This window comes from Stomoxys calcitrans, chromosome 2 (genome assembly GCF_963082655.1).
Source record: "Stomoxys calcitrans chromosome 2, idStoCalc2.1, whole genome shotgun sequence".
Classification (NCBI taxonomy): Eukaryota; Metazoa; Arthropoda; class Insecta; order Diptera; family Muscidae; genus Stomoxys; species Stomoxys calcitrans.
This window is the reverse complement of record NC_081553.1, coordinates 152,638,038-153,549,904: the sequence shown is the minus strand read 5'-3', so window position 1 is coordinate 153,549,904 and position 911,867 is coordinate 152,638,038. Positions and strand designations below refer to the sequence as shown.

General features: G+C 39.0%; 7 protein-coding genes and 6 long non-coding RNA genes across 31 annotated transcripts; 7 read left to right on the top strand and 6 right to left on the bottom strand.

Annotated features, from left to right (window-relative positions):
• The first annotated feature begins 25,318 nt into the window (after positions 1 to 25,318).
• LOC131994777 (uncharacterized) lies at positions 25,319 to 27,935 on the top strand. Its single transcript, XM_059361654.1, has 3 exons — positions 25,319 to 25,979; positions 26,082 to 27,385; positions 27,681 to 27,935. Exons 1-3 carry the CDS (start codon positions 25,319 to 25,321, stop codon positions 27,933 to 27,935), a joined length of 2,220 nt encoding a protein of 739 aa, XP_059217637.1.
• A 1,926-nt stretch (positions 27,936 to 29,861) lies between these two features.
• On the top strand, positions 29,862 to 39,402 carry LOC131994921 (uncharacterized). 2 transcript variants are annotated; one of them, XM_059362073.1, is made up of 4 exons: positions 29,862 to 30,015; positions 30,342 to 30,420; positions 30,689 to 31,084; positions 37,571 to 39,402. In XM_059362073.1, exon 4 carries the CDS (start codon positions 37,574 to 37,576, stop codon positions 38,510 to 38,512), a length of 939 nt encoding a protein of 312 aa, XP_059218056.1. In that variant the 5' UTR covers positions 29,862 to 30,015; positions 30,342 to 30,420; positions 30,689 to 31,084; positions 37,571 to 37,573; the 3' UTR covers positions 38,513 to 39,402. The 2 variants fall into 2 exon arrangements, with proteins under 2 accessions (XP_059218056.1, XP_059218055.1); XM_059362072.1 differs by lacking the exon at positions 29,862 to 30,015 and having other exon boundaries at positions 30,136 to 30,420.
• Positions 39,403 to 41,813: 2,411 nt separating this feature from the next.
• LOC131994922 (uncharacterized) lies at positions 41,814 to 104,076 on the top strand. The gene is made up of 3 exons (XR_009396963.1): positions 41,814 to 41,909; positions 103,607 to 103,735; positions 103,814 to 104,076. It is a non-coding gene; the product is annotated as an uncharacterized LOC131994922 (long non-coding RNA).
• LOC106086261 (protein midgut expression 1) lies at positions 44,109 to 92,593 on the bottom strand. Of its 7 annotated transcripts, none has more exons than XR_009396958.1 (3): positions 68,544 to 71,667; positions 44,309 to 44,499; positions 44,109 to 44,250 (listed from the first exon to the last, which is right to left on the bottom strand). XR_009396958.1 is itself a non-coding variant. In XM_059362070.1 (3 exons), exons 1-3 carry the CDS (start codon positions 92,364 to 92,366, stop codon positions 44,243 to 44,245), a joined length of 234 nt encoding a protein of 77 aa, XP_059218053.1. In that variant the 5' UTR covers positions 92,367 to 92,593; the 3' UTR covers positions 44,109 to 44,242. The 7 variants fall into 7 exon arrangements, 2 of the variants coding, with proteins under 2 accessions (XP_059218053.1, XP_059218054.1); XM_059362070.1 differs by lacking the exon at positions 68,544 to 71,667 and adding an exon at positions 92,332 to 92,593; XM_059362071.1 differs by having other exon boundaries at positions 68,544 to 68,698.
• Positions 104,077 to 113,386: 9,310 nt separating the features above from the next.
• LOC106093107 (eukaryotic translation initiation factor 4B) lies at positions 113,387 to 204,231 on the top strand. The gene is made up of 5 exons (XM_013260096.2): positions 113,387 to 113,495; positions 125,883 to 126,923; positions 154,184 to 154,223; positions 169,937 to 170,042; positions 204,079 to 204,231. The coding sequence occupies exons 1-5, from the start codon at positions 113,483 to 113,485 to the stop codon at positions 204,127 to 204,129; spliced, it is 1,251 nt and encodes a 416-aa protein (XP_013115550.1). The 5' UTR covers positions 113,387 to 113,482; the 3' UTR covers positions 204,130 to 204,231.
• A 56,518-nt stretch (positions 204,232 to 260,749) lies between these two features.
• LOC106090105 (uncharacterized) lies at positions 260,750 to 262,048 on the top strand. The gene is made up of 2 exons (XR_009397106.1): positions 260,750 to 260,904; positions 260,960 to 262,048. It is a non-coding gene; the product is annotated as an uncharacterized LOC106090105 (long non-coding RNA).
• A 1,311-nt stretch (positions 262,049 to 263,359) lies between these two features.
• On the bottom strand, positions 263,360 to 263,732 carry LOC106090108 (uncharacterized). Its single transcript, XR_001221756.2, has 2 exons — positions 263,617 to 263,732; positions 263,360 to 263,562 (listed from the first exon to the last, which is right to left on the bottom strand). It is a non-coding gene; the product is annotated as an uncharacterized LOC106090108 (long non-coding RNA).
• A 6,050-nt stretch (positions 263,733 to 269,782) lies between these two features.
• LOC106090107 (uncharacterized) lies at positions 269,783 to 273,934 on the top strand. Of its 3 annotated transcripts, none has more exons than XR_009397370.1 (3): positions 269,783 to 269,822; positions 271,065 to 272,070; positions 272,133 to 273,934. It is a non-coding gene; the product is annotated as an uncharacterized LOC106090107 (long non-coding RNA). The 3 variants fall into 3 exon arrangements; XR_009397368.1 differs by having other exon boundaries at positions 269,791 to 269,874; XR_009397369.1 differs by having other exon boundaries at positions 269,791 to 270,861.
• A 38,155-nt stretch (positions 273,935 to 312,089) lies between these two features.
• Positions 312,090 to 694,096, bottom strand: LOC106090106 (thyroid transcription factor 1). Of its 6 annotated transcripts, XM_059362493.1 has the most exons (8): positions 693,982 to 694,095; positions 693,719 to 693,859; positions 636,288 to 636,708; positions 578,333 to 578,541; positions 490,553 to 490,704; positions 413,010 to 413,105; positions 343,759 to 343,845; positions 312,090 to 312,633 (listed from the first exon to the last, which is right to left on the bottom strand). In XM_059362493.1, exons 3-8 carry the CDS (start codon positions 636,608 to 636,610, stop codon positions 312,232 to 312,234), a joined length of 1,269 nt encoding a protein of 422 aa, XP_059218476.1. In that variant the 5' UTR covers positions 636,611 to 636,708; positions 693,719 to 693,859; positions 693,982 to 694,095; the 3' UTR covers positions 312,090 to 312,231. The 6 variants fall into 6 exon arrangements, with proteins under 6 accessions (XP_059218476.1, XP_059218474.1, XP_059218475.1 ...); XM_059362491.1 differs by having other exon boundaries at positions 693,719 to 694,096; XM_059362492.1 differs by having other exon boundaries at positions 693,723 to 694,096.
• Positions 465,957 to 480,249, bottom strand: LOC106094077 (uncharacterized). Of its 4 annotated transcripts, none has more exons than XR_009397059.1 (3): positions 475,450 to 475,664; positions 474,808 to 475,382; positions 465,957 to 466,197 (listed from the first exon to the last, which is right to left on the bottom strand). It is a non-coding gene; the product is annotated as an uncharacterized LOC106094077 (long non-coding RNA). The 4 variants fall into 4 exon arrangements; XR_009397057.1 differs by having other exon boundaries at positions 465,957 to 466,205; positions 475,450 to 475,663; XR_009397058.1 differs by lacking the exon at positions 465,957 to 466,197 and adding an exon at positions 474,213 to 474,292 and having other exon boundaries at positions 475,450 to 475,663.
• Positions 694,097 to 694,615: 519 nt separating the features above from the next.
• LOC106094268 (uncharacterized) lies at positions 694,616 to 825,714 on the top strand. Of its 2 annotated transcripts, XR_009397406.1 has the most exons (5): positions 694,616 to 694,784; positions 694,858 to 695,268; positions 822,786 to 823,013; positions 823,077 to 823,359; positions 823,418 to 825,714. XR_009397406.1 is itself a non-coding variant. In XM_059363996.1 (4 exons), the coding sequence occupies exons 2-4, from the start codon at positions 695,191 to 695,193 to the stop codon at positions 823,368 to 823,370; spliced, it is 600 nt and encodes a 199-aa protein (XP_059219979.1). In that variant the 5' UTR covers positions 694,616 to 694,784; positions 694,858 to 695,190; the 3' UTR covers positions 823,371 to 823,410. The 2 variants fall into 2 exon arrangements, 1 of the variants encoding a protein (XP_059219979.1); XM_059363996.1 differs by lacking the exon at positions 823,418 to 825,714 and having other exon boundaries at positions 823,077 to 823,410.
• Positions 825,715 to 825,749: 35 nt separating this feature from the next.
• LOC106092967 (uncharacterized) lies at positions 825,750 to 826,878 on the bottom strand. Its single transcript, XR_001222271.2, has 2 exons — positions 826,297 to 826,878; positions 825,750 to 826,137 (listed from the first exon to the last, which is right to left on the bottom strand). It is a non-coding gene; the product is annotated as an uncharacterized LOC106092967 (long non-coding RNA).
• A 78,622-nt stretch (positions 826,879 to 905,500) lies between these two features.
• LOC131994776 (uncharacterized protein K02A2.6-like) lies at positions 905,501 to 907,742 on the bottom strand. Its single transcript, XM_059361653.1, has 2 exons — positions 907,117 to 907,742; positions 905,501 to 905,660 (listed from the first exon to the last, which is right to left on the bottom strand). The coding sequence occupies exons 1-2, from the start codon at positions 907,740 to 907,742 to the stop codon at positions 905,501 to 905,503; spliced, it is 786 nt and encodes a 261-aa protein (XP_059217636.1).
• Positions 907,743 to 911,867: the final 4,125 nt, after the last annotated feature.

Sequence of the window (911,867 nt, the reverse complement as noted above, 5' to 3'; positions counted from 1 at the left end):
ATAGATATGTTTATTATGAGATGAAATGAATCCAAAAGAGCCAACATGCATGTTTCGACTTGCTACTCTATGGCGTAAAATGGACATTGGAGGGAAATAAAAGGGAAAAATGGCAAAGGCGTCATAAATCTTCAAAATCTTTTTTATACAGGGATTTTTTTGGATGAATGCAATTAAATATTCACAAAACAAGTAAAAGCGGATCGCATTTGTCGAGTTCTTTTCCCGACATCTCTTCTTAGGCAAAAAGATTATAAGAAAAGATTTGCTCTGCTATTAGAGTGATATCAAGATATGGTCCGGTTTGGACCACAATTAAATTATATGTTGGAGACCTATGTAAATGTCAGCCAATTCGAATAAGAATTGCGCCCTTCGGGGGCTCAAGAAGTAAAATAGAGAGATCGATTTATATGGGAGCTGTATCGGGCTATAGACTGATTCAGACCATAATAAACACGTATGTTTATGGTCGTGAGAGGATCCGTCGTACAAAATTTCAGGCAAATCTAGAGGCTCAAGAAGTCAAGATCCCAGATCGGTGTATATGGCAGCTATATCAGGTTATGAACCGATTTGAACCTTATTTGACACAATTATTGAAAGTAAGAATAAAATACTGCATGCATTTCAGCCAAATCGGATAGGAATTGCGTCCTCTAGAAGCTCAAGAAGTCAAGTCCCCAGATCTGTTTCTATGACAGCTATATCAGGTTATGGACCGATTTGACCGGCACAGTTGTTGGATATCATAACAAAACACGTCATGCAAAATTTCATTCCAGTCGGATAAGAATTGCGCACTCTAGAGGCTGAAGAAGTCAAGACCCAAGATCGGTTTATATGACAGCTATATCAAAACATGGACCGATATGGCCCATTTACAATCCCAATCGACCTACAGTAATAGGAAGTAATTGTGCAAAATTTCAAGCGGACAGACAGACGACGATCAAGAATATATATACTTTATGGGGTCTCAGACGAATATTTCGAGTAGTTACAAACAGTTGGAGGCCACCGTAGCGTAACGCAGAGGTTAGCATGTCCGCCTATGACGCTGAACGCCTGGGTTCGTATCCTGGCGAGACCATCAGAAAAAATTTTCAGCGGTGGTTTTCCCCTCCTAATGCTGGAAACATTTGGGAGGTAATATGCCATGTAGAATTTCTTTCCACAGAGGTGTCGCACTGCCCCTTATCTTTGAGCTAAAACTTGAATCGGAATGCACTCATTGATATATGAGAAGTTTGCCCCTGTTCCTTAGTGGAATGTTCATGGGCAAAATTTGCAGACTAGGAAGGAAACTTCATACTAATCTAGGGTCGACGCAATCTTAAATCTCCTAACACGAGACACAAAGAAACCCAAAATTGCCTTCTTCAAGTGTAATATTCGGAGTTCCTTCTATAGTACAATAAAACGAAGGATCTGACTTCACCGTTCACATGCTGACAATTGTCTTATTGAGCTATTCGGGGTGTTCGTGACAAGAACCGATGTCCTTAGTATTCCTAATTCCAATGTCTTTCATAAGATTCCATTTACTTCTACAGTGTAAGGCTGAACTAAATTGATTGGAATAATATTTGGTTTCGCAACTTTTCCGAAATTCTTAACATTTTTCCTAGAAATTCATCATGTAGCTTCGGAGTTTTGAACTTCCTCCATCTCGAATACGCCTTAACCAAGGCACACAGTATTGGTGCGTTTCCGATTAACGGGACCCAAAACGTTCCTCATGTAGTCCAGATGAACTTGTTCTGTCTGTAGGAAGAAGAAGAAATAAATGTAAACAGAGGGTAATCTGATATGGTATCTCGCATAGAAGGAGCTGTTTCCAGTGGCTGTTAAACTATGGGTAAATTAGTTAGAGAACGATTAGTACGTTACATATCCGGGGACAGGGTTTTATTCCAAGAGGATTCGGTTGATTTGGATGATATCCCAAATTGATAGAGGAAAAATACCATATGACTAAAGCACAAGTTGGAGGAACAGTTCACACAATATTTCTACTGCAATTGCTGCCGCTCGTTTTTCTTCGCGGGCTGACCTAAATGAAAGGCGATGATACGTTATTAAGCAGCACTGAGACTTAATGAATGTCATTAAGAGAATATAAGGACAAACTGATAAGAAAATGCCTAATAAGAATGACTATAATGGAAAGCCGGAAAATCGCTGGAAAATTTAGCCGTCCGATGGTATAAAAGAAGCTTTAGGAGTAGAAGCGGCCATTGTTTTATATCCAGCTGTAGCCAGCTCAGTGGTAACCTTTTTTTGCTGTCGACAACATATAATACGGTTACAATAAATCGAGGTTTTCAAAAGACGTATGTATATCCAAGACTTATAAAGAGCGTGTGTCGAATGATAGCAATCTCCTATGGTGAGATGTAAAAATGACGTAGGAGGTTGTTTTTACAACGGTGAGAAAAAAATTTCATTTTGCTGTGCCAATCGACCATTTTTTCTAACACTGACAAATTTTGACGTTTATCAAAAACCAAACGTAAACAAGATGTGCGCGTCACAAAATAATACAGGAAAAAGCGAGAAATTAATAATAATTACTTGCGTAATGAATATTTTTCAAAAATATTTTCCATTACTGCTAGCAGATTATTGCAAATGCGATCGTTGCAATATGGAAATATTTTAGGTTTTGCTTTGGAAAAGAGGAAAACACGACGAGTAAGACAAGTAATGTTATTTTTAATACATCTGTCTTAATTATTTCCCAATTTTAAGAAATTTTTTACATGGAACCTTCTTCACGAATTATTACTTCAGGAAAAATTAATGCAAATGCAAATTTGCTTCTATTTTTTTCTATTGTTTACAGGAGAATAATGAACGAAACTCTTGCCAGGCATACAAACTATTGACGCCGTTATAGAAAAATCACTAAACGGCTGCGTCATCATTTCAAATAACTGCAGAAACAAAACTGTACTTTTGTCCATTATTGTTAAATAACTACCTTTTAAAATTCCGGTAGAAACCAGTGATAGTAAACAATAATTTTACTTATTTTATGCCATATAAATCGTTTAGATTTGGTGACATCTGCTCGCAATGTAGGCGGCTAAGTTATGCCGCACGAAAGTTGGTTACCAAAACGCAAATGAATTAACAATTACTGACATGGGACTTTGCTCAATGAAACGTCAAAATTTGCTGTGCTGTCAAAAACCTTACTACCTCCTGGGCTACTCAAAAATTATTCACTTAACGTCATATTTTTATTATCCCTACATACCATTCGACACACAGCCAAAGTGAGTGTGTTTAATACATATATATTAAAGAAGTTATTTGGGTACAAGTCGAAATTGTTTTCTGTGTTTCATTGTTGTCAATTGTAGCGTCCTCAGCAAGAAACCGCCTCAGTAAGGTTCAGCGCAGTCATGTCGAGAGTCAAGTGAAAGTCCAGGTAAAATTATTGCTATTCAACTTACCTTGGTGAAAATTTGTGTTCGGGTAATTACTTCTTACATGGGCGAAAAGGCGACGGAATGAAATAGAGGCAAATACGATTTTTAGGTAAGCCAAAAAAGTATCATAAACCAGGAAGAAAAGCATCACAAGAATACCAGAAAAATAATTTCTTAAATCTGTTGGATAAATTATCGTAAATTAAAAATTGAAAAATAAGCCTCTAGGTTAAGTGCTTAATACCAGAAATTTTAAATTGTTAGTGAGCGCAGGGTTAGCCGAGAAACCATATAGACCAAATTAAGTTTTTTTATTGGATATAAAAAGCCTCCTCTATATGCTCTTTTTTTAATGCGAATTCGTGCCAAGTGGCTCACAAAAGATAAGGTAAAGATCTACTGGTGATAGAAAATTATAGATATATATTTCTTTTTTGTGTATTTCTTTACTAAAAAAGGGTTTATTGTAATGTCTTAATGTTAGGTTATTTAAGGACTTTTATTAATAAAACTAAATGTAAAATATTTTTCTATGTGGGTATAGGGTGTATGTTGTCATAAGGTAAGTGTGTGTGGAAACAGGGGCCCTTTTCAAATTTATATTCATTTGGACTAAAGGGCCAAGGTTGGGCGGGTAAAATGTGGGAACAATTCCATCAAGTTCCGTCGTTATCAGTATACGAAGTGTTTGTGTTTGTTTGTAGTATTTAGATAACCTACCATTTTTATTTATTTGTTCATTCTCCTGGGCTAATGGTGGAAGGCTTGGAACCTGCTTGAGAGGCGATAGATGGCTAGCTGAACTCCATCTCAGCGCCACAATAGGCAGCATGTAACAATATGGCGCCCAAATTAAATGACAATGTCGAATCGCCAAAACCATGGTAATATGATACCAAGCCAACTTTCGAGCGCAAAGAAGTTTGCGCCAATAGACAATAGGGTAAAATATATTTAAAGTGTGGTAACGCGTTGCCTTGGAATCTTGCAGATATTGCAACCATATTTTTGAATAAAATATGACTATTGTGCAATATTTAGCATAGGTCATGAGGAAATACTCGTTTTTAGATTGATAGAGTCTAGTGCAATAGCACTTGTTTGTCATATGTAACAACGAATATATTGTCTTATGACCTGTTTTTTGTTCTTTCTGTGATTTTTTAATAAAGTAACGTCAATAGCTTGAGGGTTAAATTTCTTTTCGTAAATGTAATGGCTGTGTAATAGTACGTATTAGGACACTTTAATAATAGATTTTTTTTGTTCACACAAAGAAAATTTTCCACACACTTTACACTGGCAATTGAATACACATCCTATAACCTCTCGCAAGTAAATATTGATTATCTAAAACCTTTGCAACCAGTTTTAACTATAAATACATATCAATTATTTTGAACTAAATTTATGTCTAATAATTAATGTACGTCGTTTGTGTTTTACCTCTTCTAACAAACAAATCAGTTTTAATCATTTTTAATTATTTATTAATTATACATCCAATTGGTGTTTTGTCATACGAGCGTTTTTAAATTTGTTGTTAATGTGTTTTTTTTTTTATTTAACCAAAACCAAAACGTTTTTTTTATATTTATGAAAAATTCAATTTCATAATTAAACTAGCTGAACTGGTCCGCTCCAACTTCTTTTACTTTATACGGAACAAAATTATCCTTTGAATATTTATTTTCGACAATTCAAGAGCTTTTCTTGAAAAACCATTCTACTAAAATAGTGTGGTGGTTCCACAATTATTATTCCTACATCAAATAATTTTAATTTTTAACAAATTAAGTTTAAATTTTATTGCCTTTGTTAATTTCAAATAACTCTATTTTAAACTATTTTTCTCTAACTAGTAGCCTTTGGAATAACTTGTTTGTTTTTGTATTCAAATAATTTTGGAATCTTGAAATATTGCTAGATGTAGTAGGCTTTGATTGTCATATTCATTGTACAATTTTTTTTTTTTATTCTCAAGACAAAATAAAATATTCGTTAATTTTTTAATTGTTGGCGTTTTACTTTTTGTTACTGATACCACGTCAATTGGTGACCCCGACAAACATTGAAAAGCAAAATGTTTCATACTCCACAAAGAAATGCAGTTCATGGCGACGGAGAGAATCAAGACAAAATCCTTCTACCAGGAGTAAGTCCACCAACACCGGAACAAGGCAATAGGATTATGAATTCAATTATGGACGAGCCCTTAGCCTCAGGACAACAAGAAGTTTCCAGAGTTGCGGTCAAGATTCCACCATAATAACCCGGCGTTATGGTTCAAGCAAATTGAAAGCCACTTCATAACATCAGGCATTACATCGGATACCACAAAATTTCATACCATCGTTGGATCTATTGATGCTAGCACTCTTTCCGAAGTAAGTGACATATTACTGAATCCTCCAGAATCGAATATGTACGAGACGCGGAAGAAGAACATACAGGAACGATTTATGGATTCAGAAGAGAAACGTTTAAAACGGCTATTGCGAGAAATAGAAATTGGCGATAAGAAACCGTCTGCACTTCTTCGGGAGATGATATGTTTAGCTGCAAACAAAGTTTCTGATGAAGTATTAAGATCCTTATGGATGTAACGCCTTCCCAAACAGATGCAAGCTATTTTATCGGTAAGCAGTGAGTCCTTACATAAATTAGCTCATATGGCAGACAAAAACGCTGATACTGCGGAGCCTTGGGATATCAGTGCAATTTCAACAAAATCTTCAGAATCTAATGCAATGTCACAAATACGAAATTTGCAATTGAAAATCGACGAGCTGACAAAAACGGTTGAAGCGATGGCTAATGGTATCAGAAGTCGTTCCAAATCTAGAGGTCGGTCAAGTGGAAGAAAGCAAGGTAAGCATTTGTGTTGGTATCATAACAAGTTTGCAGAACGTGCAACAAAAAGTGTGCAGCCTTGCTCATTTTCGGCAAACCATCCATCGGAAAACTAGATAGCACCTCGTCTATGGTGACGGACCTGGATAGCCGAGAAATATGTCGCCTATTTCTGCGTGATAATAAACTAAATTATGAGTTTTTTATTGATACTGGCGCGGACGTCTCGGTGTTTCCTGCAAGTTTGGCAGAAAAACAGCAACATCCTTTAGCTCTTGAGTTGTTTGCTGCTAATCAATCATCCATTAAAACATATGGCACTGTAAAATTGTCTTTATCTTTGGGATTGAAAAGAAATTTTACGTGAACTTTTATTCTCGCTGATGTAAACAGACCCATAATTGGAGCTGACTTCCTAAGTCATTTTGGATTATTAGTCGATGTTAAAAATAATCGTCTTATGGATAATGCAACTAAATCAGGAAGTAAAGGTACGCTATGTTCCAGCGATCTTAACTCGATAAAATCTCTTTCCGAAAATTCGAGATTCTATGCATTACTGCAGCAATTTCCAGATTTGACACAAGCTGAAGGTAAGATTTTAAATGTCAAGCACTCTGTAAAACAGCACATCGAAACAACGGGTCCACCTTTACATTCAAAAGCAAGGAGACTAGCACCAGAAAAACTGAAAATTGTGAAACAAGAATTTGATTTGATTGTAAAGAAGGGAATCTGTCGTCCTTCAAAAAATCCTTGGGCCAGCCCATTACATTTAGTCCGAAAAGCAAACGGAGAATGGCGTCCATGTGGCGATTATCGAGGATTAAATGCTGTGACAACACCCGACCGCTACCCAGTGCCTCATATTCAAGATTTTGGTCACATGTTGAGCGGTAAGAAAATATTCAGCAAAGTAGATCTCGTAAAGGCTTACATCCAGATTCCTGTCGAAGAAACCGCTATTGAAAAGACGGCAATTATAACACCAATAGGCTTATTGGAGTTTCCCAGGATGACCTTTGGATTATTTAATGCCGCACAATCCTTTCAGCGCTTTATCAACGAGGTTGTTCAAGGATTAGATTTTTGCTATGCATACATCGACGATATTCTTCAATCGCTTCAAATAATGGGGGAGGAACACTATGAGGACTTAAAAGAGCTATTTCAACGATTTTCAAAATTTGGCGTTACCATTAATAAGAACAAGTCTGTCTTTGGTGTTTCCGAAATAGAATTTTTGGGATATCTGGTCACAACCAATGGTGTAAAGCCACTTCCTGCACAAGTGGAAGTTATTAAAAGTCACAAATTGCCCGAAAGTGAAAAGGATTTGCGTCGATTTCTAGGGATGCTGAATTTCTATCGTCGGTTTATGCCCAATGCACCTCAGTGTCAATCCAATCTGCACGCACTTTGCTCTGACAACAAAAAGAGTAAAGACGCAAAAATTGCTTGGACTGATGAATTAATCAACGATTTTGAGCAGTGCAAACAGCAATTGGCCTCAACTTCCCTTTGGATAGATGCATCGGATACCGGCATGGGTGGAATGCTACAACAATTGGAAAATGGTGAGTGGAGGCCTATAGCATTTTATTCATAGCATTTTATACTCAAACCAAGTACAGTGCCTATGATAGAGAGCTTCTTGCAGCATATTCGGCTCTTAAACATTTCCAGTACTTTTTGGAGGGTAGAGAGTTCTGTATATACACTGATCACAAGCCATTAATTTATGCTTTTAAGCAGAAGCCAGAAAAATCGTCCCCACTGCAGATAAGACATCTTGATTATATATTGAACATACAGTCGACATTCGGCATGTTTCTGGTAAAGAAAATGTCGTTGCTGACGCATTATCAAGAATGGATGCAATATCTATGCCAACACCACTTGACGACAAAGCACTATCCGTATCGCAAGAAACTGACGATGAGCTGAAAGAATTATTACAAGGAAACACTTCACTTATTTTCAAGAAAATGGTAGTTCCGGATTCAAAACCAAAACAGTACGTCCATATGTAACGCAAGAATTTCGTAAGCCACTTTACGATTATATACACGGAATTGCACATCTTGGTATTCAGTCCACAGTTAATGCCATTAAGTCTCGTTTCATTTGGCCATCAATTTGCAAGGACATTCGACAGTGGACAAAATGCTGTATAACATGTAAAAAATCAAAAGTTAATCGTCATGTTAAAAGCCCGCTTGGAAATTTTGAATTACCTTCTCAACGATTCAAACATGTTAGCATGGATATAGTCGGACCCCTACCTTTATGCCAAAACTACAGGTATGTTCTAAAGTGCATTGATCGTTTTACTACAATAGATGGACAGAGGCTATACCATTAGTGGACATAACCGCTTTCTCAGTCGCATTTGCCTTTTTATCTATTTGTATTTCTCGTTATGGAGGTCCCTCGTATTTAACCACCGATCAGGGGAGGCAGTTTGGGTCTGTTCTCTTTCGTGAGTTTTCGAGATTGCTTGGAGTAAAAGTAGTTCATACAACGCCATATCATGCCCAGAGTAATGGCCAAATAGAACGATGGCACAGAACACTGAAAGCTGCAATTAAATTTTACAAATCTGATAACTGGGTAGAAGCACTACCAATCGTCATGATGGGATTACACTCAGCTGTTATTCAAGATATTGGCTATTCATCAGCTGAAATGGTATATGGAGCTAATGTACGACTTCCGGGTGAATTCTTCGAAAGTGCTAAAGCGAAATACTCCGATAATTGGATAGATTTTTTTCGATCTGCGATGGAACAACTTAAGCCAACTCCAGCTTTACGACAAGGTACCCGCAACGTTTTTGTCCCTAATAATTTAAAGGACTGTTCTCATGTTTTCGTACGAATTGATGCAGTTAGAAAACCTCTTCAGCCGGCATATGAAGGTTCATATAGTGATTTCCAGAACCGATAAAATATTTAAAATCATGCAAAATGGAAGTGAAAAAGTAATATCAATTGACCGCCTGAAACCAGCATACATTTTCAATGAGAACGACTGTATTCATGAAAAGAAACCCACTTCAATACCTGAAGATACTAAAACTCAATCAATAACACTAAGATCTGGTAAAAGAGTAACCTTTGCCCCTGGTGTCTAATTTCGTTGTCACTAGGAAGGGGGTATTGTGGTGGTTCCACAATTATTATTCCTACATCAAATAATTTTAATTTTTAACAAATTAAGTTTAAATTTCATTTCCTTTGTTAATTTCAAATAACTCTATTTAAAATTTTTCTCTAACTAGTAGCCTTTAAAATAACTTGTTTGTTTTTGTATTCAAATAATTTTGGAATCTTAAAATATTGCTAGATGTAGTAGGCTTTGATTTTTATTGTCATATTCATTGTACAATTTTTTTTTATTCTCAAAACTTAACTAGACGTGTCAGGAAGACAAAATAAAATAATCGTTAATTTTTTAATTGTTGGCGTTTTACTTTTTGTTACTGATACCACGTCAATAGTATATGCATATCGCTTGACTAACAGTATAACAATATAAGTGAATTAAACTGATTCCCATATGATCTTTATTGGACTACGAATTCGCTCGGAGGGTTTAATGTCATTTAAGTTTGGAAGTTAGATGTACTCCACTCTTAAAAGGCTTTATTTTAGCCCGATATTCTCATGATGTCCGATTAGGTGTGTTTTAGGGGGTGAGGTGGTCCCCCAGATACTTGGCCTGAAAAAATATCAGGATTGGTTTAAGTAGAGTTTGTAGACTAAGGCGTCCCCCGATCACTTGGCCCCAAAATTGGTTATCAAATTCGTTTTCTAATCTCAAATACTTATCATTTGAGCCACATATTGGCACGGCATGGTCGGTAAATTTTTAACCTTTTGTGGGTGTTTTGAGGAACGGGAGGTGCCCCAAATAGATTTGGATTTCAGATTCGCATTCTACTCCCAAATAGCTTTATTTGAACCCCATATTGCGATAGTCAGTAAATAATTTCTGTGTGTGGTGTATTCTGCAAAAGGGGTAGACCCCCTTAAAATTGGTCCCGAAAGTGGGTATCAATTTCGTGCCCTACTCCCCAATACCTTTCATTTGAGCCCCACATTGACATGTTCGGTAAATATGCCCGATTTAGGGGTGTTTTGGGGAATGGGGTTGTCCCTCAAACACTAAGCCCTGAAAATATATCAGCATCGCGCTCTATTCTCATGTATCTATTTATCATTTATTAGAACCCCACATTTCCATTAGCCTCGAAATTGGGTATCAAATTCGTTTTCTAATCTCAAATACCTTTCATTTAAACCCCTTATTGCAAAAGACAGCAAATATGTCCGGTTAGGGGTATGGACCCAAAAAAACTATCAATATCGTGCTTCACTGTCTTGAAGGCCCAAATTGTCTTGGTGAGCAAATACGTTCTATTTGGGGTTGGTATAGTGGTGGGACGTCCCCTAGACAGTTTGGTCCCTACTCCCAAATACCTTTCATATTAGCCCCATATTTCCATAGTCGGCAAACATGACCGGTTCGAGGGGTGTTTTGGGGGATGGGGGGGGGCGTGTTCTACTCTTAAGTATCTCTTATTTGAGCTCCATATTGTAATGGTCAGCAAATACTTCCTATATGGATGGAGTTATGATGATGGGGTGGCCCCATAGACACCTTTTCCGAATATTGATATCAGATTCTTGCTTTACTTTCAAATACCTTTCATTTGAGCTCCATATTGCTATGGTCGCAAATTTGTCCTCTTTGGGGAATGTTTTTAGGGAGGGGCGGCCCCACAAAAACTTGGTCTCACATTTGGGTATCAGATTCGTATTCTACACTCAAATAGCTTTTATTTAAGTCTCATATTGCCATGGTTAGTAAATAAGTCCTGTTTGGGGTTTGTTCTGTGTAAGGGGTGGAACCCCAGAAACGTGGTCCTATATTTGGATTTCAGATTAGTATTCCCACAAATACCTTTCATTTGAGTCCCATATTGAAATGGTCGGTAAATATGTCCGATATAGGGGTGTTTTGCGGGTTTGTGTGGTCCCCCAAACACTTGGTCTGACAATTCGATATCAGATACTTTTTCTAATCTTAAATACCACTAATTTGAGTCCCATATTGTCGTGATTGGTTAATATAAATATTTGGCAAGTTTGGGGCGGCCCCCCTAAGTACCCCATCCGAAATTTGGATACCGAATTTTAGTTTTTAGGTTACTATAAGAAAGCACACAAAATTTCGCTGAAATCGCACCACCCATCTCTGAGATCTGGCGTTTCTGGCTTAGCCGTATTTGAGTCTATAAGGAACACATAAACAAACAAACCGATAAACCAACAAACAAACACAAATTGATTTTTATATAAGAAAAAGAAGATAACAATCAATTTTTCTGACTTAGTACATTATTAAGAAAGCTAATGAGTGAAAACGCTGCGGATAAAAGACGCACCAAGAGAAATAGATCACTAAGATTTGACATTAGTAGAATTACGGGGCAAACACCTAAACCGAAATTTAAGAAAAAGGGCTACGGAGTAAGAATGGAGCCAGACTCGAATAGAGATGGGTTTATTAGGGATTTATCCGAACCTATCACCAATTCTAATGCCAGTACTAACGCGACATCTAGAGCATCACAGGAGAGTACCCAGGCCTACGTAGAAAGAGACAATCTAAGGGAAGAGGATCAGAGAATTAAGAGTATTGAATATGAGAGCGTGAGCATAGCAAGAGAGATGGAGAAAGTGTAATCAGTGGTCAACAAATTAAATGAGGCTGTTTCTAGATTGTCCACTGAGGGAGGTACACCGTCAATTATTAATGGACATCAAGATATAAAAGTTGAACGTTTTGGGTTAAATTTTCCTGGGAAGCCAAATACCTTATCTGTGGAAGATTTCATTTATAGATTAGAGTATTTCCAGCAACACTATAGGTTAGCATGGGACGATATTCTGAATGAAATTCACATTTACATTTTAGTATCCGGGCCGGCCTATGAATGGTTTTGGCTCCTACAGAGAACCAATAATGTTTCCAACTGGTATTCATTAAAACACGCGTTGATAGAGAGATTCCAGACTAGACGCACCTGTTGTGCGGAGATAAGGGATTTGTTGGAATGTAAGCAGATGCCTGGGGAAACAATTGATGCATTCTTTCATGATGTGAATCTTATGAGGTCTAAATTAGAGAGGCCAGTATCAGAATATGAAATGATTTCACTAGTTAAGAAGAATCTTTGCAAATCCCTGTCGAGAATAGTTTATTTCATGCCTGTGTAGTCACTCGAACAGCTAAGGATAGAATGCCTAGAAATTAAAAGGAGTTTCTTAAGAAAAGACCCATTACCATAGCCAGCCCCCATTGGTAATAGACCAATACACGTTAACGCAATTCAGGAAGAACCTATTGATTGTGAGACTTTTGAGGAACAAGACGACATGGTGGAAGCTACTAGTACCCAAATGAAATGTTGGAAATGCCAGATTGCTGGTCCCGGTTTCAGGGATTGTACCTTCTCACAGAGGAATCTATTTTATTTTAAGTGCGGAAAGCAGAAAACCCCAACCCCGAGGGGAGCGAATTGCGCCACGGGAAACTCGTGGAAGAACATGGTTGCAGCGGGGAAACATCGTTTCTCCGAGAAACCCGCATAAGCAAACCCATCGAACAATTAGGTGACGAGAACAGAGGAAGTAAACTACCCTGCAATCCGGCACTATTTGCCCTCAGAGGACAGACAACGCAACTATGAAATAATTCGATCTAGAATTTTTAATGGCGATAGGCCCGGTCGATCCCATTCTTCGAGGATAAGAATGGTTGTTTATTCATTAACCGCTGCGGTAATTCTCAATTTGTTTTTAATGATTTGACCCGGATTGATATGCCTAAACATTCAGAATGATTGCTAAACGACATATTTAGCTTGGCCGGGGACACCACTTTTGTTAACCGAATGTTTGCATACCATTTATTTAGAACCGCATACCGTGCACCGTGTTTTGAGACGAGAAGAGTAACAACTAAATGGAATACATTATGCTTGGAGGCAAAAGCAACACTTAAACACTACCAAACTATGTTCGTTCCTACGAGAAACCCGCAAACCCATTGAACAATTAGGTGACAAGAACAGAGAGGAGCTAAACTACCCTGCAATCCGGCACTATTTGCCCTTAGAGGATAGGCAACGCAACTATGTATTTCTTCCATCTAGAATTTTTAATGGCGATAGGCCCGTAGTAAATGAAGAAATTAATGAGGATGATAATAACTACATGATGCACATTCACAATAAGAAAATACAAAGAATAAAGATGCTAAGACAACGTCAAAAAGAGAACAAAATAATAAAAAAAACACGATTTGCGAGGCCATAAAACGAAGTCAGTTTAAGAAAGATCCAAGACCGTATGCAATAGTCAATGTTGAATACGAGGCCTTTTAGATTCCAGCGCACCCGTCAGTATTGGGAAGGAATTGCCGTGAATAAGTGGAACAATTGGGCATGGAAATCAAAACCCATATCGAGTGCAGTACTAGTTAAAGATAAACATTATCCACTGTCTCCATCTGTTCAAGAAATAGTAATCAAGGCACTTGACGTGATAGAAGAATGTAATGGTCCTCGGAGTAACAGAACAACAGTAGTAATAATTCCCGGTAACAGGTTCTGCCTCGGTGCTAGGAAATTAAATGCCTTAACCATAAAATACGCCTACTCACTACAGAACATCTATGTATGGTCAAAAGTTTTCATTAACTCCACAGGCCATAGAGGCCTTTGATAGACTGAAGTATTGTCTGACAACAGCGCCTGTGTTACGCCACCCTGATTTTAACAGGGAAATTTTCATTCAGTGTGACGCCTCTGATTATGGAGTGGGGGCTGTACTTTTTCAAAAGGCCGAAAATGGGGAGGAGAATCCCAGAAGCTGAAAGCATGCCAAAGGAACTACACAGTTATAGAGCACGAGTGTTTGTCTGCCGTATTGGCGATTAAGAGATTCCGCCCGTGTGAGGAATTAATGAAATTTACTGTGAATACAGACGCCAGTCTAAAGTGGTTAATGTCTTTGAAGGACTTAAGTTGTCGACTCGCGAGATGGTCTTTACAACTCCAGGCATATGATTTTTCAATAATACACCACAAAGGCTCCGAAAATATTGTGGCAAATACTCTTTCTAGAATCGAAGTGGAAGAAATTACAGAAGACGATAACTTTGATTTTTAGACAAATCAGTTTGAAAGCGCCGAGTACACTGAGTTAAGAAATACTAATATGGAGAATCAAGACAAACTGCCTGACCTCAAAGTAGGCGGGGAGAAGATTTTTATCCGTTCTAGATAAATGGATGATTGCCTAATTGAATCTAAATGGAAACAATGGATTCCGGAGGACATAACACACATTTTAATAGAAAAGGCACACAATGAAAGTGTGGCCAGCCACGGAGGCATTGCGAAAACGCTTAGTCGTTTAAGGACACTTTATTACTGGCCGAAGATGGCTAGTCAAATACGGAAATACGTGAAGTTGTGAAATTTGCAAGGAATCAAACCAGAATTAACGGCCTACAATCGGGGAAAAAGTGGTGGTGACGGAGAGGCCGTTTCAGAAATTATACCAAGACTTTCTAGTAAAATACACCAGATCGAAAAGGGGAACGCATATATATTCGTTGTCCTCGATCATTTCACAAAATTCATATTTCTTCGCGCCATGAGAGAGGCCACTGCTCAAAATGTAATAGAGTTCCTAAAACATAGATCTTCCGCAAATTCGGAGTGCTCGAAACCATTCACAGCGATAATGGAAAGCAATTCGTTTCCAAAGCGTTTTGTGAGATGGGAGACAATTATGGGATTAACCAAATGAAAAATGCCTTCTTCTCTCCGCAGTCGAATGCTGCAGAGAGACTTAAACAATCAATCGGGAATGATCATCGTGACTGGGACTTATACCTGTTCGGCTGAAACATGTACACTAGCAGGGCTGACTACAGACTAGCTCGTAGATCACGATCTCTAACCCATCATCAGATTTTACACTTGAATAAGAGCGACAAAATGTCAGTGATGAAAGAGAAAATAGGGAAAATAGAGAAACATGCATAGGGCACATGAATCTAGTTTGCGTAACTACAATGCTTGATCACGAATGATTAAGTTTCAACCCGGACAAGAGGTATATCGTCCGGACTTCATATTATCGGATTTTAAGAATAACTTAAATGCTATGTTAGGTTAGGTTTAAGTGGCAGTCTGCCATTAGACTCACTTAGACGTTTTCGTCCATTGTGATACCTCAGGAACAAAAGAAGGAAGATGCCTTCTAATTCCTACCGTTGAACCATATAGATCTCTTTAAAAAGCCCAATAACTTGCGAATGTTCACATTCGCTAAATCAGACAGATTCTCAAAGAAATGAGAACCATAAGTGAAACCTATTCTGACTGCCAGTGCAGGACACACACATAGAAAGTGTTCTATAGTCTCTTCTTCTTCGATGTCCTCACAGCCTCTGCAAAAGTCATTGCTGGCAACCTTCAATCTGTCAGCATGTTTTCCGATTAGATAGTGACCTTTCATGACGAACACAATGACTGAGACGTCTGTTCTACCCAATTACAGCAAAGCAATAGACGTCTTCTAGTCTAGACATAGTTTTGGAATGCTCACAGCCCCCTCTTTGTGCCCATCTATCATTCGTTGTCCTACCGGACTGGTCCTGAAAACTTAGCTTACATGTCGCTAGAGGCATACCCACAGATTCCAGTATCCATGGAATGTGTTAGATAGTTCCTGGACTCGCATGCTCGTCCGCTTGACAATTCCCTGAGATATCTCTATGGCCCGGCACCCAGAACGAGTGAATTTTTAACTGTTCAGCAATCTAGTTGAGAGATCTGCAACAGTCAAGGGCGGTTTTTGTGTTCAGAAATACGTTCTCAGGGATTTAATGGCTACCGGGCTGTCTGAGAATATATATGCCAATCGTTGTTATGACATTATATCTTAGCCATTCCATCACGTAATTAATTGCAAGGATCTCCGCTTGATACACACTGCAGCGGTCGTGTAACCTTTTCGATATGACCAGTTCTAGATCTTTGGAGTGCACCCCAAAGCTCATCTGATCGTCTAGTTTGCAACCATCCGTATAGAAGTCTATGTAACTTCTGTTACCAGGGATATCGTAGTTCCAATCGCTTCTATCAGGAATAGTGGCACAGTAATTTTTATCAAAAAGCGGCTCGGGTAGGCTGTAATCCACACTGCCTGGGACATCGGATATTGTATCAAGTATAACAGAGTGTCCGTGGCCACCACATGACCAATGAGAAAGCTCCCTTAAACTCATGGCAGTGGTCACTGCAATTTGGGTAGCCACAATGTCCAGAGGCATAAGATGTAGCATTAAATTCAGTGCGGCTGTGATGCACAAACAAGCCATCCTTTGGATCCGGTTAAGTATTAAGCAGTAGGTAGACTTTCGAAGCGCCGTCCGCCAGACCACAACACCATATAGCATTATAGGTCTGACAACTGCAGTACATGCAATGCATGACACGCGGTCTAAACCCCAAATTTTGCCAATGGCTCTCCTGCAGGCGTATAGGGCAAGAGTGGCCTTTCTTGCCCTTTTCCAAAATGTTGGATTTGAAGTTCAATTTCCTGTCCGGCAAAACACCCAGGTATTTTGCGCTTTCTGTAAATGGAACATTCTCTCCACCCAAGGAGACAGGTTCCACAGTAGGCAACTTGTATCTCCTGACGAAAAGAAATACTTCTGTCTTGCACGGATTTATACCTAGACCACTTTCGGTAGCCCACTTTGCTGTTGTTCGTAGAGCTTCCTGAAGTATATCTCTTAGAGTGCTGGGAAACTTTCCCCTAAACGCAATTGCCACGTCATCAGCATACACTTTTACATCTTTTTCTTCCAGAGACAATAATATATTGTTAATGGCTATATTCCAAAGTAGAGGAGACAGTACACCTCCTTGAGGTGTTCCTCTGCTTACCAATCTTTTTAAATCCACAGATCCCAAGCCCGCCATAATCCATCTTTTAGTAAGTAAGTTATTAATAAACTTTCTTACGGTAGAGTTGATGCCCAGAAACCCCAACTCCTTCATGATTGACGTCGGTTTTACATTATTGAAAGCACCTTCCTTGTCCAGAAATGCTTCCATTGTACATTCCTTGACAGCGAGAGAACCCTCTATGTTGCCCAGTAGGTCATAAAGGGCTGTTTTAGTGGATTTGCCTTTACTATATGCATGCTGCTGCCGCGACAGGCGGTCTCCAGGGATCTTTACCCTATGATATGTTTCTATCAAGAGTCTTCAGCATAAAGAATGACAGACTAATATGACGAAAATCTTTCGCTACAGGGCAAGCCTTTAGGCCATTATCATGCAAAGTATATACAATTCTGAAACAAGTGCAATATTACTGTGATACGGGTAAATAAAGTGCAATATGGAATAAGTTCATATCCCGTGAAACATTATGTGATTGTGCTTCGTTACTAGAGTCAACCAAAATGTCGTACCATTTACTCTTTATTCAGTTTATGTTTGCTATTTTTACAAATATTGTTCTTAGGTTGGAGGAATATACAATAATAGTTCGATCTACTAATTCATTATTGTGTTTTTTTTTTTTTGTAAAGGTCAGAATGTATTTTGGACCATCCGCTTACGATAGTGTATGCCAATCTTAGGACTTTTATTTATAATGAAATACAGGAAAACTGTAATATTTAATTGTAAATAAATGTAATATGTAATATATGTATGTAATTACATATTACATTTATTTATAATAAAATAATACAGGTTTCCTGTACAAAATAAACGAGCACATTATTTCTATACCCTCCACCATAAGATGGGGGGTATACTAATTTCGTCATTCTGATTGTAACTACTCGAAATATTCGTCTGAGACCCCATAAAGTATATATATTCTTGATCGTCGTGAAATTTTATGTCGATCTAGCCATGTCCGTCCGTCCGACCGTCTGTCTGTCGAAAGCACGCTAACTTCCGAAGGAGTAAAGCTAGCCGCTTGAAATTTTGCACAAATACTTTTTATTAGTGTAGGTCGGTTGGTATTGTAAATGGGCCTTATCGGTCCATGTTTTGATATAGCTGCCATATAAACCGATCTTGGGTCTTGACTTCTTGAGCCTCTAGAGTGCGCAATTCTTATCCGATTGGGATGAAATTTTGCACGACGTGTTTTGTAATGACATCCAACAACTGTGCCTAGTATGGTTTAAATCGGTCCATAACCTGATATAGCTGCCATATACACCGATCTGGGGTTTTGACTTCTTGAGCCTCTAGAGTGCGCAATTCTTATCCGATTGGAATAAAATTTTGCACGACGTGTTTCGTTATGATATCCAACAACTGTGCCGAGTATGGTTCAAATCGGTCTATAACCTTATATAGCTGTCATATAAACCGATCTTGGGTCTTGACTTCTTGAGCCTCTAGAGGGCGCAATTCTTATCCAATTTGAATGAATTTTGGCACGTAGTATTTTGTTATGATATACAACAACTGTGCCAAGTATGGTTCAAATCGGTTCATAACCTGATATAGCTGCCATATAAACCGATCTGGGATCTTGACTTCTTGAGCCTTTAGAGGTCGCAATTATTATCCGATTTGCCTGAAATTTTGTACGACGGATTCCCTCATGACCATTAACATTCGTGTTTATTATGGTCTGAATCGGTATATAGCCCGATACAGCTCCCATATAAATCGATCTCTCTATTTTATTTCTTGAGCCCACAAAGAACGCAATTCTTATTCGAATTGGCTGACATTTTACACAGGTCTCCAACATATAATTTAATTGTGTTCCAAACCGGACCATATCTTGATATCGCTCTAATAGCAGAGCAAATCTTTTCTTATATCCTTTTTTTGCCTAAGAAGAGATGCCGGGAAAAGAACTCGACAAATGCGATCCATGGTGGAGGGTATATAAGATTCGGCCCGGCCGAACTTTGCACGCTTTTACTTGTTTTTTTTTTGCATTGTGTAGCAAGTGTCCACTAAATTTAGAAAAATACGACTTGCATTGGATAACCTTGTTGTTTGTTTGTTGTGATGCGGCTGCGATGACTGTTTCATTGACACTGTCGCTGCCTGAATCCAAGTCAGAAAAACCCCGTTTACTTAAAGGCCGGAGACGAACTGTGCATCTCTCTGGTTTATCCGTCACTTCCGCATTAATAAGTCTGACGACAAGTTGTGCGCTTGAAACATTACTCTCGACTACAGGTGCCAAGGCACCCACACCTATAGGAGGGGAGGACAACATGCTACGGTCTAACGCCACCACCGCAGCTGTTGAGCCTTTGAAGTCCATTTCTAGCCTACTCCAAAAGTCATTAAAATTTTTTCGTAATAGGTAGTACCTATTCCGAGATACGAATATATATTCCTTTTGGATATAATTTTATCGTACGAACTAAATTGTTATTTGATAGTATAAATTGTGTATTGACCAAGATTATATTGTGTTCCCAACCACATATATTATGCCAAAAGAAGTGCGAATGAGTCAAATATGTGTCTAGCTTCTATCACATAAAGACACAAAAGGGGTGGCTATAAACAAAAAAAAACAAAAAATTAGAAGTTTGGTTTTTGTCTCTACATAAAATGTTTTTTTTTCTAACTTTAAAGTTATATAAATTTATTATGAAAAATTTTGCGCTGAAATAGTGTAATGCAGAAAAATGCCGTTTGTGAACAAATAGAATGGAAAAATGTCAAACGCAACAAATTGGAGGACATTGTAGAATGTAAGCGTGGTATTTATTAATACATATTGTTAATATTATTGGGTTGCCTAAAAAGTAATTGCGGATTTTTATACCCTCCACCATAAGATGGGGGGTATACTAATTTCGTCATTCTGTTTGTAACTACTCGAAATATTCGTCTGAGACCCCATAAAGTATATATATTCTTGATCGTCGTGAAATTTTATGTCGATCTAGCCATGTCCGTCCGTCCGTCCGTCTGTCTGTCTGTCGAAAGCACGCTAACTTCCGAAGGAGTAAAGCTAGCCGCTTGGAATTTTGCACAAATACTTCTTATTAGTGTAGGTCGGTTGGTATTGTAAATGGGCCATATCGGTCCATGTTTTGATATAGCTGCCATATAAACCGATCTTGGGTCTTGACTTCTTGAGCCTCTAGAGTGCGCAATTCTTATCCGATTGGGATGAAATTTTGCACGACGTGTTTTGTTATGACATCCAACAACTGTGCCGAGTATGGTTCAAATCGGTCCATAACCTGAAATAGCTGCCATATAAACCGATCTTGGGTCTTGACTTCTTGAGCCTCTAGAGTGCGCAATTCTTATCCGATTGGAATGAAATTTTGCCCGACTTGTTTTGTTATGATATCCACCAACTGTGCCAAGTATGGTTCAAATCGGTTCATAACCTGATATTGCTGCCATATACACCGATCTGGGGTCTTGACTTCTTGAGCCTCTAGAGTGCGCAATTCATATCCGATTGGAATGAAATTTTGCACGACGTGTTTTGTTACGATATCCAATAACTGTGCCAAGTATGGTTCAAATCGGTCCATAACCTTATATAGCTGTCATATAAACCGATCTTGGGTCTTGACTTCTTGAGCCTCTAGAGGGCGCAATTTTTATCCAATTTGAATGAATTTTGGCACGTAGTATTTTGTTATGATATCCAACTGTGCCAAATATGGTTCAAATCGGTTCATAACCTGATATAGCTGTCATATAAACAGATCTGGGGACTTGACTTCTTTAGCTTCTAGAGTGCTCAATTTCTATCCGATTTGGCTGAAATTTCGCAAGACGTTTTTTATTGTTACTTTCAACAACTATGTCAAATAAAGTACAAGTCGGTTCATAACCTGATATAGCTGGCATATAAACCGATCTGGGATCTTGACTTCTTGAGCCTCTAGAGGTCGCAATTATTATCCGATTTGCCTGAAATTTTGTACGACGGATTCTCTCATGACCATTAACATACTTGTTTATTATGGTCTGAATCGGTATATAGCCCGATACAGCTCCCATATAAATCGATCCCTCTATTTTACTTATTGAGCCCCCAAAGGGCGCAATTCTTATTCGAATTGGCTGACATTTTACACAGGTCTCCAACATAAAATTTAATTGTGGTCTAAACCGGAACATATCTCGATATCGCTCTAATAGCAGAGCAATTCTTTTCGTATATCATTTTTTGCCTAAGAAGATATGCCGGGAAAAGAACTCGACAAATGCGATCCATGGTGGAGGGTATATAAGATTCGGCCCGGCCGAACTTAGCACGCTTTTACTTGTTTAAAAGAAAGTAAATGCATTTTTAATAAAACTTAGAATGAATTTTAATCAAATATAAATTGTTCGATAACCTTTTGCCATCTTCCTGGCAAATTTAGTATTCCACGCTCATAGAACTTCTGGCCTTTATCTGCAAAAAACTGAACCAAGTACGATTTTATAGCCTCATCATTGCCGAAAGTTTTACCATTTAAGGAGTTCTGCAAAGATCGAAATAAATGGTAGTCTGATGGTGCAAGGTCAGAGCTATATGGTGGATGCATCAAAAGTTTCCAGCCAAGCTCACTCAGTTTTTGGCGAGTGACCAAAAATGTGTGCGGTCTAGCGTTGTCCTGGTGGAATATGACACCTTTACGATTGACCAATTCTGGTCGCTTCTCCTTGATGGCTGTATTCAATTTGTCCAATTGTTGACAGTAAACATGCTTGGACCATGATCGTTTTCGACTAACGTTGTTGTAAACAATCCATTTTTCATCTCCAGTTATGATTCGTTTTAAAAACGGATCGAATTCATTGCGTTTAAGGTGCATATCACAAGTGTTGATTCGATTTGTTAAATTAATTTCTTTCAATACATGTGGTACCCATATTAAAATTGACGCCAAACAAACAAATGTAAACAAAATTTCGCGCACTTTTTTTCTAAAACAAGCTAAAAGTAACAGCTGATAACTAACAGAAGAAAGAATGCAATTACAGAGTCACAAGCCGTTGAAAAAATTTGTCAGCGCCGACTATATTACTACTATATTACCGACAATTACTTTTTGGGCAACCCAATATTATCTTATTGTAATATTTTATTATCAATAAATAGATTATATTGATTTGGGCGCTGAGCATGGAAGATAACACATGTGAATCTAGATTTTTTTGGTATTCCACTCAAAATGCTTAGATTAGTATTTAGTACGATTCTTTTGAATATGTATGTACTATATAAATTAAATTGTTTATAATACTCTTTACAGACGGTGTCGCCGACAGCGAAGAAAGGCTCAAAATGGAATCGAAAATGTTTTCCTTCTTTTAGAAGCCAGGGACCATTAAGTAAAAATATATTGTTTTTTTTTTTATTTTTCATGTTTTATACGCTATTTAATCCAATTAAATAAAAAGTTTTCTATGTGGAAAATATCCATTATTTATTTTTATTACAACAGTAAAAACGGTATTTAAAAGAAATGGCAAATTTAAAATGAATGGTTTATTGAATTAATAGCCACTTTAATTGGATTTCTGATCGTATCATTAATCCAAATTGCAAAATTGTTAATCCGATTTCAGCTAATTTCCAATTGAATGTACTTATTTCCTGATTGAACATAGTTTTCCATTTTTCTGCGTAAGCCCACAAAAACGTATGTTACCAATTTTGGGAGAAATCGGTTTAGATTTAGATATACATAGCTCCCATATATTAAATTCAATTTCACTTATAAGAGCGTAGTTGCATTCGGTATGCATGAAATTCGGTATGGAATGTTGTTATACCTATCTAAAAGCCTCTGCCAATTTGTATAAAAATCGGTTCGGACTTGTATTTGTTGTGGGTCTTTCCATGGAGTGGGCAATGGTTTTCCATTGCGCTGCTATTCTATCGGGACAGGGAGTGCTTCCTTCAAGCAATTGGGACAGCCGAGTGGAGTATGCCGTTGCCACCTCTTGTGTTTCAAGCTTTCCGATTAGAGGTGAGCACGTGACTCGTGAGTAATCGTGTCACACGTGAGTCACGTGTTTCGTTAGTGGGATCTTCGTGCGTGAGCTTGATTCACGACTCACGAAAAAACACGAACCACGAGATATCACGACTCATATGAAAACTTAGGGTTGGTATTCTATTCTGCTTTCGAAAAAGTCGCTAAAATGTTTGTTTCGCGAGCGAAATTTGACAGCCATCAAAATTTTTGTTTTCATACCAATACCAACGGACGTACTTTTGCACACGCGCATTAAAATTTCTAAATCAATAGAACGAAATACGGTTTTTTTTTCTCACAACGAATTTTTCGGTCATTTACCACATCTCTAACAAAAAAAAAAAAAAAAAAAAAAAGTTAAAGTATCAAGCATACTGTGAACATGTCATTTTTACAAGTGCAAGCTAATAATAATTGTAGTCAATGTTCTACCAAAATAAAATCAATAAATTTTGTGCGCTGCTTCAATTGTGATAGACAATTCCATTTTAGCCCATGTTGCTCTCTTACAGAGATTTCCTATAAGAGCATGGGGCAAACGAAAAGAAAGGAATGGAAATGTCATAGCTGTGACCCAAGAGCAAAGTCGCCTACGAGCACATACATTCGTATAAACAACGATGAAATCGAAACTCAACAAACAGAAGAAAATAATATCCAACAACAAGCTTCTAAACAACAAAGAGAATGCTATGGTGATGAGGAAACTGCAAGCAAACGATTTAAAAACATAACACCAACCACATCACTAAGCAAAGAAATAACAACGCAAAAAAAAGACATATCTGACTTAAAGTCAGGCATGATCGAAATGCAAAACTGTATAAAACAACTAACAACAAACATAACAATGTTCAGTGCAGAGATAAAAGAACACATTGCTGATATAAGCAGAAATGTAGCAACAATAACAACACAAATTCACGAACTACAAGTGAGAGACCAAGAGAAGAGCGAAAAAATAAAAGAGCTTAATGAAAGAGTAGAGAAGTTAGAGCAGAAAGCATTAGAAAAAAATATCGAAGTCGGCAATGTTTGCAATAAGAACTTAGAAGTGAGTGAGGTGTTAAAACAAATCAGTGAAAACATAGGTGTTGCTATAAACAACACTGACATAAACAGAGCATATAAAATAAAGAGAAAAAATAAAATAGTTGTGGAATTTACAACTCTTAGTAAAAAAATTTAAATTATGAGCAAAATTAAGAGACATAGGGTGGAAATAAAAACACGAGATGAGGAAAACAACACCATTTACTATGTAAATGATGAACTAACTGAGCATAATAAACGACTCTTGTGGCTGGCGAAAATGAAAGCCAAAGAATCTAAATGGAATTATGTGTGGATAAAAAATGGGAATATCTATGCTCGTAAAAATGAAAATTCCTCCTTCACTATAATAAAAAATACATCCGATATTGAAAATATAACTACGGCAAATTAAAGTAAAAACATATGTGTATATATCGTAAAGTTTATAAAAGAAAAAGCTTCCAAATTTAAACAAAAAAATAAAAGACTATCTACAGAGACTAGTAACAACCCTAGCCACAACAAAGCACTAATAAATAAAATCTTGAAATAAATATATCTGAAATTATAAAGAAATTGAAATGAATTATACTGAGGAAATATTAAATAGTTTTAACGACATGGACACGAAATATCTGAATTATAGTATGTCGTTGATACATCTAAATATTAGGTCATTAAGGAAAAATTTTCTGGCTTTCATAACCAATATATGGAAAATAATCAATAAAGTTCAAATAATAATATTAACTGAAACAAATATTTGTGATGATGAAAATCAATATTATTTAATCGATGGTTTCAATGCAATATTCCGAAACAGGGAAGGAAAAGGTGGTGGAACTGCAATATATATACGAAGTGATATACTATATAAAGAAATACAAATCAAAATGGAATCGGCAGAAGTAACACAAATTAATATTACAACAACAAAGAATAATAAAACCACAATCATACCAATATATCGGCCACCTAATAAGAAGGTTAAAACATTTTTACAAGAATTAGAAAAACTCTTATATGGAATTAATAGACAGAATAAATTAATAATTACGGGTGATGTAAATATTGATATAAAGAAAAACAATAATACTACAAGCAACTACTTAAATATCCTATCATCCTATGGCTTACAGTGTATGATAAACGAAGTTACCAGAGAAGACAATAGCAATCAATCAATGACATGTATTGACCATTTATTCGCAAGGTGGGATAAACAATTTGTTCAAGCTTATGCAGCAATAATTAGAATAGATATATCGGATCATTTTGCAATATTTGGAAGCGTTGACGAAACAAAATCGTCATTGAATCACACACAAGACAGACAGACAAACGAAACTTCTACGATTAACATCTCCAAAGTCAACCAACAAATAAATGACACAGACTGGGAACGAATAATCATTTCATCCAATAATACAAATGAACTGTTCAACAATATCTACAAAACATTCAATGATATCTATACAAATTCAACAAGCCAACAAACAAAACATAAAAAAAGAAATCCACACCCTTGGCTCAATGAGCATATATTAAAATGTTGTAGTATAAAAAACCATTTATATAAAAAATGGACAAAAAACAAAACAAACGAAAAAATATACAAAAATTTCAATAATAAACTAAATAAAACAATAACCAAAGCTAAAAATGATTATTATTATCGCCAATTTTTAATAAATCGAAACAATATACGAGGTACTTGGCAAATCATCAATAAAATCACCGGTAAGAAGACGGAAAACTTAAATGATACAATAAAAAGGAACTTTAAAGATGAATCACTAAAAGATATAACCGAAAACTTTGCCCTAAAATTCAATGAAAATGTTCTAAAAATAGTACACTCATGCTCAATAACCACATTAAATGCAAACGCGGAATGTATAATCAACAACTCACTTTATATAGAATACGCGACTGAAGAAGAAATTAATAACATACTGAAGACCTTGAATATAAGAAAAAGTGCAGGAATAGATAATATACAAGCAGTGGACTTAAAAAACCATGCCAATTTGTTAACACCAATAATAACAAAACTTATTAATGGAAGTATTAGTGAATCGTCCATACTAAACATAATGAAACAATCCATTATAAGACTAATTTTTAAGAGCGGCGAAAAAACAGATTACAATAACTATCGACCGATAGCTATTCTACCAGTCGTTGAAAAAGTATTAGAGGAAATCATTGTAAGAAGACTAAACAGTTTTTTAAAGAAATACAACATCATAAACAAACAGCAGTATGGGTTCCAAAAAGGAAAAAATATAAAACAACTCCTGGGTTACTTCGCTAATCACATCAATGAATCACTGGACCAAAACAACAATTGCTTAGCGTTATTCATCGACTTTAGCAAGGCCTTTGACACATTGCCTCATGATAAATTGATAGAAATGCTCGAAAGGAGCGGTATCAGAGGACTCACATTAAGGTGGTTTGCAGACAACCTCTCATCCAGATCGTTTTCTGTTAAAATAAGTAACACAAGCAGTAGTATGTTGAATGCTCCATACGGTGTACCACAATGTTCGAAACTTGGTCCAATCCTGTACATCATCTACTCAAATGAGATGGTACGTCAACTTAAAAACAGCACCGCGTTCACATACGCAGACGATACAGCCATTGTAGTATGCAACAAGTCATTGAATACTGCAATAAAAACGCTGCAAAACGAGCTGGATATAATCACTAGATGGTGTTACGATAGCGGCTTAATCATAAACTCATCTAAAACCAAAGTAATGCACATCAGACCAAAAAGTATACCAAAATCAAATATTCATATCATATATCACGACACAGAATGTCTACATAAAAATTGCAATGCAGTTAGCTTACATGACAAGTGCAATGGCAAATGCAGTACAGAACTCGAGCTAGTGGAAACCTATAAATACCTTGGAGTTCATTTGGACGACGGTTTTAAATGGAAAGTACATACATATACAGCAACTGCAAAAGAAACTACGACAATCAGCCTACGCACTATATCATCTCGGTAACTGTGCTCCATATCATGTGATAAAACAGGCCTATTTTTCATTAGTCGAGTCACATCTTCGTCATGGGGTCACAGCATGGGAGAATGCGAGATGTTGCAGGCTCATTCAAACCGCGCAAACCCGGATAGTGAAACTCATAAACAAAAAAATGCAAAACAAAACACAACAAATCAATACAAACTCAATAAACCCAATCTTTCAAAATCTGGGAATACTTAATATAAAGGAAATCTATTGCATCACTGTAGTTAGAGAATTCATGGATGATGGCAGTTTAGCGAAGAAAATAAATCACAACCAAAATACACGAAGAAAAATCGAAGGCAAATATATGGTGCCGAAATTCAAGAACGATTATGGCAAATACTCACTATCTGTGACACTACCTACTATCATCAACGAAATTCCAACAAATATAACCAAGGAAAGAAATTACAATATTAGAACCAAATTAATCAAAGAATATTACTTAAATAATTAACCAAAAACAATGAAGTATACAGGCAATTTGGCCAACCTATGTAATAACATCACAGATCTTAACTTATTCTCACAAACAAGCTATTTAATGCTTCGTGGGACGTAATTTATAATGAAATGTCAAATTTGTTTATCTAATATCAATTTGTTTATCTTATATGAAATAAATAAAAAAATAGATAAAAAAAACACTTTTCTATCTACACTTATTGTTTTCTATATTTATATATTTTTTTTTTTTCTAATATAATATTTTACGCCATTTCCCTAACTATAAGCAGAGTACTACTTTTTCGTCTATTTTTATCTTAGTTTTCGCCGACGTTTCCAAAAAAAAAAATTTTTAACTTTTGGAAAAATATTTTTTCAACCGTGATTCGCAAATTTTCCGTAAGTCGTGATTTTTTTCCGTGAATCGTGCGTGAGTAAAATTTTTCTCTTAGTTTTCGCTGACGTTTCCAAAAAAAATATTTTTTAACTTGTGGAAAAGAAATTTTTTCAATCGTGATTCGCAAATTTTCCGTGAGTCGTGCGTGAGGAAAATTTTTGTCTTGTGAGCGTGAGTGAAAAATCACTCAAGCGCACATCTCTATTTCTGATGTACTGCTTTCCTGCAGTCGATTACTTGGGGATGTTGGAAACAAAGCAACGGTTCTGATTAGTTTTGACATAGCAAAATCACAAACCTCCCACCGGTGTCACCTGCACCCAGAGAAAAGTTGATACCAAACGTGCTTATTTCAGTACCATACAGTATTGATAGTAAAGCAACACCGTATGTTACAAAAACTATACCGGATGGTATGGATGAAACATAAAATGATTAGTACCGTTTGGTACTAGCCTTATTGCCGAACAGATATTGGTTTTAATACCAATCTGTTATTGGTTTTAGAACCAGACCGTTATTGGTTTTGATACCAAACCGTTATTGATTATTCCACCCCCTAATGAAGCAAAAAAACATTGAAAATAACTTTAATCTAATTTTATTACGATTATTATGTTTGTTCAAAGTACGTTTGAACATGAAGTCATGTGCACCCATGTGCAGACATGCGTTCACGTATGCACATGACCCACTGTGCATAACGGTACATTGAAGTAAGTTCTTAATCGCTGATTCCGCCTTGACTTCATATTTGTTTACCTGGAATTGTTGCTTGTAGCTTGGAAAGTTGACCGTTTTCGCGGGGTCCAAGTGACAAGCAACAACCAAAAAAAGATCAGTCTCGCTTTTAAATCTCAAACCCGCGCATCGTATTCGCTCCCCCTCAAAGTGAACCCAAGTGAAGTGAAAAGCAAAAAAGTGATCTTACATATATACATATAAACAATCGTTAAAGAAAAGAACATTACAAACAGTGAAACAAAAATTAACAAACTCAATTTTCAGACGTGAAGAAGACACTAAGATACAACATAAACCCACAAGAAGACCCAAAATCAACACAACACATGGTTAAACCATCAAAGTGCGGGACACCAAAAATAAACACAAGTGCGGGCCACTCTACACACCATCAACCAATTCCTATATCCTTAGACCCAAAATCAAAATGTGAAATAACCTACTTACCCTCTAAAATTAAATTTTCCTACTTAAAGCTAAAGTTAAAATTTCCTATCCAAAACTATAGTTAAAATTCGCTACTTAAACTAAGAATAAATTGTGCTACTTCATCCTAAAAGAAATTAACTACTTAATGCTACATGTACAATTGTCTATCTAAATTTACCTACAACAAAAGACTGAATTCGATTTACTACTTATAAATAATGAAATGAGCAACAAACACAATAAACCATTACAACAGCATTGAATTTTAAACCTAATTCTCCCTCTGATTTTTTATTTCGAAAGGCAAAACCCTTAGTTTGACCCCCAACATTTGGTCCTTCGAACCGGATAAGTGGTTTTTTTAAATAATTAAAAAACCAAAAATCAAAAAAATTTTTCTGTTTTGTGCCCAAAAATAATTCATTTTCATTTCAAAAAACCCAGTGACCGAAACACAAAAAAATTCGCAACAACAAAAGTGCAGTGACCCAACAATTAAAAGCAAATGAAATAGAGAAAAGTGCGAAAAAAGGGTTGGTTACACACAACCGTACATACATACACGTATGGACGGACGGCCAACACAAAAATATCAAAACACATAAAAGATCAGTTTTGGCAATTTATTGAAAACAAAATAATACACAAATCACAAATTAAAAAATATATAGCGGCTCTCAGTGTTCTTCGTTTGGTTGTGGCATTTATTTTATTGAAAATTTGATAAAATATTCCAACCAAATGAAGATCAAAACGAAATAACAAAAGAAAATAATAACCAAATTGCAAAGTGACAATTAAAGTACATAAAGACTCAAATAAAACAAAAACTAATTAAATTAACAGGGTGACCCGTGTAAAAATAAAAATAATTAATTAAATTTTAATGTGCAAAAAATTGACCCCAAAATCATTAGAAGTTGTGGTAAATCAAAAAAGAAGTGTGCAAAAGACCCAAAAAACGTAAAGTGACCCGCACAGTGGAACAGAAGTGGAAAAAAGTGGAATTTCAAAAAAAAATTATAAAAATCAAAAATTTTTAAATTGTTTAAAGAAGTTTCTTTGTGTTAAATTGAAAAAAAGAGCTAAAAAATTGAAAAATTTAACAATTTATCGTCCAACCCAAAATTTATGTTAATTTTTTCTACATATTTTGAAAAATTTTTTTTCTCTAAAAATCATAAATTTTTCAGTATTTTAACTTAAAAAACAAATTAGAGTGTTAAAACAGAATTATGGGTTGCTCGATAAATTTGTAAATTTTATCCCAAACTAATTCTTTCTTTTTCTATCACACATAAAATATTGTGCATTTTCAAAAAACCCCAACAAAATCAAATTCGTGCGTTCCGTGTAAAAACACAAAAACAAAAAATCTACGCTCTGGGATAAAAACGGAAAAACCCGCTACAACGGTTAAATTCCCAAAACTTCATCAAATCAAAAACACTAAAACAACAAAATCCAAGACTCTAACGACACAAAGCTACAAAAATTGCAAAAGGCGCCAACACACAATTCTGGACCCAAGCCAAGCGCCCACCTACACACACACACACATACACACACATCAAAAAAGAAGCTTCAAAGTGAGTACCATTTTGTTTTTCTATTAAAGAGCGCTTGGGTATTACGTCATACATAACCTTTTTTTCAAAAAAGGAAAAGTTCATACATTTACCCAGCGTACTTTAATATTGTTTTTGATCGTTTTCTGATTATGAATCGCTAATTCGGTTGTCTGATAAATTTTGACCCAATTAATTTTGACCCAAATTAATTTGATCCAAGTGAATTTGACCCAATATAGCAGACCCTACTTTCAAGGCAGTGTGTAGGATTTTCGGGACAGACATCCACGAGATTTTTTGTTGAAATTTTTTATAAAGAAAAGGAAAAGTGTCTAAGAAAAATCGAAGTGCTTTTAGAAAAGAAGAAGTTTTTTTTTATCAAGAATTGTTTTTGTGTGATAAATAACGAAAATAATATTGCGTGCTGGCCTCATTTGTCTTCGAAATTTTAAAACTTCATTCTATTGCACAAATTTAAGTGGAAACGGTCGGAAAGGACTGTGGTTGTTTGTGCAATCCTTTGTTGTTTTTTATACAGAAAGCAAATTGACCCAACGAGTCAAAGCAGTATTATTGTAAAGAATCATCTAGTTCTGTATGCCAAATTTTGAAAAGTGAAAGTTTAATTTTTTTTGGAGAAAAATAAATTTTTTTTGCAACTTTAATTCGAGCGGAATTAAATTGCTGGTGTATTGCGATTTGAAAGGAAAATTTTTCTTACAATTTTTTGCGGCTATTGTATAATCGATATCATCAGAAATATTAACCTGTTTTTTTTTTTCTAGTGACCCAGATAAAACATTTATTACGAATTTTGTAAAAAGTTTCAGGTTTGACCCTTAGATATTTGACCCATCATCAAGACACACATTTTTTTTTCTCGCATTAGGTTTTTTTGAAATAGATTTGATTTCTACAAATAACCAGTTTTTTTTTTGGACATTTTGTTGTAAAATTTTCCTTGGTTTTATAGTTTTTTGACCCTATTTAAAACATATACAAGCCAATTACAAAATGGATAAGAATTTACGCGAAAGATTTGTAAACTGTGTGGATGATTTAGTGGATTTTGAGACCGTTTACTCCGCGGCTAAGTCGGATGATAATATACATTCGTTAGAAATCACGCGGGTAGAACTCAATTCTTTATGGGATCAAATCAAGAAGGCATACTTAGATTGTAGGGATCGCATTCCGGAAAAGGATGAGACACCTATAGATAAAACTAAGCTTCGAAATAGCTACAAACAGGCACTAGAAACTTATAAACGGTGTTTAAGCTCTCTTAACGGAGAAATTTTGGCCCTTAACGAGCAACAAGATCAAGAAAAACAGGAGAGAATATCGATGACCCAACAGCGAGACACTAATGATTTTTCACCAGCTCTAAGATTGCCGCCCTGTGACACAGATGTTTTTAAAGGGGGATATCGCGAATGGCCTACCTTTAGGGATTTATTTTCAGCAATTTACATTAACAATTCAAAATTAAGTAAAGTCGAGAAGTTGTTTCACTTAACCCAGAAAACAGCAGGAGAAGCCCGCGAAATAATTTCCAATGTTCCACTGACCCATGAGGGTTTCGACATAGCGTGGAGAAATCTCGTTCATAGGTACGAAAATAAACGCATGCAGGTAAATGAGCAATTGCGAGCTCTTTTTAATTTACCTTCGGTTTCCGTTGATAGCGCGTCAACAATCCAGAAATTACAGCGCACTATAGGTAGTTGTACCCAAACTTTACAGACCCTTGAAGTAGAAACGGGGGGATGGGACCCAATCTTAGTTTATCTTGTGTCAACCAAACTACCAAGAATATTTTTAGAAGAATTCGAAAGCAGCCTAGCAGATTGTTCGTCTCTTCCATCGTGGAATCAACTAGATGTATTTTTGACCCATAAATTCAAGACCCTAGAATCAGTCGGCAATATCAAGCCACAATATTCGAGATATAATCAACCCAGATCGGAGTACGATAAGCGGGAAAAGCGAGTTAATAGTTTTCAAACAAATGTAAATCCCAATTTCAAGAACACGGGCTCAAGACCCAGCAACAACACACAATCACACTATAATGCTCAGAATAACAAACCGGTTTGTCAACTTTGTAAATCCAATCATTCTTTGCGAGAATGTCCTCAATTTCTAGAAAGGTCGATCAACGATCGAATAAACATTGTTAAGACCAGTCATCTTTGCTATAACTGCCTTTCTTCGGATCATGGAGTCAGGGAGTGTAAAAGTCGTTTTAGTTGTAGGGAATGTAGTCAACGACACCACAGTTTGATACATAAAGGCAACCAGACCCAGTACCCTACAACAGGCACACTCCAACGAGACGGAGCACGACCCAGCACAAGTGCTGCCGCTCTCAACACTTTAGTTCAACCCGGTAGACAGGAAGCACGACCTAGCACCAGTGCTACTGATCCTACCACCCTAGCTCAACCGGTTAGCGAATACGCACGCCCTAGTACCAGTGCTGCCGCTTTAACCACCCTAGTACAACCATCGGTATCGCCAAATATACAGTCCACACCTTGTTTAGAAGCACCTTGTTCAACGACTTTGACACTTCAGGAAATCAGACCCACTCCGCAACCCAAAGAGACACTTTTGTTCACAGCAATAGTTCAAATCAAATCTAGAGGACATAGATATGATGCCAGGGCAATCATCGATCCTGGGTCACAATCAACTTTCATTTCAGAGAAAATTAGAAACAAACTACAACTTCCAACAGTTAAGAATTTAATTCACGTCACAGGTTTAAGCGACGCAGTTTCTGAAACATCGACAAAAGCTTGCGTCTTCAATCTTTGCTCACGAGTAAATCCTAGTTTTGAGCTGGAGGTTTGGGCACCAGTCTTAAAGACCCTACCTTCTCATTTACCAACACACGATTTAAGGCAAAATCAATTTGGAGATTTTGCACACCTTAGTCTCGCGGACCCTCGATTCTTTGAAAGTCGACCCGTGGACATGTTAATCGGATTAGATATTGGACCCCTTATATACACAAAAGGCGGTACTATGAAGTCCTGTGGATCACTTTTAGCGCAGGACACCGTTTTTGGGTGGATCATAGGAGGACCCATTACGGAAGACCCTAAATCCGACAGACAAATCACACTTTATAGTGCATCATCATTAGAAAAGATAATCACTCGCTTTTGGGAGGTGGAAGAGACCCCAAAAAAGGTTTTGAGGTCAGCAGAAGATATTTATTGCGAAAATAATTACAAAAATACAACACGACGTAATGAGGCGGGGAGGTATATCGTAACTTTACCTTTTAAAAGCTGTTCAGAGATCGGTTCATCTAGGAACATCGCATTGGCACAGTTTCATAGAATGGAGAAAAAGTTGTCTAAGACCCCAGATATTAAAGCACATTATGATGCAGCCATATTAGAGTATTTGGAATTAGGACACATGAGGAAGGTAGACCCAAACAGCGTATACAAGACCCCTCACTACTACTTACCTCACCATGCAGTTATCAAACCAGATAGGGTTACCACAAAACTTAGAGTGGTTTTTAACGCATCTAGCCCAACATCAAACAAGAAAAGTCTTAATGATATCTTACATACAGGACCCATACTTCAGCAAGACCTTGTCGTACAAGTGTTGAACTGGAGATTTTTTAAGTACGTCTTCAATGCAGACGTGACAAAGATGTATCGTCAGATCTTAGTAGACCCCAATCAAACAGCATTTCAAAGGATCCTCTTTCGCAAATCAGAAAACCACCCAATTGAGGATTACGAACTCTTAACTGTTACCTTCGGCATAAATTGCGCCCCATTTTTAGCGATTAGGACCCTTCTCCAGTTAGCAGAAGACGTGAAAGATTCTCATCCGTTAGGATCAAGAATTATTAAAGAAAATTTATATGTCGATGATGTATTAGCGGGCGGACACTCCATAGAAGAAGCTACAGCAGCTAGGAAAGAATTAGCCTCCGCATTAGAATCAGCTGGTTTCAGGCTAAGAAAATGGGCGTCAAATGACACACGTTTGTTAAAGGATTTAAATGAAGACATGCTTCTTCCAATAGATTGGTTAAATATTTCCGAAGCTTCTTCGACAAAGACCCTAGGAATTCGTTGGAATATATCAGGTGATAATTTCACTTTTACGGCCCCTACAGTTGAAGAAAAGCAAATGAGCACCAAGCGAGAAGTATTATCAACGATAGCAAGGTTTTTCGACCCATGTGGATGGTTAGCGCCAGTAATTGTTGTAGCCAAGTTAATCATGCAGCAGGTTTGGCTAGATAAGGTAGAATGGGATGACTCGTTGAAGCCAGTGACTCAAATGAACTGGAATAACTTTGTGAGAGGCAGCCATTCTATAGACACTGTATCGATACCAAGATGGGTTCGGTTTACACCTGCTAGTATTGTGGAGATACATGGATTCTGCGACGCGTCAGAAAGCGCATATGCAGCCACAATTTATATACGCGTTGAACACATCGATAAAACTGTAGACACTTTTCTTCTAGCAGCCAAGACCCGAGTAGCCCCAGTTAAGAAAATCTCTCTGCCAAGGTTAGAATTATGCGGTGCAGTTATGTTGTCAAGGTTAGCAAATGCCATTGTGCCTAAGCTTCGATTATCAAAGTTTACGACCCATTTCTGGACCGACTCTACAATCGTTCTAGCCTGGCTACAAAAGCCACCATGCTCATGGAGCGCTTTCGTTGGTAACAGGGTTTCAGAGATATTAGAGAACGTCGGTGGTGAGCATTGGAAACATGTTGACTCAGAATATAATCCTGCAGATGTAGCAAGTCGTGGCTGTTCTCCTGACGACTTAATATCTCATAATTTATGGTGGACGGGACCCCAGTGGCTCAAATTGCCGCATGATCAGTGGCCGCAAGACCGAGTTAATACAGACACTAATCTTGAAGCAAAACAAGTTAAAGTATTCGCAACAGGCACTTTTGATGACCCTTTGACTCGATTTTCGTCTTTAGCTAGAGCATATCGTGTTTTGTCTTACGCAGTTAGGTTCTGGCGTAACACAGGTTCAACTAGATCCTCACTTAAAATTTCATCGCAAGAAATAACCAGCCCAGAGCTCATAGACACAAAGATGCGTCTTATAGTGGCAACTCAGAAACATTACTTCGTTGAGGAATACAGTTCTTTGACCCAAAAGAAAAGGCTTTCACCTAGAAGTAGTCTTTTACCATTCAACCCCTTCATAGATAGAAAAGGAGTAATTAGATCCAATGGTCGTTTAGTTCAATCGCCAGCTTTGACGTACAGCGAACGTCATCCAATCTTAATCCCATATGATTCGCGATTTGCACTCCTTCTAGTGGAATTTGTTCATAAAGTCTCAATGCACGGAGGCAATCAACTTATGACCCGGCTCATCCGTACGGAGTTTTGGATATTCAGATTGAAACAGTTGATCAAGAAAGTTATACACAATTGCAGAGTTTGTACCCTATATCGATTAAAGACTCAGACCCAAATTATGTCATCTCTTCCACCCGAGCGTACTACTTTATCCAGACCCTTTACGAATACAGGGGTAGATTTTGCAGGACCCTTCGGAATCAAAAGCTTAACAGCACGAGCGTGTTTAATAACCAAGGGTTATATCTGCATATTTGTTTGTTTTGCGACAAAAGCCATCCACTTAGAAGCAACAAGTGATTTATCGACTCAATCATTTCTGGCGGCATTAGCTCGTTTCATAGGAAGGAGAGGGTGCCCAGAAAAGATATATTCCGACAATGGAAAGAATTTTATAGGCGCAGCAGAAATGCTCAAGAAAGATCAGAAAGAGTTTATGAAAAGTTTACAGAGCAGCGCCATTCAGCAACATGCTCATCAGAATTTAGAGTGGAAATTTATTCCTCCAGGAGCTCCCCATATGGGGGGATTGTGGGAGGCAGGAGTTAAATCATTCAAGATACACCTTAAGAAGTCTATGCCCAAAATGAACTTCACGTTCGAAGAACTGTCAACCATATTGGCACGTATCGAGGCCTGCCTCAATTCACGACCCCTTAGTCCAGCTTCTGAAGACCCTAACGATTTAGCACCCTTGACCCCAGCTCACTTCCTTATAGGCTCTTCCCTTTTGACCCCGGCAGAACCCGACATCTCAGAGGAGGACATAACGCTTGCAAATCGGTGGAAGAGATTAAAGATTATATCCCAAAACTTTTGTCAGAGGTGGAAGTCAGAGTACTTAAATGAGCTTCACCGTAGATACAAATGGAAGTATCAGCAAGATAACATACAGGTCAATGATTTAGTTGTCATCAGGGATGAGAGATATCCCACCGAGTGGAAGTTAGGACGAGTTTTTAAAACATACCCCGGTGTTGATCAGAACACTCGAGTTGTAGATATTCGAACTTCCAATGGCATAGTCAGTCGACCCATAACTAAGATTGTCAAATTATTCTCAGACACCCCTAGCAATTCATAATCACATCAAAACACGGTACTCACGGGATTTTGGTTACAGATAATGGCCGGATATTTACCTCGCCCAGAGTCCCCACGACCCGCCAGACCCACACGCCCTCGCTTCGACCCACGGGAACCCAGGTATCGCCCCGCATCTTGGCAGTATGCCTGTGGCCTCTGCCAGGAGGACCACGCCATACGGTCATGCCCGCGGTTCCGGCAAATGACACCGTATCAGAGATACGAGACAGTTGAGAGACGGAGTTACTGTCGGAACTGTCTGGCGCGCAGCCATCTGGCCCCAGACTGCCCCGTGGTCACTGCCTGCCGAACATGCGACTACCGCCATCACACAATGCTGCATGGAGCCCCACAGCTTAGGGAGACATACGGCAGCTACAGCCCGCCCCCAATGGAGATTGCCAACCCACGGCAACTTGCAATCGAACCAGCCAACCAGATGCCCATCGTCCAAGGCCCTCCCCCGGTCGAGATACCTTACAGCCGGGCCACTGTTTTTGTACCCACGGCGATGGTGGAATTGGCACCCGAGGAGCAGGACGATTGGGCTGGGGTACGGGTACTTTTGTGCCAGGCATCGACCATCACCCGAATCGCGGCAGCCACAGTAACTCGCCTGGGGATACCAACGAGAGAGCGCAGAGGGCACCGTCTGGCAACAATAAGACTTCGGTCAAGGCATGCGTCGAGGAGGACCATGTATACCATCCGGGCAGTGGTGACCCGGGATTTGCCGCGACGACCCTATTCAGATCCCATCATTCCCGACCCCACAAGCAGCCTAAGATCCCTTTCTTTGGCAGATGCTGACCCTAGGGGCAACGAACCAATCGATGTAGAGGTAGGGGCCGATGCCTACGCCCACCTCCGGAGGAGTGGTGTTGTACAACCCGGATTGGGAGCCGTCTTCGCCCAGGAGACAGATTGGGGATACGTGTTCGTCGGCCCAGTCACCTCACAGGCAAGAAACCAAAATTAAAAAGGTAAGATGTCACTTCGTCACTTGGAGGGGGAGAATGTTCAAAGTACGTTTGAACATGAAGTCATGTGCACCCATGTGCAGACATGCGTTCACGTATGCACATGACCCACTGTGCATAACGGTACATTGAAGTAAGTTCTTAATCGCTGATTCCGCCTTGACTTCATATTTGTTTACCTGGAATTGTTGCTTGTAGCTTGGAAAGTTGACCGTTTTCGCGGGGTCCAAGTGACAAGCAACAACCAAAAAAAGATCAGTCTCGCTTTTAAATCTCAAACCCGCGCATCGTATTCGCTCCCCCTCAAAGTGAACCCAAGTGAAGTGAAAAGCAAAAAAGTGATCTTACATATATACATATAAACAATCGTTAAAGAAAAGAACATTACAAACAGTGAAACAAAAATTAACAAACTCAATTTTCAGACGTGAAGAAGACACTAAGATACAACATAAACCCACAAGAAGACCCAAAATCAACACAACACATGGTTAAACCATCAAAGTGCGGGACACCAAAAATAAACACAAGTGCGGGCCACTCTACACACCATCAACCAATTCCTATATCCTTAGACCCAAAATCAAAATGTGAAATAACCTACTTACCCTCTAAAATTAAATTTTCCTACTTAAAGCTAAAGTTAAAATTTCCTATCCAAAACTAAAGTTAAAATTCGCTACTTAAACTAAGAATAAATTGTGCTACTTCATCCTAAAAGAAATTAACTACTTAATGCTACATGTACAATTGTCTATCTAAATTTACCTACAACAAAAGACTGAATTCGATTTACTACTTATAAATAATGAAATGAGCAACAAACACAATAAACCATTACAACAGCATTGAATTTTAAACCTAATTCTCCCTCTGATTTTTTATTTCGAAAGGCAAAACCCTTAGTTTGACCCCCAACAATGTTAATAATTACAAAAGGTAATGTTACACGGTGACCAACTTCAATTCTTTGTATTCAGCAATTGATTCCATATCCATCGATTCCCAGAAGTGGTTTTCATATGAATACATCAACACAGCATCGTTTTCCACACAAGAGACTATCATGTTTTTAAAATATTGTAGAATGTCTTTAGAATTTGTACTATTTCCATTTTCACCGCTTTCGAGTATTTTAACGGGGTTTTACGCGCTCAAATTGTATTAAAACATTTTATTTATTTATTTAACAAAATATTTGATAATGGCGTCAATATTTTAAGTACAAAGCTTAACAACACTTTTGGCGCGATGACAATAACACAAATGTGCCGCCGTCAATTCTTAATAGCCTCCTTTTTCTGGTATTAAGTTCATACCAAATGTATTAAACATTTTTGCCAGTGACGCGAACAAAATAATACCAGGCGGTATTGGCAAAGTACCGTAATTTGTCTATCAGTGTGGGTAGCTATCTTAAACATCTGTTATAGGTAGTGAGCTAAAATGTGCAACGATTTTACCGATAGAACGTTAAAAGTGAGGTTGGGGCGTCGGGTTAGTAGCCCATCAAAGGGAAAACTTAAAGAAATTAATTTAAATAAATGACGAAGACTTTAAACGGATTCCCCCTATTTTGACGATCCCCGCAAACGTTTTAAGGATCATGATTTGATGATTGATATGTGAGAAGTTTACCCCTGTTCCTTAGTGGAATGTTCATAAGCAAAATTAGCATTTTTGATTTGCGTTTATGCACCTGGAAGTCCCACTCTTTATAGAAAGGGGGTAGTCAGGATTCACTAATAGAAGGTTAGGTCACATGCAAAACACAAAGTGGATAGGCCCCATAAACATCATTAAGGATGTCAAATCTGACGATTGAAAATGTCATCATATAGGAGAAAACGTAAACAAAGAATGAATGTAAAAAGAGAACAAGTTGACATCCTCAATGCCAAGTACTGCCAAATATTAAAAAAAAAGTATGTATATCGGCTGATCGCTTGGCTTAACCTTATTCAGTGAATACTGGGGGGTAGTATAAGCACTGGAGGATGTATTAGAGATATACAGAGCAGACATTACTGCCATACAGGAAGTGCGTTTGCTCGGGAATGGCTCCACAACCACACCGAGAGGTAACAGCCTATAAAACTAAATTCTAAATAAATTCTTCAACATCAGTCAAACAGACCAATGATACGAGCGCTTAGAAAGAGAATATGATATTAAAATCGTTCTGGAGATTTTACTGCGAAAACAGGAAAGGAAAATTAAGCCTACACAAAGAAATTTCCGATAATGGATTGAGGCTAATAGACTTCGCCGCGGCAAAGAACATGGTAGTTACCAGCACTAGATTTCACCATTGAAGGATTCACACGACCACATGGCTGCGGTATTCTTGCCTTCAGTAGCTTTTTGGCACTCCTGGTCGTACCATGGGTTCCTTTAGGGAGGCATTGGCACCCAAGTACGGATGTTGCGGCTCTTTCCATGGAGTGGGCAATAGAGCTGGCAAAATATCGATACTATCGATATTTAATTTTTTGGTTAAATATCGATTATTTTTTTCTATCGATATTTTGACAAAGTTTCGCCATTCGATTTGTGGTTAGTCGGAGACTGAAACACCTTGTCTCCAGACTTACTCCGATGAGTGAGAGGCTAGCCACAATCCGCATAAAGGCCAAATTCTTCAACATCAGCCAAACAGACCAAGGATATTTTCTACGAGCGCTTAGAAAGAGAATATGATCTTAAAATCGTTCTGGAGATTTTACTGCGAAAACAGGAAAGGAAAATTAAGCCTACACGAAAAAATTTCCGATAATGGATTGAGGCTAATAGACTTCGCCGCGGCAAGGAACATGGTAGTTACTAGCACTAGATTTCACCATTGAAGGATTCACAAGACCACATGGCTGCGGTATTCTTGCCTTCAGTAGCTTTTTGGCACTCCTGGTCGTACCATGGGTTCCTTTGGGCAGGCTTTGGCACCCAAGTACGGACAATGCGGTTCTTTCCATGGAGTGGGCAATAGAGCTGGCAAAATATCGATACTATCGATATTTAATTTTTTGATTAAATATCGTTTGTTATTTTTTTTATCGATATTTTGACAAAGTTTCGCCATTTGCAAATAAAAAAAATCAAAGCTGACAAAAGAACGCTAACAGCAAAAGAACGAACAACAGCAAAAAAATGGAGCTTTTCAATATTAATTTCAATTAAAAAACTTCTTAAAAGAGGGGGGAAGTTCCACCTTCTTGCCGTTTTTCTAAATAATCGACTTACGATAACTTGTAATCTTTTCATTTTGGGGTTATAGTCTATTGAGCAACATTACACTTTTAACATTAATATTGTGGGAGATTTTGGCTAAACTCGAAAACACGCTTAAATAACAGCCTACTGCTTAAAATTTTGCAAAAATTAATTATTTTAATTTATGTAAGTCTTTAATGAGACGAATCAGCCTTTGTTTAGGTCTTACAACTATATATTTTTAAAACTTTGTATCTTGTGTTGTTATGACATGCAACTGTATGCTAAGCATGATTCGTATCGGTGAATTATCACATAAAACTTATACATACATAAACCAGTGTCTGAAGATGAGATTTTGAGCACCTAAATATATAGGGTTATTGGCCGATTTGGATCATGCTAAGCTTGGCAGTTAAGTCATAACAGAGTCCATTGTGATACCACAGTAGCGACAGACCAAGACATCTGGTGGAAATCAAATACACGATTTTCGCATAGGCAATACAAGCTGGCTATCAACTCGGGTACCGGAAAGCCAATAGGGACTTAGTTTTTTCATAAAAGTTAAAAAATACTCTAAAAAGTGTGTTACTACCACCATGCTCTCTTCGATATTTTACTTATATATGTAGCACCTACAGACTTCGTTTCTTGGGGAACCTCTAGTGAAATTCAATTTGGAACATTTCTTTCATTGAGATCATCCTCTTTAATCATTTCTCAAAAATGATGTTTCATATTACTTTCATGCAAAAACTAGGAAATATTAAGACAGAAATTTAAGCAAAAAAAGTTGCAAAGGGGGAATTTTTCCCCTCTAGTTTGGTTATTTTTCGACGTAATGTTCCTGCATAGGAGCTTTCAAGCTTGAGGGTGTAGAAAAACATGGCAAACATTTCTCACATTTGAACTTCTTGGAACCGTCCGGATGGTGGCTCATCATGTGCTCGTTCAACTGCAATTGGCATTAACATATCATTGCCGACTCGTGTACTCGCGTGGACTTGCATGTAACACTCTTTGCAAGCAAACTCATTGATCCTCTTTTGGGCCGATGTTATGTGATTCTTTAGGTTAACTTCATTGTGATAGTATTTGCCGCAGAATCAAATCATTTGCCAGCAGTATATATGAACTTGTGTCTGGTAAAGTCTAATTTGTCCCTGAGTTCCTTTAGGCAGCCGGCCCACTTATAACTTTTCCAAGGAAGCTTGCTTAACGGTTCGTCGGTCAACTTGTCTCCATTCCTTTTATTTTCTTGTTTTATTTTGCAAAAACTAGGAACCTGAGACTGAAAATGTGTTTTATTCCTTTTTTTCTTTAAAGTTATTGAAATTAACGGTAGTATCGATATTTTTTTGAAAAATATTAAATGTTGCGAATATCGATAGTTTGCCAGCTCTAGTGGGCAGCATTTGCAGCTTTTCAAAGTCCAGCTTCCGTGCAGTGTCAGTTCGTACGTTTCTCGCAACACTAAGACGTGTGCGAACTTTTGCTGCAACAAGGTAATGGCCCGAATCGATGTTCACCCATCGGATCGATCGTACATCTAACACGCTTGTTGAATGCCTTCCATCTATCACAACATGATCTATTTGGTTTCACGTGTTTGATGTTGGAATCAAGTGCGGCTAACTACCATGTTCTTTGCTGCGGCGAAGTCTATTAGCCTCAATCCATTACCGGAGATTCTTCGTGTAGGCTACATTTTCCGGCTGTTGGGACAAATGTATTTTCCTTTCCTATTTTCGCATTAAAATCTCCCAGAACGATTTTAATATAATGGGCGGGACAGCGGTCTTTCTAAGCTTTCGTAGAAAATACCCTTGGTCTGGTCGTCCTTGTCTTCCGTAGGGGCATGGGCGCAAATAAGGATGATGTTGAAGAATTTGGCCTTTATACGGTTTGTGGCTAGCCTCTCGTTCACCGGAGTAAACCTGGAGACAAGATGTTTCAGTCTCCGACTAGCCACAAATCCACAGATAAATGCATGACTCGTTTCATGGCAGCTATTCTATAGGGTGTTATCTCTCGGTGTGGTTGTGGAGCCCTTCCCGAGCAATCGCACTTCTTGTATGGCAGTAATGTCTGCCCTGTATTTCTCCAATAGATCCGTCAGTGCTTATACCACACCCTCTTTTTAAAAAGTAATTTTTCATAGTAATTTCATGTACCATGTTTTTCGGATGATGGGCAGCTAACCAGACTGCTAACCCCAACCCATCTTTTTATCGTTCTACACTCGTGGCACATATTAGCTCACTACCTGTTGAAGGTGGTACCGCGTGTTCACAATTGAGATGAATGAAGACCAAGGTATGCCAGGATTTTGACAAGCCAAACTAATCAGAACCGTTGCTTGGTTTCGAAATAAAAAATATGTTGAGGAACAATGAGTAAATTTATTTGTATGCTTATTATAACAAAATTATAAAAAAAAATAAAATCATTACGACTTCACAATACAGACAAAAGAGGGATGTTCAAATTTAGCACTTCCATTGCTTAAAGCCGCCTTAATTTTCTGTAAAGACAACAATAGTGAAACATGAAATGCTATGCAATAAAAAAAATAGCCATACTTAGTATTTTAGAAGCTTCGTCATATTTATCAGATACAACGTCCTTTATCTTCTCGAAATTGTTTTGAATGTCACCGCTATGGTCCCCATCGTGGTAGTATACAAAATACACGACAATGCCCGCGACAACAATTATAACAAGAAACGTACTGATGATAGACAGAAGGACTCCTATCGCACAATTAAGGCAGCTGCAATACAGAACAGAATATATATTATGGAATTGATAGAGATTGGTTGATTGTATCCTGAATCAGAAAAAATTTTCAGCGGTGGTTATCCCCTCCTAATGCTGTTGATATTTATAAGGTACTATGCCATGTAAAAACTTCCTCCCAAAGAGCAGTCGCACTGCGACACGGACCCGGCTATAATTATAAAAAGGTCCCTTATAATTGTGCTTAGATTTGACAGCACTCATTGATAATGGGCAAATTCGCATAGGCATTAGACGATTTAACGCAAATCATTAAATAAAAACCACTAAAATGTCGTATTAATGATTGCTGGTTTTAGTATATTTTTTTTTAAATGCAAATGAACATTCCATTAAGCTTTCTGGCTGGGATACTTCTCTCATATCAATGAATGCTGCCCAATGCAAGTTTAAGTTCAAACCACTTAAGGAACCTCTTTTAAATAGTGCGAACGGCGTGGCGCATAGCGACACAACTTAGTAGAAAAGTTTACACGACAGATTATGAAATGGAAGGTACCACAAAAATGTCGCGAGCACTAGGAGGATAACCACCCAAAAAATTGAGAGAATTTGAACACAGGCGTTCGGCGCCAAAAGCGGATATGTATATATGAATATTAGGGTGATGACTTGTTGACTTTTTATACCCTCCACCATAAGATGGGGGGTATACTAATTTCGTCATTCTGATTGTAAATACTCGAAATATTCGTCTGAGACCCCATAAAGTATATATATTCTTGATCGTCGTGAAATTTTATGTCGATCTAGCCATGTCCGTCCGTCCGTCCGTCTGTCTGTCGAAAGCACGCTAACTTCCGAAGGAGTAAAGCTAGCCGCTTGAAATTTTGCACAAATACTTCTTATTAGTGTAGGTCGGTTGGTATTGTAAATGGGCCATATCGGTCCATGTTTTGATATAGCTGCCATATAAACCGATCTTGGGTCTTGACTTCTTGAGCCTCTAGAGTGCGCAATTCATATCCGATTGGAATTTTGCACGACGTGTTTTGTTACGATATCCAACAACTGTGCCAAGTATGGTTCAAATCGGTCCATAACCTGATATAGCTGCCATATAAACCGATCTGGGGTCTTGACTTCTTGAGCCTCTAGAGTGCGCAATTCTTATCCGATTGGAATGAATTTTGGCACGTAGTATTTTGTTATGATATCCAACTGTGCCAAATATGGTTCAAATCGGTTCATAACCTGATATAGCTATAATATAAACAGATCTGGGGACTTGACTTCTTTAGCTTCTAGAGGGCTCAATTTCTATCCGATTTGGCTGAAATTTCGCAAGACGTTTTTTATTGTTACTTTCAACAACTATGTCAAATAAAGTACAAGTCGGTTCATAACCTGATATAGCTGGCATATAAACCGATCTGGGATCTTGACTTCTTGAGCCTCTAGAGGTCGCAATTATTATCCGATTTGCCTGGAATTTTGTACAACGGATTCTCTCATGACCATTAACATACGTGTTTATTATGGTCTGAATGGGTCTATAGGCTGATACAGCTCCCATATAAATCGATCTCTCTATTTTACTTCTTGAGCCCACAAAGAGCGCAATTCTTATTCGAATTGGCTGACATTTTACACAGGTCTCCAACATATAATTTAATTGTGGTCCAAACCGGACCATATCTTGATATCGCTCTATAGCAGAGCAAATCTTTTCTTATATCCTTTTTTTTGCCTAAGAAGAGATGCCGGAAAAAGAACTCGACAAATGTGATCCATGGTGGAGGGTATATAAGACTCGGCCCGGCCGAACTTAGCACGCTTTTACTTGTTTATTTTAGAAATTATTCCCCGTTGCACAAATGAATTCCCTATTAATTACAAAAATAACGTTTTTTCTATTTAAATATTGAAAATGGTCACTCACAAACCACTTTGAAACTAAATTTTTGTGAACAAATTTTAATCGGTTTACATTCTTCTTTTTTTATTAACAACTAGCTGAACCGGAACCGCTCTGCTGCGCATTCTTTTACAATATACGGAATTATTTTCGACAACTAAAGAGCTTTTGCCATGCTACGAAAGTGGAATACGTATGTCGCCTGACTTTCAGTATAACAATATAAATGCCTTTTTTGAATCCCATACGATCTTTAATGGTATATGAATTCGCTCGGAGTTTGATGTACTCCATTCTTAAAAGGCTTTATTGAAGTCCGATATTCTCATGACGACTTTGGGAGTGAGAAGGGCCCCATGGTGATGGTTGGTGGGTTAAGGGGGTGGTGTGGACCCCCAAGAACTTGGTCTCGCTCTTCTCCCAAATTCCTTTTATTTGTCCGTATGTATGTCCGCCTTAGGAGTGTTTTGAGGAGAGGGGTAGTCCCCTAAACACTTGGATATAAAATTAGTTTTCTTATCTCAAAAACCTTTCATTTGTGCCCCATATTGCCCCTGAAAATATGTATCAGATACATGTTCTGCTCTAAAATACATTCTATTTAATCCCCATATTGCAATGGTCAGCAAATACGACCTATTTTGAGAAATGTTATTGGGGTGGGGTGGCCCCATAGACACTTTGTCCCGAATGTTGATATCAGGTTTATTTTCTACTCCCAAAGACCTTTCATTTAAGCCCCATATTGCTATGGTCGGTAAATTTGTCCTCTTTGGGAGGCGTTTTGGCAGAAGGTCGGTCGCCCAAACACTTGGTCCTACAATTGGATATCAGATGCGTTTCCTGCTCTTTAATACCTTCCATTTCAGTACCATATTTTTGTAATTGGTCTATTTATATATTTGGTCTCCGAAATCTGGCGCTTTTGAAAATAGAGTAAGACGAGGGTTCGCCCAATAAAGTTACGATGTTAAATCTATTTCATTCTTTTGGTTTTGGTGGTGGATTGGAGTAGTCAAACCCTTTGCCCCGAATGTAGATATCGGATTCATACCCTACTTCCAAAAACAACATTTGAGCAACATATTGCTATAGATGTGTGGTTCAGGGAAAGGTTTATGAGATGAGTCGTCCCTGAAACTCTTGGCCATAAAACAGATATCAGATGTGACTCATTTTTTGCCATAATCCACAAATATGTCGAGTTTGAGGGGTATGTTGGGTGAAACCCCATCCACGCACTTAGCCCTGAAAAAATATCAGCATCGAGTTCTACTGTTAAATTCCTTTTATTTCGGCCGCAACAGCAGTTGGTTTAGGGGGAGTTTATGGAGAGACACTTCCCACTTGGGCTCAAAATTGAATATCAAATTCGTTTTCTACTGTCAAATTCCTATCATTTGAGCGCCTTATTGCCATTTTGTTTGAGCCCCATAATGTCAAGCATTTTGAAGGTGGCGATCAATTCAGTCCGATCTTTACAAAATTTTGTATGAAATGTTTTATTTCACGTTCTAATATGTGTGCAAAATTTCATAAAAGTCGATTCAGATTTGAAAATAGCTCCTATATATATCTTCCATCCGATATGGCTTCTTAAGGCTAAAGAAGCCACAATTTGCCCTCTGACACGTCGTTTCATTTGAATATAATATATTCTATATTCTCAGTGGTCCTACATGCCAGTTTGGTGCTGTTTTTATTGGGAGGAGAGCGTCGGTCCCCCCGACGCTAAGAACCAAAAGACAATTTATTTGAGTCCTTTAATGCGAGATCTACATGTACGGCTTAACAACAGGACGTAACTTAGGTACTTGAATCCCTATATCAATATAAGATTCGAACTCTAATGTCATAGACCTTCGAACTACGCGCGCTATTGAAGGGTATTTAGTGGACGCGTCCCAGACTCGATCCCAAATGTGTATATCAGAATCGTAGTCAACTCTCAAAGAACTTTCATTTTATGCCCATTCTGTGACGTTGCACAGTGGGCCAAATGGCAAAAAAATTGGAAATAAGTCTACAACTTTTTATCTGTTGATTTTAGCCATACAAAATGTTCTAGACATTTGTAGAGGAGGACATAGGCTTTCAGAAAAGTGCTGTTGTTGGTCCATATCTTTAATACAGGGTGAGCTACAGGGTGTCAAAGTTGACCACTTTTGACTTCTCCAAGCTTCTGGGGGCCATAACTTTTGATCTACTCAACCGATTTACATGATTTAGGACTCTAGAGAAAGAGCTTGACAAGATCTAAAAAACTTATGCATAAAGTACCATGCCATCGTGTACTGTTAAGGAGTTATGAATTGTTTAATTTTAAAATATGAAAATTTGGCCTTGGTTTTTTTCAGTGTTTTTTAAATAACTCCGTCAATTTTAAAGCTATAAACTTCATACTTCACACAAATTATGCCAGCATATGTGTGCATAAAATACAAAAGGAATCACGTGAATATCTTTGGCGGTTTAAAAATGGCATCGTTTTCAATATGAAAAATATTTTTTTTGTCAAAAAATTGCAAAATTTTTCAAAAAAGATACTCCCATTTCCTTTAAGTTTTCGCAAACTTTGGCCGTCAAAGCATTATCATTTCTTTCCATTTTCACAAAGTCGAGGTATTAAGAAAAGTTTTAAGTGCTAATTTGGCTAATTTCGATATCAAACAACACCGTTATCTTAAGACCAAAATGGCCAATTTTTTTACTAAACTTCAAAAGTTTCTCACTGGAAAAAAAGTTCCACGGGGATTTTTTCGCTTTTTTTGAACTTAAATGAAAGCTTAAAATGTTCCCAACATTTTAAGGTATGTCTCGCCATATCCTAGCCATAAATGAGATCGTAGCGATCAAAATACTGAAAAAAGTCAATTTTCAAGTAGTGCTATATTCATTGCTAAAAAACAAGTATTACGTCACATTTTATTGCAAAGATGTTAAATAAACTTTTATTTGGTAACACTTCTTCTACAAAACACAAAAAGAATCATGGAAATATCTCTATTCTATTCCATTTTATGGAACCGGCAATAAAAAAGTCAATTTTTCAAAAAAGTCGAATTTCCCAAATTTTGTTTTTGTTGTCCTAATTGCACATGACACACTATAGCCATATTTACGCAACATACCTTATCGTAAAGGAAATTTTCATACCTTTCCAACGATGTATAAAACATTTCTCAACTCGGATTCTATCTACTCTAAAATTCATTTACACTTCATTAAACTCTATATAAAAATGTCTATTTGTGAAATGGAACCTTATATGGGGCCTACACTAAAACATTGATAGATTTGCCCAGGGTTTACAATACAAATGTGTTAGAATAAAAAAAGGTCTCCTGCCAAAGTTTAAAAAAATTGGAATAAAAATATGTGTTTTAGAGCGAAAACACTTCGCATCGGCGTGCGTTTATATGTATATTAGCTACTCCCAAAATAAAAAAGCATTTTAGTTTTGTATTATTTGATTTTATTCTCTACCAAATAATCTAAGGTATCAAAATTTAAAAGCTCTTTAATTTGAATGGCATCGGGATCGTCGTTATCTATATCGTCACATATTTTTGGTAGCCATTTAGTTCTGATGCTGTATAGTACGATAACAATAAATATTGAAGTAAATCATAATTTTGGTTAAATTTGGTGCTCTTTCGGGTATTGAAAAGCCGGAACTGTTTAACATCTCTATTACGGGATTCCTGAGCTTCTTCTGTAAGTTCTCCTAACGGAAGTATGTTGTATTCCACAATTTCCTTGCCATGATGTAAGACTTTATGTACTGTCGGTGTTAAAGCTTTCCACGAATATAAATCAGATAAAATGTTTTTTGTGTCATTACTATAAGCTTCAAATTTGGTTGAATTTATCATCTTTTTGCTATTGATTACAGCCAAAATCACTTTGAATCGTCTTAGCAAGTGTTCATCAAGACCGGTTATTTTAGATGTCGATACGGGGTCCTCAAAAAACCGCCTTGCCGAGTTGCCATCATTTGTGCTTCCGTATCCGTAAAGAGGTTTATCTATTATAAGTCCCTTTTGTTTAAACTCCAACTGGATTCGATTCTTCTCTTCCTGCCTCATTTTGTGAAGATCTTGGTTGTTTCTAGCAGAGACATCGCGGTTTCCAGGGCTAGTCCGATATTTAAGGTCATACGATAAATGCAAACAATACTCCATGAATCGAATTCTACAGTGCAGGGGCGAAATACCGAAATTGAGCGCATTTTCGTTTACTAAATTTTCATCAGACTTGTCCTCGAATTGCCCATTCTTCTTGCCACAAATATTGCATCTCCAATTGGACATAACGCCAGTTAATGCGTTTGCCACCTTTCCATCGATCATAGTGAGTTGTAGTTGAAACGAAACTTTTATATTTCTTCCCAATTGGTTTATAACAATCATGGGTAATGCAGCAATTTCTTCCTTTATTTCGTTCACCAAAGATCGTGTTGTGTTCCGGTCTTCCTTTGTATACTCAAACCGAATTGGGCGACATAAATATTTTGACCCAGGTGTTCTATTTATCCATATATCTTGAAATGCATTTTCTTTCGATGATGAAGATTGGTCCTTGTACAATCTCATTCTCAATGGTACTAATGATGCCATGAAAATTGATGCGAAGTTGGTATCTATTTCTGTTTGTTGCTTATATTCGGAAAATCCAGATGATCCATCACAACCCCATTTGCTGATCAAAACCACTTCGGAATTATTACATGTGTTCAACTGTTCTTCAGTAAAATTAGAAATAATTCTAACAGCTGTATTTTCAACAAGATCAGCAAGTTTCACTCTTGCTTTTAATTCGTCCACGTATATATTTGATGGCACCATTTTCGTCCTGGTGTTGTACAATTTATGTTTTGAGGGTAAACAACCCCATCCTTTTTCACGAAGAGCCTTCCTCATTGTTGAGTATTTGTTTCTTGAGAGGCCTAGGTTCAAAATCAGGGCCAGTGCATCTTCCTCCGTGAATTCTGTAGTCGATTTTGGAGTTGGAATACTTTCTACCATTCTCTTTACCCTTTTCGGAGATGCTAATGGTAAAACATCGACAATTCGTCCAACATTTTTTGGTTGTGTTTTTAACAATGCTGTTTTGAACGTATCTTTTATTAAATTTGGCGGATGTGCCGCCAATAGTTCCTCTTGTTTTTTCTTTTTGGTTTTCTCCGTAACTTCGTCGTATGCTTTGCTAGGCCGGCCGGGAATCAGCGGTTTAATTTCAATAAGTAGATCCGATTTCAGCCACTTCTCATACATTTTGAAAAACTTGATTTTTGCGAATGAACATTCTGGCAACCTTCTCTCAAATGATTTGTAGAATTTTTCAAGTTTGTCTAAAGCGTCTTTATTTAGCCTTATTCCATATATGTGGTCCAAAGTGTAAACAAGTTCCTTAAATGACTCCGTGTATGATTTGGAATCATTTTTGATGTCCCATACAATTTTCGAAAGAGTGGAATACTTCAGTATGACTTCCATAACTTATAAATGTCCTTTACGCCTCTACAAAATATAATGAAGAAAATTTGGATTTTGTTCAAATATTTATGCAATATATTCACAATTAATGACCCATTTCAGGTATCAGACGCAATCGTAAAAAGGGGTCCAAAGTGCCTCTTTTTACTTACTCTTCTATAATTATTTACCTGGACTCGAATTTGGTTAAAAAAAATGACAATGAATTTTTTATGGGTAGGTTTTTTCACATTCATTGATACGGTGGATTTCCTGGGAATTCGACATAGCGAAACAGGTAACATTTGTCTGCATCAAATCTTAACACAAATATATATATATATGCAGGTATATTTCTAGGTTACTTTTTATTCAAAAATCATCAGCTTACATTAAAAATAGATGTAGGTACTATACAAACGCACGCCGATGCGAAGTGTTTTCGCTCTAAAACACATATTTTTATTCCAATTTTTTTAAACTTTGGCAGGAGACCTTTTTTTATTCTAACACATTTGTATTGTAAACCCTGGGCAAATCTATCAATGTTTTAGTGTAGGCCCCATATAAGGTTCCATTTCACAAATAGACATTTTTATATAGAGTTTAATGAAGTGTAAATGAATTTTAGAGTAGATAGAATCCGAGTTGAGAAATGTTTTATACATCGTTGGAAAGGTATGAAAATTTCCTTTACGATAAGGTATGTTGCGTAAATATGGCTATAGTGTGTCATGTGCAATTAGGACAACAAAAACAAAATTTGGGAAATTCGACTTTTTTGAAAAATTGACTTTTTTATTGCCGGTTCCATAAAATGGAATAGAATAGAGATATTTCCATGATTCTTTTTGTGTTTTGTAGAAGAAGTGTTACCAAATAAAAGTTTATTTAACATCTTTGCAATAAAATGTGACGTAATACTTGTTTTTTAGCAATGAATTTAGCACTACTTGAAAATTGACTTTTTTCAGTATTTTGATCGCTACGATCTCATTTATGGCTAGGATATGGCGAGACATACCTTAAAATGTTGGGAACATTTTAAGCTTTCATTTAAGTTCAAAAAAAGCGAAAAAATCCCCGTGGAACTTTTTTTCCAGTGAGAAACTTTTGAAGTTTAGTAAAAAAATTGGCCATTTTGGTCTTAAGATAACGGTGTTGTTTGATATCGAAATTAGCCAAATTAGCACTTAAAACTTTTCTTAATACCTCGACTTTGTGAAAATGGAAAGAAATGATAATGCTTTGACGGCCAAAGTTTGCGAAAACTTAAAGGAAATGGGAGTATCTTTTTTGAAAAATTTTGCAATTTTTTGACAAAAAAAATATTTTTCATATTGAAAACGATGCCATTTTTAAACCGCCAAAGATATTCACGTGATTCCTTTTGTATTTTATGCACACATATGCTGGCATAATTTGTGTGAAGTATGAAGTTTATAGCTTTAAAATTGACGGAGTTATTTAAAAAACACTGAAAAAAACCAAGGCCAAATTTTCATATTTTAAAATTAAACAATTCATAACTCCTTAACAGTACACGATGGCATGGTACTTTATGCATAAGTTTTTTAGATCTTGTCAAGCTCTTTCTCTAGAGTCCTAAATCATGTAAATCGGTTGAGTAGATCAAAAGTTATGGCCCCCAGAAGCTTGGAGAAGTCAAAAGTGGTCAACTTTGACACCCTGTAGCTCACCCTGTATTAAAGATATGGACCAACAACAGCACTTTTCTGAAAGCCTATGTCCTCCTCTACAAATGTCTAGAACATTTTGTATGGCTAAAATCAACAGATAAAAAGTTGTAGACTTATTTCCAATTTTTTTGCCATTTGGCCCACTGTGCGTTGGCATTCATGCTCGTTTTGAGGGTTTTTGGGTTTGGAGAGGCCCAAATTCTTGTAACAGATGTGTTCTCAGCTTCCAAACACCTTTCATTTGATACCCATATTGTCCCAACTGGTAAACATGCCCTATTAAGGGCGCCTCTAAAACCAAGGGAGACATTCTTTTTTCTTTTCTTTTCTTTCTTCTTCGTACTCTACTCATAAATACCTTTCTTTTGATACTCATATTCTCCCAATCAGTAAATATGTCCTGCTGGGGGTGTTTTTAGGGGTGGGGCGTGGTGGACGCCTCAGATACCAAAAAATATAAATTAAATACCTTTCGTTTGATACCCATATTACCCAAAGCGATGAGAGTCCTGTTAGGGGGTTTTTGTGGACAGGGAGACCCCCGGAAGATTCAAGGTGAAATTTGTATACTCTTCAATACCATTCGTATGATACCCATATTGTCCCTATCGGTAAACATGTCCGTTTGGGTGGCTTTTAGGATGGGGCGTCCCCAGGTTATTTGTTTGTTTGTTTGTTTGTTTGTTTATTGAGTGTAACACCAGCACAACAAGATTATATCTTATATGTTAATGTGCTGATTCGCAATAGAGTATATAAAATAATGATTATTCTTTTTAAAAGGATATTAACTAATCTTAACATTTTAAATTATAGTAGTAAATATTAAGGACATTTAAAGAAAAATAATTATTCGTAGTTCATTTAAAAAATTTAAATAGCTCATTTTTGAATGAAGTTGCATTGCTTATGCTCTGTATGTTGGGAGGTAGGTTGTTCCAGAGACGCGTACTATGTACAATGTACTGTCGTTCAGAGGTTTGTGTGGCAAATCGTGGTTGAATGAGTTTTAGGCCACGGTTGGATCTGGCGAATTTCAGATGTTTGTGTAGGTATTCAGGTTCTTTTGTGTAGATTACCTTGTGCAGAAGAAGTAGACATCTGACATTCAGTAAGTTTGAAAAAGTTAAGTTAAATATTTGGTATGTAAATTGTGATATACGAGCTTGTCGACTTTTGTTAAACACATATCTTGCAATATCATTGTAAGCAACATTAAGCTTTCTACTGGTGTCTGCATCACAATTCGCAAATATCTCGCATCCATATAACAGTGTGGGAATTAAATAACTTTTTGCAAGTAACATTCGGATGTGAAAAGGAGTTGACAAGCGAACAGTCCATAAATTTCGCAGCATCCCACGTACTTTGCCAACTGTTGCATTAATGTGATTTGTCCACGTTAGGGTTGAATTAAAAGTCAATCCTAAATTTGTGGCTACTTGTACAAGATTCACTACAGAGTTACCAATTTTCACAACGAGATCATCAGTTATTGTCACATTTCTTTTACTTATCAGAATCAGTTTGGTTTTGGATGGATTTAAACATAATGCATTATTAACAGCCCAACAATGTATTAAGTCTAAATCAATATTTATGTTAGACACACAGGTTTGGATATCTTTCAGTTTGCAGTATGTGTAAAGTTGGACATCGTCAGCATACATTTGGATTTTAGATGTTGCAGGCACATCAGGCAGATCATTTATATACATGGAAAATAAAAGAGGGCCAAGGATAGAACCTTGAGGTACTCCTTTAAGGACATTCAGAGAGTTAGACCAACTATTGTTATAAAAAACAGACTGCGATCTTTGCGTCAAATATGATGATATCAGCTTGCAAGACGTCTCGGAGAAATTAAATAATTTCATAAGTTTTAGGACAAGAATATTATGGTTTACAGTGTCAAAGGCCTTACTGTGATCCAAAAGAAGGAGAAAGGATATCATTCCGTTATCCATACTTTGACGAAGGTTTTCAATTACATCAATCAGAACAGTGGTACAACTTCTTTTCTTTCTAAATCCAGATTGCCAGTTAGATAACAAATTTTCAGATTTCAGAAAATGCTCAATTTGGTTAGCCATTATGCGTTCCAGTGCTTTAGACAGGTATGGTAAAATGGCGATGGGACGATACTCATTTTTTGATTTGCGAATAGGTACAATTTTTGCATGTTTCCAATCAAGCGGAAAAGTGGATTTAGTTAGAACAGTGTTAAATATATATGTTAAATATGGCAGAATCTTTGGCACAATTATTTTAATAAATCGTGGATTTATTTCATCAGTTCCGATCGCATTAGATTTAATGGACAGAATGCTGTGTAGAACCTCAGTTTCATTTACACAGCGAAAGGAAAAAGGATTTTCAACAGCTACCATGCACATATTTTCATATATATTTTCAGTAGGATAGACAGTGTTTATTGAAACAAAATTCTCATTTAGTTCATTTATGTTCATGTTGGGTTCCAGCTGAGTATTGCGTTTTTCTCCAACGCCAATTTTTCGTATCTCATTCCATTTAGAGCGACTATTAACAGCATTCTGAAATTTATTATGAAAATACAATGTCTTTGCCTCAGTTATACACTTTCCAACAGCTCTTCTAGCATTTTTAAAATGTTCATGTAGTTGTGAGGTTCTAAAACGTTTCCAACGTCTATATGAAAAGTTTCTTTCATCAATCAAAGTTTTTATTCGCTGGTTAAACCAAGGTGGTTGTGAATATTTAATTGTTATTGTTTTCTCTGGAACACATCGATTGTATATTGAACATTTGACCCCAAAAAAGTATACCAATTTCGTGTTTTTAGGATACTATAAAGCGGTATGCAAAATGTCGCTTAAATCGGTACACCCATCTCCGAGATCTAGGGTTTTTAAAAATTGTGGTAAGGGGGAGAGTCCTCCCCTCCTTAGGATATCAAAAAATGTAGAACCCTATTTTCACCGGGGGCTCAAACTCTATCATCATAAAAATCGGTTCACACGTTTTTGAGTCCATATGGAACAGACAAACAAACTAACAAAGAAATAACCAAGCAAACAAAGCGCAACAATTTCATTTTTATATAATAGACTAAGTGAGCCCGTCCCGCTCTGCGGCGTCCGATAATGCAATGTTGGAGAGGAGTACTCTAATTTGGAAATTTCTGCCTACTTTCATGTATTCGAATTTTCCTGTGGATTTTTCTACACTAAAATACCTCTTATTTAAACCCCACATTGCAATGGTCACTAAAAGTCCTTCTTGGGGTGTGGTGGAACCCCAGAGACTTGGTCCCAAAAGTGAAAGTCGATTTCGTGCTCTACTCACAAATACCTTTCATTTAAAATCCATATTGCCATGGTCGGTAAATATTTGAGGGGTTTTTTGTGGGTGGGGTGACCTACGAACTCTTAGTCCCACAATTGGATATCAGATTCGTTTTCTTCTCCCAAATACCATTAATTTTATTCCCATATTGTAGTGATTGGTCCATAAATCCGTTTGGCGAGTTTTGGGGGTGGGCGGCCCTCCTAGGCATGCCACCCAGATTTTGATAAAAAATTTTTGTTTTAGGTTACTGTATATGTGCAAACAAAATTTCGCTTGAATCGCCCCATCCATCTCGGAGATGTTTTTTTAGGAGCCGGTATATAGATAGCTGAGCTCGCCCTGCATTGCTGCACCGTTATTTTCACCACGCGAATAGGCTGTCATAACAAATTAATTTTGACCACTATGCCCTCTCTATGTTCATGGTGGCTTTTTCAAATTAGCGCCATCAACTGTTTTCAGTTGGATCAACTAAATTCAATTGGACCAACTTAATATAATTGGATCAATTAAATCCAATTTAAAACAGCCAGTAGATAGCGCTAATCTAAATACACGCTTGGAGTGGATCATCCTGTGGTGGTTGTTTATAAATGACTTTATAAATATCTATTAAATAATCATCATTTTATCTTTTTTTTTGAAACAAATAAAATTGCCATATTAAATGATTTTCTGTGGTAAAGAGCTAATTTGCCAGTCTTTATATTTGGTGCGGTGGTTCTTACTATTAAACCAGCTTTTGAACAAAAAAGTGTAGCCCAGCAGCACGTCGATTGGTCTTGTCTATCGATGAGCTAAAATTGATTGCAACCTTAATGTTAAGGTTTGCAACTCCGGCTTTCAACTTTGACGGCCTACATTTATTTGTGTCCCCACACATTAATTAAATCACGCAGTGTCCTGTTAGGTTATTATGATTGATCGACTATTTTGGGGAGAGGTGGTCCGCTAGATATATGAGCAGAATTAAGTTATTAGATTCGCAGTTCACCTTATACCTTTAATTTAACCCCATATTGTCATGATTGGTGCATACAGCCGTTTGGTGGAGGGCGTCTATATGAGGGTTGTGCGCCACATCCCATCTGCCACTTGAGCAAAAATTTGAATGGCGCACTCTATTCAAAAAAATCTATCATTTGATTCACCATTATTTTAATGGGTCAAATAACCTATTGAACTTAAAGCACTACTTAGATTTTGGGACACAAATCAGTTCATTCGGACAAGAATTGCGCCATGTAGGGGCTCAAGAAGCAAAATCGGATGAGACTTGCGACCTCTAGAGGCTCAAGAAGTCAAGACCCAAGATCGGTTTGTATGGCAGCTATATCAAAACATGGACCGATTTGAACCATACTTAGGGCAGTTGTTGGAAGTGACACCACGTACAAAATTAAAGTCAAATCGGACGAGAATTGCGTTCTCTAGATGTTCAAGAAGTCAAGACCCAAGATTTGTTTATATGGCAGCTATATCAAAACATGGACCGATATGGCCCATTTATACCAATACCAACCGACCTACACTAATAAAAAGTATTTGTGCAAAATTTCAAACGGCTAACTTTACTCCTTCGAAAGTTAGCGTACCTTTGACAGATAGACGGACGGACATGACTAGATCGACTTAAAATGACATGACGATCAAGAATATATATGCTTTATGGGGTCTCAGACGCATATTTCGAGGTGTTACAAACAGAATGACGAAATTAGTATTAGGTGGAGGGTATAATAATGTGACACCGCGACCAACCTCGATTCTTTGTATTCAGCAAATGATTGCATATCCATTGATTTCCAGAATTGGTTTTTAAATGAATACACCAACACATCATCGTTTATCACACAAGAGACTTTATTTTGTCTTTGATAGAGATAACGCCCGTGAAGTTTGTATTATTTCCGTTTTCACCACTGTCGAGTATTTGAAAACATTTTTACGCCACAAATCTTATCGTATTAAATTAAATTAATTATTGTATTAAATTAATTAATTACATTGTATTAAAATAAAACAAATATATTATAATTATGTCAATATTTTAAGTACAAAGGTGACAAGAATATAAATGTGATGCTGTCAATTCTTAATAGCGTACTTCGTCTAGTATTAAATAAATACCAAATGGTATTAAAAATATTTGCCAAAATAATACCAGCCGATATTGGTATAATACCGTCCTTTTTCTTTCAGTGTACTAATGTAACGCTAATTTTTGGTATTTTTGCTCTGAAACCTACGTTTTTGTTCAAATTGTCTAGATGGAATTTTCATTATTTTTGAAAATGGTCTTTGGTTATTTCGGATACATAAAATCGAATAGAATAGATATTTTCGTTTTTCTTCGTGGTTTTTACAAAGGAAGCGATGGAGAATAAAAGACCATTACTCTTAAATGCACAAAAATATGAAGTGCTACTTGGGTTTTAACAGTCAGAATACCGCAAGTTGAAAGTCGGCTAGAATATCAGACCATTTCAAGCTATAATTCGAATACAAAAACGGGGACAATAAACTGGAATGTGGAAACTTATGAAATTTAGTAAAAATAATTAGCCATATTGGCATAAAGATAGCGGGATGGCGTGTTACATAAATTAGATAGAATAGAGATATTTTCGTGTTTTTTTTATAGATTTTACAGAGGAAGTGATAGAGAATAAAATATCATTACTCATATGTGCAATAAAATGTGAGTCAGTGTAACACAAGTTGAAAGCCATCTAGGATATATAGACCATTTCAAGTTTTAATTCAAATACAAAAAAGGGGGAAAATAATCGGGAATGTGGAAACTTGTGCAATTTAGTAAAAAGAATTAGCCATATACAAAGAAAATACAAAGAAACGATTTGGAGATAGGAATATCTTATTTAGAAATTTTTGACAAAAGGTCGAAAAATTGATATTTTGATAAAGTCGACAAGTCTTTTAGAAGAAAGTCAGAATTTTGATAAAAGTCGGAAAGTCGATTTTTCGTCCCAACTTAGGACCTCTAATTTTTCCGTCGGGATTAAGAACCTTTTAGATACAAAAGTTTCCTGGGAGTATTGGTCGATAAATAGAGTCTCTAAATGCAATATATCAACTAAAGGGGTTGGCAACACCGTTGCTTCCCCGGAATGGGCGAAATTGGACTGAACATTGAATTGGTCATTATATGTATGTGGCTTCAGATGTGGTAGGCTGATCATTTTGTACTTCAATATGAGAGAAGACGGTTTTTGTTGTCGGCTTCGCATATTGTTCTCAGTCCCGGAGTTTGTGGATCTTGAATTAGTTTGCCGCTTTTGAGTGTCAAGGGCGGTATGCACCACAAACTTCATTTTCGTTGCCGTAAAAAATGTTTTGACAAATCCTATACAAAATTTTCGGTTTGCTTTGTTTGTTTTTTGTTTAAATGCAAGAAATGGATTTGTTTCTAAAAAATAACAATTAATTTGGTAAATGCGTACTTTATCAGCAAATATGTGTGGGAATTGGCCAAACGAATGCATAGTTTTTTGTCACCATGTGTTTGCTACCAAAAATTTCGCTTGAGATGGATTCTGAGCCTAAACATTAAAGTATAGCCATAGTCATAAGGCAAATTGTTATTAATATTTGGTCTGTTATATATTCTTCGTCTCTTCCCGTTAAATGCTTAGTTTTTAAACGTTGACAAACATTAACGCTTGTGACTAAGGCAACAGCAAGAAAAACACTCATCCGAAATATTAAAATATCAACAACAAAAAGTAATTTTAATCATAAACAAATGTTTCTAGGAGTTCGTAATTGTGATTTTATTAAATTTGTTAATATGTTCCACAATGTTGCATGCGCATTCGTCGCCCACTCCCTTAACTCGGACTCCGTCGACCCGAAAGGCTTCGGGTTAACCAAGTTTATTGAGGCCAGAGGACTGCCGGTAGGACGGCGAAAATCCTATGAGGGGATCCAAATCTGAAAGGAAGCAAGAAGGAGGTCAGTATAGCTATTGGTATTATAACGTGACACATAGGACTACGAGCTCGCTTATGTTAAATCGGTTCAGCAAGTCATAGCATGTGTAGAGCATGCGAAGATGATGAGACGTTGGAGCATTTCCTTTGTCATTGCCCGGCTTTCGAGTTCAACAGATACCGGTACTTAGGTGGAGACACAATATCCGACATGAATGGTATTGAAAACAATTAAGGATTTTGTAAGTAGCACGAAACTCCTAACTTAAAAGTAAGATCTGGCCAGGTGCAGCACTAGATTTAGTCAAGAAGAATGATATTCCTTCTCGACCGATGGCGCATGATTGGATACCAGCTAGCGAAGTATCTAGGAGAAATCGTCCACTCCGCAAGTGTCCAGTGTCCTGAGGACGAGTGCTTCCAATGTTTTTTTCAACTGCCCCTAGATGCGAACGGAAGCTAATCATGACAAGATCTAACGAATCTTGTGAGGATGAACTCATGGCGGAATCAGAAGACGAGGCTAACGCAACAGTGGTGGAAGTTCTGAATCCTGATTATGGTCCGGTTTCTGCTGATAAAACTCCACCAATGTAAGGCCGCTTCGGTTGTATTAAAGGCCCTCCTGATGGTAGGAGGATTTGACGTAGTTCTTATCCAGGAGCCATGGGTGTGTGGAAGAATGGTTCGTGGGCTAAAAATTTCGGGATCTAAACTACTTAAGGGAACAGGGAATGGGAGATACAGAACCAGTATTCTTATAAAGAGTAGTCTAAATGGTTTTCTTCTTCCTATGAGCGGAAAATCCTTTGGGCGATAAGAAGTTTCGACTCCTGATGATGTATCACCAATTGAATTACAAGCTATGTCTAATAAACTCTTTCCTTGGCTTAGGAAGATATACTCGTACTCTGCTTGTACCAGTATGTCATTTATACCTATGGGATGGAGGGACACGAAGGTAATTTTTAATCCGAAAGCAGGAAAACATTACCACACGAAGGCGAAAGATTTTCGTCCTTTTAGTCTGTCATCCTTTATGCTGAAGACTCTTGAGAGACTGATAGATATCTTGGGGCAAAGACGTGACAATTGGGGATAGGGAAAAGTTTCCCTTTTCAAGAAACTTTACGTGCAAAAGCGAAGTGGGCTACCGAAAGTGGTCTAGGAGTAAATCTGGCAATACTTGGGTGTTTTGTTGGTCAGCAAATTTAAATTCTAATCCAACCTTTCGGAAGTAGCAAGAAAAGCATATACACACCTATACACCTGCAAGAGGTGCTTTATAAAACTGCGCGTCATACACAGTGTATATACTGCAGTTGTCAGACCTATAATGCTATATGGTGTTGTTGGCTGGTTGACGGCACTTCAAAATTCCACCTACTATCCAATACTTTACCGGATCCAAAGGATTGCGGTAATGTATTGTGCATCACAGCCGCACCGAGGACGACACCATCGAATGCACTGAACTTAATGCCACATCTAATGCCTCTGGACATTGTGCTGCGACCTCTGCCGTGAGGCTAAGTGAGCTTTCTCATTGGTCATGTGGCGACAACGGACTTTGTGTTATCCTTGATACAATATCCAATGTTCCAGGCAGTGTGGATTACACCCTATCTGAAGCGCTTTTTGATATAAAGCACTGTACTACTATTCCTGATAGAACCGATTGGAACTACGATATCCCTGGCAATAGAAGCTATATAGGCTTCTATACGGATGGTTCCAAACTAAACGACCAGGTGGGCTTTGGGTGTACTCTAAAGATATAGAACTGGTCATATCGAAAAGGTTACCCGACCACTGCAGTGTGCATCGAGCAGAGATCTTTGCAATTAATTAAGTGGTGGAATGGCTAAAATATTATGTCATTACGACGATTGGCATAAATATCTTCTTAGATAGCCCGGCAGCCATAAAATCCATGAGAACGTATTTCTGAACACAAAAACCGCCCTCGACTGTCGCAGATCTCTCAACGAGATAGCTGAACAGTTAAAAATTCACCCGTTCTGGATGCCGGGCCATAGAGATATCTCAGGGAATTGTCAAGCGGACGAGCATGCGAGTCCAGGAACTATCTAACACATTCCATGGATACTGGAATCTGTGGGTATGACTCTAGCGACATGTAAGCTAAGATTTCAGGACCAATCCTGAAGGACAACGAATGATAGATGGGCACAAAGAGGGGGCTGTGAGCATTCCAAAACTATGTGGCCTAAACTAGACTCGAAGAGGTAGACCGCTGGCTAGAACAGACCCCAGGCATTGTGTCTGTCATGACAGGTCACTTTCTAATCGGAAACACCCTGACAGACTGAAGTTTGCCAGTAACGACTTTTGCAGAAGCTGGAGGCCACCGTAGCGCAGAGGTTAGCATGTCCGCATATGACGCTGAACTTTTCTCCAAAGAGGTGTCGTACTGCGGCACGCCGTTCGAACTCCGGTATAAAAAGGAGGCCCCTTATCATTGAGCTTAAACTTGAATCGGACTGCACTCATTGATATGTGAGAAGTTTGCCCTTGTTCCTTAGCGGAACGTTCATGGGCAAAATTTGCAAAAAAAAATGCAATTTGGGAGGACATCGAAGAAGAAGAGACTTTAGAACACCTTGTGTGTGTGTGTCCCGCACTAGCAGTCAAAAGGAGTTCCTTGAGAACTAGTCTGATTTAGCGGATGTGAACATTCGCAAGTTACTGGGTTTTTTAGAGCAATCTGGATGGTTCAACGGTAGGAACTAGGAGGTATCTTCCTTGTTCCGTTCCGGTGGTATCACAATGGACGAAAACGTCTAAGTGAGTCTGATGGCGGACTACCACTTAAACCTAAACTAACCTAATCCGGTACATACAACCGGCTGCCATGGGACTGACTCATTTGTTTGTGCTAATGTCAAGCCATATTACAACGAGAGAATCACGTTATGTGCAAGACACAGAGTAAAGTAATTGAAATCATTATTACGGTGGACGCCCCCACAAATAGTGGTATAATAAGATAGCACTAGGTGAGAGTAAGAGTGAAAAAAGTTGGATGTGTGAAAGATAGAGATCTCTGCTTCAGAGGGGTGGCGTGGGGTGTTGTGGTGGTGGATAATGTGCTTGATTTGCAATACACGCAGGTCAGCAAACTGCATATGTTTTTCTTTAGACTACTACGCATTTTGTAATTGTTGTTGGATTCGTATTTATTGTTTGTAGTGGTGGGATTTTATTTTATGATTTTGACAACGGCTAAAATCAACTATGGCAGCTCATTTATTGTGTGTAAAGATTATAGTGAAAATTCAACAAGTAAAAGCGTGCAAGTTCGGCCGGGCCGAATCTTGGGAAGCCACCACAATGACTTCCCAAGTTTAGTCGAAGGGCATAATTTTATTCTACAAACCAAACTTGTGTCAAACCAGCAAAAAGTAAAGCTTCTAGGAATTGAACAAGGATGATCGATATACCGGTTTACATGGGAGCTATATCAGGGTATGGACCGATTTAAACCGTACTTGGCACAGTTGTTGGAAGTCATAACAGATCACTACATGCAAAATTTCAGCCAAATCGGACAAAAAACTGCGGCTTGTAAGGACTCGAGAAGTCAAATCGAGAGATTGGCTTATATAGGAGCTATATCAGGTTATAGACCGATTCGATTTTGACCGTGTTTGGCACAGTTGTTGGAAGTCATAACAGAACATCACATGCAAAATTTCAGCAAAATGGAAGTCATAACAGAACACCACATGCAAAATTTCAGCAAAATCGGACAAAAATTGCAGCTTCCAGGGGCTCAAGAAGTCAAATCGAGAGATCGGTTTATATGGAAGCAATATCTAAATCTCAGCCGATACGGCCCATTTTCAATCCCAACGACATACATCAACATTAAATATCTGTGCAAAATTTCAAGCCGCTAGCTTTACGCGTTCGACCGCTATCGCGATTTCAACAGACGGACGGACGATCGGACGGACATGGCTAGATCGACTCAGAACGTTGAGACGATCAAGCTCGAACTGAATGGGCTAGAATTATGTGATTGGGCTCAAATTAAAGAGCGTCTCGAGAAAATATGATTTGGTAAAAAAAATTGGAAAATCATACCGGAGGAGGGAGAAATAAAGAAATACGTTTAGTACCACAATCGGTACTATATGGTACTTTTTTAAATTGAACTAGAGCTCTGAATTTCCGTACTTAAGTACCCTATGGCAACCTTAGTTGAGTGACTATAAGAGCTTTGGAAATTTTCACATTTAGCTACTGAAAAAAGTACCAAAAAGGTACGAAACGGGTGAACTTTGCACAGGGTAGATGGATAGAGGTAGAATTTTGAAATTTGACTTAAAGGCATCTGGTGCAAAATGGAAAAATAGTACTGGTAACGAGAGAAAGTACGTTTAGTACCGCTATTTCAGACGGAGTTTGAGGTCTGAAATTTGGTATGTAAATACAAATAAAAAATATATGATTTGTGACCAAATGATCTATTAAAAATTCATACATTTTAGTACCATTTGGTACTTTCTGTTTAGACGGAGCTAGAGGTCTGAAATTTGACATGCAGGAAAAATATGATGGATGACTAAATAATCTATTCACAACTCATACGTTTTGGTACATTTAGTACAGAATCCATGGTGGTGGGTTCCCAAGATTCGTCCCGGCCGAATTTACTACGTTTTTACTTGTTTTATTCTATAAATACCTGTTTGTTTTTGTTTTTATGGACTCGAAAAACTTTATTTGCTGCATTGTTTGATAGTTTGTGTGTTGGCAAGTTACATAAAGAATTAAAAAATGGCTAAATCAATTCTCATGAAATTTTCACAGAATGTAGGGACCAAAATCCTAGGTATAAATATTGAACATCATTTTCTCGATATTCAAAGGGGCGGACCCTTTCCCTTACCATAATTTTCGAAATATCTTTATCTCGGAAATTGATGCCCAGATTTAAGCGATACTTTGCTTGCCCCTGGTTTAAAACGTTCTCAAAGTTATATGTAATTCGATTAGGATAAATGGCTTTCAAATGGGAGGTATTTAGAAATAGTGTAATTGCTCAAAAGTGTCTGTGCAGCACCATTCTCCAACAACCCCCAATATGACTGCAAAAAACATCAAACTGGACATGTTGACCTGTCGTGACAATATGTAAATCAAACGAAAAGTCTTTGATAGTGGATTACGAAACAGAGTATCCACCAAGTATCTGGGTGGCCGCCCACACCCAAAACACTTCAACGGGACCCGTAGACACAGTGTAGATTAAAAGTTATATATTTGTATTTGTTTGTTTGTTTTTTATAGACTCAAACCTTGCGTAGAATGGTCTGGACGGTGTGATAGGCTATATAATTTGTTATGGGAAGGGGGTGTATCCCCATCCTTACCCAGAAAGCACTCCCAATATTAAAAGCAGGCCGATGGGAACAATATAGGACTCAAATGAAAGGTTTTGTGGAGTAGAATACCAAACATGCATCCTAATATGGAGTCTGGTCTCAGTTGGGCCGTCTCACCCCAAAAACCACTTCAAAACCCCTCAAACGGGTATGGAGACTGATGGGGACAATATGGTACTCAAATGAAAGGTAAAAATGGAAAAATAGTACTGGTAACGAGAGAAAGTACGTTTAGTACCGCTATTTCAGACGGAGTTTGAGGTCTGAAATTTGGTATGTAAATACAAATAAAAAATATATGATTTGTGACCAAATGATCTATTAAAAATTCATACATTTTAGTACCATTTGGTACTTTCTGTTAAGACGGAGCTAGAGGTATGAAATTTGACATGCAGGAAAAATATGATGGATGACTAAATAATCTATTCACAACTCATACGTTTTGGTACATTTAGTACAGAATCCATGGTGGTGGGTTCCCAAGATTCGTCCCGGCCGAATTTACCACGTTTTTACTTGTTTTATTCTATAAATACCTGTTTGTTTTTGTTTTTATGGACTCGAAAAACTTTATTTGCTGCATTGTTTGATAGTTTGTGTGTTGGCAAGTTACATAAAGAATTAAAAAATGGCTAAATCAATTCTCATGAAATTTTCACAGAATGTAGGGACCAAAATCCTAGGTATAAATATTGAACATCATTTTTTCGATATTCAAAGGGGCGGACCCTTCCCCTTACCATGATTTTCGAAATATCTTTATCTCGGAAATTGATGCCCAGATTTAAGCGATACTTTGCTTGCCCCTGGTTTAAAACGTTCTCAAAGTTATATGTAATTCGATTAGGATAAATGGCTTTCAAATGGGAGGTATTTAGAAAAAGTGTAATTGCTCAAAAGTGTCTGTGCAGCACCATTCTCCAACAACCCCCAATATGACTGCAAAAAACATCAAACTGGACATGTTGACCTGTCGTGACAATATGTAAATCAAACGAAAAGTCTTTGATAGTGGATTACGAAACAGAGTATCCACCAAGTATCTGGGTGGCCGCCCACACCCAAAACACTTCAACGGGACCCGTAGACACAGTGTAGAGTAAAAGTTATATATTTGTATTTGTTTGTTTGTTTTTTATAGACTCAAACCTTGCGTAGAATGGTCTGGACGGTGTGATAGGCTATATAATTTGTTATGGGAAGGGGGTGTATCCCCATCCTTACCCAGAAAGCACTCCCAATATTAAAAGCAGGCCGATGGGAACAATATAGGACTCAAATGAAAGGTTTTGTGGAGTAGAATACCAAACATGCATCCTAATATGGAGTCTGGTCTCAGTTGGGCCGTCTCACCCCAAAAACCACTTCAAAACCCCTCAAACGGTTATGGAGACTGATGGGGACAATATGGAACTCAAATGAATGGTAAATAATTGGGAGTAAAACACGAACCTGGTATAAAAATTTGCCGAAACGTCTCAGGAGGGTCATCCAAAAGCCAATCAAACAGAAAGTAGACCGGTCGGCAAGATATGAGACTCGATTGGAAGGTGTTTGAGTAAGAATATGAATTTGATATCAAAATTTGGCCCCTTCCCTAATAGTCACCTAAAAAGAAATGTAGTCTGCTCAGGATAGTATGGTACTCAATTGAAAGGTGTTTGGTTGCAGAGTAAAAATTTAGATTTCAAATTCGGCGTCAAGCATGGGAGGCCGCCAAATCATCCCCAAACCAAAAAACATGTCGGCGGCTCAAAGAAAACTTCATTGGAAGTGGAGTACGAATCTGATATCAATCAAGTATCTGGGGCCCGCCACAAAACCCTTATAAAGACCATGCAGGCCGATCAGGACAATATAGAGTTCAAATTAAAGGACTTTAAAAATATTTATCATTATTAGTTCATTCTTTAAATTTTTATGTTTCTATTCAAATTTCTTTGTGATTCACATAAAAAAGCGATCGCTGTTTTGTTGTCGTCATTCCAATTTCTTAATAGGTATGGTTGTACATCCCCAACATATCTTAGCTTTTCTGTCAAATATTCAGGTACATATCTATTTTTAATTTTTTTGTATAAACTTTAAGGTGTTCAAGCCTTTGTTCTATATTCATCTATTGTAAAAAAAAACCTTGATTTTTTTACATGTGTATTCCATATTGTACTTGTGTATTCCATATGGTACTTGAAGTTAAGTTTTTTTGTCTAAAACAAACCTGAGGTATTTTATTTGGTCAACTTTCGCAAGTTTTTCATCATTTATTTGAAATTCCAAACTCACCAAGTTTTAGTTTGTTCATGTTTAACCATGACGTGGTTAAGGGGCAAAACGAAATAAAACGCAAACAATTAACAAATTTATGAATATTTTAAATTTTGCTTCCTGACACGTCACTTATATTTTTTCGAATGAATCAATTTTTTCTGTACAATGAAAAGAAAAAAAATGACAATCCAATGCCTACTCAATCTAACATATTTTTAAAAACTCAAAAGTGTTATATAAACTACCAAAGAAAATGAAAACTTAACCTACTTTGTTAAAAATAAATAATTTAAACGATTTAGAATAATAAATGTGGATACACCACAGTACCCCCTCCCTAGTGAAAACGAAATTTATACACCAGGAGCAAATGATACTTTCTTTCCGGATCGTAATTTCATTGTTGACTTTCCTTGTGTATTGCTTGAAGTATCCGGAACTTGAATTGGCTCTGATTAATTTAAAAGATAGGCGGGTTTGAGCCGGTCGATGGATATAACCTTTTCATCGTGGCCTCGTCTAAATTTGAATATCTTACTATTCCGCGAAATTACTTGAAATGGGCCTTCGTAGGGAGGTTGTAGAGGTTTTCGAACTGCATCATTTCTTACAAAAACATGTGAGCATTTCAGTAGATCCATGGGTACAAAAATTGTATGCTTCCCATGTCTTATTCCAGGAGTTGGTCTTATATTTTGCATATTATTATGAAATTCATCGATCCAATTGTCTGAATATTTGGAGTTGACGTTATCAAATATCTCACCTGGAAGTCTGATGTTGGTACCAAAAACCATTTCAGCAGAAGAATAACCAACATCTTGAATAATTGCCGAGTGCAAACCCATCAAAACTACAGGAAGAATTTTCTCGAAAAAGAGCAGATTCAAATTGTCTTCCCTGATCGGTTGTAATAGATGACGGAACTCCACATCGGGAAACCCAGCCTGACAGAAATGCTGAAGCAACGGCTGTTGCTGTTATGTCTGTCAACGGTATAGCCTCGGTCCATCTGGTAAATCTGTCAATACAAGTGAGAACATACCTGAAATTTTGACATAGAGGTAGCGGTCCAACCAACTCGATGCTGATGTTTTTAAAACGTTCCGTTGGTAACTCAAAATTTCCAAGAGGACTCTTGACGTGGCGATTAACCTTTGCCTTTTGACAGGATATACAACATTTGGTCCAAACATGCAGATCCTTAGATATTGATGGCCAAACAAAACGAGTTTTAATCATGCTTGTTGTTGCTCGGATGCCTGGATGAGATATTCCATGTAGTGATTCAAAAAGAGGCTTGCGAAAATGTTTGGTTATATATGGTCGTATTGCTTTTGTTGACACATCACAATAAACTTCAACATTCGAGCCAGGGACAACCATTTTTTTCAAGACAAGAGATGTGTTAACTTTTAGTAATTGTTGTAATTCTGTGTCGGACTCTTGCGAACGAGCCAATTCGTTGTAATCCAAGGGTGATGGTAATGATACTGCATCCAATCGAGATAATGCGTCTGCAACTGTGTTATCTTTTCCGGAAATATGTCTTATGTCGACAGTATGCTGCCCTACGTAATCAAGGTGTCGCAGTTGCCGTGGGGATGCCTTTTCCGGTTTCTGTTTAAATGCATATATTAGGGGTTTGTGGTCTGTGCAAATAAAGAACTCTCTTCCTTCCAAAAAATATTGGAAGTGTTTCAGTCCTGAGTATGCTGCGAGAAGTTCTCTGTCATATGCACTATATTTCATTTGAGACGAGCTCAATTTCTTTGAGAAAAATGCTATGAGTTTCCACTCACCGCTAATAAATTGTTGTAAAACTCCACCCATTCCTGTATCCGATGCATCAATCCACAAAGATGTCGGAGCATTGAGTTTTGGATGAACAAGTAGAGCTGCATCAGCTAATGAGTTCTTGCATTCCTTGAAAGCTTCAAGTAAGTCCTCTGTCCATTGGATCTTTGCGTTCGTTCCCTTTTTATTTCCAGAGCAGATTGCATGAAGTTTTTACTGTTGATGTGCTGCATTAGGAATAAATCCTCTATAAAAATTTAACATTCCTAAAAACCTTCGCAGCTCTTTTTCAGTTTCTGGCAACTTGTAGCCTTTGATTGCTTCTACGCGGGATGGCAGAGGTTTGATACCATCTGCATTGACTACATATCCTAAAAATTCGACTTCTGCAACTCCGAGCATCGACTTGGAATAATTAATAGTAACACCAAACTCTCGAAATCTTCAAAATAATTTCCTGAGATGTTCCAAGTGCTCCTCTTTGTTGTTTGACGCAATGAGGATATCATCTATATAGGCGTAACAGAAATCCAAACCTTGTATGATCTCGTGTATAAAACGCTGAAAAGACTGAGCTGCATTACAAAGTCCAAAGCTCATTCGAGGAAACTCATATAACCCAAATGGAGTTATAATTGCAGTCTTAGGAATGTCAGATTCTTCAACTGGTATTTGACGATATGCTTTAACAAGGTCCACTTTACTAAATATTTGCTTACCGCTCAACATGTGTCCAAAATCGTGTATGTGAAGAACAGGATAGCGGTCGGGAGTAGTAACAGCATTTAAACGACGGTAGTCGCCACATGGACGCCACTCTCCATTTGACTTCGGGATTAAATGCAACGGACTTGCCCAGGAACTTTTCGAAAGACGACATATACCTTGTTGCAGCATCAAATCAAACTCACGCTTTACAATTTTGAGCTTCTCAGGGAAAATCTTCGTGCTTTTGCATGAACCGGTGGACCTTCTGTGTGGATAATATGCTTCACAGAATGCTTTACTGGTGAAATACGATTGTCACTTTGCGTCAGTTCAGGAAATTGTAGAAAAAGCTTACAAAATTCTGAGTTTTTTGAAATTGATTTTACAGAATTTAAAGATCCAGAAAATAACGTTGCTTTACTTTCTGATCTGGACGTATTATCTATCAGACGATTGTTCTTTACATCAACCACTAACGCAAAATGGCTAAGAAAATCAGCGCCAATTATTGGTCTGTTAACACTGGCAACTATAAAATTCCAGGTAAATTTTCGGTTGAGGCCAAGAGTTAAGGTAAGAGTTTTTATACCAAATGTTTTAATAGGGGACTCATTAGCTGCTATTAATTCAAGACTTGATGGGTTTTGACGTTTTTCAATTGAGGTAGCCGGGAACACAGACACATCAGCACCAGTATCGATGAGAAACTCATATTTTAGGTTTGTATCACGAACAAAAAGGCGACATATCTGATGGCAGTCCTCATCCGTCACCGATGATGAGGAGCCTTTTAGTTTTCCGGAGAATAATTTGGCACAAATGAGCAGGGCTGGGCACATTTGGTAGCACGATCGCCAAACTTATAATGATACCAACAAAAAGGTTTATCACGTGACTTACTCTGTGACCTGCCTCTTGATTTTGAACGGCTTCTTGATTGATTTGCGAGTGCCTCGATTTTCTCGATTATTTCTTCAATTTTGGCTTTTAAATCCTGAATTTGTGTCGACTCTGTCGGTTTTCTTGAGGATATAGCACTAACATCCCATGATTCCACGGTATCAGAAATCTTATCGGCCATAGCCGCCAAATTACTTAAAGATTCACTGCTTACCGATAAAATTGCTTGAGTTTGCTTCGGAAGTCGTTGCATCCAGAGAGACTTTAAAAGTTCATCCGAAACCTCACCAGAGGCTAAACAGATCATTTCACGGAGTAATGTTGATGGCTTTTTATCGGCAAGTTCCATTTCACGCAACAAACGCTTTAAACGCTTCACTTCCGAATCCATGAAATCTCTTGGAGACTCTTCTTAAGCGTTTCATACATATTTGTTTCTGGTGGATTGAGAATAAGGTCGCTTACCTCCGAAAGGACGCTTGCGTCTATGGATCCAACAATTGTATGGAATTTGGTTGAATCGGATTTTATTCCAGATGTTATAAATTGGCTTTCGACCTGTTTGAACCATAATGCTGGATTGTTGCGCCAGAATGGTGGAATTTTCACTGAAACTCTTGAAACCTCCACTGGGCCTGTTGGTAGCGGGTCATCCATTATAGAGTTTGACGAAATATTACCATGAGCCAACGGTGAATTCATTCCAGGAATGATTTCTCCAAAATGGTTATCTAGGGCTCTGCTGGCGTTTCCGGTTGGCGAATGAAACATTGTCTTATGTGGTTTAACGTGTAGTCGGGGTCACCAATTGACGTGGTTAAGGGGCAAAACGAAATAAAACGCAAACAATTAACAAATTTATGAATATTTTAAATTTTGCTTCCTGACACGTCACTTATATTTTTTCGAATGAATCAATTTTTTCTGTACAATGAAAAGAAAAAAAATGACAATCCAATGCCTACTCAATCTAACAAATTTTTAAAAACTCAAAAGTGTTATATAAACTAGCAAAGAAAATGAAAACTTAACCTACTTTGTTAAAAATAAATAATTTAAACGATTTAGAATAATAAATGTGGATACACCACAACCATATTTTTATATTTCCCATATCTTCATTTAAATTTGAATAGCATTGGTAATCTGATTCTGTTTCCGTAAATATTAACGAATCATCTGCGAATAGGACTATTTCACATCTGTTTATTACATTCGAGAGATCATTGATACACCAAAGTCTTCATACGCGGTGCCTGATATTCGTTGTTTGCCCCTGTCATTTGTCTTCTGTTTTTGAAATACGACTCGTCCCACAGTAATTCTTTACCTTGCACTTCATTTTTGAGTAGCATTTATATTTAGTACCGCAATCAATTTTTTCAAAGGCTCGTTTGAAGTCTAAAAATAACGCAATTATCCTTTTGTTTTTCTCTACTGCATCTAGCAGTTACATAATGTTGTCACTGTTGTCCCGCAAGAGTATTTTTCGGAATTCAGATTCGTGTTTAAAGAATACATTATTATTATCCAGATATTTTTCTAATTGATCTTTGATCACTTTCTCAATAATCTTTTCCCATATTTTCATCGAGTTTATTGGTCTGAATTCTTTGCATCTTTTGTTTTTGGTATTTTTTCTACTGGCGTTATCATAGATTCATTGCAACTATCTGGAAATATATTTGTTTCCTTTGATTTATTAATTATGTAGAGCCAATTTTTTCCTATGGTTTCCCAATTGTGCATTATTATTTTGGTAGACATATTCGAATAATCAGGCGCTTTCTTAATTTGTTGCCAAATTGTTTTTTAGTTATCCATGGTTATAAGCCGAAATCTAAATTTTGAATTTATGGCTGGAATGTTGTTGCTATATTGCACTTGTGTACAGATTCTTGAATTGACTTGAGGCTATTTATAAAATACGTATGAAATTGTTAATTGTTGAATATTACAATTTTTATCTCACTTTGGGATTTTTTAAGACCCCGTTTTTACTTTCCTTCCACATATGTTTTTGATTTTGTGCATTATATATTCTATTTGTTATAAATCTATTGATGTTGATTGACTGTCGATTAAGTGAAGCGGGCGGTTGATGATCTGCGTCTGTTTCCAATGGAGCGGCAGATCTAGAGCCCGCGAGTAGGCTTAGAATGGACCTCAAAGACCGAACAGTTGTGGTGGTGGTATCAGGCCGTAGCATGTTGTCAGCTACTGAGTCCTCGACTGGTGGAGCGGCTGCTCCAGGCTCCACTAGCCGACAGATGACTGGTCAGCAGGTTCTTTTGGCGAAGACACCTGGTTCGAGTCTTAGGGACAAGGTCGAACCTATTCTTTCTTCGCATCCCTATAATTAGCCTAGGTCATCGGCCTTCCCCGGCAAACCAACACGCTCTTTAAGAGGTTGGAATAATAGAAGGCGCATCGTTCTCAGGTTTATTGAGAGGCCTGGTGCAGATTATACTAAGACTCTCACTGTTAGGGAGAGAGACTACCTAAAATGGACTCGGGGATTCGCTGCACAGGCTACCCCAAAGACTACACGTCTGGATTCGGAAAGTGCACCGCAGTGAGCTAAAAGGCTGCGATCACCTGGGTCTAAAGACCTTTGCTAATGTCGCTAGGGACAGTTTGGTGATAGCGTTTATCGACAAGGGAGAAGAACAGGACTGCATACCAAGAAATAATTGGAGTGGATAGTCAATGGACTGTCATCAGTATACTCCGACATTCTTGCGAAATTTCCTGGGACTCCTCCAGTTTGTCACGATTCAGGCTGGTATCGGGGACAATACAGTCTTATTGCCTTCGGGGATCAACGCAGCACAGATTTAGTCAAGAAGAAAGATATTCCTTCTCGACCAATTCCCTCAGATCCTGAATCCAGACATGGAAGACTAAAGGAATGTAATCCCTATCTTTCAACCATCGATTGGAAGATTGGATGAGGCTGATGGTTACCGGAGACATGTAGTATTCGTACTTAACTCGCAGACCTCAACAAGTCTGAAGGAGATAGAATTCAGGGATTTAAACTTCTTTAGGGAACGGGGAATGGGAGACACAGAGCCAGTATTTGCTTCTTCCGTCGCTAAGCACTGAGGATTCAGTAAAAGCCAGCCTTGAAATAAATAAGTCTGATTACTGGCTGGCTTCCCTATATATGGCACACGATTCAGAGATGCCGCCTTAAAGCCTTAAGTTGCTAGTTGAAGCCGCTTCTGCGCTTCTGGGAGAAAGAGCCCCATTGTAGGAAGTGATGCTAATGTACATCACCAAATATGGGGACAATCCCATGGCAGCCGGTTGTACGTACCGGATTGACCCGATGGAGTTCTTCATCGGCAAGGGCTGCCGCCGCAGCGTATAACACACTGCTACAACAACAACCAGATGCGTATTGAATACAACCCTCGCTCCCTCGGCTAGAAAGAAGAAAGGCGGACGAAAATGAATCGCTTGGGCCAACATGTCCTAGTGCCAAGCCAAGGGGCAAACAGCCATCGCCATGGTGGATCCCAGAGCTGGTTGGTCTAAGAAAGGAATCCAGAAAACTCTTCAACAGTGCGAAAGCCACAAGAGCACCACACGATTAGGACATCTATAAGGCTGAGCTAAGAAACTTTAAGGGCGAGCTGAGAAAGGCTCAGAACGAATCCTGGGTGGAATTCTGCAGCTCCATGGAGGATTCATTTGAGGCCTCTGGACTAAAGGAGATTTTGTCCTCGAGACCTTTTACGGTGGGGTATATTCAAAAGTTAGAGAATGTACTCGTTGATACACATTTCACGGGAAATTCTCCGACGGACAACGGTCCGCCAGAAGAGGTTGTCACTGGTATGCAATCGTCGAAGGTTATTGGGCGAAAAGAAGTTTCGACTTCTTTAAGTCGCCAGGCCCTGATGATGTATCACCGGTTGAATTACAAGCTGTGTCTGATAGACTGGTTCCTTGGCTTAGGGAGATATACTCTGCTTGTATCAGCATGTCATATATACCTGTGTGATGGAGGGACACAAAGGTAATGTTCATCCGAAAGCAGGAAAACTTTACCATAAAATTTTCGTCCTATTTGTCTGTCATCCTTTATGCTGAAGACTCTTGAGAGGTTGATAGAAACATATTTTAGGGCAAAGATCCCTGGAGATCGCCTGTCTCGGCAGCAGCATGCGTATAATAAGGTCAAGTCCGCAGACTTTTTAATAGAGCACGTCATAAGTTTATTGGGATGCATGTTACATACGGCTAAAGGAATACAATAAGACTACCAGAGCGGCAAAACGTGCCTCCTGGAATCTATTCTGTGACCAGGTCGATAGCGTTAATAACGCCGCCAAGATGAAAAACTTACTCTCAAGAATCCATGTCCAAACTGAATCGTTAGTAGACTACACGGGAGTGAGAGCAGAAACAACGGAGGACATGTGAGGCTTTTGATGAAAACGCATTTTTCACAGGACTCATGGAGACACCGGAATCTTGGAATAATGAGGTTGATCGAAGGTTTATCGTAACCGAATTCATGGTCAAGGACGCCTTGAGGAGCTTCACCATTTAAGTCACCCGGACCTGATGGAATATTTCCGGCGTTACTACAAAAGGATGCCGACTATCTGCCGTCTCATCTGGTAACTAAATATTTACACAGCGTGCCAAGGACTTGCATACACTCCGAAAGACTGGCAGGAGGCAAGGGTGGTGTTTATACCAAGCCCGGCAAGGAAAGTTATGCGACACCAAAGGCCTACAGGCCTATAAGCCCTACGTCTTTTCTACTCAAAACCATGGAAAACATTGTGGATACCATGACAAAGAGTAGGACATCCATCGAACTGCTTAAATACAAACAGCATGCCTATGTCAAGGTTGTGCATAAAATAGAAGAATCCTTCGATGCCAAGACGTACACATTGGCGGTTTGCATTGACATCGAGGGGGCGTTTAATAATGTGCGGACCGACACATTGATCCAATTCTTAGACAAGTATAGGGTGGACCGGGTGCTGAGGAACAGGTGGATAAATTTTGGGTTCCATGACATAAATAAAGGGAAGAAAGTGACACAGGGGACGACACAGGGGTGCATTTTATCGCCACTCCTTTGGTTGACCACCATAAATAAATAACCTATTACGGATGCTGACTGAGGAGGGATTTGAACCCGTCTGCTACGCAGACGGTGTTACAATACTTCTTAAGAGTATGAATCCGAACAAGCTATGCAGAAGGGCCGAAAGGGTCTTGCATATGGCATATGATCGGACTAGAAGCAGGGTTCTCAGTGTTAAACCGGAGAAGACAGAAATATGCCTGTTCACGAGGAAACGAAGGTGGCCAGTTTGACGCACCACGTTTCCTCGATAAAACGTTTTCGATATCCGACAAGGTTAATTACTTAAGAGTGATCTTGGATAGGAAACTTAATAGGAAGTATGCCTGGGGGTCTATATTGAAAACCCAGTAGCTGAGATCTGTTTTAGACTGGTTGACTATAAAACGGCACTGCAGACGGGGATCCGGGCGATCACGGAATGCTTGAGGTGGTGTGGTGTTCACGCGAGGACGTCGAGTGTGAATATCTTTACGGACAGTGAACTAGCGATAAGGGCACAACAACCAGGAGGGTAAGGTCACGAAGAGTCTTGCAGTGTAAGGAAATTAACGCTTCCTCTGAGGATGGCACGATCCGCATCGTTCGAGTGCGGGACATAACGGAGTAAGGGGGAATGAAATGGCAAACGATTTAGTGAAGGCCAGAGAACTGCCGTCGACAAATTTGGTTAACGCGAAGCCTTTCAGGTCGACGCAGTCCAATTTAAGGGCGTGGGCGACAAAAGCGCATGTAGCACTGTGGAACATTGAAACAGTCGGTAGACGACGAAAATCCTATGGGGTAATCCGGATCGTGAGAGAACGAGGCTATTACTGAAAGGAAGAAGGAGGTCAGTATAGCTTTTGGTGTCATATGCACTTATGCAAATTCGGTGCGGCAAGTGATAGCATGGGTAGGGCATGTGGGGAAGATGATGAGAAGTTGGAGCATTTCCTATGTCATTGCCCGGCTTTCGCGGCTAACCTACACCGGTACTTAGTTGGAAAACAATTAAGGAATTTGTAAATAGCACAAAATTTCTAACTTAAAATTTTCTTTTTCAATGTTTTTTTAGTTTTTAGAGCGTACAACAAGCCAATTACTGGCTTAGGTGTATGTCCATAATAGCTTGGGTGGCGGATTAATATCTACACCCTCATTTGTACCTTACCTAAGGGCAAGTAAACTGAAACAGCCCTTCAAGACCTAGTCGGCTACATAGAGGGTTCTCTCGCTGTAATGGAATATACAATGGTAGCATTTCTTGGCATTGAAGGTGCACACCAAGACTATGTGGCTTAGTCTAGACTTGAAGAGATCTACCGCTGGCTAGAACAGACGTCTCAGTCATTGTGTTCGTCATTACAGGTCACTGTCTAATCAGAAAAGATTCTAACAGACTGAAAGTTTCCAGTAACGACTTTTGCAGAAGCTCTTAGGTCTTTTTAAAACGATCTATTGGGTTGCCCAAAAAGTAATTGCGGATTTTTTGAAAGAAAGTAAATGCATTTTTATTTAAACTTAGAATGAATTTTAATCAAATATACTTTTTTTACACTTTTTTTCTAAAGCAAGCTAAAAGTAACAGCTGATAACTGACAGAAGAAAGAATTCAATTACAGAGTCACAAGCTGTGAAAAAATTTGTCAACGCCGACTATAAGAAAAAATCCGCTATTACTTTTTGGGCAACCCAATAGATGGTTCAACGGTAGGAACTAGAAGGCATCTTCTTCTGTTCCTGTGGTAGCACAATGGACGAAAACGTCTAAGTTTGTCTGCCACTTAAACCTTACCTACAAATCTATTCTTTTCATTCTGAATTTAAGCTTTATATTCATTTCTTATCGATACATAGCTATCCCAAGCTTAAGTTGTGTTCTCTAATATTGCCTTTTTGTATTTAATGATTGCTCCATGCCTTTTAACTCATTGTTTAACCATTTATTAATTTTTGGACCATCCGATTTTATTATTTTTGAGGCTGTATATTTTTTAATTATATTTTCAAAGCATTCTTTTGGTAATTGTCCCTCGGTATTCACATGCGTTTTCAAGTTCTCGTGTGCATTCTCGATGGTTATGTCTATTGATTCATGATCCGAAATTTTATCATCCTTATTAATTTTTGACGATATAAATTGTTTTTAAAAAAAGAGCGCTACAAAAGTTTTTTTTTAAATAAAACTAAAACGGGTTTGGATATCAATGAAAATCTTTATTCCATTGAAAGTATGGTCGATGCCATTATCGATTTCTTTTGCATGGCCACCACGGGCACACTTGCAGATGTCCAGACGCTGAATGCAATTTTCGAGGTTTTTCAAGCACCAATCGGCCGTTACTGCTGCAATTTCACGTTCGATATTCGTACGCAGTTCAGCAATCGTCGCTGGCTTGTTGGCACAGACCAGAGATGGCCTGTCGCATACTCTGACGTATATGACATACATTTCCAATAATACATACGTGGGAAACGTCGTAAACTTAGCCGAAAAACTGTTTTTGACGGAGTTAAAAAATAATAAGCAATTCATAAAACTATTTGAAACCTTCGTGAATTATTAATTTTGCCCACCCTGGTGCATAGGTTAGAAGGTGTGTCTATAACAGAAGACGTCTGAGTTCGAATCCTAGCGAAAACATCAAAAACATTTGCCGATGTTGTTCTTTCTCTTCCAAGGCGCTGACTATGAAAAATAAACAAAATATGTAATTATAGCAACAACAACAAATGAAAACAATCGTATAATGGCAAAACTAAACAAATAGCAAAGCTTCTTCGAGGTTTATGCCGTTTACTACTATTTATACGTTTTATACAAGTATACGACGTTTTTAACGTTTACAACTTTTTGACAGTCGAAAACCTAAAATATAGTCATACAGACCAGCTCTTGCATAGACCCAAGATATATTAATTTACAGGTAGTGGCAGTTGCCCAGCAACAAAATATTGAGTGCACAATCTGTCAAAATCAGTGATTGGGCAACTGCTACTATCTGTAAATGAATACATTTTGCATAGACCACAGACTTGACGTAGCCCCGCAGGAAATAGTCTAACGCCGCCAAATCGCATGACCGGGCGGTCAATCGACTGAACCATTTCGTGGGATAAAACGGTCTCCAAACTTGGTTTTCAATAAATTTACTGTGACATTCGCTGTGTGGCTTGTGGGGCCATCCTGTTTGAACCACATGTCCAACAAGGGCATATCATCCAATTGGGAACAAAAATATTCTGTTATCATTGAACGGTAGCGATTGTAAGGCCGCTTCGGCGGCACTAAAGTTCCTATTGATGGCAGGGGGATTTGACGTGGTTCTTATCCAGGAACCATGGGTGTGTGGAGGAATGGTTCGTGGACTAAGAATTCCGGGATTTAAACTTCTCTAGGGTACGGGGAATGGGAGGCACAGAGCCTGTTTTCTTGCAAAGAGTAGTCTAAATATTTTTCTTCTTTCATCGCTAAGCGCTGAAGTAGCCAGCCTTAAAATAACCAAGTCTCATTACCGGCTGGCTTCCCTATAAATGGCACACGATTTAGAGATGCCGCCTTCAAACGTTAAGTCGCTGGTTGAAGCCGCTTCTGTAGGGAAGGAGAGCCCCATTGTAGGAAGTGATGCTAATGCAGCCGGTTGTGCGTACTGGATTGACCCGATGGATCCCTTCATCGGTAAAGGATGCCGCCTCAGTGTACAAAATACTGCTACAACAACAACAACCACATATGGGGAAGCTTGGAAGTCAACGAAAGGGGAGAACTGCTTATTGAATGTAAGTTGCAATCTGTCATTTGTAATAAAGGGGATAAACTGACATTTATCACCAGGAACAAGTAGTAGGTACTAGATATTGCCTTTGTATCGGAAGATATAAGTGGAAGAATATGCGACTGGGAAGTGTTGGATGACCACAGCTTCTCTGATCATCGTTATATTAGTTTCAGCCTTGGAGAAAATACTGCAGAAGTGGTCCCTCAGCTAAACAGAAGAAAGGCGGATTGAAATAAGTTTCGGCAAAAATTCTGCACGTCTATTCTTTCTAGACCAGAAAAGGAAGTGGAAACTACGGAGCATATAGACATAGTGACCAAGCGGATCACGAAGGCCATGAATGACTCGCTTGTGTCAGCATGCCCCAGTGCCAAGCCAAGGGTCAAACAGCGATCGCCATGTTGGACCCTAGAGCTGGTTGGTTTAAGGAAGGACTGCAGAAAACTCTTCAACAGAGCAAAAGCCACATGAGCACCACACGATTGGGCAGAGCTAAGAAAATATAAGGTCGAGCTGAGAAAAGCTTTCGAAAAGATTTTCGGATCAGACACAATTTCCCTAATGGTCTCCGACGAATGCATATCAGTGGCAACCTCTTCTGGCGCCACGTTGTCCGTTGGAGAATTTCCCGGGTAGTTCTAGTGTTTCATTACTAGACATTGTCCATACATTCCTTGACTTTTGAATATACCCCACCGTAATAGGTCTCGAAGACAAAATCTTCTTTAGTCTAGAGGCTTCAGATGTATCCTCCACGGAGCCGCAGAAATCTACCCAGGATGCGCCACGTTGTCCGTTGGAGAATTTCCCGGGTAGTTCTAGTGTTTCATCACTAGACATTGTCCATACATTCCCTGACTTTTGAATATACCCCACCGTAATAGGTCTCGAAGACAAAATCTTCTTTAGTCTAGAGGCTTCAGATGTATCCTCCACTGAGCTGCAGAAATCTACCCAGGATTTGTTTTGAGCCTTTCTCAGCTCGCCCTTATAATTTCTTAGCTCAGCCTTATAGATGTCCCAATCGTGTGGTGCTCTTGTGGCTTTCGCACTGTTGAAGAGTTTTCTGGATTCCTTTCTTAGACCAACCAGCTCTGGGATCCAACATGGCGATGGCTGTTTGCCCCTTGGCTTGGCACTAGAACATGCTGACACAAGCGAGTCATTCAGGGCCTTCATGATCCGCTTGGCCATTATGTCTATAACCTCCGTAGTTTCCACTTCCTTTTCTAGTCTAAAAGGCATAGTGGTGCAGAATTTGTACCGAAATTTATCCCAATCCGCTTTTTTCTGTTTAGCTGAGGGACCACTACTTCAGTATTTTCTCCAAAGCTGAAACTAATATAACGATGATCAGAGAAGCTGTGGTCATCCAACACTTCCCAGACGCATTCCACTAATATCTTCCGATACAATGGTAATATATCTAGTACCTCCTGCCTGTTTCTTGTAATAAAGGCCGGTTTATCCCCTTTATTACAAATTCAATAAGCAGCTCACACCTTTCGTTTACATCCGAACTTCCCCATATCTGGTGATGTGCATTAGCATCACTTCCTACAATGAGGCTTTTCTTCCAAACAGAAGTGGCTTCAAACAGCGACTTAAAGTTTGAAGGCGGCATCTCTAAACCACTCCTCCACACACCCATGGTTCCTGGAAAAGAACCACGACCAATCTCCCTGCCATCAGGAGGATTTTTAGTGCCGCCAAAGCGGCTTAACAATGGTGGAGATTTATCTGTAGAAACCGGACCATAGTCAGGATTCAGAAGTTCCACCACTGTTGTGTTAGCCTCACCTTCTGGCTCCACCAGGAGTTCATCCTCACAAGATTCGTTAGAACTTGCCATGATGAGCTTCCGTACGCATCCAGGAGCAGGTGAGAAAGCAGTGGAACCACTCTTCCTCAGGACACTGAGCGGACGATTTATCCTTTGATACTTCACTAAATGCTGCTGTCGAAGTACTTTCTGAGTTCCCCGCTGGCGCACACTTTGAGCCCAGTCCAACTTTATGACCCACCCACACAGGGCTTGTCTGGTCCCGTTTCAACGCCATCCCCTCCTGTCGCGATTGTGGCGGGGAGATTTTCAGTCTCCTGTAATCCGCCAGACTTTAGCGATGTGGTCTATAGCTCCTCAGGCAAGTGTTCTGCAACAACTGCTCAGTCGTCTCCAGTTTCCCCAACCCCAACGCTTCTATAGACCTTCAGTTGTAACTTGTTGAATCCGTAGGATACAAACCCTTCACACTTGTTGAGGTCTGCGAGACAGCCGGAGTTTAGTACGAATACTGCATGTCTCCAGTCACCATCAGCCTCATCCAATCTTCCAGTCAGTGGTTGAAAGATTGGGACTACATTACCTTAGTCTTCCAAGTATCGATTCAGGATCTGAGGGAATCCTTGGTATCCAAGCATGCGTCATTGGTCGAGAAGCAATATCTTCCTTCTTGATTAAATCTAGTGCTGCCCCTGGCCAGATCTCACCAACCATTTTTAGCGCACAACGATACATTTCAATTGACCGTTGATCTCCGAAGGCAATTAGTCTGTATCGGGCTCGATACCAGCCTGCATCGTCACAAACTGGAGGAGACCCAGGAAAATCCGCAAGGACATCGGAGTGTACTGATGACAGTCCATTGACTATCCCACTCCAATTATTCCTAGGTATGCAGCCCTGTTCTTCTCCCTTGTCGACAACTGCCATCACCAAACTGTCCCGAGCAACATTAGCAAAGGTTCGACTCTAGCAAAGATTCTTCCATCTTACTGTTGTTCGTCCTAGTTCTTTAAGGCATGGGATGCCTTCTGACGCTGACTGCGGTGCCGTTTCCGAATCTAGACGTGTAGTCTTTGGGGTAGACTGTGCAGCGAATTCTCGAGCTCAATTTAGGGAGTGTCTCTCCCTATTAGTGAGAGTCTTAGGATCATGCGCACCAAACCTCTCAATAAACCTGAGAACGATGCGCCTTCTATTATTCCATCCTCTTAAAGAGCGTTTGGGTTTGCCGGGGAAGGCCTATGGCCTAGGCAAATTATAGGCATGTGAAGAAAGAATAGGTTCGGCCTTGTCCTTGAGACTCGAACAAGTACGGCGGCGTACTTCAATCATCACGGAAGAAGTACGCCGCCGACCCATAAACTGCACCAAACCGTATTATTTTCGGGAAGCAATGATGACTCATCATGGAGAACGTATAAATTGCTGCATGAAATTTTAATAATTTTGGCTCGTTGTCGGCTCGTATAGCTTTCCATCATGAAATGACAAACCTCATTGAAGTGAAATGTAAAAAAAAAACGCGGCGAAAATACGGCGTCGTTTGCTGTCGCTATTAATCTACTTTTGTTACGTCCCTTTTGAAAAACTTTTTATATGGTATGTTTGTAATAATATAATCAACTATCGTTGTTGTTGTTATTGTAGCAGTTTATTGTGTACTATCTTTCGTCAGCTTGATTCTGTTGAGTGTCAAGACCCAGGAACTCCGCGACTAAGATGGGGTGCGTCCACAGGGATCTGGGTCTGAGTCGAGTGGGTCTGGCCGGGCAGTTAAACAGGTGACGTGTATCGTGCGGTCCCCGGTTACAATCGGGACATACATCTTGCACGTCGGCATCAATCCTAGCTCTGTGGGAATTGAGGCGGCTGCATCTGCCGGAACGTAATTGAGCCAGAACCACTCTGGTTTGCCGGGGGAGGTCGATTTCTTCGGGTGCAATGGGTGGCGGTCGTTCTCCAAGGACTACATTCACCCGGTAGCCAATTAACGCGTCTGCTACCGTGTCTGCATGAATGTTGTTCAGACCCGCTTGATATGCCGCTTGATCTAGAGGTTCTCTCTTGTAGCGCTGGACCTCACGCTCTAGATCGTGTAGATCTACCTTAAGGCTTCTGGGCGGTGGGTATCTATCCACAAGATGATGATTTGGATGATTTCTGCGATAACAGCCCAAAAGGTATTCCTTAGACAGCATGTAGTTATGTCTTCGCACTGGTAGGATCTTTGTCTCCTGATGGAGGTGGTCCACATGAGAACTGAGGAGACAGCCCGTCGCAGTTCGGAGGGCGGCATTCTGACAGATCTGAATATTATTCCACTGCGTGTCACAAAGTTGACGTGACCACACTGGCGCTGCATAACTTACCACAGACCGGCCAATTGCTTTGTACGTGGTCAACAAGGTTTCTTTGTCTGCACCCCAAGTGCTGCCAGCGAGTGACTTGAGAACCTTGTTTTTACTTTTGACTTTATTGCAGATTGCTGTGGCATGTGGGGAGAAAGTGTAGGAGCTGTCAAATGTGACGCCAAGTATTTTGGGACACTTGATGGTCGGAATCATTTCTCCATCGACCATCACAGTTAGCTCAGTATTCACCTCGCGCGTATTTGTAGTGAACAGTGTGGCTGAAGATTTGGTAGCGAAATATGAGGCAAGCTCGTTGAGGTAGACGTTTAACCTATCGCAGATGTCATCAATGGGTGGGGGGCCTGATGCCATGATCGTACAATCGTCCGCATATGATACGATCTCTATGTCGTCTGGAGGAGGTGGGATGGAGGATAGGTAGAGGTTAAACAGAGCCGGAGATATCACCCCACCTTGGGAAACTTCCTGTTTCACTCTACGGTGTTTTGACTTCTTATCCCTAAATTCCACAAATGACTGGCGGCCACACAGATAATTCGCGACCCAATGTTTCAGGCCTGGCTGGAGGGACGTGTTGGCGATGTCCTCAAATAATTTGGCATGGCCGAATGCCTTCGATAGGTCCAATGCCACGAGGACCGTCCTATCACATGGCCTGGGTTGATTGAAGCCACGGCAAATGTGTGTGGTGATGGCATGCAAAGCTGTTGTTGTGCTGTGCAGTCTCCGAAATCCGTGTTGATGCTCGGCGAATGGAAATTCTCCTACGAGGCTCGGGAGGAGTAATGCCTCAAGCGTCTTAGCCACTGGTGAGAGAAGGGAGATCGGTCTGTACGACTCCCCAAACTCGGGTCTTTACCAGGCTTCAGTAGCGGGATCACTCTGCCCATTTTCCAGACATCGGGAACTATAAGAGTGTTCAATGACAGGTTAAGGACAGTGGTAAGGTACTCAACTCCAGGTAAATCCAGATTCTTCAGCATCAATGTAAAGATTCCGTCGGGGCCCAACGCCTTGGAAGATTTGGCGCCACGGATGACATTCGTAACTTCGCCCACGGTAAATTGTGATGGCTGTTCATCGGCTCGGAGACCACGAATACGGCGAATGGCTCTCCTCCTTGCCCTGTCTCTCTCGGGAAGCACAATAAATTGACGGTTGGACAACCTGGCGCATCTCTTCGGATCAGTCACGGTTATCTCGCCAAAAGTGACTGAGGTCCTGTCGTCCCGTCTACCGGGGTTCGAGAGAGACTTAACAGTGGCCACAGTTTGCCTGCACCGATGCCTAAGTTACATTGCTCCAAGTGTTCCAGCCACAAATTCCGCTTATGTTCGTTGACTACCCTGTTTATTTCCAGATTCAGCTCGCTGATTCTGGGGTTAGCGGGGTCCATAGCACGAATCCCATCACGCTCGTCTGCGAGTACCACTGCTTGCGCCGGGAAATTGGGTCGCACTTGCGGTATTCGACCGGCTGGTATAAAGCGAGCGGCTTCAGCGTTGATGATGTCTCGGAATTTCCTCTCGGCCACAAGCACATCAGAGGGGGGTGGCAGTTCATTGAAGCGGCGATTGGTATACTCTCTGAAGCCAGTCCAATTGGCCTTCTTGTAATTGATGAACGTCCGGCGCTCAGAGGTTATGAAGTCGGGTGGTCGGTCGATGGTGAGGATTATGGGGAGGTGGTCTGACCCCAAAGAGATGACGGCTTGCCAGGATACGTCACTCAGGAGATCAGGGGATGCAATTGAGATGTCTGGCGAGCTGCTGCACCTCCTCGTAATCCTAGTGGGGGCATCCTCATTCACCGTGCAAAACGTGGAGCTATCTATCTGCTCTGCCAAAGCTATGCCACGCTGGTCGTTACCTAGGGGACATGGCATTCTCCCCTGAGTGATGTGCATTAAAATCCCCCAGAACCAGACGACCATGGCCAGATAGCAACCCACTTATGTCGGGGTTGTAGGCCTGGCCATTAATCGGGACACAGCTACCAACCGGCGGTATATACACGTTGTATATCTCTATCTCGGCAGTACCAGACCTGACTGCTACCCCCATACATTCCATGTATGGGCCACTAGCGTCAAGCGCAGGCGAGATAGGTCTATACTGCACGGAATGGTGTATAACGAAGGCCAATCCCCCACCTCCATTCCTTGAGCGATCCTTACGTAGCACATTGTAACCGTGACAACTGTGCAAACTGCAGGTGTTGGTCAGCTTTGTCTCCTGGATCGCTGCGACCGATATGCTCTTCCGACTCATAAAGTCTACGATCTCATCGATCTTGCCAAGCAGTCCGTTGCAGTTTAACTGCAAGAACGATACACTTCCCGGCACTGGCCTGGCAATAGTAGGGCTAGGGTGCTGTCGTTGCATAAATTGCCGTACGGGAGAGGTCGGGGGGGTCACATAGTCCGACGACGAGGACACCGAAGGCGACGACGGCGACGCTTGTGACCCACTGCTGGCTATGTTCGCACAGCACCTTGCGACATAGCCAGTATGACTATACTCCCGTAGCGAAGTTAGGCCAAAGCAAGAACGGAAATGTACCCACTCCAAGCACCGGTTACACCTCACTGACACTGACCGATGATGAAGGTGGTTCTGGCAAACGGAACAGAACCAGGGTCCGGGGTTCTTTTCAATCCCGGCACGGACCAGAAGCGTACGGAGAAGGCACTCCAGGATGTGCCTCTCCCATGACGAAAAAAGACGAACACGTACACTGAGGCGGCAGCCCTTGCCGATGAAGATTCCATCGGGTCAATCCGGTGCGTACAACCGGCTGCCATGGGATTGCCCTGTCGTCTTTGAGTTTGGTTTGGCTTGCATTAAAGCGTTATCGTTTATAGTCTGCTGAATCTTTGGTTTGTGATATGATTCCTTTTTTCAATCTATGTTAAAATCGCCTGCTATAACTATGTCTTTCTTAAGCCCCTATAAATTCCTCAATATATTTTAAAAAGCTTCAATGAATTTTGCTCGGAGCACCTTGGTGACCTGGGGCCTAATTGCGCATACGTGATCGAGTGCGCTTTCGTATCGAATAATATTTCATATCGTGTATGTTTTATTACTTTTATACACATTTTAATGTGATTTTTTTATAAATTAAGATCAATTTAATCATTCGCGTTCTTATATTTCAAAAATTTTCGTTCAATAAAAATATACATAATTCACAATAGAGATTTCGAACGCTTTTACACGGTAATCGACACCAGTGTACTGCAACAATTTAAACTGATTTGTTTAAACTAATTTTGTTCATTTTCAAATAATTTTTCTATACTCCATATCTTCTTTACGTATAACACATGTATTGGAACAACACATACGACAAACATTTTTTATATAGTCGGCGTTGACAAATTTTTTCACAGCTTGTGGCTCTATAATTGCATTCTTTCTTCTGTCAGTTATTATCTGTTTCTTTTAGCTTGCTTTAGAAAAAAAGTGTAAAAAAGGTATCTAAGTTTTATTAAAAATGCATTTACTTTCTTTTAAAAAATCCGCAATTACTTTTTGGGCAACCCAATAGATCCGAGAAATTCTCATGGCTCTGGACAGAATAGCAAAAAAACATTTAAAAGTGTGTTTTTGCTAGAAGCATTTGACTGGATTCCGGTATCGCGATTTCATTTTCAACCAATAAAAATCATCAGCGGGAGATGTTTGTTTGTTGCTATTAGCATCGTTGGACGTTGAGTTTGATTTGAATAAGGGAAGTAAGATTTGATTTGTTTTCCATTGCGCTTATGAATCAAGTCGACTTAAAGAGCCCTCATCAAATTCGGATGTGTGCTTTACAACTTATTCCAGTTGGAATGGTTGTAAAGCACCATGACATTTCCCGCTGATGATTCTTCTTGGATGAAAATGAAACCGCGATACGGGAAACCAGTCAAATGTTTCTAGCAACGACACGCTTTTGCTGACTTTTAAATGTTTTTGCTATACTTTTCTTTGAATAGAAAGCATTAAACAATGGTCCAAAGCCGGACAATATCCTGCAATACAATCTCAATAAGATTATAAGACCGAAAAAAGAAAGCGCAGACATTTCAAGCTTTAGATAAAATTTCATTGAAATTGTGTCTCAAACATATTGCATTAAAATTTTATTTTTGCAAAAATTTTATTAAAATAATATATGTATCTTTGTAGAATTTCGATCAAAATCCGAACATATTTTAAGAGTCATAGAGGAAATAGATGGGCAAAGTTTTGATTGATAAATACGCTTGCAAAAGTGAAGTGAAGAATTGAGAAACGGGCGACACACATACCTGGTAGCTATATCTAAATCTGAACCGATTTCTAAACGTAGTACAAACTAATTTTGAAGTATTTTTAAATTGTTTAATTTAACTAAATGACTCTATTTGCCCTACATTAATAAGAAGTATCTATGTAAAATTTCATGCGGATAGCCTCATTCGTTCGGGCACTATCGTGATTTCGGCTATCTGTTGAACGGATGGACGAACATCGGAAGGCTGGTTTTACCCATTATCGGCGAGTGGGTAAAAAAATACACAAGAATAGTTGAGAAAGAGGTAAACTAAAGAAATTTATTGCCGTAAGGACGACGGTTGAAAAGATTTAAAAAAATTTTCCCCGTCATACAAAATCATGTTTTGGGAAAAAATTGGCTTTCAAAAAATCAAACAAAATTTTTTCTCAAAATTCTTAGGAGTGATATTTCTGGAAACCAATTTAGAGTCTTGTTGTATTTGATGGTTTCTATATTAAAAATAAATAAATTAATGGCGATAAGCCTACTACTTTTGAAACCAGGAGCAGTATTAAGCCGAAATCATTAAAATCCATTTTTCTTCGCTAAATGGTCACAAAACATTAAGCAAATAATTTCTTTTTGTTAAAAAGCATATTTTTTGTTTTGCTTTTTGTTAAATTCTTTTTTTTAATTTTGTTGAAAAAATATTAAGTGCTCCGTAGTCGAAGACGAGTAATCTTCTCGGAGTCGGAGTCTAGTAAAAATTGCTCAACTCCGCAGCCTGTTAAAGATACATTCAATTTTAAAAATCCACTTTAGGATGTAGAAAAACACACCGGGCCAGCTAATTTTATATAAAATCTTATTTGATTTACATATGCTTGTTATTTCTCCGGTAAATATTTCATAAAAATGGGTTATAATCGTTGACATGCGCTTTAGGAAATATTTGTTTCGTAATTCAAAACTTTAATTATCAGAAATGGTTTGCAGAGCTCACACAACCGAAGAAGTTAAAAAGTGACTAAATAATGAGGAAAAATTCATCAAGAAATTGCAATGGGTATTGATTGACCTGTTGGACCAATCCTTACTTCATCGCCAAGGGATGCCGCCTCAGTGTACAACACACTGCTACAACATTAACCTGTTAGAGAAACAAATATTTTTTTACAATCCAATAACTTTTATGATTGGAAAACTTCTCATCTATTTATCAATGTTTGGTGAATACATATTGAAAAACTCATTTATGACCTTTGAGAGCAGTTTACGGGAAAAATGGCAAAAATCAAAAAATTGCGCCAAGTGTTGGGGAAGTGGACTTTTTTTTTAAATCTGAAGCCATTTTTTGCGAAGAATTTATACAAAAAACAAAAATAAGCCTGAAAAGCCTTTTTACATTATTGCTAAAAAAAAAAGAAAACAAATTTCAAAAAAATCATATTCATATTGGTGTTCCTGGGGTCAATTTAGGGGCTGTGCAAAAAATTGATTTTTTGTTTTTACTTTTTATCCGTAAAATTAATTTTTGCCCAGCAATGTTTAAATTACAAGTTGAACACTGCTGAACAGCTTAGACGGCTGGATTAATAGGTGAAAGTCTAAGAAAAGTTCCGTGACAGAGCAAAAAATATAAAATAATAAGACTTTATTTTTTGCCAAAAAGCACCAAACTGTTCAAACTATTTATTTTATTAGCACTAATACCTATAGGTTTTTACTTTTTTGTAAGATCTCATAACTCTGCTTTGTAAATATGAACATAATAATGAACCAATAAAGATGAAATTGAAAATTGAAAAATTGAAACTTTTTTATTGTTGTTGAATGAAGAGCAAAAACATTTTAATACTTTTTAAGAAAAGAATAATAAACCAAATATATGTTCCTATTATTTTTTCACCACTCTATTTGATTTTAAAAGCATTTATTTTTAAACTGGTAGCATTTCTGCCATAGATTTAAAGCAAATGTTACATATTTCATTAATATGTCTTGCTGCCGTGGTATACGAAATATATCTATAACGACATATGTGACTAATGATATAAAATATGTGGGATTATAATTACTTGTTTGTTTTTCTTTTATCTGCGATTGAAGTTCAAAGCTCTTTCTCTCTTTAAGAGCATGCATTCTCCATTTTTCTGGCATGTAAAAGATTTTTCTCTACAACACATGCTTCAGTGAACAACCATCATAACTATTTCGATATTGCTAATCTACCTACACAAATTTCTTTGGTAAGACAAAGGTTAAGCAAAACTATATGCTAGGCTATATTTGTATTTTGAGTCCAACAAATTTCGGTTAAAGCCTAAGTTCAACTCTTGGCATTCATTTTACGATGAAAATTGCAAAAAATTTAGTTTTTTGTTTATCCCGGTACAATGATCCCAGAAAAAGGAATATTTGTGGGTATTTTGGGCTTAGACCTAGGGGGTGCCTTTCTCCGCCCAAATGCGTTGACGCTGAATAGAGGCAACTAGGTACTTAAATTATAGGTAAACACTAATGTGACACCACTCCTTCGCTGGTTAGGAGGAGGGGTGTCTTTGGACCTTACAAAACTGCAAAAAAGACCGGAAAATTATTTGAACCTCTTTCAGCATTCCTAAGATTAAAAATATCGTTGATTGCTGCGCTATTTACCATATACCAAAGAAATGGGTCCTTCAAAAACAGCACGCTATTTTTAAAAAATATGTGCGTAGCTACTTAGGGAACATTTTCGCCAGAGTCCTCTAATAAATTTTAAATTAATTTTAGTACCATATTGTCTATATTCCGCAACATTTCATTTATGTGGGTAAAGGAAGCTTTCAAGAGACTGCTTGGCCCGAGTTCAAACAAATATTTAACATTCGTGTTACTGGGGTCATTTTAGGGGATATGCCAACTAAAACTGCATTTTACCCATATTTTAATCTGACATCACTATTTTCATCTTCCGTTTGGAAAGAAATTTTCCTTAGGCTTGGGCTTCAAAGGCTTGAGCGAGCTTCAAATATACAACTCAAATCACAATAGCAGCATGTTGCTTTCGTAAATAATAAATTATGATTTGGGAATCAAATTTTTTCAACTTGGTAAGAACAAATTAACTTACCAGCACGCCACATTTTCACCTAAGCATTTACACATATTTTGGTGATGTTTTTTCCTGTTCACCGAAATATTCTAACAAGAGAGTTATGACGTCGTTGCACTCAACAAAACTACTTCCGACTTCGCACCAACTACGATACAAACGAGTCTTGAGTTGGAATTGAGAAGATTTTCAGGATTGAGCCAAAGAGAAGTGAAAGCACTTTAACCTTTTATCACCATTTGGTCACCAAAGTACCAAAAGATTTTTTTTAACGGAAGAAATTTACATTTTGTACTAAAATGAATATCTAAACCAGAGATTTATGAAGTTATTTCCAACACTATTGGAACTTACCCAATAAACACGAAACTCAAGGTACATTAATTGAAAGGAAAGTAAGAGGGTGTGCCATATGGTAACAATTTAAGCTGGTGTAACGCAATTGTCCCCTTACGGCAAAGTATGATACAAATAAGAGGTGATGTCATTAACACAACAACAAACATATACCCCCATCGAAAGTACCTTGAGTAGCAAATGCCGTAAATTAAAACGTCAAAGTTTTCTTAGAAATATATTTGTTTAACAACTTGTCTTCAAAAAGAAAATTTTTTACAATTTTAGAAAAATATCACAGCTATGAATTCGAGCCTTCGACATTTAGTTTTATTGTAAAATAAAAAAAAAATTAAAAAAAATTACCTCAACTCATTTAAGATTGACGTGTGTCGTGTGGTCTCTGGTTACAATCGGGACATACATCTTGCACGTCGGCATCAATCCTTGCTCTGTAGGAGTTGAGGCAGCTGCATCTGCCGGAACGTAATTGAGCCAGAACTACTCTGGTTTGCCGGGGGCGGTCAATTTCTTCAGATGCAATTGGAGGCGGTCGCTCTCCAAGGACTATATTCACCCGGTTGCTATTTACCGCATCTGCTACCGTGACTGCATGAATGTTGTCTAGACCTGCTTGATATGACACTTGATCTAGAGGTTCTCTCTTGTAGCGCTGAAACTCATGCTGAAACTCTACCTTAGGGCTTCTGGGCGGTGGATATCTATCCACAAGATGATGATTTGGATGGTCTCTGCGATAACAGCCCAAAAGGTATTACTTAGATAGCTTGTAGTAATGTCTTCGCACAGGTAGGATGTTTGTCTACTGATAGAGGTGTTTCACATGAGAACTGAGAAGACAGCTCGTCACCGTTCGGAGGGCGGCATTCTGACAGATTTGAATATTATTCCACTGCTTGTAACAAAGCTGACGAGACCACACTAGCGCTGTATAGCTTACCACAGACCGGCCAATTGCTTTGTAATTTATTTATTTGCACCCGCTCAACAAGAATATAAAAATCTTATAATTAAAGTACGGGTAATTTCTCCAACAATTGTATTGGGTTGCCCAAAAAGTAATTGCGGATTTTTCATATAGTCGGCGTTGACAAATTTTTTCACAGCTTGTGACTCTGTAATTGCATTCTTTCTTCTGTCAGTTATCAGCTGTTACCTTTATCTTGTTACTGAGCGTGTAAAAAAAGTATATTTGATTAAAGTTCATTCTAAGTTTTATTAAAAATGCATTTGCTTTCTTTTAAAAAATCCGCAATTACTTTTTGGGCAACCCAATACATAGTAAAGATTTAAGACTTAGAATCCATAGCTATACAATACAGATTTTGAATGAATAATGTATTAGATTGAAACAAATTGATACAAATTGGTAGATTTATTAAAAATACAATTAAAAAGAAAAAAAAAGAAATTATGTACACATACACATATACATATATAAGGAATAAAACACATAAAAGAGCGAACATTTGTGGATTTGGAACTTTGAATTTAAAAGAAAATCAAAAATTAATTGAAGAGGAATTAATAGACTTAGTTTATCAAAAAAAAAAAATAAACCAAGAACAAAATAAATAAATGAGCCTTAACGTTCATCAAATTTATGTAATAAAATGTTTCCGAAGTCTGGTTTTAGATGTTGCTGAGTTAAGTTGAGTATTCTGTTCAACTTTTCAGGCGGAATGTTGTCAAACTTCATATAAAAAAAACGTCTGCGAAATGCTGGAGGAAAATAAGTGAAAAAGTTGTACTCTGTTTATAGTGAGGAAAATAGCAAAAAGAAATTTTAGTGGCAACGCTTGACATGATTGTCGGCATCATTTTTGTTTTATTGATTTCAATGGATCGTTTTTTCTTTTTGTTATTTTATTTATTTGCGAAAAAAATAATAAAACCATAAGTGCAGATAAAAAAAACGTCTTTTGGTATGAAAATAAAAACAATACATAATTGTCAAATTCCGCTCGCGGAACAATTAAAGATTTCTGTGACTATTCCGAAAGCAGAATATAATACCAATCCTTACTGAGTAATTGCAGATCGTTAGGAAGTGAGTTCCATTAACGGACAGCGAATATGAATATAAGCCATTCAGAAACAAGCCTCCGATGATAGATCTGGCGAAATCAATAAATCCAAACAGATATTGTGGTGCCTGCGTGTAGATCAGTTTGTGCAGGAAAGTAAGTGACCTCAAATACAACAAGTGCTGTTAGGAGACGCCATACAGGGATAAAGAGAAACCGACTGTGTGGCCCAGAGAGCACGCCATTTTGAATGTCCATATCCCGGCACGGGATAGCTGTGAGCACCAAACAGGCTGGAACATTGAGGTCCGATCTGTGTGGTGTTCATTGCTGTTACGAGAAGCTAAGTTGCGAGCTACCGGGCGCGTCCACAGGTGCAGATTGTAGAATACTCCATACGGAGTAGCTGCAACAGCAGTCGCGGATACTAAGCGGTATTGAGCGGAGAGTCTCAGTGAGAGGCCTGGTGGCACCTGCTCTTGCACAAATACTGAGTGCCAAGGCGGGTTATTGGCGCCTTTAAATAACATTGGCCAAACTGTTCCCACGGGGGGACCGGAACGAGTTTGCTTATGTTCAGGAGCTTGACGAGGATTGCCACCTCCACATGCAAATGTGGTTGCAACAACAACAATATCCATGACCAACGACAAAGTCGATATGATTACTCCAAGTCAGAGTGCTATTAATATCCACGCCCAGGTTCTTCACATTAGGGACGATTTCCAATCTAGCGTGGTTAATGAATGTACCGACATCACATGAAAAACGAGACAAGCTGTTTCTGATAACAACACACTTGGACTTTACAGGCCATCGGCTTTGGCCCACGTGCTGACTCTTGACAGATTATGATTAGGCAGACGTTTGTTTTCAGAAATCTCATCCCTCAGAATGCCGTACATTCTCAGCATATATATGTGCCTCACAATAAGACAATTGATCCAGATTTGATCCCTGAGGAACACCTTTTTAAACAAGCAGAGGCGACGATACAGAAGACTTATAACTGACGGATTGAGTGCGGTATGACAGGTGCGACAAAATAAGACGAACGGACGTAGAACAACAATTGTAAAGATGTCTCATCTTATCACATAACAGGGAACGATCCACAGTGTCAAATGCCTTAGAATGGTCAAAAAGAACAAGTAAACTTATCTTGTCCTTCTCTAAATTGACCCTGATCATCTCAGTGACCTCTGGCAAGACAGTTATACAGCTGTGTTTAGGCCGAAACCCGGACTGTCTCACATATAACAAAGAGTTCTCGTTGACAAAAGACGACATAGCAACTTCTCAAAGACCTTTCACAAGTAAGAAAGAATCGCAAATGGTCTATATTCCTTGGAATTCTTAGGCAGTGGGATGACCTTGGTATGCTTCCATGCTAATGGAAAATAAATAGTGGTCAAAATACTATTGAAAACATGAGGATAATAAGTGGGAGAAATAGTCTTACAAATCTAGGATCAATGCCATCAGATCCGACAGCGTAAGACTTTACAGTCGCGATATACTCAAGGACATCGTCGGGACAAACACAGCTGAAGCCAAAACCAGAGTCGTCATAGAAAGAGGGGGAGATATTGAATACATAGAAACTGGGACCTGTGGGACATTAACAAAGTCATCATTATGCCCATTGATGTCCAATTTTGTTGAACATCTATTAGTATCTATCCCAATTCCTATGCCGCGAATAACCTTCCAATTTCTCTTGGAGCCTATTGCAGAAGAAAAGCGTCTGCAATAGTAGTCTTCAGTTTTCTTGCAGCGAAATATGAGGCAAGCTCGTAGAGGTAGACGTTCAACCTATCGCAGATGTCAATAATGGGTGGCGGCCTGATGCCATGATCGTACAATCGTCCGCATATGATACGATCTCCGGATGGGGTGGAATCATAACATGACTACCAGGTTGTGTACCGTAAACTGCTGAGTACAATGTTTTCTTGCGAAGTGCACTATCTGTCAACGAGTTTTGGTTGTTCCCCACCTTGGGGAACTCCCTGTTTCACCTTACGGTGCTCCGACTTCTTATCCCTAAATTCCACAAATGACTGGCGATCACACAGAAATTAGGCTGGAGGGACGTGTTGGCGACGTCCTCAAATAGTTTGGCATGGCTGACCGTGTCGAATGCCGTCGATAGGTCCAGTGCCACAAGGGCCGTCCTATCACATGATCTGGGCTGATTGAAGCCACGGCAAATGTGTGCGGTGATGGCATGCAAAGCAGTTACTGTGCTATGCAGTCTTCGAAATACATGTTGATGGTCGGCGAATGGAAATTCTCGTACGAGACTCGGAAGGAGTAATGCCTCAAGCGTCTTTGCTACTGGTGAGAGAAGGGAGAGGCTTCAGTAGCGGGACCACTTTGCCCATTTTCCTGATATCGGGAACTACAAGAGTATTCAAAGACAGGCTGAGGACAGTAGTAAGGTACTCAACACCAGATAAATCCAGATTCTTCAACATCAATGTAGAGATTCCGTCGGGGCCCAACCCTTAGATGATTTGGAGCCACGGATGACATTCGTAACTTCACCAACGCTAAATTGTGATGGCTGTTCATCGGCTCGGAGACCATGAATACGACGAATGGCTCTCCTTCTTGCCCGGTCTCTCTCGGGATGCACAATAAATTGACGGTTGAACAACCTGGCGAATATCTTCGGGTCAGTCACGGTTATTTCGCCAAAAGTGACTGAGGTCCTGTCATCCCGTCTACCGGGTTCGAGAGTGACTTAACAGTAGACCACAGTTTGCCTACACCGGTGCCTAAGTTACATTGCTCCAAGTGTTCCAGCCATAAATTCCGCTCATGTTCGTTGACTACCCTGTTTATTTCCAGATTCAGCTCGCTGATTCGACCGGCTGGTATAAAGCGAGCGGCTTCTGCGTTAATGATGTCTCGGAATTTCCACTCGGCAACTAGCACATCCGAAGGGAGTGGAAGTTCACTGAAGCGGTGATTGGTATACTCTCTACAGCCAGCCCTATCGACCTTCATCTGATTGATAAACATCCGACGCTCAGAGGTTATTCAGTCGGGAGGTCTGTCGAAGGTGAGAGTTATGGGGAGGTGGTCTGACCCCAAAGAGATAATGGCTTGACAGGATAAGTCACTCAGGAGATCAGTGGATGCAATGGAAATGTCTGGCGAGCTGCTACACCTCCTCGTCATCCTAGTGGGGGCTTCCTCATTCTCCGTGCAAAACGTGGAGCCTTCAATCTGCTCTGCTAAAACTATACCACGCTGGTCGTTACCTAGGGGAGAATGTCATAAAACGTGATACGTATTAAAGTCCCCTAGAACCAGACGATTATGGCCAGATGGTAACCCACTTATGTCGGGGTTGTAAGCTTGGCCATGTAATGACCTTGCATCTAAAAGCCCTATTCCCGTTCGAAGTGGCTACCTCGTGGCCCCAGCCGTGCTCAGTCTTGGGGGGAATTCTTTTCGAATGAGAATAGGCACGGGTACATTAGCATAAAGAAAATTTTAAGGTAGCTCTTTAAAATTACAGAAAGAGAGAAGATGAAAAGGATAGGAAGGAAAATATAAGATAGATAGAAAGTGTAAGAAGCGTTGGTTTAAGGTTCGGCATAAGATCTTAACCTGCCGAAATATCTGATTCCCTACCTCGCCGTTTTGACCGAAAGCAACCGATCAACCCGTTAGTATCCCTCATCGTCCCCTCTTCACCTTTCGAGAATATAACGCGAAAGAATTAGAAGTGTAAATACATATTTATTTTATAAAAGAAAGCATCCGCGTAATATTACAAAAGTATTCTATATCTAGGAGTATTAATAAAAGGAAAAAAAAGTTCACGATTAACGTTTCAAGTCTAAAGAAAATTGAATTTAAAAGTTAAGTGTGTTATATGATTAAAAAAAAACGTTTTTAAAAAAAATTAAATCGGTATAAGAAAATTATTAATTATGGAACAAAATTATTATTAATTAGACGAAATGTTGGTCAATGAAGTTAAATTTATCGTAATGTGGACGAGCGAAAGCAATTAAAATCGTATAAGAAAATGGTGGACTTACCAAACATAACTCCTTGCGATCTTCAGGCCTGTTGATCCAAAAGTTGCGTTCCACATTAATGCTAATTTAGTAAATTAAATTTTAATGGTGATGCTCGATGTAAATTATAGTGGTCGAATTATGCAAATGAGTGATTTATAAGTAAGTGTAGGTTGGTATATGTGAAATATATTCCATATCTTGATCAATTCGAAATTAATTAATAAGTTGGCCCAAAAATATTTGCAGATTACAACTTTGGTCTGCTCTTGCGTGCGTGTACGCCCATTAGTTGGACATTGATTAATGTTCTTCCTTCAAAATGAAATAACGAAAGATGATTTCAAAATCTTTAGATTTTTATGAAAATTGTTCACAATGGACAAAACGTCAATCTAAGATACTCGCGACAAATACGAAATTGTGGCGATAGTATGCTTTTGTACGGAATCCAACGGATCCAACGGATCCGCGGTCTAAAAAAAGAAGGTTCCATTAAAATCCATACAAACAGCGGAATAGAAAACTTACCCCAAGATAAAATTCTCGCAAAATTTGAATAGCAGTAACAGTGACACGGTGGAACGGTGGCGGAAACTCTAACCACAATAAAACAAATCGCACTAAATTGGCAAATATCAAAAATTATTTAAATCGAATTCCAAATTCCAATCCGCAATAAATTTTTTTTTTTATGACTGCTTGTCTATTGGTTGTCAATGTTGAAATGGAAATTTTTCTTGCCGACAAATAAAAACGAATTTTCGAAAAGCAAAGCATACTACTTGACACCATACATTTTCCTAATTTGTAAAGTTGGAAAGCAAAGCCTACTTAAAAGTCCATATATTCCCCAAGTTTGTAAAGTTAAAAGCTTTACAAATAATACCACCAAAAAAAAAAAAAAAAAACAAAACAAAAAAAAAAAATCTCTTACTCCCATATATCCTTCAAATGATAAATCGCGGCTTTACCTGTAGACACATCTCTTAATTCATAGTATGCTTTTCCAACTCTCCTGATCACTATTGCCTTTACTCCCGTAGGAGCCAGTTTTGCACTAAAGTTTTTGATGCGTGAGCTCTGAGGGAAATTTCTACGTACAACTTCTTGACCAATATCAAGCTTTCTATTACGTGATCTAAGATTATATGTCCTCTCATTCTTTCTGTAGGCTTCTCTCATCTTCTTCTGAATTTTGTCACGCAATAGGCTAAACTTATCCATTCTCGGCATTTGCGAATCACCATCCTCAAGTATTTTCAATTTCCGCAGTAAATTGTAATCTTTCCCATGTGTGATCATCGATTGACCAAACACTACCTCGTAAGGTGTCATACCCATAGTTTGATGCACACTATTTCGCAAAGCACAATTTATACTACTCAAGTATTGACCCCATTTTCCTTGATCATCCTTTATATATGAACGTAGCGCAGCGTTAATAGACCGGTTCACACGTTCACTCGCGTTCGCTTGTGGACTATGGATTGCGGTAAATTGTTGTTTAACGCCGTATTTATTTAGAAATGCCTGAAATGCCTTGCATTTAAATTGAGTTCCATTGTCTGAGACTACTACCTCTGGAACCCCGTAACTATCGAACTTCCTTCTGTAAGTAATCCACTATAGGTTTTGTCACCAACTTTTTCAGTGGAACTAAAAATGTGAACTTCGTGAAATGGTCTAGAATCACTAAAATTCCTATGTAACCTCGTTTTGTCCGAGGGAATGGTCCAATCAAATCTACATATAACCTCTGGAAAGGTCTTTCAGTGATTACCATCTGTCCCATTGGGGGTCTCAAAACAAAACTAGGATTTTTCGAAGTCTTGCATATATCACAGTTCCTTATGTAAGTCTCCACATCAGAAACTAATTTCGGCCAAAAGAAAAATTTCCTTATTCTTTGTACTGTTTTTGCTATGCCTCCATGAGCCATGTTAGGTGGGTTATGTGCCGAATATATAACCTTGTTGCGTAGCTCTGTCGGAACTACTAACTTCCAACCTTCATCTTTGTCGCACACTCTCGTAAATTTAGTCTTTCTATATATATGATTTCCATTTATTTTATAGTCAGGAATTCCAGATCTTAGGAAATCTTCTCTCCATTTTGAATACTCCACACTATCGAACGCCTCGGAATCCATATCAATCGCTGGTTCCACCTCTAAATCAATTTCAGCAACTTTGTTTTCTGCCTCGAAAGCTCGAGATAACGTGTCCGGAACCACATTGTCCTTACCGCTCCTGTGTTCGATAGAAAAGTCGAAAGCCTGTAATTTCAGCGCCCATCTCGCAAGTCTTCCAGACAAGTCAGTCTGCCTCATAAGCCATTTAAGACTTGCGTGGTCAGTAACCACTTTGAATACCTGACCCTCTATATACGCTCGGAACTTTTTCATGGCTAACACTACCGCTAGACACTCCAGTTCGGTAGTTGTATAATTTCTTTGAGCTTTATTTAATTTCTGCGACATGAAAGCTATAGGCCGCTCATTACCCGCATTATCCACCTGTGCCAAAACAGCTCCTACACCAACTGTACTTGCGTCGCACTGTAGTACAAATGGCTTTGAGAAATCTGCATTAACAAGGACGGGTGCACTACATAATTTCGTCTTCAGCAAATCAAACGAATCCTGCGCTTGCTTAGACCAAACAAATGACCGTTTCTTCGACAACAGTTCGGTTAGTGGATAGGAGCAAGTGGAAAAATCCTCAATAAATCTCCTATACCATACTATCATTCCTAAGAATTGTCTTAAACGTCGCACTGAAGTAGGTGCAGGAAAATTCGATATTGCTTCCACCTTCTCAGGATCTACTGACAAAGAGCCTTCTCCTACGATGTAGCCTAAATATTTAACTTCTTTAATAGCAAAACAACTTTTCTTCACATTAATAGTGAGACCAGCTTGTCGCAGGCGAGCCGCTAATTCCTGTAGATGCCTTAAGTGATCCTCGAAGTTCGTAGACACTATTAACAAGTCGTCTAAATATACAAAGATATTGGATTTCATAGAATAGGGTATTACCATATCCATTAGTCTGCACATCGTCTGCGGTGCATTGCAAAGTCCGAATGGCATTCTGACAAATTGAAACAACGGTCGGTTCGGCACTGTAAATGCCGTCTTCGGCCTCGATCCCTCTGTTAACTCAATTTGCCAGAATGCGTCTTTGAGGTCAACTTTCGATATATAATGCAATTCAGGTAGCCTAGACAGAATGCCTTCAATATTTGGCATAGGATACGAATCTCTTACAGTCACTGCATTGAGTTTGCGACTGTCTACACAAAATCTTACTTTATCGGGTTTCACTAAAAGCACACCTGGAGACGACCAAGAGGAATTAGGACACTCCTCAATCACTCCTAAAGATATCATCCGATCTATTTCCCCACACAATATCTTCTCCCTAGCAGGAGATATCGGGTAACATCGCTGTCTTATCGGCTTCGCATCTCCAGTATCAATTTCATGTCTGACCAAAGTAGTTCGACCCAAAGCATCCCTATCTGAATTTGGAAAAAGTTCTATAACGGCTTCTAACTTCCTTCTCTGAATGTCCGATAATTCAATTCTATTTTCTGTTTCTGCCTTGTCATTTTCTGGACCAATCTCACTAATAGATATCGATATGTTATACCTTTTCCAAAAGTCAATGCCACAAATGATATCTTGGTTGATAGTTGGTATAACCAAAAATTCAAACACACATATCTCCCCTTGATGGTAAAACTCTAAATTCACTATACCCACAATCTCCTGACCTTGACCATCTGCTGTCCTTACGACACCTCGACATTTCTTAAATCCTTGAAGCGTGCGAACCTTTTCAACTAAGGAGCCACCAATAACAATCTTGTTCGCCCCACTGTCGAGTAACGCAAAGTATAATTGTCCACAAACTGTAAGCGGCAAATAAGATCTTGTGTCAGCTTGTAATGTTACAATTGACGAAATCACATATTGTCTCAATTTCTTTAAACTCTTCCAAAAAGTCCTCATTCGAATGGCATTACGTTTAGTCCTAAAATTTCCAAGTTGTTCTTGATTAATGTTCGTACATTCCGAGGGTAATTGTATTGTCTGGTTAGTTGTCTTGTCTGGTAAATGTAAAATTGGTTGCAAAATCTCTATTTGTGCTGTCGAGTTAATGGATGTCCTTTCTTCTGTCGAAGGACATCCATTGGGAAGTTTTCCTGAACACCACACTTTGGGCATGTAGGCTTGTAAACGTCCTTCAATCCGCATCCGTAACAGAAAATGCGTCTTTCCTTGGTGCAATCCTTGTATCCGTGTCCAATAGAATCACAGTTCCAACATTTCAATTGAGCTTTAATGCCACAAACCTCAGCACCATCTTCAGTTTCACTATCCCGATCTAAATCCTCTTCCACTTCTGCAATTTGCAACTTATCTCGACCCCGATATAACTTTTTGCGAACCTGCATGTCACGGACGAACTTTTCGTGCTTTCTTACCGCTTTCCTTAGATCAGATACATGTCTGAAGTTCAAATGCAACTACTCGTGTCGTGTCGTCTGATCTTAAATTACGCATCACCACCTCACACATTTCTTCTTCTTCGACAAAGGAGTGCTTAGTTTATCTGACAACGTCAACATGGCATCATAAAAGTCATCAAAAGTCTCGTTAGCTCTTTGCCTGCGTCGACGTATATCGTCCTTGACATCATAATCATTGTAGTAATCCCTATACTGAGTTCTCAATGCTACCGATAGGCTAGACCATTCAACTATTCTATTGAGATGATGGTACCGCCAGAACCACTGTAAAGCTTTTCCTTCAAAAAGCATATGAGCGTTCAAAGACAACAATTCGTTCTGTCCTCCCAGTGTAGTCTGTGTCATCCTATCTACTCGATAAATAAACTCTTCTACGGGAATATCCTTGTCACTGCCGGAATAGATCAGACGCCAATTCCTTATAATATTTACCGTCTTCTCGGAATTTTCCGTCTGCACGTGAGTATGAGCCAATAGTGCCCCCGTCTGATTCTGACGTCTATTATCTGAATTCGTTTCTAAATTCATATTTCTCAGTGTATTGCCTAATTCATCTGAAATAATCGTTGTGATCTCCGACCGGAATTCATTCAAGGACGATGTCACAATATTTCTTACTTGCTGTTCTCCTACATTGAGCGATTCCCGTCTATTATTGCTTCTACTTAGACTTCGGCTCTGTCTCTCATTCCGCCTGGTTTGTGACCTGGTACTAACGCCAGCCCTCTCTGTAACCTGATCACCAATCAATTCTACACCATCAGGAAATACAAAGTTACCTACCCCTGCCAAATCCTCGTTACTTCTGGTAACAGGCATTGTAATCGGATTTCAAAAGAACAATTCAAAATTTAAATTATTGTAATTATTAAAGTTTTTTAATCTGTTGAATTATATCTTTGGAACAACTTATATGAGAAAAATATATTTGTTTATAACAATAAAAATGGATGTAACTTCATTCTTTACTCAGTGAAGCGATAACAATAAAGGGATACTAAAAAAAACTTAATCCAACGCTTACATATGCGAAAATACCGACTTCACACGTAAAGTATATTTCCGACCTTTCATTATTCAGAAATAAAAATCTCTGCCGCTTAAAGCCTTTACTTTCGCAGTGTGTTTACTATAAAAAAAAACTTCGACCAAGTATGTAACCGAACAAAAAAATAATTCAATTACAAAATTCTAAAGTCGAAATCCTTCATAGTGAAGAAATAGGAAGTTAAGTACAATAGGAAGTTAAAGCCAGGAATGTTACCTTTGGTTCGTCACCGAAAAAATCCAGATCGAAAATCCATAGGAAACCAATTCCCAGAGAAGAAAGAATATGCTGTTGATCAATTGTATCTGGTACAAAAATCGCATAATCACAATATATGAAAATCCAAGATACTAATTCATCAACCATGCATAAAGAGAAAATAATTGTGAAACCTTAGCAGAATTTCTTTAAGAAGTTGTTAAATATTGGTATATAGTTTGCTGCCAAGGCCCCACGTTGGGCGCCATTTAATTATGTAATGACCTTGCATCTAAAAGCCCTATTCCCGTTCGAAGTGGCTACCTCGTGGCCCCAGCCGTGCTCAGTCTTGGGGGGAATTCTTTTCGAATGAGAATAGGCACGGGTACATTAGCATAAAGAAAATTTTAAGGTAGCTCTTTAAAATTACAGAAAGAGAGAAGATGAAAAGGATAGGAAGGAAAATATAGGATAGATAGAAAGTGTAAGAAGCGTTGGTTTAAGGTTCGGCATAAGATCTTAACCTGCCGAAATATCTGATTCCCTACCTCGCCGTTTTGACCGAAAGCAACCGATCAACCCGTTAGTATCCCTCATCGTCCCCTCTTCACCTTTCGAGAATATAACGCGAAAGAATTAGAAGTGTAAATACATATTTATTTTATAAAAGAAAGCATCCGCGTAATATTACAAAAGTATTCTATATCTAGGAGTATTAATAAAAGGAAAAAAAAAGTTCACGATTAACGTTTCAAGTCTAAAGAAAATTGAATTTAAAAGTTAAGTGTGTTATATGATTAAAAAAAAACGTTTTTAAAAAAAATTAAATCGGTATAAGAAAATTATTAATTATGGAACAAAATTATTATTAATTAGACGAAATGTTAGTCAATGAAGTTAAATTTATCGTAATGTGGACGAGCGAAAGCAATTAAAATCGTATAAGAAAATGGTGGACTTACCAAACATAACTCCTTGCGATCTTCAGGCCTGTTGATCCAAAAGTTGCGTTCCACATTAATGCTAATTTAGTAAATTAAATTTTAATTGTGATGCTCGATGTAAATTATAGTGGTCGAATTATGCAAATGAGTGATTTATAAGTAAGTGTAGGTTGGTATATGTGAAATATATTCCATATCTTGATCAATTCGAAATTAATTAATAAGTTGGCCCAAAAATATTTGCAGATTACAACTTTGGTCTGCTCTTGCGTGCGTGTACGCCCATTAGTTGGACATTGATTAATGTTCTTCCTTCAAAATGAAATAACGAAAGATGATTTCAAAATCTTTAGATTTTTATGAAAATTGTTCACAATGGACAAAACGTCAATCTAAGATACTCGCGACAAATACGAAATTGTGGCGATAGTATGCTTTTGTACGGAATCCAACGGATCCGCGGTCTAAAAAAAGAAGGTTCCATTAAAATCCATACAAACAGCGGAATAGAAAACTTACCCCAAGATAAAATTCTCGCAAAATTTGAATAGCAGTAACAGTGACACGGTGGAACGGTGGCGGAAACTCTAACCACAATAAAACAAATCGCACTAAATTGGCAAATATCAAAAATTATTTAAATCGAATTCCAAATTCCAATCCGCAATAAATTTTTTTTTTATGACTGCTTGTCTATTGGTTGTCAATGTTGAAATGGAAATTTTTCTTGCCGACAAATAAAAACGAATTTTCGAAAAGCAAAGCATACTACTTGACACCATACATTTTCCTAATTTGTAAAGTTGGAAAGCAAAGCCTACTTAAAAGTCCATATATTCCCCAAGTTTGTAAAGTTAAAAGCTTTACAGCCATTAGTCAGGACACAGCTACCAACCGGCGGTATGTACACGTTATATAGCTCTATCTCGGCAGTACAGGTCCTGACTGCTATCCCCATGCACTCCATGTAGGGGTCACTATTGCCAGGCGCAAGCAAGATAGGTGTATATTGCACGGAATGGTGTATAACGAACGCCAATCCCCCACCTCCATTCCTTGAGCGATCCTTACATAGTACATTGTATCCGTGACAACTGTGCAAGCTGCAGGTGTTGGTCAGTTTTGTCTCCTGGATCGCTGCGACCAATATGCTCTTCCGACTCATGAAATCCACAATCTCATGAGTCGGAGCCGACGTCTGGTTGACTGCGGAGGTAGAACGATGGAGCAGAGTGTGATGCCTTTCACTGCAAACATTGCAATTATGAGCGCTAGGATAATTTTCTAATCATATGGCCCCGTGAAAGACAGTTACGACAGAACTTCTGTTTCTTGGCTGCAGAAAGCCTGTTTTCAAATGACAAGGTCTTAAACTTTAGACAATATCGAAGAGAGTGCGACTGTTTGGGACAAAAACTACACGTAGATCTAGATGGATACGACTCACCAGCGGACGTGCTAGTCAAATGCGTCTTTAACCCACGAGTACCCGGTCTAGTAGCGGCTTCAGGCCCTTTTATATCACTAATACACGCCAAAGTCTGAATTCTCTCTGTAAAAAAGGCGTCTAGCTCACTCCAAGTGGATAACGAGGATTTATCCTTTATACACTGTTCCCAAAGGGAGACAGTCGAAGCAGGCAACCATTGGGTGCAGATGTACACCAATATAGAATCCCAGTGAACCGTTACGACATCGTGCACGCATTAATAACTCGTTGTAAGGTATTCAAACCCGAACAAGTCTCGCGATCCAAACCGGAAGTTCAAACAACGCTTTCATATGCCCGTTGACCAAAATGAGGGTGTTATCGTAGGCGCTTTTCGAAGCGGCCCATGACAAAGCGAAACTGCAATGTGTGAGAAGAAATTTAGCAACAATCTCCCTACCCTCTCATTTGTTTTCCGAGTCGGGTGGCAGAGGCGTTCAATATTTATATTATTTATATAGACCGTGGTGAAAAGGTCCCTGGAGAAGAAATCGGCTAGGAGAAGAAATCGCGAAATGAAAAACGTCGGTATCACACGGCGGCAGGGTGAGATTGTGCGTAAAGGCCTCATCAAGGTGTTGCCTTGCTAGGATTCTTTCATTAGTCTAAACAATTTATTTATGGACGACAGGGATTGGACATAAGCACGATACGAAGCCTCATACTTCGCGTCCGCGGCATATATCATCGTTTTTCAAGCCTTCAAGTTTCGTAAGGTAATCGAAACACTTGTCGTAAGTGTATTTTACCTTGCTCCATAGTTTCTTAATCTCCGCGGTTTGTATCTCAAGGATATATACACTATGATCCTCCAATTTGATCAAAGAAAATGATGCACTAAATTTAACGAGAGAGTCCGATAAACAACGCTAGAGGAGTGATCGACATTTCGCAAAGAGAACTTTACTGCAAAAGGCATATTCAGAAGAATCGAATAAAGGTGTGTGTTCTTGATGATTGATATTGATGAGATGATGGCAAGTACGATGGCAAAGATGATTGCTGATGGATAAAGGGGGGTGAGACGTAATGCATTGATTTTAAAGGAAGCAACAAAAAAAAAGAATTATTCACTGGAAACAAATCCGGCACGAAGTGACCAAATTTTAGGGTGCGGGTGAGAGCGTGCTGTGGTGAGCAGGTGGGTGTATGTAAAAGAGATTTTAAAACAAATAAAACAGTGTTGTAACAACGTCTGCATAGCAGACGGGTTCAAATCTCTTCTCGGTCAGCATGCGTAATAGGTTATTTATTATGGTCACACATAGGAGTGGCGATAAAATGCCTCCATGTAGCGTGCCTTGTGCCACTTTCTCCTGTATTTTTATGTCGTGGGACACATAATTTATAGACCTGTTCCTTAGTATAAGGTTTGTGCAGTCTCTAAGGACCGGTTCCAGCCGATACTGATTTCAGAATTGGATTAGTGTGTTGGTCCGCACATTGTTAAAGACCCCTCGATGACAATGCATTCTGCTTCGGCATCGAAGGATTTTTTTTTTTTTTGAACAACCTCGGGCAGGGCAGTCTCCACCGAACTTCCCTTGACATAGACATGCTGTTTGTATTTGAGCAGTTCGCTGGATGTCATACTCTTTGTACTACCCCACGAAGTGTGGTGAGAATTAGCATCGCACCCTATTAGTAGCTCGTTTCCTGTCTGTTTTGCTTTCCTCGCCAGCCGTAGCAGCTCTGACGTGGGTGGCGGTGTCGGATAGTCGAAAGGCAGATAAAGTAATGCCAAGTATGCTCCACCGTCTCCCTGTCTCACCACTGTTGCATCCCACGTCGACAACTCAGGGGAAAATATATAATTCAAATTTTTATGACAAATAAGGCTGGTCCTCGGCCGAGTACCAGTGTAAGCATAGAATAATTGGTAGTTAATATGGTTCAGTCCAGAAGCTTTGTTCTGGGTCGTCCATTGCTCCTAATTTAAGGTAAAATGAATCTTGGCCTTGCTGATATTCTCCATCAGATCGTGCCTAACAGTCTCGCTCCGGTGGAGGTTTATATGGATTATCTCAATCATTGGTCCTCCAATAAATGGGCATCTTTAAGACGGTGATGGGTCTGTCGTGGGGTTCCTGTTTGTTAGGATGTGTTGAGTCTCTCGCCACTGCACTGCCTGATACTTTAGTATTTGGATCTTTGCTTCTCCTAGCATATCCAATATTAAAAGAAGCCGTGATTAACTAGTCGTCAGCCCCCTGCTTGTTAGGCGGTATTAAGTCACCTGCCACTGCACGGTCTGATGTCTTCGTATAAGGATTTTGCCTATCCTAGTCTTCCTAATATTGAAAAAGACAGCCTTGCTCCCGTAGTGCACCATACCTTTAGTCTTAGGCAAACTTTTCACGGAGACTTGATCAATGCCAACCCCAAGGAGAGTTCATTCCTCTTTCTCTTCCCTGTGGAAGACCTTACACTTCTATGCGACCAAACCTCGGTTTTGTTTGCCCAAGAATCCCAACATCGTTTCGTCACAAATTTACTGCCCCATCCCTTGATGAAGACCATCGCCTTAGTGGGCCGGCGTGGATGCCTCCAACGAGCTGTTTGACAGTATCAATATATTCCGCTGACGCAAAACGCAGTGTTTAGCCCCACATGTTCGAAAATCCGCTCGTTTACCAGATCCTCCACTTGCGACCGATGATCTGGTGGAATCCTACCGGATGTACTGCCGATATTGATGACTACATAAGTCAGTTCATCTCTGTTGTGCTTCCTTGCCACTCTGGCGTAAGAGGGCGGCTCCTTCCCAATCTCAGCGACCTTCTTCTCCTTCCGTGATGGCCAGCCTCACGGCCATGGCCTCCTTTAGGAAGTCACAGGCCTCCCTGAAGAGTCAGGGGCCGTGACGCTTCCTTCGTTCCTGTTACGTATTTGCCTCCCACCGCAGGACACTGTCTGGTGTCACCATTGCGGGAGGGATGGTTTGGTTTTCCCACAGCAGCTTCCGTAGAAGTGCTTGGAATGTCAGTTCCAGTCCGTTCTTCCGTCTCCTTCGTCGTGCCCCGGATATATTTTTCGGTCTGCTTGTAAGTTTAACAAGGCCATCGTTCAATTATTTTCTCTTTTTCCTCACATTATTTTGACAAATTGGCAAATGGCGTTACAACCTCATGGCAAACAAACAGATTTCCACTGGAAACTTTTTTGCGTTTTCCTTTTGCCCTTCGCGGGTTGTCTATCCAATACTTAAATAAAACGCAGCAATTGTAAAAGTTGCACACATAGTGGGATACGAATGAAATTAACATAAGACGGTCACATTTCAAAATAGCACATGGTATTTTTCGATTAGAGTGGTGTTCTATTTCTTCCGACAAATACATAAGAAATCAGATGTTTTTGCAGTCAGCTGGATGAATACAATATTAAATGAAATTGGTTTCACAACTGTTTAATTGTTCAGCTTTCTCACAAATGTTACAAATTTGACGCAATAAAATAAGAGCTGTTGTTACATTTTTATGTAATGTCATACAAAAATAACATACTAGTGTGATAGCAAAATTATGAATCTTATGTAAATTGACATATTTAAATACCAATGATACAAAAATTAGCATTTCATAAGACAAGAATATATAGTGTGATTGCTTAAATATGTACAGTTTATAGGAACTGAAGTGCAATTTACAGGGAAAATCTCGAAAAAATCTCATTTTTTCCAACTATTTATTTTCATCATTATAACACTGTTTTGTTCAATCCCACGCAAAAAAGTGCGTACACAGGTATAAGGGAAGGGTTTTTTTTAATTTGAAGTTTTGCGAAGAATTTATATAAAAAATTAAGAAAACGCGGAAAAAAAGCCTTTTTACATTTTTACACAAAGAAAGAAAAAAAACTGTGCGATTTTTTTGAAAAATCTCTGCAGCCTCGAGATTGTTTTTTTTTCAGCACATTCGTATTCTACGCCCTTAATTTGAGTATCATATTTCCTATATTCTGTACACCTTCATATGACGAAGAAGAAGGCCCGTTTTGGAACCCCACAAACGGGGTTCATATTCGTGACATTATGCCCGTAAACTGCATTTTTGTCGCGCCTTCATCAACCGGTCTTCTCAAAATTGTACACAATGTCTTTTTCTGTCTTCTACTATGTGTACGGATGTTTTTCGAAATCGGCTCAGAATAAAATATAGCTCCTATATATATATTCGTCCCATTTTGAGTAAATTTGTAATAATTTGGTTTTATTCCAACCAATTATCTCAAAAAATGTACACATGACTGTTGGCATTTATATTGATCAGATTATTTTTTCGCGACGCCCAAAAAGATCACAACCACTGTCGCTGCGCAACAAGTCGTTTTCTTACGTACAATAAACACGATCGCTAAACTTATAATTGTAACTAAGTGTTTGTTAGTGTTAGTGATCTTGCTCACATGTATTTACTCGGGGTGGAAAAAAATATTATTTGTGGATGCATAAATAAGAAACTATTTGTATAAAAATATAAATAAATATACTTCTAAATTAAATAAAAGAAAAAAATTTCTTTCATTACAGGCTGTTGTAATAAATCTGTACGAAGTATTAACGATTGTGACAGAAAGAAATCAGCTGTTTTTTTGTCAGTCAAATTAAAGCAACCCCTTTGTATTGTTTTCACAAATTTATTATTTAACCAGCTTTGTCACAACTTTAACAATTTTTACGCACAAAAAATTCAGTGTTTGCTCAAGTTATTAGGTTAAGTCATACGAAAATAACATACAGGTGTGATAGCAATAATGATGAACCGTATGTAAATGTACAGTTTTGACATACATTTTCAATTTAATTAATTGCCAATGTAATTAAATGCTGACGGAATGGGCTGATTGATGTGGTTCTGTTTGTTCTGAATTTGAATTCCCTTGAATTTCATTACTGTTCCTTGTTGCTATTCTCTTAAGCTGAGTATTCTGTTCAGCTTTTCGGGCGAAATGCTGTCAAACTCCATATAAAAAAACGTTGGCTAAAAATAGGCGGAAAGGAGTACTCGGCTTATAGCGAGGAAAATAGCAGAAAAAAAAACTACTTAGTGGCAACACTTAAAAGTTTTGACGGCATCATTTTTGTTTGTTTTATTGGTTTCAGTGGTTCGTCTTTCTATATTTATGTGAGAAAAAGTATATCAAATAGAGAAAACAATAAGTGCAGATAAAGAAACGTGTTTTATTATGGAAGCAAAAACATTGGATTGCTGTCAAATCTCGCTCGCGAAACAATTGCAAATTTTAACGGTTATTCCGAAAGCAGAATAGAATACCAACCCTTACTCGTAATAATGTTTGTGTGATTCTTTCGTTTGGCTGCATCCCTAACTTATATGTTCAATGTGTTGTGTTGTTGTGTTTGCCTGTCAAGTATCACGTTATGTATATGTGTTTGGCTTAGTCAATGCTAGTCAACTCAAGTAGAGATCATGGTACAATTAAGAGGTAGGGTCATTAGCACAACAACAAAAATCTACCCCCAATGAAACTACATCGAGTGGCAAATGCCGAAAATTCAAGTGTCAAAGTGGTTTAGAAATATATTTTGTTTTACAATTTATCTTCTTCAAATGTGCTTTATATTTGTATCTTCTTCATTATAAAACTGTTTTTTTACTTATGTGTGGTATATTGGAATAAATAGAACATCTTATTGAGATTAAAAAAAAATTACAGCTGTGTTATCAAGTCGTTGGCATTTAGATTTACTGCAAAATCAAACAAAAATAAAGAAATTTTACTCAGATGTTCGCACGACCTCACCTTATAAGTGCCTCATGAGCAGAGATCAGAGGGACCTATCGCGAAGAGACCAGATTGTGTATTCTCGAAACATCGATGTGGTCAGCAAGATGTATATAACGCAGTGGCGCAACGCAACACAAATCAGTCTTTTCTTTGCCAGAACACAAACATTAGTTAAAAACAACACATATCAAAGACAACAGTATGGAAGTAGACTTGATTCATCCCATTTTGTGAACATTTAATTACATTTGCAATTAAAATTGTGCGAAATTTATCCTGATGCAACGACATGTCACTACTATTTTGCTTGTAGAATTCAGTACCACTTGTACGGAATGTTTTCGCATTATCTTCGTCACCGTTTTTTTATAGTGCGTTTTGGCAGTTGTTTGTGTGAAAAGTCGAAGTCAGTACTAGACTTAATTTGAGAACGCGTATTGTAATCGTATCAGCAAACAGAAGTTGTAAAGCATATAAGTAGATTAAAAAATCATCGTTAAGTAAATAATTGTAAACGGACTATGTTTTAATTTGAAAGTTAAGCTTTTACATGTTTTTTGCTATACAATTCTTTGTTGATTAAATCTTGTCGCTGCTACGTGGCGCGCGTGACCGTAGCTTTATATAAATCTCTTATAATTTTTTGATTACTTATTGTTATCGAAAATTGTCTTTGACTGGTCATAAAAAATCGATTTCATTTTGGTATTTGCTGCCACATTTGGAAGTTATCCAGGAAACATCAATAAAAAGTAGAGGACGAAGTAGATAAAACGATGGCTTCATCAGGTAAGGTGTTGATTATCTGCTATAATAATTTACCCATAATGCTAAATCCGTGTTCGGTACATTATATTTCATGTCATCTTATGCGAAACATGTTTTAATGATTGACCAGTCACATTTCACTAAATTTGCCTAATATGCCTTCATTGTGAATGCTGTTACTACAAGTAATTCACAACCAATTCCAGGGGTGTTTATTCATATGTTTCTTTTTTGTTTGACTTGCGAATCTTGGTCTCGCTTTGGTTAAATACCAGAGCCAGAATTGAGACTTTTGCTCGTCAGATGATAGGTATTGTCGCCATATCTGTGGATGTTCCAATGTAAATAGAAATTATCGACTTTGGAAGTGTTCACTTTATTTAAGGAAATTGAATTATCCATGGGATTGCACAATGACATGCTATATTGTTCAATTTTAAAGTGCAACCAATTTTCTATATTCGATTTTCATTTAAGTTTTTTTGTGCATCACTATGGCAAAATAACTGATTGAGCGCCTCATAACGTGGCGCTTATGGTTTTTTGTATTTTTGTAAAAGTTGCAAGCATGTTTTGAAAGTTGTTTTTATACATACCGAATGATGGGGAGTATATAAGTCTAGTTTGTAACATACTCTTGATTGTCTTGATATTCGAAGTCGATTAACTATGTCCTTCCATCTGTCTGCCGAAAACTGCCGAAAACTGCCGAAACTGTATTTTACGGTATTTTTTGCATACCTGTATTTTTGCATACCTCCTAATTTTGACCCCAGAAACCCGAATATGAAGTCCGTTTTGGGGTCTCGGGTCCGTGGACCCGCTTAGGGGCCAAAAGACTGGAGACTGCAAATGGACTTTCGGTTTGGATATAGCCCCCATATAAACCGATCTCCCGATTGTATTAATTGAGCCCCTAGTAAGCGCAATTCTTATCCGATTAGGCTGAAATTTTGCACAACTTCTCGTATGACCTGCAATGTACCAAGTATGGTGCGAATCGGTTCATAACCTGATATAGCCCCCATATAAACTGGTCTCCTGATTGGTTTATGAAGCCCCTAGAGGGCGCAATTATATTCGGGTATGGCCTTGGTTTCGTTTCGCAAGCTAATGTGATTGAGGTGACCCGTATGGTAGATTTCACCAAAAAATATGTGAAACCATCTCACTAAAAATTTTATGGTGAAAGCAATTTGAATTCCTTTTTATACTGAAAATACAATACGGTTGAATAATCACTTTTGGTTTTTTTTTTTATTTTTGTCATTAGTTTTTGTAATAAATAAATCACTTCATTTGAGATTGAGATCTTCAAAGTGAGATTAAAAAAAACATTTACAATTTTGTCTCAAAAAGATTAAAAAAACATCTACAATTTAGTCTCAACAAGATTAAAAAAACATCTAAAATTTGGTCTCAACAGCCAACAAGAAAGCCACAGGCCGCCGCAATTATAACAAATTACAAGTCCAAGGTTTTCTTCTTTTTTCTATCTTTTGTTTACCTTTGTTTCTACAAATTGTATGAATTTACAGATAAATCATTTGTTTTAATTTTTGGAACTGTGACTCGAAAAAATTATTCGGGCAGTTAAACAGGTGACGTGTATCGTGCGGTCCCTGGTAACAATCGGGATATACATCTTGCACGTCGGCATCATTCCTAGCTCTGTAGGAATTGAGGCGGCTGCATCTGCCGGAACGTAATTGAGCCAGAACTTCTCTGGTTTGCCGGGGGTGGTCGATTTCTTCAAGTGCAATGGGTGGCGGTCGTTCTCCAAGGACTACATTCCAAATCATCATCTTGTGGATAGATACCCACCGCCCAGAAGCCTTAAGGTAGATCTACACGATCTAGAGCGTGAGGTTCAGCGCTACAAGAGAGAACCTCTAGGTCAAGCGGGTCTGAACAACATTCATGCAGACACGGTAGCAGACGCGGTAATTGGCTACCGGGTGAATGTAGTCCTTGGAGAACGACCGCCACCCATTGCACCCGAAGAAATCGACCTCCCCCGGCAAACCAGAGTGGTTCTGGCTCAATTACGTTCCGGCAGATGGAGCCGCCTCAATTCGCACAGAGCTAGAATTGATGCCGACGTGCAAGATGTATGTCCCGATTGTAACCACGGACCGCACGATACACGTCACCTGTTTAACTGCCCGGCCAGACCCACTCGACTCAGACCCAGATCCCTGTGGACGCACCCCACCTTAGTCGCAGAGTTCCTGGGTCTTGACACTCAACAGAATTAAGCAGACGAAAGATAGAACACAATAAACTGCTACAACAACAACAACAGTACCAATGGTACCATTTCTGACAAAAAACATTTCTGTTTAGTTTGCTAAAGGCCTTATCGATGGCTGATTGAAAAATGGAGGAACATCCCCCCAAAAACATCCGCCCAAGGGGACAAATTTACATAGGAATATGGGGCTCAAATGAAAGGTCTTTGGGAGTAAAGCGCTAATCTGATATCAATATACTGGAAAAGCGTCTATGGGGCCACCCCATCTCCACAACACCACCCAAATAGGGAGTAATGGTAATGGAGTAACTACTGTAATATGAGGCTCAAATAAGAGGGTTTTTTGAGTAGAACACTAATCCCATCCCCCAAAACACACCCCAAGCCGGTCACGTTTGCCGACTATGGAAATATGGGGCTAGAATTAAAGGTATTTGGGAGTAGACCACGTATCTGAAATCAACATTAGGGGCCAACTGTCCAGGGGACGTCCCACCACTATAATAACCCCCCATTGGATGTATTTGCTCACGAAGACAATTTGGGTCTTAAAGAGAGAGGAACTAAATATTTATAGTTTTCAATCCCCAAAACACTCCTAAATCGGGCATATTTACCGACAATGTCAATGTGTAGATTAAATGAAAGGTATTGGGGGTAGAGCAAGAATTGATACCCACTTTCGAGACCAATTTTCTGGGGGTATACCCCTTTCCCAAAACACCCCACAAACAGCATTTTTTTACCGACCATTGCAATATGGGGCTCAAATAAAGGTATTTGGGAGTAGAATACGAATTTGATAACCTATTTTGAGGTCATGTGTTTGGGAGACGCCTCATCGTGTAAACTCCCCTAAACCAATGGCAATATGGGTTTAAATAAATGGTATTTGAAAGAAGAGCACGATGCTGATATTTTTTCAAGGCCAGGTGTCTGGGGGACCACCTCACCCCCGATAACACCCCCAACTCAAATATCAAGAGAATATCGGGCTGAAATAAAGTATTTTAAGAATGGAGTACACTTTACATCCAAACTTCAATTTCTAGACCAATAAAGATCATATGGGATTCAGATAACGGCACTTATATTGTTCAATTGTTAGTCAAGCTATACACTATTTTCGTAGCATGATATTTCAATAAAAGCTCTTTAATTGTCGAAAATAAATATTCCAGGGAAATTTTGTCCCATATAAAGTGAAAGAAGGCGTAGAGGAGCGGGCCCGGGTCAGCCAGTTGTCTATAAAAAATGTTTTTTTTTTGAAATTATGTTATTGAAATTTATCGAAATCTATCTTTTGGAAAAAATAATTTGGAGGATGCCTGGGTCTGAACAACATTTTGCCATTAGACAATATTTTCTTTTGTAATATTTGCCTTTAGAAAAAAATGTCTTTCAAATTTTATCTTTACATAGAAAAAATTTCATTTTGTATTTTATTGTATTTATATTTGGGACAGAAAACCATATTAAAAAAACTTTAAAAATATTTAAGCAAAATGTATTATCGCAAAATGCAATGAGCAGGTACTAAAAATGTTATTGAAATTTTGGCTTTATAAAATAATTTTGAGGTAGGCTGGCGAGGGCTACCTCCACTAAGGCATTAACTGACAATAGCTTTGCTAACAGCCTGTCCCTTGATTCTATGAATTTATCTTCTAACGACGACAGCCCAGATTCGGTGAAACTAATTGTTATTGGCATCATTTTATACGCATAAATAAATATATTTAATAAAGTTGGATTTAGGTATGAGTTCCCTTTTAAGTTTAAGTAATTGGTCGTTCTAACAATAATATTTTTTGAAAACGATACCTAGGATTTTCAGCTTGTCGACATGAGGAAACAAAACATTGTTCACAGTAATATCCGATGGATAACATCTGTGTTTTCTACAGACATGCAACACTGACGATTTTGATGTTGAATTTTTTTTTCATCGGAAATTCAGTGATTTTGAATTCAGTTGTCTGTCGACTTTTTCTCTGAAGGAGGACCAGTTGGCTTTATCAAAATTGTATTTTGCTGCTGGTTTTATAATTGGCAGGTCGTTGGCAATTGGAAAATGGTCGCTGTTATGAAGATCATTGAGAGTTTGACTGGAAGCTATTGGTAGATGTGAAGGCGAACAGCATGTAATGTCGATGTTTGTGAAGGAATTAAATGTGGAGTGGTGTGTGGGTTTACCATCGCTCAAAATACCAAGGTTGTGGAAATTTAGGGCATTTTTCGAAATTCTTCCACCACTATTATTCCTACAAGAGTCTCATGGAGTATTCCGGCAATTGACTTCCCCAATTAGAACAACTGACGAGCGAATATAACTAATTAAGTCCGATATATGGTTTGCAGCAAATGGTTCACTAGGATGAATATATAATTGTGAATTTTTTGAATGAGGTCACTTCAATGACTGTTCATAAGTTTTGAACCAATTTATGAGGAATATAATTTTTAATAATAACGGCTAATCCTCCTTAAGTAGTCAAATAAGCGACTGCCGTTGCAACTACTCCGGTTGGAGCATTCCACTATCCGCAACCAGTGGACGCCCGGTAGCTCGCAGCTAAGCTTCTTGTAATAGCAATGAACACCACACTGATCGGACCTCTATGTTCCAGCCTGTGTGGTGCTCACAGCTATCCCGTGCCGGGAATATTCTATTGTAAAATACCGAAGTTAGACATGGATAAAAATAAACTTAATGTATCCGATTTGTTGGACATAAATTGGTAATTATTTGAAAATCTGGAGCTTATTCTTGCCGGTGTGCAGTTCTCTTCAGATACTGTATCTCTTGTGCATGTATCTCTTGATTAGTCGATAGATGAATTCCTTTTTCCAAGGGAGTTACTTTTGAACGAAGCTTAGGGTGATTTCGATTGTGCAAAAATGTGTAAATGTTTTCGACATGTTGCACTGAAATCGAAATTTTGTGCTCGTTTGTCCAAAATAATGTAACCTCACCACCGGGTGTAGTGTTAGTTTCTAATGGTGTTGCCTACAGAGAGTGGAAAAAATGTCGCACTTAAAATCAGCAAATTTTGTTTGAACAGAAGAAGACAAAATTTGTTGAATTTTTGGAGAAAAGCGTTGAAATATTAAAAAAATAAATATATAAAAATGGAAAAAATTAACGCTTTTTATTCACCTTATCTAAATTAGTATATTAGACGCATTGCATCTTCATTCGAAGACGAGGATGCGATTTTACTGTATTGTGTGGTCGACATGACTTCATATGGACATATAAACATGTTCGATAGAAAATGTAAAAAGTGCAATATTATGAGAGGGGTTGGGGCAACATTTGCAATATGTTGTTCAGAATCTAAATCACCATTAGAGAGAAGAGTACCATTATCGATGGACTTTTGTGTGGTGCTTTGTGTTGGAGTGTTATTACTGTGAAGTGAAGTTCTCTCTGTTGAGAGAATTGTGTTTTTTGTTGAACTTGTGTGTGATGATTTATTTGTATTATTGTTTGATGTTTGCGTGGGTGTATGTGTACTGGTAGTTATTTCTTTTTCTTTTGGGGTTATTTTGTTTGTTGTTTCATTTTTTTGTACAATTATTATTATTCTTTTTATACCCACCACCGAAGTATGGGGGTATATTCTTTTTGTCATTCCATTTGCAACACATCGAAATATCCATTTCCGACCCTATAAAGTATATATATTCTTGATCAGCCGAAAAATCTGAGACGATCTAGCCATGTCTGTCCGTCTGTCGAAATCACGCTACAGTCTTTAAAAATAGAGATATTGAGCTGGATTGCACAGTGCACAGATTCGTTTTTTTTGTCCATAAGCAGGTTAAATTCGAAGATGGGCTATGTCAGACAATATCTTCATATAGCCCCCATATAGACCGATCCGCCGTTTTAGGGTCTTAGGCCCATAAAAGCCAAATTTATTATCCGATTTTGCTGAAATTTTGGACAGTGAGTTGAGTTAGCCCCATCAACATCCTTCTTCAATTTGGCCCAGATCGGTCCAGATTTGGATATAGCTGCCATATAGACCGATCCGCCGATTTAGGGTCTTAGGCCCATAAAAGCCACATTTATTATCCGATTTTGCTGAAATTTGGGACAGTGAGTTGTGTCAGGCCTTTGGACTTCCTTCTTCAATTTGACCCAGATCGGTTAAGATTTGGATATAGCTGCCATATAGACCGATCCGCCGATTTAGGGTCTTAGGCCCATAAAAGCCACATATATTATCCGATTTTGCTGAAATTGGGGACAGTGAGCTGTGTCGGGCCCTTTGACATCCTTCTTCAATTTGGCCCAGATCGGTCCAGATTTGGATACAGCTGCCATATAGACCGATCTCTCGATTTAAGGTTTTTGGGCCATTATAGGCCCATTTATTGTACGATTTCGCCGAAATTTGGGACAGTGAGTTGTGTTAGGCTCTTTTGAAATTTGGCCCAATTCGCCCTAGATTAGGATATAGCTGCCTCATAAAAGGCGCATTTATAATCCGATTTCACTGAAATTTGACACAGTGACCATGTTAGTCTTTTCGACATTCATGTCGTATATGGTTCAGATCGGTTTATTTTTAGAGATAAGTACTAAAAAGGACCAATATTTTTTATTTATTTTATTTTATTTATTTGCTCAAATGTTAGCCAAGCCCTAAGACCTTATTTGACTAATGGACTACATTTAATTTAAAATATTATAAAAATTTTTTCTTAAGTATAAATATATAATAATGAATGACTACTCAGTTGAAACAACTTCAATGAAAAAAAAAAACAATAATTTTAAGTATAAATTACATGGAGCAATATACGGATTAACACAAAAAAATGATTGGTGAATGATTGACTACTCTAATAACTTCAGCAACTTAAAGTAGCTGAACACAGTAATTAAAATTCTAAAATTTGATATCAATAAATATATAAATTATGTCTTTTGTGTATTTTTTAAGCAACCCTAAAATCAAAATGAACCAAGAAACATTTAGTTTCGCATTTTATAAAATATTTCCATAAGTATAAATATTTAATAATGGATAAAAAACTGCTCAATTGAGAAAGCTCAAATGAAAAATCAATAATAATACTAATAATATATTACATGAAAAACAAAAGATTTAAAAGAAAACAATAAATCACTTGATGAATGAATGACTACTGGTATTTTATATTTTGTTATACACAATTGAACAATGACTTGTTCTTATTAGCATTTAGTCCAAATCGGAACATATTTCAATATAGCGCTATGGGGCATAAGGTATGCATTTTGTACCGGATTTTGACGAAAGGTGGTTTACATATATACCCGAGGTGGTGGGTGTCCAACTTAACGCCTTTTTACTTGTTCATTGCATTCAGCTATGGCATTTTCAAGTGTGTCGGTGCGTATGTCAAATGTTGCTGGTTTAGGAATGTTTTAATAGCCTCTTTAAATGAACAGTATTTTTTTATTTTGTGCTTCAAAATCTCTGTCCTTTCCTTTGTACAATTTCGGGACTTTGTTTTTTATTTGCTCGATGGCTATGATTGCAGTTCGCGCATTGAACTATATTGCATGGAGTTGGATCATGGAAAGCTGAGGAACATATTTCACAAATTGCAGTGTTCCTTAGTGTGACCCAACTCTTTTTGGAATTTCATACAAATGAATGCTTAGTATGTGAGTCGGCGTATTGGAGACTACCCAATCCTTGTAAGAAGTAGAAGTAATCTTCCGGCAGTCCACAACCTCTTGTAGTTTTAAACCATTAATAATTTCTTCTACGGTACGATCAGTGTGGGAATCGCAGTAAACAATTTCTTCTACGGTACGATCAGTATGCGAATCACAGTAAACAAGATCTTTGACCCTATTTAAAGTAGGATGTAACGTTCATGTTATGGGACAGATACCAGCTAGGATTCTCGCTTCAAGGAACCGAATTGTCAGGATTTAATTTTTTAAAAAGAGGAGATTACTATCCCTTGTAAAGATAGTTTTAAGGTGGGTTCTCTGGACATTTCTTGTATAATCTTTGAAACCACAAAGATGTTGAAGCATTTGATCGGTTTATCTGGAATTCTACTCTTCATTATCAACTTTAGTATCAACTTCGGGTAGTCCTAAGGGTTACCTAAACAAGAATCCTAAAAAATTTTCCCCTGAGGAGGAAGCCATAACGACAATCATCCCATGATAGCTGCTTGCACGTTCCGGATTGACCTCATGAATTCCTTCATCGGTAAGGGCTGCCGCCGCACAAAAACATTTTTATTACATTTTTAATGAAAATCTTATATTTAAAAATCAATTTGTGTTTGTTTGTTTGGCTGAACCGATTTTCTTGAAATTTTCACAGATGGTGCATAATGACCCCGTGGTGAAAAAAGGGTACTAAATTTTTTGATATCTGAGGTGGGGGGGGGGGGGGGGTTACCCTCCCCTTACCCTAATTTTCAGAAACACCAGATCTCGGAGATGGGTGGTGCGATTTAAACGAAATTTTGTGTGCTCTCATATAGTACCCTAAAAATAAAAATTTGGAATACAAATTTCGGATGGAGTACCTAGGGGGGCTGCCCCAACCTAAAACCTACCAAACATATATTTAGACCAATCACGACAATATGGGACTCAAATGAAAGGTATTTAGGATAAGAAAAGGTATCTGATATCCAATTGTCGGACCAAGTGTTAGGGGGACCACCCCAACCCCCAAAACACCCCTAAATCAGACATATTTACCGACCATAGCAATATGGGACTCAAATGAAACGTATTTGCCAGTAGAATACGTATCTGATATCCAAATGTGGTGACCACGTTTCTGGGGGCCCACCCCTTTCCCAAAACACCCCCCAAACATGACTTATTTACTGACCATGGGAATATGGGGCTTAAATGAAAGGTATTTGAATGTGGAATTCGAATCTGATTTCCAAATATGGGACCAAGTGTTTGGGGGGCCGCCTCTCACCAAAAACATCCCCCAAAGGGGACAAATTTACGACCATTGCAGTATGGGGCTCAAATGAAAGGTCTTTGGGAGTAAAGCACGAATTTGATATCAATATTCGGGAAATAGTAAGTATTTTCTGACTATTGCAATATGAGGCTCAAATAAGATGGTTTTTAAAGTGGAACACGAATCCGCTATATATTTTCAAGGCCAACTCACTGAGTGGCCGCCCATCCGCCAAAACTCCCCTTAAGACCGCCATGTTTGCCGACTATGGAAATATGGGGCTCAAATTAAAGGTATGTGAGAGTGGACCACGTATCTGATATCAACATTAGGGGCCAACTGTCTAGCGGACATCCCACCACCATAACAATCCCCAAATTGGACGTATTTGCTCACCAAGACAATTTGGGTCTTAAAGAGAGTGGAACTAAATATTCATAGTTTTTAGGGACCTCAAACCGGACATATTTGCTGACTGTTGCAATACGGAGTTTAAATGAGATTAGAAACCGAATTTGATATCCAATTTTGAGGGCAATGGCAATATACGGTTCAAATAAATGATATATAGATATATGAGAATAGAGCACGTTGCTGATATATTTTCCGGGCTTAGTGTTTGGGGGACCACCCCAATCCTCAAAACACCCCTAAATCGGACATATTTACCGACCATGACAATGTGGAGCTTAAATGAAAGGCATTCGGGGCTAGAGCAAGAATTTGGGCATCACCCCTTTCCCAAAACACCCCTAAAGGGAAAAAATTTTCGACCATGCCAATATGTGGCTCAAATAAACGGTATTTGAGATTGGAAAACGAATTTGATAACCTATTTTGGGGTCATGTGTTTGGGGGACGCCTCATCCTGTAAACTCCTCTTAAGCCAATGGCAATATGGGGTTTAAATAAATGATATTTGAGAGAAGAGCACGATGCTGACATTTTTTCAGGGCCAAGTATCTGGGGGACCACCTCTCCCACGAAAACACCACTAAATAAGACATCAAGAGAATATCGGGGTGAAATGAAGTATTTTAAGAATGGAGTACACCTTACATCCAAACTTGCATTCATAGTCCAATAAAGATCATATGGGATTCAGTTAAAGGCACTTATATTGTTCAACTGGTAGTCATGCGATATACTATTTTCGTAGCATGGTATTTCACTAAAAAATCTTTAATTGTCGAAAATAAATATTCCAAGAAAACTTTTGTCCCATATAAAGTGAAAGAAGGCGCAGCGGAGCGGGCCCGGGTCAGCTAGTACAAGAATGAAAAATAAAAAGAAAAACAAACGGAGAACGAAAGAGTTTATCAAAAAAACTAAGTGCGGTAGACTATTGTAAACTGGTAGAAAAAACGACTGCTCACTATGAGTGTTGAACATTAAATGTGTCATTTAATTTAAAAATCTTATTTGTTATATAATTAAAATGAAAAGCGCTTAAATCTATTTTTTTAACAAAATGTTTTTTTTTCTTTGGTAATTCTGTAATGAAACAAAAAATGTAGTTAGCGTTTTTTGTTTATTCTGGAAGGCAAATGTCCGATGCATCTTGCCTGAAAATTTCAGGCGGATACAATAGTAAATAACAGTTGTAACGATTTGAAAAAAAGCCCGTCAAGTTTTTTACTTCTCCTGTAAAGAGAAAAAAAAATCGAGTTGGCCTTTTTTATATGAAACCATTGATATGCATTTCTATACTAAAACCAGTTTTTTTTTTATTTTGGGATGTAAGATGGAATTAACGCAATAATTTTGTATGAAATAACACGAGTGCGCTTTCGTAACGAATGAAATTTCATATCGTATTTTTATAAGGAATACTCGATTTAAACATTCGCGTTCTTAAATTTCAAAAATTCCGTTCAACGAAGCGATACATAATTCCCAATAGAGAGATTTCGAACAATTTGCATGCAGTAATTCGGCCTCAATTATTTGTAGAGCAAGATATACATATATATAATCCAAGATATATTGGGTTGCCAAAAAAGTAATTGCGGATTTTTCATATAGTCGGCGTTGACAAATTTTTTCACAGCTTGTGACTCTGTAATTGCATTCTTTTTTTTGTCAGTTATCAGCTGTTACTTTTAGCTTGCTTTAGAAAAAAAGTATAAAAAAAGTATATTTGATTAAAGTTGATTCTAAGTTTCATTAAAATTGCATTTACTTTCTTTTAAAAAATCCGCAATTACTTTTTGGGCAACCCAATAATTATATCTAAGGCCAGATATAGTATATATAGCATATGTTTTTGGATATAATTATATATAGCCGATATAGATATATCTGGTCCTAAGTTTAACTATATCTACTACCAGATATAATTATTAAAGCCTCAGATATTAGAGAAGAAATCACTACATTGTACAGCAGCGACAGCGCCGAGACTGTACGGCCTGCCGAAAATACATGAACCTAACATGCCCCTCAGACCCATAGTATCATCCACAAATGTACCATGCTATAAATTATCGAAATAAATCGGAAAAATTCTACAAAATATAATATCAATAGATTACAACATCAAAAACTCCATAGATTTGAAACAAAGACTCAAGGACACAATAATCGAACAAGATGAAATTCTTGTTTTCGTTGACGTTATTTCCCTCTTTACAAATATACCGGTAAACTTGGCCATCAAAATAATAATAAATAAATGGGATATTAGCAAAACACATACAAATATATTCAAAAACATAATTCTTGCAAATACTCAATTACTCCCTTAACGATAACAACTATTTAAACTACGACAATGAAACATACCACAAGATATTTGGAATGCCAATGGGAAACCCTCTTTCCCCTATACTAGCAGATATATTGTAGTTTTAGACGATCTTCTTGACAATGCTATACATGATTTAAATAACAACAACACCACAATAAAATTCATATGCAAATATGTTGATGACACGCTATTGATAATTAAGTAAGATGACTGAGATAAGATACATGACATTTTTAACAAATACAACCAGAATATACAATTTACTTTTGAAATAGAAAAGGACAACCATATAGCATATCTAGATACAAAAATATGGAGAAATAACACTTCGATACAAAAAAATACTTCGTCAACATAAATGGTCTTAATAAATAAGCGGCAATGGGTTATTAATAGGAATTGTCGTTTTAAATAGATCTAATACAATGCTACCCTATCATATTTATTTTCAGGAAAGAAAGGAAAAAAAGCAAAAGGAACGGTTTTATCTCTACAAACATTTTTGTCAAATGGGGAGACGCCTCCATTAGGAACAACTCAGGTGGCCAAAAACGTAAGAAATATTGATGGTGATGACAGCGATGATGATGATAAGGTGCTGACATTAGTTTGCAACCTTCCCACTGCGCCTAGAGCAAACAGAGCATTTGATGAAAACCATGTTCCCTATAAGGCTCCATTTATTGCTTATGTTACCAATTTGCCTTTCGACATTACTGAAGAAGATGTGTACACATTTTTTAATAACAATAACATTGTGTCGGTACGTCTACCGAGAGAAGATGGAGAAACCGGAAGGGTTCGTGGATTTGGCTATATTGAATTCGAGACCCGAGATGGCCTCATACACGCTCTAGGTTTACCTGATCCTTCTATTAAAGGCCGCCGTATACGAATCGAGTTGTCGAACGAATCAGACCAAAGCTCTAGACAAAGGGGAAATCGAAGAAATTATGAAATGCCATCTAATTCAGAAAATAGAGAATCTACAAATTGGAGACGCGACAATATAAAGAAAGAAGTAAATAACATTGAATACGATCGGGGGGATCAAACTTATTCACACGGAGAAACTTCATGGCGATCTCGTCAACGCCCTAAAGAAATGCATGGAAAAATGATGATGGAAAATAAAGACGATTTATTGCTTGAACGCCCAAGGTTAAACTTAAAGCCACGAACATTGCCTCTTCCTGAAAATGACAAGCCAATGAATAGAAACGAACCACTTTCTAGTGAAAAGTTAAATACTCCATCTAAACTCTCTGGAGCATGTTCAGAAAAAATATTTGGTTCTGCTAAACCAGTTGACACTACGGCAAGGGATTTAGAAATTGAACAACGTATTGATATTCGAAGACAAGAAACACTACAAAAAGTTATCGATGTGTCTATTGGAAATATACATAATGAAAATACGGAATCTGTGGAATCAAACTGGAGAAAAAGTAATGTTAAATTAGAGAACCAACAGCAGGACCTACAGAAAAAAGGTAACTAAAGTAATTTTTATACAAATAATGTTTCCACATTTATTTATTTATGAGGTAAAAAACTCGTGCTAAATCTACATACGAGGTTTGTTAAAATTAACCGTGATTTTAATTTTTTTTTTCAAAAGTATTTATTTATTCATCAATAACTATCTTGTCTCCTTCAAAACAATCCCCAGATATCTTTTCCGTTTTTTCCAATTCTCGAAACACTTCTGAAACTTGCTTTTTGGTTAAACAAGACTTAATACAGTTTCTTTGATCCATTTTTCAAATAGTAAAAAATCGAAGAGCACGTCTAAACGTGACAAACTTTTTTTTGTGTTGTGGATGAATAATGGCGAAACTAGTCATGCACCATAAGCCAGATTAAAACAACCACACAGCATCCGGTTATTACAACGATTGGGTCAAAACCAAATGTTGATGTTGAGTAAAAATAAAATCGATTGTTTATATTGAAGGAGCTGCATAGATTGAGTATGCGTAGTGATAATTATCTTAAGATATCAAAATCACTGTTGGTTTTCTCAAGTTTCAAGTCGCATATATCCAATGCTATAAAATAAAAACGATAGCATACAAATGAAAAATACATATAAATATGGAAAGGGTGCAAATATCACAGGTAATGTTTTCTTAATATATTCAAAAGTAGATCCGAGCTTTCAATATGAAAGTGACTATTTTTTTGTATTAAACATTAAACATCTGAAATCCTATTCTGCTTTCATTATATTCTGGCAATCAAATACTGCATGTTGGGTCGAGTCCTCAACCATGCAAGTCCCGCGTGGTGATGTGGCCGCACGAATCTTAAATAAGTAAGGCATATCATATGCAACACCCTTTCGGCCCTTCTGCATAGCTCGTTCGGAACCTTACCCTTAGAAGTATTATAACTTCGTCTGTTCCAGTCTCTAAGGACCAGGTCCACCCGGCCGGGTCCCCGGTAGTGTGTTGGTCCGCACATTGTTAAAAGCCCCCTCGATGTCAATGCATAACGCCAGTGTGTACGTTTTGGCATCGAAGGATTCTTCTATTTTATGCACAACTTCGTGCAGGGCAGTCTCCACCGACCTTCCCTTCACTGGGCATTCTGTTTGTATTTGAGCAGTTCGCTGGATGTCCTTCTCTTTATCATGGTGTCCACAATACGTCCCATGGTTTTGAGTAGAAAGGACGTAAGGCTTAAAGGTAGAGATGGGTTTCTACCGGGTAAATAACTAACGCTTGGGTACTTATTGGGTAAATACCCAATAAATACCTTTTTGGGTATTTATAATTTTGCCAATATCTTGGGTATAAAAAAATTTTCCAAACAATATTTGATGATTTCGTATTTTTTGTATATTAACCTGATCTTCTGATCTCAAAAAGTCGAATTTTAGTTATAAAGGGTGATTTTTTTGAGGTTAGGATTTTCATGCATTAGTATTTGACAGATCACGTGGGATTTCAGACATGGTGTCAAAGAGAAAGATGCTCAGTATGCTTTGACATTTCATCATGAATAGACTTACTAACGAGCAACGCTTGCAAATCATTGAATTTTATTACCAAAATCAGTGTTCGGTTCGAAATGTGTTCAAATTTTGACAAATTTTGTTCAGCGATGAGGCTCATTTCTGGTTGAATGGCTACGTAAATAAGCAAAATTGCCGCATTTGGAGTGAAGAGCAACCAGAAGCCGTTCAAGAACTGCCCATGCATCCCGAAAAATGCACTGTTTGGTGTGGTTTGTACGCTGGTGGAATCATTGGACCGTATTTTTTCAAAGATGCTGTTGGACGCAACGTTACGGTGAATGAACACATTTCGAACCGAACACTGATTTTGGTAATAAAATTCGATGATTTGCAAGCGTTGCTCGTTAGTAAGTCTATTCATGATGAAATGTCAAAGCATACTGAGCATCTTTCTCTTTGACACCATGTCTGAAATCCCACGTGATCTGTCAAATACTAATGCATGAAAATCCTAACCTCAAAAAAATCACCCTTTATATAGCCGCTATATAGACCGATCTTCAGACTTAAAGTCTCGAGGCAATAAATTGGTAATTTTTCATCCGATTTCGATGAAATTTGGCACAGTGAGTTCTGGTAGACCCCTATTTAATTCTCCGAAGTACAGTTCAGATCGGACTATATTTGGATATAGCTGCCCTTAGACCGACCACCCGATACGATATTAAAAAAAAAAGGTTTAGAGAGGAGCCAAAACTCACTGTTTCAAATTTCACCAAATCGAATGAAAAATGCTCGTTTTATGGGCTCAATACTCTATTTCGGGAGACCTGTCTATAAGGCAGCTATATCTTAATATGACGATATTCAACAAAAAGGTTTAGAGAGGTACCGGAACTCGCTGTGCCAAATTTCATTGAAATGGGATGAAAATCCCACACACACAGCACAGCGAGTGAGCCTATAAAAGAAACCTATGTTTCTTTTATAGGCTCATTACACAATACAGCTATATCCAAATATGGTCCAATCTGTACCAAATTTGATAGGAATGGGTAGGGGTCTAACAGAACACACTGTGCCAAATTTCATCGAATTCGGTTAATAAATGGATCTTTATGGCCTCAATACCCTATATCGGGAGATCAGGTGGTCGGTCTAAGGGCAGCTATATCCAAATGTAGTCCGACCTGAACTGCATTTCACAGAATTGAATAGGGGTCTACCAGAACTCACTTCATCGAAATCGAATAAAAAATGGTCAATTTATTGGCTCAAGACTTTAAGTCTAGAGATCGGTCTATATCGCAGCTATATATAACTAAAATCCGATTTAATGAGATCACAAGGCCAGGTTTACACGCAAAGAATATGAAATCATCAAAAAGTTTTTTGAAAAATGTTTTTATACCCAAGATATCTGCAAAATTACAAATACCCAGCTTTTGGGTATTAATTTAATTTACCGGGAAAATACTTTTTGGGCATTTACCCATCGCCCATCTCTACTTATGGGTCTGTAGGCCTTTGGTTTCCCATAACTTGCCTTGCCGGGCAAGTTTTAATTAATATTTAAGCGATTGCATAAATATTGTAAACGAGGCTTCGGTAAGGGTTTGGTCGTTAGATCTGCTAGTTGATTCTCAAAAGATACTTGGCACGTTGGCATTGAACCTTCTGTGACCTTTTCACGTATGAAGAAATGCTTCCAATCAATGTTTTGTTCGTTTATGAAATTCTTGGTTCTTTGATATACGAATTGCAGCCGTATTGTCAATTTTTATTATTGGAATGTCCTTATAATTTATTATGTCCTTGAAAAGTCGGTTTAGCCATATTACTTCTTTTGGGGCTTCACTTGAAGCTATAATTTCTGCTTCAGTTGTTGAAGTTGACACTGTTGGCTGTCGTTGACTCATCCAAGATAAAGCTCCACCTGCATAGGTTGCAACAACACCTGTTGTAGATCGTCCTGTACTGACACATCGACCATAGTCAGCATCACTATAACATTCTAATATTTTGGGTCCTTCTTTATTTTAAGCTATTCCAACATCTATGGAACCAGATATATATCTTAATACTCCCTTGAGCCTCTGAATACTTCACCAGTGTAGTTGTCAAGGTGTCTTGATAGATAATTGACAAAATCTTGTCTTGTTCCTAGCATCAAATACATCAGAGCATCTACTGCTTGTCTATAAGGAAACTCGATTCATGCTTTCCCTGGTTTTGAAATACATCTATCTTTCGTCTGCTTGATTCTGTTGAGTGTCAAGACCCAGGAACTCCGCGACTAAGATGGGGTGCGTCCAAGGCTCTGGGTCTGAGTCATGTGGGTCTGGCTGGGCAGTTAAACAGGTGACGTGTGGTCTCTAGTTACAATCAGGACATACATCTTGCACATCGGCGTCAATCCTTGCTCTGTAGGATTTGAGGCGGCTGCATCTGCCGGAACGTAATTGAGCCAGAACTACTCAATTTCTTCAGGTGCAATTGGAGGCAGTCGTTCTCCAAGGACTACATTCACCCGGTAGCTATTTACCGCATCTGCTATCGTGTCTGCATAAATGTTGTCTAGACGATGATGTTTTGGATGGTCTCTGCTATAACAGCCCAAAAGGTATTGCTTAGACAGCATATAGTTATGTCTTCGCACTGGTAGGATCTTTGTCTCCTGATGGAGGTGGTCCGCATGAGTATTGGAAATGCTTCTATATATGTGGAATTGAGTTAATAAGAACACACACTAATTGAATAATAAAGGGTGATTTTTTTGAGGTTAGGATTTTCATGCATTAGTATTTGACAGATCACGTGGGATTTCAGACATGGTGTCAAAGAGAAAGATGCTCAGTATGCTTTGACATTTCATCATGAATAGACTTACTAACGAGCAACGCTTGCAAATCATTTTCAGTGAATGGGCCCTAGAAAAGTTGGCAGAAAATCCGCTTTTTATCGACAAATTTTGTTCAGCGATGAGGCTCATTTCTGGTTGAATGGCTACGTAAATAAGCAAAATTGCCGCATTTGGAGTGAAGAGCAACCAGAAGCCGTTCAAGAACTGCCCATGCATCCCGAAAAATGCACTGTTTGGTGTGGTTTGTACGCTGGTGGAATCATTGGACCGTATTTTTTCAAAGATGCTGTTGGACGCAACGTTACGGTGAATGAACACATTTCGAACCGAACACTGATTTTGGTTATAAAATTCAATGATTTGCAAGCGTTGCTCGTTAGTAAGTCTATTCATGATGAAATGACAAAGCATATTGAGCATCTTTCTCTTTGACACCATGTCTGAAATCCCACGTGATCTGTCAAATACTAATGCATGAAAATCCTAACCTCAAAAAAATCACCCTTTACAAAGGTTTATTTGAGAATGAGAAAATATTCTTTAGAATTGACAGCATGTATAATACATTGAAAATTAATGCTATCTATGTGAATATAACAAAAGAAATAATAAAGTTAATTATTCAAAGTCGATTGATACTCCAACAATGAGAACTGAATATACAGTCCGTCGCAGTTCGGAGGTCGGCATTCTGACAGATCTGAATATTATTCGACTGCGTGTCACAAAGCTGACTGGCGCTACATAACTTACCACAGGCCGGCCAATTGCTTTGTATGTAATAAACAAGGTTTCTTTGTCTGCACCCCAAGTGCTGCCGGCAGGTGACTTGAGGACATTGTTTTTACTTTTGACTTTATCGCAAATTGCTGTGGCATGTGGGGAAAATGTATAAGAGCTGTCAAATGTGACGCCAAGTATTTTGGGACACTTGATGGTCGGAATCATTTCTCCATCGACCATCACAGCCAGCTCGGCATTCACCTCACGCGTATTTGTAGTGAACAATGTGGCTGAAGATTTGGTGGCAGATATCTTCATATTTCTTGCAGCGAAATATGAGGCAAGTTCGTTGAGGTAGACGTCAACAATGCGTTGGGGGCCTGATGTAATGATCGTACAATCGTCCGCATATAATACGATATCTATGCCGTCTGGAGGGGGTGGAAATGAGGATGGGTAGAGGTTAAACAGTGGCGGAGATATCACCCCAACTTGGGGAACTCCCTGTTTCATTCTACGGTGCTCTATTCTTATCCCTAAATTCCACAAATGACTGGCGACCACACAGAAATTCGCGACCCAGAGTTTAAGGACTGGCTGGAGGGACGTGTTGTTTGTTTGGCAGTTTGGCATGGCTGACCGTGTCGAATTCCTTCGATATCCAGTACACGAGGACCGTGCTATCACATGGCCTGGGCTGATTGAAGCCACGGCAATGTGTGCGGTGATGGCATGCAAAGCAGTTGTTGTGTTATGCAGTCTTCGAAATCCATGTTTATGCTCGGCGAATGGAAATTCTCCTACGTGGCTCGGGAAGAGTAATGCCTCAAGCGCCTTTGCTACTCATGAGAGAAGGGAGATCGGTTTGTACGACTCCCCCAAATTTGGGTCCTTTCCAGCGGGATCACTGCCCATTTTTCCGACATCGGGAACTATAAGAGTATTCAAAGATTCTAGAGATTCCGTCGGGGCCCAACGCCTTGGATGATTTGGTGCCACGGATGACATTCGTAACATTGCCCACGGTAAATTGTGATGGCTGTCTGTCGGCTCGGAGACCACGGATGCGGCGAACGGCTCTCCTTCTTGCCCTGTCACTCTCGGAATGCACAATAAATTGACGGTTGAACAACCTGGCGCATCTCTTCGGATCAGTTACGGTTACTTCGGCATAAGTGACTGAGGTCTTGTCATCCCGTCTACCGGGGTTCGAAAGTGACTTAACATTAGACCACAGCTTGCCTAAAGCGGTGCCTAAGTTTCATTGCTCCAAGTGTTCCAGCCACAAATTCCGCTTATTATCGTTGACTACCCTGTTTATTTCCAGATTCAGCTCGCTGATTCTGGGGCTAGCGGGGTCCATAGCATGAATCCCATCACGCTCATCTGCGAGAACCACTGCTTGCGCCGAGAAATTGGGCCGCACTTGGGGTATTCGACCGGTTGGTATAAATCAAACGGCTCTATCGTTAATGATGTCTCAGAATTTCCTCTCGGCAACTAGGACATCCGAAGGGGGTGGCAGTTAACTGAAGCGGCGATTAGTGTACTCTCTGCAGCCAGCCCAATCGACCTTCCTCTGATTGATAAACGTTCGGCGCTCAGAGGTTATGAAGTCGGGAGGTCGGTCGATGGTGAGAATTATGTGGAGGTGGTCTGACCCCAAAGAGATAATGGCTTGCCAGGATACGTCCTCAGGAGATCAGGGGATGCAATAGAAATGTCTGGCGAGCTGCTACACCTTCTCGTTATCCTAGTGAGGGCAGCATCATTCACTGTGCGAAACGTGGACCTTTCAGTCTGCTCTGTCAAAGCTATGCCACGCTCGTTACCAAGGGGAGAATTTCATGAAACGTGATGCGCATTAAAGTCCTCTAGAACCAGACTATTATGGCCAGATAGCAACCCACTAATGTCGGAGTTGTAAGCTTGGCTATTAAGTGAGGCACTGCTACCAACCGGCGGTATGCATTCTGCAAGTGTTGGTCAGCTTTGTCTCCTGGATCGCTGCTACTCCCGTGTTGAAGTGAGGCCAGAGCAACATCGGAAATGTACCCTCTCCATGCACCGGTTACACCTCACCGACACCGACCGATGATGGAGGCGGTCCTGGCAAACCAAACAGAACCAGGGTCCGGGGTTCTTTTCAATCCCGGTACGGATCAGAAGCGTGCGGAGAAGGCACTCCGGGATGTGCCTCTCTCATGGCGAAAAAAGATGAACACGTACACTGAGGCGGCAGCCCTTGACGATGAGGGGTTCCATCGGGTCGATCCGGTACGTACAACCGGCTGTCATGTATTCTCCATTGGTGCTGAAACAGGACGACACTCTGAGAAATTAAATCTTTCCAAAATGTTCTTCGTATAAGGCTTTTGAGAGATTCTAGTTTGATCATCGCTGTTTTCAATTTTCATACCAAAAAGTATGATGCCTGATGATTCTTGTTTGAAACGTTGAGTAAAGCGGGCGTTTTGTACAATAGTTAGATGAGTCCAAAAACCTTTGCTAATGTCGCTAGAGACAGTTTGGTTATGACAGTTGTTGACAAGGGAGAAGAACAGGGTTACATACCTAAGAATAATTGCAGTGTGATAGTCAATGGACTGTCATCAGTATACTCCGATGTCCTTGCGGAATTTCTTGGGTCTCCTCCAGTTAGTGACGATGCAGGCTGGTATCGGGGCCGATACAGACAATTTGCCTTCGGTTATCAACGCTCAATTGAAATGTATCGTTATGCGCTAAAAAAGATTGATTGGCCAGGTGCAGTGCTAGATTTGGGAAGATATTTCTTCTCGACCAATGAAAGTTGACCAAAGGAAGATACTCCTTCTCGACCAATGGCGCATGCTTGAATACCAAGGATTCCCTCAAATCCTGAATCGATACTTTGTATACTAAGGGAATGTAATCCCAATCTTTCAACCACCGACAGGGAGATTGGATGAGGCAGTTAGTGACCGGATCTCTCGCAGATCCAGAAGTTCTGAAGGGGTTGTATCCCACGGATTCAACAAGTTGAAACTGAATGTCTGTGAACTATCGACCACATCGCTAAAGTCTGGCGGATTGCAGGAAATCCCCCTGCGACAATCTAAACAGGAGGGGATGGCATCGAAACGGGAACGACAAGCTCTGTGTGGGTGACTCATCCGGTTGATTGGGCTCAAGTACTGACTATGGTTTGATTTCTACAGATAAATTTACACTATTGTAAGGTCGCTTCGGCGGCACTAAAGGTCCTCCTGATGGCAGGGGGATTTGACGTGGTTCTTATCCAGAAACCATGGGTGTGTGGAGGGATGGTTCGTGGACTACGGGGAATGGGAGACACAGAGCCTGTATTCTTGCAAAGAGTAGTCTAAATGCTTTTCTTCTTCCATCGTTAAGCACTGAAGATTTAGTAGTAGCCAGCCTTGAAATAAACGTGTTTTATTACTGACTGGCTTCCCCTTATTCAGATCCCTGAATCGTGTGTCATATATGGGGAAGCCGCCTTAAAATTTTAAGTCGCTAGTTGAAGCCGCTTCTGGTCGCCGGTTGGAGCCGCTTCTGGTCGCTGGTTGAAGCCGCTTCGGATGTCAACGACAGGGGTGAGCTGCTTATCGAATACCTTTGTATCGGAAAATATGCAAATGTGCAAGAATACACGACTGGGAAGTATTGAATGGTTATAGCTTCTCTGATCATCGTTATGCTAGTTCCATCCTTGGAGAAAATACTGCAGAATTGTTCCTTCCGTTAAACGGAAGAAAGGCTGATTAGAATAAATTTCAGCACAAATTCTGCACGTCTATCACTTCTAGTTCAGACAAGGAAGTGGAAACTACGGAGGATAAGACATAGTGGTCAAGCGTATCACGAAGGCCCTGAATGACTCGCTTGTGTCACCATGTCCTAGTGCCAAGCCAAGGGGCAAACAGCGACCACCATGGCAAACCCCAGAGCTGGTTGGTTTAAGAAAGGAGAGCAAAAGCTACATGGAGCACCAAACATCTATAAGGCTGAGTTAAGAAAATATAAGGGCGAGATGAGAAAGGCTCAGAAAAAATACTGGGTAGAATTGTGCAGCTCCGAGGAGGATACATTTGAGGCCTCTAGGCTAAAGAAGATTCTGTCCTCGAGACCTATTACGGTGGGGTGTATTCAAAAGTCAGAGAATGTATGGACAGCGTCTAGTGAGGAAACACTAGAATTACTCGTTGATACACATCTCCAATGGTCAACGTGGCTCCAGAAGAGGTCACTGGTATGCATTCGTCCGAGGCTATTAGAGAAATTGTGTCTGAGCCAAAAATCCTTTGGGAGATAAGAAGTTTCGACTGCTTTAAGTCGCCAGGCCCTGATGATGTGTCACGCGTTGAATTATAAGCTGTGTCTGATAGACTGGTTTCCTGGCTTAGGGATATCAGAGTGTCATATGTACCTTCGGAATGGAGGGACACGATGGTCGTATTCATTACGAAAGCAGGAAAACCCTACCACACGAAGGCGAAAGATTTTCGTCCTATTAGTCTATCATCCTTCATGCTGAAGACTCTTGAGAGGTTCATAAAAAAATATGTTAGGGCAAAGATCCCTGGAGATCGCCTGTCGCGGCACCATGCATATAGTAAAGGCAAATTCACGACCTAGCCGGCAACATAGAGGGTTCTCTCGCTTTCACGGAATATACAATGGTAGCATTTCTTGACATGAATGTGTAAAACCGACGTGAACCATGAAGGAGTTGGCGTTTCTAGGCATCAAAGCTACCGTAAGAAAGTGTATTATACTTACTAAAAGATGCATTACAGCAGGTTTGGGATCTGTGGATCTAAAAAGATAGGTCAGCAAAGGAACACCTCAAGGAAGTGAACTGTCTCCTCTACTTTGGAATATAGCCATTAACAATATATTATTGTCTCTGAAGAAAAAGGTGTAAAAGTGGTCGGTCGCGCAATTGTCACGTCATGAGCATATGACGTGACAATTGCGGTTAGGGGAAGTTGCCCAGCACTCTAAGAGATATACTTTAGGAAGCTCTACGTGCAAAAGCAAAGTGGGCTACCGAAAGTGGTCTAGGTATAAATCCGTGCAAGACAGAAGTAGTTTCTTTCAGCAGGAGATACAAGTTTCCTATAGTGGAATCTGTCTTCTTGGGAGGAGAGAACACATACCTGGGTGTTTTGCTGGACAGGAAATTATACTTCAAATCCAACATTTTGGAAAGGGCAAGAAAGGCAACTCTTCCCTATACACCTGCAAGAGAACCATTGGCAAACGTTGGGGTTTAAACAGCGTATTATGCATTGGGTATATACTGCAGTTGTCAGACCTATAATGCTATATGGTGTTGTGGTCTGGTTTACGGCGATTCAAAAGTCCACCTGCTGCTCAATACTTTACCGGATCCAAAGGATAGCTTGTTTGTGCATCACAGCCGCACTGAGGACGACACCATCTGATGAACGTATTTCTGAACACAAAAACCGGCCTCAACTGTCGCAGATCTCTGAACGAGATGGCTGAACAATTCCTGGGGTACTGGAATCTCTTGCGACATGTTGGCTGTTGCCTCTTGTGACATGTTGGCTGTTTTCAGGACCAGGCCCAAAGGACAACGAATGATAGATGGTTACAAAGAGGGGGCTGTGAGCATTCCAAAACTATGTGGCCTAATCTAGATCTGAGGAGGTCTACTGCTTTGCTGTCATTGGCTAGAAAGATGTCTCAGTCATTTTGTCCGTCATGACAGATCACTGTCTAATCGGAAAACATGCTGACAGGCTGAAAGCTGCCAGGAATGACTTTTGCAGAAGCTGTGAGAACATCGAAGAAGAAGAGACTATAAAACACCATCTGTGTGCATGTCCTGCACTAGCAGTCAGAATGGGTTCCACTTTAGGTTCTCATTTCTTTGAGAACCTGTCAGATTTAGCGGATGTGAACATTCTCAAGTAATTGAGCTTTTTAAAGCGAACTGGATAGAAACTAAAAGGCATCTTCCATCTTCTGTTCCTGCGGTATCACAATGGACGTCTAAGTGAGTTTGATGGCAGACTGCCACTTAAACCTAACCTATCAAGAGCCCAGGTGTTTATGGCTTCCAAGTCCTTATAATTTAGGAAAATGCGTCAGTTATTTTCGGCTTGGGACTGCATAAATAGATTTGTACATCATCGGCATATATGTGTATTGTAGTATGTTTCACGCGAGACGGGAGATCGTTAACATAAATACAACGAAAAAAGCAGCGGCAGCCAAAACCGAACCTTGTTGGACACCGCTGTTAAAGGCTGGAACATTACATTTCCAATTGCAATAGATTGCGTACACAGAAAAAATAAAAATTGGTTTTAATCAAGAAGTTAATTGATCCAATTAATTTTTTAATTCAAACTGCTTCAATCATGAAACTGATAATATCAATTAAAGTTTTTTGAAAGAGGAGATTGCATAAAATTTCGATTGCAAATTGTATATCCAATTAAAAAAATGATTAAAAATGTTTAAATTTTCAATTAATTTTTTAAATTGATCCATCCGAAATATACAATTAACTTTTTAATTGGATCAAAAAATTTAATTGAAAATATGCAAATGTTATATTAAAATTTTCTGCAGAAAGCGCGCTGTATAAGGCGCACTCTCGATTTCGATGCAATATGGTTCACATATGTAAAACTCCTGGAGCACGAATTTGAAACAAACACCTCCGGGTTTTTTTTCCAAAAATTCAACGGAAAATACTGTTTTCCTTATATAAAAGAAAGAGTAGCAAGGCGGGTTCAGGCTAACAGTTATTAATATATATTTTTTCATTAACTATGAATTACATGCATTGGGCAAGTAAACCCAACAGAAAAATATTTATCTAGAATATGTTATAATTAGTTCGATGCTAAAGAAGCTGTTATGCCATTAATATGCATCTTTTGATCATAAATAAAAACAGAATAGCTTTTAGAAATTTAAAAAGTTAGTGGTAAGATGTTTTAGTGTAGTTTTATCGCCTATATATAGAAAGTCTTTATCAAAAATTTAAGCGACCAAACTTTTTCAAATACGGACAGTGCATAATAGTGCGGTTGGGTCTAAAAAGTTTCCGATTCAAAATAAAAAATAGAAAAGATAGAAATTACTGCCTAGAAAACAGCTGTTTTCCCTTTGTAAATTCAATGAATTGGTGAAAGAATCGAGTGACAGAAGAATACAAGTTATTGGTTAATTTTGTTAATTAATTTATGGTTAATTGAATTGTAAAAATTTTCGTGATTTTTTTCTTTGTACGTTCTCGCAGGTAATTGGAAAGTATAGAAACAGCAGTAGGGGAAAAGTTAAAGAAACGATTTAATTTATAGCATAGGGTTTCATGATTAACAGAATCAAACACTTTGGAGTTATCCAGAAGTATTAAACATATAACCATTTCATCATCTATATTGGATCTAATGTCTTCTGTGACGTCATTCAGGGCAGTAACGCAGCTGTGTTTCGGCCGTAATCAAGACTGCTTATTCGAGAAAAGCCTGTGTTCATTAAGGTAGTCACTAATTTGATGATGAACTATTTTCTCAAAAGTCTAAAATTTAGGATGTATATTGTCTTACCCAACAGCATTCGATTTGATCATTGTGCAGCTTTTGTATACATCATCAGGGCAGACCCACCAAAATCAAATTTGGTATATTCGGGAAAGTTTGGTGGATTATAAGCGGACATCATGTTGTATATTCGTGGGTGGTTAGGTTCAGCGGTTGATGGGATATTTAAAAATATGGAATTCATCTCAAAAGGGTTTGCATCAATGGTAAACTGGGGTGTTACGCCGATTCCTGTTTCACGGATGAGTTTCCATTTACTTTTCGAGTCTGTTTCCCTACGAAATTTATCAGCAAAATAACTAGCTTTCGCTCGTTGTATGGCCTTGTTCACTTCTGTTTTTAGGGCCCGAAATAGGTTTAAGGTAATTCAGTTTTGAACCGCTTCCATTGAATATACGCTCTCTTTGAGTTATTATTCTTTGATTGATCTACTAAACCAGTAATTTCTTGATTTATGTTCATGTGTGGTACATAGGGGCACAGACCTATTTAAAAGATACAATAGATGTTCATTCATAAAGTTTAGTTGATCATCAGTTAATTGGATAAAATAGATTTGATTCCAATAAATATTTTGTAACTTGCATTCAAGAGTCCAAAAGTTAAGTTTATTCAAGTTGTGATACTGTGATTGCCGCAATTCCTGTGGAGTTTCGGCATCCAGTTGATCATATATCAAAACTTTGTTTGGTTTTGCTACTAGAAAAAGGTCAAGTAGACTATTTGTAGTTGCCGTAATTAAAATTACCGGAATTACGAGTAATTACGTCATCATAGTGAACAGTTATGTTTGCAATGAAAACTGTGATGCAAATAATATGTACAGCGGTCAAAAAAAGTATTCATCATTAGCAAAATTGATAATAAATTCACTTATTTTGGGTAATTGAAGAAAATTTAAAGTAAACAAATAATGCAGTTTTATGCAATAGTTTATTTTTCGTAATATGTTTTAAAATAAATTCAAAAAATAAATTTAATTAGCGCAAAAAATGCAATTTTATATAATAACACCAAAAACAGAACAAAAAAAGTATTCATCATTGATGTGCTATCATCAAAGTCAAATTCAAATATTATTTGGGAATCCCCCTTTTCTGTTTTATTTAGTAAAGGAGGCTTTGCCCTTGACAGCAAATATTTAATTTCATTGAAAATATAGTTTTTGTCAAAATGGGTCGTAAGCAAAACGAGGTTTCTGATGAGGTAAAAGTTTTGATAATAAAACACCACAGGAATGGTTTAACTCAAAAACTATCAGTGAAATATTAAATAGACCACGATCTACATATCCATCATCAGAAAGTGGACAGAAACGAAAACTGTTGACAATAAACCAAGATCTGGTCGACCAAAAGCACTTTCAGTTGGAGATGTGCGTTGGCTAGTGCGGCAAGTTCAGAAAACTCCGAAGACAAATGCGACCATTCTTCGTAAAAACACTATGGAATATTTAGGGAAGGAAGTTACTACACAAACAATTCGAAATACACTCAAAAGGCATAGTTACAGAGGAAGAACTGCACGTAAGAAGCCCTTTATAAATAAAATAAACCGAGTGAAAAGGCTAAACTTCGCAAAAATGTATGTAAAACAGCCCGAATCATTTTGGAAAACAGTCATTTTTGCAGACGAGAGCAAGTTTAATCTTTTTGGGTGCGATGGAAAGGTCTTTGTTTTGAGCCTGTAATCTTTTTTACAGGCTATTGTTGCAAAAAAATAAAAAAGCGACTATTTAAAGTTTTAATGTGCAAAAGCTCCGATATGAACTTCACTTTATTCGACTGCTTCTTTTCTACGAATGATTTAAAAATTCAATGTATGCAAAAATGATCTCGAAAGTAACAGAATGCATTTACCAAAAAAAAAAAGGTTTATGTACAAAAAGATTTATTTTAAACATACATACAATAGAATTGACCAGTCTATGTAACTACAAATAGACTGGCAAGTGCTTAGATGTACGAGGGAGTATGTATGTTTATTAGTTGTGTGTATAATTGCACTGCTTGCAGGTACCAAAATATGCACTCGCTTTAAACAACAAAAAACCTGAGTGCAGCGCAAGTGCAAGTGCATTTACGCAATACAGGGCCGGACTTGCGGTTAACATCCTCCCCCCGTTGAAGTACTTGGGGCTTCAACAGAAAAATCAATAGGAAGCAAGGCTAGGTTTGTTACTGCTCGCTTAAAGATGCCACAGCTAGTTCGTATGTTCACCACTCGAGCGACTTCATCTTGACCTTTAATAATTTCAATAACTCGTCCCAATTGCCATTTAAGTGGAGGTAAATTGTCGTCTTTAATGAGCACCAAACTTCCTAAAGAAATGTCTACGCCTTTTGCTTGCCATTTTGTTCGCTCTTGCAAGAGAGAAAGGTAGGAGCTGCTCCATTTTCGCCAGAAAATTTGTTGCAATTCAGAGACCCTTTGCCAGCTATTGAGACGACCGAAGTTGACCCATGTCATATTTGGTTCTGGGATAGAGATTAATGGACCGCCTACTAAAAAATGTCCGGGTGTTAATACATCCAAGTCATCCGGATCTTCTGAAAGAGGACACAATGGGCGAGAATTTAAGACTGCTGATATTTGGCACACTAAAGTCCTCAGTTCATCAAATGTTAATGTGTTGAGTCCAACAACTCTGTAAAAATGAAATTTTGCTGACTTTACAGCTGCTTCCCAGAGCCCTCCGAAGTGAGGCGATCTGGGTGGAATAAATTTCCATTCAATACCATCATCGAGGCACTGTTCATGGACTGCGTTTAAATGTGACTGTCTCAAAAACATTTCTTTCAGTTCATTGAGTTCATTTTTGGCACCGACAAAATTTGTTGCATTATCCGACCATATTGTTCTTGGCTTGCCTCTGATGGAAACAAATCGTCGAAGAGCACATAAAAATGAAGGCGTTGATAGGTCTTGTGCGACCTCAAGATGTGTTGCCTTCGTCGAAAAACAGGTGAAGATGCAAACGTAGCATTTTACCGGCGGGCGACTCTTGACTTCGGATTTGTAGTAGAATGGTCCACAAAAATCCACACCAGTTGTGTGAAAAGCTCTATTCGGTCTAACTCTATCCGAGGGTAAATTGCCCATAACGTGTTGCATTAGCTTTGGCCTCATTCTAAAGCATCTAACACATTTGGATATTATAGAGCTCACCAGTTTCTGTCCACCGATGGGCCAAAATTGCTGCCGAATGGCTGCCAATAAACATTGCGCGCCAGCATGCAGCAATTTGAAATGAAAATGCATCACTATAGATCTTGTAATTGGATGGTTTTTAGGTAATATAATGGGGTGACGTGCATCAAACTCCAAATTTGAGTTTTGAAGGCGCCCTCCAACTCGAATCAACCCATTATCGTCAACCATAGGCATCAAAGATGATAATTTGCTGTATGAAGGAATGGCTTTGTTTGCTTTCAATGTTCTATACTCCTCCGAGAAGCAAACTTGTTGAATATTTTTGATTAAAAGGGTTGTCCCAGTTTTGATGTCATCTGGGGTTAACGCTTCAGAAGAACCTCTCAATTTTAAAAATAGAAATTTAGCAATGTACGCAAATATTCGTTGCATTTTTGGAAATGAGTTGTGACACTGTATCGACAAATCGGTTAATGTAGTTGTAAGTAATACATTCCTTCTCCGCTCTGGCAAGTCCTTCAAGTATTCTGTACTACCAGGCCAGGCTGCAGATTCGCTCAAAAGGAAATCCGGTCCACTATTCCACAACGGTGATTTGAGCAGCTCTTCAGGGGTTGCGCCTCTTGATAAAATGTCAGCTGGATTGAGCTTCGTTGGAACATAGCGCCAAGACATTGTTGTTTCGAGTGACTGAATTCGAGAAACTCTATTCGAGACAAAAATATTGAAGTTTGATGGTAGTTCTCGAAGCCAGGATAATACTACCATTGAATCAGACCAACAAAATACATTGCAGCGAAAAGAAAAAGTTTTAACAACATTATCCACGAGTTCGGATAAAAGACATGCCGCTGAGAGTTCAAGTTTTGGAATTGTCAACGTTTTTATAGGTGAAACTCTAGATTTGGAGCATAATAAACAAGATCTTACAATGCCATCTATTTCCGACCGTACATACACGCATGCGCCGTAAGCAGCTAAACTGGCATCACAAAAGCCATGAATCTGGGTAGAGGCGGAGATTACCGAAACGTAGCGTGGAAATGTAAATCGATGAACTGAATCGAATTTGCTAATATAATCGATCCACGATGAGTGTAACATTTGAGGCAAACTTTCATCCCAATCCAAATTTTGCTTCCAAAGATGCTGCATGAAGATTTTTGCCTTGGTGATAACTGGTCCAATCAAGCCTAAAGGATCATAAAGCCGGGCAATAGATGACAATATGGTGCGCTTGGTTACCACCTTCCAATCATTGATGGGGTTGAACGAAAAAATAAAATTATCACTTTTGGGATCCCAAATCAGCCCAAGAGTTTTTGTGATGTCTGTACCATCATGAAATTTCAGAAACTGTTCACAATCTGAAACTGGAACACCTTCAAGAACAGCTGGCTCATTTGAACACCATTTACGAATCAAAAAATTGCCTCGTTTGAGTAACGCCGACACTTGTTGTCTTATGGCCAAAGCTTCTTCAACAGAATTGCCCCCAGAAATCATATCGTCAACATAAAAATCTCGCCGAACAATCTTAGCGCCAATAGGAAAACAATTCTCTTCATCGATGGAGAGTTGGTGCATTGCGCGTATGGCTAAGAACGCTGCTGGTTTTGTACCATACGTAACAGTGTTTAATTTGTAGACCTTTACTTCCTTCATTTCACTTTCTCGCCAGAGGATACACTGAAGATAGTCATCAGGATGGGATACACGTACGCACCTGTACATCTTACAAATATCCCCACTCAGCGCCACCTTGAAAAATCTGTATCTGACTAGTGTATTAAACAATTTCGGTTGTATGCTAGGCCCAGCGTATAGAATATCGTTTAATGACATTCCTGATGTGGTTTTGGCCGAACCATCGAAGACAACTCTTAGCTTCGTCGAAGTACTGTCCAACTTATGGACACAATGATGAGGCAAGAAATATTTGGCTTCAGGTACCTGGGGCGATATTAACGACATATGATTTAAATCAGCATACTCACGAATAAAGGCAGTGTATTGGGCTTTTATTTCCGGATGGCGCCTGAATTTCCTTTCTAAACCATACAGACGCTGTAGTGCTTGTTGGTAAGAGCCTCCTAGGGATGAAACATCTTTGCCTTCGACTTTAGGCAATCGAACCGAATATTCACCTGTAGGTAGCCGGACGAAATTGTTGACGAAATGGGTTTCACAATACGTGTCCTCTTCAATAATGGGCTTAAAGTTGGTTTCAATTTCCCAAAATCCTTTAATAATTGTTGAAAGTTGTGCTTCTTCTTCCTTCAAATCGGTATAAATAACGGCAAGCGAACAAGATTGCCGTGAGCGAAAACTTCCTCCAGCAACTACCCATCCTAGTAAGGTTTTTTGCAAGACTGGTAAGTTGGCGGCAATCTTAATTTGCCCAACTGACATCAAATCGAAGAATAGTTCAGCACCAATCAAGATATCTATGCGATCAGGCTTATCAAATGATGGATCTGCAAGCTGAATATTTTTGGGAATATTCCAATTCGAAGTTTCCAAATTTATGCCGGGTTGATAGTCTGTGATTGTGGGTACAACCATGGCAGCGAATGTTGTAGAAAACTCGCCAATTCTAGATTTTACTACCAGATCAACAGATTTGTTTACATCAACACTTCCATCCCCAATGCCAGAAATGGTGGCTGAAACCCGATTGCAGTCTAAGCTAAGACGCTTGACAAGGCGATTGGCAATCAAGTTAAGTTGCGACGCAGAGTCCAAAATCGCTCGGCATGGAATGAATTCACCAAACCTATTTTTGGCAAGGATGATGGCAGTCGCAAGCAAAACGCTACCACTTGAAGATGAGGACGGCCCAGATGAGATGCCGGTGGATGACGTCAGCACCGCTTGAGTGCTCGATGGTTCCACAGGTTGCGATGATGTTGAAGGATGTGGCGTAGATGGTTGCTCCATATGCAACATAGTATGGTGTTTTGATGAACATTGCCGACAGCAGCCTGAGAAACATGTTTTCAAGGAATGCCCCTTACGGAGACAATTCAGACATAATTTGAGCCTTTTTGCTTCTTTGAACCGAAGAGAGGGAGAGAGGTTAGAAAACTGTGGACAATTTACAATAAAATGGTCCACTGAGTCACAAAAAACACAGGATGGCGATTTGGCTCCTGCAGCCACATGCACATGACGATTCTTGGGGTTTTGTTTCTTGGTGTTCTGGTGTGTTGAATCCATGTTTGTGACAGAGTGCTCCAAATTTTCGAGCATACGACACCTTTGGTCTAAAAATGATGACATGGAACTCCAACTGGGCAATTCATTTGCCACCAAGCTCTCTTCCCACTTAATCTGTGCGGCCATGTCCATTTTTGATGTTGCCAAATATATTAAAAGACCATCCGCTATTTGGCCTTTGGAGGTAATGGTCATCATAGCACGTAAATGCGAATTCATTTTGTCACTAAGATGTCTAAGGCCTACAGCAGAACCATTTTCGACAGGTTTCAGGGAAAATAATTCTTTAATGTGACTCTGAAAATGTAATAATTTATTATCGAATCTATTTTTCAATAATTTTACCGCTTCCGCATAGTTTTTCTCGGTCAGCTCCAATGAAGAAACAGTGTCTAGAGCGATACCAGTAAGGCTAGAACGAAGATGATGAAACTTCTCTAAAACACTGAGATCCGTGCTGCTGTCGACAACCGTGGTAAACAAGGAGAAAAAGTTCGGCCAATCTGCATAACCTCCACTGAATTTGGGCAACTGAATTTCTGGAAGCCTAGTTTTTCGCATGGCCGATGAATTTTCACCAAGCGAACCACCATCAATAGAAAATTGACGCATCGTTGAAGACCTAAGGTTTGATTCTGACCTTTGAATAACATTCAATCGCCTGGTCAATTTAGCCTTCGCATCCAAGTATAGAGTTGTGAACCTCAGGCGCCCATTATATTCTTGTTCGACGGTTAATATTTCCTCCAATGCTGATTGAGCGTCTTCAAATGATGCGTTTATTTGGTCCACAAAGTCGAGACGGACGGACAAATCGGCCAAATCATATTGGGCCAGCTGCTCGCTTGTTAGGCTTTTGATTAATGTCTCCAACTGCTTCTCCATCGCTGATATTTTAGTTCGGAACGGCAAAACATTTTCAGCAACTTCCCCATTAATGGTATCGGTACCTTGATCAGTTACAGGCATTTTTCACTGTTCCACTTTCCAAACGATATATTTTTAAACGATAAAGTACTATCCGAATTGATATTTTTTTTTATATTAAATTTTTGTGATTACAACACTTAATCACGTCGGGGTCACCAATGTTTTGAGCCTGTAATCTTTTTTACAGGCTATTGTTGCAAAAAAATAAAAAAGCGACTATTTAAAGTTTTAATGTGCAAAAGCTCCGATATGAACTTCACTTTATTCGACTGCTTCTTTTCTACGAATGATTTAAAAATTCAATGTATGCAAAAATGATCTCGAAAGTAACAGAATGCATTTACCAAAAAAAAAAAGGTTTATGTACAAAAAGATTTATTTTAAACATACATACAATAGAATTGACCAGTCTATGTAACTACAAATAGACTGGCAAGTGCTTAGATGTACGAGGGAGTATGTATGTTTGTGTACAGAAAACCAAATACAGAGCTTGAAGAACGAAACACAGTTGCTACTGTAAAACATGGTGGAGGTGGTTTAATGGTTTGGGGGTGTATGGCGGCTTCAGGAGCGGGAAATCTTGAAATTATTAATGGAGTAATGGATCATAAGTATTACATTGACATTTTAAAGAGGAATTTAAAAGATAGTGCTGTAAAACTTGGGCTTGGTAATAACTTTCAATATTATCAAGATAATGACCCCAAACATTCTGCTTTAAATACCAAGATGTGGATGCTGTATAACTGCCCCAAAGTCATTAAAACTCCTCCTCAAAGTCCCGACTTGAACCCAATTGAACATCTTTGGGAACATCTCGAACGCAAATTGAGAACGCGCAATTTTTCGAGCAAGAGTCAAATGCAACAGGTGATAATGGAGGAATGGACTAATATAGACCAAAATATAACCGCTAAATTAGTCCAATCGATGTCAAACCGTTTAAAAGAAGTTATAAGACGCGGTGGTCGAATAACAAAGTATTAATTTTTTTAAATTATGTTATTTATTTTTTTGTTTTTTTGCAATGATGAATACTTTTTTTGTTTAATTTTTTGTGTTCAGCTGTAAAATGGCCCTTTTTGTTCCAATAAATACTATTTTTTTCTTTAAAAACAATGAAATTGTGTACATATATATCACACAAGCACTACTGCATCATTAGTTTAATATGTTTTTATTCCAATTGTCTTTTGTAGACTTAATAAAAAAAAAACATTGAATGATGAATACTTTTTTTGACCGCTGTATGTTCATCACTCCTGGCTTCCCATTTGGATTTGGACTTCTTGTTTAAAACGAAAGCCTTACATCCTATTTGGCGTAAATGTTTCACGCAAGGTTTCTTACCAGTCCATATTTCTTCAGGACTTTTTTCATTGTTTAGATTTGTCGGACATCTGTTTCTTATATACACTGACGTGTTAATCAGTTCCGCCCACAAGGAAGTTGGTAAATCAGCATCTAACATACAGGAACGACCCATTTGCACCAAAGTACGATTCATACGTTCGGAAACGCCGTTCTGTTGAGGGGTGTACTCCACTGTTAGCTGACGTTTAATTCCATTTTTCTTCAAAAAATTCGAAAAATCTGCCCCAACCAACTCTTTTGCGTTGTCACTTCGAAGTATTTTTATCCTTTTTCCAGTTTCATTTTCAACAGCCTGTTTAAATTCTTTGAATTTCTCTAAATATTCGTTCTTTTGTCTCAGAAAATAGACATACACTTTACGAGAGAAATCGTCAATGAAAGTTGCAAAATAAATACTTCGTCCCATAGACTCACACTTCATAGGACCACATAAGTCTGTGTGAATAAGTTGCAATATTTCCGTGGAAGATTTTTCATTTTTATGTGGGAAGGATAATCTAGTCTGCTTTCCACGAATACAAGCTTCGCAATCAATTTGCATCGCATTCAAATTTGGCAATCCATTTACCATAGAAAAAGACGAAAGTCGGCTTAAGTCCTTACAATTTAAGTGCCCATATCGCCGATGCCACAAATTAAAATTCTTTTCGTTGCTTTGATGCATTGTATTTGCAGCCTTTTTATCTTCAAACAAATTGACGAAATATACATTGTTTCTCTTGTGGCCTTCAATCAAAATTTCATTTTTTCTCAAAATTAAAGTCTTTTTGCCCTCCATGATTACTTTACAACCGGAGTCTGTAGCTTTACTGGTCGACACAAGATTACATTTCAAATGTGGTACATATAGTGCGTTATCAAAGTGTATGGTCTTCTTTTTTCCTTGTACATTTACAAAAATCGAAACTTTACCAATACCTTTGATACATACCTCTTTGTCGTCTGCCAGTTTTACTTTACCATTATAGCCTTTGTTGAGTTGGCTAAATAGAGATTCCTCATTACACATATGGGAAGTCGCTCCACTATCTATTATCCATTCGCGATTAGATTTCACGATCATAGCATTTTCTGTTGCACCCATGCAATTTGCTTTTTCCTCAACACCGCGAGAGTTTTCCTCAAATGACAATTTTGCTCTACATTCGCTGGCTTTATGTCCTTTCTTTTTACAACGAAAACATTTAAAAGTCTTTTTGAACATACCTTCAGCTTGAGTTTTGTTGTAATTTGAACCATATTGATGTTGCTTTCTTGCGTAATGTTTAGCTTTCATTGCAGAATCTTGATCTAACGCATTTTTATCACCAATTTCCAACAAACGCGCCTTCAACACCTCAACTTTCGGAAATTCGTTTGCAGTATCCACGGCAGCCTTAATAGCTGAAAATTTCTCTGGCAATGCATCTACAATTATAACCGCAAGAAGGTCTTCATCCAATTCAACACCCATTTCACGAATCGAAGCAGCACAAACGTCGAATTCAATTAAAAATTCCGACACGCTCTGGTTTTCAGACATTTTGAAGTTTAGCAGCTTCCTGTAGCATTCTATCTTCTTTCTGATAGTCTTTCGATCAAAAGTATCTTCCAGATGTTTCCACATTTCACTTGATGACTTGATATGTCTCACCATACTCACTATGTTTGCTTCCAAGGATATCAAAATTTCGGCTCTTGCATCCATATCCTTTTCCTTGAATTTTTTCAGGGTCTCCATCTTGGTTTCAAATTGAGTTCACTGCTCACTCGTTGCATTTTGAGGTAAAATTGGAACTTCCGGACATTTTTCTTCACCCATCACAATATTCAGCAATCTATTTTTATGCAAAATAGCCTCCATTTGCGTTTTCCATGTCAAAAAATTGTTGCCGTTGAACAACGGAATGCGTCCATTAAACGTAGACATTTTTCAACAGATCAGGATACACAGCTTACCAATTCCAAAAAATTTTTCTGACCTACAGAAAATTTCAGCCTTTGAATCGCTTTTCCAGGTATACACAGCTTCCCAATTTAACAATTTTTCTGTCCAACACAAAATTTCACCTTTTGAATTTCTGTTCCCGGTACACAAAGCTCACCAATTCAATATTTTTCTGACCAACAGAAACAACGGCCTTTGAATTGCTAGTCCAGATTATGTAGTTTGAATTATTCTTATTTGCTCAAAATTCGCGTTATGAGTTCTGGGCCCATAACCTATTGAGACAAAATATGTACGCAATGGAATTTAAATGTGTGTGCTTTATTTAAATTCACTATACAGAGTGATATGGAAAATGAAAATTATTTTTTCAATACACAACAATTAATACTAAGGTAACTCAATCAAATTAATTGTGTTGAACTAAAGTAGAATAACATAAAGTATTTTCAACACTAAAAGAATATTTCGATGTGATACAAACTAAATGACTAAATGAATATATCATCATGCCATAGTTATTTTGTATCAAGTAATAGCGCGCTAAGTTCGGCCGAGACGAGTCTTATTTGCCCTCCACCAGGGATCGCATTAGTCAAGTTCTTTGCCTTATAGGCAAACAAAGGGTAATGGGCTAGACCTAGGAGTCTCAATGTTAACCCGGAGAAGAATGAAATCTGCTTGTTCACGAGGAAGACCACGCGGTATAATCAAGTCGACGATAAAAAAACTAGAAAGAATGGAAGAGGTTTCCGATCAGATACCTGACGTGGCACTTGAGATCGAGTGCGAAGCACTGTACCCAGCAGCACAGTCTCGGATTGACGGAACTTTGGTATTGCCATCTGGAAGATTATGCTACACAACTGGATTGGATCAAAGCTAGAACACAGAGTGGGACTGGGGGTGTACATTGAGAACCCTGGGACTGAGATCTGTTTTAGACTGGCCGACCATAATACGGTTCTGCAGGCGGAGATGTCGAGTGTGAACATCTTTACGGGCAGTAAACTGGCTATCAGCCCAATAACAATCATGACGGTGAATTTACGAATAGTCTTGGAATGTAAGGAGATTAGCGCTTTCTCTGAGGATGGCACGATCCGCATCGTTTGTTTGCCGGGCAGAGCAGAGAGGTATGAAAAAGCAGACGATAAGGCAGTGAAGGCCAAAGGACTGCCGTCAACAAACTTGTTTAACTAGAAGATTTTCGGGTCGAATCAGTCCGAGTTAAGGGCGTGGGCTACGAACGCGCATGTAAGATTGTGGAACAGCGAAACGATCGGTAGGACGACGAAAATCCTATGGGGTGATCCGGATCGTGAGAAGAAAGGAAGTAGAAAGGAGGCCAGTTTAGCTTTCAGTATCATAACGGGGCACATAGAACTACGAGCTTACTTATGCTAAAATGGTGCTACAAGTGATATCATTTGTAGGGCATGTGGGGATGATGATGAGACTTTGTAGTATTTCCTGTCATTGCCGGGCTTCGCGGCTTACACACGCAGGTACTTAGGTGGGGACACAGTACCAAAAATGAACCGACTTAGGGGCGTGGTATGGAAAAATATTCCGGATTTTGAATAATATTGGTTATGAATGTAATGACTTCTCGTTCAAGTTCTTCTTCTGTCTCTATAGGTATAAAAGAGTTTATGCCATTTTAGACTACGGTTCTAAAAAGTTCCCAACAGTTGCTCTGCTCGTTAGTTTAGGATTTTCTTTTTGTACATTTAGTATTGAACAATATGAAAGGTATATAGGAGAATGACCAGAGTTCAAATCAATTATCAAGTATGTTGCAGCTATTTTGTGTCTTATGAAAAAATCTATTAAATATGGAATTTTGGCCAAGTCAGTGGGCCAGTTTGTCGGAGAACTTGTAGAAAGTACCTTGCATCCAAGTTGCTTCACAGCTTTTATCAGTTCTCTGCCTTTTGTTGTGGTTTATCTTGAATCGTTAAAATCGTCTTCAATTATAACTTTGTTCATTATTACTAGGATGAATGGTGTGGTATACAGAGTAATTTTCGAGAGTTATATGAGATTCATAAGTGAAATGCGTTTCACTTATTAGACAGATGTCAATGTTTTTTGACCTGAGAACATCCTGATGGTCAATTTTGTGTTGGAGGAGGCCATTGGCGTTCCATTGCATGATTCTTATTGCGAGCTTCATTCAAACACTGAAATTAAATTTTCCTCCAATGAGAGTAAGTGGTTCCCTAATATCTTGTTTTGAGATACAAGTTTATCTAATTAAATTAATATTTCCGTTAACATACTTGATTTAATTGGATACTGCTTTGAGTATGTTGTTGTGTTATTTGGGTGTAATATCTTAAGTGTGGGAGCTTGTTCATAGTTGGTTCGAAAATTGAATTTCCTAAACTTTTGCTAGGCTGTGTGGATGTTTTAGGGACCAAAGAAGATTTTGATATCTCTTCATTTTTTAAGAGTGTTAGTTTGGCTCTCAGGCTTATTATTTGTTTCTTGCGTATTTTCTGCAGCTCCTTCGCCACAATGCACCACGATAACTGGCTGGGTGTTCTTCTCGATAGTTAAGACATTTTGGATTAGAATCCAAGGGATTGTCACAATTATTGGACTCATGTTTCCCTGCGCAACGAACACACGTGGGTCCCTTTGAGCAGTATTTTTTAGTATGGTTACAGCTCTGGCATTTAACACACTGGGGAATAACTTTTGAAATTTTTAAAGCCTCTTTACTAATTTTAGTATTAAGAAAAACTCGATATTGTATATTTTGTTATATCTTCCGAGTGATCAAACGATAAGACAAACATATCAAGTGGATCTTTTGTTCTACGCTACAAGTGTGTGATAACCCCTTTGCCATAACCCTGATGGGCCTTTGTTGTTTATCCTCGTCTGTATGCCAAGTGATATTAGACTTACTTAGCGTTTTAGTAATATTTTGATAGTCACTTTATAAGTTTTATTGCGCATTCACTTTATAGAGAAAGTGTTCTTAGTCGTGTTTTTTTGATAAGTTTGTGTAATTTATTGTAAGATACTATGGTAGGTTGGTGCGGTTTAGCTCACCTTTTTCACTTCCTGACTACGAATTATTTCAGCTTGTTCTGATGTGGATGGTTTAGTTGAAACCGTTGGGGCTTGAGTTTTCTTTACTTTTCTATGCCTTTGGACAATCCAATCTGCTTTGCGCGTGAGTTCTTCCTCATCTGTTAAGTATTCAACCTGATTTGTTTGATGTGTTGCTGTATCAACATCACGATTTAGTACTTTTTCAATTTGTGTTTGAGTTGCAAAATCTTGCTTAAGGGGATTGTTTCCATTTGTAGTATATTGTTTTCTTGTAGTAAGTTATGTATGTACTCTTAAAGTTGATGTATTCTTTGCACAAAATTTGTGTTTAATGATTCTAGCTCTTTCACTCTGAACTAAGATACGCTTTGAGTATCTTGGTGACTCATTTTTATTGGTTATTCCCTAGTGGGTTGTAAAACTGTTCCTACTGGGATAATTTTGATCAACAGGTTGACAAAATCAACCAAAATCAGACGATCTGGTAACTGCTTATTTCTTTTTAATCTGTACGAGGGTAGTAGATGTATTTGTTTACTTTTGTCTCTATCAGCTGCGTTATTTATTGTTTGTGTATAAAATGTGCCAATTTTAGACCAAAAAAATCATTATTTTGAATGCGAAATAAACCGAGCCGCTCATTGCCACATACTAAGAAATAATAACATCCACCTAAGTTCCAAACCAACCAAAGCATAAGGTTGGATATTCTTCAAATCGACCTCCGGTTCATTAGTCATATTCCAATTGTGTGCTCCATCACCTCTCTTGGACTCCATATCAACTACAACTGTCGACTGTCACGAACCCCACCCCCTTTGTAGATATATATATATATATATATATATATATATATATATATATATATATATATATATATTTATATATATATGTTTGTAAACGATGTAAATTCCTTCTATTAATTTATACATTCTTTGCAGATTACGGACGAGACAATTCTATGGACAAGCGATCTGCGAGGTAAGTTTATCTTTATGCCTTTCAAATGTATTAATAAATACGTCAATGATATATTAAACGAAGTACCATTGTGTAAGTTTTAGTATCAAAACGTATGAATTTCCAAAAAGTATTCTGGCTGCCCAATATATATGAGGGTTGCCAATATTTTGGGATTCAAGAACATAAAAAATATTAATCATCGAAAATCGCTTTCTTGTTTTTCAAAATATTCCCCATTAAGTTCTATACAATTTTGCATGCGTTTGAACCAATTGGCGAACCACTTTTTCCACTTTGATTGAAGTATCTCCAAAACATGCATTCTGAACACATCAACCGCTTTTTCAGGTGTCACAAAACGTTGACCTCTCATTTTATTTTTTACGTACGGGAATAAAAAGAAGTCATTCGGTGCCAAGTCAGGACTATACGGCGAATGACTCATCAAATCGATGTTTTATGTTTTTAAAAATGCAGTTGTTTCGTATTTTTGGAGCATTTCTTTTGACCAATCGACACGGGTCTTTTTTAAGCGATTGACAAATTGTGTGGGATCTAGCGCGAACAAATTTTGTTGACGGCCAAATGTTCATGCAACATTGAATGGATTCTGGTCCCATTAATGCCTAAGGTTGTCTCAATCTCACGATAGGTCACATGACGATCTTGCAATATCAGTTGGCGCACAGCATCAATGATTTTTGGAACAACAACTGATTTTGGACGACCTCCACGAAATTTGTCTTGGAGTGAACTACGACCTTGGTTGAATTCACCATACCATCGGTGAACACTGGTTCTGGGTGGAGCTTTATCGCCAAAAATTGAATTAAGTTCATCGATGCACTGTTGTTGACTTAATCGACGTCGAAACTTGTAAAAAGTAATCGAACGAAAATGTTCAGATTGCAAAACAAGGGTTGCAATCTGCCAACTGACATTTACCCTGGTAAATAACGGGAAGTTCGTGAAGATTAAAACTCTTTAAAACTCTTAGCCGAGCTCTTTCACCAATAACTAACACCTTGCGCTTGTACATATAATAATGCAGTTGGCCTCTCTTTGGCACCTTATGCCCATGCCGATGATATTTGCGAGGTACTATGCCAAGTAAAAACTTCTCCCTAAAGAGGTGTCGCCCCGCGGCACTGCGTTCGGAAATGGCTATTAAATGGAGGTCTCTTATCATTGAGAACAGACGTCTCAGTCATTGTGTCCGTCATGACTACTATTGTAGAAGGCATTTTCCTTCTTCCGTTCCTGTGGTATCACAATGGACGAAAACGTCTAAGTGAGTCTGATGGCAGATGGCAGTCTGCCATCAGACTCAAATCTAACCTAACCATCATTGACATAGCAATTTTTTTAAATTTTGAATTTTAGAAATTTTTGAAAAAGAAAAAATCTTTTCATTACTTAAGCCCCTACAAAAAAAATCATATTCTTAATATTTTATGACCATTCAGCGAAGAAAGATGGTTTTAATGATTTTGGCATAAGATCGCACCTGCTGTCAAAAGAAGTAGGATTATTGCCATAGTCAAAACCATAAAATGCAATAAGACATTCAAAAGGATTCCCGAAATCTTACTGCTAAGGATTTTGAGAAATTTTTTTATTAGATTTTTTTGTTAAAAAAAATTGCCGACTCAATTTAAATTTTCATAGTCAATTTTTATCCCAAAACATAATGGAAACGACTGTTGTAACTGATTTCAGTCATCCACTTTACGTTAATCCAAATGTCATTACGATATCCTTTCCTAGCTCGAGCTGAAATTTTTCTATGGGGGTATTTTTCGTCGTTAATGCAATTTTTTTAAAGACCTAATCGCAATGTAATTTTTCAAAAGATAAAATTTTTGCGATTATTTTAAACGAAAAGGTATTACAATTTTCTTTAAGCCAAAACCTTCATGGAAGTTTCTTGCCATTTTTTTTTTAATTGTTCCGAAAGACGTACATTTAACAAAAAATTTTCTAATACATAATTCCGTGTGAATTTGCTTTTAATTCTCATTTTAATATTTTAATTAAAATTTTTTCTGTAGAAAAATTAATATTTAAAAAATGTCTTTAAATGTGATATATTGCTTGTTAGACTGAAAAAATTTCCAAAGAGCAATTAGTAATATTCAATTATAAATTATTTGAATTACATCAGCAATGAAATGAAACATTTTAGGGACTCAGAAACCTAATTTTAAAACCTCGAAATAATACCCAGATTAATTTACAATTTTAAATAATTATTTCAAATAAAACCATTTAATTTTTTTTTTCTTGGAATTTCATAATTCACAATACAGCATTTTAAGCAATTGATACGGAGCTCAAAGTGATTAAGCGACGAAAATTCTATTAGAAATTTGTTAGTTAAGTTGGCTTTGACCGTAGATTTGAGCACAATATTAGACAGCAGACTTTTATATATGAGAGTTTTATATAACACTCACGTTTGCCGCTAGGTCATTTGACATTAATTAGTAGGCAGAAAGAAAAAAATGTACAACTGCAATAACGTAGAAATCTCTTCGTGTATCTGATTTTTTTTTCTTATTTTATCGCCAATAAATTAGGAAAACTTAAAAACTTATAAAGACGTGATGGAAATTATAAGAATGTACGACAATAGTTGGGTGCAATTTTTACCGGACATCTTTTCCATCAAAAACGGATTTTCGATCGATTTTAATTAAGTTCGAAGAAGACATTAGCGACACCATTTAAGCAGAATGTAGATGGTCCTTCGTAAAAATGAGTCAATAATTTTAACAATTATTGTTGCTTAATGTTTGCATAAAATTTTATGGCAATAAAAGTAATTTACAACCAATAGATCCACACTAATAATAACTTATTAAAATCATAAGCTGTGAGCACCACACAGGCTGGAACCTTGAGGTTCGATCTGTGTAGTGTTCATTGCTGTTACGAGATAGTGGAGTGCTTCATACGGAGAAGCTGCAACACTGCTGACACTGCCGGGGTGGCCTATGATGCTCGATACAAGGCAAGATATTGGCGCCTTTAAATAACCAATGGCCATCATGTTCAGCTCTGACTTTATCGCCAAACGTCAGCGCCAATGGGCCAGTTTCTGCAACCAATAGCGACCACAATTTTCATCAAAAAATTGAGGTATCTTTATTAATCTCAGAGTAACAGAAGAATTTTAGTAATTTTCGATTTAAAAAAAAATAGGATTTTATTGGAGGGGAAGCCACCTCTCTAATAAAATCCTGGCTACGTCCCTGAAAGCCGCTATATCCAAATTTGGTCTGACTGCGCCAGATTTCATCGACATCGGACAAAAAATGAGCAATTTATTGCCTCAAGACTTTTAACCGGTATATCGGTCTATATAGCGGGTATATAGTCCGTTTTGGTGAGATCGGAGGTAAGGTTTATATATAGTTACCAAAATATCTGAAAATCAAAAAGGAGTATATATTGGGTAAAATCTCAAAAACTAGCAACGCAATGCAAATTTACTCGGTAGAATCCCAAAAAATGTAAATAAAAAATGTCTTTAAATGTGATATATTGCTTGTTAGACTGAAAAAATTTCCAAAGAGCAATTAGTAATATTCAATTATAAATTATTTGAATTACATCAGCAATGAAATGAAACATTTTAGGGACTCAGAAACCTAATTTTAAAACCTCGAAATAATACCCAGATTAATTTACAATTTTAAATAATTATTTCAAATAAAACCATTTAATTTTTTTTTCTTGGAATTTCATAATTCACAATACAGCATTTTAAGCAATTGATACGGAGCTCAAAGTGATTAAGCGACGAAAATTCTAGTAGAAATTTGTTAGTTAAGTTGGCTTTGACCGTAGATTTGAGCACAATATTAGACAGCAGACTTTTATATATGAGAGTTTTATATAACACTCACGTTTGCCGCTAGGTCATTTGACATTAATTAGTAGGCAGAAAGAAAAAAATGTACAACTGCAATAACGTAGAAATCTCTTCGTGTATCTGATTTTTTTTTCTTATTTTATCGCCAATAAATTAGGAAAACTTAAAAACTTATAAAGACGTGATGGAAATTATAAGAATGTACGACAATAGTTGGGTGCAATTTTTACCGGACATCTTTTCCATCAAAAACGGATTTTCGATCGATTTTAATTAAGTTCGAAGAAGACATTAGCGACACCATTTAAGCAGAATGTAGATGGTCCTTCGTAAAAATGAGTCAAAATTTAATTTTTGAAAATTTTAACAATTATTGTTGCTTAATGTTTGCATAAAATTTTATGGCAATAAAAGTAATTTACAACCAATAGATCCACACTAATAATAACTTATTAAAATCATAAGCTGTGAGCACCACACAGGCTGGAACCTTGAGGTTCGATCTGTGTAGTGTTCATTGCTGTTACGAGATAGTGGAGTGCTTCATACGGAGAAGCTGCAACACTGCTGACACTGCCGGGGTGGCCTATGATGCTCGATACAAGGCAAGATATTGGCGCCTTTAAATAACCAATGGCCATCATGTTCAGCTCTGACTTTATCGCCAAACGTCAGCGCCAATGGGCCAGTTTCTGCAACCAATAGCGACCACAATTTTCATCAAAAAATTGAGGTATCTTTATTAATCTCAGAGTAACAGAAGAATTTTAGTAATTTTCGATTTAAAAAAAAATAGGATTTTATTGGAGGGGAAGCCACCTCTCTAATAAAATCCTGGCTACGTCCCTGAAAGCCGCTATATCCAAATTTGGTCTGACTGCGCCAGATTTCATCGACATCGGACAAAAAATGAGCAATTTATTGCCTCAAGACTTTTAACCGGTATATCGGTCTATATAGCGGGTATATAGTCCGTTTTGGTGAGATCGGAGGTAAGGTTTATATATAGTTACCAAAATATCTGAAAATCAAAAAGGAGTATATATTGGGTAAAATCTCAAAAACTAGCAACGCAATGCAAATTTACTCGGTAGAATCCCATCTCTAGCCATATCTAATTATATATTATTATATCTGATGCTATATATAACTATATCTGGTATTAGATATGATTGGATATGTCACCATATATAATTATATCTACTATATATAATTTCATCCAATGAGATATGCTACCCGAGTAAAAAAAAGTTGATATGGTCAGCTCCAATTAAATTTGGCATCAGCGATAATTTGATCCGAAAAATGGTTATGTGTAATTGAATCTAATTGTATCAAAATTAAATCTAATTGGGTACAGTCTGATACAATTTGATACAATTGTATCTCGAATTTGTCCCAGATATAAACAGACCTAATTGTATATTATATATTTTAACCAAATTGATCACGTTGTGATAGATGAAAGCCATGGTATATGTACGATCGGTCCGTGGAGCGAATATAGATTCGGATCATTACTTTGTTATAGCAAAGGTTCACACACGTTTGAACATGGCGAGGAAAGTACGATCTGACACTGCCCGCAAGCAGGACATTGAAAAGCTGCAAACACAACAGATGGCAGCGGCATACTCCACTCGACTGACCCAACTGCTTGATGAATGCACTCCTTGTTCCGATGATATAATGGCGCAGTGGCAAAAAACCATTGCCCACTCCATGGAAAATGGCGCGATATCCGTACTTGGGTACCGGAAGCCTCCCCCCCAGAAACCCATGGTACGACCAACAGTGTCGAGATGCTACTGAAGCTAAGAATGCGGAATATAGAGCGACCCTGCAATCAGTAGCGGATGAAGGAGAGGTATCGGAAGAAAAGGAGGGAGGAGAAACGTCTATTCCGCAGAAAGAAAAAGGAAATGGAAAGACGTGAGTGTGAGCGAATTGAGATGTACAGGAGTCAGAATGAATTCCGGAAATTCTACCAAATAATTAAATATCAAACCGATGTCTTTAGTGCAGGCACATTCTCCTGCAGAGACAAAGGAGGAAATCTGGTAACTAACACAGATAGCAAGCTGAGGATATGCAAAGAACATTTTACTCAACTGCTAGTGTCCGACGTTGGCGGCGAAGAATCAATCCCCGATGATGGTATAAAATGTTTACCTCCTAGTCAGAATGAGGTCCAAGTAGCAGTGAACCTACTTTAGAAAAACAAGGCAGCAGGAGCCGACGGGTTATCTGCTGAACTATTTAAGACCGAAGGCGACATGCTGATAAAGTATCAGCTTGTCTGCGCAAACTGGCAAGAAGAACACATACCCGATGATTGGAACCTCAGCATACTTTGTCCCGTACACAAGAAGGGAGACAAGACGGAATGCGCCACTACTGAGGAATAGTCTTCTCCCCATCGCATAAATGATACTCTCGAGCGTACTATGTGAAAGATTAAAACCTAAGGTCAATGAGATAATTGGGCCAAATCAATGCGGATTTAGACCTGGTAAATGGACCCTAGACCCGAGAAGGACAAATCAACACCTACCATTTCTTTGATGATTACAAAGCCAATTTCGATACCCCTATACTTTCAAAGGTATTTCAAGTCATGTCTGAGTTTGGTATCCATGCACAATTAATAAGACTGCAGGATAACAGAAGAGATGCAGATGTGAAGTTCAGGTTTATATACAAACAATACAAAATTATCAACAATTGTTTGGAATATGTTTTTATACACAAGATATCCGCAAAATTATAAATACATAGCATTTGGGTGTATATGGGTAAATACCCCGGTGTAGGATTAAATAAGATCAGGATTAAGGGTCCAACCCAAGTACTTATTGGGGGAAGGGTTAAGGGTCCAAGCCAAGTGATTTTGTATTTTATAAAAAAAATTTGATTTAAAGCATAATATAAAATATAATTTAATCAAACGAAACATTTGTTTTTATGATATGGGCCAAGTCAAACTTAAAAGTCTTAACTTGTCCTCCTATTAGTTTCTTCTGCTTTAAATAAGAAGACAGTTGTCTGCATTGAATGCTATCAGAAGATTTTTATTTTAAACAAAGTTTATGACTAAGCTTTAGATGTGTTTGACAAGACTTAATCTGTTATACACTCAAATTTATGTTATAAAAACGAGAGTGAGAGTATTCGCTATAGACTATATAGTTAAACAGTCGATGATTGATGCGCTCTGGGAATATTGCTCTCTTTGGAGCCTAAGTCTAAATTTAACGAAATTAAAAATTGTCATCTACAGAAAGGTTAGTAGAATTGGCGGAAATTTGGCATCGTATTATGGTACTGGTGCCCTAGAAGTTGTCATTGAGTATAAATATCTGGGTGCGAATCTCCCTTATAACCTGTCTTTCAAGAAACATCTCTCGGGCAAGCTACAGTCTGCGAAAATTGCAATAAACTCCACGTGGCTCCACTACATTCACAACAGAAGAATCCAGATTTCTAATAAGTGAAAATATTTAACGCAGCCGCTAAGGCAATCCTATTTTACGGTGCTCAATTATGAGGGTATGAACAGGTAGAGAAGCTTTTCAGGTTTTTTTTTATCAAGAAACTACTTACCTATCCAGCAATACACCCAACTATATGTTAAATATTGAAACTGGGCTTCCTAGTATGTATTGGAAGTCGCTAAGACTGCACTTCGGCTATATTAACAGGATCCTTTCCTTACCGAATAACAGATTGACTGGCGTGCTGGCAGAGGAGACTATTGGAACAGGTGTTTTTTGGACTAGAAATTGGATTGATTAGGCGCCGAACTTAGCATTAGTATCAATTTTTACCTTAGGGGTAGGGAATTAAGTAGGATGCACGATACTATAGTATGTGATCTTGTAAGACGAGAGGGAATCCTAGTCGAGAATAGAGCACTAGGAGTCTCAATTCCATGACCCCTACGCACACCTTCAGTATAATATTCCTCTATATTTCTTGATGTGGAGTCCCAGTATAATATTCCTCTATATTTCTTTGATATGGAGTCCCAATAACTAATAAGCCTGGTTTTTCGCGTCAGAGGCGGTCTCCTCTACCTAAATACAAGAGATAACAGAGACGGAAACGGCTCCATTTGTAATTTACAACTACCTGAGATAACTTATCACTTTATAGGCGTATGCCCTATATATGCATATAAAAGAAAATAATGTTTTGGAAAAAACTCATTGACTATAGATGAGTTTGTTTATGAATTTTAATGGAAACAACGGAAGATGGAAAAAGAATCAGATCTCCCGATGAAGAAAAAGAGCTCCCCGCTTTCAAGTACTATGGGAAAACCAAGCCAGTAATCCCGCAATGGAGACTCCAGACAGTGTCCTGCGGAGGTAGACAAAGTTGGAATAGGTACGAAGGAAGCGCCCACGGCCCCTCATTCTTCATGGAGAATTGTGACTTCCAATAGGAGGCTACAGCCATCACGGAAGGGGAAGATGGTCACTGAGAATGGTAAAGAGCCGCCCTCTTACGCCAGAGTGGCAAGGAAGAACTACAGAGATGAACTGACTTATGCAGTCATCCATATCTGCTGTGCATCCGCTAGGATACTACCAGATCATCGATCCCAAGTGCAGGATCTGGTTAACGATCGGATTTTGAACATGTGTGGAACTCTGCAGAGGGTCCGGAATGCATGGTGGGTTTCTTGGGCAAGCAAAACGAAGGTTTGGTCGCAGAGAAGTGGAAGGTCTTCCACAGGGAGGAGAAGGAGGAAGGAACTATCTTTGTGGTTCGCATTGATCAAGTCTCCGTGACAAGTTTGGCTAAGACTAAAGGCAAGTCGTACTACGGGAGCAAAGTTGTCTTTATCAAGATTGGGAAGACTAAGATAGGCAGAAATTTTCATTCTGCGACACCAGGCCATGCAGTGGCAGGTGACTCAACACTGCCCAACAAACAGGGGGAAGACAACGAGACAATCACGGCATCTCTTAATATTGGAAAGACTAGGAGAAGCAAAGATCCTAATACTAAACAATCATGCAGTGCAGTGGTGAGAGATCCAACACAGCCTAACAAACAGGAACCCGACGACGGACCCATCACCGACTTAAAGATTCGGAATACTGGGATAGGTAACGATCCTAGTATTGAAAGAAAAGTGCCTTTCAACTCTCGGACACCGCCACCCACGTCGGAGCTGCAACGGCTGGTGAGGAAAGCAAATCAGACAGGAGACGAGGTTGTTGAATACTAACGACCTCATAACACTTAATATTCGTAACACCGCCACCTTTGTTAATGCGATTAGGGAGGAGGTATTAGATGTGACGATATGTTCGGAAAATCTGATCGATGAGGTTCAGGATTGGAGGGTCTCCATGGAACACTCTTTCTCTGACCATCACTACATTAGGTTTAGAATAGGACGGTCAGCGCCGGATCCGATAAGCTTCCGGAATAAGTTGAAAACCAACTGGATAAAATTCGGAAGGCTACTCAGAAGAAGACTTGAGCAAGATAATTTAGATTGTCCAAGCATAGAAGACATTGACGAAAATATCAACATGATTACGACTGCACTGGTGGGGTCCTTCGAAGATAGTTGTCCTCTTCGTGAACGGAAATCAGCCGAAGAAAAACCCTGGATGATCGGGGAGATTCGCAATATTGGGAAAGAGGTCCGCAGACTTTTTAACAGAGCACGTCGTAAAAAAGCGGAAGTGTTTTGGGATGTGTATTACACACGACTCAAGGAATACAATAAGATTACCAAAGCGGCATAATGTACCTCCTGGAAGCTTTTCTGCGAACAGGTCGATACCGTTAATGACGCCGCCAAAATACAAAATTTTCTCTCAATTCATGTCCAAACTGAAACTTTAGTAGACGACATGGGAGTGAGAGCAGAAACAATGGAGTACATGTTGAGGCTATTGATGAAAACCTATTTTCGACAGAATTCGAATAATGATGTTGATCGAAGGTTTATAATTACGGAATTTATGGTGAAGGAATCCTTAAGAGGCTTCAAACCATTTAAGTCACCTGGACCTGATGGAATATTTCCGGCTGGCTCTACAGGAGCGTGATTAGACCAATACTTTCTTACGCCTCTGTAGTTTGGTGGACTGCGATGGAGAAAAGTGCAACATGAGGACCATTCAACAGGTTCTGACGACATGTTGTCTTGACATAGGCGGAATAGATTGAAGATGAGTGCGATAGGAAACCTGGAAGGAAGGTTCCCGATCGGATGCCTGAGATGAACCTTTAGGTCGAGTGCGAGGCAATGCAGCCAACGGCACAGACTTGGATTGACGGAACCCTAGTATTGCCGTCTGGAAGATCATGTTCCACGGATGGATCAAAGCTATGTAGACCCCCAGAGCCTGGGGGTCTACATTGAGAACCCAGGGGCTGAGATCTGTTTTAGGCTGCCTGACCATAATACGGTCCTGCAGGCGGAGATCAGGGCGATCGCGGATTTACGGACAGTAAAATGGCCGTAAGGGCAATAACAAGCAGGAGGGTAAGGTCATGAACAGTCTTGCAGTGTAGAAGAAGATTAACGTCTTCTCTGAGGATGGCCAAATCCGCATCGTTTGGGTGCATGTTTATAACAGAGTAAGGGGGAATGGAAAGGCAGATGATTTGGTGGTGAAGGCCAGGGGACTGCCGTCAATATATTTGTTTAACCCGAATCCTTTCGGGTCGACGCAGTCCGAGTTAAGGGAGTGGGCGACCAATGCGCATGCAACACTGTGGAACAGTGTGTGTGGGGTGATCCAGGTGGTGCGAAGACTAGGCTATTACTAAAGGAAGCAAGAAGGAGGTCAGTATAGCTATTGGTATCATGACGGGACACATAGGACTACGAGCACACTTATATAAAATCGGTGCGGCAAGTTATAGCATGTATAGGGCATGCGGGGATGATGATGAGACGTTGGAGTATTTCCTATGTCATTGCTCGGCTTTCTCGTCTAACAGATACCGGCACTTAGGTGGAGACGCAATACCAGACATGAAGCAACTTAGGGGAGTGGCATGGAAAACAATTTAGGATTTTGTAACCTTTTTTCCGTATTTAGAGCGCCAACAAGCCGGTTGCTGGCTTAGGTGTATATCCATAGTGGCAAGGGGCGGATTAATATCTGCACCCTCTTTTCAACCTTACCTAACCTTATAAACTAAAATTGTAGCAAAAAAATCTTCTACGTTAGTCGAATTCCGGTTTCTATGAAAACGAGCTGTGCAGTTACTAAATATCGATTTGACTTTTTATCTGACGCTTAAACCGCTATAAAGTGTCCTGAACTGGCCATCACTTAACACCATTTTGTGAAGCTTCGCTTATGCTTTCAGAAGTACCTTTTATACTAGAGCTTGGTTTTGCACTTGTGCTAGAACTAGTGTTTGAACTTGCCTTGGCAACATTCTGAGGGCGGTCTAAATACATTACTAATACCCTGTTTGGCCTATCAGTTTGGGCTTCGCCTTACAACCATATGGGGTAAAATATATTTTTAAAATTAGGGAAACCCTCTGTTTAGGAGAATTTTCAGCAATGCCGACCTTGTTATGAACAACAAAACATCTGAATTGATGACGGAGATGATGAATTACAACAACAACAGAAGCAAAAGAAATGATCGTAGTACTGATGATATGCAATATGCAACTACAAAACCAACAGAAAAAACGATTGTCAAATCCCACAACACTTGTGGGATTTGACGACTAAAGCAATTGAATTTCAGCAAGAACACAATGATGCAATGAAGCCAAATCAACGCTGGACAACAACAACCATACTCCAATAATATTCACAGCAGTATGGTCGGACAAATGTTTGATGACGTCAGCACCATGTTGAAACCACAAAAATGGTAAAAACTTCATAAATTTTTGGGAAACTTTAGTTTTTTATTGGGCGCCAATTGTAGGGAATGGATTAAGGGTCCAACCCTAGGATTAGGTGGGCGCAGGTATTTATTGAGGACAGGATTAGGGGTCCAACCCAGGTGATTTTGTATTTAAAAATATATACATATAATTTAAAGCAAACAAATCTTAATTAGCGAAACGTCCTAGCTGGATTATGCTCAGTTTAATTTTTTTTTATAATATGGGTCAAGTTAGACTCAAAAGTCCTAACTTGTCTTCCTATTAGATTCTTCCCCTTTAAATAAGGAGACAACTGTCTTGATGAATGCTATTAGAAGAATGATTTTTATTTTAAACAAAGTTTATGACTAAGCCTAGGATGTGTTTGACAAAACTTAAACTCTTATACACTCGAATTGATGTTATACAAACGAGAGTGAGAGTACTCACTATCTTACATATAAAATCTGAAGTGGGGACGGACCCTCCTCCTTACCCTAATTTTCAGAAACGCCAGATCTCGGAGATGGGTGGTGCGAAATTTTTTGTGATCTTATATAGTACCCTAAAAATAAAAATTTGGTATCCAAATTTCGGATGGGGTACCTAGGGGGGCCGCCCACCATAAAACCTACCAAACATATATTTAGACCAATCAGGACAATATGGGACTCAAATGAAAGGTATTTAGGATAAGAAAACGTATCTGATATCCAATTGTCGGACCAAGTGCTAGCGGGACCACCCCAAGCCCCAAAACACCCCTAAATCGGACATATTTACTGACCATAGCAATATGGGACTCAAATGAGAGGTATTTGCGAGTAGAATACGAATCTGATATCCAAATGTGGGACCACGTTTCTGGGGGTCCACCTCTTCCCTAAAACACCCCCCAAACAGGACTTATTTACTGACAATGGGAATATGGTGCTTAAATAAAAGGTATTTGAGTGTAGAATTACAATCTGATATCCATATATGGGACCAAGTGTTTGGGGGCCGCCTCTTCCCAAAAACATCCCTCAAAGGTGACAAATTTACGACCATAGCCATATGGGGCTCAAATGAAAGGTCTTTGGGAGTAAAGCACGAATCTGATATCAATATTTGGGAAAGTGTCTATGGGGCCACTCCACCCCCACAACACCACCCAAATAGTAAGTATTTGCTGACTTTTGCAGTATGAGGCTCAAATAAGAGGGTTTTTAGAGTGGAACATGAATCCGATATATATTTTCAAGGCCAACTCACTGAGTGGCCGCCCATCCCCCAAAACACCCCCCAAGCCGGTCATGTTTGCCGACTATGGAAATATGGGGCTCAAATTAAAGGTATTTTGGAGTAGACCACGTATCTGATATCGAATTAGGGACCAACTGTCTAGGGGACGTCCCACCACCATAACAACCCCCAAATAGGACGTATTTGCTCACCAAGACAATTTGGGTCGTAAAGAGAGTGGAACTAAATATTTATAGTTTTTAGGGCCAATACCCCAAACCGGACATATTTGCTGACTGTTGCAATAAGGAGTTTAAATGAGATTTGAAAACGAATTTGATATCCAATTTTGAGGCCAATGGCAATATGGGGTTCAAATAAATGATACATAGATATATGAGAATAGAGCACGTTGCTGATATATTTTCCGGGCTTAGTGTTTGGGGGACCACCCCAATTCCTAAAACAACCCTTAATCGGGCATATTTACCGACCATTTCAATGTGGAGATTAAATGAAAAGTATTGGGGCGTAGAGCAAGAATTGATACCCACTTTCGGGACCAATTTTCTGGGGACCAACCCCTTTCCCAAAATACCCCACAAGCAGCACTTTTTTTAGTGACCATCGCAAAAAGGGGCTCAAATAAAGGTATTTGGGAGTAGAATACGAATTTGATGTCTAAATTTAGGACCATGTATTTAGGGCATCACCCCTTTCCCAAAACACCCCGCAAAGGGTAAAAATTTTTCGACCATGCCAATATGTGGTATTTAAGATTAGAAAACGAATTTGATAACCTATTTTGGGCCATGTGTTTGGGGGACGCCTCATCGTGTAAACTCCCCTAAACCAATGGCAATATGGGGATTAAATAAATGGTTTTTGAAAGAAGAGCACGATGTTGATATTTTTTCAGGGCCAAGAGCCTGGGGGACCACAAACACTCCTAAATTAGATATCATGAGAGTAGCGGGCTGAAATAAAGTATTTTAAGAATGGAGTACACCTTACATCCAAACATAAATTCGTAGACCAATAAAGATCATATGGGATTCGGACAAAGGCACTAATATTGTTAAACAATTAGTCAAGCGATATACTATATTCGTAGCATGGTATTTCACTAAAAGCACTTTAATTGTCGAAAATAAATATTGCAAGGAAACTTTTGTTCCATATAAAGTAAAATAAGACCCTGCGGAGCAGGCCCGGGTCAGCTAGTAGACTATATAGTTAAACTTGTAAGATAGAAAGAGACAAATTATATTAGGTGAGTGATAACGATTCGAGTGTAAAGTTGCAAATGAGAGAATAATTCCATGGTATAGAAATCACTCAAAGAGTGTTTTTATATTTAAATCGAAAGAGAAGTTGGGTACACTCAAGTAATAATCTATGTTCCAATAAAATAAAGTCCATTGAATATAATATTAATAACATAATTATCTTCAACAGAAAAGCTTATAAAATGACCGTTGTTGTAATTAATATAAAAGCTGCTTCTACACCGGGTATTTACCCAATTTACTGCGTAAATACCTTTTGGGTATTTACCCATCGCCTATCTCTACGAACATGGTTGGAATGACTTAACCCATTGTAGCGCAGAGGTTAGCATGTCCGTCTATGACATTGAACGCCTGGGTTCGAATCCTGGCGAGACCATCAGAAAAAATTTTTCTGCGGTGGTTTTCCCCTCGTAATGCAACATTTGTGAGTACATTGGGCTTAAACTTGTTTCGAACTGCACTCATTGATATGTGAGAAGTTTGCCCTTGTTCCTTAGTGGATTTTCATGGGCAAAATTTGCCTTTGACTTAACCCATCAACTAGGAATAGACCCATCAACCCAAGAATAGAACTGTCTTAGAAAAATTTTATCACGAGTTAGGAAAGGGATAAATAAATAAAATTTAGATGCGCGTAAAATGGATGAATGAAACAAATTTTAAAAAAATGTTCCCATCTTATGAGGTCATGTTTTGGGGAACAATTGGCTTGTCGAGAGTCGGCAATTTTTAATAGCTCAAAAAATCAAACAAAAAATGTTCCGACAATTCAGTCTTAGAAAAACTTTATCACGAGTTAGGAAAGGGATAATTAAGTAAAATTTAGATTCACATAAAAGGGATGAATGAAACTAGTTTTAAAAAAATGTTCCCATCTTATAAGGTCATGTTTTGGGGAACAATTGCCTTGTCGAGAGTCGGCAATTTTTTATAGCTTAAAAAATCAAACAAAAAATGTTCCCAAAATTCTTAGGAGTGAGATTTCTGGAAACCCTTTTAGAGTCTGGCTGCATTTGATGGTTTCTATAAAAAAAAATAAATTTATGGCGACAAGTCTACCACTTTTGAAAGCAGGTGCTGTTTTATGTCAAAGTTTAAAAATCCACTTTTGTTCCCTAAATGATCACAAAATATGAAGAAAAATATTTCTTTTTGTTATAAAAGCACGTTGGCTTAGAAAATAAAAAGATTTATTTTTTTTTAATTTTTGAATATTTTTTTTCCGCAGTCCGGAGTCCAGTAAAAATTGCTCAACTCTGCAGCCCTGCTTGAAATGCAATTCCCCCACCTCCGCTTTGCTATTACAACAGAAGAAGCACATTGATGATTTCATAAATTAGGATTATTGGAATTGTATTAATATTACAGCAAAACCAATAATTGTTTTATCTTTAAGTACAAGTTTATTTAATTATGTGATATTTTTAAATCTCCACTACATTATTTTATAACACATTTTATTTTAGGTACAACAATTCGAAAGATTCATATGGGGAGTTGAAACAAAAAGATGTGAGTAAAGGTAAATCCGTACGCCCCGTACCGAGACAGTCGCCAAAGCAGCAAGACACTGTAAGTAGAAAAGTAGCATTTGCTATATATGTAAGTTTGAAAAAGTTGCATTGTTGCCACTTTAAGTGTTTTTCTTCTGCCCTATTTTTGAATATGCAGACCAGTTGTGTCAAATTTCATAATTCTAGTTCTCTTTGTTTGCTGTGCTAAAAGATACGGCATTTTGTACTATTTGATACGTAAATGTATGAGTTTCAAAGAAATCTCTTTGTCGTTTAAAATATATTGTCAAGTTGTACCTGTATCCGAATTTTGAGAGCTTTAACTCAATCCGAGAAGAAAGAATCGTAAGAAAGAAGTATTTTGTACGCTTAGTGCCTACATTTATGCAAAGTTCAGCAAAATGCTTAACAACACAACATCACACGCTTGCTGCTTTAGCTGGACAAATATCCTCCATTGAAGTCCAAAAGACTTTAAGACTAAAGGAAAGATTGCGCAAGACATAAAATAAATATATATTTCAAAACTCATCGAACTTCTGCGCTACTTCTTCGATTTTTAACACCTTGTCTCGATATGTCTTGGTTTCTTCTTCTTTTGCGCGTACCATAAGACTTCTTCGTTGGAACTGGTTCATTCATTCGGTCAACATGACCCTACCAACGCAGTCGTTGCATTTTGTTACGTTAGGCGAGTGCCATGAATAGTTAGCCATGCCTTTTCACATTATTTTATGCAAAAGAAACAAATTCTTCATATGAAGGATTTTCAAATGCATTCTTCATATGTCGAACAGCTTTGAAATCGACTTAAACCATGAAGATATCTTACAATCAGTGTTGCCGTTTTTGGTAGGTTCCAACCAAAATTGGTAGGTTTTTAACCTCTTGGTAGGTTGGTAGGCTATTCTCAATTATTGGTAGGTTTTTCCAACGTACATATATATGTTAATACTAAGTTAGGTTAGGTTAGGTTGAAAAGTGGGTGCGGATATTAAACCGCCCCAAGCCACTATGGATATACATCTAAGCCAGTAATCGGCTTGTTGTGCGCTCTAAATACTAAAAATGTAACCTCGAAAAAGTAAATCTAAGTAAGGAATTCCGTACTGCTTACAAAATCCTCAATTCTTTTCCATGCCACTCCCCAGGATGCACTTATTAATTAATTGTATTAATTAATAATTAAGTAATTAATTGTACTATGGCCACTCTCCTAAATTGGTTCATGTCTGGTACTGTGTCCCCACTTAAGGACTGGTATCTGTTAGACGCGAAAGCCGGGCAATGACAGGAAATGCTCCAACGTCTCCTCATCTTCCCCACTTGCCGCACCGATAAGTGAGCTTGTTCCCCTATGTGGCCTGTTATGATACCGAAAACTATACTGACCTCCTTCTTACTACCTTTCAACAATGGCCTCATCTTTTCACAATCTCACCATAGGATTTTCGTCGTCCTACTGACCGTTTCGCGGTTCCACAGGGTTGCATGCTAATTCGTCACCCACTCCCTTAACTCGGACTGCGTCGACCCGAAAGGCTTCGACAGTTCTCTGGCCTTCACTGCCAAAGGTAGTTTTTAACTAACAACATAACAGTGTCAAAAGCTTTTCAAAAGCTTTTGTAAAGCTTTTGCGCTGGCTCAATTACGTTCCGGCAGATGCAGCCGCCTCAATTCCCACAGAGCTAGGATTGAAGCCGACGTGCAAGATGCATGTCCCGATTGTAGCCAGAGACCGCACGATACACGTCACCTGTTGAACTGCCCGGCCAGACCCACTCGACTCAGACCCAGATCCCTGTGGACGCACCCCACCTTAGTCGCAGAGTTCCTGGGTCTTGACACTCAACAGAATCAACCAGACGAAAGATAGAACACAATAAACTGCTACAACAACAACAAAAGCTTTTGAAATAAGTGCAGAATTGATATAGGGCGATAGTCATTTGCATTTTATGATTTCGCCACAGGCATTATTTTTGAATTTTTCTATGTGTTTGGATATATGCATTTTGGGCGTAGATATCAAAACCAACAGCATTTGATTTTATAGACATGCAACCCTCAGTTGGCCGAACGAATAAAAATTAAAAAGTGTTGAAATCAGGAAATATTGATGCATTTGATATGACCGTTGATGAGCTTACTTGCCCGGTATCAGTTTCAAGGCTTGTTGTGCTGTAAGAAGTACGCGTTCATTTCATCAGGATTTGCTCTAATATCGACTAGTGGACTGTAACAGATGCCAATTTTTCTTATCGTCTTCCAAATTTTTGTTTTTTTGAATTTTAGCCTCGCGGAATTTTCCAACAAAATTGCTTTAGTACAATAGATTTTCTTATTCTCATCAGCTCTTCATGGAGTATGGGGGTTTTAAATCGTTTCCATCGTGAATAAACTATATCTCTTTTTTTTATCAATTTAATGTTTATTTGACTCACGAGAATGTGATGTGCAAACAGGTACGGTGCAGTACAATAAATGCCAATTGATCATCAGTTGAATAAATAATGTGTTTTTTAATAGGAGCGCTATAAAAGTTTTTTTTTTTTTTTTTTTTTTTTTTTAAATACAACAAAAAACGGTTGTGGATATCAATGAAATTTTTGCTAAAGGACGTTCGATGCCATTATGTATGGAACTCGATTTTTTTTGCATAGCCACAACGGGTGCGCTTGCAGACGTCCTGAACCCAATTTTCGACGGTTATCAAGCATAAATCAGTCTATACTGCTGCAATTTCACGTTCGATATTCGTACGAAGTTCATCAATCGTCGCTGGCTTGTTGGCATGGACCATAGACTTGACGTAGCCCAGGAAATAGTCGAACGCATAACTGAGGCGCCAATCGACTGGACTATTTCGTGAGATAACACGTTCTCTAAACTAAGTTTCCAATAAATTGATTGTGATATTCGCTATGTGGCTTGTAGCGCTGTCAAGTTGAAACCACATGTATTCCAATTCCATCTCTTCGGATCAGTCACGGTTATTTCGCCAAAAAGTGACTGAGGTCCTGTCATCCCGTTTACCGGGGTTCGAGAGTGACTTAACAGTAGACCACAGTTTGCCCAAGTGTTCCAGCCACAAATTCCGCTTATTATCGTTGACTACCCTGTTTATTTCCAGATTCAGCTCGCTGATCCTGGGGTTAGCGGGGTCCATAGCACGAATCTCTTCACGCTCATCTGCGAGTACCACTGCTTGCGCCGGAAAATTGGGCCGCACTTGGGGTATTCGACCGGCTGGTATAAAGCTAGCGACTGCTGCGTTAATGATGGAATTTCCTATCGGCCACAAGCACATCAGAGGGGGGTGGCAGTTCACTGAAGCGGCGATTAGTATACTCACTGAAGCCAGTCCAATCGGCCTTCTTATGAATTATGGGGAGGTGGTCTGTCCCCAAAGAGATGGCGGCTTGCCAGGATACGTCACTCAGGAGATCAGGGGATGCAATGGAGATGTCTGGCGAGCTGCTGCACCTCCTTGTAATCCTAGTTGGGGCATCCTCATTCACCGTGCGAAACGTGGAGCTTTCAATCTGCTCTGTCAAAGCTATGCCACGCTGGTCGTTACCTAGGGGAGAATGCCATGACGTGTGATGCGCATTAAAGTCCGCTAGAACCAGACGATTATGGCCAGATAGCAACCCACTTATGTCGGGACGGTATGTACACGTTGTACATACCAACCGGCGGTATATACACGTTGTATAGCTCTATCTCGGCAATACCAGGCCTGGCTGCTATCCCCATGCATTCCATGTAGGGGTCACTAGCGCCATGCGCAGGCGAGATAGGCCTATATTGCACGGAATTGTGTATTACGAAGGCCAATCCCCCACCTCCATTCCTTGAGCAATCCTTACATAGCACATTGTAACCGTGACAACTGTGCAAGCTGCAGGTGTTGGTCAGCTTTGTCTCCTGGATCGCTGCGACCAATACTCCGACTCATAAAATCCACAATCTCGTCGATCTTGCCACGGAGACCGTTGCGGTTCAGTTGCAAAAATGATACACTTCCCGGGACTGGCCTGACAATATTGGGGCTGGGATTCTGCTGTTGCGTATATTGGAGAGGTCGGGGGGTCACATAGTCCGACGACGAGGACGCATAACACCTTGCAACATATTCAGTATGACTATACTCCCGTAGTGATGTAAGGTCAGAGCAAGATCGGAATGTACCCACTCCATGCACCGGTTACACCTCACCCACACCGACCGATGATGAAGGCGGTTCTGGCAAACCGAACAGAATCAGGGTCCGGGATTCTTTTGAATCCTGGCACGGATACCAGAAGCGCGCGAAGAAGGCACTCCGGGAAAAAAGACTAACACGTACACTGATGCGGCAGCCCTTCCGATGAAGGATTCCATCGGGTCAATCCGGTGCGTACAACTAGCTGCCATGGGATTGTATTAGGTATATATCATCTCGCTCTCACTCTCTCTCTCTCTTTGATGAACCCTTTATCTTTCCTACAACCTCTTCCTGTAGTTGATAAATGGAGTCAGGGCTGCCAGATTAATTTGGTGAAAAAATAAAAAACATTTCGAAGAAAAAAAAATCGGCTTTTTCGGCATTCCATTTTAAAAAATCGGAACTTTTGTTTAGACAATAAATCTATTCAGTCTTTAGTATAAAAAGAAAAACAATAACAAAAAGGAACTTACAGTTTCAGTTTAGGTGACGTAAGTCTAATTTTCATAAATTTTAAATTAGTCTTTATTTTTTTTTTTTTTTGAATGAGTTGCAAACTCATTTATAGTGCAAAAAAATCAATATTTCCGAAGATCAATATAAACATATGTTGAAAATATATTAGCATTTAACACATTTTCGAATTGCACATTTGTACTCAGTGCTTATTTGTATATCAAAACAATTGTAATTATTATATTTTAAAAAATACTAGCTGACCCAGGCCCGCTCCGCTGCGCCTTCTTTTACTTTAAATGGAACAAAAGTTTCCTTGGAGAGGGGTGGTCCCCCAGATACTTGACCCTGAAAAAATATTAGCATCGTGCTCTTATTCTTTTAAATACCATTTATTTAAACCCCATATTGCCATTGGCAATATGGCGTCCCCCAAATACATGGCCCCAAAATAGGTTATCAAATTCGTTTTCTAATCTCAAATAACTTTCATTTGAGCCACATATTGACATGGTCGAAATATTTTTTCCCTTTGGGGGTGTTTTGGGAAAGGGGTGATGCCCTAAATACATGGTCCTACATTTGGATATAAAATTCGAATTCTACTTCCAAATACCTTTATTTGAGCCCCATATTGCGATGGTTAGTAAAAAATTGCTGTTTGTGGGGTATTTTGGGAAAGGGGTAGACCCCCAGAAAATTGGTCCCGAAAGTGGGTATCAATTCTTGCTCGACCCCCCAATACCTTTTATTTAAGCCCCACATTGTCATGGTCAGTAAATATGCCCGATTTAGGGGTGTTTTGGGGAGTGGGGTGGTCCCCTAAATTCTAAGCCCTGAAAATATATCAGCAACGTGCTCTATTCTCATATATCTTTATATCATTTATTTGAACCCCATATTGCCATTGGCCTCAAAATTGGATATCAAATTCGTTTTCTAATCTCATTTAAACTCCTTATTGCAAAAGTCAGCTAATATGTCCGGTTTGGGGTATTGGCCCTAAAAACTATGAATATTTAGTTCCACTCTCTTTAAGACCCAAATTGTCTTGGTGAGCAAATACGTCCTATTTGCGGTTTGATATGGTGGTGGGACGTCCGCTAGACAGTTGGCCCCTAATGTTGATATCAGATATGTGGTCACTCCCACATGCTTTTAATTTGAGTCCCATATTTCCATAGTCGGCAAACATGACCGGCTTGGGGGGTGTTTTGAGGAATGGGCGGCCACTCAGTGAGTAGGCCTTGAAAAAATATATAGGATTCGTGTTCTACTCTAGAAACCCTCATATTTGAGCCTCATATTGAAATATTCAGCAAATACTTCCTAGTTGGGTGGTGCTAGGGGGGTGGGGTGGCCCCATAAACACTTTTCCTGAATATTGATATCAGATTCGTGGTTTACTTCCAAAGACCTTTCATTTGAGCCCCATATTGCTATGGTCGTAAATTTGTCCCGATTGGGGGATGTTTTTAGGAAGAGGCTGCCCCCCAAACACTTGGTCCCATATTTGGATATCGAATTCGAATTGTACACTCAAATACCTTTTATTTAAGCCCTATATTCCCATGGTCAGTAAATAAGTCCTGTTTTGGGGGTGTTTAGGGGAAGGGGTGGACCCCCAGAAACGTGGTCCCACATTTGGATGTCAGATTCGTATTATACCCGTAAATATCTTTCATTTGAGTCTCATATTGCTATGGTCGGTAAATACGTCCGATTTGGGGGTGTTTTGGGGCTTGGGGTGGTCCCCCTAGCACTTGGTCCGACAATTGTATATCAGATACGTTTTCTTATCCTAAATACCTTTCATTTGTACCCCATCCGAAATTTGGATACCAAATTTTTTATTTTAGGGTACTATATGAGAGCACACAAAATTTCGCTTAAATCGCATCACCCATCTCCGAGATCTGGCGTTTCTGAAAATTAGGGTAAGGTAGGTATAAAAATGGAAGCAAGAGCTTACAATACTATTTAATTCGGATTTTTCAAGCGTTGTTGCCGCAATAATAACAATAAGCCTAGATAAATTTCATTGAATAGCAAAAAATTTTTTTGTTTCCATAAAATATTAATATTGTCCGTAATAAGCCCTCCATTTGGGCATGTAGTTTGTGTATTCCGGTTGATTCACTTTTAAATAATTTGTTTGTGTTGTTGTTAAAACTAGTCTAACCGGGCCCGCTCCGCTGTGCCTTCTGTAACTCTCTAATATCTTTTAAGAGTGGGGACACTTCGCCCTAAATGTGGATATCGAATTCATGCCACTGTAGCCTATGTCCGTCTATGACGCTGAACGCCTGCGTTCAAATTCTGACGAAAACGTCGGAAAAAAATTAAAGCAATGTCTATCCCCTCTTAATGCTGGCGAAATTTGCGTGGTACCATGCCATGCATGGTCAAGTAAAAATTCTTTCCAAAGAGGTGTCGCACTGCAGCACGCCGTTCGGACTCGGCTATGAAAAAGGTCCTTATCATTGAGCTAAAACTTGAATCGGAAAGCACTCATTGGTGTGTGAGAAGTTTACATCTGTTTGCCTTCTGGGTAAATTGTTGCTCTACTCCCAAATGCCTTTCTTTTGAGTCCTATATTAACGTATCGGCAAATATTTCCGGTTTAGGGGGTATTTCAGGGGTAGGGTTGCCACCCAGACATTTGGCTCTTAAAGTAAAGCTTCGTGCTCTACTCTAAAATATATTTTACATGCGCCCCGTATTGGCATAATCATTATCAATTTCCTACTCTTCTCCCAAATAGCTTATATAAAGGGTGATATTTTAATAGCTATAGGAAAGTTAAAAGTTCCGAAAAATTCATGAAATCTTTATTTGAATCGATAGTACGGTTCAAAGAATTCAATGTTTGAAGATTATTTCATGAAACTATTGACCGTGACTGCGCCTGAAATGGTCCATCCGCTTAGTCCAATTTTGGCATACTCTTTCCAACATTTCGGCCGGTATCTCACGAATAAATGCTTCAATGTCGTTTTCCAATTCCTCAATTGAAGGGGGCTTGTTCGTGTAGACATGAGCTTTCACATAGCCCACAAAAAATAGTATAAAGGCGTTAAATCGCACGATCTGGGCGGCCAATTGACCGGTTCCGAACGTGAAATAAAATATTCACCGAACTCGCCTCTCAATAAGCCCATTGGTACGCGTCCTGTGTGGCATTTGGCACCGCCTTGTTGAAACAACATGTCATGCAAGTCAAGCTCTTGCATTTTGGGCAAAAAAAAGTTGAATATTATCTCACGATAGCGCCCACCATAAACCGCACCAAACTGTGACTTTTTTTGGATGCATTGGTAGCTCTTGCAATACTTCTGGCTGATCTTCACTCCAAAATCGAGAATTCTGCTTATTTGCGTACCCATTGAAAAATGAGCTTTGACCATAAAATGGAAGAAGCGCGCGATGAACTTTCTTAACAAAGCACGCATTTTGATAATAAAATTCAATAATTTGCAAGCGTTGTTCGTTTGTAAGTTGATTCATGGATAAATTATAGATTATAGACCAAACTGAAGATGTTTGACAGTGAGCTGTTTAAACCAGTGTTGCCAAAAAGAGATCTGTTTTTTTTAAAGGGGGTAATGAGAAGTGCTTTTTAGGGGAGGGATGGCACCTCAGACATTTCGACTCAAATATGGTTATCAAATTCGTGCTCCAGTGCCAAATCCATTTAATATGAGCCCCATCGCCATGGTCGGTAAATATCAAGTGGGCGCTCACCACTTTGCCCCTGAAAATAAATATCAAATTCGTCCTTAACTCTTATATACCGTTAATTTGAGCTCCATACTGCCATAGTCGGAAATGAATTTCAGTTTAGGGGTGCTTTGGGGCGTACCCCCAAATACTTGGTTACAAAGTTGAATATATTCGTTTTCTACTCTCAATTTTTTTTGCTATATCTGTAATCTACTTCCGAATACCTTTCATTTGAGTCCCATATTAACATGAACTTCCAATATTTCTGTTTGGGAGAGTTTTGGGGTTGTGGCGGCCCTCTGGGTATTTAGACTCAAATTTTATTTTTACTCTCCAATACTTTTAATATAATACCCATATTGTTCCGATTGGTCCACTTTTGATATTGGGTGGTGTTTTTGGAGGCTGACCCCTTATACTTCAATCTGATTTTGCATGCCAGATTCGTCATCTAATCCCGAATTCCTTTCATTTGAGCCCCATATTGATATGAACGTTAAATTTTTCTGCTTGGAGGAGATTTAGGGCGACTTCCTGGGTCCTTGGACCCTATTTTTAATATCATACTTGCATTCTACTCTTCAATACCTTTAATTTGATACCCATATTGGCATATTCGGTGCACTTTTGATTTCGGGTGGTGTTTTTGGGGATCCGCCCCCTTCCGATATCAACAAAATATAAAGCCTGTTCCTTTCTCCTGCCTATATCCGCAATCTACTCCCGAATATCATTCATTTAGGTCCCATATTGTCATGATCGTCCATTAAACCTATTTACAGGTTTTTTGGGTTGGGGCGGCCCCCCAAATACTTGGACCCAATTTTTAATATGAAATTCGTACTCTACTCCTGAATACCTTCCATTTGAGTTCCATATTGTCCCGATCGCTGCACTTTTATTTTTGGGTAGTACTTTTGCGGCAAGAGGGAGGGTCGGCCCCCCTATCGATATCAAAAAATTATATAGCCTATGTTTCCTTCCAGACCAACCTAAACAATCTGTGAAAATTTCAGGGTAATCGGTTCAACCGTTTTTGAGTCTATACGGAACAAACAAACAAACATACAAACAAACACAAATTGATTTTTGTATATAAGATACTAGCTGACCCAGGCCCGCTCCGCTGCGCTTTCTTTTACTCTATATGGAACAAAAGTTTCCGTGGAATATTTATTTTCGACAATTAAAGATCTTTTAGTGAAATACCATGCTAACTTGACTAACAGTTTAACAATATAATTGCCTTTATCTGAATCCCATATGATCTTTATTGGTCTACTAATTTAATTTTGAATGTAAGGTGTACTCCATTCTTAAAATACTTCATTTCAGCCCGATATTTTCATAATGTCTGATGTAGTGGTGTTTTCGGGGGAGAGGCGATCCCCCAGATAATTGGCCCTGGCGTGACCCCGTAGACACCCGAATATTGATATCAAATTCGTGCTTTACTCCCAAAGACCTTTCATTTGAGCCCCATATTGCTATGGTCGTACATTTGTCCCCTTTGGGGGATATTTTTGGTGAGAGGCGTCCCCCAAACACTTGGTCCCATATTTGGATATCAGATTCGTATTCTACATTCAAGTACCTTTTATTTAAGCACCATATTCCCATGGTCAGTAAATAAGTCCTGTTTGGAGGGTGTTTTGGGAAAGAGGTGGACCCCCATAAACGTGGTCCCACATTTGGATATCAGATTCGTATTCTACTCGCAAATACCTCTCATTTGAGTCCCATATTGCCATGGTCAGTAAATATGTCCGATTTAGGGGTGTTTTGGGGCTTGGGGTGGTTCCCCTAGCACTTGGTCCGACAATTGGATATCAGATAGGTTTTCTTATCCTAAATACCTTTCATTTGAGTCCCATATTGTCGTGATTGGTCTAAATATATGTTTGGTAGGTTTTATGGTGGGGCAGCCCCCTAGGTACCCCATCCGAAATTTGGATACCAAATTTTTATTTTTTAGGGTACTATGTAAGAGCACACAAAATTTCTCCTAATCCGCACCACCCATCTCCGAGATCTGACGTTTCTGAAAATTAGGGTAAGGGGGAGGGTCCGTCCCCACTTCAGATATCGAAAAATTTAGTTCCCTATTTTCACCACGGGGTCATTATGCACCATCTGTGAAAAATTTCAAGAAAATCGGTTCAGCCGTTTCTGAGTCTATAAGGAACACACAAACATACAAACAAACCTACAAACAAACACAAATTGATTTTTATATATAAGATTTTTAAATAGACAAGTACATTTTATTTGTTTCATTTAAAATTTTCAAAATGATTTGTGCTGTATCTATCTTATTAGTAGCAATTGCAAACGAAAAAAATATTTTTAGAATTCTTACAACATCTAATTCAAGTGGAAGCCATCGTGTTGGGCTAGGATGTTCTATTTTTAGGGGTTTAGTTTTAATAAGTTTTGTATTTCTTGAAATTCTATTCAAAGAATAGCACAGCAAAGAACTTTAAAAAGTAGGGAAAAAATGTGTGATGTTGCTCAAAAGCATTTGACCGCGAAAATGTTTTTAGATAACATTTTTTATGATAAAATTTTAATAAAAACGTTATGTTATCACTGAAGTTTTTCTAATGTTTCAATAAGTAACCGCGAAAAAATGTATGACAAGGTTAAATACTTAGGTGTGATCTTGGACAAGAAACTGAATTAGAAGTGTCATATTTAGGAGCGTACTGAGAAGGCTCACATATTTTGGGCACTATGTAGACGGGCCGTAGACTCGAAATGGGGTCTGAATCCGAGGATAGTCCAATGGCTCTACAGGAGCGTGATTAGACCAATACTTTCTTACACCTCAGTAGTTTGGTGGACTGCAACATTGGGACCATAAAACAGGTTCAGTGAACATGTCTTGGCATAGGCGGAGCGATGAGGACCACGCCCATTAGGGCACTGGAGGCTATTCTAGATATCCGACCCATTGACATACAGATTAAGTGTGAGGCAGCCACTGCGGCTATGAGACTTAAGGCGATGGGAGAATGGATTGAGGATGGGAGCAGCTCATACCATCGCGGTATAATCGAGGCGACGATAGGAAGAGGTTTCCGATCGGATACCAGAGATGAACCTTGAGGTCGAGTGCGAGGAACTGCTGCTATCGGCACAGTCTTGGATTGACGGAACACTAGTATTGCCATCTGGAAGATCATGTTACACGGATGGATCAAAGCTACAGGACAGAGTGGGCTTGGGGGTTTACATTGATAACCCAGGGACTGAGATCTGTTTTAGACTGCCTGACCATAATACGATCCTGCAGGCGGAGATCCGGGCGATCACGGAATGCGTGAAGTGGTGTGGTGCTAACGCGAGGACGTCGAGTGTGAACATCTTTACCGACAGTAAAATTGCCATAAGGGCAATAACAACCAGGACGGTAAGGTCACGAACAGTCTTGCAGTGTAAGAAGGAGATTAACGCCTTCTCTGAGGATGGAACAGCGAAACGGTCGTTAGGACGGCGAAAATCCTATGGGGGATCCAGATCGTGAGAATCTGAGGCTATTACTGAAAGGAAGCAAGAAGGAGGTCAGTATAGCTATTGGTAACATAACGGGAACATAGGACTACGAGCTTACTTATGTAGAATCGGTGCGGCAAGTGATAGCATGTGTAGGGCATGTGGGGAAGATGATGAGACGTTCGAGCATTTTCTTTGTCATTGTCCGGTTTTCGCATCTAACAGATGTCGGTACTTAGGTGGAGACGCAATACCAGACATGAACCAACTTAGGGGAGTGGTATTGAAAACAATTAAAGATTTTGTAAGTAGCACGGAATTCCTAACTTTAAATTTTCTTTTTAGAGGTTACTTTATAGTTTTTAGAGCGCACAACAAGCCGATTACTGGCTTAGGTGCATGTCCATAGTAGCATGGGGCGGATTAATATCTGCACCCTCTTTTCAACCTAACCTAATCGGGAAAAAAATATTGATTTATAAAGCGAAAAAAAATATCAATAAATTTTTTCGGATTTATTTTCTATATCCAAACTGTGAAACACGTAATTAAACATATGTAGAACGCATTTGGATTTTAAAAAAATCAAAAACACCAATTTGGTCAGTTGGGCTTTAAGAAGACCACATCCGGACAATTTCGTGAACATAAGAGATCCATTTAGAATTTATTTTATTTGGGCCAATTAAGGTCTTGTGAAAAGACCTTATATGCATTTTTAGAAAGTGAATGGACGAGAGAAAAAAACAAAAATACTCATTTTTCCGCTATGCCGTAGGGGTCCCACAAGATGCCGATTTCCGGCATATAAGAGCTCTGTTGAAAATTAATTTTTTATTGGTGGAAAAAGGTCTTGTGAAAAGACCTGTAGGGCCGTAGGGGCCCTACAATATACCGATTATGGTATATAAGAGCTCTATGCCATATTTATTTTTTATTGGCGAAAAAAGGTCTTGTGAAAATACCTAATAGTCATTTTTAGGAAGAAAATGAACACAACAAAAAAACCAAAAATACCAATTTTTTCCCCTCGGCCGTAGGGGCCCGACAAGAGGCCGATTTCTGGCATATAAGAGCTCTATGCAGAATATATTTTTTATTGGTAAATGAAGATCTTGTGAAAAGACCTAATATAAATTTTTAGGAAGTAGTAATCGGACTGTACTCATTGATATGTGAAAAGTTTGATCCTGTTCCTTAGTGGAATGTTCATGGGCTAAATTTACATATGGACACAAGAAAAACCAAAAATACAAATTTTTTCGCTAGGCCGAAGGGGTAGGACAACAGGCTAAATTCCGGTATATACGAGCTCATTGTAAGAGCTCAATGCCTAATTTATTTTTTATTGGGTCTTGTGAAAAGACCTTATATTCATTTTTAGAAAGTATATGGACACAAGAAAAAACCAAAAATATCAATTTTTTCACTAGGCCCGCACCAAGGCGATGTCTTCGGTATAAATGTTGTGTATAGAGCTAATACCGAATTAATTTTTTATTGCCGAAATAAGGTCTTTTGAAAAGACCTAATATGCATTTTTAGCTAGTTTTTGGACACAAGAAAAAACTAAAAATACTCATCTTTTTTCTAGACCTTAGGTACCCCACAACAGGCCGATATCCGGCACATAAGAGCTCAGTGTAAGTGCTCTATGCCGAATTTATTTTTAATTGGTAAATTAAGGTCTTGTGAAAAGACCTAATATACATTTTAAGGAAGTATTTGGTCTTAAGAAAACACCAAAAATACAAATTTTTTCTACTAAGCCGTAGGGGCCCCAAAAGTGATTTGCGTAATATAAATGAAATCGCGATACAGTAAACCAGTCAAATGCTTCTAGCAACAACACACTCTTTGCTGACTTTTAAATGTTTTTTTCTATACTATTCTCTGAATAGAAAGCATTAAACAATGGTCTAAAGTCGGACAATATCCTGCAATGGAAGCTCAATAATCTTTCTTACTGTGGAGCTAATGCCTAAAACTCCAACTTCATGATTGACGTCGGTTTTACATTATTGAAAGCACCTTCAATGTCAAGAAATGCTACCATTGTATATTCCTTGACAGCGAGAGAACCCCCAATGTAGCCGACTACGTCGTGAAGGGCCGTTTCAGCGGAATTGTTTTTACTATATACGACGCAACAGGCGATCTCCAGGAATCTTTTCCCTAAGGTATGTTTCTATCAACCTCTCAAAAGTCTTCATCATAAAGGATGACAGACAAATAGGACAAAAATCTTTCGCCTCCGTGTGGTAGAATTTCCTGCTTTCTGAATGAAAATGACCTTCGTGTCTCTCCATCCCACAGGTATATACGACAAGCTGATACGAGCAGAATATATCTCCCTAAGCCAAGGAGCCTGTCTGTTTGACACAGCTTGTGATACATCTCGGCCTGTCGACTTAAAGGAGTTGTAACTTCTTATCACCCAATTTTTTCGGCTCAGACACAATTTCCCTAATAGCTTCCGACGAATGTATATTAGTGACAAACTCTTCTGGCACCACGTTGTCCGTTGGAGAACTTCCCGGGAAATGTCCATACATTCTCTGACTTGTGAATATTCCCCAGCGTAATAGGTCTTTCTCAGCTCACCCTTATATTTTCTTAACTCAGTATTATAGATGTCCCAATCAATATGGTGCTCTTGAGGCTTTCGCTCTGTTGAAGAGTTTTCTGCAGTCGTTCCTTAGACCAACCAGCTTTGGGGTCCACCCTGATGATCGCTATTTGTCCCTTGGCTTGGCACTAGGACATGCTGACGCAAGCGAATCATTCAGGGCCTTCGGGATCCGCTTGACCATAATATCTATATTCTCCGTAGTTTCCACATCCTTTTCTGGTCTAAAAGGGATAGACGTGCAGAATATTTGCCGAAATTAAACCCAATCCGCCTTTCTTCTGTTTAGTCGAGGGAAAATACTTCAGTATTTGCACCAAGTCTGAAAGTAATATAACAATGATCAGAGAAGCTGTGGTCATTCTACACTTCCCAGTCGCATATTCTTCCACTTATATCTTACGATACAAAGGCAATATCTAGTACCTCCTGCCTGTTCCTGGCAATAAATATCGGTTTATCCCCTTTATTACAAATCGCCAGATTACAACTTATAATATATTCAATAAGCAGCTCACTCCTTTCTTTGACATCCGAACTTCCCCACATCTGGAGATGTGTATTAGCATTACTTCCTACAATGAGGCTTTTCTTCTCTACAGAAGCGGCTTCAAACAGCGACTTAAGGTTTGAAGGCGGCATCTCTGAATCATGTGCCATATATAGGAAAGCCAGCCAGTAATGAGACTTGTTTTTTTTAAAGGCTGGCTACTACTAAGTGCTTAGCGATGGATCCCGAAATTCTTAGTCCACGAACCATTCCTCCACACACCCATGGTTCCTGGATAAGAACCATGTCAAATCCCGCTGATATCAGGAGAACCTTTAGTGCCACCGAAGCGGACTTACAATGGTGGAGATTTATCTATAGAAACCGGACCATAGTTGGGATTCAGAACTTTCACTACTGTCCTGCCTAGTCTTCTGATTCCGCCAGTAGTTGATCCTCACAAAATTCGTTAGATCTTGTCATGATGAGCTTCCGTACGCATTCAGGGGCCTTCCCCCTCCTGTCTCTTGCATTTAGCAAATTATCTACATTTTGCAAATATTTGCGCACTAACCTGTTTGTATGTCACTTTCGTTTGAAATTAGAGCACAGACTTAAATAAATTTGTCAAACAGCAGCCAAAGCAAAAAAAACATAAACTTCTAGTAACGGTTTAATTTGTTGTTGTATTTTGGTATGTTTTGTTCGAAGCAAAAAAACTTATTCAAGACAACGTCGCACAGTGGGAAAAAATCGAAAAAATTATTAAAAAATATGCTGTGTGTGAGAACGGGTAGAGATATGTATCTCTTTGAAATTTTGAATGGTTAGAGCTGAGGTTTTAGCGAGTTCGTTTGCAACTTTTTATACCCTCCACCATAGGATGGGGGGTATACTAATCTCGTCATTCTGTTTGTAACTACTCGAAATATTCGTCTGAGACCCCATAAAGTATATATATTCTTGATCGTCGTGACATTTTATGTCGATCTAGCCATGTCCGTCCGTCCGTCTGTCTGTCGAAAGCACGCTAACTTCCGAAGGAGTAAAGCTAGCCGCTTGAAATTTTGCACAAATACTTATTAGTGTAGGTCGGTTGGTATTGTAAATGGGCCATATGGGTCCATGTTTTGATATAGCTGCCATATAAACCGATCTTGGGTCTTGACTTCTTGAGCCTCTAGAGTGCGCAATTCTTATCCGATTGGAATAAAATTTTGCACGACGTGTTTCGTTATGATATCCAAAAACTGCGCCAAGTATGGTTCAAATCGGTTCATAACCTGATATAGCTGCCATATAAACCGATCTTGGGTCTTGACTTCTTGAGCCTCTAGAGTGCGCAATTCTTATCCGATTGGAATGAAATTTCGCACGACGTGTTTTGTTATGATATCCAACAACTGCGCTAAGTATGGTTCAAATCTGTTCATAACCTGATATAGCTGTCATATATACCGATCTGGGATCTTGACTTCTTGAGACTCTACAGGTCGCAATTATTATCCGATTTGCCTGAAATTTTGTACGACGGATTCTCTCATGACCATCAACATACGTGTTTATTATGGTCTGAATCGGTCAATAGCCCGTTACAGCTCCCATATAAATCGATCTCTCTATTTTACTTCTTGAGCCGCCAAAGGTTGCAATTCTTATTCGAATTAGCTGACATTTTACACAGGTCTCCAACATATAATTTAATTGTGGTCCAAACGGGACCATTTCTTGATATCGCTCTAATAGCAGAGCAAATCTTTTCTTATATCATTTTTTGCCTAAAAAGAGATGCCGGGAAAAGAACTCGACAAATGCGATCCATGGTGGAGGGTATATAAGATTCGGCCCGGCCAAACTTAGCACGCTTTTACTTGTTATATTTTTTTGTTCCAATTTTGCCCAAGATCTGCTTTGTATTTTGCAATTTGATTTGGATTTGTGACAAAATTTGCAACAACTTTGTCGCAACAACGGTTCACATCTGATTATGGCAGATGTGGCAGCCGGTTGTACGCACCGGATTGACCCGATAGAACTCCTCATCGTCATGTTCTGCCGTCATGGAGTGGGTACATTTCCGATCTTGCTCTGGCCTAACTTCACTACGGGAGTATAGTCATACTGGATATGTTGCAAGGTGCTGTGCGAACATAGTCAGCAGTGGGTAACAAATGTCATCGTTGTCGCCTTCTGCGTCTTCGTCGCCTTCGTCGTCGGACTATGTGAACCACCGACCTCTCCCGTGTGGCAAAATAAGCAACGGCAGCATCTCAGCCCCAATATTGCCAGGCCAGCGCCAGTATAATTTTTGCAACTAAACTGCAACGGTCTCCGTGGCAAGATTAATGAGAATGTGGAATTTATGAGTCGGAAGAATATATTGGTCGCAGCGATCCAGGAGACAAAGCTGGCCAACACCTGCAGCTTGCACAGTTGATAATGATACAATGTGCTACGTAAAGATCGCTCAAGAAATGGAGATGGGGGATTGACCTTCGTGATCCATCTCGCCTGCGCCTGGCACTAGTGACTCCTACATGGAGTGCATGGGTATAGCAGTCAGGTCTGGTACTGCCGGGATAGAGCTTTACAACGTGTACATACCGCCGGTAGGTAGCTGTGTCCCAATTAACGACCAAGCTTACAACCCCGACATAAGTGTGTTACTATCTAGCCATAACCGTTGAACGGTGAATGAGAATGCCCCCACTAGGATTACGAGGAGGTGCAGCAGCTCGCCAGACATTTCCATTGCATCCCCTGATCTCCTGAGTGACGTACCCTGGCAAGCCGTCATCTCTTTGAGGTGAGACCACCGCAGCATAATTCTCACCATCGTCCGACTTCATAACCTCTGAGCGCCAGACGTTTATCAATCATAAAAAGGTTGATTGGGTTGGCATCAGAGAGTATACCAATCGCCGCTTCAGTGAACTGCCACCTCCCTCGCCGAGAGGAAATTCCGAGACAACAACGCAGCAGCCGCTCGCTTTATATCGGCCGGTCGAATACCCCAAGTATGGTCTAATTTCCCGGCACAGGCAGTGGTACTTGCAGACGAGCATGATGGGATTCGTTGTATGGAACCCACTAACCCCAGAATCAGCGAGCTGAATCTGGAAATAAACAGGGTAGTCAATGGCGGAATTTGTGGCTGGAACACTTGGCAATGTAACTTAGGCACCGGTTAAGGCCATTCGCCGTATCCGTGGTTTCCGAGCCGATGGCAGCCATCACAATTTACCGTGGGCGAAGTTACGATGTCATCCGTGGCGCCAAATCATCTAAGGCGTTGGGCCCCCAGGGAATCTCTACATTGATGTTGAAGAATCTGGATTTACCTGGAGTTGAGTATCTGACGTCTGTCCTCAATCTGTCCTTGAACACTCTTATAGTTCCCGATGTCTGGAAAATGGGCAGAGTGATCCCGCTACTGAAGCCTGGAAAGGACCCGAGTTTGGGGGAGTTGTACAGACCGATCGTCCTTCTCTCATCAGTAGCAAAGACGCTTGAGGCATTACTCCTCCCGAGCCTCGTAGAATTTCCGTTCGCCAAAAATCAATCAATCATAGCACAACAACAGATTTGCATGCCATCACCGCATACATTTGCCGTGGCTTCAATCAGCCCAGACCATGTGATAGGCGCTCCTTGTGGCACTGGACCTATCGAAGGCATTCGACACGGTCAGCCATGCCAAATTATTTGAGTACATCACCAACACGTCCCTTCAGCCAGACTTGTAACGCTGGGTCGCGAATTATCTGTGTGGTCGCCAGTCATTTGTGGAATTTAGGGATAAGAAGTCGAAGCACCGTAGAGTGAAACAGGGAGTTCCCCAAGGTGGGGTGATATCTCCGGCACTGTTTAACCTCTACCTATCCTCTGAAGTTATCTGCCACGAAGATTTCGTCAGATTTTAGCGAAATCTTCTTCATACCGAGCTGACGGTGATGGTCGAAGGAGAAATGATTCCGACCATCAGTGTCCCAATATACTTGGCGTCACATTTGACAGTCTTACACATTTTCCCTACATGCCACAGCAATTTGCGATAAAGTCAAAAGTAGAAACAAAGTCCTCAAGTCACTTGCCGGCAGCACTTTGGGTGCAGACAAAGAAACACCTTGTTGACCACATGCAAAGCAATTGGCCGGTCGGTGGTAAGTTATGCAGCGCCAGTCAGCTTTGTGACATGCAGTGGAATAATATTCAAATCTGTCAGAATGCCGCCCTCGAAACTGCGGCGGGCTGTCTCCTCAGTTCTCATCTGGACCACCTTCAGGAGACAAAGATCGTACCAGTGCGAAGACATAACTACATGCTGTCTAAGCAAAACCTTTTGGGCTGTTATCGCAAAGACCATCCAAATCATCATCTTGTGGATAGATATCCACCGCCTATAAACCTTAAGGTAGATCTACATGATCTAGATCGTGAGGTTCAGCGCTACAAGAAAGAATCTCTAGATCTATCGGCATATCAAGCAGGTCTATATAACATTCATGTAGACAAGATAGCAAATGCGGTTAATTGCAACCGGGTGAATGTAGTCCTTGGAGAACGACCGCCTGCAATTGCACCTGAAGAAATTGACCTCCCACGGCAAACCAGAGTAGATCTGGCTCAATTACGTTCCGGCAGATGCAGCCGCCTCAATTCCTACAGAGCAAGGATTGATGCCGACGTCCAATACGTATGTCCCGTTGTAACTAGGGACCACACGACACACGTCACCTGTTTAACTGTCCAGCCAGACCCACTCGACTCAGACCCAGACCTGGATCTTGACACTCAACAGAATCAATCAGACGAAAGAAGGAGCACATCAAACTGCTACAACAACAACAACATCTGATTATTTAGTTTAAAGTTATACAGTTTGCAAGTCAAAGAATGTGAAAAAATTTTATTTTTTGCTTGTTTTGGCAAAAAAGTACTTTCCATGATTAGTCTTTATTGACAAAACTTGCTTAAATACCTTATTTTTTTCTTTTTTGTTTGTGAAGAGGATATATAGTAGATGCTTTTTAAAACATGAATCTTTGAACAATATATATCATCCTTAACGTGTGCTATATGTACTTCAAAATAGGCAATTTTTTATTAAAAAAATTTAAAAATCCCTCGGGTACAACAATTGGGCACATCTTTTTTTTACTCCATTTTTCGTCTGAACCCATGCAAAAAATATTTTGCACCTTCCAATATTTGTAACCTCCACACCAAATTGACTAAAATTGCCCGAAAGGGGTATTTTGGAGATTTTTGTAAAAAAAAATTGTGCAGAATTTAGTTTTTTTATGGACATTTTTATGTGCAAAATTCAAAAGAATGACTAAGATATCTTTATTCGTTTTTTTCTTAGAATTTTTTAAATTTGTATTTTTGTTTTCACAAAAATTTTGTTTTTACCTTTTTTTGCTTTTACAAAAATTTCTAATCCAAAATCATAATTTTTTATGTTATCATACTTTTTCTGTCTTCTACAAATCTAGACCTTTTTAACGATGCATATTTTTGTGCACAACTCTATGATTTTAGCACCTATCCGGTAGAATGTAATTATGTAGAACATTTGAATAAAAGTCGAAAGGTGGGTTTTTCTCTAAAGGCCGGTAATATATTCGGTTTTTGCGTTGAAACTCCATGTAAAAAAAAACGGAAAAATCTGTCGAAATGTTATCGTTTTGTCATAACTTGTCTTTACATCTAGGAAAAATTTACATTTCGGGACGCCCATGGAAAGCACAACTACAGTCGCTGTGCAACAAGTCATTTTCTTACGCAAAATAAACGCGATCGTTAAACTTCTAATTTTAACTGGGTGTTTGTAAGTGTTAGTGATGTTGCTCACATGTACTCTGGTTGGAAAAAAATAAAGTGTTTGTGAATGCATAAATAAGAAAGAGTTTTTTTAATATAAGTAGTATACTCGAAAGAAAATAAATGTTTCTTTCACAACAGGCAACTCAATCAATCTCTACGAAATTATAAGGTTTGTGAAAGAATGTGTTGCGCTTTTGGTCTTGCAGTTACAACAACAATATTTGGATAAAAGTGGAAGATGCTGGCAAAGGCTTTTGGAAGGTTGTGCTTAGTGCTACAAAATCTAATTATTTTTACAAATAAATTCTGCATTTGTCTCTTTTTAAATTGTTTTGTGTTTTATTCATTATATATTAATTACGAAGGGGTTGGTTTTGGTTCAAATTACAAAAACATACATAAATTTCAGTACGACCCATACACTCACATTTGTGTGTCGCATGCTCGTAAGCAGCTGATAAATTGTTTGATGCCATATTATATTTTAATATGTAAATGGCAACATTTTGGTCAAAGGAACCCAAAAAAATCAATCTTGTCAAACCACCGAAAGAACGATTTTCGGAAATGTTTCTGTAAAAAAGAACGTAATACCAGCCTTTATTTGTGAATTACAATATCAAAATACTGACTGATGTCAAATTTTGGCCCAAGTTATCTTTCAAAGTAGTACGCCTGCTTACCTGAATACCTTAAATTTACCGAGGTACCTTTTCTAAAAAACAGATAATAAGACTTTTAGTTTTTTTTTACTTTTCTCAAAGTACCCTAACCCTTCACCAAAGTTGCAGCCGGAATTGTGGGAAATCATTTTATATGGTAAAATTTGATACCTAAGTTTATTGGCATATATGAGATTTTACCTACGTAAAAATATGTTTTTTCGTGTATATGTGGATGTTGTAACAATTTTGCATCATTCATATTCATTTGGAAGAGTCATTCCATGATACGGTCGCGTTTTTTGTCTGCTGCAGAAATACAAACCAATCCTCCTAATCTAGGCGCTTTTTGGATGCTGGTAGGGTGTTGGGTAGGAGATATCTTCATCCGGAACATCTTGCCATAGGAAGAAAAACGTCTCGGACTCTGAGTGAGTTTTAAAATCGATTAAATTAAATTGAATTTTTCAACAAACTCCATCGAAACAATAATTTTTGACTGGAATAAACGACAGAGACAGCTTGTTTGTGTGTTGTTAAATCACTTTTTACAAATTTAACAACACCAGCTGGTCGTTTCTGCCAAATAGTGATTGTGGGTTGCCTACTACCTTTACATAGCTTGGTCGCATAAAAAAGTAGTCTGACGATATCAGCTGTTGGTAATGTCGCGCGTATATGGCGTGTTTACACAAAGCGCATATACTGCATTATCGACACTAAATACCCACTGATAGCCGTTAACTATGAATATGAGCGAGGACATAACCCCAAGAAACAGTATTGGTTCGCTGAGAGTAAGCAAGCTCCAGCAATTAGAAAAGGCAAACGCCGAGCTGTCAGCGAGAAGCCAAAAATATGAAAGATTGTGCTTTCAACTTCAAAAAGATGTCGAAACCCTGAAAGGGCAAATTAATCAAAACCAATGTTCTGAGTCGTTTCAAACAGACGAAGAAGAACTTGCAAATGAAGTTGGCCGTTTTGAGAACCACCAACAAAATATTGCCGAAAGCATTGTAACAACCCCAAATCCAACAGGTGAATGGCAAACAGTCCAAAAGAATAAACGACATAGAGAAAGTCCAAACCAATCTAATGCCAACAAAAAGCAAGCTACAGTAAACGAATACTGGCTTGGAAAAAGTAATCCAGCTTCTGAAAATCAATTTGCAATTCTGGATAGCCAGGCAATGAGTTCAAATTTACAAACTGATGCTAATTCAAATTTACTTGAACATTCCAAACCACCACCAATCTTTGTGGATAAGGTTGGAAATATTCAGCCATTGATGTCGCTTCTTTCCCAATGCGTACCAAATCAATACGAAATCAAGTCTCTTCGTAATGATCAGATAAAAATAATGTCAAAGACCCATGAAACATATAAAATAATTGTTGAAGAACTTCAAAAAAAGGATACAGAATTCCATACCTACAAACCGAAAAATGAAAGAGGGTTCAAAGTGATTCTCAAAAATATTCATCCAACTGTAGATGTGGAAGAACTGAAGGATGAGCTTCTGAAAGAAGGTCACGAAGCCACCAATGTATGGAATATTAAGAATAGATATTCTAAAAAACCACTACCATTATTCGAAATAACGTTATCCACGAAACCAAACAATAAAAATATTTTTTCTGTCACAAGACTTATGAATACTATTGTTAAATTTGAAGCACCTCGTCCAAAGAAAACCATACCACAATGCGCAAACTGTCAACAATATGGCCATACTAAAACTTATTGCAGAAAAAAATCTGTTTGTATCAAATGTGCTGGTAGTCATGACTCAAAGTCTTGTGTACGTAAAAATTGGGCTAGCGAAGTGAAATGTGCCCTATGTGAAGGAAACCACCCAGCAAACTATAAAGGTTGCAACATTTATAAACAACTTTTTCAAAAACACTTTCCAACTCAAAGAACAAATAGAGAAAGACAAGCCATAACTTCCCAAGCAATCACAGAACAATCAAATCTAACAGCTCCAGCTTCATACTCCAATGCTGTCACCAACTCCACAAACGTCCAAAATATTATAAACCAGAACCCTACTCTTCAATCTCACTCCCAACACCCACAAAGCCAGCCAACACTACAACAACAACCTATATGTAACCCTAATGTCTCCAACATTAAGGAAATGCTTACCAGCCTCAATGCTCTAATGCAGCAAATGACCAGCCTTATTTTGAATGTTACTGCTCAACTTTCACAGATTACCATATGAGTCAACTCAACATAGTTTTCTGGAATGCAAATGGCTTGTCAAACCATATATTAGAAGTAAAGGAATTCCTAAGAACAAGACAGATAGATGTAATGCTAATTTGTGAGACACACTTTACACAAAAATCTCATCTTTTAATTCCACAATATGATTTTTATCATGTAAATCACCCTGACAGCAAAGCAAGAGGAGGATCGGGGATCCTAATAAGAAAAACCATAAAACATCACCAAGGAACACATTATTGCGCGCAAGAGATACAAGCAACTAACATTATAGTAGAAGACTGGCTTGGACCATTAACCATCTCCTCAATTTACTGCCCACCGAAACATAACATTAAAAAAGATTTATACATTAGTTTCTTCAGATCACTTGGAAACAAATTCTTAGCTTGTGGTGACTACAATGCTAAACATCCTCTATGGGGCTCCCGACTTACATCTCCAAAGGGAAAACAACTGTTTTACGCCATCAAAGAACTGAACTTGAACGTTAAATCCTCTGGTACCCCAACGTATTGGCCCACTGATGTAAATAAAACCCCAGATCTAATTGATTTTTGTGTCTCAAAGGGTATCCCCGAAGGATCACAAAATTGCACATCGATCTGTGAACTCTCTTCCGACCATTCACCGGTTCTCCTTACCGTGCATTGCAAATATATAATACAGGACCAAAAATGTACATTACACAATAAGAAAACCAATTGGCACTATTTTCGGTATCTTTTAAGTACGAATCTAAGTGAGAACATTCCTCTTAAAACAGACGAAGATTTAGTAGATGCAGTGGAACATCTAGTCCGCAATATTCAACTAGCGTCATGGAATGCAACACCTCAGAAAAGTTTCTCCATAAATCACACTACTCCAACAAACGTCTTGAAAAAACTTTTCATTAAACGGAAAGCGAAGAAAACGTGGCAAAGAACGCGATCTCCTGATGATAAGAGGAAACTAAACAAAGCAACAGCCGAACTCAAACTTCTTCTACAGAATATACAAAATGAAAATTTTGAAAAAAATATTCAGGGTCTTGGTCCAAACAAGTCTACAGATTATTCCCTGTGGAAAGTGACCAAATCTATCAAGAGATACCCAAAAATAAATCACCCAATAAGAAAACCCGATAGTTCTTGGACAAAGAGTAACTTAGAAAAAGCAACTACATTTGCAAACCACTTATCTGATGTATTTACCCCAAATACAAATGAAGTTGTACCAGAAAATATTAAAAAAATCCTAGATGAAACCCACCAACTTGATCTGCCCATTAAAAAATTTTCGAAGGCTGAAGTTATTAAAGTTATCAACACCCTTAAAGCAAATAAAGCACCTGGTTATGATTTGATTACACCAACTATCTTAAAAGAACTTCCTGCAAATGCTTTAAATTTATTGACCTACATATACAACGCATGCTTGACTCGATGCTTTGTACCCCCGCAATGGAAGGTTGCGCAAATAACAATGATTCAAAAACCTGGCAAACCCACAGACCAAGTAAAGTCTTATCGTCCAATTAGTCTGCTGTCTGTACTTTCCAAAGTTCTTGAAATTCTATTTTTAAAGCGATTAACGCCAATTGTAAATCAAAAAGAACTTATCCCTGACCATCAATTTGGGTTCAGGAAAAATCACGGCACAATAGAACAAATCCATCGTCTGGTTGAAACAATACACAACGCGTTTGAATCCAAAGAATCTTGTACAGCTGCATTCCTGGATATATCGCAAGCATTTGATAAGGTATGGCACGAGGGCTTACTTTACAAAATAAAAAAGCTGTTACCAATCAATTTTTATCTGTTTATTAAATCGTATATTAACGATCGGCATTTTTATGTTCAAGAAGCCGGTGAAGCAAGTACCATCAAGAATATTCGTGCCGGTGTACCACAAGGTAGTGTACTTGGTCCACTGCTATATCTCTTATTTACAGCTGACCTTCCACGATCACAGAATGCTGTGATCGGGACTTTCGCTGATGATACAGCGGTATTAGCTGTCAGTAAAGATGCACAAAAAGCGAGTAATGCCCTCCAAAAGTACTTAAACACGTTATCGGTATGGCTACGTGAATGGCGTATAAAAGCCAATGAGTCAAAATCTACCCAAGTTACATATACATTGAAACATGCCACATGTCCCCCTGTTCAATTGAACCAAATTGAGATCCCACAGAAAGATGAAGCCCTATATCTTGGAATTTATCTAGATAGAAAACTTAAATGGAAGAAACACATCCAAACTAAAAGAAAGGCTCTCGATATTCAACTGAGAAAAATGAAATACCTAATTGGATACCGCTCGAAACTCTCTTTGGAAAACAAAATCCTCATATACAAATGCATATTAAAACCAATCTGGACATATGGCATCCAATTATGGGGGACCGCCTCAAATACCAATATAAAATTACTGCAACAGTTTCAATCTAAAGTACTAAGAATAATTACAAATGCCCCAACATACGTTACCAACGAACGCCTACATAAGGATATAAACATAAAAACAGTAAAGGAAGAGATTTCATCGCAATTAATGTCATATAAATTAAGAATTGACGACCATCCAAACCCCCTAGCGGCCAACTTAATGTCAAATCGGGAAACTTTTACAAGGCTAAAACGAAAAGCACCACAAGATCTAATCGCATAAATAAAATCTTTGTATAAATATTGTTCCTCAAACTGAAATTTATGTATGTATATGTTAAATGGATTGACCACTGGGTTAATACCATCTAAAAGAAATTTAAAACACCAGAATAATGTTAAATATCAATGTTAGATAGATCGCATTAATAAAAATTACAAAAAAAAATATTTGAAATACCAAACAACTGATATTATAAAATGGCAATTACACTAAAAAAGTCCATCTTGTCCAACTTGCTCTGGACAAGATGGACTTACTTATGAAGCTCTTCCCTTACTTATGAAGCTGCAGTAACTTTGTTACCCGAATAAATTAGAAATAAAATTCAAAGTGAAAATTAAAAATGCATAAAAAATAATAATTTTGTTAAAGTTTTGTACGCTAAGAAACAAACAGTGAAGCGTTCTAAAGAAAAGTTCACACAGAAATATTAGCAATGGCTCAATGAGACCTTGGACATTCAATGCTATGGTAATCGAGGACGTAAAGGACGAGGACATAAAGAATATGATGACTTAATGGCGCTATCGAAAAAACGTCTTTCATCAAAACTTTTCATCGATGTCTTCTGTAGAAGTTAAGGACACATTCAAGGAAATGTTGAAGAGGAATGGACAACCAAAAAATGCATCAAAAATTGCCGAAATACTACTTTCTGCATCACCCAAACGCCTTAGAAGAATTAAGTTAAGAGCATTCTGACCCCAACCATTGAATTTGCGCTTACAAACGAAGCCATTTCTCTCATGTTGCAACTTGGACTTAGCCGAGATTCTTATATGACACTTAGGAAATCATTTGCCAACCAAAGGTGTTAACGTTTGACCATTATATAGTGCTTTGCAACAAGGAAAGCATTTGAAAACCAAAGGTGTTAACGTTTACCATCATATAGTGCTTTGCAACAAACGAAGGAAAGGATTCCGCCAGCACCCATATAGGTTTTAAGTTGCAAAGCAAGTTTTGGTCTCTCTACTCTGCTTGAAAACACTGAAACATGGATAATTTCAACACTTTCAACACAACAACTGAAAAAAATAAGCCTATGCAGTGTTGAACTAATATACGGACTATAGAAGCCTTCTACGAGTTGTGAGGACATTTGAATAATTTCAACACCTGGATCAAACATTTTTTCTAGACCGAATTGCTTTGAATATATGAAAGAGTCTTCAGCAAATACACAAGAGTTAGTTCAACGCAACGATGGAGTTTAAAAACTTGGAACCAATCAACATCGAAATAATGGAATATTCATTTCAAATGGAATTCGATGTGGCACTAACGATGATAGACGGAAAAGTAAACAACGCTATAACTGGAACGTCATCAACATGGAGATGTGGAATTTAGGGAAAAAAGAGTTCCGAGTTTACGGATTCGTCAAAGAACTTTGAAATTAAGGAAAATTCTGAGGGAAATTCGAGCTTCGGAAAAGTAGAGAATACAGGATGAATTTAATTCACGGCCAGGGCTTAAAATCGATAAGCCACTATTTGGCTATGGAAGCACAAACGATGGTGATACTGCAAGACGTTTTTTCAAAGATTCTGAAACCACATCAAAAATTACAGGAATCGACCAAAAATGTTCCAGAGAATTCCAAAATGACGATATATTTAAAAAACTTCTGCTATCTTTAGATCCAGTTTTAACAGCTTGTAGAAATCGGTCGTTCTGCTACAGAACTTTAACATTCAATAATTCCAAAGAATTTGAGGATTTGATTTACCTTTTAGATTTAGATAGCAATACAGACGGTTACTTTGAAGAAATAAAATAATTTAAAAATATAATAATTTATAGTCTCCTAAAGAATGAATAAGATTATGTTATATATGTATTTTATAAATAAAGATGATGTAACAAAATGTTTACCTTAATTCATGTGTAAATGCCAATTTTTAAGTATAGGGCATTTCATGTGAATTTAAGATATTTGATATTGCAATTCACAAATTAGAGGAAAAAGCCACCTTCCGACTTTTATCCAAATGTTCTACACAATTACACTACCGGATAGGTGATAAAATCATAGAGGTGTGCACATTTGGTAGAGATTTTGGCGCAGGGTATAAAATATTTTTTATACAAATTATACATCGTTGAAAAGGTCTAGACTTGTAGGAGACAAAAAAGAGTATGATAACATAAAAAATTAAGATTTTTGATGCGAAATATTTGTAAATGCAAAAATATGGTAAAATTTAAATTTTGATGAAAACGAAAATTCAATTGAAAAATTTCTAAGAAAAAAATACGATTAAGATATCGCAGTAAATCTCTTTGAATTTTGCAGATTAAATTGTCCTTAAAAAACTAAAAATAATTTCTTCCTGATTTTTTTTTACAAAATCCACAAAACACTTTCGGGCAAAGATGGCTTCAAAATCGAGATTTTTTTAGTAAATTTGGTGTGGAGGCTACAAATATTGGAAGGTGCAAAATATGTTTTGCATGGGCTTAGAGGACATATGAAGTAAAAAAAAAACATATGCCCAATTGTTGGATCTGGGCTTTGGAAACTTTGTACTCGAGCGTTTTTTCTAATTTTTTAATAAAAAAAATGCATAATTTGAAATTCATATAGCACCCGTTTAAGTTGACATATCTTGTTCAATTTGTCATATATCCTTTCCTTTTCACAAAGAAAAATGAAAAAACCAGTAAGGAAAGGCAAAAGTCGGGCGGTGCCGACTTTATAATACCCTACACCTACCCTATAAATAAAAGGTTGTAGCTAATTCAGAAGCAATTTTGGTGGACCTCGGCGGATGCTTTCAGATGGATTATTAAATAACCTGTATGAAATTTCGGGCAAAGGAAATGTGTTCAAAATGTCATAACTACGGTTGACAAATGACAACACTATTGCGAATTAGCCAAAATCATCAACTGTTTCTTACATGTATCTTTTGTGCCCGAGCTCGCTGAAAATCGTGAAGCCTCTAAATGAGGCTACCTGTGCTGATTTCTTCCAATTGCTATGTCGCATCCTGTCCTAAGGCTGTTTGTTGAACTGGCCATTGAATGTGGTAGGTTTTTTGGTCGAAGAAATCAAATGGCTACAGAAAATACGAGAAAATGTCACTATCACTGATAATATACAAGTGCATGGGGGTTTGCTCGAGGACCATTTGTGTTTAGCCAAGGAATTGATGTTTTTCTTGTTGGCCGAAACCGTTTCATCGCTTTTAGATGTAGACCCATTGCGCGAAAAGGACTACTTGCCATCTGTGGGTGCGAGACCAACCAAAGGCTCTTCTAGTTTGAAGAATTCTGGTGCCACCTGCTACATGAATTCGGTATTACAACAGCTTTGTAGTACCCTCAATACGTGTGGGTATTTCTACAAATGAGAACGAATATTTTAGGGGCGAACTGAATCAAATGCCCTTGGCGGCAGTTTGTTACTTTTCAATTCATGTCGAAAAAAATGCTACACTTTTTCACACAATCGAAGTCACCATAAGGTTTTTGCCTTTTTCAAACAAAAATTTTCAATTCAATTGAAATTTGGTTTTTGAAATTCGAAATTTTGTTATGTTTTAGATGTACCAAAAATTTAAATTTTTTTATTAGTTTTGTGAAATTTTAAATTTTTGAAAAAATGTTTTTTCACCATTTGTTGGCACCATTTTCCAATGTTCGGCATGAAATGTGCCTAACGTTGGCATATAGTATTTTGGCAAAGAAAATATTAATTATTAAAGAAAATTATTGATGCATTTATTTTAAAGCATACTAAACGCAAAAAAAAAACAACGAAAAGCAAAAAATAAATCCATAAGGTCGAGCCAAAAATTAAATGCCCACAACCATAGATAGATTTCTCATCTGAATATTAGTATATAAAAGTTACATTCAGCCAAGATTCGCTGTGAGCCGTATTAGGAAAGGATGTAGAAAGGTCAATACTACCCAATTATTCCAATTTCAGGAAAATCGGTTAAAAAATAAGGCATTTATGAGGCCAAGAAGTTTAATCGAGAAGTAGATCTATATAGAAGGTATATCCAAATATGGTCCGATATGGATAAAATTCGATGCAAATATATAGAGAGTTTCATACACCTCTCTCTCTTTAAAAATCAGCTTAACAATAAGCTTTTTATATGCTCAAAACCTGAAATTGCGAGATCGATCTATATGGCAGCCTTTTGGAAATTTCCAACAAATTGTGTAAAAAATATTTATTTTCTGAGGAATCCCATCACGGTAAACAGTGTGATGGGTTATAAGATGTAATGCGAAAATGGGCCTCTATAATCGAAATAAACCTCACACTGGGTAAAAAATAATATGTACCAAGTTCAGCTCTTAATATTAAGAGGCTGCAGTGTGATTGTATCTGTTAAGGCACATATTTACGGATTTTCTAGCCCGAGCCCGGAGATTGAAATTCGTAGGCGGACAAGTAACTTCTGTCACGGACGCCCCAACGAAGTACAGATTACTATTTCGTCCATGGCAGGCTAATTTCGAAGATAGACTACATCGGACAATATATTGATATATCTTCCTCATTAACCGATCTGCCATCTGTCCCTAAAGGCGGCATGGAATTAAAAAATACACAAAAATAATTTTTAAATAATTTTATGACGAAAAAGTTCTTTTGATTGTTCTTTACCATTAAAAATTATTTGTGTGTCTTAACTTATAAAGTCGATACTTTCACAATTTTTTTTCTTAAGATGTTTTGAGTTCTCAAAAATGCATTTGTTTGAGCCGATGTGTGAGAGCTAGCATTATCGTGGTGAAGAGTGATCCGTCTTCGGTGGTTGGTTTTCCTGATTTCTTGGAAGACAACAGGCAAGCGAATGGTTGTGTACCACGCAGAATTGACTGTTCTGCGTTGTTCTAGAGGTACGATTTCAAAATGTCCAGTTTTTCCGAAAAACATGCGATCATTTGCTTGGAAATGCTTCGTGCGCTAGCAACTTTTGTTGGATTTGTCTCATATTTAAGCACCCATACAGTCGACTGCTGTTTACTTTCGATCTCATATGCGGCAATCCACGATTCATATCCTGTCACGATGTGATAGACGTGTTTCGAAGCACCGCGATTGTATTTTTGGAACATTTCTTTCGACTAATCGACAGGAGCCTTATTTGAGCGATTGACAAATTGTGTGGGATCTAACGCGAACAAATTTTTTGACGGTCAAATGTTCACGTAATATTTAATGTATGCTGGTTCCACTAATGCCTAAGGTTGTCTCAATCTCACGATAGATTGGAGTGAACCACGACCTCGGTTGAATTCTCCATACCATTGATAAATACTGGTCCTTGATGGAATGATTGCATTTTTTTTTAAATTTAATTTTTGTTTGTTTCTCTTTCGAGACGAGCTCAATGATCGGAGATGCAAATGGAAAAGGAAAGCTAAAGATAGCAACACACACACACCACTATGGGACGCGTTTCGTCTTTGGTTAGAAGACTTTTTAACCATATTAGGTGTGATGGCTTCAAGGGTCGTGCGTCGGTATGTTGTATTTGAGTCGTATTAATTGCCACATTTACCAAGCTCGACAACCCTGCTTATTAGCTGTACTTTTTCCAATGCATTTATTTTTGTGTAATGGCAGACATTCTGTCTGTGGTAAATTACACTTCTTCTGTACCACACATGATTTTGTGCATCTGTTGGAAGTTGTATTGGTGGCTTCGAACGCTAAGACAACGGCAATAGCTGGCGCTGTTGCTCCGTGTGCCTAGGTTCGAATCCTGGCCGGGCTCTGCCGAATTTTTCATTTTCAATTTTTTTGCCTATTAGGGCGAGATCATTAAATTTAACAATTTTTGTTTGTTTCTCTTTCGAGACGAGCTCAATGATCGGATTTTCAATTAATGCTCTTAATTGATCCAACTAAGAAAATGATTGAAATTTTCAAATTATTATAAATTATTATTAACAATTTAACTGAAAATATTCAAATGTCTTATTAAAATTTTGCCGAAAACCACGCTGTATAGGGCGCACTCTCGATGTCGATGCAACATGGTTCGCATACGCCTGGAACACGAATTTGAACTTTATGTTTGGGTTCATGATCACTCCTTAGAAACATAACACCTCCGGGGGTTTCTCCAAAAATGAAACGGAAAATATTGTTTTACGAACTATAAAAGAAAGAGTAGGGAGGCAGCTACTTTATGAATTACTTGAATTGGAAAAGTAAACCCAACAGAATAACATTTATCAAGAATGTTTTAATTAGATCGATGCTTGAGAAACGGTTATGTCATTAATATGCCTATTTTGATCATTAATAAGATTAGAATTGCGTCTAGAAATTCAAAAAGGTAGTCGAAAGTTTAATGAGGCTTGTATCTTCTACATACAAAGAATAATAAATGTGGCTTTTATGGGCCTAAGACCTTAAATCGGAGGATCGGTCTATATGGCAGCCCTATCCAGATCTGGATCGACGTCAATTTATAAATTGACGAAGGATGTCGAAGGACCTAACACAACTCTCTGTCCCAAATTTCAGCAAAATCGAATAACAAATGTTGCCTAAAATCCTAAATCGGCGGATCGGTCTATATGGGGGCTATATCAAGATATAGTCCGATATAGCCCATCTTCGAGTCCATCTGCTTATGGACAAAAAAAGAATCTGTGCAAAGTTTCAACTCAATATCTATGTTTTTAAAGACTAGCGTGATTTCAACAGATAGATGGACAGACGGACGGACATATCTAGATCGTCTTAGATTTTTACGCTGATCAAGAATATATATACTTTATAGGGTCGGAGATGGATGTTTCGATGTGTTGCAAATGGAATGACAAAATGAATATGCCCTTCGGTGGTGGGTATAAAAAGAAACAAAAGTTATTGGTCTTGGTCGTTATTGTTTAATTGAAAAGATTAAATTTTCGATCACATTTAATATATAAATTTTTTTTAAATTCAATTAAAAAAATGGTTGAATCAATTAATATTTTAATTGAAAATGTCAAAAATTTCAATCACGATCGTAATTGAAAGTAGTGTGTATTCAATTAAAAAAATAATTGAGTCAATTAATTTTTTAATTGAAAATTGCCAAAATTTTAATTACAATCGTAATTGAAAAAGTTCAGATTAATTTACAAAATTATTGAATCAATTAATTTTTTATTTGAAAATTGTCTAAATATCAATCACGACGAATTGAAAAAAAAATCGGATTCAATAAAGAAATGATTGATTCAATTAATTTTTAAATTAAAAACATTTTTATTTTCAATGAAGTTTTTAATTAAAAAAGTTTTCGTGATATTTTTTCTGTGTAACTAAACGATTTTATAAAAAATAAATATCTGTGTGGGAAAACAAGTGCAAAGCAATATAGGAGATAAACATAATTTTATTCACCAAATTGAAGCTATGGATCCCTAGAGGCAATATGTTTTTATTTTGTTTTGCTTATTGGGTGGAAAATTCATAATCTTACTTACTACAATAAACAATAGTTTGAATAATTAAATTTTTTTATAAATTGACTAGAGTACACTCAATAAATATTCAAATTTCTATGTGCTGCACACTTATTAGAAAATAAAGTTGTAAATTTTATAGAATAATATATGAATTTGATGGAAAAATTGAATAACATAATTTTTTATTAGAAGCCAATATGTTCGAATTACGATTTACTCATTTATAAAAGATTTTAAAACGCTTTCATAATTTTTTTTATTTCCAGGTTGTTGTATCATCAAATAAATACTCGGGACTAGACGAAGATTCGGATTAATATATAAATAAAGCCAAGTACTATGGAGTTGTCGAAATTTAATTCATTGTGTTAAATATCGTAGTAATTATTCCAATAAATATTCATCAGTCTGTTTGATAAGATTACAAAGTGGTTATTTGTTAGATGCACACAAAAATTATTATCCAGAAAACTATGTAATAAAAACTTAAATTTTGAACATTAAAATAACATAAATGAAAAAAATAGTTTTTTATATCAGTTGGTACAGCTAAACATTTAAATATAGCCGTTAAGTGAAGCGGACGAATTTTTATTTCGCTCCTCAAAGAAAAAGAAAAAAAAAATATATATATATATCCGTATCACGGAATAGGTACTACCTATTACCTCCTATAGGTGTGGGTGCCTTGGCACCTGTAGTGGAGAGTAATGCTTCAAGCGCACAACTAGTCGTTTGCCTAACTAATGAGGAAGAGACGGATAAACCAGAGGGATGCCAGTTCGTCCCCAGCCTTTAGAGAGATGAGATCATCGGGAGGACGGCCGAAGTGAGCGATGGCTCTGCTATGGTCACAAGCACACCGAGAAGGCGATCCGGTGCACGACGAAGGAGACAGAGGAGTATGTACCAGCAGCGTAATGGGGCGAAAGTCATTCCAAGCACTTCTACGGAAGCTGGAAAAAGAATCAGATCTCCCGAAGAGAATAACACTGCTAAAATACTGAAGAAGAAAAAGAGCTCCCCGCTCGAAAACCAAGCCAGCCATCCCGCAATGGAGACTCCGTACAGTGTCCTGCTGAGGTAGACAAAGTCGCGCACGGCCCCTGAATCTTCATGGAGGATTGTGACTTCCAAAAGGAGGCCACAGCCATCACGGAAGGGGAAGATGGTTACTGAGAATGGTAAGGAGCCGCCCTCCTGCGCCAGAGTGGCAAGGAAGCACAACAGAGATGAGCTGTAGTCATCAATATCGCCTGTACATCCGGTAGGATACCACCAGATCATCGGTCCCAAGTGGAGGATCTGGTCTGCATCCATACAAATGATGAGTTGCGAGTTTAGAGGGGACATCTTTACGCTGCGTTTTGCGTCGGCGGATTGTATTGATACCGTCAAACAGCTCGTCAGAGGTATTCACGCTCCCTGGGAGGGCGCAAAGCTCGACCTGGAGAGAAAGATGGATATCCCCCAGCTCACAAGGGCTACGGTCTTCATGAAGGGATGGGGCCGTAAATTTGCGACGGAACGCATGTTGGGATTATTGGGCAAGCAAAACGAAGGTTTGATTGCAGAGAATTGGATGGCTTTCCACAGGGCGGAGAAGGAGGAAGAAACTCCCTTTTGTGGTTGACATTGATCAAGTCTCCGTGACAAGTTTGGCTAAGACTAAAGGCATGGTGCACTACGGCAGCAAAGCTGTCTTTTTCAAGATTGGGAAGACTAGGATAGGCAGAAATTTTCATTCTGCGACATCAGGCCGTGCAGTGGCAGGTGACTCAACACCGCCCAACAAACAGGGGGCCGACAACGAGACAATCACGGCATCTCTCAATATTGGAAAGACTAGGAGAAGCAAAGATCCTATACTAAAATATTGGGCAGTGCAGTTGCAAGAGACCCAACACAGCTTAACAAACAGGATCCCGTCGGTGGATCCATCACCGATTTAATGATTCTTAATACTGGGATAGGTAAAGATCCTAATATTGGAACATTAGGCAGCGCAGCAACAGGAGTCTCAATGCAACCCAACGAACAGGGAGCCGATAATCACCTACTCCCAAGAAGCCCATTTACTTAAGATTTGAAAGGGTAAGATCCTAGTATTGAAACATCAGGCAGTACAGGGAATGGAAACCCAATACAGCTTAACGAACAGGGACCTGAAGATGGAACCATTACCGACTTTATAAAGAGTCGGAAGACTAGACTAGACAAACGATGTCATCAGGCAGTGCAGGAACAGGAAAGTCAATGCAGTCTAAAGAACAGGGAGCAGACGATGATTTTCTCTGCTGGAGAAAATCAGCAGGGGCAAGATTCATATTGCCTTAATTCAGGAGCCATGGACGACCCAAACAAAGTTTCTGGACTGAACCATATCAACTACCAATTAGTCTTTGCTAACATTGGTACTCGGCCGAGGATCTGCGTTATTTGTCATAAAAATTTTAATTATATATTTTCCCCAGAGTTGTTAACGTCGGATGCAACAGTGCGGAGACAGGGAGACGGTGGAGCATACCTGGCAGCACTTTATCTGCCTTTCGACTCTCCGACACCGCCAACCACGTCGAAGCTGCAACGGCTTGTGAGGAAAGCAAAACAGACAGGAAACGAGGTACTAATAGGGTCCGATGCAAACTGTCACCTGATTTCGTGGGGTAGTACCAACACTAATAAGCGGGGCCAAGCCCTGGCAAAGTTCTTGAATACTAACAACCTAATAACACTTAATATTGGTAACACCGCTACCTATGTTAATAGGATTAGAGAGGAGGTATTAGATGTGACAATATGTTCGGAAACCCTAATCGATGAGGTTCAGGATTGGAGGGTCACCATGGAACACTCTTTCTCTGACCATCGCTACATTAGGTTTAGAATAGCACGGCCAGCGCCGAATCCGAAGGCTTCCGGAATAAGTTGAAAACCTACTGGACGAAATTCGGAAGGCTACTCAGAAGAAAACTTTGGCAAGATAATTTAGATTGTCCAAGCATAGAAGACATTGACGGAAATGTCAAAAGGATTACGACTGCAATGGTGGGGTCCTTCGAAGATAGCTGTCCTTTTCGAGAAAGAAAATCAGCCCAAGAAACACCCTGGATGACCGGGGAGATTCGCAATATTGGGGAAGAGGTCCGCAGACTTTCTAACAGAGCACGTCGTAAAAAAGCGGAATTTTAGTAGGATGTGTATTACACACGGCGCAATATTGGGAAAGAGGTCCGCAGAGGTTTTAACAGAGCACGTCGTAAAAAAGCATATGTTTATTGGGATGTGTATTAGATACGGCTCAAGGACTACAATAAGATTACCAGAGATGCAAAACTTTTCTGCGAACAGGTCGATAGCGCTAACGACGCCGCCAAGATGAAAGGTTTCTCTCAAAAATCCATGTCTAAACTGAAACTTTAGTAGACGACATGAGAGTGAGAGTAGAGACAACGGAGGACATGTTGAAACTTTTGATGATTCTATTCAAAACCATGGAACGTGTTGTGGACACCATGATAAAGAGTAGGACATCCAGCGAACAGCTCAAATACAAACAGCATGCCTATGTCAAGGGAAGGTAAGGGAGAAAGTGTCACAGGGCACGCCACAGGGGGACATTTTATCGCCACTCCTATGGGTGACCACCATAAATGACCTATTATGGATGCTTACTGAGGAGAATTTGAACACCCATCTGCTATCCAGACGATGTTATATACGAGCTATGCAGAAGGGCCGAAAGGGTCTTGCATATGACATATGACTGGGCTAGACCCAGAGGTCTCAATGTTAACCCAGAGAAGACTGAAATATGCCTGTTCACGAGGAAGACGAAGGTGGGCCAATTTAACGTACCACGTTTAATGAATAAGACGATTTCGATGTCTGACAAGGTCAAATCTTTAGGTGTGATCTTGGACAGGAAACTGAATTGGAAGTGTCACATTCAGGAACGTACTGAGAAGGCTCACAGATGTTGGGCACTATGTAGACGGGCCGTAGGCTCGAAATGGGGCCTGAATCCGAGGATAATCTACTGGCTCTACAGGAGCGTGATTAGACCAAGGTGTAAGTAAGTACACCTCAGTAGTTTGGTGGACTGCTATGGAGAAAAAGTGAAACATAAGGACCTTACAACTGGTTCAGAGAACATGTTGTCTTTGCATAGGCGGAGCTATGAGGACCACGCCCACTAGGGAACTGGAGACTATTCTAGATATCCGACCCATTGACATACAGATTAAGTGTAAGGCAGCCATTGCGGCTATGAGACTTGAGGCGATGGGAGAATGGATTGAGGATGGGAGCAGAAAACAATTAAGGATTTTGTAAGTAGTACAGAATTCCTAACTTGCAATTTTTATAAGTATGACATAACGTGTCATGAAGTCGTGATAATATCTATATTATCTCTTATAAGTTTGTCCCCAGATTAGGGGCGGCTTCACAACAACACCAAACGGTGAAGAACTATACTATAGCTGCCATAACACGAGGCATGAATTTGAGTGTAGATTTGTCTTTAGTCATCTTGTCTCAAGCTTTAATCCGGTGGATGAGAGGCCAGCCACAATCCGTCGGAAAGTTTAGCCTCCACGAGATAACGTCCAGTAATGTGTTGAGGCTGATAGATTTCGCCGCGGCAAAAAACATTATAGTAGCACCAGATTTCAACATAAAAATATTCACAAAGCTGTTACCCGATCAAAAAACGAGAAACCAAATTGATCACTTTGTGATAGATGGGAGGCATTCATCCAGCTTGTTAGATGTACGATCGATCCGTGGAGTGAATATAGATTCGGATCATTACCTTGTTGCAGCAAAGGTTCATAAAGCACTCCTTCTTCCGATGATATAATGGCGCAGTGGCAAACTCCATGGAAAATGCCGCGAAATCCGTACTTGGGTACCGGAAGCCTCCCGCAAGAAACCCATGGTACGACCAAGAGTGTCAAGATTCTACTGAAGCCAAGAATGCGGCATACAGAGCTACCCTGCAATCAGTAGCAACGCCAGATGAAGGAGAGGCATCGGGAGAAAAGGAGAGAGGCGAAACGTCTATTTCGCAGAAAGAAAAAGGGAATGGAGAGACGTGAGTGTGAGCGAATTGAGATGTACAGGAGTCAGAATTAAACATCAAACCGATGGCTTTGATGCAGGCATATCCTCCTGCAGTGACAAAGAAGGAAATCTGGTAACTGAAACAGATAGTATGCTGAGGATATGGAAAGAACATTTTACCCTACTGCTAGTGTGCAACGTTGGCGGCAAAGAGAATACCGCAGAACCAATCCCTAATGATGGTATAGAATGTTTATCACCTAGTCAGAATGAGGTCCAAGTAGCAGTGACCCAACTAAAGAAAAACAAGGCAACAGGAGCCGACGGGTTACCCGCTGAACTGAGAAGACCGAAGGCGACACGCTGATAAGGCGTATGCATCAGCTTATCTGCGCAATTTAACTAGAAGAACACACACCTGATGATTGGAACCTCAGCATACTATGTCCCGTACACAAGAAGGGAGACAAGACGGAATGTGCCAACTACAGAGGAATAGTCTTCTCCCCATCGCATACAGCGAGCGTACTATGTGAAAGATTAAAACCTAAGGTCAATGAGATAATTGGGCGCTATCAATGCGGCTTTAGGCCTGGTAAATCCTCTTAAGACCAGGTATTCACACTGCGCCACATTCTGAAAAAGACCCGTGAAGGACAAATCAACACCTACCATCTCTTTGCCTACAAAGCCGAGGTTTCACACAAGGAGACAGCCTATCGTGTGATCCCTTTAATATCCTACTGGAGAAGATTATACGGGATGCAGATGTGAATAGATATGGCGCACTAATGGCACACAAGAGAACACATGTTACTCGCCTATGCCGACGACATCGACATCATAGGTCGGTCACCGAAAGTAGTAACTGCAGCCACTGAAACAATCGAAAGAGAGTCAGTGAAAATGGGTCTGGCAGTAAATGGAGATAAGACGAAATGGATGCTTTCAACTCCCAAAACGCCTTGTACAACCGAGCAGATAAAGAAAATGGAGAAACTTGGGAACCACAACTTTGAGATAGTCAGCAACTTTATCTACCTCGGCACCGCCGTTACCGAAACGAATGACACCAGTTTTGAGAAAACAACTTAATGTTTTATCAAGCAAAAGTATACACGTCTTAATTTTGATTTTACTTTCGTGTTTTTAGAGCGCACAACAAGCCGATTACTGGCTTAGGTGTATGTCAATAGTGGCATGGGGCGGATTTATATCTGTACCCTCTTTTCAACCTAACCTTACCTACTTTAGAGTTTATACAGATTAGTTTAATTACATGAGTAATCCAAATGTGTTGCATTAGTTTTTACGTACAATTTAAAGTTATTCAGTGTTTCTTTTACAAAATCGGTTGTTTCGTCCGTGCAAAAACTGCCCCTTCAAATATATTTACGAAAGTGGTTCAGATAGAACATCATACTGTGGTCAACATAGAATACTAATACTGAATCTCCTATGAACATTCCATTAAGGGACAGGGGATACTTCTCTCCTATCAATGAGTGCAGTCCGATTAAAGTTTAAGCTCAATGATTTTTTATACCGAGCCCCAACGGCATGTCGCATAGCGACACAACTTGGTAGAGCAGTTCTAACATGACAGGATACCTCACAAATGCTGCCAGCATTATTAAGGGGTTAACCGCCAGTGAAAATTTTTCTGATGTGAACCCAGGCGTTCGGGTTCACATTCTATGGTCAACAAGGAATAATTGCAGATTTTTATAAAAAAAAGCCATACAAAATGCTTATTCTTCGAGCTTGAACCATCTCTTCAACCTTTCAGCTAATTGCAATTGCAGATTGGCCTACAAAGAAAAAGAAAGCCCATTATCGATGAGCTGTTTTTATCATAGTTGCTTTCCTTTTTTCGTGAACCGATGAATAAACGTCCCACACTTGGTGGCCTTCCAAAATAACAAGACGAAGGATGACTTTATTTTCAAATGATGAAACTGCTGGATTTATTTATTGCATTATTTATTTCAGTTGATATGTGTGTTTTGTGTTGTAATTAAAAAATAAATTTGTACATTTGGTGTGTGCGTTGATGCGTGATTTAAGATTTTAGTATGATGTGAGATTTACGTTAAATCAAATTACTATTAAAAGAAAGTTTTAAATTAAAAATGTACAGTTAACACTTTAACAAATTCAATAAAATTACAACAATTCTGCCGGGCCGAATCTTGGAAACCCACCATGGATTCTGCTTAAAATTTATACAAAATAAATTTAATTGAAGGGTATAATTTTATTCTACATTCTTAACTTCTGTCAAACCAGCAAAAATCAAAGCTTCTAGAAAACGAACAAGGATGATCGAGAGACCAGTTTGCATGGGAGCTATATTAGATTATGGACTGATTTGGCACAGTTGTTGAAAGGCTTAACAGAACAATTTCAGCCAAATCCCATACAAATTGCGGCTTGTAGGCGCTCAAGAAGTCAATTCTGGAGACTGGGGTATACGGGACCTATATAGACCGATTCGGACCGTATCTGGCACAGTTGTTGGAAGTCTTAAAAGAACACTACATGCAAATTTTCAGCCAAATCGGACAAAAAATGCGGGCTGAAGAAGTCAATTCGGGAGATCCCGATTGGTACCGTACCAAGGGCTTATGAATTCAAATCGGGATTGTTGAGAAACAGCGTACAAGTAAAAGCGTGCAAAGTTCGTCCGGGTCGAATCTTGGCAACCCACCACCATGGATTCTGCTAAAAATGTATACAAAATACATATAGTTGGTGGGCCTAATTTTATTCTACATACCAAACTTTTGTCAAACCAACAAAAATTAAAGCTTCCAGGAACCGAACAAGGATGATCGCGAAACCGGTTTACACGGTTTACTTTACGCGTTCGGCCGCTATCGTTGATTTCGACAAGCGGACAGACGGACGGTCATGGCTAGATCGACTTAGTACGTCGAGACAATCAAGAATATATGTTCTTTATGGGGTCTTTGACGAATATTCGAGGTGTTACAAACGACTAGACTAGATTAGTATACCCCCATCCTATGGTGGTGGGTATAAAAACTCGAATCCTCAACGCAAGACAAAGCAGACCATAATTCGGTAAAATTATATTACGGCTTTCAATGTTCCTGTTTTTAATTCAGTTTTTGTTTTGTATAAAACTTTGAGAAAAGAAAATCTAAGGTGATGGCACGTACGCATATAAATGAAGGCTTCGCCCATCATCACAGGCTTTAAATACTTATTTATATTCTAAACATTTTTTCACAACACATTGTCGTTAATAATTTTCTTCGTTAAAGGGACTTGTGCCAGAAAAGTATCGGTTTACGGTAGAAACAGAGCAAGTACATTGTGTGGTGGTGGTACGTAAGTCCGGACACCGGGCATATATCCTGGGCCTTGATAACCCTATATTACGATCTATCTATTCGCCGATATGGTTGGGTTCTTTCCTTTCTTTGTCCAACAGTTATCCACTACAATTTCAATTAGGTGCACTTGTGATATAAATACCAAAAAAACAACAAAATGCAAATTGATCTGGAATCCCAAACAAAAAAGACCTATCAAATCCGATACACAAATAACTTTGCCGACACCGACAAACGGACAGACGACTAGACGGACTTATTATTATTACTATTCTTGCCATCCCCATGACTATCATACGTACTCCAGGTGGTAATGAGTACTTCCATCCCAAACCCTCCCTGCCTTGCCAGCTCCCTTCTCACATCTTGGGGTCGCCCAAAACAAACTAACAACAATGTTAGTTTAAAAATCCATAACAAAGACCAGCTCCTTACTCAGACAGATTATCAATTCAAAGAGAATTCCAAGAGAATACGTTGTGGGTGTTTATTCCATTTATAATATATTGAGAGAACCAACAACTACAAAAAAAAAAAAAAAAATACTTAAATGTCTTACAACTAATCTGACCCTACATTATGCTGGTCTAATAAAAGAGTGTGCAGTAAGAGTAATACAGAATTAAGAATGTAAGAAAGAATGTATCTACGAATTCAAAGTAAATCATTCCGGTAGTAAGATATGGGTCTTTCCATAACAAATTTCTTAATTAATTTTAAAATAAAAATTAGCCCAAAAATATAACAAAATGGTATATATGTATATGGCTCACAAAAAAGTTAAAAAAAAAAAAAATATTTTGACTCACACTTTCCATCAGTTTGGCTTACTCGACCGTTGGGCCCATCGATGTCGTTGTTTGATGATGAATTTATGCTGTGGGTGATAAAGTGTTTATATAAATATATACCATTCAGGTTAGCTTGACAAAAATGTCCCTCGTTTAAGCTCCTAAGAAAAAATCTTAATATTAGTCTTAAATTAACCAAACAAAAAATATAAATAAATATAAAAAAATATAAAAAAAATATAATTTGTTTTTTTTTTTTTTTAATTTCACTAAAAATTCCACTGCTTGCAGGTTCTCATGAATGAGTATTAGAGTATTATGCAGCTCCTTGGTCAGTAGGCTATATAGCTGAGGTAATCATAGGCCGGAGCGCACGTGTTGGCCGCTTAAAAAAATCGCAAAATGTAGACACTTGAAGCTATTCTCGTCAATCAGGTTTATATTTCTACCGAAATGGTATGGTTTCCAAATAAGCTCTGGAAACGAGGATGATCTGGAGAGACATATCAAACAAAATTATGTAACACTGGCACGTGCGTTGGGTAAGGCATGTACAAATTTGCAGCCAAGGTTATGTACCACTGGTTCATGCGCCCAGCAATTACCCCACAAAATTCCTCAAATTCGATTATTCTGTAAAAAAAGAAGAACTTCATCTCTGTCGCAGTTGTCTTACCCTCAGATTATATTCTGTTAACACCTAAATAATTTCCAAATGAATAAAATTGGGATTATAATTCAGTCTCTAAGAAGAAGCTTGCGTAAAAAAACACCAACTCCACTGAAATTATTTAACACAATCTGTACATTTTTTTTTCTCTTTTTTTTTACGAAAATTGCATACTACAATAGAAACAAGTAAAATCGTTCGCCCGGGCCGAAACTTGAGAACCATGGATTATGCTGAAAATGTATAGAAAAAAAAATGTAGTTGGTGGGCCGTATTTTATTCTACATACCCAAACTTCTGTCAAACCAGCAAAAATTAAAGCTTCTAGGAACCGAACAAGGATGATCGAGAAACCGGTTTACAAGGGAGCTATATCAGGTTATAAACTTATTTGGGCAGTAATGGCACAATTGTTGGAAGTCGTAACAAAACAAAACATGAAAATTTTAGCCAAATCGGACAAAAGTTGTGTCTTCCAGGGGATCAAGAAGTCAAATCGGAAGATAGGTTTATATGGGAGCTATACCAGGTTAAAGACCGATTTGGACCGAACTTGGCACAGTTGTTTGAAGTCGTAACAGAACACCACAACTAAAATTTCAACCAAATCGGACAAAAATTGCGGCTTGTAAGGGCTCAAGAAGTCAAATCGGGAGATGGGTTTATATGGGAGCTATATCAGGTTAAAGACCGATTTGGACCGTACTTGGCACAGTTGTTGAAATCCATAACGAAACATTACAAGCCCCATTCAGCCAAATCGAATAGAAATTGCGGTTTGCAAGGACTCAAGAAGTCAAATCGGTAGATCGGTTTATATGGGAGCAATATCAGGTTATAGACCGATTTGGACCGTACTAGGCACAGTTGTTAAATCTCAACCAAATCGGACAAAAATTGCGGCTTGTGTGGGCCCAAGAAGTCAAATCTTGAGATCTGGGTATATGGGAACTATATCAGGTTATAGACCGATTCGGATCGCACTTCACACAGCTGCTGGAAGTCATATCAGAACACTACATACAAAATTTTAGCCACATCGGACAAAAATGTCGGCTTGTAAGGGCTCAAGAAATCAAATCGGGAGATTGGTTTACATGGGAGCTATATCAGGTTATAGACTGATTCAGTCCGTACTTGGCACATTTGTTGGAAGTCATAACTGAACACTACATGCCAAATCGGAAACAATTGCAGCTTGTAAGGGGTCAAGTTATCAAATCGGGAGATCGGTTTATATGGGATCTATATCTAAATCTGAACCGCTTTGGCCCATTTACAATCCCCAACGACCTACATCAATTCTAAGTATCTGTGGAAAATTTGAAGCAGCTGGATTTACGCGTTCAACCGCTGTAGTGATTTCGACAGACGGACGGTCGCAGTTTATGGGTTCTGAGACGAATATTTCGAGGTGTTACAAACGGAACGGAATGACTAGATTGGTATACCCCATCCTATGGTGGTGGGTATAAAAATCAAAGCACCAGTTACATGTTTTCATGTAGGCCAGGGAAAAAGGGAAAAGTCGGCGGTGCAGACTTTATAAGATTATAATTAATGGTGTAGGGTGTAAAAATTGACTTAAAAATTAACAATAACAATAAACAAAATGAAATGTTTTCATAATCGGTTTGAGTTATTTAAGCCATTTTCGATTTAGGTGATAGTTGCACCAGCATTTGGCAAAACCAGGGTTATCGCCTCTTCAGTGTTGCCGGTTGCCATTAACAACATTCCCACAGCCTGTGAACTGACCACTTCCACCAACAGAGGCTTCAACTTAGTCTGGCCAAATTGAGAAATTGCCGGCGGTAGGCACCTGAATTTATGCAATGGCTGAATTTATGCAACATATTCTGAACGCACAATAGCACCAGCGCCAAAGACCGCTTTCGTTTACTGAAAATGAAAAGACCATCATTATTTAAAATACACCAACAACCAACCAACCAACAAACCTTTCGAACTAGCATGAAGCCTATTTATTTCTCCTGTTTCCAGGTTGCACCTCATTAAGCCTGTATGAATCTGCCTTCCCTTGCACTCGTACACTCATTAAGGCGGCTTGCCGTTCTAGTTGTGGATTGGTGTGGGTTTGTGTTGGGGCACAGCTTGTTTTGTCCATTACAAAAATCACTTTAACACCATTCATACTTTCCACTCTCTTATATGCCACCACTGCCATAGCTGTTTTATTTGTATCGGCAAATACATGGAAATCCACTTTACAGCTTCTGAAACCAACTGTGATGCATCTTTGGGTTCTCATATTCTACAAAACTTGACCGCGTCTTTAACCAGTACTTCCATTGTAACTTTTTACCGGATACTAGTTTGAACCGTTGAGTGGAGCGGATGTTTTTTATTTCGCTCTGGAATAATTTTCCTGTAACTCGTAATAGGTCATTATTTTTGTAAGAAAAATTTAAGTCACTCAAGGATAGCTGCGATAGAGATATCCTTTTGGCGGTTGATGATCTGCGTCTTTTTCCAGTGGAGCGGCAGATCTAGTGTTCGGGAGTAGGCTTAGAATAGACTCAGTCTGTCAGCATGTTGACAATGACATGTCATGACGGACACAATGACTGAGACATCTGTTCTAGCCAATGACAGCAAAGCGGTAGACCATTCCGAGTCTAGATTATTCCACATAGTTTTGGAATGCTCACAGCCCTCTCCTTGTGACTATCTAGCATTCGATGTCCTTCTGGCCTGGTCCTAAAAACTTAGCTTACATGACGCTAGAGCCATACCCACAGACTCCGGCATCCCTGGAATGTTACCCTACACATTCCAGGGATACCGGTCTCGCGTGCTAGTCCGCTTTACAATTCCCTGGGTTATCTCTGTGGCCCGCCACACAGAACAGGTGTATTTTGAACTGTTCAGCCATCTCGTTGAGAGACCTGCGACCCTCGAGGGCGGTTTTCGGGCACAGATATACGTTCTCTAGGGATTTAATGGCTGTCTGAGAAGACATTATGCTGATCGTCGTTATGACATTATATCTTAGCCATTCCACCACTTCCTTAATTGCAAGGATCTCCGCTTCATACACACTGCAGTGGTCGGGTAACCTTTTCGATATGACCACTTCTACATCTTTAGAGTACACCCCAAAAGCCTACCTGCTCGTCTAGTTTGGAACCAAGTCTATATATTGTAACTTCTATTACCAGGGATATCGTAGTTCCAATCGGTTCTATCAGAAAAAGTGGAACAGTAATTTTTTATCAAAAAGCGGCTCAGGTAGGGTGTAATCCACACTGCCTGGATTATCGGATATTGTGTCAAGGATAAAATAGTGTCCGTAGCTGCCACATGACCAAAGAGAAAGCTCCCTTAGCCTCACGGCAGTGGTCGCTGCAATCTGTCTAGCCCCAATGTCCAGAGGCATAAGATGTAGCATTAAATTCAGTGCATCAGATGGTGTCGTCCTCAGTGTATACCCAATGCATAACACGCGATCTAAACCCCCAACGTTTGCCAGTGGCTCTCTTGCAAAGATGCCTTTCTTGCCCTTTCCGAAATGTTGGATTTGAAGTTCAATTTCCTGTCCAGCAAAACACCCAGATATTTTGCGCTTTCTGTAAATGGAACATTCTCTCCTCCCAAGGAGACAGGTTCCACTGTAGGCAACGGCAACTTGTATCTCCTGCTGAAAAGAACTACTTCTATCTTGCACCCTGAAGTATATCTCTTAGAGTGTTGGAAAATTTCCCCTAATCGCAATTGCCAAGTCATCAGCATACGCGACCACTTTTACACCTTTTTCTTCCAGAGACAATAATTGGCTATATTCCAAAGTAGAGGAGACAGTACACCTCTTTGAGGTGCTCCTCTGCGGACCCATCTTTTTAGATCCACAGATCTCAAGCCTGCCGTAATGCATCTTTTAGTAAGTAAGTTATTAATAAAGTTGATGCCTAGAAACTCCAACTCCTTCATGATTGATGTCGGTTTTACATTATTGAAAGCACCTTCAATGTCAAGAAATGCTACCATTGTATGTTGTGTTGCCAATGTGATGAGGCAAAATTGAATTTTCGAAAGACCTGTGGTTAAGTTAGCAGTTTTGGAAGTTGCTCCAAGGAAAGTGTCTGCCGTCGAAAAACTTTGTAGCCATACTGAGGGATTAATGTAATCGCTACTACTAAAATCATTGAAAATTAATTAATTTGGCAATATTTCAAATCTGTAACTTAAATCAATTTATCGAAATATTTGCTTTAAAAATCATTTTGACTTGCAATTGGCGTGGTGTTCAAAGTTCAATTTTAGTTTTAAGAAGTTAGTGGTCTCTATACCATAAACTATGTCCTGATTTTGTGTAATTTTATTTTGAATACAGTAGTTTTGATTTACCTGCCAATCGTTTAAGTGCGAATTTGTAATGTCTACCAAAAGTTAAAAAAGTGATTTTCTTTCCAATTTTCTATACAAATTACTTTTTTAACTGCCAATCGTTTAAGTGTGAATTTTATTAAACTACCAACAGTATTTGGGAAGATATTGCAATTTCCACCAAAATAATTTTGTTTACCACCCACAAAAAATAGAAACCAAATACAATTCATGCTTCAGTTATCAAACACACATATACGATAAAATTTTTGTGTCGAAGAGAACAAAACTGGATTTTTTGCTTATAATTCACATACAAAGTCATAAAAGATGTGACTGAAAATTACACCTAATAGCTAATTGTTTGGCATGTAGGCAAATCGGCTAACTCACGTTTTGGCCTACAAACACATGTAGGTTAGGTTAGTTAAGGTTTAAGTGGCAGTCTGCCATCAGACTCACTTAGACGTTTTCGTCCATTGTGATACCACAGGAACAGAAGAAGGAAGATGCCTTCAAGTTCCTACCGTAGAACCATCCAGTTTGCTTCAAAAAGCACAATAACTTGCGAATGTTCATATCCGATAAATCAGACAAGTTCTTAATGGAATGAGAACCTAAAGTGGAACTACTTCAGACTGCTAGTGCGGGACCCATACACAGAAGGTGTTCTATAGTCTCTTCTTCTTCGATGTCCTCACGGCTTCTGCCAAAGTCGTTGCTGGCAACCTTCAGTCTGTCAGCATGAATTCTGATTAGACAGTGACCTATCATGACGGACACAATGACTGAGACTTCTGTTCTAGCCAATGACAGCAAAGCAGTAGACCTCTTCAAGTCTAGATTAGGCCACATAGTTTTGGAGTGCTCACAGCCCCTCTTGTGACCATCTATCATTCGTTGCCCTTCGGGCCGGGTCCTGGAAACTTAGATTACATGTCGCTAGAGGCACACCCACTGGTTCCAGTATCCACAGTATACAATTCCTTGTGATATCTCTGTGGCCCGGCACCCAGAACAGGTGTATTTTGAACTGTTCAGCCATCTCGTTGAGAGATCTGCGACAGTCGAGGGCGGTTTTTGTGTTCAGAAATACGTTCTCCGAGGATTTAATGGCTGCCTGGCTGTCTGAGAAGATATTTATGCCAATCGTCGTAATGACATTATATCTTAGCCATTCCACCACTTCCTTAATTGCAAGGATATCTGCTTGATATGCACTGCAGATGTCGGGTAACCTTTTCGATATGACCGGTTCTAAATCTGTAGAGTACAGCCCCAAGCCCACCTGGTCGTTTAACTTAGAACCATCCGTATAGAAGTCTATGTAACTTTTATTACCAGGGATATCGAAGTTCCAATCAGTTCTATCAGGAATAGTGATACAGTAATTTTTATCCAAAAAGCCGCTCAGGTATGGTGTAATCCACACTGCCTGGAACATCGGATATTGTATTAAGGATAACACAGTGTTCGTAGCCGCCACATGACTAATGAGAAAGCTCCCTTAACCTCACGGCAGTAATCGCTGCAATTTGGGTAGCCACAATGTCTAGAGGCATAACATATAGCATTAAGTTCATTGCATCAGATGGTGTCGTCCTCAGTGCGGCTGTGATGCACAAACGAGCCATCCTTTGGATCCGGTTAAGTATTGAGCAGTAGGTGGACTTTTGAAGCGCCGTCTACAATACCACAACACCATATAGCATTATAGGTCTGACAACTGCAGTATAAACCCAATGCATGACAAGCGGTCTAAACCCCCCAACTTTTGCCAATGACTCTCTTGCAGGTGTACAGGGCAAGAGTGATTTTTTTTGAGCTTTCCCAAATTTTTGGATTTGAAGTTCAATTTCCAGCTCATCCCTTTCGTTGACATCCGAACTTCTCCATATCTGGTGATGTGCAATGGCATCGCTTCCTACAATGAGGCTTTTCTTCCTTACAGAAGCGGAATGCCGCTTCGACGGCGGCATTTCTGAATCGTGTGCCATATATAGGGAAGCCAGCCAGTAATGAGACTTGTTTATCTCAATACTGGCTACTACTAAATCTTCAGTGCTTAGCGACGGAAGAAGATAAACATTTAGACTACTTCTTGCAAGAGTACAGGCTCTTTGTCTCCTATTCACCGTATCCTTGAGAAGTTTAAATCCCGGAATTCTTAGTCCACGAACCGTTCCTCCACACACCCATGGTTCCTGGATAAGAAGGTGAGAAAGCTGTGGAACCACTCTTCCTCAGACACTGGACACTTGCGGTGTGGACGATTTCTCTTTGACTGCTTCACTAGCTGCTGTTGTCGAAGTACTTTCTGAGTTCCGCGCTTCCCCGCTGGCGCGCACTTTGGGCCCAGTACAATTTTGTGACCCACCCACACAGGGCTTGTCGGGTCCAGTTTCGATGCCATCCCCTCCTGTTTCGATCGTGGCAGGGGGATTTTCAGTATCCTGCAATTCGTCAGAATTTAGCGATGTGGTCGATAGTTTCTCAGTCAAGTGTTCAGCAACAACTGCTGAGTCGTCTTCTAATTCCCCAATCCCACCGCTTCTATAGACATTCAGTTTCAACTTGTTGAATCCGTAGGATACAACTCCTTCAGGTTTGTTGAGGTCTGCGAGACAGGCGGAGTTTAGTACGAATACTGCATGTCTCCGGTCACCGTCAGCCTCATCCAGTCTACCAATCTTCCAGTCGGTGGTTGAAAGATTGGGACTACATTCCCTTAGTCTTCCAAGTATCGCTTCAGGATCTGAGGGAATCCTTGGTATCCAAGCATGCGCCATTAGTCTCCCCAATCCTTTTTAGCGCACAACGATTCATTTCAATTGAGCGTTGATCCCCGAAGACAATTAGTCTGTATCTGCATCGTCACAAACTGGAGGAGACCCAAGAAATTCCGCAGGGACATCGGAGTGTACTGATGGCAGTCTGCTGACTATCCCACTCCATTTTTTCCTGGGTATGCAGCCCTTTTCTTCTCCCTTGTCGACAACTGCCATCACCAAACCATCCCTAGCAAAGGTTCGACTCCAGCAAAGGTTCTTACCATCTAACTGTTGTTCGCCCTATTTTTTTTAGCCATCGGATGCCCTCCAGGTGACCGCAGCCTTTTGGCTGACTGCGGTGCAGTTTCCGAATCTAGACGTTTAGTCTTTTGGGGTAACCTATGCAACGAATTCCCGAGCCCAATTTAGGGAGTCTCTCTCCTTATTAGTGAGAGTCTTAGGATTACTCGCACCAAACCTCTCAATAAACCTGAGAGCGATACGTCTTCTATTATTCCAACCTCTTAAAGAGCGTGTTGGTTTGCCGGGAAAGGCTGATGGGATAGGCAAATTATAGGCATGCGTAGAAAGAATAGGTTCGGCCTTGACCTTGAGTCTCGAACCAGGTGTCATCGTCGAAAGCCTCTGCGGACCAGTCGGCTAGTGGAGCCTGGAGCAGCCGCTCCACCAGTCGAGGTTTCAGTAGCAGACAATGTGCTGTTGGATCTTTGGAGTCCATTCTAAGCCTACTCTAGATCTCTAGATCTAGATCTGCCGCTCCACTGAAAACAGACGCAGATCATCAACCGCCTAATGGATACCTCTATCGCAGCTGTCCTTGAGTGACTTAAATCTTTCTTCCAAAAATAATGACCTATTACGAGTTATAGGAAAATTCTTGCGGAGTGAAATAACAATACGTCCGCTCCACTCAACGGTTCGAACATGACTCAAACACATGCGAGATAAGTGTAAAAATCGCTTTGCTGTCACAAAATGAGTGAAAATCGATGAAAAACGATGTCTTAGGAACAAAATGATGTGAGGCAAAATATGTGCAATGTTTTGACGCTAAACTGAAAGATGTTACAAAAAAATCTGATCTGAACGCTGTAAACGTATAACTGAAAGAGTTGAGGGATCATAATATGAAACTAAAGCACCACACAGGCTGGAACTTTGAGTTCCGACTTGTGTGGTGCCCATCGTTATCATGGGAAGCTTAGTTGAAAGCTACCGGGCGCGTCCACAGGTTGCGGATGGTGGAAAGCTCCGTTTTTATGCGGAGTAGCTGCAAATGCGGCCGCGGGCAGTCAGCGATTTTCGAGAGGAGAGTCTCAGTGAGGAGTCAGGTGGCACTGGCTTTAATTAAATACTGAGTGCCAATGATGCTCGAGATGATAAGGCGAGTTATTGGCGCCTTCAAATAACCAATGGCCAACATCAGCGTCTATTCCCAGGATAGGTGCGGCTGGCGGCGTGCGTCGGATCTTGGAGCAAGCGGCTCGCCACAACGAGGGATACATGTGCAATCCCACAAAACCCATGCGGTTGGGGCGCTGGGCCAGTAGCCCGCCACCGGAAAACATAGAACTACTATGAAAAACAAAGGAATAGTAAAAGCGGAACCCCCCACTGCTGACGACCCACGCAAACGAAAAAAGGACCATGATTTGCTGATCTGCACCTGGAATGTCCGCACTCTTTATAGAGAAGGTGCAGTATACGCGCTGGCGGATGTATTAGGAAGTGCGATGGACTGGGAATGGCGTCACTACAACACCAAACGGTGACGAACTATACTATAGCTGCCATAACACGAGGCATGAATTTGGCTGCGGATTTGTGGTTAGTCGGAGACTGAAACACCTTGTCTCCAGCTTTACTCCGGTGGATGAGAGGCTAGCCACAATTCGCATAAAAGCCAAATTCTTCAACATCAGTCTTATTTGTGCCCATGCCCCGACGGAAGACAAAGACGAGCAGACCAAGGATATTTTCTACGAGCGCTTAGAGAGAGAATATGACCGCTGCCCCGCGCATGATATTAAAATCGTTCTGGGAGATTTTAATGCGAAAAAAGGAAGGAAGACATTTTTGGTCGGAAACAGTCGGAAAGTTTAGCCTCCACGAGATAACGTCCAGTAATGGGTTGAGGCTGATAGATTTCGCCGCGGCAAAAAACATGGTAGTTAGTAGCACCAGATTTCAACACAAAAATATTCACAAAGCCACATGGCTGTCACCCGATCAAAACACGAGAAACCAAATTGATCACGTTGTGATAGATGGACGATCGATCTGTGGAGCAAATATAGATAGGATCATTACCTTGTTGCAGCAAAGGTTCACACCCGTTTGAACATGGCGAGGAAAGTACGATCTGACACTGCACGGAAGCTGGACATTGAAAAGCTACAAACACAACAAATGGCAGCGGCATACTCCACTCGACTGACCCAACTGCTTGATGAAAGCACTCCTTGTTCCGTAGTGGCAAACTATTGCCCACTCCATGGAAAATGCCGTGAAATCCGTACTTAGGTACCGCAAGCCTACCCTGAGAAACGCATGGAACGACCAAGAACGTCGAGATGCTGCTGAAGCCAAGAATGCGGCATACGGAGTAACCCTGCAATCAGTAGTATCGCGCCAGATGAAGGAGAGAGAAGAAACGTCTATTCCGTAGAAAGAGGAAAAAGACAAAAAAAAAAAAGAAAATGGAAAGACGTAAGTGTGAGCGAATTGAGATGTACAGGAGTCAGAATGAAGTCCGGAAATTCTACCAAAGAATTAAACATCACACCGATGGCTTTGGTGCAGGCACATCCTCCTGCAGAGACAAAGAAGGAAATCTGGCAACTGACACAGATAACATGCTGAGGATATGAAAAGAAAATTTTACCCAACTGCTAGTGCCCGATGTTGGCGGCGAAGTGGATACCGCAGAAACAATCCCTGATGATGGTATAGAATGTTTACCTCCTAGTCAGAATGAGGTCCAAGTAGCAGTAACCCGACTAAAGAACAACAAGTCAGACGTATGCATCAGCTTATCTGCGCAATCTGGCTAGAAGAACGCATACCCGATGATTGGAACCTCAGCATACTATGTCCCGTACACAAGAAAGGAGACAAGACGGAATGTGCCAACCACAGAGGAAGAAGTCTCCTCCACATCGCATACAAGATACTCTCGAGCGTACTGTGTGAAAGATTAAAACCTAAAGTCAATGAGATAATTGGGCCCTATCTATGCGGCTTTAGACCAGGTAAATCCATCCTAGACCAGATATTCACACTGCGCCAAATCCTGAAAAAGACCCGAGAAGGACAAATTAACACCTACCATCTCTTTGTTGACTACAAAGCCGCCTCCGATACTCCTGTACGTTCAAAGGTATTTCAAGTCATGTCTGAGTTTGGTATCCATGCACAATTAATAAGACTCTGCAGGATGACAGATGAAATGCAGATGTGAATAGATATGGCACACTAATCACAAGAGAACACATGCTACTCGCCTATGCCGACGACATCGATATCATAGTTCGGTCACCGGAAGTAGTAACTGCAGCCTTTGAAAGAATCAAAAGAGAGTCAGTGAAAGTGGGTCTGGCAGTAAATGGAGATAAGACGAAATGGATGGTTTCAACTCCCAAAAAGCCTTGCACAACCGAGCAGATAAAGAAAATGGAGAAAGTGGGGAACCACAACTTTGAGATAGTCAGTAACTTTATCTACCTCGGCACCGCCGTAACTGAAACGAATGACACCAGTTTTGAGATAAAGCGAAGAATAATACTGGCAAACAGACGTTACTTTGAACTAAGTAAGCAGTTTAGAAACAAGGCCACCTCTCGACAGACGAAGACTACACTTTACAAGACACTGATACTACCCGTGCTGTTATAGGGTCTGAAGTATGGGTACTTGTGAAAGCAGATGAGGCAGTAAAATATATGCACCAGTTTGCGTTAACGGAGAATATGAACCACGAGATGTATGAAGACGATAGCACAGTTACACGCATCAAAATACAACGGCTGCGTTGGCTAGGTCATGTTGTCAGAATGGAAGAAGAAACTCCAGCAAAGAAGTCTTTTGAAGGCAAACACGGTGGTACACGCAAACCGGGAAGACCAAAAGCCCGATGGAAAGATCAAGTTGTGGGAGTCACCTTGAAACTTGGTGTCAGAGATTTTAGAATGAGAGAGAAGATCGAGGCGCTTGGAACGCTATTCTACGTTCGGCTAGTGGAACAAATATTCTGTCATAGCCATTAAAAGTGAAGTAAAGTAATATAAAACTAAAGGATGAATTAAAGCAACTTTCTGCACGTCTGAAACAAGTTGATCGTCGAAGTAGAAAAGCTAACCAAGTAGTTGATGGATTAAAGTCAACATATAGAATTGGATACCAAGAAGAATTCAAAACTGTCTGCAAAAGCATGGTAAGGTAAACAGAAAATATTTGTACATACATATGTAAGTTTGCAAATCTTTAGGGGACGTAACCATAATTGTTATTATTAGTTTTTAAATAATTCTATAAAAAAATGTTTTATGTATTTCAACAATGAATGAACTGGATTTTGTCCTTTACATTTTGCCTTCAGCTTATTCCAATAAAAAATAAATGTAGCCACGGCTCGATACAGTCTCCTCTGACTTGTTTATATTGAGTAGGTGGAGTCTAAATTCATCTTTGTTGCATTCATCTAAATTTTGGCACTCCGGCCAAGTTGATTTGTTTTCGCAAAGAAATTTGGGTCCTATGAAACACATTGCAACATCCCATTTGGTTTAATATTTTGTTGCAAGGTCTGGTGGATTTGGCCACTGTGTAACATCCGTCACTTCTAAAATTTCCTCAACTCGATGCATCATAAACGTTGAAATCTTTTGGTATCCATTCGTAATCATTGCAGCACAATTATGGAGTTCGTCCCTTTTGTGGTGTGAGTGGAGCTACTTTCGGTTTTCCATCAATAATGGTGACTGCTGCGTAAGCGTCTTTGTCGGCGTCGACGAATGTGTGCAACTCAATTTCGGTTGCTTCATCTATGTACCTGGAGAAGCAGGTTGGCACTTATACAGCTGATATGTGCTCGATTTCGGCTTTCCATTTTTGCTTTTTACCAACTAGATGGTTGTGGATTTCGTCGTCCAAATCGATGTCAGATCGCTAGACTTCTTGAAGAAGAACGGGTCGAAGATGGACATCAAGACTTGCAAAAGCTCTTTCTTCGTGGGATTTATTTTTGATGACAGTACTTCACGGCGAAGTGTGGCAAATCTGAAAATATAGACAAAAAGGTCTTTATTGGGGTCCCAATACATACCAAGAACCTTTTCTGTAGATGTCTTCCTCGAGACGATGAAAGACTGCCTCATTGTTTGAAAACCAATTTCGGATGCGGAATCCAGCAGCGGCACTAATTAGTTTCAACTGTGATGCCAACTTGATCACTTCTTCTTTACTGTGTGCGCTGTCGATAAAATCATCAACATTGTCATTTTTATGTATGACCTCCACCGTGCGATCGTATGTGTCCTTATATTGGTCAGCATTGAAGTCACAAACATAATGAGCTATGCATGGAGTACACGAAATTCCAAATGTTAGTGCACGCTTTACGTGGACTCTTGGTTTGTCATGTTGATCGTTTTTGTCACACCACAGAAACCTTTAAGTGTGCATGTCGCTTTCTCTTACATTTATTTGGTGGAACATTTCTGCTATATCGCCGCAGACGGCAATTTTCCCCACACGGGCATTTAGTAAAAGATTCCAACAGATCAGGTCCTCTGCGTACGTAGTCGTTGAGACATACCCCTTTAGTTTTGGCAGCGGCATCCCAAACCATTCTGATTTTCCTGGTTTGTTGGGGTTTTTTATTAAAAATATTGGTAAATACCATACACGTTCAATTGGTTTGCTTAAATTTTCTGCAGATAGTTTTGGTCTTGCAAAACGTTTTTTAAACTTGAATCCTTTGTGAATTTCTTGGTAAGACACATGAATCGCTTATATGCATTATCGTAATTTTCTTCCAATTTACTCACTTGATTCTTCCACAACAAGCCCACTTCGTAATGTCCGTCCACCCTTTGACAAGTAGTCTTCAGAGTCTCCAATGCTTCAGCGTCTTCGACTGACATTAGCGACTTCATTTTTGGTTCATCAAGACTAAATTGGTATTGTAACAATTGATGGAATTAAGCCATGCGTGTCGATGATTACCGCCATTGGGACCTTGGATGGTCCACCCCAGCCTCGTCTTCGTCGCTATAGATTGATTCCACCACCTTCACGCATCTTCAACTGGACTGCTAATCTCCAGTTGTCTGCACCTATCAGCATTGCTGGTTTTGTGTTTAAATAAGATTTAGTAGGCAAACCTAATAAATATGGATATTTTCCCAACGATTCATCTATATCCAGTGACTGCATTGGAAGGTATAAATTCCCCGCTGTATTGACCCCTTTAAGAGTAAATTTTGCCCTATTTTCTGCATTCCAGGTATTGATCGACGTTTGAATTGAGGTTTCATTCGTTCGAGAAGATTCGCCGGTCAGATTTAAACAAATTGGTTTATTTACACATTTAAGCTCGAGCGTATCGAAAACGTCCTTCTCCATTAATGATACTGACGAATGCTCATCAAGGAATGCAAATGTGTCGGTGTATTCATTTTTCTTCATTAGTCCCGGCCGATACGGGATGATTATGGGCGCCACACAGGCTGAAACTTTGAGATCCGACTTGTGTGGTGCCCATCGTTATCACGGGAAGCTTAGCTGAAAGCTTCCGGGCGGGTCCACAGGTTGCGGATGGTGGAAAGCTCCGTTTTTATGCGGAGTAGCTGCAAATGCGGCCGCGGGCAGTCAGCGATTTTCGAGAGGAGAGTCTCAGTGAGGAGTCAGGTGGCACTGGCTTTAATTAAATACTGAGTGCCAATGATACTCGAGATGATAAGGCGAGTTATTGGCGCCTTCAAATAACCAATGGCCAACATCATCGTCTGTTCCCAGGATAGGTGCGGCTGGCGGCGTGCGTCGGATCTTGGAGCAAGCGGCTCGCCACAACGAGGGACACATGTACAATCCCACAAAACCCATGCGGTTGGGACGCTGGGCCAGTATATATAGCTGCCATAAAACGAGACATGAATTTGGCTGTGGATTTGTGGTTAGTCGGAGACTGAAACACCTTGTCTCCAGCTTTACTCCGGTGGATGAGAGGCTAGCCACAATTCGCATAAAAGCCAAATTCTTCAACATCAGTCTTATTTGTGCCCATGCCCCGACGGAAGACAAAGACGAGCAAACCAAGGATATTTTCTACGAGCGCCTAGAGAGAGAATATGACCGCTGCCTCGTCCATGATATTAAAATCGTTCTGGGAGATTTTAATGCGAAAAAAAGGAAGGAAGACATTTTTGGTCGGAAACAGTCGGAAAGTTTAGCCTCCACGAGATAACGTCCAGTAATGGGTTGAGGCTGATAGATTTCGCCGCGGCAAAAAACATGGTAGTTAGTAGCACCAGATTTCAACACAAAAATATTCACAAAGCCACATGGCGTGAAATCCGTACTTAGGTACCGCAAGCCTACCCTGAGAAACCCATGGAACGACCAAGAACGTCGAGATGCTACTGAAGCCAAGAATGCGGCATACGGAGTAACCCTGCAATCAGTAGTATCGCGCCAGATGAAGGAGAGAGACGAAACGTCTATTCCGTAGAAAGAGGAAAATGAGAAAAAAAGGGAATGGAAAGACGTAAGTGTGAGCGAATTGAGATGTACAGGAGTCAGAATGAAGTCCGGAAATTCTACCAAAGAATTAAACATCACACCGATGGCTTTGGTGCAGGCACATCCTCCTGCAGAGACAAAGAAGGAAATCTGGTAACTGACACAGATAACATGCTGAGGATATGAAAAGAAAATTTTACCCAACTGCTAGTGCCCGATGTTGGCGGCGAAGAGGATACCGCAGAAACAATCCCTGATGATGGTATAGAATGTTTACCTCCTAGTCAGAATGAGGTCCAAGTAGCAGTAACCCGACTAAAGAACAACAAGTCAGCAGGAGCCGACGGGTGGGTTACCCGCTGAACTATTTAAGACCGGAGGCGACACGCTGATAAGACGTATGCAACAGCTTATCTGCCCAATCTGGCTAGAAGAACGCATACCCGATGATTGGAACCTTAGCATACTATGTCCCGTACGCAAGAAAGGAGACAAGACGGAATGTGCCAACCACAGAGGAATAAGTCTCCTCCCCATCGCATACAAGATACTCTCGAGCGTACTGTGTGAAAGATTAAAACCTAGTCAATGAGATAATTGGGCCCTATCAATGCGGCTTTAGACCAGGTAAATCCACCCTAGACCAGATATTCACACTGCGCCAAATCCTGAAAAAGACCCGAGAAGAACAAATTAACACCTACCATCTCTTTATTGACTACAAAGCCGCCTTCGATACTCCTGTACGTTCAAAGGTATTTCAAGTCATGTCTGAGTTTGGTATCCATGCACAATTAATAAGACTCTGCAGGATGACAGATGAAATGCAGATGTGAATAGATATGGCACACTAATCACAAGAGTACACATGCTACTCGCCTATGCCGACGACATCGATATCATAGTTCGGTCACCGGAAGTAGTAACTGCAGCCTTTGAAAGAATCAAAAGAGAGTCAGTGAAAGTGGGTCTGGCAGTAAATGGAGATAAGACGAAATGGATGGTTTCAACTCCCAAAAAGCCTTGCACAACCGAGCAGATAAAGAAAATGGAGAAAGTTGGGAACCACAACTTTGAGATAGTCAGTAACTTTATCTACCTCGGCACAGCCGTAACCGAAACGAATGACACCAGTTTTGAAATAAAGCGAAGAATAATACTGGCAAACAGATGTTACTTTGGACTAAGTAAGCAGTTTAGAAACAAGGCCACCTCTTGACAGACGAAGACTACACTTTACAAGATACTGATAATACCCGTGCTGTTATATGGTTCTGAAGTATGGGTACTTGTGAAAGCAGATGGGGCAGTGCTTGGAGAATTTGAGAGAAAGATTCTTCGTAAAATATATGGACCAGTTTGCGTTAACAGAGAATATGACGACGATAGCATAGTTACACGCATCAAAATACAACGGCTGCGTTGGCTAGGTCATGTTGTCAGAATGGAAGAAGAAACTCCAGCAAAGAAGTCTTTTGAAGGCAAACACGGTGGTACACGCAAACCGGGAAGACCAAAAGCCCGATGGAAAGATCAAGTTGTGGGAGTCACCTTGAAACTTGTTGTCAGAGATTTTAGAATGAGAGAGAAGATCGAGGCGCTTGGAACGCTATTCTACGTTCGGCTAGTGGAACAAATATTCTGTCACAGCCAGTTAAAGTAAAGTAAGTAAGTAAGTAGTTTTATGTTGTAGAATGCGAGTTAATTGATACACTACTAACGGCTTCATTATTTTGTCTCGAGGACTGTAGCTGTTGTTCATTTGCAGCTTTATGTATGTGGTTTTTTGGGTATGTACATTTATCCATGCATTTTTACTCGAGGGAATGGTAGATACAGCGGCACCGACGGTTTGAAAAATCCTCTCACTAAATATTTTTAATATTGGCTCTTAGTCACTTTTTGGAGACATTGCCCAATTTAATTTGTATTGACTGGAAAGCTTGCCTAATAACTCCTTTATCAACATTGTTTTATTCATATATGCCTCCATTTTACACGATTCCATGGTTGAGTATATATTTTTCACATAAAGCGCGTATTCAATCATAGACTTAAGCTTTTCCTTTGGTGGTGGAAACCATCTTGCCTTTTCAACAACTCTTTCCAAAATATATTCAGGTCGTCCAAAACACATTCTTAGAGTCTGAATTATTTCGGGTACCATCGCATGCAACATGAGCTTGCTTATTGCCGTTTCCTTTGCTTTGCCTTTTAAGCAAGATTGTAGACGTATTAAATTCTCTGAGTGGGTGTAACCGGCTACTGATGTGCTGCTATCAAATGGATCACCATTAAAATGGGCAAATCTCGTTGAATCGGTTAGCATGCTGCTAGCTGCGAAGGGGTTGGTCCAGAGAAATGATTCCAATTTGATGCCATATGCGCTGACCTGCGAAAGGATTTGAAATTTTCTTTCTAAGAACTCTTGCTGTATACGTTGCTGTTCTTCCCACATTTTTAATTGCAAATCAACACCTGACGTAAAATGTATGCTATTTGTTTGCATATTAGCTCTTCTTTGTTGATGAATGTTCAGCGGGAACGAAAATGTTGTTGTTGTTGCTGCGGATGTCGTAGATGGAAGCGAGTACATTGGCGCAGGATTGCTGGTGATCGGTGCATTGATGAGTTGTTTTGTTGTTGTTGCTGGTGGTAGTAGTAAAGAACTTCCTTTGTTACGTTGGTCTCCGTTGCTGTCACTACCTTTTGCTGTCGCTCGCCTATATTCTTTGGCGACGACGTTGCTTGTGGCTGCGTCACTTGGCTCGCCATGGATGTTGGTGGATGATGACTGGTTGTGTCTGCTGCGACGCAATCGTCTAACCCTACATGAGAACACCATCACAATTCCAGCTCACATCAAAGAGCGTAAGAAAGAAGAAGAGTGGGTTTCTGCTTTGTCTTCCCCATACCGTAAAATAATTCGCGTTAAAGACACAACCTTTTCCATGAATTCCAATTGAATTCACATTGAGGGTTGCAACATTTTTGGGTTTTTCTGTTGATTCGGGCATTCGTTCGAACATTTTTTTCGTATCTTGCTTTGTTTCTTTGCAACCGAAAGTTGGAATAAAAGGAAAAACAAAATATCGTTAGCAATTCAAACTTGTTGTGTCTTTAAACTTTGTCACTCGTGATCCCGAATTGCGCTCTAATGCCAACTCTTCTTCTTTCTTCCACCATTTACTGCAACACAATCATAGTGGTACCACATATTGCACTTGTCGCATTATAGCATACGATCATTGTCCACTGATCTCGAATTCAGTACTATTGGGCATTTTAATTTTTTTATATTATTTTTATTTAGCTTTAATTGCTCTAATTTTACAGGTATTGTTTGCGTTGAACACACTTTCGTATTTGCATAAGTTACTGTATTCTCGAGGAATGCTAATGCTAGATATGAGGAAGTTCGGATGTCAACGAAAGGGGTGAGCTCCTTATCGAAAATATTATTAGCTGCAAACTGGCGATTTGCAATAAAGGGGATAAACCGACGTTTTTTTACCAGTAACAGTGGTCAAGGAAGCCTTGAGGACCTTCAAACCATTTAGTTCACCCTGACCTGATGGATTATTTCAGGCGTTACTACAAAAGAGGGCCGACTATCTTGTGCCCCATTGGCCACTATTTTCACAGCGTGCCTATGACTTGCATATACTCCGAAAGCCTGGCAGGAGGCAAGGGTGGTGTTTATACCCAAGCCCGGCAAGGCAAGTTATGCCACACCAAAGGCCTACGGTCCCATAAGCCTTACACCCTTTCTACTCAAAACCATGGAACGTATTGTGGACACCATCGGGGGGGCTTTTAACAATGTGCAGAGCGACACACTGATCCAATCCTTAGACCAGTACCGGGTGCTAAGAGACTGGATAAACCATAAATATAAGGGAGGAAGTTGCACAGGGCACGCCACAGGGGGTCATTTTATCGCCACTCCTTTGGGTGACCACCATAAATGACCTACTACGGATGCTAACTGAGGAGGGATTTGAACACGTTTGTCATACAGGCGATGTTATAATACTTCTTAGCGGAAGGATCTGAACCAGCTATGCAGCAGGACCGAAAGGAGCTTATAGATGACATACGACTGTGCTAGGTGTCTCAATGTTAATCCAGAGAAGACTGAAATCTACCTGTTCACGAGAACGACGAAGGTGGGCCAATTTGACGCACCACGTTTCCTCATTAGAAATATTTCGATTTCTGACAAGGTCAAATAGTTAGGAGTAATCTTGGACAGGAAACTTTATTGGAAGTGTCATATTCAGGAGTGTACTGAGGGATCACGGATGTTGGGCACTATGTAGCCGGCCCGAAGGCTCGAAATGGGGCTAGAACCCGAGGATAGTCCACTTGCTCTACAGGAGCGTGATTAGACCAATACTTTCTTAAAGCTCAGTAGTTTGGTGGACTGCAATGGAGAAAAGGTGCAACATGAGGATATTACAATAGGTTCAGAGAACATGGTGTATTGGCATAGGCGGAGTGATGAGGACCATGCCCACTAGGGCACTGTAGACTATTCTAGATATCCGACCCATTGACATACATATTAAGTTTGAGGCAGCCACTGCGGCTATGTGACTTAATGCGATGGGAGAATGGATTGATGATAAGACCAGGTCATATCATCGCGGTGTAATCGAAGAGACGATAAGAAACCCGAATGAATTAGAAGAGGTTTCCGATCGGATACCTGAGATGTCACTTGAGGTCGAGTGTGATACTGCTGCCGTAGGGGCAGTCTAGGAAAGGTATTTGAAGGTACATTTCGATACTTATATAAAAATTTGGGTCAACTACCAGGGGTCGCCCCACACCAAAATTATTCCCCAAATGGGTATGGCCCCAAAGGGACAATATGGGATTTGGGAAATAAATACAAATTTATATTACTTTGAAATTTGGACCATGTCAAAAGGGGCTATAAATACTTAAGAATGTAACGAATCACACCTATAATCTTCAATAATACATCTGCTATAATTTGTTTGTAAAGGAATTACTTCACTTGACCTCCAGTAATGGGCAAAATATTCTGAAGGTAGCGAATCATTGAATATAGCCGTAAGTGTCCTATATAACTCATGGCTACTCAGACTATTCCTCTAAGAATTTACAAACTCATAAAAGCTACAGGGATTATGTTTGGTTGAAAAGAGGGCGCAGATATTAATTCGTCCCATGCCACTATAAATATATACCTAAGCCAGTAATCGGCTTGTTGTGTGCTCTAAATACTAGAAAGTAACTACGAAAAAGAAAATCTAAGTTAGTAATTCCGTGCTACTTTTCTATACTACGCCCTAAATTAGTTCATGGCTTGTATAGGGTCCCTACCTAAGTACCGGTGTCTTGTAGCCGCGATAGCCCAACAATGATGTAAGAAAAGGTTCAACGTCGCATTATCTTCCCCACATGCCCTACACATGCTATCACTTGCCGCACTGAATTTGCATACGTGAGCTCCCAGTCCTATGTGTCCCGTTCATCCTGGCAAGATAATCAGCATAACATATTATATTTTCAGTATTGTACTGAGCTCTCGCTCTCGAAAAATTCTTCTACGCTTCTTCTCCAATCTCTGACACACAGTTTCGTCACTCCATCGGAGTCTTCCCTTTTGCATTTTCTTTAATGGTCGACTTCAAAAGATTTCTTTGCTGGAGCTTTTTCATCCATTCTGACAACATGACCTAGCCAACGCAACTTTTGTATTTTGATTCGTTTAAATACGGTATCGTCGTTATACAGCTCGTGGTTCATACGACGCCTATATTCTCCATTAAGGCAGATTGGTTTAAATACTTTACGAAGAGTTTCTCTCTCAAACACGCCAAGCACCACCTCATCTGCTTTCGCCATGCTTCGGAGCCAAATAACAACACGGAAAGTATCAGTGTCTTGCAAAGTGTAATTTTCGTCTGTCGAGAGATGGCTTTGCTCCTTATCTGTTTGCTTAATCCAAAGCAAAGCATCTGTTAGCCAATATTATCCTTTGTTTTATTTTAAAACTGGTGTCATTTGTTTCGGTTACGGCGGTGTTGAGATATATAAAGCTGCTGATTATCTCAAAGTTGTAGTTTCCAACTTTCTACATTTTCATAATCTGCTCGGGTTTACAGGACTTTATAGGAGTTTATATCATCCACTTTGTCTTATTCCTATTTACTGCCGAACACACTTTCGATGATTCTCTTTCGATATTTTTAAAGGCTGCAATTGCTTTTTCCGGTGTTCAACCCATAAAAATTTTGTCGGCAGCCACAAGAATGTAAATGTGCCATGCCGATTCACACCTGCTTCTCGTCTTCTCCAGCAGCATATTAAATAGATCACACGATCAGAGAGGTTCTTTCCTATGTTTGGTATTGAACGGTTCAGAGATGTACTTTAATATTTTAACTGATGAGCGTGTATCAGTTTTTGAGGAATAGCAAACTCGGACGTGGTTTGAAATACCTTTGAACGTATAAGGATGTCAAGAGCGGTTTTGTAGTCAACGAAATATAAATATGAAAATAAATATCTAGTCTATGGTGGATTAACCAGGTCTAGAGTCACACTGATAGGACCCAATTATTTCGTTAACTTAAGACTTTAATCTTTCACACAGTACGCTCGATAGTATCTTGTCCACCCAGAATTTTCGTTAATACAGATATTGTTAAATTGACATATACTTATTTTCATCTGGTTTAGCTACACAATAATTAATTATATTCCACTGAGAAATTTTGTTTCTGAAACTGAACTGAACAAATCCCTAAGACTGAACAAATTCCTAGGAATATACTAGTGATAAATTGGTCGAGGGCTTATAAAGAGCGAGCAAAATTCCGAATAGAAATATTTTTTTTCGAATATTGTGACAAAATTAATGCCTTGAAGTTTCGACTCAGAGTTATTGTAAATTTTGCATAAATACTTTGCTTAACTTTTGCATAAATACTTCTAAGTGACAATGCATAAATTCTTCTAAGTGACAAACTCGAACCAAACTTCAAATAGACTTCTTCAGCCCCAAGAAGGCGTAAATCTTATCTTATCTTATCTTATTAGACAGTGTCCTGCGGAGGTAGACAAAGTTGGAACAGGAACGAAGGAAGCGCGCACGGTCCCTGGGTCTTCATGGAGGGCTGTGACTTCCAAAAGGAGGCCACAGCTATCATGGAAGGGGAGAATGGTAAGGAGCCGCCCTCTCAGCGCAGAGTGGCAAGGAAGCACAACAGAGATGAGCTGAATTATGCAGTCATAAATATCGGCGGTGCATCCGCTAGCATTCCACCAGATCATCGGTCCCATGTGGAGGATCTGGTTAACGATCGAATTTTTGAACATACAAATGATGAGCTGCGAGTTTAGAGGGGACATCTTTACGCTGCGTTTTGCGTCGGCGGAATGTATTGATACCGTCAAACAGCCTGTCAGAGGTATTCACGCTCCCTGGGAGTGCGCAAAGCTCGACCTGGTGAGAAAGATGGATATCCCCCATCCCACGAGGGCTACGGTCTTCATCAAGGGATGAGGCTGTAAATTTGTGACGAAACGCATGCTGGGAGTCTTGGGCAAGCAAAACGAAGGTTTGGTCGCAGAGAATTGGGTGGTCTTCCACAGGGCGGAGAAGGAGGAAGAAACTCTCTTTTTGTGGTTGGCATTGATCAAGTCTCCGTGACTAGTTTGGCTAAGACTAAAGAAATGGCGCACTACGGGAGCAATGCTGTCTTTTTCAAGATTGGGAAGACTAGGATAGGCAGAAATTTTTATTTATTTATTCGGGCTGTGCGGTGGCAGGTGACTCAACATCGCCCAACAAACAGGGGGCCGACAACGAGACAATCACAGCATCTCTCAATGTTGGAGAGACTAGGAGAAGCAAAGATCCTAATACTAAAATATCAGGCAGCGCAGTGGCGAGACACCTAACACAGCCTAAAAAAAGAAACCCGACGACGGACCCATCACCGACTTAAAGATTCGGAATAGGTAAAGATCCTAATATTGAAACATTAGGCAGCGCAGCGACAGGAGACTCAATGCAGCCCAACGAACAGGGAAACTATGATGGTACCATCACCTACTGCCAAGAAGCTCATTTACTTACGATTCGGAATCTAAGATAGGCAAAGATCCTAGTAATGAAACATCAGGCAGTACAGGGAATGGAAACCCAAAACAGCTTAACGAGCAGGGACCCGACGATGGAACCATTACCGACTTTATAAAGTGTCGGAAGACTAGAAGACTGTTCTTTGCCTAACATAAAACAATGACATCAGGCAGTGCAGTGACAGGAAAATCAATGCAGTCTAAAGAACAGGTAGAAGACGATGAGATCATTACCTACTCGCAAGATGCCCATTTACTGGAGGACCAATGATTGAGGTAATCCAGATAAACCTCCACGGGCGAGACTGCAACACACGCTCTGATGGAGAAAATCAGCTAGGGCAAGATTCATATTGCCTTAATTCAGTAGCCATGGACGACCCGGAACAAAGTTTCTGGACTGCACCATATGAACTACCAATTATTCTATGCCAACACTGGTACTCGGCCGAGGACCTGCGTTATTTGTCATAAAAATTTGAAATATATATTTTTCCCAGAGTTATTAACGTCGGATGCAAAAGTGGTGAGCTGCAGCGACTGTTGAGGACTGAACAGGACAAAAAGGAAACGAGGTACTAATAGAGGGTGCGATGCGAACTCTTACCACATTTCGTGGGGTAGTACCACGGGGCCAAGCCCTGGCAGAGTTCTTGAATACCAATAACTTGAATATTAATAACACTTAATATTGGTAACACCGCTTCCTTTGTTAATATGATTAGGGAGGGGGTATTAGATGTGACGACATGTTCGGAAAATCTAATCGATGAGGTTCAGGATTGGGGGGTCTCCATGAAACACTCTTTCTCTGACCATCACTACATTAGGCTTACAATGGCACGGCCAGCGCCGAATCCACTTAGCTTCCGGAATAAGTTTAAAACCAACTGGACAAAATTCGGAATACTACTCAGAAGAAGACTTGGGCAAGATAATTTAGATTGTCCAAGCATAGAAGACATTGGCGGAAATGTCAACAGGATTACTACTGCACTGGTGGGGTCCTTTGAAGATAGTTGTCCTCTTCATGAACGGAAATCAGTCCAAGAAAACCCCTGAATGACCGGGGAGATTCGCAATATTGGGGAAGAGGTCCGAAGACTTTTTAACAGAGCTTGTCGTAAAAAATCGGAAGTTTATTGGGATGTGTATTACACACAGCGCCAAGAAATACAATAAGATTACCAGAGCGGCAAAATGTACCTCCTGGAAGCTTTTCTGCGAATAGGTCGATAGCGTTAATGACGCCGCCAAAGATAAAAAAGTTTCTTCCAAAAACCCATGTGCAAACTGAAACTTTAGTAGACGACACGGGAGTGAGAGCAGAGACAACGGAGGTCATGTTGAGGCTTTTGATGAAAACCCATTTTCCATATGATACGAAGGAACTCACGGAGACACCTGAATCTTGGAATAATGACGTTGATCGAAGGCTTATAATTACGGAATTTATGGTGAAGGAATCCTTGAGGAGCTTCAAACCATTTAAGTCACCCGGACCTGATGGAATATTTCCGGCATTACTACAAAAGGAGGGCGACATTATGGCACCTCATCTGGCCAATATTTTCACAGAGTGCTTAGGACTTGCATATACTCCGAAAGATTTGCAGGAGGAAAGGGCGGTATTTTTACCCAAGCCCGGCAAGGCAAATTATTCGACACCAAAGGCCTACAGACGCATAAGCCTTTAGTCCTTTCTACTCAATACCATGGAACGTATTGTGGACACCATGGTAAAGAGTATTACATTCAGCGAACTGCACATCCAGCGAACTGCTCAAGTACAAACAGCATGCCTATATCAAGGGAAGGTCAGTGAACACTGCCCTGCTCGAGGTTGTACATAAAATAGAAGAATATTTCGATGCCAAAACGTACACACTGGCGATATGCATTGACAGCGAGGGGGCTTTTAACAATGTGCGGAGCAACACACCGATCCAATCCTTAGCCCAGTACTCGGTCCTAAGAGATTGGATAAACCATATGCTAAGGAACAGGTGGGTAAATTGTGTGTCCCATGGCATAAATATAAGGAATAAAGTGGCTCACGGCACGCCACAGAGGGACATTTTATCCCCACTCATATGGGTGACCACCATAAATGACCTATTACGGATGCTGACTGAGGAGAGATTTGAACCCGTCTGCTAAGCAGGCGATGTTAAAATACTTCCGAACGAGCTACCCAGAAGGACCGAAAGGGTATTGCATATACCATATGACTAGGCTATACCCAAACGTTTTCTCAATAAGACGATTTCGATATCTGACAAGGTCAAATACTTAGGTGTGATATTGGACAGGAAACTGAATTGAAAGTGCCACATTCAGGAGCGCACTGAGAAGGCTCACAGATGTTGGGACGGTAAGGTCACGAACCGGGTTGCAGTGTAAGAAGGAGTTTAACGCTTTCTCTGAGGATGGCAAAATCTGCATCGCTTGGTGCCGGGCCATAACGGAGTAAGGGGAAATGAAAGGGCAGACGATTTGGCGGTGAAGGCCAGAGGACAGCCGTCGATAAGCTTGGTTAATCCGAAGCCTTTCGCGTCGACGCAGATCGCGTTAAGGGAGTGGGCGACGAATGCGCATGCAACATTGTGGAACAGGGAAATGGTCTGTAGGACGGCGAAAATCCTATGGGGGATCCAGATCGTGAGAAGACGAGGCTATTACTGAAAGGAAGCAAGAAGGAGATCAGTTTGGCTATTGGTAACATAACGGGACACATAGGCCTACGAGCTCACTTATGTAAAATCGGTGCGGCAAGTGATAGCATGTGTAGGGCATGCGGGGAAGACGATGAGACGTTGGAGCATTTCCTTTGTAATTGCCCGGCTTTCGCGTCTAACAGATACAGGCACTTAGGTGGAGATAAAATACCAGACATGAACCAACTTAGGGGAGTGGTATTGAAAACAATTAAGGATTTTGTAATAGCATGGAATTCCTTACTTAAAATTTTCTTTTTGAAAGTTACTTTAAAGTTTTTAGAGCGCACAACAAGCCGATTACTGGGTTATTATGTCCATAGTGGCATGGGGCGGATTAATATCTCCACCCTCTTTTCAACCTAACCTAGGGCAAAATGTACACAAAGACTTCTGTTAAGACTTCCAAACTATAAAAATCGATCTCTACATTTGAACTGTTGAGTTTACTTATAAATTCATTTAGCTCATAAATTCATTGGCATAATCTGCTTTTATTTTTTAATTTAGAACTTATTGATTCAATGAATTTTTGTTCTAAAATAAATTACCGTTTTGGTATATTTGTTCAAATGAATATCAATTTCGGTACAAGGAAATGATATTAAATATGCCATTCGCCCTAAAGATCTGCAAATCTTTTATTCAAGTAATCAACTATTTCTGCTGCGAGGAATTCTAGCCCGAATATATTAGATAACTTGCAAATCCGAATCTGTATTCGGACATTAATTAGGCTTAGGCGAGTTATACGATCAACTTTGACGACTTTCGCGTCTTGATTATTGACTTTTCTAAAAAGGAAATTCGGTTCTTGATTCCTTTGGTGAAACTAAATTCAAGAATCATAAAGAAATAAGTGTTGTGCAAGGCACTAGGCGCAAGAGAAACGAGACCTTTTTGTGATTTAGCGTACCCATTGATTTAATTTTTAGAAGAAGGTATACGAAAATAAAAAAGAAATTGAATACAACGATAATTTCAAGCTATGCCAATGTTCCATTTCCTTCTTCTTCCTGCGGAAGAGACGTTTCTCCTCTCTCCTTTTCTTCCGATACCTAGCCTTCGCCTACCGCGTTGCTACTGACTGCAATGCTGCCCATGGGTTCCTTTTGGGAGGCTTTTGGTACCCAAGTTGGATGTTGCGACTCTCTCCATGGAGTGAGCAATTGCGCGTTTGAAATTGCGCTGCTATACTATCGGGACGAGAGCGATTTTTTCAATCAATTGGGCCAGCCGAGCAGAGTATGCTGTTGCCAACTGTTGTGCTTGCTGCTTTCCGATGTCCATCTTTCGTGCAGAGTCAGAGCATACTTTTCTCGCCACATTAAGACGAGTGCGGCAACTAAGTAATGATCAGAATCGATGTTGACCCCTAGAATCGATCGTACATCTAACACGCTGATTGAATGCCTTCCATCTATTATAACATGATCTATTTGGTTTCTCGTATGAATCCTTCGATGTTAGTATGTGGTGTTGCCAACTACCACGTTCTATTCCGCGGCGAAGTCTATTAGTCTCAATCAATTGTCGACTTTGGACCAAAGTTATTTTCCTTCCCTTTTTCGTATTAAATGCGAAGGGCAAAAATAAAACTCAAAAAAAGTTTCGAGTGCATGTGCTGCTTGTAAAATTAACAAATAAAATTTGAAAAACTTGTGTGGACGTGGAAGTCAAATAAAATGTATAAAGATTTGTTCAATTTTATAAATAACTAGCTGACCCGGGCCCGCTCCGCTGCGCCTTCTTTTACTTTATACTGAACAAAAGTTTCCTTGGAATATTTATTTTCGACAATTAAAGATCTTTTAGTGAAATAGCATGCTACGAAAATAGTATATCGCTTGACTAACAGTTTAACAATATAAGTGCCTTTATGTAAATCCCATATGGTCTTTTTTGGATGTAAGGTGATGTCTGATTTAGTGGTGTTTTCGGGGGAGAGGTGGTCCCCAGATATTTGGCCCTGAAAAAATATAAGCCCTATAAAAATATAAATGAGGAGTTTACAGGATGAGGTGTCCCCCAAACACATGGCCCCAAAATAGGTTATCAAATTCGTTTTCTAATCTCAAATACCTTTCATTTGAGCCACATATTGGTATGGTCGAAAAAATTTTTCCCTTTGGGGGTGTTTTGGGAAGGGGGTGATGCCCTAAATACATGGTCCTACATTTGGATATCAAATTCGTATTCTACTTCCAAATATCTTTATTTGAGCCCCATATTGCGATGGTCACTAAAAAATTGCTGATTGTAGGCTATTTTGGTAAAGGGGTAGACCCCCAGAAAATTGGTCCCGAAAGTGGGTATCAATTCTTACTCGACCCCCCAAAACCTTTCATTTAGGCCCCACATTGTCATGGTCAGTAAATATGCCCGATTTAGGGTTGTTTTGGGGAGTGGGGTGGTCCTCCAAACACTAAGCCCTGAAAATATATCAACAACGTGCTCTATTCTCATATATCTATATATCATTTATTTGAACCCCATATTGCCATTGCCCTCAAATCAAATTCGTTTTCTAATCTCATTTAAACTTCTAATTGCTAAAGTCAGCAAATATGTCCGGTTTGGGGTATTGGCCCTAAAAACTATGAATATTTAGTTCCACTCTCTTTAAGACCCAAATTGTCTTAGTGAGCAAATACGTCCTATTTGGGGGTGTTTATGGTGGTGGGACGTCAGAGACAGTTGACCCTTAATGTTGAGATCAGATACGTGGGCTACTCCCACATACCTTTAATTTGAGCCCCATATTTCCATAGTCGGCAAACATGACCGGCTTGGGGGGTGTTTTGAGGGTTGGGCGGCCACTCAGTGATTTGGCCTGGAAAATGAAATCGGATTCGTGGTCCACTATAAAAAAACCCTCTTATTTGATCCTCATATTGCAATAGTCGGCAAATATTTCCTAGTTGGGTGGTGTTGGGGGGGTGGGGTGGCACCATAAAAACTTCCAAAGACCTTTCATTTGAGCCCCATATTGCTATGGTCGTAAATTTGTCCCCATTGGGGGATGTTTTTGATGGGAGGCGGCCCCCCCAACACTTGGTCCCATATTTGGATATCAGATTCTTATTCTACACTCAAATACCTTTTATTTAAGCCCCATATTCAGATGGTCAGTAAATAAGTCGTATTTGGGGGTGTTTTGGGGAAAGGGTGGACCCCCAGAAACGTGGTCCCACATTTGGATATCAGATTCGTATTCTACTCGTAAATACCTTCAATTTAAGTCCCATATTGCTATGGTCGGTAAATACGTCCGATTTAGGGGTGTTTTGGGGGTTGGGGTGGTTCTCTTAGCACTTGGTCCGACAACTGGTTATCAGATACGTTTTCTTATCCTAAATACCTTTCATTTGAGTCCCATGTTGTCGTGACTGGTCTTAATATATGTTTGGTAGGTTTTAGGGTGGGGCAGCCCCCCTAGGTACCCCAACCGAAATTTGGATACCAATTTTTTATTTTTAGCGTACTATATGAGAGCACCCAAAATTTCGCTTAAATCGCACCACCCATCTCCGAGATCTGGCGTTTCTGAAAATTAGGATAAGGGGGAGGGTCCGCCCCCCCCCCCCCCCCCCCCCCCTTCAGATATCAAAAAATGTAGTACCCCATTTTCACCACGGGGTCAATATGTACCATCTGTGAGAATTTCAAGAAAATCGGTTCAGCCGTTTCTGAGTCTATAAGGAACACACAAACAAACAAATCTACAAACAAACACAAGTTGATTTTTGTATATAAGATTGGTTTTAATTTTTTTTAATTCAGGATTTTATTGAACAATATTCAAAGCGAAGCCCTACAGCTTGTCTGCAGGTTGCATAGAAACGACAGAGTTTGATAAAAATATTGTAAATATTATTAAATTTAGGAGCCATTAACTGGTTAGGCTGCGCTTTTTTAAGATACATATATAAATTATTTATATTATATTATAGATATAATTTTTAATAATTTTATTTATTACAATAATTTTTTTTTAACTTTATTGGAGAAAATGTTCCTTAATTTTCTTTTTTCTGTTGTTTCTGCAAATGGAATGGCATGCTATTTAAAGTTGTAGGTACAGTTACCGCTAGAGGATTTTTTTCATAATTATTTGTGTATTTTGTATCCTCCTTTGGCCCTGTGCCTTGTGTTTCGCTGATGATCGAGAGGATTTAAGAAGTTTAAATCGTTTTAGAATTCAATAGATATTGTTGTTTTATATATTCTCTCTGTATTTAATATTTTAAGTTGTCCATATAGATGGTTGCAATATTGAGTAATTTGAGGAAGAGGTTGTGTCGTGTTAGATGACCTTGAATTTAAATTATTTGTTTCTCCATTTGAGTCTTTTGAATCCGCTTCGTTATTTGAGTATTTTTTACTATTTCACAATTTTATCCTGTGTTTTTATGCCCACCACCGAAGGATGGGGGTACATTTATTTTGTCATTCGGTTTGCAACACATCGAAATATCCATTTCCGACCCTATAAAGTATATATATTCCTGATCAGCGTAAAAATCTAATCTAGCCATGTCCATCCGTCTGTCTGTTGAAATCACGCTACAGTCTTTAAAAAAAGAGATATTGAGCTGAAACTTTGCACAGATTCTTTGCACAGGTTAAGTTTGAAAATGGGCTATATCGGACTATATCTTGATATAGCCCCAATATAGACCGATCCACCGATTTAGGGTATTAGGCCTATAAAAGCCACATTTATTATCCGATTTTGCTGAAACTTGGGACAATGAGTTGTATTAGGCCCTTCGACACCCTTCTTCAATTTGGCCCAGATCGGTCCAGATTTGGATATAGCTGTCGTATTGACCGATCTCTCGATTTAAGGTCTTGCACCCATAAAAGGAGCATTTATTGTCCGATTTTTCCATTATTTAGGACTGTGAGTTGCGTTATGCCCCTGGACATTTTTCTGCAATTTGGCCCAGATCGGTGTAGATTTGGATATATAGCTGCCATATAGACCGATCTCTCGATTTAAGGTATTTGGGCCATAAAATGGCGCATTTGTTGTCCGATGTCGCCGAAATTTGCCTTAGGCCCTTCGACATCTTTCTTCAATTTTGCCTAGATCGGATTAGATTTGGATATAAAGGGTGATTTTTTTGAGGTTAGGATATTCATGCATTAGTATTTGACAGATCACGTGGGATTTCAGACATGGTGTCAAAGAGAAAGATGCTCAGTATGCTTTGACATTTCATCATGAATAGACTTACTAACGAGCAACGCTTGCAAATCATTGAATTTTATTACCAAAATCAGTGTTCGGTTCGAAATTTTGACAAATTTTGTTCAGCGATGAGGCTCATTTCTGGTTGAATGGCTACGTAAATAAGCAAAATTGCCGCATTTGGAGTGAAGAGCAACCAGAAGCCGTTCAAGAACTGCCCATGCATCCCGAAAAATGCACTGTTTGGTGTGGTTTGTACGCTGGTGGAATCATTGGACCGTATTTTTTCAAAGATGCTGTTGGACGCAACGTTACGGTGAATGAACACATTTCGAACCGAACACTGATTTTGGTAATAAAATTCAATGATTTGCAAGCGTTGCTCGTTAGTAAGTCTATTCATGATGAAATGTCAAAGCATACTGAGCATCTTTCTCTTTGACACCATGTCTGAAATCCCACGTGATCTGTCAAATACTAATGCATGAAAATCCTAACCTCAAAAAAATCACCCTTTAGCTGTCATATAGACCGATCCCTCGATTTAAGGTTTTGGGACCATAAAGGGCGCATTTATTGTCCGATGTCGCCGAAATTTGGGACAGTGAGTTAAGTTAAGCCCCTTGACATCTGCAATATGGCACAGATCGGTCCTGATTTGGATATAGCTGCCATATAGACCGATCTCTCGGTTTTAGGTTTTGGAGCCTTAAAAGGCGCATTTATTGCCCGATGTCGCCGAAATTTCGGACTGTGAATTGTGTTAGACACTTAGACACCCTCTTTCAATTTGGTTCAGATCGGTGCATTTGTTGTCCGATGTCGCCGAAATTTGGGTCAGTGAGTTGTGTTAGGCCCTTTGATATTCTTCTTCAATATGTCTCAGTTCGGTCCAGATTTGGATATAGCTGTCATATAGACCGATCTCTCGATTTAAGGTTTTGGGGCCATAAAAGGCGCATTTATTGTCCGATTTCGCCGAAATTTGGACAGTGAGTTGTGTTAAGCTCTTCGACATTTTTCTGCAACTTGGCCCAAAACGGTCCAAATTTGGAAATGCTGACATATAGACCGATATCTCGATTTAAAGTTTTGGCCCCATAAAAGACGCATTTATAATCCGATTTCACTGAAATTTGACACTTATGTTAGGACTTATGACTTATGTTAGGCTTTTCGACATCCATGTCGAATATGGTTCAGATCGGTTTATTTTTAGGTATAGCTACTAAAAAGACCAATATTTTGTTATACACAATTGAACAATGACTTGTACTTATTAGTATTTGGTTCAAACCGCCATAAATGACCTACTACGGATGCTAACTGAGGAGGGATTTGAACACGTTTGTCATACAGGCGATGTTATAATACTTCTTAGCGGAAGGATCTGAACCAGCTATGCAGCAGGACCGAAAGGAGCTTATAGATGACATACGACTGTGCTAGGTGTCTCAATGTTAATCCAGAGAAGACTGAAATCTACCTGTTCACGAGAACGACGAAGGTGGGCCAATTTGACGCACCACGTTTCCTCATTAGAAATATTTCGATTTCTGACAAGGTCAAATAGTTAGGAGTAATCTTGGACAGGAAACTTTATTGGAAGTGTCATATTCAGGAGTGTACTGAGGGATCACGGATGTTGGGCACTATGTAGCCGGCCCGAAGGCTCGAAATGGGGCTAGAACCCGAGGATAGTCCACTTGCTCTACAGGAGCGTGATTAGACCAATACTTTCTTAAAGCTCAGTAGTTTGGTGGACTGCAATGGAGAAAAGGTGCAACATGAGGATATTACAATAGGTTCAGAGAACATGGTGTATTGGCATAGGCGGAGTGATGAGGACCATGCCCACTAGGGCACTGTAGACTATTCTAGATATCCGACCCATTGACATACATATTAAGTTTGAGGCAGCCACTGCGGCTATGTGACTTAATGCGATGGGAGAATGGATTGATGATAAGACCAGGTCATATCATCGCGGTGTAATCGAAGAGACGATAAGAAACCCGAATGAATTAGAAGAGGTTTCCGATCGGATACCTGAGATGTCACTTGAGGTCGAGTGTGATACTGCTGCCGTAGGGGCAGTCTAGGAAAGGTATTTGAAGGTACATTTCGATACTTATATAAAAATTTGGGTCAACTACCAGGGGTCGCCCCACACCAAAATTATTCCCCAAATGGGTATGGCCCCAAAGGGACAATATGGGATTTGGGAAATAAATACAAATTTATATTACTTTGAAATTTGGACCATGTCAAAAGGGGCTATAAATACTTAAGAATGTAACGAATCACACCTATAATCTTCAATAATACATCTGCTATAATTTGTTTGTAAAGGAATTACTTCACTTGACCTCCAGTAATGAGCAAAATATTCTGAAGGTAGCGAATCATTGAATATAGCCGTAAGTGTCCTATATAACTCATGGCTACTCAGACTATTCCTCTAAGAATTTACAAACTCATAAAAGCTACAGGGATTATGTTTGGTTGAAAAGAGGGCGCAGATATTAATTCGTCCCATGCCACTATAAATATATACCTAAGCCAGTAATCGGCTTGTTGTGTGCTCTAAATACTAGAAAGTAACTACGAAAAAGAAAATCTAAGTTAGTAATTCCGTGCTACTTTTCTATACTACGCCCTAAATTAGTTCATGGCTTGTATAGGGTCCCTACCTAAGTACCGGTGTCTTGTAGCCGCGATAGCCCAACAATGATGTAAGAAAAGGTTCAACGTCGCATTATCTTCCCCACATGCCCTACACATGCTATCACTTGCCGCACTGAATTTGCATACGTGAGCTCCCAGTCCTATGTGTCCCGTTCATCCTGGCAAGATAATCAGCATAACATATCATATTTTCAGTATTGTACTGAGCTCTCGCTCTCGAAAAATTCTTCTACGCTTCTTCTCCAATCTCTGACACACAGTTTCGTCACTCCATCGGAGTCTTCCCTTTTGCATTTTCTTTAATGGTCGACTTCAAAAGATTTCTTTGCTGGAGCTTTTTCATCCATTCTGACAACATGACCTAGCCAACGCAACTTTTGTATTTTGATTCGTTTAAATACGGTATCGTCGTTATACAGCTCGTGGTTCATACGACGCCTATATTCTCCATTAAGGCAGATTGGTTTAAATACTTTACGAAGAGTTTCTCTCTCAAACACGCCAAGCACCACCTCATCTGCTTTCGCCATGCTTCGGAGCCAAATAACAACACGGAAAGTATCAGTGTCTTGCAAAGTGTAATTTTCGTCTGTCGAGAGATGGCTTTGCTCCTTATCTGTTTGCTTAATCCAAAGCAAAGCATCTGTTAGCCAATATTATCCTTTGTTTTATTTTAAAACTGGTGTCATTTGTTTCGGTTACGGCGGTGTTGAGATATATAAAGCTGCTGATTATCTCAAAGTTGTAGTTTCCAACTTTCTACATTTTCATAATCTGCTCGGGTTTACAGGACTTTATAGGAGTTTATATCATCCACTTTGTCTTATTCCTATTTACTGCCGAACACACTTTCGATGATTCTCTTTCGATATTTTTAAAGGCTGCAATTGCTTTTTCCGGTGTTCAACCCATAAAAATTTTGTCGGCAGCCACAAGAATGTAAATGTGCCATGCCGATTCACACCTGCTTCTCGTCTTCTCCAGCAGCATATTAAATAGATCACACGATCAGAGAGGTTCTTTCCTATGTTTGGTATTGAACGGTTCAGAGATGTACTTTAATATTTTAACTGATGAGCGTGTATCAGTTTTTGAGGAATAGCAAACTCGGACGTGGTTTGAAATACCTTTGAACGTATAAGGATGTCAAGAGCGGTTTTGTAGTCAACGAAATATAAATATGAAAATAAATATCTAGTCTATGGTGGATTAACCAGGTCTAGAGTCACACTGATAGGACCCAATTATTTCGTTAACTTAAGACTTTAATCTTTCACACAGTACGCTCGATAGTATCTTGTCCACCCAGAATTTTCGTTAATACAGATATTGTTAAATTGACATATACTTATTTTCATCTGGTTTAGCTACACAATAATTAATTATATTCCACTGAGAAATTTTGTTCTGAAACTGAACTGAACAAATCCCTAAGACTGAACAAATTCCTAGGAATATACTAGTGATAAATTGGTCGAGGGCTTATAAAGAGCGAGCAAAATTCCGAATAGAAATATTTTTTTTCGAATATTGTGACAAAATTAATGCCTTGAAGTTTCGACTCAGAGTTATTGTAAATTTTGCATAAATACTTTGCTTAACTTTTGCATAAATACTTCTAAGTGACAATGCATAAATTCTTCTAAGTGACAAACTCGAACCAAACTTCAAATAGACTTCTTCAGCCCCAAGAAGGCGTAAATCTTATCTTATCTTATCTTATTAGACAGTGTCCTGCGGAGGTAGACAAAGTTGGAACAGGAACGAAGGAAGCGCGCACGGTCCCTGGGTCTTCATGGAGGGCTGTGACTTCCAAAAGGAGGCCACAGCTATCATGGAAGGGGAGAATGGTAAGGAGCCGCCCTCTCAGCGCAGAGTGGCAAGGAAGCACAACAGAGATGAGCTGAATTATGCAGTCATAAATATCGGCGGTGCATCCGCTAGCATTCCACCAGATCATCGGTCCCATGTGGAGGATCTGGTTAACGATCGAATTTTTGAACATACAAATGATGAGCTGCGAGTTTAGAGGGGACATCTTTACGCTGCGTTTTGCGTCGGCGGAATGTATTGATACCGTCAAACAGCCTGTCAGAGGTATTCACGCTCCCTGGGAGTGCGCAAAGCTCGACCTGGTGAGAAAGATGGATATCCCCCATCCCACGAGGGCTACGGTCTTCATCAAGGGATGAGGCTGTAAATTTGTGACGAAACGCATGCTGGGAGTCTTGGGCAAGCAAAACGAAGGTTTGGTCGCAGAGAATTGGGTGGTCTTCCACAGGGCGGAGAAGGAGGAAGAAACTCTCTTTTTGTGGTTGGCATTGATCAAGTCTCCGTGACTAGTTTGGCTAAGACTAAAGAAATGGCGCACTACGGGAGCAATGCTGTCTTTTTCAAGATTGGGAAGACTAGGATAGGCAGAAATTTTTATTTATTTATTCGGGCTGTGCGGCGGCAGGTGACTCAACATCGCCCAACAAACAGGGGGCCGACAACGAGACAATCACAGCATCTCTCAATGTTGGAGAGACTAGGAGAAGCAAAGATCCTAATACTAAAATATCAGGCAGCGCAGTGGCGAGACACCTAACACAGCCTAAAAAAAGAAACCCGACGACGGACCCATCACCGACTTAAAGATTCGGAATAGGTAAAGATCCTAATATTGAAACATTAGGCAGCGCAGCGACAGGAGACTCAATGCAACCCAACGAACAGGGAAACTATGATGGTACCATCACCTACTGCCAAGAAGCTCATTTACTTACGATTCGGAATCTAAGATAGGCAAAGATCCTAGTAATGAAACATCAGGCAGTACAGGGAATGGAAACCCAAAACAGCTTAACGAGCAGGGACCCGACGATGGAACCATTACCGACTTTATAAAGTGTCGGAAGACTAGAAGACTGTTCTTTGCCTAACATAAAACAATGACATCAGGCAGTGCAGTGACAGGAAAATCAATGCAGTCTAAAGAACAGGGAGAAGACGATGAGATCATTACCTACTCGCAAGATGCCCATTTACTGGAGGACCAATGATTGAGGTAATCCAGATAAACCTCCACGGGCGAGACTGCAACACACGCTCTGATGGAGAAAATCAGCTAGGGCAAGATTCATATTGCCTTAATTCAGTAGCCATGGACGACCCGGAACAAAGTTTCTGGACTGCACCATATGAACTACCAATTATTCTATGCCAACACTGGTACTCGGCCGAGGACCTGCGTTATTTGTCATAAAAATTTGAAATATATATTTTTCCCAGAGTTATTAACGTCGGATGCAAAAGTGGTGAGCTGCAGCGACTGTTGAGGACTGAACAGGACAAAAAGGAAACGAGGTACTAATAGAGGGTGCGATGCGAACTCTTACCACATTTCGTGGGGTAGTACCACGGGGCCAAGCCCTGGCAGAGTTCTTGAATACCAATAACTTGAATATTAATAACACTTAATATTGGTAACACCGCTTCCTTTGTTAATATGATTAGGGAGGGGGTATTAGATGTGACGACATGTTCGGAAAATCTAATCGATGAGGTTCAGGATTGGGGGGTCTCCATGAAACACTCTTTCTCTGACCATCACTACATTAGGCTTACAATGGCACGGCCAGCGCCGAATCCACTTAGCTTCCGGAATAAGTTTAAAACCAACTGGACAAAATTCGGAATACTACTCAGAAGAAGACTTGGGCAAGATAATTTAGATTGTCCAAGCATAGAAGACATTGGCGGAAATGTCAACAGGATTACTACTGCACTGGTGGGGTCCTTTGAAGATAGTTGTCCTCTTCATGAACGGAAATCAGTCCAAGAAAACCCCTGAATGACCGGGGAGATTCGCAATATTGGGGAAGAGGTCCGAAGACTTTTTAACAGAGCTTGTCGTAAAAAATCGGAAGTTTATTGGGATGTGTATTACACACAGCGCCAAGAAATACAATAAGATTACCAGAGCGGCAAAATGTACCTCCTGGAAGCTTTTCTGCGAATAGGTCGATAGCGTTAATGACGCCGCCAAAGATAAAAAAGTTTCTTCCAAAAACCCATGTGCAAACTGAAACTTTAGTAGACGACACGGGAGTGAGAGCAGAGACAACGGAGGTCATGTTGAGGCTTTTGATGAAAACCCATTTTCCATATGATACGAAGGAACTCACGGAGACACCTGAATCTTGGAATAATGACGTTGATCGAAGGCTTATAATTACGGAATTTATGGTGAAGGAATCCTTGAGGAGCTTCAAACCATTTAAGTCACCCGGACCTGATGGAATATTTCCGGCATTACTACAAAAGGAGGGCGACATTATGGCACCTCATCTGGCCAATATTTTCACAGAGTGCTTAGGACTTGCATATACTCCGAAAGATTTGCAGGAGGAAAGGGCGGTATTTTTACCCAAGCCCGGCAAGGCAAATTATTCGACACCAAAGGCCTACAGACGCATAAGCCTTTAGTCCTTTCTACTCAATACCATGGAACGTATTGTGGACACCATGGTAAAGAGTATTACATTCAGCGAACTGCACATCCAGCGAACTGCTCAAGTACAAACAGCATGCCTATATCAAGGGAAGGTCAGTGAACACTGCCCTGCTCGAGGTTGTACATAAAATAGAAGAATATTTCGATGCCAAAACGTACACACTGGCGATATGCATTGACAGCGAGGGGGCTTTTAACAATGTGCGGAGCAACACACCGATCCAATCCTTAGCCCAGTACTCGGTCCTAAGAGATTGGATAAACCATATGCTAAGGAACAGGTGGGTAAATTGTGTGTCCCATGGCATAAATATAAGGAATAAAGTGGCTCACGGCACGCCACAGAGGGACATTTTATCCCCACTCATATGGGTGACCACCATAAATGACCTATTACGGATGCTGACTGAGGAGAGATTTGAACCCGTCTGCTAAGCAGGCGATGTTAAAATACTTCCGAACGAGCTACCCAGAAGGACCGAAAGGGTATTGCATATACCATATGACTAGGCTATACCCAAACGTTTTCTCAATAAGACGATTTCGATATCTGACAAGGTCAAATACTTAGGTGTGATATTGGACAGGAAACTGAATTGAAAGTGCCACATTCAGGAGCGCACTGAGAAGGCTCACAGATGTTGGGACGGTAAGGTCACGAACCGGGTTGCAGTGTAAGAAGGAGTTTAACGCTTTCTCTGAGGATGGCAAAATCTGCATCGCTTGGTGCCGGGCCATAACGGAGTAAGGGGAAATGAAAGGGCAGACGATTTGGCGGTGAAGGCCAGAGGACTGCCGTCGATAAGCTTGGTTAATCCGAAGCCTTTCGCGTCGACGCAGATCGCGTTAAGGGAGTGGGCGACGAATGCGCATGCAACATTGTGGAACAGGGAAATGGTCGGTAGGACGGCGAAAATCCTATGGGGGATCCAGATCGTGAGAAGACGAGGCTATTACTGAAAGGAAGCAAGAAGGAGATCAGTTTGGCTATTGGTAACATAACGGGACACATAGGCCTACGAGCTCACTTATGTAAAATCGGTGCGGCAAGTGATAGCATGTGTAGGGCATGCGGGGAAGACGATGAGACGTTGGAGCATTTCCTTTGTAATTGCCCGGCTTTCGCGTCTAACAGATACAGGCACTTAGGTGGAGATAAAATACCAGACATGAACCAACTTAGGGGAGTGGTATTGAAAACAATTAAGGATTTTGTAATAGCATGGAATTCCTTACTTAAAATTTTCTTTTTGAAAGTTACTTTAAAGTTTTTAGAGCGCACAACAAGCCGATTACTGGGTTATTATGTCCATAGTGGCATGGGGCGGATTAATATCTCCACCCTCTTTTCAACCTAACCTAGGGCAAAATGTACACAAAGACTTCTGTTAAGACTTCCAAACTATAAAAATCGATCTCTACATTTGAACTGTTGAGTTTACTTATAAATTCATTTAGCTCATAAATTCATTGGCATAATCTGCTTTTATTTTTTAATTTAGAACTTATTGATTCAATGAATTTTTGTTCTAAAATAAATTACCGTTTTGGTATATTTGTTCAAATGAATATCAATTTCGGTACAAGGAAATGATATTAAATATGCCATTCGCCCTAAAGATCTGCAAATCTTTTATTCAAGTAATCAACTATTTCTGCTGCGAGGAATTCTAGCCCGAATATATTAGATAACTTGCAAATCCGAATCTGTATTCGGACATTAATTAGGCTTAGGCGAGTTATACGATCAACTTTGACGACTTTCGCGTCTTGATTATTGACTTTTCTAAAAAGGAAATTCGGTTCTTGATTCCTTTGGTGAAACTAAATTCAAGAATCATAAAGAAATAAGTGTTGTGCAAGGCACTAGGCGCAAGAGAAACGAGACCTTTTTGTGATTTAGCCTACCCATTGATTTAATTTTTAGAAGAAGGTATACGAAAATAAAAAAGAAATTGAATACAACGATAATTTCAAGCTATGCCAATGTTCCATTTCTTTCTTCTTCCTGCGGAAGAGACGTTTCTCCTCTCTCCTTTTCTTCCGATACCTAGCCTTCGCCTACCGCGTTGCTACTGACTGCAATGCTGCCCATGGGTTCCTTTTGGGAGGCTTTTGGTACCCAAGTTGGATGTTGCGACTCTCTCCATGGAGTGAGCAATTGCGCGTTTGAAATTGCGCTGCTATACTATCGGGACGAGAGCGATTTTTTCAATCAATTGGGCCAGCCGAGCAGAGTATGCTGTTGCCAACTGTTGTGCTTGCTGCTTTCCGATGTCCATCTTTCGTGCAGAGTCAGAGCATACTTTTCTCGCCACATTAAGACGAGTGCGAACCTTTGCTGCAACTAAGTAATGATCAGAATCGATGTTGACCCCTAGAATCGATCGTACATCTAACACGCTGATTGAATGCCTTCCATCTATTATAACATGATCTATTTGGTTTCTCGTATGAATCCTTCGATGTTAGTATGTGGTGTTGCCAACTACCACGTTCTATTCCGCGGCGAAGTCTATTAGTCTCAATCAATTGTCGACTTTGGACCAAAGTTATTTTCCTTCCCTTTTTCGTATTAAATGCGAAGGGCAAAAATAAAACTCAAAAAAAGTTTCGAGTGCATGTGCTGCTTGTAAAATTAACAAATAAAATTTGAAAAACTTGTGTGGACGTGGAAGTCAAATAAAATGTATAAAGATTTGTTCAATTTTATAAATAACTAGCTGACCCGGGCCCGCTCCGCTGCGCCTTCTTTTACTTTATACTGAACAAAAGTTTCCTTGGAATATTTATTTTCGACAATTAAAGATCTTTTAGTGAAATAGCATGCTACGAAAATAGTATATCGCTTGACTAACAGTTTAACAATATAAGTGCCTTTATGTAAATCCCATATGGTCTTTTTTGGATGTAAGGTGATGTCTGATTTAGTGGTGTTTTCGGGGGAGAGGTGGTCCCCAGATATTTGGCCCTGAAAAAATATAAGCCCTATAAAAATATAAATGAGGAGTTTACAGGATGAGGTGTCCCCCAAACACATGGCCCCAAAATAGGTTATCAAATTCGTATTCTACTTCCAAATATCTTTATTTGAGCCCCATATTGCGATGGTCACTAAAAAATTGCTGATTGTAGGCTATTTTGGTAAAGGGGTAGACCCCCAGAAAATTGGTCCCGAAAGTGGGTATCAATTCTTACTCGACCCCCCAAAACCTTTCATTTAGGCCCCACATTGTCATGGTCAGTAAATATGCCCGATTTAGGGTTGTTTTGGGGAGTGGGGTGGTCCTCCAAACACTAAGCCCTGAAAATATATCAACAACGTGCTCTATTCTCATATATCTATATATCATTTATTTGAACCCCATATTGCCATTGCCCTCAAATCAAATTCGTTTTCTAATCTCATTTAAACTTCTAATTGCTAAAGTCAGCAAATATGTCCGGTTTGGGGTATTGGCCCTAAAAACTATGAATATTTAGTTCCACTCTCTTTAAGACCCAAATTGTCTTAGTGAGCAAATACGTCCTATTTGGGGGTGTTTATGGTGGTGGGACGTCAGAGACAGTTGACCCTTAATGTTGAGATCAGATACGTGGGCTACTCCCACATACCTTTAATTTGAGCCCCATATTTCCATAGTCGGCAAACATGACCGGCTTGGGGGGTGTTTTGAGGGTTGGGCGGCCACTCAGTGATTTGGCCTGGAAAATGAAATCGGATTCGTGGTCCACTATAAAAAAACCCTCTTATTTGATCCTCATATTGCAATAGTCGGCAAATATTTCCTAGTTGGGTGGTGTTGGGGGGGTGGGGTGGCACCATAAAAACTTCCAAAGACCTTTCATTTGAGCCCCATATTGCTATGGTCGTAAATTTGTCCCCATTGGGGGATGTTTTTGATGGGAGGCGGCCCCCCCAACACTTGGTCCCATATTTGGATATCAGATTCTTATTCTACACTCAAATACCTTTTATTTAAGCCCCATATTCAGATGGTCAGTAAATAAGTCGTATTTGGGGGTGTTTTGGGGAAAGGGTGGACCCCCAGAAACGTGGTCCCACATTTGGATATCAGATTCGTATTCTACTCGTAAATACCTTCAATTTAAGTCCCATATTGCTATGGTCGGTAAATACGTCCGATTTAGGGGTGTTTTGGGGGTTGGGGTGGTTCTCTTAGCACTTGGTCCGACAACTGGTTATCAGATACGTTTTCTTATCCTAAATACCTTTCATTTGAGTCCCATGTTGTCGTGACTGGTCTTAATATATGTTTGGTAGGTTTTAGGGTGGGGCAGCCCCCCTAGGTACCCCAACCGAAATTTGGATACCAATTTTTTATTTTTAGCGTACTATATGAGAGCACCCAAAATTTCGCTTAAATCGCACCACCCATCTCCGAGATCTGGCGTTTCTGAAAATTAGGATAAGGGGGAGGGTCCGCCCTCCCCCCCCCCCCCCCCCCCCCTTCAGATATCAAAAAATGTAGTACCCCATTTTCACCACGGGGTCAATATGTACCATCTGTGAGAATTTCAAGAAAATCGGTTCAGCCGTTTCTGAGTCTATAAGGAACACACAAACAAACAAATCTACAAACAAACACAAGTTGATTTTTGTATATAAGATTGGTTTTAATTTTTTTTAATTCAGGATTTTATTGAACAATATTCAAAGCGAAGCCCTACAGCTTGTCTGCAGGTTGCATAGAAACGACAGAGTTTGATAAAAATATTGTAAATATTATTAAATTTAGGAGCCATTAACTGGTTAGGCTGCGCTTTTTTAAGATACATATATAAATTATTTATATTATATTATAGATATAATTTTTAATAATTTTATTTATTACAATAATTTTTTTTTAACTTTATTGGAGAAAATGTTCCTTAATTTTCTTTTTTCTGTTGTTTCTGCAAATGGAATGGCATGCTATTTAAAGTTGTAGGTACAGTTACCGCTAGAGGATTTTTTTCATAATTATTTGTGTATTTTGTATCCTCCTTTGGCCCTGTGCCTTGTGTTTCGCTGATGATCGAGAGGATTTAAGAAGTTTAAATCGTTTTAGAATTCAATAGATATTGTTGTTTTATATATTCTCTCTGTATTTAATATTTTAAGTTGTCCATATAGATGGTTGCAATATTGAGGAATTTGAGGAAGAGGTTGTGTCGTGTTAGATGACCTTGAATTTAAATTATTTGTTTCTCCATTTGAGTCTTTTGAATCCGCTTCGTTATTTGAGTATTTTTTACTATTTCACAATTTTATCCTGTGTTTTTATGCCCACCACCGAAGGATGGGGGTACATTTATTTTGTCATTCGGTTTGCAACACATCGAAATATCCATTTCCGACCCTATAAAGTATATATATTCCTGATCAGCGTAAAAATCTAATCTAGCCATGTCCATCCGTCTGTCTGTTGAAATCACGCTACAGTCTTTAAAAAAAGAGATATTGAGCTGAAACTTTGCACAGATTCTTTGCACAGGTTAAGTTTGAAAATGGGCTATATCGGACTATATCTTGATATAGCCCCAATATAGACCGATCCACCGATTTAGGGTATTAGGCCTATAAAAGCCACATTTATTATCCGATTTTGCTGAAACTTGGGACAATGAGTTGTATTAGGCCCTTCGACACCCTTCTTCAATTTGGCCCAGATCGGTCCAGATTTGGATATAGCTGTCGTATTGACCGATCTCTCGATTTAAGGTCTTGCACCCATAAAAGGAGCATTTATTGTCCGATTTTTCCATTATTTAGGACTGTGAGTTGCGTTATGCCCCTGGACATTTTTCTGCAATTTGGCCCAGATCGGTGTAGATTTGGATATATAGCTGCCATATAGACCGATCTCTCGATTTAAGGTATTTGGGCCATAAAATGGCGCATTTGTTGTCCGATGTCGCCGAAATTTGCCTTAGGCCCTTCGACATCTTTCTTCAATTTTGCCTAGATCGGATTAGATTTGGATATAAAGGGTGATTTTTTTGAGGTTAGGATTTTCATGCATTAGTATTTGACAGATCACGTGGGATTTCAGACATGGTGTCAAAGAGAAAGATGCTCAGTATGCTTTGACATTTCATCATGAATAGACTTACTAACGAGCAACGCTTGCAAATCATCGAATTTTATTACCAAAATCAGTGTTCGGTTCGAAATTTTGACAAATTTTGTTCAGCGATGAGGCTCATTTCTGGTTGAATGGCTACGTAAATAAGCAAAATTGCCGCATTTGGAGTGAAGAGCAACCAGAAGCCGTTCAAGAACTGCCCATGCATCCCGAAAAATGCACTGTTTGGTGTGGTTTGTACGCTGGTGGAATCATTGGACCGTATTTTTTCAAAGATGCTGTTGGACGCAACGTTACGGTGAATGAACACATTTCGAACCGAACACTGATTTTGGTAATAAAATTCAATGATTTGCAAGCGTTGCTCGTTAGTAAGTCTATTCATGATGAAATGTCAAAGCATACTGAGCATCTTTCTCTTTGACACCATGTCTGAAATCCCACGTGATCTGTCAAATACTAATGCATGAAAATCCTAACCTCAAAAAAATCACCCTTTAGCTGTCATATAGACCGATCCCTCGATTTAAGGTTTTGGGGCCATAAAGGGCGCATTTATTGTCCGATGTCGCCGAAATTTGGGACAGTGAGTTAAGTTAAGCCCCTTGACATCTGCAATATGGCACAGATCGGTCCTGATTTGGATATAGCTGCCATATAGACCGATCTCTCGGTTTTAGGTTTTGGAGCCTTAAAAGGCGCATTTATTGCCCGATGTCGCCGAAATTTCGGACTGTGAATTGTGTTAGACACTTAGACACCCTCTTTCAATTTGGTTCAGATCGGTGCATTTGTTGTCCGATGTCGCCGAAATTTGGGTCAGTGAGTTGTGTTAGGCCCTTTGATATTCTTCTTCAATATGTCTCAGTTCGGTCCAGATTTGGATATAGCTGTCATATAGACCGATCTCTCGATTTAAGGTTTTGGGGCCATAAAAGGCGCATTTATTGTCCGATTTCGCCGAAATTTGGACAGTGAGTTGTGTTAAGCTCTTCGACATTTTTCTGCAACTTGGCCCAAAACGGTCCAAATTTGGAAATGCTGACATATAGACCGATATCTCGATTTAAAGTTTTGGCCCCATAAAAGACGCATTTATAATCCGATTTCACTGAAATTTGACACTTATGTTAGGACTTATGACTTATGTTAGGCTTTTCGACATCCATGTCGAATATGGTTCAGATCGGTTTATTTTTAGGTATAGCTACTAAAAAGACCAATATTTTGTTATACACAATTGAACAATGACTTGTACTTATTAGTATTTGGTTCAAACCGGAACATATTTCGATATAGCTGCCATGGAGCGTAAGGTATGTATTTTTCACCGGATTTGGACGAAAGTTGGTTTACATATATACCCGGGCGAACTTAACGCCTTTTTACTTGTTTGAAGTAGTCTGCAGGTAGTTGATCTATCCCATGCCGTTATACCATGCCTAATATAAGACTTTACAGTTGAAAAATGCGCCTGCCTTAGTACAAAATAAGGTGAGCATTTGTTGAAGTGGTACAGCGAAAAGGTGACTTACCATAGTTTTTTGTGGACGTGTTCAATGTGATCCTTCCGCTTAAAACGCTGGATACACTTATAGGTATTTGTATGTTTCCACAAGTTCTATACGTCTTGTACATTTTTCTGAATAGCAGTTTTGGATTAAAAGATGTATACAGTCTGTGTTGTGGTAAATGAATTGTATATCTACATGCGGGTTGTATCTTGATTTGAAATGCACAACTTTAGTTTTCTGTGCATTTATGATAAAGCCTCTATCGTGGCATCATTTAGAAATTACATTAAATTCGCCTTGCATTTCATTAACTGATGTATCAAGCATTTATTTGACACAACTTTTGCAGTGTCGTCTGCGTATAAAAGGCTGCGCTGTTTCTCAGTTGACGTAACAAATCATTTGAGTATATTATGTATATATAAGACTAGCCGAACCGGGCCCGCTCCGCTGGGTCTTCTTTAACTCTCTAATATATTTTTAGGGTGGGGACACTTCGCCCTGGATGCGGATATCGAATACGTGCCATTGTAGCCTATGACGCTGAATGCGTCGAATCCTAGCGAGAATATCGGATAAAACGGTGTTTATCCCCTCTTAATGTTGGCGACATTTGCGAGGTATAATGCCATGCATGGCCATTTAAAAAGTTTTCCCCAAAGAGGTGTCGCAGTGCGGGACCCCGTTCGGACTTGGCTATAAAAAAAGATCCCTTATCATTGAGTTTAAACTTCAATCGGAAAGCACTCATTGATGTGTGAGAATTTGCCCGTTCTCGGTTCCTGGTGGTAATGTTCTTCCTGAGGGTAATGTTCTCATTAGGGGAGGGATTGCACCTCAGACATTTCGACTCAAATATGGATATCAAATTCGTGCTGCACTACCTAAATCCCTTTCATTTGAGCCCCATATTTCCATGGCCGGTCAATATGAACCGTTTGGGGGGTGTTTTGGGGCTGGGGCGGCCACCGGCACTTTGTACTGAAAGCGCCACCTAGACTTGAACGCAAATTTTAATGTCATATTCGTAATCTACTCCCTAATACCTTTCATTTGAGTCCCATATAGCCATGGTCGGCTAATATGCCTATTTTAGGCGTTTTTGTGGGGTGGGGTGACCCCCTATACTTCGACATGAATTTGTATGCCAGATTTGTTATCTACTCCTGCTTACTTTTCATTTGATACCCATATTCACCCATATCGGGAAAAATATGTGGAATTTTTATTCCCATGAGATCTGAATTCCCCTCGAAAGGGATTTTACAATCTTTAAACTCCCGCGAAATGTTTGTTCCCTTCTTTAATCAGCTGGTACAGTTTGGTAAGGCTATCAGTGCATATTGAATGAAAGTCAAATACAATAAAAAATGTACATTGAATTAAAAAGAGAAAATGTTGAGAATATTGTTGCTTCAGGAGGAAGGAAGGAGGAAGCGTATCATCCGCAGACGTGTGCAAGATGCATCTAACCCCTTGGAGTTACCCCATACATTGTAAGTTACCTAAATGCATTAAAAAGTGTTTGCTTCTAAATAAACTTTGTTGTAGATTCACCCAGCACTATAGATTAAGTAAAGATGCTTTTAAGTATATTCTGGAGGAGCTCGAGGAAAATCTGCGCCATCAAAAACATCGTCCGGAATTCCAAAAATTTTAAAATTATGTGCCTGTTTGCGATTCTTTGCAGAGGGTGGGTACCAGAAAGGAGTAGGCAGAGATTACGAAGTTGGAATGGCGCAGTCAACGTTCAGCGAAGTGCTCACACAAGTTTTAAATGTAATAGAGCGAACTTTATGCTGTAAGTGGATCACCTTTCCGACCGAGGAAGAGAGTCGAGTGACAGCGCAAGATTTCTATCGTTTGGAATACCAGGCGTTGTGGGATGTATTGATGGCACTCACATCAATATAATAGGTCCAATGGAAATAAACACTTATACTTCAACCGGAAAGGACACTATAGCCTAAATACCACACTTGCAAGTTTTCTTTTTTCTTTTTGTGTTTATAATACAAATAGAATTGGTGTATAGATAGGTGATAGCAGCATGAATATAACATTTATTGATGCTACACATCATGGAGAGTGTCATGATTCTTTTATATGGAATACGAGCGCTTACTATACTGTCATGGAGCAAAATTATAGAGCTAATGCATTTGTATTATATTTTCTAGGAAATTGTGGATATCATCTACAGCCGTGGTTGTTGACTCCTTATAGGACACTGGAATCGGGCTCTGTACAACAAAAATTTAACGATATCCATTCCAAATGTAGGAATATAAAAGAACGGGCAAATGGTGTTCTAAAAGGCAGATTGAGGTGTTTACTTGGTGCTAGGTAAACGCATTATGACCCAAAAAAAAAAAGCAATTAAAATCATTAATGTGTGCGTAGCATTGCACATGGTTGCATATAAGTGTGAATTCTATAATGAACTCTTTTTTGAAAATGAATAAAATGTTGTCGATCAAGAAATACCTACATCATCTGCATCAGATAAATACCTAGCCATTGCTTGAAAAATTCGTGACAATGTCGCCAGCTCTCTATGAATATCAACCATTTAAAACTTATACTTAAACAATTAAACAAATGTAATTTAGTTCATTTATATATTTTATTAATAACTAACTGACCCGGGCCCGCTCCGCTGCGCCTTCTTTTACTTTGAATGGAACAAAATTGCGATGGTTAGTAAAAAATTGCTATTTGTGGGGTATTTTGGGAAAGGGGTAGACCCCCAGAAAATTGGTCCCGAAAGTGGGTATCGATTCTTGCTCTACCCCCCAATACCCTTCATTTAAGCCCCACATTGTTATAGTCGGTAAATATGCCCGATTTAGGGGTGTTTTGGGGAGTGGGGTGGTCCCCCAGATTCTGAGCCCTGAAAGTATATCAGCAACGTGCTCTATTTTCATATATCTATATATCATTTATTTGAACCCCATATTGCCATCGCCCTCAAAATTGGATATCAAATTCGTTTTCTAATCTCATTTAAACTCCTTATTGCAAAAGTCAGCAAATATGTCCGGTTTGGGGTATTGGCCCTAAAAACTATGAATATTTAGTTCCACTGGTGGGACGTCCGCTAGACAGTTGGCCCCTTATGTTGATATCAGATATGTAGTCTACTCCCACATACCTTTAATTTGAGTCCCATATTGGGGGGTGTTTTGAGGAATGGGCGGCCACTCAGTGAGTAGGCCTTGAAAAAATATATAGGTTTCGTGTTCCACTCTAAAAACCCTGTTATTTGAGCCTCATATTGCAATAGTCAGCAAATACTTCCTAGTTGGGTGGTGCTGGGGGGGTGGGGTGGCCCCATAAACACTTTTCCCGAATATTGATATCAGATTCATGCTTTACTTCCAAAGACCTTTCATTTGAGCCCCATATTGCTTTGGTCGTAAATTTGTCCCCATTGGGGGATGTTTTTGGGGAGAGGCGGCCCCCCAAAGACTTGGTCCCATATTTTGATATCAGATTCGAATTGTACACTCAAATACCTTTTATTTAAGCCCCATATTCCCACGGTCAGTCAATAAGTCCTGTTTGGGGGTGTTTTGGGTGTGTTTTTGTTTTCATTTGAGTCCCATATAGTCGTGAATGGTGTAAATATATGTTTGGTAGGTTTTAGGGTGGGGCAGCCCCCCTAGGTACCCCATCCGAAATTTGGATACCAAATTTTTAATTTTAGGGTACTATAAGAGAGCACACAAAATTTCGCTTAAATCGCACCACCCATCTCCGAGATCGGGCGTTTCTGAAAATTAGGGTAGGGTGGAGGGTCCGCCCCCCCTCAGATATCAAAAAATGTAGTACCCTATTTTCACCACGGGGTCAATATGTACCATCTGTGAAAATTTCAAGAACATCGGTTTAGCCGTTTCTGAGTCTATAAGGAACACACAAACATACAAACAAACAAACAAACACAAATTGATTTTTATATATAAGATTAATTAATAAAAACCACTTACAAATGTAATAATAAAACAAGATCAAATGAGATCAACTTAAGACTATTCCAAAATTCTGTCATTACGTCTTTTTAAATTTTGACAAAGCCACACGCAATTGTGCTGTTATTTTGCATTTTGTTGAGCAAAATCTCGTGTTGATTATTGTTCACACTTCGGCTCCTAAAAATTTTAAATAAGGTATTATTGTTCTAATAAAACCACTCAAATACTTACATGTTTAAAGCAACTCCCCAGCAAAAACGATGTGAACAAATTTATGGAAAAAATTAAATATTTGTTGGGTAATCCCAAGTTTACGATAAGGGAATTTTTTGTTTGATGTGAATGGGTTATCATTCCCCTTTGAATTATCACAAAAAGGAAAAACATTTCATGGGAAAATTTGTTAACGGTTGCAAATTTGCGGAATGGGAAAATATTTCGAGGGAAAAAACTTTCACGAAAGGGATGATTATCCTTATCGGTTCACTTTTTGTAGTGTTTTTTGGGTGGTGTTTTTTAGGGTAACGGTGGAGGGTCCGCCCCCTTCCGTTATTAATAAATTGTAAAGCTTATTCCTACTTCCTGACCATATTCGTAATCTACTCCCGAATACCTTTCATTTGAGTCCCATATTAAGATGATCGTCAAATAAACCTATTTTAAGGGGTTTTCAGGCTGAGGCGGTCGTCAGGTACTTGGACCCAACTTTTAATATGAAATTCGTACTGCACTCTTAAATACCTTTCATTTGAATCCCATATTGTCGCGATCGGTCCACTTTTATTTTTGGGTAGTACTTTTGAGGTAAGGGGGACGGTTCGCCCCCTCCAGATATCAAAAAATTATATAGCCTATGCTTCCTTTCAGGCCAAACTACACAATCTGTGAAAATTTCAAGATAATCGGTTGAGCCGTTTTTGAGTCTATACAGATCAAACAAACCGACAAACAAACAAACACAAATTGAATTTTATATATAAGATTGGTCCCAGTTTAGATCCTTGGGGAACCCCATAGCTTATTTGCATGGTTTCACTGATATTATTTTCTGTTTTTACCCTGAAAGTCCTACATGTCAGGTAATTTTTAAAACATTCCAGGGATTCTGCACTTATTCCAATTCTCTGAAGCGTGTCAACAAGTTTATCATGGGATAAGGCGTCAAAAGCCTTGCTGAAATCTATAAATAGGGCAATACAATGAGTATGTTTGTCATGTTGTTGGTTGATATGGTCAGAAAAGAATCCAAGCAGTTCTTTCCTTTTTGGAAACCATATTGTCTTTAATTGGTGACATTATATTTTTTAATGAAATTGTTTAACCTCGTTACCACTATATCATCCATGACTTTTTCCATTACTGAGAGTTTAGATATTGGCCTGTAGTTATTATAATCTGTTTTACAACCACCTTTTTATATAGGACGGATGACTGACATTTTTAAAATGTTTCATTTTGTCCACAATACGTTCCATGGTTTAGAAGAAAGGACGTAAGGCTTATGAGTCTGTAGGCCTTTGGTGTCGTATAACTTGCTTTGCCGGGCTTAGGTATAAACACCACCCTTGCCTCCTGCCAGGCTTTCGCAGAATATGCAAGTCCTAGGCACTCTGTGAAAAATTTGGCCAGATAGTCTGCCGCTTTCTGTAGTAACGCCGGAAATATTCTTTCAGGTCCGGATGACTTAAATGGTTTAAAGCTCCTCAAGGATTCCTTTGCCATAAATTCCGTAATTATAAACCTTCGATCAACGTCATTATTCCAAGATTCCGGTGTCTCCGTGAGTCCCTTCGTATCTTGTGGAAAATTTGTTTTCATCAAAAGCCTCAACATGTCCTCCGTTGTCTCTGCTCTCACTCCCATGTCGTCTACTAAAGTTTCAGTTTGGACATGGGTTTTTTAGAGAAACTTTTTTATCTTAGCGGCATCATTAACGCTATCGATCTGTTCGCAGAAGAGCTTCCAGGAGGCACGTTTTGCCGCTCTTGTAATCTCATTGAAGTCCTTGTGCCCAATAAACTTCCGTTTTTTTACGACGTGCTCTATTAAAAAGTCTGCGGACCTCTTTCCCAATATTGTGAATATCCCCGATCATTTAGGGTTTTTCTTGGACTGATTTTCTTTCCCGAAGAGGTCAACTACCTTCGAAGGTCCCCAACAGTGCAGTAGTAATCCTGTTGACATTTTCGACAATGTTTTCTATGCTTGGACAATCTAAATTATCTTGCCCAAGTCTTCTTCTAACTTATTCCGGAAGCTTAGTGGATTCGGCGCTGGTCGTGCCATTCTAAACCTAATGTAGCGATGGTCAGAGAAAGAGTGTTCCGTGTAGACCCTCCAATCCTGAACCTCATCGATTAGATTTTCCGAACATATCGCCACATCTAATACCTCCTCCCTAATTCTAATAACAAAAGTAGCGGTGTTGCCAATATTAAGCGTTATTAGGTCGTTAGTATTCAAAAACTCTGCCAGGGCTTGGCCCCGCTTATTAGTGTTGGTATTACCCCACGAAATCTGGTAAGAGTTCGCATCGCACCCTATTAGTACCTCGTTTCCTGTCTGTCCTGTTCTGTCCTCACCTGCCGTTGCAGCTCCGACGTGGGTGGCGGTGTCGGAGAGTTTAAAGGCAGATAAAGTGATGCCAGGTATGCTCCACCGTTTCCATGTCTCCGCACTGTAGCATCCGACGTTGACAACTCTGGGAAAAATAAATAATTAAAATTTTTATGACAAACAACGCAGGTCCTAGGCCGAGTACCAGTGTTGGCATAAAATAATTGGTAGTTGATATGGTGCAGTCCAGAAACTTTGTTCCGGGTAGACCATGGCTCCTGAATTAAGGCAATATGAATCTTGCCCTAGCTGATTTTCTCCATCAGAGCGTGTGTAGGAGTCTCGCCCCGTGGAGGTTTATCTGGATTACCTCAATCATTGGTCCTCCAGTAAATGGGCATCTTGGGAGTAGGTGATGATCTCATCGTATGCTCCCTGCTCTTTAGACTGCATTGACTTTCCTGTCACTGCACTGCCTGGTGCCATCGTTTTAGGTTCTTTGCCTAGTCTAGTCTTCCGACTTTTTATAAAGCTTTATTGGGTTTCCATTCCCTGTACTGCCTGATGTTTCAATACTAGGATCTTTGCCTATCTTAGATTCCAAACCTTAAGTAAATGGTTTTCTTGGGAGTGGATGATGGTACCATTATCGGCTCCCTGTTCGTTGGATTGCATTGAGTCTCCTGTCGCTGCGTTGCCTAATGTTTCAATACTAGGATCTTTACCAATCCCAGTATTCCGAATCATTAGGTCGGTGTTGGGTCCGTCGTCGGGATCCTGATGGTTAGGTTGTGTTGGGTCTCTTGCCACTGCACTGCCTGATATTTTAGTATTAGGGTCTTTGCTTCTCCTAGTCTTTCCAATATTGAGAGATGCCGTGATTGTCTCGTTGTCAGCCCCCTGTTTGTTGGGCGATGTTGAGTCACCTGCCATTGCACGGCCTGATGTCGCAGAATGAAAATTTCTGCCTATCCTAGTCTTCCCAATCTTGAAAAAGACAGCATTGCTCCCGTAGTGCACCATGCCTTTAGTCTTAGCCAAACTTGTCACGGAGACTTGATCAATGCCAACCACAAAGAGAGTAACTTCTTTCCTTTTCTCCTCCCTGTTGAATACCACCCACTTCTCTGCGACCAAACCTTCGTTTTGTTTACCCAAGAATCCCAGCATGCGTTTCGCCACAAATTTACGGCCCCATCCCTTGATGAAGATCGTAACCCTTGTGGGATGGGGGATATCCATCTTTCTCACCAGGTCGAGCTTTGCGCACTCCCAGGGAGCGTGAATACCTCTGACAGGCTGTTTGACGGTATCAATACATTCCGCCGACGCAAAACGCAGTGTAAAGATGTCCACTCTAAACTCGCATCTCATCATTCATCAAAAATCCGATCGTTAACCAGATCCTCCACTTGGGACCGATGATCTGGTGGAATGCTACCGGATGTTCCGCCAATATTGATGACTGCATAATTCAGCTCATCTCTGTTGTGCTTTCTTGCCACTCTGGGCTGAGAGGGCGGCTCCTTACCATTCTCAGCGACCATCTTCCCCTTCCATGATGGCTGTGGACTTCTTTTGGAAGTCACAACCCTCCATGAAGATTCAGGGCCGTGCGCACTTCCTTCGTTCATGTTCCAACTTTGTCTACCTCCGCAGGACACTGTCTGGAGTTTCGATTGCGGGATGGCTGGCTTGGTTTTCCTAGAGTACTTGAAAGCGGGGAGCTCTTTTTCTTCTTCAGTATTTTAGCAGTATTATGCTCTTCGGGTTATTCTTTTTTTTCCAGCTTCCGTTGAAGTGCTTGGCAGTTCTATCCCTTCCAGGATCCTGCATTATCGCCCGATTACGCTGCCGGTACATACTCCTCTGTTTCCTTCGTTGTGCACCGGATCGCTTTCTCGGTCTGCTTGTGAGCATAGCAGAGCCATCGCTCACTCTGCCGTCATCCCGATGCCCTCATCTATCGATTCGGCTGCGATGACTGTTTCATTGACACCGTCGCTGTCTGAATTCGAGCCAGCAACACCGTCTTTACTTGAAGGCTGGCGAACTGTGCATCCCTCTGGTTTATCTGTCTCTTCCTCATTAATTAGGCAGACGACTAGTTGTGCGCTTGAAGCATTACTCTCGACTGCAGGTGCGAAGGCACCCATACTTATAAGAAGGGAGGACAACACGCTACGATCTGACGCCACCACCGCAGACGTTGAGTCTTTGGAGTCCATTTCTAGCCTACTCCAAAAGGCTTTACATTTTTTTTTATCGAAATAGGTAGTACCTATTCCGAGATACGGATATATATTTTTTTCCTTTGAGGAGCGAAATAAAAACACGTCCGCTTGACTTGACGGCTACAATAACAACGATTTAAAATTTGCTCTTATTACTTTATTAATATTATTTACATTTTCCCAGTTATTTCGTTAATTAGCTTCCATGCCTCTCGGAAGTTTCTTCTGTTTTTAAAAATTGTTTCATGTTGTATTTGTTCTTAGCGAAAATGATTTGTTTGTTTAATTTGTTGCTATATTTTTTGCATATTCTTTCCTTTGTTTTATTATTTTATTATTTTTTTTAACACTTTTTGTAAAGTTTATCGCGTATATCACAATATTTAATGAGTTTGTATGTTAACCACGGGTAAGGGTCTCTTTTTTTATTGTTTTAATATGTAATATTTTACCTTCCTCGATTAACCTTCCCATTTTTGAATTTTGTTAGCACATCACTATCATTTCTTGCATTAGCTTCTCTCCTCACCACAGTGCTTGCAGTCTTGCTTTTTTCGTTGCTCAATGCACCAAAAAGAGAGTAGTAGTCTGAAACGTTTGTTGTGATGACGGCAGCGTAGATATACGCAGTGGCTATGGTAGATCGAATGAATGATTAATACGCGTTTTTGCTGTTTGCATCTTCTCTCGTAGTTGTGGTTACAGCGCAATGCAGCCCATTTGACGCTAGCATTGTACTATTGTAGATTTGTTTCGCTTTACGTTAAACATTATCGTCTCAAAAGACGTTGCATTTATTGATATTTTTCAAAGCTTATGTTGTTGCGAATATAAAGAGCAAATACCTTACCTCTTCCTTCTCTATTAAGAAATATCGAGTTGAAGCCATTCGCGAGTAGAGGTGGTTTTCTTCGTTTGTTATGTATTTCTCAGCTAGTATTATTAGAGGTATTTTATTAATTAAAAGGGTGTTTTTAATTTCGTTGTTAGACACATTTATTGCAGTCATTTGCAGCAAACGCCATGCAAACCCATCGTTGCATGGCATTTCGGATGCCTACCATGTTTTGCGGTTTTCTCAGTGTTTCCCCGATTTTTGCTGCCGTTGCAATTGTTGTTGTCATTGATTAGTATTACAATTGTGTTGCTGCTACTAGTGTAGAAGTTGTCGATTCCTTCAAGCACTTTGAAGTCTCATTCTCTTTGTTACTTTTGATGTTGTTGAGGGATTTGTTCGTTAAAAACAAACGCTGGATAGCTTGGATTCGGGGACTTTACTCGCGCTTTGCATATTTCGCATTTCCATTCTTGCTTTTTAGTACTGCTCATTAATGTGTATGTGAAAATTTCTCTGGCAATGATGACAAGTCACAAAAGTTGTTTTCTAATTGCGAGTTTGCAGAGGCTGCACACACACACACCCACTTGAGGAGTTGCCATTATTGTTTTCATTTTATACACGTTGAGAGAGAAAAGAAAACGATATGTATAGCTTATGGTCCACGTAGTTTTAAAGCATCTCTGTTCGCTTCGGCAATCACAGCTAAAGTGCCATTCACAATAGAGGATTCCTGAGGGTGGCCACACTTATTGGTGAAAAACATCATGGCAATCCTGACGACAGATGTTCTATATAAGCCTGCACTGGTAATTTATCCAAAACTTCGTTGTCCTGATGGGTGTCATTTCATCATATATGGTACTAAAAAAAACACACCTTAAATCTAATCTAGGGGGAGTCGTTTTTAATGTTGTTCGTTTTGTTAAAGTAATCTCTTTAAGTGTTCCGTGTGATGGGCTACTTACCCGTCGCCTCAACCCATCTTTTTATCGTTCTACGGGTGAATTATTATATGTCTTATATTTCTTAAAAAGTCTACTTTTAAAATTACGCAATCATCTCAGATACGGAGTAGACCCCTTTTAGAATAAGGTCTCATGGTGAAAACAGATATTTTGAAAGCACATTATAAAAAGACGAAATTCGCAAATTCATGTCGCAATTAGAAACCTAACTTATGTCAAATAAAGTCGATCGCAACAAATCTAAGTTGACACTGGAACATAATTCACCAAACCGCTCCGCAACTGACTTCAACAGTCAAAGTCAATTGGTATCCATCCTCAGGTTCCGCAAATGGCATACATCTACATAAAGAAACGTCCACGATCGAGATAAATACAAGCTCCAAAATCGTATCCCTTATATTACGAAAGTTATCCATCTGAAACAAACACACCAATTAAAGATACTGTTGATGAAACAGGAGCAGCAAGTCACCGAAACAAACAAGTTCGGAAACTACATCCAGATTCGAGACAATTCCAAATGTCTCAGTTAATATATACCACTGAATTCGGTGCAATATAGGAGCATGTTAAAATAAGAATCCTGCCCAAATATTTCGTCTTGACGCATAAAACTCAATTCGTAAGTGTAACCCGTTCAGCAGGTATGGCGTTATGAACAGCTATAAGCACACCTCCACCAAGTCTACCTACTCTATCACATAAACTTGTTATTGATCAGAAAAAAGTTAAATATTACCGATGCCAGGTTTAAGCCAAATCACTACCAACAGATTTCAAATAGATGTCCCTAAGTTTAGTATTAAAGCCTCCAACATTCCGATTAGGTATAAACAAAGAATGAATCAGTTTTGTGAAACAGAAGGAATAACCACAGGTATTACAGAGTAACTTCTCTCTCTCGCCACGAATTCCTTAACAAATGCGCCATCCGGCCAAAATGCGCTGCAGATCATTAAATCAAATAGTTGAAAGCGCACAATTATTTTAAAACATGATATATCACGTGGTGTGGGGGAATTAAACTTAAAGATCATAAACTCATAGTCATTAACATTATTAATCTTTGATCCTTTGTAGGCAGCGATGTGCTCTTCAGATGTTCCAGAATGCAGTCTGGATATAAAAACGCTTTTCGTCGGAGCCACCACTACAAGTAAGAAAGACTCGGTTTCAACAACGCGACGGAAAGTATGCTCCGAAAAATAAAATAGCAGAAGTATTCTATTTAGACAAATGAAGTGGTAGAGAGCAAACAACAAAGCAATAATACCAAACGTGAATCAAAACAAATAAAACAGGCAGCAAACGACCCGAAATTTGAACGCAGAATCTTCTACTTATCTCAATAACGAGCACGTAACAGCGCAAGATTTCACGTCGCACTAAAAGGGCGAGACTAATTTTCGCAAATTATTTATCACAGGGTCAATGAAACTCGCAGTGACTCTTTAAATCTCTTGATTATACCCTCCACCATAGGATAGGTGGTATACTAATTTCATCATACAGTTTGTAAAACCTCGAAATATGCGTCTAAGACCTCATAAACTATATATATTCTTGATCGTCACGACATTTTGAGTCGATATAGCCATGTCCGTCCGCCCGTCTGTCGAAAGCACGCTAACTTACGAGGAGTAAGTTGAAATCGTATACAAATATATCTTATAAGTTTAGGTCAGTTGGGATTGTAAATGGCCAAATCGGTCCATGTTTTGATATTCAGCCATATAAACCGCTCTTGAGCATCTGGGGGCGCAATTCTTATCCAATGTGGCTGAAATTTTGTACGTGATGTTTTAGTATCACTTCGAACAACTGTGCTAAGTTGTAATACCATTTTTTAAATTTTTTTAACGAAGTTTAAATTTACTGGTACTACTTGTACTGTACAGACAAAATTTTAGTACTAGCCTATAGTAGGGAGTATTGACTACTTATAATTGATAATTACATATATACTTGTACTCATCGGAGTTTGGCTTGCCTGGCTACATGGCTGCGAAACCTCATTTTAACATTATTTTCTTTATCAACCATCAAGCAGTTAAGTAAAAAAGTCTATGACATGTTTTTATCTCAAGTGAGAAATTTCTAAGCCATTTCACTGTGCTTATAAATTAACTTATAATTCCATCGACTCAGTTTTTATACCATTCAGGAATCCTAGCCTCTTTGCTGAGGTCCTCGAGCTTCAAGACGACCCACCAATACTTCGCTTTCGTAGGACGTTTCTTGCAATAAAACCACCTACAAAAAAATCTTCAAACCAAAGGTTTTAAAAAACACTCAGAGTAGAGAATCTCATCATAGTCATATATTTGTCATCGTTTATACACATCGTCCACCTAAGTAACTATGGGTTATGTAAGCAAAAACATTAAACGTTCCATCTGACCACAGCGTTATTATTAAGTAAAAAGCCGAAAGTAAAGGAATTAAATTGTATTAGTCAAAATAAGCTGGGTTTGAAGACAGCTAAGTATCATGGATATACCCTAAAATGAAAACAAAATTATCTTAAATTATTTTTTTTTAGTTTATTCCGTTGAATGGAGCAGACGTATTGTTATTTCACTCTGCAAAAATTTTCCTGTAACTCGTAATAGGTCAATATTTTTGAAAGAAAACTTTAAATCACTCAGCGATAGCTGCGGTAGAGGTATCCATTAGGCGGTTGATGATCTGTGTCTGTTTCCAGTGGAGCGGTAGATCTCGAGCCCGGGAGTAGGCTTAGAATGGACTTTAAAGACCCCACAGCTGCGGTGGTGATATCAGGACGTAGCATGTTGTATGCTACTGAAACCTTGACTGGTGGAGCGACTGCTCCAGGCTCCACTAGCCGACAGACGACTGGTCAGGAGGGGCTTTTGAGGAAGACATCTGGTTCGAGTCTCAAGGACAAAGCCGAACCTATTCTTTCTTCAGATGCCTATAATTTGCCTTAGGCGTAAAAGTGCTCGCTTATGCTGATGACGTGGCAATTGCGATTAGAGGAAAGTTTCCCACACTCTAAGAGATATACTTCAGGAAGCTCTACGTGCACAGCAAAGTGGGCTACCGAAAGTGGTCTAGGTGTAAATCCGTGCAAGACAGAAGTAGTTCTTTTCAGCAGGAGATACAAGTTGCCGACAGTGGAACCCGTTTCCTGGGTGTTTTGCTGGACAGGAAATTGAACTTCAAATCCAAATTTTGGAAAGCGCAAGAAAGGCCATTCTTGCCCTATACACCTGCAAGAGAGCCATTGGCAAATGTTGGATGTTTAGACCGCGTGTCATGCATTGGGTATATACTTAAGTTATCAAACCTATAATGCTATATGGTGTTGTGGTCTGGTAGACGGCGCTTCAATAGTCCACCTACTGCTCAGTACTTAACCGAATCCAAAGGATGGCTTGTTTGTGCATCACAGCCGCACTGGGGCCTCTGGACATTGTGGCTACCCAAATTGCAGCGACCACTGCCGTGAGATTAAAGGAGCTTTCATTGGTCATGTGGTGACTACGGACACTGTGTTATCCTTGATACAATATCGATGTTCCAGGCAGTACAGTAAAAAGTACTGTAGCACTATTCCTGATAGAAACCGATTGGAACTACGATATCCCTGGCAACAGAAGTTACATAGACTTCCATACGGATGGTTCCAAACTAAACGACCAGGTGGGCTTTGGGGTGTACTCTTAAGATTTAGAACTGGTCATATCGAAAAGGTTACCGGACCACAAAGATGGTCACAAAGAGGGGCTGTGAGCATTCCAAAACTATGTGGCTTAATCTAAAATTGAAGAGGTCTACTTGTTGAGAATTGAATGAAATACACCTTATGCTAAACACTTTGCTTTACTATATTACAATTTACATTAGTATGACTTTGTTATATAAAACTCTTTGTGAAATATGTAATACTATTTTAGAATTTAGTTCAATAAACGTATTCAATTTAACACTACTGCTTTGCTGTCATTGGCTAGAACAGATGTCTCAGTCATTGGGTTCGTCATGACAGGTCACTGTTTAATCGGGAAACATGCTGACAGACTGAAGCTTGCCAGCGACGACTTTTGCAAAAGCTGTGAGGACTTCGAAGAAGAAGAGTCTATAGAACACCTTCTATGTGTGTGTCCCGCACTGGCAGTCAGAAGGAGTTCCATTTTAGGTTCTCATTACTTTGAGAACCGGTCTGATTAAGCGGATGTGAACATTCGCAAGTTAGTGGGCTTTTTAAAGCGATCGAACTAGAAGGCATCTTCCTGCTTCTGTTCATGTGATATCACAATGGATAAAAACGTCTAAGTTAGTTTGATGGCAGACCGCCACTTAAACCTAACCTAACCTAAATATGATTTGCAAAGCAAAAACATAACCATCTTCCCATGTAAAAGCGCTAGCAGAGGAAGAGGCCTCACCCAACAGCGACAGGAAAACAATGTAAGTGTGAGTCTTAAATGATCTTCCAATTATTTGTTTTTTTTATTTAGCTTTGCATTGATCGAAATTGTTGTTGTTGTTCATAGTTAGAAGCAGGCATTAATCAAGTGACGTCATTAATGAGATGCGTGCATTGCTTCTGGGGATTATCTTATTTTCGATTCTTTATTTCATTCATGGTTACTTGTAACCCAGGCTTAGGCGCTACACAGAATTAATTAGCATATTCGATTTTTCAATATATATCTGTTTTTTTATTATTATTAATTTGCTATGGAGTTGTATTTAACTTTGTTTTTTCATATTTTTTTAAGTAAAGAGTCAGAGTGTCAAATCGCTATAGGATAAGATATTTACGAAATAATTTTTTTTTAGTTGGAAATGAATGTGTATGCCGATTTAGTCTTCTTACCGAGTGTGAGAAAACATAAAAACTTAAGGTAGCGTATTTGGGACTTTAGCAATACATGCAATTCGGTGCATAGTTAAAGTCATATGTAGGGAGGGTAGAGAGGATCAATCTCCAAAACATCTGAAGAAATAGCCGCGCAGTGATTGAGTTGTTTTGTTTGCAGGCATTGATCGACAGGGGGGTTTCGTTTGTCACCTGAAATCGGCTAGGTCAATTCTTTGTTGTGTTTTTATACCCTCCACCATAGGATGGGGGTTTACTAATTTCGTCATTCTGTTTGTAACACCTCGAAATATGCGTCTAAGACCCCATAAAGTATATATATTCTTGATCGTCATGTCATTTTAAGTCGATCTAGCCATGTCCGTCCGTCTGTCTGTCGAAAGCACGCTAACTTTCGAAGGAGTAAAGCTAGCCGCTTGAAATTTTGCACAAATACTTTTTTTTGTGCAGGTCGGTTAGTATTGTAAATGGGCCAAATCGGTCCATGTTTTGATATAGCTGCCATATAAACCGATCTTGGGTCTTGACTTCTTTGGCCTCTATAGGGCGCATTTCTTATCCGATTTTATTGACATTTTGCACGTAGTGTTTTGGTATCACTTCCAACAACTACGCTAAGTAAGGTTTTAATCGGTCCATGTTTTGATATAGCTGCCATATAAACCGATCTTGGGTCTTGACTTCTTGAGCTTCTAGAGGGCGCATGAGGTGTTTTGTTATGACTTCCAATAACTGTGCTAAGTATGGCGTAAGTCGGTATAGAACCTGATATAGCTGCCATATAAACTGATCTGGGATCTTGACTTCTTATCTCTAGAGGGCGCAATTCTCATCCGATTTGGCTGAAATTTTGTACAACAGCTTCTCTCATGACCTTTAATATACGTGTCTAATATAGTCTGAATCGATCAATAGCTTGATACAGCTCCCATATAAACCTATCTCCCGATTTTGCTTCTTGAGCCCCTACAAGGCGCAATTCTTATCCGAATGAACTGAAATATTACACAATGACTTCTACAATGTTCAGCATTCATTTATGGTCCGAATCGGAAAATAACTTGTTTTTATTTAGAAAATTTTCAGTATAGGGTATCTAGCAATTAACGTATGAATCACCATTTTTGTGTTTGGAGTGCGAGAGAACAAGAATCCCCCCGTGCCGACTGAAAGCTAGCATAGTCATTGACTCCCATTCTTCCCTCCACCCTGATGAATTAATAGGCCTGATGGTCCGAAAGAAAAATTGTGCAATGGTTCATTACATTATTTGGCGCCCAGAACGTGAGGTCTACGAAATTGAATTTGTTTTAAGAACAAGTTATTTTTCGTGCCCTAGTAGACCCATCCAAGTAAATAAGTGAGTTTCAAGGATGTTTTATTTTAGTTTTCATAAACGTTATAACTTAGCATACCAGATAAAGTGTAGTATCTTTTGGACTTATAATTAATTGATGCTTTTTATAATGTAAAATAAAATAATCTCTGTATTTCTTTCGGTTGTTATGGTTTTAGTCTTTTAGCGAAGCTTTGTAGAACGTATGTCACCGCACCTATTTTTGAGTTTTTTTGTTGGTACTGAGTTATCCGCCCCTGATTTACTTTTGGATTTACGATTTATTTGTTGTTTGTGAATTATTGTCCAAGTTTATTAGAGCTAGAATGAAATAATGCTGGTTTGTACGAATGAAGACTGTCTCCAAAATATGACAACAGAATAATTTTTTGTTTTCCAATCAATCACTACACTATCGTATTTATCAAGTTTTTTTGTTGTTTCACACCCTATGGTAGGAATCGTTGAGATTTTAATTAGTTAAACCTAAACTTTGCTATATAGTTCATTTAGTTAATTTGTTTTAACATAATGGAGCGTACTCCTCCACAGAATCAGCCAATAGGTATTTCTCAGAAAGTAAACGTCCCTGCCTCTGATATTTTTGTATAGTTTGTGGGGATGAGATGTTAGATGAGCACGACCTTATCAGAATGTAACTATAGTTTTTATAGAAATTGTCGGAATGCCGAACATGCAAAAGGCAATGTTCCTTGGCAGAAATTAGGAAGGAAAAGGTGATAACAGCAGTCGTGGTAAACCCCGAGGGGCTATGGCGAAAACGTATAACACTAGAAGTCAGGGACGAAATCTTCTTCAGGACTTATTTCAAAATAGTTTTGTGGACTTGGACGCTATGGAAGGTAGTCTTCGGGTGAATTCGAATGTACCCCAACCTAGTGTAGACTACGATCATATTATTCGGGTTGAAAAGGGTATGTACCCCATTCTAATGTAAGCTATGATCATATTGGTCGAATTGTGGAAAATACTGTCAGGAGAATGATGCGACCTTGAATTTCATTCCTTTAGATTCAAGAAGAGGTGACTTTTCCTCAATAGATGGCGAAATAGATCAAAATCCCGAATCAGATAATCGGACGAATGGAGGTAATCCCCGACATCACAACGGGGCCGCTGCATCCAATTATGACGCTAGTTCGCATCCATCAAGGGCTGGCAATGACATTAGAAGTGACCATTTGAATAATAGCCAGGGTTCTATGTCGGCTTCTACTTAGAACCGTAGCATAAGACCAGATAAATTGACGCCTGTGATAAAAGACTGGAATATACGTTTTGACGGGTCTCATAACGGAATCAGTGTAGAAGAATTTCTTCATAGAGTCAGTACTTTGACAAAGGAGAATCTGGACAATGATTTTTTTCAATTATGTAGAAATTTGCCTTTGCTGTTTACGGGCAAGACACAAGATTTGTAGTGGAGGTACCATTAACAAGTACCTCACATTGAGTGGGACCTTTTTGTGCAGCCTTGAAATATCAATACACAAGGAGTTTTGATCAGCATTTGATTTAAGGAGGAGATAAAAAGAGGAGACGAAAATGAAAACGAATGAGATATTTGAATCCTTTAATGAATCTATTTCTTCTTTGCTGGATAGACTTGATGCTTCCATGCCAGAGCAGGAGTTAATAAAGATTTTAACGTAACTTCTAACCAGAAATAAGGCATGAATTGCTTTATGTTCCAATATTTTCCATTGCGCACCTGCGTAAACTCGTCCAAATGAGAGAATCATTATTAGGAGACGAACAATTTCCAAGAGGAATGTCTTCTAGGATTATTCCAAATCAGGGCCATAGACAAATTGTTGATTTTAAGGAAAGCCATAATTGTCCATTGGAAGAAATTGTTCAATCGGTTGACGCGGTAGAACAGCCATCTGGACCAGTGAAGTGTTGGAACTGCCATGAACTAGGACATTATTGGGAGGGCTGCGAATGTGATCGCAAGATATTTTGTTATGGTTGCGGGGAGAAGAATACGTATAAGCCGCAATACTCAAAATGCGCCACTACGAAATCATGGAAGCCAAAAAACTAGATAGCACTATAAATCCAATGTCAAGCAAAATACAACCATCATATCTTAATAACAATTTGGACACCTTATCCAGCATGGATTTGGAACCTAAAATTTCAATTCTTAATCGACACTATTCTGAAGTCGATAATTACACTCCAAATTGTTTGATTTTTCCTCTCTATTTTCCTCCCACAAAAAGTGGGAAAATTATATGGCTAAAAAAAGAAAATTTTTGATATGCCTTCTGCAGGAAATCCCAAACGGTCAACATTGAGGTTAGGTAAATATTATAAGCAAAGAAAATTTACTTCCAAATTGTATTTATCCTCCATAGTTAATAGTACGTCAGATAGGAGATATTATGCATCTATAAGTTGTTGTCATTTACCGAATAAGGTTTGTTGGACACCGGCGCTAACGTGTCATGTATTGGATCGGACTTAGCAGGCGTAGATTTTAGTAGTTATCAGGAATTTAATCCATTGAAAACATTTGTGAGGACAGCAGACGGGGTTACACAAAGAGTGAAGGGATATCTTCATGTAGATACGCATTTTAGATAGTTCCTTCAATTAGCCAAAGATAAGTATTAGCCTCAAGATTTTTGGGTTAAATTTGAACTAGCATCCGATTTGTGTAGTAATGCCATTGTTTCCTCGACTCAATATTATGTCCCAGTATTGATTTCGGAGATAACGAAAGTATCCCCTGAATGTGATGATAATAGGAGATACCCGCTTACTCCATTTCAATGTCAGCAATTTGGAGACTGTGATTCAATTATTCCTGAATTCAGACAGAGAAGGACTTCGTAGGACGGAATTAATTAAGCACAAGATTGAAGTCGACGGAGCTAGTCCAGTCTAATTGAAACCCAACAAAGTACGTTTGTGCCTTGACGCGAGTAGATCAAATCAGGTAACCAGGAAAGACGCGAACCCGTTACTCAGCATTGAGGGAATATTTTCAAGACTTCCCAAAGCCCATATCACATCGAAGCTTGACTTGAAGGGCACACACTAGCAAATTGGACTTACCGCGGAATCCAAAGCTATTATTGGAGAGGGCGACATAAAGACGGACCCCAGAAAGTAGACTCGATTTTGAATTGACCGATCCCCAAGAATATTAAACAGGTGCGAGGTTTCTTAGGCCTAGCAGGTTGGTATCGGAGGTTGGTTTCTAATTTTTCGCCATCCAAGTAAATAAGTGAGTTTCAAGGATGTTTTATTTTAGTTTTCATAAACGTTATAACTTAGCATACCAGATAAAGTGTAGTATCTTTTGGACTTATAATTAATTGATGCTTTTTATTATGTAAAATAAAATAATCTCTGTATTTCTTTCGGTTGTTATGGTTTTAGTCTTTTAGCGAAGCTTTGTAGAACGTATGTCACCGCACCTATTTTTGAGTTTTTTTGTTGGTACTGAGTTATCCGCCCCTGATTTACTTTTGGATTTACGATTTATTTGTTGTTTGTGAATTATTGTCCAAGTTTATTAGAGCTAGAATGAAATAATGCTGGTTTGTACGAATGAAGACTGTCTCCAAAATATGACAACAGAATAATTTTTTGTTTTCCAATCAATCACTACACTATCGTATTTATCAAGTTTTTTTGTTGTTTCACACCCTATGGTAGGAATCGTTGAGATTTTAATTAGTTAAACCTAAACTTTGCTATATAGTTCATTTAGTTAATTTGTTTTAACATAATGGAGCGTACTCCTCCACAGAATCAGCCAATAGGTATTTCTCAGAAAGTAAACGTCCCTGCCTCTGATATTTTTGTATAGTTTGTGGGGATGAGATGTTAGATGAGCACGACCTTATCAGAATGTAACTATAGTTTTTATAGAAATTGTCGGAATGCCGAACATGCAAAAGGCAATGTTCCTTGGCAGAAATTAGGAAGGAAAAGGTGATAACAGCAGTCGTGGTAAACCCCGAGGGGCTATGGCGAAAACGTATAACACTAGAAGTCAGGGACGAAATCTTCTTCAGGACTTATTTCAAAATAGTTTTGTGGACTTGGACGCTATGGAAGGTAGTCTTCGGGTGAATTCGAATGTACCCCAACCTAGTGTAGACTACGATCATATTATTCGGGTTGAAAAGGGTATGTACCCCATTCTAATGTAAGCTATGATCATATTGGTCGAATTGTGGAAAATACTGTCAGGAGAATGATGCGACCTTGAATTTCATTCCTTTAGATTCAAGAAGAGGTGACTTTTCCTCAATAGATGGCGAAATAGATCAAAATCCCGAATCAGATAATCGGACGAATGGAGGTAATCCCCGACATCACAACGGGGCCGCTGCATCCAATTATGACGCTAGTTCGCATCCATCAAGGGCTGGCAATGACATTAGAAGTGACCATTTGAATAATAGCCAGGGTTCTATGTCGGCTTCTACTTAGAACCGTAGCATAAGACCAGATAAATTGACGCCTGTGATAAAAGACTGGAATATACGTTTTGACGGGTCTCATAACGGAATCAGTGTAGAAGAATTTCTTCATAGAGTCAGTACTTTGACAAAGGAGAATCTGGACAATGATTTTTTTCAATTATGTAGAAATTTGCCTTTGCTGTTTACGGGCAAGACACAAGATTTGTAGTGGAGGTACCATTAACAAGTACCTCACATTGAGTGGGACCTTTTTGTGCAGCCTTGAAATATCAATACACAAGGAGTTTTGATCAGCATTTGATTTAAGGAGGAGATAAAAAGAGGAGACGAAAATGAAAACGAATGAGATATTTGAATCCTTTAATGAATCTATTTCTTCTTTGCTGGATAGACTTGATGCTTCCATGCCAGAGCAGGAGTTAATAAAGATTTTAACGTAACTTCTAACCAGAAATAAGGCATGAATTGCTTTATGTTCCAATATTTTCCATTGCGCACCTGCGTAAACTCGTCCAAATGAGAGAATCATTATTAGGAGACGAACAATTTCCAAGAGGAATGTCTTCTAGGATTATTCCAAATCAGGGCCATAGACAAATTGTTGATTTTAAGGAAAGCCATAATTGTCCATTGGAAGAAATTGTTCAATCGGTTGACGCGGTAGAACAGCCATCTGGACCAGTGAAGTGTTGGAACTGCCATGAACTAGGACATTATTGGGAGGGCTGCGAATGTGATCGCAAGATATTTTGTTATGGTTGCGGGGAGAAGAATACGTATAAGCCGCAATACTCAAAATGCGCCACTACGAAATCATGGAAGCCAAAAAACTAGATAGCACTATAAATCCAATGTCAAGCAAAATACAACCATCATATCTTAATAACAATTTGGACACCTTATCCAGCATGGATTTGGAACCTAAAATTTCAATTCTTAATCGACACTATTCTGAAGTCGATAATTACACTCCAAATTGTTTGATTTTTCCTCTCTATTTTCCTCCCACAAAAAGTGGGAAAATTATATGGCTAAAAAAAGAAAATTTTTGATATGCCTTCTGCAGGAAATCCCAAACGGTCAACATTGAGGTTAGGTAAATATTATAAGCAAAGAAAATTTACTTCCAAATTGTATTTATCCTCCATAGTTAATAGTACGTCAGATAGGAGATATTATGCATCTATAAGTTGTTGTCATTTACCGAATAAGGTTTGTTGGACACCGGCGCTAACGTGTCATGTATTGGATCGGACTTAGCAGGCGTAGATTTTAGTAGTTATCAGGAATTTAATCCATTGAAAACATTTGTGAGGACAGCAGACGGGGTTACACAAAGAGTGAAGGGATATCTTCATGTAGATACGCATTTTAGATAGTTCCTTCAATTAGCCAAAGATAAGTATTAGCCTCAAGATTTTTGGGTTAAATTTGAACTAGCATCCGATTTGTGTAGTAATGCCATTGTTTCCTCGACTCAATATTATGTCCCAGTATTGATTTCGGAGATAACGAAAGTATCCCCTGAATGTGATGATAATAGGAGATACCCGCTTACTCCATTTCAATGTCAGCAATTTGGAGACTGTGATTCAATTATTCCTGAATTCAGACAGAGAAGGACTTCGTAGGACGGAATTAATTAAGCACAAGATTGAAGTCGACGGAGCTAGTCCAGTCTAATTGAAACCCAACAAAGTACGTTTGTGCCTTGACGCGAGTAGATCAAATCAGGTAACCAGGAAAGACGCGAACCCGTTACTCAGCATTGAGGGAATATTTTCAAGACTTCCCAAAGCCCATATCACATCGAAGCTTGACTTGAAGGGCACACACTAGCAAATTGGACTTACCGCGGAATCCAAAGCTATTATTGGAGAGGGCGACATAAAGACGGACCCCAGAAAGTAGACTCGATTTTGAATTGACCGGTCCCCAAGAATATTAAACAGGTGCGAGGTTTCTTAGGCCTAGCAGGTTGGTATCGGAGGTTGGTTTCTAATTTTTCGTCAGCTGTTTTTCCGATCACCGAGGTTTTGTCGACTAAGCGAACATTCAATTGGACCGAGGACGCACAGAAGGCTTTTGACCATCTCAAAAAACTTCTCACCACTGACCCGGTTCTGTCAAATCCTGATTTTTTTAAGAAGTTTTTTCCGCACTGCAGTGCCAGCGATTTTGGCATAGGCGCAGTGTCAGTGCAGTTGGATGAGGAGAGGAATGAGAAGCCATAGCTTTCATGTCTCGCAAATTATCGTCGGTACATAGGAACAAAAGTGTGACCGAGCGTGAGTGTTTGGCGGCTGTTAAGGCTGTTAGGAAATTCCGATGTTATCTCTAACTACAAGAGTTCAAGAGTTCAAAATAATCACGGACCACTCATCCCTGCTATGATTGATGAAGCAACCCGATTTTACGGGATGCTTAGTTCGATGAGTTTTCAAATTACAAGGGTTCAAGTTTGCAGTCCGGAGCAACATTTTCCTTTCCCTTCCTATGTCGGGAAAGGAAAATATTGCTCCGGACGCCCTATCTCGTATCCCTAGGACTATAAATGGACTTAGAATCTCCTCATTTACAGGGTGAGGAATATAAACATTTACGTGCTGGATACAGAAAGATATGACCAGATATCCAGGTGTGAGAATAGTAGACCATTATATTTATATACGGGAAGACCAATACCAAGGAAATGGGGACCAAGAGGAAGAGTGTTGGAAACTCTGTGTGCCTAGGGAGCTGAGACAGGATGCGATTCGTCCAGCTCACTATTCCCCGATTTCCGCCCATTGTGGCATTGTGAAGACTTTGGATTTCGTTTAGGTTAGGTTGAAAAGAGGGTGCAGATATTAATCCGTCCCTTGCCACTGTGGACATACACCTAAGCCAGGAATCGGCGTGTTGTGCGCTCTAAAAACTATAAAGTAACCTCTAAAAAGAAAATTTTAAGTTAGGAATTCCGTGCTACTTACAAAATCCTTAATTGTTTTCAATACCACTCCCCTATGTTGGTTCATGTCTGATATTGTGTCTCCACCTAAGTACCGGTATCTGTAAGACGCGAAAGCCGGGCAATGACAAAGAAAATGCTCCAACGTCTCATCATCTTCCCCGCAAGCCCGATTTTACATAAGTGAAATTGTCGCACCGATTTTACATAAGTGAGCTCGTCCTATGTGTCCCGTTATGATACCAATAGCTATACTGACCTCCTTTTTACTTTCTTTCAGTAATACACTTGTATTCTCACGATCTGGATCCCCCATAGGATTTTCGCCGTCCTACCGACCGTTTCGCTGTTCCACAATGTTGCATGCGCATTCGTCGCTCACTCCCTTAACTCGGACTGGGTCGACCCGAAAGATCTCGTGTTAACCAAGTTTATTGACGGCAGTCCTCTGGCCTACATCGCCAAATCGTCTGCCCTTTCATTTCCCCTTGCTCCGTTATGGCCCGGCACCCAAATGATGCGGATTTTGCCATCCTCAAAGAAGGCGTTATTTTCTGCAAGTCTGTTCGTGACCTTACCTACCTGGTTGTTATTGCTCTTATGACAAATTTACTGTCGGTAAAGATGTTCACACTCGACGTCCTCGCGTTAGCACCAAACCACTTCACGCATTCCATGATCGCCCGGATCTCCGCCTGCAGGACCGTATTAAAGTCAGGCAGTCTAAAACAGATCTCAGTCCCTGGGTTCTCAATGTAGACCTCCAGGCCCACTCCATCCGTGTAACATGATCTTCGAGATGGTAATACCAGGGTTCCGTCAATCCAAGACTGTGCCGATGTCTGCAGTGCCTCGCACTCGACTTCAAGGTTCTCCTCAGGTATCCGATCGAATACATCGTCCCTTCCTTCCAGGTTTCCTATCATCGGCTCGATTATACCGCGACGGTATGAGTTGCTCCCATCCTCAATCCATTTTCCCATTGCCTTAAGTCTCATTGCCGCAGTGGCTGCCTCACACTTAATCTGTATGTCAATTGGCCGGATATCTAGTCTCCAGTGCTCTAGTGGGCGTGGTCCTCATCGCTCCTCCTATGCCAAAACAACATGTTCTTGAACCTGTTTTATGGTCCTTATATTGCACTTTTTCTCCATAGCACTTTTTCTCCAAACTACTGAGGCGTAAGTAAGTATTGGTCTAATCACGCTCCTGTAGAGCCAGTGGACTATCCTAGGATTCAAGCCTACGGCCCGTCTACATAGTGCCCAACATTTGTGAGCCTTCTCGGTACGCTCCTGAATGTGACACTTTCAATTCAGTTACCTGTCTAAGATCACACTCAAGTATTTGACCTTGTCAGATATCGAAATCGCCTTATTGATGAAACGTGGTGCGTTAAATTGGCCCATCTTTGTCTTCCTCGTGAACAGGCATATTCCAGTCTTCTCATGGTTAACATTGAGACCTCTGGGTCTAGCCCAGTCATGTGCCTTATGCAAGACCGTTTCGGCCCTTCTGCATAGCTCGTTCGGATCCTTACCTCTTAGAAGTATTATAACATCGTATGCCTAACAGACGGGTTCAAATTCTTCTCAGTCAGCATCCGTAGTAGGTCATTTATGGTGGTCACCCATAGGAGTGGCGATAAAATGCCCCCCTGTGGCGTGCCCTGTACCACTCTCCCTTAAATTTATGCCAATGGACACACAATTTATTCCTTAGCATATGGTTTATCCAGTCTCTAAGGACCGGGAGCATCCGGTATTGTTCTGAGGATTGGATCAGTGTGTCGCTCCGCACATTGTTAAAAGCCCCCTCGATTCTTCTATTTTATCCGTCCCTTCGTATCCTGTGGAAAATGGGTGTTCATCAAAAGCCTCAACATGTTTTCCGTTGTCTCTGCTCTCATTCCCATGTCGTCTACTAAAGTTTCAGTTTGGACATGTGTTTTTTATCTTGACGGCGTTATTAATGCTATAGATCTGTTCGCAGAAAAGCTTCCGGGAGGCACGTTTTGCCGCTCTGTTAACAATCACAGATAAACTTCCGCTTTTCACGACGTGCTCTGTTAAAAAGTCTGCGGACTTCTTTCCCAATATTGCGAATATCCCCGGTCATCCAGGGTTTTTCTTGGGCTGATTTCCTTTCCCCAAGAGGACAACTATCTTCAAAGGAACCTACCAGTGCAGTCGTAATCCTGTTGACATTTTCGTCAATGTCTTCTATGCTTGGACAATCTAAATTATCTTGCCAAAGTCTTCTTTTGAGAAGCCTTCCGAATTTTGTCCAGTTGGTTTTCATTTTATTCCGGAAGCTTATCGGATTCGGCGCTGGCCGTGCTATTCTAAACCTAATGTAGCGATGGTCAGAGAATGAGTGTTCCATGGAGACCCTCCAATTCTAAACCTCATTGATTAGATTTTCCGAACGTATCGTCACATCTAATACCTCCTCCCTAAGCCTATTAACAAAGGTAGCGGTGTTGCCAATATTAAGTGTTGTTAGGTCGTTAGTATTCAAGAACTTTGTAAGGGCTTGGCCCCGCTTATTAGTGTTGGTACTTCCCCACGAAATGTGGTAAGAGTTCGCATCGCACCCTATTAGTACCTCGTTTCCTTTTTATCCTGTCCTGCCCTCACCAGCCGTTGCAGCTCCGACGTTGGTGGCGGTGTCGGAGAGTCGAAAGGGGAAAATATATAAATTAAATTTTTATGACAAATAACGCAGGTCCTCGGCCGAGTATCAGTGTAAGCATAGAATACTTGGATTTACATTGGATTTACTCCGCAGAAGTTTTATTTTTTGGCCCGGACTTGTGCAGGATGTACGAAAGTACATACAGTCATACGAAGCCTGTAAGACTTCTAAAGCGTCTAATTTCATTTTATGGCCTGAAATGCGAAGTCCAGTGGAAGTTGCAAGACCTTTTCAAAGCATGTATGATGATATTTTAGGTCCGTATTCGCGCAGCAGGCAGGGATACATAGGTATATTAATAGTATTGGACCATTTAACCAAATTTTACTGGTTATTTTCCTTGAGGAAATTTGCTTCCTCTTGGATTAGTGAGATATTGCTTAGACATGTATTCCATATCTATGGAGTACCTGAGACTCTTATGAGTGATAATGGCTCTCAATTTAAGGCCAATGATTTTTTAATGCCTTTTTAATTTCTTTACGAATTTCTCATGTTTACAGCCTTATACTCTCGGCAGCCCAATGCTTCGGAGCGTGTAAACCATTCCATTATTGCTGGAATTCGAAGCTATTTGGGTAACGACCATAGTCAATGGTATGAGAATTTGAGTTTTATTAGCTGCTCCTTGCGTAACACCTATCATCATAGTCTTAAATGTTCTCCATATAACGCACTTTTTGGAATAGATATGGTTACCCATGGCAGTTCTTTAAAACTCCTTCGTGTATTAGACTGAACAGAGAAGACTAGTTGCAAGTGATGAGAACCAGACTGAAAGACCACATTGCTCATGCTTACGAGACTAACGTTAGGCAATACAACTTCAGGTCCCGTCCAGTATCGTATAAGGATGGAGACGAAGTTTTTCGAAGAAGTTTCGCCCAGAGCTGTCAGATATGGAAATTTAATTTCAAATTGGCTCCCTTGTTCATTAAGGCTAGGTTAGGTTAGGTTGAAAAGAGGGTGCACATATTAATCCGCCCCATGCAACTATGGACATACACCTTATAAAGGCTAAGGTTAAAGATAGAATTCGCAATCATTACTATAAATTGCAGGACATTGATAGTAGAAATACCGCCACCTACCACGCCAACGACATTAGGCCATAGATTTTAATTCTCTCCCTAATTCTTTACCATAAGATGGCAGTATTATGTGGTTTGTACACTTTTTCATATTTTTTTGAATTAAGTTTAAAATTTTTGCAAGACGTTACATTCCTTATATAATCGTCTCGAGTACTTACTCGAGATAATTACATACAGGGTGGCTGATGAATATTGCTACAATGATGAATATTGCTACATTTTTTTTTCGGTGTATGGAATACATTTTTCTTTTATTCATGTTAAATTAAATTATTAAATTAATTATTAAATTATTATTAATTAAATTAATTAATTAATTAATTAAATTAATTATTAAATTATTATTATTAAATAGAAAAAAAGTTATTACATTTTTTTTTGGTAGCGGCTTTCATCAGCCACCCTGTATATACTTGTACTCATCGGAGTTTAGCTTGCCTGGCTATGTGTCTGCGAAACCTTAATTTAACATTCTTTTCTTTATCATCCATCAAGCAGTTAATTCAAAAAGTCTAAGACATGTTTTTATCTAAAGTTAAAAAGTTTAAAGTGAGAACTTTCTAAACAATTTCACCGTGGTTATAAATTAACACGTCGAGTATAATTCCATCGACATTTTCTGTATTAGTACAAGTATTAATTCAATCCAGCTAATGATAATGCCCTTATTAATAATTCAGTGCGATTCGGTGATACATTTTGGTTTTTATACCATTCAGGAATTCTAACTTCAATCTTCAAACCAAAAGTTTAAGAAACCACGTGCAACCTTCTGGTTCCCCGAAGCCCGATTGGTCGTCTACGAGAGATATCTTGCGCCTTCATAACTCTATAGAAAGAAGTGTCACAGAGATCCAATTTCTATTCTGAAAACAACCCGAATTATGCCTCAAACCTCTTTGGCATAGACAGATTTATAAACTTTCATTCTGTCTTTGGCGACTCCACCACATCTTATCGATGCTCTTGTAAAATCAAGATTTTTGTTTAACTGCATCCGAAATTTGTTTAGCCTTATTATTATTATCATTTTATTACGCCATAGGGCCCATTACACCTGTGCCGGGGCCGTTGCTGAGAGAGACGTTTTATACTTTTTATGGCCGTGGAGTGAATTAATTGTCTCGCTTGATAACTACTTGCCATAACTATCAGCAGTAGTCCACAAAATGTACAAGTGACTCGCCAAATAAACCGATAGAATACCTCCGAAGACGTGGCTAATAACCCAGATGTACATTTAATCTACTAGCCATTCACCACTCTAAGTAGAAAATCTCATCAAAGTCATACATTTTGTCATCGTTCATACACATCGCCTACCTAGGTAACTAAGGGTTATGTAAACCAAAAACGAAATCATCATACTTGACATTCAGCGTCCTTTAAACATACCATCTGACTGCATCGTAATAATTAAGCAAAAAGCCTAAAGTAAAGGAATTAAATTGAAATAGTCAAAATAAGCTGGGTTTAAAGACAGCTAAGTATCATGGATATACCCTAAAATGAAAACAAAATTATCTTAAATGATTTTATTTTATTTAATATCATCATATTTAGCACAGCCTTAACATCATTTGCAAAGCAAAAACATAATCATCTGCCAACTTCCCATGTAAAAGCGCCAGCAGAGGACGAGTCCTCATCCAACAGCGGCAGCAAAAATGTAAGTGGTGAGTCTTAAATGATCTTTCATTCATTTGTTTCGTCATTCTGTTTATAACTTCTCAAAATATTCCTCTGAGCGCGGTATTATCGAGTCGTCGATAGAAAACCTGGAAGGAAGGGAAGAGGTCCTGCAGGCGGAGTTCCGGGCGATCACGGAATGCGTGAAGTGGTGTGGTGCTAACGCGAGGACGACGAATGTGAAAATTGTAAGTGGTGAGTCCTAAATGATTTTTCATTCATTTGTTTCGTCATTCAGTTTGTAACTCCTCGAAAGTATATATACATATTCTTGATAGGATAGGATAGGAAATTTTTCAAGAATACTTCTTATTAGTGTAGGTCGGTTGGGATTGTAAATGGGCCATATCGGTCCATGTTTTGATATAGCTGCCATATAAACCGATCTTGGATCTTGACTTGTTGAGTCACTAGAGGGCGCAATTCTTATCCGATTTGGCTGAAATTTTGCGTATTATGATTTCCAACAACTGTCCATAACCTGATAAAGCTGCCATATATACCGATCTTGAATCTTCACTTCTTGAGCCACTAGAGAGCGCAATTCTTCTCCGATTTTGGTGAAATTTTGCAAGAAGTGTTTTGTTACGACTTCCACTATTTGTGCCACAATTTAATTGGTCCATAACCTGATAAAGCTACCATATAAACGGATCTAGGATCTTGACTTCTTGAGCTTCTAGAGGTCGTAATTATTATCCGATTTGGTTGAAATTTTGTACAACGACTTCTCTCATGACCTTCAACACACATCTTAATTGTGATCTGAATCGGTCTATAGCCTTATACAGCTCCCACATAAACCGATCTCCCTATTTTACTTCTTGAGCCTTTAAAGAGCTCATTTTTTTCGAATTGGCTGAAATTTTACACAACGTCTTCTACAATGGTCTCCAACATTCGATTCAATTATGGTCCGAATCGGACCATAACTTGATATAGCTCCAATATCAAGGCAATTCTTTGCTTTAATCATATGTTTGCCTAAAAAGAGATACCGGGAAAAGAACTCGACAAATGCGCTGCCATATAATCCAATCTTGGCTCTTGATTTTCTTCTATTGGGCACAATTCTTATCCGATTTGGCTGAAATTTGGCATAAGGTGTTTTGTTCAAATCGGTTGATAACCTGATATAGCTGCCATATAAACTAATCTTGGATCTTGGATTCTCGAGCCAGTAGAAGACGTAATTCTCATCCGATTTGGTTGAAATTTTGCATGAAGTATGGGGGATCCAGATCGCGAGAAGACGAGGCTATTACTGAAAGGAAGTAAGAAGGAGGTCCGTATAGCTATTGGTATCACAACTGGACACAGGACTACGAGCTCACTTATGTAAAATCGGTGAGGCAAGTGATAGCATGCCCTACACCATGCGGGGAAGACGTTGGAGTATTTTCTTTGTCATTGCCCGGCTTTCGCGTCTAACAGATACCGGTACTTAGGTGGAGAGACAATACCAGACATGAACCAACTTAGGGGAGTGGTATTGAAAACAATTAAGGATTTTGTAAGTAGCACGGAATTTCTTACTTAAAATTGTCTTTTTGGTGGTTACAACAAGCCGATAGCCGACTTAGGTGTTTGTCCATAGTGGCATGGGGCGGATTAACATCTGCACCCTCTTTTCAACCTAACCTAACCTACAACAACTGCGTTAAATATGGTTCAAATCGGTCCATAACCTGATTCTTCTGCCATATAAACCGACTTGGGATCTTGACTTCTTTACCCACTAGAGGGTGCAGTTCTCATACAATTTGGCTGAAATTGTGCATGAAGTGTTGTGTTATGATTTTCAAAAACTGTGCTTAGTATGGTTTAAATCGGTACAAAACCTGATATAGCTGCCATATAAACCGATCTGGGATCTTGACTTTTTGAGCCTCTAGAGAGCGCAATTCTTATCCGATTTTGTTAAATTTTGTACATCGACTTCCCATATGACCTTCAACATACGTGTCCAATACAGCTATATACATATAAACTGATCTCGTGATTATGTTTCTTGAGCCCTTACAAGGCGCAATTCTTATCCGAATGGACTGAAATATTACTAAATGACTTCTACTATGGTCTTCAGCATTCAATTTACTTACGGTACGAATCGGACTATAACTTCATATATCTCCAATAGCATAACAATTCTTAAGCATTATTCTTTGTTTGCCTAAAAAGAGATACCGCGCAAAGAACTCGACAAATGCGATCCATGGTGGAGGGTATATTTCAGATTCGGCCCGGCGGAACTAAGTACACTCTTACTTGTTTTTTTATTCACTTTTAGCACAAAGAATAGGAACACATCTAAACTTCATAAGGAAATGTTATCTGGATATTTTCAGGAATCTGTCTCGACTGAGCGAACTCGTCATTTTCTCTGAAGTTCGGGTTTACGGCGTTGGTTCGGCCTGTTTGCACCAGGCTGTGTCCTCCGCAGGATAAACTTTGGAGCTAGGAGGATTGCCCCGTGGGAAGCTCTGAATGCCATGTCGACCTAATACCATTGCGTTTTGCCTTTATGTCAGGTTTGCGCCTTCTTTGACTGAAGGTGTCGGGAACACGGCATTTTTTGAAGTGTTGACACCCTTCTGTTCTACAGGGACTGGAAAACTTTGGTATTGTAACTTCAACAGTACCAGAGAACCAGGAAATCGAGCCATTTATCTCAAGCAGCAAAAATAAAATACAATACAACGTATGCCTTACAATTTGCGAAGTTTGAAATTCAGCAGAAAATTTTGGATAAAGTCTCAAATAACGCAACAGCATCATCGAGTCAAACTGGATTGGGCACAAATATTGCGTTGGTGCCGAATTTTGAGTTGTTGGACACATCAAAGGAATCATTCCGGAGCTACATATTGAGGTTTGAAAATTACCCACGCATGAAGAATATCAACAACAACAAGGAGTATTGTGCAAGTTTATGGCTAAATTCTATAGGCGCCAAGTGTTTTGGCATTGTGGCGGCTCTGGCTTCGCCTAAATCACCATGTAAGGTTAAGTAAGATGAGTTCAGAAGCACCAATAAAGCTATCTATATTAACAGATTCAGAAATTAATAAAGAAGTCAATTAACTCTGCGAATCGTAAATTTAATAAATTTTAAAATCTAGAATAAACTTTATACTTTCTGATTTTATACCCTCCACCATAGGATGGGGGTATACTAATTTCGTCATTCTGTTTGTAACTCCTCGAAATATTCCTCTGAGAGCCCATTTAGTATACATATTCTTAAGTCGATCATATTCTTTTAAGTCGATCTAGCCATGACCGTCCGTCTGTCTGTCGAATGCACGCTAACTTTCGAAGGAGTAAAGCTAGCCGTTTGAAAATTTTCACTAATACTTCTTATTAGTGTAGGTTGGTTGGGGTCGTAAATGGGCCATGTCGGTATATGTTTTGGTATAGCTGCTATTTAACCGATCTTGGATCTTGATTCTTGAGTCACTAGAGGGCGCAATTCTTAACCAATTTGGCTGAAATTTAAGATGAGGTGTTGCGTTATGATTAACAACAACTGATGTGGTTCAAATCGGTCCATAACCTGATAAAGCTCCCATATAAACCGATCTAGGATCTTGACTTCTTGAGCCTCTAGAGGTCGCAATTCTTATCCGATTTGGTTGAAATTTTGTACAACGACTTCTCTCATGATCTTCAACATATGTGTCAATTATGGTCTGAATCGATCTACAACCTGATACAGCTCCCATATAAACCGATCTCTTGAGCCCCTAAAGAGCGCAATTTTTATTCGAATTGGCCGAATCGAATTTTACACAACAAATTTTAATTCAATGGTCTTTAACATTTAAATCAATTATGGTCCGAATCGGACCATAACTTGATATAGCCCCAATATCATAGCAATTCTTTTCTTTTATCATATGTTTGTCTAAAAAAAGATACCGGGGAAAGAACTCGACAAATGCGATCCATGGTGGAAGGTATATAAGATTCGGCCCCTCCGAACTTAGCAAGGTTTTACTTATTTTAGTTCACCTGTTCCTTTTATTACTCAATTTTTGTTCGGCTTGTGGTCCTTATTTTTAATTAAACTCCAATGGATTTAGGGTATTTTTAATAAAATTTTAACTTTATTTATTTACTAGCTGAAACGGGCCCGCTCCGATTCACCTTCTTTTACTTTACATGGAACAAAATTATCCTTTGAATATGTATCTTCGACAATTAAAGAGCCTTTAGTGAAATACCATGCTACGAAAATAGTGTATATATATCGCTTGACTTACAATATAAGTATATAAGTGCCTTTATCTGACTTCTATAATATCTTTACTGGTCTATGAATTCGATCGGAGGGTTAAGGGTAATTAGCGTTTGGGTGTTTGACAAACTCTATTCATAAAAGTCTTTATTTCAGTCCGATATTGTCATGATGTCCGATTTGGGGGTGTTTTCGGGGGTGAGGTGGTCCCCTAGACACGTGGCCCTGAAAAAATATCAGAATCGTGATCAAATAGAATTTATTTAAACCCCATATTGCCATTGGTTTAAGAGGAGTTTATGAGATGAGGCGTCCTCAAACTCTTGGCCCAAAATTTTTACTCTTTTGGGGGGTGTTTTGGAAAAGAGGCGGTGGGGGGTGTTTTGGAAAATACATGGTCCCACATTTGGATATCAGATTCGTTTTCAACTCTGAAATACATTTATTTGAGCCCCATATTGACGTGGTCGGTATGTTCGAATTAGGGGTGTTTTGGGGAGTGGGTGGTCCCCCAATCACTTAGCCCCGAAATATATCTGCGTCGTTCCTTACTCTCAAATACCATTTATTTGAACCCCATATTGGCATTGGCCTCAAAATATGGATATCAAACTAATTTTTTGGCAAGGCCTCAAAATATGGATATAAAACTAGTTTTCTAATCTCAAATACCTTTCATTGAACCCCTTATTGCAAGAGTCAGCAAATATGTCCGGTTTCGGTTATGGGCCCTAAAAACTATCCAGTCCCTTTAATACCCAAATTGTCATGGTGAGCAAATCTGTCCCATTTGAGGGTTGTTATGGGGGTGGGGAGTCCCCAGACAGTTGGTCCCGAATTTTGATATCAGATACAAAGCAAATACACCCTATATGGGTGGTGTCATGGGATATTGATATCAAATTCCTGCTTTACTCCCAAAGACTTTTCATTCGAGTCCCATATTGCTATGGTCATAAAATTGTCCTGTTTTGGGGGTGTTTTTGGGAGGGACAGCCGCTCCCAAATCAGATTAGTACTCTACTCGGAAATACCTTTCATTTGAGTCCCATATTGCCATGGTCGGTAAATATGTCCGATTTAGGGGTGTTTTGGGGTTGCGGTGATCCCCCTAACTCTTGGTCCGACAATTGGGTACCAGATACGTTTTCTTATCCTTAATACCTTTCATTCGAGTCCCATATTGTGATTGGTCTAAATATATATTTGGTAGGTTTTAAGTGGGGGTGGGGACCGCCTTCTAGTGACCTTATCCGAAATTTGGATACCAATTTTTTATTTTTAGGGTACTGTAATGTGGAGCATCTCCAAAGTGTACCATCTAAAAGGTTTTTCGCTACCACCAATACATCCAAATTTTCAAAGTCCGGCTGGTGTCATGTGATCGCACAGTGGGTGGCTAGTGCAGTTCTTTGTTCCATCGGTTTTTTTTTCTCGATTTCTGGTCAGTTTTATGCGATGATTAACTTGTCCTTAATTTTGATTGGGTTGTCTCTACATATGCCCTCTGGCATAAATCAGACTCGACTCCAATGTACATTATCCGGTACACCACATTAGATTTGTCGTTTTTGACTACCTTAGATTTTGTTTGGCTGAATAACTAATTATTCGTATTGCAGGTCTTAAATGCTAATTCGATTTTGTCCCTCATGTATATAACGGAGTTCTTCAACCTCCCGGAAAATCCTGGTACAAATATCATCGATTTGTACTTTTTCGTTTGATGTGTTTTCTCTCTAATCTTCTTCCATTAGTTGCATCGCCGTACCGAAACGGTTATGGTTTTTATAGGAAATTCATATTTCTAACAATCTATTTATGTCGTCCTTTTATGTTGTCAACAACAAATCGTCGACATACTTTGTCAGTGTCTTGATGCTTTAAACAAATCTTCCATGACTATATCTGCCATTACAGTGGATGTCGGGGATCCCATTGGTAAGCCTTTCAGTTGTCGGTATAATGTATCTACGTACATAAAATATCTCGAATCCTTAATATGCAGAACTTCATTATTTTCATAAATATATGTATTCGTGCTCTGGTTTAGTACTTCCCATTTCTAGTCTATGATTTCAACTCTTAGGTTGACTGGAACAAAGATACTAAGTCAAACGAAATTAGAACTTCATCTTCGCTTATTTCTATATATTTTAATTTCTCCTTTAGATCTATCGCGTCATTAATATTATATTGTCCTTTTCCTTTGTCCTTTTTTCCAAATATCGGCTAAATATCTGGACAGTCCAAGGGAGGACGACTTAATTGAAGAGCTTATCGGCCGTAAAGACGTCCCTTCCTTGTGTATCTTGGGTAATCCATATATTTTGAGAGGTAGGGATGATTTTGTGATCAATGTACTCTTCTCTAATGTTTGTTTGTGTTCTGAAGGTTGGTAGTTGGATGCTTTTTGAGCCGATATATGGGAACATATCATTTAAAATCCCATTCATTTTTATCTTGTAGTCGTTTTTTGTCACAGCGATAGTCTTTCCCCCTTAATCTGCACGGTATAGTTGTGAGCACCACACAGGCTGCGACATAGAGGTCCGATCTGTGTGGTGTTAATTGCTGACAAGAGAAGCTTAGCTGCGAGACACATGTTGCGGATAGTGGAATGCTCCATACGGAGTAGCTGCAAAGGCAGTTGCAGACAATCAGCGGTAAAGCGGAGAGTCTCAGTAAAAGGTCTGGGCGGCACCGGCTCTTGCACAAATACTGAGTGGCTTTGATGGGAGAGATTCGTAACATTGGGAAAGAGGTCCGCAGACTTTATAACAGAGTACGTTGTAAAAAAGCGGAAGTATATTTGGATGTGTATTACACACGGCTTCAGGAATGCAATAAGATTACCAGAGCGTCAAAACGTGCCTCCTGGAAGCTTCTCAGCGACCTGGTCGATAGCGATTATGACGCCGCCATGATGAAAAAGTTTCCCTTAAAACCCCATGTCCAAACTGAAACTAACGTTTCAGACGACTTGGGAATGAAAGCAGATACAACTGCGGATCTGTTGTGGCTTTTAATGCAAACGCATTTTCCACAGGATACGACGGGACTCACGGAGACACCGGAATCTTCGAGAAATGAGGTTGATTGAAGGTTAATCATACCAGAATTATTGGTAAAAGAAGCATTGAGGAGTTTCAAACCATTTAAGTCACCCGAACATGAAGGAATATTTCCGGCGTTACGATAAATAAATAGAGGCCGACTATCTGACGCCTGATTTGGCCACTATTTTCACAGCGTGTCTAGGACTTAAATACAAACGGCATGCCTATGTCAAGGGAAGGTCGGTGGAGACTGCCCTGCATAAGGTTGTACAAAAAATGGAAGAATCCTTCGATGCTAAGACGTACACTTTGGCGGTTTGCATTGACATTGAGGGGGCTTTTAACAATGTGCGGACCGACACACTGATCCAATCCTTAGAACAGTACCTGTAGGACTGGGTCCTTAGAGACTGGATAAACCACAAGCCAAGGAACAGGTGGATAAATTGCGGGTCCCTGGTATAAATATAAGGGAGAAAGTGGCACAGGGCACGCCACAGGGGGGCATTTTATCGTCATTCCTTTGGGTGACCACCATAAATAACCTACTACAGATGATGCTGAGGAAGGATTTGGACCCATCTGCTATGCAGACGATGTTATAATACTTTTAAGGAGTAAGGATCCGAACCAACTATTCAGAAGGGTCTTGCATATGGCAATGTTAACCCAAAGAAGACTGAACTTGCCTGTTCACGAGGAAGACGCAGGCGGGCCAATTTGTCGCACCACGTTTCGATTTCTTACATGGTCAAATACTAAGGAATGATCTTGGATAGGAATTTAATTGGAAGTGTCATATTCAGGAGCGTACGGAGAAGGCGCGCAGGTGTTGGGCACTATGGCCGTACTCTCGAAATGGGGCCTGAATCCGATGATAGTCATCTGGCTCTACAGGAGCGTTATTCGACCAATTCTTACTTACGCCTCAGTAGTTCGGTGGACTGCTATGGAGGAAAAGTGCAACATAAGGACCATGCAAAGGGTTGGATGCCGGGCCATAACGAAGTAAGGGGGAATGAAAGGACAGACGATTTGGCAGTGATGACAATAAACTTAGTTAACCCGAAGCCTTTCGGGTCGACGCAGTCCGATTTAAGGGCGTGGGCGACGAACGCGCATTTAACACTATGGGGTGATCCGTATTGTGAGGAACGAGGCTATTACTGAAAGGAAGTAAGAAGGAGGTCAGTATAGCTTTTGGTATCATAACGGGAGACATAGGACTAAGAGCTCACTTTGTGTCAAGTAGGGACACAATACCAAGCATGAACCAACAGAATACCTAACTTAAAATTTTTTTTTCGAGTTTACTTTTTACTATTTAGAGCACACAACAAAACGATTACTGGCTTAGATGTATGTCCATGGTGGCATGGGGCGATTAATATCCGCATTCTCTTTTCAGCCTTACCTAAAGAAAAGTTTTAAGTTTTCGTCATCTAATAGTAGCTTTCTCCCTAACACATCATCGGTCACATGAGAATTTTGAGGTGCAATTTGTAAATGTGTCTGTTATGCGTAGTTTCAATATATGGCGTGATTTTTCTTAGAGAACATTCAGGGATGTGTTTGGTTGTGTTCGATCCAAATTTTGGTATGAATATGTTCTGCTTTGTGTGTAGATTAATTGTTTTGTTAGTGTGATGGTTGTATTTATTTTTGATTGTAGAGTACATTGGAGTCGAGTATGATTTATGCCAGAGGGCATATGTAGGGACAACAAAATCAAAATTAAAGACAAGTAATCATCGCATAAAACTGGCCAGAAATCGAGAAAAAACCGATGGAAAAGGGCACCAGCCGGACTTTGAAAATTAAGATGTATTTCTGGAAGAGAAAACCCCTTTTAGACGATACACCTTGGAGATGCTCCACATTACAAACATCTCACCAGATAAGAGATTACATTACAATACCGACACGGACAAATTCTCGCAAATGTACTGGGACATCGTTAGAAAGCACAAGTCAAAAAGAGATAGTTATATACTAAGGTATAAGGTGGGCTCACAGCCAATTGTTAAATGTTTGAAATTTACGATCATACTCTACCCCTTAAACCCTTTCATTTTGAATCAGATTTTTTTTAAATAGTTAACATTTCCCTTCGATCAGGTTTGGAGGCCCTTGAGATTGTTGGCCCAAAATTTCGGTGTCAAATTCTAACTCTATTCTTAAATACTTTGAATTTGAGCCCCATATTGTCTGTTGGTGCCTTTTTGGGTAAAACTCTCTCGTAGTTTCTACAAGATTTTTAAATATAATATAATTGAAAAACTTTTTGCCGTTTAGTTATGCTTATTGAGTTATTTCATCATTCAGAAATAATGTTGGTAGGCTAGAGGATATGTGGAAGACTTCCAAACATGAGATCATGAGTTCAAATCACTTTGACCACAAAATTAATCAATCGTTGAGTAGAGAAGTAATAAGTAGAGGGAACGGCAGACAAAAAAGAGAGAGCAAGGTTATAAAAAGAACAAAGAGAAAGAAGCTCGCGCCGAAGGACGAAAACAAAAAACCCAACAACCATCAAAGGTGGTGGGTTTTGAGATTGAAACTTTTTCATTGCATTAATGAAATGGTTCATTACTCCAAGGAAAAATATTCATATCATAAATTAACGTTTTTCACTGTATCAAAGAAAATATATCATTGCAATAATGAACATATTTCATTAATTTCACTTTAGTCATTTATGCAATGAGGGCCTATGTTGGCTCAAAATCCATGACAAATTTCATTGATACAATGTAAGATTTAATTTCTGTTACAACCATTTCAAGGAATGAACCTGCAAAATATGCAACCAAAAACGTTTATAGAGGTTTTGACTACAAACAACAGATAATGCAATGATGTTAAAAGAAATTCTGAAAAATATGGAAAAAAAATAATCAGCGTTTGGATGATCAAGCAGTATTACATGTAAAATTAATAGATAAAATAATCGCTATCATTATAAACGCGCGAAATATAGTCCCGCAGTAATGGCTACTCTGCGAATAACAACATGGAACTGTATAGAATATTTTTTTAAAATAGAATATTTTCTTAATGGTCACAAAAGATATATTACTAATCTCAGAAAGCCACACGACTAAAAATACACATGTCAATGTCAAAGGGTATAAGATTTACAATGCAGTTCATCCTTCCTAAAGACCGAGACGAGGAGCCTCAGTAATAATCACAAATAATATTGATCATCATAAAGAGAAAAAAATAGAGATCGAGATGTTTCAAATGGCATGTGTGTCAGTTAGCTTAAAAAATAATAAAATGTTTAAAATATGTGCTAAATAATCACCTCCAAGCCATAACATTAAAAGCGAACACTACATTGAAGTTTTAAAAAGATAACAAAACCTCTTTATATAGGCGGAGATTTCAATGCTACAATTAAGGTCTGGGGTTCTAGATTAACTACACCCAATGGACACCAACTTTAGGAAACGAGTCTACTTATTGGCCATCGAATGAGCAACGAATTCCAGACTTGATTGATTTCTTTGTTACTAAAAATATACCTAAAAATTTTATTTACCTTGAAAATACAACTGCATTATCATCATCCGATCATTCTGCAGTGGTAATGGCAGTCAGTGATAATTTTGTGAAAAAAAAAACACCAAGCTTTCTCTCCAATAACCGTACTAAATGGTACTTTTTCAAATATATACTGTCAGAAAAAATTTAACTAGAGGTTCCACTTAGAACCAAAAATCAAATTGATGAAGATTTGACAAGCTTCATCAACGCAATACAAACGTCTGCATGGGAAAGAGCTCCTACTACAAGTCATACCAACCCTGCTAATACTTATCCGAAGGTAATAACTGACCTTTTATCGAAAAAAAAATGCCAGAAAGAAATGGCAAAGAGAAAGAACAATAGAAAATAAAAGAATATTGAACAGGCTTGTTGACATACTTAAACATTAGAAAACCTAACAGCAACCAAAGAAACTAACTACAACCTATGGAAGGTCACGCGGCAATTAAATCAGGCTACCCCAACAATCCCACCACTTAAAAATGAAGATGGATTATGGATAAAAAAAAAACCGAGGAAAAGGTAGAATTGTTTGCAAATCATTCCAGCAACATATTTAAACCATATGTACAAGTCATCAAACCAGCGACATTTAAAGAGCTACAAAATCTCATCGTCAAAGATCTGATTGCTAAGAAATCTCCACGTTATGACTTAATAACCGGCAAAATATTTAAAAAACTTCCACCTATAGCTGTAAAAAACCTTTTGTTTATAATAAATGCATGTTTTCGTCTACAACATGTTCCATTAGAATGGAAAGTTGTAGAAGTTATCGTAATCAAGAAACCTGGAAAATCTGACCATGAAATATAACATCATAACTCAACAATACAACAAGTTCACCGAATAGTTGATGTAGCCGAAAGAGCCATTGAAAATAAACTCATCTGCTCTGCCGTGTTTTTAGACGTCGGACAAGCATTTGACAAAATTTTGGCATAAAGGGCTCTTAACCAAACTTCACAACGATCTTCCAAAGGAATACTATGAAATCTTGGAGTCATACATAACTGACCGGTACTTTCGAGTAAAAATAGAAAATACATATTCTAAATTGAGGACAATATCGAAAGTAATATCCATCCACGCCCTGAAACATGCGAACAAACTACAGAGTCGCATTAACTGTAACTTAAAACATATTGTTCGAAACTATCCAGTAACCAGAAGACTCCAAAAAACTATACCAATGGATCTAGTCCCTTAGAGGCCATAAATCCGAGGAGAAACTAGGATGTAGTTACTGGACTATTTCCACAACATGAAATCGAACTAGGCTAAAGTTTGTAGTTTATATTATATATCTTTACATTATTTAAAAATTACTAGATAAGTGTAACAAAGTCGTAATAAAAATTTAAAAAAATTCTGTTACGAAGCTTTACCAGATAAACCTCCACCGTAGCGAGACTGCTACAAACGCTCTGATGGAGAAAATCAGCAAGGGCAAGATTCATATTGCCTTATTTCAGGAGCCATCGACGACCCGGAAGAAAGTCTCTGGACTAAACCATATCAACTACAAATTATTCTATGCTATCACTGGTATTCGCCTCGGCCGACCTGCGTTATTTGTCACAGAAATTTGAATTATATATTTTCCCCAGAGTTGTCAACGTCGGATGCTACAGTGGTGAGACACAACACTTTATCTGCCTTTTGACTCTCCGACACCGCCACCAACGTCGGAGCTGCAACAGCTGGTGAGGAAAACAAAACAGACAGGAAACGAGGTGCTAATAGGGTGCGATGCGAACACTCACCACATTTCGTAGGGTAGCACCAACACTAATAAGCGGGGCCAAGCCCTGGTAGAGTTCTTGATTACTAACGAACTAATAACACTTAATATTGGTAACACCGGCACCTTTGTTAATAGGATTAGGGAGGAGGTATTAGATGTGACGATATGTTCCGAAAATCTGATCGGTGAGGTTCAGAATTGGAGGGTCTCCATGGAACACTCTTTCTCTGACCATCGCTACATTAGGTTTAGAATAGCACGGCGCCGAATTCGATAAGGTTCCGGAATAAGTTGAAGACCAACTGGACAAAATTCGGAAGGCTACTCAGAAGAAGACTTGGGCAAGATAATTTAGATTGTCCAAGCATAGAAGACATTGATGAAAATGTCAACAGGATTACGACTACACTGGTAGGGTTCTTCGAATATAGTTGTCCTCTTCGGGAAAGGAAATCAGCCCAATAAAAACCCTAGATGACCGGGGAGATTCGCAATATTGGGAAAGAGGACCGCTGACTTATTAACAGAGCACGTCGTAAAAAAGCGGAAGTTTATTGGGATGTGTATTACACACGGCTCAAGGAATACAATAAGATTACCAGAGCGCCAAACCGTACTTCCTGAAAGCTTTTCTGCGAACAGGTAGATAGCGTTAATGACGCCGCCAAGATAAAAAAGTTTCTCTCAAAAACCCATGTAAAAAAAATGAAACTTAAGTAGACGATATGAGAGTGAGAGCAGAGACAACGGAGAACATGTTGAGGCTTTTGATGAAAATCCATTTTCCACAGGATACGACGGGACTCACGAAGACACCTGAATCTTGGAATAATGACGTTGATCGAAGGTTTACATTAACGGAATTTATGGTGAAGGAATCCGTGAGGAGCTTCAAACCATTTAAGTCACCCGGACCTGATGGGATATTTCCGGCGTTACTACAGAAAGAGGCAGACTATCTGGCACCTCGTCTGGCCAAAATTTTCACAGCGTGCCTAGTACTTTCCGAAAGCCTGGCAGGAGGCAAGGGCGGTGTTGATACCTAAGCCCGGCAAAGCAAGTTATGCGACACCAAAGGCCTACAGACCCATAAGCCTTACGTCCTTTCTACTCAAAGCCATGGAACGTATTGTGGACACCATGATAAAGAGCATGACATCCAGCGAACTGTTCAAATACAAACATCATGCCTATGTCAAGGGAATGTCGGTGGAGACTGCCCTGCAAGAATCGTTCGATGCTAAAACGTACACACTGGCGGTATGCATTGACATCGAGGGGGCTCTTAACAATGTCCGGAGCGACACACTGATCCAATCCTTAGACCAGTACCGGGTGGACTCGGTCCTTAGAGACTAGATAAACTATATGCTAAGGAACAGGTGGATATATTGTGTGTCCATTGGCATAAATATAAGGGAGAGTGGCACAGGGCACGCCACAGGGGGGCATTTTATCGCCACTCCTATGGGTAACCACCATAAATGACCTATTACGGATGCTGACTGAGGAAGGATTTCATCCCGTCTGCTAGGCAGACGATGTTATAATACTTCTAATGGGTAAGGATCCGAAAGGGTCTTGCATATGGCTCAATGTTAACCTATAGAATACTGAAATATGCCTGTTCACGAGAAAGACGAGGGTAGTCCAATTTAACGCACCACGTTTCCTCAATAAGACGATTTCGTTATCTAACAAGGTCAAATACTTAGGTGCGATCTTGGACAAGAAACTGAATTGGAAGTGTCACATTCAGAAGCGTAATGAGAAGGCCCACATATGTTGGGCACAATGTAGACGGACCGTAGGCTCGAAATGGGGCTAGAATCCGAGGACAGTCCACTGGCTCTACAGGAGCGTGATTAGACCAATACTTACCTCAGTGGTTTGCTGGACTGCTATGGAGAAAAAGTGCCACATAAGGACCATAAAACAAGTTCAGAGAACATGTTGTCTTGGCATAGCCGGAGCGATGGGGACCACGCCCACTAGGGCAATGGAGATTATTGTAGATCTCCGACCCATTGACAAACAGATTAAGTGTTGGAGCTGCTCATGCCATCGCGGTATAACCCAGGCGACGATAGGAAACTAAATTGGAAGTGTCACATTCAGGAGCGTAATGAGAAGGCTCATATTGTTGGGCACAATGTAGACGTACCGTAGGCTCGAAATGGGGCCAGAATCCGAGGACAGTCCACTGGCTCTACAGGAGCGTGATTAGACCAATACTTACCTCAGTAGTTTGCTGGACTGCTATGGAGAAAAAGTGCCACATAAGGACCATAAAACAAGTTCAGAGAACATGTTGTCTTGGCATAGGCGGAGCGATGGGGACCACGCCCACTAGGGCAATGGAGATTAATGTAGATCTCCGACCCATTGACATACAGATTAAGTGTGGGAGCTGCTCATGCCATCGCGGTATAATCCAGGCGACGATAGGAAACCTGGAAGGAAGTGGAGAGGTTTCCGATAGTATACCTGAGACGAACCTTGAAGTCGAGTGCGACGCACTGCTGCCATCGGGACAGTCTTGGATTGATGGAACCCTAGTATTGCCATCTGGAACATGTAACACGGATGGATCAAAGCTAGAGGACAGAGTCGGGACTGAGATCTGTTTTAGACTGCCTGACCCCAATACGGTCCTCCAGACGGAGATCAGTGCGATCACGGAATGCGTGAAGTTATGTGGTGCTAACGCGAGGACGTCGAGTGTGAACATCTTCACCGACAGTAAAATTGCCATAAGGGCAATAACAACCAAGTAGGTAAGGTCATGAACCGGGTTGCAGAGTAAGAAGGAGATTAACGCCTTCTCTGATGATGGCAAAATCCGCATCGTTTGGGTGCCGGGCCATAACGGAGTAAGGGGAAATAAACTATATATAGACTATTTGGCGAAGAAGGCCAGAAGACTGCTGTCAATAAACTTGGTTAACCCGAAGCCTTTCGTGTGGACGCAGTCCGAGTTAAGGGAGTGGGCGACGAATGCGCATCCATTGTGGAACAGCGAAACGGTCGGTAGGACGGGGGGATCCAGGGGCATGCGGGGAAGATGATGAGACGTTGGAGAATTTCTTTTGTCATTGCCCGGCTTTCGCGTCCAACAGATACCGGTACTTAGGTGAAGACAAAATATCAGGCATGAACCAACTTAGGGGAGTGGCATTGAAAACAATTAAGGATTTTTCTTTTTAGAGGTTACTTTATAGTTTTTAGAGCGCACAACAAGCCGATTACTGGCTTAGGTGTATGTCCATAGTGGCATGGGGCGGATTAATATCTGTACCCTCTTTTCAAACTAACCTTACCTACGAAGCTTTTCCTTTTAGTGTACCACAAAATGGCCTTTATAAAACTATTGGCCGTTTAAGAAGATATGTGAGCCTCAAGCCGAACAAAAATTGAGTAATCTAAAATATACTTCAAAATTCTTCAAGCGGAGACACAATTCATCGAAAAGCCGTTTAGGACGAACTCCACCAGACTCATATTGGAATCTCGAAGTTGAAAAATGTAGCTTGGAGATTTGTCTACTGGAGTCTATAGATAGGTTAGGTAAGAGTGGCAGTCCTTTAAAGACTTAGACAATTTACAGCCTTAGACAATTTAAGGTCCATTGTGATACCACAGTAGCGACAGACCAAGGGTTCTGGCGGAAATCGAACCCACGACCCCTGCACTGGTAATCCAAGCACGCTACCAACTCGGCTACCGGGGCGGAGTCCATAGTTAAGGACATTGAAAATTTTGGCAATGTCTTTCGTGAGTTAACATCAAATCAAATCCTCCGAAAGCGAAATTACACACTTGGGAGGAGCCAGATCATAACTGGCAACGTATACACATAGAGTACGCTGGCTTATTTAACTTATTTTAAGCTTATTTTATTGCGTTACTTATTTTAACATCATTACCACTTGGTTGCAATAAATGCTAAATCTAAGTTGGTCGAAATTTTGTCACATAAATTGCCTGCAACTTCAAGATCTACTATTAAGATACAACTTGATTTGTTTTCGAGACATGGATACCCGGACGTAATCGTAAGGGACAATGCATCAATTTTTACCAGCGGGGAATTGCTGGTCGATTTAAATTCGACTACGGGGATTATTCATAAATTAATTGCCCCTAGTCATCCTGCTACGAATGGGTTAGCCGAACGTAATGTTTAAATTCTAAAAAATCGGCAGAAAGCAATGGTCGATGAGCTCCATCTTTACGAGAAAAAGTGAGAAAAGTACTTTTTAGATATCGAGTTACACAACAACTTTCCGGATCATGACTCGACAGTTAGTGAGGGGATCGAATATTATCCAGGTATTATACGAATAACAAGCAATTGTGGAAGTGAGGCACAGTTATCCGGAAATTTGGTAACCTTCACTATGAATTAAAATTAGATGACGGATACACCTTTAATCATCACGTTGACCAGTTGAGATCAACAGGAATTCCACCAATTTCGTCATTCTGTTTGTAACTACTCGAAATATTCGTCTGAGACCCCCTAAAGTATATATATTCTCGATCGTCGCGACATTTGATGCCGATCTAGCCATGTCCGTCCGTCCGTCCGTCCGTCTGTCGAAAGCACGCTAACTTCCGAAGGAGTAAGGCTAGCCGCTTTAAATTTTACACAAATACTTTTTATTACTTCTTGAGCCTCTAGAGGGCGCAATTCTCATCCGATTTGAATGAAATTTTGCACATAGTGTTTTAGTATCACTTTTAATAACTGTGCTAAGTATGGTTCAAATCGGTCCATAACCTGGTATAGCTGTCATATAGACCGATCGTGAGTCTTGACTTCTTGAGCCTCTAGAGGGCGCAATTCTCATCCGATTTGACCGAAATTTTGCACATAGTGTTTTAGTTTCACTTCTAATAACTGTGCTAAGTATGGTTCAAATCGGTCCATAACCTGGTATAGCTGCCATACAAACCGATCTTGGATCTTGACTTCTTGAGCCTCTAGAGGGCGCAATTCTTATCCGAATGGAATGGAATTTCGCACGACGTGTTTTGTTATGCTACCCAACAACTGTGCCAAGTATGGTTTTAATCGGTCCATAACCTGATATAGCTGCCATATAAACCGATCTTGGGTCTTGACTTCTTGAGCCTCTGGAGGTCGCAATTCTCATCCGATTTGACTGAAATTTTGCACATAGTGTTTTAGTATCACTTTTAATAACTGCGCTAAGTATGGTTCAAATCGGTCCATAATAACTAATAACTGTGCTAAGTATGATTCAATTGGGTTCATAACCTGATATAGCTGCCATATAAACCGATCTGGGATCTTGAGCCTCTGGAGATCGCAATTCTCATCCGATTTGACTGAAATTTTGCACATAGTGTTTTAGTATCACTTCTAATATCTGTGCTAAGTATGGTTCAAATCGGTCTATAACCTGATATAGCTGCCATATAAACCGATTTGGGATCTTGACCTCTTGAGCCTCTGGAGATCGCAATTCTCATCCGATTTGACTGAAATTTTGCACATAGTGTTTTAGTATCACTTTCAATAACTGCGCTAAGTATGATTCAATTCGGTTCATAACCTGGTATAGCTGTCATATAAACCGATCGTGGGTCTTGACTTCTTGAGCCACTAGAGGGCGCAATTATCATCCGATTTGACTGAAATTTTGCACATAGTGTTTTAGTATCACTTTTAATAACTGTGCTAAGTATGATTCAATTCGGTTCATAACCCGAAATAGCTGCCATATAAACCGATCTGGGATCTTGACCTCTTGAGCCTCTGGAGGTCGCAATTATTATCCGATTTGCCTGAAATTTTGTAAGACGCATTCTCTCATGACCATCAACATACGTGTTTGTTATGGTCTGAATCGGTCGATAGCCCGATACAGCTCCCATATAAATCGATCTCTCTATTTTACTTCTTGAGCCCCCAAAGGGCGCAATTCTTATTCGAATTGGCTGACATATTACACAGGTCTCCAACATATAATTTAATTGTGGTCTAAACCGGATCATATCTTGATATCGCTCTAATAGCAGAGCAAATTTTTTCTTATATCATTTTTTGCCTAAGAAGAGATGTAATTGAATTATAATTATTAAATAAAGCGTGAATTTATTGGGTTGCCTAAAAAGTAATTGCAGATTTTTTAAATGAAAGTAAATGCATTTTTAATAAAACTTAGAATGAACTTTAATAAAATATATAATTGCCATTTTGTTCGATAACCTTTTGCCATCTTCCTGGCAAATTTAGTATTCCACGCTCATAGAACTTCTGGCCTTTATCTGCAAAAAACTGAACCAAGTGCGATTTTATAGCCCCATCATTGCCGAAAGTTTTACCATTTAAGGAGTTCTGCAATGATCGAAATAAATGGTAGTCTGATGGTGCAAGGTCAGGGCTATATGGTGGATGCATCAAAAGTTCCCAGCCAAGCTCACTCAGTTTTTGGCGAGTGACCAAAGATGTGTGCGGTCTAGCGTTGTCCTGGTGGAATATGACACCTTTACGATTGACCAATTCTGGTCGCTTCTCCTTGATGGCTGTATTCAATTTGTCCAATTGTTGACAGTAACCATCCGTAAAGTGCGCCTTCTTTTACTTTATATGGAACAAAATTTTTCTTTTCAAAATACCATGCTACGAAAATAGTATATCGCTTGACTAACAGTTTAACAATATAAGTGCCTATATCTGAAACCCATATGATCTTTATTGGTCTACGAATTTAAGTTTGGATGTAAGGTGTACTCCATTCTTAAAATACCTTATTTCAGCCCGATATTCTCATGATATCTGATTTAGGGATGTTTTCGGGGGTGAGGTGGTCCCTCAGATACTTGGCCCTGAAGAAATATTAGCATCGTGCTCTTCTCTCAAATACCACTTATTTAAACCCCATATTGCCATGGTCAAAAAATGTTTACCCTTTGGGGAGTGTTTTGGGGAAGGGGTGATGCCCTAAATACATGGTCCTACATTTTGATATCAAATTCCTATTCTGCTTCCAAATACCTTTATTTGAGCCCCATATTGCGATGGTCAGTAAAAACTTGCTGTTTATGGGGTATTTATGGAAAGGGATAGACCCCCAGAAAATTCGTCCCGAAAGTGGGTATCAATTCCTGCTCTACCCCGCAATACCTTTCATTTAAGCTGAACATTGACATTGTTGTTAAATATGCCCGATTTGGGGGTGTTTTGGCGATTGGGGTGCTCCCCTAAACAGTAAGTCCTGAAAATATATCAGCAACGTGCTCTATTCTCATATATCTATATATCATTTATTTTAACCCCATATTACCATTGGTCTCAAAATTGGTTATCAAATTCGTTTCTTAACCTCATTTAAACTCCTTATTGCAAAATTCAGCAAATATGTCCGATTTGGGATATTGGCCCGAAAAACTATAAATATATAGTTCCACTCTCTTTAAGACCCAAATTGTCTTGGTGACTAAATACGTCCTATTTGGAGGTAGTCGCCAAACATGACCGGCTTGGGGTTGTTTTGGGGCATGGGCGCCCACTCCGTGAGTTGGCCTTGAAAATATATATCGGATTCGTGTTCAACTCTAAAAAATCTCTTATTTGACCTTATATTGCAATTGTCAGCAAATACTTCCTATTTGGGTGGTGTTGGGGGGGTGGGGTGTACTCGGTCCTTAGAGACTGGATAAACCATATGCTAAGGAAGAGGTGGATAAATTGTGTGTCGCGTGGCATAAATATAAGGGAGAAAGTGTCACAGGGCACGCCACAGGGGGGCATTTTATCGCCACTCCTATGGGTGACCACCATAAATGACCTATTACGGATGCTGACTGAGGAGAGATTTGAAACCGTTTGCAGACGATGTTATAAAACTTCTAAGAGGTAAGGATCCGAACGAGCTATGCAGAAGGTCCGAAAAGGTCTGTCATATGGCATATGACTGGGCTAGACCCAGAGGTCTCAATGTTAACCCAGAGAAGACTGAAATATGCCTGTTCACGAGGAAGACGAAGGTGGGCCAATTTAACGCACCACGTTTAATGAATAAGACGATTTCGATATCTGACAAGATCAAATACTTAGGTGTAATCTTGGACAGGAAACTAAATTGGAAGTGTCACATTCAGGAGCGTACTGAGAAGGCTCACAGATGTTGGGCACTATGTAGGCGGACCGTAGGCTCGAAACGGGGCCTGAATCCGAGGATAGTCCACTGGCTCTACAGGAGCGTGATTAGGCCAATACTTACATACGCTTCAGAAGTTTGGTGGACTGCTATGGAGAAAAAGTGCAACATAAGGACCATACAACAGGTTCAGAGAACATGTTGTCTTGGCATAGGCGGAGCGATGAGGACCACGCCCACTAGGGGACTGGAGGCTATACTAGATATCCAACTATTGACATACAGATTAAGTGTGAGGCAGCCACTGCGGCTATGAGACTTAAGGCGATGGGAGAATGGATTGACGATTGGAACAGCTCATACCATCGCGGTATAGTCGAGGCAACGATAGGAAACCTGGAAGGAAGGGAAGAGGTTTCCGATCGGATAACTGAGATGAACCTTGAAGTCGAGTGCGAGGCACTGCTGCCATCGGCACAGTCTTGGATTGATGGAACCCTAGTATTGCCATCTGGAAGATCATGTTACACGGTTGGATCAAAGCTAGAGGACAGAGTGGGCCTGGGGGTTTATATTGAGAACCCAGGGACTGAGATCTGTTTTAGACTGCCTGACCATAATACGGCCCTGCAGTCGGAGATCCGAGCGATCACGGAATGCGTGAATTGGTGTGGTGCTAACGCGAGGACGTCGAGTGTGAACGTCTTTACCGACAGTAAAATTGCCATAAGGGCAATAACAACCAGGACGGTAATTTCACGAACAATCTTGCAGTGTACAAAGGAGATTAACGCATTCTCTGAAGATGGGAAAATGCGCATCGTTTGGGTGCCGGGCCATAACGGAGTAAGGGGAAATGAAAGGGCAGACGATTTGGCTGTGAAAGCCAGAAGACTGCCGTCAATAAACTTGGTTAACCCGAAGCCTTTCTGGTCGACGCAGACCGAGTTAAGAGAGTGGGCGACGAACGGTCGGTAGGACGGCGAAAATCCTATGGGTGGATCCAGATCCTGAAAAGACGAGGCTATTACTGAAAGGAAGGAAGAATGAGGTCAGTATAGCTATTGGTATCATAACGGGACGCATAGGACTACGAGCTCACTTATGGAAAATCGGTGCGGCAAGTGATAGCATGTGTAGGACATGTGGGGAAGATGATGAGACGTTGGAGCATTTCCTTTTTCATTGACCGGCTGGAAACACAATATCAGACATGAACCATCTTAGGGGAGTGGTAGTGAAAACAATTAAGGATTTTGTATGTAGCACGGAATTCCTAACTTAAAATTTTCATTTTAGAGGTTACTTTATAGTTTTTAGAGCGCACAACAAGCCGATTACTGGCTTAGGTGTATGTCCACAGTGGCAAGGGGAGGATTAAAATCTGCACCCTCTTTTCAACCTAACCTAATGACTTCACGTTGTTGTTGTAACAATGTGTGCAATGAGTCTGCATCCACTTTATATCCAAATATAGAAATTCTCCAACTTTCTTAGAGGTTGACCCTAGTGATTTGTTTTTGTGTTGTGTAGTATTGAATGGACACGGAATGGTTAAGGCTTCCACATCACTTATGTATCTAAGCTGTGGTTTCCTTTGCCGAAAATAAGACAACATAAACTTATATCAAGGCACGCGACGGATCTTTTTCTGTTGATGTTTGGTCTATATGAAAACTAATGGGACAACCTGCCCCATTTGGTAGAGTGGCGTTTTGCCTGGTCTAGATTAACTATTCCACAGCGTTTCACTCAACTACGTTGTCCACACTGCTGTTGTGTAGTCCCCAAGTTTTCTTTTTCTACACTTCAAATCGAACAATCATAATATTTTTCTAATACATTATTTAAAAAAAAAATAACTTTCTTACATAAAAAAGAGCGAAGTTGTGAAAAACGAGCAAGGCACCATCGGTAAAAATCCAGACAAAGCACTGTTTTTGACAGATTGTGCACTCGATTTTTTGATGTTGGCAAACTGCTAAATTTGTCTTGGGTTGAATGGCACGCGTCTATGAAGATACAGCCTTCAGAAGGCTGGAGATGTCAAAAATGGTTAACTTTGACGTCCTGTACCTCACCCTGTATTAAAGATATATCACTTTTCTTAAAGTCTATGTCCTTCTCTATAAATGTCTAGACCGGTTTGCACTGTTCTGATCAATAGGTCAAAAGTTGTACACTTGTCTCTTTAGACGTTTCTATGAGCTACGTATACAAATAAGAGATGCCGTAGAAGTATGTCATTATTCTAAATGTTACATTTGGACTTGATGCAACATAAATGAATTACATTAACATCTCCCAATTTTACATTTATTTGTGTAAATCAAACCACTATATCATAAAATTTTATACACGTTTTTACATACATACATATTTATCCATTATTTCGCTGCTCAACCTCCTCTTTTGTATATCCACCTATTACCACGCTCGTCCTTGGATTGGTAAATAACCCCCACATTGCTGTTGGTGACCATTTTGTATGAAATTGTTTTGACTTCTGTACGCCATTGCTATACTATTTGATACTATAGCGTTATTGCAAGGTTGTTGTAACATTTGAGAACTGGTAACAGATTCGTTGTACGTTGCCAACAGTGAGGTTGACGTATCCGGAGAATTGGAGGTGGGCGCTTCATTTGAGATTATATTTATATTTGATATGACATTAGCACTATTTGAGTTTAATGCACTACCACCATCATCACCTATATCACTGTTTGTTGGATGGTGTCCGTGAGGTTGGGCAGTGCTTCCTGTAGAACATGGTTTCCCATCCTTTACTAAAACTGGCACTGCTACACGTCGTGGTGAACTTGCTGGCTGGAAATAAAATTATGGAAAACATATTAGAATGTCGAACTAACAATATTATTTAGCTAAAATAAAAATGGAAATCGAATAAGACCTTGAGTATAAGCTATTGTTCGTTCGTTTCTTCCCAATCCTCTTACACCCGCCCCTGCCGACCGAGGAGCGGTCCTCCCATACGTAGGCAGTGCGTCCACACCATTTTCCGGACAATGGCGGGTTAGTCGTGATTCTACAACACTGGCTAAAAGTAGTACCTCAGCCAGTAATGTGAATGCAATATACAAAAGTAGTAATTTCAAAGCAAGATGTAAAATTGAAATTTAGACTTAGGGCCGGTTTCTCGTAGAAAAAATTAATTTCGTGATAACCGGTACATTAATATATCGAGGCGATGAACCATATACAAATTTGGTTTTGTCGTATACTTTTAAGGTAATTTAGAGGATACGCTGCAATCAGCAACAATAGTGATCGCGCACTCAAAAAATTGCACAAATTTCTACCGAAAGGCATTCGTTTGCCAGTAAGAGAGAGTGTGAAAGTGGAAAGCATTTTGAGAGTTTTGTAAATTAGAGGTTGCACATTTCTGTTTGAGGAATTACCAGCACCCGATTAACAATTAAAGCGATGGCGCAGTTTCTATATATATTATAATATACCTGCTGAAGAGTTGCATTGTGAGGCATACCCCATAGCTCAAGTGATCACCCCAATAATCAGCGAGGCCTGGGATACAAACGATGTCCCCTCGGAATGGAAGAAGGGGATCATGGGCACAATCCCAAAGATGGGTGACCACACCTAGTGCAAGAACTGGAGGGGATTACATTGCGAAACGCAATAAATAAAGTGATGGCAAGTCTTCTTCTGCAGAGTATTTGGCCTGCACTTGACAGAAATTTGAGGAAGGAACAGGCGAGTTTTCAACCAGGACGTTCTTGTGGCAACCACATTAACTCCCTCCGCATAATTATTGAACAAACTGCAAATGCAAATTTTGCTGATGAACATTCCTCTAAGGAACATGAGCAAACTTCTCACATATTAATGAGTGCAGTCCGATTTAAGTTTTAATCTCAATGATAAGGGGCCTCCTTTTTACAGCCGAGTCCGAACGGCGTGCCGCAGTGCGACATCTCTTTGGGGAGAGGTTTTACATGGCATAGTACCTCACAAATGTTGCCAGTATTAGGAGGGGAAAACCACCGCTGAAAAATAGTTTCTGATGGTCTCGCCAGGATTCGAACCCAGGCGTTCAGCGTCATAGGCGGACATGCTAAACTCTGCGCTACGGTGGCCATTGAACAAACTGCAGAACTTAATACATCGACTTCGAGAGTGCTTTTGACACAGATTCGCGAAGTTTAATGTGGAGCACTCTGTTGAATAAGGGCATCCCTAAAAAATTCGTGACATTAATTAGGGAGCTGTATAGGAATGCTGAAGTTCCAGTCTGTTTCAATGGAAAAGAGATGCGACCTTTCAGGGTTGCACCGACTCTATTTTTATACTCGCCACCATAGGACGGGGGTATAATAATCTAGTCGTTCCGTTTGTAACATCTCGAAATATTCGTCTAAGACCCCATAAAGTATATATATTCTTGATCGTCTCGCCGTTCTGAATCGATCTAGTCATGTTCGCCCGTTTGTCCGTTTGTCGAAATCACGATAGAGGTCGAACGCATAAAGCTAGCCGCTTGAAATTTTGCCGATACTTAATATCGATGTAGGTTTATATATAGCTCCTATATAAACCGATCTCCAGAAATTTTGCATGTAGTGTTCCGTTATGACTTCCAAGAGCTGTTTTGACTACGGTCCAAATCGGTCTATAACCTGATATAGCTCCCATATAAACCGATATCAGGATTTGACATCATGAGCCCCTGGAAGCCGCAATTTTTGTCAGATTTGGCGGATTTTGCACGTAGTGTTCTGTTATGACTTCCAATAACTGTGCCAAGTACGGTTTAAATCGGTCTATAACCTGATATAGCTCCCAAATAAACCGATCGCCCAATTTGATTTCTTGAGCCTTTACAAGCCGCAATTTTTAAAACTTTGTATTTATTCTCACATATCGATGGCTTAACTCGATTTTTTTACTTTACAGGAGAAGAAAACAAGTAAAAGCGTGCTAAGTTCGGCCGCGCCGAATCTTATATACCCTCCACCATGGATCGCAGTTGTCGAGTTCTTTTCCCGGCATCTCTTCCTAGGCAAAAAAAAAGGATAAAAGAAAAGATTGTTCTGCTATTAGAGCGATATCAAGAAATGGTCCGGTTCGCACCACAATTAAATTATATGTTGGACACCTGTGTAAAATGTCATCCAATTCGAATAAGAATTGCGCCCTTTGGGGGGTCAAGAAGTAAAATAGAGAGATTGATTTATATGGGAGCTGAATCAGGCTATAGACCGATAATAGTCCATAATAATCACGTATGTTGATGGTCATGAGAGGATCCGTAGTAAAAAATTTCAGGCAAATCGGATAACAATTGCGACCTCTAAGGGCTGAAGAAGCAAAGATCCCAGATTAGTTTATATGGCAGCGATATCAGGTAATGAACTCATTTGAACCCTATTGGGCACAGTTGTTGTAAGTCATAATAAAATATGTCATTCAAAATTTCTGCCAAATCGGATAGGAATTGCGTCCTCTAGAAGCTCAAGAAATCAAGTCCCCAGATCGGTTTATATGGCAGCTATATCAGGTTATTGACCGATTTGAACCATACTTGGCGCAGTTGTTGGATATCATAACACATAAACACGTTGTGCAAAATTTCATTCCAATCGGATAAGAATTGCGCCCTCTAGAGGCTCAAGAAGTCAAGACCTAAGATCGGTTTATATGGCATCCATATCAAAACATGGACCGATATGGCCCATTTACAATCCCAACCGACCTAATAGTAAGTATGTGTGCAAAATTTCAATCGGCTAGCTTTACTCCTTCAAAAGTTAGAGTGCTTTCAACAGACAGACGGACGGACATGGCTAGATCGACATAAAATGTCACGACGATCAAGAATATATATACTCTATGGGGTAATTAGTATGCCCCCATCCTATGGTGGAGGGTATAAAAACTTCACACAGGGCTTTTTATAAATCGTTACAACTCTGTTATTTTGAAAAGTATCAGCCAGAAAATTTGGAGCAAGGTACATCTGACATTGGTCTTTCAGAACAAATAAAAAACGCAAACGAAATTTTTTGTTTCTGTACAGGAGAAAGAGAAAAATTGATTTAGGCCTTTTTTGAAATCGTTATAAAACCGTTTTTTGTAATTGTATCTACCTGAAATTTTGGAAAGGTGAATCTGAATTCCTCCATCGATATGCATTATTGGTTTTTTATCGTATACAACGGATTACTTAAACATGTAGTAGTACATAAGCCCAAGTATATAGAACACAAGGGTTACTTATCTCGTAATTAGTTCTCCTGAGCGACAACTTTAACGGTTTTAAATTACGAACCCTTTGAGATGGAACATTATCAAGTTTTTTGGCTGTGAGAAAAGGAGAATCAATTAGTCCTTGTAGTAATTCAATGATAAAAATTTCTCTTAGTTTAACTCTTCCACTACCAATGTCCTGTACAGAGAACAAGATTGGACTCTTACACTGCACATTTCACGTATGACCTTTTGTTATGTTTACTAGTTGTGGTGTATAAACGGCACTGTTATTATTATTTTCACATATCAATGTTGGAGAGAACAACACGTGTTTAATAAGTTGATTTTGATTTTATGTGACGCTGTCGGCTGAAAAAAAAAACAATGATATTCAATAAACATTACATATTTAGGTACGGCCCTCTAAAAAGGATGCTATCCAGTATAAATGAGCCGCCGAAAATAATTGCTGTGTTTTATTTTAGTACTGGATGCACAAGCCGTGAAGGACAAAAAAAGAAAACAAAAAAATGTATTCAGTGCAAGTCAGGTTTGCCACTCTTTAAAACAATACGAAGAAAACTGTGAATATAGGCACAGTCGGACCGCGATTATCCGGGAATCGATTATTCGGGAACCTCCATTATCCGGGATAGAAAAGACATTTTTGTCTTTTTTCGATTAATTCAATTATCGGTGATTACCTCTTTTATCCGGGAGTGTAAGTCGTTTTATAACGGCAAATTTTCCCACGCACATTACATTAAGGAATAGGGGTCAAACTTCCCACATTTCAATGAGCAATGTCCGATTCACGTTTAAGCTCAATTATAAGATGTCCGATTCAAGTTTAAGGGACCGCCTTATTTAATCCGAGTTTGAACCGAGTGCCGCTCTCTGCTCTTTGGTCAGAAGTTTTTACATGGCAAATGTTGCCTGCATTAATAGAGGGTAAACACCGCTGAAATTTTGCCGATGTTATTGACAGGATTCGAACAAGGGCATTCAGAGTCATAGGTGGGCATACTATCCTCTGATCTACGGTGGCTCCAGTTTATCCATTACGTTTGAAAAATGATACAGAACGAAGCTGGAAGTTTGTCTGAAAGCAGTTTGGTATGCCATGATAATTCACTCGTAGTTGGGCATAAGGTGCCAAAGAGAAACCAACTGCTTTATTATCTCTTCAAGTTATTGGAAAAAGAGCTCGGCCAAGTGTTTTAAACTATGTTCACGAACTTTCAGTGCTTTAGTTCAGTGCTTTCAGTTTGGCAACTAAAGAATTGTTTAAATAAAAATAAATAATTTCATATCTGAAAAAGTTATTAGAACATTTGTTCTACCGAATTGCACTTCTTTAAATCGTCCGATAGACCATGGTGTAATATGGATATAGAGCTTTCAATTGCATTTCGTTAAGATATTGTGCAAAGACAAGTAAACATTAGAAACAACATTGTAGTTTACTATTTTTGCATAAAACTCTATACCAATATGTAATTTTTGCTTAAAAAATGATTAAAACCTGCAAAGAAATTTGACTCCATTATCCGGGAAAACCGATTACAGTAGACTCCGCTTTACTGGAACTAAAAAAAATCCATATTTTGTTTCAGTTATCCGATATTTTCTCTAAAACGAAGTTCGGATTACTGAAATTTATTTCAGTAAAGCAGTACATTACCCCACAAAAAAACTCTTAACTTTTTCACATAAAATCCATATATTTTTTAAGTATTGATTTAAAAAAAATTATAAATAAAAGTATTTTGTAAATGTAAAAAAAATGTTTAAAAAAGAAATTAAAAGAACTCTGTCTTCAAAAAAAATAATAATAATAATAATAAATTAACAATTCAGTCTCTCATTAATAAAAATAAAAAAATATAAATAAAAATTCAGTCTCACAATACAGTTAATATTGCAAATCAAACATTATGTCCTTTAAAAAAATCTTTAATTTGACTTTGAGTCACTTTTTTTTTAATTTACATGGGCTATTTCATTTTCAAGCTCATTAAGCAAGTTGCGTGCTTCAAAATTATCTAAAAAAAAAAATCTTTCAATTGGCATATTAACTTGAACAGATAGTTTCGGAAAAGCCTCATCCATTTCAAATTCTTCATTTTCTATAACAGCTTCACAACCAATTACTTGTTCAACTATTTCTTCTTCACTCAAATCCTAGCAACACTCCAAATCCTTCTCTATTTCAATAAAGTTTTCTATTTCATTTTCTAATGTGCCAGAACATTCAAGATAAGCTTTCTCAATAAGCTTTCTATAGAAGCACTTGAATGACCTTATTATGCCTTGGTCCAATGGTTGAATAATTGACGTGGTGTTTGGAGGTAAATATTCAATTCTTATGTTTTTTAATGTAACGTCATCGGATGTTTTGTGACAGTCAGCATTGTCAATAAACAAAATAAAGTTTTTTTTTTTACTGAAACTTTAAGTCAATTTCTTTGATAAGTTCTGTCCATAAAATACTTGTCATCCCAGCTTTCTTATTAGCAGAATAATTTACAGGCAAGTTCTTTCCGTTAAAGCATCTAGGGTTTGAAGATTTACCAACACTGAAGACGTATTTATCACTTCCCGTGGAGTTTGTTATAAAAAGAAGTGTGATTCGGTCTTTCGAAATTTTGCTGCCTGATCCCTGATCGGACCTGTTTGGTAAAGTTCCACCTGTTAGAGCTTTATAGTCCGAGTAGTTTTTCAACAACTCGGGCAATATGTTCTTAATCCATTCACTTGCTACAACAGTATTCGCTGAGTTTTTTTTTCTCCATGCAGCTTTTTAAAGTGAATGTTTTCTCTTTTCTTCCAACGCTCTAGCCACCCTATAGTTGGTACAAAATCTATATTCATAATATGAGCCAAGTCTTTCGCCTTTTGCATAATAATAGGCCCTGATATTTTTGCTTCCTTTGACCTCATATTTGTAAACCAGAGATGTAAAGCCTATTCCACTTGCTTATTTGAAACTCCTTTAATGCGATTCATAAGAATGTTCTTATTTTTTGTGGCAATGCTCGAAATTTATTTCTCATTTTTTAAAATTCTGCAAACCGTGGCTGCGCTGCAATCAAACTGTTCGTAAATGATCTTTCTCGGCACTCCTGCTTTAATTTTCTCAATAATTTCAAGTTTCTTTTTCATAGTCAGGCATGTGTATTTTGAAGAATTTCTCTATTTAAAATATACAATAATAATAAAATAAATAAATTTGTGGTAAATAATTAAACTTATTTCCTATTTCTACCTTTGTTACAGACATTTTATTTATTCCGTTTTTATATCTGCAGTAAGCTTTATGCCAAAAACATAGGACACACATACATTACGTCTGCTTCTGTTCGCATTTCAAAACCAACTAATATAACTTAATATGTACAAACACACAATACAAAGGCATACACATTGTATACGTTTTGTTGTAAGATGTTTATTCAGAATTTCTGTATATGTATTGTGTCAATTCATTTTTTAACGGGCAAACATGCAAAATTTCTTCAGCCCAAAATTATGTATCGATTTCCAAAAAATGAAGATTTTATTTTTTTCACTAAAGCGAAGTAGGTTTCATGCAAAACGTAGATTTGGATGCACTTTTGTTTTTCAGTAATGCGATATTTTCAGTAAACAGATGTTTCACTAAAGCGAAGTGAATAAGACTAGATGAGGTAAAAATTAGTGCGGGGATTTGTGTCGTTTTCAGTAATCCGGTATTTTTCAGTAAAGCGTGTTACGCTAAAGCGGATTCGACTGTATCTGTAATGCCTTCGGTCCCGAACATTCCTGGTAATCAAATTTACGAAAACATTTTCAAAACATATGCGAGTATAGTAGTCAAATAAAATTAATTTTGATTTGTGCACGTAATTTTATAAAAAAAAAATCGGGTTAAATGTTATTCTGCCATTCTGGGCAAGCTCAAATTATCATACATGCTAGTCTCTTAACAACGATTTGCGACAATCTTTTTTTTATTGAAGTTCACACGAACGGAGGAACAAAAGAAAACTCTTTCAATGTTGATCTTCAACGCACTTGCAGAAAGACACTCAATAAATATTGATGTAAGATACGTTACATTTGCAATGACAATAAGCCTAGTTTTTCGTATACACCAAACAATGTTTTGGCTGTTCAAAAATAAATAAACAAAACATTGGTGTGTGAGGACTCTGCTAAAAAATTGCGCAAACTAACTTAGTTGAAGGGCAAAGGTGTAATTTATGTAGCAAAGTTCTGCGAGGGAAAATTTCAGCCAAATCGGATAACAACTGCAGCTTCTATGGACTCAAGATATCTTATTGGAAGGTCTGGTTTTACGAGAGCTTTATCAGGTTTTAAACCAATTTGGACCGTACTTGGCACGGTTGTTGGAAGTCGTAACAGAACACTCTGTGCAACCAATTCGAATAATAATTGCAGTTTCTACGGGCAAATTTGCTTATGAACCATCCAACCCTCCAAAATTTTCTCATATCAATGAATGTTGTCCGATTCATATCAATGTTGTTGTTCAGTTTCATAGGCGGATATGCTTACCTTTGCGCTACGGTGACCTCCGGCTTCTAGGGGCGCAAGAAGTTAAATCCGGAGATCGGTTTTCTACATTAGGTTCTAGATTGAATTGGTAGTATTGCGGTTTCTGGGGCTCAATAAGTCAAGTCGAAGTACCACTTAATTTAGGATCATCTATATCCAAATCCATTTGCAATCCCCAACGACCTATATCAATAAAAAGTGTGTGTGCAATTTCGACCACACATATACTTACAGAATACACGTTAGATCATGATCTTTTCTCACGTTTAATTAAAAGATCTTAAAGGCTTAAAAAATTAACTTGGTACAAATAAAACTAACTTATCATGAGTAAGGATGAAATCGTTTATAACTCTTGTGGTGTTAGTAATGTTACTTAAACAAATTTCTTTGGAATAAGTAGGCACTTTACTAAACTGAGGAAACCATATTATAATCGACGAGTCCTTCTATGATATTTATTAAAGAATGAACTATTTAAAAATCTTTGGATTTTTAGTTCAATATAGATTAAATGTTTACAATTTCTATTTCTTTATCTCACAATACTATGGTCCTAAATAAGAACAATTTAATAACTGTTAGTTAGTGTTGAACTAATATTGAGTTTGATAGTTGATTAATATTAAGCTCCTCACAAACCGGCATAATGATGTGGGGCATAATTATGCATTCCAAAATTATGTGGCCTAATCTAGACTTGAAGAGGTCTACTACTTTGCTGTCACAGACTAGAACAGAAGTCCCAGTCATTGTATCCGTCATGACAGGTCACTGTCTGATCAGAAAATATGCTGACAAACTGAAAGTTGCCTGTATCGACTTTTGCCAAAGCTGTGAGGATTCGCAAGTTGTTGGAATTTGTGGGAGGATTATTCCCGCGATAAATTAACCCGGATCGCCCCGGTGTTGCCATATGGCAACGCAAAAGTACGTTGGGTGTGTTTTCTCGTGAGAAGTGTGTCTTTCTAACAAGTGGTCGTTTGTTTGGTTCTCATATTGTAAGGTAGAAAATTTGGGTATACAAATTAAACTAGCAAAACTTGGCACTATGGCGAGTGCGTAGTTCACATAATTTTGATTTGTGAAGACCAGCAATGCAGAGTATATACATTTCGGAAAGCTTAGAAATAGTTCTTTAATTTTGTACCATGTTTCCACTTGAATACCACCATAATACCATACGCCGGCATCGTTAGGAAGCATTATATGAAATTTGCATTTTGAAAGAAATTATGCGCGCCAGCTGTCATAACAGGCAAAATGTGCAAACTTTAACCGCTTACGGACATAATAAAATCTAATATGATGGCAAATTTCCATCCAGAACAGAATCTCTCATGTGAAGAGAGTGTGGTACCATACTTTGGAAGACATGAGTGCAAGCAGTTTATAAAAGTAAATCCAATGCGGTTCGGATTTATGGTGTTGTCCTCGTTTAGGTTTTCAAGTTATATGATAAACTTTGAAGTTTATCAGGGCAAAAATCACAGATAAAACACAGATTGGTACGAAAAATGTCTTGAAAACGTGCTGCACCTCTTATGTACACTCATAGAAAAAAGTTTGCTGAAAATAGCAAAAACTGTCTGCTGAATACTAGTAGTTAATTTTGCTGCTTTTATAGCAGTAATTCTGCTATTGCAGCAATAGTACTGCAATTTCAGAGTAGCAGGCATACTGCAGAAAAGTCTGTTGTTTGGTGAAAATCACTGCTGATTAAATATGGAGGGTTGCTGAACACTTGCCTGAGGAACTATCGACCACATCGCTTAAATCTGGCAGATTGCAGTAGACTAAAACTCCCCCTGCCACAATCGAGACAGGAGGGTGTGGCATCGAAACGGAACCTGACAAGCCCTGTGTGGGTGCTCATCATGAAAAGTTCTAACGAACCTTGTGAGGATGAACTCCTGATGGAATCAGAAGATATGGCTAACACAACAGTGGTGGAACTTTTGAATCCTGACGATGGTCCGGTTTCTACAGATAAATCTCCACCATTGTAAGGACGCTTCGGTGGCACTGAAGGTCCTCCTGATGGCGGGGCGGTTTGACGTGGTTCTTATCCAAGAACCATGGGTATGTGGAGAAATGGTTCGTGGACTATGAATTACTGGATTTAAACTACTCAAGGGTACGGGGATTGGGAGACACAGAGTCTGTATTCTTGCAAAGAGTAGTCCAAAAGTTTTTCTTCTTCCGTCGCTAAGCATATATGACACACGATTCAAAGATACCACCTTCAAACTTCAAGTCGCTGGTTGCAGCCCGTTCTATAGGGAAGAAGAACCTCAGTGCAGGAAGTGATGCTAATGCACATCACTAGATATGGCGAAGTTCCAATGTCTACGAAAGGGGTGAGCTGCTTATTGAATATAATATAAGTTGCAATCTGGCGATTTGTAATAAAGGGCATAAACCGACCTTTATTACCAGGAACAGGCAGGAGGTACTAGATATTACCTTTGTATCGGAAGATATAAGTGGAAGAATTTGCGACTAGGATGTGTTGGACGATCACAGCTTCTCTGATTATCGTTATATTATTTTCAGCCTTGGGTAGCATGTCCGCCTATGACGTTGAACGCCTGGGTTCAAATCCTGGGTTTTCCCCTCCTAATGCTGGCAAAATTTGTGAGGTACTATGCCATCTAAAATTTCTCTCCATTGCAGCATGCCGTTCGGACTCGGTTATACAAAGGAGGCCCCTTATCATTGAGCTTAATATTAAATCGGACGGCACTTATTGATATGTGAGAAGTTTGCTCCTGTTCTTTAATGAAATGTTCATGGGAAAAAATTGCAGAAGTGGTCCCTCGGATCTAAAGAAGAATTGCGGATTGGGATAAATTTCGGCACAAATTCTGCACGTCTATCCCTTCTAGACCAAAAAAGCAAGTGGAAACTGTAGAAGATGACTCGCTTGTGTCAGCATGTCCTAGTGCCAAGCAAAGGAGCAAACAGCGACCGCCATGGTAGGCCCCCAGAGCTGGTTGGTCTAAGGAAGAACAGCAGAAAACTATCACAGGTATGCATTCGTCGGAGTCCATTAGGGAAATTGTGTCTGAGCCGAAAATCTTTTGGGCGATAAGAAGTTTCGACTACTTTAAGTCGCCGGGCCCAGTTGACCACCGGTTGAATTACAAGCTGTGTCTGATAGACTGGTTCCCTGGCTTAGGGAGATATACTCTGCTTGTATCAGAATGTGATATATACCTGTGGGATGGAGGGACACGAAGGTCATTTTAATTCCAAATGCAGGAAAACCCTACCACGAAGGCGAAACATTTTCGTCCTATTTGTCTATCATCCTTTATGCTGAAGACTCTTGATAGGTTGATAGGAACATATCTTAGGGTAAAAATTCCTGGAGATGGCAGCAGCATGCATATATTGGGTTGCCCAAAAAGTAATTGCGGATTTTTTAAAAGAAAGTAAATGCATTTTTAATAAAACTTAGAATGAACTTTAATCAAATATACTTTTTTACACTTTTTTTCTAAATCAAGCTAAAAGTAACAGCTGATAATTGACAGAAGAAAGAATGAATTACTTTTTAGGCAACCCAATAGTAAAGACAAATCCACTGAAACAGCCCTTCGCGACCTAGTCGGCTACATAGAGGGTTCTCTCGCTGTCAAGGAATATACAATGGTAGCATTTCTTGACATTGAAGGTGCTTTCAATAATGTAAAACCGACGTCAATCATGAATGAGTTGGAGTTTCTAGGCATCAACCCTACCCTAAGAAAGTTTATTAAAAACTTACTTACTAAAAGATGCATTACGGCAGGATTGGGATCTGTGGATCTAAAAAGATGGGTCAGCAGAGGAACTCCTCAAGGATGTGTACTGTTTCCTCTACTTTGGAATATAGCCACTAACAATATATAATTGTCTCTGGAAGAAAAAGGTGTAAAAGTAGTCGCGTATGCTGACGTCGTGGCAATTGCGGTTAGGGGAAAGTTTCCCAGCACTCTAAGAGATACACTTCAGGAAACTCTATGTGCAACAGCAAAGTGGGCTACCGAAAGTGGTCTGGATATAAATTCGTGCAAGACAGAACTACAATACTATCAGCAGGAGATACAAGTTGCCTACGGTGGAACCTATCACCTTGGCTGGAGAGAATGTTCCATATACAGAAAGCGCAAAATCCCTGGGTGTTTTGCTGGACAGGAAACTGAACTTCAAATCCAACATTGCCCTATACACCTGCAAAAGAGCAATTGGCAAAAGTTGGGGATTTAGACCGCGTGTCATACATTGGCTATAAACTGCAGTTGTCAGACCTATTATGCTGTATGCTGTTGTGGTCTGGTGGACGGCGCTTCAAAAATCCACCTACTGCTCAATACTTAACCGGATCCAATGGATGGCTTGTTTGTGCATCACAGACGCACTGAGGACGACACCATCTGATGCACTGAATTTAATGCTAATTCTTTTGCTTCTGGACATTGTGGCTACCCAAATTGCAGCGAACACTGCCGTGATGTTAAGGGAGCTTTCTCATTGGTCATGTGGCGGCCACGGGCACTGTGTTATACTTGATACAATATTCGATGTTCCAGGCAGTGTGGATTACACCCTACCTGAGCCGCTACTTGATAAAAATTACTGTATCACTATTCCTGATAGAACCGATTGGAACTACGATATCCCTCGTAACAGAAGTTACATAGACTTCTATACGGATGGTTTTAAGTTAAACGACCAGGTGGGCTTTGGGCTGTACTCTAAAGATCTAGAACTGGTAATATCGAAGAGGTTACCCGACCTCTGCAGTGTGTGTCAAGCGGAGCTCCTTGCAATTAAGGGAGTGGTTGAATGGCTAAGATATAATGTCATTACGACTATTGCCATGAATATCTTCTCAGACAGGCAGGTGGCGATTAAATCCTTGGAGAACGTATTTCTGAACACAAAAACCGCCCTCGACTGTCGCAGATATCTCAAAGAGATGGCTGAACAGTTCAAAATTCACCTGCCGTGGGTGCCGGGCCACAGAGATATCCCAGGGAATTCCAAAGCAGATGAGCTTGCGAGACTAGGAACTACCTTATACACTCCAGGGACACTGGTATATGTGGGTATGCCTCTAGCGACATGTAAGCTAAGTTTTCAGGATCAGGCCCGAATGGCAACGAATGATAGATGGTCACAAAGAGTGGGCTGTGAGCATTCCAAAACTACGTGGCCTCATCTAGACTTGAAGAGGTCTACTGCTTTGCTTTCATTGGCTAAAACAGACGTCTTAATCATTGTGTCCGTCATGACAGGTCACTGTCTAATCGGAAATTATGCTGAGAGACTGAAGGTTGCCAGCAGCGACTTTTGCAGAAGCTGTAGGGACATCGAGGAAGAAGAGACTATAGAACACATTTTGTGTGTGTGTCCCGCACTAGCAGTTAGAAGGAGTTCCACTTTAGGTTCTCATTTCTTTGAGAACCTGTCTGATTTAGCGGATGTGAACATTCGCAAGTTACTGGGCTTTTTAAAGCGATCTGGATGGTTCAACGGTAGGAAGTAGAAGGCATCTTCCTTCTTCTGTTCCTGTGGTATCGCAATGGACGAAAACGTTTAAATGAGTCTGATGGCAGACTGCCACTTAAACTTAACCTAACCTAACTCTGCGGTCAAAGCCTACAGAACTAATAAATTTCTATTAAAATCAACACTGCTTCCTTTTGACTGATAGATTTCGATCCTAACTCCCTGAGCTCAGTATCAATTGCCATAAATACTGTATTTTGAATTATGAAAATCCGAGGAAAAAACGAAATAATTATTTTAAAATACAAATTAATCTGAGTGATTTGGTCGTTAATAAAAATATTATTAACCCATTACATACGAATGGCTCGAGCTAAAAAAGAGGTATCCTAAAGAGATTTTGATTGGAGTAGAGTGGTAGACTAAAACTAGATAAAAACGATTTCCCGTGATGTAAGGTCATTTTTTGGGGGAAATGGCTTTTTAGGTTAGGTTACATTGAAAAAAGGATGCAGATATTAATCTGCTCCATGCCATACTCCATACTTAAGCCAGTAATCGGCTTGTTGTGCGCTCCAAAAGCTAAGAAGTAATGTAGAAAAGTAAAAATTTAAGTTAGGAATTCCGTGCTACTTACAAAATCCTTAATTGTTTTCCATACCACTCCCCTAAGTCGGTTCATGTCTGGTATCGTGTCCCCGCCTAATTACCGATGTCTGTTAACCGCGAAAGCCGGGCAATGACATAGGAAATGCTCCAACGTCTCATTATCTTCCCCACATACCCTACACATCCTATCACTTGCCGCACCTATTGTGCATAAGTGAGCTCGTAGTCCTATGTGTCCCGGTATGACACCATAAGCTATACTGACCGCCTTTCAGTAATAGCCTCGTCCTCTCACGATCCGGATTACCCCATAGGATTTTCGCCGTCCTACCGACTGTTTCGCTGTTCCACAGTTTTACATGCCCATTTGTCGCCGTCTGCCGTCGATAAACCAAGTTTATCGACAGCAGTTCTCTGGCCTTCACTTCCAAATCGTCTGCCTTTTCATTCCCCCTTACTCCGTTATGGCCCGGTATCCAAACCAAGCGGATTGTGGCATCTTCGGAGAAGGCATTAGACTCCTCCTTACACTGCAAGACGGCCCGGGCTGAAGAGAATGGTCCATTGAATTATTACAATTTTGTCTTGAGGATAAATTGAGATGTCATTAAAAATATTACGCTGAAAATTTGGCTTTAGAAAAAATTTTAAGTGGTCTCGGTTTGGTCAAAATGTTGTCTCTGTAGAATATTATCAATACGAGGAACCCCCCGTCTGGCTACGTCCCTGGCTCCCATATAAACCGATCTCCCGATTTGACTTTTTGCCCGATTTGGCTGAAATTTTTCATGTAATGCTCTTTTATGACTTCAAATAACTGAGCTTAGTACGGCCCAAATCGGTTTATATACACCGATCTGTCATGTACACCGATCTCCCGATTTGATTTCTTGAGCCCCTCGAAGCCGCAGTTTTTGTCCGATTTGGCTGAAATTTTGCATGTTGTGCTCTGTTATGACTTCCAACAACTGTGGAAGCCTGCCTATAACCTGCTTTCTTCCATATAATCCGATCTCCCAATTTGACTTTTTCAGCCCTTACAAGCCGCAATTTTTGTCCGATTTGGCTGAAATTTTGCATGTTGTGTTCCGATATGACTTCTAACAACTGTCACAGTTACGGTCCAAATCGGTCTATAACCTAGTAGAGCTCTCATATAAACCGGTCTCTCGATTATCTTTGTTCGGTTCCTAGAAGCTTTAATTTTTGCTGTTTTGACAGAAGTTTGGTATGTAGAATAAAATTATGCGCTTTTAACTAAATTTAATTTGTACAAATTTTATGACGAATCGATTGTGGTGGGTTCCCCAGATACGGTCCGGCCGAACTTAACACGCTGTTATTTGTTTTAGTTTTTGAGTGCGAAAAAATTGTTTTTCGCAAATCATATATTGCTTGACAATACGCTTTGTCCCCTTTAAGAAAACAAAATTTGAAATTTGTGCAATGCACTCGTTTGTTTTCAGCAACAGCAACTTTAAAAACAATTTTTAATATCATTGACAAAGCCAGGGGCGTGATAGGAGGGGCTGCAATTGTGTTTCGATTTCATTTTAGCCTTTAATTGTCATATGATGTGTGGCCCCCAGAGGTCTTAATATTGGTCTGATTTAGACAGAATTTGGTAAACCAGTTACATATCGTATACGAATACCTGTGCTTAAAACGACCCTAATAAGTCCACATTTAAATATAGCTGCCATAATAGCACATATTCTAATTTTTCTTTTTGAGACCATAAGTGGGTCCATTTTTATTTTATGTGACTCAAGTTTTGTATTCAAAGCTTTTTGATGCCTTGCAATACCCATACCAAAGACGGCTCTCATGTCGCCATAATTAAATAAAAAAAAAACATACAATTCATATATAATGGAATATTAATTCATAAATTAATCTTTATGCATAAAACCTCTCTTAAATGTTTTTAATAAACGATAACAGCTATAAATACAATCCTTTTTTTCATACAAGCCACAGCCTCACATTTTGGGTACAAAATTCGCTTGAAATTACTAAAATATGCCTCGAAAGGCACTTCCATTTTTTGTAGTGTGCGTCACACAACTTTATGACCATTTTTTTAAGGGGTACAATATATTGGAGAAGAACAAATTTTGTTTTCATTCGAATCTATTTTCAAGTCCCTTGATTCACTTTAAGTAGATTGAAGAAATTTTGTTCGTATGAAAAAAAAATAATCATATATTTCAATCGAAAATTGCGTAAAAATTTAGCTAGCTTTTCGCAGGATTCACCGACATACTTTATGGTGTTACAAGTGGAATGACGAAATTACTATACCCCATCCTATGGTGGGCTAATCGTTTATTGGACTAACATTCAAATCGTTTATTAAATGTTAGTCCAATAAGCGATTTCATTAAAGACGGTTGTGTTTTTATTTGCAACAGAAAGTTTTCTAACAAAGTTTATGGGCCACGCGCATAGAATTTGGACAGTGAAAGACAATTATTTAGAAAACGGTGTGAAAAAAAATAAAAAAAGGAACTACGCAATATGGTCTATCCAAATGAAAAAATTGTCATTACATTAGATGTCATGGTCAAAGGGTGCTTGGGATTCCTCAAGTTGTTTACACTAGGCTAATATGGCATGCGGGAAAGCCAACCTCTAAAAAATTAGTGCGCTTTAAAATCAGCTCGGGTTAACAGCTGACATCACATATTGGTGAATTTCGCGGCATAAAAGATGGTTGGAAGAATTGAAAAATTTCGTTGTTGCTGGTGCTGCCTGGAGGAAGAGAGATATCAAGGCATAAGCGAAGATTGGGTATTTTTAGCTAAGAGAAGATATTTCTTTTGAAATTTCTTACGGAATGAACTATTTAAAGAAATTTGGATTATTAGTTCAATAATAACTAACATGTTACGAAGTAAGAACATTGTCATAGCTGTTAGTTGGGTTAGGTTTAAGTGGCAGTCTGCCATTAGACTCACCTAGACGTTTTCGTCCATTGTGATACCACAGGAACAGAAGAAGGAAGATGCCTACTAAATAGTTCCTACTATTGAATCATCCAAATCGCTCTAAAAATCCCAACAACTTCTGAGTGTTAGCATCCGTGCAATCCGACAGGTTCTCAACAAATTGAGAACCTAAAGTGGAGCTCCTTCTGACTGCTAATGCGGGACACACACAAAGAATGTGTTCTATATTGTCTTCTTCTTAGATGTCGTTACTGGCAACGTTCAGTCTGTCAGCATGTTTTCCGATGTTTACTTGTCATGACGGACACAATGACTGAGACGTCTGTTCTACCCAATGAAAGCAAAGCAATAGACCTCTTCAAGTCTAGATGAGGCCACATAGTTTTGGATTGCTCACAGCCCACTCTTTATGACCATCTACCAATCGTTGCCCTTCGGGGCTGATCCTAAAAACTTAGCTTACATGTCGCTAGAGGCATACCGCTTTTAATTCCCTGGGATAACTTTGTTGCCCGGCGCCCAGATAAGGTGAATTTTGAAATATTCAGCCATCTCGTTGTGAGATCAGCACAGTCGAGGGCGGCTTTTGTGTTCAGAAATACGTTCTCCAGGGGTTTAATGGCTGCCTGGCTGAAAAGATATTTAGGCAAATTGTGGTTATGACATTATACAATATATCAGCCATTCCACCACTTCCTTAATGCAAGAATTTCCGATTTATTCACACTACATTGGTCGGGCAACGTTCTCCATATTACCAGTTCTAGATCTTAAGACAACACCCCAAAACCCACCTGGTCCTCTAGTTGGAAGGCATCCGTGGAGTCTATGTAACTTCTATTACAGCGGATATCGTAGTTCCAATCGGTTCTATCGGGAATAATTGTGGTACAATACTTTTAATCAAAAAGCGGCTAAGGCAGGGTGTAATCCACACTGCCTGGAATATCGGAAATGGTATCAAGGGTAACACATTGTCCGTAGCCGCCGCATGGCTTAAGATAAAGCTTCCTTAACCTCAAGGCAGTGGCCGCAGCAATTTGTCTAGCCACAATGTCAAGGGGTATTAGATGTAGCATTAAATTCAGTGCATCAGGTGATGTCGCCCTCAGTGTGGCTGTGATGTACCAACAAGCCATCTTTGGATCCGGTTGACTATTGAAATAGATGAATTTTTGAAGCGCCGTCCACCAGACCACAACACCATATAGCTTTATAGGTCTGACAACTGCGGTATATACCCAGTGCATGACACGCACTTTGAAATCGCAAATTTTGCCAATGGCTCTCTTGCAAGTGCATTGAGCATGAGTTGCCTTTCCCGCCCTCTCCAAAATGTCAGATTTGAAGTTAAATATTCTGTCCTGCAGAACATCTAGGTATTTTGCTCTTTCAGTAAATGGAACATTCTCTCCTCCCAAGGAGACAGTTGCCACTGAAGCTTACTTGTATCTCCTGCTGAAAAGAACTTCTTCTGTCTAGACCACTTTCGGTAGCCCACTTAGCTGTGCTTTCTCCTAATCGCAATAGCCACGCATCAGCCTACGCAGCTACTTTTACACCTTTTTCTTCCGATGTAGAGGCTAGAGACAGTGACCTCCTTGAGGTGTTCTTCTTCGAAATAAAATTTCGAGGAGAGAATGCAAACACAAAAAATTATATTGAAAATTTTTATGAAAAGTTTGTCTTTAGAAAATTTTTCACTGAAATGCAGTCTTTAGGAATTTTGTTTATTGAAATTTTGTCTCTTGGAAAAATTGCAGCGAAATTTTATCTTTAAAGTAAAATTTCGAGGAGAGTCCGGCCCGGCTTGGAGAGAATGCTACGCTGAATTATTAAAATGTTGTCTTTAAGAGAAATTTTGAAGAAGTTTTGTGTTTGAAAATATTACGCTAAAATTTTGTCTTTAGAAAAAATTTCATCAAAATTTGTTTAGAAAAAATTTCAATAAAATTTTGTACTTAACAAAAATAATTTTGAGGTGGTGCTGGTCTGATCAAAGTTTTGTGTCTGTAGAATATTGAAAATATGAAATTTTGTCCTTTTAATGTATTTTACTTAAATGTTGCGTTTAGAATAAATTTAATTTATTTTTCTTCTATAGACAAAATCATTTTGAGGGGGGCTCGGGCCCGGGCGATGCACTTTCTATTATTTCAACCTCTTAAAGAGGTTGGTTGTCTTAGCCTACTCCGGGCTCTAGACCTGCCGCTCCACTGGAAACAGACGCAGATCATCAACCGCCTAATGGAGTGACTGTCGTAGCCAACCTTGAGTGACTTAAATTTTTCTTCCAAAAATGATGACCTATTACGAGTTACACAACAATTATTGTGGTGCAAAATAACAAAACGTCCGCTCCACTCAGTGGTTCAAACAAGAATGTAGATATCTGGTAAGTTAGGCAGGATCGAATTTTATATACCCTCCACCATGGATTGCATTTATCAAGATCTTTGCCCGGTATCTCTTTTTAGGCAGACAAAGGATAATGGGTAAGAATTGTTATGCTATTCCAACCGACCTACACTAATAAGACGTATTTGTGCAAAATTTTAAGCGCCAAGCTTTACTCCTTCGAAAGTTAATGTGCTTTCGATATACAAACGGACATGGCTTGATCGACTTAAAATGTCATGACGATCAAGTATATATGTACTTTATGGGGTCTTAGACGAATATAAGGAGGTGTTACAAATGCAATGACGAAACTAGTATAACCTCATCCTATGGTGGAGGGTATAAAAACCAAAAACAGCTTTAGTTGACTCAACAACGGCGATTATAAAAAGAATATATAAAAAGCAACTTCTGTTTGAAAACTAAACAAAAAAGAACAATCGAGAGTAAGAAAATCATAGAAAAGAAATGCCTTTAACATCACGATCAGGTTTTTTTAAGTTTAAGTTTTTTAAGCCAGTTGAAAGTGAATCTAAATGTAATTATGGTAATTTTCATTAATTGTTATTTGTCCCGTTTTAGGTATTCGCCATTAACTAAATAAATTTATTCATTTATTAAATAAATCATCTTAAATCTAGAACCCGAACAAGATGCCGATGTATCAACTAAGCTTATGCGAAGTACACACATAACTAGGAATTCGAGGTTTATTGGAGAAAATGTCTTAGTAACAAAATAAATGAAATTAAAACATGATTAAATGTAAATTGTTGGAATTTGCATGTGTTCTCAATGATGCCTTCAGGGGTAATAGACAAACTGATACCGTATACACGGATTTTAGTAAAGCGTTCGAAAAAGGTAATCATACACTTCTTATGATGAAATTAGATTTATATGGTTTCTGCAATTCGGTGTTAATATGGCTATGTTCATATCTGATTGGCCGTTCACAAAATGTAAAATATGGTAATGCGATCTCTAAAACTATCATTGTTTCCACCGATGTTCCCCAAGGTAGCCATCTCGGCCCGATCTTGCTTTGTCTTTTCATTACTGATTAACCTAACATAATAAAGCATTCTAATATTTTGATGTTTGCCGATGATGTGAAAACTTTTAGGTCTTTTAATGACCCAGATGATCAGTCCGATCTTGATCTCTTTTATGAATGGTGCAAAATTAACTTTATGCAACTGAATATTTTCAAATGCAAATAATGCGTTCTTCAAGACGAAATCCTTTTATCACAAATTATTTTATCGGATCCGATGAGCTTGAATCAGTCAATTCATTTAAAGACCTTGGGCTACTTATGGATTTCCTTTTATTTTGCCTCTAAGGACTGGACCTTATTACACTAGCTACATTGTCAAGCCCGAGAGTTATGTTGAATGTTAATTTTATAATGAACTAGCTGACCCGGGCTCGCTCCGCAGCGCCTTCTTTTACTTTATATGGAAAAAAAGTTTCCTTGGAATATTTATTTTCGAAGATCTTTTAGTGAAATACAATGCTTACTTGACTAAGAGTTTAACAATATAAGTGCCTTTATCTGAATCCCATATGATCTTTATTAGTCAACTAATTTAAGTTTGGATGTAAGGTGTACTCCATTCTTAAAATACTTCATTTCAGCCCGATATTCTCATGATTTCTGATTTAGTGGTGTTCCCCAGATACTTAGCCCTGAAAAAATATCAGCATCGTGATCTTCTCTCGAATACCATTTATTTAAACCCCATATTGCCATTGGCTTAAGAGGAGTTTACAGGATGAGGCGTCCCCCAAACACATGGCCCTAAAATAGGTTATCAAATTCGTTTTCTAATCTCAAATACCTTTCATTTGAGCCACATATTGGCATGGTCGAAAAATTTTTCCCCTTTGGGGGTGTTTTGGGAAAGGGGTGATGCCCTAAATACATGGTCCTACATTTGGATATCAAATTCGTATTCTACTCCCAAATACCTTTATTTGAGCCCCATATTGCGATGGTCAGTAAAAAATTGCTGTTTGTGGGGTATTTTGGGAAAGGGGAAGACCCCCAGAAAATTGGTCCCGAAAATAGGTATCAATTCTTGCTCTACCCCCCAATAACTTTCATTTAAGCTCCACATTGACATGGTCGGTGAATATGCTCGATTAAGGGGTGTTTTGGGGACTGGGGTGGTCCCCTAAACATAAAGCGCGGAAAATATATCAGCAATGTGCTCTATTCTCATATATCTATATATCATTTATTTGAACCCCATATTGCCATTGCCCTCAAAATTGGATATAAAATTCCTCTTATTTGAGCCTCATATTGCAATAGTCCGAAAATATTTAATATTTGGGTGGTGTTGCGGGGGCGTTTCCCTGTAGACACTTTTCCCGAATATTGATATGAAATTCGTGCTTTACTCCCAAAGACTTTTCATTTGAGCCCCATATTGCTATGGGGGGATATTTTTGGTGAGAGGCGGCCCCCAAACACTTAGTCCTATATTTGGGTATCAGATTCGTATTCTACATTCAAATACATTTAAGCCCCATATTCCCAAGGTCAGTAAAAAAGTCCTGTTTGGGGTGTGTTTTGGGAAAGGGGTGGACCCCTAGAAACGTGGTCCCACATTAGGGTATCAGATTCGTATTCTACTTGCAAATACCTATCATTTGAGTCCCATATTGCCATGGTCGATAAATATGTCCGATTTAGGGGTGTTTTGGGGCTTGGGGTGGTCCCCTAGCACTTGGTCCAACATTTGGGTATCCGATACGTTTTCTTATCCTAAATACCTTTCATTTGAGTCCCATATTGCCGTGATTGGTCTAAATATATGTTTGGTAGGTTTTAGGGTGGGGCAGCCCCCCTAGGTACCCCATCCTAATTTTGGATACCAAATTTTTTTTTTAGGGTACTTTATGAGAGCACACCAAATTTCGCTTAAATCGCACTACCCATCTCCGAGATCTGGCGTTTCTGAAAATTAGGGTAAGGGGGAGGGTTCACCCCCTCTTCAGATATCAAAAAATGTAGTACCCTATTTTCACCACGGGATCATTATGCACCATCTGTGAAAATTTCAAGAAAATCGGTTCAGCCGTTTCTGAGTCTATAAGGAACACACAAACATACAAACAAACAAACCAACCTACAAACAAACACAAAATGATTTTTATGTATAATAATGAATATCATTCATGGAAAAATTGAGTCAGAATTTCTTCTAAGTAGAATTTTTTTCAATGTCCCGATAAGACTTACCAGAAATTTTGAACTATTATGTATAACATATTATACAACAAATTTTGCAAACAATGATCCCTTTCGTCGTATATGCTATCAATTTAACAAGTTCTTTAATAACATAAACCTATCACATTCTATTGCATTTAAAGGGTTACAGCCGTATTCACAAAAAGTTATCTAGGCTTTATAAACTACTAATTGGCATTTGCACCAAAACCCGGATCCACAAATTTTAAATAGCCTATTAAGGGTTTATGAAGGCTTTGTTCAGTTCAGAGCATAAGTTATTGTAGGATCTGGCCTACTTTAAACAAATAATACCCTCACTTATTATAATTTCTGCATACACTCGTAAAATAATATTATTATCGAATAAAATATCTCAATAAAAATCTGTTGAAAATACAACGAGAATGTTGCGATCCTTTGGAAAATGATCTCTTAACAATATGCACTACTTTAAAATACTTTAAAAATAAAAACTACTTTAAACTACTTTAAAAATAAAAACAATTTGACAGAAACAATTTCTTTATGAGTCTGCGAAATAATTTGGAGAGGACGCGTATACATACATGTTTCGAAACATGTCCATGAAAGAACTAAATAGTCGAAAACAAAAATAAACACTTTTTAATTGGTGTCTCCCATTTTTTGTACGGTGTGGATCAGCTGATTGCAGAATGCATCTCTATGACGAAGCAGTGTTGTAAACTTATTTATCGATGTGATAGAATGAACTGAGAAAGTAAAACGATGATAAGAGGAGATGGTGGGAATAGGAAAATGAGAGAAAAGGAATAAGAATAAGAACTATTCTGAATGACATTCGCTTTTTTATGAGGGGATTCGCCAAGTAACCGCCGAAAGTACAAGAGCTTCGTTTTTTTTATCAAAATCTTTTTTCTTTGCCAAACTAAATATAAAATTTACAAAAAAAGATTAATTGACAAACTTATAAAGCCTGTCTTTAAACAAAAAAGTACAATTAAACCACAGCAAATAAAATTATATATAATTTGAATATAGACTTAAAAAGTCTTTAACAGTCCCATATATAAATGGCAATTTGCGAAAACAAAAACTAAGAAAAATCATAGGTTATGTTAAGAGCTTAATAATTATGGTGCATTAAGTATAATATAAAACAAAACACGTTTTGAAAAAAAAATAAACTACCAAAGTTGGAACTAAAGATAAAGAAAAAAGAGAAAACGAGGCATGCAAGAACAAAAAAAAATCGAAAAATTTACAACAAGAAATTGTATGTAAATGATGTTCCCGTAGCACAAACGAAAACAAAAAATAAAGGAGGAATTCAAAGCCAATATTGACCTCCTTCTCCCCCATCATGCCTATTTGGTACCGGATTATGCCGTTACACCGAGTGATGAAGAAGGTTACAGAAAATGAAAATTAATCAAAATAAATAATAAATGTTAACTATTCTATTCAAAAAAAAAAAAAAAAAATAAATAAATAAATAAATAAATAATAATAATAATAATAATAATAATAATAATAATAATAGCAAATAATAGCAAAAAATATTTAATTTTTTTTAAATAAATAAATATTTGTAAGACAAAATTTTAAATATCTTGAATAACAAAAGATGGAACTGTGAACTAAAATGGATTGATTAATGTATGTACATAGGTATACATAATTTCAAAAAGAAAAACAAAGAAAGAGAAGTTTAAGCGGCCGGAATAAAATAATATTGTTTTTCTATCAAATAGAAAAAAAGAATACCAGTATTAAGTAGGCGAGATTTTATTTTTTATGTAATTTTTATACCCACCGCCGAAGGATAGGGGTGAATATATTCATTTTGTCATTCCGTTTGCAACACATCGAAATATCCATTTCCGACCCTATAAAGTATATATTTTCTTGATCAGCGTAAAAATCTAAGACGATCATGTCCGTCCGTGTGTCTGTTGAAATCACGCTACAGTCTTTAAATATAGAGATATTGAGCTGAAATTTTGCACAGATTCTTTTTTTGTCCATAAGCAGGTTAAGTTCCAAGATGGGCTATATCGGACTATATCTTGATATAGCCCCCATATAGACCGATCCGCCGATTTAGGGTCTTAGGCCAATAAAAGCCACATTTATTATCCGATTTTGGTGAAATTTGGAACAGTGAGTTGTGTTAGGCCCTTCAACATCCTTCGTTAATTTGGCTCGGATCGGTCCAGATTTGGTTATAGCTGCCATATAGACCGATCTTCCGATTTAGGGACGAAGCCCAAAAAAGCCACATTTATTATCCGATTTTGCTGAAATTTGGGACAGTGAATTGCATTAGGCCCTTCGACATCCTTTGTCAATTTGGTTCAGATCGGTTCAGATTTGGATATAACTGCCATATAGACCAATCCTCCGATTTTGGGTCTTAGGCCCATAAAAGCCACATTTATTATCCGATTTTGCTGAAATTTGGGACAGTGAGTTGTGTTAGGCCTTTTGACATCCTCCGACAATTTGGCTCAGATCGGTCCAGATTTGGACATAGCTGCCATATAGACCAATCCTCCGAATTGTGTTAGGTCCTTTGACATCTTCCGTCAATATGGCTCAGATCGGTTCAGATTTGGATATAGCTGCCATATAGACCGATCCTCCAATTTAGGGTCTTAGGCCCATAAAAGCCACATTTATTATTCGACTTTGCTGAAATTTGGGATAGTGAGTTGGGTTAGGCCCTTTAACATCCTCCGTCAATTTGGCTCCGATCGGTCCAGATTTGGATATAGCTGCCATATAGACCGATCCTCCGATTTGGGGTCTTGGGCCCATAAGAGGCGCATTTATTGTCCGATGTCGCCGAAATTTGGGACAGTAAGTTAAGTTAAGCCCCTTGACATACTTCTGCATTATCGCACAGATCGGTCCAGATTTGGATATAGCTGCCATATAGACCGATCTCTCGGTTTTAGGTTTTGGGGCCATAAAAAGCGTATTTATTGTCCGATGTTGCCGAAATTTGGGACAAAGAGTTAAGTTGAGCCCCTCCACATATTTCTGCTATGGGACATAAGGTTTAAGTTTTGCACCCGATTTTGACGAAAGGTGGTTTACATATATACCCGAGGTGGTGGGTATCCAAAGTTCGGCCCGGCCGAACTTAACGCCTTTTTACTTGTTTTTAGATACAGCGACTAAATGTACCAATATTTTGTTATACACAAATGAAGAATGACTTGTACTTATTAGTATGTGGTCCAAATCGGAATATATTTCGATATAACTGCTATGGGACATACTGTATGCAATTTTCACTGGATTTTGATGAAATGTGGTTTACATATATACCCGAGGTGGTGGGTATCCAAAGTTAGGCACAGCCGAATTTAACGCGCTTTTACTTGTTTTCCTTTCTTCAAATACAAGAGTTTTTGCATGAAGAATGGTATGATTATAAACTAGAGAAACAAGTCAGCTGCTTAAAGAGAAAAAAATGTATATAGAATGAATGATATTAATATGAGTTGTCAAAGAGAATTTTAAAGAGAAAAAAAGAAGAAAAAAAAAACCAAAACAAGTTGTCCAAGAGAACTCAAAAATAAAAAAGTGTTTTTTTTCATAGGCCTGTACTCTTAAAGGGTGAGTAAACAAAAAAAAAAAAAAAAAAAAAAAATAAACCTTTTTTATTTGGTAGATGCATCTACGATCTCACTTTGTTGTAATATTTTTTATTGTAAATAAACATGCATGTATATAAACCTAGTTTTAAGAATTTCTTTGTTAAACATTTTTATATAGTCATGAATGAATTATAATAATATAGATATAATTCTTTTTGAAACAGATTCTTTTTCGCTCACTCTCTTATAGAAAATGACAGGGAATGTCAGAGTAAATTTGTTCGATGTCGATACAGGGTGTTGCAAATGATCGGTATAAGTAGTGTTAGAAAGTGGTTTAACACTGGGGTCCAGTAATGGTATAACCAGTCAGACGTACTGTTTTGGTAGGGTATTGTTTTGGAATGATTGAGCATCAAACAATACATGGCTGTCTGGTTATTAGCCGGCGGAAGAGGTGGGAAGCTCAAACCAAATGCCTGACGTTAATCCCCGAGTGTAGGCCTTTATTAGTCGTGTTTTCTTTTATATTGTCAGTCCATCATTTTTTTTGTATTTCTGGACACGAAGAAATTATGTTTTCGTTTGCAAGTGTATTTCACGGTGAAGAACCTACCCAAATCGACGAGTAGCCGGCAAAGCCACAGTGTCACCCTACACCTTCTAGAAATATGCACCCTGCAACAAGCAAACGTAACAAACTAACCCGTTAAAAAATTTAAGAATACTTTTATGTTTAAAATTGCATTCTATTATATACTAGTTGATTGTGACAAGAACAATTGCCACAACAATTTCCACCATTTTTTTAGGAATTGTTAAACAAATAATTTTGATAATATCAGGAACCGATTGCCACAAATTCGAAGCAACAAAATTTTTTTCGGCACTAACACTTAAACGGCATAGGGCTACCAAAACAACACAAAAATCTCACTTTAATTATTCAGCTGCTATTGTAGGTTTTTGAATACGAAATGCTAATGTGCTACACTTTAATGCTTCATTAGTAAATTTTTATACCCATCACCATAGGATGGGGTAGACTAATCTAGTCATTCCGTTTGTAACACCTCGAAATATTCGTCTCAGGCCCCATAAAGTATATATTCTTGATTGTCCCAACGTTATTGATGTAGGTCGTTGGGGATTGCAAATGGGCCATATCGGTTCAGATTTAGGTATAGCTCTCATATAAACAATTTTCCCGATTTGATTTTTTGAGCCACTGGAAGCCGCAATTTTTGATCGGTTTGGCTGAAATTTTGTGTGTAGTGTTCTGTTATGACTTTCAACGACTGTGCGAAGAACGGTTTAAATCGGTCTATAACCTGATAAAGCTCCCATATAAACCGGTCTCTCGATTGTCTTTGTTCGGTTCCTAGAAGATTTAATTTTTGTTGTTTTGACAGAACTATGGTATGTAGAATTAAATTATGCGCTACAAGTAAATTTACTTTGTATACATTTTTAGCAGAATCCATGGTGGTGGGTTCCTAAGATTCGGCCCGGCCGATACTAGCTCTCTTTTACTTGTTATTTATTAGATTTGGTCTGATAACGCCGGGAAAATTTTTAATTTGACAAAATTTGATGAATTGCAAACAAACATGGCAAAGCATGTAAATTCAAAATATGAATTAAATAATTATTATTTTCAAAAACAAAACTTCTTTTTGAACAGAAGGTTACATATAAAGTGTGGTTTTTTAAGAGCTATAGGAAAGTTTTTCAAAAAAACAAAAAAAAAAAAAACACAAAACATATACAAAAATGCCTGAAATCTTTATTTGAATCGATAGTACTGTCCATATAGTTTATTGTTTGAGGATTATTTCATGCAAATGTAGATCGTGATTGCGACTTAAATGGTCCATTTTTGGTATACTCTGTCCAACATTTCGGCCGGTATTTCACCAATAAATGCTTCAATGTTGTCTTCCAATGCGTCAATTGAAGCGGGCTTGTCTGTATAGACATGGGCTTTAACATAGCCCCACAAAAAATAGCTTAAAGGCGTTGGATCGCACGATTAAGGCTGTCAAGTGACCGGTCCCGAATGTGAAATAAAATGTTCGCCGCACTCGCCTCTCAATAAGTCCATTGTTACGCGTGCTGTGTGGCATGTGCCAACGTCTTGTTGAAACCACATGTCATGCAAGTCAAGCTCTTGCACGATATCGCTCACCATTCACAGTTACGTTACGATTCGCATTATCTTTGAAGAAGTAGGGTCCCATGATGCCACCGGTCCATAAACCGCACCAAACTGTGACTTTTTCTGGATGCATTGTTAGCTCTTGCAATGCTTCTGGCTGATCTTCACTTTAAAATGGACAATTCTGCTTATTTATTATGTACCCATTGGGCCAAAAATTAGCTTCGTCGCTGAACACAAAAAGCGCGCAATGAATTTTCTTAACGGAGCACGCATTTTGACAATAAAATTCAATAACTTGCAAGCGTTGTTCGTTTCTAAGACGATCCATGGTTAAATTATAGACCAAACTGATGATGTTTGAAAGTGAAACAAAACACGAAACGTGCGTGAGTTTTTTAAACCAGCATTGCCAAAAAGTTAACAGCTAAAAAATCACCCTTTAATATGTATATAATTATGGTAATTGCAACAAAATTTAAAGTTATCTATATTATGTTTGTTTCTTTTCCTTTGCTTCATAGCATTTTCCTAATTTTTCCAATAGAAAGTATTATTTTTGCTTTTTTCTCTTAAGAGACGAGATCAATGATCTGAAATTTTTCTTTGCTAATGGAAAAGGAAAGCCAGAGGTCACAACACACAACAACCACCATGAGACGCGTTTCGTAACTTGGTTTAGAATTACTCATCAGCCATATTAGGTGTGAAATAATTGTAAAATTTAGTGATCACGCTAAACTTGAAAGCGTGATAAGTTCGGCCGGGCCGAATCTAGGGAACCCACTACCATGAATTATGCTAAAAATGTATAGAAAATACACTTGGTTGGAGTTCATAATTTTATTGTACATACCATACTTCTGTCAAAACAGCAAAAGTTTAAGCTTCTAGGAAAAGAACAAAGATAATCGAGAGGTCGGTTTATATGGGAGATATACCAGGTTATAGACTGATTTCGACAGCAATTTGCACAATTGTTGGCAGTCATAACGGTACACCACATGCGAAATTTCATTTCATTCATTTAAATCGGACAAAAATTGCGTCTTGTAAGGCTCAAGAAGTCAAATCGGGAGATCGGTTTATATGGGAGGCAGGGACGTAGCTAGGATTTTATTTTGGGAGGGGCTCACCTCACATATTTTCAAAATCGAAAATTGCCAAAATTCTTGATGCTGTGAAATTGGTAAAGATACCTCATTTCTTTTTTTTGAAAATTGTGATAGCTACTGGGTGCAGGAACTGATACATCGGCGGTGACATTTGGTCATAAAGTCAGAGTTGAATTTACACTGATTGCCAACACAGTGCAAATATCTTTTGGAAGTTGTATTAATGGCTTCGAACAATATACAACGGCAACGGCTCTTGCTGCTGCTCCGTGTGCCCAGGTTCCCATTAACAACGAAAAATACCCAACAATATAGCTGCCTCAGATAAAATCTAGCTTGAGTAAGGAAACAGGTATCGTAATGAAATTTAATTGGCGTAAAGTAGATGATTGAAACCAGTTACAACAATTTTTTCCGTCATTTTTTGGGGCAAAATTGGCTTGTCAAAAGTCAGCAATTTTTAATATCCCAAAAATCAAACGAAAAAATGAGATTTCTATAAACCGTTTTAATGTCTCTTTGCAATTGATAGTTTCTATTAAAAAAATAAATGTGTGGCAATAATCCTACATCTTTTGACTGCAGGTTCTATTTTATGCCAAAATCATTAAATCGAGCTTTCTTCGCTAATTGGTCATAAAATATTAAGAAATTGATTGATGTTGTTGTAGGGGCTTAAGAAATAAAAAGGCCCCGTAGACACTTTTCCCGAATATTGATATCAAATTCGTGCTTTACTCCCAAAGACCTTTCATTTGAGCCCCAATGGCTATGTTCGTAAATTTGTCCCCTTGGGGGATGTTTTTGGTGAGAGGCGTCCTCCAAAACACTTGGTCCCATATTTGGATATCAGATTCGTATTCTACATTCAAATACCTTTTATTTAAGCCCCATATTCCTATGGTGAGTAAATAAGTCCTGTTTGGAGGGTGTTTTTGGAAAGAGGTGGATCCCCAGAAACGTGGTTCCACATTTGGATATCAAATTCGTATTCTACTCGCAAATACCTCTCATTTGAGTCCCATATTGCCATGGTCGGTAAATATGTCCGATTTAGGGGTGTTTTGGGGTTTGGGGTGGTCCCCCTAGAACTTGATTCGACAATTGGATATCAGATACGTTTTCTTATCCAAAATACCTTTCATTTGAGTCCCATATTGTCGTGATTGGTCTAAATATATGTTTGGTAGGTTTTAGGGTGGGGCGGCCCCCCTAGGTACCCCATTCAAAATGTGGATACCAAATTTTTATTTTTGGGCTACTATATAAGAGCACACAAAATTTCGTTTCGTTTCTGAAAATTTGGGTAAGGGGGAGGGTCCGCCCCCCTTCAGATATCAAAAAATGTAGTACCCTATTTTCACCACGGGATCATTATGCACCATCTGTGAAAATTTCAAGAAAATCGGTTCAGGCGTTTCTGATTCTATAAGGAACACACAAACATACAAACAAACACAAATTGATTTTTATATATAAGATATTTTAAATAAATGACGAAAATTATGTTTTCAATGGTCTTTGGTTTTATAAGTTCAATAAATCGTGATTTCTACAAAATAAATGAATTAACTAAAATCCTGTTAAATATATTTACCTGATTTTGCGAATTTTGTTCGGCCATTGCCTTTTCTTTCGCCTGTCTCTTACACTTGTATCTGTGATTTTGAAACCATATTTTGACCTACAAATAGAAATATGTTACTTGTTAATGTGGAAAAATAATCAATTTGATTCTTAAAGTAAATTCGGTCATCTACGCTGCAAATGTTTGGAGAGGTATAGGTTAAAGAATAGTGGTAGTGGACAACCAGACATTTTTGTTCAGTGAGAAAATAAGTCATATTTTTGTGCCGACAAACTATAATAAAATCTAAGAGGGAATCTAGTCCGCTAATACAGTATAGGTAAACGAAGTATTGTATAAACTCATATTAGAAGATAGAACAAGTAAAACGTGCTAAGTTCGGCCTGGCCGAATCTTATATATCCAAGAATTGCGCCCTCTAAAAGCCCAAGAAATCAAGACCCAAGGTCTGTTTATATGGCAGCTATTTCAGGTTAGCAACCTATTTAGACCATACTTGACACAGTTGTTGGAAGTGATACCAAAACACTACCTTCAGCCAAATCGCATAAGAATTTCGCCCTCTAGAAGCTTAAGAAGTCAGAACCCCGGATCGGTTTATATTGGTCCATGTTTTGATACAGTTGATCAAAACATGGACCGATAAGGCCCATTTACAATCCCAACCGGCCTACACTAATAAGAAGTATTTGTGCAAATTTTCAAGAGCCTAGCTGTACTCCTTCGAAAGTTGGCGTGCTTTTGACAGACGGACGGACTTGGTTAGATCGACTTAAAATGTCATGACGATCATGTATATATATACTTTGTGGGATCTTAGACGCATATTTCGAGGTATTACAAACGGAATGACGAAATTAGTATACCCCCATCATATGGTGGAGGTTATAAAAAATAAAGTACTCAGTTTAAACAACACATTGTTTTTTTTATTAATTTCAAAAATTTTCTGAAACATTGTTAGAATCAACAACGACATTGTTAGAATCAACGACGACATTGTTAGAATGTACGCTTAAATGCTAACAGAAGCCATGTATTTTGGATATATGCTGATACGTTCTGTATCCCTATAACTTTCGTTATCTACATATGTCAATACGAATAGAGCCCACTCTAAATTAAATGTATTTGTCAAATGTGTTAAAGAAATGCACAAGCCGAATTGAATGTATGCCTGATTGCTGTCCCAACATGCCTGCATATCCTGTTAAGTTCTGCCATACAAATTGAAAAACTGCCGCATCCCAGTTGTCCAACCAGTAACCATGTGGCACCATCATCTAGTTTAGTAAAGCCTATTTTGTCTCTGCAGTTCCATTTTACGTGAAATTCTAAGAAATGTAGTTTTCTATGCATTTTGCTCTAAAATACTATTTACCGAACTAGTGACAAGTACTGCTAACGGGGATCGGTTTAAAACAATTTTTTTTAATCAATTCAAAGTATGCTTAACTGACACTACGACTAGTCTCATATTAATAAAGTGACTAACTAGTAGTTTAAGTAGGTCAAGTATCGATAGTTAATTTAAACTAATATTAGTGATTAGGTTAAATTTGAATCTAAATAGTAGTAAGTCAGTTAAATTTGTTCTTCGTTTTGTTTGTCTTCTTCGAAGATTTGATACATTAAACAGTTTTAACGCTTCAACATTTTCATGTGAAGCCTTGTGTAGTGGTTTCGAGCGAAGTTGCATATCTCCTTCTTAACGGTCTTAATTTCCAAGTGACTGTGCAAGTCACTGTTACGGACATACCAAGGAGCTTTGACCGATTTCCCTAAAGCTTTGTTCTGAAAGCGAGGCATTTTTCGTGATGTTGGTTTTTTGCGCAGCCCCACAGTTGGATTCCATAAAGCCATATTGGCTTTAACGCTTGTCTGGCAATCATAAATTTATTATCAGTGAATAATATAGAGTTTCTTCCGATTATTTATCAAGAAGTTAATGTGAATTGACTGACTTACTACTATTTAGATTCAGTCCTACTTCGTGGTCCATTGGTACACATCGTTTAATGCTGATTGCAGTTTTTTTGTAGACTCAGTGGTATTGCGGCCTGTTGTCATTAGAAGAGTGTCGTCAGCCAGTAAAACAGTTTTCATGTAGCGGTACCTTGTGGTACTCCTATTGTAATGGGGTATAATTTCGTGTGCTCTGTTTTATATTTAACTCTATAATATATATCATCGAGAAAAGATGAGATAAATCAACCTAGTTTTGGGGAAGTAGTGAATAGAAGTGAATTTTCTTTATGAGGCCATCATGCCATACTCCATCGAACGCTTGGGAGATATCTAAAAACACTGGAGAACAAACCTGTTCGTTTTCGAATGCATTTTCGATCGTTTGCGTAACCCTAGGTGCTAGTTAAATAGTTGAATGGTTTTTGCGAAATCCAAATTAATGATCACGTATTATCTGCTTTTATAATACGATGGCCTCAAGACATTTGGAAAAAAAAAACTTTTCAAAGAGTTTCCCCATTATTGGAAATAGAGAAATCGGTCTATATGATTTAGTTTCAATGGGATTTTTCCAGGTTTTTGCAGCATAATCACCTCCGCCATCTTCCAGTACGTGGGAAGATACTGTAATCTCAAAACTGAGTTCATTATTTTTTGGCAATTTTATTATGCCTTTGTATGGTAGTTGCTTAAGGACATCACCCGTTATTAAATAAATCGAATCCTGGGGATGTTTTACAATCGAGGGCCTTTACTGCCTTCCACATTTCCTTGAAAGTTATCATATAAAAATCTCACGTTATATAAGTACCTGCAGTATTGATTTAACGGTCTTTTGTCATATCCATAGAATAATTATTCGTGTTAGAAAATATGTTAGCGATTGTTCAGCGAATGTATTAGACATCTCTGCATTACTTTTTACCCATTGGCAGTTTTCATTCAAGATAAGCGGTTTTTTAAGCTTGACTGCTTTCCAAAGAGTATAGTTGGTTTTATTACCATATGTCTAGTCTTACATATCCCGATGGTTCGCTTCGCTGCCCCCGTTCTTATACCCTCCACCATAGGATGGGGGTATACTAATTTCGTCATTCTGTTTGTAACACCTCGAAATATGCGTCTAAGACCCCATAAAGTATATATATTCTTGATCGTCATGTCATTTTACGTCGATCTGGCCATGTCCGTCCGTCCGTTTGTCTGTCCGTCCGTCTGTCTGTCGCTAACTTTCGAAGGAGTAAAGCTAGCCGCTTGAAATTTTGCACAAATACTTTTTATTAGTGTAGGTCGGTTGGTATTGTAAATGGGCCAAATCGGTCCATGTTTTGATATAGCTGCCATATAAACCGATCTTGGGTCTTGACTTCTAGAGCCTCTAGACAACGCAATTCTTATCCGATTTTACTGAAATTTTGCATGTAGTGTTTTGATAGAACTTCCAACAACTACCCCAAGTATGGTTAAAATCGGTCAATGTTTTGATATAGCTGCCATATAAACCGATCTTGGGTCTTGACTTCTTGAGCCTCAAGAGGGTGTACGTGTTTTGGTAGCACTTCCAACAACTACGCTAAGTATGGTTTAAATCGGTCAATGTTTTGATATAGCTGCCTTATAAACCAATCTTGGGTCTTGACTTCTTGATCCTCTAGAGGGCGCAATTCTCGTCCGATTTAACTGAAATTTTGCACGTAGTGTTTTGGTATCACTTCCAACAACTGTGTTTAGCATGATTCAAAACGGTTCATAATCTGGTATAGCTGCCATGTAAACCGAGCGCGCAATTCTCAACTGATTTGGCTGAAATTTTGCATGAGGTGTTTTATTATGACTTCCAATAACTGTGGTAAGTATGGCGGAAATCGGTATAGAACCTGATATAGCTACCAAATAAACCGATCTGGGATTTTGATTTGTTGAGCCTCTAGAGGGTGGTATTCTCACCTGATTTGGCAGAACTTTTGTACAACGGCTTTTCTCATGACTTTCAACATCTAATATGGTCGGGAGCGATCAATAGCTTGATACAGCTCCCATATAAACTTATCTCTCGATTTTGCTTCTTGAGCCCCTACAAGGCGCAATTATTATCCGAATGAACTGAAATATTACACAATGACTTCTACAATATTCAGCATTCATTTATGGTCCGAATCGGACAACAACTTGATATAGATCCAATAGCATAACAGTTCTTATTCAATATTCTATGTTTGTCTAAAAAGAGATACCGCGCATAGAACTCGACAAATGCGATCAATGGTGGAGGGTATATAAGATTTGGCCCGGCCGAACACAGCACGCTCTTACTTGTTTATACTCCTTTTTAGTTTAGGACTTCCAAAAACCTAGACAGCCACTCAGTTAATTAGATTATGAAGTTTTGTAATAATTATAAAGAGAGTACCAAAAAATACCAAGAATAACAATACATCGGAAAATTAATTAAGACGCCCAATATATATTGTCAAGGTACAAATGATTTGTAAAGAAATTGCCATTTTGTGTTTTTCGTATCCAAATGTATGATTTTGGAAACAAATCTTCTGGTAGCCCAAAATTTATGGTCAAGGTGTAGCTGTCTTCCAATTTTGAGGCCTTAAGATCTCTCTGTTCAGAAAGTACCATTTTGTATGTTCTAGTACCTAAATGCACGAATTAAAAAAAAATCTTCTAACCGTCCAATATTTACTGTCAGGGTGTATCCGTATCGAAATTTTGAGTGCTTGAGCTAAATTTGTAAAGAATGTACCATCTTATTTGTTTTAGTACCTAAATATATGAATAAAAAATATTTCTTAGTTGCCCAATATTTTCTTTCAAGGTACCAATTACACCACAATTAGTACGTTTTCTTCCACATGTCGTATTTTCAAGACTGCAATAATGTAAGTCAAATTGCTTACTTTTAGCAGTATCCGTTGGCTGTAGACTAAGATAAACTATTTCGCACTTTTTGGTACCAAAATGTGCGTATTTTGAATGGTTCATTTATTCACCCATAATTTATGGCGTTCTTGTGCAGACTTGCAAAGTTTTAGACGTTTAGCTCCATCTGTAAAAAAAAATACCAATTGGTACAAAAATGTTTTATATTTATATTTTTGCTAGTTGTACCTGCATGCCAAATTTCAGATCTTTAGCTCCATCTGTAAAGAAAGTACTAAATGGTACCAAAATGTGTGAATAGTGAATAGATCAGTTAGCCACCTATCATATATTTCTTAGTTGTACCTACATGCTAAATTCAAGACCTCTAGCTCCATCTTAACAGAAAGTACCAAATGGTACCAAAATGTTCGAATTGTTAATAGAACACTTTGTCCTCCATTATATATACATATTTTAGCTGTACCTACATGGCAAATTTCAGACCTCGAGCTACATCTTTAAAGAAAGTAAAAATTTCTCAATTTTAATACCAAAATGTGCGAATTTGTTCAGATCATTTTGTCAATTTTGATACCAAAATGTATTAACTTTGAATAGATCATTTAATCATTCATCATTTATTTCTTAGTTGTACCTACATGCAAAATTTCAGAACTGGAGCTCCATCTGTAAAGAAAGCACCAAATGGTAACAATTTCGGTACCAAAATGTATGTACGTGTTTTCAATACAATACTTAGTCATCCATCATCAATGCGCATGCAACATTGTGGAAAAGCGAAACGGTCGGTAGGACGGCGAAAATCCTATGGGGGATCCAGATCGTGAGCTATTGTATTAGCTATACAATTGGTAATATAACGGTACACATAGGACTACGAGCTCACTTATGTTAAATCGGTGCGGCGGAAGATGATGAGACGTTGGAGCATTTACTTTGTCATTGCCGGCTTTCGCGTCAAACCGATACCGGCACTTAGGGAGTGGTATTGGAAACAATTATGGATTTTGTGAAAAGCACGGAATTCCTAACTTAAAATTTTCTTTTTAGATGTTACTTTATAGTTTTTAGAGCACACAACAAGCCGATTACTGGCTTAGGTGTATGTCCATAGTGGCATGGGGCGGATTAATATCTGCACCCTCTTTTATACCTAACATAGTCATCCATCATATATTTCGTAGTTGTACCTACATGCCAAATGTCAGACTTCAAGCTCCATCTAAACAGAATGTACAAAATGGTACCAACATGTACGAACTTTGAATAGATAATTTAGTCATGCATCATTTATTTCTTAGTTCTACTTACATGCCACATTTTGGGCCTCTAGCACTATCTATAAAGAAAGTATCAATTTTGGTACCAAAATCTTCGAATTGAGAAAAATCTTTTAGTCACTCATCATATATTTCCTAGATGTTCTACATGCCAAATTTCAGATCTCTAGCTCAATCTGCACAGAGAGTATCAAATGGTACTAACAATGGTACCTAATGTACGAATTGTAAAAATATCGTAATCACCCATCATATTTTTCCTTTTTGTACCTGAATGCCGGATTTCAGACCTCTAGCTCTATCTGAATAGAAAGTACCAAATGGTACCAAAATGTACACATTTTTAATAGAACATTTAGTAACCCATCATATATTTCTTAGTTGTACTTACATGCCAAATTTCAGATCTTAATAGCAAACTGAACATAAAGTACAAAATGATAATAATTTTGATACCAAAATGTACGAATTGTAAATAGCTCATTAATCATCCATCATTTATTTCTTAGGCTTATCTACATCCCAAATTCCGGGTATCTTGCTCCATCTCCAAAGAAAGTACCAAATAATAGCAATTTTGGTACCAAAATGTTCAAATTGAAAAAAAATCATTTAGTAGCTCATCATATATTTCTAACTTTTACCTATATGCCAAATTTCAGACATCTAGCTCAATCTGTACAGAAAGTACCATATGGTACTAATATTGGTACATAAATTTATGAATCGTAAAAAGATGATAGTCACCCATCATATTTTTCCTCGTTGTACCTGAATGCCAAATTTCAAACCTTGAGAAAGTACCAAATGGTACCAACTTTAATACCACAATGTACGAATTTTGAACAGATCATTTGTCAATTTTGATACCAAACTGTATGAACTTTGAATAGACCATTTAATTATCCATCATTTATTTCTTAGTTGTACCTACATACCAAATTTCAGACCTCTAGCTCCACCTGTAAATAAAGTACCAAATGGTACCAATTTTGGTACCAAAATGTTCAAATTTTGAAAAAAATCATTTAGTCGGGTATTATATATTTCTTAGTTTTACCCACATCCCAAATTTCAAAATGTACGAGATTTAAAAAGATCATAGTCACCCACCATAGTTTGCCAAATTGTAGACCTCTAGCTTCATCCGTAAATAAGGTACCAAATGGTACCAATTGTGTTTTTTCTCTGTAAAAAGTTCACCCATTTCGTACTTTTTGGGTAATTTTTTTAGTTCCTAAATGTACACATTTCCAAAAACTATTATAGTCACCCAACTTAGGTTGCCATGGTGTACCTAAGTTCCAAAATTCAGACTTCTGCAATTTAGAAATAAAGTACCAAATCGAACTTCGTACGAACTTCCGGTACGATTTATCAATTTTTTTCTCCAAACCCTATTTTTTCGAGACGCCCTTCAATTTCAGCCCAAGAACATAATTCTATGAACTAAGCCAAACATTCATGCAAAATTTTATGATTTTTATAAAGATTTATAGATTTGAAAGCTGCTTCGTAGACTTTGGTCATTAAACTTTTTGATTTTTCTACTCAATTTTTGTGTAATGTTGTTTAGAAGTCTTCCGGAGAACGTGAATGTCGCCATTTTTTCGAATTTTCGGCTTATATTTTACCAGCTCTCTATTGTGGCTTGGATAAGTTGGCGTTGTTGGTGATAGTTTTATTGCAGGTGTGCTATTCCATGCAGCTTGCTGAGTATTATTCGTAAGTTCTAGAACTTCTCTGTCAATATCATATGTGGTGTCTTTAGACGTGTATATCGTTGATCCATTGATTAAGTATTTAATGTTATCCCAATCAGTTTTTATACCCACCACCATAGGATGGGAGTATAAAAATCTGGTCATTCCGTTTGTAACACCTCGAAATATTCGTCTATGGGGTCTTAGACGAATATATATTCTTGATCGTCTCGACGTTCTGAGTCGATATAGCCATGTCAGTCCGTCTGTCGAACCCACGATAGCGGTCGAACGCGTAAAGCTAGCCGCTTGAAATTTTGATACTTAATATTGATGTAGGTCGTTGAGAATTGCAAAGGGGCCATATCGGTTCAGATTTTGATATACCGTTATTTCTATTTAAATGCATAAATTTTTTGACCATTAAATGCATCAGCCAAAGAAATGGTACATATATTAAAATCATATTTTAACCTAGGTTATGCTATGATTTGTTAAATAAAAACTTTCTACTGTAAAGTTTCGATTTTGGCAATTACATTTTTTTGGCGATTAGGGGACGATATGTTTTGCATTATAGTCAACTCGCATAACGAATCTATAGCTATGTCAGCTGATAAGGTCCTCGTTTGTTTACATGTTATTTCATGACGCGGTGGACTGTATACCGATGTAACGGAAAGTGAATTACTCTTTTCAATAATAGTATCTGTGGTTGCTTGAAACTCTTCCAAACTAATTTCGTTTCCAATCCTATATATTTAATAAATTTCCTTACAATCACAGCACCATCCCTTACTTTAATTGGCTATGACAGATATTTGTTTCACAAGCCGAATGCAGAATAGCTTGAACTTTCCATCGGGCTTTTTGTAGACCGGCTTTCATATATCACCGTGATTGACTTTTATCCATTCTGACAACATGACCTAGCCAACGCAGCCGTTGTATTTTGATACATGCAACTATACTAACATCGTCATATAGCTCGTGGTTCATACGACGCCTATATTTTCCATTAACGCAAACTGGTCCATATATTTACTAAGAATCTTTTTCTCAAACGCTCTAAGCACTGCCTCGTCTGTTTTGGCAAGTACCCATAACTCAGAACCATATAACAACACTGGTAATATCAGTGTCTTGTATCGTGCAATCTTCGTTTGTCGAGAGATGGCCTGGTTTTCAAACAGCTTACATAATCTAAGGTTAGACGTTTTCGTCCATTGTGATACCACAGGAACAGAAGAAGGAAGATGCCTTCTAGTTCCTACTGTTAAACCATCCAGATCGCTTTAAAAAGCCCAATAACTTACGAATGTTCACATCCGCTAAATCAGACAGGTTCTGAAAGAAATGGGAACGCACACACAGAATATGTCCTATAGTCTTTTCTTCTTCGACGTCCTCACAGCTTCTGCAAAAGTCATTTCTGGCAACCTTCAGTTTGTCAGCATGTTTCCCGATTAGACAGTGACCTGTCATGACGGACACAATGATTAAGACGTCTGTTCTAGCCAATGGAGGCAAAGCAGTAGACCTCTTCAAGTCCAGATAAGGCCACGTAGTTTTGGAATGCTCACAGCCCACTCTTTGTGACCGTCTATCATTCCTTGTCCTTCGGGCCTGGTCCTGAATGGCTGTCTGAGAAGATATTAATGCCAATCGTCGTAATGACATTATTTCTTAGCCATTCCACCACTTCCTTAATTGCAAGGATCTCCGCATGATACACACTGCAGTGGTCTGGTAACCTCTTCGATATGACCAGTTCTAGATCTTTAGAGTACACTCCAAAGCCCACATGGTCGTTTAGTTTGGAACCATCTGTATAAAAGTCTGTGTAACTTCTGTTACCAGGGATATCGTAGTTCCAATCGGTTCTATCAGGAATAGTGGTAGAGTACTTTTTATCAAAAAGCGGCTCAGGTAGTGTGTAATCCACACTGCCTGGAACATCAGATTTTCTATGTCCTTTGTAGCCACATGACCAATGAGAAAGCTCCCTTAACCTCACGGAAGTGGTCACTGAAATATGTGTAGCCACAATGTCCAGCGGATGTAGCATTAAATTCAGTGCGTCAGTCGCCTGTGGTGCACAAACAAGCCATCGTTTGGGTCCGGCTAAGTATTGATCAGTAGGTGGATTTTTGAAGCGCCGTCCACCGGACCACAACAGCTTATAGCATAATAGGTCTGACAACTGCAGTATATACCCAATGCATGAATAGTTTGCTTTCTTGTCCTTTCCAAAATGTTGGATTTTAAGTTCAATTTCCTGTCCAGCAAAACACCCAGGTATTTAGCGCTTTCTGTATATGGAACATTCTCTCCACCCAAGGAGACAGGTTCCACTGTAGGCAACTTGTATCTCCTGCTGAAAAGAACTTGTTCTGTCTTGCACGGATTTATATCTAGACCACTTTCGGTAGTCCACTTAGCTGTTGCAAGTAGAGCTTCCTGAAGTATATCTCTTAGAGTGCTTGGAAACTTTCCTTGAGGTGTTCCTCTGCTGATCCATCTTTTTAGATCCACAGGTCCCAAGCCTGCGTAATGCATCTTTTAGTAAGTAAGTTATTAATAAACTTTCTCACGGTAGAGTTGATGGCCAGAAACTCTAACACCTTCATGATTGATGTCGGTTTTACATTATTGAAAGCACCTTCAATGTCCAGAAATGCTGCCATTGTATATTCCTTGATAGCGAGAGAACCCTCTATGAAGCCGACTAGGTCGTGAAGGGCTGTTTCAGTGGATTTGCCTTAACTATATGCATATAACACATCCCAGTCGCAAATTCTTTCACTTTTATCTTCCGATACAAAGGTAATATCTAGTACCTCTTGCCTGTTCCTGATAATAAAGGTCGGTTTATGCCCTTCATTACAAATCGTCAGATTGCAACTTATATTATATTCAATAAGCAGCTCACCCATTTCTTTGGCATCCGAACTTCGCCATATCTAGTGATATGCATTAGCATCACTTCCTACACTGGGGCTCTTCTTCCCTATAGAACGGGCTGCAACCAGCGACTTTAAGTTTGAAGGTGGCATCTCTGAATCGTGTGTCATATGTAGGGGAGCCAGCCAGTATTGAGACTTGTTTATTTAAAGGCTGGCTACTACTAAATCTTCAGTGTTTAGCGACGGAAGAAGAAAAACTTTTAGACCACTCTTTGTAAGAATGCAGGCTCTGTGTCTCCCATTCCCCGTACCCTTGTGTATTTTCCACGAACCATTTCTTCACATAATCATGGTTTTTGGATAAGAACCACATTAAATCCCCCTACCATCAGGAGGACCTTAAGTGCCGCCGAAGCTGCCTTACAATGGTGGAGATTTATCTGTAGAAACAGGACCATAGTCAGGACTTCCACCACTATTGTGTTAGCCTCGTCTTTTGATTCCACCAGGAGTTCATACTCACAAGATACGTTAGAACTTTTCATGATGAGCTTCCGTACGGATCTAGGGGCAGGTGAGAAAGCTGTGGAACCACTCTTCCTGAGGACACTGTACTCTTGCCGTGTGGACGATTCCTTTTTAGATGCATCACTAGCTGATGCTATCGAAGTACTTTTTGAGTTCCATGCTTCCCCGCTGGAGCACATCTTGGGCCCAGTCCATCCGGATGACCCACCCACACAGGGCTTGTCAGGTCCCGTTTCGATGCTATCCCCTCCTGTCTCGATTGTGGCAGGTAGATTTTCAGTCTCCTGCAATCCGCCAGATTTTAGCAATGTGGTCGATAGTTCCTCAGGCAAGTGTTTCCCAACCCCAGCACTTCTATAGACCTTCTGTTTCAACTTGGTGAATCCGTAGGATTCAGACTTGTTGACGTTTGCGAGACAGCCGGAGTTTATTACGAATACTGCATGTCTCCGGTCACCATCAGCCTCATCCAGTCTTCCAATCTTCCAGTCCAGTCCAGATTGTAAGATTGGGATTACATTCCCTTAGTCTTCCAAGTATCGATTCAGGATCTGAGGGAATCCTTGGTCTCCAAACATGCGCCATCTGTGGAGAAGGAATATCTTCCTTCTTGACTAAATCCAGTGCTGCTCCTGGCCAGATCTCACCAATCTTTTTTGGCGTTGATTGGCCCCGATAATAGCCAGCACCGTCACAAACTGGAGGAGACCCAAGGAGATTACAGACCATCGACTATCTCGCTCCAATTATTTCTAGGTATGCAACCTTGTTCTTCTCCCTTGTCGACAACTGCCATCACCAAACTGTCCCTTGCGACATTAGCAAAGGCATGGGATGCCCTCCAGGTGACCGCAACCGTTTTGCTGACTGCGGTGTCTCCATCCCTATTAGTGATAATATTAGGATAATTCGCACTAAGCCTCTCAATAAACCTGAGTCTGAGTAAATAAAATGGGTCTTCTATTATTCAAACCTTTAAAAGAGCCTGTTGGTTTGCCGGGGAAGTTCGATGGCCTAGGCAAATTATAGGCATGCGAAGATAGAATAGATTCGGCCTTGTCCTTAAGACTCGAACCAGGTGCCTTCGTCAAAAGTCCCTGCTGACCAGTCGTCTGTCGGCTAGTAGAGCTTGGAGCAGCCGCTTCACCAGTCGAGGTTTCAGTAGCAGACAACATGCTACGACCTGATACCACCACCGCAGCTGTTGGGTCTTTGGAATCCATTCTAAGCCTACTCCCGGGCTCTAGATCTGCGGCTCCACTGGAGACAGACGCAGATCATCAACCACCTAATGGACACCTCTATTGCAACTATACTTGAAAGCAAATACTTAAATTTTTGTTCCAAAACTAATGACCTACTACGAGTAACAGGAAAATTCTTGCAGAGCGAAATAACAAATTGTACGCATCACTCAACGCTTTAAACAAGGATACGACGGGACTCACTGAGACACCGGAATCTTGGAATAATGATGTTGATCGAAGGTTTATAATTACGCAATTTATGGTGAAGGGATCCTTGAGGAGCTTCAAACCATTTAAGTCACCCGGACCTGATGGAATATTTCAGTCGTTACTTCAGAAAGAGGTAGACTTTCTGGCCAATATTTTCACAGCGTGCCTGGGATCTGCATATACTCCGTAAGCCTGGTAGGAGGCAAGGGTGGTGTTTATACCCAAGCCCGGCGAGGCAAGTTATGCGACACCAAAGGCCTACACACCTATAAGCCTTACATCCTTTCTACTCAAAACCATGGAACGTATTGTGCACACAATGATAAAGAGTTGGATATCCAGCGAACTACTCAAATACAAATAGCATGCCTATGTCAAGGGAAGGTCGGGGGAGACTGCCATCGTGCATGGTTGTGCATAAAATAGAAAAACCCTTCGATGCCAAAACGTACACCCTGGCGGTATGCATTGACATTGAGGGGGCTTTTAATAATGTGCGGATCGACACACTAATCCAATCCTTAGACCAGTACCGGGTGGGCCCCGTCCTTAGAGACTGGATAAACCATATGCTAAGGAACAGGTGTAAAAATTGTATGTCCCATGGTATAAATATAAGGGAGAAAGTGGCACAAAGCACGCCACTCCCTTGGGTGACCACCCGTCTGCTATACAGACGATGTTATTATATTGTAGTTCTTAGGCGTAAGGATCCTATGCAGAAGGGCTGAAAGCGTCTTGATTATGGCATATGACTGGGCTAGACCCATAGGTCTCAATGTTAACCCAGTAGGCTCGAAAAGGAGCCTGATTCCGATTATAGTTCACTGGCTCTACAGGAGCGTGATTAGACCAAACTTACTTACGCATCAGTAATTTGGTGGACTGCTATAGAGAAAAAGTGCAACACAAGGACCATGCCACAAGTTCAGATAACATATTGTCTTGGCATAGGCGGAGCGATGAGGATCACACCCACTAGGGGACTGGAGACTATTCTAGATATCCGACCCATTGGCATACAGATTAAGTGTGAGACAGCCACTATATCTATGAGACTTAAGGCGATAGGAGAATGGGTTGAGGATGGGAGCAGCTAATACCATCGCGGTATAATCGAGGCGACGATAGGACAAAAAATTGCGGCTTGTGAGTGATCAAGAAGTCAAACCGGTAGATCGGTTTGTATGGGAGCTATAGCAGATTATGTCCAGGAGCCGTTGGGTGGAGCAGACGTGTTTTCAATTCGATCCTCAAAGAAAAATGTCCGTTTCTCGGATAGGTACTAGGAGGCTCAAAATAAACTCTAAAGACCCAACAGCTGCGGTGGTGACGTTCGACCGCAACATGTTGTCCTCCCCTCCTATAGGTGTGGGTGCCTGGGCACCTGTAGTCGAGAGTAATGCTTCAAGCGCACAACTAGTCGTCAGACTAATTAATGAGGAAGAGACGGATAAACCAGAGGGTGCACAGTTCGTCTCCAGCCTTTAAGCAAAGGTGGTGTTTCGGACGCGGATTCAGACAGCGGCTGTGTCAATGAAACAGTCATCCCAGCTGAAGAATGGGGCCAGCGGGATGCCGGCAGAAGTGAGCGATGGCTTTGATCGTGCGGTCTCAGGTGAATTATGAGCTGTGAGTATAGAGGGGACATCTTAATGCTGCGCTTTGCTTCGGCGGAGTGTATTGATCCCGTCAAAAACTCGTTGAAAGTATCCACATTCTCCTTAGCGCAAAGCTCGACCTTGTGAAAAAGATGGACATCACACAGCTGACAAAGGCTACGGTCTTCATCTAGTATGTGGGCGGTGAAATCGCGACGGAACGCATGATGGACGTCTCAAACAAGCAAAACAAAAATTTTGTCGTAGAGAAATATGAGGTTTTCCCCAGGAAGGAGAAGGAGGAAGGAACTCTCCTTGTGGTGGGCATTGATGAGGTCTCCGTGAAAAGTTTGGCTAAGACTAAATGGCGTAAAAGATCCTAATGCTGCAGTGCAGTGACACAGGACTGCCGCCTAACGCACAGGGAACCGACAATGAGACCATGACCTACCCCCAAGAACCTGATTTTCTCAAGAGTTAGAAGACTAGAACAGGCAAAAATCCTAATATTGGATCATCAGACAGTGCAGGGACAGGTAAACTCGGGTAAACTCGATACAGCTTAACGAACAGGGACCCGATGATGGAACCATTACCGACTTTCTCAAGATTCGGAAAACTAGGATATGCAAAGATCCTAATATTAAAACATCAGGCAGTGCGGTGAAGGGAAACTCAATGCACTTCACTACACCCACTCCACCGGACCGAAGCAGCTACTCACGCTCTGATAGCGAAAATCAGCAAGGGCAAAATTCATATTGCCTTAATTCAGGAGCCATGGACGACCCGGAACCAAGTTTCTGGACTGAACCATATCAACTACCAATTATTCTATGTTAACATTGGTACTTGGCCGAGGTCATACCAGTCATAACATTATATGTCTTTCGACTCTCCGACACCGCCACCTACGTCGGAGCAGCAATTCTCACCACATTTCGTGGGGTAGTACCAACATTAATAAGCAAGGCCAAGCCCTGAAAGAATTTTTGTATGCAAACGACCTAATAACACTTCATATTGGTAACACCGCTACCTTTGTTAATAGGTTTAGGGTTGGGGTTTTAGATGTGACAATATCGTTGGAAAATATATTCTCGATGAGGTTCAGGATTGGAGGGTCTCCATGGAGCATTCCTACTCAAACCATCGATACAGTAGGTTTAGAATAGCACGGCCAGCATCCGATAAGCTTCCATAATAAGTTGAAAACCAACAGGCCAAAATTCGGAAGACTACTCAGAAGAAGACTTGGGCATGATAAAATTGATCGACCAAGCATAGAAGACATTGACGTCAATGTCAACAGGATTACGACTGTACTAGTGGAGTCTTTTGAAGATAGTTGTCCTCTTCGAGAAAGGAAATCAGCCCAAGAAAAACCCTGGATGACCGGGGAGATTCGTAATATTGGGAAAGAGGTCCGCAGACTTTTTAACACAGCACGTCGTAAAAAATCGGAAGTATATTGGGATGTGTATTACACACGGCTCAAGGGATACAGTAAGATTACCAGAGCGGCAAAACGTGCCTCCTGGAAGATTTTCTGTGACCAAGTCGATAGCGTTAATGACTCCACCAAGATAAAAAAGTTTATCTCAAAATCCCATATTCAAACTGAAACGTTAGTAGACATCATGGCAGTGAGAGCAGAAACAACGGAGGATATGTTGAGGCTTCTGATGAAACTCATTTTCCATGGGATACGACGGGACTCGCGGGGACTCCGGAATCTCCGAATAATAAGGTTGATTTATTGTAACGAAATTTATGGTCAAGGAAGCCTAAAGAAGCTTCAAACCATTTAAGTCAGGCGGACCTGATGGAATATTTCCGGATATCTGGTGCCTCATCTGGCAACTATTTTCACAGCGTGCCTATACTCCGAAAGCCTGACAGGAGGTAAGGGTGCTGTTTATACCCAAGCCAGGTAAGGCAATTTGCACGAAGTTGTGCATAAAACAGAAGAATCCTTCGATGCCAAGACGTACACATTGGCGGTTTGCCTTGACATCAAGAGGGCTTTTAATAATGTGCGGACCGACACATTGATCCAATCCCTAGACCAGTACCGGGCCCTTAGAGACTGGACAGGAGTATATTCATTTGTGTCGCAGCAAGAAAAAAATTGCGATCTAGGAAACCAGTCAAATGCTATTTGTAATAGAAACAGATAATCCTATGCAGCCGGACAACATCCGAGTGTAGAAAAATTTTTAATAAAAACATATATAACTTCAATTTAATTTTTTTCTAATGTCGAAATCGTAAAAAGATTGTTTTTAAATTTGTCATTTTTTAAATACAAATTTTCAATTAGTGAAAAATCCTCTTGAGATAAAATTTGGCCCGGTCCATCTCATAATTGTTTTTTTAAAGACAAAATTTCAGTATTTTTTTCTAAACGTCAATGAAATGTTTCCTAAAGTCAAAATTTTGCACATGATTGAGCCCCCTCAACATTTTTTTTCTAACCACATCATTTTATAATAAACTAGCTGACCCGGGCCCGCTCCGCTGCACTTTCTTTTACTTTATATGGAACAAAAGTTTCCGTGGAATATTTATTTTCGACAATTAAAAATCTTTTAGTGAAATCCATGCTAACTTGACTAACAGTTTAACAATATAAGTGCCTTTATCTGAATCCCATATGATCTTTATTGGTCTACTAATTTAAGTTTGGATGTAAGGTTACTCCATTCATAAAATACTTCATTTCAGCCCGATATTCTCATAATGTCTGATGTAATGGTGTTTTCGGGGGAGAGGCGGTCCCCCAGATACTTGGCCCTGAAAAAACATCCGCATAGTGCTCTTCTCTCAAATACCATTTATTTAAACCCCATATTGCCATTGGCTTAAGAGGATTTTACAGGATGAGACGTCCCCCAAACACATGGCCCCAAGATCGGTTATCAAATTCGTTTTCTAATCTTAAATACCTTCCATTTGAACCACATATTGGCATGGTCGAAAAAATTTTCCCTTTGGGGGTGTTTTGGGAAAGGGTGATGCCCTAAATACATGGTCCTACATTTCGATGTCAAATTCGTATTCTACTCCCAAATACCTTTATTTGAGCCCCATATTGCGATGGTCACTAAAAAATTGCTGTTTGTGGGGTATTTTGGGAAAGGGGAAGACCCCCAGAAAATTGGTCCTGAAAATGGGTATCAATTCTTGCTCCACCCCCCAAAACCTTTCATTTTAGCTGCACATTGACATTGTCGGTAAATTTGCCCGATTTAAGGGTTGTTTTGGGGATTGGAGTGGTCCCCTAACATTAAGCCCGGAAAATATTGGGTTGCCCAAAAAGTAATGTCGGTAAAATATTGTAGTAGTAATATAGTCGGCGTTGACAAACTTTTTCAACGGCTTGTGACTCTGTAATTGCATTCTTTCTTCTGTCAGTTATCAGCTGTTACTTTTAGCTTGCTTTAGAAAAAAGGTGCGCGATATTTTGTTTACATTTGTTTGTTTGGCGTCAATTTTAATATGGGTACCACATGTATTGAAAGAAATTCATTTAACAAACCGAATCAACGCTTGTGATATGCACCTTAAACGCAATGAATTCGGTCCGTTTTTAAAACGAATCATAACTGGAGATGAAAAATGGATTGTTTACAACAACGTTAGTCGAAAACGATCATGGTCCAAGCATGGTGAACCAGCTCAAACTTCAAAGGCTGATATCCACCAAAAGAAGGTTATGCTGTCTGTTTGGTGGGATTGGAAGGGTGTGGTATATTTTGAGCTGCTTCCAAGTAACCAAACGATTAATTCGGATGTTTACTGTCAACAATTGGACAAATTGAATACAGTCATCAAGGAGAAGCGACCAGAATTGGTCAATCGTAAAGGTGTCATATTCCACCAGGACAACGCTAGACCGCACACATCTTTGGTCACTCGCCAAAAACTGAGTGAGCTTGGCTGGGAACTTTTGATGCATCCACCATATAGCCCTGACCTTGCACCATCAGACTACCATTTATTTCGATCTTTGCAGAACTCCTTAAATAGTAAAACTTTCGGCAATGATGGGGCTATAAAATCGCACTTGGTTCAGTTTTTTGCAGATAAAGGCCAGAAGTTCTATGAGCGTGGAATACTAAATTTGCCAGGAAGATGGCAAAAGGTTATCGAACAAAATGGCAATTATATATTTGATTAAAGTTCATTCTAAGTATTATTAAAAATGCATTTAATTTCTTTTAAAAAATCCGCAGTTACTTTTTAGGCAACCCAATATAATGAAATATATGAATATGAATATATGAGTGAATGCGTTTTATTTAGCTAACGGCATATTAGATGCATTGCTAAAAAGTTCTTCATCCGAAGACGAGAATGCGATTTTCACAGTATTATTTGGTCGAAATGACAACACGTGGAAATATAAACATGTTCGATTGAAAACGCAACAAGTAAAAGGGCATTAAGTTCGGCCGGTCGAACTTTGAATACCCACCACCGGGTATATACGCTAAATACCTTTCGTCAACTTCCGGTGAAAAATGCATACCTTATGCCCCATAGCAGCTATATCCGATTTGGACCAAATACTTATAAGTACAAGTCATTGTTCAATTGTGTATAACAAAATATTGGTCTTTTTAGTAGCTATATCTAAAAAGGAAACGGTCTGACCCATATACGGCACGGATGTCGAAAAGCCTAACATAAGTCACTGTCCCAAATTTCTGCAAAATCGGACCATAAATGCGCTTTTTGTGGCCCCAAAACCTTAAATCGAGAGATCGGTCTATATGGCAGCAATATCAAAATATAAACTGATCTAGGCTTAATTGAAGAAAGATGTCGAGTGGCCTAACACAACTCACTGTCTTAAATTTCGGCTACATCCGACAATAAATGCGCCTTTTATGGGTCCAAAACCTCAAATCGAGAGATCGGTCTATATATGGCAGCAATATTCAAATCTGAACCGATTTTGGCCAATTTAAAGAAAGATGTCGAAGGGCCTAACACAACTCACTGACCCAAATTTCGGCGACATCGGGCAATAAATGCGCCTTTTATGGGCCCAAAACCTTAAATCGAAAGATCGGTCTATATGGCAGCTATATCCAAATCTGGACCGATCTGGGCCATATTGCAGAAGCATGTCTAGGGGCTTAACTTAACTGACTGTCCCAAATGATCACGAGATCTCCCAGGAAGCCCAATGAGATCACCCACTCCCAGGAAGCCCAATGACTAGAGGACCAATTATTGAGGTTATCCAGATAAACCTCAACCGAATAGAGCTGACAAAATATCGATGGCAGTATCGATACCAACTATATTTTTTTGACTAAATATCTATTGATATTTTTCCGATGGAAACTATAGCAAAAGTTAATTTTTTTTGCAAAATTAAATATAGATAATCATTCCGACAATGAATGCATTCTTTAAGAAACGTTGCGCCTATAGAGGGCGCAATTTTCATCCGATTAGGCTAACATTTCGAACAATGATTTATCTCATGACTTCCAACTGACGTTATTAATCTTGGTTTTATTTGGTCTGTGCATTGATATTGCTTTACTATAAAACGATCTCCTGATTTTTAATTCTCATTTTCGTTTGATATATAGGTGATGGGAATTTAACGATAGTATCGATACCATCGATATTTATTATTAAAACTATCGAAAATATCGAATGTTGCGATTATCGTTAGTTTGCCAGCTCTACCACCGAAGCGAGAAAGCTACACGCAGGATTCATATTGCATTAATTAAGGAGCCATGACGACCCGAAACAAAGTTTCTGGACTGCACCATAATAACTACCAATTATTCCACTGGTATTCGCCAGAGGACTTGCGTTTTTTGTCACAAAAATTTTGATTATGTTTTTTCCCCAGAGTTGTCAACTTCAGATGCAACAGTAAGAAGACGGTGGAGCATACCTGGCATCACATTATCTGCCTTTGGGCCTTTCGACACTACCACCTACGTTGGAACTGCAACGGTTGCTGATGAAAGCAAAACAGACAAGAAATGGGGTACTAAAAGGGTGCGATGAGAACTCTCAGTACATTTCGTGGGGTAGTACCAACATTAATAAGTGGGGTCAAGCCTGGCAGTATTCTTAAATACTATCGAACTTATAACACTTAATATTGGTAACACCGCTGTAAATACATTAGGTTTAGAATAACACGGCCAGCGCCGAATCCGATAAGCTTCCGTAATAAGTTGAAAACCAATAGGCCAAAATTCGGAAGACTACTCAGTAGAAGACTTGGACAAGATTATTTAGATTGTCCAAGCATAGAAGACATTGACGACAATGTCAACAGGATTACGACTGCACTAGTGGGGTCTTTTGAAGATAGCTGTCCTCCTCGAGAAAGGAAATAAGATCAAGAAAAACTCTGGATGACCGGGGGAGATTCGCAACATTGGGAAAGAGGTTCGCAGACTTTTTAACACAGCACGTCGTAAAAAATCGGAAGTATATTGGGATGTGCATTACACACGGCACAAGAAGTACAATAAGATAACCAGAGCGGCAAAACATGCCTTCTGTAAGTTTTTCTGTGAAAAGGTCGATTGCGTAAATGTAGCCGGGGACTTCTGGCACCCCACCTGGCCTGTATTTTCACAGCATGCCTAGGACTTGCATATACTTCGAAAGCCTGACAGGAGGCAAAGGTGGTGTTTAAACCCAAGCCCGGCAAGGCAAGTTATGCGACACCCATAAGCCTTTTTTTTATTTAAATCTATAGATAATAAATACCCTTACAGACTAATAACAATATATTTACAAATGTATTACCTTAAGAATTTAAAAATAATATAATTTTCCTTTTTAAAATTTGTCGATTCTCCGATATATCTATTATATCTTTCAATTGATTAAATTGATAACATAGGTGCCGAAAAGGATCATTATTGGCATAGTTGGTTTTATAATAAGAAATTTTCCAAAGATCAAAATATCTGGTAGGTCTGATAGGAACGTTTAAGAAAATTCGACTCAAAAGAAAGCAGGAATCTATTTGACCATGAATTAATTAAGCCAAAAACTTAATGTTTAGCATGGTTCTACGACTTTCAGAAGGTTGTGGTTGTCTTCATCAAATGCTTTACTAAAATCGGTATATATAGTATCTGTTTGGTAGCTTTCCCTAAAGCCATCGTTGACCAAACAAGTAAATTCTAAAATATTTGTTATCGTCGATTTCGATTTCCGGATCCCATGTTTGTAGGGAGACAAGATAGAAGAGAATTGAAATGCCCCTGTAATTAGAAACCTCATTGCGATTTCCGACTTTAAATAACGGTCTTATCTAAGATTGCTTCCACAATTCCGGCAGATATCCATGCTTCAATGAACTGTTGAAAAGTGTACAAAGGGGATACGAAAGTTCGAGAGCGCAATGCTTTAAAATGTTCGATGGAATTCCATCTGGACAGGGATTAAAAGTTATCTTCAGTGACCTTAAATTTTCAAGTACTACGTTTTCGCCAATCCCGGGCACGTCTATGAAAGCTGAATTGTTGATTGTGTATGTATATGTTCCACATAAATCATAATAATTATCTGAGTAGGTAGTGCTAAAAAAGTCAGCAAAGATGTCGGCAATGCCTGAATCGTTATCAGCTACTTTAGCTTTATATCTAAGAAAGTTCGGTAAAATATTACAACGGCGCTTTGAATTCACAAATTTGTAGAAGGATTTAGGATTTGATTTGTCTTCCCTTATATTATCGGCAGTTCTTGCAGAAAGTTCGACGCACTTTGCGTGATAAGTCGTATAATATAACCAGCAAGATACCATAGGTTCTTCGACACATAGGACTACTAGCTCACTTATGCCAAATCGGTGAGGCAAGTGATAGCATGTGGGGAAGATGACCTTGGAGCATTTCTTATCTTATTATCCGGTGCTAAAGGGTGTGGTATGGAAAACAATTAAGGATTTTGTAAGCATCACGGAATTCCTAACTCAAATTTTCTTTACCGAGGTTAGGTTAGGTTATGTTGAAAAGAGGGTGCAGGTATTAACCCGTCCCATACCACTATAGACATACACCTAAGCCAGTAATCGGCTTGCTGTGCGCTCTAAAAACTATAAAATAACCTCTTAAAATAAAATTTTAGGTAAGAAATTCCGTGCTACTTACAAAATTCTTAATTGTTCTCTACCACTCCCCTAAGTTGGTTCATGTCTGGTATTGTGTCTCCAACTAAGTGCCGGTATCTGTCAGACGCGAAAGCCGGGCAAATGCTCCAAAGTCTCATCATCTTCCCCGCATGCCCTACACATCATATCACTTGCCGCACCGATTTTACATAAGTGAGCTCGTAGTCCTATGTGTCCCGTTATGATACCAATAGCTATACTGGCCTCCTTCTTGCTTCCTTTCAGTAATAGCCTCGTCTTTTCACGATCTGGATTCACCCATAGGAGTTTGGCCGTCCTACCGACGGGTTCGCTGTTCCACAATGTTGCATGTTCCCTTCATTCCAAGTTTCCTATCGTCGCCTTCATTATACCGCGATGGTATGAGCTACTCCCATACTCAAACCATTCTCCCAGCGCCTTGAGTCTCATTGCCGTAGTAGCTGCCTCACATTTAATCTGTATGCAACGGATCGGATACCTAGAATAGTCTCCAGTGGTCCTCATAGCTCCGCCTATGCCAAGACAACATGTTCTCTAAACCTGTTGTATGGTCCTTGTGTTGCACTTTTTCTCCATAGTAGTCCACAAAACTACTGAGGCGTAAGTAAGTATTGGTCTAATCACGCTACTGTGGAGCCAGTGGACTATCCTCGGATTCAGGCCCCATTTCGAGCCTACGGCCCGTCTACATAGTGGCCAACATCTGTGAGCCTTCTCAGTACGCTCCTGAATGTGACACTTCCAGTTCAGTTTCCTGTCCAAGAACACACCTTAGTATTTGACCTTGTCAAATATCGAAATCGTCTTACTGAGGAAACGTGGTGCGTTAAATTGGCCCACCTTCGTCTTCCTCGTGAACAGGCATATTTCAGTCTTCTCTGGGTTAACATTGAGACCTCTGGGTCTAGCCCAGTCATATGCCATATGCCAGAACCTTTCGGCCCTTCTGCATAGCTCGTTCAGATCCTTACATCTTAGAAGTATTATAACATCGTCTGCAGACGGGTTCAAATCCCTCCTCAGTCAGCATCCGTAATAGGTCATTTATGGTGGTCACCCATAGAAGTGGCGATAAAATGCCCCCCAGTGGCGTACCCTTTGCCACTTTCTCCCTTATATTTATGCCATGGGACACACAATTTATCCACCTGTTCCTAAGCGTGTGGTTTATCCAATCTCTAAGGACCGGGTCCACCCGGTACTGGTCTAAGAATTGGATCAGTGTATCGTTCCGCACATTTTTAAAAGCCCATTCGATATCAATGCATACCGCCAGTGTGCACGTTTTGGAATCTAAGTATTCTTCAATTTTATGCACAAACTCGGTGAGGACAGTCTCCACCGACCTTCCCTTGATATAGGCATGCTCTTTGTATTTGAGCAGTTCGCTGGATGTCCTACTCTTTATCATTGTGTCCAAAATACGTTCCATGGTCATAAGCAGAAAGGACGTAAGGCTTCAACATGTCTTCCGTTGTCTCTGCTCTGACTCCCATGTCGTCTACTAAAGTTTCAGTTTCTACATGGGTTTTTGAGATAAACTTTTTTGTCTTGACGGCGTCATTAATGCTATCGATCTGTTCGCAGAAAAGCCTCCTGGAGGCACGTTTTGCCGCTCTGGTAATCATATTTTACTCCTAGAGCAGTGTGTAATACACATCCCAATAAACTTCCGATTTTTTACGACGTGCTGTGTTAAAAAGTCAGCGGACTTCTTTCCCAATATTGCGAATATCTCCGGTCATCCAGGGTTTTCCTTGGGCTGATTTCCTTTCCCGAAGAGGACAAGTATCTTCGAAGGTCTCCACCAGTGCAGTCGTAATCCTGTTGACATTTTCGTCAATGTCTTCTATGCTTGTACAATCTACATTATCGTGCCCATGTCATCTTCTCAGTAGCCTTCCGAATTTTTTCCAGTTGGATTTCAACTTATTCCGGAAGCTTATCGGATTCGGCGCCGGCCGTGCTATTCTAAACCTAATGTAGCGATGGTCGGAGAAAGAGTGTTCCATGGACACCCCCAATCCTGATCCTCATCGATTTGATTTTCCGAACATATCGTCACATCTAATACCTCCTCTCTAATCCTAATAACAAAGGTAGCGGTGTTACCAATATTAAGTGTTATTAATATTCAAGTTATTGGTATTCAAGAACTCTGCCAGGGCTTGGCCTCGCTTATTAGTGTTGATACTACCCCACGAAATGTGGTGAGAGTTCGCATCGCATCCTATTAGTACCTCGTTTCCTGTCTGTTTTGCTTTACCCACCAGCCGTTGCAGCTCCGAAGTGGGTGGCGGTGTCGGAGAGTCAAAGGGCAGATAAAGTGCTGCCAGATATGCTCCACCGTCTCCCTGTCTCCGCACTGTTGCTTCCGACGTTAACAACTCTGGGGAAAATATATAATTAAAATTTTTATAACAAATAACGCAGGTCCTCTGCCGAGTACTAGTGTTATCTCAGAATAATTGGTAGTTGATATGGTGCAGTCCAGAAACTTTGTTCCGGGCCGTCCATGGATCCTGAATTAAGGCAATATGAATCTTGTCCTTGCTGATTTTCTCCATCGAAACGTGAGTAGCTGTCTCGCTCTGGTATAGGTTTATCTGGATGATCTCAATCAACGGTCCGCCATTAGATGTGCTTCTTAGGAGTAGGTGATGGTCTCATCGTCTGCTCCCTGTTCTTTAGACTGCATTGACTTTCCTGTCACAGCACTGCCTGATGTCATCGTTTTAGGTTCTTTGCCTAGTCTAGTCTTCCGACTCTTCATAAAGTCGATAATGGTTCAATCGTCGGGTCCCTGTATTGGGTTTTCATTCCCTGTACTGCGTGATGTTTCAATACTAGGATCTTAGCCTATCTTAGCCTTTCAAATCTTAAGTAAATTGGTTTCTTGGGAGTAGGTGATGGTACCATCATCGGCTACCTTTTCGTTGGGTTGCATTGCGACTTCAGTCTCTATGTTGCCTAATGTTTCAATATTAGGATCTTTACCTATCCCAGTACTCCGAATCTTGAAGTCGGTGGTGGGTCCGTCGTCGGGTTCTTGTTTGTTAAGCTGTGTTGGGTCTCTCGCCACTACATTGCCTGATATTTTAGTATTAGGGCCTTTGCTTCTCCTAGTCTTTGCAATATTGAGAGAGGCGATGATTATCTCGTCGTTGGGTGGTATTGAGTCACCTGCCACTGCACGGCCCGATGTCGCAGAATGAAAATTTCTGCCTATCCTAGTCTTCCCAATCTTGAAAATGACAGCTTTGCTCCCTTAGTGCGCCATGCCTTTAGTCGTGGCCAAACTTGTCACTGAAACTTGATCAATGCCAACCACAAAAAGAGTTCCCTCCTCCTTCTCCTCCCTGTGGAAGACCTCCCACTTCTCTGCGACCAAACCTTCGATTTGCTTGCCCAAGAATACCAACATTCGTTCCGTCGCATATTAGCCTTTGTGAGCTGGGGGATATCCATCTTTCTCACCAGGTCAATGCAAAACGCTGCTTAAATATGTCCCCTCTAAACTCGCAGCTCATCATTTGTATGAGTGGATCTTGTACAGAGTACCACACATGTTCAAAAATCCGATCGTTAACAAGATCCTCCACTTGGCACCGATGATCTGGTGGAATCCTACCGGATGCACAGCCGATATTGATGACTGCATAAGTCAGCTCATCTCTGTTGTGCTTTCTTGCCACTCAGTAGTATTTTAGCAGTGTTATGCTCTTCTCGTAGAAGTGCTTGGGATGTCAGTTCTATCCCTTACAGCATCATGTACTTTCGCCCGATTACCCTGCCGGTTCATACTCCTCTGTCTCCTTCGTCGTGCACCGGATTGCTTTCTCGGTCTGCTTGTGAGATTAGCAAAGCCATCGCTCACTTCTGCCGTCATCCTGATGTTCTCATCTCTCGATTCGGCTGCGATGACTGTTTCATTGACACCGTCACTGTCTGAATCCGAGTCACAAAAACACCGCCTTTACTTAAAGGCTGGGGACGAGCTGTGCATCCCTCTGGTTTATCAGTCTCTTCCTCATTAATTAGTCTGACGACTAGTTGTGCGCTTGAAGCATTACTCGCGACTACAGGTGCCAAGGCACCCACACCTATAGGAGGAGTGGACAACACGCTACGGTCTGACCCCACCACCGCAGATGTTGTATCTTTGGAGTCCATTTCTAGCCTACTCCAAAAGGCTATAAAATTTTTTTCGTAATAGGTAGTAACTATTCCGAGGTACGGATATATTTTTTCTTCCTTTTTCTTTGAGGAGCGAAAAAAACACGTCCGCTTCACTCAACAGCCGAGAGGTTACTTTTTAGTATTTAGAGCGCATCGCAAGCCGATTACTCGCTTAGGTGTATGTTCATAGTGACATGGGGCGGATTAATATGCGCACCCTCTTTTCAACCTAACCTAACCTAGACAAATTCTGGCTCAAATGGATAGGAATCCTAGTGAAATTTTGGTTCTCAAAGTGGACGAATGAAACTAGCAAAAAATCGAAAACCGGCAATTTTTTATAGCTCAAAATATTAAACAAAAAAATTTTCTAAAACTATTGGGTTGCCCAAAAAGTAATTGCGGATTTTTCATATAGTCGGCGTTGACAAATTTTTTTCACAGCTTGTGACTCTGTAATTGCATTCTTTCTTCTGTCAGTTATCAGCTGTTACTTTTAGCTTGCTTTAGAAAAAAAGTGTAAAAAAAGTATATTTGATTAAAGTTCATTCTAAGTTTTATTAAAAATGCATTTACTTTCTTTTTAAAAATTAATTTTTGGGCAACCCAATACTACTTTCTTAACCAACTATTCCTAAAGCAGATGTCAACTTATTGCTTTCATCATTGTTCCAAAAGACGTATGGCAAACTCGCTTATAATCTTTTTCATTTTTCAATAGCAAACTACATTTGTTTTCTTAAATTCGGTTTCATAAATAAAAGTAACTTTTTTCTTTTTACAAAAGTGTTGTTTCGATATATGTGTAGCAATTGAATGTACATATATTATCAATACATTATGTGCAATATTTATGCACTGTTTTGCTTTTATCTTGGTTTTTAATAAAGTACTAATAAATAAAAATTTTCGAATATTTTTATTTAATTTGTACATTTTTGTGGAGCTCAATGTTTTTGTTGTCTTCCAGCGTCAATTGTCTTCGACCAGGTTGCAGTGAAAAATTTTCTTGTTGTTGGGAGCCTCTAGTTGTTGTTGTTGTGGCATTAATTAGTAGGATCGCAATGCAGGGGTTGTCGGCGATCTTTCGCTGCACCGATGATCCTCATTAGGATGTCCGACGCCACTGGTAGAAAAGTTAGTTTTCGCAGGCAAGAAATAAAACTCAAACAAGGAAGCTTTTAATTACATAGAAGTGTTAGACAGATTGTCCTTATATACTTACTAGCTGACCCGGGCCCGCTCCGCTCCGCCATCTTTTACTTTATATGGAACAAAATTTTCCTTGGAATATTTATTTTCGACAATTAAAGAGCTTTTAGTAAAATACCATGCTACGAAATAGTATATCGCTTGACTACCAGTTTAACAATATAAGTGCCTTTATCGGAATCACATATGATCTTTGTTGGTCAACAAATTTAAGTTTGGATGTAAGGTGTACTCCATTCTTAAAATACTTAATTTCAGCCCGATATTCTCATGATGTCTGATTTAGGGGTGTTTCCGGGGTGTTTCCGGATGTCTGATTTAGGGGTGTTTCCCAGGCACCTGGCCTTGAAAAATATCAGCATCGTTCTTTTCTTCCAAATGCCATTTATTTAAACCCCATATTGCCATAGGTTTAGGGGAGTTAACCCGATGAGGCGTCCCCCAAACACATGGCCCCAAAATACGTTATCAAATTCGTTTTCTAATCTTAAATACCTTTCATTTGAGGCACATATTGGCATGGTCGAAAAATTTTTTCCCTCTGGAAGGTGTTTTGGGGAAGGGGTGATGAATAAAATACATGGTCCTACATTTGGATATGAGATTCGTATTCCACTCAAATACCTTTATTTGAGCCCGTATTGCGATGGTCAGTAAAAAATTGCTGTTTGTGGGGTATTTTGGGAAAGGAGTTGGCCCCCCGAAAATTGGTTCCGAAAATGGGTATGAATTCTTGCTCTACCCCCAATACCTTTCATTTAAGCTCCATATTGACATGGTCGGTAAATATTCCCGATTTAGGGGTGTTTTGGGGATTGGGGTGGTCTCCTAAACACTAAGCCCACAAAATATATCAGCAACGTGCTCAATTCCCATATAACTATATTACATTTATTTGAACCCCATATTGCAATTGGTCTCAAAATTGGATATCAAATTCGTTTTCTAATCACATTTAAACTCCTTATTGCAAAAGTCAGCAAATATGTCCGGTTTGGGGTATTGGCCCTAAAAACTATAAATGTTTAGCTCCACTATCTTTAAGACCCAAATTCTCTTGGTGTGCAAATACGTCCTATTTGGGGGTTGTTATGGTGGTGAGACGTTCCCTAAACAGTTGATATCGGATACGTGGTCTACTCCCACGTGGAAATATGAGCCCCATATTTCCATAGTCGGCAAACATGACCGGCTAGGGGAGTGTTTTGGGGGATGGTTGGCCACTCAGTGAGTTGGCCTTGAAAATATATATCGGATTCGTGTTCTACTCTAAAAACCCTCTTATTTGAGCCTCATATTGCAATAGTCAGCAAAAACTTCCTAATTGGGTGGTGTTGTGGGAGTGGGTTGGCCCCATAGACACTTTTCCCGAATATTGATATCAGATTCGTGCTTTGCTCCCAAAGAGCTTTCATTTGAGCCCCATATTGCTATGGTCGTAAATTTGTCCCCTTTGGGGGATGTTTTTAGGGAGAGGCTGCCCCCCAAACACTTGGTCCCATATTTGGATATCGAATTCGAATTGTACACTCAAATACCTTTCATTTAAGTCCCATATTCCTATGGTCAGTAAATAAGTCCTGTTTGGGTGGTGTTTTGGGGAAGGAGTGGACCCCCAGAAACGTGGTCCCACACTTGGATGTTAGATTCGTATTCTACTCGCATTTGAGTCCCATATTGTCGTGATTGGTCTAAATATATGTTTGGTAGGTTTTAGGGTGGGGCGGTCACCCTTGGTACGCTATCCGTAATTTGGATACCAAATTTTTGATTTTAGTGTACTATATGAGAGCACACAAAATTTCGCTTAAATCGCACCAACCATCTCTGAGATCTGGCGTTTCTGAAAATTAGTGCAAGGGGGAGGGTTCGCACCCCCTTCAGATATCAAAAAATGTAGTACCCTATTTTCACCACGGGATCATTATGCACCATCTGTGAACATTTCAAGAGAATCGGTTCAGCCGTTTCTGAGTCTATAAGGAACACACAAACAAACAAACCTACAAACAACACACAAATTGATTTTTATATATAAGACTAGCTGAGCCCGGCCCGCTCTGCTGCGCCCGATTATGCTATATTGGAGAGAAGTACACTAAATTTGAACATTTCTGTGTAATTGTAGTTGAAAATGTATTCCAATATTCCTATGGATTTTTCTACACTAAAGTACCTCTTATTTAAACCCCACATTGCAATGGTCAGTAAAGGTCCTTCTTGGGGTGTGGTGAACCCCCAGACACTTGGTCCGAAAAGTGAGAGTCAATTGCGTGCTCCATTCCCAAAGACCTTTCATTTAAGATCCATATTGCCATGGTGGATAAATATGTCCGATTTGAGGGGTTTTATAGTGGTGGGGTGACCGACGAAACACTTAGTTCCGCAATTGGATATCAGATTCAAATACCTTTAATTTGAGTCTCATATTGTAGTGGTTGGTCTATAAATCCGTTTGTCGGGTTTTGGGGGTGGGAGGCTCTCCAAGGCATCCCACCCCAGAATTTGATACCAATTTTTTTGCTTTTAGATCCTTCCAAAATCCTATATTTTATTTTTCTTTATTCAAATGACCGAAAGATTGTCATAACAAAGATACATGCTGATGATTAATTTTTACCTCTCCGCCCTCTCTCTGTTCATGTTGGCTTGTTTTTAATTGGATCAACTAAATCCAATTGGATCAAACAATTTCAGTTGAAGACTGCCAGATGACGCTAATTGAAATGTTAGTGCTACTCGCTTAGAGTGGATCATATGGTATGGTGGTTGTCTATGAATGACTATTCATAGCTGTAATATAGTCATCATTTAGTCTTTTTTTATACCCACCACCGAAGGATGGCGGTATATTAATTTTGTTATTCCGTTTGCAATACATCAAATATACATTTCCGACCCTATAAAGTATATATATTCTTTAGCGTAAAAATCGAAGACCATCTAGGCATGTCCGTCTGTCTGTCTGTTGAAATCACGCTACAATCTTTAAAATTAGAGGTATTGAGCTGAAACTTTGCACAGATTCTTTTTTTGTACATAAGCAGGTTAAGTTCGAAGATGGGCTTTAGCGGACTATATCTTTATATAGCCTCCATATAAACCGATTTGCCGATTTAGGGTCTTAGGCCCATAAAAGCCACATTTATTATCCGATTTTTGGCAGTGAATTTTGTTAGGCCCTTCAGAATCCTTCGCCAATTTGGCTCAGATCGGTTCAGATTTGGATATAGCTGCCATATAGACCGATCCGTCGATTTAGGGTCTTAGGCCCATAAAAGCCACATTTATTATCCGATTTAGCTGAAATTCGGGACAGTGGGTTGTGTTAGGCCCTTCGACTTCCTTCGTTAATTTGGCCTAGATCGGTTCAGATTTGGTTATAGCTGCCATATAGACTGATTTCTCGATTTAAGGTTTTGGGCCCATAAAAGGCGCATATATTGTCCGATGTCGCTGAAATTTGAGACAGTGAGTTTAGTTAGGCTCTTCGACGTCTTTCTTAAATTTGGCCCAGATCGGTCCAATATAGCTGCCATATAGATTGATCTCTGGATTTAAGGTTTTGGGCCCATAAACGGCGCATTTATTGTCCGATTTCGCCGAAATTTGGGACAGTTTCTTGCGACAATTTCTTTTTTAATGATTAAAAAACAACAATAAAAAAAATAAATAAAGGTAAGTTTTGTTGTATATGTTGTTTCTTTATATTTCTTAAATTAGAAAACAAAAATACAAGTTTGCTTTTGCTTTTCTGTTCTAACGGTACTTATGTCTCATAAGAAGAAATTATGACAACTAAAAAGTCTGCGTTCACTTTGTTTACTTCGAAAGTACCGTTACTTTTCATTATGCTTGTCCTTATTTTTGATCAGTTTCAGTTCATTATCATAACAAGTGATAGTTACACGTACATATTTTTTTAAAAAATTAATAAATTTGGAAACTAAAGGAAAGGAAATATGCATATCTGAAAGAAAAATAATAATTATATTGTGGAAAGAAGGACAAAGCTTTAGAAATATTGGTGGAACAGTTGGAAGAACGTATTCTTCTGTCCAGCGCGTAATTAATAATTACAAGGAAACCGGCATTATAACTTCAAAGCCTCGGCCTGGGCGTCCAAAAAAATTATCCGTTTAAGAAGAGCCCAAAGTGATTAATATGGCAAGCAACAACCCTCGTATAACATCAACCAAAATTGTTGCAAATATTAAAACAATGTTTAAAAAAAGCATCTGTGCCGAAACTACCAGAAAAATATTACACAGAGCTGGATTTCATGGAAGAGTTGCTCGAAGAAAGCCGTATATTTCAGTCATAAACAGACAAAAGCGGATTGGATTCGCTAATACTTTCATCAATAAGCCTCCTGAATTCTGGAAACAAATTATTTTCTCCGACGAGAGCAAATTCTGTATTTTTGGCATTAAAAGTCGGCAAATAGTGTGGCGCAAGTCCGGGACTTAGCTGGAAAAACAAAATTTAGTTGGAACTGTGAAGCACGGTGGTGGTGGAGTTATGGTGTGGGGGTGTATGGCTGCTAGTGGAGCGGGCCAAATAGAATTTATTGAGTCCAAAATGGGCAAATGGGGTTATCTCAATATTTTGAAAAAAAAAAATTTGAAACCATGTGCTGCTAAACTAGGGTTAGCAACGACATTTTGGTTCCAACAAGATAACGATCCAAAGCATACATCGGAGGTTGTTAGGCCTTGGCTTCTATATAAATGGGGTTATCTCAATATTTTGAAAAAAAAAAAATTTGATACCATGTGCTGCCAAACTAGGGTTAGCAACGACATTTTGGTTCCAACAAGATAACGATCCAAAGCATACATCGGAGGTTGTTAGGCTTTGGCTTTTATATAACACTCCAAAGCAGCTTAAAACACCACCCCAATCACCAGACCTCAACCCCATTGAGCATCTTTGGGATCTATTGGAGAAAATATTAGAGAAAAATATATATATAGATTTCACTTAACGGTACTTACTTAATTCTTACAAACCAATACTAAAAAACAACATTTTTAATCTTACGATATTTCAGTTGATTTATCTAACCTTAAGTAGGGTATTCTGTTCAGCTTTTCGAGCGGAATGCGGTCACACTCCATATAAAAAAACGCCGGCAAAATAGGCTGTAAAGTAGTACTCTGCTCATAGTGAGGAAAATGGAAAAAAAAAATATTAAAATTATTGCCGGCATGATTTTTGTTTGTTTTGTTGGTTTCAATGGGTCGTTTTTCTTTATTAATTTGCGAAAATTTTATTAAACAGAGAAAAAAATAAGGGCAGATGAAGAAAAGTTTTTTGGTATCGAAACAAAAACATTTGATTGCTGTCAAATTTCGCTCAAGATATACTTTAAAGTTCCGCTGCTATTCAAGAATAGAACTTACTTACTTACTTTAATTGGCTACGACAGAATATTTGTTCCACTAGCCGAACGTAGAAAAGCGTTCCAAGCGCCTCGATCTTCTGCGCTCATTCTAAAATCTCTGACACCATGTTTCGAGGTGTCTCCCACAACTTGATCTTTCCATCGGGCTTTTGGTCTTCCCGGTTTGCGTGTACCACCGTATTTGCTTCAAAAGACTTCTTTCCTGGAGCTTCTTCATCCATTCTGACACCATGACCCAGCCAAAGCAGGCGTTATATTTTGATGCATGTAACTATGCTATCGTCGTCATACAGCTCATACAGCTCGTGGTTTATACGTCGCCTATATTCTCCGTTAACGCAAACTGGTCCATATATTTTACGAAGAACCATATAACAGCACGAGTAGTATCTGTGTCTTGTATAGTGTAATCTTCGTCTGTCGAGAGAACACCGACCCTAAAACATTGAAAACAGACGATCTTAAGAAATGGATGTTCTCATAGATATTGGGGAAGGATATATTGCAACACTAGAGTCTGTCTGTCTTTTTCTCCATGTTATTTTGTGTACCAATTTAGTACCGGCTTCCGTTTTGGCCTAGAGACGAAGCCTATTGAAATTGGATGAAATCGGTTAAGATTTGAATATAGCTCCCATAACTATTTTCGTCCGATTTGGACTAATCTTATATATAAAAATCAATTTGTGTTTGTTTGTAGGTTTGTTTGTTTGTAAATTTTGTGTGCTCTCATATAGTACCTAAAAATAAAAATTTGATATCCAAATTTTGGATTGGGTAACTAGGGGGGCTGCCCCACCCTAAAAAGTACCAAACATATATATAGATCAATCACGGCAACATGGGACTCAAATGAAAGATATTTGGGATAAGTACACGTATCTGATATCCCATTATCGGATCAAGTGCTAGGAGGACCACCTCAAGCTCCAAAACACACCTAAATCGGACATATTTACCGACCATGGCAATATTGGATTCATTTTAAAGGTATTGGCGAGTAAAATACGAATCTGATATCCAAATGTGGGACCACGTTTCTGGGGGTCCACCTCTTTCCAAAAACATCCCCAAACAGGACTTATTTACTCACCATGGGAATATGGGGTTTAAATAAAAGGTATTTGATTGTAATATACGAATCTGTCATCCAAATATGGGACCAAGTGTTTGGGGGCCGCCTCTCACCTAAAACATACCACAAAGGAAACAAATTTACGACCATAGCAATATGGGGCTCAAATGAAAGGTCTTTGTGAGTAAAGCACGAATTTGACCTCAATATTCGGGAAAAGTGTCTGCGGGGCCACGCCACCCCCACAACACCACTCAAATAGTAAGTATTTCCTGACTATTGCAATATGAGGCTCAAATAAGAGGGTTTTTAAAGTGGAATACGAGGCCGATATATATTTTCAAGGCCAACTCACTGAGAGGCCACCCCAAAACACCTCCCAAGCCGGTAATGTTTGCCGACTATGGAAATATGGGGCTCAAATTAAAGGTATGTGAGAGTAGACCACATATCTGATATCAACATTAGGGGCCAACTGTCTTGCTGACGTCCCACCACCATAACAACCCCTTAAATAGGACCTATTTGCCTACCAAGTCAATTTGGGTCTTAAAGAGAGTGGAACTAAATATTCATAGTTTTTAGGGCCAACACCATAAACCAGACATATTTGCTGACTTTTGCAATAAGGAGTTTAAATGAGATTAGGAAACGAATTTGATATCCAAATTTGTGGGACCACCCCAATCCCCAAAACTCCCCTAAATCGGGCATATTTACCGACCATGTCAATGTGGAGCTTTAATGAAAGGTATTTGGGGGTAGAGCAATAATTGATACAAATTTTCGGGATCAATTTTCTGGTCCCTTTCCAAAAATACCCCACAAACAGCAATTTTTTAGTGACCATTGCAATATGGGTCTCCAATAAAGGTATTTGGGAGTAGAATACGAATTTGATATCCCCATCCACAAAACACCCCCCAAAGGGTAACAATTTTTTGGCCATGCCAATATGTGGCTCAAATGAAAGGTATTTGAGAATAGAAAACTAATTTGATAACCTATTTTGGAGCCATGTGTTTGGGGGACGCCTCATCCTGTAAACTCCCCTTAAACCAATGGCAATATGGGGATTAAATTAATGGTATTTGAGAGCAGAGCACGATGCTGATATTTTTTCAGGCCCAAGTATCTGGGGGACCACCTCACCTCCGAAAACACCCATAATCAGACATCAAGAGAATATCGGGCTGAAATTAAGTATTTTAAGAATGGAGTACACCTCACATCCAAACTTAAAGTCGTAGACCAATAAAGATCATGTGGCATTCAGATTGTTAAACTGTTAGTCAAGCGATATACTATTTTCGTAGCATGGTAATTCACTAAAAGATCTTTAATTGTCGAAAATAAATATTCCAAGAAAGCTTTTGTTCCATATAAAGTAAAAGAAGGCGCAGCGGAGCGGGCCCGGGTCAGCTAGTACTACAATAAAATCGTAATTTGTCAACCGATCCTCGCTAAATTTGGCACGAAGGTTTCCCCTATGACTCTTCTAAACAATGGTGAACTTCGAAGAGATCGGTTCAGATTTAGATATAGCTCTCATATATATGAATGATCTGATTTTCACATCAAGAGCCTTTGCAAGCGCATTTACCAACCGATCTTCTCAAAATCTTGCACAACTATTTCCTACACGACTCTTAAAGTATGAGCGAATTTTGATCCAAATCAATATTTCAGTGGAATGCATTTCAAGATATGATATATCCAAATGAAAAATAAAACACGATTTTTATATACGAAATATCAATAATGAGTATAAAAACAGCAAAACTGAGTACAACAGTCTACTATAAAAATAACAACAATTTATTTATTTATTCTAAAAATATTTTAGAATTAATTTTTTTTGTGTTGAAACATTTTTAATTGCTTTTCCGGAGTCGGAATTGAGAGAATTTTCTTGACTTCGACTCCGGGCAAATTTGCTCGACTCCGGCAACCCTGGCCTTAATGGCGTCCAGCGCTTATATTGAAAAGGTCTAAAAATGTGGAAATCATATGAACTCTAAAAATAAAAAATTATAAAGTAACCTCTAAAAAGAAAGTTTTAAGTATGGAATTCCGTGCTACTTACAAAATCCTTAATTGTTTTCAATGCCATTCCCCTAAGATAGTTCATGTCTGACATTGTGTCTCCACCTAAGTACCACTAAGTACCAGCATCTACCTAAGTACTATGCGGATTTACCCATCCTCAGAGAAGGCGTTAATTTCCTTCTTACACTGCATGACTATTCGTGACCTTACCGTCCTGGTTGTTATTGCGCTAATGGCAGTTTTACTGTCGGTAAATATGTCCACATTCGACGTTCTCGCGTTAGCACCACACCACTCCACGCATTCCGTCATCGCCCGGATCTCCGCCTGTATTATGGTCAGGCAGTCTAAAACAGATGTCAGTTCCTGGGTTTTCATTGTAAACCCACAGGCCCAATCTGTCCTCTAGCTTTGATCCATCCGTGTAACATGATCTTCCAGGTGGCAATACTAGGGTTCCGTCAATCCAAGACTTTGACATCGCCTTAAGTCTCATAGCTGTAGTGGCTGACTCACACTTAATCAGTATATCAATGGGTCGGATATCTAGAATAGACTCCAGTGCCCTAGTGGTCGTGGTCCTCATCGCTCCGCCTATGCCAAGATAACATGAACATGTTGTATGGTCCTTATGTTGCACTTTTTCTCCATAGCAGCAGAGCCAATGGACTATCCTCGGATTCAGGTCCCATTTCGAGCCTACGGCCCGTCTACATAGTGCTCCTGAATGTGACACTTCCAATTCAGTTTCCTGTCCAAGATCACACCTAAGTATTTGACCTTGTCAGATATCGAAATCGTCTTATTGATAAAACGTGGTGCGTTAAATTGGCCCACCTTCGTCCTCCTCGTGAACAGGCATATTTCAGTCTTCTCTGGGTTAACATTGAGACCCCTGGGTCAGGCCAGTCAAATGCCATATGCAAGACCCTTTCGGCCCTTCTGCATAACTCGTTCGGATCCTTACCCCTTAGAAGTATTATAACATCGTCTGACGGGTTCAAATTCTCCTCAGTCAGCATCCGTAATAGGTCATTTATGGTGGTCACCCATAGGAGTGGCGATAAAATGCCCCCCTTTTGCAGTAACATTAGCGGGTGCATCCATACTCACTTGCAAAGTTGCAAAGGAGTATGCAATTAGTTATTTTTACGAAGTAAGATCGTATCCTTATAACCGTGATGAAGTGAAAAAGAACTATTTTTTAAGTATCAAATCAGTTGACATTTACGCTATAAAGGGAACGGACGTCTTAGAGCGAGTTCGCAAATCAAATAACGCGATAACTTGTGTGTGTGTTTTTTTTTTCGCTGCATAACCTGTTTGTCTCGCACATTAATTGCCAAGACCAGAAACTTTTGTGATACCTAAATAAATTAATGGGTGTCACTGACCCATTCCTTTAAAGTTGTGAGTGAGAATAAAATCAAATTTGTTAAAAACGCTCGAAAGTTTCAAATAATATCATATGGAAACTCTAAATGTGTAATATTCTTTTAAGGGATTCACATGGTGTTGCTGCATATACACATAAATAAACAAATAAGAGAAAAATATAGAAAGACAATTTTTTCCGAAAGTTTTGCCCAAAATCGAACAAAGCATTTTTGGGAATTCATGCCCTTTTTATATTTAGGGTAAACCTGTATTTTTATTGAAATGCAATTCGAGCTATTTTTTGCTCTAAATTGCCATTTTTTCGTCCATTACACAATTGTCGCATTTGTTAACCAATCACCACAAAATTTATCAGTTATCGTTTTTTCAGCCCAAAGACGAATGGTTTACGTTTCGGTGGAAATCGGTTTAAATTTAGATATAGCTCTCATATATATACACTGCCCGATTTACTTTTGAAAAATCCTAGTAAATAAAATTTTGCACATATTTGGACGAAATTTCAAATGTATTATTTTACGAAGTACATAAAAATCGGTTCAGATTTTAATATATCGGTATAAGATGTTACATAGGCGATGTTTCACGACTTTTTCCCTACCATACTAGTTCACTTATTAATCCTTTAACCAGAAACCCAAAAACTCGCAAATCCGAGCCATAGAACTCACCAAAATGATCTATTTTACTCGACAAGTACTATACCAGTGAGCGTTTTTATCGTTTTCATTCGCATGCATGACAAAAATTGAAGTTGCTGGTCCGCAGTTGTAAAGCAAGCAGCTCTTATCTTAAATGTTCATTTGCTTCATTCATTCGTTTCTTCATTCAAACGCATTTAGTGGTCGCTCGATTTCATTCGAGTAAACTACGATTGAACGACAAAAATAAAATTATTGGTCTAGGCAGTAACTGAGTACATGCTGTTTTAAGCACATTTTTGTATGTAAACATAAATCTATAAATATTTTGCTTTGCATATATTTCAATGGATACAACAAAGAAGGTAAGATGGTAGGGAAAATATCATTAAATAGGTTGATTAAAAATTAAAAATAAAAAACAACAATAATGCCATTGGTTGTATATATACCACGAGATTTCTCTAGAAAAGCTCGTTCTGTCTTCGAATATCCACGATGGAAGGCAATAATGTGTCGACAGTTCCACTATGTTCTGGATTGGTAATTTTAAAGCGAAGAACAATAAAATAATTGACATTGCTAACCTGTAACTATCACTTAGACCAAGCGTTAATTGGGGTAATATTAAGCATAGCTGAAAACATGCTTAAAACTTTTGTAATTGACTTTTCGATCTTCTATAAATCCAATAGTCTTACCCATAATATTCACTATCTTTTAAATTTATCTAATATCTTTATCTGATAAATTTATCGTGATATCAACGCACATGAACATATCTTCTTATATATTAAAATCAATTTGAGTTTGTTTGTAGGTTTGTTTGTTTGTGTGTTCCTTATGGACTCAGAAACGGCTAAACCGATTTTCTTGAAATTTTCACAGATGGCGCATAATGACCCCGTGGTGAAAATAGGGTACTACATTTTTTGATATATGAAGTGGGGACGGACCCTCCCCCTTTCACCTTATTTTCAGAAACGCCAGATCTCGGAGATGGGTGGTGCGATTTAGGCGGAATTTTGTGTGCTCTTATATAGTACCCTAAAATTAAAAATTTGGTATCCAAATTTCGGATGGGGTACCTAGGGGGGCTGCCCCATCCTAAAACCTACCAAACATATATTTAGAGCAATCACGACAATATGGGACTCAAATGAAAAGTAATTAGGATAAGAAAACGTATCTGATATCCAATTGTCGGAACAAGTGAACCATTTACCGATCATGGCAATATGGGACTCAAATGAGAGGTATTTGCGAGTAGAATACGAATCTGATATCCAAATAGGGAACCACGTTTCTGGGGGTCCACCTCTTTCCCAAAACACCCCCAAACAGGACTTTTTTACTTACCATGGGAATATGGGGCTTAAATAGAAGGTATTTGAATGTAGAATACGAATCTGATAGCCAAATATGGGACCAAGTGTTTGGGAGGACGCCTCACACTAAAAACATCCCCCAACGGGGACAAATTTACGACCATAGCAATATGGATCTTTGGGAGTAAAGCACGAATTTGATATCAATATTCGGGAAAAGTGTCTACGGGGCCACGCCCTCCCCCCCACAACACCACCCAATTATTAAGTATTTTCTGGCAATTGCAATATGAGGCTCAAATAAGAGGGTTTTAAAGTGGAACGCGAATCCGATGTATATTTTCAAGGCGAACTCACTGAGTGGCCCCATCTCCCAAAACACCGCCCAAGGCGGTCATGTTTGCCGAATATGGAAATATGGGGCTCAAATTAAAGGTATGTGGGCGTAGACCACGTATCTGATATCAACATTAGGGACCAACAGTCTAGCGGACGTCCCACCACCATAACAACGAATAACGAATTTGAATAGATATATGAGAATAGAGCACGATATCCAATAGATGAGAATAGATATATAGATATATGAGAATAGATAGAGCACGCTGCTGATATATTTTCCGGGCTTAATGTTTGGGGACCACCCCAATCCCCAAAACACCCCTAAATCGGGCATATTTACCGACAATGTCAATGTGCAGCTTAAATGAAAGGATTTGGGGGGTGGAGCAAGTATTGATTCCCATTTTCGGGACCAATTTTTTGGGGGTCTTCCCCTTTTCCAAAATACCCCACAAACAGCAATGTTTTACTGACCATCGCAATATAGGGCTCAAATAAAGGTATTTGGGAGTAGAATACGAATTTGATATCCAAATGTATGACCAAGTATTTAGGGCATCACCCCTTTCACAAAACACCCCCAAAGGGGAAAAATTTTCGGCCATGCCAATATGTGGCTCAAATGAAAGGTATTTGAGATAAGAAAACGAATTTGATAACCAATCTTGGGGCCACGTGTTTGGGGGACGCCTCATCCTGTAAACTCTTCTTAAGCCAATGGCAATATGGGGTTTAAATAAATGGTATTTGAGAGAAGAGCACGATGCTGATATTTTTTCTGGGCCAAGTATCTGGGGACCGCCTCTCCCCCGAAAACACCACTACATCAGACATTATGAGAATATCGGGCTGAAATGAAGTATTTTAAGAATGGAGTACACCTTAGAGTAGACAAATAAAGATCATATGGGATTCAGACAAAGGCACTTATATTGTTAAACTGTTAGTTAAGTTAGCATGGTATTTCACTAAAAGATCTTTAATTGTCAAAAATAAATACTCCACGGAAACGTTTGTTCCATTTAAAATAAAAGAAAGCGCAGCGGAGCGGGCCCGGGTCAGCTAGATCTAAAATAAAAAACAAATAGAGCTATGAGCAAGCTACAATATATTGAAGTACAACCTCTTAATATATATTTTACTATCCAATTAACTAAAACTGAGATTATTATTGGAGCAAAAAAAAAATCTAATTGTTCAAATATTTCGAGCCATGTTCAAAGCCATGCTTCTAAAACCCAATATAATCAACAAATCTAGGAATAATTGTTGTTATTAATGAACTTTTCCGAGAAAATATACTCAAATACACTTGGGAAAGCGCATTTTGTATTTGAGTGATACTGCGCTACAAAAATGCAAACATATCATCAACATTTTGTTCACTTGAAAAATTTTGTAATTATTTCACTCTTTCCTCGTTACGCTTTCGCATGTGTAAGTTTGGATACATAAAGGAAGCGCATCCAAGTGGTACATTTCATTTTGATTTTACCAATGAATTGCTTACGATGGCCAGCGCTACACATATTTTTCTTCCTTTACAAACCTGCTGAATTTTCGGCAAGTTTTTTGCTTGACATGAATATATCCGATATTAGTCAGTGGCTCGTCTCAAACAAACAGAAAACTGTGAAATAAAAATTATCTTCGCCATAACAGGCAAGAAAAAAAAACTAGAAAATGATAAAGTAAACTACATATTATTTTATTAATTATAAATGTAAGTATTGGTTATAAATGTAAAAAAGTATGCAGTTATTGGGAGTGTATAGTAAGTACTAAAACAATTTTATTTTTGTAGGATAGGGAATATGACTACGAATATTTCACTGTACTTCTCGGAAAAGTTCATTATTAATAACAATTATTCCGAGATCTGTTGATTATATGACTTTCGAAAAAAGGCTTTGAACCAGATTTTAAATTAGCAGATTTATTAGGACCGTTAGAATACTTTTCTGCTTCAATAATAATCTCAGTTTTAGTTAATGGGATCGTAAAAAATGTGTTAAAAAGTTCTTCTTGTAGCTTCCTCATAGCTCTCGATATTGATTTTAGCATATTTTCAAACATGTATGCGTTGATATCACTTAAATACCCACACAATCTTGCTGTAAGACTAGTGAATTCATAGTAGATCGAAAAGTCGTTTACAAAAGTTCTTCGCATATTTTCAACTATGCTTATAGGAAATGCGGGGGGTTAAAATACAATTACCAAAGAGAGAGAATAAATAAAATACAAATAACTTATGAGTTTCCAATAATTGAAATAAAATATTACCTTCGGGTATTATAGTTTATTTTAGAGCATTTGTTGTAATTTCGTTCGGTCATTGTAATTCCCTTTGGCGTTTATTTTTGTTTTACTTCGTTGTAAACTTGACACACTGGGTTGCATTTAACAATTTATTAAATTAAAACTAAGGGTTGACTTCATCGCAGATTGCTGTGGCATGTGGAGAGAATGTGTAAGAGCTGTCAAATGTGACGCCAAGTATTTTGGGACACTTGATGGTCGGAGTCATTTCTCCATCGACCATCACAGTCAACTCAGTATTCACCTCACGCGTATTTGTAGTGACCAATGTGGTTGAAGATTTGGTGGCGGATATCTTCAGAGTTCTTGCAGCGAAATATGAGGCAAGTTCGTTGAGGTAGACTTTTAACCTATTGCAGATGTCATCAATGGGTGGGGAAACTGATGCCATGATCGTACAATCGTCCGCATATGATACGATCTCTAAGCCGTCTGGAGGGGGTGGAATGGAGGATAGGTAGAGGTTAAACAGTGCCGGAGATATCACACCAACTTGGGGAACTCCCTGTTCCACTCTACGGTGCTTCGACTTCTTATCCCTAAATTCCACAAATGACTGGCGAACACACAGATAATTCGCTAGCCATCGTTTCAGGCAAGGCTGGAGGGACGTGTTGGCGATGTCCTCAAATAATTTGGCATGGCTGACCGTGTCGAATGCCTTCGATAGGTCCAGTGCCACAAGGACTGTCCTATCACATGACCTGGGCTGATTGAAGCCACGGCAAATGTGTTGTTATGCTGTGCAGTCTTCGAAATCCATGTTGATGCTCGGAGAATGGAAATTCTCCTACGAGGCTCGGGAGGAGTAATGCCTCAAGCGTCTTTGCCACTCGTGAGAAAAGGGAGATAGGTCTGTACGACTCCCCCAAACTCGGGTCTTTTCCAGGCTTCATTTTCCAGACACCGGAAACTATAAGAGTGTTCAAAGACAGGTTGAGGACAGTGGTAAGGTACTCAACTCCAAGTGAATCCAGGTTCTTCAACATCAATGTAGAGATTCCTTCGGGTCTCAACGCCTTAGATGATTTGGCGCCACGGATGACATTTGTAACTTCGCCCACGGTAAATTGTGATGTCTGTTCATCGGCTCGGAGACCACGAATACGGCAAATGGCTCTCCACCTTGCTCTGCCTCCCTCGGGATGCACAATAAATTGACGGTTGAACAACCTGACGCATCTCTTCGGATCAGTCATGGTTATTTTACCAAAAGCGACTGAGGTCCTGTCATCCCGTCTACCGGGGTTCGAGAGTGACTTAACAGTAGACCACAGTTTGATTACACCGGTGCCTGAGTTACATTGCTCCAAGTGTTCCAGCCACAAATTCCGCTTATGTTCGTTGACTACCCTGTTTATTTCCAGATTCAGCTCGCTGATTCTGGGGTTAGCGGGGTCCATAGCACGAATCCCATCACGCTCGTCTGCGAGTACCACTGCTTGCGCAGGGAAATTGGGCCGCACTGGGGGTATTCGACCGGTAGGTATAAAGCGAGCGGCTGCTGCATTAATGATGTCTCGGAATTTCCTCGGGTCAACCCGGATCTAGGGGCAGGTGAGAAAGCTGTGGAACCACTCTTCCTGAGGACACTGTACTCTTGCCGTATGGACGATTCCTTTTTAGATGCATCACTAGCTGATGCTATCGAAGTACTTTTTGAGTTCCATGCTTCCCCGCTGGAGCACATCTTGGGCCCAGTGCATCCAGATGACCCACCCACACAAAGCTTGTCAGGTCCCGTTTCGATGCTATCCCCTCCTGTCTCGATTGTGGCAGGTAGATTTTCAGTCTCCTGCAATCCGCCAGATTTTAGCAATGTGGTCGATAGTTCCTCAGGCAAGTGTTTCCCAACCCCAGCACTTCTATAGACCTTCTGTTTCAACTTGTTGAATCCGTAGGATTCAGACTTGTTGACGTCTGCGAGACAGCCGGAGTTTATTACGAATACTGCATGTCTCCGGTCACCATCAGCCTCATCCAGTCTACCAATCTTCCAGTCGGTGATTGTAAGATTGGGATTACATTCCCTTAGTCTTCCAAGTATCGATTCAGGATCTGAGGGAATCCTTGGTATCCAAACATGCGCCATCTGTGGAGAAGGAATATCTTCCTTCTTGACTAAATCCAGTGCTGCTCCTGGCCAGATCTCACCAATCTTTTTTGGCGTTGATTGGCCCCGATAATAGCCAGCACCGTCACAAACTGGAGGAGACCCAAGGAGATTACAGACCATCGACTATCTCGCTCCAATTATTTCTAGGTATGCAACCTTGTTCTTCTCCCTTGTCGACAACTGCCATCACCAAACTGTCCCTTGCGACATTAGCAAAGGCATGGGATGCCCTCCAGGTGACCGCAACCGTTTTGCTGACTGCGGTGTCTCCATCCCTATTAGTGATAATATTAGGATAATTCGCACTAAGCCTCTCAATAAACCTGAGTCTGAGTAAATAAAATGGGTCTTCTATTATTCAAACCTTTAAAAGAGCCTGTTGGTTTGCCGGGGAAGTTCGATGGCCTAGGCAAATTATAGGCATGCGAAGATAGAATAGATTCGGCCTTGTCCTTAAGACTCGAACCAGGTGCCTTCGTCAAAAGTCCCTGCTGACCAATCGTCTGTCGGCTAGTAGAGCTTGGAGCAGCCGCTTCACCAGTCGAGGTTTCAGTAGCAGACAACATGCTACGACCTGATACCACCACCGCAGCTGTTGGGTCTTTGGAATCCATTCTAAGCCTACTCCCGGGCTCTAGATCTGCGGCTCCACTGGAGACAGACGCAGATCATCAACCACCTAATGGACACCTCTATTGCAACTATACTTGAAAGCAAATACTTAAATTTTTGTTCCAAAACTAATGACCTACTACGAGTAACAGGAAAATTCTTGCAGAGCGAAATAACAAATTGTACGCATCACTCAACGCTTTAAACAAGGATACGACGGGACTCACTGAGACACCGGAATCTTGGAATAATGATGTTGATCGAAGGTTTATAATTACGCAATTTATGGTGAAGGGATCCTTGAGGAGCTTCAAACCATTTAAGTCGCCCGGACCTGATGGAATATTTCAGTCGTTACTTCAGAAAGAGGTAGACTTTCTGGCCAATATTTTCACAGCGTGCCTGGGATCTGCATATACTCCGTAAGCCTGGTAGGAGGCAAGGGTGGTGTTTATACCCAAGCCCGGCGAGGCAAGTTATGCGACACCAAAGGCCTACACACCTATAAGCCTTACATCCTTTCTACTCAAAACCATGGAACGTATTGTGCACACAATGATAAAGAGTTGGATATCCAGCGAACTACTCAAATACAAATAGCATGCCTATGTCAAGGGAAGGTCGGGGGAGACTGCCATCGTGCATGGTTGTGCATAAAATAGAAAAACCCTTCGATGCCAAAACGTACACCCTGGCGGTATGCATTGACATTGAGGGGGCTTTTAATAATGTGCGGATCGACACACTAATCCAATCCTTAGACCAGTACCGGGTGGGCCCCGTCCTTAGAGACTGGATAAACCATATGCTAAGGAACAGGTGTAAAAATTGTATGTCCCATGGTATAAATATAAGGGAGAAAGTGGCACAAAGCACGCCACTCCCTTGGGTGACCACCCGTCTGCTATACAGACGATGTTATTATATTGTAGTTCTTAGGCGTAAGGATCCTATGCAGAAGGGCTGAAAGCGTCTTGATTATGGCATATGACTGGGCTAGACCCATAGGTCTCAATGTTAACCCAGTAGGCTCGAAAAGGAGCCTGATTCCGATTATAGTTCACTGGCTCTACAGGAGCGTGATTAGACCAAACTTACTTACGCATCAGTAATTTGGTGGACTGCTATAGAGAAAAAGTGCAACACAAGGACCATGCCACAAGTTCAGATAACATATTGTCTTGGCATAGGCGGAGCGATGAGGATCACACCCACTAGGGGACTGGAGACTATTCTAGATATCCGACCCATTGGCATACAGATTAAGTGTGAGACAGCCACTAAATCTATGAGACTTAAGGCGATAGGAGAATGGGTTGAGGATGGGAGCAGCTAATACCATCGCGGTATAATCGAGGCGACGATAGGACAAAAAATTGCGGCTTGTGAGTGATCAAGAAGTCAAACCGGTAGATCGGTTTGTATGGGAGCTATAGCAGATTATGTCCAGGAGCCGTTGGGTGGAGCAGACGTGTTTTCAATTCGATCCTCAAAGAAAAATGTCCGTTTCTCGGATAGGTACTAGGAGGCTCAAAATAAACTCTAAAGACCCAACAGCTGCGGTGGTGACGTTCGACCGCAACATGTTGTCCTCCCCTCCTATAGGTGTGGGTGCCTGGGCACCTGTAGTCGAGAGTAATGCTTCAAGCGCACAACTAGTCGTCAGACTAATTAATGAGGAAGAGACGGATAAACCAGAGGGTGCACAGTTCGTCTCCAGCCTTTAAGCAAAGGTGGTGTTTCGGACGCGGATTCAGACAGCGGCTGTGTCAATGAAACAGTCATCCCAGCTGAAGAATGGGGCCAGCGGGATGCCGGCAGAAGTGAGCGATGGCTTTGATCGTGCGGTCTCAGGTGAATTATGAGCTGTGAGTATAGAGGGGACATCTTAATGCTGCGCTTTGCTTCGGCGGAGTGTATTGATCCCGTCAAAAACTCGTTGAAAGTATCCACATTCTCCTTAGCGCAAAGCTCGACCTTGTGAAAAAGATGGACATCACACAGCTGACAAAGGCTACGGTCTTCATCTAGTATGTGGGCGGTGAAATCGCGACGGAACGCATGATGGACGTCTCAAACAAGCAAAACAAAAATTTTGTCGTAGAGAAATATGAGGTTTTCCCCAGGAAGGAGAAGGAGGAAGGAACTCTCCTTGTGGTGGGCATTGATGAGGTCTCCGTGAAAAGTTTGGCTAAGACTAAATGGCGTAAAAGATCTAATGCTGCTGTTGAGCTGAATCTAAAACGCACTTCTCTGATACTAGATTTATACTGACCATTTATTTTCAAATTTCCTATCACTACAATAAATGAAAATCTTAAAACTAAACTAGAACGAGATACCAACGCAGTGATATCTCCGTTTCTCCTTATCTGATATTTTACGATCCTAAGTAAACACACACATGCATTTCTTAGACTCATTATCTATTCCCTTTTTAAAAGTACACATGCAGGGTTTATACGGCTGTGCGTATTGGTTTTATGAGATAGGCGATCGTACAAATAGACCCTAAAGCACACACAGACTCGATAAGATAACAACGCGTGGGCTATGAAATGCTAATGCGTTATCTCTCATGTTCAAAATAAATGTATTTTGAACATTCTGCCGGGCGCGTAAGTCTACATAGTGGACTGACTGTATTTTTGTCTAATTATATCTTTGATTTGTCGTTCGATAATTTGTAATAGTGGACTGTAATATTAGATATATTATTTTACATAAGTTCTAAAGATCTAAAAATTTAAAGCTGATACATTTTGCCTTTGAATAAACTTCTTAATAAAACATATCGCTAATATTAATTATCCAGAATTTTCGTCTCACGGTACATTCTACTAGGCGATTTCCTCCGTGCATCGTCTTGTAATGGGTGTCTCGTATAATTAAATAGGCCAGCCGTGATTTTCGAATGATCATAGGATGTTTTTGATCTAGCTGCAAATCAGAGTACTGAAGTCGACCTCCAACTCTTAAAACCCCCTCTTCGTCTAGGTACGGATGCAAATTAGCCAGCTTGTGTCGATGATCCATCTGTCTGTTATCTCTTAGTTTTTGTACCTCACTTGGCCATTCTATCTTCTGATGACCTTTAACGATGTATTTCTCCGCCTTTAACAACTCCTCTCTCGTTAGATATGACGGGAAGGATCGGGTTCCCTTCAGTTTTTCAACAAACCGCAAGATGTAAGAGTAAACTCTTAGAAGTCTTCCATATGATGAATACCTTTCTATCAAATCGTTCAATAAGGTAGGTGCTTCCTTGGAAGCCGTGGAAGCGCATGTCTTCAATTCTGGAGGGGTTAGAGACCATTCCGCCTCCGGCAACAGCAGCCACTGGGGACCTTCCCACCATAGCTTTGAGTCTACAAGTTTATCTGGGGACACGCCTCTTGACCCCAAGTCTGCTGGATTCTCTTTTGACTTTACATACCGCCACTGCGCCTGAGATACCAAATTTTTTATGCCGGTTACTCGTGACCTTATAAATTTATCTTTGCTCTTGTTATTTTCAATCCAAGCAAGTGTAATTGTGGAGTCACTCCAGGCATAAACTTCCGATTCGGCTTTGACCACACTAATTATTCTATTTAGCAGCCTGGCCAATAGGAAGGCTGCACACAGCTCTAATTTCGGAAGCGTCTTTTTGTTTTTAATCGGGTTTACTTTGCTTTTTGCAGCCATCAAGGAAACTCCTTTATCGGTTTTAATATAAACCACTGCTGCATAGGCCTTCTCTGATGCATCCGCAAATCCCAAAATTTTAATTTTACTTTCGGATGAAGAGTTTAGCCATCTAGGTATCTTAACGTCTTGTAGAGACGAAATACGTGTCACGAATTCTTTCCAGCTGATCTCCAAATCTCCATCGATTTTCTGGTCCCATTGCATCTCTAGCAACCATAAACTCTGAATAAACAACTTCGCCGTTATTATGACTGGTGTCAGCAACCCAAGCGGATCAAATATTTTTGCTAGATATGATAAAGCCAGCCTCTTTGTTGTACTCTCCGCTGGGTATTCCGATATTTTAAATCGATATTCGTCTTCCTTCGGTTTCCACTGAAGTCCCAGGGTTTTTACATTAGTGGTTTCATTGATGTTTATTATTTCGTTCTCCTTGTCTTCTTTCGATGATTTCACAATGTGTTCATTGTTTGAACACCATTTTCTGAGATGGAATCCATAACCCTCTAAGTGCCTTGATATTTTGAATCGAAGCTGGAGACACTCTTCTATTGTGTCTGCCCCCGTAAGAAGATCATCCATATAAAAATCTTCTTCAATTATTTGCTTCACCTTCGTATCCGCGCATTCTTTCGCAATCTGCATTAAGGTTCTTACGGCCAAGAACGGGGCACTTGCTGTTCCGAATGTCACTGTTGTCAGCTGATATTCTTTGATTTCCTCATTCCTATCTTTCCGCCACAGAACATGTTGATACCGCTGGCTCTCCTCATCCACCATTATTTGGCGGTACATTTTTTCAACATCTGAAGAAATCACGAACCTTTTTAAACGAAAGTTGAGTAGTATGTCGAAGACGTCTCTCTGCAACCGTGGCCCGACATGCATTATGTCGTTCAGACTTCTTCCATTATTTGTACTCGCGGAACCGTCGAAAACCACTCTGACTTTCGTAGTCAGACTGTCCTCTCGAACAACCGCTTGATGTGGTAAATAATATTTACCGCTATGAATCTGTTTCACTGGCTTCATGTGCCCCAGTGCAATATATTCCTCCATAATTCTTGAGTATTCATGCTTCATAGCATTATCCTTGATGAGCTTTTTCTCCAGGCTAATGAGTCTGGCTGCTGCCTGTTTATACGATGTTCCCAGCTCTTTATCTTCTTTGAAGGGGATTTGAACTATAAACCGCCCTTCTTCATTTCTTTTCGTTGTAGCAGCATAATTATCCAAACATTTTTCGTCATCGTTTGTAACCATGTCCATATCCAACTCTTCAGTTTCCCAAAATCTTTCAATCTCTGTAGTGACATTGACACCTTTTTTCGCTACTGGGACTCGAATCGTTAATGGGCCGGACAACATTAATCCCAGCTTGGTATGTTGCCCCAACATTCCATGCTTCTTATGTATTCCGTTCTTTAGTATGTCCACATACACATCTCCGCCAAGCACCATATTTATCCTCTCATTCTTGTAGTAGTTTGGATCAGCCAATTGAAAGTTTTTCCATACACCCTGGTTGTGTACTAACGAAGAATCCAAATGGACGGAAGCTAACGCTGGTAAAATAAGAGCTTCGACATCGAGTGAATAGTTGCTGGGAAATCTCGGATGGATCCTAACTTTTACTTTTGATTTTGCAACTCCCACCAAATTGTCACCTAGTCCATGCAATTCCATATTGGCCTTTTCTCGAGGGATTTGAAGTATCTGTGCTGCTTCTTCCCTTAAAAACGTTGACTGTGATCCTTGGTCCACCAAAGCTTTCAAGGTAACCATCTCTCCATGTATATTCTTGACCTGCACCTGAGCCGTTGCCAGTAGGACACTCCTTGTCCCGTTAGCAACACATGTAGTGGATGTCTTAGTTAGATGGAGTACCGAATGATGTTTAAACCCACAGGTTCCACATGTGATGGTACTATCGCATCTTGCATTCTGATTGTGGTTCAAGCATCTATGGCATATATTTTTTGTTTTAACCCATGATACTCGTTCCGCCACTGGCAATCTCAACAGACTTCGACATTCTTCCGTTAAGTGTCCTTGTTTTCTACAGTATAGACACGCACTTTTATCCGTATAGAGTGTCGTACTTTTCATAGGCTGCTGTTGCCGATGATTGTAATTGCTGCTGTACTTCTTTGTACCTGCTGCCTCCAAATTTTGATATCGTTCCTCCAAGAACTCCAAAACATCTTTAAGCTCCTGAATTTCTTTCGATTTCTTTGTATGCTGCTCGTATAATAATAAACCTTCTTTGTCTAGCTTACGGATGATTACACGCGCCATTACAGCATCCTCGATGTTGCATTTCATTGCTTTTAACCCTTGGACGCATTCAATTGTTGTATCAAGTAATCCTTTTACTTGTTTAGCGTTCTCACTACACACATGGGGTTGATCTAACAATCGGTCTAGTATCGTTTGAAACAAAATTCTTTTATTTCCAAAGCGTTGATTTAGTATCTCCCACGCTGGCTGGTAATTGCTTCCATCTGCCGGTACTTTTGACGCTTCTCCTTTAATATGAGCTTTCAGATAAAACATTTTCTCAACGTCCGATAAGCTCTCGGCATCATGTACGAGCTTCTTGTATAAATCATGGAAAGATGGCCATTCTTCCACGTTACCGTAGAAGTCCGGTATTTTTATCTCCGCTAGTTTTATAGGACATCTCTCCTCCTTACATTTGTCCAATCTTAAGATCAGCGTTGTTTTACTTCTTTTGTAGAGGTTTTCTACTTCATCAACTTCTTTAGTGATGTCTTCGTAAGACCCCTCATGGTTGATAGTGAGTTCCCATAATAGATCATTAATTTGATTCATCTGTGTTTCCCATGATCTTTTTGCTTCTTCCAGCAAGACTTTAATATTGAGTTGTTCCAACTCTAGTAGTTCTCCTACTAACTTTCGAATAAGTTTTCTTATTCTTTCCTTCCTTTTTCCCGCTATTCTTTCCTTCTCATTTTTGGACTCCCCATTTTCCTGCGGTTGGATTTGTTGTAATTTCAACCCCGACGATTCAGTTTTTCCAGTTTCCAATTGGCTGGCTGCATCCTCCTTCGTCTCTAGGGCTGCACAGATTTCCTCCACCAATGAGTTCACCTTCTCATAATACTTGTTTTTAAAGTACGGTTCCTCGGTGATACCCAATTCGGTTAACTTCGTGTGGTTATTTTTGAATTCCTGCCAAACTTGCCCCAACTGGGCTTTGCAGGTTTCCTTAACCACACTTCTTGCGGTTTCCTTAAGGCAGCTTTGCTTCAAATTGATGATATATTCACCAATCTCATTTTGACGCTTGTATAACTGCTGACGAACCATTTTACTTTATTTGTAGTTTTGTTTGTTTATTTTTCTGATATTTTTATTATGTGTTTTTTTTTTCTTCTCGTTGTCTAAAGCCACGAGAACGCTTCTTCACTGTATTTCCACTTTTTAGTGGATTGTGATTTCTATTATTATTTTTCTTCTCGTTGTTTAAAGCCACGAGGCCGCTTCTTCACAGAATTTAATTTTTCAGTGGGTGTTAAACAATTTTTATTAAATTGCTTTATAGGCCTAGTTCCATTGAGCTTCTTACCTCGGGTGGGGGATAACTCAATTTTACGAAGGACCAAATGTTGAGCTGAATCTAAAACGCACTTCTCTGATGCTAGATTTATACTGACCATTTATTTTCAAATTTCCTATCACTACAATAAATGAAAATCTTAAAACTAAACTAGAACGAGATACCAACGCAGTGATATCTCCGTTTCTCCTTATCTGATATTTTACGATCCTAAGTAAACACACACATGCATTTCTTAGACTCATTATCTATTCCCTTTTTAAAAGTACACATGCAGGGTTTATACGGCTGTGCGTATTGGTTTTATGAGATAGGCGATCGTACAAATAGACCCTAAAGCACACACAGACTCGATAAGATAACAACGCGTGGGCTATGAAATGCTAATGCGTTATCTCTCATGTTCAAAATAAATGTATTTTGAACAGCTGCAGTGCAGTGACACAGGACTGCCGCTTAACGCACAGGGAACCGACAATGAGACCATGACCTACCCCCAAGAACCTGATTTTCTCAAGAGTTAGAAGACTAGAACAGGCAAAAATCCTAATATTGGATCATCAGACAGTGCAGGGACAGGTAAACTCGGGTAAACTCGATACAGCTTAACGAACAGGGACCCGATGATGGAACCATTACCGACTTTCTCAAGATTCGGAAAACTAGGATATGCAAAGATCCTAATATTAAAACATCAGGCAGTGCGGTGAAGGGAAACTCAATGCACTTCACTACACCCACTCCACCGGTCCGAAGCAGCTACTCACGCTCTGATAGCGAAAATCAGCAAGGGCAAAATTCATATTGCCTTAATTCAGGAGCCATGGACGACCCGGAACCAAGTTTCTGGACTGAACCATATTAACTACCAATTATTCTATGTTAACATTGGTACTTGGCCGAGGTCATACCAGTCATAACATTATATGTCTTTCGACTGTCCGACACCGCCACCTACGTCGGAGCAGCAATTCTCACCACATTTCGTGGGGTAGTACCAACATTAATAAGCAAGGCCAAGCCCTGAAAAAATTCTTGTATGCAAACGACCTAATAACACTTCATATTGGTAACACCGCTACCTTTGTTAATAGGTTTAGGGTTGGGGTTTTAGATGTGACAATATCGTTGGAAAATATATTCTCGATGAGGTTCAGGATTGGAGGGTCTCCATGGAGCATTCCTACTCAAACCATCGATACAGTAGGTTTAGAATAGCACGGCCAGCATCCGATAAGCTTCCATAATAAGTTGAAAACCAACAGGCCAAAATTCGGAAGACTACTCAGAAGAAGACTTGGGCATGATAAAATTGATCGACCAAGCATAGAAGACATTGACGTCAATGTCAACAGGATTACGACTGTACTAGTGGAGTCTTTTGAAGATAGTTGTCCTCTTCGAGAAAGGAAATCAGCCCAAGAAAAACCCTGGATGACCGGGGAGATTCGCAATATTGGGAAAGAGGTCCGCAGACTTTTTAACACAGCACGTCGTAAAAAATCGGAAGTATATTGGGATGTGTATTACACACGGCTCAAGGGATACAGTAAGATTACCAGAGCGGCAAAACGTGCCTCCTGGAAGATTTTCTGTGACCAAGTCGATAGCGTTAATGACTCCACCAAGATAAAAAAGTTTATCTCAAAATCCCATATTCAAACTGAAACGTTAGTAGACATCATGGCAGAGAGAGCAGAAACAACGGAGGATATGTTGAGGCTTCTGATGAAACTCATTTTCCACGGGATACGACGGGACTCGCGGAGACTCCGGAATCTCCGAATAATAAGGTTGATTTATTGTAACGAAATTTATGGTCAAGGAAGCCTAAAGAAGCTTCAAACCATTTAAGTCAGGCGGACCTGATGGAATATTTCCGGATATCTGGTGCCTCATCTGGCAACTATTTTCACAGCGTACCTATACTCCGAAAGCCTGACAGGAGGTAAGGGTGCTGTTTATACCCAAGCCAGGCAAGGCAATTTGCACGAAGTTGTGCATAAAACAGAAGAATCCTTCGATGCCAAGACGTATCTTTTGCTTTATATGGAACAAAAGTTTCCGTGGAATATTTATTTTCGACAATTAAAAATCTTTTAGTGAAATCCATGCTAACTTGACTAACAGTTTAACAATATAAGTGCCTTTATCTGAATCCCATATGATCTTTATTGGTCTACTAATTTAAGTTTGGATGTAAGGTTACTCCATTCATAAAATACTTCATTTCAGCCCGATATTCTCATAATGTCTGATGTAATGGTGTTTTCGGGGGAGAGGCGGTCCCCCAGATACTTGGCCCTGAAAAAACATCCGCATAGTGCTCTTCTCTCAAATACCATTTATTTAAACCCCATATTGCCATTGGCTTAAGAGGATTTTACAGGATGAGACGTCCCCCAAACACATGGCCCCAAGATCGGTTATCAAATTCGTTTTCTAATCTTAAATACCTTCCATTTGAACCACATATTGGCATGGTCGAAAAAATTTTCCCTTTGGGGGTGTTTTGGGAAAGGGTGATGCCCTAAATACATGGTCCTACATTTCGATGTCAAATTCGTATTCTACTCCCAAATACCTTTATTTGAGCCCCATATTGCGATGGTCAGTAAAAAATTGCTGTTTGTGGGGTATTTTGGGAAAGGGGAAGACCCCCAGAAAATTGGTCCTGAAAATGGGTATCAATTCTTGCTCCACCCCCCAAAACCTTTCATTTTAGCTGCACATTGACATTGTCGGTAAATTTGCCCGATTTAAGGGTTGTTTTGGGGATTGGAGTGGTCCCCTAACATTAAGCCCGGAAAATATTGGGTTGCCCAAAAAGTAATGTCGGTAAAATATTGTAGTAGTAATATAGTCGGCGTTGACAAACTTTTTCAACGGCTTGTGACTCTGTAATTGCATTCTTTCTTCTGTCAGTTATCAGCTGTTACTTTTAGCTTGCTTTAGAAAAAAGGTGCGCGAAATTTTGTTTACATTTGTTTGTTTGGCGTCAATTTTAATATGGGTACCACATGTATTGAAAGAAATTCATTTAACAAACCGAATCAACGCTTGTGATATGCACCTTAAACGCAATGAATTCGGTCCGTTTTTAAAACGAATCATAACTGGAGATGAAAAATGGATTGTTTACAACAACGTTAGTCGAAAACGATCATGGTCCAAGCATGGTGAACCAGCTCAAACTTCAAAGGCTGATATCCACCAAAAGAAGGTTATGCTGTCTGTTTGGTGGGATTGGAAGAGTGTGGTATATTTTGAGCTGCTTCCAAGGAACCAAACGATTAATTCGGATGTTTACTGTCAACAATTGGACAAATTGAATACAGTCATCAAGGAGAAGCGACCAGAATTGGTCAATCGTAAATGTGTCATATTCCACCAGGACAACTCTAGACCGCACACATCTTTGGTCACTCGCCAAAAACTGAGTGAGCTTGGCTGGGAACTTTTGATGCATCCACCATATAGCCCTGACCTTGCACCATCAGACTACCATTTATTTCGATCTTTGCAGAACTCCTTAAATAGTAAAACTTTCGGCAATGATGGGGCTATAAAATCGCACTTGGTTCAGTTTTTTGCAGATAAAGGCCAGAAGTTCTATGAGCGTGGAATACTAAATTTGCCAGGAAGATGGCAAAAGGTTATCGTACAAAATGGCAATTATATATTTGATTAAAGTTCATTCTAAGTTTTATTAAAAATGCATTTAATTTCTTTTAAAAGATCCGCAATTACTTTTTGGGCAACCCAATATTAGGAGAGAGATTTCTTTAGGCCGTTTTAGAGTCTTGTTACATTTGATGGTTTCTACTTTTAAAAAATATAGTTGTGCGGTTTTATGTCAAAGTCATTAATTCCCACTTTTTAAAATATTATGAAAATTACTTTTAGTGGCATAGTGGCTTGGGAAATAAAAATATTTCTTTTAATTCTTAAAAATTAAAATAAAATCTTATATATAAAAATCAATTTGTGTTTGTTTGTAAGGTTTGTTTGATGCTTGTGTATTCCCTATAGACTCAGAAACGGCTGAACCGATTTTCTTGGAATTTTCACAGATGGTGCATAATGATATCTGACCCACTTGATATCTGAAGTTGGGACGAACCCTCTCCCTTACCCTAATTTTCAGAAACGACAGATCTCGGAGATGGGTGGTGCGATTTAGGCGAAATTTCGGTGCTCTCATATAGTACCCTAAAATTAAAAATTTGGTACCCCATCCGGTACCTAGGGGGGCTGCCCCACCCTAAAACCTACCAAACATATATTTAAACCAATCACGACAATATGGGACTAAAATGAAAGGTATTTAGGAAAAGGGGGAACACCCCAAGCCCCAAAACACCCCTAAATCGGACATATTTACCGACCATGGCAATATGGGACTCAAATGAGAGGTATTTGCGAGTAGAATACGAATCTGATATCCAAATAGGGAACCACGTTTCTGGGGGTCCACCTCTTTCCCAAAACACCTCCAAACAGGACTTTTTTACTTACCATGGGAATATGGGGCTTAAATAGAAGGTATTTGAATGTAGAATACGAATCTGATAGCCAAATATGGGACCAAGTGTTTGGGAGGACGCCTCACACTAAAAACATCCCCCAACGGGGACAAATTTACGACCATAGCAATATGGATCTTTGGGAGTAAAGCACGAATTTGATATCAATATTCGGGAAAAGTGTCTACGGGGCCACGCCCTCCCCCCCACAACACCACCCAATTATTAAGTATTTTCTGGCAATTGCAATATGAGGCTCAAATAAGAGGGTTTTAAAGTGGAACGCGAATCCGATGTATATTTTCAAGGCGAACTCACTGAGTGGCCCCATCTCCCAAAACACCGCCCAAGGCGGTCATGTTTGCCGAATATGGAAATATGGGGCTCAAATTAAAGGTATGTGGGCGTAGACCACGTATCTGATATCAACATTAGGGACCAACAGTCTAGCGGACGTCCCACCACCATAACAACGAATAACGAATTTGAATAGATATATGAGAATAGAGCACGATATCCAATAGATGAGAATAGATATATAGATATATGAGAATAGATAGAGCACGCTGCTGATATATTTTCCGGGCTTAATGTTTGGGGACCACCCCAATCCCCAAAACACCCCTAAATCGGGCATATTTACCGATCATGTAAATGTGCAGCTTAAATGAAAGGTTTTGGGGGTGGAGCAAGAATTGATACCAATTTTCTAGGGGTCTCTCCCTTTCCCAAAATACCCCACAAACAGCAATTATTTAGTGACCATCGCAATATGGGGCTCAAAAAAGGTATTTGAGAGTAGAATACGAATTTGACATCGAAATGTAGGACCATGTATTTTGGGGCATCACCCCTTTCCTAAAACAACCCCAAAGGGAAACATTTTTCGACCATGCCAATACGTGGCTCAAATGAAAGGTATTTGAGATTAGAAAACGAATTTGATAACTTATTTTGGGGCCATGTGTTTGGGGGACGTCTCATCCTGTAAACTCCTCTTAAGCCAATGGCAATATGGGGTTTAAATAAATGGTATTTGAGAGAAGAGCACGATGCTGATATTTTTTCCGGGCCAAGTATCTGGGGAACCGCCTCTCCCCCGAAAACACCACTACATCAAACATCATGAGAATATCGGGCTGAAATGAAGTATTTTAAGAATGGAGTACACCTTACATCCAAACTTAAATTAGTAGACCAATAAAGATCATATGGGATTCAGATAAAGGCATTTGTATTGTTAAACTGCTAGTCAAGTTAGCGTGGTATTTCACTAAAAGATCTTTAATTGTCGAAAATAAATATTCCACGGAAACTTTTGTTCCATATAAAGTAAAAGAGAGCGCAGCGGAGCGGGCCCGTGTCAGCTAGTATTTAATAAATTTAAGTGATCGGAATCGACTCCGAAGTCGAGCAGTCTTCCGAGAGCAGGAGTCGTGTCAAAATTGCTCTACTCCTGTTTATTCGACTTTTTGTCAATTAATTTAAAAAAGAAAAATTATTTTTTCAAAATTTGGAATAATCGGTATTGCTGTTGATATTTTTGAAGCAAAAAATCGGAAAAACGCCGAAACCCGGGAAATAATAGCAGCCCTGCTTGGACTCAACGATTGTTGTTGAAAAGCAGAACATTTAAATTCTTTTTTTTATCGTTTTCAAGCTTTAAATAAAAAATATCATTAAAAAAAAAACAGAAAACACGATGCGTGTACACCTGCGCTGTATGTTTGTTGTCGTCTCAACAACGACTGAAACAAAAATAATGCTTTGACTCGCTTTCATCGCTACCGTTAGGGTTCTTGATTTTTACTTGAAAGAATCCAGGCTTATCTTGGCCCTCCTTGATGCTTGTGTAAACCGTTGAGTGGAGCGGACGTATTGTTATTTCACTCCGCAAGAAATTTCCTGTAACTCGTAATAGGTCATTATTTTTGGAAGAAAATTTTAAGTCACTCAAGGAATGCTGCGATAGAGGTATCCATTAGGCGGTTGATGATCTGCGTCTGCCCGTGAGTGGGGTTAGAATGGGCTGCAAAGCCCCAACAGCTGCGGTGGTGGTATTAGGCCTTAGCATGTTGTCTGCTACTGAAGCCTCGACTGGTGGAGCGGCTGCTCCGGGCTCCACTAGCCGACAGGCGACTGGTCAGCAGGGGCTTTTGACGAAGACACCTGGTTCAAATCTAAAGGACATGGCCGAACCTATTCATTCTTCTCATACCTATAATTTGGCTAGGCCATCGGACTTCCCCGGCAAACCAACCTCTTTAAGAGGTTGGAATAATAGAAAACGCAACGCCCCCATGTTTATTGAGAGGCTTGGTGCGAATGATATTAAGACTCTCACTAAAAGGGAGAGAGACTCCCTAAATTGATCCCCAAAGGCTACACGTCCAGATTCGGAAACTGCACCGCAGTCAGCCAAAAGGTTGCGGTCACCTGGAGGGCATCCCATGCCTGAAATAACTAGCGCGAACAACAGTAAGATGGGTCCAAGAACCCTTGCTAATGTCGCTAGGGACAGTTTGGTGATGGTAGTTGTCGACAAGGGAGAGAACAGGGCTGCATACCTATGAATAACTGGAGTGGGATAGTCAATGGACTGTCATCAATATACTCCGACGTGCTTTCGGAATTTCCTGTGTCTCCTCCAGTTTGTGACGATGCAGGCTGGTATCGAGGTTGATACGGACTAATTGCCCTCGGCGATAACGCTAGATTGAAATTTATCGTTGGTCAGATCTGGCCAGGTGCAGCACTAAATTTAGTCAATAAGGAAGTTATTCCTTCTCGACCAATGGCGCATGTTTGGATACCAAGGATTCCCTCAGATCCTGATGCAATACTTGCAAGACTAAGGGAATGTAATCCCAATCTTTCAACCACCGACTGAAAGATTGGTAGATTGGATGAGGCTGATGGTGACCGGATACATGCCAAACTCCGGCTGTCTCGCAGACCTCAGCAAGTCTGAAGGGGTTGTATCCTACGGATTTAACAAGTTGAAACTGAAGGCCTATAAAAGCGGTGGGGTTAGGGAATCAGGAGACGACTCAGCAGTTTTTGCTGAACACTTGCCTGTGGAACTATCGACATCACTAAAGTGTGGCGGATTACAGGAGACTAAAAATCCTCCTGCCACAATCGAGACAGGAGGGGATGGCATCGAAACGGGACCCGACAAGCCCTGTGTGGGTGGGTCACAAAGTTGGACTGGGCTCAAAGTGCGCGCCAGCGGGGAATCATGGAACTCAGAAGGTACTTCGACCATTGTCATGAGGAAGAGTGTTTCCACAGCTTTCTGACCTTCCGCTTGATGCGTACGGATGCTCATCATGACAAGTTCTAAAGTATCTTGTGAGGATGAACTCCTGGTGGAGTCAGAAGACGAGGCTAACACAACAGTGGTGGAAGTTCTGAATTCTGACTGACTGTATTCTTGCAAAGAGTAGTCTAAATGTTTATCTTCTTCCGTCGTTAAGCACTGAAGATTTAGTAATAGCCAGTCTTGAAATAAACAAGTCTCATTACTGGCTGGCTTTCCTATATATGGCACACGATTCAGAGATGCCGCCTTCAAACCTTAAGTAGCTGGTTGAAGCTGCTTCTGTAGTGAAGAAGACCCTTTTTGTAGGAAGTGATGCTATTGCACGTCATCAGATATGGGGATGTTCGGATGTCAACGAAAGGGGTGAGCTGCTTATTGAATATATTATTAGTTCCAATCTGGCGATTTGTAATAAAGGGGATAAACCAATTTTTATTACCAGGAACAGGCAGGAGGTACTAGATATTACATTTGTATCGGAAGATATAGGTGGAAGAATATGCGAATGGGAAGTGTTGGATGACCACAGATTCTCTGATCATCGTTATATTATTTTCAGCCTTGGAGAAAATACAGCAGAAGTGGTCCCTCGGCTAAACAGGAGAAAGGCGGTTTGGGACAAATTTCGGCACTAATTCTGCAAGTTTATTTCTTCTAGACTAGAAAAGGAAGATGAAACTACGGATCATATAGACATAGTTGTCAAGCCGATCACGAAGGCCCTAGATGACTCGCTTGTGTCTGCATGTCCTAGTGCCAAGCCAAGGGGCGACTGCCATGGTGGACCCCAGAGCTGGTTGGTCCAAGAAAGGAATGCAGAAAACTCTTCAACAGAGCAAAAGCCACAAGACCCCACACGATTGAGATATCTAAAAGGCTAAGCTAAGAAAATTTGAGGGTGAACTTAGAAAGGTTCAAAACAAATCCTGGGTGGAATTGTGCAGCTCCGTGGAGGATACATCTGAGGCATCTAGGCTTAGGAAGATTCTGTCCTAGAGACCTCTTACGGTGGGGTATATCCAGAAGTCAGAGAATGTATGGACAATGTCTAGTGAGGAAACGTGGCGCAAGAAGAGGTTGTCACTGATATGCATTCGTCGGAGCCCATTAGGGAAATTGTGTTTTAGCCGAAAATCCTTTGGGCGATAAGAGGTTTCGATCCTTTAAGTCGCCAGGCCCTGATGATGAATCACCGGTTGAATTACAAGCTGTGTCTGATAGACTGGTTCCCTAGCTTAGGGGGATATACTCTGCTTGTATCAGAATTTCATATATACCTGTAGGATGGAGGGACACTAAGGTCATTTTCATTCCGAATGCAGGAAACCCATACCACTCGAAGGCAAAGATTTTCGTCCTATTTGTCTGTCATCTTTTATGCTGAAGACTCTTGAGAGGTTGATAGAAACATATCTTAGGGCAAAGATCTCTGGAGATCGCCTGTCGCGGCAACAGCATGCATATAGTAAAGGCAAATCCCCTGAAACAGCCCTTCACGACCTAGTCGGCTACATAGAGGGTTCTCTCGCTGTCAAGGAATATACAATGGTAGCATTTCTTGACATTGAAGGTGCTTTCAATAATGTAAAACCGACGTCAATCATGGATGAGTTGGAGTTTCTAGGAATCAACTCTACCCTTAGAAAGTTTATTAATAACTTACTTACTAAAAGTCGCATTACGACAGGCTTGGGGTCTGTGGATCTAAAAAGATGGGTCAGCAGAGAAATTCCTCAAGGAGGTGTACTGTCTCCTCTACTTTGGAGTATAGCCATTAACAATATATTATTGTCTCTGGAAGAAAAAGGCGTAAAAGTAGTTGCGTATGCTGATGACGTGGCAATTGCGGTTAGGGGAAAGTTTCCCAGCATTCTAAGAGATATACTTCATGAGGCTCTACGTGCAACAGCAAAATTCTACGTGCAGCGAAAGTGGTCTGGGTATAAATCCGTTCAAGACATAGGTAGTTATATTCAGCACGAGATACAAGTTGCCTACAGCGGAACCTGTCTCCTTGGCTGGAGCGAACGTCCCATTTACAGAAATCGCAAAATACCTGAGTGTTTTGCTCAACAGGAAATTGAACTTCAAGTCCAACATTTTGGAAAGGGCAAGAATGGCCATTCTTGCCCTCTACACCTACAAGAGAGCCATTGGCAAAAGTTGGGTATTTAGAACGCGTCTCATGCATTGGGTATATACTGCAGTTGTCAGACCTATTATGCTACATGGTGTTATGATCTGGTGGACGGCGCTTCAAAAATCCACCTACTGCTAAATACTTAACCGGATCCAAAGGATGGCTTGTTTGTGCATCACAACCGCACTGAGGACGACACCATCTGATGCACTGAATTTAATGCTACATCTTTTGCCTCTGAACATTGTGGCTAGGCAAATTTCAGCGACCACTGTCGTGAGGTTAAGGGAGCTGTCTCTTTGGTCATGTGGCGGCTACGATATTCCAGGCAGTGTGGATTACACCCAACCTGTGCCGCTACTTGATAAAAATTATTGTACCACTATTCCTGATAGAACCGATTGGATCTACGATATCCCTGATAACAGAAGTTACATAGACTTCTTAACGGATGGTTCAAAACTAAACGACCAGGTGGGCTTTGGTGTGTTCTCTAAAGATATAGGACTGGTCATATCGAAAAGGTTACCCAACCACTGCAGTGTGTATCAAGCCGAGATCCTTGCAATTAAGGAAGTGGTGGAATATCATTACGACGATTGGCATAAATATCTTCTCAGACAGGCAGGCAACCAATTAATCCCTGGAGAACGTATTTCTGAACACAAAAACCGCCCTCGACTGTCGCAGATCTGTCAATGAGATGGCTGAATAGTTCAAAATTCAACTCTTCTGGGTGCCGGTCCACAGAGATGTTCCAGGGAATTCTGAAGCAGACGAGCTTGCGAGACTAGGAAGAAGCTTATACTTTCAAGGAATACTGGAATCTATGGGTATGCCTCGAATCTAGGCCAACGAATGATAGATGGTCACAAAGAGTGGGCTGTGAGCATTCCAAAACTATGTGGCCTAATCTAGACTTGAAGAGTCTACTGTTTTGCTGTCATTGGATAGAACAGACGTCTCAGTCATTGTGTCCATTATGACAGGTCACTGTCTAATCGGAAAACATGCTGACAGACAGCAACGAATTTTGCAGAAGCTGTGAGGACATCGAAGAAGTGACTATAGAACACCTTCTGTGTGTGTGTCCCGCACTAGCAGTTAGAAGGAGTTCCACTTTAGGTTCTCATTTCTTTGAGAACCCGTCTGATTTAGCGGATGTAATCATTCGCAAGTTATTGGGCTTTTTAAAGTGATCTGGATGGTTCAACGGTAGGAACCAAAAGCACCGAAAGGTGACGAACCATGTTATAGCTGCGATGAAACGAGAGGTAAATTTGGCTGGGGATTCAACATCAGCCCCATTTGCGCCCAAGCCCCAACGGAAGGCAAGGACGAACAGATATTTTCTACGAGCGCCAAGAGAGAGAATATGAATGCTGTCCGCCTACGATATTTCTGGGAGATTTTAATGCGAAAATATGGAAGGAAAATATCTTTGGTCCAGCTGTCGGAAAATTTAGCCTACACGAAAGAGGTTAGATTAGGTTATGTTGAAAAGAGGGTGCGGATATAAATCCACCCATGCCATTATGGACATACACCTGAGCCTGTTATCGGCTTGTTGTTTGCTTTTGTAGCAGCACCAAATTCCAACATCAAAGAATTGGCACGGCCACAGGCAAACACTCGATCAAAGGCGAGAAACACGATGGAAGGCATCCAACTAGCGTGTTAGATGTACGATGGGCGAACATCGATTCGGAACCTTACCTTGTTATTTATTTGTTGTATTTTATAACATTTAATATCATAATAAATTATGGTATTAAAAAGGTACAAATAAAAGGTCTTACAACAAAAGTTTTTGTTGCAGCATAGATTCGATCTGTAACTGCACGGAAGCTGGACATTGGAAAGCTTGAAACACAACAGGTGGCCAAGGCATATCCACTCGTCTGACCCAATTGCTGGAAGAAAGCACTTCCTGCCCCGATAGTATAGCAGCGCAATGGCAAACCGTTCCCCTCTCTACGAAAAGAGCTGAAGAGTCAGGCGAAGGAGAGTTATCGAAGAAGGGAGAGAGAAGAAATGTCTCTTCGCAAGAAGAATAAATAAATTTAAAGACGTGTGTGTGAGCGAATCGAGATGTTAAGCAGGCAGAATGAAGTCTGAAAATTCTACCAAAAAATTTAACATCAAACGGATGGCTTTGGTGCAGGCACATTCTCCAGCAGAGACATAGAACGGATTGTGGTAACAGATACAGATAGTGTGTTGAGGATATGGAAAGAACACTTTTCCGAGCTGCTGGCATCCGATTCCGGTGGCCATGAGTATACGAAAGAACCAATCGCTGATGATGGTAGTCTGAACAAGACCCACGTAGCAGTAACCTGGCTGAAAACCAATAAGGCAGCAGGAGCCGATGGGATACCATCGAGAGTACTGTGTGAAAAATGAAAGTCTAAAGGCTCTATCAGTATGGCTATGCATCTGGTAAATCCATCATAGACCAGTGGCCGAATTACCGCATACTGGAAATTTAGGAACGCCAATGTTTAAATCAGTCATAATTTATAAAAAGTTTTGTATATGTATAACAGTGATATAACATTCACTAAAAACGAGACGATATTTCATAGTGATCCGAGAAGGAGAAATCAACAAAGCCGCCATCTAGAGACCTACACATTCAAGAGTATTTCAATCCATGTCTGTGTTTGGCTGTGAGAAAGCTTATCGTGTAATTTCTTTAATATCCTGCTGGAAAAGATTATACGAGATGCAGGTGTGAATAGGCATGCCACACTTCTGACAAGAGAACACATGCTACTCGCCTACGCTGACGACATCGATATTATGGGCTGGTCACCGGAAGAATTTCAATTTCAAAAAAGAATCAACGAAATTGGAGAAAGTTGGGAACTACAACTTTAAGATAGTCAGCAACTTCATCTACCTTGGCACTGCCGTAACCGAAACAAATGACACTAGTTTTGAAGCAGTTGAGGAGCAAAGCCAACTCTTGACCCTATACTACACGTGCTGTTGTATGGCTCAGAAGTATGGGTGCTTGCGAAGCAGATGAGGTGGTACATGGAGTGTTCGAGAGAAAAATCCTTTTTAAAAAAAATATAGACCAGTTTGCGTTAGCGGAGAATATAGACGTTTTACGATGACGTTAGCATAGGAGCTTTACGATGACGTCAGCATAGTTAAACGTATCAAAATACAACGGTTGCGTTGGCTAGAAATGTTGTCAAGCTGGATAAAGAAGTTCCAGCAAGGAAGTTTTTTGAAGGCGACCATAATAGAACTCCCAAAAGGGGAAGACCAAAACTCCGATGGAATGACCAGATGGAGAGAGACATCTTGAATCTGGGTATCATAGACTGGAGATGAAGCGCAAAAGATAGATGCGCTTGGAAATCCATTCTACATTCGACTAGAGGAATAAATTTTCTGTAATGACCAACTAAAGTAAAATAAAGACGTGACCAGTAATGCTAACAATTTATCAGCAAGAAGCAAAAAAATGGAAAAGGGTAAAATTGGGTGTAATAAAGAGTAAAAAAGCACTACCCCTTATCCCTTTGTTAATGCTAGGGGGCATTTGCGATGTATTCAGCCATGCAAGAGAGGTGGGGATAAACAGCACGACGTTCGTTCCACGTGACAAAAATGAACAGTAAAATTGTCATATCAATAAAAAAAAAATTATTTAGCAATAAGCATCCATTTAGGTTAGGTTAGTTTGAAAAGAAGGTGCAGATATTAATCAGCTCCATGCCACTATGGACATACACCTAAGCCAGTAATCGGCTTGTTGTGCGCTCTAAAAATTAGTAACCTCGAAAACTACAATAAAATTTTAAGTTGGGAATTCCGTGCTACTAACAAAATGCTTAATTGTTTTCCTTACCACTCCCCTAAGTTGGTTAATGTATAGTATTGTGTCCCCATCTAAGTACTGGTATCTTTTAGCCGTGAAAGTGTGATCATCTTCCCCACATGCTATCATTTGCTGCACCGATTTTACATTCACTGCCAAATCGTCTGCCTTTTCATTCCCCCTTACTCTGTTATAAAGGGTGATTTTTTTGAGGTTAGGATTTTCATGCATTAGTATTTGACAGATCACGTGGGATTTCAGACATGGTGTCAAAGAGAAAGATGCTCAGTATGCTTTGACATTTCATCATGAATAGACTTACTAACGAGCAACGCTTGCAAATCATTGAATTTTATTACCAAAATCAGTGTTCGGTTCGAAATGTGTTCATTCACCGTAACGTTGCGTCCAACAGCATCTTTGAAAAAATACGGTCCAATGATTCCACCAGCGTACAAACCACACCAAACAGTGCATTTTTCGGGATGCATGGGCAGTTCTTGAACGGCTTCTGGTTGCTCTTCACTCCAAATGCGGCAATTTTGCTTATTTACGTAGCCGTTCAACCAGAAATGAGCCTCATCGCTGAACAAAATTTGTCGATAAAAAAGCGGATTTTCTGCCAACTTTTCTAGGGCCCATTCACTGAAAATGATTTGCAAGCGTTGCTCGTTAGTAAGTCTATTCATGATGAAATGTCAAAGCATACTGAGCATCTTTCTCTTTGACACCATGTCTGAAATCCCACGTGATCTGTCAAATACTAATGCATGAAAATCCTAACCTCAAAAAAATCACCCTTTAGCTCCGTACCCAAACGATATGGATTGTGCAATTCTCAGAGAAGGCGTTAATCTCCTTTTCACACTGCAAGACTGTTCGTGACCTTACCGTCCTTGTTGTTATTGCCATTATGGCCATTTTACTTTCCGTAAAGAGGTTCGCACTCGACGTCCTCGAGTTAGCCCGGATCTCCGCCTGCAGGACTGTGTTATGGTCAGGCAATCTAAAACAGATCTCAGTCCCTGGGTTCTCAATGTAGACCCCCAGGCCCACTATGTCCTCTAGCTTTGACCCATCCGTGTAACACGAACTTCCAGATAGTCATACCGTCAGTCCATGACTGTGCCGCTGGCAGCATTGTCTTGCACTCGACCTCAAATGTCGTGTCAGGTATCCGATCGAAAACCTCTTACCTTCCTTGCAGGTTTCTTATCGTTCGCTTCGATTATGCCGCGATGGTATGAGCTGTTCCCATCCTCAATCCATTCACCCTTTGCCTTAAGTCTTATAGCTGCATTCGCTGCTTCACAGCTAATCTGTAGGTCAATGGGTCCAGTGCCCTAAAGGGCGTGGTTCTCATCGCTCCGAATATGCCAAGACAACATGTTCTCTGAATCTGTCCTATTATCCTTATGTTGCACTTTTTCTCCATCCCAGTCCACCAAACTCTGAGGCGTAAGTAAGTATGTGGACTTTTCTCGGATTCATGCTTCATTTCGTAAATTTCATTTCTCCAATGGAAATTGACTTTGGAGGAAGGTAACGTTGTACCTTAGATGAGGACACAGAAATGTTGTTTTTTTTTTTAACGAAAATATAGTAAATAAAAGTGAACTTTTTTTTTTTAAATATAATTGGACAATCATCTGTGAAGTAAAATGATCATCAATCAGTAATAGAAATTCGAAGTATATGGTTGTGTCAGTTAGTATGTAGCAACTTACATTTTAAGATAGCATCTTAATTTTGAAGTTTTGGTTATTTGGCTCAAAATCATAACTACAATAAAATCCTTCGAGTTAGGCGAAATCTTTGTGTAGTCAAGATATAGATTAAGATTTTTAATAATTTTCTTTAAATTTTTGCAGGGGGTGAGTGACGCAGATATTTGGACATCGTTGTTAATAATACTTCAATATGCCTTTCATTGGAATTCCATATTGTCCCAGTTATGTAGATCTCTATGAGGGATATCTTTGGGTGTGGGACGCACCCCATTGGTACTTGCCATATACTTTTTTTTATCAGAGTCGTTCTCTATTCCCAAATACCTTTAAATTAAATCCCATATTGTGGCGATCGTTGTGGCGTTTTCCCCTAGTACTTGACTTCAGATATAGGCATCAGATACGTATTTTTGGGTTACTATATCTGAGAAAACATTCAATTAAAACGGTCCACCCATTTCTGGTACATCTCCAATATATCGAAATAAGTCTGCTGATATCAGGAAATACTGTCTGCTGATATCAAATTAAAAATTTTAAACTTTTGAAGGTAGCCATACCTTTTTTTAGCTTCTAAACAACAATTAACGCACTTGCTACATATTGGTATACATTTTTCCAAATTTTAGATTTACATTTTTTGTTTTAAAGCCTAAATATGATTTAAGTTGTTTTTTTGTCTGCTGTTATTTATAATCGTCAAAAACTCATAAAATTGTAGAAAATTAAAAGAAATTGTTCACTACATGCCTCTAATGTTAAAAGATGAAATAAAATTATCTGAAAACAGCAGAAAATGTTTGCTATATTAGCAAAAAATTACTGCTGCCAATTTTCTGCAGCAAACAGTTTTGCTAGTTTTATTAACAAATTTTTCTGAGTGTAGATAAGAACGGCCCCAAAAAAAGTTTGGCCTGCAAACTTAAACCCTTTTTAAGGTTTTGCTCTACTGTCCATTTGGAATTTCTTATGCCCCATATTGTGACCCTGAACTTGTTCCACAGTTAAATTTATTTATTAATTATGTAAAATCATTTCGCCAGTTTCAGAATGTCTTTGTGAATCTTTTATAATAAATCAGTTATCACGATTAACAAAACTGATTTATTATTGACAACGATTGTTACCAGCAGGTTTTTCAATCGTAGTCATTTCACGGCATCGGGATCGGTAGAATGCGGGAGTTTCTGTGAAATGAATTCTCGATTCAAACCGCGTGGCATGTCTTCAAGATATTGTTGACTGATTATTTACCTGTGTTGGTGTCAAATGAATAAGACTTGCTAGATGTTCTCTCTCAGGCGCCGACAAATACCTTTGTTGTTTAAATCTTCTTTCTAATTCATACACCTAAAAATTAAAAAAATAAACTGTTAAGAAAAGTTTTAGCAATAAAGAAGGGCGTAAAGTTATTAAATTTATTTAGTAGTGCAAGTCACGGAGTATATTTATTCTAAGATCACAAAGTTCGGATTGCAAATTAAAAGTTAAATTCGTTAAAAAATAAACATTTTCATGTGACACTACTTCTTGATACAGTCCCATATAGACCGATCACCCGATATACAATCGGATGTTTGTGAGGTTAAAAAGGCCCCGGTACTTGTACTGCTGGTCTATATAGGACCATTTTTGGATGTAGCTGTCGTCGTCTTAGGAGTCTTATTTTTTATTCGATTTTGATGCCATTGGAATATTGAATTGGAAATTTTTCTCCATCCGCGGACAATATGGTTATGAAAAGATAATAGTTAGATAAAGGATTTATGTTGGTATATCAATTGATAGCATTTCTTGAACTCATATTTTTTATTTTTATTGTCTTAAATTCTCAAACATAACAAACATAATACTTTAAGCTACGTTCAGATAAGTCAAATACCCAATATGTTTTGTCGTTTTTGCCCAAAATATATCAAAACTCGTACATTCTTGATGTTGTATTCACATTTGACACATTTCGTTTGTCCCAAACCAAATAAAATATCGTCAACTATTAGATCAAACAAGTATAAGCGAGCTTAGTTCGGCCGGGGCGAATCTTATATACCCTCCACAATGGATCGCAATTGTCGAGTTCTTTTCCCGCCATCTCTTCTTAGGCAAAACGGGATATAAGAAAAGATTTGCTCTGCTATTAGAGGGATATCAAGATATGGTTCGGTTTGGACCACAATTAAATTATATGTTGGAAACTTGTGTAAAATGTCAGCCAATTCGAATAAGAATTGCGCCCTTTGGGGGCTCAAGAAGTAAAATAGAGAGATCGATTTATATGGGAGCTGTATCGGGCTATAGACCGATTCAGACCATAATAAACACGTATGTTGATGGCCATGAGAAGCCGTCGTACAAAATTTCAGGCAAATCGGATAATAATTGCGACCTCTAGAGGCTCAAGAAGTCAAGAGCCAAGATCGGTTTATATGACAGCTATATCAGGTTATGAACCGATTTGAACCATACTTGGCACAGCTGTTGGATACCATAATAAAACACGTCTTGCTAAATTTCATTCCAATCGGATAAGAATTGCGCACTCTAGAGGCTCACCTTCGGAAGTTAGCGTGCTTTCGACAGACAGACGGACGGACGGACGGACATGGCTAGATCGACATAAAATGTCGCGACGATCAAGAATATATAAACTTTATGGGGTCTTAGACGAATATTTCGAGTAGTTACAAACCCTCCACCCATCCTATGGTGGAGGGTATAAAAAGGCTTTTATTTGCCCTACATTCGAGAGCATGTAAAATTTGTGTTTCCTGGTTTGATTGAAAGATCAAACCAAAAAAAAAAAAAATTAACATCAACAAATAAAAAGCACCACTTCTCCACCTTCTCTTCCACCGCTTCTTTTATTGCAAGGATCTCCGTTTGGTACACACAGCTGCGGTCGGTTATCCTTCTCGATATGACCAGTCCAATTTCTTCAGGGATGTACTCTGTACAGAAGTCTATATATTTTCTATTATCAAGGATATTAAAGATCCAATGGGTTCTATCAGGAATAGTAATACAGTACTTTTTACCAAAATGTGGATCAGGCAATGTGTAATCCACACTGCTTGGGATATCGGGCATTGTATCAAGGATTACACGGTGCCCGTAGCCGCCACATGACCGACGAGAAAGCTCCCATAGCCTAACAGCAGTGGTCGCAGCAATTTGTCTAGCTATAATGTCTTAATGAATTTGGTCTGTCATTGAATTCAGTGCATCATATGCTATCGTACTCAGCGCGGCTGTTATGCACAAATATGTCATCCTTTAAATCCGGCTGAGTAGTGAACGGACGTTTGAAGCGCCGTCGACCAGATCATAACACCACATAGCATTATATGTAGGTCTGACAACTGCAGTATAAACCTAGTGCAAGGATACGCGCTTTAAATCCAGAACTTATGCTAATAGCTCTGCTGCTGGTGTTTATGGCAAGAATTGCATTTCGTGCCATTTTTAAAATGTTGGATTTGAAATTCAATTTTCTGTCCTATTTGAAATTCAATTTCCTGTCCAACAAAGCACCCACATATTTTGCGCTTTCTGTAAATGAAACATTCTCTCCTCCGTATGTGACAGGTACCACTGTTGGTAACTCGTATCTCCTGCTGAAAAGAACTACTTCTGTCTTGCACGGATTTACGCCCACACCACTTTCGCATGGGCATAGGCATAGGAAACTCAAATGAAAGGCATTTGAGAGCAGATTACGAATATGACATTAAACTTTGTGTCCAAAAATCTAGGTGGTGCTTAAACTTCAATAGGTTAGTTGACCCATTAAAACAATGAGGAATGAAGTGATATATTTTTTGAGTAGAGTGCGTCATTTAAATTTGTGCTCTAGTGGCATATGGGAAGGGGCGCACAATCCTCATATAGACGGTCTCAACCAAACGGCTGTATACACCAATCATGACAATATGGGGTTAAATTAAAGGTATAAAGTTGTGGACTGCGAACCTGATATCTTTATTCTGCTCATATATATATATAGCGTACCACCTCACCCCAAAACAGTCGATCAATCATTATGACCTAACGGGACACTGTTTGATTTAATTAATGTGTGGGGACACAAATAAATGTAGGCCGCCATACCCCCAAAATTTTGACGTTCAGCGTGATAGCAGGAGTCGCAAACCCTAACATAAAGGTTGCAATCGATAGGCAAGGGCAATCGAAGTGCTGCTGGCACTTTTTTGTTCAAAAGTTTAACATGGTTTAATGTAAGAACCACCGCACCAAATATATGGACTGGTAAATTAGTCCTTTACCAAAGAAAATCTTTTAATATGGCAATTTGATTTGATTTAAAAAGACTAAATGATGACTATCTAATAGGTAGTCATTTATAAACAACCACCACACGATGATCCACTTCAAGCGAGTATTTAAAATAGCGCCATCTACTGGCTATTTTAAATTGGATTTAGTTGATCCAATTGGATTTAGTTAATTCAATTTAAAACAGTAGATGGCGCTAATTTGGAGAAGCCAACATAACCAGAGAGAGGGCATAGTGGTCAAAATTAATCATACAGTATTTATCCTTGTTATGACAACCTATCGAGCTTTGAATAAAGAAAAATAAAATATAGGTATTTCGTTGTGGTTGTTTGCGGTATTATTTTTTAACTTTCCCACCAAGACGGTGTTTAAGTAGTTTAAATGTTAATCTTTGCCATAGAAAAAAATAGATATAAATATTAAAATATTAGCTAAAACGTTGTTGCGGACCCTACCCCTAACCTCAATTTTCAGAAATGCCAGATCTCGGAGATTGGTGGTGCGATTTTTTGCGAAATTTTGTGTCCTCTCTTATAGTAGCCTAAGAACAAAAATTTGCTATACAAATTTCGAATGGGGTACCTAGGGGGGCCGCCCCACCTCCAAAACCTACCAAATATATATATTGCCCAATCACGACAATATGGGACTTTATTGAAAGGTATTTGCGAGTAGAACACGTGCCTGCTATCCAATTGTCCAATTGTGGAACAACGTGTTTTTGGGACCACCACAACCCCCAAAACACCCCTAAATTGGACATATTTACCGATCGTGGCAATATGGGACTCAAATGAAGGTATTTTCGTGTAGAATACGTACCTGATATGCAAATTCATGACAAAGTTTCTGGGGGTCCATCCCGTCCCCAAAAAACTCCTAATCAGGGCTTATTTAATGACCATTGGCAATATGGGGCTCAAATAAAAGGTATTTGAGTATTGAATACGAATCTGATATCCAAATGTGGGCCCAAGTGTTTGGGGGCCGTTCCTCTCCAAAAACCCTACCCTAAGAGGACAAATTTACGACTACAACAATATGAGTCTCATATGAAACTTCTTTGAGAGTAAGACACGAATCTGATATCAATATTCGGTAAAAAGTGACTGTGGGGACACCCTCTTCCCATAACACTACCCAATTAGGACGTATTTGTGGACTATTGCAATATGGCGCTCAAATAGTTGGCGTTTCAGAGTAGAATACGAATCTGATATATATTTTCAGAGTCAAGTCACTGAGTGGCCGCTCCATCCCCCAAAACAGCCCCCAAACCGAACATGTTTGTTGACTATGGAAGTTTGGGACTTAAAGAAATGTATATTAGACCACGAAAGTGAAACCAAATGTCTTAGGGACGTCCCACCCCCATATAGGATGTATTTGCAAACCATGCCAATTTGGGTTTTAAAGAGAGTGAAGTTCGATATAGATTGTTTTTACGGCCCATACCCTAAACAGGACATATTTACAGACTTTTGCAATAAAGGGTTTAAATGTAAGGCATTTGAGATAAGAAAACGAATTTGATATCCAATTTTGAGGCCAATGGCAATATGTGGTTCAAATAAATGATATTTCAGAGTAGAGCACGATCTGATATATTTTCACGGCTAAGTGCTTGGGGTACCACTCCCCAAAACACCCCTAAATCTGATATATTTACCGATCATGTCAATGTGGGGCTCAAATGAAAGGTATTGGAAAGTAGAGCACGAAATTGATACCCACTTTCGAAACAAATTTTCAGGGGGCAATTAATTACTGACCATCGCAAAATGGGGCTCAAATAAAGGCATTTAGGAGTAAATACGACTCTGATATTCAAATGTGGGGCCATGTATTTGGGCCCCACAAAGAGTACATGGCACTATGTGGCTCAAATGAAAGGTATTTGAAAACTAATTAGATGAACAATTTTGTGGCCAAGTATTTGGGGGACGTCCCATCCCATAAACTCCCCTTAAACCAATGGCAATATGCGGTTTAAATAAATGCGACGCTACTCTCAGCGTACGATGCTGATATTTTTTCGGGATTAAGTGTCTGGAAGATTGTCACATTCAGGAGCGTACTGAGAAGGCTCACAGATGTTGGACCCTATGTAGACGGGCTCGAAATGCGGCCTGAATCCTAGGATAGTCCACTGACTCCACAGGAGCGTGATTAGACCAATACTTACTTACGCCTCAGTAGTTTGGTGGACTGCTTTGGAGAAAAAGTGCAACATAAGGACCATACAACGGGTTCAGAGAACATGTTGTCTTGGTATAGGGGGAGCGATGAGGACCACGCCCACTAGGGCACTGGAGACTATTCTAGATGTCCGACCCATTGATATACAGATTAAGTGTGAGGCAGCCACTGCGGCTATGAGACTTAAGGCGATGGGAGAATGGATTGAGGATGGGAGCAGCTCACACCATCGCGGTATAATCGAGGCGACGATTGAAAGATCATATTACACGGATGGACAGCTAGAGGACAGAGTGGGCCTGGAGGTTTACATTGAAAACCCAGGGACTGAGATCTGTTTTAGACTGCCTGGACATAATACGGTCCTGCAGGCGGAGATCCGGGCGATCAGAGAATGCGTGAAGTGGTGTGGTGCTATCGCGAGGACGTCGATTGTGAACCTCACCCCTAAATCGGACGTACATATTTACCGATCATACCAATATGGGGCTCAGATTAAAAGTATTTGGGAGCACGAAATTCATACGCACTTTCCCATGGGAATGTCGAGCTCAAATAAGGTCTTTTAAGACCCCTTACCCTCTGAGCGAATTCATTGACCAATAAATATAATATGGTGTTCAGATAAAAGCATTTATATTGTTATTCTGTTAAGTCAAGTGATATACATACATATTCTATTTTCGTAGCTCGGTATTTCATTAAAAGCACTTTAATTATCGAAAATAAATATCGAAAGGATAATTTTGTTCCATATTAAGTAAAAAAAGCGCAGCGGAGCAGGCCGGTTCAGCTAGTATACTATAAAGTAACCCCCAAGTAACTTATTAATAATATTTTTACGGTGTAGTCGATACCTACAAATCCAGCACCAGTAAGATTTTCCTGCTTTCGGAATGAAAATTATCTTCGTATCCTTCCATCACACAGGTGTATACGACATGCTGATACAAGCAGAGTATATCTCCCTGAGCCAAGGATACATAATCAGGACCTAAATCATCAGGAGTCGAAACTTCTTATAGCCCAAAGGATTTTCGACTCAAACACAATTTCCCCAATAACCTCCGACGAATGTATACCAGTAACAACCTCTTCAGGCGTCCGTTGGAGAGTGTATCAGTAGTAGTTCTGATGTTTCCTCACTAGACATTGTCCATATATTCTCTGACTTCTGAATAGATATCACCGTAATATGCCTCGGAAGACCCTATGTCTTCCTTAGCCTAGAGGCCTCAGAGGAATCCTCCACGGCACTCCGGAATTTCACCTAGAATTTGTTCTGAGCCTTTCTCAACTCGACCTAGTATTTGCTTACCTCTGCCTTACAGACATCCCATTCGCCTGGTGCGTTTGCGGCTTTCGCCCTGTTGAAGAGTTTTCTGTAGCTCTTCCTTAAACCAACGATGGGGTTCGCTGTTTGCTCCTTGGCTTGGCTCTAGGACATGTTGACAAAATGAGTCATTCAAGACCTTCGTGAAATGCTTGACCATTATGTCTATGTCCTCCGCAGTTTCCACTTCCTTTTTTGGTCTAGAATGGATAGTCGTGCAGAATGTATGATGAAATTTATCCCAATTCGCCTTTCTTCTGGTTAGTCGAGGGACTACTAGTGCAGTATTTTCGCCAAGGCTGAAACTAATATAACGATGATAATAGAAGCTGTGGTCGTCCAACACTTTCCAGTCGCATGTTCTTGCGTTTATATTTTCCGACGGTAAAAAAGGGCGGTTTATCCCCTTTATTACAAATCGCCAGATTGCAACTTAAAATATATTCGATAAGCAGATCCTACGGATTCAACTCTTTCGGAATTTTGAGGTCTGCGAGCTTAGTACGAATACTGCATGTCTCGAATCGCCATCGGTCTCATTCAATCTACTAATCTTCCAGTCGGTGGTTGAAAGATTGGGATTACATTCGCAAATCGAATCAGGATCAGAGAGAATTCTTGGTATTCAAGTGTGTGCCATTGGTCGAGAAGATATAACGTCCGTCTTGACTAAATACAGTGCTCCGACTAGCAAGATCTCGCCAATAGCATGCAGCGTCACAAACTGGAGGAGCCCCAAGCATTACCGCTAGGACATCGCAGTATACAAATGACAGCCCATTGACTATCCCACTCCAATTGTTTCGAGGTATGTAGACCTGTTTTTCTCCATTTCCGACAACTACCATCACCAAGCTATCCCTAGCGATATTTGCAAAGATTTTTGGACCAATATTATTATTGCTCGCCTTAGTTCATTTAGGCATGGGATGCCCTCCAGGTAACTGTAGCCTTTCGCTAGACTGCAGAGCCGTTTCCGGATGTAGCCTATGCAGCGCATCTCCAAACTCAATTATGGGGGCTTCTCTTCTCATCGGTGAAAGCTATGCGCTTATTGTTATTCCAACCTCTTGAAGAACATATTAGTTTGCCGAAGAAGGACGATAGCCTAGGCAAATTATAGGCGTGCTAAGATAAAGTTGGTTCGTCATTGTCCATAAAACTCAAACCGGGTAGGTTACATTAGGTCGAAAAGAGGATGGTAAAATAAATCCGCCCCATGCCATACACCAAGTCAGTAATCGGCTTGTTTTGCGCTGTAAAAACTAAAGAGTAACCTCGAAAAATAAAATTTTAAGTTAGCAATTAGCTGCGAAAGCCGGGCAATGACATAGGAAATGCTCCAACGCCTCATCATCTTCCCCACATGTCCTACACATGCTATCACTTACGCCAGCGATTTTGCAAAAGTGAGCTCCTTGTCCTATGTGTCCCGTTATGATACCAAAAGCTATACTAACCTCCTTCTTACTTCTTTTGTGTAATAGCCCCGTCCTCACACGATGCAGATCACCCCTCAGGATTTTCGCCGTCCAACCGACCGTTTCCCTGTTCCACAGTGTTACATGCGTGCGTCGTCCTCGCCATTATCTCGGCCCGAAAGGCTTCGGGTTAACCAAGTTAATTGACGGCAGTACTCTGGCCTTCACCGCCAAATCGTCTGCCCTATCATTTCCCCTTACTCCCTTATGGCCCGGCACCCAAACGATGCGGATTGTGCAAGACTGTTAGTGATCTTAGCGACCTGGTTGTTACTACCCTTATGGATTGTTTACTGTCCATAAAGATGATCACACTCGACGTCCTAGCGTTAACAGTTAATAGGTTCTCAACGTGGACCTCAAGGCTCACTCTGTCGTCTAGCTCTGATCCATCCGTGTAATATTATCTTTAGATGGCAATTCTGGGATTCCGTCGGTCCAAGAAAGTGCTGCTGACAGCAATGCCTCGCACTCGACCTCAAGTGTCGTCTCAGGTATCCGATCGGAAACTTCTTCCCTTCCTTGCAGGTGTCCTATCGTCGCCTCGATTATACCGCGATGGTATGAGCTCCTCCCATCCTCATTCCATTCTCCAATCGCCTTAAGTCTCATAGCTGCAGTGGCGCCTCACAAGTAATCTGTATGTCAATGGGTCGGATATCTAGCAGTGACCTAGTAGGCGTGGTGGTCATCCGCCTATGCCGAGACAACATGTTCTTTGAACCTGCTGTATGGTCCTTATGTTGCACTTTTTTTCCATAACAGCCCACCAAACAATTGAGTCGTAAGTAAGTATATTGTAATCACGTTCCTATAAAACCAGTGGACTATACTCGGAATCACGTCTTCATAGTGCCCAACATATGTGAGCCTTCTCAGTACGCTCCTGAATATGACACTTGCAATTAAGTTTCCTATCCAAGACCAATCCTAAGTATTTGACCTTGTCAGATATCGAAATCGTTTTGTTGAGGAAACGTGGTGCGCAAAGTTGACCCACCTTCGTCTTCCTCGTGAACAGGCATATTTCAGTCTTCTATGCGTTAAAATTGAGACCCCTGGGTCTAGCCCAGTCACATGCTATATGCAACACTTTTTCCGTATTCGTAAGGCTGTGTTGGGTCTATCGCCCCTGCACTGCTTAATCTTGTCATCGGCCCCTGTCCGTTAGACGGTAATTAGTGTCCCGCCACTGCATCGCCTGATGGCTCAATATGAGAATATTTGCCTATCCTAGTCTTCCCAATCTTGAAAAAGGCGGCCCTGGCCCCGTAGTACGCCATGCCTTTAGTCTTAGCTAATCACAAGGAGAGTTCCTTCCTCCTTCTCCTCCTTGTGGAAAATCTCCCAATTCTTCACGACCAAATCTTGGTTTTGGTTGTTTAAGACTTCCATCATGCGTTCCATCGCGATTTCGCAGCCCATATGCTTGATGAAGACACGGCGGGGGCTTGCTTGGTCTTCCCAGAGTACTTGATAGTGGGGAACTCTTTTTCTTCTTCAGCGTCTTAGCACTGTTATGATCTTCGGGAGATCTGATTCTCTTTCCAGCTTCCGTAGAAATGCCTGGTTGACACTGTCACTGTCTGAATCTGAAATACCTATTTTACATAAAAGCTAAGGACGAACTCTGCATCCCTCTGGTTTGACCGCCTCTTCCTCGTTTGTTAGGTAAAGTTAGGTTTATGTGGCATTCTATCATCAGACTCACATAGTCGTTTTCGTCCATTGTGATACCACAGGAACAGAAGAAGGAAGATGCTTTCTAGTTCCTATCGTTGAACCATCCAGGATCGCTTTAAAAGCCCAACAACTTGCAAATGTTTACATCCGCAAAATCAGAGAGGTTGTCAAAGAAATGAGAATCTAAAGTGGAACTCGTTCTGACTACTTCAAGTCCAGATTAGGCCACATAGTTTTGGAATGCTGATTCTATTATTCGATGACCTTCGGGCCTGGTCCTGAAAATTTAGCTTACATGTCGCTGAAGGCATACCTGCAGACTCCAGTATACCTGGAATTTTGAACTGTTCCGCCGTCCCGCTGAGACAGTCGGTGGTGGTTTTTGTGTTCAGAAATACGTTCTTCAGGGATTTAGTGGCTGCCTGGCGGTGTTAGAATATATTTATGCCAATTGCCGTTATGACATTATATCTTAGCCATTCCACCACTTCCTTAATTGCAACGAGCCCCCATTGATACACACTTCAGTGGTCGGGTAACATTTTCGATATGACCAGTTCTAGATCTTTAGAGTACACCTAAAGCCCTTCTGGCCATCTAGTTTGGAACAATCCTTAAAGAAGTCTATGTAACTTATATTACCAGGGATATCGTAGTTCCAATCGGTTTTATCAGGAATAATGGTACAGTACAATTCATAAAAAAGCGGCTCAGGTAGGGTGTAATCCAATATCCTGAAACATCGGATATTGTATCTAGGAAAACACAGTGTTCGTAGCCGCCACATGACCAAAGAGAATGCTTTTTAGCATTGCGGCATTGCTCGCAGCAATTTGTTTAGCCACAACGTCCAGAGGAATTAGATGTAGTATAAAATTCAGTGGATCAGATGGCGTCGTTCTTAGTACGGCTGTGATTCACAAACAAGCCATCATTTTGATCTGTCCAGCAAAACACCCAGGTATCTTGCGCTTTACGTAAATGGAACATTCTCTCCACCCAAGGAGACAGGTTCCACTGTAGGGAACTTGTATCTCCTGCTGAAAGTAGTTTTGTCTTGCACAGATTTATACCCAGACCACTTTCGGTAGCCTACTTTGATGTTGCACATAGAGCTCCCTGAAGTATATCTCTTAGAGTGCTGGGAAACTACAATTGCCACGTCATCAGTATACGCGACTACTTTTACACTTTTTTCTTCGAGAGACAATGGTTATATTCCAAAGTAGAGGAGACAGTTCACCGTCTTGAGGCGTTCCTTTGCTGTCCCATCTTTTTAGATCCATAGATCCTTAGCCTGCCCGAATGCATCTTTGAGTAAGTTAGTTATTAATTAACTTTCTTCCGGTAGAGTGGATGTCTAGAAATTGAATGTCGGGTTAGACCACTGTCGAGTTTACATTATTGAAAGTATCTTCAATGTCAATGCTGCTGCCGCGACAGGCGATCTCCAAGGATCTATGCCCTAAGATATGTTTCCATCAACCCCTCAAGAGTCTTCAGGATAAAGGGCGACGGACTAAAAGACGAAAATCTTTCGCCTTTGCGTGGTAAGTTTTTCAGCTTTCGGAATGAAAATAGCCTTCGTGTCCCTCCATCCCACAGGTATAAATGACATGCTGGTACAAGCAGAGTATATCTCCCTATGCCATGGAACCAGTCTACCAGACACAGCTTCTAATTTAACTAGTGATACATCATCAAGGCCTGGCGACTTAAAGGAGTCGAAACATCTTATCGGCCAAAGGATTTGCAGTTTAGACACAGTTTTCCTAATAACCTCCGACGTATCATACCAGTGACAACCTTTTCTGACGCCACGTTGTCCTTTGGAGAATTTCCCGGGAAGTGTCTACCAACGAATAGAATATATGAGAGCACAAAAGTTTTCGCTTAAATCGCACCACCCATCTTCGAGATCTGGCGTTTCTGAAAATTAGGGTAAGGGGGAGGGTCCGCCCCCTTCAGATATCAAAAAATTTGGTACCCTATTTTCACCACGGGATCATTATGCACCATCTATGAAAATTTCAAGAAAATCGGTTCAGCCGTCTCTGAGTCTATAATGAACACACAAACATACAAACAAACCTACTAACAAACACAAATTGATTTTTATATATAAGATAATTAAATTTAAATTATTTTATTAATAGTTATTATAATTTGATTTAAAAAACAACAAAATTAAATAAAATAATATAATAAGAAATTTGACAACAAAATTTAAAAAGGGATGGAATGTACTAAAAAAATTTACAAGTTATTTAGGTTCTTTTTAAAACTAATTCCTTTAAAGGGAATTATCTTTCTCCCTCTTTTAGATCTAGCAAATTTTAATCTTTCGAAGAGATAATTGGGTTTTGGTTTTGCAATAATCTTATGCAGGAATATTAGTGATCTAATTCGGAGAAGAGGATTTGAGCAGTTCGCTGGATGTCCTACTCTTTATCATGGTGTACACAATACGTTTCATGGTTTTGAGTAGACGTAAGGCTTATGAGTCTGTAAGCTTTGGTGTCGCCTTGCCTACTGCCAGGCTTTCGGAATATATGGAAGTCCCAGTCGCGCTGTGAAGATATTGGCCAGGTGGGGCGCTAGCTAGTCTGCCTCCTTCTGCAGTAACGCCGGAAATATTCCATCAGGACCGGGTGATTTAAATGGTTTCAAGCTCCTCAAGGATTCCTTCACCATAAATTTCGTAATTATAAACCCCTTGATCAACATCATTTTCCAAGGTTCCGGTGTCTCCTTGAGTCCCGTCGTATCCTGTGGAAAATGCGTTTTCATCAAAAGCCTCAACATGTCCTCCGTTGTCTCTGCTCTCACTCCCATGTCGTCTACTAAAGTTTCAGTTTGGACATGGGTTTTTGAGAGAAACTTTTTCATCTCGGATGCGTCATTAACGCTATTGACCAGTTCGCAGAAAAGCTTCCAACAGGCACGTTTTGCTGCACTGGTAACCTTATTGTGTTCCTTGAGCCGTGTGTAAAACACTTCCCAATAAACTTCAGCTTTTTTACGACGTGCTCTGTTGAAAGAGAGAGTCGAAAGGCAGATAAAGTGATGCCAGCCATAGTCCACCGTCTCCCTGTCTCGCCACTGTTGCACCCGACGTTGACAACTCTGGTAAAAATATATAATTAAAATTTTAATGACCAATAGCGCAGGTCCTCGGCCGAGTACCAGTGTAAGCATAGAATAATTGGTAGTTAATATGGTTCACAAACTTTTTGCCGGGTCGTCCATGGCTCCTGAATTAAGGCAATATGAGCTTTGCCCTTGCTGGCGAAATCCAAACGTGCGTGTGCCTCATCCAATCTACCAATCTTCCAGTCGGGAGTTGAAAGTTTGGGATTACATTCCCTTAGTCTTTTGAGTAGGGATTCAGCATCTGAGGGAATCCTTGGTATCCAATATCTTTCTTCTTGACTAAATATAGTGCTGCATCTGGCCAGATCTCACCAATATTTTTTAGCGCACAACGGTACATTTCAATTGAGCGTTAGTACCCGAATGCAATTAGTCTGTATCGGCCCCGATAACAGCCTACATCGTCACACACGGGAAATTCCGCAAGATGATCGGAGTATACTGGTGACAGTCCATTGACTATCCCATTCCAACCTAGGTATGCAGCCCTGTTCTTCTCCCTTGTCGACAACTCCCATCATCAAACTGTGCCTAGCGGCATTAGCAAATGTTCTTTGATCCATCTTCCTATTGTTCGTCCTAGTTCTTTCGTATTATATTCAAATACTTTTCATTTGATACCTATATTGTCCCTATCGGTCCACTTTTGATTTCGGGTTGTGTTTTTGGCATTAGGAGGAGGGTCCATCCCCCTTCCGATACCGAAAAATTATATAGCCTATGATTTTTTCCAGACCAACCTAAACAATATGCAAAAATGTTGAGAAAATTGGTTATGCCGTTTTTCAGTCTATACGAAAGAAACAAACCGAGTCCCATATATCCGTCAATGGCTAATGTGCCCATTTTGGGTGTAATAGTATATCGCTTGACTAACAGTATATCGCTTTATCTGAATCCCAAAAAATATCAGCATCGTGCTCTTCTCTCAAATACCATTTATTTAAACGCCATATTGCCATTGGCTTAAGAGGAGTTTACAAGATGAGGCGTCCCCAAACACATGACCCCAAAATAGGTTATCAAATTCGTTTTCTAATCTCAAATACGTTTCATTTGAGCCACATATTGGCATGGCGAAAAATTTTTTCCCTTTGGGGGTGTTTTGGGAATGGCGTCATGCACTAAATACATGGTCCTACATTTGGATATAAATTCCGTATTCTACTTCCAAATACCTTTATTTGAGCCCCATATTGCGATGGTCACTCAAAAATTGCTGTTTGTGGGGTATTTTGGGAAATAGGTAGACCCCCAGAAAATTGGTTCCGATAATGGGTACCAGTTCTTACTCTACCCCCCATACTTTTCATTTAGGCCCACATTGTCATGGTCGGTAAATATGCCCGATTTAGTGGTGTTTTGGGGATTGGGATGGTTGCCCAAACACTAAGCCCTGAAAATATATCAGCAAGGTGCTCTATTCTCATATTTCTATATATCATTTATTTGAACCTCATATTGCCATTGGCTTTAAAATTGGATATCAAATTCGTTTTCAAAAACTCCTTATTGCAAAAGTCAGCAAATATGTCCGATTTGGGGTATTGGCCCTAAAAACTATAAATATTTAGTTCCACTCTCTTTACGACCCAAATTGTCTTGGTGAGCAAATACGTCCTATTTGGGGGTTGTTATGGTGGTGGGACGTCCCCTAGACAGTTGGTCCCTAATTCGATATCAGATACGTGGTATACTCCCAAATACCTTTAATTTGAGCCCCATATTTCCATAGTCGGCAAACATGACCGGCTTGGGGGGTGTTTTGGGGCATGGGCGGCCACTGTGTGTTGGCCTTGAAAATATACATCGGATTCGTGTTCCACTCTAAAAACCCTGTTATTTGAGCCTCATATTGCAAAAGTCAGCAAATACTTACTATTTGAGTGGTGTTGTAGGGGTGGGGTGGCCCCGTAGACACTTTTCCCAAATATTGATATCAGATTCGTGCTTTACTCCCAAAGACCTTTCATTTGACCCCCACATGGCTATGGTCGTAAATTTGTCCCCTTTGGGGTATGTTTTTGGGGAGAGGCGGCCCCCCAAACACTTGGTCTCATATTTGGATATCAGATTCTAATTCTACACTCAAATACCTTTTATTTAAGCCCCATATTCCCATTGTCAGTAAATAAGTTCTGTTTGGGGGGTGTTTTGGGGAAGGGGTGGACCCCCAGAAACGTGGTCGCACATTTGGATATCAGATTCGAATTCTACTCGCAAATACGTTTCATTTGAGTCCCATATTGCCATGGTCGATAAATATGTCCGATTTAGGGGTGTTTTGGGCGTTGGGGTGGTCCCTTTAGCACTTGGTCCGACAAATGGATATGAGATGCGTTTTCTTATCCAAAATACCTTTCATTTGAGTCCCATATTGTCGTGATTGGTCTAAATATATATTTGGTAGGTGATAGGTTGGGGTGGCCCCCTAGATACCCCATTCGAAATTTGGACACCAAATTTTTATGTTTAGGGTACTATATGAGAGCAAACAAAAATTTCGCTTAAATCGCACCACCCATCTACGAGATCTGGCGTTTCTTAAAATTATGGTAAGGGGGAGGGTCCGCCCCCACCCTTCAGGTATCAAAAAATGTAGTATCCTATTTTCACCACGGGATCATTATGCACCATCTGTGAAAATTTCAAGAAAATCGGTTCAGCCGTTTCTGAGTCTATAAGGAACACACAAACATACAAACTGACAAACAAACACAAATTGATTTTTATATATAAGATTTGGTTTTAATTTTACTACGCCATTCACGATAGAGGTGTTTGTGGAGGTGGCCTAATTAAATTGGGGAAAAAATATCATGGCAATCCTGACGACAGATGTTCCACATAAGCCTGCACTGGTAATTTTTGAAGATGTCCTGGATAGATGGCATTTTCACACAAACTTCATTGTACTTCACTATATATTAGTAAAAACAAATAAAATGGCGTTAAGTTCGCCCGGGCCGAACTTTGGATACCCACCACCTCGTATATAAAGGGTGATTTTTTTGAGGTTAGGATTTTCATGCATTAGTATTTGACAGATCACGTGGGATTTCAGACATGGTGTCAAAGAGAAAGATGCTCAGTATGCTTTGACATTTCATCATGAATAGACTTACTAACGAGCAACGCTTGCAAATCATTGAATTTTATTACCAAAATCAGTGTTCGGTTCGAAATGTGTTCATTCACCGTAACGTTGCGTCCAACAGCATCTTTGAAAAAATACGGTCCAATGATTCCACCAGCGTACAAACCACACCAAACAGTGCATTTTTCGGGATGCATGGGCAGTTCTTGAACGGCTTCTGGTTGCTCTTCACTCCAAATGCGGCAATTTTGCTTATTTACGTAGCCATTCAACAAATGAGCCTCATCGCTGAACGGTGAATGAACACATTTCGAACCGAACACTGATTTTGGTAATAAAATTCAATGATTTGCAAGCGTTGCTCGTTAGTTAGTCTATTCATGATGAAATGTCAAAACATACTGAGCATCTTTCTCTTTGACACCATGTCTGAAATCCCACGTGATCTGTCAAATACTAATGCATGAAAATCCTAACCTCAAAAAAATCACCCTTTATATGTAAACCATCTTTCACCAAAATTCGGTGAAAATTTCATACCTTATGCCCCATAGCAGTTATATCGAAATATGTTCCGATTTGGACCAAATACTAATAAGTACAGTAGCTATATCTAAAAATAAACCGATTTGAACCATATTCGACACGGATGTCGAAAAGCCTAACATAAGTCACTGTGTCAAATTTCAGCGAAATCGGATTATAAATGCGCGTTTTATGGGGCCAAGGCTTAAATCGAGATATCGGTCTACATGGCAGCTATATCCAAATCTGGACTGATTTGGGCCAAGTTGCAGAAAAATTTCGAAGAGCCTAACTTAACTCACTGTCTCAAATTTCATCGACATCGGGCAATAAATGCGCCTTTTATGGCCCGAAAACCTAAAACCATGATATCGGTCTATGTGGCAGCTATATCCAAATCTGGACCGATCTGGGCAATATTGCATAAGTATTTTGAGCGGCTTAACTTAACTCACTGTCCCAAATTTCGGCGACATTGGACAATAAATGCGCCCAAAACCATAAATCGAGAAATCGGTCTATATGGCAGCTATATCCAAATCTGGACCCATCTGAGCCAAAAGTCCCAAATTTCGGCAAAATCAGATAATAAATGTGGCTTTTATGGGCCTAAGACCCTAAATCGGAGGATCGGTCTATATGGCAGCTATATCCAAATCTGGACCGATCTGAGAAAAATTGGCGAAGGATTTTGAAGGGCCTAACACAACTCACTATCCCAAATTTCAGCAAAATCGGATAATAAATGTGGCTTTTATGGGCCTAAGACCATAAATCGGAGGATCGATCTATATGGGGGCTATATCAAGATATAGTCCGATATATCCCATCTTCGCACTTAACCTGCTTATGAACAAAAAGATCTGTGCAAAGTTTCAGCTCAGTATCTCTATTTTTAAATACTGTAGCGTGATTTTAACAGACAGAAGGACGGACATGTCTAGATCGTCTTAGATTTTTATGCTGATCAAGAATATATATACTTTATAGGGTCGGAAATGAATATTTCGATGTGTTGCAAACGGAATGACAAAATGAATATACCCCCATCCTTCAGTGGTGGGTATAAAAACACAGCCACTGTCTCTATCAGTTGCAGAATTTATTGTTTGTAAAATTTTTGTAGCACAGTTTTTATGTTTTTTAAACTGTACCACCGTGTTTGCCTTCAAAAGACTTCTTTGCTGGACTTTCTTCATCTATTCTGACAGTATGACCTAGCCAACGCAGCCTTTGTATTTTGGTACGTGTAATTATGCTATTCGTGTTTCATACGACGCCTATATTTTCCATTTACGCAAATTGGCTCATATATTTTACGAAGAATCTTTCTTTCAAACACTCCAAGCATTGCCTCGTCTGCTTTCACCAGTACCCATGCCTCAGTACCATATAACAACAGGGGTAGTATCAGTGTCTTGTATAGTGTAATCTTAGTCTGTCGAGAAGTGGCCTTAATTCTAAACTGCTTACTTAATCCAAAGCAGCTTCTATGTGCCAGTTTTATTCTCCGCTTTATTTATAAAATTGGTGTCATTCCGAGACAGAAAAAGTTACTATCTCAAAGTTGAGGTTCCCAACTTTCTCCATTTTCTTTAATTGATCGGTTGTACTAGGCGTTTTGGGAGTTGAAACCATCCATTTCTTCTTATCTCCCTTTACTGCCAGTCCTATTTTCAGTTACCACTTCCGGTGACCGACCTATGATATCGGTATGTAGCGTGTGTTCTCTTGTGGGTAGTGTGCCATATCTTGACTGAAACCTCGTTTGGTATTAAATGGTTCGGAGAGATTCTTTCCTTTTCTTACTGATAAACATGTATTAGCAAGCGTCATCCTGCAGAGTCCTATTAATTTTGCAGGGATACCAAACTCAGACATGGCTTGAAATACTTTTGAACGTATAGGGGTATCGAAAGCGGCTTTGTAGTTAACAAAGAGATGGTAGGGGTTGATTTTTCCTTCTCGGGTCTTTTCCAGGATTTGGCGCACTGTAAATATCTGGTTAAGGGGGGATTTACTAGGTCCAAGGCAGCATTGTTAGGGCCCAATTATCTCATTGACTTTAGGTTTTAATCTTTCACACAATTCGCTCGAGAGTATCTTGTATGCCATGGGGAGGAGACTTATTCCTCTGTAGTTGCACATTCCGTCTTGTCTCTCTTTCTTGTGTACGGGACATAGTATGCAGACGTTCCAATCATCGGGTATGCGTTCTTCTAGCGAGATTGCGCAGACAAGCTAATGCATACGCCATATCCTCAGCATGCTATCTGTGTCAGTTATCAGTTTCTCTTCTTTGTCTCTGCTAGAGGATGTGCATGTAACAATTTCCGGACTTCATTATGACACCTGGACATCCCAATTCGCTCACACTCACGTCTTTCCATTTCCTTTTTCTTTCTGCGGAATAGACGTTTCTCCTCTCTCCCTTTTTCCCGATACCTTTCCTTCATCAGGAGCGTTGCTACTGATTGCAGGGTTGCTCCGCATGCCGCACTCTTGGCTTCAGCAGCATCTCGGCGCTCTTGGTCGTATCATGGGTTTCTTGGGGGAGGCTTCCGGTACCTAAGTACGGATTTCACCGCATTTTCCATGGAATGGGTAATGGTTTGCCACTACGCCATTATTTCACCGGAACAAGGACTGCTCTCATCAGGCAGTTGGGTCAACCGAGTGGAGTATGCCGCTGCCATCTGTTGTGTTTGCAACTTTTCAATGTCCAGCTTCCGTGCAGTTCCGTGACTGTTGGACCAAAGTTGTCTTCCTTCCCTGTCTTCGCATTAAAATCTGCCAGAACGATTTCAATATCATGGGGGGCTATAAAAAGAAGGCACGTTATTATTGAGCTTAAACTTGAATCGGACCGCACTCATTTATATGTGAAAAGTTTGCCCTGTTCCTTGGTGGAATGTTCATATGTAAATTTCTTTTGCATTTTTGGAGTTGAATATTGCTTGATGTTGTAATCGTCAGGTCAAAAGTAATATTAATATCTCTTGCCCTATGAAAATAGTCAATTTAATTGTTAAGTAGCGGGAGGGGAGCATGGAGCGGATCTGTGCTAATAAGGTACCCGCTGCGGAACCATAGTTTAGACACTAACAAAGCAAACAGCCACCGATCGACACTTCACTATACACACACGCTTGTCCAACAACAAAAAATTCATTTGCCTTACGGACACACACTCATACAGATAGACAAATTTAGTCTTCCTTTTTTAATATAGAGGGAAAATACATCCTTATATACAATGCTAGACAAGGCACATTCATTCATTTTCAAAGAAACAAACAATTTCTTCCGGCAAGAAGTTGTGATCTGTTTCACTGAAATTCTGTTAAAATTGAAAAAAATTCTGTTATTGTGAACATAAATAATTTGTCACCATTAATGAAAATATGAATTTAAACATAAACAATAATTAAGCTGAATGTAGCTTTCAATGTGTGTAAGAAATCCTTAAAAACTAAATTAGTTTCGTTAAGGAAAATTTATGACAAAAGGCATAACAAAACATACTGTCTGTTCTGTAAAGGAGTACATCCTTTGCGAGTTGCTATTGAAAATGCATTTACATATTTAAAGGATCATGTATACCATATCTCAATCCCCACTACTTGCTCATACAATGTAGCGGACTTCATACTGACATGTCTGCAAAACAATAGGTCAGGTTAGGATAGGTTTAAGTGGCAGATTGCCATCAGACTCACTTGCACGTTTTCGTCCATTGTGATACCACAGGAACAGAGGAAGGAAGATGCCTTCTAGTTCCTACCGTTGAAGCATCCAGATCGCTTTAAAAAGCCCAATACCTTGCGAATGTTCACATCCGCTTAATCAGACAGGTTCTCAAAGAAATGAGAACCTAAAGTGGAACTCCTTCTAACTGCTAGTGCGGGATACACACACAGAAGGTGTTCTATAGTCTCTTCTTCTTCAATGTCCTTCAGTCTTTCAGAATATGTTTCGATTAGACAGTGACCTGTCACGACGGACACAATGACTGAGACGTCGATTCTAGCCAATGACAGCAAAGCGGTAGCCCGCTTTAAGTGTATATTAGGCCACATAGTTTTTGAATGCTCACAGCAGCCCTTTGTGACCATCTATCATTCGTTGTCCATCGGGCGTGGTCCTGAAAACTTAGCTTACATGTCGCTAGAGGCATACCCACAGATTCCAGTATCACTGGAATGTGTAGGGCAGTTCCTAGTCTTGCTTATCCGTTTTACAATTCCCTGGGATATCTCTGTGGCCTGGCACCCAGAACAGGTGAATATTGAACTGTTCAGCCATCTCGTTGAAAGATTTGCGGCAGTCGAGGGCGGTTTTTGTGTTCAGAAATACATTCTCCAGGGATTTAATGGCTGTCTGAGAAGATATTTACGGCAATCGTCGTAATGACATTATATCTTAGCCATTCCACCACTTACTTAAAAGTAAGGATATCCGCTTGATACGCATTGCAGTGATCGGGTAACATTTTCGATATGACCAGTTCTAGATCTTTAGGGTACACTCCAAAGCCTGCCAGGTCATTCAGTTTGGAATCATCCGTATAGAAGTCTATATAACTTCTGTCGCCAGGGATATCGTAGTTCCAATCGGTTCTATCAGGAATAGTACAGGTACAGTAATTTTTATCAAAAAGCGGCTTAGGGCTGTATCAAGTATAACACCGTCTCTGTAGCCGCCACATGACCAATAAGAAAACTCCCTTAACCTCACAGCAGTGGTCGCTGCAATTTGGGTAGCCACAATGTCCAGAGTCGTAAGATGTAGCATTCAATTCAGTGCATCACATGGTGTCGTCCTCAGTGCGGCTGTGATGCACAAATAAGCCATCGTTTGGATCCGGTTAAGTATTGAACAGTAGTTGGACTTTTGAAGTGCCGTCCACCAGACCACAACATCATATAGCATTATAGGTCTGACAACTGCAATATATACGCAATGCATAACACGCGGTCTAAACCCACAACTTTTGCCAATGGCTCTCTTGCAGGTGTATAGGGCAAGGGTTTCCTTTCTTGCCCTTTCCAAAATGTTGAATTTTAAGTTCGATTTCCTGCCCAGCAAAACTCCCAGGTATTTTGCGCTTTCTATAAATGGAACATTCTCTCGTCCTAAGGAGACAGGTGGCACTGTGGGCAACTTGTATCTCCTGCTGAAAAGAACTAATTCTGTCTTGCACGGATTTATACCTAGACCACTTTAGGTAGCCCACTTTGCTGTTGGACGTAGAGCTTCCTTTCCCCTAACCGCAATTGCCACGTCATCAGCATACGAAACCACTTTTACACCTTTTTCTTCCAGAGACAATAATATAATGTTAATGGCTATATAAGAAAGAAGAGGATACAGTGCACCTCCTTGAGGTGTTTCTTTGCTGGTCCACAGATCCGAAGCCAGCCGTAATTCTTCTTTTATTAAGTAAGTTAGTAATGAACTTACGGTAGAGTTGATGCCTAGAAACTCCAACTTCTTCATGATTAACGTCGTTTTTACATTATTGAAAGCACCTTCAATGTCAAAAAATGCTACCTTTGTATATTCCTTGACAGCGAGAGAACCCTCTATGTAGCCGACTAGGTTGTGAAGGGCTGTTTCAGTGGATTTGCCTTTACTATATGCATGCTGCTACCGCGACAGACGATCTCCAGAGATCTTTGCCCTAAGATATGTTTCTATCAACCTCTCAAGAGTCTTTAGCACAAAAGATGACAGACTAATATATAATAATAAAATATTCAATAAGCAGCTTACCCTTTCCGTTGACATTCGAACTTCCTCATATCTGGTGATGTGCATTAGCATCACTTCCTACAATGAGGATCTTCCTCACTACAGAAGCAGCTTCAACCAGCGACCTAAGGTTTAAAGGCGGCACCTCTGAATCGTGTGCTATACATAGCCAGTAATGAGACTTGTTTATTTCAACGCTGGCTACTACTAAATCTACAGTGCTTAGCGACGGAAGAAGATAAACAATTATTCTACTCTTTGCAAGAATACAGGCTCTGTGTCTTCCATTCCCCGTACCCATGAGTAGTTGAAATCCAGAATTTCTTAGTCCACGAACCATTCCTCCACACACACATGGTTCCTGGATTCGAACCACCTCAAAACCCATCTGCCATCAGGAGGACCTTTAGTGCCGCGGAAGCGACCTTATAATGGTGGAGATTTATCTATAGAAACCGGGTGCCTTTGGCAAAAAGCCCCATTCTAAGCCTGGAAACAGACGCAGATCATCAACCCCACAAACCCCAGAATCAGCGAGCAGAATCTGGAAATAAACAGGGTAGTTAACGAACATAAGCGGAATTTGTAGCTAGGGCACTTGGAACAATGTAGTTTAGGCACCGGTGTAGGCAAACTATGGTCTACTGTTAAGTCACTCTCGAACCCCGGTAGACGGGATGACAGGACCTCAGTCACTTTTGGCGAAATACCCGTGACTGTTTTCGTGGTCTTCGAGCCGATGAACAGCCATCACAATTTATCGTGGACGAAGTTACGAATGTCATCCGTGGCGCCAGATCATCTAAGGCGTTGGGCCCCGACAGAATCTCTGCATTGATGTTGAATAATCTGAATTCACCTGGAGTTTCTATTGTCCTCAACCTGTCTTTGAGCACTCTAATAATTCCCAATATCTGGAAAATGGGCAAGAGTGATCCCGCTACTGAAGCCTGGAATGAACCTGAGTTTAGGGGAGTCGTACAGACCGATCTCCCTTCTCTCACCAGTGCAAAGACGCTTGTTGCATTACTCCTCCCGAGCCTCATAGGAGAATTTCCATTCGCCGATCGTCAACATGGATTTCGAAGACTGCATAGCACAACAACAGCCCACCGTACACATTTGCCGTGGCTACAATCAGCCCAGGCCATGTGATAGGACGGTCCTTGTGGCACTGGACCTATCGAAGGCATTCGACACGGTCAGCCATGCCCAATTATTTGAGGACATCGCCAACAAGTACCTCCTGCCAGGCCTGAAACGATGGGTCGCGAATTCTCTGTGTGGTCGCCAGTCATTTGTGGAATTTAGGGATAAGAAGTTGAAGCTCCGTAGAGTGAAACAGGGAGTTCCGCAAGTGGTGTGATATATCCGGCACTGTTTAACCTCTACCTATCCTCCATTCCACCCCCTCCAGACGGCATAGAGATTATATCATATGCGGACGATTGAACGATCATGGCATCAGGTCCCCCACCCATTGATGGCATCTGCGGTTGAAAGTCTACCTCAACGAACTTGCCTCATATTTCGCTGCAAGAAATCCGAAGATATCCGCCACCCAAATCCACCCAAACACCAAATCTTCAGCCACATTTTTCACTAGAAATACGCGTGAGGTAAATACTGAGCTGACTGTGATTGTCGATGGAGAAATGATTCCGACGATCAATTGTCCCAAAACACTTGGCTTCACATTTGACAGCTCTTGTACATTCTCCCCACATGCCACAGCAATTTGCGATGAAGTCAAAAGTAGAAACAAGGTCCTCAAGTCACTTGCTAGTAGCATTGGGGTTCAGACAGAGGAACCTTGTTGACCACGTACAAAGCAATTGGCCGCTCTGTGGTAAGTTATGCAGTGCCAGTGTGGTCACGTCAACTTTGTGACACGCAGTGGAATAATATTCATTTCTGTCAGAATGCCGCCCTCCGAACTGCGACGAGCTGTCTCCTCAGTTCTCATCAGAGACATCACTGCATGCTGTCTAAGCAATACCTTTTGGCTGTTATCGCAGAGACCATCCAAATCATCATCTTGTGGATAGATATCCACCAACCAGAAGCCTTAAGGTAGATCTACATGATCTAGAGCGTGAGGTTCAGCGCTACAAAAGAGAATTTCTAGATCAAGCGGCATATCAAGCAGATCTAGACAACATTCATTCAGGTGAACGCACTCCAATTTAGTCGTAGAGTTCCTGGGTCTTGACACTCAACAGAATCAAGCAGACGAAAGATAGAACACAATTAACTGCTACAACAACACGACAACATCAACAGCCTAATGGATCCTATATCGCAGCTATCCTTGAGTGACTTATATTTTTCTTCCAAAAATAATTACCTTTAACGAGTTACAGGAAAATTCTTGCGGTGCGAAATAGCAAAACGTCCGCTCCACTCAACGCTTCAAACAAGAATATGCTGCAAAACAATAAGCTTCAGTCAAAATTTGCTGCAAAGTTTTTTCCATACAAAATTTTGTTTAAATATGTTTCAGATTACAATATATTTTCTGTGTAATTTTCCCTTTCGGATGTAATTTTAAACGCGAATTAAATTTGTTTAAACTATCTGTAAGGAAAATTGATTAGGAGGTTTTCGTACCCACTTTAAGTGTATGAACTAATTTCAAATTCCTTGGTAATAGGATATATTTCCGTGGTTTAGCAAATTTTCGTACCAGAAGAGAAAATTTTTATAGAAAGTAATAAATTTTAATACCAACTCTGGGTAAATGTTTTGCTACATAATACGATACCGTTTGTTTCAGTGAAGTCAGCAACAACGGTTTAACAACATTTCGTAATATTTTATGTTTATTTCTTTATAATTTTGCCTAAAAAGCCAATATTTTTTGGAATGCTATTACATCTACAAATAAAAACCGCTTGGGACGACATTTTTCTCAGATGTTGCCTACTAAACCTAAGAGAAGATATAAAGTAAATATTAAGGTGCCGACTTGTATATGGTTTCGATATATATAGTTTTTGGGATATTCCTTCAAAGTGATACAACATCAAAATATAACAACCGATTGGGCCGAAATTTATTAAAAACGTCATAGCGTTGTGTAAAGGTTTCTTGCAAATGGAATTGTCCCACTTTTAAGAATCGATTGGGCCGAAAAATTCAACCGATGTTGGCAAATGCCTAAAATAATATAATGCTATATGGTGTTGTGGTCTGGTGGACGGCGCTTCAAAAGTCCAACTACTGTTCAATATTCAACCGGATCCAAAGTATGGATCAAAGCCGATTGAGGACGACATCATCTGATGCACTGAATTTAATGCTACATCTAGTGCCTATGGCCATTGTGGCGAGGAATATTGCTGTGAGGCTAGGGGGTTTCCTTTTTGGTCATGTGGCGGCTACGAACACTGCGTTATCCTCGATACAATGTCCAATGTTTCAGGCAGTGTAATAAAAAGTACTGTACCACTATTCCTGATAGAACCGATTGGAACTACGATATCCCTGGTAATATAATTTACATAGACTTCTATACGAATGGTTCCAAACTAGATGACCAGGTGGGCTTTGGGGTGTACTCTAAAGATCTAGAACTGGTCATATCGAAAAGGTTACCCGACCACTGCAGTGTGTATCAAGCGGAGATACTTGCAATTAAAGTAGTGATGAAATGGCTTAGATTTAATGTCATAACGACCATTGCCATAAATATCATCTCAGACAGCCAGGATTTAGGGACAGCCAGTCGAGGGGATTTAATCGTCTTCTCAGACAGACGATTAAATCCCCCGGACTGTCGCAGATTTCTCAACGATATGGCTGAATAGTTCAATACCGATGTCCCCTACAGAGGACATGACCTTACGAATCTGCTGCTCATTACTCATATGGTTTTTGTCATACATATTTGCTTAAGTCTATTAATGACACCGTTTTAAGTCTTACATATCAATGGTGGAAAGCACAATGCGTGTTTAGCCAGTTTAATTTTGATTTTGTGTGACGTTATCGACTACAAATCACATCTTAGTTTTTATTCCCTCTTCCATAGAATGCTAGTTTTGTCATCCCGTTTATAACACCTCGAAATATTCGTCTAAGGCCTTACAAAGTAAAGCGTTGGGCCTCTTGAAGTCTAGACCGTCAACATAATTTTAGAATGCCCACAACCCCTCTTTGTGACCGCCTATAATCCGTTGACCTTTTGGCCTGATCCTGAAAACTTAGTTTAAATGTCGCTGGATGCATACCAACAGATTCCAGTTCCCCTGGAATGCGTAAGGTAGTTCCTAGTCTCGCAAGCATCGCTGTGGCACGCAGAACAGGTGAATATTGAACTATTCAGCCATCTCGTTGAGAGATTTGCGACAGTCGAGGGCGGTTTTTGTGTTCAGAAATACTTTCTCCAGGGATTTAATGGCTGTCTGAGGAGATATTTATGCCAATCGTCGAAATCACATTATATCTTAGCCATTCCACCACTTCCTTTATTGGAAGGATCTCTGCTTGATACACACTGCAGTGGTCGGGTAACTTTTTCGATATGACCAGTTCTAGATCTTTAAGTACACCCAAAGCCCACCTAGTCGTTTAGTTTGGAACCATTACCGGAGATATCGTAGTTCCAATCGGTTCCATCAGGAATGATGGTACAGTACTTTTTATCAAAAAGCGGCTCAGGTAGGGTGTATACCACACTGCCTGGATCATCGGATATTGTATCAAGGATAACACAGTATCCGTAGCCGCCACATGATCAATGAGAAAGCTCCCTTAACCTCAGTGGCAGTGGTCGCTGCAATTTGTCTAGCCACAATGTCCAGAGGCATACGAGGTAGCATTAAATTCAGTGCATCAGATGGTGTCGTCCTCATTACGGCTGTGATGCACAAACCCATCCTTTGGATCTGGTTAAGTATTGAGCAGTAGGTGGATTTTTGAAGCGCCGTCCGCCAGACCACAACACCATATAGCATTATAGGTCTGACAACTGCAGTATAAACCCACTGCATGACGCGCTGTCTAAATCCCCAACTTTTATTATTGTCTCTCTGCAGGTGTATAGGGCAAGAGTGGCCTTTCTTGCCCTTTCCAAAATGTTGGATTTGAAGGAGACAGGTTCCACTGTTGGCAACTGGTATCTCCTGCTGAAAAAAACTCATTCTATCTTGCACTTGTTAGTAATAAACTTTCTTACGGTAGAGTTGATGCCTAGAAACTCCTTCATGATTAACGCTGGTTTTACATTATTGAAAGAACCTTCAATGTCAAGAAATGCTACCATTGCATATTCCTGGACAGCGAGAGAACCCTCTATGTAGCCGACTATGTCATGAAGGGCTGATTCAGTGGATTTGCCTTTACTATGTGCATGCTGCTACCGCGACAGGCGATCTCCAGAGATCTTTGCCCTAAGATATGTTTCTATCAACCCCTCAAGAGTCTTCAGCATAAAGGATGACAGACAAATAGGACGAAAATCTTTACATTCGTGTGGTAGGGTTTCCTGCATTCGGAATGAAAATGACCTTAGTGTCCCTCCATCCCACAGGTATATATGACATTCTAATACAAGCCGAGTATATCTCCCTAAGCCGGGGAACCAGTTCATCAGACACAGCTTGTTATTCAACCGGTGAAACGTCATCAAGGCCTGGCATCTTAAAGGAGTCCCAAAGGATTTTCGGCTAAAACACAATTTCCCTAATGGGCTCCGACGAATGCATATCAGTGTCAACCTCTTCTGGCGCCACGTTGCCCGTTGAAGAATTTCCCGAGAAATGTGTATCAACATCTAGTGTTTCCTCACTAGACATTGTCTATACATTCTCTGACTTCTAGATATATCCCACCGTAATAGGTCTCTAGGGCAGAAACTTCCTTAGCAAAGAGGCCTCACATGTATGCTCCACGGAGCTGCAGAATTCTACCCAGGATTTGTTCTGAACCTTTTCAGCTCGCACTTATATTTTTTAGCTTAGCCGTTGAGATGTCCCAATCGTGTGGTTCTCTTGGGGATTTTGCTCTGTTGAAGAGTTTTCTGCAGGCGCTGCTTGTCCCTTGGCTTAGCACTAGTACCTTCGGGATCCGCTTGACCACTGTGTCTACATCTTCCGTAGCTTCCACTTCCTTTTCTAGTCTAGAAGGGATAAACGTGCATAATTAGTGCCGAAATTTATCTCAATCCGCCTTTCTTCTGTTTAGCCGTGGGACAACTTCTGATGTATTTTCTCCAAGGCGGAAACTAATATAACGATGATCAGAGAAGCTGTGGTCATCCAACACTTCCCAGTCGCATATTCTTCCACTGATATCATCCGATACTAAGGCGATATCTAGTACCTCCTGCCTGTTCCTGATAATAAGGGTCGGTTTATACCCTTTTTTACGAATCGCCAGATTGCAACTTATAATATATTCAATAAGCAGCTCACCCCTTTCGTTGACATCCGAACTTCGTCATATCTGGTGATGTGCATTAGCATCACTTCCTACAATCAGGCTTTTCTTCCTTACAGAAGCAGCTTCAACCAGCGACTTAAGGTTTGAAGGCGGCATCTCTGAATCGTGTGCCCTATATATGAAGCCAGCCAATAATGAGACTTGTTTATTTCAAGGCTGACTCTCACTAAATCTTCAGTGCTTAGTGGCGGAAGAAGAACAACATTTAGACTACCCTTTGCAAGAATACAGGCTCTGTGTCTCCCACTCCCCGTACCGTTGAGAAGTCTAAATCCAGAAATTCGTAGTCCACGAACCATTCATCCACACACATGGTTCCTGGATGAGAACCACGTCAAATCTCCCAGCAATCAGTAGGACCTTTAGTGCCTCCGAAGCGGCCTTACAATGGTGAAGATTTATCTGTAGAAACCGGACCATAGTCAAGATTCAGAACTTCCACCACTGTTGTGTTAGCCTCGTCTTCTGACTCCACCTGCAGTTCATCCTCACAACATTCTTTAGAACTTGTCATGATGAGCTTCCGTACGCATCCAGGGGCAGGTGAGAAAGCTGGACGCTGGACACTTGCGGTGTGGACGATTTCTTCTAACTGCTTCACTAGTTGCTGCTGTCGAAGTACTTTCTGAGTTCCGTGCTTTCCCGCTATCGCGTACTTTGAGCCCAGTCCAATTTTGTGACCCACCCACACAGGGCTTGTCGGGTCCCGTTTCGACGCCATCCCCTCCTGTTTCGATCGTGGCAGGGGGATTTTCAGTAACCTGCAATCCGTCAGAATTTAGCGATGTGGTCGGCAGTTCCTCAGTCAAGTGTTCAGCAACAACTGCTGAGTCGTCTCCTAATTCCCCAACCCCACCGCTTCTATAGACCTTAAGTTTCAACTTGTTGAATTCGTAGGATACAACCCCTTCAGGCTTGTTGAGATCTGCGAGACAGCCAGAGTTTAGTACGAATACTGCATGTCTCCGGTCACCATCAGCCTCATCCAATCTACCAATCTTCTAGTCGGTAATTGAAAGATTGGGATTACATTCCCTTAGTCTTCGAAGTATCGCTTCCGGATCTGAGAGAATCCTTGGTATCCAAGCATGCTCCATTGGTCGAGAAGGAATATCTTCCTTCTTGACTAAATCCAGTGTTGCACCTGGTCAGATCTCACCAATCTTTTCTAGCGCACAACGATACGCTTCAATTGAGCGAACACCCGAGGCTTATTAAGGGAATCTCTCTCTTCCGTTTGTAACACATCGAAATTTTTGTTTAAGACCCAATAAAGTATATAAATTCTTGATCGCCGTGATATTGTAAGTCGATCTAGCCATGTTCGTCCGTCTGTCGAATGCTTTCTAACTTTCGAAGGAGTAAGGCTAGGCGGTTAAAATTTTGAGCAAATAGTTCCTGTTAGAGTAGTTCGATTGGAATTCTAAATGTGCCATATCGGTCAATGTTTTGATATATTTAGCTCCCATGTAAACCGATCTCCAGATTTGATTTCTTGAGCCTCTTTTGAGAAATCCGATTCCAATTCGATTTGGCTGAAACTTTGCACAGGCGGTTGATGATCTACGTCTGTTTCCATTGGAGCGGTAGATCTAGAGCCCGGGAGTAGGCTTAGAATGGACTCAAAAGACCCAACAGCTGCAGTGGTGGTATGGCCATAGCATGTTGTGTGCTACTGATACCTCAACTGGTGGAGCGGCTGCTCCAGGCTTCACTAGTCAACAGACGACTGGTCAGCAAGGGTTTTTGACGAAGACACATGGTTCAAGTCTTAAGGACAAGGCCGAACCCAATCTTTCTTCGCATGCCTTTATTTTGCCTAGGCCATCGGCCTTTCCCTACAAACCAACACGCTTATTAAGATTTTGGAGTAATGGAAGACGCATCGCCCTCAGGTTTATTGAGAGGCTTGATGCGAATGATCCTAAGACTTTCATTTATAGACTACACGTCTAGATTCGGAAACTTTACCGCAGTCAGCCAAAAGGCTGCGGTCACCTAAAGGGCATCCCATGTCTAAAAGAACTTGGGTGAACAATAGCAAGATGGGTTTAAGAACCTTTGTTAATGTCGCTAGGGGCAGGTAGTTGCTGGCAGTTGTCGACAAGGGAGAAGAAAAGGGCTGCATACCTAAGAATAATTGAAGTGGGATAATCAATGGACAGTCTTAAGTATATTCCGATATCCTTGCAGAATTTCTTGGGTCTCCTCCAGTTTGTGGCGATGCAGGCTGGTATTGGGGCCCGTACAGACTAATTGCTTTCGGGGATAAACGCTTGAAATTTATCGTTGTACGCTAGAATAGATGGGTGGTCAGGTGCAGCACTAGTCAAAAAGGAAGATATTCCTCCTCGACCGATGGCGCATGCTTGGATACCAAGGATTCCCTCAGATCCTGAATCGATACTTGGAAGACTAAGGGAATGTAATCCCAAAGTTTCAACCACCGATTGGAAGAGTGGTAGATTGGATGAGGCTGATGGTGACCGAAGACATGCAGTATTCGTACTAAACTCTGGATGTCTCGCAGACCTCAACAAGTCTGAAGGAGTTGTGTCCTACGGATTCAACAAGTGGAGCTAAGTTGTGGAATCAGAAGACGACTCAGCAGTTGTTGCTGAACACTTGCCTGAGCAATTATCGACCACATCGGTAAGAGACTGAAAAATTCTCTGTCACAATCGAGACAGGAGAGGGTCCCGTTCCGATGCCATGGAACGGGACCCGACAAGCGACGGTTGGACTGAGCTCAAGGTGTGCACCAGCGGGGAAGCGGGGAACTGAGAAAGAAAGGATTGTGGAACCAGAAAACGACTCAGCAGTTGTTGCTGAACATTTGCCTGAGGAACTTTCGACCACATCGCTAAGAGACTGAAAATCCTCTGTCACAATCGAGACAGGAGAGAATGGCATCGGAACGGGACCCGACAAGCGACAGTTGGACTGGGCTCAAGGTGTGCACCAGAGGGAAAGTGGGGAACTCAGAAAGTACTTCGAAAGCAGCAGCTAGTGAAGCATCTAAGGAGGAATCGTCCAAACGGCAAGTGTCCATTGTCCTGAGGAAGAGTGGTTCCACTGCTTTCTCACCTGCCCCTGGATGCGTACGGAAGCTGAACATGGCAAGATCTAACTATTCTTGTGAGAATAAACACCTGGTGCAATCAGAAGACGAGGCTAACACAACAGTGGTGGAAGTTCTGAGTACTGACTATGGTCCGGTTTCTTCAGATAAATCTCCATAATTATATGGCCGCTTCGACGGCACAAACGGTTCTCGTGATGGCAGATGGGATTTGACGTGGTTCTTATCCAGGAACCATGGGTGTATGGAGGAATGATTCGTGGATTAAGAATTTCGGGATTTAATCTACTCAAGGGTACGGGGAACGGGAGACACAAAGCCTGCATTCTTGCAAAGAGTAGAAGAATGGTTTTTCTTCTTCCGTCGATAAGCACTAAAGATCGTCCACACGGCAAGTGTCCATTGTCCTGAGGAAGAATGGTTCCACTGCTTTCTCACCTGCCCCTGGATGCGTACGGAAGATGAACATGGCAAGATCTAACTATTCTTGTGAGAATAAACACCTGGTGGAATAAGAAGACGAGGCTAACACAACAGTGGTGGAAGTTCTGAGTACTGACTATGGTCCGGTTTCTTCAGATAAATCTCCATAATTATATGGCCGCTTCGACGGCACAAACGGTCCTCGTGATGGCAGATGGGATTTGACGTGGTTCTTATCCAGGAACCATGGGTGTATGGAGGAATGATTCGTGGATTAAGAATTTCGGGATTTAATCTACTCAAGGGTACGGGGAACGGGAGACACAAAGCCTGCATTCTTGTAAAGAGTAGAAGAATGGTTTTTCTTCTTCCGTCGATAAGCACTAAAGATCGTCCACACGGCAAGTGTCCATTGTCCTGAGGAAGAGTGGTTCCACTGCTTTCTCACCTGCCCCTGGATGCGTACGGAAGCTGAACATGGCAAGATCTAACTATTCTTGTGAGAATAAACACCTGGTGGAATCAGAAGACGAGGCTAACACAACAGTGGTGGAAGTTCTGAGTACTGACTATGGTCCGGTTTCTTCAGATAAATCTCCATAATTATATGGCCGCTTCGACGGCACAAACGGTCCTCGTGATGGCAGATGGGATTTGACGTGGTTCTTATCCAGGAACCATGGGTGTATGGAGGAATGATTCGTGGATTAAGAATTTCGGGATTTAATCTACTCAAGGGTACGGGGAACGGGAGACACAAAGCCTGCATTCTTGCAAAGAGTAGAAGAATGGTTTTCTTCTTCCGTCGATAAGCACTAAAGATTTAGTAGTAGCCAGCCACGGTGGACCCCAGAGCTGGTTGGTCTAACAGTGGACGTATGGACAATGTCTAGTGAGGAAATTCTCCAACGGACAACGTGGCGCCAGAAAAGGTTGTCACTTGTATGCATTCGTCGGAGGTTATTAGGGAAATTGTGTCTGACCCGAAAATCCTTTGGGCGATAAGATGTTTCGACTCCTTTAAGTATGTTTATTAATAACATACTTAATTAAAGAGGCATTATGGCAGGCTTGGGATCTATCGATCTAAAAAGATGGGTCAGCAGAGCAACAACTCATGGAGAACAAATTATTATTATCTCTGGAAGAAAAAGGTGTATAAGTGGTCGCGTATGCTGATGACGTAGCAATTACGGTTAGAGGAAAGTTTCCAAGCACTCTAAGAGATATAATTCAGGAAGCTTTACGTGCAACAGCAAAGTGGGCTGCTGATAGTGGTCTAGGTATAAATCCGTGCAAGACAAAATTAGTTCTTTACAACGGGAGATAAAAGTTGTCTGCAGTGGAATCTTTCTCCTTGGGAGGAGGGAAGGTTCCATTTAAAGAAAACGCAAAATACCCTGGTTTTTTGCTAGACAGGAAATTGAACTTCAAATCCAACATTTGGAAAGGGCAAGAAAGGCCACTCTTGCCCTCTACACCTGCAAGAGGCCATTGGAAAAAGTTGTGGAGCGTAGACTGCGTGTCATGCTTTGGGTATATACTGCAGTTGTCAGACTTACAATGCTATATGTCTGTGGTCTGGCGTACGACGCTTCAAAAGTTCATTGGATGGCTTGTTTGTGCATCACAGCCGATTGAGGACGACACCATCTGATGCACTGAATTTAATGCTACATCTTATGCTTCTGGACATTGTGGCTAGACAAATTGCAGCGACCACTGCCGTGAGGTTAAGGGGGCTTTCTTATTGGTCATGTGGCGGCGACGGATACTGTGTTATCCTTGATACAATATCCGATGATCCAGGCACTGTGGATTACACCCTACCTGAGCCGCTTTTTGATAAAAAGTACTGTACCACCATTCCTGATGGAACCGATTGGAACTACGATATCCCTGGTAATGGTAATGGTTCCATACTAAACGACCAGGTGGGCTTTGAGTGTACTTAAAGATCTAGAACTGGTCTATCGAAAAGGTTACCCAACCACTGTAGTATGTATCAAGCGGAGATTCTTGCAATTCAGTATAAGATAATGTCATTACGGCGATTGCCATAAATATCTTCTCAGACAGCCATTAAATCCCTGGAGAATGTATTTCTGAACACAATATCCGCCCTCGACTGTCGTAGATCTTTCAACGAGATGGCTGAATAGTTCAAAATTCACCTGTTATGGATGCCGGGCCATAGAGATATCCCAGGGAATTGTAAAGCGGAGCTTGCGAGACTAGAAACTACTTTACGCATTCCAGGGATACTGGAATCTGTTGGTATGCCTCTAGCGACATGTAAGCTAAGTTTTCAGGACCAGGCCCGAAGGGCAACGAATGATAGATGGTCACAAAGAGGGGGCAGTGAGCAATCCAAAACTATGTTGCCTAACATAGACTTGAAGAAGTCTACCGTTTTGTTGTCATTGGCTTGAACAGACGTCTCAGTCATTGTGTCCATCATGATAGGTCAATGTCCAATCTGATTTAGCGGTTATGACTATTCCTAAGTTATTGGGCTATTCAAAGTAGTCTGGATGGTTCAACGGTAGGAACTAGAAGGCATCTTTCTTCTTCTGTTCCTGTTTCACAATGGACGGAAAGGCCTTAGTGAGTCGGATGGCAGACTGCCACGTAAACCTAAACTATCCTAAGTATGGTCTGAATCGGTTTAAACCCTGATATAGCTCCCATATAACCCGGTATGAGATGGCGCAGTCATTTAAGTTTATATTTTGTAGATCTTGTCAAGGGCTTTATTTAAAAAAAATCGTGTAAGTCTAGCCTTTATTTTAAAAGTTATAGCCTCTACAAGATTGTTTAGGTCAAAAGTGGTCAACTTTGACTCCCTTAATCTCACCCTGTATTGGATATAAGTCAATCTAGTTCAGAGATTTTGAAAACCTATGTCCTCTTCAATAATGCCTAGAAACTTTTAAAAGGAAATAGTTTAAAAGTTGTATACTTATTTCCAGTTCTATTCCCGTTTAAAGCACTGTATGACGCTATTCTTAACTTCAATTCAAAAAAACGCTGAAAATAAATTTGAACTAAAGGGTGATTTTTTTGAGGTTAGGATTTTCATGCATTAGTATTTGACAGATCACGTGGGATTTCAGACATGGTGTCAAAGAGAAAGATGCTCAGTATGCTTTGACATTTCATCATGAATAGACTTACTAACGAGCAACGCTTGCAAATCATTGAATTTTATTACCAAAATCAGTGTTCGGTTCGAAATGTGTTCAAATTTTGACAAATTTTGTTCAGCGATGAGGCTCATTTCTGGTTGAATGGCTACGTAAATGAGCAAAATTGCCGCATTTGGAGTGAAGAGCAACCAGAAGCCGTTCAAGAACTGCCCATGCATCCCGAAAAATGCACTGTTTGGTGTGGTTTGTACGCTGGTGGAATCATTGGACCGTATTTTTTCAAAGATGCTGTTGGACGCAACGTTACGGTGAATGAACACATTTCGAACCGAACACTGATTTTGGTAATAAAATTCAATGATTTGCAAGCGTTGCTCGTTAGTAAGTCTATTCATGATGAAATGTCAAAGCATACTGAGCATCTTTCTCTTTGACACCATGTCTGAAATCCCACGTGATCCGTCAAATACTAATGCATGAAAATCCTAACCTCAAAAAAATCACCCTTTAGTAAAAGCGTGCTATGTTCGGCCGGGCCGAATGTTCGGAACCCAACACCAAGGATTCTGCTAAGAACGTATACAAAATAAATTTAATTGACAAATCAAACAATAATTGCGGCTTGTAAGGGCTCAAGAAGTCAAATCAGCAGATCGGTTTATATGGGAGCTATATCAAGTTATAGACCGATTTCGACCGTACTTGGCACAGTAGTTGAAAGTCATAAGAAAACACTAAATGCCACATTTCGCTCGTAAGGGCTGAAGGAGTCAAATCGGTAGATCGGTTTATATGGAAGCTATATCTAAATCTGAACGAACATGGCCCATTTGCAATCCCCAACGACCTACACCAATGCTTGGCATCTGTGCAAATTTTCAAGCGGCTAGTGATTTCTATTTTGGTATTCGTATTTTATTATGATAAAACCCATACAAAAGACAATGACTTATATAAAGCATGGGTTGGTAAATTGATAAGTACAATGATTTCAACAAGTTTTCATTTAAATAGAAATAATAATTTGTAAAAAATATTTAACAAAAAAAAATCGAAGAAAATTTAACAATTTAATCGAAGATACTGATAAAATAAATAAATAAAAAGTTATAAAAACGAGACAAAACCAACAAAAAAATAAAATGATTGTAAATCGAAGACTTGAACTGTCCTTCGTTACGTATAATTTGAATACTATTGGGCAGATTATGCCAGAAACGTATAGCATTAACAAATAACTGTTTTCCAGATACACGATATTGATGACGTTTACCTCTTGTAGAGTTGGCAAAACGCAATACAGAAGCTAGATATGACGTTTATTGGTATAAATAATATTGTAGATCATTAGCAACGAGCGTATCTTAAGGTACGAGTTAAACGAGACACCATATACTTGTCTGTCAAAATCAGATACCCGGCCTCTTCTACGCAAATCAAAAATGTATCAGTTACATCACAACATCGAGACGTTCATAAATATATATATACTTTATAGCGTCTTAGACAAATATTTCGGGGTGTTACAAACGGAATGATTAGTATACCCGCATCCCATGGTGGTGGGAATCGCCTTAAATTTAAGATTTTCTCTACCCGAGTAAAAAAAAGTTGATATGGTGATCAGATATAATTGGAACCGAAAATTGGATATAATTGTATCACACTATATCCAAGTAGCCTACCCGGGCCCGCTCCGCTGTGCTTTCTTTTACTTTATATGGAACAAAAGTTTCCGTGGAATATTTATTTTCGACAATTAAAGATCTTTTAGTGAAATACCATGCTGACTTGATTAACAGTTTAACAATATAAGTGCCTTTATCTGAATCCCATATGATCTTTATTGGTCTACTAATTTAAGTTTGGATGTAAGGTGTACTCCATTCTTAAAATACTTCATTTCAGCACGATATTCTCATAATGTCTGATTTAGTGGTGTTTTCGGGGGAGAGGCGGTCCTCCAGATACTTGGCCCTGAAAAAATATCAGCATCGTGCTCTTCTCTCAAATACCATTTATTTAAACCCCATATTGCCATTGGCTTAAGAGATGTTTACAGGATGAGATGTCCCCCAAACACACATGGCCCCAAGATCGGTTATCAAATTCGTTTTTTAATCTCAAATACCTTTCATTTTCGCCACATATTGGCCACCACGAACTAATATCAATCTATTCATTGAAGAACTGGAACAAATCATAAAAACAAAGCAATAATAGTAGTAGGCGATATGAATGTAAACATATCAACAGAAAAAGAACTATCAACAAGAAACTATGTAGATATGATGTCTGCTAACGGACTAGAATGTATGGTAAATGAGATTACAACAGAAGAAGTGCAAACAAGTAAAAGCGTGCTAAGTTAGGCCGGGCCGTATCTTACATACCCTCCACCATAGATCGCATTTGTCGAGTTCTTTTCCCGCCATCTCTTCTTAGGCAAAAAAGATATAAGAAAAGATTTGCTCTGCTATTAGAGCGATATCAAGAAAGGGTCCGGTTGGGACCACAATTAAATTATATGTTAGAGACCTGTGTAAAATGTCAGCCAATTTGAATAAGAATTGCGCCCTTTGGGGGCTCAAGAAGTAAGATAGAGAGATCGATTTATATGGGAGCTGCATCGGGCTGTAGACCGATTCAGATCACAATAAACACGTATGTTGATGGTCATGAGAGAATCCGTAGTACAAAATTTCAGGCAAATCGGATAATAATTGCGACCTATGGAGGCTCAAGATGTCAAGATCCCAGATCGGTTTATATGGCAGCTATATCAGGTTATGAACCGATTTGAACTTTATTTGACACAATTGTTGAAAGTAAGAATAAAATACTTCATGAAAATTTTCAACCAAATCGGATAGGAATTGCGCCCTCTAGAAGCTCAAGAAGTCAAGTCCCCAGATCTGTTATATGACAGCTATATCAGGTTATGAACCGATTTGAACCACATTTGGCACAGTTGTTGGATATCATAATAAAACACGCCGTGCCAAAATGCATTCAAATCGGATAAGAATTGCGCACTCTAGAGGCTCAAGAAGTCAAGACCCAAGATCGGTTTATATGACAGCTATATCAGGTTATGAACCGATTTGAATCACACTTGGCACAGTTGTTGGATATCATAACAAAACACGTCGTGCGAAATTTCATTCCAATCGGATAAGCATTGTGCACTCTAGAGGCTCAAGAAGTCAAGACCCAAGATCGGTTTATATGGCAGCTATATCAAAACATGGACCTATGTGGCCCATTTACAATACCAACCGACCTACACTAATAAGAAGTATTTGTGCAAAATTTCAAGCGGCTAGCTTTACTCCTTCGGAAGTTGGCGTGCTTTCGACAAACAGACAGACGGACGGACGGACATGGCTAGATCGATCAAGAATATATATACTTTATGGGGTCTCAGACGAATATTTCGTCCACCATCTTATGGTGGAGGGTATAAAAAATAAAGGCACCTGCATTGATCATATTTTTGTACGCAAAAACAATAACAACCGCTCTCTCTATTGTAATTCAAACTACCATTTCTGACCACTACTCTTTGTTTGGCTGTGTAGAAGATGCAAACAATCAAAACAAAAAAAAAAAAAAAAATAATGAATGCTTTGCTATCCAGGGTACGGAACTAAAACAATCACCATGTGCCATAATTAGTTCTAAAAACGTAAATGAAATGATAAGAAAAACCAGGTGGAATGAAGTTGTTGATCAAAACTAAAATTGTTTGGAAAATTTTGAAAATTTGTACAAGAAATTTACAGAAATATACAGAAAGTTAATCCAAAACCGAAATGTGAAAAAAAGAAATGATTTTCCTTGGCTTAATGAGCAATTACTAAAGTACTGTGATATGAGGAGTCGGCTTCATAAGAGATAAAAATAAAAAATAATAATAAGAGAGACATTGAACGAGATTATAAAACCTATAATAACAAACTAAATCAATTAATAAATAATGCTAGAAACGAATATCGGAGAAAAGAATTCATAAAAAACCGACATAACATCCGCGGAACTTGGTCATTAATCAATGAAATTACTGGCAAAAAAATGAAAATGTGGATGAAATAATAAAAAAACTTTAAAAATGAATATCTTAAACAAGTAACTGAAAATTTTGCTATCAAGTTCAAAGGAAACGTTATGAATATTTTACATGACTGTGACATCAAAACCTGGTCTAGCAGAGAAACTAGGATACCAAACTCAATTTATATAAAGGGTGATTTTTTTGAGGTTAGGATTTGAATCATTTTCAGTGAATCATTTTCAGTGAAATCATTTTCAGTGAATCGACAAATTTTGTTCAGCGATGAGGCTCATTTCTGGTTGAATGGCTACGTAAATAAGCAAAATTGCCGCATTTGGAGTGAAGAGCAACCAGAAGCCGTTCAAGAACTGCCCATGCATCCCGAAAAATGCACTGTTTGGTGTGGTTTGTAAGTTGGTGGAATCATTGGACCGTATTTTTTCAAAGATGCTGTTGGACGCAACGTTACGGTGAATGAACACATTTCGAACCGAACACTGATTTTGGTAATAAAATTCAATGATTTGCAAGCGTTGCTCGTTAGTAAGTCTATTCATGATGAAATGTCAAAGCATACTGAGCATCTTTCTCTTTGACACCATGTCTGAAATCCCACGTGATCTGTCAAATACTAATGCATGAAAATCCTAACCTCAAAAAAATCACCCTATAGAACCAACAACGGAATTAGAAATATTGAACATACTTAGCAAACTAAACATAAATAAAAAGGTGCAGGAGCCGATGGAATCAGACCAAAAGACCTAAAAGCAAACTCCAAACTTTTAGCTCCTCCTATAACCAACATCGTAAATGCAAGCATAGCAGAGTGTTCCGTGCCAAAAATGTAAAAAACTGCACTTATTAGACCAATATACAAAAATGGAATTAAAAACGATTATAATAATTATCGACCATCCTATTTTACCCACAATAGCAAAAAATATTGGAAGAAATTATAGTAAGAAATTATAGTAAGAAGGATTAGAGGATTTCTTACTAAATATAAAATTATAAATAAACGTCAATACAGATTCCAGAAAGGTAAAAACATAAACCAATTACTTGGTCATTTCTAAACGCACATAAACAAATGTCTGGATAAAAGAATGCATTTCTTAGTTGGTTTATTGACTTCAGCAAAGCGTTTGACACACTATGCCATAAAAATATCATACGAATTCTTGAGAGAAATGAAATTCGAGGTCATTTCTAAACGCACATAAACAAATGTCTAGATAAAAGAATGCATTGCTTAGTTGGTTTTATTTATTCAGCAAAGCGTTTGACACACTATGCCATAAAAATATCATACGAATTCTTGAGAGAAATGGAATTCGAGGACAGTGTCTGGAATGGATAAAAGATTACCTGGATCGCAGAACCTAAAAAGTAAAAGTTGAAAATAGCTTAAGCCAAGAGATATGCTTAATATTGTTCCTGATATACGCCAATGAAATGCTGAAGCAATTGAATTCCAACAAGACTTTCGCGTATGCCGATGACACTACCATTGTAGTGGCTCATGAGAAGCTTGAATCAGCAATTAATATAATTCAATCGGAATTAAATGTCATATCTAGATGGTGCCATAACAATGGACTGGTTATTAATGCAGCAAAACTAAACTAATGCACATTAAATTACCCAGTGTGCCAAGCTGTGTGATAAATATAAAATTTCATAATTATGATTGCCTGCACAAAAACAAGTCAACTTCAGCACTACTCGATGATTTGTTTGTTTGTATATTTGTGTGTTCCTTATAGACTCAGAAACGGCTGAACCGATTTTCTTGAACCGATTTTCTTGAACCGATTTTCAGATGGTACATATTGACCATTGGTGAAAATAGGTTACTATATTTTTTGATATCTGAAGGCGGGGCGGACCCTCCCCATTACCCTAATTTTCAGAAACGCCAGATCTCGGAGATGGATGGTGCGATTTAAGCGAAATTGTGTGTGCTCTCACATAGTACACTACAATTAAAAATTTGGTATCCAAATTTCGGATGGGGTACCTAGGGGTGCTGCCCACCCTAAAACCTACCAAACATATATTTAGACCAATCACGACAATATGGGACTCAAATGAAAGGTATTGAGGATAAGAAAACATATCTGATATCCAAATGTCGGACCAAGTGCTAGGGGGATCACTCCAAGCCCCAAAACACCTCCAAATCGGACGTATTTACCGACCATAGCAATATGAGACTCAAATGAAAGATATTTACAAGTAGAATACGAATCTGATATCCAAATGTGGGACCACGTTTCTGGGGGTCCATCCCTTCACCAAAACACACCCAAACAGGACTTATTTACTGACCATGGGAATATGGGATTTAAATAAAAGGTATTTTTGTGTACAATTCGAATCTGATATCAAAATATGGGACCAAGTGTTTGGGGGGCCGCCTCTCCCCAAAAACATCCCCCAATGGGGACAAATTTACGACCATAGCAATATGGGGCTCAAATTAAAGGTATGTGGGATTAGACCACATATCTGATACCAGTATTAGGGGCCAACTGTCTAGCGGACGGCCCACCACCATATCATCCCCCAAATAGGACGTATTTGCTCACCAAGACAATTTGGGTCTTAAAGAGAGTGGAACTAAATATTCATAGTTTTTAGGGCCAATACCACAAACCGGACAAATTAGCTGACTTTTGCAATAAGGAGTTTAAATGTGATTAGAAAACGAATTTGATATCCAATTTTGAGGCCAATGGCAATATGGGGTTCAAATAAATGATATATAGATATATGAGACTAGAGCACGTTGCTGATATATTTTCAGGGCTTAGACTTTGGGCGACCACCCCTCTCCCCAAAACACCTCTAAATCGGGCATATTTACCAACCATGACAATGTGGGGCTTAAATGAAAGGTAATGGGGGGGGGGGGTCGAGCAAGAATTGATACCCACTTTCGGGACCAATTTTCTGGGGGTCTACCCCTTTCCCAAAATACCCCACAAACAGCAGTTTTTTACTAACCATCGCAATATGGGGCTCAAATAAAGGTATTTGGAAGTAGAATTCGAATTTGATATCCAAATGTAGGACCATGTATTTAGGGCATCACCCCTTTCCCAAGACACCCCCAAAGGGAAAAAATATTTCGACCATGTCAATATATGGCTCAAATGAAAGGTATTTGAGATTAGAAAACGAATTTGATAACCTATTTTGGGGCCATGTGTTTGGGGGACGCCTCATCCTGTAAACTTCTCTTCAGCCAATGGCTATATGGGGTTTAAATAAAGGTATTTAAAAGAATAAGAGCACGATGCTGATATTTTTTCAGGGCCAAGTATCTGGGGGACCACCTCTCTCCAAGGAAACTTTTATTCCATTTAAAGTAAAAAAGGCGCAGCGGAGCGGGCCCGGGTCAGCTAGTCTTATATATAAAAATCAATTTGTATTTGCTTGTAGGTTTGTTTGTTTGTGTGTTCCTTATAGACTCAGAAACGCCTGAACCGATTTTCTTCAAATTTTCATAGATGGTGCATAATGATCCCGTGGTGAAAATAGGGTACTACATTCTGAATTGGAGCGGACCCTCCCCCTTACACTAATTTTCAGAAACGCCAGATCTCGGAGATGGGTGGTGCGATAATGCGAAATTTTGCGTGCTCTTATATAGTACCCTAAAAATAAAAATTTGGTATCCAAATTTCGAATGGGGTACCTTGGTGGTCGCCCCACCCTAAAACCTACCAAACTTATATTTAGACCAATAACGACAATATAGGACTCAAATGAAAGGAATTTTGGATAGGGGACCACCCCAAGCACCAAAACACCCCCAAATCGAACATATTTACCGACCATGGCAATTGGGACTCAAATGAGAGGTATTTGCGAGTAGAATACGAATCTGATATCCAAATGTGGAACCACGTTTCTGGGGGTCCACCCCTTCCCCAAAACATCCCCCAAACAGGACTTTTTTACTGACCATGGGAATATTGGGCTTAAATAAAAGGTATTTGAGTGCAGAATTAGAATCTGATATCCAAATATGGGGCCAAGTGTTTGGTGTGCGCCACTACCCAAAAACATTCCCCAAAGGGGACAAATTTACGACCACAGCCATATGGGGCTCAAATGAAAGGTCTTTGGGAGTAAAGCACGAATCTGATATCAATATTTGGGAAAAGTGTCTATGGGGCCACCCCACCCCCACAACACCACCCAAATAGTAAGTATTTGGTGACTTTTGCAACATGAGGCTCAAATAAGAGGGTTTTTAGAGTGGAGCACGAATCCGATATATATTTTTAAGGCTAACTTATTGAGTGGTCAAACACCCCCCAAGCCGGTCATATTTGTTGACTTTTGCAATAAAGAGTTTAAATGAGATTTGAAAACGAATTTGATATCCAATTTTGAGGCCAATGGCAATATGGGGTTCAAATAAATGATATATAGATATATGAGAATAGAGCACCTTGCTGGTATATTTTCCGTGCTGAGTGTTTTGGGGACCACCCCAATCCCTAAAACACCCCTTAATCGGGCATATTTATCGACCATGTCAATATGGAGATTAAATGAAAGGTATTGGGGGGTAGAGCAAGAATTGATACCCACTTTCGGGACCAATTTTCTGGGGGCCAACCCTTTTCCCAAAATACCCCACAAGCAGCAATTTTTTAGTGACCATCGCAAAATGGGGCTCAAATAAAGGTATTTGGGAGTAGAATACGAATTTGATATCTAAATTTAGGACCATGTATTTAGGGCATCACCCCTTTCCCAAAACACCCCGCAAAGGGTAAAAATTTTTCGACCATGCCAATATATGGTATTTAAGATTAGAAAACAAATTTGATAACCTATTTTGGGCCATGTGTTTGGGGGACGCCTCATCGTGTAAACTCCCCTAAACCAATGGCAATATGGGGTTAAAATAAATGGTTTTTGAAAGAAGAGCACGATGCTGATATTTTTTCAGGGCCAAGTGCCTGGGGGACCACAAACAACCCTTAATTAGATATCATGAGTGTAGCGGGCTGAAATAAAGTATTTTAAGAATGGAGTACACCTTACATCTAAACTTAAATTCGTAGACTAATAAAGATCATATGGGATTCGGACAAAGGCACTTATATTGATTAACAATTAGTCAAGCGATATACTATATTCGTAGCATGGTATTGCACTAAAAGCACTTTAATTTTCGAAAATAAATATTGCAAGGAAACTTTTGTTCCATATAAAGTAAAATAAGACGCAGCGGAGCGGGCCCGGGTCAGCTAGTGTTCTAATAAAATTCAAACTTACAATTTTTCCAATAATAAACAGATCCCTTTCAGAGTTTATTTGCATTTATTTCGATGTTATGATACACAATTATAGTAAAAGCCTTCTGTTTCGCACCATGGTTTTTCCATTACGGTTTTTTATTATGAACTGCTGTATTCGTTATGCTATAAAAAAAATAAAACAAAAATACCTATGGGAGTTGTTTTTTTATAAAATGTCAATACCTATGTAGAGATAGATATTTCTTTATCGCGTAAATATGACCAAATAATGTATGTGACTTTTAAATTTTGGATGGGTTTTCTTGTAACATGCAGCCATGTCTGTTACTCCAATGGTTTTGTCCCTTTCCGATTTTACTATCCGCACACGACCGAGCTGCTCAACATTCTCACAGTTCTTTGGTCAATCATAAACAAGTAAAACAGTGCTAAGTTCGGCCGGGCCGAATCTTATATACCCTCCACCATAGAGCGCATATTTCGAGTTCTTTTCCCGATACCTCTTTTTAGGCAAAAAAAGGATAAAAGAAAATAATTGCTATGCTGTTGAAGCTATATCAAGTTATGGACCGTAATTTAATTACATGTTGGAGACCATAGTAGAAGTCATTGTGTGAAATTTCAGCCAATTCGAGTAAGAATTGTGCCCTTTAGGTGCTCAAGAAGTAAAATAAAGAGATCCGTTTATATGGGAGCTTTATCAGTATACGGACGGATTCGGAGATTAGAGATTAGAAAACGAATTTGATAACCTATTTTGGGGCCATGTGTTTGGGGGACGCCTCATCCTGTAAACTTCTCTTCAGCCAATGGCTATATGGGGTTTAAATAAAGGTATTTAAAAGAATAAGAGCACGATGCTGATATTTTTTCAGGGCCAAGTATCTGGGGGACCACCTCTCTCCAAGGAAACTTTTATTCCATTTAAAGTAAAAAAGGCGCAGCGGAGCGGGCCCGGGTCAGCTAGTCTTATATATAAAAATCAATTTGTATTTGCTTGTAGGTTTGTTTGTTTGTGTGTTCCTTATAGACTCAGAAACGCCTGAACCGATTTTCTTCAAATTTTCATAGATGGTGCATAATGATCCCGTGGTGAAAATAGGGTACTACATTCTGAATTGGAGCGGACCCTCCCCCTTACACTAATTTTCAGAAACGCCAGATCTCGGAGATGGGTGGTGCGATAATGCGAAATTTTGCGTGCTCTTATATAGTACCCTAAAAATAAAAATTTGGTATCCAAATTTCGAATGGGGTACCTTGGTGGTCGCCCCACCCTAAAACCTACCAAACTTATATTTAGACCAATAACGACAATATAGGACTCAAATGAAAGGAATTTTGGATAGGGGACCACCCCAAGCACCAAAACACCCCCAAATCGAACATATTTACCGACCATGGCAATTGGGACTCAAATGAGAGGTATTTGCGAGTAGAATACGAATCTGATATCCAAATGTGGAACCACGTTTCTGGGGGTCCACCCCTTCCCCAAAACATCCCCCAAACAGGACTTTTTTACTGACCATGGGAATATTGGGCTTAAATAAAAGGTATTTGAGTGCAGAATTAGAATCTGATATCCAAATATGGGGCCAAGTGTTTGGTGTGCGCCACTACCCAAAAACATTCCCCAAAGGGGACAAATTTACGACCACAGCCATATGGGGCTCAAATGAAAGGTCTTTGGGAGTAAAGCACGAATCTGATATCAATATTTGGGAAAAGTGTCTATGGGGCCACCCCACCCCCACAACACCACCCAAATAGTAAGTATTTGGTGACTTTTGCAACATGAGGCTCAAATAAGAGGGTTTTTAGAGTGGAGCACGAATCCGATATATATTTTTAAGGCTAACTTATTGAGTGGTCAAACACCCCCCAAGCCGGTCATATTTGTTGACTTTTGCAATAAAGAGTTTAAATGAGATTTGAAAACGAATTTGATATCCAATTTTGAGGCCAATGGCAATATGGGGTTCAAATAAATGATATATAGATATATGAGAATAGAGCACCTTGCTGGTATATTTTCCGTGCTGAGTGTTTTGGGGACCACCCCAATCCCTAAAACACCCCTTAATCGGGCATATTTATCGACCATGTCAATATGGAGATTAAATGATAGGTATTGGGGGGTAGAGCAAGAATTGATACCCACTTTCGGGACCAATTTTCTGGGGGCCAACCCTTTTCCCAAAATACCCCACAACCAGCAATTTTTTAGTGACCATCGCAAAATGGGGCTCAAATAAAGGTATTTGGGAGTAGAATACGAATTTGATATCTAAATTTAGGACCATGTATTTAGGGCATCACCCCTTTCCCAAAACACCCCGCAAAGGGTAAAAATTTTTCGACCATGCCAATATATGGTATTTAAGATTAGAAAACAAATTTGATAACCTATTTTGGGCCATGTGTTTGGGGGACGCCTCATCGTGTAAACTCCCCTAAACCAATGGCAATATGGGGTTAAAATAAATGGTTTTTGAAAGAAGAGCACGATGCTGATATTTTTTCAGGGCCAAGTGCCTGGGGGACCACAAACAACCCTTAATTAGATATCATGAGTGTAGCGGGCTGAAATAAAGTATTTTAAGAATGGAGTACACCTTACATCTAAACTTAAATTCGTAGACTAATAAAGATCATATGGGATTCGGACAAAGGCACTTATATTGATTAACAATTAGTCAAGCGATATACTATATTCGTAGCATGGTATTGCACTAAAAGCACTTTAATTTTCGAAAATAAATATTGCAAGGAAACTTTTGTTCCATATAAAGTAAAATAAGACGCAGCGGAGCGGGCCCGGGTCAGCTAGTGTTCTAATAAAATTCAAACTTACAATTTTTCCAATAATAAACAGATCCCTTTCAGAGTTTATTTGCATTTATTTCGATATTATGATACACAATTATAGTAAAAGCCTTCTGTTTCGCACCATGGTTTTTCCATTACGGTTTTTTATTATGAACTGCTGTATTCGTTATGCTATAAAAAAAATAAAACAAAAATACCTATGGGAGTTGTTTTTTTATAAAATGTCAATACCTATGTAGAGATAGATATTTCTTTATCGCGTAAATATGACCAAATAATGTATGTGACTTTTAAATTTTGGATGGGTTTTCTTGTAACATGCAGCCATGTCTGTTACTCCAATGGTTTTGTCCCTTTCCGATTTTACTATCCGCACACGACCGAGCTGCTCAACATTCTCACAGTTCTTTGGTCAATCATAAACAAGTAAAACAGTGCTAAGTTCGGCCGGGCCGAATCTTATATACCCTCCACCATAGAGCGCATATTTCGAGTTCTTTTCCCGATACCTCTTTTTAGGCAAAAAAAGGATAAAAGAAAATAATTGCTATGCTGTTGAAGCTATATCAAGTTATGGACCGTAATTTAATTACATGTTGGAGACCATAGTAGAAGTCATTGTGTGAAATTTCAGCCAATTCGAGTAAGAATTGTGCCCTTTAGGTGCTCAAGAAGTAAAATAAAGAGATCCGTTTATATGGGAGCTTTATCAGTATACGGACGGATTCGGACCATATATAACACACATATTGAAGGTTATGGGAGAAGCCGTTGTACAACATTTCAACCAAATCGGTTATTAATTACGCTCTCTGGAGGCTCAAGAAGTCAAGATCCCAGATCGGTTTAAATGGCAGCTATATAGCCAAATCGGATAGGAATTGGGCCCTCTAGACGCTCAAGAAGTCAAGACCCCAGATAGGTTTATATTACAGCTATATCAAGTTATGGACCGATTTGAACCATACTCTGCACAGTTGTTGGAAGTCACAACAAAATACCTCATGTAAAATTTCAGCCAAATCGGATAAGAATTGTGCCCTCTGGTGGCTCATTAGGTCAAGAACCAAGATCAGTTTATATGGCAGCTATATTAAAACATGGACCGATATAGCCCATTTGCAGGCCCAACCGAACTACACTAATAAGAAGTATTTGCGCAAAATTTCAAACGTCTAGCTTTACTCCTTCGAAAACTGGCGTGCTTTCGACAGACAGACGGACGATCAAGAATATACTTTATGGGGTCTTAGACGAATATTTCGAGGAGTTACAAACAGAATGACGACATTACTATACCCCCATCCTATGGTTGAGGGTATCTAAAAAAAAAATTTTGTATGAGAATGTACCACGGACAAGCATATGCGTGCTTGGGATTACTTTGTTATGTACGTACACAGTAATGTGAAATATTGAGAGTATTTTTGCCCAACACTGTTCTGTACGCTTAAATACTCACCCTCTCTTTTAGTAGCAGAGACACAAGAAAATGATTATGGGGCCAGTAAACGAATTATCGATAGCGGCTATCGAAGCACGTTTGCATAACTTTACCACTTGGTAGAGTTGCTGAAAAATTTTCTGATATTCCGGTACCGTAAAATGGCAGGATACCTCACAAATGTAGCCAGCATTTGTAAGGGAATAACCACGGCTGAAAAACTTTCTGATGTTGACGCCAGGCGGTCGGCGTCGTACGCGGATATGCTAACCTCTGTGCCAAGGTGGCGTAAAAGTGTACCAAATGTTTTATTTTTGCGAATGAGAAGTCAGGTGATGATAAAAATTACTTAAGGTGCTAGAAGACGATATGTATTTATCATATGACATATCAATTTCTGAATCCATATGACTTTCCTTATGTTCGTCAAATAAGAATTAAGAGTGCTGCAATCGGCATATTTTGTCATATGTATTGTACTCTGTTTTATCTACATGTATCAACATGTATTTCCCATGAAAATCGAGCTCGCTATAATTAAACAAATTACATATCTATTCTACCATCCGTTTTTATACCCCACACAACTGCTGTAGTACAGGGTATTATAACGTTAGTACGTTTGTTTGTAACACCCAAAAAGAAGGAGAAATGTATCCATTGGTCGACTCAGAATCAATTTCCGATTAGATTTAGCTATGTCCGTCTGTCTATGTTAAATTGTAATCAAAGTTCAGATTGCAAATTTCATCCGATCGTCTTAAAATTTTTTCAAATCGAAAAAAACTCAAATACTTCTTTAACTGTCAAATGGATAAAGATATTTTAAAACTTTTTTGCTGAAAACTGTGGACGCTGTTGGTTCCAAGAACTTACCCATCGGCGGTGACATTTGGTTGCCAAAACATTATTTACAGGTCGTTTGAATATTTGTTTAATAGTAATAGTTTTGGATAGGTTTAAGTGAAATCTGCCATCAGACGACTTAGACCACAGAAACAGGAGAAGGAAGATGCCTTCTAGTTCCTACCGTTGAACCTTCCAGTTCGCTTTAAAAAGCCCAGCATCTTGTGAATGTTCACATCCGCTAAATCAGCGAGTTCTCAAATGAGAACCTAAAGTATGACTCCTTCCGACTGCTAGTGTGGGACACGCACACAGCAGACGTTCTATAGTTTTTTCTTCCTTGAGATTGACGTACTTCTACCAAAGCCGTTACTTGCAACCTTCAGTCTGTCAGCATGTTTTCCGATTAAATAGTGACCTGTCATGATGGACACAATGATTGAGACGTCGGTTCTAGCCAGCGAAGTAATGCGGTAAACCTCTTGAAGTCTAGAATAGGCTACCGGTTTAGGCAAGCTGTGGTCTACTGTTAAGTCACTCTTGAATCCCGGTAGACGGAATGAGAGGACCTCAGTCACTTTTGCCGACGTAACCGTGACTGATCCGAAGAGATGCGCCCGGTTGTTTAACTGTCAATTTATTGTGCATCCCGAGAGTGACTGGGCAAGCAGGAGAACCATTCGACGTATCCGTGGTCTCCAAACCGATGGAGAGCCATCAATTAACCGTAGGGGAAGTTACGAATGTCAACCGTGGCGTCAAATCATTCAAGCCTTTTGGCCCCGACGGAAGCTTTACACTGAAGAATCTTGATCTACCTGGAGTTGAATACCTTACTACTGTCCTCATCCTGTCTTTGAACACTCTTACCAGTAGCCAAGACGCTTGAGGCATTACTCTTCCCAAGCCTCGTAGGAGAATTTCCACTAGACGAGAATCAGCATGGATTTCGAATACTACTTTGCATGCCCTCACCGCACACATTTGCTGTGGCTTCAATCAGAATAGGCTTTGTGATAGGACGGTCCTCCGGCACTGCACCTATCAAAGGTATTCGACAGGTCCTTACCCACCGTAGGTAACTTGTTTCTCATGCTGAAAAAACTACTTCTATCTTGCACGGTTTTACGTCTGGGCCACTTTCGATAGCCCACTTCGCTGTCGCATGTAAAGCTTCCTGAAGTATATATCTAAGAGCGCTGGGAAACTTGCTCTAACCACAATTGCCACGTCAACAATATACGCGACCACTTTTACATGTTTTTCTTCCAGAGACAATAATATATTTTTAATAGCTTTTTTCCAAACTAAAGGAGACATTACACCTCCTTGATGTGTTGTTGATTCAAGCGGGCTTTTTTGTAGGGATTTTCGAGCACTATCCAGTAACAAAAATTCAGACCATAAATGAAGATTTGGCAGCCCTGATCAATTTTTTGAAATACCGAGGTGACCAACTTTAGGAACTTGAAATTTTGCACACGATCGTTAACACCTCAGCTCTAACCATTTCAAATTTCAAAGAGATATCTCTACCCGTTCTCACACAGCATTTTTTTTTCGATTTTCTCCCACTGTGCGTCGGTCTTACATTATTGAAAACACCTTGATCAGAGAAGCTGTTGTCATACAACACTTCCCAGTCGCATATCCTTCCTCTTATATCTTCCGATAAAAAGGTACCATTTAGTACCTCCTCCTACCTCCTGCCTGTTTTTGGTAATAAACGTTGTTGTTGTAGTTGTAGCAATGTATTGTACACTGAGGCGGCAGCCCTAGCCGATGGTGAACTCCATCGGGTCAATCCGGTACGTACAACCGGCTGCCATGGGATTGAGGTTAAAAACGTAATAAAGGAAATAAACCCTTTATTACAAATCGATAGGTTTCAACTTCAACTGATGTGCATAACCCTTCCTAAAATGAGGCTCTTTTTCCCTGCAGAAGTGGCTTTAACAATAAACTTGCATCTCTGAATCGTGTGCCATATACAGGGAAGCCAGCCAGTAACGAGACTTATGAACTTCAAGGCTGGCTTCTACTAAATCTTCATTGCTTAGCAACGGAAGAAGAAAAACTTTTAGACTACTCCTTGGAAGACTACTGGTTCTGTGTCTCCCATTTCCCGTAAGTAGTTCAAATCCAGGAATTCTTAGTCTTAGGAAGATAGGTTCATCTTTCGCACACCCATGGCTCCTAGACAAGAACCACGTAAAATCAAAAATCATCCTCTGCGTCCGCCAGGAGTTCATCCTTACAAGATTCGTTCGATCTTTCCTTACGCAACCAGGGGCAGTTGAGAAAGCAGTGAAATCACTCTTCCTCACGACACTAGATACTTGCGGTCTGCATGATTCTTCCATAGATGCTTCACTAGCTACTGCTGTGCAAGTACCTTTTGTGCGCCTACGGAAAATGGGACAGGTCCCAAACCTGTCACGGTATAGGTCCTCTGATGATAGGGACCGGTCCCAGTTCTCGTCCTGTGACAGGTAACTAATTCTCCAGGTTAGGGCTGGTATATTTGGGGCAATTGACTACACAATTCCCGCAGCGGCATTCTAAATACTAAAAAGTAACCTCGAAAGAGAAAATTTAAGTCAGGAATTACGTGCTCATACAAAATCCCTAATTGTTTTCCATACCATGCCCCTTGATTGGTTTATGTCTGGAAATGTGTCCTCACCCAAGTGCCAAACAATGTGGATCGTGATGAGTGAGAAAATGTTCTATTCGTACATATTGGTGTCAAAAAGTGCTAAATACAATAGTACGAAATAGCTTATCGTCGCCTATAGTGAACTGTCTGATTTAAGTTTATACCGATTCAATACAAGGTTCCTACTTTTTATAGACGAGTCCGAACGGCGTGCCGCAGTGCGACACCTCTTTGGAGAGAAGTTTTACTTGGCATATTAACTCACAAATGGTGCCAGCACTAGGAAGGGAAAACAGGATATTTCTGATAATCGTATATTTATGTACTAAAACGAACAACATTGAATTTTTATGGAGCTAGACTCTGTAGACTTAGGGTTGGTTTTCTACTCTGCTTTCGGAATAGTCGGAATTTGACAGATATGTTTTGTTGTTATTTTCATACCAAAAGACGTTTTTTATCTGCACTTATGGCTTTATTATTTTTTTCGGAAATAAATAAAATAACAAAAAGAAATAACGAACAATTGAAACAAGTAAAACAAAAATTATGCCGACAATGATGTCAAGCGGTGCCACTAAATTCTCTTTCTGACATTTTTCGCAGTACTACTGACATTTAAACAGAGTACTTCTTTTTCGCCTATTTTCCTCCAGCATTTCGCCGACGTTTTTTTATATGAAGTTTGATAGCATTCCACCTGAAAAGCTTAACAGAATACTCAGCTTTAGACGAAGAAACAAATAAACAAACATTATTATTGTTATTTTCATAGATGTACATGTTTACAACTAGCAACTTGGTTTAGCTGTATCCTGTAGCTGTATTTTGAGAACTAAAGATCACTCTGTAAAGAAAGTATCATTTTCTATGTTTTAATACCTAAATGCACGAATTAAAAACAATTTTTCTAGCCGCCCTATATTTAATGTCAAGGTGAAATTGTATCCCAATTTTGAGAACTAAAGATCACTCTGTAAAAAAAGTACCACTTTCTATTTTTTATTACCTAAAGGTGAACCCGATTCCAAATTTTGAGTGCTCTAGCTCAATTCGTAGAGAAATTACAATTTTGTATGTCTTAGTACCTAAATGTATGATTTAAAAAAAAAATCTTCAGATCGCCCAAAACTTGTCGTCAACGTATAGATGTATCCCTATTTTGAGAGTTTTATCTTACTCCGTAAAGAATGTACCTTTTCGTACGTTAGAGTACTTAAATGCACGAATGCACAAAAATATCTTCTAGTTGCCCAATATATACTTTCAAGGCACCACAATTAGTACAGTTTCTTCCACATAATGTATTTTGTTCAAGACTGCTAATGTTTTTCAAATTGCTTAGTTCTAGCTGCTCCCGTTCGCTGTAGGCAGAGATGAGCTCTTGTGTATTATTTTACACTTTCTGCTACAACATTGTACGATTTTTAAATAGATCATTTAGTCACCCATCATATTTTTCCTCGTTGTACTTATATGTCAAATTTCAGACTTCTAGTTCCACCTGCAAAGAAATGATCAAATGGTACTTATTTTGGTACCAAAATGTTCGAATTTTAATCATCAATGTATCTGCATGCCAAATTTCGGACCTGTAGCTACATATATAAAGAAAGTACCAAATAGTACCAATTTTGTTACCAAAACGTACGAATTTTGAACAGATAATTTAGTCAACCATCATATATTTCCTGGTTCTACCTACATGCAAAATTTCAGGCCTCTAGCTCCATCTGTAAAGAAAGTACCAAATGGTACCAATTGCGGTACTAAACGTACGTTTTCTCCCATTAACAGTACTGTTTTTCCAATTTTTTCTCTTCAGCAGATTCCGTTTAAGACAAATTTTTAAATTCTAACTCTATCCATCCGCCCTGTATAAAGCTCGCCCATTTCGTACATTTTTGGTGCTTTTTTTAATACCTAAATGTAAAAATTTCCAAAACCTCTTCTAGTCGTTCTATTAGGTTTGCCATGCTGTTTTTAAATTCCAAACTTCAGAGCTCTAGCTCAATTTACAAAGAAAGTACCAAATAGAACCAATTGCGGCACCAAACGTACTATTTTTACCACTTCCGGTACTATTTTGGAAGATTTTTGCAACTAAATTTTATTTTTTCGAGACGCTCTTTAATTTGAACCCAAAATCATAATTCCAAACCTATCCTTCCGTGCTGGGTAAAAACACACAATTTACTACTTTTTGGTTTTTTTTTGTACCTAAACGTATGAATTTCACCAAATCACGTTTTATTCCATGCCTATGATCCAATAACAACAATTGTACAAGATTTCATGGTTCTACCATTAGCCGTTTGAGCTGGGCGACGATCAGTCAGTCAGTCTCGCTGCTCTTTTATGTATATACTAGCTGACCCGGGCCCGCTCCGCAGCGCTTTCTTTTACTTTATATGGAACAAAAGTTTCCGTGGAATATTTATTTTCGACAATTAAAGATCTTTTAGTGAAATACCATGCTAACTTGACTAACAGTTTAACAATATAAGTGTCTTTATCTGAATCACATATGATCTCTATGGGTCTACTAATTTAAGTTTGGATGTAAGGTGTACTCCATTCTTAAAATACTTCATTTCAGCCCGATATTCCCATAATGTCTAATGTACTGGTGTTTTCAGGGGAGAGGCGGTCCCCCAGCTACTTGGCCCGGAAAAAATATCAGCATCGTGCTCTTCTCTCAAATACCATTTATTTAAACCCCATATTGCCATTGGCTTAAGAGATGTTTACAGGATGAGACGTCCCCAAACACATGGCCCCAAGATCGGTTATCAAATTCGTTTTCTAATCTCAAATACCTTTCATTTGAGCCACATATTGGGATGGTCGAAAAATTTTTCCCTTTGGGGGCGTTTTGGGAATGGGGTGATGCACTAAACCAAGTATTTAGTGCATCACATTTCGATGTCAAATTCGTATTATACTCCCAAATACCTTTATTTGAGCCCCATATTGCGATGGTCACTAACAAATTGCTGTTTGTGGGGTATTTTGGGAAAGGGGAAGACCCCCAGAAAATTGGTCCCGAAAATGGGTATCAATTCTTGCTCCACCCCTCAAAACCTTTCATTTAAGCTGCACATTGACATTGTCGGTAAATATGCCCGATTTATGGGTGTTTTGGGGATTGGGGTGGTCCCCAAACATTAAGCCCGGAAAATATACCAGCAACGTTCTCTATTCTCATATATCTATATATCTATTCTCATATATCTATTGGATATCGTGCTCTATTCTCATATATCTATTGGATATCTCATTCGTTTTCTAATCACATTTAAACTCCTTATTGCAAGTCAGCTAATCTGTCCGGTTTGGGGTATTGGCCCTAAAAACTATGAATATTTAGTTCCCCTCTCTTTAAGACCAAAATCGTCTTGGTGAGCAAATACGTCCTATTTGGGGGTTGTTATGGTGGTGGTACGTCCGCTAGACAGTTGGCCCCTAATGTTGACATCAGATACGTGGTCCACTCTCACATACCTTTAATTTGAGCCCCATATTTCCATAGTCGCAAACATGGCGGTCTTAAGGGGAGTTTTGGCGGATGGCCGGCCACTCAGTGAGTTGGCCTTGAAAATATATATCGGATTCGTGTTCCACTTTAAAAACCATCTTATTTGAGCCTCATATTGCAATAGTCAGAAAATACTTACTATTTGGGCGGTGTTATGGGAGTGGGGTGGCCCCGTAGACACTTTTCCCGAATATTGATATCAATTTCGTACTTTACTCCCAAAGACCTTTCATTTGAGCCCCATATTGCTATGGTCGTAAATGTGTCCACTTTGGGGGATGTTTTTGGTGAGAGGCGGCCCCCCAAACACTTGCTCTCATATTTGGATATCAGATTCGTATTCTACATTTAAATACCTTTTATTTAAGCCCCATATTCCCATGGTCAGTAAATAAGTCTTGTTTGGGGGGTGTTTTGGGAAAGAGGAAGACCCCCAGAAACGTAGACCCACATTAGGATATCAGATTCGTATTCTAATACCTCTCATTTGGGTCCCATATTGCCATTGTCGGTAAATATGTCCGATTTGAGGGTGTTTTGGGGTTTGGGGTGGTCCCCTAGCACTTGGTCCGACAATTGGATATCAGATACGTTTTCTTATCCTAAATACCTTTCATTTGAGTCCCATATTGGCGTGATTGGTCTAAATATATGTTTGGTAGGTGATAAGGTGGGGCGGCCCCCCTAGGTACCCCATTCGTAATTTGGATACCAAATTTTTATTTTTAGGGTACTATATAAGAGCACACAAAATTTCGCCTCAATCGCACCACCCATCTCCGAGATCTGGCGTTTCTGAAAATTAGGGTAAGGGGGAGGGTCCGTCCCCACTTCAGATATCAAAAAATGTGGTACCCTATTTTCACCACGGGGTCATTATGCACCATCTGTGAAAATTTCAAGAAAATCGGTTCAGCCGTTTCTGAGTCTATAAGGAACACACAAACCTACAAACAAACACAAATTGATTTTTATATATAAGATTTTGACAATGACATAGTAAATAAAAATGAATTAAAAAATTAAAAAAGCGTAGAAGTCACTTTTAAAAAATTGTTAAATGAGAAAAACATAAAAAATTGCGCCGAATTTTTTTAAATTATTTTAAAGAAAAAAATTGCCGGCCGCTGGAATCGAACCTGTGTTTGTGTGCATGAGCATTTTTACCCTTGCCGTATTGCATGCACCTACGTATGCCTGCAAACTGCAATGAAGGGGTATGTTGTCTACTACAATTTTGTTGTTAAGTTGAAATAAACCTTTTACTGTTCATTACAATAATTGTGTGGTGCATTTGAAGGGACCTGAGTTCAAATCACTCTGGCAGCAAAAAGTGGTCTTCAACTAAATGTTGAAGCGATATGAAAATAATAGTTAACACGCGAAAAGGGGCAAAATGTCTCAATAATAATATTGCGTAAAAATAACAAAAATGGTTCTTTTTATTTTTTTTGCTTTTTTAGGTCATACAAATATCCGATTATTCGAAGTGCAAACATTAAGAGCAGGCCTTATTTAATTGGTGCTGTTGCAGGCCAGCCCAAAACACTGTTTTTGTAGGACTTTGCAGGCCCTTCAGCAGGCGTATATCGAGCAATGGGAGATGCATGACATCGTGCCAATAACACACAATGTTATTTTGAAATGGTGTTACCATTTGTGTGGAAGTACTGGAAACTGGCTTTGCAGGCACATACATTCGTGCATTTTGACAGCAAAATTGGTCTGTTTAAAATTGGAACATTTTGACACCATTTGGCATTTTCTTTTTAGATGGAGCTACAGGTCTGAAACTTGGCATGTAGGTACAAATAGAGAAAATATAATGGACGATAAAATTATCTATTCAAAATTCGTAAATTTTGGTACCAATATTGGTACCATTTGTTCTTTCTTTACAGATGTAGATACAGGTCTGAAAATAGGCATGTATCTACAAGGGAAAAACATAAAGGATGACTAAATGATCTATTTAAAATTCGAACATTTTAGTACCAAAGTTGGTACCTGTTGATACTTTCTTTATAGACGTATCTACAGGCATGTAGATACAACGGGAAAAAATATCATGGGTGACTAAATGATCTATTTGATGTTTCTAATATTTTGGAACCAAAATTGGTACCATTTGGTATTTTCTTTATTGATGGAGCTGTAGGTCTGAAATTAGGAATGTAGGTGAAACTAAGAAAAATATGAAAGGTGACTAAATGATCTAATTAAAATTCAAACATTTTGGTACCAAAATTGGTACCATTTTATAATTTCTTTACAGATGGAGCTAGGGGTCTGAAATATGACATGTAGGTACAACTAGGAAAAATATGATGGGTGACAAAATGATCTATTTAAAAATCGTACATTGTTGTAGCAGAAAGTGCAAAATAATACAAAAGAGCTCATCTCTGCCTACAACGAACGGGAGCAGCGAGAATTAAGCAATTTGGCAAACATTAACGCAGCCTTGACAAAAATACGACATGTGGAAGAAAACGTACTAATTGTGGTGCAATTTGTACTTTGAAAGTATATATTGGGCGACTGGAAGATATTTTTTATTCGTGCATTGAGTTACTCAAACGTATTATATGGTAAATTTTTTTACGGAGTAAGATAGAGCTCTCAAAATTGGGATACACCTATATCTTGACGACAAGTTTTGGGTGATCGAAATTTTTTTCAAAGTCGTTCATTTAGGTACTAAGACAAACAAAATGGTACTTTCTCTACGAATTGAGCTAGAGCACTCAAAATTTGGAATCGGGTTCACCTTGCCATTAAATATAGTGCGGCTAGAAAATTTGTTTTTTATTCGTGCATTTGGGTACTAAAACATACAAAATGGTACTTTCTTCACAAAGTGATCTTGAGCTCTCGAAATGACGATACGGCTATACCTTAACGAAACGGACCGCCGGGATTCTAGTTGTAAATAAATACATTTATGAAAATACCAATAATAATGTCTGTTTGTTTATTTGTTCCTCCGCCTAAATATACAAATTTGCAAACACCTGCTTTGAAAATTAAATAGTGTAACTGCAGAGTCTAGCTCCATAAAATTTCAATGTTGTTGGTTTTAGTACATAAATCTACGAAGTGCAACTGTATCCCGAAATTCAGAGCACCAGCTCAATACATAAGGAAAGTGCCGTTTTGCACGTTTTAATACCTAAATGTAAAAATTAAAAAATTCTAGTTGCCCCCAATATACTGTCAAAGAGTAACTGCATCTCATATTTTTTAGCTTTATCGCACTGTGCATAATTACCATTTTCTACGTTTTAGAAATTAAATGAACGAATTTCAAAAAATCTTCTATTTTGAATGTTTAGGTACTTATATGTACGATTTTCAAAAAGTCTTCTAGCCGTCCAATATATGCTTTCAAGGTACCAATTACACCACAATTAGTAGGTTAGGTTGAAAAGAGGGTGCAGATATTAATCCGCCCGATTCCACTATGGATATAATAACCCAGTAATCGGCTTGTTGTGCGCTCTACAAGCTATAAAGTAACCTAACAAAAATTTTATCTTGGGAATTCCTTAATTGTTTTCAATGCCACTCCCCTAAGTTGGTTCATGTCTGATATTGTGTCTCGACCTAAGTACAGGTATCTGTTAGACGCGAAAGCCGGGCAATGACAAAGGAAATGCTCCAACGTCTCATCATCTTCCCCGCATGCCCTACACATCCTATCACTTGCCGCACCGATTTTCCATAAGTGAGCTCGTAGTCCTATGTGTCCCGTTATGATACCAACAGCTATACTGACCTCCTTCTTACTTCCTTTCAGTAATGGCCTCGTCTTCTCACGATCTGGATTCCCCCATAGGATTTTCGCCGTCCTACCGACCGTTTCGCTGTTCCACAATGTTGCATGCGCATTCGTCGCCCACTCCCTTAACTCGGACTGCGTCGACCCGAAAGGCGTCGGATTAACCAAGTTTATTGACGGCATTCCTCTGGCCTTCACCGCCTAATCGTATGCCCTTTCATTTCTCCTTGCTCCGTTATGGCCCGACACCCAAACGATGCGCATTTTCCCATCTTCAGAGAAGGCGTTAATCTCCTTCTTACACTGAAAGACTGTTCGTGACCTTACCGTCCTGGTTGTTATTGCCCTAATGGCAATTTTACTGTCGGTGAAGATGTTCACACTTGCAGGACCGTATTATGGTCTGGCAGTCTAAAACAGATGTCAGTCCCTGCATTTTCAATGTAAACCCCCAGGCCCACTCTGTCCTCTAGCTTTGATCCACAATTAGTAAGTTTTCTTCCATTCCTGGTACGATTTGTTACGATATATCGTATTTTTGTCAAGACTGATAATTCGTAGCAAGTTGCTTAGTTGCAGCTGTTCCCGCTCGCTGTAGGTGAAGATAAGCTATTTCGTACTCTTGAGCACTTTTTGATACCAATATGCACGAATAGAACATTTTGTCATCCATTACGTACGAAGCCTTTCGGGTCGACGCAGTCCGAGTATAGAGCATTGGCTACGAATGCGCATATAATACTGTGGAATATCGAAACGGTCGATAGGAAGATGAACAAGTAAAAGCGTGCTAAGTTCGGCCGGGCCGAATCTTATATACGCTCCACCATGGATCGCATTTGTCGAGTTCCTTTCCGGGCAACTCTTCTTTGGGAAAAAAGGATATAAGAAAAGATTTCCTCTGCTATTAGAGCGATATCAAGATATGGTCCGGTTTGGACCACAATTAAATTATATGTTGGAGGCCTGTGTAAAATGTCAGCCAATTCGAATAAGAATTGCGCCCTTTGGGGGCTCAAGAAGTAAAATAGAGAGATCGATTTATATGGGAGCTGTATCGGGCTATAGACCGATTCAGACCATAATAAACACGTATGTTGATGGTCATGAGAGAATCCGTCGTACAAAATTTCAGGCAAATCGGATAATAATTTCGACCTCTAGAGGCTCAAGAAGTCAAGATCCCAGATCGGTGTATATGACAGCTATATCAAAACATGGACCGATATGGCCCATTTACAATACCAACCGACCCACACTAATAAGAAGTATTTGTACAAAATTTCAAGCGGCTAGCTTTACTCCTTCGGAAGTTAGCGTGCTTACGACAGACAGACGGACGGACGGACGGACATGGCTAGATTGTAACGAACCACCACGTTGGGCCCTAATTCCTCTGGGAGTCGCTACCTCCTCGCCGCCGGCCGTGCTCAGTCCTGGGGCGGTTCTTTCCCGTTGGAACTAGGCTTGGTTTCGCTGCCATAAAAGTAAAAATAAGGTAGCTTAAAAGAATAGTAAGTGAAAAGAAGAATAGCAAAGGTATTAAATAAAAGAAAAATTAAGGACAGAAGAAATTAGAGTGAAGCTAATCTCAGGAGCAGTCTAAGATGTAATTTGACTGCCATTCTCTACCCACCCAACCATGCTGACGAATTCTTCAGCCCATTTTATTTCCCACTACTGTATGTCCTTTACCTTTCGTGAGTTATAAAAAAAATGTTTAAAACATCGTTATAATATATTCAAAAATTAATAGAAATCGATTTGTGGCAATTAAAGGTATAAAACTTAGTCCAATAAAAAGTGATTGTATTAAAGGTAATCTACGTTTATAAATAAGTTAAAAGTGAATGATATTGAAAGAAAGAACTATAGTTTACGTAAAAATAAAAACTAAACCTAGCATTTAGTAAAGATAAGTGTCGTGAATTTGTGTTATTATAAAAATGTGGCATGAGCATAACAAATTCAATAATATTATGAAAACTCACCAGCTAATATCCATGATGTCCTTAGGCCTTCAGACGTGGGATTTGAAATTGCTATAGTTCTGGGTGGTTATAAAAGTTAAGGCTTCAAATTTGCTTTGCTCGTGCACCAAGGTAACATATAAATTTAATAATTGTCTTGTATATAATAATGGGGGAAATAATCTAAATGTATATACTATAAATAATTCTTGTTTTATCTCCAATTGAAAAAAATGAGAATCCCCAGAATTCTTTAATTGACACAATTCGGTAATAGGGAAATGCTGTGTCCATTGGGCTCCAATAAAACTATGGACGGGAAGACTATTGATTTGACAAGTCAGGGTTTTAGGTCAATTTTGGACTCTTTGAGCTCTAATCAAACCATCGATTAGAAGACTCCGGTCTTGATATTAGTAGAATCAAAAATCTCAATATCCGCCTTTAAAAGGCATCAATTGGTCTTTGGGACCGATTATATAATAATTAGGGGATTGATGTCTAAGGAAATTTGGGACCAATACAGATAATTTGAGATTGGAGTTTTCCTCTTCTTTTGTTCGTGGACAGCGCCGATTCACAGAGGAATCGGCGATCTGCGATAAAATAACGGGGATGCAATTTAGAGGAAAGAACTTCAATATTTAAAGATTAAATGCTTACCCAAACAACAGGAAAATAAAAATTAGTTGAAAAATTAATTTCGTCGTCCGAAATTTTAAAATAAGTTGATGTGGTATGTGATCCTTTTATATCCTTAAAAATTATTCAATTAAATCTTCGAATATTTTTTTTCTTCGTATAAAATATTTTTTTTGACACGTCTAACACCAATCGTCTTTCAAATTGAAATAAAAATTAAAAATTTCTGTATAGACATATAGACAGCTTTTAATTTTCAAAGCACCTTATGTTTTAAGAAATGAAACAAAAATTTAATAAAATTGTTAATATTTCCCAACAAGTGTGTAAAATACTAGGAACTGTTAATAAAAGAGGTCACAAATTATACCAGGCAAAAAAAAAATATTCCCAAATATCCTTTAAATTGTAGACCCCAATTTTCCCCGTGTCCTTATCCTTAAGCTCATAACTTACATTACCGATCTTACGTACTACTGTAGCTCGAATTCCCACTGGTGCCAATTTAGCACTGAAATTATTTATCTTCATGCTTTGTGGAAAATTCCGTCGAATTACTTCGTCTTCTATATCATACTGTCTATTTCGAGAACGTAAATTATATAACCTCTCATTTTTCTCATATGCAGCTTTCACCTTTCCCTTAATGGAGTCTCTCAACATCGTTAACTTGTCCGTCCTATTTAACTCTAGATCCGCATCTTCCAGTAACTGAAGCTTCCGCACAAGATTATAGTCTCCCCCATGGGTCATCATATGTTGACCAAACAGGATTTGGTACGTAGTCTCCTCCAAAGTCTGGTGCACTGTGTTCCTTAGGGCGCAATTAACACTGGGTATAAATTCATCCCATCGCCGTTGATCATCCCTTACATATGATCTAAGAGCAGCATTAACCGATCTGTTTACTCTCTCGCTGGCATTAGCCTGCGGGCTATACACAGCAGTAAGTTTATGCTTAATTCCATTCCACGAATGGTTTTGAAAAATCCGCATGGACCAATACAGGAGCACTACACAACTTACACTTCAAAAATTCGAACGCCTCTTGCGCTTCAGGTGTCCATTTAAACGATTTCTTCTTAGAAAGCAATTCAGTTAAAGGAAATGTAAAATGAGAAAACTCACTAATGAATCGCCTATACCATCCAATCATACCAAGGAATTGCCTCAGAGAACGTATAGACTTTGGGGATGGAAATTCGGCAATTGCACTTACTATTTCTGGGTCAACCTTAAGGCACCCCTCGCCAACAATATATCCCAAATACTTCACGTGCCTAATTGCAAAACAACTCTTCTTCACGTTGATTGTCAGTCCAGCCTTCCTAAACTGGAAAGCTATCTCCTGCAAATGCTGCAGATGGTCCTCAAAATTTTCCGAAACAATTAACAAATCGTCGAGGTAGACGAATACGTGGGATTTCATACTATACGGAACTACCATATCCATCAAACGGCACAATCTTTGGGGTGCATGGCACAACCCGAAGGGCATCCTTCTGAATTGATATAAGGGCCTATTTGGTATGGTAAATGCTGTCTTAGACTTGGAGGTATCATCTAGTTTTATCTGCTAAAATGCATGTTTAAGATCCACTTTGGAGATAAAACGTACTGAAGGCAACTTTGACAAAATTCCTTCAATGTTTGGAATAGGATAAGAATCCTTTACCATTGCCGAATTAAGTTTCCTGCTGTCCACGCAGAAGCGAACTTTGTCAGGTTTAACTATCAATACACCAGGCGAAGACCATAGAGACTGAGGACTCTCCTCAATAACTCCCAATGACAACATCCTATCAATTTCCGTAAATAGAATTTTCTCCCTCGCTGGAGATATCGGATAGTATCTCTGTTTTACTGGCTTGGACATTCCTGTATCGATATGATGTTCGACTAACGTGGTACATCCAAGACCATCCCTGTCAGAATTGGGGAACATCTCGATAACAACATTCAGTTTACGTCTCTAGTCCTTCGATAATTCTATGGAGTCCAAGTCCATATCGATACCGCAAATCTCATCTTGTCCGGAACCCAAAGAAATGGAAATTTTAAATTTGCACCAAAAATCCATTCCACAAATAATATCTTGCTTAATAGACTCCACAACCAAAAACTCAAATTTACATTTCTGATTTTGATAATAAAAATCTAACTCAATTATTCCTTCACATTTCCGCGACATTTCTTAAAATTAGATGATTTCTTCAGCTCCTGAGCCAGATCACCACCAATAACACTCTTATTAGCTCCACTGTCTAATAGAGCGAAATACAACTTTCCTTTGAAATTTAGAGCTACATAAGGCCGAGTATCTGAATCTTTGGTTACAATCGTTGCAATTTTATAATTTTTAAAGGTCTTCAGCTGTTTCCAAAATTCTCTCATACGTAAAGCACTTCGCATGGACTTAGAATTTTTTAAAGATTTCCTCGCAAGTATAATTTTAGGTTTTATAAAACTGTATGGTAAAATTAGGTTACTTTTTCCGGTATTTGTAAAATCTGGGTTTTTCTCAATAACTTCAATATTTAATTTCTTTTCTTCAATTTCGTAGGATGTCCTCTTTTGTTTGGAAGGACACCCTTCAAGGCGTTTCCCGAATTATTGCAGTTAGTGCAGGATGGTTTATATATGTTCTTAAGTCCACAGCCGTAACAAAAGACAGTTTTCTCCCTCAAACAATCTTTGTACAGATGGCCACGCTCCTCACAATTCCAACATTTTATATCCTTAAGAACCGCATTGACCTCATGTTCGTTTGATCCTTCTTCATCCGCATCCTCTATGTCCACTAATTCTGCTACCTGAGCCTTCCCTTCACGTCTAAATTTTGCGACTGATTGCACATCCTTCATAAATTTCTCGTGCCTTTTCACCGATTTTCTGAGTTCTGAAACCTGACGTATGTCCAAGTGTAAGAGTTCATGACGAATCTCGGGTCTAAGGTTTCGAAGCATGGTCTCACAAAGTTCTTCATCACCAATAGGTTCATTATGAATCCATAATACTCGTCAAAGGACTCGTTATGACGTTGTTTTCGGCGACGAATATCATCCTTAATATCAAAGTCGCTACAAAAGTCCTTGTATTGTATTTTTAAACACCTACTAAATTCCGCCCATTCGACAGTATCGCTTTGACGGTGGTATCTCCAAAACCAAGCCAAAGCTTTACCCTCAAACAGAACATGTATGTATCTACATAACAAATGAAAATTTCCTCCCAGTGTATTCGTTGTCATGATATTCACTCTATATATAAACTCCTCTACTGGGAAGTCCTTATCACTACCGGAGAAAGAAATTTCCCAATTCCGAATTGTATTAAGTATCTTCTCAGGTTGTTCTTGGGGCACGGAGTATTGAGTGTTTCGTCCGTTGTTGATTCTAATCGCCGTGGACGTAGGCTCCCTAGGACTAGAAGGAGGATCCCTAGGACTTACCTCTTCGCTATTCAAATTCATTCCACGGATTAGGTTACCGATCTCGTTCGAAATTGTAGAAGTAATCTCCCTACGCATTTCTGACATAGAGACACTAATCATCTGCTGGACTCGGTCTTCGTTTATTACCGAAGACATCTCTTCCGTCCTATCTACCAATCCACTTTCAGCGGAATGTGTCCTGTTCCGATTAGAACCAGGTGCTCTGTCCCTGGATCTTGTCCAATAGCCATTCCCAGGTAGCCTTTCTTCCCTGTCATTATTCCTGTCCCTGCTGTGTGCCAATGGCATCTTTCCAAAACGTTAAATAAAAAATGAAGTCAACTATAATATATAAAATACACTAACTAAATTTTGTTTTAAATACAATAAATAAAATACGATATGAGATGCTAACTGCTCACTACTCAGCATAGGAACAAAGCAGTAGGGGTAAATCTGGGATCATCTTCACTATAAAATAAAATGAACAGCAACAAAAGCAAAAATTAAAAATGCTGTTAAACCTGGATTACCAAGGTATGTTTTTTTAGCAAAATAGTCCAAAAAAAAAACACACAAATCCTTAATGAAACACCATGTTCAACAACAAAGTTCCTCGAGTTTTCGCCTAGGTAAGAAACCAATAAAAATCAGCTAATTCAATCCGTATCTAAAATCCCATGGAAATGAAAGTAAAAGAAAAGGATAAGAGAAGAGAAGGAAATAAATAAAAGTTATCATTTATTCCGTTTCGGTGTATGATTTCGCAGCAACATTTCCACAAACCAAAAGTCCCCGAAAAGGTTTTCAAAGATATCCTCCTAAATAAATCTGGTACAGGAACCTCGCAAATAGTAAACTATAAATCCAAATTATTTCAGGAGGGAAAAGAAAATAAAAGGAAATGAAATGATATGAAAAGCAAAAGGAAAGGAAAGAAAAGGAAAGGAGAGGAAAGAAAATGAAAAGGACCAGCATTTAGGTGACACATTACTGGTTTATCGGATTCTGTGAAAGTCTGAAAACGACCAGTTGCTGCCCCACATTGGGCGCCATTTAATTTATGTAACGAACCACCACCTTGGGCCCTAATTCCTCTGGGAGTCGCTACCTCCTCGCCGCCGGCCGTGCTCAGTCTTGGGGCGGTTCTTTCCCGTTGGAACTAGGCTTGGTTTCGCTGCCATAAAAGTAAAAATAAGGTAGCTTAAAAGAATAGTAAGTGAAAAGAAGAATAGCAAAGGTATTAAATAAAAGAAAAATTAAGGACAGAAGAAATTAGAGTGAAGCTAATCTCAGGAGCAGTCTAAGATGTAATTTGACTGCCATTCTCTACCCACCCAACCATGCTGACGAATTCTTCAGCCCATTTTATTTCCCACTACTGTATGTCCTTTACCTTTCGTGAGTTATAAAAAAAAATGTTTAAAACATCGTTATAATATATTCAAAAATTAATAGAAATCGATTTGTGGCAATTAAAGGTATAAAACTTAGTCCAATAAAAAGTGATTGTATTAAAGGTAATCTAAGTTTATAAATAAGTTAAAAGTGAATGATATTGAAAGAAAGAACTATAGATTACGTAAAAATAAAAACTAAACCTAGCATTTAGTAAAGATAAGTGTCGTGAATTTGTGTTATTATAAAAATGTGGCATGAGCATAACAAATTCAATAATATTATGAAAACTCACCAGCTAATATCCATGATGTCCTTAGGCCTTCAGACGTGGGATTTGAAATTGCTATAGTTATGGGTGGTTATAAAAGTTAAGGCTTCAAATTTGCTTTGCTCGTGCACCAAGGTAACATATAAATTTAATAATTGTCTTGTACGTAATAATGGGGGAAATAATCTAAATGTATATACTATAAATAATTCTTGTTTTATCTCCAATTGAAAAAAAAAATGAGAATCCCCAGAATTCTTTAATTGACACAATTCGGTAATAGGGAAATGCTGTGTCCATTGGGATCCAATAAAACTATGGACGGGAAGACTCTAGCATTTGATGTATTGATTTGACAAGTCAGGGTTTTAGGTCAATTTTGGGCTCTTTGAGTTCTAATCAAACCATCGATTAGAAGACTCCGGTCTTGATATTAGTAGAATCAAAAATCTCAATATCCGCCTTTAAAAGGCATCAATTGGTCTTTGGGACCGATTATATAATAATTAGGGGATTGATGTCTAAGGAAATTTGGGACCAATGCAGATAATTTGAGATTGGAGTTTTCCTCTTCTTTTGTTCGTGGACAGTGCCGATTCACAGAGGAATCGGCGATCTGCGATAAAATAACGGGGATGCAATTTAGAGGAAAGAACTTCAATATTTAAAGATTAAATGCTTACCCAAACAACAGGAAAATAAAAATTAGTTGAAAAATTAATTTCGTCGTCCGAAATTTTAAAATTAGTTGATGTGGTATGTGATCCTTTTATATCCTTAAAAATTATTCAATTAAATCTTCGAATATTTTTTTTCTTCGTATAAAATATTTTTTTGACACGTCTAACACCAATCGTCTTTCAAATTGAAATAAAAATGAAAAATTTCTGTATAGACATAGCGACAGCTTTTTCAATTTTTAAAGCACCTTATGTTTTAAGAAATGAAACAAAAATTTAATAAAATTTTTATTATTTCCCAACAAGTGTGTAAAATACTAGGAACTGTAAATAAAAGAGGTCACAAGATCGACATAAAATGTCACGACGATCGAGAATATATATACTTTATGGGGTCTCAGACGAATATTTCGAGTAGTTACAAACAGAATGACGAAATTAGTATACCCCCCATATATGGTGGAGGGTATAAAAACACATAGACACATAGAACTACGAGATCACTTATGTAAAATCGGTAGGTAAGTGATAGCATGTGTAAGGCAAGTGGGGAAGATGATGAGACTTTGGAACATTTCCGATGTCACTTTTTTTAATACATAAATGTAAACGTTTCCAAAAACTCTTCTTATCATCATATTAAGTTTGCCATGGTGTACTTAAGTTTCAAAATTCAGAGCTCTATCTCAATTTACAAAGAAAGTACCAAATAATACCCATTGCAGCACTAAAAGTGTCATTTCTCCCACTTCCGGTACTATTTTGGAAGATTTTTTTCACTAAATCTTATTTTTTCAAGAGCTTTTTAATTTGAGCCCAAAATCATTCTCGTAGCCATCTCGTTGAGAGATCTACGAAATACATTCTTCAGGGATTTTACTTCTTAGCCATTCCAACACTTCTTCAATTGCAAGGATCTCCGCTTGATACACACTGCAGTGGTCGGGTAACCTTGTCGATATCAACAGTCCAAGTTCTTCAGAGTACATTTCAAAACCACCTAGTCGTCTGGTTTGGAACCATACGTATAGAAGTCAACAAAACTTCTATTACCAGGTATAATGTCGTTCCAATGGGTTTAATCATGAAAAGAGGTTCAATACTATTTATCAAACAACGGCTTTGTCAATGTGTATATAACACTGCTTGGGCTACGAATATTGTATCAACGCTAACACGGAATACCCAATCAATATCAAGAAATACCATTGTGTATTACTTGAAACCGAGAAAACCCTCTATGTAGGCTATTGGGACATGAAGGGCTGTTTCAATGGACTTGCCCGTGCTATATGCATGCTGTTGCCGAGATGGGCGATCTCCAGGAATTTTTACCCTAAGATATGCTTTTATCAACCTCTCTATAGTCTTCAGCATAGGACGAAAATCTTTCTCCTTGGTGTGGTAAGGTTTTCGTGCCTTTGGAATGAAAATGACGTTAGTGTCCCTCCATCCCACAGGTATAAACGATATGCTGATACAAACAGAGTATATTCGTTTGCAATCCAACCGGTGATTAATCATTATACATTCTCTGACTTTCCCATACATCCTGTGACTTCTGAATATCCCACTGTAATAGGTCTCGAGGATAGGATATTCCTTAGTCTAGAGGCCTCAGATGTATACTCCACGGAGCTGCAGAATTCCGCCCAGGATTTGTTCTGAGCCTTTCTCAGCTCGCCCTTTTATTTTTTTACCTCAGCCTTATAGACGTCCCAATCGTGTGGTGCCCATGTGGCTTTCGCCCTATTGAAGAGTTTTCTGCAGCCCTTCCTTAGACCAACCAATTCTGGTTTCCACCACGGCGTTCACTCTTTGCCCCTTGGCTTGCCACTAGGACATTCTGACACAAGCTAGTCATTCAGGGCCTTCGTGAACCGCTTGACAATTATGTTTATGTCCTCCACAGTTTGCACTTCCTTTCCCAGACGCATATCCTCCCGCTTATATCTACCGAGAGAAAGATAACATTTAGTACCTCCTGCCTGTTACTGGTATTTCTTTTATTACAAATCGCCAGATTGCAATTTATAATTCTATAAGCTCCTCATCCCTTTCGTGATATGCGAACTTCCAAATATCTGGTGATGTGCATTGGCATCACTTCCTACGATGGGACTCTTTATCTCTGCAGAAGCGGCTTCAACAAGCAACTTATGGTTTGAAGCCAACCAATAAAGAGACTTATTAAGTTCAAGGCTGGTTACTACAGAGTCTCCAGTGCTTGGCGACAAAAAAAAAAACATTTAGACTACTCTTTGCAAGGATACAGGGTCTGTGTCTCCCACTTTCCGTACCAATGAGTAGTTTAATCCAGGAATTTTTAGTCCACCATCCATTCCTCCGCACATCCATGGTTCCTGGCTAAAAATCACGTCAAATCCTTCTGCCATCAAAATTACCTTTAGTGCCGCCGAAGCGGCCTAACAATGGTGAATATTTATCTGCAAGAGCCGGACCATAGTCAGGGTTCAAAATTTCCACCACTTTTGCGTAAGCCTCGTCTTATGAGTCCGCCAAAAGTTCATCCTAACAAGATTCGTTCGATCTTGTCATAATAAGTTTTCCGACACATCCATGTGCAGTTGAGAAAGCGGTGGAATCACTCTTCCTCAGGACACTGGACTCTTGCGGTGTGGACTATTCCTTCTTAGATGCTTCACTGCTGCTATCAAAATACCTTTTAAAATCCGACCTTCCCCGCTGGAGCACACTTCGAGCCCAGTCTAACTTGATGACCCACCCACACTAGGCTTGTTGGGTTCCGTTTCGATGCCTTCCCCTCTTAATTCGATCGTGGCATGGTGGTTTTCAGTTTCCTGCAATCCGGCAGACCTTAGCGATATGGTCGACAGTGTCTCAGGCAAGTGTTCAGCAATATCTGCTGAGTCGCCTCCTGATTACCCAACCCCAACGCTCTTAAAGATCTTCAGTTTCAACTTGTTGAATCTGTAGTATACAATCCTTCAGACTTGTTGAGGTCTGCGAGACAGCCGGAGTTTAGTACGAATACTGCATGTCCCCTGTCGCCATCAGCCTCATTTAATCTACCAAATTTCCAGTCGGTGGTTGAAAGATTGGGATTGCAGTCACTTTTTCTCCCAAGTATGGATTTAGAATCTGATTGAATCCTTGGTGTTGAAGCGACATTGTACATGAACGGCAGCAATATGCCAACAGCGCCAGCTTGGAATTCAGCCGTGCCAAATTATATGTCCATGGTGCGATTTTGTCAACAGTGCGATTTTGTCAGTGATCATCAGCATGATAAACACTTCTTCGCGTCCGTTCGTCTAGCATTACAATAAAAGTTTAATAAAACAAAAATAAAGTTGTTTGTGATTTTTTTTATTGTTGTTTAATGTTCCCCCTCAATTTAGTGAACTTATACACTTAATATCGAAACGTTTACGTGTACGTAGAGGAATATCTTTTTTCTTGGCTAAATCCAGTGCTGCGCATGGCCAGATCTCGCTAATCTTTCTTATGGCTCAACGAAACTTCACCATTGAGCGTTGATCCCCGAAGGTAATAAGTTTGTATCACCCCCGATATCAGCCCCCATCGTCGAAAACTGGAGGAGGCTCAGGCATTTGCGCAAGAACATCGAAGTATACAGATGACAGTCCATCGACTTTCCCACTCAAATTATTCCTAGATATGCAGCCCTGTTCTTCACCCTTGTCGACAAAGGTGTCCCTGGCGACATTACTAAGATTCTTGGACCCATATTACTATTGTTCGCCATAGATCGCTTGGACGTGGGATGGCCTCCAGGTGATAGCAGCCTCTTGGTTGACTGCGGTGCCGTTTTCGAATCTTTACATGTTGACTTTTGGGGTGCATCGAATCTCCGAACCCAATTAAGGGAGCCTCTCTTCTTATCGTTGAGAGTTTAAGGATCATTCTTAGCAAGCCTTTCAAGAGCGAATTGGTGTACCGAAGAAGGCCGATGGGCTAGACAAATTTTAGACATGCGAAGATAGAATAGGTTCGGCCTTGTCCTAAGACTCGAACTGGGTGTCTTCGTCAAAAGCTCCTGCTGATCAGCCACCTGTCGTCTAGTGAAGCCTGGAGCAGTCACTCCATCAGTCGAGGTCTCGGTAGAAGTCAAGATGCTACGGACTGATACCACCTACACAGCTGTGGCGTTTTTGGTGTCCGTTCTAAGCCTACTCCCGGTGTCTAGATATACCGCTCTACTGAAAAAAGACGCAGATCATCAACCATGTAATGGACAACACTTTCGTAGCTATCCTTGAGTGACTTCAAAGTGTTTTCGAAAAAATATCTACATATTGCAAACTTATGGTTTTTGTTCCATAAATTGTTTATTTATCGGCCGACTTTTATGAAATTTGTTTTTTTTTTTTTTAATAAAAGAGTGTTTTCGATATGATTCACCTGGTCTAAATTTAAAATTTAATTAAATCATTTTTCAAGTTTTTTGCCTGTTAGGGCAGGAGATGCAAATGGAAAAAGAAAGCCAAAGATACCAGCACACACTAACCACTATGGGACGCGTTTCGTCTTTGGTTAGAAGACTTTTTAACCATATTAGGTGTGATGGCTTCAAGGGTCGTACGTTGGTATGTTGTATTTAATCGTATTTAATTGCGAAAACGCATCTATGATGCAATAATTACCACATTTACCAAGCTTGACAACCCTGCTTATTAGCTGTACTTTTTCCAATGCATTTATTTTTGTGTAATGACAGACATTCTGTCTGTGGTAAATTAAACTTCCGTACCACACACGATTTTGATCAACGGCAACCGCTCACGCTGTTGCTCCGTGTGCGCAGGTTCGAATCCTGGCCGGGCTCTGCCGAATTTTCTTTTTTAATGTTTTCAAGTTTTTTGCATGTTAGGGCGAGATCATTAAATTTTAAAATTTTTGTTTGTTTCTCTTTCGAGACGAGCTCAATGATCGGAGATGCAAATGGAAAAGGAAAGCCAAAGATAGCAGCACACACCAACCACTATGGGACTTTTTCAACCATATTAGGTGTGATGGCTTCAAGGGTCGTGCGTTGATATCTATGATACAATTACCACATTTATCAAGCTCGACAACCCTGCTTATTAGCTGTACTTTTTTCAATGCATTTATTTTTGTATAATGGCAGACATTCTGTCTGTGGTAAATTACACTTCTTCCGCACCACACACGATTTTGATTATCTGTTGGAAGTAGTATTGATGGCTTCGAACGCTAAGACAACGGCAACCGCTCACGCTGTTGCTCCGTGTGCTAAAGTTCGAATCCTGGCCGGGCTCTACTAATTTTTTTTTTTCATTTTCAAGTTTTTTGTCTGTTATGGCGAGATCATTAAATTTAATGCATTTATTTTTGTGTAATGGCAGACATTCTGTCTGTGGTAAATTACACATCTTCCGTACCACACACGATTTTGATCATCTGTTGGAAGGTAAAAAAAAAAATTATTTAATTTTAAAAATTTAATATTTATAATTTGTTTTTGTTATATGCTGTAAAAAATTGCAAGTTACAGAGAAGGTTTTTATGGTAAAATAGAAAGATGAAATTCTATTAAAAAAAAGAGACGAGTTAAGACCAAAATTTGCCTCCTGAGAAATTTTCACAGAAATTTTGTACTTGGAGAAAATTTCATTAACATTTCGTCTTAAGAAAAAAATTTGTTTAAAAAAATTTTTTTTTGACGACGTTCTTGGTGAAATTTTGCATTTGGAGAAAATATTATTGAAATTTTGTTTTCAGAACAAATGTCCTTGAAACTTAGTCAAAAATGTCATTTAAATTTTGTTAATAAAAACAGTTATATTGAAATTTTGTCTTTGAGAAAAATAATTTCTTTGGGAAAAATAATTTGCTTACCGCAAAAAAAGTTTGTTTGTCTCAATTTCTCACTTGAAGTGTCCCACCCCAAAATATGACCACGATGCAATTTCAATCAAGTTTAACTTGTTTGAACTGTTGAGTGGAGCGGTTGATGATCTGCGCCTATTTCCAGGGGAGCGGCAGATCTAGAGTCCGGAAGTAGGCTTAAAATGGACTCCAACGACTCAATAAGTGCGGTGGTGGTATCAGGCCGTAGCATGTTGTATGCCACTGAAATTTCGACTAGTGGAGCGGTAGCTCCAGGCTCTACTAGCCGACAGACGACTGGTCAGCGGGGGCTTTTGGCTAATTCACCTGGTTCGAGCCTTAAGGACAAGGCCGAACCTATTCTATCTTCGCATGCCTATAATTTGCCTAGGCCATTGGCCTTCGTCGCAAACCAACACGCCCTTTAAGAGGTTGGAATAATAAAAGGCGCATCGCTCTCAGATTTATTGAGAGGCTTGGTGCGAATGATTCTAGGGCTTTCACTAATAGGGGGAGACTCCCCCTATTTGGGCAAGCACAGGCTACCCCAAAGACTACACGTCTAGACTCGGAAACTGCACCGCAGTCAGCCAAAAGGTTGCGGTCACCTAGAGGGCATCCCATGCCTAAAAGAACTACGACGAACAATAGTAAGATGGGTCCAAGAAGCTTTGCTAATGTCGCTAGGGACAGTTTGGTGATGGTAGTTGTCGACAAGTGCGAAGAACAGGGCTGTACACCTAGGATGGTGTAGTCAATGGATTGTCATCAATATACTCCTAAGTTTTCGTGGAATTTTCTGAGTCTCCTCCAGTTTGTGACGATGCAGGCTGGTATCGGGGCCGATGCGGACTAGTTGATTTCGGGGATCAATGCTCAATTGAAATGTATCGTTGATCCCTTAAAAAAATTTGGTGAGATCTGGCCAGTTGCAGCACTAGATTTAGTCAAGAAGATATTCCTTCCCGACCAATGGCGCATGCTCGGATTCCAAGTATTCCCTCAGATCCGAATTCATACTTGCAAGACTAAGGGAATGCGATCCCAATCTTTCAACCATCGCCTGGAAGATTGGATGAGGCTGATGGTGACCGTAGACATGCAGTATTCGTATTACACTCCAGCTGTCTCGATGACCTCAATAAGTCTAAAGAAGTTGTAGGCTGTCATGGAATATACATTGGGAGCATTTCTGGACAATAAAGGTGCTTTCAATAATGTAAAGCCTACGTCAATCATGAAGGAGTTGGAGTTTCTAGGCATCGACTATACCGTAAGAAAGTTTAATAATAACTTGCTAAAAGATGCATTACGGCAGTCTTGGGTTCTGTGGATCTAAAAAGATGGGTCAGCAGAGGAACACCTCAACGAGGTGTAATGTCTTCTCTACTATGGAATATAGCCATTAACAATATACGAGGTGTACTGTCTTCGAGGTGTACTGTCTTCTCTACTTTGGAATATAGCCATTAACAATATATTTGGTTGCCCAAAAAGTAATTGCGGATTTTTAAAAGAAAGTAAATGCATTTTTAATAAAACTTAGAATGAACTTTAATCAAATATACTTTTTATACACTTTTTTTCTAAAGCAAGCTAAAAGTAACAGCTGATAACTGACAGAAGAAAGATTGCAATTACAGAGTCACAAGCTGTGAAAAAATTTGTCAACGCCGACTATATGAAAAATCCGCAATTATTTTTTGGGCAACCCAATATTATTGTTTCTGGAAGAAAAAGGTGTGAAAGAGTCGCGTATGTTGATGTCGTGGCAGTTGCGGTTAGGGGAAAGTTTCCCAGCACTATAAGAGATATACTACAGGAAGCTCTACGTGCACCAGCAAAGTGGGATACCGAAAGTGGTCTAAGTATAAATTCGTGCCAGACAGAAGTAGTTCTTTTCAACAGGAGATACTAGTTGCCTCCAGTGGCACTTGTCTCCTTGGGATGAGAAACTGTTCCAGAAAGCCCAAAATACTTGGCTGTTTTGCCGCACAGGAAGTTAAACCTCAAATCCAACATTTTGGAAAGGGCAAGAAAGGCAACTATTGCCCTATACACCTGCAAGAAAGCCATTGGCAAAATGGCAAAAGTTGGGGGCTTAGACCGAGTGTCATGCATTGGGTATATAATATAGTTGTCAAACATATAATGCTGTATGGTGTTGTGGTCTGGTGGACAGCGCTTCAAAAGTTCACCTACTGCTCCATACTCAAACGAATCCAAAGATTGGCTTGTTTGTGCATCACAGCCGCACTGAGGACGACACCATCTGATTCACTGGATTTAATGCTACATCTAATGCCCCTGGACATTGTAGTTAGACAACTTGCAACGACCACTACCGTTATCAAGATCAAGATGTTCCAGGCAGTGTGGATTACACCTGAGCCCCTTTTTGATAAAACGTACTGTACCACTATTCCTGATAGAACCGATTGGAACTGAGATATCCCCGGTAATAGAACTTACACAGTCTTCTATACGGATGGTTCCAAGCTAGACGACCAGGTGGGCTTTGGGGTGTACTCTTAAGATGTAAAACTGGTCATATCGAAAAGGTTACCCGACCACTGCAGTGCGTATCAAGAGGAAATCCTTGCATTATATGGCTAATATATAATGTCATAACGACGATTGGCATAAATATCTTCTCAGACACCCAGGCAGCCATTAAATTCTTTGAGAACGTATTTCTGTACACAAAATGCGCCCTCGACTGTCGCAGATCTCTTAACGAGATGGCTGAATAGTTAAAAATTCACCTGCTCTGGGTCCCGGACCACACAGATATCACAGGGAATTGTAAAGCGGACGAGCTGGCTAAACTAAGAACTAACTTACATATTCCAGGGAAACTAGAATGTGTGGGTATGGCTCTAGCGACATGTAAGCTATGTTTTCAGAACCAGGCCCGAAGTACAACGAATAAAAGACGGTCACAAAGAGGGGCTGTAAGTAGTCCAAAGCTATGTGGCCTAATCTAGACTTGAAGAGATCTACTGCTTCGCTAGAACAAACGTCTCGTCATTGTGTCCGTCATGACAGGTCACTGTCTAATCGGAAAACATGCTGACAGACTGAAGGTTGTCAGTAACGAGTTTTACAGAAGCTGTGAGGACAACGAAGAAGAAGAGACTATAGAACACCTTCTGTGTGTGTGTCCCGCTCTGGCAGTCAGAAGGAGTTCCACTTTAGCGGATGTGAACATTCGCATGTTATTGGTCTTTTTAAATCGATCTGTATGGTTCAATGGTAGGAACTAGGAGGCAAGTTCCTTCTTCTGTCCTGGTGGTATAACAATGGACGAAAACGTCTAAGTGAGTCTGGTGGCAGACTGCCACTTATACCTAACCTATCCTAAAACTAAATGAGTTGACTGAAAAAAATTGCTAAAAAAACTTCGTCATTCATTGAGATACACATTTTTTAATTTTTAATATGAAATAATGAATAGGAAAACCATAATATTAAATAAATACATACCTGTGCTTGTGTAAATAAAACCCTTCTTTTCCTTCTTTGCGTTAAAGGAAATTGTAAGGATTTCGTTTCACTAACTGTACATGTGGCAAGCGATCCCATATTTCCCATATGTCCCATGGTACCGGTTGCAGTACTACCCATTAATCTGGAAACTGAAAACAAGGTATACAAGTTTATTGATTATAGTTTTAGTTAGATTTATTAAACAAAGTTTAGATTCTGTCGTAAATTTTAGGGTGTAAAAATTTATAATGTGGTCCATTTTATTTGAAATATTGATTATAATAACAAAATAAATTCATATATTATCAAACTATTGTTCATTGTTTGTCAATACTAACTACTTCGAAACAAACGGTAGTTAGACGGAAGAGGCAAGGTCTGAGGTAGTGAGTTTGCCAACACACCCTATCTTCAGTTTTCCAAATACATATTTAGTTTATCTAACAATATAGTCATATATAGAATCAATTACATTCTGTACAGGTCGTGCACCCGATTTCCACGGCTCATAAAACAAATCACTCTTAAGATCTCACCAGGCACAAGGCATTACCTTGGCCTATGGATACTCGGCTTGACGTTGATATGGCTGGTAAGCTAGTTGTAGTAACTGTAGTGAAGTGAAAAATCCCGCTTAAGTGATACTTGATGGTAAGAACACGTGTGTACGATTTATCTTTTATTTCAAAATTCAAGTCCAATGATTAACCGAATAAGGCCGAAAAAGGTTGACGGTTAATCAAAATTTGGTATCCAAATTTCGGATAGGGTACCTAGGGGGGCCGCCCCACCCTAAAACCTACCAAACATATATTAAGACCAATCACGACAATATGGGACTCAAATGCGAGTAGAATACGAATCTAATATCCAAATGTGGGACCACGTTTCTGGGGGTCCACTCCTTCCCCAAAACACCCCCAAACAGGACTTATTGTATTTACTGACCATAGGAATATGTGGCTTAAATAAGTGTAGAATACGAATCTGATATCAAAATATGGGACCAAGTGTTTGGGAGGCCGTCTATCCCCAAAAATATCCCCCAATGGGGACAAATTTACGACCATAGCAATATAGGGCTCAAATGAAAGGTCTTTGGGAGTAAAGCACGAATGTGATATCAATATTCGGGAAAAGTGCCTATGGGGCCACCCCACCCCCACAACACCACCCAAATAGGAAGTTTTTGCTGACTATTGCAATATTAGGCTCAAATAAGAGGGTCTTAAGAGTTTTAGAGTAGAACACGAATCCGATAAATATTTTCAAAGCCAACTCACTGAGTGGCCGCCCATCCCCCAAAACACCCCCCTAGTCGGTCATGTTTGCCGATTATGGAAATATGGGGCTCAAATTGAAGGTATTTGGGAGTAGACCACGTATCCGACATCAACATTGGGGACCAACTGTTTAGGGAACGTCCCATCACCTTAACAACCCCCTAAAAGGACGTATTTGCTCACCAAGAGAATTAGTTTTTTCTTGTTTTTAGGGCCAATACCCCAAACCGGACATATTTGCTGAATTTAGCAATAAGCAGTTTAAATGTGATTAGAAAACGAATTTGATATCCAATTTTGAGGCCAACGGCGATATGGGGTTCAAATAAATGATATATAGTTATATGGGAATAGAGCACGTTGCTGATATATTTTCCGGGTTTAGTGTTTGGGAGACCACCCCAATCCCCAAAACACCCCTAAATCGGGTATATTTAACGACCATGTTAATATGGAGCTTAAATGAAAGGTATTGGGGGGTAGAGCAAGAATTCACACCCACTTTCGGGACCAATTTTCTGGGGGTCTACCCCTTTCCCAAAATACCCCACAAACAGCAATTTTTTACTGACCATCGCAATATGGGGCGCAAATAAAGGTATTTGGGAGTGGAATACGAATCTCATATCCAAATGTAGGACCATGTATTCTCGGCATCACCCATTCCCTAAAGCATCTTCCAAAGGGTAAAAATTTTTCGACCATGCCAATATGTGCCTCAAATGAAAGGTATTTGAGTTGATAAAACGAGTTTGATAACCTATTTTGGGGCCATGTGTTTGGGGGACGCCTCATCGTGTAAACTCCCCTAAACCAATGGCAATATGGGGTTTAAATAAATTGTATTTGAAAGAAGAGCACGATGCTGATATTTTTCAGGGCCAGGTGCCTGGAAAACCACCTCGCCCCCGAAAACACCCCTAAATCAGACATGATGAGAATATCGGGCTGAAATAAGGTATTTTAAGATTGGAATACACCTTCCATCCAAACTTGAATTCGTTGACCAACAAAGATCATATTCGATTCAGATAAAAGCCCCTGGAATGGTTAATCTGTTAGTCAAGCGATATACTATTTTCGTAGCATGGTAATTCACTAAAAGATCTTTAATTGTCGAAAATAAATATTCCAAAGAAAACTTTGTTCCATATAAAATAAAAGATGGCGCAGCGGAGCGGGCCCGGGTCATCTAGTCTTACATATAAAAAATTTAAGTCATAAACTTATTCTGTTTAAATATTTAAAATTGGCTATTAAATTCTTTATTTGTTGCATAATATATAAGAAGAGAAGAAGAAAATTAAAAAAAAACCTCTTGGTATGATAAAACTTAATCTTAAATTAATGTAGGATGGCGCAATCCGCATCGTTTGGGTGCCAGGCCATAACGGTAAAAGGGGGAATGGAAGAGTACACTATTTGGCAGTGAAAGCCAGAGAACTGACGCCAATAAACTTGGTTAACCCGAAGCCTTTCCGGTCGCCGCAGTCCGATTTACGGGCGTGGGTGACGAACGCGCATGTAACACCGTGGAACAGCGAAACGGTCGGTAGGACGCCGAAAATCCTATGGGGTGATCCGGATCGCGAGAAGACGAGACTATTACTGAAAGGAAGCACGCTTTTGGTATTATAATGGAACACATAGGACTACGAGTTTACTTATGCAAAATCGGTGCGGCAAGAGTTAGCATGTGTAGGGCATGTGGGGAAGATGATGAGACGATGGGGCATTGCAAAAGACACAGGTACTTAAGAGGGGACACAATACCAGACATGAAACAACTTAGTGGAGTGGTATGGAAAACTATTATGGATTTTGTAGGTAGCATGGAATTCCTAACTCAAATTTTCTTTTTCATGGAAAACAGATAAGGATTTTGTAAGTAGCACGGACTTAGACCTCCATTTCAGAGGTTACTTTTTAGTTTTTAGAGAGCACAACAAGCAGATTACTGGCGTAGTTCTATGTCCATAGTGGCATGGGCGGATTAATATCTGCACCCTCTTTTCAACCTAACCTAAATTAATATAAATTCTGCACACCTATTTCCCAATGTTGCAAATCTCTCCGGTCATCTAGGGTTTTACTTGGGCTAATTTCCATTCTCGAAGAGGAGAACTATGTTGTTGTTGCATCAGTGTTTTTTTTTTTTTGGTTATTTATATACAAAAAGTAATGTTTGCTTATAACTACAATAAATAATAGTTAACAAGATTGGTATTACATATTCAATGTCCCTTATTTATATTTTGTATTAAATTTTTATTTAAAAACTATTTAAGTTACATTTAAAGTAATTCATATTTTTATTTTGTTGTATGCAATAAGAAAGTATGAAAAACATTACAATTAGATGTTATAAGGTATAAGCTAAAGCTAAGTAGGAGGGAAATGTTTTTGTTTATACAACCACCAAAATTTGTTGGGCTTGGGTTTATGTGCAGAACAAGCTACTCTATTAAACAAACTTGTCTCACATCTGATATCCATATTTCATTTGTACAATTGATGGCCTTTATATTGGCCCGGCTATAGTTATGATAAAATATTGGAATATTGACCGTAGAATATACCTATCTTACCCAGATGCAGGAAAGCCTCTGGAGGAACAAAACCTTTTTGGTATTGATTGAATTAAATAATCTTTATTTGTGTAGAAAGGATCCATAATTAAGTTATTTTCATAACATTGTGTAAACCTTGCAATCTTATTCCTATTCCTAATTAGTGATTGAAACATAATAACTTTTCGTCTACTTTCAAGTAATTTCGAAAAAATTTTTGCCTTAAGAAGAGTTGATTGTTGAAATACAGAAACTTTTCTAAGCGAAAACCTAAACACTTCACTGTCTCCTTAATCGGCATAGAAGAATTATCCGCATTGGATTTAATTCCAAAACGTGTCTAAATTGTCCTCATATTATAATTACATTTATTTATCTGTGGTCTATATAATATAGTTTCGCATTTATTTCATATCATGTTCCAATCAATCGTATGGTTTTCGACCTGGTCGAATAACTTCTGCAGTTCATCATTAATATTCTCAACGGTGTTATCATAATTGTAACTGACAATATTGTCTGCATATGAAATGCTGCTCTCAATTTCTTTTTTTGATGATGTCGAACAAAAATATATTAAAATAAAAAAGAAGAGTTCTGCGCTCCTTGCTCCATTAATCATTTTGAAAGTCCTTTTCCCACACAGATTTTTATTATAAATATTAAAAGTTTTCTCACTAATCATATTATAAATTAGTATTATTAGATAAAAAGGAAAATCATGAATCATCAATTTAGAAAAAAGACCGCAAGCACCTGTATAAGATTGCCTATTTCAATTTGTATTTGATACAAGTAAGTGTATCGCATTGACTGTTGATTGTTTAAATCGAAATCCAAATTGCCTGTCGCTTGATATATATTTTTACCTACAGACTTTTTTTAAGTTGTTGATTATACATTTAGAGTTATTTGGCATATTGTGCAAAATTATTTAACTGTCCTCTGGGATCTCCAAATTTTGCATATTAAGAGGTTGGAATCTCCTAAATCTTTTATCCACCTCTTGGAACATGTGGCTGGTATTCCTTGTATTGATGCTAGATAAACACTCCTGCATTTGTGAAATCCAGGTCCAGTGCCTGCATTTGTGAAACCCCAACATGCAGGGGTTGTCCCCAATATATGCAGTGCATTGCGTTGGAAAGGATAGTTAAGGATCGGAGAGGGGAAAGAGGGAGTAGCGTTTATTGACATTTGCTTTGAATTTCTGGATGTCGTAAGTAGCGGGAAAGACATCCGCCGAAAGCCGATTCCACATACGAACCGTCCTTGCGAAAAAAGAATTCTCTAGGTAGTGCATGGTCCGATCAGCTGGCCAATCGATTACAAACCGGTGCGCGCTCCTAGAAAAACTTGTATTTCTGACAATGTTCTTCGGAAATCAGTCTTCTGACGGTGGAAGAATCGATAGAACAGCGCCACACAACCCACATTTTGTCGATGTTCTCCATTCAACACCAACACCCGCCTCTGGACACGGTCAAGCAGCTCTAAGGATGATTTTGGAGCACCGTCCCATATATCCGAGTTATATTCCATCTTCGGTCTGATGTTAGTAGTGTGGATATAAGAAGATCAGATGGAGTGAAATATATCTTACACCACTTAAGAAAGCCCAAGCACTCGAATGCTTCAATCGACACTTCGAATAAATGTTTTGACCAACGGACATTGAATCTTCATGCCCAGAACACCAAGAGCCTCTGACTGCTTGATATCTACACGGTCGATAGCTATTGACGATTGTAAAGTGTCAGTAAATCGTTTGTGGGACAACAAACAGCACTGCGTTTTGCGTGCATTAAAATCTACTCTGTTCATTCGACCTCACTCTGGGCACCATCGCAAAATGGGGCTCAAATAAAGGTATTTGGGAGTAGAATACGAATTTGATATCTAAATTTAGGACTATGTATTTAGGGCATCACCCCTTTCCCAAAACACCCCGCAAAGGGTAAAAATTTTTCGACCATGCAAAAATGTGGTATTTAAGATTAGAAAACAAATTTGATAACCTATTTTGGGCCATGTGTTTGGGGACGCCTCATCGTGTAAACTCCCCTAAACCAATGGCAATAAAAGGTTTAAATAAATGGTTTTTGAAAGAAGAGCACGATGCTGATTTTTTTGCCTGGGGGACCACAAACAGCCCTAAATTAGATATCATGAGAGTAGCGGGCTGAAATAAAGTATTTTAAGAATGGAGTACACCTTACATCCAAACTTAAATTCGTAGACCAATAAAGATCATATGGGATTCGGACAAAGGCACTTATATTGTTAAACAATTAGTCAAGCGATATACTATATTCGTAGCATGGTATTTCACTAAAAGCACTTTAATTGTCGAAAATAAATATTCAAAGGAAACTTTTGTTCCACATAAAGTAAAATAAGGCGCAGCGGACCGGGCCCGGGTCAGCTAGTCCTTTATATAAAAATCAAATTGTGTTTGTTTGTGTGTTCCTAATAGACTCAAAAACGGCTGAACTAATTTCCATGAAATTTTCACTGATGGTGCATAATGATCCCGTGGTGAAAATAGGGTACTACATTTACCACAATTAATTCGCATCATTACCTTGTTGCAGCAAAGGTTCGCACCCGTTTGAACATGGCGAGGAAAGTACGATCTGACACTGCACGGAAGCTGGACATTGAAAAGCTGCAAACACAACAAATTGCAGCAGCATACTCCACTCGACTGACCCAACTGCTTCATGAAAGCACTCCTTGTTCCGATGATATAATGGCGCAGTGGCAAAATATTGCCCACTCCATGGAAAATGCCGCTAAATCCGTACTTGGGTACCGGAAGCCTCCTCCAAAACACCCATGGTACGACCAAGAGTGTCGAGATGATACTGAAGCCAAGAATGCGGCATATAGAGCAACCCTGCAATCAATAGCAACGCGCCAGATGAAGGAGAGGTATCGGGAGAAAAGGAGAGAGGAGAAACGTCTATTCCGCAGAAAGAAAAAGGAAATGGAAAGACGTGAGTGTGAGCGAATTGAGGTGTACAGGAGTCAGAATGAAGTCCGGAAATTCTGGCAAAGAATTAAACACCAATGGCTTTGGTGCAGGCACATCCTCCTGCAGAGACAAAGAAGGAAATCTGGTAACTGACACAGACAACATGCTGAGGATATGGAAAGAACATTTTACCCAACTGCTAGTATCCGATGTTGGCGGCGAAGAGGATACCGCAGAACCAATCCCTGATGATGGTATAGAATGTTTACCTCCTAGTCAGAATGAGGTCCAAGTAACAGTAACCCAACTAAAGAACAACAAGGCAGCAGGAGCCGACGGGTTACCCACTGAACTATTTAAGACCGGAGGTGACACGCTGATAAGACGTATGCATCAGCTTATCTGCGCAATCTGGCTAGAAGAACGCATACCCGATGATTGGAACCTCAGCATACTCTGTCCCGTACACAAGAAAGGAGACAAGACGGAATGTGCCAACTACAGAGGAATAAGTCTCCTCCCCATCGCATACAAGATACTCTCGACCGTACTGTGTGAAAGATTAAAACCTAAAGTCAATGAGATAATTGGGCCCTATCAATGCGGCTTTAGACCCTAGACCAGATATTCATACTGCGCCAAATCCTGGAAAAGACCCGAGAAGGACAAATTAACACCTACCATCTCTTTTTTGACTACAAAGCCGCCTTCGATACTCCTGTACGTTCAAAGGTATTTCAAGCCATGTCTGAGTTTGGCATCCCTGCAAAATGACACTTGCTGATACGCATTCCTCAGTAAGAATAGGAAAGAATCTCTCCGAACCATTTAATACCAAACGAGGTTTCAGGTTTAATATCGTGTGATCTCTTTAATATCCTGCTGGAGAAGATTATACGAGATGCAGATGTGAATAGATATGGCACACTAATCACAAGAGAACACATGCTACTCGCCTTTGCCGAAGACATCGATATCATAGGTCGGTCACTGGAAGTAGTAACTGCAGCCTTTAAAAGAATCGAAAGAGAGTCAGTGAAAATGGGTCTGGCAGTAAATGGAGATAAGACGTAATGGATGGTTTCAACTCCCAAAAAGCAGATAAAGAAAATGGAGAAAGTTGGGAACCACAATTTTGAGACAGTCAGTAACTTTATCTACCTCGGGATCGCCGTAACCGAAACGAATGACACCAGTTTTGAGATAAAGCGAAGAATAATACTGGCAAACAGATGCTACTTTGGACTAAGTAAGCAGTTTAGAAACAAGGCCACCTATCGACAGATGAAGACTACACTTTACAAGACACTGATACTATCTGTGCTGTTATATGGTTCTGAAGCATGGGTACTTGTGAAAGCAGATGAGGCAGTGCTTGGAGTATTTGAGAGAAAGATTCTTCGTAAAATATATGGACCAGTTTGCGTTAACGGAGAATATAGGCGACGTATGAACCACGAGCTGTATGAGCTATATGTCGACGATAGCATAGTTACACGCATCAAAATACAACGGCTGCGTTGGCTAGGTCATGTTGTCAGAATGGATGAAGAAGCTCCAGCAAAGAAGTCTTTTGAAGGTAAACACGGTGGTATACGCAAACCGGGAAGACCAAAAGCCCGATGGAAAGATCAAGTTGTGGGAGACACCTCGAAACTTGGTGTCAGAGATTTTAGAATGAGCGCAGAAGATCGAGGCGCTTGGAACGCCATTCTACGTTCGGCTAGTGGAAGAAATATGCAGTCATAGCCAATTAAAGTAAGTAAGTAAGTAGCCACGTTGTTTTAAGACTGCACTTAGTCCATTTGGCATGGAGTTTGCCAACTTCTCTGTTTCCTCAGATGTTATTTTCGCCCATTCTGCCTGCATGAGACTTCGTAACATCTCCTTGCTGGTTATAACGTGCTGTCGAATTTTTTTCTCCAATAGATCCCAAAGATGCTCAATGGGGTTGAGATCTGGTGATTGGGATGGTGTTTTAAGCTGCTTTGGAGTGTTATATAGAAGCCAAAGCCTAACAGCTTCCGATGTATGCTTTGGGTCGTTATCTTGTTTGAACCAAAATGTCGTTGCTAACCCTAGTTTAGCAGCACATGCTTCCAAATTTTTTTTTCAAAATATTGAGATAACCCCATTTGCCCATTTTGGACTCAGTAAATTCTATTTGGCCCGCTTCACTAGCAGCCATACACCTCCAAAACTCCACCACCACCGTGCTTCACCGTTCCAACTAAATTTTGTTTTTCCAGCTAAGTCCCGAACTTGCGCCACGCTATTTGCCGACTTTTAATGCCAAAAATACAGAATTTGCTCTCGTCGGAGAAAATAATTTGTTTCCAGAATTCAGGAGGCTTATTGATGAAAGTATTAGCGAATTCAATCCGCTTTTGTCTATTTATGACTGAAATATACGGCTTTCTTCGAGCAACTCTTCCATGAAATCCAGCTCTACGTAATATTTTTCTGGCAGTTTCGGCACAGATGCTTTTTTTAAACATTGTTTTAATATTTTCAACAATTTTGTTTAATGTTATACGAGGTCACTTTGGGCTCTTCTGTAACGGATAATTTTTTTGGACGCCCAGGCCGAGGCTTTGAATTTATAATGCCGGTTTCTTTGTGATTATTAATTACGCGCTGGACAGAAGAATACGTTCTAAAGCTTTGTCCTCCTTTCCACAATTTAATAATTATTTTTCTTTCAAATATGTATATTTCCTTTCCTTTAGTTTCCATGTTTCCAAATTTATTAATTTAAAAAAAAACACGTGTAACTATCACTTGTTATGATAATGAACTGAAACTGATCAAAAATAAGAACAAGCATAATAAAAAGTAACGGTAATTTCGAAGTAAACAAAGTGAACGCAGACTTTTTGGCTGTCATAATTTCTTCTATGAGACAAAAGTACCGTTAGAACAAAAAAGCAAAAGCAAACTTGTATTTTTGTTTTCTAATTTAAGAAATATAAAGAAACAACATATACAACAAAACTTAACTTTATTTATTCTTTTAATGTTGTTTTTAAATCATTAAAAAAGAAATTGTTTTTAAATCATTAAAAAAGAAAGTTGACGAGACCACACTGGCGCTGCATTACTTACCACACACCGGCCAATTGCTTTGTATGTGGTCATCAAGGTTTCTTTGTCTGCACCCCCAGTGCTGCCAGCAAGCGACTTCAGGACCTTGTTTCTATTTTTGACTTAATCGCAAATTGCTGTAGCATGTGGGGAGAATGTGTAAGAGCTGTCAAATGTCACGCCAAGTATTTTCGAACAGTTGATGGTCGGAATCATTTCTCCATCGACCATCACAGTCAGCTCGGCATTCACCTCACCCATATTTGTAGTGAACAATGTGGCTGACGATTTGATGGCAACCTATCGCAGATGTCAACATTGGGTGGGGGCCTGATGCCATGATCGTACAATCGTCCGCATATGATACAATCTCTATGCCGTCTGGAGTGGGTGGAATCGAGGATAGGATGAGGTTAAATAGTAGCGGAGATATCACCCCACCTTGGGGAACTCCCTGTTTCACTCTACGGTGCTTCGATTTCCTATCCCTAAATTCCACAAATGACTGGCGACCACAGGCCTGGCTGGAGCGACGTGTTGGCGATGTCCTTAAATAATTTGGCATGGCTGACCGTGTCAAACGCCTTCGATAGGTCCAGTGCCAAGAAGACCGTCCTATCACATGGCCTGGGCTGATTGAAGCCACGCCAGATGTGTGCGGTGTTGGCATGCAAAGCTGTTGTGCTATGCAGTCTTCGAAATCCTTGTTGATGCTAGGAGAATGGAAATTCTCCTACGTGGCTCGGGGGGAATAATGCCTCAAGCGTCTTTGCTACTCGTGAGAGAAGGATGATCGGTCTGTACGACTCCACCAAATTGGGTTCTTTCCAGGCTTCAGTAGCGGGATCACTCTTGCCCATTTTCCAGACATCGGGAACTATAAGAGTGTTCAATGACAGGTTGAGGACAGTGGTAAGGTACACAACTCCAGGTGAATCCAGATATTTCAACATCAGTGTAGAGATTCTGTCGGGGCCCAACGCCTTAGATGATTTGGCGCCACGGATGACATTCGTATCTTCGCCCACAGTAAATTGTGATGACTGCTCATCAGCTAGGAGACCGGCGAATGGCTCTCCTCCTTGCCCTGTCTCTCTCGGGAAGCACAATAAATTGACGATTGAACAACCTGGCGCTTCTCTTCAGATCATTCACGATTATTTCGTCAAAAGTGACTGATGATTTGGCGCCACGGATGACATTCGTAACTTCACCCACAGTAAATTGTGATGACTGCTCATAAAGCTCGGAGACCGGCGAATGGCTCTCCTCCTTGCCCTGTCTCTCTCGGGAAGCACAATAAATTGACGATTGAACAACCTGGCGCTTCTCTTTGGATCAGTCACGATTATTTCGTCAAAAGTGACTGAGGTCCTCCCGTCCACCGGGGTCGAGAGTGACTTAACAGTAGACTACAGCTTGCCTAAGCCGGTGCTTGAGTTACATTGCTCCAAGTGTTCCAGCCACAAATTTCGCCTATGTTCGATGACTACCCTGTTTATTTCCAGCTTCAGCTCGTTGATCCTGGGGTTAGTGGGGTCCATACAACGAATCCCATCACGCTCGTCTGCGAGTACCACTGCCTGCGCCGGGAAATTGTGCCGCACTTGTATTCGACCGGTTGGTAAAAGCGAGCGGCTGCTGCGGCTCGGAATTTCCTCTCGTCCACTAGCACATCCGGGGGTGTGGCAGTTCAGTGAAGTGCCGATTGAAGCCAGCCCAATCGGCCTACTTCTGATTGATAAACGTCCGGAGCTCAGAAGTTATGAAGTCGGGTGGTCGGTCGATGTTGAGAATTATGGGGAGGTGATCTAATCCAAAATAAATGTCTGGCGAGCATATACACCTCCTTGTAATCCTAGTGGGGGTATTCTCATTCACCGTGCAAAACGTGGACCTTTCAATCTGCTCTGCCAAAGCTCTGCCACGCTGGTCGTTACCTAGGGGAGAATGCCATGAAGTGTGATGCGCATTAAAGTCCCCTAGAACCAGAAGATTTTTGGCCAGATAGTAACCCACTTATGTCGGGGTTGTAAACTTGGCCGTTAATCGGGACACAGCTACCAACTGGCGGTGTGTACATGTCCTTACGCAGCACATTGTTATTGTTATTGTGATTGTTTCGAGCATTGTTACTGTAATTGTGTCTGTTCGAGTTTTCGTAACCACTACCATTGTGTCTATAACCGTTACCATTTCTAATTTTTTTTTTCATTTGGCCTATTTGTTCTATGCTCGCAAACTACCTTCTTCGTACCTACCCCTAAACTCTTCTTGGCTGTAAAACATCTCCGTGTAGCTTTATCTGAAGTCATTAGCATATTCGCCAATAATTTTAGTTGTTAGTCTAGTTTATTTTAACATGCTTAGTCTCCTGAGACGAAATTTTTAAATTGCCTATTTCAAATCTGTTGAGTTCATCACAAAGTCCAGAAATCTTCCTTCCAAAAAGAATTCATTGTAGAATTACCCTGTTTTGTAGTTCCCACCTCAGTTAATAACTGTTGCAGCGTTCTGGGATTTGGATAAGCATCATCAATTGCTTCTTTTAATGGTGCAAATGTCGTTGATTTATTCGTTTACAATTATAAACGTACTTAATGAATGTTAATCTATCTTGTCCATTTGTTGAATCATCCAGCAATTCTGCCTATTATATAAAATCTTCCAAAAACTTGAAATCACCTTCGAATATTTGCAAGTTCTTGCTAACCATTGACACCTCGAAATGTGCCGTAGTCATAGAACTATCAATAAGTTTATCTTCTTTAATATTCGATTCATTTAATAAAACCGAAATTTTTATCTTTAATTCTGTTATATAGACTTTTATCTCCATTTATATATATAATACTTCAAAATTTGAAAGACAACTTTAATTTTAAAGTGTGAAGGGTATGGAAATTTTAAATCGAACGGCTATACAGAGTAGAATTTTTGGGTATTATCACATTGGTTACTATTGGGTTGCCCAAAAAGTAATTGCGGATTTTTCATATAGTCGGCGTTGACAAATTTTTTCACAGCTTGTGACTCTGTAATTGCATTCTTTCTTCTGTCAGTTATCAGCTGTTACTTTTAGCTTGCTTTAGAAAAAAAGTGTAAAAAAAAGTATATTTGATTAAAGTTCATTCTAAGTTTTATTAAAAATGCATTTACTTTCTTTTTAAAAATTAATTTTTGGGCAACCCAATACTACTTTCTTAACCAACTATTCCTAAAGCAGATGTCAACTTATTGCTTTCATCATTGTTCCAAAAGACGTATGGCAAACTCGCTTATAATCTTTTTCATTTTTCAATAGCAAACTACATTTGTTTTCTTAAATTCGGTTTCATAAATAAAAGTAACTTTTTTCTTTTTACAAAAGTGTTGTTTCGATATATGTGTAGCAATTGAATGTACATATATTATCAATACATTATGTGCAATATTTATGCACTGTTTTGCTTTTATCTTGGTTTTTAATAAAGTACTAATAAATAAAAATTTTCGAATATTTTTATTTAATTTGTACATTTTTGTGGAGCTCAATGTTTTTGTTGTCTTCCAGCGTCAATTGTCTTCGACCAGGTTGCAGTGAAAAATTTTCTTGTTGTTGGGAGCCTCTAGTTGTTGTTGTTGTGGCATTAATTAGTAGGATCGCAATGCAGGGGTTGTCGGCGATCTTTCGCTGCACCGATGATCCTCATTAGGATGTCCGACGCCACTGGTAGAAAAGTTAGTTTTCGCAGGCAAGAAATAAAACTCAAACAAGGAAGCTTTTAATTACATAGAAGTGTTAGACAGATTGTCCTTATATACTTACTAGCTGACCCGGGCCCGCTCCGCTCCGCCATCTTTTACTTTATATGGAACAAAATTTTCCTTGGAATATTTATTTTCGACAATTAAAGAGCTTTTAGTAAAATACCATGCTACGAAATAGTATATCGCTTGACTACCAGTTTAACAATATAAGTGCCTTTATCGGAATCACATATGATCTTTGTTGGTCAACAAATTTAAGTTTGGATGTAAGGTGTACTCCATTCTTAAAATACTTAATTTCAGCCCGATATTCTCATGATGTCTGATTTAGGGGTGTTTTCGGGGGTGAGGTGGTCCCCCAGGCACCTGGCCTTGAAAAATATCAGCATCGTTCTTTTCTTCCAAATGCTATTTATTTAAACCCCATATTGCCATAGGTTTAGGGGAGTTAACCCGATGAGGCGTCCCCCAAACACATGGCCCCAAAATACGTTATCAAATTCGTTTTCTAATCTTAAATACCTTTCATTTGAGGCACATATTGGCATGGTCGAAAAATTTTTACCCTCTGGAAGGTGTTTTGGGGAAGGGGTGATGAATAAAATACATGGTCCTACATTTGGATATGAGATTCGTATTCCACTCCCAAATACCTTTATTTGAGCCCGTATTGCGATGGTCAGTAAAAAATTGCTGTTTGTGGGGTATTTTGGGAAAGGGGTTGGCCCCCCGAAAATTGGTTCCGAAAATGGGTATGAATTCTTGCTCTACCCCCAATACCTTTCATTTAAGCTCCATATTGACATGGTCGGTAAATATTCCCGATTTAGGGGTGTTTTGGGAATTGGGGTGGTCTCCTAAACACTAAGCCCACAAAATATATCAGCAACGTGCTCAATTCCCATATAACTATATTTCATTTATTTGAACCCCATAATGCAATTGGTCTCAAAATTGGATATCAAATTCGTTTTCTAATCCCATTTAAACTCCTTATTGCAAAAGTCAGCAAATATGTCCGGTTTGGGGTATTGGCCCTAAAAACTATAAATGTTTAGTTCCACTATCTTTAAGACCCAAATTCTCTTGGTGTGCAAATACGTCCTATTTGGGGGTTGTTATGGTGGTGGGACGTTCCCTAAACAGTTGATATCGGATACGTGGTCTACTCCCACGTGGAAATATGAGCACCATATTTCCATAGTCGGCAAACATGACCGGCTAGGGGAGTGTTTTGGGGGATGGATTGAGATTGTGAGTTGGCCTTGAAAATATATATCCGATTCGTGTTCTACTCTAAAAACCCTCTTATTTGAGCCTCATATTGCAATAGTCAGCAAAAACTTCCTATTTGGGTGGTGTTGTGGGAGTGGGTTGGCCCCATAGACACTTTTCCCGAATATTGATATCAGATTCGTGCTTTGCTCCCAAAGAGCTTTCATTTGAGCCCCATATTGCTATGGTCGTAAATTTGTCCCCTTTGGGTGATGTTTTTAGGGAGAGGCTGCCCCCCAAACACTTGGTCCCATATTTGGATATCGAATTCGAATTGTACACTCAAATACCTTTCATTTAAGCCCCATATTCCTATGGTCAGTAAATAAGTCCTGTTTGGGGGGTGTTTTGGGGAAGGAGTGGACCCCCAGAAACGTGGTCCCACACTTGGATGTTAGATTCGTTTTCTACTCGTATTTGAGTCCCATATTGTCGTGATTGGTGTAAATATATGTTTGGTAGGTTTTAGGGTGGGGCGGTCACCCGTAATTTGGATTCCAAATTTTTGATTTTAGTGTACTATATGAGAGCACACAAAATTTCGCTTAAATCGCACCAACCATCTCTGAGATCTGGCGTTTCTGAAAATTAGTGCAAGGGGGAGGGTTCGCACCCCCTTCAGATATCAAAAAATGTAGTACCCTATTTTCACCACGGGATCATTATGCACCATCTGTGAACATTTCAAGAGAATCGGTTCAGCCGTTTCTGAGTCTATAAGGAACACACAAACAAACAAACCTACAAACAAACAAACCTACAAACAAACACAAATTGATTTTTATATGTAAGACTAGCTGAGCCCGGCCGGCTCTGCTGCGCCTGATTATGCTATATTGGAGAGAAGTACACAAAATTTGAACATTTCAGCGTAATTGTAGTTGAAAATGTATTCCAATATTCCTATGGATTTTTATACACTAAAGTACCTCTTATTTAAACCCCACATTGCAATGGTCAGTAAAGGTCCTTCTTGGGGTGTGGTGAACCCCCAGACACTTGGTCCGAAAAGTGAGAGTCAATTGCGTGCTCTATTCCCAAAGACCTTTCATTTAAGATCCATATTGCCATGGTCGATAAATATGTCCGATTTGAGGGGTTTTATAGTGGTGGGGTGACCGACGAAACACTTAGTTCCGCAATTGGATATCAGATTCAAATCCCTTTAATTTGAGTCTCATATTGTAGTGGTTGGTCTATAAATCCGTTTGTCGGGTTTTGGGGGTGGGCGGCTCTCCTAGGCATCCCACCCCAGAATTTGATACCAATTTTTTTGCTTTTAGATCCTTCCAAAATCCTATATTTTATTTTTCTTTATTCAAATGACCGAAAGATTGTCATAACACAGATATCAGATTCAAATCCCTTTAATTTGAGTCTCATATTGTAGTGGTTGGTCTATAAATCCGTTTGTCGGGTTTTGGGGGTGGGCGGCTCTCCTAGGCATCCCACCCCAGAATTTGATACCAATTTTTTTGCTTTTAGATCCTTCCAAAATCCTATATTTTATTTTTCTTTATTCAAATGACCGAAAGATTGTCATAACACAGATACATGCTGATTACCTCTCCGCCCTCTCTCTGTTCATGTTGGCATGTTTTTAATTGGATCAACTAAATCCAATTGGATCAAACAATTTCAGTTGAAGAATGCCAGATGACGCTAATTGAAATGTTAGTGCTACTCGCTTAGAGTGGATCATATGGTATGGTGGTTGTCTATGAATGACTATTCATAGCTGTAATATAGTCATCATTTAGTCTTTTTTTTATACCCACCACCGAAGGATGGCGGTATATTAATTTTGTTATTCCGTTTGCAATACATCAAATATACATTTCCGACCCTATAAAGTATATATATTCTTTAGCGTAAAAATCGAAGACCATCTAGGCATGTCCGTCTGTCTGTCTGTTGAAATCACGCTACAATCTTTAAAATTAGAGGTATTGAGCTGAAACTTTGCACAGATTCTTTTTTTGTACATAAGCAGGTTAAGTTCGAAGATGGGCTTTATCGGACTATATCTTTATATAGCCTCCATATAAACCGATTTGCCGATTTAGGGTCTTAGGCCCATAAAAGCCACATTTATTATCCGATTTTGCTGAAATTTTTGGCAGTGAATTGTGTTAGGCCCTTCAGAATCCTTCGCCAATTTGGCTCAGATCGGTTCAGATTTGGATATAGCTGCCATATAGACCGATCCGTCGATTTAGGGTCTTAGGCCCATAAAAGCCACATTTATTATCCGATTTAGCTGTAATTCGGGACAGTGGGTTGTGTTAGGCCCTTCGACTTCCTTCGTTAATTTGGCCTAGATCGGTTCAGATTTGGTTATAGCTGCCATATAGACTGATTTCTCGATTTAAGGTTTTGGGCCCATAAAAGGCGCATATATTGTCCGATGTCGCTGAAATTTGAGACAGTGAGTTTAGTTAGGCTCTTCGACGTCTTTCTTAAATTTGGCCCAGATCGGTCCAATATAGCTGCCATATAGATTGATCTGTGGATTTAAGGTTTTGGGATCATAAACGGCGCATTTATTGTCCGATTTCGCCGAAATTTGGGACAGTTTCTTGCGACAATTTCTTTTTTAATGATTAAAAAACAACAATAAAAAAAATAAATAAAGGTAAGTTTTGTTGTATATGTTGTTTCTTTATATTTCTTAAATTAGAAAACAAAAATACAAGTTTGCTTTTGCTTTTCTGTTCTAACGGTACTTATGTCTCATAAGAAGAAATTATGACAACTAAAAAGTCTGCGTTCACTTTGTTTACTTCGAAAGTACCGTTACTTTTCATTATGCTTGTCCTTATTTTTGATCAGTTTCAGTTCATTATCATAACAAGTGATAGTTACACGTATTTTTTTAAAAAATTAATAAATTTGGAAACTAAAGGAAAGGAAATATGCATATCTGAAAGAAAAATAATAATTATATTGTGGAAAGAAGGACAAAGCTTTAGAAATATTGGTGGAACAGTTGGAAGAACGTATTGTTCTGTCCAGCGCGTAATTAATAATTACAAGGAAACCGGCATTATAACTTCATAGCCTCGGCCTGGGCGTCCAAAAAAATTATCCGTTTAAGAAGAGCCCAAAGTGATTAATATGGCAAGCAACAACCCTCGTATAACATCAACCAAAATTGTTGCAAATATTAAAACAATGTTTAAAAAAAGCATCTGTGCCGAAACTACCAGAAAAATATTACACAGAGCTGGATTTCATGGAAGAGTTGCTCGAAGAAAGCCGTATATTTCAGTCATAAACAGACAAAAGCGGATTGGATTCGCTAATACTTTCATCAATAAGCCTCCTGAATTCTGGAAACAAATTATTTTCTCCGACGAGAGCAAATTCTGTATTTTTGGCATTAAAAGTCGGCAAATAGTGTGGCGCAAGTCCGGGACTTAGCTGGAAAAACAAAATTTAGTTGGAACTGTGAAGCACGGTGGTGGTGGAGTTATGGTGTGGGGGTGTATGGCTGCTAGTGGAGCGGGCCAAATAGAATTTATTGAGTCCAAAATGGGCAAATGGGGTTATCTCAATATTTTGAAAAAAAAAATTTGAAACCATGTGCTGCTAAACTAGGGTTAGCAACGACATTTTGGTTCCAACAAGATAACGGTCCAAAGCATACATCGGAGGTTGTTAGGCTTTGGCTTTTATATAACACTCCAAAGCAGCTTAAAACACCACCCCAATCACCAGACCTCAACCCCATTGAGCATCTTTGGGATCTATTGGAGAAAATATTGGAGAAAAATATATATATATAGATTTCACTTAACGGTACTTACTTAATTCTTACAAACCAATACTAAAAAACAACATTTTTAATCTTACGATATTTCAGTTGATTTATCTAACCTTAAGTAGGGTATTCTGTTCAGCTTTTCGAGCGGAATGCGGTCACACTCCGTATAAAAAAACGCCGGCAAAATAGGCTATAAAGTTGTACTCTGCTCATAGTGAGGAAAATGGAAAAAAAATATTAAAATTATTGCCGGCATGATTTTTGTTTGTTTTGTTAGTTTCAATGGGTCGTTTTTCTTTATTAATTTGCGAAAATTTTATTAAACAGAGAAAAAAATAAGGGCAGATGAAGAAAAGTTTTTTGGTATCGAAACAAAAACATTTGATTGCTGTCAAATTTCGCTCAAGATATACTTTAAAGTTCCGCTGCTATTCAAGAATAGAACTTACTTACTTACTTTAATTGGCTACGACAGAATATTTGTTCCACTAGCCGAACGTAGAAAAGCGTTCCAAGCGCCTCGATCTTCTGCGCTCATTCTGAAATCTCTGACACCATGTTTCGAGGTGTCTCCCACAACTTGATCTTTCCATCGGGCTTTTGGTCTTCCCGGTTTGCGTGTACCACCGTATTTGCTTCAAAAGACTTCTTTCCTGGAGCTTCTTCATCCATTCTGACACCATGACCCAGCCAAAGCAGGCGTTATATTTTGATGCATGTAACTATGCTATCGTCGTCATACAGCTCATACAGCTCGTGGTTTATACGTCGCCTATATTCTCCGTTAACGCAAACTGGCCCATATATTTTACGAAGAACCATATAACAGCACGAGTAGTATCAGTGTCTTGTATAGTGTAATCTTCGTCTGTCGAGAGAACACCGACCCTAAAACATTGAAAACAGACGATCTTAAGAAATGGATGTTCTCATAGATATTGGGGAAGGATATATTGCAACACTAGAGTCTGTCTGTCTTTTTCTCTATGTTATTTTGTGTACCAATTTAGTACCGGCTTCCGTTTTGGCCTAGAGACGAAGCCTATTGAAATTGGATGAAATCGGTTAAGATTTGAATATAGCTCCCATAACTATTTTCGTCCGATTTGGACTAATCTTATATATAAAAATCAATTTGTGTTTGTTTGTAGGTTTGTTTGTTTGTAAATTTTGTGTGCTCTCATATAGTACCTAAAAATAAAAATTTGATATCCAAATTTTGGATTGGTTAACTAGGGGGGCTGCCCCACCCTAAAAAGTACCAAACATATATATAGATCAATCACGACAACATGGGACTCAAATGAAAGATATTTGGGATAAGTACACGTATCTGATATCCCATTATCGGATCAAGTGCTAGGAGGACCACCTCAAGCTCCAAAACACCCCTAAATCAGACATATTTACCGACCATGGCAATATTGGATTCATTTTAAAGGTATTTGCGAGTAAAATACGAATCTGACATCCAAATGTGGGACCACGTTTCTGGGGGTCCACCTCTTTCCAAAAACACCCCCCAAACAGGACTTATTTACTCACCATGGGAATATGGGGTTTAAATAAAAGGTATTTGATTGTAATATACGAATCTGACATCCAAATATGGGACCAAGTGTTTGGGGGGCCGCCTCTCACCAAAAACATACCTCAAAGGAAACAAATTTACGACCATAGCAATATGGGGCTCAAATGAAAGGTCTTTGTGAGTAAAGCACGAATTTGACCTCAATATTCGGGAAAAGTGTCTGCGGGGCCACGCCACCCCCACAACACCACTCAAAAGTAAGTATTTCATGACTATTGCAATATGAGGCTCAAATAAGAGGGTTTTTAAAGTGGAACACGAGGCCGATATATATTTTCAAGGCCAACTCACTGAGAGGCCACCCCAAAACACCCCCCAAGCCGGTAATGTTTGCCGACTATGGAAATATGGGGCTCAAATTAAAGGTATGTGAGAGTAGACCACATATCTGATATCATCATTAGGGACCAACTGTCTTGCTGACGTCCCACCACCATAACAACCCCTTAAATAAGACGTATTTGCTCACCAAGACAATTTGGGTCTTAAAGAGAGTGGAACTAAATATTCATAGTTTTTAGGGCCAACACCCCAAACCAGAGATATTTGCAAAGGTATTTGGGGGTAGAGCAATAATTGATACAAATTTTCGGGATCAATTTTCTGGTCCCTTTCCAAAAATACCCCACAAACAGCAATTTCTTAGTGACCATTGCAATATGGGTCTCAAATAAAGGCATTTGGGAGTAGAATACGAATTTGATATCCAAATGTAGGACCATGTATTTAGGGCATCACCCCTTCCACAAAACACCCCCCAAAGGGTAAAAATTTTTTGACCATGCCAATATGTGGCTCAAATGAAAGGTATTTGAGAATAGAAAACTAATTTGATAACCTATTTTGGAGCCATGTGTTTGGGGGACGCCTCATCCTGTAAACTCCCCTTAAACCAATGGCAATATGGGGATTAAATTAATGGTATTTGAGAGCAGAGCACGATGCTGATATTTTTTCAGGCCCAAGTATCTGGGGGACCACCTCACCTCCGAAAACACCCATAATCAGACATCAAGAGAATATCGGGCTGAAATGAAGTATTTTAAGAATGGAGTACACCTCACATCCAAACTTAAAGTCGTAGACCAATAAAGATCATGTGGCATTCAGATAAAGGTACTTATATTGTTAAACTGTTAGTCAAGCGATATACTATTTTCGTAGCATGGTAATTCACTAAAAGATCTTTAATTGTCGGAAATAAATATTCCAAGAAAACTTTTGTTCCATATAAAGTAAAAGAAGACGCAGAGGAGCGGGCCCGGGTCAGCTAGTACTACAATAAAATCGTAATTTGTCAACCGATCCTCGCTAAATTTGGCACGAAGGTTTCTCCTATGACTCTTCTAAACAATGGTGAACTTCGAAGAGATCGGTTCAGATTTAGATATAGCTCTCATATATATGAGTGATCTGATTTTCACATCAAGAGCCTTTGCAAGCGCATTTACCAACCGATCTTCTCAAAATCTTGCACAACTATTTCCTACACGCCTCTTAAAGTATGAGCGAATTTTGATCAAAATTCTACATAGAGACAAGTTTTTAATTATCTTTTTTTTAAACAAAATATCAATAACATTTTTTCCCAAGCTTACAATTTTTATTAAATTTTTTCCAAAGTATAAAATAAAAGAAAACAAAATTTCCTATTCTTCAATTCAAGCTCGGGGTCTTTCTGTTTTTTATAGTAAATTTATATATCAATATTTCAGTGGAATGCATTTCAAGATATGATATATCCAAATGAAAAATAAAACACGGATTTTATATACGAAATATCAATAATGAGTATAAAAACAGTAAAACTGAATACAACAGTCTACTATAAAAATAACAACAATTTATTTATTTATTCTAAAAATATTTTAGAATTAAATTTTTTTGTGTTGAAACATTTTTAATTGCTTTTCCGGAGTCTGAATTGAGAGAATTTTCTTGACTTCGACTCCGGGCAAATTTGCTCGACTCCGGCAACCCTGGCCTTAATGGCGTCCAGCGCTTATATTGAAAAGGTCTAAAAATGTGGATATCATATGAACTCTAAAAATAAAAAACTATAAAGTAACCTCTAAAAAGAAAGTTGTAAGTATGGAATTCCGTGCTACTTACAAAATCCTTAATTGTTTTCAATGCCATTCCCCTAAGATAGTTCATGTCTGACATTGTGTCTCCAGCATCTACCTAAGTACTATGCGGATTTACCCATCCTCAGAGAAGGCGTTAATTTCCTTCTTACACTGCAAGACTATTCGTGACCTTACCGTCCTGGTTGTTATTGCGCTAATGGCAGTTTTACTGTCGGCAAAGATGTCCACATTCGACGTCCTCGCGTTAGCACCACACCACTCCACGCATTCCGTGATCGCCCGGATCTCCGCCTGTATTATGGTCAGGCAGTCTAAAACAGATGTCAGTTCCTGGGTTTTCATTGTAAACCCACAGGCCCAATCTGTCCTCTAGCTTTGATCCATCCGTGTAACATGATCTTCCAGGTGGCAATACTAGGGTTCCGTCAATCCAAGACTTTGACATCGCCTTAAGTCTCATAGCTGTAGTGGCTGACTAACACTTAATCAGTATGTCAATGGGTCGGATATCTAGAATAGTCTCCAGTGCCCTATTGGGCGTGGTCCTCATCGCTCCGCCTATGCCAAGATAACATGAACATGTTGTATGGTCCTTATGTTGCACTTTTTCTCCATAGCAGCAGAGCCAATGGACTATCCTCGGATTCAGGTCCCATTTCGAGCCTACGGCCCGTCTACATAGTGCTCCTGAATGTGACACTTCCAATTCAGTTTCCTGTCCAAGATCACACCTAAGTATTTGACCTTGTCAGATATCGAAATCGTCTTATTGATAAAACGTGGTGCGTTAAATTGGCCCACCTTCGTCTTCCTCGTGAACAGGCATATTTCAGTCTTCTCTGGGTTAACATTGAGACCTCTGGGTCAGGCCAGTCAAATGCCATATGCAAGACCCTTTCGGCCCTTCTGCATAACTCGTTCGGATCCTTACCCCTTAGAAGTATTATAACATCGTCTGACGGGTTCAAATTCTCCTCAGTCAGCATCCGTAATAGGTCATTTATGGTGGTCACCCATAGGAGTGGCGATAAAATGCCCCCCTTTTGCAGTAACATAAGCGGGTGCATCCATACTCACTTGCAAATTTGCAAAGGAGTATGCAATTAGTTATTTTTACGAAGTAAGATCGTATCCTTATAACCGTGATGAAGTGAAAAAGAACTATTTTTTAAGTATCAAATCAGTTGACATTTACGCTATAAAGGGAACGGACGTCTTAGAGCGAGTTCGCAAATCAAATAACGCGATAACTTGTGTGTGTGTTTTTTTTTCGCTGCATAACCTGTTTGTCTCGCACATTAATTGCCAAGACCAGAAACTTTTGTGATACCTAAATAAATTAATGGGTGTCACTGACCCATTCCTTTAAAGTTGTGAGTGAGAATAAAATCAAATTTGTTAAAAACGCTCGAAAGTTTCAAATAATATCATATGGAAACTCTAAATGTGTAATATTCTTTTAAGGGATTCACATGGTGTTGCTGCATATACACATAAATAAACAAATAAGAGAAAAATATAGAAAGACAATTTTTTCCGAAAGTTTTGCCCAAAATCGAACAAAGCATTTTTGGGAATTCATGCCCTTTTTATATTTAGGGTAAACCTGTATTTTTATTGAAATGCAATTCGAGCTATTTTTTGCTCTAAATTGCCATTTTTTCGTCCATTACACAATTGTCGCATTTGTTAACCAATCACCACGAAATTTATCAGTTATCGTTTTTTCAGCCCAAAGACGAATGGTTTACGTTTCGGTGGAAATCGGTTTAAATTTAGATATAGCTCTCATATATATACACTGCCCGATTTACTTTTGAAAAATCCTAGTAAATAAAATTTTGCACATATTTGGACGAAATTTCAAATGTATTATTTTACGAAGTACATAAAAATCGGTTCAGATTTTAATATATCGGTATAAGATGTTACATAGGCGATGTTTCACGACTTTTTCCCTACCATACTAGTTCACTTATTAATCCTTTAACCAGAAACCCAAAAACTCGCAAATCCGAGCCATAGAACTCACCAAAATGATCTATTTTACTCGACAAGTACTATACCAGTGAGCGTTTTTATCGTTTTCATTCGCATGCATGACAAAAATTGAAGTTGCTGGTCCGCAGTTGTAAAGCAAGCAGCTCTTATCTTAAGTGTTCATTTGCTTCATTCATTCGTTTCTTCATTCAAACGCATTTAGTGGTCGCTCGATTTCATTCGAGTAAACTACGAATGAACGACAAAAATAAAATTATTGGTCTAGGCAGTAACTGAGTACATGCTGTTTTAAGCACATTTTTGTATGTAAACATAAATCTATAAATATTTTGCTTTGCATATATTTCAATGGATACAACAAAGAAGGTAAGATGGTAGGGAAAATATCATTAAATAGGTTGATTAAAAATTAAAAATAAAAAACAACAATAATGCCACATTTTTGTATGTAAACATAAATCTATAAATATTTTGCTTTGCATATATTTCAATGGATACAACAAAGAAGGTAAGATGGTAGGGAAAATATCATTAAATAGGTTGATTAAAAATTAAAAATAAAAAACAACAATAATGCCATTGGTTGTATATATACCACGAGATTTCTCTAGAAAAGCTCGTTCTGTCTTCGAATATCCACGATGGAATTGGTTAAGCGGATTGGATTGGTAATTTTAAAGCTAAGAACAATAAAATAATTGACATTGCTAACCTGTAACTATCACTTAGACCAAGCGTTAATTGGGGTAATATTAAGCATAGCTGAAAACATGCTTAAAACTTTTGTAATTGATAAATTTATCGTGATATCAACGCACATGAACATATCTTCTTATATATTAAAATCAATTTGAGTTTGTTTGTAGGTTTGTTTGTTTGTGTGTTCCTTATGGACTCAGAAACGGCTAAACCGATTTTCTTGAAATTTTCACAGATGGCGCATAATGACCCCGTGGTGAAAATAGGGTACTACATTTTTTGATATATGAAGTGGGGACGGACCCTCCCCCTTTCACCTTATTTTCAGAAACGCCAGATCTCGGAGATGGGTGGTGCGATTTAGGCGGAATTTTGTGTGCTCTTATATAGTACCCTAAAATTAAAAATTTGGTATCCAAATTTCGGATGGGGTACCTAGGGGGGCTGCCCCATCCTAAAACCTACCAAACATATATTTAGAGCAATCACGACAATATGGGACTCAAATGAAAAGTATTTAGGATAAGAAAACGTATCTGATATCCAATTGTCGGAACAAGTGAACCATTTACCGATCATGGCAATATGGGACTCAAATGAGAGGTATTTGCGAGTAGAATACGAATCTGATATCCAAATAGGGTACCACGTTTCTGGGGGTCCACCTCTTTCCCAAAACACCCCCAAACAGGACTTTTTTACTTACCATGGGAATATGGGGCTTAAATAGAAGGTATTTGAATGTAGAATACGAATCTGATAGCCAAATATGGGACCAAGTGTTTGGGGGGACGCCTCACACTAAAAACATCCCCCAACGGGGACAAATTTACGACCATAGCAATATGGATCTTTGGGAGTAAAGCACGAATTTGATATCAATATTGGGGAAAAGTGTCTACGGGGCCACGCCCTCCCCCCCACAACACCACCCAATTATTAAGTATTTTCTGGCAATTGCAATATGAGGCTCAAATAAGACGGTTTTAAAGTGGAACGCGAATCCGATGTATATTTTCAAGGCGAACTCACTGAGTGGCCCCATATGGAAATATGGGGCTCAAATTAAAGGTATGTGGGAGTAGACCACGTATCTGATATCAACATTAGGGACCAACAGTCTAGCGGACGTCCCACCACCATAACAACGAATAACGAATTTGAATAGATATATGAGAATAGAGCACGATATCCAATAGATGAGAATAGATATATGAGAATAGATAGAGCACGCTGCTGATATATTTTCCGGGCTTAATGTTTGGGGACCACCCCAATCCCCAAAACACCCCTAAATCGGGCATATTTACCGACAATGTCAATGTGCAGCTTAAATGAAAGGATTTGGGGGGTGGAGCAAGTATTAATTCCCATTTTCGGGACCAATTTTTTGGGGGTCTTCCCCTTTTCCAAAATACCCCACAAACAGCAATGTTTTACTGACCATCGCAATATCAAATAAAGGTATTTGGGAGTAGAATACGAATTTGATATCCAAATGTATGACCAAGTATTTAGGGCATCACCCCTTTCACAAAACACCCCCAAAGGGGAAAATTTTTCGGCCATGCCAATATGTGGCTCAAATGAAAGGTATTTGAGATAAGAAAACGAATTTGATAACCAATCTTGGGGCCACGTGTTTGGGGGACGCCTCATCCTGTAAACTCTTCTTAAGCCAATGGCAATATGGGGTTTAAATAAATGGTATTTGAGAGAAGAGCACGATGCTGATATTTTTTCTGGGCCAAGTATCTGGGGACCGCCTCTCCCCCTAAAACACCACTACATCAGACATTATGAGAATATCGGGCTGAAATGAAGTATTTTAAGAATGGAGTACACCTTAGAGTAGACAAATAAAGATCATATGGGATTCAGACAAAGGCACTTATATTGTTAAACTGTTAGTTAAGTTAGCATGGTATTTCACTAAAAGATCTTTAATTGTCAAAAATAAATATTCCACGGAAACGTTTGTTCCATTTAAAATAAAAGAAAGCGCAGCGGAGCGGGCCCGGGTCAGCTAGATCTAAAATAAAAAACAAATAGAGCTATGAGCAAGCTACAATATATTGAAGTACAACCTCTTAATATATATTTTACTATCCAATTAACTAAAACTGAGATTATTATTGGAGCAAAAAAAAATCTAATTGTTCAAATATTTCGAGCCATGTTCAAAGCCATGCTTCTAAAACCCAATATAATCAACAAATCTAGGAATAATTGTTGTTATTAATGAACTTTTCCGAGAAAATATACTCAAATACACTTGGGAAAGCGCATTTTGTATTTGAGTGATACTGCGCTACAAAAATGCAAACATATCATCAACATTTTGTTCACTTGAAAAATTTTGTAATTATTTCACTCTTTCCTCGTTACGCTTTCGCATGTGCAAGTTTGGATACATAAAGGAAGCGCATCCAAGTGGTACATTTCATTTTGATTTTACCAATGAATTGCTTACGATGGCCAGCGCTACACATATTTTTCTTCCTTTACAAACCTGCTGAATTTTCGGCAAGTTTTTTGTTTAACATGAATATATCCGATATTAGTCAGTGGCTCGTCTCAAACAAACAGAAAACTGTGAAATAAAAATTATCTTCGCCATAACAGCAAGAAAAAAAAAACTAGAAAATGATAAAGTAAACTACATATTATTTTATTAATTATAAATGTAAGTATTGGTTATAAATGTAAAAAAGTATGCAGTTATTGGGAGTGTATAGTAAGTACTAAAACAATTTTATTTTTGTAGGATAGGGAATATGACTACGAATATTTCACTGTACTTCTCGGAAAAGTTCATTATTAATAACAATTATTCCGAGATCTGTTGATTATATGACTTTCGAAAAAAGGCTTTGAACCAGATTTTAAATTAGCAGATTTATTAGGACCGTTAGAATACTTTTCTGCTTCAATAATAATCTCAGTTTTAGTTAATGGGATCGTAAAAAATGTGTTAAAAAGTTCTTCTTGTAGCTTCCTCATAGCTCTCGATATTGATTTTAGCATATTTTCAAACATGTATGCGTTGATATCACTTAAATACCCACACAATCTTGCTGTAAGACTAGTGAATTCATAGTAGATCGAAAAGTCGTTTACAAAAGTTCTTCGCATATTTTCAACTATGCTTATAGGAAATGCGGGGGGTTAAAATACAATTACCAAAGAGAGAGAATAAATAAAATACAAATAACTTATGAGTTTCCAATAATTGAAATAAAATATTACCTTCGGGTATTATAGTTTATTTTAGAGCATTTGTTGTAATTTCGTTCGGTCATTGTAATTCCCTTTGGCGTTTATTTTTGTTTTACTTCGTTGTAAACTTGACACACTGGGTTGCATTTAACAATTTATTAAATTAAAACTAAGGGTTGACTTCATCGCAGATTGCTGTGGCATGTGGAGAGAATGTGTAAGAGCTGTCAAATGTGACGCCAAGTATTTTGGGACACTTGATGGTCGGAGTCATTTCTCCATCGACCATCACAGTCAACTCAGTATTCACCTCACGCGTATTTGTAGTGACCAATGTGGCTGAAGATTTGGTGGCGGATATCTTCAGAGTTCTTGCAGCGAAATATGAGGCAAGTTCGTTGAGGTAGACTTTTAACCTATTGCAGATGTCATCAATGGGTGGGGAAACTGATGCCATGATCGTACAATCGTCCGCATATGATACGATCTCTATGCCGTCTGGAGGGGGTGGAATGGAGGGTAGGTAGAGGTTAAACAGTGTCGGAGATATCACACTAACTTGGGGAACTCCCTGTTTCACTCTACGGTGTTTTGACTTCTTATCCCTAAATTCCACAAATGACTGGCGAACACACAGATAATTCGCGAGCCATCGTTTCAGGCAAGGCTGGAGGGACGTGTTGGCGATGTCCTCAAATAATTTGGCATGGCTGACCGTGTCGAATGCCTTCGATAGGTTAAGTGCCACAAGGACGGTCCTATCACATGACCTGGGCTGATTGAAGCCACGGCAAATGTGTTGTTATGCTGTGCAGTCTTCGAAATCCATGTTGATGCTCGGAGAATGGAAATTCTCCTACGAGGCTCGGGAGGAGTAATGCCTCAAGCGTCTTTGCCACTCGTGAGAAAAGGGAGATAGGTCTGTACGACTCCCCCAAACTCGGGTCTTTTCCAGGCTTCATTGCCCATTTTCCAGACACCGGAAACTATAAGAGTGTTCAAAGATAGGTTGAGGACAGTGGTAAGGTACTCAACTCCAAGTGAATCCAGATTCTTCAACATCAATGTAGAGATTCCTTCGGGTCCCAACGCCTTAGATGATTTGGCGCCACGGATGACATTTGTAACTTCGCCCACGGTAAATTGTGATGTCTGTTCATCGGCTCGGAGACCACGAATACGGCAAATGGCTCTCCACCTTACCCTGTCTCTCTCGGGATGCACAATAAATTGACGGTTGAACAACCTGACGCATCTCTTCGGATCAGTCATGGTTATTTTACCAAAAGTGACAGAGGTCCTGTCATCCCGTCTATCGGGGTTCGAGAGTGACTTAACAGTAGACCACAGTTTGATTACACCGGTGCCTGAGTTACATTGCTCCAAGTGTTCCAGCCACAAATTCCGCTTATGTTCGTTGACTACCCTGTTTATTTCCAGATTCAGCTCGCTGATTCTGGGGTTAGCGGGGTCCATAGCACGAATCCCATCACGCTCGTCTGCGAGTACCACTGCTTGCGCCGGGAAATTGGGCCGCACTGGGGGTATTCGACCGGTTGGTATAAAGCGAGCGGCTGCTGCATTAATGATTTCTCGGAATTTCCTCGGGTCAACCCGGGGCGTATAACCGGCTGCCATGGGATTGTTGAAACTTTTGTCATAAGTAAGAGTGGGAGAACGAGGTAATCTTCCTTTCATTCGCTTAAATCCATTAGAATATATGAATCGGTTAAAATTCCATAAAAGGCTCTTTCGAGAAATTTGCGAGTTGTTCTCTAATGCAGCATATTCAGTGTCATAGCTACGTTGGCATAAACTCGTCCTTTCACAAAGTTAAATTCACTTTGCTCTGAGCAATATGATGACAACCTTTGTGTAATTTTAAATTTCGGGTATGTTCAATGAAAGAAAGAATATCCTCAGTAGGAGCAATTTGGTTCAGAATCACATGAACTTTCTTCCTGTCGAAATTCATCATAACCGTAAACGTAGATTTTGGCCATTCCAAACAGGGAATTCTAAACCATCTCAGAGCTTTCCACAAAAGGTCATTGGATATCAAATCATATGCCTAGATACCTCTTGACGCAATATCAGCTGGGTCGTAATGCGACAATACGTGATGCCTAGTATTTGTACAAACTCTAGTTGCAATGGTAGCTACTCGAGCCACGACTTCCGAGCTTCTGCAGCCACGACAAAATGATTATTTGTCGCTACTTTTGTACGAGCTGTGAGTAGTTGTGTGACATAGTCACCATGGGAGTTCCCAATTCGGAAATATAGTGAAGCCGCATATGCATTCTCGGAAGCATCACAAAAGGCATGCAGTTGTACTTTTTGGTTTGGGCTGAAACCAACACAACGGGGGATCGAAATCCGTACGGTCTCACTATAATCGTCCAAAAACGCAAACCATCTATTTAGAATTAAGAATTTCAAACACTCGTCCCAATCTGTCTTGTCTTTACAAGTTTGTGCTTTATAATCATGGCAACAATAACCTTAGGGCTAGTTAGCCTGCTTTGTCGAACAACTTCGCTATTTCAGACAAGACCGCACGTATGGTGACGATCTAGTTTAGTATGGGCTGAAACTAATTAAAAAAATACCACATCTTTTCCAGCGTTCCAACGTAAACCTATCGTTTTAGCGATACGATACATCAAATATATTTAGAAATTCGTCATCCAATAAATATTCGGGCGCAAATCTGTAACAGACCTTAGCCGTTGGCCTCCACTTACGTAGATTAAACTCTGCAGAGCCTAGACCTTCAATAAGTTCATCACCACCTTTTATGACATCATTCAAATTGTGAGCACCTCCCAGTATGTCATCAAAATACATCTGCGGGTCTATCAGGTCTATTTCCCGACCTTTAAGATCTTCAGCTATTAAAAATTGGCTCCGTATGGCTAGTAGTATGGAGTACAGTACACGCCAAATGTGAACGTCTTCAATTTGAAATCTTGATTTTCAGTATCAGGGGCCAAACGGAAAACAATTCGTTGACATGAGGTCTGATCGGGATTTAATGTCATCATTATAGACAAACCTAAAAAGTCTACAGCGGAGAACTAAAACAATTAGGTTTAGTTGAAACACGGGTCCAGTTAGCACAATATCTTTAAGTATTAAATACAACACGCAACTATCAGGCTTTAAAACAGCTTGATGAGGCAGATTATATGCCGTATTCGGGGAGTTGTCACTATCCGGACAAACTCGAGCCATATGATTCAAGTCAGAGTATTCTTGAAGGATTCTTTCATATTAATCCTTCAATTCGTTTCTCATCAATGGGAATGTTTGACCTAAGAAACAGCATTATTGCGGGACAGACCGAGCTGAAAATCAAGTCACGACCGTCTCCATGGCGGTAAGTAGCACGGCGATACAACTCCTCACACCATCTTTGCTCTTACGACATAGTGCAAATCCTAGGCTCATCTTCAATCTCCCAAAACCGAGCAAGTTGTTCATTCAACTCCATGTATTTATAAAATGACACCACAGAATCTAGGGGCTTAGTTTGAGAGATTAGGCAATAAGGCAATTAGTACAGCACCTGAACCATTTAATAGTCTCTATGCGATTCCTTACAGACATCGGAAGGAAGTCTTCGCATAGTCTTAGGGAATGCGATTCTGAGCACAGCGGATATTTCCGCTGAACAGGAGCAATCAGAATGCTGGTAGAGAAACTCTTTTGACAGTGCCAGTACCAGATAAAGAAGAAGTGGTAGTATGGCGCCTTTAATATCAAGGAAGGATTCAAGGGTCTGATACCTGGCAATCAGAATCTCATCCATGGCTTCCCTTTTTCGACAATTCCGAATTGAACCCTTGAGATTGCTATCAATTTTAACAACAGGGGCGAGTTGAATACAGTTTTAAGTTGGGCGTTAACGAGGATCCTTTTATTACCACAATGATCCAACAAATTTTGCCATGCCATTTCGAAGCTCTTTATTATATCAGATGCTTCACCATTGATAATACATCTTTTGAATGTTATTGATGTGTTGAGTTGCATTTAGTAAAAGGGTTCAGAACATGTCTCTGAGAGTGGGCGAAGATTTATAATCACCTTTAAAAAATATCGTTATCGCAAGGGGGAGGTGAATTGGAATGGATGAACCAGACTTCTTTTTCGCAAAAAATTTCTTTGTTAAGTCTTCTATGAAAGCTTGTCCACGGACGTACGTTTTGTACACCGCGATATACATTTCCTTTACTTCTGCAAAACTGTCCTTAACTCTTATTGCATTACTTACAACCTCGTTAAATCCACAAAAACTGTCCCAAAGATGTTTCATTTCTTGTTTGTGGACGTTGAGGCTATGAACAGTATGTTCCTCTGGCCCGATAGAAATCACTAAGAACTCCAAATCATTCAAGCGATCGCCGCTTCGGATTAAATTGTGGAGATCAGACATATATAAATCATAAAAATCGAAAAAGATTAGGAAAATTCGAATTTAAATTATTATCCCTATTCTACGATTTAAAAGGGCTCAACAAATTATGAAATATCGGGCTCTGTAAAGAGATACTCAACTTGGTAAATTATTTTATTTTAAAAGTGGGATGGTGTTAACCGGCTCGTAGGACCATGAAAATGCGAGGAATTAAAATGAAATTATTACCAAAATGAGAGAATAAATAGAACACAAATAAACTATGAATTTTCAATAATTAAAATAGTTCGGGGGTAAATATTACCTTGGGTATAATAGTTTATGTATGGGTATTTGTTGTAGTTTCGTTCAGTTATACTATATTCAGACCAAAGCTGGTTTGAGCGAGCAACTCGTTTCCCCTTTATTATGCATTGACTCGTTTTTCCTTTACAATTTATAAGGGCAAAACGACTCGCTTTCCACAAAAACGAGTCATTCGAAGCATGTGAGCCCAAATAAATGCCTAAGTATCTCATCTAGTGTGAATGTTTGAGGTGTTTTTCAAAATCACAGAAGCAAAACGAGTCAATGTTGACATAACATTATTGTAATTCTTTTTGACGTTTCTTGTTTTTTCTTACTTCCTTATAAACTTCATGGATTATGCTAAAAATGTATACAAAATAAATTTAATTGAAGGACATAATTTTCTTCAACGTACTAAATTTCTGTCAAACCAGCAAAAATTAAAGCTTATAGAAACAGAACAAGGATGATCGAAAGACCAGTTTACATGGGAGCTATATCAGGTTAAATATTGATTTGGACCGTATTTGGTACAGTTGTTGGAAGTCGTAACAGAACACCGCATGCAAAATTTCAGCCAAAGCGGAAATCGCGGCTTGTATGGGCTCAAGAAGTCAAATCGGGGGATCGGCTTATATGGAAGCTATATCTGGTTATAGACCGATTTCGACAATACTCGGCACAATTGTTTGAAGCCATAACAAAAGTCTACAATGACTTCAATCCACGAAAGCAACAAAAAGCATGCGCAGTCTTATTGCTCACCAATCTCCAGTACGTCTGCAATCTGACTCCTGGGCATAGAGTGAAGAAGAAAAAGTCAATGCTTTTGCAAATAACGTTGAAATAGTTTTCACACCTAATGGTACTCTAAATAATTTTGTACTACCAAACCTACAAACTACAGCTTTTGAATCCACTTTAGTAAATACAGCAAACAATCCGTTGCGTTTGACGCTTAATAAAATCGATTATCTATAAAAGATTTAAGGCCTAAGAAATCGGCAGGTGGCGATAGTATTAACGCAAAAATGATCCCGTAATCAGTTGTCAGAATATTATTATTCATCTTCAACATTATATTAAGTCTTGAATATTTTCCTCCATTTTGAAAACGATCTGAAATATTTATTATCAAGGACCCAACACATATAAAGTCGTTATCGCTATTTGACAAAAAATGGCTGACGAAAATATAACCTTATATATTGAACAACAGCGTAATACCCGATCAACCGTTTTTGCTGTTAGATCGTCGACTAGCCAAACCATTATAAGAAAACAATTGGCAAAATTGAAGCTTTTTTAAGGTACATCTATGATGGATCATTTCCTTGAATTCTGAGGGCGACGAAAATCCTGAATCTGGAACAGTTTTCGTGGCTAAAAAGAATAATATGAAGGTCAACTTTCGTGTAAAAAGGGAAGCCAATTTCATTAATAACCATCAAGAAGCTCAGGTTATTAGGACAGTGAGGATAAACGACAACAGCGCAGTTTGTTTTATGGTAAACACAGAACAGATATCGAGTTTCCAAATGAGCTTCATATTGGATTCGGGTTCATGTGACCACATAACAAATGATCGTAGCCTCTTCAATTCAATTCGATTATAAAGATGCAAAATCCTGTCAAAATTAACGTAGCCAAGGATGATGAAAATTTAGCTGCGACCGATATGGGAGACTCAAGATGGAAAGCAAGTAATTCCCAAAAATGTGCTATACGATCCAAATCTTTAGGAGAATCAATTATCAGTTCAAAAACTGACAAAAACGGGTCTAGAAGTAGTAATTAAAAATGAGAAAGCTATCATATTAAATAATGGGTTAGAGTTTGCTATTGCGAAACAGAAATGTAATATTTCTGAGATTAAATTTAAGAAGTGGTTCGATTATTCGTATAGCTTTTCACGTGATGAGTCCAAACTTTGGCATAGTAGATCAGGACATATAAGTCAACAAAGCCTTGAGCTGATGTTCAAGAATGAAATGGTGACTGGATTGGAAAATGTTATATTTGTTGGTGTATGCAAAGTTTGTCTTAAGGGTAAACAATTCCGTGAACCATTTAATGACCACCATGCTCGTAGCCAACGTGTGTTGGAAAGAATACATAGCGATGTTTGTGGTCCAATTTCGCCAAGTATTCACGATGGATTCAAATACTTTGTCTCATTTGTCTATGATTTATCTCATGCGAAGCAAATCAGGGGTATTTGAGAAATTCAAAAAGTATGAAGCCTTCGTTAATGAGTAGTTTTCACAAAGTATCTCGATCTTGTGCTGTGATCAAGTAACTGAATACCACTCTAACGAACCAAGGAATTATTACAAAGAGAGGGGTGTCCAAGTAGAGGATGCAAAGGCTTATACTCCCCAGCAAAATGGAATATCAGAGCGATTTAACAGGACCTTGGTAGAAAAGATACGCACAATGCTGGAAGGAATTAATTGCTTAACAGAACCCCTACAAGAAGCATTAAAGAAATGAAAACTCCTGCTGAATTATGGTACGGATATAAACCGGATCTAAAAAAAATGAGAATTTTCGGATACAATCCCCATGTTTGGATACCTGATGGAAAGAGAAAAAAGCATGACCCTAAAAGAATGGAGGGTATAATGATTGGATACACAAATATTGGATATAGAATTTGGAATCAAAAGACCAAAAAGGTAATAACAGCTCTTAACGTAAACGTTGACGAAAATTCATATCAATTTCGTGAATCGAAATGCAATGAATGCAAGTATGAATGGGGATGAAAATGAGGACAGTGTGAAAGATTCCGAGTCAGGTATGAAAAAATAAATCAAATGTAACTCACTCAATTGAAGATCCTGAAAAAGAAAACAGTGATGAAGACACACTGTTGTCATATCTTCATCAGAAGCCGAATATATAGCTTTAAGTGCTGCAACATCTAAGGCAATATGGTTGAAAGGGCTTTTGCAAGATATGGGAATTAAAGATTCAAATTATGCCGTAACCCTATTTGAAGATAACCAAGGCTGTATTTCTATGTCAAAAAACACCGAGTGTAAACGATCAAAACACATCGATATTACGCATCGTTTCATTCGTGTCCACTTAGCGAAAGGTAACATGAATGTACAGTATGTTAATACTACAGATCAACTAGCCGATATTTGCACTAAAATATTAGGTATTGATAAATTTAAGCTTTTTAGATCTAAACTCTATTTGTCAGAATGTAATATCTAGTAATATTTTACCATTTGTTTGTTAGATTTGTATTGAAAAAAAAAATAGTTTTTCATTCGATTATATTCGTTAAATAAAATAAGTTGTTTCAAATAATATTTCCGTGGAATCCTATTATTACTAGAGCGTGGCATGAATGACTAATCTAAAATTACGTCGATTGTTACCAGCTAATACCCATAAGTTGTTAGTGAGTTATCCTTCAAGAGACACTGTCTTATGTATCGAAAGTATAAATGCTGGCGTTCCACAGAAAGCATATTGAGTCCTATGTTATACATTTTATTTACAGCAGACATGCCCACTACCGACACGTCTGCTTTTGCAGATGATACTGCTATTATATATTGCGATAAATGCGTCTAAACAGTAACAAGTACACGTCCGAGGGCCAGAACAGTGGGTCCAGAAATGGAGAATCATAATGAATGCAAGTGAGTGCACCCATGTAACTCTTAATGGAGAATCTTGCCCTTCAATAGTAATATTCAACGATACCCCAAAAAGATAACGTTAAGTATCTGCGAATATATTCAGATAGACACCTAACTTGGACTGATCATATAAATGGAAAGTTTATCCAAATAAAGCTTAAAACAAGCCAAATACATTGGCTCATTGGTCACCATTAAAATTTTCAATACAAAGCTTTGCTATATAAATGTATTATTAAGCCAATATGGATTTATGGCATACAAATCTGGGGTACAGCATGTGTCGGAGCCCCATGGTATGTCAGGAACGCTAATATTTATAAAGATTTTAACGTTAAGCCGGTAAAGGAGGAAATCACCATCTGCACTCAATGCTACATAAATAAATTGAGGTATCATCCCAACGCCCTTGCTCGAGATCTTCTGAACTTTGAATGACATGATAAAAAAAAATTCTAGCTAACCCGGGCCCGCTCCGCTGCGCTCTCTTTTACTTTATATGGAACAAAAGTTTCCGTGGAATATTTATTTTCGACAATTAAAGATCTTTTAGTGAAATACCATGCTATCTTGACTAACACTTTAATAATATAAGTGCCTTTATCTGAATCCCATATGATCTTTATTGGTCTACTAATTTAAGTTTGTTTGTACTCCATTCTTAAAATACTTCGTTTCAGCCCGATATTCTCATAATGTTTGATGTAGTGGTGTTTTCGGGGGAGAGGCGGTCCCCCAGATACTTGGCCCTGAAAAAATATCAGCATCGTGCTCTTCTCTCGAATACCATTTATTTAAACCCCATATCGCCATTGGCTTAAGAGGAGTTAACAGGATGAGGCGTCCCCCAAACACATGGCCCCAAGACTGGTTATCAAATTCGTTTTCTAATCTCAAATACCTTTCATTTGAGCCACATATTGGCATGGTCGAAAAATTTTTCCCTTTGGGGGTGTTTTGGGAAAGGGGTGATGCCCTAAATACATGGTCCTACATTTCGATGTCAAATTCATATTCTACTCCCAAATACCTATATTTGAGCCCCATATTGCGATGGTCACTAATAAATTGCTGTTTGTTGGGTATTTTGGGAAAGGGGATGACCCCCAGAAAATGGGTATCAATTCTTGCTCCACCCCCCAATACCTCTCATTTGAGCTGCACATTAACATTGTCGGTAAATATGCCCGATTTAGGGGTGTTTTGGGGATTGGGGTGGTCCCCCAAACATTAAGCACGGAAAATATTTCAGCAACGTGCTTTATTCTCATATACCTATGTATATATGTATTCTCATATATCTATTGGATATCGTGCTCTATTCTCATATATCTATTGGATATCAAATTCGTTTTCTAATCACATTTAAACTCCTTATCGCAAAAGTCAGCCAATATGTCCGGTTTGAGGTATTGGCCATAACAACTATTAATATTTAGTTCCACTCTCTTTAAGACCCAAATTGTCTTGGTGAGCAAATAGGTCCTATTTGTTGTATGTTATGGTGGTGGGACGTCCTCTAGACAGTTGGCCCCTAATGTTGATAATTTTGTGTGCTCTCATATAGTACCCTAAAATTAAAAATTTGGTATCCAAATTTCGGTTGGGGTACCTGGGGGGGCTGTCCCACCCTAAAACCTACCAAACATATATTTAGAACAATCGCGACAATATGGGACTCAAATGAAAGGTATTTAGGATAAGAAAACGTATCTGATATCGAATTGTCGGACCAATTGCTAGAAGGACCACCCAAACCCCCAAATCGGACGTTTTTACCGACCATAGCAATATGAGACTCAAATGAAAGGCATTTACGAGTACAATACAAATCTGATATCCAAATGTGGGACCACGTTTTTGGGGGTCCACCCCTTCCCCAAAACACCCCCAAACAGGACATATTTACTGACCATGGGAATATGGGGCTTAAATGAAAGGTATTTGAGTCTACAATTCGAATCTGATATCAAAATATGGGACCAAGTGTTTGGGGGGCCGCCTCTCCCCAAAAACATCTCCCAAAAACATCCCCCATAGTAATATGGGGCTGAAATAAAGGGTGATTTTTTTGAGGTTAGGATTTTCATGCATTAGTATTTGACAGATCACGTGGGATTTCAGACATGGTGTCAAAGAGAAAGATGCTCAGTATGCTTTGACATTTCATGATGAATAGACTTACTAACGAGCAACGCTTGCAAATCATTGAATTTTATTACCAAAATCAGTGTTCGGTTCGAAATGTGTTCATTCACCGTAACGTTGCGTCCAACAGCATCTTTGAAAAAATACGGTCCAATGATTCCACCAGCGTACAAACCACACCATACAGTGCATTTTTCGGGATGCATGGGCAGTTCTTGAACGGCTTCTGGTTGCTCTTCACTCCAAATGCGGCAATTTTGCTTATTTACGTAGCCATTCAACCAGAAATGAGCCTCATCGCTCAACAAAATTTGTCAAAATTTGAACACATTTCGAACCGAACACTGATTTTGGTAATAAAATTCAATGATTTGCAAGCGTTGCTCGTTAGTAAGTCTATTCATGATGAAATGTCAAAGCATACTGAGCATCTTTCTCTTTGACACCATGTCTGAAATCCCACGTGATCTGTCAAATACTAATGCATGAAAATCCTAACCTCAAAAAAATCACCCTTTAAAAAGTGTTTGGGAGTAAAGCACGAATTTGATATCAATATTCAAGAAAAGTGTCTACGGACACTTTGATATCCAAATGTAGGACCTTTTTGATATCCAAATGTAGGACCATGTATTTAGGGGATCACCCCTTTCCCAAAACACCCCCAAAGGGGAAACATTTTTCGACCATGCCAATATGTGGCTCAAATGAAAGGTATTTGAGATTAGAAAACGAATTTGATAACCTATTTTGGGGCCATATGTTTGGGGGACGCCTCATCCTGTAAACTCCTCTTAAGCCAATGGCAATACGGGGTTTAAATAAATGGTATTTGAGAGAAGATCATGATGCTGATATTTTTTCAGGGCTAAGTATCTGGGGAACACCACTAAATCAGAAATCATGAGAATATCGGGCTGAAATGATGTATTTTAAGAATGGAGTACACCTAACATCCAAACTTAAATTAGTAGACCAATAAAGATCATATGGGATTCAGAAAAAGGCACTTATATTGTTACAACTTTTAGTCAAGTAAGCATGGTATTTCACTAAAAGATCTTCGAAAATAAATATTCCAAGGAAACTTTTGTTCCATATAAAGTAAAAGAAGGCGCAGCGGAGCGTGCCCGGGTCAGCTAGGTGTTAATAAAAAAGAAATACAAGTTAAAACATCTATAAAAATATGTTTTATTTGTCCCTAAGGCAACAATTTTAGTGGGAGTGCATTGCGAGAGGATTTTGCTCTTGTACTCAAAAATATTATGAGTGGCACGGATTTAGTTGTTAGTGTAAAGTATACAAAAAATTAAACAACACGAAGTGCTTAATGCATACAGCAGGCGTCAATTTATTTTAGTACTTGTTTGAGTAAGCGGACGTGAACAATCACCGGTTGCAAAATGCGAATTAGCCTATACATATTCCATTAAGGAACAGGAGCAAACTTCTCACACAACCTTGGGTACTGTTCGATTCATATTTTAAGCTTTATGATAAGGGACCTCATTTTTTTAGCTGAGTCCAAACGGCGTTCCGCATTGTGACATCTCTTTGGGATGAAGTGTTATGATATAGTATCTCATTAGTCACCAGAACAAGAAGTGGAAAACCAACGCTGAACATTTTCCTGTTGTTCTCGCCGTGATTTAAACCCAGGCTTTTAGCTTCAAAGGCGGACATGATAACGTCTGAACTATGGTGGCCTGCATACATACGCCAGTTAGTAAAACTTTTAAAACAATTTGGCTAGTTCAATTGTATTGTTGGTTTAATCGTAGCTCTCCGATGAGGATGGCTCCATCAAAACACTTAAAGTACCGAAAGTTGCTCCTTTCGTGGTGTCTGGAAGGATTTTGCCAAATATTTCTGCAAATTTTGCACTTTCCTTCTAATGTACAACAACCGATTTGAGTTAAAATTACAACTTCATTTGGTGAATTTTCTGTACCTGATACTCGAGCGATATTCTCGTACATATATGGCAGCTATATCTAAATCGTAGCGATTTTATGGAATTCTCCTGTAATATTGAAGTCATTAGAAAATTGAGTAATATTAAGAGTCATAAGAAAATAGAGTAATATTAAGTCATAAGAAAATCCTTTCTGCCAAATTTCGAGAGAATCGATTAACAAATGAGCACTTTATTGCAATATTTCTCAAAATCGGACGAACATATGCCTGGGAGCTATATCTAAATCTGAACCGATTTCGACCAAACCCTTAAGACATTGTTGTAGTCATCGAGAAAAGCGTTGTAGAACTTTTTGGCAAGACTGGTAAAAATGTTTTTTTTTTGTTGTACGGGCTTAGGAAATAAATAGATTTTATATTTCAAAAATTTATAAAATTCAAAATATTTGAAAAAATTGCTTTGCTACCCCCGATGGTAACCCAATTTCAAGGTGTAACTGTATCGCAATTTTAGTAGCTTTAGCCTTATCCGTAATGAAAGAACATTTTGAAAGTTTTATTGCCTAAATGCATGAATTAAAAAAAAACTCTAGTCGGCCGATAAAAGTCAAGGTGTAACTGTATCGCAATTTTGAGATCTTTGGCTCAATCCGTAAATAAAGTACCATTTTGTACGTTTTAGCATCTAAATGTAAAAATTTCAAAACAATTTTCTGGACATCCGTTATATACTACCAAGATGTACCTGTATGCCAAATTTCACAGATATAGCTGAGTCTGTAAATAAATTACCAATTTGAACGTTTTAGTGTCAAAATGAACGAATATAAAAAAATTTTCTTGTTGTTCGGTACTTAGCACCTAGATGTAACTGTATTCCAAATTTCAGAGCTGTAGCTTAATCCGTAAAGAAGGTGCCGTATTGTACGTTTAAGTACCAAAATGTGCGAATATCGCCAAAATCTTCTAGTCGTCCTGTACATACCGCCAAGATCTGCCGGTACCCCAAATTTCAGATTTGTAACTCAATCTATAATGAAAGTACTTAATAGTACCAATTACTTTTTATTCCACTCCTGGTACGATTTCAACATATATATTTGGTACAACGTATCGTATATTTGTCAAGACATGGATCATTTTTGATTTTTTTTTTAATTTTACCCTTCTTCTCCGTTCACTGTAAAAGTATATAAGCTATTTCGTACTTTTTTGTACCAAAATGCATGATTTGTTAAAAATCACTTATTCAGCCCACATATATTTCTTAGCAGAATCTACATGTATTTAAGAGCTACATACATTTAAGAGCTCTAGTTCAATCCGTAAAGAAAGTATGGAATGGTACCAAATACTGTACAAAGCGTACATTTCTTTCGTTTCCATTACTATTTTTTATATATTTTCCATTATTTTGGAACAACAATCATTTAAGCAAAATTTCAAAGTTCTAGCTCTATTCATTAACCCAATGCAAAGTTCACCTATTTCGTACCTTTTTTGGAACTTTTTTTTTTCTAAATGTCGAAAGTCTCCTTTGGCATCCCAATTTAAGTTGCCATAGTGTACCTAAATTAAAAGATTCAAAGCTCTAGCTCAATTAACAAACAGACAAACAAGGTATAAAAAAGTACCAATTGCGGTATTAAAAGAACCATTTTCCCACTTCCGGTACTATTTTGAGACATTTGGGATATTTTTTACTCATCCGCGCTGGGTTAAAAGTCACAATATCATACTTTTTAGTACCTTAACGTACGAATATATCAAAACCCCGTCTTATCGCGCGCCTATGACCCAAGACCCACATTCGTGCCAAATTTCGTGACTCTAGCTTTAGCCGCTTGGGCTTGTAGTTGATCAGCCAGCAAGTCAGTCAATCACGCGTTTTTTTATATATAGAGATTTTCGTCGAAATCGGACAGCGGAATCGAGGGTCAGGCGTAGTGGGTTAAAATGTTATCTTTATAAATATTTATTGAAATTTGTCTATAGAAAAATTTTAGCAAAATGTTGTTTGGGACAGATAAGCATCATAAAAATTCTTTAAAAATGTTTATGCGAAATTTAGATTTAGGTTTTAAAAAATAATCTCGAGGTTAGGTTGTCTTTTGCAAGTAGCACGGAATTCCTAACTAAGAGTTTCTTTTTCGAGGTTACTTTTTTTTGTATTTAGAGCTCACAACAGGCCGATTACTGGCTTAAGTGCCCATAGTGGCATGGGGCGGATTAATATCTTTCAACCTAATCTAGGTTGTCTTTAGAGAGTTTCCGCTGAAAATTAGTCCTTAAAAAAAATTGATTACAATGTAGTCTTTAGAAAAAATTTAATATTTTTTTTTTATAAAAATGTTGTCGCGGGATATTGTTAAATGGTATTAAGTCGGACAAATGAATCACGTTGCTTTACAACCATTCCAACTAGAGTAAGTTGTAAACCACACATCTGAAGAAAACAAATCAAATCTTATTCCCTTATTCAAATCCAACTAAAGCCGGACAATATCTCGCAATGGAATCTCAATACGATTTTAAGACCAAACAAAAAAAGCGCAAACAGACAAAATTTTGTGTTTAGAAAAAATTTTAAAGAAATTTTATCTTAAAAAAATAATTTCGAGGGGGTCCGGCACGTGCTGAAGTTTTGTCAAATTTTTTTAGAAAAAATTTTAGTAAAATTTTGTTTTTACTTAGAATTTCATTACACTTTTGTCCTTAAGAAAAATAATTTTAAGGCAGCTCTGGCCTCAGCAATGTTGTCTTTGTAGAATATTATAAATATAAAATTTTGTCCTTACAAAAAATGTAAATGAAAGTTTTGTTTAGAATAAATTTTATTTGACCTACACCACTACCACCACTACTGTGGTACTATACCTTTGTGCAGTTGTTTGCAAAACCAAGAAGGAAGAGAGATAGACCCAATGATTAGTATACCGATCGACTCAGAATCACTTTTGATGCGATTTAGCTATGTCCATCTGTCTGTCCATGTTAATTTGTGCACAAAGTACTGGCCACAGTTTTCGCCCGATCGTCTTAAAATTGGGTACAGTCATGTTTTTTGGTCTATAGACGAAGCCTATTGAAATTGGAAAAAATCGTTTCAGATTTGGATATAGCTTCCATATATATTTTCGTCCGATATGGACTAATATTGCAATATAGCAGTCATTTGTCAACCGATTCTCGAAATTTGGCACGAGGGATTTTCTCTTGACTCTCGATATAACTGGCGAATTTCATGGAAATCGATTCAGATTTAAATATAGCTCTCATATATATATCACCCAATTTCAACTTTAGTCACAGCAAGTGCATTTATTGTCTAATCTTGCCAATATTTGGCACAACGCTTTCCTCAACAACTTCCGCAATGTCTTAGAAGTTTGCTTGAAATCGGATCAGATTAAGATATAGCTCCTATATATATGTTCGCCCCATTTTGAGAAATATTGTAATAAAGCGCTCATTTGTGAACCGATTATCTTGAAACTTTGCAGGAAGGATTTTCTTTTGCCTCTTAACATTACTGGTGAATTTCATAGAAATCGGCCCGGATTTACATGTAGCTGTTATAATGTATATCGCCCAATTTTCACTTCAAGAGCAACTGCAAGCGCATTTATTGACCAATCTTCCAAAAATTTTGCACAAAGCTTTCATCAACGATTACAACAATATCTGAAAAGTTTGCTCAGTTCAGATAAGATATTGCTCCCATATATATGTTCGTCAGATTTTGGGTAATTTGCAATAATGTTGTCATTTGTCAACCGTAGTTATTACATTTCGAGCATATTTACTCGAACTTTGATACGGTTGGTTTTATAACCCACTAGCTGACCCGGGCCCGCTCCGCTGCGCCTTCTTTAACTTTAAATGGAACAAAAGTTTCCTTGGAGAGAGGTGGTCACCCAGATACTTGGCCCTGAAAATATATTAGTATCGTGCTCTTATTCTTTTAAATACCATTTATTTAAACCCCATATTGCTATTGGCTGAAGAGAAGTTTACAGGATGAGGCGTCCCCCAAACACATGGCCCCAAAATAGGTTATCAAATTCGTTTTCTAATCTCAAATACCTTTCATTTGAGCCACATATTGACATGGTCGAAATATTTTTTCCCTTTGGGGGTGTTTTGGGAAAGGGGGGATGCCCTTCATACATGATCCTAAATTTGGATATCAAATTCGTATTCTACTCCCAAATACCTTATTTGAGCCCCATATTGCGATGGTTAGTAAAAAATTGCTGTTTGTGGGGTATTTTGGGAAAATTGGTCCCGAAAGTGGGTATCAATTCTTGCTCGACCCCCCTCCCCCTATACCTTTCATTTAAGCCCCACATTGTCATGGTCGGTAAATATGCCCGATTTAGGGGTGTTTTGGGGAGTGGGGTGGTCCCCCAAATTCTAAACCCTGAAAATATATCAGCAACGTGCTCTATTCTCATATATCTTTATATCATTTATTTGAACCCCATATTGCCGTTGGCCTCAAAATTGGATATCAAATTCGTTTTCAAATCTCATTTATTGCAAAAGTCAGCAAATATGTCCGGTTTGGGGTATTGGCCCTAAAAACTATAAATATTTTGTTCCACTCTCTTTACGACCCAAATTGTCTTGATGAGCAAATACGTCCTATTTGGGGGTTGTTATGGTGGTGGGACGTCCCCTAGACAGTTGGTTCCTAATATTTATATGAGATACGTGGTCTACTCCCAAATACCTTTATTTGAGCCCCATATTTCCATAGTCGGCAAACATGACCGGCTGAGTTGGCTTTGAAAATATATATAAGATTCGTGTTCCACTCTAAAAACCCTGTTATTTGAGCCTCATATTGCAAAAGTCACCAAATACATACTATTTGGGTGGTGTTGTGGGGGTGGGGTGGCCCCATAGACACTTTTCCCGAATATTGATATCAGATTCGTGCTTTACTCCCAAAGACCTTTCATTTGAGCCCCATATGGCTATGGTCGTAAATTTGTACCCTTTGGGGGATGTTTTTGGGGAGAGGAGGCCCCCCAAACACTTGGTCCCATATTTTGAAATCAGATTCGAATTATAAACTCAAATACCTTTTATTTAAGCACCATATTGCCATGGTCAGTAAATAAGTCCTGTTTTGAGGGTGTTTTGGGGAAGGGGTGGACCCCCAGAAACGTGGTCCCACATTTGGATATCAGATTCGTATTCTACTCGCAAATACGTTTGATTTGAGTTCCATATTGCCATGATCGGTAAATATGTCTGATTTAGGGTTGTTTTGGGAGTTGGGTGGTGTTGTTGGGGTGGGGTGGCCCCGTGGACACTTTTCCGAATATTGATATCAGATTTGTGATTAACTCCCTAAGACCTTTCATTTGAGCCCCATGTGGCTATGGTCGTAAATGTGTCCTCTTTGGGGGAGGTTTTTGGGGAGAGGCGGCCCCCCAAACACTTGGTCTCATATTTGGATATCAGATTCTAATTTTTCACTCAAATACCTTTTAATTAAGCCCCATATTGCCATGGTCAGTAAATAAGTCCTGTTTTGAGGGTGTTTTGGGGAAGGGGTGGACCCCCAGAAACGTGGTCCCACATTTGGATATCAGATTCGTATTCTACTCGCAAATACGTTTTATTTATTGCCATGGTCGGTAAATATGTCCGATTTGGGGGTGTTTTGGGGGTTGAGGTGGTCCCCCTAGCACTTGGTTCGACAATTAGATATCAGATACGTTTTCTTATCCAAAATACCTTTTGTTTAAGTCCCATATTGTCGTGATTGCTCTAAATATATGTTTGGTAAGTTTTAATTCGCACCACCCATCTCCGAGATCTGGCGTTTCTGAAAATTAGTTTAAGGGAGGGGGTCCACCCCCCCCCCCCCCCCCCCCCCCCCCTTCAGATATCGAAAAATGTAGTACCCTATTTTCACCACGGGCTCATTATGCACCATCTGTGAAAATTTCAAGAAAATCGGTTTAACCGTTTCTGAGTCTATAAGGATCACACAAACATACAACCAAACAAACCTACAAACAAACACAAATTGATTTTTATATATAAAAATTTGAAAACATCCGCCGAGGTCCATCAATTGGTTCAGAATTGGACATAGCTCCCACATTGTACTTATAGGATAGGTGTAGGGCATTATACAGTCGCCATCGCTCGACTTTTGCCTTTCCTTACTGTTTGCAGTCAATTTTCGTATTTGCATATAACAGTTGCTTTTAATAAAACAGCTGACATTCATTCATCGAACTGTCAAACATTTCTCTCTCACTCTCTCTTCTGTGAACGACTTTCAGTAAAAATGTGTGCAAATTTGCACAAATTTTTGGGTACACGAACACATTTTATTAGAATTTGGGGGACCACCCCATTCCCAAAAACACCCCTAAATCGGGCATATTTACTGACCATGACAATGTGGGGCTTAAATGAAAGGTATTGGGGGGTCAAGCAAGAATTGATACCCACTTTCGGGACCAGTTTTCTGGGGGTCTACCCCCTTTCCCAAAATACCAATACCAAAAAAATATTTCGACCATGTCAATATGTGGCTCAAATGTATTGGTATTGAGATTAGAAAACGAATTTGATAACCTTTTTTGGGGCCATGTGTTTGGGGGACGCCTCATCCTGTAAATTTCTCTTCAGCCAATGGCAATATGGGGTTTAAATAAATGGTATTTAAAAGTATAAGAGCACGATGCTGATATTTTTTCAGGGCCAAGTATCTGGGGGACCACCTCTCTTCAAGGAAACTTTTGTTCCATTTAAGGTAAAAGAAGGCGCAGCGGAGCGGGCCCGGGTCAGCTTGTAATCTATATACATGAAAATTAATTTGTGTTTGTATGTTTGTTTGTTTGTTTGTGGGTTTGTTAATTTGTCTGTTCCGTATAGACTCAAAAACGGCTAAACCGATTTCTTTGAAATTTTCACAGATTGTGGGAGTGGTCCGGAAGGAGCAACAGGCTATATAATTTTTTGATATCGCATTGGGGGCGGACCCTCCCCCTTACCCCAAAAGTACCAGCCAAAAATAAAAGTGGACCGATTGGGACAATATGGGACTTAAATTAAAGGTATTCAAGAGTAGAGAACAAATTCCATATTAAAAATTGGATCCAAGTAATTGGGGCGCCGCCCTGACCCAAAAAACCCCCCAAAATAGGTTTATTGGACTACAATGACAAAATGGGAATCGAAAGAAAGGTATTTGGGAGTAGATTAAGAATATGGTCCAGAAGGAGCAATAGTCTATATAATTTTTTGATATCGCATTGGGGCGGACCCTCCTACTTACCCCAAAAGTACCACCAAAACTAAAAGTGGACCGATTGGGACAATATGGGACTTAAATGAAAGGTATTCAAGAGTAGAGTACGATTTCCATATTAAAAATTTAGTCCAAGTAATTGGGGGACCGCCCCGACTCCGAAACCCCCCTAATTGGTTTATTGGACGATAATGACAATATGGGGCTCGAATGAAAGGTATCGCGAGTAGATTATGAATATGGTCAGGAAGGAGGTATAGGATGTATAATTTGTTGGAAGGGGGCGAATCCTCCCCCGTTTCCACAAAAACGCCACCCAAAATCAAAAGTTGACCGATATGGACAATATGGGTATCAAATGAAAGATATTGGAGAGTAGAAAGCGAATGTGGTATAAAAACTTGTATTCAAGTATCCAAGGGGTAGCCCAAGCCAGAAATGTGCTCCAAATAGAAATATTGGACGTATATCTCAATATAGGACTGCAATGAAAGGTATTCGGGAGTAGACTACGAATATGGCATAAAAAACGAGCTCCAAGTAATTGATATTCGCCCCATCCCCGTTAAGCTCCCTAACTGGGAATACTACTCAATCATAGCTTGATGAAACTCAAATGATAGGCATATGAGAGCAGATTACGAATATGACTTTAAACTTTGTGTACAAGAACCTAGGTGGTGTTTTACCTCCTAAAATCGGCTCCAATAGGTTGTTTTACCTATCAAAACAATGGGGAATCAAGTGATCGATTTTTTGAGTTGAGTGCGTCATTCAAATTTGTGCTCAAGTTGCAGTGTGGCGCACAACCCTCATATAGGCGCCCTCCACCAAACGGCTGTATTCACCAATCATGACAATATGAGGTTAAATTAAGGTATAAGGTTGTGTACTGCGAATCTGATATCATTATTCTGCTTCATATATCAAGCGGACCACCTTACCCTAAAACAGTCGATCAATATAATGACCTATCGGGACACTGTGTGATTTAATTAATGTGTAGGCCGCCATAGTCCCGAAATTATAACATTCAGCGTGAAAGCAGGAGTTGCAAACCTTAACGATAAGGTTGCAACCATTTTTAGCTCACCGATAGGCGAGACCAAACGACATGTTGCTGGGCAACACTTTTTTGTTCAAGAGTTTTACACTATCGCCACCGCACCAAATATATAGACGGCAAATTAGTTTCTTACCCACAGAAAATCGGTGAAAATTTCATACCTTTATATCCCATAGCAGTTATATCGAAATATGTTCCGATTTGGACCAAATACTAATAAGTACAATTTAATTGTTCAATTGTGCATAACAAAATAGTGATATTTTTAGTTCCTATATCTAAAAATATAACCGATTTGAACGGATGTCGAAAAGCCTAACATAAGTAACTGTGTCAAATTTCAGTGAAATCGGATTATAAATGAGCTTTTTAAATCGAGATATCGGTCTATATGGTAGCTACATCCAAATCTGCACCGATTTGGGCCAAGATGCAGAAAAATTTCGAAGACCCTAACACTAAGTACTGTCTCAAATTTCGTCGGAATCGGACAATAAATGAGCCTTTTATGGGCCCAAAACCTTATATCAAAAGATCAATCTATATGGCAGCTATATTGGACCAATCTGGGCCAAATTGAAGAAGGACGTCGAAGAGCCTAACTAAACTCACTGTATCAAATTTCAGCGACATCGGACAATAAATGCACCTTTTATGGACCCAAAATCTAAAACCGAGATACCGGTCTATATGACAACTTCCAAATCTGTACCGATCTGTGCGATATGGCAGAAGGATGCCAAGGAGCTTAACCTAACACACTGTCCCAAACTTCGGCGACATCGGACAAGAAATGCGCCTTTTATGGGCCCAAGCCTTAAATTTACGGATAGATCTATATGACAGCTATATCCAAATCTGAACCGATCAGGCCAAATTGAAGAAAGATGTCCCAAATTTCATCAAAATCGGATAATAAAAGTGGCTTTTATAGGCCTAATACCCTTAATCGGAGGATCGGTCTATATGGCAGCTATATCCAAATCTGGACCGATCTGAGCCAAATTGGCGAAGAAAGTCGAAGGGTCTAACACAACTCACTGTCCCAAATTTCAGCTAAATCGGATAATAAATGTGGCTTTTATGGACCTAAGACCCTAAATCAGAGGATTGGTCTATAAGGCAGCTATATCCAGATCTGGACCGATCAGAGCCAAATTGTCGAAGGATTTTGAAGGACCTAACACAACTCTCTATCCCAAATTTCAACAAAATCGGATAATAAACGTGGCTTTTATAGGCCTATGACCCTAAATCGGCGAATCAGTCTATATGGGGGCTATATCAAGATATAGTCCGATATAGCCCATTTTCAAACTTAACATGCTTATGGACAGAAAAAGAATCTGTGCAAAATTTTAGCTCAATATTTCTATTTTTAAAGACTGTAGCGTGATTTCAACAGACAGATGGACGGACATGCCTACATCGTCTTAGATTTTTACGCTGATCAAGAATATATATACTTTATAGGATCGGAAATGGATATTTCGATATTTTGCAAACGAAATGACAAAATTAATACACCCCCATCCTTCGGTGGTGGGTATAAAAAAGACTAAAATGTGACTATTTAATAGGTAGTCATATGGGTATAGGTAGTCGTATAGGTATGAATAGTCATTCAGAGACAACCACCAAACCATATGATCCATTCTATGCGAGTAGTACCAACATGAACAGAGAGAGGGCAGAGTGGTAAAAATTGATTTTCAGCATGTATCTTTGTTATGACAATCTGTCGTCCTTTGAATAAACAAAAACAAAAAAATAAAAAATAGAAATATAGGAAGCATCTAAAGCAAAAAATTTGGTATCAAATTCTGGGATGGGATGCCTAGGAGATCTTAAATGAAGGGTCTTTGGGAATAGAGCACGCAATTGACTTTCACTTTTGGGACCAAGTGTCTGGGGGTCCACCACTCCCCAAGAAGGACTTTTACTGACCATTGCAATGTGGGGTTTAAATAAGAGTGTAGAAAAATCCATATTAAAATTGGAATACATTTTCAACTACAATTACGCAGAAATGTTCAAATTTAGAGTACTTCTGTCCAACATAGCATAATCAGGCGCAGCAGAGCGGGCCGGGCTCAGCTAATCTTATATATAAAAGTCAATTTGTGTTTGTTGGTTTGTTTGTATGTTTGTTCCTTATAGACTCAAAAACGGCTGAACCGACTTTCTTGAATTTTTCACAGATGGTGCATAATGATCCCGTGGTGAAAATAGGGTACTACATTTTTTGATATCTGAATGGGGGCGGACCCTCCCCTTACCCTAATTTTCAAAAACACCAGATCTCGGTGATGTGTGGTGCGAATCAAGCGAAATTTTGTGTGCTCTCTTAAAGGAACATAAAAATAAAAATTTGGTATTTAAATTTCCGATAGGGTACCTAGGGGGCAGCCCTACCCCCAAAACCTACCAGATATATATACAGACCAATCATTACAATATGGGACTCAAATGAAAGGTATTTAAGAGTAGAAAACGTATCTGATACGCAATTGTCGGACTAAGTGTTTGGGGGACCACCCCAACCCCAAAATACCCCTAAACCGCACATATTTACCGACCTTGGCAATATGGGACTCAAATGAGAGGTATTTGCGAGTAGAATACGAATTTGGTATCCAAATGTGGGACCAAGTTTCTGGGGGTGCACCCCTTACGTAAAACACCCTCCAAACAGGACTTATTTACTGATCATGCAAATATGGTATTTAAGTGTGGAATACGAATCTGATATCCAAATGTGGTTCCAAAAACAACCTCCAAAGAGGACAAATTTACTATTGGGTTGCCCAAAAAGTAATTGCGGATTTTTTAAAAGAAAGTTAATGCATTTTTAATAAATCTTAGAATGAACTTTAATCAAATATACTTTTTTTAAACCTTTTTTCTAAAGCAAGCTAAAAGTAACAGTTGATAACTGACAGAAGAAAGAATGCAATTACAGAGTCACAAGCTGTGAAAAAATTTGTCAACGCCGACTATATGAAAAATCTGCAATTACTTTTTGGGCAACCCAATACAATAGCAATATGGGGCTCAAATGAAAGGTCTTTGGGAGTAAAGCACGAATCTGATATCAATATTCGCGAAAAAGTGTCTATGGGGCCACCCCAACCCCATAACACCACCCATATAAGACGTATTTGCTGACCATTCCAATATGGGGCTGTAATAAGAAGTATTGTAGAGTAGAACACGAATCTGATATATATTTTCAGGGCCAAGTCACTGAACGGCCGCCCCATCCCCCATCATTGGTGCTCAAATGAAAAGTATTTGGGAGTGGACCACGAATCTGATAATAACATTCGGGACCAACTGCCTAGGGGACGTCCCACCCTCATAACAACGCTCAAATGGGACGTATTTGCTCACCATGACAGTTTTGGGTCTTAAAGGGAGTGGATCTCGATATTGATTTGATTGTTTTTAGGGCCCATAACCTAAACCGGACATATTTGTTGACTTTTGCATTAAGGGGGTTAAAATGAAATGAAGGTATTTGAGATAAGAAAACTAATTTGATATCCAATTGTAAGGCCAATGCAATATGAGGTTCAAATAAATGATATTTGAGAGTAGAGCACGATGCTGATATAATTTCAGAGCTAAGTGTTTGGGGGACCACTCACTCCCCAAAACACCCCTAAATCGGGCGCCTCATCCCATAAACTCCCCTTAAACCAATGAAAATTTGGGGTTTAAATAAATGGTATTTGATAGAAGAGAACGATGCTGATACTTTTTTCTGGGCCAAGAGTCTAAGGGACCACCTCACCCCCGAAAACACCCCAAATCGGACATCGTGACAATATCGAGCTGAAATAAAGACTTTCAATTTCGTATTTTCGTAGCAAGGTACTTCACTAAAAGCTCTTTAATTGTCGAAAATAAATATTCAAAGGTTAATTTTGTTCCATATAAAGTAAAAGAAGGCGCAGCGGAGCGGGCCCGTTTCAGCTAGTAAATATATAAAATTTCATCAAATTCTGACAACGGAATCGAAGGTCAGGCGCAGTGGGTTTAAATTTGATCTTTAAAAATATTTATCGAAACTTGCCTATAGAAAAAATTTTACGAAAATGTTGACAAGAATAATAAAAGGATTTTAAAAATATTTCTGCAGAATGTAATGTAAGAAAATTCTAAATTTTATTGAAATTTTGTCTTTAAAAAATAATTTCGAGGTAAGTTTGCTTAGAGAAAAATTTAGTTTAAACAAAATTTAGTCTTTAGAAAAATTTTTATTGATTTTTTTTTTATAAAAAATTTTGTCTCTAGAAAAAATTTAATTAGAGCATTTTAATTCCTTTAGAAACATTTTAAAATAACTTTTCATTAAAAAATAATTTCGAGGGGAGTCTAGCCCACGCTGGAGAATGTTGCGCTGAAATTTTGTCATTAGAAAAATTTCATTAAAATTTGTTTAGAAAAAATGTCATTAAGATTTTTTTCATTACAATTTTGTTCTAAAGAAAAATAATTTTAAGGCAGTCCTGCCCTCAGCAAAATGTTGTTGGCGATACCTAAGAGAAAATCTACAGCGTATTTCAAGAAAATAGGTTCAGATTTACATATAGCTCGGGTATACATCGTTTTTGGGATCGTATTCTACACGATTCGTATTCTATTCTACTCGCAAATACCTTTCATTTGAGTCCCATATTGCCATGATCGGTAAATATGTCCGATTTAGGGGTGTTTTGAGGCTTGGGGTGGTCCCCCTAGCACTTGGTCCGACATTTGGATATCAGATACGTTTTCTTATCCTAAATACCTTTCTTTTGAGTCCCATATTGTCGTGATTCGTCTAAATATATGTTTGGTAGGTTTTAGGGTGGGGCAGCCCCCGTAGGTACCCCATCCTAATTTTGGATACCAAAATTTTTTTTTTTTTTAGGGTACTTTATGAGAGCACACAAAATTTCGCTTTAATTGCACTACCCATCTCCGAGATCTGGCATTTCTGAAAATTAGGGTAAGGGGGAGGGTTCGCCCCCTCTTAAGATATCAAAAAAATGTAGTACCCTATTTTCACCACGGGATCATTATGCACCATCTGTGTCTATAAGGAACACACAAACATACAAACAAACACAAATTGATTTTTATGTATAAGATGTGCCCAATTGATTTGGCATACATAATACATTTTAAAAATTATAGTTTTACCTGGCTTAAATCTAATATTAATAACTCAGTGCTGTACCTGTACCTTGCTGTACCTTGTGCTAAATACCAAATTTTTCGACTGGATGGTGTTTCAATCGCAGTTTCCTTAGATTTTCATTGTGAAATGATTGATAAAGCTAAAGTTGATAATATTGAATTTTTAACAGTTAAGGTACAATTAAAAGTTCCTTTTTGTGTGATGGCAGTGATATACTCTTACCTGTTTAGGAAAATTTTAATAATAGTGATAAATATGGCCATTAGTTAATTATGGCATTGAAATGAAACGTGTCTTAAATAGTCATAACAAACTTTTGGATCTTGTTTTTGTTAATGTGCCTTGTGATGTTTTCATTGATTTTTGTAATCCTTTGGTGCTACCTGAGAACAAGTTTCATCCTACTATTTACACAAAAGTTTTCATTTCATCTCTTCAAAAAACTAGGACACATAATGTGAGGCGAAAAATTTATTTGTTCCCTTAAACGAATTACGAGAAATTGAATAAGCTTTAAATTAAGCCGTCGGGGAGGGTGTAGTCTAGATGATGTTCTTCGAAAATTTAATAATATATTATTTGCCTGTTTTTCTTAATCTCTTCGCAAAATTTCAAACCTGACCTCGACTGGACCTCCTTGGAATACACCAAAACCATCCGTATCACATTTCGACCAAGTATGTTCAAACTGTAATAACTACGGTTGAAAAATGACAACATGTATTGGGAGCTATATCCAAACCTGAACCTTTTTTTTAATTTTAAAAGACATCGTCTCTTCGCAAAAGAAAACAAGTAAAAAGGCGTTAAGTTCGGCCGGGCCGAACTTTGGATACCCACCACCTCGTGTATATATGTAAACCACCTTTCATCAAAATTCGGTGAAAATTTCATACCTTATACTCATATACCTCATACCGATCTGAACTATATACGACACGGATGTCGAAAAGCCGAACATAAGTCACTGTGTCAAATTTCAGTGAAATCGGATTATAAATGCGCCTTTTATGGGGCCAAGACTTTAAATCGAGATATCGGTTTACATGGCAGCTATATCCAAATCTAGACCGATTTGGGCCGAGTTGCATAAACATGTCGAGGAGCCTAACACTAAGCACTGTCCCAAATTTCGGCGAAATCGGACAATAAATGCCTCTTTTATGGGCCCTAAACCTTAAATCCAGAGATCGGTCTATATGGCAGCTATATTCAAATCTGGACCGATCTGGGCAAAATTGAAGAAGGACGTCGAAGAGCCTAACCAAACTCACTGTCTCAAATTTCAGCGACATCGGACAATAAATGCGTCTTTTATGGCCCCAAAACCTAAAACCTAGATATCGGTCTATATGGCAGCTATATCCAAATCTGGACCGATCTGAGCCAAATTAACGAAGGATGTCGATGGGCCTTACACAATTCACTGCCCCGAATTTCATCAAAATCGGATAATAAATGCGGCTTTTGTGGGCCTAAGAACTTAAACCGGAGGATCGGTCTATATGGCAGCTATATCCAAATCTGAACCGATCTGGACCAAATAACAGAAACATGTCAAAGGGCCTAAGACAACTCACTGTCCCAAATTTTAGCGAAATCGGACCATAAATGTGGCTTTTATGAGCCTTAGACCCTAAATCGGAGGATCGGTCTATATGGCAGCTATATCCAAATCTGAACCGATCTGGACCAAATTACAGAAACATGTCAAAGGGCCTAAGACAACTTACTGTCCCAAATTTCAGCGAAATCGGACTATAAATGTGGCTTTTATTGGCCTTAGACCCTAAATCGGAGGATCGGTCTATATGGCAGCTATATCCAAATCTGGACCGATCTGAGCCAAATTGACAAAGGATGTCGAAGGGCCTAACACAACTCACTGTCCCAAATTTCAACAAAATCGGATAATAAATGTGGCTTTTATGGGCTTAAGACCCTAAATCGGCGGATCGGTCTATATGGGGGCTATATCAAGATATAGTCCGATATAGCCCATCTTCGAACTTAACCTGCTTATGGACAAAAAAAGAATCTGTGCAAAATTTCAGCTCAATATCTCTATTTTTAAAGACTGTAGCGTGATTTCAACAGACAGACGGACAGACGGACAGACGGACGGACATGGCTAGATCGTCTTAGATTTTTACGCTGATCAAGAATATATATACTTTATAGGGTCGGAAATGGATATTTCGATGTGTTGCAAACGGAATGACAAAATGAATATACCCCCATCCGTCGGTGGTGGGTATAAAAATTATGTGCCAAATTGATTATAAGACGATCGTGTGAAAATTACGACCTGTAGTTTGTACACAAATTAACATGGACAAGCAGAAAGACAGACAGACGGACATAGCTAAATCGAATCAGAGTGATTCTGAGTCAATCGGTATACATATCCACCAACTATGTTATAATACCCTTGTACTACAGTGGTGGTGTAGCGTATAACTAATTAATGTCTTTTCATGGAGTACTACATTTATTAAAGAGTTACTATCTGGATGATCGCGAGTTTGTTAATGTAGAATCTTTTCTTGATCTTGGTATTCTTTAGATCGAAAGTTGAATTTTAGGTTTCACGAAAAGATGGAATAAAGAATTCAATGATCCCAAAGTTACTAAAACTTTATACATACACTGTCGGAGAACATAAAGTGCGGTTTTGTACCCTTCTTCATTAATCCTCAATATTTTTATCTACGTCCATTATTTCCTGTTTTTTTTTATTGTGTTTGTTGGAGTGCTTCAATTATTTCATAAACATTTGAATTTTTAAACTCGTTCGTTCAGTTTTCTGATGTAAAAGTATTGTAGTGTAAAAAAAGTCTTCGCATTATTAAAAAAGAATAATTTGTAGCAAATTACCTAACTTTTTCGTTCAATATTACTTAAATATATAGAAAATAAGTACGGACCATTACTTTTTCGAAATGAAGACCTTAACCGAAACTCAAAAAGATATGTTGGTACAAGATCGCGATAATGGGATAAATTTGAAAGCTATGAGTTCCAAGTATAAAATATTAGAAACTGGAGTCAGAAAAATTATTGTTTTTTAAAAAATAAGGAAATCAAATAGAAGTTTGAAAAAATTATGTGGCAGAAAACGTAATACGACGAAGCTTGAGGATGATCATATTGCAATTCTAGCAAAGAGCAATTCTATTACGACAGCCAGAGATATTAAGGTTAGGTAAGGTTTAAGTGGCAGTCTGCCATCAGACTCACTTAGACGTTTTTGTCCATTGTGAACAGAAGAAAGAAGATCTCTGGGCTTTAAAAAGCCCAATAACTTGCGAACTCCATCTGACTGCTAGTGCGGGACACACACACAGAAGGTGTTCTATAGTCTTTTCTTCTTCGATGTCCTCACAGCTTCCACAATAGTCGTTGCTGGTATCCTTCAGTTTGTCAGCATGTTTTCCGATTAGACAGTGACCTGTCATAACAGACACAATGACAGATACGACTGTTCTAGCCAAAGCTGTAGACTTCTTTAAGTCTTGATGAGGCCACATAGTTTTGAAATACTCACAGCCCCCTCTTTGTTACCATTTATCATTCGTTGTCCTTCGTGCCTGGTCCTAAAACTTAGCTTACATGTCGCTAGAGGCATACCTACAGATTACAGTATCCCTGGAATTTGTAGGGTACTTCCTAGTCTCGCAAGCTCGTCTGCTTTTGAATTCCCTGGAATATCTCTCTGGCCCGACACCCAAAAGAGGTAAATTTTGAACTGTTCAGCCATCTCGTTGAGAGATCTGCGACAGTCGAGGGCGGTTCTTGTGTTCAGAAATACATTCTCCAAGGATTTAATGGCTGTCTGAGAAGATATTTACGGCAATCGTCGTAATGACATTATATCTTAGCCATTCCACCACTTCCTTAATTGCAAGGATCTCTGCTTGATACACACTGCAGGGGTCGGATAACCTTTTCGATATGACCAGTTCTATATCTTTAGAGAACACCCCAAAATCCACCTGGTCGTTTAGTTTGGAACCATCCGTATAGACTTCAATATTACTTCTGTTACCAGAGATATCGTAGTTACAATCGGTTCTATCAGGAGTAGTGATACAGTACTTTTTATCAAAAAGCGGCTCAGGTAGGGTGTAATCAACACTGCTTGGAACATCGGAACACAGTGTCCGTAGCCGCCACATTACCAATGAGAAAGCTCACTTAATCTCACGGCAGTGGTCGCTGCAATTTATCGAGCTACAATGTCAGCAGGTATAAGATGTAGCATTAAATTCAGTGCATCGTATGGTGTCGTCCTTAGTGCGGCTGTGATGCACAAACAAGCCATCAATTGGATTCGGTTAAGTACTGAGAAACAGGTGGACTTTTGAAGTGCCGTCCATCAGACCACAACACCACCTAGCTTTATAGGATTTACAACTGCAGTATATACCCAATGAATGCCATGCGGTCTAAATCCCCAACTTTTGCCATTCTGCCAATGGCTCTCTAGCAAGTGTATAGGGCAATAGTTGCCTTTCTTGCCCTTTCCAAAATGTTGGATTTTAAGTTCAATTCCCCGTCCAGCAAAACACCTACGTATTTTGCGCTTTCTGTAAATGAAACATTATCTCCACCCAAGTAGACAGGTTCCACTGTAGGCAACTTATATCTCCAGCTGAAAAGTACTACTTCTGTCTTAAACGGATTTATTCCTAGACCACTTTTTGTAGCCCACTTTGCTGTTGCACGTACAGCTTCCTGAAGTATATCTCCTAGAATGCTGGGAAACTTTCCCCTAACCGCAATTGCCACGTCATCAACATACGCGACCACTTTAACGCCTTTTTCTTCCAGAGACAACACTATATTTTTAATGGCTATATTCCGAAGTAGAGGAGACAGTACACCTCCTTGAGGTGTTTCTCTGCTGACCCATCTTTTTATATCCACAGATCCCAAGCCTGCCGTAATGCATCTTTTATTAAGGAAGTTATTCATACGCTTTCTTACGGTAGAGTTGATGCCTAGAAACTCCAACGCCTTCATGATTGACGTCGGTTTTACTTTATTAAAAGCACCTTCAATGTCAAGAAATGCTACCATTGTATATTCCTTGACAGCGAGAGAACCCTCTATGTAGCCGACTAGGTCGTGAAGGGCTGTTTCAGTGGATTTGCCTTCACCATATGCATACTGCTGCCGCGACAGGCGATCTCCAGGGGTCTTTGGGTTAAGATATGTTTCTAACAACCTCTCAAGAATCTTCAGCATAAAGGATGACAGACTAATAGGACGAAAATCTCCCGCCTTCGTGTGCTAGGATTTTCCTGCTTTTGGAATGAAAATTACCTTCGTGTCCCCCCTCACAGGTATATATGACATTCTGATGCAAGCAGAGTATAGCTCCCTAAGCCAGGGACCTGTCTATCAGATACAGCTTTTAGTTCAACCAGTGATACACCATCAGGTCCGTGCGACTTAAAGGATTTTCAGCTCACACACAATTTCTCTAATAACCTCCGATGAATGCATACGAGTGACAACCTCTTCTGGCTCCACGTTGTCCGTTGAAGAATTTCCCGGGAAATGTGTTTCAACGATTAGTTCTTGTGTTTCCTCACTAGACATTGTCCATACATTCTCTGACTTCTGGTTATATCCCACCGTAATAGGTCTCGATGGCAGAATCTTCCTTAGCCAAGAGGCCTCAGATGTATCTTCTACGGAGCTGCAGAATTCTACCCACGATTTGTTCTGAACCTTTCTCAGCCCTCCCTTATATTTTCTTAGCTTAGCCTTATAGATGCCCCAACCGTGAGGTGCTCTTGTGGCTTTTGGAATATTTATTTTCGGCAATTAAATATCTTTTAGTGAATTACCATGCTACGAAAACAGTATATCGCTATTTTACTCGCAAATACCTTTCATTTGAATCCCATATTGCCATGGTCGGTAAATATGTCCGATTTAGGGGTGTTTTGGGGCTTGGGGTGGTCCCCCTAGCACTTGGTCCGACAATTGGATACCAGATACGTTTTCTCATCCTAAATATCTTTCATTTGAGTCCTATATTGTCGTGATTGGTCTAAATATATGTTTGGTAAATTTTAGGGTGGCGCAGCCCCCCTAGATACCCCATCCAAAATCTGGATACAAAATTTTTATTCATAGGGTACTATATGAGAGCACACAAAATTTCGCTTAAATCGCCCCACCTATCTCCGAGATCTGGCGTTTCTGAAAATTAGAGTAAGGGGGAGGGTCCGCCCCCCCCCCCCCCCCCCCCCCCCCCCCCTTCAGATATCAAAAAATGTAGTACCCTATTTTCACCACGTGATCATTATGCACCATCTGTGAAAATTTCAAGAAAATCGGTTCAGCCGTTTCTGAGTCTATTGATTTTTATACCCTCCACCATAAGATGGGGGGTATACTAATTTCGTCATTCTGTTTGTAACTACTCGAAATATTCGTCTGAGACCCCATAAAGTATATATATTCTTGATCGTCGTGACATTTTATGTCGATTTAGCCATGTCCGTCCGTCTGTCCGTCCGTCCGTCCGTCTGTCCGTCCGTCTGTCTGTTGAAAGCACGCTAACTTCCGAAGGAGTAAAGCTAGCCGCTTGAAATTTTGCACAAATACTACTTATTAGTGTAGGTCGGTTGGTATTGTAAATGGGCCATATCGGTCCATGTTTTGATATAGCTGTCATATAAACCGATCTTGGGTCTTGACTTCTTGAGCCTCTAGAGGGCGCAATTCTTATCCGATTTGAATGAATTTTGGCACTACGTGTTTTATTATGATATCCAACAACTGTGCTAAGTATGGTTCAAATCGGTCCATAACCTGATATATAAACCGATCTTGAGTCTTGACTTCTAGAGCCTCTTGAGTGCGCAATTCTTATCCGATTGGAATGAAATTTCGCACGACGTGCTTTGTCACGATATCCAACAACTATGTATGCCAAGAATGGTTCAAATCGGTCTATAACCTGATATAGCGGTCATATAAACCGATCTTGGGTCTTGACTTCTTGAGCCTCTAGAGGGCGCAATTCTTATCCGATTTGAATGAGTTTTGGCACGACGTATTTTGATATGATATCCAACAACTGTGCCAAATATGGTTCAAATCGGTTCATAACCTGCTATAGCTGTCATATAAACCGATCTGGGATCTTGACTTCTTGAGCCTCTAGAGGTCGCAATTATTATCCGATTTGCCTAAAATTTTGTACGACGGATTCTCTCATGACCATCAACATACGTGTTTATTATGGTCTGAATCGGTCTATAGCCCGATACAGCTCCCATATAAATCGATCTCTCTATTTTACTTCTTGAGCCCCCAAAGGGCGCAATTCTTATTCGAATTGGCTGACATTTTACACAGGCCTCCAACATATAATTTAATTGTGGTCCAAACCGGACCATATCTTGATATCGCTCTAATAGCAGAGGAAATCTTTTCTAATATCCTTTTTTCCCAAAGAAGAGATGCCCGGAAAAGAACTCGACAAATGCGATCCATGGTGGAGGGTATATAAGATTCGGCGCGGCCGAACTTAGCACGCTTTTTCTTGTTATTTATTAGATTCGATAATCAGCTCACCCTTTTCGTTGGAATCCGAACTTCCTCATATTTAGTGATGTACATAAGCTTCTCTTCCTACAATGAGACTCTTCTTCCCTACAGAAGCGGCGTCAACCAGCGACTTAATCGTGTGTTATATGTAGGGAAGCCAGCCAGTATTAAATCTTCAGTGTTTAGCGACGGAAGAGAAAAGCCATTTAGACTACTCTCTAGAAGAATTCAGGCTCTGTATATCCTATTCCCCGTACCCTTGAGTAGTCCAAGAACCATTCCATACTCTTATCCTTCCTTCCTGGATAAGAGCACGTCAAATCCCCCAGCCATCAACAGGGCCTTTAGTGCCGTCGAAGTGGTCTTAAAATGGTGGAGATTTATCTGTAGAAACCGGACCATAGTCAGGATTTAGAACTTCCACCCCTTTTGTGTTAGCCTCGTCTTCTGATTCCACCAGGAGTTCATCCTTACAAGATTCGTTAGATCTGATGAACTTTCGTACGCATCCAGGGACAGGGGAGAAAGCTGTGGAACCAGTCCTCTCAGGACGCTGGACACTTGCGGTGCGGTCGATTCCTCCTTAGATGCTTTACTTACTGCTGCTGTCGAAGTTTTTTTGAGCTCTCCGCTGGCGTACACCTGGAGCCCAGACCAACCGGATGACCCACCCACTCATATCTTGTCGGGTCTCGATTGTGGCGAAGGGATTTTCAGTCTCTTGCAAAAGGCTTTAGCGATATGGTGAATAGTTCCTAAGGCAAGTGTTCAGCAACAACTGCTGAGTCGTCTCCTGATTCCTCATTGCCACCGCCGCTGCTATAGACCTTCAGTTTCAACTTGTTGAATCTGTAGGATACAACCCCTTCAGACTTATTTAAGGTCTGCGAGACAGCCGGAGTTGAGTACGAATACTGCATGTCTCCGGTCACCATCAGCCTCATCCAATATACCAATCTTCCAGTCGGTGGTTGAAAGATTGGGATTACATTCTCATAGTCTTCCAAGTATCGCTGCTATAGACCTTCAGTTTCAACTTGTTGAATCTGTAGGATACAACCCCTTCAGACTTATTTAAGGTCTGCGAGACAGCCGGAGTTGAGTACGAATACTGCATGTCTCCCGTCACCATCAGCCTCATCCAATATACCAATCTTCCAGTCGGTGGTTGAAAGATTGGGATTACATTCTCATAGTCTTCCAAGTATCGCTTCAGGATCTGAGGGAATCCTTGGTATCCAAGCACGCGCCATTGGTCGAGAAGGAATATCTCCCTTCTTTCTAAATCTAGTGCTGCGCCTGGCCAGATCTCACCAATCTTTTTTAGCGCACAACGATGCATTTCAATTGAGTGTTGATCCCCGAAGGCAATTAGTCTGTATCGGCCTCGATACCAGCCTGCATCGTCACAAACTGGAGGAGACCCAGCAAATTCCGCAAGGACATCGGAGTATACTTATGACAGCCCATTGACTATCCCACGCCAATTATCATAGGTATATAGTCCTGTTATTATCCCTTGCAGATAACTGCCATAACCAAACCGTCCCTAGCGACATTAGCAAAAGTTCTTGGACTCATCTTACTATTGTTCGCCCTAGTTCTTTTAGGCATTGGATGCCCACCAGGTGACCGCAGCCTTTTGGCTGACTGCGGTGCAGTTTCCGTATTTAGACGTGTAGTCTTTGGGGTAGCCTGTGCAGTGAATTCTCGAGCCCAATTAAGTGAGTCTCTCTCCCTATAATCATTCGCATCAAGCCTCTCAATAAACCTGAGAGCGATGCGTCTTCTATTATTCCAACCTCTTAAAGAGCGTGTTGGTTTGCCGGGGAAAGCCTGTGGCCTAGACAAATTATAGGCATGCTTAGAAAGAATAGGTTCGGTGTCTTCTTAAAAAGGTATCTTCGTCAAAATCCCCTGCTGACCAGTCGTCTGCTCGCAAGTAGAGCCTTGAGCAGCCTCTCCACCAGTCGAGGTTCCAGTAGTAGACAGCATGCTGGGTCTTTGGAGTCCATTCTAAGCCTACTCCCGGGCTCTAGATCTGCCGCTCCACTGGAGACAGATGCAGATCATCAACCGCCTAATGGATACCTCTATTGCAGCTATCCTTGAGTGACTTAAAGAAGACTTAATGAAGGGGTTTAAAAAGAGTGTGGAGTGAACCAACACAAATGCTAAAATCGAAAAACCTTATACATACTGTAAAACATGGTGGAGGAAGCCTCATGGTGTGGGGATGTTTTTCCTCTTCGGGAGTAGGTAGGCTCTTAATAATTGACTCTAAAATGACTTGAGAGCATTGTGTAAATTGTTTGAAAGAAAATCTATATACATAGTTCATCTTTCAGCAAGACAACGATCCCAAGCACACGAGTAAGGTCGCTAAAAAATATTTTAAAGAAAATAACCTTGAAAAATTAGAATGGCCTGCTCAAAGCCCTGATCTAAACCCCATTGAGCATCGTTGAGCTATCCTAGATTACAAAATCCCGATGGAATCCAGATCAAATCTTCAAATATTTTGGGAAAAAATGCAAAGTGAATGGAGGGCAACAACAAATACTTAAAGAAACTTGCTTTGCCGAAAAGTGTAAGAAAAGCTATATATGATAAAAGAGGAACAACTTCGTACTAAGTTTTGAAGTTATTTAATTTATTATAATATTTATTAGAGAAGTGTTACTTTATTTTGTCACTTGAATTGAAATTCTTTATGTGCCATATAGTTTGTATTATAAATAGAAAATATAAAGTAAGAATTCAATGTCAAGTTCATTATTAGACAAAATATCAACCGAATTAAAAATAAAACTATAATTTATAAAAACTTGAAAACAACAAATATATGTTTCAATCATAAAATTCAAAATATTTTTAAACCGCACTTTATATTGTCCGACAGTGTATCTCTTGTTCAAAACACACTCGAGTATCGATCCGTTATTTGGGATCCGGTTTATGCGATTCACATTGATAAAATTGAATTAGTTCAGAAACAATTACTCTGGTTTTTCCTTATAGGGGTTGGAATTACTAAAGACTCCCTTCCGAATTGCGATTGAGCCGACTTCATTTGAACATTCCTTCTAGGCCAACGAGAAGTTTGAGGCTGCTAACTATTCAATATTATCAGAGAGATTTTACTTATAATGGTCATCTTAGTAACAACGTGCTGTATATGTATAAGAATAATAAAAACAAACAATCCAAACGGGGCAAAAATGGGCAAAACTTTTTGGAACATATATATAGTCGAGGATCCCCCGATTTAGAAAAACTCAAATTCGAAGCTTAATAAGTTTTAATAGTCAACTATATCTCCATGTTTTCTAAAAAAACATACAAATTTTAAAGGCGTTAGAAATTAATTATTTTATGTTACGTACAATTGTCAACGCCTGAAACAGATAGGGTTAAAGTATCCAGGTCATATGACTTTTTCCTCAGTTTTTCCGCAATAATTCGTATGAAATTATACGAAATCATGTTAGTTTGAAAACCCAAAAAAATTTATGCCCATAAACCTACTGCAACTAGGTTATATGCCCTAAGACCAATTTTTTCCAGAATATGAGAGAGAATTTTATACCTTTTCGAATGTTGCGTAATATTTTATTATAGCTTGAAATTTAAATTTTGAATTAAACGATACTTTTCAGGCCAAATTCCTCAAAGTGCGCAGTTCATACTCGGCATAAAAAAGGAGGTCCCTTATCAGTGAGCTTAAACTTTAAGTTAACTGCACATTGATATGAGAGAAGTATCCTCTGTTCCTGGGGAATTTTGTAGTATTTTAATATCACTTTAACTTTTGTTTCATTCTTAAGAGTTACCTAAGAGAGGTGAAAAGGAATTGAGCATACATAAAAGCTGTAGAAAAGCACAAGTCAAACAAGTCAACAAACATAAGCTAACAAAAAAGTTAAAAGTGTTTTGTAAAAATAAATTAATGTTGAATGCAAAAAAATATCGACAATCGATTGAAAACTATCTACATAAATCAGATTCATTGTTTATTCACACTTCTCTTAAAATTTTGTCTTCTCTTAATCTTTGCACAATTTAATTTAGTAGTCATTTAGTAGCCACCCAACATTTTTTCAAAATCGAAAATTGCCAAAATTCTTCTGTTATAGCTGGTACTATGTTTGTTTTTCACCGGTGAAAACACACGTTTTTCACGGCTACATTGGTAAAACACTTAAAAGAACTCAATGATAACATAATATTTTTGTGAAAAATTTTTCATAAGTAATAGGGGAATGTGCTATTGAATGGAATGAGCAGGTTATTTTGCTTCAAAATCAATTATCTAAAAAAAGTTATCAAGAAAAAATTTCGCTAAACGCGAACTTAGTACAACCCTTTACTGTGAAATAGGTAACGATACCTTTTTTTTCTAAATCGCGTTCTATATTATTGGCAGGCGGTGACATAATTTGGTCATAAAGTAAAAGCTGAATTTTGTACTGATTGCTAACACACTATTTATAGGCCGATCCTAATCCATAAAAGTGTGGTGTTCTTTGCGAATGTCTTAGTTTTAAAGTGAAAGTTTTGGCGAATCAACTTCAGTATTTTGATAAATTTGTTTCATTTTTGTGATTTATACAGGTAACTGTTTCAGTCGGTGAATTGGTTTTAAATGACTTTTATTTCCCTGAATTTTACGCAAATAAACTAAAAACATTAAACAACTCTATAATTGTTAAATAGTTCAAAAATAAAATTTTACCAATTTTTACTAAGAAACATTTAAATTATGATTAAATGATGTCGAAAATCCTATTTTGATGGAAAAGATGTCCAGTAAAAATTGTATACAACTATTGTCGTATATGCTTATAATTTCCATCATGTTTTTATAAGTAAGAACAGGTGGTGGAACTAAAAATCACATGTTCGAAGAGATTTATACGTTATTGCCGTTGTAAACTTGTTTCTTTCATTGCCCACTAATTGATGTCAAAAGAGGCAAACGTAAGTGTATTATAAAACTTGCTCTCATAGATAAAAGTCTGATGACTATTATTGTTTTAACACATTTCCCCACCTAAGGTGGGTATTAAGTTCGTGTTTCACAGTGAAAATTAATGTTTGTACGACTACTTTTTGTAGATAATAGATTTGAAGCAACAACACTTTCTGTTTCCATTCCTTAGAGTATTTCCAGTATTTATGATAACATTTTAATAAATGTGTTATGTTATCAGTGATAGTTTTGTAGTTTTTCAAAAAAGGAGTCGTCAAAAAGATGGGTATTTCACTGTAAAAAAAAAAACGAAATCGAGGGTCAGGCGTTATGGGTTAGAATTTTGATTAAATTATGGCTTTAAAAAACAGTATTTTTAAAATCTTAATCTTTAAAAAAAATCTCGAGGTTAGGTTGTCTTCAGAGAGTTTTTCGCTGAAATTTAGTACTAAAAAAATTAACTAAAATTTAAATTGAGTCGGTAGAAAAAATTTTATTTAATTTTCTCTTTACAAAAATGTTAACTAAAATGTTGTTTTTAGAAAAAGAAAATTGTTTGTTTGTGCTTTCTTTTTTCGGTCTTAAAATGTTTTTGAGATTTCATTGCAGGATATTGTCCGGCTTAAGACAAATGTTTAGTGCTTTCTATTCAATAGTATAGCAAAAAAACATTTAAAAGTCAGCAAGTCGTCTTAAAGAGCGCTGTTCAAATTCTCATGTGTGCTTTAAAATCTACTCTAGTTGGGATGGTTGTAAAGCACCATGATCCATGATCCATTTGACATCGACCGCTGATGATATTTCTTGGTTGAAATTGAAACCGTGATACGGGTAGCCAGTCAAATAGTTCTAGCAACAAAACACACTTTTGCTGATTTTTAAATGTTTTTTGCTGTACTATTCTTTGAATAGAAGCGTTAAACAATGGTCTAAAGCCGGACAATATCCCGCAATGGAATCTCAATTTAGAAAAAATTTTAAACAAATTTTGTCTTCCAAAAATATTTTCGATGTGGGTCTGGCCCGTGCTGAATTTTGTCATTAGAGAATGTTACTCTGAAATTTTGTCTTTAGAAAAATTATTTTAAGGCGGCCTTGCCCTCAGCAAAATGTTGTCTTTGTAGAATAAAATATATATGAAATTGTGTTATTTTAAAAAATGTTACTGAAATTTTTTGTTAGAATAAATTTAATTTAAATATTTTCTTTAAACAAAATCATTTTGTTCTTTAGACAAAATCATACCTGAAAGCAACCTGTACCTTGATTACAAAAATATCGAAAGAACAGGAAAAAAATGTTGAAGCCAAGAGGTTTCTTTAGAATAGTTTTTAGAATTGTTTGTAGTTTACATTTTTGCTATACGATTTTTCACTTTTTTTCATCCATACAAATGAACCCCAAGGCCACTTGCAGAAATCCTCTATTGTAAATGGCAAAGTAAAATTAATACCAATCTATATATAAAAATGAAATTTTTGCGCTTTGTTTGTTAGCTGCTTGTTGTTAGCTTGTTTGTCTTTTCCGTATAGACTCAAAAACTGCACCGATGTATGCGAAATTTTGTATGCCACCCCATGTTGCCCCAAAAACACGAAATTGGTATAAAATTTCGGGTTCAAATAATCTTGGGGCACGCCCCATCTCAAAACACACTCGAACGGACATATTTGGGTGTCAAGTGAAAGGTAGAGTGCGAACATGGCATAAAAACGTCGGAGGGTCCCCACCGCCAAGAACACTACCCAACAGGACACTTTTGTCGTTGTGGGCAATATGGGTATCAAATGAAAGGTATTTAAAAGTAGAGTTGAAACCTGACATAAAAATGTATTCCCTGGTATCTGAGGTGGTGGGGAAGCCCTCCCTCCAAAACCCCCCAGAGGGACATACGTGCCGATTGGGGCAATATGGGACTCAAATAAAAGGTATTTGGGAGTTAAATACGAATATAGTATAAAAATTTGGTCCACGTACCAAGGAAGCAACCCCAGGCCCAAAACCGTCACAAAATCAAAAGTGGGAATATATCGGACTCAAATAAAATGTTTTCGGGAGTAGAATTCAAATATGGGCTCTAAAATTGGATCCAAATACCTGGGTCGTCGCCCCATGAGTGCCGTCCAAAATGAAAAGAAGGGTATTGGAGAGTAGAATGCGAATATGATGTAAGGAATTGAATCCAAGCACCTAGCGCGGCTCCCCAGGCCCAAAACCGCACCAAAACTACCGCCCAAAACCAAAAATGGACAGATAGGGACTGTATGGAACTCCCATGAAAGGTACTCGAGATTAGAGTACGAATATGATTATCGAATATTAATAATTGTGTGCAATTCCAAGGGGCCGCCCCAAAACCAAAACCGTCCCAAGTGGGGATGTTAGACGGTCATGATAATGTGGGACTCAAATAAAAGATTTTCGAGAGTAGGTTACGAATATTGCATTAAAAGTGAGGTTCAATTGATGGGAAGTTGCCTGCCCCTCAAAACACAATAATATTAATATTTGTCAAATGTGACTATATGGAGTGAAAAAAGGGTACTTAATTTTTCGCTATCTGAAGGGGGAAGGACCCCCTAATTTCCGAAAAACGCCAGATCTTGGAGGTGGGTGGTGCGTTTCAAGTAAAATTTTGTTTGTACTCTAAAAGTAACCTAAAACCAAAAATTTGTTATATAAATTTCGGGCGGGGTACCTGAGGGGACCGCCCCGCCTCCAAAACCCTCAAATGGATATATAGACCAATTGTAATAATATGGAACTCAAATGAAAGGTATTTGGGAGTAAAATACAAATCTGATATCCACCTGTGGGATATCTGGGCCCCCCCCCTTTTCCAAACCACCTTTCAAACAGGACTTATATCTGATATCAATATTCTGGAAAAGTTGTCCATGGGGCCACACCACCCAAATAAAACATATTTTCTGACCATTTCAATATGGGGCCTAAATAAGATATATTTTAGAGTAGAACATTTGGGAAAAGATAACAACATTCGGGTCCAACTTTCTAGGGGACGTCCCACCCCCATACCAAACTCCAAATTGGACATATTTGCTCACCATGACAATTTAGGTCTTAAAGAGAGTGGAGCTCGATATTGATAGTTTTTAGGGCCCATACCCCAAACCGGACATATTCGGTGACTTTTGCAATAAGGGGTTTAAATGAAAGGCATTTGAGGTTGGAAAACGAATTGGATATCCAGTTTTGATATGTATTTCCATTGGCGTCAAAATTGGGTTCAAATAAATAATATTTGAGAGTTGAACACAATGCTGAAATATTTTCAGGGGTAAGTTTTTAGGGGACCACTCCACTCTCCAAAACATCCCTAAATCGGACATATTTGCCGACCATGTCAATGTGGGGCTCAAATGAAAGATATTCTGGAGTAGAGCACAACATTTATACCCTTTTTCGGCGCCAATTTTCTGAGGGCCTACCTCTTCCCCAAAACAACAATTATTTACTGAGCATCGCAATATGGCGCTCAAATAAGGTTATTTGGGAGTAGAATACGAATCTGATATCCAATTATGGAGCCATGTATTTGGGGCACCGCCCCACATTGAATGCATTTGTATAAGGGGCTGTGAAAAAAATAGTTAGAATAGGGGTATCGATCTGAAAATTTCAGAACATGTTTAGGGACATCCGTATATAGTTATCAGTTTAAATGGGTATTTATGATCAGAATATTTTAAAATAATGAAAACTGTTATAAATTTGTTTGCAAAGAAAACACATAAATGATAATTTTTTATTAAATATATATTAAAACTAAAAGAAAATAAACAACTCTACCTGTTTTCGAAGTAAAACGCAACTTGTTTGCAATTCATATAGAAATAAATATTTATAATAATAAAATGCTGATGAAGAACTATATTATTAAATTATTATTATTATTAAAAGAAAATCAATGAAAATTATATACACACATATGTGAACACATTTATATTTTATCTCTTTAGATATCTTCCATCAAATCAAATACAGGTTTTAATAAACTAGTTTTTTTGGTGCATGGCAATTTTTGTCTGGATCTGAGCTGAGGAGTAATCGATTTAGCAAGTCCGTATTCGTTGTAACTCTGGAGGTTTTTCTGGTTTGATGGAAATCTTTTAATATCATTATTTTGAGCTTATGTTTCTTCGTCAGAAAGCCCGCTAATTGATACTAATGCATGCTCAATAACATCGGAACAGTGTATTAATAGTGGCTTCTGTTTGTAGGACAATGACTTCTCTGAAGGAAAACCATTCGGATCCTTTTTTAAAACGATTGTTTTAGTGCGTTTGTTCTTTTGCCAAAATGCTACCATTTTCTTGCAAATGAAATTCAAACGATTTAATAACTCAAAAAACACTTCTTTGCTACCTTCTTTCTAATCTTCGTCACTACTTCATCGGAAACCTATCGATCCTTGTCAGAATCCTTCCCTTCTTTAGAACACCAAATTTCAAAAGCGAACAATCGAGAAAAAAGGAATCCTGTTATCTGAATCCTATATGATCTTTTTTGGTCTACGAATTTAAGTTCGGATGTATGGTGTACTCCATTCTTAAAATACTATATTTCAGCCCGATATTCTCAGGATATCTGATTAAGGAGGTGTTTTCGGGGGTGAGGTGGTCCCCCAGATACTTGGCCCTGAAAAAATGTGTGCATCGTGCTCTTTTCTCAAATATCATTTGTTTCAACCGCATATTGCCATTGGTTTAAAGGGAGTTTTTAGGATGAGGCGTCCCCCAAACACATGGCCCCAAAATCGGTTATCAAATTCGTTTTCTAATCTCAAATACCTTTCATTTGAGCCACATATTGGGATGGCCGAAAAATGTTTACCCTTTGGTGGTTGTTTTGGAGAAGGTGTGATGCCCCAAATACATGATCCAACATTTGGATATGAGATTTGTATTCTACTTCCAAATACCTTTATTTGAGCCCCATATTGCGATGGTCAGTAGAAAATAGCTATTTTTGGGGTATTTTGGGAAAGGGGGAGACCCCCAGAAAATTGGTCCTGAAAGTGAGTATCAATTCTTGCTCGACCCCCCAATACCTTTCATTTAAACCCCACATTGTCATGGACTGTAAATATGCCCGATTTAGGTGTGTTTTGGGGAGTGGGGTGTTTGTTTGTGTGTTCCTTATAGACACAAAAACGGCTGAACCAATTTCCATGAATTTTTCACTGATGGGGTACTACATTTTTTGATATCTGAAGGAGGGCTGACCTTCCCTCTTATCTTAATTTTCAGAAACGCCAGATCTCGGTGATGGGTGGTGCGATTTTTTGTGTGCACTCTTACTGTACCCTAAAAATAAAAATTTGCTCTCCACATTTCGGATGGGGTACCCAGGGGGCCGCCCCACCTTAAAACCTACCAAATATATATTTAGACCAATCACGAAAATATGGGACTCAAATGAAAGGTATTAAGGATAAGAAAACGTATCTGATATCCAATTGTCGGACCAAGTGCTAGGGGGACCACCCCAAGCCCCAAAACACCCCTAAATCGGATATATTTATCGACCATGGCAATATGGGACTCAAATGAAAGGTATTTGCGGGTAAAATAAGAATATGATATCCAAACGTTAGACCAGTTTCTGGGGGTCCATCCCTTCCCCAAAACACCCCCCAAACAGAACTTATATACTGACCATGGCAATATGGGGCTTAGATAAAAGGTATTTGAATGTAGAATACGAATCTGATATCCAAATGTGGAGCCTCCCAAAGACACCCCAAAAAAATGAAAAAAATATGGGGCTCAAATGAAAGGTCTTTCAGTGCAAAGCAAGAATCTGATATCAATATTTGGGGAAAATTTCTATGGGGCCACCCCACCTCCATAACACCACCGATATAGGACGTATTTACTGACCATTCCAAAGTCATGTTTGCGACTATGGAAATATGGGGCTCAAATGAAAGTTATTTGGGGGTAGACCACGAATCCGATATCAATATTCGGGACCAACTGCCTAGCAGACGCCCCACCCTCATAACAACCCTCAAATGGGACGGATTTGCTCACCATGACAATTTAGGTATTAAAGGGAGTGGAACTCGATATTGATAGTTTTAAGGGCCGTTAACCCAAACCGGACATATTTGCTGACTTTTGCAATAAAGGGTTAAATGAAAGATATTTGAGATTAGAAATTGATATTCAATTTTGATGCAAATATGGGGTTTGTAATAAACAAAATTTGAGAGTAAAGAACGACGCTGCTATATTTTCAGGGCAAAATGATTGGGGGATCACCCACCCCTAAATGGAGCATACCGAGCATACTGTTAGTCAAGCGATATATTGGTTGCCCAAAAAGTAATTGCGGATTTTCCATATAGTCGGCGTTGACAAATTTTTTCACAGCTTGTGACTCTGTAATTGCATTCTTTCTTCTGTCAGTTATCAGCTGTTACTTTTAGCTTGCTTTAGAAAAAAAGTGTAAAAAAAGTATATTTGATTAAAGTTCATTCTAAGTTTTATTAAAAATACATTTACTTTCTTTTAAAAAATCCGCAATTACTTTTTGGGCAAGCGGGCCCGGTTCAGCTAGTTATTTATAAATTATGCTAGTACCATTCACTTTAACTTTCATTATTGGTATGTTCTAATTTGAGTCTTTCTAATTTAGTTAATTGCTTTTGATGTGTGAACATCTTTACCGACTGTAAAATTGCCATAAGCGCAATAACAACCAGGACGGTAGGTCACGAACAGTTTTGCAGTGTAAGAGGGAGATTAACGCCTTCTCTGAGGATGGGAAAATCCGCATCGTTTGGGTGCTGGGCCATAACGGAGCACCGGGAAATGAAAGGGCAGACAATTTGGCGGTGAAGGCCAGAGGACTGCCGTCAATAAACTTGGTTAACCCGACGCCTTTCGGGTCGACGCAGTCCAAATTAAGGGAGTGGGCGACGAATGCGCATGCAACGTTGTGGAAGAGCGAAACAGTCGGTAGGACGGCGAAAATCCTATGGGAGGATCCAGATCGTGAGAGGACGAGGCTATTACTGAAAGGAAGCAAGAAGGAGGACAGTATAGCTATTGGTATCATGACGGGACACATAGGACTACGAGCTCACTTATCTAAAATCGGTGCGGAAAGTGAGAGCATGTGTAGGGCATGCGGGGAAGATGATGAGACGTTGGAGCATTTCCTTTGTCATTGCCCGGCTTTCGCGTTCAACAGATACCGGTACTTAGGTGGAGACATAATACCAGACATTAACCAACTTAGGGTAGTGGTATTGAAAACAATTAAGGGGTTTGTAAGTAGCACGGAATTCTTAACTTAAATCGGGAGGTCGGATTATACGGGATTTGGAGGTGTTAGGAGAAATTATGCAAAATTTCAGCCAAATCTCACTTAAGAAGTTCAATCGGTAGATCGGTTTATATGGGGGCTATAAATGGTTATGGACCGATTTAGATTTAACTTTACAAAAACGTTGGAGGTCATAAAGTAGCCTGTTTGCAAAACTCTAGAGGCTCAAGAAATCAATTCGGGATATCGGTTTTTGTGGAGGCTTTATAAGGGTATAGTCCAATATAGACGGCGATCAAGAATACATACAATCGTAATTGAATATTGCTTGATGTTGTAAACGTAATGACAAAATAAATATATTAATTCATAGAGCACGGTGTGTATAAGAAGAAAATTTAAAAATAAATAGTCAATTTAAAACCAAAGAAGCGGGAGCGGAGCGGAACAAATAATTTGCAAATTTTACCCATGAACATTCCACTAAGGAACGGGGGCAAACTTCTCACATATCAATGAGTGCAGTCCGATTCAAGTTTAAGCTCAATGTGAAGGGGCCTCCTTTTTATAGCCGAGTCCGAACGGCGTGCCGCCGTGCGACACCTCTTTAAAGAGAAGTTTTATATGGCATAGTACCTCACAAATGTTGCCAGCATTAGGAGGGGAAGGCCACCGCTGAAAAATTGTTTCGGATGGTCTCGCCAGGATTCGAACCCAGGCATTCTGCGCCATAGGTGGGCATGCTAACCTCTACGCTACCGTGGCCTCCTGGAATGTTAATTTGCCTTTCATAAGACTTACAATGAACACTGTGAAATGAGCATCCATCGGATATACAGCCGGATATGTGACATTTAGGCGTGATGGAAGTACAAACAGATCTAGAGCCATAGTAAAAGAGTAGAACTTCGTACCTCAAATAACACCTCACCTTCTTCGACTTGCTGATAGTCTATCTCTTGCTATGAAATGCAAAGAAAAATGCAGGACAAAAACAATCATATGTTCTAAGTAAGAAGGATAATAATCTCACTTCAAAAGTTGTACCTCGTCGTGATGAACCATGTATAATTTTGAATAAAAGGTGTACTCGTATTACAATGTAGATTCGGTGGATAAATCCAATGTTCCGATAGCAACATATCACGCATCAGACCTAATCTTTTATGAAGGAAACACTGATAAAACACTTTATAAACTCTAACATCGAGGTCGGCATAGTAAAGCCTTTTCAACAGACAACACCGAGCAATTAGAAAATTCAACTTTGACTAACGAGAATACAACTACTACAAAGCCGATACTAAAGGCAGAAAAAGCTACACCCAATGACACAACAAAAGATGCAACAACCCATCGAAAATAAATTACCTTCTTCAAAAGACGGTAACACTACAATGAGGAAAAGGTCCTACCGCCACCGACGACAACCACATAGATACGGAGATATCCCGCCACATCATCGGGACGATTTCTGAGGCAGTGGGGAGCATGTAGAAGCAGCGTTGTAATTACAACAATGCTAATTTTTGAACATTTTATGTTGGAGATATTTTATTTGAACATTGATTATTATTTGAGTGTAAAAAATGTCTCTTTTGATTTAAATGTTAAAACACTCTTTTGAGCTATGATTCATTCCATTTACTTGATTGATTTATATACCATGGATTAATTCTCTCATTGGCATCTTTACAGTCGAATCGTTTTCACTCTCCTAATACCATTTTTCTCTTATAGCACGTTTAACTATACAGTTTATAATAGTAAGTACTGTACTCTCACTCTCGTTTGTATAACATCGATTTAGTTTTGAGTGTATAACAGTTTAAGTTTTGAGTATTAACGACCTAAAAACACTTAATATTGGACAGCTGGACAAAATTCGGAAGACTAAACAGAAGAAAACTTGAGCCAGATAGTTTAGATTGTAGAAGCATGGAAGATGCTTAAGACAAGGTCAACAGGATAACGGCTGCAAAGTGAGGTCTTTCGAAGCTATTTGACCTCTTCGAGAAAGGAAATCAGCCCAAGAAAAAACCCTGGACCCTGTAGAGATTCGAAAAATTGGGAAAGAGGTCCACAGACTTCATAACAGAACACGTAGTAAAAAAGCGGAAGTTTACTGAGATGTCTACTATACACGGCTCAAAGAATACAATAAGATAATCAGAGCGGCAAAACGAAACGTGGCTTCTGGAAGCTTTTCTGTGAACAGGTCAAACACCATCGATATATGACGAAGTTCATAACGGAATTTATTTATCGATATTTGACAAGGTCAAATATCAGTACTAAAGTACGCTTTAGTGGTTTGGTGCACTGCAATGGAGAAAAAGTGCAACATAAGGACCATACAACTTCAAATCCAACATTTTAGAAATGGCAAGAAAGGTAATTCTTGCCCTAAGCACTTGCAGGGGAGCTATTAGCAAAATTTGGGGTTTAAAGAGCGTAACTTGCACAATCTCCAACAGATGCATAGAATCATGTGTACAACGGAAGTCGTGTAATTGTCGAAGAAGAAAAGTCTGTCATTGCACAAAAACACATGCATTGGGAAAAAGTACGGCTAATAGACAGGGTTGCTGAGGGTGTTTAATGTGGTAATTGTATCATAGAGGAGTTTTCACAATTAATACGATTCAAATACAACATACCAACGCACGGCCCTTGAAGCCATCACACCTAAAGACGAACCGCATTCCATAGTTGTTGTTGTTGTAGCAGTTTATTGTGTTCTATCTTTCGTCTGCTTGATTCTGTTAAGTATCAAAACCCAGGAACACTGCCACTAAGATGGGGTGCGTCCACAGGGATCTGGGTCTGAGTCGAGTGGGTCTGGCCGGGCAGTTAAATAGGTGACGTGTATCGTGCGGTCCCTGGTTACGGTCGGAACGTACATCTTGCACGTCGGCATTAATCCTTGCTCTGTAGGAGTTGAGGCGGCTGCATCTGCCGGAACGTAATTGAGCCAGAACTACTCTGGTATGCCGGGGGAGGTCAATTTCTTCAGGTGCAATGGGAGGCGGTCGTTCTCCAAGGACTGCATTCACCCGGTAGCCATTTACCGCATCTGCTACCGTGTCTGCATGAATGTTGTCTAGACCTGCTTGATATGCCGCTTGATCTAGAGGTTCTCTCTTACCTTAAGGCTTCTGGGACTCTGCGATAACAGTCCAAAACCACAGACCGGCCAATTGCTTTGTACGTGGTCAACAAGGTTTCTTTGTCTCCAACCCTAGTGCTGCCAGTAAGTGACTTGAGGACTTTGTTTATACTTTCGACTTTATCGCAAATTGCTGTGGTATGTGGGGAGAATGTGTAAGAGCTGTCAAATGTGACGCCAAGTATTTTGGGACACTTGATGAAGATTTTAGGTAGATGGCTATAAATTTGGTGGCAGATATCTTCAGATTTCTTGCAGCGAAATATGAAGCAAGTTTGTTGAGGTAGACGTTCAACCTATCGCAGATGTCTACAATGGGTGGGGGCCTGGTGCCATGATCGTACAATCGTCCGCATATGATACGATCTCTATGCCGTCTGGAGGGGGTGGAATGGAGGATAGATAGAGGTTGAAATGTGTGCGGTGATGGCATGCAGCTGTTGTTGTGCTATCTTCGAAATCCATGTTGATGCTCGGAGAATGGAAATTCTCCTACGAGGCTCGGGAGGAGTAGTGCCTGAAGCGTCTTTGCCACTGGTGAGAGAAGGGAGATCGGTCTGTACAACTCCCCCAAACTTGAGTTCTTCCCAGGCTTCAGTAGCGGGATTACTCTTGCCCATTTTCCAGACATCGGGAACTATAAGAGAGTTCAAAGACAGGTTAAGGACAGTGGTAAGGTACTCAACTCCAAGTGAATCCAGATTCTTCAGCATCAATGTAGAGATTCCGTCGGGGGGGTCGCAGTTCACTGAAGCGGCGTTGGTATACTCTCTGAAGCCAGCCCAATCGGTCTTCTTATGATTGATAAACGTCCGGCGCTCAGAGGTTATGAAGTCGGGTGATCGGTCGATGGTGAGAATTATGAGGAGGTCGTCTGACCCCAAAGTGATGACGGCTTGCCAGGATACGTCACTCAGGAGATCAGGGGATATAATGGATGTCTGGCGAGCTGCTGCACCACCTCGTAATCCTAGTGGGGACATCCTCATTCACCGTACAAAACGTGGAGCTTTTAATCTGCTCTGCCAAAGCTATGCCACGCTGGTCGTTACCTAGGGGAGAATGCCATGAAGTGTGATGCGCATTAAAGTCCCCTATAACCAGACGATTATGGCCAGATAGTAACGCACTTATGTAGGGGTTGTAAGCTTGGCCATTAATCGGAATACAGCTACCAACCGGCGGTATGTACACGTTGTATAGCACTCCATGTAAGGGTCACAAGCGCCAGGCGTGGGCGAGATGGGCCTATGATGGAGGCGGAATGGTGTATCACGAAGGCCAATCCCCCACCATTCCTTGAGCAAATCTTGCCTTGGATTTCGTTGCAGTTTAGCTGCAAAAACGATCAACTTCCCGGCACTGGCCTGACAATATTTGGGCTGGGATGCTGCCGTTGCGTATATTGCCGTACAGGAGAGTTCGGGGGGTCACATAGTCCGACGGCGAGGACGCAGAAGGCGATGACGACGAGTGAAGTGAGGCCAGAAGAAGATCGGAAATGTACCCACTCCATGCACCGGTTACACCTCACCGACACCGACCGATGATGGAGCGGTTCTGGCAAACCTAACGGAACCGGGGTCCGGGGTTCTTTTCAATCCTGGCACGGGCCAGAATCGTGCGGAGAAAGCACTCCGGGACGAACACGTACACTGTGGTGCGTTCTATAGTAGTTGGTGTGTGTTGCAATCTCTGGCTTTCCTTTTCAATTTGCAAAGAAAATCTCCGATTGGTGGACCGATGTTCGTCAATAAACTTGTTTAACCCGAAGCCTTTCGGGTCGACGCAGTCCGAGTAAAGGGCGTGTTCGACGAATGCGCATGCAACCCTGTGAAACAGCGAAACGGTCGGTAGGACGACGAAAATCCTATTACAAGATCGTGAGAAGACGAGGCTATTACTGAGCAGCAAGCAGGAGGTCAAAGCTTTCGATAACATAACTGTACACAAAGGTTTACGAGCTCAATTATGCAAAATCAGGGCAGCAAGCGATAGCATATGTAGACTTACGGGAAGATGGTGACACGTTGGAGCGTTTCCTATGTCTTTGCCCGGTTTTCGCGACTAACAGACAGCGGCACTTAGGTGGGGACATAATACCAACAAATTTGTCGCTGTCATTTGCCAAAATTCAAAAATAAAACTCTTATAACTGGTACTATATTGTCGGCCTAGTGTTATCTTGTTCCATAAGCCATCTTCGGCTTTTTTGAGTTAGGATCACTTTCTAGGATTTTAAGATACTAACTTTCAGAATTTTCAAGATTTTGACGTGTCTCTCTTAGTTCCTGAGACATTGAGATGTAAATTTGTTCCATATCCACTATTTTTTAAAAAAAAAATCGTGAAATTTGTTCCAATCCAAAATTTCTGCACGTGGGATAAGATAACATATATTTTTAACAAATCTAATTGATGTTCCACGTGCTCAGTTTATACTCAATTTATAAGAAGGCTCAATTTATAAGAAGGCGCAAGTCTAGGTGACCCATGAACCGTTGAGTGGAGCGGACGTATTGTTATTTCACTCCACAAGAAGTTTCGTATAACTCGTAATAGGTCATTACTTTTGGAAGCAAAATTTAAGTCACTTAAAGAAAGCTGCGATAGAGGTATCCATTGGGCGGTTGATGATCTGGGTCTGTTTCCAGTGGAGCGGCACATCTAGAGCCCGGGAGTAGGCTTAGAATGGACTCCAAAGACCCACCAGCTGCGGTGGTTGTATCAGGCCGTAGTATGTTGTCTGCTACTGATACCTCGACTGGTGGATTGGCTGCTCCAGGCTCCACTCGACGACTGGTCAGCAGGGGCTTTTGACGAAGACACCTGGTTCGAGTCTATAATTTGCCTAGGCCATCGGCCTTCTCCGGCAAGCCAACACGCTCTTTAAGAGGTTTGAATAATAGACCAAGGATTCCCTCAGATCTTGAACACTTGAACACTGAACACTTGCTGAGGAACTATCGAACACATCGCTAAAGTATGGCGGATTGCAGGAGACTGAAAATCCCCCTGCCACAATCGAGACAGGAGCGGATGGCATCGAAACGGGACCCAACAAGCTCTAAGTTGGTGGGTCACAAAGTTGGACTGGGCTTAAAGTGCACGGAACTCAGAAAGTACTTCGACAGCAGCAATAAGCGAAGAATCTAAGGGAAAATCGTGCACATCGCAAGTGTCCAGTGGAAGAGTGGTTCAACAGCTTTAACACCTGCCCCTGGATGCGTATGGAAGCTCATCATGACAAGTTCTAACGAATCTTGTGATGAACTCTTGGTGGAGTCAGAAGACGAGGCTAACACAACAGTGGTGGATGTTCTGAATCCTGACTATGGTCCGCTTTCTACAGATAAATCTCCACCATTGTACGGGGAATGGGAGACACAGAGCCTGTATTCTTGCAAAGAGTAGTCTAAAAGTTTTTCTTCTTCCGTCGCTAAGCACTGAAGATTTAGTAGTAGCCAGCCTTTAAATAAACAAGTCTCATTACCGGCACGCTTCCCAAAAAATGCACACGATTCAGAAATGCCGCCTTCAAACCTTAAGTCGCTGGTTGAAGCTGCTTCTGTAGGGAAGAAAATCCTCATTGTAGGAAGTGATGCTAATGCACATCACACGATATGGGGGAGTTCGGATGTAAACGAAAGGGGTGAGCTGCATTTTTAATCTTATATATAAAAATTAATTTGTGTTTGTTTGAATGTTTGTGTGTTCCTTATAGACTCAGAAACGGCTGAACCGATTTTCTTGAAATTTTCACAGATGGTGCTTAATGATCCCGTGGTGAAAATAGGGTACCACATTTTTTGATATCTGAAGGGGGTGCGAACCCTCCCCCTTACCCTAATTTTCAGAAACGCCAGATCTCGGAGATTGCTGGTGCGATTTAAGCGATATTTTGCGTTCTCTTATATATTACCCTAAAAATAAAAATTTGGGAGCCAAATTTCGGATGGGGTACCTTGGGGGTCGCCCCACCCTAAAACCCACCAAACTTATATTTAGACGAATCACGACAATATGGGACTCAAATGAAAGGTATTTTGGATAGGAAAACGTATCTGATATCAAATTGTCGCACCAAGTGCTAGGGGAACCACCCCAAGCCCCAAAACACCCCCAAATCGGACGTATTTACCGACCATGGCAATATGGGACTCAAATGAAAGGTATTTACGAGTACAATACAAATCTGATATCCAAATGTGGGACCACGTTTCTGGGGCTCCACCCCTTCCCCAAAACAACCCCAAACAGGACTTATTTACTGACCATGGGAATATGGGGCTTAAATGAAAGGTATTTGAGTGTACAATTCGAATCTGATATCAAAATATGGGACCAAGTGTTTGGGGGGCCGCCTCTCCCCTAAAACATCACCCAATGGGGACAAATTTACGACCATAGCAATATGGGGCTCAAATGAAAGGTCTTTGGGAGTAAAGCACGAATCTGATATCAATATTTGGGAAAAGTGTCTATGGGGCCACACCACCCCCACAACACCACCCAAATAGGAAGCATTTGCTGACTTTTGCAACATGAGGCTCAAATAATAGGGTTTTTAAAGTATAACAAGAATCCGATATATATTTTCAAGGCCAACTCACTGAGGGGCCGCCCATCCCCCAAAACACCCCCCAAGCCGGTCATGTTTGCCGACTATGGAAATATGGGGCTCAAATTGAAGGTATTTGGGAGTATACCACGTATCTGATATCAACATTAGGGACCAACTGTCTAGGAGACGTCCCATTACCATAACAACCCCCAAATAGGACGTATTTGCTCACCAAGACAATTTGGGTCTTAAAGAAAGTGGAACTAAATATTTATAGTTTTTAGGGCCAATACCCCAAACCGGAGCAATAAGGAGTTTAAATGAGATTTGAAAACGAATTTGATATCCAATTTTGAAGCCAATGGCAATCTGGGGTTCAAACAAATGATATATAGATATATGCGAATATAGCACTTGCTGGTCAATTTTCCGGGCTTAGTGTTTGGGCGACCATTCCAATCCCCAAAAAACCCCTAAATTGGGCATATTTACCGACCATGACAATGTGGGCCTAAATGAAAAGTATTGGGGGGTAGAGTAAGAATTGATACCCATTTACGGAACCAATTTTCTTCATATTTCAGATAAAGGCACTTATATTGTTAAACTGTTAGTCAAGCGGTATAATATTTTCGTAGCATGGTATTTCGCTAAAAAATCTTTAATTGTCGAAAATAAATATTCCAAGGAAACTTTTGTTCCATATAAAGTAAAAGAAGGGGATAAACCGACCTTTAGTACCAGAAACAGGCAGGAGGTACTATATATTACCTTTGTATCGGAAGATATAAGTGGAAGAATATACGACAATATACCCGGTACTGATCTAAGGATTGGATCAGAGTGTCGGTCCGCACATTGTTAAAAGCCCCCTCGATGTCTATGCATACCGCTAGTGTGTACGTTTTGGCATCGAAGGATTCCTCTATTTTATGTACAACCTCGTGCAGGGCAGTCTCCACCGACCTTCCCTTGACATCGGCATGATGTTTGTATTTGAGCATTTCGCTGGATGTCATACTCTTTATCATGGTGTCCACAATACGTTCCATGGTGTAGGCTTTTGGTGTCGCATAACTTGCCTTGCCGGGCTTGGGTATAAACACCACCCTTGCCTCCTGCCAGGCTTTCGGAGTATATGCAAGTCCTAGGCACGCTGTCAAAATGTTTGCCAGATGAGGCTCCAGATAGTCTGCCTCTTTCTGTAGTAACCCCGGAAATATTCCATCAGGCCCGGGTGACTTAAATGATTTGAAGCTCCTCAACGATTGCTTCACCATAAATTTCGTTTTTATAAATCTTCGATCAACGTCATTATTCCAATATTCCGGTGTCTCCGAGTCATTTCGTATCCTGTGGAAAATGGATTTTCATCAAAAGCCTCAACATGTCCTCCGTTGTCTCTGCACTCACTCCCATGTCGTCTGCTAAAGTTTCAGTTTGGACATGGGTTTTTGAGAAAAACTTTATCTTGGCGGCGTAATTAATGCTTCCAGGAGGCACGTTTTGCGGCTCTGGTAATATTATTGTATTCCTTGAGCCGTGTGTTATACACATCGCAATAAACTTCCGCTTTTTTATGACGTGCTCTGTTAAAAAGACTGCGGAACTCTTTCCCAATATTGCGAATCTCCCCTTCTATTAGTAAGGTTTGTCTTTTTCTTACTGTGTAAAAGTTCTTAACTGGACCAACTGTGTAACGTTTCGCTTCAGCTTCGGCTGCGGTAAAAGGACATTTCTTTTGTTGTAAAACCAAAAACTATTTAATGACAAAAGGATTTCAATCGCCTCAAATGATGATTTGTTTAACGAACCACTAATTATTCTTTTGTGTCTCTCCTACTAGGAAAAAAGGGTGAGTATTTCAGTGTAATGGTAATGTGGTAATGTGTGTAATATATTCAAGCCCAGGGGCTTTTGTTTTTGTGTACAAAAATATGTGCTGTTATGTGTGTGTTTTGATCACCACTGGTATATACCAGTGATTGGCAAAATACGCACACTATTGCACGTCAAAGTGCACGTAAACAAGAAGATAACCACAAGCAAGCACTTATGCTTGCATATAATTGCTGTTGTTTTCTAGTATAGAAATTTCTCACACAATATTTTTAAAGTTTTTTAACATTGCAAAGAGCAGGCAGAATTTTGAGCAGCTCGGACGAATGCGGATGGTAAATTCGGAAAGTGATAGTTGCAGTTTTTTAGCGTTCGAAGCCACCAAAACAACATCCAAAATACGCACAGTAACATGTGTAAGCCATGGAAACAATTGTAGTCGTATAAAAAAAGTCCGCCACTGCAAAAAAAAAACACGTACTGATGTGATAGATGTCAATCTGGATTAGATTGACAGTTACATCGTAATATTTTCGCGGTATATTGTATGGATTGTGAAACCTCCACACCTAATGTGGTTGAAAAGTCACTTAATCCAGGACGAAACGTGTGCCACAGTGGTTGGTGTGTTGTTATCTCTGGCCTTATTTTTTCCATTGCAAAAAGTCGTCGATCATTAAGTCCCGAAAGAGAAACAAATTTTTTCAAAGTAGCCGTTGAGTGGAGCGGACATGTTTTCAATTTGCTCCTCAAAGAAAAATATCCGTATCTCGGAATAGGTACTACCTATTACGAAGACATTTGAAAGCCTTTTTAGAGTAGGCTTAAAATTAACTCCAAAGACCCAACATCTGCGGTAGTGGCGTCAGGCGGCACTATGTTGTCCTCCCCTCCTATAGGTGTGGGTGCCCCGCCACCTGTAGTCAAGATAAATGATTTAAGCGCAATACTAGTCGTCAGACTTATTAATGAGGAAGGGACGTATAAACCAGAGGGATGCACAGTTCGTCCCCAGCCTTTAGGTGAAGGGTGTTTTCGGCTCGGATTCACAATCGAGAGATAAGGGCAGGAGGATAATGGCAGAGGTGAGCGATGACTTTGCTAAGCTCACTATCAGACCGGGAAAGCGATCCAGGGCACGGCGAAGGAGACAGATGAGTATGTACCGGCAGCGCAATCCGGCGAGAGTGCAGGATGCTGGAAGGGGTACAACTGACATTCCAATAATTTCAACGGAAGCTGAGAAGAGTATCAGATCTCTCGAAGAGCATAATTTTAATGTGGATTACGAACGGCTCAAGGAATACAATAAGATTACCAGAGCGGCAAAATGTGCCTCCTAGAAGCTTTTCTGCGACCTGGTCGATAGCGTTAATGACGCCGCCAAGATGTAAAAGTTTTTCCCAAAAACCCATATCCAAAATGGCACTTTAGTAGACGACATGGGAGTGAGAGCAGAGACAATGGAGGACATGTTGAGGCTTTTGATGATAACGCATTTTCCACAGAATACGACAGGACTCACGAGTACTCCGGAATATTGGAATAATGAGGTTGATCGAAGGTTTATCATAACGGAATTTATCTTCAAGGAAGCCCTGAGAAGCTTCAAACCATTTATATCGACCGCCCCTGATGGAATATTTCCGGCGTAACTACAAAAGCAGGCCGACTATGTGGCACCTCATCTGGCCACTATTTTCACAGCGTGCCTAAGACAACACCAAAGGCCTATAAGCCTTAAGTCCTTTCAACTCCAAACCATAGAACGCATTGTGGATACCAGGCCAGGGAACAGATGAAAAATTGCTGGTGCCATGACATAAATATTAGGGAGAAAGTGGCACAGGACACGCCACAAGGAGACGTTTTATCGCCAATCCTTTTGGGAGGCCACCATAAGTAACCTATTACGGATGCTGACAGAGGAGGGATTTGAATCCGTCTGCTATGTAAACGATGTTATAATACTTCTTAAAGGTAAGGATCCGAACCAGCTATGCAGAAGAGTCTTGCATATGACTTGGCTAGACCTAGGGGTCTTATTGTTAACCCAAAGAAGAGTGAAATATGCCTGTTCAAGAGGAAGACGAAGGTGGGCCAATTTGATGCACCAAGTTTTCGTTTAAAACGTTTTCGATATTTGACAAGGTCAAATACTTAGGAGGGATCTTGGATAGGAAACTGAATTAAAAGTGTCACATTCAGGAGCCTACTGAGAGGGCTCACAGATGTTGGGCACTATGTAGCTCGAAATGGCGACTGAATCCGAGGATAGTCCACTGGCTCTACAGAAGTGTAATTAGACCAATACCTATGCCTCAGCTATTTGGTGGACTGCTATGGAGAACCAGTGCAACGTTAGGACCATACAACAAGTTGTCTTGGCATAGGCGAAGCGATGAGGACCACGCCCACTAGGATTAAGGAACAGATTAAATGTGAAGCAGCCTCTGCGGCAGTGAAACTTAAGACGATTGGAGCAGCATATACCATCGCGTTATAATCGAGGCGGTGATAGAAAACCTGGAAGGAAAGGAAGAGGTTTCCGATCGGATGCCTGAGACGATACTTGATTTCGAGTGCGAGTCACTGCTGCCAGCGGCACAGTCTTGGACTGAAGGAACCCTAATATTGCCGTCTGGAAAAACGAATGGATCAAAGCTAGGGAACAGGGAGGACCTGGGGGTCTGACCATAATACGGTCCTGCAGGCGAAGATCCGGGCGATCTCGGAATGCGTGAGTTGGCACTAAAGCGAGGACGTCGAGTGTGAGCATCTTTACGGACAGTAAAATTGCTATAAGGGCAATTACAACCAGGACGTTAAGGTCGCGAAGTCTTGCAGTGTAAGAAGGAGATTAATGGAATGAAAGGGCAGACGATTTGGCGGTGAAGGCCAGAGAATTGCCGTCAACAAACTTGGTTAACCCGAAGCTTTTCGGGTCGACCCTGTCCGAGTTAAGGGAGTGGGTGACGAATGCGCATGCAACATTGTGGAACAGCGAAACGGTCGGTAGGACGGCAAAAATCCTGTGGGGGCTCCAGATCATGAGAAGACGAGGCTATTACTGAAAGGAAGTAAGAAGGAGTTCAGTATAGCTATTGGTATCATAACGGGACACATAGGACTACGAGCTCAGTTATGTAAAATCGGTGAGACAAGTGATAGCAGGTGTAGGGCATGCGGGGAAGATGATGAGACTTCGGAGCATTTCCTTTGTCATTGCCCGGCTTTCGCGTCTTGCAGATACCGGCACTTAGGTGGGGACACTATACCAGACATGAACTAACTTTGTGTTTTTTTTTCGAGGTTCCTTTTTTTGTATTTTTATAACTGGACCCTCTTTTCAATCTAACCTAACCTAATATGGGAGCTATATCAGCTTATTGACCGGACATTGGGGGTCATAGTACCAAATTTCAGCCAAATCGGACGATCGGTTTATATGGGAGCTACATCTAAACGTTGACAGATTTTGTCCATTAACAATCAATCCCAAATGACCTATATCAATAATAAAAAATTTGAAATTTATAATAGAAATTTACACAGCACGCTAGTTCTTGTCCTTAAAACCCGGAAGATAGACTTTGATGTAACACCCATGGTTCTTCAGCAAGACTTCTTAGAATTTTCTTATTGTTTGGGCCTTAAAAATTGATCCACCCTTATATAGACACTTTTTTGGGTTGGAAATCAAAAAAAAAAAAAAATAAATTTATATATATATATATATATATATATATATATATATATATATATATATTTCTTTCCTTATAAACAAAACACTTTAAATATTCGTTACCTCGTCCGTGTTTTGTGATGTTTCGGTATATTACTTTTTGGATGAATTAAAGACTGAATTTGTTTGTTTGTCTTTGTTTAATTTTAAATGATTAGTCACTCAAAACCATTTACTTTTTCTAGTATTTTGCATATCTTCGATTTTTTAAGGCATGTTTATGCAATAAAAAAGGACTCGTTAAGAGTCCTTGACACTTCTTGGGAGTAGTTGCCTTTAAAAGGGTCTATGGTACACTGGTTCAAAATAATTTTGCGAATATGAACTTTTTAACTTACTTGCAAATCTTGGATCGTTAGCTGTAGAACCGTACCAGGTAGATGTCCGCATATCACCATAGTGTCCCGCTAATGACAAGTTGTCTGTTGGCCCGCAGTAACTTTGCACACCTGGGCTATGGTAAATTGAACTCATAGTATACGGACTAGTCATTGTTGATGGGCACTGCGAACTTGGAGAGTTAACACCACTTTCGCTTGAATTGGATCTGAAATAAGTAAATATTATACAATTAAATACATATTCCAAAAATTTTCTGGTGTGAGTTTAGTAAGAATAACAAGGGATGATGCGGAAGCGATAACCGATTGACCCATATTTAATTTTTTTATCTTCATTGTATCATTGGAAAAATTCATCAATAAGTGTATTCAGGCCTGCATCAACAGTTTAATTCAATCTATTGTATTAACAGCATTTTAATTTAACATTTGCGGACACAACATTCCAAGTTACGACAAAATTGTATGCAGTGCAGATATGATTGGTGTTTCCGCAAACATATCGGATGCTGTTTTATAGTTGAAAACTTGTTTTTGGCGATTACTTGTTTGTAACCCTACAAAAATCTCAAAGATAACAATACATTTTTATACCCTCCGCCATAGGATGGGGGTATACTTATTTCGTCATTCTGTTTGTAACACCTCGAAATATGCGTCTAAACCCCCATAAAGTACATATATTCTTGATCGTGGTGACATTTTAAGTCGAACTAGCCATGTCCGTCCGTCTGTCTGTCGAAAGCACGCTAACTTTTGAAGGAGTAGAGCTAGCCGCTTGAAATACTTCTTATTGGTGTAGGTCGGTTGGGATTGCAAATGGGCCAAATCGGTCCATTTGTCCAAATCGGTCCGATCTTGGGTCTTGACTTCTTGAGCCTCTAGAGAGCGCAATTCTCATCGGATTTGGCACAAAATTTGTATTGTACAACGGCTCCTACCATGGCCTTCAACGTACGCGTGCAATATGGTCAGAATCGATCTATAGCTTGATATAGCTCCCATATAAACCAATCTCCCGATTTCGCTTCTTGAGCTCCGAATCGGACTATAACCTGATATAGCTGCTCCTCCGTCCTTATTCATTATAATTTGTTTGCCTAAAAACAGATACTGCGCAAAGAACTCGACAGATGCGACGATGGTGGAGGGTATATAAGATTCGGCCCGGCCGAACTTAGCACGCTCCTACTTGTTTAAAATTAAAAAGTTGTGGGGTGATCTTGTGATCATGATTCAGGTCGCATTTGCTGTCCGATTGTCATGAAATTTTGCACAAGCCTCATATTTGGCCCAGGAACGAGCGCTATTGATTTTGGAAAAAATCGGATCAGATTTAGATGTATTGAGTTGCCTAAAAAGTAATTGCGGATTTTTTAAAAGAAAGTAAATGCATTTTTAATAAAGCTTAGAATGAACTTTAATCAAATATATAATTGCCATTTTGTTCGATAACTTTTTGCCATCTTTCTGGCAAATTTAGTATTCCACGCTCATAGAACTTCTGGCCTTTATCTGCAAAAAACTGAACATAGTGCGATTTTATAGCCTCATCATTGCCGAAAGTTTTACCATTTAAGGAGTTCTGCAAATATCGAAATAAATGGTAGTCTGATGGTGCAAGGTCAGGGCTATATGGTGGATGCATCAAAAGTTCCCAGCCAAGCTCACTCAGTTTTTGGCGATTGACCAAAGATGTGTGCGGTCTAGCGTTGTCCTGGTGGAATATGACACCTTTACGATTGACCAATTCTGGTCGCTTCTCCTTGATGGCTGTATTCAATTTGTCCAATTGTTGACAGTAAACATCCGAATTAATCGTTTGGTTCCTTGGAAGCTGCTCAAAATATACCACACCCTTCCAATCGCACCAAACAGACAGCATAGCCTTCTTTTGGTGGATATCAGCCTTTAAAGTGGTTTGAGCTGGTTCACCATGCGTGGACCATGATCGTTTTCGACTAACGTTGTTGTAAACAATCCATTTTTCATCTCCAGTTATGATTCGTTTTAAAAACGGGTCGATTTCATATCACAAGCGTTGATTCGGTTTGTTAAATGAATTTCTTTCAATACATGTGGTACCCTAATATGAAGCTTTTTCACCAGTCCAAGATTTTTATGTGATAATGAATGGTTAATTTTGGTATATTTAACTTCTCTCCTATCTCACGCTCAGTTACATGACGATCCAACTCGATTAATGCTTTGATTTGGTCATCATCAACTTCATTTGGCCGACCTGAATCTTTAAGTGAAAAATCTCCAGAACGGAATTTGCGAAATCAATTTTGACACTATTTTCCTTTTAAGGCTTTATCACCATACACATCTCGTAACTTTTTAGCAACCTGCTCCGCGTTTTTTTCCTTTACGGAAATAATAAAGTAAAATATGACGAAAATGCTCCTTTGTGGGCTCCATATTAAAATTGACGCCAAACAAACAAATGTAAACAAAATTTCGCGCACTTTTTTTCTAAAGCAAGCTAAAAGTAACAGCTGATAACTGACAGAAGAAAGAATGCAATTACAGAGTCACAAGCCGTTGAAAAAATTTGTCAATGCCGAATATATGAAAAATCCGCAATTACTTTTTAGGCAACCCAATAGCTCTGATACATATTTTTCATCCGATATGGCCTTCGAAGGTCGTAGTCGCCACAATTTTGATCCGATCTTTACAAAATTTTTAACGAGCTATGCTATTTTACGTCCTAATACGTGTGCAAAATTTCATCAAAATCGGATCAGATTTAGATATAGCTTCCCTGTATATTTTTCAGCCGATGTGATCTTTAAGGTTGTAGAAGCCACAGTTTTCGTCCGATCTTTACAAAATTTAGCATGACATGTTTTGTTTGACGTTTCGTACGTGTGCAAAATTTTATTAAAATCGGTTCAGATTTAGATAAAGCTCTCCTATATATATATATATATATATATATATATATATATATATATATATATATATATATATATATATATATATATATATATATATATATATATATATATAAATATATATATATATATATATATATATATATATATATATATATATTGGGTTGCCCAAAAAGTAATTGCGGATTTTTTAAAAGAAAGTAAATGCATTTTTAATAAAACTTAGAATGAACTTTAATCAAATATACTTTTTTTACACTTTTTTTCTAAAGCAAGCTAAAAGTAACAGCTGATAACTGACAGAAGAAAGAATGCAATTACAGAGTCACAAGCTGTGAAAAAATTTGTCAACGCCGACTATATGGAAAATCCGCAATTACTTTTTGGGCAACCCAATACATATTTCACCTCATTTGGTTTTTTAGCCTGTAGAAGCCACAGTATTGGTCCAATATTTACAAAATTTAGCATTACAGGTTTTATTTGACGTCTTCTTACGACTGCCTAATTTCATCGAAGTCGGACCGGATTAAAATATAGCTCCCATATATATTTTATCCGATGTGAAGGGCCATATGCCAAGGCTGTAGTTGCCACAATTTAGTTCGTATCGTAAGAAAATACTTAGATCTGACAATTTCTAATATTTTCTAATTGCTCCAAAAAAAAATTTTAATATAGTTTTGACCTTTATTTTACATTACTTCCCATATATGATAATTTTATGAGAACTAGCTGACCCGAGCCCGCTCCGCTGCGCCTTATTTTACTTTATATGGAACAAAAGTTTCCTTGGAATATTTAATTTCGACAATTAAAGTGTTTTTAGTGAAATACCATGCTACGAATATAGTATATCGCTTGACTAATTGTTTAGCAATATAAGTGCCTTTGTCCGAATCCCATATGATCTTTATTGGTCTACGAATTTAAGTTTGGATGTAAGGTGTACTCCATTCTTAAAATACTTTATTTCAGCCCGCTACTCTCATGATATCTAATTTAGGAGTGTTTGTGGTCCACCAGGGACTTGGCCCCGAAAAAATATCAGCATCGTGTTCGTCTTTCAAAAACCATTTATTTAAACCCCATATTGCCTTTAGTTTAGGGGAGTTTACACGATAAGGCGTCCCCCAAACACATGGCCCAAAATAGGTTATCAAATTCGTTTTCTAATCTTATCTAATCTTATATTGGCATGGTCGAAAAATTTTTACCCTTTGCGGGGTGTTTTGGGAAAGGGGTGATGCCCTAAATACATGGTCCTAAATTTAGATATCAAATTCGTATTCTACTCCCAAATACCTTTATTTGAGCCCCATTTTGCGATGGTCACTCAAAAATTGCTTCTTGTGGGGTATTTTGGGAAAAAGTGGGTATCATTTCTTGCTCTACACCCTAATACCTTGCTCTCATATAGTACCCTAATATTAAAAATTTGGTATCCAAATTTCGGATGGGGTACCTATAGGGGCTGCCCCACCCTAAAACCTACCAAACATATATTTAGACCAATCACGACAATATGGGACTCAAATGAAAGGTATTTAGGATAAGACAACGTATCTGATATCCAATTGTCGGACCAAGTGCTAGGGGGACCACCCCAAGCCCCAAAACACCCCCAAATCGGACGTATTTACCGACCATAGCAATATGAGACTCAAATGAAAGGTATTTACGAGTAGAATACGAATCGGATATCCAAATGTGGGACCACGTTTCTGGGGGTTCACTCCTTCCCTAAAACACCCCCAAACAGGACTTATTTACTGACTATGGGAATATGGGGCTTAAATAAAAGGTATTTGAGTGTACAATTCGAATCTGATATCAAAAGATGGGACCGAGTGTTTGGGGGGCCGCCTCTCCCTAAAAACATCCCCCAATGGGGACAAATTTAGGACAATAGCAATATGGGGCTCAAATGAAAGGTCTTTGGAAGTAAAGCACGAATCTGATATCAATATTCGGGAAGAGTGTTTATGGGGCCACCCCACCCCCCCAGCACCACCCAACTAGGAAGTATTTGCTGAATATTTCAATATGAGGCTCAAATAAGAGGGTTTTTAGAGTAGAACACGAATCCGATATATTTTTTCAAGGCCTACTCACTGAGTGGCCGCCTATTCCTCAAAACCTCCCCCAAGCCGGTCATGTTTGCCGACTATGGAAATATGGGACTCAAATAAAAGGTATATGGGAGTAGACCACATATCTGATATCAACATTAGGAGCCAACTGTCTAGGGGACGTCCCACCACCATAACAACCCCCAAAAAGGACGTATTTGCTCACCGGACATATTAGCTGACTTTAGCAATAAGGAGTTTAAATGAGATTAGAAAACGAATTTGATATCCAATTTTGAGGCCAATGGCAATATGGGGTTCAAATAAATGATATATAGTTATATGGGAATAGAGCACGTTGCTTATATATTTTCAGGGCTTAAAATTTGGGGGACCACCCCACTCCCCAAAACACCCCTAAATCCGGCATATTTACCGACCATGACAATTTGGAACTTAAGTGAAAGGTATTGGGGGGTCGAGCAAGAATTGATACCCAATTTTTTGGGGGCCAACCCCTTTCCCAAAATACCCAAATAAGCTCAAATAAGGTATTTGGAAGTAGAATTCGAATTTGATATCCAAATGTAGGACCATGTATTTAGGGCAACACCCCTTTCCCAAAACACCCCCAAAGGGAAAAAATATTTCGACCATGTCAATATGTGGCTCAAATGAAAGGTATTTGAGATTAGAAAACGAAGTTGATAACCTATTTTGGGGCCATATATTTGGTGGATGCCTCATCCTGTAAACTTCTCTTCAGCCAATGGCAATATGGGGTTTAAATAAATGGTATTTAAAAGAATAAGAGCACGATGCTAATATTTTTTCAGGGCCAAGTATCTGGGGGACCACCTCTCTCCAAGGAAACTTTTGTTCCATTTAAGGTAAAAGAAGGCGCAGCGGAGCGGGCCCGGGTCAGCTAGTTATATATAAAATGCGAAACAAACAACCTAAAAAAATTGCTATTTCTTTGGGCGCCATCTCTTTGTATCAGTCAGTTTTAAAAATTAACTATTTTTGCTCGTTTTGATAAGGCAATGCTACTAACGTATCGAGGAAGGCTTGGGAACAGTTCTTACCAAGCCAAAAATAAATGTTTAGAATTCCAAGACTTAACTTCCTTAGAAGTCTACAAACTAACTAGAGTCAAAAAAAAAAAAAAATGCAACCGATGGTCGTTGCTTGGACACATAAATAAAATCCCCCCGCATATCCAAAGATGACCGGTTTGCGTGTTTTAAATCCCTAAAAATACAAGATATCTTCATCAAAACCTAAATTTCATTTGCGTGCCTCAAAATTTCAAAAGAAAGTCTAATTATTCCATGATTTCAATTGGCAATGCCATTTATTCTCAATTAAGACAATTCATTCGTACATATAAAAAAGAAAAATTAATCGACTACTCGTAAAAGTATATCCTTTTCCAAATATTATTCTAGCTAAAGTGTTTTTTTTTAACAAAAATTAAAATCATTCGACAAAAGTAACGATATTTTATACAAATCGATAAATCGGAGGCGTGGAAGAAAATTAACTATGCAGTTACTTAATAATTAATCCATTATTGGATAGCGATGATATGAAATAGTGAAATGTTGCAAAATGTATACCTGCATTTCTCCGATGGACTGAGCTCAATTCATACGATGCAGCTGGAAATTTTGGATCTATGAGAACAACAAAAAAGAAATTTGTAGTTGGCTTTTAGCCATTCGAATATCCAATAAAGAATTATGTATACAAAAAAATGCTTGTAAACTCTTTACATTGAAAAGTCTATTTTATAATTTCATTCAAGCAATGCAAAGAACTTACAATATACTACATTTATTCTAATTTTTGTTTAGGGACTTAATAAATTTTAAATATCACGCATATTTTATGAATTCTTATTCTACAGGCAAATTCAGTTTAACCTTCCTTTTTTTGGTTTTCTTTTAAGTATGAGAAAACAAAATACAAGAGCATATTTTTATTATTATGCTTATAACTTACAAGAGTATCAAACATATAAGAGTTTAATGAGATTGTAATTGAGAGAATTAAGTTGAATTTATTGTAAAGGGTGATTTTTTTGAGGTTAGGATTTTCATGCATTAGTATTTGACAGATCACGTGGGATTTCAGACATGGTGTCAAAGAGAAAGATGCTCAGTATGCTTTGACATTTCATCATGAATAGACTTACTAACGAGCAACGCTTGCAAATCATTGAATTTTATTACCAAAATCAGTGTTCGGTTCGAAATGTGTTCATTCACCGTAACGTTGCGTCCAACAGCATCTTTGAAAAAATACGGTCCAATGATTCCACCAGCGTACAAACCACACCAAACAGTGCATTTTTCGGGATGCATGGGCAGTTCTTGAACGGCTTCTGGTTGCTCTTCACTCCAAATGCGGCAATTTTGCTTATTTACGTAGCCATTCAACCAGAAATGAGCCTCATCGCTGAACAAAATTTGTCAAAATTTGAACACATTTCGAACCGAACACTGATTTTGGTAATAAAATTCAATGATTTGCAAGCGTTGCTCGTTAGTAAGTCTATTCATGATGAAATGTCAAAGCATACTGAGCATCTTTCTCTTTTACACCATGTCTGAAATCCCACGTGATCTGTCAAATACTAATGCATAAAAATCCTAACCTCAAAAAAATCACCCTTTAAATTGATGCTCTTATGTACCCTGTCTCTTTTTATACCCACCACCGAAGGATGGGGGTATATTCATTTTGTCATTCCGTTTGCAACACATCGAAATATCCATATTCTTGATCAGCGTAAAAATCTAAGACGATCTAGGCATCTCCGTCCGTCTGTCTGTTGAAATCACGCTACAGTCTTTAAAAATAGAGATATTGACCTGAAATTTTGCACATATTCTTTTTTGTCCATAAGCAGGTTAAGTTCGAAGATGGGTTATATCGGACTATATCTTCATATAGCCCCCATATAGACCGATCCGCCGATTTAGGGTCTTAGGCCCATAAAAGCCACAATTATTATCCGATTTTGCTGAAATTTGGGACAGTAAGTTGCGTTAGGCCCTTCGATATCATTCATCAATTTGGCCCAGATCGGTCCAGATTTGGATATAGCTGCCATATAGACCGATCTCTCGATTTAAAGTCTTGGCCCCATTAAAAGGCGCATTTTAATCCGATTTCACTGAAATTTACATAGTGACTTATATTAGGCTTTCCGACATCCGTGTCGTACATGGTTCAGATCGGTTAATTTTTAGACATAGCTACTAAAAAGACCAATATTTTGTTATACACAATTGAACAATAACTTGTAATTATTAGTATTTGGTCCAAATCGGAACATATTTCGATATAACTGCAATGGGACATAACGTATGCAATTTTCACCGGATTTTGATGAAAGGTGGTTTACATATATACCCGAGGTGGTGGATATCCAAAGTTCGGCCCGGCCGAACTTAAAGCCTTTTTACTTGTTCTCTCTACGATATGATGTATAACAAATGCTGCATGTTAAAATCCATGACAAAATATACGATATTACCAGATGGGTACACTCATGTATGTATGGATTTCTGTCGTCGGCAAGATTAAATATCTTACGATCACTTTATGTATTCAGTCCAGAAATTTTGTTCCGGGTTGTCCATGGCTCCTTAATTAAGGAAATACGAATCTTACCCTTGCTGATGTTCTCAATCAGAGCTTGAGAAGCTGTCCCGCTCCGGTGTATCTGGATGACCTCAATCATCGTCGGCTCCTGTGCATTAGGCTGCATTGAGTTTTCTATCACTGCACTGCTTGATGTTTCAGCATTAGGATATTCATCCATCCTAGTCTTCCCGATCTCGAGAAAGTCGTTGATGGCTCTGTCGCCGGGTCCCTGTCCGTTAGGCTGAGTTGGGTCTTCCACTCCTGCACTGCCTGATGTTTTAGTATTAGGATCTTTGCTTATCCAAGTCTTCCCAATATTGAGAGAGTCAGTGATTGTCTTTTCGAATTCTGACGGAGATATCAAAGTTTCCTTCTAAAATTTCTGGTGAATTTCTCTAGAAATAGCTATATATGGCTAATTTATTTGGTTCTGTATGTTTCTTAAGACTTTTGATTTTGCATTAATTTTTCAACATTTATCAATAATTCTGTGATTTTATTGTTGACCTTTGGAATTTTATAACTTTGTCTTCTTGCTTTATTTCGAGGTCATCGAAGAATTTTCAAAGACAGGATTTGGTGTTTTATTTAATTGTTTTATTTGTAATTTTTCCAATATTTCGACCACCGCCGGTGATCTTCATCAGGGGTTTAACGACAAATTTAACAAACAAGTAATTTTACAAAAATTATAAAAAACTTTTATATGTTTGAAAATAATAACATTTTGAAACAAAACAATCGACTTTTCCCTTACAGCGCACAAGTTCGACTAAAGCTCTCTTTTTTGTCTGTATTTTTGTACCAAATACCTGTAAATTTGTGCATAATTTTCTGTGTCTTTCTTATAGTTCATACGTTTGTTTGTAAGGGTGTAAGGAGGTTTTGGGTTTCCGGACACTCCACCGCTTGATGACTCTATATGAGGATATTTGCATATCGTAGTCTTCCCAATCTTGAAAAAGACAGATATGGCCCCGTATTACGCCATGCCTTTAGTCTTAGCCAAACTTGGAGACTTGGCCAATTCCCACCACAAGGAGAGAGTTGACACTGTCGCTGTCTGACCTTGAATCGGGAACACCACCTTTACTTAAAGATTGGGGACGAACAGAACATTCATATGGTTTATCCGTTTCTTCCTCACTTGTTAGTCTGACGACTGGTTGTGGCGCTTGAAGCATTACTCTCGACTGCAGGTGCCAAGGCACGCATGCCTATAGGAGGGGAGGACCACATGCTACGGTCTGATGCCACCACTGCAGCTGTTGGGTCTTTGGAGTCCATTTTTAGCCTACTCCTGAAATGCTTTAACATTATTCGTAATAAGTACCTTTCCCGAGATACGTTTTTTTTTTTCATCGTGGAGCGAAATTAATACCCTTCCGCTCCATTAAACGGTTACTAATGATCAGTTTAACCACGTTAAGATATTCGCAAATGCCGCCAATATGTGGGAGTGATGGAGAGAATAACAGATAGCCTATGCATCAGTGTTGCCATATTCATAAAAGTAAATAAGAATTGAAAATAACTGTACGATTTCCTAATTTTTTTTTTTTTTCAATTCTGATTATTGGCCCGGTAAACGAATAATCGTTATCGGATCGGACCAATAATTATTCTCTTGCGTCTTTCCCACTAGAGAGAGAGGGTGAGTATTTAAGTGTATATGACAGTCATGGCTAAAAGCGATGAGTGGATGCTAGACTCGAAAATTGACATTTTGAAAGATTCGCCATTGGTAAGTCCAATGACAAAAATCATTACACCAATGTGGAAGGTTTTTAATATAATTGTGTATCATAGCTTAGGTAAGACTCACTTAGACGTTTTCGTCCATTGTGATACCACAGGAACAGGAGAAGGAAGATCTCTTCTAGTGCTGGGAAACTTTCCCCTAACCGCAATTGCTATGTCATCAGCATACGCGACCACTTTTAGACCAGAGACAATAATATATTTTTAATGGCTATATTCCAAAGTGGAGGAGATAGTACACCTCCTTGAGGTGTTCCCTTCTTTTTAGATCCACAGATCCCAAGCCTGCCGTAATGTTATTAATAAACTTTCTTACGGTAGAGTTGATGCCTAGAAACTCCTACTCCTTCTTGATTGGCGTAGGTTTAACATTATTAAAAGCACCTTCAATGTCAAGAAATGCTACCATTGTATATTACTTGACAGCGAGAGAACTCTCTATGTAGCCGACTAGGTCGTCAGGGGCTGTTTCAGTAGATTTGCCTTTACTATATGCATGCTGCTGCCGCGATAGGCGATCTCCAGAGATCTTTGCCCTAAGATATGTTTCTAACAACATCTCAGGAGTCTTCAGCATAAAGAATGACAGACTAATAGGACGAAAATCTTTCGCCTTCGTGCGTTAGGGATTTTCTGATTTCAAATGAAATTACCTTCGTGTCCCTCCATCCCACAGGTATATATGACATTCTGATACAAGCAGAATATATCTCCCTTAGCCAGGGAACCAGTCTATCAGACACAGCTTGTAATTCAACCGGTGATACATCATCAGGGCCTGGAGACAAAAAGGAGTCGAAACTTCTTATCGCCCAAAAGATTTTCGACTCAGACACAATTTCAATAATAACTTCCGACGAATGCATACCAGTGACAACCTCTTCTGGCGCCACGTTGTCCGTTGGAGAATTTCCCGGGAAATGGTCAACCATGGTGGTCGCTGTTTGCCCCTTGGCTTGGCACTAGGACAAATGAGTCATTCATTGCCTTCGTGATCCGCTTGACCATTATGTTTATGTCCTCCGCAGTTTCCACTTCCCTTTTCTGGTATAGAAGGGATAGATGTGCAGAATTCGTGCCGAAATTTCTGCATCTTCTGCAGTATTTTCTCCAATGCTATAATGATGATCAGAGAAGCAATGGTCATCCAACACTTCCCACCTATATCTTCCGATACAAAGGTAATATCTAGTACCTCCTGCCTGTTCCTGGTAATAAAGGTCGGTTTATCCCCTTTATTACAAATCGCCAGAATGCAACTTATAATATATTCAATAAGCAGCTCACCCCTTTCGTTGACATCCCAACTTCTTCATATCTGCTGATGTAGGCGGCATCTCTGAATCGTGTGCCATATATTCGGAAGCCAGCCAGTAATGAGACTTGTTTATTTCAAGGCTGGCTACTGCTAAGTCTTCAGTGCTTAGCGACGGAAGAAGAAAAACATTTAGACAAATCTTTGCAAGAATACAGGCTCTGTGTCTCCCATTCCCCGTACCCTTGAATAGTTAAAATCCCGGAATTTTTAGTTCACGAACTATTCCTCAACACACCCATGTTACCTGGATAAAAAACACGTCAAATCCCCCTGCCATCAGGAGGACCTTTAGTGCCGCCGAATCGACCTTACAAAGGTGGAGATTTATCTGCATAATCGTACCATAGTTAGGATTGAGAAATTCCACCACTGTTGTATTATCCTCGTCTTCTGATTCCACCAAGAGTTCATCCTCACATGATTCGTTATATCTTGTCATGATGAGCTTCCGTACGCATCCAGGGTCAGGTGAGAAAGCTGTAGAACCACTCTTTCTTAGAACATAGGACACTTGCGGTGTGGACGATTCCTCCTTGGATGCTTTATTAGCTGCTGCTGTTAGAGTACTTTGTGAGTTCCGTCATTTCCCGCTTGCGCACACCTTAACCTTAGTCCAACCGGATGATCCACCCACACAGGGTTTGGCGGGTCCCGTTTCGATGAGATCCACTCCTGTCTCGATTGTGGCGGATGGATTTTCAGTCTGCAATCCGCCGGAATTTAGCGATGTCGTCGATAGTTCTTCAGGCAAGTGTTCAGCAACAACTTTTGAGTCGATTCAGATTAAACTTGTTGAATCCGTAGGATACAACTCCTTCAGACTTGTTGATTTGTGCGAGACAGCTGGGGTTTAGTACAAATACTGTATGTCTCCGGTCACCATCAGCCTCATCCAATCTGCCAATCTTCCAGTCGGTGTTTGAAAGATTGGGATTACATTCTCTTAGTCTTCCAACTATGGATTCAGGATCTGAGAGAATTCTTGGTGTCCAAGCTATTAGGCAAGAATTTATCACAAAACAAATAAAAGCGTCTTAAGTTTGGCCGGGCCGAATCTTATATACCCTCCATCATGGATCGCATTTGTCGAGTTCTTTTCCCGGCATCTCTTCTTAGGCAAAAAAGGATATAAGAAAAGATTTGCTCTGCTATTAGAGCGATATCAACATATAGTCCGGTTTGGACCACAATTAAATCATATGTTAGAGACCTGTGTAAAATGTCAGCCAATTCGATTACGAATTGCGCCTTTTGGGGGCTCAAGAAGTAAAATAGAGAGATCGATTTATATGGGAGCAGTATTGGGCTATAGACCGATTCAGACCATAATAAACACGTATGTTGATGGTCATGAGAGAATGCGTCGTACAAAATTTCAGGCAAATCGGATAATAATTGCGACCTCTAGAGGTTCAAGAAGTCAAGTCCCCAGATCTGTTTATATGACAGCTAAATCAGGTAATTAACCGATTTGAACCATAGTTGGCACAAATGTTGGGTATCATAACAAAATACTACGTGCACAAATTCATTCACGCCGTGCAAAATTTCATTCCAATCGGATAAGAATTGCGCACTCTAGAGGCTCCAGAAGTCAAGACCCAAGATCGGTTTATATGGCAGCTATATCAAAGCATGGACCGATATGGCCCATTTACAATACCAACCGACCTACACTAATAAGAAGTATTTGTGCAAAATTTCAAGCGGCTAGCTTTACTCCTTCGCAAGTTAGCGTGCTTTCGACAGACAGACGGACGGACGGACATGGCTAGATCGACATAAAATGTCGCGACGATCAAGAATATATATACTTTATGGGGTCTCAGACGAATATTTCGAGTAGTTACAAACAGAATGACGAAATTAGTATACCCCCCTCCTATGGTGGAGGGTATAAAAACGTGTACTTTTATCGTTAACAAAATCCAACGTTTTTCAAAAATCCGTAATCGAGTTTTGCAAATGACGAATCTTTACATATTGTATTGGGTTGTCTAAAAAGTAATTGCGGATTTTTTAAAAGAAAGTAAATGCATTTTTAATAAAACTTAGAATGAACTTTAATCAAATATATAATTGCCATTTTGTTCGATAACCTTTTGCCATCTTCCTGGCAAATTTAGTATTCCACGCTTATAGAACTTCTGGCCTTTATCTGCAAAAAACTGAACCAAGTGCGATTTCATAGCCTCATCATTGCCGAAAGTTTTACCATTTAAGGAGTTCTGCAAAGATCGAAATAAATGGTAGTCTGATGGTGCAAGGTCAGGGCTATATGGTGGATGCATCAAAAGTTCCCAGCCAAGCTCACTCAGTTTTTGGCGAGTGACCAAAGATGTGTGCGGTCTAGCGTTGTCCTGGTGGAATATGACACCTTTACGATTGACCAATTCTGGTCGCTTCTCCTTGATGTCTGTATTCAATTTGTCCAATTGTTGACAGTAAACCGAATTAATTCGTTTGGTTCCTTGGAAGCAGCTCAAAATATACCACACCCTTCCAATCCCACCAAACAGACAGCATAACCTTCTTTTGGTGGATATCAGCCTTTGAAGTGGTTTGAGTTGGTTCACCATGCTTGGACCATGATCGTTTTCGACTAACGTTGTTGTAAACCATCCATTTTTCATCTCCAGTTATGATTCGTTTTAAAAACGGATCGAATTCATTGCGTTTAAGGTGCATATCACAAGCGTTGATTCGGTTTGTTAAATGAATTTCTTTCAATACATGTGGTACCCATATTAAAATTGACGCCAAACAAACAAATGTAAACAAAATTTCGCGCACTTTTTTTCTAAAGCAAGCAAAAAGTAACAGCTGATAACTGACAGAGTCACAAGCCGTTGAAAAAATTTGTCAACGCCGAATATATGAAAAATCCGCAATTACTTTTTAGGCAACCATATGTCTTTGTTGTGTTTGAGTGAGAAGCGCACTCACTTCGCTTACGAATGCTCCAGCTTTCTGTAGTGGAATACAGTAAAGTGTTTTAAGGAAAATGGTTAAGTTAAAAAGCGATAACAGAAAATTTAACGAATTTCAACTATGGCTTTAGAGTATTTTTCTCTTGTTTTTTCTTGAAACATTTCGGATATGTGTGTGTACAATCAATTAATAAGCGTGGTGGCGTGTTTCTTAATAAGAAAAAAATCTCGGCAAACGTTTTATACGAATAAATTGGTGTTGATAACACTTTTCCTAAATAATTGTGTTTTAAATGAATATAAGAAGAATTTCAGGCCATTTTTATTATGTTTGTCGATTTCTCTTTGGTTTTTCGTGTTTTTGGCTAGAGTTGCCAGGGAGAAAAAATAAAAAACGATTTCTGCTAACGAGGAATTAGAGAATAAAATAATCGTTAACACTTAAAACACACGTTAAACACTTCGCAGTAGAACCTATTATACAAAAAGTGGAAAGGAGGGAAAAGAGAAGAATCATATTACAGACTCTGAACAATATTGTTATTGTCCAGTGGTCCGTGTAAGTTTCCAAAGGAGCGATAGAGGCCCACTCCCCCGGGATTAAGAAGCGTTTCTCCTCCCCTCCCCTCAAAAGGGGTCGGAGATAGACCAGAGGGCAAACGAGCTTTCGGAAGCTGAATGCTGGGATTCTGAGATCTTTCAAAAGGGAGGGAGTGAAGGTAGTTGCCTACGCAGATCATAGTGGTGGCTGTTTCCTCCCTACTATTACGGACCTTTCCTCCATTCTATTACGGACCTCGTTCAGGGAGCTTTGAGGAAGCTGTGCGGATAGGCGGGGGCCAACGGGCTTGGTATAAATCCCAGAAAGACTGAACTGGGAATTTTCACCAGGAGGAGGAAGCTGGGTATTTTAAGGAACCTGTTCTGGATGGGGTGGATCTACCGCTCTCTTCGGAGGTCCAATACTTTGTTGTTTGGAGAAGAAACATCTTAGAAAGGTTCTACCCTGTCGCAACGCGCAACAGGGCCTAAGGCCCCAATGCCGTTGACGGTGTGGAACAAAGCTTTGGACAATTGTGCCCAGGGTTACCGTTGATAATTTCGAAAAGGTCACACAAAAAAGTACAAATTACACTGAAAGAAGTCAATTTTTCTCAAATATTTGTTGGTAAATGGACTTGTTACGGCTCTATAAAAGAAAATTGGGTAATTCATGTACATGGAGTTATATCTAAACCTTAACCGGTTCCCACCCTTTGCAGTGTGATATTATCTGGAACTTGATCATCATTAACATGCAAAAAGACGATAAGTTCAAACGAGCCAAACTATGAATACCTACCACCTCGGGTTTATTTGTAAACCACCTTTCGTCAAAATCCGGTGAAAATACATAATTTATGACACCATAGCAGCAATATCGAAACATGGTCCGATTTGGAACAAATTCGACACTGAAATTGAGTTGTCTAAATCGTACAAGTCATTGTGTAATTTTGCAGAAAGGAAGCAATCTTATATATAAAAATCAATATGTTTTTGTTTGTTTGTGTGTTCCTTATAGAGTCGGAAACGGCTGAACCGATTCTCTTGAAATTTTCACAGATGAAGCATAATGATCCCGTGGTGAAAATAGTGTACTACATTTTTTGATATCTGAAGGGGGTGCGAACCCTCCCCCTTACACTTATTTTCAGAAACGCCAGATCTCAGAGATGGGTGGTGCGATTTAAACCAAATTTTGTGTGCTCTCATATAGTACCCTAAAACCAAAAATTTGGTATCCAAATTTCGGATAGCGTACCTAGGGTGGCCGGCCCATCCTAAAACCAACCAAACATACATTTAGACCAATCACGACCAATCAAATGCGACTAGAATACGAATCTAACATCCAAGTGTGGGACCACGTTTCTGGGGGTCCACTCCTTCCCCAAAACACCCCCAAACAGGACTTATTTACTGACCATAGGAATATGGGGCTTAAATGAAAGGTATTTAAGTGTAGAATATCTGATATCAAATATGGGACCAAGTGTTTGGGGGGCCGCCTCTCCCTAAAAACATCCCCCATAGGGGACAAACTTACGACCATAGCAATATGGGGCTCAAATGAAAGCTATTTGGGAGTAAAGCACGAATCTGATATCAATATTCGGGAAAAGTGTCTATGGGGCCAACCCACCCCCACAACACCACCCAAATAGGAAGTTTTTGCTGACTATTGCAATATGAGGGTTTTTAGAGTAGAACACGAATCGGATATATATTTTCAAGGCCAACTCACTGAGTGGCCATCCATCCTCCAAAACACCCCCCTAGCCGCTCATGTTTGCCGACTATGGAAATATGGGGCTCAAATTGAAGGTATTTGGGAGTAGACCACGTATCCGATATCAACATTGGGGACCAACTTTGAGTCCAATTGCAATATGGGGTTCAAATAAATGAAATATAGTTTTATGGGAATTGAGCACGTTGGTGATATATTTTTTGGGCTTAGTGTTTAAGAGACCACCTCAATCCCCAAAACACCCCTGAATCGGGAATATTTACCGACCATGTCAATATGGGGCTTAAATGAAAGGTATTGGGGGGTCGAGCAAGAATTTATACCCACTTTCGGGACCAATTTTCTGGGGGCCAACCCCTTTCCCAAAATACCCCACAAACACCCCCGAAAACACCCCTAAATCAGACATCATGAGAATATCGGGCTGAAATTAAGTATTTTAAGAATGGAGTACACCTTACACCCAAACTTCAATTCGTTGACCAACAAAGATCATATGTGATTAAGATAAAGGCACTTATATTGTTAAACAATTAGTCAAGTGATATACTATTTTGTAGCATGGTATTTTACTTAAAGCTCTTTAATTGTCGAAAATAAATATTCCAAGGAAAATTTTGTTCCATATAAAGTACAAGATGGCGCAGCGGAGCGGGCCCGAGTCAGCAAGTATCCAAATATAAACCGATCTAAACCATATACGACATGGATGTCGAAAAGCACAAGTCACTGTGCCAAATTTTAAGACTTTAAATCGAGGGATAGGTCTATATAAAGAGGGATATCGAAGTGCCTAACACAACACACTGCCACGAATTTCGGCGACATCAGACAATAAATGCGTCTTTTATGGGCCCAAGACCTTAAATCTAGAGATCGTTCAATATGGCAGATATATCTAAATCTGGACCAGTCTGGGACAAATTAAAGAAAGATGTTGAAGACAGCTCTCCCAAATTTCAGCGAAATCGGACAATAAATGCGTCTTTTATGGACCCAAAGCATTAAATCGAGGGATCGGTCTATATGGCAGCTATATCCAAATCTAAACCGATCTGCGCCAAATTGAAGGAAGAATCGAAGACCCTAACACAACTCATTGTACAAAATTACAGCGACATCAGACAATAAATGCGCCTTTGAAGGACCCAAAACTTTAATCGAGAGATCGGTCTATATGGCAACTATATCCAAATCTGGACCGATCAGAGCCAAATTGAAGAAGGGTGTCGAAGGGGCACCAAACACACTGTCCCATTCTAGCAAAATTGGAAAATAAATTTGGATTTTATGGGTATAAAACCTTAAACCGACGGATCGGTCTATATGGAGGCTATATCGAGATACAGTCCGATATAGCCTATCTTCGAACTTAACCTGCCTATGGACAAAAAAAGAATCTGTGCTCAATATCTTTATTTATTGGGACTGTTCCGTAATTTCAACAGACAGACAGACGGGCGGATGTGGCTTGATCGTCTTAGATTTTTTAGGGGTCGGAAATGGATAGGCAAACGGAAGGACGGTGGTGGATATAAAAAAAGCGAAGAAAGTTTCCGCATAATTCAGTATCAAACAACGAGTTAAACAGTCATTTGATATTTTTACCTTCAGAAAAATTGAGAAGTTATCCAACTAGGTTTACTTGGATTTAAATAATCCAAGAAGTTGCTCTAACCAGAAAGTCAAGAGAACAAACATCTGGCGGTTCACACATGCCGGAAATACAAAAACAGAAAGCGAAATTCGATTGTAAAGCAAAAAACCCAAAAGACAGAAGCGCTTTGGAATTTTTCTACGTTCAGTTAAAAAAATATTCTGCAATTTGTATAAAGGCTAAGTTAAGAAGAGGGTTCGGATATAATCCGCCCCATGCCACTATGGACATACACCTAAGCCAGTAATCGGCTTGTTTGGCGCTCTAAATACTAAAAATTTACCTCTGAAATGGAAGTCTAAGTTAGGAATTCTGTGCTACTTACAAAATCCTTATCTGTTTTCCATGCCTTATCTGTTTTCATGTCTGGTATTGTGTCCCCACCTAAGTGCAGGTATCTGTTAGCCGTGAAACCGGTCAATGACATAGGATTTGCACCAACATCTCATCATCTTACCCACATGCTTTCACCGACCGCTTCGCTGTTCCACAATGTTACAAGCTGCGTTCGTCGACCACGCGTTAAACTCGGTCAATGGGTCGAATTCTTAATCTAATCACGCTCCTGTAAAGCCAGTGAACTATCCTCGGATTCAATCCCCATTTCGTGGCTGCGGCCTGTCTACATAGTGCGCAACTTAAGTCAACAACCAGTCGTATACCATCTGCAAGACCCTTTCGGCTTTTTTTCTGATGGCCTCGCCAGGATTCGAAACCAGGCGTTCAGCGACATTGGCGGACTTTCTAACCTCTGCACTACGGTGGCCTTCTACAGTAACGCAGGAAATATTCCATCAGGTCCGGGTGACTTACATGCCCTCCATTGTCTCTGCTCTCACTCCCATGTCGTCTACCAACGTTTCAGTTTGGACATGGGTTTTTCAGAGAATTTTTTTCATTTTGGCGGTGTTATTATTGTTATTGACCTGTTTGCAGTAAAGCTTCCAGGAGGCACGTATTGCCGCTCAGATAATCTTATTGTATTCCTTGAGCCGTTCCAATTCCAAGCTGTGCCTGATAGACTGGTTCCTTGGCGTAGGGAGATATACTCTGCTTGTATACCACACGAACGCGAAAGATTGTCGTCCTATTTGTCTGTCATCCTTTATGCTGAAGACTCTTAAGAGGTTGATAGAAACATTTCTTAGGCAAAGATCCCTGGAGAATATACAATGGCAGCATTTCTTGACATTGAAGGTGCTTTCAATAATGTAAAACCGACGTCAATCATGAAGGATTTGGAGTTCCCGGAGTTCCCACGCCTCAACTCTACCGTAAGAAAGTTTGTTAATAACTTAGGTTAGGTTAGGTTAGGTTTTAAAGAGGGTGCAGATATTAATCCGGCCATGCCACTATGGACATACACCTAAGCCAGTAATGGACTTGTTGTGTGCTCTAAAATTGTTAATGACTTACTTACTAAAAGATGCATTACAGCAGACTTGGGATCTGTGGATCTAAAAAGATGGGTCAGCAGAGGAACTCCTCAAGGAGGTATAATGTCTCCTCTACTTTGGAATATAGCCATTAACAATATATTATTGTCTCTGGAAGAAAAAGGTGTAAAAGTGGTCGCGTATGCTGATGGCGTGGCAATTGTGGTCAGGGGAAAGTTTCCCAGCACTCTAAGAGATATACTTCAGGAAACTCTACGTGCAACAACAAAATGGGCTACAGAAAGTGGTCTGGGTATAAATCCGTGCAAGACAGAAGTTCATTTCAGCAGGAAATACAAGTTGCCGTTGCCTAGAGTGGAACCTGTCTCATTGGGAGGAGAGAATGTTCCATTTACAGAAAGCGCAAAGTACCTGGGTGTTTTGCTGGACAGGAAATTAAACTTTAAATCCAACATTTTGGAAAGGGCAAGTAAGGCCACTCTTGCCCTATACACCTGCAAGAGAGCCATTGGCAAAAGTTGGGGAGTTAGACCGCGTGTCATGCATCGGGTATATACTGCAGTTGTCAGACCTATAATGCTATATGCTGTTGTGGTCTGGTGGACGGCGCTTCAAAAATCCACCTACTGCTCAATACTCAACAGCATTCAAAGGATGGCTTGTTTGTGCATCACAGCCGCACTGAGGACGACACCATCTGATGTAATGAATTTAATGCTACATCAAATGCCTCTGGACACTGTGGCTACCTCAATTGCAGCAACCATTGCCGTGAGGTTAAGGGAGCTTTCTCATTGGTCATGTGGTGGCTACGGACACTGTGTTCTCCTTGATACAATATCCGATATTCTAGGCAGTTACACCCTACCTGAGCCGCTTTTTGATAAAAAGTACCACTATTCCTGATAGCACCGATTGGAACCACGATATCCCTGTTAACAGAAGTTACATAGACTTCTATATGGATGGTTCCCAACTAAACGACTTACTCTAAAGATCTAGAACTGGTCATATTGAAGAGGTTACCAGACCACTGCAGTATGTATCATGCAGAGATCTATGCAATTAAGGAAGTGGTGGAATGGCTAAGATATAATGTCGTTACGACGATTGGCATAAATATCTTTTCAAACAGCTAGGCATCCATTAAATCCCTGGAGAATGTTTTTCTGAACACAAAAACCGCCCACGACTGCCATAGATCTCTCAACGAGATGGCTGAACATTTCAAAATTCACCTCTTCTGGGTGCCGCGCCATAGAGATGTCCCAGGCAATTCTAAAGCAGACGAGCTTACGAGACTAGGAACTACATTACACATTCCAGGGATACTGTAATCTTTGCGCATGCCTCTAGCGACATGTAATCTAAGTTTTTTGGAACAGGCCCGAAGGATAACGAATGATAGATGGTCACAAAGAGAGGCTGTAAGTATTCCAAAACTACTTGGCCTCATCTAGACTTGAAAAGGTCTACTGCTTTGCTGTCATTGGCTAAAACAGACGTCTCAGTAATTGTGTCCGTCATGACAAGTTACTGTCTAATCGGAAAACATGCTGACAGACTGAAGGTTGCCAGCAAAGACTTTTGCAGAAGCTGTGAGGACAACGAAGAAGAAGAGACTATAGAACACCTTCTGTGTGTGTGTCTCGCACTAGCAGTTAGAAGGAGTTCCGCTTTAGGTTCTCATTTCTTTGAGAACCTGTCTTATTTAGCGGATGTGAATATTAGCAAGTTATTGGGCTTTTTAAAGCGATCTGGATGGTTCAAAGGTTGGAACTATAAGGCATCTTATTTCTTCAGTTCCTTTGGTATCACAGTAGACGAAAACATTTAAGTGAGTCTGATGGCAGACTGTCACTTAAACCTAACCTAACCTAACCTAAACTATCGGATTCGGCGCTGGTCGTGCTATCCCAAACAACGCAGGTCCTCGACCGAGGTTCAGTCCAAAAACCTTGTTCTGGATCGTGCATGACATTTGGCAATATTAATCTTACCCTCGCCGATTTTCTCCATCAGAGCGTGTGTATCCGTCTCGCTACGGTGGAAGTTTCTCTGGATGGCCTCAATAATGGCCTCACTCCTAAGAAGCTCATTTACTAGAGGACATTAGGAGTAAGTGATGGTCTCATCGTCTACTGCCTGTTCGTTAGGCTGCATTGAGTTTCCTGTCACTGCAATGCCTTAAGTTTCAATATTAGGATCTTTATCTATCCCAGTTTTGAGAACGTAGTTGACAGTCCACCGCCGAGACCCTGATCGTTAGGTTGTGTTGAGTCTCTTGTCCCTACACTGCCTGACGTTTTAGTATTAGGATCCTTGCTTAACTTAGTCTTCCCAATATTGAGAGAGTCGATGATTGTCGCGGATACTTGATCAATGCCCACCACAAGGTGAGTTCGTTCCTCCTTCTCTTCCCCGTGGACGACCTCCCTTATCCACGCGACCAAGTCTTGGTTTTGCTTGTTTACGACTTCCACCATGCGTTCGGTCGCGAATTTGCCACCCTCACCCATGATGAAAACCGTCGCCTTTGTGAGCTGGGGGAAGACCATCTTTCTCACAAGGTCGACCTTTGCGCCCAAGGTGTATGGATAAAAGTCTTACTTTTGTAGAAAAAGTAGCACATTCAATGAAAAAGTGTAAATTTCAAAAGGTCGCAAAAAGTTATTTAAAACTAAAAAGGTCCATAAATTCGACTTTAGACAATAACACGGATTGTGCCCTTCACAGGATCAGCGAGACGGTTCAGGTTACCGCGGCAGTGGTAATCCCTGGGGCATGGCGAAGTGCCCCGAGTACGGCGCTAAATCCCATTCTCGATCTTATGCCTTTGCACCTTTATGTTGGGTTTGTGGGGAGAGAGATCGCCACCAGATATTGGACATGTTAGCATTTTGAGTATTTGTACCGGATTGAAAAATGAGAGTTTAGTGCCTTTACTTTACTTTAATTGGTGTTTCGAGATGTCTCCCACCACTTCCATCTTTCCATCGGGCTATTGGTCTTCCCGGTTTACGTGTACCACCGTGATTGCCTTCAAAAGACTTCTTTGCTGGAGCTTCTTCATCCATTCTGATAACATGACCTAGCAAACGCAGCCGTTGTACAATATTTTGATGCGTGTAACTATGCTTTCGTCGTCATACAGCTCATACAGCTCGTGGTTCATACGTCGCCTATATTCTCCATTAACTCAAACTGGTCCATATATTTTACGAAGAATCTTTCTCTCAAATACTCCAAGCACTGCCTTATCTGCTTTCACAAGTACCCATGCTTCAGAACCATATAACAGCACGGGAGGTGGCCTTGTTTCTAAACTGCTTACTTAGTCCAAAGTAGCACCTATTTGCCAGTATTATTCTCCGCTTAATCTCGAAACTGGTGTCATTCGTTTCAGTTACGGCGGTCCCGAGGTAGATAAAGTTACTGACTATCCCAAAGTTGTGGTGCCCAACTTTCTCCATTCTCTTTATCTTTATCGTCGGCATAGGCGAGTACCATGTGTTCTCTTGTGATTAGTGTGCCATATCTATTCACATCTGCATCTCGATTATACGATCGATTATTAATATCTGCACCAGGATATTAAAGAGATCACACGACAGGCTGTCTCCTTGTCTGAAACCTCGTGCGGTATTAAATGGTTCGGAGAGATTCTTTCCTATTCTTACTGAGGAACGCGTATCACCAAGTGTCATCCTGCAGAGTCTTATTAATTTTGCAGGGATACCAAACTCAGACATGGCTTGAAATACCTTTGATTGTAAACGATTATCGAAGTCGGCTTTGTAGTCAACAAAGAGATGGTAGGTGTTAAATCGTCCTTCTCGGGTCTTTTCCAGGATTTGGTGCAGTATGAATATCTGGTCTAGGGTGGATTTACAAGGTCTAAAGCCGCATTGATAGAGCCCAATTATCTCATTGACTCTAGGTTTTAATCTTTCACACAGTACGGTCGAGAGTATCTTATATGCGATGTGGAGGAGACTTATTCCTCTGTAGTTGGCACATTCCGTCTTGCCTCCTTTCTTGTGTACGGGACATTGTATGCTGAGGTTCTTATCATCAGTTTTGTCTAGGCAGATTGCGCAGATAAGCTGATGCATACGCCATATCAGCGTGTCGCCTCCGGTTTTAAATAGTTCAGCCGGTAACCCGTAGGCTCCTGCTGCCTTGTTGTTCTTTAGTCGGGTCACTGCTACTTGGACCTCATTCTGACTAGGAGGTAAACATATCATCATCAGGGATTGGTTCTGCGGTATCCTCTTCGCCACCAACGTCTGACGCTAGCAGTTGGGTAAATTTTTCTTTCCATATCCTCAGCCATGCTTTCTGTGTCAGTTACCAGATTTCCTTCCTTGTCTCTGCAGGAGTATGTGTCTGCACCAAAGCCATCGGTTTGATGTTTAATTCTTTGGTGGAATTTCCGGACTTCAATCTGACTCCTATACACCTCAATTCGCTCACACTCACGTCTTTCCATTTCCTTTTTCTTTCTGCGGAATAGACGTTTCTCCTCTCTCCTTTTCTCCTGATACCTCTCCTTCATCTGGCGTATTGCTATTGATTGCAGGATTGCTCTATATGCCGCATTCTTGGCTTCAGTAGCATCTCGACACTCTTGGTCGTACCATGGGTTTCTTGGAGGAGGCTTCCAGTACCCAAGTACGGATTTCGCGGCATTTTCCATGGAGTGGGCAATAGTGTCACTGCGCCATTATATCATCGGAACAAGGATTGCTTTAATCAAGCAGTTGGGTCAGTCGAGTGGAGTATGCCGCTGCAATTTGTTGTGTTTGCAGCTTTTCATGTCCAGCTTCCGTCCAGTGTTAGATTGTACTTTCCTCGTCATGTTCAGACGGGTGCGAACCTTTGCTGCAATAAGGTAATGATCCGAATCTATATTCGTTCCACGGATCGATCGTACATCTAACACGCTGGATGAATGCCTTCCATCTATCACAACGTGATCAATTTGGTTTCTCGTGTTTTGATCAGGTGACAGCCATTTGGCTTTGTGAAAATTTTTATGTCGAAATCTGGTGAAATCTATCAGCCTCAACCCATTACTGGACGTTACCTCGTGGAAGCTAAACTTTCCGACTGTTGGACCAAAAATGTCTTCCTTCCCTATCTTCGCATTAAAATCTCCCAGAACGATTTTAATATCATGGGCGGGGCAGCGGTCACATTCTCTCTCTAGGCTCTCGTAGAAAATATCCTTGGTCTGCTCGACGGAAGACAAACGTCGGGGAACGGGCACAAATAAGGCTGATGTCGAAGAATTTGGCTTTTATGCGGGATGTGGTTAGCCTCTCATCCACCGTTGTAAAGCTGGAGACAAGGTGTTTCAGTCTCCAACTAACCACAAATCCACAGCCAAATTCATGCTTCGTGTTATGGCAGCTATAGTATAGTTCGCCATGGTTTGGTGTTGTAGTGGCGCCATTCCCAGTCCATCGCACTTCCTGTAAGGAGACAATATATGTCTTTTAGATCTCTAATACATCCGCCAGCACTTCTCTATAAAGAGTGCGGACATTCCAAGTGCAGATCCGCAAATCATGGTCCTTTTTTCTTTTGCGTGGGTCGTTAAAGTTGGGGGAGGGGTCCGTTTTTACTATTACTTATTTCTCATAGTAGTTCTCCGGGGCGGGTTATTGGCCCAGCGCCCCCACCGCATGGGTTTTGTGGAATTGTACATGTATCCCTCGTTGTGGCGAGCCGCTTGCTCCATGATCCGACGCTCGACTCCAGCCGCCACTAACCTGGGAACAGATGCTGATGTTGGCCATTGATTATTTGAAGGCGCCAATAACTCGCCTTGTCATCTCGAGTATCATTGGCACTCAGTATTTAATTAAGAGCCAGTGCCACGTAACTCCTCACTGAGACTCTCCTCTCAAAAATCGCTGACTGCCCGCGGCCGCATTTGCAGCTACTCCGCATAAAAACGGAGCTTTCCACCAACCGCAAGTTGTGGACGCGCCCGGTAGCTTTCAGCTAAGCTTCCCGTAATACCGATGGACACCACACCAGTCGGAGCTCAAAGTTCCAGCCTGTGTGGTGCTCATAGTTATCCCGTGTCGGCCGGGGAGAGTTCAGTGCCATATCTATAACAACAACTTGAATAGACTTTACTTTAAGGTCAACAACGATACAACATTAGATGCATATTTCTTTTCTTCTTTGTGAGCTTTATAGAGACTTGGGTATGTTGCCACCATAAGGTCGATAATCGAAGGTTCTTCAATTATTGCTTTTAATTTTTTAAACTGGTAGCGTACAGAACATGATGATAGCTCTTTTTCGGGATTATAATTTATTTTTTTGGAACTGTCTGGTGCAATTAAATATAGGTCTTCTTTTGACCAGTCTGTTTATTTAGCTTCGAAAATTTTTAAATCCAGGTTGAATTTTTTAATTTTTCCTCCAACTTTACTTTAAACATTCTTATATCTTCCCTTATTTCGTAGCATCGATTATCACTAGATTTGGTTTCATCAATTATTTTACTGCAGAGCCAAAAGTTTTTTGAAACTGATATTGTATCTAAAATTGCAAATATACAAAAATATTGCAAAAACTTACAGTCGATTTTACCTTCAGCCTTTTAACAACAGTCAACACATTAAAGGCCATAATATGACAATTAATACGGCAATAAAATGAGTAAGTTATGTGTCTTTTTATGACTTAATGCACAAGTCACAATTTACGAAAACCATTTTTTTTCTAACACACACCCTTATCTTTAAAAACAATCACGTTACTATTGGTATACATATATTTTTTTACATATGTTTTTTATTTGTCGGTCTTGTATAGAGTGATACTTAAGGCTCTATTACACATCATGTAGACGTCTTATGACATGGCGTGTCTATTCCTTCTGACAAAAACATAAAGAAATTAGCTGTTTTTGTTGTCAGTCGAATGAAATTAACCCCATATTAAATTGTTTTCGCAAATTTATGATTTAAATAGCTTTTTCACAACATTGACACTTTTTGCGCATAAAAAAATCGGCTTTTGCTTAAATTTTTAGGTTATGCCATACGCAAATAATATACAGGTGTGATAGCAAAAATGATGAATCATATGTAAATTGACAATTTTGACAAACATTTTCAATAACATATGAATATAAAAAGTGGCATGTCATAAGACATCTACATGCCGTGTAATAGCGCCTTTAGCAAGTAACCGTTGAGTGAAGCAGACGTGTTTTTATTTAGCTCCTCGAAGAAAAATATCCATATCTCGGAATAGGTACCTACTACGAGCAATTTTAAGCCTTGGTGGAATCAGAATGTAGCATGTTGTCCGCCCTTCTTTTAGGTGTGGGTGCCTTGTCACCTCTAGTCGAGAGTGATGCTTCAAGCGCACAATCAGTAATGAAGAAAAGATGGATAAACCAGAGGGATGCACAGTTCGTCCCCAGCCTTTAAGTAAAGGTGGTGTTTCCGACTGGGATTCAGACAACGGCGGTGTCAACGAAACAACCATCGCAGCCGAATAGAGCGATGAGGACAGCGGGATGACGGCAGAAGTGAGCGAGGGCTTTGCTAAACTCACAAAAAGACCGAAAAGGGAACAGGGTGCACGACAATGGAGACATGGGAGTATACACCAGCAGAGCAATCGGGCGAAAGTGTGTGATGCCGAAAGGGATAGTACTAACATTGAAGGCACTTCTACAGAAACTGGAAAGAGAATCAAATCTCGCGAAGAGCATAACACTGCTAAAATGCTGAAATAGAACTCCCACCAGCAATCCCTCCCGCAATGGAGACAACAGACAGTGTCCTGCGGAGGGAGACAAATTCAAAACAGAATCGGAGGAAGCGCACATGGAGGGAAGAAGAAGATAGTCGCTGAAAGAGGAACAGGTCCGCCCTATTACGCCACAGTAGCAAGGAAGCATAAAAGAGATGAGATGACTTATGCAGTCATCGATATCGGCAGTACATCCGGTAGGATTCCCCTAGATCATCGGTCCCAAGTGGAGGATATGGTTAACGATCGGTTTTTCGAACATGTGTGGAACCCTAAACTGGGTCCACCCAACAAATTATGAGGTGCGACTATAGAGGGGACATCTTTACACTGCGCTTTGCGTCAGCAGAATGTATTGATACCGTGGAAAAGCTAGTCGGAAGTATCCAGACTCCCTGCGAGGGCGCATGGCTCGACCTGGTAAGAAAGATTCGCATCCCCCAGCACACAAAGGCGACGGTAATCATAAATTCGAGACGGAACATATGTTGGGATGCTTGGACAATCAAAACCAATGAGAGATCTTTCACAGGGAGGAGAAGGAGGAAGGAACTCTCCTTGTGGTGGCCATTGATCAAGTCTCCGTGACAAGTGGGATAGGCAAATATACTCATATTGCAAAATCAGGCCGTGCAGTGGCAGGTAACTTAATATGGCCTAATAAACAGGGGGCTGACGGCGAGACCATCCACGACTGTCCCAATAATGGAATTTGGAAGACAAAGATCCTAATATTGTAACATCAGGCAGCGCAGGGGCGGGAAACTCAGTACAGAAAAACGAACAGGAATCCGACGATGGAGCTAGTGGAGTCTTTCGAAGATAGTTACCTTCTTCGAGAAGGAAATCAGCCCAAGAAAAACCTAGTTGAACAGAGATTCACAATATTAGGAAAGAGGTCCGCATACTTTATAACAGAGCATATCGTATAAAAGCGGAAGTTTATTGGGATTGGCGGTATGCATTGACATCGAGGGGGCTTTTAACAATATATAGACCGATACATTGATCCAATCCTTAGACCATTACTGGGTGGACCGAGTCTTAAGAACAGGTGAATAAATTGAGGGTCCCATGACGTAAATATAAGGCATAAAGTGGCACAGGGCACGCCACAGGAGGGCTTTTTATCGCCACTCCTATGGGTGAATTCGTTTACTACGCATACGATGTTATAATACTTCTAAGAGGTAAGGTCAGTATAGCTTTCAGCATCAAAACGGGAGATATGCGCATAGTGCCTTGCGCACCACATACTTCTTTATGATTCTTGAATTGGGGTTCACCAAAGGAATCCAGTACCGAATTTACTGTAAGAATTTAAGCCTTCTTTTCTGAAATATTAATAATCAAGACGCATAAGTGGTCAAAGTAGATCGCATAAGTCGGTTCTAAATGATCGTCTAATCAATGTTAGAATACAGATTTGGATTTCTAAGTTATCTAATATATAGGGGATAAACTTCCTCGCAGCAGAAATAGCTGATTATTTGAAAAAAATTGCAGATCTTTCGGGTGGATGGCGTATTGAATACCATTTCCTTGGAAGGTTGATATATTTCTTTTTGGTTTTGGTATATTTCTTTAAATGAAAAGAAATATACCAAAAACTCAATTTGTTTTAGAACAAAAATTTCATTGAATCAAAGAGTTCTAACATAAAAAGTAAAAGGGGATTATGTTTGGCTTGGCCCAATCTTATGTACCTTCCACCAAGGATGGCATTTATTATGCTCTTTGTACTAATATATATAAGCTGAATTTAAAAGCTAATTCAAGCTTATACCAGGCTCTCAACAGTTCAAATTTAGTCATCGATTTTTATAGTTTGGAAGTCATAATAGAAGTCTTTGTGCACAATTTTACCTAAATCGGATTAGATTTACGCCTTCTAGGGGCTGAAAAAGTCTATGCGAAGATTGGTTCGAATTTGGGTCATATGCAACCCCAACTGATTCACTTCAATAAGAAGCATTTATGCAAAATGTTAGCTGTTAGCTTACCTCGATAAAAAATTAGTGTGATTTCCAAAGACAGGCAAATCAAAGTGGCTTGTCGCGTGCCCTCCAACCTTACCTAACCAAATAGTACATTAACTTTATAATTTAAGTTTGCATTAGGTAAAATATGATTTCCCCAACCAAAGAAATGGATTTGGTTTTCATTTCACAAAGCAATAGATTCTTTTGGATTATTTTCGAAACTTTTGTCGCTTCATACCGCACAGCAAAGCATAGAGATATACTAACTTCACTACTCAGTTCCGAATGTTGAAAGGACGCTATATCTTATATAAAAAAATCAATTTGTGTTTGTTCGTTTGTTTGCATGTTTGTGTATTCCTTATGGACTCAGAAACGCCTGAACCGATTTTCTTGAAATTTTCATAGATGGTGCATAATGATCTCGTGGTGAAAATAGGGTACTACATTTTTATACCCTCCACCATAGGGAAATATTCGAAATATTTCCTACTCGAAATATTCGTCTGAGACCCCATAAAGTATATATATTCTTGATCGTCGCGACATTTTATGTCGATCTAGCCATGTCCGTTCGTCCGTCCGTCTGTCTGTCGAAAGCACGCTAACTTCCGAAGGAGTAAAGCTAGCCGCTTGAAATTTTGCACAAATACTTCTTATTAGTGAAGGTCGGTTGGTATTGTAAATGGGCCATATCGGTCCATGTTTTCCAAAAATCCAAAAATTGTGCCAAGTATGGTTCAAATCGGTCCATAACCTGATATAGCTGCCATATAAACCGATCTTGGGTCTTGACTTCTTGAGCCTATAGAGTGCGCAATTTGTGCACGTAGTATTTTGTTATGATACCCAACATTTGTGCCAACTATGGTTCAAATCGGTTAATAACCTGATATAGCTGTCATATAAACAGATTTGGGGACTTGACTTCTTGAGCCTCTAGAGGCAATTATTATCCGATTTGCCTGAAATTTTGTAAGACGCATTCTCTCATGACCATCAACATAGGTGTTTATTATGGTCTGAATCGGTCTATAGCACGATACTGCTCCCATATAAATCGATCTCTCTATTTTACTTCTTGAGCTGGCTGATATTTTACACAGGTCTCCAACATATAATTTAATTGTGGTCCAAACCGGACCATATGTTGATATCGCTCTAATAGCAGAGCAAATCTTTTCTTATATAATTTTTTGCCTAAGAAGAGATGCCGGGAAAAGAACTCGACAAATGCGATCCATGGTCCATTCGGCCAAGCCGAACTTTGCACTAATTTTCAGAAACGCCAGATCTCGGAGATGCGATTTAAGCGAAATTTTGTTCGCTCTTATATATTACCCTAAAAATAAAAATTTGGTATCCAAATTTTGGATGGACTACCTAGGGGGGCCGACCCACCCTAAAACCTACCAAACATATATTTAGACCAATCACGACAATATCGGACTCAAATGAAAGGTATTTTGGATAAGAAAACGTATCTGATATCCAATTGTCGGACCAAGTGCTAGGGGACCACCCCAAGCCCCAAAACGACAATCACGACAATACGGGACTCAAATAAAAGGTATTTTGGATAAGAAAACGTATCTGATATCCAATTGTCGGACCAAGTGCTAGGGGACCACCCCAAGCCCCAAAACACCCCTAAATCGGATTTATTTACCGACCATGGCAATATGGGACTCAAATGAGAGGTATTTGCTAGTAGAATACGAATCTGATATCCAAATGTGAGACCACGTTTCTGGGGGTCCACCCCTTCCCCAAAACACCCCCCAAACAAGACTTATTTACTGACCATGAGAATATGGGGCTTAATTAAAATTACGACCATTACCACGTGGAGCTCAAATGAAAGGTCTTTGGAAGTAAAGCACAAATCTGATACAATATTCGGGAAAAGTGTCTATGGGGCCACCCCACCCCCACAACACCACCCAAACCCCAAAACACCCCTAAATCGGACGTATTTACTGATCATGGCAATATGGGACTCAAATGAAACGTATTTGCGAGTAGAATACGAATCTTATATCCAAATGTGGGGGTGGGCCACCCCACCCCCACAACACAAACCAAATAGTAAGTATTTGCTGACTTTTGCAATACGAGGCTCAAATAAAAGGGTTTTTAGAGTGGAACACGAATCCGATATATATTTCTAAGGCCAACTCACTGAGCGGCCGCCCATCCCCCAAAAACACCCCCCAAGCCGGTCATGTTTGCCGCCTGTGGAAATATTGGGCTCAAAGGTATTTGGGAGTAGACCACGTATCTGATATCAACATTAGGGACCAACTGTCTAGGGGACGTCCCACCACCATAACAACCCCCAAATAGGACGTATTTGCTCACCAAGACAATTTGGGTCGTAAAGGGAGTGGAACTAAATATTTATAGTTTTTAGGGCCAATACCCCAAACCGGACATATTTACTGACTTTTGCAATTAGGAGTTTAAATGAGATTTGAAAACGATTTTGATATCCAATTTTGAGGCCAATGGCAATATGGGATTCAAATAAATGATGTAAAGATATATGAGAATAGAGCACGTTGCTGATATATTTTGCGGGCTGAGTGTTTGGGGGACCACCCCAATCCCTAAATCGGGAATATTTACCGACCATGTCAATGTGGAGATGTGAAAGGTATTGGGGGGTAGAGCAAGAATTGATACCCACTTTCGGGACCAATTTTCTGGGGGCCAACCCCTTTCCCAAAATATCGCAGAAGCAGCAATTTTTTAGTGACCATCGCAAAATGGGGCTCAACTAAAGGTATTTGGGAGTATAATACGAATTTGATATCTAAATTTAGGACCATGTATTTAGGGCATCACCCCTTTCTCAAAACACCCCGTAAAGGGTAAAAATTTTTCGACCATGTCAATATGTGATATTTAAGATTAGAAAACAAAATTGATAACCTATTTTTGGCCATGTGTTTGGGGGACGCCTCATCGTGTAAACTCCCCTAAACCAATGGCAATATGGGGTTTAAATAAATGGTTTTTGAAAGAAGAGCACGATGCTGATATTTTTTCAGGGCCAAGTGCCTGGGGGACCACAAACACCCCTAAATTAGATATCATGAGAGTAGCGGGCTGAAATAAAGTATTTTAAGAATGGAGTACACCTTACATCCAAACTTAAATTCGTAGACCAATAAAGATCATATGGGATTCGGACAAAGGCAGTTATATTGTTAAACAATTAGTCAAGCGATATACTATATTCGTAGCATGGTATTTCACTAAAAACACTTTAAATGTCGAAAATAAATATTCCAAGGAAACTTTTGTTCCATATAAAGTAAAATGAGGCGCAGCGGAGCGGGCCCGGGTCAGCTAGTTCTGAATAATATCCGTTCCAAGTTTTGCACAAATATTTCTTATTGAATTTGGTTGGTTATGCAACCAACCACATTTTATAATTGCATACAAAATCCAAAAGACTTTGTCAGTAATATCCCAATAAGGTTGGTTTTACTCATTACATTCACTACTTTGACTGACATCATACGTTTACCTTCATTAAAAGTGTTGACTTGGACTTATTAATTCCATTGCGACTTTGTGAGCACAAGAGATTTTTTGAAGGTATAGATATTTCGTCCACATTTTTTGTTTAAATTTCTTAAAGAATTTTTTTTTTAATTCTTATATTTTTTCTAATTTCTTTAAATAAAATTTTAAAATCTATGCCAGAAAGACCATCAGCCCTATTCTGAATAACAATTCCCTGGGAGCTTTTCCCCTACCCTCTTTTCCACCATTCTGAATAACAATTTCCTGGGAGTTTTCCCTGCTCCCTTTTCCCGTATTCTAAACAATCTTCGAAAAAGGGAAATATCTCCAGGGAAAAAAGTAGCTATTCTGAATCGAAATAAAAGAAAGAATGAGAAAATAAAATTTGGGAAAAATTTCCCCAAACACACGAAAGGGTGTTAGTAAAAAAAATTATGAATTCAATTGTTTTAATAAAAAATTATACGACTTCCTACCATTTATGAACAGTGTTGTTTCACTAAGGAACAGGGGGAAACTTTTCACATATCAATGAGTGCAGTCCGATTCAAGTTTAAGCACAATGAAAAGGGGCCTCCTTTTTATAACCGAGTCCGAACGCAGTGCGACACCTCTTTGGAAAGAAGTTTAACACGGCATAGTAACTACAAATGTTGCCAGTATTAGGAGGGGAAAACCACCGCTGAAAATTTTTTTTCACAAATGTTGCCAGTATTAGGAGGGGAAAACCACCGCTGAAAATTTTTTTTCTCATGGTCTCGCCAGGATTCTAACCCAGGCGTTTAACGTCATAGGCGGACATGCGAACTTCTGCGCTTGTGTCCACCGTTTGTTGTTGGATACTAAAAAGAGGTCCCTTATCATTAAGCTTAAAGCAGAATCGGGCAGCACTCAGTGGAGTGTTCGTGGCCAAATTTGCAACATTGCCCTTCAGACCATCAATTATTGAAAAATATTTGATGGCACATTTGGCAGCATTTACTCCGCAGGAATAGGAATAAATCCATAAGTCGCTTTTCGGTAGCACTATGTCCAGCAGACGTCCCAACCACAAAGAAAAGCGGTCGCCCGGAAATATCGATTAGATCTTCCAGTTCTAGCTCCATAAAAGTAGGCCTTCAGATAAGGCAGCGTATTATTTAGTCCATCACAACTTTCATGACGACGAAGTAGAAGCAAAGTTCTATACTACTCACTAAAATAGTTCTTTCTGTCCAAGAACGATACGATAGATTCAGCTAACTAAACACCTTTTGGCAAGGCAAAACGCCAGAGCAACCAAAGACAACATGACACAATTAAGTTATTTATCTGTCCACCAGACCACTTTGGAAGCATCTCACTTAAGTCAACGATTTTGGATGAAGAGGGAAAGTTGTTATCGCAACACAGAAATATCGTGACAAGCTGCAGCCTATAATTGTGCACTATTAAAATACAAAAAGTAAACAAACATTACAAAAACAACACTAAACATGTTTGTTAACAATTTAAACAACCTTTATAAAAACATACCTTTATAAACAACCGTTTCCAAAAAGTAGTAGTCAAATGTTTAGCCAAAATAAAACAGCTGAAGCAAAACAGCTGTTTTCGAAAATTCGAATATTTCTCTCCCAAATTTTTCTTCTCCCCATTCAATCAGAATAGGAGGATTTTATTCAAGGGAAAAATTAATTTTCAGAATTGGGCTGCATATTGTTTGCGGAAATGGGTGTCTTCAAAAAAGTGCGAATTGCCGAGATTTCACAACTTGGGAATTCCCTTTGCAAAACCCTAGTTAGAAGCCATTTCCGCATTAGGGACGAGTTTTTGAAGCGATTGGGAAAACTAACATGTAAAACGAATTGATACTATAACACGTGTTTACTATTTTATACGCGTGAATAAATGCTGTGTTAAGGTTGGTACTATATTCGGTTTTCACGGTGAAACTCAATACAAAAAAAGGGCGGAAAATATTAATGAATAGTGTTCATTTCGCTATAACTTGTTTTTTCATCTAGGTGAAATTTACATTTCACTACGCCAAGTCGCCAACAAGTCGTTTTCTAAAGTTAAATAAACGCGATCGCCAAACTTCTAATTGTAACTAAGTGTTACTTAGTGTTAGTGATCTTGCTCACATGTATTTACTCGGGGTGGAAAAAAATATTATTTTTGGACGCATAAATAAGAAACTATTTGTATAAAAATATAAATAAATATACTACTAAAATAAATATATCTTTCATAACAAGCTATTGTAATAAAGCTGTACGAAGTAATAACGATTGTGAAAGAAAACACTATTTTCGTGGTGTCAATATAATGCTAATATTTCTTTTGATCTTGCTATTACAACCACATTATTTTTATACAAGTGGAAGATGTTGGCAAAGGCTTTTGTAAAGTTGTGCTTATTACATACGAAAATACTACAAAATCTAATTATTTTTACAAATAACAGCTGAATGCGTTCTTTTAAATAGTTTTGTGTTTCATTATTTGTTAATTTCCAAGGGGTGGGTTTTGGTTGAAATTGCAACACATGTATGAATTTGAGTACGGTCCACACACTCGCATTTGTATGTAAGCATGTACGTAAGCAGCTGATAAATTGGTTGGTGCCATATTAATTTTTATATTTTGATGGCAACATTTTGTCCAAAGAAACCCAAAAAAAATCAAATGTGGTAGCCTTCTCAAACCACTGAAAGAACGATTTAGGGGAATTTTTACCAAAAAAAAAAAAACTTAGGCTGGTAGCCTTTAAGATAATTTTTTCCGATTAGACTCATAATCAAAAAAAAAAAAAAAAATATGAATACAGTATACACCGTATACTGTAGCCTTATAATGTTCGGTTAAAAATTTGTAAGAACATTGTGGTATAATTCTCAAAATGTTTTCTTTATCGAATCGACAATTAGGTTATTCTGTAATTTAAGGTTACCACTTTTAAATGTCTTTTACATATATTAAAAAAAAAAATTTCAAAAAAAATTATTATTTTTAATATGTGTTCAGTGTAAGTTTTCATAATATTTTAAAGTTTTTAAATGAATTTTTATTTTGCAGAAAGAAAATCATATGCCCTAGAGCAACTCCATCGCAGCAGTCCGACCTTGTAAGATGCTTCGAAGAGGAAAAAAGCTTCTCAAAAGTTAAATTTGCGCCTTACATTGGGCAAAATGGCACGGAAGAGGTCGTTAGAAGTGGCGGACGTACCAAGTCTCGGCACCTTTACATAAAGCACATTTAAGCCAAGAATATCTTTTTGTCCTCCAGTGGCTGTCCAATTCGCCAGATGCCAATCCGATAGACTCTTATATTTGGGTCGTTTTAGAGAGCATGGTAAAGAATAAATAAAAATATGCCAATATGGGTGCGCTGAAGAAAGTCATTACACGGGAATGGGTCAAAATACCGGCTAATTATATTCGTTCATATTACAACTCATCGGAAAAATTAATGGGTTCTTAAATTTAGAATACATATAAAAATTATTCACACAAAAAAGGTCTTTTAATTTGTAACACTGTATTACGCCAGGAATTCCATGCTGGTCACGAGATCGTTAAGTTTTCCATTTTAAGCTGGTTCAATTCTCGTATCGTGTCTGCATCGAAGTGCCAGAGTCTGTTAGCAAGGAAAGGCCAGCATAGACATAGGAAGTGTTCCAACGTCTAATCATCTTTCCCGCTTAACATTTACCCGAATCGCTCTGACAAAATTCAGCGTTAACTACGAAATTGACCTAGAAGAATATGTAAAACCGCCCGTCTATGGTACGTGAAAAGTGCTTATTTATAAAATCTTAGAATTTTACGACGATGTAAGATATAAGTACTTTGTGGAGTCAAAAGTATATATTTCGATGTGTTGCAAGCGGAATGACAAATGGATGTCATCATTTGGTGGTGGGTTTAAAAAGGCACAGGGAAGTGTTCTCGGTCGGGCTAGTTTTTATAAAATGCTAAATATCTTTAAAAAATGTTTTCTTTACAATATGAATTTTCCAAATGTTTAAATATTATCGGTAAGGCTAACCAACTACAATTTTTTGGTTGTTTACTTACCGATGAATTTCGACAGTAACCGTCGGTGAGAAATTAGAGAATCGTACGGCTTATGCCTAGAAACCGTCCAAAGAATCATCTAGACATGGGACCGTTTGTGTTGTGGAATATGGTCTCTTATATTTGTGGGAAGTCGAATAGCTTCAAGATATTGTCGAAAACAATTTAATTTGAATATTTAGCAAAACCTAAACACTCAAAATTAATGTTGAAACTTGTCTCTTGTCTCACATTTTACGTAATGCAAACTTAAATTTCAAAGTTAATATATTAATCAATCAAATCTAAAATTGTAATATTGATAGAAATGAATTACAAAATTTGGTTCTTATTTTCAACAAAATTCACACAGAAAAATGCGAATGGTGTCTTCCAAATGGATAATAATAGTCCTCGTTATGTTAAATGGGTAATTGACAAAATTTCAACAATAGAAATAATTAATTTCTAACAAGATACTCTGAAATTGAAGCACAGAAAAAATATTGACTTAAATTGGACCAATTAAACATGGTACTGATTTATAAAAATATTTTTAACAAATATATTTATTGCTCTGATAAATGTTGGCATTGAAATTCCATTTGCCATTGAATCATGACATGTGATTGGTTAAAAGATTAATGTTTAACAAATTTTTAATTGCACTAACTAAAATTGTTATTTAATAACAGAAACGGTATGTATCTGTTATGTATGTATGTATCTGTATGTAAAATTAAAAACTATGTTCATTGTACTTCACTAATCTTCTGTTCTGTTTTAATATAAATATATAAAATTGATATTTTTTCTCCTTAATCAAAAACTTATGTTCTTATTGGTGCCAGGTGCCAGGGCTCAAAAAAAAGAAGAAAAATTGTCGATTACATTCTGAGCTTCTCTTCGTTGCGGCAATACAGCCTGTAAAGAGTATTATAAACTATATACTTCATATACACACTTATTCAAAATGAATCGTAATAAATACTAACCGAATTTCGAATTTCGAATTTCTATGTTAAAAATAATTAAAGTAATTCATATTGTATTATATATAAAAAACAATTTGTGTTTGTTTGTAGATTTGTTTGTTTCTGTGTGTGAAAATTTCACAGATGGTACATATTGACCCCGTGGTGAAAATATGGTATTACATTTTTTGATATCTGAAGGGGGGGGGGGGGGAGGGGGGGGGGGTGACCCTCCCCCTTACCCTAATTTTCAGATACGCCTGATCTCGGAGATGGGTGGTGCGATTTAAGCGAAATTTTGTGTGCTCTCATATATCGGGTTGCCCAAAAAGTAATTGCGGATTTTTTAAAAGAAAGTAAATGCATTTTTAATAAAACTTAGAATGAACTTTAATCAAATATACTTTTTATTCCCACCACCGACGGATGGGGGTATATTCATTTTGTCATTCCGTTTGCAACACATCGAAATATCCATTTCCGACCTTTTAAAGTATATATATTCTTGATCATCGTAAAAATCTAAGACGATCTAGACATGTCCGTCCGTCTGTCTGTTGAAATCACGCTACAGTCTTCAAAAACAGAGATATTGAGCTGAAACTTTGCACAAATTCTTTTTTTTTTTGTCCATAAGCAGATTAAGTTCGAAGATGGGCTATATCGGACTATATCTTGATATAGCCCCCATATAGACCGATCCGCCGATTTAGGGTCTTATGCCCATAAAAGCCACATTTATTATCCGATTTTGCTGAAATTTGGGACAGTGCGTTGTCTTGGGCCCTCCGACATCCTCCGTCAATTTGGCTCAGATCGGTCCAAATTTGGATATAGCTGCCATATAGACCGATCCTCCGATTTAGAGTCTTAGGCCTATAAAAGCCACCTTTATTATCCAATTTTACTGAAATTTTGGAACAGTGAGTTGTCTTAGATCCTTCGACATCCTCCGTCAATATGACTTAGATCGGTCCAGATTTGGATACAGCTGCCATATAGACCGATCCTCAAATTTAGGGTCTTAGGCCCATAAAAGCCACATTTATTATCCGATTTTGCTAAAATTCGGGACAGTGAGTTGTGTAAGGCCCTTTGCATACTTCTGCATTATCGCACAGATCGGTCCAGATTTGGATATAGCTGCTATATAGACCGATCTCTCGGTTTTAGGTTTTGGAACCATAAAAAACGAATTTATTGTCCGATGTTGCCGAAATTGTGGACAAAGAGTTAAGTTAAGCCCCTCCACATATTTCTGCTATGGGACATAAGGTATGAGTTTTGCACCGGATTTTGACGAAAGGTGATTTATATATATACCCGAGGTGGTGGGTATCCAAAGTTCGGCCCAGCCGAACTTAACGCCTTTTTACTTGTTTACACTTTTTTTCTAAAGCAAGCTAAAAGTAACAGCTGATAACTGACAGAAGAAATAATGCAATTATATAGTCACAAGCTGTGAAAAAATTTGTCAACGTCACCTACATGAAAAATCCGCAATTACTTTTTGGGCAACCCAATAGTACCCTAAAATTAAAAATTTGGTATCCAAATTTCGGATGGGGTACCTAGAGGGGCTGCCCCATCCTAAAACCTACCAAACATATATTTAGACCAATCACGACAATATGGGACTCAAATGAAAGGTATTTAGGATAAGAAAACTTATCTGATATCCAATTGTCGGACCAAGTGCTAGGGGGACCACCCCAAGCCCCAAAACACCCCCAAATCGGACGTATTTACCGACCATAGCAATATGAGACTCAAATGAAAGGTATTTACGAGTAGAATACGAATCTGTTATCCAAATGTGGGACCACGTTTCTGGGGGTCCACCCCTTCCCAAAACACCCCCAAACAGGACTTATTTACTGACCATGGGAATATGGGGCTTAAATAAAAGGTATTTGAGTGTACAATTCGAATCTGATATCAAAATATGGGACCAAGTGTTTGGGGGGCCGCCTCTCCCTAAAAACATCCCCCAATGGGGACAAATTTAGGACCATAGCAATATGGGGCTCAAATGAAAGGTCTTTGGAAGTAAAGCACGAATCTGATATCAATATTCGGGAAAAGTGTTTATGGGGCCACCCCACCCCCCCAGCACCACCCAACTAGGAAGTATTTGCTGAATATTTCAATATAAGGCTCAAATAAGAGGGTTTTTAGAGTAGAACACGAATTCTATATATTTTTTCAAGGCCTACTCACTGAGTGGCCGCCCATTCTTCAAAACACCCCCCAAGCCGGTCATGTTTGCCGACTATGGAAATATGGGACTCAAATTTAAGGGATGTGGGAGTAGACCACATATCTGATATCAACATTAGGGGCCAACTGTCTAGCGGATGGCCCACCACCATAACAACCCCCAAATAGGACGTATTTGCTCACCAAGACAATTTGGGTCTTAAAGAGAGTGGAACTAAATATTCATAGTTTGTAGGGCCTATACCCCAAACCGGACATATTAGCTGACTTTTGCAATAAGGAGTTTAAATGAGATTAGAAAACGAATTTGATATCCAATTTTGAGGCCAATGGCAATATGGGGTTCAAATAAATGATATATAGATATATGAGAATAGAGCAAATAAATGATATATAGATATATACGAAGTTTACAAGATGAGGCGTCCCCCAAACACATGGACCCAAAATAGGTTATCAAATTCGTTTTCTAATCTCAAATACCTTTCATTTGAGCCACATATTGACATGGTCAAAATATTTTTTCCCTTTGGGGGTGTTTTGGGAAAGGGGTGATGCCCTAAATACATGGTCCTACATTTGGATATCAAATTCGAATTATACTTCCAAATACCTTTATTTGAGCCCCATATTGCGATGGTTAGTGGGGTATTTTGGGAAAGGGGTAGACCCCCAGAAAATTGGTCCCGAAAGTGGGTATCAATTCTTGCTCGACCCTCCAATACCTTTCATTTAAGCCCCACATTGTCATGGTGGGTAAATATGCCCGATTTAGGGTTGTTTTGGGGAGTGGGGTGGTACCCCAATTTCTAAGCCCTGAAAATATATCAGCAACGTGCGCTATTCTCATATATCTATATATCATTTATTTGAACCCCATATGTCCGGTTTGGGGTATAGGCCCTAAAAACTATGAATATCTAGTTCCACTCTCTTTAAGACCCAAATTGTCTTGGTGAGCAAATACGTCCTATTTGGGGGTTGTTATGGTGGTGGGCCGTCCGCTAAACAGTTGGCCCCTAATGTTGATATCAGATATGTTGTCTACTCCCACATCCCTTAAATTTGAGTCCCATATTTCCATAGTCGGCAAACATGACCGGCTTGGGGGTGTTTTGAGGAATGGGCGGCCACGCAGTGAGTAGGCCTTGAAAAAATATAAAGGTGTTCTACTCTAAAAACCCTCTTATTTGAGCCTCATATTGAAATATTCAGCAAATACTTCCTAGTTGGGTGGTGCTAGGGGGGTGGGGTGGCCCCATAAACACTTTTCCTGAATATTGATATCAGATTCGTGCTTTACTTCCAAAGACCTTTCATTTGAGCCCCATATTGCTATGGTCGTAAATTTGTCCCGATTGGGGGATGTTTTTGGGAGAGGCGGCCCCCCAAACACTTGGTCCCATATTTTGATATCAGATTCGAATTGTACACTCAAATACCTTTTATTTAAGCCCCATATTCCCATGGTCAGTAAATAAGTTCTCTTTGGGGGTGTTTTGGGGAAGGGGTGGACACCCAGAAACGTGGTCCATTTGGATATCAGATTCGTATTCTACTCGAAAATACCTTTCATTTGAGTCCCATATTGCTATGATCGGTAAGTACGTCCGATTTGGGGGTGTTTTGGGGCTTGGGGTGGTCCCCCTAGCACTTGGTCCAACAATTGGATATCAGATACGTTTTCTTTCATTTGAGTCCCATATTGTCGTGATTGGTCAAAATATATGTTTGGTATGTTTTAGGGTGGGGCAGCCCCCCTAGGTACCCCATCCGAAATTTGGATACCAAATTTTTAATTTTAGGGTACTAGGTACTATTAGAGCACACAAAATTTCGCTTTAATCGCACCACCCATCTCCGAGATCTGGCGTTTCTGAAAATTAGGGTAAGGGGGAGGATCCACCCCCCTTCAGATATCAAAAAATGTAGTACCATATTTTCACACCGGGTCAATATGTACAATCTGTGAAAATTTCAAGAAAATCGGTTCAGCCGTTTCTGAGTCTATAAGGAACACACAAACATACAAACAAACACAAATTGATTTTTATATATAAGATTTTTTCAACAACAATAATTTATTCGTTATATACTTTACATATATGGCACCTGTGATGAAAATTGTATGAGGCGTAAAGTAAGAATCCAAGTGAACGGCCTGTAGGGGCCTAATCACGGCATTCAATTTCAATATTTTTCAATCGAATTGTACACTTTCGAACCACGAGAGTCGATATCGAGTTTCATTTGTTCGAAATAATATTCAATTGCTCTGTCATCATCGAGAAGGGTTTCTTTCGATTGCTTATATATTTAATTATACACAAAAAATTGCAGAAACGTAAATTTGTTTTTGTGATCTTCTGCTTTCTTGTCTATTTTTTATAAAGAATGGTTTATTAACTATTTTTGCCCAAATTACATGAATTAAATAACAACAATAAATTCTTAATAAATCAACTGAAAAAGCACCAAAAATCATAAGAAATTGTACACAGATTAGGGCGACAAAGAAGCGGTCGAAGTTTTATTCCTAACTTCATGGCCGCGGTGACAGTATAGCTTGGAAGAAGATAAATATATGTAACCTTGCCATAGTCGTTTTCAATCAATGCCGGACTTCAGTTTGTAAGCTACCTACCAACTAGGTAGCCATGTACTATATTTTTTTGGAAGCTTCTAATTGTCAAAAGATTTTATTGATGATATTGCTGTCGGCCAGAATGCTCTTTTCTGCACATCAATTCATTTGCTTTTTGCACTTCTACATTGATTTTCAAAACCAACTACATGCATACGATATATCGACGCGCTGCAAGAAATTTACTCCGTTCGGCCATGATATCGTTGTTCCTGTCATCCTAAGAGAAATATCCATCAACTACAGCACAGCAAAAAGTAATTTTTGCGTTTAGATTTACAAAGCAAAGTAATATTCATTTTTATTCACTGCCGCCGACTAGATTTTCCTATTTGTTTTGATTCTAATTCGTGTTTTGAAGCTGGCAACGCTGTACAAAATGGTAGCAAATTTCGATCGATCGTATACGTTTTCGTTCGACAATTTGTTCGAAGTAAAACGAATATGACATCGAAAGTCGTGCTTAGACCCCAGTCCAATCCCTTTGCTAATATCAATCTACCAGCGCATATTGCTCTTTTAATGGCTTTGCTTTGAAAAAGGTAGGTTAGGTTGAAAAGAGGGTGCAGATATTAATCCGATCCATGCCACTATGGGCATACACCTAAGCCTGTAATTTCAAAATAGGAATTCCGTGCTACTTACAAAATCATTAAATTGTTTTCAATACCACTCCCCTAAGTTGGTTAATGTCTGGTATTGTGTCTCCACCTAAGTACCGGTATCTGTTGGACGCGAAAGCCGGGCAATGACAAAGGAAGTGCTCCAACGTCTCATCATCTTCCCCGCATGCCCTACACATGCTATCACATGCCGCACCGATTCTACATAAGTGAGTTCGTAGTCCTATGTTCCCGTTATGATACCAATAGCTATACTGACCTCCTTCTTGCTACCTTTCAGTAATAGCCTCGTCTTCTCACGATCTGGATCCCCCCATAGGATTTTCGCCGTCCTAACGACGGCTTCGCTGTTCCACAATGTTGCATGCGCATTCGTCGCCCACTCCCTTAACTCGGACTTCGTCGACCCGAAAGGCCTCGGGTTAACCAAGTTTATTGACGGCAGTCCTCTGGCCTTCACCGCCAAATTGTCTGCACTTTCATTTCCCCTTACTACGTTATGGCCCGGCACCCAAACGATGCGGATTTTCCCATCCTAAGAGAAGACGTTAATCACCTTACACTGCAAGACTGTTCGTGATCTTACCGTCCTGGTTATTATTGCCCTTATGGCAACTATAGCACCACACCATTTCACGCATTCCGTTATCGCCCGGATCTCCGCATGCAGGACCGTATTATGGTCGGGCAGTCTAAAACAGATCTCAGTCCCTGGATTCTCAATGTAAACCCCCAGGCCCACTCTATCCTCTAGCTTTGATCCATCCGTGTAATATGATCTTCCAGATGACAATACCAGGGTTCCGTCAATCCAAGACTGTCCCGATGGGAGCAGTGCCTCGCACTCGACTTCAAGGTTCGTCTCAGATATCCGATCGGAAACCTCTTCCCTTCCTTCCAGGTTTCCTATCGTCGCCTCGATTATACCGCGATGGTATGAGCTGCTTCCATCCTCAATCCATTCTCCCATCGCCTGAAGTATCATAGCCGCAGTGGCTGCTTCACACTTAATCTGTATGTCAATGGGTCGGGTATCTAGAATAATCTCCAGTGCCCTAATGGGTGTGGTCCTCATCGCTCCGCCTATGCCAAGACAACATGTCCTCTGAACCAAACTACTGTGGCGTAAGTATGTATTGGTCTAATCACGATACTCTAGAGCCATTGGACTATCCTCGGATTCAGGCCCCATTTCGAGCCTACGGCCAGTCTACAACATCAGGAATCGAAATCGTTTTATTGAGGAAAACCTTCGCCTTCCTCGTGAACAGGCATATTTCAGTCTTCTCTGGGTTATCATTGAGACCTCTAGGTCTAGCCCAGTATGCAAGACCCTTTCGGCCCTTCTGCATAGCACGTTCGGATTCTTACCCCTTAGAAGTATTATAACATAATCTGCGTAGCAGACGGGTTCATATCCCTCCTCAGTCAGCATTCGTAATAGGTCATTTATGGTGGTCACCCATAGGAGTGGAGATAAAATGCCCCACTGTGGCGTGTCCCTGTGCCGTTTTCTCCCTTATACTAATGCAATGGGAACCACAACTTATCCACCTGTTCCTTAGCATATGGTTTATCCAGTCTCTAAGGACCGGGTCCACCCGGTACTGGTCTAAGGATTGGATCAGAGTGTCGTTCCGAACATTGTTAAAAGCCCCCTCGATGTCAATGCATACCGCTAGTGTGTACGTTTTGGCATCGAAGGATTCTTCTATTTTATGCACAACTTCGTGCAGGGCGGCCTCCACCGACCTTCCCTTGACATAGGCATGCTGTTTGTGTTTGAGCAGTTCGCTGAATATCCTACTCTTTATCATGGTGTCCGCATGGTTTTGAGTAGAAAGGACGTAAGGCTTATGAGTCTGTAGGCCTTTGATGTCGCATAACTTGCCTTGGCGGGCTTGTGTATAAACACAACCCTTGCCTCATACCAGGCTTTCGGAGTATATGCAAGTCCTAGGCACGCTGTGAAAATTTTGGCCAGACGAGGCGCCAGATAGTCTGCCTCTTTCTGTAGTAACGCCGGAAATATTCCATCAAGTCAGGGTGACTTAAATGGTTTGAAGCCCTTCAAGAATTCCTTCACCATAAATTCCGTTATTATAAACCTTCGATCAACGTCATTATTCAAAGATTCCGGTGTCTCCGTATCCTGTGGAAAATGGGTATTTATCAAAAGCCTCAACATGTCCTCTGTTCTCTCTGCTCTCACTCCCATGTCGTCTACTAAAGTTTCAGTTTGGACATTGGTTTTTGAGAGAAACTTTTTTATCTTGGTGGCGTCATTGACGCTATCCACCTGTTCGCAGAAAAGCCTACAGGAGGCACGTTTTGCCGCTCTGGTAATCTTATTGTATTCCTTGAGCCGTGTATTACACATCCCAATAAACTTCCCCATTTTTACGAAACACCGTAGAGTGAAACAGGGAGTTCCCCAAGTTGGTGTGATATCTCCGACATTGTTTAACCTCTACCTATCTTCCATTCCACCCCCTCCAGACGACATCGAGATCGTTTCATATGCGGACGATTGTACGATCATGGCATCAGGCCCCCCACCCATTGATGACATCTGCGATAGGTTGAACGTCTACCCCAACGTACTTGCCTCATATTTCGCTGCAAGAAATCTGAAGATATCCGCCACCAAATCGTCAGCCACATTGTTCACTACAAATACGCGTGAGGTAAATACTGAGCTGACTGTGATGGTCGATGGAGAAATGATTCCGACCATCAAGTGTCCGAAAATATTTGGCGTCACATTTGGCAGCTCTTACACATTCTCCCCACATGTCACAGCAATCTGCGATAAAGTCGAAAGTAGAAATAAGGTCCTCAAGTCACTTGCTGGCAGCACTTGGGGTGCAGACATAGAATCCTTGTTGACCACGTACAAAGCAATTGGCCGGTCTGTGGTAAGCTATGCAGCGCCAGTGTGGTCTCGTCAACTTTGTGACACGCAGTGGAATAATATTCAGATCTGTCAGAATGCCGCCCTCCGAACTGCGACGGGCTGTCTCCTCAGTTCTCACGTGGACCACCTCCAACAGGAGACAAAGATCCTACCAGTGCGAAGACATCACTACATGCTGTCTAAGCAATACCTTTTGAGCTGTTATCGCAGAGACCATCCAAATAATCATCTTGTGGATAGATATCAACCGCCCAGAAGCCTTAAGGTAGATCACACGATCTAGAGCGTGAGGTTCAGCGCTACAAAAGAGAACCTCTAGATCAGGGCGCATATCAAGCAAGTCTAAACAACATTCATGCAGACACGGCAGCAGATGCGGTAATTGGCTACCGGGTCAATGCATTCCTTGGAGAACGACCACCACCCATTGAACCTGGAGAAATCGACCTCCCCCGGCAAACCAGAGTAGTTCTGGCTCCATTACGTTCCGGCAGATGCAGCCGCCTCAATTCCTACAGAGCTATGATTGATGCCGACGTGCAAGATGTATATCCCGATTGTAACCAGAGACCACACGACACACGTCATCTGTTTAACTGCCCGGCCAAACCCACTCGACTCAGACCCAGATCCCTGTGAACGCACCCCATCATAGTCGCAGAGTTCCTGGGTCTTGGCAGTCAACAGATTCAAACAGACGAAAGATAGAACACAATAAACTGCTACAACAACAACAACATAGTCCGATGTGGACCATATTTGGGTCAGATGTAGGGAGGCCTAAAACAATTCACTGTTATAATTTCAGCGAAATCGGATGTAAAATAGAGCATTTATGGGCATAGGATCCATTATCGGGAAATCGGTCTATATAGCAGCTATATCCAAATATGGTCCGATTTGGCCCGTTCAAGAACTTAACCAGCGTGCATCAAAAAGACGTATCTGTGCCAAATTTCAGCTCAATATCTCAATTTTTGAAGGCTGTAGAGAAATTTCAACAGACGGACGGACAGACATACGGACATCGTTAAATCGTCTTAGATTTTTACGACGTTCCGTAACATATATATACTTTGTAGGGTCGGAATTTGATATTTCGATGTGTTGCACACGGAATGACTAAATGAATATACCCCCTATGCTACGGTGGTGGGTATAAAAATCAAATGCATTGTGTTTATGGTTAAAATTTTCACAATAAATTGGTTTTACTTACAAATTGTCGTTAAATATATTATCTTATATATAAAAATCAATTTATGTTTGTTTGTAGGTTTGTTTGTATGTTTGTGTGTTCCTTATAGACTCAGAAACGGCTGAACCGATTTTCTTGAAATTTTCACAGATGGTGCATAATGATCCCGTGGTGAATATAGGGTACTACATTTTTTGATATCTGAAGAGGGGGCGAACCCTCCCCCTTACCCTAATTTTCAGAAACGCCAGATCTCGGAGATTGGTAGTGCGATTTAAGCGAAATTTTGTGTGCTCTCATAAAGTACCCTAAAAATAAAAATTTGGTATCCAAAATTAGGATTAGGAATTAGGGGGCTTCCCCACCCTAAAACCTACCAAACATATATTTAGACCAATCACGACAATATGGGACTCATAAGAAAGGTATTTAGGATAAGAAAACGTATCTGATATGCAAATGTCGGACCAAGTGCTAGGGGGACCACCCCAAGCCCCAAAACACCCCTAAATCGGACATATTTACCGACCATGGCAATATGGGACTCAAATGAAAGGTCTTTGGGAGGAAAGCACGAATCTGATATCAATATTCGGGAAGTGTCTATGGGGCCACGCCACCACCACAACACCACTCAAATAGTAAGTATTTGCTGACTTGTGCAATATGAGGCTCAAATAAGAGGGGTTTTAAAGTGGAACACGAATTCGATATATATATTCAAGGCCAACTCACCCAAAACACCCCCCCAGCCGGTCATGTTTGCCGACTATGGAAATATGGGGCTCAAATTGAAGGTATGTGGGAGTAGACCACATATCTGATATCAACATTAGGGACCAACTGTCAAGCGGACGTCCCACCACCATAACAACCCCCAAATTGGACGTATTTGCTCACCAAGACAATTTGGGTCCTAAAGAGAGTGGAGCTAAATATTCATAGTTTTTAGGGCCAATACCCCAAACCGGACATATTTGCTGACATTTGCAATAAGGAGTTTAAATGAGATTAGAAAACGAATTTTATATCCAATTTTGAGGGCAATGGTAATACGGGGTTCAAATAAATGACATATAGATATTTGAGAATAGAGCACGTTGCTGATATATTTTCCGGGCTTAGTGTTTGAGGGACCACCCCAATCCCCAAAACACCCCTCACCCGGGCATATTTACCGACCATGACAATGTGGAGCTTAAATGAAAGGTATTGGGGGGGTAGAGCAAGAATTTGTACCCATTTTCGGGACCAATTTTCTGGGGGTCTACCCCTTTCACAAAATACCCCACAAACAGCAATATTTTACTGACCATCGCAATGTGGGGCTCAAATAAATGTATTTGGGAGTAGAATACGAATTTGATATCCAAATGTAGGACCATGTATTTAGGGCATCACCCCTTACCCAAAACATCCCCAAAGGGAATACTTATATTGTTAAATTCTTAGTCAAGTAAGCATGGTATTTCACTAAAAAATCTTCGAAAATAAATATTCCAAGGAAACTTTTGTTCCATATAAAGTAAATGAAGGCGCAGCGGAGCGGGCCCGGGTCAGCTAGTATTTTATAAAGAGATAAAAACACACAATGTACATTTTTCTTCATATCGCTTTTTTGTCTAGTTACTCTATTTTGGGTCCGTATCAAAGGCCTGCGCAAGACCATTCATTTCTGCTTTCCAGACACACTAACAATCATAGAACATTTAATGAACTTTACTCTTCCTTTAAAAATACAACATTGTATGAGACAATTGGTAACTGAGTAAAACTGATAAACAAAACAAAAAAACAGAATGCAGAAAATGAGCCCTTCAGCAAAAAGAAATATATTATTTCAAAATAGAAAATTGCCATAATTCTTCTGTTACTGCGAAATTGGTAAGATATCTTTTTTTTTTTTGAAATTGTGATCGCTTTTGGGTGTAGGAACTGACGGATGGGTCAGTGTAAGAGCTTTTGCTTTTACGCAAAAGAAAACTGCAAACAGTAACTATTGTATAATTGTTAAATATTTCAAATAATTAATTTTGACCAATTTTTGTGAAGAGCCATCTACATTCTGCTTAAATGATGTCGCTAATTTCTTCTTCGAACTTAATTAAAATTGATCGAAAATCAATTGCATCAACTTTTGTATACGCTTATAATTTGCATCATGTCTTAATAAGTCCTAAAGTATTCCTAATTTATTGGAGATAAAATAAGAAATGGTGTTAGAACTTAAAATCAGAAACGCGAAGAGATTTATTGCAGCTGCAATTTTTTTTTTCTTTCTTTGCCCGCTAATTGATGTCAAATGACCAAGCCGCAAACGTAAGTAAAATATAAAATATATACAGGGTGGCTGATGAATATTGCTACAATGATGAATATTGCTACATTTTTTTTTCGGTGTATGGAATACATTTTTCTTTTATTCATGTTAAATTAAATTATTAAATTAATTATTAAATTATTATTAATTAAATTAATTAATTAATTAATTAAATTAATTATTAAATTATTATTATTAAATAGAAAAAAAGTTATTACATTTTTTTTTGGTAGCGGCTTTCATCAGCCACCCTGTAGATAAAAGTCTCCTGACTAAAATTATTTTAACAAATTTCCTCACTTAGGGTGGGTATTAAGTTCGTGTTTAATAGTGAAAATTAATAGTTTTAATATAATATTTTGTAGATAATAGATGTTGAAGTAAAAAGACTTTCTGATTTCATTCATTAGGGCATTCCCATTATTTTTGATAAATTTTCAATAAAGGTGTTATGTAATCAGTGATATTTTTTTAGTTTTTCAAAAAAGTTATCGGGGAAAAACGGGTATTTCACAGTGAAACACCCACGTAATACCCGTGTAATTTGACTCGTCAAATTTAATTAAAGATTTTCGAACATAACACATGAGGAAATCGTTATTCGCAAAATCTTTTCATCGTAAAAATATTTTCTTCGAAGAAAATCAAAAATTAAAAAGTAAATTAAAAAATGTTTTAAAGAATATTACACTGCGCTCAGATCTACGGTCAAAACCAAAAGAACAAACAAATTTTTACTACAATTTTCATCACTTAATCACTATGAGCTCCGTATCAATTGCCTTAAATAATGTATTGTGAATTATGGAATTTGAAAGAATTATTTTAAAATATAAATTAATCTGGGCGATAAATTTGAGGTTTTAAAATTGCTGATGTTATTAAAATAATTTATAATTGCAAATTTTTGTTCATGACCATTCCATTAAGTACCAGACATTATTCTTTGGAAAAGTTTTTCCGACTAGCAAGCAAATTATTAAATTTAAAGGCATTTTTTAATAATATTTTCCTACAGATTAAATTTAAATGAAAATAATAAAACGAGAATTAAGATAAAGTTTATATAGCCTTTATATGTCAAAGAAATATTTATTTTAAATGTTAAACCTTCGGAAAAATTTTTATAAAAATATTTTTTGGCATGAAAGAAAGAAAGAAAGAATTATTTTCAAATATAAATTTATCTGGGCGATAAATTTGAGGTTTTAAAATTGCTGATGTTATTAAAATAATTTATAATTGAACATTTTTGTCCATGACCATTCCATTAAGTACCAGGCATTATTCTTTGGAAAAGTTTTTCCGACTAGCAAGCAAATTATTAAATTTAAAGGAATTTTTTAATAATATTTTAATACAGATTAAATTTAAATGAAAATAATAAAACGAGAATTAAGATAAAGTTTATATAGCCTTTATATGTCAAAGAAAAATTTATTTTAAATGTTAAACCTTCGGAAAAATTTTTATAAAAATATTTTTGGCATGAAAATTCCGTGAAGATTTTGGCTTAAAAAAACTTTAAATAACTTTTCGTTAAAACAATCACAAAAATATTATCTTTTGAAAAAATTACATTGCGATTTGGTCTTCAAAAAAATTGCATTAACCCTTTAACGATGAAAAATACCCAAGAATAGAACTGCCTTAGTAAAATTTTAGATCGAGTTAGGAAAGAGGTTAATAATGAAATTCTTTTTAGAGTATAGTGAACGACTGAAACCAGTTACAAAAAATTTTACGTCATGTTTGGGGAAAAATTGCCTTTTCAACAGTCGGCAATTTTTTATATCTTAAAAATCAAACGAAAAAAAATTCTCAAAATTCTTAAGTGTGAGATTTCAGGAACCATTTTGCATTTGATGGTATTAAAAAAAAAAAAAAAATTATGGCAAAAATTTTTTTTTTTTGCTCTTTGCAGGTGCGACTTTATGCCAAAACCATTAAATTCCGTTTTCTTCCCTAAATGGTCATAACATATTACGAAAATGATTTTAGGTTGTAGGGGCTTAGGAAATAAATTTTCCCAATAAAAATTTTCAATAAGAATTCCCCAAAATTATAAGTATATAAAATTCCATCAAATTCGGACAAACGGAATCAGGCGTAATGGGTTGAAATGTTGTCTTTAAAAATAGGAATATGTTGTATGGGACAGATAGACATAATATCAAGACTTTATGTTTATGCAAAATTTAGTTTCTCAATATGCAAAATTTTATTGAAATGTTGACTTTAAAAAATAATCTCGAGGTTAGGTTGTCTTTAGACAAATTTTCACTGAAATTTAGTTAAAAAATTCATTTAAATTTAGTTTTAAGAAAAAATTTTATTTTATAAAAATGTTTAGAAAAAATTTAATTAAAATGTTGTCTTAAAAAAAAAAAATTTAAGAGAAATTTTGTTTAAAAAAAATTCGAGGGGATCCGGCCAGTGCTGAAGTTTTGTTGTCTTCAGAAAAATTTTATTAAAATTGGTTTAGAAAAAATGTTATTAAAATGTTGTTTTTACTAAGAATTTCATTACAATGATAAATATAAAATTTTATAATTTTAATTAAAAAAAAAATTTAAATAAAATTTTTTCTCTATTTAAAATCAGTTTGGGATGGGGGGCTCGGACCCGAGGGACCCCCACCCCCCTCGCTACGTCCCTGGGTATCATACAAACCGATCTCCCGATTTAAATTCTTCAGTCCCTGTAAGCCGAAATTTTTGTCCGCTTTGTCTAAAACTTGGCACATAGTGTTCAGTTATGACTTCCAACAACTGTGCCAAGTGCGGTTTAAATCGGTCTATAACCTGATATAGCTCCCATATAAACCGATCCCTAGAATTGATTTCTTCAACACTTACAAGTCGTAATTTTTGTCAGATTTGGCTAAAATTTTGCATGCGATGTTCCGTTATGACTTCCAACAACTGTGCCAAGTACGGTTCGAATCGGTCTATAATCTAATATAGCTCCCATATAAAAAGATCTCCCGATTTTACTTCTTGAGTCCTTACAAACCGCATTTTTTGTCCGATTTAGCTGACATTGAGCATGTAGTGTTTTGTTATGAGTTTCAACAACTGTGCCAAGTACGATCGAAATCGGTCTTTAGCCTGATATAAAGACCCCTAAGTTATCTGATTCGCCCTTCCGGATTGTGCAGATGCTCGATGATCGTTTCTCCAAGCTAAGCGAAAGGTTAAAGAATCAATTCAAAGAACTGCTAAGAGAAACAGAAACACGTATTTTGAAAGAGTTTGACCATAAATTAACAGCAGTGATACATGATTTAAATAATGTCCACGCAGAAAAGAAATAACACTAAACAACGTATTTTGCCTGATGGAGTAATCCTTATTAAGTTTATGTCGCCATACGACAAAAAGTTTTTCTTCAAATCTATAACAAGCTATAAGAAACGAAATAACAACAAATTATTATTGTGTGATGTTGGGTTTAACTTCAATTCCCAATATTAAATCAATGTTACATCAACACAAACTAACAAGATGCAAGTCAATTAAAAAGGAAAGGTCTTTTAAAGGCAGCTTATACTTTTCGTGGCCTTGTATATATCAAACGCCTCGATTGCGATGATCCAATATGCGTTTTTCATCCCAAAACCCTTAAGAATATAGAAGCCGGCAAGACGAAGCTGGTATGGATTTACAATCCTAACTTTATAGCTTGTTTATTATTTATTCTTTTACCACATAACCATATAATAGCATTTTTAATCATATTTCATATTTGATAAGATTTTTATTGTTTACCACTATAATGCTTTTTTAAACACTTATAGCCGTTTTAAATTCAATCTGAAATCCTGAAAGGAATTCTATTCGTAATTGCGCTGCTGATGCCATATTCCTTAATTGTTTAAAACTGATAAATGATGCAAATTGGTAATGTTAATACAAATTCCAAAGACGGAACAAAAACTTGGATCGGATATTGGCTAGGATTTATGCCACAAAAATTCTCAAAATCTGGTAAGGAAGATTGATGAATTTAGATATATTTTTGAAGGATCAGGCATTGATATTATATGCCTCTCGGAAACATGGCTTAGTTCTTCCATAGCTGACAGTCTCGTTAAATGGATATTCTATGTTCAGATCTGACAGGGGAAGTCACGGAGGTGGTGTTGCCATTTATGTCAGAAGAAACCTGAAAGCTAGAATTCGTTTAAAGTCTGAATTCGGGGACCAGATAGACTACATGTTTGTTGAACTATCTTCAAATCGTGAAAAAGTTTTAGTTGGTTGTAACTACCTTCCGAATAATACGATTGACATACATGGGCTTCAGGTTGTACTGGAGTCCGTAACACTGGGTTATACTGATGTTATAATCACTGGGGACTTTAACTCAAACATACTTATAGATTAGACTCTGACTGATTCTATGTTGACACTTGGCCTATGCGTCACCAATAATACAAACCCCACACATTTTACGTCAACCGTCAATACACTCTTAGATTTCTTCGTTGTCAATAATTCTTTGAAGATATCATTGTATGATCAGATTTCTGTTCCATGTTTCTCTTAGCATGATCTGATTTATGAAAATGGAGTATTATTCTTCAAGATATGATTGCGCAGTGGGCTCGAAGAATAAGTGGAAGGTGATACATAACATCGGAGTGGGTAAACCCAAGTCAAACACTCGATACCATGGGGATCTAGATGAACTCAACAGGACCTTCGTAAGCATACCCGATATACAAACGGACACTCAATTTTACAGTGATGATGATGGGTCGGCTTTCGTTTTTGATGCCCGTAATCCTTTTGAGTTTAGATGTGTTAGCCATGAGGAAATTTATGAGAGTTTTATCCGTGTTAAGTCAAATGTAATTGGCTTGGACGGAGTTGATCCGAGATTTGTACGAATGTTACTTCCATATCTCCTACCGTACTTTACGTACTGTTGAATTCAATTTTGAGCTCCAGTGTGTATCCTATTACTTGGAAACATGCAAAGATTATCCCCATTTCCAAATCCAACGTTGATTATCGGCCGATATCAATTTTATGCTATCTCTCTAAGGTTTTCGAGAAAATTCTTCATGGACAGATGTCGGTATATCTTCATCAAGAGTCCCTGTTGTCAGAAAGACAGTACGGCTTCACATCAACGGCAACGAGTCTGATTATGTCCTATCTGAGCGATAGACGGCAGTCTGTATGTACAGGGAATATATTATCTAACCCCTTGTTCGTACCTAAGGGGGTTCCCCAAGGTTAGATTATAGGTCCACTTCTTTTTTCATTATATGCGAACGACTTGCCTCATCAACTAGCACACGGTCAGATTATGATGTATGCTGATGACGTGCAGATTTTTCAAAGCGGCTTTATGGACAATGTAGACGACTGCATAAGTAAACTTAACGCGGACCTACATCGCGCTTATGACTGGGCGACTGCAAATAGTTTGTTGCTAAATCCAAGTAAGTCTAAATGTTTGGTTGTTCACAAAAACAAGAATTTCAACATGCGACAACCGGATATTTATTTACGTTAATGGTCAGAGGATTGATATTTTGGCGTGGTTTTTAACAGTTCTTTGAGCTGGTCCGATCATGCTAACATTACAGCCGGGCAGAATTATGCAAAGCTTCGAGCTTTATGGATCACACACTCTTTTACACCCATAAATATCCGAATTCTTCTGGCGGAAACATTCCTAATTCCAGGTTTGATATATGGTTGTGAACTTTTTTCGAATTGTGATTCTTCGAGCCTCCGAAAATTAAATGTAGCTTTTAACAGCATAGTCCGTTATGTGTATGGTTTAAAAGGAGTCGGCATGTTTCACAATATGTAGATTCTCTAAATCCTTAAACTTAGCTTCAACAATCTTATAAATACCAGATCATTAATATTTTTACATAAGATTATTGTGGAAAAGAAGCCCAGATATTTGTTTAAAAGACAGAGGTTTGCCCAATCTGATAGAGGAAGAAATTTAATTTAAGAAATTTAATACCATTATGTCTGAACGATATTTTTATATTAGCAACTTATGTCTTTGGAATAATCTACCACGATATTCAATGCACATTTAAAAAACGGCTTGTTCAATTTTTCAAATAGCTAACTGATATCTAATTTCATTAAATTTGGCTTTAAAAATTTTTTTAAATTATGTTTTTATAATTATTTTTTATTTGAGTTTTTTTAACCCTTTTTATTTGTAAACACTGTTTTGTTCCTCTTTTTATTTATTGTAACCAAGTTTATTTATTAAGAACCAACTTTAGTCTGATGTATTATAAAACAATAAATCTATAATCTAATTATAAGATTATTATCTTTTTGTGTAGACAATAAATCCATAAATAAATAAATAAAAAAATAACTACCATATAAATCGATCTCCTGATTTGACTTCTTTAGCCCTTACAACAACTGTGCCAAATACGGTCGAAACAGTCTATAACCTGATATGGCTCCCATGTAAACCAGTTATCTAGATCATCTTTGCTCGGTCTCCAGAAGCTTTAATTTTTGCCGGTTTGACAGACGTTTGAAAACAATTAAAATTAAAATTATGACCCCCAATTAAATTAACTTATACTCTCTGGACAGGGCCCGCTCCGCTGCGCCTTCTTTTACTTTATATGGAACAAAAATATCCCTTGAATATTTATTTTCGACAATTATAGAGCTTTTAATGTAATAACATCCTACGCAAATAGTATATGCATATCGCTTGACTAACAGTACAACAATATAAGTGCCTTTATCTGAATTCCATATGATCTTTTTTGGACCACGAATTCGCTCGGAGGGTTTAATGCCATTCTAAAATTACTTTATTTCCGAACGATGTTCTCATGATGTCCAATTTAGGAGTATCAAAACACTCCTAAATCGGCCATCATGAGAATATCGAGTGAAAATAAAATCTTTTTATAATTTCATTAAACCCTCCGAGCGAATTCGTGGTCCAATAAAGATCATATGGAATTCAGACAAAGGCACTTATATTGTTATTCTGTTAGTCAAGCGATATGCATATACTATTTGCGTAGGATGGTATTTCATTAAAACCTCTTTAATTGTCGAAAATAAATATTCAAAGAACAATTTTGCTCCATATAAAGTGAAAGAAGGTGCAGCGGAGCGGGCCCTGTCGAGCTAGTTTAGTATACAATTTTAGCAGAATCAATGGTGGTGGGTTCCCAAGATTCGGCCCGGTCGAACTTGGCACGCTTTTACTTGCTTTAAGTCAACACCATGTTTAATGAGTCAAATTGCGGTCTATAATGTTTCTGTGTACGCCATTTACTAATTATTTGAGTTAGATGCTTTAAAAGTAGCAATCAATTTGTTCTATGTCGAATTCATGTTGAATTTTTTGTACCGGTTCCCAAGATCTTATTTTAATCTGATTTTATAATCCGATTAATAAAAAAATATATAACAATAATCTACGTACACAATGATAAAAAAAAGTCACAGAAAATGAAAATTCGAACAAGTTTACTTCGTGTTGGAATTTTCGACGACACACCAATGTTTAAATCACATTTGGTTAATTTCTGGAGTACATCCAGATCACCAAATACGAATTTTTTTCTACAACCTTGAAAGCAACAATTTCGCAGAGATTTAAATGAAATTTCTGAATTTCAAGTCAGATATTTGATTTTTAAAGGAAATTGCTGTTGGTTTTTCTGACTTACAGTTGCAAATGGTGTAGATATTTTAATTTACCTAAATGGAGAAGACGGGCTATCAATATGTTCTATTTTCCTGGTATTGTCTTCAGCAGGACTTAATATATCGGTCACGCTGAACGGAGTGGAATGACAGTTGCTATAGAATATATTATAACTATTTTGTTGGTTGTTTAAGTTAGGTAAGTGTTGAAAATTTGAAATATTATGTTGTTGCGCAATAGCTACAACTGCAGCTGCCGCAGTGGCGACGTGTTCTGGAAGTTTTGTATTTGATTCTGCTTTAAGAATGTATTCATCTGCGTGATTATTGTTTTGGGAAATTGAAGACGCCAACGATTCCTTTGGAATAAAAGTCATCCCTCAATTTTACACTACAAGCAATGGTTGAGTTATGATCTACTTGCACCATCAAGAGTTGTTATTGACTCTGTTTGTTAGAAATTATCCTCTTAATTCTGAAAAGAAATACAAAAGTTAAAATTAATTAAATGTAACGTAGTTGTTCGCAATTGATAAAAAAGTTACTAGACGTATTTTTGTATGCTTATGCTCCGCATAGTCTCAAAAATGCCTGAACCGATTTTCATGCATTCATATTTTCAAAACCAATATAGCTCGGAGTGGTTGCATCGAGGTAGGTGAAATTTTGTTTGCACATTTATGGCAAATTTATGTGTGTTTCCGACCCTATAAAGTATCTTGATCAGCGTAAAAATCTAAGACGATCTAGCCATGTCCGTCCGTCTGTCTGTTGAAATCACGCTACAGTCTTTAAAAATAGAGATATTGAGCTGAAACTTTCCACAGATTCTTTTATTCTCCATAAGCAGGTTAAGTTCGAAGATGGACTATATCGGACAATATGTTGATATAGATCCCATATAGACCGATTAGGAGCCGTTTTAAGGTCTTAGGCCCATAAATACCACATTTATTATCCGATCCTTCGACATCCTTCTACAATTTGGCCCAGATCGGTCCAGATTTGGATATAGCTGCCATATAGACCGATCTCTCGATTTAAGTTCTTGCGCCCATAAAAGGCGCATTTATTGTCCGATTTTGCCGAAATTTGGGACAGTGAGTTAAGTTAAGCCCCTCGACAGATTTCCTCAATTTGACCTAGATCGATCAAGATTTGCATGCAGTTGCCATATAGACCGATCTCTCGATTTAAGGTTTTGGGCCAATAAAAAGCGCATTCATTGTTCGATGTCGCCGAAATTCGGGACAGTGAGTTGTGTTAGGCTCTTCGGCATTTTTGTGAAACTTGGCCCAAATCGGTTCAGATTTGGATATAGCTGCCATATAGACCGATAATCCGATTTCTCTGAAATTTGACACAGTGACTTATGTTAGGCTTTTGAAATCCGTGTTGTATATGGTTCAGATCGGTTTATTTTTAGATATAGCTACTAAAAAGACCAATATTTTGTTGTACACAATTGAACAATGACTTGTACTTATTGGTATTGTATTTGATCCAAATCGGAACATATTTCGATATAGCTGCTATGGGGCATAGGGTATGCATTTTTCGCCGGTTTTTACGAAAGGTGGTTTACATATATACGCGAGGTGGTAGGTATCAAAAGTTCGGCCCGGCCGAACTTAAAGCCTTTTTACTTGTTTTAACCTAACCTAGCGCCCCAAATTGATGTCGAACACAAAATGGGTGTCAAATGAGAGGTATTTAAGAGAAGAATAAATCTGATATAAAAATTTGGCCGCAAGTTTCTGTAGGGTCGCCTACCCTCCAAAAACTACCCAAAGGGACATGAAGGTGGATGGCGACGCTATGGTACTCAACTGAAAGGTGTTTGAGAGTAGTGTACAAATATCCAATTATTAGTTGAGGCGAAGATGTAGTGAAGCCTCTCAAATGAACGGTCTATGAAAATTATGAATCTGATATAAATAATGGGGTAGGTAGGAACCATTATCATTTTGTATCGTTTATAACACGATTTTACAACAAATTCACTTATCATACTAATTAATGTGGTTCTGTAAGGGATCCATGGTTCTGAATGTTGTGGTGCGCTGCCACCAGTATCAAAATATTTAAAAATCAATTTATTTTTAAAAATTCATTTAGGGTGTAGTGAAGAGCATCGGGCTGGTCTTAAACTTATTACAACTGGCATACCCCCGGTCGCTTTCTTACCCTAGATGCTACACCCAATATCAAGGTGTAACTGTATCCCAATTTTCAGAGCTTTAACCTTAACCGTAAAGAAAGTACTATTTTGTACGTTTTAGTGCCTAAATGTACGACTCAAGTGTAGAACTATGTATATTTTAGTTTTTGGTACATAATTGCAAAGTCACCAAATACATATTTCTAGTTGTACCAATATTCCAAATTTCATAGCTCAAGCTCACTACATACGGAAGTACCAAATGCGCACTTAATGTACGTTTTCTCCTGTTTCGCGTACTATTGATCTACTTTCTATTGGTTCATATTACTACGCAACAGCAATTATTTAAGCCAAATTTCGAGGTTCGAGCTCTTACGTTCGCCCTGAGTAAAATTCACCTATTTCGTAAACTTTTGGTACTGTTTAGTACCAAAATTTACAAGATTCTAAAAATTCGTTTAGTGAACTAACGTTGGTTGTTGCAAAAGTGTATCTATGTGCCAAAATTCAGAGCTCTTATTCAATTCACAAAAAGTACGAAATGCGGCACTAAACGTTATATTTCTACCACTTTCGGTTTTATGTTGTGAAATTTTTCCAAACTTTATTTTTTCGAAACGCTTTTTAAATTAGGCGCAAAATTTCCAAATAATATCATAATTCCAACCCTTTCCGGTCGCTCCGCCCAAACAGTCAATATTTTCGTACCATTTGGTTCCTTTTAGTACCATAACGAACGAATATCAACAAATCCCATATTATCCTGTGCCTGTGACAAAAAACCAATATTCGTGCAACTACTTTCACATGAAAGTACTGTGTGAAAGATTAAAACCTAAAATCAATAAGGTAATTTGGTGCTATCAATGCGGCCTTAACCTGGTTAATCCACCATAGACCAAATATTCACACTGCGCCAAATCCTGGAAAAGACCCGAGAAGGACAAATCAACATCCATATCTTTGTTGACTGCAAAGTCGCTTTCGATAGCCCTATACGTTCAAAGCTATTTCAAGCCATATCTGAATTTGGTATTTCTGTAAAAAGACTCTGCAGGATGACATTTGCCGATACACGTTCCTCAGTAAGAATAAGAAAGATTTTCTCCGAACCATTTAATACCAAACGCGGTTTCAGACAAAAAGACAACTTATCGTGTGATCTCTTTAATATCCTGCTGGTGAAGATTATGCGAGATGCAGAAGTGAAAAGATATGGCGCACTACTCAGAAGATAAAACGAAATGGATGGTATCAACTCCCAAAACGTCTTGTACAACCCAGCAGATAAAGAAAATGGAGAAAGTTGGGAACCACAACATTGCGATAGTCAGCAACTTTATCTACCTAGGCACCACCGTAACCGAAACGAATGACACCAGTTTTGAAATAAGGTCAAGAGTAATAATGGCAACAGATCCTACTTTGGATTGAGCCAGCAGTTTAGAAACAAAGCCACCTCTCGATAGAAAAAAATCACATTATACAAGCCACTTTGCATGAGGTGTATGATGATATTAGCATTGTTAAACGTATGAAAATACAACAGTTGCGATACGAATGAAGAAGCTGCAGCGAAGAAGTCTTGAAGGCGATGACGATAGTACCGCAACCCTGTCATAGCCATATAAAGATCGATCCGTAAAGAAGTACCCTTTACAACGTTTTAGTATCTAAATGTACGAATTTCAAAAAAATCTCCCGGCCGCCCAAAATATACTGTCCACGTGTACATGCATCCTGAATTTGAGACCCCTAACTGAAACTATGAAGAAATTAACATTTTGTACGTTTTAGTACCTAGATTTTGGAAATATAAAAAAAATCTTTCCGTCGACCGATATACTCTCAATTTGTACCTGCTTCCCAAATTTGAGTATAGTTCAACAAGCTTTATTAATTATATTTATAGTACTGCCAATATTATGCAACTTAAAATATTAGAGGACAATGCTAGAGATGGGTTTTTACCGGGTAAATACTGTTTGTGTATTTATTTGGGTATTTATAATTGGACTTACCAATATTTTCCAAACAATTTTTGATGATTTCGTATTCTTTGCATATAAACCTGATCTTCTGATCTCATAAAATCGGATTTTAGTCATATATATAGCCGCTATATAGACCGATCTCCAGACTTAAAGTCATGAGGCAATAAATTGACCATTTTTTATCCGATTTCGATAAAATTTGGCACAGTGAGTTCTGGTAGATCCCTACCCATTTCTATAAAGTGCGGTTCAGATCGGACTATATTGTGATATAGTTGCCCTTAGACCGACCACCCGATCTCCCGATATATAGTATATGGCCTCAATACAAAGATCCAACCATATAACAGCACGGGTAGTATCAGTGGCTTGTAAAGTGTAGTCTTCATCTGTCGATAGGTGGCCTTGTTTCTAAACTGCTTACTTAGTCCAAAGTAGCATCTGTTTGCCAGTATTATTCTTCGCTTTATCTCAAAACTGGTGTCATTCGTTTCGGTTACGACGATCCCGAGGTAGATAAAGTTACTGACTCAAAATTGTGGTTCCCAACTTTCTCCATTTTATTTATCTGCTTTTTGGGAGTTGAAACCATCCATTACGTCTTATCTCCATTTACTGCCAGACCCATTTTCACTGACTCTCTTTCGATTCTTTCAAAGGCTGCAGTTACTACTTCCGGTGACCGACCTATGATATCGATGTCGTCGGCATAGGCGAGTAGCATGTGATCTCTTGTGAGTAGTGTGCCATATCTATTCACATCTGCATCTCGTATAATCTTCTCCAGCAGGATATTAAAGAGATCCCACGATATTAAACCTGAAACCTCGTTTGGTATTAAATGGTTCGGAGAGATTCTTTCCTATTCTTACTGAGGAATGCGTATCAGCAAGTGTTATTTTGCAGGGATACCAAACTCAGACATGGCTTGAAATTCCTTTGAACGTAAAGGAGTATCGAAGGCGGCTTTGTAGTCAACAAAGAGATGGTAGGTGTTAATTTGTCCTTCTCGGGTCTTTTCCAGGATTTGGCGCAGTATGAATATCTGGTCTAGGGTGGATTTACCAGGTTTGAAGCCGCATTGATAGGGCCCAATTATCTCATTGACTATAGGTTTTAATCTTTCACATAGTACGCTCGAGAGTATCTTGTATGCGATGGGGAGGAGACTTATTCCTCTGTAGTTGGCACATTCCGTCTTGTCTCCTTTCTTGTGTACGGGACAGAGTATGCTGAGGTTCCAATCATCGGGTATGCGTTCTTCTAGCCAGATTGCGCAGATAAGCTCCTCTCTCCTTTTCTCCCGATACCTCTCCTTCACCTGGCCTTGCTATTGATTGCAGGGTTGCTCTATATGCCGCATTCTTGGCTTCAGTAGCATCTCGACACTCTTGGTCGTACCATGGGTTTCTTGGAGGAGGCTTCCGGTACCCAAGTACGGATTTCGCGGCATTTTCCATGGAGTGGACAATAGTTTGCCACTGCGACATTATATCATCGGAACAAGGAGTGCTTTCATGAAGCAGTTGGGTCAGTCGAGTGGAGTATGCCGCTGCCATTTGTTGTGTTTGCAGCTTTTCAATGTCCAGCTTGTCAGATCGTGCAGTGTCAGATCGTACTTTTCTCGCCATGTTCTAATGGGTGCGAACCTTTGCCGCAACAAGGTAATGATCCGAACCTGTATTCGCTCCACGGATCGATCGTACATCTAACACGCTGGATGAATGCCTTCCATCTATCACAACGTGATCAATTTGGTTTCTCGTGTTTTGATCGGGTGACAGCCACGTGGCTTTGTGAATATTTTTGTGTTGAAATCTGGTGCTACTAACTACCATGTTTTTTGCCGCGGCCAAATCTATCAGCCTCAACCCATTACTGGATGTTATCTCGTGGAGGCTAAACTGTGTCTGTGTAAAATGTCTTCCTTCCCTATTTTCTCATTAAAATCTCCCAGAACGATTTTAATATCATGGGCGGGGTAGCGTTCATATTCTCTCTCTAGGCGCTCGTAGAAAATATCCTTGGTCTGCTCGTCTTTGTCTTCTGTCGGGGCATGGGCACAAATAAGGCTGATGTTGAAGAATTTGGATTTTATGCGGATTGTGGCTAGCCTCTCATCCACCGGAGTAAAGCTGGAGAGAGCGTGTTAGTATAGTATATATAGTATAGTTCGTCACCGTTTGGTGTTGTAGTGACGCCATTCCCAGTCCATTGCACTTCCTGTAAGGCGGTTATATCTGCCTTGTACTTCTCTAATACATCCGCCTGCGCGTATACTGCACCTTCTCTATAAAGAGTGCGGACATTCCAGGGGCAGATCCGCAAATCATGGTCCTTTTTTCTTTTGCGTGGGTTGTCAACGTTGGAAGGGTTCGTTTTTACTATTTCTTCGTTTTTTCATAGTAGTTCTATGTTTTCCGGGAGCGGGTTACTGGCCCAGCGCCCCAACCGCATGGGTTTTGTAAGATTGCATGTATCCCTCGTTGTGGCGAGCCGCTTGCTCCAAGATCCGACGCTCGCCGCCAGCCACCACTAACCTGGGAACAGACGCTGATGTTGGCCATTGATTATTTAAAGGCGCCAATAACTCGCCTTGTCATCTCGAGTATCATTGGCACTCAGTATTTAATTAAGAGCCAGTGCCACCTGACTCCTCACTGAGACTCTCCTCTCGAAAATCGCTGAATGTCCGCGGCCGCATTTGCAGCTACTCGGCATGAAAACGGAGCTTTCCACCATCCGCAACCTGTGGACGCGCCCGGTAGCTTTCAGCTAAGCTTCCCGTGATAACGATGAATGAAAGGAGCATTATTCATCCGATTTCAATGAAATTTGGCACAGCGAGTTCTGGTACCCCTCTAAGCCTTTTTTGTTGAATATCGTACAGATCGGACCATATTTGGATATAGCTGCCATATAGACTGATCACCCGATATTTAGATAAAAGGAGAATTTTTTATCCGATTTTGATGAAGCTTGAAACAGTTAGTTTTGATATTCAACTAAAAGTTTTAGAAGGGTACAAAACGCACTGTTTCAAACTTCATCAAAATCGGATAAAAAATGCTCCTTTTATGAGCTCAATACTCCATATCGGGAGTTCGTTCTATAGGGCATGATCCGATCTGGACGATATTCAACAAACAGGTTTAGAGGGATACAAAAATGCACTGTTTCAAATTTCAGGTTATGGGCGACCAAAGAAAGGAAATTCCTCACGGAATTGTCCAGTTTAATGAAACTGGTTACGAAAATTGGAGTTTTAGTGTAAAAATGCATTTGGATCCCATGGAAGTATTAGATACTATTGAATCCAGTCTACCGGATAATGCAACCAATGAAGCGAAAATGGTGTATCGTGGAAAGGACAAGAAAGCTTAGTCTATTATTGTAAGCTGTATAGCGGATGATTATCTGAATTATGTGCGAGATAAAACTTCAGCCAAACAAATGTGGAATGCCCTAAAAAAAAGGTATAACTGCTAACGACAATAATGCAGTGTGTTTTAGTAAATTGATATAATATGTCTTTCAGAGATTTGGTTAAGCACTGCAATACCAGATAGCTTGGTAAACTTGGATGGATATACTGTATTCAGATCTGATAGAGAACGTCGTGGGGGTAGTGTTTGCCATATATGCAAGAAACACGTTAAAAGCCAAATTCGGATTAAAATCTAATCCTGAGGATCAAACGGGATTTATATTCGTGGAGCTTTCATCTAACTTGAAAAAATCTTGATTGGTTGTATCTACCGACCAAATAATACAATAGATTTGAATCAAATTCATACCGTCTTAGAGACCATAACGATGTTATTATAGCTGGGGACTTTAATTCCAATATTCTTGTAGATTCCAAATTGATGGGCAATATGTTGGCACTGGGTCTCTCTCCCATCCATTCTAGAAACTCCACTCATTTTTCGTCATCTGTTAATACCCTTTTGGATACATTCTTTGTGAATAATACTTCTAATATTTCGCTCTATGGCCAAATATCTGCCCCTTGTTTCTCAAGATATGATTTGATTTATCTAGCTTACAATTTCATTGTGTCAAAGACAGTGGAGAAGTTTTCTTACCGCGACTTCAAAAATGTTGACTATTCTGCCATTGATGGAAGGATTTAGGAAGTCTATTGGAATGGGATATATGATATTATATCAGTCGATGAGAAATGTAGCTTTCTTCAAGATAACATTGGACGTATCTATGATGCAACAGTCCCCATTCGGAATAAGGTGAAGAAATCGGATACTTAGCCTTGGTTTAGTTCCACTGTTAGAAATTTTATTCCTAACAGGGACCTAGCCTACTCCAGGTGGAAACGTTTCAAAAGGCCTGAACTTTATAAGGAAATCCACACTGCAAGAAATAAGGTTAATGCACTCATTAGTTATACAAAATTACGATATTATTCATTCAAATACTATTCGGCGTTAGACACGAAAAGCAAATGGGGGGTTATAAACAATTGGAAAATCCAAGACAATTTCTAATTACCATGGTTATATAAATAAATTGAATGAAATTTTTGTTAATATTCCGACCTTAGATATAGACTCGACTTTTTACCAAGACACTAATAGGCTTCCGGAAAGCACAAATGTTTAATGCAGTTTTGAGTTTAGATGTGTATTGCACGACGAAGTTTCACATTGTCTTGGATCAGTCAAATCAAATGCTATTGGTCTTTGAGCCAAGATTCTTTAGAATATTGGTTCCTTACCTTCTACCTTATTTTACTTATCTCTTTAATTCAATTCTAATATCCAGTGCATATCCGACTATTTGGAAAAGATCTAAGATAATCCCAATCCCTAAATCGAATATTGATTTCCGACCGATTTCTATATTATGTTACCTCTTGAAAGTTTTCGAGAAGATTTTGCATAAACAAATGTCCTAATATCTCCATCATGAATCTTTGTTGTCCGGTAGACAATCCGGGTTTCGTGCCCATCATAGTTGCGTTAGAAGTGAAATTGATGATGGCAATGTTAGTTTTCTCGTTTTACTAGATTATCCAAAAGCTTTCGACTCGGTTGATCATTATAACTTATATATGAAGATTTTTCAATTTCAGCGATACTTCTATCAAATTGGTTCAATCATATCTTAGTAATCGACAAAAGTCAGAGTTCGTAGGGAATTCAATATTAGAGCCAATTCTAATGCCCAAGGGAGTTCCACAAGGCTCAATAATTGGTACACTCCTTTTTAACGCTCTACGCAAACGATCTTCCTAACCAGCTGGTCCACTGCTAAATCCTTATGTATGCGGATGACGTTCAGTTATTTCTTAGCGGCTCTGTAAATAATATTAGTGAATGCGATGCAAAACTCAACGAGGACCTGTCCTGTGTGTATCAAATGGTTTATTTATGAAATCGAAAGTGATTGTTACCCACAAAAATTAAAGATTTTGTTTGGAAGATCTGGATATCACCATAAATCAACAGAAAATTGATGTTGTGTGTAGAGCTAAGAATTTCGGTGTGATTTTTAACAGTTCTGTAACTTGGTCAAATCATATAAACACTGTAGCCGGGAAGACATATGCAAAGCTGCGTGCACTGTGGATAACACACTCTTATACACCAATCGAAATTCGAATTCTGCTATCAAAGACATTTCTAATTCCTGGTCTGATCTATGAGTGTGAACTTTTTTCAAACTGCGTTTACTAAGCCAACGAAAATTAAATGTGGTATTCAACAGCATTATTAGGTATGTCTATGGTGTAAGAAGGACTCAACATGTTTCTCATTTGGCTATTTTCGTTTATGCAAGAGCTGTAGCTTCAACAATCTACTGCTACTACATAAAATCATTTGGAAGCAAACACCTAAATACCTCCATGACAAATTCATATTTGCCCGATTTAGAAAGGGTAGGAAACTCGTCTCTTTTAGAAGAAGGAGGAAGGAAGAAGCTTAGCATCTGAATGGCAGTTTTGTACGTATAATATACGTATTTGGAATACTCTTCCTCACAATATCCAAAATATCAGCAACGGGCCAATTAAAAAAGAAAAAGATATTGCATTTTCCTTCGAAATTAGCTGTTTTAAAATTTTATGTTTTTTCTTTTAAACAATATTATTTTCTAACCTATTCTAAAGTTTATTTTAATTATATTCTATAATGATATTCGAAAATGTTTATTCCTTTAAAAATTGTTTTGTTTTGTTTCTTAAGATATAATTTAAGAAGGATATATGACTGTTCTTATAAGCCTTCACTATAACTATAAGATTTAATATTGTTGTGTAGGTATTCATTAAATAAATAAAATTCGTAAATTAAGCTCAGAAGCCCAGTTTCGAATGAGCTTCATATTGGATTCAAGTTCAAGTTACCATATAACGAATGATCGTAGCCTCTACAAATCGATTTAAAAATGCAAAGGCCTGTAAAACTCAACGTAGCCAAGAAAGACGAAATTTTGATTGCGAGAGAAATGAAAGATATTCAGGGCTTCTCCGAAGATGGAACACAAGTAGCTCTAAAACACAAGTAATCCCTTAAAGGGAAACAATGCCGTGAATCTTTTAATTGCCACCATGCTCGAAGTCAACGTGTATTGGAAAGAACCCATAGCGATCCGTGTGGTCGAATTTCGCCAAGTACTCAAGATGGATTCTAATACTTTGTCTAATTTTAATAATTGACGAATACACTCATTTCTCTATGATTTGTCTCATGCGAAGCAAATCTGAGTTATTTGCGAAATTTAAAGAGTATGAAGCTATTGTTAATGTAAAATTTTCGCAAAGAATCTGGAACTTGTGCTGTGAATAAGATACACAATACCACTTCAACGAACAAATGAATTATTACAAAGAGAGAGGTATCCAAGAAGAAGACACAAAAGCTTATACTCCGCAGGAAAATGGAATATCGAAGCGATTCAATAGAACATTGCTAGAAAAAATACGCACAATGCTGGTAGAATTCAATGCCCCAAAGGAAATGTGGAAGAAGTTGCTTAAATGTCTTTCCATTTGTTAAAAAGAAGCCCTAACAGAAGCATTAAAGAAATGAAAATTACGGCTGAATTATTGTACGGATATAAACCAGTTGTGAAGAAATTGAGAATTTTCGGATGCAAAGCCCAAATTTGGATACCAGATCAGAAGAGAAAAAAGCTTCACCCTTAAAGCATGAAATGTGTTATGATTGGATATACAAATAATGGATAAAGAATTTGGAATACAAAGACCAGAAAGGTAATACATCTAGTGATATAAAGACTACCTAAAATTCGTATCCATTTTGTTGCGATTCACAAAAGAAAGGACAAATTCGTATAGTACCCACTTGCCGTAACGAGCAAGAGAGGGAGGGAGGGAGAGGGGAGAGAGGGGGTGTCGTAACTGCAAGAATGAATGGGAATGAAAGTATAAATGAAGATGAGGACAGTGTAAATGATCCCGAGCTAGATGGAAATAAATCCGAAATAAATCAATCCATTAAAGATCTTGATAAAGAAAATAGTGAAGACGAACTGGAAGAATCTAAAGAAAACTTGCCATCATTGAGATGAGAAGGATAGTGGCAAAAGGTTTCTTACAAAAACAAGGCATTGATTACGAAGATACCTTTGGATCAATGGCGAAGTTATCAACTATAAGAACCGTTTTGACTGTTGCCGTACAAGGACAGCATAATTTCCATCAAGAGGATGTGAAAATGGCTTTTCTCCATTTTAAGTTAAAAGAATACTTATACATGTATCCACCAAATGGTATAACGTTGAAGAGAGATAACATTTTCAAATTAAACAAGTCTTTATACGGGTTCAAGCAGAGTCCTTAAGACCTTAAAAATGGATCTGTCCAATCAATTTGAAATGTCGGACTGTGGAAGTCTCAAAACCATTTTTGTCGTTAAAATAAATTATAATTCCGAGAATGGTACATGGAGTTGTCGCAAGGAAGCAACATTGAATTTTGTGAAAGTTTGGAATGTAGGAATGCAAACCTGTAAATTCACCTATGTCGTATTTCCTGGATCTGAGCCATTCAACTTATATAGAAAACTGTTGGGATGCTTAATATATGTAATGCTATGTATTCGTCCCGACATTTGCCTTTATATCGGATATATGGCTCAATTCCAGGATAATCCAAAAGAAATACATTGCAAAATCTAAAAGATACTTTTGAGATACATCAAAGGTACAATTTATCTAAAATTAAAATTCGAAAGAAGAGAAGACGCTAAGCATCAATTGGATATGCAGATGCAGAATGGGCATCTGATTTGAAAGACAGAAAATCAGTTAGCGGATTAATATTTTAAGTATACGGTAATACTGTGTGATGGTCTAGCAAAAAGTAACACACTGTCGCCATATCTTCATCCGAAGCCCAATATATGGCTTTAAGTGCTTCAACAACTGAGGCACTATGGTTAAAGGGCCTTTGCAAGATATTGGTATTATAAATTCAAATTGTGCTGTAACCCTATTTGAAGATAATCAAGGCTGTATTTATGAGTCGAAAAACACCGAATGTAAACTTTGGAAACACATCGATATCCGGTATTGTTTCATTTGTGATCTTTTTGCGCAAGGCAACATAAATGTACAGTATATTAGTACGACACATCAATTAGCCGATATTAGTACTAATGCGTTAGGCGTTGAAAAGCTTTTTAGCTCCAAACTCTAATTGTCTGAGTGAGAGAGGGTATTGAAATACTTTGCATGTATACACTCGGCAAATGTTATATCAAGTTAGATTCGATTTGTAGCCGTTAAGCGAAGCGGGTTAGGTTAGGTTGAAAAGATGGTGCAGATGTTAATCCGCCCATGACACTATGGACATACACCTAAGCCAGTAATCGACTTGTTGTGCGCTCTAAAACCTGTAACCTCTAAAAGAAAATTTTAACTTAGGAATTCCGTGGTACTTACAAAATCCTTAATTGTTTTCAATACCACTCCCCTAAGTTGGTTCATGTCTGGTAATGTATCTTCACCATCTTCTCCGCATGCCCTACACATGCTATAACTTGCCGCACCGATTTTACATAAGTGAGCTCGTAGTCCTATGTGTCCCGTTGTTATACAAATAGCTATACAGACCTCCTTCTTGCTTCCTTTCAGTAAAAGCCTCGTCTTCTCACGATCTGGATCCCCCCATAGGATTTTCGCCATCCTACAATCGCCTTATCACCACACCACTTCACGCATTCCGTTATCGCCCGAACCTCCGCCTGCAGGACCGTATTATGGTCAGGCAGTCTAAAACAGATCTCAGTCCCTGGGTTCTCAATGTAAACCCCCAGGCCCACTCTGTCCTCTAGCTTTGAACCCCCCGTGTAACATGATCTTCCAGATGGCAATACTAGGGTTCGGTCAATTGAAGACTGTGCCGATGGCAGCAGTACTTCGCACTCGACTTCAAAGTTCATCTCTGGTATCGGATCGGAAACCTATACCCTTCCTTCCAGGTTTCCTATCGTCGCCTCGATTATACCGCGATGGTATGAGCTGCTCCCATCCTCAATCTATTCTCCCATCGCCTTAAGTCTCATAGCCGTAGTGGCGGCCTTACACTTAATCTGTCTAATCAATGGGTCGGATATCTAGAATAGTCTCCAGGGCCCTAGTGGGCTCTCTGCCAAGGCAACATGTTCTCTGAACTTGTTATATGGTCCTTATGTTGCTACTACTTAGGCGTAAGTAAGTATTGGTCTAATCACGCTCCTGTAGAGCCATTGGACTATCCTCGGATTCTGGCCCCATTTCGAGCCTGCGGCCCGTCTACATAGTGCTCAACATCTGTGAGCTTTGTCAGTACGCTCCTGAATATGACACTTCCAATTCAGTTTCCAGTCCAAGATCACACCTAAGTATTTGACCTTGCCAGATATCGAAATCGTCTTATTGAGGTGGTGGTGCGCTAAATTGGCCCACCTTCGTCTTCCTCGTGAACAGGAATTTTTTAGTCTTATCTGGGTTAACATTGAGACCTCTGGGTATAACCAAGTCATATGCCATATGCAAGACCCTTTCGGCCCTTCTGCATAGCTCTTACCTCCTACCATGCTTTCGGAGTATATGCCAGTCCTAAGCACAATGTGAAAATTTTGGCCCCTTATCATTTAGCTTGAACTTTAATCGGAATTTAGTATTGTAATGAAAAACACGTAATTTACAAAATCATTAAATATTTAAACATTATTCCAAGAAAGTAAAGTAGTTTTGAAGCTTATCCTTAAAAGTTGTGGCATTTGGAATTTTTCTCAAGTATGTTGGAAGGGAGTTCCAGAGACGAATTACATACACAAAAAATTGCCTATCAGAGACTAGGTAGAAACTTCTAAGCTGAATTAAGCAGTTTGTTCTCATGGAACTTACAAAGATCAACCTGTCAAAGATATTCAAGTTTACGTGTAAGTGTTATCCTATGCAAGGCAATCAAACTACAAAGATCTAGTATCCTTGCAAGATCCATCTTGAAAAATTAATTAGTTGGGAGTGGCACGCTGCTGGAACGTTTCATGTTACATGCAAATCTGACAATGTCGTTTGCAAGTTCTTTTAATCTATTTTTGTGGGCATAATCAAAGTAAGCAACTTATTCACTGCAGTAAAATATATTTGGCCGGAGATTCAGTTTTGGCGACAATGTACCTAACTGCCTGTGGTATAAAGTATTGCACATGCCATAGAGTCCTCAACATAGCTTTGACCTACAAAGCTATACATAAATATGTTTATTCTAAGACAAAGAAATATAGCACCTAAATTTCTAGCGAAGTTCACGTATTTAACAACGCTATCATTAAAAGTAAAGCTTAGAGATGAAGTATCCGAGTTATTTCTCGATATTACTATGCATTTTGTTTTGGATGGGTTGAGTGTTAAACCATTCTCAGAAGCTCATCTGTAATTGGCACCCAGGCTGAAATTAATTTGATCCACATAACTAAAAACCTAAACATGAATAAAATATCCGCCTCCATTTGGTCTTAGCTATGTTTATTTTCAGGCCTACTTTAGCCGCTTTCTAATTCAAGCGTTCCACTTTCGCTTTTATGTGCTCAAAGCAATGAGCAAAGAGGCATATATCATCCGCGTAGTTGATGTCTCTAAGGAAGTATTTTAAGCCCCAGGAAATGCCATAGGGTGCCTCAGCATTTGTTTCCTCTAAAGGCTAGTACTGACTTCGAGTTTACGCCCGAACAGTTGTCAAAACGCACTATAAAACCGTTTTTGAAATGACTACGAAATTTTTTTAAATAAGCAGCAGAACTGCTTTTTACAAAATGATTTCAACATGTTGATAGCAACATTGTCAAATTTCGTAGATTTTAAACAAGGCGTATTTAATAAGGTGGCCCAGCATCGGCGAATTGCTAAAACAAAGCATCTTTTTGGGAACTTGATATGTCAAAATTTGTAAACAAGGGGAAGAAAATTTGATTCGGCCTGACATTTAAAATTTTCGGCAAATAGGTTTCGACCAATCAGAGCGAGAAAAAAGAAGTTGATTGATTTTTGAGTGTAAAAAAAGACACATATTTAAAAATATTCAAAACACCAATTAGCTTCAGAGGCTTCACCCACAAAACTGACTAGAACATTGAGGTCCGGCCTGTGTGGTGTTCATTGCTGTTGCGAGGAGCTTAGCTGGTTGTGGATAGTGGAATGCTCGTAGCAGCTGCAACGGCAGTGTTGGACAATCAACGGTATAGAGCGGAGAGTCTCAGTGATAGGCCGGGTGGTACCGACTTACTTTACTTTACTTTAATTGGCTACGACAGAATATTTGTTCCACTAGCCGAACGTAGAATAGCGTTCCAAGCGCCTCGATCTTCTGCGCTCATTCTAAAATCTCTGACACCTTGTTTCAAGGTGTCTCCCACAACTTTATCATTCCATCGAGCTTTTAGTCTTCCCGGTTTATGTGTACCACCGTGTTTGTCTCAAAAGACTTCTTTGCTGGAGCTTCTTCATCCATTCTGACAACATGACCTAGCCAACGCAGCCGTTGTATTTTGATGCGTGTAACTATGCTATCGTCGACATATAGCTCATACAACTCGTGGTTCATACGTCGCCTATATTCTCCGTTAACGCAAACTGGTCCATATATTTTACGAAGAATCTTTCTCTCAAATACTCCAAGCACTGCCTCATCTGCTTTCACAAGTACCCATGCTTCAGAACCATATAACAGCACAGATAGTATCAGTGTCTTGTAAAGTGTAGTCTTCATCTGTCGATAGGTGGCCTTGTTTCTAAACTGCTTACTTAGTCCAAAGTAGCATCTGTTTGCCAGTATTATTCTTCGCTTTATCTCAAAACTGGTGTCATTCGTTTCGGTTACGACGATCCCGAGGTAGATAAAGTTACTGACTCAAAATTGTGGTTCCCAACTTTCTCCATTTTCTTTATCTGCTTTTTGGGAGTTGAAACCATCCATTACGTCTTATCTCCATTTACTGCCAGACCCATTTTCACTGACTCTCTTTCGATTCTTTCAAAGGCTGCAGTTACTACTTCCGGTGACCGACCTATGATATCGATGTCGTCGGCATAGGCGAGTAGCATGTGATCTCTTGTGAGTAGTGTGCCATATCTATTCACATCTGCATCTCGTATAATCTTCTCCAGCAGGATATTAAAGAGATCCCACGATATTAAACCTGAAACCTCGTTTGGTATTAAATGGTTCGGAGAGATTCTTTCCTATTCTTACTGAGGAATGCGTATCAGCAAGTGTTATTTTGCAGGGATACCAAACTCAGACATGGCTTGAAATTCCTTTGAACGTAAAGGAGTATCGAAGGCGGCTTTGTAGTCAACAAAGAGATGGTAGGTGTTAATTTGTCCTTCTCGGGTCTTTTCCAGGATTTGGCGCAGTATGAATATCTGGTCTAGGGTGGATTTACCAGGTTTGAAGCCGCATTGATAGGGCCCAATTATCTCATTGACTATAGGTTTTAATCTTTCACATAGTACGCTCGAGAGTATCTTGTATGCGATGGGGAGGAGACTTATTCCTCTGTAGTTGGCACATTCCGTCTTGTCTCCTTTCTTGTGTACGGGACAGAGTATGCTGAGGTTCCAATCATCGGGTATGCGTTCTTCTAGCCAGATTGCGCAGATAAGCTCCTCTCTCCTTTTCTCCCGATACCTCTTCTTCATCTGGTGCGTTGCTACTGATTGCTGTAGCCTCTTCTTCATATGGTGCGTTGATACTGAAGCCGCATTCTTGGCTTCAGTATCATCTCGACGCTCTTGGTCGTACCATGGGTTTTTTGGAGGAGGCTTCCGGTACCCAAGTACGGATTTCGCGACATTTTCCATGGAGTGGGCAATAGTTTGCCACTGCGCCATTATATCATCGGAACAAGGAGTGCTTTCATGAAGCAGTTGGGTCAGTCAAGTGGAGTATGCCGCTGCCATTTGTTGTGTTTGCAGCTTTTCAATGTCCAGCTTCCGTGCAGTGTCAGATCGTACTTTTCTCGCCATGTTCAAATGGGTGCGAACCTTTGCTGCAACAAGGTAATGATCCGAATCTATATTCGCTCCACGGATCGATCGTACATCTAACACGCTGGATGAATGCCTTCCATCTATCACAACGTGATCAATTTGGTTTCTCGTGTTTTGATCGGGTGACAGCCATTCGGCTTTGTGAATATTTTTATGTTGAAATCTGGTGCTACTAACTACCATGTTTTTTGCCGCGGCGAAATCTATCAGCCTCAACCCATTACTGGACGTTATCTCGTGGAGGCTAAACTTTCCGACTGTTGGACCAAAAACGTCTTCCTTCCCGCTTTTCGCATTAAAATCTCCCAGAACGATTTTTTATTATATATTATACTAGCTGACCCGGGCCCGCTCCGCTGCGCCTCATTTTACTTTATATGGAACAAAAGTTTCCTTGGAATATTTATTTTCGACCATTAAAGTGCTTTTAGTGAAATGCCATGCTACGAATATAGTATATCGCTTGACTAATTGTTTAACAATATAACTGCCTTTGTCCGAATCCCATATGATCTTTATTGGTCTACGAATTTAAGTTTGGGTGTAAGGTGTACTCCATTCTTAAAATACTTTATTTCAGCCTGCTACTCTCATGATATCTAATTCAGGGGTGTTTGTGGTCCCCCAGGCACTTGGCCCTGAAAAAATATCACCATCGTGCTCTTCTTTCAAAAACCATTTACTTTAACCCCATACTGCCATTGGTTTAGGGGAGTTTACACGATGAGGAGTTCCCCCCACACATGGCCCAAAATAGGTTATCAAATTCGTTTTTTAATCTTAAATACCACATATTGGCATGGTCGAAAAATGTTTACCCTTTGCGGGGTGTTTTGGGAAAGGGGTGATGCCCTTAATACATGGTCCTAAATTTAGATATCAAATTCGTATTCTATTCCCAAATACCTTTATTTGAGCCCCATTTTGCGATGGTCACTAAAAATTGCTGTTTGTGGGGGATTTTGGGAAAGGGGTTGGCCTCCAGAAAATTGGTCCCGAAAGTGGGTATCAATTCTTGCTCTACCCCCCAATACCTTTCATTTAATCTCCACATTGACATGGTCGGTAAATATGCCCGATTTAGGGGTGTTGTAGGTATTGGGGTGGTCCCCCAAATACTAAACCCGGAAAATATATCAGCAATGTGCTCTATTCCCATATATCTATATATTATTTATTTGAACCCCATATTGCCATTGGCCTCAAAATTGGATATCAAATTCGTTTTCAAATCTCATTTAAACTCTTTATTGCAAAAGTCAGCAAAAGTCAAAAACTATGAATATTTAGTTTCACTCTCTTTACGACCCAAATTGTCTTGGTGAGCAAATACGTCCTATTTGGGGGTTGTTATGGTGGTGGGACGGCCCCTAGACAGTTGCTTCCTAATGTTGATATCAGATACGTGGTCTACTCCCAAATACCTTTAATTTGAGTCTCATATTTGGATATCAGATTCTAATTCTTCACTCAAATGCCTTTTATTTAAGCACCATATTCCCATTGTCAGTAAATAAGTCCTATTTGGGGGGTGTTTTGGGAAAGGGATCCACTCTCTCAGAAACGTGGTCCCACATTTGGGTGTCAGATTCGTATTCCACTCGCAAATACGTTTCATTTTGCCATGGTCGGTAAATATGTCCGATTTGGCGGTGTTTTGGGGCTTGGGGTGGTCCCCCTAGCACTTGGTTCGACAATTGGATATCAGATACGTTTTCCTATCGTAAATTTGTCCCAATTGGGGTATGTTTTTGGGGAGAGGCGGCCCCCCAAACACTTGGTCCTATATTTTGATATCAGATTCGAATTGTACACTCAAATACCTTTTATTTAAGCTACATATTCCCATGGTCAGTAAATAAGTACTGTTTGGGGGTGTTTTGGGGAAGGGGTGGACCCCCAGAAATGTGGTCCCACATTTGGATATCAGATTCGTATTCTACTCGTAAATACCTTTCATTTGAGTCTCATATGGCTATGGTCGGTAAATACGTCCGATTTGGGGGTGTTTTGGGGGTTGGGGTGGTCCCCCTAGCACTTGGTCCGACAATTGGATATCAGATACGTTTTCTTATTCTAAATACCTTTCATTTAAGTCCCATATTGTCGTGATTGTTCTTAATATATGTTTGGTAGTTTTGGTGGTTTTAGGGTACTATATGAGAGCACACAAAATTTCACTTAAATCGCACCACCCATCTCCGAGTTCTGGCGTTTCTGAAAATTAGGGTAAGGGGGAGAGTCCGCCGTCCCTTCAGATATCAAAAAATCTAGTACCCTATTTTCACCACGGGGTCAATATGTACCATCTGTGAAAATTTCAAGAAAATCGGTTCAGGCGTTTCCGAGTCTATAAGGAACACACAAACATACAAACAAACAAATCTACAAATAAACACAAATTGATTTTTATATATAAGATTTTGAGGGCAATGGTAATATGGGGTTCAAATAAATGATATATAGATATATGAGAATAGAGCACGTTGCTGATATATTTTCCGGGCTTAGTGTTTGGGGGACCACCCCAATCCCTAAAACACCCCTTAATCGGGCATATTTACCGACCATGTCAATGTGGAGCTTAAAGGAAAGGTATTGGGGGTGGATCAAGAATTTATACCCATTTTCGGGACCAATTTTCTGGGGGTCTACTCCTTTCCCAAAATACCCCACAAACAGCAATTTTTTACTGACCATCGCAATATGGGGCTCAAATAAAGGTATTTGGGAGTAGAATACGAATTTCATATCCAAATGTATGACCAAGTATTTAGGGCATCACCCCTTTCCCAAAACACCGCCAAAGGGGAAAATTTTTCGGCCATGCCAATATGTGATTCAAATAAATGGTATTTGAGATTAGAAAACGAATTTGATATCCTATTTTAGGGCCATGTGCTTGGAGGACACCTCATCTTGTAAACTCCTCTTAACCCAATGGTAATATGGGGTTTAAATAAATGGTATTTGAGAGAAGATCACGATGCTGATATTTTTTCAGGGCCAAGTATCTGGGGAACACCACTAAATCAGAAATCATGAGAATATCGGGCTGAAATGAAGTATTTTAAGAATGGAGTACACCTTATATGCAAACTTAAATTAGTAGACCAATAAAGATCATATGGGATTCAGATAAAGGCACTTATATTGTTAAACTCTGAGTCAAGTAAGCATGCTATTTCACTAAAAGATCTTTGAAAATAAATATTCCAAGGAAACTTTTGTTCCATGTAAAGTAAAAGAAGGCGCAGTGGAGCGGGCCCGAGTCAGCTAGTATATATATACATATACTAGAGAAGTACAAGGCAGATATAACCTCCTTACAGGAAGTGCGTTGGACTGGGAATGGCGTCACTACAACACCAAACGGTGACGAACTATACTATAGCTGCCATAACACGAGGCATAAATTTGGCTGCGGTTTTGTGGTTAGTCGGGGACTGAAACACCTTGTCGCCAGCTTTACTCCCGTGGATGATATGCTAGATACAATCCGCATAAAAGCCAAATTCTTCATTATCAGCCTTATTTGTGCCCATGCCCCGACGGAAGACGAAGACAAGCAGACTAAGGATATTTTCTACAAGCGCCTAGAGAGAGAATATGACCGCTGCCCCGCTCATGTTATTAAAATCGTTCTGGACGGTACCGACTCTTGCACAAATACTGAGTGCCTATGATGCTCGATATGACAAGGCGGGTTATTCGTGCCTTTAAAAACCAAAGGCCACTCTGTTCGCGCGGCGATCAGTCCTTTGGAATGGAACGAGCTTGCTCACCTATAGGAGCCTGACAAGGGTCGCCACATCCACATGAAAATGTGACTACAACAACCCACAAAACCACCAAGATGGCAGGTTTAAATAGTTTACAAATACAACAAATATAATTTTTGCTCACATATCAGTGAGTGCAGCCTAATTCAAGTCCGAACGGCGTTCCGCAGTGCGACACCTATTTGGAAAGAAGTTTTACGTGGCACAGTACCTCAGTACTGTAGATAGCTGCCAAGTGAATGCTAACAAATGGCTCAAGTAGGAAGATTGTGATTAGATCTTTTGGATATCTGTCGGATTATCAGGTCATTTGAAAAGGACAGTTAAAGTTTGTTGGGCACGAGGTTTTTGTGGCCGTTCAGAATGCATGTAGTATGCTGCCAAAATACTAGGTAACTTGGTAGGTTCAGGGGGCCTCTCCTGTGGAGGAGCTGCTGCTCTCGCTCGTGAATGTCCTGCAAAGCCATTGCAATGTCAAGGCTTTGATCTTGCGCTGGTAACATGGCAGACTTAAGCTCGATTTGTGGGGGTGAGGAGGAGTCATGGGCGGTTGAGCACCTATTGTGAGACTGTACTGAAATTGCGAGAGTAGGTGCAGGATTATGGCAACACAAAATCTATTTTCGTGTCTAAATTATCTTCATGCAAAAGTCCTTTCACCATTCTTGACTACTAAAGCTTTAAATTACATATTGGAAGGAGCTTCTCCAGACCTCCTGGCCGTTTTGTCAGTTTTGTCATGCATGTTGGCTCCTTATTTTCTTCATTGTAATGTCTTCTTCATTTTATAAATTATTTATTTTGAAGTTTATATTTTTGTACGGCGAATATCAAATTCTCTCAGCTGGGTTGATGCGGCCACCGATAAATACGCCTTGAGTAAATATGTACTTATGAAAAAGTTCAAATATGCTTGATACACTAAATTTCGGGTTTGATACCCAAACAAAGTTCTCGATACTCACAGTATCCGTGTTCATTCACAATACCCGTGTATATTCACAGCTGAATTGAGATATAAAGGGTGGTACTGTATTCGCTTCTAGAGACATTTTTTCATTATTAGATTTTGTAGATAATAGATTTTGAAGCAAAAAAGTTTGTTGATTCAGTAGGACATTCAGTCATTATTTAAAAACAAAATTTCATTAATGTATTATGAGATCATTGAAATTTTTGTAGTGTTTCAGAATAGTAACCGTGAAAAACTTGTGTTTTCAGCGGTGAAAAACGAACATAGTACCAGCCACAAATGAAAAAATATTTTATTGTAGTTCATTTGATTACAAAAAAGAAAATGCGTCCACAACTTTAGAAAATGTTCTAGACATTTGTAGCCCATATCTTAATACGAGGGTTGCACTTGATATTCCGGGATTAGAGAACACAAAAACAAATATTAATCGTCTAAGATCGCTTTATTGTTTTGTATTTTTTACGTACAGGAATAAAAAGAAGACATTCGGTTCCAAGTCAGGACTATACGGTGGATGACTCATCAAATCGATGTTTTGAGTGCTCAAAAATGCAGTTGTTTCGTATTTTTGGAGCCTTTCTTTCGACCAATCGGCACGAGCCTTTTTTTGAGCCATTGACAAATTGTGTGGGATGGAACTCGAACAAATTTTTTTGACGGTAAAATGTACATGCAATATTGATTGTATGCTGGTCATACTAATGCCTACGGTTGTTTCAATCTCACGATAGGTCACATGACGATCTTGCAATATCAGTTGGCGAACAACATTAATGGTTTTTGGAACAACAACTGATTTTGGACGACCTTCACGAAATTCGTTTTGGAGTGAACTACGGCCTCGGTTGAATTTACCATACCATAGATAAACATTGGTCCTTCATGGAGCTTCATCGCTAAAAATTTAATTCAGTTCATTGATGCACTGTTGTTGAATTAATCCACGTCGAAAGTTGTAAAAAATAATCGCACGAAAATGATCCCGATTTAAATCCATTTTTTTTTTTTTTTTTTTTGGACGAGATGAATCTTTAAAGTTACTGTAAACAATACAAATACCGCTCGTATGTCAAAACGTTCTGAGTACGTATAACTCCAAAAATGATAAGCTTTACGATAGAGCTGTCAGTTGGTAGATTGCAATACAAGGGTTGTCCAATCCCCAAATATAAAAGGCAACCCTCATAATGGTGAGATACAGTTAGTTTTTGACCTCCTATTGCCTCTATAACTATAACCGATTTATACTATATTTTACGGAAAATAGTGCGTGGCAATATGTAGAAAATCGGCCTTATTATGTAAAATACTAGCTGACCCGGGCCCGCTCAGCTGCGCCTTCTTTTACTTTAAATGGAACAAAAGTTTCCTTGGAGAGAGGTGGTCCCCCAGATACTTGGCCCCGAAAAAATATCAGCATCCTGCTCTTATTCTTTTAAATACCATTTATTTAAACCCCATATTGGCATTGGCTGAAGAGAAGTTTACAGGATGAGGCGTCCCCCAAACACGTGGCCCCAAAATAGGTTATCAAATTCGTTTTCTAATCTCAAATACCTTTCATTTGAGCCACATATTGACATGGTCGAAATATTTTTTCCCTTTGGGGGTGTTTTGGGAAAGGGGTGATGCCCTAAATACATGGTCCTACATTTGGATATCAAATTCGAATTATACTTCCAAATACCTTTATTTGAGCCCCATATTGCGATGGTTAGTAAAAAATTGCTGTTTGTGGGGTAGGGAAAGGGGTAGACCCCCAGAAAATTGGTCCCGAAAGTGGGTATCAACTCTTGCTCGACCCCCCAATACCTTTCATTTATACCTTTCATTAGGGGTGTTTTGGGGAGTGGGGTGGTCGCCCAAATTCTAAGCCCTGAAAATATATCAGCAACGTGCTCTATTCTCATATATCTATATATCATTTATTTGAACCGCATATTGCCATTCGCCTCAAAATTGGATATCAAATTCGTTTTCTAATCTCATTTAAACTCTTTATTGCAAAAGTCAGCTAATATGTCCGGTTTGGGGTATTGGCCCTAAAAACTATGAATATTTAGTTCCACTCTCTTTACGATCCAAATTGTCTTGGTGAGCAAATACGTCCTATTTGGGGGTTGTTATGGTGGTGGTACGTCCGCTAGACAGTTGGCCCCTAATGTTGATATCAGATATGTGGTCTACTCCCACATACCTTTAATTTGAGTCCCATATTTCCATAGTCGGCAACATAACCGGCTTGGGGGTGTTTTGAGGAATGGGCGGCCACGCAGTGAGTAGGCCTTGAAAAAATATAAAGGTGTTCTACTCTAAAAACCCTCTTATTTGAGCCTCATATTGCAATAGTCAGCATATACTTCCTAGTTGGGTGGTGCTGGGGGGGTGGGGTGGCCCCATAAACACTTTTCCTGAATATTGATATCAGATTCGTGCTTTACTTCCAAAGACCTTTCATTTGAGCCCCATATTGCTATGGTCGTACATTTGTCCCCATTGGGGGATGTTTTTGGGGAGAGGCGGCCCCCCAAACACTTGGTCGCATATTTTGATATCAGATTAGAATTGTACACTCAAATACCTTTTAATTAAGCCCTATATTCCCATGGTCAGTAAATAAGTTCTGTTTGGGGGTGTTTTGGGGAAGGAGTGGACCCCCAGAAACGTGGTCCCACATTTGGATATCAGATTCGTATTCTACTCGAAAATACCTTTCATTTGAGTCTCATATTGCTATGGTCGGCAAATACGTCCAATTTGGGGGTGTTTTGGGGGTTGGGGTGGTCCCCCTAGCACTTGGTCCGACAATTGGATATCAGATGCGTTTTCTTATTCTAAATACCTTTCATTTGAATCCCATATTGTCGTGATTGGTCTAAATATATGTTTGGTAGGTTTAGAGTGGGGCAGCCCCCCTAGGTACCCCATCCGAAATTTGGATACCAAATTTTTAATTTTAGGGTACTATATGAGAGCACACACAATCGCACCACGCATCTCCGAGATTTGGCGTTTCTGAAAATTAGGGTAAAAGGGAGGGTCCGCCCCTTCAGATATCAAAAAATGTAGTACCCCATTTTCACTACGTGGTCAATATGTACCATCTGTGAAAATTTCAAGAAAATCGGTTCAGCCGTTTCTGAGTCTATAAGGAGCACACAAACATACAAAATTGATTTTTATATATAAGATGGTTATGGTTAAAATAGGTTTATTTAACAGTTCTATAAACGAAATAAACGGAGGCCACCGTAGCGCAGAGGTTAGCATGTCCGCCTATGGCGCTGAACACCTGGGTTCGAATCAAAGAGGTGTCGCACTGCAGCACGCCGTTCGGACTCGGCTATAAAAAGGAGGTCTCTTATCATTGAGCTTAAACTTGAATCGGACTGCACTTATTGATATGTGAGAAGTTTGCCCCTGTTTCCTAGTGAAATGTTCATGGGCAAAATTTGCAAATAAACGAAATATGTCAAATAAACATATTTCATGTTTGTTAGAAAAATGAGTTTTAGTGCAATCAAAACGACGAATGGGTATTTTTCTAGAACTGTGCTAGAAAAATTCTAGCTCTAGTTAGGAGAAAGGTATCGTTATAAGGTCATGTTTTGCGGGACAATTGGCTTGCTTGAAGGACGGCTCAAAAAATTAAACAAAACAATTTCTCAAAATGTTTAGGAATGAAATTTCTGGAAACCGTTTTATAATCTTGTTGGACTTGGTGGTTTCTATATTAAAAAGAATAAATTTATGGCAATAAGCCTACTACCATTAATATCCACTTTTCTTCGCTAAATGGTCATAAAACATAGCAGCTAAGGAAATAAAAAGTATTTCTTTATAAATATTTCTTTTCAAAAATTAATTTTTTTTTTTTTACATTTTTGTTAAAAAAAAATTAAAACAAGTTAAAACCCCTTAAGATCGGCCATGCCGAACGTTGGATACCTACCACCTCGGGTATATATGTAGAACACCTTTCGTTATAATGCGGTGCAATATGCTTAATTTATGCCTCCATAGCAGCTATAATGAAATATGGTCCGATTTGGACCAAATTCGGCACGGGCATTGAGTGGTCTTTTTGGTAGCCATATCCAAATCTGAACCGATCTGGGCCAAATTAAAATCGGATGTCGAAGGGCCTAACACAATTCACTGTTCCAAATTTCGGTGAAATCGGACAATTTTGAGCCCAAAACTGTAAATCGAAAGCTGCCGAAGGGCCTAACACAACTCACTGTCCCAAATATCAGCAAAATCGGAACATAAAGGTGGCTTTTATGGGCCTAAGACCTTAAATCGGGGATTGGATCTATATGGGGGCTATATCATGATTTAGTTCGATATAGCGCATCTTCAACTCTCAACTTAACCTGTCTATGGATAAAAAATAATCTGTGCAAAGTTTCAGCGCAATATTTCTATTTTTAACGACTGTAGCGTGATTGAAACAGACGGACATGGCTAGATCGTCTTAAATTTTTTCAACGATCAAGAATATTTTTTTTTGTTTTTGTCAGCCAACACGCAGGGGATGTCCCCTATGAATGCAGCGCATTGCGTTGGCGAGAGGAAATTAGGAATTGGAAGGGGGAAAAGGATGTCAAAGTGGGTGTGAAAAACATTAGCCGGAAGTCGATTCCACATACGAACGGTTCGGGCGACATAAGAATTCTCTCACTAATGCATTGTGCGGTCTGCTGGCCAATCAAGTACATACGGGTGTGAGTTCCTGGAATGTCCAGTATCCCTGACATATATCCTTACATCAGGAATAAGAAGACGAATATCAGACGAACACACACCATGAAAGTACCGATAGAACAGCGCCAAATACATGTTAAGCCCAACGGACATCACTTCGTATTTTCATGCCCAGAACATCAAGAGCTTCTGATTGCTCAACATCTACACCGTTGATAGAGAAAGATGATCGTAATGGGGCAGCAAATCGTTTGTGTGACAACAAGCAGCACTGAGTCTTCCGTGCATTAAAATCTACTCGATTCATTCGACCCAACTCAGAAATGGCCAGCAAATCCTGGCAGAGTGTATCGTCCATAACCCGCCTCTTGTCCTCAATCTCTCGAAGACTTGGCCTATGGTCGAATGAGTACGAATGACAGAGATTAATGTCATCTGCAAATGAGTAGATCGGATTCGATGTCTGACCAAACAGATCGTTGATGAAGATTAGAAAAAGAGAAGGAGAAAGAACAGAGCCCTTGGGTACACCTGCGGTCAATTTGCGCTCATTGAATGGGAACCCATCTATAACAACTCGAATAGTGCGATCTCTGAGAAAGCTCGAAATAAATCGAACGAAGCCATTACCGACACCAAATGCTATAAGCTTTGATAGTAGTGCACCGTACCAGACCCTATCAAATGCCTTGGAGATATCTAGAGCCACAACCTTACTCTCACCAAACTGGTGGATTGAGCGACTCCAACGTTCCGACAGAAGTGCCATGAGGTCACCCGTAGAGCGATTTCTGCGGAACCCATTCTGTTGGTCGCTAAGATGGCCATTAGACTCTAAATACCTCACAAGACGGTAATTAACCATGCTCTCCATGACCTTGGAGAGAGCGGAGCATATCGCAATTGGCCGATAATTCGCAGGGTTGCTTGCCTCACCCTTCTTGGGTATTGGCTGAACGTTCGCAACCTCCAACGCGCTGGGAAGACTCCCGCACAGTAGGCATGATTGAAAAGGTTGCGTAATGGACGAGCGAGCGTCGAAGAACACTTGCGTAAGACAAGTGTTGATATGCCATCCGGGCCCGGGGATTTATTTACGTCTAGATTTTCAAGAACCCTTTTAACTCCACGAGTTCGAAAAATTTTTTTGGGCATGATGCCAGATATATTTTCGATTGAGGGGAGTGGTTGATTGCTATCCGGCAGGGAAGAATTACCTGCAAATATATCAGCTAACAGGTTAGCCTTATCAACCGGGTCAGTGAACGTTTGATCGTCCTTAACAAGAGTTGGAATAGATGAAGACCTACCCTTTACTCTTTTCACGAACGACCAAAAGCTCTTACTTCCTCATGTAGAAGCAAGAACATTAGTACACAGACGCTGTTCGTAAAAAAATTTTTCGCTCCTACGAAGCACACGAAGATCTTGCCTGTTTGCGAAGCAATGCAGTATTGGAATTTTTATCCAAGCGCCAGTTCCTGAATGCAACCTCTTTCGATCTGACAGCATCTCTGCATGTCTGGTTAAACCACCTTTTGTCGTCTGATTTAGCCGTCCCATAGATGGGTCTAATTAAACTTTCCATTCCAAATTTCAGTAAAATACAGTAAAACAAGCCGATGTTGGCATGTCCATCCCTTCGTCAGTTGAAATATGTATATAGTTTTATTAGTATAGTTGAATCTAATAAAACTCATGATTTGTCATCAAGAATTCTTAAGGCACTAAGTCGACAGATCGGTCTATTTGGTTATAGCTATATCTAAATATTGGCCGATGTAACCCCCCCAAGACCTTAACCTGCGTGCAGCAAGAAAAATTTTTGGCAAATCTTACATTATACTTTCTCTGGCAAAACAAATCCGTCTTCAATTTCAAGCAAACACTACCATATATCACCCTTTCCGTTTCTCTCTTTTAGCTAATAATCCTCAGAAAGTATGTTTTGTTTAATATGGTCGAGTTTCTCCATTCTACAAATTAATAGTGATTTCGATTCTGATAAAATGTTACACTAATATTGCACTTATACGGGACAAGATTTTGCGAATGTCGCCCCTACCATTTCATAGTGTTAAACTCTTTGCATTTTCAATAGACCATGTTCATTTGCCCATATGCTGTCATTTTGACAAAATAATACGATAAAAGTCGCATCCTTGTCTTCGGTTAATTATCTTTCTAGCAATGCATCAAATATGCTCAAATAAAACACTTTTTCCATTTTACATATTTATTATTAACTCTTTACACCTTTTTGCCAAAAATTAAAAAATGTTGTCGTATTCTTCTTTTGTTGGAACAAAATTTGCCTGAATGATAGCCGCTGATTTTAAGTGCGTCATTGTCCACCGTAGACTTGGCACGGTGTAAGAAATGCAACATTTTCCATTCTCTGACCATTCCATTCCATTCAAGACCATTACAAACGAACACTACACCCGGAGGTGGAGTAACATTCTTTTGGACAAACGAACACAAATTCTAAATTTTGTGATAGAAAACATGTTTTCATGCTCAGTTCTAAAGCATTTTTGCACTATCTGTCAGCGAATTTTGGTTGTGTGTTTGTATAACAGTTAAGAACCATCACACGCACAAACAACGAAAAATGGCGCAAACTAGTAACATCCGCAAAACCAGAGTTCACTAATCACTGATTTTGACAGATAGTGCACTCAATATTTTGTTGTTGGGCAACTGCCACTACCTGTGTACACACTTACGCATTTCAAAAACCCAAACAATCAAAAAATGTAGTACCCCATTTTCACCACGTGGTCAATATGTACCATCTGTGAAAATTTCAAGAAAATCGGTTCAGCCGTTTCTGAGTCTATAAGGAGCACACAAACATACAAAATTGATTTTTATATATAAGATGGTTATGGTTAAAATAGGTTTATTTAACAGTTCTATAAACGAAATAAACGGAGGCCACCGTAGCGCAGAGGTTAGCATGTCCGCCTATGGCGCTGAACACCTGGGTTCGAATCCTGACGAGACCATTAGAAAAAATTGCCAGCGGTGGTTTTCCCCTCCTAATGTTGGCAACATTTGTGAGGTACTATGCCATGTAAAACTTCTCTCCAAAGAGGTGTCGCACTGCGGCACGCCGTTCGGACTCGGCTATAAAAAGGAGGTCTCTTATCATTGAGCTTAAACTTGAATCGGACTGCACTTATTGATATGTGAGAAGTTTGCCCCTGTTTCCTAGTGAAATGTTCATGGGCAAAATTTGCAAATAAACGAAATATGTCAAATAAACATATTTCATGTTTGTTAGAAAAATGAGTTTTAGTGCAATCAAAACGACGAATGGGTATTTTTCTAGAACTGTGCTAGAAAAATTCTAGCTCTAGTTAGGAGAAAGGTATCGTTATAAGGTCATGTTTTGCGGGACAATTGGCTTGCTTGAAGGACGGCAATTTTTAAAGCTCAAAAAATTAAACAAAACAATTTCTCAAAATGTTTAGGAATGAAATTTCTGGAAACCGTTTTATAATCTTGTTGGACTTGGTGGTTTCTATATTAAAAAGAATAAATTTATGGCAATAAGCCTACTACCATTAATATCCACTTTTCTTCGCTAAATGGTCATAAAACATAGCAGCTAAGGAAATAAAAAGTATTTCTTTATAAATATTTCTTTTCAAAAATTAATTTTTTTTTTTTTACATTTTTGTTAAAAAAAAATTAAAACAAGTTAAAATCCCTTAAGATCGGCCATGCCGAACGTTGGATACCTACCACCTCGGGTATATATGTAGAACACCTTTCGTTATAATGCGGTGCAAAATGCTTAATTTATGCCTCCATAGCAGCTATAATGAAATATGGTCCGATTTGGACCAAATTCGGCACGGGCATTGAGTGGTCTTTTTGGTAGCCATATCCAAATCTGAACCGATCTGGGCCAAATTAAAATCGGATGTCGAAGGGCCTAACACAATTCACTGTTCCAAATTTCGGTGAAATCGGACAATTTTGAGCCCAAAACTGTAAATCGAAAGCTGCCGAAGGGCCTAACACAACTCACTGTCCCAAATATCAGCAAAATCGGAACATAAAGGTGGCTTTTATGGGCCTAAGACCTTAAATCGGGGATTGGATCTATATGGGGGCTATATCATGATTTAGTTCGATATAGCGCATCTTCAACTCTCAACTTAACCTGCCTATGGATAAAAAATAATCTGTGCAAAGTTTCAGCGCAATATTTCTATTTTTAACGACTGTAGCGTGATTGAAACAGACGGACATGGCTAGATCGTCTTAAATTTTTTCAACGATCAAGAATATTTTTTTTGTTTTTGTCAGCCAACACGCAGGGGCTGACGAGAGGAAATTAGGAATTGGAAGGGGGAAAAGGATGTCAAAGTGGGTGTGAAAAACATTAGCCGGAAGTCGATTCCACATACGAACGGTTCGGGCGACATAAGAATTCTCTCACTAATGCATTGTGCGGTCTGCTGGCCAATCAAGTACATACGGGTGTGAGTTCCTGGAATGTCCAGTATCCCTGACATATATCCTTACATCAGGAATAAGAAGACGAATATCAGACGAACACACACCATGAAAGTACCGATAGAACAGCGCCAAACAACCCACATTGCGACAATGATGAAGGGAGGCAATAGAGTTGGATACCCCACTGTTACCAATTAACGCCATCGCTCTCCTCTGTACACGGTCCAGTAGCTCCAGGAAATATTTTGAAGCTCCAGCCCATATATGTGAGTTGTACTCCATTTTCGGCCTTATGAAAGTGGTGTAGATGTTAAGAAGATCAGACGGAGTGAAGTAATTCTTACACCGTTTAAGGAAGCCTAAACACTTGAATGCCTCTTTCGACACTTTGAATACATGTTAAGCCCAACGGACATCACTTCGTATTTTCATGCCCAGAACATCAAGAGCTTCTGATTGCTCAACATCTACACCGTTGATAGAGAAAGATGATCGTAATGGGGCAGCAAATCGTTTGTGTGACAACAAGCAGCACTGAGTCTTCCGTGCATTAAAATCTACTCGATTCATTCGACCCAACTCAGAAATGGCCAGCAAATCCTGGCAGAGTGTATCGTCCATAACCCGCCTCTTGTCCTCAATCTCTCGAAGACTTGGCCTATGGTCGAATGAGTACGAATGACAGAGATTAATGTCATCTGCAAATGAGTAGATCGGATTCGATGTCTGACCAAACAGATCGTTGATGAAGATTAGAAAAAGAGAAGGAGAAAGAACAGAGCCCTTGGGTACACCTGCGGTCAATTTGCGCTCATTGAATGGGAACCCATCTATAACAACTCGAATAGTGCGATCTCTGAGAAAGCTCGAAATAAATCGAACGAAGCCATTACCGACACCAAATGCTATAAGCTTTGATAGTAGTGCACCGTACCAGACCCTATCAAATGCCTTGGAGATATCTAGAGCCACAACCTTACTCTCACCAAACTGGTGGATTGAGCGACTCCAACGTTCCGACAGAAGTGCCATGAGGTCACCCGTAGAGCGATTTCTGCGGAACCCATTCTGTTGGTCGCTAAGATGGCCATTAGACTCTAAATACCTCACAAGACGGTAATTAACCATGCTCTCCATGACCTTGGAGAGAGCGGAGCATATCGCAATTGGCCGATAATTCGCAGGGTTGCTTGCCTCACCCTTCTTGGGTATTGGCTGAACGTTCGCAACCTCCAACGCGCTGGGAAGACTCCCGCACAGTAGGCATGATTGAAAAGGTTGCGTAATGGACGAGCGAGCGTCGAAGAACACTTGCGTAAGACAAGTGTTGATATGCCATCCGGGCCCGGGGATTTATTTACGTCTAGATTTTCAAGAACCCTTTTAACTCCACGAGTTCGAAAAATTTTTTTGGGCATGATGCCAGATATATTTTCGATTGAGGGGAGTGGTTGATTGCTATCCGGCAGGGAAGAATTACCTGCAAATATATCAGCTAACAGGTTAGCCTTATCAACCGGGTCAGTGAACGTTTGATCGTCCTTAACAAGAGTTGGAATAGATGAAGACCTACCCTTTACTCTTTTCACGAACGACCAAAAGCTCTTACTTCCTCATGTAGAAGCAAGAACATTAGTACACAGACGCTGTTCGTAAAAAAATTTTTCGCTCCTAAGAAGCACACGAAGATCTTGCCTGTTTGCGAAGCAATGCAGTATTGGAATTTTTATCCAAGCGCCAGTTCCTGAATGCAACCTCTTTCGATCTGACAGCATCTCTGCATGTCTGGTTAAACCACCTTTTGTCGTCTGATTTAGCCGTCCCATAGATGGGTCTAATTAAACTTTCCATTCCAAATTTCAGTAAAATACAGTAAAACAAGCCGATGTTGGCATGTCCATCCCTTCGTCAGTTGAAATATGTATATAGTTTTATTAGTATAATTGAATCTAATAAAACTCATGATTTGTCATCAAGAATTCTTAAGGCACTAAGTCGACAGATCGGTCTATTTGGTTATAGCTATATCTAAATATTGGCCGATGTAACCCCCCCAAGACCTTAACCTGCGTGCAGCAAGAAAAATTTTTGGCAAATCTTACATTATACTTTCTCTGGCAAAACAAATCCGTCTTCAATTTCAAGCAAACACTACCATATATCACCCTTTCCGTTTCTCTCTTTTAGCTAATAATCCTCAGAAAGTATGTTTTGTTTAATATGGTCGAGTTTCTCCATTCTACAAATTAATAGTGATTTCGATTCTGATAAAATGTTACACTAATATTGCACTTATACGGGACAAGATTTTGCGAATGTCGCCCCTACCATTTCATAGTGTTAAACACTTTGCATTTTCAATAGACCATGTTCATTTGCCCATATGCTGTCATTTTGACAAAATAATACGATAAAAGTCGCATCCTTGTCTTCGGTTAATTATCTTTCTAGCAATGCATCAAATATGCTCAAATAAAACACTTTTTCCATTTTACATATTTATTATTAACTCTTTACACCTTTTTGCCAAAAATTAAAAAATGTTGTCGTATTCTTCTTTTGTTGGAACAAAATTTGCCTGAATGATAGCCGCTGATTTTAAGTGCGTCATTGTCCACCGTAGACTTGGCACGGTGTAAGAAATGCAACATTTTCCATTCTCTGACCATTCCATTCCATTCAAGACCATTACAAACGAACACTACACCCGGAGGTGGAGTAACATTCTTTTGGACAAACGAACACAAATTCTAAATTTTGTGATAGAAAAGATGTTTTCATGCTCAGTTCTAAAGCATTTTTGCACTATCTGTCAGCGAATTTTGGTTGTGTGTTTGTATAACAGTTAAGAACCATCACACGCACAAACAACGAAAAATGGCGCAAACTAGTAACATCCACAAAACCAGAGTTCACTAATCACTGATTTTGACAGATAGTGCACTCAATATTTTGTTGTTGGGCAACTGCCACTACCTGTGTACACACTTACGCATTTCAAAAACCCAAACAATCACCATCAACCGTCAAATATCCATCACGCTTATCATCACATTCATCTTGGAATATGGATCAAGTATGTGACAAACAAAAATCTATGCAGAATCTGCCGTTTGAGTTGCGAGTATGATAAGAATGTTCCCAATTGGAATTAGGTATAAGTCTTTCACATACCCACAAAATTTTGCGAAATATCCGTGTACACTTTTGGAATAAGTACACTTCATCATTCTCTGGTATGCACATGGGTTGTGAGTTGTCGTGTAATGCGTGAATCACCCGTGAGTCACGTGATTCGTGAGTGAAATCCAAATCGTGATGGTGAGTGACCGTGATTGAATTAAAATTCTACGTGCGTGAGTGAGAAAAATCACGACTCACGAGGCCTAAAGCCGTACTGTCTTCGACTTTTCGACCCAAAACGCATTACAAAAAAATGGTGACGAGAAAATGTCAACACATTCCGAAGAAATTGGTACTGAGTTCTAAAGCCTAGTACTGACTTCGACTCTTCACACGAACAACTGTTAAAACGCACTATAAAAAAATGGTGACGAAGATATTGCGAACACATTGCGTACAAGTGGTACTAAGTTCTATGAGCAAAATAGTAGTGACATGTCGCTGCATCAGGATAAATTTCGCAGAATTTTAATTGGGAATGTAATCAAATTCTCACGAAATGGGCACCAATCAACTCTGTTTCAATGCTGATATCTTTGTTGCGAGTTGGTGGCTGGTGAGGAATAGAGTCCGTCGGATTTCGCAATAATTTAAAAGTCATTTTCGCTAGGAAGGATGTCAGTTCAAGGCTTTGCGCTTAAAAAATACGGAAAACCCAAATTTTTTGAGTGACGTCAAATCATACGGTATTTTAGCGATTGAATTCAGGCACGCTGTCATTATTGGAGAAGTATTAAAGAAGTAGAAACAATTTCTGTCTATGTATGGGTGATATATTTTATACATTAATATTCGTACGTTCACATGCTGTACAAATATATAAAAACATCTTTTCAACCGTGACTCGTGAGTGCCTCGTGTTTCGTGGGCCGTGCGTGAGTACTCTAGTGAGCGTTCGGGCCGAATCTTGCATACCCTCCACCATAGATCGCAATTGTCAAGTTTTTTGAATGACTTTTTCAATATATATATGAGCTACATTAAGTTTTGAACGATATGGACCGTACCTCCCTCAAAATTTCAGGCAAATCGAGTCAAAATTGCACCCTCCAGCGGCTCAGGGTGTCAAATTCGAAAATCAGTTTAAATTACAGCAATATAAGGTTGTCAACCGAGTGTTGCGTCCTCTAGAAACTCAAGAAGTCTAAACGGGAGATCGGTTTATATAACAGCTATATCAGGTTAAGAATTATGATTACGATTTGAACCATACTTAGCACAGTTGTTGGAAGTCCTATCAAAACACCTAGTACAAAATCGGATACGAATTGCGCCCTCTTGAAGCTTAAGAACTCAAGATCGGTTTATATGACAGATATCACAATACATGGACCGATTCGGCTCATTTACAATCCCAACCGACCTACACTAAAAACCACGAATATCCCTCGCCTCGATATCACTTTCGCACATTTAGTTCCTGCCCCATACGCTCACCTATTCATAGTTTCCATAATTTTATATGATATTTGTGACAAATAATTGCCGCTTAAGAAAAAAGCAGCAACTTGAAAATAATAAATCACCGTCATCACTAACCCCCACAACACCAATGAGCCTTTGATTATAGAAGAGTGTTCTTTAGTGCGATTTACGGGATCGGAAATGAACCCAATTGGAATACTTGGAACATGTTGTATCTTTTAATGCGTTTTTTACGATTTTAAGAAACCCAGGTATTAAACCCCTATTGTATTTAATCAGAATCTCCTTATTAGCACATGTTTTATGTGGGCAGAATTACCGCTTTTATATCGAATGAGATTTCGTCAAATATCGAATGGATTACCGCACTCGAAAACTGTCGTATCGAAAATTTTCAATTTCCTACCGATTATTTTTTGCATCAGAGTTGATTTAAACATATATTGTGGGGAAACAAAAGTGAATTTATAAATAAAACAAGTAAAAGCGTATTAGATTCGGCCGGACCGAATCTTATATACCCTCCACCATAGAGCGCATATGTCGAATTCTTTTCCCGATATCTCTTTTTAGGCAAACAAAGGATAAAAGAAAATAATAGCTATGCTATTGGAGCTAATTATATCAAGTCATGGTCCGATTCGGACCATAATTGAATTAAATGTTGGACACCATATATATACCAATTAGGATCATATTTAACACGCATGTTGAAGGTCATGGAAGAAGCCGTTGTACAAAACTTCTAAATCGGATAATGATTACGCCCTCTGGAGGCTCAAGAAGTCAAGATCCCAGATCGGTTTGAATGGCAGCTTTATCAGGTTATTGATCGATTTAACCATATTTGACACAGTTGGTGGAAATCACAACGTAGCACGTCGTTCAAAATTTCAACCAAATCGGATAGGAATTGCGCCCTCTAGACGCTCAAGAAGTCAAGATCCCAGATAGGTTTATATCACAGCTATATAAGGTTATGGACCGATTTCAACCATACTCAGCACCGATTTCAACCATACTCAGTTGGAAGTCATAATAAAACACCTAATGAAAAATTGCATCCAAATCGGATAAGAATTGTGCCCTCTGGTGGCTCATGAAGTCAAGTTCCAAGATCAGTTTATATGGGAGCTATATCAAAACATGGACCGATATATCCCATTTACAATCCCAACCGACCTACACTAATAAGAAGTATTTGTGCAAAATTTCAAGTGGCTAGCTTTACAGCTTTACAGACAGACAGACAGACGGACGGACGGACAGAGCTAGATCGACTAACATTTTATGACGATCAAGAATATATATACTTTATGGTGTCTTAGACGTATATTTCGAGGAGTTACAAAAAGAATGACGAAATTAGTATTCCCCCATCCTATGGTGGAGGGTATAAAAAGCATTCAGAAGAGGAAAAATTTGTGCATATTCGCAGGGAAATGTTAGATAAAAGAGATCCAATGACAGAGAGTCTTATTTAGATTTGCCGGGTAGATGACAGGAAGTGTTTCCAATTCAAACGACAACATATTTTTGTGTAAAAATATTTTTTATTGATTCAAAGTACAAAAAGTGTGGAAATAAACTGAATTCTTGAAATATACACTTTTGCTCGATATGACCAAATTGTTCCTTAACTTTTGTTCCGAGTCTTTAACGAAACGAACGAGTTGCAAGCTGTACGAATGTAATCTGCCGTTATTTGACCCATTCCTTTACAGCGGATTTCTTCAATGCATCCATACGGGCAAATATTTTAGTCCATGAGGGTATATACTTTGGTCAAAAGTGGCCCAAATGGAAAAGTCCGTCGGATTGGCATCTGGCGAATTGGACAGACATTTTGGACCAAATGAAGTGGGGAACATGATTTTTAACGATTCTTAGTTTACACGTGCGTTACATGACGTTGCCGAGTTTTTTGGCACATCCGTGATGACCGAAATATTTGCTCGCCCACGGGTCCCTACTTCTACACGCTCATTCTAATTTTTTTATGTACTCTTTAATTATAATTATATTATTTATCATTATTTTTTTTAATGTATATCATCGAGTTAACTTGAATTGCATTTTCTGAAATCATTTTGAAAAAAACACGAACTTTCCACAGTATTTTTTTTTCTATATAAAAATTCTCTAGCATATAATTGCCCTTCAATTGGAATATACAACCATTTGCGGTTTCTGCTTTACCGGCATTGATTTAAAATTCTACAATATATTCGTTTCAGGGTTAAATTTGAATTGATAACAATAGGCAGAAATATTACTCCAATGCCTCTTTCCAGACTCGAAAACAAATTGAACCGGTATTTGTGGTAATAAGTCATGTTAAAACTCGATAAAAATTAAATTTTAAACCAAATGAAAGAATCCCCAAAAAGATGAAATAAACCCCAATTTTTTTGGGACTTGTTTCATTTTTTATTAGGGAATTGTTTCATATTGAAATAATATCCCAACAGTATGGACGAAAGAAAGCCCAAAAAATATCAAATAATCCCCAAAATTACATTGGGGGTTTATTTAACTTTCGGTCGCTATTTAACTGGGGAGACCTTATATAACCTTTAAGATGGTGTCTTTCCTTGGCCACAATTTGGCAACATGCAAATGCAAAATTCACCAATGAATATCCCATTAAGGCGCAGAGGAAAAATTCTCTAATATCAATGCTCACATAAGCTCATTGATAGGGGGCCTCCTCTTTATAGTCGAGACCGAACTGCGTGCCGTAGTACGACACCTCTTTGTGGTGAAGTTTATACATGAGTGTCATACCAAATGGTACAGTACCTCACAATGTAGCCAGCATTAGGAGGGGATGAAAACCGCTGATTTTATTTTTCTTATATTCTTACCAGGATTCGAACCCAGGCATTCAGCGTCATAGGCGGACATGCCAACCTCCTCGCTACGGCGGACACCACAATTTGTCAACATATGTTTGCCAAATTAGAATGATCATGAATTTAACCATATCAACCTTTAGTCGCCCCTTTATTTTGTGTAAATTAGTCCTAAATATTAAAAAAGTGTTTATTTACATTTTCATATTATAATTACACTCAAATACTTACAAACTAACTTTTGTTTCAACAAATTATTTCAAGTAACAGTTTTTTTCGATTGCTCCTGAGCTTAGGAGTGGATTTCGAACAGCTGATACTCGATTATGCAATCCCCTGTTTTGTTGGTACTACTTTGAATATGTATATTATGTTATTTAGTCCCTATATTCATAATTTTCACAATTTGAGTCTAACCGGACGAAATATTCTTGACGTCATTACCTTAATTTTGCAAACACTCCACTTTAAACAAATAATATAAATATTAGACAGATGACTTTACTATAGAATAAAGTCGTATAGCCTTTTAGTTTATCTGATCGCTAGCAAATTCTATGCTAACAGTGTATCTGGTCAGTGAAATATTTGATTACACAATGGAAGCTAAAGTTACAAAGTTAATATGTTAATCAAATCCACATTTTAATGTTGAAAGAAAGAAATTGCGACAAATATCTCATAAAAAATTGCAAAAGCTTCCTACCAAATGCCTGAAATAGTCCACGTTAATTAAATAATTTCTAACAAAATAACTCTGAAATTGGTGGAAAACATGCCAATACATGTTACCTTATCTTTAAAAAATAATGGTTTGTGAATAAAGTATCAATTACAAACCATTTTCTAAAATGGTTGAAAAAGTGCAAAACTGAATGCATGTACCAATTTGGTTGTACTATTTTTTGTGAGAACTTTTCTTGTCTGATTTTAATTTTTAGTAATTACTCTCAAAACGTGATAACTAGAAGAACATTGAACTAGAAAAAAGTATTTGGGTTTGTCCTATTTTTGATTATTAGTACTCGAAAGAAGTGCAAAAAGAAAATATCCACTCGATGTTGCTTCCCACTGTATATCTAAAGTGATTTCTAAGACTGAGTTCAATTATAAATCCCTTAATGATGGTCAATTCAAAATCTACTTCTAGTTTATCGCCTCGTATTGCAAAGTTTTAAATTATTTATACAACATCCATTACGAATAATAAAGCTGGGTAAATTCCACAGCCAATTTTTATCCCAATTCGGGAAATAGACCGCTTCATAGTCAAAATTTAATCACAAAAGTCTATTCCGAAATCGCTGTCTATTGCAGAAAACCATTAGTTTGGGGCAAAAGTATTTGGCTGAGATGCTGCACTAAGAACAAAGAACAGAAGAAAAGCGGATTGGGATAAATTACGGCACACATTCTGCACGACTATGAAAACTAGAGAGGACTAGGCATAATTGTCAAGCGAATCACGAAGGCACTGAAGGACTCGTCTTTGATAGCATGTCCGAGATCCAAGCCGAGGTGTAAACAGCGACCGCCATGGTGGACCCAGAACTGGTTTGTCTAAGGATGTGCTGTAGGGTAATTTTTTAAGAGCTATAGGAATGTTTTTCAAGAAACACACATACAAAATTCAAAAACACATAAAATTCAGAAAAATTCATGAAATCTTTATTTGAATCGATAGTACGGTCCATATAGTATAATGTTTGAAGATTATTTCATGCAATTGTTGACCGTGACTGCGCCTTAAATGGTCCATCCGCTTAGTATTTTGACATACTCTTTCCAACATTTCGGCTGATATCTCACGAATAAATGCTTCAATGTTGACTTCCAATACGTCAATTGTAGAGGGGTTGTCTGTATAGATATGAGCTTTAGCCTAGATCGTGCGTTAAATCGCACGATGTAGGCGGCCAATTGACCGATCCCAAACGTGAAATAAACGTTCACCGAACTCGCCTCTCTATAAGTCCATCGTTACGCGTGTTGTGTGGCACGTGTTATTGAAACCATGTGTCTACAAGTCAAACTCTTGCATTTTGGGCAAAAAAAGGTGGATATCATCTCATAATAGCGCTCACCATTCACGGTTACGTTACGATTAGCATCATCTTTGAAAAAGTACGGTCCAATGATGTCCGCACCAAACTGCCAATTTTTTCTGGATGCATTGGAAGCTTTTGCCATGCTTCTGGCTGATCTTTACTCCAAAATCGACAAATCTGCTTATTTACGTACCCATTGAGCCAAAAATTAGCTTCGTCGCTCAATGGAAGATGCGTGCCATGAGCTTTTTTAACAGAGTACGAATTTTAATAATAGAATTCAATGATTTGCAAGCGTTGTTCGTTTGTAAGACGATTCATGGTTAAATTATAGACCACACTGAAGATGTTTGACAATGAACAAAACACAAAACGTGCGTGAGCTGTTTAAACCAGTGCTGCCAAAAAAATAATAGCTAAAAAATCACCCTTAACAACGGCACAACATTATTGTTGTTATTTTCATGAATATATTTATTAACAACTAGCATTCCGGCGGTCCGCTTTCAGTTTATAAAGTTATGAAGTTTTGTAATAAATGAATATAACATTTCAGAAATATGTCCCCTTCCGTAAAGAAAATAACAAATAGAATCTAGATTAACAATATATCCGAAAAATCATTAAGTCACCCCATATATATTGTGAAGGTATTAATGAATCCCAATTTTGAACGCTTTAGCCCAATTCGTAAAGACAATAACATTTTGCATGTTTTAGTACCTAAATGTACGATTTTGAAAAAAATTTCTGGTCACCCAAAATTTGTCTTCAAGGCTGTATCCCAATTTTGAGAGCTTAATATGACTCTGTAAAGAAAGTACCATTTTGTATGTTTTAGTACCTAAATGCACGAATTAAAAGCAAATCTTCTAGCCGCTCTATATTTAATGTTAAGGTGTACCCGAATCCAAATTTTAAGTGCTCTGGCTCAATTCATAGAGTACCATAGAAAGTACAATTTTGTATGCTTTAGTACCTCAATGTACGATTTTGAAAAAAATTCTGGTCCCAAATGTATTGTCAAAGTGTACCTGTATCCCAATTTTGAGAGCTTTATCTCACTCCGTAAAGAATGTACCATCTTCTTGTCGCCAGCGTAAACTTTCAAAGTACAACTTGTACGACAATTAGGACGTTTTCCTCCACATGTCGTATTTTGGTCAAGGCTGCGATAATTTTTCCATTCACTGTAGTCAAAGATGAGCTATTTTGTATTATTTTGCACTTTCTGCTACAAAAATGCACGAGTTTTAAATAGATCCTTTAGTCGCCATCATATTTTTCATTGTTGTACCTACATGCCAAATTTCAGGTTTCTAGCTCCATCTGTAAAGAAATTACCAAATGGTACCAATTTTGGTACCAAAATCTTCGAATTTTAAATAGATCATTTAGTCGCCCATCATACCTCCCTCAAAATTTCAGGCAAATCGAGTCAAAATTGCACCCTCCAGTGGCTCAGAGTGTCAAATTCGAAAATCAGTTTAAATTACAGCAATATAAGGTTGTCAACCGAGTGTTGCGTCCTCTAGAAACTCAAGAAGTCTAAACGGGAGATCGGTTTATATAACAGCTATATCAGGTTAAGAATTATGATTACGATTTGAACCATACTTAGCATAGTTGTTGGAAGTCCTATCAAAACACCTAGTACAAAATCGGATACGAATTGCGCCCTCTTGAAGCTTAAGAACTCAAAATCGGTTTATATGACAGATATCACAATACATGGACCGATTCGGCCCATTTACAATCCCAACCGACCTACACTAAAAACCACGAATATCCCTCGCCTCGATATCACTTTCGCACATTTAGTTCCTGCCCCATACGCTCACCTATTCATAGTTTCCATAATTTTATATGATATTTGTGACAAATAATTGCCGCTTAAGAAAAAGCAGCAACTTGAAAATAATAAATCACCGTCATCACTAACCCCCACAACACCAATGAGCCTTTGATTATAGAAGAGTGTTCTTTAGTGCGATTTACGGGATCGGAAATGAACCCAATTGGAATACTTGGAACATGTTGTATCTTTTAATGCGTTTTTTACGATTTTAAGAAACCCAGGTATTAAACCCCTATTGTATTTAATCAGAATCTCCTTATTAGCACATGTTTTATGTGGGCAGAATTACCGCTTTTATATCGAATGAGATTTCGTCAAATATCGAATGGATTACCGCACTCGAAAACTGTCGTATCGAAAATTTTCAATTTCCTACCGATTATTTTTTGCATCAGAGTTGATTTAAACATATATTGTGGGGAAACAAAAGTGAATTTATAAATAAAACAAGTAAAAGCGTATTAGATTCGGCCGGACCGAATTTTATATACCCTCCACCATAGAGCGCATATGTCGAATTCTTTTCCCGATATCTCTTTTTAGGCAAACAAAGGATAAAAGAAAATAATAGCTATGCTATTGGAGCTAATTATATCAAGTCATGGTCCGATTCGGACCATAATTGAATTAAATGTTGGACACCATATATATACCAATTAGGATCATATTTAACACGCATGTTGAAGGTCATGGAAGAAGCCGTTGTACAAAACTTCTAAATCGGATAATAATTACGCCCTCTGGAGGCTCAAGAAGTCAAGATCCCAGATCGGTTTGAATGGCAGCTTTATCAGGTTATTGATCGATTTAAACCATATTTGGCACAGTTGTTGGAAATCACAACGTAGCACGTCGTGCAAAATTTCAACCAAATCGGATAGGAATTGCGCCCTCTAGACGCTCAAGAAGTCAAGATCCCAGATAGGTTTATATCACAGCTATATAAGGTTATGGACCGATTTCAACCATACTCAGCACCGATTTCAACCATACTCAGTTGGAAGTCATATGCTTTACCGGCATTGATTTAAAATTCTACAATATATTCGTTTCAGGGTTAAATTTGAATTGATAACAATAGGCAGAAATATTACTCCAATGCCTCTTTCCAGACTCGAAAACAAATTGAACCGGTATTTGTGGTAATAAGTCATGTTAAAACTCGATAAAAATTAAATTTTAAACCAAATGAAAGAACCCCCCAAAAAGATGAAATAAACCCCAATTTTTTTGGGACTTGTTTCATTTTTTATTAGGGAATTGTTTCATATTGAAATAATATCCCAACAGTATAGACGAAAGAAAACCCAAAAAAATATCAAATAATCCCCAAAATTACATTGGGGGTTTATTTAACTTTCGGTCGCTATTTAACTGGGGAGACCTTATATAACCTTTAAGATGGTGTCTTTCCTTGGCCACAATTTGGCAACATGCAAATGCAAAATTCACCAATGAATATCCCATTAAGGCGCAGAGGAAAAATTCTCTCATATCAATGCTCACATAAGCTCATTGATAGGGGGCCTCCTCTTTATAGTCGAGACCGAACTGCGTGCCGTAGTACGACACCTCTTTGTGGTGAAGTTTATACATGAGTGTCATACCAAATGGTACAGTACCTCACAATGTAGCCAGCATTAGGAGGGGATGAAAACCGCTGATTTTATTTTTCTTATATTCTTACCAGGATTCGAACCCAGGCATTCAGCGTCATAGGCGGACATGCCAACCTCCTCGCTACGGCGGACACCACAATTTGTCAACATATGTTTGCCAAATTAGAATGATCATGAATTTAACCATATCAACCTTTAGTCGCCCCTTTATTTTGTGTAAATTAGTCCTAAATATTAAAAAAGTGTTTATTTACATTTTCATATTATAATTACACTCAAATACTTACAAACTAACTTTTGTTTCAACAAATTATTTCAAGTAACAGTTTTTTTCGATTGCTCCTGAGCTCAGGAGTGGATTTCGAACAGCTGATACTCGATTATGCAATCCCCTGTTTTGTTGGTACTACTTTGAATATGTATATTATGTTATTTAGTCCCTATATTCATAATTTTCACAATTTGAGTCTAACCGGACGAAATATTCTTGACGTCATTACCTTAATTTTGCAAACACTCCACTTTAAACAAATAATATAAATATTAGACAGATGACTTTACTATAGAATAAAGTCGTATAGCCTTTTAGTTTATCTGATCGCTAGCAAATTCTATGCTAACAGTGTATCTGGTCAGTGAAATATTTGATTACACAATGGAAGCTAAAGTTACAAAGTTAATATGTTAATCAAATCCACATTTTAATGTTGAAAGAAAGAAATTGCGACAAATATCTCATAAAAAATTGCAAAAGCTTCCTACCAAATGCCTGAAATAGTCCACGTTAATTAAATAATTTCTAACAAAATAACTCTGAAATTGGTGGAAAACATGCCAATACATGTTACCTTATCTTTAAAAAATGATGGTTTGTGAATAAAGTATCAATTACAAACCATTTTCTAAAATGGTTGAAAAAGTGCAAAACTGAATGCATGTACCAATTTGGTTGTACTATTTTTTGTGAAAACTTTTCTTGTCTGATTTTAATTTTTAGTAATTACTCTCAAAACGTGATAACTAGAAGAACATTGAACTAGAAAAAAGTATTTGGGTTTGTCCTATTTTTGATTATTAGTACTCGAAAGAAGTGCAAAAAGAAAATATCCACTCGATGTTGCTTCCCACTGTATATCTAAAGTGATTTCTAAGACTGAGTTCAATTATAAATCCCTTAATGATGGTCAATTCAAAATCTACTTCTAGTTTATCGCCTCGTATTGCAAAGTTTTAAATTATTTATACAACATCCATTACGAATAATAAAGCTGGGTAAATTCCACAGCCAATTTTTATCCCAATTCGGGAAATAGACCGCTTCATAGTCAAAATTTAATCACAAAAGTCTATTCCGAAATCGCTGTCTATTGCAGAAAACCATTAGTTTGGGGCAAAAGTATTTGGCTGAGATGCTGCACTAAGAACAAAGAACAGAAGAAAAGCGGATTGGGATAAATTACGGCACACATTCTGCACGACTATGAAAACTAGAGAGGACTAGGCATAATTGTCAAGCGAATCACGAAGGCCCTGAAGGACTCGTCTTTGATAGCATGTCCGAGATCCAAGCCGAGGTGCAAACAGCGACCGCCATGGTGGACCCAGAACTGGTTTGTCTAAGGATGTGCTGTAGGGTAATTTTTTAAGAGCTATAGGAATGTTTTTCAAGAAACACACATACAAAATTCAAAAACACATAAAATTCAGAAAAATTCATGAAATCTTTATTTGAATCGATAGTACGGTCCATATAGTATAATGTTTGAAGATTATTTCATGCAATTGTTGACCGTGACTGCGCCTTAAATGGTCCATCCGCTTAGTATTTTGACATACTCTTTCCAACATTTCGGCTGATATCTCACGAATAAATGCTTCAATGTTGACTTCCAATACGTCAATTGTAGAGGGGTTGTCTGTATAGATATGAGCTTTAGCCTAGATCGTGCGTTAAATCGCACGATGTAGGCGGCCAATTGACCGATCCCAAACGTGAAATAAACGTTCACCGAACTCTCCTCTCTATAAGTCCATCGTTACGCGTGTTGTGTGGCACGTGTTATTGAAACCATGTGTCTACAAGTCAAACTCTTGCATTTTGGGCAAAAAAAGGTGGATATCATCTCATAATAGCGCTCACCATTCACGGTTACGTTACGATTAGCATCATCTTTGAAAAAGTACGGTCCAATGATGTCCGCACCAAACTGCCAATTTTTTCTGGATGCATTGGAAGCTTTTGCCATGCTTCTGGCTGATCTTTACTCCAAAATCGACAAATCTGCTTATTTACGTACCCATTGAGCCAAAAATTAGCTTCGTCGCTCAATGGAAGATGCGTGCCATGAGCTTTTTTAACAGAGTACGAATTTTAATAATAGAATTCAATGATTTGCAAGCGTTGTTCGTTTGTAAGACGATTCATGGTTAAATTATAGACCACACTGAAGATGTTTGACAATGAACAAAACACAAAACGTGCGTGAGCTGTTTAAACCAGTGCTGCCAAAAAAATAATAGCTAAAAAATCACCCTTAACAACGGCACAACATTATTGTTGTTATTTTCATGAATATATTTATTAACAACTAGCATTCCGGCGGTCCGCTTTCAGTTTATAAAGTTATGAAGTTTTGTAATAAATGAATATAACATTTCAGAAATATGTCCCCTTCCGTAAAGAAAATAACAAATAGAATCTAGATTAACAATATATCCGAAAAATCATTAAGTCACCCCATATATATTGTGAAGGTATTAATGAATCCCAATTTTGAACGCTTTAGCCCAATTCGTAAAGACAATAACATTTTGCATGTTTTAGTACCTAAATGTACGATTTTGAAAAAAACTTCTGGTCACCCAAAATTTGTCTTCAAGGCTGTATCCCAATTTTGAGAGCTTAATATGACTCTGTAAAGAAAGTACCATTTTGTATGTTTTAGTACCTAAATGCACGAATTAAAAGCAAATCTTCTAGCCGCTCTATATTTAATGTTAAGGTGTACCCGAATCCAAATTTTAAGTGCTCTGGCTCAATTCATAGAGTACCATAGAAAGTACAATTTTGTATGCTTTAGTACCTCAATGTACGATTTTGAAAAAAATTCTGGTCCCAAATGTATTGTCAAAGTGTACCTGTATCCCAATTTTGAGAGCTTTATCTCACTCCGTAAAGAATGTACCATCTTCTTGTCGCCAGCGTAAACTTTCAAAGTACAACTTGTACGACAATTAGGACGTTTTCCTCCACATGTCGTATTTTGGTCAAGGCTGCGATAATTTTTCCATTCACTGTAGTCAAAGATGAGCTATTTTGTATTATTTTGCACTTTCTGCTACAAAAATGCACGAGTTTTAAATAGATCCTTTAGTCGCCATCATATTTTTCATTGTTGTACCTACATGCCAAATTTCAGGTTTCTAGCTCCATCTGTAAAGAAATTACCAAATGGTACCAATTTTGGTACCAAAATCTTCGAATTTTAAATAGATCATTTAGTCGCCCATCATACCTCCCTCAAAATTTCAGGCAAATCGAGTCAAAATTGCACCCTCCAGTGGCTCAGAGTGTCAAATTCGAAAATCAGTTTAAATTACAGCAATATAAGGTTGTCAACCGAGTGTTGCGTCCTCTAGAAACTCAAGAAGTCTAAACGGGAGATCGGTTTATATAACAGCTATATCAGGTTAAGAATTATGATTACGATTTGAACCATACTTAGCATAGTTGTTGGAAGTCCTATCAAAACACCTAGTACAAAATCGGATACGAATTGCGCCCTCTTGAAGCTTAAGAACTCAAAATCGGTTTATATGACAGATATCACAATACATGGACCGATTCGGCCCATTTACAATCCCAACCGACCTACACTAAAAACCACGAATATCCCTCGCCTCGATATCACTTTCGCACATTTAGTTCCTGCCCCATACGCTCACCTATTCATAGTTTCCATAATTTTATATGATATTTGTGACAAATAATTGCCGCTTAAGAAAAAGCAGCAACTTGAAAATAATAAATCACCGTCATCACTAACCCCCACAACACCAATGAGCCTTTGATTATAGAAGAGTGTTCTTTAGTGCGATTTACGGGATCGGAAATGAACCCAATTGGAATACTTGGAACATGTTGTATCTTTTAATGCGTTTTTTACGATTTTAAGAAACCCAGGTATTAAACCCCTATTGTATTTAATCAGAATCTCCTTATTAGCACATGTTTTATGTGGGCAGAATTACCGCTTTTATATCGAATGAGATTTCGTCAAATATCGAATGGATTACCGCACTCGAAAACTGTCGTATCGAAAATTTTCAATTTCCTACCGATTATTTTTTGCATCAGAGTTGATTTAAACATATATTGTGGGGAAACAAAAGTGAATTTATAAATAAAACAAGTAAAAGCGTATTAGATTCGGCCGGACCGAATCTTATATACCCTCCACCATAGAGCGCATATGTCGAATTCTTTTCCCGATATCTCTTTTTAGGCAAACAAAGGATAAAAGAAAATAATAGCTATGCTATTGGAGCTAATTATATCAAGTCATGGTCCGATTCGGACCATAATTGAATTAAATGTTGGACACCATATATATACCAATTAGGATCATATTTAACACGCATGTTGAAGGTCATGGAAGAAGCCGTTGTACAAAACTTCTAAATCGGATAATAATTACGCCCTCTGGAGGCTCAAGAAGTCAAGATCCCAGATCGGTTTGAATGGCAGCTTTATCAGGTTATTGATCGATTTAAACCATATTTGGCACAGTTGTTGGAAATCACAACGTAGCACGTCGTGCAAAATTTCAACCAAATCGGATAGGAATTGCGCCCTCTAGACGCTCAAGAAGTCAAGATCCCAGATAGGTTTATATCACAGCTATATAAGGTTATGGACCGATTTCAACCATACTCAGCACCGATTTCAACCATACTCAGTTGGAAGTCATATGCTTTACCGGCATTGATTTAAAATTCTACAATATATTCGTTTCAGGGTTAAATTTGAATTGATAACAATAGGCAGAAATATTACTCCAATGCCTCTTTCCAGACTCGAAAACAAATTGAACCGGTATTTGTGGTAATAAGTCATGTTAAAACTCGATAAAAATTAAATTTTAAACCAAATGAAAGAACCCCCCAAAAAGATGAAATAAACCCCAATTTTTTTGGGACTTGTTTCATTTTTTATTAGGGAATTGTTTCATATTGAAATAATATCCCAACAGTATAGACGAAAGAAAACCCAAAAAAATATCAAATAATCCCCAAAATTACATTGGGGGTTTATTTAACTTTCGGTCGCTATTTAACTGGGGAGACCTTATATAACCTTTAAGATGGTGTCTTTCCTTGGCCACAATTTGGCAACATGCAAATGCAAAATTCACCAATGAATATCCCATTAAGGCGCAGAGGAAAAATTCTCTCATATCAATGCTCACATAAGCTCATTGATAGGGGGCCTCCTCTTTATAGTCGAGACCGAACTGCGTGCCGTAGTACGACACCTCTTTGTGGTGAAGTTTATACATGAGTGTCATACCAAATGGTACAGTACCTCACAATGTAGCCAGCATTAGGAGGGGATGAAAACCGCTGATTTTATTTTTCTTATATTCTTACCAGGATTCGAACCCAGGCATTCAGCGTCATAGGCGGACATGCCAACCTCCTCGCTACGGCGGACACCACAATTTGTCAACATATGTTTGCCAAATTAGAATGATCATGAATTTAACCATATCAACCTTTAGTCGCCCCTTTATTTTGTGTAAATTAGTCCTAAATATTAAAAAAGTGTTTATTTACATTTTCATATTATAATTACACTCAAATACTTACAAACTAACTTTTGTTTCAACAAATTATTTCAAGTAACAGTTTTTTTCGATTGCTCCTGAGCTCAGGAGTGGATTTCGAACAGCTGATACTCGATTATGCAATCCCCTGTTTTGTTGGTACTACTTTGAATATGTATATTATGTTATTTAGTCCCTATATTCATAATTTTCACAATTTGAGTCTAACCGGACGAAATATTCTTGACGTCATTACCTTAATTTTGCAAACACTCCACTTTAAACAAATAATATAAATATTAGACAGATGACTTTACTATAGAATAAAGTCGTATAGCCTTTTAGTTTATCTGATCGCTAGCAAATTCTATGCTAACAGTGTATCTGGTCAGTGAAATATTTGATTACACAATGGAAGCTAAAGTTACAAAGTTAATATGTTAATCAAATCCACATTTTAATGTTGAAAGAAAGAAATTGCGACAAATATCTCATAAAAAATTGCAAAAGCTTCCTACCAAATGCCTGAAATAGTCCACGTTAATTAAATAATTTCTAACAAAATAACTCTGAAATTGGTGGAAAACATGCCAATACATGTTACCTTATCTTTAAAAAATAATGGTTTGTGAATAAAGTATCAATTACAAACCATTTTCTAAAATGGTTGAAAAAGTGCAAAACTGAATGCATGTACCAATTTGGTTGTACTATTTTTTGTGAAAACTTTTCTTGTCTGATTTTAATTTTTAGTAATTACTCTCAAAACGTGATAACTAGAAGAACATTGAACTAGAAAAAAGTATTTGGGTTTGTCCTATTTTTGATTATTAGTACTCGAAAGAAGTGCAAAAAGAAAATATCCACTCGATGTTGCTTCCCACTGTATATCTAAAGTGATTTCTAAGACTGAGTTCAATTATAAATCCCTTAATGATGGTCAATTCAAAATCTACTTCTAGTTTATCGCCTCGTATTGCAAAGTTTTAAATTATTTATACAACATCCATTACGAATAATAAAGCTGGGTAAATTCCACAGCCAATTTTTATCCCAATTCGGGAAATAGACCGCTTCATAGTCAAAATTTAATCACAAAAGTCTATTCCGAAATCGCTGTCTATTGCAGAAAACCATTAGTTTGGGGCAAAAGTATTTGGCTGAGATGCTGCACTAAGAACAAAGAACAGAAGAAAAGCGGATTGGGATAAATTACGGCACACATTCTGCACGACTATGAAAACTAGAGAGGACTAGGCATAATTGTCAAGCGAATCACGAAGGCCCTGAAGGACTCGTCTTTGATAGCATGTCCGAGATCCAAGCCGAGGTGCAAACAGCGACCGCCATGGTGGACCCAGAACTGGTTTGTCTAAGGATGTGCTGTAGGGTAATTTTTTAAGAGCTATAGGAATGTTTTTCAAGAAACACACATACAAAATTCAAAAACACATAAAATTCAGAAAAATTCATGAAATCTTTATTTGAATCGATAGTACGGTCCATATAGTATAATGTTTGAAGATTATTTCATGCAATTGTTGACCGTGACTGCGCCTTAAATGGTCCATCCGCTTAGTATTTTGACATACTCTTTCCAACATTTCGGCTGATATCTCACGAATAAATGCTTCAATGTTGACTTCCAATACGTCAATTGTAGAGGGGTTGTCTGTATAGATATGAGCTTTAGCCTAGATCGTGCGTTAAATCGCACGATGTAGGCGGCCAATTGACCGATCCCAAACGTGAAATAAACGTTCACCGAACTCGCCTCTCTATAAGTCCATCGTTACGCGTGTTGTGTGGCACGTGTTATTGAAACCATGTGTCTACAAGTCAAACTCTTGCATTTTGGGCAAAAAAAGGTGGATATCATCTCATAATAGCGCTCACCATTCACGGTTACGTTACGATTAGCATCATCTTTGAAAAAGTACGGTCCAATGATGTCCGCACCAAACTGCCAATTTTTTCTGGATGCATTGGAAGCTCTTGCCATGCTTCTGGCTGATCTTTACTCCAAAATCGACAAATCTGCTTATTTACGTACCCATTGAGCCAAAAATTAGCTTCGTCGCTCAATGGAAGATGCGTGCCATGAGCTTTTTTAACAGAGTACGAATTTTAATAATAGAATTCAATGATTTGCAAGCGTTGTTCGTTTGTAAGACGATTCATGGTTAAATTATAGACCACACTGAAGATGTTTGACAATGAACAAAACACAAAACGTGCGTGAGCTGTTTAAACCAGTGCTGCCAAAAAAATAATAGCTAAAAAATCACCCTTAACAACGGCACAACATTATTGTTGTTATTTTCATGAATATATTTATTAACAACTAGCATTCCGGCGGTCCGCTTTCAGTTTATAAAGTTATGAAGTTTTGTAATAAATGAATATAACATTTCAGAAATATGTCCCCTTCCGTAAAGAAAATAACAAATAGAATCTAGATTAACAATATATCCGAAAAATCATTAAGTCACCCCATATATATTGTGAAGGTATTAATGAATCCCAATTTTGAACGCTTTAGCCCAATTCGTAAAGACAATAACATTTTGCATGTTTTAGTACCTAAATGTACGATTTTGAAAAAAACTTCTGGTCACCCAAAATTTGTCTTCAAGGCTGTATCCCAATTTTGAGAGCTTAATATGACTCTGTAAAGAAAGTACCATTTTGTATGTTTTAGTACCTAAATGCACGAATTAAAAGCAAATCTTCTAGCCGCTCTATATTTAATGTTAAGGTGTACCCGAATCCAAATTTTAAGTGCTCTGGCTCAATTCATAGAGTACCATAGAAAGTACCATTTTGTATGCTTTAGTACCTCAATGTACGATTTTGAAAAAAATTCTGGTCCCAAATGTATTGTCAAAGTGTACCTGTATCCCAATTTTGAGAGCTTTATCTCACTCCGTAAAGAATGTACCATCTTCTTGTCGCCAGCGTAAACTTTCAAAGTACAACTTGTACGACAATTAGGACGTTTTCCTCCACATGTCGTATTTTGGTCAAGGCTGCGATAATTTTTCCATTCACTGTAGTCAAAGATGAGCTATTTTGTATTATTTTGCACTTTCTGCTACAAAAGTGCACGAGTTTTAAATAGATCCTTTAGTCGCCATCATATTTTTCATTGTTGTACCTACATGCCAAATTTCAGGTTTCTAGCTCCATCTGTAAAGAAATTACCAAATGGTACCAATTTTGGTACCAAAATCTTCGAATTTTAAATAGATCATTTAGTCGCCCATCATATTTTTGCTCGTTGTATCTACATGCCAAATTTCAGACCTGTAGTTACATCTATAAATAAAGTACCAAAATTAACGAGTTTTTAATAGATTATTTAGTCACTCATCATATATTTCCTAGTTCTACCGACATGCCAAATTCAAACCTGTAGCTACATCTACAAAAAAAGTACCAAATGGTACAAATTGTGCTGCCAACATGTCCGAATTGTGAATAGATCATTTAGTCACCCATCATATTTTCCCTACATGCCAAATTTCAGACCTGTAGCTTCATCTACAAAGAAAGTACCAAATGGTACCAGAATGTACAAATTTTGAACAGATTATTTAGTCACCCATCATATATTTCCTAGTTGTACCGTCAGCTAAATTTCGGACCTCTAGCTTCATATATACAGAAAGTAACAAGTGGTACAATCGCTGTACTAAATCTAAGTTTTCTTTCTACCAGTAATACTTTTCCAATTTTTCCTCTTCTGCGGATGTCTTTTAAGGCACGTCTCTAAATTCTATAGCTATCCATTCGCCCCATATACAAAGTTCACCCATATCGTACATTTTTGGTACTTTTTATAGTGCCTAAATGTACAACTTTCCAAAAACTCTTCTAGTCATCCAAATAAGGGTGCCATGGTGTGCATAAGTTCCAAAATTCAGAGCTTTAGCCCAATTTACAAAAAAAAGTACAAAATAATACCGTACTATTTCGTTCGCGCTGGGTAAAAAGTCACCATTTAAGTACATAAACGTGCTTATGACCCAAGACCAACATTTGTGCAAAATTTCATGATTCTACCTTTAGCCGTTTGAGCTGGACGACAAGCAGTCGCTCTGCTCTTTTATATAATTAGACAATGAAATAGTAAATTAAAATTAATAAAAAACCTGTTAAGTTTGACCGTGCCGAACTTTGGATACCCACTACCATGGATATATTAATCATTCTATTATATAATAACTCCACTACCATATATATATAGTTATGTATAAATAGGGGCTGGTCTGGATCAAATTTTATTCAGTTCCCGAGAACTCTTTTAAAGGGTGATTTTTTTAAGAGCTACAAGAATAAACACAAAAAGTTCACAAAATTGCATGACGTCTTTATTTGATTCGATAGTACAATCCAAAAGTTGGCCATGATTGTGCCTCTAATGGTCCAGCCGCTTAGTACAATTTTGGCATACTCTTTCCAATATATCCGCCGGTATCTCACTAAAACATACTTCAATGTTGTCTTCCATCAATTGAAGCGGGCTTGTCTGTATAGACATGAGCTTTAACACAGCTCCACAAAAAATATTCCAAAGGCGTTAAATCGCACAATCTAAGCGGCTAATTGAGCGGTCCCGAACATAAAATAAAATGTTCACCAAACTCGCCTCTCAATAAGTTCATTATTACGCGTGCTGTGTGGCACGTCGTATTGAAACTATATGTTATGCAAGTCAAGCTCTTGCATTTTGGGCAAAAAAAAGGTGGATATCATTTCACGATAGCGATAACCATTCACAGTTACATTATGTTTCGCAACATTTTTGAAGAAGTACGGTCCAATGATGTCACCAGCCCATAAACCGCTTCGAATTATGACTTTTTCTGGATGCATTGTTGGCTCTTGCAATGCTTCTGGCTAATCTTCACTCCAAAATTGACAATTCTGTTTATTTACGTACCTATTAAGCCAAAAATTAGCTTCGTCGCTCAATGGAACTTTCTTAACAGATCGGCATTTTGATAATAAAACTCAACAATTTGCAAGCGTTGTTCGTTTTTAAGACGATTCATGGTTGTTTCAAACTGAAGATGTTTGACAGTGAAACAAAACACGAAACCTGCGTGAGCTGTTTAAAACAGTTTTGCCAAAAAGATAATAGCTAAAACATCACCCCTTAGTTGTACCATTAAGACTTTCTCCGCTGGTAATGCTAATTAGTTATTGCTTTTAATGAAAAGACAAGACATTTTAATGCAATACATTTCATTTTGTATTCGCAATTAATCGACTCAATTAAAAATATATTTTTTTATGAGAAAATACCAATTATTTATTTTAAGACGTGTTTTTGAAAGAATAAAAAATGTTTCAATAAACTGGTTTATTTGCTTTAATTGAATTATACAGTTTGTAATAAATGCAAATTGCGAATCGTTTATTAATAATAAAAATTTGTTTGTAGGTTCGACTTCAGCAAAAATTTTAATTGGATTTACAAATTACTTAATTAAACCGAGATTTCCAATTTTTATGTGCAGCATTTCTGAACGTTGAAAGTGCTTGCAATATTTTATTGTCTCTAGTCGCGTATGCTGATGACGTGCCTATTGCGGTTAGGGGAAAGTTTCCTAGACGAGCAGGTGGGCCTTAGGGTGTACTCTGAAGAACTAGGACTGGTCATATCGAAAAGGTTACCCAACCACCATAGTGTGTATTAAGCGGAGATCATTGCAATTAAAGAAGTGGTGGAATGGCTAAGATATAATATGATAACGACGATTGGCATAAATATCTTTTCAGACAGCCACGGAGCCATTAAATCCCTGGAGAATGTATATCTGAATTCAAAAATCTCTCAACGAGATGGCTACAGTTCACAGAGTTATCTCAGGGAATTGTAGAGCAAATGAGTATGCGAAACTAGGAATTAACTTACACCTTTAACGACAAGTATGCTAGGTCTTCGGGATCAGGCCCGAAGGGCAACGGATGATAGATGGTCTCAAAGGGGGAGTTGCGAACACACCAAAATTATTTGGCCTAATCTAGACTCAAAGAGATCTACTATATAGATATATATATATATAGAACAGTGGCGGGCAAATGCACACACACTATTACATATTTTTGTTAAGCACACTAGCACATGTGCCCAATACTGCTATAGAACATCTGCTGTTTGTGTGTCCCCCCTAACATAGTTCGCAATTCTTAACCGATTTGACTGAAATTTAGTGCAATGGCTTTTACTATTGTCTCCAACGTCAAATCAAGAATGGCCCGAAACGGTCTATTTTAATTTGCCCCAAACTTCATAATCTAAGCTCTTTCCGGTCGCCCGGACAAACATTGTGAATGTTCGTACTTTTTAGTGCCTAAAGTATTTAAATCACCAAACCTCGTCATATCTCGCGTCTACAACCCACGACCATTATTCCATTGCCAAATTTCATTATTTAAGCTTTAGCCGTTTAGGCTGGCAGTGATAATCTGTTCTACAATATATAAAGAGATTCTGACACATTTGCAAATTTTTGGTACCGAAATAGTACCATTTCCAACTGAGTTTTGGTACAACATTTGAAGACCAAAGAAAAGGAAGCACCAACAAACACACGAATTTAAAGATAATGCATATACGTAAAACACATAGATATTTTGGAATTTCTAGCTTTATTCGATTTAAAAACCCAACCCTTTTCTCGCTCATTCGAACCAAGAGTGACTATGCGACAAATTTTCCAGCTGGTAGGTTCTACTGTTCGTTTGGGCGAATATCAATCAGTAACACTAGGAGATCAAAAAATCCTAATGAAAAATAAAGGTGTTTGAACTGCATGATGAAATGTTCTTATAATTGGTAAAATGTTTAACTAACTTCAACAAGAATATTTAATACATTATTTAACGATGGTGTTTAACAAATGAAAAAGTAAACCCTGTTAACAGTTTTTGTTTATGAGAAATTAAATTTTATTTGTTTCTGTCACAAATTCTTGCATGAGTTTTTCATAAAAGAAGTATTGTAACATTAAAAAAAAAACATTTGCATATTCGCTCACAGACCTTTAAATATTTTATAGTTCTTGCACACCAAAACTAGTAAATTAACTTTATTTTTCATAAGTATCAGTTTCAATACAATTCCACATACTTCTTGCATTCAAAAACATATATTTGTTTCGACGATAAGTGTGATTTTACTGATTTTAAATAGAAAACATTATTATATATTGCTCGTCTATCTTTCAACCAATTTTCCAATATATTTTTCTGCTTTATTCAAACGCTTTCTGCCGTATTTAAAGGCACGAACAGAACCCACATCAGAGAATTTATTATGAAAACCACTCGACACGATTCCGTCAAATGAAATAAGAGGCCTGAACAGTACTAACGAGTGCTTATCATATGGCTTCTGGATAGCCCTCGAACAAGTTGTCCCTTTTAAGATATAAGTATACATTTTAAACTTTCTGCTACACATATCACGAAAGGCTTTTCCCAATGCAATTTGTTCCTATTCGCACGTTTTCATCTTTCCAGCAACAACCCAACGCGTCTCTCATTCATCCACATATGGCATATTAATAGGCGGAGTGAACTCAGAAATCCATGCAGACGCTCAAAACGGCTTTGCCATTTACGGTTATGTATGAGGGTTGAAAAGAGTGTTGCTGATTTGCTGTACTGTTCATTCCTGACGCTTATTGGTTGATTGCTTGCAATGCAATTGGTTAACTTTATTATGTTTCATCCTATTGGACGGGCTAAAACTTAAATTATTTGCTTTCATTTGATGTATATCAGCAAATAACGATAAGCTATTACATGATGGCCAATTGAGATGCATTATATACTGCGTTTACAAAACTTAATGGGGAATATTTAGGACTATACAGCTATTTTAAAATTTTGTGTTTCAATATTTTTCTTATAATAATTGTCGTTAACAAATATCTCTTATAGGTCTCTACTATTGCTCTCTGATCAAATATTAGAAGAGTGCGAATCAAAAGAACATTAACGGGATAACAATCAAGTTACGAGTTACTATTTACTAATCGGTGCATACATGTCACTCAATAGACACAAAAACCTGGAAACTAGAAAATCTGAACATTCTAGGTAACATAATGTCCGCAGCCTTAGAAAGAAAATTTGTCAAGTTAAAAACATTGAAATAAGTATCTTTGTTTAGAAGATGGATTCAACATTTCTCTTGCAAATCATTTGGAAAGTTCACTGCCGTTCACGGGAATTGCACTCCCTGCTACTATGAACTAAACTGTTAATATTCGAAGGTGGATAAATGTCGGCGGACGTTCTCCAAGGATCACATTCACCTGACAGCTGTTCATAGCATCTGATACTGTGACTTCATGAATATTGTCTGCATGCAAAAAAAAAACGCTTGGTTTATTTTTAGCGACAAACAAATCCCTTTTATTGAGAAAGTATCTAAGCCAAAAATATGTTATGTTACGCAAAAATATGCTTATTTTAATGGTTCATCTTTTGTGTCACTTTCAATATGATTTTTTTCATAAGTGATCAGTCAAGCCATAATCAGTACTGGTGGAAGCGTGGTTGTATGCGGATGGTAAACACGGTAAGTGCTACATTTCAAATCTTGCCTTAAGCCTAGTACTGACTTCAACTATTCAGCCGAACAGCTGTCAAACTCAATATAAAACAAGTAAAAGTGCGCTAAGTTCAGCCGGGCCGAATCTTATATACCCTCCACCATGGATCGCATTTGTCGAGTTCTTTTCCCGGTGTCTCTTTTTAGGCAAACAAGGGCAAGGAAAGGATAAAAGAAAAGAATTGCTATGCTATTAGAGCTATATCACCATAGTAGAAGTCATTGTGTAAAATTTCAGCCAAATTGAATAAGAATTGCGCCCTTTAGGGGCTCATAAAGTAAAATAGGTAGATCGTTTTATTGGGGAGCTGTATTAGGCTATAGACCGATTCAGACCATATTTGACACGTATGTTGAAGGTCATGGGAGAAACCGTCAAGATCCCAGATCGGTTTATATGGCAGCTTTATCAGGTTATGGACCGATTTGATCCATACTTTACACAGTTGTTGAAAGTCATAACACGCCATGCGAAATTTCAGGGAAATCTGTTAGGACTAGTGCCCTCTAAAGGCTCAAGAATCAAGACCCCAGATCGGTTTGTATGACAGCTATATCAAAACATGGAACGATATAGCCCATTTACAATCCCAACCGACCTCCACCTATATGAAGTATTCGTGCAAAATTTCAAGCGGCTAGCTTTACTCCCTCGAAAGTTAGCGTGCTTCCGACAGACAGACGGACGGACAGAATGACGAAATTAGTATACCCCTATCCCACAATGGATGGTATAAAAATTGTGATGAAGAAAATGCGAACACGTTCTATAGAAGTGGCACTGATACACTAACAAAATAATTATACTCTCTAACAAAATATCTAAAAAAACAAAGAGAATTTTTACGAGACTTTGTAATATGATCCCCTAATGATAAGCAGATAAATATATTTTATACTAATTTACCAGCTGACCCGGGCCCGCTCCGCTGCGCCTCATTTTACTTTATATGGGATGAAAGTTTCCTTGGAATGTTTATTTTCGAAAATTAAAGTGCATTTAGTGAAATACCATGCTACGAATATAGTATATCGGTTGGCAAATTGTTTAATAATATAACTGCCTTTGTCCGAATCCCATATGATCTTTATTGGTCTACGAATTTAAGTTTGGATGTAAGGTGTACTCCATTCTAAAAAATACTTTATTTCAGCCCGCTACTCTCATGATATCTAATTTAGGGGTGTTTGTGGTCCCCCAGGCACTTGGCCCTGAAAAAATATCAGCATCGTGCTCTTCTTTCAAAAACCATTTATTTAAACCCCATATTGCCATTGGTTTAGGGGAGTTTACACGATGAGACGTCCCCCAAACACATGGCCCAAAATAGTTTATCAAATTCGTTTTCTAATCTTAAATACCACATATTGGCATGGTCGAAAAATGTTTACCCTTTGCGGGGTGTTTTGGGAAAGGGGTGATGCCCTAAATACATGGTCCTAAATTTAGATATCAAATTCGTATTCTACTCCCAAATACCTTTATTTGAGCCCCATTTTGCGATGGTCACTAAAAAATTGCTGCTTGTGGGGTATTTTGGAAAAGGGGTTGGCCCCCAGAAAATTGGTCCCGAAAGTGGGTATCAATTCTTGATCCACCCCCCAATTCCCTTCATTTAATCTCCACATTGACATGGTCGGTGAATATGCCCGATTTAGGGGTGTTTTAGGGATTGGCGTGGTCCCCCAAACACTAAGCCCGGAAAATATATCAGCAACGTGCTCTATTCTCATATATCTATATATCATTTATTTGAACTCCATATTGCCATTGGCCTCAAAATTGGATATCAAATTCGTTTTCAAATCTCATTTAAACTCCTTATTGCAAAAGTCAGCAAATATGTCCGGTTTGGGGTATTGGCCCTAAAAACTATAAATATTTAGTTCCACTCTCTTTACGACCCAGTACGTCCTACTTGGGGGTTGTTATGGTGGTGGGACGTCCCCTAGACAGTTGGTCCCTAATGTAATTTGTAATTTGTATCAGATACGTGGTCTACTCCCAAATACCTTTATTTGAGCCCCATATTTCTATAGTCGGCAAACATGACCAGCTTGGGGGTGTTTTGGGGGATGGGCGGCCACTCAGTGAGTTGGCCTTGAAAATATATATCGGATTCGTGTTCCACTCTAAAACCCCTCTTATTTGAGCCTCATATTGCAAAAGTCAGCAAATACTTCCTATTTGGTTGGTGTTGTGGGGGTGGGGTGGCCCCATAGACACTTTTCCCAAATATTGATATTAGATTTGTGCATTACTCCCAAGGACCTTTATTTGAGCCCCATATGGCTATGGTCGTAAATTTGTCCCCTTTGGGGGATGTTTTTGGGGAGTGGCGGCCCCCAAACACTTGGTCCCATATTTGGATATCAGATTCTAATTCTACACTCAAATATCTTTTATCTAAGCACCATATTCCCATTGTCAGTAAATAAGTCCTGTTTGGGAGATGTTTTGGAGAAGGGGTGGACCCCCAGAAACGTGGTCCCACATTTGGATATCAGATATCAAAAAATTTAGTACCTTATTTTCACCACGGGATCATTATGCACCATCTGTGAAAATTTCAAGAAAATCGGTTCAGCCGTTTCTGAGTCTATAAGGAACACACAAACATACAAACAATCAGACATACCTACAAACAAACACAAATTGATTTTTATATATAAGATAAGAAGATTAATAAACATTAATTAATTTATGTGTCAGCGTCAGTTACAGATAATCGAATTTGGAGCGGACTCGTATACATATTTTAAAACATGGCCATGAAAGTCCCAAATAGTCAAAAGCAAAAATTTACATTTTTTAATTGGTGTCTCCCATTTTTTTGTACGGTGTGAATCATTGTAATCATTAAAAATACTTTTAATGAGTTGAAGGCGTTTTGTAGGCCTATAAAAGTAGTTTTAAGGTTATGTACGTTATAATTCATTGCAATTTGAGATGTTCCGATGGTTATTAGTGCACATTTTATGATTTTGTAATAAAAAAACCGGGTTCACCTTTTGTGATACAAACTAAATAAAACAAACCTTACATCCGATCCTGCACCGGTTTAGAAAAATAAAAAAATATTTTTATGTTAATAATTTCATCCACATTATATACCAGTTGCTTGTTACAAGAACAAATGCATTTGTTCTTAATAAATTACAGTTTTATTTAATATTTTTGGCACAAATAAGTTTAATAATATCTGGAACCAATTGTGAATAAACCAACGGCATAACTATTTTTTCGGCACTAGCAATAAAACTGTATAGGGTTACCACACCAAAATAAAGAATCGCACTTTCGTATTCAGCTGCTATTGTAATTTTTTGAATACGAAATGCTAAAGTGGGTTTATTGTACAATAGCCGTTTTATAACTTTTGCGCAAATTAGTGCTTCATTAGTAAATTTTGGGAATACGGCTGTAAAAGTTTTTTTTGGGTATTCGTACATTTTGGTACTAAACTGTACAAAATGGTACTTTCTTTTCAGACTAAGCTACAGTTCTAATATATGGGACTGAAACACTTCATGACAGTATATATTCAGCAACTAGAAAATTTTTTTGGTAGTCGTACATTTTGTTACTAAATCGTACAAAATGGTACATTCATAATAGACTGAGCTTCAGCTCTGAAATTTGGGGTGTAGCTACATCTTGGCAGTATGTACCAGGTGACTAGAATATTTTTTTGATATTCGTACATTTTGGTACTGAATTGTACAAAATTGTACTTTCTTTAAAGACTCAACTTCAGCTCTGAAATTTGGGATACAGGTATATCTTGGCAGTATATACCTGGTAACTAAAAGATTTTTTTGATATTCGTACGTTTTGGTATTAAATCCTACAAATTGGCCCAGAGGTCTGAATTTAAGGCTGTAAAGGTTAACCTTGAAATATATATTGTGCAACTAGAAACATTTATTGAAATTCGTCACTAAGGGAACTACAAACGCACAAAATGGTACTTTCCTTATAGACTGGGCTACATTTATGAAATTTGGGATTCAGGCACTTCTTAGCGGTATGTACCGGCGACTAGAAGATTTGTATGACATTCGTTCATTTTGATACTAAAACGTACAAAATGATACTTTCTGTACAGATAAAGGTACAGCTCTTAATTCTGGGATGCAATTATATCTTAGCATTACAATTACATCTGAGCTAAAAATCTCAAAATTGCGATATATATATATATATATATATATATATATATCGCAATTTTGAGATTTTTAGCTCAATCCGTAAATTATGTACTAGTTTGTATATATATATATATATATATATATATATATATATATATATATATATATATATATATATATATATATATATATATATATATATATATATATATATATAAATAGATATATATATATATGTATATATATATATATATATATATATTCTGGGGGTCCACCCTTCCCCAAAAAACCCCCCAAACAGGACTTATTTACTGACCATGGCAATATGGGTCTTAAATAAAAGGTATTTGAGTATAGAATACGAATCTGATATCCACATATGAGATCAAATATTTGGGAGGCCTCCCATCCCCGAGAACATGGCCCAAATTTACGACCATTGCAATATGGGACTCAAATAAAAGGTCTTTGGAAGTAAAGCACGAATCTAATATTAATGTTCAGGAAAACCGTCTATGGGCCACCCCACCCACATAACACCACCCAAATAGGAATATTTGCTGACCATTGCAATATGAGGCTCAAATAAGAGGTATTTTAGGGTAGAACACGAATTAGATATATTGGGTTGCCCAAAAAGTGATTGCGGATTTTTCATATAGTCGGCGTTGACAAATTTTTTCACAGCTTGTGACTCTGTAATTGCATTCTTTCTTCTGTCAGTTATCAGCTGTTACTTTTAGCTTGCTTTAGAAAAAAAGTGTAAAAAAGTATATTTGATTAAAATTCATTCTAAGTTTTATTAAAAATGCATTTACTTTCTTTTAAAAAATCCGCATTTGGGCAATCCAATATATTTTCAAAGCCAAGTCACTGAGTGGCCGCCCCATCCCCCTTAACGCTTAAATGAATCGAATTGGAGGTAGAGCAAGAATTGATACCAACTTTCGGGACCAATTTTCTGGGGGTCTACCCCTTTCCCAAAATACTCCCCAAACAGCAATTTTTTACTGACCATCGCCATATGGGGCTAAAATAAAGGTATTTGGGAGGAGAAAACGAATTTGTTATCCAAATGTAGGACCATGTATTTTAGGCATCATCCCTTCCCCAAAACACCTCCCAAAGGGTACAAATTTTTTGACTATGCCAATATGTGGCTCAAATGAAAGGTATTTGAGATTAAAAAACGAATTTGATAACCAATCTTGGGGCCATGTGTTTGGGGGACGCCTCATCCTGTAAGCTCCTCTCTAAACCAATGGCAATATGGGGTTTAAATAAATGGTATTTGAGAGAAAAGCACGATGTTGATAGTTTTCAGGGCCAAGTGTCTGGGGGACCACCTCACCCCCGAAAACACCTCTAAATCACACATCATGAAAATATCGGGCTGAAATAAAGTATTATAAGAATAATATCCAAACTTAAATTCGTAGGCCAATAAAGATCAGATAAAGACACTTGTATTGTTAAACTGTTTATCAAGCGATATACTATTTTCGTATAATATATTCGTATAATAAATATTCCAAGGAACATTTTTTTTCCATATAAAGTAAAAGAAGGCGCAGCGGAGCGGGCCCCGTCTAGCTAGTTTCAAATAAAATTTCTGAATTTTAATTGAAATATGCTGAATTTCAAATGGAGTATCTAAATTTCAAATGAAATAGCCTGAATTTTAAATGGAACATCTTTATATCAAATAAAATATCTGAATTTCAAATGGATTTTCGGAACTACAAGTGGGCTTTCTGAATTTCAAATGGAATTTCTGAATTGTAATTGGTATATATATATATACAAATATCTACATCATTTTCAAGTTAATTTGTTTCATGGAAAAATTGTTGCAATCTTAGAAAATACATATTCATATCAAAGGCTTGCGCAAGACCATTCATTTCTGCTTTAAAGATACACTAACAACATCGAGTATTTCAAGAACTGAACTCTTCGTTTAAAAATACAACAATAGAGAACTGAGTAAAACAGAAAACAAGAGATGAAAGAACGAACGAATGCATAAAATGAGCCCTTCAGCAAAAAAAAGAAGATTGATTCGGAGTCCGTGAGTGCACGTTGTACTTTGCATGCACATTTTTATTCAGAAAAAGTACTATTTGCGTGTAGTCTGCGTTCGTAGTACGAAATTCGTACGAAGGCAACGTGGTTGACACACACACACACATACCTAGTTTTTCATATGAGAAAACGAACCGTTTGCAAACAATTTGTGTGATCAGTTCATATTTTGGGAATGACAATGAGACGCTTTCATATACAGTAATATCTCACTGTAGCGGCGATGAATTCAAGATAAAAATACTCCCAAGCACTGAGTGGTGGTTTTTTTCAAAATTATCTACCCAACTGTAACTTGTCCGTTTTACAACATCATGTGGGTTCAGCGTTCACAGGTTCGGCAAAAACGGAGACAAATGAAAGGTTTCGTGCGGGCCTTTGATTCATATGTATTCATGGTTCATAGTTTTTTCAATATTACATTGTTCTGAATTTCAGTTGAATTATTCCGAATTTTAAATGGAGCATATGAAAGTTTCAAATGAAATATCCGAATTTCAAATGGAATTTCTAAATTACAATTGGTATTTTCTGAATTATACTTGAAAATGGTGTAGGTTACTAATATAGCTTGTTATACATGAATGAACGAATATTTTTGACAAGCAGAGATAAAGTGGATAATGAAAGCACAATGCGATATTATTTACTTAAATGGCAAAAACGGAATTTTTGCACGCTCTGCTATCTTCGGAAAAAGAAAATCCACAACAGTTCCTTAGCGTTTGTCTGGTACTGACGAAGTCTAGAGTACAATAATTTGGAAAACCGCTGCTAACCCAACAGGAAATAATACACATTTTAAATGGTATATATACCAATAGCTGTTTCAAACTTATATCATATGTGTAGATTGCCACCCGGTACCTTAGATTGTTAATAAATGAATTAATACTACACCATTTTCAAGTGTAATTCAGAAAACACCAATTGAAATTCAAAAATTCCATTTGCAATTCAGAAATTTGACTTGAAAGTCTAATATTTTATTTGAAATGCAGAAATTTCATTCGATATTCATTCAATTTATGAATGCGTCCAATTGACGCATTCATAAATCTACGTATGACATAAATTTCTCAATTTCAAATAAAATATCTTATTTGAATTGAACCATTGCGATTTTAAATGGAATATCTGAAATTCTACGGAATTAATCTGATTTCTGACTATATTATCCTTCATGATCATTTATTAAAATAGATAAGGCGATTTTGCTTATTAACAACATTGAATTATGCTCAAGGCTTAAGTTGGGCTCAAAGTCATTGATATTCCGAATAGATTTCAACAAAGATATTTTGTTGTTGTTGTAGATTTCAACAAAGATTACAAGCAGTTTGTTTGAGAATAAGTGTTTTTGAAACCCCTGACATTTGAAACGGGGAGTTTCAAATTTCAATTCAATTTTCCTAAAATCTGGTAAGCGATATATTCTCGGCATGGCAAAGTATATTCCAAACCATGGACAAATCGATTAATATATAACCTAGCCTTCTTTAGTGAAGTCTAGATGGATTTTAGAGTAGATAGAATCGGAGCACTACTATATACTATATAGATTAAAAAAAGTAAAACAATTCCGGAGAAACTTTTTTGCCAGAATGAAACTCTGGCAATTTAGTAAAAAAAATTGGCCATGTTGGCTTTAACATAACTGGGTGGTTTGATATCGAAAATAAAAATTTTCTTAATATCTCCGCTTTATGAAAATGGAAAGGCATTGCCCTTTGACATCAAAAAATATTTTTGATGTTGAAACGATGCATTTTTAAACCGCAAAGCTATTGACATTATATTTTTTTGTTTTATCCATACATATACTGGCACAATTTGTATGAAACTTCCAGTATATAGGTTAAAAATTGACAGAGCTATACACTTAAAAAAAAACCAAGGCAAAATTTGGTATTTTAAAATTGAACAATCCTCCGATGGCACGCACATTGTTTTTCGTTCTTTTTCTTTTCAGAGTATTAAATCACGCAAATCGGTTCAGTTTATCAACCCCTTGGTTGGAGAACTTTAATGTGGTCAACTTTGACACTCTGTATCTCACCCTGATCAAATTTGTGGACACCATAATTTTTTAACCGTTTAACACACTAAGCAAAGCCATCTTGTGTTTTTACCGTCCAGATCAAAGTTTGTAACCAACTTTGTTCAATTTTTCGCTGTTTCACGCACTGTGCAACGCCATCTTGAGTTTTAAATTATCCATAACTGGCCTTTTCATAAAAGAAAGGTTGAAAGCTTGATGATAATACTGGTTTTTTTTCAGGGATGATACAAAACAAAGAGGGATTATTCCCCCTTATTCCCATTCACGATGGCGTAGTCCAATTTCGACATTTTTACAAAATGTATTATGGTCAAAGAGTTATCAATTATCTAAGAGCGTTTGTGTTTCTTCTTCGCGATATCTAAAAAAGCAGATAAAGGTGCGACATGTCGTTAACGATGTTTTGTTTTGGTTCTTCGTTCAAAAAAGTTTACAGCAAATCTCTGAAATTATGCTTTAGATATGTCTGTTTTAAAGTATCGGTGATGTCGATCCGGGTTCACCTTGATTTAAGTTAGCAATACAGTTAACTCGTTGTAAAATTCAAAGAGTTACTAATTATAATTATATTAGTCCCTCTGATCGTGGTGTTATGAACTACATTATCCGCTTTGTGAAATGCATTATGTACACTAATCTTGGTCACTGGTCTTCCCGTATTTTTCGTTTAAAATTCCTCTTTGAATGCAGCAATGCATTTTCCCGTCTTAGTTAAAAAAAAAATACAACATCAAACTCAATATTGCCAATATTTTGTGAATTTTTTTATACAAAGCATAATTTCAGGCATATAATTTAACGTTGAGCACTACACATGTTGCACACTGATCTTGGTCACTGGCCATCCGGTATTTTCCGCTTAAAATCCCTCTTATATATATTCTTATATACATGAAAAAATCTTGCGAAAAACGAACATACACCAGCCCGAAGTCGACTTATGTCATAATTAGAGAGTTATCAATCATATAACGATGCTTTTGTGTTTCTCTTCGCGATATCGTAAAAAACTGAGATTAGAGTGCAACATGTCGTTTACGATATTGAATATTTTATATATGTTTTATTTCGATTTCCTTGTTCGGCGGCTATGCTTGGTGTCGATCATCAAACTTTGGATAGGAAGTTTACAGCAAATGTCTAAAATTATGTTTTAGATATGTGTTTTTTGAAGTATCGGTAGTTCCGGGTACATTAAAGTTGGCAATACAGTTAACTCGTTGTTAAAATCAAAGATTTATTAATTATAATTATATTAGTCCATCTGATCGTGATGTATATATCAAAATCAATTAGCGCTCAAAATTGGGATTCATTTGTACCTTGACAATATATATCGGGCGACTAAATGATTTTTCCGATATATTGTCATTCTTGGTACTTTCTTTACGGAAGGTCATAGATTTCTGAAATTTTATACGCAATTATTACAAAACTTCATAATTCTCTAAACTGTATGACTACCTAGATTTTCGCAAGCCCTACACTAAAAAAGGAGTATCAAAAACCGGGATAGCAAAGCGGACCGCCGGGATGCTAGTACTTTTCTATATATATAAAAGAGTTGCGTGACTAACTGATTGCTGACTGATTATCGCCTAGCTCAAACGGATAAAGCTATAATTATGAAATTTTGCACGAACGTTAGTCTTGGGTCATAGGCACGGGATAAGGCTGGATTTGGGGATGTTCGTACGTTTAGGTACTAAAAGGTACAAAATGGAACATGTTTGCCCAGAGCGAACGGAAAGGGCTAGAATTATGTTATTGGGTTTAAATTAAAGAGCGTCTCGAAAACATAAGGTTTGGTTAAAAAAATTTTGGAAAATCGTCCCGGAAGTTGGAGAACTTTTTTGGAACTTATGTACTCTAGGGCAAACTTAATTGGGTGAGTATAAGCGTTTTCGGAAACTTGTACATTAAGGTACTAAAAAAGACCAAAAAGATACGAAATGAGTGAACTTTGTACAAGGCTGATGGAGAGGTGGAATTTTGAAATTTGACTTAAAAGACAAAAGGATGAGAGTGAACACAAAAACTGAACTATTCAAAATACGTAAATTTTGATACCAAAAAGTGCAAAATAGTACGAAATAGCTTATCTTCGCCTACAGCCAACAAGGACTGCTATAAAAAAAAAAACAATTTGACTAACATTGTTGCAGTCTTGAAAAAATACGACATGTGGAAGAAAACGTAATAATTGTGGTGTAACTGGCATCTGGAAGAATATATTGGGCAACTAGAAGATATTTTTTATTCGTATATTTGAGTATTAAAACAAATTAATTGTACATTCTTCACGAATTGAGCTAAATCACTCAAGATTAGAAACGGATACACCTTGACAGTAAATATTGGATGGCAAGAAGAATCGTTTTTAATTCGTGTATTTAGTTACTAAAACATAAAAAATGATACGTTCTTTGCAGAGGGATCTTGAGTTCTCAAAATTGGGATAACACCTTAACTTTATATTTTGGTCTACCAGAAGATTGTTTTCAAAATCGTACATTTAGGTACTTAAACATACAAATTGACACTTTTTATATTTCATCTATACCATCCGGTATTGCGCTGCTTTACTATCAATACCGTATGGTACTGAAATGAGCACGTTTGGTATCAACTTTTCTCTGAGTGCGTACAATTTTGGTACCAAAATTGGTACCATTTGGTACTTTCTTTACAGCAAAATATACGATATATTAATAGATAATTTTGCCATCATCATTTATTTCTAAGTAGTACCTGCTTGCCAAATTTCAGAAATCTAGCTCCATCTGTAAAGTAAGTACCAAATGGTACCAATCTTTGTACCAAAATGTACGCACCCAGAGAAAAGTTGATACCAAACGTGCTCATTTCAGTACCATAGGGTATTGACAGTAAAGCAACACAATACCGGATGGTATAGATGAAACATAAAAAGTGCCATTTTGTATGTTTTAGTACCTAAATGTACGATTTTGAAAACAAACTTCTGGTCGACCAAAATATATAATTAATGTGTCATCCTAATTTAGAGAGCTCAAGATCACTCTGCAAAGAACGTATCATTTTGTATGTTTTAGTACTTAAATACACGAATTAAAAATGATTCTTCTAGCCGTCCAATATTTACTGTCAAGGTATATCCGTATCCTAATTTTGAGTGCTTTAGCTCAATTCGTGAAGAATGTACCATTTAATTTGTTTTAGTACCCTAATATACGAAAAAAAAATATCTTCTAGTTGCTCAATATATTTTTCAAGGTACCAATTACACCACAAATTCTTCCACACGTCGTATTTTTTCAACACTGCGACAAAGTTAGTTAAATTGTTTTTTTGTAGCAGTCTCTGTTGGCTTTAGGTTAAGATAAGCTATTTTGTACTATTTTGAACTTTTTGGTACCAAAATGTACGTGTTTTGAATAGTTCATTTAGTTACCCATTTTATATTGCCTTTTTGCACATATATGCAAAATTGCAGAATTCTATCTCCATCTGTAAAGAAAGTAATTACTACTTTCTTTACAGATGGATGGAGTTGTGAATAGATTATTTAGTCACTTATCAAATGTTTGTTAGTTGCACCTGCATGCCAAATTTCAGACGATTAGCTCCATCTGTAAAGAAAGTATTAAGTGGTACCAAAATGTAGAAATAGCGAATAGATAAGTTAGCCACCCATCATATATTTCTTTGTTGTTGTTGTAGCAGTGCGCTGTACACTGAGGCGGCAGCTCGTGCCGATGAATGACTTCATCGGGTCAATCCGGTACATACAAACATATATATATATATATATATATATATATATATATGTAAAATGGATACTTTCGGGACAATTTTTCTGTATAATGTATGTTTCGAGGACATTTGTATACTTTTGTCCCCAAAATTTCCGTCTATATTATGGATGTTTTGAGGACACCGATACATTGGGGACACTTTTTGCTTTACGATTTTATGACTTTTTCTAGATTCTCCATAATTTTTATCACTAAAATAACACTTATTTCTCATATATACTCTTGTTTTCTATAAAAAATAAATGGTTTTTTAATTTTATTTTTGCTCATCGTGTTGCCAGAATGGTATCGTGTAAAACAGCAACCTACAAAATCAACCCTGTTGTTTCAATGTTACCACCTAAGGGTGGTAGTTCAGAGTATTGCCGCAATGTCGCCAAAGTCACTCAGATTTAATATTGGATTAGTTCGTGTACTCGCCGCAATTAAAACAGAGCGCTGTAATGAATTCGGCTATTTTAGTGCCACGACATCTACTTTTTACGGGGGTAAATTTTTTTTGGGCTCATTGTTACTATTACATAGAAAGCAGCATCGCTCTGTATATACAAGTCATAGTGTGTTTGCTTGTCTGTTTGTTCGAAACTCGAAAACGACCAAACCGATGTTCTTGAAATTTCCACAGATTGGTTAAAATGGTCTGGAAGGAATAATAGGCTATATAATATTTTGATATCGAGGTCGGGTCGGAGCCTTCCCCTTACCCTAAAAATAACCACCAAAATTAAAAGTGGATCGATTGTAATAATATTGGACTCAAATTAACGGTATTTGGGAGTAGAAAATAAAACATATTAAAAATTTAAACTAATTTAACACAATAACCCCAAACGCACATATACACCGATCAAGGCAACATACAGTGGGATAGAACCGAAAAAAATAGTAGTAGGCCATATGAGAACGGATAGAGATAAATATTTGAATTTTAAAGACCAATTTGCTCGAAATTTTTTTTTTTGGAGAAACCCATAATACCAATTTTGGGCAGAGATAGTTTCCAAATCGGCATTTTGTAGTAAATTTTCTGTGAAGGTTACAAATATGGTCAAGCCAATTCGAATGGGACTCGCCCCTCCACAAAAACCTTGAACGAACATATAGACCGATCGAGGCAACATACAGCGGGATAGAACCGAAAAAAAAATAGTAGAAAACATGCCCTATGAAAACAGATAGAGATAATTTTTATACCCTCCACCATAAGATGGGGCGTATACTAATTTCGTCATTCTGTTTATAACTACTCGAAATATTCGTCTGAAACCCCATAAAGTATATATATTATTGATCGTCGTGACATTTTATCTCGATCTAGCCATGTCCGTCCGTCCGTTCGCTCCATAGCCTGTTATAGCTGCCATATAAACCGATCTTGGGTCTTGACTTCTTGAGCCTCTAGAGTGCGCAATTCTTATCCGATTGAAATGAAATTTCGCACGACGTGTTTTGTTATTATATCCAACAACAGTGCCAAGTATGGTTCAAATCGGTCCATAACCTGATATAGCTGTCATATAAACAGATCTGGGGATTTGACTTCTTGAGCTTCTAGAGGGCGCAATTCCTATCCGATTTGGCTGAAATTTTGCATGACGTATTTTATTTTTACTTTCAACAACTGTGTCAAATTAGGTTCAAATCGGTTCATAACCTGATATAGCTGCCATATAAACCGATCTGGGATCTTGACTTCTTGACCCCTAGAGGTAGCAATTATTATCCGATATGCCTGAAATTTTGTACGACGGATCCTCTCATGACCATCAACAAACGTGTTTATTATGGTCTGAATCGGTCTATAGCCCGATACAGATCCCATATAAATCGTTCTCTCAATTTTACTTCGTGAGCCCCAATGGGCGCAATTCTTATACGAATTGGCTGAAATTTTACACAGGTCTCCAACATATAATTTAATTGTGGTCCGAACCGGACCATATCTTGATATCGTTCTAATAGCAGAGCAACTCTTTTCTTATATCCTTTTTTGCCTAAGAAGAGATGCCGGGAAAAGAACTCGATAAATGCGATCCATGGTGGAGGGTATATAAGATTCGGCCCGGCCGAACTTAGCACGCTTTTATTTTAATTTTGAAATGGTCAAGGCCCTGTGTAGTGTAAGCGTTTCGCCGCAAGATCCTTAAGTTGGTCACCTCGGAATTAAGAAAAATTGTTCCGGCTGCCAAATCATCATTTGTGATCCGACTTCTAAAATTCTTTTTTTGCTGAATAGCGCTGAAAAATTCTAAGAAAAAAAAAACAAATAAAGATATCTTAATAATTCTGTTTGATATTTACAGATATAAGTGTATTTAAAAGACCAAAATTAAATAAGTTTTTACAGAGCTAAGATAGTTTCCAAATCGGCATTTTTTTTGGAAAATTTTCTGTAGAGGCTTCAAATATGGTTTCGTGTAAAAAATTGTTTGCATGGGTTCAGGGGACATATGAAATAAAACAAGTAAAAAGGCGTTAAGTTCGGCCGGGCCGAACTTTGGATACCCACCAACTCGGGTATATATGTAAACCACCTTTCATCAAAATTCGGTGCAAATTGCATACCTTATGCCCCATAGCAGCTATATCAATATATATTCCGATTTGGACCTGATAAATACTAATAAGCAAAAGTTATTGTTCAATTGTATATAACAAAATATTGGTCTTTTTAGTAGTTATATCTAAAAATAAACCGATCTGAACTATATACGACACGGATGTCGAAAAGCATAACATAAGTCAGTGTGTAAAATTTCAGTGCAATCGGATTAAAAATGCGCCTTTTATGGGGCCAAGGCTTTAAATCGAGAGATCGGTCTATATGGCAGCTATATGCAAATCTTGATCGATCTAGACCAAATTGCAGAAATATGTGGAGGGGCTTAACTTAACTCTTTGTCCCAACATCGGACAACATCCCGGCAACATCGGGCAATAAGTGCGCTTTTTATGGCCCTAAAACCTAAAACCGAGAGATCGGTCTATATGGCAGCTATATCCAAATCTGGACCGATCTAAGCCAAATTGACAAAGGACGTTGAAGGGTCTAACACAACTCACTGTCCCAAATTTCAGCAAAATCGAATAACAAATGTGGCTTTTAGCGGCCTACGACCCTAAATTGGAGGATCGGTCTATATGGCAGTCTTATCCAAATCTCAACCGATCTGAGCCATATTAACGGAGGATGTCGAAGGGCGTAAGATAACCCACTGTCCCAAATTTCAGCAAAATCAGATAATAAATGTGGCTTTTATGGGCCTATGACCCTAAATCGAAGGATCGGTCTATATGGCAGCTATATCCAAATCTGAACCCATCTGGGCCAAATTGACGAAGGACGTTGAAGGATCTAACACAACTCACTGTCCCAAATTTCAGTAAAATCGGATAATAAATGTGGTTTTTAGAGGCCTAAGACCCTAAATTGGAGGATCGGTCTATATGGCAGCTATATCCAAATCTGAACCGATTTGAGCCATTTTTGAGATTCGAAAACGACCGAACCGATTTTCTTTAATTTTCCGCAGATTGTGTTGGATGGTCTGAAAGGAATAATAGGCTACATAAATTTTTGATATCGGAAGCGGGTCGGAACCTTGCCCCAAAAATAACTACCTTAAATTAAAAGTGGATCGATTGTAATAATATTGGACTCAAATTAACGGTATTTGGGAGTAGAAAACGAAACTTAAATTAAAGTTTGAAGCTAATTCGCATAGGGCTGGCCCCACCATAAACCATAAATAAATTCTGCCCAAAACTTTTTACAGAGATACCCAAAATGCCCATTTCGGGCAAAAATAGTTTCCAAATCGGTATTTTTTAGTAAATTTTCTGTGGAGGCTATAAATATGGGTTGGTTCAAAAAATTTTGTGCATGAGTTTAGGAAACATATGAAGTAAAAAATATTAGCCCTGTGGGGGACTTAGCTGAGAACTCGCGGGGTTTTTCTAATTGTTTAAATAAAAACTTGCCTGTTTTGAGGCATATATTGCACCCGTTTAGGTTGACATATTTTGTTCAAGTTTCACTAGAAACGTATCTATAATATGCTTTTTTAATAAAGACTATTCAATGTAAATACTTTTTATGACCAAAAAAAAAACGCAAAAAAATCACATTCTTTGATTTTAATTTTAAATCCACCAGTTCAAATTATGCATCAAAATGAAAGTTAACCTAAAAATCGTTCAAGTTACTCTAAACAACACAAATATCGCTCGTAAGTCGAAACGTTCTGAGTACGTATAACTTCAAAAATGTCAAGCTTTACGATAGAGCTTTCAGTTGGGAGATTACACCACAAGGGTTGTCCAATCCCGAAATATAAAAGACAACCCTCGTATACAACAAGTGATGGGAACGTAGTCTGAAGAAAGGGCGTTTGAGTGAGTCTCTAGATGAGATATTGTTGGAATAGAATTCAGGGCGAACCGTGTAGGATTTGGAGGATTATAAACATGTACTCAGGACTGATTTTGATATTTATAAAGTACGTTCCCAGCGGTGTTACTCATTACACAATTCCAGCTTGTATGTTGTGCGTTAAAGTCGCCAAAATTTTTTTTTTCATTATTTTTTCTATTTAACTTTATTAAGTCATATTTAATGTTAGGCTTCTAATGTGGGGTATAAGCAGATGTTATTATAACATTGTTCCCCTTAATTAATTCCAATGAACACACAGCTTTTCTAATTCCAATGAACACACAGCCGCCATGAGTTAACCGATCATTACTGTGGATTTTGTAGCCTTCCATCTTGAATTTATGATGAGGTTTGAGAAATTTTTCATTTAAGAGAAAAACATATGATTTTGTTGTAAAAATCAAAATTCAGCAAATTCAGCTGCATAATTGCTGCATTTTGTGGTTATGCCTTGGCAATTCCTGTGTATAACATGAATCTGATTTATGTTGAATGAATTATAAAGTATGACGCAACATCATTCCTAAAACTCTGAATTTATCATACCTATTCTGCACTGTTGTAGGCGATCAATAGCTTCAAAGTAAATATCATCATAACAAATTCATCATCGTTAAGTCGTCCGCATCGTCTACTTGACTGGGTTGTAACGTTAGAGTATAGATTGCAATTGCCAAATGGCTGAGTACTAAAATTTCTAGCTGATTGACGACCAGCTGTTTGAACATATGGGGTTCTTAACCCACTAAAAATTAACCACCCTGTGTTCTAGATTAACATGTTGGATTATCAACAGCTGATCGAGAAGACAAACCTTGGTTTTTGTAACCAGCTTGAGGGAAATCATCTGGTTCTATGTAATATTCATACACACATCGTGTACCACAGGAAATTTTGTTCGTAACTCGATTACGCATTTGCGTGTAATCTTGTCTACATGGACATTTTGGATCATCAGCCTTATGGTTCACATTATTTAGGTTCCTCTTGGAACAGTTAAAATATTTATACACAACAGGACCATCGCGTTGAGTCTGATTTAAAGTACAAACTGGGAGATCATGGTTACCGGCGCATGCAGGACAGACAACTGTTCGGTGATAATTCCTAGAGCCATGACCAAACATTACACATTTCGCAAATTGTGTGGGACCTTTCTTATTTTTAATTGGGCCACTTCACAACGATTCCATAGAAAAATCTAATTGTGCGGATTTCCTTTTTTGAAATTTGATGACGGCCGTATTCATTCGTATATATCTCGTCGTCTTGAAATTACTTTTGTTCCGATGAATATTTTTTGGAGCTAGTATTGCGACCTCAACCAAGCGATTATTTAGATCATAGTTTGGCCAACAACAATTGGTGGAAACGTATCTCATGTTATAGTAATTTCACCATCTTCTTTACTTGCTGATTCCATATCATCTCTATCGAGCGCTTGATATCGATTGACCGAATCGAGAACTGTAGCATTTCTTAGATATTTGAAAGGCATTCGTTAGAAACAAACGCAACTCTACGTTTATTATTTCTTAGAAATACCATAATATTTTAAGGAAAACATTTTTAGCGCAGAAAAATTAACATGTGGCATCAGCTGATTACCAGAAAGGACTGTGATATTTTCATTTAAAATTCAGATAATTTATATGAAATTAAGATATTCGACTTTAAATTCAGATATTCCATTTAAATATCAGAATACCTCACTTTGAAGTGTAATTAAGAAAATACCAATTGAAATTTAGAATTCCGTTTGTAATTCAGAAATTTCATTTAATATTTTGAAATTTCATTTGAAATTCAGAAATTTCATTTGAAATTCGGAAATTTCATTTGAAATTCAGAATTTTCATCGGAAATTCAGAATTTTTTTTTTTGAAATATAAAATATTTAAATTGAAATTCAGATACTTTATTTGAAATTCAGAAAATGTCAATTAAAATTCCGAATCTTTCAATTGAAATTTAGAATATTTCAATTGAAATTCAGACTATGCCACTTTCAAGAGTGATTCAAGAACTAACAATTGAATTTCAGAAATTCCATTTATAATTCAGAAATTTTATTTTAAATTCAAATATTTTATTTGTAACTCAGAAATATTCTTTATATTCAGATATTTCATTTAAAATTTGGAATATTCCAATTGAAATTCAGAGTACTTCGATTGAGATTCAGAATATTTCATTTGCAATTCAGACTACTCCACTTTCAAGTACAATTCAGAAAATACCATTTGAAAATGAGAAATTCCATTTATAATGCAGAAATTTAAATTAAATTCTCATGTATGCTATTTGAAATTCAGATATTCCATTTGAAATTCAAACCACTCCACTTTCAAGTGTAATTCAGATATTCCAAGTACCAACTGCATTTCAGAAATTCCATTTGTAACTCAGAAATTTCATTTGAAATTCAGATATTATGTTTCAAAATTAAAAATTTCATTTGATATTCAGAAAGTTCATATAAAATTCGGATTATTTGAGTTAAAATTCAGATACTCCAACCGACATTCAGATATTCCATCTAAAATTCAGATATTTTATTTGAAATTCAGAATATATTTTTTGAAATTCAGAATATTTCAATTGAATTTCAGAATATTTGAATTTAAATTAAGAATATTTCAACAGAAATTCAGCTTACACAACTTTGAAGTGTAATTCATAAAATACCAATTGAAATTCAGAAACTTCATTTCTTATTCAATTAATTAATTTAAAATTCAGATATTTTATTTGAAACTCAGAAATTTTAAGTGATGTTCAGACACTCCATTTCAAATTCAGAATATTTTTTATTATAAGGGGCTATGTTTTAAAAGATATGGGAAAGTTTTTTTAAATAAAGTTCAGAAAAATGCATTAAATCTTTACTTGGGTCGATAGAACGGTCCATATAATTTATTTCATGCAAACCTTGACCGTGGCTGCGCCTCAAATGGTTCATCCGCTTAGTCTATTTTTGGCATACTCTTTCCAACATTTCGGCCGGTATCTCACGAATAAATAATTTAATGTTGTCTTAAAATACGTAAATTGAAGCGGGCCTGTCTGTATAGACATGAGCTTCAACATGGCCACACAAAAAAAGTCTAGAGGCGTTAAATCGCACGATATAGGCGGCCAATTGACCGGTCCCGAACGTGAAATAAAATCCTTACCTAACTTGCCTTTCAATAAGTCCATTGTTACGCGTGCTGTTTGGCATGTGGCACCGTCTTGTTGAAACCATATGTCATGCAAGTCAAGATCTTGTTTTTTGGGCAAAAAATTTTAGATATCGTCTCACGGTAGCGCTCATTATTTACATGTACGTTGCGATTCGCATCATCTTTGAAGAAGTACGATCCAATGATGCCACCAGCCCATAAACCGCACCAAATTGTGACTTTTTCTGGATGCATCGGTAGCTCTTGCAATGCTTCTGGGTGATCTTCACTCCAAAATCGACAATTCTGCTTATGAACTTTTTTAACAGATAACTTTTTTTATACCATCCACCATAAGATGGGGGGTATACTAATTTCGTCATTCTGTTTGTAACTACTCGAAATATTCGTCTGAGACCCCATAAAGTATATATATTCTTGATCGTCGTGACATTTTATGTCGATCTAGCCATGTCCGTCCGTCTGTCCGTCCGTCCGTCTGTCTTTTGAAAGCACGCTAACTTCCGAAGGAGTAAAGCTAGCCGCTTGAAATTTTGCACAAATACTTCTTATTAGTGTAGGTCGGTTGGTATTGTAAATGGGCCATATCGGTCCATATTTTGATATATAACCGATCTTGGGTCTTGACTTCTTGAGCCTCTAGAGTGCGCAATTCTTATCCGATTGAAATGAAATTTTGCACGACGTGTTTTGTTATTATATCCAACAACTGTGCCAAGTATGGTTCAAATCGGTTCATAACCTGATATAGCTGCCATACAAATTGATCTTGGGTCTTGATTTCTTGAGCCTCTAAAGTGCGCAATTCTTATCCGAATGGAATGGAATTTCGCACGACGTGTTTTGTTATGATGTCCAACAACTGTGCCAAGTATGGTTCAAATCGGTCCATAACCGGATATAGCTGCCATATAAACCGATCTTGGGTCTTGACTTCTTGAGCCTCTAGAGGGCACAATTCTTATCCGATTTGAATGAATTTTTGCACGAGGTATTTCGTTATGATATTCAACAACTGTGCCAAGTATGGTTGAAATCGGTCGATAACCTGATATAGCTGTCATATAAACAGATCTGGGGATTTGACTACTTGAGCTTCTAGAGGGCGCAATTCCTATCCGATTTGGCTGAAATTTTGCATGACGTATTTTATTTTTACTTTCAACAACTGTGTCAAATTAGGTTCAAATCGGTTCATAACCTGATATAGCTGCCATATAAACCGATCTGGGATCTTGACTTCTTGACCCGTAGAGGTCGCAATTACTATCCGATATGCCTGAAATTTTGTACGACGGATCCTCTCATGACCATCGTGTTTATTATGGTCTGAATTGGTCTATAGCCCGATACAGATCCCATATAAATCGTTCTCTCTATTTTACTTCGTGAGCCCCAATGGGCGCAATTCTTATACGAATTGGCTGAAATTTTACACAGGTCTCCAACATATAATATAATTGTGATCCGAACCGGACCATATCTTGATATCGTTTTAATAGCAGAGCAATTCTTTTCTTATATCCTTTTTTGCCTAAGAAGAGATGCCGGGAAAAGAACTCGACAAATGCGATCCATGGTGGAGGGTATATAAGATTCGGCCCGGCCGAACTTAGCACGCTTTTACTTGTTTGATAATAAAATTAATTAATTTGCAAGCGTTGTTTGTTTACAAGACGATTCATGGTTAAATTGTAGACCAATCTGAAGATGTTTGACAGTGAAACAAAACACGAAACGTGCGTGAGCAGTGAAAAGCAGTGTTGTCGAAAAGATAATAGCTAAAAAATCACCATTTATTGTATGAACTTCAAAATATTTCGATTGAAATTCAGATATTTTGAATTTCAAAATATATTAATTGATATTCAGATATTCCATTTGATATTCTATTCCAGATATTATATTTTATATTTAATAATTTCAATTAAGATTGCGATAGTTTTTTGAAATTCAGAATGTGTTTATTAAAATTCAGACATTCCATTTGAAATTTCAATTAGAATTCAGAATATTTCAATTGAAAGTCAGACTCCATAAAATACCAATTGAAAATGAGAAATTCAAACTGTAATTCAGAAGTTCGTTTGAAGTTCAGAAATTCCGTATGATATCCATACAGTCCTTTTGAAATTCAAAATAATTCATTTGAAATTCAGATACTTCTTTTGAAATTCAGAATATTTCAATTCAAAGGTGGGTATTTTATTTGAAATTCAGAATATATTATCTAAAATTCAGAATATCTCAGGTCAGGTCAATCAGGACTGGTGTAACTTTCAAATGTAATTCAGATTAAACCTATTGAAATTGATAAATTCCGTTTAAATTAAGAATTTCATTTAAAATTCAGGTAGTAAATTTGAATTTCAGAAATTCCGTATGATATTCAGATATTTTATTTGAACTTCAGATGCTTCATTTGAAGATCATTTCATAAATTCCATTTGAAATATTAAAATTTTTCAATTGAAAATCAAATATTCCATTCGAAGTTCAATTATAATTCAGAAAATTCCAATTGGAATTCTGACTATACCACTTTTAAGAGTATTTCAGAAAATACCAATTTAAAAATTAGAAATTCCATGTGGTGTTCAGATATTCCATTTGAAATGCAGAATATTTTATTTTCAATTAAGACACCCCATGTGAATTTCATATATTTTATCCGAAATTCAGATATTGTATTTGAAATTCAGATATTTTATTTGAAATTCAGAAAATTTATTTGAATTTCAGAATATGTTAAATGCAATTTAGATATTCCATTTGAAATTCAGAATATTTCTATTAAAATTAGAAATATTTCAATTGAAAATCAGACTACACCACTTTTAAATATAATTCAGATATTCCAAGTACTAATTGAAATTCAGAAATTCCTTTTATAATTCAGAAATTTCATTGAAATACAGATAATTTTTTGAAATTCATTTGATATTCAGATATTCCTTTTGAAATTCAGAATACTTGTTTTGAAATTCATATACTTCATATGAAATTCGGAATATTTCAAAAGAAATTCACTTATTTCATGAAATTTGAAATATGCTGATTAAAATTTAATATTCCATTTGAAATTCATCATATTTAAATTTAGAATATTTGAGTTGAAATTCAGAATATTGCAACGAAATGGTGTGGTCTGACACAATTTTCAAGTGTAAGTCCGAAGAAACCAAATATAATTCAGAAACTGCATTTATTATTCAGAAATGTCATTTGAAAGTTAGATATTGTATTTGAAAGTCAAAAATTCCGTTTTATATTCAGATATTCCACTTGAAATTCAGAATATTTAATTCGAAATCCGGACACACCATTTGAATTGAATATTTTATTTGAAATTCAGAAAATCCATTTGATATTCAGATATTTCATTTGACGTTCATATACTCCATTTGAAATTCAGAAATTTTAACTGAAATTCAGATATTCCATATATCTTAATTCGGAATATTTACATTGGAATTCATAATATATCATTTGAAATTCAGTTCAAATGTTTCTATTGAAATTCAGACTACACCACTTTCAAGGGTTTTTCTGAAAATACCAATTGAAATTCAGAAACTCCATAAATTCTGAATAATTCGTTGGGAAAATTATGCATGCAAGACGAAACGCGTCCCATAGTGGTTGGTGTGTGTTGCTATCTTTGGCTTTCCTTTTCCACTTTCAATTTTCGATCATTTATCTCGTCTCGAAAGAGAAACAAACAAAAAATTTCTTTTAAAATTCAGATATTCCATTTGAAACTCAAAAAATTTCAATTGAAATTCAAAAATTGCCTTTGATTTTCAGAATATGTTGAATAAAAAATCTTAACTCAAGACCCAAATCTGGCGCAGATTTTAATGCAACTTATTGTGTCAAATTTTAGCGAAATTTATCAATAAATGCGGCTTTTTGAACAAAATACCTTTAATGCTCCACATTAGTCTGTTTGGGCGCTATAGTGAAATACAGTCTGACTTAGTAAGGAAATCGAAGATTGTATCGCAACTCACTGTGTGTGGGAAATCAGTGCTGCTTTTATGTAAGTCATTAAATCGGGAGATCGGTCTACATCAAGATATAAGTAGTCCTTCATCGAAGTCTCCTGTAGTAAAAAAGATACTATTCAAAATAATATAAATGTAAAATCTATATACCGGTCTTAATGGTAGCTATATTCAAAAGGCTACACAATGTTGGGGAGGTCAAAAGAGACAAAATTTGACACGCTGTATCTCTACCTATATTAAAGTTTTTGGCCAACAATGAAATTTGGAACGGCGAGACCTATCTACAACTGTGCCGAATATGGTCCGGATCGGTCCAACCTCTCCAAAAAAAGAATTTAACACCGAGTTTAGTTAAGTTTCGGAGCTTGGGAATGATTTATACAGCGGTCATAAAAAGTATTCATCATTCAATGTTTTTTTTTTTTAATAAGTCTACAAAAGACAATTGGAATACAAACATATTAAACTAATAATGCAGTAGTGCTTGTGTGATATATATGTACACAATTTCATTGTTTTTAAAGAAAAAAATAGTATTTATTGGAACAAAAAGGGCCATTTTACAGCTGAACACAAAAAATTAAACAAAAAAAGTATTCATCATTGCAAAAAAACAAAAAAATAAATAACATAATTTAAAAAAATTAATACTTTGTTATTCGACCACCGCGTCTTATAACTTCTTTTAAACGGTTTGACATCGATTGGACTAATTTAGCGGTTATATTTTGGTCTATATTAGTCCATTCCTCCATTATCACCTGTTGCATTTGACTCTTGCTCGAAAAATTGCGCGTTCTCAATTTGCGTTCGAGATGTTCCCAAAGATGTTCAATTGGGTTCAAGTCGGGACTTTGAGGAGGAGTTTTAATGACTTTGGGGCAGTTATACAGCATCCACATCTTGGTATTTAAAGCAGAATGTTTGGGGTCATTATCTTGATAATATTGAAAGTTATTACCAAGCCCAAGTTTTACAACACTATCTTTTAAATTCCTCTTTAAAATGTCAATGTAATACTTATGATCCATTACTCCATTAATAATTTCAAGATTTCCCGCTCCTGAAGCCGCCATACACCCCCAAACCATTAAACCACCTCCACCATGTTTTACAGTAGCAACTGTGTTTCGTTCTTCAAGCTCTGTATTTGGTTTTCTGTACACTATGACCTTTCCATCGCACCCAAAAAGATTAAACTTGCTCTCGTCTGCAAAAATGACTGTTTTCCAAAATGATTCGGGCTGTTTTACATACATTTTTGCGAAGTTTAGCCTTTTCACTCGGTTTATTTTATTTATAAAGGGCTTCTTACGTGCAGTTCTTCCTCTGTAACTATGCCTTTTGAGTGTATTTCGAATTGTTTGTGTAGTAACTTCCTTCCCTAAATATTCCATAGTGTTTTTACGAAGAATGGTCGCATTTGTCTTCGGAGTTTTCTGAACTTGCCGCACTAGCCAACGCACATCTCCAACTGAAAGTGCTTTTGGTCGACCAGATCTTGGTTTATTGTCAACAGTTTTCGTTTCTGTCCACTTTCTGATGATGGATTGTATAGTATATCGTGGTCTTTTTAATATTTCACTGATAGTTTGTTGAGTTAAACCATTCCTGTGGTGTTTTATTATCAAAACTTTTACCTCATCAGAAACCTCGTTTTGCTTACGACCCATTTTGACAAAAACTATATTTTCAATGAAATTAAATATTTGCTGTCAAGGGCAAAGCCTCCTTTACTAAATAAAACAGAAAAGGGGGATTCCCAAATAATATTTGAATTTGACTTTGATGATAGCACATCAATGATGAATACTTTTTTTGTTCTGTTTTTGGTGTTATTATATAAAATTGCATTTTTTGCGCTAATTAAATTTATTTTTTGAATTTATTTTAAAACATATTACGAAAAATAAACTATTGCATAAAACTGCATTATTTGTTTACTTTAAATTTTCTTCAATTACCCAAAATAAGTGAATTTATTATCAATTTTGCTAATGATGAATACTTTTTTTGACCGCTGTACATCCATTAAAATAAGGTAAATAATGCGGTCGGTTTTTATGTGTAATGATGACGGCAACAAAAAAAAATTGGAAAATTTTACGTTTTTCAAAAATCGCCAGTTACATAAAATCTGATAGGATAGAGATATATTCATGATTCTTGTTGTGTTTTCTAGAAGGAGTGATGCAGAATTAAAGTTCCTTACATATATATAAAGGGTGATTTTTTAGCATTATCTTTTTGGCAACACTGGTTTAAACAGCTCACACACGTTTCGTGTTTTGTTTCACTGTCAAACATCTTCAGTTTGGTCTATAATTTAACCATGAACCGTCTTACAAACGAACAACGCTAGCAAATTATTGAATTTTATTATCCATGCTCTATTAAGAAGGTTCATCGTGCGCTTCTTCCATTGAGCGACGAAGATAATTTTTGGCTCAATGGGTACGTAAATAAGCAGAATTGCCGATTTTGGAGTGAAGGTCATCCAAAAGCATTGCAAGTGCTACCAATGCATCCAGAAAAAGTTTATGGGCTGGTGGCATCATTGGACCGTACTTCTTCAAGGATGGAGCGCATCGTAACGTAACTATGAGGTGAGCGCTACTGTGAGGTGATACCCAACTTTTTTGACCAGAAATGCATGAGCTTGACTTGCATGACATGTGGTTTCAACAAGACGGTTCCACATGCCACACAGCACGGGTAACAATAGACTTATTGAGAGGCGATTCGGTGAACATTTTATTTTACGTTCGGGACCGGTCAATTGACCGCCTATTTCGTGCTATTTTACGCCTTTAGACTAGTTTTTGTGGGGCTATGTTAAAGCTCATGTCTATACAGAAAAGCCCGGTTCAATTGACGCAATGGAAGACAACATAGAAGCATTTATTAGTGAGATACCGATCGAAATGTTGGAAAGAGTATGCCAACATTGGACTAAGCGGATGGTCTATTTGAAGCGCGGTCATGAAATGAAATAATCTTCAAACAATAAATTATATGCATCGTACTATCGATCATTTATGGCTGAGTTATGGCGAGACATTTCTTAAATTGTTGGAAACATATTAACATTCAAGCTAAAATAAAAAAATCACCGTGAAACTTTAGGGAAACTTTTGAAATGTAGTAAAAACAAGTAAGGACGGTCTAAAGTCGTCCAAAAACGACCTTTTGATACCATACACCACATGGGGTATGCAATATAGGCGAAGTCTTCGAAATTTAAATTTGCTTACAATTGAAGTGACGAATTTCGACCAAACTTTTGTTTGGAAATCGGTTCATAAATGCGCTTGCAACGGCCCAATAACTGAAAATGAGGAGATATATATAAATGGCACATATATCTAAATCTGAACCGATTGTTATTATATTTACTAGTGAGCCGAAGAGTTGCAATTAACACAAATAATCGAATTATTGCAGTATAAGTCAAAACATTATATGGGAGCTATGCCTAAATCTAAATCGAACAAAATCGTCACACATAGTAAAAAAACAGTCATAAAAGTATGCATTGTGCCAAATTTTGAAAAAATCTGTCAAGAAATACGCTGACCATGGCCTTAAAAGTAAAAATCGGGTGATACATATATATGTTAACTATATATAAATCTGAACCGATTTATTTAAAACACAACAACATTATCAGGAGTTATAAGGAAAAACTACTTGCCAACATTTTGAAAATCGTATAGCAAATGACCACATTATTGCAACATCATTCCAAATCGGACGAACATACATGGGAGCTAAAAAAAATCTGAAATCTAAACCGATTTTAATAAATTAACATCCATGGATGGACAGACGGACATAGCTAAATCAAATCAGAACGTGACTCGGGGTGATCAGTATGCTTATCAATGGGTCTATCTCTATTCCTTCTGGGTGTTACAAACAAATTCACTAAGTTATAATACCCTATACCATAGTAGTGGTGTAAGGTATAAAAAATGGCCATATTGCCTTTAAGATAAAGGGGTGGTTTGATTTTGAAAAGAGTCAAATTAGCATTTAAAACTTTTCTTATTGGCTCCGCTTTATGAAAATGGAAAAGAAAAATGTTAATGATTTGATAACCAAAGTTTACGAAAACTTCAAGTAAATAGGAGTATCTTTTATGGAAAATTTTGCTAGTTTTAGAAGAACAAAATGTTTTTCATGTTGAAAACGATGCCATATTTAAACCGCTAAATGATTATGGAAACTTTCAGTATATAGCTAAGAAATTGACGAAGTTATAAAGAAACAACACTGAAGAAACCAATGCAAAGTTTTAACATTTTAAAACTAAATTGCTCATATCTCCTCAACGGTAAACGATGGCATAGGACATTATGCATGCTTTTTTAGACCTCGTCAAGCTCTTTCTCCAGAGTCCTAAACCATGAATATCGGTACAGTAGATTAAAAGTTATAAATCTTAAAAGGTTGGAGAAGTGGAAAGTGGTTAATTTTGACACCCTGAATCTCACCCTGTTTTAAATATATTGACCTACATTTTCCATTTTCCTGAAAGCCTATGTACTCTTCTACAAATGTCTAGAACATTTTTTACCGCTCAGATCAACAAATAAAGAGTTGCTGATTTATTTCCATTTTTCTTTTTGCCGCTTGGCCCAGTGTGCAACGCCATCTTGCGTTTTAAATTATCCATAAAAGACTTTTTCGGTAGAGAAAGGTTGAAAGGTAGAATAAATTATAACGCAAAGTTGATAACACAATGGCTGAAAACTTGACTAAATGGATAGGCAATGATGTATGGTTGCAGACTCGACTAACTGATAACGCAGAGTTGATTTTTTGAAAATCAGAATGTATGAGTGAAAGGGGGCAAATTTTTCACTTGTTAATAAAGTGTATACACCGAGGACATGTCCCGGAAGTAAACATTTTATATAATAGTGTCCTTATAATATACGTTTTATAATAAATCTGAAATATGTTGACATTTCGAAGTGTTAGAATGGAAAAATGGGCATACATCGTATGGGAAAATAAAAACGAAGCGATGTATGCCATAATTTCCATAGGCTTTTTCTGTCCCCAAAACATCCATTTTACATATATATATATATATATATATATATATATATATATATATATATATATATATATATATATATATATATATATATATATATATATATATATATATATATATATATATATATATATATATATATATATATATATATATATATATATATATATATATATATATATATATATATATATATATATATATATATATATATATATATATATATATATATATATATATATATATATATATATATATATATATATATATATATATATATATATATTTATTTATATATATATATATACATGAATGACTTCGTCAGGATTGACCTGACGAAGTCATTCATCGGCACGAGCTGCCGCCTCAGTGTACAGCGCACTGCTACAACAACAACAAAGAAATATATGATGGGTGGCTAACTTATCTATTCGCTATTTCTACATTTTGGTACCACTTAATACTTTCTTTACAGATGGAGCTAATCGTCTGAAATTTGGCATGCAGGTGCAACTAACAATCATTTGATAAGTGACTAAATAATCTATTCACAACTCCATCCATCTGTAAAGAAAGTACTAATTACTTTCTTTACAGATGGAGATAGAATTCTGCAATTTTGCATATATGTGCAAAAAGGCAATATAAAATGGATAACTAAATGAACTATTCAAAATACGTACATTTTGGTACCAAAAAGTTCAAAATAGTACAAAATAGCTTATCTTAACCTAAAGCCAATAGAGACTGCTACAAAAAAACAATTTAACTAACTTTGTCGCAGTGTTGAAAAAATACGACGTGTGGAAGAATTTGTGGTGTAATTGGTACCTTGAAAAATATATTGAGCAACTATAAGATATTTTTTATTCGTATATTAGGGTACTAAAACAAATTAAATGGTACATTCTTCACGAATTGAGCTAAAGCACTCAAAATTAGGATACGGATATACCTTGACAGTAAATATTGGACGGCTAGAAGAATCATTTTTAATTCGTGTATTTAAGTACTAAAACATACAAAATGATACGTTCTTTGCAGAGTGATCTTGAGCTCTCTAAATTAGGATGACACATTAATTATATATTTTGGTCGACCAGAAGTTTGTTTTCAAAATCGTACATTTAGGTACTAAAACATACAAAATGGCACTTTTTATGTTTCATCTATACCATCCGGTATTGTGTTGCTTTCTGCAAAGAACGTATCATTTTTTATGTTTTAGTAACTAAATACACGAATTAAAAACGATTCTTCTTGCCATCCAATATTTACTGTCAAGGTGTATCCGTTTCTAATCTTGAGTGATTTAGCTCAATTCGTGAAGAATGTACAATTAATTTGTTTTAATACTCAAATATACGAATAAAAAATATCTTCTAGTTGCCCAATATATTCTTCCAGATGCCAGTTACACCACAATTATTACGTTTTCTTCCACATGTCGTATTTTTTCAAGACTGCAACAATGTTAGTCAAATTGTTTTTTTTTTATAGCAGTCCTTGTTGGCTGTAGGCGAAGATAAGCTATTTCGTACTATTTTGCACTTTTTGGTATCAAAATTTACGTATTTTGAATAGTTCAGTTTTTGTGTTCACTCTCATCCTTTTGTCTTTTAAGTCAAATTTCAAAATTCCACCTCTCCATCAGCCTTGTACAAAGTTCACTCATTTCGTATCTTTTTGGTCTTTTTTAGTACCTTAATGTACAAGTTTCCGAAAACGCTTATACTCACCCAATTAAGTTTGCCCTAGAGTACATAAGTTCCAAAAAAGTTCTCCAACTTCCGGGACGATTTTCCAAAATTTTTTTAACCAAACCTTATGTTTTCGAGACGCTCTTTAATTTAAACCCAATAACATAATTCTAGCCCTTTCCGTTCGCTCTGGGCAAACATGTTCCATTTTGTACCTTTTAGTACCTAAACGTACGAACATCCCCAAATCCAGCCTTATCCCGTGCCTATGACCCAAGACTAACGTTCGTGCAAAATTTCATAATTATAGCTTTATCCGTTTGAGCTAGGCGATAATCAGTCAGCAATCAGTTAGTCACGCAACTCTTTTATATATATAGAAAAGTACTAGCATCCCGGCGGTCCGCTTTGCTATCCCGGTTTTTGATACTCCTTTTTTAGTGTAGGGCTTGCGAAAATCTAGGTAGTCATACAGTTTAGAGAATTATGAAGTTTTGTAATAATTGCGTATAAAATTTCAGAAATCTATGACCTTCCGTAAAGAAAGTACCAAGAATGACAATATATCGGAAAAATCATTTAGTCGCCCGATATATATTGTCAAGGTACAAATGAATCCCAATTTTGAGCGCTAATTGATTTTGATATATACATCACGATCAGATGGACTAATATAATTATAATTAATAAATCTTTGATTTTAACAACGAGTTAACTGTATTGCCAACTTTAATGAACCCGGAACTACCGATACTTCAAAAAACACATATCTAAAACATAATTTTAGACATTTGCTGTAAACTTCCTATCCAAAGTTTGATGATCGACACCAAGCATAGCCGCCGAACAAGGAAATCGAAATAAAACATATATAAAATATTCAATATCGTAAACGACATGTTGCACTCTAATCTCAGTTTTTTACGATATCGCGAAGAGAAACACAAAAGCATCGTTATATGATTGATAACTCTCTAATTATGACATAAGTCGACTTCGGGCTGGTGTATGTTCGTTTTTCGCAAGATTTTTTCATGTATATAAGAATATATATAAGAGGGATTTTAAGCGGAAAATACCGGATGGCCAGTGACCAAGATCAGTGTGCAACATGTGTAGTGCTCAACGTTAAATTATATGCCTGAAATTATGCTTTGTATAAAAAAATTCACAAAATATTGGCAATATTGAGTTTGATGTTGTATTTTTTTTTTTAAACTAAGACGGGAAAATGCATTGCTGCATTCAAAGAGGAATTTTAAACGAAAAATACGGGAAGACCAGTGACCAAGATTAGTGTACATAATGCATTTCACAAAGCGGATAATGTAGTTCATAACACCACGGAGGGACTAATATAATTATAATTAGTAACTCTTTGAATTTTACAACGAGTTAACTGTATTGCTAACTTAAATCAAGGTGAACCCGGATCGACATCACCGATACTTTAAAACAGACATATCTAAAGCATAATTTCAGAGATTTGCTGTAAACTTTTTTGAACGAAGAACCAAAACAAAACATCGTTAACGACATGTCGCACCTTTATCTGCTTTTTTAGATATCGCGAAGAAGAAACACAAACGCTCTTAGATAATTGATAACTCTTTGACCATAATACATTTTGTAAAAATGTCGAAATTGGACTACGCCATCGTGAATGGGAATAAGGGGGAATAATCCCTCTTTGTTTTGTATCATCCCTGAAAAAAAAACCAGTATTATCATCAAGCTTTTCTTTTATGAAAAGGCCAGTTATGGATAATTTAAAACTCAAGATGGCGTGAAACAGCGAAAAATTGAACAAAGTTGGTTACAAACTTTGATCTGGACGGTAAAAACACAAGATGGCTTTGCTTAGTGTGTTAAACGGTTAAAAAATTATGGTGTCCACAAATTTGATCAGGGTGAGATACAGAGTGTCAAAGTTGACCACATTAAAGTTCTCCAACCAAGGGGTTGATAAACTGAACCGATTTGCGTGATTTAATACTCTGAAAAGAAAAAGAACGAAAAACAATGTGCGTGCCATCGGAGGATTGTTCAATTTTAAAATACCAAATTTTGCCTTGGTTTTTTTTTAAGTGTATAGCTCTGTCAATTTTTAACCTATATACTGGAAGTTTCATACAAATTGTGCCAGTATATGTATGGATAAAACAAAAAAATATAATGTCAATAGCTTTGCGGTTTAAAAATGCATCGTTTCAACATCAAAAATATTTTTTGATGTCAAAGGGCAATGCCTTTCCATTTTCATAAAGCGGAGATATTAAGAAAATTTTTATTTTCGATATCAAACCACCCAGTTATGTTAAAGCCAACATGGCCAATTTTTTTTACTAAATTGCCAGAGTTTCATTCTGGCAAAAAAGTTTCTCCGGAATTGTTTTACTTTTTTTAATCTATATAGTATATAGTAGTGCTCCGATTCTATCTACTCTAAAATCCATCTAGACTTCACTAAAGAAGGCTAGGTTATATATTAATCGATTTGTCCATGGTTTGGAATATACTTTTGCCATGCCGAGAATATATCGCTTACCAGATTTTAGGAAAATTGAATTGAAATTTGAAACTCCCCGTTTCAAATGTCAGGGGTTTCAAAAACACTTATTCTCAAACAAACTGCTTGTAATCTTTGTTGAAATCTACAACAACAACAAAATATCTTTGTTGAAATCTATTCGGAATATCAATGACTTTGAGCCCAACTTAAGCCTTGAGCATAATTCAATGTTGTTAATAAGCAAAATCGCCTTATCTATTTTAATAAATGATCATGAAGGATAATATAGTCAGAAATCAGATTAATTCCGTAGAATTTCAGATATTCCATTTAAAATCGCAATGGTTCAATTGAAATAAAATATTTTATTTGAAATTGAGAAATTTATGTCATACGTAGATTTATGAATGCGTCAATTGGACGCATTCATAAATTGAATGAATATCGAATGAAATTTCTGCATTTCAAATAAAATATTAGACTTTCAAGTCAAATTTCTGAATTGCAAATGGAATTTTTGAATTTCAATTGGTGTTTTCTGAATTACACTTGAAAATGGTGTAGTATTAATTCATTTATTAACAATCTAAGGTACCGGGTGGCAATCTACACATATGATATAAGTTTGAAACAGCTATTGGTATATATACCATTTAAAATGTGTATTATTTCCTGTTGGGTTAGCAGCGGTTTTCCAAATTATTGTACTCTAGACTTCGTCAGTACCAGACAAACGCTAAGGAACTGTTGTGGATTTTCTTTTTCCGAAGATAGCAGAGCGTGCAAAAATTCCGTTTTTGCCATTTAAGTAAATAATATCGCATTGTGCTTTCATTATCCACTTTATCTCTGCTTGTCAAAAATATTCGTTCATTCATGTATAACAAGCTATATTAGTAACCTACACCATTTTCAAGTATAATTCAGAAAATACCAATTGTAATTTAGAAATTCCATTTGAAATTCGGATATTTCATTTGAAACTTTCATATGCTCCATTTAAAATTCGGAATAATTCAACTGAAATTCAGAACAATGTAATATTGAAAAAACTATGAACCATGAATACATATGAATCAAAGGCCCGCACGAAACCTTTCATTTGTCTCCGTTTTTGCCGAACCTGTGAACGCTGAACCCACATGATGTTGTAAAACGGACAAGTTACAGTTGGGTAGATAATTTTGAAAAAAACCACCACTCAGTGCTTGGGAGTATTTTTATCTTGAATTCATCGCCGCTACAGTGAGATATTACTGTATATGAAAGCGTCTCATTGTCATTCCCAAAATATGAACTGATCACACAAATCGTTTGCAAACGGTTCGTTTTCTCATATGAAAAACTAGGTATGTGTGTGTGTGTGTCAACCACGTTGCCTTCGTACGAATTTCGTACTACGAACGCAGACTACACGCAAATAGTACTTTTTCTGAATAAAAATGTGCATGCAAAGTACAACGTGCACTCACGGACTCCGAATCAATCTTCTTTTTTTGCTGAAGGGCTCATTTTATGCATTCGTTCGTTCTTTCATCTCTTGTTTTCTGTTTTACTCACTTCTCTATTGTTGTATTTTTAAACGAAGAGTTCAGTTCTTGAAATACTCGATGTTGTTAGTGTATCTTTAAAGCAGAAATGAATGGTCTTGCGCAAGCCTTTGATATGAATATGTATTTTCTAAGATTGCAACAATTTTTCCATGAAACAAATTAACTTGAAAAGGATGTAGATATTTGTATATATATATATATACCAATTACAATTCAGAAATTCCATTTGAAATTCAGAAAGCCCACTTGTAGTTCCGAAAATCCATTTGAAATTCAGATATTTTATTTGATATAAAGATATTCCATTTAAAATTCAGGCTATTTCATTTGAAATTTAGATACTCCATTTGAAATTCAGCATATTTCAATTAAAATTCAGAAATTTTATTTGAAACTAGCTAGACGGGGCCCGCTCCGCTGCGCCTTCTTTTACTTTATATGGAAAAAAAATGTTCCTTGGAATATTTATTATACGAATATATTATACGAAAATAGTATATCGCTTGATAAACAGTTTAACAATACAAGTGTCTTTATCTGATCTTTATTGGCCTACGAATTTAAGTTTGGATGTTATTCTTATAATACTTTATTTCAGCCCGATATTTTCATGATGTGTGATTTAGAGGTGTTTTCGGGGGTGAGGTGGTCCCCCAGACACTTGGCCCTGAAAACTATCAACATCGTGCTTTTCTCTCAAATACCATTTATTTAAACCCCATATTGCCATTGGTTTAGAGAGGAGCTTACAGGATGAGGCGTCCCCCAAACACATGGCCCCAAGATTGGTTATCAAATTCGTTTTTTAATCTCAAATACCTTTCATTTGAGCCACATATTGGCATAGTCAAAAAATTTGTACCCTTTGGGAGGTGTTTTGGGGAAGGGATGATGCCTAAAATACATGGTCCTACATTTGGATAACAAATTCGTTTTCTCCTCCCAAATACCTTTATTTTAGCCCCATATGGCGATGGTCAGTAAAAAATTGCTGTTTGGGGAGTATTTTGGGAAAGGGGTAGACCCCCAGAAAATTGGTCCCGAAAGTTGGTATCAATTCTTGCTCTACCTCCAATTCGATTCATTTAAGCGTTAAGGGGGATGGGGCGGCCACTCAGTGACTTGGCTTTGAAAATATATTGGATTGCCCAAATGCGGATTTTTTAAAAGAAAGTAAATGCATTTTTAATAAAACTTAGAATGAATTTTAATCAAATATACTTTTTTTACACTTTTTTTCTAAAGCAAGCTAAAAGTAACAGCTGATTACTGACAGAAGAAAGAATGCAATTACAGAGTCACAAGCTGTGAAAAAATTTGTCAACGCCGACTATATGAAAAATTCAATTACTTTTTGGGCAACCCAATATATCTAATTCGTGTTCTACACTAAAATACCTCTTATTTGAGCCTCATATTGCAATGGTCAGCAAATATTCCTATTTGGGTGGTGTTATGTGGGTGGGGTGGCCCATAGACGGTTTTCCTGAACATTAATATTAGATTCGTGCTTTACTTCCAAAGACCTTTTATTTGAGTCCCATATTGCAATGGTCGTAAATTTGGGCCATGTTCTCGGGGATGGGAGGCCTCCCAAATATTTGATCTCATATGTGGATATCAGATTCGTATTCTATACTTTTATTTAAGTCCCATATTACCATGGTCAGTAAATACGTTCTGTTTGGGGGGTTTTTTGGGGAAACTTTGTACCAAATTTGGATTTCACATTCGAATTTTACTCGCAAATATCTTTCATTTGAGTCCCATATTGCCATGGTGGGTAAATATGTCTGATTTAGGGGTGTTTTGGGAGTTGGGGTGGTCCCCCTAGCACTTGGTCCGACAATTGGATATCAGATACGTGTTATTGTCGTGATTGGTCTAATTATATGTTTGGTAGGTTTTAGGATGGGGCAGCCCCCCTAGGTACCCCATCCGAAATTTGGATACCAAATTTTTATTTTTAGGGTACTATATAAGAGCACACAAAATTTCGCCTAAATCGCACCACCCATCTCCGAGATCTGGCGTTTCTGAAAATTAGGGTAAGGGAGAGGGTCCACCCCCCACCCCCCACCTTCAGATATCGAAAAATGTAGTACCCTTTTTTCACCACGGGGTCATTATGCACCATCTGTGAAAATTTCAAGAAAATCGTTTCAGCCGTTTCTGAGTCTATAAGGAACACACAAACGTACAAAAAAAAAAACAAACAAATCTACAAACAAACACAAATTGATTTTTATATATAAGATTCAGAATATTTCTATTGAAATTGAAGCTACGTGTGGTCCTACATCGACAGTAGGAAAGTACGGACGAGGGTGAGGACTTTTTTACAATCTCATATCCCTGTATCATATTTTTATATCTGATCCAATAAAAACAACTAAAAGCGTCCTAAGTTCGGCCAGGCCGAATCTTATATATCCTCCACCATAGATCGCATTTGTCGAGTTCTTTTCCCGATACCTTTTTTGGGCAAACAAAGGATAAAAGAAATGAATTGATTTAATATGGGAGCTATGTATATCAAGTTTTGGTTCGATTCGGACCATAATTGAATTGAATGTTGGAGACCATTGTAGTAGTAGAAGTCATTGTGTACAATTTCACCCAATTCGAGTAAGAATTGCGAACCTAGGGGCTCAGAAGTAAAATAGAGAGATGGGTTTTTATGGGAGCTGTATCAGGCTATTGACCGATTCGGACCATATATAACACGTATGTTGAAGGTCATAGGAGAAGCCGTTGTACAAAATTTCAGCCAAATCGGATAATATTACGCCCTCTGGAGGCTGAAGTAGTCAAGATCCCAGATCGGTTTAAATGGCAGCTATATCAGGTTATTTATCGATTTCAATCGGATAAGATAATTGGCTCAAGAAGTCAAGATTCAAGATCGGTTTATATTAGCACAGTTGTTGGAAGTCATAACCTAATACGTCGTGCAAAATTTCAGCCAAATTGGAAAGGAATTGCGCCCTCTAGACGCACAAGAGTCAAGATCACATACAGGTTTATATGACAGCTATATCAGGTTATGGACCGATTTCAACCACACTCAGCACAGTTGTTGGAAGTCATAACAAAACACGTCAAGCTAAATTTCAGCCAAATCGGGCAAGAATTGTGCCCTCTAGTGGCTCAAGAAGTCAAGATCGAAGATCGGTTTATATGGCAGCTATATCAAAACATAGACCGATATAGCCCATTTACAATCCCAACCGACCTACTTTAATAAGAATTATTTGTGCAAAATTTCAAGCTGCTAGCTTCACTCCTTCGTAATTTAGCGTGCCTTAGACAGATAGACGGACGGGCATGGCTTGATCGACTTAAAATGTCATGACGATCAAGAATATGGGGTCTTAGACGAATATTTCGTGGAGTTACAAACAGAATGACGAAATTAGTATACCATATCCTATGGTGGAGGATATAAAAACCTCACGGCCAATCACAAAATAACTTTAAAATTTTTATTTCGACATTTTTGGGAATTTTTTGAAGTCACTGTGGCTCTTAAGCTTGAACGCAAGCTTTAGAGCCACATATATGTAACAGTATCAAACACACTAGGAAGTTAAATATTCACGTTGCCATTGAAGAGTATGAACCTTAGTGGGAGGTTGTCCTTGTTGCGGTTGTATACAGCACTGGTTATTTCGGGAAATGCTGATTAGAGATTCATATTTTTTCAAGTGAGTTTTCAAGCACTTGAGAGCTTTTGGGTTGGCAACCAGAGAGAAATTAACAAATATTACGCCAATTGTTCCGGGCTTCACGCATCGGAATAAACGCAGAAGGAGTTAGAATGGTACGAGAGTTCCGGCAGATATTTAGGATCTGCTTAAACTTCACAAAAGTGTACTAATCCTTTCAGTGAAGTGACCGAAGACACGAGTGAGGTGGAAAAGAAACTTCATGTCATCTCTACAGCCCCCTATTTCTTTCAATTGGTCATAATTGTTCTTCAAACCCTGCCCAAAGAAGTACTTGGTGTTTGGTGATTTAGTCTTCGATCCAGCACATGGTGCTGGCATTTGCTGCAGTCGAACTACAACGCCTGTGTTTGTGCCGCTATGGATGGCCACAGGTTGAACACATTCAACACATTCTGAAGTCTTTCTGCGATTTTGCTTTCAAGGAGTTTGTCATCAAAGTGCATGCTCCACTTCTCCATGCTTACCAAGTAATCCTTCACCAGAAAAGCTTTTTTTAGATAGCGTTGTGGATTCCTGGCTGACATGGGGTTAGGATTTCAATGCTCTCAGCGGAAATCTGATGGTACATTGTGCTGCCCATTGGGACGACGTTAAATCTTTATGGAAGTGGTGATCCATTCATTATGCTGTGATTCCTTACAGTACCATAAAAAAGCACCCCGTACCCATTATGTACCCTTCTTCAGGATTAATGGCCTTTAAAATATACTAAGGGCCAAGTTTTATTTTGTTGACTTGTATGGTAAAAAACACATACGACGTCCTCCAAACAAAAAGCTTGACCTTAGTATACTTTAAGGCTATAAATCCTGATGGAGGCAACATAATGGGTATGGGGTGCTTTTTCATGGTATTTTGTGGTTTCTTAACGTAAGAACACCCAAAGTATCATTTCTATAGGGATATAACGGGGAAAGCAATGAAAGCATTTGTGGTTCACAACATGCAAACTTCGCTCGTCATTATGAACGATAATGCTCTAAAACGTGCCTCCAGAGGAGTTAAACACTGGTGTTTCCATAAAAACAAAATACCCGGGTGTTTTGCTTGACAGGAAATTGAACTTGCCCTATACACCTTAACGAGAGCCATTGGCAAAAGGGGTATATACTGCAGTTGTCAGACCTATTATGCTATATGGTGTTGTGGTCTGGTGGACGGCGTTTCAAAAATCTACCTACTGCTCAATACTTAACCGGATCCAAAGGATGGCTTGTTTGTCCATCACAGCCGCAGTGAGAACGACACCATCTGATGCACTGAATTTAATGCTACTTATTATGCCTCTGGACATTGTGGCTACCCAAATTGCAGCGACAACTGCCGTGAGGTTAAGAGAGCTTTTTCAATGGTCGTTTCCCGGCTACGGACACTGTGTTATACTTGATACAATATCCGATGTACCAGGCAGTGTGGATTACACCCTACCTGAACCGCTTTTTGATAAAAATTACTGTACCATTATTCCTGATAGAACCGATTGGAACTACGATATCCCTGGTAACAGAAGTTACATAGACTTCTATACGGATGGTTCCAAACTAGATGGCCAGATGGGCTTTGGGGTGTACTTTAAAGATCTAGAACTGGTCATATCGAAGAGGTTACCCGGCCACTGCAGTGTGTATCAAGCATAAATCCTTGCAATTAAGGAAGTGGTGGAATGGCTAAGATATATTGTCGTTACGACGATTGGCATAAATATCTTCTCAGACAGCCAGGCAGCCATTAAATCCCTGGAGAACGTATTTCTGAACACAAAAACCGCCCTCGACTGTCGTATCTCAATTTTAAATGATATATAATATATATAATATAATAATATAATATTCTGAATTTCAAATAGAATATGTGAATATCATATGCAATTTCTGAAATTCAAATAAAATATTCGAATTTCAAATCAAATTCCTAAATTACAAATGGAATTCCTGAATTTAAATTAGTATTTTCTGATTTACGTTTGAAAGTGATGAAGTCTGAAATTCAATTGAAATATTCTGAATTTCTCATGAAATATTCTGAATTTCTCATGAAATATTCTGAATTTTAATTGAAACATTTAGAATTTTCGTGATTTTTTTAATTTTAAATGAAATATTCAGAGTTTCAAATGACATATTCTGAATTTCAAATAAAATTTTTGAATTTCAAATGTAGTATACAAATATTAAATGAAATATTCCGAATTTCAGCTGGAATTGGAATGAAATGGAATTTCTGGATTTCAATTTGTATTTTCCGTATTACACTTTGAATTGGTGTAGTCTCAATTTCAATTAAAATATTCTGTATTTCTATCGAAATATAGGTACGGTTTATGTGGCAGTCTGCCATCAGACTCACTTAGACATTTGGTTAACTGCGATACCACAGGAATAGAAGAATAGAAAGATCGCTTTAAAAACCCAACAACTTGCAATTGCACACATCCGCTAAATCAGACAGGTTCTCAAAGAAATAAGAACCTAAACTGAATCACCTTCTGACTGCCAGTCCGATGCCCTCACAGCTTCTGCAAAAGTCAGCATGCTTTCCGATTAGACAGTGACCTGTCATGACGGATACTGATTGAGACGTCAGCCCTTGTCAGTGACAGCAAAGCGGTAGATTTCTTCAAGTCTGGATTAGGCCACATAGTTTCCATAGTTTCCCACAGATTCCAGTTTCTCTGGAATGTGTAAATTAGTTTCTAGTCTCGCAGTCTCGCCCACTTTACAATGTCTGTACCCACCTCAAGACCAAAGAGAGAGCTCCTTTAGCCTCATGACAGTGGTCGCAGCAATTTGTTTAAGCTCTGTTAAAAAGTCTTCGGACCTCTTTGCCAATATTGCGAATCTCCCCGGTCATCAAGGATTTTTCTTGGGCTGATTTCCTTTCCCGAAGAGGACAACTATCTTCGAAGGATCCCACCAGTGCAGTCGTAATCCTGTTGACATGTTCGTCAATGTCTTCTATGTTCGGACAATCTAAATTATCTTGCCCAAGTCTTCTTCTGAGTAGTCTTCCGAATTTTGTCCAGTTGGTTTTCAACTTATTCCGGAGGCTTATCGGATTCGGCGCTGGCCGTGCTATTCTAAACCTAATGTAGCGATGGTCAGAGAAAGAGTGTTCCATGGAGACCCTCCAATCCTGAACCTCATCGATCAGATTTTCCGAACATATCGTCACATCTAATACCTCCTCCCTAATCCTATTAACAAAGGTAGCGGTATTACCAATATTAAGAGTTTAAGGTCGTTAGTATTCAAGAACTCTGCCAGCGCTTGGCCCCGCTTATTAGTCTTGGTACTACCCCACGAAATGTGGTGAGAGTTCGCATCGCACCCTATTAGTATCTCGTTTCCGGTCTGTTTTGCTTTTGTCACCAGCCGTTGCAGCTCCTACGTGGGTGGCGGTGTCGGAGAGTCGAAAGGCAGATAAAGTGATGCCAGGTATGCTCCACCGTCTCCATGTCTCACCACTGTTGCATCCAACATTGACAACTCTGGGGAAAATATATAATTAAAATTTTTATGGCAAATAGCGCAGGTCCTTGGCCGAGTAGCAGTGTTGGCATAGAATAGCTTTGTTCCGAGTCGTCCATGACTCCTGAACTAGGGCAATACGAATCTTGCCCTTGCTGATTTCCTCCATCAGAGCGTCTGTGGCAGTCTCACTCCAGTGGAGGTTTATCTGGATTGCCTCAATCATTGGTCCACCAGTAAATTGGCGCCTTGGGAGTAGGTAATGATCTCATCGTCTGTTCCCCGTTCTTTAGACTGCATTAACTTTCCTGTCACTGCACTGCCTGATGTCATCGTATTAGTTTCTTTGCCTATCCTAGTCTTCCGGTAAGGATTCCATCGTCGGGTACCTGTTCGTTAGGCTACATTGGGTTTCCATTCCTTGTACTGTTTGATTTTTTAATAATAGGATCTTTGCCTATCTAAGTCTTCTGAATCCTAAGTAAATGAGCTTCTTGGAAGTAGGTGATGGTACCATTATCGGCTCCCTGTTCGTTGGGTTGCATTGAGACTCCTGTCGCTGCGCTGCCTAAAGTTTCAATATTAGGATGTTTACCTATCCCAGTATTCCGAATTTTGAAGTCAGTGATGACTCCGTCGCCGGGCTCTGTTTGTTGGCAGTGTTGGGTCTCTCCACTGCACTGCCTGATATTTCAGTATTCGGATCTTTGCTTATCCTAGGCTTTACAACATTGCGAGGCCATTATTGTCTCGTTGTCAGCCTCCTATTTGTTGGGCGGTATTGGGTCACCTGCCACTGCACGGCCTGATGTCTCAAAATGAAAATTTCTGCCTATCCTAGTCTTCCCAATCTTGAAAAAGACAGATGTAGTGCGCCATGTCTTTAGTCTTAGCCAAACTCATCACGCAGACTTGATTAATGCCAACCACATGGAGAGTTCCTTCCTCCTTCTCCTCCCTGTGGAAGGAGAGATCACTTTTCTGCGACCAAACCTTGGTTTTGCTTGCCCAAGAATCCCAACATGCGTTCCGTCGCAAATTTACTGCTCCTGTTTCGACTTTGTCTACCTCCACAGGACACTGTCTGGAGTCCCTATTGCGCGAAGGCTGGCTTGGTTTTCCCAGAGTACTTGACAGCGGGGAGCTCTTTTTCTTCTTCAGCTGATTCTGATTCTTATTCCAGCTTCCGTAGAAGTGCTTGGAATGTCAGCTCCATCCCTTCCAGCATCCTGCTGACCTGCCGGTACATATTCCTCTGTCTCCTTCCTCGTGCACCGGATCGCTTTCTCCGTCTGCTTGTGAGTTTAACAAAGCCATCGCTCGCTTCTGCCATAATCCCGCATTGGCACCGTCGCTGTTGCATTGGCACCCTCGCTGACTGAATCCGAGTCGGAAACACGACCTTTACTAAAAGGCTGGGGACGAACTGTGCATCCCTCTGGTCTCTTCCTCATTATTTAGTTTGACTAGTTGTGCGCTTGAAGCATTACTCTCGACTACATGCGCCAAGGCACCCACACCTATAGTGGCGTAGGACACGCTACGGTCTGACGCCACCATCGCAGAAGTAGAGTATTTTGAGTCCATTTCTAGCCCACTCTAAAAGGCTTTTAAATTTTTTCGTAATAGGTAGTACCTATTCCGAGATACGAAATTTTTTTTTCTTTGAGGAGCGAAATAAAAATACTTTGCGCTCCACTCAACAGCTACAATATAACGGAATTCCTAACTTATAATTTTCTTTTTCCACCGTACTTTTTGGTTTTTAGAGCGCACAACAAGTCGATTACTGGATTAGGTGTATGTGTCATGGGGCTGATTAATATCTGCACCCTCTATTCAACCTGACCTAACCTAATGACTATATTCCAATGTAGGGGAGACAGTTCACCTCCTTGAGGAGTTCCTCTGCTGACCCATCTTTTTAAATCCACAGATCCCAAGCCTGCCGTAATGCATCTTTTAGTTAGTAAGCTTTTAATAAACTTTCTTACGGTAGAGTTGATGCAATTCCTTTAAGATTGACGTCGGTTTTACATTATTGAAAGCATGTAACCGACTAGGTCGTAAAGGGTCGTTTCCGTGAGTTTGTCTTTACTATATGCAGGCTGCTGTGGTGACGCGCTATCTCCAGAGATCTCTGCCCGAAGATGTTTCTATCAACCTCTCAAGAGCCTTCAGTATAAAGGATGACAGACCAATAGGACAAAAACTTTCGACTTCGTGTGGTAAGGTTTTCCTGATTTCGGAATGAAAACTACCTTCGTGTCCATCCATTCCACAGGTATATACTACATGCTGAAACAAACAGAGTATATCTCCCTAAGCCAAGGAACCAGTCTATCAGACAAAGCTTGTAATTCAACCGGTGATACATTCTCAGGACCTGGCGACTACAGAAGTCAAACTCTTTATCGACCGAAGGATTTTTGGCCCAGACACAATTTCCCTTATAAACTCCGATAATTGCATTCCAGTGTCAACCACTTCTGCCGCCAGGTTCTCCGTTGGAGACTTTTTTCGTTTTTTCTCACTAGACATTGTCCATACATTCTCGGACTTCTGAATATACCCCACCGTAATGACATGCTGATACAAGCTGAGTATATCTCCCTGATCCAAGGAACCAGTCTATCAAACACAGCTTGTAATTCAACAGGTGATAATCATCATGGCCTGGCGATTTAAAAGAGTTTAATCTTCTTATTGCCCAAAGGATTTTCGGCTCAGACACAATTTCCCTAATAGCCTCTAGTGTTTCCACACTAGACATTGTCTGTACTTTCTAATAGGTCTCGAGGACAGAATCTTCCTTAATTCTACCCAGGATTTGTTTTAAGCCTTTCTCAGCTTTCGCTTATATTTTCTTAACTCAGCCTTATAGATGGCCCAATCGTTTGGTACTCTTGAGGCTTTCGCCCTGTTGAAGAGTTTTCTGCAATCCTTCCTTAGACCAACCAGCTCTGGGGTCCACCATGGCGGTCGCTGTTTGCCCCTTGGCTTGGCACTAGGGCATACTGACACAAGCGAGTCATTCACGGCCTTCGTGATCCGCTTGACCACTAAGTCTATATCATCCGTAATTTCCACTTCCTTTTCTGGTCGAGAAGGTATTCTTTACAAGAATAAAGGCTTTGTGTCTCCCATTCCCCGTACGCTTGAGTGGTTTAAAATTCGGAATTCATAGTCCACGAACTATTTTTCCACACTCCATGGTTCCGGGGTAAGACACGCGTCAAATCCCCCTGCCATCGGGAGGACCTTTAGTGCCGCCGTAGCGGCCCTGTAGAAACCGGGCCATAGTCAGAATTCAGAACTTCCACCAACGTTGTGTTAGCCTCGTCTTTTGATTCCACCATTCCAACTTTGTGACCCACCAACACAGGGCTTGTCGGGTCCCGTTTCGATGCCATCTGCTCCTGTCTCGATTGTGGCAGGGGATTTTTAGTCTCCTGCAATCCGCCAGACTTTAGCGATGTGGTCGATAGTTCCTCAGGCAAGTGCTCAGCAACAACTGCTGAGTCGTCTCCTGATTCCCAACCCCACCACTTCTATAGACCTTCAGTTTCAACTTGTTGAATCCGTACGATACAAGCCTTCAGATTTGTTGAGGTCTGCGAGACAGCCGGAGTTTAGAACGAATACTGCATGTCTCCGGTCACCATCAGCCTCTTCCAATCTACCAATCTTCCAGTCGGTGTTTGAAAGATTGTGATTACATACTCTTAGTCTTCCAAATATCCATTCAGGATGTGAGGGAATACTTAGTATCCAAGCATGCGCCATTGGTCGAGAAGGAATATCTTCCTTCTTGACAAAATCTTGTGCAGCACCTGTCCATATCTCACCAATCTTTTTAAGCCTGTATCGGCCTCGATACCAGCCTGCATCGTCAACAACTGGAAGAGACCCAGGAAATTCCGCAAGGACATCGAAGTATACTGATGAGAGCCACTCACTCCAATTATTCCTAGGTATACAGCCCTGCTCCTTTCCCTTGTCGACGACTGACATTACCAATCTTGCGACATTAGTAAAAGTTCTTGGACTCATCTTACTGTTGTTCGCTCTAGTTCTTTTAGGTATGGGATGCCCTCCAGGTGACCGCAGCCTTTTGGCTGACTGCGGTGCAGTTTCCGAATCTAAACGTGTAGTCTTTGGGTTAGCCTGTGGAACGAATTCACGATCCCAATTTAGGGAGTCTCTCTCTCTATTAGTAAAAGTCTTGGGATCACTCGCACCAAGCCTCTCAATAAACCTGAGAGCGATGCATCTTCTATACCAACCTCTTAAAGAGCGTGTTGGTTTGCCGGGCAAAGCCGATGGCCTAGGCAAATTGTAGGCATGCGAAGTAAGAATGGGTTCGGCCTTTTCCTTAGGACTCGAACCAGGTGTCTTCGTAAAAAGTCCCTGCTGTCGTCTGTCGGCTAGTGGAGCTTGGAGCAGCCGCTCCACCATTCGAGGTTTCAATAGCAGACAACATGCTACGGTCTGATACCACCACTGCAGCTGTTGGGTTTTTGGAGTCCATTCTAAGCCTACCCCGGGCTCTAGATCTGCCGCTGCACTGGAAACAAACGCAGATCATCAAACCCCAAAGGGATATCTCTATCTCAACTATCCTTGAGTGACATAAATACTTCGTCCAAAAATAATCACCTATTATGAGTTACAGGAAAATTCTTGCGGAGTGAAATAACAATACGTCCGCTCCACTCAACGGTTCAAACAAGAAACTTAGCAACGATACAAAGGTAGTATCTAGTACCTTCTGCCTGTTCCTGGTAATAAAGGTCGGTTTATCCCCTTTATTACAAATCGCCAGTCTGCAACTTATAATTTATTCGATAAGCAGCTCACCCCTTCCGTTGACATCCGAATTTCCCCATATCTGGTGATGTGCATTAACATCACTTCCTACAATGAGGCTCTTCTTCCCTGCAGAAGCAGCTTCAACCAGCAACTTAAGGTTTGAAGGCGGCATCTCTGATTTGTGTGCCAAATATATGGGAGCCAGGCAGTTGAGCTTTATTTATTTCAAAGCTGGCTACTACTGCTTTCCCGTACCCTTGAGTAGTTTAGATCATCCTTACAAGGTTCGTTTGATCTTCTGGTGATGAGCTACCGTACGCATCCAGTGGCAGGTGAGAAAGCTGTGGCATCACTCTTCCTCAGAACACTGGACATTTGCGGTGTGGACGATTCCTCCTTAGATGCTTCATTAGCTGCTCCTGTCGAAGTATATTTTGAGTTCCACAGGCGCACACTTTGAGCGCAATCCAAACGAATGACTCACCTACTCAGGGCTTGTCGGGTCCCGTTTTGATGCCTTCCCCTCCTGTTTCGATCATGGCAGGCGGATTTTCTGTCACCTGCAATCCGCCAGACTTTAGAGATGTGGTTGATAGTTCCTCAGGTAAGTGTTCAGCAACCACTGCTGAGTCGTCTACTGATCTTCAGATGCTGTGGTGTTAGGACCTGCAGTTTCATCTTGTTGATTCCGTAGGATACAACTCCTTTAGATTTGTTGAGGTCTGCGAGACAGCCGAAGTTTAGAACGAATACTGCATGTCTCCGGTCACCATCAGCCTCATCCATTCTTCCAATTTTCCAGTAGGTAGTTGAAAGATTTGGATTACAATCCCTTAGTCTTCCAAGTATGGATTCGGGATCTGAAGGAATCCTTGGTATCCAAAAATGCGCCTTGGTCGAGAAGGAATATCTTCCTTCTTGACTGAATCTAATGCTGCACCTGGCCAGATCTACCAATCTTTTTTAGTGCACAGTGGATCATTTCAATTAAGCGTTGATCCATGAAATTCCAGGAAATTCAGCAAGAACATCCGAGTATACTGATGACGGTACATTGACTATCCCGCTTCAATTATTCCTAGGTATGCAGCCCTGTTCTTCTCTCTTTTCGACAACTGCCATCACCAAACTATCCCTAGCGACATAAGCAAAGGTTCTTAGTTATTTTATCCATGGGATGTTCTCCAGGTGACCACAGCTTTTTGGCTGACTGCAGCGCAATTTCCGAATCTAGACGTGTAGCCGCTTTGGGATAGCCAATGCAGCGAATCCCCTAGTCCAATTTCAAGCCTCTCAATAAACCTGAGACCAACCCTAATATTAAAATATTAGGCAGTGCGAGAGACCCAACGCAACCTAACAAACAGGGACCCGACGACGGACCCTTCACCAAATTCAATATTCGGCAGACTAGGATAGGTGAAGATCCTTATATTGGAACATTAGGCAGCGCAGCTACAAGAGTCTCAATGCAGCCTAACGAACAGGGACATGACGATGGAACCATTACCGACTTTATAAAGATTCGGCAAAGAAACTAATACGATGACATCAGCCAGTGCAGTGACGGGAAAGTCAATGCGTTCTAAAGAACAGGGAGCAGACGATGAGATCATCATAGAGGACCAATGGTTCAGGTAATCCAGATAAACCAGAAGAAAGGGCAAGATTCATATTGCCTTAATTCAGAAGCCACAAACGACCTGGAACAAAGTGTCTGGACTGAACCATATGAACTAAAATTTATTCTATGCAAACACTGGTACCCGGCCTATTACATGACCTTCGTTATTTGTCATAAAAATTTTAATTTTCCCCAGAGTTGTCAACGTCGGATGCAACAGTGGTGAGACAGAGAGGCGGTGGAGAATACCTGGCATCACTTTAACTTCCTTTCGACTCTCCGACACCGCTATCAACGGCTGGTGAGGAAAGCAAAACAGACAGGAAATGAGTGAATAATAAGGTGCGATACGATCTCTCACCACATTTCGTGGGGACGTACCAACACTAATAAGCGGGGTCAAGCCCTGGCAGAGTCCTTGAATACTAACGACCTTATAACACTTAATATTGGTAACACCGCTACCTTTATTAATAGGATTAGGGAGGAGGTATTAGATGTGACGATATGTTCGGAAAATCTAATCGATGAGGTTCAGGATTGGAGGGTCTCCCTCTCTCTAACCATCGCTAAATTAGATTTACAATAACACGGCCAGCGCCGAATCCGATAGGCTTCCGAAATAAATTGAAAACCAACTACACAAAATTCGGAAGGCTACTCAGAAGAAGACTTGGGCAAGATAATTTAGATTGCCCACATTGACGAAAATGTCAACAGGATTACGACTTCATTGCTGGGGTCCTTCGATGATAGGTGTCCCTTTCAGGAAAGGAAATCAGCCCAAGAAAACCCCTGGATGACGGGGATGAAGATTATAGGGACGTGTATTACACACGGCTCAAGGAACACAATAATATAATCAGAGCTGCAAAACGTGCCTCCTGGAAACTTTTCTGCGAACAGGTCGATAGCGTTAATGACGCCGCCAAGATAAAAATAGTTCTCTCAAAAAACCATGTCCAAACTGAAACGTTAGTACACGACATGGGAATGAGAGCAGAGACAATGGAGGGCATGTTGAGGCTTTTGATGAAAACCCATTTTCCACAGGATACGACGCGACTCACCGGTCTTTTCAGACTGGATAAACCATATGATAAGGAACAGGTGGATAAATTTTGTGTTCCATGACATAAATATAAGGGAGAAAGTGGCACAATGCACGCCACAAGCGGGAATTTTATCGCCACTCCTATGGGTGACCACCATAAATGACCTATAACGGATGCTGACTGAGGAGGCATTTGAAACCCGTCTGCTACGAGAGACGATGTTATAATACTTCTTAGGTGTAAGGATCCGAAACAGCTATGTAAAGGGTGATTTTTTGCAAATCATTGAATTTTATTACCAAAATCAGTGTTCGGTTCGAAATGTGTTCATTCACCGTAACGTTGCGTCCAACAGCATCTTTGAAAAAATACGGTCCAATGATTCCACCAGCGTACAAACCCCACCAAACAGTGCATTTTTCGGGATGCATGGGCAGTTCTTGAACGGCTTCTGGTTGCTCTTCACTCCAAATGCGGCAATTTTGCTTATTTACGTAGCCATTCAACCAGAAATGAGCCTCATCGCTGAACGGTGAATGAACACATTTCGAACCGAACACTGATTTTGGTAATAAAATTCAATGATTTGCAAGCGTTGCTCGTTAGTAAGTCTATTCATGATGAAATGTCAAAGCATACTGAGCATCTTTCTCTTTGACACCATGTCTGAAATCCCACGTGATCTGTCAAATACTAATGCATGAAAATCCTAACCTCAAAAAAATCACCCTTTAGAAGGGCCGAAATGGTCTTGCATTAGGCATATGACTGGGCTAGACCCAGGGATCTCAATGTTAATCCAGAGAAAACTGAAATATACCTGTTCACGAGGAAGACGAAGGTAAGCCAATTTGACGCACTACGTTTCATCAATAATAGGATTTCGATATCTGACAAGGTCAACTATTTATTTATTTGTATTTGTATTTTATTATGATAAAACCCATACAAAAGACAGTGTCTTATATAAAGCATGGGTTAGTAAATTGATAAATACAATGAGTTCAACAAGTTTTCATTTAAATAGAACAATAATTGGTACAAAATATTTAACAATTTAAGCAAAGTTACTGATACAATATTTAAGTAAAAAAAGGTTAAAACAAAATAAAAAAAAAAGAAACATTAAAGAAATTTTAACAATTTAAGCAAAGTTACTAATAAAATAAATTAATAAATAGTTATAAAAAACAAAACAAATAATTAACTAAAATGACTATTGGGAAGATTATTCCAGAGACGTATAGCATTAACAAAGAACTGTTGTTCAGATACACGATATTGATGACGTATTTGTATTACTTGTTTACCTCTTGTAGAGTTGGCAAAACACAATACAGAAGCCAGATATGACGGTTAATTAGTATAAATTATCTTGTGCATCATTTGCAACGAGCGTATCTTAAGGAACGAGTTAAAAGAGACACCATATACTTGTATGGCAAAGTCAGATACCCGGTCTCTTCTACGCAAACCAAAAATGTATCAAACGACATCGTTAAAGGCCACGTGCAATTTATTCCTATGAGTTACATCACAACCGTAAAAAACCTCGCAAGAGTATAATAGTTTCGGCAGAATAAATGTCCTAGCCAAAAGCATTCTTATTGACAAAGGGGTATACTGTCGACTCATATATATGTTTCATAAAATGCCGTAGGTCCTGCCCACTGTCATACTGAAATGATTCGTCCATGAAAGTCTATCATCAAACTCCAAACCAAGGTTTGCAGATGAAACAATCTCAATTGGGGCTCCAGCAATTGCCACATCAAGATTGGGCGGCATTGTCACCCGATTCCTACCAATTACAAGGCACTTTGACTTTGTTGGATTTAAAAGTAGTCCGTTGGCGTTTGCCCATGTGTTTATCCTATACAAGTCATTATTTAGTCGAAGTACGCCATCGATCAGCCTCTCCGGCGAGGAGCTCATATACAGCTGTACGTTGTCGGCATGCATATGAATACCACAGTTGCGCAACTGTCCAGGAAGGTCAATGCTATATAAGGAAAAAAGGAGTGGGCCCAATACAGACCCCTGTGGAACACCTCTTGAGACTGAAAGATAACTAGAACAGCGGCTAACAACACATACCGATTGGCTTCTATTCGAAAGATAGGAATATATAAGATCCGTTGTTCTTTCAGAAAATTTAAATAAATGTTTCAGTTGAAGGCAAAGTATATTGGGATCAACGGAATCAAATGCTTTCGAATGATCTAAAAGAACACTCCTTACATATTCAACTACTTTCAAAAGTGCAGTAGTGCAACTGTGCTTTGGCCGGAAACCAGATTGAAAATCTGTTAGCATTGAATTATTCGCAATGTATTCTGATATTTTCCGGTTGACTAGAGTTTCAAACATCTTAGAGACGTATGGAACTATTGCTATTGGCCTTAATTCCTGGTTATTCTTTGGTATTGGGACTATCCTTGCCCGTTTCCAAGACTGTGGATAGCAACTCCTTAAAATAATATTGTTAAAAATATGGCACATATACGGAAGAATAAAGGGCAGAATTATCCTAAAAAATCTTGGGTCAATACTATCAGAACCAATGGCATTAGACTTAATCGATTCTACAGCGCTAACGATATCGCTTTGTTCAAAACGATCAAGATCAAAGCGTAGGTCTGGTGACGTTATCAGACGTAGGTCTGGTTATGGTTTACGTTACTAAATTCATTGTCGTAGAAATGTACGTTTGGCTCAGGAAAAGATATGTTCAAGAAACTCCAATTAATCTCATCTAAGTCAACATGTCTATCAATTGATGCATTATCACTTCCTATTCCAATTGACTTAATATGTCCCCAAGTATCTTTCGTGTTCAAAGCCTCTTGAAATTTACGACTAAAATAAGCTATTTTCTTCGTCTGTATACAAGAAGTGGTCTGATTCCTCGAACGCTTGTAATCATTAAAGAGTTCAGGTGTTCTAAAACGCTTCCATCGAGAGTACGCACAATCTCTTTTACGTATCAATACTTAAATATCATTGTCAAACCAATGATTCCCATTCGAAAAAACAGTTCGGGTCTTCATCGGAACACATTTGTCGAAAATCTGACTCACATTACATTGAAGAAACGCAAACTGTTCATCTACGCAAGACATGCCATAAAGTTCCTGCCACTCAACGGTGCCAATTTCACATAGTACTGAGTTGTAATCAATGTTTCTATAGTCTCTGTACGTATATGTTATACATGTATATTCCATTGGAACGCCATAAGTCAAAAAACATAAATCATGTTTTGAAAATAGGGGTGCCGATAATTAATCATATAACTTCACATCAGTCTTGGAACTTAGGAAGAATAAGTCAATAAGAGTCTCTGTTGTCGTTGTATAGTGTATGGCAGTATTGGAATTAACAACATACAACCCTATTGATTGCATGCTCCCCGTCAAATGTGTCTCTTCAAGCACTTTACTATTAAAGTCACCAGTGACTATAATATCATTATAATGACAGTTTATATCCTCAAGTCTCTTCACCAAGTCATCATATTGCACTCTTTTGTTCGGACGGTATACAACCCCAACCAAAACTTTTCTACGCAAACAGTGAAGTTCGGCTAAATTTATTCAACTTTGTCTATTGAACTAGACGAAGCAATGGGTCGAAATCTATGCCATGTCGTATATAGATAGTAACTCCACCACCTCTGCCATCCCGATCGGATCTTAAAAACCTGTAACCATCTACGTATACCAGTTTATTCCCATAATATGGTTGAAACCATGTCTCAGAGACCGCAATAAGGTCGACATCGGATTTCTCAAATATATAGCGAAACTCATCAATTTTGTTCTTAAGGCTCTGAGCATTTATATGCACAATTTTCAGTCCTGGCTTCTGTCGCGCTAGAACCCTGACCATCAGGTGTAGATTGTCTCTAGAATTTTCCCTTTCATTGCGAGGGAACAACATATTGAGAAACATAGATGTAATTGTAGACAGTGCAAATCTTTGAGTTTAAATTTATATATGAAAAGGCAACGTTATTTTGTTTGAAAGATAAATAAAAATAAATAAAATATGGTTTAAAAGTGTTTAATTTCATGATAAATTTAATTAAAAAGATTCCCATCATTATTGTTACGGCAAGTATCTGCGTTATCTAGTTCTCTGCTAGTTTCAGCAGAGCGAAAAAGAGTATCCAGATGTTGATGTGTTCAATGCAAATTGGGTTATCATTAACAAAGTGTTTGATATAGACCAATCCGCGATAAGTGTACGCCGAATGTACTTGATTTTGTTTCCTCAATCGAACTGCAGCTTGAAGGATCTGATAGTTGGAATGTGTTAGGTTTTCTTTAATATAAAAATTGGTTTCCGTTTGAAACCCTAATATTGATAAGGATAGGTTTGATTTGGTGTTCCTTCTGAATTCGCTTAAGGTTTTCAAGAAATAGTTTTTGTCGTATGGAGAGAGTAGTTTGACAATAATTACAGCATCTGGGGAATAATTCTGGTTCTTTCTGTTTTTGTTTTGTAGTCGGTATATGGATTTGAAAGATTTGATGGAATTGAAAGAGTATCATATTTAGAGACAGCTATGTGTGAAATTTCCAACCTCAAAACCGAGATAAAAGACTTAAAAATTTGTTAACTGGTGTAGGAGTTTGACATATATTTTCAAAATAGAGTGGAAGATTTTCGCCTAAAGTGTACGGAATTCCGTTAAGTCTAATATCACATGCAACCAGAGAATTAGCTTGTTTAAGTGCTTTTATTTTTAAGTCTTTTATCTCGGTTTTGAGGTTGGAAATTTCACACATACATAGCTGTCTCTAAATATGATACTCTTTCAATTACATTGTTTAAGTCCACTCTCATTTCGGTTATTTTCTTATTAATTTCTGTTAATATTCTGTCCTCACTTTCCTTAATCATTGCTTTTATTTCACTAGATATACTTTCGGATTGTTTTTCGAGTCGATTGTCCAGGATTTGCAAGAGGCGAAAAGAGGAATCCGCAATTCTGGGAGAATTAGCCAGATTTTCCGTCAATTAGTCTTGGAGTGTTGTTCTTTTTGGAGCAGACATTTTCGATTAAGAATTTAATAATAAAAAAAATTGTTCTTCAAAAATTGACGATTTTATGGGATTTATCAATTTTCCGATTTTGTAATTTTATTTGACTATCTGGCAACTCGTTTGAGGTATTGCCAATGTCTTTTTAGCTAGGTCAGGAACCTATGATCTGGCAATGCCGAGTTATAACCATTTGACATTTAGTGACTGTTTTTGTCCTCCTTTATCTTGTTATGATCACAAGGTTGGTATTGTTTTGTAATTATACTTTATGTTTATGTTTCTGTTTTTTTTTAATGAGTATAACTGTTCTGTTTTTTTGTTTGTTTGTGTTGTGTTGTTTTTTGTTTTAATACACTGGTACTCCCCGTTCGCTGCTATGTTGTGGCTTGGATAGGAATTGGAATTGGAAGTGTCACATTCAGGAGCGTACTGAGAAGGCTCGCAGATGTTGGGCACTATATAGACGGGCCGTAGGCTCGAAATGGGGCCTGAATCTGAGGATAGTCGACTAGCTCTACAGAAGCGTGATTAGACCAATACTTACTTACTTAGTTTGGTGGATGCTATGAAAAAAGTGCACCATAAGGACCATACAACTGGTTCAGAGAACATGTTGTCTTGGCATAGGCGGAGCGATGAGAACCACGTCCACCAGGGCACTGAAGACGACCCATTGGCATACAGATTCAGTGTGAGGCAGCCACTGCGGCTATAGGACTTAAGGCGATGGGAGAAAGGATTGAGGATGCGAGCAGCTCAAATCATCGCGAGAACGTCGGGTGTGAACATCTTTACGGACACTAAAATTACAATAAGGGCAATAACAACCAGGACGGTAAAGTCACGAACAGTCTTGCAGTGTAAGAAGGAGATTAACGCCTTCTCTGAGGATGGGTGCCGGGCCATAACGGTGTAAGGGGGAATGAAAGGGCAGACGATTTGGCGGTGAAGGCCAGAGAATTGCAGTCGATAAACTTGGTTAACCCGAAGCCTTTCGGGTCGACCCAGTCCGATTTAAGAGCGTGGGCGACAAACGCGTATGTAACACTGATAAACAGCAAAACAGTCGGTAAGACGGCGAAAATCCTATGAGGTGATCCGAATCGTGAAAGGACGAGGCTATTACTGAATGAAAGTATGAAGGAGGTCGGTATGGCTTTTGGTGTCATAACGGGACACAAAAGACTACGAGCTCACTTATGCGAAATTGGTGTGGCAAATGATAGCATGTGTGGACCATGTGGGTAAGATGATGAGACGTTGGAACATTTCCTTTGCATTGCCCGGCTTTCGCGGCTAACAGACACTCGTACTTAGGTGGGGATACAATACCAGACACGAACCAACGGGAGTGGTATGGAAAACAATTAAGGATTTTGTAAGTTGCACGAAAGACCTAACTAACATCATTTTTTCGAGGTTACTTATTAGTTTTTAGAGCGCACAGCCGATTACTATCTTAGGTGTGTGTCCATACGGGCATGGGGCGGTTTAATATCCGCACCATCTTTTCAACCTAACCTAACCTGACCTTTCTGACTTGCACTTGAAGGTGGTTTAGTCTGCATTGCAATTGAAATATTCTGAAATTCAGTTGAAATATTATGAAGTTGAAATGAAATATATTCAATACTAAATTTCAGTTTTAACATGGCAAGATACCTCACAAAAGTTTCCAGCATTAGTAAGCGGATAACAAACGCTGAAAATTTTGCTGAAGTTCACGCCGGCATGATATGAAATATTCGGAATTTTAAATGGAATATCTGAATTCCAATTAATCTTCCGAAGTTCAAACGGAATTTTTGAAGTTCAAATGGAATATTCCGAATTTCTAATAGAATATCTGAATATCACATAGAATTTCTGAATTTCAAATAAAATATCTGAATTGCAAATGAAATTTCTGAATTACAAATGGAATATCTGAACTTCAATTGGTATTTTCTGAATTACACTTGAAAATGGTGTAGAGAGTGATGTAGTCAGAATTTTAAGTTAACTATTCTAAATTTCAATTTCGAATTTCAAATATATTCTGAATTTAAAATGAAATTTCTGAAATATCTAAATATGAAATATCTGAATTTTAAATAAAATTTTAAATGGAATATCTGAATATCATATGGTATTTCTGAAAATGATATAAAATATCTGAAAACGAAATTTCCGAATTACAAATGGAATTCCATAATTTGTAGTTGGTATTTTCTGAATTCTAATTGCAATATAATTGGAATATTTGAATTTCAAATTACCTATTCTGAATTTCAAATGGATTTTCTGAATTTCAATAATATATCCCAGTTTTACTTGAAGTATTTTGAATTCCAATTGGAGTATCTGAATTTTAAATGAAGAATTCTGAATTTCAAATGGAATATATGAATATCATATGGAATTTCTGAATTTGATATAAAATATCTGAATTTGAAATGAAATTTCTTAATTTCAAATAAAATATCTGAACTTTAAATAGAATTTCTTTATTTCAAATGGAATTTCTGAACGTCAGTTGGTATTTTCTGAATTACACCTGAAAATGGTGTAGAGAGTGGTGTAGTCTGAATTTTAATTGACTACACCACTCAAATTTCAATTAAAATATTCCGAATTTTATTTGAAATATTCTGAATTTGAAATGGAATAGTTGAATTTTAATTAACCTGTTCTGTATTTTAAAGAAAAATCAGAATTTCAAATAAAATATTTGAATTTCAATTGAAATACTTTGAATTTCAAACGCTGTTTCTGAATATCAAATGAAGTTTCTGAATATCAAATGAAGTTTTTGAATTTCAAAAGAAATATTCTGAATTTCAATTGAAATATTCCGATTTCAAATGACGTATTCTGAATTTTAATTGAAATATTCTGAGTTTCAAATGGAACATATGAATTTCTTCCATATTAGCCTTATTTGGCCCAGTGACCCGATGGAAGATAAGGACGAACAGGCCAAAGATATTTTCTACGATCGTCAACAAAGAGAATATGACCGCTGTCCTGCCTATGATATTAAATCGTTCTGGACGATTTTAATGTGAAAATAGGGAAGGAAAATGTCTCTGACCCAATTGTCGGACGAAGAAATTTCTGATAATGGATTGAGGCTAATAGACCTCGCTACGGCAAAGACCATAATAGTTGTAACACCAGAAATACGTGAGTATGAACTAATTGAGATATACAGTCTGAATATCCAAAAATTGTACCAAAGAATTAAACACAAAGCCGATGGCTTTGGTACAGGCACATCCTCCCGCGGAAACAGGAAATCCGGTAACTGACACAAATAGTGTGCTTAGGATATGGAAAGAACTTTTTATCCAGCTGTTAGTGTCCGACGATGGCGGCGAAGAGCATGCCGCAGAACCAATCCCAGATGATGGTATAGAATGTTTATCTCCTAGTCAAAATGAGGTCCAAGTAGCTGTGACCCGACTGAAGAACAACAAGGAAGCAGGAGCCGACGGGTTGCCAATTGAACTATTTTAAACCGGCGGAGACACACTTATAAGGCGTATGCATCAGCTTGGTTGCGCAATCAGGCTAGAAGAACGTATACCAGATTGGAATCTCAGCATGTGCCAACTACAAAGGTATAAATCTCCTCCCCATCACCATCCCTATCAATGCGGATACCAACCAGATACTCTCACTGCGCCAAACCCTGGAAAAGTCCCGAGAAGGACAAATTAACACCTATCATGTCGTTGACTGACTACATTGCTGTTTTTGGTAGACTTACACTTTCAAGAGTATTTCTAGCCATGTCTGAGTTTGGTATCTCTGCAAAAATAATAAGACTCTGCCGGATGACACTTGTTGGAACATGTTCCTCAGTAAGAATAGGTAAGAATAGCTCCGAACCGTTCGATACCAAAAAAGGTTTCAGACAAGGAGACAGCTTATCGTGCGGTCTATTTAATATCCTGCTGTAGAAGTTTATACGAGATGCAGATGTAAATACGAGTTTCCGAATATAGATGTGTAGTCCCTAGGTAGCCTGTGCAGCGAATCCCCGATCCCAATTTAGGTCCCTATTAGTGAGAGTTTTAGGATCATTCGCAACAAACCTCTCAATAGTCCCGAGAGCGATACGTCTTCCATTAATCTAACTCCTAAAAGAACGTGTTGCTTTGCCGGGGAAGGCATGACCTTGGCAAATTATAGGTTCGGCCTTGTCCTTAAGACTCGAACCAGGTGTCTTCTTTAAAAGTACCAGCTAACCAGTCGTCTGTCGGCTAGTGAAGCCTGGAGCTGCCGCTCCACCAGTCGAGATTTCAGTAGCAGACAACATGCTACGGCACAGCTGTGGTGGTGGTATCAGGGGTCCATTCTAAGCCTAATCCCGGGCTCTAGATCTGCCGCTTCACTGGAAACAGACGCAGATCATCACCCGCCTATTGAATAACACTATTGCAGCTATCCATGAATTAAATTTTTTTTCCAAAAATAATGACCTACTACGAGTTACAGAAAATTCTTGCGGAGCAAATAACAAAACATCCACTCAATTCAACGGTTCATGCATGAATCATCAAATACTTTGATTTTTCGTGATTTTTCGAATTTTAATTGAATTATTCAGAGTTTCAAATGACACATTCTCAATTTCAAATGAAATTTTTGAATTTTTGGGTTTCAATTAGTATTTTACGAATTATACTTTGAAGTGGTGTAGTCAATTGAAAAATTCTGAATTTTAAATGCGTACCTAAATTTCATTTAATATATTTGTATATACGCCTGTGGGTGTATTATTGAAACCCACGCTTTTTTATGGCTCTGCACTTACAGGTTATTAATTAAACCTTTTTTTAATTTTTAACTTATATGTTTTTTTTCTATTTTCAATATTTGTCGGCATAACAATTAACCCCGACGTTGCTGCATCGTCTGCAGTGCTTTCGAGATCGCAAAGACCTCCACCTAAAAGAAGTCTATAAGAATCCCTGATTCCAAAGAATTCAATAAAGGCTCCTGCTCCAGTGCCCCATACAATTTATACTCATCCGAGTATACAGAGGGTCCCGGGAAGAGCGAGGTGCCCTCAACCCAGAGATCCCTTTTCGGGAAAACAAGGAAGGACTCCCATAGCATATCATCAGTCCCACCACATATAGCATGGCGGTTAAGTCACTTCTGAGAAACACGAATATTACTTATTTCATCCGCACAAGTCACTTCCAGAATGACCCAACATAAAATTATTCTATGGGTCTATATAACTGTGAGTTTTAGGTAGACAAAACAAGTATGGAATTGTAGATATAATATTTCAAATGAAATTTCTGAACTTAGAATGAAATATTTTGAATTTCAAATTAAATATCTGAATTTCAGATGAAATATTTTGAATTTCAAATGAAATATTTTGAATTTCAAATGAAATATTTTGAATTTTAAATGGAATAACTGGATATCAAATGGAATTTCTGAATTTCAAATAACATATCTGAATTTTAAATGAATATTTTGAATTGCACATGGAATTGCTAAATTTCAGTTAGTATTTTCCGAATTATACTTGAAAGTGGTTGAAATATTCGGAATTTTAATTGAAATATTCTGAATTTCAATTAACATATTCTGAAATCGAAATAAAATTTCAATTAACATATTCTGAAATTCAAATGGAATTTCTGAATTTCAAATAAAATATTTATCTGAATTCCAATTGAAATATTTTAAATTTCAAATGGAATATCTGAACTTTAATTAACGTATTATGAATTTCAAATGGAATTTCGGAATTTCAATTTTAAATATCTTAATTTTAACTGAAGTATTTTGATTTTCAATTGGAGTGTCTGAATTTTAAATGGAATATCTGATTATCATATAGATTATCTGATTATCATATCATTTCTAAATTTGATATAAAATATCTGAATTTCAAATGGAATTTCTGAATTATAAAAGGAATTTATGAATTTTTATTGGTATTTTCTGAATTTTGTTAGTATCTGAATTTTGATTGAGATATTCTGAGTCTTAAGTGCAATATCTGTATTACAATTGATATACTCTGAACTTGAAATAAAATTTCTAAATTTCAAATAAAATATCTGAACTTTAAATGAAATTTCTTTATTTCAAATAGAATTTCTGAATATCAGCTGGTATTTTCTGAATTACACTTGAAAATGGTGTAGAGAGTGGTGTAGTCTGGATTTTAATTGAAACATTCAAAATTTCAATTAAAATATTCTGAATTTTAATTGAAATATTCTGAATTTCAAATGGAATATTTGAATTTCATTTTAAATGCAATTTCTGAATTTCAAAAAAAATATCTGAATTTCAATTGAAACATTTTGAATTTCAAGTAAAGTATCGGAATTTCAAATGAAGTATTGGAATTTCAAATGAAATATTCTGATTTTCAATTGAAGTATTCTGAATTTCAAATGGAACATCTGAATTTCTTCAACATCAGCCTTATTTCGCCCAATGACCCGATGGAAGATAAGGACGAACAGGGCAAGGATATTTTCTACGAGCGTCTATAAAGAGAATATGACCGCTGCCCTGCCTATGAAATTAAATCGTTCTGAACGATTTTAATGCGAAAATAGGGAAGGAAAATGTATCTGACCAAATTGTCGGAAAATTTAGCCTGCACGAAGAAATAGTGTCCGACAATGGCGGCGAAGAGCATACGGCAGAACCAATCCCAGATGATGGTATAGAGTGTTTATCTCCTAGTCAGAATGAGGTTCAAGTAGATGTGACCCGTCTGAAGAACTACAAGGCAGCAAGAGCCGACGGGTTGTTCGCTGAACTATTTAAGACCGTAGGCGACACACTGATGAGGTGTATGCATCAGCTTGTCTGCGGGATCTGGCTAGAAGAACGCATACCCGATGATTAGTACCTCAGTATACTATGTCCCGTGCACAAGATAGGAATGTGCCAACTAAATAGGAATAAGTCTCCTCCCCATCGCATACAAGATACTTTTGAGCGTACTGTGTGAAAGATTAAAACCTAAAGTCAATGAGATAATTGGGCCCTATCAAATTGGCTTTAGAGCTTGAAAATCACCCTAGACCCGATATTCATGCCAAATCCTGTAAAGGACAAATCAGCACCTACCACCTCTTTTTTGACTACAAAGCCGCTATACGTTAAAGGGTATTTCAAGCCATGTCTGAGTTTGGTATCCCTGCAAAATTAATAAGACTCTGCCGGATTACACTTGCTGAAACACGCTCCTCAGGATAGAATCTCTCCGAACCGTTCAATAGTAAACGAGGTTTCAGACAAGGAGACAGCTTATCGTGCGATCTATTTAATATCCTGCTGGAGAAAATTATACGAGATGCAGATGCGAATACGAGTAGATATGGCACAAGAGAACATATGCTGATCGCCTACGCCGACGACATCGATATCATAGGTCGGTCACCGGAAGTAGTAAATGCAGCTTTTGAAAGAATCGAAAGAGAGTCAGTGAACATGGTTCTGGCAGCAAATGGAGAAAAGACGAAAAGGATGGTATCAACTCTCAAAACGCCTTGTACAACCGGAAGTGGAGAAAGTTGGGAACCACAACTTTGGGATAGTCAGTAACTTTGTCAACATCGGAACCGCCGTTACCGAAACGAACAATACCAGTTTTGAATACTGGCAAACAGATGCTTCTTTGGATTAAGTAGGTAGTTAAGTAAACAAAGTCACCTCTCGACAGACGAAGATAACACTATACAAGACACTGATACTACACGTGTTATATGGTTCCAAGGCATGGGTACTTGTGAAAGCAGATGAGGCAGAGCTTGGAGTGTTTGAGAGGAAGATTTTTCGTAAAATATATCGATCATTATGTGTTAATGGAGAATGTAGGTGTCGTATGAACCACGAGCTGTATGACGACGATAACATAGTTAACGTGTGAAAATACAACGGTTACGTTGGCTAGGTCATATGTCAGAATTAATGAAAAAGCTACAGCAAAGAAGTCTTTTGAAGGCAATCACGGTGGTACACGCAAACCGGGACAACCAAAAGCTCGAAGGAAAGATCAATTGGTGGGAGACACCCCAAAACTTTATGTCATAGATTTCAGAATGAACGCAGAAGATCGAGGCGCTTGGAACGCTATTCTAAGTTCGGCTAATGGGACAAACGTTATGAGATTGCCAATTAAAGTAAAGTAAGTAATATCTGAATTTCAAACAACATATGTATGAAAGGTATTTAGGATAAGAAAACGTATCTGATATCCAATTGTCGGACCAAGTGCTTGGGGGACCACCCCAAACCCCAAAACACCCCCAAATCGGACATATTTACCGACCATAGCAATATGAGACTCAAATGAAAGGTATTTTCGAGTAGAATACGAATCTGATATCCAAATGTGGGACCACGTTTCTGGGGGTCCACCCCTTCCCCAAAACACCCCCAAACAGGACTCATTTACTGACCATGGGAATATGGGGCTTAAATAAAAGGTATTTGAGTGTATAATTCGAATCTGATATCAGAATATGGGACCCCAAAACACCCCCAAACAGGACTCATTTACTGACCATGGGAATATGGGGCTTAAATAAAAGGTATTTGAGTGTATAATTCGAATCTGATATCAGAATATGGGACCAAGTGCTTGGGGAGCCGCCTCTCCCCAAAAACATCACCCAATGGGGACAAATTTAGGACCATAGCAATATGGGGCTCAAATGAAAGGTCTTTGGAAGTAAAGCACGAATCTGATATCAATATTAGGGAAAAGTGTTTATGATATCCAAATGTGGGACCACGTTTCTGGGGGTCCACCCCTTCCCCAAAACACCCCCAAACAGGACTCATTTACTGACCATGGGAATATGGGGCTTAAATAAAAGGTATTTGAGTGTACAATTCGAATCTGATATCAAAATATGGGATCAAGTGCTTGGGGAGCCGCCTCTCCCCAAAAACATCACCCAATGGGGACAAATTTAGGACCATAGCAATATGGGGCTCAAATGAAAGGTCTTTGGAAGTAAAGCACGAATCTGATATCAATATTAGGGAAAAGTGTTTATGGGGCCACCCCAACCCAGCACCACCCAACGAGGAAGTATTTGCTGACTATTGCAATATGAGACTCAAATAAGAGGGTTTTTAGAGTAGAACACGAATCCTATATATTTTTTCAAGGCCTACTCACTGAGTGGCCGCCCATTCCTCAAAACACCCCCAAGCCGGTCATGTTTGCCGACTATGGAAATATGGGACTCAAATTAAAGGTATGTGGGATTAGACCACATATCTGAGATCAACATTAGGGGCCAACTGTTTAGCGGACGGCCCACCACCATAACAACCGCCAAATAGGACGTATTTGCTCACCAAGACAATTTGGGTCTTAAAGAGAGTGGAACTAAATATTCAAAGTTTTTAGGGCCAATACCCCAAACCGGACATATTAGCGGACTTTTGCAATAAGGAGTTTACATGAGATTAGAAAACGAATTTGATATCCAATTTTGAGGCCAATGGCAATATGGGGTTCAAATAAATGATATATAGATATATGAGAATAGAGCACGTTGCTGATATATTTTCAGGGCTTAGAATTTGGGGGACCACCCCACTCCCTAAAACACCCCTAAATCGGGCATATTTACCGACCATGACAATGTAGGGGTCTAGCAGTATGAGGCTCAAATAAAGGTATTTGGAAGTAGAACCCGAATTTGATATCCAAATGTTAGACCATATATTAAGGGCATCACCCCTTTCCCAAAACATCCCCAAAGGAAAAAAATATTTCGACCATGTCAATATGTGGCTCAAATGAAAGGTATTTAAAATTAGAAAACGAATTTGATAACCTATTTTGGGGACGCCTTATCCTGTAAACTTCTCTTTAGCCAATGGCAATATGGGGTTTAAATAAATGGTATTTAAAAGAATAAGAGCACGATGCTAATATTTTTTCTTGGGGACCACCTCTCTCCAAGGAAACTTTTGTTCCATTTAAAGTAAAAGAAGGCGCAGCGAAGCGGGCCTGTGTCAGCTAGTCTTATACATAAAAATCAATTTGTGTTTGTTTGTAGGTTGGTTTGTTTGTTTGTATGTTTGTGTGTTCCTTATAGACTCAGAAACGGCTGAACCGATTTTCTTGATATTTTCACAGATGGTGTATAATGACCCCGTGGTGAAAACAGGTTACTAAATTTTTTGATATCTGAAGGGGGGGCGGACCCACCCCCTTACCCTTATTTTCAGAAACGCCAGATCTCGGAGATGGGTAGTGCGATTTAGGCGAAATTTTTTGTGCTCTTATATAGTACCCTAAAAATAAAAATTTGGTATCCAAATTTCGGATGGGGTACCTAGGGGGGCTGCCCCACCCTAAAACCTAGCAAACATATATTTAAACCAATCACGACAATATGGGACTCAAATGAAAGGTATTTAGGATGAGAAAACGAATCTGATGTCCAACTGTCGGACCAAGTACTAGGGGAACCACCCCAAGCCCCTAAACACCCCCAAATCGGACATATTTACCGACCATGGCAATATGGGACTCAAATGAGAGGTATTTGCGAGTAGAATACAAATCTTGTATCCAAATGTGGGACCACGTTTCCCAAACCGGACATATTAGCTGACTTTTGCAATAAGGAGTTTAAATGTGATTAGAAAACGAATTTGATATCCAATAGATATATGAGAATATACTATATATAGATATATGAGAATAGAGCACGTTGCTGATATATTTTCCGAGCTTAATGTTTGGGGACCACCCCAATCCCCAAAACATCCCTAAATCGGGCATATTTACCGACAATGTCAATGTCCAGCTTAAATGAAAGGTTTTGGGGAGTGGAGCAAGAATTGATACCCATTTTCGGGACCAATTTTCTGGGGGTTTTCCCCTTTCCCAAAATACCCCAGAAACAGCAATTTTTTTCTGACTATCGCAATATGGGCCTCAAATAAAGGTATTTGGGAGTAGAATACGAATTTGACATCGAAATGTAGGACCATGTATCAGACATTATGAGAATATCGGGCTGAAATGAAGTATTTTAAGAATGGAGTACACCTTACATCCAAACTTAAATTAGTAGACCAATAAAGATCATATGGGACTCAGATAAAGGCACTTATATTGTTAAACTGTTAGTCAAGTTAGCATGGTATTTCTCTTAAAGATCTTTAATTGTCGAAAATAAATATTCCACTGAAACTTTTGTTCCATATAAAGTAAAAGAAAGCGCAGCGGAGCGGGCTTGGGTCAGCTAGTTTCAAATAAAATATCAGAATTTCAAATGAAATATTCTGAATTTTAAATGGAATATTTGAATATCAAATGGAATTTCTGAATTTCAAATACAATATCTGAATTTCAAATAAAATTTCCGAATTACCAATTGAATTTCAGAATTTTTAATGGTATTTTTTATTGTACATTTAATAAATTATTTATTTTGCACACCGAAAGAAGAACGCAGATAACACCGAATTGAAAATAACACCGTAAGATATGGATAATGTAAAACCTTCATTCATACCTTTTGGTATTAACTACCAATACCGTATAGTATAAATTTTTCACTCGGTGTAGAAATCTAATCATTATAATACTATTTTCTTTCTTTTATTAGTTATCCCAGGTCGCCCCGGTAGCCGAGTTGATAGCGCGGGTTCGATTCCCACTAGAGGCCTGGCCTGCTGCTAGTTTGGTATCAAATTGGACTAAAATAATCCAAGCGAGTCTGTAGACTGCCTGTGGGAACCGAACGGAGGTCGTGGATAAGACTCCCACTAGAGGTTAGGTCTGTCACTACTTTGGTATCAAAATGGACTAAAATTGTCTAAGTGAGTCTTTTTTGGAAAGTAGACTGCGATTCTGACCTAACCTAACCTATTTGTCCATACTTTATTAGGTTTAAAAACCCAATAATTCTGCGATCGAAATTTGAAGCGGAAGGTTGTGTCCATTAGAATGTAACGACTTCAAACATTCGGCATAGTTATAAAACAAAGCGGATTCAAATTACTATCAATACCGTATCAATTTTTGATTCGGTGTACCGTTATTTTTTGAGTCGTTTTTTGGCCGAAACCATTATCTAAATCCTTCGGCTAAGAAAACAATGTTTAATTATGTGTGTTGGATGATAGATTAGTACTAAAATCTTTTATTTAATTAACACATTGCGCTGATGGATCAATATGCTCTATTAAGTGTTTGAGCACAATGTACTTATTAAAATCGCAGTCCACTCACTAATACTTTTCATTTGAACGCGATATTATCATTACGTAAAATTGCCCATGATCATTCCATAAGGAAAAAATTACGTATTTTTTACCTCTCATTTGCACTGCGCATTGTCGTAAACAGTTAGTAAGCCAAATAAGAAAAAGTGGAACGCCACTGTTTTGGGTTTCAGGGGTGTTACGGTCCCCATGCTAATTGACCTAAAATTTTAATATAAGTTTCGTTTTCTACTCCCAAACACCGTTAATTTTAGTCCGCTATTGCTATAATCGGTCCTCTTTTAGTTGGGGAGGTTATTTTTGGGCTAAAGCTTACGCCAGGCTTCCGAAATAAAAAACTTGTATACCCTCGCAGCGGCCGCAAGAGATGTGTGGCAGGCTTTTAAAAATACCTGCAAAGAAGTCTGGAGGTATTCCAAAGACATACGGGCTCGCTTTCTAATTTCACTTCTACAATTAGCACTTATAAAAGCCCAGTTGAAAACAGTGCCTAGATAATGCCTTCTAAAATACTGCGGAAAACAGACCTCTCTCCCGATAGGAGCATTTTAATCCGATTTCGATAAAATTTGAACAATGGGTTTGGTAGACTCCTACACATTACCCTTTACTAATGCAAATCTGATCCAGATTTGATCATATTTGAATAAACTGTCATATAGATTGAATACCATCGTAGCGCAGAGGTTAGCTTGACGGCCAATGACGATGAATGACTGAGTTCAGAGTCATAACACAAAAAAGAGTTGATTTTGCAGAAAATGTATTTTAAGATTTCATTTCCCTATACTTTCAAAGAAAAAAATTTTAACCTTAAGAAGAAGAATATTTCTTTATTGTGTCAAACCAAGAAGATTCTGAATAAGTTTCTAAAAACAGATGCTCAATTCATAGAAAGGATTTTAGTTTATGTAGTTTTAAGAAGACCCTAAAAATCATTGCTTCTAGTTGGTACTTCTAATTTTTTTTTTTTTGCAAAACAATGAAGTGGGGGATAATAGAAGACATTTGAGAACAGTAGAATTCAATCGGAATTTTCGAATTTCGATATTTCGAATCGCAATTGGCTGAAAACAATATTCAAATTTAAAACTTTGTAAAAAAAAACAAATAGAGACATTTTAATAATATTCTTAAGATTTTTTTGAATTTACTTAATTTTTTTCTTTTATAGATAAAAGAATAGACAATTGTATTTGTTTACCTTTAGCCGCGCAAATTATGAACTAAAGATCCCTTGTTCAAATCCCCCTGGGCGCAAAAGGTAAATGTAGCACTAATATGGAAAAATGGTAAAAAAAAGTAAGAGGTTACTATAAAACATCCGTGTAACGTGATCTTCCAGATAGATCCATAAGGTTCTGACATTCCAAGACAGTCGCATAGTCTTGGATTGACGGCACCCTAGTATTGCCATCTGGAAGATGACACGTTACACGGATGGATCAAAGCTAAAGTACAGAATGGGCCTGGGCGTCTACATTGAAACCCCAGGGATTGAGATCTGTTTTAGACTGCATGTCCATATGCGTGGGGTGGTGTGGTGCTTACGTGAGGACGTCGAGTGTGAACATCTTTACGGACAGTAAAATTGCCATTAGGGTAATAGTAACCAAGACTGTAAGGTGACAACTGTCTTGCCATTCTTTTCTGAGGATGGCAAAATTAGCATCGTTTGGGTGCCGGGCCATAACAATTTGGCGGTGAAGGCCAGAAGACTGCCGTCAATAAACTTGGTTAACCTGAAACCGTCGGTAGAACGGCGAAACTCCTATGGGGGATCCATATCGTTAGAAGACGAGGCTATTACTGAAAGAAAGTAAGAAGTAGGTCAGTATAGCTATTGGTATCATGACTGGAAACATAGGACTATGAGCTCTCTAATGTAAAAACGGTGCGGCAATTAATAGCATATGTAGGGCATGCGGGGAAGATGATGAGACGTTAGAGCATTTCCTTTGCATTGCCCGGCATTCGCGTCTAACAGATACCGGCACTTAGGTGGGGTTACTTTACCAGACATGAACCAACTTAGGGCAGTGGCATGGAAAACAATTAAGGATTTTGTAAGTAGCACGCAATTGCTGAGATTTTCTTTTTCGAGGTTACTTTTTAGATTTTAGAGCGCACAACAAGCCGGGCGGATTAATATCTGCACCCTCTTTTCAAACTAACCTAATAACAAAAATCGGCATTTTTAAGAAAATTGGTTGTGGAGACTGCAAAGATTGTTTGGTTCCAAGAATATTTTGCATGAGTTTAGGAGACATATAAAGTAAAACAATACAACCCAAGTGGGGGATCTGGGCTTTGCATTTTAAGAACTCGAAGGGTTTCCAATTTTTTGGCCGGGTCATGCCTTTGGTACCCAACACAATGATTGATTCCGCTAAAAATTTACCTTATTAATTCAGTTCGTATTGGAATAATTGTTTTGCAACCATCAAATTGAGAGTTGATAGCGACTTTTATGGTCTCAAGAAGTCATATCGGGGTATCAATATTTAAGAATGCCTATATCAGTACATAAACCGAATCAGTACTGGAAATCGTTGTGCCAAATCATTTGAAAATTGAGGCTTCTGGGAGCTCAAGACGTCAAGTCGGGGATCGGTTTATTAGGAGGCATTGTAAGTCTTTGTGCCATAAGTCTTTGTGCCAAATTTCAGCCAAATAAAGTGGATATTGGGGCTTCTAGGTGCCCAAGAATTCAAATGTGGGGGTCGGTTAATATGGAGGCTATATCAGTATATAGACCTATTTGGATCATACTTAGCACAGAAGTCGAAACAGAGGTCTTTGTGCCGAATTTCAGCCAAATCGGATGAAAATTGAGATCCTAAGGTTTCAAGAAGTCAAAACTGGGGATCGGTTTATATGGGAGCTGTATCCAAATCTGAACCGATATGACCCATATGCAGTCCCCAATTACCAAAAACGATAAGCGGATAAGCGATCCGAGCGGATATCTTTATTTGTTCAAACGCTATCGTGATTTCGACGGGCATAGTTAAATTCGAATCAGGAAGTAATTCTGAGAAGTTGTCATGGAATGACTAGTGGCATTTTCAATAGCTGACAAAATACTTCTTTTAGGCCTTCTATAATGCAAGATCCTAGAAATTGATGATATATGTGTATGAGCTCTCTTGTGTGGTAAACTTTTCAGAGAAGAGCAACTGCTTTCCGCTGATGGGCTATTATTTTTACCATCCTACGCAATCTGTGAAAGTAAATCGGTTCGGTCGTGTTCGAGTTTCAAACAAACAGGCAAGCAAACACACTTTGACTTTCATATACAGAGAGATGTTGCTTTCTATGCTATGGTTACAATGAGCCCAATATATGTCGTGGCATTAAAATAACCGAATTCGTTATAGCGTTATAGCGAGTACAAGGATCCCAAATTAGATCTGTGTGACTTTAGCGACATCGAGGCGATACCATGAACTACAACAAAAATCAACTCAGAGGAAATTACATTAAAACGACCAAAAAGTTTCAACGGAGTTAAGTTAGTCAGGGTTCATTTTTTAGGTTGCTGTTTGAAACGATTTCATTCTGTCAACACTATGAGCAAAAATCAAATCAAACAATCAAAAACTTCGGCCAAATTGGATAAAAATTGAGCAAAGTAGGGGCTCAAGATGTAAAATCGGGAGATTGGTTTATATGGGACCTATGTCGGGTTATGGACATATTCAGACCAGATGTGGCACGTATGTCGACGGTCTAGGAGAAGTCATTGAACAAAATTTTAACCAAATCATATAAGAATTGCGCCCTCTAGAGGATAATGAAATGAAATCTGATATTCGGTTTATGTGGGAGCTATATCACGTTATAAATCGATTTGGACCATACTCGGCATATTTGTTGAAAAACGAAGCAAAACAGTTCTTGCAAAAAATCGGATAACAATTACACACTCTAAATGACCAAGAAGTCCAAATCCCAGGCAAGTTTATATGGTAGCTTTATCAGGTAATATACCGATTTAGACCATACTTAGGACAGTTGTTGGAAGTCATAACAAAACACAGGCTCAAAAAGATCTGAAGGCTCAAAAGTCAAGATACGAGATCGCTTTACATGGCAGCTATACAAAAACATGGGCCGATTTAGCCTATTTACAATCCCAAACGCCCTGCACTAATTAGAAGTACAATATTTGTGCATAATTTCAATCGCCTAACTTTACTCCTTCGAAAGTTAGCATGCTTATGCTTATTTACGTACGCATTGAGCCAAAAATGAGCTTCGCCGCCCACGATTCGATTAAGGAGTACCTACATGCCAATTTTGAGAGCAATGGCTTAAAGAACAGGGACCCGACGATGGAACCATTACCGGCTTTATAAAGAGTCGGAAGACTAGACTAGGCTAAGAACCTAAAACGATGACATCAGGCAGTGCAGTGACAGGAAAGTCAATGCAGTCTAAAGAAGGGAGCAGACGATGAGATCATCATCTACTCCCAAGATGCCCATTTACTGAAGGACCAATGATTGAGGTAATCCAGATAAACCTCCACGGGGCGAGACTGCAACACACGCTCTGATGAAGTAATCAGCAAGGGCAAGATTCATATTGCCTTAATTCAGGAGCCCTGAACGACCGGGAACAAAGTTTCTAGACTGAACCATATCAACTACCAATTATTCTTTGCTAACACTGGTACTCGGCCGAGGATCTGCGTCATTTGTCATAAATGTCGGATGCATACCTGGCATCACTTTATCTGCCTTTCGACTCTCCGACACCGCAACCCACGTCGGAGCTGCAACGGTTGGTGGGGAAAGCAAAACAGACAGGAAACGAGGTACTGATAGGATGCGATGCGAACTCTCACCACATTTCGTGTGGTAGTACCAACACTAACAAGCGGGGTCAAGCCCTGGCAGTGTTCTTGAATACTAACGAACTAATTACACTTAATATTGGTAATACCGCTACCTTTGTTAATAGGATTAGGGAGGAGGTATTAGATGTGACGATATGTTCTGAAAATCTAATCGATGAGGTTCAGGATTGAAGGATCTCCATGGAACACTCTTTCTCTGACCATCGCAACATTAGGTTTAGAATAGCACGGCCAGCGCCGAATCCGATAAGCTTCCGGAATAAGTTGAAAACCAACTGGACAAAATTCGGAAGGCTACTCAGAAGAAGACTTGGGCAAGATAATTTAGATTGTCCGAACATAGAAGACATTGACGAAAATGTCAACAGGATTACAACTGCACTGGTGGGATCCTTCGAAGATAGTTGTCCTCTTCGGGAAAGGAAATCAGCCCTAGAAAAATCCTGGATGACCTGGGAGATTCGCAATATTGGGAAAGAGGTCCGAAGACTTTTTAACAGAGCACGTCGTAAAAAAGCGGAAGTTTGTTGGGATGTGTATTACACACGACTCAAGGAATACGATAAGATTACCAGAGCCGCAAAACGTGCCTCCTGGAAGCTTTTCTGCGAACAGGTCGATAGCGTTAATGACGCCGCCGAGATAAATATGAGAGAATGAGAGCAGAGACAACGGGGGACATGTTGAGGCTTTTGATAAAAACCCATTTTTCACTGGATACGAAGGAACTCACGGAAACACCGGAATCTTGTATTAATGACGTTAATCGAAGATTTATAATAACGGAATTTATGGTGAAGGAATCCTTGAGGAGCTTCAAACCATTTAAGTCACCCGGAACTGATGGAATATTTCCGGCGTTACTACGGAAAGAGGCAGACTATCTGGCGCCTCGTCTGGCCAAAATTTTCACATCGTGCCTAGGACTTGCATATACTCCGAAAGCCTGGCAGGAGGCAAGGGTGGTGTTTATACCTAAGCCCGGCAAGGCAAGTTATGCGACACCAAAGGCCTACAGACCCATAAGCCTTACGTCCTTTCTACTCAAAACCATGGAACGTATTGTGGACACCATGATAAAGAGTAGGACATCCAGCGATCTGCTCAAATACAAACAGCATGCATGTGTATCCCATTGCATAAATATAAGGGAGAAAGTGGCACAGGGCACGCCACAGGGAGGCATTTTATCGCCACTCCTATGAGTGACCACTATAAATGACCTATTACGGATGCTGACTGAGGAGGGCATCCTACGCAGACGATGTTATAATACTTTTAGGGGTAAGTGTCCGAACGAGCTAAAGGGTCTTGCGTATGGCATATGACTGGGCCAGATGCAGAGGTCTTAATGTTAACCCAGAGGAGACTGAAATATGCCTGTTCACGAGGAAGACGAAGGTGGGCCAATTGAACGCACTACGTTTCCTCAATAAGACGATTTCGATATCTAACAAGGTCAAATATTTACGTGTGATCTTGGACAGGAAACTGAATTGGAAGTGTCACATTCAGGAGCGTATTGAGAAGGCTCACAGATGTTGGGCACTATGTAGAAGAGCCGTAGGCTCGAAAGGAGGCTGAATCCGAGGATAGTGGATCTACAGGAGCGTAATTACACCAATATTTATTTACGCCTTAGTATTTTGGTGGACTGCTATGGAGAAAAAGTGCAACATAAGGACCATACAACAGGTTCAGAGAACATGTTGTCTTGGCATTGGCGGAGCGATGAGGACCACATCTACTAGGGAACTGGAAACTATTCTAGATATCTGACCCATTGACATACAAATTAAGTGTGAGACAGCCACTGCGGCCATGAAATTTAAGGCGATGGGAGAATGGATTCAGGATGGAAGCTGCTCATACCATCGTGGTATAATCGAGGCGACGATAGGAAACTGGAAGGAAGGGAAGAGGTTTCCGATCGGGTACCTGAGATGAACCTTGAAGTCGAGTGCGTGGCACTGATGCCATCGGCACAGTCTTCGATTGACGGCACCCTAGTATTGCCATCCGGAAGATCATGTTACACGGATGGATCAAAGCTAGAAGACAGAGTGGGCCAGGGGGTTTACATTGAGAACCTAGGAACTGAGATCTATTTTATACTGCCTGACCATAATACGGTCCTGCAGGCGAAGATCCGGGCGATCACGGAATGTGAGGACATCGAGTGTGAACATCTTTATCAACAGTAAAATTGCCGTAAGGGCAATAACAACCAGGACGGTAAGGTCACGAATAGTCTTGCAGTGTAAGAAGGAGATTAACGCCTTCTCTGAGGATGGGTACCGGGCCATAAGGAAGAATGAAAGGGGAGACGATTTTACGGTGAAGGCCAGAGGACTGCCGTCAATAAACTTGGTTAACCCGAAGCTTTTCTGGTCGACGCAGTCCGAGTTACCCCATTCATACTGTGAAGGAGTACCAGTAACCCAATTTGGAAAGCTTTAGCTCAATCCGTAAATAAAGTTCCCCATTATACGTTTTAGTACAAAAATATACGAATTTCACAAAAATCTTCTGGTCGCGCGGTATAGGTGTTTTAGTACCAATCTGTACGAACTTCAAAAAAATCTTCTAGTCGCCCGATATATATACTGCCAAGGTGTTTGTACCCGTATCCTAACTTTAAGCGCTTTAGCTCAATCCATTAAGAAAGTTCCTCATTGTACTTTTTAGTACAAAAAAGTCAAATTTCAAAAAAATCTTTTAGTCGCTCAATATATGTTATTTAGGTGTACCTGCAACCACAAAGTTCACAGTTCTAGTTCAAACTGTAAAGAAAGCATCGAATAGTACCAATTTCACCACTTTACGTTTTTTCCCAATTCTAGCATGATTTAAGTACAAAACGACTATGATATACAATAATTTTTACCAAATTGCTTAAATCTATCTGTTGCTGTTCGATGAAAGTATGCTATTTCGTACTATATAGTACGTTTTGGTACCAATATGCATGTATTTTGAAAATATCATTAAGTCACCCTAAATATATTTCCTTTTTTTTAGGTATTTAAATATAGGTTTTCCCAAGATCCATTTGGTCTGCTCTTATATCTAAAGCAATGCGAGTAAATGTCTTATATCATGGCAGACTAGGCTAACACAACAGCATAACAGGAAGTTCTGAATCCTGACTATGGTCCGGATTTTACCAATAAATCTCCACCATTGTAAGGCCGCTTCGGCGCTACTAAAGGTCCTTCTGAAGGCTGGGGGATTTGACGTGGTTCTTATCCAGGAACAACTGGTCAAATCGAAAAGTTTACCCGACCACTGTAGTGTGCACCAAGCGGAGATCCTTGCAATTAAGGAAGTGGTGGAATGCCTAACATATAATGTGGATTGGCATAAACAGCCAGGCAGACATTAAGTCCCGGGCCACAGAGATATCCCAGGGAATTGTAAAGCGGACGAGCTTGCGAAACTTGGAAGTACCTTACACATTCCAGGGAAACTGAAATATGTCGGTATGCCTCTAGCGATATGTAGCTAAGTTTTCAGGACCATGCCCGAAGGACAACGAATGATAGATGGTCACAAAGAGAGGGCTGTGAGCATTCCAAAACTATGTGGCCTCATCTAGACTTCAAGAGGTCTACCTCTTTGCTGTCACTAGCTAGAACAGCCGTCTCAGTCATTGTGTCCGTCATGACAGGTCGTTGTTTAACCGGAAAACATGCTAACAGACTGAAGTTTGCCAGCAACGACTTTTGGAAAAGCTGTATGGACATCGAAGAAGAAGAGACTAGAGAACACCTTCTTCGTGTGTGTCCCGCACTAGCCGTCAGAAGGAGTTCCACTTTAGGTTCTCATTTCTTTGAGACCCTGCCTGATTTAGCTGATGTGAACATTCGCAAGTTATTGGACTTTTTAAAGCGTAGGAACTAGAAGAGACTTTCCTCCTTTTGTTCCTGTGGTATCACAATGGACGAAAACGTCTAAGTGAGTCTGATGGCAAACTGCCGCTTAAACCTAACCTAACCTAAAAGTCAAATAAAATATAAAATCAAATTAAACAATATATGTTTAGAACAACTATATCTTAATCCACTGATACTTGTATTTGGCGGTCTCAATGTCTACTGATCGAATTGTTTATTTCTCCAATCTTTGCAGCGGTTCTTAAACCGGTCATCACCATCAGCAGGATTACTAGAATAAAATATTCATTTGTCAAGCATTTCCAAAAACGGAATTTTATCATCACATCTTCTACTATTTTTTTCCTTAACTGAATTCCTCCTTAGTGAGGACTTGCCGTCGTGGACCTGGATCTCTCCAATATTTCTCCAACTTCTGAATTGTTTTGTATGGCCTTCGCAGAATCTACATCTGCTATTTCCCTCAAGATTTTAGCTCCTACGGACGGAGCGTTGGAAGCTACAAAGGTGATGTTGCCACCTCTTCATTCCGGAATTGAACTTTACGGCCACAATCTGAAATTACTACCGGATTTGATTGTTTACCTCTGATTCTTCTTCGATGGTGGCAATGCGGGTTTCAAAACAGCGTAACTCATCAATCTCAGAGTGGCATTACTAACATTGGTGACCTTTTTTTGCTATTTCTTCGTGCTCTCTTCGAACTGACATAGTTTTCGGTGAACTTCATAACTTTGTCCTTCAAGGCTTTGAGATCGCGCAATGCATCCTCGATATGTATGTTTAAGTGATGTCAAAGCAGCACTACGCTGTTTACTCTCCTTATTCAACTCGGCTTCCAAATCTCCCAATTGCCTCACCAAGTTGCGATGCTTCTCCTCAAATTGCTCATCATTGGCTAGCAATCTCGTTTGAATTTAGAGCGCATTTCTTTCTTGCTTTCAGTTCGGCGAATTGCGGCTCCTGGGCACGTTAACCCATCTCCAAGTCATGAAAGTTTTTGTCGTCGTACATGGGTGGAAATGGAAAAAACGGTCTAAATTAGAAATTTTTGATGTAACATTTATCAAAATTTAACGTACGAAATTGCATTGAACAATATTTAATGACGGTAAGTTTGGTTTATGCTTATTCAAAATTCAACATGAAAATGGCTTTGTTAATATCGCTCCACTCTATGTAGCCGATGATTGGAGCGGACGTGTCTTTATTTCGCTCCTCAAAGAAAAAAAAACTATCCGTATCTCGAAATAGGTACTACCTATTACGAACAAATTTTAAAGCCTTTTGGAGTAGGCTAGAAATGGACTCCAAGGACGCAACATCTGCGGTGGTGGCGTCAGCCATAGCGTGTTGTCCTCCCCTCCAATAGGTGTGAGTGCCTTGGCACCTTTAGTGATGAGTAATGTTTCAAGCGCACAACTAGTCGTCCGACTAATTAATGAGGAAGAGACGGATAAACCAGTAAAGGTGGTGTTTCTGACTCGGATTCAGACAGCGACGGTGTCAATGAAACAGTCATCGCAGCCGAATCGAGAGATAAGCGGATCGGGATTATAGCGATGGCTTTGCTAAGCTCACAAGCAGACCGAGAAAGCGATCTGGTGCATTACTAAGGAGACAGGGAAGTATGTACCGGCAGCGCAATCGGGTGAAAGTGCACGATGCTGGAAGGGATAGAACTGACATTCCAAGCACTTCTACGGAAGCTGGAAAAAGAATCAGATCTCCCGAAGAGCATAACACTGCTAAAATGCTGAAGAAGAAAAAGAGTTCCCCGTTTTCAAGTACTCTAGGAAAACCAAGCCAGCCATCCAGCAACGGAGACCCCAGACAGGGTCATGCGGAGGTAGAAAAAGTCGGAACTGGAACGAAGTAAGCGCGCACGGCCCCTGAGTCTTCATGGAGAACTGTGACTTTCAAGCTGAGGCCAAAGCCATCACGGAAGGGGAAGATGGTTGCTGACAATGATAAGGAGCCGTACTCTTACGCCAGAGTGGGAAGTCATCAATATCGGCTGTGCATCCGTAGGATTCCACCAGGTCGTCGGTCCCTAGTGGAGGATCTGGTTAACGTACGGATTTTCGAACATGTGTGGAACTCTGTATAGGGTCCACCAATACAAATTATGAGCTGCGAGTATAGACATCTTTACGCTGCGTTTTGCGTCGGCGAAATGTATTCATACCGTCAAACAGATCGTCAGAGGTATTCACGTTCCCTGGGAAGGCGCAAAGCTCGACAAAGGCGACGCTCTTCATCAACAAGAGCGCTACTGCTACTGCAACTTCGAATGGTGGAGTGGTTGCTCCAGGCTCGACTAACCGACGGACGACTGGTCAGCAGGGGATTTTGACGAAGACAGCTGGTTTGAGTCTTAAGGACAAGGCCGACCCCATTCTTTCTTCGCATGCCTATAATTTGCCTAGACCAACAGCCTTCCCCGGCAAACCAACACGCTCTTTAAAAGGTTGGAATAATAGAAGACGCATCCCTCTCAGGTTTATGGAGAGGCTTAGATTCGGAAACTGCACCGCAGTCAGCCATAAGGCTACGGTCACCTGGAGGGCATCCCATGCCTAAAAGAACTAGAGCGAACAACAGTAAGATGGGTCCAAGAACCTGTACTAATGTCGCTAGGGACAGTTTGGTGATGAAAGTTGTCGACAAGGGAGAAGAATAGGGCTGCATGACTAGGAATAATTGGAGTGGGATAGTCAATGGACTGTCATCCTGAAGAAATACTTGAGAGACTAAGGGAATGTAATCCCAATCTTTCAACCACCGACTAGAATATTGGTAGATTGGTTGAGGCTGATGGTGAACGGAGACATGCAGTATTCGTACTAAACTCTGGCTGTCTCACTGACCTCAACAAGTCTGAAGGGGTTGTATCGTACGGATTCAACAAGTTGAAACTGAAGGTCTATAGAAACGGTGGGGTTAGGGAATCAGGAACGACACAGCAGTTGTTGCTGAACACTTGCCTGAGGAACTATCGACCACATCGCTAAAGTCTGGCGGATTGCAAGAGGCTGAAAATCCCCCTGCCACAATTGAGACAGGAGCTGATGGCATCGCAACGGGACCCGACAAGCCCAAAATGCGCGCCAGCGGGAAAGCACGGAACACAGAGAGAACTTCGACAGAATCTAAGGAGAAATCGTCCGCAAATGTCCAGTGTATTGAGGAAGAATGGTTCCATAGCTTTCTCACCTACCCCTGGATGCGTACGGAAGCTCATCATGACAAGTTCTAACGAATCTTGTGAGGATGAACTCCTGGTGGAGTCAGAAGACGAGGCTAACACTACAGTGGTGGAAGTTCTGACTATGGTCCGGTTTTTACAGATAAATCTCCACCATTGTAAGGCCGCTTCGGCGGCACTAAAGGTCGCGACGTGGTGCTTATCCATGAACCATGGGTATATAGAGAAATGGTACGTGGACTAAGAATTCCGGGCACAGAGCCCGTTTCTTCTTCCGTCGCTAAATACTGAAGATTTAGTAGTAGCCAGCCCTGAAATAAACAAGTCTCATTACTGGCTGGCTTCCCTATATATGGCACATGATTCAGAGATGCAGCCTTCAAACTTTAAATCGCTGAAATCGGTTGAAGCTGCGTCTGTATGGAAGAAAAGCCTCATCGGAAGTGATGCTAATGTACATCACCAGATATGGGGAAGTTCGGATGTCAACTAAAGGGGTATACTGCCTATCTTATATATTATAAATTGCAATCTGGCGATTTGTAGTAAAGGGGATAAACCGACCTTTATTATCAGGAACAGGCAGGAGGTACTAGATATTACTTTTGTATCGGCTTCTCTGATCATCGTTGTATTATTTTTAACCTTGGAAAAAATACTGAAGTAGTGGTCTGTCGGCTAAACAGAAGAAAGGCGGATTGGGATAAATTTCGGCACAAATTCTGCACATCTATCCCTTCTAGACTAGAAAAGAAAGTGGAAACTAAGGAGGATATAGACATAGTGGTCCAGCCGATCACGAAGGCCCTGAATGATTCGCTTGTGTCAGCATGCCCTAGTGCCAAGCCAAGGGGCAAACAGTGACCGCCATGGTGGACCCCAGAGCTGGTTGGTCTAAGGAAGGACTGCAGAAAACTCTTCAACAGAGCAAAAGCCACAAAAGCACCACACGATTAGGACATCTAAAGGCTGAGCTAAGAAAATATAAGGCGAGGTTAGGAAGGCTCAGAACAAATCCTGGGTAGAATTCTGCAGCTCCGTGGAGAATACATCTGAGGCCTCTAGGCTAAGGAAGATTCTGTCCTCGAGACCTATTACGGTGGGGTATATCCAGAAGTCAGAGAATGTATGCACAATGTCTAGTGAGGAAACACTAGAACTTCTCGTTGATACACATTTCCCAGGAAATTCTCCAACGGACAACGTGGCACCAGAAGAGGTTGTCACTGATATGCATTCGTCGGAGGGCATTAGGGATATTGTGTCTGAACCAAAAATCCTTTGGGCGATAAGAAGTTTCGACTCCTTTAAGTCGCCAGGCCCTGACGATGTATCACCAGTTGAATTACAAGCTGTGTCTGATAGACTGGTTCCGTGGAGCAGGGAGATATACTCAGCTTGTATCAGAATGTCATATGTACCTGTGGGATGGAGGGACACGAAAGTCATTTTCATTTCGAAAGCAGGAAAACCCTACCACACGAAGGCGAACGATTTTCGTCCTATTAGTCTGTCATCCTTTATGCTGAAGACTCTTGAGAGGTTGATATAAACATATCTTAGGGCAAAGATCTTTGGAGATTGCATGTCGCGGCAGCAGCATGCATATAGTAAAGGCAAATCCACTGAAAAAGCCCTTGACGACCTAGTCGGCTACATAGAGGGTTCTCTAGCTGTCTTAACATTAAAGGTACTTTCAATAATGTTAAACCGACGTCAATCATGAAGGAGTTGAAGTTTCTAGGCATCAACTCTACCGTAAGATAGTTTATCAGTAACTTACTTACTAAAAGACGCATTAAGGCTGGCTTGGGATCTGTGGACCAAAAAGGATGTGTCAGCAGAGGAACTCCTCAAGGAGGTGTACTGTCTCCTCTACTGGGGAATATAGCCATTAACAATATATGATTGTCTCTTGAAGAAAAAGTTGTAAAAGTAGTCGCGTCTACCGATGACGTGGCTTCAGGAAGCTCTACGTGCAACAGCAAAGTGGGCTACCGAAAGTGGTCTGGGTATAAATTCGTGCAAGACAGAAGTAGTTCTTTTCAGCAGGAGATACAAGTTGCCTACAGTGGAACCTGTCTCCTAGGGTGGAGCGCAAGTCTTATTTACGGAAAGCGCAAAATACCTGAGTGTTTTGCTGGACAGAAAATTGAACTTCAAATCCAACATTTTCGAAAGGGCAAGAAAGGCCACACTTACCCTGTACACCTGCGAGAGAGCCATTGGCAAAAGTTGGGAGTTTAAACCACGTGTCTTGCATTGGGTATATACTGCAGTTGTCAGACCTATTATGCTATTATGTGGTCTAGTGGACGGCGCTTTAAAAATCCACCTACTGCTCAATACTTAACCGTATCCAAAGGATGGCTTGTCTGTGCATCACAGTCGCACTGAGGATGACACCATCTGATACACTGAATTTAATGCTACATCTTGTGGTTGTCCAAATTGCAGTGACCACTGCCGTGAGGTTGAGGTGCAGGGCCACAGAGATGTCCCAGGGAATTCTAAAGCAGACGAGCTTGCGAGACTAGGAACTACATTACACATTCCAGGGATACTGTAATCTGTGGGCATGCCTCTAGCGACATGCAAGCATCGCTGGATGCTTGGCCCGAAGGATAACGAATGATAGATGGTCACAAAGAGGGGGCTGTGAGCATTCCAAAACTATATGGCCTCATCTAGACTAGAAGAGGTCTACTGCTTTGCTGACATTGGCAAGAACAGACGTCTCAGTCATTGTGTCCGTCATGACAGGTCACTGTCTAATCGGAAAACATGCTGACAGACTGAAGGTTGCCTGCAACGACTTTTGCAGAAGTTGTAGGGACATCGAAGAAGAAGAGATTATAGAACACCTTCTGTGTGTGTGTCCCGCACTAGCAGTTAGAAGGAGTTCCACTTTAGGTTCTCCTTTCTTAGAGAACCTGTCTGATTAAGCGGATGTGAACATTCTGTTCTTGTGGTATCACAATGGACGAAAACGTCTAGGTGAGTCTGATGGCAGACTGCCACTTAAACCTAACCTACTTGTATCGACAACGTTTTATTTTTCTGCAGTACCACCAAAGAGGTATCGCAATACCCTTACGGTAGTTTTGCTAATTACCCTACCGGTAGTTATGTTAACTGCCATACCGGAGTTGCACCAACCCCTTACAGGTAGTTGTGCTAACTATCCTTCTGGCTGTTAGTATTGCATACAAAAACTTCACATACCCCTAAAGAATTTGCTTATTGTCCTATATTATTAATTTTAAAGCGTAATAAGTCGAGAGAGAAAAACTCGAGGGAGAGCAACAGAAAGAAGAAGAAGCACACTCGACCGACCACATACTAAAAGCAATTTTTATTTTTGGTAGCATAACATGAACTAGACAATAACCTCAACACCAGCGTTGGTTGTCACAACAGCAAAGTTGCGGTTGGCATAAAAATAGGTTGAGGCAACAAATCTGTTTTCTGGGTGTTCTTTAACACTTCCTAATCAGTGAATATGTTTTAACTATGTATATGTTTTATTAAAAAAAGGTAAAGAGAAAGAGAACAAATGAGTGAACATAGATTTAACATGATCTATTTTACAGAAAATCATATCAATACTCATAAACATAGTCTTATTTTTGGGACTGTATGGATAAAATCTCGCTTTCTTCAACGTGTGTCTGACAATTTCGCAAGACTTATTTTTGCTTTTTATTTTTTTGTGCTGGATCTACTGATTTTTTTAACACGAAAAACCAATAGTTAGAATTATGAGGAGATTCGACCAGTTTTAGTATTAATATAGCACTGTTTTCATTAATTTTAAATTTCCTTTCAATTCTATTTTTACAAATCTTACGGGCCAAGAAATCGACCAGTTTGCCATCAGCACCTGAACTACAAGTGGTTATCCTGGATCGGTAGGGAAGATTCTTCGAGCTCTATAGGAAGCCATTGGAAAAGGCGTGGGTGACTCCTTCACGGCTTTCGATGGACCCAAGTGGCAAAAGACAGTCGAGGTTATTGGATGCGGAAATCAGAATGCATTAGATTTTCTTTCGACCTGCATCAGTGGCCTTAACCCCCTTTGGCCTGGCATGAAGATAGAGCTGGTCCCGATTGATTCCTCCTCCTGTATTGGAGGATGAGGCCATACATACCATTTTCCAGCGAAGGACTAGACAATGTTAAGGGATGAGCGAAGGATAAACCAAGCTTCGGAAAGAGGTGTGCAGCAGGTTTTTTAAAATGCCTGCGAAGAAGTCTGAAGGTATTTCAAAGACATTAGGGCTCGCTTTCAAATTTACACGGCGTGTCATTACGAACAGCCTTTCAATTCTACAATTAGCACGTATATAAACCCTGTTGAAAGAGTGCGTAAATAACGCCTTCGAAAATACCACTGAAATTACTTTTTGGGCAACCCAATATATTCATATTGAATAGTTTATCTACTAATTTTTTTTTTTTTTTTTGCCTGAAGTGGGATCCCTTTTCAGGCGTTTGTATCTACATATGTCCCCCAGTATGCCTCGCATTTTTGTATCGTAGTAATTTTATTGCAATGCCACGGTTTTGCCTCCTTTATCTGCTGATAATTAGCATAACGAACAAGAATTTGTTGACGAATTATACCGCTATTGATCCAAGAATTTATGGCTTATCCAAAATCCACAAGGAGGGAATACCACTCAGGGGATAATCAATTAATTCCCCAACATATGGATTTTCGAAATACATAACAGACGTATTTAATAACTTGACTAGAAATTCACAATACAACATAAAAAACGGGATAGAATTCAAATCAAAAATCAATAATAAGGAAATCAGAGATAATGAGGTATTAATATCTTTCGATGTTGTGTCTCTATTTCCAAGCATACCAGTTAATTTAGCCATAAATACTATAATCGAAAAATAGAATGACATCCAGGAGCACACAAAGATACCAAAGGACTTATTTATAGAATTATGCATTATGCATAAAGGATTCTAGATATTATAGCTATGATGAGAAATTGTTTAAGCAAAAGGAAGGCATGCCAATGGGTTCGCCCATCTCTCCGATAATCGCCGATGTTGTAATGGAAACCTTACTAGACGCTTCAATTAAGAAAATGACAACTAAACCAAGATTTTTGACCAAATACGTGAACGATTTATTTTGTGTACTGGAAAGATCGGAAGTGGAAAATACTCTGCAAGTTATTAATTCTTTTCACCCACAAGTCCAGTTCACAATGGAATGTGAATCAAACAACAAATTGCCATATCTTGACACCGTCGTCCACCGACATCAAAATAAGTTAAAATTATATTGGTATCAAAAAGATACAGCATCTGGGAGACTCATAAATTATTATTCAAATCATCCGAGAAGAATATATATATAATACGGCTTCTAATTTCATCGACGGAGTACTTAAAATCAGTGACAAAATATATCATCAAGAAAACGAAAGGAAAATTCAACAAATACTTCGATTAAGGACCTTATAAAATTCGTCAAGAATATAACAACGAACAACGAAATGGCACCAACACCAAAAATCTTCAAAAAAACGACGTATATTCCAGGCTTTTCGGAAAGGCTTACAAATTCCAATATATATAACAGGGAAAAATACCAACTGGCTTAAAAAGCCACAACATACTAAATAGTCTTTTCGGCAGGACTAAATCAAGGATGAAAAAGGAGGACAAATCAAATGTAGTTTATAAGATTAAGCTGGTGATCAAGATATTCAGGGCTTCGGGTCCCGTTCAGAGCCACACTAAATAATTTTTTTATTGATTATCTACTTTCAAATTCATATTTTAAAACTACCACTTGGGATAGCACATTATTAAAGATCCGCAGGTCCTTCGTGTGTCCATCCCAATAGAAAGGGCAAAAAGTGTATTCTACTACCAAAGACCTTTTATTGCTGTCCTATTCTATCCTGATCGGCCTTCATATAATACTTTTAATTTCTTTTTGTTTTTGGTAGGATGGGGGAGGGGGATTGCATTCTGATAAATCCTTTCATTTGAGTACAATATGTTCTCAGTCGTCCTACATGACAGTATGGTGTTGTTTACATTGGGAGGGAAGGGTCGGTCCCCCCAACGCTAAGACCTAAAATACAATTTATTTGAGTCCTATATTGTTGCGATCTACATGTCCTGCTGAACGGCAGGGGTTGGGGAGGGCCCGTTGTCACCTTGGATCAAATTCTTATAACAGATGTGTACTAAACTTCCAAACCTTTATTTAATACCCATATGTCCCAATCGGTAAATATGTCCTGTTGAGGGGTTTTGGTGGCGAGGGGGAGAAGTCCCTTCAGACAACAAGGAATCCTTTTTCATGGCAGATTCTTACTCTGCTTTTGAATAGATTTCATTTGATATACATATTGCCCTAAGTGATAAATATGTCCTAATGGGGTTTTGGAGGGTGGGAAGACACCTCAGATACAAAGGATCACATTTTTATATCAGATTTGTGAACTACTTTCAAATACCTTTCAGTTGATACCTTTCAGTTGAAGCACCCATGTTTAAACCAAACTGGCGGCAAAAAGTAAAGGTAGTACACTTATATGGAAAAATGGTAAAAATAAAAGTTTAATTAAAAACAACAACTTTTAGCTGTAGAATAAGCAAAAAAAAAACAACAGCATTTTTTGCAAATTTATGATTTAATGTCCAAATAGATGTTATTATATATAATAGGATCTATTAATATTAGAGACAAATTCGAGATCCAATTGTATCAGACTGTATTTAGATCGAATTATATATAACTATTTTTCGGATTGGGTATGTATATATATACATATATATATATATATATATATATATATATATATATATATATATATATATATATATATATATATATATATATATATATATATATATATATATATATATATATATATATATATATATATATATATATATATATATGTATATATATATATACAATATATATATATATATATATATATATATATATATATATATATATACCCAATCCGAAAAATAGTTATATATAATTCGATCTAATTGCATTAAATTAGATCTAATTGGATACAGTCTGATACAATTGGATCTCGAATTTGTCTCTAATATTAATAGATCCTATTATATATAATAACATAGCCTGATATAGCTCCCATATGAACCAATCTCCCCATTTAATTCTTGAGTCACTATAAGGCTGAATTCTTAACCAATTTGGCTTAACCAGTGGCATTTTTCACAATGACTTCTACTATGGTTTCCAACATCTAAACCAAGGGTGGTCCGAATCAGTCTATAACCTGAAATAGCTCCAATAGCTTGAGAATTTTCATCCATTACTCTTTTTTGCCAATAAAGAGATATCTGCTAAAAAAAATATTCAGGCCGAACTTAATGCTTTTACTTGTTTTCTCTCGATTCGTTTGCCAAGTCATTGAAAACAGCTATTTTCCCTTTATAAAATCAGCTGTTTTCAATGACTTGGCGAACGAATCGAGTTACAAACAGAAAAAAAATTGGTGCTTATCGGCACGCCACTTGGGCTCGACTATTAAAAGGAGGCTTCTTATCTTTGAGCTAAAATTTCAATCAAATCCGCTCCTCTACGCTTTGGCAACGTAGAAAAATGTCACCTTTGTAATGTAACCTTCTCTCGTTGAGCTTTCCCCTCTTACCGTTAAGCACAAACTTGGATATTCGTACTCTACTAAATAAATATTTATCTATGGCAAAGATAGCCACTTAAACTTTCTAACAGATCTATTGTTTTGGCCCGTCTTTAGGTGGGAAAGTTAAAAAATAATACTGCAAACGATTGCAACGAAATTCATATATTTTATTTATATGTATTTTAAGGACCGATAAGTTGGCATAACAAAGATAAATGCTGCATGATGGCGTCTCCATTCAGTTGATCCAATTGCAAACAACCAATAGATGGCGCTAATTTAAATGTTATTACTATACGCTTGGATTGGCTTAACGCCTATAACATTGATCATCATGTGGTATAAATTACTATATGACTATATATATTGGGTTGCCCAAAAAGTAATTGCGGATTTTTTAAAAGAAAGTGAATGTATTTTTAATAAAACTTAGAATGAACTTTAATCAAATATACTTTTTTTACACTTTTTTTCTAAAGCAAGCTAAAAGTAACAGCTTATAACTGACAGAAGAAAAAATGCAATTACAGAGTCACAAGCTGTGAAAAAATTTGTCAACGCCGACTATATGAAAAATCCGCAATTACTTTTTGGGCAACCCAATACATTCTATATTTCCATAGTCGGCAAACATGACCGGTTTAGAGGGGTTTTGGGGCGGCCACTCATTAACTTGGCCTTCAAATAATATATCATATTCGTGTTCTGCTTTAAAATATCTCTTATTTGAGCCTCATATTGCAATGATCAGCAAATACTTCCTGAATGGGTTGTGTTATGGGAGTGGGGTGGCCACATAGACACGTTTTCCCGTATATTGATATCAGATTCGTGCTTTACTCCGAAAGACCTTTACTTTGAGCCCCATATTGCTATGGTCGTAAATTTGTCCTCTTAGGGGTTTATTTTTTTTAGGGGCGGCCCCCCAAACACTTGGCCCTACATTTGGATATCAGATTCGTATTCTACACTCAAATAGCTTTTATTTAAGCCCCATATTGCCATGATCGGTAAATAAGTCCTGTTTGGGGGGTGTTTTAGGGAAGTGATCAAGATATTCAGGGCTTCGGGTCCCGTTCAGAGCCACACTAAATAATTTTTTTATTGATTATCTACTTTCAAATTCATATTTTAAAACTACCACTTGGGATAGCACATTATTAAAGATCCGCAGGTCCTTCGTGTGTCCATCCCAATAGAAAGGGCAAAAAGTGTATTCTACTACCAAAGACCTTTTATTGCTGTCCTATTCTATCCTGATCGGCCTTCATATAATACTTTTAATTTCTTTTTGTTTTTGGTAGGATGGGGGAGGGGGATTGCATTCTGATAAATCCTTTCATTTGAGTACAATATGTTCTCAGTCGTCCTACATGACAGTATGGTGTTGTTTACATTGGGAGGGAAGGGTCGGTCCCCCCAACGCTAAGACCTAAAATACAATTTATTTGAGTCCTATATTGTTGCGATCTACATGTCCTGCTGAACGGCAGGGGTTGGGGAGGGCCCGTTGTCACCTTGGATCAAATTCTTATAACAGATGTGTACTAAACTTCCAAACCTTTATTTAATACCCATATGTCCCAATCGGTAAATATGTCCTGTTGAGGGGTTTTGGTGGCGAGGGGGAGAAGTCCCTTCAGACAACAAGGAATCCTTTTTCATGGCAGATTCTTACTCTGCTTTTGAATAGATTTCATTTGATATACATATTGCCCTAAGTGATAAATATGTCCTAATGGGGTTTTGGAGGGTGGGAAGACACCTCAGATACAAAGGATCACATTTTTATATCAGATTTGTGAACTACTTTCAAATACCTTTCAGTTGATACCTTTCAGTTGAAGCACCCATGTTTAAACCAAACTGGCGGCAAAAAGTAAAGGTAGTACACTTATATGGAAAAATGGTAAAAATAAAAGTTTAATTAAAAACAACAACTTTTAGCTGTAGAATAAGCAAAAAAAAAAACAACAGCATTTTTTGCAAATTTATGATTTAATGTGCAAATAGATGTTATTATATATAATAGGATCTATTAATATTAGAGACAAATTCGAGATCCAATTGTATCAGACTGTATTTAGATCGAATTATATATATAACTATTTTTCGGATTGGGTATATATATATATACATATATATATATATATATATATATATATATATATATATATATATATATATATATATATATATATATATACAATATATATATATATATATATATATATATATATATATATATATATATATACCCAATCCGAAAAATAGTTATATATAATTCGATCTAATTGCATTAAATTAGATCTAATTGGATACAGTCTGATACAATTGGATCTCGAATTTGTCTCTAATATTAATAGATCCTATTATATATAATAACATAGCCTGATATAGCTCCCATATGAACCAATCTCCCCATTTAATTCTTGAGTCACTATAAGGCTGAATTCTTAACCAATTTGGCTTAACCAGTGGCATTTTTCACAATGACTTCTACTATGGTTTCCAACATCTAAACCAAGGGTGGTCCGAATCAGTCTATAACCTGAAATAGCTCCAATAGCTTGAGAATTTTCATCCATTACTCTTTTTTGCCAATAAAGAGATATCTGCTAAAAAAAATATTCAGGCCGAACTTAATGCTTTTACTTGTTTTCTCTCGATTCGTTTGCCAAGTCATTGAAAACAGCTATTTTCCCTTTATAAAATCAGCTGTTTTCAATGACTTGGCGAACGAATCGAGTTACAAACAGAAAAAAAATTGGTGCTTATCGGCACGCCACTTGGGCTCGACTATTAAAAGGAGGCTTCTTATCTTTGAGCTAAAATTTCAATCAAATCCGCTCCTCTACGCTTTGGCAACGTAGAAAAATGTCACCTTTGTAATGTAACCTTCTCTCGTTGAGCTTTCCCCTCTTACCGTTAAGCACAAACTTGGATATTCGTACTCTACTAAATAAATATTTATCTATGGCAAAGATAGCCACTTAAACTTTCTAACAGATCTATTGTTTTGGCCCGTCTTTAGGTGGGAAAGTTAAAAAATAATACTGCAAACGATTGCAACGAAATTCATATATTTTATTTATATGTATTTTAAGGACCGATAAGTTGGCATAACAAAGATAAATGCTGCATGATGGCGTCTCCATTCAGTTGATCCAATTGCAAACAACCAATAGATGGCGCTAATTTAAATGTTATTACTATACGCTTGGATTGGCTTAACGCCTATAACATTGATCATCATGTGGTATAAATTACTATATGACTATATATATTGGGTTGCCCAAAAAGTAATTGCGGATTTTTTAAAAGAAAGTGAATGTATTTTTAATAAAACTTAGAATGAACTTTAATCAAATATACTTTTTTTACACTTTTTTTCTAAAGCAAGCTAAAAGTAACAGCTTATAACTGACAGAAGAAAGAATGCAATTACAGAGTCACAAGCTGTGAAAAAATTTGTCAACGCCGACTATATGAAAAATCCGCAATTACTTTTTGGGCAACCCAATACATTCTATATTTCCATAGTCGGCAAACATGACCGGTTTAGAGGGGTTTTGGGGCGGCCACTCATTAACTTGGCCTTCAAATAATATATCATATTCGTGTTCTGCTTTAAAATATCTCTTATTTGAGCCTCATATTGCAATGATCAGCAAATACTTCCTGAATGGGTTGTGTTATGGGAGTGGGGTGGCCACATAGACACGTTTTCCCGTATATTGATATCAGATTCGTGCTTTACTCCGAAAGACCTTTACTTTGAGCCCCATATTGCTATGGTCGTAAATTTGTCCTCTTAGGGGTTTATTTTTTTTAGGGGCGGCCCCCCAAACACTTGGCCCTACATTTGGATATCAGATTCGTATTCTACACTCAAATAGCTTTTATTTAAGCCCCATATTGCCATGATCGGTAAATAAGTCCTGTTTGGGGGGTGTTTTAGGGAAGTGATCAAGATATTCAGGGCTTCGGGTCCCGTTCAGAGCCACACTAAATAATTTTTTTATTGATTATCTACTTTCAAATTCATATTTTAAAACTACCACTTGGGATAGCACATTATTAAAGATCCGCAGGTCCTTCGTGTGTCCATCCCAATAGAAAGGGCAAAAAGTGTATTCTACTACCAAAGACCTTTTATTGCTGTCCTATTCTATCCTGATCGGCCTTCATATAATACTTTTAATTTCTTTTTGTTTTTGGTAGGATGGGGGAGGGGGATTGCATTCTGATAAATCCTTTCATTTGAGTACAATATGTTCTCAGTCGTCCTACATGACAGTATGGTGTTGTTTACATTGGGAGGGAAGGGTCGGTCCCCCCAACGCTAAGACCTAAAATACAATTTATTTGAGTCCTATATTGTTGCGATCTACATGTCCTGCTGAACGGCAGGGGTTGGGGAGGGCCCGTTGTCACCTTGGATCAAATTCTTATAACAGATGTGTACTAAACTTCCAAACCTTTATTTAATACCCATATGTCCCAATCGGTAAATATGTCCTGTTGAGGGGTTTTGGTGGCGAGGGGGAGAAGTCCCTTCAGACAACAAGGAATCCTTTTTCATGGCAGATTCTTACTCTGCTTTTGAATAGATTTCATTTGATATACATATTGCCCTAAGTGATAAATATGTCCTAATGGGGTTTTGGAGGGTGGGAAGACACCTCAGATACAAAGGATCACATTTTTATATCAGATTTGTGAACTACTTTCAAATACCTTTCAGTTGATACCTTTCAGTTGAAGCACCCATGTTTAAACCAAACTGGCGGCAAAAAGTAAAGGTAGTACACTTATATGGAAAAATGGTAAAAATAAAAGTTTAATTAAAAACAACAACTTTTAGCTGTAGAATAAGCAAAAAAAAAACAACAGCATTTTTTGCAAATTTATGATTTAATGTGCAAATAGATGTTATTATATATAATAGGATCTATTAATATTAGAGACAAATTCGAGATCCAATTGTATCAGACTGTATTTAGATCGAATTATATATATAACTATTTTTCGGATTGGGTATATATATATATACATATATATATATATATATATATATATATATATATATATATATATATATATATACAATATATATATATATATATATATATATATATATATATATACCCAATCCGAAAAATAGTTATATATAATTCGATCTAATTGCATTAAATTAGATCTAATTGGATACAGTCTGATACAATTGGATCTCGAATTTGTCTCTAATATTAATAGATCCTATTATATATAATAACATAGCCTGATATAGCTCCCATATGAACCAATCTCCCCATTTAATTCTTGAGTCACTATAAGGCTGAATTCTTAACCAATTTGGCTTAACCAGTGGCATTTTTCACAATGACTTCTACTATGGTTTCCAACATCTAAACCAAGGGTGGTCCGAATCAGTCTATAACCTGAAATAGCTCCAATAGCTTGAGAATTTTCATCCATTACTCTTTTTTGCCAATAAAGAGATATCTGCTAAAAAAAATATTCAGGCCGAACTTAATGCTTTTACTTGTTTTCTCTCGATTCGTTTGCCAAGTCATTGAAAACAGCTATTTTCCCTTTATAAAATCAGCTGTTTTCAATGACTTGGCGAACGAATCGAGTTACAAACAGAAAAAAAATTGGTGCTTATCGGCACGCCACTTGGGCTCGACTATTAAAAGGAGGCTTCTTATCTTTGAGCTAAAATTTCAATCAAATCCGCTCCTCTACGCTTTGGCAACGTAGAAAAATGTCACCTTTGTAATGTAACCTTCTCTCGTTGAGCTTTCCCCTCTTACCGTTAAGCACAAACTTGGATATTCGTACTCTACTAAATAAATATTTATCTATGGCAAAGATAGCCACTTAAACTTTCTAACAGATCTATTGTTTTGGCCCGTCTTTAGGTGGGAAAGTTAAAAAATAATACTGCAAACGATTGCAACGAAATTCATATATTTTATTTATATGTATTTTAAGGACCGATAAGTTGGCATAACAAAGATAAATGCTGCATGATGGCGTCTCCATTCAGTTGATCCAATTGCAAACAACCAATAGATGGCGCTAATTTAAATGTTATTACTATACGCTTGGATTGGCTTAACGCCTATAACATTGATCATCATGTGGTATAAATTACTATATGACTATATATATTGGGTTGCCCAAAAAGTAATTGCGGATTTTTTAAAAGAAAGTGAATGTATTTTTAATAAAACTTAGAATGAACTTTAATCAAATATACTTTTTTTACACTTTTTTTCTAAAGCAAGCTAAAAGTAACAGCTTATAACTGACAGAAGAAAGAATGCAATTACAGAGTCACAAGCTGTGAAAAAATTTGTCAACGCCGACTATATGAAAAATCCGCAATTACTTTTTGGGCAACCCAATACATTCTATATTTCCATAGTCGGCAAACATGACCGGTTTAGAGGGGTTTTGGGGCGGCCACTCATTAACTTGGCCTTCAAATAATATATCATATTCGTGTTCTGCTTTAAAATATCTCTTATTTGAGCCTCATATTGCAATGATCAGCAAATACTTCCTGAATGGGTTGTGTTATGGGAGTGGGGTGGCCACATAGACACGTTTTCCCGTATATTGATATCAGATTCGTGCTTTACTCCGAAAGACCTTTACTTTGAGCCCCATATTGCTATGGTCGTAAATTTGTCCTCTTAGGGGTTTATTTTTTTTAGGGGCGGCCCCCCAAACACTTGGCCCTACATTTGGATATCAGATTCGTATTCTACACTCAAATAGCTTTTATTTAAGCCCCATATTGCCATGATCGGTAAATAAGTCCTGTTTGGGGGGTGTTTTAGGGAAGGGTTGGACCCCCAGTAACTTGCTCCCACATTTGGATATCAAATTCGTATTCTACTCGTAAATACCTTTCATTTAGGTCCCATATTGCCATGGTAGGTAAATATGTTCGATTTATAGGTGTTTTGGGGGTTGGGGTGGTCCCCTAACCCTTGGTCCTACAATTGATATCAGATACGTTTTCTAATCTTAGATACCTTTCATTTGAGTCCCATATTGTCGCGATTGGTCTATATATATATATTTTTTTGTAGGTTTTGGGGGTGGGGCGGCCCCCCAGGTACCCCATCCGAAATTTGGATACACAAAATTTCGCTTAATATATCGCACCACCCATCTCCGAGATCTGGTGTTTCTGAAAATTAGGGTAAGGGGGAGGGTCCGCCCCTCCTTCAGATATCAAAAAATGTAGTACCCTATTTTTATCACGGGATCATTTTGCACCATCTGTGAAATTTCAAGAAAAACGGTTCAGCCGTTTTTGAGTCTATAAGGAACACACCAAAAAAAACAAATACAAATTGATTTTTATATATAAGATTCGTAATCTTCTCCCGAATACCTTTCATTTGAGTCCCATATTGATATATACCTCCAATATGTCTTTTGAGAAACTTTTGGGGTTGGATTAGCCCCCGGATTCCCTGGACACAACTTTAAATGTCATATTCATTGACTTTGAATATCAACAATTTATAAAGCCTATTCCTCCTTCCTGACCATATTCGTAATCTACTCCCGAATACGTTTCATTCAAGTTCCATATTGTCATTATCGTCCAATATGTTTATTTGAATGGGTTTTGGGGTTCGGACAGCCGCGTAGGTACCTGGACCCAAATTTTGATATTAAATTTGTATTCTACTCTTGAATACATTTCATTTGAGTCCCATATTGTCCCGATTGCTTCTTCCGGACCCCTCCCCACAATCTGTGAAAATGTCTAAGAAATCGGTTCAGCCGTTTTTGAGTCTATACGGAACATACAAATTTACAAACCCACAAACAAACAAACATTTGGAGGCTGATGACGAATATGACAATAAACTTTGTGTCCAAAAATCTAGGTAATGCTTTACCTCCAAAAATCGCCTCCAATAGGTTATTTGACCAGTTAAAACAATGGGGGATATTTTTGACTGGAGTGCGTCATTCAAATTTGTGATCAAATGGGGTGTGGCGTAAAACCCTCCTATAGATGCCCTCCACCAAACGGCTATATGCACAAATCATGATAATATGGGGTTAAATTAAAGCTATAAGGTTGTGGACTGCGAATCTGATATCTTTTTTCTGCTCTTATATCTAGCGAACCACCCCACCCCGAAACAGTCGATCAATCATAATGACCTACAGACATAAAATCGTTTAATATGACAATGTGATTTGATTTACAAAAGACCAAATGATGACTATTTAATAGGTAGTCATATAGTAATTTATAGGCAACTACCACATGATGATCAATGTAATAGGCGTTTAGCCACTCCAAGCGTATGGTAATAACATTTAAATTAGCGCCATCTATTGGTTGTTTGCAATTGGATCAACTGAATGGAGACGCCATCATGCAGCATTTATCTTTGTTATGACAACCTATCGGTCCTTAAAATACAGATAAATAAAATATAGGAATTTCGTTGCAGTCGTTTGCGGTATTATTTTTTAACTTTCCCACCCTTAGACGGGCCAAAACAATATGTGTGTCAGGAAGTTTAAATGGCTATCTTTGCCATAGATAAACATTTATTTAGTAGAGTGTGAATATCCAAGTTTGTGCTAACGAGAAGAAGGGAAAGCTCAACGAACGTACACACTATCGGAGCTATTGGAGAGAAGGTTACATTACAAAGGTGACATTTTTTCTACGTTGCGAAAGCGTAGTAGAGTGGATTTGATTGAAATTTAAGCTCAATGATAAGAAGCCTCCTTTTTATAGTCGAGCCCAAGTGGCGTGCCGATAAGCACAAACTTTTTTTCTGTTTGTCACTCGATTCGTTCGCAAAGTCATTGAAAACAGCTGATTTTATAAAGGGAAAATAGCTGTTGTCAATGACTTGGCAAACGAATCGCGAGAAAACAAGTAAAAGCATGAAGTTCGGCCTGAATATTTTTTTTACCAGATATCTCTTTATTGGCAAAAAAGAGTAATGGATAAAAATTCCCAAGCTATTGGAGCTATTTCAGGTTATCGACCGATTCGGACCATACTTGGTTTAGATGTTGGAGACCATAGTAGAAGTCATTGTGAAAAATGCCATTGGTTAAGAATTGAGCCCTATAGTGACTCAAGAATTAAATGGGGAGATGGGTTTATATGGGAGCTATATAAGGTTATGGACCGATTCAGACCATATTTGGCACGTATGTGGAAGGTCATAGGAGATGTCGTTAAAATAATGTTTATTCAAATCGCATAAGAATTGCGCTCTCTAGAGGCTCGAAAGTCAAATCAAGACATCGGTTTATATCGGAGGTATATTAACCGAACATTTAACATTTTCCAATTGTGCTTAAATTTTGGAAATCTTAAAACATTTTAAGGGGTACCGCTAAAAAATTTTTCCTAAAACATTCCTAATATATATATATATATATATATATATATATATATATATATACATATATATATATATATATATATATATATGGGTATATATATATATATATATATATATACCCAATCCGAAAAAAGGTTATATATAATTCGATCTACTTGCATTAAATTAGATCTAGTTGGATACAATCTGATACAATTGGATCTCGAATTTATCCCTGATATTAATAGATCCTATTACATATAATAATATCTAATTGAATAAAAAATCATAAATTTGAAAAAAAAAATTGCTGTTGTTTTTTTTTTGCTTATTATACTGCTAAAAGTTGTTGTTGTTAATTAAACTCTTATTGGGTTGCCCAAAAAGTAATTGCGGATTTTTCACATAGTCGGCGTTGACAAATTTTTTCACAGCTTGTGACTCTGTAATTGCATTCTTTCTTCTGTCAGTTATCAGCTGCTACTTTTAGCTTGCTTTACAAAAAAAGTATATTTGATTAAAGTTCATTCTAAGTTTTATTAAAAATGCATTTACTTTCTTTTAAAAAATCCGCAATTACTTTTTGGGAAACCCAATATTTTTTACTATTTTTAAATATAAGTGTACTTCCTTTACTTTTTGCCGCCAGTGGGGTTAAACATGGGTCCTTCAGATGTGCTACTCAGCCAACCAAATGTTTAAAGTGTGCGGGGCTAAATGTAAACAAATACAACTGGTAAAGTTTAGAACAAACAGCATCGTCTTTTGCCCTTGTCAATACTCCTTGCTTTTTTTTGCCTACTCTTGGATAGTTGTTATGAATTTGAGTTTACTCTTTGTGTTCGGGTTACACTCACACCCAACATATCGTTCATGTGTAGAGTATTGAGCCCATAAAAGGAGAATTTTTTATCCCATTTTGATAAAATTAAAACAGTTAGTTTTGGCAGACCCCTACATCTTTTTGTTGAATGTGGTCCAGATCGGACCATATTTTGATTTGGTTGCCATATTGACCGAACCCCCGATTTGACTTCTTGGGCCCCCGGAAATTGCAGTTTATGTCCGATTTGGCATGTGGTGTTCTGTGCCAAGTACGGTGTATATCGGTCTATAACTAGATATAGCTCCCATGTAAACCTGTCTCTCGATCATCCTTGTTTGGTTCCCAAAATCTTTAATTTATGCTGCTTAGTTAGAAGTTTGGTATGTAGAATAAAATTATGCCCTTCAACTTTGGTGGTGGGTTCCCAAGATTTGGCCCAGCCGAACTTTTTCTTCTCAGAATTGGAAACTTTATTAGTAAAATGCCTAATAGTTTAGGATTACTTATGTGAAAATATTATTTTATATTGTATATATATAAAATAACATATTCACATTTACGTTAAAACACTGAAAGAACGAAATTCAGTTATTTGTAGCGCAGGAAATACATATATATAGCCCAAGATTTAATTAAATCTAAAGCCAGATTTAATTATATCCAAGGCCAGATATAGTTATACATAGCATATCTCTTTGGATATAATTATATATAGCAGATATAATTATACCTGGTTCCATATCCAATTATATGGATATGGTCCACATGAGAACTGTCTCATCAGTTCTCATGTGGACCACCTCCATCAGGAGACAAAAATCCTACCAGTGCGAAGACATAAGTATATGCTGTCTTAGCAATACCTTTTGCGCTGTTATCGCAGAGACCATCCAAATCATCATTTTGTGGATAGATATCCACCGCCCAGAAGCCTTAAGCTAGATCTACATGATCTAGAGCGTGAGGTTCAGCGCTACAAGAGAGCCGCAGAGTTCCTGAGTCTTGACACTCAACAGAATCAAGCAGACGAAAGATAGAACACAATAAACTACTTCAACAACAACAGTATATCCTCTACCAGATATAGTTATATATAGAATCAGATATATTTATATATAATTGAATGAACCAGATCCATTTGGATCTAATTAGATTCAACTATATTTTATCCGAGTTATATTTGAATCTGATCATATCAATTTTTTTTCTCGGGTGGTCGGGTCCAAATATATTTGGTCCAATATTTTGATATCCGAGGGCGGAACCTCCCCCTTGCTCCAAATTTCGAAAACTTCAGATCTCGGAGATGGGTGCTGATTTAAGCGACATTTTGTATGCCACCTTTTGATGCCCCAAAAACTCGAAATTGGTTTGAAACTTTGGGGTCAAATAACCTAGGGGGACGCCCCATCCCAAAACCCACCCGAACGGACATGTTTACCGATTGGGACAATATCAAATATAAGATATTTAAGAGTAGAGTACGAAATTGGCATAATATCAATTTCACTCTAAGTGTTCGGGAGAATCCCCCACCCCCACAAAACTCCCCAACAGGACATTTTAACTGCTTTGTACAATATGGGTATCAACTGAAAGGTATTTGAAAGTAGTTCACAAATCTGACATAAAAATGTATTCCTTTGTATCTGAGGTGTCGCCCCACCCTCCAAAATCCCCAGTAGGGCATATTTATCAATTGGGGCAATATGCATATCAAATGAAAGCTATTCAAAAGCAGTGTAAAAATCTGCCATGAAAAAGGATTCCTTGTTATCTGAAGGGACTTCTCCCCCTCGCCCCAAAAACCCCTCAACAGGACATATTTACCGATTGGGACAATATGGGTATTAAATGAAAGTTTGGAAGTTGAGTACACATATGTTATAAGAATTTGATCCAAGGTGACAACTAGCCCTCCCCAACCCCTGCCGTTCAGCAGGACATGTAGATCGCAACAATAAAGGACTCAGGACTAGGTCTTAGCGTTGGGGGACCTACCCTTCCCTCCCAATACAAACAACACCATACTGTCATGTAGGACGACTGAGAACATATTGCACTCAAATGAAAGGATTTATCAGAATGCAATCCCCATCCCCCATTCTACCAAAAACAAAAAGAAATTAAAAGTATTATATGAAGGCTGATCAGGATAGAATAGGACAGCAATAAAAGGTCTTTGGTAGCAGAATACACTTTTTGCCTTTTCGATTGGGATAGACACACGAAGGATCTGCGGATCTTTAATAATGTGCTATCCCAAGTGGTAGTTTTAAAATATGAATTTGAAAGTAGATAATCATTAAAAAAATAATTTAGTGTGGCTCTGAACAGGACCCGAAGCCCTGAATGTCTTGATCCCCAGCTTAATCTTATAAACTACATTTGATTTGTCCTCCTTTTTCATCCTTGATTTAGTCCTGCTGAATAGACTATTTAGTATGTTGTGGCTTTTTAGAGCCAGCTGGTATTTTTCCCTGTTATATATATTGGAATTTGTAAGCCTTTCCGAAAAGCCTGGAATATACGTCGTTTTCTTGAAGATTTTTGGTGTTGGTTCCATGTCGTTGTTCGTTGTTATATTCTTGACGAATTTTATAAGGTCCTTAATCGAAGTATTTGTTGAATTTTCCTTTCGTTTTCTTGATGATATATTTTGTCACTGATTTTTAGTACTCTGTCGATGAAATTAGAAGCCGTATTATATATATATTCTTCTCGGATGATTCGAATAATAATTTATGAGTCTCCCAGTCTATAAATAAGTCCTTTGGTATCTTTGTGTGCTCCTGGATGTCATTCCATTTTTCGATTATAGTATTTATGGCTAAATTAACTGGTATGCTTGGAAATAGAGACACAACATCGAAATACCTAAGACCTCATTATCTCTGATTTCCTTATTATTGATTTTTGAATTGAATTCTATCCCGTATTTTATGTTGTATTGTGAATCTCTAGTCAAGTTATTATGGATTTTGGGTAAGCCATAAATTCTTGGAGCAATAGCGGTGTAATTCGTCAACAAATTTTTGTTCGTTATGCTAATTATATCCATATTGAATAGTTTGTCTACTAATTTTTTATTTTTTGCCTGAAGTGGGATCCCTTTTCAGGCGTTTGTATGTACATATGTCCCCCAGTATGCCTCACATTTTTGTATCGTAGTAATTTTTTTGCAATGCTACGGTTTTGCCTCCTTTATTTGCTGATACAGTTAAATTATCTTTATTTGCCTTTAAAAAGTCTTGTTTCCCCCACTGTGCCAAGTATGAATTTATTTCGCATGTGTATCTTTTTTTTCAAATTGTCGTCTATAAGTGTGACTAGATTTATTCGTGCATTTTCCTGTTGCTCTCTGTCCACAATTGTTTGAACGCACTCTTCACCTTCGGCCAATACATCAAACAATTGACACGTCGTTGTTGTTGTAGGCAACGCATATTTGGGTCCTAACGACAGTAACCATTCAAGGGGTTAGATGGAATGTTCGGTTGGGTTCTGTTAACAAACCAATCTCTGTTGTGTTTGTTTGTTGTTTTTGTCTCAAACTTTGCAGTTTTTTGATGTGTATTGTTTTCACCTTGTCACTGTGTGCGTTGCGTATCAAAAAAGAGTGATAAATCCTCTCCGTCCATGAGATTGCTGAGCCGATCTCTCGCTTGTGTAAGTATCACGGTGTTTGTATTTAGTTGGAAAAAAAATATTTTTCTTATTGGAAACAATGGCATTTTTAAACCGCTAAATATAGAGACATGATTCTTTTTTATTCTGTGCATACATATACTGTCACAATTTGTGTGAAATTTAAAGCATTAAGTTTAAAAATTGAGTAATTAAAAAATTGTTGAAAAGAACCAAGTCAAAATTTTGATATTTTAAAATTATATAATGCATATCTCATTAACGGCACACGCTGGCATGGTACATTGTGTATATTTTTTTTATCGTCAAGCCAGTTTGGCGCGGTTTGTTCTAAAGCAATTGTATTCGTTTACCTTTAGCAGCGCACATTATAAGCAATTGGTTGGCTGAGTTGGTAGCGCAACTGACTAGCAAATGAGAGATCCCATGTTCAAACCCAACTTGGCTGCAAAAGGTAAATGCATCACAAATAAAAATGGTAAAAAAAAATGAAATGAAAAAAAAAATTAACCAAAAAACCGATCAATTTTTATTGTAATTTAAGAGATTCCAAAAATTAAGAGAAAGAGGGCTGTTTTCAGTGGTATTTTCGAAGGCGTTATTTACGCACTCTTTCAACAGGGTTATACACGTGCTAATTGTAGAATTGAAAGGCTGTTCGTAATGACACGCCGTGTAAATTTGAAAGCGAGCCCGAATGTCTTTGGATGCCTTCAGACTTCTTCGCAGGCATTTTAAAAAGCCTGTTGCACACCTCTTTCCGCCGCTAGTTTTATCCTTCGCTCGTCCCTTAACATCGTCCAGTCCTTCGCTGGAAAATGTTTGTGCTATCCTTTAAGCAACCTTAGTATGGCCTCATCCTCCAATACAGGAGGAGGAATCAATCGGGACCAGCTCTATCTTCATGCCAGACCAAAGGGGGTTTAGGCCACTGATGCAGGTTGAAAGAAAATCTAATGCATTCTGATTTCCGCATCCAATAACCTCGACTGTCTTTTGCAACTTGGGTCCATCGAAAGCCGCGAAGGAGACACCCACGCCTTTTCCAATGGCTTCCTATAGAGCTCAAAGAATCTTCTCTTCGATCATCGCCATCTTTCTGTGCCTTCAGGATTGTTCCGATCCAGGATAACCACTTGTAGTTCAGGTGCTGATGGCAAACTGGTCGATTTCTTGGCCCTTAAGATTTGTAAAAATAGAATGGAAAGGAAATTTAAAAATTAATGAAAACAGTGCTATATTAATACTAAATCTGGTTGCATCCCCTCATAATTCTAACTTTTGGTTTTTCGAAAAACTGTGATTTTTCGTGTTAAAAAAATCAGTAGATAGTAGAGTTTTAACCATACAGTCCCAAAAGTAAGACTATGTTTATAAGTACTGATATGATTTTCTGTAAAATAGATCATGTTAAATCTATGTTCACTCATTTGTTCTCTTTCTCTTTACCTCTTTTAATAAAAACTTTTACATAATTAAAACATATTCACTGATTAGGAAGTGTTAAAGAACAGAAAACAGATTTGTTGCCTCAACCTATTTTTATGCCAACCGCAACTTTGCTGTTATGACAACCAACGTTGGTGTTGAGGTTATTGTCTAGTTTATGTTATGCTACCAAAAATAAAAATTGCTTTAAGCGTGTGGTCGGTCGAGTGTCCTTCTTCTTCTTTCTGTTGCTCTCCCTCGAGTTTTTCTCTCTCGACTTATTACGCTTTAAAATTAATCCTTTGTTTTTCTCGAGGGGAGATTTGAACCCTACTAAACATTAGTAGTCTTCAACGCATCCTCTAACCTGCCGACATCATTTTCTTAATGATGATATAGGACAATAAGCGAATTCTTTAGGGGTATGTGAAGTTTTTGTATGCAATACTAACTGCCAGAAGGATAGTTAGCACAACTAACTGTAAGGGGTTGGTGCAACTCCGGTATGACAGTTAACATAACTACCGGTAGGGTAATTAACAAAACTACCGTAAGGGTATTGCGCTACCTCTTTGGTAGTACTGCAGAAAAATAAAACGTTGTCGATACAAATAGGTTAGGTTTAAGTGCCAGTCTGCCATCAGACTCACCTAGACGTTTTCGTCCATTGTGATACCACAAGATCAGAAGAAGGAAGATGCCTCCTAGTTCCTACCGTTGAACCGTCCAGATCGCTTTAAAAAGACCAATAACTTGCGAATGTTCACATCCGCTTAATCAGACAGGTTCTCAAAGAAATGAGAACCTAAAGTGGTTCTCTAACTGCTAGTGCGGGACACACACACAGAAGGTGTTCTATAGTCTCTTCTTCTTCGATGTCCCTACAACTTCTGCAAAAGTCGTTGCAGGCAACCTTCAGTCTGTCAGCATGTTTTCCGATTAGACAGTGACCTGTCAAGACGGACACAATGACTGAGACGTCTGTTCTAGCCAATGACAGCAAAGCAGTAGACCTCTTCTAGTCTAGATGAGGCCATATAGTATTGGAATGCTCACAGCCCTCTTTTTGTGACCATCTATCATTCGTTATCCTTCGGGCCTGTTCCAGAAAACTTAGCTTGCATGTCGCTAGAGGCATGCCCGCAGATTACAGTATCCCTGGAATGTGCAATGTAGTTCCTAGTCTCGCAAGCTCTTCTGCTTTAGAATTCCCTGGGACATCTCTGTGGCCTTGCATCCAGAAGAGGTGAATTTTGAACTGTTCAGTCATCTCGTTGAGAGATCTGCTACAGTCGAGGGCGGTTTTTGTGTTCAGAAATACGTTCTCCAGGATTTTAATGACTGCCTGTCTGAGAAGATATTTATGCCAATCTTCGTAATGACAATCGTCGTACTGACATTATATCTTAGCCATTCCACCACTTCCTTAATTGCAAGGATCTCCGCTTGATACACACTGCCGTGGTCGGGTAACCTCTTCGACATGACCAGTTCTAGATCCTTAGGGTACACCCCAAAGCCCACCTGGTCGTTTAGTTTGGAACCATCCGTATAGTCTATGTAACTTCTGTTAACAGGGATATCGTAGTTCCAATCGGTTTTATCAGGAATAGAGGTACAGTAATTTTTATCAAAAAGCGGCTCAGGTGGGGTGTAATCCACACTGCCTGGAACATCGGATATTGTTTTAAGGATAACACAGTGTCCGTAGCCGCCACATGACAAATGCGAAAGCTCTCTCAACCTCACGGCAGTGGTCACTGCAATTTGGGTAACCACAAGATGTAGCATTAAATTCAGTGCATCAGATGGTGTCATCCTCAGTGCGACTGTGATGCACAAACAAGCCATCCTTTGGATCCGGTTAAGTATTGAGCAGTAGGTGGATTTTTGAAGCGCCGTCCACTAGACCACAATACCATATAGCATAATAGGTCTGACAACTGCAGTATATACCCAATCCAAGACACGTGGTCTAAACTCCCAACTTTTGCCAATGGCTCTCTCGCAGGTGTATTGGGCAAGAGTGGCATTTCTTGCCCTTTCGAAAATGTTGGATTTGAAGTTCAATTTTCTGTCCAGCAAAACACTCAGGTATTTCGCGCTTTCCGTAAATGAGACTTGCTCTCCACCCTAGGAGACAGGTTCCACTGTAGGCAACTTGTATCTCCTGCTGAAAAGAACTACTTCTGTCTTGCACGAATTTATACCCAGACCACTTTCGGTAGCCCACTTTGCTGTTGCACGTAGAGCTTCCTGAAGCCACGTCATCGGTAGACGCGACTACTTTTACAACTTTTTCTTCAAGAGACAATCATATATTGTTAATGGCTATATTCCCCAGTAGAGGAGACAGTACACCTCCTTGAGGAGTTCCTCTGCTGACACATCCTTTTTGGTCCACAGATCCCAAGCCAGCCTTAATGCGTCTTTTAGTAAGTAAGTTACTGATAAACTATCTTACGGTAGAGTTGATGCCTAGAAACTTCAACTCCTTCATGATTGACGTCGGTTTAACATTATTGAAAGTACCTTTAATGTTAAGACAGCTAGAGAACCCTCTATGTAGCCGACTAGGTCGTCAAGGGCTTTTTCAGTGGATTTGCCTTTACTATATGCATGCTGCTGCCGCGACATGCAATCTCCAAGGATCTTTGCCCTAAGATATATTTATATCAACCTCTCAAGAGTCTTCAGCATAAAGGATGACAGACTAATAGGACGAAAATCTTTCGCCTTCGTGTGGTAGGGTTTTCCTGCTTTCGGAATGAAAATGACATTCGTGTCCCTCCATCCCACATATGACATTCTGATACAAGCTGAGTATATCTCCCTGCTCCACGGAACCAGTCTATCAGACACAGCTTATAATTCAACTGGTGATACATCGTCAGGGCCTGGCGACTTAAAGGAGTCGAAACTTCTTATCGCCCAAAGGATTTTCGGTTCAGACACAATTTCCCTAATGCCCTCCGACGAATGCATATCAGTGACAACCTCTTCTGGTGCCACGTTGTCCGTTGGAGAATTTCCTGGGAAATGTGTATCAACGAGAAGTTCTAGTGTTTCCTCACTAGACATTGTGCATACATTCTCTGACTTCTGGATATACCCCACCGTAATAGGTCTCGAGGACAGAATCTTCCTTAGCCTAGAGGCCTCAGATGTATTCTCCACGGAGCTGCAGAATTCTACCCAGGATTTGTTCTGAGCCTTCCTAAGCTCGCCTTATATTTTCTTAGCTAAGCCTTTAAATGGCCTAATCGTGTGGTGCTTTTGTGGCTTTTGCTCTGTTGAAGAGTTTTCTGCAGTCCTTCCTTAGACCAACCAGCTCTGGGGTCCACCATGGCGGTCACTGTTTGCCCCTTGGCTTGGCACTAGGGCATGCTGACACAAGCGAGTCATTCAGGGCCTTCGTGATCGGCTTGACCACTATGTCTATATCCTCCTTAGTTCCCACTTTCTTTTCTAGACTAGAAGGGATAGATGTGCAGAATTTGTGCCGAAATTAATCCCAATCCGCCTTTCTTCTGTTTAGCCGAGTGACCACTACTTCAGTATTTTTTCCAAGGTTAAAAATAATACAACGATGATCAGAGAAGCCGTGGTCAACCAACACTTCCCAGTCGCATATTGTTCCACTTATGTATATCTTCCGATACAAAAGTAATATCTAGAACCTCCTGCCTGTCCCTGCTAATAAAGGTCGGTTTATCCCCTTTACTACAAATCGCCAGATTGCAATTTATAATATATTCGATAGGCAGTTCACCCCTTTCATCATCACTTCCAATGACGCTTTTCTTCCCTACAGAAGCAGCTTCAACCAGCGATTTAAGGTATGAAGGCGGCATCTCTGAATCATGTGCCATATATATTCTTAGTCCACGTACCATTCCTCCACATACCCATGGTTCATGGATAAGAACCACGTCACGACCTTTAGTGCCACCGAAGCGGCCTTACAATGGTGGAGATTTATCTGTAAAAACTGGACCATAGTCAGAACTTCCACCACTGTAGCGTTAGCTCCGTCCAACCTTTTAAAGAGCGTGTTGGTTTGCTGGGGAAGGCCGTTGGTCTAGGCAAATTATAGCCATGCGAAGAAAGAATGGGTTCGGCCTTATCCTTAAGACTCGAACCAGCTGTCTGCGTCAAAATCCCCTGCTGACCAGTCGTCCGTCGGCTAGTGGAGCCTGGAGCAACCACTCCACCAGTCGAAGTTGCAGTAGCAGACAACATGCTACGGCCTGATGCAACCACCGCAGCTGTTGGGTCTCTAGATCTGCCGCTCCACTGGAAATTGACGCAGATCATCAACCACCTAATGGATACCTCTATCGCAGCTATCCTTGAGTGACTTAAATATTTCTTCCAAAAATAATGACCTATTACGAATTACAGGAAAATTCTAAATAACAATTCGTCCGCTCCACTCAACGGTTCGAACAAGTCGATACAATTGCCAGCAGCAAAATAAATTTATTTTTTATGGAAATGATTGATGGAACATATCGGTAAGCAACATCTTATCTTAATCCTATTTATTGCATCGTGGTTAAGGTAGCTACTGAACTATGAAAATAGCCAAACTGTGGTTAGAACAATTGAAATTATTTTGACATTATTGTCTTTTTGGTTTTATAATCGAATATAATCGAAACAACCAAAAATTTCTGGGTAAAGGGGTGGATTTGTTGGTTTACTGCAGGTTGTTGATGAAGAGCGTCGCCTTTGTCGAGTTTTGCGCCCTCCCAGGGTACGTGAATACCTCTGACGATCTGTTTGACGGTTTCAATACATTCCGCCCTGTACAGAGTTCCACACATGTTCGAAAATCCGTTCGTTAACAAGATCCTCCACTTGGGACCGACGACCTGGTGGAATCTTACCGGATGCCCAGCCGATATTGATGACTTCCCACTCTGGCGTAAGAGTACGGCTCCTTACCCTTGTCAGCAACCATCTTCCCCGTGATGGCTGTGGCCCCAGTTTGGAAGTCACAGTTCTCCATGAAGACTCCTTCGTTCCTGTTCCGACTTTTTCTACCTCCGCATGACCCTGTCTTGGGTCTCCGTTGCGGGATGGCTGGCTTGGTTTTCCCAGAGTTCTTGAAAGCGGGGAGCTCTTTTTCGGCAGTGTTATGCTCTTCGGGAGATCTGATCCTTTTTCCAGCTTCCGTAGAAGTGCTTGGAATGTCAGTTCTATCCCTTCCATCATCGTGCACTTTCACCCGATTGCGCTGCCGGTACATACTCCTCTGTTTCCTTAGTCGTGCACCAGATCGCTTTCTCGGTCTGCTTGTGAGCTTAGCAAAGCCATCGCCATAGTCCCGATCCCCTCATCTCTCGATTCGGCTGCGATGACTGTTTCATTGACACCGTCGCTGTCTGAATCCGAGTCAGAAACACCACCTTTACTTAAAGGCCGGGGACGAACTGTGCATCCCTCAGGTTTATCCGTCTCTTCCTCATTAATTAGTCGGACGACTAGTTGTGCGCTTGAAGCATTACTCTCGACTACAGGTGCCAAGGCACTCACACCTATTGGAGGGGAGGACAACACGCTACGGCTGACGCCACCATCGCAGATGTTGAGTCCTTGGAGTCTATTTCTAGCCTACTCCAAAAGGCTTTAAAATTTGTTCGTAATAGGTAGTACCTATTTCGAGATACGGATATTTTTTTTTCTTTGAGGAGCGAAATAAAGACACGTCCGCTCCAATCAACGGCTACAAAGAGTGGAGCGATATTAATAAAGCCATTATTTTGCATTAAATGTTTAATTTTAACAATTTTTAATAAAAGTTTAGAGTTTTGTGGGCGATGATGCAGAATCCCAACAAAGTCTTAAATGGGACTTATACTTAATTATAAACGGATACGGCTCATACACAATTTTTAATGCACTGCTCTACCAAAAAGGATCTGTGCAAAATGTTAAGTGCATATCTCTTTCCCCTTTCATACTACAGTGATTTTATTTAAAGATGGGCGGACATAATTTTGAAGCCTTTAAATCAGAAAGAACAGCCAAAACGCAAAAAGTGCACGAATTATTTTTGCTGTTTGGAAATTGAGGCTTTGCTGTACATATTTTATATAAATGTTGGTTAACAGTCGGTGAATATCGGAGCAAAAACTGGAAGGAAGTAAGCAGGAGGCCAGTAAAACTTTAGGTATCATAACAAGACACATAGGATTACGAGCTGATCAATATCCGCACCCTCTTTTCAACCTTTCCTAAGACTAAACACAATTTTCTATTTCAAAAATAAATTTTGTAAAAAAATTTAGATAATGTGAAGAACAAAAGATTGTAAAAATTATATTTATTTTTATCAGTTTATAGGGACGTAAAATTCTACGAATTTGTAAAGTTTTATATAAAAAATGAGGGTAATTTTCGTGTTGAATTTTGAATAAGCATAAACCAAACTTACCGTCATTAAATACCGTTATGCAATTTCGTAAGTTAAATTTTGATAACCACCGCGTTGCCACCAACGAAGAAGAATCAGTGGATGAAAAATCGAATACATTAGTAATTTCAGATCGTGGCCGTAAAGTTCAATTCCTGAATCAAGAGCTTGCAACAACGCTCCGTCCTTAGGAGCTAAAATCTTGATGGAGATAGCAAAAGTTGAAGATTCTGCGAAGGCCCTTAAAAAAAATACAGAAGTTGGAGAGATGGGGATGACATTTGTCCACGACGGCAAGTCCTCACTAAGGAGGAATTCATTTGAAAAAAATAATAGTAGAAGATGTAATGATAAAATTGCGTTTTTGGAAATGCTTCACAAATGAATATTTTATTCTAGTAATCCTGCTGATGGTGATGACCGGTTTAAGACCATTCAACTCCAAACAAGATTAGAGAAATAAAAAATTCGATCAATAGACGTTGAGACCGCCTAATACAAGTATCAGTGGATTAAGATATAATTATTCTAATCATATATTGTTTAATTTGATTTTATATTTTACTAGCAGACCCGGGCCCGCTCCGCTGCGCCTTCTTTTACTTTAAATGGAACAAAAGTTTCCTTGGAGAGAGGTGGTCCCCCAGATATTATGCTCTTATTCTTTTAAATACCATTTATTTAAACCCCATATTGCCATTGGCTGAAGAGATGTTTACAGGATGAGGCGTCCCCCAAACACATGGCCCCAAAATAGGTTATCAAATTAGTGTTCTAATCTCAAATACCTTTCATTTGAGTCACATATTGACATGGTCGAAATATATTTTCCCTTTGGGGGTGTTTTGGGAAAGGGGTGATGCCCTAAATACAATGTCCTACATTTGGATATCAAATGCGAGTTCTACTTCGAATTGGGGGGTATGAGCCCCATATTGCGATGGTTTGCTGTTTGTGGGGTATTTTGCGAAAGGGGTAGACCCCCAGAAAATTGGTCCCGAAAGTGGGTATCAATTCTCGCTCGACCCCCCAATACCTATCATTTAAGCCCCACATTGTCATGGTCGGTAAATATGCCCAATTTAGGGGTGTTTTGGGGAGTGGGGTGGTCCCCCAAATTCTAAGCCCTAAAAATATATCAGCAACGTGCTCTATTCTCATATATCTATTGGGTTGCCCAAAAAGTAATTGCGGATTTTTTAAAAGATAGCAAATGCATTTTTAATAAAACTTAGAATGAACTTTAATCAAATATACTTTTTTTACACTTTTTTTCTAAAGCAAGCTAAAAGTAACAGCTGATAACTAACAGAAGAAAGAATACAATTACAGAGTCACAAGCTGTGAAAAAATTTGTCAACGCCGACTATATGAAAAATCCGCAATTACTTTTTGGGCAACCCAATATGTATCATTTATTTGAACCCCATATTGCCATTGGCCTCAAAATTGGATATCAAATTCGTTTTCTAATCTCATTTAAACTCCTTATTGCAAAAGTCAGCTAATATGTCCGGTTTGGGGTATTGGCCCTAAAAACTATGAATATTTAGTTCCACTCTCTTTAAGACCCAAATTGTCTTGGTGAGCAAATACGTCCTATTTGGGGGTTGTAATGGTGGTGGGCCATCCGCTAGACAGTTGGCCCCTAATGTTGATATCAGATATGTGTCTACTCCCTCATACCTTAAATTCGAGTCCCATATTTCCATAGTCGGCAAACATGACCGGCATGGGGGTGTTTTGAGGAATGGGCGGCCACTCAGTAAGTAGGCCTTGAAAAAATATATAGGATTCGTGTTCTACTCTAAAAACCCTCTTATTTGAGCCTCATATTGCAATAGTCATCAAATACTTCCTAGTTGCGTGGTGTTGGCCCCATAAACACTTTTCCCGAGTATTGATATCAGATTCGTGCTTTGCTTTCAAAGACCTTTCATTTGAGCCCCATATTGCTATGGTCCTAAATTTGTCCCCACTGGGGGATGTTTTTATGGAGAGGCGGCCCCCAAGCACTTGGTCCCATATTTTGATATCAGATTCGAATTGTACACTCAAATACCTTTTATTTAAGCCCCATATTTCCATGGTCAGTAAATAAGTCCTGTTTGGGGGTGTTTTGGGGAAGGGGTGGAACCAGAAACGTGGTCCCATATTTGGATATCAGATTCGTATTCTACTCGAAAATACCTTTCATTTGAGTCTCATATTGCTATAGTCGGTAAATACGTCCGATTTGGGGGTGTTTTGGGGCTTGGGGTGGTCCCCCAAGCACTTGGTCCGACAATTGGATATCAGATACGTTTTCTTATCCTAAATACCTTTCATTTGAGTCCCATATTGTCGTGATTGGTCTAAATATATGTTTGGTAGGTTTTAGGGTGGGGCAGCCCCTCTAGGTACCCCACCCGAAATTTGGATACCAAATTTTTAATTTTAGGGTACTACATAAAAGCACACAAAATTTCGCTTAAATCGCACCACCCATATCCGAGATCAGGCGTTTCTGAAAATTAGGGTAAGGGGGAGGGTCCGCCGCCCCTTCAGATATGAAAAAATGTAGTACCCTATTTTCGCCACGGGGTCAATATGTACCATCTGTGAAAATTTCAAGAAAATCGGTTCAGCCGTTTCTGAGTCTATAAGGAACACACAAACAAACAAACACAAATTGATTTTTATATATAAGATTAGACATTTAGGTTAGGTTTAAGTGGCAGTCTGCCATCAGACTCACTTAGACGTTATCGTCCATTGTGATACCACAGGAACAGAAGGCAGAAAATCTCTTCTAGTTCCTACGGTTAAACCATCCAGATCGCTTTAAAAAGTCTAATAACTTCACTTCCGCTAAATCAGACAGGTTCTCAAAGAAATGAGAACCTAAAGTGGAACTCCTTCCGACATCTAGTCCGGGACACACACGAAGAAGGTGTGTCCCGCACTAGCTGGCAACCTCCAGTCTATTAGCATGTCTTTTGAATAAACAATGACCTGTCATGACGGACACAATGACTGAGACGTCTGTTCTAGCCAGTGACTGCAAAGCGGTAGACCTCTTGAAGTCTAGACTAGGCCACATAGTTTTGGACTGCTCACAGCCCTCTCTTTGTGACCATCTATCATTCGTTGTCCTTCGGGCATGGTCCTGAAAACTCAGCTACATATCGCTAGAGGCATACCCACAGATTTACGTTTCCCTGGAATGTGTAAGGTAGTTCCAAGTCTCACAAGCTCGTCTGCTTTACAATTCCCTGGGATATCTCTGTGGCCTGGGATTTAATGTCTGCCTGGCTGTCTGAGAAAATATTTATGCCAATCCACATTATATGTTAGCCATTCCACCACTTCCTCAATTGCAAGGATCTCCGCTTGATACACACTGCAGTTGTCGGTAAACCTTTTCGATATGACCAGTTCTAGGTCTTTAGAGTACACCCCAAAGCCCACCTGGTCGTCTAGTTTGGAGTAATCCGTACAGAAGTCTTTGTAACTTCTATTACCAGGTATAACGTAGTTCCAATCAGTTCTATCAGGAACAGTTCTTTTTATCAAAAAGCGGCTCAGGTGGGGTGTGACCCACACTGCCTGCAACATCGGATATTGTATCAAGGATAACACAGTGGCCGTAGCCGCCACATGACCACAGAGAAAGCTGGTCACAGCAAGTTGTCCAGCCACAATGTCCAGAGGCGTTAGATGTAGCATTAAATTCAGCGCATCAGATGGTGTCGTCCTCAGTGCGGCTGTGATCCACAAACAAGCCATCCTTTGGATCCGGTTAAGTATTGAGCAGTAGGTGGATTTTTGAAGACCACTAGACCACAACATATAGCATAATAGGTCTGACAACTACAGTATGTGCCCAATGCAAGACACGCGGTCTAAACTCCCAACTTTTGCCAATGGCTCTCTCGCAGGTGTTTAGGGCAAGAGTGGCCTTTCTTGCCCTTTTCAAAATGTTGGATTTGAAGTTCAATTTTCTGTCCAGCAAAACACTCAGGTATTTTGCGCTTTCCGTAAATGAGACTTGCTCTCCACCCAAGGAGACAGGTTCCACTGTAGGCAACTTGTATCTCCTGCTGAAAAGAACTACTTCTGTCTTGCACGAATTTATACCCAGACCACTTTCGGTAGCCCACTTTGCTGTTGCACGTAGAGCTTCCTGAAGTATATCTCTTAGGGTGCTGGGAAACTTTCCCCTAACCGCAATTGCCACGACATCAGCATACACTTTTACACCTTTTTCATCCAGAGACAATAATATAATGTTAATGGCTGTATTCCAAAGTAGTGGAGACAGTATATCTCCTTGAGGAGTTCCTCTGCTGGCCCGTCTTTTTAGATCCAAAGATCCCAAGCCTGCCGTAATGTTATTAATAAACTTTCTTACGGTAGAGTTGATGCCTATAAACTTCAACTCCTTCATGATTGACGTCGGTTTTACATTATTGAAAGCACCTCCAATGTCAAGAAATACTACCCTTGTATATTCCTTGACAGTGAGAGAACCCTGTATGTAGCCGACTAGGTTGTTAAGGGCTGTTTTAGTGGATTTGCCTTTACTATATGCATGCTGCTGCCGCGACACGCGATCTCCAGGGATCTTTGTCCTAAGATATGTTCCTATCAACCTTTCAAGAGTCTTCACCATAAAGGATGACAGACTAATAGGACGAAAATCTTTCGCCTTCGTGTGGTAGGGTTTTCCTGCTTTCGCAATGAAAATGACATTCGTGTCCCTCCATCCCACACGTATATATGATATTCTGATACAAGCAGAGCATATCTCCCTGCGCCACCAGTCTATCAGACACAGCTTGTAATTCAACTGGTGATAAATCATCAGGGCATGGCGACTTAAAGGAGTCGAAACTTCTTATCGCCCAAAGGATTTTCGGTTCAGACACAATTTCCCTAATAAACTCCGGCGAATGAATACCAGTTACAATCTCTTCTGGCGCCAATTTGTCCGTTGGAGAATTTCCCGGGATATATGTATCAACGAGTAGTTATAGTGTTTCCTCACCAGACATTGTCCATACATTCTCGGACTTCTGAATATACCACATCGTATTAGGTCTCGAGGACAAAATTTTTCTTAGCTTAGAGGCCTCGGATGTATCCTCCATGGATCTGCAGAATTCTACCCAGGATTTGTTCTGAGCCTTCTAAGCTCGCCCTTACATCTTCTCAGCTCAGCCTTATAGATGTCTCAAACGTGTGGTGCTTGTGTGGCTTTTGCTCTGTTGAAGAGTTTCTGGCAGTCCTTCCTTAGACCAACAAGCTCTGGGGTCCACCATAGCGGTCGCAGTTTGCCCCTTAGCTTGGCACTAGAGCTTGTTGACACAAGCGACTCATTCAAGGACTTCGATTGACCCCTATGTCTATACCCTGCGCAGTGGCCCTTCCTTTTCTGGTCTAGAAGGGATAGACGTGCATAATTTGTGCCCAAATTTATCCCAATCCGCCTTTTTTCTGTTTGGCCAAGGGACCACTTCTGACGTATTGTCGACAAGGCTGAAACTAATATAACCATGGTCAGAGAAGCTGTGGTCATCCAACACTTCCCAGTCGCATATTCTTGCGCTTGTACCTTCCCATGCAAAGGTAATATCTAGTACCTCCTACCTGTCCTTGGTAATAAAGGTCGGTTTATCCCCTTTATTACAAATCGCCAGATTGCAACTTATAATATATTCGATAAGCAGTTCACCCCTTTCGTTGACATCCGAACTTCCCCATATCTGGTGATGTGCATTAGCATCACTTCCTACAATGAGGATTGTCTTCCCTACAGAAGTTGCTTCAACCAGCGACTTAAGGTTTGAAGGCGGCAACTCTGAATCCTGTGCCATATATAGGGAAGCCAGCCAGTAATGAGACATTTATATGATAAGTAATAAGTTTATTTCAAGGCTAGCTACTACAAATTTTCAGAGCTTAGCGACGGAAGAAGAAAAACATTTAGACTACCCTTTGCAAGAATACAGCTTCTGTGTCTCCCATTTCCCGTACCCGTAAGTTTAAAACCCGGAATTCTTAGTCCACGAACCATTCCTCCACACACCCATGGTTCCTGGATAAGAACCACGTCAAAACCCTCAGCCATCAAAAGGACCTTTAGTGCCACAAGCGGCCTTACAATGGTAGAGATTTATCTGTAGAAACCGGACCATAGTCAGGATTCAGAACTTCCACCACTGTTGTGTTAGCCTAGTCTGCCATTGCTTTAGATATAAGAGCAGACCAAAGTCGCTCGTAGGGAAAACCTATATTTAAATAAATTCGAAAATATATTTGATTTCTAATTATAATTATAAGTAATTATGCTTAGTATGCAACTTTACTTCAGTCAATAACTCAAGCTGAATCAATTGTGGTATTTCTTAATTGGGGTTACTGTCCTCCAACTGCTGGTGCAAATTGATAAACACTGCAGAATGTGTTTCATAGGTGTTGTTCAATGTTGAATTTAGGAATCTTGGTGGTTAAAATAATTGTGCCCAGTGGATAAAGACGTATATATGACGTATGTATCATCTTTTTGGTTTCTTAATAGCCGTGTATTATGAAGGTGTTGCCCTTCATGGTTCAGTTTGAACCCATCTCAAGAATTCCATTTCCTCGTACCTCATTTATGAATCACAAACAAATAATAGTTCCGCTTTATTAATGGCGATTATCTTTGCTTGTTTATGGCAGATGAAGACGTCATTTGTTGTATGTATGCACCTGTGCATTTCTTCCACCGCCAGTGATATGAATTCATCGCTCATCGGGTTGGCTGCCAACAACCCAATATCACTGACTTTAGTGATATTGAAATTAAATGACGGGATCGCAACATGGGTATGGAAATCATGTTAAATAAATCCTATTGCTGAAGCTCCGCTAATGGAAGACAAATCTGGAATATTTAACACTCCCCTTACTATTCATCAATTTGAAGTAGTCCGCTAAGTTCTTTTAAGAAATTGATAGAGCACGAGATGGCTGAGTGTGTGCTTCGATCATTTGTAGCTCGGTCGATAGCTACTGGGGAGTCAGTAACAATGGGCTTATGAGCATATGTTAAGACGCCAACGATGCTGTCTTTTATACGCTGTAGCATTGACGATAACATTATGATATGTTTTTGCAGTGTCTTCCTCCTTCTTCACCTTATTTCCTTAATATTACATATCAGCGTGTTCTAACAACCTATTTCACTCATACTTTCATCCTTTCTGATTATGCTGACTGTATAACCTATGATGGATGTCTGGTTTTTTAGTAGCTCCAGTACGCGTTGTTTGCTCTTTCTATGGTTGTAGCCATTTGTCAGCATATTCAGAGTCAAGACACCAAATAACGAGCTTGCGAGATCACCCACTTTTTTGAAAGGTGAAAGTCATAATAGGTGCTTAACTTCCATTCGACTGGGACGACCTTCGTGACTCTAATACCTTCGATGTAAATTCCGAGCTTGTTTTCAAACCTGCATATATTAAAGGGGTGGCACAAGCATAACAGCAGAATTAGTAGTACCATGAGCATTGTTGATAACAGCATGCTCGTTGATGGCCTGACTCGCTTCGATGGTGTTGATCCTTCACCACTACTCTCCTTAACTCGCTTCCATGATGTTGATCTTTCAACCTCACCTTCCTTCTCTATAGGTGGCGGTGGCGATTCCTCTTCCTCGTGCAGTTTCGATTGAAGGAGCTAACCTGTTGATAGCTCGCTTAACTTCACCCTTCTGGGTTTTAACGTCTACTACCTGAACGACTCCATCAGTACCCTTGTAGGTTCGGATTATTCTGCCTAGCGCCTATTGTATTACAGGCTTGTTGTCTTCTTTAATGATGACCAATTACCAGGCTCAACATTCGGAGTGCAGAGCGCATAGATATTCCGTAGACCGTTTTCAAAATGCATGACAAATCTACCTTCCACCTACCCGGCAAAGATGAAGAAGATTGCTTAGCAGTTGGATAAACTTGTGGGGTCAGAGGTTCACCGACAATAAAATGACCAGGCGTTAATCTGACAGATCATTCGTATCGTTGGGTATGATATGATGAAGAAGATAGCTTAGCTGTTGGATACACTTGTGGGGTCAGAGGTTCACCGACAATAAAATTACCAGGCGTTAATGCTTCGTTCGTATCGTTGGGTATGATAGTAAGTGGTCTGAAGTTTAGAATTGCCTCTATTTCGATGACGACCATCTCCAATTCTTCATGTAATAACGATGCTCTGTCTGTAGTACCCAGTAACAGGCGTTTAGCTGACTTTACTGCAGCCTCCCAAAGACTACCGAAGTGCGGAGCTCTTGGGTGAATGAATTGGATATCGATACCTTCCCTTAAACATGTTTCTGCTATCACCTTCTTGCCTTGCTCTCCAAATACGGCATAATTCAGCTCATTAAGTTGGTTCTAGGCTCCGAAAGTTTGTTGCATTGTCTGAATATAGGGTTTGACATTTTCCTCTACGAGCTATGAATCTCTTCAATGCACCAATAAACGCCTCTGTTGTGAGGTCTGTTACTACTTCGAGATACACAGCCTTTGTCGCGAAGCAGCAGAATGTGGCGATATAAACCTTGTGTGGTCTTTTGCCCCGAATTTTATTATGAACCCACACTGGGCCACAATAGTCGACTCCGGATACTAGGAACGACCTTGCTGGCGTGATTCTGTTAAATGAGAGATTTCCCATGATTTCATTGACAACTTAGGTTTTGTACGTGTACACCTTTCATAGTTTTGTACTATATTTCGCGCCATCGTCTTTCCTATGATGATCCAGAATCTATGCCTTGATATTGCCAATAGAAATTGGGAACCACAATGTTTGTTTTCCCAATGAATCATACCCAGTATCAGTTTCACAATAGGACCGTTGTATGGTAACGGTAACACCTGTCACCGACTCTTAATATTCCTCTTTCATCCAAAAACGGGGTAAGACTATGAATTGAACTAATTTATCCAATGCTCCGTTTTTTCGTAATTGCTGGACTTCCTTTGCAAATTCTGACACCTGAACAGTCCTTATTATCAACAGCATGGAGCGATCCAACTCTACCGGGGTCAACACTACTGTTGAACTTCCATTCTTGTGTCGGTAAATCGCAAGACATAGCCAATGGTTCGCTGTAATCTGCTAAATGTATTCTTGTGGTCAATTCCATAGATCAATCTTGCAATCCGCTCACCGAGGCTACCGCTGATACTATTGACTTCACTTTAAACTCAAGATCGGTTTGATTTGTTGTCTAGGATTTGTTTCAACTTGTTGGCAACGAACATTTTCAGTGTTGATGGTTCTGAGTTTATCCAGTATAGTGTAAACTCCGAATCTAACCAGTAAACAATCATTGCTTCTTCGTAGTCTAATTCTGTCCTGATCTTTGCCGTCAGTTTTGCTCCTAATTCGGCTACACACAGTTCTTGCCTTGGCAACGTGATCTCCTTGATCGGTGCGATTGTTGATTTTGAACATAGGAGCCTAACTATTGTCCTTCCGTCTTGCACAGTAGCTCTGAAGCATCTACGAATGTTTGGATTTCAACCGTGGTCGGTTTTTCTCCCTCGATATATGTCTGGGTATCTTGAAGTTGTTCGAAAGTTTCAGACTCTCACTGAACGATAGCCAATATGAACTGATCTCCAATGATAGCTCGTCATCCCACGCGACATTCTGTTTCCATATTTGTTGAATAAAAATTTTTGCCGCCGCGTCTACAGGACATGCTATTCCTAACTTGTCGAACAATTGTGCCAAGTCGGATGTGAACTTCCGGTTGGTAATAACTGTACACTCATTTACATCACTCATAAACAAAATCGATCTGCTTCATGTCAATCCCCTAACCTTAATGAATCGTTAAAGTTGAGCTCTACTTTTCTATCTTCTGGAAGAACTCCTTGCAGAAGCTTCAAGTGCAAACCATTTCCGCAAATTAAAACCTGCTTGCAAAAACAAACTATTCAGCTACTTCTGCAATTCTATTGCTGTTGCAAAACTAGTGCTGGTGCACCCAATGAATATATTTGTGTATGTTTGTGTCTGCCAGCTTTTTGACACATCTGGTAGCGGAGAACTTCTCCATACGATCAATTGATAAAGGGTGATTTTTTTGAGGTTAGGATTTTCATGCATTAGTATTTGACAGATCACGTGGGATTTCAGACATGGTGTCAAAGAGAAAGATGCTCAGTATGCTTTGACATTTCATCGTGAATAGACTTACTAACGAGCAACGCTTGCAAATCATTGAATTTTATTACCAAAATCAGTGTTCGGTTCGAAATGTGTTCATTCACCGTAACGTTGCGTTCAACAGCATCTTTGAAAAAATACGGTCCAATGATTCCACCAGCGTACAAACCACACCAAACAGTGCATTTTTCGGGATGCATGGGCAGTTCTTGAACGGCTTCTGGTTGCTCTTCACTCCAAATGCGGCAATTTTGCTTATTTACGTAGCCATTCAACCAGAAATGAGCCTCATCGCTGAACAAAATTTGTCAAAATTTGAACACATTTCGAACCGAACACTGATTTTGGTAATAAAATTCAATGATTTGCAAGCGTTGCTCGTTAGTAAGTCTATTCATGATGAAATGTCAAAGCATACTGAGCATCTTTCTCTTTGACACCATGTCTGAAATCCCACGTGATCTGTCAAATACTAATGCATGAAAATCCTAACCTCAAAAAAATCACCCTTTACTTGCGGCCACTCTTGTCGACCAGTACTTGTCTGTAAATCTTCTCAATGTCTGTCGTGAGCACACATCGTGGTAATCTGAGCCCCAAAAAAATTCCAAACAAATATCCTGGAACCTTTGGACCTAAATGTAGCACATCCTTTAACGACCATCTTGATGACGATTTACAGGATGCATCAAACATGTCCCTGAGTTTTTTTGTGCTGCTATCTGGTCGTAGCACACAATGGTGCGGAATGTAGTAATGGCTGCCGTGCATCTCTCTTCACTCTTACATGAATTTAGCATATTGCTCTCGAAGACCAGCAACCTGGACACAACAATATTAAGCGACTCGGCTATTTTCTCTGAATCATCGGAAAACGCCAATCGTACTACAAATTGGCCGTCTTCGTTGAACGTTGTGTATTGGTTGAACTGATTCTCACACTTTTCATCTGCTAGCGTCAACTTCTGGTCCTCACCATCATCATCTTGCTCCCAAAACTCCTTAACAAGTCCTCCTTGGCTCGCTCACTTTCTTCAAAAACTGCACATATTATGGTTCCTGAATCCGCCTAAACTCTTCCAATGCTAATCGATCCTATTTTTGAATTTTTCAATACAGGGAGCTCCTTGGATATTTTAATTTCTTGTGATAAAATCAGGTCGAAGTAAAACATATAGACATAGTGTTCAAGCGGATAACGAAGGCCCTGAATGAGTCGCTTGTGTCAGCATGCCCATGGTGGAACCCAGAGCTCAGAAAACTCTTCAACAAAGCAAAAGCACAAGAGCACCATAAGATTGGGACAACTATAAGGCTGAGCTAAGAAAATATAACGGCGAGCTGACAAAGGCTCAGACCAAATCATGGGTAGAATTCTGCAGCTCCGTGGAGGATACATCTGAGGCGAAAAATTTTCGTCCTATTAGTCTGTCATTCTCTATGCTGAAGACTCTTGAGAGGTTGATAGAAACATATCTTAGGGCAAAGATCGCCTGTAGCGACAGAAGCATGCATATAGTAAAGGCAAATTCACTGACATAGCCCTTCACGAACTAGCCGGCTACATAGAGGATTCTCTCGGTGTCAAGAAATATATAATGGTAGCATTTCTTGACATTGGAAGTGCTTTCAATAACGTAAAACCGACGTCAATTATGACGAAAGTGGTCTAGTAGTTCTTTTCAGCAGGAGATACAAGTTGCCTACAGTGGAACCTGTGTCCTTGGGTAAAGATAATGTTCCATTTGCAGAAAGCGCAAAATACCTGGGTGTTTTGCTGGACAGGAAATTTAACTTCAAATCCAACATTTTGGAAAAGGCTAGAAAGGCAACTTTTACCCTATGCACCTCCAAGAGAGCCATTGGCAAAAGTTGGGGGTTTAGACTATGTGTCATGCATTGGGTATATACTGCTGTTGTCATTACGACGATTGGCATTTATGAACACAAAAACCGTCCTCGACTGTCGTAGATCTTTCAACAAGATGACTGAACAATTCAAAATTCACCTGTTCTGTGTGCCGGGCCACAGATATATCTCAGGGAACTGTAAAGCGGACGAACTTGCGAGACTAGGTACTACCCTACACATTCCAGGGATACCGGAATCTGTGGGTATGCCTGTAGCGATACGTAAGCTAAGTTTTCAGGACCAGGCCAAAAGGACAACGAATGAAAGATGGTCACAAAGAGGTGGCTGTGGATATTCTAAAACTATGTTGCCTAATCTAGACTTTAAAAGGTCTACTGCTTTGCTATCATTGGCTAGAACAGATGTCTCAGTCATTGTGTTCGTTATGCCAGGTCAGACTATAGAACACCTTTAGTGTGTGAGTCCCGCACTAGCAGTCAGAAGGAGTTCCACTTTAGTTTCTCATTTCTTTGAGAACCTGTCTGATTTAGCAGATGTGAACATTTGCAAGTTATTGGGCTTTTTAAAGCGAGTTTGATGGCAGACTGCCACTTAAACCTAACCTAAAACTCCTCTCCAAGCAATTCGACGACCTTGCCCGTGTTGTAGAAGTAAGGATCTGGTTCGGATTCCAGAGAATAGAATCGGCCATGACGAGACGTCGATACTTCTGCTTGGTTGCGGTGGAACTATGGGATGGCAACACAAAAGCTTCTAGGCACGTTCGATATTTGCTTGATGTGACTCAAGGTCCACGTTGACCTGATGTTTTGCTGTTTTTTATCTTCCGCCAACGTATTCGATGCAGAGAGATGCTTCTATCGGCTCAATGCACAACCTCCGCATTAATCGTTCGGACACAATGTTAATCTGTAAGTCGGATTTGAGAATCGTCTTAACCTCACAACATCTTCCATTATTTGCTTTGATGGCAATTCGAGCGGTTGCTAATAGGACGTATGACTGGTTCCCTTTTGGCGATGCCACCGTCTGCGACTGCTGGTTTTGGACCACCGTCGTCTACTCTCTACCTGGTTCCTTTGTGGTGGAATGCAATAGTGTATTATGCTTTTGTTGACACTTCTGACATGCCCTACTTGTACATGTCCTCGACTGATGGTCAACTTAAAACAGTTCAGGCACAAATTACCAGTTGAATGTTCCCGATGCTGTCTTTTCCAAAAATTGCTAGCAATAATATAAAGTACCATACTTTATCCCCTTACACATCTTGTATTTCCGTGTTGCTGTTGAGGCAGTTGTCACTGTGTGCTTACTATTGGGTTGCCCAAAAAGTAATTGCGGATTTTTTAAAAGAAAGTAAATGCATTTTTAATAAAACTTAAAATGAACTTTAATCAAATATACTTTTTTTACACTTTTTTTCTAAAGCAAGCTAAAAGTAACAGCTGATAACTGACAGAAGAAAGAATGCAATTACAGAGTCACAAGCTGTGAAAAAATTTGTCAAGGTCGACTATATGAAAAATCCGCAATTACTTTTTGGGCAACCCAATATTATGAACACCGATAACTATTAAAAATGACATTTCAAGCTTCTCATGAAATAATCCATTATTTAAAGTTTCTTTGAGTTTACTATACAACACAAGAGTAGTCTTGTCCATCCTCTTTGTTAAGATATGGACTAAGAGTGGATCCCACTCTTTCGGCTCATGAAAGTCCTTGACAGACCTGCAATCGCCCGACATGTTGGTAAGTCATAGTTGGACTTGGTCAGCTCTAGATGTTTAATTAACTTCTCCGCTGCTCCCGTCACGCTCGCCTCAAATACCGTATCTACTTCCCGAATATGTCTGCAAATGTCTGCCATTTCGAGTAATCCTCCTTAAACTGCAGGATGGTAATTGGCTGATGGTTGTGGAGATGATTCCTGATCGACCTGTGTTCGCATAGCTAGCTTCTCCTCAGGTTTATTGAGAGGCTTGGTGCGAGTGATCCTAAGGCTCTCACAAATAGGAAGAGAGACTGCTTAAATTGAGCTCGGGAATTCGCTGCACAGCCTACCCTAAAGACTACACGTCTAGATTCGGAAACTGCGCCGCAGTCTGCCAAAAGGCTGCGGTCACCTGGAGGGCATCCAATGCCTAAAAGAACTAGAGCGAACAACTGTAAGATGGGTCCAAGAAACTTTCTTTATGTCGCTAGGGACAATTTGGTGATGGCAGTTGTCGACAAGGGAGAATAACAGGGCTACATACCTGGGAATAATTGGAGTGGGATAGTCAATGGACTGTCATCAGTATATTCCGATGACCTTACGGAATTTCCTGTGTCTCCTCCAGTTTTTGACGATGCAGGCTGGTATCGGGGCCGATACAGACTAATTGCCTTCGGGGATCAATGCTCAATTGAAATGTATCGTTGTGCGCCAAAATAAGATTGGTGAGATCTGGCCAGGTGCAGCACTAGATTTAGTCAAGAAGGAAGAAATTCCTTCTCGACCAATGAAACATGCTTGGATGAGGCTGATGGTGACCTGAGACATGCAGTATTCGTACAAAACTCCTGCTGTCTCGCAGACCTCAACAAGTCTGAATAGGTTGTATCCTACGGATTCAACAAGTTGAAACTGATAGACCTTCAGCGGTGGGGTTGGGGGATCAGGAGACGACTCAGCAGTTGTTGCTGAATACTTGCCTGAGGAACTGTCGACCATATCGCTAAAGTCTGTCGGATTTCAGGAGACTGCAAACTCCCCTGCCATAATTGAGAGAAGACGGGGATGACATAGAAACGGGACTCCACAAGCCCTGTGTAGGTGGGTCACAAAGTTGGACTGGGATCAAGATTTTTGCCAGCGGGGACGCACGGAACACAGAAAGTTCTTCGACGGCAGCAGTTAGTGGAGCATTTAAGGAGAAATCGTCCACACCGCAAGTGTCCTGAGGAAGAGTGGTTCCACAGCTTTCTCACCTGCCCCTGGATGCGTACGAAAGCTCATCATGGCAATTTCTAATGAATCTTGTGAGGATGAACTCCAGTGGTTTCTACAGTGCCTCTTCGGCAGCACTAAAGGTCCTCCTGATGGCAGGGGGATTTGACGTGATTCTTATCCCGGACTCATGGTAGCGTGGAGAAGTGGTTTGTGGACTAAGAATTCCGAAATTTGAACTACTCAAGGGTACGGGAAATGGGAGACACATAGCTTGTATTCTAGCAAAGAGTAGTCTAAATGTTTTTCTTCTTCCATCGCAAGGCACTGAAGATTTAGTAGTAGCCAACCATGAAATAAACAAGTCTCATTACTGGTTGGCTTCCCTATATATGGCCCACGATTCAGAGATGCCGCCTTCAAACCTTAAGTCGCCGGTTGAAACCGCTTCTGTGGGGAAGAAGAGCCTCATTGTAGAAAGTGATGCTAATGGAGATCACCAGATATGGATAAGTTATGGATATGGATATGGATAAGTAAAACCGACGTCAATCATGAAGGAATTGGAGTTTCTAGGCATCAACTCTACCGTAAGAAAGTTTATTAATAACTTACTTACTAAAAGACGGAGTACGACAGGCTTGGGATTTATGGATCTAAAAAGATGGGTGAGCAGAGGAACAACTAAAGGAGATCCGGAGGACCTAAAGGAGTTGAGCAGAGGAACACCTAAAGAAGTCCGAAGATTTTATAACAGAGCACGTCGTAAAAAAGCATTTTATCGCCACTCCACCACCATAAATAACCAATTACGAATGCTGATTGCGGGGGGATCTGAACCCGTCTGCTATGCTGACGATGTTATAAAACTTCTAAGCGCTAAGGATCCGAACTAGTTTTGCAGAAGGGCCGAAAAGGTCTTGCATATGGCATATGAATGGTCTAGACCCAGGGGTCTCAATGTTAACCCAGAGAAGACTGAAATATTCCTGTTCACGAGGACGCCGAAGGTCAATTTGACGCACCACTGACAAAGTCAAATACTTAGGAGTGATCTTGGATAGGAAACTGAATTGGAAGTGTCACATTCAGGAGCGTACTGAGAAGGCTAACAGATGTTGGGCACTATGTAGACGGGCCGTAGGCTTGAAATGGGGCCTGAATCCGAGGATAGTCCACTGGCTTTAAGGGAACGTGATTAGACCAATACTTACTTACGCCTCAGTAGTTTGGTGGACTGCTATGGAGAAAAAGTGCAACATAAGGACCATACATAAGGTTAAGAGAACATGTTGTCTTGGCATAGGCGGAGCGATGAGGATCACACCCACTGGGGCACTGGAGACTATTCTAGATATCCGACCTATTGACATACAGATTAAGTGTGAGGCAGCCACTGCGGCTATAAGACTTAAGGCGATGGGAGAATGGATTGAGGTTGGGAGCAGGTATCGCGGTATAATCTAGGCGACGATAGGAAACCTGGAAGGAAAGGAAGAGGTTTCCGATCGAATACCTGAGATGAACCTTGGCACTGCTGCCATCGGCACAGTCTTAATAGACGGTACCCTAGTATTGCCATCTGGAAGATTATGTTACACGGATGGATCAAAGCTAGAGGACAGAGTGGGCCTGGGGTTTACATTGAGAACCCAAGGACTGAGATCTATTTTAGACTGCCTGACCATAATACGGTCCTGCAGGAGGAAAACCGGGTGATCACGGAATGCGTGAGGTGATGTGGTGCTAACGCAATGACGTCGAGTCTGAACACCTTTACGGACAGTAAAATGGCAACAAGGACGATAACAACCAGTGCGGTAAGGTCACGAACAGTCTTGCAGTGTAAGAAGGAGATCAGCACCTTCTCTGAGGATGGCAAATTCACATCGTTAGAGTGCCAGGCCATAACGGAGTAAGGGGGAATGAAAGGGCAGACGATTTGTCGGTGAAGACCAGACGACTGGCGTCAATAAACTTGGTTAACGCAAAGCCTTTCAGGTCGACGCAGTCCTAGTTAAGGGCGTGGGCGATGAACGCAACAGTCGGTAGGTCGGAAGTCGGTCGGTAGGACGGCGAAAATCCTATGGGGGGATCCGGATCGTGAGAGGACGAGGCTATTGCTGAGAGGAAGTAAGAAGAGGTCAGAATAGCAAAATCGGTGTGGCAAGTTATAGCATGTGTAGGTCATGTGGGTAAGATGATTAGACATTGGATCATTTTTAATGTCATTGCCCGGCTTTCGCTGCTAAAAGACACCAGTACGTAGGTGGGGACGCAATACCAGACATAAACCAACTTAGGGGAGCGATATGGAAAACAATTAAGGATTTTGGCGATAAGCCGATTACTGGCTAAGGTGTATATCCATAGTGGCATGGGGCGGATTAATATACGCACCCTATTTTCAATCTAACCTTTTCAAAATACGACCTTATTTTCCTTGCAAGCGACTTTACCGTATATGAGACTATGGACACGTTTTTCTTCCTCGATTGCAACAATTTTAATTATGCAAAGAAAAATGATTATGTACGTTAAGTTAATTGGCTCTACGAATAGAGCTCTTACAAATTGCAGAGGAATTTCGTTCAGGAAGGGAGAAAATGGATATACAAATTCTGCGAAGGCAAAATACTACTCCAAAAATTAGTTTTCCGACAGACAGAAAAATTGGGATATGGATGAAACTTTTGTCAACATACCAGATCTACATACTGATCATTCTTTTTGTGAATTCAACAATGTCCCAGGAGAGGACCCTAATTTTGAGTTCAGATTTGTTACACCTGACAAACTGTTGTATAGTATCGTAAGTAAATAAGGAATGCGCTACCCCACATTCTACAATACTGCACATATCTTATCAATTCTATTTTGACATCCAGAATGTAAAAAAGGCGACGTGCAACTTTATACAAGTGGTTCCGTACATAAGGTTGGTGGGTGCACTACGAAAATCAACGAATACCTTTCAAGTGTGCATAGGTGAGCTACAGCAAATGGACTTCTGCTTAATTCAAGAAATCTAAATGGAATCATAGGCACTTCTCATTACATAACCCCGACATTGTTATAGATAATCAAAATAAAGATATAGTTTCTTGTGCGAAGAACTAAGGTGTTATATTTAATAGTACATTATGCTGGTCTGATCATGGGAATGGTATTGCCGGCCAAACAGGTGCAAAACCTTGTGCATTATGGGCCACACATTCCTTCAATCCAATTCAAGCTCGAGTCCTTTTGGTTCCCGGATTGTTATTTTTATTCATTCTTAAGTATATAGAAAACATAATCTTTACAGACTAAATTATAAATTTAAAAATGGATGCACTTAATGTAATCGGTGAAATAAGTAAGTATAGAACAAATTAAAGCGCGTTAAGTTCGGCCGGGCCGAATCTTATAGACCTTCCACCATGGATTGCAATTGACAAGTTTTGTCAATTGCGAAGAACTAAGTTGTTATATTTAATAGTACATTATGCTGGTCTGATCATGGGAATGGTATTGCCGGCCAAACAGGTGCAAAACCTTGTGCATTATGGGCCACACATTCCTTCAATCCAATTCAAGCTCGAGTCCTTTTGGTTCCCGGATTGTTATTTTTATTCATTCTTAAGTATATAGAAAACATAATCTTTACAGACTAAATTATAAATTTAAAAATGGATGCACTTAATGTAATCGGTGAAATAAGTAAGTATAGAACAAATTAAAGCGCGTTAAGTTCGGCCGGGCCGAATCTTATAGACCTTCCACCATGGATTGCAATTGACAAGTTTTGTCAATGACACCTCAAATGCTGAGACCGATTTGTATATACGCTATGTAACGTTATTGACCATGTTACATGTTATCAAAAGATCATCTCTAGAGGCTCAAATAATCTAACCGGGAAAACGGTTTATGGAAGCTTTTTCGGAGGATGTACCGTACTTCCCATAATAGTTAAATGTCATAACAATACACTATGGGAAAAATTTCAGCCAAATCGTATAATAAATGCGCCTTCTAAGGCCCAAAAAGGCAAACTAGGAGATTGTTTTATATGGCAGCTTACTTAAACTTATAAGAATATTTAGCAAAATTTTGAGCGGCTAGCGAAAGGAATGAAAATCCGTGTATTTTTATACCCACCACCATAGGATTCATTTATTTAGTCATTCCGTTTGCAACACATAGAAATATCCATTTCCGACCTTACAAAGTATATATATTCTTGATCGTCATAAAAATCTAAGACGATCTAGCCATGTCCGTCCGTCTGTCTGTTAAGAACACGATACAGTCTTTAAAAATTGAGATATTGAGCTGAAATTTTGCACAGACTCGTATTTCTTCTATACGCAAGTTAAGTTCTTGAATGGGCAAAATCTGACGATATTTGGATATAGCTGCCATAGAGACCGATTTAGGGTCTTCAGGCCATAAAGACCGCAGTTTTTGTACGATGTCGATGAAATTTGAAGCAATGAGTTGTACTTAGAGCCACGACATCCAAAGTTCGGCACGGCCGAACTTAATGCGTTTTTACTTGTTTCTCATTCTTTTGAAATTTATAGGGAGATTGGAGCACTTTTAAAAGGAGACGTCCACGAGTTTACAAAGAAAGAGTTGATCCATTTTCTATTCCGGACCATCACTTTAAAGCCAAATATCGGTTTAAGAAATCAACGGCAAAAAAAATTATTGGTCTAATAAAAAATGATATTGAATTAAGCAAAAGAGGGCACGGGACTCCGGCCGAACTACAAGTTATGGTTGCTTTGCGTTGTTGGGGTCGCAGAAAGGTTTGTTTACTTGTTGTTAAATGATTAAATTTAATCCTTTTATTGGCAAAATCCTGTTTCTAGGTTCAAGATGATGCGGGAGATTTGCACGGATTAGCCCAACCAACGGTTTCAAGAATATGCAATAGAGTTGCTCGCGCTTTGGCTCGTCATGGTATGGAATACATAAACATGCCGACATCTCTCGAAGAGCAAGCCGTAATAATGAGAGATTTTAAGGCCATTAGAAACTTTCCGGGCGTTATTGGAGCAATTGATGGAACTCATGTTAAAATAAAAAAAAACTGGTGGAGATCTTGCCCAATATTATATAAACCGGAAAGGATTCTATTCACTGAATGTACAGGTGTGAGGTGATTTACTAATCGAAGGAGCATAATAAAAAATTAGAATTTCATTTTTAGGTAGTGTGTGATGCCCAATTGAAAATTCGCGACATAGTTGCTAGGTGGAGAGGAAGTACTCATGATTGTCGGATATTTAATGAATCTTCTATTAAGGAACGATTTGAAAAAAAAGTATTCAGGGGTCGTTTACTTGGAGATTCAGGATATCAGTTGACGCATTATCTATTTACTCCTCTCCTCCGCACTAACAACGAAAAGGAAGAACGCTACAATGTTGCTCATATTGCAACAAGGAATACATAAATTGCCAGATAAAACTTCAAAAAATTCTAAAAATGTTTCATAGTTATTTGACTGTTATTATGTGTTTGTGAATACACAATTTTAAAATCAGTTTATTAAGCAAAAAGTGTATAGTAGTTAAAATAGATTTTAAGCCCATAATAAGAACTGTTTGTGAATAAGGCTGTTAATCTATATACAATACAAATATGTAAAAATTTTAGATTAAATAAAAAAACTATGTATTGAGGTGTAGAATAGACTATATTTTAACGAAATCACAATTTTCAGAGAGATCAATACGATTATAATAATTATTAATTTCAACAAAGACACGACGAAATTGAAGCAGCTGAAAGATACAGGGGTGAACTAAAGGTAACATTTGAATAAATTCTATTCAAAATGAAATCGGAGACGATTTTATCTTGCGAAACTTTGAGAAAGAAGGTAATATTTGGAATCCAATTTTTTTTTCCTGTTAGGGCGCAGATTATTAAATTTTATAATTTTTCTTTGTTTCTCTTTCGGACGAGCTCAATGATCGAACATTTTCTTTGCAAATGGAAAAGGAAAGCCACTATGGGACACGTTTCGCAATTTAGTTACAATTACTCATCAGCCATATTATGTGTAAAAGCTTCAAGGGCCGTATGTTGTACTTGTACCGAATTTATTGGGAAAACCACTTTATGATACAAATACCACATTTCACATGTTCGACAACCCTGTCTATTAGCTGTTCTTCTCCTTACACACCAACCACTATGGGACGCGTTTCGCAATTTTGTTACAATTACTCATCAGCCAAATTATATGTGAAAGCTTCCAGGGCCGTGTGTTGGTATGTTGTACTTGTACCGAATTTATTGCCAAATCGCCTCTATGATACAAATACCACATTAACCACGCTCGACAACCCTGTCTAGTTCCTCGTAGTTGGCTCGCCCCAAAGTGAAGTTTTTGCAAAGAAAAATACTTTCAAACCAGATTATATATTTTATTTATTAATTTTTATACCCTCCACCATAGGATGGGGGTATACTAATTTCGTCATTCTGTTTGTAACACCTCGAAATATACGTCTAAGACCCCATAAAGTATATATATTCTTGATCGTCATGCCAATTTAAGTCGATTTAGCCATGTCCTTCCGTCTGTCCGTCCGTCCGTCTGTCTGTCGAAAGCACGCTAACTTTCGAAGGAGTAAAGCTAGCCGCTTGAAATTTTTCACAAATACTTTTTATTATTGTAGGTCGGTTGGTATTGTAAATGGGCCAAATCGGTACATGTTTTGATATAGCCGCCATATAAACCGAACTTGGGTCCTGACTTATTGAGCCTCTAGAGGGCGCAATTCTCGTCCGATTTGACTGAAATTTTGCACGTATTGTTTTGGTAGCACTTGTAACGAACCCCAACCTTATGGCCCTAACTCCTCAAAGACGGTGCTACCTAGATTTCCGGCCGTGCTCATGGATAGTGGGGGGGTCGTTGTCCTCTTAGAGTTTGGGTACGGGTCGTCAACATAAGAATTTAAAAATAGGTAGGTAGCATTATCCTTCAGATTCGATTTAAAACCAAATAATAAAAAAGTGGAACTAATAAGATCGCGAGCGGAAAGAGAGTGTGCTGTTTTTTCCCTTTCCTTTCTTTACCCACCCTAACCATTGCTACTATTTCGTATTGTGACAAGCAGCCCTATTCACCTAACCTATTCCCAAGTGTTTCGAAAATTTACATAATCATTATAACGATTTATTTTGTGAATAATTATTATTTATTATAGCGATATTTTAAAATGAATATATATTAGCTACAGTGGAATTAAAATTAATTAATATTTGTATATTAATGGAAAATAAGTTTTTAAGTGATTTTTTTTTCAACTGGAGTTAGTTAAAGTTATTAATAAATTATTTTAAGAAAATTAATAAGGTAAAGAAATTGACAAAAAAATTAACATAATAAGGTTAATGTTAGGTGTATCAATCCTTAATAGGACTTTGAATTGATAAATATAAAAAACACAAATTTAAAAAAAAACTCTCCAAAGCTGCAAAAATTCCTCACCGACTGCAGGCCTGAAGTCTCCAGCCAATTCTGAAAAAAAACGTAGTTAAATAAAAATTTACCAATTCAAAGATCACAAAAGTCTTCTTCTGTGTACAAAAATAGTGGTAAATGTTCAAAATATTCTATTTAAAATTATATTATTCCTTATCTGAATTTCTTATATACAAATTTGCATCCTCCAGAATTGTTTTTTTTTTTTTTTTCCAAGTCTACATTAAAATAAATCTCAAATTTCTGCAGCTAACATTCATTTAGGTAATCAGCCAATTTTGCCAAAATTAAACAATTATTCGCCATCAATTAACGCCATAAGGATTTTGTAAAACAGGAAATATTTTAGGGAATATTGTAAATTTTGCCTTCCTTTGCGTTAATCTTCGAAAATATATTGTCGGAAACCAATCCAATGACCGGAAGCTCTTAAAATTTTTCATTGAAGCCCAATTTATCGTCAGATATTTATGGCAGAAGATATTTCATGAAATATTGTAAGATTCAAGTTTGGAATCGTTTGTCTCCCTTTGCATTAATCCTCCAAATTAATGCGACCATCACTTAAATTCATTAAATCAGCATACCTTTCTTTTGTTCAATGAATTATCCGAAAATTTTCGTATCTCAGTTTTATCCAACGTTCTCCTTTCCAAATTTTTCTAACAATCCCCTAATACATTTTTTCCCCCGGCAACGAAATAACAAAACCCATAGCAACAAAAAATATAAATACTTAATTTAAAATAAAATATTTCAATTTAACAAGTACCGGCATGGCCTCACAAAACAGATACAGCTTCCGGTTTATAAACCCAGGAACTGGATCAGTAAAAGGTGGATCCTCTAGCTTGAATCTATTAGTAATATCATGTCCAAATATCCTTTGCGTGATACACACCAATATCTCCACTTTCAATTTCTTGCAACTCGTAATTCACTTAACCAATTTTCCGTAAAACCTTTGCCTGTATTCCAACCGGAGCCAATTTCGAATTAAAATATCCAATACGTGAGCTCTGGCTAAAGTTTCTACGAATCACCAACTGTTCTATAGAAAGTTTCTTATACCTTGATCGCAAATTGTAACTACGAACGTTCTTGCAATATGCCCTTTTAAGACAACCTTTTACATTATCTCTTATAAGCGAAAAATTATCATGGCGTTCAAGCATTGTATCCGAGTCAGCTAATAGATTCAAATTGGCTAACAATTTGTAGTCATCCCCATGTGTTACTATAGACTGCCCGAAAACAATTTGATATAGTGTTCTTCCTAATGATTGATGTATACTATTTCTAAGTGCGCTAAGGTATCCGTCCCAACATCGTTGATCTTCCCGCACATACGAACGTAGTGCCTCATTTACACACCGATTCATCCGTTCACTGAGCGCTATAAGCCGCAGTAAGCATTTGTTTCACCCCATATTGGTCTAGAAATTGCTTGAAATCATTACTCCGAAATTGGGATCCATTATCGGAAACTATAATTTCCGGAACGCCAAAGCAGTCAAAAATATCGTTTCTTAAATATTTTATAATGTCCTTTGAAACAAATTTTTTCATTGGCCTCAAGAAAGTAAATTCGAGAAATGATCTAGAACAATAAGTATTCCGATATTGCCAGACCTCATCCTCGGCAAAGGTCCAATAAGATCTACATATGTAACGTCGTTGAAATGGCCTCTCAGTCACTACCATTTGACCCAACGCTGGTCTCAGAGCCATTGTCGGAGTTTTCGATGTCTTGCATAACTCGCATTTCATTATGTACACCTTTACATCTCTTACAAGTCCTGGCCAATAAAAGTAACGCCTTATTCTCTCCAAAGTATTATTAATGCCCCATGGGCTGAATTAGGAATGTCATGAGCCGCATATACCACATTCATTCGTAGAGAAGAAGGAACATACAATTTCCATATATCAGACTCGCCTTCAAATCCTAAAGAAAAATCAGTACGCTTATACACAAATCAGTCAATGATTCTAAAATCGGGTAAACCTGACTTCTCAACCTCATCTCTCAAGGATTTGTATTCGTCGGAGTCAAAAGCTTCAGAATCGAGATCTATGGATGCAAAAGTTTCCAATTCAATAGCATTCACAGCTTCCTCACCTTTATGCACTCTCGATAACGTATCCGGGACCACAATATCCCTGCCACTACGATGCTCAATCGAAAAATTGAAGCATTGAAGCCCATCTTGCTAGCCTTCCTGACAAATCTCTCTGATTCATTAACCACTTCAAACTTGAATGATCTGTAAGTATTTTAATCTCCTGACGCTCAATATATGCCCTTAACTTCTTTATTGCCATTACGACAACTAATCATTCAAGCTCGGCAATAGTGTAATTACGCTGAGTTCAACTTGTGGGACATATATGCAATTGGTCTCTCACAATCCTCCTCGTCTAACTGAGCCAATACCGCTCCCACTCCATAGAGTTAAACTGAAATCACTTGTAGCGTGTTTATATGAGCTCCTGATAAAACACTCCGTACTCTGTTTATAAACCACAAAAAGTTACAATTCAACAAGTGGTACACCCTGTGTTCAATAATAATCATATTCGAGTAACAGAAAGTGTTATGTGTTACAAACATTTGCAATTTATTTTTGTGTAAAAAAAAGCAAAAGCCAAATTTACAAACAAACAGCATTACAAGAAAAACGAGTGAGAAAGAGAACTGATGGTGAGAGTAACAGAGAAGTGTCAAGCGAAACGTAAAAGTATAAATTGCGAAGCTGCTCCAAACAAAGTTAAATTAAAGTTAAAGTTAAACTCTTAAGCTTTCAACAACAGAAGCAGATTAAAAATAGCTATAAAGACTTGCGCCTAAAAGTTGACTTTAAATTTTTAAGAAAAATAATAAAGATTTTAAATGAGTCGCGCTGTGAGTTTTTCAACTTTTTTATATTATAGACACGCACCATAAAGTGGGGTTTATTTTTGCACACATCTTCGAACCATCCGTTAATTTCAACATGACTGATCAATACGAAGGTGACGTTACACAGGTAAACCTTCAAGTAGAGAAGAACGTTGTGGTAAGAGATTCAAGAGCACCCAAACACGACCGACAGAGCCTTATCCGTCGATCTTTTGGAAAATTCAGCGAAGACACCGCGGTTATCTGAATCGTCCGAATAATACGATTGACATACATGGGCTTCAGGTTGTACTGGAGTCCGTAACACTGAGTTATACTGATGTTATAATCACTGGGGACTTTACCTCAAACATACTTATAGATTCAACTCTGACTGATGCTATGTTGACACTTAGCCTATTCGTCACCAATAATACAAACCCAACACATTTCACGTCAACCATCAATACACTCTTAGATTTGTTCTTTGTCAATAATTCTTTGAAGATATCATTATATGATCAGATTTCTGTTCCATGTTTCTCTAAGCATGATCTGATTTATCTCGCCTACGATTTTGATTTGCGGGAGGAAGAGGAGGACATATCTTATCGTGACTACGGTAATTTGAATTATGAACATTTAGTTGGTATGATCTACCAGGTGAACTGGGATGACATTTTTACCCTTTTAACTGTCGATCAGCAGACGGCTTTCATGACGGATAACATTTTACGTCCCTATGATGCAACAGTTCCAATACGGATTTAAAGGGCTTCAGCCAAAACAAAGCCATGGTTCAACTCAAGAATCAAGGCGCTTAACGGGGATAGGGACTTGGCTTACAGTAGATGGAAGCGTTTCAAGTCTTCAGAGCTGAAAGAAGAATTCCGTGAAGCCAGGAGGAAAGTTAACAGTTTTATTAATGCGGCTAAAATGGAGTATTATTCTTCAAAATATGATTGCGCAGTGGGCTCGAAGAGTAAGTGGAAGGTGATACATGACATCGGAGTGGGTAAACCCAAGTCAATCACTCGATACCATGGGGATCTAGATGAACACAACAGGACCTTCGTAAGCATACCCGATATACAAACGGACACACAATTTTACAGTGATGATGATGGGTCGGCTTTCGTTTTTAATGCCCGTAGTCCTTTTGAGTTTAAATGTGTTAGCCATGAGGAAATTTTTGAGAGTTTTATCCGTGTTAAGTCAAATGCAATTGGCTTGGACGGAGTTGATCCGAGATTTGTACGAATGTTACTTCCATATCTCCTACCGTACTTTACGTACCTGTTTAATTCAATTTTGAGCTCCAGTGTGTATCCTATTACGGGGAAGCATGCAAAGATTATCCACATTCCCAAATCCGAACGTTGATTATCGGCCGATATCAATCATATACTATCTCTCCAAGGTTTTCGAGAAAATTTTTCATGGACAGATGTCGGTATATCTTCACCAAGAGTCCCTGTTGTCAGAAAGACAGTCCGGCTTCCATTCTGATCATAATTGCATTACGGCATTGGTTGAAGTGGCTGAATCGATCAGAAATGACATTGATGAGAACAAAATTGGCTTTCTGGTACTTTTGGGTCACTCCAAAGTTTCGATACAATTGATCACCTGAAGTTGTGCATGAAACTACGGAATTTTTTAACTTCACATCAACGGCAACGAGTCTGATTATGTCGTATCTGAGCGTTAGATGGCAGTCTGTAGGCGCATTATCTAACCCCTTGTTCGTACGTAAGGGGGGGTCCTCAAGGCTCGATTATAGGTCCACCTAAATTTAACGCGGACCTACATTGCGTTTATGACTGGGCGACTGCAAATGGTTTGTTGTTAAATCCAAGTAAGTGTAAATGTTTGGTTGTTCACAAAAACAAGAATTTCAACATGCGACAACCGGATATTTACGTTAATGGCCAGAGGATTGATATTGTATCTAGTGCGAAGAATTTAGGCGTGGTTTTTAACAGTTCTTTGAGCTGGTCCGATTATGCTAACATTGCAGCCGGGCAGACTTATGCAAAGCTTCGTGCTTTATGGATCACATAATCTTTTACACCCATAAAAATCAGAATTCTTCTGGCGAAAACATTCCTAGTTCCAGGTTTGATATATGGTTTTGAACTTTTTTCGAATTGTGATTCTTCGAGCCTCCGAAAATTTAATGTAGCTTTTAACAGCATAGTCCGTTATGTGTATGGTTTAAAAAAGAATCAGCATGTTTCACAATATGTAGATTCTCTATTTGGACTTAGTTTCAACAATCTTCTAAATACCAGATCATTAATATTTTTACATAAGATTATTGTGGAAAAGAAACCCAGATATTTGTTAACTTTCTTCCGTCTTCTAAAACGAAGAAAGTTAATACCTTTTAGAAGACGGAGTCTTATGTTTAAACGACAATTTTATATTAGCAACATACGACTTTAGAATAATCTATCACACGATATTCAATGCATCAGCAACACTATTACATTTAAAAAACGGCTTATTCAATTTTTCTGATAGTTAAATGATATTAATGTCTTTAAATTTTGCTTTGAAATTTTTTTAAATTATTTTGTTTTTGTAACCATTTTTTATTTGTGCTTTTTGTTAAATTCCCAATTACATACGGCTGTTTTTTAATACTTTTTATTTGTAAACACTGTTTTAGTCCACTTTTTATTTATTATAACCTTGTTTATTCATTAAGAACCTACTTTAGTCGGATGTATTATATAACAATAAATCTACACTCTAATTATAGGATTGTTGTGTAGACAATAAATCTATAAATAAATTAATAAAAGTGCTTGCATCAAATTGAAGGATAAAGGGTTTTTTTTATAATTTGGATGTATAAGTAGCTGTGCCGTGGTTAGTTTGTCATTCAAATCCTCAAAAGCCTTCTGTGCTTCTTCCGTCCACTCGAAACTTTTCTTCTCCGATAATAGCTCGGTCAAAAAAAAGGTTATACTAGAATAATTTGCTATAAAGCGGCGGTACCAACCGGTCATACCTAAAAAGCGCCTCAGTTGCTTAATGGACTTTGGAACCGGTAATTCCTGTATAGCATTAACTTTGTCTGCGTCTACCTGTAAAGTACCATTTCCGACAACAAAACCTAAATATTTCACACGACTTAGACCAAAACTAATTTTCTTAACGTTTACAGTTAACCCCAGCAAATGTGTCAGGTTTTGATCAAAATTCTGCGAGACAATCAGAAGATCGTCTAAATAGACGAAAACATGCGATTTTAAGTTATATGGTATAACCATATCCATAAGACGGCACAGTGACTGGCTGGCATCCTATTAAACTGATACAGTGGCCGATTTGATACTGTGAACGCTGTCTTCGCTTTAGAACTCTCCTCCAGTTTAATTTGCCAAAAGGCGTCTTTGGGATCTATTTCCGATATGCAATATACAGGAGGAAGTCTGGCTATAAAACCGTCAATATTAGGTATTGGGTATGCATCCTTAACAGTGACCGCATTTAGTTTCCGACTATCAATGCACATACGTACTTTTCCTGGTTAAAGAAAGTCTGTCCGAATTTGATTCGTCAACAACTATTTCTGATACTAGTCCAGTCGAGATAGTAAGGCCCAGAAATCGTAGCCACAAATAATGTCAAGTAATCGATGGTACAATTAAAAACTCAAATAATTTCGTTTTCCCCTGAAATGTTATTTCCAATGATAACGTTCATAAAACTGTTTGTCTTTGGCCGTCCGCTGTCTGTACACTACTAATAAATTTATGAAAACTCTTTTCATTTTGAATATCAATGGCAAGTTTCCCACCAATGACGCCTTTGTTAGCACCACTGTCCAATAATGCAAAATAAACTTTGTCTCGTACATAAAATTTCACATATGGTCTGTTATCACAATTTCTATTAACAACAACAAATAATTTATAAGCCTTGAGCTTTCTATAATAATCTCGAATTCTCCTTGAGGACCTCAATCTCCTCTTCGACTGTCCAAATATTCTACTTCTAGCATCCTTATATTCCCTTAAGCGAACATGATATGATCGCATTAATGGATGTACTGGAGCCATATGACAGTCCTACACACTACTTCTTTCTATTTCATCCTCATAAACAGTCTTACTTCCGGATGTCCGTCCTACTTCCGACGAACATCCGCCCTTCCGTTTCCCTGTATATTTTTGCTACAATTTGGGCACGTAGGTTTATAAAGATCCTTAACTCCGCAACCATAGCAAAACACTCTCCTTGGTGTCATACACTCCATGTATGTGTGTCCAGGTTTATCAAAGTTCCAACACTTAAAATTCGGTTGAATTCCTCATACTTCCTGTTCAAAGTGCGCTTCCGTATCCGCCTCCTCTTCATCGACATCCGGTGCATCTAATACCGAAATTTTGTTTCGAGTGGATTTGCGTGATTCAATTGCGAGGCATTCCTTTACAAAGCGTTCATGTTTCCTCATTTCACACCGAAGTCTCGCCACAGAGGAAATCTCCAAATGAAGAAGTTCATGCCTAATATCACTCCTTAAATTGCGAAACTGTTTCACATAGATCTGCATCCGAAATCGGATGCTTCAATCTGTCAGTCAGTTTTGAGATAACATCAACGTAGTCATCGAAACTCTCTCCATTCCTTTGCTTTCGTCGTCGATGTTCGTCCAGGACATCAGAGTCTGTATAATCGACCTTTTATTTCTTTTTCAAAGCGTTCGTCAGTGCAATCCAATGTATATGATCCTGTTCTTTATGATACCGCCAGTACCATTCCAAAGCCTTTCCTTCAAACGACAAGTACACATGGTCACAAATTAGTTCAAAATTTCCATCTAAATTTTTAGAGGTCAAAATATTAACGCGATAAATAAACTCATCTACGTTAATCGCACTATCATAACCACTGAACTTCAAATTCCAGTTACGTATTATATTCAAGGCTTTCTCCGTAGACAAATGACCGCGTAGCTGATCCATATTCGATCGCGATGAAGTATCATGCCTTTCAGAAACATCTCTTTTGGTACCGTCCGTGTGTGTCTCAATATTAAATTCCCGAAACATAGTCCCAATCTGTTCTGAAATAACACCACCAATTTCGCGCCTAAACGAATCTAGGGACTCGGAAACAATCTGTCGCACATGTATGTCGCTATTTCTATTATTATCGTCTGAATTATTTGTGGGGACATTTCTTCGTCGTGAAGGATTTCAATGAGTGCCATCACCAGACTCCAAGTCAATAGTGAAACTTACGTTTGCTGGCTGCTCTTAATTAAGAAAATTTTCTTGACTTCTCGTTAAAACCATTGTGTTAAATATGTATAACTATAACTGATAATCAGATAAAATTTCGTTACTCCACTAGGAATACTGGTTAGTGAATTAAAATTATTTAGCCCCGAACAAAAAATAAAATGTTAGAAAAAGAAATGTGGTTGAACCATAAAAAAATAAAACAAAAACTAAGACATCATTTATGTTATGTGAGTATACTACCGCACTGCAGGCAGCAATAAAATCTACAACATAATCAAAATGAATCTAATTTCGAAATGAAATGAGAAAAGGCCAAATAGGGAGTGAATTTTCCGTGAGAATACCTTCGAAAACATCCAAACATATTATCTCAAACGTCAAAATCTCACTAATAGGATAGAATAGTATCTCTTATATCATTCGTATAAAATATCTCTGGTGAAATAGTTTATATCCCAAAAATGATACAAGAGACCCCAAAAAGAAAAAAAATTAAAAGAAAAATATACATATTGTATAAATATACAAAAATGTTCGCACGACTAATAAATGCGTTATGCTACATACCGCTGGTCCCACGTTGGGCGCCATTAAATCTATGTCACGAACCCCAACCTTATGGCCCTAACTCCTCAAAGACAGTGCTACCTAGATTTCCGGCCGTGCTCATGGATAGTGTAGGGGTCGTTGTCCTCTTAGAGTTTGGATACGGGTCATCAACATAAGAATTTAATAATAAAAATAGGTAGCTTATCCTTCAGATTCGATTTAAAACCAAATAATAAAAAAAGTGGAACTAATAAGATCGCGAGCGGAAAGAGAGTGTGCTGTCAGTTTCCCTTTCCTTTATTTACCCACCCTAACCATTGCTACTATTTCGTATTGTGACAAGCAGCCCTATTCACCTAACCTATTCCCCAGTGTTTCGCGAATTATAGAAAATTTACATAATCATTATAACGATTTATTTTGTGAATAATTATTATTAATAATAGCGATATTTTAAAATGAATATATATTAGCTACAGTGGAATTAAAATTAATTAATAATTGTATATTAATGGAAAATAAGTTTTTAAGTCGATTTTTTTAAGAAAATTAATTAGGTAAAGAAATTGACAAAAAAAAATTAACATAATAAGGTTAATGTTAGGTGTATCAATCCTTAATAGGACTTTGAATTGATAAATATAAAAAAAACACATTTAAGAAAAAAAATCTCACCAAAGCTGCAAAAATTCCTTACCGACTGCAGGCCTGTAGTTTCCAGCCAATTCTGAAAAAAACGTAGTGAAATAAAAATTTACCAATTCAAAGATCACAAAAGTCTTCTTCTGTGTACAAAAATATTGGTAAATGTTTAAAATATTCTATTTAAAATTATATTATTCCTTATCTGAATTTCTTATATACAAATTTGCATCCTCCAGAATTTTTTTTTTTGTTTTCCAAGTCTACATTAAAATACATCTCAAATTTCTGCAGCTAACATTCATTTAGGTAATCATCCAATTTTGCCAAAATTAAACAATTATTCGCCATCAATTAACGCCATAAGGATTTTGTAAAACAGGAAATATTTTAGGGAATATTGTAAATTTTGCCTTCCTTTGCGTTAATCCTCAAAAATATATTGTCGGAAACCAATCCAATGACCGGAAGCTCTTAAAATTTGCATTGAAGCCCACTTAATCGTCAGATATTTATGGCAGAAAATATTTCATCAAATATTGTATGATTCAAATTTGGAATCGTTTGTCTCCCTTTGCCTTAATCCTCCAAATTAATGTGACGGTCACTTAAATTCATTAAATCAGCGTATTCCTTTCTTTTGTTCAATAAATTTTCCGTATCTCAGTTTTTTCCAACGTTCTCCTTTCAAAATTTCTCTAACAATCCCCTAATAAATTTTTTTTCCCCAGCAACGAAATAAAAAAAACCCATAGCTACAAAAAATATAAATGCTTAGTTTAAAATAAAATATTTCAATTTAACAAGTATCGGCATGACCTCACACACTAACAACAACTACGCTAAGCATGGTTTAAATTGATCCATGTTTTGATATAGCTGCCATATAAACCGAACTAGGGTCTTGGCTTCTTGAGCATCTAGAGGGCGCAATTCTCGTCCGATTTAACTGAATTTTTGCACGTAGTGTTTTGGTATCACTTTGAACAACTGTGTTAAGTATGATTTAAATCGGTTCATAATCTGGTACAGCTGTCATATAAACCGATCTTGGATCTTGACTTCTTGAGCCAATAGAGCGCGCAATTCTCATCCGATTTGGCTGAAATTTTACATGAGGTGTTTTGTTATGACTTCCAATAACTGTGCTAAGTATGGCCCAAATCGGTACATAACCTGATATATATACCGATCTGGGATCTTGACTGCTTGAACCTCTAGAGGCGCAATTCTCATCCGATTTGGCTGAAATTTTGTACAACGGCTTCTCTCATGACCTTCAACATATGTGTGTAATATAGTCTGAATCGATCAATAGCTTGATACAGCTCCTATATAAACCTATCTCCCGATTGTGCTTCATGAGCCCCTACAAGGCGCAATTCTTATCCGAATGAACTGAAATATTACACAATGACTTACAATGTTCAGCATTCATTTATGGTCCAAATCGGACTATAACTTGATATAGCTCCAATAGCATAACAGTTCTTATTCAATATTCTATGTTTGTCTAAAAAGAGATACCGCGCATAGAACTCGACAAATGCGATCAATGGTGGAGGGTATTTAAGATTCGGCCCGACCGAACTTAGCACGCTTTTACTTGTTGTGTTTGGTGTGTTAATACAAAGTGTATGTAAAAGTAATTGTGCGGCATTAAACAAATTAAGAAATATTTGGTTTTGTTTGGTTGTCGTTTGTGTCTGTACAGGTAACATCCACTTATCCAGCGGTTATTATCAAGCTCCCAGGAGGGTTTGGCCAAAAGCTGTAAAAGAGAGGATACCGTCAGCAAATAAATTTATTAAAATCAACATTAAATCCCGAGATACTGGGGAATGAGATTGGTGTTGTGTGTAAAGCCCAAGAATCCTACAAAGAAATAAAATAAGAATATCGATTAGAACTTATTATTATAACCTAGAATTTATTATTATATCTTAGAAGAGAAACAAAAATCGACAAAGAAAAAAAAAGATTCTACAAAATAAAGTAATTGACTTCTACACAAATAAAGCAGAGAAAAAAGAAGATCAAAAAAGAGCAATATAGAATTAGTTATGGTTTAGAAAAAAATTGTTTTTTGTGATGTCTGTGATTTTTGTGATGTAAAAATTATTAATACCAGCGCAAAAATAATCTTGTGAGCGTAGGATTTACAGAGCCTATTAGGATCTGCGGTTGAGAGAATTCATTGCCCCAGGCATTTACAGGGGAAAACCATACTAACAGAGCTCTCTTAGTTAGGTGTATGGTGTGCAATTATTAAGCCAAGACTAGGCTTAATCGAAAACTGGCTCAAATTTAATTAAAGCAATACTGGTGTTAGTGATTTGGGAAGAATAGTTTTAGTTTTTTATGAAAATAAATGTTTTTCAATGTTAATATAATAATGTTTGTGTAAGTTGCTTTAATATGGGAAAGATGGTTGCATTGGTTGGTTGTGAGGTGAGCTAAACGGTGGAAAGTGGGGTCCTCGAAAGAAATACTCCTAGGATCAGGAGGACCAAGGAAGGGAGGGCAGATGTGGATGCATCCATCAAACTCCTTGAAGAAAGGTAGGGTCGTTCTTTTGGTGTATTGCTTTTCATTTTGTGTTAAACTTCCAAATTTTCTTGTTCGTCCCTATGGGTTGATATTTGCAAGGGTTGAAACCTTCCTGGGCACCCTGAGCTAGTTAGGAACTCCAGCGTCAATGCCTTAAGGTGCACGTAACAATTTATTGTGAAGATGCCTCGGTGATACAAATACCACATAAAACAAGCTCGAAACACCTGTCTGTTAGCTGTACTTCTCCCAATGCATGTGTTTTTATGTAATGGCTAATTTTCTGTCTGCACAAATTACACTACTCCCATGGTATGCAAATCATTCTGTCCGTCCGTTGGAGGTTGTATAGATGGCTTCGAACGCTAGACAACGGCGACGATTCTCGCTGTTGCTCCGTGTGCCCAGGTGGGAATTCCGGCCGGGCTCTGCCGAATTTACTCATTTTCAAGATTTTTTGCCCGTTTGGGCGAAGATCATTACATTTTTACAAATTTTATTTGTTTCTCTCTCGAGACGAGCTCAATGATCAGAGATTTTCTGTGCAAATGGAAAAGGGAAGCCTGAGATCTCAAACACACACTACCAATATGGGACTTGTTTCGTAATTTGGTTACAATTACTCATCAGCCATATAAGGTGTAAAGGCTTCAATGGCCGTTCATTGGAATGTTGTACTTGTACCGAGTATATTGCAAAAACCCCTCTATGATACAGATAAGTTTTTGTGTAATGGCAAATTTTCTGTCCACACACATTACACTACTCCCATGGTATGCCCACGATTATGTGCACCTGTTGGAAGTTGTATTGATGTCTTCGAACTGCAGACAAAGCCAAAGGTTCTCGCTTTTGCTCCGAAGAGATTTTTATATTTTACAATTTTTGTTTATTTTCTTTCGAGACGAGCTCAATGATCGGAAAATTTCTTTGAAAATGGAAAAAGAAAGCCAGGGATCGCAACACACACCAACCATTATGGGACGCGTTTCGTAATTTGGTTACAATTACTCATCAGCCATATTAGCTGCGAAGCCTTCAAGGGCAGTACGTTGGTATGTAGTACTTATACCGAACTTATTGCTATTGATATAAATACCACACTATTTGCGCGCGACAATGCTGTCTATTAGGTGTACTTCTCCCAATGCATATGTTTTTGTGTAATAGCAAATTTTCTGTTTGCACAAATTTCACCACTCCCATGTTATGCACATGATTCTGCGCTTCTCTTGGAAGTTGTATTAATAGCTTCGAATGATTTAAGGGCCGTACGTTGGAATGTTGTACTTGCACCGAATTTTCTTTTTGATGTTGTATTGATGGCTTCGAACGCTCATCAGCCATATTTAGTGTGAATGATTTAAGGGCCGTACGTTGGAATGTTGTACTTGCACCGAATTTTGTTTTTGATGTTGTATTGATGGCTTCGAACGCTTGACAACGGCAACTGCCAGAGATCGTAACATACACTAACCACTATGGGATGCGTTTCGCAATTTGGTTACAATTACTCATCAGCCATATATTATATGTGAAGGCTTCAAGCGCCATACGTTGGTACTAGTACCGAATACATTTGGAAAACGCCTCTTTGATACAAATACCACATTAACCACGCTCGGATACCTTGTCTTTTAGCTGTGTTTCTCCCAATGATTATGTTTTTGTGTAATGGCAAATTTTCTGTCTGCACAAATAATACTACCTACTCCCATGGTATGCACATGTGTCTGTGCATTTGTTGGAATTTGTATTGATGGCTTCAAACGGTAGACTACGGCATCCGCTCTCGCTGTTGCTCCGTGTGCCCCGGTTTGAATCCCGTCCTGGCTCTACCGAATTTTCTTATTTACATCAAATTTTAAAATTTCTGTAAATTCATGTTGGGATTCTTAGGCAAGCAAAACGAAGATTTGGTCACAGAGAAGTGGGAGGTCTTCCACAGGGAGGAGAAGGGGGAAAAAACCCTCTATGTGGTTGGCATTGATCAAGTGTCCGTGACAAAGGCATGGCGGGAGCAAAGCTGTCTTTTTCAAGATTGTGAAGACTAGAATAGGCAGAAATTTTCATTCTGCGACATCAGGCCGTGCAGTGGCGAGAGACCCAACGAAGCCTAACAAACAGGAACCCAACGACGACCCATAACTGACTTCAAGATTCGGAATACTGGGATAGGTAAAGATCCTAATATTGAAACGTTAGGAGGCGCAGCAACAGGAGTCTCAATGCAACCCAACGAACGGAGCCGATGATAGTACCATCACCAACACCAAGAAGCCCATTTACTTAAGATTTGGAACACTAAGGTAGGCAAAGATCGTAGTATTGAAACATCAGGCAGTACAGGGAATGCAAACCCAATACACCTTAACGAACAGGGACCCGACGATGGAACCATTACCGACTTTATAAAAAGTCGGAAGACTAGACTAGGTAAAGAACCTAAAACGATGACATCAGGCAGTGCAGTGACAGGATAGTCAATGCAGTCTAAAGAACAGGGAGCAGACGATGATTTCATCAACTACTCCCAAGATGTCCATTTACTGGAGGACCAATGTCTGAGGTAATCCACATAAACCTCCACCGGAGCGAGACTGCTGTACACGCTCTGAAGGAGAAAATCAGCAAGGGCAAGATTCATATTGCCTTAATTCAGGAGCCATGGACGACCCGGAACAAAGTTTCTGGACTGAACAATTATTCTATGGTAACACTGGTACTCGGCCGAGGACCTGCGTTATTTGTCATATAAATTTGATTTATATATTTTCTCCAGAGTTGTCAACATCGGATTCAACAGTTGTGAGACAGGGAGACGGTGGAGCATACACTTTACGGTGGTGGCACCACTTTATCTGGCTTTCGACTCTCCGACAGCGCCACCCACGTTGGAGCTGCAACGGCTGGTAAGAAAAGCAAAACAGACAGGAAACGAGGTACTAATAGGGTGCGAATAAGTTGAAACCCAACTGGACAAAATTCGGAAATTGAGGAAAATGTCAACAGAATTACGACTGCGCTGGTGGCGTCCTTCGAAAATAGTTGTCCTCTTCGGGAAAGGAAACTAGCCCAAGAAAAATCCTGGATGACCGGAGAAATTCGCAATATTGGGAAAGAGGTCCGCAGACTTTTTAACAGAGCACGTCGTAAAAAGTCGGAAGTTTATTGGGATGTGTATTACACACGGCCCAAGAAATACAATAAGATTAGCAGAGCCGCAAAACGTGCCTCCTAGATGCTTTTCTTCGAACAGGTCGATAGCGTTAATGAGGATGAGCTTCAAACGATTTAAGTCATCTGAAACTGATGGAATATTTTCGGCGTTACTACAGAAAGAGGCAGACTATCTGGCGCCTCGTCTGGCCAAAATTTTCACATCGTGGCTAGGACTTGCATGTACACCGAATGCCTGGCAGGAGGCAAGGGTGGTGTTTATACCCAAGCTCAGCAAGGCAAGTTGTGACACCAAAGGCCTACAGACCCATAAGCCTTACGTCCTTTGTACTCAAAACCATGGAACGTATTGTGGACACCATGATAAAGAGTATAACATCCAGCGAAATGCTTAAATACAAACAGCATGCCTATGTCAAGGGAAGGTCGGACTGCCCTGCACGAGGTTGTGCATAAAATAGAAGAATTCTTCGATGCCGAAACGTACACCCTGGCGGTTTGCATTGACATCGAGGGGGTTTTTAATAATGTGCGGGCAGACCCACTGATCCAATTTTTAGACCAGTACCGGGTGGACCCGGTCCTTAGAGACTGGATAAACCATATGCTAAGGAACAGGTGGATAAATTATGTGTCCCATGGCATAAATACAAGGGAAAAAGTGGCACAGGGAACACCACAGGGGGCATTTTATCGCCACTCCTATGTGTGACCACCATAAATGACCTATTACATTGTCTTAGCACAGGCGGAGCGATGAGGACCACGCCCACTAGGACCCTGGAGACTATTCTAGATATATGACCCATTGACATACAGATTAAATGTGAGGCAGCCACTGCGGCCATGAGACTTAAGGCGATGGGAGAATGGATTGAGGATGGGAGCAGCTCGTACCTTCGCGGTATAATCGAGGCGACGATAGGAAACCTGGAAGGAAGGGAAGAGGTTTCCGATCGGATACCTGAGATGAACCTTGAAGTCGAGAGGGAGGCACTGCTGCCATCGGCACAGTCTTGGATTGACGGAACCCTAGTATTGCAATTACTCATCAGCCATATTAGCTGCGAAGCCTTCAAGGGCAGTACGTTGGTATGTAGTACTTATACCGAACTTATTGCTATTGATATAAATACCACACTATTTGCGCGCGACAATGCTGTCTATTAGGTGTACTTCTCCCAATGCATATGTTTTTGTGTAATAGCAAATTTTCTGTTTGCACAAATTTCACCACTCCCATGTTATGCACATGATTCTGCGCTTCTCTTGGAAGTTGTATTAATAGCTTCGAATGATTTAAGGGCCGTACGTTGGAATGTTGTACTTGCACCGAATTTTCTTTTTGATGTTGTATTGATGGCTTCGAACGCTCATCAGCCATATTTAGTGTGAATGATTTAAGGGCCGTACGTTGGAATGTTGTACTTGCACCGAATTTTGTTTTTGATGTTGTATTGATGGCTTCGAACGCTTGACAACGGCAACTGCCAGAGATCGTAACATACACTAACCACTATGGGATGCGTTTCGCAATTTGGTTACAATTACTCATCAGCCATATATTATATGTGAAGGCTTCAAGCGCCATACGTTGGTACTAGTACCGAATACATTTGGAAAACGCCTCTTTGATACAAATACCACATTAACCACGCTCGGATACCTTGTCTTTTAGCTGTGTTTCTCCCAATGATTATGTTTTTGTGTAATGGCAAATTTTCTGTCTGCACAAATAATACTACCTACTCCCATGGTATGCACATGTGTCTGTGCATTTGTTGGAATTTGTATTGATGGCTTCAAACGGTAGACTACGGCATCCGCTCTCGCTGTTGCTCCGTGTGCCCCGGTTTGAATCCCGTCCTGGCTCTACCGAATTTTCTTATTTACATCAAATTTTAAAATTTCTGTAAATTCATGTTGGGATTCTTAGGCAAGCAAAACGAAGATTTGGTCACAGAGAAGTGGGAGGTCTTCCACAGGGAGGAGAAGGGGGAAAAAACCCTCTATGTGGTTGGCATTGATCAAGTGTCCGTGACAAAGGCATGGCGGGAGCAAAGCTGTCTTTTTCAAGATTGTGAAGACTAGAATAGGCAGAAATTTTCATTCTGCGACATCAGGCCGTGCAGTGGCGAGAGACCCAACGAAGCCTAACAAACAGGAACCCAACGACGACCCATAACTGACTTCAAGATTCGGAATACTGGGATAGGTAAAGATCCTAATATTGAAACGTTAGGAGGCGCAGCAACAGGAGTCTCAATGCAACCCAACGAACGGAGCCGATGATAGTACCATCACCAACACCAAGAAGCCCATTTACTTAAGATTTGGAACACTAAGGTAGGCAAAGATCGTAGTATTGAAACATCAGGCAGTACAGGGAATGCAAACCCAATACACCTTAACGAACAGGGACCCGACGATGGAACCATTACCGACTTTATAAAAAGTCGGAAGACTAGACTAGGTAAAGAACCTAAAACGATGACATCAGGCAGTGCAGTGACAGGATAGTCAATGCAGTCTAAAGAACAGGGAGCAGACGATGATTTCATCAACTACTCCCAAGATGTCCATTTACTGGAGGACCAATGTCTGAGGTAATCCACATAAACCTCCACCGGAGCGAGACTGCTGTACACGCTCTGAAGGAGAAAATCAGCAAGGGCAAGATTCATATTGCCTTAATTCAGGAGCCATGGACGACCCGGAACAAAGTTTCTGGACTGAACAATTATTCTATGGTAACACTGGTACTCGGCCGAGGACCTGCGTTATTTGTCATATAAATTTGATTTATATATTTTCTCCAGAGTTGTCAACATCGGATTCAACAGTTGTGAGACAGGGAGACGGTGGAGCATACACTTTACGGTGGTGGCACCACTTTATCTGGCTTTCGACTCTCCGACAGCGCCACCCACGTTGGAGCTGCAACGGCTGGTAAGAAAAGCAAAACAGACAGGAAACGAGGTACTAATAGGGTGCGAATAAGTTGAAACCCAACTGGACAAAATTCGGAAATTGAGGAAAATGTCAACAGAATTACGACTGCGCTGGTGGCGTCCTTCGAAAATAGTTGTCCTCTTCGGGAAAGGAAACTAGCCCAAGAAAAATCCTGGATGACCGGAGAAATTCGCAATATTGGGAAAGAGGTCCGCAGACTTTTTAACAGAGCACGTCGTAAAAAGTCGGAAGTTTATTGGGATGTGTATTACACACGGCCCAAGAAATACAATAAGATTAGCAGAGCCGCAAAACGTGCCTCCTAGATGCTTTTCTTCGAACAGGTCGATAGCGTTAATGAGGATGAGCTTCAAACGATTTAAGTCATCTGAAACTGATGGAATATTTTCGGCGTTACTACAGAAAGAGGCAGACTATCTGGCGCCTCGTCTGGCCAAAATTTTCACATCGTGGCTAGGACTTGCATGTACACCGAATGCCTGGCAGGAGGCAAGGGTGGTGTTTATACCCAAGCTCAGCAAGGCAAGTTGTGACACCAAAGGCCTACAGACCCATAAGCCTTACGTCCTTTGTACTCAAAACCATGGAACGTATTGTGGACACCATGATAAAGAGTATAACATCCAGCGAAATGCTTAAATACAAACAGCATGCCTATGTCAAGGGAAGGTCGGACTGCCCTGCACGAGGTTGTGCATAAAATAGAAGAATTCTTCGATGCCGAAACGTACACCCTGGCGGTTTGCATTGACATCGAGGGGGTTTTTAATAATGTGCGGGCAGACCCACTGATCCAATTTTTAGACCAGTACCGGGTGGACCCGGTCCTTAGAGACTGGATAAACCATATGCTAAGGAACAGGTGGATAAATTATGTGTCCCATGGCATAAATACAAGGGAAAAAGTGGCACAGGGAACACCACAGGGGGCATTTTATCGCCACTCCTATGTGTGACCACCATAAATGACCTATTACATTGTCTTAGCACAGGCGGAGCGATGAGGACCACGCCCACTAGGACCCTGGAGACTATTCTAGATATATGACCCATTGACATACAGATTAAATGTGAGGCAGCCACTGCGGCCATGAGACTTAAGGCGATGGGAGAATGGATTGAGGATGGGAGCAGCTCGTACCTTCGCGGTATAATCGAGGCGACGATAGGAAACCTGGAAGGAAGGGAAGAGGTTTCCGATCGGATACCTGAAATGAACCTTGAAGTCGAGAGGGAGGCACTGCTGCCATCGGCACAGTCTTGGATTGACGGAACCCTAGTATTGCCATCTGGAAGATCATGTTACACGGATAGATCAAAGCTAGAGGACAGAGTGGGCCTGTTTTACATTGAAAACCCGGGGACTGAGATCTGGTTTAGACTGCCTGACCATAATACGGCCCTGCAGGCGGAGATCCGCGCGATCACGGAATGCGTGAAGTGGTGTGAATATCTTTACCGACAGTAAAATTGCCATAAGGGCAAAAACAACCAGGACGGTAAGGTCACGAACAGTCTTGCAGTGTAAGAAGGAGATTAACGCCTTCTCTGAGGATGGCAAAATCCGCATCGTTTGGGTGCTGGGCCATAACGGAGCACCGGGAAATGAAAGGGCAGACGATATGGCGGTGAAGGTCAGAGGACTGCCCTCAATAAACTTGGTTAACCCGAAGCCTTTCGGGTCGACGCAGTCCGAGTTAAGGGAGTGGGCGACGAATGCGCATGCAACATTGTGGAACAGCGAAACGGTCGGTAGGACATCGAAAATCCTATGGGGGTCCAGTTCGTTAGAAGACGAGGCTATTACTGAAAGGAAGCAAGAAGGAGGTCAGTATAGCTATTGGTATAATAACGGGTCACATAGGACTACGAACTCACTTATATAAAATCGGTTCGGCAAGTGATAGCATGTGTAAGGCATGCGGGGAAGATGATTAGACGTTGGAGCATTTCCTTTGTCATTGCCCGGCTTTCGCATCCAACAGACACCGGCACTAGGTGGAGACACAATATCAGACATGAACCAACATAGGGGAGTGGTATTGAAAAAATTGAGGATATTGGAAGTAGCACGGAATTCCTAACATAAAAATTTCTTTTTAGAGGTTACTTTATAGTTTTTAGAGCGCACAACAATCCGATTACTATCTTAGGTGTATATCCATAGTGGCATGGGGCGGATTAATATCTGCACCTTCGTTTCAACCTAACCTAACCTACAATTTCTGTTTGTTTCTCTTTCGAGACGAGCTCAATGATCTGAGATTTTCTTTGCAAATGGAAAGGAAAGCCAGAGATAGCGACACACACCAACGACTATGTGACGCGTGACGTAATTTGGTTACAAATACTAATCAGTCATACTAAGTGTGTAGGCTTCAAGGGCCATATGTTGGTATGTTGTACTTGTATCGAATTTATTGCGAAAACGCCTCTATGATACAAGTACCACATTAACCACGCTCTACAACCCTGTCTATTACCTGCACTTCTCCCAATGCATGTATTTTTGTGTAATGGCAAATTTCCTGTTTGCACAAATTACATTACTCCCATGGTATACACATGATTCTGTCCATCTGTTGGAAGTTGAATTGATGGCTTCAAACGAAAAACAACGGCAGCGGCTCTCGCTGCTGCCGCTGTGCCCATGCTCGAATCCCGGCAGTGCTCTGCTCAATCTTCTCTTTTTCAACTTTATTTTCGCCTGTTAGGGCGAAAATCAATAAATTTTGTTATTTTTGTTTGTTTCTTTTTCGAGACGAGCTTAATGATCGGATATTTTCTTTGCAAATGTAAAAGGAAAACCAGAGATTGGAACACACAACCTACTTTGGGAGATGTTTCGCAATTTGGCTGCAATTACTCATCAGCTTCAAGGGCGTACGTTGGTAAGTTGAACTTGTACCGAATTTATTGTGTAAACGCCTCTATGATGCAAATACCACATTAACCCCACTCGGCAACTCTGTCTATTAGCTGTATTTCTCCCAATGCATGCGAGAGACTTTATAGCTGTCTAGCGTTCGAAGCCATCAATAGAACTTTTAACGGATGCAGAGAATGATGTGCATACACTGGGAGTAGTGTAATTAGTGTGTGTCTCTGGCTTTCCTTTTCCATTTGCAAAAAATCCGCGATCATTGAGCACGTCTCGAAAAAGAAATAAACAAAAGTTGCAAAATTTTATGATCTTCGCCCTAATAGACGGCACCAACTTGAAAATGAGAACATTCTGCAGAACCCGGCCGGGATTCGAAACTGGCCATCAAATTCAACCCAAAAAGACGCAAAGAATCATCTGCATGCCATTTGAGTAGTATAATTTGTGCAGACAGAAAATTTCCCATTACACAAAAACAGATGCATTGGGAGAAGTACAGATAATAGACAGGGTTGTCGAGCGTGATTAATGTGGTATTTGTATCATAGAGGCGTTTTCGCAATAAATTCAGAACAAGTACAACATACCAACGTACGACCCTTGAATCCTTCGCATCAAATATGGTTGATAAGCGATTGTAACCAAATTACAAAACGTGTCCCACAGATATTGTTGTTGTTGTGTTCTATCTTTCGTCTGCTTGATTCTGTAGAGTGGCAAGATTCAGGAACTCTGCGACTAAGATATGGTGCGTCCACAGGGTTCTGGGTCTGGCTGGGCAGTTAAGCAGGTGAAGTGTATGATGTGGTCCCTGGTTACAATCGGGGCATATATGGGAAGCGGTCGTTCTCCAAGGACTACATTCACCCGGTAGCCAATTGCCGCATCCGCTACCGTGTCCGCATGAATGTGGTTTATACCTGCTTGATATGCCGCTTGATCTAGGGGTTCTCTCTTGTAGCGCTGAACCTCACGCTCTAGATCATGTAGATCTACCTTAAGGCTTCTGGGCGGTGGATATCTATCCACAAGATGATGATTTGGATGGTCTCTGCGATAACAGCCCAAAAGATATTGCTAAGACAGCATGAAATTATGTCTTCGCACTGGTAGGGTCTGTGTCTCCTGATGGAGGTGGTCCACATGAGAACTGAGGAGACAGCCCGTCGCAGTTCGAAGGGCGGCATTCTGACAGATCTGAATATTATTCCACTGCGTGTCACAAAATTGACGAGACCACACTGGCGCTGCATAACTTACCACAGACTGGCCAATTGCTTTGTACGTGGTTAACGAGGTTTCTTTGTCTGCACCCCAAGTGCTGCCAGCAAGTGACTTGAGGACCTTGTTTCTACTTTTGACTTTATCGCAAATTGCTGTGGCATGTGGGGAGAATGTGGTAAGAGCTGTCAAATGTGACGCCAAGTATTTTGGGACACTTGATGGTCGGAAGAATTTCTCCATCGACCATTACAGTCAGCTCGGTATTCACCTCACGCGTATTTGTGGTGAACAAGATTTGGTGACACGTATCTTCAGATTTCTTGCAGCGAAATATGAGGTAAGTTCGTTGAAGTAGACATTCAACCTATCGCAGATGTCATCAATGGATGGGGGCCTGATGTCATGATCGTATAATAGTTCGTATTTTATACGGGAGATAGGTAGAGGTTAAACCCCGCCTTGCGGAACTCCCTGTTTCACTCTAAGGTGCTTCGACTTCTTATCCCTAAATTCCACAAATTACTGTCGACCACACAAATAATTCGCGACCAGCGTTTCAGTCCTGACTGGAGGGACGTGTTGGCGATGTCCTCAAATAGTTTGGCAAGGCTGACCGTATCGAATGCATTCGACAAGTCCTGTGCCACGAGGACCGTCCTATCACATGGCCTGGACTGATTAAAGCCACGCAAATGTGTGCGGTGATGGCACGCAAAGCAGTTGTTGTGCTATGCAGTATTCGAAATCCATGTTGATGCTCGGCGAATGAAATTCTCCTACGAGGCTCGGGGGGCTCCCGTCTACTGGGATTCGAGAGTGACTTAACAGTAGACCACAGCTTGCCTAGACCGGTGCCAAAGTTACATTGTTCCAAGTATTCCAGCCACAAATTCCGCCTATGTTTGTTGACTTCCCTGTTTATTTCCCGATTCAACTCGCTGATTCTGGTGTCCATACAACGAATCCCATTACGCTCGTTTGCGAGTACTACTGCCTGCGCCAGCCCAAACGGCCTTCTTGTGATTGATAAACGTCCGGCGCTCAGAGGTTATGCAGTCAGTGGTCAGTCGTTGGTGAGGATTATGGGGAGGTGGTCATGTTCCCAAAGAGATGACGGCTTGCCAGGATGCGTCACTCAGGATATCGGGGGAAGCAATGGAAATGTCTGGCGAGCTGCTGCACCTCCTCGTAATCCAAGTGGGGGCATCCTCATTTACTACACAAAACGTGGAGCCTTCAATATGCACTGCCAAAGCTATGCCACGCTGGTCGTCACCCAGGGGAGAAAGCCATGAAATGTGATGCGCATTAAAGTCCCCTAGAACCAAACGATTATGGCCAAATAGTAACCCACTTATGTCGGGGTTGTAAGCTTGGTCACTAATTGGAATACAGCCACCAACCGGCGGTATGTACACATTGTATACCTCTATCTCGGTAGTACCGATATTGCTCGGAATGGGGTATCACGAAGGCCAATCTACCACCTCTATTCCTTGATCCTTACGTAGTTCAGTTGCAAAAATTATACACTTCCCGGCACTGAACTGGTAATATTAGGGCTGGAATACTCTGGCACTCCAGGATGTGCCTGTCCCATGACAAAAAAAGACGAACTCGTATACTGAGGCAGCCCTTGCCGATAAAGGATTCAATCGGGTCAATCCGGCAGACGGTTTTTCTGCCGTGGGTTGGTGTGAGTTACAGTCTATGGCTTTGGTTTTCCATTTGCAAAGAAAATCACCGATCATTGAGCTCGTCTCGAAAGAGAAACAAACAAAAATTGTAAAATTTAATAATCTTCGCCCTAACAGGCAAAACCAACTTAAAAATGAGAAAATTCTGCAGAGCCCGACCGAGAATCAAACCTGGACACATGAAGCAACAGCGAGAGCTGCTGCCATTGGCTCGCGTGCGAAGCCATCAATATATCTCCCAACAGATGGTCAGAATCATGTGAATACCATGGGAGTAGTGTAAAATGTGCAGACAGAAATTTTGACATTACACAAAAACAAATGCATTGGGAGAAGTACAGCTTATAGACAGGGTTGTCGAGCGTGGCTAATGTATTATAGAGGCGTTTTCGCAATAAAATCGGTACAAGTACAATATACCCCCATACGGCCCCTGAAGCCTTCATACCTAATATGGCTGATGAGTAATTGGTACCAAATCACAAAACGTGTCCATTGTGGTTGGTGTTTGTTGCGATATCTGGCTTAATTTTCCATTTGCAAAGAAATTTTCCGTTTATTGAGCTCTTCTCGAAAGAAAACAAACAAAAATTGTAAAATTTAGTTATATTCGCCCTAATAGACAAAAGAAAACATAAAAATGTAAAAATTTGGTAGACCCCGGCCGGGTTTCGAACCTGGGCACACGAAGCAACAGCGAGAGCCCTTGCAGTTGTCTCGCGTTCGAAGCCATCAATACAACATCAAAAAGAGGCACAGAATCATGTGCATACGATGGGAGTAGTGTAATTTGTGTAGACGGAAAATTTTGCCATTACGCAAAAACACATCCATTGGGAGATGTACAGCTAATAGACAGTGTTGTCGACCGGGGTTAATGTCATATATGTGTCATATAGGCGTTTTCACAATAAATCAGAACAAATGCAACATACTTACGTACGGCCCTCGAAAGCTTCACACCTAATATGCCTGATGAGTAATTGCAACCAACTTACGAAACGCCATAGTGTGTTGCAATCTCTGGCCTTCCTTTTCAATTTGCAAAGAAAATCTCCAATCATTGAGCTCGTCTTGAAAGAGAAACAAACAAAGACATTTAGAATTGTTTGTCGGCGTTTTAATGTAGGTAATTTTATTAGGTTTAATCTGAATTTGTATGACGGTGGCATACCCCCTGAGGCAAAATAAAAAAAAAATGTTTTGGATCATACTTAATCGTATTTGAATAAATGGAAAAAGCTGGATCTCATATAATTTCCAAAGTTGAACGTACAAATGAAATATATAATTGTTTCATTATTAACGGATCAGAAAATTCATAACTCAACGCTCGATATATAATAGGCTTCTGTAGGCTTTATTCCTAATTTGGGAAATATGTTTCCTAAAATGTAATGGATGGTCCAACAGGATCCCCAAGTAATGAATAGAATACACTATACAATCATTCAAATAACTATACAATCATTCAAATAATAACTTAATCATTCTTCACTATCCGAAAGAAAAACATATGTTTACATTTCAATGTGTTAAATTCGAACAAGTTAATAGTAGTCGTATTCTTTATTTAATTCATTTAATAATTTATAAACTACGTTGCGTTGCAATGGACGGAAATTAAGTTTTAGAATAAAAATAAGAATAGCATATTTATATTTCTTATTACATTGGCCAAGGGCCGTTAGTCTGCTGTTCAAATATTATAATTTTTTGATAGATTTTTAAGGTTTAGAAATTTAACTCTTTCAGCAATTGTGTATTTTACACATTGACCATCGAGGATTTGTGTTCTCAGGAAAACGGATTTCATTCGGTTTTATCATGCTGCTTCTGGCCTTGAAGATCCACGTAATTTAACATAAGTTAATTTATGGAGATTTCGATTCTGAAGAAAAAATGTTACACTAATATTGCACAACATTTTTCGAATATCGCCCCAACCCTCCAATAGTGTTACACTTTTTGCATTTTCAATCGAACATGTTCATATGTCCATATGTTGCCATTTCGAACAAATAATACGGTAGAAATCGCATGCTCGTCTTCGTGTTCACTTTTCCATTATTATGTATTAATTTTTTGTCGCTTTTTTCCAAACATTCAACAGAGTTTTATCTTCTTCTTATGTTTAAACAAAATTTGCTAAATGATAGCAGCTGATTTAAAGTGCGACATTCTCCATCGTCGACTTGGCACGGTGTAAGAAATGCAACATTTTGCCACTCTCTGTAGGGGTGGACAAACGAACACAACATTTCGATTCCAGTGCAACATGTCGAAAAAATGCTACACTTTCTTGCACAATTGAAATCAAACGAAAACAACATTTCGATTTCAGTATAACATGTCGTAAAAATGCTACACTTTTTTTCACAATCGAAATCATCATTAGTTTCATGGACAAAATAGTTGACGCCGAAGAGTAAGTTTTGCAAGTTTATGTGCAAGCCTTTCTTCGTTGTATTCAAACATGGCTCGTTCCATATTCAACATTTCTTCCAAATTTGAAAACCCCATACTATGGATCCATATGGTTGAATTCTTCTTTGTCTCTCCTAATCCATATTTTTGGATTGCTCTACAAACTGCAAGAAAAAGTTTCCACTTCGTGGTACATTCTGGTACATGCCGCTTACATAGAAAGTTTTACAATGCTGAGTTAATGCTGTTTTTGGCCGCTGGATTTCTGGTTTTGTTATGCATTGTGAAACAAAGTTTTGGTGTCAGAGTCATTTCTAGATAGCAGTATTTTGAAGTGACAGTAATTCATTCGTCCTTATAGAACCATTTTTAGCTTTTTGAAATATTTCCTCCTATTCTAAAAATCATTATTTGGAACATGGTTTCTAATTTATTTATCATCCGTTGCAATACGTTTACATAGTTTGCCAATATAATAATATCGTCCGCACAGAGCAAAAGACGTTTTTTCCAGCGCCAAGTCATTTAAATAAAACGCAAGTAAAAGTGGTGAAAGGAGACAACTTTGTTTTACACCCGTATTGGTACAAAAATCACACGAGAGCCCCTCTCCTGTACATACTTCGAAATCAGTATTTTCATAAACTTTTTCAATAAATTTTACCATCTTTGATGATACGCCAATGCTATGTAGCTTATAAATCATCGTCTTTTGTGATATCCTATCGAAAGCAACTCTAAAATCAAAGAAAAATTAATATGTTTTCTTGTTTTTGACCAAGTTCAAGTGGATAATTGAGGATAATGAAAAAATTATGTCTGACGTGGAATAGTTTTTGTGAAAACTAGCTTTGTATTCGTAAAGTTTCCTTTTTTCAGTCCGTCGTGTTAGTCGCTCTGTAATTACTCATATCGTAATCTTTTGTAGGCATTGTGAACTGGATAAAAAATTCTTTTGTGGAACAATGAATCAAGTTCACCTTAGTCAAAAATCACATTGCAGAACTTGGTTCTTTCGCATAGTGTATGTCTGGGGTTAGCTGCGGCTGATTAAGCAACTGTTGAAATGCGATTTAAATTCTGCGGTTGAATTTAAATCCACCAATCTTTTGAGTCTTTAAGGTTGTCTATTTCATCTAGTTGAATATGATATTGTTATTTTGAAGATCTGCATATTTGCATATTCGGTTGCTCACTAAATATCGATTTTTGCTTTTAATAGTAACTTTACGTTTAAAATAGATCAGATTTTTAACAACTTAGTATTGTTACAAGTTGTTAAAAGTCTGCCTTCTCATTGAAAGATTTGAAAAATTTAACATCATCTGCATACACTAAATGTAAGGCATTGAAATATTACATTTTACATGTCATTTACAAACAATATTATAAAGCTGGTCCAAGATGGTTTCCTTGAGGGAGACCAGATGTTACATTTTATTTTCCCCATTTTGAGCTCTGCTCATAAGGTAGGATTCTATCCAATTCAAGAATGTTATAGGAATTATCTTGTTTGAACCGTTAAGTGGAGCGGATGTATTGTAATTTCACTCCGCAAGAATTTTCCTGTAACTCGTAATAGGTCATTATTTGTGGAAGAACAATTTAAGTCACTCAAGGATATCTGCGATAGAGGTATGCATTCGGGGGTTGATGATCTGCGTCTGTTTCCAGTGGAGCGGCAGATCTAGAGCCCGGGAGTAGGCTTAGAATGGACTCCAAAGACCCAACAGCTGCGCTGTTGGTATCAGGCCAAAGACTACCCAAAGACTACACGTCTATCTTCGGAAACTGCACCGCAGTCAGCCAAAAGGCTGCGGTCACCTGGAGGGTATCCCATGCCTAAAAGAACAAAGGCGAACAACAGTATGATGGGAAGTTGTCGACAAGGGAGAAGAACAGGGCTGCATACATAGGAATAATTGGAGTGGGATAGTCAATGGACTGTCATCAGTATACTCCGATGTCCTTGCAGAATTTCCTGGCTCTCCTCCAGTTTGTGACGATGCAGGCTGGTATCGAGGCCGATACAGACAAATTGCCTTCGGCGATCAATGCTCAATTGAAATATATCGTTGTGCGCTAAAAAAGATTGGTGAGTTCTGGCCAGATGCAGCATTAGATTTAGTCAAAAAGGAGGATTCCCTCAGATCCTGAAGCGATACTTGGAAAACTAAGGGAATGTTATCCCAATCTTTCAACCACCGACTGGAAGATTGGATGAGGCTGATGGTGAACGGAGACATGCATAATCGTACTAAACTCGGTCTGTCTTGCAGACCTCAACCAGTCTGAAGGGGTTGTATCGTATGGATGCAACAAGTTGAAACTGAAGGTGTATAGAAGCGGTGGGGTTGGGAAATCAGGAGACGACTCTGCAGTTGTTGCTGAACACTTGCCTGAGGAACTATCGACCACATCGCGGAAGCCTGGCGAATTGCAGTAGACTGAAAATCCCCCTGCCACAATCGAGGCAGGAAGAAATGGCATTGAAACGGGACCCGACAAGCCCTGTGTGGGTGAGTCACAAAGTTGGACTGGGCTCAAATTGCGCGCCAGCGGGGAAGCACAGAACTCAAATCTTGTGAGGATGAACTCCTGGTGAAGTCAGAAGACGAGGCTAACACAACAGTGGTGGAAGTTCGGATTCCTGACTATGGTTCGATTTCTACAGATAAATCTCCACCATTGTAAGGCCGCGGCACTGAAAATCCTCCTGATGGCTGGTGGATTTGACGTGATTCTTATCCATGGGTGTGGAGGAATGGTACGTGGACTAAGAATTCCGGGATTTAAACTTCTCAAGGGTACGGTGAATGGGAGACACAGAGCCTGTATTCTTGCAAAAGGTAGAGTAAAAGTTTTTCATCTTCCGTCGCCAAGCACTGAAGATTTAGTAGTAGCCAGCCTTGAAAAAAACAAGTCTCATTACTGGCTGGCTTCCCCATAAATGGCACACCATTCAGATATGCCACGTTAAGCTGGTTGAAGCCGCTTCTGTAGGGAAGAAAAGCCTCATTGTTGGAAGTGATGCTAATGCACATCACTAGATTTGGCGAAGTTCGAATGTCAACGAAAGCGATGAGCTGCTTATTGAATATATTAAAATACCTGAGTGTTTTGCTGAACAGGAAATTTAACTTCAAATTCAACATTTTGAAAAGGGCAAGAAAGGCCACTCTTGCCCTATACACCTGCGAGAAAGCCATTGGCAAAAGTTGGGAGTTTAGACCGCGTGTCACGCATTGGGTATATACTGCAGTTGTCGGACCTATTATGCTATATGGTGTTGTGGTCTGGTGGACGGCGCTTCAAAAATCCACCTACTGCTCAATACTTAACCGGATCCAAAGGATGGCTTGTTTGTGCATCACAGCCACACTGAAGACGAACCCGTCTGATGCACTGAATTTAATGCAACATCTTATGCCTCTGGACATTTTGGTTACCCAAATTGCAGTGACCACTGCCGTGAGGTTGAGGGAGCTTTCGCATTGGTCATATGGCGGCTACGGACACTGTGTTATCCTTAAAACAATATCCGATGTTCCAGGCAGTGTGGATTACACCCTACCTGAGCCGCTTTTTAATAAAAATTACTGTACCACTATTCCTAATAGAACCGATTTGATCTACGATATCGCTGGTAATAGAAGTTACATAGACTTCTATCCGGATGGTTCCTAACTAAACGACCAGATGGTCTTTGGAGTGTACTCTAAAGATCCAGTACTGGTCATATCGAAAAGGTTACCCAACCACTGCAGTGTGTATCATGCAGAGATCCTTGCACTTAAGGAATTGGTGGAATTGAATAGTATTTCTGAACACAAAAACCGCCCTCGACTGTCGCAGATCACTCAACGAGATGGCTGAACAGTTCAAAATTCACCTGTTCTGGGTGGCGGTGTTGTCGACCGGGGTTAATGTCATATATGTGTCATATAGGCGTTTTCACAATAAATCAGAACAAATGCAACATACCAACGTACGGCCCTCGAAAGCTTCACACCTAATATGCCTGATGAGTAATTGCAACCAACTTACGAAACGCCATAGTGTGTTGCAATCTCTGGCCTTCCTTTTCAATTTGCAAAGAAAATCTCCAATCATTGAGCTCGTCTTGAAAGAGAAACAAACAAAGACATTTAGAATTGTTTGTCGGCGTTTTAATGTAGGTAATTTTATTAGGTTTAATCTGAATTTGTATGACGGTGGCATACCCCCTGAGGCAAAATAAAAAAAAAATGTTTTGGATCATACTTAATCGTATTTGAATAAATGGAAAAAGCTGGATCTCATATAATTTCCAAAGTTGAACGTACAAATGAAATATATAATTGTTTCATTATTAACGGATCAGAAAATTCATAACTCAACGCTCGATATATAATAGGCTTCTGTAGGCTTTATTCCTAATTTGGGAAATATGTTTCCTAAAATGTAATGGATGGTCCAACAGGATCCCCAAGTAATGAATAGAATACACTATACAATCATTCAAATAACTATACAATCATTCAAATAATAACTTAATCATTCTTCACTATCCGAAAGAAAAACATATGTTTACATTTCAATGTGTTAAATTCGAACAAGTTAATAGTAGTCGTATTCTTTATTTAATTCATTTAATAATTTATAAACTACGTTGCGTTGCAATGGACGGAAATTAAGTTTTAGAATAAAAATAAGAATAGCATATTTATATTTCTTATTACATTGGCCAAGGGCCGTTAGTCTGCTGTTCAAATATTATAATTTTTTGATAGATTTTTAAGGTTTAGAAATTTAACTCTTTCAGCAATTGTGTATTTTACACATTGACCATCGAGGATTTGTGTTCTCAGGAAAACGGATTTCATTCGGTTTTATCATGCTGCTTCTGGCCTTGAAGATCCACGTAATTTAACATAAGTTAATTTATGGAGATTTCGATTCTGAAGAAAAAATGTTACACTAATATTGCACAACATTTTTCGAATATCGCCCCAACCCTCCAATAGTGTTACACTTTTTGCATTTTCAATCGAACATGTTCATATGTCCATATGTTGCCATTTCGAACAAATAATACGGTAGAAATCGCATGCTCGTCTTCGTGTTCACTTTTCCATTATTATGTATTAATTTTTTGTCGCTTTTTTCCAAACATTCAACAGAGTTTTATCTTCTTCTTATGTTTAAACAAAATTTGCTAAATGATAGCAGCTGATTTAAAGTGCGACATTCTCCATCGTCGACTTGGCACGGTGTAAGAAATGCAACATTTTGCCACTCTCTGTAGGGGTGGACAAACGAACACAACATTTCGATTCCAGTGCAACATGTCGAAAAAATGCTACACTTTCTTGCACAATTGAAATCAAACGAAAACAACATTTCGATTTCAGTATAACATGTCGTAAAAATGCTACACTTTTTTTCACAATCGAAATCATCATTAGTTTCATGGACAAAATAGTTGACGCCGAAGAGTAAGTTTTGCAAGTTTATGTGCAAGCCTTTCTTCGTTGTATTCAAACATGGCTCGTTCCATATTCAACATTTCTTCCAAATTTGAAAACCCCATACTATGGATCCATATGGTTGAATTCTTCTTTGTCTCTCCTAATCCATATTTTTGGATTGCTCTACAAACTGCAAGAAAAAGTTTCCACTTCGTGGTACATTCTGGTACATGCCGCTTACATAGAAAGTTTTACAATGCTGAGTTAATGCTGTTTTTGGCCGCTGGATTTCTGGTTTTGTTATGCATTGTGAAACAAAGTTTTGGTGTCAGAGTCATTTCTAGATAGCAGTATTTTGAAGTGACAGTAATTCATTCGTCCTTATAGAACCATTTTTAGCTTTTTGAAATATTTCCTCCTATTCTAAAAATCATTATTTGGAACATGGTTTCTAATTTATTTATCATCCGTTGCAATACGTTTACATAGTTTGCCAATATAATAATATCGTCCGCACAGAGCAAAAGACGTTTTTTCCAGCGCCAAGTCATTTAAATAAAACGCAAGTAAAAGTGGTGAAAGGAGACAACTTTGTTTTACACCTGTATTGGTACAAAAATCACACGAGAGCCCCTCTCCTGTACATACTTCGAAATCAGTATTTTCATAAACTTTTTCAATAAATTTTACCATCTTTGATGATACGCCAATGCTATGTAGCTTATAAATCATCGTCTTTTGTGATATCCTATCGAAAGCAACTCTAAAATCAAAGAAAAATTAATGTTTTCTTGTTTTTGACCAAGTTCAAGTGGATAATTGAGGATAATGAAAAAATTATGTCTGACGTGGAATAGTTTTTGTGAAAACTTGCTTTGTATTCGTAAAGTTTCCTTTTTTCAGTCCGTCGTGTTAGTCGCTCTGTAATTACTCATATCGTAATCTTTTGTAGGCATTGTGAACTGGATAAAAAATTCTTTTGTGGAACAATGAATCAAGTTCACCTTAGTCAAAAATCACATTGCAGAACTTGGTTCTTTCGCATAGTGTATGTCTGGGGTTAGCTGCGGCTGATTAAGCAACTGTTGAAATGCGATTTAAATTCTGCGGTTGAATTTAAATCCACCAATCTTTTGAGTCTTTAAGGTTGTCTATTTCATCTAGTTGAATATGATATTGTTATTTTGAAGATCTGCATATTTGCATATTCGGTTGCTCACTAAATATCGATTTTTGCTTTTAATAGTAACTTTACGTTTAAAATAGATCAGATTTTTAACAACTTAGTATTGTTACAAGTTGTTAAAAGTCTGCCTTCTCATTGAAAGATTTGAAAAATTTAACATCATCTGCATACACTAAATGTAAGGCATTGAAATATTACATTTTACATGTCATTTACAAACAATATTATAAAGCTGGTCCAAGATGGTTTCCTTGAGGGAGACCAGATGTTACATTTTATTTTCCCCATTTTGAGCTCTGCTCATAAGGTAGGATTCTATCCAATTCAAGAATGTTATAGGAATTATCTTGTTTGAACCGTTAAGTGGAGCGGATGTATTGTAATTTCACTCCGCAAGAATTTTCCTGTAACTCGTAATAGGTCATTATTTGTGGAAGAACAATTTAAGTCACTCAAGGATATCTGCGATAGAGGTATGCATTCGGGGGTTGATGATCTGCGTCTGTTTCCAGTGGAGCGGCAGATCTAGAGCCCGGGAGTAGGCTTAGAATGGACTCCAAAGACCCAACAGCTGCGCTGTTGGTATCAGGCCAAAGACTACCCAAAGACTACACGTCTATCTTCGGAAACTGCACCGCAGTCAGCCAAAAGGCTGCGGTCACCTGGAGGGTATCCCATGCCTAAAAGAACAAAGGCGAACAACAGTAAGATGGGAAGTTGTCGACAAGGGAGAAGAACAGGGCTGCATACATAGGAATAATTGGAGTGGGATAGTCAATGGACTGTCATCAGTATACTCCGATGTCCTTGCAGAATTTCCTGGCTCTCCTCCAGTTTGTGACGATGCAGGCTGGTATCGAGGCCGATACAGACAAATTGCCTTCGGCGATCAATGCTCAATTGAAATATATCGTTGTGCGCTAAAAAAGATTGGTGAGTTCTGGCCAGATGCAGCATTAGATTTAGTCAAAAAGGAGGATTCCCTCAGATCCTGAAGCGATACTTGGAAAACTAAGGGAATGTTATCCCAATCTTTCAACCACCGACTGGAAGATTGGATGAGGCTGATGGTGAACGGAGACATGCATAATCGTACTAAACTCGGTCTGTCTTGCAGACCTCAACCAGTCTGAAGGGGTTGTATCGTATGGATGCAACAAGTTGAAACTGAAGGTGTATAGAAGCGGTGGGGTTGGGAAATCAGGAGACGACTCTGCAGTTGTTGCTGAACACTTGCCTGAGGAACTATCGACCACATCGCGGAAGCCTGGCGAATTGCAGTAGACTGAAAATCCCCCTGCCACAATCGAGGCAGGAAGAAATGGCATTGAAACGGGACCCGACAAGCCCTGTGTGGGTGAGTCACAAAGTTGGACTGGGCTCAAATTGCGCGCCAGCGGGGAAGCACAGAACTCAAATCTTGTGAGGATGAACTCCTGGTGAAGTCAGAAGACGAGGCTAACACAACAGTGGTGGAAGTTCGGATTCCTGACTATGGTTCGATTTCTACAGATAAATCTCCACCATTGTAAGGCCGCGGCACTGAAAATCCTCCTGATGGCTGGTGGATTTGACGTGATTCTTATCCATGGGTGTGGAGGAATGGTACGTGGACTAAGAATTCCGGGATTTAAACTTCTTAAGGGTACGGTGAATGGGAGACACAGAGCCTGTATTCTTGCAAAAGGTAGAGTAAAAGTTTTTCATCTTCCGTCGCCAAGCACTGAAGATTTAGTAGTAGCCAGCCTTGAAAAAAACAAGTCTCATTACTGGCTGGCTTCCCCATAAATGGCACACCATTCAGATATGCCACGTTAAGCTGGTTGAAGCCGCTTCTGTAGGGAAGAAAAGCCTCATTGTTGGAAGTGATGCTAATGCACATCACTAGATTTGGCGAAGTTCGAATGTCAACGAAAGCGATGAGCTGCTTATTGAATATATTAAAATACCTGAGTGTTTTGCTGAACAGGAAATTTAACTTCAAATTCAACATTTTGGAAAGGGCAAGAAAGGCCACTCTTGCCCTATACACCTGCGAGAAAGCCATTGGCAAAAGTTGGGAGTTTAGACCGCGTGTCACGCATTGGGTATATACTGCAGTTGTCGGACCTATTATGCTATATGGTGTTGTGGTCTGGTGGACGGCGCTTCAAAAATCCACCTACTGCTCAATACTTAACCGGATCCAAAGGATGGCTTGTTTGTGCATCACAGCCACACTGAAGACGAACCCGTCTGATGCACTGAATTTAATGCAACATCTTATGCCTCTGGACATTTTGGTTACCCAAATTGCAGTGACCACTGCCGTGAGGTTGAGGGAGCTTTCGCATTGGTCATATGGCGGCTACGGACACTGTGTTATCCTTAAAACAATATCCGATGTTCCAGGCAGTGTGGATTACACCCTACCTGAGCCGCTTTTTAATAAAAATTGTACCACTATTCCTAATAGAACCGATTTGATCTACGATATCGCTGGTAATAGAAGTTACATAGACTTCTATCCGGATGGTTCCTAACTAAACGACCAGATGGTCTTTGGAGTGTACTCTAAAGATCCAGTACTGGTCATATCGAAAAGGTTACCCAACCACTGCAGTGTGTATCATGCAGAGATCCTTGCACTTAAGGAATTGGTGGAATTGAATAGTATTTCTGAACACAAAAACCGCCCTCGACTGTCGCAGATCACTCAACGAGATGGCTGAACAGTTCAAAATTCACCTGTTCTGGGTGGCGGGCCACAAAGATAGCCCAGGGAAATCTAGAGCAGACGAGCTTGCGAGACTAGGAACTACCTACACACTCAGGATTCACTGAATAAGGTTAAGCCAAGCGATCAGCCGATATACTTTTTTTTAATATTTGGCAGTACTTGGCATTGAGGATGTCAACTTGTTCTCTTTTTACATTCATTCTTTGTTTACGTTTTCTCCTATATGATGACATTTTCAATCGTCAGATTTGACATCCTTAATGATGTTTATGGGGCCTATCCACTTTGTGTTTTGCATGTGACCTAACCTTCTATTAGTGAATCCTGCTACACACTCTAGGGACACTGGAATCTGTGGGTATGCCTCCAGCGGCATGCAAGCTAAATTTTCAGGACCAGGCCCGAAGGGCAACAAATAATAGATGGTCATTCCAAAACTATGTGGCCTCGCCTAGACTTGAAGAGGTCTACCGCTTTGCTGTGATTGGCTAGAATAGACGACTCAATCATTGTGTCCGTCATGACAGGTCAGTCTAACCGGAAAACATGGTGACAGACTGAAGGTTGCCGGCAACGACTTTTGCAGAAGCTGAAGGGATATCGAGGAAGAAGCGATTATAGAACACTTTCTGTATGTGTGTCCTGCACTAGCAGTTAGAAGGAGTTCGTTTTAAGGTTCTCATTTCTTTGAGAACCTGTCTGATTTAGTGGATGTGAACATTCGCAAGTTACTGGGCTTTTTAAAACTATCTGGATGGTTCAACGGTTACCTAACCTGATAGACTGGTTCCCAGGCTTAGGCAGATATACTCTGCTTGTATCAGAATGTCATATATACTTGTGGGATGGAGGGACAGGAAGGTCATTTTCATTCCGAAAGCAGGAAAACCTCACCAAACGAAGGCGAAAGATTTTCGTCCTATTAGACTGTCATCTTTTATGCTGAAGACTCTTGAGAGGTTGATAGAAACATATCTTACGGAAATGACCTCTAGAGATCACCTGTCGCGGTAGCAGCATGCATATAGTAAAGGGAAAGCCACTGAAAGAGCCCTTCAATACCTAGTCGGCTACATAGAGGGTTCTCTCTCTCGCTGTGAAGGACAATGGTAGCATTTCTTGATTCTTGCATCAACTCTATCGTAAGAAAGTTCATTAATAACTTACTTACTAAAAGAGGCATTACGGCAGACTTGGGATCTAAAAATATGGGTCAGTAGAGGAACACCTCAAGGATGTGTACTGTCTCCTCTACTTTTTGAAATAGCGATTAACAATATATAATTGTCTCTGGAAGAAAAAGGCGTAAAGGTGGTCGCGTACGCTAATGACGTTGCAATTGCGGTTAGGGAAAAGTTTCCCAGCACTCTAAGATATATACTTCAGGAAGCTCTACGTGCAACAGCAAAGTGGGCTACTGAAAGTGGTCTAGGTATAAATATGTGCAAGATAGACGTAGTTTAGCAGAAAATACAAATTGCCTACAGTGGAACCTGTCTGAAGGTTGCCAGTAACGACTTTTACAGAAGCTAAAGGGACATAGAAACCATATGTGTGTGTGTCCCGCACTAGCAGTTAGAAGGAGTTCCACTTTAGGTTCTCATTTCTCTGGGGATATTTTGGATATTAGGAATTCCGTGCTACTTACAAAATCCTTAAATGTTTTTAATACCAATCCCCTAAGTTGGTTCATGTCTGGTATTGTGTCTCCACCTGAGTGCCGTTATCTGTTTGACGCGAAAGCTGGGCAATTACAAAGGAAATGTTCCAACGTCTCATCATCTTCCACACATGCCCTACACATGCTATAACTTGCCTCACCGATTTTACATAAATAAGCTCGTAGTCCTATGTGTCCCGTTATGATACCAATAGATATACTGACTTACTTCTTACTTCCTTTCAGTAATAGCCTCGTCTTCTCACGATCTGGATCACCCTATAGGATTTTCGGCGTCCTACCGACCGTTTCGCTGTTCCCAATGTTACACGCGCATTCGTCGCTCACTCCCTTAACACGGACTGCGTCGACCCGAAAGGATTCGGGTTAACCAAGCTTACTGACGGCAGTCCTCTTGCCTTCCCCGCCAAATCGTTTGCCCTTTCATTACACCATACTCCGTTATGGCCCAAACCACTGAAGCGTGAGTAAGTATTGGTCTAATCACGCTCCTGCAGAGCCAATGGGCTATCCTCGGATTCAGGCCCCATTTCGAGCCTACGGCCCGTCTACATAGTGCCCAACATATGTGAGCCTTCTTAGTACGCTCCTGAATGTGACAGTTCCAACGCAATTTCCTGTCCAAAATCACTTCTAAGTGTTTGACCTTGTCAGATATCGAAATCGTCTTGTTGAGAAAACTTGCCCACTTTCGTCTTCCTAGTGAACAGGCATATTTCAGTCTTCTATTTGCTAACATTGAGACCTCTGGGTCTAGCCCAGTCATATGCCATATGCAAGACCCTCTCGGCACTTCTGCAAAGCTGGTTCGGACCCTTACCCCTTAGAAGTATTATAACATCATCTGCGTAGCAGACGGGTTTCAAATGCCTCCTCAGTCAGCATCCGTAATAGATCATTTGTGGTCATCACCATGTCCTCCGCTGTCTCTGCTCTCACTCCCATGTCGTCTACTAAAGTTTCGGTTTGAACATGGGGTTTTGAGAGAAACTTTTTATCTTGGCGGCATCATTAACGTCGCAGAAAAGCTTCCAGGAGGCACGTTTTGCTGCTCTGGTAATCTTGTATTTCTTGAGCGGTGTGTAATACACAACACAATAAACTTCCGCTTTTTACGACGTGCTCTGTTAAAAAGTCTGTGGACCTCTTTTCCAATATTGCGACTCTATATTGCCCAAATCTTCTTCTGAGTAAGAATTGCAAATTTTGCCCAAAGGAACAGGGGCAAACTTCTCACATATCAATGAGTGCAGTCCGATTCAAATTTAAGCTCAATGATAAGGGGCCTCCTTTTTACAGCCGAGTCCGACCGGCGTGCCGCTGTTCGAAACCTCTTTAGAGAGAAGTTTTACATGGCATAGTATCATTATTAGTACCTCGTTTCCTGTCTGTTTTGCTTTCCTCACCAGCCGTTGCAGCTCCGACGTGGGTTGCGGTCGGAGATTCGAAAAGCAGAGAGTAATGCCAAGTATTCTCCACCGTCTCCCTGTCTCACCACTGTTGCATCCGACGTCTTGGGAGTAGTTGAAAAAATCATCGTCTGCTCCCTATTCTTTAGACTGCATTGACTTTCCTGTCACTGCACTGCCTATCTTAGTGTTCCAAATCATATGTAAATGGGCCTCTTGGGAGTAGGTAATGGTACCATCATCGGCTTCCTGTTCGTTTGTTTGCATTGAGACTCCTGTCGCTGCGCTGCCTAATGTTTCAATATTAGGATCTTAACCTATCCCTGTATTCCGAATCTTGAAGTCGGCGAAGGGTCCGTCGTCGGGTTCCTGTTTGTTAGGCTGTGTTGGGTCTCCCGCCACTACACTGATATTTAGTATTATTATTATTTTAGTATTAGGATCTTGGTTTATCCTAGTCTTTCCAATATTGAGAGATGGCCCTGTTCGTTGGTCGGTATTGAGTCACCAGCCACTACACGGCCTGATGTCTCAAAATGAGCATTTCTGCCTATCCTAGTCTTCCCAATCTTAAAAAAGGACAGCTTTGCTTCCGTAGTGCGCCATGCCTTAAGTCATAGACAAATTTATCACGGAGACTAGATCAAAGCCAACCACAAGGAGAATTCCTTCCTCCTTCTCCTCCCTGTGGAATAAACCCCACTTCTCTGCGACCAAACCTTGGTTTTTCTTGCACAAGAATCCCAACGTGCCTTCCGTCGCAAATTTACTGCCCCATCCCTTGATGAAGACCGTAGCCTTCGTGAGCTGGGGGATATCCATCTTTCTCACCAGGTCAAGCTTTGCACCCTCCTAGGAAGCGGTAATACCTCTGATGAGCTATTTAACAGTATCAATACATTCCGCCGACGCAAAACGCAGCGTAAAGATGTCCTCTCTATACTCGCAGCTCATCATTTGTATGGGTGGACCCTCTACAGAGTTCCACACATGTTCGAAAATCCGCTCGTTATCCAAATCCTCCACTTGGGACCGATGATCTGTTGGAATTCTACCGGATGCACAGCCGATATGGATGGCTGCATAAGTCAGCTCATCTCTGTTGTGGTTCCTTGCCACTCTATCGTAATACTCCTCTGTCTCCTTCGTCGTGCACCAGATCGCTTTCTCGATCTGCTTGTGAGCTAAGCAAAGCCATCGCTCACTTATGCCGTCATCCCGATGACCTCATCTCTCGATTCGGCTGCGATGACTGTTTCATTGATGCGGCAATGAGATGGTTTTCTATAGTTTAAAAGAAAAGAAAATTAACATGAGCATTAAAAAAAAAAAAGAAAAAGGGAAAAAACGAGAAACATATCGATCCGGAGGAGGAGTACGAGAAAATTTATCTGTTTCTACAATCTCGGAAAAATATCTAAATTAATTGGACAGGCCGGCACAGGTTTGTACAATTCTTTTAATGATGATGGGAGTAATTTTTGCGAACATAATCATCTTAATTTAAATTCTGTATTAAATTCGCTAAATATAATCTTAATTAAACGTTTGGTATCAAGTATTTTAGCGATAAGTCTCATCAAGCTGAAAAACCAAAATCATGTGTTTAATTTTTATTAGCTAATGACTCGAAACAAAACTCGGCGAGTTTAAAGTAAATGTCTATTTTCCCATTTGCTTGTATTACCCCAGGATTCACTGAATAAGGTTAAGCCAAGCGATCAGCCGATATACTTTTTTTTAATATTTGGCAGTACTTGGCATTGAGGATGTCAACTTGTTCTCTTTTTACATTCATTCTTTGTTTACGTTTTCTCCTATATGATGACATTTTCAATCGTCAGATTTGACATCCTTAATGATGTTTATGGGGCCTATCCACTTTGTGTTTTGCATGTGACCTAACCTTCTATTAGTGAATCCTGCTACACACTCTAGGGACACTGGAATCTGTGGGTATGCCTCCAGCGGCATGCAAGCTAAATTTTCAGGACCAGGCCCGAAGGGCAACAAATAATAGATGGTCATTCCAAAACTATGTGGCCTCGCCTAGACTTGAAGAGGTCTACCGCTTTGCTGTGATTGGCTAGAATAGACGACTCAATCATTGTGTCCGTCATGACAGGTCAGTCTAACCGGAAAACATGGTGACAGACTGAAGGTTGCCGGCAACGACTTTTGCAGAAGCTGAAGGGATATCGAGGAAGAAGCGATTATAGAACACTTTCTGTATGTGTGTCCTGCACTAGCAGTTAGAAGGAGTTCGTTTTAAGGTTCTCATTTCTTTGAGAACCTGTCTGATTTAGTGGATGTGAACATTCGCAAGTTACTGGGCTTTTTAAAACTATCTGGATGGTTCAACGGTTACCTAACCTGATAGACTGGTTCCCAGGCTTAGGCAGATATACTCTGCTTGTATCAGAATGTCATATATACTTGTGGGATGGAGGGACAGGAAGGTCATTTTCATTCCGAAAGCAGGAAAACCTCACCAAACGAAGGCGAAAGATTTTCGTCCTATTAGACTGTCATCTTTTATGCTGAAGACTCTTGAGAGGTTGATAGAAACATATCTTACGGAAATGATCTCTAGAGATCACCTGTCGCGGTAGCAGCATGCATATAGTAAAGGGAAAGCCACTGAAAGAGCCCTTCAATACCTAGTCGGCTACATAGAGGGTTCTCTCTCTCGCTGTGAAGGACAATGGTAGCATTTCTTGATTCTTGCATCAACTCTATCGTAAGAAAGTTCATTAATAACTTACTTACTAAAAGAGGCATTACGGCAGACTTGGGATCTAAAAATATGGGTCAGTAGAGGAACACCTCAAGGATGTGTACTGTCTCCTCTACTTTTTGAAATAGCGATTAACAATATATAATTGTCTCTGGAAGAAAAAGGCATAAAGGTGGTCGCGTACGCTAATGACGTTGCAATTGCGGTTAGGGAAAAGTTTCCCAGCACTCTAAGATATATACTTCAGGAAGCTCTACGTGCAACAGCAAAGTGGGCTACTGAAAGTGGTCTAGGTATAAATATGTGCAAGATAGACGTAGTTTAGCAGAAAATACAAATTGCCTACAGTGGAACCTGTCTGAAGGTTGCCAGTAACGACTTTTACAGAAGCTAAAGGGACATAGAACACCATATGTGTGTGTGTCCCGCACTAGCAGTTAGAAGGAGTTCCACTTTAGGTTCTCATTTCTCTGAGGATATTTTGGATATTAGGAATTCCGTGCTACTTACAAAATCCTTAAATGTTTTTAATACCAATCCCCTAAGTTGGTTCATGTCTGGTATTGTGTCTCCACCTGAGTGCCGTTATCTGTTTGACGCGAAAGCTGGGCAATTACAAAGGAAATGTTCCAACGTCTCATCATCTTCCACACATGCCCTACACATGCTATAACTTGCCTCACCGATTTTACATAAATAAGCTCGTAGTCCTATGTGTCCCGTTATGATACCAATAGATATACTGACTTACTTCTTACTTCCTTTCAGTAATAGCCTCGACTTCTCACGATCTGGATCACCCTATAGGATTTTCGGCGTCCTACCGACCGTTTCGCTGTTCCCAATGTTACACGCGCATTCGTCGCTCACTCCCTTAACACGGACTGCGTCGACCCGAAAGGATTCGGGTTAACCAAGCTTACTGACGGCAGTCCTCTTGCCTTCCCCGCCAAATCGTTTGCCCTTTCATTACACCATACTCCGTTATGGCCCAAACCACTGAAGCGTGAGTAAGTATTGGTCTAATCACGCTCCTGCAGAGCCAATGGGCTATCCTCGGATTCAGGCCCCATTTCGAGCCTACGGCCCGTCTACATAGTGCCCAACATATGTGAGCCTTCTTAGTACGCTCCTGAATGTGACAGTTCCAACGCAATTTCCTGTCCAAAATCACTTCTAAGTGTTTGACCTTGTCAGATATCGAAATCGTCTTGTTGAGAAAACTTGCCCACTTTCGTCTTCCTAGTGAACAGGCATATTTCAGTCTTCTATTTGCTAACATTGAGACCTCTGGGTCTAGCCCAGTCATATGCCATATGCAAGACCCTCTCGGCACTTCTGCAAAGCTGGTTCGGACCCTTACCCCTTAGAAGTATTATAACATCATCTGCGTAGCAGACGGGTTTCAAATGCCTCCTCAGTCAGCATCCGTAATAGATCATTTGTGGTCATCACCATGTCCTCCGCTGTCTCTGCTCTCACTCCCATGTCGTCTACTAAAGTTTCGGTTTGAACATGGGGTTTTGAGAGAAACTTTTTATCTTGGCGGCATCATTAACGTCGCAGAAAAGCTTCCAGGAGGCACGTTTTGCTGCTCTGGTAATCTTGTATTTCTTGAGCGGTGTGTAATACACAACACAATAAACTTCCGCTTTTTACGACGTGCTCTGTTAAAAAGTCTGTGGACCTCTTTTCCAATATTGCGACTCTATATTGCCCAAATCTTCTTCTGAGTAAGAATTGCAAATTTTGCCCAAAGGAACAGGGGCAAACTTCTCACATATCAATGAGTGCAGTCCGATTCAAATTTAAGCTCAATGATAAGGGGCCTCCTTTTTACAGCCGAGTCCGACCGGCGTGCCGCTGTTCGAAACCTCTTTAGAGAGAAGTTTTACATGGCATAGTATCATTATTAGTACCTCGTTTCCTGTCTGTTTTGCTTTCCTCACCAGCCGTTGCAGCTCCGACGTGGGTTGCGGTCGGAGATTCGAAAAGCAGAGAGTAATGCCAAGTATTCTCCACCGTCTCCCTGTCTCACCACTGTTGCATCCGACGTCTTGGGAGTAGTTGAAAAAATCATCGTCTGCTCCCTATTCTTTAGACTGCATTGACTTTCCTGTCACTGCACTGCCTATCTTAGTGTTCCAAATCATATGTAAATGGGCCTCTTGGGAGTAGGTAATGGTACCATCATTGGCTTCCTGTTCGTTTGTTTGCATTGAGACTCCTGTCGCTGCGCTGCCTAATGTTTCAATATTAGGATCTTAACCTATCCCTGTATTCCGAATCTTGAAGTCGGCGAAGGGTCCGTCGTCGGGTTCCTGTTTGTTAGGCTGTGTTGGGTCTCCCGCCACTACACTGATATTTAGTATTATTATTATTTTAGTATTAGGATCTTGGTTTATCCTAGTCTTTCCAATATTGATACAAAAATATACACAAGAGAACGGACGTGTTTCAATTACCTCCTTGAAGTTTTAATAGAAACATCAGTTTAAACCCATTTCAATCTACCGACAACCAAAGATTGCCATAACAAATTCACTGTGATACCTAAAATAACAGAAAAACAGTCAAACACCGTCGATACAAATAAACAAAACAAAATAAAATAAACAAAACAACTTGTTTGCTACAAGTACATATACATCAAACTAGATAAATTTGAACATCTCTCTGTGCTCTTTATCTAAATTCTCGTGAGTGTCTGCGCTTGAAAATATAAAGAACCAATTAACATTCAGTGCAAATTCTTAAGTGACAACAAAACAAAAACAAAAAAAAAAAAAAAAAAAAAAAAAAAAAAAACACAAACCGAAAAAATAAATAAATATCTCTTAGCATGGCACACTCTGAGCAAGTACCAGTAATTGAAATAACAACAATAAACAGTGAAAACACGCTCACCACAGATAAGTTGGTTATGGCGCCAAAAAGGTGGAGAGAAGGCCGTGGATCTTACTCTGATGAGAACGTATGCAAAACTCCTCGCTTGTCTAATTATGACTCTCCTCAACGTATTGTTCAACTCATAGATAAACGGTTCGAGAAACAATCTGAGCTTATCAAAGCATTGATACTCGAGAGTGAATCTAGACTCTTAAGTGTTATAGATAAGAGCATGGATGAATTTAGAAAAGACATTGGTAAGCTATCAGAAAAGCTTTCTAATATAACCAATCGTGTTGAGAAAATTGAAACAGTGGCAGACAAAATTGAAAACATGAACCAGGATATAGGTGTATTAAAACATGAAATCGAAAAACTAAAAGTTCAACAACAAAAACACGAAAATTTACACGTTGCGAGTGACCTTCTGATAAACGGTATCCCTTATACAAATAACGAAAATCTATTTAAAATTTTTGACACTCTTTGCAACAATCTAAACATTGCTACTCCAACCATCAGAGCAATTTATCGAGTCTGCAATGTTAATAAAAATAGAGACACTCCAGAAACAATCATGGTGAATCTAACATCACCCTCTGATAAAAACTTTATTTTAAAAAATATATCGCAGTTCAAAAAAAGTCATAAAACTGCATTGCAACTACAACATGTGGGATATGATTCCGATAAACATATCTATGTAAACGAAAATCTTACCAGTTATAACTACAAAATACTTCAAAATGCACTTAAACTAAAACGGCAAAAATGCATCGAGTCAACATTTAGTCTCCGTGGCCTCGTATATGTCAAAAGAACAAAAGATGAGCCACCTATCATGGTTGATAGTACCAGCAAATTAATCAATCTTTTTCGCGGCGGTCCTGAACCAATCAACATGCCAGCAGAATATTCCAGCAATAATAATGATCAAAATTAAAATATTTCATGACTCAATATATAAATTATTCGAACTTTTTATTATTATTTACATAAATTGTTACTCACTGATTTCCTGCATAGAAAAAATAAATGTTACACCACTTACTTTAAGTAAATTTCACATTGTAGTCCTAAGTAACTATACAAACCTTTGTAGCATTACTTATTTTTCTTATAATATTAGATAGAGCAAAACAATGTTCCAAAGACAACTTAAAATGCATGATACGAATACTATCAAAACAAAAAACAGGCCTAAAACTGGTGCACATAAATGCCCAAAGTCTTAATAACAAAATGGATGAGTTTCGCGATACATTTATTAACTCCGACATCGACGCCATTTGTATATCTGAAACGTGGTTTCATCCTGAAATCGATAGCAGCATTTTTCATGTTACGGGATACAAACTGTTTAGAGCGGATCGTCATACTCATGGCGGCGGGGTAGCTATATATATCAATTTGGCATATAAAAGATGGAAACGTTATAGACTGCCTACACTGTATGACACGTTTAAATCCGCTAGAAGAGATGTGCTCAAAAAGACTAACGAGTCCAAAAAGCAGTACTATAAAAGGAAATTCGAAAATGCAATTGATAGTAAGCGAAAATGGAAAGAAATAAGGAACATCGGAATTGGATCGAAATCCAATACCAACACTGATTGTCTTTCTATCTCTGACCTAGATGAGATAAATGAAAACTTTTTGAAAATAAATACTGTGGACCCTGGCACAAACACTTATTCTAATATTTCTACAGCACAGATTGAAGACACATTCTCGTTTAGATGTGTTAGTCCCGAAGAAGTCTTACAAAGTTTTGCAACCATAAAGTCTGACGCAATGGGATTTGATGGCATACATCCTAGATTTGCCAAATTGGTACTGCCGAAAATACTTCCATTTGTTACACACATTTATAACAACATTCTTACAAAGTCAACGTTCCCAACAGACTGGAAATTGGCAAAAACTATACCGATACCCAAACAGAATTCAGAGTTCCGTCCGATTGCTATCCTGCCGTTTTTCTCTAAAGCTTTGGAACGTATTATAAATACTCAAATAGATGCCTTCCTGAGTTTCAGAGGTCTTTTGAATGATAGACAATCTGGTTTTCGAACAAAAAGAAACTGCTCTACTGTATTAATTGACGTTGTGGAAGAATTGAGACAAAATATGGATAATAATATGGTATCATTTCTGGTTTTACTGGACCACAGTAAAGCCTTTGACACAGTGAACCATGATATTCTTATCTCGAAGCTTGACAGACTTTTCTTTTTCTCCAAACCGGCCTGTAAACTGATTTCATCATACATTACCGGACGCCGTCAATCCGTCAATGTCGGTGATACAACATCTGCGGCACTTGATGTACCTAGAGGTGTTCCGCAGGGCTCTATCCTTGGTCCCTTACTTTTTTCTGTATACATAAATGATCTACCTGATATTCCAATGCATTGTAATGTGCAAATGTACGCTGACGATGTTCAGCTTTTCTCCAGCGCTAAACCAAATTGCGTACAATCATGTATAAATAATATTAATTGCGATCTGAATGAAATCCAGAACTGGGCGAGTAAAAATAGTCTCTGTCTAAATCCGTCAAAAACTAAACTGATGAAAATTTTAAAACGATCAACCACCCAGATTCCTCCTGTAAGAGCTACTTTGAACAACTCGGTAATAGAAACTGTTGATACATCCTGCAACCTTGGTGTAATATTCAATTCCAAACTGACTTGGACTAATCATATAAACAAAGCTGTTGGTAAAGTTCAAGGAATGCTGCGAAGTTTGTGGTCTGTGCGGACTTCTACACCTTTTCAAGTACGTATGCTTTTAGCGAAATCTTACCTTATACCTACTCTACTTTATGGATGTGAAATTTTCGCAAATTGTGATTCGAGAGACTTCAACAAACTAAAAGTAAGCTACAATAACATTGCTCGCTACATATTTAATAAGAAAAGGAGAGACCGAATTTCTCAATTCGCCCACAAAATATTCGACATTAGTTTCGAAAACCTCCTCAAAGCGAAATGCGTTATTTTACTGCAAAAAATAATCTATCTTAAGCAGCCAAAATATCTTTATGATCATCTCCATTTTGCTCGATCTGGCAGAGGACTAAAAATCATTCTACCACGCTTCCGAACCTCAAACTCTGAAAAACAATTTTTAATCAACAGTATTCGTCTTTGGAACAATTTGCCATCCAACATCCAAACCATAAGTAATGCTACTCTTTTCAAGAAAACAATCTTCAAACACTATATTTAAAGTATAATTCCTAAAAAAATTCTCTTATGATAAATTTTATAATATAATTACTTTTTTATTTATATTTTTCTTAACACATATTCGATGTAATCCATTCCTTAAACCGGCATCGTCACTTATAAGATTTTTATCTTGTGATGTCTGGTATCAATAAACAAACAAACAAACAAACAAACATTGAGAGATGGCCCTGTTCGTTGGTCGGTATTGAGTCACCAGCCACTACACGGCCTGATGTCTCAAAATGAGCATTTCTGCCTATCCTAGTCTTCCCAATCTTAAAAAAGGACAGCTTTGCTTCCGTAGTGCGCCATGCCTTAAGTCATAGACAAATTTATCACGGAGACTAGATCAAAGCCAACCACAAGGAGAATTCCTTCCTCCTTCTCCTCCCTGTGGAATAAACCCCACTTCTCTGCGACCAAACCTTGGTTTTTCTTGCACAAGAATCCCAACGTGCCTTCCGTCGCAAATTTACTGCCCCATCCCTTGATGAAGACCGTAGCCTTCGTGAGCTGGGGGATATCCATCTTTCTCACCAGGTCAAGCTTTGCACCCTCCTAGGAAGCGGTAATACCTCTGATGAGCTATTTAACAGTATCAATACATTCCGCCGACGCAAAACGCAGCGTAAAGATGTCCTCTCTATACTCGCAGCTCATCATTTGTATGGGTGGACCCTCTACAGAGTTCCACACATGTTCGAAAATCCGCTCGTTATCCAAATCCTCCACTTGGGACCGATGATCTGTTGGAATTCTACCGGATGCACAGCCGATATGGATGGCTGCATAAGTCAGCTCATCTCTGTTGTGGTTCCTTGCCACTCTATCGTAATACTCCTCTGTCTCCTTCGTCGTGCACCAGATCGCTTTCTCGATCTGCTTGTGAGCTAAGCAAAGCCATCGCTCACTTATGCCGTCATCCCGATGACCTCATCTCTCGATTCGGCTGCGATGACTGTTTCATTGATGCGGCAATGAGATGGTTTTCTATAGTTTAAAAGAAAAGAAAATTAACATGAGCATTAAAAAAAAAAAAGAAAAAGGGAAAAAACGAGAAACATATCGATCCGGAGGAGGAGTACGAGAAAATTTATCTGTTTCTACAATCTCGGAAAAATATCTAAATTAATTGGACAGGCCGGCACAGGTTTGTACAATTCTTTTAATGATGATGGGAGTAATTTTTGCGAACATAATCATCTTAATTTAAATTCTGTATTAAATTCGCTAAATATAATCTTAATTAAACGTTTGGTATCAAGTATTTTAGCGATAAGTCTCATCAAGCTGAAAAACCAAAATCATGTGTTTAATTTTTATTAGCTAATGACTCGAAACAAAACTCGGCGAGTTTAAAGTAAATGTCTATTTTCCCATTTGCTTGTATTACCCAGAAGGACTGCACCCATTCTATATATTGGCCAACATTGCCAGTAGTAAAACTACGTTGACGGAACATATTCTCTTCTATACAAGTCGAATTGCACACACGAAGGCGGACGAAGTACGAGATCAGAGGCAAAAACAATGTTGGTGCCACAATGGACTCTATGGAGCTAGAGACAGCGTGGTAATACTATATAATTGGATGATACCAATATATTTATATATATAGAGAAACCAATATTTACATCATTAACATTCCAGATCACGCCGATTTCACATTGCAAATGAAAATATATAAGACGTGTCTTGGATAGCGGTATGTTGGTTCTATGCGCCGTCGCAGCTGTTTAAAGGCAAACGTTGACGGAAAATCGCCAAATGAAACGCTATAACATTCCCTACATGGCGTCCATCAACACAATGGAACGCCATGACAGCCGATTCTGTGTACCAGATTGAACCGATGGAACCCTTCATCGGCCAGCAATGGGGAGTCGTATAGGCCGATATCCCTTCTCTCAGCAGACGATGTCATGAAAATTTTGCAAAATGAAACTCCCAATGCAAATTGGGTTCCGAGTTCCAACATTACGGGAAAGGAAAAACTTCAGCAGCATCTTCCAATTGTAGTTGAGCAAAAACGTAAAGCTACCACGCTGAAGAATAAAATTTGCCAAAAAAACATCAGCAAGGACAAGATGCATTCCAAAAGCAGATCAAATGTTTTCTTCTACGGCAGCAAAACAAATGTGAGAAACACACCATCTACATACTAGCAGCAAATAATAACAATAATAATAATAATAGTACCAACCAAAGAGGGTGAGAATAAGAAGACGAATAGTCCGGGCGAAATACGGGATGCCAAGAAGCCACTTTTAAATACCATACATGTAAAAATCATGTGTTTTCAACGTACGATATTTTCTTTTTCTTTCATTCCAACTTTCGGTCGAAAGTAGAATAAGAAGAAGAATATCGTTCAATCCATAGTAAATTTTCAAGGTTTTTAGTTATTTCAATTGTAACTACTTTTCCATGGTGAAGAATTTTTAACTACCCCAATAATAATGTACTTGCACTTATTGTACTTGAAGAAACATAGAAGCCTTTTGGACTCATTTATTTACGAAGAAACATAGAAGCCTTTTGGAATATTCAGTTTGTAATATTTTCTTGTCAGTTTAGAAAATTTTCATTCTCATTTTGAAACTTGAACATCTAAGTGGTGTTTTAATTATTTCGGAAAAATTTTGTGCACATTTTTCTTTTATTAATTTGAATATTGAACGGACTGTTTTGATTGAATTATTAAAAACGCGATTCATATTTTGCTGTCCAGATAATAAAATTCAAAAGAAGGCCAAAATTTCGCTATCCCTCATAAATTATTTTCTCACTAATTTTTCTTTACCCGTTTCAATTTTGTGGTAAGTTCAATTGACCATTAAGGATAAGACCCATATTTACACTGATCTTTTGATTTCGCAGGAATCCATTGATTTGGTCAATTTTAGTGGTCGAAAACCGCTACCCGGAGTTTTTACTCCGGGATTATTGCTTTTTTATATATTGCCGAAAAGGAATCTTAAATTTCACGCCAGACTAAACATTTATGGACCACATCTTTAATTAATTAAAATATTAGCCAGAATCTCGTTCTTATATATATCTGGATGGGTTCCAAGACATAAAATCTATCATGGATGTTTATCGCTAATATGACCTAAACACATTTTGGACAAAAATCGTATAAGTTCCCGTTTAAAACCATTGAGACGCTGTTTGCTGCCGTAAATCTGGCTTAGATTAAGCTTTAGTTAAATATAGTCATCATATTAAAAAAAATCCACTCTCAACAATTTTCCCCATATCTACATCATTTGAGCTATGCAAAACTGAAATATCACCTTTAATAGCAATTACTAAGAATTCGTATTTGGGACAATCCCGTCGTCGCAGGCCTGTGGACAGCGCTGGATATAAATGGTAAGTCCAAGTAATAACAACAGTAAAAGAATTATATTTCATTTTGCATTGGCTCAACCAAACCAACACATCATTTTCGTACATACTTTTGTTCATAGTTTATTTTCATCTTTATAAATAGATATTAAGATGTTTTAAACTTTTGTTTTTGATTATTCATGAAAGGTAAAGGGCGTTAGGTAGAGGATATATGGGCTAACGATGGAGTTCGTTAGTATTGGTTGGGAGGGTAGAGATCACCTGGCGGCAGATTGACATCTCATGCTGCATTTCTTATCATCATCGTCCTAAATTTCCTGTATATCTGCTATTTCCGTATCTTATTCCCTTCTATCTCTTTTTCTCTAAGAGCTACCTTTTATCTTTACTTTTATGGCAACGCATCCGAGCCTACTTCTGTTGAGGAAGAACCGCCCCAGGACTGAGCACGGCCGGCGTCAAGAAGGTAGCCATTCTCAGCGGAAGTAGGGCCCTTCGTGGTGGATCGTTACATAAATTAAATGGCGCCCAACGTGGGGCCCCTGGTGGATCGTTACATAAATTAAATGGCGCCCAACGTGGGGCCCAACTGGCCGTTTAAGGTTTTCCAGTAAAATGACATCTAAATACTGGCTCCACAAAACATTTCTATTTCCTATCCAGTTTTTCAGTATCTCTTTGGAATTTTCGTTTATTGCTCGTGTGATTAACATACCTTAGGGATACGTAAGACTTATTTCCTCAGAAACTTTATCGGTGTGACTGAAGATTGTGGATATACTCGATCTGCTTTCTTACGCAAAGGTGTGATTTCCATATTTTCCTAATTTTTCATTTCTTCTTTGTCTAAATCCCTTACCACTATTCTGTATCCTTTACTTTCCAACCTATTCGTTTTCTAAATTATTTTATCTTTGAACACTCTTGGTGTAGATTTAAAGAATTGGTTAGAATCGATTTTTTACTCCCGGTAGTGCCAAGGATTCCGTTTTTGAAATTAAAATCCTGGAGGAGTTTGTATTTTCTGTAGGATTATATACCCCTAGATTTGGTATTACCTTTGGATTTTCTCTTTGATGATGGATGATGAGTACATACGTGTTTTATCCTCTACCGAAACGTACCTTTACTGAGTAGCGATAATATTTATCATTGATATTTAGTATTTGGAGTTTGCGATAATTTTAGTTTTTTTTTATTATTACCTTATTATATCCAATTATAAAATAATTGTTCTATAAAAAAAAGAGTCTAACAACTGGGAAAATGCCCGTAACTCGAAGTTGTGACCGTAATATTGATGCGAGACAGCAACCTAATGAAAGTTTCGTGGTAGACGTGAGCGGTGAATCTACAGCGGAAAACAATCATCGATCAAGGTCTAGAGGGAGGAGACAGTCAAATCCTCAGGATATAGGGGATGGACCAAGAACTCCAAATCCGGATGATGAATTGACTGCAACAGACATCTGTGAAGTTCGGAAAGTTCCATCTGCTGGAATTGTGAACAGAGTGGACATTTGTATAAGGACTGTATGCGTGACAGGACAGTCTTTTGTTATGGGTGTGGTTTAAAAGGCGCTTATAAACCCACCTGTACGAGTTGCAACACTTCGGGAAACTTGAAGAAGGATGTCCCTCGCACGAAGAGAGGACATCCTGCTGTATAGATAAAGAACCCGCAAATTTAGAAGACAATAATTACCCAGATACGACAAATAACTCGGATTGGACATATATATCAACCGACGAGATAGTAGGAATAGGGAAGAGCGATAAAAGCATAGAGTTTGGGCGAAGATGCGGTTCTAAACGTAGTGCTAAACGAATGCGAGCATTTTGGACGAAATTAAAGGCATTTAGAAAATACCAGATATCATCGATTGTGACCCGAGAATTAGATACCAGGCCATATACACCCCTGACAATAGGTGGTAAACTGTACTTTGCGCTGTTAGATAGCGGCGCAAATAAAAGCGTTATAGGAGGTAAACTGGCGGAAATAGCCGAACTGATGCCTGGTTTCAATAAAAGTCGTGGAAACGTTAAGACAGCTAATGGTGACAGGCAAGAGGTCTCGGGTATAGTAAACTTGGAGTTTACATTTAAAGATCAAGACTCCTCTTTCGAGTTTTTGGTCGTAAAAACAATTAGACAGGACATTATATGTGGGGTTGATTTTTGGAAAAAGTATCAAATTGCGATTACATTTGATGAGCAGAGTGTTGTGGTTAGCTCTATTGATGCAGATTCCAATATGATTGAGCTATCGATAGATCAGAAACGGAAGCTGGATGCTATGGTAGAAATGTTTCCGAATTCTGAACGCGATGGATTGGGGTGTACGGATTTACTAAAACACTACATTGACACTGGTGACGCCAAGCCAATAAAGCAAAGACATTATCCCATTTCTCCTGCTAGGAAAAAGCTTATGTGTGCGGAAATTGACAGAATGCTATCTTTAGGGGTCATAGAAGAATGTCCTCAGTCCCCCTGGTCATCACCATGTGTTTTGATCGTTAAGCCAGAGAAAGTTCGTTTCTGTGTGGACAGCCGGAAACTGAACTCCGTGACGATTAAGGACTCTTACCCCATTCCGAATATCGAGGGAATTTTATCGAGGCTGGACTTTAAAGATGCCTACTGGCAAATAAGGTTGGATGAAACCTCAAAACCCAAGACAGCATTCGTGGTTCCGAATCGACCCCTTTACCAGTTCACGAGAATGCCTTTCGGGCTTTGCAACGCGCCCCAGACGATGTGCCGTCTTATGGATCTGGTGATTCTATACGATATGAAGACCCATGTGTTTGTCTATTTAGATGATTTATTGATTGTATCACGTAACTTCGAAGAGCATTTAGAACATTTACAGAAAGTGGCCTTGCAGTTTCGTAGAACTGGCCTTACGATAAATGTGAAGAAGAGCTGTTTTGCAATCAAAAGTGTTAAATATTTGGGCTATATTGTGGGGGAAGGCTCGTTGAGCGTTGGTCAAGAAAGAGTCAGTGCTATTTCCGAGTTTCCAGCACCTACTTCAGTTCGGAAGCTACGACAGTTTTTAGGAATGATTGGGTGGTATAGAAGGTTTATATCCGATTTTTCTACCCACACATTCCCGCTTACTGAACTATTGTCTAAGAAAAAGTCTTTTAAGTGGACAAAAGAGGCCCAGGAGTCTTTTGAGCTGCTGAAATTCAAGCTATGTCAGGCCCCTGTTTTAGTGCATGCTGACTTTAACAAGCCTTTTATTTTACAATGTGATGCCAGTACGGTTGGGGTAGGAGCAGTTCTGGCTCAAGAGGATGAAGATGGCGTGGAAAGACCTATTGCGTTTATGTCGCAAAAATTGAACAAGGCGCAAAGAAATTATACCATCACCGAATTGGAATGTTTGGCGGTGGTACTAGCTATCAAAAGATTTCGCGCATATATCGAAGGACACGAGTTCAAGGTGGTGACCGACCACGCTAGCCTTAAATGGCTGATGCGCCAAAGTGATCTGTCGGGAAGATTAGCCAGATGGGCTTTGAAATTACAAAGTTTCGATTTCACTATCGAACATAGGCGTGGGAAGGAAAATGTGGTTCCGGATGCTCTTTCTCGAATCTATAAGTCGGAAGTTCAAGAAATTGAGGTGTTACCGATGATAGATCTAGATTCGGAAGAGTTTGTAGGAGACGAGTGTAAAAGATGGCGTGACATACTGATAACATCTGAATTTCCTGAATTTAGGATTGAGGGAAAATATATCTTTAAAAAAACTAAATTTATTTCTGACGACGAAAGTGAACAAGATTCATGGAAGTTATTGGTGCCAACTGGTATGAGGAATGAAGTTATATACATATGCGGCTCATAATACACCAAATTTTTCACATTGTGGTATCGCTAAAACTGTTGAACTTCTAAGAAGACATTTCTTTTGGCCAAAGTTAGTTACGGACGTGAAAAGATATATTGGAAATTGTGAGGTGTGTAAAACGACTAAGGTACCGACCTCGACGTTGAAGCCGCCTATGGGACAATTAGTGCTTACCGAGAGACCATTCCAACGACTGTATGTAGACTTGATTGGACCATTAAATTTATAGGAATTCTAGTAGTCTTAGATCACTTTTCTAAGTTTGTTTTTTTGAAGCCGTTGAAGAAGTTAGATTCCAGGCCGATTGTTTCGTACTTGAAGGACGAAATTTTTATTTGTTATGGTGTGCCGGAATTTTTGGTTTCAGATAATGGGACACAATTCAGGAGCAATGACTTTAAGGAATTTTTGACGGACTTAGGAGTCAAACACCAAACCACTTCACTCTACAGTCCACAGTCAAATGCGAGCGAAAGGGTAAATAGATCCGTCAATGCTGCGTTGAGAGCATACGTTAAGGACGACCACAAGAATTGGGATAAATTTTTGCCTAGTCTAAACTGTGCATTGAGAAACACTGTCCATCAGACCACAGAACGATCGCCGTATGAAGTCCTATTTGGTCAGAATATGATCACTCACGGAAAGGATTTTGAGTTATTGCGTAGACTTAGGATGTTAGAGGGTCAGTTCAACAAAGAGAGATTCAGTTCAACAAAAATTAAAAGCTGCATATGAAAAGAATGAGAAATCGTACAATAGGAATAGCAAGCCAAGACATTTTGATGTAGGCCAACAAGTAATACGTAGGAATTTCACACAAAGTTCGAAGGTGAATAAGTACAGTGCAAAGTTAGCTCCAGTTGGAGTAAGATCGGAGGTGGTACGTAAGGTGGGAAATGTGAGTTACGAGTTAAAGGATTTGGAAGGAGGAAAGCTAGGGATATATCATTTAAAGGATTTATGGTCTTAGTTTATTATTATTATTATTATTGTTATTATTATTGTTATTATTATTATTATTATTATTATTATTATTATTTTTTTTTTTTGTAAGCATGGTGTGATTTGTAACTGCTTTTCCATGGTGAAGAATTTTTAACTACCCCAATAATAATGTACTTGCACTTATTGTACTTGAAGAAACATAGAAGCCTTTTGGACTCATTTATTTACGAAGAAACCTAGAAGCCTTTTGGAATATTCAGTTTGTAATATTTTCTTGTCAGTTTAGAAAATTTTCATTCTCATTTTGAAGCTTGAACATCTAAGTTGTGTTTTAATTATTTCGGAAAAATTTTGTGCACATTTTTTTTTATTAATTTGAATATTGAACGGACTGTTTTGATTGAATTATTAAATAAATTATTTTCTCGCTAATTTTTCTTTAACCGTTTCAATTTTGTGGTAAGTTCAATTGACCATTAAGGATAAGACCCATATTTACACTGATCTTTTGATTTCGCAGGAATCCATTGATTTGGTCAATTTTAGTGGTCGAAAACCGCTACCCGGAGTTTTTACTCCGGGATTATTGCTTTTTTATATATTGCCGAAAAGGAATCTTAAATTTCACGCCAGACTAAACATTTATGGACCACATCTTTAATTAATTAAAATATTAGCCAGAATCTCGTTCTTATATATATCTGGATGGGTTCCAAGACATAAAATCTATCATGGATGTTTATCGCTAATATGACCTAAACACATTTTGGACAAAAATCGTATAAGTTCCCGTTTAAAACCATTGAGACGCTGTTTGCTGCCGTAAATCTGGCTTAGATTAAGCTTTAGTTAAATATAGTCATCATTTAAAAAAAAAAATCCACTCTCAACAATTTTCCCCATATCTACATCATTTGAGCTATGCAAAACTGAAATATCACCTTTAATAGCAATTACTAAGAATTCGTATTTGGGACAATCCCGTCGTCGCAGGCCTGTGGACAGCGCTGGATATAAATGGTAAGTCCAAGTAATAACAACAGTAAAAGAATTATATTTCATTTTGCATTGGCTCAACCAAACCAACACATCATTTTCGTACATACTTTTGTTCATAGTTTTTCTTTATAATTAACTCATCGTGAAATTTACATATTTTATTTTCCTCATCTTTCTTTATCTATATGTCCAAGATACATTTTTTTTACTTTTATTCGTAATTTGTAAAATATTATTAACTTTTTATTGCAATTTTCACTAAACTTTTTAACTTGGCGATATTTATTTTCACCTTTATAAATAGATATTAAGATGTTTTAAACTTTTGTTTTTGATTATTCATGAAAGGTAAAGGGCGTTAGGTAGAGGATATATGGGCTAACGATGGAGTTCGTTAGTATTGGTTGGGAGGGTAGAGATCACCTGGCGGCAGATTGACATCTCATGCTGCATTTCTTATCATCATCGTCCTAAATTTCTTGTATATCTGCTATTTCCGTATCTTATTCTCTTCTATCTCTTTTTCTCTAAGAGCTACCTTTTATCTTTACTTTTATGGCAACGCATTCGAGCCTACTTCTGTTGAGGAAGAACCGCCCCAGGACTGAGCACGGCCGGCGTCATTAAGGTAGCCATTCTCAGCGGAAGTAGGGCCCTTCGTGGTGGATCGTTACACAATATTTCGCTATTAGTGCTCAATTTTACCTGCGGCAATTTTCCCTTTGCAGGCAAAGGATAAATGTGCAACGGGACATTCTCCACAAACTGATAATTAAATTGTTAGTGTGAATAGGGACGAACGATTAAATAGGCCAGAGAACTTCAAACCCCCTATCCATCATGCAGTGTATATAAGGTCGGCTTGGCAGTGTTTTTTCAGCCGGACTATCATCGAATAGTCATCTCAAAGTACAATTGAGTGTTTTGACTAAAAAGAATTCCAATTCTTACTATAAACCTGGAGACAAATTGGCGCATGGCATAGATGGTGGACAAATTTGTGCTGGTGATGTCCAGGGAAAAAGAGATACATGTCAGATAAGGGAAAAGTAAACTCTTGTTTCATCCTATTCTATTTAACTTACACTTCTAGGGTGATTCTGGTGGACCCTAACTGATGTATGTTGCCAAACATAATACCTACGTGCCCTTCATTGTGGCCCTTACGTCATTCGGAGAAGGCTGTGCCACAGGAGTGCACAGCATTTATGTATGGTGGTTGAAAAGCGTACACGTTTGGTCAGCTTTAAGAGGGCTATGTCATGGTAACAAAGTAAAATTAGTTGAAATGCATACTTTTACTCTACGTACCAACTTTCTGTCAACGAGACGACAATGAAAGCTTCTAGCAACCGGCAAGGATAATCGAGAGATCGGTTTTTGGGAGCTACATCACGTTAAAGTTGATTTCGACCGTACTTGGCACAATTGCTGGAATTCGTAACAGAATAACACTTAGCCAAATCGGATCGGTTTATACGGTAGGTATATCAGTTTATAGACCGATTTCAACTATGCTTGGCGCAGTTATTGAAAATCGTAAAACAAAACCAAAATTTTAGACAAATCGGATAACAATTACGGCTTCAAATTTGAGTGTTTTATATTTTGAAAAAAACTACGCTTCAAAAATCGCCCTCAAATACGTTGATTCAGTCGTTTACAAGAAGAGGGATACCTTTTATATTTCGGGATAAGAGAAAAAAAACAAATATTAATCATCGAAATCACTTAAATGTTTTTCAAAATATTCTCCAATAAGATCAATACACTTTTGCGTGCGTTTGAACCAATTGTAAAAGCACTTTTGCCACTCTGATTGATATATCTCCAAAACATGCATTCGGAACGCATAAACCGCTTCTTCATGTATCGAAAAACGTCGACTTCCCATTTTATTTTACACGTACGGGAATTAAAAGAAGTCATTCGGTGCCAAGTCAGGACTATACGGCGGATGGCTTATCAATTCGATTTTTGAGTGCTCAAAAATGTAGTTGTTTGAGCCGATGTTTAAGTGCTCGCATTGTCGTGGTGAAGAGTGATCCGTCTTCGGCAGTTGGTTTTCCTGATTTCTTGGTAGACAACTGGCAAACAAATGGTTGTGTTCCATTCAGAACTGACTGTTCTGTGTTGTTCTAGTGGTACAATTGCGAAATGTCCAGTTTTTCCGAAAACCAGGCGATCATTTGCTTGGAAGTGCTTCATGCTTCGACGACCGAACAAATTTACTGAACGAATGTAAACGCGAAGAAAACTACAACAAAATGTTGTATCCTGTATGCAACTGTGGCAGTTTTACGATATTTTTAAGAAAAAACACAAAATTTCTCTTCTTCTTCTCACCCTCTTTGATGTTAATGTAGGTGCGTGTGTGTTTCAGGTGGCTACACGAAAGGACTCTGCTTGTCGTTCAGCAACAGAGCTAATACGTATGGAGTTAGCAGTACAGAGTAGGCAGCATAGGCCAGGCACAACAGAGTAAGCAGCACAGCGAAGGCAGCACAGCGAAGGCAGCACAGCGAAGGCAGCACAGCGAAGGCAGCACAGAATGCGAACGGAATAGGGAGCAGAAGAGTATACATACACTCATGCGTATATATGCGATCATGAGAGAAGAGAATTAGCGCGTGTTTTTTCTATTTGTACCATCAAGTTCCAATAGGCAGCAGCCCTTCTAGTTTGTTTATGTTTTTTCCATTTCGCGATGTTTTTATACCCTCCACCATAAGATGGGGGGTATACTAATTTCGTCATTCTGTTTGTAACTACTCGAAATATTCGTCTGAGACCCCATAAAGTATATATATTCTTGATCGTCGTGACATTTTATGTCGATCTAGCCATGTCCGTCCGTCTGTCCGTCCGTCTGTCTGTCTGTCTGTCGAAAGCACGCTAACTTCCGAAGGAGTAAAGCTAGCCGCTTGAAATTTTGCACAAATACTTCTTATTAGTGTAGGTCGGTTGGTATTGTAAATGGGCCATATCGGTCCATGTTTTGATATAGCTGCCATATAAACCGATCTTGGGTCTTGACTTCTTGAGCCTCTAGAGGGCGCAATTCTTATCCGATTGGAATGAAATTTTGCACGACGTGTTTTGCTATGATATTAAACAACTTTGCCAAGTATAGTTGAAATCGGTCCATAACCTGATATAGCTGCCATATAAACCGATCTTGGGTCTTGACTTCTTGAGCCTCTAGCGTGCGCAATTCTTATCCGATTGGAATGAAATTTTGCACGACGTGTTTTGCTATGATATCCAACAACTGAGCCAAATATAGTTCAAATCGGTTCATAACCTGATATAGCTGCCATATAAACCGGTCTTGGGTCTTGACTTCTTGAGCCTCTAGAGTGCGCAATTCTTATCCGATTGAAATGAAATTTTGCACGACGTGTTTTGTTGTTATATCCAACAATTGTGCCAAGTATGGTTCAAATCGGTCTATAACCTGATATAGCTGCCATATAAACCGATCTTGGGTCTTGACTTCTTGAGCCTCTAGAGGGCGCAATTCTTATCCGATTGGAATGGAATTTCGCACGACGTGTTTTGTTATGATACCCAACAACTGTGCCAAGTATGGTTGAAATCGGTTCATAACCTGATATAGCTGCCATATAAACCGATCTTGGGTCTTGACTTCTTGAGCCTCTAGAGGGCACAATTCTTATCCGGTTTGAATGAATTTTTGCACGAAGTATTTCGTTATGATATCCAACAACTGTGCCAAGTATGGTTGAAATCGGTCCTCATGGGCTTCTAGAGGGCTCAATTTCTATCCGATTTGGCTGGAATTTCGCAAGACATTTTTTATTGTTACTTTCAACAACTATGTCAAATAAAGTTCAAGTCGGTTCATAACCCGATATAGCTGCCATATAAACCGATCTGGGATCTTGACTTCTTGAGCCTCTAGAGGTCGCAATTATTATCCGATTTGCCTGAAATTTTGTACGACGGATTCTCTCATGACCATTAATATACGTGTTTATTATGGTCTGAATCGGTCTATAGGCCGATACAGCTCCCATATAAATCGATCTCTCTATTTTACTTCTTGAGCCCACAAAGGGCGCAATTCTTATTCGAATTGGCTGACATTTTACACAGGTCTCCAACACATAATTTAATTGTGGTCCAAACCGGACCATATCTTGATATCGCTCTAACAGCAGAGCAAATCTTTTCTCACATCCTTTTTTTTGCCTAAGAAGAGATGCCGGGAAAGGAACTCGACAAATGCGATCCATGGTGGAGGGTATATAAGATTCGGCCCGGCCGAACTTAGCACGCTTTTACTTGTTTTCGTATTCTTCTCGTAATACAATTGCTTTGGTTGATACTTTTATTTTTCTGCTTCGTTATTTATGTTTGTTAGATAATTACAAATCGCATAAAATACAGATAGAATCGTTGAACAATGTAGAAATTATAAAATTATGGGGAGGCGTGCAATAAGTAAATTATAGTGCAAATTTTAGAATTAGTATTGTTAGGTGCAAGTGCAATATTTTAAAATTTTAATAATTTTGACAAAACCCCTAAATACGCAAATGATTGAATATTTATCTTGGTGCAAAGAAAAAAAGGCGTGTATGAGAGTAGGTCAAGGGTAAGGGTCTGTGCAATAAGACAATTGTTGTAATCTCTGTGCAATATTTCAAAAATTCAAACCAAATCTAAGCGTAAATGGTTCATATCGAATGTATGAATTGGGCGTACATGAGAATGGGGTATGTGCAATAAAATCAAAGCAAAGTTGTGATTTCAGTGCAATATTTTTAAATCGTCAAGAAATTTCGTTAACATTGTTATTACATACCTGCATGAATGAAGTGTACATGAGTAATATTAAGAACGTTACCCCCAGTGCAATGTTTATAGTTCCAACAAACCTCAAACGCAAATGATTAAATATCCAAAGCAATTGAATGAATTTGGCATACATGCGAGTGGGTTAACAATTAGTGTATGTGCAATAACATTGAACCTGCGATATGGTTCCTGTGCAATATTTAAATTTCTTTAACAAGTGGTCAAAGATTTAAATTGATCGAATGAATTGAGCATACATGAGAGTCGATCAACAAATAGGAAGTGTGCAATAATGCAAACAGCGTCCGGATTTCTGTGCAATAATTTCACACTATATTATCCACGAATTGTTGCGTAGCCGTTGCGCAATTGGCGACGATAGAAAGCGTAGTGGTTTCTGAACTGTGCAATATTTAAGCAACCGCAAATACAAACATATTAATTAATACCTGGGATATGTTCACACATGGGATATGTGCAATAATTTATAAAACTGCGCAATATTTCACAAAAATGTGTAATATTTAATAAAAATTGGCGAATCTTTCATATAAACTGCGCAATAATTTGTAAAAATTATTTCACAGTCCTTACAAAATATTTGTAAACACTGTGAAATAATTGTCAAAAAACAACATTTTGCCAAAACTCGAGAAATAATTCTTACCGGTGCAATAAATGTCAATAAAATTATTAATTAACAAGTGCAATAATTTTACCTCCTGCTGCGGCAATTTATAATAGTTAAGATTTCAATAAAATTTAACACTTTGTTTTAAATTTGGTTGGCTTTTAACTTTTTATGAGTGGTTTCTGCCTTTTTTTTGTTTGCGGTTTGCTCTAATTTCACTTGACTTTTCCTTTCAACAATTATTTTAAATCTTTTGACTTTTTGTTTATTTTACAACTTGTGAATATCGATTTACGCACATATTTTCTTTATTTATAATAAAGTTTCGCACATTTGTCTTTTTATTACTACCTCTTACTTGCACACTTCCTTCCACAAGGCTCCACATCAATTTAACTCTAAATAAAATTCTTCTTCTTCTCAGTGAAGGCTGTCTGTCTGAGTACCTTTTTTCTCTTGCACTTTGCCAGTACTTTTTTCCCTTGCACTTTCCCAGGTCTATGTATTACAGAATTTTTTTTTCTTTCGTTTACTTTAAAGGCAAATTATGTATTAGTTTTTTTTGGATTTTGATCCGTTATATGGACTTCGATTTTAACGGGATTTATGCCAGAGAGAAAATAAATTAATTAACATGAAATTTTAACGCAATTTCCAGAGACTTGTGAAAAACTCGATGTTTTAAATAACCTTGTTTTTAGAATGCACTTTTTACGGTGTCCAAAACACGAGGACAGACAGAAGCAAAACCTTTTTTTGCACTTTTTACACAATTTACTCTTACAATAGACTATTCCATCTTATTATATAGATGAAAGCACTTACATACGCACTTTTTGAAAGCGAAATAGAGAAGGACAGACAATTTTCTGGGTATAACAAATTTTATTGATCACTTTTTAAGAGATTTTACATATCATTTGCCATATATTCACACCGCATTTAAAAATGCGTTTTCACGTGCAATTTGTATTTTAACTATGCATTTTTTAATACTTTTGCATCTCTTCTTTTTGTCATTTAGCCCTTTATAAATGTGTATGTATGTTGCTTTTTTCGTTTTTTCTTCTTTTAGAGAAATCAAGTGGTTTCACTTACTGAAACGATGGCACACAACTAAGTATATAAGACGATGCAAATGGGATTTACCTCAAACGATGGTTGTTTCAGTGGACGGCTTCGATGGACCATGAACAAGATTGGGGGGATTCCAGTCAGACATTGAGTAGGGATTGAGTGATCGTTTGATGTTAATGTATGAGAACAGAGCAAGAGAGACGTCACAGGTGGAATTCCCTTGGTGGATGCTGAGTGGACTGTAATTTTTTATGCGGTTTTACAAATCTTATTATTCCTCATACAACGAGGAGTAATAAATTAGAGGAGGAGAAACAAACCCAAAAGAAAAGAAGTAGAATAAGAACGCAATGGTAAGTTTCAGGTTATGGGATGTACAAAGGTTTTATTATGAGAAAAGAAGTTTGTGCTCACCTTGCTGCGGTTGTAGAGGAGGCAGCCACTGCGGCCATGAGACTTAAGGCGATGGGAGAATGGATTGAGGCGACAATAGGAAACCTGGAAGGAAGGGAAGAGGTTTCCGATTGGATGATGAGATGAACCTTGAAGTCGAGTGCGAGACACTGCCGCCTTCGGCACAGTCTTGGATTGACGGAACCCTAGTATTGTCATCTAGAACATCATGTCACACGGATGGATCAAAGCTAGAGGACAGAGTGGGCCTGGGGGTTTACATTGAGAACCCAGGGACTGAAATCTGTTTTAGACTGCGTTACCATAATACGGTCCTGCAGGCGGAGATCCGAGCGAACACGGAATGTGTGAAGTGGTGTGGTGCTAACGCGGGGACGACGAGTGTAAACATCGTTACAGACAGTAAAATTGCCGTAAGGGCAAGAACAACCAGGACGGTAATGCCACAGTCTTGCAGTGTTAGAAGGAGATTAACGCCTTCTCTGAGGATGGCAAAATCCGCATCGTTTGGTTGCCGGGCCATAACGGAGTGAGGGCAGACGATTTGGCGGTGAAGGTCAGAGGACTGCTGTCAATAAACTTGGTTAACCCGAAGCCTTTCGGGTTGATGCAGTCAGAGTTAAGGGAGTGGACGACGAATGCGCATGCAACATTGTTGAACAGCGAAACGGCCGGTAGGACGGCGAAAATCCTATGGTGGATCCAGATCGTGAGAAGTCGAGGCTATTATTCAAAGAAAGTAAGAAAGAGGTCATTGGAGCTATTGGTATCATAACGGGACACATAGGACTACGAGCTCACTTATGTAAAATCGGTGCGGCAAGTGATAGCTTGAGTAGGGCATGCGGGGAAGATGATGAGACGTTGGAGCATTTCCTTTGTCATTGTCCGGCTTTCGCGTCTAACAGATACCGGCACTCAGGTGGAGACACAATACCAGACATGAACCATCTTAGGGGAGTGGTATTAAAAACAATTAAGGATTTTGTAAGTAGCACGGAATACCTAACTTAAAATTTTCTTCTAGAGGTTACTTTATAGTTTTTAGAGGGCACAACAAGCCGATTACTGGCTAGGTGCATGTCCATTGTAGCATGGGGCGGCTTAATATCTGCACCCTCTTTTCAACCTAACCTAACCTAAGAATGTAAGACATTGCAAATGGGATTTACCTCAATCGATGGTTGTTTCAGTGGACGGCTTCGATGGACCATGAACAAGTGTGGGGGATCCCAATTAGACTTTGAGTAGGGATTGAGTGATCGGTTGATGTATGAGAACAGAGAAAGAGAGACTTCACAGGTGGAATTCCCTTGGTGGATGCTGAGTGGACTGTAATTTTTATGCGGTTTTACAAATCTTATTATTCCTCATACAACGAGGAGTAATAAATTAGAGGAGGAGAAACAAACCCAAAAGAAAAGAAGTAGAATAAGAACGCAATGGTAAGTTTCAGGTTATGGGATGTACAAAGGTTTTATTATGAGAAAAGAAGTTTGTGCTCACCTTGCTGCGGTTGTAGAGGAAGTACGTTTTTATACATTCAAGAAAAGGCAAAAGTTCTGCTGTACTAAAGGGTTTACAACTAACAATTCATACAACTTATTCTACTATTTATTCTTAATTTAAAGGGAAAAATTCAAATTTGTCCAGTAATGTATTCAAAAGAACAATCGTTTGCAGTTCACAAGATCCAGTAGAGGCAATATCACTAATATTACCGAGATTTATAAGACTGTTCCGAATGGAAATTCTTCATTAACACATTGCGTCTTTAGAACTCGCTCCGCAATAATTTTTTTTTGTTTGTATTGCATTTTTGTTTATTAATTTATTTTTTTTTTATTAATTTATTTTTTTAATAATTACTATAATATAACTTCTTAATTGTATTTTTATACCCTCCACCATAGGATGGGGTATACTAATTTCGTCATTATGTTTATAACATCTCGAAATATGAGGAACCTGAGGCTCCATAAAGTGTATATTCTTGATCCTCATGTCATTTTAAGTCGATCTAGCCATGACCGTCCGTCTTCGAAGGAGTAAAGCTAGCCGCTTGAAATTTTGCACAAATACTTTTTATTAGTGTAGGTCAGCTGCGATTGTAAATGGGCCAAATCGGTCCATATTTTGGATATAGCTTTCATATATACCGATCATGGGTCTTGTCCTCTTGAGCCTCTACAGGGTACAATTCTCGTCCGATTTGACTGAAATTTTGTACGTAGTGTTTTGGTGACAACAACTGCGTTAAGTATGATACAAATCGGTTCATAACCAGGTATAGTTGTCATATAAACCGATCTTGGATCTTGACCTCTTGAGCGCGCAATTCTCATCCGATTTGGCTGAAATTTTGCATGAGGTGTTTTGTTATTATTTCCAATAACTGGGCGCAAATCGAAACATAACTTGATATAGCTGCCATATAAACAAATCTGGGATCTCGACTCCTTGACCCTGTAGAGGGCGCAATTATCATCGGATTAGGCTGATATTTTGTACAACGGCTTCTCTCATGACCTTCAACATACGTGTCTAATAAGGTCTGAATCGATGAATAGCTTGATACAGCTCCCAAATAAACCTATCTCCCGATTGGGCCTAAAACTCTAAATCGGCGGATCGGTCTATATGGGGGCTATATCAGGATATAGTCCGAAAAAAAATCTGTGCAAAAATTCAGCTCAATATCTCTATTTTTAAAGAGTGTAGCGTGATTTTAATAGACAGACGGACGAACATGTCTAGATCGTCTTAGATTTTTACGCTGATCTAGAATATTTATATTGTACTTTATAGGGTCGGAAATGGATATTTCGATGTGTAGCAAACGGAATGACAAAATGAATATACCCCCATCCTTAGGATGGGGGTATTATCGCTGAATTATATGAATTATCGCTGAGTTATATGTAATTTTGATTTAACTATTTTATACTATATTTATTTACACCATCAGGACTGTTCCGGTTTTCGAATTCTAAAAACGTAAAAAATGGTTTTGCTTATATTGTCCAAACTCTTATCTTTTACGATTTGACATCACTTGAACCTCCTATTATTATATAGAGGTTTGATAAATATAGTCGCATAACAAGAAGGATAATTATGACTTTTATAAGCTTGGGTAAAAAAAAAATGTTTTTAAGAAAATTTTTCAAAACACCATGTCTTTTCTAAAGTTCTTCCATGCAAAATAATTTGACAAAACAACAACTCTTATAAGAAACGAATGTATACAAGAAATATTTTTGAAGCAAAGAAACTTCGAAAAATTTTCTATAAGAAGATTTTATTATGAGAAAGCGGTATGCGTCTGAGTTTAGTAAATTCCCAACCAAAATTTGTCACTTTGTGATGCAATTCTATTAGTTAGCATTTAAGTTATGACTCATTTTTACTACTCTGATATACTATGCTATGTAATGTATTGCATAACTTAATATAAATTTTTTTAGTTTTAAAAATAAATTCGTACAAATAAATATTAAGTAATTTATGTTTTTATTAATACATACAGTTGAACCTCGATTATCCGGCTTAGCACGGAAAAAATCGAAAAACACGGTTAATAGTGGTTTTTTAATGTCATAAATTATGTATTTATATTGATTTCTTTCAATACCATACAGAGTTCTATGATGTAATATACATACATCTGTATACCGTTTTAAAATAAATACAGAGGGCGATTTTCAGGAGCTATACGAATGTTTTTCCAAAGAAAACCACATAAAATTTAGAAAAATCCATAATGTTTATTTCAATCCATAGTACGGTCCATATAATTTAATGTTTGAAGATTATTTCATGCAAATGTTGACCGTAACTGCGCCTCAAATAGTCCATCCGCTTAGTCCAATGTTGACATACTCTTTCCAACATTTCGGCCGGTATCTCAGAATAAATGCTTCAATGTTGTCACGAAGTCAATTGAAGCGTGCTTGTCATGACATGACATGAGCTTTAACTTGGCCACACAAAAAATAGTCTAAAGACTTAAAATCGCACGAACGTCCCGAACGTGAAATAAAATGTTCACTGAACTTGCCTCTCAATAAGTCCATCGTAAAGCGTGCTGTGTGGCATCGCCTTGTTGAAACGACATGTCATGCAAGTCAAGCTCTTGCATTTTGGGCAAAAATAAGTTGGATATCATCTCACGGTAGCGCTCACCATTCACAGTCTGGATCTGAAATTTCTAGAATTCTATTGTTTTCATGAAATTTCAAAAGAACACTGCATCCATCCATTGCTTGAATCAATCTGGGTATTTCTGGGTCTTTTAAGTTTCCTTCGTCTGACGCTTCGGAATTTCCATCAGTCTTGTAATCTTCGCTTTGATTTGCCATACGTATTATGTCGGTATCAGATAGAATAGCATAGCATGTGACATCATTGCACTCGATCCACTTTGAGAGGTCATCCATAGAACATCCAGGCTGTCCACAAAACTGTTTCAATATTCAAAGACTTTGCGAAATCATGTCTGCTGTCTGCAGCCAAAAGTTTTTGGACGATTAATATTCGGTAATTGCATTTGAAGCTTCGAATTACCCCTTGATCCATAGGCTGAATTAAGCAAGAGCAATTCGGTGAAAGAAATTTTACTGCATCGTTGTCAGATTTCAGAACAATTACATCTGGGTGTGCTGGACAAACACTGAAAGCAAAAGCAATTTGCAGTTCCTATCGAAGCCAATGTTTTGTAGATGTTCTCTTACTTCTGGCACAAAATTGTTGTTGAACCATTCAAGGAAAAGTTCTTGTGTTACCCAGAATATCTCTCTTTTTTGATTTATAAATTACGGGAAGGTTGGGAACATTTTTATTGTTCTTCGATTGTCTCTTTTTCCCATTACCATCAGTTTGCATCTGTGTGTCCCAGCTGTATTAACCCAAAGCAAAGCTCTTATTATCTCCTTGGGTGCTTTGTACCCATCTATGGACAATTCTTTACCAGTGACCAGCGAAGTCTGAGGCAAACACTTCCAAATCGGCTTATTTTGTCAGCGTTATAAATTTGTTCAGTTGACAGATTTTCACTTTCAATATATTCGCGTAAGTTTTCTACCAACAGAGTGGCTGATTCATAATCAGTGCATTCTCTTTCCACTGTCACTTTGAGCCTGCGACGTAAAGGGTGATTTTTTTGAGGTTAGGATTTTCATGCATTAGTATTTGACAGATCACGTGGGATTTCAGACATGGTGTCAAAGAGAAAGATGCTCAGTATGCTTTGACATTTCATCATGAATAGACTTACTAACGAGCAACGCTTGCAAATCATTGAATTTTATTACCAAAATCAGTGTTCGGTTCGAAATGTGTTCATTCACCGTAACGTTGCGTCCAACAGCATCTTTGAAAAAATACGGTCCAATGATTCCACCAGCGTACAAACCACACCAAACAGTGCATTTTTCGGGATGCATGGGCAGTTCTTGAACGGCTTCTGGTTGCTCTTCACTCCAAATGCGGCAATTTTGCTTATTTACGTAGCCATTCAACCAGTAATGAGCCTCATCGCTGAACAAAATTTGTCAAAATTTGAACACATTTCGAACCGAACACTGATTTTGGTAATAAAATTCAATGATTTGCAAGCGTTGCTCGTTAGTAAGTCTATTCATGATGAAATGTCAAAGCATACTGAGCATCTTTCTCTTTGACACCATGTCTGAAATCCCACGTGATCTGTCAAATACTAATGCATGAAAATCCTAACCTCAAAAAAATCACCCTTTATTAACCCAAAGCAAAGCTCTTATTATCTCCTTGGGTGCTTTGTACCCATCTATGGACAATTCTTTACCAGTGACCAGCGAAGTCTGAGGCAAACACTTCCAAATCGGTTTATTTTGTCAGCGTTATAAATTTGTTCAGTTGACAGATTTTCACTTTCAATATATTCGCGTAAGTTTTCTACAAACAGAGTGGCGGATTCATAATCAGTGCATTCTCTTTCCACTGTCACTTTGAGCCTGCGACGTGTTAACCCAAAGCAAAGCTCTTATTATCTCCTTGGGTGCTTTGTACCCATCTATGGACAATTCTTCACCAGTGACCAGCGAAGTCTGAGGCAAACACTTCCAAATCGGCTTATTTTGTCAGCGTTATAAATTTGTTCAGTTGACAGATTTTCACTTTCAATATATTCGCGTAAGTTTTCTACAAACAGAGTGGCTGATTCATAATCAGTGCATTCTCTTTCCACTGTCACTTTGAGCCTGCGACGTTTTTTGAATTTTTCTAGCCAACCAGTTGAGTACTTGCATTCCGAATTTATGTTTAGGTTACGTTTAAGTGGCAGGTTACCATCAGACACACTTAGATGTTTTCGTCCATTGTCATACCGAAGAAGGAAGATCCTTTCTAATTTCTACCGTTGAACCATCCAGATCGCATTAAAAAGCCCAATAACTTGCAAATGTTCACATTCGCTAAATCAAACAGGTTCTCAAAGAAGTGAGAACCTAAAGTGGAGCTCCATCTGACCGCTAATGCGGGACACACACAGAAGGTGTTCTACAGCCCCTTCTTCTGCGATGTCCTCACAGCTTCTGCAAAAGTCGTTGCCGGCAACCTTCAGTCTGTCAGCATGTTTTCCGTTTAGACAGTGATCTGTCATGACGGACACAATGACTGTGACATCTGTTCTAGCCAATGACAGCAAAGCGATAGACCTCCTGGCCACATAGTTTTAGAATGCTCACAGCCCCCTCTTTGTGACCATCTATCATTCGTTGTCCTTCGGACCTGGTCCTGAAAACTTAGCTTACATGTCGCTAGAGGCATACCCACAGATTCCAGTATCCCTGGAGTGTGTAGGGTAGTTCCTAGTCTCGCAAGCTCGTCCGCTTTACAATTCCCTGGGATATCTCTGTGGCCCGGCACCCAGAGCAGGTGACTTTTGAATTGTTCAGCCATCTCGTTGAGAGATCTGCTGATCTGATTACCACTACTTTCAAAATTTTGTTTGGGCTGCGAAAAGCGCATTATTTGCTCGATTTTATTGATTTTGAAGCCATCAGATGGCCCATTTATACATAAATTACAAAATTATCTGCGTAGATATTAAATCTACTCTCTTAATTTATGGTTCGATGTCCAAAAATCATGCTTTAATGTGTGGATATCTCTTAAATTGTAAAAGATATTGACATATTTTGTTTTTTACATTGTTATCGAGACATATTTTATATTTTGTCATTTGTGAATCGCTTCTCCACACTTTATCTACAACTCCCTCTTCAGTCCAGTAGAACTTTGCTTATTGCATAGGCCGATTGATCATCTGGCACCTATCTACAACTCCCTATGCGGAGCAGTAGAACACTGCTAATGAACGGCTATCTTGTGATTATGTTTACCTCACTGTTATGTGTTGTTTTTTTGAAAATCACTGTTTATATGTTATTATGTACGTATGTTTTACTCACATAACTGGCTGAGGTACTTTCTGTAGCCGGTATTGTAGAACCGGCTACAGAAAACCCGGCACGGCATTGCTGTGAGCACCACACAAGCTGGAACGTTGAGGTCAGATGTGTGTGGTGTTCATTGCTATCACGAGAAACTTAGCGCGGAGAGTCTCAGTGAGAGGCCAGGCGGCACCGAGTTTGCACAAATACTGAGTGCCTATGATGTTCGATATGGCAAGGCAAGTTATTGGGGCATTTAAATATCCAATGGCCACTCTATTCCCGCGGCGATCGGTCCTTTAGATCTGAACGAACTTGCTCACCTACAGGAACTTGACGAGGATCGCCACCTCCACATGAAAATGTGGTGTGACGGGTGGAGAGGTGTGAGAACGAACGAACACCAGAAAAAACATTTTAGCGGTAGTTATCCCCTTCTAGAGCAGGCGAAATTTGCGAGGTACTATGCCTTGTAAAAACATTTCCCCAAAGAGGTGTCACACTGCGGCACGCCTTTCGATTTCGACAATAAAAAGGAGGCCCCTTATCAATGAATTGCAAAAAATTTGTATTTGCTTGGCGATTTTGGAATCATCTTTTCTCAGGAGGCGACGTTGGGTATTATTGCGCCAAGAAATGTGGGCAAAATTGTACTTTAGTTTTTAAAGAGTCCTTCATCTGCAAAATGTTGCAAAACTAGAATCGGCTAGTGGAGCCGCTCCAGGCTCCACCAGCCGATTTGGCAGCTGGGACTTTTGGATTTTAAGGATTAGGCCGCATGTCTAAAACATGCCTAGACCATCGGCCTTCTCTGACAAACCAATACGCCATTTAAGAGGTTGAAACAATAAAAGCGCATCACTCTCAGGTTAATTGAGAGGTTAGGTGCGAATGTTGCTAACACATTCACTGATAGGGAGAGAGGCTCCCTTAATTGGGTTCGGAGATTCGCTGAGCGGGCTACCCCAAAGGCTACATGTCTAGCCAAAATGTTGCGGTCATGGATAGATTAGATTAGAAAAACAAAGAAAAACATGATTTTGAATTAAAAGTTAAAAGATGTAAATAGAAAAAAGATTAAAAAAATACAAAATCGCGCAATTATTAAATACACAGGAAGCATTGGATAACTACAAGAATATACGAAACCTATACAAGAAATAAATAACAAGCACAAACAAGTAATAGTTCGATTCGGACCATAAATATTGTAATATTTCAGTTCGTTCGGATAAGAATTGTGCCTTGTAAGGGCTCAAGAAGCTAAATCGGGAGATAGATTTATATGGGAGCTGTATCAAGCTATTCATCGATTCAGACCATATTTGACACGTATGTTGATGGTCATGAGAGAAGCCGTTTTACAAAATTCTGCCAAATCGGATGATAATTGCGCCCTCTAGAGGCTCAAGAAGTCGAGATCCGAAATCGGTTTATATGACAACATAGACCGACTTGGCCCATTTACAATCCAACCGACCTACACTAATAAAAAGTATTTGTGCAAAATTTCCAGCGGCTAGCTTTACACCTTCGAAAGTAAGCGTGCTTTCGACAGACAAACGGACGGTCATGGCTAGATCGACTTAAAATGACATTAAGATCAAGAATATATACAATTTATGGGGGTCACAGGATAATATTTCGAGGTGTTACAAACATAATGACGAAATTAGTATACCCCATCCTATGGTGGAGGGTATAAAAACAGTTAGGTTAGGTTGAAAGGAGGGTGTGCATATTAATCCGCCCTTGTCACTATGGTCATACACCTAAGCCAGTAATCGGCTTGTTGTGCACTCTAAAAACTATAAAGTAAAAGAAAATTTTGATTTAGGAATTCCGTGCTACTTACAAAATCCATAATTGTTCTTAATACCACTCCCCTAAGTTGGTTCATGTCTGGTATTGTGTCCCCACCTAAGCGCTGGTATCTGTTAGACGCGAAAGCCGCCCTACACAATGCGCATTCGCCGCCCATCCCCTTAACTCGGACTGCATCGACCCGAAATGCTTCGGGATAACCAAGTTTATTGACGGCAGTCCTCTGGCCTTCTCCGCCAAATCGTCTGCCCTTTCATTTCCCCTTACTCCGTTATGGCCCGGCACCCAAACGATGCTGATTTTGCCATCCTCAGAGACTGTTCGTGACCTTACCGTCCTGGTTGTTATTACCCTTATAGCAATTTTACTATCCGTAAAGATTTTCACACTCGACGTCGTCGCGTTAGCACCACAACACTTCACGCATTCCGTGATCGCCCGGATCTCCGACTGTAGGACCGTATTATGTACGGACAGTCTAAAACAGATCTCAGTCTCTGGGTACTCAAGGTAGACCCTCAGGCCAACTCTGTCCGCGAGCTTTGAGCCATCTGTGTAACATGATCTCCCAGATGGCAATACTAGGGTTCCGTTAATCCAAGACTGTGCCGATGGCAGCAGTGCCTCGCACTCGACTTCAAGTTTCATCTCATGTATCCGATCGGAAACGTCTTCCCTTCCTTCCAGGTTTCCTATCGTCGCCTCGATTATACCGCGATGGTATAATCCTCCAACCATTCTCCCATCGCCTCAAGTCTCATAGCCGAGGTGGCTGCCTCACACTTAATCTGTATGTCAATTGGTCGGATATCTAGAATAGTCTCTAGTGCCCTAGTGGGCGAAGTCCTCATCGCTCCGCCCATGCCAAAACAACATGTTCACTGAACTTGTATGATCCTTATGTTGCACGAGGAAACGTGGTGCATTAAATTGGACCACCTTCGTGTTCCTCGTCAACAGGCATATTTCAATCTTCTCTGGGTTAACTTTGAGACCTCTGGGTTTAACCCATATGCCATATGCAAGACCCTTTCGGCCCTTCTGCATAGCTCGTTCGGATCCTTACCCTTTAGAAGTATTATAACATCGTCTACGTAGCAGACGGGTTCAAATCCACCCTCAGTCAGCATTCGTAATAGGTCATTTATGGTGGTCACCCATAGGAGTGGCGATAAAATGTTACATGTACAAAAAAATAAAATTAGCAAACGATCGAAAGCAAATGTGGAAAGAAATTAAAAATTTGGTACTGAAAAATGAAAAAACGACAATACAATCTGTGATAGGAAATCAAGTAGAATACAATGATGACAGACAAATAGCAAACCAATATAACAAATACTTTGTTAATAGTTTAAAAGAAATAAGAGAAGATATAGACGATGTGCAATATGAATATATATATATATATATATATATATATATATATATATATATATATATATATATATATATATATATATATATATATATATATATATATATATATATATATATATATATATATATATATATATATATATATATATCTGTCATAAATAACTATTTTAAGTTTCGTGCAATGGTATTAATTCTTAATACCACTCCCCTAAGTTGGTTCATGTCTGGTATTGTGTCCCCACCTAAGCGCTGGTATCTGTTAGACGCGAAAGCCGCCCTACACAATGCGCATTCGCCGCCCATCCCCTTAACTCGGACTGCATCGACCCGAAATGCTTCGGGATAACCAAGTTTATTGACGGCAGTCCTCTGGCCTTCTCCGCCAAATCGTCTGCCCTTTCATTTCCCCTTACTCCGTTATGGCCCGGCACCCAAACGATGCTGATTTTGCCATCCTCAGAGACTGTTCGTGACCTTACCGTCCTGGTTGTTATTACCCTTATAGCAATTTTACTATCCGTAAAGATTTTCACACTCGACGTCGTCGCGTTAGCACCACAACACTTCACGCATTCCGTGATCGCCCGGATCTCCGACTGTAGGACCGTATTATGTTCGGACAGTCTAAAACAGATCTCAGTCTCTGGGTACTCAAGGTAGACCCTCAGGCCAACTCTGTCCGCGAGCTTTGAGCCATCTGTGTAACATGATCTCCCAGATGGCAATACTAGGGTTCCGTTAATCCAAGACTGTGCCGATGGCAGCAGTGCCTCGCACTCGACTTCAAGTTTCATCTCATGTATCCGATCGGAAACGTCTTCCCTTCCTTCCAGGTTTCCTATCGTCGCCTCGATTATACCGCGATGGTATAATCCTCCAACCATTCTCCCATCGCCTCAAGTCTCATAGCCGAGGTGGCTGCCTCACACTTAATCTGTATGTCAATTGGTCGGATATCTAGAATAGTCTCTAGTGCCCTAGTGGGCGAAGTCCTCATCGCTCCGCCCATGCCAAAACAACATGTTCACTGAACTTGTATGATCCTTATGTTGCACGAGGAAACGTGGTGCATTAAATTGGACCACCTTCGTGTTCCTCGTCAACAGGCATATTTCAATCTTCTCTGGGTTAACTTTGAGACCTCTGGGTTTAACCCATATGCCATATGCAAGACCCTTTCGGCCCTTCTGCATAGCTCGTTCGGATCCTTACCCTTTAGAAGTATTATAACATCGTCTACGTAGCAGACGGGTTCAAATCCACCCTCAGTCAGCATTCGTAATAGGTCATTTATGGTGGTCACCCATAGGAGTGGCGATAAAATGTTACATGTACAAAAAAATAAAATTAGCAAACGATCGAAAGCAAATGTGGAAAGAAATTAAAAATTTGGTACTGAAAAATGAAAAAACGACAATACAATCTGTGATAGGAAATCAAGTAGAATACAATGATGACAGACAAATAGCAAACCAATATAACAATTACTTTGTTAATAGTTTAAAAGAAATAAGGGAAGATATAGACGATGTGCAATATGAATATATATATATATATATATATATATATATATATATATATATATATATATATATATATATATATATATATATATATATATATATATATATATATATATATATATATATATATATATATATATATATATATATATATATATATATATATATATATATATATATCTGTCATAAATAACTATTTTAAGTTTCGTGCAATAAATTTAAACTGTTAAATATTTGTGAGTTGGAAGCAGGGCTACCAGACGTGACGATTTTACGCCATTTTGACGATTTTTTGGACAAAATTTGCCATTTTGATCCGTTGCGATTTTTACTTTACGTTGTGACGATATTTTTTACTTTGAAATTCACATAATTATTTAGGTCATCAGGTCAAAATTGGAAAATATGTTTAAATTTTTTGCTAAATATAGTAATACAGTCTGATTTTTATTATGTCGATTTTTGACCCAAATATGAACCACCTTTTTTAAGATTAATTGTTCTTTGTCCGTACTATACAAATTATTTATATCAATAGAAAAAGTTCTGTGAAAAAATAGAAATTTCAATAAAATTTCATTATTATAACCTATTATTCTGAAAGTTTCCCTAAACCAATATTTTATTAAAATTTCTCCTAAGAGGAATTTTTATAAAGGATACAGATCTTCTACACATCGAAAATTGAGAATGTAAATGAAAAATCGAATTTTAGTTGTAACGATTTTATGACTTTTTTCAAGAAAAATTAAACGAATTTGACGATTTTTATACCCACCATCATAGGATGGGGGTATACTAATCTAGTCATTCCGTTTGTGACACCTCGAAATATTCGTTAGACCCCATAAATTATATATTTTCTTGGTCGTCTTGACGCTCTGAGTCGATTTGGGCATGTCCCATAACCGATCTCCCGATTTGACTTTTTGAGCCCTTACAAGCCGCAATTTTTGTAAGATTTGGCTGAAATTTTGTATGTAGTGTTCTGTTATGTCTTCCAATAATTGTGCTTAGTGCGGTCCAAATCGATCAATAACCTGATATAATCCACATATAAACCGATCTCCCGATTTGATCTCTAGAGCCCTTGAAAGCCGCCATTTTTGTCCGATTTGGCTGAAATTTTGCATGTAGTGACTTCCAATAATTGTGCTTAGTACAGTCCAAATCGGTCTATAACCTGATATAGCCCCCATATAAACCGATCTCTGCCGATTTGGCTTTTTGAGTACTTACAAGCCCGATTGTCGTCCGATTTGGCTGACTACCAACTGTGCCAAATACGATCCAAATCAGTGTATACCCCGATATAGCTCCCTAAAAAGAGGTCTCTCGATCAACCTTGTCCGTTTCCTAGAAGCTTTAATTTTTGCTGGTTGGACAGAAGTTTAGTATGTAGAATAAAGAACTAAATTTATTTTGTATACATTTTTTGTAGAACCCATGGTGGTGGGTTCCCAAGATTCGCCACGGCCGAACTTTTACTTGTTTTTTTTTTTTGTAATTTTGACGATTTTCTACGAAAAAGACCTATCAGAACTGGGTGGAAAAACTCCGTCGTTGTGCCAGTTGGAAAAGAAACAAAACGAAACAGTGCGAATTCGTTCAATAAGCACGCTGACGACATTCGAGAACATTTTGGAAAAAGTAGTTAAAGAACAACTGGATAACTATGTATATTAAAGCGAACAAAATACTTTCGAAATACTAACCGGGATTTAGAAAACAAATTTCATGTGAATCAACCGCAAACTGTGTAATAAAACAATTTTATTTTGATTTCAAATGAGCTTTTAAAACAATAGATAGTTAAATTTTGATGAAAAAGTTATATGTATGTATGTATACGGCATTCGAGAAACTGAGTTTAAATGGTTTAATCGTACTTACACAATCGATGTCAAGCGACGAGAATAAATAATACAATATCGAATAATATCAATAATAACTATGGTGTACCACAAGTCTCAATGTTAGGTGTTTATCATATATTGGGTTGCCCAAGTAATTGCGGATTTTTTAAAAGAAAGTTAATGCATTTTTAATAAAACTTAAAATGAACTTTAATCAAATATACTATTTTTTACACTTTTTTCTAAAGCAAGCTAAAAGCAATAGCTGATAACTGACAGAAGAAATAATGCAATTACAGAGTCACAAGCTGTGAAAAAATTTGTCAACGCCGACTATATGAAAAATCCACAATTACTTTTTGGGCAACCCAATATATAAATGATATAACAATGGCTGCAGATGAGTGTGAAATAATTCTATATGGGGATGATACTCTGATATATGCAGGAGCAGAAACAGCAGAACATGTTACGAAAAGGCTAATAAAGATATACAGAATATAAGCAGATGGCTTAAAATCAATAAACTAAAACTGAATGAAGAATTTCAAAGTAACCGTTGAGTGGACGGGACGTGTTTTCATTTCGCTTCTCAAAGAAAAATATCCGTATCTCGAAATAGGTACTACCTATTACGAAAAAGGTTGAAAGGCTTTTTGGAGTAGGCTCAAAATGAACTCCAAAGACCCAACAGCTGCAATGGTGGCGTCAGACCGTAGCGTGTTGACGCCACCGCCGCACCACACCCCCCTATAGGTGTGGGTGCCATGGCACCCGTAGTCAAGAGTAATGCTTCAAGCGCACAACTAGTCGTCAGACTAATTAATGGGAAAGAGACGGATAAACCAGAGGGATGCACAGTTCGCCCCCCATAAAGGGGCACATCTAATCACCTTAGCATTAACCCTAAAAAATCAAACTTCTTACTGATAAATAGCCGAACCATAGCCGATAACTTGGTAATGATTGGTAGTTAAAAAAATTACACAATAATTTTTCTGTAACTCGTAATAGGCCATTATACGACAGGCGGTCGGTGATCTGCGTCTGTTTCCAATGGAGCGGCGGATCTAGAGCCCCGGGGTAGACTTAGAATGGACTCCAAAGACCAAAAAACTGCGGTGGTGCTATCAGGCCGTAGCATGTCGTCTGCTACTGAATTACTAACTGGTGGAGCGGCAGCTCCAGTCAAAATACGACTGGACAGCAGGGGCTTTTAATGAAGACACCTAGTTCGAGTCTTAAAGACAAGGCCGAACCTATTCTATCTTCGCATATCTATAATTTGCCTGGGCCATCGATCTTCCCCGGCAAACCAACACGCTCTTTAAGAGGTTGAAATAATAGAAGGTGCATCGCTCTCAGGTTTATTGAGAGGCTTTGTGCGAATGATCCTGAGACTCTCACTAATACGGAAATAGACTCTCTAAATGGGGCTCGAGGATTCGTCGCACAGGCTATCCCAAAGACTAAATGTCTAGATTCGAAAACTGCACGGCAGTCAGCCAAAAGGCAGCGTGATTGTCAATGGACTGTCATCAGTATACTTCGATGTCCTTGTGGAATTTCCTGGGTCTCCACCAGTTTGTGACGGTGCAGGCTGGTATCGGGGACGATAGAGACTGATTGCTTTCGGGGATAAACGCTCAATTGAAATGTATCGTTGCGGCCTAAACAAGATTGGTGAGATTTAGCCAGGCACAGCACTCGATTTAGTCAAGAAGGAAGATATTCCTTCTCGACTAATAGCGCATGCTTGGATATCAAGGATTCCCTCATATCTTGAATCCATGCTTGGAAGACTAAGGGAATGTAATCCCAATCCTTCAACCACCGACTGGAAGATTGGATGAGGATGATGGTGACCGGAGACATGCAGTATTCGTACTTAACTCCGGCTGTCTCGCAGACTTCAACGAGTCTGATGGGGTTGTATGCTACGGATTCAACAAGTTGTAACTGAGACAACTCAGCAGTTGTTGCTGAAGACTTGCCTGAGGAACTATCGACCGCATCTCTAAAGTTCAGCGGATTGCAGGAGACTGAAAAATCCCCTGCCACAATCAGGACAGGAGACATCTAAATGGGACCTGACAAGCCCTGTGTGGGTGGGTAATCCAGTTGGACTGGGTTCAAGGTGCGCGCCATCGGGGAAGCACGGAACTCAAAAAGTACTTCGACAGCAGCAGCTGGTGAAGCATCTGCGGAGGAATCGTCTACACCGCAAGTGTCCAGTGTCCTGAGGAAGAGTGGTTACACAGCTTTCTCACCTGCCCCTGGATGTGTACGGAAGCTCATCATGACAAGATCTGAACGAATCTTGTGAGGATGAACTTCTGGTGGAATCAGAAGACGAGACTAACGCAATAGTGGTGGAAGTTCTGAATCCTGATTATGGTCCGGTCTCTGCAGATAAATCTCCACCATTGTAAGGCCGCTTCGGCGGCACTTAAGGTCTTCCGGGTGGTAGGGGGATTTGACGTGGTTCTTATCCAGGAACCATGGGTGTGTGGAAGAATGGTTTGTGGACTAAGAATTCCGGGATTTAAACTATTTAAGGGTACGTTCAATGGGAGACATAACGTCTTTATTCTTGCAAAGAGTAGTCTAAATGTTTCTCTTCTTCCGTCGCTAAGCACTGAAGATTCAGTAGTAGCTTTCCTATGTATGGCACATGATTCAAAGATGCCGCCTTCAAACCTTAAGTTGCTGGTTAAAGCCGCTTCTGCAGGAAAGAAGAGCCTCATTGTAGGAAATGGTGGTGTTATGTTCTTACGAGATGGTCGATTAATAGAAAGTCGATGTTTAAAACATAACAATCAATTTATTTATTTAAACAATACTTTAAATGATATTAATGAAAAATAAAAGGTAATTAAGCAAGTATGATGAAATTGTCTTTAAGGGATGTGTATTGGTTGACGGTTACAACTTGACTCAGCGCGTGTGCAGAAACACAAAAACTGTTGAGCCAGCTGCGCTGCCATGAAGTTGCCAGATTATTACAATAAAACAGAAGATTGTTAGGGTTATCGTAACATCTCCCCTTTTAAGTTTGAACCGGGCTCCTGCAGATTGGTTCTACAGGTTGTCTTCTTTGGGTGATCCTTTTTGGTTGGTTTTTGATTGGTAAAGTTGGAGGAGTAATGAACTCATCCGTTGGTAATACAAGAGGTGAGTTTTCTTCTGATGTTGGTCGAATCTCGTAATCATGAAGTAGAATGTCCAGAGATAATGTGTTGTCTGGTGATGGTTGCACATCTGCTATCCTGGTTCGAAGTTGATCTGAATGTGCTTTAATTATCTTCTTCCGATTCCCTATCCATATCAATGTTTTGTAGGTGACGTTGCATATTCTGCTTAGAATTTCTCCAGGTACCCAAAATGACTTATTTCCTTTGAACTTTGCATAAACAAGATCTCCATGCTCGAACGATTTTGACTTAGTTTCATGTTTGCAGTTGTACTGATTCTCCATTTTCAGGTTCCTTTCTAGAAGCGATGTTGAAGGCTGTTTAAGAGCGTCAAATATGGTTCTCATCTTGAGCCCCAAAAAAGCTTCCGCTGGCGATGCACCTTTTGGCGAATTTGAGTTTGGTATGGATTTGTATACCTCTAAGAATCTTTGAAGAATTTCCGCTGTCGTTCTTTCCTTTTCCATTTTCTTGAGTGCTCGTTTAAAAGTGTCGACAAACCTTTCGGCTTGACCGTTCGAGCTGGGGTGGAAACGAACAGTTCGAGTATGTGTTATGGCTCTTTCATTACACCATTGTTCAAAAACACTGGAACAAAACTGAGTACCATTATCTAATACCAGTTGCTCGGGGTTTCCGAAATGTGAGCAATACTCGTTCATTAGCTTGATCGTAGATGTAGCGGTGATATTAGATGTTTGGTAAATTTCTGTATTCTTTGAAAATGCATCAACTATTATGAGGTAGTAGTGTCCCTTCACTGGACCTGCGTAGTCGATATGGACTCTTTCCAAAGGTCTAGTCATCAATGGCCATGAAGACAAGTCCGTCTTTACTGCATTTTTAACAACTAGCTGGCAATTTTGACATATTTTTACCCAGTCCTCAATATCTTTGTCTATGTTCGGCCAGGAGACGTAACTCCTTGCGAGCGTCTTGCATTTTTCAATCGCAAAGTGTCCGCGATGAAGTTGTTTCAAGATTTTCTTCCTGTAGATTCGTGGAAAAACTACTCTGGCGTTGAAAAGCAAACATTCGTCCACATATGAAAGTGAATCCTTCTTTTTGAAGAATGGTAGCACCTGAGGTTCAACTTCACTTTGCTTTTCTGGCCATCCATTTGCCATATATGATAAAATTTGCTGAAAAGTTTCATCTGATTTTGTTGCTTTCGAAATCATGTTGTGAGTGACGGGAAGTGATGTTTTTTATGCGAGTTTATTAATCTTGAAAGCACTTCGGCATGACCGAATCCTGTGTGTTCGTATACTTGATATCGAAATCGTATCCTAGTAGAACTAGCGCCCATCTTTGTAGTCTAATCGCTGTATAAACAGGGATGCCCTTCTTAGACCCAAATATGGCTAACAATGGTTTATGGTCTGTGTGGAGTGTGAATTTGCGACCAAATATCATACGGTGAAATTTCTGAACTGCGAATATTAGGGCGTTTCCGACTCGGTTTCAGACAGCAACGGTGTCAATGAAACAGTCATCGCAGCTGAATCAAGAGATGAGTCAGAGGGATGACGGCAGAGTTGAGCTAAGGCTTTGCTAAGCTCACAAGCAGACCGGGAAAGCGATCCGAGGCACGACGAAGGAGACAGTGGAGTATTTACCGGCAGCGCAATCGGGTGAAAGTGTAACATGTTGGAAGGGATAAAACTGACATTCCGAGCACACTTCTACATTAACTGGAAAGATATTCAGATCTTCCGAAAGGCATAACACTGATAAAATGCTGAAGAAGAAAAAGAGCTCCTCCCTTTAAAGTACTCTGGGAAGACTAAGCCAGCCTCCACGCAATGGAGACACCAGAGAGTGTCCTGTGGAGGGAGACAAAGTCGGAAAAGCACGGCCCCTGAGTGTTCATGGAGGACTGCGACATCCAAAAGTATGCCACAGCCATCACATTAGGGGAAGATGGTCGCTGAGAAAGGTAAGGAGCCGCCCTCTTACGCCGGAGTTGCAAGGAAGCACAACAGATATGAGATGATTTATGTATTCATCAATATCGGCTGAGCATCCGGTAGGATTCCACTGAAGATGAGCCATTTGATAAACGGTTCGGTTTATCGAACATGTATTTAACTCCGAAGAGGGTCCACTCATACGAATTATGAGCTGTGAGTATAGAGGGGATATATTAACACTGCGCTTTGCGTCAGGCGAATATATTCATACCGTCAAATAGCTCGTTTGAAGTATCCACACTCCCTGGGGCGTAAAGCTCGACTTTGTGAGAAAGATGGACATCCCACAGCTCATTAAAGCGATGGTCTTCATCAAGGATGAAGGCGGCGAAATCGCGACGAAACACATGATGGAATTCTTACACAATCAAAACCAAGAGTTGGCCGTGGGGAAATGGGAGGTTTTCCACAGGGAGGAGAAGGAGGAAGCAACTCTCCTTGTAGTGGGCATTGGTCAAGTTTCCGTGATAAATTTGGCTAAGACTAAAGGCATGGCTTATTACGGGTCCATGGCCGTCTTTTTCCAGATTGATAAGTCTAGGATAGGTAAATTTCCTCATATTGAGCCATCAGACGGTGCAGTGGTGGGACACTCAATAACGCCTAACGGACAGGTACCGACGACGACGACTCTCTCAATATTGGAAAGACTAGGACAAGCAACGATCATAATACTAAAACATCAGACAGTGCATAGGCGAGAAACCCAACACAGCCTAACGAACAGGGACCCGACGACGGAACCATCAACGACTTTTTCGAGATTAGAAAGACTAGGATGGATAAAGATCCTAGTGCTGAAACATCAGGCAGTGCAGTGACAGAGAACTCAATACCGCCCAGGGAGCCGACGATGAGGCCATAAGGCGATTTACTTAAGATTGGGAAGACTTGTATAGGCAAAGATCCTAATATTGGAACATCAGGCAGTGTAGGGCCGGTAGACTCAATACAGCCAAACGAACAGGGACCTGATGATGGAATTATCACCGACTGTCTCAAGAGTCGGAAGACTAGGATATGCCAAGATCCTTATATTAAAACATCAGGCAGTGCAGTGACGGGAAACTCAATGCAGCCTAAAGAAAAGGGAGCAGACGATGAGACCATCACCCACTTCCAAAAAGCCCAACTAATGGAGGACCAATGATTGAAGTCATCCAGATAAACCTCCACTGGAGCTAGACAGCTACTCACGCTCTGATGGAGAAAATCAGCAAGGACAAGATTCATATTGCCTTAATTCAGCAGCCATGTACGACCCGGAACAAAGTCTCTGAACTGAACCATATCAACTACCAAATATTCTATGCAAACACTGGTACTCGTCCGAGGACCTGCGTTATTTGTCATACCTAGCATCACTTTATTTGTCTTTACTCTCGACACCGCCACCTACGTCGAAGATGCAACGGTTGGTGAAGAAAGTAAAACAGATATGAAATGAGTTACTAATTGGATGCGATGCGAACTCTTACCACATTTCATGGGGTAGTGCCCTGGATCATCGGGGAGATTCACAACATTGGGAAAAAGGTCTGCAGACGTATATTGAGATGTGCATTACACGCGGCTCAAGGAATACAATAAGGTTATCAGAGCGGCCTCCTGGTATCTTTTCTGCGACCATGTCGATAGCGTTAATGACGCCGCCAATATGAAAAAATTTCTCTCAAAAACCCATATCCCAACTGAAACGTTAATAGACTACATGAGAGTGAGAGCAGAAACAACGGAGACATGTTGAGGCTTTTGATGAAAACCCATTTTTCACAGGATACGACGGGACTTACGGAGACACCGGAATCTTGGAATAACGATGATGATCGAAGGTTTATCATAACGGAATTTATGAAGGAATCCTTGAGGAGTTTCAAATCATTCAAGTCACCCGGACCTAATGGAATATTTCCGGCGTTACTACAAAAGGAGGCAGACTATCTGGCCACTATTTTCACAGCGTGTCTATGACTTACATATACTCCGAAAGCCTGGCAGGAGGCAAGGGTTGTGTTTATACCCAAGCCCGGCAAGGCAAGTTATGCGACACCAAAGGCCAATAAGCCAAACGTCCTTTCTACTCAAAACCATGGAACGCATTTTTCATACCATGATAAAGAGTAAGTCATCCGCGAACTGCTTGGATATAAACAGCATGCCTATGTCAAGGGAAGGTCGGTGGAAACTGCCCTGCACGAGGTTGTGCATAAAATAGAAGAATCCTTCGATGACAAGACGTACACATTGGCCGTTTACATTGACATCGAGGGAGCTTTTAATAATGTGCGGACCGACACATTGTTCCAATCTTTAGACCAGTACCGGGTGAGCCGGGTCCTTAGAGACTGGATAAACCATATGCTAAGGAAAAAGGTCCCATGACATAAATATAAGGGAGAAAGTGGCACAGGCATGCCACTCCTTTGAGAGACCACCATAAATAACCTGTTACGGATACTGATTGAGGAGGAATTTGAACCCGCCTGCTATGCAGAGCATGCTATAATACTTCTTAGGGGTAAGGATCTGAACCAGGAAGTGTCACATTCAGTAGGGTACTGAGAAAGCTCACAGATGTTGGGCACTATGTAGACGGGCCGTAAGATTGAAATGGGGCCTGAATCCGAGGATAGTCAACTAACTGGCTCTACAGAAACAAGACTAGAGCAATACTTACTTAGTTTGGTGGACTGCTATGGAGACAAAGTGCAACGTTAGGACCATACATCGGGCTCAGAGAACATGTTGTCTTTGTCTATGGATAACAAATATCATTACAGACTACTATTTATATATGTAAATCGTATTTTGTAACATAAAAAAAAGATATAAGATAAAATAAATGTTTTTTGCTATGCTCTTCTTTGAATAGAAAGCATTAAACAATGGTCTAAAGCCGGACAATGGAATTCTCAATTCAAGAAGGGGTAGTGGTTGTTAGTTTAAACGATGCGTGAAAACTATCACTATTTCCTTTCTTGAGTTTCTGTACCTATTCACCTAGCACTTGTAACCAGTAGAAAAATGGACAAGGTTAGGTTAGCTTCGGTTTAGGTTTGTTTATGCTTATATACTCTTACAATTAATAATTAGCCTAAAAATAAATGCTTATTAATACGAAAGTTATGTCAAAACAAGTAAAGGCAAATTCAACAACTAAATGCAGTTCTGCAGACGCATGCAGAGTTGCCGAAAATGGTCAATGACTCGATTTGTCCATTGACCTATATTGACGCATTTATTATTATGGTTGCTTCAATTGTTGCCACAAATTTTGTT

What these genes read in the sequence shown, in the direction of transcription:
- LOC106086261 (XM_059362070.1), bottom strand. Translation starts at nt 92,366, where the DNA reads ATGTGTAAATGCTTAGGTGAAAATGTGGCGTGCTG. An exon ending in GGTGAAAATGTGGCGTGCTG is followed by an intron (nt 44,500 to 92,331) that starts GTAAGTTAATTT and finishes TCTGTATTGCAG; the next exon opens with CTGCCTTAATTGTGCGATAG.
- LOC106093107 (XM_013260096.2), top strand. An exon ending in GCAGGACCTACAGAAAAAAG is followed by an intron (nt 126,924 to 154,183) that starts GTAACTAAAGTA and finishes CATTCTTTGCAG; the next exon opens with ATTACGGACGAGACAATTCT. An exon ending in CGCCAAAGCAGCAAGACACT is followed by an intron (nt 170,043 to 204,078) that starts GTAAGTAGAAAA and finishes TTTTATTTCCAG; the next exon opens with GTTGTTGTATCATCAAATAA.
- LOC106094268 (XM_059363996.1), top strand. Translation starts at nt 695,191, where the DNA reads ATGATTTTTTTCATAAGTGATCAGTCAAGCCATAATCAGTACTGGTGG. An exon ending in GTATGCGGATGGTAAACACG is followed by an intron (nt 695,269 to 822,785) that starts GTAAGTGCTACA and finishes TGAAATTTATAG; the next exon opens with GGAGATTGGAGCACTTTTAA. An exon ending in GTTGTTGGGGTCGCAGAAAG is followed by an intron (nt 823,014 to 823,076) that starts GTTTGTTTACTT and finishes TCCTGTTTCTAG; the next exon opens with GTTCAAGATGATGCGGGAGA.
- LOC131994777 (XM_059361654.1), top strand. Translation starts at nt 25,319, where the DNA reads ATGGAATCGGCAGAAGTAACACAAATTAATATTACAACAACAAAGAAT. An exon ending in TGAGCATATATTAAAATGTT is followed by an intron (nt 25,980 to 26,081) that starts GTAGTATAAAAA and finishes CAATAACCAAAG; the next exon opens with CTAAAAATGATTATTATTAT. An exon ending in ACGACGGTTTTAAATGGAAA is followed by an intron (nt 27,386 to 27,680) that starts GTACATACATAT and finishes CTTAATATAAAG; the next exon opens with GAAATCTATTGCATCACTGT.
- LOC106090106 (XM_059362491.1), bottom strand. Translation starts at nt 636,610, where the DNA reads ATGACTTTTATTCCAAAGGAATCGTTGGCGTCTTCAATTTCCCAAAAC. An exon ending in TTTTATTTACACAAGCACAG is followed by an intron (nt 413,106 to 490,552) that starts GTATGTATTTAT and finishes TTTAATTTTTAG; the next exon opens with GTGTATGAATTAGAAAGAAG. An exon ending in AACAAAATTCGCAAAATCAG is followed by an intron (nt 312,634 to 343,758) that starts GTAAATATATTT and finishes TTTTATTTCCAG; the next exon opens with CCAGCAAGTTCACCACGACG.
- LOC131994776 (XM_059361653.1), bottom strand. Translation starts at nt 907,742, where the DNA reads ATGGCAAATGGATGGCCAGAAAAGCAAAGTGAAGTTGAACCTCAGGTG. An exon ending in TCGAACGGTCAAGCCGAAAG is followed by an intron (nt 905,661 to 907,116) that starts GTTTGTCGACAC and finishes ACTCTTCCTCAG; the next exon opens with GACACTGGACACTTGCGGTG.
- LOC131994921 (XM_059362073.1), top strand. Translation starts at nt 37,574, where the DNA reads ATGGCCGGATATTTACCTCGCCCAGAGTCCCCACGACCCGCCAGACCC.